The sequence below is a fragment of the Chlorocebus sabaeus genome, chromosome 11 (genome assembly GCF_047675955.1).
Source record: "Chlorocebus sabaeus isolate Y175 chromosome 11, mChlSab1.0.hap1, whole genome shotgun sequence".
NCBI lineage: Eukaryota > Metazoa > Chordata > Mammalia > Primates > Cercopithecidae > Chlorocebus > Chlorocebus sabaeus.
The window spans coordinates 58932920-60086352 of record NC_132914.1 but is presented as its reverse complement, the minus strand read 5'-3'; the positions used below and the strand labels follow the sequence as shown (position 1 = coordinate 60086352).

The window sequence follows — 1153433 nt, the reverse complement described above, 5'->3', positions numbered from 1 at the left end:
TGGGCAACAGAGAGAAACTCTGTCTCAAAAAAAAAAAAAAAAAAAAGCCCTGGCGCAGTGGCTCACGTCTGTAATCCCAACACTTTGGGAGGCCAAGGCAGGCAAATCACAAAGTCAGGTGTTTGAGACCAGCCCGACCAACATGATGAAACAAAAAAATACAAAAATTAGCCAGATGTGGTGGCATGTGCCTGTAATCCCAGCTACTCAGGAGGCTGAGGCAGGAGAATCGCTTGAACTCAGGAGGCGGAGGTTGCAGCGAGCCAAGATCACACCACTGCACTACAGCCCGGGAGACAGAGTGAGACTCCATCTCAAAAAAAAAAAAAAAAAAAAAAAAAGGCAAAAAATAACAGATGCTGGTGAGACTGTGGGAAAAAGGGGAGTGTAAATTAGTTCCGCCATTGTGGAAGACACTGTGGTGATTCCTCAAAGACCTAAAAACAGAACTACCATTTGACCCAGCAATCCCATTACTGGGTATATACCCCAAGGTATATAAATCATTCTATTATAAAAATACATGCACACATATGTTAACTGAGGCACTATTCACAATAGCAAAGACATGGAATCAACCTAAATACCCATCAGTGGTAGACTGGATAAAGAAAATGTGGTACAGACACACCATGGAATATTATGCAGCCATAAAAAAAAACCCCATGAGATTATGTCCTGTGCAGGATTGTGGATGGAGCTGGAGGCCATTATGCTTAGCAAACTAACACAGGAACAGAAAGCAAATACTACATGTTCTCATTTGTAAGTGGGAGCTAAATTAGGAAACACATGGATACATAGAGAAAAAGAACACACACTGGGACTTATTTGAGGGTGAAGTATGGGAGGAAGGAGAGGATCAGGAAAAATAATGAGTACGAGGCTTCATACCTGGATGATTAATCCGTACAACAAACTCCCATGACACAAGTTTACCTATATAACAAACCTGCACATGTACCTCTGAACTTAAAATAAAAGTTAAATTTGAAAAAGACAGAGACAACAGACCAGAAAGATAAATAGCAAAATGTTAATGCTGGTTTTCACTGGTTGGTGGGATAGCAGACAATTTTTGCTTTTAACCATGATCATTCAAATGTTTTATGTTGAACCTGTATTGTTTTCAACATTAAAGAAACATACTCAGGTTTACGAAGAAACTAAAAAATAAAAACAGAAAATTGAAGAATACTCTTCTCTCTACTCTTAAAGCAAACAGGCCCGTTTGCCTTAAGAAAAGTTTAAAAAGCACAAATAAGAACTGTAAAAAGCACTGCAAATGTTAGATGATAATGTATAGGTTGTGTAGAAAGTGAAAATGTATCTTTTGTAAAACCAATGTTAAACAAATAAATACAATGTAAGTTTCCTGGAAACATACCAGAAACAAAACTTTTAAACAAAATTCTGAGCTGGGTTTGACTTCTAGGACTGCATGGCCTCTATTGTAGCAGCTGTGAGTGTGGAAACCCAAAAGATCAGAGAGCAAGGTGATACCTGTGACTTAGCCCTTCAGTGTCAACCTGGACACATCCTCATAACAGCCCCAGTCCCTAAAGGATGCGGTTACCTGGACGGTTCAAAGTGGGACTTCAGTCTAGTCTTTACAGACTTTTTAAGCAAAAACTCAGGGAGGTTAAATAACAAGCCAAGGTTGCCCAGTTGGGGAGGTCTGATGTCTTGAGAATCTGTGGGTTCCCTACATCCCTGTCCTCAACTGAGATTATCTGAGGAATGTAAAGGCAGAAATTTTTGTTACCTGGAGATTTGAAGAGAGACCAAATGTTTGTGGGAAAACGAGAGTCAAATCGACCGTCAAACTCAGTAGAAATTTATTCCTATTTACCAATTTTAACACGTTAATACCAATGATCATTTTTCTGTGCACCAATTGTATAGCTTAAGAATTTGAAGCTCACATACATCAAGTTAGAAGCACTTTTTCTTCAGTGAGGTCTTGGAAAGATCAGAGTAACTGGGTTCACACAACTGGACACTCCTGCCCCCTGCTGGCTAGAATTAACTAAAACCAGATGATTTCAAGTTAACTGTAGAAACAACACTTTGAAACCTCTCAACTTTTCTAATAAAAGATAGCCAGCTCTTTCCATACTTTGACGGGTAAATTTCTTAGTTTATTTTCTTCAAAAGAGAGAGAGGGAACATCTTGCATTCTGCCTTTCTCCTCTTCCTCCATCTTGTTGCATTGTAATAAATAGCCTGCTCAAGTGCTGATAAGTTTCATGATATGGTAAGAAGATAGGGGCAGTGTGTTTATAATTCCAATGTAATAAACAGTTTAAAATCGTATCCAGTACACAGAAGGTGCTCAGTAAATGTTGAGCATATGAGAAGCAGAGACAAAGTTGGAGAGAAAGCTGGAGAGAAAGACTGAGAGAAGAGGATAAGAGAACCTATTATTTCAAGAACTATTTCTCCCCTCTATTTGGGAGAGATATTTATTTAAGAAATACTGATATCATCCTTAGTATGTGCCAGGCATAGGAAATAGGAACCCAGTTAAGTTGGCATAAACAGACATTGTCCTAAGCACTTTACAAATATTCTTAGTCCTCATAATAACCCTATAAAGTGAACATTATTATATTTATTTTACAAATATGGAGACTAAAGCAGGAAGGTTAAGTGAAATTCCCCAATGCTTAATTGCTAGTATAAGTGATGGGGCTGAGATTTAATCCTAGGGAGTTTGGCTCACAATTCACACTTTTAACCAGCCACATGCTGCCTCTCCAAAAAATGCAAAGAAGGGAGAGCAGAGATAGAGGAGAAAAATAGTTGCGGAAGAATTGTACCAATCTTTCCACATAAGTCACTTGCCTTCTGGAACATTGTTAGAGTGGGTTATTTCAAAAGACCTGTCTTCAAGTTCTGACACTCTCTCTGCTGCTTGGTTTAGTCTATTGTTGAAGCTTTCAACTATATTTTGTATTTTATTTGAGGACTTCTTCAGTATCAGAATTTCTGTTTGGTTCTTTTTGTATATTTACCTATTTGGTTAATTTCTCATTTATATCCTGAATTGTTTTTCTGATTTCTTTGTATTGTTTTTTTGAAATTCTCTTGTAACTTACTGAGCTTTTTTAGTATCACGATTTTGAATTTTTGGCCGGGTGCAGTGGCTAACACCTGAAATCTCACCACTTTGGGAGGCTGAGGCAGGCGCATCACTTGAGGTCAGGAGCTCGAGACCAACCTGGCCAACATGGTGAAACCTCATTTCTACAAAGATACAAAAATTAGCCGGGTGTGGTGGTGCACGCTTGTAATCCCAGCTACTCAGGAGGCTGAGGTAGAAGAATTCCTTGAATCCAGGAGGTGGAGGTTGCAGTGAGCCGAGATCATGCCACTGCCCCCTAGCCTGGGTGACAGAGCAAGATTCAGTCTCAAATAATAATAATACATAATAATAATAATAGTATTGAATTCTTTTTCCAGGATTTCATGAATTTCTTTTTGACTGGGGTCTGTTGATGAGGAATTATTGTGTTCCTTTGGAGGTATCATTTCCTTGCTTTTTCAAGTTTCCCTTATTTCTTACGTTGATACCTTCTCAACTAGTGTAATTGTCACTTCTTCCAGTTTTTTGAATTTACTTTTATAGGGAAGACATTTTCCTGAAGAGTATCAATGGTGTTGGTGGGGTGGGGCACTTTGGCTTTGCTTCTGGATACCTGTGAGAGTGTAGTCTCTATGATTTCTTCAGCTGTTCACAGTTTCAGCAGTGTTTTTGATTTCCTCAGTGGTTTGGGGTTGGGTTATTATTGGAGGCTATGTGAAGTTTTGTTGAGGATGGGGAAGCCAAGTGGGCCGGTCTTTGCGCCCCAGTGGTGGCTGAGTATGCCTGAGCTGGGCCCTAGGCGACTGCTGGCTGAGGTTAGCCGGACCAGACCCAGGCCGGCGGACTCTTGCACCTCCAGTAGCTTGCTTAGAGTCTGATAGTGGCAACGGTAAACTAGGCGTGTGAGCCCGCTGTTGGGTTTCTAGACAGTTGGCGTGGTGTGGGCAATGGCGGTAGCAGGAAGACCCTCTGGGTCCTGGTGTGCACTGGTGTTGGCTGTGGCTACGGTGCGGAGTCGCCATCCACAGTTCCAAACCTGCAGCTCTCAGACCCTCCTGCTGTCTGATACAGCAGTGCCACGGCACTGTGCAGAGTGTGGGAGGGACCCCACCCCTCCCTTCATGTGCAAGCCCGGGCACGGAGGCCACAACGCCAATGGGGCCATAGTCACCCCCCATAGTCCCAGATAGGCAACCCTCCAACCTGCCCGCCCTAACCTCTGGGGGTAGCGGCAGTGGCTGTGCCTGCAGCAGTGTGCAGAGGAGAAGAGGTCTCACTCTCTACAGCATTAGCCCAAGGCGCAGATGCTGCTGGGCCTCTGGATGGGGACTTCTCTCTTCTCTTACAAGGTGGAGCAGAGTTTGTGCTGACGCTGGAGGCAGAGTGACTTCTCACAGCCCCATGAAAGGAAGCTTCGGGCTCTGGAAAGCTTGCTCTGGTTTCTTTTGAAGCAGCTGCACCGTTCGTCCTTTCCTTAGTGAGTCATACTCCTTGCGGGCTACAGTACTGGAGCCCCTGCAGCACCTTTTGGGTCCAGCCAGCTCTGTACCATTGCAGTTCTCCAGTGGACACTGGGGAATGTCAGCACGAGGTCCTGGAATGTGAAGATATGGGGGCTGTGGTTCCCAGGGCAGGGTGCAGTCTCGTGGTGGCTGCACTCCCATAATGGCACCTGCCGCAGCTTAGGTGGGGTGTGATGAGAGACCCAGGGCGAGTTTCCTGTCTGGTGCATTTACCCTCTCAGAGTCTCCAAACAACCGCCCAAGCACCGCCTGGGTACCTCTGGGTGGGGGAGCTCCCCACGCGTAGGATCGCAGCAGTTCGCTTAGGTATGCAGATGTGGAGCCCTCTCACCTCTTGCCGCAATACCGAGGCCCTCGGGGTTCCTGGCCCATTTCAGCAGAGCTGGCTGCTCACTTTCTTTTCCTGAACCTTAGGTACTCCTCTGTTGGGCTGTCTCCTGGATGTTCTATTCCAGGTATGATGATCTATTCACAGGTTTGCTGCTTCTTTCTAGGAAGCGGGGGGTGTCCGATATCTGTAGTCAAGCATCTTGAACTGGACGATCCAGAGGACAGTTTTAATAAGGGAATGCTAATTCCTGGAAAACAGCACAGTAGGAACTGCTAGATTCCAAGCTTCACCATGTGTAAGCCCATTTTCTTGGGTAACCTTGCCCAGAGGGGCATCTGGTCTCCGTCCACTCCTGAGACATCAGGGGAGGATGGGGGAGGATGGAGGAAGCTGTGGAACTAAGCAAGTTCTCCAGGACACGGCGAACCTGCTTCCCCGCTCAGACACAGCTGCGAAGCTGCCCTTCCTGTGTTGTCACTCTGCAGCTAACCTCCTTGTTCTGGGATTCTGGGCAGGCGCTCTGGACACTCTATGGGTAATAGTAAACCCCTCCCCCCCCGCCAAAAAGAAAAAAGAGAAGGAAAACGGCCTTAGATAAAAACATTAATTGTATCAGAGATGACCTCACTAGAATGGAGAACTAACGTCATCAATCCAGTGCTACTCACACTTGAGCACTAAAGGGAAACTAATGGCAGAGGAGGGTAAAGCATACATGGGGTGGGTTGTAGGACCCAAAACGGTCTTGGGGAAGTAGTTTTCTATTATAGCTTAAAAATAATTCATTAAGTCTTGAATTGTATTTTCTATGAGATCTGTTTGTTTTGCTATAAAATGGTTTTAAAATAGTTACCATTGAGCAAAACTGATAGTCCAAGAAGATGTACTGTATTCATCCTACTCTGTGAATAGGGTGCGACTCTACTATGACATTCGTCTCAATTTGAATACACAGATCTATTCCTTTCTTTAGTTTTGCCTTAATATAAAAGTTCCCCACACCTCAAATTACTGGGAGATAATTGAGTTGTTAAAAAGAGACAGGAGGCCGGGCGCGGTGGCTTACGGTTGTAATTCGAGCACTTTGGGAGGCTGAGGCGGTGGATCACTTGAAGTCAGGAGCTTGAGACCAAACTGGCCAACATAGTGAAACCCCGTCTCTACTTAAAAAACACAAAAATCAGCTGGGCATGGTGGCGCACACCTGTGATCCCGGCTATTCGGAAGGCTGAGGCAGGATAATGCCTTGAACCCAGAGGGCGGAGTTTGCAGTGAGCCGAGATCACGCCACTGCAATCCAGCCTGGGTGACAGAGCAAGACTCTGTGTCACTGCAATCCAGCCTGGGTGACAGAGCAAGACTCCGTGTCAAAAAACAAAAAACAGAAAAACGATGAGAAAGAGAGAGAGAGAGAGAGAGAGAGAGAGAGAGAGAGAGAGAGACATGGCATAGAAAGTACAAATATTCTTTATGTTTAAACTTGAGAGTTACATGTCTTGAGATGAAGGATTATAATAACCACTAACTGAGCAAACAGAAGATGCTTCTGCACTAGTGTGATGCTTTCAAATACTATTTACAAGTGCTTTAAGAAGTTTTCTTTGTTTTGTTTGTTTTGTTTTGTTTTGTTTAGACAGGGTCTCACTCTGTCGCCCAGGCTGGAATGCAGTGGCATGATATTGGCTCACTGCAACCTCCATCTCCCGGGTTCAAGCAATTCTCATGCCTTAGCTTCCTGAGTAGCTGGGATTACAAGGACGCACCACCGCACCTGGATAATTTTTGTATTTTTTTTGGTAGAGACGGGGTTTCTCCGTGTTGGCCAGGCTGGTATTGAACTCCTGACCTCAGGTGATCCACCTGCCTCCGCTTCCCAAGGTGCTGGGATTACAGGTGTGAGCCACCGCATCCAGGTTTTTTTTTTTTTTTTGAAAGTAAAATGTAAATAAATCTATGGCCATGTCATCTTTAACAACGGGAAATGTTGGTCGAATATAGTGATGTTATTTATTCATATATAAAATACCTTCAGACCCATGTATTTAGCGATGCTTAGTGTATAATTTGGTAACTTTTTGAATATATATACTATTAGGATGCCTAAATCAGCTCTAGGAGGTATTTCTTCTCTCAGTTAACAGCATCACTAATTGAACTGATCACCCAGTATATACCCTCAGTGTCAAAATGTCCTCTTTACATGCCCTGGAGTCTGGCAGAAAAGAGATATAGAAATTACTTTCAGTGATGGAGATTTCGACACAAATGCACAGGAGTTGGCCTCGTGAGGAGCCTGAAGACTTCCTTCTTTAATTCCCTCATCCAAGTACTCAGTGTTAGGAGTTAGGATTAGGTTTGTCTGTATACTACAGAATACTCAAATAATACCGAATTAAATCAGGATTTTTTTTCTCTTACATAAAGAAGTCTAGATTTCTATTTTCATTCAAGATGGAGTAACAGAGACTGGATTTACACTTTTGCCAGAAACAACCAAAAGTAAGCCAGATAAAATAGATGAAATAGCAGTTCTCATAATATTGGGACAGTCATCACTGAGAGATGGGAAGTAAGCACAGGGCTCTAGGATTTCCTCAGCTTACTACCTTGAGAGTTTGCAGGCCATAGTGCAGAGAAAGAGAAACGGGATGGAGTGTAGTGAACATCCTGGGTTGAGAGATGTAGTTGAGAGTCCAAGGAAACCAAGGTACTTCAAGTTTTCAGGGTAGAGTGCTTAGAGTGGAGATTTTCTTCAGAAAGAGCAGATCTGCTGAGGATACACCCCTCAGGGTATTGGTCAGGGCATAAGTGTGAGAAAATAAGTTGAGTCTGGAAGAAAAAAATCACCCAGAAAGAGTAAAGGAAACCGTGACTGGCATTCACTTGGGGCTGGGAACTCAAAGCCTGTGACATTGGGTGGAGTGTCTTCTTTGGAGAAATGTCTTTTCAAGTGCTTTGCCCATTTTAAAATTGTGTTATTTTGTTTCGTTTCATTTTTTGCTATTGAGTCGTAGGAGTTGATTCTATTTTAGAAATTAACCCCTTATCAGATATATGGCTTGGTTCCTGTTTGCACCAGCCATAGTGAAAAACTCAAAGCATGTGACATTGGGTACAATAGTCAGCAGAGCCTTGCTTCAGTAGTGGGGAAAACTTAGCTCTAACTGAGCATTCCTTTGAACCTGTCAAACAAATAATAAAAACAAGATCTGAAACAGCTTCTAAGTAATTTAACTGCATACCAGAATAAAGCTCAATAGTATTTATGGGAATACAGGCAAATATCCAATACGCAGTAAGCTAAAATTCACAGTGTCTGGTATCCAATCAAAATTATCAGGCATGCAAAGTGGCAGGCAAACATGATCCATAATTGGGAGAATAATTAAACCATTAAAATCAATTCAGAACTGATACAGACATTACGATGAGCAGACAAGGATATTAAAATAATAAAATTATATCCCATATACCCAAGTCAGGAACATGGAAGACATAAAAGACACTCAAATGAACTTGGAGGTAAGAAAAATGCAAAGTATAAGATAAAAATACAATATATGGGGAAATCAGGTTAGACAGAATAAAAGATTAGTGAACAAAAACAAGTGAATTTGTCTTGCAGTATATTGCAATAAAAATTAACCAAAATGAAACATTAAAAATGAATTTCAAAAGATGAAAGCATCTTCAGTGAACTGTGGGACAACTTCTAGGGACTAATAAATGTATAATCAGATTCTTCAAAGAATCAGAGGGGAATACAACAAATATTTAAGGAAATAATAGCCGAAATTTTTCTGAATTTGATGAAACAACTAAACCCACAGATCAAGAATGACAAACTCCAAGCATACAAAACATGAAGAAAATGACACTAAGGTACATCATGCTCAAATTGCTCAAAGCCAGGATAAATGCAATTTTAGTTTCCTTTATAATCTTTAGACCTTTTCTTTTTCTTACCTATTTAATACCTCTAGTACAATGTTGAATACAAGTTGTGAGAGCATATATTTTTGCATTTTGCCTCATTTAGAGGGAAAGCATTCAGTATTTCACCAAGAAGTATGATGTTAGCTATAGGTTTTCCACAGATTCCTTTATCTGATTGGGGAAGGGCCTTCTTAATCTCAGTTCGCTGAGTTTTATTCATGAAAGATATTGATGTTGAGCATCTTTTCACATATCCCTTGGCCATGTGTATGTCTTCATTAAAGAAATGTATTTTCAAGTCCTTTGCCCATTTTAAAATTGTGTTATTTTGTTTTGTTTTGTTTTACTATTGAGTTGTAGGAGTTCATTATATTTTAGAAATTAACCCCTTATCAGATATATGGCTTACGTGTATTTTCTCCCATTCCATAGGTTGCTTTTTTCATTCTGTTGATTGTTTTCTTTACTGTTCAGAAGCTTTTTATTTGATGAGCCCTGCTTGTCTATTTTTGCTTTTGTTGCCTGTGCTTTTGGTGTCATATAGAAGAAACCATCACCAAGACCAATGTCATGAGGATTTCCCCCATTTTAATCTGGGAATTTGACAGTGTCAGGTCATATGTTAAATCTTTAACCCATTTTGAGTTGCTTTGTTGTGTGTAGTGTACGATAAAGGCATAATTTCATTCTTTTGCATGTAGATATCCACTTTTTCAACATTATTTGTTGAAGAGACTATCTTTCCACCCATTGAATGTTCTTGGCACCCTTGTCAAGGACATGTTGGTGATATATGTATGGATTTATTTCTGGGCTTTCTATCCTACTCCATTAATCTATATGTCTATTTTTAAACCAGCACCATAGTGTTTTAGTTACTGTAGCTTTGTAATATATTTTGAAATCATGAAGTGTGATGCTTCCAACTTTGTTCTTCTTTTTCAAGATTGCTTTGGCTATTCCAAGTTTTTTGTAGTTCTATATGAATTTTGGAATTGTTATTGCTATTTCTGCAAAACAAATGCTTTGATGAGCATAGCTTTGAATATGTAGATCACTTTGGATAGTATTGGCAATTAAACAATGTGAAGTCTTCCAATTCATGAATATAGTGTATCTTTCCATTTATTTGTGTCTCCTTTAATTTATTTCATCAGTGTTTCATAGTTTTCAGTGTAGAAGTCTTTCACCTCTGTGATGCTTAATTTTAGGTGTCAACTTGACTGGATTAAGAGATGTCCAGACACCTGGTAAAGCATTATTTATGGGTATGTCTATTAAGGGGTTTCTAGAAAAGACTGACATGTAAATGAGTGCATTGATTAAGGAAAATCCACCCTCACCCAATGTGGGTGGGCACCATTCAATCAGCTGAGGGCCTGGATAGAACAAAAAAGGCAGAGGAAAGGTAAACACTCTCTCTCTTTCTCTCTCTCTCTCTCTCTCGGAGCTGGGGCACCCTTCTTCTCCTGCCCTTGGACATCAGATCTCCAGATTATCTGACCTTGGGACTCTGGGGCTTATAGCAGCCACCCCACTCCCACTTCAGGTTTTCAGTCCTTCAGCCTTGAACTGAGAGTTACCTCATCAGCTTCCCTAGTTCTGAAGCATTTGCACTGGGACTGAGACATACTTATACTTCCCTGGTTCTCCAGCTTACAGACGACCTATCATGAGACTTCTTAGCCTTCATTATTGTCAGCCAATTCCCCTAATAAGTCTTCTATCTATCTATCTATCTATCTATCTATCTATCTATCTATCTATCTATCCATCCATCCATCCTATCTATTCATACATCCTATTGGTTCCGTCCCTCCTGGAAAACACTGACTGACTAATACAATCTTCTTGGTTAAGTTTATTCCTAAGTATTTTATTCTTTTTGATGCTATTGTAAGTGGGTTTGTTTGCTTTTCTTTTTGAATGGTTCACTGTTAGTGTATAGAAACACAATTGATTTTTGCATGTTGATTTTATATCAAGCAACTTTACTGAATTTATCTATTAGTTCTAACAGTTTTTTTGTGGAGTCTTTATCAAAACTACAATGAGATATCACCTCACACCTGCCAAGGTGTCTATTTAAAATATATATATAACAAATGCTGGTAAGGATGTGGAGAAATTAGAACCCTCGTATACTGTTGGTTGGAACGTAAAATGGTGTAGCCATCATGGAAAATAGTATAGAGGTATCTCAAAACATTGAAAATAGAAGTACCATAAAATCCACTAATTTCACTTCTGAGTATATGCCGAAAAAATTAAAATCAGGATTTTGAGGAGACATCTGCATTCCTATGTTCATTGCAGCATTATCCACAACAGCCAAGATATGTAAACAACCCAAGTTTCTATCAACAGATGAATGGATAATAAATTGTGGATAAAGAAAACATATATGCAATAAAATGTTATTCATCCTTATAGAAGCAGAAAATCCTACCATTTGTGACCACATGGGTAAGTCTCAAGTACATTAGATTAAGAGAATAAGCCAACATACAAGGACAAATACTGCATTATTCCACTTACATGAGGTGTTTATAATATTACAACAGATGGAAATTACAACTACAATAGTGGTTGCCAGGGGATGAAGGGTAGAGGAAATAGGCATTGTTCAATGGATATAAAGTTTTAGTTATGCTAGATGCATATGTGTACAGATCTGCTGTATAACATAGTACCTATAGTTAATAATATAGTATTGTACACTTCAAAATTTGTTAATAGTGTAGTTAAGTTAGTTAAGTGTTCTAATTGCCCACTGCAGCACCCCCTGCCCCAGAAGAAAACCCACAAAGAAAAGCAAGGGAACTTCAGGATGCAATAGATCTATCTATTGTTTTGCTTGTCATGGTGGTATCCCATATGTGTGCATATGTCCAAGCTCATCAAATTGTATGCATTAAATATGTGCGATTTTTGTATATCAATTGCACCTCAACACAGTTGTTGAACAAAAGGTGTTGAATCTGCTGAATGCTTTTTTTCTGCATCTGAAATGATCTTATGATTTTTTTAATATGAAGTAATTAATTTTTAAAAATCAATTTGTAAACTTTATTGTTACTCCTAATGATACAAAAACACATACTATGATTTGTCTCTACATTTGTATAAGTGAGTTAGGTTTTTATTTGTAGCAAAAAAAATAATAAAATTTACCATCTTAACCATTTTTAAGTACTGTTAACTATAGTCACATTGCTGTGTAACACATCTCTAGAACTTTTTCATCTTGCAAAACTAAAAGTCTATATCCATTGAACAACAACTTGTAGATTGATTGCACTGCAAACACAAAAATTTGCCTGGCATGGTGGCATGCACCTGTAGTCACAGCTACTTGGGAGGCTGAGGCATACCTGGGAGGTGGAGGTTGCAGTGAGCCTAGATGGTACCACCGGACTCCAGCCGAGATGGCACTCCAGCTGAGATGGCGACAGAGTGAGACCCTGTTTCAGAAAAAAGAATAAATACAGTGGTGTCCTTATAAAGTGGGAAAAATGGAGACAGACACAGAGAAAGGGAGAATGTCATGTGAACACAGACAGAAACTGGGATGGTGCAAACAAGCCAAGGAACATCAAAGATAACCAGCAAACCACCAGAAGGTAGGCAAGACAGAGAACAGGAACTCATTCACAAACCTCAGGTGGAACCAACCCTGCCAGCACCTGGTTTCAGACTTCTAATCTACAGAATTATGAAAAATAAATTTTTGTTGTTTAAGCCATGTTTCTCTCTTAAGTTTGTGGCACTTTGATTTGGCAGCATATTTGGCAGAATATGATATCATCCATTCTAACAATCTCTATCTTTTAATTGTGTGTTTAGATCATTTTTGTTTAATGTAATTAGTGATATTATTGGGTTTAAGTCTCCCAATTCATGATTTGTTTACTTGTCTTATCTGCTTTTTATTTCTTTCACCTTTTTTGCATCCTTTAGTATGATCTGAATACTTTATTATTCCTTTTTAGTTTATTAGCTTTTTGGTAATGTCTTTTAGATTTTTTTGTCTTAATGACTTCTCTGTAGTTTAAATTATACATACCTTACTTAACTTTTCCCATTTTATTCAGGTTAATATTTTACTACTTAAGTAAAAGGTAGAAGCCTTACAACCATACAGGTTGTTTTACCCTACTCTCTTTTACTTACAGTTGTCATATGTATTACACCTATAGACAATAATATTTTTATTACTGTAAAATGGTATAATTTTGAGAGATTTATTTTCCCTATTTTAAACTTACTAAGTTAGCATGCTATAATTTCATGAATGCTGAAGACACTAGAATCCTGCCTCGGAGATAAATGATGTTTTTATTCACACACAGCAGTGGCAGAAACCAGAGAATCAGCATTTCTGTGCCAGTTCCCTGAGCCCCACAACACATAATGTAATGTAAAAGGCCTAAAGAAGCCAACACACATAGTGGGTTTATGGGGCCACAGGAAAGGAACTTCAAAGTTAAGGAGTCCCGTTTGTACTAAAAATACAAAATTAGGTGGTCATGGTGGCACATGCCTGTAATCCCAGCTACTTGGGAGGCTGAGGCACGAGAATTGCTTGAACCCAGGAGGCGGAGGTTGCAGTGAACCGAGATTGTGCCATTGCACTCCAGCCTGGGCAACAAGAGTGAAATTCTGTCTCAAAAAAAAAAGGAGTATATCACTTTTATGGCAAGCAGTAAAGAGGCTAGCTTTAGGTCTGAGAGCACATATTACATCACCTCTGATAATTGCCAGCTGCATAAACAATTCTGAGAAATGACCTGGCTGAAAGAGTTGTTAGGGCCTTGCAATCTTTGCGTGCTCCGCAAGGTGTGTAGGAGTACAAGAGGTCCATAGCAGACTGCCTCCCAATCATATTTTGCTTTCCTCAGTAACACACATTTTTCAAAACTTAAGGGGAGAAAAACAGATTATTATGTTTACCCAGACTGTGATAATTTTCATTGCTCTTCTTTTTCAAGTTTTAAGTTTCTGGTGTCATTTTCCTTTAGCCTGAATAATTTCCTTTAAGTATTTTTTAAAGCTGATTTGCTGGTGATGAAGTCTCACAGTTTTCCTTCATCTGAGAATGTCTTTATTTCCCTTTTATTCTGAGGGATATTTTTGCTGGACAAAGAATTCTGAGTTGACGGTTTTTTCCTCTTTTAGCAGTTTCAAGGTGTTCCATTCTCTTTTGGACTCCATTGCTTCTGATGAGAAACTCAAAGTCATACAAATAATATGTTAGATCTTTTGATATTGTCCCATGGGTTCTTACTGCTCTTTTTTTTTTTTTTTTTTTTTTTAATCTTCTCCCCTTACTCTGTTCTTCAATTTGGTTAATTTCCGTTTATCCTCTTCAGGGTCACAGATTCTTTCCTCTGACATCTCTGTTTTGCTACTCAACCCATTCAGTGATTTTTATCTTTAATTTAAAATAACTAGGCTGGGCGCAGTGGCTCACTCCTGTAATCCCAGCACTTTGTAGGCCGAGGCGGGTAGATCACCTGAGGTTGGGAGTTCAAGACTAGCCTGAGCAATATGGAGAAATCTCATCTCTACTAAAAATACAAAATTAGTCGGGTGATTTGGTAGGCTGAGACAGGAGAATCGCTTGAACCCGGGAGACGGAGGTTGCAGTGAGCCGAGATCATGCCATTGAGCTCCAGCCTGGGCAACAAGAGCAAAACTCTGCCTAAAATAAAATAAAATAAAATAAAATAACTTTTTATTTAGAAATAATTATAGAATAACAGAAAGTTGCAAAGATAGTACAGAGAGGCCTTATGTATTCTTCATCCAGTTTACCCCAATGGTTTCATCTTATATAATTATAGTATGATATCAGAACAAGAAAATGATGTTGGTATAATGTGTATTTATAACTCTGTATCATTAAATCACTGGGTAGATTTGTGTAATCACCACTATAATCAAGAAACCAAACTATTCCATCACTATGAAGATCTTTTGTGTTATCCTTTTATAGTCATACTTCCATCCCACAACATCTGTAACCCGGGGCAACCACTAATCTGCTTTCTATTTCTAGAATTTTGTCATTTTGAGAATTTCATACACATAGAATCATACAGTACGTGAGCTTTTGAAATTGGCTTTTTTCCCCACTCAGCACACTGCTGTTAGTATCTATCAAAGTTACGTTTTCAATGAGTTTTTTCATTTTAATTGCGAAGTAGAATTCTGTGGTATAGATGCACCAGTTTGTTTAACCATTTACCTATAGAGAGACATTGTTTTTGTAGTTTTGGCCTATGAACAATCATTTACAGGTTTTTCGTGAGAAAACGACTTCTTTTCTTCAGAATAAATGCTAGTAGTGATTGCTGTGTTACCTAAGTCTTTGTTTAGTTTTTAAAGAAAGTACCTATTTACCAGGGTGCTATACTATTTTGTATTCCCACCAGCAATGTATAAAATCCTGTTTTTTTGCCTCTTTGTCAGTGTTTAGAATTTGTCCCAACACTTATTCTATGTAATCTTCTATAAGTTTTACAGTTGTATGCTTCGCATTTAAATTATTCATTTTGAGTTAATTTTTGTATAAGATAGAAATTTTACGTCTAGGTTCATTCTTTCACTTATGCATATCCAATTCTCTGGCATCATTTGTTCAAAATGTTATCCTTCTTCCATTGAGTTGGTTTTTCAATATTGTCAGATATCTGTAAACTGTACTTGTGTGTGCCATCTTGGGAGACCTCTCTTCTGTTCCGTTGATCTGTGTGTCTCTCTCTCTGCCAATATCACAGACTTGATTACCGTAGCTTTATGTCTGGAAATCTGCTATTTGTCTTTTCCTCTGTGAATTGGTCACACTTTCCTTATTCTTTACATGCCAAAAAACTTTTGATTCTGTCTTAGAAATTGTGAAGGCTACACTGTGTAGAGTGTGGGGTCTATTATAATTCTATGAAGGATGTTAAGTTTTTTTCCTCAACAAGTCAGTCAATTCAGTTTAGGATCAAACCAAAAGTTCTGTCTTGTCCACAGTAGCTCCTATCTCATTTCTGTTCACACCTTTGCTGTTTCCCTTTGAGTCTTTCCCACATAGCCATCACTTGCTTTTTTTTTTCTAGCTTTTTAAAGTGGATACTTAATTAATTTTAAACTCTCTTCTTTTGTACAATAAGCACTTCAAGTCATAATCTCACTTGAAGATCTGTTTTGACTTTAGCCCACAAATTTTGATAACTTTTTTATGATCAACCAGTTCTAAATGTACTGTTATGTCCCTTGTGATTTCTTCTTTGACCCATGTTGATTTTCTAGATAACTTATTTCTAACTTGAAGTAAGTTGGTGAGAGAGAATATTCTGTATGATGTCATTTCTTTGTAATTTACTGAAACTTAATTAATGGCCCAGCATTTTGTCCATCTTAGTGATTATTCTGTGTGCATTTGCCATATATAGTGTTCTACAGCATCAGTCATCTGATATTAATATAGCCACACTAAATTTTTTATCGTAGGTGTTTGCATGGCATACCATTTCCCACCATTTTACTTTTAATCTGTCTGGCATTCATATTTAAATTGTGTCTCTTGGGAACAGCATATAATTGGATTTTGTTGGTTGGGGGCTATCTTACAATTTCTTGTTTTCTTGGAGAGTTCAGTTCATTTACATTTAACTTAATTATTGATATGGTTGGGTCTAAATCTACTATTTCTTCTGTTTTCTATTTGTTCTTTCTGTTCTTTGTTCCTTTTCCTCTCCTTTTCTACCTTTATTCTTTTGAGGGGAGGCAGTGAAACAATGTTATTTATTATTCCATTCTATCCCCTTTGTTGGATTTTAGCTATTATTTTTTTTTGAGATGGAGTTTCACTCTTGTTGCTCAGGCAGGAGTACAATGGCACGATCTCAGCTCACTGCAACCTCTGCCTCCTGGGTTCAAGCGATTCTCCTGCCTCAGTCTCCCAAGTAGCTGGGATTACAGGCATCCGCCAGCAAGCCCAGCTAGTTTTTTTGCATTTTTAGTAGAGACGGGGTTTTACCATGTTGGCCAGGCTGGTCTTGAACGCCTGACCTCAGGTGATCCACCTGCCTCGACCTCCCAAAGTGCTGGGATTTCAGGCATGAGCCACCATTCCTGGCCTGCGCTACATTTTTTTTTTTTTTTCCCATAGGCTATTAGGGAACAGGTGGTTTTTGTTCACATGAGCAAGTTCTTTAGTCTTGATGTGTGAGATTTTGGTGCACCCATCACCCAAGCAGTATACACTGTACCCTATTTGTAGTCTTTTATTCCTCACCCTCTTCCCACCGTTTCTCCCTGAGTCCCCAGAGTCCATTGTGTCATTTTTATGCCTTTGCATCCTCATAGCTTAGCTCCCACTTATGAGTGAGAATGTACAATGCTTGGTTTTCCATTCCTGAGCTACTTCACTTAGAATAATAGTCTCCAACCTCATCCAGGTGGGTGCAAATGCCATTAATTCATTCCTTTTTATGGCTTAGTAGTATTCCATCATATATATCCCACAGTTTCTTTATCCACTCATTGATTGATAGACATTTGGGCTGGTTCCACATTTTTGCAATTGCAAATTGTGCTACTACAAACATGTGTGTGCAAGTATCTTTTTTGTATCATGACTTCTTTTCCTCTGGATAGATACCAAGTAGTGGGATTGCTGGATCAAATGGTAGTTCTACTTTTAATTCTTTAAGGAATCTCCACACAGTTTTCCATAGTGGTTGTACTAGTTTACATACCCACCAGCAAAGTAGAAGTGTTCCCTGTTCACTGCATCCACACCAACATCTATAATTTTTGATTTTTTGATTATGACCATTCTTGCATTGTGGTTTTGATTTACATTTCCCTGTTCATTAGTGATGTTGAGTGTTTTGTCACGTTTGTTGACCATTAGTATATCTTCTTTTGGGAATTGTCTATTCATGTTCTTAGACCACTTTTTGATGGGATTGTTTGCTTTTTTCTTGCTAATTTGTTTGAGCTCATTGTAGATTCTGGATATTAGTCCTTTGTCACATGTACAGATTGTGAAGATTTTCTCTCACTCTGTGGAGTGTCTTTTTACTCTGCTGACTGTTCTTTTTGCCATGCAAAAAGTTCTTTAGTTTAATTAAGTCCCATCTATCTTTGTTTTTACTGCATTTGCTTTTGGATTATTGATCAGGAAATCCTTGCCTAAGCCAATGTCTAGAGGGTTTTTTCCAATGTTATCTTCTAGAATGTTTATAGTTTCAGATCTTAAAGTCCTTGATCCATGTTGAGTTGATTTTTGTATAAGATGAGAGATGAGGATCCAGTTTCATTCTCCTACATGTGGCTAGCCAGTTATCCCAGCACAATTTGTTGAAGTGGGTGTGCTTTCCCTACTTTATGTTTTTGTTTGCTTTGTCAAAGATCAGTTGACTATAAGTATTTGGGTTTATTTCTGGTTCTCTATTCTGTTCCATTTGTCTATGTGCCTATTTTTATGCCAGTACCGTGCTGTTTTGGTGACTATGGCCTTATAGCATAGTTTGAAATCAGGTAATGTGATGCCTCCAGATTTGTTCTTTTTGCTTAGTCTTGCTTTGGCCATATGAGCTCTTTTTTGGTTCCATATGAATTTTAGGATTGTTTTTTCTGGTTCTGTGAATAATGATGGTGGTATTTTGATGGGAATTGCATTGAATTTGTAGATTGCATTTGGCAGTATGGTCATTTTCCCAATATTGATTCTACCCATTCATGAGCCTGGGATGTGTTTCCATTTGTTTATATCATCTATGATTTCTTTCAACAGTGTTTTGTAGTTTTCCTTGTAGAGGTCTTTCACTTCCTTGGCTAGGTATAGTCTTTAATATTTTATTTTATTTTTTGCAGCTATTGTAAATGGGGTTGAGTTCTTGATTTGATTCTCAGGTTGGTTGCTGTTTGTGTATAGAAGAGCTACTGGTTTGTGTACATTAATTTTGCCTCCAGAAATTTTGCCAAATTCTTTTATCAGTTCTAGGAGTTTTCTGGAGGAATCTTTAGGGTTTTCTAGGTAAACAATTATATTGTCAGTAAACAGTGACAGTTTGACTTCCTCTTTACTAATTTGGATGCCCTTTCTTTCTTTCTCTCTCTTGTCTGATTGCTCTGGCTAGGACTTCCAGTACTATGTTGAAGAGAAGTGGTGAGAGTGGGCATCTATCAGGGGAACCAGTCCCCAAAATTTCAATGTATGTTCTTTTCTATTATCCCTAAGTGTTGGCCAGTCTGAGAAATAAACAGTAGAAAAGAGAAATTTTAAAGCTGGGTGTCCGGAGGTGACATCACATGTCGGCAGGTTCTGTGATGCCCCCTGAGCCTCAAAACCTGCAAGTTTTTATTATGGATTTCAAAAGGGGAGGGGTGTATGAATAGGGTGTGGGTCACAGAGATCACATGCTTCAAGGGCAATAAAATATCACATGGCAAATGAGGGCAGAGTGAGATCATAGGACCAGGGTGAAATTAAAATTGCTGATGAGGTTTCAGGTCCCACTGGGCACACATTGTCATTGATAACGTCTTATCAGGAGACAGGGTTTGAGAGCAGACAACTGGTCTGACTAAAATTTACTAGGCAGGAATGTCCTAATCCTAATAAGCCTGGGGGTGCCATAGGAGACTGGGGCTTAGTTCCTCTCTTATCTATAACCATATCAGACAGACACTCCCAGAGCGGCCATTTTAGAGACCTCCCCCTGGGAATGCATTCTCTTTCTCAGGGCTGTTCCTTGCTGAGAAAAAGAATTCAGCGATATTTCTCCTATTCACTTTTGTAAGAAGAGAAATATGACTTTGTTCTGTCCGGCCCCACAGACAGTCAGGCCCAATGGCTATCTCCCTTGTTCCCTGAAAATCGCAGCCATCCTGTTTCTTTTGGATGCCCAGATTTCATATTGTTCAAACACACATGCTCTACAAACAATTTGTGCAGATAATGCAATCATCACAGGGTCCTGAGGTGACATACATCCTCAGCTTATGAAGATGATGGGATTAAGAGATTAAAGACGGGCATAGGAAATTATAAGAGTATTGATTGGGGAAGTGATAAAAGTCCATGAAATCTTCACAGTTTATGTTTAGAGATTGCAGAAAAGACAGGCGTAAGAAATTATAAAAGTATTAATTTGGGGAACTAATAAATGTACATGAAATCTTCACAATTTATGTTTTTCTGCCGTGGCTTCAGCTGGTCCCTCCATTTGGGGTCCCTGACTTCCCGCAACAGGCATCCTTGTCTTGTTCCAGTTGTCAGAGGGAATGCTTTCAATTTTTCCCTAATTAGTATATGTTGGCTGTGGGTTTGTCATAGATGGCTTTTATTACATTGAGTTATGTCCCTTATATGCTGATTTCATGGAGAGTTTTAATCATAAAGGGATGCTGAATTTTGTGTAATACTTTTTCTGTGTCTATTAAGATGGTCATGTGATTTTTGTTTTAAATTTTTTTATGTGGTGTATCACATTTATTGACTTGCCTATGTTAAACCATTCCTGCATCTTTGGTGTGAAACCCACTTGATCATGGCAGATTATCTTTTTGATATGTCATTAGATTCGGTTAGCTAATTTTTTTTAAGGATTTTTGAATCTATGTTCATCAGGGATATTTGTCTGTAGTTTTTTTTTTTTTTTTTTTTTTTTTTTTTTGGTTGTGTCCTTTCCCGGTTTTGGTATTAGGGTGATACTGGCATCATAGAATGATTTAGGGAGGATTCCCTCTTTCTCTGTCTTGTGGAATGGTGTCAATAGGATTGGTACCAATTCTTTGAATATCTGGTAGATTTCTGGGAATCTGTCTTGTCCTGGACTTTTTATTGGTAATTTTAAAATTACCATTTCAATATCGCAGCTTGTTATTGGCCTGTTCAGGGTATCTATTTCTTCCTGATTTAAGCTAGGAGGGTTGTGTCTTTCTAGGAATTTATCCATCTCCTCTAGGTTTTCTAGTTTATGCATGTAAAGGTGTTCTTAGTAGCCTTGAACGATCTTTTGTATTTCTGTGGTGTCTGTTGTAATATCTCCTGTTTTGTTTCTAATTGAGCTTATTTGGATTTTCTCTCTTCTTTTCTTAGCTAATCTTGCTAATGATCTATCAATGTTACTTATCTTTTCAAAGAACCAGCTTTTGGTTTCATTTATCTTTTGTATTTTTTTTTTGTTGTTGTTGTTTCAGTTTCATTTAGTTCTGCTCTGATCTTGGTTATTTCCTTTCTTCTGCTGGGTTTGGGTTTGGTTGCTTCTTGTTTCTCTAGTTCCTTGAGGTGTAACCTTAGATTGTTGCTTTATGCTCTTTCAGACTTTTTGATGTAGGTTTTAATTTTATTTTTGATCCAAGGATCATTCAGGGGCAGGTTAATTTCCATGTATTTGCATGGTTTTGAAGGTTCCTTTTGGAGTTGATTTCGTTTTATTCCACTGTGATCTGAGAGAGTACTTGATATAATTTCAATTTTCTTAAATTTATTAAGGCTCATTTTATGGCCTATCATATGGTCTATCTTGGAGAAAGTTCCATGCACTGATAAATAGAATTATGCATATACTCTGCAGTTGTTGGGTAGAATGTTCTGTAAATATCTGTTAAGTCCATTTCTTCCAGGATACAGTTTAAATCCACGATTTATTTGTTGACTTTCTGTCTTGATGACCTGTCTAGTGTTGTCAGTGGAGTATTGAAGTCCCCCACTATTATTATGTTGCTGTCTATCTCATTTCTTAGGTCTATTAGTAATTGTTTTTATAAATTTGGGAGTTCCAGTGTTAGGTGGATATATATTTAGGATTGTGATATTTTCCTGTTGGACAAGGCCTTTTATCATTTTGTCTTTTTTAACTCTTTGTCTTTTTTAACTGCTGTTGCTTTAAAGCTTTTTGATATAAGAATAGCTACTCCTGCTTGCTTTTGGTGTCCATTTGCATGGAATGTCTTTTTCCACCCCCTTACCTTAAGTTTGTGTCAGCCCTTATGTGTTAGGTGAGTCTTTTGAAGGTAGCAGATAGTTGGTTGGTGAATTGTTATCCATTCTGCAATTCTGTATCTTTAAAATGCAGCATTTAGGCCATTTACACTCAACGTTAGTATTGAGATGTGAGGTACTATTCCATTCATTGTGCCATTTGTTGCCTGTAAACCGTGGTTTTCTACCTTTACTTTTTTGGTGGGGAGGGAGTGAAACAATGCTATTTATTATTTCATTCTATCCCCCTTATTGGATTTTAGCTATATCTTTTTTCTGGTTTGTTTTCTTCTTTTTTGGTGATTGCTCTAAGGTTTATAATATATATTCTTAACATATATTCTTTTGCATTGATATTATACTATTTCATATATTAATGTAAGAACTTTATAACAATATAATTCCATTTACATCCCTCTCATCTTTTGTCTATGTTGTCATATATCTTTACTCCTACATATGTTACAAGCCCCACAGTATACTGTCATATATTTTGCTTTGAACAATCAGTTGTTATTAAGAAAAGCTGACTCTCTGTGAATTACTCTTTCTCTATTGCAATTCACCTGTCTTGACAAATTGGCTCTGCCTAGGCAGTGGGCAAGGTGAACCTGTTGGGCAGTTACATTTTTAGGTAGATTTTGTTGCAATCAACAATGGCTCCATCATTTTTAGGATTTCATTTTTCAATTATTAGTCACTCTGGCTTTGCAAAACTATGGCCTCTGAGACCCCTCAGGATAAACCGGCATCTTCCACATAAGCTCTGTCAACAGCATAGACTGTATGATTATGCCTCAGTGTCTTCCAACTGTTTTTATATTTAGAGTTTCTTAATGTTACTTGCATGACTGCTAGTCTGATGCAAGCCCCTCTTCCCTTACCAGAAGCTAGAAGTCTGATGTTGACATTTTGCCACAAGGATTTTGATACTAGAATTTTTCTCCTCCTCTTAATGTTAAACCTAGTTAATTAAAATAAACTGTTTTAAAAAATGACCAAGTAGTAAGCAAAACTGTCTTAACTCATTACTAGGCCATATCCCATGGTACACCACTTCCCTTGTAGTGTAACTCAGGAGGAAAACTGAGATAAAGTGTGGCTCAGAGATGATATAAGGTTTACAGAAGAGGTAAAAGATGCTGTAAGTTATGAGGTAGGGATTAGACAATGCCTGACAGACAAAACACATATATAATTGTAGAGTTATATGCTTACATTATTTATATTACAAAGAGCCATCATTTATTCTAAATAAGTAATTGCTCATGCAATATAAATTCACTTTATTGTAAATTGTATCATTAAAAAAATAGTCCCCAAAACCTTGGATTTGAAGAACAGTGTGATAGAGTAAAAAGGTTTTTTGTTGTTTTTAATGTTCAAATATTACAATGCAAAGCTTGTGGGCTTTAAGGATAAAAGGATAAAAGTAAGGAGAAAAAAGGCCATTTTCCACCCCAGATGAATAGTTTTGGCTATCAGGCATAAAGACTAACATGAAAGAATATGCTCAAGGTTAACACACCTTCACACTTCAACCCCAGTCCCAAGATGCCACTCTGTCATTCCGGGAATCACATGTAGACAGAACTCTGTCAAAGAAGGATTTTTTTTTTTTCTCCAGTTGTCATGAAAAACCAAAGAAAAATTTCCCACAAATACACCAGCAGACTTTCCTTCTTGACTCATTGGCCTTTAATGGGTTATGGGCCCAACACTAAATCAGACAAGGAGAATAGGACTACTTTCCACAAAATTGACTTTAAATAATAAATTCCTATCCCTAGTTACCTGGTTAGGGGGTGGAGAACTTGTTACGTCCACTAGTAAGGAAGGATGACTAGTGGGTGGATAACAATCATGTCTGTTGTAGCCAAATTTGACATGGAGGAGAGGAGACTTCTGACAATTTTCTTCCCTTGTCCAGAGCCTTGTTAGGTGTAATACAGAGCTTTGAGGTGACAAAGAACCCAAATCAAGAGTAAATTCCTTGTCTTTGGACAACTGTATTGAACAGATAAATGTTTGGGGTATTTCCAACTCAAAAAGGTATTCCTGGTCTTGTGTGGTCAAAGAGTATCTTTATGGAGATGCCAGAAGCTTCAAGTTGTGAAAAGCCTCTGAACAAATGGGAATTCAGGATGCCCTCCAACTGGAGCTAGAGATAGCAACTGTATCTTCCTTATTGGAAGAAAGAATTCCTTACAATTAAAACTTCTTTAAAAAAATATAAATGAAGTATAAATTCTCTACATTTAATCGCGAATATTCCAAATTCATAAATACTGAACTTAAAATGTTAGTATATCTAAAATGTACATTTTTAGTGCACATTCATAAGGTAAATTACTTTTAAAGCCTGTTAACATATGTACCCAGCAACATGTCAGGAATACAACAAAATCACAATAAGCACCATGAAGTTTCAGACATTGAGAAAATTTGTTTAATAACTTTTACATTTAGGAAGAAATACTATGCCACACATACACCATCTTAACATCTTAAGAACAAGATTCTTCCATCAGGTAATTGTCTAGTGGGGGAAGAGAGACATGTAACTTACAGCCCAAGGTGGCAGTTGATGTCAGATCAAGCAAGTGTATTTTGGAGCAGGTCTTGAAGGAGTTAGGAGTTTGCCAGGTAAGAGATAAGGTAGACTATGCAAATAGAATAGTATGTGGGAAAGCCCCGTTGTCAAGTAGTATGACATGTTTGAGGGAAAGTGAGGAATTGGATGAGGACCAATTCTTACTCTTTTTCCTTCAAGCACCAGGTTAACAGGCAACCTGGGTGGACTGAGTGTACCATACTCTTTGCTCTCTTGCTAAAGAAAGTTTGTCAGAACTTGAGTGTGAATGGTATTGAACAGTGATATTTGCTGTCATTCGTAAGGAAAGAACAATCATTCCCATAGTTGGGTACTTATTAGCAATAATACCTGCTACATTTTTCACAATGATCAAGACACAAAACCTTGCAATTATTCTGAAAGTTAGGTAATATTCAATAACAGTGGTAGGAGTAGATGGCTTAAGTGAATGGGGATTTGGTTTCCTTATAAATATTAATAGTCCCCCATCACAAGTAAACTGTATATTCTGAGAAAGTCACAGGTTTGCTAAGCAAATATGCAGTTCTGAGTCACATTGTTGCTTTCTAATCAGGTTACTCACCCCAAGCTTTCCTAGGTGGACATTAGGGAGCTGCTCTAGTTTACAGAGAGGTGAGGTGAGTTGCACAAAAGTGGTAGGCTCAGAGGTGGTTTAACTCCTGAGCCTATGGTCCAAATGACTCTTTTCTACATGAAGGGAAGTGATGGTTTATTTAATGTGTTGACTGGGCCACAGGGTGCCCAGATATGTGGTCAAACATTATTCTGGGCTTATCTATGAAGGTGTTTTTGGATGAGATTAACATTTAAATCAGTAGACTGAGTAAGGCAGATTGCCCTCTCTAATGTTGGTGGCTCTCATCAATTGAAGGCCTGAATAGAACAAAAAAGGCTCAAGTAAGGAAAATTTCTCTTGCCTGATTGAACTGGGACATCAGTCTTTTCCTGCCTTTGCACTAAAACTGAAACAGTCAGTCTTCCTGGGTCTTTAGCCAGGTAGCTTGTGGACTGGAACTTTTATCATTGGTTTTCCTGGTTTTCTACCCTTTGGACTTGAACTTGAACTACACCATTGGCATTCCTGGGTCTCCAGGTTGCAGACTGCAGATCATGAGACTTAGGCTAAGTGCATGAGCTAATTCCTTATATATACACACACATATATATCATATATACACACATATACATCATATACATACATACATATGAGGGAGAGATATATATATGTGTATACGTATATGTATATGTACATATATATGTGTATACGTATATGTATATGTACACATATATGTATCCTATTGGTCTTGTTTCTCTGGAGAATCCTGATTAATACAAGGGATTAGAAAAGAACTTTAAGACAGAGAAACAGGATCTGATTTTTTTTTTTTTTTTAAATGAAACCATGAAGATCATTCTGGTAGCAGGATAATGGACTGAAGTAGGAGGGGGCTGCTAGACAGATGTCATCTTGGTGAGTGCACCCTGAATACACATTTATATTTTTGAAAATGGGATGCTACATTATAGGCTGCCAAAGACATGCAGTTATTTAATACTGGTTAAATGAAAATACATGGCTGGGTGCTGTGGTTCATGCCTGTAATTCCAGCACTTTGGGAAGCCGAGACGGATGTATTGCCTGAGTTCAAGAGTTCAAAACCAGCCTGGACAACATGGTGAAACCTGGACTCCACAAAAATTAGCCAGGTGTAGTGGCACATGCTTGTAGACCTAGCTACTTGGGAGGCTGAGGTGGGAGGATCACTTGAGACCAGAAGCTGGAGGCTGCAGTGAGATGAGATTGTGCCACTGCACTCCAGCCTGGGTGACAGAGCAAGACCTTGTCTCAAAACCAAACAAAACAAAAACCAGGCATATATTGTTTTATTCTGCTTCACTTTATTATTATGCTTTGAAGATAACTGCTTTTGTTTTTTACAAACAAGGCTTGTGGCAAGCCTACATTGAGCAAGTCTATAGGTGTCATTTTCCCAACAGCATGTGCTTACTGTGTGTCTGTGTCACATCTTGGTACTTCTCACATTTCAAATGTCTTATTATTGTATCTGTTATGGTGATCTGTGATCAGTAATCTTTGACGTTACTGTTTTGTTTGAGGGCACAGATGTGTGTGTTCCAACTGCTCCACTGGCCATTCCCCATCTCTCTCCCTCTCCATGTGCCTCCCTATTCCCTGAGACATAACACTATTAAAATTAGGCCAGTTGATAACCATCCAATGGCTTCTAAGTGTTCAGGTGAAGAGTCATACATCTCTCTCTCTCAATCAAATGCTATAAATGATTGAGCTTAATGAGGAAAGCATGTTGAAAGCCAAGGCAGGCTGAAAGCTAGGCCTCTTGAGCCAAACAGCCAAGTTGTGGATCCAAAGGAAGAGTTCTTGAAATTAAAAGTGCTACTCAAGTGAACACATGAATCATAAGAAAATAAACAGCCTTATTGTTGATATGGAGAAAGCCTGAGTGTTTTTTTATTAGAAGATCAAATCAGTCACAACACTGTCTTAAGCTAAAGCCTAATGCAGAACAAGGCCCTCTCTCTTCAATTCTATGAAGGCTAAGGTAAGGAAGCTGCAGAAGAAAAGTCTGAAGCTAGCAGTGATTGATTCTAAGGAAACAAGCCCTCTCCACAACAGACAAGCGTAAGGTGAAGCAGCAACTGCTAATGTAGAAACTGCGGCAAGTTATCCAGAAGATCTAGCTAAGATCATTGATGAGGGTAGTTACACTAAACAAACTTTCAATGTAGATGAAAGTCTTATGTTGGAAGACGTCATCCACGACTTTCATAGCTAGAGAAAAGTTAATGCTTGGCTTCAAACAAGAGACTGATTTCTCTTGTTAGGGGCCAATGCAATGCTAATCAATGTTCACTTATCATTCCAAAAATCCTAAGGCCCTTAAAATTATACTAAATATAATGTTTCTGCTCTATAAAAGGAACAATAAAGCCTGAATGACAGCACATCTGTTTATAGGAAGGTACTAAATATTTTAAGCTCACTGTTGAGATCTACTGCTCAGAAAAAGATTCCTTTCAAAATATTACTGCTCATTGACAAGTGCACCTGGTCACCCAAGAGCTTTATGGAGATGTATGAGATTGGTGTTTTTCTACCTGCTAACACAACATCCATTCTGCAGCCATGGATCAAAGAATAATTTCAGCTTTCAAGTCTTACTATCTAAGAAATACATTTTATAAGGCAAAAGCTTTCATGGAGAGTGATTCCTCTGATGGATCTGGGCAAAATAAAAACCTTCTGAAAAGGATTTGCTATTCTGGATACCATTCATTCAGAATATTTGTGATTCATGGAAGTCAAAATGTCAACATTAAGAGGAGTTTGAAAGAAGTTAATTACAACTTTCATGACTTCGAGCAGCTCAAAACCTCAGTGGAGGCAGTAACTGCAGATGTGGTGAAAATAACAAGAGAACTACAAGGGGAGCCTGAAGATGTGTCTGGATTGCTGCAATCTTATGGTAAAACTTGAATGAATAAGTTGCTTCTTATGGATGAGCAAAGAAAGTAGTTTCTTGACAATCTCAACATCTGTGAAAAGAAGGGGGGACAGGGGGACAAGTTTTCTCCTGGTGAAGATGCTGTGAACATTGTTGAAAAGACAACAAAGGATTTAGAATATTCTATAAACTTAGTTGACAAAGCAGTGGCAGGGCTTTAGAAGATTAACTCCAATTGTGAAAGAAGTTCAGAAAGAAGTTCTATTGTAGGTAAAGTGCTCTCAAATAGCACCGCATGCTAGAGAAATCTTTTGTAAAAAGAAGAGTAAATTGGTGCAGCAAACTTCACTATTGTCTTACTGTAAAGATTCCCACAGCCACCCTAACCTTCAGCAACCACCATCCTGGTGAGTATCTATCAAAATGAGGCAAGACTGTCCATCAACAAAAACATTACTACTTGCTGAAGGCTCTGATGATTATTTAGCATTTTTTGGCAATAGTTTTAAAATTAAGGTATGTACATCTTTTTTAGGCACAATGCTATTGCAGTTAATAGACTACGCTATAGGGTAAATATGCCTTTTATATGCACTGGGAAACCAAAAAATTTGTGATTCACTTTATTTAAGTATTTATGGTGGCTGGGAACCGAACTTGCAATATCTGAGGCATGGCTGTACCCATAATTGTTACTCAATATATCTGTTATGGGCTCAACTGTGTCACCTCCAAATTCAAGTTGAAGCCTTAAATAGTATTTGGAGAGGAAGTCTTTAGGAGATAATTCGGTTTAGATGAGGTCATGAGGGTGGGGGCTTCATGATAGGATTAGTGCCCTTATAAAAAAGAGATGCCTGAGAGCTTGCTCTCCTCTCTGACCCTCCTCTGCTACCATGCAAGAACACAGTGAGAAGACAGCCATCTGTAAGCCAGGAAGAGCACCCTCACCAGAAACCAAGTATACTGGTACCCTGATTTCAGATTTCCAGCCTCCAGAAATGTGAAAATATAAATTTCTGTTACTTAAGTCACCCAGTCTGTGGTATTTTGTTATGGCGGTACAGTATCCAAACACATAAAAGCCATAACCTCTGGAGTCTGGATTATTGTCTTTAATTCAAATGACTTTAATGACTAATGAAACTGGGCCAAAAAACAAAAAGACAACATAATTGATGTCTGCTAAAGGCAAAGGTTCTAAATGTGTTAGGAAGTTATGCTCATAAATACCTTTAAAAATTATATTTGTAACTGGATTATTTTGTGTTTGTATATTACTGTATATCTTGAACTTAGAATAGTGCCTGGCACATAGTGGACACTCAGAAAATATTTGATGAATGAATGAATGAAGCTCTAGAGGCCTTAACAGATACAGAACAGATGGGTTGCTGCAGAGCCCAGTGCCATCCATCTACAAAGTGAGGAGCCAGTTAAAGAGTACAAATGAGAAGGAACAAGAGGATTTAGTGACTGAGTTGTCTCCAGACTTTGTGTACATGACTTTTCTCCTTCCAGCCCTCAGTTTCTACCTCTGTAAAGTGGGATTCCTCAAAGATCTCTGGGTTCCTTTTCCCTTCTTTCTGCATAAACAAATTACCTTAAAGCTTAGTAGCTAAAAACACAAACATCTGTTATCTCAGTTTTTGTTAGGAATTCAGGTGTGGCTTGCTGAGAACCTCTGGATCAACGTCTTTCATGGTGTTGCAACCAAGGTGCCTGTTGGGGATGCAGTCTCATATAATTGGATTCTAATATTCCTGATAAAATTTTAATTTTCAAGTTTACCATCATACTAAGACTTCTGTTCCAAATTTTTTATAGGAGGCCAAAAATAAAAAAAAAAAATGACTCATCCTATTAGTTATTAATTCTTTTGCTAAAAATATAAACATATACTTTTAACAACAGCTTCAAAAATGAAATTTAGGCCTTCCTCTCCACATCCATAAACTCAATACTTCTAAGAGACCAGCATAATTTTATGGTTGTGAAAACTGTGATTCAGAGGTTAATGATTTGTTTGGAGCTAGCTGTGGTGGAAGTTGTTGTAAATATAGAATGTTTCCTACCATATCTCACTGTAGGTAGTACTCAAATATCTAGGATTAATGATGTTTACTGTTTGAATTTGCAGTATTACTTCAACTTATACAATAGGTACATAGCTCAAAAGTGAATATAGCTCTGAGTTCTAGAGATTAAAAATCTTTACCAAAGTCACTCAGCATTTAAGGGAGACCAACAGGAATTCTTTCTCAAATAAAAAAAAAAAAATACTATTAAGTAATCTTCCCATCTTTACTTTTTAAAAAAATTTTTTTTAAAACAATAAGGGCAATTCTAAAATAATTCCTATTTGCTTTACATAATTCTTGGGACACTGATAATTCACCACAATGTGATTACAAATAGATAATCCTTGGTGTTTCTATTAGGGAGTTCAAGAACTGAATGACGGGCTGGAGGTCTCAGTCTTTTTGGGGAAATGAGTTAAACAGACATGATGGAATTAATTTGGATGAACTTATCAGACAATTTAAAAATTGTCCACTTGATATAATGGAAAGATGGTTCTTACTTGAAAGAAGATTAAATGCTGTATTTAATAGAAATGACTCAAGGTTAGAAAAGAGTAGGTACACATATGACTAGACATAAGTGAACACTTTAATACATTAGTCTAAATTACTTAAAAGCATACTTAATCATGAACAGAAGAGCATTAAAGAGTTACGTCTGTTAACATCAAACATTCCTTTATGGAGTTTAAAAGAAAAGCAAATACTATTAAAAATGAGAGACTTGTGTTTGATACGTTACAAAGTCTAAGAATTCTGAAAGATTTTAAATAAAAATTAGAAATGTGGTGATGTTTTAAGGTTTAAAACAACAGCTTGGGAAATGTTAAGTATGTGTCATTACTGAGAAGAATGTAATAATACACATTATGGGAAAGACTGTTGGGATGTTTCCATATTTATTGTTTTACTTTTATGTATGTAGATTTAACTCCAGCTAGCAACAAACTTAAATGTCACAGCAAATAAAAATTGTTTTTTTTTTTTTTGGTTTCACCAAACTATATAGAACAAGCTGCAAGTTCCTGACATGAGAAAAAAAAAAAACTTTAGCAACACGAGCACCAACATTAATCATGATATTCTACAGTAGAACATAGTAAATTACTGATACAATTTAAACATTTAAAATATATTTTGTGCATATTCAGAGTGTGTGGTCTTACTTTACACATTTTCAATTCCAGAGAGATAGTTGTATTTTTAGCTGCTTTGTAAAATCACATTTGCTACACATTTCTAGGGAAAAAAAAATATCAAAACCCATTTGACTGACTTTCTCTCTGTCCTTTGAGACTCTAGTTCCAATATATTATGTAAATTCCTGATTTTCCTTGAATGGCTTAGCCAGTTTCTGAATGTCCTTAATAGTCTAAGGTCTATTTCACAACCCTGACAAGTTCCAGGCTCCCAAAAGTAGAGCTGGGGAATAATTAAACCATGGCACGATGGGGTATGTTTCCCGATGCATATATTTTCCAAAAACAATTTTTGAACTGTCTGTTTTATATTATCCATTTAAAAATTCTTTACCTCATCATTAGTGAAGAAAAAAGTCTTGATAAATATTTGAATTTTTACCATCTATGTTTTATTTTCCTAATTCTGGTATTTTAAAGCCTATTCTATGCACCTTATAAAATTTTGATGTATTCTATGTAGCTTATAAAATAACTCAATTTTAAACCAAAGTTTTGTTATCTGAGCTATTTGGAAATTCTTTTAATATATAGTAAATATGAATTAAACACATAAAACACATACATATTGAATTGAAATGGTCTCCAAACCTAGAATGCTTAATTTAAAAACCATCACATATAACTAGAAAATCTGATAATAAAATGGTATATAATATAGATCTGCAACTGAATATATAATGAAAACTAGCAAGGATATAAATACACTCACCTTTTCCTCCTTTCCCTATCCTCTGGTCAAGTGGCACTTGAAAGAATTATTTGGGAATAAGTATCAATATATTTTCAAGAAATGTTGTTTCCAAATTCCTCATGTTAAGTTATTCAAAGAGCAAAAACATTTTTATTTTACTGTAAAGTAAGAAAAAAAAAATGAGCAAAAATTTCTTCTCTTATTCTTCGGCTCTAGAAAGGGGCTTTTCCTTTCCTTCTCACTCCTCTGATATTTTAGGGGACCTCTGGTTCCTTCTTCTAGTCTATGATTCAAGAATTTTCCACATTTCTATTTTAAAAATTAAGGTGGTGAGCTCATCTACACTGCACAAGCACAGGAGATCAGAAGCATACTACATAGGGAGAGTTGGAAGCAGGCAATAATGAAATGCATTATCTGTAGATAACTCAAAAATAATAAAACAAAAAATTGGCCTGCTTTTTCTTGTCACCATACATCAGACTCAAATGTTATCAGTCTAATATATTCCTCCTCTCCTCTAATACATTTTTAATTAGAATATGTATTATCTCTGAGGTAGAAAGCTCCTACTACACCCTACACTCCCTTTGGTGTATCACTGAAGGAGACTCCATTTCAGCCTCCTGGCTTATTTTATAAGATAAACTCACTTCAATCAAATTAGTTCATAAAAAACCCCACCACCTTTATGTTGTATCTATTTTGGTACTTACTGATTTTCTTCGTGCCCATATCAATGTTTTGTGTAGTTTTATATCCAGTTGTCAGAAAGCAAGGATAAATACAGGACTACTAAAAGAACACAGATTATGAGAAAGCAAGATATTTAAATAAAGCACCAGGTTACAACTTTTTCAAGGAGATTAATTAAAACTAAATTAGAAGGCTGAGGCAGGAGGATCACTTTAGCCCAGGAGTTCAAGGTTACAGTGAACTATGATTACGCCACTGCACTCCAGCCTGGGCGACAGAGTGAGACCCTGTCTCCAAACAAATGAACGAACGGAAAGCAAAACTAAAGTAGAGTTTACAAAGTCCTGAAATTCAGGGTTGCATTTGGGAAAATGGAAAGAAGGGGACACAAGTTAGATGAAAAGGACAAGAAAAAAGTATGTCACATTGTATTTACCATTTAATTAAAATTGTAATAAAAGTATATAAATTAAATGAAATTAGTTTTTAAAAGAGAATGGGTCAGTCAATACTCCAGTGGGTACTTTCTTATTCAATGCTCAAATACTGAGCTAAATATACCTTTAAAAGCAAAGTCATTGGACTTCAAGATGTCTATTCAGACCGAAGAAATCAGTGAGCGTGTAACAAAGTTTACAAAGCTCTTCCCATAAAATACATGATCTCATTTGAGCTCTCAACAATCCTATGAGGCAGACACTATAACACAGTGAGAGGTAGTATGTATATATCTGAGGATAGAATATTGGCTCTACCACATAGCAATTGTGTGAGCTTGGGAATATTACTTAAATGCTTTGTATCTTGGTTTCTTCATGTGAAAAATGGGGATGACAACTGTCCCTACCTCATAGCTGTTGTGGGATTAAATGAGAGAATGCATATAAACATTTTAATAGAGTGCCTGGTCTACAGTAAGTGTTCAATAAATGCTGGTTATTGTTATCATCATTATTCTACAGGTAAAGAAACAGACTAGGAAATATTAAGTTCAAAGTCATGATTACTAAGTGGCAAAGCTAGAAGTAGAAATTCTAGTCTAGATATATTCCCACTACCCTGTATTACCTATGAATATCTTTTTTTTTTCTTTTTTTGAGATGGAGTCTTGCTCTGTTGCACAGGCTGGAATGCAGTGGTGTGATTTTGGCTCACTGCAGCCTTGACTGCCTGGGCTCAAGCAATTCTCTCACCTCAGCCTCCTGAGTAGCTGGGAACACAAGTGTGTGCACACCCAGATAATTAAAAAATATTTGTACAGATGAGGTTCTTACTGTTACTCAGGCTGGTCTCAAACTCCCAGGCTCAAGTGTTCCTTCTGCCTCAGTCTCCCAAAGTGCTAGGATTACAGGCGTGAACCACTGTGCCCAGGCCGAACACCTACTTTTAATTAGAATATGTATTATCTTTTTGCACTACTTTTTTTTTTTTTGAGACGGAGTCTCGCTCTGTTGCCCAGGCTGGAGTGCAGTGGAACGATCGTGGCTCACTGCAAGCTCTGCCTCCCGCGTTCACATCATTCTCCTGCGTCAGCCTCCCAAGTAGAGGGAACTACAGGCGCCCACCACCAAGCCTGGCGAATTTTTTGTATTTTTAGTAGAGATGGGGTTTCACCATGTTAGCCAGGATGGTCTCGATCTCCTGACCTCATGATCCACCTAACTCGGCCTCTCAAAGTGCTGAGATTACAGGCGTGAGCCACCGTGCCGGGCCCCTTTTGCACTATTTTTAAAGTCTACTTTTTGCAGCTGAAAAATGACATTTGAGTTTGACGTTTCAATGGCATTATTAACATCACTTCTTTTAGTGGTAATAGAAGTTAATGACAGGCATTAAAAAGAAAGTGGTCTCTGAAGAATTAGGATGGAGACCACAATCTAGGTTTAAAAGATTTAGCTTTGACTTTTCTTTAAATCTTCAGAAAAATGGAAATATAGTCCATTAGTTGGTAGATGGCAGAAAGAATGTAAGCTCTGTGAAGGTAAGGATATGTGTTTACTGCTGTATCTCCAGACTCTAGAACAGTGATTGGTACACAAACATATGCTTAATGAATAAATATTAAAGTTGAAAAATATCAACTTTAAAACATGTCCTTAATAGTAGGATTCATTTTGCTCTGACATAATTTCCTTTCTAGTATTAACTATTTATAACTAAAAAGTCTAGCATATAGTAATCTAACCATAAAGTAGGGGATTTTTATTAAAAGATTAAGAGTAAGAAATAAAAGACTAAATAAGGCCTTGAATAGCTTTATTGAAATCTGTATAAATAAACATGCACATTTCAAATGTAAACTCAAGTGAACTCAAGTGCAGACAAAATTTTAACCTCTGTCATGCAGGAGGTTAGTTTACATTAAAAAAGAAAAAAAGAAAAAAAAACCAAAAAAACAAAAAAACCCAAAGCAGCTTTTAAAATACCAGGATGATAAACCAGCTTTAATATCAAGATATAAAGCAAAGCCATGATCAACATACCTCATTTATCCTGGTCAAATGCATTTTTTTAAAACTTTTAAATGCTAACATAAATAAATAATTTACCAAAATGTGCACTCACAGAGTGAACTTTTATTTACAATACACAATTTATAATCTATTGTATTTGATTAGTTCAAGTGAAGAACATTATACTTTTTGCTTTAATAACAGTGGGACACAAAGCAATTTCTCAGGTAGTCGATATGTGAAATGTGCCCCAGCATTTAGGTTTTCTATTAAAGGCAGTATTGTATGCCAATTTACAATACATTCTTTCAACTAGATCAAAGGGAAAAAGCAGCAAATAAAAATGTTTCAAATGTTCACACATATTTTTGGCATCCTGGATCCTTGAATGTGGTGAACTAAAATCAAATTCAAGGTGTTTATGCTGTATATACTGTACAGGTTCTGACTCTGGAACATGCAAATGCCATTTCTCTTATAACAAGTTACCTTCTGAGAAAAGCTGTAAGGCTATGGTGAATTCCATCAGGAACACACAAAGAAAGTTAACAGACCTACCTTTATAGCCAATTGTCCATTAATGATTTAAAGGCCAGTATATGAAAAAAATTTCTCATTTAAGCTTGATGCAATTATTACTATGGATACAGAATACTATTAAGTCTGTCCTTACATTACAATAATTGGGAGAGCTAAAGTTGCCAAATTACCACAAAATGGGGTAGAGAAAAACAGACAGCAAAAATTTTAATTTTGGACCAACACCCAATTAAAGATATGCATTTTAAAGCAAAAAATGTTTCTGAATGTCTGAAAGAATAGATCCCAATAGCAGTAAATAATACTTACATGTAACTGAAAAATGACTTTAGATGGAGTATGAAATCTAGAACCTGTTTCCACAGTGGCAGTAAAATGAATATAATATTCTGGATTTTTAATGGTACTACAAAAGGAAATAGCTTTTCCAAGGTTGTTTCTCGTATCATGATTTGGTTTTTTAATAGGCCCACATGGATTACCGGGATAAATTTGAAACTGTGGTTTTTGAAGAATACTGCCGCAGTATTTATGCCACATTGATACTGCAGCTAAATATCATAGTAGTATGTATGGCAGCCTAATGCACATGAACTAGATTATCCAAAAACTAAGTTCAGCCATAGTTTTCTTGCAGTATTATTAGAGCAAAATAAAGGACCAACATCCACAAATTTAACATTTGTCATCAACTCACATCCAAAAAATTAAAGGAAACATAATTGATCAAAACAGCAGCAAACTTAAAAGGGATTTATTTGTGATTTCCTATATATATTTAGCTTGTAAATACAAGACTGTAAATGTATTAAGAGACAATTTCTGTTAAAGTTTTCATTGTGTTTCACTTCAAGTACTGCACAAGTTAAAATCTGATAAAGGATTTACATTCGGTTATCTGAAACTCCCCATCTCAGACTTTTGTTTTAATGTGGTGGGTAACTTCTTCATTTCCATAGATACCACCAGCAGGAAAGTCTCTCTTTTATGGCTTCTAGGACTTTCATTAGTTAGTGTGCATACAGTTTTCATTTTCTATATCATTGTCATTATCATTGCTATCTTCATCACTTTCTAATGGGATGCCAGTGGCAGCTGAAGCACCTTTAGTTTCTCGGTCAAGAGGAAAAAAGCCAGTTCCACTGAAAGTGTCTTGTCTCTGGTAGAAGAGTACATATGCTGCTTTGGACTGTCAAAACAAAGGATGTTAAAATGGTTATGATTCTCAAATATCACATTAAACAAATTATGAATTTTTAGCTGGTCACCAATTTTGGTGAGAGGGCATAAATCAAATAGAAAAACCATGCATGGTCAAATGGAAGTTACCAAAATTCATTAAATAGAAGACAATTTCTAATAAAGGAAGAATGGTCGTTAGAATTACAAATTTTTATGTGCTTCTAAATTATTTGGACCAAGAAATAAATGCAACTGTATCACCAATTAACCTAGTTACTCTAATGTAAAATAGAATTCTACGCTTTCTTTCCTGTCATCTCTTAAGGAAAAGGTAAATTCCTTCCTTCTAATACTAGTCACTTCATCCCATGTTTGCTGTAGAGTCCACCTTTTCCTACCATCTTAAAGATACTGTTCCATCAATGATCACTGTGTATCTTTAATGAGTCCTTATCCACTGGACTTTTCTCTTTGGCCTTAACAAATACCTAAGGTTTTTCCTATCTATAAGTCCCTCTCCATTCTACCTCCCCTTCTAGCTGCCATATACCTCTCTCTTTCTCTTCCTCACAGTCAGGGTGATAAACAGAATAGTCAATACTCATCATTCACTCTCATGCACACTTCTCAACTCAAAGTAATCTAGCTTTTCCCCAAACCATCCTAGTAAAATGGCTTTCAGTAGGGTCAATAACCTAATAAACAACTGAAATGGGTGCCCTTTTCAGTTCTTTTGGTCAGTCTCTCACTATTTAATTTAATTTAATGCTTCACTATTTCTTTTCCTATCAACAAAACAATTTTTTGCTTCTGTGACAACACTACTCAGATCTCCTACTATCTCTTTGGCTTCTTCTCAGACTCTTCTGTGGACTCATTAAATCCTGACCTTTAAACATACTATGTTCTGTCCTCAGCCTACCATTGTCTCAACCTGTATCCTCTCACTAGGTGACTCATTTAAACCTATGGCTTCAACTGCTGCCTGAGGCTGACAACTCAAATGTATAACCTAAATCAGTTCTCACCCCTGAACTCCAGTCTTATTAGTCCAACAACCTAATGGAAATTTCCACACAGTTATCAAACAGGCATCTCAAACTTCAACAGCAACTATTCTTCCTATATTCCCAATCTGGTGACTGGTGAAATAAAAGTCATCTTAAACTTCTCCTCCTCTGGATCTCTACATCTATTATCTTTATTATATCTTTTATCAAGTTATATTAATTCTATCCAGTAAATATCTCATAAATCCATTCTTCCCTTGTTTATATTGTTCTAACTACTATTTTAATTGCTTAAATTATGTGACAGCCTCCTGTATGGCTTTTCTGTTTCTTTATTCAGTGTCTCCAATCTATCTTCTACGATGTTCTCAGAGAAATGTGAAGACACAAACTGAACAATGTTATTCTCTTGCTTCACAATCTAATGGCTTCTCATAGTCTGTAAGAAAATGTCTAAACAACTAGAATGCCACTTTTCTTGATCTAAGCGCTAAATTTATCTCCAGCCTAATTTCTTCCCCATGTCCCTTTAAGAGCTTTTCCTTTCAGTCACATCCAATTATGTGCTGTTCCCTTAAAATATCATGCTTTGTCATGCCTCCTTGTTTTTGTAGATACAGTTTTCTTTGCTTAGAACACCTTTTGTTTAATTTACTCTTATTTTTACTAGCAGACGAAGTCAGACATCATCTTTACCACAAGAACTTCCCTGTACTGGTATTGTCCCCTCAAACCCTAAATTTGAGTTGAGACAGAAGTTCCCTTTCTAAGTGGCCATAGTAAGGTATTTAATAGTACTTATTATGCTGTAATTGTTAATTTACTTCTCTGTCTTCTTTAGTTTATAAATCAGAGATAGCTACCTTTTAAGCTCTGGACTGAGTGACAACTGTCTTTTTAACTCTGTTTAGAATGGAGTCTTTTGTGCATCTCTCTCTCTCTATCGTATTCAATTTGTTGACTAAATGAAGAATCATCATTGTTAAAATGCATGGCAACATCAAATTTGTAAACTATATATAAACAAGATAACTGTTTATTTGAAGCCAAGATTAGGGCAGTGTTGTTAACAAGACTGATGAGGAGGTGGGCAATTTGAGAATGTCTGGACTGGGAGATTAAGGAGGAGAACAGAATTGAATTTCTTTTGCAGAAAAAAAGAAATTAGGAGTTTAAGTATAAACAAAAAATGTGGTTAATTAAAACACAATTTAAAAAATATTTATAGTCTGTCATAAATACAGGGAGATAAATGACAGCATATATACATATATATGTATGCATCTGTGTATACACAAACCCATACTGAGAGAGTCAGCGGTGGATGATAAACTGATGCAAGTGTGAACAGATGGAAATTCCTCATTTTTTTACTATTCAGAAAATATCAAAGTAGTAAGTACACAAGTATTAATCCTTTATAAATCTGTAATTTGTTTTATCTAATTATGTCATTTTGAGTTTAAATACTTAATTTTCATAAGGCAGGATAAGACTTTAAAGATCACAGATACAGTAAGGTACTTCAAGGATTTTTTTTTCTCTTGTTTAAACATTCTGGCTTTAAGTAGTCAATGTCTAGAAAGTTAAGAGCTGAATCTACTTTCCAAAGCAAAACTTAATTATTTTTATTAGAAACTCCATGTTGAAAACTACCAAAAATTTTTTCACCTTGCAATTTATGCTTTTGTTGGTGGGAAAATTTAGAAGACAAATTTCCATTTAGGGGACAATTTGACATTTCTTTAAATAAGAGTCAGTCTCTTTTAGCTACTCAAGCTACTAGAATATAAATTACAGTGTTCCATAAGCCCCTTTTATTAATTTATATTCACTCCTTAAGGCAGTGAATCCCATAGTTTTCAGGAAATATAAGACAAACTTACCACAATTTGGTCTTCAGATGCAGTGGAGACACTACTGTCATCAAAATAGTACCATTTTCCATCATCTTTATTTTTTGCAAAAGCAGTATCTAATGAAAAAAATATAATCACTGTGACAAAAATGATCTTGGTTTTCTGGGGAACTCCTCAAAACTCTATAATCATCTATATAAGGAGTATCTACTAAAACTGCCTGATAATCATCTATGAGGCTTATTTATTACACATTCAATTGATTCAAATGATTTCTAATTTCCGCAATTAGATACCTAAAATAATTTTCATGTAAGTTGAAACATTCTTTTTTCATCTCAGGAAAAAACATTATTTTTAAATTCACAGAGTAACACTAATGATAATAAATGGTAATTGACATTCATATAGTGCTTACTGTGTACCAGGCATAGTGTTATGCACTTTACATGTGTTGTCTCATAAAGAAGGTATTATCATTACAATTCTCCCTACCTTAGAGACAAGAAATTAAGACATCAAAAGAAGGATAATTTACTCAAGGTAGTATACTGTTAGCTAGCAGTTAGGATTTAAACCTAGATCTGTTTCTGACTTCATAGTTTGAAATTTCAACTATTATTAAATTTTGTATAACAATTTCTTTTCTGATACCTCTACTCATTATGCTATAGTGTTTTTTTTTTTTTTTTAAACATCAGAATCTCTTTTAGTCTTTAACAAAAGTATAGTCGGTCCTATGCATACATGGGTTCTGCATCCCTGAACCCAACCAACCACAGATCAAAAATATTTGAGAAAAAAAAAAATTCCACAAAGTCCTGAAGAGACAAACTTGAATTTACCATGTGCTGAGTACTATGCTGCATTCATGTGAATGAAGTGATGTGCAGGCATTGTATTAGGTATTACTAATAATCTACACATACAAGTATATGAGAGGATGTGGGTAGGTTATATGCAAATACTACAATATTTTATATAAGGAACTTTAACATCTGTGGTATCCACTGATACAAAGGATTGACTCTACACAGCAAGAAAAAGGCAAAAAGTGATTCATTAATCCACATAATTTTTAAAGATCTGCTTTATCTTTAAGTTAAAAAAATGCCCCTTTTCCCATCCCATGCCTTGTATAAACTACTCAATAACTGAAGAAATAAAGTTGCACAATGTTTCCAAAATAATTATATGTGGTCATTGCTTCTAAAAAGTGACACTTTGTAGGGTATGGCTTCTAAATAATTCTTCCCATCCTAAAGTAAATATTATTATTCTTCCCATTTGTATGTAAGAAAGAAATTGAGGTATTATCCTTAATATGGCTGAAATCAAAGGGCAATATTCGCTTTCTATTAAGTTACCTGTTTAGATGATGTTCAGAGGGAATGACAATACTTTGAAAGTAAGGTAAGCATTATCTTTGGTGAACCTCCACTGGTGGCCAGAAGATAATTCAAAAGACAAGCCGATCAACCAACCAGCCAACCAACCAATCAATCACAATAAAATAACAGTTTAAATTCTAAGTTGTTTGGTTAATGATTTTACTGAGTACCTAGCAGGTGGAAGAAATGTTTCATATTCTACCTGGTGTTGGTTCCCTCTCTTCAAAAATCAACCATGGAGAAAAACCGTAGAAGCAGAGGGAAGTTAGAGTCAAACGAACTAACAACAACAACAAAAAATTGAGAACCCTGTTCTCAATATATGAACTCAATAATATTTCTGTGTGCATTCAAGATGGCTGCAGAATGCGACAGAATGGATGGAGACAGAAATGAGAAAACAATCTAGAAGAAAGCTTTTAAATTTCATGCTTCAATTTTTGTCACAGAAATCAGCAATACTTAGGCTAACTGAATCAGAGTCTTATTGCTGTTTGAAAGTCCTGTTGGGCTAACAAAATATTTGACAACTAATATGACTGTACCCCATGAAGCTGGTTAAAAATCAGCCTTGGTGAGGAGTGGAATGAAACAGCAGTGGGCTGAATACTTTGAGCACACTTTTCCCTGTTTTCTCTCCTTCCAGCTACAAAGGACCTCTGCTAAGCTGTTGCTGTGCATGCTGTATTGTTTCTTGACCTGCATCCTTTCTTAAATCTAAGTAAACCTGGTGCTGGGTGAAGCCTTTCGCTGTGAGTTCGTTGATCTCAACCCAAGACCAGCGCAGAGCAGATGCTGCACTTAGGTCTGTGTGATCTGTAAGAGACACACTCAACACAAAGGCACAGAGTTTGTAAATTAAATGATATCAAGAAGAAAGCTAGAGTAACACTTGTAATACCTGAGAAAAAGAAAAAAGGGGCAAAGAATGTCAAATCCCGGTGTTAAAAGGAACAACATAGAAGAGCTACCCATTATGAACATAAGTATAACTATGCAAAATATTAACAACTAATAAAACTGTTGGGAGAAGCAGGTCAATCAACACTTTAGTAGGAGACCTGACAAATTCCTCTCAGGAATAAAATGAACATAAAAAATAACCAGGGATAGTAATGGTTTGAATACAGTTGATAAGCTTAAACTATCAGAGATACAAAGAACTCTATATTTAAATGGGGAATGTATATATTTTTTCAAGCATACAAACATTTAAGGAGCAGACCATGTACTAAGACATGTTGGAACTTTCAGACTCCTAAAGATTAATGTAGACGATGCTCTCAACTGCTACGTAATAAAAGAATGAAGTGACAAACTCTATATTTGAAAACTAAGCATATGATTAAATGACATTGTGCTAATTAGGAAATCATAAAGGAAATTAAAACATACATACAATTGAAAGATAATGAAAATCTGAAGCACAGCTAAAGCAGTACTTAGCAGAAATTTATAGCCTTTTAATTAGCCTTCAATATAGGAGAAACAATGAAAAGCAAAAAGCTAAGCATTCAATTCAAGAAGTTGCAAGAAGAGTAACATAGAAACCCAAAGTAACAAGAGGAACCATACAATGAAAGGAAGGGAAGAAATCAATTAGGTAGAATAAATACATACAAGCCAGGTGTGGTGGTGTGCACCTGTAGTCCCAGCCACTCAGAAGGCTGAGGTAGGAGGATCTCTTGAGCCCAGGAGTTCAAGACCAGCCTGGGCATCATGGTGAAAACCCACTGCTACTAAAAATACAAAAAAATTAGCTGGGTGTGGTGCCATGTGCCTGTAGTCCCAGCTACTTGGGAGGCAAAGGTGGTAGGATCACTCAAATCCAGGAGGTGGAGGTTGCAGTGAGCCAAGATCGTGCAACTGTACTCCAGCCTGGTGACAGAGAGAGACCTGGTCTAAAAAAAAATGTATAGATAAAATAAAATATAATAATTATAAAAAGTATAAATACATACAATAACAAAAATAAAAATTTAATAAGATGAAAAGCTAATTCTTTGGAAAGACTAATAAGATAGAAATCTCGGAAGACCGATACTTTTTTTTTCTTTTTTGAGACAGTCTTGCTCTGTTGCCAGGTCAGAGTGCAATGGTGTGATCTCGACTTACTGCAACCTCTGGCTCCCTGGTTCAAGCGATTCTCCTACCTCAGCCTCCCGAGTAGCTGGGATTACAGGCACGCACCACCACACCCAGCTAATTTTTGTATTTTCAGTAGAGACGGGGTTTCACCACGTTGGCCAGGATGGTCTTGATCTCCTGACCTCGTGATTCACCCACCTCCACTTCCCAAAGTGCTGGGATCACAGGCATGAGCCACTGTGCCTGGCCAAGAAGAATTGATTTAAAAAAAAAAGAGAAAAAGAATGAAAATAGGATAAAAACAGTGTGATATAAGCATTACAAACAGCAATTCTTAAATAAAATGAAAAACCTCAATGAAAGGGATACATTTTTAGAAACAGAGAGAACATCAAAATATACACAAAAGGAAAAAGAAAACTGAATAGACCAATAGGCATGACATAAATAAAAACAATATGGCTGTAAAGCCTAAATGGCTTTACAGGTTAATTCTACTAGACTTTGATGAACAGTTAATTCCTATATTGTACTAGATGTTCCAAAACCAGAAAAAGGATAAAGCATCTCAGCTTGTTTTATGACTCTAACTTTTATTCCAAACTAAGATAATGAAAACATAAAACACTTACAAAACTATTTCACTTATGAATGAAATTGTAACAACCCTAAATAAGTTTGACTAAATCCAACTGTGTATCAAAAAATATATAATGATAAGTAAGATATATCCAAGGAATGTAAATATCATTCAACAGAAATATCAACTGCTTGCAGAGTGTCCAGTGTTAGAGCCATCCTGGGGGGCAATCTGGTAACATTTACTCACTTAAACTCAGCAATTTCACTTTTGGGTATGCAGCCTAAATAAATTCTTACATAGGATACCATAAACAATGGTTTATCAGTCTTACAGTGGTAGAAAGTGAAAGGCAATTTAGATGTCCATCATGAGGTAAGTGGAGAGATAAAATATGGTAGATGTAAATCATAAGCAGTGAGAAACAACTGACTAAATGGACACAAAGTAACACAGATAAGTCTTAATAAGTGTTGAGATCTGGTGAGATCTATAGCACAGTATCAATTAAATGAATAAATATTAATGATTTATAAGAGTATCTGCATCAAACATGTTAGAAAGCAAAGGGGAAGGAGAATGTGGAGGGAAATGCACTCTAAATGGGACAACATTCCCTCCTGGGCCTTGAACTGAGGAGTATGATGAACTCAATTCTCTATACCCTATGTGAAAAAAAAATGTTCAAAAGCTGACTCATTCATTAATCAATACTGAACTACTATATGCAAGACATATCTGATATTTTATCCTTAAGAAGCAATAAATATCTTAAAGAAAAAAGTCTGGAGTTCTTCAAACACCACGATTGGGTAAAAAGGCAAACTGTCAACTTACAGTGTCCTCCTCCCATCCCTCCATAGTGGTTGGAAACAGCAATCAAATTATAGCGGCAAGGACCTGCATTTGGATTAATTAAGAATTCCGACATATCCAAGTCACTGTTTAAAAAAGAAACCAAGTTAATTTTTATGTTGTCCCTAAATGCAATGAATTCTATTCCCTTCTGCCATTGTTGTTTGACATATATGTATATGTATATATCTCTCTCTCTCACTAAAGAAATTATCATGAGTCAAATAACTTACAAAACAAATCATACATGTATCTCTGAGATATTAATGTTTTGGCAAATATTTGTTTATGGGTTGAAAATTTTAAAATGCTTCATTGAGGATATTGAAGAGATATCTGCACTCTCATGCTTGTTGCAGCAATGTTTACAACAGCTAAGATTTAGAAACAATCAAATCTTGTTGATTTGATGAAACTATGTGTTGCAATGTTGATGGAACTAAGTGTCTATCAACAGATAAATGGCTAAAGAAAATCTGGTACATATACACAATGAAGTACTATTCAGCTATAAAAAAGGATGAGATCCTGCCATTTCCAACAACATGGATGGAACTGGAGATTACGTTAAATGAAATAAGCCAGGCACAGAAAGACAACATCCCATGTTCTCATTTGTAGGATCTCAAAATCGAAAGAATTGAACTCATGGACAGTGAGAGTAGAAGGATGGTTACTAGAGGATGGCAAGGGTGGTGGGAAGGTAGGGGAGAGGTGGGGTGGGGATGGTTAAGGAATTAAAAAAAAACGAATGAATAAAACATACTATTTGATCACACAACAGGGTGACTATAGTATTAACTTAATTATACATTTTAAAATAACTAAGCGTGTGATTGGATTGTAACACAAAGGATAAATGCTTGACAGGATGGATACCCCATTCTCCATAATGTGACTATTTCACATTCCGTCAAAACATCTCATGTACTCCACAAATATATACACCTACTATGTACCCATAAAAATTAAAAAATAAAAAAAATAAAAATGTTGAATGTTGTCATTTAGATTAACGTTTTTATGCTAACACATTTAACTCTCAGTATACCAGGAAAAACAGTCATCACTATTGACCATCTGGGTCCAGTAGATCTTCATTTTAAAGTCAATTTTAGAAAGTACTTTATGGGCAGGGTCGGAGATTAAAAAAAAAGGGGGAAGTGACTTATATGAAGAAAAATATAGGAATAGTGAAAACAACTTTCTTAGAAGTTTTAAAAAATATTAATATATCAAACCCTAATTTTATTCTACATTTGCTGTCTTTGAGGACCTATATACCTGAAATGGGCAACATCCCTTGAATGTGACTGACTAATCATAATCTATCATTCAAGAACCTGGAAAATGACTATCTTGTAAATAGCTTATTATTATTTCTGGTTGTTCTTCTTGTATCTGCATCATTAAAAAACAATAATGATTCTAAATTTTAAACACGTCTCTAATAGATTCTAGTTTGTCATTACTTCTGATTCTTTTTTTTTTTTTTTTTTTGAGACGGAGTCTCGCTCTGTCACTAGGTAGGCTGGAGTGCAGTGGCGCGATCTCAGCTCACTGCAATCTCCACCTCCCGGGTTCAAGCGATTTTCCTCCGTCAGCCTCCTGACTAGCTGGGACTACAGGCACGTGCTACCACGCCTGGCTAATATTTTTGTATTTTGGTAGAGATGGGGTTTCACCATGTTGGCTAGGATGGTTTTGATCTCCTGACCTCGTGATCTGTCCACCTCGGCCTCCCATAGTGCTGGGATTACAGGCGTGAGCCACTGTGCCCAGCCCTGATTCTTTTTCTTATACTTACATTGCCAAATGCTATATTCTTGAAAACTTATACCTCACTATTTTGTTAAAGAGAAAATGATCTTTTTTTCACTCAATAATTACAAATAATTTTAAATTTTAAATTTATAACCACCAATTATATTGAGTAATCCATGAATATTTTATGTAATCTATTTCCTTCTAGTTACCTTTGTAGATACACCTGCCTTTAGCAATTGTCCACTTACTAACTGTATCAAGTACATTTTGGTGCACAAATATCACAGAATATGAAATAATGCCACTGAAAGTTTTTTTTGCAAAATGGGATAGTACTAAGTTCTTGTACAAAATATTGCGTGATGCAGTCATTCCTATTGAATGACTAAGTGATTGGGAATACAATGTTTCCTTTTTGTCATTCTGAATTCTCAACTGTTCAGTAAAAGGAGGTGGAAGAAAAAAGAGAATAAAGCATGAAGATGTATACAGACTTCTTTGTACTTCTTTACAGACAAGATCAGGGTGCGTTCAAGGTGGTATGGCCATAGATGTATCTTTTTACAAATATGATGTCATATAATGGCAATAGGAAAACTGAAGGATGATGTAATAGGGATGATTTATTTCACTACGGTGTTATCCTTCTAAGCAATTCCATTATTCTGTTTTATTTTAGTCTTTTTGAAAACAGCATATTTAGGGCTGGGCGTGGTGGCTCATGCCTGTAATCCCAGCACTTTGGGAGGTCAAGGCGGGCGGATCACTTGAGGTCAGGAGTTTGAGACCAGCCTGGTCAATATGGTGAAACCTTGTCTGTACTAAAAATACAAAAATTAGCTGGGCATGGTGGCAGGTGGCTGTAATCCCAGCTACTTGGGAGGCTGAGGCAGGAGAATCACTTGGATCCAGAAGGTGGAGGTTGCAGTGAGCCGAGATTGTGCCATTGCACTCCAGCCTGGGCAACAGAGTGAGACTCTGTCTCAAAAAACAAACAAACAACCAAAAAAAAAAAAAACCACCAAGAAAACCCAACATATTTAGGAGTAAGTGATGAGTAATGATGAAATAATTCCTAGATAAACAAAATTACTAAGTACCATAAAGTATCTTAGATTTATAAATGAGACCAATTAACCCATAGGTAATATAACACAGAAGGAGTTTTATTGTTTTTAGTTTTTAAAAGTATATTTCCTCTTTGGTCTTTGGAAAATCTCTAAGAAAAAACAAAAATTTTGAAACACTGATCCTTATAAATTGTTAGAACTACTCAAAAACAAACTTGAAAGCTCAAATTGGGTCCAATGGCACCTGATATTTACTAAAGGATAATAACAAAAAGCATCAAGTAAGTTTGAAAGAAGAGTTGCTCAATACTTATAAAATACAATTAAAGCTTACTTGATAGGAAAATCAACTAAGGTATCCAACTTGTCTCTCATGTATCGACTGTAAGAAAATCGCTTGAGATGTACTACAAGTACTGGAGGCAAGGACCATAAATCCAATTTCTTTGTGGCTTGCTGATGTTCTTTACAATTTGGACAATACCTAAGAATAAAGAGAAGTATTTAAAGCTTGAGAGAGGTACAAACAACCCCCATTATTGAAAATAACAAAAAATGTTTGGAAAGTTCTACATTTATTCAGTGGGCAATTATCGTATGCCTAATATGTACCAGGTTGAAAGCAACCCTTGTTATTTTTATTTTCAACACATTTTCCAAAAAGGTTAAACCATTATAAATTAATATACAAACAAATATTTAAAGACATAATGAGGGCTAGATTATTTCTCTTTTAGTATGCAAAAAAGACATCTGTGCTGGAAGAAAGGTATTAGAAAATCTCAAAACTGGGCTCTAATGGAATAACATCACAAAATATATCACTACACTTTTCCTAAAAAGCTTCTCTCAAAATGATTACATAGCTAAAATTTCTTGGAAAACAAGTAACTAAAATGAATTATTAATAGTATAATGGCTATTAGGAAAAACACAGTAATAAAATTAAGGCAACACTGTAACAGTATTTTTTAAGACATTCCTATCCCTCTTAAAAGGCTACCACTTATATAAAGAATCCTTTACTATTTAAAACATCAAAGAGAATTTAGTAATTACTTTTTCAAGTTAATGTGGCACGTATCTCAGAATAAACCCTTAAAGAAAACAAAAACAATTATTTAATTTTGTCTCTTACCAGGGATCTTCAGCACCTAGCTTTTCTTTTGTTGTAAAAAGTTCAATGCAATCTTTTAATTTCACAAAGGGTTTTTTAGGAGGTTTATACTCCACACTTTCATGTTTTTCAAAGTCCTAAAGAGAAGTATTTCTTGAGTTAAGAGAACAAATGAAACAAAACTCATTTTAGTGGTACCATCTTACTACGAATAATAATGAAAACTCCTAAACTTTCTCAAAAGAATCATAAAGCTTATTTCAGTTGAGATTTATATCATACTTCTAAATAATTCCTGTACACTCCTATATGGATGAGCAAAACATGTTCAAAATGAACTCTGAACCTTTGGAAAAACAAGGTATTTTTGCAAAGACTGTCTTTTCTAGTTCATGACCAATTTTTTACCGGCAAAATGAACATTTGGTGGAAGCAAAGAATGTAACACAACAGTTATGATTATCTCTGGTAATCACATAAAGTAAATCAAGGAAAGGTAAATAAGTGAGTGATGACTTACCTCAGCAGCATTTTCATCAAAATATCGTTTTTTCAAATCAGGATCCCAATCCAAAGCAAGAAAAGATCTTTCTAAGGTGGAAAACATATTTTTTCTTTAAAATTTAATATGTCTTAGTATTAAAGTATATTTTAATGTTAGGATATACACTAGAATAAATAAATAGCAATCTTTTCTACTTGTACAGGTGATTAGGGCAAATAGCAGTTTCCAAGCCATTGAAATAATTTAAGAGTTTAAAAAAATATAGAAAACTTAAGCATGAATTCAATCTCCATTTATGAAACACAGACACACATTTTAGTCTACTTAGATATTAAGTCCTTTCATATAAAATTTGAGATAGAAAAGTAAATGGTGTATTTCTTGACAGGGCTGAATTTCATGGTTTTCACCTAAAAAACAAAAAAACAAAAAAACATGCTCTGCTTGTTTAACGTTCAAGCCATTTTTCACAAATACTTACCATCTAGCCTAAGCTGCCTATCATCAAATCTTATATGCCTGGTATCATCTTTGATGTAGTTGATATCAGTATTGCCTAAGTTGTTGAACTGGAATGTAAACAATCGTTTTTTGTGTCCCGTGAGTTGACCTTTGCAAGTGTCCTCAGTACATAATCCATTTTCAGAATCATTATCTCCTCCAACTGAATCTTCAGACTGACTGTTTTCATTCTCTGAGGGAAGTTCTTGATCCTGGCTGGATTCATCATCTGGCTCATCTGTTTCCATTTCACCTAATTTTAGATATTAGAGAACTTTAAATAAACCCAATGTTATATTTTTAAATTATTAATATTATTAGTCATAGGTTTGCTGGTATATTTTAGCTCTTTAATTCCCATTTTCTTAACTTTCTCTCTGAAGCAATTACTTAAGTGAAACATTTTTATAATTTAACAGAAAAGTCTTACTTGGTGAGCCTTCTTCATGTATGCCATTTGGGCCATTCCCATTAATATTTTGGTCCTTACAGCAGTGTAGGGATCCTTCAGTTTCTTCAGTTTCAGTAGATATTTTGACATATCGGCTTGAGTAAAATCAGAAATCAAACAAGTTCAGTACTACAAAGATAAAAACTTTAAAAAAGTTTTCATTCTATCAGTAAAACAAAACTTTTTAATGCAGTAACAGTGGTCACTTAGTAGATTCAAGGTTAAAATCAAACTTACAGTACCACACATATAACTGACTAATAATTTGTTTTGCTCCTCTTTATAAAAATAATTAGTATGTTACCTTTTAGGTTAAATGTTAAATATTTGTTGCAAATAATTTCTCAACTTATCCTCATTTAGATGGTATATATTGTTGCTAAAAACACTTATTTTTGTATAATGTGATCTTTACATATGGGTTATGAAACTATAATAATTAGATATGCAAGAAAGAATACTAAATATATCAGCTTTCAAAGATAAAAGGGATCAAATGCAATTCTTGATAACTTTATAATTCAAATAAAGGGATTTAGGAAGGCAAAAAGGCTGCCTTACAATACTATTAATCATGAACTGGTAATGTATATAAAGAAATGAAGTATTTGACATTTGTTATTTCACAGTGCAAATATATAGCATTTGACATTTGTTATGATTTCACAGAACAAACATGTAACACATAATTATTATAACATAAATTCCTATTTCCTTCCAACTGTAAACTTTTGGCCTAAAATTGCTACAGACTTCATGCTTCCTGGGTTTGAAATTACCTCCATAATGTGTTTTACGTGAATAAGAAAGTGGATTAGGACTATAATCTGACTATAAACAAAATTGAGACAATACAGACTTGTATAATTATATTCTGATAGTACCTTGTGTGTTTATTTTTATTAGCTATTTTATATTTTATTCCCATATTTATTTTGTCAATGTAGAATTGTTTGGCACTTACCACATTCTCAAGAGCAGGAGGTTATAAAGTTTGTCTTCAGTATTGTTTCGTGGTACAGCCATAAGAAAAGGCTGACCAAAAAGTGAAGAACCAGTATGGTGGGTATAACTTGAGTGTCTGAATTTTTCTCTTAGGCAAACAGGAATAATCACGTGCTCTGTATCTTCTGTCCTATTGATGTTAATTTCAAACCTACAAGGACAAAACTGACCATAAACTCTCAAAATTTTATGTTACTTCTTTTGATTTTTTTTTTCAAGTAATATTTTGCACAATGAGTTTTATACTTACACATAAATATCATCCCGTTCCATAATACTACTAAGGTTTTCATCCATAGCGAATATTCTGTGAAATCTATGATTGTATATATCAGTAACTATCATCTAAAAGGAAACAAATTTCTATTAAGCTGGTTTTACAACACTAAGAAACTAAATACCAACTTATATACTTCAACCCCAGAAACATCTTACCTTATCTGCAGGTATTCCTGACAAAGCAGACAATGCTGTACAAAGATCTAATATGTTTCCAATTTTGGGGACAACCACTTTGTACTAAAAAACAAAAAAGAATTGTAATAAATGTGTTACTTTGGAAAAAAAATTCAGTAAATGAGAGTGACCTCATGGTTGCTACCTCACATTCATTTGGCATTTGGCTCAGTGTTTGTTTCTAATCTTGCCACCATCCTGGGTCCTGGGTGACAATGTCCACATGGATAATTTGTCCTAGTCTTATCATTCCTTGGCTCCTCAATTCAAAGACATTTGCATTAATCAACCTTAGTCAACTTATTAGATCCTGTCATCACTTGAAACTGCTCCCACTTTTGCTATGTTTTTTTGTTTGTTTTTTAGAGACAGGCTCTCACTCTGTTGCCCAGGCTGGAGTACGGGGGCATGATCTTGGCTCACTGCAGCCTCAACCTCCCAGCCTCAAGCCATCTTCCCAATTCAGTCTCCTGCATAGCTAGGACTACAGGTGTGTGTCACCATGAGTGGCTAATTTTTATTTTTTAGAGACGAGGTCTCATTATGTTGCCCAGAATGGTCTCAAAACCCTGGATTTAAGTGATCCTTCTGCTTCAGTCTCCCAAAATACTGGGATTACAGGAGTCAGCCACTGCACCCAGCCCCACTTTTACTATCTTAAACTAACAGGCTACTGTCTAACCGCTACTTCTTACTTCTGGAAATTCATTCTTCTCTCTTCTTGGCTTGCACAGAGATTTCTATTCCTTTTAACTCTGTTTTCTCCCAGTTTACCAGCTCCCTACTGTCTTCTTGCCCTTCCACCCAGGACCTACATGCTTTATCGCAAAGCTTTAATGTCTTTATTACTCAATTCTATTCATTCCACTCTTGCTAAACTTTCTCAGAGCTGTTCATAAGTGCTGGAGAAAATTTCTCAATTTTAGAGGTTGGTGTGCTACAAATTCACAGTGCCCAATCTCAACCGACCCTTTGACAGTACCCAGAAATAATTCTGCATATCACCCATCTGCTTATTCTCTCATTTATCTCAATAACTATTTAAAATCTTCATCGGACTGGGTGCAGTGGCTCACGCCTATAATCCCAACACTTTGGGAGGCCAAGGCGGGTGAATCGCTTAAGCCCAAGAAATTCGAGACTAGCCTGGACAACATGGCAAAACCCTGTTGCTACAAAAATACAAAAAATTAGCTGGGCATGGAGGCGCACACCTGTAGTCCCAGCTACTGAGTCTGAGGTGGGAGAATCCCTTGAGCCCAGGAGGCAGAGGTTGCAGTGAGGGAGAGCTGAGATCACACCGTACTGCACTCCAACTTGGGTGACAGAGCAAGACCCCACCTCAAAAACAAACAAACAAACAAAAAAACTTCACCATTCGTTAGGCTTCCTATTTCACTACTGCTCCCTTAATATCAGCAGAATACCTATTTTACCTCAAAAACAGAAGCTACTGGGTGGGAAAATCACCAACTTCCTGTTCTCCTACTAACTTCTTTGAATACATATAGGTACTTTTCTGTCTCTTGCAACACATGGGAAGACAGGTGTCTCTTTTCTTATTCAAGGCTAACCCTAGCATCTATGCTCTAAATCCCATGCTCTTCTGCTTTCTCTGGGACCTAAACCCAGCAATTATTCTTTCTTCCATTTTATCTTGACTCTTGCATAAGCACTGGAATATAAAGTCTCTCAAAAAACAAGCGTCCCTCATTGCTTTCCCTCTAATTATCTCCCCTTTCCCTCTATTTTATAAATAACTTTATTAATGGTATCTATATTATCATAATTTCCTTATCACATTTACTTCTCAACCCTCTTGCTGGCTTGTCTTCACCTCTTTATTTAACTTGTTTCCAAGGTTGCCAATACTGTTGTACAACTTATCAGTCTTTATTTTATTGACCTCTTTGTAATATGACTGCTGACCACTTTCTCCTTAAGAAATTCCCTTTCCTTATAACACGACTACTTCTTAATTCTTTTCTATTGCTGTGATCATATTCTCCTTTTGAAGTTCTCCTATAGTGTTCTTTAGAATTTTGTCTTTAGCCTTCTTCTCAATTTTATATGCTCTCCCTGGATGAGGTGACAGTATCTCCTGATTTGCTTTGGCCAGTCCTGGATTAGCCTGATATCCTAGTATAATTATTAATGACAGTCCCTTCTATTTTCAAAAGAGTTCTTGTTTAGATGATAAATCGCAGGGTCACCTTAGCCTTAAGTAATCTCATTCTTCTAAAACACTGACTATCATTTTCATAGAGCTCATTGCCCAATTTACATCTAAAGCAGTCTCTCTCCTTTGGTCTAGACACACAAATTCAATGCCTACTGGATATCTCTACCTAAGTGTTCTCATGCATCTATAAGTCAGCATGTCCAATGCTAAACACAGGATTGGGTCATGTTAGGCCACCATGCTCAATACGAAAATCGATTCCTTCTTCAACTTGTTCTTCCTATATATTCCACTAAAACAGCACTGCTGTCTCCTCTTTTCCCGTCAAGTAAACTTGGCATCATCTTTGAATATACTCATACATTTTCACTTCCCACACTCAACTGGTTCTTCAAACTGCCATCCTGACACTCATTTTCTGAGCTGAAGCGTTTGTCATTTGTCTGTCGTCTGATCACTAAAAGCTTCTTATCTGGTCTTAGTGCTAAGCCTTTTCTAACCAATCTCTGTGCTAGCCAGAATCATCTTTCTCAAACACAATTCTGGCCATATAATATCTATACTTAATAGTCTTTAATGGCTTCCCTAGTTTTTAGGATGAAGTTCAAACTTCTTATACTGGCATCAAAGTTCTTTGTGATCTAGCTCCTGCTTGCCATACTTGTAGACTACAGAAGTGGCCATGTCCTCTTTTGCCATAAGTTCTTTCTACATGCCATTATCTTGGCCTATAATGCTTTTATTTCTAGTTTTCACCTGCTTATAACCTAATTGTCCTTCAGAATTCATCACAGGCCTCATAACTAGTTTGGGTAGGTTACTCTTTCTGTGTTTTCTTGCAGTACCTTGTTTTCTTGCAGCACCCTGTCAGAGCAATTTTCACACTGTATGACAAGCTTCTTGAAGAACAAGGACCAGAAACACCATTATATTTCTAGCACCTTGCACAGCATGAGAGCCCAAGACATAATACATATTCAGTATTTTTCCTAGTAAGCTTCCATGACCTAAATCAACTTCAGTGATAGGAAAACTCAATAGGCAAACTCAGCTAATTTCACTTTCCTCACGAACTGGTTAAAGCAAGTGATCATTTTGTATTTGAGTTGGTACTGCCTCTAAATGGAAAAAAGAAAAAAAAAAAAAAAACACAAAACACAAAAACAACCGAATTTCTCTGTGCTAACCATGGCTCTAACTTCCACAAATTTATATCATTGGTCACCAAATGAGAAAAGTGGTAAGTCAATGAAATTCACATTGCTGGAAAAATAATTTCGAGCCCAATTTATGGAAGAGTACTTATCATATACCTTATGAACTAATGTGTAAATGAATGCAATTTGCCACTATTATGATATAGATTACGTATATTATTGGCATGGGAGAATATTATCTCTAACAAATGTGCTGTAGAGGAATAAAATATCTACATTTATTTTTTCTTGCAGTAAATTTATACTCATTATTCTATGCTCTCTTGCTCCATTACACTCATTGGTGTATATTTGCAAAGTTACAAACTAGAGAGGTAAGGATGTGGTTTGGCACTGTTATAGTTTCTCACCATTGAAAAGAATGTTAACAATCTTGTACTTAAAAAAGAGTGAATAAGTAAATACCTAAAGGACATAACTTTAAAAATGTGAACACATATTCCCCAGGCCAAAAGTAAAAGCAGGTCTTTATTGGCTCTGGTCACAGATAAGGGATAGTACTTAGCACTCCCCAGTGAAATACTGATGAGGGCATTGTGTTCAATGAGTTCATAAAGAAAACATAAAGCAGCAGAAAAACAGCTTAAATTTGCATAACTAAGTACATACCTAGTATCTACTAGACTTTAATTACTTTGAATAAAGGGACTGTGTTTTTATGAACACTACATACACTCTGCCTTTGTTGACAGTAAACCCAAATACATCCCTGAATGGTAAGATCATAATTTTGTTCAAAGTATAGCTTTCATATAGACATCATGACTATTACGAACTAACAAACTGAGCTATTTGGCTAAAAATTTACAGAAAACAATCTTCTAAAGCAGGAATCGTATCTGTTTTGTTTAGTGAAACAGCTTTATACTTAGTAGGTGCATAGTTAAGTATCTTGATGAATAAAATTTTTGAATACTTCTTGTGCATTAATATCTACAAGCCACAAAAGTTGGAAATACAAAGGTTTACAAGGTCCCTGTCTTCAAAGAACTTGTAGTCTAAGGAGAAAATGTAAAAGTAAGCCAAAAGTTATAATAAAATTAGTTAAGTGTTAGAATTTAGGGAAAGAGAGGTAGAAAAAGAAGAAGTTACTTTCACTGGGATGGGTCAAGTGTCAGAAGAGGATTATATAATAACTAAGGGAGAAAAGACAAAAAATATAAATTTACCCAAAAAATATAAATAATGCAATTATAAAACTAGGTAACGGAATCAGGCAGACAATCTGACAGTAAGACTTACCACAGGACTTTTGCACAGAATAAGTAATATGTGATACTTCAAAGTATTAAAAATTAGAGAACATTACTGAATGAAATATTTTCAGTCTAACTAAACTTCTACTTTAAGTTCCTAAAATGTCTAAAAATTACAAGTATTTAAATACACTATTATCACATTATGAATTAAAATGTAGAGTATTAGCTTTACTTCCAATAGCCACTAGTAAAAAAATTACAATTAACATGAAAGAAACTTGAAGTTTAAAAAATATAAAAATGTTAATCTTCATAAGCTAATATTCACCCAATATTATAAAAACAAACCTCTCATCTTTCTTTCATGAGAAAAAGCCGTTTGAGAATTTTTTATGTGACACATGTTGCTCTTTCAAGGTTGTAAAAAGTTACACTAATTTCCAAAGCATTCAGCTTATAAAATCTCTTATACAAATAAACATTATTGATTGGGCTTGATAATTCAACACTTAATTTTTATAATAAGGACTCAACACTAATTTTTTAATAAAAATAACAAATGCAAAAAAAACCAAAAAAACAAACAAAAAAACCCCCATGATTTACCTGCATAGGTTTGGTAAGCGGATCCATTCTAACTAAGTAAACTTCCAAAGTGCGTTCTTTTTTCATGGGCAATGGAAGTGTCAAGTAACAAAAAGGATCAAATGTTACTGAAATCTTAGCACACTCAGGACAAACTAAAGTTGATTTGAAAAGGCCATGAAATATATCTACTATGATAGAATCATTTCGTTTTAAATGGTTTTCCCAGGCTTCTTCGGCAACTACCTACAAGGATAACAGACACAAATTAGAAAGAGGTTATCACAAAATTATAACAATGGTGACAATAAGATCATGAAATTTACCTTATCTGGCCTTCCATCTGCATCTTTTAATTGTATATATGGTTTTTTCCTAATTCGATTCAAATCCTCATGTAATCCATCTAATAGGAAAGCTAATAGTTCTTGACAGTCTTGCTGCTGATATCCAGAGAACTGAGGTGCAAAACGTCCTACCTGTGTCTGTAAGAAATGCAGAACCATAAAATCAGTTCTAGGAACAGGATTGATTTTTAAAAATATGTACAATAGATTCTCATTATTCATGGATTCCACATTTGTGAATCTGCCTGCTTGCTAAAATTTATTTGTAACCCCAAAATCAATTCATGGTCATTTGGCAAAAAATTTGAGTCACCTGGTATGCGTCATACCAGCTGGGGTTGAACAAGGTGATGCTTTGGCTTGTTGTTTCAGTTCTGAATCTATAAACAAGTGTCCTTTGTAGTTTATTTAGTGTTATGTTTTTTCACATTTTTGTTCTTTTTGTTGTTAATTTCAGTATTTAAAATGGCCACTAAACGAAGTACTAACATGCCAGGCTAGTGTTCCTAAATGCAAGAAAGCTGTGATGTGCTTTTTGGAGAAAAAGTATGTGTTAGATATGCTTCATTAAGACATGAGTTACAGTGCTGTTTGCTGTGAGTTCAGTGTTAAGGACTCACTCCTGTGAATAATAAAAATTGTATACATGAACAACAGGAATATATATGAATTATATTTTGTTTTGAATTCCTAGTAAGCACTCAACAAAGCTTATCTGGGACAAAATAGATCAACACATGTAATCCTTATATATAAAAATGTATTGATCTTTGGTCATAGATTTCATTGTCATTAATTGTTGTTTCACTATTTGTCAAAGGATTTTCCAGATGTTCTTAATTCTTAGCTTTAGGTATTCCTATTGCCTCCTCCTATAAATGTCTGGTAGGTAGATAGTAAGAGGCAGGTTCTCATCCTTGCTGTATTACCACATAAAGATAATTACGTATCTGAAAGCATTTTTAAGATAACTACTCTAGGCTCTCACTTAGTTTTTATGTGCAAAAGGAGGATGAGTCTTATAGAGATAACAGAAACATTAATGTTCATATTCAATTTTCCAAATCTTTGCATCACTAAGTATTTTTTTTTGGATGAGACTGAAAATAAATCTAATAGTATGAATCATCATGTGACAGAAAAAACTCACATAAATCAAGAACCTATTTACACATAATTTCAAGACAGAAAATCTACCAAAACAAAACCAATTAGAAAGATGGGAAAGAGCTGAGAGATGGTTTGTCTGGACTAGTATGTCCAAAGTTTAGGATGTTAAGGAAGACAAATACAGAGGTATTTTGATTTGCTGGTTGTTTTTTATTTTCTAAGAACTAGTATATAGCTAATAAAAAATGTTGTCTAGTAGATGTCCTATATCAATGCCATTTAAATTACTTGTATAAATAACAACTTAAAATTGCTTATTCTCTTTAAAAGTTTAAAATTTCTCGAAGTTTCACCTATATAGTTAAGTAGGAATTTTTTTAACAACATAAAGCTTAATTTCAGCTCAGTTCTTATTTGAACAATAAATACCTTGATAAGTAACAATTCACACATGTGAATAACCTTAAAAGTTTAAGAACCATATTGAAAGTACACTTAATTTTTAGTGCTTGGTTTGCAGACAATTTTCATTTTGATAATTTTTCAAATTCATGACTCTCAAAGTAAAATGGGTTCTTAAGAGTTCAGTAACATGCCCAAATTTAGTCTTTTACATTTGTATAGAATATTCACGTAGGTTTTCCAGAGATGTACTATATTACAAAACAACTATACAAACTTGCTGTCTCTATAGTCATTCTTGTACCACACCAGTGTTTTTCAACTTTTTTTCATTATTCTCCCCATCCCAGATTTAGACGTAAAACAAAAACAAAAACAAAAACAAAAACAAAACGGATAAAACTCTTCCATATCCCTCCCACCTAAATTTTATACCACAGATATATTGTATATCTATTTATGTACTGTATTCCTTTGGAGGGCCACAAACCATTGTAATAGCTACTATTTTTCACTCCCCCTACCCCAAGAACCAACCTTTGTACCCTTGTAGGTGCCCTTGCTAAAATGCATTTATCACACTAACCTTAAAGGCTCTTGGGGTGACGTAGCTAAACTTTCCAGACCACATTTGCTTGATCAGTTCGGCATAAGATTTAGCTATTTCACCTCTCATTCCTAAGGGATTGTCAAAATTCAGTTCTTCTTGATACTTATCATTGAGGAAATACTCAGTAAGTGGAGGTGTGTTGCTCAAACACTGCAAAAAATAAAACATATTTTCAAGTAAAAGTAACCATACTTCATTTTTCTTAAAACACATTAAAATGAAGAGAGAAATTTATTTGCTATAATACATAGAGAACATTTAAATGATGGTTCCTTGCACTAATAACTGGTCAAATAAACACTCAAATGATGTACTCAACTATTCATTTCCCAAATTTCAAAATAATTACTTATAATAAATAAAAATGCCAGTATCTGCTGCTGTAAAGTCTGCATTAATTTTAACCACAGCAAACTACCTGGTAACTGGGAGAGAAGCTCAGTTTTCTTTCCTTCTTTTACTTGATTGGTAGAAATTATGGATTGTCTACTCATCCCAGGCACCTGCAAATTAGCCTGAGTAGGTAAAAACTGAGATAGAGTGCAAGCAAGAAATTAACTTAATAGAGGTATTTACTGCTTCCATTGTCAATTATTTCTCATGAAAGAGCAGTCTTTAAACCTTCCTTTTGGTCAACCATTTTTAGAAGAGACAGTACAGATTACTTGAGCCTGAGAAAATAAACTTCAGTATGTGAACTCTGGTAAGTGTGTTCTCACTTCCAGCTCTTCTTTAATGTCATAAAGGATGCAATTTTCCTTTATGGCAAAATAAAAACTATAAACAAGTCAATTGTCTCTTTCCAATTCTGAATTAAATAATTTCATATTTAATATAAAACAGATGGCAGAAGTACAATTTTTCCACATTTTATCTCAAGTTGGAATAATTTTAAGGTGATGATCCATATGATTTGACCTCAATTGTACAAAGCCAGTATTATCAACTAGATGTCTATAATATGCAATGACTAACACAGACATATGGTCACATAAGTGAATTTTTTTTTGCTGTAGGAAGATATTTGTGTTGGAATTAAGTGGCAAGGTGCTGCAAGGAAGCTAGCTGCTTGCATGGAAAATAGTAGAAACTCACTTTTATGAGAGCCTGGGTTCACATGAATGGAAATCAAAGTTTTTTGAAGCTTGCTTATAGTCATCTGTATTAAGTTAGATAGGTTTGGTAGGTATGAAAGGTTCAGTCTGTTGAATTCATACAGATAACTTATATGCCATAAACTACGACTATATACTATGCATTGTTTAGCTAAAATTTCAAAATACGCAGTCATGTTTACTTAGTTTTTAAAAATAATTATGGTACTCAATTTTTTGGTTTCAATTATAAATCAACATGTTTACTGAAGTAGCCAATAATATCTATCTAGAAACTTTCTATATAATAAAAATAATAATGTTTCTTATAAATTGCTAGCCTGGCCCCTACCTCAAGGCAAAAGGGAGAACTGGTTATAATATCATGGAATTTACGATATTATTCTTAGGCAATGAAAATAATAAAAACAGCTAAAACGTTTGGAGTGAGCTATATAGGCCTTTAGAGTCATATACATATTTTCAGCAGTAGAACTTTTTAATATATGTGAGCAAGAGAAACAGAGGTATGCTACAGTGTAGGAGGCAATTAAGAGAAAGGATGCTTCCCTAACTTTCTACCTCTTAGATCTCAACCTATCTCATAATCTTATACTCCTTTTGAGTTTCAGTTTCTTTTCTTCTTTTGTAATATATGTCCTTTTAATTATAAACCCAGCACTAGAGGGAGGTCCAGGCAATTTAGAATGGTAAATGCCATCACTTAGTATCATCTGATTTAGTACAAAATATGATCAACATTAAATAGTCAGACAAAAGAGAGGTCAGACAGGAATTTCCAACAATTATCAATAGTTTTCCACTTCTTATATTTGATCAGCTCAGGGTTATGCTAAGAATATAACATTCCATTATTGTCTGTTAATGCAATTATATAAAGAACCTAATTTACAAATATCTCAAAAGAACCAAGTTGCGCAAACCTGAGTAATTCTTAAACTTTGTTATTACTGAATTATTCACACATACTCTTATCCTGGAAAGAGCTTACAGGTATAACTGAACATTTTTTAGCTTTCCAATAGTATCCAGAGTGATCTCCCTAAAATGTACATCTCATCATGTTGCTTCCTTGCTATAAATCCTTTTATGGCTCTCCCTGCTTACAGACTGGAAGCCCAGATTCTTAGAAGGGTCTGTCTTTTGCTCATCTATGTAGCCTCATCCTTTGTCAATACCCTTTTCTTTTCAACTCTTCCAGCTTTATTTAATTAGTCATTCCTCCACATGTTCTCTCACTCTGAAAGTTTGAACATTACTCCATCTACTTGGAAATGTACTTTTTTTTTTGGCCTTACTAACTTCTATAAATCCATCAAGATTCTAGTATCCTATCTGGGAAGCCTCCCTTAGATTTCCTTATAGTGTTTTCTCCTGTATGTTTCCTTAATGTTTACTACTTACTTTTATTATAACACTTATCTGATAATATACTGTAACTTCAATTTTTAGTTTATTTGGCCAAATGAACTGAGACCTCCATGAAAGCAGGTACCAGGGTATTCTTATTTATATTGCCAGCACTGAGCACTATGTCACCTGTCACTGAGCATGTTCACAATAAATGTATGCTTACTAAAAATATCTTTGCCTGTACTTACTAATGCATTTATCCTCTTGATTTTTACTCTTTTCCTTCAATGTTTGGCATAGAGAGGTCAATAAATTTTTGTTGAATGAAATACTATTAAATGGAGGAAAAATATATTTGTAAAGAATAATCTCAAAAATATCTTCAAGCACTTCTACCTAAATGCTAAACCGTAAGAAGGGCAGTACCTATTACAAATCTTTCTGCCCCTTTGTCTGATTTTTCATTCAATCCACTATCTGCTTTGTAAGTGATCCTCTGCTTTGATTTTTAAAAACTCCTTGAAACAGAGACTAGCATTTATTTTCACAGTGATACATGCTGGTTTCAAACTGATTATAATTCAATGTTAACAAATAACAACAAAATACAAATCATTTTAATGATAATTTGCCTGTGTTATCTGTGAAGATATCATAACCAATATTTAAATGTAAGCTATTTAGTCCTAAATGGGCCCAAATAAACATTCTATTTGTTGAACATATATTCTAACAAGCGACACTTCCTAACAATTTGTATAAACATATATAAATACATAAATTCAATAGTCAATATAATTGTTCTACTAATACCCAAATCATATTAGTTTAAAAACTAAGATGATGTCTGATGTTTCTCCCTCATAAAAATACCATCCTTTTCACCCTCATCTTGAAAATATCATTAGGAATCAATAGGTTCATTTTATTTTTTGTTTTGAGACGGAGTCTCACTCTGTCACCCAGGCTGGAGAGCAGTGTCACAGTCTTGGCTCAATGTAACCTCTACCTCCCGAGCTCAAGCAATTCTCCAGCCTGAGCCTCCCCAGTAGCTGGGATTATAGGCGCCCACAACCGCGCCTGGCTAATTTTTGTATTTTTTGTAGAGACGGGGTTTCGCCATGTTGGCCAGGTTGGTCTCGAACTCCTGACAAAAGGTGATCTGCCCGTCTTGGCTTCCCAAAGTTCTGGGATTACAGTTGTGAGCCACTGCACCAGACCATGAGTCAATATGTTCTTAAAATAGTATACAGACCAGTTAAAATATTAAAAGTTCTCATAATTTTTGGTAAATTTCAAGGCATAAATGGAAAAAAAAAATCAAACAATTAAAAATATTGCCATGTGCCATGTGATGTTGTATCAGTATTCAATGTCATCATTCTAGTAGAAAAAAGAAGCGGTTTCTTTTTTTTTTTTTTTTTGAGATGAAGTCTCACTCTGTTGTCCAGGCTAGAGTGCAGAGTGCAATGGCGTGATCTCAGCTCACTGCAACCTCCCAGGTTCAAGCAATTCTCCTGCCTCAGCCTCCCAAGTAGCTGGGATTACAGGCCTGTGCCACCATGCCTGGCTAATTTTTGTATTTTTAGTGGAGATGGGGTTTCACCATGTTGGCCAGGTTGGTCTTGAACTCCTGACCTCAAGTGATCCACCCACCTTGGCCTCTCAAAGTGCTGAGATTACAGGCGTGAGCCATCGCACCTGGCTGAAGCCAGTTTCTTAATGTTGGTCATAATGTAGTTTGATTAGTAATTACTTTATGCAATTCATTATTTAACATTTTCACATGAGGCTATCTTAGAACACAAACATTTTGGACAACTATAAGAACACTAGTTACTTGGACTGGCTGCAATTAAATACTATGTTTTAATGAACAGAGATAATTTTCAGTCAACAATAATTTATTGTACATTTAAAAATAACTAAAAGAGCATAACTGGATTGTTTGAAACATGAAGGAAGGATAAATGCTTGAGGTGATGGATACCTCATTTACCCTGATGTAATTATTATACACTGAATTCCTGTATCAAAATATCTCATGTACCCTCTAAATGTATGCAGCTACTATGTACCCTTACAAATTTTTAAAAAAATACATAAAATTAAAAATATATAAGTTTATTAGGTCAGTAATGAAAATAATCAGTTCTGAAGTATCTATCGCGAAGATTCTTCTACTATAAAAAAACCATTTTCCTATCAGATGAGACTATCCCAAAACAATTCTTTTCTTAAAGATACATATGTTTTAAAAGTCTTCCATATGTAGGTAGCAAGAAAACTTCCCTTTTATCCTGTAAGACACTTTACTGAGTGATATATTATAATATGGACTAAAAATCAGATATGTGTTATGCCTATGTGAATATCTCTACTCTTAATGCTTCCTGGACTATTAAACAGGACAAAACTTCCTGCAACAGCCATGGTTGTTCTTAATAAAAACTGAGAATATATATGAATGTATCATGAAACACAAAATAGATTATATAAACAGTATTAGTTAGTATGTTATTTTTGTGGCTACTTGTAAGTTTTGTGACATGTCTACCAGTTTCATGCCATTTGGAGCTATGCCCCTGTTAATTTATTGGAGTTCAATTGCCTGACATTGACAAATGCCAACACTTTGGTGTTTCAGGAGAACTAGATCTCAAAATGTGTCACTAATATAATAAGGTCCAAATATGAGGCTATGTGACTGATCATAAGACATATTTTTTAAGCCACATTTTTGTTTATATCATAATGGTACCTGCAGTTGGTCTTAAAATTGGGTAGAACTGAAATATGTTAAAAATAAAGCAATACCCAGACTAAAGAAAAACACTTGGTACTAATAGTTCCAGTTTTTAATGAAAAAGAGAAAAAGAAAAAAATTTATATTAACAAGTCAATGTACTTAATAACTAGCGTTAAATATTTTTATATTTAAATATTTTCAAATGCTCCTATGTAAGTTATTAGTACACAAAACTGACAACAGCATTTGAAAATTTAAGGATTAAAAAACTAAATTTCATATTTCACAAATACGAAAGTTTAGAGCTCACTAACCATGATAATAATGACTGGTTGGAAAGTTTAGGACATGAGCTATTATGAAAAGTTGATCCATGAGTAATGATTAAAAAACTATATTTCATGTTTAATATAAGGTAGACTTTTGGAATTCATTAACTATGATATAATGACTGTTGGAAAGTTTAGGACATGAGCTATGATGAAAAGCTGATCCATGAGGAATGGTAAGAATGGCTATTGTATGTGCAAGACAATTATTTAGTGAGAAGTGACTGCTAAGTGGTTTTGTGGTTTCGAACTGGCTTTGTGGTTCTCTACTTGTGCCTTCATATACATTTTCTATGGGAAACTGCAAGTAATAAGAGTACTCGAATTTGAATTAGGCATCTTAAGACATATTCCTTAGTTTAATGTATTGAGACTGCATGCACTCTTGCCTTTCTTAGAATATGCATCCCCTATAAGAAATTCCTATTTATTCTTAAACACTTACTTCAACATCTCTTCTAAATGTCATATCTTCCTCTGTGTATCAAGAACGAATATTCCTTTCTCTGGGCTAACTTGATACCTCGACCTCAATTACACTGCACTTGAGAGCAGAGTCTATGTCATATCCACCCTTGTACCTCAGGGTCTATCACAATATCGGGCACACTCAATAAGGTATGTGGAATGAATGGAAACTTGTATGACAGAAAGATTAGAAGTAGTCTTTAGAGACACTTAGAGCAGTGAGAAAAAACTTGACTAAAATGAGATCTGAATTGCAACCTGCTATAATTCGCATGCAGCCCAAGGTTCTCCATGTTCAAAAATAAAAGTCCAAATAATGCCTAAAAAGGTTTTCCTAATGAAGGAAAATAACCCTTATGACTTCCCCAACAACTATCAAGATAAATCCATAAGTAAAAAGTATGCAAAAGAAATATGTTTGGAAATATATTTTTATGAAGATCATTTCCCCTGAATCTTCAACCTGGAAGCAGACATAAAAATTCTAAAAAAGAATTATTCTAAATAATCAAATGTCTCATCCAATGGACACTCTGTGATATGGTTCAATATATTCAGGCCATTAATTACACCCTGAAGAATTATTTATAAAAATATTTGAATGGTTTATGCATTCTTTATTAAAGTATTAATTCTCTATTAAAAACTCTGAGTTATAAATACCCTTCCTTAACCTAATATCCTAAAACTGAAATATTATGCAGAATGATTTTCTTTTGTTATGTAATTACTTGGAAAGATGCAATGCATTGCACGTAACTTTTCTTTATATACACATGCACAAATTCTATTGCTCTTCCATTACTTTCAGAAAGTACTTCTACTAAGTATGTTCTGACTAATAAGCCTAATGTTTCTAGAGTCCTCTGAAAAAATATAACAGCTGCATGTCAGAGTCTCAATTTTGTATTTTGCTAAATTTCTACATCAGTTTTTTATAAATTGATGAAGTCAAATAATGTTCTATTATATAACCAAATCTCAAGTCTTCAGTCAACATATTTTAGGAAATGAATAATTAATAGCCATCCCAATAACTTGTAATGCATTTGGAATTTCCCCAGTACCTGGAAAATAGCCAAAGTAATCCCCTTCAAAAAGAGAAAGTTGTCTTTTGTAATGCTGAATATGAACCACTCCCTTTCTGTTCAGGTGCTCCAGAAGCCCAATTCTCAAGTGATCATGTATGCTCACTATTTTAGTAAACCGGTAACTAGAACAGGAAAGAAAACAAACTTAATTTTTGATTACCTAAAGCTTTTGAGTTGTGTAACTCATTCTATAACTGATCAAAATGTAATACCACTCACAACCCTTAAAAAAATGGCTATACCTTCTAACTGACCAGTACTAAAAATAAAAGCCCAATCTAAATATAATAAGGGATTCATTCTTAGTTTGTTATGATTTAAAAAATAAAATAAAACCTGAAGTAATCCATGGTTAAAGTCATCTTGGAATACTCTCAAACAGTTTTTTTCTGGATTTTAAGGTTAGATGGAAAATAATTTTTAGATTTGCCATGTCAATTGTTTTCTAACTCATCATGACAATAGTATAAGCATTCTGAAAAGGTACTGTATGATTCCAAAGCAATCTACTAATATTGGGATATTGGCTCTAGTTCTGTAACGCTACACAAGTGGATAACATAGCAAAGTTTGAGGTAAACTTTTTCAATTAAAAACTACAAATATAGGCCTGTTTCTTCATCAAGTAGATTTTTAAAATGATATATTTTAAGTCACTTGATGTTCTTATTTTTGTTATATTTTTTCTAAGAAAGGTAAATCTCATTAAATTTGAGAGATCAATTCTGAAGATCACATATTTTGGGAAAGCAAATATAGCTACAGCTCTGTTTTACTTTATATCTCCATTTTTCTTCAACTTTAGAAAAAGAACAAACTTAGGCAAGTAAAATAGAAATGGATATAGTTTTCCTCTTATTTATTTTTTTAAGACTTTTAACTGTTTTTTCCCCCCTGTCAGTGAAAACAGAACTAGCATACTCTGCTTAAAATATTAAAATGTTAAATAAAATTAGTTTTACAAGCAAGGTTTTTGACCTGGACAAGGATGTTGTCCTAACACTTAAATATATATCATTAATCTGGTCCCTATGCTTAAGACATGAATAAAATTAAACTTCATTTAAAGTCCCCACTGTTGTCCCTTCCTTCAAATTCTATGGTATTTCTTCTTCACATACTATTTGAATTCAATGAAGAATTATCAAAATTCTAGGAAGTACAAATACTGATACTGATGGGAAACATTTTGTTGGCTAGCAAAGAAATGTCAATCCTTTTTTGCCCTCATCTACACAGCACCAAGGAAGGAGAATTCTAAGTTTGTCAAAAAGACTACCCTATTACTTGCAGTGAGTAAATTCTGTAACTAGAGATGTCAATGTTAAAAAAGCCATGATTATATGAAGACCATTAATTTTCATATTGAAAGCCAAAAAAATATGGATAGAGGATTCACTTATGACACAGATAAAAGTGGAAGTCTCTGTGATAATTATTTCACCAGCAAAAAGGCTAGAAGATTAGGATAAGTTGTTTTTAAATAAGGTTTTGAAACTATTAATACTAGATTATGTCAGCAGTTGTCTGATTTCATTATTTTATTTTAGTAACAGGCTATTCATGAATTAAAAAAAAAATCTCATATATTCACTTTATGGGAAGTATGCTAAAACCAGAAGGTTCTAATAACATTAAGAAATGTTGGTGTAAGTTACATTTATTTTAAAGAATGGAAGCTTAAATGGAAGAATTGAATGGAATTCAATTTTAATGTTAAGTTACATTATTTCCTACCCCATTAATAATTCAAAACTGGCTCACAATGAAATTTAAAAGAATTAATTTTTTAGGCAAGCAAGACAGTCAAAGGATTTATGAAAAAATGGTTCTTTATAATATTCAGTAAAGAAACAATTTTGAATAAATAAATATTAAGCATTGTATGATTTTACTAATTTAAGTCTTAGTTCTTCTGCAAAGGCATACAGGAAGGGACAACAGAATTTTTTTTTAAGTTTATTGATTTGTTATATTCTTTAAGAGAAATAATCAAGCCATTTTTGTAATAAAAAACTTTAAATAATTGTTCAACAAATATTTATTAAGAGATCATTACTTTAAGAATCTCTGTAAGTATACCAATAATGTTCTAAAAGAATTTTTTTCCTATAATTCACTGTGAAATATTTCAAGGAACTATTTCCATGGTGGTGCTGATATGATCTGCCCAGCTGTGACTAACATGCCAGCTCAATTCAAGTGCTAGCCAATCGACTGCATTTGCAGGACCGTATATGGTCCAAGAGTTATTATACATATATAGGTAGTTCTCTGACCCTTCAGCTGCAAGAAATAAATATATATTACGTGCTATAATTCTTATTAAAATCTGTGCTCTTTGGGAGTTTAGATAGCTCAGGTCAAGTTCCAAATAATTCTGGTAAATAATCTTTTCTAATGCAGTGGTTTGCAAACCATGTGTGTGAAAGGACTAATTTTTAAATACTGAACACATTATTTTTATTAAAATATATCTTGATGTACATTTCACTAATTCTTGCAACAGCTCTGAAAAGCAAATTTAGTAAGTGTTATCTCCTGTTTTAGAGCTGAAGAAACTAAGTCTTGGAATGGATAAGTAACCTGCTTACTCACATACACAGAAGAAAAGGTGCAGAACTCATATACAAACCCAAATATTTCAGCTCAAGCTATTTTTACCTCCTGGTGCTATTTCCAGTTTTCAAATGATTAGTTCCACAGCAAAATACACTTTCATCTAAATCTATATGGAAGATAATTTTCTATGTTTCTCAATGACCTAGAAGGCACTTCAGGTAGAAGCTTTATTGTAAGTGTCAAAGTGCAATAATTACATGGAAAGGACTAATTTTGAACCACTAGAAAAATTAAATTAAAAACACCATACAAAAAACAAGTCTTGCTTTTTATTATTAAACTTGATTTAAAATTACCCTATCAAATTGCTATAGAGATTTTTGATCACTTACAATTTCTGTGCTTATTTTATTGTTGACTAGAATTATCTTGTCCATAGACACATTGTAAGAAACACTGTTCTAATGTGCTTACGATTATCTGGCACTATACTAACACTGGGGATATAAAAGAGAACCAAAGATAACCTCTGCGTTCACAATTCTCACCACATAATACGTATTTGTCCATGAGAAATGGATAGAAGAAAGGGGGAAAGTGTGAAAAAGGGAAGTAGGGAGGCAGTAACAGTATATACAAAGAGTTTTGAAACAATCAATTCTAAGAATTGAAAGTAGTTTTGGCTAAAGAGGTAGACAGAATCCAGTTTGAATTTTATCCTTTAGGTGACTGGGCACAGGTTTTAAACACATAATAATCATATTTCCTTTATAAAACAATAAATTTGGAAGCAGTATATTTAACACATTTGAAGAGGACAAATGATGGAACAAAGATGACACAGATATATTTTGAGAGTTCACAAAAAAGATGCTTAAGAATTGAAATAATGTAACAGTAGGAGAGGAAAAGGCAAAATATGTGCTATATAAGAAGTAGAATGAACAGCACTTGGGGTAAGTCTTAGGTTTTTGACTTGGGTTACTGGGTTGTACCTATAAGAAAGTGTAGGAAATAAAACAATCAAGATTAGTGTAAGTAGGCATCTTGAGTTTAAGTTACATGTAGTTTAACTTGGCAGGAATGTCCATTTAACAGTTACACATTGGAGGGAAATTCAAAGACAGAATTATGCATGAGACAAATTTTGGATGTTAGTATATAAATGGATGTCAAATTCTCAAAGGTAAAGGGGGTACAAGGAACTTAGCAAACAGGAGGTCCAGAGTGACCTAATCAAAAGCAATTTCTATAGGGTGGTGTGATAACAGTATTTGATATTTTTATATGTTTACATGTGCCAAGCACTTCCCAAGCACTTTATCTTCATTTTACAGATGAAGAAACTACGAAGTTTCTTATCCAAGGTCACACAGCTTGTAAGTGACAGAATTAGGATTTGAATACAGGCAGTCTAGTTCCAAAATCCATGCTTTGACCTACCATGCTAAGCAGCTGACAGGCTGTGGTGAGATAAGGACTAGTGAATGTGAGATGGGAAAGTAGGGGGAAAGCACAGATCATCCTTTTCAAGGTCATGGGTCTCCCTTACTCTACTTCCCATCTGAAAAAAATGCTTGACTATGTATATATGCTGAAAGGAAGAAAGACAGTGAAGGTGAGGTTAAAAGTATGAAACAAGGCCAGGCGCAGTGGCTCATGTCTGTAATCGCAGCACTCTGGGAGGCCGGGGTGGGCGGATCACGAGGTCAAGAGCTCGAGACCATCTTGGCCAACATGGTGAAGCCCTGTCTCCACTAAAAATACAAAAATTAGCTGGTGTGGTGGTGCATGCCTGTGGTCCCAGCTACTCGGCAGGCTAAAGTAGGAGAATTGCTTGAACCCAGGAGGCAGAGATTGCAGTGAGCCGAGATCGCACTACTGCACTCCAGCCTGGCGATACAGCAAGACACTGTCTTAAAAAAACAAACAAAAAAATAAGTATAAAACAAAGGAAACAAGGGAACAGGTCTTAGAGATGGGAACAGGTCTCAGAGATGGTAACAGAGGCTCCAGGTATCATCATGATGACAGACATATTTTTGGTATGTTATTATACAATGAGACTACTGTAAGTATAAAAGGAAACTAAATGTATGTATTCTACTATTAATATTAATGATTTCCTTATTAAAAAAGTAACATTTTGGTCACAAATTTGTTTCATTTTAAAAACACTTATTAGAAGTCTTCTCCTGACAAAGTACAGAAAACAGCATTTAGAAAAGCCCTAGAAATTATTCATAATGCCTCAATTATGTATCAAATGTAGTATGTAACAGAAGCAGCATTATGTGATATACACCAAATCTGGTATATAATTGAGGCATTAAGAATAAGCATTATATATTTACTTGAGGTACTCCTCTTTTTAGAGCTGGCACATGTGTGAAAAAGCATCAGTAGTTGGCATATGAAAAAATAAAATAAAATAAATCAGGTAGCAGAAAAAAAGGAAAAAAAAACAGTTGGTATATAAAGGATTCCAATATTTTTTATTGAGTGTGTCAACAACGTGTTTTTGTTGTGGTAAAACAGATTTCTGATATGGGAATTTCTTAGGTGAAAAAATGTAGAAACTAGCATGAGCTATGTTTTAATTTGCATCTCTGGTAATTGTCTATTTTATGACCAAATGAACCAAAGTCATAATGGACAGTAATATGCTCTAATAAATGAAATAAAAATGTGACTCAAATTTCACCTTCCTGATAAAGCCTCACTTATGTCCCAATGACTCAAAGAAAGAACTTTGCTTCTATGACATTTTGCTGATCACGTTTTCTATTCTATAACATATTATATCTTATTTATATGTCTTCCTCATTCACTAAACCATGAACTTCTAGAGGACAAGTACTGTCTTTTAAAATTGTGTATACCAAGGTCTAGAATGATGCGTGGCACATAGTAGAAACTCAATGGATGCTCGTTGAGTCAGCTAAATAAATTAGCTACTAAAAACATGGAAAGGAACAACCGGTACCAGCCACTGCAAAAACATACCAAATTGTAAAGACCATCAACACTATGAAGAAACTGCATCAACTAATGGGAAAATAACCAGCTACCATCATGATGACAGAATCAAATTCACACATAACAAATATTCACCTTAAATGTAAATGGGCTAAATGCCTCAATTAAAAGACACAGGCAAATTGGATAAAAAGTCAAGACCCATCAATGTGCTGTATTCAGGAGACCCATCTCATGTGCAAAGACACACACAGGCTCAAAATAAAGGGATGGAGGAATATTTACCAACCAAATGGAAAAAAAAAAAAAAAAAAAGGCAAGAGTTGTGTAATATTTGGTAAAACATATTTTTAAACCAACAAGGATCAAAAGAGACACAGAACGGCATTACATACTGGTAAGGGGATCAATGCATCAAGAAGAGCTAATTATCCTAAATATATATGCATCCAATACAGGAGCACCCAGATTCATAAAGCAAGTTCTTAGAGACCTACAAAGAGACTTAGACTCCCACACAGTAATAGTGGAATATTTTAAACACCACACTGTCAATATCAGACAGATCAACAAGACAGAAAATTAATGAGGATATTCAGGACTTGAACTCAGCTCTGGATGAAGCAGACCTAATAGACATCTACAGAACTCTCCACCCCAAATTAACAAAACATACATTCTTCTCATCACGTCATTGCACTTATTCTAAAATTGACCAGATAATTAGAAGTAAAACACTCCTCAGCAAATGCAAAAGAACGGATATCATAACAAACAGTCTCTCAGACCACAGCGCAATCAAATTAGAACTCAGGATTAAGAAATTCACTCAAAACCGCACAACTACATGGAAACTGAACAGCCTGCTCCTGAATGACTACTGGGTAAATAACGAAATGAAGGCAAAAATAAAGATGTTCTTTGAAACCAATGAGAACAAAGACACAACGTACCAGAATCTCTGGGACACATTTAAAGTACTGTGCAGAGGGAAATTTATAGCACTAAATGCCCACAAGAGAAAGCAGGAAAGATCTAAAATTGACACCATAACATCAAAATTAAAAGAACTAGAGAAGCAACAGCAAACACATTCAAAAGTTAGCAGAAGACAAGAGATAACTAAGATCAGAGCAGAACTGAAGGAGACAGAGACACAAAAAACCCTTCAAAAAAATCAATGAATCCAGGAGCTAGTTTTTTGAAAAGATCAACAAAATAGATAGACCACTAGCCAGATTAATAAAAAAGAAAAGAGAGAAGAATCAAATAGACGCAATAAAAAAATGATAAAGGGGATATCACCACTCATCAGAGAATACTATAAACACTTCTACGCAAATAAACTAGAAAATCTAGAAGAAATGGATACATTCTTGGACACACACACCCTCCCAAGACTAAACCAGGAAAAAGTTGAATCCCTGAATAGGCCCATAAAAAAGTCTGAAATTGCTTTGGGAGGCCGAGGTGGGTGGATTATGAGGTCAGGAGATCGAGACCATCCTGGCTAACATGGTGAAACCCCATCTCTACTAAAAAATACAAAAAATTAGCTGGGTGTGGTGGCCGGCGCCTGTAGTCCCAGCTACTTGGGAGGCTGAGGCAGGAGAATGATGTGAACCCAGGAGGTGGAGCCTGCAGTGAGCTGAGCTCACACCACTGCACTCCAGCCTGGGCGACAGAGCAAGACTCTGTCTCAAAAACAACAACAACAACAACTAAAAAAACTCTGAAATTGAGGCAGTAATTAATTAGCCTACTGACCAAAAAAAGCCCAGGACCAGATGGATTCAAAGCCAAATTCTACCAGAGGCACAAAGAAGAGCTGGTACCATTCCTTCTGAAACTATTCCAAAAAATACAAAAGAGGGACTCCTCCCTAACTCATTTTATGAGGCCAGCATCATCCTGATAACAAAACCGGGCAGAGACACAACAAAAGAAGAAAATTTCAGGCCGATATCCCTGACGAACATCGATGCGAAAATCCTTAAGAAAATATCAGCAAACCAAATCCAGCACCACATCAAAAAGCTTATCCACCACGATCAAGTCGGCTTCATCCATGGGATGCAAGGCTGGTTCAACATACGCAAATCAATAAAAATAATCCATCACATAAACAGAACCAATGAAAAAACCACATGAATATCTCAATAGATGCAGACAAGGTCTTAGAGAAAATTTAACACCCCTTCATGCTAAAACCTCTCAATAAACTAGGTATTGATGGAATGTATCTCAAAATAAGAGTTATTTATGACAATCCCACAGCCAATATCATACTGAATGGGCAAAAACTGGAAGCATTCCTATGAAAACTGGCACAAGACAGGATGCCCTCTCTCACCATTTCTATTCAACATAGTATTGGAAGTTCCGGCCAGGGCAATCAGGAAAGAGAAAGAAATAAGGAGTATTCAAATAGGAAAAGAGGAAGTCAAATTGTCTGTTTACAGATGACATGATTGTATATTTAGAAAACCCCATCGTCTCAGCCCTAAATCTCCTTAAGCTGATAAGCAACTTCAGTAAAGTCTCAGGATACAAAATCAATGTGCAAAAATCGCAAGCATTCCTATATACCAATAACAGACAAACAGCCAAATGATGAGTGAACTTCCATTCACAATTGCTACTAAGGTAATAAAATACCTAGGAATACAACTTACAAGGGATGTGAAGGACATCTTCAAGGAGAACTACAAACCACTGCTCAGGGAAATAAAAGAGGACACAAACAAATGGAAAAATATTCCACGTTCATGGATAGGAAGAATCAGTATCATGAAAATGGCCATACTGCCCAAAGTGATTGATAGATTCAATGCTATCCCCATCAAGCTTCCACCGACTTTCTTCACAGAATTGGGAAAAACTACTTTAAACTTCATATGGAACCAGAAAAGAGTCCGCATAGCCAAGACAATCCTGAGCAAAAAGAACAAAGCTGGAGGCATCACGTTACCTGACTTGAAACTATACTACAAGACTACAGTAGCCAAAACAGCATGGTACTGGTACCAAAACAGATATATAGACCAATGGAACAGAACAGAGGCATCAGAAATAGCACCACACATTTACAACAATCTGATTTTTGACAAACCTGACACAAACAAGCAACGGGGAAAGGATTCCCTATTTAATAAATATTGTTGGGAAAACTGGCTAGCCATATGCAGAAAACAGAAACAGGACCCCTTCCTAATACCTTATAAAAAAAATTAACTCAAGATGGATTAAAGACTTAAAAGTAAGATCTAAAACCATAAAAATCCTAGAAGAAAACCTAGGCAATATCATTCAGGACACAGGCATGGGCAAAGACTTCATGTCTAAAACACCAAAAGCAATGGCAACAAAAGTCAAAACTGACAAATGGGATCTAATTAAACTAAAAGGCTTCTGCACAGGAAAAGAAACTATCAGCATGAACAGGCAACCTACAGAATGGGAGAAAATTTTTGCAATCTATCCATCTGACAAAGGGCTAGTATCCAGAATCTACAAAGAACTTAAATTTACAAGAAAAAAACAACCCCATCAAAAAGTGGGTGAAGGATAAGAACAGACACTTCTCAAAAGAAGACATTTATGCAGCCAACAAACATATGAAAAAAAGCTCTTCATTACTGGTCATTAGAGAAATGCAAATCAAAATCACAATGAGATACCATCTCATACCAGTTAGAATGGCGATCATTAAAACATCAGGAAACAGCAGATGCTGGAGAGGATGTGGAGGAATAGGAATGCTTTTACACTACTGGTGGAGGTGTAAATTAGTTCAACCATTGTGGAAGACAGTGTGGTGATTCCTCAAGGATACAGAACTAGAAACACCATTTGACCCAGCAATCCCATTACTGGGTATATACCCAAAGGATTAAAAAATCATTCTACTAAAAAGACACATGCACACATATGTTTATTGCGGCACTTTTCACAATAGCAAAGTCTTGGAACCAACCCAAATGTCCATCAATGACAGACTGCATTAAAAAAAGTGGCACACATACACCATGGAATACTATGCAGCCATAAAAAAGGATGAGTTCATGTCCTTTGCAGGGACATGGATGAAGCTGGAAACCATCATTCTCAGCAAACTATCACAAGAACAGAAAACAAAACACCGCGTGTTCTCACTCATGAGTGGGAGCTGAACAATGAGAACACATGGACACAGGGAGGGGAACATCACACACCGGGGCTTGTTGTGGAGTGGGGGGATAGGGGAGGGATAGCATTAGGAGAAACACCTCATGAAGGTGACGGGTTGATGAATACAGCAAACCACCTTGGCACATGTATACCTACGTAACGAAACTGCATGTTGTGCACATGTACCCCAGAACTTAAAGTACAATAATATAATAAAAAAGAAAAATTAAAAAAAATAACTAATTCCATTCACTAAAAAAAATAAATAAAAACAAGAAAACAAGTTTGGTTGCTTTTTATTAATAACTCCTTTGCCCCTTTCTCTTTCCAACTCTAGATGAATCTAGGCATCTGTTTTATGCACCATGTAACTGAACATTGTTGGAAAAAATTTCAAGTGAATGTACTTATACCATTCTAAATTGATGATCTCCAATATCAAATGAGACCTCAACACTGCTGAGCAATCTTCTTACCCTTTCATTCTTAGCTAATGATCTAGTCTTGTATTTTGGGGATAATGGAAGCCATCAAAAAATCTAGACATTGCTTGCATCCGTAATACCTTTCTTTCCTCCTATTACAAAAGAAGTCTCATTCCTCCATTCAAATGTATTGTAGGGCTTAGTTCTCGGATGTCTTTTTCATAGATGCCCTCATTTAGACACAACCATTTCCATGATTTTAAATACCATCTACAATAGGCAGATTTTTATTTCCAGCCTAGGCCTCTGATCTATATTCCATAGTAGAATATCCAACTGTCTATGATCTATCTGCTTTGATGTTTCATAAACTGAACATGCCTAAAATTAACTCATAATCTCCTCCCCACCCCAAATTTACTTCTACTATGTTCTTCTTCCTACTACTCTGGAATTTCATTAAATGGTTACATCTATCATTATGATATATAAGCCAAAAACTAGAGAGACACTTGTGATTCTCTTCACCTTTCATTAATCTGAGTGCCTTCTACATGCCAGACACTATTTCAGGCAATGGGCTACAACAGTGACTAAAACAAAATCCTCCTGGGAGGGAGAGAGGGAGAGAGCACGGGGTGGGGACGTGGGGAGAGGGTATCTATGTTGGGAGTAGGGGAAGATACACAGACAAGCAAAAAGCCCTGATAGATATAAAGCATGCCAGATGGTTATGAGTACTGTGTGGAATGTGGGACAGTCACCATTTTTTACAGGGTGACTGAGGAAGGACCTGATAGATAATAGAGACCTAATGGAAGTGAGAAAGCAAGAATATAAATATTTAAGAATATTACAGGTATAGGAAACTGCAAGTTCAGAGACCCTAAGGCAGGCACGCTCTTGGCATGTGTGAGGGTGAGGATGGAACAAAGTAAGCATGGAGGTAAGTGATAGGAAATAAGCTAGCATGGGTCTAGATCCTACAGGGTTTTGTACTTTGTTTTAAAGACTTTGGCTTTCATTGAGTGAAATGGGAAGGAATTTTGTGTTATTGCCTAAGTAACAGAAAATGCCTTAGGTTTGAAACAAATTGCTGGCTGTTCTTTTAAGAACAGATTGAGGAGGGTAAGGATAGAAGCAAAGAAACCAGCTAGCAGGCAAATGGAATAAACCAGATAAGAAGATGGTAGCCTGAAACCTGTAGTGCCTTTGTAACACATTAAAATCTAAAGTCTCCCTATATGATCTGGCTTTTGCCTACTCTTTCAAACTCATTTTGTCTCACTCCCCTTCATACATTATTCCACAAACTACTCTTCTGGTTCCTCAAACCTGCCCTTCTTAGCGGCTTTGCACATGTTTTTGGTCCTTCTAACTTCATCTGCCAAACTCATACATATTCTTTGGTCAAAGCTCATGTTACTTTTGGTAAATATGACACTCAGCTTAAATCAGGTGCTCTCCAAGCTCCCGTTAGCACTCTACTTTCTCTTTCATCATACTTATCACAATTCATGATTGATTTAATATTTATCTCCCTCATTAGACTGTAAACTCCAGGGAAAATAACTGTTTTGTTCATCATGGCATAATTAGTGATTATGAGAGTGAAAGTCACCTAACAGACCTTCAATAAACATTTGCTGAATAAATGACTTCATAAGTCATTCATTACTTATGAATTACTTGAAAAAAATTACCTAGCTTGATAATCTACAATATTCTTAAAATAATTCTCTGAATAACTTCTGGCTTTCGAAAATCAACTTTGTCATTGAAGGATGAAAAATATCCACCAGTGATACTTAGAAGAATAAAAGCAATTCCAAAAGGAGTACTTGAATAGTTTTAAACATTCTAAACATCAAATGAATTAAGTGTGTATACAACCTCCTAGGGAAACGGTTTTAAATGGCACAACATTAATGCCACTTAATGAGAGCATCTTGTATTATGGGGGACAATCATTTGAACTAAACATAAAAACATTTTTAACAATTGTACAACATGTGAATATACTTAATGTCACTATACACTTAAAATGGTTAAAATGGTAAATTCTGTTATATTTTACCACAAAAAACAAAAGCATTTCTTATAGGTTGGTTGGCATAATTTCAAAAAAATACATTATCTCAAAATGTACTGAATAACAACCCAGTTTTAACTCGTAATAACTTGTCTTAGTGACTGGAAATCAAAGTTTCCTTGCTTCAATTTCCTCATTAGTGAAATAGAGATACTTATGCCCTAACTCACAGACTTCTGTGAAGAGAAAATTAAGTGAAAAACAATAAAAAAACCCCTGCATTATGCAAAGAAGGGTACTGCTATTAACAGAGGCTGCAGGTTCAATACGGGGCTGTTAATGTTTTAATACGGGTTTATATGAGAACTATTAACTGATTTAGATATTACTATTAATCGAACAATGGTTTAAGTAACCAACTCACTGACCCTCTTCCTGCCCAGATAGTTTATAAATCATTGTAAAGAAGTAAATGGCAATCTTTTAGAAAACACGTTGACATCAAAAAAATGAGCTGCTTGATTTTAAGTAAGAAAAGTAAACCTAAAGTAAGTTTTTCTTTCCTTTTATTTTCTTGGAGGGAGCAAATCCGTAGTTCCCCTTATAGATTACAGATGGACATTTCTTATGTTTTGCTTTTAATTACAAACAGAGTCCTTGAAATAATTATAAAAATTGATATGATATTTCAGCCTAATTATATAATAACTTCTAAGATGTAGTCACTACAATACTATCTAATAAGTATATTATTAAATTGGTGTTGAACTTTCCTAGCCAGGATAGTGTAAAACCATTCCGTATTTTAGAATTAGATGTAATAATTTACAACTCTTTAAAAGAACCTCTCTATTTCTCTAAGATCTCTATTATGTCATTTTCCTGTTATAGAATTAGGGACATATAAAACACATAAAAACCTAGATTAATTCAGACAGAGGCATTAATCTTAGGGAACTTTGCTTATTAACTGAGAATAATGCGAACAGTGACAAATCAAATCTCATGTCAACATCTGAGATTAAGAAAGGCATGTTTTCATAACAAATCATTATTAGCCAAGTTACACAAGTGCAAGGCATTCTTTTAGAGATGCCATTTCTCCCCTAGTTGTGAACACTATATTTTTATAGAACTATCCCATATATACTCTTTCTTAAAATAATCTGAGAACATAGGTTCTTCTTTTCCCACCTCTGTTCTCTTTCAAAAAGGAAGGGGTATTCTAGTCCAAAGGGAAAAGTAAAAACGTTGTTATCTATGTTGAGAAAAACAAATGGTTCTAATGCAGGTAAGGTTGTTTCTTTTTTTTTTTGGCTTTTATCAAAATGGATAGATGACCTGACTGAGTTGTCATTTGATAGAGGATTGAACATATTTTTGATGACAATGTGCTATGTAATTTCTGGCACATAACATGAAAGGAACTCACATAATTGAGTTTAATATCCTGGATTAGGATGAAAACTTGACCTAGAAAGTAGTATTTTTTAATTTTTCATCGGCCACATTCTCAGTTTATCAGAACAAATACAAGATCCTAAACTATTTTTTAAAAAGTGTTTTGTGTCTCAGAAGTGAGGTTTTTCCTTTTACGATGAAAACTATATTTATTTAAATATAAGGTTGGTAATTTAAATAAAATTAGAAGGTTTTGCGTTAAACTGGACTTCTGAGAAACTGAGTTCCAAGAAATGCAAAAACAAAGTCTCAAGAGCAGGCAAGTTGAAGTAATGTAACACACAAATAACAGCTTCAGAAATAACTTTTTCTCTGTTTTACAATGCAATGAAGATCTATCTAGTTTCTTAAAAGTGTTATTTCTCTGTAGTATTACTTATTCTCTTAAATTAAATCTTTAAAAAAGTTTAAACCTTCAACATTCTTCTAAATTTTTGAAATTATGTTTTTTTCTAAACAACAGATCATAGGAAAAAAAAAGCTGACCTTAAAAATGCTTGAAATCCCAACTTATTTTATATTTTATGACAGGAATAATGAATGTCTTTGATTAGTGCCACTTTTTTCAAGGACTTCCTAGAATCTATTTAAGGAGCTCTATTATGTCCAAGAAAAGATTTTGAAAACAACCATCTTATGCCATGCTGCTTTCCAATGGAGAAGACCACATTACTCCCCTGCTTCAAATCCATCTGAAGAGGTGTTTCATTCAGGAAACTAACCATGAGCCTCCTAGGTAGGCCTTGACAACGAAAAAGACAAGGGTTGAAGTGCTCTTGAATCTACTGAACTAATGCTAATTAAAATTATCACCAATAATGCAAAATTTAAAAACTGGGCACTCTCTAGATGGAGTAACAGATTTAGGGCACTAGAAAATTATCTTATTATATTATTTGAACCAATGGGACACGGTGGTATATGCCTATAATCATAACTACTCAGGAGGCAGGGGCTAGGGGTAACCAAACTCAAGAATTCTGAATTTCCAAGTGCCCTACAAATAGAATATTCATAAACAATTCTATGTTATTATATCCCTTCCTTATCAGTTTGCCTAGGAAGAGTTAAATTAGCATAGTTCAGAAATCAAAGAGATGATAAATACCTACTGCAATAACACTACATGAAAAATAAAAGTACACTCAATTATTTCTTTTTAGTCCACTACGGTCCACCATGTGGAAAAAGACTCAAGAAAAAAGAACAGACACAACGGTTATGGAGGACAGAATCTTTCCAGAGTCATTCTGCTTAACTTCTTGAATTTTAAAAAAAGATGAGATAATTTCTACATAATACCTATTCAGTGTTTATGATGTGCCAGTCGGTATGCTACGAGTTAAAATCACCAACTCACATAACCCTTACAAAACTAGTAAGATAGGGTACTATTATTTTCTTGTCAGACAATGAGAAAAATGAATTGTGGAATTAACTTGCTTAGGGAAATACAGTTATTATAAGAAGCAGGAAAGCCATGTTTTTAATCCAAGTGGTGTAGCTCCACAAACTGTGATCTTAACCTGTATTATTAGTTTTTTATGTGTTTCTTTTTTTTTTTCCAAGCCAGACTTTGGCTTTCAAACTATTCCTCAGAGTCCTGGGATTCCATGAGAAAGCTTCTGGGGCCATTGTGGAAAGTAAAGGAAAGCAGATGGGGTTCTGGGAACTTCACCCAACCAAAGCAATTTTACAATATCTACTTAAATAATGGGGAAACAATTAAACTTTCCACAGTAACTTAAAAAAAAAGATTTTGATGCTAAAATACAAAACGTTTGAAAATCACAACATCTAGGCTGTAATCTTCATAAGGTCAGGATATACAGTTCTCCTTGGTATCCACAGGGGATTGGTCACAGGAGCTCCCCTCTCCACCTTGGGGATACCAAAATCCATAGACGCTCAAGTTCTTGATATAAAATGGTGTTGTATTTGTATATAATCTACATATATCTTCATATATACTTTAATCATCTCTAGATTTGTTCTAATACTTAATAAAATGTAAATGCTATGTTAATTGTTATATTGCATTGTTTTAAAATTCACATTATTTTAAATTGTTATTTATTTATTTATTTTTTTGAGATGGAGTTTCACTCTTGTCACCCAGGCTGGAGTGTAATGGTGCGATCCTGGCTCACTGAAAACTCTGCCTCCCAGGTTCAAGCGATTCTCCTGCCTTAGCCTCCAGAGTAGCTGGGATTACAGATGCCGGCCATCACGCCTGGCTAATTTTTGTGTTTTTTAGTAGAGATGAGCTTTCGTCATGTTGGCCAGGCTGGTCTCAAACTTCTGACCGCAGGTGATCCACCCGCCTCGGCCTCCCAAAGTGTTGGGATTACAGGCATGAGTCACCAAGCCCAGACAAATTGTTGTATTGTTATTTTTTACTGTGCTATATGGCAGTACCATATTCACCAGAAAAGGTTAATACTCATTCATACCATTGTATCAGACAATCTTTAGTATTAATATCACTAAATTAAATAATAACAGTAATAATGTTAAATCACACTCAGATTGGTGCTGCTTAGTTTTTAAACATTGGTGGTCAAAAGATTTCATTATCTCAAGGCTACTGATGGGCTAAGTATAACCCACTCTTACATTAAAAAAGTATACTTTTTACACTCTTTTTTTTTTTTTTTACATATGTCAATACTATACCACCTGATGTGGTGAAATGATCACTCAAATTTGGAGGATACTGAATTAATTTAAGAGGTTACATTAAAATTCAAATTGTCAGTAGAAATAATATTTGATAATATTTTCTAAAATTGATGAAAATTGTTTTCAGTTTCAAAGAAGTTACAAGGAAACTTGAAAAAAGCATAATTGAAGAAATAGTATCTGACAAAACCTATAGAATCTATTCTATTAGTTATGTATTACCCTTTTTATTTTTGGATCTATGAAGTTACACGAATTTTTGTGAAATAGAGGAGTAAAGGCTACTGCCACCATTTTGTACTCCCTCTTACAGTGAATTTTCAGCTTGAGAGCTGACATCTTAATCATTAAAAATCATGGAAGTTTTAAGAAAATAAAACTAAAGGCCTAGCTTTTCTAATTCCAGATGTGAACTAAAAGCTAAAAGCTGCACAAATAAAAACTCGTTTTTCTCTTCTCCAAATTGTTTGAAGAATTTTATTTTAGAGACAGTATAGTTTCCAACTAAATTAAGCAATAGTCATGAAATAATATCCACTGCTTAAAATATTCACTGCTAAAATTTTCATAAAAAAATTTTATGGCTATTACCATAAAATTATAAACCATCACACTCACAGCTACATCTCAGATGAAATGGAACACGTGATGGTAAATTATATTAGGAGGGTCTGCAATAGAGCTATCAATTTATTCTAATAAAATAGTTTTGAATAGAAGCAAAAATGAATAAAATGAAGACTATCATACCTTAAACATAACATGCAAGAAACTTAAACGATGCCAAATCTAGCTCAACCTGACTGGTTAAAGATTCAATTTTAATACCCATTTTTGAGAAATTGTAGTTAACCATATGTAGACAATACTAAACAGATGTATCAAAGGCACAAAAAACTAGGATGTAGTATTGCTTTAGAAGGAATTTAGTCTGAATGCTGGCCCAAGCCTCCCATGAATGATTAGCATCAACACAAACTCTTGTGCTCTCCTGACAGATTCAAATTTCGAATCTCTATGTTGTTAAAATATTTTATTAATATTTATGAAAAAGCACCAAGATTGGTTTTCCATACTAGGAAAAAAAACTCTAGCTGATATGAAGCCTCTGGAACCAAAGTAATTTTGGCAGTTCAAGGATAAAGAGGTATTTAAAAATTAATATAACTTGGTGATCTGGGAACAGGGTTTTCTGGTACTGGTATGACAACAATTTACATAAAACATGTTCCAGAGATGGTCCAACAGATAGATATTATAATTTGTCTGTCCCATTCCCATCTCTGAAAGCTAGGCACCCATGTACTTTACTTTGTTATTTAATAACTATTAGGATAATAATACATTTTGGTTTTCTTCCTCATCTAGAAAAATAAAGATAAAAATTTAAATTGTCTCTATGTCTAACTAGTGCTAGAATTCTTGAAAAACTATTTTGAATAAAGTAACACTACATTATAAGCAGGATTACTCACTCCAAGAAGATTTAAAATAAGAGTTTATTAATCTATATATTAACCTATCTGCTTAGGCAGATAGGCCACTTCCCAAGTGGTTCAACTCTAAAGCAAAATACCAGAAATCGATTATTCCTTCCCCACTCAATTTCTAAAAGGATGCGAACTCCTGGCCTATAGTGTATGACAGATTCTAATTTCCAAGAATATAAAAAGGCAATGGTTAATTTAGGAAACAGCTGTATGAATGACGACGTATAAAAAGATTCACTTAGAATACTGAATGGTTAAGAGTCATCCTTTTCTCAGATAGTGAGAAAGATGCCTAATAATGTCCTTATCAATCTACACCCTGCATTTAATCTCTATCTTTGGAGGCTGCATGCTGGGCATAGGAGAGTCAACAAAAAAATATGAAGAGAGAACAGAAAAGTTTAGATTTAAAACTAAAAATCCAGAATTCACAAAAGAGACTGACCAAAAAAAAGGTTAAAATTCAAGAATCAAAAATGGTTTGCCATTATTCTGAGCTTTTATAAACACAGAAATTTTATCTGTAAAAGGGGAATAAAATAACCAGCCCTAAGTTTATACACAGTAACAGTAATATTAAAAAATATATATATCTCATTACTTCAGAATCAATCAAAGACATAAATATTTAAAAAGTTAAGTTGAAAGAGGATATAGACTAGAGCAGAAAGAAAAGAAAAAGGGGGGAGGGGGAAGGGGAAAGGCAGTTATCTCTTATATCCCCAAATTAAAAGGCCTTTAAGGAAAAGTGATTTGTTAAAATATGTATATAAAAAGAAGTTCCCAAGATTTTCCTTTTTAAAATTTTAATTTCCCATTAAGACAAAAAAAGAAAAAAAAAAAAAAGGGCAATAGACATCTACTGAATAATGGAGGGAACTCACTAGCTTTTTTGCTTTTTTTCCCCCCTTCTTAGACAGCTTAAGTTTTCTGTTTGATATTATGTTTCTGCAAAGTGATATTTAATCTTGCACATTATGTTAATCAATCACATGTCACGTAATTGAGAAACATATGTTCTACTACCAGTAGTAGAATGAATGAGTCAAATATGTATGCTTAAATCTTCCATGAAAAATGAACTTTCAAAACATATACCCATGTTCTGGCATGAAAAACCAACTCTATCTTCTTGTATTACAGATTTCCATGAAACATGAGTTTCACTTTGTTTACAAAGACCTACCTGAATAGCTGAGTTCATGAAACACGTATTTCCCAAGTTACTTAGGCCACAGAGGCCTGGCTGTTCATTGTTTCTTCCAGGTTCTGAATAATCATAGTTCTTATAAGCCGTATATGATGGGAGACAGTAATTTGAGTTTTTCACACTGGAAGAAAAAAATATTTTCATAATGTAGCCAATTATATTACAACATATTTATAATAAAGAGTACTTTAGGCCTATTTATGAGATATATGGTTGATCATTAAATTTCTTTTATAAAGTACTCAACTGAGATACTTTTAAAGACTTGAACCTCAAACAAAATAACTCACCCTGAGTTAAGATACTCCTTATCCAATCAACAAAATAACTCAAATACCACATCAACCAATACAAATCACGATTATATCTTTCTACCTTTGATTAACTGGAGCAGCTTTACAGCTTGCTCCATTCCCCATTGCTCCATCAAATTTAAAACATTCAGATTTTAAACACCAACTGCAGCAACGAATCATCTCCTTTATGACCCTTTTGCATTCTGTTATTGTAATAGAGTAAAAACGGTAGAAACAGTAAGAGTTATGCTTTAAAAAGTTACAGGTAAGAGCAGAGAGTTCCAAGGCCACTGTGACCTCACTGTTATGATGCACTGATGATTCCATTTATAGTTTCTATGCTAGACCAGCAAAAACTAGTATTCAAATGCAGAAAAAAGCCTGGGTGAACAGGAATGCAAAAATGATTCTAAGCAAGTATATCCCAGTATTATTTGCCTTTTCTTTCTTCTGGTTTCTCAGATTAATGTAGTTTATTTAATTAGATAAATATAACCTCAAGATAATTTAAATGTTAATATTAAAAACTCTACAATATTCTAAAAGTCACAAAATCAGGATAATTTTTAGAAAGAAGAAAATGTTAAACGATCCCTCTTCCTTCCACATATAATAAAAAATAATTTTGTGAAAAAGAATGGATTCTTATTTTTTAATAGGTTATTCTATAAAATATGTATGATGAATATTTTGGATATAATCCAAAAGCAAGCTTTCAATCTTTTTTTATTCATTAGAAAGAACCTGAATGAGATCTTTGCAAAAAGCAAATGACGCTATAAATAAAACAGCTTCATAAATGAACATGATAAATCGGTATCTCTAGCAATTCACAACTGGCTATAATTTATTCCTGGTATTACTTTTTTAAAGTAGTTTTTTCTTACAATTTCAAATACTTCACTTTATTATTTCATATATTACACTCTCACTTTGTCATTATAAGAGTTTATGTGAACTATACTACTACCTGTTCTAACAAAGTCTTTAGTGAAAACACACATACACACACACCCCCCCCAGACAGGTAAAACACACAAAACCAAACCAACCTCAAATTACACATACAATGTTAGCCTACTAATGTTTTTGTATTTTTTTAAAAAACACTCCCTTCTCCTGGAAACAAAAAAGGTCAACTCCTCAACTCTGAAAAAACAATCCACCCTGAGATAAAAACAGCAGGCGTCAAAGAAATATAACATTGATCAATTCAAATTCAGAACTGCTAGACTTACAGATATTTACTTGTCTTAAACTGAAACAAAACACAAAAAATATAACTCATGCATCTTTTCTTGGCAAATCATTACCCTATGATTCACTTTTTATTATATATTCCTAGTAACTTAATAAAGTACAAAGTGCCTATCAGCAATTTTAAGTATTTTCGCTCATATTTGGATTATTGAATCTAACTTTGGGTACACACAACAAAAAGCTGAAGTACAAAAAAAAAATCCTGTTTTTCTTTTATCAGTGTCAAACAGTGCTAAAAATGAAGATCTTCTGTATATTATTTTAAAAAATGCAAGGCTTGCATTTTCTACACATTCTACACATTACAGAGAAGAAAAAACTTCTGACTGTAAAATTATAGTAAAATTTAAGCAGCTAGAGCACACAGGAAAGTATGCACAAATGCATGCTCACGCCTATACACACACACGTGAAAAGACTAAAAGCACATTTACATGCTCATTCCATAAGTATATATTCAGATCTCTTGTCTCTCCCCACGTGTAACACAAAGAGATGCTGGAAGTTCTATTCTTCTTTGCAGCAACATGATGGAATTTGATGGGACAGAAATTCCTATTTACTGAGAAATGAATAAAAAACTTATTTGCAAAGCAGTTTTTTGGTTTTGTTTTTTAAGAAAATCTAAATCCCTAAATAATATCTACAACTTCGCTCAAAGATTGAGATAGTCTAGATGCTCAAAATGATAATGAAAATCAATGAATTTAAGATATTTCAATATTATCTTGATTGGTTACTTATAATCCACATGTTATGTGTGCTTTAAATGAAATATTAAAGTTTGTCATGGAAAATATCAAAACTAGTTTATGTAATTCAAAAAATTTATGAAAATCTGGGCCCTAGTATCTTTCATGACTATGTCTAGTAATTACTTTCTAAAGATCTTAAGCTAGTCATCATCTTTTAAGGCTATGCTACTTTGCAAAAATAAATTTACAGTAATAGTAATGGGAATTTTAATACTATATTAGGTTAATTCTGTATTATATCCATCCTTCTTTAATAAAAACACTAAAAATACATTTTTTTTTTGTAAAATTGAAGCTTACCTTTCTATAAAAAATTTCAGATTGACTTTTAAGCTAGTACTGACACCTGACTTTATAAATACATAATTTAATCCTCATAACTATAATTATGCCCATTGTGCAGTTATTGAAATGATGCTTTTAGTTAACAAATTTATCAAGAGCCAGATGGTTAGCTCTGGTAGTTTCCAAAATTCACAGCTCCTGTTCATGGCTCAATCTCATACAGGGAATCATTTTCATTTCAAATAAAAAAGATATAAATAAATTAACAGAAAAATAGAAATGTGCTCTGCATTTGGAATGTCAAATTAAGACAATAAACACATTAACAATTTTTTTTTAAAGGCAGTGTTAGTAATATATCAAAGCAAATAAAGCAGGGCAGAAAAATACAGGTTATAGAACTATTACCAGAAAGACAATCTGACAGATATTTAAAAATGTACTTAAATTATAACTGAGGCAAAACCAAATACACATGGGACTAACAAGTAAAATTATGACACAAGGTAAACAAACTGTATTATAGTAATGGATTTTTTATAATACAGGTTTTAATAAAAACTTATTAAACTTAAATGGAATAATTCCAAGTATACTTTATTACTTGGAATTATTTTATAACAATATTCTTATTTCTGGAAATGAAAATTTTATATCTTAGAAATGTACCAGTGTAGGGTTAAATCTTGAATTTATAAATAAATTTCATATAAGTTTGTGGACAACTATTGATTTTAATATATTATTTATACTTGTAGACTATTTCCACATACATGAGGTTTCAAAAACATAATGCAAAAAGGTCATTACTATTTCACCTACTTTTAAAGAAACTATGCTATTTCTATCTGAAGTCTTTCCAGAAGCTGAATGGAAATTCAAGAGGTAAACTGTATGTAAAACAGTTGTTTAAATATGGAATTCAAGTTTTTTAAGGTTAAAAAACAAAACTTTCCATTTTACAAATGCTTAAGTTCTGTTCCTTACTAAGAAAGAAAATCTATACATAAAAATGTACTTTCAAGCTCAAAATGGTCACAGCTTCATGGTACCTCAGTGACCATTTGCTATTAAAATTCCATAATATGACAAGGCTATTTCAGTGTTTGAATTAAAAAAATATAAATAGCTAAAAATATGTCATATGATAGAATCATTGAAACTTAAGACTCTAATTTCTCTCAATAGTTTCTGCAGTCAGAGGTTTTTAGATTAGCTTACACTGTCAAGTATTTACTAAGGATGCAAACAGAACAAAACCAGAAACATACCAGACCACACATACCAATATGGTAATACTGGTCAAAATACAGTTTACATTCAATATAGTCTATGTCCAATGTTAAAAATATGTCCAAAGAATGACTGTAAATACCTGTAAATAAATTCTTTTATAGTAAATATGAGAGCCATCTGCAATGAGTAAATCATAAGTAATATTTTATCTAGCATGAAGTTTACTTAAAGCTCTCATTTACGTAATACAAACCAAATTACGAGGGGTTATTTTCACTCTTTTTCTTTGGCTTGTGCACATACATTTTTAAATAGAAGAGAAGACACTGCAGTGTAATTTTGAATATTCAGCGTCTTCAGTATTTTAGTATTAAACTATGATGTAACATTATTACATACAGTGCACGTATCTTTTTATGAATTACTGAAATAAGAATGTGAACGTTTTAAATGTTATTGATTCATACTGGTAAACTATTTTGCTAGAAAAAATTATTCTAATACTCCAAACACTCAGAATCATTATAAAAATATATGTTACTGTTTAATTTTTCCCAATGTGACTGAGGTAAGGGAAAGCAAATGGGGTTTTTCATAGTTTTAATCTCTAATCAGTAGTGAATGTGAAAATTTAAAATATTTATCCCAGCTGGGTGAGGTGGCTCATGCCTGCAATCTCAGCACTTGGGAGGCTGAGGGAGGAGGATTTCTTGAGCCCAGCAATTTGAAACAAGCATGAGCAACATAGTGGAACTGTCTCTATGAAAATAAAAATAAAAAAATTAGTGGGGAGTAGTGGCATGTGCCATAATCCAAGCTACTCAAGAGGCTAAGGTGGGAGGATCACTTGAGCCTGGGAGGTCAAGGGTGCAGGGAGCTGTGATTGTGACACTGCACTTTAACCTGGGTGACAGAGTGAGACCCTACCTCAAAAAAAAAAAGTTTATTCCTTATTTAATTCCTTTACTTTTACTGCCCAATGTTTCTAAGACTCTTAGAAAATTTCTAATTTTTATGAGCTTGATATATTTAGAATATAAATCCTTTATCATTTGTAACAAGTACTTTTTTCCATTTATTTGTCCTTTTTTAATATGCTTGGATTTAAAATTTCAGAGAGAAATTCTCAGACGTGAGCCAATTTTTCTCAACAATATTTCCTGGATAATCTGCCCATTCCTATTACTCTACAATGTCTCCTGATCACATTAAATTCTTTTTATAGAAAGATTTGTTTCTGAGCTAGATTCCACTGATATGGAGGTGTATTTTTGGGTCAGTACTATGTTGTCTGAATTTTTGTTATCTTTGTAATACATTGTGATATTTAGTTTAAGACTAATCCTTATTATTCTTTTCCAAAATTATTTTAGCTCTGTCATCTACTTATAATCCAGATGTATGTTAGAATCATTTTTGTCATCCTCCCCCAAAAGATAAATTTTAAGGGAAAATTAATTAAACATATAAATGTAATTATTGGTGTCTTAATTTTAAAGATTATTTCACAAATAGCTTTAGTCTTTTAGAATTTACTCACTGAGATTATCAGATGCCATTTAGAAACTGCAAAAATATCTAAATACTAATACTTTACAATTAGTATAAGTATATACTAACATATAATTAGTATAAGTATTAGATATCTAATACCAATATTTTAGTGCAAATATCTAAATACTTTCACTCTAATCCATAAATAGCACTATACATACCAAAATAAATAAATAAAAGGAGGATAATCATCTCTAGATCAGTATTATTCCCATAATTTGGGCTAATTACAAATAATAAAGGTTTTCTTTCAACCTTTTTCAATAAAAAAAAATCAATGTTCGAGGTAATACACTCAGAGTCAATACAAGATAATACACTCAGAGTGAAGCCCATGTAACCTTGACTTTCAATCGTTTTTCTTATAGCAATATAACACACACTTCAACAAAATTTTTATAAATTCCATGATTCTAAATTTTATTTGGCAAGGGGTAAGGTAATTGTTTTTCTGAACTTCTCAAGAAAAAGCGATTGTCTTTTTCATAAACAAAAATTTATATGTGCTTTCCACTTGAGAATCACTGATATATACTTTTTAAAAATACTTTACTATATGTGATTACATATCTCGTTCTAAAATGACATCTGAATTTAAATTCTTCCTAAAAAATTGTGTTCTAACAAACTTCTAAATATATTTTAATGATTAGTATTTAGTATATAAAATTCTTTAAGTGTTTTATTTCTTTCAATGTATGTATTAAATCAAGAAGTAATTTAATTGCTTTCTTTTTTGTTAAGTTACTCCTGGAAGAACTAACCAGTAATTTGAAAGAAAATCAATTTTAATGCATTAAGACTTTTATCCTAAAATTTAGATACAAGAGATTTTTGCAACCATAATAGGGTGATCAATTAAACAAAGAGTTTTTAAGATTCAGTGCTTACTTTCTGTTGTTCATGTTGTTATAATTATTTGATAGAGATGAAGGAGAGATCTTTGGTAAAGTTGAAAAATTGGATGCACCTGGGGACCTTTAAAAATATGAAAATGTTAAATTAGATAAAAAAAATGAAGAATTTTTAAATTATGAAATAAAAGAACTAACAGATGACAATGTTTGTAGTAAATGAATGCTGAAAAGTAGATTTATGAGCAAAATCACTATTATCCTTTGGTTTTCAATTTTGAATGTATTTTTCCTTATAAAAACATAAAAGTACAAAAGGGAACTATTTTCAAATAAAATTTATCAAATTAAATATGCAACTTGCTATTATTCCTATAAATCTACTAACTACATATACCCATTTCCGAGTTTAGGTAACCATTTTTAACATTTTACGATCAATTTCCATTAGTCAATGGAATTAAACTATTCTACTGTTTCTCACTGGTACACCATGGCATTCTAATTATGCACAACATTGACACAGAGATCAGAGAACATTACCAATTTTTACAAATTAAGGCAATGGGGACAAAATAGATAAAATAATTCCAAGCATAATCCCAATATGCTATATTTGGCCAAAGGGAAAAGGCATAAATCTGACTACAGTATACATACCTTATTAATTCAGAACCTTTTTGAAGAAACTGCAATTACTATTGGTTTTTAATCAACTTAAACCATTAAAGGTATGACTTATAATCAACAAATCTATAATACGCCAATAATCTAAGTACTTAAAGGTCACTAAAAGTTTTACTTTCCCTTGTAATTTTGTAAACATATTATTTTAATTTACTAGGCAACAGCTAGGCAAGAGGCTATAAAAAACTAGGTTTCAGTCCAGTGACTCAGTCATTGTAAATTCAAAATTAGTGAGGCCCCAAATGATTCACTTTTAAATGTTACGCTAATGAACAATGAAATGGTCAATAAGCAGAAAAGCATAATCTAGAAAATTTGCTTTTAAGTGATTTGGATTTATCTAAATAAATATATTTACAATGCATTATGCAGAACAAATGGTGGGCAATAAAATTTTTTAGATATAAAAAAAATTTACATTTTCAATTTCATGTTTATTATTTTTTTTAGAGACAGGGTTTCGCTCTGTTGCCCAGCCTGGGGTGCAGTGACACAATCACAGCTCACATAGCCTTGACCTCCCAGGCTCAAGAGCTTCTCCATCTCAGCCTACTGAGAAACTGGAATTACAGGCGTGTGCCACATACCCAGCTAATTTAAAAACAAATTTTTTTGCCGAGACAGAGATTTCACCATGTTGCCCAGGCTAGTCTCAAATTCCTGGCCTCAAGTGATCCTCCTGCCTCAGCCTCCCAAAGCACTGGGACTACAGATGTGATTATAGGCTGCACCAGGCCTACTTTAACTTTATAAGTTTTATACATTATAAAATCTTAGAAAAACATGTTTTCTTTTGAACGAGGTTCTTTTCGCTGATAAATGCTATATATTACTGGATCCTGTTACGTGGGATTTCTAGTTAGGTACCCTTCTGATGGAAGTCCCTTTAACAAGATTTTATTTTACTGTACTAAACTCAAAAACAAAATACAATCAACCAAGTTTTATTATAAAACAATGTATAGAACACATTTAAAAAATAATTTTAATGATCCTAATATTCCCAGATAGTAGTTTTAAAATATTAATAAAAAACTGAAATATCCTGGCATTTCTGCCTCCACATTAAGAATTCTAAATTAGGAAAAAAAGGTCTAAATTGATTAGAGACTGAGTTATAATAAATCAAGGAGGTTAATTTTTTAAAATATAATTCATTACAACTTTTCAAAAACATATGTAAATCGAACGTTACCCTGAATCTTATAGTAAAAATTATGGAAATAAAGATCCATTGCTTCATCCAATAAAGTGGCTGAGACATATATATGTTATATACAATATATATATACACTGTATACACTTCATGTATATATACACACACACATACACATATATATACTTTTTTCTTTTTCTTTTCATCTATGGCCTTTTTTATTATTCACTAGCAACTCTAAGAACTATATTAGAAGGAAAAGAAAATGAAATACCATGGAATTAATTTGTATTTTCAATTTTTATGGAGTTCATTCAAACACTCAAACATTTACTAAATGATTACTGTATGCCTCATCCTTGATAAGTACTGGGAATACAAAGAAAGACACAGTTCCTGATCTCAAACAGATCATGATCTAACAGGAAAAAATGACATATAAGCAAAATGACTGTAATACAATAATACAATATAAGTACGACAACAAATTCTAATGTAGAATTTTGTGGGTAGTGACATGAGGTGATTTAAAAATGACGTACAATTAGAGGGATAGGTGGGAAGTAAAAGAGTATTACAGGTAGGAAGAATAGCATGTAGAAATCATGTAGAAACTATGAATGTGTTCAGGGAATTACCAGTAAATTCAGCTTGGCTTAAAGACTAGGAAGTACTGACAGGAATAGAGGTTACTAAGGTAGGTATGACAACAAAAGGTCTTTTATGTTCTATGAAGAAATCTGGATTTTATCCAATTGTGCTGGAGCATGTGGAAAGACTTTAATAGGGTATCAACAAAATCAGATTTGTAATCTAGGAACTTTTAAGGAAGAGAAAAAGACTGAATATTGGGAGACCAGTTAAGGAACTATAAAAACAAAGGTAAGAATTAATAAGGGGTGGAGTTAAGAAAGTAGAGTGGGCAAGGGCAACGTATCTTGGATGTTTAGGAAGCAGTTCTTGAAGTATAGTCCATGGATCCTGGGGGTTGTCAAGACCCTTTTTAAGGTGTCCATTGGTGAGGTCAAAACTATTTTCATAATAAATATCAAAGTGTCATTTAAATGTTATTTGACCTCTTTCACTGAGTGGATATTGGCACTGCTAGTGCAAAAGCAATGGTGGATAGAAGTGCTGAAACCTTAGCATGAATCAAAGGAGTAGCACTAATCTATATTTCACCACATCACAGTAAAAAAGTTTCACTTAAGAATATCCACATTGAAAAAAAAATTACTGATTTTATTAAATCTTAACCCTTACTTACACTTCTTTTTGGTATTATCTGACAAACTGGGAAGTTTGCATAAAGCGTATCTGCTACAAATTGAAGTATCATGGCTGTCATTCTGAGGAAAAGCTTGTGTAGTTATTTGAACTGCGTGAACCACAAGTGGAACCAGTCATTGTTTTCAGGACACCACTCTTTTTTTATTCTACATTAGGAAACGACTGTGTGTGGTTATTTGGACTTGGCTATTGATATGGCTTGGTTCTGTGTCCTCACCCAAATCTCATCTTGTAGCTTTCATAATCCCCAAGTGTTGTGGGAAGGGCCTAGTAGGAAATGACTGAATCATGGGAGGGGGTGGGTCTTTTCCATGCTGTTGTTGTGATAGTGAATGAGTCTCACGAAATTTGATGGTCTTAAAAATGGGAGTTTCTCTGCACAAGCTCTCTTTGCCTGCCACCATCCATGTAAGACATGACTTGCTCCTCCTTGCCTTCTGCCATGATTGTGAGGCTCCCCCACCCCAGACATGTGGAACTGTAAGTCCAATGAACCTCTTTCTTTTGTAAATTGCCCAGTCTCAGGTATGTCTTTATCAACAGCGTGAAAACAGACTAAAAGAGTAAACTGGTACCGGTAGAGTGTGGCGTCGTTGAAAGTTTTATACATTATAAAACCTTAGAAAAAAATGTTTTCTAAGGCAAATCCCATCCACTTATGAGCCTGTAAAATCAAAGACAAGTTAGTTACTTCCTAGATACAAGGAGGATACAGGCATTGGGTCAACACAGCCACGTGTAAGAAACTTTGGAACTGGGTACCAAAGTTCCCAGAAAATGTGTAAGCAACTTTGGAACTGAGTAATAGGCAGACGTTGGAACAGTCTGGAGGACTCAGAAGAAGACAGGAAAATGTGGGAAAGTTTGGAACTTCCTGGAGACTTGGGAGGACTCAGGAGATAGGAAGATGTGGGAAAGTTTAAAACTTTCTAGAGACTTGTTGAATGGCTTTGACCAAAATGCTTAGTGTTATAGACAATAAAGTCCAGGCTGAGGTAGTCTTAGATGGAAATGAGGAACTTGTGAACTGGAGCAAGGGTGACTCTTGTTATGTTTTAGCAAAGAGACTGGTGGGAGTTTGCCCTGGCCCTAGAGATTTGTGGAATTTTGAACTTGGGAGAGATGATTTAGGGAATTTGGCAGAAGAAATCTACGCAGTAAATCATTCAGGAGGTGACTTGGGTGCTGTTAAAGGCATTCAGTTTTAAAATGGGAACAGGGCATAAAAGGTTGGAGAATTTGCAGCCTGACAATACAATAGAAATGAAAATCCCATTTTCTGAGGAGAAATTCAAGTTGGCAAAAGTACCGAGCAGCCAAATGTTAATCCCCAAGACAACGGGGGAAAATGTCTCCAGGGCATGTCAGAGGTCTTCACGGCAGCCCCTCCCATCACAGGCTTGGAGGCCTAAAAGGAAAGATGGTTTTATGGGCTAGGCCCAGGGCCACCCTGCTCTGTGCAGCCTAGGGACTTGGTACCCTGTGTTCTAGCTGCTCCGGCCATGGCTAAAAGGGGCCAAGGTACAGCTCAGGCTGTTGCTTCAGAGTGTGGAAGCCCCAAGCCTTGGCAGCTTCCATGTGGTGCTGGGCCTGTGGGTTCACAGAAGTCAATAATTGAGGTTTCGGAACCTCTGCCTTGATTTCGGAGGAGGTATGGAAATGCCTGGATGCCCAGGCAGAAGTTTGCTGTAGGGGCGGGGTCCTCATGGATAATCTCTGCTAGGGCAGTGAGGAAGGGAAATATGGGTTTGGAGCTCCCACACAGAGTCCCTACTATGGCACCACCTACTGGAGCTGTGAGAAGAGGGCCACTGTCCTCCAGACCCCAGAATGGTATAGATCTGCTGAGAGCTTGCACTGTGCACCTGGAAAAGCTGCAGACAATGCCAGCCCATGAAAACAGCCAGCAGTGGGGTTAGAACCTGCAAAGCCACAGGGAAGAGCTGCAGAAGGCTGTGGGAGTCCACCTCTTGCAACAGCGTGACTCAGATGCGAGACATGGAGTCAAAGGAGATCATTTTGGAGCTCTAAGATTTGACTGCCCTGCTGGATTTCGGACTTGCATTGGGCCTACAGCCCCTCTGTTTTGGCCAATTACTCCCATTTGGAATGGCTGTGTTGACCCAATGCCTGTATCCTCCTTGTATCTAGGAAGTAACTAACTTGTTTTCGATTTTACAGGCTCATAGGTGGAAGGGACTTGCCTTGTCTGAATGAGACACTTGACTGTGTACTTCTGAATTAATGCTGAAATGAGTTGAGACTTTGGGGGACTGTTGGGAAGGCATGACTGGTTTTGAAATGTGAGATGAGATTTGGGAGCGGCCAGGGGCAGAATGATATGGTTTGGCTCTGTGTCCCCACCCAAATCTCATCTTGTAGCTCCTGTAATTCCCATGTGTTGTAGGATAGGCCTGGTGGGAGATGACTGAATCATGGGGTCCCACTCACTGAGCCCAGAAAGCTAAGAACCACTGGCTTGAAATTCTCACTGCCAGCACAACAGTCTGGAATTGACTTGAGACGATCAAGCTTGTTTGGGGGAGGGGCATCTGCCATTACTGAGACTTTAGTAGGTGGTTTCCCCTCACAGTGCTAAGGAGACTGGGAGGTTTTGACTGGGCAGGATTCACCACAGTGTGGCAAAGTGGCTGTGGCCAGACTGCTTCTCTACATTCCTCCTCACTGGGTAGGGCACATCTGAAGGAAATGCAGCAGCCCCAGCCAGGGGTTTACAGATAAAACTCTCATCTCCCTGGGACAGAGAAACTGGGGGAGGGATGGCTGTGGGTGTAGCTTCAGTGGACTTAATCTTTCCTGGCTGCAGGCTCTGAAGAGAGCAGCTGATTCTGACAAGGGGGGTTCTCCCAGCACAGTGCACCACCTCTGTTAAGGGACAGGCTGCCTCCTCAAGTGGGTCCCTGACCCCGTGCCTCCTGCCTGAGAGAGACCTCCCAACAGGGGTCGACAGACACCTCATACAGGAGAGCTCCGGCTGGCATCAGGCCGGTGCCCCTCTGGGACGAAGCTTCCAGAGGAAGGAGTAGGCAGCAATCTTTGCTGTTCTGCAGCCTCCACTGGTGATACCCAGGCGAACAGGGTCTGGAGTGGACCTCCAGCAAACTGCAGCAGACCTGCAGAAAAGGGGCCTGACTATTAGAAGAAAAACAAACAAACAGAAAGCAACAACAACAACATTAACAGAAAGATCCCCCAACAAAGACCCCATCGAAAGGTCATCAGGTTCAAAGACCAAAGGTAGACAAATCCACGAAGATGAGGACAAACTAGTGCAAAAACGCTGAAAATCCCAAAAACCAGAAAGCTGCTTCTTCTCCAAATGATCGCAACTTCTCTCCAGCAAGGGCACAAAACTGGATGAAGACTGACACTGATGAATTAATAGAAGTAGGTTTCAGAAGGTGTGTAATAAACTCCTCTGAGCTAAAGCAGCATGTTCTAACCCAATGCAAGGAAGCTAAGAACCTTGATAAAAGGTTACAGGAACTGCTAACTACAATAACCAGTTTAGCGAGGAACATAAATGGCCGGATGGAACTGAAAAACACAGCATGAGAAATTAGTGAAGCATACACAAGTATCAATAGCTGAATCGATCAAGCAGAAGAAAGGATATCACAGATTGAAGATCACCTTGCTGAAATAAGGCACGAAGACAAGATTAGAGAAAAAAGAATGAAAAGGAATGAACAAAGCCTCCAAGAAATATGGGACTATGTGAAAAGACTAAACCTATAATTGATTAGTGTACCTGAAAGTGATGGGGAGAATGGAACCGAGTCAGAAAACACATTCAGAGAGAAGTGAACTCTCGGAAGAACTTCCCCAACCTAGTAAGGCAGGCCAATATTCCAAATCAGGAAATACAGAGACCATCACTAAGATACTTCATGAGAAGATCAGCCCCAAGACACAAAATCTTCAGATTCTCCAAGGTTGAAATGAAGGAAAAAATGTTAAGGGCAGCCAGAAAGAAAGGTCAGGTCACCTACAAAGGGAAGCCCATCAGACTAACAGCAGACTCTGCATAACCCCTATAAGCCAGAAGAGAGTAGGGGCCAATATTCAACATTCTTAAAGAAAGAAATTTTCAACCCAGAATTTCATATCCAGGCAAACAAAGCTTCATAAGCAAAGGAGAAATAAAATCCTTTCCAAACAAGCAAATGCGGATTTTGTCACCACCAGGCAGCCTTTACAAGAACTCCTGAAGGAAGCACTAAATATAGAAGGGAAAAACTGGTACCAGCTACTGCAAAAACACACCAAAATATAATGACCAATGACACCGTGAAGAAACTGCATCAACTAATGTGCAAAATAACCAGCTAGCATTATGATGACCAGATCAAATTCACACATAACAATATTTAGCCTTAAATATAAATGGGCTAAATGCCCCAATTAAAAGACACAGACTGGCAAATTGGATGAAGAGTCAAGACCCATTGGTGTGCTATATTCAGGAGACCCATCTCACATGCAAAGACACACACAGGCTCAAAATAAAGGGTTGGAGGAGTATTTACCAAGCAAATGGAAAGCGGAAAAAAAAACCCAAAAAAACAGGAGTTGAAATACTAGTCTCTGATAAAACACACATAAAACCAACAAAGATAAAAAAAGACAAAGAAGGGCATTACATAATGGTAAAGGGATCAATACCAGAAGAAGAGCTAACTATCCTAAATATATGTGGACCCAATATAGGAGCACCCAGATTCATAAAACAAGTTCTTAGAGACATAGAAAGAGACTCAGACTCCCATGCAGTAATAGTGGGAGTCTTTAACACCTTACTGTCAATACTAGACAGATCAATGAGATAAACAATTAACAAGGATATTCAGGACTTGAACTCAGCTCTGGATCAAGTGGACCTCACAGACATCCAAAAACTCTTCACCACAAATCAACAGAATATACATTCTTCTTAGTACCGCATGGCACTTATTCTAAAATCGACCACATAAATGGAAGTAAAACACTCCTCAGCAAATGCAAAAGAATAGAAATCCTAACAGTCTCTCAGACCACAGTGCAATCAAATAAGAACTCAGGATTAAGAAACTCACCCAAAACGGCACAACTACATGGAAATTGAAGACCTTGCTCCTGAAGGACTCCTGGGTAAATAACGAAATGAAGGCAGAAATAAAGAGTTCTTTGAAACCAATGAGAACAAAGAGACAACGTATCAGAATCTTTGGGACATGGTTAAAGCAGTGTATAGGCGGAAATTTATAGTACTAAATGCCCATATCTGAAAGCTGGAAAGAAGTGAAATTGAAACCCTAATATCACAATTAAAAGAACTAAAGAAGGAAGAGTAAACAAATTCAAAAGCTAGCAGAAGACAAGAAATAACTAAGATCAGAGCAGAACTGAAAGAGATAGAGACAGGAAGAACCCTTCAAAAAATAAAAATAAAAATAAATGAATCCAGGAGCTGGTTTTTTGGGAAAAAATAACAAAATAGACAGACTGCTAGCTAGACTAATGAATAAAAGAGAGAAGAATCAAATAGACGCAACAAAAATGATAAAGGGGATATCACCACTGATCCCACAGAAATAAAAAACTACCATCAGAGAGTACTATAAACACCTCTATGCAAATAAACTAGAAAATCAAGAAGAAACGGATAAATTCTTGGACACATACGCCCTCCCAAGACTAAACCAGGAAGACGTCAAATCCCTGAATAGACCAATAACAAGTTCTGAAATTGAGGCAGTAATTAATAGCCTACCAACCACAAAAGGCCCAGGACCAGACGGATTCACAGCCGAATTCTACCAGAGGTACAAAGAGGAGCTGGTACCATTCCTTCTGAAAATATTCCAAACAATTGAAAAAGAGGGACTCCTCTCTAACTCATTTTATGGGGCCAGCATCATCCTGATACCAAAACCTGGCAGAGATACAACAAAAAAAGAAAATTTCAGGCCAATATCCCTGATGAACATTGATATAAAAATCCTTAATAAAATATTGGTCAACCGAATCCAGCAGCACATCAAAAAGCTTATCCACCATGATCAAGTGGGCTTCATCCCAGGGAAGAAAAGTTGGTTCAACATATGCAAATCAATAAAAGTAATCAATCACATAAACAGAACCAATGACAAAAACCACACGAATATCTCAATAGATGCAGAAAAGGCCTTCAATAAAATTCAACATCCATTCATGTTAAAAACTCTCAATAAACTAGTCATTGATGAAACATCTCTCAAAATAATAACAGCTATTTATGACAGACCCACAGCCAATATCATATTGAATGGGCAAAAGCTGGAAGCATTCCCTTTGAAAACCGGCACAAGACAAAGATGCCCTCTCTCACCACTCCTATTCAATGAAGTATTGGAAGTTCTGGCCAGGGCAACTAGACAAGAGAAAGAAATAAAGAGTATTAAAATAGGAAGAGAGGAAGTCAAATGGTCTCTGTTTGCAGATGACATGACTGTATACTTAGAAAAGCCCATAGTCTAAGCCCCAAACCTCCTTAAGCTGATAAACAACTTCAGCAAAGTCTCAGGATAGAAAATCAATGTGCAAGGATTTCTATACACCAAAAATAGACAAGCAGAGGGTCAAATCATGAGTGAACTCTCATTCAAAACTGCTACAAAGAGAATAAAATACCTAGGAATACAATCTACAAGGGACGTGAATGACTTCTTCAAGGAGAACTACAAACCACTGCTCAAGGAAATAAGATAGGACACAAACAAATGGAAAAACATTCCATGCTCATGGATAGGAAGAATCAATACTGTGAAAATGGCCACACTGCCCAAAGTAATTTATAGATTCAATGCTATTCCCATCGAGCTACCATTGACATTCTTTACAGAATTAGAAAAAACTACTTTAAAATTCATATGGAACCAAAAAAGGGCCAGTATAGCCTAGAAAATCCTAAGCAAAAGAAGAAAGCTGGAGGCATCATGCTACCTGACTTCAAACTATACTACAAGGCTACAGTAACCAAAACAGCATGGTACTGGTACCAAAAAAGATATGTAGACCGATGCAACAGAACAGAGGCCCCAGAAATAACTCCACACATCCTGGGATGCAAAGCTGTTTCAACATATGCAAATCAATAAAAGATCATGTGATCTTTCACAAACCTGACAAACACAAGCAATGGGGAAATGATTCCCTGTTTAATAAACAGTGCTGGGAAAAACGGCTAGCCATATGAAGAAAACAGAAACTGGACCCCTTCCTTATACCTTACAAAAAATTAACTCAAGATAGATTACAGGCTTAAATGTAAAACCCAAAACCATAAAAACTCTAGAATAAAATCTAGGAAATACCATTCAGGACACAGTCATGGGAAATGACTTCATGACTAAAACACCAAAAGCAATTGCAACAAAAGCCAAAACTGACAAATGGGAGCTAATCAAACTAAAGAGCTTCTGCAAAGGAAAAGAAATTATCATCAGAGTGAACAGGCAACCTACAGAATGGGAGAAAATTTTTGCAATCTATCCATCTGACAAAGGGCTATTATCCAGAATCTACAAGGAACTTAAACAAATTTACAAGAAAAAAACCAAACAACCCCATCAAAAAGTGGGCGAAGGATATGAACAGACACTTCTCAAAAGAAGACATTTATGCAGCCAACAAACATGTGAAAAAAAGCTCTTTATCACTGGTCATTAGAGAAATGCAAATCCCACCACAACGAGATACCATCTCACGCCAGTCAGAATGGCGATTATTAAAAAGAAAACAACAGATGCTGGAGAAGATGTGGAGAAACAGGAATGCTTTTACACTACTGGTGGGAGCATAAATTACTTCGACCATTGCGGAAGACAGTGTGGCGATTCCTCAAGGATCTAGAACCAGAAATACCATTTGACCCCGTAATCCCATTACTAGGTAAAGGATTATAAACCATTCTACTACAAAGACACGTGCACATGTGTTTATTGCAGCACTATTTACAATAGCAAAGACTTGGAACCAACCCAAATGTCCATCAATGATAGACTGGATAAACAAAATGTGGCACTTATACACCATGGAATACTATGCAGCCATAAAAAAGAATAAATTCACATCCTTTGCAGGGACATGGATGAAGCTGGAAGCCATCATTCTCAGCAAACACAGGAACAGAAAATCAAACACCACATATTCTCACTCGTAAGTGGGAGCTGAACAATGAGAACACATAGACAAAGGGAGGGGAACAACACACGGGGGCCTGTCGGCGGGTGGGGGGAAAGGGGAGGGAGAGCATTAGGACAAACTCTTCATGCATGTGGGACTTAAAACCTAGATGACGGGTTGATAGGTGTGGCAAACTATCATGGCACATGCATAGCCATGTAACAAACCTGCACATTCTGCATATGTATCCCAGAACTTAAAATAAAATAAAAAAAAGACACACACACACACACAAACCAGGAGTTTCTCTGCACGAGTTCTCTCTGAGACATGACTTGCTCCTCCTTGTCTTCCACCATGATTGTGAGGCCTCGCTAGTCATGTGGAACTGTAAATCCAATAAACTTCTTCCTTTTGTAAATTGCCCAGTCTCCTATATGTCTTTATCAGCGGCATGAAAATGGACTAATACGGCTATCAAGCAGAGGTTTTCTCAAAAACGAAGGAAGGAAGGCTGTGTCTTTAAGGAAAACAACGTATTTGCTGCCAATGATAAAATATGGGCTTTCGAGCAAGAATGAGAATCTTGGAAAACTTGACTCTGACACCACGAAGTTGACAGCTTCCCAATACTTAGGTTTTTCTCATAAGACAGGTGATGTTTTAAAAAAATGTGGTTTGAAAAAAACTGTAGAATAAAATGTGTTAACATTTGGAAGATCTGCATAACTCAGTGAATCAATATTTTTCAAATGACCAAAATGTATGAAATTTACATTTGAAAATTTTAATATTATAAAAGGTTCACTGATACGGTTTCAGATTCTATCATTAAACTTTAAGACTTAAACCACCACTGGTCAAGTTTTGATGTGGTATTAATGATCTGAAAATACTCCTTTTCAACTATGTATCTGTGTGAGGCTGAATTTGCTTCATGTACTTCAACCCAAACACTGTATTACAATAAATTAAATGCAGAAAAATATACAAGAATTTAGCTGTCCTCTATTTAGTCAGATAGTAAAGAAATTTGCAAAAATAAACAATGCAACGCTTTTTGGTAATTTTATTATTTTGGAATATAGTTATTTTCATAAAAATGTTATTCATGTCAAAATACAACGGTTTTGTACTATTACTTTAAAATACCTTAAAATCTTATTTCTATTTTGAGTATGACAAACATTAATAGATATAACCCATATAACAGAAGTTCTTTGGGTCTTTAATAATTTTCAAGAATGTAAAAGGGGTACCAAGATCAAAATGTTTGAAAACTTCAGGTGGGGAGGTAGAATCTGCAAGACTTGCTGACTAACTAGACGAGAGAAGAAAGGCTGGAGGAGGAACTCAGGATGGCTCTTAGATGGTACTTGAAATAGGCAATACAGGAAATGGATCCAGTTTAGGTTGAGGGGATGGGAGAAAGAGGGGTAAAAAGATTTGGTTTAATCTGAGGTGGTGAGTCCTACATGAAATTTATGAAAAATCTGGAATTCAGAAAAGTGGTCTAGTCTAGAAATAGAGAATGGCATATTTTGTGTCAATTTGAGCTGGGGGAGAGGATTAGCACAGAATCATCTAATTTTGAACACCTACTACGGTATGATAAAAGAGGTCTTCCGACAGAAATTTAGTGAATGTCAATGCATTTAAGGTCTGAGCAGAGCTGCTGCAAACAGTTAGAGAAGCTGCACTGCACCGTGCCAGGGAGGGCCTGTCACATAGACTACACATGATATGAATGATGCCCCCTAGAGCTGTGCACAATTTGCAAAACCAAATGTGGTAACCCTAAAGAGGAACTGAGCTAGACAAAGGACTGGTCAGAGAGGCAAAGTCCTTGGAATAAAAGGTTGTACTATGTATTCAAATTCAGAGAAATTCTTTAGGAGATGGTTATCAAAAAGAAATACTAAAGACAGGTCAAATAAACTAGGTTAAAAGGAAAGACAAATAAGAACTTTGTTAAATCCTGAATGGGTGGCAAGCAACATTAAGTATATACTTTTAAATGTAGGTGGCTGTCAAAGAAAAAAAGCTAAAAGATGGTATATGGAGGAAGCATATGGTTTTTGGTTTTAAAGATGAAGATGTGTTTATGTTCATAGGCTGAGGGGGAAGATGACATTAGGAAAGAAATAAAAATAATGAACTGGTGTTTACCATATGTATGGCACTATGCTAGGCATTTAAATATGTAGGAGAAAGGAGACAATAAAAGAAAAAGTAAGGACCAGGAAGCATTGAGATAAATACTATAGGTAGAGTACAGGGACTGTCCTTAAACAGCAAGGTGATCGGAGAGATAAGGATGGATGTGGTCAACAGGTAAAGGTAAAGTATAACAATTTTACAATACTGTTACAGACATTCCTGATGAGTGATAACGCATCATTTATCTCTTCTGATTCCGACTTCTGACTCAGATCACACATGGTCCAATCTAGCTAACATTTGTGGAGCTAGTATCAGGTTATTTAGGGGTTGACTGGTCAGTCTGTGGATGATAACCAGAGCCCTTTAGCTCTCTTTCTGTGACGTATGTGGAAATTAAACTGTTCACTAGCAACTCTGCTCTAGTGGCTCTCTAGAAAAAGGAGAGAAAAAAATGCTAAGAATATCATAAATTAACTAGACATCAAACCACTTACCTAGAATTAAACTAATTTTGGCCAGTTTGGGCTAGGTATAACATATCGTGCCTTCAGACAGAAAAAGGAAAGACTTCCATTTAGCTGAAGTGGTTTCATGAAGAGAGAAAATTCAGCCTTACTCCTGACAAATGAATGTTTGTAGTATCTGAATTTCCCTATGCCCAATATGTTTCAACTAAAAACATGCAATTCAAGGCTAAGTTGAGCCTCTTACTTCAATAGGAAAACACAACTTGCTTTTAGTAAGTCAACTAAACATTTAACACTCATGGAAATCTAACACCATGTTAAGCAACCAAAATACAGAGAAGTCTGAATGCTGACACAGCAAAACAGTTATTTAAAGATTTTTATATTTTCAAACCCAACACTGTAAAACAACCTAACTTCATACAATCTAACATCATAAAACAAAAATTATCTTAGTAACAAAAATAAGACCAACATTACACTCTCCATTTCTAAAAATCATCTTAAGACAAGCTCTGAAAGAAAAAGAACATTCTAAATCTCCTAAAAAATTAAACATTTTTACTGTTGTAAGACACATATTAGTTCAGTTCAACAGCATTTGCTGTGTGCTTCCTATATGCCAGGTAGGGTGTTAGGTGCTTAAAGATACACAAAAGAGAGTTTAAGTAGATTTACATTACATATAAATTGTTTTTCATAGCTCCATTTTTCCTTATTTTGACTGCTTACTTTTACATATAATATTTGATAACATAAAACGTTCAATTTTAAATAAATGAAATTATAATAAGTTTTTCAGCCATTATGAATCTAAGCACCAAACTCGCAACCCATTTTTATTTAAACTTTATTACAGAAATTTTGAAACATACATTAACCCTCATGTACCTAGTATCAGAAACTCAGCTTCAAAAATAACATTCTAGTGCGTGCTTTACCAGCACATAAACCAAAAGTGGAACGATACAGAGAAGATTAGTATGGCCACTACAAAAGGATGATATTCAAAAATTAACCTTCTGCCATTCTTATTTTTTCTATAATCCTTCATCTTCCCTCCGACCCCCTCTTTTGCTGGAGTAGTTTAAAGCAAATTCTAGACACCCATAATTTCACCTGAAAACACAACAATATGTATCCCTAAAAAATAAGGGACCTTTTGTTTTGATCAGCACAAATTTTCCTGAGCCTTCATGATTATTCTATTTGATGCCAACTGTCCTTCATTATTTCAGGATGCTCTTTAAGGTTTTGGTATGTTGTTCTCTACATTTTTGGTTAATTTATATATGCGTATATTCCCATTTTTAGGAATATGACTCCATACCTGCAGTTCTCAGTACTCCATACTGCAGCTCCCCTTAATTGTAATCTAAGCATTTTTGTTTGGCTATTCCATTACCTCAAACTTTAAAGTCTCAGAAAACAGCACTCTACGTCTGTTTCTTAATGAGAATGATAACAACATAAAATAAGGCACAAAAGGAAATTTAAGGATTCAAAATGTCTTTTAAAAAGATAACAGCTGGGCACGGTGGCTCATGCCTGTAATCCCAGCACTTTGGGAGACTGAGGTAGGCAGACTGCTTGAGCCCAGGAGTTTGAGACCAGCCTGGGCTGAAACCCTATCTTTACAAAAACAAAACAAAACAAACAAGCAAACGAACAAAAAACCAAAAAAACCCCAAAATTAGCCAGGTGTGGTGGTGTGCCTGTAGTCCCAGCTACTTGGGAGGCTGAGGTGGGAAGATCATCTGAGCCTGGGAATTCGAGGCTACAATGAGCTGTGACTACTCCACTGCACTCCAGCCTGGATACTGAGAGTGAGGCCCTGTCTTAAAACAACAACGACAAATTATAGATTTTGGAATATTACTCTAGATTTATGGTTCACAGATTGCATTTCAGATTGAAGACTGGTGTTACTGAAATGTATGAACTGGCCGAATGACAAGGAAATAAAGAATGGCTAGAGTCAACATGTATTTTAATAAGTTTTAATCAAATGAGTCTGTGCATCATTTCCAAATCCATTTAACTGCTTTGCAGTTATAAATGCAAACAGGGATTAAATACTCTCTAAAAATTTCTAAAGACGTTTAAGATGGTGTAAAAAACCAAAAACAGAATATTGCAGAATCACCTAGGTGCTTACTTTCTGTCCCAACCAAAAAAGTAGTATGCAATGGTTTTATTTATAAAGTTCTTCCTCTCTCCAAGCAGAGCACTCAGGAAGACAGTGCTGTGAAAATACTATTGTGTCATGAGATTAAGTTTATAGTGTTTCAGTCATCAATTTGGAATTCCCTTAATCAGAACACCACAAATGGCAGAGGCACAGTGTATGAGTAAGAGCTATTAGCATGGTTTTCCATTCGATTTTTTTTCTGCCACTCATGTCCTATTCTGGATGATGGTAAATTTTTCTCTGGATGTTTTCTAGTCCAAGAAAAATCACCCTCTTCAAAATTATCAATGACTCTTAATTTTTTTTCACCAAATACTTAAGCACACGTCTTTTGACAATACTTTTTGACTAATTAATGAAAATGAATAAATTTAAATCAAAATCTCTCTAGGAATCCCCAGGCTTCTATAATGAGTCCACTGTAAAATCATTTTTTAGAAATACAAGATTTTACTAACTACACATCTGCAATAGAATAACTAGATTATCCACCCAATGCTAAACCCTTAAAAAAAAAAAAAGGTGAAATTTAACAGAATTTTTAAAACTAGGGGAGGAAACTTTTTCTAAGGTATCATTAGAAAAGATCATCTTTTTAAGAGGCTGTTTAAGAAATCAAACTTAAAAACTAGATTAGAAATGCAAGTCCTGATAAAATAAGCAGTGGTTTAAAAATGCAGCATGAATATAAAAATTAAAAATTCAAATTATATGTTGATATCTAGTAAAAAATTCAGTTAGAAAACTTTTTCTTTTCTTGATTTTTTTTTTTTTTGAGACAGAGTCTCGCTCTGCCACCCAGAGTGGAGTGCAGTGGCGCGATCTCAGTTCACTGCAACCTCCACCTTTTGGGTTCAAGTGATTCTCCTGCCTCAGCCTCCCGAGTAGCTGGGACTACAGATGCCGCACAGACGCCGCCACCACCCTTGGCTAATTTTTGTATTTTTAGTGGAGACAGGGTTTCACCATGTTGGCCAGGCTGGTCTCAAACTCCTGGCCTCAAGTGATCCGCCCACCTTGGCCTCCCAAAGTGCTGGGATTATAAGCGTGAGCCACTGTGACCAGAAAACTTTTGAGTGAGTATTCTTTGGGTAGGTTCTTAGATTTCTAATACAGACTTTGAGTTGTTTTAGGTGCTGATAAAAAGCATATACACATATCGTTTTTGTAACTAAATGACTACATGTTTTAAATTAAATTATATTTTACCCTCAACAGTTTTGAATATTTAGCATTTCTTCTCAAGTAGTCCAAAAAATTATGCTTCAGTTGAAGATACAGTTTCAAATCTAATCAAAATGGGGCTAACACAATTTTAGGACATCAGAGCACTAAGCAGGTTCCTCTATTTTCAGCAGTATAGAACAGACAAAATACTAACATGTGGTTTCACATGTGCCTACTTGTGGTAGTATTCTTATATTTTCTTGTTCACAAGAAGTACTTAAAATGCAAATTCCTTGGCTAAGTATAAAGATTTATATTTTGCTGGTCTGGGGTGGGAACCCTGGATGCCACTATGTTGTTCACATAGTAAACGTCAATAAACATTACCTACAAAATTTCTGAGTGTCATCCTTAGAACAACAGCATTGGTGTCACCTGCAAACTTATTAGAAATGAGTCATGCCCAGATATAACAAATAAGAAATTCTGAGGATGGGGCCCAGGAAACTGTTTTAATAAATTCTACCAGTGATTCTTCTTTCTATCACCATATTACAGCTTTAATTATTTTTCTTTGGTATTTGACACCCTAGCTAGGAACTGGTTATGTGCTATGCAACATGATGGACAAATTCCAGGTTAGTGATATATATTAGAACCAGCATTTTCATGCCATCTTGAAGGCCAGGGGTTGTCCTCTGGCAAATATGTGCCAATTTTGAGGAGTATAAACTGTTCTATATCTTAATATCTTGAAGTCCTTCCTAAGGACCTAAAATTACATGCCTTGAGCTGGAGTTAAATTTGCCTAAGCTAACATCATGTGGTTAAAACATGCTTTTCTGTTTTTGTTTTTTCCTTTTAGGAGACAGGGTGTTCCTCTGTCACACATGCTGGAGTGCAGTGAGTGGTGTGATCATAGCTCTTTGCAGCCACTCCTGGGCTCACGCAATCTTCCCACTCCAGCTTCTGGAGTAGCTGAGACTACAGGTGCATGCCACTATACCTGGCTAATTTTTGTATTTTTTTGTACAGACAGGGTCTTGTTACGTTGCACAGAGTCATCTTGGACTCCTGGGCTCAAGTGATCCTCCTCTGTCCTCCCAAAATGCTAGGATTACAGGTGTGAGCCACCTTGTTCAGCCTAAAACGTGCTTTTCAATGAACAGGCTGGAGTGTAGTGGTGCGATCTCGGCTCACTGCAACCTCTGCCTCCTGGGTTCAAGCAATTCTCCTGCCTCAGCCTCCTGAATAGTTGGGATTACAGGCGTCTGCCACCATGCCTAATTTTTGTATTTTTAGTAGAGACGGGGTTTCACCATGTTGGTCAGGCTGGTTTTGAACTCCTGACTTCAAATGATCCACCTGTCTCAGCCTCCCAAAGTGCTAGGATTATAGGCATGAGCCACCGTGCCTAGCCTCATTTGTTTTTTTTAAGCCAGCATTCATCCAGAAAATAGAGTCTGTACCCTTGCTTCAACTATAGAAATATAATATAAATAAATTTAGCAAATGATACTTCCTCAAACTTGTTTCCTTTTTTCCTCCTATTATCTCTACTCCGATTTCCTTCTACTGTGATTTTTCTATGTTCTTAAATATTTATGAATCTGTTTCTTTCTCTCAACTGTATGTTTTAAAGTTTCATCTAGTTTTAAAGATCTCACCATTGTTACTACCATCTCATTTTTCTTATTTGCTCTATTTACCAGTGATGGATATTTAGCTAGGCTATCTCCAAATCCCCACTACCACAAACTATGCAGCTACAAAGATTATCTCCTCAAAAATCTGTTTAAAAATTCCCCTGAGTGCTGGGTCAGAGGGATTAAACACTTCTGATTTAATTAACTATTGATGATTTACAGAATGACAATATCAGTTTACACTGGCATCGTAAGTACACAGATGTCTACACCATACCCAACACTTGGCATCAGCAAACTTTTAAATATTTGTCATTTTGATGGGTGAAAAATTGTATCTCATTTACATTCATTTTTTTTCTGATTACTAGTGAATTTGTCTATCTTCTCATCTACCTCTCAGCACTTGGCTAACCTTTATTTAAGTTGTTAGTATCTTTTATCTATTTTTTAGAAGCTATTTTTCTTTGTTTCTGTTAACTTATAGGGGTTCTTAATATATTACAGGTATTATTCCCTTTTGGTTTTAAAAGTTCCAAAGCTGACAACTGACTTTTAACTCTGTGTATAGTTCTTTTAACAGAAATCCTTAATTCCGATGTAATCAGATCCACTAAATTTGAACATTATGTTGTATGATCCCTCTAATGTAACTATTCTCCAAAATTGCTACTATTCACTTTTATTTATATATTTATTTTCAGATAGAGTCTCACTCTGTCACCCAGGCTGGAGTGCAGTGGCACGATCTTGGCTCACTGAAACCTCCGCCTCCCGGGTTCAAGCGATTCTCCTGCCTCAGTCTCCCGAGTAGCTGAGACTATAGGTGTCCACCACCATACCACCTAATTTTTGTAATTTTAGTAGAGGCAGGGTTTCACCATGTTGGCCAGGCTGGTCTTGAACTCCTGACCGCTCAAAGTGCTAGGATTACAGGCATGAACCACTATGCCCAGCCTACCATCCACTTTAAAGTGTTATATTTCTTATTTAGGTCTTTAATCCTTCTAGAGTTAGCCTTTGCATATAAAGTAGAAGGTAGGGCTCTAGGTTTCTTTTTTTCCAAATAGCCAGTACTCCTATTAAATGTAAGTAATCATCTGCTTTAAGCAACCTCACGACCTAATTGTGCCACATCATATACCAAGTTGTCAAATAGACATGAATCTGTCTGAGATTACTCGTTTATACCAATCTCTTTGCCTTTCTTTTGCTAGCATTATGTTGTTGTTATTAGTATAATTTTACAGTAACTCTCAATTAACTTGTAAGTCTAAGTGTTCTTTCTTTCTTCTTTTCTGTCAAAACTGATTCAGCTAATCCTGGACTTGTATTGGTCTATACTAACTTTAAAATGAGTTTGTCAAGTTTCTCAAAAAAAAAAAAAAAAAAAGATTTTTGAACAGGAGACACTGATGTGCTTTAGAGAAAACAGGCAATACTAGGTTAAGCCATATATTACATGATAATCTTTTATTTTCTAATAAACTTATATTCTTTTCCCATGAAGGTTTTATACATTTTTAATTAAGTTAATTTTTGTTAGACTATTTTCTAAGTGGGTTTCTCATGATAAATGGCAGGAGTTAGAAATCTATGGCTCACAGGCCAAATCCAAGCTTGCCATCTACTTACAAATAAAGTTTTATTGGAACACAGGCATTGGCATGTCTTGACATGATGTCTAAGGCTGCTTCCATACTACATCAGCAGTTACAGTTATGACAGAGACCATATGGCCCACAAAGCTGAAAACATTTAATAAAAGACTGCTGATCTCTCAGTATAGAAAAAACAACTGCTTTTTATAAATTAATCTTATATTAGACAACCTTGATGAATTTTCTCAGTTCTAGTAGTTTGCCGACTGTTTTGGAATTTATACAAATGACTATATCATATACAAATAGTGAACTTTATTTCTTCTTTCTTATCTCCTACTGTTATTTAAATTGTGCTAAAAATTTCTCAATGAAATTTAACTTTTGCTATAGACTTGAGGTATATAGGTTGTGTTAAGTTAGAATTTCCCTTTATTCTTAGTTTTCTGAGAATCTTTTCATATACAGCTGCAAATCTTTTTCTGTATTCTAGTACATTATTTGGCAATTTACGACATACTGCTACATAGTATTTCTTACATTTTAGAGGGAATGGATGTTTAACTTTTCTATGCTTTAATATACGGCATCCTTATTAAACTAGTAGATCCAGTGAAAAATGGGACTCTTAATTGTACTTTTGTACATCTCTAGTACAGCACCTGCATTCACCAATATTTATTGCATGAATATGGAAATAAACACATAGGAAACTGTGTTTTCTTTTACCCAAAGCCAAATACTACAGTTGTTGGAATAAATAAAAATGATATTGTGTTATTAGGGAATAAAAGAAAATATAAACTTAGTCTTATCTTTTGGGCAAAAATCGTCATTTTGAGTAGAAAAGATTTCTCAATCTTTAGAACTTATGGTTTTTTTTAAAAATATTAATCCACAAACAATTTTGTAATTTCAAAAATAATTTAAAGATAAAGCAAGTATATAGCAATCTAAACATTTAGGAAACAACAGTGGTTCTGCTTTGAAGACTAAAAGTAAATGTTCACAAAAAATATTCCTATCTAAACCTTCATCAGTTATTAAATCTACATAATTCAACCCACATGCTTTTAATATTAACATCTTCTTAATAAAAGTTCTACTTTTATACTAAGTTCTACCCTTGTACTACATCCAACTAAGTAGGGTAAGAATAAAAATCACCTCCATGTAATTAACATATTTAGGTGCCTTCTCATGATATCTTTAAATGAAAAAAAAAACCAAAAAACTTCACATAAGATAAAAAGGATAGAAAACCACTTATAAAAGGTACATTGTGGTTTTATTTTATTTAATTTATTTGTTTTTTGGAGAAAGTCTCACTCTGTTGCCCAAGCTGGAAGTATAGTGGCACGATCCCAGCTCACTGCAACCTCTGCCTCCCGGGTTCAAGCGATTCTTGTGTCTCAGCCTCCCAAGTAGCTGGGATTACAGGGATGCATCACCACTCCCGGCTAATTTTTGTATTTTTAGAAGAGATGGGGTTTCACCATGTTGGCCAGGCTGGTCTCAAACTCGTGACCTTGTGATCTGCCTGCGTTGGCCTCCCAAAGTGCTGAGATTACAGGCATGTGCCACTGCGCCCAGAGGGTGCATTGTAGTTTTAAATAAAATAAAGTAGCAGACTTTTTACTTGCTTGGTTAAAATGCACTGAATTGTTATTAATTTTATTTAAAAATATCATTAAGAATTTCAAAATACAGGTTTACAATCCCTTATCAGAACATCTGAAATTCCAAAGCTCTGAAAATTTAAAAATTTTTACACAGTTCATTTGGTGGCAACCTAACCTGAACCGATATAATGCTATTTATAGTCCTTATTTATCCCACTTAGTGTGAATATTTGCTGAAAAAATATTAATGTGTTTGATTATAAAGAGTCCTTTTGCAGAAACAGAAACATTACAGTAATAGGGGGGACATGTACCATATTACTTCTTAAAGCTGTGAGAAGTCTGAACACAACTGGCCTTGTGTTTTGATAATGGAGTACAGATCTATTAGTTCTAAAACAGCTAAAACGATTCCTAATTCTTCTTTCATTTACCCTCGAAAATACATCATATACTCCTCTATTTTTTTATTCTAAAACTTTCATTTGAATAAATATATTACTTTCACATCAGATTCATTTTGATAAAGAAATATTTTAAGATACTTTAAAAAAGCACAAAAAGCTTCAAAAAATTAAACAAATATTTAATGATTTGACTGTATTAGACAATGCAACTTTCTCATTTATACCATATATTTATACTATGCCTTAAGATATTTGAATTGGAAGCTTTTAAAATAGTAACATATTAATTAAGAGCAAATGTAGACAGCTTGTATACTAAGAATAAAATACTCAAAGATAAAGAAGGCATGAATTTCTGCAATACACAACTAGGTTCTTCTATCATTGTGGATTTGATTATCTAACATCAAAGGCTTCAAAATCATACAATAAGCCCATAAGAAGTGGCAGCACTTACTTAGGAGTAGAAGGACCCCTTGGCCATGTTCCATCTTCATTTTTCTGTTCTATCACTAATACCTGCAAATATGACACAATAAAAGGGTGTTTTTCCATAACTCTGAATTTAAAATAACTTTAGAAGATAGCTGGGTAAACTAAGAAACTAAAGTAACTCTGTGATTATATAAAGCAAAACAGTAGACAAGGTGAACAGGTAATCTGCATTTCGATTCCAAAGCTAGGCAGGGGAGACTAAAAGACCTCAAATAACAAAAAAAATCAGTAATGATAGGGAGAAGGAATTGTAGAAGATAAACTGTAAAGAAAACCACTGGTTCCATGACTTTAAGTATAAGAAAACGTAAACCAAGTAAACAGAATATAAATTCCTTGAATTCAGAGAATACATTTTCTATTTGTATTTGTAGGTTGTAACAGAGAACTCTGTAAATAAGAGATGCTCAATAAATGTTTGCAGCTGTTAAACACACTGACATAGGATCTTGGCTAACTTATTTTTATGTAAATGCAGATGAAGGGTGACAGATAATTCCAAATTACAGATTATGTAGAATTTATTTGGGGTTTTGAAATTAGTGTGTATTTACATTATCACCATGGAAATTATAGAATCTTTAAATATACAAATGATAGAGTCCCATTTATGAGAATCAGACTGAAGTTCTCCGTTACAGCATGGATGAGGCAGACAGAAAACACCTCTAATAAATAAAAAGTATAGGCTTTGCCGGAGCTATACTTTATTTTAAAACACCCTAAAATCTTTTCTTATATCTTCCAGTCTAATAAGTCTTTCTTCTAGTTTTTGCTATGGATTAGTCTGTGCAAAGAAGAAAAACTTAGCAAAAATAATTAAATTAGCAAAGGAAATATGTGATAATACCAATAAAAAGTTAAAATATACAATTTCCATGGAAAAACTGTAATACAGACAATATGACTTGAAGCAAATCCAAGGCATTACAAATTTGAATACATTTCATTTACTGTTTCATTGACTCTTTTTCTTAAAGTCGCAATTTCATAACCTACTCTACTCGCACTTAGCAATATATTCTTGTGAACTATATATTTCCAGGCCATTTATAAATTGGCATTTAGATCCTAGCTATGTAAAATGTAAGCATGTTTCAGAGTATATGTAACAAACAGTAAAATGTTGATTTTAAAAACATTCATGAAACCTTGTTGTTAAAAGAGATGCTAATTAAAATATTAAAGTTAGCTTTAAAAAAATCTATTTCACACATTAAAAAGTGTATTTGTACCACATAAAAAGTAAGTGTACCATGTACCTAATATACTGATCCCTTCCTTCACATTCCTCTCCCTACCTACTAGAGACAAGTAATCACTGTCTCAATTTTCTGATTTTCATTCTGATGTAGTTTTATAATTTTTTAAAAGATTTACAAAGTAGAATTTAGTGAGTGATTTTTAACTTCTCAAGAATGTTTTGCTTTACCGCAATTTATACAAGAGTAACAGTTACAGATAAACTATATGTATAAATATATATATAAACTTTACAATCATTTGCGGACTTAAGTCAGTTTTAAAACAAGAGATTTTAGCTACAGATTTCAGTTATGCATATAATATAATTATTTAACCATAATGCCTTAATTCCTAACAGTATTTATACTTAAAATTCCATGTTTTAAAAACCATAAATACTAATGCTGAAGGCCATCAGAAATATTAAAATTCAGTCCTTTATTCAAGTGTATCCTTTTCTGAATAAAATTTTATTATAGTTAAAACTTTAACTCAAAATAAAAATATTTTTGAAAAGATTTCAAAATTCAAATTAAACCCACATAAAAAGGAGAGAAGAAATGCCTCACATTTTGGGAGACAAACTCTTCAATAATATGTCTTTATTTTCTAATGAGGAAACTTTCAATTTAAGTATTAAAAAAAAAAAAAGGTCCAGGAGAGGGTTTAGTTCATTTATCTTCTCTGGCTGAAGAATTATCGTAGTCTGAAAAATTTAATGAATATTCTTTGAAACATTCCTGTTTTTAAAGATCAAGTCCTTAAGGATATTTAATCTTATTAAATTATTCTCTCATTTGCCATCTGATAAATGTTTACCTATCAAGAACATAAAATTATTTAACTTCTCTAAGTCTCAGTTTTCTAATGTACATGATGAAAAGAGTAACATTCATTTCAAAGGATTGCTGAGAAGGTTTAAAGAAAGAATTCTATAGATTTCAAATCGTACTTTTGGAGCTACCTCAAGGCCTAATGGATGAAAACCAAGGAGAGAGGTTATGTCTACTGGAATACAGAAAGAGACAGCTGGCTACATAAAAGGGCAGTGTTGGCTCATCAGTGGATTTCCAAGGTCCACACTTCAGGCTTCCACCAGCTACATTTCCCTTTTAACTGTAATACATACTGGATTTTGTAAGATTTCTCTTAAGAATATAATGACTAAAATAAATCTGAAAATCACTGTATTTTGACAGCCTAGTACAATTCTTGACACACAGTAGGCATTTACTAAAAATTAATTTCCCTCACTTTCTCGAAATTTTTCCACAACTCAGAATCATATTATTGATGTTAACAGTAATTTTTAAATAAAACAAAAAAAATCTTCCATTTACCAGAGTACCAGGCATGTTAGGTTCTGAAAATAAAAATAGGGTACAAAGTCTAACCAAAACAAGGACCTCATAGTCTGGGGAGATTAATATATACAAATAACTAAAGCATATAATGAACAATACAAAACATATACATAAATCTTTGTGGAAGTTAAGGAAGCAATTTTTTTCTCCAAAGTAGAAACATCCTATACCTCAACTGATACTGAGAGAAATAGGGAAGGCTGAATAGATGATGTGACATTTGAGCTAGAACCTGAAGGATGAACATTCTGATACGGCTAACCTACATGATGGTATGGGATGGTTAATTTGATTATATGGATGGTTAAAAGGACTTTTTGCTGGATGAATACAGGGACTCCAAAGACATGTACATCATCAGGCAGATGGAATAACACATTGGAAAGGACAAGAGTATGGAATAGCATAGTGTGTTCAGGGAACTATACGCAGCTCAGTTTGGTACTGCTTGAGTATAAACCACAAAACAAAGATAATCTAAAGATGATGGAAGAGTAGGTAGGAGGTTAAACCATAACTTGCATGCTGGCTTAAAGTGCCTAGACTTAATTATTAAGGAACCAGGAAAAGTTTATGAAAGGAAGACATTCACGTGAAGTTTACATTTTAGAATGAATATTCTGGCTAAAACAAGACTGTCCTATTGTTACCTGCTAATAACAGAAAAACAAAGGAAGAAAGATTGAGCAGACATACAAGAGCCTGGAGATAGAGGAAGGGCTGAGAATGGAACACAGAGATTACTTCAAGAGATAGAAGGTAGAATCAGTAGGACTTGCTGACTGTAACTAAACCTCTTCATTTCTCAATACTTTATTTGGATTACACCATTAGAAAAACACCGGCCAGGCACAGTGATGCACACCTGTAATCCCAGCACTTTGGGAGGCTGAGGTGGGCGGATCACGAGGTCAAGAGATCGAGACCATTCTGCCCCTTCCTGGCCAACATGATGAAACCTCGCCTCTACTGAAAATACAAAAATTAGCTGGGTGTGGTGGCGCACGCCTGTAGTCTCAGGTACTCAAGAGGCTGAGGCAGGAGAATCACTTGAACTTGGGAGGCAGAGGCTGCAGTGAGCCAAGATTGCATCACTGCACTCCAGCCTGGGAGACAGAGCGAGACTCTGTCTCAAATAAACAACAAAAAAGTCAAATTGGGAGCTGACACCTTTCAACAAGGGCTGGCAAACTAGAGTTCACTTAGCCTGCTGCACATTTATATGAACAGTTTTATTAGAATACAGTCATACTCATATATTGATGTATCATTTATGCTTGTTTTTGTGTACTACAATGGCAACATTTTAGATGCTACTTTGTGGCCTGCAGAGAACTGTAATTTGTAACAAATAAATGTGTAAATAAGAGATGCTCCCTATATGTTTACTATTTGGTCTTTCACAGAAAGTTTGCTGCCCCACCTTATAATATTAGCTGGGAATTTTTTTCTCATTAAAAATGATTTCTTTTTAACAAGTAGATTATTCCCAAGTTCAAGAAGGGAATCAGAAGTCAGAGTCAGTAACCAGCAGGGAGAGACAAGAGATGAGTTTAGAAAGAGGAAACCAGAAACAGCAGAGCCCATATATATTGCCAGGATATTGATTAAAGTTTGTGAATCCAAAAGCCTTCATGTATAGTACGCTTAAAATAAACAATACCTGTCCTTGGTATAAACCAGCATCCTGAATGGTGCTGTCTGGTTTATTCAGTGGTTCAAATGTATTACTCATGTATTTGTTCCACAATCTGGTCTCCTTTTCATCTGGAATATTGAAGATTTTTCTTATTTCCTTTTCAATTGTATCTAGATTTAAGGAGGAAAGATATATAAATATAGTATGTATTTCAAAATGTACCACATATAGCTAAATGTTACCAGCATAAAAATTCTAAATTTAAAATACTAATAGAAAATCAAGACTAAATATGTAATAAATCTATAAAACACAAACCAACAAAAGGGTTTTTGAGACTGAGTGTGCTTTTTACGGAAAAAATGGTATTCATACTCCAACAAATTACTTGGGGAATTTAAAATCTCAAAAGTTAAGAGTTCAATCACCTAACATTAAAATAGAATTTATGATACACAGGATAAACTTTAACTTTTAACATATTATAATTAAAATATTTTCTCAGGAGATGTAGGAATTAAAGTATGATTAAGAGATGTTACAGGTGGAAAATTTTTTAAGTACCACATAAGCAATTTAAAAATAGTTTATATTAAACTGAGCAGCTAACGAGAATATATGGACACAATAAAAAAGAAAGTGCCTTGTTTGAAGGGATGTCTGTATTCACCAAAATTTAGTATTTTCAAGGTAAAGCCATGTCTTTCTCTGATTTCTAAATCAATTTACTGAAATTTCATCCAGTTCTGGTTAATAACTTGCCTAATCAACTCAAGAAAATAATAATCAAAATATTTTATGATATATGAATACAGAATACTTTTAAATTGTAGAATAGTTGATTAGTTTTGAAAAAAATTATAAAATATTAAACTTAATAATATATGTTCTCTGAAGAAATATGAAAACCTACATCTATCTTACATAATTTAGTCCAATAATACTATCTACTTAGCAGCTAATGTTTTGTAATAGTCTTATAGTCAGTGAGGTTTTGATAAGGGCATTAAATCAGTAGAAAAAAAGGCACTAATTCAAAATATCAACAGCATTATCTCAAAACTTAAAGCAAATCACCCAGAATATTTAAATAATTACATAAAATAAATATACTCTTAGTACCTGTACTAGTCTGTTCTCACACTGCTGTAAAGAACTACCTAAGACTGGGTAATTTATGAAGAAAAGAGGTTTAATTGACTTACAATTCCATGGGTTGTACAGAAGCATGGCTAGGAGGCCTCAGGAAACTTAAAATCATGTTGGAAGACGAAGGGAAACAAGCACATCTTATCATGGCAGAGTAGGAGAGAGTGCGAAGGGGGAAGTGCTACACACTTTTAAACAACCCTATCTCATGATAACTCATTCACTATCACAAGAACAGCAAGGGGGAAATCTGCCTCTATGATTTAAACACCTCCCAGCAAGCACCTCCTCCAACATATGGGGGATTACAATTTGACATGAGATTTGGGTGGGAACACAGAGCCAAGCCTTATCAGTACTGCTTTCTATTTTGGCAGGGTTGTCTTTTTTTCTTTTTGCTCTTTTTATGAAAGTGAATGTATATACAGAAACATGCACTAATCATCAGTATCTTGTGATAAATTTCCAAAGTGGACATACCCATGTAAACTGCACCAAGATTAAGAAACAAAACACTACCTAGGAAGGAGGATAAAAGAAGAAGCCAAGGAAGAGAGCTGTTTTAATCTTTCTATAAAAATGAATAAATTTTTCCTGAGGGCAGAAATAATTTTTGCTCTTGGCAAAAATACTAAAAATACTGACAAATATAAATAAAATGTCTACCTAGATATAACCACTGTTGACATTCTGATATTTCTTCTGGATGTTTTTTCTATTAATACAGGCATCTGTGTACATAATATATTATAAACAAATGTGGAAATTTCCTCAAGTTTTGCGATCTAATTTACATATGGGGGAACATTACAGGCGTAGGAGTAGTAACGCAAATGCCTTGAGGTGCAAATGTGCTTGGCATGTTTTAGAATAGCCTGGTACATCAATGTGGCTGAAGTAGAATATGTGATGTAGAAATAAGACTATAAAGGTACTTCTGCAGGATTATATACACTTCTGTGAGCTATCAAAGTATTTATATTTTAATCTGAGCAAAAAAGGAAGCTATTGAAGAGTTGGGAAGAGAAGTGGCATATGACTGACATTTTAAGTGTTCACTTTTGCTGCTAGTGAAGAACAATGCAGAAGGTCTGATAGGGTTTGGCTCTGTGTCCCCACCCAAATCTCATGCGGAATTGTAATCCCCAGTGTTTGACGAGGCACCTGGTGGGAGATGACTGGATCATGGGGTCAGATTTCCCCCTTGTTGTTCCTGTGACAGTGAGTGAGTTCTCACGTGATCTGGTGGTTTGAAAGTGTGTAGCACTTCCCCCTTTGCTCTCTCTTTTGCTCTGCCATAGTAAGATGTGGTTGCTTCCCCCTTTGCCTTCTACCATGAGTGTTAAGCTTCCTGAGGCCTCCTAGCCACGCTTCCTGTACAGCCTATGGAACTGTAAGTCAATTAAACCTCTTTTCTTCATAAATTACCCAGTTTCCAGTAGTTCTTCACAGCAGTGCGAGAATGGACTAACTCAAGGTCAGAGGTGGGTAACTAGACTACTGCAGCAATCCTAACCAAAGTGGTAGCAATGGAAGCAGTGTTAAGTGGTCCAATTGAGAATAAATTCTGAAGGAATTGCTAAGAAGATATGCTGCTAGATTACATGAAGGTTAAGAAATAAAGGAATCAGAAATGATTTTTGGCCTAAGCAATTGGAAGAGCAAAAGTGGGAATTATGGAGATAAGGAAGAATGACAGAGCCTCAGGTTTTTTGGGAAAGGGAGCTTAGTTTTATACCTGATAGTCTTCTTGAGAAGCCTGTCAGATATACAAATGAAGATACGGGATAGTTCAAACTGGAATTATGGGAGACTTTAGGGCAGGATCTATCAACTTAAAAGATATCAACAAGTGGAAAATATTTAAAGCCAGGAGAACAAAAGAAATCACCAAGGAAAGGAGGGCTGGGAGAATATGGAGACACTGATATTTTGAGATAAAGAATATGAAGAGGGTTTTGCAAAGGACTCCAACAAGATGCAGCCAGTGAGAAACTGTACCCAGGAAGCCATGTGAAGAGAAAGTGCTTCTAGATGGAAAAGTAGTTTATCTGTGTTGTACTTTGCTGACAGGTCAGGAAAATGGAAGATTTCTATATATTACCATTGGATTTGTCAATGGTAAGATCATGAGAGACTATGACAGAAGTAGTACCAATGGAGTGGTAGGTTTCGATGTCTAATGTAGTGGGCTCAAGAGCAAATGGGAGCAGGAAAGTGGTGACCAGAACACGGGATGCTAAAATTGAGATTTGGCAAGTGCAGTTACAGATAACAACAGTCTAGGGTTTAACGATAATAATTGGTGGCTGAGCTTGGGTACAGGTTAAGATCACTGAAGTTGAGAATGGTCAAAGGACTGACAGTGTGTGCTTATTTTTCCACATATTAATTCAATTATACTAGCCAGTTAATGAAAAGTAAACAGAGGTAGAAAAATAATACAGGTTACTCACAAAACTTAGAAATTAAAAAAATATTAATATGTCATAGAAATTAAATCATATTTTTCAAGAAGTTTTATGTTTTTAGTAGTTAATCTTAAAGGAAAATAAAACTATTATTTTATCTCTCTTACTTGAACATGCTCAATGTTCAAATATATCAATTTTGGCAGAAAATATTTGAGGCCAGAAGATTTTGGCCCTGATAGGTAAATCATTTAGATATGGCCTATGGCCTGCTACCATTTTTACTATATATCAATGTAAGTAGTACTAGCTGAAAACAAAATATTTTATTAATTTGGTAACAAGAGAAAACAGACACTTATACTTCCCAATTCTGTTTATAAAATTTATATAGCTGTATTTCACATACATAGCTATTTTAATCATTTTCAATCAAGATTTCTTAAAAGACCATGGGGAAAAATATATATGCATCTTAAGTTTCTTAAGTAAATTCTGTGTTTCAAAACCCATTTCCTTTAGAAAAACAAAATCAGCCCAATTAATATCTCCAAAATGAATATTCCTTTGGCATACACAGATTGTGTAAGGCAGCAATTAGGAGATGAGAGTTTTAAGAGCTCTGCTTATGAAGTTAAAGTACTAGCTCTACCACTTGGTACCAGGGTGAATTGAGGTAGATTCTAAATCTCAGTTTCATTATCTGTAAGAGGAAGACGCTTGCTTGCTTAACTTTAAGAAAATTCCTGTAAAGTGCTTAAAACATAGTAAATATTCAATAACTGTTAACCTGTATGATAACCATAATCATGAAGTGTCTAAAATTCCTGACTTGACAAATTATAATTTTTGCAAACCTTTTTGCTTAAAAAGAAGACTCATTCTAATACAGACTTTCAAACTGTTTAAACTAAGAGCTATAGTAAGAAACTGTGACCCAGGACATACACATGTATGTTGATATTTTGTATTCTAATATCTCCCATTCAATTTTCTTTACTCCCAAAACTGTTTAATGAACCACCAAAATATCAACAATCCAGTTGGAAAAACAATGATTTAATACAGTAAGAAATTATAGCTATGCAAAAATTGGGTTCATACAGAATGTTAAAGTATATATCCAATTTATCCAGCATTTTAAAGTACTAGTATATTAATCTATGTTGACTAAAATCTATGCTAGATTGTAAACTTTTTGAAGCAGTGAACCTTTATAAAGTATATATCTTTGTGACAAATTCTTACACAGTTCTTATCATGAGAACCCATAATGCTTGTTTTGAATTCAGAAATTAAATCAGTTGCTGATTTTCCTGAATTTCAAAATACTTAGTATAATAATGTTCTAAAATAAGATTTCTGATGGTCTCATATTTGTGTATAATTTTCCTATCAAAATGAGGTAGGGAGAGAAGAAAATACCAAACTTTAAAAATAACTAGAAAACATTATTTTAAGAGGTAGCCTCTCATTTATATTCCAATTGGCTACAAATTTCAGAGACAACTCTGAATTAATTTTAACAGATTACCCTTGTTAAATTTACAGACTCTTCTCATGTACATATCCATATGATTAAAATAATTTTCATATGTTGAAAACTTTGTTTTTAATATGTAGAAATATCTTATTTTCCTAAATATATTCCATAAATCTGGAAATTCAAAAGTCAAGCAATTTATCTGTAATAATAATTATAATAACATTTACATATGAAATTCCTTATCTTTTAAGCATTCATTTTAGAAAGATGAGTCTATGAGCTTTTTTTTTTTTTTTTTTTGAGATGAGGTCTCACACTGTCACCAGGCTAGAGTACAGTGGCATGGTCTCCGTCTACTGCAGCCTCCGCCTCCCGGGTTCAAGCAATTTTTTTGCCTCAGCCTCCCAAGCAGCTGGGACTACAGGCGCACGCCCACTACACCTGGCTAATTTTTGTACTTTTAGTAGAGATGGGGTTTCACCATGTTGGCCAGGCTGGTCTCGAACTCCTCACTTCAGGTGATCCACCCGCCTAAGCCTCCCAAAGTGCTGGGATTACAGGTGTGAGCCACCGCGTCCAGCCAACTATGAGCTTATTGAAACTTAATCTCGAACTTATAAATGTTCTAGCTAAATGAAGAGGGGAGAATAAAGAGTCATAACATAATGCTGTATTTTATTTGATGCAAACATTAGGATTAACCAAGCACTGAGTACTTGAATAATGCTACTATTTCATAAAAAATATGGGTTAAAAGGATTTTCCTGCTGAGGTGGATAAGTGATGAAAGAAAGCCAAATGCACTTAATGACATTCAGAAATACTTTCATTTACTTTAATGACTGGTTCCAACAAGGAAATCTTAGGCCGTGCTATAATTCATAAATTTGCTAATCCTCTTCCATGCTGGGTTCTAAAAGTTATGTGTCCTTCTTCACTGTTCATTTGTATTTTCTAAGATCAATGTTATCACCATTAATCTTGTTTTACAACTTCATTTGAAATTAAATACTTTAAAATTTTTTGAGTTGTTTTATGAAACAAAATGTAATTTTTATTAAATTCATAATCATTTATTTAAAAAAATATTTTATTCAATATATTCTTTACCTAAAATTAAAACTGTCTTTTAAATAGAAAGAAAACAATTTATATAAATTTTAATATACAGAGAGAATTAAGTGTACTTATATTTGAGACTTACAACTGCTTATGCCACTCATTAATTTGAAAAATCAATGTGTCAAAATAACGCTAAGCCTGCTGCCTTAGCTACTTACCTGTATTTATAGAATAAAATAATAAACTAGGAGAAAAAAGGAAATAACCCATTTTAATTTTCCATGCTACCTTACCAAGATTTAATTAAGTTTTTTATTTAAAGGTCTATGTTACAAACGACACACCAGTTGCTAAATAAAAACAATAATTATTTGATGTTTTTTAAAAAAGCAAAATGGCATAAATGTTAAAATTCATTTAATAAATGCAAAAGCATACAAGAAACAATAAATAATTTAACTCTAAGACACTGTATCAAAGCTGGAAATTGTGGAAATTGAATGTCTATATTTAAATCCTTAAAATGGTTATCATGCAAGCAGCATATAACAAAGATAATTCTAACTAAATATCTAATAGCAATGATTTAAAAACGAGACAGGATCTTGCATTACCTATTGTGTCAGCTTTGCTAAATCTTCGAGTTACAACATTGTTCATGTTTCCATTTTCACATAGCTTCAATTCTGTGAGATATACTTCTACTTTGCAGTGCTTTACAAACATACCCTGTTCAACCACCTAAAATAATGAAACAAAACAAATCAGTGTCACCTATATCAATATATCTCACTCTAATAACAATATATTTAAAGAGACTTTAGAAAACTGCAGATCTCCAGTGAAAAACCAGTCACTATCAAAGCCTGTCAATATATATATATAAAAGATATTGGATAGTTGAAATTTCAAAAGCAAGAAAGCTTTTTGGAAATTTTGATATTTAAAAGAAAGAAAGAATCATGATTTTAAAATATTAAGTGTCAGTTTGGAAAGGCATTCTACTGACCTATGAAGATACACTGGTACACCATAAATAATTAATATTCAGCATTTATAATAAGAAAGCTTACCCAAAATGACTATGGGCAAATATATACATATGTTGTTTATACATTCAAATAAATACAGTTCTGAGTGAAGATACAAACATACTTCTCAGAGCTTCTAGTAGTGATCCCAAGCAGAAAACCTTTAAAAAGTTGTTTATACAATTTCAACTCAATGGCTATACTATCACTGTTATGTTAAAATATATCTATTAAAATGATAACTCCAAATTACTGTTGCCAAAATATTCAGCTATGGCTAGGTAACTGATATGTTAGTTTCACCCTACAATGACTTTATTTGACCTTTAACTACACACTTAGTAATTCTATGTAACAATTAAAAGAAAGCTGTTAAGCATGCAAGCCATAAAGCATAAAAAGGAAATATGTATATATTAAGGTCACCTTTTAAATAAGTATAATTCCTTTTGATCTTCTAAAGGTTAACTGTAGGATTTCAGTCATGAATACTGTTTCTGAAAATAGTAATAGGCCTGATATGTGATCCATTAGACAAATATGGCAAAAGGGAGGCTCCAAATGACTGCTGGATATACTCACAAGCTTACATCAATTCAAAAAAGGAGTTTACAAACTTGTCTTTCACTGCATGGAAAAAATTCAAATGCAGTTCATCTAGTATTTACTATCTAATCCAACACACATTTTTATGATACTTTGTCGTATATATTTTTTTAATCATGCTTGTTACAATTTTTTTAAACAGGCAGCAGTCTGCACCTCTCCTTCTGCTAATAAATGTAACTTGTTTTGTAAAACCAATATGTTAAACTACTGAGATTTGTTTTAAATCTCTTAAGCTGATTTACTTCATGGTTACAAATGTAATACCATTTAATTTTATAAGATTACTTGTAGTTATATTTAAGTAGAGAAACAAAGAATCAAATATTCTTATCAGTCAGTAATTTCTGTACTGGGGCTCAATATCTGAGTAAAATCCTAAAATAAACTACATTAAAGTAGTTACTAATCACTGGTAGTTACTAAAACTAAGGTAAACTGCAGGCCTCATTTTTATGGAAGAAAAAGAAAAATGGAATGACCAACACAAAGCAGGATTAGAGATAAGTACGGTTAAATAACAACCATAAAATAAATCCCCCATTATGATTTATATTGACGTATATACTTTCTAAATAGGCATAGTTTTCTAAAAATGAAAATAGATTTCCATAATACTATAGATATTTTCCTGGAAAGAACCTGGTGACTTAACTGTAAGAGTCATTGTGAAAACAAAATATCAAGAATATTTCAAAATCCACACTACCGGGATTCACAATTTTTCTTACCATTTTTTTCTTCTTTCCTACGTTTTACATTGCTAAAACCTTCATCATCACTACTCAGAATACTGCTACTATATTTATAAGATATTTATTTTACTAATTCCAAAAGTAGTGTATTAACAAGGTGTCATTTTTAAAAATATGAGTTTGTTGTCAAACTATGTGAAAAGTATATGTACTATTAAAGCCTGAAAATAACAGCACCATAAAAAGAAAAATAATAAGCACATTGAATCAATGTTATAATTGTCACATGTAGATTATTTGCTTTTATAATGTCTTTCATGTTTGTTTACATAAAATCTCCTTCCTACCTTAATTAAAAATGTATGCATTGAAAATGATGGTCATGAAGACTAATAGGAAGAAACAAGCTTATAAAAAAAGTAAAGTTTTATTTACCTAATTATTATAACTATTAAAAAATATATTTGAAATAATATTGGAAGGGGGATATTCAGAAATGATAGTTATGTTTCAATATTATAGATGATAGTTATAATGTTTACTCTCAATGAACTATAACACTGTTATATTACCATAAATAAAAAGTGAGTACATGATGAAATCTGGCTCCTTGTCCAAAATTTAAGACTTATGGACAGGCAAACATATTTTCATTAATTTATAACCATAATGAAGGCAAAGTCTCTTCACTAAGTATTTGAGCTAAATATAAGTTTATAGAGGATTAAAATAAATAATTTCTATTTGTTCATTTTTTTGCTGTGAATATTGAGGGCATTTTTTACAAGGCCATTAAACATACTAAATAAACCCAATACAGTCTACTCTTTATATCTGTCTGTGTATGAAAAGTTTCATAGAAACTTTACCTTCATTCCAAGTGCCTTCCTCCCTGAAATGGGAAGAGAAATAAAAGTAATTTCTAAAAAAATCTAGTACTATATAAACAATTTCATAACACCAGGCCTCTAACAGACGGACTTACTCTTTTGTAGGAGCTAGCTTCATTCATTTTAAAAGTATTTGCTGAGTACCTACATTTGGTGCAGATAAACTAGACCTAGATCCTGGAGTCTGAGTGAGAACAGATAACAGTGAAGACAGAGAAGTAGATAAACACAACAAAACTATGAAATCATAGTTCTTAATGTGTAACAAACAAATCCTATATATGTGATATTCCATCCACAAATATTTCAGAGTACTTTCTTCAGAAACAAAGACTCAAACATAACCATAATACCATCATCACACCTAAAAAATTAAAACTCATCAATTAACATCAAATATCCAGTCAAAAGTCAAATTTTTCCTTCTATCTCATTTTTAATATATTGTTTGAATCAGGATCCAAATACAGTCCATATATTGCAATAGACTAATTTGTTTCTTAAGTGTCTTTTAACCTAGAAGTTCTCCATCTTTCCTACTCTTGTAATTTTTAGTTTAGATCACTTCATAGATAGTGACATATACTCACTCTAAACAGGATGCAAATATCTAGTTGCTCCTTTTTTTGTGATGCTGGTGGACATTAAAGCCAATGCCTAGATCCAGTGATGGGCAAACTTATGAACTAAGTTTGGCTAAACTTAGGTTTAGATGGCTAAATCTACCCATCACCTATTTTTGTAAATACTGCTTTACTGGAACATAGCCACACCCATTCATTCATGTCTATGGCTACTTTCATACTCAATTATTAATTATCTACGGCTGCTTTTATGTCTCAATCAGCAAAGTTTAGTCATTTCAAAAGAGACTAAAGGGTGCATAAAGCTAAAAATATTTACTATCTGGCCCTTTACAAAAAAACGTTAGTGACCTATTCCTCCTACATCTTCAGTCTCTAGACCTTCAGCCTAGATCCATTAACTCATTAAGTCTTCTTTAATTTTACCCAGTAATGTTTCACAATTTTCAATATAGAAAAACACAGTTCTTACTAGGTTTATTCCTAAGTATTTTGACCTGTAAATGTTATTTTAAAATTCAACTTTATTGAGAGACAACCTGTTGAAGGGGAGAAAATATTTATAAGCTATTCATCCAACAGAGGACTAATATCCAGAATATACAAGGACTCAACAACTCAACAGGTAAAAACCAATCCCATTTAAAAGTGGGCAAATGACATGAACAGACATTTCTCAAAAGACAAACAAATGGCCAACGGTGTATAAAAACAGGTTCAACATCACTAATCATCAGAGAAATGCAAATCAAAACCACAATGAGGTATCACCTTACCCAAGCCATAATGGCTATTATTAAAAAGACAAAAGACAACAGATGCTGGTGAAGATGTGGAGAAAAGGGAACACTTACACACTGTTAATGGGAATGTAAACTAGTACAGCCACTACAGAAAACAGCGTGGAGATTTCTCAAAAATCTCAAAATTGAATTACCATTCAATCCAGCAATCCTAGTACTGCATATCTAACCAAAGGAAAAGAAGTTAATACATGAAAGGGATACCTGCACTCACATGTTTATTGTAGCACTATCTACAATAGCAAGATATGGAACCAACCTAGGTGCTCATCAATGAATGGATAAATACGGGGTGGGTGTGTGTGTGTGTGTACACACATATATATACATATATATAAACAATGGAGTACTATTCAGCCATTACAAAGAATGAAATCATGTCTTTTGCAGCAACATGGATGAAGCTGGAGGTCATTATATTAAATGAAATAAGCCAGGGACAAAATGACAAATATTATATGCTCTTATTTGTATGTGGAAGCTAAAAAATTTGACCACATGAAGTAAAGTGTGGAAACATAGGTAACAGACACTGGGAAGGATAAGGAAGGGAGCAGGGAAGGATGAAGGGAACTGGGTTAAAAGTACAAACATACAGTAAGATGGAATAAATTCAATGTTTGAAAGCAGAGCAGGGTGACTATACTTAACAAAAATGTACTGAACTTGGGTGAAGGACACCCTAAATACCCTGACTTGATCACTACTTACTATATATATGTAACAAATTTTCTCATGTACACCATAAATTTGTACAAATAAAAATAAACTTTATTTGTTGCCAATAAAAAACTGGTTTCCCTATACTGCCCTTATATCAGGCAACCTGTTAAATTTACCTATTAATTCTAATTGTTTACCAGTACATATTTTTGGAATTTTAAACCTATAGAATCATGCCTTCTAAAAACACTGACAGTCTTATGTTTTCTTTTTCAAGGTTCACCCTTTTAGTTCTTTTTACTGTATTACCATACTGGCTAAGATTTCTAACACAGTTATTTTTGATTTGGGAAGAACTTTTAATATTTTACCAATAAGTATAATATTTACCAGTGGTTTCTATTCCTAGTTTTCTGAGAGTTTTTTAAAAGATCATACACGGATGTTGAGCATCAAATGTTCTTTCTACATGTATTATTTTTCTTCTTTATTCTGCTAAAATTGTGAGTGCTTTTCAAAGTTAAAATTGTATTCTTTGAAAAATATCTACCTTGGTCATTTTTGTCCTTTTTACATAATGCTGGATTTGTCTTGCTAACACTTGTTAGGACTTAAGCATCTATGTTCATGAGTGAGACCAGCCTGTAATTTTTCTTTCTCGTCCTTCAGGTTTTATGTCATGTTTATGCTAGCCTTATAAAATAAGTTGGGGAGTACTGCTTCTATTCTCAGAAAGAATCTGTATGGTATTGGTTTATGGTTTCCCTAAATATTTGGTAGAATACACTGGTAAAGCTTTCTTGGCCTGAAGCTTTCTCTGTGGGAAAGTTTTCAATGACTCAATTTCTTTAATCAAATAGGTGAATTCGAGTTTCCTATTTATTACTGTATTAAAGTTTTGTTTGTCTAGAAATTACTTCATCTAAATTTTCAAATTACATAAAACTGTTCAAAACATAATATTTTTTTAAAAAGTCTTTAGACTCTGGCATGATGTTTCCTTTTTCATTCATAATATAGGTTATCTGTGCCTACCCTCTTTTTATTCTTAAACAGTCTTGCCAGGACTCATCTTTATTTTACTGGTCTAATTTCACTGTTCTCTGCAATGACTGAATTTTGCTCATTTAGTGTGGGTTTGTTTCTATTTTGTTAATGTCTACTTTATAATGTTTCTTCTTAACTTCAATTTCCTTTTCTTAACTTGTTGAGACAATAGATTTTCATTTTCTTTTCCAATATTTGCACTGAAGTTATCAAATTCCTTCTGAGAATGACTTCAGCCATTCTTTCAAGTTGTGTTTTCATTATCATTCAGTTTACAGTATGTCTAATTTTCATTCTTCTCTTTGTCTCAAGGATTACTTAAAGGTATATTTTTCCATTGCTAGGTAGTTGGGGGATGATCAAGTTATCTTTTTGTTACTGATTCTAGCTTATTCCCACTAATGCCAGAAAATACAGTGAACAATTTCTATCATTTGAAGTTTACTGGAATTTTGATAACCCAGAATATGGTCAACTTTGCTTAAAATTTCCACTTAATAGTAATATGTATTCTGCAACGGCTAAGTACAATGAATATGTCAATTAGGTTATGGTGGTTAATCATGTTGTCCAAATCTTAATTACAAGCTCACACATGTAGCTGTTGGCAGCCTCTATTCCTCATTATGTGAGTCTCTCTATACGGTAAGTTAAGGGTAAAGTTATGGCTTTGCCCAGAGTGAGTGATCCAAGGGGAGGGGATGAGGGGTATAGCACACGTATGTGCACTCCCAATAGAAGTATCGGTATCCATTAAGGACTAATCTCAAAAGTGACATACCACCACTTCTGCCATATGCTACTGACTGCACAGACCAATTGTAGTACAACGTGGGAAAGAATTACATAAGAGTATGGATTCTGGAGGTCACAATCACTGGGGAGCATCTTTGAGGCTGGGTACCACAGTCTACCCCCTGGCCCCTAATGATTCACACAGTTCCTTCCCCCAAAACACAAAATACACTTACCTCTTCCAAAGGCCCCAACTAGTCTCAATTCATTTTAGCAACTTGGAGTTCAGAAATTTGTCATCTATAATTGACAAATTATAATTTTCTATAAGCCTTTGAAGACATATATTTTGAGACCCCTAGTGGATGTCTGAAACCACAAATAGCACACTAATCCCTATATTCACTATGTTTCTTCCTTTACAAACATACATACCTATGACAAAGTTTAATTTATTAATTATGCACAGTAAAAGACTAACAATAGCTAATAATAAAATAGAACAATTAGAACAATATACTATAACAAAGGTGATGTGTATGTGGTCTCTCAAAGTAGCTTATCATACTGTATTCATCCTTTTTCTTGTAATGATATGAGATAATAAAATGTCTACGTGATGAGAAGAGGTGAAGTGAATGACGTACATTGTAACGCTGCATTATGCTACTAATGCCCTTCGACAAACCACTGTGACAGTAAATTGATAGCCAAGATGGCTACTAAGTGACAAATGGGAAGGTAGTGTATAGTGTCCATGTGGAGGACATGGAATGGGGCAGCATCATGTTACTCGGAATAGTGCACAATTTAAAACTCACAAATTATTTCCAGAACTTCCCACTTAATATTTTTGGACCATGGTTGCCTGCAGGTAACTGAAATCGCGGAAAGCAAAACCATAGATAAGGGGGGACTACTGCAGTGTCTCTTGATCTATAGGCCTGTGAACTAAGAGACAAGTTTTCTGTCCCCCATACACCCAAAATAAAACGATGAAGCACACAGAACACAGCCTTTTAAATGTTCTTGTTTTATAAGAGGAGAAATAGGAGGTACAAAGGAATCAATGGCCCATATCTAGTATGAAATCTACCTGGACAAATACTAGAAATTCCTTGACTGGAACTCAGTTCTACCCTTGCCTGAAAATTATTCTAACATTTGGTTCTGTTCTCTGAGTCATCCTTTTTTCATGCATTAGCACATGCTTGAAGTTAAGTAAATTTTCAGCCTGATTCCCACTTATTGGGTCTGGGAGGTCAAAGGCCTCTTTCATTTAATACTGTCTCTGCAGTCCAAAATGGCAGTGGTTCTGTGAGGTAATTCAAAAACAATATAGGTCTCCACCGGATCTTACTGGAGTTCCTTCATTAGACAAAAGCCATATCCACGAATATTCTCTAGGATAAGTCCTCTCTACTTTGGCTTTATGCTAAGAAAGCTAAGGTGTTGCCCATAAGCTTCTTGAAGCCCTCCTGTTCTTAGAAGCCACATATTGAGAAGACATCCTTAATATTATTAATTAATATTACTAATGACAGGACAACCTCTAAGTTAACCCTTAAATGCTTTATAGGGCCTTTTGTCTGAATGGTACTGTGAGGCATGACCTTTCATTTTTCTGAGGCAACTTACAGTCACACCCTTGGCTGCAAGATTAGATCATACTTTTTTCCGAGAACTCTGAGTCTCAGAAACACTTCTTAGAATTAGCATTGTTTGCCATCTGGAGGGGCTATGAATCTTGAAAACTAGTAAATATTGGCTCTGTTTTATTGAACAATCCTTTCTTTAGTGTATTTCTCTTCTCTCACATCTGACTATAAGCAACACAAAAAGAAACTAGGCAGTATTTTTAACACTTTGGCAGACCTCTAATTTCGTTAAATACTACCTTTAACCTTTCAGTTTACTGCAGGCAACATGCTGCTAAACTTACTCTGCCACTGTATAACAAAGACCACTTTCTATCTGTTTCCAATAAGACCTTCCTCACTTTAAATTCTCACTGGCAGCTATCTCAAAGTCTAGTAATCTACTAACAGTTTTTTTAAGGCCCTTTAAGCTTTCATTGATACTCTTAAAGTTCTGACAACTTCTATTCACTGTCAGCTCCAAAGCCACACCACATTTCAAGTTTTCATATCAGCACCTATTTACAGGTACCAAGATCAGTATCAGTTATCAATTGCTGCATAATAAATTACCCCAAAATTTACCAGCTTAACACAGCAAACATTATCTCACAATGTTTCTGAGGGTCAAGAATCTGGGAGCAGCTTAACTGGGTTGATTCGGTGTAGAGTTTCTCATGAGGTTGCTCTCAAGGTATGGCTGGGGTTTCAATCATCTGAAAGCTGAACTAGAACTAAAGGATCCACTTCCAAGGTCACTCACATGGTTGTTGCAGGCCTCCGTTCCTCTCTATTGGCCAGAGATCTCAGTTCCTCACCATGTGGGCCTCTCCATAGGCTGCCTGAGTGTCCTCGCCATATGCAGTTGAATTCCCCCGAGTGAGAAATGAGAAAGAGAGACAGCTAGAGTGCGTGTGCACCTAAGATGTAAGCCGCGGTGTTTTTTTATAACCTAATCTTGAAAGCGATGTATGAGTACTGCTATATGCTATTGGCCACACAGACCAACCTCAGTACAACATGGAAGAGGAGTGCCCAAGAATATGGATATGAGGAGTTGGGGATCACTGGGGAACATAGGGGAGAATATTATCTTAACTTACATGCTAACACTATTGCGTAGTTTAATTTTACATGCATTTTCAACTCCATAAAAATTACTATCCATGTTTTCAACAGTCCATCTTAAGATTTATTCACAACATTTACATTTTGTCAGTCTACACTGTTTTCCTGCATCTCTAAGCTTACAACTGGAATAATTTTCCTTCCTTTCTTAAGATTATTTTGTAGTGCCTTTAGTACAAGTCTGCAGGTAACAAATTATATTAGTTTTTATTTGAAAATAGCTTTTTTCACCGTCATCCCTGAAGGATTATTTTCTTAGTCACAGAATTCTATATTGGCAGTTATTTTCTTTTAACATATTAAAGTCTATTGTTTTCTGGCTTCCATGGTTTCTCTTGAGAAATCATTACTTTGTTTTATCCTTATTTTGAAGATAATATGTCTTTTTCTCTGGCTATTATTAGAAATATCTTTTTGCCTTTATTTTTGAACATTTGTACTGGGTACTGTTTTGTTTGTATTATTTCAGTTTGAGATTCACAGCATTTCTTTAATCTAAAGCATGACACCTTTCTCAGCTTGGGAAAATTCTCAGCTATTACCTCCGTATTAGTTCTACTCATTCTTTCTTTCTCTCCAAGATTCCAACTACATGTTAAACTTATTTACTGCATTCCATTTATGCCTTAGCTTTTTTCTGTATTTTCTATTCTTTTGTCTCTCTAAGCTTTAGACTCTATATTTTCTACTGACAAATCATTTAGTTTACAAATTTTCTCTTCAGTTCTGTTTGGTCTAATAATTTTTTTCCTAAACATTAAATCCACAAAATTTTCATATTATTAGTTTTAGAATTCTATTTAATAGTTTTGCCCTACTTTTTTTTTTTTTTTTTGAGCATAATAAGCCCAGTATTCTAAAATCTAATAATTCAATTACCTTGGTTTCTTATGGGTCTGTTTCTATTGTCTGCCGTTTCTCTTGGATTTTGATTCCATTGTATTTTCTGCTTATATCCCTGCTTTCTTTTCATCCATTCTTTGAGTGCTGACACTATAAATTACGCATTTTAGAGATCTTTGAGGTACAGGAAGATGTTTAACTTTGTTTCTGCATTATAGCTAAGGGAACCACCAATCTTAGATTCTTTAATGCAATCAGAGATGGGTAACATTCAAAGTTGGGCTTCAGACACTATAAGCTGGTCTATTTACTTCTTTGAGTTCCACCTGCATCAGTCATGTGGGGCACAGTGAAAATGCAAATGAAATTCCCAAATTTAAGTGTGATTAATTAAATTTTACTGCAGATTTAATGTTTTAGGAAATTGCATCTGTAATAACAACTCCAGGCAATGTAATGTAGCATATGAACATTTGCAAACTATTTTACAGGTTGAATATATTTCATTTATCTTATTAAAAATAAGTATGTGGTCTCCTAAGAGATTTGTCAAATGTTTTTTCTTTCTACTTGTGTGAAATTTTTTATTATATTTTACTTTGTTATTACACAGAGGTTTCAAGAACTCTCAGTGAGGAATACTTCAAAGAGTAACGGCAATGAAGTTGGCAGTTGATCTGTTTACCATACTGAAGACTGCTAGTGTATAACGTGCTACATTCATAAGAAAAAAAAAAAGTGTATTGTTAAGATTAAAGGAATACAGTTTAATACATTTAAAGATATTTTGGACACAATTTTTCCTTTATCCTAGAAATGAAATAATTCTAGACAGTTTTACAGCTAAATAGGCTATCCTTTGATCAAAACACTAAATTTTCCAGCAACTATAGATAAAGCAACTTGATCATTTTACAGCTCTATAAGGCTAGCATTCCTACAAGAGAGAAATTCTAATTTAGAAATGGCTGAGTGAAACTAAGGAATAAAACTAAACAAAAATAAATAAAAGGTACACTCAAGATCTGTTCAGAAAATAAGATCCAAGGTTAGCTTCTAATATACCTAAAACCATAGATACACAAATACAAACTGTTAATATGGCAACTTTGTAGCACCAATTCCAAATAAATTCAAATATAGTTTGGTTTACTAGAGGTTTTTTTACCTTTATGTTACCTAATCCAATTTTTTAATTATTTCTATGCGGTGGGGGACGGGGGAAGTGCAGGGGGCCCCAAACCAGATATAAAATTATGCCAAGAGATTTTGGTCCCTTCTCAGCCTCCCACCCCCCCATAATAAATGATCAAACACATGTGTAAGGTTCGCTCATTTACCTTGAATATTTGGTATTCTACTATAGCAACACCCTTACTTATTGTTTTTTAGTTCCCTAAAATAAAGAAAATTGGTTATTCTCAATGTTTCTAGACTATAATTTTAAAATATTAAAGGATATGAAAAAAATCTACATTTTCAAGTTTAAAAAATTTTTATGTTCCAAAAAACATTGCTTCAACTTTTAGTTTCTTCATTGTTTTCTAACTGTTTTATCAAAAACAGTGTTGCACAGAAAACAGCGTCAAGTTGCCAAAGTCTGTATCCTGATATGACTTTCTAAAATAACTAGATCCTAAGTTTTTATCCTCATTTCCTATTTGTAAAATGGGGATATCACTACTTACCTTATAGAGTTTCTCTCTCTATATAGAGGATTAATCAATAATACGTACTTACAATAGTGGCTAGCATAAGTATACCCTCTTAACGTGTTACTTGCCATTATTATAACACAGTGTATGGTAATTTTGCTGACTTTTTCTCTAAGATAAGTGATAAGACTTCACAATTCATTGAATTAATAATAAAACGTGAACTAATCAAGAAAAATAATATTTATAGTCAGTCATTATTAAAATGTACCTTTCGTGCTATTGGCTCTTGACCTTCCATCAATGTGTACCAGCTGACAAGTTTATTCCAACCTTCAGTTGGCAACAGTATGTAATCCAATTCATCAATAAGATGTTCCTTAAGTGACTGGGCATCACCATCTGCAAAAAAAAAAAAAAATAATAAACTCAATACATAAAAAGAAACAATAGTACCTAACTCTACATACTTTGGTTGGACACATTACAAATTAAACTCATGAAGGTTAATTTAAGTATTTAAAACAAGTTTTAAGCTCTAAAGCGATTCAGCTCCCTTACGTCAGGGGTGTCCAACTGTTGGGCTTCCCTGGGCCATATTGGAAGAATTGTAACACTAACAACAGCTGATGAGCTAAAAAACAATAATAAATAAATAAATAAATAAATAAATAAATCTCATAATGTTTTACAAAAATGTGTTTGGCTGCATTCAAAGCTATCCTGGGCCGCATGCAGCTCATGGGCTGCAGGCTGGACAAGCTTGCCATACATATTTCAAAATAAACTACTGTTTTAAAACTTTCAGTTTATACCATAAATCAAAAAGCAGTATTTAAGAACATAATTCTTTTATTAGGTTCTTTCAAAAATACTATGGAGTAACTGTTAAGTCAAGAAACTTGACAAAAGAGTGTTTCCCACATATTTTGAGTAGCAGAGATCCCTCACATGGTAACAATATTCATTCTAGCATCAGCCTTTGTAGGAAATTCAGAAGCAAATCAACAACCTTTTACAATGACGTCACGACACATGGGCTAGGAACCATGACAGAAATCACAAATGGACATCTTGTGAACCATTTCATTATTCCAGAAGGCCCACAATCTGGATTTCTCCCGAGATCTAAAATGGAGGTAATTCTTCAGATGTGGTTCTAATTCACAATCCACTTTCAAATTTCTAGTTAGACTAAAAAAAATTTAGTACAAGACAGGCCACAGATCTAGAAGAAATTTCTGGAACCATACCTACATCACAGTCCTAACCTGAGACTTGTTATCTGTTCATCTGAATTTTTAAAATGCAGAAAGAGGAACAGAAATATCTCATTGAGTTATAGATCCAACTTAACGGATATTTTTCTTGTCCTAAGTTAGTCTTAATTAACAGATATGGAAAGCAAAATTGTTCTTGGTAGCATTTCAATAATGAGAACACACTATATTCAGTAAGATACAATATAAATCAAGAAGCAGGAAAAAACCTGAGGGATTAAGAGAATGTTACTTATTTTGTGTTTTACAACTACAGTCTACTTTGCATTTTCTAGACTTGTACATGAAAACAGTACCTGCTTTCTGTTACTATAGACAAATTTGCAGTTTCTAGAGTCTTACATAAAAATAGTATGTCCACTTTTTTGTTTGGCTTCGTTCATGCCATGTAATTATTTTGAGATATATCCATGTTTTTATATATCTTAATTTCTTTTAACTGCTGAGTGGGAATTCATTGTATGGATATGCTACATTTTGTTTATCCATTCAGGTGTTGATGGGCATTTGAGTTGTTCACAACTTTTTCTATTACAAATAACACTGTGTGATCATCTGTATACAATTGGTCATATGGATAAAATGCTTTCATTTATTTTGGGCAAATACCTAGGAGTGGAATGACTGGGCTCTATAATAAATGTATGTCTAACTTGTTAAGAAACTGCCAGACTGTTCTCTGAAGTGGTTTTACGATATGACATTGACAGAAACAGTGTATGAGAGTTCTACTTCCTCTACAATCTTGCCAACACTTGGTATGCATCAGTTTTCTCATTGCGTTTTTAATCTTCGTTTCTCTAATATGAATTATGTTGAGCATTTTTGCACTTGCTTTTTGAAACCTATATCTTCTTTGGTGAATTATGTGTTCAAATCTTTTGCCTGCTTTTTCCTTTGGGCTTTATGTTTTCTTCAAAATGAGTGGTATAAACTATATATTCTACATAAAAGTCTTTTATCAGCTACATTATTGTAAATATTATCTCCCACACTGTGGCTTCTCTTTTCTTTTTCTTAACAGTGTCATTTAAAGAAGCTGTTATTACTGATGAGACATAATCTCATCTTTTTTCTTTTATCAACCTTCTTTTGAATCATATCCAAGAAAACTTTGGCTAATACAACATCAAAAAGATTTTTTCCTAAAAAGTTTAGTTTTTACATTTAGGTCTATAATCCATTTTGGATTAATACTGTATACAGTGCCATGTATGGATCAAAGTTTAGTTTTTTGCAACCAGATATCCAAATGCTCAAGCCGCATTTGTTTAAAAGACTATCATTTTGCCAGTGAATTCCTCTTTTACCTTTTTCTAAACTTAAATGACTATATATGTGAAGATCTATTTCCGGATTCTCTAATCTGGTCAATTGATGTACTTGTCTTTATGTCAATATCAACTATATTTATTATTATAGCTTTAAAATAAGGATTGAAATCAAATAGTGTTAACCTGTATGATTTTATTTGAGAATTCAAAGTTGTTTCAGCCATTCTGTCATTTGAATTTCCACATGAATTTTTGGATCAGCTTATCCATTTCTATTAAAAAGCCTACTGGACAACTCAATATCCACATGCAAAAGAATGAAGTTACACTACCGTACACCATATACAAAATTAACTTAAAGTAGACCAATGGTGTAAATGTAACAGCCAAAACTATAAAACTCTGAGAATAAAAGGTAAGTATAAATGTTACATAAATCTTTGCAACCTTGGTTTCAGCAATGCTTTCTGACACCAAAAGCACAAGCAACAAAGGGAAAAAAAGGCAAACTGGACTTAAAATTAAAAAGCTTATGTGCTTCAAAGGTCACCATCAAGAAAATAAAAAGGCCACAGAATAAGAAACAATTTTTGCAAATCATACATTTGATAAGGGTCTAGCATCCTAAATAAATAACAAACTCTGAAAATACAACAATAAAAAGACAAACAACTCTACTAAAAATGGGCACAGGATCTGAATAGATATTTCACTAAAAAAGATAAATAACAAGCACAAAACAAAGAACTTATTGTCATTAATCACCAGGGAAATGCAAGTCAAAAATCACAATGAGATACCACTTCACACCTACTTGGACGGCTATAACAAAAAGGACAGACAAGAACAAGTGTTGGCAATAATGTGGAGCAATAAATTCTCACACACTACCAGCAACAATGTAAAATGATGCAACGACTTTGGAAAAACAGTCTAACAGTTCCTAAAATAGTAAAACAATGAAGTTTAAAAAGACCCAACAATTTCATGTCTAGGTATCTACCTATTAGAAAGGAAAACACACCTACCCAAAAACTTCTATGAGAATGTTTGTAGCAACAATACTCACAAGAGCCAAAAAGTGAAAACAACTCAAATGTCCAAAGTGTGCTACCATTCAGTAGATATCATTCATCTACAAAAAGAAATTAACTACTGATTCATGCAACAACATGGATAAAACATGAAAACATTCTGCTGTCCTAAGTAAAAGAAGATAAACATAAAAGAACATATATTGGGCTGGGCACAGTGGCTAACACCTGTAATCCCAGTACTTTCGGGGACCAAGGCGGGTGGATCACCTAAGGTCAGGAGTTCGAGACCAGCCTGGCCAACATGGTGAGACCCTGTTTCTACTAAAAATACAAAGATCAGTCAGGTGTGGTGCCACACACCTGTAATCCTAGCTACTTGGGAGGCTGAGGTAGGAGAATCGCTAGAACCTGGGATGTAGAGGTTGCAGTGAGCTGAGATTGTACCACTGCATTCTAGTCTGGGCAACAGAGTGAGACTCTATCTCAAAAAATAAAAAAAATAAAAAAAAGCAAAAAAACCACACATATTGTATGATTCCATTTATATGAGATGTCCAGAATAAGCAAATCCACAGAGACAAAGGAGATTAGTAGTTGTCTAGAGCTGGGGGTGGCAGCAGAGAAGGGATAGGGTGTGATTCCTAATGGGTACAAGGAATGTTTTACAAAATTCAATTAGGTCAAGTTGATTAACAGTGTTGTTCAATTCTTTGGGCTTCGTGAATGTAGATGTCCAATTTCCCTTCCCAGTTTTAGGAAGTTTCAGTCATTATTTCATTCTTTTTTTTTTTTTCCTTCTTCAAGACAGGGTCATACTCTGTCACCCATGCTGGAGTGCAGTGGTGCGATCTCAGCTCACCACAACTTCCGTCTCCCGAGCTGAAGCAATCCTCTCACCTCAGCCTCCCGAGTACTAGGACTACAGGTGTATGCCACCACCCACAGATTATTTTATTTTATTTTTTGAGATGGAGTCTTGCTCTGTCGCCAGGCTGGAATGCAGTGGCACGATCTCAGCTCACTGAACCTCTGCCTCCCAGGTTCAAGTGATTCTCCTGCCTTAGTCTCCTGAGTAGCTGGGACTACAAGTGCATGCCACCACACCCAGCTAATTTTTTTGTATTTTTAGTAGAGATGGGGTTTCACCATGTTGGACAGGATGGTCTCGATCTCTTGACCTTGTGATCCTCTTGCCTTGGCCTCCCAAAGTGCTGAGATTGCAGGCGTGAGTCACCACAACTGGCTGGATTTTTTTGTATTTCTTCTAGAGACAGGGTTTCACCATGTTGCCCAAGCTGATCTGGAACTCCTGTGTTCATGTGATCCGTCCACCTTGGCCTCCCACAGTGCTGGGATTACAGGTGTGAGCCACTATGCCTGGCCTCAGTCAGTATGTCTTTAAATATGCTTTCTGCCCCTCTCACTTTCCTCCTTCTGGAACTTCCATACACACAAATTGGTTCATTTGATGGTGTCCCATAAGTCACGTGGACTTCCTTTACTGTTTTTTATTATTTTTATTCCTTTGATTGGATAATTTCAAATGATCTGTCTACAAGTTTGCCAATTCTACTCGATCAAGTCTGCTGTTGAAGACCTCTAGTGAATTTTTCAGTTATTGTATTCCAAAATTTGTTCGGTTCTTCATAATTTTTAGCTCCTTGTTGATATTTTGTGAATTTTTATTTTTCTGGTTTTGTTAAGTTGTCTATGTTTTCTTGTAACTCAGTGAGCTTTGTAAGACAATTATTTTGAATTCTCCGTCAGGCAATTCATCTCTATTTCTTTAGGGTCAGTTTCTGGAGATTTTGTTTCTTTGTGTGTTGTTTCTCTGAGTTCTCCTAGCTTTGCACAGGTGTTTGTGCAACTGAAGAAATGGCCACCTCTCCCAGTCTTTATGAAATGGCTTTGAAAGGCAAATAGCTTCACTTCCACCCATCAGCTGGCTACAGATTCTGAGAACATCTCAAACTTTTTTTTGTGGATATGTCTTTTCTGTACTTGTGCATGCAGATTCCTAATTAGAAGGATTTATTGACTTTTTTCTTTTTTTTTCAGGAGTCCATAACCTCTTCCTCCTTCTGGTATCTTACTACATCATACCACAGACCAGAACATTAGAGGTACATCCCGCTTGTCTCCCTTTTCCTTGTAAAGAAACCTTGAGTTCTCTGCCTTCTCAAATCTTGTAGAGCTGTGCTGAGTGTAGCAAGCCACTTGCCCCTTTTCTTTTGTTCCTATCTGCCCCCACCAAACTCTGCCAGTTCCATTAGCACGCTGGCTAAGGTAAGACAGCAATCAGGCCTTCAAGCAGTACCCTGAAAGACTGGAACACTGGAGGTACACTCCACTCCTTTTCTTCTTCCCTAGGAGACAAGTCTCAGGTTCTATGCCTCCTCCCAATATTACAGGGTTGTGGCAGCTGCAGCAAGCCACCTATCCCTTTTCTTTTGTTCTTAATTTCCCCCAGTTATTTGAACTATGTCAGCTCTCTGGTACAATGAGGCATGACAGAAACTGGCCCCTCAGGCAGCACACTGAAAGGCATGGGCAGTGTAGGATGCCTCCATTCCTCTCCTTCCTTCCTGGGAGAGAAGCCTCAGGTTCTTAGCCTTCTCTCAATTTCTGAGAGCCTTCCAGCTGCAGCAACCACCTACCGCTTTTCCTCTGTTAACTGCCCCCAGGCATCAGAACTATGCTGGTTCCATCAGCACTCTGTGTAAGGTGATAAAAATTTTTTTTAAAAACTGGCCTGTTGGGTAGTACACTGAAGGGCTGGAAAATTAAACACAACATCTCTCTCTTCCCCCCCAAGGGAGAGGTCCTGATGTGAGACAATCTCTCTTGAGACTAAGCTAAGTCTCCTTGGAGGAGGGGCTGATGGGGGCAAAATAAAATTGTTCTTACCCATTTCAATATTGTTGTTCTCAGTTTTGTGCTCATCTGGAATACTGCAAATTCTTAACTGGATCTTGGGTTTCTCATAAAGATAGTTTGGACCATTGTTACTTCAGTGTTTCTGTTGGGGGTTGGGGGCTGGGACTTTCTATCCTATCATCCTGCTGACATCACTCTTCTTCACATATTTTCAAGTTATGCCATTAGGTAGGTATATACTTAGGATTACTATATTCTCTTGATGATCTATCCCATCCCATTAGTCATTATAAAGTGACCTATCCCTAATAATTTTCTTTATTTTGAAACTTAATGTCTCCAACTTTTTAAAAAATAGTGTTAGCAAGTATATTAGTTTTCCACTGTTGCATAATCAATTACCATAGCAGCTTAAACATCACCGATTTATTAGTTCACAGTTCTGTGGGTCAGTAGTTCAGGAGGGCCCAAATGGATTTGTGCTTAGGGTTTTACAAGGCTGAAGTCAAGATATCACCCCTACTGGGCTCTTATCTGAAGGTCTGAGGGAGAATCTGCTTCCAAGCCCATTCAGGTTGTTGGCAGAATTCAGTTACTCATGGTTGTGAGTCTGAGGTTCCTGTTTCCTAGCTGGCTGTCAATCTGAGGCCTCTCTCTGTTCCTAGATGCTGCCTGCCTTGCATCTCACACGATTCCTTCCAACTTCAAACCAGCAATGACATGTTGGCTCTCTTTCATGCATCTCTGAATTATTTTGCCACCAGCCAGAGAAACTCTCTGCTTTTAAAGGGTATGTGTGATTAGATTACGTTCACCAGGAGAGTCTCCTTTTGCCACATAACATAATCATAGGAGTGATGTCTTCATCCTATTTACAAGTTTCACCTACACTCAAAGAAGAGAGTATTACATAAGAGTGAGGATCACTGGGGATTAGCCTTGCTTACCACAGCCTAGTGTTATCTTCTTCCATATCTTTCCTTTAATCTATCTGTGTCCTTACATTTAAAGTGAGTTTCTTGTAGGCAGTTGATAGCTGGTTCTTAACTTTTTAATCTAATCTCACCACCACTACCTTTAGTTGAGGTGTTTACATTTAATGTGATTATTCATAGAGCTGGGTGTCAATCTAGCAACTTTTAATTTTGTATTTGTCTTATTTGTTCTTTATTAATTTTTTCCATGTCTTGTGGGGGAGATTTGTTTTTAAGATCGACACTGCTTGTCATTATTGATCATATCTTCCTGCTTCTTCACACGCCAGGTAATATTTGGTCAGATCCAAGCCATTATAAATTTTACATTTTTGTATGCTGGATATTTTTGTATTCTTATAAATACTCAAGTTTTATTCTGAAATGCAGTTAATTGGAAATAGTTTGATGCTTTCAGGCTAGCAGAGCAGGAAAATTAATTTCACCCTATTATATAAGTAAAACTGTTCTCAGAAGTCTATTCCGTAAATTATGTGGTTTTCCACTCTGGCTGCTGAGAACACAAATGATTCCCAATCCTATATTAGCCTCGATGATTGTTCCTTCTTTTCAGTGGTACCTCATCTGGCCTTGGAAAGTTTTCTCACATACAAAGTGCTGATTAATAGTTGAAGACTTAAAAGTAACCCTATGGAGGGTCTAGGTCTCTCTCTCTGAGCTACTCACTACTTTCTGGTATTTTCCTGGATTCTTGTAGGCTTGGTTTTCCCGGACTGCAAACCCTGTTTCCTCAACTAAGGGAGATTGCAAGGGTCTGCATGGGTTTCATCTTCCCATGTTGTGTCTTGGAAACTCTTTGAATGCAGTAAACAGAAGGCAGTCGGAGGGCTTATCTATTTTGTTTCCCATCTCTCAAGGATCACTGTTTTCCGCTGCCTGATATCCAGTGTTTTGAGAACCACTGTTAGAAATGGAAGTTCTGGTACTTACGGTTTGTCCCCTTTACCCATAGTAAGACGTATATAGAAGTGGACTGGCAAGTAGTGAGCATTGTAGAAAGCTAATGCAAAAATTTAAGAATGTAAGCATATATGATTATTCTTCAAATTTTAAAAAATGTCACATGTCCTCTAGGAAAAACAATATGTGACACAGCATTTCTCAAAATAATCAGTCTTTAATTATTATTTAATAACGGTCTTATTACTTAATAATAAATAATCATTAAATAATGATTACTTAATAATGAAATCTTTAAATGAAGAAATCACATTCTTAAGAGTTTAAACAACAATAAAGCCTTATTACATCATAAATGAAAAACAAAACTTGTCATACAGAATAATAACTATAAAATTTTAAATAACGAATTAGAATAATAAGTTCATTAGATCGAATCTGTAATGCAAAGATATTTCTAATTTATCAACTTATTTACACTAACATTTTCCATACTCAACTGACATTTACATAATGAAATTTAACACATTTACAACTTGACTGAAGGAAGAAAATAATGACCTTTGAGAAGTCCAGAGTTATCAATGGGTCCAGGATACACATTTTGATCTCCCATCTGGTATTTGTCCCAGCTGTCAAAGCCAACATATTTTTTCCACTGTTTGAACCAGCGACTATCGACTAGGTACCTAGAAAATAAAAGATATTGGTTAAGGAAAACACCTGAAAATACAGGAACAGTAGACGAGCCATCAATTTTTGATATTTCCTTTTATATTAAAAGACATCTACTTCAAAGGATTATTGAAAATAACTGTAATGCCACTTAGTATTAGAAAGACAAAACTTCATTCGTATAAAGTATTATTCCTATTGTTCTATAAACATATACTACTTGATGACAAATATTGATATAAAAATACAAATATAAGTATTCAAGAAAATGCTTCTCAATTAAATAAATATGCAAATAATCATAAGAATCTGTCAAAATAAATTTAAAAATGCAAAATGGTAAATAGAAAAAATGGTTCTTTTACAAGAAACTTGCAAATAATTTTATGTACTTTATTATGTGATTTGGAGGTAAAGGAAACCAGTTATCAAGGGTTGCAAGGTTAATTATAATAATTATAATCAGAGAGAAGTTCAAGATGGCTGACTAGAGACATCAATTTCCAGTTCTCTTCAGAAAAAAGAACCAAAATTACGGCCAAGTGCGGTGGTTCACGCCTGCAATCCCAGCGTGTTGGAAGGCTGACGCGGGTGGATCAGTTGAGGTCAGGAGTTCAAGATCAGCCTGGCCAACATGGTGAAATCCCGTCTCTACCTAAAATACAAAAATTGGCCAGGCATGGTGGCAGGTGCCTGTAATCCCAGCTACTCAGGAGGCTGAGGCAGGAGAACTGCTTGCACCTGGGAGGCAGAGGTTGCAGTGAGCCGAGATCATACTACTGCATTCCAGGCTGGGTGAAAGAGTGAGACTCGGTCTCAAAAAAGAAAAAAGAACCAAAATTACAAACACATAATCACAGCTCTAACAGAATATCAAAGAGAGAATACTAGTAGTACACAAAAATCACAGGAAAAAATTTAGACATAGAAAAAAAAGGAAGTGAGTGGCCAAAAAACAGTTGCTGGGAGCCCTAAGGGACTTGGTGTTGCATGGAAAAGGGTAAGCAAGAGTGTTTGGGATCCTTCATTCCTGTGGTGGACTGCTAGTATGCCATCTATGGGAGAGCTCCTCTGCTCTCACAAACCCAGACAGTGGTAAGGGTAGAGATTTCTTGAGGGTGTTACACCAGACTGCAAGCTCACGCTGGGTTGCTCACCTTCCCACCCCCCTAGACTTGAGCGTCTGTGGCAAGGCATCATTGTCAGAGCACATCCATCAGGGGACTTCAACTTGCCCAGGGAACCTCAGCCCTTGTGCTTCCATATCCTGGGAGCTCTTGCTGACATTCCCCAGCACCCACTCAGCGGGCAGCAGTGGCACAGAGCTAGTTAGACCCAGGGCTGCTGCAAGGTTCCCAATAATCATTCCCTCAAGGAGTGCTACTTTTAAGGGAAGGAAAAGTGCAGTGCACCAAAGGGACAGCCCCTGGGACAAAGGAAACCAAAACATGCATTTTCCAGAGCCCCCCAAGCGCTCCCTGCTTGGGGTTGCAAGTGAATGCCTTCTCCTGGCAGAGACACAGAGACACAAACTCTGCTCAGCACTGCAAGTGATCAGTAAGGTCCCGTACCATTGGCCAAGTGGCCTCTGTGCTTGAGCCCAAACATAAAGAAGGGGACTTCTCCTCCCCCTCCACCCACTGTTGCAGACACAGTCACTGCTGCTCGCATAGGAAGCTGGCACAAGAAACCAGAGGGCAGGCTATGTGAAGCTGTGAGGGGCAACTGCAGCTCCACTGGCAGTGACCTCTGGGCCCAGGTTCATGAGAAAGGTGGGTCCTCTCCCACTCTCTGCATAGTTTCAGGGGTCCTGCCATGGGGAGCAGAGTCTGCATGGCACCCATTTCCAGACAGCACAGAAGTGTAGTGTCAAGCCATGGGGCAAGCATCTCCTTCAGTTCTAGGCTACATTGCAGCTTGGAAATAAATGGCAGTGTCTAAGAGAACTGAACAACCTGAGCACCAGAACAGGACTGTGAGAGGGAAACAGCACATTCCCGCCGGCTGAGGCCAGGGTGCTAAGACAGCTCATTACCCCGGCCTACACCCCCCACCTCCCTCCACAAAAGACCTCAGTGCATTTTACCAGTGGCCCGATGACTCCCCTCTCCCCTGCCACCCTCGTCAGGGCTGGCGCTTCCGCCAGTCATCAGAATATCTGAGCTTTCCCTGGCAAACAAAGGTCAAGCGTAAACCCCACTGTTACCACTGATGCTGACTCATACCTGCAAATGCTACTACTGGCCTGGAGGATGAACTGCACAACCCAATACAAATCTGCTACCATAAATGCACACAACTTGGGAACAAGATAAGCTTCTTGAGACCTCTGCTACTCTGGCTCTACAGGAGGCTGTGAGCCTGCTTCACATGCCAAGTATACCACTATCACACCTGATGTTTGAGAAAGTCACCAAACAAAGGCTATCTAAAACCAGGAAATTCATACAGAGTCTTTGCCACTAAAAGCACCCAGAAGCAAAGCCAAATGACCCTATTCAACATACATTATAGTCACATCCTCAAGGGAAAACAGTCTCGCCCATACAAAAATTAATTCAAACTGAGAAATGAGTTTTTCCAGATGAGAAAGAACCAGTACAGTAATTCTGGAAGTTTGAAAAAACAGGGTGTTACAACACTCTCAAAGGATCACACTAACTCTCTAGCAATAAATCCTATTCAACATTACTGAAATGCTAAATAATTCACAATATTGATTTTTAGGGAAGCTCAATGAGATTCACAGAAAATGTGAAAAACCAACACAAAGAAACAGAAAATCAATTAAGGATATAAATGAAATCTTTTGGAAATAAAAAATTCACTGAAGGATTTACAAAATCCTACAGATGAACGCTTCAACAATACACTAGATCAAGGAGAAGAAACAATCTCAGAACATAAAGACAGGTCTTTTGAAGAAAGAAAAAAGAATGCTAAAGATGAACAAAGGCTTCAAGAAGTAGGAGACTTAAAACGTCTGGACCTAGGAATTTTAGGTATTCTTGAGAAAGAAAAGAAAAGAAAGCAAAAAGTTTGGAAAACCAACTTCTCTTGTCCAGTAAGTGATCTAGACATCCAGAATAACAGGCTCAATGAAATCCAGAAAAATACATTACAAGAAGGGCCTCACCATGACAAAGAGTAATCAGACTGTGTCAGGTCTCAGTAAGAGAAAAAGCATTTGGTCACCTACAAAGGAAACTCCATCAGACTAACAACAGACTTCCTGGCAGATGACTTACAAGTCAGAAGAGACTGGGATTCTATTTTCAAAACAGGCTTAAAGAAAAAAAAAAAAAACCTGTCAACTTGAAAATTTGTATCCTGCTAGAAAAAGCTTTAGGAATAAAGAAGATACAAAGTCTTTCCTAGAAAAACAATCATTGAGGGAATCTGTCACCACTAGACTGACTCTACAAAAATGATCAATGGAGGTCAAACCTGGAAATGAAGGGTCAATACTTGCCATCATAAAAACGTAATAAAGTAAAAAATCCACAGATCTTGTAAAATAATTACACCAATGAAACTACAAAGCAATGTGATAACAATTAACATTACTACAGGAATAAAATCTCACATATCAATATTTACCTCAAACATAAATGGGTTAAATGCTCTACTTAAAAGATAAAAGATTGGCAGGATGAATTTAGAAAACAAGATCCAACTCTATGCTGCTAACAATAAAAACTCACTTTAGTGGTAAAGAAACTTACAGACTGAAGAAAGGGGTGCAAAAAGATACTCCATGTAAACGGAAACCAAAAACAAGTAGGAGTAGCTATACTTAGATCAGATAAAGCTGACTTTAAATCAGAAACAGTAAAAAAATACAAAGTCATTATAATGATAAAGGGATCAACTCAATAGAAAGATATAACAATCCTAAATATATATGTACCCAACACCAGAGGACCAAAACTCAGATTCATAAAAAAAGACCTAAGAAAAGATATAAATAGCAATACAATAATAGTGGGGGACTTCCATATTCCACTGACAGCACTAGACAGATCATCAGGACACAAAACCAACAAAGAAACACCAGAATTAAATTGGATTCTAAAGTAAATCTTTTTGGCAGACATTTGCAGAACATTCTACCCCCAAATAGCAGAATATACATTCTTTTCATCATGCATGAAACATTCTCCAAAATAGGCCATATGGTATGCCACAAAACAAGTCTTAAAAAATTTTTTTAAAATTGAAGTAATATCAAGTATCTTCTTAAACACAGTGAAATAAAGCTAGAAATCATTCCCAAGGGGGAATTCTTCAAGCTATACAAAGACATGGAAATTCAGTAACATGTTCCTGAATGATCTTTGGGTCAACAACAAAATTAAGCTGAAAATTTTAAAAAATGTTTAAATGAATGAAAAAGGAGATACAACATACCAAACCTCTGGGATACAGCAAAAGCAGTGCTAAGAGGAAAGTTTATATTGTCTAAAAAACAAAACAAAACAATAACAAAAAAACCACACAAATCAACAACCGAATGTCACACCCAATGAAACAGAAAAAAAGAACTAAACCCAAAGTTGACAGAAGAAAAGACATAAAGATCAGAGGAAAAGTAAGTGACACTGAGATAAAAAATACAGCACAAAAAGATCAATGAAATGAAAAGTTATTTGAAAAGAGAAAACAGATAGACTGCTAGGTAGACCAACCAAGAGGAGAGAAAATTCAAATAAACACAATCAGACATAAAAAAGAAAAGATTATAACTGATACTGCAGAAACACAAAAGGTCATCAGAGACTACTATGAGCACCTCTACATACACAAACTAGAAAACCTAGAGGAAGTGGGTAAACTCCTGGAAACATACAACCTCCCGATTGTATAGAACCAGAAAGAACTGGAAACCCTGAACAGACCAATAATGAGTACTAAGATTAAATCAGTAAGATGAAAGTCTCACAACAACAACAACAACAACAACAACAACAAAAAGCTCAGGACAGGATGGATTCAGAGCTGAATACTACCAGACATAAAAAGAACTTGTACCAATCCCACTGAAACTGTTCCAAAATAGTAGAGGGAATCTTCCCTTTCTAATTCTACAAGGCCAGTGTCAACCTGATACCAAAGTCAAACAAGGACTCAACAAATAAAGAAAACTACAGACCAATATCTCCTGATGAATATAGACGCAAAATTCCTCAACGAAATATTAGCAAATTGAATACAACAGTGTTCAAAAAGATAATACCCCATGATCATGTGGGTTTTACTCCAGGCATGCGAGGAAAGTTCAACATATGCAAATCAATAAATGCAACTCACCACAAACAAAATTAAAAACAAAAACCATACAATAATCTCAATAGATGCAAAAATAGCAGCTGGTAAAATTCAACATATCATGATGAATACCAGCAACAAAGTAGGCACAGAAGGAACGTATCTCAAAATAATAAAAGTCACATACAACGAAACTACAACCAATATCATACGAATGGAGAAAAGTTGAAAGCATTCCCACTAAAAATGAGAACAAGACAAAAATGCCCACTTACACACTCCAATTCAATATAGTACTAAAAGTCACAGCCAGAAAACAGGAAAGAGAAGTAAGTCATTCAAGTTGGAAAAGAGGAAGTCAAGTTATCTCTGTTTGCTGACAGTATCATCTTATACCTAGATAACCCTAAAGATTCCATGAAGACTTCTTTGAGAAACAAACTAGTAAAGTTTCAGCATACAAAATCAACTTACAAAAACCAGAAGCAATTTTATACACTACTAACAATCAAGCTGAGAACCAAATCAACGTCAGTTTCATTTACCAAAGCTACCAAAAAAAAAAAGTAAAATACCAAGGAATACATCTAATCAAGGAGGTGAAAGACCTCTATAAGGAAAACTACAAAACAATGATGAAAGATACTGCAGATGACACAAATAAGTGGAACAACATCCCATGCTGATGGATCAGAAGAATCAATAATGTTAAAATAACTCATACTCCCCTTGCCCAAAGCAATCTACAGATTCAATGTAATTTCTATCAAAATACCAACATCATGTTTCACTGAATTAGAAAAAACAATTCTAAAACTCATATGATATAAAAAAAAAAATCTCAAGAGACAAAACAATCCTAAGCAAAAAGAACAAAGCTGGAGGCATCAAATTACTCAACTTCAAATTACACTGCAAGGTTATAGTAACCAAAGCAGCATGGTACTGGTACAAAAACAGATGCACAGATCAATGGAACAGAACAGAGAGTCCAGAAATAAAGCCACATACCTATAGCCAACTGATCTTCAACGAAGCTGACAAAAACATTCACTGGAAAAGGAGACCCTATTCAATAAATGGTGCTGGGAAAACTGGATCGCCACATGCAGAAGAATGAAACTGGACCCCTACCTCTCACTATAAAAAATATTTAACTCAAGGTAGAAAAACAACAACAACAAAAATTAACGCAAGGTATATTCAAGATCTTGAAACTTTTATAAACGTCCTAAAAAAAAAAAAAAAAAAAAACCCTAGGAGAAACTCTCGTATACTGGCCTACACAAAAGAATTTATGACTAACATCTCAAAAACAAATCAAACAAAAAACAAAAATAGACAAAAGTGACTCAGTTTAACTGAAAAACTTTTGTACAGCAAAAGAAATAATTGTGAACAGACAACCTAACAATGGGAGAAAACATCTGTAATCTATGCCTCCAACAAAGGACTAATATTCAGAATTTACAAGGAACTCAAACTACTCAATGACAATGACGGCAACAAAAAAAACACACTCATTTAAAAGTGGACAAAGAACATAGATTTTTAAAAGTTATTTTTATATCAAAAATTCAGTTAAAAATATTTTAAATTTTATTTTTAATATTAGATTCGGGGGTACATACACAGGTTTGTTACTAGCAAATACGTAATGGATAGGTTGTTTTTCAACCTCTACTCCCCTCTGTCCCTCCTCTCTTTTGGAATCCCCAGTGTCTATTGTTCCCAGTTTGTGTTCGTGTATACCCAATGTTTAGCTCCTACTTATAAGTGAGAACACACAGTATTTGGTCTTCTGTATCTGTGTTAATTTGCTTAGAATAATGGCCTCCAGCTGCATCCATGTTGCTGTAAAGGATATAATTTCATTCTTTTTGATAGCTGCACAGTACTCCATGGTGTGTATGTATCACATTTTCTTTTTTTTTGAGACAGAGTTTCACTCTTGTTGCCCAGGCTGGAGTGCAATGGTGCGATCTCAGCTCACCACGACCTCCACCTCCCAGGTTCAAGCAATTCTCCTGCCTCAGCCTCCCGAGTAGCTGGGATTACAGGGATGCGCCACCATGCCTGGCTAATTTTGTATTTTTAGTAGAGACAGGTTTTACCGTGTTGGTCAGGCTGGTCTCGAACTCCCGACCTCAAGTGATCTGCTGCCTGGGCCTCCCAAAGTGCTGGGATTACAGGAATGAGCCACCACACCTGGCCATGTATCACATTTTCTTTACCCAACCCATCAATGATGGGCACCCGGGTTGATTCCACGTCTTTACTATTGTGAATAGTACTGTGATACTTTTGGCAGGTGTCTTTTTGACAGAATGATTTATTTTCTAGTAATAGGACTGCTGAGTGTATGGTATTTCTATTTTTAGTTCTTTGAGAAATCTCCAAACTGCTTTCCACAGGGGCTGAACTAATTTGCATTCTCACCAATAACATATTAAGCATTCCCTTTTCTCTGCAATCTTGCTAAAATCTGTTATTTAACTTTTTAATAATAGCCATTCTGACTGGTATGAGATGGTACCTCATTGTGGTTTTGATTTGTATTTCTCTGATTATTAGTGATTTTGTGCATTGTTTCATATGTTTGCTGGCTATATGTATTCTTTGGAGAATTCTGTTCATGTCCTTTGTCCACTTTTTAATAGGGTTGGTTTTTTTCTTATTAAGTTCCTTACAGAGTCCAGATATTGGTCTTTTGTTGTATGTATAGTTTGAAAATATTTTCTCCCATTCTGTAGATTGTCTGTTTACTCTAAACAGAAAAATTTCAAACACATATAAATAATCAACTAACATATGAAAAAGTTTTCACATCACTAATTATCAGATAAATGCAAGTAAAACTACAGTGAAAAAGCATCTCACACCAGTCAGAATGGCCATTATTAGAAGGTCAAAAGATAACAGATGTTGGCAAGGATGCAGAGGAAAAGGCATGGTGGGAATGGAAATTAGTACAACCTTTATGGAAAACAGTATGGAAAACGGTATGGAGATTTCTCAAAAAACTAAAAATAGAACTACCACTAGATGTAGTAATTACACTACTGGGCATATACTCAAAGGAAATGAAATAATTCTATCAAAAAGACACGTGCACTTTTATGTTTATCACAGGACTATTCACAATAGCAAAGATATGGAAACAACCTAAGTGTCCATCAGTGGATGATTGGATAAAGGCAATGTGACATATATGGATACACACACACACCGTGGAATACTACTCAGCCATAAAAAAAGAATAAAACCATGTTTTTTTTTTGCAGCACCATGGATGGAAGTGGAGGCCATTATCTTAGGAAACACTTTAAGTGTCCATGAATGGATGACTGGATAAAGACAATGTGGCACACACACACACACATCGTGGAATACTACTCAGCCATAAAAAAGAATGAAGGCATGTTTTTTGCAGCAACATGGATGGAACTGGAGGCCATTATCTTAGGGGAAATAATTCAGAAATACAAAGTCAAATACTGCATGTTATCACTTCTAAGTAGTAGCTAAACCATGTATACACACGGACACAGGGAGTGAAATAACAGACATTGGAGACTCAGAAGGGTGGGAGGCGGGTTAGGGATGATAAATTATTAAATGAGTACAATATACACTATTCAGCTGATGGCTACATTAAAAGATCATACTTCACCATTATGCAGTTCATCCATGTAACAAAACTGTATTTGTACTCCTTAAATCTATAAAAATATTAATAGAAAGTATAATCAGTCTTAAAACATTAATTAAGCTTCTTTACCAACGGAAGTTAACAACAACAATACTATCTCTGACTGTTCCTCCTATAGTAGGGGCAAGCAGGATTGGTTTTTGAATGATTTCAAAAGTGTGATAGAGCTAACACTGTAAACATTACTGAAACTATATTCATCTTATTTTCAGCTACCTAGAACTAGCTTCTTATCAGATGACCAATGACAGAAAAAGTAAAACAAGTGTTCACTAGGATAGAAAGCATTAAAAAAATATATACCTAAAACATTGCAAAAATTTATTCTGACTACAGTATACCTCCTATAAAATACCACTGTCATTGGTTCATAATGATTTTAAATTCTTTTCTAGAAACATTTTCCCCACATTTAACCAGGTTCAATCACAAGCAGAATCAACAGTAAAGATAAAGGTTAATGAGAGATTTAAAGCTCATGTGTGTAATACTACAGGTAAAGAAGTTTTTTAGAAGGTTATCCATTCTAGTGTTTCTTTCTATGATTACCATATATAACACTATAAGAATAAAAACCCACAGTTAAAGTCTGAAAATAGCTAAAGCAAAGGCACTAACCTAACAAAACCTCAGAATTCTTAAAGAATATTCATGAGTCTAACTCCCTAAAAGTAGATATGCAGAATTATCTGTGTACCAGTATTCTGAACCCACTGTCAAGATTATGCAATGGAAAGCCCCCACACATTGTGGAGATTAAGATTTTTGAGAAAAGAATTGAGGGACTAAGTCTTAAGAAAATCCTATTTTCTAAAATAAATACTGACTAGACTAGCAATGATTTTACTTATACTCAGACATTCGATTTGCTTTCTTTGCAAAGTTCCACAAAAAAGTCTAATAAGATTTTGATGGGAAGTATATTAAACTTACAAAATTGAGGGACACTGCCATCTTTACCAAAGTGAGTCTTTTTATCCACAGCCATGGCATATCTCTTCATTATTCAGGTTAATGTCTGTTAATGAATTTTATATGTTTTCCCAATAAAAATCATGTTTTGCTAAATTCATTCCTAGAAACCTCAGTTCTTCTCTGTGAATTTTACCTTTTTTTCTAATTAATTACATTCTATAACTGCTTGTAGTTGATGCATAGAAATAATATTTGTTGTTTGTTTTTTAGAGACAGGGTCTCACTCTATTGCCCAGGCTGGAGTGTGGTGGCATGATCTTGGCTTACTGAACCTCCACTTCCCGGGTTCAAGCAATTCTTGTGCCTCAGCCTCCAGAGTAGCTGGGATTATGGCTTGTGCCATGCCCAGCTAATTTTACTATTTTTAGTAAAGACTGGGTTTTGCCATCTTGGCCAGGCTGGTCTCAAACTCCTGGCCTCAAGTGACCCGCCCGCCTCGGCCTCACAAAGTGCTGGGATAACAAGCATGAACCACTGTGCTCAGCCTAATTTTTTAAAGTGATTAATCTGATATCCACCAGCATCCTGAACTCTTAGTAGTTCTACCTGGTTGTAGGTTCCCTTAGATTTTTCTATGTAAAAACTCATATTGTCGCGGCAAATAATGTGTTTAATCTTTCTAATTGTATTCCTATTGTTCTTGTCTATTGCCTATTTTTCTTGGCTAGGGCTTCTAAAATATAGGTGAAGAGACAGCAAACATTTTTGTTTTGATTTTTTAATGACAATATTTAAAGTTTCACCACTAGGTAGATTTTTGATAAATGCTGCTTATTAGCTTGCTGTAGGTTTTTGATACTGTTAATGAACTTAGAGAAGTTCCTTTCTATTCGACATTTGTTTAGACTATCATGACTAAGTGTTGAAGGTGATGAAAATTTTCTGCACTTGCCGAGCTTTTTCTCCTGTACTCTTCTAACAAACCTAGAATAGCTTTTACTCTTCTACTATCTATAAAAGTAGTTTGTAAGGGGTTATCTGCCCCTTAATGATTTACTTGTATGAAAACTACTGGGGAGTGTAGTATCATTCGGGAGGGTAGATTCCGAACTTCAGTTAATTTTTCTTAGTTACTGACGTTTCCCTTTAAAATGGAAATGCAAAATTTCCCGTCAGTTTTCTTAAAAAGATAATGCCACATGCATTAAAAATAGAATATGTACTTGAGATAACATTAATACTACGGTTACAAACATCATTTAGAAAACACATTAAAAACAATTTGTGGAATAATACAGAAATTCTATTTATAGTTACTTAAACATTTGTAAGATATGGAGTTCTATCTCCCAAAGTACTTAATAAATCCTTTACAGTTATACAGTAGCCTCCTTTTAGCTGCAGTTTCACTTTCTGCGGGTTAACTGTCAACTGTGGTACTCTCACCACTCTTGCATTTTGGGTCATTATTAAATAAAATAAGGGATACTTGAACATAAGGATTGTGATACTGCAACAGTCGACCTGATAACCAAGACAGCTTGAAGACAGTTTGGGTGGAATGGCACAGTATTTCATCACGCTACGCAGAACACAGGTAATTTAAAATCTATAAATTATTTCTGAAATCTTCCATTTACATCATAATGCCTATGTCATTTACCTCATGTCATCTCATCACATATGCATTTTATCATCTCACACTATTACAAAAAGGGTAAGCAGAGTACAGTAAGATATTTTGAGAAACCACATCCACATAACTTTTACAGGATATTGTCATAACTGTCCTATTTTATTATTAATTGTTGCTGTTAATCTTCCAGTGGCTAATTTATAACTTTATTATTATTATTATTATTTTTTGAGACAGGGTCTTGCTCTGTCACCCAGGCTGGAGTACAGTGGCACGATCACAGCTCACTGTAGCCTCGACCTCCCTGGCTCAAGTGATAGTCCCACCTCAGTCTCCTGAGTAGCTGGGACTACAGGCATGTGCCACAAAACCAGCTAATTTTGTTTATTTTTTGTAGAGATGATATATCACTATGTTGCCCAGGATAGTTTCAAGCTCCTGGGCTCAAGCAGCCCTCGCACTTTGGCCTCCCAAAGTGCTGGGATTATAAACACGAGCCACTGTGCCTGGCCTATAAACTTTATTACATCTAAGTACAGGAAAAAGCAGTGTATATCAGGTTTGGTACTATCTGTAGGCTCAGGCATCCACTGAGGGTCTTGGAACTTACCCTCTGCAGATAAAAAGGGACTACAGTACTAAAAGTATGTAAACCTTCTAATGCCATACATTTCTGTATCAACTATCCATGTATTGTCATACATTTCTGTATCAACTATCTTTCCTAGATCTTGTAGTAACTTCTTTCTGTACAACGATACTATTATGATAGGAGACTTTCCCATTTGATGATATTTAATTGCTTTCAATACTATCTTCAATTGAAAAAGGGCACTATATTTCTATCAGGGCTATCTATACAATTTTATGGTAATGAAACATCAGGAAAGCAGAAAAATAGGAGAATCTGGCCAGGTATGGTGGCTCACGCCTGTAATCCCAGCACTGTGGGAGGCCAAGATGGCTGGATCACTTGAGGCCAGGAGTTCAAGACCAGCCTGGCCAACATGTTAAAATCCTATATCTACTAAAAATACAAAATTTAGTCAAGTGTGGTGGCACACGCTTTTGTAACCCCAGCTACTCAGGAGGCTGAGGCACAAGAATTGCTTGAATCCAGGAGGTGGAGGTTGCAGTCAGCTGAGAGCATGCCACTGCACTCCAGACTGGGCAATAGAGCAAGATTCTGTCTCAAAAAGCAAACAAAAAAAGAAAAATTGGAGAATCTATTCCAGAAATAATGTATAGTGTTGTTAGGTATATATTAGAAAGACAAGATTGGATGACGTAGACAAGAAAGAAGACTAAGAAAGGTAAGATTAGATGACACAGAAAAATAAATGAAAAGATTTTATTTCAATACATTTATATAGATCTGTTGCACTGTAAAAACTATACTTCTACATCTATGAAATCTGCCAAAATTTCAATGTTCAATTAGAACTGATAAAAATACTAGAACAGAATCAATAGATTACAAAGACTACAAATAATGAACAAAGACCTGAATTTATATATTCTCAAAGGTATTTTTTTTTTTTTTGAGACGGAGTCTCGCTCTGTTGTCCAGGCTGGAGTGCAATGGTGCGATCTCTGCTCACTGCAGCTCCGCCTCCTGGGTTTACGCCATTCTCCTGCCTCAGCCTCCCAAATAGCTGGGACTACAGGCGCCCACCACCATGCCTGGTTAATTTTTTGTTTTTTTTAGTAGAGACAGGGTTTTTGGCCAGGATGGTCTTGATCTCCTGACCTCACGATCCGCCCACCTTGGCCTCCCAAAGTGCTGAGATTACAGGCGTGAGCCACCACACCTGGCTTCTCAATGGTATTCTTAATCCTCATTTACTATTAGGGTCCAGATAAGCCCAATTTTTGCTTTTGAGTTTCTTTTATTGACTTAAAGTCATCAGGATATCAACCAATACAAATAGTTGTAACTATGTAGGATGAAGTCTACAATGCTTAACATTGCCTAAAAGGTCTTGTATGATCTAACCCTAGCTACCCGTTTAGACTCAGCAGGTACCATTTTTCTTTGTGCCCACATCCAGCTGCAAGAGGCTTCTTTCAGTTCCTTGACACACCATTTTCTGCCTCATAACCCCTTCTACCTAGAAAATTCCCTTATTCTCTTCAACATGTAGAGCTATGGTCTGAATGCGTGTGTCTCCTCTCCCAGAATTAATGTTAAAATCCTAACCCCCAAGGATAGGGTATTAGGAGGTGATTAGATCATAAGGGCAGAGTCCTCACAAATGGAATTTATGCCTTTATAAAAGAGGCTCCCAGAGAGACACCTCATCCCTTCCACTACAGCTAGAAGGTTCCATTTATGAACCAGAAAGTATGCTGTGTCCTCACCAAACACAGAACCTGCCAGTACCTAGCCATCTTGGATTTCCCAGCCTCCAGAACAGTGACAAATAAATTTGCTGTTTTTAAGCCACTTACTGGTACTTTGTTATACTAGCCTGAAGGGACTAAGACACATAGTTAACACCTATAATCTTTCATATATCTGCCTAAATGTCACTGTTTCAGGGAATCCCTCCATAACCCTCTCTCCAGTTCACCAGAAAGTTTGGAAGAAAAACAAGATGGAAATCTCAGTTTCCTCATTACTAAGCCTCTTTATTAAGCTTAATTTATTATTAATTTAATTAAGTTATTAACTTACTAATTAAGTTAATTAAGCTTATTAACTTTATTAAGTTTGATTTAACAACAAAATCACTAATATTTGAGTTTTACTCTTGAGCCATGTGCATACTTCTAAGCACATTAATATATTTTCATTTACCCAATGAAGTAGGTACTATTATCTTAATTTCAGATGGAGTACATATGCACAGAGAAATTAACTTGCCCAAGGTTACAAAGTGTCAAAGCTGTGATTAAGAAAATGTGATATTGGCATAGAGAGAAGTAAAAACACCAATGAAAACAGTGCAAAGAAATAAGAGCCAGACTCACAAATATGTGAGGACATATATCAAAAGCATCATTACAAACTAATAGGCAAAGATGGACTATTCTATAAAAGGTACTGGCACAACAGATCACACATAAAGGAAAAAATCAATTACAGCTCTATCTTACATATGCAGTCAGTTCTTTTCTAATACTTGTTTTGAAAACTTGAAGGTGTTACAACACTTAATTAGGCAAATCAAAACCACAATGAGCTACCACCTCACACATGTTAGGATGTCTATTATTGAAAAAACAAAAGGTAACTGTGAGGATGTGGAGAAACTGGAACTCTTGTAGACTATATAACACGGTGCATTGGCCATGGAAAATTAGCCTTAAAAAATTAAAAATAGAACGACCATATGATCCAGCAATCCTACTTCTGGGTACATATCTAAAAGCATTAAAATCAGGGTCCTGAAGAGATATATGTACTATCATGTTTACTGCAGCATTATTCACAATAGCCAAGATGTGGAAATAACCTTAATGTCTTTTGATGGATGAAAGAATAAAGAAAAATGGAATACTATTCAGACTGAAAAAAAAAATCCTGCCATATGCAGCGACATGGATGAACCTGAAAGTCACTATGCTAAACGAAGTAAATGAGTCACAGAAAGACAAATACTGCATGATTCCACTTATCAGGTATCTAAAACAATCATAGTCATAGAAACAAAGAGTAAAATGGTGACTGCCAGGGGCTGGGAAAAGGAAGAAATAAGGAGTTCATGATATTCAGTGGGTACAAAGTTTCAGTTATGCAAAATGAGTACGTCTATTGTACAATATTGTGCCTATATTTAACAATACTGTATAGTACAGAAAAAAATTAAGATGGCAGAGCTCATGTTAAGTATTCTTACTACAATGAAAAAAGTTGATATAGACAGTCCAACTTATGGTGTGACTTAAGATTTCCAGACTTTATAATGGTATGAAAGTGATAAGTATTCAGCAGAAACCATATTTCTAGTATCCACACAATGATTCTGTTTTTCATTTTCAGTACAGTAATCAATGCTTTATTATAAAACAGATTTTGTGTTAGCTGGTTTTGCCCAACTGTAGATTAATGTAAGTGTTCTAAGCACATTTAAGGTAGGCCAGGCTAACCTATATTGTATAGTATGTTAGGTATATTAAATGGATTTTTTACTTACAATATTTTCAACTTCTAGTGAGTTTAACAGGCTGTAACTCCATCATAAGTTGAGGACCATCTGTATACAGTCATGCACTGCATAATGACTTTCTTGTCAGTGACAAACTACATATATGATGGTGGTCCCATATACCATAATGTAGCTAAAAAAGCCCTATTGCTTAATGATGTAGCCATTGTGACACTGTAGCATAACTCATTACTCACATGTTTATGGTGATGCTGGTGTAAACAAACCGACTGTGCTGCCGGTCTTAGAACAGTATAGCACATATTATAATACTTGATGATAATAATAAACAACTGTTGTCAGTTTATGTATTTACTTTTAATCGTTATTTTAGCATGTACTCCTTCTACATATATATATATATATATATATATATATATATATATATATATATAAGTTAGCTGGTCCTTCAGGAAGTATAGCGTGTACTCCTTCCACTTATATAAATAAAAAAGTCAGGCAGGTCCTTCAGGAAGTATTCCAGACAAAGGCATTGGTATCATAGATGACAGCTCCATGAATATTATTGCCCATGAAGACCTTCCAATGGGACAAGATGTGGAGGCAGAAGACAGTGATACTGATCACCCTGACTGTGCAGGCCTAGGTTAATGTGTTTGTCTCTTAGTTTTCAGCAAAAAATTTTTCAATTAGAAAAAATTTAAAAATAGAAAAAAGCTTATAGAATAAGGATATGAAGAAAATATTTTTGTACAGCTGTATAATGCGTTGTTGGTGTTTTAAACTAAGTGTTATAACAAACAAGTCAAAAACATTTAAAAAAATTTTTAAGGTTTATAATGTAAAAATGTTACAGTAAGCTAAGGTTAATTTTATTATTGAAGCAAATATTTTTAAATTAACTTAATGTAGCCTAAGTGTATGGTGTTTATAAAGATTACAGTAGTGTACATTAATGCACTGGGCCAAATTTGTCCAACCCGAGGCCCGCACGAGGCCCAGGACACCTCTGAATGCAGCTCAACACAAATTAGTAAACTTTCTTAAAACATTGAGTTTTTTTTGTGATTTTTTTTTTTTCACATCAGCTATTCTTAGCGTTACTGTATTTTATGTGTGGTCCAAGACAATAATTCTTCTTCTGATTTGGCCCAGGGAAGCCAAAAGATGGAACAACCCTGTCCTAGGCCTTCATATTCACTCTCCACTAACTCACTGACTCACCCAGAGCAACGTCCAGTCCTGCAAGCTCCATTCATGGTAAGTGTCCTAAATAGGTGTACCATTAAAAAAAATCTTTTATAGGGCATTTTTACTGTTCTTCTATATTTAGATACACAAATACTTAACATTATATTAATACTGCCTACAGTATTCAGCACGGTAACATGCTGTACAGGTTTGCATGCTTCCCTAATCCCATCCCCTTCCTTCTCTTGCTGAGGCACTTTGTCAGTGACATGTTTTAAAGAAGATAATAAAAATGGTAGCACAGCTTTACATGTGCTAAATAGTTAGAAATATATAAATACCATAATAAACATATTTTATCTTAAAAAAGATTGTCTGCTTGTGGAAGTGGGATTCAGAAGAGTTACAGTTTGTGAGTTATTGTGAAGGGGTGCAAGGAGGGTTATCCAAAATCTGCCAGAAAGTTTTAACAGCATGAGTAAATGTCTTTTGTTTAATACAGAAGTTATGTATAGATACATCTTCACATATATGCACACAGAATGGAGTACAGTCAAATAGACTAAGAATAATGTTGAGGCTAGCAAAAGCAATAGTGTTCACTGACAGTCAACAATGGAAATTTTATGCATAAAAATAAGAAAAACAATTATAAAAACATTTTTAAATTATACACAGCAAAATGCATAAAAGGCACTGTTTTTATTCACTACTTTTTATTTCTGAAAAATTCATAACTTATATGATCTTTTGTATTTATTTTTTATAGTTGTACTTTTTCTAAATAGGCGAACTTGCATTAGATTTTAATTAAAAATTTACATAAGTCTTGAAGAATTTTCTTTGGAAAAGCACAATTCATTTGCAATCATTTCTAAATTTATCAAAATGTGATTCTGATATAGGGTAGTGTATTCATTCTTGAGAAAATACTTCCTTTTTCTACTTCCCACTGGTAACTAGAGCAACCAGTGAATAAGCCAGAAAAATAAATATGAGTGATAGCTCATATAAAAAGAAAAGCACATAAAGTACAGATTATTACCCTTGATATCTTGGAAGATAATATAAGCAAAACGAAGAAGGAAAAAATTCCAAAACTGACATATTTACTGATTTGAAGCTGATCAAACTTTGGTACCAAATATTATATATTAACTACAGACCTGCAACCATCTAAAATTCATCTAAATACTAATGTACAAACCATCTTGAGTAGCCCAGAGTAGTAATTAAATTGTTCTGTGATGAACAGGCTAAATTTCTTGTACAAAGGAGTCAATGCTTTATAAATGAAATCAAGGTGAAATATTTCTGAATACTAAGACATCTGACTGTGTTCCTGTAAAGAAGTTATGAAGTAAATGTACCAACGTATAATCTAAAAGAGCTATGGCTTAATCACTATAATCTTCCTGTTTCAGAAGATGACAAGGAATTTTATGAGGGTGCCTCATACCTGGTCATCACATATGATGCTTACATATTAGTATATCAATCTGAAATTATTTTTATCGTAATGTTACTATCTGGGTTCAAAGTTACTAAAGAAAATCATATAGAGATTAAAGACCCATGATTTTCAATCTCTCAAGTCCTTCAAAGATGACCTGTAACCTTCCACCAAGTCCACAGCATGGCTTTCTATATCCTCAATAATTATTTCAAACCTTTGCCAGTCTTACCTAGTCTTACCCATTAGGTTGAATAACCTTGCTACCTACCTTACAAAGCAGTTAGAAGCCTGTCCAATTCTACTGCATTGCACCTGACTCTTACCCAATTTTCTTATATATCAGTGGAGGAAGTAATCTTCCTCAAATCCCAGGCCAATAATTTTTGCTCCTATGTTGTGGATCTAATTTCCTTCTGCTTCCTTGGAGACCTTCCCCACACACAACTCCTAACCCCATCTAATCTGGCTTTTTCTACTCAGCATTTCAACAGAGATTAAGTCTTTTTCTCCTCTCCCCCCATATCACTTTTCAACTCTTGTATTTTCTCATCTATTCTCATTTTCTGACTTGTCCTTACAGTCAAGCTTCTCAAGTTTCTATTTCCTCAACCTTCACTTACACTCCAACGTAATACAACAGGTCTTCCTACTCTAATGGGCCCTCACAAATCACCAGTGACCACCTTAACAAATCCAATGGATTCATAATTTTATATATGTATTAATCCTTCAAAAAATTAACCTCTGTCATTCTTTTTTATAGGGGGGAAGTGGGGGGACCCCTCCCAATGTTTTTACAACTTTCTCTTTTGCTTAAGTGTATTACATAGAGCTGCTCTTTGATTTCTTCTTTCACTGTTTATATTCTCCTATAATTCATATTAATAATTCCAAAATCTGCATCTCAGAGTCAGTCCTCAAGTTCTCGAATCATATTTCCAATTCCTATAAGTCCATGTCAACTTGGATTTTCCAGACATCTCAACCTTGAGTCAATCATCTCTCTCTACATTTACCCATTCTCTACTATTACTTTAATAAATGACTTCATCAGTAATTTAATTTCCCAAGCCACAAACCAGAATATTAACCTATATTCCCCGCTCCATAACATCCAGTAACCAAGCACTTCCAGAATATTTCTAACAGTCTGCCCCTCTCCTCTTCATCCTCAGAAAAGTACTTTAGTTCTGTAGCTCCCCTTCCACACTATTTTTAGTGGCATAGATCACTATGATAGCTGCTTGACTTGTACATCTTCTTTAAGTTTTGCTTGCTTCCAAGCTGTCCTCCACTCTGCTGCCAAACATTTTAAAACCACAAATATGATAATCTCACCTCTGTTTAAAATCTTAGTGTCTGCATAAGATAATACAAATGTTTAATGTTTATATAAGGTTTTTCTACAAAGTGTTTTTACATTAGTTGATGGTAGAGCAACCTTTTTCTTCCCTCTCTCCTTGCCTTCCTTCCTTTGAGACAGGGTAGAGCAACCTTTTATTTATCTTAATTTATTTATTTGTTTATTTGTTTGAGATGGTCTTACTCTTGTGCAGGCTGGAGTGCAGTGTTGTGATCACAGCTCACTGTAACCTCAAACAACTGAGCTCAAGTGATTCTCCTGCCTCAGCCTTCCAAGTAGCTGGGATGACAGACAGCACCACCATACCCAGTTAATTGTAAAAAATTTTTTGTAGAGACGGGTCTAATTTTAGGAAACCAGAGAGGCAGTAAATGGAGTTTTTTTGTTGTTGATTTGTACATGTTTATGCTGACAATATTCAGATAAATGTTCCTGCTTAATTGCCTAATATTAAAATACATATAACCTTGTTTATTTTTTTAAATCCTATGTTGCCCAGGCTGGTTTTGAACTGCTCGCCTCAAGTGATCCTGCTGCCAGGGCCTCTCAAAGTGTGGAGATTACAGGTGTGAACCACTGTGCCCAGCCTCCTTTTTAACAGAAGGAAAAGTAAAAATTCAGAGAAGTTATATAACTTATCAAGGTCATGTAACACTACTCGGTGGGTACGCAAAGTCCTGCAGTCTAGTTTTCAGACTCTAAAGTTCAGTGTTCTGTTCATTACACCAAACTTTAAATTCCATTTATTTAACAAAGACCTAGAAATGTAACAGATGCTTGGTCAAATCATATACCACACTCCCTCTTTATGAAACAATAAGTTCATTTTTAAAAGTGAGATAACAGAGGATATGGTAACATTATTACCAAGCTATAAATAGAGCTGGAAGGCTTATTTAGAAGATAAATTCTAACAATTTCTAATAATCCATTGTACTTATTGAGAAAATGAGTATTTTCAAAGTGGGTATCTTTAGGGTTAGAGCTTTGCCTATCAGAAACTTAGCAGAAAAAGAGTCTGAATGTTCACACATGTGCCTATACGAGATTCATGTTTTCACATCAATTAAGATCACACACACACACACACAAAAACACTACCGTTCTCTGAAGAAGTTTCCTAGAAATGTGGCAAACACTAAATTGTGGATGAATTTGTCATACCAATCTCAATTTGTTTTCATGATTATTTTTGTTTATATATATTCTTATCTCCTGAAATCAGACTTGAGTAGATATTCTAAATTTACTATAGAAAAACCACCACATCAAACTTCTATTTTTGATACTACTTGCTGTGAAGTCTTAGAAAAGTTACTCAGCAACAAAACCCTTCGACTGTCCATCTTAGAAATGGGAATTCATTCATTCAAAAAATACTTCAGATGAATAAAGTGGTTGGCAAAACAGTCAAGGTCCCTTTGTTCATGTAACTCAAGAGTCCAGTGGAGGAGCGAGAAAAACTAAGCAATCAAGATACTTAGTAAAATATTGTTAAGTGCTGTGAAGGAAAAGTACAGGGAGCTATGAAAGCATATAATGAGGGCCCTATTTAGAATAAATGAAAATCTCTCTGAAAAAATAATGTTTTAGCCTCTGAATAAGAGTTACTCCAGGAAAAGTGGTAAGAAAAAGTATCTAAACTGAATGAAGATGACATGCTAAGGCCAGAAGGACTTTGGGAATTTTGAGTGTTGAAGGAACTGACTAAATGAAGTTGGAGTTTATGACAAGGTAGGGGAGAAATGGTACATGAGACTAGACAGTTTGACTGAGACCAAACTAAATAGTGCCTTTAATGCAATGACAAGGATTTCATCTCAAGTACGTTGAAAACCACTGAAAGATTTTTAACTGTAAAGAGACATGATTCGATTTACCACTAGGACTACCTCACAAGATTACTGGAACGATCAAATACATGTGAAATACTAAGTCAAAAACTTACATAAAGTTACATTAACATGAGTACTTCAAAAAGATCTAAATTGTATGGTGCTAAATATTCTGAAGGCATTATGATAAATAATTTGTATTATGGTCTGGATAGAATAATTTTCAATGGCTCCGGAGAAGCTGGGGGCTTCAGAGTCAATTTTAAGACACTGTTCAAATATAGTAAAGCTACTAATATGAATGTAAAAGATTTTGGAGTTGGTGGGGAGAAAGAGGAGAATTTCAAAAGTTGTTTGGTGCTTTTACACTAGAAGCAAATTTAAGAAAGATATACAAGGACCAATAAATGATTAAGAAATAGTCCCAGATACAACAGAGTATAAAAGGAATATGCGGAAATTCCAATAGCAGGATGAAGGAAACCAGAGAGGTAGTAAATGCACAGTGTTTTTGTTGTTGTTGATTTATACATGTTTATGTTGACAACTTTCAGATAAATGTTCCTGCTTAATTGCCTAATATTAAAATAAATATAACCATGTTTATTTTTTGAAATCCTATCTGCCTCTGTACAGAGTAGGCATAGGCAGTCCTTTTATAAGTAAAAAAACACACAAAAATCTCAGCCTGATCCAATGTAGCACACTTAATCTCAGAAAAATATTTATAATCATCTTGTGCAGAATAGCATAAACAATTCTGGATACTAATTCATTCTTACGACCAATTCTCTTATTTAACAAAATGCTTAAATTATATTTGAGTAGTGATAGCATAAAACAACTTTCAACACTAAGGAGATATTGGCAGCATCTAGTACTTTAAATTATTATAAATCAGATTATTTCACTGACTTTTTTTTAAGTACCACAAATTAAGACTCAGAATTTCATGGTTTCAGTAAAACTTAAACAAATAAAACTATGAAATTCGCTCAAATTCAGTTTACCATCTCTTTATAGCTTAAATTTGAAATTCCATGCATTTCTAACCTATTTTCTGCTCCACACATTAAATCCATCACTTAGTAATAAATAATTTTTATGACCTCTTTTTAGATCCAAACTAAGACAAATAAGAAGCTCAAGAAGGAGGCCAAGTAAGATTGTTTTTAAACTATTCATCCAGAATACACATACATGATAATTAATATCTTAAATGTGCATGTCTCTCCATATTAAAGATATCTTGTAACCATGTGACATATAAGCGTGATAAGCATATATGAAGCAAGAAGGAAATGATAATAACGTTTGACTCTGATTACATAAATTCCCTCAGCTCTGTGTAACTTTTCTACACTGGAAGAATTGGGTTTGGTATTAACAATACAAAAGCAAAAAAACAGAAAAAACTAAGAAAAATTGGGACTTTCTCAAAACAAAAAGCTCTTACAATCAACTTTGCTTTTTAAAAGTATTTTGTATCATATGCAGGCATACATTAAACTTAGAATAATAATAAGCATCTATATACATACCGTCAAAACAAGCACCTAAAGAAAATAATTATAAATACTAATATATAGCCCCCCGTGGATCCCTCTCTTGGATACCCTTACTCTGATTTAGTATTTATCATTCCATGAATATTTTTATGCTTTTCTTAAATAACTGTATTTCCACAAACAATATAAATAATTTTGAGTGTTTTAAAGCATTATTTAAAGGGTATGATGTGACTATTTTTTCATTTGAAGGATTAATGTGAGTTTAGCCTCCTTTTAGGATGCCAGGTCGTTTTCATCTGCTGAAGTTGTTGACTTACATTTTCCAGGTACTGTAAATGTGTTTTCGGTAATTAGCACACTTATCTATGTTCTTAAGATAGTGCACTGTTTGTGCTTTTGGGGCATGAGATTAGGAATGGAAGAGAGATCCACGGGTTAAATGACACAAAGCATTCACTGTGCAAATACTATTATACCAGATACCTCTAAAAAATAAAGAGATGGGGTAAATTTCGAATGACAGAAGAAGGCGGGCTGCAAAAAAGAGGAGTGTGTCATTTATATGGAGTAATGAAATACAGACATATATTTAAGAATATTTACAAAACAACATTTCAACATAGTATAAACTAGTAAGAGAAGAGGGCCAAAACAAACTTGAGAAGTTGTTGGGGGACAGAGTTCCAGATTTTAAAACTTACTATACAGTTACTACACTTACTATACAGTTATAATGTGGTACTGGTAAAAGGATACACATGGATGTCAATCAAACAGAGAATCTAGAAACACAAATCCTCACTTTTACAGTTAATTGATTTTCAAGCAGGGTATCAAGACAGGGAAAGAATGATCTTTTTGACAAATAGTTTTGGGACAACTAGATAACCGCATGCAAAAGAATGAAACTGAACTCCTCCCCTGACCATATACACAACAAATTAACTAAGCTGAATTACAGACTTAAATGTAAGAGCTAAAACTATAAAACTTGGAAAAGAAAATATAAGAGTAAATCCTCATGACCTTGAGTTAAGCCAAGCCTTCTTAGACATGATACCAAAAGCAAAAGTGACTAAGGAAAAAATAGACAAATTGAATTTCATTAAAATAAAAACTTCTATGTTTCAATGGACATTACCAAGAAAGTAAAAAGAAAACCCACAGAATAGGAGAAAAAATTTGCAAATTAACTACTTGATAAGGAACCTGTATCTAGAGAACTTTTACAAAGCAATAATAAAAAGACAAAACAACCAAATTTTTAAAGTGGGCAAAGAATCTGGACAAACATCCAAAAGACATACAAATGGCCAATAGGCATCATTACCTATGAGGAAAATGCAAATTGAAACTACAATAAGATGCTACTACACACCCACTAAGATGGCTATATATAAAAAAAAAGAACATAACAAGTGCTGACAAGGAGGTGAAAAAACTGGAACCCTCATACACTGCTGGTGGCAATGTAAAATTACAGCCACTTAGAAAAACAGTCTAGCAGTTTCTTAAAAAGTTGAACAGAGACCTAGCAATTCCACTTACAGGTATATACACAAGAGAAATGAAAACTTGCAATGGATGTTCATAGCAGGATTATTCAAAATAAGCAAAAATTGGAAATTCAAATGTCTATCAATTGATAAATGGATATATCAAATGTGTTATGTCTATACAATGGGATATGGTCACATACCACATAATAACATTTCGCTCAATTAACAGACACATTATGTCTGGCTAGGCACAGTGGCTCATGCCTATAATCCCGACACTTTGAGAGACTAAGGTGGGAGGATTGCTTGAGGCCAGGAGTTCAAGATCAGCATGGGCAACACAGCAAGACCCTCATTTCTACAAAAAAATAAAGATAAAAAAAAAAAAAGACACAGCGGTGCTTGCCTGTAGTTCTAGCTAATTGGGAGGATGAGGCAGTGGAATTGCTTAAGCCCAGGAGGTCAAGGGTAATGTGAGCCAATATCGGGCTACTGCATTTCAGTCTGGGTGACAGAGTCAGACCCTGTCTCTAAAAACAAAAAAAGATTAATACTGTATTTTTATTCTACCTTTTCTATGTTTAGATATACATATACTTACCATTACATTAGAATTGACTACAGTATGCACTACAGTAACATGTCGTACAGTTTTGTTTTTTTGCCTAGGAGCAACAGGCAATACATCCTAGGTATGTAGTAGGTAATACCATCAAGATGTGTGTAAGTACCCTCTTAAGATGTTCACACGACGAAAAAATTGCCTAACGACACATTTCTCAGAAGTTATCCTTGTCATTAAGTGACTCATGACTGTATCACTCAGCAGTAAAAATCTATAACATATTGACATATGCTATAACATGCATGAACCTAGAAAACATTTATGTTAAGTAAAAGATGCAAAAATCACACATACTATATGATTCCATTTGTATAAAATATCCAGAATAGGCAAATATATAAAGACAGAAAATAGATTACTGGCTGCCTAGAGCAGAGGAGTTTGGGGGAGAAATGGGAGGTGACTACTAATGGGTATGAGGTTCCTTTTTGGGATGATGAAAATATTCGAAAATTGATTATGGTCATGGCTACACAACTCTGTGAGCATACTAAAACTCAGTGAATTGTCCACTTTAACTGGGCAAATTGTAAGGTATGTGAATAGCATCACAATAAAGCTGTTATATATACATATATATATTTTAAAAGCAAAGAATGGAAAGGCCACAAATTTGGATGAAATTAGAGACGGTTTCAAAGACTTAACTTTGAACTAGGTTTTGAAATAAAGTCAGTAATTAGTAAGAAGTATTGGAAACAACAGAAATGGTGTATAAAGGCCCCCAAAGCAGGAAAAAGCAAATAATTTGTAGGAAATGGGAGACACTATCTGTACCAAAACAGAGATATATTAGTTAGAAATGAGACTGCTGAGACTAGAAGGCTAAACCAAGAGGACTCAGAAAATTCTAGAGGCTCCTGATATTAGTAACAAATGAAAATGGTGTTTAACAAGTATGACAAAGCTGTCATTTCTTGATGGTAATACTTTCAAGTATTTGTCTTTCAAAAAGTTGCTTCCATAATCTGGGTATGGCTCTATCACATATAGGCAGGCAGTACAGTTAGAATTTAAAACGCAAGCTTTAAGTTAGACTTCCTGCTTTACCAAGCCAAGTGTTATGACCATATAAATTTAACTATCTCAGTTTCTGTACTGGTAAAATGAGAATACTACCACGTATTTCATATATGTAATATATATGGGATAAACGTATTACATTATATAAGGAACCTATCTAGAGAACTTTTAAAATGCTCTCAACATAGTAAAAAGCTCTTAACATAGCAAATGAGCAATAAGTTTCCGAAAACCATAGCCACAACCATGTGGTACATATAACTACTTAGCTACACCTCTCCAGAGAATTAAAAAGTTCTTCAGCTTGAAATCCATTCAAATGTATGAACATAAATTTCCTTCTCTTTTTATCAAAGGCAAATCTCTTGACTAAACTGTTAAAATTTTGTCAAGCTGTAAAAACATATAGGTAAATAACAGAAATCAATCCAGATTACCAGGTCTTTTCTACCTGGAGCAAGGAACTTGATGCTCTTTTCAGTTAAGTAAGTTTGTCTCTAATGTCCTCAGGTTTTGATTTAACTAGCTCTAAACTTAGAATACCCTGGCTTCAGAGCCACCCTTGAACTTGTTTGTGAGATCTTTGACTTCTTTCACAAAGGAAGTCCTTTCTACTGGTATTTCTGCTAAATGATTTTCTCTTACGGTGGGGAATTACCACATTAATATTCGGGTCTTCTCAAAACTAAAAGGAGAATGGAAGGGACAGTTAGCATTCTTAGTTCTCCTTTCCTTGGAGGGAAAAAAGGCGTCATTACTCTTTTTCTTTTTGGAAAGCTATAACGAAACCATGTAGAATCTTAGTGATGAAAGTAGTAAAGGAAGTCTAGGCATAACTAAATGCAGGTTAATCCTACAGGGGTTTTGTTTTATATTATAATTGGAACTTATTTCCTCCTTTGTAAGGAGCCATTTTTGACCCTTCCCTAAAACAATTTTAATCTGTATCCAAAACTGAGGCTACCTACCAGGTTTATGCTAGATTTCTTGAATAGTGACTTTTGTATAAACTGGGTGATGAAATTTAAAGGATCTACATTCCCTGTTTAAAGGATAAATGGGAGAAACAGTCTAGGTAAGTGGTTTCAGAGGAATGAATATGAGACACAGAATGTGAATTACAGTGGTAAGTGAGGAAATTAAAATAAAAAGAACAAGTTAGACTGACATTACTCAGGGAAGAAAAAAGGAGTAATTGTCGAAAAATTCTATACAAGGACTAAGAAAAAAGAGAAATTCCCATGGTTTAATGAAATATTGTTTGAATTACATTTGAGTAGTGACAGCATAAAACCATTTTTAATACTAAGGATCTATTCTTAGTATTAGACAGTATCTAGTACTTTAAGTCTTTATAAATCAGGTACTTAAACCAGGTCTGAAATCATCAAAGATAAAATGAAGTGTAATAAGAGCATGTACTTTAAAGACTGCATAAGTGTAAAACATTTAAAATAGTGGCTTCGACAGACTAAGCATTTAATAAATGTCCGCTGGCAGTAAACTACGAGCAAGTTCATTTCTCTCAGATTCCTCATCTATAAGCCATATAAATATACATTTTGGTCCTTATTTTGAGGTTCAAATCTCATAATGCACATAATCAACCTTTACCAATTGTTCTCTATCTTCCCTTTATTTCTCTACCAATATACCCAATAGTTTCAATTCACTTTTGTCAATAATCATGGCTTAATAATAAAGTGATTTTCAGTGAAAAAAAGAAGAATCACTCTAAACTCACATCATAAGATAGGTAAATTCAAAACTAAGATAGCAAAATTGACTGTTTTATTATCAGTATATCTTCCACTATCTTAATTTAAATGTTCTTTCACTTCAAAAATTCTTTAAGAGTTATCTCTAGGGAAAAATCAGTTAGTAAACATGGAACATAATAATGCATTCATATTTGCATTTTCTGTGCTGAGTGGTTCATATGGATTTAAGTCCAAGAAGAAAGCCTTATGTATTTGTGGCTTATAATAAACCAATACCATACTTTAAAAATATAGACTAAACTCTGAAACAAAATAGCCTACAAGATTTTACTTTATGCTTGATGGGTTATTTCTGTAAAACTATGTGAAGGGGTCATATCATCTCTAATAAGAGCTTATGATTATTGATAAACAATTAAAATTCAAAAGCTCAATAGTAAATGACCTCAGATTTTTTTGTCTGAATGTACTTGTGGATCAAAATGACATTTGCTCTATACATTCAGTTATTCACCTATCAATCTTTAAGCATGTTTTAATTTCCAGAAGCAAGGTGTTAAGATTTCCTACATGTTCTATCATATCTAAACTGAACAGTCACAAGAGACAAGTGTGGGATAAAATGGTAGAATTCTGCTACTAAATATAAAATAGACTTCCTTTAAAGAGAAAAATAGGTTCTTTTCTTTTTAAAGTGAATCTACTTTTTTAAAAAAATGAATCTTTAAAATAAGAGACAGAGGCTGGGCATAGGGGTTCACACCTGTAATCCCAGCTATTAATACTTGGGAGGCTGAAGTCAGAGGATTACTTGAGGTCAAGAGTTTCAAACCAGTCTAGGCAACATAGCAAGATCCCATCTTTACAAAAATTTTAAAAATTAGCCGGGTGTGGTGGCACACACCTGTAGTCCAGCTATTTCAGAGGCTGAGGCAGGGAGTCTGCTTGAGCCCAGGAGTTTGAAGCTACAATGGGCTATGACTATGCCACTACACTCCACCCTGGGTGACAAAGCGAGAGACTGTCTCTAAAAAAATTCTTTTTAAATAAAGTAAGAGGCAATGTGGTATGGTGCTTTAAGGGCACAAACTAAAGACCTAAACTACTTGGGTTCAAATCCCAGCTATAACACTATGTGAAAACCTTTTTGAGCCTATGATTCCTATTTTGTCAAATGTGAATAACACCAATTCCCAGAGTTGTGGTAATATGGTGATGAGTAAATAAGTCAATATGCATTTATAACAGTACCTGGCACATAGTGTTTTTAAATGTAATATTACAGGTCATGACCTGACAAACTAATTTTATCTTGTTACACTTATGTAGAAGCAAAATTGTTAACTGTCACAAAACCATTTTGCAAAAAGGTCATTTAATGCCTTATACGTGCTAATAGGAAAACGGTATAATTTAGAAAAAAATAAAGCCTGAACTTTACCAAGCAGATAAATGAAATCATTGACTAGCTCTGGACCTTCCTAGCCTATTAGGGTACATTAACCCTGAACTCACTAACAGAAGTCATTTAAAAACTCACGAAAAATGCTTAAATTAAGAAAAGTTGCTTTCCTAGATTTTTAAGCATCTAAGATGTGAAACATGTCTTAAGGTCACTATCTCTGTCCTTGTTTTCACCAATTTACCAAGACTAAAAAAGTTTTTCCTTTTGGTTTCATTTCCTATAAATGATGTAGTATATACCCTACTCTGGTTGTAAACACCCAGGCACTACTAAAATTAATTTTAAAAGTAATAGTAATATAAAAATTTCTTTAAGTATACAATAAATATTTTGAAATTCATGTTAATAGTGTTCCTTTTCATTATTAAGGGATTTGTGAATATAAGGTTATTTTCTTTTAGTTTCAAAGTTGCACAAACATAAGGGATCAAATAAAATAAAGCCTCAAAGATTTCTAAGTAAAAGTAGGAATGGACAGAAAGCTGTAAAAACTGAAATCAATGTCTCTGGCCTAAAACTTCATTGATCAGATTCTTTGGCAATTGTTGAAATGAAAATGTCATAGAGATTTTAAATGACTCTACACACAAATTACTCTGTAAAGTTACCTTGAATCTACTACAGTTATTAGGGTTTATACAAAAATGGCATGCAATGTTTTGCTAAACTGCAAAAGTTAACTACACATTGCCACTTAACATAATCACACATAAAAATTACTGAAAATGATTGGCAGATGAATAACATTTAATAAAAATGGGGGAAATGAAGCAGTGCTTTGGATGATTTGTGGTTATGTTTCATTTACTCATAATAGGCCTATTTCTTAAAAAATTTCCAGACTGGAAATTTTACAGGTAGTTCACACCTGTAATTCCAGCACTTTGGGAGGCCAACGTGGGCAGATCACTTGAGGCTAGGAGTTCGAGACCAGCCTGGGTAACATGGGGAAACCCTGTCTCTACTAAAAATACAAAACTTAGCCAGGCGTGGTGGCCTGTGCCTGTAGGCCCAGCTACTCAGGAGGCTGAGGTGGGAGGATCACTTGAGCCCTGGAGGTGGTTGCAGTGAGCTGAGACCACATACCGCACTCTAGCCTGGGCAACACAGTGAGAGTGTCTCAAAAGCATTTTTTTCCAAAGAGAGAATTTTATAACCCAAATGAGTTACAAATTTTCTTTGTAACTCATTAACTACCATACTTTAAATATGTTCCTAAAATAGTCATATGTACCTTAAGCAAATTATCTTTTTGTCTCATCAGAAGAAACCACCATGTATCTGAAAATTGTTTTTAATTCATCCTAAGCTATACAATTCTAGTTCATTTATCTCTTTCCTATAGTTCCTAAACTCTAAACCTTGTTCAGGGTTTTCTGATCTCTTGTTGGAACTGAAATACAGATCAACAAATATCATTTTCAGACTGCTTTACTCCTTATACAAATCAGTGCTACCTTCACGGTTTTTAAAAAGGTATTACTCTCTTGTTTTTGATTTACTTCTCAATATAAAGTCTAGAACCAAATACATCATAAAGTATGTTTCTCTTCATCTCACACTTGTGTAACTTATTTTCATCTCTAGAAAATCAGTTTTTAGATAAAAATCACTTACTGCTTACAAATAAAGAGAAACTGCAGTACTTACACAGAATCAAATAAATCTTTATACTTGCCTAAGTATGGAAGTTAGTTACCCAAGTCACCATGAGACAGTCATTATCCACAAAGTACTCAAGAGCTAATAAGTGAAATTTATTCACTGTGATGCATTTGACTATAACTTCAGACATGTGTATTAAACTTTCAAGAATAAACTTACGGTAAGCCCACCACTTTTTCTCAATAGCCCAGTCTTTCCTAGACAGTTACAAACTATATGCCACGACAATATTCCATATGGTAAATTTCAAAGAACCTGATTCAAAGATTAAAAAAAGGTATTAAAAGGAAAAACAACTTTCTAGTGAGTTCCAAAAACATAAACTAAATTAATACATATCCTGACCAGTTCTGTACTTGTAAGTTCATCATCAAATTCATACTTATCAAATTATTCTCTTTAAAACTCTGAATCAATTTTTTGCTCTATACTACTTTGTTTTTGAACAGGTTTCACTTGCTAATTTGCAAATAAACTGGCTTACAAATAAATCAAACTGGTTTCTGCAACTCCCAGTACCTTCTTTCTCTCGCACATTTTTTCCTTTAAGAGAAAGTTAACGTGAGGATAAACTTGCACAATCTGCTTTAATCTAAATATGTGGTCCTCAGTTTACTTTTATTTAAAATAAAAGCACTTAAATGACTCATTTATGAGCCTCTTGTATTCAGTCGTGCTTTATACTTGTAATACTAGCATTTTGGGAGGCTAAGGTGAATCACTTGAAGCTAGGAGTTCAAGATCAGCATGGGCAATATAGTGAAACACAGTTTGTACCTACGGAGCTCTACACACACACGCACATATATAAAACAATTTACATTAATTTTGTCAAAAAGCAAAAATATACTCATTTGAAAATACCAAACTTTATAAAGTTAAAAACCCACAATGCACATATTGCTCCTATCATCCTGTAGTGTCAACACCAATTACTCCATATACAAAAACGTGACATTGAGACAATAATACTTATATTTTAACTTATAGACTTAATAGATTTCTATTTTAAGGAAATTCACTTTTTAAAATAAGGTGGTAATAGGTTGGGTGAATTAAGAATTTTTAAATATTCTTTAACTTACAATAGTGAGCAGGGACTTATTTGTCATACCACAAGCCAAGGTAAACATGGGTGTCCTAGGAAATGTCCAATTTCCCCACAGTAATAAACATCTTACTAACATTATAATAAAAACAGTAACTTTCTTTTTTTTTTGAGATGGAGTCTCACGTTGCCCAGGTTGGAGTGCAGTGGCCGGATCTCAGCTCACTGCAACTTCTGCTTCCTAGGCTCAGGCAATCCTCCCACCTCAGCCTCCTGAGAAGCTGGGACCACAGGCGTGCCACCATGCCCAGCTAATTTTTTGTATTTTGGTAGAGACGGGGTTTTGCCGTGGTGCCCAGGCTGGTCTTGAACTTCTGAGTTCAAGTGATCCTCCCTCCTCGGCCTCCCAAAGTCCTGGGATTACAGGCGTGAGCCACCCTGCCAGGTCAAAAATAACTATTATTAAGTTACTTGAAGATTCTATTTTTTTGATACAATGAAACAAGTATATATTTACATCCTTAGGTATTTCTATCATATAAACATAGTATACAGCCTACCAAAAAAGAAAAAAGAGACTAAGACTTAGATCAAGATTAAATTATGGTCCTAAATCTGCCACCTATTAGCTTAACTGAAAATGATCCCAGTATCACAGCCTTTTGTCAAGAGTAAAGAGCAGAAGGTAACTAAAATTTAGTATCTCATAAACATGAAATTCTTAAGATATTAAAACGAATCAAGATAAAACCCGTATAATAAAATACTGTCCATTTTACAGAAGAGACTGAGGTGCAATGATTTAAATTAACTCTCCTCAAAGTCATACTGCAAGTTGAGTGGTGAAACTGTGACATAACTCAGGACTAAATCTTACTGCTCCTTCCACTATGCCATAGTGAAACACTCTATAAATTATATACTACTGTTATGGTAACAGTGGGAAGTGAAAATATTTTTTATTATAATGAAGAGGCACATTATCCTTCCCCCAAAATAAGGAATTTTAAATTATGTTACATATTCACATATTTAAGTTATTCTAGATGCCACTGGATATGGCCGACAAGTGTGAAAATGTCCACATATGTCCTTCAGTATTATAAATATATATCCTTTGGTATTTTACAAGTTCGAATATTAGCAGTTAGTTAAGCCTCAAGTGGACTTATCTACTTTTTGCAGGCCTACGTTATCCTTCAAACAGAAGGGAAGGGCTGCACATCTAACAGAAACGCTGCCGGCTTTTATCCAGCCACCACTAAAGCACAAGACCACGTGGTCTCTCATAAGCCTAAGGTTCCCTACTCCTCTCCCTCCTTTGACAAGGAACTGGAAACTAGGGTTTCTTTCTCTTATGTGGGGCACTGACATGCCACCTGTGTAGTACAGACCGCAAACATCCTGCAGCCTGCCTCCCGGAAGACTACAAGAATCAGAATAAAAGGGAACTTGGACGCCGACAATTCTAGGAAAGGAAATGAACAGAGAAGTAAAGCCGGTTGAGATCGTGATAAGCCGCGGCACCGGGACCTGTCAAAACAGCGTATATGAGACTCAAACCAAACCACTATAACCTATCATTCGAGAAGGCCTGAGGTGGGAGCGGCACTACGGAAGGAAGGAGGAAGAAGGGAACCGCACGAGTCAGTGCCGCCGCCGCCGCCGCTCTCCGGACACCTTTCAGCATGCCCTGGCAAGCCACGAACCCTGACCCTCATCTAGAGTCCAACCTTTGCCCCAACATTTCAGAAGCAGCCAAAATCCTGCTACCCCGGCGGCCGCCGCCAGACCTGCCCGCACCTGTCACCAGCGAAAGACACCAGCTCGCGGCTCCCGCCCTCTTCTCCACTATCCTCGGGCAACCGCGGGCATCTCAACCCCTTTCTCTTACCAGGTGTCCCCTTTCCGGAGCGAGGTTTTGAGCAGCGTCGCGATGTCAGACCGCTGGGTGTCCAGATCCGCCGCTCCGCCTTCCGCCATCTTCTTCCACTAGCGGTAGGGGAGGTGGCAGCGACGGCGGCGGCACGCCCCAGAGCATTATGGGAATGGCGTCCCCACGGCCCCTCCCAGTCGGCCGGTCGAAACCAAAAGACACCGGGAGCGGGGGTGGTCCTCGGGACAAGAGGAGGCCCCGGGGGCGGACTAGGTGCGCGGCCATGGTCTGCTGCCCCCCATCGGTCCCCGCCCGTCCAGCATCTTGCCTTGGCCTCTGGTTCGGGACAGCCAGGTTTTAGCTCTCCTCGCCGCCGAAGGCTCCGGCGCTCTCTCGCTAGAGGGATGCCACCGCCCTGTCCTCCCATCCTCGGCGTTGCCTTCCCCTCCCTCTTTCCCACTGACGCCTTGAAAACCCTTATTTGCGCATTCACTCACGCTTGGGGGTGAGGTAGGGTGGGGCGGGGGGGCGTGGGGACGGCTAAGATATGGCAGAAAATTTAGTAGCTTCGTGCCTGGGCTTTTCGTTAAGAGTAGCAGAATCCAAGCTCGGTGAATATGGGCACACACAAAAAACATTCCGAAACCAAACGCTTGATCTCTATGCCCTTCCGGGGTTCCTTCCAGCGCTCTTACTCCCATTATAGGTGGGGACCCTTTATAGGCTCTTTGTGACGCCCCCCCAGGCACACCCAGACGACTAAGCTGCGGTGAAAAACATGTCCCAGTTCATCGGTGAAGAGCGAGTAGAATATGGACAGTATTGAATAATGCCAGATACTAAAGGAAGAAAACGTGAGAGAAACCCTCTTCTTTATACAAGAGAGTAACATTTTCTTAGCCCCATCTTCCTGTGGTGCCGTACACCTGAAATGAAACTAGGTATGTCTTTCATTTGAAGTCAACGATTATGTTACAAAATAGAAAATCGAGTCGCTTAAAAATCAAATGCCAAGGTCACACAGCAGGTGGAGAGGTAAGTGGAGAGGCTGGTTCAAGAGCCCACGTGCTATACAGTACAGGACACTCATTGCCTCTCCTTACGAAAGCCTGAACTAAAATGTAAACTCCTTAAGAGCTGGAACTGGGTTCATCTTTTGTTTTAACCTCTGTATACCTGGTGGTTAGCACAGTACTACTGGACATGTAAAAATCACCTAAATATTTGTTTAATAAATGAATTGTGGCAAAATTACTTAAGTATTCCCGAGCATGATGTCCAGGGGTTTGATTTTAACATACCATATTGATGTGAAAAGTCTAAAAGATGGGCCAGAATCCCTGCATCATTTCTCTTGTTTCCCCATTTTAAACCCTAACTCATTTGGTGAGAATGCAATAAAGGAGGTGTAGTTACGCTAGTAGAAAGTGATGAATCCTTCCAAGTGAAAGTAGTGTACATTCGCATTATGATTTGTGTATATCAGTATTATGATTATGATTGCTTATTTCTGCATCATAATACTATTTTGCATTATCATGCCAAGCTTGAATTGAGAGTTTTAAAACAACTTTCAGTGACTGTTATTTCTGGCTTTTCTCCTGACAGGCTAAAAGACTGAGAGTTTCTCTAACCACGGCTACCCTCTAAAAGTCACATTTTCCCCCTTTTTCCAGTCACTCTCTGAAAGAGAACAAAGTAATTTTCTGAAGGGAAGCTGCAGAATATGGAAAACATATATTAGAGCCACATGGACATAAATTCAAACCTCACTTCAACCTTTAGCTGCAAAGTTCTTACCCTTTAATCATAAAATTGAGTATAATAATACCTACCTTAAGGGATTTTTATGAAGATTAAATGAAACAATTTGTGTTTATTGCTTGGAATGTAATAGCCATTCAATGAACACTAGTATTGTTTATTGATGACAGGGTGAATTTTACAGTATGTAAACTATACCTCAAAAAAGCTATTGAAAAAAAGTGTTAGGGGTTTTGAAGGCAAAACTGTGCTCTCCTTCATTTTATAACATAACCAAGTAGCAATAAATCATTCATACCCTAATGTCCAGTTTCCCTTAAGAGAAAATGCATTTTTGAAGTGTTGACACCTACAACCATACAGTGAAGTAAAATAATATTTTCTTCACTTGCACCATGCTCAAGGCAGTAAGTTAACTGGATATAGATGTGCACATCTAATGACCATTTGAATTATACATCAGATTTATGGAGCCATTTTGTAGACCTGACTGCCATCAGAGTCAGGAAAGAGATAAAATTATAGTATTTTATTTAGCAAGCACTTACAGAGTGCCTAGCATGGTTCTAAACACTTTAAAGTACTAACTTAATTCTCACAGCAGTCACATGATGTAGGTACTATTATTATTTCTAGTCTAGAGATAAGGAATTGAGGCAAGTAAGTGGCAGAACCTAAATTGAAACCAGGCAGTCTGGCTGCAGAATCTGGAAAGTTTGGGTAAACTTCTATTTTTCTATTGACCTTTATTATTTTGTTTATAGCAATCAACATTTTAGAGATCTTAGTTGATCAATTTATGGAAATTCTGCTTATTTTACTGGTGTTTCTCTCAATTATGAAGAGAAATAAGATATTGTTCATAAATTGGTTAAAGTCCACATCCCTACTGAATAATTAAATAGATAAATTGATGAGAAAAGCTACTTCACCTTAATCACAAATAATTGAATATAAATCAGGGATTATATCTGCTTATTTAGAATGAATGTCTTCACTGATGCATTCCTTAACTTTTGATGAATGTACAGTTTGCTCGGTGATTGTTATTGCCTTCTCAGACTCTGTGTACCTTTCTTGTCAATTTAAAACTTAACCTAGAGAGTTGAGTATGCTGAGTACTTTAGAAAGTAGACTAGAGATGAACAAGCTGGACCTCTTAAAGTCACAGTTGGTTGTGAAATTAGAGATTCTCTAGGAAGGATTCCTTTATCCTCTAATAATTCCAAACCTCTCTGCTTCCTGATATTTAAACAATTCCTTTAAGAGAGGTTCTTTTACTCAACAATTAAGAGATGGGACTTCAAATGTAAATACTCCAGGAGAGAGTCAGGCTTAAAACTGAAGTGTCAAAGAGAGCCAGTTTTCAGCTTGGGGTGAACCAGAGAAAAAAAGCACTGCATTTTGTAATACAGTTTAATGGAGGAAAGTACAAAGGAGATTTCGAAGATAAGTTTTGCCTATTTCATAATTTTGTATGGGACTGGCTACATGAGCCAAAGGGAAAAATCTGCCTAAAATTTGAGTGGACTTAGCAAATCTCACACACACACACACACACACACACACACGCACACACACACAATCAGCACATCCCATAAAAGAACAATGTTTGATGACCTGGCTGTCTTTATTTCTCAATTCTTCCTGTCTTTGACATTCAGGAACCACTATTTCAGTTTTTCCTTCTCCTTGTCCTTCCTCTACAGTTATTCCCGCCCACGACCCTACCACTCCCTCATTCTTACTCACCTCTCTAAACCTTTCATTCTTTTATCTTATGTAATTGTATAATTCTCATCTCTCTTTACCAGCTCTCAGAGCAGCTAAAAGGCAGTGGAAAGGCGGGGGAGTAGTGCAAACACCAAAATAGCATGTAGTAAAGTGCTTAATCTGTTAATGATATTTTGAAACTTGGGATATGAATAAAAATTGTAAGTACCATGAGGCACTTTTGAAAGCTAAAAAAAATTACAGAGGGTCCTTATTTCAGACAAATGTTACATTCTGATAAAGACAATGATAATATAGTAAGATGAATATACTGCCTTTTACAAAGAGCCACTAAACTTGGATTTTGACTCTGGCTTAGTGCCACTTGCTAGCTGGTAACCTTGGCTAAGTTATTTATTCTCCGTGACCGTTCGTTTTCTTATTATAAAATAAAGTGATTAGATTTAGGAGGCTGAAAATCAAACACTTGCAGGGGTTAGATGCAGCTACCGTAAATGGGTGAAGCAAATCTGTTGGGGATAATAAGGAGCTGTGGGGACTCTTGAACTGTTTATCCCAATTAAAGGTCTAAATTTAAAAAATTAGAGCAAACAAAATTATATTTTCTGTCCTATAGGATCTAGAAAGTTTAATTTTAGCACAGGCATAAAGTCTACAAATTAATTAATCTAAGTTCCTACTTTATATCCTTTCTTTTTTTCTTTGAGATGGAGTCTTAACTGTGTTGCTCCGGCTAGAGTGCAATGGCACGATCTGGGCTCACTGCAACCTCTGCCTCCTGGGTTCAAGCAATTCTCCTGCCTCAGCTTCCTGAGTAGCTGGGATTACAGGTACCTGCCAATACGCCTGACTAATTTTTGTATTTTTAGTAGAGACAGGGTTTCACCATGCTGGCCAGGCTGGTCTCAAACTCCCGACCTCAGGCGATCTGCCCGTCTCGACCTCCCAAAGTGCTGGGATTAAAGGCATGAGCCACTGCACCTGGTCTATCCCTTTTTTAGGAAGTACATAAAGTGTGCTAGAAAGCTGACTATACCATGAAATTTGTTATCAGTCTGCCCTATAGTGGACTCTCACTACATGCTGATAGAACAAAATTGATTTGTTTTTATTTATTTATTTATTTTTGGGACAGAGTCTCACTCTCCAGTTGCCCAGACTGGAATGCAGTGGTATGATTTCCGCTCACGGCAACCTCCGCCTCCCAAGTTCAAGAGATTCTTGTGCCTCAGCCTCCTGAGTAGTTGGGATTACATGCGTGCACCATCACGCCCAGCTAATTTTTGTGTTTTTAGTAGAGATGGGGTTTCACCATGTTGGTTAGGCTGGTCTCAATCTCCTAACCTCAAGTGATCCACCTGTCTCAGCCTCCCAAAGTGCTGCGATTATAGGCATGAGCCACTGCGCCCGGCCAGAACTAAATTGATTTGAATCAATAAGCAAATCAAGTATCTAACAAGTCTAGAATTATAATTAAAAAATCTTTAATAGGCATAGTATATTCTGTGGGTCCTGAATATTTAAAAATTAAATGTATGTGTATGGTAGGAAACTTTCAAGAAAGTGTTAATTTATCCCATTCAACTAAGAGTGACATAGGTTAAATCAAGGTTCATAGTAGGAAAAATCTGCCTACTTTATGTTTTCTTTACTTTCTATTTATCTACAGATTTCAAGGTTGATAACTTCTACATGAAAAATATCAAAATGTTTAAGCAGCCTCTGAAGTCTTTCTTAAGCCTCATAATAATGGATGGACTTCAGAAAGCTAAAAATCATTTCAAATTTCAAGTAAAGAAATTTTTGAATTTCTTTTTTTTTTTTTTTTTTTTTTTTGAGACGGAGTCTTGCTCTGTAGCCTGGGCTGGACTGCAGTGGCCGGATCTCAGCTCACTGCAAGCTCCGCCTCCCGGGTTCACGCCATTCTCCTGCCTCAGCCTCCGGAGTAGCTGGGACTACAGGCGCCCGCCACCTCGCCCGGCTAGTTTTTTGTATTTTTAGTAGAGACGGGGTTTCACCGTATTAGCCAGGATGGTCTCGATCTCCTGACCTCGTGATCCGCCCGTCTCGGCCTCCCAAAGTGCTGGGATTACAGGCTTGAGCCACCGCGCCCGGCCGAATTTCTTTACTCATTTAAAAAATATGCTGATCTTTTGTTTTAAATGGACAAGTTTAATTAAACAAAATATGTTAATGTTATGTACTTGGTCTGTTTTACTTTAAATCTGTTTCATTCAAAAGTTTAAAAATAATTATTTTACGCTCATGGATCTTGGAAATCTGTACTACCAAAGTGAAGTAGAGAGTTGTTCAATGATCCAGTGATTCTGCAGCTATATAGATTCCAGAGAGATTAACTTTGTTTTCTACCAAGAGAAGCTGAATTATTCAGACTTTCTATTTGGATAATCCTTCACTTCATTTTGGCTGAGATAGCAAAAGGATTTAAATTGCTCACAAAGACTCTTAGAACAATATGATAGCACATCTTCAAGAATATATCTATGTTTCAGGACTGATGGAAACATTAAATAGGTACTCTTTATAATGTGTTCCAGATTTCGCTAAGCAAAGGACACTATAGACCACACAGTAGATTTAGGTCAAATTAGAAGACAGCAACAATGAAGTAAGAAACGAGTCTAGTGATTTCATAAAAACATTTACCATTGATTTTTGTTTCTAGCCAGTATGCTTCTATCTAGGTCATCTTGAACTATGTCAGTTCAAGAATTATTAGTGGCCCAAGGCTTCTGTGTAATACATTGAACATGATTTCTACAACGTGAGAAATTCATGAAATGTGCTGGATATAATAGTACACCTCTACAGATAATTTAATTTACTTAATGGGAATTTATTAAGGATATAGCGAAAATAGTATGCATTTTAGACTCAAAAAGACCTATATTTGTATGCCCTACTCTGATACTTACTAGTTTGTGATACTGGAAACATTAGTTTTCTCATCTGTAAAATAGGGATACTAGACTTCTTTTATAGGATTCATTTAAAGGTAAACAAAATAATGAATGTGAAACTGATATTAGAGCTTAACATATAGTAGCAATGATTTGTAAAATATTTGCCTCCCTCAGACCAGAGCAGCTACTAAATTTGATTTTCTAAACAAATTAATAAGATCACAAAGTTGTTATGCAATAACATAAACAGCTGTGTTAAAATTAGCAGTGACCCATATCAAAGAAACACAATTACTAAGAGGTTAAGAAGGATAATATTAAAAGTCTAGCTTTACTCAATCTTTTGTGTGAAGGTATTCTTAGAGATAAAACAATGTACTTGGAAGCTGATTTGGAAGCTGATGGAAGAATATGGTACAAAAAATATTTTAAGTGCTTATGAATGTTCTGTAACCACAAACATAGATACATAACAGATCAAAGATGTATTTATAATTCAGTTGGGTCCAATCTAATCATATGAATCCTTAAAAGTAGGAGAAACTTTCCTGGCTATGGCCAGAGAGTGATGTGACTATGGAAGAATGGCTTTGAAGATGGAATAAAGGGGCCATGAGCCAAGGAATATGGAAGGCTTCTCGAATTTAGAAAGAACAAGGAAATGAATTCTCTGTTAAAACCTCCAGAAAGGATCAGAGCCTTGCTAAAAGCTTGATTTTTAGCACAGTAAGATTTCTGTCAGACTTCTACAGAAATGTAAGAGACAATACTACTGTTGTCTCAGTCACTAAGTTTATGGTAATTTGTTATAGCAGTGATAAATAGTAGAACAGCCTACTTTAAGGAAGAAGAAATATCAGAAAATTTAGGACTAGGAAGTCTGATGAGAAAGTACGTTGATGGACCTATGGGACTGGGCACAAAGTATAAAGATTTTGGCATTACAAGTGAACACCAACCATAAAGGATATACCACAAAAGAGGTACTGAATAAACAGAATGACTCCAATGGCTGGCATCACCAAGCTTCTCCCTCAAGGCTGGAACAATGGGTACAAGAAGGGTAGTCATCATACTGTGGATGGCCCCACAGCATGGGCTCCCACTCACCAACAGTGATTTGGCTATTGCTGCTGCCAAATGTCCAACCTGTCAGAAACAGAGACCAATGTTGAGCCCTTGATATGGAATCATCCATAGAGGAGAATCAAATGACAAGTTAATTACATGGATCCCTTCTATTATGTAAGGGGCAATGAATGATTCATCTTGATTAGAATTGATACATATTTCAGGTATGGATTTTCCTTTCCTGCCAATAGTGCTTCAGCCACTTCCACCATACTTATGGAGTGTTTGATCTCATGACACAGGATCTTCCATAATATCACATCAAACAAAGGGATTCATATTATTGCAAAAGAGATGTGGTAGTGAGCACATGACCATGTGATTCACTGGTTCTTTCACATATCACTTCATCCAGAACTGTAAACAATTGCTGGCCGGATAGAGCAATGGAATGGCCAGTCGAAGAATCAGCTTACGCACCACCTTAGAGACAATATCCTACGCTGTATACCCTCTGAATCAATGGCCAGCGTATGTTGCTGTCTTCCCAACAAGTAGAATTTATGGATCAAAAGGTAGAAGTAAAGGTGGTCCTGTTTACCATCATTGTCAGTGACCCAATTGGGGATTTTGTGCTACTCATCTCCATAGCGCTGGGATTTGTAGGTTTAGAGGTATTGGTTCCCAAAAGGTGAACATTTCCACCAGGAGACACAGCAAGAGGCCCATTCAATTTTAAACTACAGCTGTCACTGGGGCACTTCTGCCTTCTAGTGCCAAAGGATCAGGCAATGAGAGCAGTCACCATCCTGGCAAGTTTATCATTCTAAATACTAGGAGGAGGTCAGGCTGCTTTTATACAGCGATGACAAAAAGGAATGTATTTGGCATATTTTGGTATACCCTTGCACAACTTTGACAGTAAATTGACTAGTAAAGTATTGATGGCCTAAGAAAGATATGGTAACTCTCAAGGATGAGTGACTGGATCATCCCACCACGTAAGCCAGCAAGACCAGCAAAAAAGCTAGTCAAGGTGAGGAAACTCTAGGATGGTAGATCAGGAAGCCTATATTGAGTATCACTTTTGGTCTTTGCAATGGAATCTATGTATCTCGCTAACTTTATTCCCAAGTTCTGGAGATGCTTCAAAAACTTTTGCAAAATTATAGATCTGAGTGGAACACATGGGGTGAATTGAATTGGATGATGTGCTGTGCCATTAACATCATCCTTCATGACTAAAGAATTTATTCCTCTAGCTGCTGGGATTTCTACGGATCTCAGCTGTCAGTCTTCTTTGGGAATTGCTCTCAGTAGTAAAGAGGCACCCTGTGTAGTTCATGCTCTCTTCAGGGGGAGCCAGTATGCAATGACTAATTGATGTAGGGTTTTAAAGACTTGGCTTCATTTCCTCTATTGGGAGCAACTCTGAGGAGCAACCTAACTTCAGTGGGTTGGTTAAGTTCTTTTTATAAATTAATGACAGCTCACTTTCTTTCTCTGCTCATTCTTGCTTGCTTCCTTTCTTCCACAAGTGTTGATCCTGAGAGCACTTCTTTACAGGCTATTTTCCATCTCAGAGTCCGCTTTCAGGGCACTCAGTCCTGCACCACACCCTTGTTTTGGTCTTTACCCTGGCCGTGGCCAAAATTTACTTTTTCTTTGAGCTTGGAATTTGTTGAGAAACAGTTTCATTTTTAAGCCTATGACTTTCAATATTTCTAAACTCTCTGTTTCCTCTCAATTCTGTTTGTAACCCAGGCAGTTCTTTTTGAGCTCACCACTTTCTTATGCTTTTTCAAAGGCACCTAGCCACAGTCTGCTCTTCAGTATTCTTTGAAATCACCTCATCCAAATTCACAAGTTTACTAGATCTGCATGTTCTGTATTCCATATTATTGCAAGTGACAATTTTACCAAATGTTTTGCCATTACATAATACTGCTTGTCATTATTCCAGCCTCCTATAACAATTACATGACTACCTGCTGCCCATTCCCAGAGCCAGTGCCACATATTTTAGGTTTTAGTTATGGCAGCACTATACTTTATACATCAAATTCTGAATCAGCCCAATTTTTCTGCCTTTCAAAACACCCAAAGTCCTAATGCCATACAACAATATACACATATTTCTTACTCATGCATTTTTGGGTTAGCTAGAGATTGGCTGGTCTTGGCGAGACTCAGCTGGTCTCTGAGGATTAAATCAGGTCCTGGTCTGTTCCACATATCTTTCATCCTCTTTAAACCAGAGGCAAGCTGAGTCATGTTCTCATTGCAAAAAGAGATCAAGAGACAAGCCTAACTATGCAAGACCTCAATTAATATCAAGGAAGTACATTCCTCCTGTAGGAGAGGGGAAGAGAGTAATCATTTGCTGAAAATTTCTCTAATATACTACTTTGCCAGAAAGATAAAGTATGAAAATATGGAAGAACAGTTAAGACACAAAGAGAATGGCCAAAACCCAACATATGTTTAATAGGAATTCCAGAATAAAAAATAAACAGGCAATATTCAAAGACATAATACCTGTTTTTTTTTCCAGAATGGAAAAAAACCTCTAGTTTTTAGATTCAGAAATTACAATGAATTTAATAAGAATGAAACTCACACACATACACACCCACACACATCTATATGTACAAAAATTATAGTGAGTTTGAGAAGAACAATAAAAATAAAACAAGTCATACATATACATGCGTAACTATAAATACCTTGACCCATTCTCATGAACATAAAAATATGAACCTCAGAGAAAAATCTTAAATATAAAAAGAAAAGATAGTTCCTTATTTTAAAAATGCCATTTAGATAGAAGCATTGGATAGAAAACTTCTCATCAGTTATAGTATATGCCAGAAATATATGCCAGAATATTATCTTCGAAGTGCCAAGGGGAAAATTACTGTTAACTTAAAATTCTGTATTCAGTTAAAGCATTCAAGATGAAGGGAAATAAAGAGTTATTTTTAAAGAAACTGAATTTACAACATATTGATGCTTGCTAAAAGAAGTCCTTCTGCCTTCCACCATGAGTGCCTCTCACCAGATACAGATGCCCCATCTTGAACTTATACAGACATCAGAATCACAAGACAAATAAACCTTTTTTTGTTATGAATTACCCAGACTCAGGTATTCCTTTAGAGTAACACTAAATGGACTAAGATGTTACTTAATTTTAGGCCCCCCCAAAAAGTGAAACCACCTGTGCTAGACTGCCTATACTGTAATCCAAACCCCCTGTGAAGCACAGGTGGAGAAGGCTAAAATTCTCTTCAGGGCTCTTTGTCTGAATCTCCTGTTTAGAGACAGAGATGGAAACTCTTGCTCTTAAAAAAGAGAGTTTGAAAAAGAAGCTCACATAAAATGTAGACCTCACACTTTTGCACCCAGCAAAGTATCTGGAGTTGGAAGAATGCAATGGGTTTGTGCTGGTACTGAGCACTGAGTCTGAGAGGCAACGATGGGTATTTGAAAGTTTGCTCTGAATCTTGCTGACTACACCAGAAATTTTGACCTAAGGGAAGAATCTCAAGCAAAGAGGAAGAAACTAAGGCACATTTAGCATATGCAGAGATCACATGGCGAGAGAGGAAAGGTGGAAGAGTGTGGGGAGAGGTGCCAGGCTCTTTTTAATAATCAACTCTCATGGGAACTAATAGAGTAAGAACTCACTCATTACCACAAGGATGGCATCAAGCTATTCTTGAAGGACACAGATTAAGTAGAGTTAATTTAAGCCAAAGGTGAGGACTGCAGCCTGAAAATCATAGATTCAATATATTATCTGATTAACAGCAGTTACAAGTGGTCTTTTTTCCTTTTTTTTTTTTTTTTTTTTTTTTAAGGAATAAAAGACAAGGGAGCAGTTCCTAAGTTGTTTACTAAGAATTTAAAAAATAACATAATCTATCAATTGGCTGTACATTGTTCTTTCTATCACAAATTCCAGGAACATGAAGATACTGGGTGAGGGTCACATTGTGCAATGTGTGGTAACATTTTAGGTAATTTATCAGCTAGCCTGAAACTACAGGGAAGGAATGAAGAAAACAAAAATTTTTTAAACAATTACCCTGGGGCATGGGTGCGGGGGAAGCGACTGAAGTGTCATGCTCATGGCTCTCTGGGCCTGATAATTTTGCATCTCTCACATTCTTCAGACTGCTCTGAGCCATTTTCTCAAATGATGATTGCTAGATGCTGAGGGAAGGGAGCAATGGGTAGTTGTTGTTTAATGGGTACACAGTGTCAGTTTTGCAAGATGAGTTTGGGAGATTGGGTGCACAGCAATGTTAATGTACTTAATGCTATTAAATCACACACTTAAAAATGTTTAAGTTAGTAAATTTTATTATATATATTTTGCAACAATTAAAAATTAAAAAGAATTTGAAGGGAAATAATTTCAACAAATAAAATAAATGGAGTGGAAGGAGATATGGAGAGTTGGTAATCAATAGGCATTAAGTCCAGCAAGATGAATAAGCTCTAGAGATCTGCTGAACGACATGGTACCTATGGTCAACAATAATTTATTGTACACTTAAAATTTGTTAAGAGATCTCATGTTAACTGTTCTTGCCACAATACAGTAAAATAAAAATAAGTTTTACACATTTTTAAAAAGATTATACACCTCATAAAAGTGACAGAGAAGGAGACAGCCAAATGCTGCCCAGGCCATTGTGCACTGGGAGCTTACCTAAAAGTGCCCACCATGAAAAATTCTGTCCCTTAACACCTGCATAGTATGTTTAGACAAGCTCCTTGGGCTTTCCTGCTTTACTATGCATTACAACTCATGTGTCATGTTCAAAGACATGCTGTCCCTTAACACATGCGTAGTAAGGGAAATGAATCAATATGGAGTGGCTCAGACTAAGGGCCCACTTGTGCACTGGGACAATGGGGTGGACCCATCTGGAATCCACACCTTATAAAGTGGGGAGAAGCCTGGGCTCTTTAGCTCATGTATGGTGGCCTGGTATTCAATCTGTGAGGTGGAAGCCTGTTGAAAGGATCCCCTTTTTTCTCTGAGAGCTTTCTTTTAATAAATTCTGCTCTCCTCGTCTTTCAATGTGTCCACGTACCTAATTTTTCCTGGTTGTGATACAAGAACCGGATTTTAGCTGAACTGAAGAGCAAAAAATCCTGTGTCAAATGGAGAGCCAAGACTCAAAAAAGAGAAATAGTCTTTCTAATTTTTGATTGATTTAAATTCAGTGACTATTTCTCTGAACAATAAAGTTGCAACTTATTTGAATAAAAACACTCAAAATAAAGGGAACACTAAAACTTACAATTGAATGCATCATTTGCCTGATTATAGATCTTTGGGAATCTGCAAGATAACCTTTATTCCTGCAAGGTTTAGATTTTAGCTTTTCTTTTAAAAATCTAATTGTTTATGGATCTTCTAGTTGGCCTGATAAAAGGAAAAAATACATCACTGTGAAATCACATTTGACATAAGGGTTATGTTCCAAAGCTATCTAGAAAATTGTTGTGTGGTCAAAGGTGCTGTTGAAAATTCCTTACTTTGCCCTTAAAGTAAAAAAAATGTGGTTTTGTACTTTGAACATGACACATGAGTTGTAATGCACAGTAAAGCAGGAAAACTCAAGGAGCTTGTCTACAAGAAAGAACAAGGCAAATGCTGATGCCTGCACTCTCAGAATGTTTTGTGATTACAGTTTTTGGGTGAAGCTGAATGAGAGTAAGTGGAATTAGAGTGCTGTCACTGGCCTGTAGGGTTTACTCAATTCTGTGTTGATATTACACCTCTATAGCTTTAATACACAATAATGAATGATTCCATTGTGAAAAAAATGGTGGCGAGGAATTAATTCCAACTTACATAAAGATAGAAGTATCAGTTAACTTTAGAACTTAAGACAAGCATGTTAAAAATTTAAGGGTCACTGATTAAAAAGACAGTTAACAACTTTCCAAAGAGTAGAACGGGGAAATAATACAGTAAATTAAGCAATCTAATATAAGGCAGGCAAGGAAACAATAACAGCAGCATGCAGGAAGAAACAGCAATGGAAGGTATAGCATATAGAAAACATATCATATATAAGATTGTAGAAATAAAGCCAAATATATTCACATTAAATGTAAATAGATTAATTTGACTTGTTGAAAATCAGAGGTTCTTATACCTAATTTTTTTTTTTAAACAGCCTTAAGCTGTTTATAAGAGGCACCTTAAACTTAAAGAGAGAAATGTTGAATGTAAAAGGATAGAAAATAACATGCCAGGCAAATGGAATGCGATGAAAGAAAACTGGTTTTGTTGGCATATCAAAATTTAGAGTTGTCTTTACGTCTACTATTAATCAAATATCAATAATACAGACTTTGGGGGGAAAAACTTATTAGAAAAAAAGTCACTACTTAATGGTAAAAAGAACAGCTTATTAGGAAAATGTACCATTCTGAATCTTTTTGTACCTGAATAAATGACCTCAAAACACAGAAAGCAGAAAGACAAAGAATTACAAGTAGAAAGTGACAAACTGTTTCAAAAACTCATAGATAAAGCAAAAATTAGTAAATATATAGAAGACTAGGACAACACAATTAACAAGCTTGATCTAATGATAATATATAGATTATTCAGCTCCACAATTAAAGAATATAGGTTATTTCAAACAAAGATGAAATATTTACAAAAATTCAGTAGTACAATCATAAAGCAAATTTCAACAAATCTAAAACAGTCCATGTGGTAAGTATCACCTTGAAAACTAAATGAAATGGTTCATGGTAAAATAAATCATAGTTAGAGATTACATAGCATATAGAAAAGAATAACAATAAAAGTAATTTGGTGCTAAAATAATACCAGGAGTGATATTTAAGGTCATATATATACACACACACACACACACATATATATCTATATCTATCTTATATATATATATATATGAAAAGATGAAAACTAATGAGCTAAAATTTTGTCTTAAGGTGTTGAAAAAAGTACAACAGAATAAGCTACAGAGATTAATAAAATAGAAAACGGAAACTAAAATAAGAATCAAAAAACCCCAAAACCCCAAATCTGATCTTATGAAAAGGCATATATATATATTGCTTTATATATAAATATGTATATATGTAGCTATATGTATTATAAATAAAATATATAATAAATATATAAATATATAAAATATACATTTTATATAGTTATAAAAAGATTTTAATGTATATTTTATAAAATGTACATTTTAATATATTTATGTATAATATATATTTATATGTATTACATAGAAAAATGTGTATATATGTTTTAACAAAGCTGGTCAAGAAAACTAAGTCAGTCCTACTAAACAACATTAATAATATACAAATAGAGCATAATTGTGAGGTAAGAGGAAAATTGTCTCTACTTATTGACAATATGTCAATGTCCACGTGGAAATTCAAGATAATCTACAGACATGTAAAAGTACTTGGCAAGCTTGCTGAACATAAGATTGCACAAATATCAATTATCTATTAAGTAAAATATTGTGGTATTAGTAAGGGATGGACAAAGGGAAGAAACTGAGCGCTTGCAATCAGATAAATGCATATAGAGGAAATTGAAATATAACACAGGTTCTATTACAAAGCAATGGAGAAATGTTGCACTATTCATTATGTGGTGCTGAGACACTAGCTATCCACAGGAAAAAATAAAATGTAATTTTGATTTCATATCAAACACAAATTAAATTCCAGATGTAAAAACAATGTAAAAGTTTTAGAAAAAATATATTTATACACTCTGAGTAGGGAAAGTTTTCTTTTATGAGATATAAAATGTCAACCTTAAAGTAACAGAGTGACAAATTTGCCTATACTGAAATGAAAAACTTCCGTACAATGCAAGATAACATACAAATTTTAAAGATAAACCGCAGAGTGGCAGAAGATATTTGAAGTAAATATTACTGACAAAGAAATGGAATTATTACAAATTATAAGAAAATAAACAAAGAAAAATAGGCAAAAGATAGATAAATTTACCAAAAAGAAGATCTGAATGACAATAAACACATCAAAACTAGTAAATATGGAACGGCAAAATAAAAGTGCAATGAGATACCATTTCACATCCATCAGTTTGGCAAATTTTTAAAAAGTTTGACATTATCTAGTGTTAATGAGGATGTGAAACAGTAAGAATTTTAATGCTCTGCTGATAGGAGTATAAACGGAAAAAACTACTTTGGAGGACAATTTGGTATTTAGTAAAGTTGTAGATGTTCCGACCTCATGCCTCAGCAACTTTACATCTTGGAATCCACCCTAGTGAAACTTCTTCAGGTAACCATAAGGAAACATACCCAAGTGTATTGATTAGAGCATTATTTATTCTGGCAAAATGGAAGTAAAGCAAATAGTAAACCATTGTGGATGGTTTAATAAACTATTGCATATTTGGTCAATAAATTGTCACATCTTAAAAATTATTTCATGAAGAGTGCATGATAACATGGGAAAAGCCTTGATGCAGTGTTATTAAAAAAGAAAAGATTAAACATGCGTGTGTGTATATATAACTATAATATATATGTGGCATGATTTATATATCTTTGTTCTTCCCTAAACCCCAAATAAAACATTATGCATAGAAAAAATAAAGACAAAAGAAACATCTCCAAATAACAATGATTGAGTTCAAATGATAGACTATGGATGATCCTTTTTCTTTTTAGTTTTCTTTTTCTTAATTTTCTTAATGAGCATACAATACATTCTTGATAGAAAAAAAAGAGGCCAGGTGTGGTGGCTCATACTTGTAATCCCAACACTTTCGGAAGCCAAGGCAGGAGGATTGCTTGAACCCAGTAGTTAGAGACAAGCTGGGGCAACGTAGTGAGACCCTGTTTCTACAAAAGACAAAACAAATTAGCCCTGTGTGGTGGCACATGCCCCGGTAGCTAGAGTAGTCCCAGTTACTTGAAAGGCTAAGGTAGGATTGCTTGAGCTGGGGAGGTCAAGGCTGCAGTGAGCCATGATGGTACCACTGACCTTCAGTCTGGGTGATAGAACAAGACCCTGTCTCAAAAAAGAATGTTAAATAACTTGGAAAAGGAATAAAAAACAGATGTTGTAATGGTTCAATGACATTTTCATGTCTTAACTTTGTTTGATGTTAACTGGGTAAATTCACTGGGCAGGGTCATTTTATAAAATGATTAGAATGCTGCCAGTGTGCAGTGAATGCTAAATAATAGCTGCAGTGATTAGAGAATATTGCTACTGAGTCATCATCTCAGCTTTCTGGATTTACACCATATAGTGAGTTTTTGCTGGTTCAAGTGCCTGGCATTTAGCACACAATAAAACAGAAAATCAGTCCATAAGTGGTAGCCTTTACAAATAATAATGAGTATATATTGTTGCTTTGTGTAATCAACTGCATAATGTTTTTAAAAAATTACTTCATTTACTTGATAAACTGAAATGGCTATAGGGCTTCATTCCAGCCTAGCAGATACATAACATGCATTTATAAATATATAATTAGGCAGCTCTTAAAGCCAAATTTGTTAGGGCTGTATTGCAGGTTCAGCATCATAGTATTAAAGCATTTTCCTGCCATGCTTCCTTTATCAGTGAGCTTACTAAGTGGAGCAGCTTGACATTCAAACACGGTCTCTATATGAAAATATGTAATGAGAAACTGACTTCCAGCTGGTCTTTCTTATTACTAGCATGAAAATCTTTTATAACTACAGGTATTTTCATTTTCTTAATATGTTAAACAGCTTAATATTTTAAAAACTAAATAACTGGCTTAAAATCTTAATTAGGCTATAGTTTTCAAAACAATTTGGTAAAACACACATTGTTATCCAATTTTCAGGTCAATGGCTCATTTCAAAGGATGTTTAAATGAATCTGGGTTTGAAAAAAAGGTGCTTTTGTTAACAAAATGTTTTTGATGAGAGTTTTAAAAGTTGGTTAGTTCCTATTCCTAATAGATTATGTTCACAAGGGTTTGTATACTTGCATCTATGTTAATTTTACTCCAAAGGACTATATTTTCTCAACAAAGAAGCTTGGCTTTTTAATCCTTATAGACTATGCCCAGCCAAAGCTGCCACTTTTCAACTATTAAAAGCTTAATCAGATATTTATCTCCATTAAAAAATAATATGTGCATACTGCCATCTCCAGATTATCAGTCGTGGACATCTGTTGTTTTCCTATTCGGAGACATAAAAACTTTAGCTCATCTACATCTTCTCATTCCTTTCTGTCACTCTTCTATGTAATCGTACCTTAATTTCTGATTAGAGAGGATCACATGAGGCTGAGTTCAAGACCAGCCTGGGTAACACAGTGAGACCTCCTCATCTCAAAACAACCCAGTGTGGTGGTCCAGCATGGGGGACAGCCTCATCTCTAAAATTAATAAACAAATAAATCTCTATTCTATGTCTGCATCTTTTGGGTACGTAAATATCTATCACTGCTGAGCCAAGTATTAAACTATACTTTTATCTTCTATCTTGTTCCTTTTTCCTCTTTTCTTTTTTTAAGTTGATAATTGCTTGATTTTTAATTTTTATTTATTAGTTTTTTTGAATTTGGCTAGAATTTTCTCATACTTCCAAAATATTCATAAAATATGTCTCAATGTAATTTTCATTATTCCTAAACTTTAAGATAATTTATTAGTTCCATTTTCTTTTTTGGAAACATTAACACTGGACACATCTGACCTTCTGCTAGTCTGAATTAATTGCATTCTCTGCCTTGATGTTTGCTATTGTCTTGGTAATTTCCTTTGTCATCATTCTCAGAATTCTCATTATTTTCCTTTTTCTTCTCTCTGAAACTAGAGAGAGGAAAGAGAGGAAGGCTTTCACTGCTCGGTATGAACTCTCTTCCCCATCTTCATCTATGCCTGGTGAACTTCAAGTTGTTAAAAATATCCTTTCTTACCTCGCTTAAAGCATGTAGCACAGTGACTTGTGTAAGTGGGTATTCAACAAATATTTGTTGCGTGGAATAACACAAGCAGTTTTGATGAGGTGCTTGTTTTTAATGAAGAAAATTGAGATTAGAAGTCTATAGGATGTGATAATAAGGTCATATTCAGTGGCAGGTCAGGATTAATGATTCTTTCATGGTTGAATGTAGAGTTTAAAATATTAAAAGTCTGGCTAGCTATAATATTTCCAAATATAGGTAACATACAAATCTTCAAGGGTTTATTCGAGCCTACAATCTGTAAGTCCCTATGTCAGAAAACAACTTTGCATTGAAAGCCACCTTAGATCTCCATGCCTGATAATTAGGAAGCCAATTAAGTATTATTTGCTGACTAAAATATTACACAACAATGGAAACAAGAAATTATAGTGCAATGAATAAATACAATAGTATTTATAAATTCAAACTGCTTGAGTCAGCCATCCTTCGCCTGGTAAGTCCACTCAGGTTGAGGTCAAGCTAAAAACTTCTTGAATCTGAGAATTATGTTTGCCTCTCCTGGAGAAATGCTTGGCTGCTATTAACGATCATGCATTTCTTTGATTAACAGCCAAGAAAAATCAGTTTTATGGCATCAAAAGAAAAACAGGGATAGTTACAGTCCAAATAACAATTGCTAGTATTTCCTATGTTTGCTGCTTGCTTAACTACCCTTGATTCTGGGTCTCCAACTCTCCTCATGTGCTGCAAAGGGAGTGCTTGAGCCTAGAAACGATTTAGTTCTACTGTTCTGTGTTTGGTGCTGGTAGGTACCAAAACCAAAATCAGACATACTTCCTCAAGGAGTTTGTATAACATGTTGCAAAGGTAGGCAGAATAAACCTTTAAAACAGTGGTCCCCAACCTTTTTTGGCACCAGAGACTGGTTTCCTGGAGGACAATTTTTCCATAGACTTGGATGGGAGAATAGTTTTGGGATGAAACTATTTCACTTCAAATCATCAGGCATTAGATTCTCATAAGGAGCATGCAACTTAGATCCCTCCCATGCACAGTTCACAATATGATTCATGCTCCTATGAGGATCTAATGCTGCCGCTAATCTGACAAGAGGTGGAGCTCAGCTTCTCTCACTTGCCCACTGCTCACTTCCTGCTGTGCAGTCTGCTTCCTAACAGGCCATGGACTGCTATCCTTCCGTGGCCTGGGGGTTGAGAACCCCTGCTTTATAGGGTATATTCTATAATGGATGCTATTTTTCTGGTCAACCATTGTAGATGCCAAAATTTGAATAAAATAGTTGAATGAAATCTATTCATTCGACTACTTGTCATGATTCCCAAGAGCTTTATCTTGGGACTTAGTGATAATATTAATAAAAATAATACATTATAATAATTTAAAAGCATATGTGAGCATTGCTATTATAAACCACACAATAAACTACATTAAGTTTACTATACCGTAAATTAATTATTGTTAGTTTTTTTTTTCTCCGAGATGGGGTCTTGCTCTGTCGCCCAGGCTGGAGTGCGGTAGCGCAATCTCGGCTAACTACAATCTCTGCCTCCTGGGTTTAAGCGATTCTCCCGCCTCAGCCTCTGGAGTAGCTGGGATTACAGGTGCACACCATCATGCCCTGCTAATTTTTGTATTTTTAGTAGAGACAGGGTTTCACCATGTTGGCCAGGCTGATCTTGAACTCCTGGCCTCAGGTGATCCACCCGCCTCAGCCTCCCAGAGTGCTGGAATTACAGGTGTGAGCCATCGCACCCGGCCCAGTTTTGTTTTTATTATCATCATTATATAACATATTTAGTATATATTTATGTACGATAAATATATATAATTATGCAACATATGTATTTGTTATATAATATATATAACTAGAAACATTTTTTACACTCTTTCTCTGTCCTCCTTGGAGAGTAGATCTTTAGTAATGTTGAGAGAAGCATTGGCTAACTATTCTAGCTATCTTTTCTGCATAACAACCAACTTGAAATTTAGTGGCTTAAAACAACAACAATCGTTTATTTAACTCATGAATCTTCAATTTGGAAGGAGCTCAGTAGGGGCAGCTTATTTCTGCTTCATGCAGCATCAGATGGGGTGGTGTATAACTCAATGGTGGGAGATTGGAATCATTTGAAGACTCACTTGCTCACATATCTGATGGTTAATAATTGCTGTTGCATAGGACCTCAATTAGGGTTCCTGGTCAGATGGATCACTTACACATGGCCTCTACAAGCAGCTGTTTTTCTTCTTCACAACATGGTGGCTGGGTTAAAAGAGAGAGCATCCCAAGAAAGCAAGGTAGAAGTGTGTATCATTTCTATGATCTGGTCTTGGGAGTCATTTAGCATCACTCCTACCATACTCTTTTGATTGAACTAGCCACAATTGTCCACCAAAACTAAAAGGAGGAGCAATTAATTGATGAGAGGAGTGTCACTGTCATTCTGTAATGTGATTTGTATTATAATGTTTTGTGTAAAAGTCTAAAGATGAGGATCAGTGTATATGATTCAGGGGCCATTAGCATACTAATAGTAGTTAAAGCACAGAGATAAGGTGGAATTACTTAGGAAGAATATATCAAGAAAAAGATGTGAACCAAGAATGAAGAGCACTTAAGAGGTGGGCTTGTGGTATGAGATTTATTGTGGTGGTCACCTTTGGAAAATATAATCAGCCCATTGCAGATAGAAATGGAATAAACCTAAAGAGCTAAATTTATCTTCACCATAGATTGAACAGTCAGGGAGAAAACTCTGGAGGTAGAAATAACTGAAATTGGCACAGAGGGAAAAAAGGGAGTGACAGGCTGGCTTCTGTGGAAGGAGAAATTCTGTGAAAAGATCTAAAGTCTTCAAAGGGAATTTGGAAAAAGTTTTGCTCTTCTGTTTCACAAAAACTGCATATTTATAAATGCATCTTGGAATCAGACATTTGTTTTCTGGAATTGCAAAGATGGATTCTAATTGGCTTAGAGGAAGCTGAAGTGGTAGAGCAAGAGTGGTCCAAGGATAGTCAGTCACATTTAGGATATATATAAATATACAGAAAACATACCTGCTTATCCAAATACTGTATACTGTAGTTCTGCTGATAACTTGTAAATACAAGTCATTATAGATTAGGTTTAGTTCAACAAATATTTAGTAAGTATTTAGAATATTTCAGACAATGCTAGTTATCAGGGCTACAAAGATAAAGCATAATTTCTGCTCTCAATCTTGTGGGATGGTCAGATTTATAAATTGAAAGTTTCAATTAAAATTATTGAGTATTAAGGGTTTGGATTATGGAATCAAAATGTCTAACTTTGGGCAAGTTACTTATCTCTCCAAGCCTCAGATTTGTCATTTGTAAAACAGGAACATAATAGTTCCTAACTCAGAGAGCTGTTGGGAGGATTAAATGAGATAATGCAGGTAAAATATTTAGCGCAGTGCCTGGCACATGGAAAGTGCTCACAAAAACAAATGGTAATTGTTGAGTGATGTAACCAAAATGTGAAGTGGAAGCAATCTGGCTTCACTCTTCCCCACAGAAAACCAAAACCAAATATCTATTGCCAAGATTATAACCAGCAGTATCCTAGAATTTAAATTTGGGGCTGAGATGACCCCTAGGACCACAAAGCAGTGAGAAACTCTGAGAAGACAGTAAGATAAATGGACTTTTCTACCCATCATGCCCCTCCCTCAATCTGCCAGATGCCATGCATGGACATTTTTTTTTTCTTGACCCATGGTTTCCACACTATAAAAAGTAACATCAAGGGAGACAGCCAATGTTCCCACCATCCTGGGTTCCCTTGCAGGAAAACCATCCTGCTTTATTCCATGGGAAGTATTGAATATGCCTATAGGGAGAAATGCCTATAGGGAGAAAAACTCCTGAGACCAACTAGCAACAAAGAAGAGAGGCAGGACTAGAGACCCTAGCTCATGAAACTCTGCTCTTTATCTCAGCCAGAGACGTCAAAGCAGATTGGCTGTTCACCAACACCAAGATGTAGGATGCACCCTCCATTGGTCTTCTGTGCATGAACTCCTAGCCAACCTTCCTACACAATCAGGGTGTCCCCTTCGGGACCCTGTAACTCCTAATCTGGGTTGGGAAGTGCTCTCAATGATTTCAAGAGCTGAAGCAAACTGGGGCTTAATGCACCATCTAATGCCAAAAAGGAGGCGGCAATCTAGGATTAAGGGCACTTACAAGCAACTGCAAAGAATCTCTAGGTATATATATCCCAGAAAGTTGAAAACAAGCCAGATAGCAAAGACCAGAATAATTCTTCAAAGTGAAGCAACAGATATATGTTTATAAGAAACAACAACAAACAGGGAATCATGACCTCTCCAAATGGGCAAAGCAAGAAACCAGGAACCATTTCTAATGGCATGGTAATATGTAAGCTCCCAGATCAAGAAATAAAAATAGCAGTTCTAAGGAAACTCAGCAAACTCCAAGATAACACAGCAAAGCAATGTATAAATTTACTAGATAAATTTAACAAAGAGATTAAAATAATTTAAAAAGTCAAACAGAAATCTGGAACAGAGAAATACATTTGTTAAACTGAAAAATGCATTAGAAGCTCTCAACAGAATGGATCATGTGAAAAAAGAATTAGTGAGTGAAAATACAGACTATTAGAATATGCACATTCAGAAAAGAAAAAAGAATGAAAAGGAATACAGAATGTCTGCAAGATGTGGAAAATAACCTCAAAAGAGAAAATATAAGAGTCATTGGTGTTCAAGGAAGAGTTGAGAAAGAGCAAGGGGTAGAATGACTATTCAAGAAAATAATAACCAAAAACTTTTCAAGCCTAGAGAAAGATATTGATATTCAAGTACAGGAAGGTCAGATATCACCAAACAGATTCAACCCAGATAAGACTACCTCAAGGCATATAATAAACTCTCAAAAGTCAAGAACAAAGATGGGATTCTAAAAGCAGCGAGAAAAAAGAAGCAAATAACAAATAAAGGAGCTCATATTCCTCTAGGAGCAGATTTCTTAGTGGAAACCAACTTGCCAGAAGGAAGTTGGATGACATTCGATCAAGAGAAAAAATTGTCCAACAAGAAAACTGTACCTAACAAAGCTTTCCTTCAGACATAAAGCAGAGATAAAGTCTTCCCAGACAAACAAAAGCTGAGGAAATTCATCATTGCTAGACCTGTCTTACAAGAAATGCTGAAGGGAGTTCTTCAATCTGAAGGAAAAGGATACTAACATGCAAAAAGAAAACGTGGGTTAGGCGCGGTGGCTCACGCCTGTAATCCCAACACTTTGGGAGGCTGAGGCGGGCGGATCACGAGGTCAGGAGATCCAGATCATCCTGGCTCACACGGTGAAACCCCATCTCTACTAAAAACACACAAAAATTAGCCGGACGTGGTGGCAGGTACCTGTAGTACCAGCTACTAGGGAGGCTGAGGCAGGAGAATGGCGTGAACCCAGGAGACGGAGCTTGCAGTGAGCCGAGATCATGCCACTGCACTCCAGCCTGGGTGACAGAGCGAGACACTGGCTCAAAAAAAAAAAAAAAAAAAAGACAAAAAGACAAAAGAAAACATTTGAAGGCATAAACTCGCAGGTAAAGTAAATACACACATAAATTCAGAATATTCTAGTACTGTAATTATGGTATACAATCCTTCATATCTCTAGTATGGACTAAAAGACAAATGTATCAAAAATAATAATAACTGCAGAAATCTGTTAAAAGATAGGAAGTATAAAAAGACGTGAATTGAGACAACAAAAAGTCAAAATGTAGGAGTGGGGAAATTAAGTTAAAGTGTACAGACTTTTAGGTTTTCCTTCATTTGTTTGTTTCAATTTTCTTTGTGATAGAAGTTGTCATCTATTTAAAATAACTTGCCATGTCTATAAGACATTTTTTTGGAAAGGCTTATGGTAACAGCAAAGCAAAAATCTATAATAGGCTGGATGCAGTGCCAGGAACCCGTAGTCCCAGCTACTCAGGGGGCTAAGGTGGAAGGATCTCTGGAGCCCAGGAGTCCAGCCTGGGCAACACAATGAGACCCCATCTCTAAAAAACAAAAACAAACAAGGAAACCTTCCTCCAAAATCCTAAAATAGATCCACTAAAAATAAAAAGCAACAAATTTAAACACATTACCATTACATGAGAAACTCATTTAACCACCGAGGAAGACAGTAACAAAGGAATAAAGGAAGAAAGGAGTTATAAAACAACCAGGGGCAATGTCCCAGTGTCCGCCTGCCATGCCGTGTTGGGTTGCTCCCTGTCTGTTCAGCAAAGTCTAGACAACCACCTAGTCTTCATGTATAGCCGCCCCCAGGCTGAGATGGAGCAGGAAGCTGGGAAGCTGAGCCAGTGACAGGCGGCACACCAGGCCGCCCAGGATAAGAACTCAGCACCCATCTTGAACGTGACTTATCTTCTGAAAGCTCTGGAGTGTATGGCCTACCAAGCATTCAGCACTTTCCTCACAGGACAGAGATGCTGAGGCCCCCTTTGTTGTCTGTTGAGGCTTTGGGGCAGACTGTGGATGAAGGGGGGCCACAGTTCGGTATGCCACTGCCTAAGCATGGTGTGAGCTACTGCCCCCAAGCGACTCTCACTCCTTCCCGGATGATTTACTGTCAGGGAGTGTCTCCCCCTCAGCAAGAGATGATGATTTTCAGTGGGCCCCAGATAATGCCTGTAGGAGAGCCCAGTACTCCAAAGGCGGCCAGGGCCTTCAGGCTGCAAGTCTCAGCTTCCACTGGAATTCCAATGATGTCCCACATTGGGGACCCTACAATGCCTTATCCTGGCCTCTTGACAGTACCTTCTGATGAAACATTGTTGGCCTCGACCATGCCTTCCACTGAGGCCCAGGCTATGCTCCCCTCCGTGGCTCAGATGTTGCCCCCCCAAGATGCCCATGATCTTGGGATGCCCCCAGCTGAGTCCCAGTCACTGCTGGTTTTAGGATCTCAGGACTCTCTTGTAAGTCAGCCAGACTCCTAAGAAGGCCCATTCCTACCGGAGCAGCCCAGACGTGCTCCACAGACAGCACAGCAGAACTCCAGGCCTCAGGAAAGACTGGTAGAGGGGGCTCCTCAGAGGCAAGGCCTTACTGCTGCAACTACGAGAACTGAGGGAAAGCTTATACCAAACGCTACCACCTAGTTAGCCACCAGTGCAAGCACATGGGTGAGAGGCCCTATTCCTGCAATAGGAAAGGTGTTCATGGTCTTTCTTCCGTTCTAATGAGCTTAGACGACATACGTGGGTACACACCAGACATCGACCATATAAATGTGATCAATGCAGCCGAGAGTTCATGAAGTCTGACCATCTCAAGCAACACCAGAAGACTCGTCGGCCAGGACCCTCAGACCCACAGGCCAACACTGGAGAGTAGGACAGTCCTCCTGCTCCCGGTCCTTAGGTGAATGAAGAAGGAAGAGGACTCTAGGCAGAGAATACTGGACCTGGTAACTGCTCAGAGGAGAGGCAGTCTTCAAGTTCTATATTCATTCACCAAATGTTTTTTGAGCCTACAATACTGGGAGCACCAAGGTTGTGGGGACCCACGGCCTGAAGCATGGAGATAATTAAATAATGTGTCAGGGAAGAAAGACTTCTCAAGGAGGTGCCTCAGTCAGACCCAAAGGACTCATGATGGCTAGCTGTACCTCCCATTTCTTCGACATACACCATTGGACATGTCTCTATCTTCTGAAAACTATGGCATGGACAGTAAGGATTCAGAGGTGCATGAAGGCACCCTGCCTCTGTAGAGCAGAAAGATCATAGACAAAATTTCTGAATGTGCCTGGTACTGCCAAGGAAAGAAGCTGGTCCTCTACAGGCTCAAGCTTATCTGGGCCTCTAGAGAAGCCCTACAGCCTTGGCTGTGTCTGCCCCTGCTCTCCCACCCCCACCGTGACCCTGTCCTGCTTTGCTGCCTCGGTCTGTGTTACTAGTGGCCCCACTATTCCTGGGATGGACCATCCAAGCCCCCAAGTGAGGGGAGTGGACATGATTAAAAGAACAGGAGCAGAAGGGGCTCATTTACGACACATTCATCAGCCCCACGGATTGAGGTCTTGGGTACTCAAAGTCTCTTTCATTTCTACCAGGGCACCAGATCCCTTCCATGGAGCAGGCCGTCTTGGGTTCACTGGGCCAGGGCTGGTCTCTGTTCCCCAGCCCACGTGGCTCACACACAGCATCGTGGGTAGGGTCAGCAGACCAGATTGCTATTATGTAAGACAAGAGGTCTGGCTGATGATCTAACACTTTCACCAAGAAATGGACATGGAGAGGATCAGAATGATCAAGGGTGTATGAAGTGCATTCCAACGGAGGGCAAAACAGGCTCCTGCTCTTTTGGAGGTCACAATCTAGTGGAGGAGGGATGTTACTAGAAATGCATAAAGTGGGCTGAACACAGTGGCTCACACCTCTAATCCTAGTACTTCGGGAGGCTGAGTTGGGCAGATCACTTGAGGTTAGAAGTTAGAGACCAGCCTGGCCAACAGGATGAAACCCCATCTCTACAAAAAGTACAAAAATTAGCCGGGCATGGTGGCACACACCTGTAGTCCCAACTACTCAGGAGGCTGAGGCAGGATAATCACTTGAACGTGGAAGGCGGAGGTTACAGTGAGCCAAGATGGCATGACTGCACTCCAGCCTGAGTGACAGAATGAGGTTCTATCTTAAAAAAAAAAAAAAAAAAAAAAAAGGAAATGCACAAAGTGATGGGACGACAAGTGGTGGGGACTTGCAATTGGGTAAGGGAGTTAGAAAGGCATTTCTTGGAAGTTGTGGTTTGAAGTCAGATTTAAGGAAAACTAGGAGTTAATAGCAGATAAAAAAAAAGGTGGGGTGGTGATTGGAGAAGAAATAAGTCTATCCTTTATCCAGAGATGGGCCTGTGCTAGCCAGTGGCTAAGCCTTTCCTAGTATCACCCAAGGTTGGACAGTGGGTGGATAAGACATGTGGACTCAGCTGGGTGTGGTGGCTCATGCCTGTAATCTCAGCACTTTGGGAGGCTGAGGCAGGTGGATTACCTGAGGTCAGGAGTTCAAGACCAGCCTGGCCAACATGGTGAAACCACATCTCTACTAAAAATACAAAAATTAGCCAGACATGATGGTAGGTGCCTATAGTCCCAGCTACTCGGGAAGCTGAGATGGGAGAATTGCTTGAACCTGGGAGACAAAGGTTGCAGTGAGCTGAGATTGTGACATTGCACTCCAGCCTGGGTGACTGAACGAGACTCCATCTCAAAACAAACAAACAAAGACATGTGGACTCTTTAGTAGATTTTGAATCCTGCTTCTGCCATTTCCTGGCTATAAGTTGTCTTGGGAAATTTACTTGTCACTCTTGCTTCTGATAGTAAAGGGGATGGTGAAATAGATTCGAGATGGACAGGTAAGGCTGAAAGTGTTTTCCTTTGCTGAAATGTGGAGATTAGATTAGAGCGAGGGTATAAGGGAGAGAAAGGGACATATCAGTATTTCAGGTGAGAGTCAAGGTGGCTTTGGCCAGGGTGTAAGAGTAGAGGTAGGGAGAAGTAAGAAAGTAACAGTTAACTGGATTTTTGGTAGATGAGGGAGAGGTCAAGGGTGACTTCCAGGTTTCTGGTTTGTGTTATAAGTAACACAGAAGAAGAATGATGAACTTCATTAATTTTCCACTTATTGTGATGTCTATCACACCTGCAAAAAATATTTTGTATATATCCAATTTAATAATAAATGCACTCACATTGGGAAGGTCAAAAAAAAGGAAAAAAGAAAAATAATACAAATACTTATTTACCCCTAAGATCAGGCCTGTAATCTTTGGGATGCCAAGGTGGAGGATAACTTGAGGCCAGGAGTTTGAGACCAGCAAGACCTTGTCTCTATAAAAAAATGAAACTAAAAGAAAAAGAAGGAAAAATAATTTACTAATACATTTAAAGTTTTGAGTTCCCCATCCTTCTCTGCAGAGGTAACCACTATACTGAATTCTGATTAATCTTGCCTTAGCTATTTATTGTTTTTACCACATAATGTATCTGATCTTAAATATAGTGATTGGTTTTGTTTGGTTTTGAACTTACATTTATTCTGTTTGTGATTCATTGAACTTTATCAATCTAAATGTTTATAATCTTAATAAAATTTGGAAAATTTTGTTAAAAAAACAAAAAAATGTAACAAAATGGCAGTAGTAAGTCTTTACCTATCAATAACAACATTGAATGTAAATGGACTCAATTCTCCAATTAAAAGACAGTGACTGAATGGATAGAAATCAAAACCTAATTATATGCTGCCTACATGAAACTCACTTTACCAAAAAGACATAGAAAGTGAAGAAATGGAAAAAGATATTTCACACAAATGGAAAACCAAAGAGTACAAGTAGCTATATTTATATCACGTAAAATAAACTTCAAGTTAAAGACTGTAAAAAGAGACAATGTCATTATATAATGATAAAGAGGCCAAGAGTATATAATAATCGTGAATATATATGCACCCAACATTAGAGCAAACAATACAAAACAAACGTTATAGAATATATAAAGCAAACATATAAATATATAAAGCAAACATATAAAGTAAACATTAATAAATATAAATGGAGAGATGGACTACAATACAGTAATAGTAGGGGACTTCAACACCCAACTCTTAGCACTAGATCATCCAGACCAAAAATAAATAAACATCAGAGTTAAACTACACTCTAGATCAAATGGACATAAATGACATTTACAGAAAATTTTGTCCAACTGTTGCAGAATACATATTTTTATCATTGGCATAGTAAACATTCTTGGCGGTGTGGTAGCTCATGCCTATAATCCCAGCACTTTGGGAGGCCAAGAAAGGAGGATCATTTGAGTCCAGGAGTTCAAGACCAGCCTGTGTAACATAGTGTTACCTCATCTCTATGAAAGATAAAAAATTAGGCAGACATAGTGGTATACATTGTGGTCTCTGTTAGTTGAGAGGCTGAGACAAGAAGATCATGTGAGCCCTAGAGGTTGAAGTTGCATTAAGTCATGATTGTGTCATTGCACTCCCGCTTGGGTGACACAGTGAGACCCTGTATCAAAAATAAACAAACAAACAAAAACTAAAACCAAAACCAAAACCCAAAAACATTCTCTAGAATAGACCATATATTAGGCCACAAAACAAGTCTCAACAAATTCAAAAAAGTCTAAATCATATCAAATATCTTTTCTGACCACAACGGAATAAAACTGGAAATTAATAACAAGAGGAACTTTGAAAACTGTAGAAACCATGGAAATAAAACAACGTCCTCCTGAATGATCAATGGGTTGATGAAGAAATTAGAGAGAAAATTCAAAAATTTCTTGAAACAAATGAAAATGAAAACACAACACACCCAATTCTATGGGATCTAGCAAAAACAGTACTGAGGGAAGTTTCTAGCAATAAATACATCAAAAACATAGAAAGATTTCAGATAAACAACCTAATGATGCACCACAAGGACCAGAAGAAAAGCGAGAATACATCAAACTAAAATTAGTAGAATGAAAGAAATAACAAAGATCAGAGTAGAAATAAATACAATTGAGACCAAGAAAAAGATCAATGAAAAAATTAGTTTTTTAAAAAAGATAAACAAGATCAACATAACCTTAGCTAGACTAAGAAAAAAAAGAAGACCCAAATAAATAAAATCAGAAATGAAAAAGGGAACATAACCACATAACCACATAAATGCAAAGGATCACTAAAGACTATTATGAACACCTATATGCCAACAGATTGGAAAACCTGAAGGAATGGAAAAATTTCTGGACACATAAAACCTACTAACATTGAACCATGAAGAAATAGAAAACCAGAACTCACCAGTAATGAATAATGAAATCAAAGCAACAATTTAAGTCTCCCAACAACAACAGAAACCCAGGAGACGATGACTTCACTTCTAAATTCTACCAAACATTTAAAAAAGAACGAATACAATTTTACTTAAACTATTCCAAAAAATTGAAGAGGAAGGAATACTTCCAAATTAATTCTACAAAGCTTGAATTACCTTGATTTTAAAACTAGACAAAGACACAATATAAAAAAGAAAATACAGGCAAGTGTCCCTGATAGACATAGATACAGAAATCCTGAACAAAATACTAGCAACCAAATACAACAACACATTAAAAAGAAAATTGATAATAATTAGGTCGAATTAATCCCAGGAATACAAAAATGGTTCAACATATGCAAATCAATAAAAATATACATTACATTAACAGAATCAAGAACAAAAACCATATGATCATTTCATTAGATGATGAAAAAGTGTTTGACAATATTCAACATCGCTTTATGATAAAAACTCTCAACAAACTGGTTATAAAAGAAACATACCTCAAAACCATAAAGGTCACATATGACAAACCCACAGCTAGCATTATAGTAAATGGGGAAAAATTGAAAGACATTCTTTAAGATCTAGAATAAGACAAACAGGCCTACTTTCACCTCTTTTATTCAACATAGTACTAGTACTGGAAGTCCTAAGGAGCAATTAGGCAAGAGAAAGAATTAAAGGCATCCAAACGGGAAAGGAAGAAGTCAAATTATCCTTGTTTCCAGATGACATAATAGTATAATTAGAAAAACCTAGACACTACCAAGAATTATTAGAACTGATAAATGAATTCAGTAAAGTTGCAGGATGCAAAAGCAACATATAAAAACCAGTAGAATTTATATATGCCAACAGCAAACTGAAAAAGAAATAAAAAAGAATAATTCCATTTATAATAGCTATAAAAATATATAATACATAGGAGTAAATGTAACCAGATAAGTGAAAATTCTCTACAAGGAAAATTGTTAAGACATTGATGAAAGAAGTTGATGAGGGCAATAAATATAGAAGATACTTCATGCTCATGAATTAGAAGAGTTAATATCATTACAATGTCATTGCTACCCAAAGTTTTCTACAGATTCAATGCAATTCCTATCAAAATACCAATGACATTCTTCACAGAAAAAATTCTAAAATTTGTATGGTAGCACAAATGATCCTAAATAACCAAAAAAATCCTGAGCTTAAAAATAAAGCAGGAGATACCATACTACCTGAGTTCAAAATATACTATAATCAGAGAGATGCAAATCAAAACCACAGTGAGATACTATCTTATACTAGCCAGAATGGCTATTATCAAAAAGTCAAAAAATAACAGATGTTGGTGAGGTTGCAGAGAAAAGGGAATGCTTATACACTGTTGGTGGGAATGCAAATTAGTTCAGCCTCTGTGGAAAGCAGTTTGGAGATTTCTCAAAGAACTGGAAATTGAAATATCATTTGATCCAGCAATTCCATTACTAGGTATATACACAAAGGAAAATAAATCATTCTACCGAAAGACACCTGCACTCATATATTTATCACAGCACTATTTACAACAGCAAAGACATGAAATCAACCCAAGCCAAAGCCAAATACTGCATGTTCTCACTAATAAGTGGGAGCTAAATATTCAGTACACATGGACACAAAGATGGGAACAATAAACATGAAGGATTCCAAGCGTGGGGAGGGAGGAAAAGAGGCAAAGGGTTGAAAAACTACCTATCAGGTGCTAAGTTTACTACCTGGCCAATGATAACAAAATTAAAAATTAAAAAAATGATTTCAGAGGTAAGTGTGTATGTATGTACACATGTGTATATATACATGTGTATGTGTATATACAAAGTAAATACATATACTACAAAGCCAGAGTAACCAAAACAACATGGCACTCACATAAAAACATATACAAAGACCAATGAAACAGAAGAGAGAATCAAGAAATAAATCCACACATTTACAGCCAACTCATTTTTGGAAAAGGCACTAAGAACGTACATTGGGGAAATGGCAGTCTCCTCAATAAATGATGCTGAGAAAACTACAAACGATAAGCAGAATGAAGCTTGAGCCCTCTCACCATATACACAAATAACATCAAAATGAATTAAATACTTAAGTCTAGGATTGAGACTGTGAGAATAAAACTTTGGGGAAACACTTCAGGACATTGGTCTGGGCAAAGACATTTTGGGTAAGACCTCAAAAGCACAGGCAACAAAAGCACAAATAGACAAGTGTTATTATATCAAGCTGAAAAACTTCTACACAGGAAACGAAATAATACACAAAGAGAAAAGACAACCTACAGAATGGGAGGAAATATTGCTCGGTATGTGTCCAACAAGGGAGTAATAGCCAGAATGCATAAGAAACTCAACTCAATAGCAAGAAAACACATAATTTACTTTAAAAAGGGCAAAAGATCTGCAGAGCTGTTTCTCAAAAGAAGACAAATGCCCATCTGCCAGAGAGTTTGCTGCCCCTACTTGTCCCATCAGTCAGACACTTTAGTGTAGTGCATATGTAACTGTACACAGTGGGACTGCATACTTACCCTGACCAGGAAGTTCAGAGCAGGCTTTTTGGGGGATATGATTAACAATTTCTGTCTTCAAAGATGGATAAGGCTTAGCCAAGAAGAAATGTAAAGAGTTTCAGAGAGATTAGAGGGAAGAAATAATGTGATCTGAGAAAGAAACTACCAGAAATTCTACACTACCAGAACACAAAGTGCGAGGTATGGAATAATGAGAAATAAAGTGAGGATAAGGAAAGGGGAATGGATTATGAAGACCTTGTGTCATGATACATAGTCTAGGCTTCAGGCTGAAGGAAGTGGGGATTCACTGATGGATTTTAAGCAGGGTGTTCACATATTCATATCTGGATTTCAGATAGACTACAAAGGCTTTGGTGACCTTGATGAGAGCTAGGCTATACACAGGAGGAGAAGTGGTTTAGCTGTTGCAACATGCCAGGCCAAAAAAGATTAGGACCTGAACTAAAGCAGCAGTAGCAGGGTTACAGGGGACGAGCCATATTTGAGAAATGTTTAGGAGGGAAAACTGGCACCATTTGATTGTGAGTGAAAAGTAAAGAAGAATAAATTGCTAAAGATGACTTCCATATTTTTGCCTTGGGTACTTGGTGAATAGTAGAGTCTTTAAGTGATTTTGGAAACACGAGAGGAAGAATGGATGGAGGACGGAAAGTGGGGTAAACTTTCTCTTAGATATTCAAGGTTTGAAGGGCTTGAGTTACACACAGGTTTAAAAGCCTGAAGATAGGTATCAGTATTAAAGATCTGGAGGAGATTAACCTACTGATGGTAGTTAAGGCCCAGAGAATGGAACGAGATTGCTTAAGAAGAGTAATCAAGGCCCGGAGCGGTGGCTCACGTCTGTAATCCCAGCACTTTGGAAGGCCGAGGCGGGCGGATCACGAGGTCAGGAGATCCAGACCATCCTGACTAACACAGTGAAACCCTGTCTATACTAAAAATACAAAAACAAAATTAGCCGGGCGTGGTGGCGGGGTCCTGTAGTCCCAGCTACTCGGAAGTCTGAGGCGGAAGAATGACGTGAACCCGGGAGGCGGAGCTTGCAGTGAGCCGCAATCGCACCACTGCACTCCAGCCTGAGCAACACAGAACAGAGCGAGACTCCGTCTCAAAAAAAAAAAAAAAAAAAAAAAAAAGTAATCAAGAGAAAGATACAGACCAAGACTGGAGTCCTAAAACACAACAGCATTTGAGCAAAGGTATTTACTGGAGAAAGTAGAGAGAGCACACCACTATGAACATCTTAGAAAGAGCCAACAAACTAAACTTCTTGAAGGCCATGGGTATAGCCTGAGGGGCAAAACCTAAACACTTTGAAGATGGAGTGCCTGTTATGTGAGACCATCTGTAGTATAAGTTTCTAGATGTGGGAGTGCTGCATCAAAATGCACATACTTTAGAAATTTTTATAAATATGGCCAAATTGCCCTCCACAGATTTTAAACCCATTTATACACCAATCAGCAATGTATAAAAATGCCTGTTTCTCTATGCTTTTGCCAAGAATGTTATTAAACTTTCTGATCCTTGTCAAACTTACATGTAAAAGTTGATATTTCGGGGTATCTTTATACGTATTTATTTTCTTGTGAGAAAGTTTGTGTATCTATTCATATGACTAAGAACCACTTACCTGTCCTTTTCTATAAAATGTCTTCTTTGATCTTTCTCTATTTTCCATTTTTTCTCATTAATACTGATTTGGAGGAACCTTCACTATATAAGGAAAATAAAGCATTTATTTGTATGTTGCAATACCTTTCTTCAGTTTTTAACTTTGGTGGGTTTTTTTCATGTATTTAAAAAATTTAATTGTAGTAAAATTAATCAATACTTTCTTTAGTTTCTTTTTTTCCCTTTTATTATACTTTAAGTTCTAGGGTACATGTGCACAACGTGCAGATTTGTTACATAGGTATACATGTGCCATGTTGGTGTGCTGTACCCATCAACTTGTCATTTACATTAGGCGTATCTCCTAATGCTATCCCTCCCCCCTCCCCCATTCCACAACAGGCCGCAGTGTGTGATGTTCCCCTTCCTGTGTCCGGGTGTTCTCACTGTTTATTTCTCACTTATGAGTGAGAACATGCGATGTTTGGTTTTCTGTTCTTGCGATAGTTTGCTGAGAATGATGGTTTCCAGCTGCATCCATGTCCCTACAAAGGACATGAACTCATCCTTTTTATGGCTGCATAGTATTCCATGGTGTATATGTGCCATATTTTCTTAATCCAGTCTGTCATTGATGAACATTTGAGTTGGTTCCTATAAAGACACATGCACACGTATGTTTATTGTGGCACTATTCACAATAGTAAAGACTTGGAATCAATGCTTGCTTTTACGGCTTTTCAGTTTGGAAGCACACTTAGAAAGGCTTTTCTCACTTCAAGATTATAACAATTTTTCTCACATGATTTATTCTAGCTTCTTTATGATTCATTTACATTTGAGTCTGATCATTCTGGAATTTTTATTGTTATAAGGTGGAAAGTGTGTATCCAATTTCATTATTTCCTGGAGGGATAATTATTATCCCAACACCATTTACTAAAGTAGTCATTCTCTACTGACTTGAAGCAACTAAATTCTCATTATATTTGATCAATTTCTGATCATTTTTTTCCAGCTATTTGTCTAATATTGTGCTAGCACCACATCGTCTTAATTAAGTAACTGATTAAACTAAGCCCGCCACAACCTCCACCAACTTTTTTTTTAAATGATTTTTTTGAGACGGAGCCTCACTCTGTTGCCCAGGCTGGAGTGCAGTGGTGTGATCTCAGCTCGCTGTAACCTCCGCCTCCTGGGTTCAAGCGATTCTCCTGCCTCTGCTTTCCGAGTAGCTGGGATTACAGGTGTGTGAACTAAGCCCCTTTTTAATGCTCTTTTTTTCCAGAAATTTATTGACTGTTACTTATTTTTTTAATTTTAATTTTAAAAATCTGCTAAAATGCAAATAACATAAAATTTACTGTTTTATCAACGTTTAAGTATACAGTTCAGTGGCATTAACTACACTCATTATTGTGCAACGACTGTTACCATCAATTCCTGTTACCAGGACTTTGTTCATCTTCCCAAACGGAAAGTCTGTACCCATTAAACAATAACTGCCCATCCCTCCCTTTCCCCAGCCTCTGGCAACCATTTTATTTTTGTGTGTCTATGAATTTTACTACTCCAGTGCTATGGTCTAAATGTTTGTGTCACCCCAAAATTCATATGTTAAGTTTTAATGTTCAATGTGATGGTATTAGGAGGTGAGGCATTTGGGAGGTATAATTACCTCCCAAATGAGAGTGAAGCCCTCATGAATAAGATTAGTGTCCCCATAAAGAGACCTCAGAGAGCTCCCTGGCCCCTTCCATCATGTAAGGACACAGTGAGAAGACAGCCACCTATGAAGCAGAAAGTGGGCCCTCACCAGACTCAGAATTTACTGGCACCATGATCTTGGATTTCTCAGCCTCCAGAACTGTAAGAAATAAATTTCTATTATTGATAAGCCACCCAGATTATGGTATTTTGCTGTGGCAGCCTAAATACACCGAGACATCTAACATGGTACTTCATATAGGTGGAATCATACAAATGCTTACGCTTATGAAGCATTTGTATGGACTTCACATAACGACTGGAAGCCTCCTCCATGTTTTAGCATGTGTCAGAATTTCCTTCCTTTTTAAGGCTGAATAATATTCCATTGTGTGTGTGTGTGTGTGTGTGTGTGTGTATATGTGTGTGTATGCACATAGAAAATACATTTGGTTTATTCATTCATCCATTGATGGATACCTGAGTTGCTTCCACTATTTGGCTATTGTGAATAATATGATTATAGGTGTAAAAATATCTATTCAAGTCCCTCCTTTCAATGATTTTGGATGTATACTCAGAAGTAGAATTGCTGGATCATATGGTAATTATATGTTTCTTTTATTTTTTTGAGGACCAAGTATACTAATTTCCAAAGCAATTGTACTATCTGAATGTTTCCTTTGCACTATGTTGATAGTGTTTTTTGATGCACAAAATTTAAAAACTTGATAAAGGCCAACTTACCTATGTTTTATTGTGTCATGTGCTTTTGGTGACATATCCAAGAAATCATTGCCAAATCAGATATCATGAAATGTTTCCCTTTTTTTCCACTACAAATTTTGTAGTTTCAGCCCTTACATTTAGGTGTTAATCTATTTTGAGTTGATTTTTGTATGTGGTGTGTAGTAAAGGTCCAACTGATTTTTTTTTGCATATTTATATCCAATTTTTTCAGCACAATTTATTGAAAAGATTGTTCTATCTGAATTGAATGGTCTTGGCACTGTCGTCAAAAATCACTTGATTTGGGAGGCCGAGGTGAGGGAATTGCTTAAGCCCAGAAGTTTTAGGCCAACCTAGACAACGTAGGGAGACCTCATCTCCACACACACAAAATATTAGCCGGCCATGGTGGCTTATGCTTGTGGTCTCAGCTACTTGAGAGGCTGAGGCGGGAGGATCATTTGAGCCCAACAAGTAGAGGCTTCAGTGAGCCACCATCATGCCATTGCACCATTCCAGCCTGGGTGACAAAGTAAGACCTTGTCTCAGAATAAATCAGTTGATCATATATTACTTATTTTTTTATATATCAAACTTAGAATCAGCTTCCTAATTAAAAAGATTCCTCTCTCCTCCCCTTCCCTTCCTTCTTTCCGCTCTTCCTTTGTTCTTTTCTTTCTCTCTAAATAGACTATTTTTTTGAGCAGTTTTAGATTATTAGCAAGGTTGAGTGGAAAGTACAGAGAGATCCCATATGCCACTGCCTACACACATGCATAGTCTCCCCCACTATCAACACCTCCCACCAGAGTGGTACATTTGTTACAATCAATGAACTTACATTGATGCATCATCATCACTCAATGTCCATAGTTATTATTAGGATCCACCCTTGATGTTATATATTTTGTAGGTTTTGACAAATGTATAATGACATGCCTCCACTATTAATTTTGTAAGAAACTGCAACTGTCTTCCAAAATGGGTGCACTATTTAACAATACTACCAGCAGTGAGTGACAGTTCCTATTGCTCTATATCCTCACCAGGATTTGGTGTTGTAACATTTTGGGTTTGATCATTCTTACAGGTGTGTAGTGGTATCTCAGTATTGTTTTAGATATTTTTAAAAAATCTTTTATATTTGTTCTTATATTTTATTTCTCATTTTATTAATTTGTAGTTTTTTTCCTTTTTAGCAAGTGGGTTTAATTTTGTAATTTCTTCTCAAAGTAATGATTAGTTTTTAAAATGATTTTTCCTTTGAGTTTATTGTTTCCATTTCTCTTATTTGACTTATACTTTTGTTCTAGTTCTAACTTCATTAGGTTTTTTTGTCGGTAGCTTGTGTCTGCCTCTAGTAAGGTTTTGCCTTTATTAAATAAAACAATTGCATCTGAGCAGTTGTTTTATTTTTGGTAACATTTCAATAATTTAGTTGTTTAAAAATGCTCCATAACTTTCTTCTAGATTTTTCCACTTCCCAAAATGTATTAGGCGTTTTCAGTTTTCATGTTATATTCTCTTTCATCTGCTGGTCACTGGGTTTAAAAATAATTCAGATCTACAGCTTAGCTTGTTGAGTATTTTCTGCAAAAGAATGAGACTTTGTGTTGTGTTTTAAAGGTAATATGTTAGAATCATTACTTTAACAATCTATTCAAAGAGGAACACTTGCAGATACAGTTATAACTTAATAGAAGTAGGCACAGTTTTTATGTACTGGGTGAGTGATTTATATTAAAAGCATTTAGGTTATATAGTCAGTGATTTAATTGTAAATTTGGTGAGCAAATTCAACCCCTTATGGCAAATAGTGCTTACAACTTTAAGTGAACAAAGCTTTCTTTAGAAAATAAGTTTCTTTTATAACAAACACCCAATTTCAAAGTTTCAAGTCAACAAGGCTAGCAATTTTCTATTAAAATTAACTTTTGAATATTATTGAATAACTTCATCCTTGGTTTACAAAAATTCAGGTTTATGTGATTTGGACTAAGAGTGGATTTAATTTAAATTCTGGAGTTGCTGTGTGTAAATATTCTCTAACCTTCTCCTGTATCTGACAACACTTTGCATTCCCAAAAGCCCTTGTGTTGGCAACTTCTTTAAGTTTTCTATTAAAGACTAATAAAATTGTGACCTATGATTTCACTTACAGTTGTAACCGAAGCTAATTTTTTATCTCTACACTTTGAGTAATTTCACAGATGAATTTCTCTTAGTTTTGTCTTTGAATTTTTTTATGTTAACCTAAGTTTTTTTTTTCAGAGCTGGAGCCTATTTTTATTCATCAATTTGCAGAGAGATAATCTTAATATGAGAAACTTTTAGGTTGTTTTGTGTGTTTTCAAAAATGTTTTCCCACTAAATTTTCTTTTGCTATATTCTCCTTGATATATTATTCATTGTTAGTAATTAAAATGCTATTTTGTCCTCATCTTTTCTAATTTTGTGTAAATTACAGTTTTCTTATGTTGTCATTTTAATACTATCATCTCAAATCCAAAATGTCATAATGTCTAGCTACTTTGCAAGTATGATATTATTGAATCTCCTATGTAAATGTGTAACAGCCTGAAAAATGTCCTTCAGAATATCTTTGGTAAATAGAAGACTATTCCAATTTAAATGTCCTTTTGATATCTACTCTGATTATCATTGCTTTATTGACTTTGTGACTTGCAATGAGAAAGTAACAAAAAAAGAGAAAGAAAATAAATGGCTATGTATAATATTATATCCAAGAATATCTGAAACATCTATTTCATTCATAGATTTAAAGCTATAAAGATAGTAAAGATAGTAGTACTATATTATAAAATATAGAGCCATGCTTGACATACTGTAGGTGCTAAATAAATATTTATTAAATGAGTGAATGAAATTCAGAATTTTCACAGGAGGCAAACACAGTATGGGTTGGGTTAAGATATTTAGCTTTTTCTTTGCTGAATAGCAAATTGTGGTAGTTCTCCAGGCTAACATTATCCCTCGCTTTGGTAACTAGGGATTTGAGTCTACCCAACTGATCACATACTAGCATTTCAAGTAATAGGGGATGTGTTCATCAGACATGGGTAGGAGAGACTCTTTTCCTTTCCTTCCCCCATTTCCTTTCTTCCACTCTTTTTCTTTATAAATTAAAATTCAGGCCAGGTGCAGTTGCTCACTCCTGTAATCCCAGCACTTTGGGAGGCTGAGGAAGGAGGATTGCTTGAGTTTAGGAGTTCAAGACCAGCCTGGACAACATAGCGAGACCTCGTCTCTACTACAAATTTAAAAAGTTAGCCCGGTGTGATGGTGCATGCCTGTAGTCCCAGCTACTTGGGATACTGAAGTGGGAGGATCTATTGAGCCCAGGAGGCTGAGGCTGCAGTGAGCCATGATTGCATCACTGCAGTCCAGCCTGGGCAACAGAATGAGACCTGTCTCAAAAATAAAAATAATAAAAATAAATAAATAAATAAATAAATAAATAAATTCAACTCAGCGTTAGTTTTGAAAAGTAAAACTTTTTTCCCCTGGCTCATTTTCACTTACTCAACTCAATAGCATTTTGGTATGTGCCCATCTCAGGTATGTTTGCTTGGGAAAAAAAGATTCTAAGATGCAAATGTGTCTGAAAAAAGTTTACTGAAGAATGTCCTTGGGATCAATATCTGTGGGAGAGCAGAGGAAGTAAGAATATTCATGGGAGAGCGGAACTGTGATGCAGTTGTGATAATGGCTTCAGCCACTTCGAGAGAAGCTTTGGAACAGATGTGACCCTTCAGAGTTGGCCCACTTTGAAGGAAGGGTTGGGCCTTATAACTTTACATCTGGATCTGTCACTGAAAATGGGCTTCCTCAGCAAACGGGCTTGATCTTGGGCAAGAGGCTTTCTTCGGCTGACTTAGGCAGATCTGGGAGAACCTACCTCATAATGGATAGTTTTAGTCCACTAATCACTTGATCTTCTATAATTACACTCTTTATCTTTTCTCTCTGTCCACCAGGGCCCAATTGCACTCCGAGCTTTTGTTTTTAAAAATGGTGTGTAACTCCTTATTTCAGATGGAGTGGCTTGATCCAGAATCCTAGAGATTTACATTGTAATTTTACTTGAGGGTCTTGCCATAAACTCCACATATTATCTTTTCTGATTACTGATGCTTTTCATACTGAAAGGTCTGCCAGATCATATGGCCCAAGCACTCCCTGTACCCGCTGCAGGGCTCTCTCCCACTCAAAGCTTGTAGCCTTTCATGTTATCTAGTGAGTGGGTAAGAGCAGTATTTACTAACATATAATATGTTGAACATATTAGCCAAAGAGGAATACCAGAATACCAGGCATGGTGCTTCCCTTTTTGTGGAGGGAGGTATAAGATGCAAAAATTTGTTTAGTTTAGAGAGGATGTCATGGCTTGTACCAGATGACTGGACTCCCATATACTACCTACATGGCATTTCTCTGAACCCTTATAGGGTTTAACTCCCACACTCTGGAATGCATATGCTATGCCATAATGTATATGCTAACTTCTTGCTTGTCCAGGCCAATTAGCATGGTACCATCAATATAGTGAATCAATGCTATGTTTTGACAAATGATCATTTCAGGTATCTTTGAAATACATTACGTCAGAGGGCAAAATAATTAACCTAGCTCTGGGTAAGACTGTAAATATATACATCTATCTGTTTCAAGTGAATTCAAACCATTTCTGATCTTTCCAAGAAGTTTGGAAAATAAAGTGTTTTTCAGATCAACAATAGTATACTGTGTATTAGAGTTTGTGGTAATCTGCTCTAGCAAAGAAGCCACATCTGGCACAACATCTGTAATTGGGACTACTTTTCTGATCCGATTTGCCTTACTTTTCTGTCATTCTCCAAGATATGTCTGTTTTTTGTAGGGTCCTTGCTGGTCAATTGAAAGGGAATATGATGAAAATCAGCAACCAAATATTCTGTAGGTTGTCAAAAGTGTCATTAATCTCTGCCACCACTTCCCCAATACCCTCACTAACAAACAGGTGAAATACTGTTTGTTAAAATTTCCTGTCTTGGGGAGGAGCAGTTTCAGAGTTTAAAATTAGCTTTCTCTACTATATGAGTCTTATTCCACAGTCCAAGGTACCAACATGGGGATTCTGCTAATTACCAAGCATGTCCACTATTGTTATTCAATTAGCACCGGCAGTAGTGACTACTGGGTAGGTGTGTGGACCCACAATTGGATAGTACTTGGCCAGACTCCATTTATTACTTTACCCCCATATGCTGGTTCTCTAACAGAGGAACTAATAATGATGCTTTAGTGTCAACTCAGACTCTGCGTCCAAAAGTCCTTCAAACATTTGGGTATTTTCTTAGTTGAGAAAATGGCTTTTGGTAATGTCCCCTTGGGGAAGGATTGAGGAAATTGTTACTTTATTCACTTGTGTCATGGTGATACAGGGTCTCTAGAAAAACCCCATCTTTTGATGGTCTTTACAAATAGCAGTTCTTGTAAAATTTTATTTGATGCTCATCACAACCATTATCATTAGAGTAGCTGCTATTATATAGCAGCTCTCTGTCCACAAATAAGAAACCAAGATTCAGGGAGTTTAGGTCACACAAAAAGTAACTTGCAAGTGCCATATCTTTTTTTTTATTTTTTTGTGAAACAAGTTGCTTCTCTTAAGCAAGAGAAACAAGTTCTTCCTCTTAAGCGAGAGAAACAAGTTCTTCCTCTTGGTTTTTTTTTTTTTTTTTTTTTTGATAAACAAGTTGTTTCTCTTGCTTAAGAGAAACAAATTCTTCCTCTTGTTTTTTTTTTTTTTTCCTTTGATAAACAAGTTGTTTCTCTTAAGCAAGAGAAACAAGTTCTTTCTTTTTTCCAGGAGAGACTGTGGCTGCAGTAAATTTTCCCTGAGTAAAATTGTATTTATGTAATTTTTTGTGTCTGAAAAGCAGAATTGAATAGCAAGAGCTTGGTGAAAATGTCAGTACTTCCCTAGGCTATGAGATGTTCTGGAAAATTTGTTATTCTTGTATCCTATTACCTCGCCTTTTCCCATTTCAGGTTATTCCCACTGTTGGAGCCACTACTGAGAAGGGAAAACTCAAATGATTTAGAGATAAGACATACAGGGCTGCTTTTGGTGACTGCACATCTGCATTCAATTAATAAACAATTTGTGAAAAATTGACTTACCAATAACCCAAAATGTGAACAAGTAGACATTGATTTTTGTTCTTCAATTCCAAAACCTGGAAGTATGAGTGTCTTGCAAAGTTTTCGTCTCTTGTGAGGATATACAGAGATAGCTTGTGCAAAAGTAATGATTTCACTTCTTAGTACTCTCTCTTATGTGAAAGTTGCACAACTTCCTTTTCTCTCTAGTCTGGCCCCTTTGAGTCAGTAGAGTGGGTCTCAGCACTGGTGCAGAGATGTAAGCAGAACTGGTTATCAAAATAAATGGAGCCTTTAAACATACTCTGTCTAGAGTGGTATCCCTTCTTATCACTGCTTTGAGGCATATTATATTAGAAGGTGGGGATAATGGGTGTGTGTGTTAGTTTGTGAGGGCTGCCGTAACAAGGTACCACAGACTGATGTCTTAAACAACAGAAACTCACTTTCTCACAGTTCTGGAGACTAGATTTCTCAGAGCAAGGTGTCAGCAGGTTCATTTTTTCCAAGGCCTTTTTATTTGGCTATCTTTCCATGGTATTGCTGTGTGTATGTATGTCTGTCCAAGGGTACAAGGGTACCAGTCATATTAGATTAAGTCCCACCCTAAAGACCTCATTTTAACTTAGTTACTTTAACAAAGATCTTATCTCCAAATACAGTTACATTCTGAAATAGTAGGACTTAGGACATCAACATATAAATTTTGGGGGGTGTATTAATCTGTTTTCATGCTGCTGGTAAAGACATACCCGAGGCTGGGCGCAGTGGTTCAAGCCTGTAATCCCAGCACTTTGGGAGGCCGAGACGGGCGGATCACGAGGTCAGGAGATCGAGACTATCCTGGCTAACACGGTGAAACCCCGTCTCTACTGAAAAATACAAAAAACTAGCCGGGCGAGGTGGCGAGCACCTGTAGTCCCAGCTACTCGGGAGGCTGAAGCAGGAGAATGGCGTGAACCCGGGAGGCGGAGCTTGCAGTGAGCTGAGATCCGGCCACTGCACTCCAGGCTGGGCAACAGAGCGAGACTCCGTCTCAAAAAAAAAAAAAAAAAAAAAAAAAAAAAAAGACATACATGAGACTGGGAAGAATTAATGGACTTACAGTTCCACATGGCTGGGGAGGCCTCATAATCATGGCAGAAGGAAGGAGGAGCAATTCAGGTCTTACATGGATGGTGGCAGGCAAAGAGAGAGCAAGCTTGTGCAGGGGAACTCCCATTTTGAAAACCATCAGATCTTGTGAGACTCATTCCCTATCATGAAAACAGTGCAGGAAAAAACTGTCCCTGTAATTCAATTACCTCCCACAACACATGGGAATTCAAGATGAGATTTGGGTGGGCATACAGCCAAACCATGTTGGTGGTGGGGGCCATAAGTCAGCCTCTTATAAGGGGTATTATTTCTTACATTGGCAGTTAAATTCCTAAATAAACAATGGGCTAAATCAACCCTTCTTAACCTGGTACACCTTAATGGTTTGTGAAATTTTAGAAGTATATGCTTTCATTAGGTTCTTAGTTTCCCAAAAGGCTAAGAGTTCAAACAATGTTTACTTACTGGTAGTGATGCAAACTGGGAACTTGATTCAGTATCTCTGTGTTTAACAGTTTTTTGTTTGCTTGTACACAGGTATAGGAACCTAATTTCCATCTTAATCAGTTTCTATAGGATGGGGACATTCTGAGTTCAAAACAATATATAAAATCTTGAAAGGTATCCTATTCACAAGCTGAGGCTACCTACTCTTGGAGTAAAGAAGAATAATTGAGTTTAATGAATTTCAGTGGATGGTAAGTATTTATTATATAGCTTGAATTGTAAATTCTGAAAGACAAGACCATATATATTAACAAAGCACAGTACCAAACACAGGAGTACCTAATAGCAACTTATCTTTTTTTTTTTTTTTTTTTGAGACAGAGTCTCGCTCTGTCATGAAAAGGCTGGAGTGCAGTGGCACGATCTCGGCTCACTGCAACCTCCACCTCCCGGGTTCAAGCGATTCTCCTGTCTCAGCCTCCTGAGCAGCTGGGACTACAGGCATGTGCCACCACGCCCAGCTAATTTTTGTATTTTTAGTAGAGACGGGGTTTCACCATGTTGACCAGGATGGTCTCAATCTCTTGACCTCATGATCCACCCCCCTCAGCCTCCCAAAGTGCTGGGATTATAGGCGTGAGCCACTGTGCCTGGCCTAAACTTATACTTTTAATAATTATTTAGCAAATTGAATTTACCTAAATGGTTCAGGTAATTATCTTGAAAACTAGGCAGCTTATCCATAAACAGAGTACATCTAGGGATTTTGTTTTTACCTGCATTCTGAAGCATGGCTTTAACACTGTTCCATTCATCCTTCTTACTACGTCTCTGACTGTGCCCCTTACCCAAGTAAGAAGAGAAGAACGGTGGTGGGGTATATTAGCAGCTGCCTGGTGTAAATCCAGAAGAAAAGACAGGCTTTTATAGTGGCTCCCGGGTATGAATTGATTCAGAGATGAGCCAAAATTTGCGGCCTCTATTTTATATAATTTCATAATTGCACTTTTTTTAGAACTAGCGTATGAAGCAAAGACTTCAGATAGCAATCATATATTTAGGCTTATTTTCAGCCATCTTTAAGCACTCTAATATTAAGAGTTTTAATCTGTTAATAATTTTTACCTTAACATTTATATCTCTTGGATTCATGTGGTTAGGTGTATTTTTTGCTCTCTTTAATGCAATCATTAAGAAACCTGTTGTATCAGTACAGTTATAATTTATTTCTTTTGAGAAATGGCCTACACCTTTGATAATTTAGAATGCCAAATGAATTAAAAAGAGGATTCTTCAAGTGTTTCACTTTTATTAGTACTTTTTTTTTTTTTTTTTTCCAGAGCATATGAGAATCTCAACTATTGTAACAGGATTTCAAAGGAAAGCAATTCTATCTGCCAAGAAAAGAGGACACATATTTAGAGAATGGTTATTCAGCAGGCAGAGGAGGAGAGGGACTTTTCCTTCATGGATGTCAGAGGACTTCGGTAGGCTCAGCTATAACAGTTTACAAGCTCAAAAAGTGTGTAATGGTGGCAGAAAGGAGTTAGTCCTAGAGGGTATCCCTGGGGAATATGAAACATGATCATAAAGAGATGAAAATGTGCTTCTCCAAACCCCTTAAAGGGCAAAACCTGAAGAAGCAGGCTTATGTGTGAAATACGGGGCTCAATGAAACACCTCCTTATAGTTGGATTCTTGGAGAGGTTGTTGAATTTCCATAGCTGAATATGATTAAAATGACAGGAAGGTTTTGGGTCTGGGATATTTTGAATACAAACTTTTGGAAATAAAGGAAAGCTGAGTACTATGTGAAACTTCCTTTTCAATTCTGTTAGCTGATGGTGAATATACACCACATTTCTTTCTACCTGCTTTTCCCTGATTTGCTGTATACCTTGAATCACAAAGGATAATGAAATTATGACCTTTAACAATATTTATTGCTTGACTACAGGTTTCATACTGGTTGATAATTTGTTGTGAAGTGAGTCATTAACAATAAAGTTACTATTCACAGAGTATTGACTTCTGAGAAGTATTTACTTTGAAATGTAAAGTAGAATAGTTACTGTAATTGTTCTTTTTAATTGACTGACTTGCATTAATCATGCTTTTTTCAGGGAAGAGAAATAACTTTCAGGAAAGGAATCAGGAATTTTGAATAACTCAAGTACATATGTGAGAGTGCTTTCTATCCAATGTATGGAACCTGATAAAAATGTTGAGAGCCACTGGTCTAATCTATATCTACAGTCTTATACATTCATGCTCTGTGCTTGGTCAGATACCCTAAAAAGATAGGATTTCACCATAGTGGTTGACGCAGGGAGCCCAAGCCCAACCCCTGATTATGAAAGAAGACATATTAACAATAAAAATCCTTTTCTTATCATATGCAGAGTTCTATGGCCATTTTTCTACTTTTTTTTTTTTTTTTTTTTTGAGACGGAGTCTCACTCTGTCACCCAGGCTGGAGTGCAGTGGCACAATCTCAGCTCACTGCAACCTCCACCTCCTGGGTTCAAGCAATTCTCCTGCCTCAGCCTCTTGAGTAGCTGGGATTACAGGCATGCGCCACCACGCCCAGCTAATTTTTTGTATTTTTAGTAGAGATAGGGTTTCACCATGTTAGCCAAGATGGTCTCCATCTCCTGACCTTGTGATCTACCCGCCTCGGCCTCCCAAAGTGTTGGGATTACAGGCATGAGCCACCGTGCCTGGCCCATTTTTCTACTTTTTCAGTTTTAAATAAGCACATACTCTATACCCATCTCTGAAATTGACTCCTCTTTGTTATACATGTAATTGGATCAATGGGCTAATAACTTCTTTCTTTGGTGGTATTGTCATTTTTATTTTAATAGATTGTGCTCAACAAAGGGCAAGTGCTATCTCTGTACAATTAGATGTGTAGTAAATCCACTTGGATGACAGTGTTCTAACATTAGTCCTGAAGATCTCTTGCTGATACTGCTCACTTGAATTTGTCATTACAACTTGGTAGAACTTGACTTCTACAGGTTTCCTTTCAGTTTTCCAGCTAGATATTTCTCTGAATAACACAATATTAGCAATTTCACTGTTTTTTTTGGGGGGGGGGGCGTGTCTCATTACCCTAATTAACTTCTACATTAAAAAAAGTGTGAAAAGACAATATACCTTCTCTTAATTTTGGCTGCTTCCTCACATACGATTGTGTTCTATCTCATTTTCTCTATTCTTCTTATATTTTTACTCCTTTCGATTGTTTCTAGCATTTTGGAATTGGTACAACCTTTTCACTAATGCTACTAAAATCTTTCATTAAAAAATTTGGCTTCTCATATTCATACACTTCTTTCTGTAGTGGGAATATCTTCAATATATACATGCTTTTTACCATTCAAAGACTCCGGAACCTCTGGCATGATTTATTTTTGTTGCTATAAAACCGACAGCATGTACTATGATGCTTGTCTGTAAAAATGTTAGCATCTGCCTGCAGTTGCCCTGTTTTGACGCTGGGTGGCCAAAGCGCATAGGGAATTTGAAGCTCTGTCTTAACTTTTCAAGCAACATTTTGATCATGTTGAATGACGGAAATAATCCTATATCATATTAAAAATGGGCAAAAATTTGTAAAGGAATCTATAGAGAGTTTGGATGGAGGAATTTCAGAGGTTAAACTTAAGCTTCTGGCAATAATTAAATCACAACAATATGTCAAATGAAAATACACTGAACTGGGAACTAGAAAATAAAAATTCTTGTTGATGCTCTTGAGTGAGAATAATCTCTTTGTAATTCTGAATTTTTTTTTTTTTTTTTTTTTTTTGAGACGGAGTCTCACCCTGTGACCCAGGCTGGAGAGCAGTGGCGCGATCTCGGCTCACTGCAAGCTCCACCTCCCAGGTTCACACCATTCTCCTGCCTCAGCCTCCTGAGTAGCTGGGACTACAGGCGCCCGTCACCACGCCCGGCTGATTTTTTTGTGTTTTTAGTAAAGACGGGGTTTCAACTGTGTTAGCCAGGATGGTCTCAATCTCCTGACCTCCTAATCACATAAAACATTAACCTTGAATGTAAATGGGCTAAATGCCCCAATTAAAAAACACCGAATAGCAAGCTGGGTAAAGAGCCAAGACGCATTGGTGTGTTGTATTGAAGGGAATGATCTCACGGGCAGAGACACACATAGGCTCAAAATAAAGGGGTGGAGGAGAATTTACCAAGCAAATGGAAAGCCGAAAAAAGCAGGGGTTGCAGTCCTAGTTTCTAACAAAACAAACTTTAAACCAGCAGAGATTTAAAAAAAAAAAAAAAAAAAAAAAAAGACAAAGAAGGGCATTACATAATGGTAAAGAGTTAAATTCAACAAGAAGAACCAACTCTCCTAAATATATAGGCACCCAATACAGGAGCACCTAGATTCATAAAACCAGTTCTTGGAGACATACATAGAGACTTAGATGCCCACACAATAATAGTGGGAGACTTTAACACCCCACTGTCAATATTAGACGGATGATCGAGGCAGAAAATTAACAAGGATATACAGGACTTGAACTCAGCTCTGGATCAGGTGGACCTGATAAATATCTACAGAACTGCCCACCCAAAAACAACAGAACATACATTAGTTTTGGTGCCACATGTCAATTACCCTAAACTCAACCAATCACATAATTGGAAGTAAAACACTCCTCAGCAAATGCAAAAGAACCAAAATCCTAGCAGTCTCTCAGACCACAGCACAATCAGATTAGAGCTCAAGATTTAAGAAACTCACTCAGAGTCACATAACTACATGTAAGCCGGGTGTGGTGGGTCATGCTTGTAATCCTAGCACTTTGGGAGATTGAAGCGGGTGAATCACTTGAGGTCAGGAGTTCAAGACCAGCCTGGCCAACATGATGAAACCCTGTCTACTAAAAATACAAAAATTAACTAGGTATGTTGGCATGTGCCTGTATTCCCAGCTACTCAGGAGGCTGAGGTATGAGAATTGCTTGAGTGAGGGGATGGAGGTTGCAGTAAGCTGAGATCACACCACTGCATTTCAGCCTGGGTGACAGAGCAAGACTCTGTCTGGAAAAAAAAAAAAAAAAAAAAAACACCACACAGCTACATGTAAATTGAACAACTTATTCCTGAATGATTCCTGGGTAAATAATGAAATTAAGGCAGAAATCAAGAAGTTCTTAGAAACCAATCAGAACAAAAAGACAAAGTACCAGGATCTCTGGGATGCGGTTAAAGCAGTATTAAGAGGGAAATTTATAACACTAAATGCCCACATCAAAAAGGTAGAAAGGGCTGGGCACAGTGTCTCATGCCTGTAATCCCAGCACTTTGGGAGGCCAAAGCAGGTGGATCACCTGAGGTCAGGAGTTCGAGACCAGTCTGTCCAACATGCTGAAACCCCACCTCTACTAAAAATACAAAAATTAGCTGGGCATGGTGGTGGGTGCCCAGCTACTAGGGAGGCAGGAGAAACTCTTGAACTGGGAGGCAGAGGTTGCAGTGAGCCAAGATCATATCATTGCACTCCAGCCTGGGCCACAGAGTGAGACCCTGTCTCAAAAAGAAAAAGAAAAAAAACCTAGAAAGATCTCAAATCTAACACCACAATTAATAGAACTAGAAAACCAAGGGCAAGCAAACTCCAAAGCTAGCAGAAGACAAGAAATAACCAAGATTACAGTAGAATTAAAGTAGATAGAGATATGAAAAACCCTTAAAAATCAGCTATTAAGGAGCTTGTTTTTTGAAAAAAAATTAATAAAATAGATAGACTGTTAGCTAAACTCATAAAGGAGAAAAGAGAGAAGAATCAAATAAATAAAAAATCATAAAGGGAATATCATCATTGATCCCACAGAAATACAAACAGCCATCAGAGAATACTATAAACACATCTATGCAAATAAACCAGAAAATCTAGAAGAAGTAAATAAATTCCTGAACACATACAGCCTCTCAAGACTGAATCTGAAAGAAGTTGAATCCCTGAATAGACAAATAACAGGTTATAAAATTGAGGCAATAATAAATAGCCTGCCAACCAAAAAAAGCCTAAGACCAGACAGATTTGCAGCTGAATTCTACCAGAGGTATGAAGAGGCACTGGTACCATTTCTTCTGAAACTATTCCAAACAATTGAAAAGGAGGGACCCTTCCCAACTCATCTTTTGAGGCCAGCATCATCCTGATACCAAAACCTTGTAGAGATACAACAACAATAACAAAAAACTTCAGGCCAATATCCCTGATGAACATCGATGCAAAAATCCTCAATAAATACAGGCAAATAAAATGCAGCAGCACATAAAAAAGCATATCCAACATGATCAAGTCGGCTTCATCCCTGGGATGCAAGGCTGGTTCAACATATGCAAATCAACAAACATAATTCATCACATAAACAGAATTAAAAACAATAACCACATGATTATCTCAATAGACATAGGAAAAGGCCTTTGCTAAAATTCAACATCCCTTCATGTTAAAAACTCTCAATAAACTAGGTATTGATGGAACATACCTCAAAATAAAAAGAACCTTTTATGACAAACTGACAGCCAATGTCATACTGAATGGGCAAAAGCTGGAAGCATTCCTTTTAACCAGCACAAGACAAGGATGCCCTCTCTTACCACTCCTATTCAACATACTATTGGAAGTTCTGGCCAGGGAAGTCAGTCAAGAGAAAGAAATAAAACGTATTCAAATAGGAAGAGAGGAAGTCAAACTGTCTCTGTTTGCAGATGACATGATCCTATATTTAGAAAACCCCACCATCTCAGCCCAAAAGCTTCTTAAGCTGATATACAAATTCAGTGGTCTCAGGATACAAAATCAACATACAAAAATCACAAGCATTTCTATACACCAACAATAGACAAGCAGAGAGCCAAATCATGAATGAATTCCCATTACGATTGTTACAAAGAGAATAAAATACCTAGGAATACAGCTAACAAGGGATGTGGAGGACCTCTTCAAGGAGAACTACAAACCACTGCTCAGGGAAATAAGAGAAAACACAAACAAATGAACAAACATTCCATGCTCATGGATAGGAAGAATCAATATTGTGAAAATGGCCATACTGCCCAAAGTAATTTATATATTTAATGCTATTCCCATTAAACTACCATTGACATTCTTCACAGAATTAGAGAAAAGTGCTTTAAAATTCATATGGAACCAAAAAAGAGCCCATATAGCCAAGACAATCTTATTAAAGAACAAAACTGGAGTTATCACACTACCTGACTTCAAACTATACAACAAAACTACAGTAACCAAAACAGCATGGAACTGATACGAAAACAGACACATAGGCCAATGGAACAGAATAGAGATCTCAGAAATAAGATTGCATATCTACAACCATCTGACTTTCGACAAATCTGACAAAAATGAGCAATAGGGAAAGGATTCCGTGATGAATAAACTGTACTGAGAGAACTGGCTAGCCATATGCAGAAAATGAAACTGGATCCTTTCCTTACACCTTGTACAAAAATTAACTTATGATGGATTAAAGACTTAAATGTAAAGCCCAAAAATATAAAAACCCTAGAAGAAAATCTAGGCAATATCATTTAGTACATAGGCACTGGCAAAGATTTCATGATGAAAACATCAAAAGCAATTGCAACAAAAGGAAAAATTGACAAATGGGATCTAATTAAACCAAAGAGCTTCTACACAGCAAAAGAAACTATCATCAGAGTGAGCAAACAATCTACAGAATGAGATAACATTTTTGTAATCTATCAATCTGACAAAGTCTAATATCCAGAATCTACAAGGAACTTAAACAAATTTACAAGAAGAAAACAAATAACCCTATTAAAAAGTGGGCAAAGGACTTGAACAGAGACATTTCTTAAGAGAAGACATATATGCAACTAACAAGCATATGAAAAAAAGCTCAACATCACTGATCATTAGAGAAATGCAAATTAACACCACAATGAGATATCATCTCACACCAATCAGAATTGTGATTATTAAAAAGCAAGAAACGACAGATGCTATTGAGGCTGTGGAGAAACAGGAACACTTTTACACTGTTGGTGGAAATGTAAATTAGTTCAACCATTGTGGAAGACAACGTGGTGATTCCTCAGAGACCTAGAACCAGAAATACCATTTGACTCAGCAATGCCAGTACTGGATATATACCCAAAGGAACATCAATCATTCTATTATAAAGATACATGCATGCATATGTTCATTGCAATACTATTCACAATAGCAAAGATATAGAATCAACACAAATTCCCACCAATGATAGACTGGATAAAGAAAATTATATATGTATCTACCATGGAATACTATGCAGCCATAAAAAGGAAGGAGATCATGTCCTTTGCAGGGAAATGGATGGAGCCCAAAGCCGTTATCCTCAGAAAACTGATGCAGGAACAGAACACCAAACACCACATGTTTTCACTTATAACTGGGAGCTGAACAATGTGAACACATGAACACAGGGAGGGAAACAACACACACTGGGGCCTGATGTGGTTCGCGGGGTGTGGGGAGGGAGACTATCAGGATAAATAGCTTATGCATGCTAGGTTTAATACCCAGGTAATGGGTTGATAGGTGCAGCAAACCACAATAGTACATGTTTACCTATGTAACAAACCTAAATGTCTTGCACATATATCCAGGCACTTAAAATAGAATAAAGTAAAATAAAATAAAAAGGCATATGGCCAACTTATCCCCAGTACTCCAGCTTACAGTCAGTCAATTGTCAGATAATGACTGAGGCAGTACACTGCCGGTTGATTTCGGACACATGAGTAAGCCCAACCGAGTCAAGAAGAATGAGACAAAAACAAATTGCCAATCCACAGAAATGTGAACTAAATAAATGTTTCTTCTTTAAGTCATTAAGTTTTGGGGTGGTTTGTTGTATTTGCCTACTGCATGTAGGACAGTTTTCCTGCCTCAGCTGTTTCTCACATCGCTTTGTGAAATGGTCTTGTTGACTTATCTCCATGGCATGTGTCTATTCGGTTGGCCTGTTTGGTTTCCTGAGTTTTGATCACAAAGTATTTATAGAGTATTTATTGTGTGTTAGGTACCATGCTAGGGGATGGGGATAGTATAAGTTAATAACATGCATGTAACCTTGGGTTGTGTGGAATGAATTCTGTGCTTCCTTCTGTTCACCTAATTGCATGAAAATATTGTGTAAATGTTTTTAAAAAACACTTAAAAGATAAATGAGAGATACATTATTGCCTAAGTTAGAAATAACTTGGTTAGCATCAAATAAAATAAGAGGAGACAAGTAGGGATGAATGGCTTGTAGGTAGCACTCCCACAAGCTATGAACTATGAACTAGGACTCATAAGTTTTAATTTAATTGTTATAATACTGTATCTTGTAGAACACTGAGGGGAGCCAGAGCTAATTTTTCTCCTTACTCTGTCCCTCCTACTAATCTCTTTTCTTTATTGTTACTAATGAACCCGGGTTCTCTGGCTAAAGTCTTTCCCATATCCAGATCCAAATGAGTTTGATCTCCCTGTGATACAGGAGATCACATGTTTTACTAGTGGGGTTGGAGGCAGAAAGAGAGGAGACTGGGAAAACAAAAACAAAAGCAAAAACAAGCCAAACAAAAATCAGTGACTGACTCTGACTCTAGATAGATCTGGTTTGAATCTCAGCTCCAATGTGTAACAACAGGAAGATTGTCTCATTTTTTTAAGGTGTTAAATGGGTTTATATCATCCGCTTTATGAGATGTTGTGGGGACTTGAGGTAAGGAGTTAGGATATCATAAAAAGCCTCTGGCAGAAAGCTTGAAGTGCTCCAAAGGCTCTCCACCACGGCTGATGGGAATACAAAATGGCATAGACACTTTAGAAAATACTTCTTGTTTTTAAGTTAAACATACCCTACCCTATGATCCAGTCATTTCATTTCTAAGTAGTAACCCAAGAGCAATGAAAACATAGATTCACCCAAAGCCTTCTTCACAAATGTTCATAGCAGTTTTATTTTTAATATCCCAAAACTAGAAGTAACCCAAATGTTCAGTAAGAAGTGAATGGTTACAGAAATTGTGGTATATCTACAATGTGAAATACTACTTGGAAGTAAAAAAGAATGACCTATTGCTATGTACTATAACACAGATGATCTGAAAATAATTATGCCAATGGAAAGAAGCCTGACAAAAAAGAACACATAAAATATTATTCAATTTATATAAACTGTGGAAAATGCAAACTATAGCAATGGAAACTAGATCAGTGGATGCTAGAGACAGGACCGGAAGAAGATATGTATTATGGGCATGAGGTAACTTTTAGCGGAATGGAAACAATTGGCATTTTGATTGGTAGTGGTTTCACAGATATGCCCATATGTCAAAACTCATCAAAATGTACCCTTTAAATACATGCAGCTAATTGTATGTCAATTACACTTCACTAAAGTAATTTTCTATAAAAGGCAAAAAAGAAAAAGCCTGACGTGTACCAAAGTGATATTTTAGCGAACAGAACATGGAAAACTATGATAGAGTTACAATCCAGTTAAGTTCAGTATTTAAATAAATTATTTTTTACTGCTTAGACTTGAGGAGGATGGCAATTTAAACAAATATGACTATTCCTCAACTTGTGCCTCACTTTATTGCAGCAGTCCCCAACCTTTTTGGCACCAGGGACTGGTTTCATGGAGGACAATTGTTTTCAATGGACAGTTGGTGAGGGATGATTTTGGGATGAAACTATCCCACCTCAGATCATCAGGCATTAGATTTTCATAAGGAGTGCACAACCTGGATCCCTTGCATGTGCGGTTTGCAATAGGGTTCGGGCTCCTATGAGAATCTAATGCCGCAGCTGATCTGACAGGAGATGGAGCTCAAGTGGTAATGCTCATTTGCCCACAGTTTACCCCTGCTGTGAGGTTGGGTTACTAACACGGAGGGAACCAGTCCCTGGGGGTTAGAGACCCCTCTTTTACTGCACTTTGCAAATACTGTTTTTATTTATTATTATTGTTTTATTTTATTTTTACAAATTTAAGGTTTGTGGTAACCCTGTGTTGAACAAGTCCCTCAGTGCCATTTTTTCAGCAGCACGTGCTCATTTCATGTCTCTGTGTTAGATTTTGGTAATTCTCACAGTATTTCAGACTTTTTCATTATTCTTGTATCTGTTATGGCGGTCTGTGATCACTGGTCTTTGATGTTACTATTATAATTGTCTTAAGATGCAATGAACTGTGCCCGTGTAAGATGGCAAACTTAATAAATGTTGGGTGGTTCTGATTGTTTCGCCAACTAGCTGTTCCCCCAACTCCCTCTCTGTCCTGGGGTCTCCCTATTCCCTAACCTAATATTGAAATTAGGCCCATTAATAACCCTAAAGTGGTCTGTAAGTGTTCAGATGAAAGGAAGAGTCTCATGTCTCTCACTTTAAATCAAAAGCTAGAAATGATTAAGCTTAGTGAGGAAGGCATGTCAAAAGCTGAGAACTAGGCCTCTTGAGCCAAACTGATAGCCAACTTGTGAATGCAAAGGGAAAGTTCAAGAAGGAAATGAAAAGTGCTACTCCAGTGAACACACAAATGATAAGAAAGCAAAACAGTCTTATTGCTGACATAGAGAAAGCTTTGGTGGTCTAGATAGAAGATCAAACAAGTCGTAACATTCCTTTTAGCCAGGGTCTAATCCAGAGCAAAGCCTTAACTCTCTTCAGTTCTATAAAGGCTGAGAGAAAGGTAAAAAATCTTCAGAAGAAAAATTTGAAACTAGCAGAGTTTGGTTCATAAGATTTAAAGAAAGAAGCTGTCTCCATAATATACAAGTACAAGGTGAAGCAGCAAGTCCTAGGTAGAAACTGCAGCAAGTTATCCAGAAGATCTAGCTAAGATCATTGGTGAAGGTAGATACACTAAACAACAGATTTTCAATGTAAATAAACATCCTTATACTGGAAGAGGATGACATCTGGGACTTTCCCTGCTAGAAAGAAGTCAGTGCCTGGTTTCAAAGCTTCAAAGGACAGGGTGACTCTCTTGTTACAGGATAATGCAGCTGGTGACTTTAACTTGGAGCCAATGCTCATTTGCTATTCTGAAAATCATATGGCCCTTAAGAATTGTAATAAATCTACTCTGCTTGTGTGTTATAAATGGAAAAAGAAAGACTGATATCAGCACATTTGTTTACAGCATATTTTATTAAATATTTTAAGCCTACTGTTGAGAGCTACTGGTTCCACAAAAAGATTCCTTTCAAAATACTACTGCTTATTGACAATACACTTGGTCATCCAACAGCTCTGATGAAGATGTCCAAGGTTAATGTTGTTTTCATGCCTGCTAACACAACATCTGTTCTGCAGCCCACAGGTCAAGGAGTAATTTTGGCTCTCAAGTCTTCTTATTTAAGAAATGCATTTTGCTAGGCTACATCTGTCCTAGATAATGATTCCTCTGATGGATCTGGGCAAAGTAAATTGTAAAGCTTCTGGAAAGCATTCACCATTCTAGATGCCAGAAGAGTTGCTTCTGTGGATGAGCAAATAAAGTAGGTTTTTTGAGATGGAATCTACTCATGGTGAAGATGCTGTGAATATTATTGAAATGACAACAAAGGATTTAGAATATTTCATAAACCAGACTGATAAAGCAGTGGCAGAGTTGAGAGGACTAACTCCAATTCTGAAAGTTCTATTGTGGATAAAGTGCTATCAAGCAGCATTGTATGGTACAGATAAATCTTTTGTGAAAGGAAGAGTCAATGGACACAGCAAACCTCATTATTGTCTTATTTTAAGAAATCGCCACAGCAATTCCAACCTTCAACAATCACTACCCTGATCCATTAGCAGCCATCAGCACTGAAACAAGACTCTCCACCAGCAAAAAGATTAGGAATCGCTGAAGGCTCAGATGATTATTACACTTCTTTTTTTTTTTTTAAAAAAAAAAAAAAGCATTAAACCATTTTCAAGGTAAGATATGTACATTTTTAAGACAAAATGCTATTGCATACCTAATAGACTGCAGTATGGTGTAAAGATAACTTTCACATGCGTTGAGAAACCAAAAAAATTGTGTGACTCACTTTATTGCAATATTTATGGAGGTTTGGAACCAACCTGCCACATTTTTGAGGTATGCCTGTAGAAGGTAGGAAGTATCAACAAAAAATTTCTGTTAAATTAGGAGAATATTTGCTACTTTGTTTCCTTTGAAGAGAATCCAAAAGATTTTGTTTTGTCTAGGGGATGCTGGAAATAGGAATATCTTGATCTAAAAATTATTGGGAATTATTTACAAAAAGCACAGAGGTTATTATAGAATTTCAGCATCATATGACATTGGATAAGAAATTTTGGAATATTTTGTAATTAATTTATATATCTGTTCTCTTTACTTTTTCATATGTTTGTGAAAACATAGTGGGTTTAATTAGAAAAATAAGGCTGAAAATGTCCAACACTTAAACAATACAAGTAAAGTTTTAACCATATGACAAAACTATAGATCCCTCTACAACCACAAAAAGTTGATGAATTAGAAGCTAGAAAGATTATAATGTATGCTTTATGTTTTTTTTTGTGTGTGTGTGCATGTGTGTGTGTGAAAATAAAGTCAATGTTCTAAAGTGATTTTGTAAGTGACTTCTTTCTAGTACAGAGTCCAAGTTTCCAGTGTCATTCCTGCTTGAATTTCATCACTCTATTTAACACAGCAGACAGAAAATTACTGTAAGATTTGCAGTGAAATAGTGCCAGGTGTTTTAAAATGTAAACATTGCTTTCCTGGATATAGGTTACTATGTAAGTGGAATGAAATATTTAATCAATGGCATAAATCTTTTGAAAGAGACTATCTGAGAGTTCCTTGGAAACAAATGATTGCTGAATACTACCAGACCAAGTCAAATCTGCCATAGAACAATTAGTTACGGTAAAACTTGCTTTATTTAGTTTTGGCGCTTTGTTTTAAATGATTTCAACTAGTCTCAGTTATTTAAAAAAATACATTCTTTTCTTTCTTTATGACTATGCTAGTTTAGATTATCAAGTTAAAATAGAACTGCTCCAAAAATTCAGAGTGAATGGAAGGATGTTTAATAATAACTTTAACACATATTTCACAATTTTTGAACATACAGAAACATTTGAAAGCAAATCCCCAGCTCAAATAGTAAGTTCAAAAACATCTAAATGTTAAGGTTACAGATGGGACCGAGCTTGACTCGGACTGATTTAACAAAACTTTATAAAATTGGTGGAGCTATTTTTTATAAAAATGACCATCTCAACATAATTAAATTACTTGATGCATTTTAGATACAAAATATGGTTGATTTACTAAGCATGTTAAGATAAAATAGCTAAGTGAAGCATATATTCTATATTTCTTTGTATATATGGTAGGTAGTATTACTCCTATTTTATAGCTGATGAAGAGAGCTGGTGATACCTAATTTGTCAATGGTTTCAGTGAATCACAGCTATATAAAAGCACAGACCTTTAGAACTGGAACTGGAAGGAATTTAGCTATCTTGACCATTATCAGTCTAGTTGAAAAAGAGGTATGAAAACTGGCTCCAAAACCGGATTTTTGAGTTATCCTTCCTTGTAAAGGACTTGTAAGATTTCCTGGGTGGGCATTCCCTTTCTTTTTTCAGATTTTCTTTTTCTGAACTTATTCTTACTACTTATTCATTTTTGAATAGTCTTCTAATCACTAGATAAAGGTTTTGTTCATCTCCAAACATGATCAAAGTGAGACTGAGAAGACCCTTCATTTGAGCTCATATGCACAGCGCTTAAACCAACACCCAATTTGACCAAACATATAAGAACATGACCTTCCAGCGTCATGAATATCACGACGTTCCTTTAACAAGGGCTTTGCTTAATAGGGCTGCAGTGAAAATCCTCCCTCTAAATTCTTGAGAAGTTGTAATTTGTAAAAATACAAATTCTCTGAAACCACATGCTGTTTTCTTTTTCTTTACGGAGAGAAACTGGTCTGTTACATCTAGTAAAGCGTTCTAATCCGGATGACCCTCTAGAGGGAGACATAGTCCAGCTTTTATACCACTTGCCGCCTCATCTTTTACTGTCTCGTTCTTTTTCTGCAGGACCGTTGTTTGCTCTCAACGGCAGTTGCTGGGGCTAACAGAACTGGCTTTTGGGAGAGAGAGGCGAGGCAACGCCGCGTGGCCCTGCCATTCCATTTTACTGCTTAACTCAACCTGGAGTGTCAGAGCCTGTTCTCCTCCTGCATTCTCGCTGCACTATATGGGGGAGCCAAGTCACTCTGTACTCACTGGACAGCCAGGCTGGGAGGAAGAGGGTTCTAGAGTGGAGCAGGGGGCTCTGCCCTTTATGGCGACTTTCTAAAAAATTAGCATCAGTGTCTTTTGACAGTACAGCATCTGGGGTGGGACGCAGAGAGGAGGCTTTGCTTGCTAAACGGCTTCTTTCTCCGCTGGTGATCTGGATTTGTTTCCTCGGCCCCCTCCCCCCGCTCCTTTCTTTCTCCCCTCCCGCCTTTAGCGAAGTGACACAGGCGACACCTGCTCACTTGTGTTCGATGTTGGAACTCGCACCTTCTCGGTGGTGACGGTGCCAGGGCACTGCTGCCAGGGGGACATCGGCGGGTTTCCCTTCCTTCCAGCCCACGATGCCTAGAAGGGCAGCGGGTGGGCTGCATGGAGCTCTGCCCGCAGCACTTCGAGGCGGGATTGAGGGGCTGAAGCTGGCCAGGAGTTGCTGCTAAGTGGACTCGAGTGGAAGGCGCAGAGTCTCCGCGAGGGCACAGCGGGGACCTATCTGCGAGCAGTGGGAACAGGGGCACCTGGACCGAGGGACGCGGGCATCTGGCGGGGGGACATCGGCTGAGCTCAGAGCCTCTCCTCCTTCCTGTCCTGAGCCTCCCAGCAACTCCACCACGTTGGAGACCCGGTACCTGCGAGAGCCAGGGAACTCGAGAAGTGCGTGGCCGAGGCTGCTTTCCTGAAGGTGAATCATTCCATCCAATTGCCTTTCCCCAGAGAACAAGAGGGAGGGCGGGAGAGAGGGAACGGAGGATGTGTGAGTGTGTGTGTGTGTGAGAGGGAGAGACGACGTGAGGCGAGAGGAAAAGTCTTTACTCGGCCTTTAAAGCAAAACAAATCAGAGATGGAATAAGAGCGGTAATTGCTGCAAGACCGCCTTGATTCTTGCAGTCCAGAGAGCTGAGCGCACCGCGCGCATCCGGCGAGGACAGCAGGCGACCGCGGGCGCTGCCAAGGGCTGCGGGACTTTGGCTTTTCTTCAGTAAACAAATCTTTTGATTACTTTGACATTGTGGAATAAAGAAGCGGGGAGAAGGATCAGGCTCACCTTCACCCGCTTTAGGGGGATTCCAGTTTGGATGTCAAGAGATTCCTGAACCCTCTTTGCCATCGGAGGAGGAAACACATCCACACACGCGCGCGCACACTCGCACGCTCAGGGCCACACTCACACGCCGCCCTCCACGAGCACACAGCACCAGACTTCGGTTCCCTATGCCCCTGGATGGTGACGGCGGATTGGCATCTTGGAAGCGATGCGAGAGCGATAAGGCTGGCGCCGGCCCGCAAAAACTGCAGGAGCATCGCTAGGTGTTGCCGCCACCGGGAAGCGGGGCTGCAGGTAGGTGCGAGCCGCGCCTCGGGTCGCCGGCCAGTGCTGGGGACCGGAGCGGCAACTGTAGGACCGCGGACCCGGAAGCCCCCGTGTGCACACGTCTCACCTCCCCTTTCTCTGAGATCCGGGGCTGTAGGGGGATCGCCCGGGGAAGGCGAGAGGTGAGGGCAGATGCGGGTCCAGCGGCCGGCGTCTCTCCCTCGCGGGCGGTCAGGGTAGGGGCGGAGTAGAGGGGCGCAGAGAGGGGATCAGAGCATGAGAAAGAAGTCTCCATGAGCAGTGCCCTCCCTCTTTCCCCCATTTCTCCTAATACAAACGACCAGGTTGAAGATTGAAGTGGGTTTTAATTCGATTCCTTACCCAGACCCGTCCTGGCTGGTAACCATTTTGGACTCTTAATAAGGAGCTGGGGGTCGCGTTCCAGGGCAGATCAATGGGATGTGTCAGGTCATCTTTCTGAAATCCCTACTTTTTATCCGCTTCTGATTAGTTAATTCTCAGGCCTGCTTGCAGAAGGTGGGTGTTTCAGTGAGACTGTTGATTTCTCCACCTCTAACTATTTTCATAAAGAATCAAACTGATAAATTCCAGAGCCTCATCTATGTAAGGTTTATTTAGATTTGGGATGGGGCGCTTTCTTACTGAATGAAATAAAGCTTTTGTAAAGGCTACTACGAGAGAGCTTTAGTAAATGATCCTCTTAACGAACAGCTTTCAGAATGAGAATGGCTTCGGGAAACTAATGGTTTTTAATTTCTTTCCGGGTAGATGTCTCCCAGATTTTGCTACTAATACACGGGTTTTCTGCTGACTGCTTTGCCGTCCCTTCCCCCTTCGATTCTAAAAGGCCAGGTGCCTACCAAGAAGTGTTTTCTTTAGGCTACTGATCTTCATTTATCAATGGGGGAACGTGTTATTTTCAGAAACTGGCTTTGCAAAGGAAAGTTTGAGATCCGTCGCCCTCTTTCTCTAAGAACTGCAGGTCGAGTTATCCTGTCTGAAAAGGAAGAAACATAGGTGCTCGCAGAGCCTTCGGGTGGACGCGAGGCTTCTCTATTGAGTATTCCACGTCTTGACCGAGTGTTAAACAATTGCCTGAAGCGTTTGGAATCAAATGTGTAGTAATGTTACTACAGCGGCTAGTCTCTCTTCACCTTTGCTGCGTGAGTTTGGCTTATTATTACAATAATAGAGAGAGAGGGGAAAAAATCCTCCTTTCGTGAGTGTGAAATCCCCTCTTGGATTTTACAGAATGATTCGTGGAGGAAAAAAACCTTAAAAACCACACACAAAAAAGCAAACTCGTAAGCGACCTTTACTCTGAAGTGTTCCCAAAGTACTTGGTAGTGTAGGAGGATCCTTCACACAGGACAGGATGAATTTCAATTACTATTGACTGAATGATAATTGTCTGATTCTTGTCTTCTCAACTAGATTATTTTAAACATCAACATTCAGAGTTATCAATTAACACTCTCAAACTGCTTTATTAGGCATATAAGTTAAGACAAATGAGCAATTAATTTAAGATTTTTTGTGTAAAGTGCTAAACCAAAATAACTAGGAAAGGGGATTAAAAACACTTCTAAAGCTTTAAAAATCAGAGGATTAAGATTAATTGTACTTACCTCAGCCTTTCCATGTTTGCATTTGTACTCTCAGACTGACTAATCATTTGCAATATCACAATTGGCACCTAATATCCTATATTTCAAATAAAAGATCAGACATGTTTGTCTCTTTCCTTACTTTATTTTGTTCTGGATCTCATCCTGAGTCAATTGTTTGAGTTGACATTTCTTTTTGGAATCTTAGTTTTTAAAACCACCAGTAGCCACTTAAAGGCCATCAGTTACCACACTGAAGCTTATAAATATTTTCATTTTCCTAATTTTCAATAAAAAAGTTAGATTATATTATTTATAGATAGGAAAAGTCCGTGAGGTCAATGTCACTGCCAACTGAATACTTAGGCACAGGGAATATTTTAAGAGGGAAATAGCTTTAGTGTGTTGTTTTATTCAGATCAGGCATTTTTTTTATGTTAAAATCTTGATTCATTTCTTGCCTTTAAAAAATTTAGTACTTTAGGATGCCTGATTTCATATTTATGTAGAGTGCTATGATATGTGTCTCTTAAAGATGAACCCAGAATTTTTGACATTAAAGCAAATGCCTATATAATGCTACAGGTTCTGCTAGAGGGGAATTAAGGCTTCTAAGTATATGTGATATCTCATGAGAAAAATATTAGCTATTTTAACAATAACAAATTGGAGAATGAAGATTCATTGAGATGCCTATGGATTTATGTCAAAATAGATTACATATTGCTTAGAGATGGCAATATGGTATTTACTAACCACCAAGTTATAAAATGTGATGACATGGCTGTAAAAAGATCTGTTTTTAGATATGGCCAGTTTTCCTATAAAAAAATTGATAAAATGATAAAATTTAGGGGGCGGTAGAAAAAATTTAAAAATTATTTTATATTTTATCAGAAAATGTTAGTAGCCCTGGATCCAGTGTCTTCAATACAGTATTTTGATGATCATTTTAAAATGTATTTTTGTGTTAAAATACGCATTTAAGATTGATTTATCACTAATTGCAAGTTATGGATTACCTTATACAGGAAGGGTAAGATGTGTATCTTCAGGATTTCTCAGTCATTTCTTATCTTGGCCTCTAAGAAAAGGTACGGTCAGATTGCACCCAAGTTCAGTAATCACTGCAAACTGATGAACATTTGCTGACGAACTCTCTAATGCATGTCCCAAACAAGGAATGTTCCAAAGTGTCATCAGTTATTTCTAATATATTTGAAAAGATGAAACAACCCGAGTGCAAACAGTTCAGTGCCCCTGCTTTTACTTCTGCAGTATTTTATTAGGGATGCCTCATTAAGTCACATTTTTCTGCAGCTGTTTTGTTCATTGAAGATTCAAGTAAAAATAAGGAACTTTACTGTGCAATGCAGTTTTGTTTTCTTGGTGAAAAATCACAACTTGGGGTAAAATAATCATCCAAGCTGTCATCCCCTTTGATCTATGCCTGACATTTGCAAATGCAATTCATCAACCTGTTATTAGTAGGGCTTCATCAAAACAAGGAGAAGAATTGCATTAACACAGCCTGCTGCTAGATATGAAGGCCAAACCAGCTGCATCAACTTCATATCTGGCCACATGCTTGCACAAAATTTCACATGAAATAGCTTGCTTTTGGACCACTGATTTTATAATGCCATGTGATATGATGAATTTGCCATTTTGTTTGAAAATTCTTTGGTTAACTTTATTTCGAACTACTTTGAGCATATTGAACTACTTAATTATCCCATTGAAAGAGAATAAATAATCTCACATTGAGTTACCATTAGTCTTTAGAAAACAGTTTTACTTTAGGTTCGGAGCACAGTCTGAAACAGGAGATTGACAGGCGAGCCTAGCAAACAGAGACATAGAAGTTAGTTTCTGCTTTTTAATTGTCATTGGCCACTGACTTATTGGGTAATTTTTAGAAGGTCTGATTTTGTTCATTCACTGCAGTGATTCATTCAGTGCAGTGTCGTTGTCAATGAAATAAAACAAACAATTCTTGTCTTCTACTTAATCTTTCAGAAATTTTAAGAGGCTAAGTTAGACTTATTGGAATGTGAAAGTATTTAAATATATTTCTCTGTAGTATCTGACAATACAGTCTCTGTATCTATAAATATATGCACATGCATACGTACATATATACATATGCTTTAAATGACACCCATGTAAAATACTGGTTTTATGTAACAGGGTGATCAGAACAACTTTGTGGAATGTCTACCTTTTTGGGTGCATAGTTTTTCCACTATTTTCCATGATTTGACCTGCAGTACAACTATATCCATAGTATGACAAGGTCATTTATAACTTAGTTTTACTATTTGAGCCATTGTTAATACATTCTATTTTTCTCATGGATTTTTCTTTTGGAGGTACTTTTATTTACTAGGCTACAAATGCAAAAAAAATCATTTTTGCCCTCAATGTGGAGACACTTTGTGATGTTTTTATTGACACTACAACTGGGAATTTTGACACATTTTAAACTCTGAATGTATCTGTGTGCTGTCTTTATTGAATATAAACCTCCATAGTCAGTGCACAAACTATGTATTACATTGGAGTGTACTATTCTCATTTAAAATGGTATCTACAAAATTGCCAGAAATATATTGATATTACACTCCAAATTTAAGTTAGCTTTCCAAAATCCACCTGTTTCTAGTGTGTATACCACATGGATATGTTGGATTTTATCCTGTGCTGTAATATTAGGCAAGTTCGTCAGTGGAATACTTAGGCAATTGACTGGTATTGCCATTGAAAACATAAGGTTTCTAGTTTACTTGGAAATCAGATGAGAAGTAAATATTTAAGCTACAAGAAGAATACTCTATTTTGTTCAGTGGTTCATGTGGAGTGTGAGATGTATGTGGAGTGTGAGATGTATAACTAAGGAATCAGAGCTTGTGTGTTTATATTAGATAAAGTCCTTTTAATCACTTCCTTCAATCTCCTAAGTTACTTCATAGTTGCTGTAATTGTTTTATGATTTCCCCTGAATGGCTAGTTAGCAAAGTTACATCTCCCTTTCCCCAGCAATAGTACAAACATAGTCATTCAATTAAATTTATATTTATATTGCTTCTTTTATACGGTAGCTTTATGCAGTAGATTTTGGAAACTCTTTACAGAGAGATTCAATAATGTGATAATGTTGCATTCTAGCAATTACGGTGATAGGCTGAATTTAGTAATTTAACAAAATGAAGACAACCAGCTGAACAAGTCTCCTGTACTATGTAAAGCTAACTCTCTAGATGAAGCCTGGAAAGTTCAAAGTAGTTTTTGATGAATGCAAGGTTTGTTTTACTAAATATAAATAAATATATATATATATTTGCTGCTATGAACTAGTCACTGTATAATTGCATGCATGTGAATGGGCAACTATGTTGCCCTTTAAAGGTCATGCAAAGATTCTACACCTTTCCATTTTCAGTGTTAATTGCTTATGGCCTCCTGTAGCTGCACATGGAACTTTCTGTTGAGTTTAATAATACAGAAAAACACTTCGGCTTTCTTTGGGTGGATTATGCAGGTCCTTATAAACAAGTCTATGAAAATAAATTATAGTGGGTACTAGAACAGAAGATTTTTGTAAAGGTTCATTTGTGCTTTGGAATTAAAGTTTTCAAACCAGAATGTCCTGGGCTACGAGGAGACAGATTCTTTCCGGTGCAAAAAACTGATCATTCAAAATTATTGTCTATATCTGAAAACTCTGCCATGGTTTTAAAAGGGTTATGTGGTTATAAGAATTTTAATAGCAAACTTCTACCTAGTGATAGAACAAAGAGACTTTGTTAAAATATATTCTTTGAGAGGGCAGGCCTTCCAGGACCCTATAAACAGTAGGGCATTATGTATTGATGGACTGAATTTGTGACTTCTCAGATCAGTCAAGAATTTAGAAATGACCCTTCATATTACTTGAGAAAAACAACATTTACACTTACATTTTTATCTTTATTAGCTTACAGACAGTTCTAACTTCACAGAGGCACTTTCCAGTACTATTTTATTTAAAGTAGGAAACCTGGTTACTGTTATCATTTCTTTCTTAGTTTGGTTTTACCTTGTTATAGTTGTATGGTAAATGGCATACTCGAATTTGTTGGTGCTAGAGTGTTTAGAAAATTTCTCAGAAATGGCTATCAGACAAGTCAGTAGCTGTGACCTGGTCTTGCTTGCTATTTGGGTTCTCCAGCTTTGTTTGTATTTTCTTTGGAAAGCTGAGTAAAATTGAGTGAAATAGCTCTAACTTTAGTTCTTTTTTACAGTGTAGAAAGAGAAAGGAGGTAGACAATCCACATTTCAGTGAAGCAATTCAAAGGCCAAGGGGAGAATGAGAGGGCATTGAAATGTCATCCTCCACAAAACAGAGGCCCCATTTTGGAAAACTTTAAGGAAAAAATTTAACCTAATTTTTAAAAGTTAGTTCTTGGACTAAACCTAATGACTGTTATATGACAATTTTTTTCCCACTAAGATATGTATGTATTTAAACATTATTGCAAACCCCTATTAGACTGATAATTGGCATGCTTATAAATATACATTCAGAATTGGGTCAGAATTTATACTTTTCCAGTTGAAGATATATTTGCTCCTTCCATCATTTGTTGAGTGGTTAAAATTCATTAGCTTGCTATTCAGGTTAGCAGATAAATTTTGAAATTGACTATTATAAAACCAGTGTGGTACAGTGGCAAGAGTTCTGGAGATGCTTTTGTAGCTCTAACAATAAATAACCATGTGGCCACAAAAACCACTTTATTTCTCTGTGCCTCAGTTTCTCAGCAACATATTTCTTCAGTGGATTTTTTAAGACAATTAAAAAGGTGTTTTTTCAGCCAGGCATGGTGGCTTATTCCTGTAATCCCAGCACTTTGAGAAGCTGAGGTGAGAGGATCACTTGAGTCTAGGAGTTCAAGACCATCTGGGCAACATGATGAAACCCTGCCTTTACCAAAAAAAAAAAAAAAAAAAAAAAAAGAAAAAAAAAAATTGCCAGGCGTGGGGGGTGTGTGCCTGTAGTCCCAGTTACTTGACAGGCTGAGAGGTGGGAGGATCACTTGAACCTGGGATGTCACAGCTGCATTGAGCTGTGATCACACCATGCACTCCAGCCTGGGTGACAGAGTGAGACTGTGCCTCGAAAAAATAAAGTATTTTTTTTTTCTGTGTGTTCAGACCCACTAAGTATCATGGCCTGGAAGTGCAACAATATAGCGTGACATATTTAACCTTAAGGAGCTTCCCTTTTAGTTAGGAAGTCAAGGAATATCTAGTAGATAGTTCCTGGCATTTAAATGCCGCATATATGCTTTCCAATAGATAAGTAATCTGTTATGAGACAGTTGTTTCCTGCTAAGATGCGTATACATTTAAGCATTATTGCAAACCCCTTTTAGACTGATAATTGGTGTGCTTATAAATACACATTCAGAATTGGGTCAAAATTTATACTTTTCTAGTTGAAGATATATTTGCTCCTTCCATCATTTGTTGAGTGGTTAAAATTCATTAGCTTGCTATTTGGGTTCTTCAGCTTTGTAAGATCGAGATGGAGATGATGATGATGATGATGATGATTATGGTGATGACTAAAGGCTATAGACCTTGGGACATAACACTGAATCAGATTTAATTTTATAATTTAGTAATGTTGCTTTATCTGCATGATGCTGCTTTGTTGTAAAACAAGTTGTGATAGGTCATGGGTCTCAGGTTTTTTAGGGTTACATGTCTTTGCTCTACTGATAGCTTTCATAGTCATTGAAATAAAATTAGTTTGATAGACTAAGCTAGCAAATAAATAATCTTCATATATTATACGATAATTAAACACATTCATTCAAAATCTATGTATGAATTTTGAGAATTTGTAATCCTTGGAAAAGTCTGTTCATTCATTCATTAAGTATTTATTGGGAACTGTCTTAATCAGTTTGAGCTGCAATGATAAAAATGCCATAGATTGACTGGGTGCAGTGGCTCATGCCTGTAATCTCAACACTTTGGGAAGCTGAAGTAGGTGGATCACTTGAGCCCAAAAGTTTGCGACCAGCCTGGGTAATATGATGAAACCTCATCTCTGCAAGAAAATACAAAAATCAGCCGGGCATGGTGGCAAGTGCCTATAGTCCCAGCTACTGGGGAGACTGAGGTGGGAGGTTTGCTTGAGCCCAGGAGGTTGAGGCTGCAGTGAGCTGTGATGGTGCCACTGCACTCCAGCCTGACAGAGCAAAACCCTGTATCAAAACAACCACCACCACAACAAAAACAAAACCACAGACTGAGCAATAAACAATAAGCAGTAATTTCTCACAATTGTGGATGCTGGAAAGTTCAAGATCAAGGCACCAGCAGATTTGTCTGGTGAAGGCCATCTTCCTGGCTTGTAGACACCCACCTTGTTACTAGATCCTCACGTGGTGGTGGTAGGGTAAGGGGACAGGTATCATCTCTCTCATGTCTCTCCTTAGACAATAATCCTACTCATGAGGGCTCCATTGTCATGATCTAATTACTTCTCAAAGGTCCCACCTACAAATACCATCACATTGGAGATTTAGGCTTTAATATATGAATTTTGGGAAGACACAAACATTCAGTCCATGGAAAGCACTATGTAGGTGTTTGGGCTATCTTAGTATACAAAAATGGCAGACATCGACCCTTGTGATATTTACCATTTTAGTACATTACTTGAACTTTTGAAATTAATCTGAAGGAACGGTTCAACAATGTATTGTGCTGTATTTGTTTTTCTTAGTCATTCTTATTTATAACTGTGAAGTATAAGTCTGAAAAGAAATAATTAAAATAGTTAAATATTTGAGTTGAAATGGATTGTGAAGAAAAATATTGTAGTGTATATTTGAGGTGAGGTATGTAATGCAGTGGATTGATTCCAGCTTACAAGGTCTGTCGTCAAATGGAGGGTGACGCAAACGATAGCTCTTTTTCCTGAATTTCACATATGGGGTGACTTTAGATCAGTGACATGATGCGCCCTACAGTCTCTCAATCCCAGCACTTTGGAATCACCTGAGGTTAGGAGTTTGAGACTAGCCTGGACAACATGGTGAAACCCCATCTGTACTAAAGAAATACAAAAATTAGCCAGGTGTGATGGCAGGTGCCTGTAATCCCAGCTACTCGGGAGGCTGAGACAGGAGAATTGCTTGAACCTGGGAGGTGGAGGTTATAGTGAGCCAAGATAGCACCACTGCATTCCAGCCTGGCAACAGAGCAAGAATCTGTCAAATAAATAAATAAATAAAGGTTCACAAATTAAATGCCTATAGGGGTCAGGTTGGAAATGTGAATGAATAAAGCAGCCCAAGTGGAAGATGACAAATAGCAGTTGACACTCGGCCTTAGCCATAGTGTTGGGGATACCACAGGGAGTGGTGGAGATTATGACTGACATCAAAGTGAGACAGCTGAGCCTTGGCTCCAACATGCTATTACTGTGCTAGATCTAATATGGGTCTGGTGTGGCAGATTTTCTGATTTGCAGAAGAGAACTTGGATGTGCAGATTTTTAAATGTGAAAGTTCCAAAATTATATATGATGGCAATGAATTAAATCTGAAATACTATGTGGGGCAACAGACATATCTGTAGGCCATACACAGGCTAAGGACTATGAGTGTGTCACGGTTGACAGAGGAGTATGTGAGGAGAGCTAGTTATGGAGATGCGTATACTGGCCCCTCTGTCATCTCTAAGCACAATCCTCCAACTCCATTTGCATCTGGAATCAGGATAGTTGATAGTAGAGGGCTCATCTGGAGGTGATAATGATAATGATAATGATGAGTGGCTCAATTTGACCCCTGTAGTTTTATTTCTTCTTAATGACTCATTGTATAGCAGATGCTGAACTCATCTTGAAGTTGATGTTATCTTGGAGGCTTTAAGAGATGTACCGTAGATGCAGAAGTTTAAATTTATGCCAAATATTTGGAACAGGTGCTGTAGTCCTAGAATGAGAATGTCTTATTCCTTATATCAGTGTCTTTTAAATTTCTATGTGTGCACAAATTACCAGGGGAATTTTGCTAAAATGAAGGTTCTGGAAGAGGGCCTGAGATTCTGCATTTTTAACAAGCTTCCAGTTGAATACTGTTGGCCCATGGACTATAGTTTGACTTACATGGCTTTAGGAAGCATTTTTATCACTAAATTTTATTCCACACATTCAAAAGGGTGGGAAACCTTCAACTCTTAACCCTTTGACAGGTTTCTTCCTGTGGCGAGCAGCCCAAACCTGGCCACTGACTCCAAACATTTTTCTCATAGGCTCTTCCATCTGAGCACAGAATTTGTAAGTGTTTTGCTTAGTTTTTTAGCCTTCTATTTAGGTAACATATTTTTCCTTCAAAATGTAAATTATAAATTGTTTTTCACATATTAATGCAAGTTTGGTTTACATCCTACAGTTAGAAGAGATGTTTATTTCATAACAAAGACATTATATTATATATCAATATATTCTAGTATACAAAGTCAATTTTAGTTCTCCAAATTATTTTTGGAATTTCAATAGTGACTTATTCCTTTCAGGGCTTAGATGTCAAAATTTTGGCGATAATCTCTAGATTTTTGTCCTACTTGAGTAGCTACTATGTGTAGCAGGAAGGATGGACTTGAAAAAAGACGAAGCTTTCCTTGTATATTTACTGGGCTTACAGTTTTAAAATGAATCTCTCTTCTTTTTTGTAATTTTTGCCCTGCTAATCTTAAATAACTTTCCATAAATGATTCCTTTAGGATTGAAGACATAATACTTTATGATTTAGGAAGTTTGAACTTCTTATCTTCATATATTAGTAGCATTTTCTCCCCCTAAGCCAGTTTTGCTAATGTCAGAAGGTGTCATAGCTAAGGTATGTGACTCTGTTCTACTGCTGTCTAGGACCTCATGTCACAAGTTCAGTTCACTGGGTGCAATATCTTGTCATCAGTTTTATCAATGCTCTGGAAGTTCTTATGTTTCCTTATGCCAGTGTATTAATTATAAACTGAGATTAGATTTAGACATGTCAGTCTGAGGGAGTGAAGCAATTTGTTTTCTTTCAAGTTGTATGATTAATATAGTTTGTAATAGTCATGCTATTAAATCTCACTCAGTTTTTTCCTTCCAAGTGCTTTCAAGTTTCTACTATATAGAATAGCTTTGCTTATAGCTGACAAATGGTATCAGTTCATTCTACTGAATCTGTTAGACTGTAAGTTCTGTGAGGCAGACCCATGTATATCTCATTTCTATTGATTCCCAGTGTTTAGCATAGTGTCTGACATCTAATAGGTACTTAATAAACTTAATGGGAAGATGATCAATTATAAATTGATAGAGTGTATTTTTTATAAGTTTCTTCAATGCCCAAGGAAGCATTCTGTGAAGAAGTGTCATTTCTAATTTGTGTGTGTGTGTGTGTGTGTGTGTGTGCATGTATTTGAGAGAGAGACGGCAGGGGGTGGGGAGACACCAGTTATTCTGACCTACACCCGAATTAACAAATACATTATAGGCAAAAGGTCAAGGACAAAAATAAAGTAAGCATATTGACTGAAATTCCGATTCTTTTCACAATTTATTGTAACCTGGAGACTTAGAGACTACATACACTTGTGATTCTACTGTTGTATAAATTAAATAATATTTGTCAATGTCAAATTTAAGTGTTGTTAATCACATATGGAATATGTTTTGACTGTTCTTGTCAGTAACTTGACTCATTCATTAGGGAATTTAAAGCCATTTATTCTTATCTACATAATTACCATTTTTGTAATTTATCATGAACTGGGATTTGCTTTTTTTTTTTTTGTTAACTTCAGAAGCACTATTGACCGTGATACCATTATTTTTGGCTTCAATGATACTAAACGTTTTTTTGCTATTCTAATTCTAAATGCTATTTAGTGTAGATAATATGTTCAGGTATTTATTGATTTCATTTTCATCCTTCTGAGTTAAGTAAAGCTTCTAAATGCTTGCCACCATAGAAGATTCCTCAAAATTAAAACTCTTTGACTATATTTGATGATTAAAAAAACCCATATGTTTAATAAAACTTGAAAAAGATCAGTTTATTAAATCATAAAAAGTTGAATGTTTTTTCTTTGCATGTATTTTAAAAGATTATAACGTAACTATATATATTAGCATTGCTATACACTTACAAACTTTCTCAAAACCCTTGAATATGATGTCTTTAGTCTTTGAAGTATATTATTTTTGGGATTCTCTGATGATTCTCAAGAAAGGCTTTAAATGGAATGAACCTGATTTTTCCTTGTATTGTTCCCAAACACTCCGACTTTTATAATTAAGCTCTAAGCTCAATCTAATTATTGAGCTATGGCTATGGTGGTACTTACTGAAAAAGATGTATCTATTCTTCTTCCCCAGTGCAATCCCAAATATGAAATTAGTAAAAAATTCAGGTCCTGTAGAGTACTGAAAAAAATTCAAAATCAATACATGGAATTGAAATCAAGCTTACTGTACATTGGTGAATTTTACCTTGGGGCAGAGTCCATGTTAACACTACTAGGAAAACTGGGTGAGCTATGATTTTCCTTGCTTACTGCCTTTTCCTAGCAGCTGATTACATCTAGTCTTTAAGGTGAACTTCAGGGTTTGTAGCTAATATTTTACTTTGCATTTTATGAAATCTGCATCAAGTTCACTGGGCAGATGGTATGGCAGACCGGAGTGAACTGAGAGAAAAAAGCAGACTGAATAACTGGCAGTCAGGAATTGAGAAGCTGGCAGGGTTAGCATTTTGTGGGATATAACGAGAAAGAATTATCAGGTAAGGAGCCAGATGGAGTAAAAGTAAGGGAGAAAAGAAGGTCAAAAGGGAAGTTTGTTCTAGATTTCTCTCTAAAAAAAGAGGAAATCCTTGACCTTTGAGAAAAGTAAGAAGTTAGAAAAGAATAAATCCATTGAAATTCTTGGGGAACAAAGAGGTAAAATGGCAATGCACTGAAGTAAGACTGTAGAGGAGAGAAAAATGCATGGAGCCAAACAGAATATCTTGCCTCAGTCTTGTAAAACCTCTATTCAGGAACAAGAAATTTCTGTCAAGGTTGTTTATTAAACTAAAAGTCAAAAATAATGAGTTCCAGTTCTGACACTGCCACAAGTAGCTATCAGCCTTTGGAAAAAAATTACTGATCATTTTTGTCACCAGTTTTCTCTGTGGCAAATGAGAGCGTTGGATTTAATGATTACTTAGATTCTTCCAGGTTCTATAAAGATTCCTCCAAGTTCTACAGAAGCATATAGTGCTTCTATTCTGTCACTTGAACACAACTTGGTCATTGTCCTTTTACTTAGATTCTTCCAAGTTCTATAAAGATTCCTCCAAGTTCTATAGAAGCATATAGTGCTTCTATTCTGTCACTTGAACACAACTTAGTCACTGTCCTTTCTGTCAGCTTCCTCCCTAGAATGTGAAATTCTTGAGGTTGAGGAATGTGTCATAATTCTTCACCTTGTACCACCCAAATCTAACCTTTAATAAGGCATTTACTAAGTGTTTTATTAATTGTATAATTTAAAAATTCCAAATAATTTTTCTCTTTCATTTCCATAAGAAACAACAAAATACATTCCAGAATCATAAATAATAACTATACTTAAATAGTGCTTTTTGTTTACAAAGCACTTGTATGCAAGTGATTTCTTTTGATATTGTAAACCGGCTGTGAGTTAGAAATGAGTGCAATCCTCAATTTCAGGTAAGGAAACTCTGATAGAGAAAGGTAAAAATCATACAGGTAGTGAATGCCAGAGGCAGGTTTGAATTCAAAGACTATTTCTCCACAAGTCTCTCAGAACACTAACTACTCTTCTGTTCCAAAATATCTTTTCAAGGATGTTTAACAAGTGACTAGTCTTGGAAAAGTATCTCTGTCTCTGGATTACAGGGCAGATTTACTTACTGTCCCAACATAATAAAAATAATCTCTCCCTTCAGGGCAAAGGCAGATCTTCTTGTAGCCCATTATAAAAGATATGGGTTCCATAAGTGCTACAGATGCCACATGCAGCATCTGCCTGGGATCCTTTATGTCATACCTGTGGGTCTTGGGGAGAAAGAGAATCGATTTAAACAAGATGTTCATGCTGCTTGCTGTATGATGAATAATAAACTCATCTGTCTGTAATCTGGGAGTCTTGTGTCTTTTGCCAGGATCTATGAAATACGGTAGACTAACTTGTGAGTTTGCGAATAGGGTAAGCTCTCAGACCCTTCAGAGTTCTTGATAGTATCTCTGTCACATCAAAGTAAATTTTTGTTTCCTAGTTTATGTCTGCTATAGTAGCTACTCTAAGAAAAATTATAACATAAACAGTGACCTTTTATACTCCTGACAGAATTTTAGTACTGCCCCACTGAGGTCTCTGTCTTTATTCATATTTTATTTTATTTTTTAGAGGCTCTGTCACTCAGGCTGGAGTGCAGTGGTACAATCATAGCTGACTGCAGCCTCGACCTCTTGGGCTCAAGTGATCTTCCTGCCTCAGCCTTCTAAGAAGTTAGGACTACAGACTTGCACCACCATGCCTGGCTAAGTTTTCAATTTTTTGTAGAGATGGGGTCTTGTTATGTTGCCCAGGCTGGTTTTGAACTCCTGACCTCAAGTGATCCTCTTGTCTCAGCCTTCCAAAGTGCTGTGATTACAGGTGTGAGCTGCCATGCCTATCTGTGGTCTCTTTTGAGGCTTACCCTCCTCTGATATTTAGAAAGATGCTTTGGTGAGAATATAGGGGATAGACTCCATGGAAGGGAGAGTAGAAAGCCAGTAACACCAGCTACAGAGCTATTCAGTCATTCTGGTGAGAACTGGCAAAAGTCTGAAGAAAAGAGGTGGAAGAAAGGAGGAAAAGAAGGAACAGTTTAGAGGTAGGAGATGAAACCAACTGGTCTTAGAGACTGAATATGTGGTAGTGGGAGAGAAAAGAGTCAGTAATGGGTCCTGGCTTAGGTGACTGCTGGGAGTTATAGAATGAGATCCCCAGAGCAACTGTAGCCCACCTAGATGAAGATAATTGGTTTAATTTTAAGCAATTTGAGTTTGAGTACCTTTGTGATACCCAACAGGAAATATGAGTAATGGTAAATTTGGATTTGAAGTTCAGAACAGAATTACGGCTTAAAGATACGGGTTTGGAAGTCATTAGTGTACCGGTAGCAGCTGAAATCCTCTGAATGGTTGAGATCTCCCAGGAAGTGTCTTAACACCAAAGAGAGAGCTTTGGGGAACAATAATGTGTATAAAAGAACCTCAGCTTTTAAAAATGTCAGCAGAAAGTCACCTTTCTCTCTATTGTTATCTTCCTGAGTTTTTGCCCAGCTTGTAGCAACTTGGCCTCATAGACCATGAAGTCCACTTTTCCAGAGGCATTCTGCTGCCTAGACAGCTGGCAGTGGCAGGAAGAAAGAGTCATGGATGAAAGTGAGGAGCATGCCCAGAGTTCTCTATTTCCATTTTGCGTTCTGTTACCACTTGAGTGTCATTGTGCACTGAGGTTGTACTGCTGCATAGTTGTCATGGACAGGAACACTCTGAGGGGATGAAGGTTTCCCCCCTGTGGTCTTTGCTTTCTATGGAGATCTGTAAACATTAAAAAAATTTAACACCTGACCAACATGTCTGGCACTGTGCTAAGTACTTCACATGAGTGATTTTTTTAAACTCACACAGCAATTCCAGAGTAAGGGACTAGTGTCCTTCCTATTTTATAAGTAAGTGGCTTGATCAAGGCCACACAGCTTATAGGAAGCAAACATGAGTCTTGAAACAGATGTTCTGCCTTCAGAGCTGAGTTTTTAACCATACATTATTGCATCTCAATCGTACTCATTAGAACATCCAATTCATTCTGCTTAACAGAATGCTGGTTAGAGAATTGTTTTGGTTCAAATTATTTGTATCTGGAAATACTAAGTAGGACCCCCTTTTTCAATTTTAGAATTGTTCAATTAAAATTATACCATAACATCCATAGCATTCTTTGAATATGTCTCAGATTTCCCATAAATGCATTTCTATGATTCTCCAGTTTCATTTGATGAAAAGCCTTGTTATGTAGTAAGATAGAGAACTAACATCTAAGAAAATTTGAAAAATTCATGTTATATACTCAAATATTTATTCATTTGAATTGAAAATAAAAAGCTCTGACTCTTAAACAAATGTGAGCCAAAGTGTGTCTTTTTCTGGAATTTAAACTCAGGCCAAAATGTACTATTACATTTACCTTCTGAAAACCTCTCCTGGACTCTTTGCTGTGTAAGAAATGGGTTTCTTGGGGGTAGGGTGGGAATAGTCTATGCAGCAGCTCTGGTGCAGAACTCAGTTGCATTTATAGAACATCAATATAAGACTAATTAGATGCTAAATGCTGGGTGAGTATTGAACAATGCAATCTTTTAATTTTCTGATTAATGACAAAGCCTTATGAAAACATTAGTTACATGGGAAGAATTCAGACAATCCCTTTCCAAGTAAATCTATTTTAAATTAATTATATTTGTAACAAATGGCAGAATAAAACCAAAAATGTATCTGTAAATAGATGTTTTCTAATAATATGAAAATGCAGGCAGCAGATATTTTATGGTAATATGATGTAATATGATGTTATGGTAATAGATTTCTATTCTTGAAGGTTGTGGATGTCTTTAATATGACAACATCAAAGGAGGAGCAGTGTATTATACCTATGTTGTATTTTCTTTTGAATGTCTTAGAAATATTGCTGAAAAAGGTGGGAACAGATTGAATTCTTTTTTTTTTTTTTTTTTTTAGACGGAGTCTGGCTCTGTCGCCCAGGCTGGAATGCAGTGGCCGGATCTCAGCTCACTGCAAGCTCCGCCTCTCGGGTTTACGCCATTCTCCTGCCTCAGCCTCCTGAGTAGCCCGCCACCTCGCCCGGCTAGTTTTTTGTGTTTTTTAGTAGAGACGGGGTTTCACCATGTTCGCCAGGATGGTCTCGATCTCCTGACCTCGTGATCCGCCCGTCTCGGCCTCCCAAAGTGCTGGGATTACAGGCTTCAGCCACCGCGCCTGGCCGAAATCTTTTTTTTTTTTTTTTTTTTAAAATAGATGAGAGGTATCATGCAAATTTTCTTCTAATTTATGTGTGTATATATATATGTATAATATGTTCTTTGTATACTTAATTCACTTTCTTGGTCTGAATTAGAATTGTTGCTTATATAATGGAATAGTAATTGTTGATAATTTGCCTTAATTATCAATAAGTATTGCTATAGATTGGGCTTTAAAATTATAACTAGCATTAACACTTTCTAGCTGAGGCTAAGAGAAAGGCCCCTTGTGAAAGAATAGATTCAGTGTCATAGAAAACAACAATGTAATTCAATTTGAAGAACTATGTTAGAGATGATAGGGCAGTTGTATTTCAGATGATTGAAGATGTGGCAAAGTGAAAATATGGTATAAAAGGAGCTTATTATAGCTATACAATAGCTTCCAAAAAAAGAGAAATGCGAAGTTTGAAGAAATGATAATATAATCAGAACAATGACTAGGCATTTCAGGTATCTTCCTTTACAGAATATATTATAATATTTACATGTTTTTTATAGTCTTATATATTAAAATAGAAAAAGACCTTGGAGTGTGTAGATACAAAAGTTTCACTTTATAAATGTGGTCCCAAGGCCCAGAGAAGTAGCTAGGCTTATTGAAGAGAACGGAAATAGTGACAGACCTGTGTCTGGGACTCAGGTTTCCTAGTTTTCCAATGAGATGTTCCCACTGCATGTAATCTTTGTCAGCTTTTCATAGAATCAACGTTCTGGAAGGAAGTTTGAGAGGGCACCCAATCTATCTTGCTTTCTTACATTGACTTAGAAGTTACATAAACTTGATCCAATTAAGAAAAAAATCCACAGAGAAAGGAATGCTAAAATTTCATTCAATAATTAATTCTAGAATCTAAATCCCTGCCCGTCAATCCACTCATTAATTCAATCATTGTATGTGGAGCATCTTCTAGGTTTCAGGCACTGTGCTTGCTGTGTGCTGTGGATACTTAGTGAAACAGGGAGCATCGTTACTCTTTTGGAGTTTATAATGGAGAATATATCTGTACATATTGACATATACACAAATAGATCTGCAAATTATGATAAGTGCTATATTAGAAAAGTTATCTTCAAATATTTGAAAACAGTATTGTATCAGTGTATAGTTATATAAGGAGAAATACTTGTATTCAAAATGAGGAAGATTTTGAAAATATTTAAAGCTGTGTGAAGATTAAGGGTTTCATTAAGTGGTAAACTTTTAACACTGGGAGTGTTCATAAAAGTGTAACTGGACAGTTCTCAAGACAGGATTATTTTGAGGGCATTCAAATTTTAGATGGACGCTTTATTAAATTATTTTTCTTTGAACTGCCTTATAGGTAGATTAAATCCTTTAGTGGATTTTATTTATCCTTAATTTTATTTGATATCCCTCACATGTGATGTAGGTGACTACTCCCTTTCTTTCCAACACAATTTCCCTGCACTCCTAGGCTTATGAAACAGTATCTGTGATTCTCTCCTTATTTCTGTGATAATTTCTTTAAAGCTTCCTTGCTGGCTCCTCTTCCTCAGCCTTCCCTTGAAATATCGGTGTTCCCCAGCACTCTGTTCTCGGTATGTCTCTCCTATCAACATTTCCTCCTCCTCCTCCTTCTCCTCCTCTTCTTCTTCTCCTCCTCCTCCTCCTCCTTCTTCTTTCTTCTTTTTTTTTTTGGGATGGGGTCTCAGTCTGTCACCCAGCTGGAGTACAGTGGTACAATCCCACCTCACTACAACTTCCACTTCCCAGGTTCGAGTGATTCTCCTGCCTCAGCCTCCCGAGTAGCTGGGACTACAGGTGTGCGCCAGCACACCTGGCTAATTTTTGAATTTTTTGGTGGAGACGGAGTTTCACTGTGTTGACCAGTCTGGTCTTGAACTCCTGGCCTCAAGCAATCTGCCCACCTTGGCCTCCCAAAGTGCTGGGATTACAGGCGTGAGCCACCGCGCCCGGCCAACATTTTCTTATTGATCTCATCTATTCTCATCGCTTAACTACTGCATATGTGTTGACAATTTCCAAATCTAAGATTCCTGGTAAGACCTTTTTGGTCTGATTTTCTATCTATACACTATGTCTCTCCTCCTGGATATCTCAGATTAATCTCAAACTCAGCAATCTCAGATTGAACTCATTTTCTATTCTCTCTGAACTCTTCTTCATCTGTTTTCCTGCACCAGTAAATACTACTGAAATCTGTTCAAAGACTAAGAATTGTTAAGGAAAATGATGAATTTCCAACACTAGAGGTTGTTGGATACTTAGCACTCTTTGGTTCATATAGATCAGAAACTTGGGCACAGGTTTAAATGACACTTGTCTGGAAAATAATCCATGGCATGTGCGAGATACTTAATAAATGTTAAGTAAACGAATTGATGAGGTTTATGCTGGATACTGAGGCCACTTTCTTTTGTGCTGCTTCCTAGAAAGATGAAACCATTTGATGGGGAAAATTGTAGAATGACTTCTATGTACTTTCAGTTTAGAATGTCTTAAAGGGAAATTGACAAGGAAACCTTTTAAGGTTTTTTGCACTTTTTTTTTTTTTTTTTTTTTTTTTGAGATGGAGTCTTGCTCTGTCACCCAGGCTGGAGTGCAGTGGTGTGATCTTGGTTTACCACAACCTCTGCCTCCTGGGTTCAAGTGATTCTCCTGCCTCAGCCTCTGAGTAGCTGGGCTTACAGGTGCGTACCATGCTCAGTTAATTTTTGTTGGTATTTTTAGTAGAGACAGGGTTTTACCATGTTGGCCAGGCTGGTCTGGAACTCCTGACCTTAGGTGATCCTCTCCCTCGGCCTCCCAAAGTGCTGGGATTACAGGCGTGAGCCACCACATCCAGCCTTTTACACTTTTTGGAAATCTTTTTTCCATGTATATAATAAGGACATGAGGCTAACATTTATTGTGTACCCTCCATTGGGCCATGCCTTGAGTTAGGAACCTTCATATATTAGTTCATTTATTCCTCAGAATGACCCAAGCCTAAGGGATCAGTATCAATATCCTCATTTTATGGTTAGATAGTTGAGAGTCAAAGAAGCTAAACACCCAGCTGAAGGCCACTGAACTCATTAAGTGACTAAATTAGAATTGAACACAGGTTGTTTGAATTTAAAGGCAAAGTTTTGCTTCAGTCTTCATTTATTTTCTCTTGATATTTTCAATTTATCAAGGCTACTAGCATTTAAATTTTATCTTAGTGTGTGAAAATATTTTGCATGTTCCTCTAGCTTTCAATGTGCAATTAGTATGTATTAGACACCTACTTTGTGTTTATATTGAGCATTTTACCTGTTAAAAAGAGGCAGAAGTCAGCCCCTACCTTGAAATACCTTTTGACATAGTTGGCTGCAGGGTTACTGAGCATTTTATTCAGTCCATCATGAATGTCACGGAGAAACTGCTCTGAATAAAAAAGATTAGTGCCTGTGGTACTTCATTTCTTCTAATCAACTGTTGCAGTTACATGCTCTTAGAAACTTTTTTTGGCATATTGCTGACTAAATCATTCTAGTAACATCAAGAGAGACTTCCTTCTATGTGGAGCTTTTGGGGCCCTCTTTTGGACACGCACACAACTTCAATGTACATCAAAGACATCTTATTGTAATGAAATTGCTTATTTGTTTGCTTTAGTCATTAGGTTATATTATCCTTGGGGCAGGGACTGTTCTTTGCACATTTTCTGGCACATTTTTGTCTCTTAATAAAGAGGAGGACAAAGGAAGGGAGGAAGGGAGAGAGAAAGGCATCTTTGTTTTCTATATCCTAAACCTATAATTTTGTCAAAGAAGAATATTAAATTTGTCTGAAATGTTTTCTTTTTAAAAAGAATCATTTTGTGCTCATGATCTATACTGTTTTTCTTTTTGACACAGATTTTGTGATAATTTGCTTCAGTAGGTTTCCAGTTATACTAAAAATACATTTATAAGAGTCAGTACAGAAACACTCTGACCATTCTCCTAATCCTCCATGAATTTTTAAAAGTGATATATGTGGGCTTGTGGCCAGTTTCTTAGTATTATAATAGATAAATATATTTATTCTTGCTTGATCGCAGAATTATCAGCATGCAATGCATCAAAAAGGAAGGAAATAAATTCTTTAAAGTACTCTGAAATTTTTGACTGTTGGTAGGGGGTATACATTTTCTAGATGATTTATTATTGTCTTAGTTTATTTAGACTGTTATAATAAAATAACATAAACTGGTAGCTTATAAACAATAGCAGTTTATTTCTTGAAGCTGTGGAGGCTGGGAAGTTCAAGATCAAGGCACTGGCAGATCTGGTGTCTGGTGAGGGATGGTTCCTTGTAGAAGGCACCCCTTGCTGTGTCCTCATATGGTGAAAAGGGCAAGCAAGCTCCCTTAGGCCTCTTTTATAAGGACACTAATCCCATATGCCCTCATGATCTAATCATATCCCAAAGGCTCCATCTCCTAACATGATTTTGAGGGCAAGGACCCCAACACATACATTTTGGAAGACACATTTAGACCATAGCAATTACCATAGGAAATGCCATATAGCAGAAGTTTCTTGTTATTGTTGCAACTTTGCTCTAGTCACAGCTGGCGTTTTCTTTAAATACTGTTAACATACAGGACCTAAGTTACAGGATCTGGAATTGTTCTGCAATTAAAATTTTAGTAGAGTGGAACACAAAAATGGTGCATGGAGGATTTGCTTATGTTCTTTCTTTTACCCTTTCACTTCAAATACTACAGGTTGTCCATATGAGTTACTTATTAGTTGAGAGGTGATAATGAAGAATAAAATATTAATAATAATAATAACAACAGGGATTATACTAAATAATAATAACAACAAGGGTATAATTGTGTCACATTTAAGGTGTCACATTAGGGTGTCACAATTATATTAAATGTCATGAGTCATAATAAAGTGAATAATATATTGATGCTAGATTGTAAACTACATATTTGTCCTAAACAATGGATCAATTAAGAAATGCTACAGGAGTGTAAGCATAAAATTAAGAGTAAACCTAGTTTTAAAAATTGTGACTACAAAATGTTCTTGGTTAGAAACATAATAATAAGCCAACGGACAAGGTAGTCTGCTACCTGATGAATCCCATATTGTAATGTGGACACGTGAACACAGAGTGTAGAATAATAGACACTGGAGACTAGAAAGGATGGAGGGTGGGAAGGAGGTGAGGGATTTGAGAGATGAGAAGTTACTTAATGGGTGCAAAGTACATTATTCAGGTGATGGTTACAATAGAGGCACAGACTTTGCCACTCTGCATTATATCCATGTAACAAAACTGCATGTGTACCCCTTAAATTGATACAAATAGAAAAACCCCATATAGTATTTGAGGTTTATAGATCTAGATGGTCCCTCTTTAGTGAGTGAATCCTACAGAGAAGTAATAAACACACACATAACTCTGGCACAGTAAACAAGCAAACATGAAAGTGGAAAAACATCAAAACAGAGTGATCTATCTCAAGATCCTGACTGACTTGATGTACAAGTTGGACAAGTTTCAAAACTGGTATTTCTTTCATGTCTTGGCAACATTTCAGAAGAAGGTGCACCTTGATGCTAGTCATATCAGCAGAAGATTTCTTTCCTCAAAGAGACTGCCTCAAGTCCTCACCCAATGTGATGCTAATGACCTAACATCAGGTTCACCTGACTTAAGCATATTTTTACTTATTATTGTTATTATTATAACACTGGACCTCAACATATAGTTTCCTTTGTTCCACATTTTAAAGAGGGATATCAATTATTTTACTCATCAAGGGTACTATTAAGTCTTGCCCTAGGGTCCTTGAGACTGCAGTTTTCACTTCTGGCTTCCATAAATCACTGGCACAACAAGATAAACAAGAGAACACGTATGTTGTTTGTAAATAACTTGGAAAGCAATATAATATATGAACTACCTTAGGATCTTAACTTGGGGCCGGGCGCTGTGGCTCACGCCTGTAATCCCAGCACTTTGGGAGGCCGAGGTGGGTGGATCACAAGGTCAGGAGATCGAGACCATCCTGGCGAACACAGTGAAACCCCGTCTCTACTAAAAATACAAAAAAATTAGCCGGGCATGGTGGCAGGTGCCTGTAGTCCCAGCTTCCAGGGAGGTTGAGGCAGGAGAATGGCGTGAACCCGGGAGGCGGCCGAGCTTGCAGTGAGCGGAGATCGCGCCACTGCACTCCAGCCTGGGCGACAGAGCGAGACGCCATCTCAAAAAAAAAAAAAAAAAAAAAAAAAAAAAAAAAGATTCTTAACTTGGTTTTTTGATATGTGCTTGTATTGTAAGCTCATTTCTGTTATATACCTTAGGCTCATTTTTATTACACAGCTACTATCCGTTTTGAGTAGAACAAATTAACACAAGCATTTATTAAAGAAGACCTGCTATTTATTTTAAAACATCTATTTCTTGTGATGCTTTTCTAAGTCTAATGTATCACCTTTTCTAGGTGGCTTTACTAATTATAGTAACTAATGAACTAACTTATAGTAACTAATGAACTAGGTGACTAACTAATAAACACTCACAAAATTTTTATTAAATACATATTTAAGGCACAGAAAACCCTGCAGAGCCAGGTAATACAGCGATTCATCAGTTTACAAGTGGCTGTGTGCCAGGTGTCTGTGGGGGGTGCGTTTGAGAGGCATCTCAGGTGTATTGAAGATAACATAGAATTTGGAATCAGACAACTAGTATTGGAGTTCTAACTCCATTGCTTACTAGATGTGTGATATTGGCCAAATCACCTAACTTTTACAAGGCCAACATATGGCTAGATTGTTTCATTTAAAACTAGGCACATTCCTCTACCCATCCATTATTTCATAGAAGGTTCAAGGTATCTATCATTTATTTTGTAAATATTTCAGTATCTCTCTAAAAGATAATGACTCTTCCAGAAAATATTTCACCACAATGATGTCATCACACCTAAAAAGTTAACATTAATTCCCAAACATTATCAAATAGCTAGTCAGTGTTGAAATTTCCCCAAATTTTTCATATATACATATATGGGGTTTTAAAAATGTGTGTGTGTGTGTGTGTGTGTGTGTGTGTGTGTGTATTAGAGACAGTGAGTGAGAGTGAGACAGAGAGAGACCACGAGTGCTTGTTTCAATTAGGGTCCAAAAGAGGTCCATACAGTCATTGGTTGATATGCCTGTTTTTTTTTTTTTTTTTTTTTTTTTTTTTGAGATAGAGTCTCCCTCTGTTGCCCAGGCTGGAGTGCAGTGGCTGGATCTCAGCTCACTGCAAACTCCACCTCCCGGGTTCAGGCCATTCTCCTGCCTCAGCCTCCTGAGTAGCTGGGACAACAGGTGCCCGCCACCACGCCTGGCTAATTTTTTTGCATTTTTAGTAGAGACGGAGTTTCACTATGTTAGCCAGGATGGTTTCGACCTCCTGACCTCGTGATCCACCCGCCTTGGCCTCCCAAAGTGCTGGGATTACAGGCATGAGCCACCACACCCGGCTCCCCTTTTTTTTGACAAGGTCTTGCTCTGTTGTCCAGGCTGGAGTGCAGTGGTGTGATCATAACTCACTGCAGCCTCAACCTCCTGTGCTCAAGTGATCCTCCCACCTCAGCCTCCAGAGTACTTGGGACCACAGGTGCACACCTCCATGCTCAGCTAATTTTAAAATGTTCTATTTAGAGACTGGGTCTCACCATATTGCCCAGGCTGGTCTCAAACACCTGGGCTTAAGAGCTCCTTCTGCCTCAGCCTCCCAAAGTTCTGGGATTGTAAGCATGAGTCACGACACCTGGCCTTACATAACTGTTGGCCTATATTTCCCCTTCATATCTTTTTTCTTTTTCTTTGCAGTTTATCAGAATAATTTAGGTCATTTGTTCAGTAGAATTCCTCAGTCTGGATTTTGCTGATTGAATCCTTGCCATGTTTTTAACCTGTTTATTTGTTCTCTGTTTTAGTTAATTAGTAGTTCAAATAAGAAGCTTGATCATATTCAATTTAGATTTTTGGGGGCAAGAATATTTCATAGGTGGTGGTGTATAGTTGTTTAGCTTTATTGATGCTAGTAGCCACTAATGCGCAGTGCCTAAATCTATTAATTAATGATGGGTTAAAAAGTTGTGATATAAGAATTCTATGATTCCTTTTTTATTTATTGGTGAGATTATTTCTATAGAGATAAATTTCTGCTTGTCTATCACTTACCCAGAGGTACAGTACAGGAAAGGCAGGATGGACACACACTCAGGCACACACAGACACACACACGCGTTTATGTGTTTTTAAATATTAGTGGAATCTTTGCATCTTTCAAAGATTGCTAATGGGTTTTTTAAAGAAAGTATGATTATGGATTTATAGAATTTAGCCATATTTCCTGTATTTCAGTCCATTGCAGGTATTGTTTTCATTGATGCCCAAATTGCCCTATCTTTGGTCAGTAAGCATGTTTTCAAGTTGGGTTGTGAGTCTTTTTGAACAACCTGATTTTTAATGTGACAAGATGGTTCAAGTATATCTTATACTTTTCCTTCTCCAAATCTGTAATAAATGATTTTCCCAAGAAGCCATGGCTCCTTTTAGTAGAAATGACTAGAAATTTAGAACTACAATCTGGGAGCTAGGGATGCCTGTTGTTTTTAGGTTGAATGTTATTTCAAAGCCTTTCCAGTGTACAGTATTAGGATATGTGAACTTTTAAAGACAAAATGTATTATAAAGTCATAATATTACCTCCAGTTCAAGTTTAGGGCCAAAAGGTTTTAACTTAATTTCTTTGATTTATGTCTGTATCTTCTTCCATGCTTGAAATCCTGGGTATCAATGACACCAATACAATTGTTCATTTGTTTTATCCCACAATGTACATACAACAGTCTCAGGATGGCAATACTAACACTACTACCAAAAATGATTATTAAAAGCATGTAACATTAGTTAACAGTTTCTCTCTGGTTATACTGCTGGGCTGTTACAGAGATTCATTGGTTCATGTTTTTAGAGCTTGCTTTTTAAAATTTATTTTTTTATTATGTAAGGTATTTATGGTGAAAACAAGACATATTCAGAGAAGTTTAGCTCCCATCCCTGTCCTCTTCATCTTTCTTTCTTTCTTTCTCTATAAGTAACTTTAGAAATTTTGGTTTATAATTTAAGAAAAATATATACATAAATAGATATGTATATTCATGTCCAATACCTTAGATAAATGATAACATTCTCCACACAACTTTTTCTCCATTGATTTTTTTTTCACTTAGTGTTTTCAGAGATCATTCCATTGTGGTGCATGTAAATATTACTAAGTCATTTTTTTACAGCTGCATGGCACTTCATTTGTGGATGTAACAGTTTATTTAGTCAGTCCTTATTGACATACATTTGGGTTTGTCAAAGAAAATAATAGTTGAAATTATTTGTATAGAGATTAAAGGTTTTATTTCACTGGCGTATATCAGGGATCACATGAAGACCAGATAATTCTTCAAGCTGTGTCATGACTGGGATTTTATGGTCAAGAAGAAGATGGGGGTATGTGTTCTTGTGGTATTGGTCATATTGCTCAACTTCTAACTATGTGGAACTTGTGACTGGAACAGGTGGAGATGGTTTTCATTCTTTATGCTCCTTGTTTGGGATCACCGGAACAATCCCCTTCTGGCAATTGCCAGAGTAGTTCTTTAAAGAGCTATTTTGCAATCCTTGCAGTTTGTCAAGCTTCGGGGGGGGAGGTGGAGGTAGCAAACAAAGGGGAAAGGGAAAAAGAGATGAGAACAGAAGGGAAAGGAAGCAAAAGTTGAAGCAAGGGAAACTGGGGTTTGCTTTAATCCATTTGTAAATATTACCATTCCTTTACTGTTATTAAATAGTGCAACAAAAATGAGCTCTTGTATTTTTGCCAGTATTATTTTGTGATGGATTCCCGGAAGTGATGCTGTTGGATCAAAGGCTAAAACTACATGTAATTTTGCCAAATGTCTCTCCATAGGGGTTACTATTTTGTGTTAACATCAGCAGTGTATAAACTGCTGATTGTTCTACCAAATTGCCAAAAGAATATGTTGTCAAATTTTCAATTTATGCCAGTCTTATAGGTAAGAACTCGTGTTTCAGTATAGTTTAAATTTGCATTAGAGAGTTTTTTTTTAAAGAATAAGAAATACATAAAAGAAAAATAGATAAAATATAAGAAAAGATGAGAAAATTGAAGAACCACTCTTGTGGATGTGTTTCTTCACAGAGGGATTTAGCCAATAGCTTTCCTGGGGGAACATTCATGATACCAGTCTCTAGACAGCCTGAGGAGTCAGAATTCAGATCATTTGCAAATTCTGTAATGTTTGCCTCTGTGTATGTGTGTGTGTGTATGAGAGAGAGAGAGAGGGAGAGAGAGAGAGAGAGAGAGACACTGTATTAAGACTGTATTAAGTTTAAACAACCATCAATTAAAAATAAAACTTATCCCAACTGGCAACATGTTACATTCTATGTCACTAAGCTGGGTCCCCTAACTTGGGGAGTTTGTAAGATTGTGAGGACTAAAGACAGAGCCATCGGTTAAGAAGCTCTTGGAGTAGTTCTGGCCTTGGTGGTGAGAAACTGAACTAATGTGATGTCAGTGGAAATGAGAAGGAAGAAAAAAGAAAGGATATGATGGAATTTGTGGCAGATTACTTATGAGGGGTGAAGAAACACATATCTCTATGGTTTCAAGACTGGAGGAATTATGGGACTGTTACACCATGAAAGTAACGATTTTGAGCTACTTTTGAGGGAAATAATGACTGATTCTGAACATGGTAATTTTGAGATAACGTCACAACATCTAGGTAGTAACATTCAATAGGAAACTGGAAATTTGTGGCTAGATTTCACAAAAGACCAGGGCTCAAGATAAATGTTTTGAAGTTATCTTCATACAGAGATTGTTTGGGAATATATGTGATCTCTCAAGGACGAGTACAGAGATTCAAGAGTGGAGCTTTGGAAATTCCATGCCTTGAGTACATGAGGAAGGAGGAAGAAAGTAAATACAGAGGGAAGTAAGTAGACAGAGAGGTAGAAATGGGTTTAGCGTGGTGTTGCTCAGGTTAAAGGGCAGTGTAGACAATGGTTGCTAAATGCAGCAGAGAGGTTAAAAGAAGAGAGGTCTGGGAGAAAGGCCATCAGATTCTGAAATTACAAATTAATTAGAATAGCCACTGAGAAGGTTTGCTATCTGAAGATATGTGAAGTCTTGCCCTCTGTATATTTTATATGACACACCAATTCAGTATAATTGAAAAAATGATTTTCCCCAAGGTATTGGGGACAGTATTAGAGTAGTTAAGGAACTTCCATTTCAGTTTCAGCTCTGCCACTAACAAGTCTTGTAGCCTTGGGAAAATCATTTAATTTCTCTGGGTTTCATCTGTAAATTGGACTGTTGAAGAGGATGTAGGCTACTGTCGCCACTATTGCACTACTAAATTAGGAACTATTATTTGTTTAGCTCTCTGTGCCAGGCCTTGTACTAATTATTTTACACCTATTCTTTCATTTATGTGATCCTCAGTGTCCTTTCTATTTAAAGTTTCATGGTCATTCTGGAAGCTAACAGAAGCATTAACAATTAGAAACTACTCTGAATTAACCAAGATTATGTCTGAAAATGTTTCCACTTTGGTTAATTGCTGGGTGGACTTTTAAAAATACAATAATTATCTTGTTTTGAAACTTCTGTTTTTAGGTTCACAGGTCCACGTACAGGTTTGTTACATGGGTAAACTCATGTCACGAGGGTTTGTTGTACAGATTATTTCGTCTATGTTAAATCTTGAGTGAATCATGTGTGTGTTAAGGCCTGAGCCCTAGCTAGATTTAAAACATGGAAATGCCCATGGGAAGTAGTACTTGTAATTGTAGGCATATTTCTTCTAAAAACTGATAATTTATTAAGAACCTAAATGAAATAATTCTTTAAAAACAACTCAGTGTCTCAGTAAGGCTGCCTGGCTTTTGTCTGCCAGTTCCAGTACTATGATGTCCAGAGTATAAAAATGGATCTTAAGTTCTTGAGGAACAAGATAGATGTTCTCATGTTCAAGAGAGAGAGTTGTTGAGAGGCTAAGTGAAACTTTGGCTGCCCTTCAAAAACCTCAAGTTTACCAAATCACAGATCAATGGACTCAGCTATTACTAAAACTTCTAAGGAAGAGCCCTGTGCAGAAGGATTCATAGCATAAACGCAGATGTTCTTTGAATCGTACTTGTGAAAACAAATCAAATACAAGATTTCTTGTTCCAGTCTCTTTGATTGCCTGAAACAAGACTATTCATAACATTTTCATTTTCTCTGTTTTCCAAAAATAAATTATATCTCAGCTATGATTATAGAAGTATCTGTTGAAGTGAAAATCCTTTTAATAAAGTCCTAAGAAAAAGTTAAAATGCAACTTTTTTTCTTACCTCTTCCATCTCCCAATCTCTATGTGTTTAATGTACCCTTCAAAAGAAATACTACATGTTAATACAAATGGTTATTGCTGATGGCTATTTTTTTACTTTGTTCAGCTTTTTGAAGATTCTTTGCAGTTGGGATAAACCAATGAGGGATTTACATTAGTTTGAAGACAAACTGATATATTTGCCATATTTAAATAACAGCCTCTCTAAAAGCATCTCTCTTAGAATACAGATTTTACAAACGAAAGAGGACATTCTGTGGGCACTTACATTTCCGTGACTGCTCATTTGGTTTCAACAAATCATCTTTAAATAGGTAAGACACCTCCCTGAATGTGAGAAGGAAGGTCAGAGAAAAACTAAAGCCACTTGCTTTAGCCACTGTGGGAGACAGCATAAGAAAAGTGAGAGCAATGGTTGTTTCTGACCCAAAAGTTAAGGACTTGAGAACAAAAAAATGGATCTTTTAAACAGCCACGCCATCTTAGTACAATACCCCAAACAGCTATTAGCTGTTATGGAGATAAAGCAGATAATTGCCGTCAGCTAAAAACAAAAACAAAAACAAAAACCCAGCTCCTAAGAGCAATGGAAACTTGTGATTCGTATTTTCTTTCAGTGTTTGGAGATTTTGTCTGGAACTGAGGCTCATTTTTGCAGAATTGTAAAGGGAGCCTAGTACTGAACATACTTCATCATATTTCTGGGGCAAGATTCTTGTAAAGTCATATGTTACTCCTTTCAGAGACAAGCAGAGTTCTATTTTAGTAGTCAAGCAGAAAGTCTTTATCCTGGCATTCGGTTCTCTGTCTATTGTCCTGACTTCCATTACTGGTTTTGTCTTCCAGCTCCTATGCACACTCAACATTTTAATATGATTAGACTACTCAGCATTTACAAAAATCATTTATTTTTCATCCTTTGTGCTTTGTTCATGCTGTGTCTTCTATTTGCAGTGCTGCCTTTTTTGATTTATGCCTTTGGATGAATTTCCTCCATTCTTCAGACCTTAAGTAGCATTTCTTCCATGAGCTCTGGAAGTTCTCAAGCAAAAGCTGACCACTTTTTTCTTCTTTTGGGGGAAAATTCCACATAGAGGTATTCATATAGTAATACAGAGTTCTTTTAGTTGATCTAAATTTCTCTTTGTTGATCTAAATTCCTTTCAAATCATAAGATTTTATTATTCCATGACATCAGAAATCAATGAGGAATCCCAGTCAAATGGACAAGCAGACTAGCTGGGGCCAGAGAAAGCCTGCAGTGGACCAGACATTTCAGCGTCCAGAATTCACCTACGATATTGGAGGAGAAATGTAATTAAAGACAAGAACTCCTTCATCCCAGAAAACCTCTTTACAAAGGTAGAAGAGAAGGAAAACCGTTTTATTATTGAATAAACATTAAACCAGTAGGTGATGTGCATCACGGGTAATCTGCTAAGGGATTGCAAAGACAGAGGAAATCTCAGCCTTTTATATGGCTAAGCAGGTAAACCCCACTATATACACAGTTTCAAGATAAACAGGAACTAATTCTCCAGTAAGAGGACTTGACAGCAGCATTTGTTGCACATAGCTCATCCTAAGTGTACCTGGTAATTAGAGCGACCATCAATGTTAGCTAAGAAGTTTTATGTAAAGGAAAAATAAATTTCTCACATCTTTATGATGAGAGATAGTTCTACAACGTAGAGCAAGATGCTTGCTGAAGCTGGACTCCTATCTTCCCACAGAAACTGAGAGATAGAGCTCTATCGTCCCTAAAGTTTACATTTCCAAGAGATGGCTCCCAGGTCCTTGAGAAAGACATTCCTAAATCTTAAAACCAGCAAAAGTCTTATTTAGCATTTAAAAAGATTTACATATATTTCAAAGAGAAAGAGAAAGAACTTAACACCTTTCAGCAAGTCTTCACTTAATAGCATTTATAGGTTCTTAGAAACTGTGACTTAAGTGAAATGATGTATAACGAAATCAATTTCACCATAGGCTAATTGATTTTGACAAGAGTTAACTCCTCTGACATATTTCTGGTCAAAAAAACATCATCAAACTTCTAAATAAAGACCCTAAATACTTCTAATGTTAAACATTGAAATACATGTGTGCTATACAGACATTTAAGAAAGATTAATAAAAACACACAAGATAATTATTTACCCAATTTTAAAATAAAGAATAAAAGAGTGTTTACATTTGTCTTTTTTTTTTTTTACCCTTTTAGAAATTTGTATAAATGTATGGGGTTCAAGTGCAATTTTGTTACAAGTGTAGATTGTGTAGTGGTCAAGTCAGGGCTTTCAGGGCATCCATCACCTGAACAACATACACTGCACCCATTAAGTCGTCTCTCAGCATCACCCCCTCCTGCCCTCTCACCATTCTGAGTCTCCGTCCTCTATCATTCCCTCTGTATGTCCATGTGTACACATTGCTTAGCTCCCACTTATGAGTGAGAACATGTGATATTTGACTTTCTGTGTCTGGCTTGTTTCACTCAAGATAATGATCTCCAGTTCCATCCATGTTGCTGAAAAGACATGACCTTGTTCTTTTTATGGCTGAATAGTATTCCATTATGTATAGACACCACATTTTCTTTATGCAGTCATCCACTGATGGACACTTAGGTTGATTCCATATTTTTGCGATTGTGAATATTGATGTGATAAACATGAGTGCAAGTATCTTTTTGACATATTGATTTCTTTTTCTTTGGTATTTACCTGAGTTTTGATGAATCAGTGAGTGATGGTGTTTGTAGTGGTGGTGAATTTAATCAAGAAATAGACATTTGTAAAGTGAAAGTTGTAAGGAGTACCTCCTACCACCAGGTAGTTCAAAACCAAATAATAACAAATAGAGTAGGCTCACTGAGTACTTTTGTACTGTATCTTTAATTGTCATACATTCATATGATTCTTGTAGACTTGACAGATTTTTATTTTACAATAATTTGCATTCAATCATTCATTTATTTTCCAGTTCACTTATTCCACTTTGGAGTCTTGGGTGGCTAGAGTCTCTCCCAGCAGCTCAGGGTGCAAGGGGGGCACCAGCACTGGACTGGACACCAGACCATCGCAGGGCACACTCACACACACGCCCACCTATACTCACTCAGATTGGGACCATTTAGACATGATGGGTATACTAATGGGTATAGAATGTGGGAGGAAATCAGAGTACCTGGAGAAAACTCATGCAGACATGGGGAGAACGTGTAAACTCTACACAGATAATGGCTCCCAATTGCAGGTGACCATATTGAGGAAGTCAGAAGCGTCTGTCATACGCTGAAGTTATGACATGACTTTGCATGACTTGGAGCCCTGGATGGCAGGCAAAACACAATTTCTAACTCCTTCACATTTAGCAACATTTATTTAATACTCACTGTGATGCAGGTACCCTGCTAAGGGTTAGGGGTACAAAGACGAATGTGGAGGTCACAGTTTACTAGGAGAAACCAAGTAAGCAACTGGCCAAGGCCTTTAATAGAAATATGAACGAAATGATCTGAGAGCTCAAAGAAGCAAGTGAGTGATTACCTGAAGGATTCTGGAAAGCCTTCCTTAGGAGGTGACATTGGACCTTTGTAAAAATCTCGCCTATGAGCTGCCTTAATGCATACTCATAGACACATTGGCTTTTTATTGTACCTAATCATTTTTTGGGATTATGGATCTGTTATGGAGAGAAGAAAGCCCAACAGGGATATCTCTAGTGGGAGGAAAGGGCAGCTGCATGGCTGGGTTCCCAGGAGATTTGACAAAAAGAGCTTAAGATATTTTCTCAACACCCACTAGTTTGCCTCTTTGAGCTCTCTAAAACTATGGGACTGTATGCGAACTGGCACACAGATGATGTTCATTACGTATTTCTTGAACTGAATGACTTGAGTATGGATAAAGAGCTAGAGGAAAAGCTAAAATACATAGAGTAGCAGGGGCAGGATGCCCAAGAAGTGCAGAAACAGGCATACCATGGGGAGTCTAAGAACATCCAATACAGTCTTCTCCTACTGTTTTATCTTATAATAATAATTATTATTTTATTTTTTCCATAAGTTATTGGGGTACAGGTGGTGTTTGGTTACATGAGTAAGTTCTTTAGTGGTGATTTGTGAGATTTTGGTGCACCCGTCACCCGAACAGTATACACTGTGGTCTTTAATCCCTCATCCCCCTCTCACTCTTAGCCCCAAGTCCCCAAAGTCAATTGTGTCATTCTTTTTTTTGAGACGGAGTCTCTCATTCTGTCGCCCAGGCTGGAGTGCAGTGGCGCGATCTCGGCTCACTGCAAGCTTCGGTTCACTGCAAGCTCCGCCTCCCGGGTTCACGCCATTCTCCTACCTCAGCCTCCTGAGTAGCTGCCAGTACAGGTGCCCGCCACCACGCCCGGCTAAGTTTTTTTTTGTATTTTTTAGTACAGACGTGGTTTCACCGTGTTACCAGGATGGTCTTGATCTCCTGACCTCGTGATACGCCCGCCTTGGTCTCACAGAGTGCTGGGATTACAGGCGTGAGCCACCGCGCCTGGCCTATTGTGTCATTCTTATGCCTTTGCACTCCTCATAGTTTAGCTCCTCAACTCAGTCTAATCAAGACAAAAATAGAAAAAAAAATTCCCTACTATTTTATCTTGATTGGACTAAGTTTAGTTTAAAAGCTGAGACTTGTTGGAAAATGCAAGCATTTATTTAGATTCTGCTGTAAAAATATTTATTGTGGCTTTCCATGAAAACAACTTGGATTTCTGACACTCAAAGGAACAGTCTGTTCCTTTTAGAATATTTCTTCCTGAGTTGTAATTCCTAAATGGGGGAAATGCGTCTTACAAGATACTTAAGAATTTTATGATACTCAGTAATACACCATAGTCTACTCAGTTTATGGTGGCAGTTCTGCTGGTAATGATAGCACAAATATTTTTATTAATGGCCATTACATTGAATGTTAGTTTCTTCAGAATTATTAGAATCCTTTGGCTACTTACTTGTGTTTGTTTTATTCTCTCCTGCAGCCACCTTTTGGCAAGTGACTGACTATAGCTCTGCATGAGGCAATGCTTTAAGGAAACAACTTGAACATTAAAAACATGTCTTTTAGCCACATCTAACACATTTACTGAAACAGAAGAGTTCTTCAGTGCCATGCTAAATTATACCATGGGACAGGAAGAAATTATGTTTCCTCTGTAATGAGCCTTTCAACAGCCTGAACTCTAATGATTTTTTTAGAACTCTATATTTAATTAAAGATTTTGTTATCATATCCGCATAATCTATAAAGTTACAACTTTTTCCTTCTAAACTGGAGAATTTCAAGTAAAGATGAACATTCCCTTTATCCTTGCTTCAAATGAGTTGAAGGTATTGAGTGCCTCTTCTGATGCCTTTTCCTTATCATTTGTGCTGGGTCTTTAGACTTTGTAAGCACATGAACCTTGTTTAAGTGATGGAGACAATTCAGGAGATTAACATTCTGTTTTGCTTTTAAGTAGATATCTTACCTTTCCCATCCTGTCTTGGAAACTAAAGAAGGGAGAATGCACATTTAGTTTTAAAAAAGAAACTTGTTCAAATTAAGATTGGTTACATTTTTACACCTGTTTCCCAATCACTGGGCTGGGTAGGAAGGAGCTTAGAACAGAACAGAGACCTAAGTTTACAATGCAGATTTAAGGTGATACAGCAATTTAAGGGTCGTTAGTCTAAGAAAGTGAGCTCATGGGCTTGAGAGGACTCACTTTACACTGTTTCTATTGAGAATTGACAGCATCTGGAAAAATAGCTTCTTACATGCTAATAAATTGTGAAGAACTCACCAGGAGAAGGCCTGGGTCAGCTGTTTAGCTGTTTTCTTGAGGTGTTTAGACTCTCTCCCTCTTAGACTAGTACCAAAAGATTCTGTTTTAACAAAATATTATTTGAGGAAGAATTACATTTATGATCTGAGATACTGCCTACTATACACCTATATACAGCAGCTTATTCCTTTCCAAATATTCTCTTTTTACTTTGTCATATTTGAATATTAAATGGAAACAAACTTTGAATTAATGCAATTCAGCAAATAATTATTGAGATCTACTATGTGCCAGGCTCTATCTCTTTAGATTATACAAAGTATAGACTGTTGATTGTGGTTTAAAGAATTTATTTAGGATAAACCATGAATGTATTGACTTTTTTTTTCCAGAAAAGTTTATAGGGAATGTGATTTAACCTATGAGCATCAGAGTCACATAAGAATGAGACATGTCATATATGTGTTATTTATATATAAGACATATAGATATGTAAATTGTCACTTGACAAGTATTTTTGGTGCACTTTGTGATGAACCCAGTTCTATGTATTGGAGACAGAGCTCTAAACAAGACAGACAGCACCCCTGCTTTTGTGGAGGTTATATTCTAATCAGCAGGAAGACACATAAGAGACACAAATAAACCCAGTAAGGTATGACAGATAATGGTAATTGTATGAAGAGATAAAAGCAGGGGGATGGAAGGTGACTTGTTTAGGGAAGGAAAGGCTGGAGGATGTTAGCTACTTTAGTCAGGATGGTCACAGAGGTGAGGAGGTGACATTTGAGCCAGCCCTGGAATACCACGGAGACAGCCATGTGGAAAACTGAGGAGTGGACAGCAAGTGCAAAAGCCCTGAGCTGGGAATGACCTGGTGTGACTCAGTGAGGGAGAGGTGGAGCCAGGGAGAGCAGGCTGGACCGCAGAGGGATTCGTCAGCCATGGTGAGCTGTAGGTGAAGGTAAGGTGTTTTCAGATGCTTTCCAAACAATCTACTCCTTAAGATTCCTGACTACTCTGACACATGTTCAAACTGCATTTTAATGTTCATATATGCTCTGGTATTCAATAAAAATCAGATTACCGTGCCAACTTCTTTCTTCTTAGGGCACTGTAATTATATTGTCAAGGAGACAGAATATTTTCCTAGTTTCTTCTTTCCTACATTGACTTTTTTACATTAAAAAAAAAAAATCCTCTTCCTAAATCATTTTTTGATATATGAAAAAATTCTAGACTTCTTTAAAGAAAAAAATACAATAAGTCTATTATATATTGTTGGATATTGAAGATAATTAAAAAATTTGTACTTAACGTTTTTTATTATTGTCCTTCATTTTTTGAAGAGCATTGTGTTTCAGGCATTTTAATTCACAAACTGCATAATTACAGTTTAATTTTATTACTTGCAAGTGAGGTCTAAGGGCATATATAGCCAATTTTAGACAAAATTTAGTCATCCAAGGCAAATAATGTACTTAAAGAAATAAAGCAAATAGTAAAAAAATCCCTATTATACTCTACCTTAAATTATAGACCATACTGAATCACATTAAAAAAAAATTTTTTTCCCTTAAGTTATTGGGGTACAGGCGGTATTTGGTTACATAAGTTCTTTATTGATAATTTGTGAGATTTTTGTGCACCCAACACCCAAGCAGTGTACACTGTACCATATTTGTAGTCTTTTAACCCTCGTCCCCCTCCTATCTTCCCCCCAAGTCTCCAAAGTTCATCGTATCATTCTTATGCCTTTGCATCTTCATAACTTAGCTCCCACATATCAGTGAGAACATATGATGTTTGGTTTTCCATTCCTGAGTTATTTCACTCAGAACAATAGTCTCTAATCTCATCCAGGTCGCTGCAGATGCTGTTAATTCATTCCTTTTTATGAATAAGTAGTATTTCATCATATATATGTGTATATATATATCACATCATATATTTTTTATATATATATATCCTTTATAGTTTCTTTATCCTCTTGTTGATCAGAGGATCAGAGGATGGGCATTTGGGTTGGTTCCACGATTTTGAAATTGTGAATTGTGCTGCTATAAATCTGCGTGTGCAAGTATCTTTTCTGTATAATAATCTTTTTTTCCCTCTGGGTAGATACCCAATAGTGGGATTGCTGGATCAAATGGTAGTTCTACTTTTAGTTCTTTAAGGAATCTCCACACTGTTTTCCATAGTGGCTGTACTAGTTTACATTCCTACCAGCAGTGTGGAAGTGTTCACTGATCTCCGCATCCATGCCAACATCTACTGTTTTTTGATTTTTTGATTATGGCCATTCTTGCAGGAGTAAGGTGGTATTGCATTGTGATTTTGATTTTGATTTCCCTGATCATTAGTGATGTTGGCATTTTTTCACATGTTTGTTGGCCATTTGTATATCTTCTTTTGAGAATTGTCTATTCATGTCCTTAGCCCACTTTTTGATGGGATTTTTTGTTTCTTTCTTACTGATTTGTTTGAGTTTGTTGTAGATTCTGGATATTAGTCCTGTGTTGGATGTATAGACTGTGAAGATTTTCTCCCACTCTGTGGGTTGTCTGTTTACTCTACCGACTGTTCTTTTTGCCATGTAAAAGCTCTTCATTTTAATTAAGTCCCAATTACTTATCTTTGTTTTTATTGCATTTGCTTTTGGGTTCTTGATCATGAAATCCTTGCCTAGGCCAATGTCTAGAAGGGTTTTTCCAATGTTACCTTCTAGGAGTTTTATAGTTTCAAGTCTTAGTTTTAAATCCTTAATCCATCCTGAGTTGATTTTTGTATAAGGTGAGAGATGAGGATCCAGTTTCATTCTCCTACATGTGGCTAGCCAGTTATCCCAGCACCATTTGTTGAAGAGGGTGTCCTTTCCCCACTTTATGTTTTTGTTTGCTTTGTCGAAGATCAGTTGGCTGTAAGTATTTGAGTTTATTTCTGGGTTCTCTATTCTGTTCCATTGGTCTCTGTGCCTATTTTTATACCAGTACCATGCTGTTTTGGTGATATGGCCTTATAGTATAGTTTGAAGTCAGGTAGTGTGATGCCTCCAGGTTTGTTCATTTTGCTTAATCTTGCTTTGGCTATGCGGGCTATCTTTTGGTTCTGCATGAATTTTAGGATTGTTTTTTTCTAATTCTGTGAAGAATGATGGTATTTTGATGGGAATTGCATTGAATTTGTAGATTGCTTTTGTCAGTTTGGCCATTTTCACAATATTGATTCTACCCATCCATGAGCATGGGATGTGCTTCTGTTTGTGTCATCTATGATTTCTTTCAGTAGTCTTTTGTAGTTTTACCCATAGAGGTCTTTCAACTCCTTGGTTAGGTATATTCCTAAGTGTTATATATATATTTTTGCAGCTATTGTAAAAGAGGTTGAGTTCTTGATTTGATTCTCCACTTGGTTGCTGTTGGTGTATAGAAGAGCCACTGATTTGTGTACATTAATCTTGTATCTGGAAACTCTGCTGAATTCTTTGATCAGTTCTAGGAGCTTTCTGGGGGAGTCTTTAGAGTTTTCAAGGTAAGTAATCATATCATCAGCAGACAGGGACAGTTTGATGTCCTCTGTACCGACTGGATGCCCTTTATTTCTTTCTCTTGTCTGATTGCTCCGGCTAGGACTTCCAGTACTATGTTGAAGAGGAGTGGTGAGAGTGGGCATCTTTGTCTTGTTTCACCTGTCATGGAGAATGATGTGAATCACATATGTTTTTAATTTTCATTGTCTAAAATATACAGGGAAAAGAAAGTCCTCCTGTTTGAGTCAGGGATGTGTAGGTTTTTGTGTGTGTATGTGTGTGACCTAACATATATTCGGTAATGTTTATACATTAGAAAAATTATAATATATGTTTTATTTAAAGGTCTTTTTCCATGATAGTGGCTGCACGTGAAAATAGTAGAACATTTAGTGCATTCAAAAAAAATTGACTTCCTTAACTTTATGGTTAACAAAACACTTTCAAATATATTATCTCTTGTAATTCTTAACACCAACTCTGTAAATATTGACACAGACACTATTAGTGGCCTATTCATTCCCATCCTTTTCTGTATTAACATAACCCTAATTTTAACTGGGCTAGAAATGTGTCTAGCTTTAAGAGCTACATTTTCTAACTTCCCCTGTTATCAGGGGTAGCATGTGACACAAATCTAGCCAATGAGCTCTTAGTGGAAGCCTGATTCCCATCTGGAAAGCTTTGTCTCTTGCGAAAAAGCTTCTCCCCTATTCTCCTGCTTCCCGCATCCTTCCTTCTTGTATCACAGACACAATAGTTAGAGCTGTTATAGATTTCTTGGGATCAGAGGGAAAGATCAAGAGAACTGTAGTGACTATGACCTTGGCAGCCGTAAATCATTAAACCAACTCCAGCAACTCTTTACTCCTGTACTTCTTGTAAGAAAACAAATAACCATCACATTTGTTTAACCGCATGCATTCCTTTAATAATAAAATATATTATTTAGCCAGGTGTGGTCGCAGGTGCCTGTAGGTTCAGCTACTCAGGAGGTTGAGGCAAAGGATAATTTGAGTCCAGGAGTTTGAGGCTCTAGTACATAACATAACAAACATAACATAACATAACATAACATAACATAACATAGCATAACATAACATAATTTTGTTATGTTCATGCCTGTGTATAGACACTGTGCTCACTCGAACCTGGGCAATACAATGAGACTTCCATCTCTAAATATATATGTGTAAAATTTATATCTCGTGTTAGAGTTTCAGTGATTTGACTAAGAGCACACAGCACGTAAGTGTCAGTCTTTGGGACTTAAAGATGTCTTTTTATTCTGCATCCTATACTCTTTTCCACTATACTACATTGCTTTATTTATAGCACACAATTGATGTTGCCTTTTTTTTTTTTTTTTTTTTGAGACAAAGTCTTACTGTGTCACCTGGCTGGAGTGCATGGGTTCAATCATAGCTCACTGCGGACTCAAACTACTGGGGTTAAGCGGTTCTCTTGCCTCAGCCTCCAAAGTAGCTAGGAAGACAGTTATGCGTTATCACACCTGGCTAATTTTTATTTATTTATTTATTTTTTGTAGAGATGGGGTCTTACTCTATTGTCCAGACTGGTTCCAAACTCCTAGCCTCAAGTGATCCTCCCACCATTGTCTCCCAAAGTGCTGGGATTACAGGTGTGAGCCATCACAGCTGACCATTGATATTGGCACTTTGATTGTATATTCCTGTCATTGTTCTTCTCAGAAATCTTGTCTAATTAGATTGGAACATTTTCCAGAGCAAGGAATAATGTTCTACTTCTTGTATGTCTTATCACTTAATATAATAATGGGATGTGATAGTTCAAGTGTGACAAACACATGCATGGGTAGCAGATCAATCCATTTTTGTTGTAGTCACCACCGTACTTTCGACAGCCACCACCAGCCACTCTCAAGCATCATAGCTGGACCTTCTGCTTTCAACTCGCAAATTTCTAATTTCAATTGTGGGAATTAGAGGTTGTATTCATTCATTAAAAAACTATCGAATGCCTTTTTTTATGCCAAAAGCTGGGTGAGGCGATGGTGCTGGCATTATTAATAGATCTTTCCATCATGGCAACTTAAAATCTGGTAGTATATGCAGTTACAACACCCTTTCTCTGTTTGTCATGCTAGACATCAACATATCACAATACTTTGGCAGCTTTTTGTCCTATAGCAAGGGCTCAACACATTCTTGGAGGTTGGTTAAAATTAAAACATGAATATTTTCTAGAGAACTGGCTCTATTGTTGTAATATAATTTGGCACTTCAATGGCTTTTAAATATATGTCTTTTAGAGCCACAATTATGCTGGTGATTTGGGCAAAAGCAATTACCCATGCAAGTAGCTGCAGCTGTGTACAACTAGCCTAAAATTATTCACTGCCCCCACCAGAGCTCTATGCCTCACTTCTGTGGGAGAGTGACCCTGAATTTTGGAATAGCACAACACAGATCTTGAAGCAGGAGATAAATTTTCATGCGAAAGAGAACATTGTTAAAATATTCTTGTGTATCCTTCACATCTAGACTAAACAATTTTGGATTACAAGTCTCCAGAGAACTTGGGACCCCTTTATGTCACAGGCAATCAATCTATGGATAAGTAAAATCTCTAAGGAGTGAATGATTCATCACATTTTCATGGTGTCATTTGGGTCTAGTGAATTTCTGAATTTTGGGAATGTCAGGATGTCTTATCTTCCTGGGGGTTTTCTTATGCTTGTGCTGTTTTATCTGTGTAAGAAACTGACATCGGTTCACATTTCTTCCAGTAGTTTGCAGGAAATCATATTCATTTTAAATTTTTTCTCTACATTGTTCACTGTGCATACAAAACAGTGTCTGAGAATGTGAATGTAATTAAAAAATGCTCTCTAATGAGTGTGGCAGGAAAAATCTTCTAGAGATCATCTTTTTTTTCCCCTCTAGATACAGTTGACTGTAGTGTAAGCATGCTCACACTTCGCAAAGCAATAGCATTCTGTTGTGTATTTTACATATAGGCCTGCTGTTCCAGAGGAATACACTAAATCAAAAATGTCCACTTTATTGAAAATATTTTGCGCTATAGCTTTCCATTCTTTTCCCTATTCCTCCCTAGAACCATAAACATCTAAAGGCTAACATTATTTTGTTTCAGTAGTTCACTAGGTAGCCGTATCTGATAGCTAAATGAAACATAACTGAAGAATTTATTTCTTGAGTCTTCTTAGTATTCTTAACCCCATAAATAGACTTCTTTAAATAATAGAGTCTATTCTAATGTATGGCTTAGAAGCCCTGTTGGACTAAAGTGTGATTAGAAATAGAGATTTCTATTTTATGCACAAGATACACAAGTCTGGGGAAGAAAGAAATTAGTTTACTAACACTTTTCTGGCAAGAACAGTGGAAAAATTACAGTTGAAATCAGAATAAATAGCAAAAGGATTTTTGTCTCTATGCCACTATATTTTGCATGACTAAATTGGCACTAAAGTCTCATCATGAAGTATCAAGTCTTTTCTCTATGACACTAAATAACTACACAAACATCAGCTACTGCAAATGAACCATATATATTGTCATTCTGGGCAATCTTCTGCATTGAAAGTAGAGAAGACCTTCCTTTTTATAGAGAACACATTTTAAGTTTCTCTGCAAGTGACAACGTCTAGGAACACTAGATTCCTCTGTGGAGAAACACTTTCAACTAAGGACTAACCTGCAAGAGAAATGCTTTGATGGACAGTGGGCAGTCACTGTGGGTGACTTTCAGCATGGGCTGCATTCTGTTTCTTAGAGGCACATCAGGAGGAGGCAAGCAAGACAGGTACTGATCAGCCAGGTTTGCTCCAGTTGTTGCGTTTTTAAAGGACAAAAAGAATACCCTTCCTGCCTAAAAGAAGATGATGGTGGTGATGTGAATTTGAACAAACCTGAGAAATAATGTGAATAACTTATGTGGTTGATATGTAAGATCCCAAATAGCTAAAGAAATTCATGTCTTAGAAGAAAGTACGTGTGGATTTGCTGTGACTCTCTTTTTTTGACAAGGCCTTTGGCACTTGGATGTGCCTATTTCAGTCTAGGAATGGGTAACCCAGCCCCATTCATTGATAAGTGCTTATGAGGGATGAAGCTTTTTTTGTTTTTTGAGACAGGGTCTCACTCTGTTGCCCAGGCTGAAGTGTAGTGGTGCAATCTTGGCTCACTGCAACCTCCGTCTCCTGGGTTCAAGTGAGTCTCGTGCCTCAGTCTCCCAAGTGTCTGGGACTATAGGAACACACCACCATGCCTGGCGAAGTTTTTGTATTTTTTTGGTAGAGACGGGGCTTCATAATGTTAGCTAGGCTGATCTCGAACTCCTGACCTCAAGTGATCCAGTCACCTCGGCCTCCCAAAGTGCTGGGATTACAGGTGTGAACCACCATGCCCAGCCAGGTTTGCTACTGTTTTGTGCCTTTATTTTGAGTACAACGTGTGTGATACTGACGGTAGTATTTTTGAGTAGAAGATGAATGACATGATTAGAATAGGCTTGTTGGAATGTTAATCTGATGGTTGTGTGTAGGATGGGTTGGAAGAGAGGCTCTGTATTTGAGCTGATTTAGGAGGCTAAGAGAGAAGAATATAGTATTAGTTATCTACCCCTCTAGATGAACTTAAGTCAATGCCTTCTCTTTCTGGAATATGCTAATTTATTTTATTTACTTATATATAATACCATATCTGTTTTCAAAAATAGATATGAGACAGACTACAAAGAAAGGTCCATATGCAGAAAGATCATGAAAATAAAATGAAAGAACAAGAGCTGTTCAACCAAGATTTCTTTTAGGGAAAGCACATTGTTTTAATAATCTTTGTGCCCTTGGTGCCTATCACAGTGCTTAGCACCTAAATACTCAATTCATGTTGACTGAATTAGAGAAGAACTGGGTGGTAATCGGGTCAAAAAACACAGCATCTGAATATACCCCTACCCATCCCCTGCTGCTTAAACACTAAATTTAACTTTCAGTTTACTGGAGGCTAAAGGCAAACCTAAGGGATTACAGGTTTCTTGGAATCTCAAAAGTATGAAAGAGAAGAGTTTTCTATCCCGTTGCTTTAAGGAGAGTAATTGTGTGGATCTTTATAAAAGGGAGATGGATGATATCTTCAACAGCAATTTCACAAATAAGGCAGAAATATTTGTCATATTGCAGTTCCTTGTATCAACCTCTGATAAAGGCCAAGGCATAATATTAAATTATAGTCTGTGAAAGCATTTTTGTGGCCGAGTGAGAGTTGGAGAAAAGTATTTAGTACAGCTGAATATTGAAGAATGAACCTTAAAAATGATGCTTGCATTTTGTCATAGTTATTAATATGCTGTTTTTTATGATAGTAATTTGTAAAATTAAGTTCAGCTTCTCCTTAAGGCAGATTTTATTCTCATTTGATAAGTCAAGAGTGTGTATATATATATTTTTCTATTTAAGGAAATTCATATAGCAAATGTTTATTTTTTGGAAGCAAAACTGTATTTTCATACAAAATCTTAGTTAGAAACCTGATATATAAAGCATGTAAAATCACACCCTTTCAGTTGAGAATGTGAGAGAGAGAACAAGGAGAGCCTCGCTTCTGAATTTTCCCCCTCTGTGAAGGCTCCTATGATACCTCTGAGGAACCCTAGGCTCTGCAGGGCACAGGTTTTAAAACTCTTTTTAAGGGTTTTAGCATTGCCTGGATCTATGTCTTATCCTTTGTTCTACACCATTGAACAGGACCTGGATTTTAATTCTCGAGCCAATTCCTATCCATATTGATTCTTAGGTAATTATAAGAAAGAACCTTAAGGAATATTACTAGAGTTCGTATCAAGAATACATAGTGGGTCCATGAATCTTTTTGTCTTGGAACCAAAAGCAAATGATACATTAATAAATGCTGTAAGTCTGTGCTAAGGCCTAGCTCTGGATCAGGCTGAGAGTGTGGTCCATTCCAGCTGAGGTGTACTGGTTAGGCAAGGCCTAGGAAAGAATTCCAGGTGAATTTAAGATTATAATGGTAGGTAATGGGATCAAAGAAAAACTTGAAAGACAATTAGATTGGAATGTCTCAAAAATCCATGAATACCTCCGCAAGGGGAGACCTGCATATACATTAAGGCATAAGTATTATTTTTTAATTGGAGACAGGGTCATATTGGCATTAGAAGGACTGAATTCTAATTGAGTATATCAGTTATTCAGAAAAATCTCCTTAAGGTTACTCAAGATTGGTGAGACAAAACCCTTTGTCTCTACATTTCTTAGTGGTCCTATTTTATTTATTTAATTAATTAATTTTAGATCTAGAGGGTACATGTGCAGGTATACGTGTATATTGAGTGATACTAGGGTTTGAACATCTAATGATCCTGTTGCCCAGGTAATGAACATAGTACCCAATAGGTAGTTTTTCAACTCTTGCCCTCTTTCCTTCCTCCCCTCTTTTGGAATTTATTCCAAAAGCATTTATTGTTCCCAACTTTATGTCTGTGTGTACTGAATGTTTAGCTCCCACTTATAGTGATAGCATGTGGTATTTGGTTTTCTGTTTCTGTATTAATTCGCTTGAGATTGTGGTCTCCAGCTCTATTCATGTTGCTACAAAAAACTTGATTTTACCTTTTTATGGCTGCATAGTATTCCATGTTGTATATATGCCACATTTTCTTTATCCAACCCACCATTGATGGGCACCTGGTTTAATTGTATGTCTTTGCCATTGTGAAGTGCTGTTATAAATTTATGAGTGCAAGTGTATTTTCGGTAGACTGATTTATTTTCCTTTGGGATTGCTGGATTGAATGGTAATTTTATTTTTAGTTTTTTGAGAAATCTCTAACTGGTTTCCACAGAGGCTTTAATAATTTGCATTCCCACCAACAGTGTATAAGCGTACACTTTTCTCTGCAGGCTCACCAACATCTGTTTTTTTTTTTTATTTTTTATTTTATTTTATTTTTTTTTCTGAGACGGAGTCTCGCTCTGGAGTCGCCCGGGCTGGAGTGCAGTGGCCGGATCTCAGCTCACTGCAAGCTCCGCCTCCCGGGTTCCCGCCATTCTCCTGCCTCAGCCTCCCGAGTAGCGGGGACTACAGGTGCCCGCCACCTCGCCCGGCTAGTGTTTTATATTTTTTAGTAGAGACAGGGTTTCACCGTGTTAGCCAGGATGGTCTCGATCTCCTGACCTCGTGATCCGCCCGTCTCGGCCTCCCAAAGTGCTGGGATTACAGGCTTGAGCCACCGTGCCCGGCCTTGACTTTTTAATAATAGCCATTCTGACTGGTGTTAGATGGTATCTTATTGCGGTCTTGATTTGCGTTTCTCAACGATTAGTGATGTTGAACATTTTTTTTGAATACGTTTGTTCATCACTTATATGCCTTCTTTTGAGAAGTTTCTGCTCATGTCCTTTGCCCACTTCTTATCGAGGCTATTTTTTTCTTGTTGATGTTTTTAAGTTCATTATTGATTCTGGATATTAGTCCCTTGTCAGATGCATAATTTGCAAATATTTTTTCACATTCTGTAGGTTGCCTGTTTATTCCGTTGATAGCTTCTTTTGCTGTGCAGAAGCTCCTTGGTTAAATTAGGTCCCAAGTGTCAATTTTTGTTTTTGTTGCATTTGCTTTTGAGGACTTAGTCATATATATATTTATATATATATATGTGTGTGTATATATATATAAAGATACTTTATATATATACACATATACACACATACATATATACACATACATATATACATATATATGTATTTGGTTTTCTTCTGGAACTTTTATAGCTTGAGGACTTACATTTAACCTTTAATCCATCTTGAGTTAATATTTGTATATAGTGAGAGGTATGGATCTAGTTTCAATCTTCTGTGCCTGGTTAACCAGTTTTCCTGACACTTTATTGAATAGGGTATCCTTTCCTCATGGTTCATTTTTGCTGACTTTGTCAAACATCAGTTGGTTGTATGCATGCAGCTTTATTTCAGAGGTCTCCATTCTGTTCCACTGGTCTGTGTGTCTATTTTTATACCAGTATTAGTGGCCATATTTTAATAAAGGACCCAAACTTTACCAAGAGGGAATAACTCTCTTGGATCTCAGTCTCTATATAAACAAAGAGTTTTAAAACTCCCGTAAGAAGATTATCGGGTTAGAATGTATATTTTACATATCTTGAGATTTTTAATTTTTGTCAGATATATGCCAGAGAACTCTCAGAGTCATGGAAAAGGCAGCTCTTTGCCTCTAAAAGCCCTGGATTGTGTTTCTATTTGTAACAGGATGTTGCACGGCACTTTTCATATTGCCTGGGATACAGGGACTAGATATCAAAGTTAGGGACAGAGAGGTTAAGTACCTCCGATTCTTAAGAGAGCTGTCATAATAGGGAGCCATACACTCCATTCAGGGTTAAGAACCAGAAGCCTTCCTACCTCCAGTTATTTCCCAAGACCACTCCCTATTTCTAGCCGATTAAAAGAGAAGTGGCAGCCTACGCAACATGATGAAACACTGTCTGTACAAAACAAAAACAAAAACAAAAACAAAAACAAAACCAAAACATTAGCTGGTTGTGGTGGCATGCCTGTAGTCCCAGCTACTTGAAAGGCTGAGGTAGGAGGAATACTTGAGCCTCAGAGGTTGAGGCTGCAGGGAGCCAAGATTGTGCCACTGAACTCCAGCCTGGGCAACAGAGCCAGATCCTATCAAAAAAAACCCCAAAAAAACAGCAGAGGAGAGGAAGCTTTGAAGGCACAGCAACCTTAGGAGGGCAGTGGTACGGCATATGGATGGGAGAATTATGGTGCTTCCTCTTCTCAAGGTGAGATGAGGAGGCCTCCAAGAAACCTCTTCTCAGAAACTTGAGGGCTCTTTCATGAAGAGGAAACTGTTACTCCAGGATAGATGTTAGATTTGGCAAAGGACTGTGGTTATGCCAGCAGGGAAATGGAGAACTGGAGTGAAAGAGTAGGGCGAAGAGGAGGCAGAGTAATCAACATTCCCATCATTTGGCATGGCAAGGAAGGAAGCATGAATTTTTCATTGGTTATGTAGATACCAAAGAGTAATTGTGCTTAAGCTGCCTTCCCGGTATTCTACCCAAGGGGGTATCACCAACAGCAAAATGTTGTGGGGTGTACACTTGGAATAGGAGTTGAGAGCACACTAGCAAAGGTTAAGTCACAACTAAATTCCATTATGTCAAGCGAGGATGCCTTGCTGAATGAGCTAGAGAATTCGTGTGCATGCCTCACCAAGAGAGTAAGGAGTTGGATATTTCCTCCTGATTGGGCACCCGCAGCCAGCCAGTGGTAGATAGTAGTGCCATTCAGTATTAATAAAAGACCCTTCTCTCTTTCTCCTGAATAGGCAGAGTCTCAGAACAGGGAGGAGAATGTCCCAGAGGGAGGCTACTGCTTTTCGTTGCAAGGTGAAGGAGGAGGATGAGTTCATGAATATATTTTCTTCCACTTCTTTAGGTCCCTTGTATCAGCAGTCCCCAACATTTTTGGCAACAGGCTCTGGTTTCGTGGAAGACAATTTTTCCATGGACGGGGGTGTGGAGGATGGTTTTGGGATAAAACTGTTCTACCTCAGATCATCAGGCATAGTTAGATTTTCATAAGGAGCATGCACAGTTCCCAGTAGGGTTCTGGCTCCTAGGAGAATGTGAGGCCACCACCGACTGGCAGGAGGCGGAGCTCAGGTGGTACTGCTCTCTGGACTACCCCTCACCTCCTGTTGTGCGGCCTCTTTCCTAACAGTCTAGAGACAAGTACCAGTCTGTTGGCCTGGGGGATGGGGACCCTTGCCGTGTATCACAAACTAAGCAGTGATGGGGGAAGGACAAGCTTTGAATTTGATAGGAAACTGGAACATTAGATTGGACAAGCTATTATTAACAAAAGCTGAATAAGAAGTTATGGTGTCTACCTAAGGTGTTAAATGATCATCATCTTTGATCATTGTTGAAGGGAACATCCACTTAGGAGGCTTTGGAGAAAAGGAGAATCCATTTTATACATATACCTCACCAAGTACAAGCTTTGACAGTAACTGGTTACAAGTAGTTGATGATTGATCAATATTGCTAGACTGGACATCAAGGCAAGTTCATTTGGTTGAGGCATAACTACCAGACCGATTTCTTATGAAATGGGAATATAAGGCTTTCTCAACCAGTCCATCCTGGGAGGGCAGTGGTTTAATAAAAAACTGCCAGCGTTGGGATGGTGGCATCCTACGGCATAAGGCATAGGTCAGGTTCTACTTAAGGGCCTGGGATATTGCTTTAAATGTATGCCAAATATTAAGGGTGGCTTCTTTTAGATAATCTGAATGTTTGCATTTTAATGTTTTTATTAAGAAGGAAAAGAAATATAACAATTCCCCAAGAGGTAGATCAGTAGAGTTGCTCTGCGGCTGCTTCTGTATCCACAATTTGTATACTACCACAATGGTGTCAGCTCTGTGCTGGTTCTTTAAAAAAGGTTTTTCCACAAATACACAACTAGATTTGGATCTTTCTGTTTTTGGTAGGGGGAGGGATAGAATCATTCCTTCATGGGGCTTAGGTGACCGTACCTCTTTTTTGAGCTCTCCTGAGACAGAAGTAACTGGCAGGAACGATATCCAGTCATGACTGCATGCCTCTATAGCGTTGGTTCCAGAGGCAGGCCACTTTCTGCTTTTCAATAGCGATATTCAACACTAAGCTAGCATCATTTTGGACAGAGATGTTTCTTACAGGAAGTTGCCTGACATCTCATTCTCTATACTGTATTGAAATGTATCTTCTAGAGAAGGACACACAGATCTTACTTAAGAACAAGAGACAATAGTCACCATTTGCCAGTTTCATTCGTTTCCTGCAGCGAAGGAAAACGATCAACTCTGTGGTCATCATATGAGAATTTTTTTTTTTTTTTTTTTTTTTTTTAAAGACAGGGTCTCGCTCTGTCACCCAGGCTGGAGGGCAGTGGCATGATCTCAGCTCACTGCAGCCTCAACCTCCTTGGCTCAAGCAATCCTCCCACCTCAGCTTCCTGAGTAGCTTAGACCACAGGCGTGTGCCACCATGCTTCGCTAAATTTTTTCTTTTGGTATTTTTTTGTAGAGATAGGTTTTTGCCATTTTGCCCAGGCTGGTTTTGAACTCTTGAGCTCAAGCCATCTGCCTACCTTGGCATCCCAAAGTGCTGGAATTACAGACAGGAGTCACCTCCCCCTGCCGAGTTTTAAGACTCTAAAGGATAATTTGACTGAGGTTTTATAGGAAAGATGCCATCAAGAGGAGATTTGGTTAATAAGGTTGTGGGGGGTGGGCAGAGGCTGCCATTAGAAGTATCAGGGCTACTGCTGAAAGCTGCTCAGGTTGTGGGCTATAGTGGTCTAGACAGCTACCTTCACATAGGTCACATGACTGGCACATGCTGGAGTCAAGCTGTGTAGTGTCCCTAGGGATGTTACTCTGGACAGGTTTTACAGATGAAACAAAGTTCTTAGTTAGATAGTCCTTGGGCTGGTCAGATTCTTTGAAGATTTCAGCAAGGGAAAAAATTCCCTTTTAGGATTAGTTTTAAGACCTAAGCTCTGTATACTGATTACTTCTCTTTGTAGATCAGGCATGGCCTTAATGATACCTGGTTCTTTCCCAAGTCAATTTGCAAATGCAATTAGGAGACTTTCTCCAATTGACTACTCATCTATGGGGGATTCTTCTGCTGAAGGAGGTTAGCATTTTTAGGGAGATAAAGAGGGCGGTTAGTCTTGGAAGGATTCTTGTCTGGCCATGGCTGGTACAAGAGGAGGCTGGGAGGTAACCCTGCATGTTGCAGCCATCTCTGTGTTGAAAAACCTTGTTAGGCACAATTTTAAACTTAGCCAGTGCTTAGGTTTCTTTAAAAACAAAGAAGTTTGGAAAGGCAGGTAAGGAGGGGTTGTGTAGCATAGTGATATCCATAGAACCCTGGATTTGAACTTTGCATAAGCCCTTATTCACAGTATAGCTTTGCGTGCATTCCTTGACCTCTCTGTGCTTCACTTTTTTTCCTCTGGAAAATGAAAACAATGTAGTATTTATATAATAGGGTTCTCGGAAGGATTAAAGATGTTAATCTGCACCAGGTGGTTAAAACGTTGCCTGGCAAATAGTTACAATCAGTAAATATTAAACATTAAAAAAATTATCTGTGATGCACTGCTTTGACAAAAGGTCGATCTTTTTAATTGGAGTTTTTCAAGAAGCCACCAAGATTTAAAGAGGATTCTCATAATTTAATTAAAGACTGTTATATCCTCCTCCAGCAAATTCCATGGGAAACTTTACTTGAGATAAAGCTGAGGTGTTTAATAGAAAGATCTGACTCGGGTAGAACTTTTCTCCTACTTTCTCCTCTAACTGTGGTGTGGCTGCTCTGCGATATAGGCCAATATTGGGTAGTCATGCATGGAAGACACTATGAATTGTCGCTGTGGTATGTCTGTAGTTAGGCTCCAATTTTTTTCTGAAAACATTACAGTGCCATGATCTGAAACATGTTGTCATGGAGTGAAAGGAACATAGGCATTTGTAACTACTTACCACTATGTAATGACGATAACACAGCCACTATTTGCCACACACCATCCCAGTCAATTTTCTTACAGTATTTATAATTCTCATCCTATTCAATTCTTCTGATTTTCATTTATTCAGCAAATGTTCATTGAAGGCCTACTGTGGGCCAGGCAGGGCATTAGGGCTGTGGGCACGACACCAGGCTCAGGTAGTTATTATTTTTCTCATTTTATATATGAGAGAACTGGCTCAGACAGGTTAAATAGCTTCCCTAAGATCACAGGCTTATAAGGTGGCAAGTTACTTAACCTTTCTGAGCCCCAGTTTCTTCACTTATAAGAAGCGGAACATAATCCTACTGGTAGCTAGCACATATGAACATAGATGTGCCTCTCTGTTGGGTGGTGAGGAGACCATGTGAAGCCTGGCATTAGTGGGCACTCAATGCGTGGTTGTTAATACTTACAGAAACAATGATAGCGTAGTGTGAGGGGCAGCTTCAACGCATTTCCGTAGGAAGATTTGGCTTCTGGTTTTCCCAAATGGCCGAGATCAGTGATGAGCATGGCTCTGTCAATTTTTCTTAGTTGACTGAATTTAGTGTTTACTGGGGCTTGCCTAGGAGTCTTCCTTAGGGATAAAGAAACGCCCTGTGCGGAACTAACTATATAAAATAGTCATTCAGCTCCCCCTGTTTGGGGCATGGCTCTTGTCATAATTGTTTAGCTTGCATATCTCTTATTGTTTACAGTTTAGGAAAGTTTTAGAAAGCAGAAGTAATGATATAATAATATAAAGCTAAATCAAAAGATTACTCACTAAAAAAGACAAAACCATTGAACTGCAATGTATAGTAACATTTAAACACTGAAATAGCAGTCAAAATGTCAGGCAAAATTCTTTGAATGGCACAAATAACAACTCTGAGGTTTATCCTCAAAGAAGGGAACAGAGACATAGAAGACGGCAGGTGAAGCTTCTGCAGGTTGAAGCTACATGCACCTCTTTGGAGAGCCTGACCATCGGTGGTAGGAACTGGAACCTTCGAGGCAGGCCGAAACAACTGGAACCACTTCAGAGAAAAGCATACCTGTTCACTGCAGTAAGCCCCATTCTTGCAGTGCTATAGGTCAATTACACGATCAGCCTACACAGACAGAACACACAGGCTCCAGAAACCCAGTCATTGTTCTCTCTGAACTTTCCTCCTCAGAGATGTTTAGGGGCTTTAAGCCCACCTTCTCTGTGTAAAATGAATCACTTTGTTCATTGTTCAAGGTATTTCAGGCATCTATGATCCAACTGGTGACCTTGGACAATTTACTTTACTTCTCTGAGACTATTTTTAAAACTATAAAATGAGGGTAAAGAAATCTACCTTAGAACAGAAGGTGGTTGTGAGGATTTAAAGGGACAACATATGTAAAGCACTCAGTACAGCGCCTGACCCTGAGAAGCTGATCACGATAAAACATGAACAGTGGGTCCTTCCCTGGTGTCTACCAGGGGCTCATCTGGTCTCTCTACCGTCAAAGCTGTTTTCATTTGACCCCATGTGCTAACTTTTTGATCTGAAGCAAGCAAGGCCTATAGTCTTTGATCAGCTAGTCTCTTACATTTCCCTGTTCCTATAGGACATAAAACCTACTTCTGACGGTCCCGGCAGCCCTGGGGAAGCTGGTTATAGTATGAACTGGGCACCACCCTAGGCTGGCTGAAAACTTGTGGTTAGAGTGTCTGCCTGAGAAACCAAGCAGACATTTGTTGCAGGTTGGATTGAGTGGAAGCAGACAGTGAGGCAGAGTTCTGCCTGTGAGACATTTATTAGGGATTAACCTTTGTGAAGGTTAAGAGGAGGAAGCAGATTGGGTGGAGGGAGAATTTGAATTGTGATGTGGGTCTGAAAAAGCCTTGATCCCTGACAGGGAGCTCTGAAGTGAGTACTGTTCATCAGAGCTGCTCTGCATTGGTCAAACTGTCTAAGCCTTTCTACTCCTCCTGTCTTGCTTGGTCACCAGATATGGATAGCGCTAGAAGGCCTTGACCTGCAGCAGAGCAGTTATCTGAAGCTGAAGAAGCTGAGAGCTGATTTCTTGCAGACAGGAGAAGTTCTTCTTTGAATGTCTACCAAAACATTCTTTAAAGAAGAAAGCCATAATTCTTATTGCCAGCACTCCCTCACAAAACCACTTATAACTTGCAGACATCAGTCTGGGGCAGCTGGGATAAAAATTTAATCCCACAACTAAATAATAGGAAACTGTTAAAATATTTACAGTAAAATCTGCCAAGTTCCCAGGACAAATCTCTTCATAAAACACATTTACCCAAGAGCACATCATGCTCTGGGGAAATAAAATACACATTGCCGCTTTGGTATTGTCTTTCTAAAGTCCTTATATTAAAAAATACAAATAAACAATAATAAATGACAATGTCCTTTCTCTCTGTCTTTCCTCCTGTGCTTAAAAGAAACAGAAACCAATGTTTATTGAGTACCTACATGGTAGTTAAAAGATAATTGAATTGGGAGTTAGGAGATGTGATTTTTGTCTTGGCTAAGTCACTGTGTGACTTTGGGCAAGTCACTTCTTAAATCCAAACCACCGTTTTCTTGTCTGTATAGTGAGGAAATTGGTCTAGATCCCTTGCAGCTCTAATGTGTTATGCCTTTTGAATAATAAGAAAGCCTTTCCCCAAAGTGTTGGCCTTAGTCTTTTTTTCTTTTTATCACATGCTATAGTTCAAGTAATGCTTGTTACTAAGATGCATGCTACTGCTTACACAGCCTCCTAAATGGAGAAAGTGTTTCTCTGGGGACAGATATTGGCTAAAGTATCCTTTCTTCCATCCCAAACCAGGAGAAGAGGTATCAATTAATTCTTTGAATTGCTATGTTTGATTTTATATTAGATTAATGTATAAACTATAACGTGGTAGGCATAATTCTCACATTCTATTATAAAATTTTGTATTTTGATTTTCCATTAAGAACAACCTGAGTTGACACTCTGGGGTGTAATGTTTCTTTTTATTTCACTTTGTCGATGACAATCTGTAAATGGGGAAAATGAATTCTACAAAATACTTAAGTATTTTATAACAGTCTGTAATTCAGTAAGGCGTAGTCATTTTGCACTGCTGGTGCCTTGTTTGTGACAGCACAAGTAATTATAATACTGACTATCTTGCTATTAGTTTTTTTTAGGAGTATTAAAACACATTTGCTTATTTGTCTTTATATTATTTCCCCCAAACACACCTTTTAACAGAGATTGACAAGACCTTTTCCTAGGTTGGTAAAAGTAACAGCTTTGGGAGGATTCTTCTCATCCTCTCCCCCATCCCCAAGCATTTAACCACATCTAACAATTTCATAAAACCATAGATGTCCTCACTTATATATCTAATTGCTCCACGGAAAAGGAAGGAAACTGTTTTTTTCACCCTATTTCTGATCTCTGGGTGGCATGAAATCTATTAATTCTCGTGGCACTCATTATTTGACTAAGGATAAAGTTGGCAAACTTGCTTAAAATGTAAAGCTCACACCTCTTCTGCAAAGGCTGTTTTAAATTAAAATGAACGTTTCTGTTTCCATTGATTTAGATGTCTTAAGTGGTGCACTGGACTGAAAAGATGACATGCAGGAGCCCTTTGGTTGTACCGGGGGAGGTCAAACTTTACTGGGGACTGCACACACACTCACAGGCTGCATTTAATTGGCGTGCAGTGGAGGGTTGAGAGGCAGCCCTCCTATTACAGCAGCTCTACAAGTAGGCTGTAGAAGACTGCACGGTTCAATGTGTTCTGTTGGTCTGTCAATTAAGACTTGGAGTGCCAGTGACCATTTATTTACTTATTCATTCATCAAACATTAATTGTGCACATACTGTGTGCCTGGCATTGTTTCAGGAACTAAAACTACAACAGTAAACTATCAGGCAACAGTTCCTGCTCTTATGAAACTTACATTCCACAGGAGGCAGGAAGGAAAACATAAACATGTGAGTGCGATTAAAGGTATATCAAATGACAATACGTGCCATGGAAAAAATAAAGAAGGGTAGGAGAATAAGGAATATTGGGGTATTAGTTGGTGAGCAATTTTATTTTATTTTATTTTTTAGAGACAGGGTCCCACTGTGTTGCCTAGGCTGCAGTGCAGTGGTATGATCATAGCTCACTGTAACTTTGAACTCCTGGGCTCAAACCATCCTCCTGCCTCATCCTTTCAAGTAGCTTTGGATTACAGGCAGGTGCCACCACACCTGGACGATGTGCGATTTTAAATAGCATGATTGGGGAAGCCCTTTTAAAGGAGGCGGCATTTGAGGCAAAGACATAAGATTTAAGGGAGTTTGTGACAGAGATATGGGGGAAGAGCATTCCAGACAGAGGGGATAAGCAATACAAAATTGAAGAGTGCATCAAGCAGGCTAGTGAGGCTAGACAGGAGGGATTTTGAAGATCCAAGGTGCGGTCAGAGAGGCAGGTCTGAAACCTGATGAAATTGGACTTTGTAGGCCTTCATAAGGCATACAGTTTTTATTCTGAGCATGTTGGAGAGCCATTGCAGGGTTTGAACAGACAAGTGATGCTGTGATTTAACTTTTGTTCTTAAAGAATCACTTTGGCTGCTATGTTGAGAATGGGCTGCATGAGGGCCAGGGAGGAAGCTGAAGGACTAGTGAGGAGGCCATCACAATAATCCAGGGGAGATGATGATGCTTTGAATCAGGTTAGTTGGAGTGGAGGTGGTGGGGAGGGGTTGGGATTCTTTTGAGTGGATTAGGTATGTGCTCCATGAGAAAGGCCCTAAGCTCTAATGTGTTTTCCAAGAACAGTGGATGACCATGCCATAAACTTAGCCGTGAAGAAATAGAAGGTAAAGGAAAGAAGATGAGCTTTGGAATGAGATAATTCTGAGTTAGAACCTAAATTGCATCTTCAACCAGCAGTGTGACCTTGCACAGGTTAGTTAACTTCTTGGAACCATTATTTCTATTTATTCTTGAGTAAGAATAATAATAACTAGCTCCCAGGGTTCTTGTGAAGATTTAATGTGGTAATATGTATTAAAGCAGCTCATAGAGGGTTTAGCATACTTAAGTACTTCATAAATATTACTTTCCTTCAATTCTTCATTAACTTGTGTACGATCATTTACAATGTAAGTTTATTTGCCCATGAACTGTGAATATGTTCCCTTGACTCTTTAGAAAGAATCTGTGCAGAACATTTCCCTACATATCTGTCCTTGAGGTAGCAGGGGTAAGAAACAGGAGCTTTTCTGCTAAATAGCTGCGATTGTATTGAAGACAAATTCCTACCAGTATAGTACTTTTTTCTCCCTGTAAGCTTCAGTGCCATGTTTAAGGTGAGGGTTCTCTCCAAAGTAGAGACTTCTGCTGGGGATGGGGGTGGAGGATGGAGGAAAGTTCTAAGGACGGACTTGAGAGCCTCAGGGAATCTCCTCAAATTTTACGAAAAATTTCGTGCGTATGCATATATTTTCCAGGAATAAGAAATGGTAGATTATGACATTTTTTAAAGGGGTGCATGTCCCCCAAAACGTTACCAATCACTGTTCTATAAAGCTTTGCTTAACCAGTGACTGTACTCTAAATACCGCTCTCTGCATGCAACAGAAATTGTTGCCTACTCTTGCTAAGTCTCTTAACAAATATTTCACCACACAACACTTTGTGGTTAGAAGATGTTATCCTGGTTTCTCATATTTCTCAGTTGTTAATATCTTCCGTCTTTGGTTCCCTCAACCATTGCTAATTATAAACTTCTCTGCATAAATAGTGTTTACAGAAAAAGTTTAGGATGTCTTTACACCTTATACTTAACTGCCATTGTGAATTACAAGGATAGCTTACTTTTTTTTTGTGCAGTGATTCCCCAAAACCTTGGGGGAAATTACATTCTGAAAAGTTTTGTCCTCTGTTATTTGTAGTTTTTGAATATTGGAATGAGATAGTTTTATAGAGGGAAAAAGCGGATCTCTTTTCCTCTGAAATTATTAGGGTTGACAGAAGAATCACAAAGAAGACAAAAATTGCCATGTGTGATTCTAGATTTGTATCTATTTAGCTCATCTGTATCTACATAGACATGAAATGATTCATAACAATTGTGGGTCACTGTATTAAAGAAAATAACTTTGAAGATTATTGCATCTTTTAATTGATTCTTGGATCAACTTAATCTAAATTGATGAAAGTAAATATACTTTTTTCCTAAGAAAATCTCTATAATTTAAAAACAAAAACATGTTCACCTGCTAACTAGGACTTGCACCCCAAATACTGCTGTGTGTGCAAGCCACTGAATTGATGAAGAAGTTGAAAGGTTGCATGCAAAATAACTATCTAGGCAGTGATGAGTCAAATATTGTCTCATCAGCATTCATCATGATGCGTCTGGCATAAAAAAGAGCGTTCTTCTCCCGAGACACATGGAGAGCAGGGAAAAGTCAATCAGGGTGAAGAAGCCATGCATTTCTTCTATACATGTATGATTTCTCCTGAGATTTATGTTGTTTATCAGTTCACATCACCGAATAAGAAAATCCTCACTCTTTAACTGTCTACTGACCAGCCAAAAGATAAGCTTTCCTAATAACATTTTGCATAATATGATTTTTTTTACTTTATTGCGCAATGCAAGCTTTGTTACTAACTTAATTGAGCTGATGATATTCATAAATTGAATAATTCAGTGATGGTAAATCAGTCTCCAAGTTTGCTTTCTAAAAAGAAAACCTATTTCCTTGTTTAATTTTGTTGTTTTACCATGATATGTAAAATCTATTTTTTATCACCTGTTTTTTTCTAATGTTTAATTTTATTTTCAAATAACCCTTTATTTTATTTCCATAGTGAATTTTCTAAATCTTTTCAACCTTGTAATAGTAACACTCTGCTGGCTCTATAACCTTGTGATGAAGAGATTTTTACTTGAGTAGTTGAGTTTTCAAATCATAAATCTGATGGCAATCTTGCGATGCCTGTCACTGGAGTTCTGAGCAATTTATTGAACTATCTAGTCTTTTAGAACTGGCATTTTGCTTGATATCAAGTTAGAGGAGTCAGATTTTGTTAAGAATGTGGCTTTGCTTGAATAGACTTTGGACTTTGGGAATAGTCCAAAAGTCTCTCTTTTGCAATAGGCTGTTGTTGACAACTTCAGATTTAGGTACCAGCCTTATCAAAAGAGGGAAGGGAATAGGTTTTATTGAGCACCTACCATGTGTTTCACCTGTGACTAAGACACAGTCCTTGTCTCCATAGAGCTTACAGTTTACTATGGAATAGAGGTAATTTAGTAATTATTACAGTACTTGTGATTAGTATTATGACATGAAATTATTGCAGTGAATAGTAAGGGGTTTTAACTTAGTATTTGGGGCAGAGAAGGCCTTCTGGAAAAGAACAATGCTAAACTAAGATCTGATAGAAGAATAGAAATTAGACAGGTAAAGGAGATGAGATCAGGAAGAAAGTAGGTAATGTTACAGTGCTGGGATGAAGGAAGGCTTCAGGCAGGAGGAATGGAATGTGCAATAGCAGCTTGAGGAATTAAAATAAGGCCTATATAGCTAGAGAATATAGAGGTTGAGGAGTATGAAGTTAACTGGAGAAGTAGGAACCATTCATGCGATATTAGGTATTGACAATATACTAGGTGTTGGTGATGGATTAACTAGATGGACATGCTGCCTGCCTTCATGGATTTTCCTTTCTAGTGAAAGACACACTAGATGAACAGGGAAACAAATCATAGCCACAAAGTGTAGATTGTGACAAGTGCTATTGATACCTCTCAGCCGTCTTACTCAGCTTGGGCTAGCAAACTACTGTAGACTGAGTGGCTTAAACAACCTTTCTTTCTTGCAGCTCTGGAGCTGGAAGGTCCAAGTTCAAAGTGCTGGTGGATTCGGTATCTGCTGATGGCCATCTTCTTGGTTTTCAGATGGCTGTCTTCATGCTGTGTTCTCACATGGTGTGGAGAGAGAGAGGGAAAGAGAGAGGAAGAGAGCATGTGCAAATACTCTGGTCTCTTTTTATAAGGGCATTAATGTCATTATGTGCTCCATGCTTAGGACCTCATTTAACCCTAATTCCCTCCCAAAGGCCCCACCTCTACTGCCATCATATTGAGTATTAGGGCTCCACAAATAATCAGTTTGTGTCAACAGTATTGTGATAGCAATCTGGAAAAGGCTGTAGGATTGTCAGGGATGACTTGGTGGCGGAAGCAACACTTTAAATTGAATCTTGAATGACCAGAAAAATCCAAGCATAAGAAGGGGAAGAGAAAGAGTGTCCTAAGCAGATGAAATATTCTTTGCAGAGTCCATGCCTCAGAAAAGAGAGTGAGGTGTTTGAGGCTCTTGCAAAGAGGTTAGTGTTGCTGGAGTGTAATAATCTAGGAGTAAAGTATCATGAGATGAAGTTGGAGAGGTGAGCAGGTAGAACTCTGCCTCCAGTTTGATAGGTAAGAAAACTGAGAAGCTATTTGCCTAGGGTTATCCCAGGTAGTAAATGGTGAAGCCATGAAGCTAGCCCAAGCCTATATGCTCCATGATTATTTGTCCAAGCCTATGTTTGTTTGTTCATTCATTCAACTACCTAATATTTACTGGCACCCACATACCATGCTACAGTCCAAGGACACACAGTTAAACCGGGTATTCAAGGTCCTTGCCTTCATGGGGCTCTATCTTGCTTGCTCTTTTCCCTGAGTCATGTATCCTTGGAGGGCAAGGGGAAGATAAGAGAACTTTCATTTGTAAGCAGTGGAAAAACAAAGCTCAACATGGCTTACGTATTAAACACAATTGTTTGCTCACATAATGGAAATAAGGTTTCTGGGATGATTGAGGAAATCTCCCTTTCTATTTTTTTTCTAGCCTTCTTTTAGTTCTTTCCTCTTGTTTGACTTAGTTTTGCCCAGTTTCAGACTTTGTATCTACATTATCCAAAAGGAAAGAGGGTTCCAGAATTTTCATTATAAGTCCTGAGCTTTGTGCTCACTGAGTTGGCCTTCATGGAGCCGGGAAAATACTCACACTGACATGCTTAGTCCTGGGTTCCATATTTATTACTGAAACAACCATCGTGGCAAGGATATTCCCAGTTATTTAGAATATCCAATGTGGAAAGTTATACCAGTTTTTGGGAGTGTGTCAACGGGGAGTTATACCAAGGTTTGGGAATGTGTATGCATGGAAAATTGTGGAAGATGCACATGGAACTTTGTGGGAAATGTCAGGTTGTGACAATGCTGGGGGTGCATGTGTGTCAAAATTGACGTGTAGTGGATGGGGGTCAAGGATGCTATAGAGGTCTTACAATGTACAGGATGGGCCTGTACCACAAATAATTATTCCACATTCTGCATTCCCTTGGAATGAGCCTCTGGACAATATTGTACTGACAATACAATATTGATGAAAAATTGTGTATAATTTTATATAATCTGAATCTAGACTTCTGCAAAATATATTTTGGGGGCACTATTGTAATATACACTGAATTTTCCGGAAATGTAGCTGTGGGATGTATTGTAATAATATTATACTTTGTTCAGAACTTTTCTGAGATTTGTTTGCTCATTTGAAAAATCATATCACAGATGGGATGGTGCTCTGGTATCTGAATTATCTGTGTAACATGCCTTATCACCTGTTTTTTAGGTGTCTCACTTCATGGTAATTCCATATGAAGGTGCACGCCTCTGACTACAATATCGTGCCTGATGATTTACATATTAAAATACATTTTAAAGTAAATTACATTTGTTTATTTCTACTTTATGTTTTATTTTGAGCAATGTATTGATTTAAAAAATCATATGTGGAGATAATCGTATTTTTTTTTTTTTGAGATGGAGTCTCGCTCTGTCGCCCAGGCTGGAGTGCAGTGGCCGGATCTCAGCTCACTGCAAGCTCCGCCTCCCGGGTTCACGCCATTCTCCTGCCTCAGCCTCCCGAGTAGCTGGGACTACAGGCGCCCGCCACCTCGCCCGGCTAGTTTTTTTGTATTTTTTTTAGTAGAGACAGGGTTTCACCGTGTTAGCCAGGATGGTCTCGATTTCCTGACCTCGTGATCCACCCGTCTCGGCCTCCCAAAGTGCTGGGATTACAGGCTTGAGCCACCGCGCCCGGCCGATAATCGTATTTTAAAAAAAATTTTACTTTTGTATAAGAGAGACCATTACAAAATATTTATTGTATCAATGGACTGTTGCATTTAGTAGGGTTGAAAACACTGGTTTAGACACATCAGAGTCCATTCTTGGAGCTGGGGATAGGGCCAATACCTGTACTGCCTGGTTCCTGTAAGCCACAGGAGAGAGGAAACAGATACTGGGGAGATGCCCTCAGTCTCTCCCGGAAACTCACTTTTTTTTTTCTGCTAAATGTGGGTCTTTCTCAATATAGGAGTGATTAGAGTTTAATATTTTCATGTTAAATGCTTTCTGAGGGAAAATCCAGATTAAGGTAACTTTTGTGAATGCAGGCTCAAATTGTTTATTTTAAAAAGGAAGTCAATTTGGGGAGAAATGTGATATAAATTTTATTTCATGTTGAAAATTTTATCAATGTAGATTTTAAATTCTTTTTCTTTTTTTGGACTTAATTCAGTTTTGCGTAGGCATCTCTCATTTGTTCATTGCTTTAACATATCATTTCCTGTTTTCGTGTTGTGAACTAAATGCATGCTTTGAACATAAGGATTTTCAAACACAAAAGCTGACCTGGCCATGAAGCTGTGAATAGGAATGACAGAAATACTAAATTTCTAGTGAAACAGTCATCCTAGAAACGATGAAAGGATAGAAATGGAAGGCAGCAAATAAAACATGGGGAATGGTGGTTTGGCTTATTTAATAGGTTGAACAGTAATATAATAACTCAGACTGAAGTTATACAAACATATCTGACTGCTTTAAAATAGAGGTTAAAAAAGAACGTTTCAAGTGAACACTTTATCTGTTTCTTTGAATTAATTTTTTTAAATGGTGCTTCTATTGCTTTGTTATAATATATTTGGTGAAGTACACACAGGGCCACTCTTCGAAAGTGGCCCTGGAAATGGCTTAGGAAACCCATCTGGAGTGTTCCAGGAGCACAGTTGAGAACATTTAAATTTTTCAAAGATAATTAGTGGAACGCTACTCAGGTAACATGCCCGAAGCTCTTTAATTCCAGGATCTTCTAAATGCTTTAACAAAATAATTGATCATACATAGCAACCCACCACCCCCGCACCCAGCCCTTAATAGGGAGGAGCTAACTATTTGCTGTTGGGTAAGCTTAAGTGCACAGAGAAATTGCAAATGTTACTTCTTTTTTCTTTCTCTGTGTGTGGATGCCACCCAGAGTCCCTACAATTTAAGGGGTTGTAGGTGATCTATTTATTTTATAATTACTTAGCAGAGGATGGGCTCTGACATTTTGCTTTTGTGCCCTCAATTTCTAGCTACTCCAGTGAACTGCCGTGTATGTTTTTACATTGCTTCATATGTGCCATTCCCCATCCCCAACAAAAGCCAATGAGCTATAGAGCATTGTCCCTTTTCATTAGTGCAGTTTTCAGTTTTAACATGTTATTTTATGTCAGCTGGCTTTTTCCGTTCTGCATCAACATTGTAATCAGTAGCTAACATTTTGTTAAGCAATTTGTTGATGCTTATCACTTGTCAAGTTTTCAGTTTGCTAGCCACTGACATGATTTTCACTTTCTTGTTCAGAAAGGGATTTTCACAGTTTAATAAAATGTTACTCAAAGTGCCATTTTCTCTCCTGTCTCTTCTCCCTTTCTTGACCCTTGTCCAAAAATAGGCATGTCCCTCTCAAACATATTGTGTTTGAAAATCAGAACACTTAAAACAGATCAAATATGGGTCAGTGAATTTCAAGTATCACTTAGAGAAGACCATTATGTGGAATATGTAATACAGATCTACGTGTGGAAATACTGTCAACTGCTGTGAATGTCCCCAGCATGGTGCCTGCCACGTAGTAGGTACTCAGGAAATGTCCAGTGAAACAAAAAGAGGAACATATGTGAATAATCACTAAGTTTAAATAATAGGGAACTCTAATTTTCATCCATTTCCCTACTCCCCATACACCCTGGGGAGCAGGTTAGCCAGCAAAAATGTCACAACTGCTCTTTCTTTATTTGCAATATTAATTTATACTAATACAATATATCCACTTATTCCTTACCCCCTTGAATTATGTATTTCATTTTCATTAATTTTGAGCTAAAATATAAAGTTTTTCCTTCTCTGCAAAATTTGTTCCTTCATGTGAGTTTCTGCAACAGCAGGAGAAACTCTAAAGGCTTCCTGATAGCAGCTGAAAAGACGTGAATTACTTTGTTTATGGAGAGTAAAGGAAAATGCTAAGGGGGACATTATGTGCTAGGTTGCAACTATGGTTGTACAGTCCCTCAGGCCTCCAGTCACTTGGGAAGATGAAAGCAATTTACCAGAGGAACTCTCCCTTGTCTTATAATTTACTGTTAAAAATAGCTGCTAAAAGGTAAGAAAGTTAAGTTCCTGAATAGAGCAAGTACTTTGGATTTATGTTTATCATTGTTTTAACTGGGAAATGGGATTTATGGGTTAATCTAAAATGCTGGGTAATGGAGTGCTACTAAAACATAACATGAACACTTATTCTTTATCCGGAATGGTTGAGAAATGGTATATTTTAGAATTCTGGATCTTCAAGAGTTGCCACACGTTATAACCTGTACAGCAGTGATTCTCAACACAGATAGTTATTTTGCCCTATAGGGGACATTTAGTAATGCCTGGAGACATTTTTGACTGTCAGGGGGATGAAAGGAAGACGTGCTAGAAGCATTTCGTGGATAATGTCCAGGGATGCTGCTAAGTATCCTACTATGCACTAATGGTCCTCACAGCAAATAATTATCTGGTCCAAAATATCAGTAGTTCTGAGTGTGAGACCCTACCCTGCACTTAGCATTTTTTAAAAATTAAATTAGGATTTAGTAAAATTACAAGATGACAGTGAGCATTTTTGGTGATTTAGATAACAATTTAGCATCTTACAGGGCTTCAGTGTCTTTGTCAACACTCATTACCACCCTATCGGTGGACCGCAGAAATGTTGCTTTGTGGAGATTCCTGGTTGCCAGATGGATAGAGACGTTATGCTGTGGTATAGTTATCTGAAAAGGCTCAATTGATTCTTATGTCATAACAGTTATTTGAGTTAGAATTGTTACTTCTTATAGACAAAATTATTTACTTTTCACGTTACAACAGAATGGAAATACAACTGGATCTTTCTTAAGGAGTTTTTAATCTCCTTTAAAATTAATAGACGGTGTGGTATTGAAAGAGTGCTTCTCTCAGCACTGCTGTTATTACAGTGTACTATGCTTTTACTTTTAGGTTATTTTTATTTTTAGGAGAACCTAAAAAAGAAGAAAAACATATTTTCTACCATTTAAAGTTTGCGTATACAATCCAAGAAAATGAAAAAGAAAAATACCCACTTCTGGGTAGAAAACCAAAGGAATCTGTTTATATATTGGTCAGTGTCTTAAATATTTACCGAGGACTGTCCTATTCACATTCAGGCTAGAGCAGTAAATAAGATGGAACTTTTTATGATGTTGTTTACTGATTTATTTGAAAAATAATAAAAGTTTAAAGCATGAGACTGAAATTAATTTTATATGTCTGCAGTAACCTCTTTCACACATAGATTCAGATTTAATGCATGGTATTTACAACTATAGAGACTTACATAATAGAAACGGCCTGATATGTGGCCCTGATCTTATCCACTGAAGTACTTTTTCAATTATGAGGTGATTAAGGAGCTTATCATCAGGAAGTGGGTTTATGCAATCAATGATTCCTTTTTTACTAAGCACATATTAAACACCTAATATGTGCCATGCTATTCTGGGAGCAAGGGGCATAAACGTAAATTATGAATAGTCCTTGCCATCCTGCACAGCTGTGGGAAGAGATGTCAGGGACGGGGAAGGGAGAGCGGGGAGAGGGCAGTACTGAGAATGGTGAGTGGAACAGGAGTGGTGGGGAGATATACGTGGTAAAAAGCTAAATAAGCATGAGAACAATTTACACTTGTGCTGGCCTCTTGTTCTTTACCTGGGTTTGTTTTCAGCCCTTTCTGTTAGAAACTCTTAAGTCTCAGCTATGTTGAATAATTAGCCTTGGGAAAGGCAGGGTAAACACAAGCTTAATTTATGTTTGTTTCACAACCTCTGAGTTTCCAAGGAAATGAATTATCTGAGTACAAAACCAGTGCATTGATTTTGTCACAGTTAACAATAACAAGCGTGTGGCTTCTAGGGCCATTTCCCTGAATAGATTAACATTGAATAGACAATGAAAATTCTTGAACCTATATTATTTCTCAGTTTCTATTTCAAACCATAATCCTAATTGGACTTAATCTTTTTTGTCCTAGAAGGCAGTGATAAAATTGACCTGAACAAACTGCTGAGATAGAAGAAAAAGACTTTTACTCAGGCACCTTAATCGCAACATGTCCAAAATAAAACACATTATTTTCCACCATATGCTTGCTTCTTATTCCCTATTCATTTTTTTCTTGCCTTGATTGTGCCTCCCATGAATTTCTTTCCTGATGGTCTTGATACCCTCAATTGTGTTCCCCACTGTGCTGTCAGAGTGAATTACAGACATACAAATGTGAAGAAAATAATAATATTAGCAGATAACATTTAATAGAGTACTTACTATTTATTTGGTATTTTTCTAAATCTTTCCATTTTTTACAGCAGTATGATATCAGAATTATCATTATCTTTATTTCACAGACAAGAAATCCAGACAAGAAAGACAAGGCACAAGAAGAAACTTGCTCTAGGTAACATACCTAATATGTGGCAGAGACACGTTTTAACCCCAGGCATTTTGATTTGGGATCACTGGCTTATAACTTGCTCAAGCCCTTCTGTTTAAGACCTTCATAGTCTCCTCAAAGCCTGCCATGAAGTTCAAAGTACATCCATTCCCCATTAATGACTTTAATTCATTTCTGAAAAACTTATTGCTAAATGAAAAACTAAAGGTAAAAAATTTTATTAATTTTAATAAGAAACATTATAATGGATTTTGTCACAACTTAAGATGAACCAGTTTTCACAGAAAAAAGATAGCAATTCAATACTGAAAATGAGTTTATATAAATCAACAACAACAGTGTGAAAATAAATAGATCCAATTTCTACATAAAATAAAGGTTTATTATACCCCATTCTTGCCAATGGAGAAAGGAAGGACTTAGGAGCGGGTAGGAAATGATGGAGGGGGGGGTGCAATTGAATCATTCTTTGGAAGGTGCAATCTTCCTTCTGTCCCATTTCCTAAATCAATCCTTCAGCAGCCTTTTGGGCTTCTGATAACCTTGAGCTCACACTTTACTTTATAACTGATAGCATACCTTTAGGGCAAAATAAAGGCCTGACTTGAGACCACATGTAATAATACATAAACCCATGATGAAATTAGCACATGCATATATGTATAATAGACTGATACTTTCTTTTCAACTCACTTAAAAAATGTTTGGGTTCATCCAAATGTGATGTTTAATTCAAATGCGTCCTATAGGATATTCTGTGACTAGAATCTGGCTAGTCAAGTACATGGGTGACTGTGTTTCCCTGAAACTTTAATATTACTATATCATGTCTTATGTGTATTTCTTTAGCGGCTCTTGGGGGAAAAGATGTCTCTACTGAAAAAGAAAGAGGTGTTCAAAAACTGGCATCACTTTTCAAAAGCTATAATGGTAAAATTGTTAGCTAAATGATTATTGTGAAGTAAGTTTATACTTGGGCTATAAAGTCCTCCAAGGTTCTGTCCCTCTATGGCTCTCTAGCTTCATCTCTTCCCTCTTCTCATCTCATCTCTAACTTGTCAGCATTACTGCATCATTTATACTTATGCATTCGGACTATGCTGTTTCATACCTTGATCCTCGCAGCATGGAATATCTACTTTCCCCTTCTATGCACATAGAGGGGATTTGTGGCACAACGGAAGAATCTCAAACTTTGGAAACTCCATTTTTTTCAAAAGGGATGCCAGCAAACCTGCTCAGATTTTACCCTGGAAAGACAAATATCTTTATTATCCTAGTGAGAAAACAAACCTTTCCTCTGCCCTAGAAAGAGACACTATTTCTTCCTTCCAAGGCAGTTTGACATACAAACATTCCTGAACAGCTAATCTGGAACAAAATATATGTTAATGTCTTTGCTCAGAAAGTGCAGAAATGGGAGCCACCCATGGAGAATTGTCTCCCAACAGCTGATGCACTTGGCACATTGTATTAAAATTATCCACTTAAGTGTCTGGTTGGTGAGCTCAGGGCAGAAAGGGAATTTTTTTTCATCTTTTCATCCCTACTATTCAGCATAATGCTTGTCAGTAAGTAGAGAATCAATGTATGTTTATAAAATAAATGAATAAATGAAGACCTTTAAAAAATGAAGAATATGGGGATCTGTATTTCAAGTTATTTTATATAGAATAATCCATTAAACCACACTAAGCACAACGGGTTTTCAAATGCCAAGTGGCCCATAGACAACCAGTTGGTTTTCTGTGATCTGGATTCTAATACATGTGAAAAAAAATTATTATATGATGATAATATCAAATTCACTTATTATATGCCAAACACTGAGTTAAACTCTTTATAAATAATGCCTCAATATATCCCAATAAGCAACCATATGAGTAGTACTATTATTATCTGCTAGTGGTAACAGAGACTCAGAAAGTTTAAAGGGAGACTCAAACAAAATGTTTAAGTAACTTGTTCAGAGTCATACGGATGATCAGTGGTGGAGATGGAATTTGAACCCAGGCAGTTTGAGGTTGAAGATTGTGTTTTAACCACTTAAGTTGTACAACTCCTTGCAGGAAACAAAAGAAAAAAAAACATCTGTGGGAGTTATATTAGGTTCTGTAAACACGTGCTCTGCCTCTCAAACCAAACTTGGATAGACAGAACACAAAGATGCCCTATTAACAGGTTCAATGAGCATTTGGGAAATGAAACTGAACCAACCGTGCTTTAGTAAAGATGTCTCTCTGAAAGGAAATTCTTCAGGATGGTAAGATGAATCAGTATCTTCGTCTGTGAATGTCGGAGTTGGGGACGCATGAAGATATGTTATTGCTAACCTTCAACTAAACTAGGGCAGAGTAGGGCCAGCTTCATGGGCATGTGGTCTGTGTAGTCACACGGAACCTCATACTTAGAAGAGCTGTGCTTAGAAGAGTTTGCTTGGTTGGGCTCCTGCTTCATTTTCAATCAATCAGTCCCTGGATGTTTCTAAGGGTGAGCACTCCAGAGGGGAAGGGTGAATTCCCATCAATCATATTCCTGTAATTATGATTTAAAAAAAAAAAAGGTATGCAATTCTGCAGTGGGAATGAACGTCTGTTTTACAACTCAGGTGCTCATAGAAAGAATCCTTTTTGGCTTTTTCCTTGCCCTCTTTCTATGTACCTGACAGTTCACTGTCACCCATCTTAAAAGAGCTTGGAAGAGTTTACTTGGTTGGGTTCCTGCTCTGTTTTCACTGTTTTGAAATTCTTGGTACTTTTTTTGGACAAGGGGCCCTGCATTTTCATTTTGCACTGGCTATCTCAAATTCTGTAGCTAGTCATGGGCTGGCATCTTGACTGACCCTTTACCACAGTGCATTATTTGACAACAGAGAAAAGACATGAACTGGCTACCAGTAACTAGAGGTTCTGCTATTATCTGTACTGGAATTTCTATGCTGTGGAATATCCAATTCCCTGCGTATTTGATGATTCTACGAGATGATTCTGGGATTGATTTAAGATGTATTTATTGTAGAATACTAGTGTATCTTAAGGAGAATGGTATTACAGACAGTTATATATAATTTCCTGAGTTTTAAAGGTCTTAGATCTATTTTCATTCTTTATTTCTGGTCTGATGTCTTGTTTTAGGCCAATTTAACCATTCTCGTCTTATAATAAGCACCAAATCAATTCAATGAGAGATAACATTTCCTTTTAACAGCAATCAATATTTACTATTTCCCTTTTGATGTATAAGTTACATTTCTGTTATCCTTAGTAAATGTGGAATGCACTTTGTGATTCCATTTTCTTTTGTTACTTGGTGTGTGTGACTGTGTAGGCTCAATATACTCTCTACTGCTGGGTTGGCTAATATATTTCAGTGATGTTATCAACAGTTTTGATTTGTATTCTTTTAGTAATACTTCTTAGCTACTTTTTTTTTTTTTTTAAACTTCCTCAGAAATCTTACTTAAGAGACATTATATGACCTTTGGTCATACTCATCTGCATTTATTTCTGACAAATACATATGTAATCCAGATCTTACCTCTTGAAGCTGTTTTTTTTCTGTACAGTTTTATATCATCTTTGCAGTCTTTGCGAATCTCTGATGAATTCTGCCATTCTACTACAAATGGAAATAAGCAGGGGCAAAAATACTGATTTGCAGTGTCTTAAAAACCACTTGTCTTGAGTTATTGTTACTAATTTATCCAACTCCTAAATCTTTTCTGTTTCCAAATTGTTGCATCTTGTAGGCTATTCAGCTTAAATTTGAGTTTAAACAGGAGAATATTTTGTGACTAAGTTCTGTAACCTCCAACTCTACAGACTTGTCTGTTGTACTGCTGCAGACCCAGCAGAGGGAGCCCAAGTTCATGAACCAATCTCAGGAGCGATTTTGATGATTTAGGACTAGTTCTCCCTCAAAAGGTGGTGTGTGTGTGTGTGTGTGTGTGTGTGTGTGTGTGTGTGTGTTTGTGTGGTGGGGGAGATTTGAGATATGTGGGGTAGGCGGGGGTGTGTGTTGTGGGAGGGTTCAGAATGTGTGTGTGTGGGGGTGGGGGAGAAAGAGTAGAATGAAGAAGTATAATGTGTTAACCATTTGAATTTTAATATATACTTCAAATGTGGGGGATATATTACATCTTCTGAAGAAAAATGACAGAAATGATGGGGAGAAGCATTTGATTTTCAGATCCTGAGAAGACGCTTTAATGCTGAATGCATAAAACCACTTTTTTTTCTTACTTTTCCAGTTAGCCTGTTCTCCCTTTAGAAGTTTTCAGATTGAATTCGTATACATTTCCATTTCTTGTGATTTTTATATTTAGGACAATTTCCCAGTGAAAACTTTTTTTTTATTCCCTTCTTCAGTCCATTACCTTACAGGCCCGCACATTGTGTGTGCACTTACATCTGAGATAGAAACTCTTGGAGATTATTTAAGTTTAGGTGACTGTTTATTCAATAGATTAATCAATTAGTCCACCAACTATCCAAACAACCTTATTGAACTTTTAGTGCTATATGAGGTGTGGAGTGTGGGCATAGGGAGAGAGTATGCAGTTGAGAGAGGGAATAAAAGCTGTTTTCTGTCCTCAATAAACTTAAATGTGGCGGAGTAAATAAATGTGTTTGGGAAAATACAAAATGTTATGTATCTAAATGCTAAGCAATAGTTCAAAATGTCCATAAAGTGAATATGAACTAGGTGTTCAGAGAAGAAATATGTAGATGCCTGTAGCTGGAAGAGCCTAGAAAAGCTTCAAGGGTGATAGGAGCTAGATGATGACTGTTTTTATGCATGTTGAGATGAGAGAAGAGGGTTTTCCATGGTAGAAAAGCAAGCAACATAAGAAAGGCCATGGAAAAGAATGTATGGTTTATGATGGGGCTACAGGTCACAGTGTGGGATTATGCTGTTTATGTGCTGCATATCCCTAGGCAGTGCAGTTCACACCAAGCCTGTGTGAGTGATGTTTCTCAATGTACCCAGTGCCCTAGAATGAATTCTGGACTGATTGGGGTTATATGGAACAGTGAGTGGTTCCTAGCCCTTTGTATGTTATCAGTCACTCATTGAGAGGAATCTATACAGAGGCAGTTCAGTACGGTGGGTATATGTGGACTGTGTAATACATTGGAATCTTGGGTTCATCAGAAAATAGCTGTGTGTCCTAGCTAAGTTACTAACCTCTTTATGCCTTATTTCCCCCTCATTTATAAAATGGCATGATAATGATAGTAGCTACTATAAGGAGTTGTAATGGCTAAATGAGATAAAAAGTCAATGCTTAAAGGAGTACTTAGAGACTGAGTGTTAGCTGTTATTCTCAAAGAGCTGAAGTGTTGCTCTAATAGAAGGAAATATCCTACTTTTTCAAGTGTAGAAATATTCCATTAGGCTTTTCGTTATGAACATCCTGGGTTTCATCTAGATTACTTTATCTTTTGCTCTTTGAAAATGATGGAGCAGATCGTATGCTGATCTCACAGGTGGTTTCATTGAGGTAAATCAGATAGCATGGGCTTTAAAAAAAACTGGTAAGTTCAGGAATACAAGCGCAGGGTTGTTACATAGGTCAACTTGTGTCACGGGGATTTGTTGTACAGGTTATTTCATCACCCAGGTATTAAACCTAGTACCGATTAGTTATTTCCTGATCCTCTCCCTCCTTCCACCCTTCACCCTCCAAAGGCCCCAGTGTGTGTTGTTCCCTTCTGTGTGTCCATGTATTCTCATCATTTAGCTTCCACTTCTAATTGAGAACGTGTGGTAGTTGGTTTTCTGTTTCTGTGTTAATTTGCTAAGCTCCATCTATGTCCTTTCTTGTCTCAGTAAAATACAAAGGTGACACTGATTTCAGGAAGAGTGATGTTCATCTGGGAACTCAGTGGTCATGCTGGTGCTCACAGCTTTCCCACATTTTCTGGTTGTTTTGAACCATGGACAGAATATAAACTCCATGAGGACAGGGGTTATGTAAACCTTGGTCACTGTCCTATCTCCTGAGCCTTACATTTGCTTTTACCCTCAAAAGAATGGGTCAGTGATTGAATGGAGGCATGATTTAGATAATTATCCCTGTCTTTTCCCACAAATTTGTTGACTGTCCTATCCCTAGCATAGTTGAAACAGGTTATTACTACAGAATATCTTGAGAGATACCAAATTTAATATCTTTCCTAGTGGTTGAATGATTGCCATAAGATGAAAATCACTTATATTTTAGATCACGTTGTAGTTTAAAAATGCTCTGTCATACATCATGTAATTTCTGACAGCATTTGTGTGAATTCGTTATTTCTCCTAACTAAGATTTAGTCACTGAGTCTCAGTAAAGTTAAATCACTGGCTCAATGTTACACACAAATCATTGTGGACTTTGGACTTAATCTGAGGTCTCTGACTATGAGCGCAAATTTTTGTGGCACTATACTTTTAAAATATCTGACTTGAAAGCCTTATGATGATACTCAATCCCCCGGCAGCAATGAAGTCTTTCTAACTTCCTCATATTGGTGTATATATGTTTATGAGATTAGGTAGGGGTTATCATGCACGACCCCAAGAGGCTCATAGTGAATGTGATACTGAGCAGAACATTGAGGTGAGGAGAGATTGAACTTACCTAGGGTAGTTCATAGAAATCATGATGCAGCCAGATCTCCAGAGGTCGGGAGTTTGAGACCAGCCTGATCAACATGGAGAAGCCCCGTCACTACTAAAAATACAAAATTAGCCGGTCTGGTGGCACGCGTCTGTAATCCCAGCTATCTGGGAGGCTGAGGCAGGAGAACCGCTTGAACCTGGGAGGCAGAGGTTGCAGTGAGCCGAGATCGTACCATTGCACTTCAGCCTGGGCAACAAGAGCAAAACTCTGTCTCAAAAAATAATAATAATAGTAATAAATAAAATAAAAAATAATAATGAAAAAAGAAACCATGATGCAGTCATTGGAAATGGAAGGCCTAGATGGGATACCCCACTAGAGACTCTGGAGTAAAGGCAGGAGGAGTGCATAAAGAGATAGGACAGGAAAGACTGGAAAATGGAGAGCCTAGAGTGGGCATTATAGATTTTCATACCTTCATGTGGAACTGGTCGCGCTCTTGGGACAGCTGGAAACCTAAAGCCAAGTAACTGAGTAGGCTGGAGTTGTGTTTGACTGTACATACCACACGAAGGAAGAGTTTGGAAAGACTATGCCTTAGTGTCTCTTCTTCTCTAGTTTTGGAGAAAAGTCTTCATCAAATGTGTTAGTAATATTCATCATTTTCTATGCCAGTGTTTACAGTATAGTCTGAAGCATGTCTGAAAATGGATGTTGTTTAAAAATGTTACCGCTATTGACTGCTTCTATTTTAAATTTCCTACATAATGAAATTACTAAATGGAATCTTTAAAAAGAAATACAAATGCCTATTTAATGAGACCATTGAAATGTACAATGCCATATCCTCTTAGGTGCTTAGTAATTACAGACATAGTTGAAGTCAATCAGCATTTGTGGGTATATCAGTTATGGAACAACATAGATGGGCTTACTTTAGATTTATTTATGGCTCCCTGATTATATTATGGAGCAAATTTTTGTTCTTTACAGTATCTAGCACAGCACTTTCTCATAGTAGATATTTAATAGCTGTTTGTTAAACGGTTTGGAAATTAAACACTTTTACTTTTTTTTTTTGAGACGGAGTTTCACTCTCGTTTCCCAGGCTGGAGTGCAGTGGCACAATCGCAGCTCACCACAACCTCCATCTCCTGGGTACAAGCGATTTTCCTGCCTCAGCCTCCTGAGTAGCTGGGATTACAGGCATGGACCACCACACTCGGCTGATTTTTTTTTTGTATTTTTAGTAGAGATGGGGTTTCTCCATGTTGGTCAAGCTAGCCTTGAACTCCCAACCTCAGGTGATCCGCCCACCCCGGCCTCCCAAAGTGCTGGGATTATAGGCGTGAGCCACTACACCTGGCCTACTTTTTTCTATGTATATTTTTTTGAGATGGAGTTTTGCTCTTGTTGCCCAGGCTGGAGTGCAATGGTGCACCGCAACCTCCGCCTCCTGGATTCAAGTGATTCTCCTGCCTCAGTCTCCCGAGTAGCTGAGATTACAGGCACCAGCCACCATGCCCGGCTAATTTTGTATTTCTAGTAGAGATGGAGTTTCTCCATGTTGGTCAGGCTGGTCTCAAACTCCTAACCTCAGGTGATCCACCCGTCTCGGCCTCCCAAAGTGCTGGGATTACAGGTGTGAGCCACTGCGTCTGGCCAAACCCTTTTACTTTTACAGAGATGCAAAGTCGTACCATGATGGAGTGGAAACAGCTCCTCTGAAATAGTGGATATGTGGCAATTAATTTACTTTTTAGTGTGCCATTTCTTCATTTATGACCTACTTATCTATAAGGTAGAGGTTAATTCAGTTTCATTTAAAGCAGCATTCAAAAGAGCTAACACAAAAATGATGGCAAAACAAATTATGTCATAGTAGGAATGCAAAAATGAAAATAGAAGTGGATATGTGGAACATTGATTATGCTTGCCTTTCCCATATTGCTGTTACTTTTGTGTATGGTGTGTGTGTATATGTGTGTGTGTGAATTTGTGTGTATTCCAGTTAGTCAAAACAGATTTTTAAATATGCCTTGTTGAGACGATTGGGAATGCTTAGGGGAAATCATCTTCTTGTTTCTCTTCTTTTTATAATCATCCTGATTGTATTTGATAGTATTAGTAACCTCAACTCCTACTGTGTAATTTTTTTTCCATTTAGGAAAACATTATATAACTAATAGAATTTTATGTGAGTAGTAAAATTTGGGAGTGTTTTTATTAAGAATAATGTAATAATAATTTCCAGTAACTACAGATCAATGCCTGAAGAGTAAATAATTAATTAAATGTCTACGAAAATATGACACTAGATCCTTCCCTCACACTATATGAAAAAACAACTCCATATAGATTAAGGATTTCAGTATCAAAAGCAAATCTTTAAACACTTAATAGGCAATCCAAATGAATGGTTTTAGGCCTAGGATGTAGAAAGATATTTCTTAAATAAGGCATAAAACATGTTGACTATAAAAGAAAAGATATACATTTTGCTATATTAAAATTAAGAGCTTTAGTTCATTAAAGAGATCTCTTAAAGAAAGTGAGAAGTACTGTCACAAACTAGTTGACAATCTGCATAACTGACAAAGGATTTGTGTTAAGAGCACAAAAAATTATCTACAAATCAGTAAGAAAACTAGCAAAAGTTATAAATAGACACAGAAGAGAAAACCCATGTGACTAACAAACACATGAAGAGATGTTTATTACACCTATCACATCCGTTAATGATCATGAAAACACAAAGAAACATAATAATACAATGTCATTTTACACTCGTCTTTTGGAAGAAAATTTAAAAGCCTGATAGTGTCAATTATTGGAGAGGAAATAGGTCCACTGAATGTTCTTCTCTGATTGGAGGGCAAATTGGTACAATCATTTTAAAAAACATTAAACAACTTGGAAAAATTGAACATTCATATATCGTATGACTTCAAAATTATACTCCTAGATATCCAATAAAACTCATTTACATATACCACAAAAATATGTGTAAGGATGTTAACATCGTTGCCACTTGGAACGGAATAGCCTGGAAACAATCTAAAAAGACATCAGTAGGAGAGTGGATGAATAAACTGTGGTTTATTCACATTAAAATATGACACAGTAGTAAAATGAATGAAGTACAGCATTTACAAATATGAATAAATTTTAGCAATATAATACTGCACAAAAATAGCAGGTTCTAAAAATTTAATGATACCATTTTATAGAGTTAAAAACTAAAACATCCCTTTAAATACACATACGTGTAATTATTCTTTCTGTACAACAGCAAGGGAATAAAGGGAATGATGAGTATGGGATGAAATTTGGTTATTGTCTCAAAACTGAAGATTGAGAGGGATGTCATATAAGGTGACTGCATAGTTGAATGTGGGTTGTAATCAGAGCCCCAGTATTTGCTTTGGGAAAATTAGTGTGTACTTACCACGTTATTAAAAATGACCAAATAGATAAAAGTAGGTCATACAATCACCAATGCTGAGAGTATGTTATAAGCCACGGATTATTATTAATCCAATTCTGTGCACCTGAAGTACAAAGAGGAAAAAAAGATGAACTAGTTCCTAAAATAGATGAATATTAAGGAAATTCAGTTTTTAACTATATTTTAAGAGTTGGCATGGCATGTTCTATTTTGCTGCTATTTTTATATTATTTATCAATGCATGTTTAGATAATATGTTATAAGAAAAACAGCTTTAAGAACTCATTCACAGGTTATCTGTGTCTATCACATAATAAAGGAAACATAGGACTCATTCTGTTACATTTTCTTGGTGCTCACTTAAATTACATTTTATCTATTTTCTAAAGAAAAAATTAAGACAATACTGAAACCAATTTTAATACAGATAAGATACTTGGAACATTTGAAGTGTTGAGCATTTAAATAATCAGCCTAAACACATCTGTCGGAAATATGTGGAGTCCCAGGCTGAATACTCTGAGTCAATCTGTGGAATTTCAGATCTAAATATCTAATTTCCTAAAACATAGTTCCTAAAATGCACCACTTATTGTTTTTTCATATTTAGAAAACAAAATTGGAAGCATTCTAGAATAGCAAAATTAAAACTATTATGAATTATTGCAAATATAATACAATGCCAATACAATGAGGGCATATGCAAGATCCAAACAAACACAAGAACTAACCAATAAAATGAGTAGGAATTTCAGCTGACAAAAGCAACTGGCAGTCTTTAGAATTTCTAAATACTATTTTGTAATGAATCCCAGATATTTATTCACATGTGTTTGTTAGGGTTGCCATAACAAAATACTATAAACTGAGTGATATTAAAGAACAGAAATTTATTTTCTCAAAGTTCCTGGAAGATGGAAGTCCAAGATCAAGGAGTTGGCAGGTCTGGTTTCTCTTGAGGCCTCTGTCTTTAGCTTGCAGTTGGCCATTTTCTCCCTGGATCCTCACCCAGTCTTTCCTCTGTGTATGCATCCCTGGTGTCTCCTCTTCTTTTAAGGATATTGGTCATGTTGGATTAGTGTCCTACCCCAACAGCCTCATTTTAACTTATTTAAATAATGGCCAAGTAGATGAAAGTGGCCAAATAGATAACCTCATTTATCTCCAAATCAGGTTACATTTTGAGGAACCAGATGCTGAGACTTCAGCATCTGAGTTTAGGAGGAACACAGATCAGCCCAGAACAACCTCCATTTCTGTGACTGTGATTCCCATGACTTAACTCCATAATTAGTGCCTGCTGTTTTCCAGGTTCCGTTCTAGGTTCTGCTGGGACACAACAGTAAAGCCTGCAGTCTGTACATCACAAATGTACATGAGAAAGCAGCAAGGACCCAAAATTAGAGGAAAAACTTTACATTTGCAAATGTTATTATCCCTAAATCCCTGTCATTTTTTATTGAGGACCAAAGGCTTCCTTCTTAATTGTTTGAAAAAATTAACCACTGTGAAATAAATAAATCCCTGCTGCTACATACTCCAGAGCCTAGAAGATACTTTATGGAGGTGTGCACATGAGAGCAGCTTAAAGGCAATGGAACACCTGTAATTAGAAGCATCTGTCATTGTGATAATGATTGTGGGCTCATATTTAGAACCACTATGTTTTCTCTGTCCACAGGGTCTTACTCTGTTTTCTCCCTGGCTCTCACACAGGCTCTCCTCTGTGCATGCACGCCTCAGGTATGTCTCCTCCAATTCTAGCCACATGGGCTTTGTGCATCTCAGTGTAGGCTGTTGTGGAAGATAGCTAACTGTCTCGTTTGAGATACTTCTCAGGTCCCTTCAAAGTGGAATTTAGGTAAGCCGCACTCTATGAAGTTGAAGTCAAAGAGTTCCAAGCACACCCTCCAAATTTTGTGAAAATCTGGTTGCCAGTTATTTTCATTTTTTTTTTTCAGTAACAGACTAAATAACTAATATTCAATTTTATTTAAAATGTTACTTTCCTAGATTAGTTAATGATTCCTTCTTCTCTCCGTATGACTTTTTGTCATTCCCTTGACTGTCCTTTATCTGGGAGGCTAGACCACACGGAAGGATGCAGAGAACAACAGGGTCAAAAGATTTTACTGAAGTTGAGCCAGCTAGACGTAATGGGGCTAATGTGGCTGGTCCTGAGGAACACCGTGTAATCACCTGCTTGGACCAGTGACCAAGGACAAGAAAGGAAGCTGGATGTCAGAGTGGATACCATTGCAGATAAATGGAGTTTGTGAATCAGATTCATTTTCTCCTTCCTGTGCAGTTAAATAAGCTCCCTCCATCTGGTACAAACCAGACACAACCGTGGGAAACAGGGCTGTGGGAGGTGAGAGTGGGTGTGAGGGTTGGGAGGGGATACATCTTTAAATGTACTGAGATGACATTTTCATCACACAGTTATAAAAACATAAATATACAAAAAGTGGTATTTCTTGCCCACCTGAGCTTACAGACTACGATTTGGGCATGACACTCTGTATTCCATGTATTTTAGTTTGGACGTGATGTGCACTGCTAACAAAGACTGAAAAAGATTGAGCTGCGGCCTGGCTTGATCCAAGGCTAGAGGCTCATGAACTTTAAAAATCTTCCCATAGCTCTTGTCATAAATAGAAAAAAGTCAGTGCAGTGTGAATTACTGGCCTCTTGCTGCAACATGGAGTTGATCTGATATATGCACTTGGAAAGTGGGGGCTTGGGGAAGGAAACATACACAATTTTGGTGCAAAGGGGTGGTAACTCTTCATTGTTTTCAGTTTGATAACTGACCTGTTCTGGTCAGGATGATCTTAGTAGTTTCTTTTCTAGGCTTAGAATTAAAATTAAAACAGAAAATAGACAAATTACGGGAAGAAATTCCTAAAGGAGCTCAATGTTTTGAGAAAATATGTAAAAATGAAGATATTGCATTGGTTTTAGAATTTAACGTTGGCATACATGACCAAAGTCACACTGCATGAGATCAGTCAATTTTTAATTAAATGAGCCCCTTGAATTAGAATATGGCCCGTGTAAGAGCTATGACAAAAATTACTAATAAAAATTGAGTTATTGGAAGAATCTTTGGGGACCCTTAGTGCTATGAATTATACCATGAAAAGCAACCTGTACAAATATAATAGTGAGACTTTGTATAAATGTGCCTGGTAATATTAAGGAATGGTTAAAAGTATGGACTTTGGATTCAGGAGCACTCTGATTCAAAGGCTGGCCCTATAGTTTACTAGCTTTGTGAACCTGGGCCATGTACTTTGCCTTTCTGTAAAATGGGAATATGGACACGCTCCACAGTATTGGGATATTAAATCTGTTTACATAATTAATATGCCTGGCAATGGTAATTGGAGGTCTTTTAGCAACCTGACCAATGATATAAACATTGTTCTTAGTTACTTTAATAAAATATCATCAATTATTGAGACATTATAATTGTTGCATTTTTAAACAATTTAATTTTGTTACACATTAGAAATCACTGATATATGACAAAAGTTTTATGAGGGGACCTGGGCAAGATAGCCAAATAGGAACAGCTCCAATCTGCAGCTCCCAGCAAGATCAATGCAGAAGGCAGATGATTTCTGCATTTCTAACTGAGGTACCCAGCTCATCTCATTGGGACTGGTTAGACAGTGGATGCAGCCCACAGAGGGTGAGCCAAAGCAGGGTTGGGCATCACCTTACCTGGGAAGCACAAGGGGGTCGGGGAACTCTCTCCTCTAGCCAAAAGAAGCCATGAGGGCCTGTGTCTTGAGAAATGGTGTATTCTGACCCAGATACTACACTTTTCCCGTGGTCTTCACAACCTGCAGACCAGGAGATTCCCTTTGGTACCTACACTACCACGGCGCTGGGTTTCAAGCAAAAAATTGGGTGACTGTTTGGTCAGACACTGAGCTGCTGCAGTTTTTTTTTTTTTTTCATACCCTAGTGGCACCTGGAGTGCCAGCAAGACAAAATTGTTCACTCCCCTGGAAAGGGGCATAAGCCAGGGAGCCAAATGTTCTAGCTCAGTGGATTCCACCCCATGGAGCCCCGCAAGCTAAGATCCACTGGTTTGAAATTCTTACCGCCAGTAAAGCAGTCTGAAGTCGACCTGGGATGCTCGAGCTTGGTGAGGGGAGGGGCAGCCAGCATTACTGAGGCCTGAGGAGGTGGTTTTTCCCTCACATTGTGAACAAAGTTGCCAGGAAGTTTAAACTGGGGAGTGCCTATTGCAGCTCCACAAAGCCGCTATAGCCAGACTGCCTCTTCATTTTCCTCCTCTCTGGGCAGGGCATCTTTGAAAGAAAGGCAGCAGTCCCAGTCAGGGGCTTATAGATAAGACTCCCATCTCCTTGGGACAGAGCACCTGGGGGAAGGGGCAGCTTCAGCAGACTTAAATGTATTTGCCTGCTGGCTCTGAAGAGAGCGTGAGATCTCCCAGCACAAAGATGAAGCTCTGCTAAGGGACAGACTGCCTCCTCAAGTGGATCCCTGACCCCCGTGCCTCCTGACTGGGGGACACCTCCCAGCAGGGGTTGACAGGCAATTTACACAGGAGAGCTCTGGCTGGCATCTGGCGGGTGCCTCTCTGGGATGAAGCTTCCAGAGGAAGGAACAGGCAGCAATCTTTGCTGTTTTGCAGCCTCTGCTGGTGATACTCAGGCAAATAGGGTCTGGAGTGGAACTCCAGCAAAATCCAGTAGACCTGCAGCTGAGCGGCCTGACCATTAGAAAGAAAACTAACAAACAGAAAGGAATAACGTCAACATCAACAAAACAGACATCCACACAAAAACCCCATACGAAGGTCACTGACATCAAAGAACGAAGGTAGATAAATTCATGAGGATGAGGAAAAACCAGTGCAAAAAGCCTGAAAATTCCAAAACCAGAATACCTCTTCTCTTTCAAAGGATCACAACTCCTTGCCAGCAAGGGAACAAAACTGGACCGAGAGTGAGTTTGACAAACTGACAGAAATAGGCTTCAGAAGATGGGTAATAACAAACTCCTCTGAGCTAAAGGAGCATGTTCTAACCCAATGCAAGGAAGCTAAGAACCTTGATAAAAGGTTAGAGAAACTGCTAACTAGAATAACTAGTTTAGAGAAGAACATAAATGACCTAGTGGAGCTGAAAAACACAGTACGAGAACTTTGTGAAGCATACACAAATATTAATAGCCAAATTGATCAAGTGGAAGAAAAGATATGAGATTGAAGATCAACTTAATGACATAAAGCATGAAGACGAGATTAGAGAAAAAAGAAAGAAAAAGAATGAAGAAAGCCTCCAAGAAATATGGGACTATGTGAAAAGACCAAACCTACATTTGGTTGGTGTACCTGGAAGTGACTGGGAGAAGGGAACCAAGTTGGAAATTCTTCAGGATGTTATCCAGGAGAACTTTCTCAGCCTAGCAAGAAATGCCAACGTTCAAATTCAGAAATACAGAGAACACCACAAAGATACTCCTTGAGAAGAGCAACCCCAAGACATATAATCGTCAGATTCACCAAGGTCGAAATGAAGGAAAAAATGTTAAGGGCAGGCGAGAGAAAGGTCAGGTTACCCACAAAAGGAAGACCATCAGTCTAACAGCAGATCTATCTGCAGAAACTCTACAAGCCAGAAGAGAGTGGGGCCAACATTCAACATTCTTAAAGAAAATAGTTTTCAACCCAGAATTTCATATCTAGCCAAACTAAGCTTCATAAGTGAAGGAGAAATAAAATCCTTTACAGACAAGCAAATGCTGAGAGATTTTGTCACCACCAGACCTGCCTTACAAGAGCTCCTGAAGGAAGCACTAAATATGGAAAGGAGAGACTTGTACCAGCCACTGCAAAAATGTACCAAATTGTAAAGACCATCGACACTATGAAGAAACTGCATCAACCAATGGGCAAAATAACCAGCTACCATCATAATGACAGGATCAAATTCACACATAACAATATTAGTCTTAAATGTAAATGAGCTAAATGCTCCAATTAAGAAACACATACTGGCAAACTGGATAAAGAGTCAAGACCCATCGGTGCTATATTCAAGAGACCCTTCTCACGTGCGAAGACACACATATGCTCAAAATAAACGGATGGAGGAATATTTACGAAGCGAATGGAAAGCAAAAAAAAAGCAGGGGTTGTAATCCTAGTCCCTGATAAAACAGACTTTAAATCAACAAAGATAAAAAAAGACAAAGAAGGGAATTACACAATGGTAAAGGGATCAATTCAACAAGAATAGCTAACTATCCTAAATATAAATGCACCCAATACAGTAGCACCCAGATTCATAAAGCAAGTTCTTAGAGACCCACAAAGAGTCTTACACTACCACAAAATAATAATGGGAGATTTTAATACCACACTGTCAATATTAGACAGATCAACAAGACAGAAAATTAACAAGGATATTCAGGATTTGAATTCAGCTCTGGACCTAGCAAACCTAATAGACATCTACAGAAATCTCCGCCCTAAATCAACAGAAAAAATTCTTCTTAGCACCACAACGTATTTATTCTAAAATTGACTACATATTTGGAAGTAAAACACTCATCAGCAAATGCAAAGGAATGGAAATCATAGCAAACAATCTCTCAGACCACAGTGCAGTCAAATTAGAATTTAGGATTAAGAAACTCACACAAAACAGCACAACTACATGGAAACTGAACAACCTGGTCCTGAATGACTACTGGGTAAATAATGAATTTAAGACAGAAATAAGGAAGTTCTTTGAAACCAATGAGAACAAAGGCACAATATACCAGAATCTCTGGGACACAACTAAAGCAGTGTTTAGATGGAAATTTATTGCACTAAATGCCCACAGGAGAAAGTGGGAAAGATCTAAAATCAACAGCCTAACATCACAATTGAAAGAACTAGAGAAGCAGGAGCAAACAAATACAAAAGCTAGCAGAAGACAATAAATAACTAGATCAGAGCAGAACTGAAGGAGAATACAGACACAAAAAACCCTTCAAAAAATCAATGAATCCAGGAGCTGATTTTTTGAAAAGATTAACAAAATAGTAGACCACTAGCCAGACTAACAAAGAATAAAAGAGAGAAGAATCAAATAGATACAATAAAAGATGATAAAGGGGATATCACCACTGATCCTACAGCAATATAAACTACCACCAGTGAATACTATAAACACCTCTACGCAAATAAACTAGAAAATCTAGAAGAAATGGATAAATACCTGGACACATACACCCTCCCAAGACTAAACCAGGAAGAAGTTGAATCCCTGAATAGACCAATAACAAGTTCTGAAATTGAGGCAGTAATTAATAGCCTACCAACCAAAAAAAAAAAAAAAAAAGCCCAGGACCAGATGGATTCACAGCTGAATTCTACCAGAGGTGCAAAGAGAAGCTGTTACCATTCCTTATGAAACTATTCCAAACAACAGAAAAAGAGGGACTCCTCCCTAACTCATTTTATGAGGCCAGCATCATCCTGTTACCAAAACCTTGCAGAGACACAAGAAAAAAACAAAATTCCAGGCCAATATCCCTGATGAACATGAATGTGAAAATCCTCAATAAAATACTTGCAAACTGAATCCAGCACCACATCAAAAAGCTTATCCAGCACTATCAAGTTAGCTTCACCTCTGGGATGCTAGGCTGGTTCAACATACACAAATCAATAAAGGGAATCCATCATATAAACAGAACCAATGACAAAAACCACATGATTATCTCAATAGATGCAGAAAAGGCCGTCGATAAAATTCAACACCTCTTCATGCTAAAAATTCTCGATAAACTAGGTATAGATGGAACATATCTCAAAATAATAAGAGCTATTATGACTAATCCACAGCCAATATCATACCGAATGGGTAAAAGCTGGAAGCATTCCCTTTGAAAACCAAAACATGACAAGGAAGCCCTCTCTCACCACTCCTATTCAACATAGTATTGGAAATTCTGGCCAGGGCAATCAGGCAAGAGAAAGAAAGAAAGGGTATTCACATAGGAAGAGAGGAAGTCACATTGACTCTGTTTGCAGATGACATGATTGTATATTTAGAAAACCCCATCATCTCAGCCCCAAATCTCCTTAAGCTGATAAGCAACTTCAGCAGTCTCAGGATACAAAATCAATATGCAAAAATCACAAGCATTCCTATACATCATTAACAGGCAAACAGAGAACCAAATCATGAGTGGACTCCCATTCACAATTACTACGAAGAGAATAAAATACCTAGGAGTCCAACTTACAAGAGATGTGAAGGAGCTCTTCAAGGAGAACTACAAACCACCGCTCAAGGAAATAAGAGAGGACACAAACAAATGGAAAAACATTCCATGCTCATGGATAGGAAGAATCAATATTGTGAAAATGGCCATACTGCCCAAAGTAATTTACAGATTCAATGTTATCCCCATCAAACTACCATTGACTTTCTTCACAGAATTAGAAAAAACTACTTTAAATTTCATGTGGAACCAAAAAAGAGCTTATATCTCCAAGACAATCCTAAGCAAAAAGAACAAAGCTGGAGGCATCACACTACCTGACTTCAAACTATACTACAAGGTTACAGTAACCAAAACAGCATGGTACTGGTACCAAAACAGATATATAGACCAATGGAACAGAACAGAGGCCTCAGAAATAATGCCACACATCTACAACAATCTGATCTTTGACAAAAACAAGAAATGGGGAAAGGATTCCCTATTTAATAAATGGTGTTTGAAGAACTGGCTAGCCAAATGCAGAAAACTGAAACTGGACCCCTTTCTTACACCTTATACGAAAATTAACTCAAGATGAATTAAAGACTTAAACATAAAACCTAAAACCATAAAAATCCTAGAAGAAACCCTAGGCAATACCATTCAGGACATAGGCATGAACAAAGACTTCCTGACTAAAACTCCAAAAGCAATGGCAACAAAAGCCAAAATTGACAAATGGGATCTAATTAAACTAAAGAGCTTCTGCACAGCAAAAGAAGCTATTATCAAAATGAACCAGCAAGTACAGAATGGGAGAAAAATTTTGCAATCTCTCCATCTGACAAAGGGTTAATATCCAGAATCTACAAGGAACTTAAACAAATTTTGAAGAAAAAAACAACTCCTTTAAAAAGTGGGTGAAGGATATGAACAGACACTTCTCAAAAGAAGACATTTGTGTGGCCCACAAACATATGTAAAAAAAACCTCACCATCACTGGTCATTAGAGAAATGCAAATTAAAACAGCAATGAGACACCATCTCATGCCAGTTAGAATTGTGATCATTAAAAAGTCAGGAAACAACAGATGCTGGAGAGGATGTGGAGAAATAGGAATGCTTTTACACTGTTGGTGGGAGTGTAAATTAGTTAAACCATTGTGGAAGACAGTGTGGCGATTCCTCAAGGATCTAGAACCAGAAATACCATTTGACCCAGCAATCCCCTTGTTGGGTATGTACCCAAAGGATTATAAATCATTCTACTATAAAGACACATGCACACGTATGTTTAACGCAGCACTGTTCACAATGGCAAAGACTTGGGACCAACCCAAATGCTCATCAATGATAAACTGGATAAAGAAAATGTGGCACATACACACCATGAAATTCTATGCAGCCAAAAAAGGGATGAGTTCATGTCCTTTACAGGGACATGGATGAAGCTAGAAACCATCATTCTCAGCAAACTAACACAGGAACAGAAAACCAAACATCGCATGTTCTCACTCATAAGTGGGAGTTGAACCGTGAGAACACATGGATATAGGGAGGGGAACGTCACACACTGGGGCCTATTGGAGGGTGGGGGACTAGAGGAGGGATAGCATTAGGAGAAATGTAGATGACAGGTTGATGGGTGCAGCAAACCACCATGGCACATGTGTTTCTATGTAAGAAACCTGCACGTTCTGCACATGTATCCCAGAAGTATATATATATAAAAGTTTTTATATGGAAGTGAATTAAAAGTGTGGTAAAAAAGCCATGAAAAGGTAAGAAATGAAATAAGAAATTCTTTAGACAATACTCTTTACAGCATATTAAGCAAAATAGGAAAAAGAGAAGATAATTTTTATGGCCTCTTGCAGATACTAATAATGATATTAAAGTAACAAATACTACAGTAATTTGTACTTTATTTAGCAGTATTCTTATTTCAGCCATCCAGGAGATTTTAAACTAAAAGTAAATGATAAGGTTTTATATGCTAAGTAAGGAAAGAAGAGGTTGTTATGAATTTGCCCGAAAAATATATGAACACGGAAGAGTTAAAAAGTCCAGCAATAGCATCCTAATTAAATAATTATTCTTCCGGATCTTCTATTTCAGTTTCCTTTCTGAATGCAAACCTTACTTAAGAAAATAATCTTAGCTCATTTTGGTAAGTCAGAATTCTGAAAAATACCTAAGGAAAAGTAAAACTTTTGAGGTCCCTAGGCTAAAATTGACAAGACCAAAATTAAGAACATATGGCTTTAAAAATGTTTTTGAGTTCACTACTTTATTTTTATTTTGGGGATAGAATTTTGTTTATTTGGAAAAATAAAGTACAAGCCAAACTTAGGACTCTGGTAGAATTTATTTGCTCTTCCCTTTGGTAGTTTTTCCTTTTGTCTCTTCTGGCATTTTGAGGAAATGATGTATATAGTTCTTCCAGTAGCTTTATTAACTCTGATTGGCCCTCCATTCTCATCCCTTTTTTAAAAAAGTGTATGTGTGTGTGTGTGGGGGGGGGGGGGGAGGGTGGGTGGGTGGGGGGGGGGGAGGGTGGGTGGGTGGGTGGGTGGGTGGAGAAATACCAGAGATATTTTACACTTTTGTCTGAAGTAGAGAATGACCTACATTTTTGTTGTACTTTTAATTTTTATTAATTACTTTCACTACTGGGAGGTAGATAGAGGTGAATCCTCACAATGTAAGAAAATGAAATCAAAACTCAAGGCGTGAGGAATATCAAGAAAGCAGAACCTTTCTCGTTCTGCTTTTGGAATTTTGTCTTGACCTATGTCAACAGGGGGAGCAGCAGAGAGGGTGATAGTAGAGGAAGGGTGTCATTTCTTGGAAGACTCTGCTGAAATTAAAGAAAAAAAAGGTAGCAGTGATCCTTTGGAAAATGGAACGCTCTGTTGCAGTAAAATGAGCTCTTTTACAAGTCTCTCAATTGCTGCTGCTACTCCTGACAGTGAAGCTATTTTAACTTTTAATTTGCTGAAAGGCAAATAAGGCAGCTGTCTTCACAGTGGGATGTTAGGGGTGAGTGTTGGAGAAACAGCTTCTCTTTTCATGTAAATTAAAGGGGAATATACTAAAGAAAAGTTTACTGTTACTCTACAGATTCTTATCAAGCAGGCCACAGTGTCATCTATAGCGATTTCCCTACGCTTTCTTTGAATTTGCCAAACACATCAGATTGGAGGACAGATTTTAGAACTGACAGAATTAAAATTCAAGTCAGGAATTTGTAGCATCCCTTCCCTTATACCTCTCCCTTCATTTTCCCAGAAACCCCAAACTAGTGAACTTTTTGGATAATGTCTGAATTTGGGATTCTCCTTAGTGTTCACATTAAACCTTTATAGTTTTTTTTTTTTTTTGAGATGGAATCTCACTCTGTCACGCAGGCTGGAGTGCAGTGGCATGATCGCAGCTCACTGCAACCTCCGCCTCCCAGGTTCAAGCGATTCTCCTGCCTCAGCTTCCCGAGTAGCTGGGATTACAGGTGCCCGCCACCACACCTGGCTAATTTTAATTTTTTTTTTTTATTTTTTAGCGGATATGGGGTTTCACCGTGTTGGCCGGGCTGGTCTTGAACTCATGACCTCAGGTGATCCTCCAGCCTTGGCCTCCCAAAGTACTGGGATTACAGGCATGAGCCACCGCACCCGGCCTATACTTTTCTTTATGACATTTCTTTTTACCGTAGCACTTTCCAAGATGAATTGAAATACAGTTAGCAAGAACTAAAAATGCACCTATTTTTCATTAAATAAGAACTCTGTTAGCAACTTGGTAGCGGTTGCATGTGATCTGCTAATGGCAGCAGACCCTGGATGATTCCTTTTGATGTTGCCCTCTAAAGAAAGGTCTCATCAGAAAGCATTACTCTGCATTATCCCCTTCTGACTTCTGGTGGTTTTGTTTTATTTGGCTATTGATTGGTATTACACATCCCTCTTAATGCTAACATTAGATGGTGCTTTATCAGAGCACTTAGTGGAGAATTACTGGATATAGGTAGAAAGTTCATTAAATAGTTTGAACTACATATCTGGGATGCATCATCAGCCAAATATATCAGCTAAATAAGTTCTAACATGAGCGCTGATTTGAAATTTTGGTAAATTGACTCATTTAACTCATCTCTGCTATACATTTTGTATTTTGTAGAGCAACATGCATTATTTAGATGAATGCAAAACTCCCCTTTGTACTCAATCTAATACATTTTTAATGGCTAATGATAGTATAGATAATCTCATACAGGGGAGCGAATCATTTCCCTTTGGTTATCATTATAAATTTACTTCTGAACAAATTAAAAATGAAATCATCGTCCCTGTCAGAAATAGGCAGGAAAACAAAGGCTTATTAAGAATTTGCTTTTTCCCCCTGGTGAAATACATGATCAATAATCATTGCAGTCTATAATGCATGTGTTTTGGCATGACATATTAATTTGTGCTGATTTAATGGTTTAGAAACCATTGTCATTTTGTTCTTTTCGTTTTTGATTTTCTCTTCTGGGGACTCGGAGCAGTCACATATCTTCTGTCAATGAGTTTGCATTATGGTAATCACACTAAACCTGTATGATGTAAAGACAAATAAAAGTTGAAAATAAGAGGCTTAATTCTCCCTGTTGGAAAAAAAAAAAAAAAAAAAAAAAGTGAGACCTTTCCCCCTTCCTTTTCTTAGAGCATTTACTTTAGGAAACTTGTAATTATAAATACTGTCTCCTTTCTTTGAAATGTATATAAATCCTTTTGAAAACTCAATAGAATTTTTTGTCAGTTTACCCCCTCAAGGACTTGGCAGCCGATGTTTTGAAATGTAAACATCCAGGGAGATAGCCACTCAGTCTCAGTTTCTGTGAGATGGTAGGAGCCAAACTTGAGCCTCAACATCACCTTGTCATAAAGAGATGAGAAGTTTGCTGTCCCCTAGAGAAAGCCAGTTAGCTTACACCTATGGTCACCCCAATTACCAGATAAATTTAGGATGAAGCGTGCATGACAAATTGTACCATCAAGTCCTCTTAGTGGAGGACTAGTTACTGCTTATCTTGAAAATATGTATGTAATGATTTGTATCTGTGTGGCTGTATACAAGAGTGAGATTTCTTTCATTCTCTGGAATCTCTGAGCAGATTACCTGTGATGCACATTCCATTCTGGTTTAATGCTTATTCAATGGTAAAAAATGTTTTCTTTCTTACTACTTTTATGGATAAGATTTCTGGGTTGGGAACAGATTTTGTTTTCAATTCTCCTTAACAAAAGGCATGGGCTAATATAAAAAGTAACACTTTGACCAGCTTGTAACTTTACTTGTACTATGCTTTTCCTTCTTTAATCAGACGTGCAATTCAGAGCAAACCCTCGTGGCTAAAATCACTGAGGATTAATCAATATTATGTATAAAGAAAAAGACCATTACATTAGCTTTTTTTTTTTGCTTCAGAAGAACAGCATTCCAAATTCAACTGTGAAAGCTATTGTGAAGATAGGATTAGCTAAATGGCACGTTTGTCACTTTTCCTTTTAATTATTACTCAATAAATTATCTCAAACATGCTATATTTAGGCTAATTTTATTCTATTAAAATTATCTATTCATTTTAAATATCACTTGCTTTCAATTATAATGTTGTAGGATTCTGCAAAATGTTAAACTTGGCATTGCCAACTCAAAGGTGACTTGTGGTACAGGAATGATTTATGCCTGTGAAATTGCAGAGGTCTAAAAACAGGGCTTGATGTTACATTAATATGTACTGTGGTACACAGGCACAATAGGGTTAGAGGAGGATAGAGTTTCATCTCTAACTCTCAGTTGTCCTGCTTTTGTCTCTGAGTCTGAGGAATGCCTGAATAATTAGACATTGCTAATTTGTCATTTGTATCATTTCCTATCAGTAACATACCATCCTGCCCCTCCAGTTCCCAGGTTTTTATGAGGAAGCACGTAGTCTTTTTTTTTTTTCTTTTTGAGCCAGAGTTTCTCGTGCTTGTTGCCCAGGCTGGAGTTCAATGGCGCAATCTCAGCTCACCGCAACCTCTGCCTCCCGGGTTCAAGCAGTTCTCCTGCTTCAGGCTCCCGAGTATCTGGGATTACAGGCATGTACCACCGCACCTGGCTAATTTTATATTTTTAATAGAGATGGCGTTTCTCCATGTTGCTCAGGCTGGTCTCAAACTTCCGACCTCAGGTGATCCGCCCGCCTCAGCCTCCCGAAGTGCTGGGATTACAGAGGTGAGCCGCAACGCCCGGCCAGAAGCATGTAGTCTTTAATAAGCCATTCTGCACAGCTCTAGTTGCTGTTTGAAGATACCCTTCATATATTGGACTGGATAATAACAGACCATTGCTGCTAGGTTCTGATGGGGTAAGTGTGTGATCTTGACCTTAGGATGAGATTGGAAATGAAAACATCCAGCTAGACTTACAGCAAATATTACAGATTCGAAGGGGTCAGTGTTAGCAAAGTGAATGCCAGAAGTTCTGGGGGAGCAACATTTCTGAATGAACAGCAAACAGGATTTTGGTTAATGTTTCCTCTAGTGTGATGCTTCTGATTTCAGCTGTAATGAGTGTAAGATGACAGTGTTGAAAGATGCTTGTCTTCAACCTTTCTGAGTGTGAACTCTGATCAGATGAATGGAAGTCATGAAATTGAGTTCACACATCTATTGTCAGTGGGGCTAGAGGTTGCATGAGTACAAGGATATACTGTAGAAAGAGAAATCGAGGCTAGTACCACCCAGAATATATGTGGGAAACAAGTTTCTCTCCTCTGTGAAGAGACTGTAGTAGACTGCTGATAAGACAGATAAAAAGGCGATGAACCAACTGTGCTCAGGACAGCCCTAGAGTTTTCTTAAGTGAAGTCTATGAGTATTAAACGTGTTAGATATATGATTTGCCTAAATATGTGCTAGCTTATTTTTCCTATACCATAATGCATCTTAGTATTTTTCTCTTTCTATAAGCTGATGAGGAAATTGGGTCCAGAGTACATTATTGTATTATAATAAAGGAAGTGTTCAGATTTAGGAGGTAGCTCTGGAGTTGTCTATAAAGCCATGTAGTTTAGAACACTTCTGATACTGCTGTTGAGTAAGTAGTTCAGCTCATGGGGTTTACTGGAAAAGATCTCAGGAATCACCATCTCAGCAATCATTTTACATTCTGTAAAGATTTCTATGTTGCTATGGTGGAACACGTTACCCTAGTCACCAGCTGTCAATTTAAATACACACTGGGGGGGAGGAGTACTCTAATTTTGAGAGAGTATTAACTTGATCTTAATAAATGTTGCTGTTTAATTTAATTGTGACCTTCAAGTTACACTTTTCTGAAGAAAAATATCTCATGTTTTCACAACATGAACTGTTGAAAAGTCATGAGATTGCAGCTGATTTTTTAATGGACCCAGAAAAATATTTTAAAAATAGCAATAGTTTCTACCTGAACCCAGCCCATTCCACTTGAATCCAAATAACAGTCTAGTGAATCTCTCCTGATTGCTTACTTTAAACTCAAAGAAAATATAATCAAGGGAGGACAAAGCACAAGTATAATGAAAGCAGGAAGAACTGCTTTCCCCTTACGCTCTTGCAGTTAATTGTATAGCAAGAAACAGCTTTCTCCCACCTGCTCTCCACCTCAGCTTCTTAACTAGGCAAACTCCTACTTGTCCTCCAAGACCCATTAGTACTGCCGCGTTTTTTTTTCTATGACTCTTTCTCCAACCTCCTGTCTCACCCACAGGCAGAGCTAATTGCTCTTTCACCGTTTTGTCAGCACTACTATGTGTTTTAGGATTTATCTATTTTTATATCTTCCTCCTTCCTTTTCTCGTGGGTTCTTTGAGGACAGGGACTATTCCTTTTCATTTCAATGTGCCATTGGCTAATGCTACACTTAGTATTAGACTTAGAGTAGGTACTCAGTAAACATTTAGTAAAACTTGAGATAAATGAAAGGGCTCTCAGACAGACTCCAGAAATGGTCCATTCTTACTGTGCTGAAGTAGAAATTACTGTGTAGGGTGGTAATGGTACATGCCATCTGATGGATTGCTCTTATAGAAGCTGCACCAGAGGTTCTGTGGCTCATCAGCTGCAGAGCTGCCTTGGAATCTGCTTGAACTCTACAGTGTTTACCTTTCTGAATAAGAGTTATGTTTGGGCTTATGGAAGAACTAACAATCTGGGGAAATTTGGTTACCAAGTATTGCATGATGAGTCTGCATCTCCAGGTAAAAGCAAAATATATAGAGTGTGTATTTCCAGCTAAGTCCGAATTCATACTAGGCATGGTTATGGATCAGAGATGTATCAGTTCTTAGCACCTATAGACTCATTTAGGAATTAGTTTGATAATTTGATGTCAGCCATGGCACTGTATTGGCCAAATCCATTAGTCAGGTATGTATTGGCTCTTAGGGCTCTCAGGTGGGCATGGGTTATTGGTTCCAGAACCTAGTCTGTGGAGCTGTTCTTATATTTGAGGGGTCTCTTAGGATCCTTAGGACTCTTCTGGGTTCTGGTTTATTCTGGGGCACTCTTGAGAAACAGATAGTTGTTGTTGGGTAATCTCCTAGTAACCTAGGCCATTTCTGCAGTCTGAGTGCTTGTGTAGAGATATATCTGAAGTGTCTGCAAGTATGGGTATGTTTTAAAGTATCACAACTCAACATTATTCTGTAGGAAAATATAGGGTGCAGTATAACACAGTGATTAAGACCTCTTTTCCTGACATACTTCTACCACTTAAACTTTTAAGCCTCAGTTTCCTCAGTTTCTGTGCCATGGGAAGCCAATAGTACCTACCTTTATGCCACTGTGTAGGTTGGGCATTGTACATGGAGTACCAAGGAGTACCACTCACCTTGTAGTCTATATAACTGGCACTCATAAGTTTTGAAGAGCACAATGTGCACACCACAATGGCAAAACTGTTTGCTTATGAGATTAGTGAGTCACTGCACACAGAGTGCCTAGTGCAGTGCTTGACATTCAAGAGGTACACAAGTGATGATTTTTATTGTTATAGAAAGGTCTACACTGTTCTTTTAGGATGACTGGATGGAATGAGAGGTATGATATGGGCTGTAACAAGTAAGATTTTCCAGTGATCTAACAGGTAGGTAAGAGATTGCAAATATAATGTAGTCCATAAATCATTGCTGGAGTCTATATTTAGAAGTTAGCTAGTATAACAGAAATCCCAGACCAAACTGTTCAAGGGTATAAATACAGCCACTTTTCATGTATTTGGAAGCAATTTTCTATCTCCAATCTTCATTTCTGAAATTTCAGTCCTTTGGGATATACATGTTCCTAGGAGTAAGGAAATAAACCAAGGAGGCCTCTGACATAGTGGTTTCAAAAGACTTGGGTAACATGGAATTGGCTTTTTCGATTCTTCCAGAATTTTAATGGCTCTCAATGAACATATAACACTTAAACAACATGGTGTCCTTGTTTCCCACCCAGAGAAGATTGAAATAACAAACTTGAAAGGGCGTGTGTGTGTGTGTGTGTGTGTGTGTGTGTGTGTGTAGAGGGAGTTGCTATTATGAAGAGGCAATGTTTGTGGAAGACATAATGACAGCAGGTGGAATAATCAAAAACTTGACCTTGAGGGATAACAAGAAAAATAAAAAAATTCATATTGATAGTTATCCTTGAGACTTTGAGAAAATACATTCAGTATTTTCTACTTTAAAAGAATATTTACATCTATAATTTGTTCTCATTTTATAAGCATTTATTGAATAAAACATGATCTAAATGAAAAAATTTTTCTGACTCAGAATTAGACTGTATTTGCATCCAGATCCGTCTCTTAGGCTGAAGTGATGTGGGCAAGTTGCTTATGCTCTGAGCTTTGGTTTGCTGATCTGTAAAGTGAAGGGGATACTTCCCACCACGCATGGGTGCCACGGGGCTGGGATGACATCATATATGTGAAGTGCAGCCAGCAAGGGCCTGGCATATTGCTGGCTCTCAGTGTATTATTTGCCTCCTCATATACTTGGCAAAATTTATTTATCTAAAACGCCCCATTCTCAATGAGATTTTACTGCATTGCTATTTCTGTGACTGGAAGTTAAATTTATAATGCACATCCTATGCATAAATGGTCATTTGAACTCAGTAATTATAAACTTTGAATGTTCTAGATATTGCCAAAAGCCTGCAGGTGTGAGTCTGTAGTTAAGTGCTAGGGTGGTCTGAGATTCTCAAAACTATTTGTTTTCTAGTTTTGTGAGGTTTCTGGAACGTTATAACTCTCTATTATGAAGAAGGAAAGATAAATTTTATTTATTGTCAGTGCTACTGAATTAAGAAGACTGATCACATTTTTGTGTTAAATGCACTTTTAATATAGTACAGATAATGGTGCCAGGCTGGGAGACAATTCACTTTTTTTTTCATTTAGTCTTACGTGCTTCTTGTCATTATTATATATCATATTGATTTGGAGGATGTTCTAGAGACTTACACTATTGATTAGGCAGAGTGTTTCTATATTTTGTGATTTAACAGTTTTTACTCCTTATATCATCATTACCACTAGAATGAAATTACAAGTCTCTTTCTGTCATGGCATTTTAAGTCTTTTATGACATGTACTGGATTAAATAATTTTATGTGAGCTACCTAATTCCCTTAAATTTATCTAAAATATGCCATCTACTTTGTAACCTCAGGTGGTCTTATGGTTTATTAGATTATTAAGCAAACATTTAATGTGTAAATATAATTTAATAAGCTTCCCACAGATGTCTAATTAGGCTTTAATTTCTGCTGCTAGAAGTAAATCTGGTAAAATATCTGTAGGTAGTCATAGTAATATCTCTGAAAGTTAAGTGGTCAAATATGAATTCATATTTTTATTCAATTTCAATTTTAATATCTTTAAGCCTCTGATGGATTTTGATATCAGATCATTACACTGAAGAGATCATTCTTAAGTATTTGAGTGTTATTTTATAAGCCATCTCTTGTAAGAGGCATAGACTTCCAACTCCAGCTAGCTTAACAAAAAGAGAATTAATCAGCTCAGGTAGCTTGGAAGGATACTGGGGTAGATTGTAGAACTGGAGGAACAGAGGCAAGAATTAGAGCCTTAATTTAATGACGGCAGAGATCCGTCTGTCTCTGCCTGTTTTGTTGGTTTGTTTTTAACCTAAATGTCTATTTTTTAAATACTTTTGTCCTATTTTGGAAGGATTTTTCCACATGGCAGGAAACATAGCCACTGCAGCCCAAGCTTAGGAATTCCAGCGAAAATCTAGCTTTTTTCTCTTCATATCCATTTATCAGTGTCAGGGAAGATTCTGATTGGCCAGCCTTGGTCGTGTGCCCATGGAGATGATGAGAAAGCTTGCTAGCCATGGATAGGTAAACCTCAGCCACTCACTCTTGAATCCTGCCGAAACTCTGAGGAGTGTTACAGACCTTTGCAGAAAAGTCTTCAAGCACGAATGCATCTAAGTGTTTGCATACTCTTTCAGGGAGTTAATGGTCTTTCCTTAGTGTTTATAGATGTCAATTTAAGGACCCGGCTGATAAAATGTTAAGGCAACACCATTTATCACTGAAGTCAAATTTTGGCAGATGTGTTTTCACTTCCAAAATGGGAAATTCTTGCTGATAAGTATATATTAAAGTTACATATATAGTCACATAGAATCCATGGGACTATCTCTTTTTAATATAGTGGAATGTAAAGACTTTAGTTTTCCAGGGTTGAACTTCACAAGCTTAAGACATCTTTAAACTTTCGTGACAAAGCAGCTTCTGAGAATCATGAACACAGCTGAGAAAAGCTGGAACTTTTCTCATGCTGATTGTTTGATTTACCACATGAAAGAAAAGAGAAAACGATTGAGGGATACCAGTGTCTCTAAGTCAAACTTTTCCATGAAAAATCAGAGTGGGTCCTAAGTGACTGGAGGAGACAGAAGAAACTCACTGAGAAGAGATGGAGTCCACGTGCATTACTGCAATGTCCCTGTAATTGACTTTCTAACTTCCACTCTTGCCTTCTTCTTAGCTCTTTCCTGTAGGACAGACAAGACAGCCATTTAAAATAGAATCAAGCAGATCATGTCAATACTGTTTACTGGCCAACCCTTGTGTTAAAAATAGTTAACATGACCTGCAAGCCATGATCTGGCTCCTACTTCTTTTGCTACTTCATTGCATGCCAGTTTCACTCTTCCTGTTGACCAACCTATTTTCCATTCCCCACATGTGCCAAGCTCTCATTGGTTTCAGGCCTTTGCCTGCGTTGCACCTTATGCCTTCAGTGTCTTCTCTTCACTTTTTCTCTGGCTTTCTCTTATTTATCTGTTAGGCCTTAGTTTAATTATTACCTCCTCAGAAATGCCTTCTGGAACCAGAGTCCAAATAAGCTCCTTTCTGTCCTTCCCCCTCATAGTATTATATTACTGCAAGTTCTAATGCTATATTTGTTTGTTTAACATCTGTCTACTCTGCATTTTAAGCTCCTTGCAATTAGAGGTCATGTCTTTTTGGTTCAGTTGGTGCCTAACACAGTGCTTGGGACATAATTCTTCATAAATTCTTTTTGAATAATCAGTGAAGAAACAGAAGCAGAATTGTGGAATTAGACACAGCTGCAACAGCTGACTACAGAGATTAGAAGTAGCAAGGGGGTGATAAACAGGAGACATCCTGATGGGGAATCAGAGAGAGAGATACATATGCAAAATGTCCATAGAACAGTATTGCAACTTGGGGTGTGGAGCTGTGTGATTTCAGGCATGTCCCCCATGAGGACATGCACAGGCATGTGTACCTGCTGCTCAACAGCCCCTGAGAGAAATTGTGTGACATTCCAGAGGCCTGGCAATCAGTACAGTTTGGCAGCTTGGGGAAGGGTTTGCAAACTGCATGAGAGTGACAAGCTAAGCCATTTGTGCCTATGTTTCAGCACGGGCTCCCCCACCAGATTTGGCTTCATTTGTGACACTGAATTATCATTATTTTTTAAAATTTTGGAAATTGCATTATATGCTTTAGAAGTTTTTTCATTAACATAGCTTTACGGCAAAATGTGGTCATTTATCTTATTCTGGGAATACTTAGAAAAGGGGAGACTCAAATAGTAATTGGGATTTATAATCCTGGATACCCAATTTAGTAAAGCCGTTTTTAAGAAACCAGGCCTTGGTCTGGTTCATTTATTCCTCTGCTTTTAAAAAAACAAATGTTCTGCATTTTCTTGTCTATGAATAGGATCCTGTTGTGACATCTTATGTGTCTTTGTAACTCAGATTTTTTTTTTTACAGTTTCCTTTTGACTCAGATATAGTTAAAGCAGAGGTCCTTCACCTTTCCTGCTTTCTCTTCAGTACTTATGTGACTTTAGTGTTTTTATTATCAGTGATGTGTGGATGCTTGGCTTTTGAAAGAGTACCTCACAATCTAAGCAACATCTCTGGCACCAAGACAGGAATCCTAGATCCATCAGGGGAGTTGGACTGTGCTTAAAGATTAAAGAGTCCAAACGCAGACAAGACCTCCAAATAAGAGAACCAGCAGTTACCCCTTTGCTTCCCTTGATAATGGCTTCCACGTCTTATTATGGGATGCTGGCTCTATGACAATGGGAAATGGTAATGTTAAAAGGGACTAGTAAAGATGTGCCAGTGTAGAGAGATGTTTTGCTAATACCAGTCTTTGTAAAAGTTTACTTTTTGAACCAGACCTGTAGTGTTCTTTTTCCTGAAGTTCTGCAAAACTGGCTCCTTCTCATCCTTTAGATTTCAGTTTCAATATTAAATGTCACAGAGGCTTTCTGAGGAAAGACAGTTCACAAAGACTGGTTCAAACCTGAGGATGGGCAAAGAGGATTCTTTACCTCTGAGCAATATTAGTTTTCCTTTGTAAGATTGAAGCCAGAAAATAAGCAATGCAAGCCTACACATAAGACTAACCATATAGGGTTGAATGCAGATTCCTGGAACCACCTGTTTTTCAGAGGCTCACCCAAAGTTTAGTAAAATCAGGTGAGTGACCCTTTAGGTAACCAGGGCCTTTTGCTTTTTAACCATTTATAGGGTAGTATGGGAATTGGACATATCAACTCATGGAGTCTGCCTTAGTGAAGGAAATTTATTTGAGCTATGTCACTCAGATATGGATACTAATTTCTTGTTATGCAATTTCTAAATATTATTCATTGCTATGCCATCTGGCCCTACAGGGTTTCAGTGTATTGGGCCTGACCATGTTCTTTTAGACCTTCCCTAACCACCCACTTTATTCTCTACCACAATGTCATGTTTATTTTCCTCATGATAAGAATAATGCTCATAATTATATATTTTATTTGTTTAACTATTAATCAACTGTCTATCCCTTCAGACATTAACTTCAGCAGGGTGGCAATTATATCACTTCTCTCATTTGCAGCCTGAGTGCCTAGCACGGTGCCTGACACTCAAAGACCTTGCATTTCCTACTCTTATCATAGCATTCTTATGATGCTCTTATAGTTGTATGTATCGTGTGGTAGGACAGTTTTCTAAGATTGTATAATAATAAGTAAGTGTCCTCCCAAGGACACTTTTACTACGTCACTCAGATTCCCTAGCAAGGACTTATCTAAGTGGCTTGGTGACTGGGGTTAGATAAACAGGAATAATGATACAATTACAAATATTCTTAGCGTTTAAAAAACTGAACAATTTAGAAGAATTTGTTAATGGCTAATGCTTTACTGTTGTTTTTATTCTCATTTCTGCATATCTTATTACCTTTGAAATATGTATTTTTCTAATATGTCTCCATAATTTGGCGAATATTCTCAGAATGTAGTGCTGTAGTTCAAAGAACAGCTCTAGATTGAATTGCCTGTGTTTCTGTTCTGGCTCTAGCCCTTTTTTGCCCTATGTGATTTTTGGTAGTCTCTTAATTCTCTGACTTTAGATTTTTTTACATGTAAAATGAAGTTAATAATAGAATGTATCTTACAAGTTTCTTATAAAGATGGAATGAATGAATATGCTTAATGTGTTTAGAAGTATCTGAAATAGAGTAAGTATTCAATGTTAGCCAAAATAAATAAACCAATATGTAAATTAAGGAATTTTGGGATAATATTAAGGTTTACATTTTTTCTGTTATAGATCCATTTTAAATTTTAAAAGATAAACTGATTTCTTTCTAAAATTATTTCTTTTTATAAAAATTCTATTTTTATTTCAAATGCTTTGGGGTACAGGTGGCTTTTGGTTACATGCATAAGTTCTTCAGTGGTGATTTCTGAGAATTTATTGCACATGTCATCTGAGCAGTGTACAGTGTACCCAATGTGTAGTCTTTTATCCTTCAACCCCTCTTCCCAAGCTCCCCACCTGAGTCCCCAAAGTCCATTACATCATTCTTATGCCTTTTCATCCTCATAGCTTAGCTCCCACTTATAAGTGAGAACACACGATATTTGGTTTTCCATTCCGCAGTGAGGCTAAAATTATTTCTTTTTTTTTTTTTTTTTTTTTTTGAGACGGAGTCTCGCTCTGTCGCCCAGGCTGGAGTGCAGTGGCCGGATCTCAGCTCACTGCAAGCTCCGCCTCCCGGGTTCGCGCCATTCTCCCGCCTCAGCCTCCCGAGTAGCTGGGACTACAGGCGTCCGCCACATCGCCCGGCTAGTTTTTTGTATTTTTTTAGTAGAGACGGGGTTTCATCGTGTTAGCCAGGATGGTCTCGATCTCCTGACCTCGTGATCCACCCGTCTCGGCCTCCCAAAGTGCTGGGATTACAGGCTTGAGCCACCGCGCCCGGCCAAATTATTTCTTAATAAAAAGCTAAGAGCTACCTTAGTCAATGGTACAGATATTTTTAAAGTTGAGAAGCAGAACCCTGAGAAGAATGGGGAACATTAGCTTTCAGTGTCTTAGATACCTAAGTTACAAAATATCCACCAAAAAGAAGTTTTAAAACAAAATTTTCTGAATTTAAAACCAAAGTGATTGATAGCCTTCACAGTAGCCACCCTGGAGGCTGCATTCATTTTAACCTTGCTTCAATTGCTCAATACATACTTAAATCTCCTCCTCTTTGGGACTTGCCTTCAGAGCAGATTTACAATCTTTTACAAGGACATCTGCCTTTTTATTTTGTAGTTAAATCTCGTTTTGGATTCATGATGGTATTACTCAATTTTATCATTATCTGATTTGTTGGTCTTGACACTGAATAATTTTGTTTCGTCTTGTTTTTTAAAAGAATCAACCCTCGAAGTATGAACACATGGCCCTCTGAGGGCAATAAAGAGTGCGACGTAGGCTTTGGTGATGTTTTTGAAGATGGAGTTCCAAAAATGCTCTGAGCATATGACACGGACACTGGAATGTGGGCGGCTTTGCAAGGTTATCACTGTGAGGGGAACAATACCTGTTTGGATGTATAAATTCTAGTGGTTATTATTTTTATAGCTAAAATTTACAGACTTCCCCAGGGGGTCTTGCTGATTCTTTGTTTTTAAGATATGTAACCGGTTTGAAGTGAAAATTCATTTGAATGTGTGAATTCCATTTGTTAAAAAGTCACTTCTAGCAATGCCAATATACAATAGATTTTGTCAGTGCTGTACCTTGCTATTAAGCATTTATCATTTTAATTACATATATTTGAAATCTTCATTTCCGTCATTAATATTACCTTGATAAACCCACAGAATGTACCCAGAGTCACTTATAATAAAAGCTTGTAAATGGCTTTCCATCACAATGCATTCCTGAAAATGATTCTATATGTCAAATTAATATTTTCCTAAAAGAATAATATTGTTGCAACTTTGTGCTCCTAACCAATGACTCAAAAGCAAACAAATCAGAGATTCAGCAATAAAGCATTATAAAAGAAAATTTATAACAGCCAGGTTCTCTGTAATAGTCTAAAATAATAAAGTTGTATACCAAATCCTATAAAAATCCATAAATAGACTGATGTATTGATTATAAAGAAGATATGAATGGACTATAAAGCAAATTTCATATAGCAAATAAAACCTTCACTGATATGTAAATTTGATTCTGACCATGATAAGTGCCAAGTATTCACTTAATTATATGGTTTAAAAATTATATGGGATTTGGGAGAAGGTAATTTGCAGGGCCCATATCTCTGAAACCATCTAGAGAAGTTTAAACATTATGCCCTTCTTTCATTGATAGAGCATTTCCTTTGCAGATGGATATGTTAAAAAAATCATACCATTAACCTCAGGGCCAGCTTCTAATCTACTATAGTAGGTGTTTTTTAATGAGGTTGATTTATTCGTTCACTTATTCACAAAATACATATTGGACATATACCATGTTTCAAATCCTTTTCTAGACATTGGGGTTATTAGAAATTGGAGAGAAGAGCAGGAACCAGTAAAGGAGGCTGAGAAGGAGTAGAAAGGAAACCAGATGAGTTTGGTATTCTGGAAGTCAAATGAGGAAGATATTTCAAAGAATTTGGATTCTTTGTGCCAAGGAATATGAAGGCTAAGAACGGACTGTGGGATTTATCAAACTGGAGGGTCATTTGTGACCCTGACAGGAATGTTTTGGCAGGAGCAAAGCCCTGATTGGAGAGAATGAAAGGCTAGAAATCAGAAATAGGAATTTAAATAACTCCTTTAAGGAGGTTTGGTGGAAATAGTTGAAGATAAATGGGATAATAGAAGATGAAGTTACAGGGGCAGTGGGGTGAATAAACTCGTTTTTACTTAAGAGAAATTACAGCATATTTATGTGCTTATATAGTGGTTTAATAGGACCATCTGTTCCTGTAAGAGCAAGTGGAGAAGAGCTGGATCCCATGCTCCTGAGTAGGTGCATGGGGATGGAATCAAGTGCACAAATGGTGGGTTAATCTTAACTAGGAGCACAGACTGGCTATCTGTATTATCAAGAACAAAGAGAGAATTTTGGACACCGATGCCAACAGGTTGGTAGATTTAACAGTGGGTACTAGTTATTCTTTTAAAAATAATTTTAATTGTTCAAATGGTTCAGTATTATTGCTCAGTGTCACACCAAAGAAGGACTAGCTGAAAAGAATATGTCACTCAACTTGATACTCTGTCGACAGCAATTAGAATGCTTTACACTTCTTTGGAAGCTTATTAAAAACACTTAATAGCAAATCTTCAAAAAGTGTTTCAAAATATCTTTCTTAGAGCAGATATGAGACAGTTATGAAACAGTATTGTGTTTGAGCTTGCACTTCACCTTGAGTTTGACAAATCACTGAATGACTATCTTGGGTCTGGGATCACCGAGGGGGTGTGGCAGTTAATTAGGACCTTCAAATGATTGCATTGGAGGCATGGGTAATGACAAAAATGGCAAATTGCTGTGTGAGACTGGAATCACTGGCTCAGAGTACCAACTGACCTATCAGTTATGATGTTCTGGCTGCTACCACCTCAGCTTCATGGGTAGTTTGGCAACCTTCCTCTTCTCCACACCCCTAGTGATAAGGAGATTGTAAAGGCATGGTATAAAAATGTAAGAGCTGTACCTAGAGATATGTTACATAATGAGTTCCGTGTATTTAAGTATAGACATTATCTTAAAGAGGGAAGCAAATGTTCATTTTTAATACTTAATATTAACAGTATTTAATACAGTAGATACATATCTACTATATACAAAGCGTGTGCCAAGCTTTGCAATGATGTTATTTAACATCATTAATTCCATCAAGTGGAATTCACTGCCTTGAATTAAAATAAGAAATACAGGAATAAATGCTATAGTTGCTTAGAGAAAGAAAAAATTCACTGTGGACTGGAATGCCTGCAGACAACTTCTTAGATGAAAAGTTGGAAGTTGGACTGGGACTTCAAACACTTTTTTTGTCTTGGCACCTGAGATAAGAAAAGGAGGTACCTGTTTCTAGCAAAATGCTTGCTACATATGAAGCAGTCAACAAATACCTGTTGATTAATTTTGATATATAATGTGTCTGGATATTCAAATCTTTTGTTCAAATTCTCTGAAAGTAGCAAAACAGTAGAAAATAGGCATAAGTATCTGCATAGATGAGGTAAAAACTCAGCTTTGCCAGCATCATTCTATCTTAATTATTGAAAATATAATTTTGGCCCAAACTGGTTATCCTTGGATTTATGAAATGTTTTGACAGAAGTGGAAGATTTCTGGAAAGGACTGAACAACCAAGAAGAGATACTTTGATTCATTCTTTTTGCTCTAACATAATATTTTCCATGGAAAATGAATGCTGTAATAGGGTTTATATATTCTTTAGAAAAAATATTTGTCATGTTCAGCAAGAACAAAAAGGGAATAATCACATGATTGTGGGAAAGAGCTAGAGAACAGATTAGTTCTTCAGTTGACCTTGAGGCTCTAGTGCTAAGATTGGTAGTGACTCTATTTCTGTCCCCAACGATTTCTTGATTGCCAAAGGAAAATGGCTTATTCACAGTCTTGGGGCACTCTTTCTCTTTCCAAATCAGCAGACTACTCAAAGTGATGCCAACTGTTCTGTTTAGAAACATCACTATTCTTCATACAGTCAAAAATGCTCCTATTTTTCCAAAGTAGAAACATATTTTCTTTAATTTTACAGTATAATTTAGATATGTGGTACAGTTTGAAAGTTATCTATTAGATTATGGATGTGTAAATGACTGCCAAGAGATTTTGTTCAGAGTCACATTTCCTATATAGCTCATCACTTACTTGTAGGAAAAGCTTTTCAATTCAGTCCATTAATTGAAATTCTTGAAGAAAGCCCCCAAGAGTTTAACTCTACTGGACTAGAGGCTGGACACTATTTTAAAATCATGTTGAAATTTTATCCACTGGAAAAGCCAAGATCTGAACGTGAATTAAAACCAAGGGAGACTAATGTTGGGTAAAATGAGCAATCACTGCATTGGCCTGGAGGTAGCTATGTGTGGCTCACGATATTCAGGCAGTCTTATGAGAATTGATAATATTTGGGTAGCACATAACACATAAAAGATAACATCTCAGTGTTATTCAGCTTAATTTAGAGTCCAGGATACAATAATGAATGAGATTTGATGGATCTGTGGAAATAGTTATGATTAAAGAACTCTGTTAAGGTAATAAAGCAAATGATGGTGGCAAGATGAATGATATTTGCATAAGCAAAAGCAGAATCAAGTATGTTGGGGGCAGCTGTTGATCATGAAAACTTGAAGAAATAGTGGGCTTCACCTAGCCTTCTAATCCAATGACTCCTTAACAATTACTTGTTTCAGCTCTGTAGTTTTAAAAAGATCATTCAGATGCTTCCGTGAATCATATGCATTTAAAAGACTGGAGCAGGTTACCATAAATATAGATTTGGCTGGCCTAAAAGGATTATCTCTGTATCTCTCTCTGTCTCCCCCATCCTTTCTCTCTCTCACTTGCTCCCTTTCTCTCACTCTTTCTCTATGTTAGAGCTGAATTTGGACTTTAGTTAAGTCCTGGTGCTCTTCATATCCGAGGGCTATCAGCTGACAAAAACAATTACTGAAATTAAAAAAAAAATCAGCTTTGAGTCCCTGGGCACTACTAGAGTTCTTCTATTTAGGGTAATATTAGAAATCATAGTATGTAGACGGTCACAAAACCAAGGCTTAAAATAGCCTGAAAATTATGGGTAGCAGGTGAAATACCGTAATTCTCTTTGAAACACAACTAATCTTTCTGTTTTCTTTTTTACCCAGATCACATTCACTGATAGTCCCCAGTCAATTATCCATCACTTTAAAAATGTATATCAGTTCATTGTGTAATAAAAGGTATAAATTTTGACAAATTTGCCTTCCAATATTAATAAACATGGATAGTTCTAGTACTAACCTTTGGTGTTAATTTCGTTTAACAGTTATTTCAGGGGTGGCCTGAAGTTCTATTTTGGCCTTATGGATATCTGTTGAACTTCAGAATCATGAAAGCAAACTTCAGAGGATTTTTTTTCATTGCTGCTACTTCTTTGGATAAAGGAAGAAAGCAATAATGTATTATAAGAACTGTGTGTTCTTGTTTCAGCACACACTCATACACACAGAGAGAGAAAGAAAAAAATATGTAGCAGGTAGTTTTTCAGGCCACATCAGCCTGTGTTTTTTTCAGAATGCAAAATAATAATAAATTTGACACTCCTTGAGAGTTATCTCAGGAAATAACAGCTTCCAGATAGTCAAATATATTTCTTGGTTTTAGATGCTAGATATTCCTGTGCCACAATCCTCCTTCTAGGGAAAAATTCTCATATAGCCTTCTTCATTTCTGATGCTTTTTTCTAACAAATTTCCAGTGTCATTTTTTTTTATGTGGTCCAGGCCCTCTACAGGGCTATGTTTCCCTGAGAGTCTTCTTTTCTATCTCTTCGTGGCATAAAACCCTCCCAGGTCCAGGATCCAGGATAAAGCTCCTTCTACCACAGTCTTAGCAGACCAAAGACCTGGTTCCATGTTCTTTGTCTCTGAGCAGAAGGACCAGTGGCAGCCTAACAGCTAGTCCTGTACGTGCTGCTCTTTCCTGGGAACTGCTGCTTTTCTCTTGTATTATTTGACCAGTTCCTTGAACTACCTTTTAGTTGGCTAATTCAATTTGCCTTATTTTTTTTTCTTCTGAAGTTTTAGTACATATACATAGCTACCGAATTGGGATGGAAAGAGGAACATGAGATTGTTAAATGACTATGGTCAAAAAGGACTCATGAATAAAACAAATGTGGAGTTCTGTTGTTTATCCTTCATTGACAATACTGTTAATAGTGCATCTTTGAAACATCAATACTACAAATTTGGCTCAAGCTGAGGAGTTACCCTTGATTCTTCTTTTTCCTTTGTTCATCATAGCTAGGGCAACCATATGATTTATTGTTCAAACTGGGATACTGTTGAGAATAAAAGAGATACTAACAACACAGGGCACTGGGACGACAGGCAGAAATCAGTTCTGCCCCAGGGAAACAGGGAATGTATGATTACCCTATTTATAATGAAAACAGCAAGATTTGTTCACTTTACCTTCAAGAAGTATGTTGAATGCATCAATTTGTCTCTGTCATGACTGCTATCATCTATTCCAAGCCACCACCATCCCTACTGTTAGAACAACTCCTAATGGATCTGTTTCAACTCTTGCCCTCCTATGATTCATTTCCTACACAGTGGCCAAAATAATCTTTTACAAACAAATTAGATCACTTAATCTCTTGCTCAAAAATCCTCCAAGGTTTTACATTGTCCTTAGAAGAAAATCTAGTCTCCTTCCCTGGTCCGCGACACCTTACCTGTCCCTTGTAGGTCATCCCTTATCTACATTCCCAGGATCCACTCTAGTGGGCCTTTTTTCTATTTCTTCAACTTGCAAAACCCATCCCTGCTTCAGGGACTTTGCATTTGCTCTACTCTCTGCTTCAAATGCTTGTCCCCCAGGTCTCACCTTTCTGATTCTTTCTTGTCAATCAGACCTCAGTCAAATGTCATTTCCACTGAGTATTGCCGGGCGCGGTGGCTCAAGCCTGTAATCCCAGCACTTTGGGAGGCGGAGACGGGTGGATCACGAGGTCAGGAGATCGAGACCATCCTGGCTAACACGGTGAAACCCCGTCTCTACTAAAAATTACAAAAAACTAGCCGGGCGAGGTGGCGGGCGCCTGTAGTCCCAGCTACTCTGGAGGCTGAGGCAGGAGAATGGCGTGAACCCGGGAGGCGGAGCTTGCAGTGAGCCGAGATCTGGCCACTGCACTCCAGCCTGGGCGACAGAGCAAGACTCCGTCTCAAAAAAAAAAAAAAAAAAAAAAAAGTTTTCTCATTCTACTGTAGTTTTCAGGCTTCTTCCAGTCACTTCCAGTGATACAATGTTTCTTTGTAGCACTTCTTACTGCCTGAAATTATCTTTGTATACTTTGTTTTTACTGTAGTAATGTGTACATAATCTGAAATTTGCCATTGTAACCATATTAAGTGTACAGTTCAGTGGTATTAAGTACATTCCATTGTTGTATAACCATCATGACCATCTATCTCCACGACTTTTTCATCTTCCCAGTCCCATAACTCTATACTCACTCAGCACTAACTTCTCATGCCTCTCTTTCTCCCAGCCTCTGCTTTCTGTCTCTGTGAACAGATTTGACTACTCCAAGTACCTCTTATAAATGGAATCATACAGTATTTGTCATTTTGTAACTGGCTTATTTCACTTAGCCTAAAATCCTCAAGGTTAATCCATACTGTAGCATGTGTCAGAATTGTTTCCTTTTGTATGTCTCAATATTATTCCATCTTATGCATATACCACATTTTATTTATCCATTTATCTGTCAGTGGACACTTAGGTAGATTTTACATTTTGGGTATTGTGAATAGTGTTGCTATGAATATAGGTATACAGATATCTCTTTGAGTCCTTGCTCTCAAGTCTCTTGGGTATATAACCAGAAGTGAAATTGCTGTATCACATGGTAATTCTACATTTAATACTGTTTTCCATAGTAGCAATACCATTTTGCATTCCCACCAGCAATGAGCAAGATTTCAATTTCTTTACATCCTCACTAACACTCATTCCCCACCCCCTACCCTTTTTTGGGCAATAGCCATCCTTTATATGTATGAAGTGGTATCTTATTGTGGTTCTGATTTGCATTTCTCTAATGATTAGTGATGTTGAGCATTTTTTTATATTCTTATTGCCCATTTGTATACATTCTTTGAAGAAATCTCTATTCAAGTCTTTTGTCCATTTTTAAATTGGATGGTTGGTTTGTTGTTATTCAGTTGTAGGAGTTCTTTATATATGCTGGATATTATTCCCTTATCAGGTATATGATTGGCAAATATTTTGTCTCATTTTATGGGTTGTCTTTTCACCCTGTTGATACTGTCGTTTGGCATACAAAGTTTTTAACTTTGAGGAAATCCAAATTACCTATCTTTTTCTTCTGTTGCCTCTGCTTTGGATGTCATATCCAAAGAATCTTGCCAAATCCAATGTCATAAAGTTTTTTCCTTGTTTTTTTTTTTTTTTTTTTTTTTTTTTCTGGCTGTTTTTTTGTTTTGTTTTGTTTTTGTTTTTTTTGAGACTGTGTTAGTCTCCATTCTCTTACTGCTATGAAGAACCACCTGAGACTCGGTAATTTGTAAAGAAAAGAGTTTTAACTGGTGCATGGTTCTGCAGGCTGTATAGGCTTCTGCCTCTGGGGAGACCTTAGGAAACTTACAATCATTGCAGAAGGAGAAGGGAAAGCAAGCACCTACTTCACATAGTGGTAGGAGATAAAGAGAAAGAAAGAGTGAGCAGGGAAGTGCCACACTCTTTTAAACCATTGGATCTCATGAGAACTCACCCACTATCATGAGAACAGCATGAGAAAAATCTTCCCCCATGATCCAGTCAACTCCACCAGTTCCCTCCCCGTTACTGGAAATTACAATTCAAGATGAGTTTAGGATGGGGACACAGAAACAAACAATATCAGAGTCTTATAGTTTTAGCTCTTACATTTAGGCCTTTGATCCATTTTGATTTAATTTTTGTATTAGGTATATGGTACCTATTCTACTTTTTGATTTCTATAATTCCAATGAAATATTTGCTCAGTGAGATCATGGATCATACCTGTCTTACACTACATTCCATCTCTAATCCTTAAATCAGGGATTGGCACGTAGCAAAATGTGGAATGAATGACTAAAAGAAGGCATTTAAATGGGATATTTAAGGCAAATACATGTTTACTTCTCAGAATCATGGAATCTTGTGCCAGCATGAGAATTAATTAATCAAATTTATATTGGTTATCTCTAGGGCAATTTTCTTCTGCTACTTTTGCTTCTTTTGTAAACATGTGGTCTACAAGTTATACTCCTAGAAGCGTTGTTAATTAGATTTATCTCAATCTGCTAAGCTTTGGATAAAACATAACAAAACATAAATATAACATTTGAAACAGTTCTTTCATCTGAAGAAGAAATAAGGACAATGAGCTTCAGAATAGATGCACTTTTCATTTTCTTTAAGTTTTATGTTAGATGTCTTTTCCCTGCGACTTTGGCTAGTTTCTATATTTAACCTGAAGAAATCCAGTCCTTTTTATGATTCTTAACATATGAAGCAACAAAGTAAAATTAATTGCTGGATGACGGGGATGTTACTGCGGCAGGATAATCAATTTCTCACTTTTCTAGGGAGGCTCGAGAATAGATGATGGAAGGCACTGGGTTGTCAACACTTGTTGATGGTTTAGCAGGGATAATGTTCTTCAGGAAGATATCAAGTTTGGCTGCACAGTGTATTTTTTCTTTTCATTATGATCCAAAAATGCTGTTGTTTACCTCTGCATGGCTGACTGAGTGCTGCAGCTTGTTGGTGCTGTCCAACATTGGGAGAAAGAGTATCCTACCGCATACCGTTAGCCTGAAAAAAGATCAAAATTCAAAATCTGAAGTATAGTTCTACTGAATGCATATCACTCTCAAAACATTTTAGGGTCTAAAAATTGGAAGTCTCACTATTGTAAGTTCGGGACCTGTATTTGTCTGATAACTCTAGTACTTCTTTGTCCAGTCTTTACCTCTAAGCCTGAGTGTTTTTGATTGTCCAAGTATAAGGCCTGCTAATTAGAAAGGAAAAAATCAGCAGACGTGAATGAGCCCCTGGAGGAAATTTGCTTTTGACTATTATTCTCTTTTTCTCTGCTTTTGGGGAGTAAAATTCCCTTTCTCATAGAAATGATTGTGGACTCACCTCCAAACACTGCTTTGGCAAACATTTTTGACTCTGCATTAGTAAATACGCCAAGAGACCCGTCCCTCCTTCTTGTGAATAAATGATTTTGCATTGCTGTGCTCTGCGTCGTTTGTGATACCTCTCTACCTTTGTACTGTAAAATTATAATTAGAGAAGAGCAAATGGAGAAATGCTAATGATTGTCATAATTGGGCTCCTCATTTAAACATGTATTAGATAAGTTGTTCGGTATTTAAATATTAAGCATATAATTGGGAAGTGGTTTTGTGCTCTCAAAAAGCTTTCCTGTAAACTTGGATTTGAAAATTGTGGGAGGAAAAAGAATGTAAAATAGTGAGGGGAAATGTTAGAAAAAGGCAGTGCTGTTGCCAGATGATTTTGTCTCTCTTTGCATACCCATTACAGATTTTGGTGAAAGGTTGACTTTTTTGAAAATGTACTGTGTACTCATACTTAAACCATAAACCTCTTGAATTTGGAGTTCAGTTTAAAAACACCCTGAGAATACTGATGTATCTTTTCTTGTATGTGTCTTTTGAAACACACACACTCCAGCACACACACAATGAGAATAAAGCATTCTCCAAATAACAGTCAGCAGTGTGAGAAGAATTCAAATTAGATGATAAAAAATAAAAAAGTTACATAAATGCTAAGGCTACTAACACAATGTAATGTTGTAGATATGTTAATGATGAAGATAATCTATTAAAATTCCAATACACTAAAGATACTCCTACATTGGTTTCTCTGCTATTTAGCTTGCCATTGCTACACACACACACACACACACACACACACACACACACACACAAAGAATATTTAAAAAGTACAAGACGCATTTCTCTGTCTTATGTTAAAACTTTGGAAGATGAACCAAAGTTCTTAATGGCAGAATAAAATTTTATTTGTAAATGATGTTCATGTCTTTGTAGTCAAATGTGGTTTGGGTTTGCAACTATAAAAGTATTGTTCGGCTCAAATAGATAAGAACCCACCCTTATTTTGTTTTACTTTGATGGTGGAGAGGAGAGAGGTTTCACTGAAGGATAGAGGCATTTCCAAAGATAAAACCTGGTATATATGGCATATGCCCCAGAAAAATATTTACCTGAATTTTGACTAGGGAGTGTCGAGTAAGTATTTTTCTTCTTTTTGGAAACTCCTTTACTCTCTTCTGAGAAGACACTCTTCTAATAGCAGATAGGTATAGAAAGAAGAAGTTGTCATTACCATTCAGAAACTTACAGAGACTCTAATAGTGCATTTTCCACCCAAATAAATGATTCGGATAAGATCATATTCAAATCAGGTCATACCAGCTTCATATCAGATCAGATTGCTGCTTCAGTTCATAATCCTATTAATAAAACGAAAACAGCTCTTCAATCCACAGTGCCTGGAATTTAGAAGATGCTCAGCAAATGTTTATTGGGTAACAGAGCCTACTGGTTAAAAGCCTGGATTCCAGAATGAGATACTAGGGATTTAGATCTTGGCTCTTACTGGCTGTGTGGGCTTGGGTAAATTTTTATTTTTGCCTTAGTTTCCTCATCTGTAAAAGGAGGTTAATAATAGCACCTACTCTCAAAGGGATGCTGCAAGGATTAAATGGAAAAAAAATCACTGTAAAAAAAAATCACTATAGAGCATTACAGATTCATAGTGTATGTCATGTTACATGTTAAGTTTTCTTTTCTGTGAATGACTAAATGAGATAAATTATTCTTAGAGGCTACATTTTAAATTTATATTGAATATTCTTCAGAATTCAATTGAAGTGTTCCACTGTGATGAGTTGGTGACTGGTTGCTATTTCAATACATGATGTAATTACTGTCTCTTTTGCTTGAGTTCATATCCTACATCAAAAGATTCTGTGTGTTCAGATGTTCAGGTGCTCCCTGGAGACTTAGTCAGAAATCATGCTCCTTAGAAGAAATGTCTGAACTTGAGAAGCTTCATGAAAGCAGGGCTGTGGTCATGTGTGTCAGATAGCCCCAGTGCCTCACTGCCTGGAACCATATCTGGCACTTAGCTCAATGTTGGTTGCATCAACAAACATTGACTGTGCTATGCCCCTTGGAAAGCAAGATAAACAAGATGTGATATTTGTACACCTTAAAAAATGACTGCTTACTACTAAAGATGAAAAGAGCATTAGTGGAATAGGAAGTGCCTCAGGCCACATTGGAAAAAACCTAGAGACAGAAATACCATTTGACCCAGCAATCCCATTACTGGTATATACCCAAAGGAATATAATTTATTCTATTATAAAGATACATGCACACATATGTTCACTGTAGCACTACTCACAATAGCAAAGGCACAGAATCAACCTAAATGTCCATCAGTGATAGTCTGGATAAAGAAAATTATCCAGAATTTTCAAATACAAATACATCATGGAATACCAAGCAGCCATAAAAAGGAATGAGATCATGTCCTTTGCAGGGATATAGATGGAGTTGGAAGCCATTATTCTCAGCAAACTAATGCTGGAACAGATAACCAAGCACTGTATGTTCTCACTTTTAAGTCGGAGCTGAATGATGAGAACACATGGACACAAGGGGGTAACAACAGTACACTGGGGCCTGTCAGGGGTGGGGAGGACCGGAGGGAGAGCATCAGGAAGACTAGCTAATGGATGCTGGGCCTAATACCTAGGTGATGGGATGATCTGCGTAGCAAACCACCATGGCACATGTTTACCTATGTAATCAGCCTACACATCCTGCACATGTACTCCTGAACTTAAAATACAAGTTGAAGAGGTCGGGCGCGGTGGTTCACGCCTGTAATCACAGCACTTTGGGAGGCTGAGGCAGGCAGATCATTTGAGGTCAGCAGTTCAAGACAAGCCTGGCCAAAAAAGTGAAACCCCGTCTCTACTAAAAACACAAAAATTAGCTGGGTGTGGTGGCAGGCAAAAACAAAAACAAAAAAACAAGTTGAAGAAAAAAAATTGGAATCTGCTCTTGGTTCTTTACCTAACTTGCTGTGGAAAAATTATTTATTCTTTCTTAGACTCAAGGTTTTTTCCACTTGTGAGATGAAAACAGTAATTCATGCTTTACCTATTTTATACAGTTTTTTAAAATAACAAAATTAGTGTGACAATAATTATGAAAGTAACTTGAAAAATTAAAGTGATTAAATAATAGCAAATATTTTCTTAAAATTCTGTAAATAGAAATAATATTTAGGGGAATTTTTTTTTTTTTTTTTTGGTGAGACAGAGTCTCGCTCTGTTGCCCAGGCTGGAGTGCGGTGGCTGGATCTCGGCTCACTGCAAGCTCTGCCTCGCGGGTTCACGCCATTCTCCTGCCTCAGCCTCCTGAGTAGCTGGGACCACAGGCACCCACCACTACTCCCAGCTAATTTTTTGTGTTTTTTCGTAGAGATGGGGCTTCACCGTGTCAGCCAGAATGGTCTCGATCTCCTGACCTCGTGATCCGCCCACCTTGGCCTCCCAGAGTGGTGGGATTACAGGCGTGAGCCACCGCGCCTAGCCAGGGGAATGTTTTAATGGAAGATCAAATAGACCATTTATCAAAGGCTTAGGTGGCTACTTTTTAATGAACTGGTTGTAGAGATTACTTTTCATGAACATTAACAGAAAGATAAGTTGAGACCATTTTTTTTCATTTCCATCACCTTGTAAATTTTAGAATATAGATATGCTATTTATGACTGTATAGTCATACAAAGTGGTAATCATGGTTTTACAAATTATGAAACTGAAGACCAAAGAAACTCAGGGATGTAATAGATGCAAACTACATTATGTATAGGTTCTAGAATTTTGTAAAGTTCACATATGTGTCAAATCAGAGAAGCCATACCAGTAGCACACATTCATTCCCACGTCTATGATTCACTTTTACTTTTTTTTCTTTTCTTTCTATCCAGGGGATAATTCAATTTAGTGCAGGGTGGTAGAAAGAAACTATGACCAGCAGGAAGGGTAATGTGGTAGGCAGAATTTTAAAATGACTCCCAAGATTTTCACCCCCTATACATACTTGTATAATCCTCTGCCTTCAAGAGTGTGCCAGAACTGTGAATAAAAGGGACTTTAAGACAAGAAAAACATCCTTGGGAAGCCTGACCGAATCAGGTAAGCTTTTAAAAGAGACTGGGCTTTTCCTGGAGAAAGAGATTCTAAGTGAGTAGGATATGCATATCCCTTTGACATACAGGAGAATCTTTGTTGCTTGCTTTGAGCATGAGGGGGGCCCTATGACAAGAATTATAGCTGGCCCCTCAGAGCTGAGCTGCCTCTGCTGACAGACAGTGATGAATTGGGGACCACAGTTCTACAACTGCAAGGAACTGAATTCTGCCACCATTACATGGTCTTGGAAGAGCACCTGAGCTCCAGATGAGAGTGCAGCCTGGCTGACCCCTTGATTTTAGCCTATAAGACCCAAGCAGAGAAACCAGTCTCTTTGTGCCTGAAATTCTGACCTGTAGGACTGTGAACTAATAAGTTGGTATTGTTTTAAGCTGCCAAGTTTGTGGTAATTTGTGATGTGGCAGTAGAAAATTAATAAACAGGGAAGATATTGACTTTGCCATTAGTGTGCTGCTTAATGCACTTTTTTTTGGTGAGAAGCTTTGTCTGATAAAAATGGATAGATTGGGTCAGATTAACCTGAATATCCAAGAATTACTTTGAGACGGGAATGTTGACTTTCGATCACAGATTTAGTAACAACACGCTGTTAAACTTTTTTATTTTTTTTTTCTTTTTTGAGATTGAGTCTCGTTCTGTTGCCCAGGCTGAAGTGTAGTGGTACGATCTCAGCTCACTGCAACCTCCACCTCCCTGGTTCAAGCAGTTCCCCTGCCTCAGCCTCCCGAGTAACTGAGATTACAGGCACATGCCACCATGTCTGGCTAACTATTATTATTATTTTTTGTATTTTTAATAGAGATGGGGTTTCGCCATGTTGGTCAGACTGGTCTCGAACCCCTGACCTCAGGCAATCCGCCCTCCTCAGCCTCCCAAAGTGCTGGGATTACAGGCATGAGCCACTGCGCCGGCCGCTGTTAAACTTTTATCAACCCACAGTGTTGTCTACAGTCCCACAGTCCTATCAGGAATATCAACTAATTTGTAATTAATCGATAAAATATATATTGGATAGGGAAGCATGTATGTGTGATCCAGTTGTAGCTGGGTGTGTGTGACCAACAATTTCCCTAGGCTTCTGTGTTCATGGGTAGACTTGTTTAGAGGAAAGTGTCTTGCAAGGGAGATGTTAGTGTGTGGTTCCTGAAGAGCTGAGGTTGGAGAGAGAGGCAGTTGGAGATGATGACATGGCATCATAAATTCAGTGTGACTTCACTGGCAACCCTTGAGTCCTTTAGAAAGAAAGCCTATAGTTGGAAGCTAAATAATTGTTTTTAAGAAAAATTTGTGAAGCATGTCCACAGGCTGAGCTACATGGATCTCCAGGTGACAAAGTGAACCAGGGTGGAGCATTTTAGTGTTCTTTCTCTTCCTCCTGTGGCACATGGCATTGCCCTGGTGATATGAAGGCCATAGCTCATGATGGAGGTACCCAGAGTGTCACTGTAGTTCAGATAACTATTGGCTCTTGCATAAATAGAAATTAACATCACGCCAAAAATAAACTTTTCTCAGGCAAGGTTTAATAGGCTTGCAGCTCGAGCAAGGCAAGGGAGAAGCATAAGGGAAAGAGATCCCAGTGCCAGCTCCCCCAAAGGCTAAGCTCTTGTCATTTTAAGGAAGCTGAGGCAAGACAAGGAGTCACAAGTATACAACGTAGAGGTGGGGAATTTTAAGCATCTGCACAGTCTGATAACATGCTTCTTTATGTGTCGTATGTCTCATTGGCCAGTTAAAGCTATACCCCTGGGTGTGATTTTAGTATTATAATGAGATTATGAAGAGGAAAAAAGTCAGTGAAAGGTCAGTGCTGGAGTCCATCTTGACTTTAGCTGGCTGGATCTGATCCGATTCTTATGGGGAATGCCAGACTCTTCCTTTTGTAACCTTGGAAGATGGTCAGTTTCTTATCAGGAATGCTACAGTCCCACTTTAGCAACCTTGGGAGACATTGTTCAAGGAGGTAGACGTTAGGCTCTGCCTTTTATGGTTAGGAATTCAACTTGGCTGGGTAAGTTAGGAGGGGGCAGCTTTCTGCTACGTGACTTGGGTCAGCTTGTTAGGGGAGGAAAGAGGGTAGGGGAGGAAATATGTCCGGACATGTGAGGCCCATGGAGATCCTGAGCTCTGTGTCTCTTGTCTGCCAGGACCTATGCTGTCTCAAGAGGAACATTGACAAAGCCCTGAAGGAGAAGACTGAAACCACTCATTTAGAGGAGAATATAGGAGGGCTAACAGATTATTTGAAAGTGTGATAGGGAGTAGATATAGTAAATTAGGGACATGTTGATTTTGAGATTCCTATAATAATTTAGAAGTAGAGATGTTCAGTGTTTTTAGGTCCTTGTGGTATAGAAGTAGTACAAAAATATGACTTGAGAGCTTAGAATGGGGTTTGTGTTGAAGATGTGGATTTTGGTAATCAACATATTGGTGCCAGTGCAATTCATGGATGTCGATGAGGTACTCCTGTGAGAGGACATGGGGTAATAAGAAAGGAGCTCTGGGGGCAGACAGGCAATACTGGAAAATACTGATCAGTCTTTAGAGAGTCCAGAAGAGAATTGGGACAAAGTGGTATACTGGCAGCCAAGGGTGAAAAGAGGTTTGATATCTTTATAAAATTTATTGCATGCTTTATAATACCTGCTGCACAGCCTTAGAGGGATTTAACAATCCAGTCATTAAAGGAAATTTCTTCTCAGAAATCGGCCACACTTGATGCTGATCCTCGTTCTGTCACCAACAATACTACTTTCCTTTTAGCAATTTAAAAAGGAGTAGCCAAGCATTTCCTCTTTTCTAATTAAACAATCATTGCTTGCTAATTTAAGAAATAATTTTAATTTTTAATTTACTCTTATGTGAAAGATAGCTTATGCAATACTTTAAGCCAAAATATCAGTGAATATTTCTTTGTTAATTAATGGGAACAGAACACAGAATAAAAACATCCTCATTAAACCATGTTCATATGTTTTTCAGCTTCTGAAATCACTAGTGTCAAATTAATTGAAAGAAGTGTCTCTACACTGTTGGTTTTAAGGAGAGACCTAATCAAGTCAGCCAACAATAATTCTCCATGTTGGTAATTAATGGCTTTAATAATTTATCTAGTGTTGAATAATTCCTTTTATGCTTAATGGATCCATAAATAATTATCTAGGATTAGAAGAATTTGCAATATTTTCATTTGTATTAAACATATCAGAAAGTTAATCACCTAAACGTAGACTAATATAATGAGGAATCTAAAACTTATCAAGGCTTCATTTCTTTTAGACTTCCACTCATGAGCTCTTTTCTCCTTCTCTGAGGTTCCAGTTTTAGATTATTTTTTTCCCCAAAGTCTTTGATGCTGCTCTAAGCAGCTCTGCACATCTCCAGGGCCTTCAAAGAAGCTGCCTCATCTGAATATGAACCCATGAAGATATTTGTGTGATAAGAAATAAATTATATCTTTCTTCCTTTTGCTTTGTGTGCATAACAATAGAACTGTTGGGTAATTCTGTGGAAGAAAGTATTTAGTGGAAGCTATTGTTTTATTCCCTTCTGTTTGGGGGTAGGAGAAGTATTGTTTAAATACAACATGATAAAGGGTAAAGAATGCTCCTGGAAGGTTCTTGGCCACCATACACAGACTTATGTGTGGTGTCGAACCTTAGCAGAAGAGGAATTTGGAAGAGTAGTGAGGAGAACATTAGATTTTATTGGAGCAGATGAATTGAAAACCCTAAAGAAAACCTTAGGAAGCAGAAAAAGTATAATTATCTCACAGTGACACTTTGCTGAAGTGTAGGGCAGAAAAGTGATTTTCAAAAAAGCTTTTGCACTGGAAATATTTATTTATTTATTTATTTTAAATCAACTTCTATTTCTAATGCCTTAAATCTCACTGAGTTACTCTGTTAACAAAACTGAAGATAATCTGGAGGATTTTTCTCAAAGAAACTTCAAATAATTTTTTTTTCATATTTCCCCACATATGTCTGTTTGATCTTTCAGCATACTATAGATTATACCAGACATGCTCAAATATAAAGAAGTAGGAAAGACTGATCCTAGCTAACTTTTAATACAACACCACCAGGCAAAATTCACCTCCCTTTTGAAATGTACAATTTAAATCAGTTTCATTTGCCAAGTCAAAGGTTAAAGATGTTATCACAAAGAGGAAGTATGAATTTAAAGAGTGTGGATTTTGGCTCAGTTCAGTCTATACCAACTGATAACTGAGTAATATTTGCCAAGTTACTTAACCACTCTGAATTTTAGTTTAGGGTCTGCAAAATAAAGAGTGTAAGGAAGACAAAGTAAGAATATTTTTGGAAAAGCTTTGTAAACAATAAAATTCAAATTCAAAACCATATAATTGAAGTTAGCTATCACTAGCAATATAATCAGAAAACAATAGCTCATGTAGAGATTCTTCGTGTTTTGGTCAGCAAGTATTCTTAAATAACTTAGTGGATTAATAAGTCTGCAAAAGTAAAAACAAAAACACTTACTGGTAATTGACCATAAAACAATATATATGTGTGTGTATGTATATGTATATGCATGTGTATGTGCCTGTGTGATCTATTAGTTTGGGTAGGGTAAGCTGCTGAAATGAATGGACATGAAATGATTAAGTAATCGTCTCAAGTTTAATCTTTTTATCTGAGTGGCAGCTTTGCTCCTTATAGTTGTCTAGGAACGGGTCTGATATGGCCAGTCTAGCTGTGAGAAGAGGGAGAGAGCCTAATCTGGGTCCAGTAATTTCCATTCAAGCAGGAGAGGTGGAATTTGCACATATTGCCTCCTTCCATATTCCATTGTCAAGAGCTTGGACACGTGGCCATGCCTAGCTGCAAAAGAGCCTGGGGATGCCTGGGGATGCCGTCTAGCTTAGCGTCTGTATCCTACCTACACATTAATTACTATCAGAAGAACAGCTGATTTTAGTGGATAGTATGTCCGCCATGATAGACACTGCTTTTTCCTTATTTCCCTTTTAATGAAATACACAGTATATTAAATTATTTACATATTAAATAATATATAAATAGTGCCTGGCATATAGTAAGTACTCAAGTGATAGCTGTTATTATTATACAAATACTTCACTTCATAACAATGAAGAAGAATGTTGTGTTAGTGGTTCAATGGTTGGCATCTGAAAATGTAATAACATTTATGTCCATATTTCATTTGTGATGAGTTTCTTGTAGTCATTAAATCTTTAAAATTCAAGATCTTCAAGTGTGGCGGCTCATGCCTGTAATCCCAGCACTTTGGGAGGCTGAGACAGGCAGACCACGTGAGGTCAGGAGTTTGAAACCAGCCTAGGCAACGTGGCAAAACCCCATCTCTACTAAAAATACAAAAATTAGCTGGACGTGGTGGTGTGCACCTGTAGTCCCAGCTACTCAGGAGGCTGAGGCAGGAGAATTGCTTGAACCCAGGAAACGGAAGTTGCAGTGACCTGAGATCACACCACTACACTCCAGCCTGTGCAACAGAGTGAGACTCTGTCTCAAAAAAAAAAAAAAAAAAAAAAAAAATTCGTGTAGCTAGAAGGGTTTGGATGTGCTAGATGTGCTAGATGTGAGTATTATATTTATAAGTTGGCTTTTTGCTGCCTGTATGAAAACAAATTGATGATTGAAGAACATGGCTTCGAAAGCAAGAGAAAAAAGGTTTTCTTAATTTTATGGCATTTTATAGCTATGAAAAAACGAAAATATATAATGTTTTCCTGCAAAAGTTCCAAAATTAATAAATTTATCACCACTTAATAATTTTAATAAATTATTAATTAGCTCATAAGACATGTCACTCTCCAAACAATTAAATTACATTAGAGATTAAAATTTGAGGGGTTTTTATAAATGTTCCTTTTAAATGAATCCTTTAATTTCAAGATTAAGCAAAATTAAGTATTGAAATTTTTGCGATGCAAAAATAAAGTGCTTAATGATATTTGCTGGAAAAACTCTGTTCCTGTGCAATCATGCTGCTGGAATGCCGTGGTACCTGGTGATTTATATATTGTCTGAGCACAGAAATCTAAAATTAATCTTGACTTTGCCATACATTATCTTTCTTGTGTGTGTGTATGTGTTTTAACTTTGGGAAGAGGAAGGATAATAACACACTTTAAACTTAAATGCCTGTGCTGCATAAGTTAATTATTGTACATTCAATGAGAAATAGTTAAGTTCCTATTTAATGCTATGCTAAGCAAGTCAATAAACTGGAAGCAAGTTTGTACTCACCACCCTCGAATTCAGCACCCGTAGACTCAAGACATTTGTGTTGTATACTATGGCATAGTCAAGATAGAAAGACACCTAATTTGCTTTAGCAGCATGCCATGTGTGAGGGCTATTTAATCTCATTGGAGACAATCCCTATTCTTGCCATTCTACAAAATGATTCATTTTCATCTGTATAGTCATGGCATAGGAAGACCTCAGTACCATCTGGGTCCGCTTGGTTCATGGCCTGTCATTTTATGATTGCAGATAACTAAAACTATTCTAAATATCTACCATATAATCAAAAATGTATCCAGCCTATAATAAAAATAAGGGGATACTAACATGAATTTTGAAGTTAAACAAACCTAAAGTCAAATTGTGGCTCTACCACTTACCAACTGTGTAATGCTATTCAAGTATTTCTGAACATGAAATTTCTGAACATGAGTTTTCTTATCTATAACATATAGATAAGATAATAACACCTACCTGTAGTGTTAACACCTACCTCACAGGTGTTTTCTTTTCTATAATATATAGATAAGATAATAGCACCTATCTATAGTATAATAACACCTACCTCAAAGGCTTAATGCGAAGATGAAATGGAGGAATACAAGATATGTAAAATGTGTAGTACACAGAAGGGAATAGTGAATAGTAATAGTGAAATCTTCAAGTGAGCATTTAGGATATCCGTAGGATGTTTTTCAGATTCCAGTCTCTATTCTTTGTCTTACTCTGTCCCCTGATCTGTGTTGCCTGCTTTTGTTTTCCATGATACTACACACTGGATATGGCACTTCCTGCCATCAGAAGCAGTATCTTGGATTAGTTTTTTTTTTAGCTCTTGCTGTGTCCGCTGTGCTGCTGAGTAGGAAGATATTTTAAAGGTTTCACTGACTTTAGACGGGAACAAGAACATTTTTTAGGTTGATGGGCTTCCTTTATCATTTAAGAGCTAACTAAACAGTTCTCATTGCAAAAGAATAAGTCACCCTAGGATGAAAGTAAACTTTGTCCGTTGATCAGGGTATCAGTTTTCTTTCTTTACTTTGCTCCATCTTATTTGGATCTTTCGGTATTTTGATCTTTGGAATGGATTATTATTTACTTATTTTGAGACAAGGTCTTACTCCATCACCCAGGCTGAAGTGCAGTGGTATGATCACGGCTTACTGCAGTTTCAACTTCCCAGGTTCAGACGATTCTCCTACCTCAGCCTCCCAAGTAGTTGGCTGGGACTACAGGTGCACATCACCACACCCTGCTAATTTTTTTGTATTTTTTGCAGAGATGGGATTTTGCCATGTTGCCCAGGTTGATCTTGAACTCCTGGGCTCAAGTGATCTGCTCCCTTCAGCCTCCCAAAGTACTGGGATTACAGGCATGAGACATCATGCCTGGCCTGGAATGGATTAGTTTAACACAGAAGGTGCAAGATTGCTGCTCAAGGATGTTGGTCCTCATGCCCATTTTACATTTTACTTTACCTGTCTTTCTCTGGATATGCAACTTCGTCTAAGCCAGGATGCTTGGAGAAAAATGAGTGTGAAAAAATAGTACTTGAAATGTAATGTAAGAAGTTTCATTGCCCTGTTTATGAATATGCTATTAATTTTTTAATAAATATTAGTACAGTGAAGTGTATTGCATAATAAAACATCAAGAACTAATGTTCTAGGCATTTCAAAAAAAACACAGCTAAAACACAACTGTATTACCCCTATCCTCACAAGTTTGTCTTTTCTAGTCTTCTTCATCTCAAGATGACACTATCATCCACCCAGTTGTTCAAGTCAAGTATCTAGAAGTTAGCCTTATTCTCCACATTTATTCTATCAGCCAGGTATGATTAAACTAATATCCAAAAGCTATCGCTCAGGTCTATAACTCTCTTTAGAATCCTCCCATGGATTGCTATGTCCCAACAGTACATCCTCTATGGAGAAGTTGAAGTAATTTAAAAAAAAATTTTTATTTTGTAAAGACAGAGTCACACTATGTTGCCCAGACTAATGTCCAGCTCCTGGCCTCAAATGATCCTCCTGTCTCGGCCCCCCAAAGTGCTTGGAGTAATGTTTTAAAAGTGTGAATGAGAAAATGTTGCTCTCCTGCTTGAACTCCCTCAAAGCTTCTCATCTCACCTAGAAGAAAAACCACTCCCCTTACTCAGGCTTACAACGTCCTACGTGATCATTCACCTGTCTCCTCTTTGAGCTTATTTTGTGATCCTTTTCTCACCCTCACTCCCTGTGCTCTAGTCACATGCTGACCTTCCCCGCTCCTGGAGAGTTGTTCCTTCTTAGCATTCCGATTTCAGCCTAAATGCCACCTTTCTAGAGAGGCCTTTTCTATTGCTTTCCATCACATGATTGCGTTTAGTCTTTTTGTAGCACTTATACCCTCTGATCACTAGGCTCTCAGCTTCATAAGAGGAACTCCACAGGTTCTCTTCATCACTGTATCCACAGTACTCAGAACTGTGTCTGTCTGCAAGAGGTTTAATACATATTTGTTGAAAGACTTCTTTTGCTTTTTATTTAAGTAGCATTCTTTGCAGTTTGCATCTTCAACAGGACTTAACTTCACATTAATAATGTAAGGGCATTAAATGATGGTGGGTTGTGCCAATTTATTTCATGCATTCAGATTTGATAATTCTATCTACAATTTGGTGTAGCTGAAACATTCATGTTTTATAACCAAAAGCTGAACAATAAGAATATAATAAACCAGACACTGTCCCCTGCAACGATGAACATGAAAAACAGAAAAGAGAAAAAATAAATAAGAGAGAGTGTAGTGACAGCTTATAATATACTAAAATGATATTCATGATTATTTAACCTTTACATAAGACATTCAGAGTCCAAGGCAGTTAGGAGGCTTTTCCGTGGAAAGCTGGGATGGTATTTTTTTTTGAAGTGCAAATGATTTCTGAATTTGTCATCAGATCACTCTTAACTCATTGGATAATTACAATTAATTTTTCTTTTACTCTAGGTGTAGCTGTAACTACAAGCAGAGGCAAAAGAATAGAGCTCTGCCACTTCCTCCATCAGTAAGGGAGCAGTCAATGTAAACTCCCCAGGCAAAGAACTGCTAACAAAAGTCTTTGTGTTTCAATTAAACCAAGGAAAGTGAAGTATCAGGTTGTTGACTACAATTGCTTTTATGGTTATTGCTCTTAGTTGGTAAATTTTAATGCCATTTTTCACTATGTGTTTGGTGAGCTTTGTAGCATATTCTCGCTCACATATATACACACACAGACTTTTCTTGTCTCTATAGAATAAACAGTATTACTTGAGGTTTGCTTAAAAATGTTGCCAATTGTGTCAGTATTAGAAAGAGATTAAGATATCTCTGCAGTCCATTGCTATTATTACACCTCATTCAAGACATTTTTAAACCTCAAATTCCCCAATAATGTTCTAAAAATAAAGCAGCACAAGAAACAAATCTCTTAAAGAGGAAACTGCCTTCTGTGTCTTTGGAATTTCCTCTAGTTCCTTGCTGAGAGCTGGTCTCAGACAGCTCTGGGAAGAATGAATGAATGAATGAATTAATATTACTCCCAAAACTAGCATGCAAGTATATAAATGTCTTCAGGAAATAAGGCCACCTTGCAACATTATAAATTTTAGGAAGAACTTGACATATATACGTTGGCTATAACAAGCATTGTATTTAATCTAAATAAAAGTGTTCTTATTTTAAAATGGGTTAGCAAATCTTTGCAGTGTTAATGATACATGCCATGATCATGCACATTGAAGTGAAGCAGTGTGCTTGGTTACTATTGTGTTGTTCTTGTCATGTGAAAGAACAAAAATTCAAACAACCAAAGGAGACAGTTGAGTCCTGAGTAACAATATATTATGTGTTTTCTTTTTTCAAGTATTAAAAACGAGCACTTGGACTCTATGTATGTAAGGAACTATGTGTTTTCTTGTTCTTATGAACTGCTCAACCCTTGTTAGCTAGTGTCATTATAAGGTTTAAGGCATTTCTTGTCTATTGTTCACTTACCATTGGGAGTTGTTCATGATATTAAAATAGAGTTTGACTGTACTCTTGGTGTACATGGCATCTGAAAGTGGCTATCTATCCAGGAAGTAGCTTAATCCCTGGAAAGCTGTAGTTCAGCATGCTCTTAATTTTGGTAATGCATTATGTGGTGTGTATAGGGCAGAGGATTAGATGCCATCCCTGTCCTCTTGGACTCATACTAAGAGCATCAGATTAGTGATTTCCAGAAAATAAACAAAACACACCTTTAAAGAAATCTCTGTTTTGATTCTTTCCTGCCCCTATGCCATTAGGGATTTGCTGTTAGGGTCACAGATAAACCAAAAAGGTTAATAGGTTGTCGTGGAGCAGTAAGAAAGGAGTCAGCCTGGAGAACAACAGACTAGTGCGGAGCCCAGAAGCCATTTAACGATGGCTTCCATAGATCACATACATAAATCCTCTCTGTGGAAATTGCAACACAAAAATTGCTTTGCTTTTGTGATTCAGGTTTTCAAGCTGGCTTTCTTTGCTTCTAGAGAGGATATGCTTTATGATGTCCCCACACAGGAAACTTAAAAACATGGAGAAAATTTGTGACATTCAGATCTCATAGTTTAGGAGTCACATCTTTGTATTTGTGTTGGCATTGATGTTGGTAACACTAATGCATTCAGTTAGTATGAATTCATAGTTTCTACTTCCAAATTATTGTCTATGATTATAAATATTTCTGATGAATGTAGTCATGTAGACTGTTCTTATTTCCTAGGGGTTCTTGACAACGGCCAGGTAGTACAAGACATCTGAATCCTTTATGTGAAGTCAGAAATAGTTTTAGGCTTGGTAAAGAAGAAATCCTCTGAATTGGTTTTTTGAATTATGTTTTGTAAATTTTGAATAATATTCTGTAAATTTTCCATTTTCATGTTCTAACAGAAAGTGAGCCCCTCTGATGATTCGATGGGCATGATAGATGGGCCCCTTGCTTAACTATTGTAAGACCTATTTCAAAGAGGCAGGTAGAAGATTAGATAATTGTTCTTTGGGTACCAGCAGAAAAAATAGCTTAACTTTTCCAATTTTTAGCATTTCAAAAGAGAGCAAAGGTGAGTTATAAAGAGAGAATGAATCTTATCTCATCTTGTTCTCTCAACACTCTATCCTCAAGACACCAATGTGGCCGATTTGCCTAGGTAGCTGAGGGTGCGCCATAGGAACTGAACAGAGGTTCACAGAGAGTGAAAGTCACCTTATTTTGGTGTATTTGTAGTTTAAAATTTCTTGAAGATTAACTTTGTATAGCTAATTCTTGCCTTTCATATCTCTGAGAACATTCATCACAATGTTTCCTGTGTTTAAAAAAATAGAGATCTGTTCTGATTTGGGTTAGAGTGTATTTTCAAAGTGAGGAAGGTAAATAAGCCTTATTTTTTTCCTTTTTTTTTTTTTTTGTAAAAGGAATTGTAGACCAGTGACTATAGAATTGCATTATTGTGGAATTGTGGAATGCAGTTTGTGGATGTGAAGATCTGACCCTAAGAATTTTCCTTTTTTTAGAGGAATCTGGAAAAAAAAAAACCCAAAAAGTAAAAACAAAAATTATTAAAAGGAAAGAAAAGGAAAGTAATAGACACATACTCAAATTAAAATAAATGCAGTAAACAAATAATACACAAATGCAAATCTAATTGTGAAGCCTGATGTTTTATTAGTTTTTTCAGTGATATCTGGATATTTAAAAGTCACCTGAATATTTCTTGAAAGTTCATTTTGATATTTGAAATTCTATCTGATACTTTACCTTTAAAAATGCAAGCTACTATGCTACAGAACTATAGTAACTAAAATGGCATGGTACTGGCATAAAAACAGACATAGATCAGTGAAACAGAAAAGATAACCCGGAGATAAATCCATACGTCTACAGTGAACTCATTTTTTGACAGAGGTGCCAAGAATATACATTGGAGAAAGAACCTTCTCTTCGATAAGTGGTGCTGGGGAAACTGGATATTCATATGCAGAAGAATGAAACTTACCTCTATCTCTCTTCATACACAAAAACCAAATAAAAGTGGATTAAAGACTTAAATCTAAGACCTCAAACATTGAAACTACTAAAAGAAAACATAGGGCAAACTCTCCAGGACATGGGACTGGACAGACATTTCTTGAGTAATACCCCACAGGCACAGGCAACCAAAGCGAAAATGGACAAATGGGATCACATCAAGTTAAAAAGCTTCTGCACAAGAAAGGAAACAATCAACAAAGTGAAGATACAACCCAAAGAATGGGAGAAAATATTTGCAAACTACACCTCTGACAAGGGATTAATAACCAGAATACATAAAGAGCTCAAACAACTCTATAGGAAAAATAACCCAATTAAAAAGTGGGCTTGGGAGGCCGAGACGGGTGGATCACGAGGTCAGGAGATCGAGACCATCCTGGCTAACAAGGTGAAACCCCGTCTCTACTAAAAAATACAAAAAACTAGCCGGGCGTGGTGGTGGACGCCTGTAGTCCCAGCTACTCGGGAGGCTGAGGCAGGAGAATGGCGTAAACCTGGGAGGCGGAGTTTGCAGTGAGCTGAGATCCGGCCACTGCACTCCAGCCTGGGAGACAGAGCGAGACTCCGTCTCAAAAAAAAAAAAAAGTGGGCAAAGGATTTGAATAGACATTTTTCAAAGGAAGACATACAAATGGCAAACAGGCATATGAAAAGGTGCTCAACATCATTGATCTTCAGATAAATGCATGTCGAAACTACAATGTAATATTATCTTATCCCAGTTAAAATGGCTTTTATCCAAAAGACAGGCAATAACAAATGCTGGTGAGGATGTGGAGAAAAGGGAACCCTCTACACTGTTGGAAGGAATGTAAATTAGTACAACCACTATAGAGAGTAGTTTGGAGGTTCCTTAAGAAACTGAAAATAGAGCTAACATATAAGCCAGCAATCCCACTGTTGAATATATGTTCAAAGGAAAGGAAATCAATACTTTGAAAATATATCTGCATTCCCGTGTTTATTACAGCACTATTCAACATAGCCATGATTTGAAAGCAATAGATGAATGGATAAAGAAAATGTGATACACATACACAATGAAGTAGTATTCAGCCACAAAAAGAATGAGATCCATTATTTGCAACAACATGGATGGAACTGGAGGTCATTATGTTAAGTGAAATAAGCCAGATACAGAAAAAAACAAACATTGCGTTTTCTCTCACTTATTTGTGGAAAGTAAAAATGAAAATAATTGAGCTCATTGAGTAGAAGGATGGCTACCAGAAGCTGGGAAGAGTAATGAGGGTGGTGGGAGGAAGTTGGGGAAGTGAGGATGGTTAATGGGTACAAAAAATTGCTAGAAAGAATGAATAAGACCTAGTGTTTGTTAACACAACAAAGGGGATGGTAAAAAAATAATTTAATTGGACACTTAAAAGGACACTTAAAAATAACTAAAAGAGTATAACTGGATTGTTTGTAATACAAAGGATAAATGCTTGAGGTGACGGATACTCTATTTATCTGAATGTGATTATCATGCATTGCATGCTGGTATCAAAATATCTCATATACCCCATAAATATATATACCCTACAATGTACACACACACACACACACACACACACACAGCTGTTTCAGCAACAGAAGTGTTATCCAGCCTTTTATTTGAATGGGGAATTCTGTTTTTAACTTTTCAGTTACTAATTCTCAGTTACTAATTCTTTCACTTTGAAAAAATTACTGTTCCTAATCACACAGAAATGCCAGGGTTTATCTACAGCTTTTCCTACATGCACTGGTGCTTTCCAGATTACACTGACATTAATACTTGTAACCAGCCTTTTTTAAAGTGGTATGGCTCTGGAGGCTGTTGGTGTGTTCTGCAACTGATATGTAAGAAAAAAACACTTTTCTTTTATTATTTTGTGGATGATAAGGCTAAGTGCAGGTGTAAATATTACTTTTGAGTGAAATATCATATGTACAGAACTCACAGTTTTAGTTCTACCCCTACTAATCACACACACACACACACACAGAATTTTTATCAGCATACACAGTGCTTCTTGGCCAAACCGTATGATTTTAAAAATTGACCACACTTGATGCTTTTTATGATACGAACACATGCTAAGAATAGATATAAAGAAGCTTATAATATAATGGGCTCTGGGCCTGTGCCCAGATACTATCACACATATTTTAGTTTCAATACTGATTTTGCAAGGCTAGGTATAATTTGGAGTTTCCAAGTGCACATTTTTTCAACATTGTTTCGGTATTTTCATTGGTAAGACAAGGCAGGAAAACGAGAGCCAAGAGGTTCTCTGTCATGATCAGTCATTGTTTATTCACGGAATCCTAGTCTGCAATAGGTTGCTGAATATTTGATTTTTGTAATTTGGAAATTCCTTTTCCTGTTTACTCCTCATATTAATATTGTTGATGTTTGGACTGCTGTTTTGTGCTCAGTTGTTTCCCTGGAAGGGAGGTGTATCACCTTAATGAGGTCTTTCTTAGTAAAACACGTAAGTTGTGTAATACATTCTGATTTCATGCAAAGCTTGTACTCATTATGAAAATAGCTTGCAGAAAATGCTTGTACTATGACTGGTTTTTGGAACTAAATTCCTTGGAGGAAAAACAAGGCTGCATGATTTTAATCTTGAGGGAGCATAGTGTTAAAATATAGCAACAACAGCTATCGAAAGTAATATTATATGAAGCATTCAATAATATATGCACAATACTTCATATTGTCAGTCAAAATAGTAAAATTAATATTGATGACTTAGAGAAATATAGACAACAGAAACTGAACCTTTAGTTTATAAAATGGTACAAATTCAATAGAAGACTTACTGTGAGGATTGTTAGTGGTATTCCTACAGTAACAGGCATCAGTAGTTCTGAGGATTATATGAAAACCATGCTCATTTGGAAGCTATTACTGACCACAATTTGTGACAGGTTTGCAGATGGATTAATACATAGAGAACTAAAGTGTACCTTAATGGCACTTATGAGGGAATGCAATTCAGTCATATAAATTACTTAAAAATTACATATGAAGAAAATGAAACATTTAATGATATTGAACAGAAACTTTTTTTTGTTTTGTTTTGTCCTCTTTATTTTTATTTTTATTATTAAAGTTCTAGGGTACATGTGCATAACATGCAGGTTTGTTACATATGTATACTTGTGCCATGTTGGTATGCTGCACCCATCAACTCGTCAGCACCCATCAACTCGTCATTTACATCAGGTATAACTCCCAATGCAATCCCTCCCCCCTTCCCCCTCCTCATAATAGGTCCCGGTGTGTGATGTTCCCCTTCCCGAGTCCAAGTGATCTCATTGTTCAGTTCCCACCTATGAGTGAGAACATGCAGTGTTTGGTTTTCTGTTCTTACGATAGTTTGCTGAGAATGATGGTTTCCAGCTGCATCCATGTCCCTACAAAGGACACGAGCTCATCCTTTTTTATGGCTGTATAGTATTCCATGGTGTATATGTGCCACATTTTCTTAATCCAGTCTGTCACTGATGGACATTTGGGTTGATTCCAAGTCTTTGCTATTGTGAATAGTGCCACAATGAACATACGTGTGCATGTGTCTTTATAGCAGCATGATTTATAATCCTTTGGGTATATACCCAGTAATGGAATGGCTGGGTCACATGGTACTTCTAGTTCTAGATCCTTGAGGAATCGCCATACTGTTTTCCATATGGTTGAACTAGTTTACAATCCCACCAACAGTGTAAAAGTGTTCCTATTTCTCCACATCCTCTCCAGCACCTGTTGTTTCCTGACTTTTTAATGATTGCCATTCTAACTGGTGTGAGATGGTATCTCATTGTGGTTTTGATTTGCATTTCTCTGATGGCCAGTGATGATGAGCATTTTTTCATGTGTCTATTGGCTGTATGAATGTCTTCTTTTGAGAAATGTCTGTTCATATCCTTTGCCCACTTTTTGATGGGGTTGTTTTTTTCTTGTAAATTTGTTTGAGTTCTTTGTAGGTTCTGGATATCAGCCCTTTGTCAGATGAGTAGATTGCAAAAATTTTCTCCCATTCTGTAGGTTGCCTGATCACTCTGATGGTAGTTTTTTTTGCTGAGTATTCCCTTTGAAAACTGGCACAAGACAGAGATGCCCTCTCTCACCACTCCTATTCAACATAGTGTTGGAAGTTCTGGCTAGGGCAATCAGGCAAGAGAAAGAAATAAAGGGTATTCAAGCCAGGAAAAGAAGAAGTCAAATTGTCTCTGTTTGCAGATGACATGATTGTATATTTAGAAAACCCCATCATCTCAGCCCCAAATCACCTTAAGCTGATAAGCAACTTCAGCAAAGTCTCAGGATACAAAATTAATGTGCAAAAATCACAAGCACTCTTATACACCAGTAACAGGCAAACAGAGAGCCAAATCATGAATGAACTTCCATTCACAGTTGCTTCAAAGAGAATAAAATACCTAGGAATCCAACTTACAAGGGATGTAAAGGACCTCTTCAAGGAGAACTACAAACCACTGCTCAGTGAAATAAAAGAGGACACAAACAAATGGAAGAACATACCATGCTCATGGATAGGAAGAATCAATATCATGAAAATGGCCATACTGCCCAAGGTAATTTATAGATTCAGTGCCATCCCCATTAAGCTACCAATGAGTTTCTTCACAGAATTGGAAAGAACTGCTTTAAAGTTCATATGGAACCAAAAAAGAGCCCGCATCTCCAAGACAATCCTAAGTCAAAAGAACAAAGCTGGAGGGATCATGCTACCTGACTTCAAACTATACTACAAGGCTACAGTAACCAAAATAGTATGGTACTGGTACCAGAACAGAGATATAGACCAATGGAACAGAACAGAGTCCTCAGAAATAATACCACACATCTACAGCCATCTGATCTTTGACAAACCTGAGAAAAACAAGAAATGGGGAAAAGATTCCTTATTTAATAAATGGTGCTGGGAAAATTGGCTAGCCATAAGTAGAAAGCTGAAACTGGATCCTTTCCTTACTCCTTATACAAAAAGTAATTCAAGATGGATTAGAGACTTAAATGTTAGACCTAATACCATAAAAACCCTAGAAGAAAACCTATGTAATACCATTCAGGACATAGGCATGGGCAAGGACTTCATGTCTAAAACACCAAAAGCAATGGCAACAAAAGCCAAAATTGACAAATGGGATCTAATTAAACAGAAACATTTTTATTTGGATAACTGTCTTAAGATTTTGCATTCTGTCTTTTGAATCCACCAAGTGGTATGGTTCTGGAGCAAATCTGAAAACCAAAGTCCAACAGATTTTGGTGGCATATATTTTTTCTTTTATTCTCTTTTCATTGTTCTTGGCTCACAAGTTGCCTCTGGGTTTCCTTTTAATATTACAGTGGCAATACAGTAATATGAAAACATAGGTCAGTTGTTTATTGGCACAAGTGTGTTTTTGTTTTTTTAGTTATTCAAAACCAAGTGGGTTTGTGGAATGGCAACTACAGGTTTTAAATAGACACAAACTTTTTTGTGTATATGTACAGTGATACAATACGGCAAAATAGCTCTGTCTGTGTGTTCTAAAATTCCACAAAATATAAATATATTTGTCTTCATCATGTAAAAAATAATAGTGTTTACAATTGTTAGGTAAAGTTTTTAGTACGTTTAAAAAATGAACTAAGATTCAGATTTAAAATTCCAGCCCTGTCATTTGTTAGCTACTTGACCTTAAATCAGCTTAGAAAATACCCCCTAAGCCTCAGTTTTCTCATCTCTAAAATGATCATGACACATAAATTACACAGCTCTTGTAAACAATCGATTAATATATATTAAGCACCTACCATTGTCTAAGGAACAACATAAGCGAACAACAAATAATAGCTCTCAATGTTTTTCTACGAGTTGCTTTCCTTTCCTTAATCTTAAATATTAGGATTATCCAATCTGTGTGTGTGTGTGTATGTGCACGCACATGCATCCACGTGTGTGTCAAGCCATCCTTACATATCAAAAATCATTGGCTTTCTTTATATTTTGAATCATTTTTAGAAATATCTATATCATGAACAATGATGAAGCTTTGCTCTTAAAGGTTTTTGATTATAGGAAATTTGTGTGTTGTATGTCTCTATTTACCATAACTATTGATACATCAAACCACCTCGTGTTCATTTGGATAACAAAGAATTTTCTATGTGAAAGCATTCATTGTGCAAATAGAAAGACAGCAAAATGTAATTTGGTTAACCATTAAGATGAACACTTCAGTGTCTCTGTATCTGCCTTTCTATCAAAGGTGCCTTTTCTAAGGCTGCATACTAAATGGATTCCAGTGTTATAGAAAGTTCCCAGGGGTGTTGAATAAAGGTTAACCCCAACTATATATAGAATACGTATTTCTGTTTCTTCAGATAAACTTTAACAGACAAATGAATAAGAATTTGATGGTAGGAAATGACTCCTGGATTTATTCATAACTCTGAGTAGATACATATATAGCCTAATTATTATGGTTATTAGTTTAGATTAGCATCAGGAATTAGAGTACTATTTCATGTTAAGATTTTAAGGAAATATTTAATGTAGGAGATTATAACCAATTTTACCTTCTACAGATAATCAGGACAGCTTTCATGCTGAAGGACCACTGCAGAGCCAAATCACTAGGGCTGTGTGGCAGGCAGAATAATGGTCCCCCCAAATATGTCCATGTCCTAATATTCAGAACTTGTGAATATATTACCTTATATGACACAGGTTGTGATCAAGAGTAGGGGTATTGAGATGGGAGATCTTCCTAGATTATCTAGGTAGACCTTCTAATCATGAGTCCATCAAAGCAGTAAACCTTTCCCTGGTTGGGTCAGAGAGACAAGACAGAAAGAGAAGGAAGAAAAATGTGAAGCATGACAGGGACTCCATCCACTGTTGTTGGCTTTGAAGGCAGAAGAAACGGGCCATGAGCCAAGGAATGTGGTGGCCTTTAAAAGCTGGGAAAGGCCTTTACCTTAGGGCTAGGAGGAAAATGAGGACCTCCACTGTTCAACCATAAGGATCTTAATTTCGTCAGCAACATAAATGAGCAAGAAATGGGTTCACCTCTAGAGCCTCCAGAAAGGAACGCAGCCTGCGGACAGCTTGATTTTAGTTTGTTGAGACCTTTATTGTACTTGAGAGATGGAAGATAATAAGTTTGTGTTGTTTTAAGTGACTAAGTTTGTGTTAATTTGTTATGGCAACAACAGGAAATGGATACAGGTGTGTTAACGTCTCCATGCCATTCCAAGCAAGTCAAGACAGGGAGGTAGTGGGATTGGACCTTATTAGATATAACCTCAGAGTGGAAAGAGGCCAAGTTGGCTTGGCACCTGTACTGCTGACTCAGTGAGCAGTCCCCTACCACCACTGCAGCATCAGGAAGGAAGCCTTTCACTTCTTGTCAAGTCACAACGAAACCACATCTCCTATTCCAGTACTATTCTTAGTCTTACGCTCCATTAGTGTTCCCCTCCCAGATGCAAGAAGTGTGAGTTTCCCCAAGAGGATCCAGTGTATTGTTAACAGATTTAGCAAATATATTAAGACAGTAGGCTTGATCTTGAAAATGAGGGGAAACATTCAACTCTAAGTAAAGTGGCCAGGTAAGGGAGTGTTATGTTTTGCATCTCTTTTTTTTGTTGTTGTTGAGAGAGTCTTGCTCTGTCATACAGGCTAGAGTGCAGTGGTACCATCTCAGCTCACTGCAACCTCTGTCTCTCAGGCTCAAGTAATTCTCATGCCTCAGCCTCTGGAGTAGCTGGTTCTACAGGCGTGCACCATTGCACCTGGATAATTTTTGTATTTTTAGTAGACATGGAGTTTTGCCATGTTGGCCTGGTTGGCATCTCTTTTCTCTTTCCTGAGCCTCCCCTGGGCCTCTTGGTGCCGTGTCTTCCCCATTCTTACAATAAATAGCTCAGTACTCTTATACTTACTTTTATGTAGGTTCCCAGTAGGCAAGGATTTTTGTCACCTTTATCCACTAATATGTCTTCAAAAGTTAAAAAATGGTCTGATCTGATACCTTGTAGATGTTCAATAAATACTGAATGAATGAATAAATGATGTTTTCTTAGTTTTCCTTAGGCATCGTATAGTTTAACTTACTCATGTGGTGCCTCTACTTTCCAAAATTAATTCTTGCACCTCATAAAATGAGTAACCTATTAGTGACAATCTCATTAAATTATGTTAGGAGATTATACTAAAAATGTAGCATATTTTTCTCCCTCACATCTTGTGACTCCTCTTTCATTACCCAATGGTAGCATATACGGTCTTACGTCTCTTAACGATGGAGATATGTTCTGAAAAAATGTGCTGTTAGGCGATTTTGTCATGAGACATCACAGAATGTAATTTCACAAATTGAGATAGTAAAGCCGATCACACACCGAGGCTACGTGGTACAGTCTGTTGCTCCAAGGATACACACATGTACATCATGTTACTGTACTGAACGCTGTAGGCAATTGTAACATAATGGTAAGTACATGTGTATTTAAAATATTAAAACATGGAAAAGGTAGAGTTAAAATACCATATAAAAGACAAAACATGACACACCTGTACAGAGCACTTCACCATGAATGGAGATTGCAGGATTGGAAGTTGCTCTGGGTGAGTCAGTTAGTGAGTAATGAGTGAAGGTGAAGATTTAGGACATTATTATATGCCACTGTAGATTTTATAAACCCTGTACACTTAGGTTACACTAAATTTATTAAAAATATTTTTACTCCAATAATAAATTAACTCTAGCTTACTAAAATTTTTACTTTATAAACTTTTTTTTTTTTTAAACTTTTGACTCTTTGGTAATAACACTTAGCTTAAAATACAAATGCATTTTACAGCTATACAAAAATATTTTCTTTCCCTTTAAACATTTTTAATTTTAAATTTTTATGCATACATAGCAGGTATTTATGGGGTACGTGTGATGTTCTTTATATTATTATTCTATAAGCTTTTTTTTATTTTTAAAGTTTTAAATAAATTTTTTACTTTTGAAGTTTTTGTTAAAATCTATGACACAAACATACACATTAGCCTAGGCCTACATGGAGTCAGGCTCATCAGTATCACTGTCTGCAACCTCCATATCTTGTCCCACTGGAAGGTCTTCAGGGGCAGTAACACGCATGGAGCTGCCCTCTCCTATAATGTCAATGTCTGCTTCTGGAATACCTCCTGAAGGACCTGCCTGAGGCTGTTCTACAGTTAAATTTTTTTTAAGCAGAAGGAGTACACACTAAAACAGTGATAAATATGGTATAGTAGATACATAAACCAATAACATTGTCATTTATTATCATTATTAAGTATTATGCATTGTACATTATTGTATGTACTATGCTTTTATAAGACTGGCAACACAGTTTGTTTACACCAGCATCACTACAAACAAATGAGTAATGCATTGATCTAGGACATTATAACAGTTATCACAAGGTGAAAAAATTTTCAGCTCCATTATAATCTTATGGGACCTCCATTGTATATGTGGCCCATTGTTGACCAAAATGTCAGCAAGAGGGCGAGACTCCGTCTCAAAAAAAAAAAAAAAAAAAAAAAAAAAAGTCTAATATCTATCTAATCAGAATTGTGGGAGGAGAGAGAGAATGAGGGAGAAGCAAATTTAGAAGAGTGGGAATTTCCAAAATTGATGAAATATTCTACTCCTTAGGTTAGGAAAACCCAAGAAATCCCAAGTGAACAAAAGGAAATCTCACTAAAGGCCCATCATCGTGGGAGTGAGATGATCTTATAATCAGCTCCACAGTAAAGACAGATTTCTTACAAAGGAATGACAGGCATAGTTGACTTCTCAATAGCAAGAATGGAAGCCAGGAGACAGTGGAATAATATCTTAAATTTTTAAAAGAAAACAATTGTCTAGCTTCAATGTTATATTCAGCAAATCAGTTTATTTATTTATTTGAATGAGAGCAAAATGAAGATATTTTCAGACAATTAAAGAGAGAGCTTGCCATTGGCTGATCCTTCATTCAAGGAAATTATAAATAATGATCTCAAAAGTGATTCCTTAAGTGAGATCTGAATGCAAGAGGGAATGGTGAGCGAAGAAAATCAGAAACCTGTGGTTATAGCTGAACTGATACCCACCACATGAACCAATAACAACAATGTCTAATTGGTGTGGTTAAAGTGACAGAACTTAAATATATGACAATCACATATAATTGAGTGTGAAGTATTAAGGAGTTAAAGTGGCCTAAATTCCTATGTTTTTTGAAAGGAAGGTAATGATACTGATTAATTTTAGACTTTACCTTCTTAAGTATGCATAGTAAAATTTCACAGAAAAGGAACTCAAGGAAAAGAGACAGAGTATATAATTTCCAAACTGAGTAAATTGAATGACAAAGTAATTTAATAATTTGAAATAAAGCAAAAACTAAGAAAAACAAGCAGTATAGAAAATAAGAGAAAAATAGCACAACAGAATATAGTAGGCATAAACCCTCATATGATCATAATTAAAAAGAAAACACAGGAGATGGATCATCAAAATCAAAATTTGGTTTCTTTAGAAGACTAACATAACATCTTGCAAGATGGATCAGAAGAAGAAGAGAAAAAAAATAAGCAAGAAAAAATAGTAAGAATTAAAAGAAGGGATAAAACTGAGATATTAACAAGATCAGAAACATACTGTGAATAATTTAATGGTAATAAATTTGAGAACTTAAACAAAAGGGGAAATTTTTTGAAAATCACCTCCTACCAAAATTCAAGAAGAATTAGAAAACTTGAAACATTTTATGAGCATTGAAGAAATTAAATCAGTTAATAAAAATCTTCCCACAAATTAAACACTAGCCTCAGATGGTGTTATGGGTAAGTTCATCCCAACCTTCAAGGAACAAATAATTTCAGTATTCCACCAAAAACATTTCCAAGGAATAGCAATGAGAGGTACGTACACTCTTGACACCAAACTTAGAAAAGGACAGCATAAGAGACCTAAATCTACAGGCCTTTCTCTCTCAAGAGCATAGATAGAAAAACTTTAAACAAAATACCAGCTAACTTTATCCAAACGACAGATTAGAAGCACCCGTGGGCCCCCATCTTTTTGTTTTTTGTTGTTGTTGTTATGCTTGATGTAGGCAGCAACCATTTCTCCTCTTAGTGAATGCAGTGGTTGGTGTGTCTGAAGCGGTTTTTGATTTTCATTTTTGTGGTCAAAACGTAGGTTATCTCCCTGTTTTTGGGATATCTTTGAGGAAGGACTTGCTCATTCCTAGGTGTTAAGATTGAGTCAGAGCAGACCCAAGTGTCCAGGGGTTGCCTTAACTCTGCAAAATGCAGAGATGGGACACCAGAAGAGTGGGCATGTTGTGTGGGAAATGGGATTGGTGGGGGCGCCCATGGATCTCAGGCCTCCAGGTGCCTGCAAGTTCTAGAACAGTTTCTTCCACCAATACACTATCACTGACTGGTTAGACCATGTGCAAACACTACTACTAATTTAAATTTAATTATTATTATATGCCACACTGGTGGTTGTCAAGATGAGTTGAAATTTTCTATGCTAAATATTGTGGTTAGTTGTTTTTATGTAACAATATTCTATTCATACTTTCAAAAATTAGAGGAAATATTGGTTACTATAATAGCATTTTGCTGAATTGAAGAAGGTAGTGTTTTAAATGTCTGATGATGTAGCAAGCGATTGTGTGGGTTGCCTTGTCCTACTGAATTTCAAATATTCACCACCTCCTTCATAATAAAAGCATTATAGGAGATAGAGCAATAAAAAAAGAAAAGTATAATTTCCATTTTCCAAAAACATGAGTCATAATATCAGGAATGAATTTGGCCTTTAATGCAGAAAACAATTTTTCTATGTTTGTTAGAACTTTAGATATTATGGGAATATATTGAAATCCTGATTTTGAGTGGGAAGTGAACTACACAGAAGTGAGAGTTAAGAATTTCACATTTTAGTTTTGTACTTACATTTATGTATGATAGCTCTCTATTGACTTTCAAAGGTTTTTGACAGTAACCTATAATAAGAAATGGATTTTAATTGTAATCCAACATACACACACACTCATGTAACTAAAAATATGCTTTATGAAAAGATACTTTTTTTATAGATATGATGTGTTCTAGTATCTCTATTCTTTTGTATTTTTTTCTAGTCTGTCATTTTGGTACAAAATTGCAAGTTGTGAACCACTATGTTGATTCTGGGGATTTATTAATAGGTTATAACCTGAACTTTGAAAAATGCCATCTAAAATATAACCAGATATCTAATATATCTTTAGATGACTGTTGATTTTTATTATTAAAAATTATTTAGGTACAGTCATCTAAAATCATTTCTGTTTTTTTCAATCTTTCTAGTTTGTCATCGAAATGGTGGCACAATAGTAATTGTGACCTGCATAACACATAATCATGTTTGATAAGTTTAATTCTGCTGCTGAAGGTCAAAATTAATACCAATGGAGACAATGTAGAAATATTTATACTTATCATTGTAATAAGTTGACTAAACTGTATGTGAAAATATCACATGGAGAGGTTCTTTTCTACTTCAGGGATTTATTTTTTATTATTCTGAAATATATGGGCTAAATATTGACTGCTATAGTTATCTTTGTTTGGGCTTTTATAACAAAATACAAATAACCGTGTGGTTTATAAAGGACAGAAATTTATTTCTCACAGTTCTGAAGGCTGAGAAGTCCAAGATCAAGGTGCTGGCAGGTTCAGTATATTGTGGGGGACTGCTTCCTGGAGTCTCACATGGTGGAAGTGGGGAGGGAGTTCTCTGAGGCCTCTTTTATAAGGGCATTGATCCCATCCGTGAGGACTCCACTCTCATGACTTAATCACCCCTAAAGGCCCCACCTCCTAATACTATCACATTGACCATTAGAATTTAACACATGAATTTTTGGAGAGATACAAACATTGTCTATAGCAATAGTGATCTAACAAAACCTACTAAAGGTATGAGACTAATTTCTGTTCTTTAATCTTATTTAGAAGATAAATAAAATACTGTTTTAAAAATAAGATTCTGTGATGAAATCATAATGTTTGCATACTTTAAATTGTGACACTGTTTTATAATTCTCTATCCCTGAAATCACCAATACATGCAAGTCCAGAAAACAATGCATTTTAAAATGCCATGAAATGTACCCAAGTGTTATATATTTAGAACACAGCTTTATAGAAGAGCATATTGTTTTTTGTAAAGTAGCAGCTGTAACATTTCAAGTATCTGGAAGAGCTTTATGGAACAAAGCATTAAGTATGAACTGATCCATTTTTATTCAAAGTTTATGAGGTTCTAGAAGTACCATTATATTGCTTTTGCTTTAAAATGTAATTCACATTAAAATATACCTTCCCCTTGTTTTTAAAAATAAGTTACAGTTCACTAAAGCTTAAAGTATCTTGTACTTTTTATCCATTTTCTTCAGGCTGAAGATATTGAGGTGAACTCTGAGATTGTGTATGATGTCAGACTTAGACTTAAGTGTCCTGGAACCTTAATTTTGAAATGTTGCTTTGCAGAAATACAATGGGCAAGTCTTTACGTTGCATCTAAGGCATTAATGGTGAAAAGGGCTGAAAAGACTAAGTAAAAACTTTTCAGCATCATGTCCATGTTTGAATTTGTGCACACATAGACAGGCTTTCTGTATTTAAGTTACAGTTGCTAACCATAGAATCTGTTACTGTATATAATTTTTCTGATTTCTGATCTGCTTAATGCTGCTGACACAAAACATTGCTTTGGTATCTTGCCTGCAGCAGCATCCACTGTGAGTCACTGGAAGTACATAGCTGTATCATGTGTGCTGAGTTGAGCTCTAGGGTGTTTCTCCTGTCTGAACTACTTGACCCCAATTCTCCTTTCTATGTAGCTATAGCCTCTAGTCTTTGTTTGTCATTTATGAGGACAAATTGTAGTAAATAAAATCACATTTAATGAAGAAAAATGAATATATTACTAATGGCTGACATTTATTCAACATTTTCTATGTATTAAGCTCTGTTTATAGTGGATTACAAATATTATCTCATGTAAGTGGCACTTCAAGCCTGTGAGATAGGTTCTAATACTATTTCCATTTCATGAAACTCAGAGCCAGGTTAAATAACTTGCCCAGACATTCAGCTGCTAAGCAATAGAACCAGGTTTGAAATTAGGGAATTTCATTCCACTATGTCGTGCAGCTCCTCAACTTGCAAAGGCGTGAAAAGGGGTAGAGAGTCCTCCTCAACATTTTTCTGATGAATTGGGTTATGAAAACACATTTTGTTGGCATTCTAGAAGCTTTGTGTTATTTTTGGCTAAAATAAGTTTTTAGTAAACAATACATATTTCAAATAGAATTACATTATATAGCCTAAGTTATAAAATTTTCAATTTATTAATGGTTGATTTTATTTCAAAGTTAATAAAACAGCATTTATTATATTCATATAACAATTTTACATACTCTCTTTGTTAGTTTCTGTATTTAGGGTCTTTTCATTTTTCATATGTATATACATACTGTTTCAAAGTCACAATGAAAGGAAATAAGACTGTTTTAAAAAACATACCAGAATATTAAATATATGTATTTAGAGCAGCATCTTATGCTAACCAAACAAGTAAAAATATACTACTGAGAAAATATTACTCTGGGTTGTAGTAATATACATGAAACTTGGAGAAAGGAAAATTATTACTTGGAGAAAATGTACTGATTGCTTTTTTATATACTTTTACAATTTTGGTTTGGATGACAATGAATTAAATTAACTCTCATTTTGGAAGTCTTTATGGTACCATTAAAAATTGGCTTGCTGGTCCCAGGAAATTAAATTTTGGATCTTTGCAATATTTTGGCTGAATGCTCAATTCAGAAATTTCTGTGCAATAAAAATGACAACAACCCACTAACCTTTTCACCTTTTCTTCCCATCACCTTTTAGCCAGTGCTAGTTTAATTTAATTTATGAAAAGGTCAGAATTAACTGACTTCTCAGTAAAGGTTCAAATAAATAACTAACTTTTAAAGAAATGACCTACTGATTTTTAAACTTGTACTCTTTATTTAGCAAACAATAAATATCAGTGCTTGGATACAGTCTTCATTTGTGGCTAATATCTCCACAAATCTAAGAACCTCTCAGATTCTACTTTTGCATTTATGCTCTGGCTCAGACCCCAAAGTTCTAGAATAATTAGAATTTAGGTAGAGCAGCTTTCATCATTTTAATGGAATCAGTGGTGTAAATTGCCAATGCTGAGGACCTACTTGCTTCTTCTTGACGGCCAGGTGCTAGGAAAACAGAGTGAAGGTGAGCAAGCAGAGGATTGTTTCAAAATAAAATACTAATATATAGAAGCGTCTAATTACCAATTGCTTAGAGCACAAAGGATAAGATAGTCTTCTCAGAAAGAGAAGAGGGTTGGCTGAGTGCAGTGCAGTGGCTCATGCTTCTAATTCCAGCACTTTCGGAGGCCAAGGCAGGCAGATCACCTGAGGTCCCAGGAGTTCGAGACCAGCCTGGGGAACATAGTGAGACTCCATCTGTACAACAAAAAAATTAGCTGGGCATGGTGGTATGCACCTGTAGTCCTAGCTACTTGGGAGGCTGAGGCTGGAGCATCACTTGAGCCTGAGGGATTGAGACTGCAGTGAGCTGTGATCATGCCACTGCATTCCAGCCCCTGGGAAACAGAGTAAGACTCTCTCTCTCTCTTTCTATCTCTCTCTCTCTCTCTCTCTCTCTCTCTCTCTCTCACACACACACACACACACACACACACACACACACACAAGGAGGAGAAGGTAAAATGAGAAGAGACATTGGTAGATGTCAGAGGTATCCATGAAAATGTTTGAGTCATCTCAATTTTTATAATTAAAGTTGGAGTGGAAAACTATGGCTATGGGTCACTTATAGCCTACTGCCTGCTTTTGCAATTAAAGTTTTGTGGAAATATAACATGTTTACTAGTTTATGTATTGTCTATGAGTGCTTTCATACTACAAAGGCAGAGTTAGTAGTTGCAACAGAGACCATCTGGACTACAAAGCATAAAATATTTACTATCTGGCCCTTTTTAGAAAACATTTGCTGACTCCTGGTGTAAATTATCTATAAAACTTATTTGCAAGTTTCTTTAAGTTCAATGTACATTTTTCCTTACATGGATACTTCAATTCAATGTAATCCATTTACTTAGTGCCCCCAGTGAATCAGGCACTATGCATACCTGTCGCCTCCCTCCTCATGGACAGGTGACAGTTATGCATAGTGCCTGTCGCCTCTCTCCTCATGGACAGGTGACAGGTATGCATAGTGCCCGTCGCCTCTCTCCTCATGGACAGGTGACAGTTATGCATAGTGCCCGTCGCCTCTCTCCTCATGGACAGGTGACAGGTGTGTGTAGTTACTGTCGCCTCTCTCCTCATGGACTGGTGACAGGTGTGTGTAGTTACTGTCGCGTCTCTCCTCATGGACTGGTGACAGGTGTGCGTAGTTCCTGTCACTCTCTCCTCATGGACAGGTGACAGTTGTGCATAATGCCCATCGCCTCTCTCCTCATGGACAGTTGACCATTATGCATAGTGCCTGTCACCTTTACTCCTCATGGACAGGTGATAGGTGTGCATAGTGCCCGTCGCCTCTCTCCTCATGGACAGTTGACCATTATGCATAGTGCCTGTCACCTTTACTCCTCATGGACAGGTGACAGGTGTGCATAGTGCCCGTCACCTCTCTCCTCATGGGCAGATGACAGGTGTGCCTAGTGCCTAACTCACTGTTGGCACTAAGTAAATGAATTATATTGAATTGAAGTATTTGTGTAATGAAAAATTGTACATTTTTGAATTTCTCCTGGAATCCCAATTCTTGCTGCTCCTATTCTTACTGGAAGCTTACCTAAAATGGTGTAGAAAAGCAGTTGCTTAAATGTCTGTTTCCCACACCTGACCTTGTATCCCTTCATAAGCAGAAAGTGTGTTTGATTCGTCTTTCTATTGTCAGTACCTACCATAGAGCATGGACTGTAGACTTGTGAAGCAAGGTTATTAGCTATAAGATTGGCATTCTCTATGAAAAACGTGGGAATTTGTTTCTTGATCTGAATGAAGTCCTTTGTATGAAGCAGGCAGGAGGAGGAGGAATTAGGACCAATCTGTATGCCTCACTGGGTTGAAGATAGTCAAAGATTGCTGAATGGATGAATGGGAGAGTGGTAATTAGACTCCTAGCTGTCAGGAAGCACAGAGCTAAAATATTACTGCAACACCAAAAGCTGATTTAGCAAAAACGAATTTTTTTCCTCTGGTATAATTTAGCAACTCTAAGGATGCTGTTAAGGTCTGTTACCTTGGAGAGAGTAAACTTTCAGAGTGGGAAATGTTGGCATTTTGGAAATCCTGGAGAACTCTTCAAGACTGAGTGACTGGAAGGGATTCAATTCTGCTTCTTTTTTTCTTTTTCTTTTTCTTTTTTTTGAGACGGTGTCTCGCTCTGTTACCCAGACTGGAGTGCAGTGGCGCGATCTCAGCTCACTGCAAGCTCTGCCTCCCGGATTCACGCCATTCTCCTGCCTCAGCCTCCCGAGTAGCTGGGACTACAGGCACCCGCCACCACTCCTGGCTAATTTTTTTTTTTTTTTTTTTGTATTTTTGTATTTTTTAGTAGAGACGGAGTTTCACCGTGTTAGCCAGGATGGTCTTGATCTCCTGACCTCGTGATCCACCTGCCTCAGCCTCCCAAAGTGCTGGGATTTTATGTTTGACATCTTGGTGAGAGAGACAATTACAATTTTCAGAATCTGTGACACTTGGAAGGTCGGAGGACATGGTCTCAGGCGTTTACTTTGCCCTTTAGTAGTGGTAACAATAAAAGCATCTCAAAATTCTCTTTTCAAAAGAATGGGCTATCTTGCAGGTACAGGGGGATAGATAACTTCGGGAATTTTACTCTACACCCAAATGAGCCAGCACAGGGCAATTGCTCTAGTCAACATTAGTCTGGATTTACGCTTGTAAATCTATACATTTTCATGTTTAGCTGAGTTATCATTTTGGATATTCAAGTGGCAGTTTGCAAATTTTTCGAAGCCACTTTCTTTTATAGACAATTGGTAGCAACACTTCCCTGCGGTACCATGTCAATTCTGCTGATGTGCTCAGGTCAGAGAGTTGGCCTTTGTTCTGCAATTTCTTGGTAAGATTCTTACATATTCTCTTGTTTCTAATATGTCTCTTAATGGACTTAATAATATATGTACATAATATAATACATTATATGTAAGTTGACTTCATATTGAAAACTCGGTTTTTGTAGCCTTGTTTTTCCTGTATATGTTGACTTTGTGGCAAGATAGTTTATGACATTTAAGATAACTTAAAACATCCCTTTATTGTCAATCTTTATGAAAAAAGGGCTTTTAATATTCTCCTGCTTCATCCTGAACTCAGTGTAGTTTGGATTCTTTGCTCATTATTCAACTGAAAATGTTTTAATTGCTCTCCCCACTATGTGCTTGTTTCTTTTACAACCTCATCCAAACTCATGGATTCAGCTGCTTTCTTTCTGTTCCCACTGACGTTAGTTGAGTTCAGGTGCTAGGTACTTCTTGCCTGAGTAATTCCAATTGTCTGTTAATGTTTCTCCGTGAGTTTAGGTGTCTCCCTTCCAAGCCACAGTGCTGCCAGAATGCATCATCTCATATGAAAATAGGATCATGTTAGGTGATGTCTGGCTGTCCTGGTAGGATCATGGTGCCTCTTTGAGAAAATTCTCATTATTTCTTTATTCAATGTCCATTTAGAGGAGTGCCATGGAGGGTGGAGAGAGTGGAGGAGAGGTTCTGGGGCAGCTTGCCAGGACATATAGCTCATCTGGTAAATCCATACCCACCTCCCTAGAAGACATATTACCTTTGTGACTTGGACATATCCACGGGAGGTTGTACTTCACCTAATGAGACTTATCAAAGTATTCTGTCATATGTCTCCTCCTTAAGAGGACATTGATTAATACAATTTTCTCCATCTTATTATTTCTACTGATAGCTTCTTAGCAATATGAGCGGCTTCATGGATTGTCTGCCTCTTAGTGTGGCTCTGTCTACAGACATTTTGTCTAACCTGTTTAATCTTTGGATGACATATTCCTCTCCTTTGGTTTCTCTGTGTCCAATATATATGCAGTACTAAGCTGAAATACACACTGCTGGTCATGCTGTCGTTTGCTATGCAAAACTCAATTGTAATAGCAAAGTGTAGGCCTTGGGTTATGCAGAATCATTTGTTTCTCCATTTTACTAATCTATTAACAATTTTCACATTAAGCTTACTTATAATAAGGCTTATGTGTAATAATACAATGACACTAGCAGGGCAAAGTAATAATGAATTTGACATAATAACATTATGATAAAAGGTTGAACAGTAAATAGGGTAAGTGCTGACAAATGAAGATTTGAAAATTGGGGAAATATAATCAGGAAAAAAATGAGCTGCTAAGTGAGGATTTTAATTTCCAGTATTCCATGAGTATTGATATGGTTAGGCTTTGTGTCCCCACCCAAATCTCATCTTGAATTAAAAATCCCCAGAATCCCAATAATCCCCACATGTCAAAGGAGAGACCAGGTGGAGGTAATTGAATCATGGGGCAGTTTTCTCCATGCTGTTCTAGTGGTAGTGAGTTCTCACGACATCTGATAGTTTTGTAAGAGGCTCTTCCCACTTTGCTTGGTACATCTCCTCCCTGATGCCTTGTGAGGAAGGTGCCTTGCTTCCCCTTCCCCTTCCGCCATGATTGTAAGTTTCCCGAGACCTTCCCAGCCATGCTGAACTGTAAGTCAATTAAACCACTTTCCTTCATAAATCACTCAGTCTCGGGCATTTCTTTATAGCAGTGTGAAAACAGACTAATACAAATATTATTGTCTTGTGTCTGCTCTTACCAAAACTATTCAACTCAGATATCTGAAAGATTAATTCCGGATTAGAAGCAATCTCTAATCATTTTAGGATGATCACAAAAAATTATTTGAAAAGATTTGCTTCAGAGATCACTTTATCATAACACTTTTTTTCCTTTAAAGCTGGAATTTATGTGGTTATGTTTTTTGTTTCTCTTGTGATATTTTGGAGACCTACGCATCTAGAACTTGTGAAGAGGTTCTATTTAGGAACTTTCAGCATGCATATTCTCCTTTTTAACCTCCATTTAGCTGCATTCTGGCATTTCAGGGAATCTGGAACTATATTATTCTTGAAGGCAGGTAGACTGAGGTAGGCACAAAATGTTATGTTTAATATTTAAAAAATCTCTCTTAGGTAGTAAAATGACAGTTCTTTTATATCTTTGGCTATGTATACCTCAAGGAAAGAAAATGATTTATTAATTACATGGTTAGGTTTTTGGTTTAATAGGTATTTTAAAAAATGCAAACTAACACTTTGGATAAATAAGTTTGAAAAGCTACATTGGAAATTAAATTAGTAAACCTTAACAGTACTCTGTGATCAAATAAACCTGGCATCTAACCAAATTTATTCTTCATTATTTCTGAGGTTGTTTCCTCTGTTCAGCTAAATATTAGCAGAAGTAATAAATTTATATTATATAGAGCTTTATCATTTATAAAACAATATTACCTACACCATCTAATTGAATCATTATGATGATCCTGGGACATAAGTTAAGCTCATATATTAAGAGAAAACTGAGGTTTATAGAGGTTGTCACTTGCCAAATATCATACAGTTTATCAATGAGGGCCTAAACTCCAGGCTTTCTGTGACCTAACCTTCCTTTGTTTGCTCTTCCTTCCTCCCTTTCCACCTTATTTCTGTCTCACAGATCTTGCTACCAGTTAGGTGCTGAATAGACATCAAAATCTCTTGATGAGAGAATGTTCATTACTTATTAATAGATGAGTACACTTGTTGATGCTTCAGTTCTTGACCTAATTATTATTATTACTATTTTACTTTCCTTGTTTTAAAATGATACTCGTTTTCCTATGCACATTTTCTATGGGTGTTAACCTAATGAATAAAAAATAAAGGTATACTTTAATCTGTACAACAAACCCCATGACACAAGTTTACCTATGTAACAACCTGCACATGTACCCTCCAACCTAAAATAAAAGATAAAAAATAATAATAAAAAATAAAGGTAGACTTTAAACTTTTGCAAATAATGTTTTAAAAGGTTTTACAAATAGTATGTTGAAATAGTAACACCCCCTAATGAACAGAGAAGTAATCTGTCAAATAACCATTAGACTAAGACAAATCCTTCCATCACATAGTGTTAGTTATTCATCTACGGACCCTGAACAATGTGTTTGCTGATTCAGTAAGGCATAGGGAGTTAGAAAGAAGTATGCCAAATAACTATTATAGTAACCATATTTACTGAAATCTGTAGAGTATTTTATATTCATATAAATATTTATTACTTAAGTGTGGTTTTATATTAGATATATTCTGTGTAGACAGCCAAAATCAGGGCATTTAAAGCTTCATTTAAAAATGTTTTTATCGGTGACATAATAATACACCCAAATCCAGAAGAAACATGTTTAAATGTTAACATCTGGTTTTTTTTTTTCTTTAGCACTTGCAGTGATTTATAACTCATACTAAATTAGGTACTGCATATCTTTTTGTGTAGTCAGTTGAGATAGAAGATTGCAGAAGTTTTAGCTTTTATAGTATCTTTTTTCCCTTTAATCTTTGTTTCTGATCAGTGAACCAAGAGCTTCCTAATTGGATGGCAATAAATCAGTGCAAGAACTGACTTATCTTGACTCATTTTTCTAGCTCTTATATACAGCAAACACGGGAGCAGGTTGAATTTTGGGGTCAAATAGTATCAGAAACATACTTTAATCTTTTGGATCCAGTCCTAGTTTTTAAAGAGCAAATTATAGCATTATTGCTTTCTGAATCCATCGTTATGGCCATGGGCTACTTCGACCTTTGTATCGCTGTCTGTCTGGGGCCTCTTATTTCTCTAGGTAATTTTCCTCCTTTCCGATTTCACCATTCATCTTATTTTCTCTCAGAATTTCTTTTGGATCACAGTTCTCATTCTTAAGTTCTCTGTTAGCTCTCAGATCTCTTGCTCTGTTCTTTCTTACAGCAGGCAGTTTGTATTCTTTCCTGTCTTTTGTTGACACTCTGCATGCAATATTGGTTAGGGGAGCCTCCTTGCTGTTTGTTATATATGTGTTGTGAATGATAAGGCTTCTCTCATACTGTTCTGGGTAGCCATTGTAATTTGATTGATTTTGGTAAGGAGAGAGGAAAAAGAAAAAAAACATTAGATTCTCTACATATAGCATTTCTCAATTTTTTAAAACAGGAATGTTTAAAATAGCTTCAGGTTAGTATCTGACACTTTAGCATTAGGCTACTGTTTTTTAATAGAAGACATAGCAAAAGTTCGTAGAGCATAATTTTGTATGCATAACATCTTTAATCATAAATATTTTTGTTGTTCGTGAATATTTTATTTTTGGCTTCAAATTTCAGAATCCACAGCACTTTGCTGTGACAGAAAGCAGCTTCATTTTACTGGTAACATCTCCCCCCACGGAGGTCACTATGTGCATTGTGTGATGAAATCTGAATTTTCATCTTATAAGTTATTCCTAGGAGAGCATGAAACTTAAAAAAAAAAATTCTTGGTCAGGTTCCAACCAAAAGCATATAGTATTTGATGAATAACTAATACAGATAATTAACAGATTAAGAGAATGTGTGAGCCCAAGCATGAACAGAGAACTTGGGAGGGAAGTTATCAGCATAAAAAAACGTTGGAAATGAACAGGGCAACTGGAGCATGAATGAAATCAATTTAATTTGTAGGGATTTATATTTCTTTGGAAGTACATTCTTATTTATTTCTCTGTATGACCTAGACTGTGTCTACATTAAATAAAGAGTATCTGTGCCTCAGATGTCTGTCAGATAAGCTAGTTAGATTTCTCCCTAAAGAAAGCTATTGCTATATCTAATGGATGATTCAGTCTGTTCTTCCCTGCAAAGGGAATGTTGTCTCTGATATCCAGGGCCTTAAAATGTCAGGCACAGTGATTTTCTAAGGGCCCAAGGAACACAGATGGAGATGCTTCTCTGCCAAATTTTATGGGAAGCAGAAATCAGCCTGATCATCCTGAGTCTTATTCTGTTCTCACATGGTTTAGAAGCTTGCAGGAGATTGATTGATTGCCTTCTCTTTCCATTGTATCTGGGAGAAATTTTAAGTTCAGCCGTTCAGCCAGCATTTGGATAGCAGTAGCTAAAAAGGCGGAAAGATAAAGATGGAGTCTAGTTCTCATGAACTTTTCCAAAACCGGTTGGCCTCCAAGTTGTTTGGCACGTGACTAAGTCTGCCTAGGACTGTTGATTTAACAGCAAGTAGGAAGCAAACCGTGGAGCCAGATAAAAAGAGAAGGAGCCTGAGTTGAAAATCACTTGCCATCTTCATGTTTATTAGTTCTGGTTCTCTTGGTCTGTGCTACGCTGACGCCTGTCTGGTGTAAGCCAGAACTCAGGTTACGCAGGTTTTCCTTACTTGTGGGAAATGTCCACACTTGGTCTTGTTTTATCCCCAGAATCTTGCCCTTTGCTCCCTTTTGATAGCCCCTTTTCCCAGACTCAGATTCTTAGCATCCTTGTGATCCATTTCTTCTCACCACTTTATTTGTAATTATAGACTTTTTGTTACTCTGAGTAGTATAACTATGATAGAAGTTTCAAATGTTAAAACACTTAGATTATTGCCAATTTTACTGGTTTTAAGAACTTGAACTAAAAAGCTTTGGGCAATTCAAACAACAGGAAATACATGAGGAGTAGAGGAGATTTTGGAATTGGAGTTTTCCTGGTATCTTAAAAAATACTTTTTTTTTAAACATCCACTGCCCAATAATACCTTAGGATCATACAGTTAGTGGGTTCTCAAATACCTCTGTGTCTGAAAGTATGCACTGCAAAGATGGAAAAAGGTTTGCAAACTGTGTAGAACACTTGCAAGCCTTGAGAGTAATTAATAGTTTTGTGAATTGAAGGGGATTATATTTGCTTTAGAGTGTTAGAACGAGTGCCACTTGTAACTTTTCTGTGCTTTCCCTTGTTTGTTTTATTTTTCCAAAGTAGTTATCATAATTGTTAATACAGCCTTCAATCTAATGCCAGCAAAGCTTTTACAAATCTCCATAAAATGCCCAAGCATGTAGTTTTAATCAATGTGTAGGGATTTATGGATTTGATATAGGATGAAACTATCATGTATTATATGCAAGATATAATTCTTTCCTTTGAAGATCTTAGATTCCTTGCAAGATGCTTAATATATGATATATTTCAAAATTACTTGAAGCAAACAGAACACCAAGTAAAATTTAAAGATATATGTAATTAATACTTGAGATTCAGTTACCATAATAATTCTAATTAAATGAAAATATTATTCTTAAATACAGCAGGGTTTAATACATGCATTAAAATATTGTTAATTAAAATGACATATTTTACATTTCTGTTTTAGGAATGAAAAATAACTACCTATAAATGTTACTTTTGTCCTTGTTATCTGTGGCTGACATCTCTATCCCCCTTTTTTTGAAGATACAATTTTTATTTTGTAAAACAATTCTGATGATGAGAACCCCACAGAAGGGGAGGAAAGACAAGGTGCTGACAGTCCTGCATTAGGGCAGATCTAAGAAGTGTTCACCATATAGGTTGTGTTCAAGATTGGCCTGGATGTAGCACAATTAACCTTGGCTGGATAGATTATGCTTAAAGGCTACTCCACTGGAATGAGACAGGCATTGAGATGATATGTGTGGGTCAATACAGTTAATGATATGGAGGGCACATTATAAAGATGTATAGTAACAGACAAAATATAGGCTCATCATGGAGTTATAAGTGTTTTGATAGGCAAGGTAAAGTAATATCATGCAAGTACTTAGGATTCCAGGTAGATATGTAGACTGGTAAGAGCAGAGAAACCATTCAACTAATAGTAAGATTTCAGCTACTAGAACAGAATTCAGGGTAAGGCTCTATTCCAGCAGGGACACTGGCCAGATGAAGGCAAGGTCTCAGTTTTTGAGACATACTTGCATTACGCATGTTACACACACACAAAAAGACTTGAATGCAGAACCTAGGACTAAATCTAGGTGGTCAGAATTGGGATGCAAGCACTTGAACTGGATTAGCAGCCAAGAAGACTTATGCTGATTCTGTCTGACCCTAATTTTGGCCTAGAACTGTTTACAATGTTCCTCCACGAGATCAGGATTGAGCTAGACACTGAGCAGAGTTGCATATTTAGGTGCTTTTGGTTGTAGGGATAAGAGAGCTTGGGAATGGGTAGACTCCCCTTGAAGGGATGTCTTCTGCCTTGAGGATTCCCTTCAGATATGAAGGAGATGCCACAATGGATGCAGCCCTCTTAGAGACGTTCCATCCTGATTATTATTTAAAATACATTAATATACAGTATTAAGACCACATGGATAAATTAAATGCCTCTCGGAGATCCTTTATAGCTCTGGGATTCTGAAAATAAACATTTAATAATAAAAAGAATGTTACATCATTTGCTATTCTGTATTTTTGTATTTTAAGTAATATTGAAATCTTCTTTCATAATTTACATCTGAATGAAAATTTGCCTTAAAATGAAGTAGGATAATGTTTGAAAAAAATCTTCTAGGGTTGTGAGAAATCTTTATTAAAGCATAAAGCTTTATTTAATCTTGAGCATAGCATAAAAGCATGATGTTAATAAAAGCACTTAGATTCTTTATTGTAATGTACTTGCGATTTATGTCTTTATAATTTTTTACTCTTTATTGAGGAGAGGAATAACTAGGTATACATGCAATTCAGATAGTTACTTCAAATTCTGCCTTTAACTAGATGACCAGTTAAAGTTGTTCACCTGACCAGAAAAGCCATATTACTAGCACATTTGTGGGAAAATATTTTATTTCATCAGCAATAAACTCTGATTACCTTTATATGAATGGTTTCTTCAGCCACCTTATGCACAATGCCCTAGATAAGAGAAATATCTTTTGACTATTTCTATAAAGTTACAAAGCTATAGTTTCATAAATCCACTTTCAGTACCTTCCTCATTTTAATAACTTCTTTTTTTCCACGGAGTTCACCAGTCCATAAGGGGGCCAGTTATAGTGCCATGCAAAGAATATGAGTTTTGGAGGCAACAGATGTGACTTTGAAACTTTTTCTTTTTTTCAAAGCTCTCTAATCTTGAGCAATTTACTTAACATTTCTGTTTTCTGACCTATGAAAGGTGGGTAAGATACCTTCCTCATAGGGTTGTAGATATTACATAAGAAAGCAGTTAAATCAATAACATAATGCCTGCAGGCTTAATAATTTCACACAAAGATTAGTTTTTCTCAACTTTAGTTTCTGATATGAACAATGTAGATACTGCCTACCTTATCAGATTGTTTTGAGAATAAATGATAAAAACGTTCTAAATAATAGGGTCTTGTTAGACATATAAGTGTTTATTATTAGTCCTTCTTGCTCACAGCTCAAGTGCTCAAAAATATTTTGAGATTTCCTTATCACATGGCCTGTTGAAGTTGTTCATTTGATCGGAAAGGTCATTTTAGAAAGACAATAATTGTGTAGGAAGTTTCTGTGAAATTTTTACATGTCTCTCTTTAAATTTAGTTTGACCTCTTCTCTCTTTGGTCCTATGGTATAGCACTCCTCTTCCTTTAAAGATGACCTCTTAGTGTCCTTCGTAGGTACCTTGTTTTGTTCCTGTAAATATTATTTATTTATTTATTTATTTATTTTATTATACTTTAAGTTCTAGGGTACATGTGCATAATGTGCAGTTTTGTTACATATGTATCCTTGTGCCATGTTGGTGTGCTGCACCCATCAACTCGTCAGCACCCATCAACCAGTCATTTACATCAGGTATAACTCCCAATGCAATCCCTTCCCTCTCCCCCCTCCCCATAATAGGCCCCGGTGTGTGATGTGTTCCTGTAAATATTAATGTTAGCTTTCTAGGGCTGCTGTCATGAAGTACCAGATGTGGGGTGGCTGAAATAACAGAAATGTATTGTCACACAGTTCTGGAGGCCAGAAGTTCAAAATCAAGGTGTTGCACAGCTATGCTCTCCCTAAAGGCTCTGAAGGAGAATGCTTCCTTGGCTCTTCTAGGTCTAGCAATACTTGAGGTTTCTTGGATTCTAGTTGCATGTCTTCTTCCCGTGTGTCTTCTGGTTTGCATGTGTCTGTCTTTATGTCCAAATTTCCTCTTTCTATGAGGAAATAAGTCATGTTGGATTAGAGCTCATACTAATAATCTCATTTTACCTTGATCACCTCTGTCCATATTCTGTTTCCAAATAAGGTCAGATTCTGAGGTATTGGGATTTAGAACTTCAATATATTCTTTTCTGGGAGATGGGACAAAATTCCACCCATAACAATTGGTATTCCCAAAGGTTCTGAGCTCAGCCCCTTTTGGGTCCTCTCTTTCTCCCCAAGTAATCTTATCTAGTTGTTGACTTTAATAACAACTGTAGTGTAATGAAAAGAACATGGTGTTTGGAGTCAGACTGTCTTACATTGGACCCTGGCTATTTCACTTTTTGGAGAGTTTAGCAATCTAAACATCATAGATGTTTATTTATGCAGGGCTCAGAGTGGTATAGTATATGTCAAATCCCCCAATGTGTTCTCCCACAGCATTCTTAATTAAAATGAACATCTAGAAGCAAACCTGAGTTGTAAAAGGAATCAGAAAAATCAACCGGAGGAATGCCACTCAAAATGTGGTCCACAGATTTGCAGCATCTGCATCACCTAGGAAATTTTTGGATATGCAAAGGCTCGGGCCTCACCTCAAGCTACTGAATCAGAATCTCTGGGGGTAGTGCTCATGTGTCTGTTCTCCAGGTGAATCGTATGCATGCTGCAGGTTGAGAAGTACTGAATTTGATCGGGTATCTGCTTTGGTGACAATGGTGGAGCTTGTAAGTTGATTGTGCAAGTGTATATGCATCTCAGGATTGTTCATGCAACAGTTAGAAGAGCCATCTCTCTTCTTTACCTTGAGTTCTTAGCAGTATTCTCAGGCATACTTATGACAAAGGCAGTATTGATATTGAGGTGATGTAACATTAATTTCATACAAGTTACCTTTAAAAGTCCTATTCAAAGCTCCATTTGGCAACTGATCTCTCTCAACATTGCTTAATGCTCTGCTCTCAACCATCAAGTCTCTGTTTTACAATTCTTGTCCAGAGTAAGTAAGAACCCAGTGAAAATTTTTTTTGAGGAAATATGTTATGCACATCAGCCTCTTATTATCCTCTCCAATGGGACAAGTGCAACATAAATTATAATGATTTATTAGGAATGAAGAACCTATTTTACTGCCCTTACTCAGCGGTTTTCATGGAGTGCTCCATGAATAGGAAAACATTTGTTATTGTTGGACAGATTCAGAATAAATAAAATAGTGTAAGGTGCGTAGAATTTACCACACCAAATGTTATATTTATGGAACTTGGATATTATTACAAACCAATGGATGAATGCTTTTGTACTTGCACCTTGGTAATTCTGGGTCTGCATTTCTTATTTTGCATTTTCCCTGCAGTGACATCTAAAATCCAGTGAGGGGGTCTAGAATTTTTTAGTGGGTCACTTGTTGCAAGGACAGAAACTGTTACCCTGTTTTGGAAGATATGCAGACATCATCTGGGGCAGATGTTGCAAAGGAGCAAGGCAGTGATGAGCTGTCAGGTCAGCAAATGGGGAGTATGAGGGAGAAGGCTATGTGAGGAGTTTGGGGGTCATCTAATTTTTTTTTCCTGAGAATTTTATGACTATCATGTATAACATGGCCTATTTTCATTTCTTTTAAAAACTGAGACTTAAAATGTACTCTTGGCTGAAAAAGTGGGTGAGAGGAACATGCATTTCTTTCCTGGGAACGTTGTATTGTTGTACCTTTTTGCATAGCATTTTTAAGTAATTAAATGAAGTGAAAGTCTTGGTATTTTGTTTTTTCCCATTCTTTTTGTATGTCTAGGGACTTTTCTTTAAAACATTTTATTGTATACAGTCGTCTCTCGGTATCTGTGGGGCACTGACTCCAGGACTCCCCTTGCTTACCAAAGTATGTGGATGCTTAAGTTCCTTATGTAAAATTGTGTATAATTTGCATGTAAGCTATGCACATCCTCCTGTAAAATCTAAATGATCACTAGATTACTTATAATATCTAATACAACGTAAATGCTATGTACATAGTTGTTATATTTCATTGTTTTATGGTTTGTATTTTTTATTGTAATGCTTTTTTTTCTGAATATTTTCAGTCTGCAGTTGGTTGAGTTTGTGGATGCAGAGCCTGTAGACAAAGAGGGAAGATAATATATCTAAGGTTTACATGGTATCTTAATATACATATAGATAGTGAAATAGTTATTATAGTCAAGAAAATTAACATATCATTCCACATAGTTACCTTTTTTGTGTTAAGAGGATCTAAAATAGATTCTTTTAGCAAAAATCTTGAATACAATACAATATTATTAACTATAATTCTCTGTTGTACATTAAATCTCAAGACTTGTTTACCCTATACATCTGCTACTTCGTGTGTTTTGACCTACATCTCCCCATTTCCTCTCCACCCTGCCGCTGGTACCCACGGTTTTACTTTCTCTCTGTGTATTTGATTTTTATTTTTAGATTTCACATGCAAGTGAGATCATATAGTACAGAAGTCTTGTTACACACAAATGAAATGATAAAACTGATTAAAGTAGATATTCATGTGGATATGGATGTTTTTACTTATTTTTCTAAAATTTATTGAGTACCTGCTATACAACTGGTTTGGGCATAAAGGTGACTAAGATTTGTTGTTTCCACCAAAGAGATTTTGATTTATTAGAGGAGACTGTTAAATCATCTGTTTGGGGGTAAAATAATTTGTTGTGACTTATATTTATCTATCCCTGACCAATTAATAATTGTTGTATGCCATTACTCATTATTGCTATAGTCTATAAAGTAGTTATTCTTAAGTTTTGGTGTGCATTGGAATTTGGTATGCAAGTTTTATTGGAGATTTCATTAAAAGTACAGATGGTCTGCCCCTATCTCCGATGAGTTTTATTCTGTAAGTCCGTAGTGGATCGTGGGCATATGTATTTGTAAAGGGTAATGCAGGTAACTCTGATGCCTACCAAAGTTCAGGGACCTCTGCTGCATGTGATTAGAAGCAGGCATTCTATTTACTTGTGGCATGAGTGGATTAAGAATTGTGTGATTTTTTTTTTTAAATCAGGAATTTGCCTGAAGTTTTGAGCCAGAACTTAAGTGAGAGCAATTGAATGACAGTGTTGGCTGTTAAAGACAACCCTGTTCATGGGTCAGAAGGATTCCTTTGGTATTATTCTTTCATTCTAGCATGCTTAAGGATATTGGATCTTGCTTCTTGGTTATTGGTTTGAATGAAACCCATCCTGCACAGATGGGCAATAGTTTTCAAGCACAGATGGAGAAGGAACAGTAAGTTCATGGGCAGAGCCCACACATGGGAACAAGTAAGAGAAAAAGATGAAGGCTGGAGGTAGAGGCACTAAACAAAATAAACCTTTACCTGGTCATTATAGAAAATGTTCTTTTTTTCGTTATTTTAAATAAGCAGGTACATAGCAAATCTTTTGGGAGGTCATCCAGATTTACTTTATTTATTGCTATTAAATTACATAATAAATACCTTCCAAACACTCATTAAAATAAAAATAACAATGCAGCAGAATCGGGATAAAAAGAGACCTCAGTGAGAAATTACATGTTTTTCCTAAAAAGCAGAAGGAACTGAGTTAACAAGGATGGAAACAGTTGACTGATTTTTCATTTTAGCCAATAAAGATCTCAAGTTAGTAGAGCCAGGAGACTTCTACTAAAAACAGAATTACTGCTTCTTGGTGGCACACAACTTCTCTTTCAGTATTTGATATCTGCTTTAGTTTTGCTATGTGATTTCCTAGTTTTGTGTTATGTCCTCAAAGGAGCATAATATATAATCATTGCTACATATTTTACATTTTAACAATTTTCATCTACAATTTATTCTCACCCTCTCCCTAATAAGCATATTAGAATTCTGACAATTAATCAGCAAAGGTTTTATTTAGTAATTGCTATGTAGAGTACTACTGCCAGACCGAATGGTGATCACAGATGCACAAGAAGCCCTGAAGTCTAACTTCAGATAAATGAATGGACAATGGGGGAAGGACATAACTAGTGGCCCTGTTCCCACTTCCCTTGAGGTAATTCAGAACATTTTGGGAATGGCTGACCTACCAGCCTGCTTTCTCTTCTGTAGGCTTAGAGAGCATTTATTTATCTGGCAACTGCAGCATTTTGCTCTTTTAATTAACCTCCTCTTGTCCTACCCAGATAGTTTTAAAAATCAATCACTTTCTTAAAATAGTCAATGTTTTCTTATTGCTGGCAGAATAAAGGTCAAATTTATTAATACCATCTGTAAGGCTCTATAGTAGTGGTTCTTAATCAGGTATGATTTTGTCCTTAAGGGGACTTTTGGCAAAGCCTGGAGGCATGTTTGGTTCTCACAACTAGGTATGGGAAAGGGGTGCTATTGGCACCTAGTGGGTAGAGGTCAAGGATGCTGCTTAGCATGCTACAGTATTCAGGATAGGTCACCAAAACGAATCACTGACCCCTAGCGTCAATAGCACTGAAGTTCAGAAACCTTGGCCTAGAGGATCTGGCCCCTGCCTGCTTCATCAGCCTTATCTTTGACTGTTTTCCCATTGCACTCTCCACTCCAGGCACACCAGCTTCCTTTCAGTTCTTTGAATAGCCTGTGTGTGTGTGTGTGTTTTTTTTTTTTTTTTTTCAATTTTTTTATTTTAGTGCTTTTGTATTTGTGGCTCTCCCTATATCAACCCTCTTCCCACTTCTTTCATTTGCTGAGTGGGAACTTCAGAACTCAGCGGATGGCACTCCTCAAAGCAGCCTTCCATACTTCTTCCACTGGGTTAGATTGCTTTCCCCTTAGAGCACTGTGTATTCCTGCCCTTGGACATTATTAACAATTCTAATTAATTAATTCACTGTGTAACTGGTTGTTCATATCTTATCTTTCCCATTGGAATACAGTTTTCAGGAGGGCAGGGCCTATTCACTGTGGTTCCCTCATTGGCCAGCATAGTGCTTTGTGCTTGGTCGTCACCCAATAAATATCTCTTCAATGAATGAGTCATCAAGTAAGATAATGTATATTACAGTGATTTACAAAGAATTAGACCCATCAACTATTTTTGACATGTACAGGGGTGACCTACATTGATAAGGCATTTCTTTGTAAACCAATATTTGGTATTAGTCATATAGAGTTTTATGCAGTAGTTGTAGGCCCAACAGTATATGTCATGGCTTTTTGGATGTGGTTATTTTGATACAACAATGTAATGTCAGTCTGTTTTCAAATCACCATCTCTTGCTCTCTCTTTCACCCTTTTCACCTCAATTACATGTAACTTTCAATTTCTACTGTAGTTTTGCATTGATTTTAAAAATTTAATGAGCATTGCTTCTATGTTAAGAAAGATGACTAAAATTAGAAAATTATATTGATGCTGAACTGGGTTCTAAGGTTGTATCATTGAATTTCCCAAACTATAATTTTACAGGAGTTTAATAGTATTAATATAATATATACATATTATTGACTATGGAGAAATCTGTGAGAAATTAAATTGAAGATTAATGGTGTAATTTGGACTTGAGAAGAAGGGTTCATTTTGTGATCCAAACATCCTGCTTGACTCTCTGTCTAATATATACTCAGTCAAATATAGTTAGCATAATTAGGCAGCCAACACAAAGCAGAGGTGTTTGTCCTCTGGATTTTTCAAATAGAAAATAGACTGAATATCCTTATTAAATTGATGAATCTATTTATTACCCAAAACAAATTAGAATGAACATTACAACTAAAGAGAGTAATAGGAAAATTTAAATTACAGGACATTATGTATGAGTCCTTTTATAGAGAATGGCTGACTCATTGGCCCTTTCCAAGGTAGGTAAAGTCTAATAAACATTTGACTCCTATTCATATGGTTTAGCTGCCAGGTGGTACCTGACCTTCATCCTGTCCCTTAGAGTATGGGTTTGGCAAAGGGGGCTGGGCTCAAGGTGACAATATCTGCTGACATTGCTTGGTAATATAAAACACACATGGTCTGTGTTTAGTTGTCCTGGAGTCAAAATGCATCAAATTGCTGCTCATCATGTCATGTACCCATTATATCAATTTATGTGTTAACTGGATGTGATGATATCTAAATACATGCATTATGTCTTCCACTCTTTTTCCCCCAACCTCTTTCACTCTTGTGCATATTATTCAATTAATGCTTTTTGAATAAATGGATTAGGTTGAACCACATGAAATTGCTGATATTCAGCCATTTTTGATGTATAAAAATTGTATTTTCATATGGTTCAGATTAAAATAAATACAAATGTATTCACTTTTTTTCATAAAAGAAATATTCTAATTAATAGTGAAACAAAGTTGAAATAGTTCTATGTGTACTTGGAGTAGGTACATAATGGTTCAAATAGATTTTTATAGGCTAACCAGAGAACATAGCTGTAATTTAAGCCAGTGATTCTGTAGGGAAAGGCATCTCAGGCTAAAAACACTCATATATGAGTGTTTGGTATATAACATATTTACGGGTTGGTGACATACATCATGACACCTTGAAGAATTTTCTTCATATTGTGATAAAATAAATAACATAAATTGATTTTCTAGTCATTTGATCTTGGACTAGTAATTAGGGATGGATAGAGAATTAGGTGACAATGTCAGCGTTGTTGGACACTCTGCTCTCTTCTTGAGGCATTAACTCTCACTGATGAACGAAAACCTTTGTCCAGGGAGCAGAGTCTTTGGGATCTGATCAAATGTGGGAAAAATGTGCAGAATTACAAAAAGCAAACCTCCTTCCTAAGGGCTGATGTGTCTGTATCCGTGGTCTGCATTGAATGAACGTCATTTTTAGTCATTATCTATTTCCTAATCTTAAGATTTTGGGAATTCCTTAGTTCATGGACATTTGACCCTCAGGAATATATGTATGTTCATGAAAAAGCCCCATAATGTGAGTGGGCATATGGTGATGTTTCATAAGGTGACACAGGAAGGGTAGTATTTCTGCCAAAGGGTGATGTAACCCACAATAATTCCAGCCTTTGAAAAGCAAGAGTAACAGCTTGAGTGTCGTTCTGCTCCCTGGACAGGGTGGAATAACTTTCCAGGTGCCAGTCTGACATGGCTGTGTGAGTAGGCTGGCAGTTCATGTACGTGTTTCCATGCAGGGCAGATCCTTAGCTGGGGGAGAGGAAGAGATTGCGGTTTGGATCATAAATTTTTATTTACTCTCGTAATTCTCTGAGGATAGAATAATAGTAAGAAATCCATGAAAAAATGTGAATCATTGCTGAGGGGGGAGGATATTCTTAGGTGAGAATGCTGCTTCCTTTTCTGATTTTAGTTTTTTTAGATAAGTTGAAAAATGTGGGAAGCTTCACATACTCTTCCGTTTCTGTTTGTCTGATACATATAGAGTAAGAGAAGGTAACAACACTCTTGATGCTCATAAATATAAGTAGCTCTAAGCAGGTCTGCTGTTTTTGCCTTATTTAAAAAGGAGCCACAGATTTTTTTTAAATTAATGCATCAAGAAGTCTTATATGAGGGTTGCTTCTGGAAAAAATACATTCCTATGGAACTTAAAGAAATCAGACAGATAATGACATAATTACCAACACTTTTCGTGCCAGGGGTCTTGAAGCTGTAAACACTTCATATTCATCTGGGTAGGAATAATACCAACATTATTATTATAGATACAATTATTAGTACAAACATGATGTTTTTTCCTCCTTATAACATTTCACATATATTTGATTTGCAAAACAGTCCTCAGAACTCTTGTCAGAGATATTGGCAAAGTTTGATTGCGTCCTAATGTGCGTGCCAATCAATGACAAGATGTATTACTGGATTCCAGCAGAGAAATTTTGGTTTGAATGAAATTGAGAAAGGCGGTATTACTTAAATGAAGTCCTTTCCTGTACCTTCTCTCAGGTGTGTTCTTCCTCCTCATAGCTATATCCTCCTGCTTCATATTTTAAACATTATGTTATTGTTAAAATTGCCAACAGAGATGTTTGCAATTCATCATTCACTACTGATCTCTTGGACTTACATGTGCCATACTTTTCCAGGTTGGTATTGTGCCATCAATAACGGCTTTTAAAGTGCACTTTTCAGCCAAATTTTTAATGTTATTTAAGTTATAAACCATGTTTCCCCAGTCTGATAATAGAAGGCAAACAGGGCCTTGTTAAAATCTTTGCTAATGTTAAGAAGAATTAACTTTTTATAATATTTCTCATAATATACTAGCTAAATTCTCTTATCAGATAAGAAACTAAATTGGTCTGGAAAAGTCATCCTGAAACTATTAGACTACTCTAAAACATAATTAAGACTAAAAATAAAGTAGGCCACCATAAATATTCAAATTATGCTTCAAATGTTACAACATAGATATCAACAGAGGTGGCACCATTCTGGAACATGGAGATCTAGGGTTTTTGTTGAAAGGGAGAAATTCACAGTGCAGTTGACTAACATACTTGTGATCCCCAAGTTCTCAAAGTGTATATGTATAGGTAAATGTGCATTCTTCATACTTTTCTGTGACTTTGTCTGCCTTCAAGAGCCTCCTTGGCCCTACACTCTAAAACAGACAACTCAGCTCTTACTGTATTAGGGTTCTCTAGAGGGATAGAACTAATAGGATATGTGTGTGTGTGTATATATATATATGTGTATATATATGTATGTGTGTATATATATAAAGATGAGTTTATTAAGTGTTAACTCACACAATTACAGGGTCCCACAATAGGCTGTCTGCAGGCTGAGGAGCAAAGAGAGCCAGTCTGAGTCCCAAAACTGAAGAACTTGGAGTCTGATGTTCCAGGGTGGGAAGCGTCCAGCACGGGGGAGACGTAGGCTGGGAGGCTAGGACAGTTTCTCTCTTTACATTTTTCTACCTGCTTTATATTCTGTCTGCACTAGCAGTTGGTTAGATGGTGACCACCCAGATTAAGGGTGGGTCCGCCTTTCCCAGTCCACTGACTCAAATGTTAATCTCCTTTGGGAACACCCTCACAGACATACCCAGGATCAATACTTTGCATCCTTCAATCCAATAAAATTAACACTCAGTATTAAACATCACACAGTCCATGACTCATTTACCATGGAGCTTTAAGTACAGTCTGGAGTCATCGTGGTCATTCTCTCTTTAATAAGTAAAAATGGAAATAATAATAGTACCTACCACATAAGGGTTGTAGTGAGGAGCTGATGTGCCCTGAGATTAAGGGCACACCTCCTCTATAATTTCTGCCTGCATCATTAAGGGTTAAGAGGAAGCTCCACAAACCCATTACTCCTACTTCTGAAACCTAAAGCCTTACCTTTGCCATTTGCTTTGAATTTATTGGGACAAATTTCATTGTGTCCTTAACCTCAAGTCAGTAACAACAACAACAACAACAACAGCAACAACCCTCTGTTTCCCAAATCCCACCCCATCATGTTCCATTCTCTAATTATTTCAACCTCTGTACATTCTCTCTATACTTTTTAGAGTCCATGGACCATTTTCAGCAAAATATTCTATAGTTTCAGATTTTTCTCAAAATATTCCTTTCACCTTCTTTCTGTGACAGCTGGCTCTCCCTAAGGTTGCTGCTTTCACTGCAAGCCTGACAAGAGGTGGCTGTTTTTTCCTCTTATAACCATACTTCATACCACTAGGCTTGGGAGTAGAATAGATGTCTTCCTTGTTTGTCATTGTGGCTTTCAGATCACGTTCTTGCCTTTCTCTTAAACTCCCTTACACTACTTTTGTTTCTCTTGTCTACCCAACCCTTGGGTCCTCTCTCCTCTTTACCCAGCAATCTTCTCTTGTGGCTTATTCTGTTTCTCCCATATTAACATGATCTCAATTCGGGGCCACTTAAATATTACATAGACGATCCTTCCTACACACTCCCAGTTCCTAGGATTCCACTTCTCCATGACCTTATCTTCCAACCTCAGTTAATTGCTTCCTCACTCATACCCAGACGTTATCATTGCCAGTAATGGCAACCTCACCTTCATCTCAGTTTCAGGCATTCTACTCTGACCACTATCTTCGGGTCCCCAAGGATGCCAGTGTGTCTTTGATCCTTTCTGAGCTTTTCCTCCTCAGCAGTGGTTGATAGTAGGTTAGATTCTGTGCCTTTACGTTTCTAAAATACACTTGGGTGACTTTGTGGAAGAGGTAGTTGTGATTATTCCTTATTTACATGAGGAGCCAGATGAGACCTCAATGGGAGATAAATGTAGCTCTGAAAGCAGTGCTCTGTGTTAATTCTAAGATCATTTTTCTTTTAGACATTGCTGTGGTAATGTTGCTATTCTTATCTTGACTCTCTAGAAACTTCTCTAGAGTCCTGCATGGTGTGTGTGTGTGTGTGTGTGTGTGTCTGCGTGTGAAAGGAGGGGAGGAGAGGGGGAGAGAGAGAGACAGACAGACAGAGACAGACATTTAATGTGGTTCTTCCACGTGGGCATGATCATGAGGGCTGGAGTCAACTCTCCTCACCTGGGTTCATTGTTATTCTAGGGAGACCCTGACCTGTGCTTAACTAATGAGGTGATGGTGATATAGAAGTACAGGGTGATTGCACTTTCCTTTGCCTTTATAATCCAAGTAATCCATGTTTTGGCTTTTTTAAAAAATTAATTGTATATAATGTCATTATGGGATGTTCTGCCATATTTTCTGATACTTGGCCATCTTATCACATGAGTTTAAGTTCCTCAGGCATGGGACATGGAAACTATATACTGTGCTGTTTACTGGGGTTGGCAGTTCTGCAAGCAGACAGCCTGCTAATTATTAGCTATGGGACCTTAGATGAGTTTGTTAACTTTTAAGAAACATAATTTTCTTATCAATAAAATGGTTCTGATAATACCTCCCTAACAAACATAATATTAGTGTTAAAAAGATAAGATGTAGGTAAACCTGTGCACATCAGACACATGCTAGGTCTTTCACAATTAATGGTTTTCTTCTCTCCATCAAGAAAAACCCTGCTTCCAATAGGAGCTTCCCTTACAGATTATAAATCCTAACTGAATGCTTTGAGATGGCTTGCATTATTTCATTTAGAATCAAAACAAAAGGATTATTTAAAACCAGTTAGTGAAAGTTAAAATGTCACCTAATTAATTTTTAATTAAAAAATTAAATATGGTGAGAACATTTTCCATTTTCAGTATTTAGCATATTATTCAGTTAAAAATCTCTTCAAAAACTTTCTAATGCATATCTATTAGTTACATATTAAATCCATGTGTTTTAGCCTATACTTTAAAAAGTGAAAATAATGATGCTGTGGTAGCATACAGATAATAAATGGCAGAGATTCCTATATTAGATGTGAAGGAGGGTTGAAGAGAAGCAAACAGGAACTGGGAAGTAGTTTGGACTATAGTTTGTCCTTTGGGGTAGTTGTACTGGCTGTTATGGCAGATGTCTCTTTTTCTGACTAATAAAGTTGATTTTACTCACATTTATTCTTGGCTTCTACCTCACAACAGGTGGCCAGTCAGACTGCATTCGACTCTGCAACTGCTGGCTGTCAGAAGCTTTGAGAGCCTTCTGCTATGATTAAAGCAATAGTTTAGAGGAAACTTAGGAAAGTTATTCGAGTTTGTACAATTTATGTGAACTTACTTATAAGTTAAGACGGCTTCTGGTGACTCTCACAATGCTTTTCTTTTATGCTGTGTTGATATGTTTGACCATGCACAACTCTAGAATCAGCCATGTAGTAAGCATTCAATAGGTGAGAGCTGAGAATTATTTCATACATTTCTCTGCTTTGAGCCTTAGAGAAAAGAGTTCTTTCTCCAAGGCTTACTGGCTTCCCTCTCCTGCAGACAGAGAGAAGTGCAAAGGATAAAGATGAGAGGAGGAAGTGGGGACTCACTGTGAAGGAGCCAAGAACTGTCTTTCTGTCACAGGTGTAGCTAGTTCTTGAGTCTAGGTACTAGTCTAGATAGACCAGGTCATTGATCCTAGCTCAGCTTACCACAAGAGAGGGCCAGACTAAATCCATAGAAAACAAGTTTTCACACTTGCCTTTGGATAGATTCTTTGAGAACTTGATATAGAACTAGGTTATTAGAGAGCTATTTTGAGAATTTTCTCTTATAACAAAAACACAAGAGACATTGTCTTCCTCTAACCATAATATGACCCCGTGAAAATTGAACTCAACCAGTCTGACACTGGAGCCTACGTCTATAGCAGATGAGTTAGGAAGCCAAGACCTAGACTGGAGATTCAAAGTCCTTCAACATAGAAAACGAAGGCTGAATTGGATAACATGGAACCAGGGGATTAGCTGACTGCATCTTAGAAATCTGGAGCTAATCTTGTGGTTCCCTGAAGGATTTGGTAGAGCAGAAGCAGCAAAACATGGCAATTAAACTAGTGAATTTTACAGGCGGATACCAGGATAAAGTCTCTGCTTTACTATTTTCCACCCATGAAAAACTGGGCAAATCAATGAATCCCTGTGTACTTTAGTTTCTCATTTCTAAAAGGGAAATATAATCTACTGGCACTGAAGATTTAGAATAAAAAAATACACTTTGAACAGAGGCTGGCATATGGCAAAATGCCACATACGGGGTTCTGCTGAAGGAAGGGGTACAACTTACTCTGTGTATAGTAGGACAACACTGATGTTCTGTGCAAGAAAAAGATCATTAGACTTTTGGGATTCTAATGTGAAGGGTGTTACACAAATATAAATATTATCAATCACAACAGTAGCACACAAAAAACTAGGAATGGTTTTTGCTTTGTTTGTTGCAACAAATTTCACTGCCTTAGAAATTTTTCAATCAACCCAAATGTCCATCAGTGACAGATTGGATTAAGAAAATGTGGCACATATACACCATGGAATACTATGCAGCCATAAAAAAGGATGAGTTTGTGTCCTTTGTAGGGACATGGATGATTTCTTTTAAGAATGATTTAATCTTCTTTAGTAGCTTTTCTTACCACAACTCCACTTTCCCATGATCAACACTCCAGTTTATTAATTTGTTTGATTGTGAATATTATGTTCTTAGTTCCTTTCCTTTTTCCAGGGCTATGCCAAAGGGCTCTATGCTGTATGTTAATTCTTTATCTTGCAATCACACAAGTGCAGTTCAAAATAGTAACTTCTATGCAAATCCTTGGTCCAGCCTAGAACATTTTCATTTATATATTTTGAATTAGTTTGCTTTCAGTTCAATGACTTTGTCTGATTTTATACTTATAAATATGTGGCCAATATTATTTAGCTAAATTTAAAAATTAGGAATAATTATTGTAGAAACAGTGCTTTTATATATGCCATTCTGTGAACCATGGGAGAGTCATTATTCAAAAAGAGAAGAGAATTCCCTGGGAAAAAAATACATCTTCGAACTATTGATTTTTAAAGGAAAGACCCTAAAATTATTATGGAATCAAATAAGTTAGGCCTGTAATTTCAAGCTGTGTTCTGATTTATCTCATGCTGTTTGATATTGCCACATAAGTGATACCAGCATGGTCCAATGTTTAAATGCAAATTTATAATTCTAAATGCTTTCCTTTGTCGAAGTCATTTTGTTTAAGCTCCAAATCCCCAAAATATTTATCATAATTTCGAATATTTTTAGAAATGGAAACCTTTGCTAAAAATAGAAGATTACAGAGAATAAACCAAATAATAGCATTATTCAGCAAATTCAAAACATAGACTGTCTCCCAGGCTCTGCAAACCAAAACAAAGCTGGACAGAATGAGCACTGTCTGCCAGCAGATAGAAGAATCAGAGCTATTTATGAGACAAACAAGGAAGTGTACATCATGAAAGGTCAAGTTGAGCTGGAGCTGGAAAGAGAATCAGACCAAGAAGCAGATCTTGTTCTAGTGACAAGAGATGTTTCCAGGCTTTGCCAAGAACCTGAAAGTTTAGAAGTTTGTATCAGCAAGAAGGAAGCAAATCCGTCCTAGGTTTGCCCTGTTGCATCTTGTGGGGAAGCCAGGCAGGGCGCTTTAAGGGCAAACCTCAAAGGAACTTATGTTTTTCTCTCTGTCTTCTTTATGTGACTTATTTGACTGGATATCTATTCAGGTAAACCTCTGAAACAAGTGAGGAGTGGAAACCACACCAGTGGAACACCTTAGCAACCGTTCCAGTTCAACATTAGTGTATTAGAGGGTTAGAGAAAGACAATAAACTCATTTTAATTAATCCTTTTCATGGTTAATGTTTATGTTCATCTAAACAGGATGATGTGAAAGCTCTTCCAATTATATTTTTAGTAGGCTTCTTTTAACCCTTGGAATTTAAATTATTAATGATCCTCATTGATTGGGTTCCTGCATGTACTGAAATATATATGGTATAAAAAATGAACACGGTTGATTGTCTGCCATGTTAATGTGTATTACCAGTTAATTTAGTCTTGACTACTTCTTTATTTTGGATTCCTCTGTAGTACATAGTAGTACATATGGTAGATGCTCAATATTTTTATTAAATATATTTTTTCCTTAGGTAAAAACTCTAGTATGCATTGTAATTAAGATGGAGCAAGCAATTTGCAAAAATCAGTGCTAGAATACAAAAAAATTGTTCTATTTTTTCTTATAAAACATCTTTTTCATTATTAGGTGCCTTTAAAATGCAAGGCTTATTCTCTACTAAGTGTTATACAAAGCAAGTTAAAACAGATTTTATTATTTTTACAATAGCAGTTGTAAAACAATAGCCATCCAATGTTCTGGCTAAATTTTACCCACTCTGCTTAAATGTGAATGATAGATTTCATGCAGAAACTGTTTCATTTAAGTACAAACAGTCCATAATATTTTAAAAATCTATTTAATACTGAGAGAAGGCTGTCAAAGATTAGCTTTTTATTAGAAATCAGATTTTTTTCTCTTTTAAAAAGTGTTTCATTTATTTGCTTATTTTTTATTTTTATTTCTTTTTGAGACAGAGTCTTGCTCTGTCGCCCAGGCTGGGGTGCAGTGGCCGGATCTCAGCTCACTGCAAGCTCCGACTCCCGGGTTTACGCCATTCTCCTGCCTCAGCCTCCCGAGTAGCTGGGACTACAGGCGCCCGCCACGTCGCCCGGCTAGTTTTTTGTATTTTTCAGTAGAGACAGGGTTTCACTTATTTTTTGATTTTTAAAATTTCAACATTTATTTTTGATTTGGGGTTACATGTACAGTTTTGTTACCTGGGTAGATTGCATAATGCTGTTTGGGGTATGATTGATCCCATTACCCAGATCTTCTTGTTCTAGTGACAAGAGATGAATACAAGATCAAACTACAAGATCAGTAGTTTGATTTCTCAAAGAACTTAAAACAGAACTACCATTCAACCCAGCAATCCTATTTCTCTGTATATATCCAAAAGAAAATAAATCATTCCACCAAAAAGACATATATACTCATATGTTCATCACAGCACTATTCACAATAGCAAAGACATGTTGCCTATCAATGGTGGATTGACTAAGGAAACTGTAGTACATATACACCGTGGAATACTATGCAGCCATTAAAAAATGAAATCATGTCCTTTGCAGCAACATGGGTGCAACTGTAGGCCAATATCCTAAGCAAATTAACACAGGAACAGAAAACCAAATAATGCATGTTTTCACTTATAAGTGGGAGCTAAAACCCAGAATAAAGAAGTAGTCAAGACTCTAAATTAACTGGTAATACACATTAACATGGCAAACAACCAACCCTGTTCATTTTTTATACCATATATATTTCAGCACATGCCGGAACCCAATCAATGAGGATCGTTAATAATTTAAGTTCCAAGGGCAAAATGAAGCCTACTAAAAATATAACTATTGGGTACTGAGTGTAGTACCCAATAGTTAGTTTTTCAACCCTTGTTTCCCTCTCTCCCTCCCTCCTCTAGTAGTACATAGTTTCTATTGTTGCCGTCTTTATGTCCATGAATACCCAATGTTTAGCTTCCACTTATAAGTGAAAACATGCATTATTTAGTTTTCTGTTCCTGTGTTAATTTGCTTAGAATATTGGCCTACAGCTGCACCCATGTTGCTGCAAAGGACATGATTTCATTTTTTAATGGCTGCATAGTATTCCACGGTGTATATGTACTACAGTTTCCTTAGTCAATCCACTACTGATAGGCAACATGTCTTTGCTATTGTGAATAGTGCTGTGGTGAACATATGAGTATATGTGTCTTTTTGGTGGAATGATTTATTTTCTTTTAGCTGTATACAGAGAAATAGGATTGCTGGGTTGAATGGTAGTTCTGTTTTAAGTTCTTTGAGAAATCAAACTACTTTCCACAATGGCTGAATTAATTTACATACCCACCAGTAGTGTATGGGTGTTCCCTTTTCTCTGCAGCCTTGCCAGCATTCTTTTTCTTGGCTTTCTAATAGTCATTCTGACTGGTGTGAGATGGTGTCTCACTGTGGCTTTGATTTACATTTCTCTGATGATTGGTGATGTTGAGCATTTTTCATATGTTTGTTGTTGCTTGAATGTCTTCTTTTGAGAAGTGTCTGTCCATGTATTTTGCTCATTTTTTTTAAATGGAGTTATTTGGTTTTTGCTAGTTCAATTGTTTGAGTTTGTTATAGATTCTGGATATTAGATCTTTGTTGGATGTATAGTTTGCACATATTTTCTCCCATTATGAAGGTTTTTTACTCTGTTAATGGTTTCTTATGCTGTGCAGAAGCTCTTTAGTTTAATTAGCACCAACTTGTCAATTTTTTTTGTTTGTTTCAATTGTTTTTGAAGACTTAGTCATAAATTCTTTCCCAAGGCCAATGTCCAAATCGGTGTTTTCGAAGTTTCATTCTAGGATTCTCAGTAGTTTGAGATCCAAAATGGTTTCTCATATGGGACATTAACTTTGTCTAGCTGCAATGCAAAACCAATCTGCAGAGATTGTGCTCTAACCAACCAATAGGCATTTTGGACATTATCACTAAATCATTTTAGAAGAAGGTATGCACAATGGGACCTATATCTCTATCCAGGCAACTATTCATCTAACTTTGCATAAGAGTTCATTTTTTATTAATATGCTACAGTCAGGTTACTTATGCTATGGATTTTGGGGAACTCTATTTCCAATAGCATATATCAAGAATACACAGAAAATGGAAGAGAATGAATGCTGAGATCATGGAGCTGTTTACTGACTTTCCTGGTAGCGACAAAGATGATTATACCACACTTTGTTGGGATGAGAAGGGAAAGGGATCTGCATGAAGTAGAAAATGTCTCCAAATGGGAAGCATGCAAGAGAAATAGGAACAAAGAGTGTTTTCAAGCAGTAGCACTGATTCCAATATTGAAAAACTTGCAATTAAATCAGACACAAAAAGAATCTTTCAAAGTTATCTAAACTTTTGACTTTTCACAGTCTTAACAAATGCCTGTTTAACTCTCCTATAAGTCTTCTAATAACATAACTGAGGATAATGTGCAGAAGAAAAACATTTAATGAGAGAAAATTATATGTGGAAAGTTTTTTGGGAGATTTGTGTTTTTTTCTGTACCTAATTTTTCTCCTTCCATTTGGCAGCAGGTCCAGTTCAGACTGTAAAGAGTAGATATAGTAATGAAGCTATACATCTCAGGTGAATTGAAAGAGTACAGAACTACAAAATGCCATCATTCTCTCTCTGTGTTGATTTCTGGTGAAGCTCAGAGGTATGTAGCTGCTGTTGGAATTTTAGAGGAAATTCCAGATACACTTCAGCATCTTTTTAGTTACAAAATCTTGATTTTAAGCTCATGGTTCATAAGTCTTGGTTTGACTTATGGCAAATTCTTTGTTTCATCTGATTTTATCTAATTTTCCAACAAAGTTATTCAGCCTGTAAAGCATAGTATATCCTCTATCCTAGAGATATATATATGATTATTAAATTCAGATCTGAACTCAAAAGAAAGATTATCTAACACAAAAAATATTTAGATGTATAAAAAATTTCCTGCATCTTTTATAGCATAAATCAAGGCAAATGCCACATATCACAGAGGGAGGTCCCCCTCTTGTCCAAACATTTGCTGTTCACCCTCCCCTCACTAAGCCCCTTTCCCTCCACTTCCAACCTAGTTACTCCAGGTAACAATCCATTGTTATTTCATTCATTTTGCTATTGGAAAACAGGCCGAAATACCAATCCTTGGCTCTCTAGGAACTAGTGATTTCTGTCTTTCTTGACTTCATTTTCATCACTGATGCTCATTGATTCTCTTTGTCTCTCATTGTCTTTTTCTCTCTCTTACCAGAACATCAACTCACAAGTCTGCTTCAAAGGTAGATATTTTAATAAGAATTTCAAATATTAGATGTATCCAACAGTATAATCCTGGGCAGAGGGGGATAAACAATGACTGTGGTTCAGGTCTGAGATTGGTGGTATGGTTCCTCCCCTTATTCAGCTATAGGAACCCCTCAGAATGAGAACTACTTGCTGGTATACACTCATATCTTCCCAGCACAGTTACTGGCACATGACAGTCAGTAATTGGAGTGGATAAATGAGTGATTACATAACTACCTATCTTGCTTGATGAAGGGAGCTAAAGTTTATGCTTCAACTGCTCAGTACATTTGCCTAAGAGCAGACAAGAATATGTGATTTGAGCACTATAAATGTTTTCATCCAGAAAAGGGTTAAATCTAATTACATTATTTTATGTACCCAGTTCGACAAGAATTACTTGCTCAGATTATATGACTGAGGATTGAACGAATTAATACACTGAAGCACTTAGCAAGTGCCTGGCACATGGTAACACTTAAAAAGTACTAGCTATTATTGTTGTTGTTGTTATTTTGTTAAGAGAGAAAAAGTGAATAAGAATGATTGCCTGATCGGAATGTTCATTAATTCTTCTTAGAGGAAATAATCCTGACATCCCAGTGTTGTGTTTGCTATGGAAGAAAATGGCATTAAGTATAATTATATAAATTTCTTCTAGGATCACCATTTTAAAATATAAAACTGATCATGTCATAAACCTTAAAACCTATCAAAGGCTGGCCATTGCCTTCAGTATGAAATTGGAAGTCTTTAGCAGGACATGTAAGGCTCTTCATCACTTGGTGTCTAAATTTTATCTAATCCAGTTTTAGAAGCCTTTCCTTTACACTAACCAGGACAGAAATGATTATCTTAGTCACTAGAACACAGAATGTTCTTGGTGAGAAGAGCCGGTGGATTCGGGAAGTCACTGCTGTAGTTCAGAAGACGTTTGGCTTTCCAGAGGGCAGTGTAGAGCTTTATGCTGACAAGGTGGCCACTAGGGGTCGTGACATTGCCCAGGCAGAGTCTCTGTGTTACAAGTTCCTAGGAGGGCTCGCTGTGAGGAGGGCCTGGCTATGGTGTGTTGCGGTTCATCATGGAGAGTGGGGCTAAAGGCTGCGAGGTGGTGGTGTCTGGGAAACTCCGAGGACAGAGGACTAAATCCATGAAGTTTGTGGGTGGCCTGATGATCCACAGCGGAGACCCTGTTAACTACTACATTTATACTGCCGTGCGCCATGTGTTGCTCAGACAGGGTGTGCTGGGCATCAAGGTGAAGATCATGCTGTTCTGGGACCCAATTGGTAAGATTGGCCCTAAGAAGCCCCTGCCTGACCACATGAGCATCATGGAACCCAAAGATGAGATACTGCCCACCACCCCATCTCAGAACAGAAGGGTGGGAAGCCAGAGCCACCTGCCATGCCGCAGCCAGTCCCCACAGCATAACAGGGTCTCCTTGGCAGCTGTATTCTGGAGTCTCAATGTTGCTCTGTAAAGACCTTAATAAAATATTGCAGAAAGACGGAAAAAAAAGAAAAAAAAGAATGATACAGTGGACTTTGGGGACTTGAGGGAAAGGGGTGGGAGGGGGTGAGGGATAAAAGACTACAAATTGGGTACAGTGTATACTGCTCGGATGATGGGTGCACCAAAATCTCACAAGTCACCACTAAACAACTTACTAACCAAACACCATCTGTTCCCCCAAAACCTATGGAAATAAATAATAATAATAATAATAAAAATAAAACAAAAGAAGCCTTTCCTTATTCAGAGTCCTTTCCCACCATTTGGGCTATGTGTCCCAAGCATCTGTTAATCTAATATTATGAGATTATTTGTACCACAGTACTTATCATATTGAATTGTGTTGATCTGCTTCTCTGTTCATCTCCATAATTAGACCTTTTGTTTTCCCAGTATCTAGCACAGAAATCAGCAACCTTTTTCTGTTTTAGTAAGTGTTTTAGGATTTACAGGCCATACTGTCTCTATTGCAACTACTTACCTCTGCTACCATATCACAAAAGCAGCCATGGACAATATGCAAAGGAGTGAATATAACTGTGTTCAAATAAAACTTTATTTAGAGGCACTAAAATTTAAATTTTGTATAAACACATGTCATGAAATATTATTCTTACTTTGATTGTCTTCATTCATTTAAAAATGTAAAAACTATTTTCAGTTTGTGGACCATATAAAAGCAGGCTGCAGAAAAATGTTGGTGATTGTGATATTTGCCAATCCTGGCAGAGAAATGGTGCTCAGTCAGTACATTTCAGTGAATGAGAAGTGAGTTAAGGGTTGTTTTCACGGAAATCATTTTCAAATACAAAGAAAATTTAAATAAGCAGCTCTTGCCTGTAGTATAAACTCCTTAACATGAAATAGAATAGTCTTTACAGTTTGGTTTGTAGGTAGTTAATTTTCACCTTCACCCTTTTCATCTGACTCCCTGTCCATATCCCAGTGTTATCTGTGCTGCAACTCATTGACACAACTAATTGACATTCTCCGAAAACACCATGCCCATTTCTACGTTGGGCTTTGTGTCTTACATTTTTCTTTACTTGGAATGTTCTTTCATTCTTTTTAAGTTTTCTTAGTGAGCTATTATTTGTCCCCTAATATTAAGCTTAAAACTACCTCCTTTGGAAACGTAGGGTCTCCTTTCTTCCAGGTAGAAACGAAAGGAAGGGGGCTGTAATGAGGGTATATTCCCTCTGTGTTTCTGTGGGGCTTTGGTATAATAATACTAGTATGGCACTTTTCATGTTGTATTTTAATTCTTGTCTTTCTTGTGTTTCTCCTTCTTACTATGTTCTGAAGTCATTTTTATATGTCTAGTGCCGGTACAGAACTTGGCATTTGTAGTCATTTAGTATCAATAAAATGAAACATTTTCGGTTAAAGTTCTCAATATCCTGTTGAGATGATTTGGAATCAGTTTAATCTACAATGATGAGATTGTCTTTCTTTTTTTTTTTTTTTTTTTTTTTTTTTTAGTATTTAAAATCTTTAATTTTGTTGGTGTGCTACACCCATCAACCCATCATTTACATAAGGTATAACTCCCAATGCAATCCCTCCCCCCTCCCCCCTCCCCATGATAGGCCCCGGTGTGTGATGTTCCCCTTCCCGAGTCCAAGTGATCTCATTGTTCAGTTCCCACCTATGAGTGAGAACATGCGGTGTTTGGTTTTCTGTTCTTGTGATAGTTTGCTAAGAATGATGGTTTCCAGCTGCATCCATGTCCCTACAAAGGACACAAACTCACCCTTTTTTATGGCTGCATAGTATTCCATGGTATATATGTGCCACATTTTCTTAATCCAATCTGTCACTGATGGACATTTGGGTTGATTCCAAGTCTTTGCTATTGTGAATAGTGCTGCAATAAACATACGTGTGCATGTGTCCTTATAGCAGCATAATTTATAATCCTTTGGGTATATACCCAGTAATGGGATGGCTGGGTCATATGGTACATCTAGTTCTAGATCCTTGAGGAATCGCCATACTGTTTTCCATAATGGTTGAACTAGTTTACAATCCCACCAACAGTGTAAAAGTGTTCCTATTTCTCCACATCCTCTCCAGCACCTGTTGTTTCCTGACTTTTGAATGATCGCCATTCTAACTGGTGTGAGATGGTATCTCATTGTGGTTTTGATTTGCATTTCTCTGATGGCCAGTGATGATGAGCATTTTTTCATGTGTCTGTTGGCTGTATGAATGTCTTCTTTTGAGAAATGTCTGTTCATATCCTTTGCCCACTTTTGGATGGGGTTGTTTGTTTTTTTCTTGTAAATTTGTTTGAGTTCTTTGTAGGTTCTGGATATTAGCCCTTTGTCAGATGAGTAGATTGCAAAAATTTTCTCCCATTCTGTAGGTTGCCTGTTCACTCTGATGGTGGTTTCTTTTGCTGTACAGAAGCTCTTTAGTTTAATGAGATCCCATTTGTCAATTTTGGCTTTTGCTGCCGTTGCTTTTGGTGTTTTAGACATGAAGTCTTTGCCCATGCCTATGTCCTGAATGGTACTACCTAGGTTTTCCTCTAGGATTTTTATGGTGTTAGGTCTAACATTTAAGTCTCTAATCCATCTTGAATTAATTTTCGTATAAGGAGTAAGGAAAGGATCCAGTTTCAGCTTTCTACTTATGGCTAGCCAATTTTCCCAGCACCATTTATTAAATAGGGAATCCTTTCCCCATTTCTTGTTTCTCTCAGGTTTGTCAAAGATCAGATGGCTGTAGATGTGTGGTATTATTTCTGAGGACTCTGTTCTGTTCCATTGGTCTATATCTCTGTTTTGGTACCAGTACCATGCTGTTTTGGTTACTGTAGCCTTGTAGTATATTTTGAAGTCAGGTAGCGTGATGCCTCCAGCTTTGTTCTTTTGACTTAGGATTGTCTTGGAGATGCGGGCTCTTTTTTGGTTCCATATGAACTTTAAAGCAGTTTTTTTCCAATTCTGTGAAGAAGCTCATTGGTAGCTTGATGGGGATGGCATTGAATCTATAAATTACCTTGGGCAGTATGGCCATTTTCACGATATTGATTCTTCCTATCCATGAGCATGGTATGTTCTTCCATTTGTTTGTGTCCTCTTTGATTTCACTGAGCAGTGGTTTGTAGTTCTACTTGAAGAGGTCCTTTACATCCCTTGTAAGTTGGATTCCTAGGTATTTTATTCTCTTTGAAGCAATTGTGAATGGAAGTTCATTCCTGATTTGGCTCTCTGTTTGACTGTCACTGGTGTATAAGAATGCTTGTGATTTTTGCACATTAATTTTGTATCCTGAGACTTTGCTGAAGTTGCTGATCAGCTTAAGGAGAGTTTGGGCTGAGACAATGGGGTTTTCTAAATATACAATCATGTCGTCTGCAAACAGGGACAATTTGACTTCTTCTTTTCCTAACTGAATCCCCTTGATTTCTTTCTCTTGCCTGATTGCCCTAGCCAGAACTTCCAACACTATGTTGAATAGGAGTGGTGAGAGAGGGCATCCCTGTCTTGTGCCAGTTTTCAAAGGGAATTTTTCCAGTTTTTGCCCATTCAGTATGATATTGGCTGTGGGTTTGTCATAAATAGCTCTTATGATTTTGAGGTACGTTCCATCAATACCGAATTTATTGAGCGTTTTTAGCATGAAGGGCTGTTGAATTTTGTCAAAAGCCTTTTCTGCATCTATTGAGATAATGATGTGGTTCTTGTCTTTGGTTCTGTTTATATGCTGGATTATGTTTATTGATTTGCGAATGTTGAACCAGCCTTGCATCCCAGGGATGAAGCCCACTTGATCATGGTGGATAAGCTTTTTGATGTGCTGCTGAATCCGGTTTGCCAGTATTTTATTGAGGATTTTTGCATCGATGTTCATCAGGGATATTGGTCTAAAATTCTCTTTTTTTGTTGTGTCTCTGCCAGGCTTTGGTATCAGGATGATGTTGGCCTCATAAAATGAGTTAGGGAGGATTCCCTCTTTTTCTATTGATTGGAATAGTTTCAGAAGGAATGGTACCAGCTCCTCCTTGTACCTCTGGTAGAATTCAGCTGTGAATCCATCTGGTCCTGGACTTTTTTTGGTTGGTAGGCTATTAATTATTGCCTCAATTTCAGAGCCTACTATTGGTCTATTCAGGGATTCAACTTCTTCCTGGTTTAGTCTTGGAAGAGTGTAAGTGTCCAGGAAATTATCCATTTCTTCTAGATTTTCCAGTTTATTTGCGTAGAGGTGTTTATAGTATTCTCTGATGGTAGTTTGTATTTCTGTGGGGTCAGTGGTGATATCCCCTTTATCATTTTTAATTGCGTCGATTTGATTCTTCTCTCTTTTCTTCTTTATTAGTCTTGCTAGTGGTCTGTCAATTTTGTTGATCTTTTCAAAAAACCAACTCCTGGATTCATTGATTTTTTGGAGGGTTTTTTGTGTCTCTATCTCCTTCAGTTCTGCTCTGATCTTAGTTATTTCTTGCCTTCTGCTAGCTTTCGAATGTGTTTGCTCTTGCTTCTCTAGTTCTTTTAATTGCGATGTTAGAGTGTCAATTTTAGATCTTTCCTGCTTTCTCTTGTGGGCATTTAGTGCTATAAATTTCCCTCTACACACTGCTTTAAATGTGTCCCAGAGATTCTGGTATGTTGTATCTTTGTTCTCATTGGTTTCAAAGAACATCTTTATTTCTGCCTTCATTTCGTTATGTACCCAGTAGTCATTCAGGAGCAGGTTGTTCAGTTTCCATGTAGTTGAGCGGTTTTGATTGAGTTTCTTAGTCCTGAGTTCTAATTTGATTGCACTGTGGTCTGAGAGACAGTTTGTTATGATTTCTGTTCTTGTACATTTGCTGAGGAGTGCTTTACTTCCAATTACGTGGTCAATTTTGGAGTAAGTACAATGTGGTGCTGAGAAGAATGTATATTCTGTTGATTTGGGGTGGAGAGTTCTATAGATGTCTATTAGGTCTGCTTGCTGCAGAGATGAGTTCAATTCCTGGATATCCTTGTTAACTTTCTGTCTCGTTGATCTGTCTAATGTTGACAGTGGAGTGTTGAAGTCTCCCATTATTATTGTATGGGAGTCTAAGTCTCTTTGTAAGTCTCTAAGGACTTGCTTTATGAATCTGGGTGCTCCTGTATTGGGTGCATATATATTTAGGATAGTTAGCTCTTCCTGTTGAATTGATCCCTTTACCATTATGTAATGGCCTTCTTTGTCTCTTTTGATCTTTGATGGTTTAAAGTCTGTTTTATCAGAGACTAGTATTGCAACCCCTGCTTTTTTTTGTTCTCCATTTGCTTGGTAAATCTTCCTCCATCCCTTTATTTTGAGCCTATGTATGTCTCTGCGCATGAGATGGGTCTCCTGAATACAGCAGACTGATGGGTCTTGACTCTTTATCCAGTTTGCCAGTCTGTGTCTTTTAATTGGAGCATTTAGTCCATTTACATTTAAGGTTAAGATTGTTATGTGTGAACTTGATCCTGCCATTATGATATTAACTGGTTATTTTGCTCGTTAGTTGATGCAGTTTCTTCCTAGCCTTGATGGTCTTTACATTTTGTCATGTTTTTGCAATGGCTGGTACCGGTTGTTCCTTTCCATGTTTAGTGCTTCCTTCAGGGTCTCTTGTAAGGCAGGCCTAGTGGTGACAAAATCCCTAAGCATTTGCTTATCTGTAAAGGATTTTATTTCTCCTTCACTTATGAAACTTAGTTTGGCTGGATATAAAATCCTGGGTTTAAAATTCTTTTCTTTAAGAATGTTGAATATTGGCCCCCACTCTCTTCTGGCTTGAAGAGTTTCTGCCGAGAGATCTGCTGTTAGTCTGATGGGCTTCCCTTTGTGGGTAACCCGACCTTTCTCTCTGGCTGCCCTTAAGATTTTTTCCTTCATTTCAACTTTGGTGAATCTGGCAATTATGTGTCTTGGAGTTGCTCTTCTCGAGGAGTATCTTTGTGGCGTTCTCTGTATTTCCTGGATTTGAATGTTGGCCTGCCCTACTAGGTTGGGGAAGTTCTCCTGGATGATATCCTGAAGAGTGTTTTCCAACTTGGTTCCATTTTCTCCCTCACTTTCAGGCACCCCAATCAGACGTAGATTTGGTCTTTTGACATAATCCCATACTTCTTGCAGGCTTTGTTCATTTCTTTTTCTTCTTTTTTCTTTTGGTTTCTCTTCTCGCTTCATTTCATTCATTTGATCCTCCATCGCTGACATTCTTTCTTCCAGTTGATCGAGTCGGTTACTGAAGCTTGTGCATTTGTCACGTATTTCTCGTGCCATGGTTTTCGTCTCTTTCATTTCGTTTGTGAGCTTCTCTGCATTAATTACTCTAGCCATCAATTCTTCCACTTTTTTTTCAAGATTTTTAGTTTCTTTGCGCTGGGTACGTAATTCCTCCTTTAGCTCTGAGAAATTTGATGGACTGAAGCCTTCTTCTCTCATCTCGTCGAAGTCATTCTCCGTCCAGCTTTGATCCGTTGCTGGCGATGAGCTGCGCTCCTTTGCCGGGGGAGATGCGCTCTTATTTTTTGAATTCCCAGCTTTTCTGCCCTGCTTTTTCCCCATCTTTGTGGTTTTATCTGCCTCTGGTCTTTGATGATGGTGATGTACTGATGGGGTTTTGGTGTAGGTGTCCTTCCTGTTTGATAGCTTTCCTTCTAACAGTCAGGATCCTCAGCTGTAGGTTATAGCTGTAGGAGATTGCTTGAGGTCCACTCCAGACCCTGTTTGCCTGGGTATCAGCAGCAGAGGCTGCAGAAGATAGAATATTTCGGAACAGCGAGTGTACCTGTCTGATTCTTGCTTTGGAAGCTTCCTCTCAGGGGTGTACTCCACCCTGTGAGGTGTGGGGTGTCAGACTGCCCCTAGTGGGGGATGTCTCCCAGTTAGGCTACTCAGGGGTCAGGGACCCACTTGAGCAGGGAGTCTGTCCCTTCTCAGATCTCAACCTCCGTGTTGGGAGATCCACTGCTCTCTTCAAAGCTGTCAGACAGAGTCGTTTGCGTTTGCTGAGCTGCTGCGTTTGTTATTATTTACTGTGCCCTGTCCCCAGAGGTGGAGTCTACAGAGACAGGCAGGTTTCCTTGAGCTGCTGTGAGCTCCACCCAGTTCGAGCTTCCCAGCAGCTTTGTTTACCTACTTAAGCCTCAGCAATGGCGGGCGCCCCTCCCCCAGCCTCGCTGCTGCCTTGCTGGTAGATCACAGACTGCTGTGCTAGCAATGAGGGAGGCTCCGTGGGTGTGGGACCCTCCCGGCCAGGTGTGGGATATGATCACCTGGTGTGCTGGTTTGCTTAAAGCGCAGTTTTGGGGTGGGAGTTACCCGATTTTCCAGGTGTTGTGTGTCTCAGTTCCCCTGGCTAGGAAAAGGGATTCCCTTCCCCCTTGCGCTTTCCAGGTGAGGCAATGCCTCGCCCTGCTTCAGCTCTCGCTGGTCGGGCTGCAGCAGCTGACCAGCACCGATCGTCTGGCACTCCCCAGTGAGATGAACCCAGTACCTCAGTTGAAAATGCAGAAATCACCGGTCTTCTGTGTCGCTCGCGCTGGGAGTTGGAGACTGGAGCTGTTCCTATTCGGCCATCTTGCTCTGCCCCCCCGAGATTGTCTTTCAATATTTATAGTGAGGTAGTCTGAAGGTTGAGCATTAAAATGAATAAAACTAAAATTGAATACAAATATATTAAGAAATTGAAAATAATTAAATTGGAAACTTAAGAACCAGAAGCATCATTTGTGGTGTAAAACATGAATTTTTTAAAAACCGTAACTTTAAGCTTAGTTGAATGGACATTTCTAATGTATGAAATACTGTCTTTAAGCCTTTGCTTGATTTTGTGCGAATAAATGGTGATATCCTTTAATCATATATATGGATTGCTATTTTTTCGTGGGAGGATGAAAGAGAATGATAATACTGGCGATTTCACAATGAAATGTAATGGGTTTTGACTAATGATTGTTACTCCAGTATGTTAACTGCTTTTAAAACTATAGTTTGATGGAGTTTACCTGGAGGGATGGGAAACATTTTATAATGCACGCTAATTACAGTATCTATGTTATCAATTCTGTCAAACATTTTATAAATGCTCAGTACTTGTTTACTGCAGGAATGCGCAGTACCTTATATCGTATCTTTCCCCATTTCCATGGGGAAATTCCCTGCATTCTCCCAAACTATAAGATCTTCAATTGAGATCAATGTTCTGGGAAGATTTCTCCATAAATATCTTGGGAAATCTCACTAGGAATTGAAAGCACATTGCCATGGGAGATGAATAAGAAGATTTCCCATTATTGATCATTTATTTCCATTCATTCTGATAATTATAACAGACAGCAGTGCGCCTGAATGGCAGTTTAGGTTGTCGTTATAAACAGAATGCCTGAATATTGGCTGCTTGTTTTCTTTTATTGAATGAATTTCATGCTGATGATTGAAAATCAGCAAGTGCTCAGTTGGTACAGGTGTTTATAAAAATATATGCTATATTAATGTGAAAAACAAGAGGAACCATACTTTAGTGAAATAACCTGGTATTTAACTTGTAGAAAGTTATGTTTTTCAGGGAAAAAGTCATCTTGCAGTTATGATTCAAAACAGTGATGGAGAATATAACAAAATACACTCCAGAATAAAAATATTTCACCATGTGCCCAACTCTTAGGCCTTGGTTAGTTGAGTTAATTTTAAGATAGAATATATTCTGTTATTAATTCCCTGGATTACTAACTCCTTAATGACCGAAATTGTGTCATATATTGGCGTGCGTATTGCAGTAACTGGCACAGTATCTTGTATATAGCAAGAATACATATACTTGCTGAATTAAATTGTATTTACAAATAGTTCAGACTATTTATAACAAAATAATGATATCTAAAATGCTTTCTTAGAGTAATTTTTCTAAATATATGCATTTTATAGACATTTAATGAAATACTGGTATCAGTATTCATATACTGAGAGTCTACAGTATCTTAAGCTATTTTTTTATGCATTAGCTCATGTAACTTTCAAAACAATGATAAAATGTTGGTATTAATCCTCTGTCCCCTCAAGGAAACTGAGGCTCAGGGAAATTAAATAGCTTGAGTTTATGTATGGAACAATAATAGTATTTACTTTATAGGGTTTGTGAAGATTAGCTGGGATGGATTATGGACCAAACTTCGTGGTGCATGGTAAGCCCTCAGTAATTTAGCTATGTATTATCATTAAGGTCATACAGCTAAAAAGTTATGGAGTTGGTATGAGATCACTGATCTGTCTCACTCCAGAGCTCATGCTCTTTTCTTCATTGCATTCCAACTCCCCTGCCCTACATGTATGGCAGAAATAATTATTCTTCCTATTATGAGCTCCTGAAGGGCAAAGGATGAGACTTTTTCTTTTGTATCACTTACTGGTACCCTGTACACACAATAATAAATGTTGTTGACAGTTTGACTGGCTTGGCGGTGACACTGTTCTGGTTTTGCTATCCATATGAATGATTGGTAGGATGGTCGATTATGAGAAGGGCCCAGAGGAGTGTTGTTGCAGTATGCCTTACATTTTATATTAGGAATGGAGGTTTTCTCCTCAGTCATATGCCACCTGCATCTTGATTTTAAATAAGATTTCCCTGGCGCCTGTGGGAAGAAGGGTCTGAGGGCAGTTGGAGTGTTAAGACAGAGTTAACATTTTCCAGTTAGCTTTCCCAGTATTTCCCGACTTCATCCTTGAGTCATTTCTGGTAGTTTTGTCCCTAGGATTTTTGCAAAGTTAAGCTTTTTCACTTGAGGGGTAAAGATTTCTTTGTGTTTTGGAGGTGAGAGAATTAAAAAATAATCACCGAGTCTCACTGTCCTAGAGAGCTTTCCTGAAAGGGAATTTAAGTAAAAAATGAACTGTCGGCATCCTTGAGGTTTCTCACTGGTCACATAATGATACATCATTTGTCAAATGTGGTCGTGTTCCTTCACTTAAGTTCCTGCTGTTGGTCGTGTTTCTCCTTATTTGTGCACGTGGAACTCAAAAACAAACTCAGGACCCCGAGTTCTGTGCATATGCATGGTAAATGACTACTACATTGTTTGAAATATAACTGCCATGTGTGACACAGTTCTTTTTGTAGTTTTCTTTGTGGTGTTAAAATATGCACAATATAAAATTTACCATTGTAACTGTTTTAAAGTGTACAATTTGGTGGCATGACATCTATTAATGTCGTGCAACCATTACCACCATCCATCTCCAAAACTTTTTTCATCTTCCCAAAATAGAATTCTATACCCATTAAATACAAATCCCCATTCTCCTATCCCTTCAACCCCTGGCAACCACCATTCTACTTTCTGCATTTATGAATTGGACCACTCAGGTGTCAGCTTTATGATTCCATGATTTACTTGTTTAAATTGAGGCCTGCCATCTTCTCTTTTTCCTTGCTGTGGTTATTATCTGATTACAAGATAGTTAATTGATGTCTCACTGCCGGATCTATGTGAGGATGTGAACTTAATGCAATTCTCTTGCAATAAATAGTGTACTTTGCTTCTCTATATAGTAACCTCTTAAATTTCATTATCACATCATGAGGGCAAGAACTATATTTACTCTGCTCACCACTATATCATCAGTGTCTGGTACATTGGTGCACTTTGTAGAAAGTCAATATATGTATTTATAGAATAAATAAATGCTGCTGATCTTTATTGTTAAAAAATCTACTTTAAAACCATTTACTGAGATTTCCTACTATGTAGGAGATCAGCTAATTGAGGAACTCTTACTCTTCTCCTGTGACTCTATCTCTAAAAATGAGTATGGTGATATAAACCAAAGATTATGAGCTTATGCATCAAAATCATTTATTCTTTAATTTATTCATCAAATATTTATTGAGTACCTGTTATGTTTTAGATACTACTGGCTGTGCAATGGTTCACAAAATAGACATGATCCTCGGACTCAGAGAGCCCTTGTTTAGCAGAGAACGCAAGCTATAAAAAGTGAACAAACAAATGATATATCAGTTGTAAATTATAAGAAAGAAAAAGACGGAATGCTACCAGAAAGATCAAGGATGGGGCAGACAAGTTTAAATTGCAGCAAGTTGGAGACATGGTAACTTTTCATGTATATGAATAGCTGTCTTCTTGTATAGGAGAGAAGAGGGCTCATTTGTAATACTAGAAGAGGTGCTAGGATAGACCTTTTTAGAAAATAGATTTTGGTTAATTATAGCAGAATTTGCTAATAGAGCTCTTCACGATGAAATGAATGGACTTTTTATTTTTAGGAGGTTGTCTGTCCTATCATTGAAGCTATTGGGCGTAGCATTGTGGAGATGTGGCCCACCATTGGCAGGGTGGTTTCCAAATCTGGTTGATCATGAGAATTATCAATTTATGTGGAAAAGTCTAGCACAATACTTGATATTTAGTAGTTCTGTTTAATAAATGCTAGTGAAATCTGACTTTAAGTTACTTTATGGCCTATTTATGGCAGCCAAGATGAAAAGTACTAACAACTGAACATGATTTTATTTTATTTTTATTTTTTATTTTGTTGAGACAGAGTCTGGCCCTGTCACCCAGGCTGGAGTGCAGTGGCGCCATCTCTGCTCACCGCAGCCTCTGCCTTCCAAGTTTAAACAATTCTCCTGCCTCAGTCTCCTGACATGCACCAATATGCCCAGCTAATTTTGTATTTTTTTGTAGAGATGGGGTTTAGCCATGTTGCCCAGGCTGATCTTGAATTTCTGGGCTCAAGTGATCCGCCCACCTCGGCCTCTCAAAGCGTGGGATTACAGGCATGAGCCACTGCGCCCAGCCTGAACATCATTTTGAATTGTTTTCAGCTCACAAACACAAAATAAATTACGCAGCAACACTGGTTAATATACTATCTTGGTGCTGACGAATTGATGGTTGCAGCACACCGACATGGCACAAGTATACATATGTAACAAACCTGCACATTATACACATGTACCCTAGAACTTAAAGTATAATAATAATAATAATAACAATAATAATAATAATAAATACTATCTTATTGGGTTGTAAATGTTGGTATCTTGCTGTCGAAGTTGGTCCACTAATGTGTTAAATTTACCCTGTATTCTTGAGAATGTAGCTTTATAATCTTTGTATTTTATTGCCTGAATTATAAAATTAAGGTTTTAGCTGTCAGTAGGATGTTTTGATGTGTGTTTATAAAGCCCAGTGGAATAATATATATTTTAAAGATTTTTGTTAAATGCATTGCACAGTAGTTCACTAAAATATCAGTCAACAGTCAGATATGAAGTATTTAAAAAGCATCTAGCATGGCCCTGGCACTATTCCTGCAAAGTGGGTCCAAGATAGTTAATTTCCCTTCTGCATATATTGATGAGGCCTATTACATAGACTTTGTAAGATAGAACCTGGTGCCATTATACCAATTGTTGTAAAAGTGAAATAGTATTTTGGCTTTTGATTGTGCTATATTTGAAGGTGAACTTAAATTATCGACTAACTTGCAACTAATTTGTTATATTTACACAGTGAATCTCCCGTTGTCTAATATTAGATGGTCAATATTTGAAGCCTGAGTAGTTGAGTGAATAAGATAAGTTATTAAACAAACCAAAAGGAAATTTCATATTATTGCAGTTCATTAAATGATTCTATACAACTTACAGTGCAGTTCATTACTCACACTGTGGTATTAGACTAGTAATAAGGGTGATTTTTCTAATAGAGTAACTCCAACAGAGCCACCATGCTGTGTGATGATGATGTGTGTAGTATTTAATATCTGGGTGCAGTATTTGCCTGAAGGATTAGCTATTGGAATTTTAGACTCACTATTAACTTAAGTCTCAAATGGCACCCATTAGCAGTAGGAAGTCTTCTTTCCTTTTTCTTGTTGTATGTTTATGAACACACCTACTTTTATAATATGTTAACCAGAAAAATTGTGTTCGACTTGATCCCGCATTAGTTCAAACCTGTTACATGCTATGATTAGAGATTTATGAGTGGGTAGTGGCAGGCATTGATTTCTATTGTGCTGCCCTTGCAGTAAATACCACAAATTTGTAAGCTACAAAGCTTAAATTTATCTCACTGATTTCCATGTAGTAAAATTCTATTTCATTTATAGTCTGATAGTCTAATCCTTCTTAAGCAGCCTATCCTGCTGAACTTACTGATTTACTTTTTTTTGTCCATAAACTGCAAATGTTCAATAATAATAGGCTAAATTCACGTGTTGGCATCTGTAGATAATCTAAATGTTCCCCTTGTAATCTTTGTGCTTTAAACATGGGACTATGAATTCCTCTTGGTCAAGAAATTAATTTCTAGCATTTTAATAAGGAGAATATGTAAGTATGCATTGAGGCTCTGAACTGGGCAAATTTCAGGGCAATTTTGTCTGCAGCGTGACTGTGCTTTCATAATTTTCTGCAAGCTACATTTCCCTCCAGTATTTAGATTTAAGTGATTTTTTTAAGCCCTGCAATAATCAGGAATATAGAATTTTATTTTTTCTCTTTTGAGTGTGTTATTTGTGGAATATTTAGTACTATCATAGTACCAAAATACCGATTTTATTGATAAGGTTAAATTTTGGGTACTGTGTTTTAGATTGGATTATTTCCCATTATGTTTTCAAATATTTGCTTCTGTAGAGTGCTTTTAGGAATAAGACAAAGTCTGAGATGGAATAGTTTGGATACAGTTTTATTCCTGTAGAGACTTTTTAACTTTTGTGCTTTGAGAAAATTCAATACGAATGTAAGCAGTGGAAGTTTGAAGGTGCTTATAAAAATAGGAAATGTCTCATCCTGACCATACGTGCCTTTGTTCCTTCACAAAGCATCTGTGGAGGTTAAAACAAATCAACAGTCTGTTTTTTTTTTTTTTGAAAAATGCTGAAATATGAGAAAGATGATGTACGTGTCTCCCATTGCCTTCAATAGGGCACATCACCTAAAGGAAAATAGAAGTGATAAAAATAAGAGTTTTGTTACAGACAAAATGTTTTATTTTTTTATATTTGCTTTATGAGAAGAACAGACTTATCAAAGTTTTAATAATGTGACAGTCAGATAATTAACATTTATTGATGTTTCTCAATGCACCAGTGTATATGAGGTGAGTTGGAGTTCTTCTTATCACCACTAAATCACTTTTATTTAATCTCCACTGAAAGTGACCAAAAATATTAAGCCTTAGAAATTACAGATTTCTACAGATTCTAGCGGTAATGTTCAGCATGTACTATGAAATGATTTAAGAACACTTGAAAATCAAGTACAAACAATTGTCAGTGGAGTGTAAGCACTATTAGGGAGCCATTCTCATAGAATCCCTGTTAGTGCTTATGATTTACTTAGCATTTGTGTGCTGAGCGGTCAAGCAAGTATTTTACAAATGTGAAGTCAGCTTTAGCTCTGTATTACAGATGAGGCAAACTGAGGTTTACAGAAGAGCTCAGTGCAGTTGCAGGGAATTTAACTCTGGTCTATTTTATACAAGCCACTGGCTACCTTATACTACAGTTTCAAATTAATGTTTTTATATAGGTATTTTGAATGTTGCAAAAGTAAACAAAAAACAAAAATGTAAAAGCTAATGGAGAATGGTGTGTTTCTTAGGCACATTTAAGTATGTTATGAGACTACCTCAGCTGGCCAGTCTCCTTTATTCTTTTTTGGCACTGGAGTAGCTATTTGGGGGCAGTTTTCAAAGAATGTTGAATTATTTAAACACACAGTACTTTGTCACTAAGGCATTCCTATCAGTGTCTGAAGACAGAAAGGGAAGGAAGATGAGTTTATTCTATATGGTTGGATAATTATTCTCATGGGAAAAAACATGGACTAGGAGCTAGTGGACCCTCAGTTCATATCTAAGAACTGCTCATTTTTTGACTTTGTATGTGTCACAAATTTTCAGAATATTGGTTTCCTCATCTGCAAAACAAAGAATAGAATTATCTGATTACCTTCTGTGAGTAATAAATGGATGGAATGACATAATGTGTCACTTTGGATGGCTTAGTCACTTGAAATAATATTAGACTCTCACATAATTATCTATGTTTTATATCTGATAAAGCCAAATGAGTGTTTCTGAATTGCTCATATCTAAATGCCTAGTGTCCTTTTGACTTTTCTTTGAGAGCGTTTCACAGTGGTAATGTCAAACACAAATCAGAATCATCCATGTTATATCTTCTATCAGCTCTAAAGAGATTGGGATTATGTATAATATTCAAACTCCCAACAGCTATTGGTTCCTGGTACATAGTAGACACTTAAGAAATGCTTTTTAAATGAATAAATGAATACATCTAAGAAAGTGGAGCTTTCTCTGCTGTTACTTGATACCAATGTAAGAAGGATGAGTAAAAGAGAACATGATGATTTTATAAATAACGGGACCTGCATCATCTTTTGGCGTTATGATGCCCCCCAAATTCACTTAATTGACTTTCAAATAATTTAAGCAATGTGTTTTGCAAAATGCTATGAAGACCTGAAATTATGTGTTTAATATGATTGTTCTATGTGTGACCAGATACTGAAGTTCTCATTGCTCTGCTTTTCTTCTGAAAAATGACTACATGGGCTAAAAGATTCTCCCTTGTGTAATGTGTGCACATTTGTAATAGGAGATTTTCACTGATAAACATGATTAAGTGACAAAAATTTACTAGTTAGAAAAGTTGGTCATCTGAGACGAAGTATGATTGCAACAACAGTCCTCTTTCTATCAATTTCTGTCGTTTGATTTTTCTCTATTCGACCCAACAATTTTCTTTCAAAGGTCAGTTCTCTCATCATGTGCAATAAGGGGCCTAAAATGTTGGCAATAAAATGGATAGTGTCAGGCATTTGTCAAAACGCCAGATAACTGCAATCATCTTTCTTGTGTGTAATCCTGATGCATCTAGACAGACAGCAATGCCAGAAAGCCAGGTAGGAATATTTGGACATGTTACCAATTTCATTATTTTGCTTATTCCTTAGGGATTACAAGCATGCCTAAAATGTGTTCATCTCAAAGATGGGTGTTATAGTAGTAATATTTTAAATAGAATATCAAATTTCTTTATGATAAATTTTAGGTATGTCATTTTTGAATTAGACTTAGAAGATGTTATGTTGTGTGATGATACTTTCAATAGAGTTTGGCAGTATCATAATAAAAAAATAGTAAGTACTAGCATATACTCACACATTTAAATTTTGTTTTCTTCCTGTTACTGCTTTACCTTTTCAGTTCTTGAAAACATTATTCTATTATAATGTTAATTTTAGAAAGCATAGGAACTATGTGAAATATTTGATATTTAACCACTTAATCAACTCCAGTAATGTGATATTTTTATAGATTATTTATAGTTGCTGTATTTTATTTGTCTTAAAATACATGATCAAAAGGAAATGACAGTAACAAAGAAGAAAAAATATCTTACATGGTAGTGCAATGAATTATTTAAACATCCAATCAAACTTTTTTCATGGTGTTCCCAAATTCATTTAGTTGATTTGCGTATACTTTATTTCTTTGTAAAGAGTTATGAGGACCTTATGTTAGGTGAAATAAGCTAGACACAGAAAGAGACATACCACGTGATCTCACTCATATGTGGAATTTTAAAAGGCTGATGTCATAGAAGTAGAGAGTAGGAGAGTGGTTATGAGAGACTGGGAAGGGTAGAGGAATGGGGAAATGTTGGCAAATGGGTACAAAATTCCAATTAGGAGGAATAAGTTCTGGCGTTCTTTTGGACAGTAGGGTTGACTATATTTAACGATAAAGTATTGTATATTTTAAAATAACTAGAAGAGAGAATTTTGAATGTTCTCACCACAAAGAAACAATAAATGTTTGAGGTGATGGATTTGCTAATTACCTTGATTTGATTATTATACAGTGTATACATGTATGTAAATATCACATTGTACCCCGTATTGTTATGTATCAATTTGAAAAAAAGTAAAACTTTAAAAAAAGTTACAAGGACTTCTGAAAGTGTACGACTAGCAATCAAAAGAAAGAAGATGGGGTCTGTTTTTTCAAGATGATCTATCCTTATAAAATTACAGGATGGTGCCCTGGAAGTCGTTAGATCACTCTCCCATTCAAAGCAGAAATTATCTCCGTAGTGTTCCTGATAAGTTCATTTACTTATCCATTCATCAAATATTTATGACCTACTATGAACTAGGTTCTCTTCCAGTTACTGTGAACAGAACAGTGAATCACATAAGTTAAATATCCTCTTCACAAAGCTTGCTTCCTCCTGGGAAGATATGGATTATAAATTAAACAAAATCACTGTGATAATAACAAGTAATAAATATTGTGAAGATTGGGGTAAAGGGATGTGGTGATTTCATATAGGGTAATAAAGGAAGGTCTTTTTGATGTTGGGACATTTATGCCGAGCCCTCAATGAGCTGTAAGAAGAGGCTGTGAGTCTGTGTGTGTAAAGAACATTACAATCATAGGGGTCGGGTCAGCAACTGCAAAAGCCCCTGGGAGAGGATGTGCTCAGCATGCTCCAGGAATAGGAAGCGGTCAGTGGGGCTGGAGCAGAAGGAGCACGGGGGCCAGGAAGAATGGTAGAGAGGTGGCCAGGTGACAAATCACACAGGACGCATCTTCATCACCCTTCCCAGAGTTTCCTTCAAACATGCTTCACAGGCAAGATTCATTTCTTAACACCTCATAAAAAGAAATATATAGTCCATTTAGTCTTATGAGATAAGAAATATTATAATAAGTTTATAGTTGTTAGTTTAAGTAACTTGCAGATGTCTGAAGCACACACTTGTAATGAACATTTGTGATGAGTTAGGGATCTGTCTCCTTTTTGCCTTGCAAGGAGATATTAAAAGGGTTGATGGGGACTTATTGATGAATTGTGATAGAAAATGTGTTGGGTAGAAGATATACTGGTCACTGAATTTGGTGACTTCCATTTGAATGACAATGTCAGTGCTTGCAATTGATATTTTGAAGTTGATAAACTATTGACAGTTTCCTCGGTAAAATATGGAAAAACACTAGGTGGCTTCATCCATCTGGGGATGATTTCCCTTTCTCTTCCCAATTGTAGCCTCTCTTAGATGTTAGTTAGTAGTAGAGCAAACATAAAATGCTGGAACAAGTATAAATATTACTATTCAATGTCTTGTAAATCTATTTTCTCTCCAATTTTAAGTGAATATTATATATAATTATGTTATAGCATGATAGTTTTTTTTCTTTTTATTTATTTATTTATTATTATTATACTTTAAGTTCTAGGGTACATGTGCATAACGTGCAGGTTTGTTACATATGTATACTTGTGCCATGTTGCTGTGCTGCACCCGTCAACTCGTCAGCACCCATCAACTCGTCATTTACATCACGTATAACTCCCAGTGCAATCCCTCCCCCCTCCCCCCTCCCCGTGATAGGCCCCGGTGTGTGATGTTCCCCTTCCCGAGTCCAAGTGATCTCATTGTTCAGTTCCCACCTATGAGTGAGAACATGCGGCGTTTGGTTTTCTGTTCTTCTGATAGTTTGCTAAGAATGATGGTTTCCAGCTGCATCCATGTCCCTACAAAGGACACGAACTCATCCTTTTTTATGGCTGCATAGTATTCCATGGTGTATATGTGCCACATTTTCTTAATTTAGTCTGTCACTGATGGACATTTGGGTTGATTCTAAGTCTTGGCTATTGTGAATAGTGCTGCAATGAACATACGTGTGCATGTGTCTTTATAGCAGCATAATTTATAATCCTTTGGGTATATACCCAGTAATGGGATGGCTGGGTCACATGGTACATCTAGTTCTAGATCCTTGAGGAATCGCCATACTGTTTTCCATAATGGTTGAACTAGTTTACAATCCCACCAACAGTGTAAAAGTGTTCCTATTTCTCCACATCCTCTCTAGCACCTGTTGTTTCCTGACTTTTTAATGATTGCCATTCTAACTGGTGTGAGATGGTATCTCATTGTGGTTTTGATTTGCATTTCTCTCATGGCCAGTGATGATGAACATTTTTTCATGTGTCTGTTGGCTGTATGAATGTCTTCTTTTGAGAAATGTCTGTTCATATCCTTTGCCCACTTTTTGATGGGGCTGTTTGTTTTTTTCTTGTAAATTTGTTTGAGTTCTTTGTAGGTTCTGGATATTAGCCCTTTGTCAGATGAGTAGATTGCAAAAAGTTTCTCCCATTCTGTAGGTTGCCTGTTGACTCTGATGGTAGTTTCTTTTGCTGTGCAGAAGCTCTTTAGTTTAATGAGATCCCATTTGTCAATTTTTGCTTTTGTTGCTGTTGCTTTTGGTGTTTTAGACATGAAGTCTTTGCCCATGCCTATGTCCTGAATGGTACTACCTAGGTTTTCCTCTAGGATTTTTATGGTATTAGGTCTAACATTTAAGTCTCTAATCCATCTTGAATTAATTTTCGTATAAGGAGTAAGGAAAGGATCCAGTTTCAGCTTTCTACTTATGGCTAGCCAATTATCCCAGCACCATTTATTAAATAGGGAATCCTTTCCCCATTTCTTGTTTCTCTCAGGTTTGTCAAAGATCAGATGGCTGTAGATGTGTGGTATTATTTCTGAGGACTCTGTTCTGTTCCATTGGTCTCTATCTCTGTTTTGGTACCAGTACCATGCTGTTTTGGTTACTGTAACCTTGTAGTATAGTTTGAAGTCAGGTAGCGTGATGCCTCCAGCTTTGTTCTTTTGACTTAGGATTGTCTTGGAGATGCGGGCTCTTTTTTGGTTCCATATGAACTTTAAAGCAGTTTTTTCCAATTCTGTGAAGAAAGTCATTGGTAGCTTGATGGGGATGGCATTGAATCTATAAATAACCTTGGGCAGTATGGCCATTTTCACGATATTGATTCTTCCTATCCATGAGCATGGTATGTTCTTCCATTTGTTTGTGTCCTCTTTTATTTCACTGAGCAGTGGTTTGTAGTTCTCCTTGAAGAGGTCCTTTACATCCCTTGAAAGTTGGATTCCTAGGTATTTTATTCTCTTTGAAGCAATTGTGAATGGAAGTTCATTCATGATTTGGCTCTCTGTTTGTCTGTTACTGGTGTATAAGAATGCTTGTGATTTTTGCACATTAATTTTGTATCCTGAGACTTTGCTGAAGTTGCTTATCAGCTTAAGGACAGTTTGGGCTGAGACAATGGGATTTTCTAAATATACAATCATGTCATCTGCAAAGAGGGACAATTTGACTTCTTCTTTTCCTAACTGAATACCTTTGATTTCTTTCTCTTGCCTGATTGCCCTAGCCAGAACTTCCAACACTATGTTGAATAGGAGTGGTGAGAGAGAGGATCCCTGTCTTGTGCCAGTTTTCAAAGGGAATTTTTCCAGTTTTTGCCCATTCAGTATGATATTGGCTGTGGGTTTGTCATAAATAGCTCATATTATTTTGAGGTACGTTCCATCAATAACGAATGTATTGAGCGTTTTTAGCATGAAGGGCTGTTGAATTTTGTCAAAAGCCTTTTCTCCATCTATTGAGATAATCATGTGGTTCTTGTCTTTGGTTCTGTTTATATGCTGGATTATGTTTATTGATTTGCGAATGTTGAACCAGCCTTGCATCCCAGGGATGAAGCCCACTTGATCATGGTGGATAAGCTTTTTGATGTGCTGCTGAATCTGGTTTGCCAGTATTTTATTGAGGATTTTTGCATCGATGTTCATCAGGGATATTGGTCTAAAATTCTCTTTTTTTGTTGTGTCTCTGCCAGGCTTTGGTATCAGGATGATGTTGGCCTCATAAAATGAGTTAGGGAGGATTCCCTCTTTTTCTATTGATTGGAATAGTTTCAGAAGGAATGGTACCAGCTCCTCCTTGTGCCTCTGGTAGAATTCAGCTATGAATCCATCTGGTCCTGGACTTTTTTTGGTTGGTAGACTATTAATTATTGCCTCAATTTCAGAGCCTGCTATTGGTCTATTCAGGGATTCAACTTCTTCCTGGTTTAGTCTTGGAAGAGTGTAAGTGTCCAGGAAATTATCCATTTCTTGTAGATTTTCTAGTTTATTTGCGTAGAGGTGTTTATAGTATTCTCTGATGGTAGTTTGTATTTCTGTGGGGTCGGTGGTGATATCCCCTTTATCATTTTTAATTGCGTCGATTTGATTCTTCTCTCTTTTCTTCTTTATTAGTCTTGCTAGTGGTCTGTCAATTTTGTTGATCTTTTCAAAAAACCAACTCCTGGATTCATTGATTTTTGGAGGGTTTTTTGTGTCTCTATCTCCTTCAGTTCTGCTCTGATCTTAGTTATTTCTTGCCTTCTGCTAGCTTTTGAATGCGTTTGCTCTTGCTTCTCTAGTTCTTTTAATTGTGATGTTAGAGTGTCAATTTTAGATCTTTCCAGCTTTCTCTTGTGGGCATTTAATGCTATAAATTTCCCTCTACACACTGCTTTAAATGTGTCCCAGAGATTCTGGTATGTTGTATCTTTGTTCTCATTGGTTTCAAAGAACATCTTTATTTCTGCCTTCATTTCGTTATGTACCCAGTAGTCATTCAGGAGCAGGTTGTTCAGTTTCCATGTAGTTGAGCGGTTTTGATTGAGTTTCTTAGTCCTGAGTTCTAGTTTGATTGCACTGTGGTCTGAGAGACAGTTTGTTACAATTTCTGTTCTTGTACATTTGCTGAGGAGTGCTTCACTTCCAATTATGTGGTCAATTTTGGAATAAGTGCGATGTGGTGCTGAGAAGAATGTATAGTCTGTTGATTTGGGGTGGAGAGTTCTATAGATGTCTATTAGGTCTGCTTGCTGCAGAGATGAGTTCAATTCCTGGATATCCTTGTTAACTTTCTGTCTCGTTGATCTGTCTAATGTTGACAGTGGAGTGTTGAAGTCTCCCATTATTATTGTATGGGAGTCTAAGTCTCTTTGTAAGTCTCTAAGGACTTGCTTTATGAATCTGGGTGCTCCTGTATTGGGTGCATATATATTTAGGATAGTTACCTCTTCTTGTTGAATTGATCCTTTTACCATTATGTAATGGCCTTCTTTGTCTCTTTTGATCTTTGTTGGTTTAAAGTCTGTTTTATCAGAGACTAGTATTGCAACCCCCGCTTTTTTTTGTTCTCCATTTGCTTGGTAAATCTTCCTCCATCCCTTTATTTTGAGCCTATGTATGTCTCTGCATGTGAGATGGGTCTCCTGAATACAGCAGACTGATGGGTCTTGACTCTTTATCCAGTTTGCCAGTCTGTGTCTTTTAATTGGAGCATTTAGTCCATTTACATTTAAGGTTAATATTGTTATGTGTGAACTTGATCCTGCCATTATGATATTAACTGGTCATTTTGCTCGTTAGTTGATGCAGATTCTTCCTAGCCTAAATGGTCTTTACATTTTGTCATGTTTTTGCAATGGCTGGTACCGGTTGTTCCTTTCCATGTTTAGTGCTTCCTTCAGGGTCTCTTGAAAGGCAGGCCTGGTGGTGACAAAATCTCTAAGCATTTGCTTATCTGTAAAGGATTTTATTTCTCCCTCACTTATGAAACTTAGTTTGGCTGGATATGAAATTCTGGATTTAAAATTCTTTTCTTTAAGAATGTTGAATATTGGCCCCCACTCTCTTCTGGCTTGTAGAGTTTCTGCCGAGAGATCTGCTGTTAGTCTGATGGGCTTCCCTTTGTGGGTAACCCGACCTTTCTCTCTGGCTGCCTGTAAGATTTTTTCCTTCATTTCAACTTTGGTGAATCTGGCAATTATGTGTCTTGGAGTTGCTCTTCTCGAGGAGTATCTTTGTGGCGTTCTCTGTATTTCCTGGATTTGAATGTTGGCCTGCCCTACTAGGTTGGGGATGTTCTCCTGGATGATATCCTGAAGAGTGTTTTCCAACTTGGTTCCATTTTCCCCCTCACTTTCAGGCACCCCAATCAGACGTAGATTTGGTCTTTTTACATAATCCCATACTTCTTGCAGGCTTTGTTCATTTCTTTTTCTTCTTTTTTCTTTTGGTTTCTCTTCTCGCTTCATTTCATTCATTTGATCCTCAATCGCTGATACTCTTTCTTCCAGTTGATCGAGTCGGTTACTGAAGCTTGTGTATTTGTCACGTATTTCTCGTGTCATGGTTTTCGTCTCTTTCATTTCGTTTATGACCTTCTCTGCATTAATTACTCTAGCCATCAATTCTTCCACTTTTTTTTCAAGATTTTTAGTTTCTTTGCACTGGGTACGTAATTCCTCCTTTAGCTCTGAGAAGTTTGACGGACTGAAGCCGCCTTCTCTCATCTTGTCAAAGTCATTCTCCGTCCAGCTTTGATCCGTTGCTGGCGATGAGCTGCGCTCCTTTGCCGGGGGAGATGCGCTCTTATTTTTTGAATTTCCAGCTTTTCTGCCCTGCTTTTTCCCCATCTTTGTGGTTTTATCTGCCGCTGGTCTTTGATGATGATGGTGACGTACTGATGGGGTTTTGGTGTAGGTGTCCTTCCTGTTTGATAGTTTTCCTTCTAACAGTCAGGACCCTCAGCTGTAGGTCTGTTGGAGATTTCTTGAGGTCCACTCCAGACCCTGTTTGCCTGGGTGTCAGCAGCAGAGGCTGCAGAAGATAGAATATTGCTGAACAGCGAGTGTACCTGTCTGATTCTTGCCTTGGAGGCTTCCTCTCAGGGGTGTACTCCACCCTGTGAGGTGTAGGGTGTCAGACTGCCCCTAGTGGGGGATGTCTCCCTGTTAGGCTACTCAGGGGTCAGGACCCACTTGAGCAGGCAGTCTGTCCCTTCTCAGATCTCAACCTCTGTGTTGGGAGATCCACTGCTCTCTTCAAAGCTGTCAGACAGAGTCGTTTGCATCTGCAGAGGTTTCTGCTGCTTTTGTTGTTTACTGTGTTCTGTCCTCAGAGGTGGAGTCTACAGAGACAGGCAGGTTTCCTTGAGCTGCTGTGAGCTCCACCCAGTTCGAGCTTCCCAGCAGCTTTGTTTACCTACTTAAGCCTCAGCAATGGTGGGCGCCCCTCCCCCAGCCTCGCTGATGCCTTGCCGCGATATCGCAGACTGCTATGCTAGCAATGAGGGAGGCTCCGTGGGCGTGGGACCCTCCGGGCCAGGTGTGGGATATAATCTCCTGTTTGCTTAAAGTGCAGTATTGGGGTGGGAGTTACCCGATTTTCCAGGTGTTGTGTGTCTCAGTTCCCCTGGCTAGGAAAAGGGATTCCCTTTCCCCTTGCGCTTCCCAGGTGAGGCAATGCTTCGCCCTGCTTCAGCTCTGGCTGGTCGGGCTGCAGCAGCTGACCAGCACCGATTGTCCGCACTCCCTAGTGAGATGAACCCAGTACCTCAGTTGAAAATGCAGAAATCACCGGTCTTCTGTGTCGCTCTCGCTGGGAGTTGGAGACTGGAGCTGTTCCTATTCGGCCATCTTGCTCCCCATTTCCATGATAGTTATTTTTAAATCAATCATTTGTAGGCTACTATATTTCGGATCTTCAGATACATCTGCTATCCACACGAAATTCATAGGATCGCTTTGAAGTATGAAGTATCGTTTTCCTCTTTTTACCAGCAGAGGGCACGCTTCACAACCCTGTTTGCCTTTGCCAACAAAAAGCAGTGATGAAATAGGAAGGTTTAAAGAGAAAAACAAACAAACAAACAAACAAAATAAATAAATAAATAAATAAATAAACCAAAAACAAAACAAAAAAAAACACCGAAAACCTTTCAAATCTCATGTGCTTGGTTTACAAAACAAAAGTATCATCAAAATGGAGAGCAATTTAGGATCTAGTCAGCACTACCATCACCAGGCTAGATTTTATACTCTTCAAATCATCTAAGAGAGATTGAAATAGTTTTAATAAATCGAGAGAAGAAAAAATACAATAAAGCTGTGCTATGAGTCTTCATAGTATAAAAATGAAAATGCTCAAGTTTATTTTGCTTAATAGAACTTGATAGGAAGATGATGAATTGTAAATTTTAATAAATAGATGATTTGAGGGTAGATTATCTAAGGCTTATTTTTGGATTTTGCAGTTCTTTCTTTCTTAGACATGTTTTTTTCATTGGCAGGTATATGAATCAGAAAGGACATCGAACTTGAGTTGCATCACTTACTATTTGTGCAACTTAGGGCAAATGAACTGTCTACACCTCACTTTGCTTATCTGTAAAATACATACAGTATTTTTGTGGATTAATGGAAAGAAAGCAGGATGACAGAGAGGGAACCTGCTTTCTGGTTTATCCCTATAACCTTAGAGAAGACATTGATCCTCTCTGGTCCTAATTTTCCTGCTCTCAGAATGAGTAGTTTGAACTAGATTATCTATAATATATATAGTGTATAGTCCCTGAAAGCACTTTCATGCTAATATTTCATATTAAGGTTGCTAGTAAGCTAGAAAATGCTATATGCATATAACTGAATTAAACATGCATTTCTTATATTTTTAAATTAAATTACCTTCTATATGAATTTCCAGAAACATATCTGTATTCTGAAGTCACAAATAATCTATATTTAAGATCTCATTGGAAATGGAAGGAAGGAAGAAGCAAGGGTAAAGTGGAGACGACAGCAATAAAATTAGAACCTTTCTTCCATTCATTCATTCATTCATTTATATTGTATATGTGTGGTATATTGCATGATGTTTAGATATACACATACATAGTAAAGAAATGATTACTACAGTCAAGCAAATAAACATTGCCATCACCTCACATAGTTAGCTTTTTTTGGTGGTAACACCTAAATTCTACTCTTTTAGCAAATTTCTAGTATACAATACAATATTATTAACTATAGCCTTTATCTTACACATTAGCTTTCTATATTTAATCATCCTACATAACTGCAACTTTGAACTCTTTGACCTACATCTCTCCATGTAGTTTACCCCCCTCACCCCATCCCTGGTAACCACTGTTCTATTTGTTTTTATGTATTTGACTTTAAAAAAAAATCCACAAATAAGTGAGATCATACATTATGTTGCTTTGTGTTTCTGGCTTATTTAATGTAGCATAATGTTCTCTGGGTTCATCCATGTTGTTGCAAATGATATAATTTCCTTCATTTTTAAGGCTTTCTAATATCTACTGTGTGTCTGTACCACATTTTCTTTATCCATTCACCCATCGATAGACACTTAGGTTGTTTTCATATCTCGACTATTACGAATAATGCTGCAATGGATATGGGAGCACTGATATCTCTATGTGGTACTCATTTCATTTCCTTTAGGTACATATCCAACAGAGGAAATTCTGGGTCATACGTAGTTGCCCATCCCGCTTATCTTAAAGACAATTTATACCCTATCACATTCCCCACCAAGCTTGGAGACATTCATATTTTTCCCTCTCTTTACTCATATCTGAGCAGAGACTAGAAGCTCATTCCTATTTTACAATACAGCTATTTTCAGTTCAAGTAACTTTTCTTCTTTTTAACACCTTTTTGCTTCATCTCTCTTCTAGCCGTTGCCTAGTAATATCAGAAACACCTTTCCAGCTCTCTCTTTATTTCATTTAAATGAGTTGAAAAGAATCTAACCATATCAGAGCAGTGCTGGTGATCCACTTGTAACAGGGATAAAGAAAGCCATGCTTTGAAGTGAAAATAGACTTAACAAAGACCTCATTTCTTAAAACTTTAGAAGAGGCTTGAAGTTTCCTGCAGAATTAGCATAAAAGTTTTCATCTTTTCACTTTCTTTAATTATGTATGGCTGCTCTTAAGTGTTGGTATTTAAGATAAAATAATACCTTTATAACTTATTTATTTTATATTTTTGCTTAATTGATATCATAATGATTTTGGTAACTGCTATTCATTTATAATATATAATATTTCAGATAACTATAAACCAAAAGTGATTTTATAGTTATACTGTGGATCTACAATTAAGAATGTTTTTTTAATGTATGGGAAGCAAATGTAGAGATTAACTTTTAGACTGCAACATATGGGTCAATTAGAAACGTTCTTCTTTTTTTTGCACGCTCTTCTTGTAGAAAAATTGGAAATGAGAAATGTGAAAGTCTTTACTCAAGTCTGGTTCTACTTTTATTGAAATCCAGCAAGTCACACATAGAAATGTATTTATGTTTAAATTATGTATATTTATTGTACATCTACTATATACTAGCCCTTGCTCTCATGGTACTTGGAATATATAAGAGAACAAGACAGATTAAGATCTTTGTGCCTCATGGAGTCTAAATCCTACTGGTGGTAGACAAGGGAGAAGCAATGAACACAATAAATAAACAAATTGTGTAGTAGAGTAGACATTTAAAAGCACAGTGGTAAAAAGAAAAATAGAGCAGGATATGAAGGATAGGAAGTCCCAGGGTGAGGTGGATGGGTTGCAGTTTTAAATTGTATTTAAGAGTAAGCCACATTCAGAAGCTGAGATTTAAGCAAAATTCGAAGGCAAAGGAGGAAGTCATGAGAGTATATCTAGGGTAAGAACATTCGAGGCAGAGGAAACAGTCAGTGCAAAGGCTCTGACGTAGGAGCATGTCTGGTGGGATAGAGGAACAGTGAGGGGCCCAGTGTAGCTTCCTGGACTGAGTTAGCAGATGAGAATAGGAGGGGAAATCAGACATAATGGGTGCGGTTCATGGCTGGCTTTGTAAGCCATTGCTTGGACTTTGGTTTTTCTCTGAGATGGAAGCCACATTATTGAATAGGTGGATGACAGGTCCATATTTACATTTAAAAGGATCCTTTTGACTACTGTGATGACAACAGGCTGTAGATGGAGAAAGACAGAAGCCGGGGAACCTGTTAGGAGACTAATGCAGTAATCCATGTGAGAGATGATGATGGTGAGAGATGATGGTGGTGAGAGATGATGGTGATGAGAGGGGAAAGGAGTCAAGGATGTATGCAAGAGAGTAATTCCAATGATTGGCAATAGAATTTAATCTGAGTAAGAAGGGTAGAGAGGATGTCAGATGGGTGAAGGACGTAAAAAATTAGTAGAATTAATGCTTTGCAAGAACTTGTGAGGTTTAAGCATTTTTAGAGTGAATTGATGTACTGGAAGGAATAAGGTAGAAAGATAGAAAGATGCATGCCAGGAGATTGATGCATAAAATTTAGATTTTAAGAGGTTATAGGTAACAACAAAGTGAAGAATATGACTTGGGAATGAGAACCTAGAATAGGGAGTATGGTATGATTATTGGAGGAGAGAAATTCAGGAAAGAGTCAGGGTGTTGGTAGGACTATCTATATGAATTGAAATAGCCAAAAATTAAGATAGGGGTTGTGTTTTAGAAAGTCATAGTAAACCAGGAGCTAAAATTGTCTGGCAATAATTGGAAATGACTCAGGTATCAGTAGACTACATCAACAATGAGGGTTTGCGAGTGATATAATCTGATGAGATGAGATTCTAAGCTAGAAAATTTTTTGGAAGAGACGGGGAGAATAATCAGGAAACTATCATGAGAAGCAAAGAGTGCACCTCACTTGTAGCTAGGCCCTTTGTGCAAAAGTGAGAGAAAGCCAATACTTGAGATGCAAGGGAGGCAGGGTGCTCAGGGAGGAGCCAAGATTTCAGTTAGAGAAAGAACACTGAGGTTACATGAGGTCTATTTGCAAGGAGAGGAGAAACTAAAAAAGGTCTTTTATGATTCAAGTGTGTGTCTCACAGAAATTTTCCCTTTTTATTATCCCAAATAAATAAATCTAGAAATATCTATGGAATAACTGTAATATACAGATTACTATGTCCTAGGCTATATGAAAACGCAGTGAAACAGAAGCCACTACAAGACCTAATTGCAGTGACCTTCCCCGCCATATTATCACCAGTCTCTGAAGGGTTTTCTCATTGGTTGGACAAAGGGGACAAGTGATGTGGTTCCACAGAAGAGAGAGGCATCGGAGGGTTAGGGTCCTCCAGGTTGGGGATCAAACCATCTGGCTTTTGTTTTTTGGTAACACGGTTTTGTTCTTGTTATCATGGGATCTTTTGATTCCAAGTTTTATTTGTATTAAAACCTTTCTACAACATCATCACTTAACAGCAGCTAATTATAGCTTTCCATAATATCTTATTTTCATCTGTATGTTTACATAGTTTTTAATTAGCTGTCATTACAATTTTTTGATTTACTTTTGATATACAATGTGAATCATTATATATTAGGAGTCCCCAACCCCTGGGTCACAGATGAGTATCTGTCTGTGGCCTGTTAGGAGCTGGGCAACACAGCAGGGGGTGAGCAGCGGGAGGGCAAGCGAAGCTTCATCTGTATTTTCAGCCACTCCCCATTGCCTGCATTACCGCCTGAGCTCCACCGCCTGTCAGATCAGTGGCAGCATTAGATTCTCATAGGAGCACAAACCCTACTGTGATCTGTGCATGTGAGGGATCTAGGTTGTGCACTCCTTATGAGAATCTAATACCTGATGATCTGTCACTGTCTCCCATCACACCAAGATGGGACCATCTAATTGCAAGAAAACAAGCTCAGGGCTCCCACTGATTCTACATTATGATGAGTTGTGTAATTATTTCATTATATATTAATTACAATGTAATAATAATAGAAATAAAGTACACAATAAATGTAATGTGCTTGAGTCATCTGAAACAACTCCCCACTGCCTCAGTGCATGGAAAAATTGTGTTCCATGAAACCAGTCCCTGATGCCAAAAAGGTTGGGGACTTCTGCTATATATTGTGTTGTTGAATGGATAAAAGAGATCAGTTCAATACATTTATTTTAGAGATGAGAAGGAACAAAATATTTTAGCAACTTAAGTAACCTTGTAGCTAGTTGGAAGCAGCAATAGAACCTCAAAGAAGTTCCAGGGTTTTTTGCTACAATGTTCTTTCCCCTCCTTTTGTTATTTCTATAGAATATTTATAAATTACATTGATTCAATAGGCAGGGGGAAGAGAGCAGTGGAACGCAATGATATTGGTCCTGTGGCTTTTGACGTCTATAAATATTTTAATCCCAGCACTTTGGGAGGCCGAGACGGGCGGATCATGAGGTCAGGAGATCGAGACCATCCTGGCTAACACAGTGAAACCCCGTCTCTACTAAAAAAAAAAAAAAAAAAAACAAAAAACTAGCCAGGCGAGGTGGCGGGCGCCTGTAGTCCCAGCTACTTGAGAGGCTGAGGCAGGAGAACGCTGTAAACCCGGGAGGCGGAGCTTGCAGTAAGCTGAGATCCGGCCACTGCACTCCAACCTGGGCGACAGAGCGAGACTTCGACTTAGGAAAAAAAAAAAAAAAAAAAAAAATTTTATTACTAGTACTCCCGAAGTTACTCTTATGTCCCTCTCCCACAGGCAATTACTCTTCTGCATCGTATCACTATAGATCCATCCTACCTGCTTTTGACCTTTGCATGAATGGAATCTTAGAGTATAAACTTATTTGAACCTTATTTCTTTTGCTTAACATGTTGGTGAGAGTGATATGAAAGGCAATATCTTATTTTCATTGCTGCATAGTATTCTATCATATGAATATACCACAATTCATTTATTATACCTTGGAAGAATATTTCTATTGTTCCAGTTTGAGGATATTCCACATAATACTGCTTTAAACAACTTTGTACATTTTCTGTGTGTGTGCACATATTTATGCATGTTTAAATACACAGATGCATCACTGTAGTATTGCTGTAGAATTGCCACATAAACACATACCAGTAGTGAAATTGTTAGGTCATAGGGTATGTATATGTACAGTTTTTGAAAATACTGTCAGACACTCTTCCAGTATTGGTGTAAAAATCTTGACTTCCTCCTGCAATGCATGAGAGGTCCATGTACTCCACATCCTTGCCAACATTTGGTATGGAATCTAGTTCACAGCCATGGTGGCTGTGAACTACCATGGCTGTATCAAGGTATTTGCTACCTACTATATGCTGGAAAGTATGGCAGGGAATTAAGAAAAACATATGATGTAGTTGCTTTCTTTGAGCTCCTCTTAATGTAGCTGGGATAATGTAAACCTCTGAATAAACTAAAGGACTACACAGGCAATATGCATTAGAATGCTAATGTACAGGGTTAAACTAATAACAGTCACATTTATTAACTTTTTCCTGTGATTTAGTTTTAGTTTCTGTATTTGGTTTTCTTTTAAAAAACTATAAGCAATGGAAAATGACATTGATCTTAATGGAAAAATAAATGAGTAGTTAATCCAAGCATCTGATTTATTTTGGTGTGTCTCTGAAAATCATATTAATTTTTCATTTGTTTGTATTATCTTTGGAAATGTATGAAAATTTCTGAGAAAGCTCCCCTATATCAACAAGTAGAGAGGAAAAGAATCTATATGAGCCAAGATGCTACCTCTTTCCCACAGTCTCATAGGTTTGGAACAGGCTTTATCCATTATTTCTGATAAATGTTCTACAGCCTATCTCTCTGCCTTTCTGGTGAGAGGAGTTCAATCATTATTAGACAGCTCTAATTGCAGGATTTAAAAAATATCATAATTTGTGCCAGACACTGTGCTAAATGCTGATATGCAATGCCTCCTTTAATTTTCTCAGCAATTCTGGGATATAGTACTAGTATTTGCTTCAGCACATGGATAGAGAAACAGGCACAGGTGGATTAAGTACTTGCTTGGGAGTTTCAAATTGTTCTCTATGGAAGTCTATTGATTAGCGTGGAGCTGGGCACATGACAGGCTTTCAGTCACCAGTTGATTTGCCAATTCACCAACAATGAATGAACGAATGGCCTAATCTTCAATTTTAGGAGGCCATATCCACATATTTTCTCCATACTTCCCCTAGTTATATAATCTTATGCAAGACTTTAAAGCTCCCTGTCCTTTTGCTTTCTTATTTAGCAAATGTAGATATTAATACCTGACAAACCTTCTTAGTTGGATTTGTATGAGGTTAAGCTTGGATACTAGTGAATGAAAGCCATTGTTTATAACAAAGTCAGCTCATTGTATTCTTGTGCAGAGGCTATTGCGTGAAGTGTATGGGTCATGAGGTCATTTCTGAAGAAGGGGCATGCTTTAGTTGAATGATATTTTGAATTTGTCATTCAGTTAGGTTGGGAACTACCCCCTAGAATTAAATAGAACGATTTCCTCTCATAGTAAGATCATTTTATGGTCAGTATATTTTTCAGTCTCAAATGAAATCTCTAGAATAAGTAGTAAGGAAGTCTTGTATTTGAAACTAGATCTTATTCATGCAGCTGAATAAAAACCCAGCTTCCTTGGCAGGATGCCCTATATTGTTACAGAGCAGGTTAGTACTCGACTGCTACTACTAGAAGAAAATCCTCAGGATATGAGCTGCTGCTGCAATATGGGAGGTAAATCACACTTCTAGGTGAGATGTTTGGCAGGATCAGAAGATGTTGCTTGTACCTTCCCTGCAGTTGGTAGAATTAGCTGATGAGGAGAGATGTGTATTCCCAGCCCCTCCCTTGTTCTTCTTCAATTACATCCTCCAGGTGTTGCTTCTATTTTTGCTTTTTCTTCTGAACCAAGCAACCATCTGTAGAGTACATTACAAGGTGATATTTACAGTGGTTGAGAGTATGGAGCCAGACTTCATGGGTTTACCTTCTGGCTTCCAGCTGTGAGACCCTGGTCAAGACATTTAACTCCTTGGAGCTTCAGTTTCCCCATCTGTAAAATGGGAAAAATAATAGTATACACTTAATTAAATGCTTTTATATATACATATCAGTTAGAAGTGTTGGCCTTTAATATCTGAAATTTTGGTTAAAGAGGGGAAAGATACTTACCTGTGGTATAAAAAAATATTGTTTGCATTTTTACGTCTAGGTTCAATCTTCATGAGAGCACTATCTTTTTAAGATGAGGGTAAGGGGAAGAGTTAGCATAAATGAGCATGCAAAAGGTGTTTTTAAAAATAAAGTTTTCTGGAAATATTTAAAAAATATAATGCTATATTGCACTTATTTAAGAAAACTGTGAAGATGTAATCTTGTAGCTTCACTTGAAACCTGTTATTTCCCCTCATATTGATGTCCTGAATGACAGGAATGGGCAACTGCATTTTTAAAGGAAAATTTCCATTCTCCTTTTACTTGCTCTGACTTATTCCTTAAATTCTTTCCTTATATTTGTTCTCATCAAATTCCTTTTGATTTTTTAATCTTTAGAACAGTGTGTCTAGGATTTTCTTTTCCCTCCTGACTGCATAATTTACACCTGACCCATGATTTCTTGCAGATTGGAACTGAGGGGGATCGATCTAAGTTATTTTCTTAAAATAGGTGCTTAGAAATTAGTCTCCACTTTTCGTTGTAAGTTGTAGGAATACTATGTCATATCTCAGAACAGTTGTATACTGTGTTGTTTTAAAAAACATTTAAAATTAACTTTGTTCAAATGTGAACAGCTTTTTGTCAAAATGTTTATCTGCAAAAAAAAAAAAAAAAAAAATATCTAAAAAACAATGCTTAAGTGGAACTAACATGTCCCTCCACTTTTTTTTAAACGTGAAGTCATTGGAATGATTTCTTCCTCCCTTCATCTTTCTCTACTGTCATATCTCTTCTGGATTGCTGTTTAGTGTTACTCACTGATCTCCTTGGTTCCTCTCTTGTCCTCCCACCGTGAATGTGTCATATAACAGCTAGAATCATCTTACAGAAATGTAAACCCAATTTTGTCACCCCCGCTTTTCTTAATTCCCCAGATACTTCCTTTTACTTTTGGAATGAAATCTAACTTTTTTGTACCTCGGGCTGTAAGACCCACTGGGCCTCTCTTTCCACTGTTGCTCCTGCTCATTTGACACTAGCTGTACTGCCTTCTTGCTCTTCCTTGACCATACCAAGCTCATTACTAACTGCAGCTTTTATCCTGCAGTTCTCTTTGCCTGGATTATTTCCCCCAGATATTCTCATGAATCACTTTATTCAGATCCTTGCTCAAATATCACTTTTCTATAGACTCCTTCTCTGATCATAATCTGTAGCCGTCACTCATTATTTTACTTTTTTTTTTTTGAGACGGAGTCTTGCTCTGTTGCCCAGGCTGGAGTGCAGTGGCATGATCTCGGCTCACTGCAAGCTCCGCCTCCTGGGTTCACGCCATTCTCTTGCCTCAGCCTCCCGAGTAGCTGGGACTACAGGTGCCCGCCACCACGCCCAGCTAATTTCTTTTTGTATTTTAGTAGAGACGGGGTTTCACCGTGTTAGCCGGGATGGTCTTGATCTCCTGACCTCGTGATCCTCCTGTCTCGGCCTCCCAAAGTGCTGGGATTACAGACGTGAGCCACCATGCCCGGCCTATTTTACTTTTTAAAATTGCAATTACCACCACTTATACTTTAATATGTATCCACACACACACACACACACACACACACACACACACACCCCTATATACACTTTAGTATATTTGTTTATTATTGTTTGTTTCTTCCTGCTGGAATACAACCTCCAGAGAGGGTGGATTTTATGTCCACTGCTATATTTCCAGAATCCAGAAGAGAGCCTGGCTAATAGTAGATGATCAATATTTAATAAAAGAATGAATGAATTGTTGAATGAAATAGCTTGGCAAATGTGCAGACTAAGTAGGATTTACGGTCATCTTATCTGACTGGCAGTATGCTATGCTTTGGATTCAGAAATTTTGATTTTTCTTGGTAAGGTTATAAAAATAGAAAAACAGACTTTGGAAACTGCTTGAGACTTAGATCCCTCCCACTCCAAAGTGGAACTTGAGACAACCGCTTTCATACAAGTAGCTTATTTGGGGAAGTGATGCCAGGGTACATAAGTGGAGTGCTTGGAAGAGAGAAAGAGAAGAGTGAAAGCCTATTTGAGGTGCATTTTTGATCTGCTTACAACTGTGGGCAGCTGTGACTCAGTCCCACTGATCAAACTTTGAGAATTGGTGTACAGTACATCAGAAAATTGTGCACCTGAGACACAGAAGACTGGGGTATTTAATGCATCAGCTCCCATGTAGGCAGGAGTTGCAACATTTGTTAACTCCCACCTCCTTCAACTTTGCACACACATTGAAATGGCTGAGCGGTTCTGCAGTGTCCCACCTGGCTGAGTGGAAGCCCCTGGTAGAAAGCTGAGGTGAAGGACTGTACCTGCTCACAGCTTGTTACTGAAGCATTGGTTGGAGTAAAAAGGGTTGTGGGAGGATGGGAGATGGGTCACAGGAGGTTTCCGATACAGTGGTCTTCACTGTTTCCTCTTAATCATCTTAATCTGAATTAAATTGGTTCTTTAAACTCTTTAATGGCAGTGTGGAGGCATTTTTCTTTTCGATTAGCTCCAATACTTTGCATTGTATGTAGCAAGTGCTGAAAAAATACTTCTTTATTATTTGACTGCCTTATTAGCATTATCCTATAGTCATTTATTTTTTATAGTACCCTTAAGGACTATAAAAACAAATAAAATAAGTGCTACTAAATATTATCAATACAATGTCAAAAGAAATAAAAATCTACTAGATTAGTCAAATGTCTTTATGTTGGGGAGGAGGGGGACAGCGGGGACAGCATTATTGGGACATGATTTACATACCATACAATCCACCCCAAATGTACAATTGAATGATTTTTGTATATTTACAGAGTTGCTTATTTATTGATCACCACAATCAGTTTTAGAACATGTTTTATCAACCCCCAAAGAAACTTTATACTCTTTAGCAGTCACTCTCCATTTCTCTCATCCACCCTAAGCCCTAGCAACTGCTCATCTACTTTTTGTCTCTCTTGATGTGCCTATTCTGAATATTTCACATAAATGGAATCACATACTATGTAATCAAATGTACCCTTAAATCTTGCACATAATTATCAATTCATTCAACATGTGTTTCCTGAGTACCCTATGAACCAGGCAGAATGTTAGCCATGGAATGACACAACATTGAAAAAGGCTGACCTGGTTCTAGGCTGTATTCTAATAGAGAAGACAGATGAAACAAATAAAAAATAAAAACCCAAAACAAACAAAAATAATTACTGAGAGAAGTACTGTGATAAAACATAGTATACAATTAGAGAAAATGGAGTGAAGAAGACATTTGAAATGAATTGTGAGATCAGGGGACTGCCTTGAGAATAGGAGGTTCCTGATCCAATCAGTTAGTGACCTATGAGCAAAAACTGAGATTTCCCAGAGAGGAAATTCTGCCTCAAGACTGCAGCATCAGTTCCTGCCTGAGCTTCTATCCTACTGACCATATCAGTTTCAGACTTGCCAGGCCCCACAATCAAATGAGCCAATTCCTTAAAATAAATCTCTTTGATTATTAAAAATAATCTCTAAGGAGGTGACGTTGATGACTTTGAAGGAACTAGCCATGTGGAGATGGGAGAAGTGCATTCTTTGAAGAGGGTGTAGGAAGCATAAAGGCTCTGATATGGGAAAGAACTTAGGTTATTTGGGAAACTAAAGATAGATTTTTGTGTCTGAAGAATAATGAGGTAGGAGTGATAGTGGCACAAGATGACTGAAGTCTCATAGGAGAAAGGGGGAGATTGTGTGAAACCTTGGAGATCATTATAAGGAAGTTGGGTTTTATTCTGTGGATATGAGAAGCCTCTGAGAGTATGACACAGTAGACAGAAGTGGACTAATTTATGTTAATAGGATCGCTCTTGTTGAGTGGCTAATTGGAGAAATATGAGACAGGGAGACAAATTAGGGGGCAGTTGCAGTGAACTAGGCTAGTAAAAAGGATGGTTTAGAATGGAATGATGTCAGTGGAGATGCAGACCAGTGAACATGTCCAGGATGTATTTTAGAGCTTCGAGAGAAGAGCTGGCCTGGGCTCAAACTCAAAATAAAAATTCAGAGTTCAGATAGCAGAGAAAGAACCAGAAAGAGGCTAAGAAAAAGTATCCGGGCAAGTAAGAAGAAAGCTGTGAATACACAGATATGGAAACGAAGGGAGATTGAGTGGACAACTGTGTCAAAAGCTACTAGAATATAACAAAAATGAGGAAGGGAGAGTCCACTAAACTTGGAAAGATGGACGTCGTTGGTGACTTTGACCAGAACAATTTTGAGGGAAAAATGGTTAGAAATATGATTAGAATGGACTGAATAATGGCATGAAAAAAATGGAGGCACTTTGTGTAGAAACTCTTGAGAATTTAGCTGTGAGGAAGAACAGAGTAGGAACCGGAGGGGTGAATTAAATGACGTCTTCCTCCCCACCTTCAGGTGGGATATTTTGGAGCATATTTGAATGTTGATGAGAATTACTTAGGAGAAGGTGAGAGACTAAAGTTTCAGGAGAGAGGTCTTGAGAGAAGTCTTGAAAAGGCAACAGAGGGAAGGAGGTATCCAGAGCACGGCTGGAAACATTGATAGTTAATAAGATAGTGATATTTTCTCAGTGTGTCAAGAGAGAAGAAGGAAAAGCAGGCTTGAACAGATGGGTTTGTCTGAATGAAGCTGTGACGGTGACAGAGCTCCACTTTGGTGGCTTCCCTTTTCTCAGTGGAGATATGGACTCTGAAGGATGGTGACAATGTTGATGTTAAAGTGAAGAGTGGAAAAGGTTGAATGGGTCACGTGAACCTATCTGTGCAAGGGGACAAAGGATAGAGTAAATGTATCATGTGCATAAAATATCTAATTGTATTCCTTAAAAGCAGGCAAGAATGTTAGTTACAAAGTTGTGGACCATGAGTACGTAGAGAGCAGAATCTGGTTGTGAGAGGGTTTTAGTGTCAGACTGAGAAGTCTAGATTTCAGCTATAGGTAGTAGTAGAGAGCTGTGCAGGGTGTTATGGGAGAGGGAGCACTATGAGGGAAGTAGTGCTTAAGGAACATGAATCTTTCATCTGCCTTTTGGAGGGGAACCGAGAGGCAGCACTCGAGGCAAATATACATCCCACGAACTTGCACACTTTAGTCTCTGTGTTAGAAAATTAAAGATTATTTTCATGTCTGTACTTAACAGTGACCATTTGTGAAGAGTCCCCAATTTACACCATGAGGAAAATTAGGGATTAGCATGAACAGAAAGGAAAATCTTGATCTATGAGAATTTCATTAGTCTGAGCAAATGGGCAACTACTCTTTGTGCTCTTATGGTCAATGACAGAAATTTCTGAATGGCAACACTAAAATTTGTAGCTTTTGACATCTAGGTCAAAAGAACCTTGTGTTCTTTTACATATTTGTGTGTCTTCAAGGTAATACGTCATTTAACCCTTGCTATGAACATTCTCAATCGCCACTAGATGAGACAGACATTTTAATGAAACAGGTTCTATAGTAAAGCCCCCAATTGTGTTTGGGCAGACCAACATACACATATACATTAGAAAATTATGGAAAAGCATGTACACTTGAGATTATTTTCATTATAAACTTTAAGAGCATTAGTTCTGACAATGGAGACATTGATAAAAATTGGAATGACTTATATGAATGAGTGGGATGTCAATAAAGGAAATTAACGAGAAGCATTGATTTGTAGTTGACATCTGAGATTTAGAGTTAGAAGGAGGGCATTCTAGGCATTGTAAGAACATCAGCCCAGTTTAGGGAACAGTAGTGAGTGCAGAATGTTTACTGAGCAGAGAGGCTTAGTGTAAAGAGGACAGTCTCTGGTTAAAAACTCAGTGTGGACACTTTCTAGCTGTGTGATTTTAAACATGAAATGTAATCTTCCTGGGCTTCATTTTACTCATCTACATAGTAATAATAATGCTTGTATTCAGAGTTTTCATGAAGGTTTGACATGATGCAGGCATTGGGCATGACAGTCGATGTGTAGGAGCTATTATTTATGCACAGTACAAAGAGAGATTAATCATTCAGTCTATTTTTTCAATAAATATAGGAAATCTCAAGGCATTTTTCTTGGTTTACAGGATATAGCAGTTTATTAAATACCAAAAATCTACTCTCATGGAGCTTGTCTTCTTGCATAGGAATGTTTTACAAGAAAAGGAAGAGTGGTATAGTTGGAGCAGAAAAAGGGGGTTGGAGGAGATGGTGAGTAGTGATGAATGAGGTTATAGAGGAAGTAGCAGCCAGTTCAGTAGTGCCTTAGGTATATGGTGAAGATGTTGGGTTTGACTCTGAGTGAAGTGGGAAACCATTTAGACATTTTGAGGGGAGCAGTGACACAGTTTGACTTATATTAAAGGCTCACTCTGGCTGCTATGAAGGAACAAACTGTAGGGAAAGCAGGGCAGAAACAGGGATATTCCTGCAATAAGTCCAAGTGAGAGGCAGAGGGTTAGGGAGTGGTGGAAGCTGTGAAAATTGGTTAGATGTATTTTCAACAAGGATCTTATAGGCTTTACTCTAAGCCTATGGATTGAAGCCTATGGAGTGTGAAAGAAAGAGGGAAATCAGTAAAGATTCTTCTGAATGGAGTTTCCATTTGCTGAAATTAGGGAGATGGTGGTAGTAGCAGGTTTGGGAGCAATTATCAAAGATTCTATAGGACATATTAGCTTTGAGGTCTTTATGGACTTCTAAATGGAACCAAACACTAGTAGCAGGTTATGTTTCTGGATTTCAGAAGGTAGGAATGACCTGAAAATACAAATTTGAGAGAAGGCTGCCCTTAGATAATTTTTAAGACTGTATGACTGGAGGAGATGAGCTAGGGGGTTTAGTAGAAAGAGACTAGAGGTGTGAGGATCAAGTCTTGAGTTATACCAGTATTTAGAGGGCAGGAAGATGAGAAAGAGCCAGGAAAGAAGACTAAAAGTGATATGGGAGAAGAATTGAAAACTGTTCTACAGGCCAACATGAAGGAACTGTTTCAAAAGCAGGAAGTCATCAGTAATGTCAAATTCTGCTGAATAGATGAGTACGAGGAGCCCTGAGAAATGACAGTTGGACTTGGCAATGTTAAAATCATTGGTGACCTTGACAGGAGCTGTTTTAGCGAGACTAGCAGGGAGTGAAACCCAATTAGAGTAAGTTCAAGAGAGAATAAAACAGGAAGTTCAGACAGCAAGCACAGAAACTCTTTTAAGGAGTTTTGCTGTGAAAGTGAACTAAAAATAAGGAAGATCAAAAAGTTTTTTTAAAAAGACGGGAGATTTAGTGTGTATTTACGCTAATGGAAAAGAACCAACAGAGGGATAAATTGACTTAACTGAAATGTAGCATTCATATTAGAAGTTGTGAGATATGTTTGGATAGTGTATGAAAATATAGTGATATAAATGACTTTAGACAGTTTATGGTAGATAAAATGAAGCCTTTGTGGATTTCTGAATAAGGAATGACATAAACACCTACATATGTGCTTATAGTAACATTCACTGAATTGATTTATGATTTAATAATTTTAAGCATCATTATTTCTAATAACCCCCTTAAGTGTAAAAGAAAAGTATCTGCATGTTAAATAGCTCATCTTTAGGTAGACTTACAATATAGACTTACTATATAACACTTACTTTATATGTGTTAGCTTATTTAATCTTCCCAACAATTCCAGAGAGTGAATACTGTAATTGAGCACATTCTGATGGTGAGGAAACTGAGGCACAGATATTAAGCAACTTTTCCTACGCAACAGCTATAAGTGGTAGAGCAAGTAATTAAACTCAGACAACCTGGTTCCAGAATAGAACATAAAGTACCTTTTTCTATTGCTTCTCTCAGTTTATTGCCTTCTAAATTGTAACTTACTTTTAGCTCTATGCACAGTTAATTTATGGGGATCTACAAAGGTCACTATTTTCCTCACCTAAATATTCTGCTTCTCCATTTCTTTTCATTCTCCAAATTATATTTCATTTGTTATAGCTGACATGTCTTATAATACTTTTCTCACTGTGCATAATTTACATATCCTGTACCCACAAATTCCATTTATACACATATACACTCCTCCACGTGGTGATCAGATGCAGATTCAAGCAGTTGGAATGTTTTTGATAATAGTTGCTTCATAATTGCACAGTGCTTTGTTGCTTGCTAAGCACTACCACATAAGTAATTTTGTTTAATTCTTATGACAACCCTGTGTGTTGGTCAGAATAGACATAAATATTGCCTTTTAACAAAAATTGGCACAGTGTTTAGCTCAGAGTAGACACTTAATAAATAGTCTAATAAAAGAATAAATTAACGAAAGGTTCATAGTTATAGTCACAGAGTTTGGAAGAACAGAACAGTAATAGAAAGCTGAGACTCCTGACTGCTAATCCAGGGCTTTTTTCATTATACTGCAGCTGTCTTGAGTTTTTTTCCTTATTTTTTAAATAAAATTCATTGGCTTCCAAGTACTAGCAGTTAAAATATAATCAAAGTGGTGAGATGGAATTCTTTCCTTGTTGTATCTCAAATTTAGAGCTGGTTTTCGATTGGGGAGTAGTGATGCCACAGGTAGCAGACATTTCTTTGGGTCAATATTCAATTAATGTCTCAGCAGATTGTTAATAGAGACTGAGTTGTAGGGAGTGCTATTCTGGAGGTGAAATGGATGAAGAAAAGATGATTCTCCATTACTGAACTCATTAAAATACTGAGGGTGATTATTTACACATTTAAGGTGTGTTAGTTCTGACTTGGGCAGGCTCCAGCATGGGTAATTGGTATCATTTCCTCCACATATACCTCTCTCTATTTATTTTAGCAGGCTATAAGGGCAATATGCTTTCTGACATCCTATTTTGGAGCACTTCTACACATTTGCTTCAAATGGTTGGACGCTTGCCAGATACACCTTTGAACCACATCTATTCTGGGAGTCGGGGAAGAAGTGGCAGCTTCTCATGTGCACCTTCTAAAACAAGCTGTGAGCTGGCCCTGGCTTCTCCCCTCTGAAGAGGGCAGTAACCATTCTTTCTGAATGGGGAAGGCAGTGGCAAGGATGGTGCTGAGAGGTTTGATAAGGAATTAGAGAATGGGGAGCACATATATTATATTCCTTGTCAGCCAGGAGTGACTTCACATAGCCAAAACACTTAGAATGTGATGGGCATTTGTCAACGTTTTGCTGTTTTAGGATTGGGGGAGTAAATGGGGGGACCAGCTTTTCAATATGTCTTAGGCATAAACCTTTTTTGGGGAACGAGGGATAACAGTTCGTTTTTGTATAGGGTAGATGTTATTATTGTCCTTCTCTTCTATGGATCACTAGGCATTTTTCTACATCTTGGTGAGAGGACACATGCAACTCTATTTTAGAATTCCATGCTGCTGCACAAAATTGGGATCACCACCTTCAGGACCCATTTACAGCTAACTCATCTTGGTCAGGAGCATCAAGATGCAGTGCTCCTTTAAATTTATCATGTAAAAGAGGTGTGATCAATACAGTACACTATTAACGCATATCTGCCTTAAAATATTTTTCTGATCAAAGGCACTTACATCATGTATAATGTAAGAACAGCTGAAAATATATTTTCATTTTTGGGAAAACAAAATTGGTCTTGCTCACAAGAACCCCCGTAGTCTGTCTATATATGGAGATTGGATTGTTTCCATGAAACAAGGATGAAAGTTGTATCCCTAAGTGTCAAAAGATAATCTTTATTCTGCTTGTTTGACATCAGATAAAAACTTAGGCTCCCACATCCTGTAGCACTCATCACAGAGCCCAAGCTTGCACAGACAGCCTCCTGCTGAAGTATGTTTGCAATGATAGTTGAGAGTACAAGAGACACGTCTCTATTGTTGGGCCAAGTTGCATCACTAAACCTTAGTTTTCTGGTAGAATGTGTTCGTGGAATGATAATTTAATTATATGTTCCTTTGATCAGAAGTCAAGCTAAAAAATAAAATATTTCTTAAGCAAAATTGTAGTGTACATAGTAGGTACTTTCAATAAACAGTTGTTGAATAAATGAGTGATTGAAGACATTATGTGCTCTGTTTCTTAATGTCTTCCAAAGGAAGTATCACTTGAAAATCTCCTCTAACATTTTATTACCAGCAGAGTGTGTCTTTCTATATGAATTCACATACTGGTTTTGATTTCATTGCTTCCTAAATAGCTTCTGATCCATTTTAGTTATTAACTATTTTATGTATTTTAATATTATATAATATTTTCTAGATTCCAAATCTTGGGGTATTTTATAATACATTTAATCTGTTTCACTGTCTACTGCTTGAAATGCTTTAAGTTCCGTTGGGAAGTGAAAAGGGCATATATTACATATGAAAAGGAAACCAACAATATAATAATTTCCCCTAAACACCTCCCTCATGAGAAAGGCATCCTCCCATTGACACCCATGAAGTAGGGTGCTAAGTTCTGTCTGGAGCTCAGATTGGGCCATGATAGCATTCCTGTGATAACTCTCAAAGTGTGGGTATTGTCAGGAAAACCTTCCTCCTGGCTGTTATCCACTGTATCCACCAGCAGCACATAGTTGTCTTCTGTGGAAGAATATTAATTGAAGAATAATTCATTGTGGTGATAATTTATAATCTTCAATTTATTTTATGTGATTTAAGCCTCCAAGAAATTTATTGATTTTAATTTGCTTCAACAAACATTTGCTGAGAGCTTGAATTTAAGTTGGGCAATTTACAAGAACAGTAGATTTTCCCCTGGAGCTTTTTGAGGACACTCTGTTATGGGGCAACATCCCGTAACATCCGTTCACTTCTTTCCACAAAAGAGGCCTTTTGTTAAGATGTTACCATATTTAATTTACCAATTCTGCCAATTTGCTTTAGGTGAAAGAGCAGCCTGAATAATTTAAGTGCTTTTAGACTAGCTTATTTTTGGCTTAGATATTATTTGTGTTCTCGGAAGTACAATTTTTAACCTGTCAACCATTGTTTAGGAAGGGTGCAGACTTTTCTGGACTCATGGTAGTTTGGCATCTTGCAGGGAATAATATTTCCTCGGTAGTTTCTAACAAAGGCAATCATTAGTTTAAATAAGGCAAAACACAAATTGTGCATGTTACTCTGGCTGTGAAATAATGGTACCCAGACCCAGAGAGAAGTACATTAGCACCTTCGTTCAGTGATGAGTTGACCAGAACCATTTATTTCTTTGTCTTCAGACTTGATGGATTACTGGTTTGAAAAGCAGGCAGAGATGTATAGACATAGCACTCATTCTAACAGAAACCAGAGATACTTTTGTTCACCCCTTATTGCTTTTTAAATTCAGCTACATGTAAAGAGGATGCTGCAAGGAAGCACATTATGATTTATGAGTTGTGGAGCGTGCTGCACTAACAAGAATCTTAAGATTGTACTGCAAATTTGTTTTCTATAAATTTAGAAAAGAAAAAAAGAGGTATTTTCTCTCCTTAACAACACTGGATGCTTAAAACTAGAGAACATTTTTTATTTTAGTGACCTTTTTATATTTGGAGGAGTGAATCAACTACATAAGATGAAAAGAAATAATTTATATGGTCTATTTAAAACAATTACCCAAGATGTGAGCCAGCTGAAGTCCATTTACTTGACCAAGAGAATAACTAGCAGATGGCAGCATCAGCACTGAAGAATGTGAGCCTCGGACATAGACGGTCTGCTTATCTTCTCCCCAGTTTGCTTCTGTCAAAGCCTATTTATATAATGCTGTGTTCTTATGTAATTATTGCAAATTTGAATTATTTTAGTTTTCAAGCATATAAAACAAAATATGTACACACACACACACACTCTTTTAAAATTCCATGTAATACCTTTTGTTGCAACTTGATGCAATTAATCCTGTTAGAAGGGCAGGGTGAGTTTGATTATTGAACAGTTTCAGTGATTTTTTTTTTTAACCAAGTCTCATGGCCAGTAAATGATAGACTTTTTCTTAGAACTTAGATCGTTTGGGCTGGATTTGGTGGCTTATGCCTGTAATCCCAGCACTTTGGGAGGCCAAGATGAGTGGATTACTTGAGGCCAGGAGTTTGAGACCAGCCTGGTCAACATAGCGAAATCCCATCTCTACTAAAAATATAAAAATTATTTGGGTGTGGTGGTGCATGCTTATAATACTGGCACTTTGGGAGGCTGAGGCGGGCAGACCACTTGAGGTCAGGAGTTTGAGACCAGCCTGGCCAGCATGGCAAAACCCTGTCTCTACTAAAAATACAAAAATTAGCTGGGTGTGGTGGTGCATGCCTGTAATCCCAGTGACTCAGGAGTCTGAGGCAGGAGAATCGCTTGAACCTGGGAGGCAGAGGCTGCAGTGAGCCGATATCATGCCATTGAACTCCAGCCTGGGAGAGTGAGTGAGACAAAAAAAAAAAAAAAAGAACTTAGATCGTTTGTCTAGATTCTGTCGTTCTTTCTACTTAGCAAATACACTGAACATAATACAAACAATAGTGGGGCACAGAGCTACTTAGCATGTGCTGTTTATTTCAAGGTCACCAAAGGAAGCTATTGTATACTATGAGCACCATGGTATCCAAGGGCGATGGTTGTGGGCTGAGGCAGCTGTGGAGCCTGGTGAATATCTGAGTAGTCCAGAGCTATGATTACCAACATGCCCCATTGAAAAATGAAGCATAACCAGGTGACATGTAGATCTGTATTTCACATCTAAATATAGTAATCAGAAAATCATTTTACATATCATAACACGACTTCTTAATCTTCAAAAGAAAAAGCAATCTCATTTGGTTGTGCTGAAAATCATAATTCAGTGGAAAAAATGTAATTTGATCCTTTGCCCTCATTCCAAAACAGGAGCAACAAAGAGAAAGAGAAAGATGTTATCAGCAAGTTAGAGAAATTGGGAGAACTTCTGAAGTACAGGGAGCTGCTGACTTATTTCTTTTATTTTTAAATGAATTTTTGTGCTTTCAATCTAATATGTTAATATTGAACAAGGGAGACTTGTGACTCACAAGTAAATATCAGAAACTTGAGAATTTGACTTCTCACTAGAGATAATTTCCACTGAGACTTGAAAAATTACTCCCTAATAACTATATAGCATTCCTGTAATGATTCAATATTATTACATAATAATAGACTGTATGTTATAAACCAATCTTTATTGCCTTCCTCTCCTCAAATGGTTAAGATGAGAAGACTCTGCTGTTTAATCGTTTGTCCTTTATGGCTCCCATGAGCGAAAGTATAAACAGGACAAAATATACTTCCAGTGAAAATTATTCACAACGTATTTTTGTGTTCCTTTTTTCAAAAATCTTTAGGCCATATTAAGTAACTCAGAATAAGTCCAACGTTTCCTTTAATCTTGGTGTATGAGTCCCTAAGCTCTCAGTGCAGGAATTAGTTCTTTGGACTTCTCTTATGTCAGATATCATAGTCTGTCAACAGAAATGGAATGTGGCTTCTACAAAGTAAATTGTATTATCAGCTCAACTTCACATTCAAAGCAACTTTTACCCTCTCCCTCTCTCTCAATTAAATTCTAGGACAGTATTTAAAACTGTAGTTCCTTTCACTTTCTTCAAGTTTAGTCAAAGAGAGTCTGGTATACAATAAAAATAGCATGTTTATTTCTATTCCAAAGCATAGGAACAGAAGCTTTATTTTCTAACTTGTTTGCAAATAGAACACTATCACAATTCTAACAAGACTTGGTAGATATTACTTGCATTGTTAGGAAATAAGCATCATGACTTGTTAAGGACAAGTTACATAACCACTGAAACATTTCCGGCTGTCCATTCTTGTACCCACTGTTAAACTGTACATGAGGGTATGTTCATGTGGAAATTTATGCACATTGATTACATTACTACTGTGATGATTTTTTAAAAAATCTAAATAATATCCCATGTACAAAAAACATAATGGAAAATGTTCTTTAGAATAATACAAGTCTTCAAAGAGTCCTCATGGCTACCTCTTCTTTTGCAGTTTCTAATCTGAATGGGTCTCTGGAAAAAAACTACAAAGGATTTCAAGATATGTGATGGAAAAAGGCAACTAACTCAGCCTTTGCAGTCCTCTGTTCACTAATGTTTTCCCTTAGCTGTTAATAAATAAGCCCTACCTTTTGCACAGTGTTCAGCATGGCAGGGTGGAAAGAGCTACATGAATGAGAAGACCAGAGTTCTCCTGCACATTCTACAGCTTAATCATCTGTATCCCCACATGAATGTAAGCCCCATGAGGGCCGGGACTGAGCTCTCTTGTTATTGGATCTTCAGCATCTATTACAATCTAAATTTTTTTGTTCTACAAATATTTGAATGCCTTCTTTGTGCTAGGCACTGTTCTACATACTGCTCAATGAATACAATAACAAAATCCTTGCTTTTAGTGTGTTTACACTTTAGTGGGAAGATATACGTGGTGTTATGAAGGATAATATAGCAGTGTTAGAGGATACAGATTGTTGGTAAAATGAGTGCATGTTTATATCAATGTGTCAGGCACAGCATTACAGAGGGTGGTAGGAGAGGGCTGTCTGTTACATTGATACTTGAGCAAGGCCAGGGATGAGGTGAGAGAATGAGCAATGGGATCTATGGTGATAGTTCAGGGAAGACCGACTAGCAGGAGACTCTGGGATGCTTGGTGTAGTCACAGAGCAGTAATTATAATAAGTCCAAAGACAATGAGTAAACCTGAAGTCATAGAGGTGTTAGTATTAGGACTTGAGACCATTAGCTTTATCTGTCTAATAGTGGCTATTAAGCTCATTTTCAGCTCTGAGAAGGAAATTGTACCAACTTCTCTGATTCTTAAAGTGCTGGGGTTCCAGAATGATTTATAGAGCACTGATTAATAATCCCAGGGACTTTGGGAGGGCAAGGGGGGCGGATCACGAGTTCAAGAGATTGAGACCATCCTGGCCAACATAGTGAAACCCCATCTCTACTAAAAATACAAAAACCTAACTGGGCGTGGTAGCACGTGCCTTTAGTCCCAGCTACTTGGGAGGCTGAGGCAGGAGAATTGCTAGAACCAGGGAGGCAGAGGTTGCAGTGAGCTGAGATTGCACCACTGCACTCCAGCCTGGTGACAGATTGAGACTGTGTCCCAAAACAAAACAAAACAAACAAACAAAATCCCAGGGACCTGGGACCTAGAATTCTACCCCTTCCTGGTTTATATTGTTTGGTGATAATAGCAGAAAATGTTTCATTCTGAGAGTCACTGGTACTCTAAATGGTACTGCTGTTTTTGCCCAAGGATATGATTTTGAATCCTATGGGTATAAAATGGGAGAGTGGATTTATGGAGATGTAGGGTATTGTAAAGGAAAATAGGATGTTCCATAGAAAATATGTCATATTCCAGCACTGTATAGCTTTTTAGCTTCCAAATAGTCTATTTCATTGCTGAATCTTTTTAAACCATAGCATGTTTTATTTCCTACTATGCCCAAATTACATAGCAGCTGTTGACCTTGTGCTTTCTGAAATAAGCCCTTTAAAAAATAAAACAAAAAACTACATTTGAATACAGTGTGGGTCCATGGGATGAAGAAGGAAATTAAAGAACCCTTAAATATATGAAAAGCATTTGGGTCAGAAGTTTTTAAAAAAATAACTTTTTTTTTTTTTTTTTTTTGCCTTCCACTTGCTGGTAGGAATATAGTCATTCTGGAAGGCAATCTGGTAGCGCTTAGCGAAATGAAGTTAACATATGTTTCATGACTACTCATCTCAAGCATAGGTATACCCTACAGAACATTCTCACAAAGGTAAATGAATATGTTTGAGGATGATCTTTCTCTCTTATCTATATATTTTGTTGTTGCTGGGAGTGGTACTTGAGAACTAAAGGATGTATATATCTCAATACTGAGGGGACTGAGGAATTAAAATGTGAAAGATCCGTGTTTAACATGGGGCACTTAAAAGCAACAAGCTGGATATGAACAGAGCAACATGGATACACATTAAGAACCTGGATAGGTATTAGGAACATGGTATGAGTTAAAAAAAATTAAAAAGAAACAGGATGCATAATCTAATACTACTTCTATAAATTACATTTATACATTTGTATGAACTTACTATTTTTATAAATATATGGGCGTTTTATAATGCACATAACAAGCAAGTTAGAAAAGGGGGCCTGAGGGATGAGAGGACATTAGGAATAAATTGGAAATTAAACTAAAACAAAGGAGGGACTTTACAACGATTACAATTCACTATGAACAAAGGAAAGTGATTAACTCACCTCCTTGTACCTGGAGTTTCAAAAGACAAAAGAAAGTCATGCACAGGTCTATTATTTAGAAATCAAATAACCTTTTTTGATTTCCTTATATTGTAATTCCAGGATACAATTTTTTTTCCTTCCTTCCTTCCTTCCTTCCTTCCTTCCTTCCTTCCTTCCTTCCTTCCTTCCTTCCTTCCTTCCTTCCCTCTCTCCCTCCCTCCCTCCCTTCACTCTCTTCCCTCTCTCCCTCCCTCCCTTCACTCTCTTCCCTCTCTTCCCTCTCTTTCCTCTCTTTCCTCTCTTCCGTCCCTCCCTCCCTCACTTCCTTCGTTTCTCGCTCTCTCACTCTGTCACCCAGGCTGGAGTGCAATGTTGTGATCTCGGCTTACTGCAGCCTCCACCTCTAGGGTTCCAGCAATTCTCCTGCCTCAGCCCCCCAGGTAGCTGGGATTATAAGCATGCACCACCATGCCCAGCTAATTTTTGTATTTTTAGTAGAGATGGGGTTTCACCATGTTGGCCAGGCTCATCTCGAACTCCTGACCTCAGGTGATCCAGCCACTTTGGCCTCCCAAAGTGTTAGGATTACAGACGTGAGCCACTGCAGCTGGCCAGGGATACATTTCTTTTCTTATTCTTCTTTTTTAAAATTATACTTTAAGTTCTAGGGTACATGTGCACAACGTGCAGGTTTGATATATAGGTATACATGTGCCATGTTGGTTTGCTGCACCCATCAACTCATCGTTTACATTAGGTATTTCTCCTAATGCTATCCCTCCCCCAGCCCCCCACCCCATGACAGGCTCTGGTGTGTGATGTTCCCCACCCTGTGTCCAAGTGATCTCATTGTTCAATTCCCACCTATGAGTGAGAACATGCGGTCTTTGGTTTTCTGTCCTGTGATAGTTTGCTGAGAATGATGGTTTCCAGCTTCGTCCATGACACTGCAAAGGACATTAACTCATCCTTTTTTATGGCTGCATAGTGTTCCATGGTGTATATGTGCCACATTTTCTTAATCTGGTCTATCTTTGATGGACATTTGTGTTGGTTCCAAGTCTTTGCAATTGTGAATAGTGCCACAATAAACATATGTGTGCATGTGTCTTTGTACTAGCTTGATTTATAATCCTTTGGGTATATACCAGTAATGGGATTGCTGGGTCAAATGGTAATTCTAGTTCTAGATCCTTGAGGAATTGCCACATCTCTTCCACAATGGTTGAACTAATTTACACCCCCACCAACAGTGTAAAAGTGTTCCTATTTCTCCACATCCTCTCCAGCATCTGTTGTTTCCTGACTTTTAATGATTGCCATTCTAACTGGTGTGAGATGGTATCTCATTGTGGTTTTGATTTGCATTTCTCTGATGACCAGTGATCATGAGCATTTTTTTCATGCGTCTCTTGGCTGCATAAATGTCTTCTTTTGAGAAGTGTCTGTTTATATCTTTTGCCCACTTTTTGATGGGATTGTTTTTTCTTGTAAATTTGTTTGAGATCTTTGTAGATTCTAGATATTAGCCCTTTCTCAGATGGGTAGATGGCAAAAATTTTCTCCCATTCTGTAGGTTGCCTGTTCACTCTGATGGTAGTTTTTTTTTTTTTTTTTTTGCCATGCAGAAGCTCTTTAGTTTAATTAGATCCCATTTGTCTATTTTGGCTTTTGTTGCCATTGCTTTTGGTTTTAGTCATGAAGTCCTTGCCCATGCCTATGTCCTGAATGGTATTGCCTAGGCTTTCTTCTAGGGTTCTTATGGTTTTAGGTCTATCATTTAAGTCTTTAATCCATCTTGAATTAATTTTTGTATAAGGTACAAGGAAGGGATGCAGTTTCAGCTTTATACATATGGCTAGCCAGCTTTCCCAGCACCATTTATTAAATAGGGAATCCTTTCCCCATGTCTTGTTTTTGTCAAGTTTGTCAAAGACCAAATGATTGTAGATGTGTGGTGTTATTTCTGAGGCCTCTGTTCTGTTCCATTGGTCTATATCTCTGTTTTGGTACCAGTAACATGCTGTTTTGGTTACTGTAGCCTTGTAGTATAGTTTGAAGTCAGATAGTGTGATGCCTCCAGCTTTGTTCTTTTTGGTTAGGATTGTCTTGGCAATGCAGGCTCCTTTTTGTTTCCATATGAACTTTAAAGCAGTTTTTTCCAATTCTGTGAAGAAAATCATTGATGGGGATGGCATTGAATCCATAAATTACCTTGGGCAGTATGGCCATTTTCACGGTATTGATTCTTGCTATCCATGAGCATGGGATATTATTCCATTTGTTTGTGTCCTCTTTTGTTTCATTGAGCAGTGGTTTGTAGTTCTCCTTGAAGAGGTCCTTCACATCCCTTGTAAGTTGGATTCCTAGGTATTTTATTCTCTTTGAAGCAATTGTGAATGGGAGTTCACTCATGATTTGGCTCTCTGTTTGTTAATGGTGTATAGGAATGCTTGTGATTTTTGCACATTGATTTCATACCCTGAGACTTTGTTGAAGTTGCTTGTCAGCTTAAGATTTTGGGCTGAGACGATGGGTTTTTCTAAATATACAATCATGTCATCTGCAAACAGGGACAATTTGACTTCTTCATTTCCTAATTGAATACCCTTTATTTCTTTGTCTTACCTAATTGTCCTGGCCAGAACTTCCAATACTATGTTGTATAGGAGTGGTGAGAGAGAGCATCCTTGTCTTGTGCTAGTTTTCAAGGGGTATACTTCCAGTTTTTGCATATTCAGTGTGATATTGGCTGTGGGTTAGTCATAAATAGCTCTTATTATTTTGAGATACGTTCCATCAATACCTAGTTTATTGAGAGTTTTTAGGATGAAGGGCTGTTGCATCTATTGAGATAATCATGTGGTTTTTGTCATTGGTTCTGTTTATGTGATGGGTTTTGTTTATTGATTTGTGTATGTGGAACCAGGCTTGCATGGCAAGGGATACGTTTCTATGGGGGCAAAGTATCTGGAGTTATTCTAAACAGTTCATAAACATAAAATATATTTTAAAGGTAATTTATGTAAAAGAAGATAATTTTCTGAATAAGCATTAGCAATAATGTTTCTAGTCAGTGTGACATTTAAAGTATATTTTAAAGTATACTTTTATGAGACACAGCGTTGGTAAAGCTTGCCTATGAGATATGGGGTGGGGGATGGACAAAGAGGGTGGTTAATTTTTCTTATTTATTTCCACGAAACTTCTTTTGTAGAGGCTTCCTTTCCAGTCTCGTTTGCCATATCTGCATCTTTCATTAACTGGTCTCTTTCTAGGCATCTTTACTGTGGTGATTGAGCTGCCATGGGGGAGGGGGTGGTGCCATGCTCCTACTTTGTGGCAGCAGTGTTGTTTCTCTTTAAGATTGGTTTTTCTTTTCTTATTTATTTCCTCTTATTTTCTCTGTTCCTTTCTTTTCTTAATTTCCTACTTACTCACCTTCCTTTTTCAAGTCTGATGATTCTTTGTCCAATTTAGGACATTTTCTGGGCAGTACTTCAGTGGATTGCTAGAATATACTTTACCTCACTCCTTTCTCACTCTTCCTATACCCTGGAAAAGGATGAACTTATGCTGCCAGCTTTAATTTCTGAAGTGATGTTGCAGTAGATGAACTGCCACTTCACTAACCTTTTTCTATTTGTTCCATTTTTATTCATGTAATATAATATAAAACCCATAGCCTTTGAGATGTGCTTCAGTGGCCTGATTTTAAAACCTTCATTGAAGATGTTTTTCCATACTTACCCAGTAAGGCAGTGATTCACTTTACCATTCCCCAATTCCACTGAGTTATTGGCTCCTCAAAGGATAATTACTATTTATCTAATTATGTGGAAAGTGCTATGCAGTGGCAGGGTAATTAGACAATGTAGTGCACAATCACAAAGTGACTCTAGTATTTGGGGGAGTTTGTTTGACCAGAATTTATTTTAATGGCTATTATTGGATAGCAAAAGAGAATAACATGACATTATCTGCAGAAAAATGGCAAATGTCATTTAGTTTCCCATTATAACCTATTATAGTTTAGTGCTGAAGAAGCCATGCATATTATTCCGTGAAAATGAATTTCACACAGTTTCCTGGTTACTGGAGAACTAGGCTCTTGGGTTTTCTGATTGGGAGACAGTCACAAGTGTTAATTAAAGACAGATTGATCACTCCATGTATGCCTACTTTGAAAAACAATGCAAACGTAGGCAACATTGGCAAGAACTGGCCTTCATAGCTACTGCTCAATTGGGACTTCAATTCTTGCAGTTTCTTGAAGTATGGTACATGAGCTACTGGCATCACTGGTGGGACTTTGAGCCTGGGAGGGGCTTCTTGTCAAATGTCAATTTCTTGCCTCCTGCTTCTCCAGGGGTTCTAATTCAGTAGGTCTTGGTTGAGGCCCTGAAATCTGCATTTTATCCAGACGGACTCAAATGCTTTCAGGTGAATCCAAGTTATCTTCAATGCTGAGCACCACTGAGAACCAAGAGGAGATCCAGTTCTAATGTGTGTGGGCATGCGTGGAGACTTTGGGGCTGCTTCTTCTTCATCCCCCATGGTACTTCTGTCTGATGTAGGTGTGTGTCAATCTTCCTTTCTTTCTCATGTAGGAACTGTTCTTCTCTTTAAACTTTAAAATACATTTTCATTTTGAAAACTATTGTTAGAGTATTTGTTATAAAATATTATAACATTAATTTGTCATATTCTGAAATATAGGGTCTGAGATATATGGTGAAGTCTTATAAGAATATCAAATTTACCAAATTTATTTTAGAAGATATTTATATAGGATGTTAGGCCTTTTGGAAATTTCATTAAATTCTGCTTTTAAAGTAAGAATTGATTTTATTGAGCAATTACTCAGGTAGATTTAGTGTTTTGTATACATTATCTCTTTTTAATCCACACAGTCTCCTATTGAGAGGGGCAATATTATTTTACATGGAAAAATGTGGCACAGAGAAGTTAAGTAACTTGCACAGAGTCATGTAGCTCATTAAATATTCATTGCTAACGAAACCTGGGCAATGCTACTTCTGAGCATCTTCATCATGGTCACTATTGTAGGAATGTTTTCATTATTTTTATAAAAGGAATTCTTAATCTAAAAGAAGGCAAAACCCTCATCTACTGAAATCAGTGGAATGATTTTCTTTCTTTCCTCTTTATTTCCTATTCTCTCCCCTTCACAATCAAACGATATCTGAAAACTGATTAGAAGATGAGGGCACCACTGTGCTTGCATTGTGAGAGCCTGGCTGAAAGAAAGACTGATGTTCACAAAAGTGGCTATTTTGCATTGATTTATCTTATGGTTGAGAAAGACAAAGTGAGAGAATGGTTTCATACTGTAGGAAGCTACAAAGACTTGTAGAATTAAATGAAAGCAAACAAGAGAAAGCTAGGCTTTTAAAAAGAGTAGCAATTTTACTTTGCTTGTCTACCAACTATAAGACATACAAATACAATTTTATTCTTTATAGAGACCAGGTATAGGGTTACAGAATGAATTTCACAAAAGAAGAGGTTTCAGTCAAATGGGCTTTCTGACAGTAGCACATTCATTGTCTAGATTTAGCAATGGAAGCCATGACATTCAGTGTACACTTGGCAAACAAGGTCAAATAGGAAAGTCAAACAATAAGATATCTTTGTTTCATATTTTGCTGGAGCACTTTATAATATTTCTAGTGTGGATGTGAAAAGCACAGACTATCAGGAAAGGAGATAATTAATTTTAAAAGTGCTTATTTAATACTAGCAAATTGGAATCATTTTAAAATTTGGAGACAATATATTTTATCCAAAGATCTTGCTAAGAGGAAAATTGAAAGGCTGATCACATCTACCATTTAATGAGGCTTAGGTCGAAAAGCATACTTGAGTCTTTCATTTGGGATTAAAGTATATGTAGTTTGTAATGCAAATTCATATGAAATGCTTCAAAATGTTTTGTGCATTGAAAGGTTTTTAAATGACCCCATCTTCTCTTCAAGGATCTAGAACTAGAAATATCATTTGACCCAGCCAGCCCATTACTGGGTATATACCCAAAGGATTATAAATCATGCTGCTATAAAGACACATGCACATGTATGTTTATTGCGGCACTATTCACAATAGCAAAGACTTGGAACCAACACAAATGTCCATCAATGATAGATTGGATTAAGAAAATGTGGCACATATACACCATGGAATACTATGCAGCCATAAAAATGATGAGTTCATGTCCTTTGTACGGACACGGATGAAGCTGGAAACCATCATTCTCAGCAAACTATCACAAGGACAGAAAACCAGACACTGCGTGTTCTCACTCACAGGTGGGAATTGAACAATGAGAACACATGGATACAGGGTAGGGAACATCACACACCGGGGCCTTTTGTGGGGTGCGGGGAGGGATAGCATTAGGAGATATACCTAATGTAAATGAGTTAACGGGTGCAGCACACCAACATGGCACATATATACATATGAAACAAACCTGCACATTGTGCACATGTATCCCAGAACTTAAAGTATAATAAATGAAAAAGAAAATTTGGATTATAATAAACATTTGCTGATCGGATTCAAAGTAAATGCCTATTTAGATGATTTGTGTGTGTTTGTTTTTATTTGTTAGGAGAGTTCATTATAAAATTGTTTTTTATGATTTTTATTTTTCCAGTCATGTATGAATTGTGAAATCCAGAAATATCAAAATACATTGTTTAACAACTAATAATAGATACATTTGATGAAAGGAGAACAAAACCTTAGACTGCATTGGTGGCAGGTTCTATCATGTTGTAGGAGTGTCTTATGACAGCTAAGTATATTGCCTTTTGATTGGGTAATTAATGAGTCCAATAGAGGCTCAGTGAAGAAAATGAAAAGGCAAAACATATCATCTTTGATTTTTCATTTATTAGTGATTCTTTCCAGCTGATGAAGAAAGAAAAGTGATTTTTTTAAAGGTTTGCCTAAGATTTAGGTTAGTTACGCAATTATACCATTTGGTAAAGTGGATTCCCTTTGTTTTTTCATTCCAGCTTTATTGAGGTATGATGGACAAATAAAAATTGTATGTATTTAAGGTGTACCATGTGATGTTTTGATATATGTATACGTTGTGAAATGATTACCACAATCAAGCTAATTGATGTATCAATCACCTCACCTAGGGTCCCTCCTCCTCTCTGCTTTTTTGTGGTTATAAGAACACTTGAGATCTACTCTGTTGGTAAATTTCAAGTGTATAATACATTATTATTAACTGTAGTCACCATGCTGTACATTAGGTTTCCAGAACTTATTTGTCTTTTAACTACAAGTTTGTACCCTTAACCAACAACCTCAAAGGGAATAATCGTCAATTGGGTCCCCGTTGATATTTTGGGTAAGATTACAATAGCTAGAATTGCACCTACCTCTGCATTAAAAGCTGTGGGGATAATTTAGAAATGTTAATTGCAGCATTATTCACAATAGCCAAGCTATGGAAACAACCTAAGTGTCTTGTCAACAGATGAGTAAAGAAAGAAATTGGGATACACACACACACACACACACACTCACACACACGTATTATTGAGCCTTAAAAAGGATATCCTGTTATTTGTGACAAAATGGGTGACCCTGAAAGACAGGTTACTGAAATAAGCCAGACACAGAACACAGAAAATAAAATACTGCATGATTTCATGTATATGTGGAATCTAAAAAAAGTAGAATACATACAGAGAGTAGAATGGTAGTTACCAGAGGTTGGGTGGAGGTGAGGGAAGAAGGGGAATGGAGAAGGTAGGTCAAAGGGTACAAAGTTGCAGTTATATCTTATATCAGATGAGTATGTCTAGATATCAAATGTACAGCATGAAGACTACATATTAGTTAATAATATTGTATTGTATACTTGAAATTTACTAAGAGTAGACTTAATGTGCTATTAACACAAAAAGTAACTATGTAAGATGATTATATGTTAATTAGCTGGACTGTAGCAATCATTTCACTATGTATATGTGTATGAAAACATCACTTTGTGCACCTTAGATATACACAGTTTAAAAAAATCTGTTGGTTCATCTGGCTTCTACCCAGAGATTTTCAGTTGTAACAACTACTAAATCCTCCCAAAGTAATTGGCTAAATGGATGTTTCCCACTAGCTTTGTCATATACTGTCAATTGGCAGGGCATGCCTAGCTGATACTTCGACGAACTCACCCTAGGAGATTGAGATGTAAGAGGCTTTTTACCAGGCAGTCAATTAACAAAAGTTGAAAAAGACCTTATTCTTCCCCCTCCTTTGTGTAGCACACAGGTTTTTCTACCAAAGGAAACTGCATTGATTAATAATTTAAATAGTAGTATCCCTACGAGTCTATAATCACGTGTGCTGCGGAGACTGGATTACATTATGCCTTGAGCATTGTACAAAAGCTCAGCTGCTCCTGGTGGCACTGCTGCTGCAACAGTGTGAATTGCACTTTTAATTTGTCTTCCCATCTGACAGACATCTAATTATACTTTATAAAATCTGTTTTAAATGATACTTAAACCTTCCACTGAAATATATTTACATGAAAGTGAACATTTAATAAACACTTAAAAGTTATAGCATCAAATCATCTTAACTCAACCACCCCTTCTGTTGCATTTGAAACATAATATATACTTTATTCATGCTGAGCTAATTTTCAACAGGACCGAAGAGTGGCCAGAAACTACTGATTAGAATTGGAATTAGGGATAAGAGATGACCTTTTCTCGCTTCAAAATTATTCCATCATTTAATCTACATATTTTGAGTATTTGGAAAGCCTTTTCTATCAGTAAAATTCTTTCTCTTTAAATTTTCTTAAACTTATACATTCGGCAAAAGTGATGAATAGAACAGGAATATATTATATAGAGATTGAAAGATTCAATTATACCTCTCTAAATGACAACAGGTTATATTTCTTCTTTTTGTCTTGCTTAGGCTTGTTCTCTGTCCTAATTTTCAATATTGTAGTTAACACAATAGCTGGTCTGCTTAACATAATACACATACACAATACACACTTTACATAACATAACACACACTCTTGTTCCTTCTTTTTTTGGAGAGTTTTAATAAGAATTTTTATTGCATCATTGAAGTTATTTTTCCAGATATCTAATGGTTTTAATAAGTATTACAAACCATTTTCTGGCTTAAAGCACTGGTTCTCAAACTTGGCTGCATTTTGGAACTTTAAAGAACAATGGTTGGCTCCCTGCTCACTTCCCCAAGGATTGCAATTTGGGTGTAGCCAGGGTCTGGGGATTTTTAGAACTTCCCAGGTGGTTCTGATATGTAGCTAAGTCAGACCTGCTGCTCTCAAAGGCTAATCAGGTTTCCTTTAAGGAATCCTATCTTAACACAGTGGTTTCCAGCTTATATGGATGCTGGACTCACCTGGGGAGCTTCAAAAAAATAACAAGGTCTTTGCCTCACCCTAGGAGATTGAGATGTAATTGTTCTGGGCGATATCTTGGGATTTGAAATTTTTAAAAGATCCCACTTGATTCTACTAATAATGTGAAGACAAATTTGGGAACTACTGTGCTAATCTATAATTAAAAAATAATCTAAATAATATTTTCCAAGGAAATCAGAACTTACATATGTTTGCAACATGTAGTCATCCTTGGGGGATACGTACTTGATTAAAATATGATATGAAATGCTTTTTTCAGCAGGACTGTTCACATTGTATAAATGAGAGGATTAAGGGCACTTGGAGCTCTTATCTTACAACATTTGTACAGTGCACTTTTAATTTGCATTCACAGGTATAATCCTGGGTAGAAGAAATAGACCCAAATGACCTTTACTGAGAGTGCCTATAATCTATTTTTGACAGGTATATAAAAACATGCATTTACTTTAATGGGAGTTACGTGTTTGAAAAGGAAAAACATACTGTTCTTTTGTATAATTCACAGGAATATCTTTTTCTCGGGTGCTAATATAGTAAGTGTTCTATTTTTCTGGTACTAGCATTTGGATAGGGTATGTGGGTAGGTGGGAAAATTGTTTCTGAAGTATGAGTTACTCAATTTAGATCACCAGTTTTTGTGGTGCAAAATGAGTGTTCTGCTTTCTAGTCATGGGTTTGAACTATCTGTAATCTGCTTGACCACAGTTTGATGTTACCTCTCACTTTTCCTGAGATATCTTTTGTATGCTTCCTTTCCCTTAGTGGATCATCCCATTGCCCTGTCTCTTTCCCCCAGATGGCTTACTGTTGCCAGTAATCATTATTTCCAATGACCAGTTTGTCCATAGGTACAAGTTATTTGATCTTTTAAAAAAGTCGTGCTACTTGTTGTTCTCTTTCCAGTACAGATTCTTCATTCTGCCCAGTTGTTTACTCAGTCCTTTCCCCATTTCTAGCCTTCTTAAGTTACCCAGTCCTAATTCCTCTATACCATGCATATCATCAGTCAGGGTTTGGGCAAGAAAACAGAACTCACTTTGTGAATTCCAGATGTGAAGATTTTAATGCAAGGACTTAGGGCTCATACAACTTTGGCAAGGTCGAGAGAGTGAAGTTATCACCACTTGGTTGTATCTCCTAAAGAAACTAATTTGGTATCTTCCCTTCTCAACTTTTCCTTTTCTATAGGTAGTACTGATGCCTAGCCCGGCTACCTGGATCATTATTGAATATAACTTCTGTTTCTCTATTAAGTTCTCTTACCATAAGAGCAATAACAAGACTTTGTGTGGATTCAAGAGTATTGTATAATTTACCACTTTCTCTCTGCCTGTCTTATTTCTATTATTCAAGACCCAGATAACATTTCCATTTTCTTTCCAGGAAGTCTTCCTTCATCACCCTTTCTTGTGTGATTTTCAAATGAGCATTCTATATCCATTGTCTTTGTGTCTTTGATTTCCACTCACTCCTTATTCTTCCCTGCTTTCCATACCCTCCCAGCTTCCTTCCATTTCTTCTAAGTTCCATAATGATCTTTTGCTCTATCTCATAACTTTTTTCTCGAACTTCATTGTTTAGAACTAATGAGTCATAAGACATTATGGATTACCTTCTCCTGTTTTAAATTCATGAAATACAGATAGTCCAGAAGAAGTATTCTTTAGCCTTCTAGGTTCTTTTTCTATATAGAATTAATCTTTGAGGATCAGGTTTTTTTTCATTTCTTAAAATGTTTTTCAAATTTTTCTTTACCACTGTCTATGTGATCATTCTAGTCTAGGTGTCCATGATGTTTCTTGCACTAGCTTTTAAACTGGTGACTCTTGTTTCTATAATTACTTCTCGGTGATTATTTCTTGGTCTTTAATGCACGTTTGTTAACTAGTCAATTATCTAAAAATGGTTCTTCTGTTATGTCATTTTCTGGCAAAAGAACATAGTTTTTGTTATTACCAAACTCCTTTGACTGTTGTAAAAACCTTCCAAATTGGGGTTTGATGTGCCATTTAATTCTTAACATTATAACTTCTGAAGAAAAAAATTCTTCTGGCCAAAATGATTCATTTCTTATCTCCCAGATGTGTTATCTCTGCTTTGTTTATTTAAATATTGTTTATCCTTTACAGCCAGTTTTATTCTTAACATATTTAACAATTATAGCTTCCAACATGGTATTTTTTCTTTTGTGGCCATTATTTCTAACAAGTCCAATATTTGGGGAACCAAAAAAATCAGATATGAATTTTACTAAGAAAATTAGATCCTTGTTAACAAATTTTACCCTGTGCAATTTTAGCCGTTATCTGTTCTATTCTGATTTGATGATATCTACCAGTAATCTCCATTATCAATTAGCTAATTAATTTTTTGATTTCTTAGTTATTCTTTTTTATGTTTAGTGTCAGGAATAAATAACCAGAATATTTTATTCAATTTATATATTTTAAAGAATGAAGACATGAATTTGGTATACAACTGGGTCAAAGTGGCAGGGTAAAAATATTCTCAGAGTTGAAATGGCAGGGTCCAAACTTCTGCTTTGAGTCTAGCCTCTTATTATGACTGTCAAGATCCTTCATAGTCCAACCATATTTCCTTTCTCATCCTTTCTCTGACTATGTAGCTTAATTTGCCTTTTGCTTTAGCCATATTGGATCTCTTGACATTCTCCAAAAATGTTGCAACTTTCTTTTTTGCGTATCTCTGCCTTTATTCTTACGTTTCCTCTGTGTGGAATATTCTTTTGTCATCATGTTTGCCTTGTGAATTTGTACTCTTCTACAAGGCCGAGTTCAAATGTGCATTGAGTTCTATGATCCTTCAATCTTAGTGATTATCTCTTTCCTTTGTATTATTATATCATTATTTTCGTACTTTAAAAAATGTGTTTATCACATATGTCACACATGTTTTCTCTATTAGACTATGAGTTCACTGGAGACCAGATATATGTTGTCATTTATTTTTTACTCAGTACTATTAGGTCTTTCATTAGAGATATTTAATGGATACGTACCTCTTATGCATTGCCCTCTTACACAATGAGGAAAATAAGATTTAGGTACTCAGACAAAGTCCTGTATTTTTATTTTTTCAGGCCCTATATTTTAGAAATAGTCTAATATTTTAAAATAGTTTAATTGTCAGAAGCTGCGTCAGGATTCTTTTTAGTTATTTAATAAGTCTCCAGACTTAGCCTGTGTTCAAGTGTTGCTTTTTTGTATTCTTTACAGAGTCTCACTAATGAATTATAGTCTTCAAAGATAGGAGGAAAAAAGTTTAAAGTAGATTATTAAAACAATTTTTTAACCTTAAAATTAGCTAGAATATGGATACATTTGTTTCTTAATCATAATAAATGTTTATTGTTCAGTCATAAAGCATTTATTGATTACTTATGGTGGCGTTATTGTGCTAGTAACACTAGAGTGCTCCAATGTCATAACAATATTTCTGACTTGAAGAACTTACAATGTATTTGAAAGGGAAAAACGGAACACTTACTCAGTGTTTCCTGTGTGATAATCATTTATTTTGTATTTCATATACATTATTCCATTTAATAATCACAATCACATTATTTTATTGGTGAAGAAGTATGACTCAAAGTGATCAGCAAATGCCTTCAGCGTAACCCAGCTTATGAGGGGCCGAGAAAGAATGTGAAATCAGTCCGTTTTACATGTTTGTAAAGCCAACACTATGATTCCACCTTTATTAGAGACGATATCATCTGTGGCAAAGTAAGAGTTCATAGAGTCATGAACTCTGGGACAACTTTCTACTTATCTTCTCTATTAGTTTCCTAATGTGATTGATTGGAATAATAATCCTCATATCAACTCAACTGAATAGCATTGTTTCAATGATTGACTAAGATGATGTGTGAAAAATGATTAGCACAGTGACTAGAACAGAGTAAGCTGTCAAGAAATGGAAGCTATTGTGATTGTTATTACTTAATCATAATACCCCTGAAAATATAGACAAGCAAAGCAGACCTGAATGTGTTCAAACAAACACAACAAGCCCAAAATGCTGAATGTGGGGCTTGAAACAATGTTGCTGAGATTGAGGCTTATGTGTATGTCTCATGTTTTTGTATAATACTTTGAAATGATTAAGCATATTTAATGTGCATTCTTAAGTACAATGTAGGGACCTGAAGCCTGAGCTTATTATACTAAAATTCATACGTAGAGTACTAGTGGAACTCCAAGAAAATTCTGTTCAGCTTTTCTCAGCTTGGAGAATGATTGAGAATACTGACAGGGTTTCAATGGAAGTGCTTATAGAGTGGTATGGAAGATACGCTATGTAGGTAAAATAGCATGACAAAAGGCCCAGAAATAGGAATAACCAGGTTGTATACAGAAAAAGAAAATAAGGTCAGACCAGCAGAAATGAAGTTTTTAAAATTTCATTTTCTAACTATCTCACCATTTCTACTGCCATCTAGAAGAGCATCTAATATCAGAAGGGATCAGGGAGCATATTTTCAACCAGTTTTTAAATGATAGTAAAATGTGGTGATGTGTGTTAAATAATGAATACCCATTGAACCAACAAGAAGAACTCATTAGGAAAGGCTGACCACCATAACATTACCAGGCCTGGGCCAAGATTACAGAAATGTGGGACTGCAGACCTGCTTATGTGCTTCCTCGCTTGTGTGTCTGTCCTATCTGGACTAACTCTAATCTTCTTTATTGGAGTATGGATGACAATGATGAATAGATCAACTTTATAATTTTTCCCCATTCATTTTATGCAAAAGCAGGAATTTCACAAATTTCGACTTATCGTCTGTTTTCTTCTGATTTCCTGTATTAGTCCTCCTGCTACTATACTTGGTTGATTTTCAAATTCAGAACAGAAATATTTGGTATTCTAAAAATGGATGCTTCTTTGAACGTTATTTTGTATGGTTCAAGGAGTCAGTTCAACTTTCACTTCAATTTCCAGCACCTTGCATTATTATAGATTGAATGAACAGTGCCAGCCTGCCAGTACATTTTGATATAATACACGTGTTATGTGGATGTGTTTTATTCAAATGGACAAATGGATAGGACAAACAATGGGAGTGTAACATGTTCTTTAGAATCAAATCATTTCACTAGATGCATGATGAATGGCTATGAGATTCTCTTTAACTTACCCATTACATTTGTATTCTTGCATGTAAGGACTTTGACCTTGCTCTGCTATAGAATCTCTATGGAACCAGGATGATTCCCAGCCTCTGACATTTTTTGGGAGCAAGCCAAGTCTTTAGGTTCCTCTCTGCAACCCCACTGAGCCTAGCATAGTGCTTACGTTTAGCAGGTGATTAATCAGTATCTCTTGGTTGAATTAATTTTTGCCTGGTTACAGAAAAGTAAAAGGCAAAGAATATGCACATGGAAAAAGATGCACTCAAATGTTACCTCTTCGCTGAAGCCTGACCCACAAGCAAAGATCAGAACCCCCTGTGATACAGTCTCTCAGCATTTCTTACCTTTAATTTAGAGCAATTTGTTTGTAATATACATGTATTTTGCCCCGGGTCAACATGGATATTATTCTACACATCTACTGCTCTTATATAAACTTACTTAACACAATAGCGTATACACATAGAAAAAGATACACATAGAAAAGTGACCGTTTCATTGACTGGCAAAACACAAGGAATTTCACAATTATTCATGAAATCTCCCACAGTCTTGTAAATGTGTCCATAGTTTGAAATATCTCAAAGTAAGAAAGAAAGAAGAGAGAATTTGTATTAGCATAGCTGCAAGCGAGAGCAAAACACTCAATCTCCTTGAGATGGAATTACATCATGTAATGCACATCTGCTTTTTTCAGATGCTGCTGAGCTTAGCTCTTTTTCAATTTAATTGCATAAGTATTTATTGAACATTACTATTTGCCCAGCCACAGACTCGATGACATGGATGATTTAAAAGATGATTAATAACACTTCATACCCATAAGAATAAAAACAACAATAACAGAATATAATGAGTGTTGGTGAATGGTGTGGTTTGAATATGTCCTCTTCAAAATACAGATGTTTAAACTTAATGTTCAATGTGGTGATATTAAGAGATGGGGTCTTTAAGAGATGATTAGACCATAAAGACCCTCCCTGATGAATGGAATTAGAGCCCTTATAAAAGAGGTCCCCCGAAGCCTCAGCCCTCTTGCTTTTCCACCAGTGTTCCTTTCTCTGGGACATGCAGCAGCAGGGTGCCATCTTCGAAGTGGAGAGCAGCCCTTACCAAACAACCAAACCTGCCAATGCCTTGATCTTAGATTTTTTAGCCTCCAGAACTGTGAGAAATAAATGTCTGTTCTTTATAAACTATCCAGTCTCAGCTATATTTTTTTTATAGCAGCACAAAACGCTGAGGACAGTGAGGATAAGGAGAAATTGGAACACTTGTACCCTGTAGATGGGAAAGTAAACGGTACAGCCATTGTGGAAAATAGTATGGCAGTTCCTCAAAAAATTGGAAGAAGGGTCTTGAAGAGATATTTATACCCCCACATTCACAGCAATGTTGTTTAAAATACCCTAAAGGTGGAAACAACTCAAATGTTCATCAATGGAATGCAGGGTTCAATTTTTTTTTTCCAGAAATTTCTAGGTACATTATAGAGTTTATTTAGCCTTTAACCCAAAGACAAATGTTTACTAAATGCAATTGATTGTATTTCTGATTAGGAGATTCAGGGGCTGCACAATGCCATGCCATTCTCAGCTTCCCAGAGTTGGGACACTGATTTGTTTGCAACCTCAGTCTTGTTCCTGGTTTACAAGTGTCATTTATGACTAGTCCAGTAGCAGTAATTATGTGATATTGTCAAAGTACTGTTGGAACTAGTCCATTCCTGCTAATTAGACTTCTTACTTGTTGCTGCTGAAATTCAGTCCCCTCCCAGAGTCTAGTGTTTAAAATGAACTTGCTGGCTTGCTTTTTGATTGAGTCCTTGCTTGGTTCTTCACCTACCACATCACTTTTCTTTCAGGACAGGGACTCAATCTGGCCAGTTCCCATCTCCCAAGTGACTGCATATTTGCACAGATTCTTAAGTATGATATTTCCCCAAATATTTCGTGCTCTGCTAATCTCTTAGCCTATGAAGTTACTATAACAAAATATCATGGCTGGGTAGCTTATAAACAATAGAAGTTTAATTTTCACAGGCATGGAGGCTGAGAAGTCCAAGATTGAGACACTGGCAGGTTTGGTTGTCTGGTGAGCACTCACATTCTGGTTCATAGATGAGGCTTTTAGCTGTGTCCTCACATAGTGAAAAGGGCAAACAAGTTCCTCTGGGCCTTTTTTATAAGGGCACTAATCCCCTCCATGAGAACTCTACCCTTGTGATCTAATCACCTCTCAAAGGCCCCCGCTTTCCAATATCATTACCTTGGGGGTTAGGATATAAATTTCTAAGGAGTCACAAGCATACATTTCATAGAAGCTAACCCTTTGGAATTGGGGGATACATTGATAATTGACCTTTGAACATCTATTCTAATTTCTTGATAGGATCCTAAAAAATATGTAAATCATGTGGTAACTGGTAAAGGAGGCATAGATTACTTTCCAATACAAACCAAATTGCAATGAATATCATGATAGTAATGTGTAAATAAATAATTATTTAGTTACATTAAAAAAAGTTATTGGGGGATAGTGGGAAGAAATTAGAAAAGGTTTCACATAGGAAGTTCACATGTCTTTTGGACTGGGTCCTGAAGGATGAATAGAATTTTAACATGTGGAGAAAAGAGGTGGTAGAGGAAGAAAAATATGGCAGAAAGAACAAAATTAATAATACCTCACATTGTGCCCTATAGTCAGAGCTCTTTAAATATTTATTTAATGAATGGATGGGTGCATGAAGAAAAGTATGGGGTGAGGAAAAGGGAGGAATCAAAGATGATTTAATGTTGCCTGCTTGGCTGAGTATGTCATAATGTCAAATCGAGGGAGCCTGGGGCAGGGGCAACTTGAGCAGGGTAGGGGAAGGGAGGGTCATTTGGCATATGGTGAATTTGAAGTGCTTGGAACATTAAGTATAGGTCAGAACATTCTGACAGCCTTACTCAGATAGCAGGTCATGGAGGGGAGATTTCTCACAGAGTAAAGACAGAAGAAGGGAGATAATTCAGGAGACTTTTATAAAAATCTAGGTTAAAACAATAGTCTAAATTAGGATATTGGGAATATATCGTGAAGAAGGAGTGATATAATTTTCTAATAAAGAATTTCCTGTTCACTCTGATGATAGTTTCTTTTGCTGTGTAGAAACTCTTTAGTTTAATTGGATCCCATTTGTCAATTTTGGCTTTTGCTGACATTTCTTTTTGTGTTTTAGTCATGAAGTCTTTGCCCATGCCTATGTCCTGAATGGTATTGCCTAGGTTTTCTTCTAGGGGTTTTATGGTTGTAGGTCTTACGTTTAAGTCTTTAATCCATCTTGAGTTAATTTTTGTATAAGGTGTAAGGAAGGGGTCCAGTTTTAGTTTTCTGCATATGGCTAGCCGGTTTTCCCAACACCATTTATTAAATAGGGAATCCTTTTCCCATTGCTTTTTTTTTTGTCAGGTTTGTCAAAGGTCAGATGGTTGTAGATGTGTGGCATTATTTCTGAAGCCTCTGTTCTGTTCCATTAGTCTGTATCTCTGTTTTGGTACCAGTACCATGTTGTTTCGGTTACTGTAGCCTTGTAGTATAGTTTGGAGTCAGGTAGCATGATGCCTCCAGCTTTGCTTTTGGTTAGGATTGTCTTGGCTATATGGGCTCTTTTTTGGTTCCATATGAAATTTAAAGTAGTTTTTTCTAATTATGTGAAGAAAGTCAATGGTAGCTTGATGGGGATAGCATTGAATCTATAAATTACTTTGGACAGTATGGCAACCTACAGAATGGGAGAAAACTTTTGCAATCCATCTGACAAAGGGCTAATATCCAGAATGTACAAAGAACATAAACAAATTTACCAAAAAAACCCAAACAAACCCATTAAAAAGTGGGTGAAGGATATGAGCAGAAACGTCTCAAAAGAAGACATTTATGCAGCCAGCAAACATATGAAAAAAGTTCATCATCACTGGCCATTAGAGAAATGCAAATCAAAACCACAATGAGATACCATCTAATGCTAGTTAGAATGGTGATCATTAAAACGTCAGGAAACAACAGCTGCTGGAGAGGATGTGGTGAGATAGGAATGCTTTTCAACCATTGTGGAAGGCAGTGTGGCAATTCCTCCAGGATCTAGAACCAGAAATACCAGTTGACCCAGCAATCCTATTACTGGGTATATACCCAAAGAATTATAAATCATTCTACTATAAAAACACGTACACATATGTTTACTGCAATATTGTTCACAATAGCAAAGTCTTGGAACCAATTCAAATGCCCATCAATGATAGACTAGATAAAGAAAATGTGGCACATATATACCAAGGAATACTATGCAGCCATAAAAAAGGATGAGTTCATGTCCTTTGCAGAGACGTGGATGAAGCTGGAAACCATCATTCTCAGCAAACTAAGACAGGAACAGAAAAGCAAACACTGCATGTTCTCACTCATAAGTGAGCGTTGGCCAATGAGAACACATCGACACAGGTAGGGGAATATCATACACTGGGGCCTGTTGGGCGGTGGGGGGCTAGGGGAGGGATAGCATTAGGAGAAATACCTAATGTAGATGATGGGTTGATAGGTGCATCAAACCACCATGGCATGCATATGTCTATGTAACAAGTCTGTGTGTTCTGCACATGTACCCCAGAACTTAAAGTATAATAATAAAAAAAATTTAATACAGATGAGATCAGGAACATATGTATATAATTACATAAGTCATGCATGTTTTACATGAGCATAGAAAGAAATGTAAAAAGATCTGCACAAAATTGACGTTTCATATACTCTGTTTCTTGGCTTTGAAAAAATGATGTTCTCATTTTCAAATTTGAAAAGAAAACTTCAATAAAATGTGTATGTTTTAAAAAAAGAATTTCCATGAGGATGTAATCTAAAAACAATGAAACCTGAATATAGACTGCAGGTATTAATGACAAAAACTTAAGTGAAAACCAAATAAGCAACAAGAAACATCCATGATTCTGGTCCTCATCCACTATGATTCTATTTTTCAGAATTATAAGGTTGGTTATTTAGTTACATGCTTTTGAGCACCATGGAGAGTAGACAGAGTATAACTGGAAGGAAAAGATGATGAGAACCAGCCTTTAATGTATAAAATAAGAAGTATTTAAAGAAGACAACTTGTTTTACTTGAGTTCTGCTTTGAACTGAAGCTGAGAAGCTGACAAATAAATTACTTTCCAGGGATTTAGGTTAAAATATGAGAATAAACAGGAATTCCTAGAAGTACTATATTAAATACAAGGCACATAATCTTTAACAATGAGCAATGAATGAATAAATAAATATGGTTTTTGGTTGGCCTTAATGTAAACCAATACACATAGTGAAAGTATTGTTGTAAATCAAGTATTTACTCTAAGCGAAGTTCAAATGATTCAATTCTAGTGAAGGGAAAAACCAAGTTTTCTGATGATTAGAGGAAATAAGTACATGTTCTGAAATAAAAATGAAGTTAAATGCTATATCCTGTTTGTGGAGAAAGTATTAGATCTGCCTATCTCAAGTAGACAACAAGAAAGAATCAGATGAATTTTGGGAATCTTGCTAAACAAACCATTTGATGATACAGGAGATTGAAACAAATGTGGAAAGGATATTATCCTCCAGAAAAACAAACAAACAAAATTTAATACCGATGAGATCGGGAACATATGTATATAATTACATAAGTCATGCATGTTTTACAAACAAACACAACAACCAATTACATGGAGAACTTGAAATATTATTGCCCTACTACCTAGAGAAGGAGTGAAAGGAACAGCTTCAGGACTGGAGTTATAGGATCTGTTGTGAATTCCTGTTTGGCTATTTGGTTTTTCTGTGACCTTGGATGAGGTACTTATCCTCTTTAAGGTATACCTTCTTAACCTTAGAATAAGGGGAGAAAGGTGCTGCCTTATAGACATTAAATTTATATAAAAATACTATAAAATGTGAGGCATTATTTCAAGAAAGAAACTCCCAGATAACAAAAGTAAAGGTTTAACTCTAGAATACATTTTTGATTAGAAACCACATAATTTAAACTTCAAAAATGACCACAGTTATGGAATTTTAAGACTTGGGTATATAGTACCTATCCACGTAAAAATTAGACTTAAGTTGATAGTTGATATAGTTTAGGTTTGTGTCCCCTCCCAAATCTCATGTCCAAATTGTAATCCCCATTGTTGGAGGAGGGGTTGGGTAGGGGGTGATTGGATCATGGGGGTGGATTTCCCCCTTGGTATTCTTCTGATAATGAATGAGTTCTCAGAGATCTGATGATTTAGAAGTGTGTAGCACCTCCCCTCTTCTCCCTCTTTCCTCCTTCTCTGGCCACGTAAGATGTGCCTACTTTCCCTTCACCTTCTGCCATGATTGTACATTTCCTGAGGCCTCACCAGCAAACTTACAATCCTGGCGGAAGGCGATGGGGAAGTAGGCACGTATTCATGTACAGCTTGCAGAACTGAGTCAATTAAGCCTCTTTTCTTTATAAATTACCCAGGCTCGGGTATTTCTTTATAGCAATGCAAGAGCAGACTCATACAATAGCAAATACAGCAAGAAAAAAAAGCTCTATTTTTTTCTATTTTTCATCAGGTTATATATGCTTAGGAGATATTGTAAGTGTTTAGTTTATGGCTCAAGCAAAGCAAGTTTGAGAATAGAAGTTTTGTTTTGTTTTGTTTTGTTTTGTTTTTGGTGAAATAGGACAAAGTGGCCAAACTTTTAAAAAACAGACACAAGGATGATAAAAATGGTAACATGATTTATTGAATCATACAATTGATTAAATAGCCAAACATGGACTTATAATTGGAGGATGCAATGTATGGTGATGTGGGTAACAGCAATGATTATATGGGATGGGAAACCAAAGGACTAAATTTTAGTTGAATAATCACTCTCTGAGTTACTCATAGTCTGTTTCTTCATTGACAAATTAGGACAATGGCAAAGCATTTCTCACAGGATAATTTTGAAGACAAAATGAGTCAATATAAACTTAGTAAATAGTTAAACTCTGTGTAGCAAACATATTTAGCACGAAAAATACGCCCAGCAGTGTTAGATATTGGGCACAAAATGATAATTAGACATAGTTTGTGTTTTTAAATAACATACAATGTAATGGGTTATTGTGATATCTTGGTGCCATTTAATATAGATGTGTGCAGAGTGAACTTGGAGCACAGAAGGACCACTGAACCCAGTGATATTTTCTAGAGAAAGACTTTAAGATAAAAATCATAATATAAAACAGCATATAGATTTTAGTTATTAAGATTTATACCCATAAAATGGTGAATGACAAGGAAATTATCAAGATATTTAAATATAATGTTTAAAATGTGAAATCAAAAATAAAAAATCTTAAAAATCAAACTTCAGCACACACACCAGCCATGTTATTCTTTAATAAAAATGTGCTGCAAGCCAAGTCCGGTGGTATACACCTATAGTCCAAGCTACTCAGGACACTGAGGTGGAAGGACTGCTTTGAGCCCAGGTGTTCAAGACTGTAGTATGCTACGATCATGTCTGTGAATAGCCACTGTGCTCCAGCCTGGGCAACACAGTGACACCCATCTCTAAAAAAAATTTAAAAACAAAGTGATGCAGTAGGACTTTTGATAAACTGCTAATATATGCAATCACTGCAAATGTTTAAAAGATAAAGAGATGTTTATTTCAGTCTGAAAAAAATGTGGAAACAGAAATAATACGTAAAGTCAGCTAAATTAATCCACATATTTGATATGTGGTGTAGATGTTCTCACCCCCCCCCTCCAAACAAAAGCATAATGGTTAATGTTAATATGCTGGACATACTTTATGGTCAATTCCAGTGACCATGTTGTTGCTCTGCTTCTTTGCTCCTACTCAATAAAGCATATATCTAAGACATTTATAATTGAATAAAAAGAGCTAATAGAATTAATGAGAAAATTTGGTGAGTTGGCCAGATGTGAACTACATAAACAAAGGAATCAATAGATTTTCTTTACTCTAGCAAGAAATGTCTACAAACACCACCTTTATAATAGTGACAAAACTGTAAAATACTTATAACTAAATTTAAAAAGAAGAGTAGCAGACCTGTACAAAGACCATATGACATCTAATTAAAATACTCAAACAAAATTTGAATAAAGGATTAGGCATAGCATGCTCTTGGGTGAGGGAGGCAATATTATGCAAATATCAACTTTCCCCAAATTAACATATATATTTAATGCCATTTTATTTAGAAAGCCAACAAATTTTTTAATTGGATGAAGTTATCTGATCTTTTACATGGAAAAAATGTATGAGAACAGTCAATAAAAATGCAAGAAGGATGAATTACAAGGAGGCTTTTAAAAAATATCAGGGCATATAATAAAGCCCCTCTAATCAAGTCATTACAAGAAAAGATGATTGGTAGAAGAGAATATGAAATAAAGACTATGATAAATATAATGAATTCTTATTGCTAAATATAGTGGCTGCAATTTATTCTGGAAAATAATAAAAATGGACCCCATCTTATACCATGTTCAGAAATAAATTCCAGGCAGAGTGAAATGTACAAAGAAAAATAAAAATGTGTAAATGACTCAAAAATATAGTGGTTAGAAAATCTCGTTATACTAATAATCCGTTATCTATACAGAAAAAATAATGGGTTTTACTTAATCACTTACCAATTGAAAACCTATGTATGAAAATCCATACCCAAAACAGAGTTAGTAAACACACAGAATATCTAGAAAACACATGTAATAGTGATGGTTAATGTCTATATAAACAAGGAAGTTGGCAAGCACAAGCAAAGAGAAAAATAGATGTTATGAATATGTGACTCACAGAAGAGGAAATACAAATGACCAACAAACAAAGAGATACTTAAATATACATGTAGGAAATGCAAATAAAAGTAAAAATGAGATATAACTTTATAAATACTAGAATAGCAGAAATTAAAGACTGGTAGCACAAATTATTGGTAGGAATACAGTGAAAAAGTTACTTATCTATTGTTGATATAAATGGATGCTTTCAAAAAGTCTCTAGAAAAATTTAGAAATGCTGTGTTGTAAATTTATACCATAGAATAAAAAAGCATATACATATAAGAAAACATTTATTATGGCATTTTTGTTCTGTCAAAAATCAGAAAAGAAAGTATTCATCATTAGGGTATATCCATACTTTGGAATACTAGGTAGCTGTTAAAAAGCAAATGTTAGAGCGATACTGGATATCTTGAAGGGATTGTTATGAGGTATTATTGTGTGAGAAAAATGGAAGATTAATAATTTGGCTCAATTTTAATAAAACAATGAAAATAAATTCTGTATACATATCTGTACACAGTATTTCTGTTCACATTTAGGTCTTTGTATGAGTATAAGAGAAAATATGAGAGGAAACACACCAGGTTGCTAATGTAGGTTAACTGAGGAGTTGGGGTGAGATGCTATTGTAGATGGAGGTTGGAGGAGACAAGCAAAGAATAAGGGTTGTGTCAATGGCTCCACATTTTCATCAGTGTCCTAAGCTCTTTCTATTTGTTCATCATCTTTAGCATGTGGTTTTAATCCCAATGATCACCATAGGGATGCATTGTGTCCAGAAAAGGAATAAGGGAAAGAGGTAGTGCCTGCATCAGAAATGTGAAAACTTTCTCCAACCTTTCCAGCAGACGTTCTCTTACATGTTTTTGTTCAAAACCATGCAATGTGCTGTACTCACCTGCAAGGGAGATATGGACTTTTAGCTGAGTACAGAGCGGCAGACTCTCTCCTTAACCAACTTTCATCAGGCTCCTCTGAACCTCTTCTCTAATGGGCCTTGACCTTGTCCCCAATCCTGTCTTTGGCCAGCTTAGTCCAATCTTAGCAAAAATTCCTGCTAAGTCAGTTCAGCGAGAATTCTCCCACTTTTGATACTTGATTAACCTTGATATCTGATCAAGTTCCTCATCCCCCACCTTTAATTTATGTCCTTGGCCTGACTTCAGAAAGAATCCCTTTACCATTGATGACTCCTCTTGGTAACTTTTCATAGACCGAACCCTTACTCTGAAACTGGTCTACAATCCCCAGCTGTCTTCGCTGTATTCAGAGTTGAGCCCAATCTCTGTCCTATATTGCAATAGTTATGAATAAAGTCTTCCCTACTGTTTTAACAAGTATCAGAAATAATACATCTCATTTACTTCCATGTTCAGGCATAGCATAGTGTTTCTTTGTCTATGGCTATTCTGGACAGAATTAGGGTTCTATTAGCTGAGAAGGAAAAAACGGATGGTTAATGGAGAAGTAACTGTGTCTGTGACACCAAAGATCTCCTTATTCTAAAAGCTAGTCATTGCCATTTGAGAAGCAAATGCTGACACAGGGCATAAATCCTTGTGAGCTCAGAACTTACATTTAACTGCTATCTCTGACAGCAATATACCTGGGAACTCAGTGAAACAAAGCTTGTAAAACTTTCTACCTACATATTTTGTAGGAGTATTGTGAAGTTTTAATTAGCCAATGGTTACAAAGTCATTCGAAGAAATTCACTGCAAGCAGATAGTACTTTGGTAGATAATGTGTGAGTAATTTTACAAAACTTGGATAACTGTCAAGTAATTAAAGGCAAATGCACTGTAGATGCAGTGATGTGAGTTCTCTTAGTGTTCATCAGACGTTGACACACCCATTGAAGAAAGAGCAGATCTCATGCTGTTCTGAAATGGTTCTTGAAAAATTCTTATTTCTCTTTTAAAATCACTTTCACCATCTGCTGGTAAAAGAATTGAGAAGGCTGTCTGTGAACTTAGCAATTAAATGTGCTAATACAGTAGCAGGAGAAAATGATTGTCACACCTGTTTTTTTTTTTTTTTGAACAAAACAAAATTCTGCTACCACCCTCAAACCAAAAAACACCATCTGTTTTTCTGTGAAAACAAAACTTCAGATTTTTAAAAGAAAAACAAACTCAACTACATTTTCAGATATTATTATGTGTAATGAAAATGTAGTCATTTTATAACTCACTTAATTGTCAGGAAAATTAGGGTCTCTAGGCAAAGAATTATCGAATCAATATTATTGTTCATTTTCTCTCCTATTTTTTGATTTCAAGAAGATGGAGGAGGGGGAGGAACATGGAAGTAAATGAGATCTTTCATTTTACTTCATCAGTGAAATTCTTTATCCACCAACAAAATATAAGGATTACGTATTTTTCTCAAGATGTATTAGTATATGAAAATCAGCATGTATAAAGCCAATAAAGGAATACATTGCTAAAGAATTCTTTACAAAGAATCCACTAAAATAGAATGCAATAAAATGGAGCTTTTTGACTCTGCTATAGGATACTTGAAAATGTTTAGTAAATATAGAACAAAAATGTTTTTAAAAAATGTAGCTAGTATGCATAAATTGGTGGGAAACTGGCATCTAGCTTTCTGATCACTGTTATTCATGTGTTATTGTCTCTCACTTAAATCTTATGCTTTTATCTTACAGCAGAATTATAATTGAGCCTAAATTTTAAAATTTGTGCATATGATTGAGATATTTAAGTTTTAAAATCACCAAGATTATATTATAACACTTGAGACATTATGAGAGCTTCCTGGCCTCCCAAAAATTGTTACAAATCACCCTATGTACTTAACTTGTGGTTGAGTCATATCTTTCACTGTTACGTTCATTGTGAAAAGCATGTACATTAAATTAAGAAATTTGTGAGATTCATGGAGTTCTAGTTTTGCAGTTTTTTTTTTTTTTAAAAAAGAAACATACCCCTCCTTGTGACTGTGGGGTTCTTACCCAGACTTAATTTTTAAAATTAATATACTTTTTTTTTTTTTTTTTTTGAGACAGAGTCTTGCTCTGTCACCAGGCTGGAGTGTAGTGGTGCAATCTTGGCTCACTATAACCTCCACCTCTGGGGTTCAAGTGATTTTCCTGTCTCAGCCTCCCTAGTAGCTGGGTCTACAGGTGCACGCCATCATGCCCAGCTAATTTTTGTAGTTTTAATAGAGACGGGGTTTCACTATGTTAGCCAGGATGGTCTCAATCTCTTGACCTCGTGATCCGCCCTCCTCAGCCTCCCAAAGTGCTGGGATTACAGGCATGAGCCACCATGCCCGGCCTACAATGTTTTAATTAAATATTTTTTCTAGCACCTGTTCTATGAAGGTAAACAGGATAACGTGGTGCTTTAGGTTTTCTTCTATATTATATAGTTAACATTATATGTCGCCCAAAGTTATGTTAACACTTGCTCTAAATTAAGCAATAAAAGCAGCTAGTAAGTTTATAATCCAGATACTATTTTATTACTCTAACAATATGTAAAATTTAAGACTCAACATTTTTAGTAAAACTAATATTATTTCCAGATAATGTAGTCTACCATATCAAGACTTTCAATATATTCTTTCTTGAGATGGTGATATATAAGAGTATTCAGGAAGGGTTATATTATCTTAGTACCTGGTAAGCTTCTGACAGTTATAAAATAAATGAAACTTCAGGTTAATAAATCTTTTCTGTGGTTTAATGATTTTGTGTAGGTCAATGAACCCTGAAATAGGGCTCCCTATGAGAAAAAGTTCCTGAAGTTGAAGTATCTGTGTTAATATAATAGCTAGAGATTTTTTTGTCTGTTCTAGTTTCGAATACTAAGGTTGCTTAGTATCATTCACGTACATGAGTTTCTCTTTTTGCACCAAATTGAGATTGAATTTAACATTGTAATAAGCATAAGCAGCTCACAAAAATAAAATTAAGCATCACTTGGACAAAGTTACATGAAGGATTCTGATTACCTGTTGTGCCCACGTTACCCACGGAAGTATATTGTCTTGTTAGCTCAAGTCCACTTCATCAATATGTCTCTGAGCAATAATACCAAATTGCATGTGTGTGTGTTTTGTGTTTTAATTAGTAACTACACAGATAAGAAAAATATTAAGAATAACCAAATCTATACTATGAATGAGATGACTCTTGTTTTTCGAGCAATTAACTTTAACTTATATTTTTATATTACAAATTCCAAATGCTACATAATAGTGTTCTACCCTCCCCTGAAAATAAATTAGTGTTTTCCCTAAAAATCTTGAGTGGATTAAAAAACACTGTGCTTTTATTAGTTCCTATTACTAGCTCTGTAGTTGCCTTAAGGTCATACTTTAACTTCAGCATCTATTTCTAGAATTTTATTTCTATATAAATCCAAGTCAAATACTACATGTTCTTACTTGTAAGTGGGAGCTAAATAATCTGCACACACAGTTGTAGAGTGTGAAATGATAGACATTGGAGACTTGGAAGGGTGAGAGGTGGGGAGGAAGGTGGGGGATGAGAAATTACTTAATGGTTTCAATGCATGCTATTTGGGTGATGGGTATACTAAAAGTCCAGACTTCACTGCTATGCAATATATCCATGTAACAAAACTGCACTTGTACCTCTTTAATTTATACAAATAAGAAAAATAAAAAACAAATGTAAACATGAAAAAAATTCTAGGTAATGATAGAATTTCAAAGTATGTCCTTTCTTAGTATGCTTTTCAAAAATGCCTGTGTAGTACGGTGAATACGCCACACTATTAGTGAAATGTCCTATGTCTGTGCCTGATCTTGTCACACTTAGCTCAGTTCTCTGTGTTAGTGTGACACGTGACATGTGGTGCTGGGTTTCTCCAACCATGCCCTGGTGTTTTGGTGGATGAGGTACTTTCAGGTTGGGGAAGATGCTGAGGCAGACTCCTCCAATTGTACAGAAATCATAAAACTCTTTGTCATGTCCTGTGTGTTACTATAACGTGTCTTCTTTGCTGAGGCCACTGGTTAATAAGGATAAACATTTTTTTTTGTATAGGTTAAAATCCCACAAAAATGTAGCAAATAAATGGTATTGCAAACTTTAAGAAATATGAACTTCCCAGTGAGTGATTGACAGTAATTATCAATCTCAAAGAAAAGCTGAGTTATAGTGTGTTTTATTTTCATTTTTCCTACAATGTAACTTCACTGCAATTACCCCATTTTTTGAGTTACTCAATTATCTTCTTGACTTGGAAGCTGGTGTTTACTTCACCTATTTTGCAGTGGATTAGTATCTTTTGTATTTAACATTTTTGTTACAGAGACCTATAATCCAAACAAAATAACCACCTTAAAAACACAGACTAGGTGGATGACAGTACTACAAAATCATGTTTCTGGGTTTTTTTTAGGGCAGTGTCAGTTTTTTCTTTGGAAAGTGTATAGTGCTCTCCCATGGCAATAGGTTCTTAGAACACTGAACTGGCTCAATCACTATTTATTTCTCTCTTCACTTCGAGAAGAACCTATTGCTTCATGGAGGAAATGATAAACATAAGGAGGAGATGCAATGAAGAGATACTTTTATAGTCTTGCCTTGGATATTGTTTTCTGCCTTCTTATTGACTACTAAATTAAGTAGAAATCTAGCCAGACTTTGGTCTTGGTTCTCTGGGCTATTTTAACATAACATGCATTTTTATTTTTATAAAATATAAAAGAGGAGAAATGATCTAAAAAACTTCATCTTGGGTGCAAAAACAGGTGCTTGGTTCTTTATATGACCATATATATAATCATACATATAATCATGTATTTAATCTGGGAGAATGCCTGATTCTGAGACATGTAAATGATACCTCTTAAATTCTTATTTATATAATACAATTTTCTGTAGCTTTAGTTATGCAATTTTGAAGGCAATAGAAAGAATCCTAAACATTAACCAATTGGAAAACTATGGTATAGATACCTGAAGTTTATATATAAAGAGATAAAGATGTCAGTTGCTTTTTTCTTTTCTGTTAACAGTAGAGTGCAAGTACTGTGTTTCTGAAAGTCTTTTTGTTTCTGATGGGCTTATCTGTGTTAGTTCTTGAAGTTTATCATGTTGATCTGAGCAAGAAAAAATATTTAATTACTGGAAATTGAGGAAAGAATAAGTTAACGAGTTAATATCAAAAGTTGACCACAAGTACAGGGAATAAAAATATAAAAACTCTGAAAGTGGCATGCAAAGTGAATTGAAGATGAAAAAGTTTGATATAAACCTTAGGTATTTAACATTTTACATTTTATTAATCCTTTTATCATTGAAAGTCTCATAGCTTCTTTATCATTACCTAACAGAGAAAAAATAATTAATGAACACACTGAAATATTATTAGGTTGGACATTTTTACATCAGAGAGTCTGGGATGTAAAATAGGCTGTGTAGATATCTGTCTTGGCTCCATCTGTCTACCTTCCTGTCAGTCATCACCTAAATAGATGATAGCATTTGCAGAGACCTGGGACTACATATGTGTGCACACACATGAAAAAAGAAGGGTGGGGAAATGTAGCAGGATAGATAAGAATTATTTTCTTTGGCGATTAGTTTTCCTCACCACTTAGCCATCAGTAACACTAGGAAGAAGTCAAGTTGCTACTCTGGGCTTGGCCATCTTTGGTAATTACATTGTTTAAAATGCTTCATGTGTTTTCTCAAGTGTATATTAGTTAATATTTATTTAGCTTTTTAAAAAAAATTTGGTGAATATTGCTCCTTACAGACAGCTCAGACTAAAGCCATAAACATTAAGATCAATCAGTTTACAAAATAGGTGTGCCCAGTGATTCGTTTGGTAGGGGTACCAATGAAATTATGGCACATTGTTAGCTTAATGTACTGGTTTCCTGGTTTATTTTGAAATTTGTAGTATATGCCTTAGTGTCATCCAGAGAAAGAAAAAATGATAAACTATGTTTCCTTCAAACACCATCTTTACTTTTCCTTTTTCTTCTATGCCCTTCGTGTCCTTTCCTTCTATAGCTTTTGTTTTCTAGACAGAGTTGCCAAGGCTTTCCTGTGTGATTCTGACTTTTCCCTGTCTTTACCACGACATTAATTTTCATCTTACATCCAATTACTGTTGCCTAATTTGAGCCATGACATTTACGCATATAGGTGCATGTTTATTGCAGGCATGTATGTTACTCTTTGTTATTTTCAGGACTTGATTTTTGGGTAAGAAAACAGGTCATGTTGGTGAAATTTCTTCTTTTTAAAACATCGGGTTTCTTTTATTGTACCCATTTTGTTTTACAAAATCTTTCTGAAACATATTTGCCTGTAAAAAGCACAAATTTAATCTCTTCTTAGGAAGATCATTTGTGTAAGCATCACTGTTCCCGTGTTCCATGAAGCCATTGGGGAAAAATCTACGTGTGTGACTGCTTTTTCCTGCATCACATATCCTCAGTTGGTATTGAAGTTGGTTATTCTTCTGACTTTCTTTTTATTAGGTCTCACTTCTCAGTGAGTCTTTTTCTGAGATCATTTTTTTCATCCCTAGAACTATCAGCATCTAATTTGCAGCATTGGTCATTTAGGGCAAAAGAAGACTCTACCTTTCCTATAAAGCATATGTGTGTCGTAAAGAAGGTTGATGGTAGAGAGCTGGCTCAAAGCCTGCATCCATTTAATAGCTGCATGGCATTTATTTATTTTTTGCTTTTCGATCCCCATTGACTGGCCATCTACTATCTACTGGTTATTATAATAGGTGCTGCATGTAGAGCAGAGAAGAAACAGACTTGGACTTCATAGAGCTACCAAACTAGCATGAGAAAAACATCCAGAAACAATAAAGTTATTATTTTAAAAACCAGAACAAATTGTATAACTGATAAGGGTTTAATATCCAAAATACACAGAGAATTCTTATAACTCAACAACAAAAAAATCAAATAACTCAATTAAAAAATGGGCAAAGAACCTGAATAGGCATTTATCTAAAGATGATATACAAATGGCCAATGAGCATATGAAAAAAATGCTTAACATCACTAATCATCATAGAAATGAAAATCAAAACATGAGATATTACCTCATACGCATTAGGATGGCCACCATCAAAACAAACAAACAAAATGAATGTTGGCAAGAATGTGGAGAATTCCAAACCCTTGTGCACTGTTGGTAGGGCTATAAAATGGTGCAGCAGCTGTGGAAAATAGTATGGAGGTTCCTTGAAAAATTAAAAATAGAATTACCATATTATCCAGCAATTTTGTTTCTGGGTATGGACCTAAAATGATTGAAAGCAGAGACTTGATGAGATATTCGCACGCCCTTTTTCATAGCAATATTACATAAAACAGCCAAGAAGTGAAAACAACCCAAATGTCCATTCGTGGATGAATGGATAAATAAAATGTGGTATGTATATGCAATGAAATATTATTAAGCCTTAAAAAGGAAGTAATTCCTGTCACATGCGACAACATGGATGAAAGTTGAGGACATTATGCTAAGTGAAATAAGCCAGTCACAATAAGACAAATGCTGTATGATTCCACTTATATGAAGTATCCAAAGTTGTTAAATTAATGGGACAGAAAGTAGGGGGTGATTACCAGGGACTAGAGAAAGAGGGGAAAAGGTGTTGTTGATTACTAGGTATGGAGTTTCAATTTTGCAAGATGAAAAAGTTTTGAAGATCTATGTTACAACAATGTGAATGTACTTAACACAACTGAATTGTACACTTAAAAATGGCTAAGATAGTAAATTTTATGTGTTTTCCTAGAATAAAAGTACATAAAACAAAACCAAAAACATATTATAAAAATAATTACCAGGAGTCTTAAGGTCTTTAGTGTTGTATTAGTCAGGGTTCTTTAGAAAAACAGAACCAGTGGGATACATATATATATATATATGATTTATTATAAGAAATGATTATGGAGGCTGAGACATCCCAAGGTATAGAAAGAATGTGTGACTTGTAAGGAGGCTTGATGGTAGAGAGCTAGCTGGATCAAAGCCTGTGTCTGCTACTTGACCAGCTCTATGGCATTTATTTATTTCTTGCTTTTTAATCCCCATTGACTGGCTGTCTGTTATCTACAGGTCATTATAATAGGTGCTGGGTCTAGAGCAGCTCTCCTTCTGCAGTTGGCAGGCTGGAGACCTGGGAGAGTTGATGATGTGACTCCTGTCTGAGTCCAAAGGCCTGGGAACCAGGAGAGACAATGGTATTAAGTTCATTCTGAAAGCCAGCAAACTTGAAACCCAAGAAGAGCTGATGTTTCCGTTGGAGTCTGAAAGCAGGAAAAGATTGATGTTCCAGCTCAGACAGTCAGGCAGAACGTGTTCCCTCTTACTCATGGGAGGGTCAGCCTTTTCGTTCTATTCAGGCCTACAACTGATTGAATGAGACCCATCCACAGTAGGGAGGGCAATCTGCTTTACCGAGTCTGCAGATTCAGATGTTAATTTCATTCAAAAACATTCTCACAACCTATACCCAGAATAATGCCTTACCAAATATCTGGCCACCCCATGACCCTGTCAAGTTGACACGTAAAATTAACCGTCACAAGTGCTAAGCAGTAAATGATGGTAAACAGATTGGGAGGACCTACTGAAATGGGAGATTTAGAGATATTTAAGGTAGATCAGGAGTGATGAGTAGTACTCAGCCATGGGGACAGGCAATCACCTGACTTCTGCTTAGCTCACCCTGTGGGTATAATGGAGCATGGGCTCTAGAGCTAAGATGCTGAGGTGTCACTGTTGTTGTTATCACATAAAACATGTATATCGTTTAAGGATTACAATGCGAATAACCAAATATCAACCACTCAAGTCAATAAATAGATCATTTACAATACCCTGGAAGCTCCCATGACTACAATACATTCTCTCTTCTTTAAGGAAAATCAGTATCCGGACATTTGTGTCATTTGCTTGTTTTTTTATATTTTTATAATCTATGTACATATTGCTAAATATACTTTGTTCTGCCAGTTTTGTATGCTATATGCATGGAATCATTCTGAATATATTAGTCAATCTTTAAAGTGGCCTTCTATATCTCTAATTGTCTTATTTGCCTTATTTCCAAGGTCTCCTGGAGTGTCTCATTATTGCTCTCTTATACTTCTATGAACAACATTTACCTCTAGTTGATTTCTCTTGGTTTACAGATTTGTAAATGTTTGTATTAGAATCCCTTTGCATTAAGGTCATGCTTACTTCAGATCTCAAATATTAGGGACTGCCTGAATTTTCATGTTGGCTTTGACACTTGTTACCTGTGTAATCTTGTGAAAGTTACTTAACCTCTTTGCTCTGAGGAATGGCAGTAATAGTAGAACCCATGCTTGGAGTTTGTGAAGATGAAAGAAATTTAAAAAATCTTTAAAGTGCTCACCACAGTGCCTGGTAAATAACAGTGCTCAATAATTATTAAGTTATTATAACAGCAAAGGGTTATTGTATAGATTAAATGAAAGAAACTTTTCAGAGTGCCTGTAAGGCGCATAGTAGGTATTCAGGCATTCTTAGTATTGTTTATTTATTTTCCCCTTACTGTCAGATTATGTGGCTGCTTTCCAGATGTTTGTGGTTTCTATAAGGCTGATAGCTGGATAAATGGGAGTTTCCATAAAGTATGCTTGTATATATCCTTAGGTATCTGTACTCCTATCTCACCTCTTTACTCTACAAGTCGTTTTGAGGCTTACTGTTTCAGGATTTGTGCTTAGCTCTTAAGATTCAAAAGCAAATTGCACGCCCTTGTTTCAATGTAGGAAAGTCTTGTAGGGTACACAGACATATGAAGCATGATGTATTACAGTTATCATTTATATTTCGAGGAGATGAGAGCAACTTAATTTTCAGGGGCCAGAGAATTGACCTTCTTAGAGCATGTATTGTTGGAACAGAACTTTGAAAGGATGGGTAGAAAATGGCCCAGTGAATCAGAGTGGGCTTTTCAACAAACTGACCAAATGAAAAGTGTATATGCTAATTTCCAAAGCGGAAACATCAGAACACATCCTTATTTTTCAGGGTTTGTGAGAAGCTTGAGATGAAACGAATGACAAATTTCTTAATTTTGGCAAGATCTTGTTTTGCCTACCCTATTAATTCATTAGACCAGTACTTTCCAATAAAACTATAATGTGAGCCAATGTATAATTTTAAGTTTTCTAGTAGCTACATTAGACAACTAAAGAGTGCAGATTAATTTTAATGATAGACTTTATGTATCCAACATATTGAAAATACTATTTTACCATGTAGTCTATATAAAAATTATTAATAAGTTTTTGTTTTGGTAGTGTTTTCAAAATTTGGTGTGCTGTTTATGGTAACAACATACCTAGTTCAGAGTCTAGATTTTCATCACAAATATGTGATCTGTATTTAAATTTTATAAAATTACAGTTAGAAAATAGATTTACATACCTGCATTGTTTAAAACATATATAAAATTTTGAAATAACAGAATCAGATATGTTTTAAAATTAAAATTAATAATTAACTTTCTCATTCACACATGCTCTATTTCTAGTATTCAGTAGCCACATATAGCTAGTGGCTTCTATCTTGGATAATCTAATATTAAATTATTTTCCCCTTAAATAAATTACTACCATTTTCCTCAATGCATCCAAATGAAAAGCTCATAACCATAATATTCTAGTGGCATTCACTGTTCCCTTTGCCTAACTGCTTCTTCCTCCATTCTGGACAACTTACGTTCTCACCTCTTCAGAACTTTACTTGAGTGTCATCCCACAGAGAGGCTTTTTCTGACCAGCATGCCCATTGCTAGCATCACTTGCACCTCTGTGTAGATGAGAAAAGGATACCCCCTCTGGGGGTGTCGCTCTGCAGTTCACAGCTGGACAAGCAGGCAGGCCTTGGGTTGACTGCCTCTAAAGATACCTGACACATATTGTAATCTATGTGATTGTTACCTCTAAAGCCAGGTGCTTGGAGAATTACCTGGAGTCAGATTTGTGCAGAGTAAGGCCTCTCCCTCTAGGCAGTTTTCAGCCCGCACTGTCTCCCCAACCTGGGCATCTTTGTGAAGTGCCAAAATGTGTAATGTCACGTTGAAGCCCTGATAGCCACTCCTCCTACCTTCCCACACACATTTCCTAATCCCTTTGCACTTTATTTTCTCCATACCACCATCTACCACCATCCAGGAGCTGAAAATGTGGGTTCCCTTGTTCACAAAGTATTAAGAATTTTAAGATGGCAACAGCAGGGCATCAAACCAAGCACAGGGTGTCTGGGCTTGGGACCTTATGCAATTACACAGGTTACATGTCTATGAAGCTGGCACTGCCACTATCTGTTTTACTTATTCTGTTTATTGTCTATCTTCCCATACTATAAGGTAACCTCAGTGGGGCCTGGGGCTTTTCTGTTCTGTTCTCTGTTATATTTTCCAGCAGCCAGAACAGATTATTTGTTGAATGAATGAATATACTAAGCACCAGGCTATTGACTTTAAATACATTATCCACGAAGCCAATTTTACATATGAGGAAGCTGAGTAAGACAACACTGTTAAATTTACTGTCATGTTTCTGTGTAGGTGGGAGCAGGTAAGCTGTTCTATTATAAAGAAGGCAAAACTAAGGCTCAGTGAAATTGAGTAACTGCTCCAAGAGTAGCGATTTCATTGCCAGGGTATTTCTCTTTTTATCCAGATCTTACTTTAGGCAAGAACTTATTTTTGGCACTTGTGCTTTGAGTGGGTGAAGAGAAAAGTCATGTGAAGAGAGGCAGCCATCAAATGTATTGTGCTGTTTTCTTTCATTTGAAAATGCTGTTATGATAACATTACATATTTAATGTCTACCATAAATTATCTCATTTGCTCCACAAAATAAGCATATGAAGTAGACAGAGAGTGTACTTTTTCCTACTTTATAGATGCGGAATTTGAAACCCGAATCAGGTAAGATCATGCAACTAGTTAAGGGTAGAACTGCCAGAACTCAGGGTTCTTTTATTTTTTTATTTTTAATGTTGAATAACTGTATTAGAAAGTTTGACTAATTCCACACAGAGAAAAATGGATAGTATTTTTTGCCAGTTAAACCAAAGATACACATTGTATTCAAATACCAGAGGAAAAAATTGAATAGCAAGATTTTGGGCTTAGTAATGTCATCGATTTCATAAGAGTAGAAATCCAACTAGTCATATTTTCTAGGCAGCTAAAATGACAATATAGATTAAGAGTAATATTGTAATCAACAAGTAATATCTAGCCACACACAAATCTCATTAATGTCTTTTTAAATTTATTTATGGATTAAATGGTAAATTCAAATTACTTTCCAGATACCATTGAAAAACTTAAATGCGTCTGCTAGTCTTTGGCAGTTTAACTTCTAGTAGGGTGTGCCTGGAAGCACAATGCTCAGTAACATTAGGTATCCTTTTTTAAAAAAGAATTCAGTTGCTTTTGGGGGACAAGTTGTTTTTGATTACATGGATGAATTGTATAGTGGTGAAGTCTAAGATTTTGGAGCACCCACCACCCAAATAGTGTACATTGTACCCTATATGTAGTTGTTTTAATCCCTCACCCACCTCCCACCCTCCTCCTTCTGAGTCTCCAAAGTCCACTATACCACTCTGCATGCCTTTGCATACCAAAAGCCGAGCTCCCACTTGTAAGTGTAAGCATAAAGTATTTGGTTTTGCCTTCCTGAGTTACTTCACCTAGAATAATGGCCTTTAGCTCTATCCAAGTTGCTGCAAAAGACATTATTTCATTCTTTTTCATGGCTGAGTAGTATTTCATGATGTGTGTGTGTGTACATATATATGTAAACACATTTTCTTTATTCACTCATTGGTTAGTGGGCACTTAGGTTGGTTCTATATCTTTGCAATTGTGAATTGTGATGCAATAAACATATGCATGCAGGTGTCTTATTGATATAATGACTTCTTTTTCTTTGGGTAGATACCCAGGAGTGGGATTGCTGGATCAAATATAGATTTACTTATAGTTCTTTAGAAATCTCTGATCTTCTCCCTCCTCTTATCCTCCACTCTCAAGTAGGCCCTAGTGTCTCTTGTTTCCCTCTCTGTGTACCTGGGTGACAAAATAATCTGTAAACCAAACCCCCGTGACATGCAGTTTACCTGCATAACAAATCTGCATATGTACCCCAGAATCTAAAATAAAGGTTTTCAAAAAAGAAATCTCCATACTGTTTTCTAAGGCGATTTTACTAATTTACGTTCCCACCATCAATGTATAAGCTTTCTCTCTCTCTCTTTTTATTTATTTATTTATTTATTTATTTTTTTACCACATCTATTGTGGTACAAGTTGTTTTTGATTACATGGATGAATTGTATAGTGGTGAAGTCTTTTTGCCAACATCTATTGTTTTTTGTCTTTGTAATAATGGCCAGTTCATACAGGGTAAGGTGGTATCTCACTGTGGTTTTTATTTGAATTTCCCTAATGATTAGTGATGCTGAGCATTTTTTTCATGTATTTGTTGGCCACTTGTATATTTTCCTTTGAGAGATTCTATTCATGCCATTTGCCCACTTTTTCATGGGATTATTTGTTTTTTTTTTCTTGCTGATTTGTTTGAGTTCCTTGTAGATTCTAGATATCAATCTTTGTCAGAGGCATAGTTTGCTAATATTTTCTCCCATTTTGTGGGTTGTTTACTTTGATGATTATTTCTTTTGCTGTACAAAAGCTTTTTAGCTTAATTAAGTCCCATTTATTTAGTTTTGTTTTTGTTACATTTGCTTTTGTGGTCTTAGTCATAAACTATTTGCTTAGACCAACGTCCAGAAGAATGTTTTCTAAGTTTTCTTTTAGAATATTTATGGTTTTGGGTCTTAGATTTAAGTCTTTGATCCATCTTCAGTTGATTTTTGTATAAGGTGAAAGATAGGGATTCGGGTTCGTTCTTCTACACGTGGCTATCCATTTTCCCAGCATCATTTATTAAATAGGATGTGTCCTTTTGCCGATTTATGTTTTTGTACGCTTTGTCGAAGATCAGTTGTCTGTAGGTATTTGGCTTTATTTCTGGGTTCTTTATTCTGTTCCACTAGTCTATGTGTCCACTTTTACACCAGTGTTATACTGTTTTGGTAACTATAGCCTTGTAGTATAATTTCAAGTCAGGTAATGTGATGCCTCCAGATTTGTTCTTTAGCTTAGGATTGCTTTGGCTATTTGGGCTCTTTTTTAGTTCCATATGAATTTTAATATGCTTTCTCTAATTTTGTGAAAAATGATGTTGATATTTTGATAGGAGTTGCATTGGAATCTGTGGGTTGCTTTGAAGAGTATGGTCATTTTCATGATATTTATTCTTCCAGTTCATGAAGCTGGGATGCATTTCCATTTGTTCGTGTCATATGATTTCTTTCAGCAGTGTTTTTTAGTTCTCCCTGTAGAGATCTTTCACCTTCTTGTTTAAGTATATTACAAGGTATTTTATTTTTTATTTTTTGCAGCTATGGTAAAAAGGATTGAGTTCTTGACTTGCTTCTCAGCTTGGTTATTGTTGGTGATAGCAGTGCTACTGATTTGTGTACTTTGATTTGTAACCTGAGACATTGTCGAATTTGTTTATTAAATCTAGAGGTCATTTGGAGGAGTCTTTAGGGTGTCCTTGGTATATGATTATATCATTGGTGAACAGTGATCATTTGATTTCCTGTTTTCCAATTTGGATGCCCTTCATTTCTCTCTTGCATGGTTGCTCTGGCTAGGACTTCTAGTACTATGTTGAATAGAAGTGGAGAAAGCATCCTTGTCTTGTACCAGTTCTTAGGGGAAATACTTTCAACTTTTCTCTATTCAGTGTATTGGCTGTGGGTTTTCGTGTATGGCTTTTATAATTTTCAGGTGTTTTCCATCTCTGTCTAGTTTGTTGAGGGTTTTTATTATAAAGGGATGCTGGATTTATTTATTTATTTTTATATATTTTTATGTGTTTTTGAGATGAAGTCTCATTCTGTCACCCAGGTTGGAGTGCAGTGGCATGATCTCAACTTTCACCCCTCGGGTTTAAGTGATTCTCCCGCTTCAGCCTCCCGAGTAGCTGGGACTACAAGTGTCCGCTACCACACCTGGCTAAGTTTTGTATTTTTAGTTACAGACAGTTTACCATGTTGGTAAGGCTGGTCTCAAACTCCTGACCTCAGGTGATCCACCCACCTCAGTCTCCCAAAGTGCTGGGATTACAGGCATTAGCCACCATGCCCGACCAATGGGTGCTGGATTTTATTGAATGCTTTTTCTGCATCTATTGAGATGATCATATGATTTTTGTTTTTAATTCTGTTTATGTGATGTATTGCATTTATTGACTTGCATATGTTAAGCCATCCCTGTATTCCTGAAATGAAACCCATTATATCATGGTGCATTATCTTTTTTATGTGCTATTGGTTTAGGTTGGCTAGTATTTTGTTGGGGATTTTTACATCTATGTTTCTCATAGATATTGGACTGTGGTTTTCTTTTTTCATTATGTCCTTTCCTGGTTTTGATATCAGGGTGATGCTGGCTTCATAGAATGACTTAGGGAGGATTCCCTCTTTATTAATCTTTTGGAATAGTTTCAGTAGGATTGATATCAGTTCTTTTTTGTATAGTTTCAGTAGGATTGATATCAGTTCTTTTTTGTATGTCTGGAAGAATTCAGCTGTTAATTGATCTGGTCCAGAGATTTTTTTGTTTTCTAAGTGGTTTTTTTTTTTTTTTTTTTTTTTTTTTTTACTGATTCAGTTTCAGAACTTACTATTGGCCTGTTCAGGTTTTCACTTTCTTCCTGGTTCAATCTTGGGGGCTTGTGTGTTTCCAGAAATTTTTCTATTTCCTTTAGATTTTCTAATTTGTGTGTGTAGAGGTCAGAATTCAGATGTTTAAAATCTCTGTTTCTCTTTGTGTTTTGCTCAAAAGTTGATCTTTCAAAAAATGAGAAATGTTTACCATTTTTTCTATTCTATATAATAAACATACTGAAGAATTTCATATTTTTTTCTTAAAACTGTGACTCTTGTTAAGCTTGTATAAATCCCATAATGAAAGTAAGTATGTACTATGCCAAGAATTAGAGTTGATGATATGTTGTATGGACTTTGAAATTGCTGTGGTGTAGCACATCAAGTACTTGGTAAGATGTTAATAAGCGTATAGCTATATGAATTGTTTCCTTGGTTCAAGGATTAAATGGCAGTTTGGTCTAGTGGCTTTTGATGAATTACTGCACAGTAAAATTTTCTAAAGAACTATGATATAGACAGTGGCTTATGATGAATTCATCATCATCTTTGATGATGAATTAAAGATGAATTTCTATCAATTGAGAAACAGATTGTATTTCTGGGAAAGGTAGCTTGAAATATTTATTATCATTTTGGTGCTTGGATTTCTTGCCATTTACTATTGAATATTTATTTTTGGAAAATGTAGTCAGAACCAGACATTCTAAAAATAAAATATGCCATCACAGAATTAACATTCTTAGTGTAAGGATATATTAGTAAAGCCTAGCACTTTGCATATAGCACTTCACAGTTCTTTTTCTCATCCTGATTCAGTTGTTGGTGCTGTACAGTCAATAATTAGCAATTTCATGTACTCACGCCAGGCTTGGTAAATGCTTATAAACTCAGTCAAGTGACCTACTTTTTAATAAATCATATCTGATCTGAGATATATATGTGTTCTTCACTTTATACATTAAAAATGTTTCTCAAAAAGTACTAACCGTGGAGTCATATATACTTTCAAGTGAAACCCCGTCTCTACTAAAAAATACAAAAAAACTAGCCGGGCGAGGTGGTGGGCGCCTGTAGTCCCAGCTACTCGGGAGGCTGAGGCAGGAGAATGACATGAACCCGGGAGGCGGAGCTTGCAGTGAACTGAGATCCGGCCACTGCACTCCAGCCTGGGCGACAGAGCGAGACTCCGTCTCAAAAAAAAAAAAAAAAAAAAAAAAAAAAGAAGTAGAGAATATTGCAAAATCAATCAATTTTATATATTTACACTTTGGTCTATTTACTTATTCTTTTCCTGAATTAGCCATTGGATTCACTATGTGATAAATGTAGAGAGAGACAGTGTGAAAGATCCTCTCTAGAGAAACTCACTCTGCTCAGTGTTTGAAACTTAGCTTCTGAGATGCAAAAGGGCATCTCTTTCAAGTGTCATAGACAGCATGGAGAAACATCTGCAGAAGCTGAAGTCATTTTATCTTCTGCGTTTAAGCAGGGTTTTCCCAGGCAAACAATAATCTTGGTATGGGTTTGATGGTCCCAGAGTTTTTAAATATCAGAGTTCGGTTTAGCATAATAAAAAATTACAGAAAGGATCTTATCTTGATTTCAGTTGATATCTAGACTCAACATTAATTCGTGATGAGTTAGTTGTTGGCTTTCCCCCAGTACTTTAATTAGTGTCATTACTGGTGGTGAGGATTAGGCTTTATTTCCCAGTTTTGAATTTCTGAGTTCTTCTGGAGTTTTGTGATCCTGGGTCACTGTTAGCCCAGCTCCTGGGGACTTTGTGGGCAGACTAGGGGTGCTAGTATTCTCTTCTTTCTGATAAGTATTACCTAAGGCCACAACCGTGGTTTCTGGTTAGGGAAGTTTTGGAAAACACTGTTTATCTGACTGTCTTGTGCTGTGCAGCAACAGGATTCAGGATAGTGAGTTTGTATGGATTTACTTGGGTATCAAATATCTGTTTTACTTTTAGGTTTTGAGATATGTTGCATAAACTAGGAAAACAATTACACTTAAGATATACAATGAAAATGAGGCATCAGGCTGTGTGACTTTGGGGAAGTCACTTAACCTTTCTGAAATAAAATTCAATGCTAATTTATTTGTCAGAACGGCAACTTAAAGCAAGTGATGGAATTTCATCTACCTGTCCAGTTTTCTCCTTGCTGCTTTTACCACTTAACAGGGATACTTTTCTGTTAAATAACATCTATGTTGTGGAGTTTTAAAATGAGATTTAGAAATACTATGTCTATGTGCTTAGCACAATGCCTAGCTTATAAAGCATTCAACAAAAGGTCATTATTGTTCTTACTATATCGATTACTATTACAACAGCTGCTCCTTAGATAGATATATAAAGAGACAGGATCTATCTCTGTCGCCCAGGCTGGAGTGCAGTGGTGTGATAATGGTTCACTGCAGCCTCAAACTCCAGGGTTCAAAAGATCCTTAGTCTTCTGTCAGCCTCAGCCTCCCATTAACTGGGACTACAGGTATGCACTATCACTCCTGGTTAATTTTTGAATTTTTTTTGTAGAGATGGGGTCTTGCTGTAATTGCCCAGGCTGGTTTCAAACTCATGGTCTCAAGCAGTCTTCCTGCCTTTGCCTCCCAAAGTGCTGGGATTATAGGTGTAAGAGACCGTACCCATCCAGGAAACATATCTGTTAGACCCTGGGTTAGAGTTCTGCACAAGTAACTTTATTATGTTATCTTATATAATTCTCATGACAAGCAAATGAAGTAGGTGTTTCCTATCCATTACACAAAGGTGGAAACTATAGCTTATAGCTGTTAAATATGTTTTTAAAGAATCTTTAACAGATCGAACTAGGATTTGAGCTCAATCTGTTTGATCCCAAATTCTGTGTTCCTTCCTTGATACTATGAAGGTTCAGAAATAAATCTAGAAATGAGACAAATTCAGGTTTTCAGACAAAGTTTCCCTCCTGATTTAGTACAAGAACCTCCCTTACCCTGAACTCCATTGCTCTTTTTTCACTATGTAGATGTAGCTTGGGGGAAAACTGAATAATAGCCTCAGCTGGGTAAATTCAACTTTCTGTTAGCTTTCATGTTGCCTTTAACCCTGCTTGGATTTCTTAGTTCCTTAGTTCTAGGAGACAGCAGTCTGTGGCTGGATAAGCCTGCTAGGATCTAACACTTGACTTGCTGGCTCTATAATACAGCAGAGTCTACCACACAGGATAATTTCCAATGGACCTTCCTAACATATTAAGAAAAAATCTCTCTGCCAGGAAGAAGGCAGCTCTGGAAAGATTAAGGGAGCTGTTTAGGTGCAGAAAGCTGGAGACTTGTTGAATAGCAAAGAAGTACTTTGAGGGCCTGTTCTGGGCCATTAAAAGAGTTATGGGGCCAGGCGCGGTGGCTCATGCCTGTAATCTCAGCACTTCGGGAGGCCAAGGAGGGTGGATCACGAGGTCAAGAGTTCAAGACCAGCCTGGAAACATGGTGGAACCTTGTCTTATCTAAAAATACAAAAATTAGCTGGGCATGGTGGCAGGCACCTGTAATCCTACCTACTCAGGAGGCTGAGGCAGGAGAATCACTTGAAAGAGGAAGGTGGAGGTTGCAGTGAGCCAAGATCGTGCCACTGCACTCCAGCCTGGATGAAAGAGCAAAACTCTGCCCAGAGTAATGGGTGTGGATGATATCATGCCTCTCCTTGCTGTTTCATCTTCCACTTTTCACCTCTCGAGTGATTTCTTTTCTCAGTCTTGGGAGGCATCTATTTATCACTGTCACTGAACGGTTACTACTTTAAAGTTTCTTTGCAAAATCTGAACACAAGCAGAAAAGGAATGTGCCTCAGATCACCTTATCTTTTTGCCATAAATGGTGCTAGTCAACTGGAATCAATGGGCCGCATTTGTGGTGACATTTTGGAGACTATTCTCCGAACAGGAAAATCTAAAATCCAGTTTTCTCCCTTTAAAATACCATTTGGCTGCTTTTCATTTATGAATACTAGTAATATACATTATTTTAGTAATTGGAGGAGGAAATTAATTTTCTGGTACAAAATTTAATTTGAAATTATTCAACGATTTGTAATGTTATTTGATGTGGTTCAGGTGAAAAAGGTATGAGGCAAAGGGGGAAATTTATACTTAGGTATAAAATTTGTAAGGGATAAAAACATTGGTGAAGCAGAATTATCTTCAAATACATTTTTGTAGGCAGGCAAGAGCCCTGTATATAGAATTTTGATTATCTTTAGAAATGTCCTGGCACATAGCTGATGCAAAAATTGGTCTGCTGTATATTACTTTTTGTGGTCCAGAAGATTTCCCAAAGAAGATAATTCATCTGATAAAGTTGCTATATAAGCCCACAGCACATTTTAAAACAGAAGCCTTTGTAACATTACAAAATGGCAATGACCACCAGGGATGCATGGAGCTAGAGTTAAACTGTACCTTCCAAACTAGAGATTAAAGTAGCTTATTGCCCTTCAGTTTTTGAAACTACTGGGAGAAGCAGAACAGATACAAGATTTTTTGCATTATATAGAGTTTCACAAAAGACCACAGGCAAGCTGCAATAAAAATTCCATGATAGGTGTGTGGTTTTCTCATTCACTGTTTCTGTAGAATGTGCTTATTACAGAAAGACATTAAAAGGTATCCAATTTCACAGCAGCTGGCCAGTGCTAAGTGCTCACACAGCATAAGATCAGACACTGTGCCTTTTTTATTTTATCTATTTGAATTGGAATATTACAATATTTTCATCTGAAATTAAAGTATTTTCATGTATCATATGAACCAAGGTACCTGAGATTTCCAATCTAATATAAGCATACAGCATGAGGTTTCATTTTGGGGTGCTCATAGCAGAGATTAATTATGAGTGCTGAAAGATAACACATGAAATAGATTAGAGTTTCCAATAATCCTAAAATTGAAAAAAGCAGGTAATACACTTTAATCACAGAATACCTTATGAAAAACTATAATTATTTATGATTACAGTTCAACTGATGGTGGCATGAGAAGCAAGAACTTGAACAGCGCAATTTCTTTAGCTATTTTGACATGTCATGTAAGGAAATAAATGGTCTCTCATCTGTCTGTCTAGTCATTTATTTTATGAAACCAACTATCACCAGGCTTCAATGGGAGACAACTTCTGACTGTATTTACAGAGATGTTGGCACCAAATTACTTCTGCCATGGATCCTCTTAGGATTTAACATCAAGGCTATCAAAGGAAGTGCTGATCCCGTGTGTACCATTGTGCCTCATGGCACCTGACAAATTGGATTACAGACATTGCTATTCATGGGAATTATTTATTCTCTTCCTCATGCAGAGTGATGTAAGAGGAAGCCAAAACATTCTGAAAATATGTTCCAAGGCCTTGAGGAACATGAATCTGGTGTGGAAGTAAGTCTGTTGGGATATTCACCAAGTCTAATGTCCTAAAGTAATATCCTAAAATATTTAATATATAAATGGTTCCTCTATTAAATGGAACAGTGTAGAGCATGATGATTAGAGTGATTAGGGTCAGCAGCTTTGAATCCAGCAGCTTGAATCTTGGCTTTTGCCCTTGTGTAGGTGTGAGGTTTTAGCTTTCTTGTTTGCAAAGCAAAGTGAAAAATAGTGTTTACTTATAGGGCTATCGTAAAGAGGAATGTGACAATCCATGTAAAGTGTTTAAGCATAGAGCCAACTATGAAGTGTCCAATGTATGTCTTCTATTACTGAAGTGGTTTATTAGCATTCAGGAGTACAAAGATATAAACTTCTTTATAATTCTGTATCTCAACTTAGTTTAGCTCTTAAAACTTCATTTGTACTCTGGAAAACAAGGCTTAATCTTGCTAATTTATGGTTACGCAGTCCCTTCTGGCTTGAAACTTAAGTCTATTTTGTGTAAACAGATTCAAGTTTTCTCAACTGCCCTTCTCCTCCCCTTTTCAACAAGGCTAGCATTGTGCTAACTAGGCATTGTGCTAAGCACACAGACATAGTATGTGTTAGCCCTTTGTTTTGCTTTTCATTGTTCTTTTCATCGTTGCCATCACTTTCATTTTCCCAACAGATATCCTTTTTAAAAGGAAATTATACTTTATAATTTAAAGGGAGAGCCTGCACTCCACCAAGTAAAACTATACTTCCACTAGATCTTCTACCTGGATCATCAGATTCAAGAGGGATCTGAGCACGGGAGTTAGGACTCCATTATCCTAAAGAGGTCAAGAGAGAACTCTAGGTTCTTTTTCCATTTTTTTTCCCCGAACTTGCAGCCTCACTATCACATTCTGCTTTGAGTCCACTGGGGTTAACTTCAGTTGACCTTTATTTCTTTTAAGTTATTCTCCAAAAGAAACTCCAGATATTCCACTTACTATTAGGTTTGTCTATCTTCTATCTCCTCTCATCTTTACCCATCTCCCATAATGTTTCCACTGGGTCTTTCATGGTTTATCAGAAGCAAAATCCTCCCATATCCTCAACCTCTTGGAGTTTACCTTCTTGGACTAATGACAAACTGGCTCCTCAGAAGCTGTTGCTTCATCCACAGGTACGTCAAGTGGTGTTTTCTTCCCTCCAATATCCTACTATTAATGCTGAAAGTGGGGAAGGTTTCCTGGTTACTACTGCCACTTGTAGATCATTTTCCCTTTGTCCTTCTTAAAATAGTGTAATACTGAGTCTTATGGTAAGAGACCATATGATCTTCTACCTCTCAGTGTTCTTATCAACTGATCCTTGAATTATCCTTTCTCATTTCTTGATGGCTTTACCTCCTTCCACTGTCTATTACTATTCCCATTTTAATTGGTGGCAATTATAATAGAGATGTACATAATCCTTCTAACATCTCTTAGCTCAGTTTCTTAAGCTCCCTTTCTCCAATAGTCTTGTCCTGGTTCCTACCTCAGCCACTTAGTCCCGTGGTTATGCTCTAGCCTTTGCATTACCAATAACTGCAACCCACATATAATTTCAGTGTCAGCTGTGCTGATCTCTGGCTACCATCTGTGATCTTTTAATTTATTTCCTTTTAATATTCTAACTGGCTTCTAATATCTGTCATTAATCCAACAACCCCTCTAGGATCTTCAATTCATTAGTCCTATCATCTTTTTTTTTTTTTTTCCACTGTTCTTCAGTCTCTTTATTCTCTCAACCCTCCTTACCTAATTTTAATCCTATAGTCAATCCTTATATTCACTGCCTTGCACATACTCTTAACTCACTTGCCCTTCTTTTGCTTCTTCACACTTCTTGGAGAAAGAGGCTTTTCTCAATCCATCCCCTCAGTTTCTGCACTTGTGCAACTGATTGAGGCTCAAGAAAAAACAGGGTTACTGGCCTTGCTTAAAACTTGCAGGCTTTGAATTTGTTTTTGGCAACAATACTGGCCTTCACCAATTTGTTTGCTCTTCCACACTCTGCGTGCCTATTTGATCATTCTGCTTTTCTTCTCAAATCCCAGCTTCCTCATCTTCACTCCTCCCTGATGGCTTTGCTTCCTTCCATCTTGAGAAAATTGAAGGGTCAGGAGAGGACTTCCAACAGTCTCACCACCAAATCTACCCACCCCAGACTTCCATTCTCTCTTACACCAAAATGAGCAGTGGCTCTCCAACCTGTAGGCACAACCATAGTTACCCTGGAAGCTTTGTAAAACTATTGATGGCTCAACTCCTGCACCAGACCAATTAAAACCTGTCATTTGAGGCCTAAGTATTGTGTTTTTAAAAAGACTCCCCAGGGATGAAGCCCACTTGATCATGGTGGATAAGCTTTTTGATGTGCTGCTGGATTCAGTTTGCCAGTATTTTATTGAGGATTTTTGCATCGATGTTCATCAAGGATATTGGTCTAAAATTTTCTTTTTTTGTGGTGTCTCTGCCAGGCTTTGGTATCAAGATGATGTTGGCCTCATAGAATGAGTTAGGGAGGATTCCCTCTTTTACTATTGATTGGAATAGTTTCAGAAGGAATGGTACCAGCTCCTCCTTGTACCTCTGGTAGAATTCGGCTGTGAATCCGTCTGGTCCTGGACTTTTTTTGGTTGCTAGGCTATTAATTATTGCCTCAATTTCAGAGCCTGCTATTAGTCTATTCAGGGATTCAACTTCTTCTTGGTTTAGTCTTGGAAGAGTGTAATTGTTCAGGAAATTACCCATTTCTTCTAGGTTTTCTAGTTTATTTGTGTAGAGGTGTTTGTAGTATTCTCTGACAGTAGTTTGTATTTCTGTGGGGTTGGTGGTGATATCCCCTTTATCATTTTTTATTGCATCTATTTGATTCTTCTCTTTTTTCTTCATTAGTCTTGCTAGCAGTCTATCAATTTTGTTGATATTTTCAAAAAACCAGCTCCTGGATTCATTGATTTCTTGGAGGGTTTTTTGTGTCTCTATCTCCTTCAGTCTGCTCTGATCTTAGTTATTTCTTGCCTTCTGCTAGCTTTTGAATGTGTTTGCTCTTGCTTCTCTAGTTCTTTTAATTGTGATGTTAGAGTGTCAATTTTACATCTTTCCTGCTTTCTCTTGTGGGCATTTAGTGCTAGAAATTTCCCTGTACACACTGCATTAAATGTGTCCCAGAGACTCTGGTATGTTGTATCTTTGTTTTCATTGGTTTCAAGGAACATATTTATTTCTGCCTTCATTTCATTATATACCCAGTAGTCATTCAGGATCAGGTTGTTCAGTTTCTATGTAGTTGAGCAGTTTCGATTGAGTTTCTTAGTCCTGAGTTCTAGTTTGATTGCACTGTGGTCTGAGAGACAGTTTGTTATAATTTCTGTTCTTGTACATTTGCTGAGGAGTGCTTTACTTCCAATTATGTGGTCAATTTTGGAATAAGTGTGATGTGGTGCTGAGAAGAATGTATATTCTGTTGATTTGGGGTGGAGAGTTCTGTAGATGTCTGTTAGGTCTGGTTGGTTCAGAGCTGAGTTCAAGTCCTGAATATCCTTTTTAATTTTCTGTCTCATTGATCTGTCTAATATTGACAGTGGGGTGTTAAAATCTCCCACTATTATTGTGTGAATCTAAGTCTGTTTGTAGATCTCTAAGAACTTGCTTTACGAATCTGGATGCTCCTGTATTGGGTGCATATATATTTAGCATAGTTAGTTCTTCTTGTTGCATTGATCCCTTTACCATTATGTATGGCCTTCTTTGTCTCTTTTGATCTTTGTTGGTTTAAAATCTGTTTTATCAGAGACTAGGATTGCAACCCCTGCTTTTTTTTGTTCTCCATTTGCTTGGTAGATCTTCCTCCATCCCTTTATTTTGAGCCTATGTGTGTCTCTGCATGTGAGATGGGTCTCCTGAATACAGCAAACTGATGGGTCTTGACTCTTTATCCAGTTTGCCAGTCTGTGTCTTTTAATTGGAGCATTTAGTCCATTTACATTTAAGGTTAATATTGTTATGTGTGAACTTGAACCTACCATTATGATATTAACTGGTTATTTTGCTCATTAGTTGATGCAGTTTCTTCCTAGCCTCAATGGTCTTTACATTTTGGCATGTTTTTGCAATGGCTGGTACCGGTTGTTCCTTTCCATGTTTAGTGCCTCCTTCAGGGTCTCTTGTAAGGCAGGCCTAGTGGTGACAAAATCTCTAAGCATTTGCTTGTCTGTAAAGGATTTTATTTCTCCTTCACTTATGAAACTTAGTTTGGCTGGATATGAAATTCTGGGTTGAAAATTCTTTCCTTTAAGAATGTTGAATATTGGCCCCCTGTCTCTTCTGGCTTGTAGAGTTTCTGCTGAGAGATCTGCTGTTAGTCTGATGAACTTCCCTTTGTGAGTAACCTGACTTTTCTCTCTGGCTGCCCTTAAGATTTTTTCCTTCATTTCAACTTTGGTGAATCTGACAATTATGTGTCTTGGAGTTGCTCTTCTTGAGGAATATCTTTGTGGTGTTCTCTGTATTTCCTGAATTTGAATGTTAGCCTGCCTTACTAGGTTGGGGAAGTTCTCCTGGATGGTATCCTACAGTGTGTTTTCCAAGTTGGTTCTATTTTCCCTGTCACTTTCAGGCACACCAATCAGATGTAGATTTGGTATTTTCACATAATCCCATGTTACTTGGAGGCTTTGTTCATTTCTTTTTACTCTTTTTTCTCTCCACTTCTCTTCTCACTTCATTTCATTTGTTTGATCTTCAGTCTCTGGTACTCTTTTTTCCAGTTGATCGAGTTGGTTACTGAAGCTTGTGCATTTGACACATAGTTCTCGTGTCATAGTTTTCATCTCTATCAGTTCTTCTAAGGACTTCTCTACATTGGTTATTCTAGTTAGCCATTCATCAAAACTTTTTTTTGGATGCAAGACTGGTTCAACATATGCAAATTGATAAACGTAATCCAGCATGTAAATAGAACCAAAGACAAAAACCACATGATTATCTCAATAGATGCAGAAAAGGCCTTTGACAAAATTCAACACCCTTTCATGCAAAAACTCTCAATAAATTCGATATTGATGGAATGTATCTCAAAATAATAAGAGCTATTTATGACAAACCCACAGCCAATATCATACTGAATGGGCAAAACCTGGAAGCATTCCCTTTGAAAACTGGCACAAGACAGGGATGCCCTCTCTCACCACTCCTATTCAACATAGTGTTGGAAGTTCTGGCTAGGGAAATCAGCAAGAGAAAGAAATAAAAGGTATTCAGTTAGGAAAAGAAGAAGTCAAATTGTCCCTGTTTGCAGATGACATGATTGTATGTTTAGAAAACTCCATCGTCTCAGCCCCAAATCTCCTTAAGCTGATAAGCAACTTCAGCAAAGTCTCAGAATACAAAATTAATGTGCAAAAGTCACAAGCATTCTTATACACCAGTAACAGACAAACATAGAGCGAAATCATGAATAAACTCCCATTCCCAATAGCTTCAAAGAGAATAAAATACTTAGGAATCCAACTTACAAGGGATGTAAAGGATCTCTTCAAGGAGAACTACAAACCACTGCTCAGTGAAATAAAAGAAGACACAAACAAATGGAACGACATACCATGTTCATGGATAGGAAGAATCAATATTGTGAAAATGGCCATACTGCCCAAGGTAATTTATAGATTCAATGCCATCCCCATCAAGCTACCAATGATTTTCTTCATAAAATTGGAAAAAACTGCTTTAAAGTTCATATGGAACCAAAAAAGACCCCAATTGCCAAGACAATCCTCAGGTGAAAGAACAAAGCTGGAGGCATCACACTACCTGACTTCAAACAATACTACAAGGCTACAGTAACCAAAACAGCATGGTACTGGTACCAAAACAGAGATATAGACCAATGGAACAGAACAGAGCCCTCAGAAATAATACCACACATCTACAGCCATCTGATCTTTGACAAACCTGAGAAAAACAAGAAATGGGGAAAGGATTCCCTATTTAATAAATGGTGCTGGGAAAATTGGCTAGCCATAAGTAGAAAGCTGAAACTGGATCCTTTCCTTACTCTTTATATGAAAGTTAATTCAAGATGGATTAGAGACTTAAATGTTAGACCTAATACCATAAAAACCCTAGAAGAAAACCTAGGTAATACCATTCAGGACATAGGCATGGGCAAGGACTTCATGTCTAAAACACCAAAAGCAATGGCAACAAAAGCCAAAATTGACAAATGGGATCTAATTAAACTAAAGAGCTTCTGCACAGCAAAAGAAACTACCATCAGAGTGAAGAAGCAATCTACAGAATGGGAGAAAATTTTTGCAATCTACTCATCTGACAAAGGGCTAATATCCAGAACCTACAAAGAACTCAAACAAATTTACAAGAAAAAAGCAAACAACCCCATCAAAAAGTGGGCAAAGGATATGAACAGTCACTTCTCAAAAGAACACGTTCATGTAGGCAACAGACACATGAAAAAATGCTTATCATCACTGGCCATCAGAGAAATGCAAATGAAAACCACAATGAGATACCATCTCACACCCGTTAGAATGGCAATCATTAAAAAATCAGGAAACAACAGGTGCTGGATAGGATGTGGAGAAATAGGAAGACTTTTACACTGTTGGTGGGACTGTAATCTAGTTCCACCATTGTGGAAAACAGTGTGGCGATTCCTCAAGGATCTAGAACTAGAAATACCTTTTGACCCACTTATCCCATTACTGGGTATATGCCCAAAGAATTATAAATCTTGCTGCTATAAGACACATGCACACGTATGTTTATTGTGGCACTATTCACAATAGCAAAGACTTGGAATCAACCCAAATATCCATCAGTGACAGACTGAATTAAGAAAATGTGGCAAATGTACACCATGGAATACTATGCAGCCATAAAAAATGATGAGTTTGTGTCCTTTGTAGGGACATGGGTGCAGCTGGAAACTATCATTCTCAGCAAACTATTGCAAGAATAGAAAACCAAACACCACATATTCTCACTCATAGGTGGGAATTGAATAATGAGATCACTTGGACAGGTGAAGGGGAACATCACCCACTAGGGCCTATTGTGGGGAGGGGACAGGGGGTTGGGATAGCATTAGGAGATATACCTAATGTAAATGACCAGTTAATGGGTGCAGCACACCAACATGGCACGTGTGTACATATGTAACAAACCTGCACATTGTGCACATGTACCCTAGAACTTAAAGTATAATAAAAAAAAAAAATTTTAATCTTCTAAAAAAAAAAAAAGTCCCCAGGGGACATTTAAGCTAGCCTAAAATGACAATCATTGCTATAGAGTACGTATCCCTTCCTATCTAACACCTATCCCTCTACTTGTGCTTCAGATCCTATTTCTTTTCTTTTCTTTTCTTTCTTTTTTTTTAAATTATAGTTTAAGTTCGGGTATACATGAGCAGAATGTGCAGGTTTGTTACATAGGTATACATGTGCCATAGAGGTTTGTTGCACCCATCAACTCGTTGTTTACATTAGATATTTCACCTAATGCTATTCCTCCCCTTGTTCCTCACCTCCCGACAGGCCTCGGTGTGTGATGTTTCCCTCCCTGTGCCCATATGTTCTTACTGTTCAACTCCCAATTTTGAATGAGAACATGTGATGTTTTGTTTCCCATTCCTGTGTTAGTTTACTGAGAATGATTGTTTCCAGCTTTGTCCATGTCCCTGCAACAGACTCATCTTCTTTTTGGCTGCATAGTATTCTATGGTGTATATGTGTCACGTTTTCATTATCCAATCTATCATGATGGGCATTTGATTGGTTCCAAGTCTTTACTATTGTAAATAGTGCTGTAATAAACATACATGTGCATGTGTCTTTATAGTAGAATGATTTATAAACCTTTGTGTATATATCCAGTAATGGAATAGCTGGGTCAAGTGGTACTTCTGGTTCTAGATACTTGAGAAATTGCCACACTGTCTTCCACAATGGTTGAACTAATTTACATTTCCACCAACAGTGTAAAAGCATTCCTATTTCTCCACATCCTCTCCAGCATCTGTTGTTTCCTGACTTTTTAATGATTGCCATTCTAACTGGTGTGAGATAGTATCTCATTGTGTGTGTGTGTGTTTTTTTTAAATTATACTTTAAGTTCTAGGGTACATGTGCACAACATGCAGGTTTGTTACATATGTATACATGTGCCATGTTGGTGTGCTGCACCCATCAACTCGTCAGCACCCATCAACTCGTCATTTACATAAGTTATAACTCTCAATGCCATCCCTCCTCCCTTCCCCCTCCCCATAATAGGCCCCAGTGTGTGATCTTCCCCTTCCCATGTCCAAGTGATCTCATTGTTCAATTCCCACCTATGAGTGAGAACATGCGGTGTTTGGTTTTCTGTTCTTGTGAAAGTTTGCTGAGAATGATGGTTTCCAGCTGCACCCATGTCCCTACAAAGGACATGAACTCATCCCTTTTTATGGCTGCATAGTATTCCATGGTGTATATGTGCCACATTTCCTTAATCCAGTCTGTCACTGATGGACATTTGGGTTGATTCCAAGTCTTTGCTATTGTGAATAGTGCCGCAATAAATACATGTGTCCATGTGTCTTTATAGCAGCATGATTTATAATCCTTTGGGTATATACCCAGTAATGCGATGGCTGGGTCAAATGGTATTTCTAGTTCTAGATCCTTGAGGAATCACCATACTGTTTTCCACAATGGTTGAACTAGTTTACAGTCCCACCAACAGTGTAAATGTATTCCTATTTCTCCACATCCTCTCCAGCACCTGTTGTTTCCTGACATTTTAATGATTGCCATTCTAAAGTATAATAATAAAAAAAATTTTAATCTTCCAAAGAAAAAAAAAGAGTCCGCAGGGGACATTTCTGCTAGCCGACACTGATAATCATTGCTATAGAGTATGTGTCCCTTCCTATCTAACACCAATCCCTCCACTTGTGCTTTGGATTCTATTTCCTTTCTTTCTTTTTTTTTTTTTTTTTATTATTATAGTTTAAGTTCGGGTATACATGAGCAGAATGTGCAGGTTTGTTACATAGGTATACATGTGCCATAGAGGTTTGTTGCACCCATCAACCCATTGTTTACATTAGATATTTCACCTAATGCTATTCCTCCCCTTGTTCCTCACCTCCCGACAGGCCTGGTGTGAGATGGAATCTCATTGTGGTTTTCATTTGCATTTCTCCAATGGCCAGTGATGATGAGCATTTTTTCTTGTGTCTGTTGGCTGTATGAATGTCTTCTTTTGAGAAATGTCTGTTCATACCCTTTGCCCACTTTTTGATGGGATTGTTTGCTTTTTCTTGTAAATTTGTTTGAGTTCTTTGTAGGTTCTGGATATTAGCCCTTTGTCAGATGAGTAGATTGCAAAAATTTTCTCCCATTCTGTAGGTTGCCTGTTCACTCTGATGGTAGTTTCTTTTGCTGTGCAGAAGCTCTTTAGTTTAATTAGATCCCATTTGTCAATTTTGGCTTTTGTTGCCATTGCTTTTGGTGTTTTAGACATGAAGTCCTTGTCCATGCCTATGTCCTGAATGGTATTACCTAGGTTTTCTTCTAGGGTTTTTATGGTATTAGGTCTAACATTTAAGTCTCTAATCCATCTTGAATTAACTTTCATATAAAGAGTAAGGAAAGGATCCAGTTTCAGCTTTCTACTTATGGCTAGCCAATTTTCCCAGCACCATTTATTAAATAGGGAATCCTTTCCCCATTTCTTGTTTTTCTCAGGTTTGTCAAAGATCAGATGGCTGTAGATGTGTGGTATTATTTTTGAGGACTCTGTTCTGTTCCATTGGTCTATATCTCTGTTTTGGTACCAGTACCATGCTGTTTTGGTTATTGTAGCCTTGTAGTATTGTTTGAAGTCAGGTAGCATGATGTCTTCACCTTTGTTCTTTTGACTTATGATTGTCTTGGCATCATTGTGGTTTTCATTTGCATTTCTCTAAGGACCAGTGATGATGAGCTTTTTATCATATGTTTTTTGGCCACCTAAATGTCTTATTTTGAGAAGTGTCTGCTCATATACTTTGCCCAGTTTTGATTTTTGTTTTCTTGTAAATTTTTTAAATTCCTTGTAGATTCTGGATATCAGCCCCTTGTCAGATGGATAGATTGCAAAAATTTTCTCCCATTCTGTAGGTTGTCTGTTCACTCTGATGATATTTTCTTTTGCTGTGCAGAAGCTCTTCAGTTTAATTAGATCCCATTTGTCAATTTTGGCTTTTGTTGCCATTGATTTTGATATTTTAGTCATAAAGTCTTTGGCCATGCCTATGTCCTGAAAGGTATTGCCTAGGTTTTCATCTAGGGTTTTTTTATGGATTTAGGTTTTATGTTTAAGTCTTTAATTCATCTTGAGTTAATTTTTGTGTAAGGTGTAAGGAAGGGGTCCAGTTTTAGTTTTCTGTGTATGGCTAGCCAGTTTTTCCAACACCATTTATTAAATAGGGAATCCTTTCCCCATTTCTTGTTTTTGTCAGGTTTGTCAAAGGTCAGATGGTTGTAGTTGTGTGGTGTTACTTACGAGGACTCTGTTCTGTTCCACTGGTCTATATATCTGTTTTGGTACCAGTGCTCTGCTGTTTTGGGTCACTGTAGCCTTGTAGAATAGTTTGGAGTCAAGTGGCATGATGCCTCCAGCTTTGTTCTTTTTGGTTAGGATTGTCTTGGCTATATGGACTCTTTTTAGATTGCATATGAAATTTAAAGCAGTTCTTCTAATTATGTGAAGGAAGTCAATGGTAGCTTGATGGGGATAACATTGAATCTGTAAATTACTTTGGGTAGTAGGGCCATTTCATGATATTGATTCTTCCTATCCACAAGCATGGAATGTTTTTCCATTTGTTTGCGTCCTCTCTTATTTCCTTGACCAGTAGTTCCTAGTTCTCCTTGAAGAGGTCCTTCACATCCCTTGTAAGTTATATTCCTAGGTATTTTATTCCATTAGTAACAATTGTGAATAGAAGTTCACTCATGATTTGGCTCCCTGTTTGTCTGTTTTTGGTATATAGAAATGCTTGTGATTTTTGCACTTTGATTTTGTGTCCTGAGACTTTGCTGAATTTTCTTATCAGCTTAAGGAGATTTTGGGCTGAGATGATGGTGTTTTCTAAATATTCAATCATGTCGTCTGCAGACAGACTATTTGACTTACTCTCTTCCTATTTGAATACACTTTATTTATTTCTCTTGCCTGATTGCCCTGCTCAGAATTTCCAATACTATGTTGAACAGGAGTGGTGAAAGAGGGCATCCTTATCTTGTGCCCGGGTTTTTTTTTTTTTTTTTTTTTTTTTAGACTGAGTCTTACTCTGTCGCCAGAGTGGAGTACAGTGGTGCAATCTTGGCTCACTGCAACCTCTGCCTCCCAGCTTCAAACAATTCTCCTGTCTCAGCCTCCCAAGTAGCTGAGACTACAGCTGTGTGCCAGCATGCCCAGCTATTTTTTATACTTTTTCAGTAGAGACAGGGTTTCACCATGTTGGCCAGGATGGTCTTGATCTCTTGACCTCATAATCCATCTGCCTCAGCCTCCCAAAGTGCTGGGAGTGGTGTGAACCACTGCACCCGGCCTCTTGTGCCCATTTTTAAAGGGAATTCTTCCAGCTTTTGCTCATTCAGTATGATATTGGCTGTGGTTTTGTCATAAATAGCTCTTATTATTTTCAGATACGTTCCATCAATACCTAATTTATTGAGAGTTTTTAGCAGGAAGGGGTGTTGGATTTTATCAAAGGTCTTTTCTGCATCTATTGATATAATCATGTGGTTTTTGTAATTGGTTCTGTTTATGTGATGGATTCCATTTATTGATTTGCATATGTTGGACCAGCCTTGCATTCCAGGGATGAAGCTGAGTTGATCATAGTGGATAAGCTTTTTGATGTGCTACTGGATTTGGTCTGCCAGTATTTTACTGAGGAATTTTTGTATTGATGTTCATCAGGGATACTGGCCTGAAATTTTCTTTTTTGTTGTTGTGTCTCTGCCAGGTTTTGGTATCCGGATGATCCTGGTCTCATAAAATGAGTTAGGGAGGAGTCCTTCTTTTTCTATTGTTTGGAATAGTTTCAGAAGGAATGGTATAAGCTCCTCTTTGTACCGCTGGTAAATTTCGGCTGTGAATCCATCTGGTCCTGGGCTTTTTCTGGTTGGTAGGTTATTAATTACTGCCTCAATTTCAGAACTTGTTATTGGTCTATTCAGGGTTTTGACTTCCTCCTGGTTTAGTTTTGGAAGGGTGTTTGTGACCAGGAATGTATCCATTTCTTCTAGATATTCTAGTTTATTTGCGTAGTGGTGTTTATAGTATTCTCTGATGGTAGTTTTATTTCTGTGGGATCAGTGGTGGTATCCACTGTATCATTTTTTATTGTGTCTATTCGATTCTTCTCTCTTTTCTTCTTTACTTGTCTAGCTAGTGGTCTATCTATTTTGTTGATCTTTTCAAAAAACCAGCTCCTGGATTCATTGATTTTTTGAAGGGTTTTTCGTGTCTCTATCTCCTTCAGTTCTGCTCTGATCTTAGTTATCTCTTGTCTTCTGCTACTTTTTGAATTTGTTTGCTCTTCTTCTCTAGTTCTTTTAATTGTGATGTTAGGGTGTCAGTTTTTAGATCTTTCCTGCTTTCTTTTGTGGGCATTTGGTGTTATAAATTTCCCTCTAAACACTGCTTCACCTGTGCCCCAGAGATTCTGGTGTTCATTTCAGATCCTTCCTGCTTTCTCCAGTGGGAACTTAGTGCTATACATTTCCTTCTAAACACTGCTTATGTGTGTTTCAGAGATTTTTGTACGTTGTGTCTTTGTTCTCATTGGTTTCAAAGAACTTATTTATTTCTGCCTTAATTTCATTATTTACCCAGTAGTCATTCAGGAGCAGGTTGTTCAGTTTTCATGTAGTTGTGCAGTTTTGAATGAGTTTTTAAATCCTGAGTTGTAATTTGATTGCACTGTGATCTGAGAGACTGTTTGTTATGATTTCCATTATTTTACATTTGCTGAGGAGTGTTTTACTGCCAATCATGTGGTCAATTTTATAATAAGTGCTATATGGTGCTGAGAAGAATGTATATTCTGTTGATTTGGGGTGGAGAGTTCTGTAGATGTCTATTAGATCTGCTTGGTCCAGAGCTGAGTTCAAGTCCTGAATATTCTTGTTAATTTCACATCTCATTGATCTGTCTAATATTGACAGTGGGGTGTTAAAGTCTCCCACTATTATTGTGTGGGAGTCTAAGTGTCTTTGTATTTCTGTAAAAAGTTGCTTTTTGAATCTGGGTGCTCCTGTATTGGGTGCATATATATTTAGGATAGTTACCTCTTCTTGTTGCATTGATCCCTTTACCATTAGATAATGCCCTTTGTCTTTTTTGACCTTTCTTGGTTTAAAATCTGTTTCATCAGAGACTAGGACTGCACCACCTGGGGTTTTTACTTTCCATTTGTTTGGTAAATACTCCTCCATCCCGTTATTTTGAGCCTATATGTATCTTTGCATGTGAGATGGGTCTCCTGAATACAGCACACTGATGGATCTTGACTCTTTATTGAATTTGACAGTCTGTGTCTTTTAATTGGGACATTTAGCCTGTTTACTTTTGAGATTAATATTGTTATGTGTGAATTTGATCCTGTCATTATGATGCTAGCTGGTTATTTTGCCTGTTAGTTGATGCAGTTTCTTAATAGTGTAGATGGTCTCTACATTTTGATATGCTTTTGCAGTGGCTGGTACTGGTTTTTCCTTTCCATATTTAGTGCTTCCTTCAGGAGCTCTGGTAAGGCAGGCCTGGTGGTGACAAAATCTCTCAGCATTTGCTTGCCTGTAAAGCATTTTATTTCTCCTTTGCTTATGAAGCTTAGTTTTGCTGGACATGAAATTGTGTGTTGAAAATTCTTTTCTTTAAGAATGTTGAATATTGGCCTTCACCCTCTTCTGGCTTGTAGGGTTTCTGCAGAGAGATCTGCTGTAGTCTGATGGGCTTCCCTTTGTGGGTAACCTGACCTTTCTCTCTGGCTCCCCTCAAATTTTTTCCTTCATTTCAACTTTGGAGAATCTGACAATTATGTTTCTTGGGGTTACTCTCCTTAAGGAGTATCTTTGTGGTATTCTCTGTATTTCCTGAATTTGAGTGTTGGCCTGTCTTGCTAGGTTGTGGGAGTTCTCCTGGACAATATCTTGAAGTGTGCTTTTCAATTTGGTTACATTCTCCCTGTCACTTTCAGGTACATCAATGAAACGTAGGTTTGGTCTTTTCGCATAGTCCCATATTTCTTGGAGGCTTTGTTCCTTTTTTTCCCCTCTAATCTTGTCTTCATGTTTTATTTCATTATGTTAATCTTTAATTTCTGATATCCTTTATTCTGCTAGATCGATTTGGCTATTGATACTTGTGTATGCTTCACGAAGTTCTTGTGCTGTGTTTTTGAGCTCCATCAGGTCATCTATGTTCTCTAAACTGCATATTCTAGTTAGCAGTTTCTGTAACCTTTTATCAAGGTTCTTAGCTTCCTTGCGTTGGGTTAGAACTTGCTCCTTTAGCTTGGAGGAGTTCGTTATTACCCATCTTCTGAAGCCTACTTCTGTCAATTCATCAAACTTATTCTCCATCCAGTTTTGTTCCCTTCTGGTGAAGAGTTGTGATCCTTTGGAGGAGAATAGGCATTCTGGGTTTTGGAATTCTCAGTCTTTTTATGCTGACTTTTCCTCATCTTTGTAGATTTATCTACCTTTGTTCTTTGATGTTGGTGACCTTTAGATGGGGTTTTTGTGTGGGCATCCTTTTTGTTGATGCTGATACTATTGCTTTTTCTGTGTTAGTTTTCCTTCTAACAGTCAGGCCCCTCGGCTGCAGGTCTGCTGGAGTTTGCTGAAGGGCCACTCCGGAGCCCGTTTGCCTGAGTATCACCAGCAGAGGCTGCAGAACAACAAAGATTTCTGCCTGTTCTTTCCTCTGAAAGCTTCATCCCAGAGGGGGACCTGCCATATGCCAGCCAGGGCTCTCCTGTATGAGGTATTGGTTGACCCCTGCTGGGAGGTATCTCCTCGTCAGGAAGCACAGGGGTCAGGGAACCACTTGAGGAGGCAGTCTGTTGCTTAGCAGAGCTTCATCTTTGTGCTGAGAGATCTACTGCTCTCTTTAGAGCTGGCAGGCAGGAATAGCTGCTGAAGCTGCACCTACAGCTGCCCCTTCCCCCAGGTGCTCTATCCCACGGAGATGAGAGTTTTATCTATATGCCCCTGACTGGGGCTGCTGCCTTTCTTTCAGAGATGCCCTGCACAGAGAGGAAGAATCTAAAGAAGCAGTGTGGCTACAGTGGCTTTGCTGCACGGTGGGTTTTGCACCCTGTTTGAACTTCCTGGTGACTTTGTTTACACTGTCAGGGGAAGATCCCCTACTCAAGCCTCAGGAATGGTAGATGCCCCTGTCCCCACCAAGCTCGAGCATCCAAGGTCGACTTCAGATTACTATGGGGGCAGCGAGAATTTCAAGCCAGTGAATCTTAGCTTGTTGGGCTCCGTTGGGGTGGGATCTGCTGAGCTAGACCACTCAGCTCCCTGGCTTCATCTCCCTTTCCAGGGGAGTGAATGGTTCTGTCTCTCTAGTGTTCCAGGTGCCACTGGGGTACGAAAAGAAACTCCTGCAGCTAGCTTGGTGTCTGCCCAAATGGCCGCCCAGTTTTGTGCTTGAAACCCAGGGCCCTGGTGATGTTGGCACCCTAGGGAATCTACTAATCTGTGGGTTGCAAAGACCATGGGAAAAGTGTAGTTTCTGGTCCGGATAGTACCATCCCTCACAGCACAGTCCCTCACAGCTTCCCCTGGCTAGGGAAGGGGGTTCCCTGACCCTTTGCGCTTTTCGGGTGAGGTGACACACCACCCTGCTCCTGCTCACCCTCCATGGGCTGCACCCACTTTCTAACCAGTCCTAATGAGAAGAACTCGGTACCTTCCTTGGAAATGCAGAAATCACCCACCTTCTGCATCGGTCTCTGGGAGCTGCAGACCAGAACTGTTCCTATTCAGCCATCTTGCCCAGCATCAGATCCTATTTCCTTTCACCCCAAGGAGATAACTTCTGTGACTCTTCCTTTTCCTTTCATCTTCAGTTATTGACTTTTTAGTGGATCATTTTCAGCAGTATACAAACATGCATTGTTTCTTCAATTTTTTTTAAAGTTATTTTGACTGCACCTTCCAACCAGCTGCATTATTTTGCAGCACTTGCTCTCCTTCTGTTCTCCTACACAAAATCTAATCTGGTCTTTGTGGTACTTCTCTAAACTTGCTATTGTCAAGACAACTGAAACTTCTGCATTGCTAAATTGAACATTCAGTTCTTAGTCCTCATTTTACTTGATCTATTAACAGCATTTGAAATAGTTAATCACATATTTCTTTTTGATAAACTTTCTTTATTTGACTTGAAGGACACCACATTCTCAATTTTCCTACCACCTCATTTTTTTCTCATTGTCATTTACTGGTTCCTCCTCTTTTCCCTCACCTCTAAATGTTAGTGAGACCCTGGGTTCATTATTTATTCCTGTTATCTTTTCTGTATACATTGATGCATAGTCATACCGTGTAGCTATATGCTTTTAAATAACATCAATATGCAAATTAGTGTTTGTATTCAGATTATTTTCAATTCCTCACTTATGTATCCAGTTACTTTATTGAACAATTCTACTTGCAGAATTAATAGACAGCTCAAACTTGATGTGTACAAAATGGAAATCTTGATTCCACTGCACAAAAAGACCCATGCCAAATCACATCCCACCACACCACACCCCACCACATCACACCAAACAAAAAGTCTCCTGTTTCAGCCATAGCCTTTTCCATTTCACATAGGGGCAATTCTATTCTTCCACTGCACAAACCCCCAACTTTTAAGGTCCTCCTTGAGTCTTCTATTTCTTAAAAACAGAATTCAATCTATCAGGGAATCTTCTTGCTCTACGTTCACCTTACATCTTGTAGCTGGCCACTTCTCACCACTTCCACTGCTACCACTCTGGCCTAAGCCAGCAATATCTCTTAGTCTCCTAAGTGGCTAACTTGCTCTCTTCCCTACCCCACAGAATATCTCAATATACCTGGCAGGGTGATTAATTAAAACCTAAGTCTTACCTTGTCATGCTTCTGCTTTAACACATCTGTGGTTCTCTTTGCCACTCAGAGTCAAAGCCAATTCTTCATAATGGCCGATCATTCCCATTATGTCTTGGCCTACCATGTTACTTCTGATGTTGGTTCCTACTGCTTTCCTCTTCTGTTCTGCTCCAGTTACACTGACCTCTGAACCCACTAATCACACTCTAACCTTTTGGCATTTTCACTGGTTCATCCAGGGAGAATTTTTTTCCCAAATATTAACTTGGGTACTCACTCATCTTCTTTAAGTCTGAATCTCTTCCATACAGGTTTCTCTGACAACTCTCTACTTGTTCCTTTTTTTTTTTTTCCCAGAGCATCTTAGCATTACCACATGATATTCTATATCATTTATTTATTATTATATATATATTTTTTATTATACTTTAAGGTCTAGAGTACATGTGCACAACGTGCATGTTTGTTACATATGTATACATGTGCCATTTGGTGTGCTGTATCCATTAAGTCATCATTTACATTAGGTATATCTCCTAGTGTTATCCCTCTCCCCTCCCCCCACCCCACAACAGGCCCCAGTGTGTGATGTTCCCCTTCTTGTGTCCAAGTGATCTCATTGTTCAATTCCCACCTATGAGTGAGAACATGCGGTGTTTGGTTTTCTGTTCTTGCAATAGTTTGCTGAGCATGATGGGTTCCAGCTGCATCCATGTCCCTACAAAGGACATGAACTCATCCTTTTTTATGACTGCATAGTATTCCATGGTGTATATGTGCCACATTTTCTTAATTCAGTCTGTCATTGATAGACATTTGGGTTGATTCTAAGTCTTTGCTATTGTAAGTAGTGCCACAATAAACATATATGTGCATGTGTCTTTATAGTAGCATAATTTATAATCCTTTGGGTATATACCCAGTAATGGGATAGCTGGGTCAAATGGTATTTCTAGTTCTAAATCTTTGAGGAATTGCCACACTCTTTTCCACAATGGTTGAACTAGTTTACAGTCCCACCAACAGTGTAAAAGTCTTCCTATTTCTCCACATCCTCTCCAGCACCTGTTGTTTCCTGATTTTTAATGATTGCCATTCTAACTGGTGTGAGATGGTATCTCATTGTGGTTTTGATTTGCGTTTCTCTGATGGCCAGTGATGATGAGCATTTTTTCATGTGTCTGTTGGCTGTATGAATGTCTTCTTTTGAGAAGTGTCTGTTCATATCCTTTGCCCACTTTTTGATGGGGTTGTTTGCTTTTTTCTTGTAAATTTGTTTGAGTTCTTTGTAGGTTCTGGATATTAGCCCTTTGTCAGATGAGTAGATTGCAAAAATTTTCTCCCATTCTGTAGGTTGCGTGTTCACTCTGATGGTAGTTTCTTTTGCTGTGCAGAAGCTCTTTAATTTAATTAGATCCCATTTGTCAATTTTGGCTTTTGCTGCCATTGCTTTTGGTGTTTTAGACATGAAGTCCTTGCCCATGCCTATGTCCTGAATGGTATTACCTAGGTTTTCTTCTAGGGCTTTTATGGTTTTAGGTCTAAAATTTAAGTCTCTAATCCATCTTGAATTACTTTTTGTGTAAGGAGTAAGGAAAGGATCCAGTTTCAGCTTTCTACTTATGGCTAGCCAATTTTCTCAGCACCATTTATTAAATAGAGAAAACTTTCCCCATTTCTTGTTTTTGTCAGGTTTGTCAAAGATCAGATGGCTGTAGATGTTTGGTATTATTTCTGAGGACTCTGTTCTGTTCCATTGGTCTCTATCCTGTTTTGGTACCAGTACCATGCTGTTTTGGTTACTGTAGCCTTGCAGTATAGTTTGAAGTCAGGTAGCATGATGCCTTCACCTTTGTTCTTTTGACTTAGGATTGTCTTTGCAATGCATCATCTTTTTTGGTTTCATATGAACTTTAAAGCAGTTTTTTCCAGTTCTGTGAAGAATGTCATTGGTAGCTTGAAGGCGATGGCATTGAATCTATAAATTACCTTGGGCAGTATGACCATTTTCATGATATTGATTCTTGCTACCCATGAGTGTGGAATGTTCTTCCATTTGTTTGTGTCCTCTTTTATTTCATTGAGCAGTGGTTTGTAGTTCTCCTTGAAGAGGTCCTTCACATCCCTTGTAAGTTGGATTCCTAGGTATTTTATTCTCTTTGAAGCTATTGTGAATGGGAGTTTACTCATGATTTGGTTCTCTCTTTGTCTGTTATTGGTGTATAAGAATGCTTGTGATTTTTGCACATTGATTTTGTATCCTGACACTTTGCTGAAGTTGCTCATCAGCTTAAGGGGATTTGGGGCTGAGATGATGGGGTTTTCTAAATATACAATCATGTCATATGCAAACAGGGATAATTTGATTTCTTCTTTTCCTAACTGAATACCCTTTATTTCTTTCTCTTGCCTGATTGCCCTGGCCAGAAATTCCAACCCTCTGTTGAATAGGAGTGGTGAGAGAGGACATCCTTGTCTTGTGCCAGTTTTTAAGGGGAATGCTTCCAGTTTTTGCCCTTCAATATGACATTAGCTGTGGGTTTGTCATAAATAGCTCTTATTATTTTGAGATACGTTCCATCAATACCTAATTTATTGAGAGTCTTTAGCATGAAGGGCTGTTGAATTTTGTTAAAAGCCTTTTCTGCATCTATTGAGATAATCATGTGGTTTTTGTCTTTGGTTCTGTTTATATGCTGGATTACATTTATTGATTTGCATATGTTGAACCAGCTTTGCATCCCAGGTATGAAGCCCACTTGATAATGGGGGATAAGTTTTTTGATGTGCTGCTGGATTTGGTATGCCAGTATTTTATTGAGGATTTTTGCATCAATGTTCATCACAGATATAGGTCTAAAATTCTCTTTTTTTGTTGTGTTCTGCCAGATTTTGGTATCAGGATGATGTTGGCCTCATAAAATGAGTTAGGGAGGATTCCCTCTTTTTCTATTGATGGGAATAGTTTCAGAAGGAATGGTACCAGCTCCTGCTTGTACCTCTGGTAGAATTTTGCTGCCAATCCATCTGGTCCTGACTTTTTTTGATTGGTAGGTTATTAATTATTGCCTCAATTTTACAGCCCGTTATTTATTGATCTATTCAGGGATTCAACTTCTTCCTGATTTAGTCTTGGGAGAGTGTATGTGTCCATGAATTTATCCATTTCTTCTAGGTTTTCTAGTTTATTTGCGTAGAGGTGTTTATAGTATTCCCTGATGGTCATTTTTATTTCTGTGAGGTCGGTGGTGATATAGCCTTTATCATTTTCTTTTATTGCTTTTTCATTATTCTTCTTTTATTTCTTTTATCATTTTCATTTATTTCTTTTATTTGATTCTTCTCTCTTCCTCTTTATTAGTCTTGCTAGTGGTCTATCAATTTTGTTGATCTTTTCAAAAAGCCAGCTCCTGGATTCATTGATGTTTTGAAGGGTTTTCGGTGTCTCTATCTCCTTCAGTTCTGCTCTGATCTTAGCTATTTCTTGCCTTCTGCTAGCTTTTGAATGTGCCCTTGCTTCTCTAGTTCTTTTAATTGTGATGTTAGGGTGTCAATTTTAGATCTTTCCTAATTTCCCTTACGGGCATTTGGTTTTATAAATTTTCCTCTCCACACTGCTTTAAATGTGTCCCAGAGATTCCGGTATGTTGTATCTTTGTTCTCATTGATTTCAAAGAACATCTTTATTTCTACCTTCATTTCGTTATGTACCCAGTAGTCATTCAGGAGAAGATTGTTCAGTTTCCATGTAGTTGAGCAGTTTTGATTGAGTTTCTTAATCCTGAGTTCTAGCTTGATTGCACTGTGGTCTGAGAGACAGTTTGTTATAATTTCTGTTCTTTTACCTTTGCTGAGGAGTGCTTTACTTCCAACTATGTGGTCAATTTTGGAATAAGTGTGATGTAGTGCTGAGAAGAACATATATTCTGTTGATTTGGGGTGGAGTGTTCTGTAAATGTCTATTAAGTCCACTTGGTGCAGAGTTGAGTTCAATTCCTGGATGTCCTTGTTAACTTTCTGTCTCGTTGATCTGTGTAATGTTGACAGTGGGGTATTAAAGTCTCTCATTATTTTTGTGTGAGAGTCTAAGTCTCTTTGTAAGTCTCTAAGGACTTGCTTTATGAATCTGGGTCCTCCTGTATTGGGTGCATATATATTTAGGATAGTTAGCTCTTCTTGTTGAATTGATCCCTTTGCCATTAAGTAATGGCCTTCTTTGTCTCTTTTGATCTTTGGTGGTTTAAAGTCTGTTTTATTAGAGACTAGGATTTCAACCCCTGTTTTTTTTTGTTCTTCAATCACCGATGCTCTTTCTTCCAGTTGTTCAAGTCTGTTACTGAAGCTTGTGCATTTGTTACTTAGTTCTCATGTCATGATTTTCATCTCTATCAGGTCGTTTATGGACTTCTCTGCATTAGTTATTCTTGTTATCCATTTGTCAAATCTTTTTTCAGGGTTTTTAGTTTCTTTGCACTGGGGTCGTAGTTCCTCCTTTAGCTCTAAGAAATTTGATTGACTGAAGCCTTATTCTCTCAACTTGTCAAAGTCATTCTCCATCCAGCTTTGTTCTGTTGCTGGCGAGGAGCTGTGTTCCTTTGGAGGGGGAGAGGTGCTCTGATTTTTTGAATTTTCAGCCTTTCTACACTGCTTTTCCCCCGTCTTTGTGGTTTTATCTACCTTTGGTCTTTGATGATGGTGATGTACAGATGAGGTTTTGGTGTAGATGTCTTTTCTGTTTGTTAGTTTTCCTTCTAACAGTCAGCGCCCTCAGATGCAGGTCTGTTGGAGTTTGTTAGAGGTTCCCTCCAGACCCTGTTTTCCTGGGTATCAGCAGCGGTGGCTGCAGAAGAGAGAATATTGCTGAACAGCAAGTGTTGCTGTCTGATTGTTCCTCTGGAAGCTTCGTCTCAGAGTTGTACCCGGCCGTGTGAGGTGTGAGGTGTCAGTCTGCCCCAGTGGGGGATGTCTCTCGGTTAGGCTACTTGAAGGTCAGGGACTCACTTGAGCAGGCAGTCTGTCCATTCTCAGATCTCAACTTCTGTCCTGGGAGAATCACCACTCTCTTCAAAGCCATCAGACAGGGACGTTTACATCCACAGAGGTTTCTGCTGCTTTTTGTTAGCTATGCCCTGTCCCCAGAGGTGGAGTCTACAGAGGCAGGCAGGCCTCCTTGAGCTTCGGTGAACTCCACCCAGTTCTAGCTTCTGGGCCTCTTTGTTTACCTACTTAAGCCTCAGCATTGTGGGCACCCCTCCCCCAGCCTCGCTGCTGCTTTGCAGTTAGATCTCAGACTGCTGTGCTAGCAATGAGGGAGGCCTCTGAGCCAGGCACAGGGTATAATCTCCTGGTGTGCCATTTGCTAAGACCCTTGGTAAAGCGCAGTATTAGGGTGGGAGTGACCCGATTTTCCAGGTGTTGTGTGTCATGGTTTCCCTTGGCTAGGAAAAGGAATTCTCTTCCCCCTTGAGCTTCCCGGTTGAGGCGATGCCTTGCCCTGCTTTGGCTCTCGCTCATTGGGCTGCACCCACTGTCCTGCACTGACTGTCTGACATGCCCCAGTGAGATGAACCCGATACCTCAGTTGGAAATGCAGAAATCACCCGTCTTCTGTGTTGCTCACACTGGGAGCTGGAGGCTAGAGCTGTTCCTATTCAGCCATCTTGGCGCTGGGATCAGGTTCCTTCTTATTATTATACTATTTGAAAATTGCTCATCGTATATGGCATAGGGGAGGAATTTTTTTTTCCCATTACCCTTGTAGGTTCTTTGGCTAGGGCTCTTGAAATTAAACTGACAAAAAGAAGATTAACAAGCAAAAAACAGAGTTTATGAACATGCACTGCACACATACATGTGTGAGAAACAGTGAAGAGTTACTCAAAGAACTGTCTAGAACTTGGGTTTACATATCATTGTAACAAGGAACAATACATTTGTAGAAAAGTGACAAGACAAAGGAAAAGAGTTTTAGGCTTTTAGAAGCAGCAAACTGTGGGAAGGTAAATACATGGGGCAAACTAATGGAAGATAAGGTTTATTTTAGTAAGGTTTGTTTGCTGATCCATTTGGTACCAACTTTCCATCTTTTTCATGGCCTTAAAACTTCCCTGGGAGAGATTTGTGGCAGTCCTCATTTCTCAGAAGTTTCAAGTTTCTGCTTTTAGTGAGATAAAGGATGCTCCAAGAAGGCTTCTTTCTGCATCTGTTAATTCTCATTTGCTTCTTTATGCCAAAGTAGAATATTTTGGGGTGGCATAAGCTGATCTCTTACAATAGTACACTTATTTATGATTTATTTAATTGTCAATTGAAGAAATGAATATTCTTTCACAGTCGCTGTCTCATTTACCATCTAAGTTAGTGCTGATTTGTTACATCAGTTATATTTATATTGACACTATAAATATTTTATTTGCAGTGTTTGATGTTTCAAGTTCTTCAAAAATTGCCATTATAGTCATTACTTTATTTTTAAAATTTGCATATAATAATTGCGTATTGGTAATGAGACTGAGAAATTTTAGCTTCACATCAAGAAAGTGAAGTGAAAAATTTAAGATATTATACTGACGAGGCAAAAATGCATTTGCCTGAATTAGGCAATTGAATCAGAACTTACTGTTTTTGGTTGAGTGATTAACTATGATTCATTGCACCACTTTCTGCTTCCTTTTTACTCTTATTAGAAATTTAACTTCAGTGATAAATGAGATAAATGTAGAAATTGACAATTATACAATTAAACTAAAAATACAATGATACAATATAATAACAGATGATGAAATAAAATATGTGTAAAATAAAAATATATAATACATAATAAAATATAAAAACAATAAAATACAATGATCAGGAAGATTGTATTGATTGTTGATATGAGTGTTTCACCCTAAGTTACCTTGGATCAGCTAGATAGGTAGTGGCTTACAGGGCTCTGGATACAGACGTGGAACTTAGGAGTCATGAACTTGAGTGTATGTATTTGACCATTAAATTGACTCATTTCCCAATCCTCATACCTTAAACTTCCACAAAATCACTGCAGCTTCCATCTGTGAAACAGATATTCAGAAAGACAATTTGAGGGGTTTTCTAGGCAAAAAGAGTAACATATGAGAGGGACTGAGCAAGAGAAATGGCAGTGAGAATGCAGGGGGTAGTGGCCAGGGGATGGGAAGTTAGAACTGGAAAGGGTTGGATGTGAAAGACATAATGAACACTAAATTAGCAAGTCTTTTGGTTGATTCCTCTATGCTCTATTTACAAAAGACATATGATGAGTTTTAAACAAAATCAGAAATAGAGGAAGGCCAAGAAGGAAAAGTTGTCATTAATGTAAATAATTCCTTGGGGGAAAGTCGAAATCAGTACATTGTAATAATGAAAAACAGAAATAATTGCTACAGTTACTTAACAGGCCACTGTTGGCAGGATGCTATATGCTTTACTTACACACATTTCTTATTAATCCTTGCAACAACCCAAAGAGATTGGAACTATGGTTCTCATCGCCATTTTACTAAAGAGGAAATATGGCTAGCACAGGCAAAGGCCAGGTATTACCTCAGGTCTTTCTGACTCCAGAGCTTTTAATTATAGTACCAGTATTTCCCAAAGAATCTTAGAATCACCTGTTGCCCTTGCTAAATATAAAGACTCCTGGGCTCTGCACCAGAAGCACTGAATTAGAATCTCCAAGGATGGAAGCCAATAGCATGCATTTTAAATAAGCATGGTTCTTAATTTTGGAGGTTCCTCAAAAAAACTAAAAATAGAACTACCATATGATCCAGCCATCCCTTTCCTAGGTATATACTCAAAATAAAGGCAGTCAACATATCAAAGAGACATCTGTACTGCCATGTTTATGGCAGCACTATTCACAATAGCCACAATTTGGAAACAACCTAAGTGTCCATCAACAGATGAATGGATAAAGAAAATGTACACATGCACAATGGAGTACCATTCATTCATAAGAAATAATGAGATCCTGTCATTTGCAACAATGTAGATGGAACTGGAGGTCATTATGTTAAAATAAATAAGCTAGGTGCAGAAAGACAAACTTCACGTTTTCTCACTTATTTGTGGTATCTAAAAATTAAAACAATTGAACTCATGGAAATAGAAGAATTGTTACCTGAGGCTGGGAAGGGTAGTTGGGGTGTGGGGGTGGGGAAAAGGGGGATGGTTAGTGTGTACAAAAAGTAGTTAAAAACAATAAATAAGACCTGGTATTTGTTAGGGGGGACTATAGTAAATGATAATTTAATTGCTCATTTTAAGGTAACTAAAAGAGTACGATTTGATTGTTTGAAACACAAAGAATAAATGCCTCAGGTGATGGATGTCCTGTTTACCCGGATGTGATTATTACATGTTACATGCCTGTATCAAAATATCTCATGTAACCCATGGACATATACATCCACTATGTACCCAGACAAATTAAAAATAAATAAGAAGCATGGTTCTTACGCCCAACATATGAACATGTAACTTGAGAATCCCTAGCTATCCACTACTGCCTCTCGGAAATTTATACATTCATAAGATTCACAGTGCTCCTGAATAAAGTCTCATTCTTTGTTTCCAGAACTTAATCACTGATTCTCTTTCATGGGGTTAAGCTCTGCCAGCCTGTTGGCCAAAGTACTTTTTTCACTATGTGGCTTCTTGGGCCATAAGATCCATGACTGATGCGGGAGTTGTGTGACTTTGGTAGACCTTTACCCAGGTAACATACATTCTCATACTTTCTATTTTCCTCCTAGTAGGAATAAGTGACCACCCTTCTTTAATAGGCAACATGAAAAAATGCACTGCCCTCAAATAGGCAGCAACTCCTTCCCTTCAATATCCGCTTACCAAGCTTCCTGATACGTCACTTGCGAGAGCACAGGCTCATTATTGGGTGGGCGCAGGAGGGGAAGTTATGAAGGGTGCAGAGTTCAATCAAATAAATGAAAGAAATGTGTAACCAAAAGAGATCTAATCAATGGAATGTGTTGCCTTGTGAGGTGGTAAGTCTCTCATCAGTGATCACAATCAAGCAGAGCCTGGATGCATAGTTATTAGGAATACTACACAAAGAACCAGATATAACTGTGACCTTATTATTAAAGGAAACTAAATATTTAATTTCTGACAGGTAAAAATTATGGAAAATGATTTTGTGTATGTCTTTCAAAATGCTATCTAGACTTGGATTCATAGGGACCATTTTGTACGTTTTCTTACTATTTTATTATTTCGCAAATGCTTTCCTTCAAAAAACAAAAATAATTTCCCTGCTCAACAACTTCAGATCTGTGCTGTCAAGGCAGTCCTGGCAGGCTCTCCTGACAGTTGCCCATCTTGATCTTGAACACTCATTTTCATTTCCCTCTCCTATCCTTGTATATTCAAATGGCAGGATTGGGGGCTGGGAGTTCTCACATGACTCACTCTCCTTGCCGTGTGTAAGTTCTTACTACTCCCAGTTGGGCATTTAGGTTAATTAGACATGAATGACAATGATGTGAGTGAACTTATCATAGTTAATGTAGCTATTAAGAATATATTTCCATGCAGCATCTGTACATAATTTGGATAAGGAAGCATAAAACCTGAAATATATCCTTCCTTAATTATTTTTCAAGAAAAAAATGGAGAACATGTTAGATTAATTTGATATTTTCACTGTGATTCTATCAGATGGGAATAATATATTTATCTTGAATCCACACTCCACATTAACTGTGACTCATGGCTCAGGTATTTCTACTCAGAATTTTTTCTCTAAATAAAAGTGGGATGAAAGCAAAAGCCAAAGGTAGGTGAATTACTAAACCAAGAAATCAAACGGGAATAAGCAGAAGCATGGAATTGCAACGAAAAGGTGAAAAATGGTAATAGGCAATAGAGGGTCTGCAAATAGATTTTAAACAACTTCAAAGATTACTTAACAGTGATGTGTTAGTTTGGGGTAGTCAGATTAAGGATGGAGAGTAAAAACATTAACAATAGAACAATAATGACCATTTATTAACCCTTTTCTATGTGTTGGTTCCTGTACCAAGTACTATACATGCTCTGTCACATTTAATCCTCACAGTCAACCTTCGAGGAGTGTTATGAAACCTTCTGATCTCTACTCTGTGGAAGTTTAGTTGAGGAAACATAGACTCAGAGGTTAAACTTGCAGAAAGTCAGCTGCAGTTTTAGAGCTGAGGTAGTCACACAGATCTATGAGACCCCAAGAATTATTTCTTAGCTCTTATTACATATATTATCTTCTTAATTATGTTTAGTCTTGGATCTCAAATTTCAAGAGGTATACAGACAACTGGAACCTGTTGAAGAAAAGAATGACCTCAATGACAAAGGGCTCCATGACATTTCTTGTGAAGAAAGGCTGAAGATCCTAGGCTTGGCTTAGATCAGTCAGGGACAAAGTGACCTAGGTCCTCTAGTATTTGAAAATATCTTTTATAGATGGAAACTCTGGCTTGATTTACATGGTGTGATGGTTGATTTTATGTGTCACACTGAGCTAGTTGGTAAAACATTGTTTCTGGGTATGCCTGCAAGTCTGTTTCTGGAAGAGATTAGCATTGGGATCAGTAGACTGAGTAAAGCGGACCCATGCTCACCAATGTGGATGGGCATCATCCAATCCATTGAGGACCCGGATAGAACAAAAAGGTGGAGGAAGGGCAGATGTGCTTTCTCTTCTTTAGCTGGGACATCCATCTCCTCAGACATCAGGGCCACAGGCTCTCAGGCTTTCGGAGTCTGGGACTTAAACTTCCCCTCTCACAGTTCTCAGGCTTCGGCCTTGGACTGAGAGTTACATCATTGGCTCTCCTGCTTTTCAGGCCTTTGGACTCAGAGACTGAATTATGACACTGGTTCCTAGTTCTCCAGCTTTCAGATGACATATTGTGAGACCTCTTGGCCTCTATGACTGAGTAAGCCCAATACTCATAATGAATCCGCCTTTTTAAATATCTCTCTATTTTGCTTATTGGTTCAGTTTCTCTTGAGAACTTTGGCTAATATACATGACTCAGAACCAGGATCTACTGGAAAAAACAGTTTGTACCAATAAATTGGAGAAAGCATGTTCCTTGTCTTCAAAGGATTTCTGGGATATATGGGATGGCCACTTGGTGGGGACCTTGTAGAGAGGATTGGATGAATATATGGACTACATATCTTTATGGATCCTTCCAAACCTTAAACTCTATTAATCTAGGAAGGAGAATTGTAAAGAAAGTCGTAACTCATGTCTAGACTATGCCACATCACTTTCTTTCTTTTTTTAAATGTTTATTTCGAGATGGAGTCTTGCTCTGTTGCCCAGGCTGGAGTGCAGTGGCGCGATCTTGACTCAACGCAGCCTCCACCTCCTGGGTTCAAGAAATTCTCCTATCTCAGCCTCCTGGGTAGCTAGGATTACCAAGCCCAGCTAATTTTTGTATTTTTGGTAGACGGAATTGCACCATGTTGGCCAGGCTGGTCTCGAACTTCTGACCTCAGGTGATCTGCCTGCCTCAGCTTCCCAAAGTGCTGAGATTACAGGCAGGAGCCACTGTGCCCAGCCAACACATCATTCTCTTATACTATATATATAAAATAACTCTTTGGGTTTTTCTTAAGCCTATCTTTCCAATTAGAAAGCAAACTAGAGAATAAAAATCCTATCTGTCTAATTTTTTGTCAACGCCAGATCCCTTGCTTGGCACACAACACAGCTGAAATGAGTGTGAAATGAATGAATAAATAATATGTAATAATTTTAGGATACAATTTTGAGGACATAATGTCAGGTACTACCATCTAGCAATGAGAGTGATTTGTGGAAATCTCTTCTGAAGGAAGGTCTCCATGTCTAACATTTGTTGTTAGGTAGTTTTTGTTCAAAGATGGGCCAATAGAGACTTTAACTGGAATAACAGCAGTCATTTTCATTAGGTTTACAGTAATTCTTAGTTTAAAAATTCCAGGCTTTCTACAGAATGCATTTCCAACCTTATAGGCATTCAGGGTGATTGCCTGAACTTCCATACCATTTGATTTCTAAGCATGCCACAGTGGGTGCAGTGTGATGGGTGCAACCCATATTTTGGGTCTCCTTTTCCTGGTGTGAGGCTAGCTTTAGACCTAAGCAGAAATTCGTGATTAGATCCTGAGAGAGGGATGTTGCATGACAAAATTATGACGTAAGTGAAGTCTGACTATGATGCTTTCCCAGTTGAAATTTTAGCACTGTCCTCTCCTTATACTGACTGAAATTCTACCCACGAATCTTCATCCTTAGGGCATCACCTATGAGTGTGGGGAGATAATGTAGTGATTAGGGTGGATTTCCTGGTGTCCACAAATCTAGTTTAACTCCAGCAAAGTTAAGCACCCTGGGTTAGGTCAATTGGGGTGGTGTTGGTATGGCGCTATAGCTGGGGTTTTCCTCTTTCAGCCCTGTGTTTATGTTACTTTATCACAAAACCATTTCCAAAAATTCATATTCAAATGATTGTTTCTTTTGTCACCTTTATTCTGAATATAGCTAAACTGTAACCCTTGAAACTCAAACATTGTGATCTGTTGAAGGATTATGAATATATCACACCCAGTGTCTCCTGTCTTCTGTCTGTCCTGGACTCTTCTTCAGGCTGGGAATATTGCCTTTGAAGCACATGTTCTTCTTGGACCAGGTTGTGGGTTTCCTGCATGAAGGACATTAGCTCTCATTATTGCTGACCCTGTTCATTTTCTCAGGAATTAAATTACCGAGAAAGCAAAGTTGCATAACAAATATTAATTAGGAATGTTAGAGATACTCGGAAGTCAGGAATCATGATCCATATCCACTTGTTTCCTGTGATTCACACCCTCGTGGCTTCTAGCCTATAAAATAGAAAGGAACATGACCCATAGACCGAGGCCAGAATCATAGTCAGGCTGTCAAAGTGCCATTGTAAATAACACAACTTTGAGTAAATTTCTTCTCCAATATCAATTACAGTTTCCTTCTGTGTTATTAAAAGCTGTTGAATTTAAGTTACCTTCAGGAATTATTGTGTATGATAATCAACACATATCCATAAAATATTTTGACAAATGTTAGAGGCTTTATGTTATACATGTCAAGTGAAGGTACAGATTCCTTGAGTCCTATAGGAAGGGCACTATGTATAGTAATCAGGGCCATTTTATGCTCAATTCTCTTTCTTTCTTTTTTTTTTTTAAATTTATTTTTTATTATTATTATACTTTAAGTTCTAGGGTACATGTGCATAACGTGCTGGTTTGTTACATATGTATACTTGTGCCATGTTGCTGTGCTGCACCCGTCAACTCATCAGCACCCATCAACTCGTCATTTACATCACGTATAACTCCCAGTGCAATCCCTCCCCCCTCCCCCCTCCCCATGATAGGCCCCGGTGTGTGATGTTCCCCTTCCCGAGTCCAAGTGATCTCATTGTTCAGTTCCCACCTATGAGTGAGAACATGCGGTGTTTGGTTTTCTGTTCTTGCGATAGTTTGCTAAGAATGATGGTTTCCAGCTGCATCCATGTCCCTACAAAGGACACAAACTCATCCTTTTTTATGGCTGCATAGTATTCCATGGTGTATATGTGCCACATTTTCTTAATCCAGTCTGTCACTGATGGACATTTGGGTTGATTCCAAGTCTTTGCTATTGTGAATAGTGCCACAATAAACCTACGTGTGCATGTGTCTTTATAGCAGCATGATTTAGAATCCTTTGGGTATATACCCAGTAATGGGATGGCTGGGTCATATGGTACATCTAGTTCTAGATCCTTGAGGAATCGCCATACTGTTTTCCATAATGGTTGAACTAGTTTACAGTCCCAGCAGCACACCAACATGGCACAAGTATACATATGTAGCAAACCTGCACGTTGTGCACATGTACCCTACAACTTGAAGTTTAATAATAATAAATAAATTAAAAAAAAAAAAAAAGTGTTCCTATTTCTCCACATCCTCTCCAGCACTTGTTGTTTCCTGACTTTTTAATGATCGCCATTCTAACTGGTGTGAGATGGTATCTCATTGTGGTTTTGATTAGCATTTCTCTGATGGCCAGTAATGATGAGCATTTTTTCATGTATCTGTTGGCTGTATGAATATCTTCTTTTGAGAAATATCTGTTCATATCCTTTGCCCACTTTTTGATGGGGTTGTTTGTTTTTTTCTTGTAAATTTGTTTGAGTTCTTTGTAGGTTCTGGATATTAGCCCTTTGTCAGATGAGTAGATTGCAAAAATTTTCTCCCATTCTGTAGGTTGCGTGTTCACTCTGATGGTAGTTTCTTTTGCTGTGCAGAAGCTCTTTAGTTTAATGAGATCCCATTTGTCAATTTTGGCTTTTGTTGCCATTGCTTTTGGTGTTTTAGACATGAAGTCTTTGCCCATGCCTATGTCCTGAATGGTACTACCTAGGTTTTCCTCTAGGGTTTTTATGGTATTAGGCCTAACATTTATGTCTCTAATCCATCTTGAATTAATTTTCATATAAGGAGTAAGGAAAGGATTCAGTTTCAGCTTTCTACTTATGGCTAGCCAATTTTCCCAGCACCATTTATTAAATAGGGAATCCTTTCCCCATTTCTTGTTTCTCTCAGGTTTGTCAAATATCAGATGGCTGTAGATGTGTGGTATTATTTCCGAGGACTCTGTTCTGTTCCATTGGTCTATATCTCTGTTTTGGTACCAGTACCATGCTGTTTTGGTTACTGCATCTCCAAGACAATCCTAAGTCAAAAGAACAAAGCTGGAGGCATCACGCTACCTGACTTCAAACTATACTACAAGGCTACAATTTTCTTTCTAACACCTTCTGTCCCTGTGTATTCTTTTTTCTTAACACCTTCTTTCCGTATGTATTTATTTTCTGTTCTTTCTTAAGTTGCCTTTCATTTTAGTGAATTGAAAACCTATAGCCTCAAAACTAAGGGGGAAGATTTTTCTTGGTTACCCCTTGGCAATTATTGCAGAGTATTTTTAAAAATTTCAAGTGTGATGTCTTTAGATAGATAAATAGGTAAATCATCTATTTACCACACTCATTACTATTCCTTATGGTTTTCACCAGACCTTCTTCTGTCATTTATATACCCGGTATGGATTCCATACATTTTTAACTCTATGACCCAGACCTAGAGGGCTGCTGTTTTTCTGAGATAAGATGAAACTTACAAGCTCCTATACAAGCTAACAAAGATCAGAATTGAAACCCCTGACTTGTAATGAGGTCTATTTTAATGTTTTGTGAATTTTCTTCAATTCACCTGTGTTTTATCATAGTGGTTCACAAAATCTTTTTGAAGAGGTAAACAATTTTTTAGCTTTACCAGGGGGAAGTGAAGAGGAGCGGGTTTCCACTCTTGGATGCTGACACGGTGGTGGCAGTGGTAAGCAAAGGGATTCCACTGAGAAAAGAGAAACAGGGAGCAATGTCTGGGCATTTGGTTGGCTTTCTTTTCTCCCATGAATATTGTTTTTCTACTACTAAAACTTTGGAGGTTCTCTCTCTCTCTCTCTCTATATATATATATATAAAATTAATTTTTTAAAATTTTTTATTTTTTTGAGACGGAGTCTCATTCTGTCTCCCAGGCTGGAGCACAGTGGTGTGATCTTGGCTCACTGCAAGCTCCGCCTCCCGGGTTCAACTCCATTCTCCTGCCTCAGCCTCCTGAGTAGCTGGGACTACAGGTGCCTGCCACCATGCCCGGCTAATTTTTTGTATTTTTAGTAGAGACGGGGTTTCACTGTGTTATCCAGGATGGTCTAGATCTCCTGACCTCGTGATCCACCCACCTCGGCCTCCCAAAGTGCTGGGATTACAGGCGTGAGCCACCACGCCCAGTGTGGAGGTTCTATATTTTTTAAAAAATGATTCATTATGACTTAACTTCTATTCTAGAATAGTTCTGACTGATGAAAAATATAAGATGAGCCACATATATTTGTATTTTCTAATAGCCATGTTTTAAAAAATAAGATAAAATAGATGAAACTAATTTTCACAATATATTTTATTTCACTTGATATATCTCCAATATTGTAATTTCAACATGTTTCTCTAGTCACAACTCAAGTGTCAATATCCACATATAGCTAAAGGTAACCATATTGAACAGCACAGATACAGAATGAGAACTGTATGTATTTTTCTATGTGTAAACTTCAGCATAAATAGCATGTTATAGATAAATGAGCACTTTGAATCTCCACCCTGGTTCTTATTATAAGCTGGGTCACATCAAGAATGTTACTTAACCTTGCTGAACCTTAGTATTCTCATGCATAAAATAGGGAATTAATAAATACACTACGGAATTGTTCTGAAGTTTGAGTGACATAAAATATGTAAAGTGCTTAGCACACAGGCACTTGATAAATTGTTAACTATCAGTATCATTAGGTTCCACTGGGAGTTTGGCTAAAAATTTTACGTTCTTCCTCAATAAGGGATGGGTGAGAACTGTTAGCTTAGGAGGATGAGGCATCAGCTTCAGTTTGGTGTTTGTTTGGTTCTTGTTCTTCTTCATCTTCTTCATTGTTGTTCTTGTTCTCTACATCTTTTTGTTTGTTTGTTTCTGTTTTGCTTGTGTTTTGATTGCTCACTTCCTTCATCTGACCCTTGATTCTTGTTTCCTGGCTGTTATTGTGATGTTTCACCTTCTCAAGCTTCTGGTGTCTCTCATTCAGATTCTCTGTAATCAATCCCGATTTCACCCTCAATTCTATTTGTGACTCTCTGTCCAGACCTGATGCTTCCTTTCTGCTTCTGTGGTACCAAACCTGGTTTTGTTCTTGCCCTGCCCCAGACAGCAAACTAGGACAGAAAACTCTGTTCATTAAATGCGTGAGAAGTATGAATTTTTCTAAACATTTCAGGTGATCTTCAGTACCTGTACCTCATTCTGACAATGAATTCCTTACGGAATTTAGTTTTGTAGCCTGGAAAAATTAATTTAAAGTTTTGTGTGAGTTCAAAATGTCATAGTTTAACTTAGACGTGGAAAGAGTTAAACACAATTTAGCTTCATGTTCCATGGAAGTTGCTTGACATGGGAATAGTGAGTGTAAGATAAATGACAGGTTTGTTGACTGGAATTTTCAAAGGATTGGGCCAATCACAATTCTTATTTGTTTGAAATGTTGCCCAGACTCTGAAACTAGAGGGGCGAAGGGAAGGTAGGATTACAGAGTAAAGAATCAGGGAACGGATCCTCTTGCTGCTGAGTGAGTGCTAATTATGGTAAATTGCTATTTTTTGGAGTAAAATGTAAAATCTAAATCCCAAAATACTTTTCAATCTGATCTTAAATAATTGGCCTAGAAAGTGTAAGCTAAAGTGCATATGGCTATTTTCTTCTGAAAATTGTGAGGACAAAATACCAATTAACACAACCTTCGTGAACATCTGTACATGATGTAACTCTTCAGCCATGCAGGGAACGAGCAGGCAAATTACTTCTTATTTTTGCCAGTCCTAAAGACAAAGAAACAGTCAAACATCTGATCTTTGAAATGAATGCCTCCTAAAATAGAGTTGTCCAAATCATTGGCAGTGTTAGAGCTTTGAAGAAACACAGATGGTTCGGAGTTGCACAGGGTGAGTTTATCAGCAGTGATGGCAAAAGGGATACTAATTAGAATAGGACTGGCTATTTATTGCTCTGCTGCAAGGAGTTTTGACCTTTAAGTAGTTTCAAGACCCAGCACAATTCTTGCCACTTTCATAGTTATGCATGACCTGGGGCTAGCTCCTCCTTAGTTATTTTGACCAGCCTACAAAATCTTATTCACTTAAGGCTTCTCATGGTTATGTTCTACTTACCAATTAAAATGGGAGCTCCTTGAAGGCAGGGGCTATTTTTATACCACTTTAACTCCAGCCCTGACCAGCAGGTGCTTGTTGATTATGTTTATCTTGGAGTCATCCTCTGGGGAGAGTGTTGCCCACTGAATTGAGAGGCTGGTAGAGAGTCACAGCTGTGCAGTCACCCAGCTTCTTCTATTATTGGTTATGCTCAGCTAGCTGAACTCTGTGGAAGTCAGGAGGGAGTCTCATTTCAGCAGTTTTTAGTTATTTCTTATAATTGTGTTATACTTTATAATTCACATTAACAACATACGAATTATGTTCTTAACATTGAAATTGTACAATCAATGCATAACATGGGAGAGCATCTCCTTCTACACTGTGGATTGTACCCCTAAAATCCATGAATTGTCTAGTTAGTTCATGCCTGTGTCCTGAGTGGCTGAAAGAGGGAGGTTAGATGGATTAGCATAACCTGCAGCCCCCAAATCTCTCTCTCTCACACACACACACACACACACACACACACACACACACACACACACAGAGATGCATGCATGCACCATCTTACTACTCTCTTTTGGGGCCTTGTGTTTTGCATTGCATTGAAAGTTACATGTACAGTTGAATTTTTGTGGTCAGGAATTTGTCTTAATATATTTTTGTCCTTTCACATACCCGCCTTTAATAATTATTAGTTAAATGAATGCCCCATCTGTGTACATTTAAAAGGTAGTATGCTATTTGTTCCTTTTAGTAGCCTAGAAAATTTTTCCTTAAGCAGATTCTTCTCAGGGAATATTTCAAACTTAGATCACTCTCTTTAAAACCCTACTCAAACCTTCCACTTTAATTTTTCACAGATTTATGGTGCCTCTTAATTTGTGGAAAAACCAGAAGCCTTTAGATGTGACCACTCTCAGTTCCCAGTTTGCCCATTCTAGAAACATTTAGTGAGTAGTTTCCTATCCCTTTAGGGCTCTTTACTACATCTGCCACTGCCAGTTAGTTCCTTCCCACATGACTATCCCTGCTGGCTGCCTTATCCATACACTGTCCTAGCACATCTCACGACTCAGTCTTTGGTAGGCATCTTTTCTTTTGCTTCTCCTTAAATACTGGCATCTCTACAGACATAGATTTTCTTTCACAGTTCTGCTAACACCACACTCTTTCCTGACTGATAGCATCAGGATTCAGTCTTGACTTTTTCCCATAAGATGATAAGTTCCAAATGTGTATTTCCTAACCTAGATGTCTTCCCCTAGGTCTAGAACCTTATATGCAATGTCCGGCTCACCATCTTTGCCCCGAGAAGAGTCTGTACCTTATTTATCTTTGCACCCCTATGTACTATTAGGATACTCTAAAATTTAATGGCTTTCCTCATACTTTTGTTACTCACCTCCATTTTCACACAAAATAATGGAACCTTGAAAATGCTGTGACTTCAAGGTCAAAGTGCTTGTTATAGTTTATGAATTTGTGACTGACTGCTCATCCTGCGCAGGGCCCTGGATGCCTTTCTCTCTAGATTTTCTGATATGTAAACATCCTTCACTGTGTCCATGGGATTACAAACTGTCATCTCTTGTAACAGTCCGACAGTGAAGTGCAGGCTCCTTCACGCAAAACTTTCTTCCTGAAATTGCACTATTGGATCACTCTAGGATTAAAAATTACACTTTAGGCCAGAGAATAAACTGACTTTGGGGAAAAGCTGATATCATTTTCGTTTAGGTTTGCTGAGAATACAACATTCTGATCACACAGTTAAATATTGGAATGGGAAAGACCATGGGATATTATATAGTTCATCCCCTCATTCTTAGATACACGCAAACCATGTTTAATGTTGCTCCATAAAGAGGTTTGCCTCAATTTACTCTGAATAGGTTCATGTTATTTATTATTATCTTTAGTGGACCATAATTTGGTATTATATTTTGGGTGTCTGGTTCTTGGCAGACTCAAAGTTCTGAGACATCTTACCACTGCATGTCACTAGGTTAGAAACTTTAAAAATCTATATTCTTTGTGTTTTTTGGAGCCTACCTGGAATCCGTATCTTAGTGTATTAGTCTGTTCTCATGCTGCTAATAAAGACATACCTGAGAGATGGGGTAACTTATAAAGGAAAGCAGATTAATAGACTCACAGTTACACATGGCTGGGGAGGCCTCATAATCATGGCGGAAGGTGAAGGAGGAGAGAAGCCATATCTTACATGGCAACAGGCAAGACAGTGTGTACAGGGGAGCTCCCTTTTATAAAACTATCAGATTTTATGGCACTTATTCACTGTCATGAGAAAAGCACTGGGAAGTTCTGCCCCCATCATTCAATTACCTCCCACTAGGTCCCTCCCATGACACATGAGAATTATGAAAGCTATAATTCAAGATGAGATTTGGGTGGGGACACAAACCATATCATTTCACCCTGGCCCCTTCCAAATCGAATGTCCTCACATTTCAAAACCAATTATGCCTTCCCAACAGTCCCCCAAGGTCTCAATTCATTCCAGCATTAGCTGAAAAGTCCACAGTCCAAAGTCTCATCTGAGACAAAGCAAGTCCTTTCTGCCTATGAGCCCATAAAATCAAAAGCCAAGTCAGTTACTTCCTAGATACAATGGGGTACAGGCTTTGGGTAAATACACTCATTCCAAATAGCAGAAATGGCCAAAACAAAGGGCCTACAGGCCCCATGCAAGTCCAAAATTCAATAGGGCAGTCATTAAACCTTAAAGTTCCAAAATGATCTCCTTTGAGTCCTTGTCTCACATCCAGGGCACACTGATGCAAAAGGTGGGCTCCCATAGCCTTGGGCAGCTCCACCCTTGTGGCTTTTCAGGGTACAGCCCCCGCTCCTGCCTGCTTTCATGGGTGTTGAGTGTCTGCAGCTTTTCCAGGTGAATGCTACAACTGTCAGTGGATCTACCATTATGGGATCTGGAAGATGGTGGCTCTCTTCTCACAGATCCACAAGGCAGTGTCTCAGTGAGCACTCTGTGTGAGGGTTCTGATGCCACATTTCTCTTCTACACTGCTCTAGCTGAGGTTCTTTGTGAGGGCCTCGCCCCTGCAGCAAACTTCTGCCTGGAGCTCCAGGCATTTCCGTACATCTTCTGAAATCTAGGTAGAGGTTCCCAAACCTCATTCTTGACTTCTGTGCACCCACAGACCCAACACCACGTGTAAGCTGCCAAGGCTTGGGACTTGCACCCTCTGAAGCAATGATCTGAGCTGTACATTGACCCCATTTAGCCATGGCTGAAGCTGAAGCAGCTGGGATGCAGGACACCATGTCCTGAGGCTGCACAGAGCAATGGTGCCCTGGGCCCAGCCCACAAAATTATCTTTTTCTTCCAGGCCTCCAGTCCTGTGATGGGAGAGCCTGTGCAGAATGTCTCTGACATGTCCCAGAGACATTTTCCCCATTATCTTGGTGATTAACACTTGGCTCTTCAAAGGTTATCCAAATTTGTGCAGCCAGCTAGAATTTCTCCACAGAAAATGGGGTTTTCTTTCCTATCACATCATCAGGCTATAAATTTTCCAAACTTTTATGCTCTGCTTCCTGTTTAAATATAAGTGCCAATTCCAAACCAAATCTTTGTGAATACGTAAAACAGAACGCTTTTAACGCACCCAAGTCACCTCTTGAATGCTTTGATGATTAGAAATTTCCTCTACTAGATACCCTAATCATCTCTCTGAAGTTCAAAGTTTCATAGATCTCTAGGGCAGGGGCAAAATTCTGCCAGTCTCTTTGCTAAAGCATAGCAAGCATGACCTTTACTCCAGTTCCCAACAATTTCCTCATCTCCATCTGATGTCACCTCAGCCTAGACTGCATTGTCTATATTGCTGTCAGCATTTTGGTCAAAACCATTCAACCAGTTTCCATGAAGTTCTAAACTTTCCCATATCTTCCTGGCTTCTGGGCCCTTCAAACTGTTCCATCCTCTGCCTGTTGCCCAGTTCCAAAGTCACTTCCACATTTTCGGGTATCTTTACAGCAGCACCCCACTACCCAATACCAATTAGTGTATTAGTGTGTTCTCATGCTGTTTAGAAAGACATACCCAAGACTGAGTAATTTATAAAGGAAAGGAGGTTTAAAGGACTCACAGTTCCACCTGGCTAGAGAGGCCTCACAATCATGTCAGAAGGCAAAGGAGGAGCAAAGTCACATTTTACATGGCAGCAGGCAAGAGAGCATATGCAGAGGAACTGCCCTTTATAAAACCATCAGATCTCGTGAGACCTATTCACTATCATGAGAATTGCACAGGAAAAATCCACCCCCATGATTCAGTTACCTCCCACTGGGTCCCTCCCATGACATATGGGGATTATGGGAGCTACAATTCAACATGAGATTTGGGTGGGGACACCGCCAAACCATATCACTTTGTGATAGTTTATGACATCATCCTCATAACTTACCAAGTGTGATATTCTGCAATGCGGTGGACTACATGTGGCTCTTTTGTATTTGCAAATGAAGATTCAATATTTGGAATAGGCATATTTTTCTTGACAACCCATTAAAGACCAATTTCATGTCTCTGAAGTTACTCTGAATTAGTATACTCTCTTTGTTAAAAGAGAGATTAAAGTAGTGAAGATGTATGTTAACAACATGATTACTGAGTTCAGGCTTTCTCCATGTATACTCAGATGAACGGTTAAAGTATTGAAAAGCAGAGAGCTCTGGGGCCTGTGTGTGAGTGTGTCTGTGTGCCTGGTGGCAATCAAGAGTTGTCAAAGGCATTTTGTTAAGAGACTTAATAAAATGAGTATTTGCCTTTTCAATAATTTTCAAAGGTATTTTCCCCTGTGTATGAAAAAGAAATTCTGCATTATGCTTTGCTTTCATATGTGAGGAGGAGAAGAGCTTTCCCTTGATTGAAATCTCATTTCAAACTAATTGGATATGAGGATATTTTTTCTGGTGACCCCCACTGTCTTTGATATATGTAACAATAATCTCTCTGGTGATATTGAGATTATCTGGTTGTGCTAATTGTGTACATTTATTTAGCACTTTGCAGTTTACATAAAATATTAAACCTAATCCTCAATGCTAATGAAATAATATCAAGACCATTTTAACTTCTGAGGGGGTAAGCTAATGATTTATTTTATTTAATTTGGATCCTCATTGTTATTTATAACTCTCTAAATTAGAATCTTGATGTTAGGGTAATAGTAACATTGGGTTATTAAACTATAGTTTCAAAAGAACTGACAATTTTTTTTTCTTTCTTTTGTGGTATTTATGTTATTTCAAATAATTAGCACAATTAGAGGGCTGGGTAATGGCCTAGACTTTTGAACAGTAATCTCTTATGCTGTGAGAAGATAAGAAACTATCTTCTTAAGATAGTCATAAACTAGCTTTTTTACGCCATAGGAGTATAATGTACTGCTGAATTTGGCATAGTAATTCTCTACAAAATAGAATAATACTGTTTGGTCATATTCCTAGACATAACCAATTAATTATTATAAAGTAGAGATCCAGAAATTAAAAGGAACAAAACCTTTTGAATGTCCAGCAGGTACTGAAGAAACACTTTCCTCCGTTTGCTTTTTAGTATCTATTTTTTAATGGCAACCTGTTGAAGATACTATGTTTAAAAACATCTTCATTGGTAAAATTAACACAGTAGGTTTTTTTAACTTTTTTTTGAATCAAAGAGTTGACGACAATGAAACATTTATTAACTAAACCTCAAGGCACACTGAAAATTTGCAAATAAACTGTTTTTTAGTGTCATTCATTTTATGCCCAAATTGATAATAAGAGTATGATTTTTTTTTTTCCCAGTGGGATTGAATGAGGGAAAGGGAATGAGTCTAAATTTTTGTTTCTTATGTATACTGTAACTTGCTAGGGGGAATCCTGTATAGACCATTAGTTGAGTATTATAAAAACAGGTTATTTACTGAGTCTTCTTTTTGCTGAGTATGTTGCCTTCTCTTTAACTTGGTTGATCATCAATGGGATTAGTAGTAGTTTTCCCATTTTATCTACAAGAAAACTAAAGCTATAAACTATTTGAAATCAAAGACCAAATCTTACTTTATTTTTAGAGCCCTAGCACCTACCACATCACCTGGGAGAATGGTTGCTCCGAGAATATTTCATGAAGGAAACATGTAATATACTCGAGTACAAACTAGTAAAAGGCAGAGCCGCATTTTTGAATTTACATCTAAAATCTTTACCTTCTCACTTTTCTACTCTGCCTCTTAAATACATGAATTTTTGGGGAGTTTGTACCACTAGGGAAAAACTATAGTGTTTTTTGATCCAAATATCCAGGTTCCATACTGGAGATTGCTTATATTCAACTTGGTATGGTGGCTGCACAGTCTGAGGACCCATTGCATGTGTTATATTTTTTAGAACACCACCACTAGCTGCTGGTGTGTATTGACTCTAATACACATATTTTATGTTTATCGAATTAGTAATGTAGTTGATACAGAAGGATCCTTTGAAGTTTCTACTTTTAACTTCTATAATATTTTGTCAGTTTCTTAGTGTCTGAAAAGAATAACTTTGAAGATACAGAAATCCTCAGTAATTTCAGATGATAGATCTTGAGAAGAATAGCAGGACTTGCCAAAACCCAGGCATTTTTCTCTAACTACTTAGACTATTATTATTCCATTGTCAGGAAAGGCAGATAACTTAATGAGTGTAAATTACTATTGACTTTGTAAAGAAGAGGCTTTTGCTCTTGAGTTTCTCTCAGAAGGAAAAATAAAAGTGAACTTTTTGACTTTGTGAGTACAATTGCATTTTTGACTCATATATAGTAGTTGACATACAAAAAAACTGTAGAATTTTTAAATGACTACTTCTTAAAATTAAAGAATAGCACAGAAATCAAGCAATTTATCCAAGATTTTAAAATTTGACATGAAAATAAAAAAAAATGGCTTGACCTTGTTTTTTGGTAGTTATTTGGTATTAAGCAGAGGGGCTTTAAAAATTTATTTATCTAATAAATATTTATTGAGCCAGTCAGTGTTCTAGATTCAGTACATTGGGAACACAGTGGTGAAGAAGACAGAAAAGATTTCTCTTATGGAACTTAGATACTGGAGTCAGAAAATATACCAAATTATTTATAAATAAATTATTGATAGCAATGTTCATTGTGGTAAAAATGAATTGAGTGCTGAGAAGGATAGGTAGTCAAATGGGAGAGGGAGAATGAGGCCAGATGCCTAATAGTCTATTAGGTTATGGTAAGGAGGTTGGGATTTTATTGTAAATCATAGTACATTGGTACTACACTGTAATTTTTCAAGTGGGGCAATGGTGAGATCTACACATGAAGAAGAAAATGGTGGCTTTGTATGTTATTAGTGGCTATGTAGTTATTAGAATTGTGAAGAATAGAAGCAGAGAGATCAGATAGGAGTTCATTGTTAAAGTGAAGGTCAGCATTGCGCAAGAATAGAGGTGTAAAAAAGTGGATGGATTTAATGAATATTTAAAATGTTGGGATTACAGGGTGAAAATAGGAATGAGGGAAAGGGAGAAATCACAGGTGACATACATTTTTGGCTAGGTTGGACAGTGGTGCAATGAAGAATGGGGGACGGATCATGGATAGGGTAGACGGATGAAAATACATCACTCTACTCAGGATATGTTAGGTTTGAGATGCCTATCAGCTACCTAACTGGTGTTGCCAAATTCTCAATTGAATGTGCAGGGTTGGCACAGATAGGATATCAAGGCTGAAGAAAAAATTTGTGAGTGAGCAGTGAAGAGGTTGTATTAAAGCCATAAGATCATCTGATGTGAAATTGTAAACAGAGGAGAAGGCTCAATAACAGGGCCTGAGGTGCTGCAATAACCATCAGAGGTCAGCTGGAAGAGCAAATGCCAGCAAAACACCCTGACAGTGAGAGGCCAGTAAGGCAATAGGAGAGCCAAGATTGTGAGAGTGTTCAATGCTTCACTCCCAGAAGAGAGGAAAGTGTTAAAAAATAAGGGTATGCTCAACTGTGTTTATGTTACAGAGAGACCAAGAAGAGGAGGACAGCAAAGTTAACTCTAGCACAGGAGATAGTTTCTATGATATTTTAAAATCTGAGCATTGATTGTATGCCATCTATAGCCTTGAACTGAATGGAAATATAGAAAGAAGTCATGTATGGACATCTTATTTTAAAGGTAGTGACAGTTGGTCATCTTTTAGATGTAGAGCTGTTACAGAGATAATATATATTTCCTGGGTTTTCTAGTTTGGCTAGAATTCTTCAACTACATCATTTTGTAGACAGCCTCTGTTTAACAGGTTACCAAGAGGCTGGATTCCTATAGTACCATACCAGAAAGATACAGGTTTTGTTTGTTTGTTTGTTTGTTTTTTGTTTTTTGTTTTTTTTAACATTCCTGCACCATGATTACATCAATAGATTTTAATAAAATATCAATAGATTTTAATAAAAACTGGCAGAGGTTCAGAGCTGGAAGCTCTGAGGTTGGAGTCCCTACACAGAGTCCCCACTGGGGCACTGCCTAATGGAGCTGTGAGAAGAGGGCCACTGTCCTCCAGACCCCAGAATTGTAGATCCACTGACAACCCATACAATGCGTCTAGAAAAGATGCAGACACTTAACACCAGCTGTGAAAGCAGTTGGGTGGTTGTGGTGGTGGTGGTGGGGCTGTACCCTGCAAAGTCACAGGGTCAGAACTGCCTAAGGCTGTGGGAGCCTACCTCTTTCATCAGTGTGACTTGGATGTGAGACATGGAGTCAAAGGAGATTGTTTTGGAGCTTTAAGATGTAATGATTGTCCTGCTGGATTTTGGACTTGCACGGGGCCTGTAGCCCCTTGCTTTTGGGCAATTTCTCCCATTTGGAATGAGAGTATTTATCCAATGCCTGTACCCACATTGTATCTTGGAAGTAACTAACTTGCTTTTGATTTTACAGGCTCCTAGGAGGAAGGGACTTGCCTTACCTCAGATGAGACTTTTGACTTAGAGTTTTGGGTTAATGCTAAAATGAGTTAAGACTCTGGGAAACTGTTGGGAAGGCATGATTGGTTTTGAAATTAAAAATTATGTGAGACTTGGGAGGGGCCGGGGCAGTATGATAAGGTTTGGCTCTGTGTCCCTACCCACATTTCATCTCAAATTGTAATCCCCATATTCCCAATGTGTCAAGGGAGGGACTAGGTGGGAGGTGATTGGATCATGGGGACAGTTTACCCTATGCTGTTGTTGTGATAGTGAGTGAGTTCTAATGAGATCTGATGATTTTAGAAGTGTTGGACAGTTCCTCCTTCACACTCATTCCTCTCTCTCTCTCATCTGCTGCCGTGTAAGACATGCCTGCTTCCCCTTCTGCTATGATAGTAAGTTTCCTGAGGCTTCCTGAACCATGTTGCACTGTGAGTCAATTAAACCTTTTTTCTTTATAGATTACTCAGTCTTGGGCAGTTCTTCATAGCAGTGTGAAAATGGATGAATGTATCATGTTTGAGGAACCTACAGTTATGTCCTGTATAATGTTGGGTGAAAAAAGCAAGTTTCAGGAAATTGCACATAGTATAATGTCATATTTATGAAGCTCAAACCAAACAAATTGAAATAATACATTAGTTAAGGATGTACAGTCAGCATCATTTTGTCTCAAGGACTTGCATGTCCACTCTACATGGGCCCTAAAATGAATCCCCTGCAGATAGCAAGGGGTTTGTCTTTCAAGACCAATGGTAATGTTGTTATTAAATTGGCGATGGGTTTGGTAGGTAGTGGTTCATATTTATCTTATTATTTTGCTTTCTAAATATACCTATGTTACCTATTTTATATGTATAAAATAATATGGAAAAGTAATACTGCATGAAATCAGTAATTTTTGAGATCATCTGGACCCTCAGTAGAGATAAGATACTATCTAGGTTATCATATTATCAGATAACATTTATATCCCCCATTTGCTATTTGTATCACGGATAGCTTGATGGCAGGCAAAAGAAAGAAAACATCATACATGATACAAACAATTAAATCTTTCTTTAAAACTTTAGGTTCCAGGGTCTCTTAGAAATCAGAATATGTATTTAGCATTTTGGTTGACAATGTGACATGTTGTTCAGTGCCTGCTGAGCCCTCTTCTTTTTTCCTTTATTCAATTTTAGAAGTGTTGGCAAGATAAGAATAAAGTAAATCAAATAAATCATCTGCCAAAAGGCTCACATGTAAGGTATAGGCAAATAGTGCAGAACTACTGATTAAAACAAGCAGATTGAAATCCTTATAACCTAAACCTCTCTAAGCACAGAGAATGGCAAGGGAAGAGCTTCAAGCACTTGAAGTGGCCTAGTAATATCAGGAACAATGATGTGAACATGAATCCAAGTGCTTGCCAAGTGCTGTGTATTTAACTGAAGAGATAATTGTGTGCAAGTCTATGGAATCCCTGGATAGATGAAAAGTTTGGAGTTTGGTAGATTATTAAATATTTCATAATGTTTTTTACATTCATGAAAGTGTAATATAATTAGATCTTGGCTTAGTTTGTGCTTTTGACTGCCATTGTTAATTTTTTTCATTCCAGAATTTTATCAACTCTCAACCCCAGAGTCATTACTTTTCTTGTGAACCTCATACTTATCTTTAGCTAAGTTTAAGGCTTTAAATAAAATAAAGAAATGAAACAAAAATAAAGAACTGTCTTTCCATTGCCTCATCGATGAGCATATATTTTAGGTACCATCCTGCTGACCCCCACACCCTTTATTAGTTGTATTCCTTTTCTTCCCTCCCTTTATGTCCTTTCCTCCTCCCTTCTCTCTCATTTCTCTCTCTCATTCTCCTCTGTCTTCTCTCTCACTAATTGCTGTGTGGATTTGTAGTTTCATGAAATCCTTATTTACAGGGCAATCTGTTTTTGGGGAGTGCTAACTTCTGTATATAACCAAATATTTGAAGAGTTTATATAATCTGTTCTCTGACACATATGGTTAGGATACTAGATTACTGGTTGTGTTTTACTTCTTACTAGGGTACCTAGGCATGGATGCCTTCATTTTTTCATTAACTCATTCATGCAATAAACACATATATTGGGTACCTACTATCTAGCTGTGCAGCATGGACTCCTGTGATACAAAGATGAGAATGACATATTTCCAGCCTCTAAAACGTTCAGTCTCTGAAGAGATTGCCCCACTTTATGATTTATAGGTGTGAATTGCCAAACATCTGAACTGTTAAGGTCATCTAAAGTAAGCATGGACGTTATTCTTGGGAACACGGGCGTTTGTGAACTGTTCTCTCCAACTGTTTACCACACTGTATTTGTGTTTGCTTTGGAAACTTTGAGTAAATCTCAGGTATCAGTCTTTAAATCTAGCCATAAGAGCCTGGAGTATCATTGAGTTAATACTTGTGAGGACTGTCTCACTTTTTTGGTGTGTGAGCGGGTAGATTACTGTATGCTTTAACGGATGGTGAAAGGATGTAGAATAAATAGGTTTTTCTTTAAGAAAAACTATGGAATTGAGACATTTGTCACCTACTTGTAGTTTTCGGAAGGATAGCAGATTGTTTAAAATCTTGACTAGGTCTCATTTTTCTCAACTGATATAAAACATATATTTATGATTATATTTTTATTGTCTGACTAAATTTCCTAGCTTACTCTCCTCATAGTCCTTCTGGACATCCATGCATCTATCTGTGCTTCTATCCATGCATGTTTATTGGCTGACTGCTAGGTACCAGACCCTGAAAGTACATAATGCCCTTGGCTTATGTAAAAATGGAATGGAACTTCAATTTTGCTCTGTGTTCTTTGGGTTCATATAGGGAAACTAAGATAAATACTATTCAAAAACAGTGAAGGTAGAAAATATAAATGGTAGTAAACATGTTGAGAAAGAGGCCTGTTTAGCCTGGATAGTGTAAATCGATACATAACCACATGATAGTTTAACAATCAGGAGTTTTTCTGCATCCATATTTTATCAGTTCTAAAAGCAGTATCAGTTTGACTTCAAATGCAGGATATGGCTAAGAGACAAATTCCTTTAAATATTCAAAAGAATTTAAGATTGCTTTAGCTGTGAGCCTTGAGTTGAAAATTACAAGAACCATGTGGGCAATAATTATCCTTTAATAAACCAGGGAATTCTGTTTACCAGACTATCACTCTTCTGTTAACAAGAACATTAAGTATTATGGGATAATTGCGTTCATGTACAAATATCACCAGGACTTCAGGTAAGTGACAGATGACTGCATGATACTGAGAGAAATGTTTTAAGGATATTATATCTATTTTTTAAAAATTGTCTTTACTGTTTGTCTTTGTGCTCCCCAAAAGGCAGCACTGTCTCTTTGCTGCTGAACTGCATTTATAACTGTATTAGTGAATACCTGATTTATATTTTGGAGTAGATCCAATGCAAATATCCACATTAATGCAACACATGCAAAAGTCAAGAGGTCCAAAGGTTGGTTCCCACAGCAACTGACCTTTGTTTCTCTGGAGTTTGGCAGTATTTACTTTCACTTTGTATTAGCAAAACTTTTATATTTAATGATGTACGTTTTGGCACAGTTATGAGAAATGTTATTTAGGAATATCTAATTTGTATTTAGAAAAACCTCAACTTTGGTGTTGTAACTATTTTATACTTCCCATATTCATGAAAAATAAAGGGAACTAGGAACGTAAAAGAGAACGTGAATAATTTGTTCCTAAATGATTATCTAACAATCATTCATTTAGCTATCAAAATGTCTTGAAACAACTAATTTTGAATATGTCTATATTTGTTTATGTACGTATGTAATAGCGGGGTAATTTTGCACAAACTAAAACATAGAAAAAATATTTGATTATAAGTGGAATATTTTTATGTACGTGTATTTTTGGAGTTGTTTATTAAATTTGAAACCAACAGACACTACACTCATATTCACTATGTTCTTTCTGTTAAAATGGAAGTGTTGTCTCTACTGCTATTCAAAGCCAACCCATCCATCATGGTCTGGATCTTATTCCTTCTCATGAGCTTTCGTCTTGCCATTCTTGCCTCTCACTCCTGAATCTTCCACTTCTCCCTCTCTACCAGGTCATTCCCATTACACACACACATTGTCCTGTATCTCCCCAGCCCTAGGTGTTCCCATAGCTGCTTCCCAGTTTTTGTTCTCCCTTTCATAACAAAGCTTATTGGAAGAGGTTTGTATATTCATTGTATTCACTTCTTTATCTCTTTATCTCACTCTAGAGGGTCTTCTGGGCCTCCCACTTTCCTCCCACTTCACTGTAGCTGCTGTTTTCAAGGTCACCAAAGCTTGCTTGCAAGCTGCCAAGTGTAATGGTTACTTGTTTAAGCTCATCCTATTCAACCCCTAAGCCGTAGTCAAAACTTTGAACTCAGTTGAGCATTTTCTTCTTGGGATACCTTCTTTCTGTTAGTCTCTGTGAAACCATATTCTTCTGACTGGCACCTCCTTCTCAGTCTCGTCTGCTACCTATTTTTTCCTCTGTTCCACCTTTAAAGTTAGGGTGTTTTAGACCTTGGGTCTTCTCTATTTATAATCTCACTCAGAGTTATGATTGCCTAGATTGTTGGGAAATAAACATATAGCATTCTAAGTCAAATTTGAATTTCAGGTTTTGTAACTGCAAACATGTTCATATTTTATATATATACACATTTATTTACTTATTCATTCTATAAGCTATCAGGACATACTTTATTATTTATCAAGATAGAGTCTCATTCTGTCACCTAGGCTGGAGTGCAGTGGCACGATCTCGTCTCACTGCAACCTCTGCTGCCTGGGTTCAAGCGATTCTCATGCCTCAACCTCCCAAGTAGCTGGGACTACAGGTGTGTGCCACCATGCCCGGCTAATACTTTTGTATTTTTAGTAGAGATGGAGTTTTGCCATGTGGGCCAGGCTGGTCTCGAACTCCTGACCTGAAGTGATGTGTCAGCCTCAGCCTCCCAAAGTGCTGGGATTACAGGCATGAGCCACCATGCCAGGCCAGGATATACTTTAGTATAGGTATGTCCTATGCAATGTTTTGGACATACTTATATTAAATAATTGTTCATTGCTTTGGAAATTCAAATTTGACTGAATGTCTTATATTTTAGCTGGCACCCCTGCCCTGAGTGAACTCATTCACATACATGGTGTTAAATACTATCTGTGTGCTCTAGAAGTTACTTCTCCCTTTTGTGTTCCCAACTTCTTATGTAACATCTTGGACATCTGTCTTCTCAAACTTAATATGTCGCAAAGACAATTAACTCATTTCCACTTTTTCTCCCTCGTAGTAATGACACCAATATTCATCTAGTTTTTTAAACCAAATATCTTGACTATGTCCTAGGTTCCTGTCCTCTTTGCTACCCTCTCATCAAATCTCTGACCAAGTTCTAAGGTCTGTATATCCAAAGTATATCACACATATGTCTACTTTTCTTCATCTCTACTGATAGCTTTGTAGGTCAGGCCATCATCATAACTTGCTTGGACTGTGGCCCGAGCATCCTAGATGTTCCCCCTACTTCTACTACATTTACCCCCTACAACTCTATGCAGCAGCACTTTTTAATGTGTTCTTTAAAAAACATAGATCATTTCAATTGCCTGGTTGTTTCAAAGCCCTCTCCACTTTCACTTTCCAGTGGCTTCCTACTGCACTTTCTTTCCTAGTTCTTTCTCATGGACAACAGGCTTCTGTGGACTGACTCCTGCCAGGATCACTCTACTGACTCATATATACTGCCCCTCCCACACAGCCTTCTCTCTATTTCATTATTTCTATTCCTTTCATTTTGCCCATAATATGCTTATATGCTCCCCTACCTTCCTCCTCCTTCTTCTCCTCCTATTCCACCTTCTTTTTCTTTCCTTTTTTTCTTTTTCTTTTTTTTTTTGGACAGAGTTTTTCTCTTGTTGCCCAGGCTGGAGTGCAATGGCATGATCTCAGCTCATTGCAACCTCCACCTCCTGGGTTCAAGTGATTCTCCTGCCTCAGCCTCCTGAGTAGCTGGGATTACAGGCATGTGCCTCCACGCCCAGCTAATTTTTTGTATTTTTAATAGAGGCGGGGTTTCTCCATGTTGGTCAGGCTGGTCTTGAACTCCTGACTTCAAAGGATGCGCCCACCTCAGCCTCCCAAATTGTTGGGATTACAGGCATGAGCCACTGAGCTCAGCCCTTCTTTTTCTTCTGATTTTGATTCTTCTTTTGATTCTGCTGCTTCTGCTTCTGTTTCTTCTGCTCCTGCTGCTGCTGCTTCTGCTGCTTCTGCTTCTCCTGCTTCTGCTGCTTCTTTTCTTCTTCCTCACAGCTGGTTTATTTGGCTAAATCTTTCTCACCCTCCAATCCAATGTTTTAGACCCCCCAAGCATTGATCAATACTTAAAATTGTCACATTGGTTTATTTAGGTATTCATTTATTTTCTCCTTTCTGGAACATAAATTCCATGACGGAGGGACTATGTTACTTCTGTTAATTACTTTATTTACAGCTCTAGAAATAGAACACAGTAGGTACTCAATACATATTTCTTGACATTCGAATTAGTGATTTTCTAAAACAGATCTGTGCTACTATATAGCAAGAAAATTCCAGGATATAACCCCTTTTTGGATCAGAAAATAGATACAAAATGAAAATATTTCCACTGCTTTTTTCCTCCCACTGGCACTTACGCTATAATGTTGAGGAGGATACATTGGTGAAAAAACAGCAATCAGCACCAAGGAAAACACTGAAAATGGTTTCATCTGCTGGAGGGAGTTGACTCTGTCCCTGGGGAGAAGTCTGGCATATTATAGCCAGTCAGGATCCTGCAATGGATTGTCTTTCAAAGTCAAAATTTAACCTGTCAAGAGGTAGAGAAGATGATTTGTAGCCTAAAGAGATGGCAGATTAATATTTCTGAAAAACTGTGCACTAAACCCCCTATGGCTACTTATTTGTTCTACTATTAAGACCTGCCTCCCTCTGGTATAGGAAATGCTTTACACAAAACAGCGCATTTGCTTTTTATATAGACATTTCCCTTGCCCCAAGATGGGGTTTCCCAGTGAGGTGTAACATTCATTAGCCCCTTTGGACAATCCAGACTGCTGAAACAAACCTGTGTCTTTATCTCACAGCTGCATTCAGAGTCAGAATGCACTGGGTGACTGGGGGAAGCTGTGATGTATGAAGCAGAAAGAAGATTGATTTTTCACAAGGTACCTTGTACCTGGAGTAATGAGAGTGGCAAATTACTTGTTCACTGAGCAGACATGACAGGAATGTCGTAGAGTAAATTTATATTTATGCAAACACAGTGGGGTCACACGGGTGGGAATCCACAAAGTGACCTTATCTCTGAAAGATATCTCTTTAAATCGCCAGTTTGCACTGGGAAGCCCACACTCAGCAAAGGCAGCAAAGGCTGCCTAAAACCCAAATCTTCTAATGAATAATGTAATGCTCATGGTACAGTAAGAAATAGGATAAATTGTGGTGCCATTTTAAAATGAGAGTCTTCAACTCACAGGCTATTTTTGGTGTTCATCTTGGATTTTGTGGCAGTGGAACATAAAATATCTACTTTAATAGAGTAAAAGAAATGGAGTGATTTATCCTAGTCATTGTGGGCCTTTAGAACCTCTCATTTGGTAATAGAAAAAGTCAGTGGTTGATGGGGAAGTGGATAATTTTTCTATGTGTAGGCAGTCCAATGCATAGAGAACACACAAGTGTCTCAGAACATTTGGGGCAGACAAAACAATTTAAAAAGCCTCTAAATGACAGAAGGATATGGCAGTAGTATTCGGCAAAAAACATTTCAACATTCCCAACGTAACGGCTGACACAATTCACTTTCAAAAGCACTGCTGATGCTTTTAGCTGTAAACTATTAAAAGAATATTAAAATAATAATTTTGTTCTATTAATGAATGTAAAAGTTTGCTGATTTTAGCAAGTAGTCTTGGATTTAGAACAATTCTTTCCTGCTTGACATCCATTTGTTGATTATTCATCACTCATTTTTTGAGAACCCAGTTTGTGTCTGGAACTATGTTAAATGCAAGGTAGAGAACAAAGAAACCAGCCAGCTTCTGAGGGAGGTCATTCCTAGTAAGCCAGATTGTAAGATAAAATACATCTGGAGAAAATGAACCCTGTCAAATCTAGTGGTGCAGACCGAGTCATGGGGAACAAGGAAGAACACATTTTAAGAGAGGTGTTATTTGCCCGTGTTTGCCCTTTTGATCTTCTCCTTTAGAATCTTGACCACAGTACTCAATAGGGTCAGCTTAGTCTAGATAGCCATAAAAAACAATAGTGACATTCTTTAACTTTGTACCTTATGAGACAACAGAAAGTATATAATGCTTTTTGTGTGTCATGGACCTTCCTAAGTGCATCATGTGTGTTAGCTAAATCAATAATCGTGTTACTTCTATTGGGTAGAGTCCAGCATTATGTCCACTCTGTAGATGGGAAATGAATGAAGAGGGAGTTGTGGTAACTTTCCTAAGGTTACTCAGATAGTTAGCAATCAAGGCTAGTGCATTGCTGCTGGAAACACAGTCTCCAACCACCCCAGGGGAGTTTAGCCTCCAATGGAGAGGGGTAGGGTTAGAAAAGCTTTTGTTGAAAATAACTGAGTCAAGCTTTTGGAATAAGAAATGGGCTCTGAAATTCACCATGAAATAAACTAATATATGTTTATAATAGAGTGGAACTCAGGTGTTCATTTCTGGGACCTATTCACTAAGAATCTGGCAATGACCACATGCGGTCTACTCTGAAATTCTCTTCCTTTAGATTGTTTTGATCCTCCTTTGTGTTCACAACTTTTGGCCTCCTACCTGTATGTCTTGGATTGTTGCATCCTTGCTTGGGGACCCTAATTTTTATTCAAAAGGTATTTTTATCTACTTGATCTTTTAAGTGCACCCTCTCACTGAATTTTTCAGAGTACATGCTTTAAAAGCTTTGCAAAATGTGAGTTGTTATTCTTGGAAACTTGTTATCTCTGTTTTGCCCACTTTCTCTGTAGAAGAATGTGGCTATGATTGCCTCCTTCTGGTTTGAGTGTTTTGTGGGTTTTTTGTTTGTTTGTTTGTTTGTTTATTTACCATGTGGTATGTTCTTTAAGGTACAGTTAAGATTTGAATTCACTTTCAGTGGGAAGGGTCTTCAGTATTACTGGAGCTAATGAGCTTCCTCCTTTGCCAGAAACATGGATCCTCCAGGCTCTAATCACTTAGGGACATTCTGGTTTCATCATAGCATCTTCATGACCATTGTGTAGGCTACACTCATAATAGAAATTAGCTCACACTTGTGTTTTCTGTATGTCAGGCATTGTTCTAAGTGCTTTATCTGTCTTAATTAATTTTGTAATAAGGCTAACCCTACTAGGTAGGAAGCATTATTTTCTACATTTAACAGATAAAAAACATCCATGTGGGTAATAAGCTGTCAAGGTAGACCTAGTACTCCAGACTTCCCTGCCAAACAGTTACTGATGTATTGGAGTCAAATTCAGCTTGTCCTGGGGAAGGACAGAGAAGTCTTCTTGAAAGAATTAATAGTGAATTTCAATATGGGACTGATTTCCCTACTTAGTCTTCTCTGTGACTTTTATTATTTTTTAGATATGGCAGCCCACCGAGTTAATATACATCTGCTAGTTGAGCATTTATTATGAGCAGGTCCTGCTGTAAGCACTTTATATATTTTAACACATTTCATCCTCAAAGCCCTTTGAAAAAGCATTATGATTTTCCTCATTTCATAGTTGAATAAATTGAGGCACTTGTTAATTTTACCCAATGGCCCAAAGTTGGTAAATGTCAAAGCTGGGTTTGAGTCCAGGAAGTTGGGTTCCCAAGTTTCTCATTATTCAGTACTATCATTACATCATCAATTATAAGTTGGTTATAATTATAGCTGAATTATGCCAATAGCCCACCAATTCATGAACCATACTATCCTTAAGATGTATTGTTAGCTCTTACAGGAGCTAACAATATAAGACAACAAAAGTCAAAAACCAATCCTTTTGTTAATGTACATCTCTTTCAATTAGACTTTAAGTCCTTAGAGATCAACTCCAGAAAGTGGACACAGATGTGGACCACTGGGACCCACACGAGGACTTGTCACTGTGAGGGCCCAGTGTTGGAATCAGGCCTAACTTGTGTTCTGAGGATCCATTCTGGTAGGCAAAGCATGGCGTTTAGGGATAAGGCAAAAGCAATATAGCCCACAGCATTCTTATGGAGGGCAGGAGGGATACAAGTGGGAAATCAGTGTGAAGAAACATTGTCCGGAGGTAGCAAAGAGCAGGACTAAGTTTCAGGAACAGCATTCTATGGGGGAGTGGCGGTGGGGGTGGCAGGGGGGCAGTGTAGCAAGAACAAAGTGAGATCTTTTGTGGGTACCCAAGAAAAGGAGTCAGGTCTGGGAAAATGGTAGAAGTTCAATTTTTAGAACTGGTGCAACACATTAGAGCCAGACTGACAAATGTGATATAACTCCCTTGGTAATGAGTCAGGTGTCCTTAAAGTTTTTATTCTGAATTCTAGGTTTGAATCTAATGACAAGAGGGAGGTCTGAGCCTAAAAGAGGAGAAGATAACCTCTGGCTTTGGTAAAAATGCTTTCTTCTGTACAAAGGGAGGCCTTACCCAAAGCATAGCCTGTTAACCAATTATTTGACATAACTATGGGGGTTATTTCTAGAGTAGAGTGCGTGCCATTGACTGTACACTCTATTTTCCTTTCTGATTAGTTCTTGTGATGGAGTGAAGATAGTACCCTAAACATGCTATCTAATGTGCACAGGAATAAAAAATCTGAAAGGAGAAGAGAATCATTTTTCTCCTATTCCATCTTTCTTGGAGGATCTATCATAGTATTCTCTTTAATCAGAAAGTGGAATGAAGTCTGTTCAGACATGATGGAATACCCACACTCACGTCACTGGCGTGAATGGAGGAAAAGAGCTATGCTATGCTTATAAGTTCTAATAGCAGAGAACTTCAAATTATTTCTGTTTATCATTGGGGACCATTATGCAGTTTTCCAGCATACCGTTGCCTTCTGAATTATATTTTAATGCAGTCATCAGTTTTCATTCTTCACACCTTCACACAGAAAGAGTTAGTCCAGAATCAGGCAAACAGCAAAGGTGAACTGAGGTGGAGGACACATGCTCCCCAGATGGCCCACAAATTGGATAGTATCCCAAAGTAGATTAAAACTTAATTGTATTATCATCTACATTTGATGTTTGTACAGTGTGGTGTCAGCAGATGGTGTCAAGGGTTCTGTGAACTTGATTATTTTTATACAATTTTCAGTATGGAAGGTGTAGGACTATGTTAGATAAATGAAAAAGGAACGAAGCTGCTGTGCACCCTGGCACTATGTCATTCTTCTCCCTTTGTGCAAAAGAGCAACTATTGTGAATGCCAAGATCTCTTTCTCTATTCTTTATCTGACACATAGCATGCCCACTAGTATTGAGGTAGGATGATATGCTAGAAGGAACAAGAGATTTGTAATCAGAGGACCTGGATGTAGATCTTAAAGTTGTCCCTTTTGGGTGTGTTCTGACTGGGCAAGTCACTTCACCCCTCTAAGCCTCAGTTTTCTTATTTTTATAATATGGATAAAAACATCTTATTCACCATATTGAATTATGACTGTGAAAATATTTCTTCCATTTGAAAGAGGTTTGTAAAAATAAGAAACTATAAATTTAGATGCTTCCTACAGTAGAAACAAAGAAGTTTATTTAGCAAGTATTGTCTTACTTCAGTTAAGAAATTTGGCTGAATTTTAGTAATGGAATGGAGTGAAAAACTCATAAAAGAAGGCAGGGTTCCACATTTGAAATGCTTTTGTTTTTCCTTTTTTATTTAGCTTAGATATTAATTATCTTTTAGCATCTTTTTTCTTTTTCTGTCCTTCAAATTATTCTTCATTCTCTTATTATAACCCTCTTCATCATAGTACAAACATATTGTATAGTAGTTTTAAGACATTGCATATTAGTAGCAGAGAGAACATATTTTTGTCATGCTTTCTTTTGTATTTATATGGAGTACCATAGTCATTCATAAATGGTATAGTGAAGTCTTTCTGAAACAAGTTATAAACTCTGTACTTTATTGATACAAATCTTTCCATTTAACATCTCAAGTTTTTAAGATAGCTTGATTAAAGATAAATTCTGGGAATTGCAATGCATCTAATTTTGAGAGAGGCATTCACCAGTGTCCTACTAAAAGAAAGCGACTACAAATGTTTGAAACTGAAATCTTCAGAGTTTTTTTTTCCATTTATGTTAACTGGAAATGGTAGTGGTGTCATATGAGCTACTATCAAACATATTACCCAAAGAGCTTGTTGACTGGCTTTCTTTGGAGGCGTTTGATCATCAAATGATGAAAAGGGTTTGTATAGATTTTACATGTTTAGGCTGATGTCTTTTGCAGTCCCCCAGTACCTCGCTGATACCTACTACATTAAGGGAAAACACTTCTATGTGGCCGTCAGCATCCTAAATATTCTGGGTCAGCTCCATCGTTTCAAGTTTATCTCTTATTCCTCCACTTAATTTGCTTTAGCGTGGAGCCAAATGAGATTACTTGCCATTCATACTCTTTGTATGTTCCACATTCCATGTCTTTCCCCAGCCTGCTCTTTTGGCTTGACATTGCTTTCTTCATATCTCTGTATATTAAAATCTTACCAATATGTTAAGGTTTAGTTCAACTATTTCCTACTTCAGATCAAGGTTCAGCATTTATTGAGGACATACTTAGTGTAAGAAATAGAGTACTTCACATATGTTATCTAATGTAACCACCAAAACTGTGGAGTAACTGGTGTCCAGAAAAATCTGTTCATTCAATCATGAGTTTTCCAACTCAAGGACTTGAGAAGGTCAGAATATTGGTAGTTTTCTGTTTTGTTTTGTTTTTTTTTTTTTTTTTTTTTTTTTTTTTCCATAGATAGAAAGACTGAGTTAAAATAATTTGCTTCATTTCATAGAACCAGATTTGGGTGAATACATCATTAGACTCAAACTTGGAGTTTTGACTGCTGGCCTAGTGCTTTGCTTTATTGGTCAAAATTTCATGAGGGCACCTTTTTATTCCTTAAATTTGGTATCTCTTTCTAAGCAACTCTAATCCCTTCTTCAATATTCATATATCATTCTCTTACTTACATGAGCTCACAAATCTTTTATTCTTCTATTACAAGTCCTTTGAAGGAAGCAAGAAACTGGGGCTTGCTGACCTATCCCTTACAGTGTCCACTGTGGGGCCTTGCATAAAATAAGAACTTAGTAATAGCTATTTTGGATGAATATATCGTATTTCCACAAATCAAACTTTGAGTGAGCAGCTGCATTTTCCTTATGTTTGCGTGATAGCAAGTGTGTCTGTGGGGACTAATAATTACTATATTTCAATGACACGTGTATAGTAAATAATGCCTTTACTCTGTGGTTTCAGGCTAAGTGCCTTTTTGAATTTAATTAAGATAATGCCATTATATTCTTTTCTTTATGAAAATTAATGAAAAACAATACATTATCACAAACTTGTAATCTACTTATTAGCTGAAAGATGAATTTTTTTTTTGTTTACTATGTTATCATGAAGCCCCAAATTAAAAATTTACAGCTGTAATCAGATTATGGGCTCCATGTGTGCAGGAAGCGACCTTGTCATTTTCACAGCTATATTGCCAGTGTTTAAAGTAACAGTAGATGTTTAATAATGTTTGTTAAATGATCAGTTAGGTTGCAGTTTCATTGGAGGATGAACCTTTGACTTTGTAGATATTTTTAAGATTAAAACTTGAGAGATACTTTTATATAGGTTATTTCTTTTAATCATTGTAACAACCTTGTGAGGTAGTTAAGGCAAGCCATATTACCTTTATTGTAGAAAATGATCAACTGAGGCTCAGAGGAATTAAATGATTCTAGAAATCATCTACCTAAACAGGTGACCAAGTCTTGAATCCAAGTATTCTTACTCCAAATCCTGCATTCTTTCTGTGTTACCATGTAGTAAGTAGAAGATACAAATATAGCATAGAGTATTCGCAAGGAAATAAAGTGAGGCAGTTTTTAAGGTGCTTTCTAGAAAGTTATATGTAATAAATTGGAGTGAATTTGACATTTGAAAGACGATACCAAAAAAGAAGCAATGGTACTGATCTTGGTGAAAGACTCTGAATTTGAGCCAGTTCTGAATTGTCTTTTAAGCCTTACACTAAGAGAAAAACTAAGCCCAGCCATTTTATTCTCCTTTTACTCCCTTTGCCTCCATTTCTCAGCTTATCTGAACCATAAGCTATTTAAGGCTTCAGAATTTTACCAAAGTCTTCTAAATATCCTTTTGTCTTCTTCCCACCCGCGCCCCCCCCCGCTCCCCCCCCCCCCCCCCCCCCCCCGCCAATCAGCTGAAAAAAACCAGCTGACTTATTTGGTATTTTTATACCTTGTGCTTTATTGTTTTCTTCCAGTGTTTTTCTCCTGACGCCAAAGTGCAGATGCTGTGATTGCTACTTCTAGCTCAAGACATCTGTTTTTCAGTAGGTCCTTTTCTTTCTTTCTTTCCCAATTATAATCTTTTATGTGCCACTGCTAAAGTATAGAGTAGAAACATCAGATCTTGTCCTTACAAGAATAAATACTCTGTTTTTAGCCTCTGTTTTAGCCTCTGGATTCTCCCATGGAAGGCAAACTTAGTTTTTAAGTTAGATTGGTACATTAAACATCTTCAAATCTAAGAACTTGAAAGCACTCTTATAAGCACAGTTATTTCATATAATGGCACTCATTTGAAGTCCATAAGTCTAGGCAAAATTTTCAATGTGGGTAAATAAGAAGTACAGGGAAGATAACCGAGATTTTTTTTTTTTTTGGTCTTCATATGCTTTCTTCTTGCTTTTTTTTTTTTTTTTTTTTTTTTTTCTGATTCAAGTCAGAGTTTACACAGTCCATGAGTAGAAAGTGGTACCTACTCAGAAATAAGATAGCTTAGAACTAAAGCCACGCCCTGGTTACCCATAGGCTGTATTTGACATGCAGAATGTTCTTTAAAATGAGATTAATTGATAACATTTAAAAATGATGAATTTCAGATATGATTCTGGAGTTCTGGCTCCTGAAGGAAAATGGGAGGGTGGGGGTGGTATGAGGCTCTCCTTCCCATGTGTCCTCAATGGGCTGAAGCTGAAAGTGTCCTGGAGGTGAATTGGACAGTGAGATGATTGAGCCCTTACTTCACTGACTGGCCTGTATGGCTCCTACTGGACCCATCATATATTTGTAGTCAATTTTTTCTGTACAGTCATAAGCTACATACAATATTTTGGCCAATGATGAACTGTACATACAGTGGTGGTCCCATAAGATTTAATATGCTATTTTTACTGTGCCTTTTCTATGTAATTAGATATGCTCAGATACACAAATACCATTGTGTTACAGTTGCCTACAAGTTTGTGGCCTAGGAGCAATAGATTATCCCATACAGCCTAGGTGTGTAGCAGGCCGTACCATATGGGTTTGTGTCAGAGCACTCTATGAGGTTCACATGTTAAAATTGCCCAATGATGCATTTCTCAGAATGTATCCTGATTATTGAGAAATGGATAACTGTATATATAATATTATATTGTCAAATAATCTGCTAAATTTATTTCTAGCCATGTAGAATTCCTCTCTTGTTTAGCATTTAAAACAAACCCATGGCCAAGTCATCTTTTTTCATAGGCCGAGAAAAAAAAATTTAGTAGGAATTATTTTAATATATTCTATTTTGTATTATGGAAATAAGACATTAGAATTGTTTTCATTATCAAACTTTTTTTTTCTTTTTGACAGTTGACAGAGCTAGCTGAGGGTTTATTTTGGGAAAAAAGTGAATTGTTTTGTAGCTGGAGGTATGGGGAAGGGGGGTCCCCCTGGCAGTAAACTCTCCCCGCGGGTGGGCTGAGGGCTAGCGCTGAGTCTCAGGTGGGTCTCCTGTTCCCTGTGCTCCCCTGCACAGCAGCCTCTCTCACCGGCTCTGGGGCAGCTGCAGTGGGGGTAGGGTGGGAGGGGCTACCGTGGCCGTTCACTCCGGCAGGACTTCAGAGGACTCAGACACCAGCTTCTCATCGCGGGTCTCGATCTTCACAACTACAGCCCTGGTGGAGCTGGTGCCGCTGAAGTAGCTGGAGGCTCCTACAGAGCCAAAGCTGGAGCTCAGGCATAGCTAAGGAGAGGGCTTGTGAGGCCCCCATAGGCCGAGCTGAGCCCTCCTGCATAGTCACTGGTGGTCTTCGAGTAGATACTCATGTTCTGCATCCTAGACTCTAGCCAGCTCTCTTCGCCCTCCAGCAGCTTCTTGTAGGTGGCACTCTTGATATCCCGGGTCAGCTTGATATTCATCACCTCCTGGTATACACGCAGCTGCCACCCATGTCCTGCTTCGCCCGCTGCAGGGTGGCCTCCAGCTCGGACAGCTTGGTGTTGGCATCCTTATGGCCAGCTCCCCGAGCTGCTCAACCTCTGTGATGGCGGCTTCCAGGGAAGCCCTCTGGCCTTTGAGGCCCTCGGAGCCAGCTGACGTTCTGGTTCATCTGGGAGATCTCAGTCTTTGTACACGGCAGGTTATCCCTGTGCGTCCCGGCCAGCGTCTGCAGCTCCTTACGTGATCTGGTACATGCTCTCAGCCTCAGTCCATCTGCAGTTGGCGATCTCCTCCTACTGGGCCTTGACCTCAGCGATGACGTTGTCCATGTCCAGGGAGCGGCTGCTGTCCACAGACAGCACCATAAACATGTCGGAGATCAGGGATGGCAGCTCCCTGATCTCCTCTTCATACAGCTGCCTGAGGAAGTTGATCTCACCAGTCAGCCCTTCCAGGCAAGACTCCAGCTCTACCTTGTTCATGTAAACTTCATCGCATCCTTCTCTATGAGGACAAATTCATTCTCCATCTCTGTATGTTTATTGATCTCATCATGGTACTTGTTCCTTAAGTCCTCCACCAGCTCCTGCATGTTGCCAAGCTCCACCTCCAGCCACAGCTTCTCCTGGCCCAGTCTCCAGCTGCCACCTAATCTTGTTGAAGTAGCTCTGGAACATTGTCCATGTTGCTCTGAGCCAACTTCTGCTGCTGCAGGAGGCTCCACTTGACCTCCAGTATCTTGTTCTGCTGCTCTAGGAACCGTACCTTGTTGATGAAGGAGGCAAACTTGTTTTGAAGGTCTTGATCTGCTCCTCCTCCTGGATGTGCAGGGCCTGGCCTGGGTGTTGTGGTCCACCTCCAGGTTAAGGGGGCTCAGCAGGCTCTGGTTGACCATGACAGCAGTGATCCCTCTCATACTGCTGGCCCCGCCAAAGCCTCTGCCCATGCCACCCTGGAAGCTGCTGCTGCCCACTTGGGAAAAGCTTGAGGAGGTGATAGGGGCACCAGGCCACTCATGTAGGAGTGGCTGCTGAAGGCCCAGGGGTCAGAGGTGGACACCTTATGGGACTTCTAGGTCACCTTGATGGACATAGTGGAGGCAGGAGTGGAAGTGGGTGGGCCCCAAACAGGCGGAGATTTGAGAAGGAGTGGAGAAGCTGCTGCTTCTCATTATCAGACTTTTAAGGAAAAGAACTTTGGACCTGAAGCTGGAAGAACTTTTTAAACATTTTTTTTTGAGACAGGGTCTTGCTATGTTGCCCAGGCTGGAGTGCAGTGGTGCCGTCACATTTCCCTGCAGACTCCAACTTCTGTCCTCAAGTGATCCTCATGCTTCAGCCTCCCAAAGCATTGAGCCACAGCATGAACCACTGTGCCTGGTGGATAACTGGTTTTGAGTTCTGGCTGTACTACTTACTAACTTTGACTTTGAACAAGTCACTTACCTTCTCTAAGCCTGTTCCCTCATCTCTGCAAGAGGGATGATTCCATCTGCCAGCCTCATGATCATGTGAACCAAAGATGATCACAGATGTAAAAGTTCTTAGTATACCATATGGCACTATGCAAAAGTAAGATACTTTGTGGGGAAATAGAGCTATAGTGTATGGTTTGTCAAGGAGCTTAGCTTCTATTTACAGATACAAGACTTACATGTAATATAAACAACAATTGAAAGTATTCTACTGCCTACAAGAGGTAGAGACATTAAATGTTATTGGACATAAGAAAATGTGTGTGATCATGCGGAGTAACCAAACTCAAAATTAAAAGGACATATGTAGTGTTTCTTCCATCTATTTATTTATTCAACACATATTTATTCTGCACACACTCTGTGATAAGAAACATCATAAATGCTGGAAGTAAAGTAGTGAAATAGAAGGCATAGGTTTGTGCTCTTATAGTCAATTGTATTCTAGTAGGGGGAGAGAGAGACAATAAACAAGTAAGCAAATAGGTTAATACTATTTCAAATACTGTTCAGTGCCACGAAGAAAATAAATGTAGGTTATATGGTAGAGCCAATGAGCAGAACTGTTCCCATTATGACTCTTGCCATTTTATGTGTTTTTATTCATTTTTATTGTTGTAAAATAGACATAACATAAAGTTTACCATTGTAGCCATTTTTTGTACAATTCAGCCGCATTAAGTACGTTCACAATGTTGTACATTACTGCTATGTATTCCAGAACTCTTTTAAAAATCATCCTGTACAAAAACTCTATATTCATTAAATAGTAACTCTCCATTTCCCCCTCCCTTCAGCTCCTGGTAATCTCTATTCTACTTTCTGTCGCAATGAATTTGACTATTCTAGGTACCTCTCATGTATGTAGAATCACACAGTATTTGTACTTTTGTGTCTGGCTTATTTCACTTAACATGTTTCCAAGTTCATCTATGTTGTAATTTCTTTTTAAGGCTGAATAATATTCCACTGTGTGTGTATATATGTGTATATGTGTATGTGTGTGTGTGTGCGCGTATGTATCTATATCACAATTTGTTTATCCATTCACCCTATTACCTAATTTAGTATGATTTTGTAATAAGTCTAATTTGTAGACTACTATACAGTTTACAAAGTACTCTCATGTCCATTGTACATTATAAGAAGAGTGTTAACTCAGGGATTACTGGTTAAATTGTTGCTAAACTGTAGCAATATCTGGCACTTGTTTTGTGTAGTATTCTACCTGATGTGTCCTGAATCCTTGTTCCTAGCAATTGAAGTAATGGGATATAAATTGAGAAGAAATTAGGTCGGTAGGTTTTCAGCCAATATGAAATGACGATGGCTGTAGTTTGGACTAGTTCTTCATATCCCCGTAATATAGGGCTTTCCTCAGGGTGTTCTTTGGAGAATTTTTTGAAAATAGACCCAGGTAATAGGCTTCCACCACCACCTTGGGGCATAATTTCACAATAGAATACATCTCACCATTGGGAAAATTTCTCAAGATTGCACATTTAACCACTTGACTGCTGCTTTGCCATATGATTGCATACTGTAGGAAAATACCTGCATCATGACTGAGGAAGCCAAATTCATCCATAAGGAAAATGTTAGGAGTGGAACAAAGCAGCTGATGGCAAATAGAAGTTAGAGTAGTGTATATTATGTGATTGATTTTATTCATGAAAGGAAAGAGTAAAAAAGTGAGATTCTAAAAGGCACTGAAATCTTATTGCAAAAAGAACAAGTCAGAAAGCAATATGTTATAGAGGCTTACTGTCGACTGAGGTTTGTAGCACAGAGTGGTTGCTTCTTTGATTCCTAATCAGTTGAGTTCTCCGTTGCTTAAGCTGTTAGCTGAAAGCTGAGGATGGTACTTTGTTATATTAAAATCTGATGATGTTCTACCTTTCCCTCAAAGACAGCTCATTGAAATATATGAAGTAATGTACAACTATCAAACACATATAAGGAGTGTGAATAGAATGTAGTGATAAAAGTGTGTGAGTCCCAGCATCACTGTCTCTTTCATTGTACTTTGTAACGTTGCTGTGCTCAGGGATTTAATGCAAGTGCACATAATTGTCCAAAAATGTTGCTTAAACTATTATTCTCAGACAGCAGTGTGAATTTAAGTGAACTTGATTAAACATTCTATTCTTGGACTCTTTCCTTTTGGTTTCTTTTGAGAACACAGAATAGCATTCTTTTTGACACATAACTAGTATCTTTTTTTAAAACACTTTGTTTGTTTTTATAATTTTTGATGGTATGGTTGAAATATGTTGATGTTGGTACTTTAGAAGGGATGGTTATATGAGCAGAGACCTTCAGATATGAAACTTTAGGTCTTCAGTTCACTTACCTTTGAGAACAATCTGTGTTGAGGGGGAGTTTCCATGTTGCAATGGTTTGCTGGTAAAGCTGTTTTTCTCTCTGAATGTGTGCTGTTAACTAGCTAGTGCTTGCTGGCATATTGACCATACTGGATGGTTAAATGCATAAAATGGAGAGTCCTTCATATATGTAGGTGTTACCACGGTGAGAATAAATGTTCTTGGGCCACAAACTTCATGCTAACAAAGAACTCGTAAAGATGGTTGTCGTTGTTCTCACTCATTCTTTCACTCATTTGCCAGCATGCAGGAGAAAGAGCTGAGGTGAAGTGGATTTCTTCCGTGCCTCATTTCCCAAGAGAACAGGTACACCAGAACAAAAGGAGTAAAAGTCTTAACTAGTCCCAATGATAATAGAGTGAAGAAATATTTAGAACTGGTTCCATTACTATAGCTTATTTGCATTGATGAAAGTCTTATTATTTGCATTATAAAAGTCTTATTAAAAAAGAAAGGAAATATTTTATTATGAATATTATATACAGAACTTAGATGCTATGTGCAGAGTTATCTCTCTTTTTACCATATATAATCACAAAATTAAATATAAGGCTTGTGATTTAGCCATCTATAAAAGGCTACATATAATTGGAAGTTTTCTTTCTTATTCCATATAATGGTGCTCCACCTAACGTTTGTGAAATGTAGTCATCTCCAGATCATGCAGGAGTGGAAGCTTTGTGGGTTGTTTACAGATCTACAAATCATCTGCTTGTCTCTTACCACTTGTTTCAATTCATATTGTGACATAGTGTCATTGTGTTAAGAGGGTAGGACAAGGTAATCCAAATTTTTCTAATTGTTATTACTTTTGTCTGAAGTTTTTGTAGGAGAAGAGGGCAAATATAAAACAAGGTTTTGTGTTGTCTAGATTCAGTTATCCAGCTCTCTCCTTTACAAACATCATCATGATTTTGTGGACACATGCATTTCATATTAAATTGCAAAAATTAGATTTATTTTCAATTTAGTAGCTTTAATATGTTTTACATTTTAGCTTGATTAGACTCAAATTTTTGATGGCTTATTTTTTGATGTATGTATATCTTGTTACAGTGGTTCAGTATGAAATCTCACTTTTGGTCATACTATATAACCGCACCATATTTTCCTTAATTTTTTTCTTCGGGAAAAACAGATTTGGACCCTGGAGGAGATAGATAATAATATAAAACAATAAGCAATTGATAAGGAGAGGAGTACTGAATACAAAACAGAAATGCGGAGAAAGAATGTAGTTTAGGATTACGACTGAAATGGAAAGAGATACGAAATTTAAATATGATGGATGCACCCTCCTCAAACTATCTACAGCCACTGAGAGAAGGCTAAAATGCCTCAACAGGGCGTGTGAGAATGAAAGACATACATTTAGCTTTATCTCTCTTGTGCTCATTCTTTACAACATATGTAGTAATATTTATACATTCATTACATACATACATTACAATATTATATGTAATATTATTTATACATTCTCTGTGTGTGCATTGAGACTCAATGTTAAGTAAAGCTGACAAATTCATTTGACTATTATTTGTTGGAATCCAGGATCATGTTTGGTTTTTCTGACTTATAAGCCCATGCTCTGGGAGAAGGACCTTTGAAGAAACAGTAACACCTCTGATTTTTCACGTCTTTAAGTTCAAACTCTCCCATGATTTCTTGTTTATTCTAATGACATTTCTGTTTGAAAAAAATAGATGACATTACCATTTTATAGATAGAAAGGAAGGCAAGTGATTCACTTGTAATAATAGATGCAAGGTGATGTAGCTTAGCCTTGATCATTTCGGGTGTCTTTCTAGGGCTCTGAAGAATCTTAAATGATTGCTTTATCTTTGCCTTACAGCATTGTTTTCCGTTTTGGATGTTAGAGCTTGGCGCCTTGGAATATTGTGTTTCTGGAGAAATCATTTAAATGATAATACATTTCTCTTCTATATCATTTCAATCTGTGGGTGGTAAAGGTATTTGCACAAATCCAACAATTTGGCTATACACGGCTAGGCATAAAGCAATAGTGCTCCTGAGTTTTTGTAGCCACCAAAATTGCAGTATTGTGGGGAAATGAATAAAAATATAAAATCTGGGTGAAGGAAGCAGATAATTGTGGTTCTTAAATGAGGCTTGTGTTTGCTGCCAGGAAATCCTTAGAAACCAATGCAGCTTTCTTGGCTAAATCTCCAGGGTTGAATTCTTTAGTGAATAGAATTAAGAGCTGGATTCATTACAAAACACTGATATATCAAACGTAATGAGCATTTTAAAACAAGTGTTTCAATTCAGACGAAGTTTAGAAACTGATTTAGGTTCCAAAGTATGTGTTTTGAAGTTGTTTAAGAAAATATGACCTAATTCGGCAAATCATATGACTAGCTTGTGAAAATATAACTCCATAAACTTTTGATAATAATTTACAATATATGAAATGTAAATACTAGTTCTTCAATAGGAATGTTCTGACTCACATAATGTGCCTAGTGAATGTGGCTTAAAATACCATCATGTGGTGATACTTGATATATGATGTGAAGTGAAAAGAAAAACTGCAGTAATTAAAATGATTAAAATCAACCACCTTGGTTTCTGGATGATTTAACACACAACATACATGATTACATGTATGAGTTAATCTCCTAATTTGTTACTATATACCCTTTATATATACGACTTACCTATGAGTCTCTTGTGCTTTAATATTTAATCTCTGTCAATATCGATGGCACCATCCACCTCAAAGACAATTGCTATTTCAGTAACAACTTGAATATTCTATATACAGGCAGAGTATTATACAATTCTACTCAGGTTAGACATGATTTTGGATAAAAGCAGCAATGTAGTCAAACTTGTAGCTCTCAATGTCCTATTTAGTAGGATATTAGTATTAATCTGTTTGTAAGAACAAAGAAGGGTTTAGTTTTGAAGGATACTTTTCATTTCTATAAAAATAAGGAAACTAAAGGAATAATAGCAATAATAAATTATACTTGTAGAATGCTTTACATTGACAAAACTGTCACGTATTTTTTGACTTCATTTGAAAATTAACTTTCATAATCTATGCTCACTTTGGTATCTTTAACTACTCCCTTTCTTTTGGCTCTGTTATCTTGTTTAAATCTCTCTAGCCACCACTCCATCTTTACTTCCCTTCTCTGCGTGTTTCTTGAAAGAGTAATCTAGTCTTTGTTTCCATTTCCTCATCTCCCACTCAATCTTCTCACTTCTTCTATCACTCCACCAATATGTATCGTTCTTCACATCTCCATTTCTAGTCATTGAATATAAGGAAAGTATTTTTTTTTAAATTAAAAGAAGTAATAAAACTTCTCCATTAAAAAAGTCATCTCTTTTGTTCTGATTATGAAATATACCTATTTCTTCATTCTACATCTCTTGATGTTCCATGATCCAGGTGATGTTCTATGTGCTAGAGCAGTGACTTGTAGGCAGGATCTTTGCTCTCATGCAAATTACATTTTAATGGGAAAAGGGAGAAAATAGACACTTATAGAATTGTATAAAGTAGTGAATAGAATAATTTTAGATTAGAATAAATAGAGAAAATGCTGTAGGCTATTTGGAGAGAGAGAGAGAGAGAGAGAGAGAGAGAGAGAGAGAGAAATTGCAGGGTGGGTCTCTCTGAACTCTGGAGAGCACGGTGGTCATAATAACCTCTGTGGAGGTGATTATGAAAAGCAGACCACTACAGAGACAGGTAAGAGAACCTTCATGGCAGAATTAACGTTTAGTGTAAGGTCTAGAGTCAGCTTAGCAGGGGGGATAGTGGGAGGGCCAGTGTGCCTGAAGCATAGGGAACCTGGGGTAGAGGGATGTGAAATGAAGTCAGAGTGGTTGAGAGGGAAGATGATGTTGTTTCTTTTTTCTCCAGTAAGAGATATATGTTTTATTCTCATTTCAATGAGTAGGTAAATTCCGGGATTTTAAGCAAGGCATAGGGCCAGTGGGGTAATGTGATCTGATTTATATTTCATAATGATCATTCTGGTTCCTATGAGAAGAAAGGGTGCGTGACTAATCTACTGAGCATTCTGCCCTAAGGGTGAATTTTGTTTCGAGAGTTGTCTGTTAAAGTCCATGCCATTGTAACTAGTTAACACTAGGTTTGTCCGATATTTAGATTAATGCAAAGAATTTTCCTAAAAAGACAAAAAATATATTCCCTTATGTGATCTCTATTTCCACAGAAGTGTCTTAGGCTCAAGGGGAGGCCAGGTGGTTGGATTCTAAGCCTCCACTTCTATCTTTTTAATACATCTCCTTTATACTATCTCCTTTATTCTTCCCTTTTTTTCCTTCCAGGTTTTTGTTTATATACCAGTTAAACTTACTTTCTGTTTTCATGGGGAAATGATTTTTCTCATAGCATAACAGTTTTTATTTCTTGCTTTTTAACAATTAAATGATTTTTTTTTTGAGACGGGGTCTTGCTCTGTTGCCCAGGCTGGAGTGCAGTGGCAAGATCTGGGCTCACTGCAAGCTCTGCCTCCTAGATTCAGACCATTCTCTTGCCTCAGTCTCCCGAGTAGCTGGCACTGCAGGCACCTGCCACCATGCCTGGCTAATTTTTTGTATTTTTATTGGAGATGGGGTTTCACCGTGATAGCCAGGATGGTCTCGATCTCCTGACCTCGTGATCTGCCTGCCTCAGTGTCCTGAAGTGCTGGGATTACAGGCGTGAGCCACTGCACCCGGCCAGTTAAATGTACTTTTAACATTAGTGGGATGAGAAGCATTTCAAATAATCCAAAAGTCTAAACTTCAGTGTACATAAGTGAAATATGTAACAGAAGAGAAGAGTGGGAGAAAGTCCAGGAGATTTAATTGTCAGTCCTCCACTTTGACAACTTCTCACTTCAACATCCTTCACTGCCAAGGTTACCATTTCTCAATTTCCTCGTTTCCCTTGTGCTCCTTGCAAGCTGCTGCTGCTGCCAGGGAGGGATTTCAAGGTTTCCTCTTCTATGTGTATTTTTCTTCAGTTTCCAGTTTCTTTTCACTGTTTTTGCTGTTGCAAAATTCACTTAAAATTTGCCATTTTCACAAATGAATGTGACAGTTCTAAACGGTGTTGGAGCCCAGGACCACATTCAGTATTTCTGTAGTGGTAAATTTTATACTGAGACCTGGTTGTTAGCAAATAGAGAAAGAAGGCAATGTCCCTTCTTTTGTGCTGTCATGCAAGGTAAAGAAGAAATGTACATTCAGCTTTTTTCCTTTAGGTGTTTTTCTCTGGTATTGTACCTTTGTCAGAAATCCTTGATCACTCTATTGTGCTTCACTTTGTTCAAACTTGATTGTTATTTAAAAGTCAGAATAAAACACATTCAAGATTGGGTTTCATTTTTCTCTTTCCTCCTCAGTTTGCTCTGTCTTGCTGCACACCGCCCCCTCATTCTTTTTCACTTCCTGTTTGTCATCTAAAGAGCTGGCACGTACTTCATTCCTCCTCATGTTAACCACCATGCAATATATTTGGCTGTAAGGCACCACCAACATTCAATAAGTACTTATTTACCAGCTATTAACCTGGACTTTGGATGAGCCCTACAGATTCACAAATGTATGGGACACAGTTGCTGTCTTTAGGAATCTTATATGAGAATAATGGTTGAATATAAGTAGGTGGATTATAATATGCTATGGCAAGTGACTGTTGTGCAGAACGAAGGGAACTCAACATGGTCTTGGATAAATCCTATAGGAGGAATTCTAACCTGCCCCATGACTAGTGAGTAAAAGTTACCCATTTTGAAGAGTGGGTGGAAATGGAGGGAATAGCTAACATATTTCAGGTGGCATGGGGGTTAAGATTTAGCTGGAAGTCATTGGAGAAATTTTCTAGGGTTAAAAATAGACTATGAGTGTGTGTGGAGAGAAAGATGGGACAAAATGGCATAAAATGAGATTAGAGACATAAAGGAAGAATCAAAGCTTAAAAAAAATTCTGCTGCAGGATTTTTATACTCTACCAAGAATGATGGTCTTCTGTTCTGAGCAGAGAAGGGAATCATGCTAAGATTTTAAGCAAGTATGTTTCACGCTCATAGAGACGTATTTGGTTATAGCATAGAGAATGCATTACATTCAGTCAGCAATATTTATCAGGCACTTACTAACTACTGCAAATGTAATTGTGAAAAAGACAGACACAGGAGGGCAATTTGGTGGCAAACGTCCAGTTAGGATGCTGTGGCTAGTGAGAAAGTTTGGTGGTCTGAATTGCAGTGTTGCAGTAGTAATACGTATACGAATACACATTTAAGAGATATTCTGGAGATAGTATTGACAGAACATGGTAATTAACTGGACAGGAGTGAGGGTGTTATGAAAAGGAGAAAATACCAGTCAATACCAGTTGACATGCATTCTCCTTTCTTTCCTTACTTTGACAGGCTGTGACTTTGTGGGTGTTTCTGTTTCTATATGTCTAGTTATCAGTTTGACCAGCTGTCAGTTCTGTCATACCATTGGGTGAGTGCACAATGGTATGGAAAAATGATGGGTCATTGCCCTTGTAGCAGAGGCCATGTGCTAAGGAGAAGCTATTATCAAGAATTATGCTAAGCAGCTCTTCCTGTCAGATGAGTTTTGCTGTTCATTCTGTTATGTGATATACAGTACAATAAGGTTGCAGGGATTAGATGCAGAGGGGAGTCAGGACAGTTGAAAAAAAATGTAGAAAAAAAGAGAAGATTCTTAAAACAAATAGTAAGGGTGCTGAGGGAGGAAACAAAGGCAATAGAATAGAAGATTTAAAAAGACATTTGGTTTCCTGAGAATAAGTTCCAAACCAGGTTATTGTTATAGCTCAATATTTCTCTGAGAGGCTTCCTGGGCACACTAGTGTGCTCTGTTACACTGTGGAGGAGGTTCCTGGAAAATGTTTCTAAAAAGGCCTATTTGGCAATATGCCTCTTGTTAAAAAAAATCTAGTTAAATTGGTTGAACTCAGAATGTTACAAATGTATTTCCCCCCTTTATTTTTCACCAATACTTTAATAACAATCTGTGGAACTGGTGCCTCACAGAATGAATTTAGGAAAATGCTAGTCTGACTGAGTAATGATTATAGTAATGGTTAGCGTTTATTGAGCATTTATTATTTGCTATGCATAGTGTTAAACCTTTTACACAGACTATCTCATTTAATCTTCATACCAACAACACTGTTAGGTAGATATTATTATCTTCATCTTACTGACAATGAGAATAATCTGAATTATTAAGTAATTTGTTCAAAGTCACATAGTCAGCAGGAAGCCTGGTTTTAAACCCAAACAGTCTGATTTAAAAGCTCAAATACCTATCTTCTTGTGCATTATCTTTGCCATGTCATGAGGCTAAGGTCCACGGAGAGTTTACAGCTGTTAGTGCTACTGAAACTCCCTTCAATCATCTCATGAATGGACTAGCCTCCCAAACACTCAAGGATCAAACATACACATATGACTCACTGTTCTCTAATATCATAGCCATTGAATCCATGGTACATGCTTGTCAGTGGGCCAAGAATTTCACATACATTATCCCATGCTACAGTAGAAGAAACTGAAGCAGGAGATCCAGAAATTTGCAGGAGAAATTGAAGCAGGAGATCCAAAAAAGTAAAGTCGGGTAAAGGCCACATCATTAGAAGCCATTCAAGTTTGGACTCAAACCCCGGCATTCTGACTTAGAAGTTCATGTTTTTGTTCTTACAATATTGCCATCTAAACATTTGAACTAATCCCTACAACCTCCCCAAGCTAAGAAATGTTAGCATATATCTATATTAAAATACATAATATACAATTTATTTTTTCATGCATTTAGTCATCCATGAAAAAATGTCAAGGACTCCTCTTTGAAACTGTATAGCCACCCGTTCTAACTTTGAGTCACATTTTTGGAGATAGAATGTTTTGGAGGTAAAAATGTACAAAAAAGGGTAACCTAGAATATACAAGAGGAAAAGGAATCAGGCTACATCAGGAAGTGACCCCAGGAAATTGCTTTAAAAGCAGGGCATGCAAGTATCTACAGGTCAAGCACAGTAGAGTTCAGTATAGGTTCTGAATCGGAAAGGCACAGGGTGACAGGCATATATTTAATCTCCCTCATAAATAAATGGAGATGGACTTGATTTCATATCAGTTTTGCTTATCCGTTGGTGATTTTTTTAAATTATTATTTTACTTTAAGTTCTGTGGTACATGTGCACAATGTGCAGGTTTGTTACATATGTATACCTGTGCCATGTTGGTGTGCTGCACCCATTAATTAGTCATTTACATTAGGTATATCTCCTAATGCTATCCCTCTCCCATTGCCCCTCCCCACAATAGGCCCTGGTGTGTGATGTTCCCCTTCCTGTGTCCAAGTGATCTCATTGTTCAATTCCCACCTATGAGTGAGGACATGCGGTGTTTGGTTTTCTGTTCTTGCGATAGTTTGCTGAGAATGATGGTTTCCAGCTGCATCCATGTCCCTACAAAGGACACGAACTCATCCTTTTTTATGGCGGCATAGTATTCCATGGTGTATATGTGCCACATTTTCTTAATCCAGTCTGTCACTGATGGACATTTGGGTTGATTCCAAGTCTTTCCTTTGTGAATAGTGCTGCAACAAACATTTGTGTGCATGTGTCTTTATAGCAGCATGATTTATAACCCTTTGGATATGTCCCCAGTAATGGGATGGCTGGGTCAAATGGTATTTCTAGTTCTAGATCCCTGAGGAATCACCACAATGTTTTCCACAATGGTGGAACTAGTTTACAGTCCCACCAACAGTGTAAAAGTCTTCCTATTTCTCCACATCCTCTCCAGCACCTGTTGTTTCCTGATTTTTTTAATGATTGCCATTCTAACTGGTGTGAAATGGTATCTCATTGTGGTTTTGATTTGCATTTCTCTGATGGCCAGTGATGATGAGTAATTTTTCATGTGTCTGTTGGCTGCATAAATGTCTTCTTGGGAGAAGTGTCTGTCCATATCCTTTGCCCACTTTTTGATGGGTTTGTTTGGTTTTTTCTTGTAAATTTGTTTGAGTTCTTTGTAGGTTCTGGATATTAGCCCTTTGTCAGATGAGTAGATTGCAAAAATTTTCTCCCATTCTGTAGGTTGCCTGTTCACTCTGATGGTAGTTTCTTTTGCTGTGCAGAAGCTCTTTAGTTTAATTGGATCTCATTTGTCAATTTTGGCTTTTGTTGCTGTTGCTTCTGGTGTTTTAGACATGAAGTCCTTGCCGGTGCCTATGTCCTGAATGGTATTACCTAGGTTTTCTTCTAGGGTTTTTGTAGTTTTAGGTCTAACATTTAAATCTCTAATCCATCTTGAATTAATTTTCATATAAGGAGTAAGGAAAGGATTCAGTTTCAGCTTTCTACTTATGGCTAGCCAATTTTCCCAGCACCATTTATTAAATAGGGAATCCTTTCCCCATTTCTTGTTTTTCTCAGGTTTGTCAAAGATCAGATGGCTGTAGATGTGTGGCATTATTTCTGAAGCCTCTGTTCTGTTCCATTGGTCTATATCTCTGTTTTGGTACCAGTACCATGCTGTTTTGGTTACTGTAGCCTTGTAGTGTAGTTCAAAGTCAGGTAGTGTGATGCCTCCAGCTTTGTTCTTTTGGCTTAGGATTGTCTTGGCAATGTGGGGTCTTTTTTGGTTCCATATGAACTTTAAAGCAGTTTTTTCCAATTCTGGGAAAAAAATCATTGGTAGCTTAATAGGGATGACATTGAATCTATAAACTACCTTGGGCAGTATGGCCATTTTCACAATATTGATTCTTCCTATCCATGGGCATGGTATGTTCTTCCATTTGTTTGTGTCCTGTTTTATTTCACTGAGGAGTGGTTTGTAGTTCTCCTTGAAGAGATCCTTTACATCCCTTGTAAGTTGGATTCCTAGGTATTTTATTCTCTTTGAAACTATTGTGAATGAGAGTTCATTCATAATTTGACTCTCTGTTTGTCTGTTACTGGTGTATAAGAATGCTTGTGACTCTTGCACATTAATTTTGTATCCTGAGACTTTGCTGAAGTTCATATCAGCTTAAGGAGATTTTGGGCTGAGACAATGGGGTTTTCTAAATATACAATCATGTCATCTGCAAACAGGGACAATTTGACTTCTTCTTTTCCTAACTGAATACCTTTATTTCTTTCTCTTGCCTGATTCCCCTAACCAGAACTTGCAACACTATGTTGAATAGGAGTGGTGAGAGAGAGCATCCCTGTCTTGTGCCAGTTTTCAAAGGGAATGCTTCCAGTTTTTGCCCATTCAGTATGATAATGGCTGTGGGTTTGTCGTAAATAACTCTTATTATTTTGAGATACGTTCCGTCAATATCGAATTTATTGAGAGTTTTTAGCATGAAAGACTGTTGAATTTTTTCAAATACACTTTCTACATCTATTGAGATAATCATGTGGTTTTTGTCTTTGGTTCTGTTTATATGCTGGATTACATTTATTGATTTGCGTATGTTGAACCAGCCTTGCCTCCCAGGGATGAAGCCCACTTGATCATGGTGGATAAGTTTTTGATGTGCCGCTGCATTCAGTTTGCCAGTATTTTATTGAGGATTTTTGCATCGATGTTCATCAGGGATATTGGTCTAAAATTCTCTTTTATTGTTGTGTTTCTGTGAGGCTATGGTATCACTCATTTTGTTGGCCTCACAAAATGAGTTAGGGAGGATTCCCTCTTTTTCTATTGATTGGAATAGTTTCAGAAGAAATGGTACCAGCTCCTCCTTGTACCTCTGGTAGAATTCAGCTGTGAATCCATCTTGTCCTGGACATTTTTGCTTGGTAGGCTATTAATTCTTACCTCAATTTCAGAGCCTGCTATTGGTCTATTCAGGGATTCAACTTCTTCCTGGTTTAGTCTTGGGAGAATGTAAGTGTCCAGGAAATTATCCATTTCTTCTAGGTTTTCTAGTTTATTTGCATAGAGTTGTTTATAGTATTCTCTGATGGTAGTTTGTATTTGTGTGGGGTCGGTGTTGATATACCCTTTATCATTTTTATTGTGTCTATTTGATTCTTCCCTCTTTTCTTCTTTCTTAGTCTTGCTAGCGGTCTATCAATTTTGTTGATCTTTTCAAAAAACCAGCTCCTGGATCCATTGATTTTTTGGAGGGATTTTTGTGTCTCTATCTCCTTCAGTTCTGCTCTGATCTTAGTTATTCCTTGCCTTCTGCTAGCTTTTGAATGTGTTTGCTCTTGCTTCTCTAGTTCTTTTAATTGTGAAATTAGGGTGTCAGTTTTAGATCTTTCCTGCTTTCCCTTGCAGGCATTTAGTGTTATAAATTTCCCTCTACACACTGCTTTAAATGTGTCCCAGAGATTCTGGTATGTTGTATCTTTGTTTCCATTGGTTTCAAAGAACATCCTTATTTCTGCCTTCATTTCGTTATGTTCCCAGTAGTCATTCAGGAGCAGGTTGTTCAGCCTCCATGTAGTTGAGTGGTTTTGATTGAGTCTCTTAGTCCTGACTTCTAGTTTGATTGCACTGTGGTCTGAGAGACAGTTTGTTATAATTTCTGTTCTTTTACATTTGCTGAGGAGTGCTTTACTTCCAACTATGTGGTCAATTTTGGGATAAGTGAGATGTGGTGCTGAGAAGAATGTATATTCTGTTTATTTAGGGTGGAGAACTCTTTAGATGTCTATTAGGTTCACTTGGTGCAGAGTTGAGTTCAATTCCTGGATATCCTTGTTAACTTTCTGTCTCATTGATCTGTGTAATTTTGACAGTGGGATGTTAAAGTCTCCCATTATTATTGTATGGGAGTCTAAGTCTCTTTGTAAGTCTCTAAGGACTGGCTTTATGAATCTGGGTCCTCCTGTATTGGGTGCACATATATTTAGCATAGTTAGCTCTTCCTGATGAATGATCCCTTTACCATTATATAATGGTCTTCTTTGTCACTTTTGATCTTTGATGATTTAAAGTCTGTTTTATCAGAGACTAGGATTGCAACTCCTGCTTTTTTTGTTCTCCATTTGCTTGGTAGATCTTCCTCCATCCCTTTATTTTGAGCCTATGTGTGTCTAGGCATGTGAGATGGGTCTTCTGAATACAGCAAACTGATGGGTCTTGACTCGTTATCCAATATGCCAGTCTATTTCTTTTAAATGGACCATTTAGTCCATTTACATCTAAGGTTAAAATTGTTATGTGTGAACTTGATCCTGTCATTATGATATTAGCTGGTTATTTTGCTCATTAGTTGATGCAGTTTCTTCCTAGCATCGATGGTCTTTACATTTTGGCATGGTTTTGCAATGGCTGGTACTGGTTGTTCTTTTCCATGTTTAGTCCTTCCTTCAGCGTCTCTTGTAGGGCATGCCTGGTGGTGACAAAATCTCTAAGCATTTGCTTGTCTGTAAAGGATTTTATTTCTCCTTCACTGATGAAACTTAGTTTGGCTGGATATGAAATTCTGGGTTTAAAATTGCTTTCTTTAAGAATGTTGAATATTGGCCCCCACTCTCTTCTGGCTTGTAGAGTTTCTGCCGAGAGATCTGCTGTTAGTCTGATGGGCTTCCCTTTGCGCTGGGTACGTAGTTTCTCCTTTAGCTCTGAGTAGTTTGATCGACTGAAGCCTTCTTCTCTCAACTTGTCAAAGTCATTGTCCGTCCAGCTTTGTTCCGTTGCTTCAACTCTCGCTTGTCGGGCTGCACCCGCTCACCAGCACCGACTGTCCGAGATGCCCCAGTGAGATGAACCCGGTACCTCAGTTGAAAATGCAGAAATCACCCGTCTTCTGTGTTGCTCAGGCTGGGAGCTGGAGGTTGGAGCTGTTCCTATTTGGCCATCTTGGGCGCCCCACCCCCATCCCTTAGTGATTAATGCAAGAATTTTAGAATTAGACAATTCTGGGTTTATATTTTTATTGTCATTAAATGTGGCCCAGGCAAATTTCCAAATTTCCTCATCTACAAAATGGGGATGGATATACCTACAGGCCAAATTTATTCTTCAGAACAAATGAAAGAATGTTGTAGAAAGTAAGTTCTGAACTTTTATTATAGGCAGCTTTTATTTTGTTATAACATTTTTTGCTTTCTTTGGTTTTATGAGTTCAACATGAAAATGTTGATTTGGTGTTTTTCATTCTGCTTCTTCATTTTTCTCCTACCTCTGGGAACGCACATCAAGGTGGAATCCAACAATATTGTGTTGCCTGTAGCAGAGTTGTATACATTAGGAAGATCAGGTTACTTTGCCGTAAGAAATGTATATAACCAGGTGATTTTTAAAAAGCACATTAGGAATAATAGATTTGAAGTGAGCATATTCTGTGCAGGAATTCATCTAAGCAGTTATATCTAAACTGTTACACTGTCCATTTGACTTGGCAATTGTTAGGAAAAAAGTAAAATAATAAGGCATTTATTTAAAGATTTTCCAAATGACTGTGCCTTGGATTTTGTTAATAAATTAAATCTATGTTTATATGGAGAGAAATGTGATAATATTTCCAAACTGATTTAGGCTATGGTTAAGTGGATGAAGACTGACTGAGGTAGGACTTTGCTCATCTCTTGCATCATATCAAGGTACTTTGGAAAACCTTTATTTTCTCTAATCATTGTTTGTATACAGTGAACAGCATTTTAAATACAAGAAATACAGTTTTCAGGAGTTGAAGGGGTTAAAGTATAGTGGAAGTCTTTAAATGTAGCACAATTATTATGGAAAAGCTATGGATTTACATCCTTATGATTTTTATTATTATTTTTTATTTGCAGGATGAGTAAGAGATACTTACAGAAAGCAACAAAAGGAAAACTGCTAATAATAATATTTATTGTAACCTTGTGGGGAAAAGTCGTATCCAGTGCAAACCATCATAAAGGTAAGCTTTTCATTTTTTTTTCTCAACTATTTGTGGATGATGACTACCCTTAACACAGACTGTTATGTTTTGTCTCCACTGGTCTGTTAAATTTTACTAGGTATAGATTCTCCCCCTGGCAGTTTTCTTTAAGTAATAATGCAGAGTTATCTCTAAGATGGCTTTGATTGGGAAAGATGATATTTTCAGGATTAATGCCATTTCTGCAAATAGTGTTCAAAGAATATGGAAATATAACTATACCTTTCCTTCCCTTTTTAGATAGTGATATTAAAAAATTGAGTTGGCATATAATAAAGATAAGTTTCAGATTGCACTCATCCTGGTAAAGAAAGTATCTGTAATGATATGTATCTTAATAATATGTCTATATGTAAATTTTCTTTCAATGCTTTTTGTGGGTCATGTTTCTTTATGTCAGAGGACCACTTTGACCACCCTTTGGACACTGCCCCTGGTATGATATTCAGCAGACTCAATTCTGCCACTGAACAGAGTGAGAATATTTGCTCTATACATATGTGTTAAGCTTGACAGCTCACAATTACATTCTTTCTGCCCTCTTTCTTGGCTATAAGACTCAATATAATGAATAACTACTTTTTCCATGAGGCTATTTCTGAACTGTCCCTATCATAATCAATTATTCATAACCTGAGAAATCAATTTAGATTTTTCTGTAAAGTATGATTTTATAATTTAATTCTCTGCCCACTATAAAGTCTAGAGACTAACAACTTAGTTTCTCATTCTACTTTTGGGTGAAGGGGGAATTAAGACTGCTTGAATTCTGTAACACTTAAATTAGTTACACATGTCCATTTAATTAGCATTACATGGAACATTAACACCAGGGAGAGAAAAGATGTGGTGTGTGGGACTGACGCTTATAAGACTAATCTCTTCCCCCACTATTTAAAATCAAAAAGGGACATCTTGCAAAATAAAATTTTATGAAGAGTTTTTTCATATTTCATTATCCTGTTTTCTACCCACAATATGTTTTCATGTGTGTGAATATATATTCATATATTTTTTATTCTCCTTTTCTTTAATACAGCACACTGATCCACAGATAAGACTTTAAATTCTCTTTAATAATTTTTATCAGTGTAAAATTACAAAGATGTTGAAGATGACATTCCCTGTGGTCTCAAATTGGCAACAACAAACCAGACCAAAGAACGAAGCAGTATTAAACACTCATCTTTTAAAAGAGCTGCAATCCAATAGGGCCAAGTCCTGCCTTGGACTTAACAAGAAAACACACCCCATTCTCATTATTCTGATGGTCACCTTAGTGCCCCTTCCCAGTTTTTGAAAGAAGAACTGGGAGGAGTGGGGGATCATAGGAATTGTGGGCATCAGGCTAGCACAGCAAGTGTTCATGATAAAGATACTTTCTCATGTCCAAAGCCAAATGATGGGGTATCTTAAAGAATCACTCATAAAGACTGCTCACAGTGTATATTGCATGCTATTGTCAAAGCTACTTTAAGACATTTAAATTGTGTTATGTTCTATGTTAACTCTGAAACTAAGATCTTTTCTTCTTGCCAAGAAAATAGTCCTTGAACATAAGAAATTACACATCGTGTCAGAAAACTTAAATTGTCAAACCTGGTACATTACAGAAGATAGCATTTTCTGTTTTGCTTTTCCCTTTCCACACTGCCACTGATACTTTGGATGAAGATTTTATGAAAGTTTTCTCCCATCCTCCATCTTTCTTCCTTTTGTTCTTTTTTCTTTCTTTTCTTTATATTTTCTGTACAAAATATCCTTTTTGTTTTGAGCTATTTTACACATAAAATAATAAGTGTTGTGTATATGTAAGTTGTAGAGCATGCTCATAAAATGATTACTCGTGTGTTCACCATCCAAGAAAGGCTGGGCTGCTATCTCCCTACCTGCAAAGCCCAGACTTTGGAGACCCCTTTGGTGTATCTGACCTGTGGAAGGATACAGTTACATTCTAAATGGTTAAGTAAGAACCTAGGATCCTTTCCACCTCATTTCAAAGGAGCAGAAGATTTTTCTCTCCTTTCAGGAGTGGGAGGGGAATGGCTGTCTCTCTCCTGTACATAAATGAAAATAATCCATTGTTTGCTGTCAATCGTCTATGGAATGTTTGGATATCAATGTAGGACATTTGGCTTGGCTTTCATCAGGGTTAAGGCTTAGGGCGAGGCAGGCCAGTTCACTTTCTATTTATTGTGAGTTAATTAGTAAGAAATCAGTTTCTGATCCAGAACACCTTGGTGAGCATTCAAGATAAAAGTAATAAAGATGAATATTAGAAACTCAACAGACTAAAGAGCATTACAGATGTCAACTCATTTAATCTCATAACCATCTATGTGGTAGATACTATTTAAAACTATTTTTAGAGATCAGAAACTATGGCAAAGATAAGTTAAGTAATTTGTCCCAAGTTGCCCAGTTAGGAGTTATTGGAGGCAGGGTTCAAATCTAGGCAGTCTTGCTCCATATAACCATGAAATATATGTACTAGTGAATTTCTTTTTACTTACACAATTTGGGATTTATTCATTTTCCAGAGTCACTGAATTAGTGTCTCTCATGAACTCTGAAAAATTATAGACACCATCTCCTGAAATGTAGTTTCTCCACCCACCACTGTCTCTACTAAACTAGAATGCTGTCTAGGTATTAGGTATATGTCAGATTTTTCACTCTTTTCTTTATGTATTTCAACCTTTATTTGATATGTATATTTTTACCTTCAAGTCTCTGTGCTTTATTCTGGGCTATTTATTCACATTTTTATTCTACCACACTAATTCTATGTTCCCTTGGGTCTAATATACTCTTTAATTCACATATTAAATTTTAATTTTATTTATTATATTGTACCAAAATTTCGTCTTTTTTCTTGCTCATCTGCAAGCTTTTGATAGCTTTTTGTTTTCACTCATGTTTTCAGGTTTCTCTTTTTATATATCACTACATATATAGTAATAGAAATATATGGTGTATATATATAAATAGAAATATATACCATATATGTCTATATATTTCTATCTGATGATCCTATTTTATGCAATTTTGTGTTTTCCTCCTAGTGACTTTCACTCATGGTAATTTATTTATTTTAGGACTTCTGAGTTTTAAGAAAAATTTTGTGAGCTGATGTTCATCAGAATTGTATTTGTAAGAATCTTAAAGGCCTGTCATTATAATGTATTATTTCAGAGGCAATTTGCATATGACATGAGTCTTAAGCAGGGATTTTTGGAAGCAGAGCCAAGTCAGGAATTCTTGTTTACGTGATTTATTGAAAGAGTGCTCTCAGGAGAATGAGAGCAAGTGAAGCAGGCTAGAGCGGGAGGTAAAAACTAAGCACAAATAGAGTCTCAGCTGGAGAATCGCCCAGTCTGCTCCTATGGGGAATCTCTGAGACATGAATTGTTCCACAGAGATGGTCCCTCCTTGAGGCGGGATAGATGGCCTCATCTACCCTTGTGTCCATGGGCCATTAGCTACTGGCCTGTTCCCCATGGTAAGGAGTAGCCTCTCTGGGGAAGTGGCTCATCTTTAGGAGAAGGTAAGTCTCTAAAGAAGGGGACACCTGTGAACTGTGATCAGAGAACATTCACAGCAAGTGGAGGAAAGGTGCACAGCCCTAAAAGATTTTGGTAGTGTATCAGCAGCTACATTCCAGTGCAGTCTACTCACAGCCCTCAGATCCACCTGCTTCTCACTGAAAGTCACTCCATCCAGGCAAAGCTTATTCAAGATTTTGGTTGGTCACAATTTTCAAGAAGACTTACTTGAAGAGGAATAGTAAGAGTCCCGCTAATGCAGTTGGTGCTCATAGCCTGTCCACCCTACACCCAGCCATTCTAGATTTTCCTCTCTGTTTGCTAGCACTTCTACTCATGTAGGAGGCTTTCCTAGTGTTCTAAGAGTTCTGAGCCCTGGGTTACCATTCTCTTGCTGCTGTACTTATACATTGGTAGTTGTAATTGGGCACGGGTATGCCACAAGATGCCCCAGTGGATCATCTGAGTACCTAATATATTCCTCTCTGCCTCTAGTGCACAGCAGCTGTCATCTTCCTCATGGTCATCAGGGACCTTTACATTTACCCCATCAATATTAAACTCCTTCTCTCTCTCTCTCTCTGGTCTATCAGTATAAGGAGCACAGACTGATTGATGATCAGGCAACAGCTGTAGCTCTGTGTTTAGTGGCACTATTACTGTTTCCACTGGTAAAGTTATCTGCTTTCTGGAAACAAGTTCTCCTAGACCCATAGCATAGTATATTGGTCATTTCAGTCGGATATTTCTCATGGAAAAGTTGTTTTTACTTAATGATTTTTGAGTACCTACATTAAGGCCTGAGAATGTAACAGGTACAGAAAAGAGACAAAAATCTTTGTCTTCATGGGATGTTTATTCTAGAAGTGGAAAAATAGGCAATAAGAAAAATAAATGGGATGTTTTACGATATATATGCTCTGGAAAATACATGAAGGAAGAAAGCATATAGGATGTATTCAGGAGGGAATATAATTTTAAATAGGCCTTTGGGTAAGATCTAAAGTTTCCAGTGGAGTCAGCTAGGGGAGTATTCAGGGAAAGGATGCTCCAGGCAAAGCAGCAATAGGTATGAATGCTTTCAAGCATGCCCATAGACAATTAGAAATAGCAAGGAGGATGGCGTGCATAGAATACTTAAAGGAGAGAGTGGTAGATAGGTCATTATGGAAAAAGTAAATGTAGAATATGAAAGAACCAAATAAATAAATACCTCTACCAAAATACAAATACAATAATATCCTGCTCTCAAGAGCCACCAATGGACAATTGTATTACTCCGTTTTCTGAACATGACATAGGAACACTATAGACATCCAGAACATTTGGATTTGAAAAAATGGGTATCTAAAAATCAGAAATTGTTGTCATCTTCTTAATAAAACCTTCTGTGCTTTGAGAACTAACAGTTCCTCACATACAAACAGATAAGTTTACTGCTCAAACTGCCACAGAAAGATTCTGCCCCGAAATCTTACAATTATATTGAGCTGGGCATTTCGGAAGGGATTAAGTCAGAGTATTGTGACAGCCAGTCAGAAAGAATGAGCAGTGTTTTCCCCTTGGAAGCAATTACATTAGGTGCAGCTTCTGATATTGGGGATCAGAGAGCAAACATTTTAGTTTAGGACTCCAAGTTCCCAACAGAAAAATATAGTCATTAATCTTAGAAGGCTAATATGTTTTCTTGTCTTTTCTTTCCTTACCCATCACATCTAAACTAAATCTCCGGAGAATGAGTCATCATTGGGTTTGAGGGTTGGAAAAGAATTTTTATTTTGTTTGAAAGAGATACACACAGGTGAGTTATATCCAGGAACAAAAAGGAGCCTAAAAAAGTTAGTTTGATTAGCCAAGGTTGCATATATATTATCCTCATTGTAATACAAGCTAATTACTGGTATGAGTGAGAACTTTTGGTTGAATGGATCTTTTTCAAAGAAAAACAAACATTTTAAAATTTTATTTTACTTGTAATTGATATGTGATAATTGTACTTATTTACAGAGTACAGTGTGATGTTTCATTACATGTATACAGTATGGTGATAACCAAATTTTAAAATAAAGATGGTTTTCAGTTCAAAGCCTGAGAGACATAGCCATAAATTTTTTTTGGTGGATCTTCATTTGTTTGTTGATTCATTTGATAGTTTATTCATTTATCCAACCAACTATCCATGAAATATATGGTGAGTGTCTGTTAAGTGTTGGGCTTTAAGTCAAACTCTGGAGATACAAAAGTGAGCAGGCTGGGCACAATGGCTTATTCCTATAATCCCAGCACTTTGGGAAGCAAAGATGAAAGGATCGCTTGAAGCCAGGAGTTTGAGACCAGCCTGGGCAACAAAGTGAGAACCCATTTCTAAGAAAAATGATTAAAAAAATTATCCAGGTGTGGTGGCCTGTGCCTGTAGTCCCAGCTACCTGGGATGCTGAGGTGGGAGGATTGCTTTCAAGATTGCATTGAGCTAGGATCACACCATTGCACTCCAGCCTGAGTGACAGAACCAGACCCTGTCTCTTAAAAAAAAAATAAGAAAAAAAAAAAAAAAAAAGGCGAGACCAGGCACGGTGACCCATGCCTGTAATCCCAGCACTTAGGGAGGCGGAAGCCGGTGGATCACTTGAGGTCAGGATTTCGAGACCAGCCTGGCCAACATGGTGAAACCGCATTTCTACTAAAAAAGTACAAAAATTAGCCAGGTGTGGTGGCATGTGCCGCTAATCCCAGCTACTCCAGAGGCTGAGGTGGGAGAATCGCTTGAACCCAGGAGGCGGAGGTTGCAGTGAGACAAGATTGCACCACTGCACTCCAGCCTGAGCGATGGAGGGAGGCTCTGTCAAAGAAAACAAAACAGAAGTGAGCAAAACAGACATGACTCATGTCCTAGTGACGCAGTATATTGAAGGAGAAAAACATTAATCAGATAATAACACAAATAGTTAATTACAAATGGTATTATAGTGCTGTGAAGATAAAATTTCAGGGTAAGAGTATATAAACGGTAAAATGGATAGGGTACAGTTTCAGGGAAGACTTTTCTAGGGAGGAGACATTGGAGCTGAGATCTGAATGAAGACAGAGGAAGGGTTAGACATCCAGGCAAGAGCAGCAGCCTATGCCAAGCTACTGAGACATGAAGGAAAGAATTCACTGGAGCTGAAATAAGACTGCTGTGACTGGAGAGCAGAGAGCACAGAGGATAGTGATGCACAGTTAGCCTGGGGAGGTGGCTGGGACAGATCCTTTGGGGGAAATATTCAGAATGCTGATTTTCTTACAGTTTAAATTGTTTGATCCAATTTAGCCTAGGATATTAGTAGGATCTCTTAGGCTGGCTTGCAGCTATTAGGATGTACACCAAAGTTTAAGAGCACTGATTTATAATTCATGGTGTTTTTCTTGTTGATAAAAAACAATTGGATTAATGTCCTAAGAGAAAGAAAAATAGCTAGAACATAAACCGACTGTATTTTGGACTTTTAATGACACATTTTTATTATGTATTTTATTGAATTTTCAAAGTAATATATATTTATTTGAGAAACTTTGGAAAGAAAGAAAAATACCAAGAAGATAAATCAAGTTACTCATAATTTTTCCATGCAGAAATTATTAAACAGCATTCGGACTTCTTTTCTTTTTTTTTTTTTTTTTTTTTTTTAATTGCAGAATTATTTTTTCTTTTTTTTTTTTAATTTATTTATTATTATTAAACTTCAAGTTGTAGGGTACATGTGCACAACGTGCAGGTTTGCTACATATGTATACTTGTGCCATGTTGGTGTGCTGCACCCATCAACTCGTCATTTACATCACGTATAACTCCCAATGCAATCCCTCCCCCCACCCCCTCCCCATGATAGGCCCCGGTGTGTGATGTTCCCCTTCCCGAGTCCAAGTGATCTCATTGTTCAGTTCCCACCTACGAGTGAGAACATGCGGTGTTTGGTTTTCTGTTCTTGTGATAGTTTGCTAAGAATGATGGTTTCCAGCTGCATCCATGTCCCTACAAAGGACACAAACTCATCCTTTTTTATGGCTGCATAGTATTCCATGGTGTATATGTGCCACATTTTCTTAATCCAATCTGTCACTGATGGACATTTGGGTTGATTCCAAGTCTTTGCTATTGTGAATAGTGCTGCAATGAACATACGTGTGCATGTGTCGGACTTCTTTTCATCTGGTTTAATTCACAAACATGTTATACATACTGGAGAGCATGGTGTTCATTAATTATTTTATGTATTCATACATTTATTGACAAAGACTATTTGTAAGAGATTATGTTGCCCTGAGTTAGTGATTCTGTTTTAAACCATGCAGGCAGAGTTGCTAGTTTCTCAAAGTTATGCTTTCATAACCTGATTCTTTTCTCCTCTTTTTTATGTTAAAATATTCCATGTTTATATAATAGTAAATAAAACACCTACATATTATGAAAAATAAATATAAAGCAAATTACTGTGCAATTATCAACCAGGATGATAAATAGAATGTTGTCAGCCCCTTGGAGTCGCTGAATACAACCCCTCCTCCCACAGAGGTATCCCTTTCCCAACTTTTAGTTTTTGAACAACAGAATATTGCTTTGTCAGAGCGGGCATGGTGGCTCACGCCTGTAATCCCAGCACTTTGGGAGGCCGAGGCAGGCGGATCACGAGTTCGGGAGTCTGAGACCAGCCTGGCCAATATGGCAAAACCCTGTCTCTACTAAAAATACAAAAAATTAGCTGGGCATGGTGGCGCATGCCTGGGGTCCCAGCTACTCTGGTGGTTGAGGCAGAAGAATCGCTTGAACCCAGGAGGCGGAAGTTGCAGTGAGCTGAGATCACGCCACTGCACTCCAGCCTGGGCGACAGAGCGAGACTCCGTCTCAAAAACAAAAACAGAATATGGCTTTGTCTGGTGATATGGTTTGGCTCTGTGTCCTCACTCAAACATTACCTTGAATTGGGTGGGGATAATCCCCACGTGTCAATGGTGGGAGCAGACGGAAGTAATTGAATCATTGGGTGGTTTCCCGCATGCTTTTCTGGTGGTAATGAGTGAATCTCACGAGATCTGACGGTGTTATAAGCGTCTGGAATTTCCCCTACTGTCACTCACTCCGTCCTGACGCCCTGTGATGAAGGTGCATTGCTTCTCCTTTGCCTTGGGCCATGACTGTAAGTTTCCTGAGGCCTTCCTAGCCATGCTTAACTGTGAGTCAATTAAATCTCTTTCCTTTATAAATTACCCAGTCTCGGGCAGTTCTTACAGCGGTATGAAAATGGACTAATATATCTGGTTTTCAATGTTGTAAAAATGTAATTCTACTACAGGCATTTACAAAATGTGATTTGCTTCTTACTGTCAATGTTTTTCTCTTGAGATTCATCCATGTTGTGATATAGGATTTCATTGTATGAATATACTGAAATGTATTTATCTCTTTTACTGTTGATGTATGTTTGGGTCGCTCTGGTTGTTGGTTGTTATTGACAGTGCTGCTGTGGATGTTACTATACGTTTGTTTTGGTTCACACTTACAACATTTCTCCAGGATATAATTTTAGAAGTAGAATTTCATGGATCATATGATAAACACGATTTCAATTTTACAGCTTTTTCTCCCCCCACTTAGCAGTAAATAATGAGTATTTACATGTATCTAAAAATATCCATAAACATATATTGTATTGGAGCATGGAAGAACTATAAATACACCCTAAATTTCTTAACAAAATTCCCATTTTTAGATTTCTTGGAGACTTTTTATTTGTTAATAGTAATATAAAAACCTTTGTGTAATAATTTTTGTTCACATGTAATAATTTTTTCAAAATTTAGTACAAATGAGAATTTTGGGTGTCAAAAAGAATGAAATGGTTAGGTGTGTATCATTCAACATCCAGTCAGGAACATTGCCGTCATGGTAGGGCAGTTTAAAACAGGAAATTGGTGACAAACGTGTTGAATGGGCTGGAAAGGAAATAAGGAAGCGTGATAGTATCACCAGACACTTGTAGCTTCAGAAAGCTGTTTCTGCCCCTAGAGGTAGAAGAGCAAGGAGCAACACAGTGTTACATAGGACTCGTGACTGTGCACACTGAAGGGTCTGCCAAAGCCCTGCTGTGATTTAGGAATCACTTCCATGGCCACTGAGCAGGAAGCCAGGAACCAGTTCTCTCATGATACTACAAGAGCTGCCTGAGAGGCTGACTGCTCCCAATACTGCTAGACTCTCTGCTAATGCTGTTAAAGCCCATGGGCATCCATAGTACCCTACCTCACCACTTCTGAAGCCAGAAGTAGGTAAAAAATAGATGGCTTCTTCCTTCCCTGGGTCTTTCTTATGAAAGTGCTGTCTTCCAAGAAGCAGACTCCAAGAAAGAATTCAACACACCAGAAATTTATGGGTAGAAACACCTTTGAAGTATAAAGAGAGGAGGTGCAGGAGAAGGAGAGGGTGAACCTTCAGACTATGAGGGTCTGACACCCATGAAAGAAGAGAAGGAAGGAAGGAGGATTGAGTAGGAAGAGCCTAGAACTTCAGCATAGTTTTGAAAAAGTCTTGGTCAGGCCAATTGGGAATCCCTGAGAAAAGGTTGCCATTAGAATCTAACCAGAAGCCAGCTGGCAAAGCAGCCTGGGAAATCTTATCTAAGCTTCCAGCTTCCTTCAATACAGAGAGGGATATAGAAAGGTAAATGTTTTAGAAGAAAATGACAAATATTTGCCACAAGAATATTTCTACATATTGTCTAATTACTTTTTATTTCCTTGCAGAAGTATATAAAGCTTCCCCTCTTACCACTCTGAAAATACTGGCTGGCTACTAATTTAAAAAAATTAAATTGAATATCTTTATTAAATGAAAAGGTCTAGACATAGTCTCTTATTTATATTTTAATTTATATTTTTGAATACTAATAAATGGATAAAGTTAATTTTGAACTATTTTCATTTCTATTATTTGGATAATTTATCAATTTCTTTGCCAACTCAATGTTTCTATTATTTATTTGTTTGAGACTCTTATATAACTCTTAAAGCTTGATTGCATTTCTATGTTTTCAGTTATATAATTTTCAAACATAATGTTTAATGTTTTTATATTTTAGAATATAAAATATAAACTATTGTTGGAGAAAATTGAAAAATATATAAAAATATAAAGTGAAAACTTTCAAATGCCTGTAATTCCACTACACATACACCATTATTAACTCTCAAATACTATTCATATTAAGATTATACCGTATTTATAGATTTGTATCTTAGTTTCTCACTTTTTGTGAGCATTTCTTTACATTTCCTCTGAAAATTATTTAATCATACCATATTATTAAGTGTTTGAGCTGTTTCCTTTCATTTTTAGTAAAAATAATGCTGCAATAAACTTCATATGTATAACTGTTTTTCCTCATTTCTGTTTATTTACTTAGGCTAGATTTGTAGTACAGGAATTACTAGGTCAAATGACTCAAATACTAAATTGTTACCGTTTTGACAATGACACTTTTAATTATAAAAATGATTTGTACTCATATTAGGATATTTAGAAAGTATAAAATAGCACTAACAAAAATGATCTAGAGTCATACAATGTTCATTTATTAACATGTATACATGTTAAAATGTATGCATTTTGATATATGTTATCAAATTGTAAACTTCTCAATTTATGTTCTCATCAGCAGAGAATGAGTGCCTGTATTTATAAGCCCTTATTAACACTGAGATTTATTATTCTATTTAATCTTTGCCAATTTCATCCTCTTTTAAGTTGTGATTTTTAATTATTAAAGATGATAAATAAAACTTTTATTGGTTTATTGACCATTAATATTTTTTAAATCACCTTTTCATATATTTTATTCATTGTATTAGTAGATGCTGTTTTTATTATGGCTTTATAAGAGCTCTTTATAAATAATTAAGTCAGTAGTTTAAATTTTGCATTCAGTCTATTAACATATAGTATATTAGCACAGTTTCAGAGACCCAGATAATTTGAATTTTAATGCAGGTTTATCTCTTTACTAGCTGTAGGTAATTTGTTTTTTGAGGGGAGAGGAATGGTAATATTGATACTTTTAAGATAGTGTATTTACCTTTGAATTTAAAAAACAGGCATATCTATCTATCAATAGATAGATCAATATTAAACTACATATAACCCATCTCTAGATAGATATCTAGATAGGTACGGGTTTTGTGTCTTTGTGTCTTTTAATATTGAGTGAAACCTTTCAAACTTAGGTTTCCACTTTCTAATAAAATTTTAATTTTATTTTGTCTCTGATGCTTTTATCTTTTTGGTATTATTTCTTCCCAGGAACATTTAGTATCTAAGTTGGATCATTATTTTCTGTTCTCTGTATCTAGCAACCTCTTTCTCATTTTTGACAGTGCTTTTTCATGTTTCCTTTCTCATATATTGACTCTCTCCTCAATGATTAGCCATTTCTGTATTTCGATTCTAACCTTTATTTCTACTAATGTGATTTTTAAAATAATTCTGAGGCATCCAGTAGAGTACACAATACAGAAATTTAAATTTAAAAATATATATTTAGTTTTACTTCAAGACTCTTTTGCCTATAGTCATAATAAAGAAAAAATAGATAAATGATAATATACTATTAGATGAAATATAAATATACATGTTAAATAAAGAATATATTTTGAATGCATTTCATAGAAAGCTAACTATCTCCTTTCTCTCACTCCTGTTATTCTGGATCAAAATTTGAATTCACCTTCCTTAATAGTTTAAGATTCTTCTGGAGAGGTTAATAGATAATCCCATGTATGAAACAGGGTGGCTACAGTCATGACATGTAAAAGTAGTAGCCTAGTTCAGGTTGTAGATGTCCCACAGGAACATGGCTATGGAGAATAAAATACTTGGCATTTTATATTTCTAAACTCATTAAGACATACTTCCAGCTCTTAAGAGTAGGTGAGTGCAACATACTTTTCTATGACTGAAGTGAGTGTTCTCAGCTGAGCCAGGCAGAATACCTTACGGGAAAATAGAAAGAGAGAAAGCAAAAATGTCATCAGCTTATTGCCAAGACAAACTGAGACAAGAATCTGAGCCAGATTCACCTAAGCATCTCTTTTAGGCTAAAAGACAGTACAATGACAGGAGGCATTTTTTAAAGAACAGCCCTCAATGTGTCTGCTCTGTGAGTCACTGCTGTGGTCAGGACTGGTTTTCCTCTGTGCCTGGTGTGCATACTTCATCCTGGGATCTCTCTTCACTGTCATCCTGACAATTACCTTTTCCCATCTCTTACATATGATGATACATTCCCAAGGTCTCATATATCTTCATTGTTTTTTAGTTTGCTGTTTCATTTTGGTGAAACATATCATTTAGTTGTTTCTTGAGGAAAAACATAAATAAAAAATTTATTTTTTAAAACCTTGCTTGTCTAAATATATCTTTATTATACCCTCATATTTAAATGATAGTTTGGCTGGGTATAGAATTCTATGGAGGGAATAATTACCTGTAGTATATTGAAGATATTTCTCCATTATTTTCTCACTGTAATGTTGCTGCTATAAAAGTGTAAGATACTTCTTATAATCTTTATCCTTTGAATGTGACCTTTTTCCCTCTTCCCTCTCTCTTCTGCTTGACTCTGTTCTGTAATTTTAAAATGATGTATATCTTGGTGAAGATCCATTATGAATTGCTGAGCTGTGCATTTTTGAACTCTTATCTGGCAATTCATATCCTCCAGTTGTGAAAATATATATTGGATGGTTTGAAGATTTTCCCCCCTCTCTGTTTCTGGATGTCCTATTGTTAGGCTGTTTGATCTCCTAAACTTTTCTTCTAGTAGTGCTGTTTCCTCTCCTGCCTTCATCTACATCTTTTTGCTATAATTTTTTGGTGGGAGATTTCTTTATTGACCAAACCTGTGTGAAATTTTGTATCTTCTTGTTGTACTTTTAATTTCTAAGTGCTCTTCATTTTTGTTTTTTGAATATTCTCATGTCATCCATTTTAAATTATTTTTTATTGCATAATCTCTCCTAAGATTTTGTGCTGACTTTGCTATTTTGGCTTCCGTCTTCTATACTAGAAGCTTTCCTCAAATAATTGATAATTCCAAACTGTCTACTCTGAAATCTTTTGTAAAAATTGAGACTCAATGTAGAATGATGCAGTAGGACTCTTATTGGAGAACCACTAGTGTTAATACGTTTAGGTTTTCTCTTTTGGACTCTTCAGATTCTTTATGTAAGAAGCTTACTTCTTGGCTTAAATTGTTGGAGAGCTGAGAGGTGAAAGCAGTTAGGATGGGAGTATGTTAGAAATTCAGCATTCTGTAGCTTATTCAGTTCTCTTGTTTTCTGTATGGTACCTACATACCCTCTACTCTGTCTTGTGTGTTTCCCAGTTCAGAGGATAACTGTGTCTCTTAAAAAACAAAACAGAAAAACCCTCCAATCAAACAAAAAACTTCCAACCTGCTACCAGGTTGGTGGAAGGGCAGTCACACACTGATGTGGAATGATGGAGAGTAACTAGAGATGTAACTGCCTCTCAGACAGCTTTCAGAAATGCTCCCACTTATAGCCCTCACTCCTTCCAGGATGGACGTGATGCTTCCAGTTTCCCCATCCTTTTGACAATTCTGTTACCAGTCTAGAGATTCTGCTTTCTTTAGTCCAGTAAGTTAGTTCCAAGGTTTTGTTGCCATTTCCTCCTACTTAAATCCATTTTTTAATCCACCATCATAAATTAAAACACTAATAGTGTTCTTAATTTAGCTGTTTTAAAATTTTTTTATACTTTTCCTTATCACTCTCTGTCTTATTTCCACATATCTCTTTTCCAACTTCATATTTTTACTTCACACTCTGTTGTAGCTCATTCCTAAACATTGAATTGACCAGCTCCATGTTTCCCGAACTCTATGAAAATACAAAGCATATACGCTTTGTAAACTTTATTTTTGATTCTTGTTGTATTTTTAATTATTTCCAGATTTCTTAATATATGATTGACAAATAAAAATTGCATATATTTAGGGCATACAATGTAATGTTTTGATATATGTATACACTATGAAATGATTACCACAATCAAGCTGATTAACATATTTATCACCTCACATGGTTACCATTTTTGTGTATGGAAAGCACACTTGAGAGCTACTCTCTTAACAAATTTCAAGCATACAATACATTATTAACTATAGTTGCTATCCTGTATGTTAGATCTGCAGTACTTATTCTTCCTACAGCTAAAGGTTTGTACCCTTTGACCAGTATTTCTTTTTTCTCACACTCTTGTAGTATACTTTTAAGCAATGTTATGCTATTGCTTTTAGAATACTGTATCTTCCTCTCATTTAACAATATCTCTCTACAAGCCTTCATTTTGATTTTTCTTCCTATTTTTCTCATCCTTTTCTATTATTGGTCCCAAACTGGATGGATGGGACTTGAATTTTCCCTCCCCATGTACATCCTGTTGGAATCCTGCTCTCAGCATATAAATTGTACATTCTAAAGCTGTAGCTAGTTTCACTAGGGAACTACTACTCTGATTGATTTCTTCTTAGTATTTATGGGAGTTGCTTTGACAGGCACCAAACATGTGCATTTAATTTTGGACTTGGTAGAGCTTTCTTTCCAGGTACTCAGGACATTCCTACTCCTGGATCTTGCTGCTATGAAGTCAAAGAATAATGGCATTATCCTTCTGGCTTTCTGTTTGGCCTCTCAGAGCAGCTGCTGTCTAATTCCGAAGATTCAGAAAGCATTCTCAGCCGCATGTTTTCCTATCCACGGCTCATTCGCTCTGTTCCCTGTTGTGCAAGCCAGTCTTTGGAATCATCTCTGACACCTTTCTTGCCACCCAGTCAATTGTGAAATCCAGTTCCTTTTAATTCCTAGTTATCTCTCACATTTGACCATCATCCTTCATCTCTGTGCCTCTTATTTTCTCTGACTGTTGCAACTTTTTTTTTTTTTGAGACGAAGTTTCGCTCTTCTTGTCCCGGCTGCAGTGCAATGGGGGGCGATCTCGGCTCACTGCAACCTCCGCTCCCAGGTTCAAGCGATTCTCCTGCCTCAGCCTCCTGAGTAACTGGGATTACAGACACCTGCCACCACAGCCGGCTAATTTCGTATTTTTAGTGGAGACGGGGGTTTCTCCATGTTGGTCTGGCTGATCTCGAACTCCCGACCTCAGGTGATCTGCCCGCCTCCCCTACCAAAGTGCTGGGACTACAGGTGTGAGCCACTGCGCCTGGCACAACTCTTTTCCTATCCAAAATGTCCTGACTCTTATCCATTGTCCACACAGGTGCTAAAGTGAACTGTTAAAAATAAACGTTTGATAATTTTATTTCTCTACTTAGAATTCTCCCTTTTGTTTTTGTTTTTGTTTTTGAGATGGAGTCTTGCTCTGTCACCCAGGCTGGAGTACAGTGGTGCAATCTTGGCTCACTGCAAGCTCCGCCTCCCGGGTTCACGCCATTCTCCTGCCTCAGCCTCTGGAGTAGCTACAGGCACGCGGCACTATGCCTGGCTAATTTTTTTGTATTTTTAGAAGAGACGGGTTTCACTGTGTTAGCCAGGATAGTCTCGATCTCCAGACCTCGTGATCCGCCTGCCTCGGCTTCCCAAAGTGCTGGGATTGCAGGTGTGAGTCACTGAGCCCGGCCAGAAGTCTTAAATTTAAAACTTGTAACATGGGTGACAAAGCCTGGCATGATTTGAGCCTGTTCCCTCCTTTGGACACCTTCTTCCTTACTCAGAATGATCAAGAGCTGCTTTTTCTTTTGCAATTTCTTGAAGGCACTATGCCCCTTTATGCCACATTTCCCTCTGTGTGCTTTTCGCATTTTTTTGCTTTATTTGTCTAACTTCAGGCCATTATTCATGATTATTATTTCCCCTAGAAATCCCTTATTGTCCTTCTAGGTTAGTTTCTCTGTTACATGGTACCATGGCACCTTGCACTCTTTACATCTCTTATCACAATTGTAACTAATTAAATATTTGTATAATTATTTGTTAATGCTTATTTTTCTCACTTAACTGTAAGTTCTCTGAGGTTAGATTCATGTCTTTCATGTTCAACATCTCCTGTTCCTAGCAGTATCTGGAATAAATATAATTATGATATGGTCTTTTCCTTTAAATATGCTGAAGATTTCATAGTTTAAAATGTTGAATAGAAGTTACAGAAGAATTTAAGAAATCAATCATGATAGCAGATATCCTTGTTTTTTCTGTTTTAAGTTGATAGTGTTGGTGTTCCAGCTTAAGAGTAATGTTGACTTTTATTTTTGGGGTGGGGACGGAGTCTCACTCTGTCACCCAGACTGAAGTGCAGTGGCGCCATCTCGGCTCCTTGCAAGCTCTGCCTGCTGGGTTCACACCATTCCCCTGCCTCAGCCTCCCGAGTAGCTGGGACTACAGGCACCTGCCACCACGCCCGGCTAATTTTTTGTATTTTTTTAGTAGAGACAGGGTTTCAACGTGTTAGCCAGGACGGTTTCGATCTCCTGACCTCGTGATCAGCCGGCCTTGGCCTCCCAAAGTGCTGGGATTACAGGCATGAGCCACCGCGCCCGGCTTAATGTTGACTTTTTAAAAGTCTCTACCATTATATTTAAGAAGTCTCTTCTCTGTATATTTTTATTTAAAGGTTTAGATTTTCTTTTTAGTTTATATTTGGGGGTAAAATATTGCATACTTTAAAATTTGGTCTATGAAATGAATAATCTTTCACTGTAATTCCTCTTTCACGTTTGTGTATACTAGATGATTCAAAAAAGTTTTAAAATAAAGTCTCAAAGCACAATCAGTCTACCATGAGGAGAATACATCTTACTATTTCAGAACATAAAATATAGATTTCCTGGTGTTGGTGGGTTTATAGTTACTGAATGAAGTTATACCATTATTACATGTTGTATGCCTTAAAAAAGAGCCGAAAACAATAAAACATTTATTCTATTTTGATCATGCACAATTCATATATGAAAAGTATTTATTTCCAGGTATTTAGTGGATACTGTACAGATAACTAGCATTCCATAATATAATATATAATGGATAATAATAGATAATATATTTAGATAAGATAATATATTTAACATATTGCAATGACTGATCATCCCCTTAAAGGAAGTAAAAAAATTATTGAATTATTTTAGTTAGAGTAGTTTGCTAATACTTACTTAGAGAAGTGCTTGTCAATCTTTTGTTTTTTTTTCATTTTTTGCCCTCTAAGGAGCTTCTTTAGACTTTGTTTTCCTAACTGATCCCTCTCCCTTAAAATTTTAATGCCACAGGTATACTATATATTGGTTTATGTGCTGTATGTATATCTGTGATTTATACAGAGTAAGATTTTTTTCACCTTTTATGAACCAATTCTCACCCTTTTGGGGGATGATATCACCCCTGTTGAAAATGCATGACGTAGAGTTAGTCAGTTCTTGTTATTATGGCAGTGACTTCATAGTACATTTTTTTTTGTCATTAATGATAATTTATAAAAGTCCTAATAGCATATAGATTTAACAGATCTTAAGGACTTGGAGGAACTAATATAATTACTAGATCAACAATCTGTGTTTTGAAGAATTCACATAGCAAAATATTTGAGGGAAAAGTTATTTTGTATATCTTATAATTTCCTTTATCTATATGTTTTTCACAAGCATCATGTAAAAAAGAAAGATGATGACCATCTAAAGTACCTAAATGTTTGTTCAGTCACACTAGGCTTCTAGTCTTGGCTCTGTGAATGCCTTCCTTATCAAGTCACTAAAACATACTGTTTAGCAATTCTCATAATAATATGACCACTGGAAAATAATTTAAATATCTCCTATAGTTTCTAGTTTTTCACATTTAGTTTCTTTTCTATATCACTGATATCTCGAGTACCTGTGTAATAGAAAGTTATGTACTTAGTAATTTAAGTCTAGCCATGATATTTGGATATTATGAAAATAAATAAGCAGGACACTAGGCTGGGAATTAAATTTACCAAGCAAAATGAGTGCTTAGATGATCAGTCATAATAAACATGTCTACTTTCCTAAATAAATAGTTTGTAAGTTCATTGTGAGTACAGAAGACTGAATTTGTAGAATAAACAGATTCAAAGACTGGAAGAAAATTTGAAGTCGGAAGTGTTTAGGGTTTGAGCTGAATGCACTTGGGTGAAACATATTACCTCTGAACATTTTAGTTTATCTGTAAAATAGGAATAATAGGTGCTCTTTTTTTCTGCACTGGATTGGTATAAAGACCTAAAATGATAATGCATGTGAAAATTCTTTGAAAGCACCTATCATGGCCGTGCACAGTGACTTGTGTCTGTAATCCCAGCACTCTGAGAGGCGGAGGCGGGTGGATCACCTGAGGTCAGGAGTTTGTGACCAGCCTGGCCAACATGGTGAAACTCCTTCTCTACTAAAAAATACAAAAAATTAGCCAGGTGTCTTGGCGGGCACCTGTAATCCCAGCTACTCAGGAGCCTGAGGCAGGGGAATCACTTGAACCCACTAGGTGGACGTTGCAGTGAGCCGAGATCGTGCCACTGCACTCCAGCCTGGGCGACAGAGCAAGACTCCATTAAAAAAACAAAACGAAACAAAAAAGCAAAAAAGTACCTGCCATAAATCATAAGATATTATCGTTTTTGCTATATAAAAATTTTTAATTTTACTGATAATACTATTATAAATGTTGAAACTTTTTTTTTTTTTTTTTTTTGCTGGCCATGTTTTATTTGTCCTTTTTCTTCAAATAGGATAACCGAAGAGACAGACAGTATTCAATAAAATAGATGAAACAAATTCTAAGAGATTGTGATGCCACACACTACGTTTAACCTAATTTTATTCATGATTGCCTTGGGATGGGGAATAGATCATTCAGTAAAAACATATAGTAAAAGCAAAATGTCTTATGTACAACTTTAAACTATGATAATGATGCGCCTTAATTACTAACATTCGTTTTTTTATTTTTAAATAAGCACAATTAAGACTTTTAGGAGCATTTTATAATAAGGTAATTCCTAATTAATTTTTCTTTGTAGATAGATCAAGTACCTCCAAAATACAAATTCCTATACACAGTGAACATATTATTTAAAATGAACACTTAATGAAACTTCTAAAGATATTTCTTGGGAAATAAAATTAAAGTGTGAGTCATATTGGGAACTTGTTTTGCTCTTTTGAAATGTGATATCATACATATAATAACCAGCTCCTAATTCTTTGCCCATACATGCAATTCATCTGTGTTTCCAAATGTGTATCTGTAGGAGTATTTTGAGGAATCTCAGTGTCACCTGTTAATAGAAAAAAATTTAGTTATCTTATAGTGTGTTTTCAAGTTATAACTAGCTCACTGGAAGGTTAATATTGAGAAAATCAATCAATTGAATTAATTGTTCCTGATTTGAAACAAATTGGATTGGAGTTATATAGAGAAATGAAAATCAACTGTAGATAAAACTGACAAACCCACTAATAGAGAATTCAGGAAGAAAACATGTTGGCATGCCATTTTAATAAGTTATTGGGTTATTTGTATAGTACTTATAGCCTCTGTATTATTTTCTAACTCTACAAATGTCATATCTCAAAACAGATGTTACTTAAATAAAAACACCCTTACTGTTGGCCTTTTTTCCTGACAAAGACATGCAGCGCTAACACTGTTATGAAACACCGTGGCAAATACTGCTCGTGCTCTGTAGACTTTTGGGTCAGACAGGTGATGTACTTTGCTTTAAATTTTTTTTTCCTTTCCTAAAATTTTTGTTAGACACACTTTTGTAAGAAAGTTCATTTTAATTGAGGAAAATTCACTCCTTTTAGGTCAATCATGTTGACATACAAATAATTATATCAATGTAATTCTCTTATGCATTTTTCATGTAATGGGTTTCTCAAAGTAATGTATACATGTCCAACATTGAGGACAGTTAAATTTCAGATGTAATATCAAATTCATATGGGTTTCTTTTCTTCCAAACATTTTGTTTCTCAGTAATGTATTTATCATTCATTCATTCAACAAATACGTATTGAGCATTTATTTATTTATTTATTTATTTATTTTTATTTTTTTAATTTATTTATTATTATTAAACTTCAAGTTGTAGGGTACATGTGCACAACGTGCAGGTTTGCTACATATGTATACTTGTGCCATGTTGGTGTGCTGCACCCATCAACTCGTCATTTACATCACGTATAACTCCCAATGCAATCCCTCCCCCCACCCCCTCCCCATGATAGGCCCCGGTGTGTGATGTTCCCCTTCCCGAGTCCAAGTGATCTCATTGTTCAGTTCCCACCTATGAGTGAGAACATGCGGTGTTTGGTTTTCTGTTCTTGTGATAGTTTGCTGAGAATGATGGTTTTGTACCAGATACTACTTAAGTACAAAGAGACTATCAAAACGAATAGATTATTATGCTCTAAAGGAACTCCTCAACTAAGAAAAACTACTTTAGTTTAATAAAATTGTGAACACAATGAGTATTTAATAAATTCTTACCCATGCACAGAGAGGGACAAAACGTGCACACGTATATAATCACAACAGCAGAAATGATAATACAGAAAAGTCCTTCTTAATGTTGAACAAAAGTAAAATTGCTAGCAAGTGCATAAATATGTGTCAGCCTGAGTGGGTCGATGAAAGTAAGAGATGGTTGCTGTGTAGCAGATAAGTAAAAGACTTGTGTGGGAAGGAAAGTAGTTGGAAGGCAGCTAAGAGAAGAATGAAAAATCTGTGTAGGAAGTAAGGAGGAAAGGAAGACTGCAAGTTATGATCACAAAGTCGCTTGTTTGATGAAATACTCCTGGGAGATGAACTCAAGTTTTCACTTTCTTTGGAGGAATAGCATGGGTTTTGAAACTGCAGACCTTTTACCACACTAATGTCACAGTAATTGAAATCGCTTTGTATTTTTTGGTAGAGGAAATTAAATACCTCTACCAGAATGTAACTATTATTTTCACAGCTATCATTGGGTAGGCAGTTGTTTGTGGATGCAATTAGAGTTTTAATTTAATCATGAATCAAGTTTTTATTTTAACTGAAATAATGTTTAAGTTATGTAAGCAAAGACAATAGTTCTAATCAAGTTAACTTTTGTATTATGGAAGCATTTAAAAATGGTAAAGGTTTTCGTACTTGAATCTATCTCAGGATTGTGGTCTTATTTTATCAAAGTAGAAGTTTCCTAAATAAATCATAAAGTTTTCCCTTTTCCTAAATAAGTCATAAACAAGATATTGTCTTGTTAGTGAGAATGCTATATCACTTTGGTAGAAGTACTAGAGTGATTATCACTCATCTTACGCAGATATTTTTGCATTCTAAATCTAATCATTTAGAAAATCCTGTTGACTATTTGCTCAGAAAAAAAATAGCCCAACATCTTAATACCTTGAAGAAAGCATGCTGAGGAATATGGGCTGTTCAGTCACAACAACAATATTTTTGATGCATTAATAAGTATAGAAAAAAGTCTATCCATCTGGTATACCAGACATACAATGACAGCACCTATGAAGATGCTCTAGGATATTGCTATTGATCAGTTCTAGAATCCCCATTTTTCAAGATCAACTTTTATTGCTCTTTAGCTAAAGTTTCATATTTCAAAGTGGGTCTGGATTCCCAATTTTGGCTCAAAATATAGTATTTTTATTTCAAAACATAGACCATTAGGACTTTCAATACCATTGTGCAAAGCTGAATAAAAGCTTATTTTATAAAATGAATTCTGTGGCTAAACAGAACTATTCCCTTGTATTGTTAGTGAAGGAATTATGGTCTTATAAAATGGGATTAGGAAACTATTTTTATATTCTATCAGTAGGAATATTTTGAACTCTTTCCATATGGTATTTTTGGACACTTTATATTCTTGTAGAACCTTATTTTGTGGATCATTTATATGAGTCCTAGTAACAAAACGCTTTAGACTTTGGAGTTATCAAATAATTGCTTATGCCTCAGACACATTGGGGAACATTAAAATATGTGGCTATAAATTCAAATGCTGAGATAGTCTGTTTGGAAAACGAATAATAACCCCAGAAGAATACTAAACTACCATGCATACCTCTAGGGGGTTAAAAAAAAAAGTCTCAAATCTGAACTTCTCTCAAAGACCTAATGTCAACTCTTCATAGGGAAAGTTTCTGTGTTAAAGATCTTGTTCTTGTTAAGAAACCAAAGTTTGATTCTGAAGCCATGCTAGTCCATGATGCAATGTTTAAGGTAACTGTGTCACTTGTCCTGGTGCTATAAGACTTGGCTTGGTGTGTTGGAGACCAGAACTTGGGGGTGACCAACAACTTGAGTATATTTGGAGTGTCTGTATGCTTTTCCCTTTTTTTAGAGACTGTGTCTCCGATTGAGTAAATTAAAACAAGGGAAACTCATTAAAGCTATTAAGAATAATTTAAAGTTCAATATTCTCATTGGATGGCCTGTGTCATAATAAAGAAAAGCCTATATTTTTGCCAGTACTGCAACTGCTATGGGCATGATTAATCTAGAGCCTTCTCAAGCACCAGAGATTTATAACACCAACTCAACTAATTGCCTGGGAAACTTCTCAGAGTTTTTCATTTGACTTTATTATCTTTATGAAATACCTTTGTTGTTCGTTCTCTGCTACTTTTTTTGCCAGGAACCCACAGTTACCAGTTCAAGCAGACCCTTTCATCATGTTAAATCTCTTGTGACCTAGGCATCACTCTGTAGCTGGTCCTGAACTCCACATGATGGTAAATTTCTTTGAATTTTGGATAGTTAATTTGCATTATATTCATATATATGTATATACACACAGTGTCTGTATACTTTAAGTTCTGTGATACTGCCAGATGAGTGTTTTCAAGAGAGACAACGATATACCATTTATGGATGAGAAAATAGCTAGTGATCCCTCACAAACAAAGATTATTTTCTACAAACTAATAATGAATCCTCACATGGCTGATAATTGTTCATGAGCCATGCATCTTAGCGTATTTATTCCTTCTCCTATAACTGTGCTGTAATATTTTATTGAAGCACAGTGACTTCCTATTTTAGCAGAACACAATTGTTATTTCTGTTTACTTTCATTTCAAATTAGATCATAATGGAAATCTTTGAGTGTAATGAGCTTTGAAACTTAATTCCTATAACAATGATCCATTTTAGCCTAAATAACGAAGACTTTAATCTTGGCAATATTAATTTCTGTATCTCAAATAAATAATAATCATTTGAAAATATGTAGAAAAGGTTTTCTTGTGTACTGTTGCAATAATAATAAAACAAACTTTTTCTTCTATTTTGACAAATGACTCCATATACATGATTCAGTTCTGAGTATGGAAATATTGAATTTATACTTGAACAGATTTCAGTCTTGCTGAAAGTACCTGGAAATGGTTTTCAGAAAGCCTCTTAGAAATATATCAATGTTATTCAAAGTGGAGATATTTGCCACTTAATGTCGAAGTCTTAAGCTCAAGGCTGAAATATGTCTTTATTGGCTAAAATGTTGAACTAGTTTAACGTGGAATTCTCATTGGGTCTCATTTGTCTGTTCCAGGGCAGAAATTATTAAATGAATAATGAAAAAGTGCAAGTTTATAAAACCGTCATCTTTTAAAATACCACCTGCCTTAATAATCTACATTTGTACATAAATTATTAAACATTTTTATAATTACCTCTTATAAGCCAGGTGTGCATAATTTTCATAATACTGTACATTTTCTCTTTCCAAGTAATCATATTGACTCAGTTTCAGGACTGAACAAACACTTGGAAGCTATGTACTCTAACGCCTAATAAATGCATGACTCCCCTTTACAATGCTCCTGACCAGTTTTCAGCTGAATGTGTTAACACAGCTTGCTACTTCACAAGTTCACCTACATTTTTTGAGAGATCAAATTGTTTGAACTTGTTGGAAAGTTCTGTTTCATATCTTTATATATTTGTAAATTGTTTACATACTTATGTGTGTATATATGAATCTACTTCCAAACTTGAAGGTAACATCTGGCACATAATTTCAATCAATTGAAAATGGAGAGCAAGGCTTATATGGCTATTTCTTCTATGTAATGGACCTTTAAATATTTGCAGACTCTCATCTTCTCTTCTTTTAGATCTCTTTTTTCCAGGATTCACATCCCCAAGTCTTTCAATTAATCATCAAAAACAGACTTTTCCCTTTATGACCCTTTGAAAACTTACTCTGTGCATTACAGATTACTATCCTAAGTATAGACTATCCAAAGCAGAGTAAAACGGTAAATAGCGTTCTGAATTTTTCCTGTTGTTTTTTCTGTGGTTGTTTGATCAGCCTCATTTTCTATTTCCCTTAAATGCAGTTTTTTCCAATATCTGGAGTCCCACTGCTTCCCTAGCAGTACACCAACTTTGTTTCAAGAACAGAGTGTGGCAGAGCCATTCAGCAAACTGGGAAATAATTTCTTTATCTGGCTCAGGGGTCTCAGATTTCTAGTTTTATACAGAAAGGACCATCTGAAATAACCTTTCATGATTGCCCTCTTTTTCCCCATATGCTTTTAGGGAGGTAAGTTTGTTCTACAGTTTGTCTCAATCCTCCTGCCTAAAGGCCTACTGAATATTTTCTGAGACCCAAGGTAGCTATTCCCTTATTCTCTCTCTCCACATGGTGATTCATCTCAGCTTCCCCCGCTGCATGTCGGGTTTCTTCTTCCCTATGTGAGCCAGCTTTGTGTCTCCACGAAAATGCCCACCCATCTTCTCTTAAGTATATACAGTGATCTGTTGCAGTCATACACCAAATCTGAGATGCGAATTTCAATATTATGTGAAGATTTCTCAGAGGATTTGATTGCCCTACTAAATAACTGTGGTTTAATTTTACATGTGACATGTACAGAGCATTTCAAAGAGAAAGATGTCTACTTAATGTTAAATAGCTCTTGGTTTTGTCCCAGTGTTTCAGTCTGTGGTTACTCTTTTGTATTTTTCATTTTTTATGAAATTAAAATGTCATCAGATATTTAGGGCTTTTCATGACTTTGAGATTTTTAAAAGAGTAAGTATCATTGGATTTGTTCTGATCTAGAATGTATGCTTTTGTTTTATTTCTAGGAAGTATTTTAATGAGTTTGTTGGACTTTGACATGAGAATCTTTTAAATGGGATCATTATAAAAACTCACAAACTTGAATAAACTCAGGTTGTTAATTTTGCTTCTTATTCTCCATACAGATTTAGGCAATCCATTGTTTGGAATTTGAAAATGTCAGACATTTCAGAGGATTTGTACCTGACATTTTCAAGGACAACAGAGTTCAACTTAAAAAAAAAAAATCGAAAACATGCTGATCTGAACTAGCATCTGCCTTTAGAATAAGGGCACTTAGTTGCACTTGATATTAGCCATTTGACCTTCCTAATCTAAAGGACAAGTTCTGTCATGTGGGGGAAGCTGTTTAATTGAGCAAACTCTACCATATTTTTGTTTTCTTCTTTCCTCTCCTATTTTTTCCCCGTGTGCATAATAAACCTATTTATGTGGCTGAGAAGACTCATGATCTAGTGTTAAATGTGGCTATTCTCTATACCTCCTTGAATCTTGAGCAAAAAAAAAAAAAAAAAAAAAGTCCTTATGGAGACAGTGCCATTAGAATCCCCTTTTATTTTTCTTGCAGAGTAATATTTATCTGACACTGACTAGTCTTTAAGTGGAGTGGAAAGGAATTCAAATCATGATGGTTTGTCTGGGCTCTATTTGACCTTCCATCTTTCTCCATCTTCTTGACCAATTTGAATACACCATTTATCAGACAGTTGACTTTTTAACTTGTTTTATGGACACATTATAAGTGTACATATTTATGTGATACAATGTGATGTTTTGATACACTATGTAAAAATCAAATCAGGGTTTCCAGGATATTCATCACCTCATACATTTGTCTTTGTTGTGATGAGAACGTTAAAAATTCCCTCTCCTAGCTATTTTGAAATATATAATATGATGCAATTCCTATCAAAATACCAATGATATTCTTCACAGAAATTTTAAAAAATCCTGAAATTTGTATGAAAACGCAAAAGTCTCAAAATATTCCCAGAAATTCCAAGCAAAAAGAACAAACCTGGAGGCATTGCACTATCTGATTTCAAAATATACTGTAAAGCTATAGTAACCAAAACAGTATGGTATTGGCATAAAAACAGATATGTAGACCAATAGAACAGAATGGAGATCCCAGGAGTTAATGCACACATTTACAGCCTATTGATTTTTAACAGAAGTGTCAAGAACACAATAGAGAAAGGCCAGTCTCTTCAATAAATGGTACTTGGTTAACTTTGTATACTTCAATTTTTTTTGAATTGGCCTTATGTGAAATGTACTGGTTTGAGACAGGTTATTCCCAAATACCTTTTTTTTTGTGGTAGGGGTGAGGAGAAATCCCATTTTCATTGTTATTCAAGTTTTGAACAAAGGGAGAAAGATGTTGACATAATATAATACAGCTGTCTTGCCAGGGTCTGTGCTCATTGTGATTGCACATTGTCAATGGTGGATATAGTGCTCATGGATCTCATTTATACTGAGATTCACCTACTGGTACAAACAGACTATTGCCCGGCCTCTTGCTAGCATTGCTTCCTGCTCCAGCAGGAAACATGAATGAACATAGTGTCCTGTGTGAAGTAAAGACTCCATGTCTTTGATGAATTCATTTGAATAGGCTTTGTGCCAGTAGTAGGTTTCTTTTATAACTGGGATCTTGACTCTTTTATGTTGATGGTTGACCTTGCTTTACCTTGATTTCGGGTACTGCTATAATTTTTGGCATCTAACTGTTGGTCTTGACTTTACTTAAATTCTAAATTTCCCTTGTGACCCTGTTATTGGTCTCCCAAATATCTACCTGTCTACTACCATCCTCATTTTCCCACTGTGTTGAAGAGAAATTGAATTCAACCCCTCTAGAAAAGCAGCAGACCATTGTTTTCCTTTGCTCCTTTAATAGGCTGGTCATGAAAACAGTAAACTCTTGATTTAACTGGAGGTGTTTAATATCCAGAGAGTGAAAGGGCTATATCTGAGATTTTGGGGATGGCTCATTTATTCTATCATCTCTCAAGCAGTTCCCTGGTCGAGATTATATTCCTAGAATCTGTGTGGCATATTGTCTACTCTCTGGTTAAAGAGTATGTCATTGAAAATTAACACATATATGAAATTAAAAGAAGGTTTGTCAAGAAACAATGGGCCAGGCGCAGTGGCTCACGCCTGTAATCCCAGCACTTTGGGAGGCCGAGGCGGGCGGATCACGAGGTCAGGAGGTCGAGACCACCCTGGCTAACACGGTGAAACCCCGTCTCTACTAAAAATACAAAAAATTAGCTGGGCGTGGTGGCGGGCGCCTGTAGTCCCAGCTACTCGGGAGGCTGAGGCAGGAGAATGGCGTGAACCCGGGAGGCGGAGCTTGCAGTGAGCCGAGATTGCGCCACTGCACTCCAGTCTGGGTGACAGAGCAAGACTCCGTCCCCCGCTCCAAACAAAAACAAAAACAAAAAAGAAACAATGGAGGTGGATGTTTAATATATAAGCAACCTTATAACAAAAGTGAGTTTAAGAAGTTTTAAAATACACTAGTTTGCTTCCTTGTGTCAGTCAAACTGACTGGTTGTGAAACATGCCAAATAACATTATCACTGATTTATCACACTCTCGATATAAATATCTGGGCACAGTGAAATACAGAACTGAGGCACGTCAGGCACATAATATAAAAATAGACTTGAAGCATATTAAGTCAGAATTAACCTAAAAATGCCACTGCTTCCCACTTCATAATACACCAAGTCACAACTCTGTCCTCTATTAACTTGACTCCTGAAGCACTGGAATAAGTTTTGAGTAACTGCCCCTCTAAAGACAGCAAGGACTTACTGCTCCAACAGTATCTCTAGCCTTGCCCTTTTCTGGGTTCTCTGCTCCAGACATCCTGAGAGCCTGAGCTCCATGGACATTCCATACACTCTCGTGACTCCAGATCTTTGCATATGAGGCTCCTTCTGTCTGAAATCTTTTCCTTATGTCTATGTCTATGTTAACTTTGCCTGGCTAATTTTTTCTCAGTATTCTTATATTGACTCTGATCCTTCTCTTACACCTTATTTTTTAATTTAAACTTTTATGTTAGATTCGGGGGGTACATGTAGAGATTTTTTACATGGGTATATTGCATGATGCTGAGGTTTGGGCTTCTAATGATCCCTTTGCTCAAGTAGTGAACACAGTACCTGATAGGTAGTTTTCAACTCTTTCCTTCTTCCCTCCAGTGTTACTGTTCTTTGTGTCTGTGTGTACCAAACGTTTAGCTTCCATTTGTAAGTGAGAACATGCCATGTTTGGTTTTCTGTTTCTGCATTAACATACCTAGAGCAATGACTTCTAGTTGCATTCATGTTCCTGCAAAGGACCTGATTTCATTCTTTTTAGGGTGCATAGTATTCCATGGTGTATATGTACCACATTTTCTTTATCCAATCCACTGTTGATGGGCACCTAGATTGATTCCATGTCTTTGCTATCATGAGTAGTTTTATGATAAACATGCAAGGGCATGTGTGTTTTTTCAGTAGAACCATATATTATCCTTTGAGTATATGCCCCGTAATGGAATTGCTGGATCAAATGGTAGTTCTATTTTTAGTTCTTTGAGAAGTCTCAAATTGCTTTCTTCCTTCTTACATAGCAACTAAGACATTTCTCCACTAGAGAGTGTTCCTAATAGCCTGAGACTGGGTTAGATATTCCTTCTTTGTCTGCCCACTGAAAAACAGGCTCATCCACATCTTTGCATCTCAGCACTTAGAGCATTACTCTGTTTACATCTTTCTTGCCCATCTTCCTCACCAGACTGTAAGTTCCTGGAGAACAAAACATTGTCCTGCTTTAGTGTCCCAGAGGCATAGTCAAGTTTTAACACCTGGGAGAGCACGTCTGAGGAAACACTCCACCCTTTGCTCACTTTCTATTCGTGTCTAGTAGTCCTGCATTATTTTTTTCCCTCTAAGGCAGAGTTTCTCAGCCTTGACACTATTGATATTTGGGGCCAGATAACTTTGTTGAAGGGGAATTTTGGCAGCATCCCTGGTTTCAACCAATTAGATGCCAGCAGCCCCCTACCCTAGTTGTGAAAAACAAAAAATATTTGAAAATTATTGAAAAATATGCCTTTTGATAATCTTTTCTGGAAAGTCAAATGCTTATTCTTTCTTCTGCTGCCCCTCCCTCCACTCCACTTCTGCAGGACCTGGCATACAATAAGTGCTCAAAAATATTTGCCAAACTATTAACAAATGCCGGGAAAGAGCACATTTTTCAATCATTGAGTTGCCTTTGTTTGTTTGTTTGCTTCTCTTTGTGCTTCAGTAGGATGAATGTGAAAATTGCTCCTAGGCTAAATCCCAAATCCCATACTTGCGCGAAAGGCCCCACATGATCCGAGCTCTCCCTGCCTGACTACTCTCATCTTGGATGATTTTTCTTTCCATCCCGAAGGATTCTTTTAGTGTCTTCTGTCTGCTTTGAGTTTTGACATATGTTGTCTTCTCTGTCTGGAATGTGATTCTTCCCTTTTGCCTGCTTATGTGAATTAGGATGCTTTGGGTTGAGAGTTACAGAAACTCATATTCAATTAGCTTTGGAAAAAGGGAGATTTATTGGAAGCAAACTCCAGTATCTCACATAACTGTATTAAGGGCAGGACTGATCCAGGCCTTGGGGGCAACTGGAACAAGAACTGAAATGCTGCCTAGATTCCCTCTCTGTCTATGCCTTTATCTCCATGCCTCTCTGATATCAATTTTATTTTCTCCTCCTGCAACTTCCTTTCTCACATTCAGAGAACAGAGCCATAAGAATGTGCAGAGTCTACTTCGTACATTGACTGTTCTACCACCAGAGAGGCATTGATTCTCTTCTCTTAGATTTAGTTCCCTAAAATGTCTCATCTTGGATCAAATGCCCATGCCCACGTTAATCAGCTCTGTCTGGGAGCTGAGCTCACATAAAACAGATGTGGCAGCATAGGATTTTCAATGAGTTCTGTGAGCCACACAGCCAACTCAAATGTCTTTTCTATTGGCTAATTATTTCCCATCCTTCAGTGCTCAGCTCTAATATAATTTTCTTAAAGAACCCTAATTACAAGCTTTTGTAGCACTTTGCACTTATTCATAATGTTTATTAAAATTATAATCATTTTTCATTGGTATAATTTGTTTGCCATCTCTTCCCCTGTACTCCCACCCCACCCTCCGCTAGAATGTAAGTTTTGGAATGCAGCAGCTATATTTCTCTTGTTCTGTGTGATTTTCAGCATTGAATACCAAGTCTCAGTAAGAGTGGATATCTGATTAGTATTTGTTGAAGAAGGCCTGAATGTATGGACCCAGTCACAGAATTTCAAACAACAGTTCAGATATTTAAGTGATATGTTTGAGATGAAGTTCAAAGATTCAAATTTATTTAAGGGACTATTAATAGATTTTATATAATACACATTCTGTCTATACCAAGGGCATGTCTGTCATATTTAAATACTGCCAATAAGACAGTTATATATTAGAAATGCTTTTTACCTGTAGATTTAGAGCTTATGATGTCACTAAAGAACAACATTCATTTTTATTCTTGTAAGGAGAGATATTAAAGAGTAGAGAAGGAATCGCATATGGAAATAACAAGTGTGCACCACGTAATTTTTGCTTTTTACAAACTTGGAGAAAGAGCATAAAAGAAAATAAAAACAAATAAATGTGGCTTTCTTATAGAATCTTTGATTCTATTGCCATCAATAAATTGCAATCCCCATCAAATTTGTTGGTTGTTATATCATTCACAAGACTTAGACAAGTTTAGGAAAGAAAGGTATGGAGTAGTGGATCTGATTATATAAAAATAAAAATCAAAAAGTTTCTGAAGTTTTAATGTGAAAATTAAAAATAACTTTCTAAATTTTAATGTAAACATTAAAAATTTTGGTCCGTTAAAAAACATTATAAATAAAATTAAAATGGTAGAAATAGACTTCAAAAATATTTATGACAGATAATAAAATTATAGCCTTCATATGTTAAAAATCTTTTTCAAATCAATAAGGAAAAAAGGTAAGCAGGGAATTCACAAAGAAATACAAATTCTCAATAAACATGTAAATATTGGTTCAATTTCACTGTTAATTTCCTAAAAGTATATTATAACAATGATATGTATATATATGTGTGTATATATATCTCTCAAATTGGCAACAATTCTAAATACTAAGTGCTAGCTATTTTATGGCAAAAAGAGATATATAATGCTTTCAAATAAGCTGTTTAGAACTGCTTTCAAAGAAGTAGTTTGGAACTATTTTGTAAGAGCTTTGATTTTGTTAAGGAATAATTCATTCAGCATCATTGAGACCAGCAGTGATTAGTTAGTCCAACAGGTGGCCTTAAGGAGGAAATTATAAAATTTAAAACCCACACAAAATATATGAATTCACCTAACTCTTATGGAAGGCTAAGGCCTTTTGTCTGAGATGGGCCCTTTGAATAGAGTTTATAATGTATCCTTTAAATTTCCAAGTTGGGATTCAAGAATCTAACACGCTTGGGGAATAATATGAATGCAGATTCTTTACACTCACTGTTTTAAAAATCTTTTATATTTTTTCACTCACATCTAACTCTTCAGAAATCTGTTTTTAGGTATTTGTCTTTGTTGACTTTTACTCAAGCATTTCACATTCAAATAGCATCAGTTTTTATATAGTTAATTATGGGATCACAGTAACATGTACAACTAATATAAATAGGTTTGTGGGCACATGAAACTTTTTCTTGGTAGCTACACAATTTAATCAGTAGGAGCAAGTAGTTAAGCAACCAAGAGTATGTGGTGTTGGGGGAATCCGTTAGTCTAAGGCTAGGACTGGAGGACATTAGATATTCCAGAATTGTATAAATGTAAGTTGATTAAGGGAACTTTTACTGTATTTACCATTATTTCCATACTTAAGATGGTAAGTGCAATTGCATAATTACTATATTCCCTGCTGAACTGAAGGCTGCTTAAGTGTGAGTGCTGTCTCTTATCCATGGCTGTCTTTCCAGAGTTTAAAATAGGGCCTAACACAAAATAGGTATGAAACAAATATGTATTGAATGAAGGAAGGAGCAAAATGTTTGAGCCATTTTATTCAGTAATATTTTACTTCTAGAAATCTACATGGGGAAAAATTCAACCTATGTATATCCAAGATCTATGTTTAAGGATATTTATTCAAAGTTCTTTATTACAGCTTAAAAAGAGCAATACGATTGTTCATTGAAGCAAAAATAGCAATTGATTTGTAATAGTAAAACTCATTTCAACAATACAAAAAATTAATCATGGTCGTGTGTGGAAAAGTATTATAAAGTCATTAAAAACCCTAGTTTTCCCAAATGTTAAAATTATCTTTTTCAAACTACCTATTTGGTACTACTATGTTCACTATCTGAGTGATGGGATCAGTGGAAACCCAAACCTCAGCATCAGTTAATATACTCATATAGCAAACCTGCATATGTACCCCTTGAATCTAAAATTAAAAAATAAGCCAGGCCTCCCAAAATATCTTTTTCAAAGAACATGGAAAGTGCTCAAAATTTGGTATTGATTTTTGTAAGTACAGTAAAAATTATCTATAGTATTACCCCAAATTTTAAAGCGAGTATAATTATTTGTATCTACATATATCAAAGGCTGGAAAAAATAGCATTACTCTTAGCAGTAATCCTCTGGGTTGTGTATGATTTTTATTTTCTTGTCTCCAAATTTTATGTATTATTTTATAGTCAGAAGAAGAAAAGAAAGTTTAAAATTGAACTTTTTTTTTCCCTCAGGCAATGAGTGGAAATGGATTAGCATTTAGTTAGAAGAGCAGAAAGCAGTCAAGACAGAGCAGCTGAGACAACAAAAGCAATTCTGGAGTATCATAGTCACAGAGGAAGAAAAATTAAGAAAATGACAGAAAAAAGATCATGTTCCAAGAATTAAGTTTGAAGTGACAAGAACCATGAAGGATATAAATTATATGATGTAAGGGAAAGAATTATTGGTGTGGCTTCAATAAGTTATGCAATATTATCAATTTTATTGAATAAGAAATGATATTAAAGAGAAATGGTTGTCATTTAATCTAGAAAAATAAGAATCCAGTCAAATAATAAAATCAACTGTAGATAGGATTCTAGCTAGATATGTCTTACAGTTTTTTTCCTACTTATTTTTATCTGCTAGGTTGTAACTGTTTGAAGTTATCTAATTAGGATAGTCCCCCATGAGTTGACATATTTCCCAGGAAGGGACCTGGGAAAGCATGTGTTGACCTCTTAGCAAAACATTGTACAAAGCTTCATACACTAGGTCAGCACTCTGCTGTATGGAGACTTATAACCTGCAGGTGTTCTCCATTGGAAATGGAGCTGCAGACTGGCCTGAAGGAACTGTCAGGATGCCAGATTTCCCTCGGTAGAAGCCAAAGTCACTGGGTCAGGCTAAGGTCAACATTGTGAATCAGTGGAGTTATTCATAGCTGAAATAAGAGCTGATATGCAGGTAAGGAATCCAACAGCAAGGGGCAACAGCAGACAGCCCGATGCTATTGATCTTTCTGACTTCCTGCTCATGCTGCCAGATTTTTATTTCTCCTGAGTGGGAAGAAGTAGGAGATCCCTTTAAGCTGAATGCATGTCCACAGCTGGGCCCAAGAGCAAAACAGTAGAGACTGGGGCAGAAGCTATGTCTGAACTTTGTTGATTCATGATGCTTGTGAGGATTAAGTGACCTAGTATATATAAAAGCATTTAGATAAGTCCCTGGTATATGGAATAAACACAATGTAAGCAATAGTTGTTACTACTGTGGTCATGGATCTTGAAGGAAAAGTAGAATTTTGATGGGATCAGGAGGTATAGTGATTTATATCCTTTGTTTAGAGACAAACCCTGACTTGAACCATGCAGGAAATTTACTAATAATAGATCATCTCCAGGCTCTATACCAGCTGTTGGAGTTGGGCTTGATTGTGTGTGTTTTAAAACTCCCTAAATTATTCTGATGCAGTCAGGTTTGAGATCATTGAAGCTGGGGCTGTAGATGGAGTACAACAGCATAATGAAATGAAGGGAATGAGGACGTTTATGGCATCTTTGAATAGGGAATCACCCTTGTTTATCTGGGTGGATAAGAGAGTTCTTATAGACAACAAAAGCAATTACTGAGGATTATAGTCACAGTGGAAGAAAAATTAAGAAAATGACAGAAAAGCGATCATGTTCCAAGAATTAAACTTGAACCAACTAGAACCGTGATAGAAGTTACACGATTTAAGTTAAAGAATAATTAGTGTGGCTTCCATAAGTTATGTGGTATTATCAATTTTATTGAATAGGGAATGATAACAAAGAGAGATAGCTGTCATTTAATTAAGAAAAAATAAGAATCCAGTCAAATGATAAAATCAACTGAGAGAGCAAGAACTGAGAGTTCTTACACCATAGATGGAGATAAGTTCATAAAGGTAGTTTGGGGGTTATTCTATAAAGGATCTTGGGGCTTTGTTAGTTGACTCTACTGACTAGGCCATAGAAATTCACTGAAGATTGAGCAGGGAAAAAGAGTGATATGTTTGGACTCGAGAATCAGGAATATAAATTTGAATGTTTCTAGGGGAAGGAGGTGGGGAAAATAATGATGCTTTGACTCACTTTAAATTCATGGTTCTGGTTCATGACCTGTTATTTCCATTCATATTTCTTTGGCCATATCTAGTGAGATGGTTTTTACCAAACTGAGAAGTTTATTTGTTATGGCCTAAAAGGAGAGGAGAACTGGAGAATAATATGTATACATATACTAATGTATACATATATATGTATACATATATATTTATATGTATATATATATTTATAAATTATATATTTATATAGTCCTATATTTATATTTATATAGTTATATATTATATTTATATATGTATATATTGTATAATGTCTCCCACATCATTTTCCTCAGAAAAAAATTAAAAGCCTTAATGATAGCCAAAGGACGATATGAACTCTACACCTAGCTGCATCTCCTGTTATCCTGTTTCCTCACTCTACTCCAGCCATCTCTGCTTCCTTGCTGTTTTAGGGTACTCTGTCACATACCTTTTCCTGCAATGATCTCTCTACATATGTAGAACTAGATCCTTTAGGTCTCTGATCAAATATACCTTATCAAAGATGTCTTCTACCTTATATAAAATAATACCTAATAGTACCTTTCTATCATCAGTTTATATCCCTTTCACCCTGCTTTGTATTCTTCATGGCACCTGTTTCTACTTGGCCTATTAAATTACCATATGCTTATTTGTTTATATTTTTGTCTGTTCTTACTAGACCGTATCTACCATTAGAGGAAGAATGCTATATATTTGGTGAGCAGCTATATATCTATCCAGTCCCTAGAACAATGACACATTGTAGATGCTCAACAATGTATTGAGTGAATTGATGAATAAGTCAAGTGATAATTTAAATCCAAGTAGTGGATGAGCTGGTCAAGAGAGAATGGCAGGGAAGAGTACCTGAGGAAATGATCTCTACAAACACCTTCTTTTAAGAGTTTACTAGAGGAAATGAGGAATCCAATAAGGATTTTTACTTTAAAAAGATTGAGATACAAAGAGAATCATCAGTGCTATGTCATGAATGTAATGGTTAGGCAGAGTTTTAAAGAGTGCTTGCAAGGTTGAAGAGGATGAAACATGAGTCAGGGACACTGGATATGGTCAGCAATAGGGCTATTAATATTCTGGTGTAACATTCCTGTATTACAAGCCACCTTAAGCTTAGTGGCAAAAGCATAACCATTTTATTATATTAATGAATTATTTCTATCAGGAATTTGGACAAAGCCTAGTGGGGGTGGCTTTTTTGGGGTCTCAGCTGGGAACACTTTATTGGCTTGGAGTGACCTGAATGACTGGCTGGAATCATCTGTAGATTGTTCACATGTCTAGTGCCTGGTCTGACAAAACTTGAAGTCTGGGTTCAGTTGGGACTATTGACCAGGGTACCTACAAGTGACTTCCTTCTGGCCTGGGTTTACCACAACGTGGTGGCAGTGTTGTTTCTTAGAGAAAGTGTCCAGAATGAACATCTGGCGGGTGAGCTTTCCAAGGCAAGCAGGGAAAAGTTGCATGGCCTTTCTTTCCCGATTTAGTCTAGGAAATCATACAGTGCCATTCTGCGGCTTTATGGTGTTGGGTACAAGTGAGTTACTAAGGGCAGCACTGATCTAAAAAAGGGTAACTGGGCTTAAGGGGAGGAAAATTGGTGTCTGTCTCTTATTGAGTGGCAAGATCACATTGCGGAAGAGCAAGCGGGAAGGAAGATTTCATTGCTGCCATCTTTGAAATTACAAGTTGCCACAATTCGTAAATTTTGATTAAAATATTTATATATTTTTCTTCAAGAAGTTTGATGATAAAAGAAAGAAAATAGATGGAATGAATTAGGTTTAGAATGGAATATTTCAGACTCCTCATTTCCAAATAGAAAACTGAAGAGGTTAACAAAAGAGGCACAAAATTTGGGGAAAAGCCAGTCTTCCAGAAAAAGAGTATTTTTAATGCTTCACACTTTCTGTTGTTTCATTACAAAAAGCTGAAATTCCATAGGAGTGAGGTGATCTAGAACCCACTGTGCTTAGGGTAAAGAAGAAAATCGGTGGATTCAGGGCCCTTTGTCTCTGCTTCAACCAAAGCAGCTTTGATTTGATCAGTTTTACATATTGGGGTTGGATATAGGATTTTATTTTAAGAAAGAATTTGACTACTCAAAAAGTTAAAAATCATAGAGTAAGTGTTTTCAGAATTTCCATCTCTTTCCAACTTTCTGTGTTTCTATTATTTTAATTTCCTGTATGATCCATAAACTGTTAATGAGAGCAATTTCAAAGATTGAAGGTGTAGGCACCAGGGAAGAAGAAACTGAAAATTACTAATTTTTGCAAATCTTTACATACCAAGCACTGAGCTAAGGTCCTTATATATGTGATCCAGTTAAATCCTTACACTACTGCAAAGTACGTGTTACTATCCATGACTTATAGAAACTGAAGGCTCAAATAATTTAAATCACTTATCTAGGGTGACTCACTAATTCAAAACTAAATTGTTAGTCTGCAAAGACAATGTTCTGACAAAATGGAGTTCAAAAACTTTTAAAAGTAAAATGTAGAAAAATATGTATTTATTGGAATTGGTATGAATAAAATGCTTGTTTAGTTGTAAAAACTCTGATATATTTGGTAAAGGTTCACTAAATACATATTTGATCCGCTGCTAAAAAAGACATTCAGCTGAAACCAAGGCCAAAGTGAAATATCTTCATCATAGAATTAAATTCTGAGGTATGAGAATGAATCTAAAATTTGATAAAATTTTTAGTTAATATTAAATTATATTATTATAATGTCAAATACTCAGTTTATTTTATTTTATTGGTATAAATTTAAGGGGCAAGAAGCCCGCAAGTCTGGGCTTTTAGTGCAACCATCCCTTGAATAGTATAAGTTGTAGTCGTATTAAGTAATTTCTCATCTCCCATTCCCCCATCTCATTCCCATTTTTCTGAGTCTCCCATGACTATTTCCCTCTTTATGCCCATGTGTACACATTATTTAGCTCCCACTTATAAGTCAGAACATGTGGTATTGGTGTTTCTGTGTGAGTTGTTTCACTTAAGATAATGGCCTCCAATTCTATCCTTATTGCTGCAAAAGACATGATTTTATTTTTTTTATGGCAGACTAGTATTCCATTGTGTATGTATTATACATATATGTATATATGTATGTATATGTGTTTATATATGGATATAAAAGATATGGAATTAATCTGTGTTGATCAATGGATGACTAGATACATAAAATGTTATATATACATATATAATATATACATATACATACCATATACACATATATAACATTTATCCAATCATTCATTGGATCCATTGGATCATAACATTTATCCAATCATTGAATCATCCATTGATAGATACAGGTGGATTCCATATCTTTGCTATTGTGAATAGTGCTGTGATAAATATACCAGTACAAGTATTTTTTTATACCAAGTTTAAATTGTTGACATTATAGCATAGGAATGATAACTTCTCTGCATTCTTATTGTCTACACTATTCCTGAAGACATGTTATTGCATTATTTGTGATACAAAATAATTGCTTACTGTCCACTAAATTGATGCAGGAGCGAGATATTTTGAGGTAGGACATTTTTCTCTTAAGGCTTCTTTTTGTACTTTGTGTTCTTTATATTTAGGCTAAAGATGATTTGAAATAAAGGTTTTTACATCTTATCAATGCTTATAAAGTAAATAATCCTACATATTATTATCACATTACTTCTATTATTCTATCTTAATTATTATTTACATTTTATAAATATTTTTGGCTCAAAAGATAGATATTTTTAAAATTTATCTAGCTAATATGTTTTTCTTGATATTTATTAGATTTGTGTGCTTTCATATTTAACTTTTTGGCTGTTTTAAATCATTTTCTGGTGTGAAATTAACACCTTTCACTATTAAATATAAATTACTGTGGCATTTTACTCTTAGAAAAGTAAATTTGCACTAGTGAAAAATAATTGTTCAATATATAAAGTATATAAGATTTTCTCCAAGTTACATATTCACATATTAACAATCAATGCAAGTGATTTGCTGTTTTTATTTTACTTTTGTTCATATTTTGATAAGAAATGATAATCTGTCCGTTACATGATCATTAATCATATACAAGTTCAATAATGCCTGATATGGCACAGAAATAGGATTTTAACTGTTTGAACTTCTCAAGGCCATGACTAAAACTCAAATGTAAAAGCATGTTTAGGCTTAATAACAAGGTTGGAGCCAAACTTCAGTGCAGCACTATAAAATATCTACCTTCTTATATTCTTATAACTGTCCAACAGACAGCTCAGGAACCAAATGTGTCCTGAGACTTTTGTAGTTTTAAATATAATTACTTAATGCCCACAAATATCTTACTAATGTGACATTTAAATAAATTTGGTTTGAAATTATAATTGGGAAAATAAACTAGAACATTTTTAATTTATTCAAGAATATATTGGTATTCAGATCATACTGTCTGTGTGGAGTCATCAGATGGCTATTCAAAAGTTTACATATTGCTCAGAGCTCAGTGGAATTACTACTAATTCTCTAATTAAAGTTTTAAAATTTAATGCTGAAAGCTACTGTTGGCGAGGTCCAAGAGATTTGATTAAAATCAATTTGATTAGTTAAATTTATTGAATGCAGCTTAAAAAAATTCTTGAACTATATATTTGGTGACTTCATGAAAAGATAGTAAATAATCTGATTAAAAGCAACTTGGTAACAAACGTATTGGTCAAGATAAAAATTTGATTAAAAAATTGGCCAAAAATAATGTAAATACCTGTTTTTCAAATACTGGTAATCTTGGTAAAGCCATTTTTCATTTTATAGTCCATCAGTTACTAATGCCAAGTGTATTACTATGTACACTTAGAAAGTTGACCCTACTATACATTCTACCATTTTCATAGGTTCACCTTATTTTAAAAATTCAAATAGACCACACTTTATTACCATGACTAATGAGTGTTTAATGTGGCCTACACACATGTGTATTTATGACCATGTATTGAGGCAACAATTATTGGTCAGGAAATTGAATCTGAAGAAAGACTAAATGGGCATTTTAATTATAGAATTGTTTTGTTTTATGATTCTTGAATTTGTAACAAAACAGCAAGTAACAAAATGGTCATTTTGGTCATCAGAAAATAATTGACTTTATTTCAGTGATATTTGCTGTGTTACCAGATTATTGAGTTAAACAAAAATTTACTCAATTTCCTCCTTCCTCTCTCACATGTAGAATACATGATACACTAAAAAGAATTGATCAAATGCTGTTGAAGGGAAATTGAAATGTTAGGTAGGCTGAGTACACGGGTTGTTTAAAATGAGATCATTGAACTTTCAGTTGCCATTACTAACCTGGTAAATAAAACTTAATGTATTGTGGCAAATGTTACTGAGGTCTAAAACCTTCTCACATTTAATAGAAATAATTAATATTCATCTTAATTAATGTCTTTAATTTTAAAAGTGAGAAGTAGATGAAATGGATCATCTTTTGAAGTAGTGACTTTTCTGTTACTGGAAGGCATTCAAGCAAGGATTAAAGAGCCAGTTTTTGAACACATGGAGGATTTATGCACTATCTAGAAATTCAAACTTCCCCAAAGAATGTTCTACATAACAGTAGTTCCAAAGTATGTTAATCTATATTGTTTTAAAAATGTTTCTATGGTCTATTGATAGGAAAATAATATGTTAAATATTTCCCTCTATTTTAGGACTATTTGTATTTTTATATGCTAATATGCATTGTGACTCTTCAAGAAGAGAACAAATTTTAGCTGTTTTCTAAACATATTTTACTTTATTGCTATTTATTTATATCTCCTTTATTCATGAATACTGATGACTACTGCTTATTCAGTTAAATACATATCAGGGAACACCAGACTAAACGTTACAAAAAAACCCTTTTCTGGCTCTGAGATTATTTGAGTATAATCATCTTTTCAAAGTAGAACTTAAAATTTGTAAGGAAGATAAAATTAAAATGATATCTAGGAACAAGTAATGGTAGAGAACCTCCTATTTCCTCAGTAATATACACTAGCTTTCTGGAATCACATGGCTATAAGTTCAGCAACATGTCTTAAGATCCAAAGTAATACTTCTTTAAACAAGACAGAAGGTTATTGCTTTCTCATAAAATTGTAGAATGATACTAGTGTTCTGCTGCAAGAATTCAAGTATAAAGAATTCTCTCATGTTGCTCAAGCCGCCTAGTGTGATCTCCTCATCTCCATCATCCCAGATGGCAAAAAAGCAGGGCAAGGAGAGGGTAAACTGCTTCCTTTTAAGGGCACAACCCACATGAGACTTCTATTGGCATCTCTTTGACCAAAACTGAATCGTGTATCTACCTGCAATTGCAAAGGAATGGGCTTGGTGTATTGTAAGTGGTTATATGCCCAGCTAAAGATTGGTAAGTTCTATTATTATAGAAGGAGGGCATACATATTAGAAAACAACCTGCAGTCTTTGCTGTATAGATCATTTTGTCAGTGCAGTTTTTTTTCTGATATTTGTAATGAAATATTGCCTCTAGAAATTAAAGCAGTATTTCTTTACTGATCTTCTGTCATTTTCTTACGTATCTATCATAAAACCCAAGAATATCTAGCAAAGTACAAAATGTTAATAATAGCTCTAAATGAGAGAAAGTGAGAGAGAGAGAGACAGAGTTCAGAGAGTATGAATAAATGAGAGGAACACAGGCTGGGTCATGCATAATGCATCTTGCTGTGAGTCAAATCTGAGGGTTACGCTTTGCATTTAAGGTGAGATACTCTGGTCACTGGGAAATTAGTATCTATTGAGCCAAAAAGCCCATATGACACATTGACATTCAAATATTCATAAATTATTTGCTCTTTGGTGGTGTTAACACTTTATATTTTTAAATGACATAGATTCTAAGCTGATAACTGTTTCCCAATTTTCTTTTATTTCAACGCTTTGTGTCATTCTGTATTTCTCAGATTTCATGTTTCTTTTAAGCATTTATTAAGCAATCACTTTGCCAGCTATTTTACATCAATTTTCTCACATACAGAATTTGAAATTTACAAATACACACACACACACACTCACTCACACACACACACAGATTAACTAATTAGAAGTTTTGAACATCCTCTCTGCGTAGAACTTTGTTAAATGCTCTAGAGATTTTTTTTTTTTTAAGGGTAATACTGCCAGGTTGTGTGCTACACGTATTCTGAAAATGGAAACTTCAGAAAACAAGAAAATTTTCTAAAACAAAATGCAAATTATAGGACTAGTGGGCATGGTGTTATGTGCTTGTCTGCAGCTCACACTCATCGTCAGAAATAACTCACTCTTCATAACTGAAAACATAGGTGTTATAATCCTGCGTCTAGTTGGCATTGCTTCAACTCAGGGTACCGTGTTAAGAAATGGAAAGTATATCAGAAAATAGCTCAAATAATATATATAAAATAACTTTAGAGTTTTTTGAACTTTCCTCGGTTGTTTCATTCATCACAGTTTTGGATATGTTCCATTTTTACAGATCCAATGATTTAAATAGGGATAGGAGGTCTTTTTTATTCCACTAATTTTCCCTAAGAGAAAAAAGATGTGCTATATTCAAAGGGGCATGTGTGCCAAAAATAGTGAAATTATATTTAAAATTTGTGCTTTATCTTTTTCTATGGTGTCTTTCAAAAACATTTCTTTTCATATTTGAAAATACTTAGACTAGAGCTCCTCTTTTGACTTGTAGTAAGACAGTGCTGCACCCTGAAAAGCATTAGGAACATCCATCTCCCTTTAATTTTTCTTATGTTGGCATTCAAGATCCTTGCTGCTTTGTCATTTGACTCCATTTTTTCTACTAACCCACTTTTTTACCCATTGTAAAATTGAAAGTGCAGTTTTAGTGATTTCCTCATTGCCAATTATTCTTGATCTTATTCTCCTTACCTTTCTCCCCCTCGAATATCCTGTCTCACTAGCCCTTTAAATCCAATGTGTATCAAACCCAGCTATTTTCTCCCGACAAACAGGTACTGCCTCTTAACCCTCCTAATGTTGTTAATGATGATTCTATTCCCTTTTATCCAGGTTTTAAACTTCAAAGTCATTTCTGTTTCTCTCTGTCAACTGTCTCACACAATCAGTTGCTGTGCTTATTCTAGGGTCCACATCCACAGTGCCTTTGTTTTCTGTTTGGATCCTCCTTTCCATTCCAGCCTAGTTCAGACCTTCATTATTTTTTAATTGACTCTATGTCCTGTGCTTTTGTTTTTTCCAATAAACCATGATGGTTTTCAAGCCCAAATCACTTGTTCTTTGAATATGCCCATCATTCTTACCTTTAAGTTTCTCCAATAAAATATTATCCTCCATATATCTGGTTATTGAGATATTACCCATCTATAAGAGTCCATTTTATTCCCATGATAATTTATCTGAAATCACTTAATAAAAACGTTACAGGTGGGCTCATATAGGCAATTTCACTTTGATACATTGCATTTATTTTCCTCGTTCTGAAACTGTGATCCTTTAAAACACAGAGTATTACAAACAATTTAAACTCTTGCGTTGACAACACATTCACAAAACTTAGTGTGACAAAGTTATAATTTTTCCTGTGGCAGTAACCATGTCTTATTTATCTCCGAATCCCCCAGAGCATTTTTTGCAGTTTGTATAAAACAGGAGTACATCAAATATATAGTGAATAAATAAATGAATTTAAGACTTTTTACTATAAATATTGGTAAACCCCAGATGCAAGGAATGGTCCAAAAACCAACCAGTTTCTTTTAGCATAAATTCTTCATTCATTATCTAAGGTGTGCTTTATAAAACATTATGACTTTTTTTGGAAATAAAATAGATATATCTGCAGTTGTTTTGCTAGAGGAGATAAAATGAGTCAGTATGCTTTTTACTACCTAAGTGTATGGAACTAATGAACACTGTATACAAACTGTGGGAATGAAGAGACCAACGTTGCCTTCACAGATATACTAGTTATCTATTGCCATGTAACAACTTACCACAATTTTGGCAGCTTAAACAACACACATTTATTATCTCATGGTTTCCGTGGGTCAGGAATACAGGCACAGCATTGCTGGATTCAATGCTCCGGGGTCTTGCCAGTCTGCAGCTCACGTGTTGGCTGGGTCTACAGTCTCATCAGAGGCTCAACTGGGTAATAATTTGTTTCTAAGTTCATTCATGTTATTGGCAGAATTTATTTCCTTGAAGTGGTAGGACTGATATTTCTCTCAGCTCCTGGAGGTTACTATCAGTTCCTGTAGTGTCCATTTCTACTTGCTTCATCACAGCTTGCTTTGTCACAGCTGACAAGAGAGAATCTAAAGCTAGTTTGTTAGCAAGACAGTATTATATAACATAGCATGAATTGTGAAGTGACATCCTGTCACTTTTGCTGTTTTCTACTGACTATTATCAAATCACAGGTCTCACACTCACACTCAAAAAGAGGGCATTCTATAAGAATGTAAACACCAAGTGTTAGGTATCTTAGGGGCTAACCTAAAGTCTCCCCACAATGACTTTTGGTATGTGGTTCCTGTTTGTTCATGCATGAGTCTTATCTCAGATCCTGTTGTAAGTATTATTCTATGGGAACTCTCCTCCCATTTTCCTTAAACATTCATGTCTGAATTCTCACTGATAGGATACAGACATCAAAGAACATAATGGGTTTGGAGGGGGAAGGGAGGCTACATTTATTTGCTGGTTGTATCAAGGTCTGAAACTACAGTAGAGTTCATAACAAAGATTCCTAATGAGGAATTACACCAATGCAGAATGCTATGAGCAGGACAGAACCTGGCCTGCTAGGTGGTACAACTACTTATTTTTTACTGATTTGCAAACAGAAATGCCAAGACGGAGTAACTTGCCCAGGATTGAAGGTGTATTTGTGGCCTACCTGGAGACCCTGAGCTCTTAGCAAAGTTAGTGGGTGCCTGTACTTTATTCAGCTAAATATAGTATACTGACATTGGCCTTGATCCAAAGGAGCAGGTTTTGGAATGTTTTTATACAACATTTAAAATTGGTATCACAGAGTAAACATTAGGGCTGGGTGCAGTGGCTCATGGTTGTAATTCCAGCTTTTTTGGGAAGCCAAGGTGGGAGGATTGCCTGAGGTCGGGAGTTTCAGGCTGCAGTGAGCTATGATCATGCCACTGCACTCCAGCCTGGACAACAGAGTGAGACCCTATTTCAAACAAAAGAAAACAGAAACAGAGTATATTATAAAGATATTATATTTATTTTGGTATAGGAAGAATAAAATTAAAATATTCTTTCAAAAAGTTTCTAAATGAGGTTTTTTAATGCATATGCTTGCCATTATTTATACAGAATAAAAAATAACCAAAAGAGTATTTGCTATGTTTGATAAAACTCTATAGAGAACACATAGAACGAAAGAGCAGTCAAAATGATCAATCATGAAGATATGAAACACTTTTGAAAATAAACCTTGGCTAAAGGCTTGACTCTTTTTTCTTTCCTGTTGAGGTCTACTTCTTAAAGAATAAATTAGTATTTCTTTCAACATGAATCATTCATTCATTTACTTATTTACATATTGATACATGTGATATTATGTATATACTATATATTAGACAGTATGCTGGCACTAAAAATACAAAAGTCAAGGCTTAATTTTAAGTATTTCCTAGTCTCTGGGAAGCAGGAAGCATAAACAAAACCATCATATTATGTTCTAGGAGTATGGTTATATGAACTAACTCTGGAACAAATCCATGGGAAAAATAGTTCCTGTGTCTGAAGAGATGGGGACACCTTCAGAGGAAGCGACATTTAACACAAGGAAGATGCACAGTGAATGAATATTTTTCTCTACTTACTGGTTTCTTAGTTTTGTAGCAATTTTACTTTCTATGCATTTTGATACTTCACAGTTGCATTTCTATTCTGATAGAATAGGTGATTTTGAACTTTTAGTAGATTGGAATAGGAGCAGGAATGAAAGCAACATCATTTGTTTCCTTTACTACTTGATACTGCTCCAAATTTTATGCTATTTAAAATGTCATAGAAAATGGACATATGCATTGATGAGTGTCAAAATAGATAATTTATTTTGAACCTGCGGTGCTCAAGTTACAAGATTTAGGGGATGAGAGAACTACTTCTCAATATTTTGAATGCATGTTCTTTCATCTTCAGTGAAGAGAAAAATGAGTATTTTTTTAACCTATAGTAACCACAGATCGAATTATTACATAAATTAATTTTATCTTTTAATGTAAATGAACCCGTCAGAATCAAGGAGAAAAATAGCATTTGCAAAATATATTCAAAAAGAGACTTTTCATGATGCCTATCATAACATTTCTTGCATTTCTGGCTTTATATTATAATTGGTTTTCTGTCTTAGCTCATATTTAAATTACTTTGTTCAATACTTAAACTGTAATTATCTAAAAAGTGGGGCTAATAATTTCAGTTTACTCTAGAAGTAGATTGGAAAACTCAAAGGTGATAATGCCTAGGAAAATGACTTATAAACTAAAAACTCTACAGGAATAAAAGGCATTTAAAATTTGGCAAAGTGACTTAAGCACTCTCATTTCTTAAGTTTTTGAGACAAGTTTTGAGGCACAGCAGAAATTAAAAAAAAAAATTTCTCTAAACTTAAATTCCATAAAGTCAATTATACATTGTTGCAATTAATGTTCTCTTGAAGAGGTGCTGTATAGAGGATAAATATGTTTTTATTAGAGTTCTTACTTGCAAATTCATGTTAATATGAGTCATAGTCCAAATGATGCAGAGGCAGTTTCCTAGGACAGCTCTGAAATAGCTCTTGTTTCTAAGGGTCTCTCTGTCTCTTTACCACTTCCTCCCTCTCTTCCTTCCTTGCTTATTTTCTTTTTCTCTTTTTTCCTTGCAATCCTGTTTATTAAAAGATAAAACTCAGTAGGCTATCTAAAGATGAAAACTCCTACTTAGGTTCTGGAAGATAATTTTTATTTAATTGTAGATGTGTCTTGGTTTTCTAACCTCTTCCTAGATTAGCTGTGCAAAGGAACCAATAAAAATAGATGCCATGTGATAAAAATGTGAGAATTTTCAAATTATTAACCTATATTGCGAATACTTAATCATCATTATGAAGTATTTTACCTTTTAACTAGAACAAGTAAGTTATGTACAGCAATTAGTGTAGATGGTAATAAGATGTTTCAGCACCCTCCAAATAATTGTGTGTGTGTGTGTGTGTGTGTGTGTGTGTGTGAACCCCTGTCAAATGAAGTGTCAACACTATAGGTAGGTAGTTTTCAGAAAAGAGAAAAAAGGAGCTAATTATTGAATGAATACCTAATGTGTGGAAACAAGAAAGAAAGCTTTCACTCCCACCAACAATTAGGGAAGGTACAGACATCCTCTCAAAGTTTGGTGAATAAATACATCTGTCCATTGATTGTGGATACACCTGTCCAATGTAATCAAATATTTTCAAAACAAAGAACAAGAATCTCCATACACTTATTTCTTTGTTAAAACAATTGTATGGAACATTAGTGTTAGAATTGCAGTTTATCTACTCACACTTCTTCATTTAACATATGAAATCCTGAGAGGTCAGGTGAGTTTTACAGTATTCCAGCTGGGAAAAAACACTTGTACTGAAATTCGTTTCCTTTTTCCAGTAGAGTTCTTTTCACTTTGTTTTTTCATTTATTTTTCCAGTCGTCAAATACTCAATGAGTGCCTTGTTTAGTAAGGCTGAAACAAAAGGTAGTATAATTAAGATTGAATTATCTTTCTTTTCTTTGATTTCTTTTTTTCCTCTTTCTTCCTTTTTTCCTTCCTTTCTTTCTCCTCCTCTTCTTCTTTTTATATGCCTTACTCTGACAGATATTATTCTGAATATTGGGATTTCCTAAAAAGAGAGTGAGGTAGGTAGATAGTTACATACGTACCACACTATTACTGCTTATTAGAGTTAAGTAAAAATCAGAGAGGAAATGAATGTAGACATTATAGTTAACATCAGCTTATATTTACCACATTATTTTGGATATGTTGAGACAGATTTAAGATTGGAACACAATATAATATTAATTATTGTTTTTCCATTATTTCAACTACCTCTCCCTTCCATCCCCACACCTCATTTTATAAACTTTTCTTGTTAATGTAAAGGAAATAGATTCACCATTACTACATCACCATTGATCTACAATGTGATGAAATCTTTGATGTACTGAAGAGCATTGGTAACCGTTGGGTTGGGAGAAACTTATGTAAATACAGTTTTCTTTAAGAATTCACAATGACTATAAAGACTTGTGGAAACATTTTAAAAACTGTTTCTGGATAGGGTAGAGTGACTCCTTTCAAGATCAGCTAAACTTTTAACAACATTTAGAGACTAAAATTCTATTATTATTCTACAAACTTATCCATGGAGTTTGAAAAGAAAAATCACAATGGCTTTGGATCTTAAAACTTTTGAGGGGAGAGTTTTTCTCCCCAGATGTTGGTAAATTTGTGAAATGTAATAAAATTACATGGGAACGGACACTGAAAAATGCCTTCCAGGACATTTGTCAGATTCTCAGTATCAATTCATGAGATGGAAACCAGAAGTCGTTTCTGTAGTCATTATGTAATAGATAGTAAACATGTGTTTTTGGCAAAGGAAGTGTTAGCAAATTAGGCATCTGGATGAAGTGGAATTTTTTATCCTTAAGTGCATAATTCACCCTTGAACATCTGCCAGATGAAAAAAGAGCAAAGATAACATAGAATCTGAGGAAAAATATAAGCTGATAAACAGGGAATGGTAATGCAGTATCTAACAAGTTTTGAATTCACATCCTAGCCTGTTTTCCACAATTAATACTATCTCTGTAATTATCCAGAGATATTTAGATTTGCATAAGAGGTATTCTAAGGATATGGGATTCAGCTGATTATAAGAGATTACATTTGCTTATCTTCACATTTTATCATTGGAAAGATTTTTTTAAAGTGAGAAATTCAATGCATGCTATGAACTGTTTTGGATATGATTGCAGGAATTAAAAATATATTCCTCGAAGTAATGCTCTTTCTGGGTAATCACGATTTTTATAGTACATTTAGAAGTAAGTATCAGGTTTTGAAAACGTTTAACTTCATCAATTCATTAATGCTATCTTCTCTGTTTCTCTCTAAGTCAAATTATTATTTCTTAGTGCTCTACACAAACCTACTCCATCCTATTGTTCCAATTTTACTAGGGAAGTAAATATAAACATCAACAATAGGTCATATATGCTATTGGCCGGATGGGGACTAGGTTAGGAAGTCATGATCAGGTCTATAGGTAATATGCAACAATGGGAGAAGCAGGTATTTGAATCGCCTTACAGCCTCTTACAAAATATGTACATTCAAGTTTTACTCTCTGAGTCTCAGTCTTTTCATTGGTAGCCATAAGCATAATAGCATTACTGTAGGGAATTAAATGAGATACTGGTTATGGGCATTTCAATAACATAAAAGTTGACATACAACAGTATTATAGCTTCCTTGCCACTCAGGCTCTCCCACTATACAAGCATTTTGAATAGAGTCTTTGGATATTAAAGTTAGAATGGAGCTTATTAAGACTATCATGTGTTCCTTTGGGTTTTGTGAGCTGGAAATATCTCAGGGACCCCAATAAGGAAGAGTGATGCTGTATCACGTGGGAGAGCTCCAGAGTTCCATTCCCACCTGCCTTAGAGTGGTGCTCCATTGGAGGGCTTTGCTCTATACATGGGTATACAATAGCACTTGAAGAAAGGATCCTAGTGTGTGTGTGTGTGTGTGTGTGTGTGTGTATATTCTTTTTTTTTTTTTTTTGAGACAGGGTCTCGGTCTGTCACTTAGGCTGCAGGGAATCTCAGTATTTAACAAAAGTTTAAAATCCACTAATTGCGGTCCATTTCATCCCAGTTTTACTGATAAGAAGATTGAGGACCTGAGAAGTTATGTTACTTATCTCAAGCAAATAATTATTGTGGCACATTTACCTATTCAGTGTAGGTTAAAAAATATATAAGCACTGAAGTGAACAATTTTTATAGAATGGAGTTTGACAGATTCTATTTGATAAAGAAAAAAACAGATGTGACAGTATAGAACAGACAGAATGAGTTGAAGATTTAATGAAGAGTAAGAAGAATAAAGAGAAAGTTGAGCCTTTAGAAAAATGATACAGGTTGATCGACTGAAAATCCCAATGGAGGGAGATGTGGAGTCTATTCTCCTAGTGAGGATGGCAGACATCCTGCTGCCGAATTATGAGGAGGAATGATACAGCTGATGCTGGACACCGGGGAGAGTCTGCTTTGGCTAGTTGGCAGCCTTGAGTGTTGCTGGAGGATGATGGAAGCAAGGAGTCAAGGTAACTGAATAGCAGAGGCTCCCTAGAGCCATCCCTGTGATTTAAAATTTCTGAGAATGAGGTTTGGAGAACTTGGGGAAAAAAAATGCCTGAAGGAAGGCAGAGGTTGGTTGAGGAGACCACTGAATTGTGTCAATATGTCATTTTGAAGTAACTGATTTATGTTTATTTTGGCCATTTTTATATATCACTGTTATTGCTTTTTGCTAAAATTCACTCATTGTGGCCTTTTTATGGCTGCTCTGTGCAGCACTAATCTGCATCAGAACTGGAAAGAGTTATGGCATCTGTCTTTAAGACCCAGGGCATACCTAGTTGCCACTTAACACAAAAAGAACCTCTTTAAAGCACTAACTTTAAGAAAACCTTTGGAGTAGAAAAAATAAAAAGCTCTCTCTTGGGAGAAAAAATTCTTGTCTAGGAACTGATCATTGCATGTTTAAGATTTCCAGTAAGTCAAAGCCATATAATATAAATTTCTTATCATATAGTCTGTATCTCAATGACATATTTTGACACTTAAATATTATCCTAATAATAATTAGGATGTATTATTTTAATATGTATTAGTTTCACTAGAATAATAATATCTACAATTATTATTCTTTTTGCTTTGTGACAGACTAGGCCTTGTCACATGAAGGTAAGTTAGGAAAATATGTTTATTTTTATTTACAGATAAGGAAATAAATACATAGATGTTAAGTTACTTATGAAGATTCCCCATCTGATTATACACAAGGGTAGGTTTAACAATCTTGTCTTCTTAATATAAGCCTACTTTCCATTCACTATATCAGGATGTCCTCATGTAGCATATAAGACAGCAGTACATGTCATGCTGCTTCATGTATTGACATCTCAATTACTGTGCTTATGTATAGTCTCTTCAAATAGACTGTGGGCTATGGAAGTAGCAACAAAATTCTTTTATTTCTTTTGGTCTTCCAACCTGGTAGACAGTAAATACTGATTTACTCACAACTTTTCAAAGGCATACTATTACAGTATATATAATAATCTGGCTGTCTTAGTGCCAGACCCTGTGCATACAAAAAAAATTAGGCAATATCTTTGTCCTCCAAGTTTTCAGTCAGATATGAGAAGGACAATAAATTCAACAATAAGTATGGTTGCCTCCTTGTCATTCAAGTCTCAGCTTAAGTACCTCCTCAATAAAGATTTCCCTGACTCCCAATCTAAGGATGCTTCTTTACCCTAAACTCTAATACATCTTGTCAATTTCTGAGAAAGAACTTTTCCCAATTCTCTACTTAAACTAGCCCTAGGAATGCTTAAATACTGTTGGTAGGAGTGTAAAGTAGTTCAACCATTGTTGAAAGCAGTATGGTGATGCCTCAAAGAGCTGAAAGCAGAACTACCATTTGACCCAGCAATTCCATTACAGGGTATATACTGAGGGGAATATAAATCATTCTGCAATAAAAACACATGCATGCAAATGTTCATTGCAGCAGTATTCAAAACAACAAAGACATGGAATCAACCTAAATGCCCATCAATGACAGCGGGATAAAGAAAATGTGGAACATATACACCAGGGAGTACTATGCAGCCATAAAAAGAAAAAGATCATGTCTTTGGCAGGAACATGGGTGAAGCTGGAGGTTATTACCCTTAGCAAACTAGCACAGGAACAGAAAACCAAATAGTGCATGTTTCCACTTACAAGTGGGAGCTAATGATGAGAACTCATGAATACAAAGAAGAGAGCAACAGACACTGGAGTCTACTTGATGGTGGAGGGTGAGAGGAGGGAGAGAAACAGGATAAAACGACCATTGGGAACTAGGTTTTATACTTGAGTATGAAATAATCTGTACAACAAACCCCCATGACGTGAGTTTACCTATTTATCAGACGTTCACATGCACCCTCAAACCTAAAAGTTTAAAAATAAAATTAATATAATAGCTCTGAGGCCCACACCATCTTTTTTTATTTTCCCAATAATGCTTCTCCTTTCCTATATTTTTATTTATCCCCTTGGTTTATTATCTATCTACTTCCACTAGAATAGAAGCTCCATGAGAACAGGGACAATTTTGTCTTGTTCACCGTTGTATGCCCAGCTTTTAGAAAAGCAGATGCACAATAAACATTTAGTGCATAGAGAAAAAATTTTATCTAACCTCTAACAGTAAATGCCATCTAACTACTGACGACTCTCAAATTCTGTCTCTCAAATTCATAGCTCCAGCTCTTACCTTTGTATTGAGCCCCCAATAAATAGATTCAATTGCCTACTTTTATTTCCTTTTGAATGTCTAATAGGCATCTGAAACTTAACACTTTCAAAACATAATTCTTGATTTTCTTTTTTCCTCCCATGCCAAACTTGTTTGCTCTACAATCTACCCAGTTTAATAAATGTTTTCATTATCTAACTACATGTTCAAGTTAAAATTTATAGATCCAATTCAATGCCTATCCTATCATATCTTCCTAGAAAATATATAGCAGATATATGTCCACCTCTCTACTATTTCTGCCATGACTACACTATCCATGAAATACTAACATATTTCACCTGAATTACTTAATGCAAAACTCTTATGTATTTTCTGTTGCTGCTATAACAAATTACCACACACTAGGTGACTTAGAACAACACAAATTAATTACCTTACAATTCTGAAGGTCAGAGATTCAAAATGAATTGGGCTACAATCAAGATGTTAGCAGGGCTTTGTTCCTTCCAGAGGTTCTAGGGAAAGATCTATTTATTTGTCCTTTTTAGCTTTTAGAAGCCACTGACATTACTTGGCTTGTGGCTTCACCCTTCATCTTCAAAGCTAACAGCATAGCATCTTTCAATCTCTTTTTCTGCTTCCACTGTCATATTGCCTTTTTGGACTCTGACCCTCCTATTTTGCCCTTATAAGGGTCCTTGTGATTACATTGGACCCACTGAGATAATCCAGAATAATCTTCCATCTCAAGATCCTTTGTTGAAAAATATCTGCAAAGTCCCTTTTGTCATGTGAGGTAACGTATTCACAGGTCCTTGGAATCACATTGAGGAAATCTTTGCAGGTGAGGGGTACTACTCTGTGTACTCCACCTTCTAAATGTGTTTCTTTCTCCTACTCTTGCCCTTTTCTAAACTGTTCTTCCTCAAGCAGCCTATATAACCTTTTAAAAACCTGAATCAGATCTTGACCAGGTTGAGAGAGAGTTTAACCACACTGTTTTCTGGTTAAGATCCTTCATTGTCTTCCCATTTAACTTAGAATAAATCTGAACTCCTTAAGTGGTTCACAAGGCCCTGGATCATGGGACTCCTGCTACCTCCACAACTTTGTCTTGCCCCATTCTCTAGCTTGCTCGCTATAGCACTCCAGTTAGTTTTCTTTACATTGATTAATATGCCAATACCTTCCCTCACCTTGAGGCCTAGCACTTTTTACTCCCTCTGGCACAAATACTCTTCTTCACATTTCTCAACTGGCTGCCTCTTTCCCTATTTCTCTTGGTGAAGCTCTTTTGCTTTCTACTGCAAAAGAGATATTATTACTGCATTTATTTCCCTTATTGAAATAGTCATAATCTGCAATTATTCTGCTTATTGTTTGCATATAGTATGTGCCTTTTCTCGAATGTAAACTTCTGTAGGGCAGATTGCTTAACTGTTAGTATATTGATGTGCTCCAATATTTAGCATAAGGCCTGGATTTGTTGGTGTATTGTAAATGAATGTCTCAATAATAATAAAAGTAACCCCTATTGAGAGCGTATCATATGCTTTATGTGATTTAATTTGTCTAAACTTCACAACAGTAGGAGATAGGTACACTTCTTACCCCTACCTTGTAGATGAAAAGACTGAGACACTAAAAAGTAAAATAATTTTCTCAGAGTCACAGCTAGTAAGTAAAACCAGAATTTAACTCAGGAAGTATGACCGTAGAGTCCATATTTTTAATTTCTATATTACATTAGTAGTTTCAGCCAGTAAAATTGGTGTTGGTGGAAAATAAACACAAAGAATATATAGTTTTAGCTTGGAGGAGGAATGTTAAAAATGCAAATCAATAATTAAAATACTGGTACAACTTGCAGGCTAATATTTACCATACTCTTGTTATTGGGAAAATCTTTTAGAGTGGAAAAATCCTGAAAGAGAGAATTGGTAGATTTGGTTATCTGAATATTGAGAGATTTTGTATGACAGAAACGCCAAAAATTAATTTAGAGGCAAATGGGAAACTAAGATATGTTTTGCAGTATATATGACAGAAAAAAGTTAATATTGTTACTATATAGATTAGTCTTCAAAAAATAAGTAAGAAAAAGATACATAATTTTATAAGCAGCAAATACATGAGTAGGCAATTCACTAGGAAGACATACTATGAAAAGTATGGAAACAGCTCAACTTACTACTGATAATCAAAGGAGTGCAAATTAAAGCAATGAGATTATTTTTGAACATGAAATTGTCAAAGTTTAAAAATGGGCTATTTATCATATAATGATAGTAAATGTAAGTGCAATCTAATTTTCTAGTAATTGAGCATTTTTAGATATACGATCTAGCCAATTGATGGAATGCTACAGAACCATTATGATGATACAGTTTAAACAGTGGGTTACACAACATTAAGTATTGTTTGAAACTATTTTTGCAAAGCATTTTTTTTGTTTATGTTTTCAAGGGAAAATTAGGGAAGGAGATAATAGCAAACAAGAGGATTTTTTTTTTTTTATATTCACCTATATTTTCTGAACTGTCTTCAGTAAACATTTATTGAAAGGAAAGGTTGGCTGGGCGTGGTGTCTCATGCCTGTAATCCCAGCACTTTGAGAGGCCGAGGTGGATGGATCACCTGAGGTCAGGAGTTTGAGACCAGCCTGACCAACATGGTGAAACCCTGTCCCTACTAAAAATATAAAAATTATATGGGTGTGGTGGCGGGCAACTGTAATCCCAGCTACTCATAAGGCTGAGGTAGGAGAATCATTGAACCTGGGAGTCAGAGGTGGTAGTGAGCTGAGATTGTGCCACTGCACTCCAGCCTGGGTTACGAAGTGAGACTCTGTGTCCAAAAAAACAAAAAAGAATGGGAAAAAACATAATTTTATTGTTTGTGTTTGGGGGATGTCATGTTTGGTGGTCTTGAGTTGTCCTCGGTCACTAGCTTCCTCAGGAGTGAGTTCTCCTGTTTAGTCCAATTCATGTCAAAGATGAATCTCAGACACCATCTGACCCTGAAGCAGTTTATTCTGGGAGAACTTTTACAAGGCAGATGTTGGGAGCAGGCCAATGGCATGTGCCAGATACAATCAGGACATCAGATGGCCATCTGACTGGGAGGGTCTTGACTTGGAGACACCATTCCTAGAGTTTAAGGGATCCTTCACGCTTTCTTATTCTATCTTTAGTCCAGGTCAGTTACGAGGAGTTTCCTTCAGAGTGAGTTTGTTATTCTTGTAAGAGTAAACTTTGTTTTAAGGTTTCTAGGAATTGCATCTGTGCTGAGGTTGTCTTGTCTCATGGAAATTCCCAGGCCAGGTTACATCATGTTGCTAAGTGTCACATAGTTTCGGCCCCATGAGATTTTTGAGTAGGCCTTCTCACTCTCATTAATCACATAGCCACGATACATCTCTTACAGTATACCACATAGGGGAAAGAGGATGGGGCTTTTCAGTCTCATTATAAACCAGTTCAATCTATACTTGATAATTAGATTTATCTACCTAGTGTATAACTCTGCTAATGGCTTCTGTTATCTGCTTCATAAAGTCAAAACTTTAGCTTGGTATTCAAGATCCACACTCAACTGATCCCAAATTGTCTTTCTACCTCTTTGTTAATCAATTTTCTGTTCTTGATTATAGATACTTGTGTGTCCACTTGAAAGGGCTTTTGATTGCTTCTCCCCATTGAGTTGCCTGCCATTCAGGCAGGGCCAATATTAATTGTAATTTTCTACAAAAAGTATGCTCTGATTCCCTGCTAAAAGTGACCCTTTTCACCTAAAGTCTCACAATATTCTGCAATATTATAGGACATTTACCATATATAGATGTATATTATAGTTATTTTTGTATATGGCTCATGTTCCCCACTAGATTTTAATATGCTTGTGTCATTCATAGTCCATGTCCTTTACATATTTCTATTTCCCACAGTCCTTGAATGTCATCATGCCCTGCAAATAAAAACTTCCTAATTTAATGAACAATGAACTTATAAGTTTGCCATTTTCTTGCTGGTTTCTTAATAGTCTCTTTAATTCACTAATCACACAATAATCTTCCAATATATGGAGTATTTTAAATCCCTTCTCTGCCAACTAATACTATATAATCTTGGGCAAGTAACTTAATATCTCTGTGCTTTATATTCTTCAACTGTAGGGCTTTTCTGAATTAAATGTGATAATACAGGAAGAATTGAACATTGTAAGCACTCAATAAATGTTAGCCAAATTATAAAAATAATGTTCATATGCATTATTACTACTAATAACTAATATTTGTGTGCTATTCTGTTAACATTGCCATTTTAAAACTTCCCTTTTAAAGGAATGCTTGTTTTTATTTAGATGTAAGTTATATAACATTAATATAGTTTTTATTTACTGTGTAGTGATTTGTCTACATGTATTAACTAAGATTACTCTAGCTTCTGTAAAAAATAAATAATCAATTCTCAATAGGGTAACCCAATATAAACAGTTTATTCCCACCCACTTAGCAGTGGCAGGAATGGTTGTAGGTTGGTCTCAGTTCCACCTGATCTTCAAAAACACAGATTGACTGAACTCTTTTTTCTTCCACACATGATTTACAAGGTCACCGTGGGCAAGTACTTCCAACTGCCAAAATGGGAGGAAGAAAGAGATCACTGTAGATCGTACAGCAGATTCTTATGACCCAAGCCTGGAAGTGCAACACTTCACTTTACCTTTATTCCACTGGCCAGAAATTAATCACATGACCCCACCAAGACACAAGGGAAGCTGGGAAATGTAGTCTCTATCTGGGCAGGTGCTTTCTAGCAACAATTCTGAAACATGGAAAAGACTGTAAATCTTTGTGAGATAGCTAGCTATTTCTGCCACATTATTTAAACTTTATTAATGCTTAGATGTTATTACAGCAGTCACTTTTAAGTAATAGAAATCATTGTGTAAGACAGTAAGTCTGATCTGCCCTCAATTGCCAGCACTGCTTTTCCTCATTATGTCTTATTTATTTAAGGCTACATTTAATCTCTTTAAGTGTACTTAATAAATGGAAATATCTGTATTTAAAAACACAAGAGTCATGATTTAAAGTTACAGATATTCCTAAAAAAGAAAAGAAAACCCAAAGTAATGGCTAAGCCTCCTTCAAAACAATTTTCCCCCATTAGAGAAAGAGTAGAACTCATTTTAGAAAGTTTGGTTTAAGTTTGACATATCAAAAATCACAGAGGCAGAATTTCTTAAAATGTTGGGCATGGTTTATTTTGAAGAAAAATGTTATGGTATGCATTTATCAATATTTTGGGAAACTGTAAATTATACCAGAATAGTAACAGGAAATTTGTATTTGTTTTTACACAAGGGAAGTCTTCATTCAGATGGCAAAGATCATGAGAGAAGGACATGTGGTTCCCAAAAGGACTTTTACAACTCCTATGATTCCCTGGCAGATGTGGAGGGGTGGTCAGCTATGTCTTCAGAAAACATTGTGGGATTAGGAAGTCGCCTAATTAGAATTTAGAATTCACCACCTGGAAATGTTGGCACATTGATGGTCTCAAACATATCACTGTGCGTGGAGGTATTGAGGTTCCCCTTTCTATGGCAGAGGTGGCTGTAAAGGTGAGAAGGGCTTGATTCTTCATATTGAAGACAAGAGGGTGAAGTAGGTTCACAAGGAAACTACACAATAAGTTTTTTTCTATACTTAACCATAAGTAAAAATTGGTTTTCCCTTATAATAAAAAAAAAAACCAAGACATAAAGTTAGGAAGAAAACCCAGTAGTATTGTTAGTCAAAATGTAGGGGTAATGCTTTTTTAAAAATCAAAAGTGCTCTAAATCATGATTCTTTAGAATCATGGATTAGTTAATAATCAGTGCCTGTTCCATTCTTTCAGTAAAGAGCTATATATGGCATATTTTTATTATGACAAATGCCCTAAGACTTGGTGAACTACTTCTGAACCACATCTGGTGGAAAGAACACTCTCAGCAGGAAGGCAACTTAGTGAAAAAGAAATTTTAAAAACTCAATAATAACTAACATTTTTTGATACTCACTATTTGTAAAACAGTTTAAGTACTTATTTTCCCAATTAAACTTATAAGTACTGTTTTAATGTCATTCTAAATATAAGGAAGATGCTTTATTACTATTTTAAATATGAGAAAACTGAGCCTCATAATGGCTCAGTAATTTTGCCTGAGGTTAGCTAATCAGTAAGTATTAAGGCTTTGATATGATCCAGGAAGCCTGACTTTAGAGATTGCACGTTGAAACCTATGCTTTCTGCTCATTCATAGGTATAGTTTTATGCACACACGTGCACATACATACACACACACTTTCAAGCTATGTGCTTTCACATACTTCAAACTTGGGTGTTATATGTGACTCATCTATTGTCCATAACCACCATTTCTAATTTCTAGACTTAGAAATGGTGGTTATGGACAATAGATGAGTCACATTAGCTTAGATGTTATTACAGCAGTCACCTTTAAGTAATAGTTGTCATAGATAGTACATTTAGTAATACAATATAGATAATACAATTAGTAATAGATTTTGATATAATTGTTAATTCATTTTTGCCTGCATTTAATAAACATTTACTGATTCCATATGTGCTGTAGGCACTGTGCAAAGATATAAGGCTACTGTGACAACATTGATCTCATTAATTCCAGTCTTTCCCTTCTGTAACCCGTCTTATATTACTACTCTCAGATCAAGTCCTTCAATGTTATTTTCATCCTGAAAAGCTAAGCTTTTCTGTCTAAACTTAAAGGCTTATTTATTTATTTATTTATTTATTTATTATTATTATACTTTAAGTTGTAGGGTACATGTGCATAACGTGCAGGTTTGTTACATATGTATACTTGTGCCATGTTGCTGTGCTGCACCCATCAACTCGTCATTTACATCAGGTATAACTCCCAATGCAATCCCTCCCCCCTTCCCCCTCCCCATGATAGGCCCCGGTGTGTGATGTTCCCCTTCCCGAGTCCAAGTGATCTCATTGTTCAGTTCCCACCTATGAGTGAGAACATGCGGTGTTTGGTTTTCTGTTCTTGTGATAGTTTGCTAAGAATGGAACATAGACCCAGCCTCAACTTCCTGTTAAACTACATGAGTTTTTTCTCATTTCTACCTCCATTTTCCTCACACCTTGTTTTGCTCATCAGTTTATCTAAATCCTAATCATCTTTTAAGGCTGGTTTTCCCATGGAGTTACTACAGGTATTTTCCATGAGGTGGGGGATGTACCACATACACACATGTACAATTATGTACTATATTAGTCCGTTTTCATGCTGCTGATAAAGACATACCCGAGACTGGGAAAATTACAAAGAAAAGAGGTTTATTGGACTTACAGTTCCACGTGGCTGCAGAGGCCTCATAATAATGGCAGAAAGTGAAAGGCATGTCTCACAGGGTGGCAGACAAGAGAAGGGAGCTTGTGCAGGGAAACTCACCCTTATAATATCATCAGTTCTCATGAGACTCATTCACTGTCACAAGAACAGCATGGGAAAGACCTGCCCCCATGATTCAATTACCTTTCACTGGTCCCTCCCACATGTGGGAATTCCAGATGAGATTTCAGTGGGGACACAGACAAACCATATCATTCTGCCCTGGCCCCTTCCAAGTCTCACATCCTTTTTACAATTTCAAAACCAATCTTGCCTTCCCAATAGTCCTCTAAAGTCTTAACTAATTTCAGCATTAACTCACATATCCATAGTCCAAGGTCTCATCTGACACAAGGCAAGTCCCTTCTGCCTATGAGCCTGTAAAATCAAAAGCAAGTTAGTTACTCCCTAGATACAATGGGGATGCAGGCATTGGGTAAATACAGCCATTCCAAATGTGAGAAATTGGCCAAAACAAAGGGGCTACAGGCCCCATGCAAGTTCAAAATCCAGTGGGGTGGTCAAATATTAAAGCTCCAAAATGATCTCATTTGACTCCATGTCTCACATCCAGGTCACGCCCATGCAAGAGGTGGGTTCCCATGGTCTTGGGCATTTCCACTCCTGTGGCTTTGCAGGGTACAGCCTCCCTCCTGGCTTCTTTCATGGGCTAGTATTGAGTGTCTGTAACTTTTCCAGGCACATGGTGCAAGTTGTCAGTGGATCTACCATTCTGGGGTCTGGAGGATGGTGGCCCTTGTCTCACAGCTCCACTAGGTGGTGCCCCAGTAGGGACTCTGTGTGGGGGTTCTGACCTCATGTTTCCCTCCCACACTGCCCTAGCAGAGGTTCTCCTAAGAGCCCCGGCCCTGCAGCAAACTTTTGCCTGGACATCCAGGCATTTCCATACATCTGAAATCTAGGCAGAGGTTCCCAAACTTCAATTCTTGACTTCTGTGCATTCTCAGGCTCAACACCACATGGAAGTTGCCAAGGATTGAAGCTTGTACCCTCTGAAACCATGTCCTGAGCTCTATATTGGCCCCTCTCAGCCATGACTGGAGCAGCCAGGACATAGTACACCAAGTCCCTAGGCTGCACACAGCATGTGGGCCTGGCCCACAAAACCACTTTTTCCTCCTAGACCTCCTGTTCTGTGTTGGGAGGTCCTGCCGTGAAGACGTCTGACATACCCTGGAGATATTTTCCCCATTGTTTTGGGGATTAACATTTGGCTCCTTGTTACTTATGGAAATTTCTGCAGTTGGCTTGAATTTCTCCTCAGAAAATGGGATTTTCTTTTCTATCACGTTATCAGGCTAAAAATTTTGAAAACTTTTATGCTCTGCTTCCCTTATAAAACTGAATGCCTTTAACAGCACCCAAGTCACCTCTTGAATGCTTTGCTGCTCAGCATTTTCTTCCACCAGTTACCCTAAATCATCTCTGTCAAGTTCAATGTTCCACAGATCTCTAGGGCAGGGGCAAAATGCCACCAGTCCCTTTGCTCCAGTTCCCAACAAGTTTCTCATCTCCATCTGAGACCACCTCAGCGTGGACTTAATTATCCATATCACTCTCAGCATTTTGGCCAAAGCCATTCAACAAGTCTCTAAGAAGTTCCAAACTTTCCCACATTTTCCTGTCTTCTTCTGAGCCCTCCAAACTGTTGCAGCCCCTGCTGTTACACAGTTCCAAAGTCACTTCCACATTTTTGGGTATCTGTTCAGCAGTGCCCCACTCTACTGGTATCAATTTATGGTATTAGTCTATTTTCACACTACTGATAAAGACATACCCAAGACGGGGAAATTTACAAAAGAAAGAGGTTTATTGGACTTACAGTTCCATGTGGTTGGAGAGCCCTCACAATCATGGAAGAAGGTGAAAGGCACATATTACATGGAGGCAGACAAGAGAAGAGAGCTTGTGCAGGGAAACTCCCCCTTGAAATACCATCAGATCTCATAAGACTCTTTCATTATCATGAGAACAGTATGGGAAAGACCTGCCCCCATGATTCAGTTACCTTTCACTGGGTCTCTCCCACAACACGTGGGAATTCAAGATGAGATTTCAGTGGGGACACAGCCAAACCATATCATATACCATTTTTCTAACTGGTATACATTTATATAAGAGTATAAAATACAAAAATAAAAATCATACATGTCCCCTGCAAAGATACAACACAATGTGGGGAAGACTAGTTATGTTCTTTATCCTCTCCATCCCTCACATTCAAGTAACAAATCTTAACAGTTTGTTATTACCTTCCATCATTTTCTCTCTGTGTTTTGATTGCAGGGACTAAGCTGAGATATGTTTGTAGTTAGTGCTATATGTTTCTGAGTCACATAATAAACAATTTAATATATTAGTTTAATTTATTAATTTCGTCAAGATGAAACCATCAGAAATTTAGGGTGAAATCTTACCATCTCAGCTCAGAACTCTAGTAATAGAATATCATCATCTTAACATGTATTAGGGAGTTCCATTTATTGATATCTCTATATTTTTAGAAGTTACAATTAAATAAGTTACCATTTCCACATTAACCTACTAAATATAGGTCCTATTTCTGCAAGTATATATTCATTCTAGCAAGTCAAAAGAGGATAGTTTAGGGCATCTTGAGGAACATACCCTGCACAAAGGAATTACTTAACACAGTCATGGTGTTACTATGATCATATCTGCCACTATATTAAATATTAATTAGTGTTACCAGAGTTTAACATTTGGGCAATGGACAATGAATCTTTTGAAAACATTTACTTGGCAAAAAATCAAAATGTACTTTAAGTGCATTTTTGTTTACAACAAGAAATAATAAATATGTTATTGTAAGTATAGTATGGCATGATGTTAATATTTATTGAAATTTGGGGTTTTGAATTAAAAAAATTGGATCATGAATGAGGTAATGTACAGAATCTCACTGGTATGTGGCACAGGTCTTAGTTGCTGTAAGGTACCAGTTTGTAGAAGTGCCAACTGCTAATATATTTTGAAAAATAACAGGGAGTAAATATTGTGGCCATGTATTAGAAAGCATTTCTTCAGATGTCATTTATTTTAAACATAATTATTAAATCATCCTAAAAAATCTGATCAGAATATATGCTATATTTATTACTTGTAAATACAAGACATATACCCTTTTCTAGACAGGTTAAATAGAATTGTTAACTTTGGGCTAGGAATACTGTTAACATTCATGCTATATACTAATTATGTTTTTAGGTTTATTGCTTATTATAAATATGTATAGTAAAGCTTGCTTTGATGTTTTAGAATATGTTTGATCATTTTTATGTAGAAATATAAATACTATAGAAATGGTACAGTTGACTTTCTAAATACCATTGGAATTCTGAAATTTTCTGATTTTGGGTCATGATTCTCTTGAGTATGAGCTGTGTTTAGTAATTACCTAACTTCTATGTGCCTTACTTTCCTCATTTGAAAAGTAGTAATAATAAGAGACATAACTGTAAAGGGTTAATGTCAGGCTTAAATGAGATAATGGATATAAAGTGCTTAAAATAATGGGAGCTAGAAAGTGCTTCAAAGGTGTTAGAATTTATTCCAGGTAATAATTCCACAGAGTACTATAGAAACTTGTTTCATAGAAACTTAACTGGACTCAACAATCTTGATAAACTGTATGCACATCACCCAGAATCATTGTAATACAAAATGAAGTTCCCGACTCAATTGTCTGCTTTGAATTTTACCTAATCCATTTCCTGGGTGCATTATTAGCACATACTTGTCTGTCAGTAGGAGCTAGTTGAAGTATTCTTATTTTGTCTTTCTCTTGAAGATGATCAAGGAGAGAGTGCTTGCTGAGCTAATTCAAATCTCCTTGAATTTGAATTGCTGAGAAAGCAGCATAAACTAGAATGTCTTCGTTTATGGCAAGTTCTTGACATATATGTTTATAATGAGTGACATATATTTAAAGATAGATGTAATAATGTTAACAGTAATAGTGAAATGGACACTAATGTCAATTGCTTGTTAAATTTTGAAGACTTATAAAAGAGAAATGTGAGTCATAAAGTTCTTAATTTAAAGTATAGGAAGCTATTATATTATTGTCTTGACTTGAATGAGAACCGTGAACTGATACTCCAGGTCTCACAAGAATCTAAATTGTCTGTTGAAGATAAGAATTTTGACTAGGAATCTTTGAACAAATGCCCTGAATTAAGTACTATTTCTCTCCTCAGTTTGGTGAGTAATAATAATGGGATTAATAATACTTTTCTTGTAGGCTTATTATGAATGTTAAAGGCATTAATATATATATAAGATGAGTAAACACACTCGGCACATATGAAGTGATATATAAATTAGAGCTATTGTTATTTTTTAATTCTGAAATATGTAATATATTTTTGTTATTTCAGTGGTGTATAATAGCAAAGTTCTCAAGAACTCATTTAACTAGCCACAGAAGTTATTATGCTTCTGATTTTAGAAAATAATAAAAATATTAATTTAAATAAATAAATGAACTATAGTTATCTAATAGCACATTGAATACAATTTTAGAGAAAAAATTATATTTATGTTCAAGTATTATGTCAGCATAAATCCCCCCTATATGCTTAAGGGGGATTTAGACTATTTTTTAATCCATAAGATGTACAATTATTGTTGTAGTATATTGCTCTTAATCATAGAAACTTCCTGTTTAGTGTATATAGAAGGAATAGAACATCAGTGCTTAAAGCTGAGAACAAAGGTGATTGCAGAGTCTGGATAAAATCTGTCTACCCTGAATGAAACCAGATGTTGTTTTGTGTAACTAGAGTTAATTTTATAACATTGCCATCAATGATTTCTCTTTTACATTTTCTATTCTGTTGCATGGTACACTTAGAATTCCAAGGCAGCTTTTCCCTAGTCAGAGAGTTTGAACTAATAGTACTTTGGCTTTCGAGCAGAAACAGGAGGCATGCTCACTAGTAAGTATTGAATATATCTTTTATTTTTATAAATTTGTCTTATTTATCTTTTGTATTCCTTAGATGAAGTATTGGTCAGATCTATGCTCCATAGGAACAAAATATTAAACACTTATTTTGTTTAGGCTATTCATTCTTTAAAAACAAAACAGTTTTTTTTCCATTGTCCAGAAATTGTTATTAAGAGACAGCTAGGAATTTTAAGTTATATTGCTTGCAGTATTGAACAATACACCCATGGAGCTCTCTGATACTAAAAATAACCAACCCAGTGAATTCCTCTGAGGATTCCTTTTTTTTCCTAAGTATTTTTTTATTTTTGTTACCATATAATAATTGCACATATTTATGAAATACAGAGTGATATTTCAGTACATATATACAATGTGTAATGATCAAATAAAAGTAATTATTATATTCATTGCCTCAAACATTTATCCTATCTTTCTGTGGGGAACATTCAAAAATCCTCTCTTCTAGCTATTTGAAAATGTACAATAGCTTATTGTTAACTAAAGTCACCCTACCATTTTGTTGATCTAGCTGTAGTAATTTTGTATCTGTTAACTAACCTCTTCCTATCATCACTTCCCCTCTACCCTTCCCAGTCTTTGATAACCACAGATAACTCTCCACTTCTATGCCCTCAACAGTTTTTGCTCCCGCATATGAGTGAGAACATGCAGTATTTATCCTTCTGTGCCTGACTGACTTCACTTAACATGTCTTCCAGGCTCATCCATGTGCCTGTGAATGACAGAATTTCATTCTTTGTGTGGCTGTATAATATTCCATTGCATATATGGACCACATTTTCTTTATCCATTCACCCATTGATGGACATTTATGTTGATTCCATATCTTGACTTTTGTGCATAGTGCTGCAATAAACATGGAGGTGCATATATCTCTTTGATATATTGATTTTCTTTCCTTTGGATGAATACCCAAGAGAGGGATTGCTGGATCATATGGTAGCTCTATTTTCAGTTTCTTGGGGAACCTTCATACTGTCTTTAATAGTGGCTATACTTTTTACATTCCCACCAGTGATGTGTAAGAGTTCCCTTTCTCTACACTGTCCCCAGCGATTAGTTTTTGTTTTCTTGATAATACCCATTATAACCAGGGTGACACGAAATCTCACTGTGGTTTTGACTTGCATTTCCCTGATGATTAGTGATGTTGAGCTTTTAAAAATATACTTGTTGGCTATTTGTATGTCTTCTTTTGAGAAAGATCCATTTTTAAGTTGGTTTATTTGTTTTTTGTTGTTGTAGAGTTGTTTGAGGTCCTTGCATATTCTGGATATTAGAAACTTGTTGGATGAAAAGTTTGCAAATATTTTCTCCCATTCTATAGGTTATCTCATCGTTCTATTGATTGTTTCTTTTGCTGTGTAGAAGCATTTTAGTTTGATATAGTACCATTTGTCTATTTTTGCTTATATTGCCTGTGGTTTTGAAGTCTTACCCATAAAATCTTTGGCTCAACCAATGTCCTTAAGCATTACCCTGATGCTTTCTTCTAGTAGTTTTAAAGCTTCATGGCTTACATTTAAGTCTTTAATCCATACTGAGTAGTTTTTTGTATGTGGTGAGAGATAAGGATTTGGTTTCATTTTTCTGCATATAAGACACTTAATTTTCCCAGATCCATTTATTGAAGAGAGTGTTCTTTCTCCATTTATGTTCTTGGTGCTTTTGTAAAAAATAAACTAGCTGTAAATATGTGAATTATTTCTGGGTTCTCTGTTCAATTGGTCTTTGTGTCTGTTTTTATACCAGTACTATGTTGTTTTGGTTACTATATAGCTTTACAGTATATTTTGAAGTCAGGTAATGTGATGCCTTCAGCTTGGTTCTTTTTGCTCAGGACTGTTTTGGGTACTTGGTCTCGTTTGTGGCTCCATACAAATTTTAGAATAATTTTCTTTTATTTCTACAAATAATGACATTAATATTTTGATAAGGATTTCATTGAATCTGTAGATTGCTATGGGTAGTATTGACATTTTAACAATATTAATTCTTCCAATCCACGAACATGAGATATCTTTCTATTTATTTGTGTCATCTTTCATTTCTTTTATAGTTTTTTGTAGTGTTCATTGCAGAGATCTTCCACCTCCTCGGTTAAATTTATTCCTAGGTAGTTTTTTGTAGCTATTGTAAAATGAGATTGCTCTTAGACATTCTTTACAATTGACATGTAATACAGTGATCTTTGAAGTGTTTGCAGTATCTTACTCCAGAAGAACGATAAATGGCATCTCATTATCTTTTATCTCTTTGCCCCATGTGGAGACTTTCTATCAAAAATGTCATAAATAAATATTCTCTTGAAGGTCAGCAAAGAACTTTTCTCCATATAGGTCCTCCTTAGCTTTCTGAAGCATTTGACATAGTTGTCTACCTTCTATCTTCTCCTTAGCTTTCTGAAGCATTTGACATAGTTGTCTACCTTTTATCTTCTCCTTAGCTTTCTGAAGCATTTGACATAGTTGCCTACCTATCTCCTTCTACAAGCTATCTCCCATTTATTTCTGTACCTGGTATTATCCTGCTTCTCTTCTATCTAAACATTACTTCTTTTTGTTGCTCTTGCTCCTTTTTTTGCTAAAATTCTGAGCTCTATTGTTGCTAATGACCTCCATACTTTTGAAACATCATAGATTTCACTGTGTGGCAAATCACTTCCTGATTCTCTTCATAGGCCAATTTCCTGAGAATTTGCCCCATATTTTCAGGTGTTGCTCCCTCAATATTGGGCTCTTAACACTAATTCAGTTGTTCAAATAAAGTTCTTTCTTATTTTTCTGATTTCCATTATTGAATCAAGTTTTCTTACCTGCAGTTTCCCCTTAATAAATATAAATTGCATCAAGCTGTCACATTTATTTTCTGAAAGCAAGGTCCTAAATATAAATTCTTTCTTTGGGAACTTTTAAACTTGAAAACAGAGTTCTCAGCCAAGAATATTACCAACTTCATAAGGTTGTGGTGAAGATTAAAAGTGGTATTGTACATAAAAGTGATTAACATTGTATCTGGCACATAGATAGTGGATATATTATTCATTATTATGACTAATTATATTATCTCTTGATCACTAAGTTTATTACTTCAAATATTTTTGTCTTTTAAGTGTTATTTCAATTAATTATATAATATCTTGTTAGTTATTAGTCATATAAAACGTCCATTATTCATTTACCATTCCAAATGACAGTGTTTGTGGACAATGCGATTTACTTGATTTTATGCAAAGGAATGGGAAGATTAATACTCTCCCAGAAGGAGAAAGAACTTGACCAGAACACCAATGACTTCTATGTTTGCCCAAATTCCAACACTTGGATAATGAATTTACCTTCTGGATCCTTAGTTTGTCACTATTATATTATATTACATTATATTGTATTATATTTTGAGATGGAGTCTAGCTCTGTCGCCCAGGCTGGAGTACAGTGGCATGATCTTGGCTCACTGCAATCTCCGCCGACAGGTTCATGCCATTCTCCTGCCTCAGCCTCCTGAGTAGCGGGGACTGCAGGCACCTGCCACCACGCCTGGCTAATTTTTTGTATTTTTAGTAGAGACGGGGTTTCACCGTGTTAGCCAGCATGGTCTCAATTTCCTGACTTCGTGATCCGCCTGCCTCAGCCTGCTAAAGTGCCGGGGTTACAGGCATGAGCCACCATGCCCGGCCAGTTTGTCACCTTTAAATGGATATATGAATGTATTTTATGATTGCTTATAGGGTTATGGTGAGACTTGGATAGTAGTCTTATCTTAAGAGGGGATTTGTTCTTTACCCTTTTGGAAGGGCTCTAACCTTCATCTTAGCACTCTCCCCCTCATCATATTTGTCAAACATGATCTCAAGATAGAATCAAGATGCTTAAGAACAAAGTCTAAATGGTTAATAACACTTATAGTGTGACTTCTTCTCAAAAGTGGAAAAAATACACTGCTAAGAAGTGACCTATAAACAGCACATGATTATTTTTATGAGAAGAAAAAGAGAACCAAACATATGCTATGAGTAATATAAACAGACTCCATGATACTGTTCTTCATCCACATGGTATTATTATCTGTCCTATGAGTTTAAAAGTAAAAACTACATTTTAATCACAAAAGTTGATAATAAAGCATATATGCATATTTGATACTAGTCATGAGAAGCCCAGTAGAGCTGAGGATAAAGGAAGCTATATTTTCTATCTGCTTCTGTTTCTTTGCTAAATGCTATTCTAAGATGTACTGCTTCTTGCTGAGTTCAAACTACTGGCACTTGGCCCAGTGAAGGAAAAATGGAGAATTAAAATTGTTGGCATTCAGTGTTTCCTCTGAAAGATTATATAATCAATTATCTCAGATAACATTCTATAGAATATTTTAAATATCTCATGTAGCTTAGTAGATTTCTTTATCACTGGTCTTTAATATATTTCTACAAGATGTTTGACAATGTAATATGTAAGTATGAGCGAACTTTGCATTTTGATAGTGTCCTGTCGTACTCTCATTACTTGTCCAGCCTCACCTCTCCTTCGCTTCACACATGTTTTTGTTGTCCTATTTCTTAGAAACATTATGCATTAAAAATGAACCACAGAAACCAACAGTTGCCAAGTTCATAGAGACAAAAAGTACAATGGGGGTTGCCAGGGACTGGAGGAAGAGGGAAATGGGGAGTTACTGTTTAGCAGGTATGGAGTTTTAGTTAGGGAAAACGAAGCAGTACTGGAGATGGATGGTGATGATGGCTGTGCAACAGTGTGAATGCATGTAATGCCACTGAAGTGTAACACTAAAAATGGTAAATTTTATGTATAACTTACGCATATACCTATGTAACAGACCTGCATGTTCTGCACATGTATTCCAGCACTTAAAGTATAATAAATGAAAAATAAATAAAAAAAAGTCCAGGTGGCCCTGGAATCAGCAGAGCCTCACAAAAAAAGACCAAATTGTTAAGAGAAATGATTTTGTAATTATAGGTCATGATGCATTAGCTGATCATAATAGGTCATGATCAGCATGTAAACAAAAAAAAAGGAAGAATGAGACATAATAAAACATATGGATGCATTGTTCATAATATGAATGGTACTAAAACTTCGGTTTCATTATAATTTAGCCAATCAGCATCTATATGGTGGTTATATAGTTGTATGTGGCTGATGCCTTGTTCTTTTTGGTTAATGCCCTATTCTAATAGATTCATGCCCATTACACAGTGGTTATTAAATATTTTGAAAATCATTTCTGTATGTGTAGACACTGTATGCGATATAAAATGTATTTCTTACTGTGTTTGAAATTTTAAAAATTTAAAGACAAAAATTTCATACAGGAGAAAGTCTAACATAGACTGACAGCAAACTCTTGCATGACAAATCCAAGGAATCAGTGTCTAGCTTGTGCCTACAGTTTTAACTGCAGCATTAGCAACAAAGTTCTGTCTGTCCCCATGGAACAAGAACAAGTTCTGTCTGTTCCCCCATGGAACATGGAACAAGACCCCATGGAAAGGGTCTTGCCTTTGTGGGAGATAAGATCGACAATTCAGAGAAACGTGTTCTCACTAGTACCGAAGCACTGATTGAATAAAATGAGTCTGTAAACCCAGGAGGCTGAAGTCAGATGGCTGAAAATTGGCCAGGTCTTAGAGTTTCTACATGGAGGACTCCATCTGTGGTTTTATATATATGTTTTTTCAGACTTTTGTGCCCAGCTGATCTAGGCCAATTTGCTGTATAATTCTTCTAAACCTTTTCCTCACTCAGCAGCTATAAATCCATCCAACTGTCCATTGCAGCTCCTGGTCAGTATCCCGGGACTGTTTGGGGCTTAGTTTCACTGGGTCGTTAGTGCAAAGCTCCCCAGAGAATGCTTACATTTTACTTTTTCTGGATTTTTTTTTTTTTTTTTCTCCAAAGGAGCAAAAGTCTTCCTTCACAGATGGCTGTTGCTGGTAGCTGGCAGTGAGCTGATTGATGATTTTATTTTATTTTTTTTCTTTTGGCACTGTGAGGTAGAGCATGCTCGGCATTGTTACTGTGGTAAACTATTCATTAGCCTCACTTTTGAAGGCTGCTAGGGATGCTATTGGTGTGTGATGCTATATAAATTCCGTTAACCATTCTACAACCAGTTGGACTAAATAGCTTAATTGCTTGGTGAAATCAGCTCTTCCAATGTAGGTAGTCTGACATCTGTGTAGTAAACACTTACCAAGATTTACTCTTGTGAATTTGCAACTGTTCTCTCTGTAACTAATAGTCTAATTGAGAGAGTTTTGTAACAGCTGTTTGAGAGAAGCATAATGAGGTATGACCTCTTCACCTGTACTTCTTGCTAGTTGTTAGATGTTTTTCAGCATTTATATTTATGTTAAACTATACAGTCAGTAAATTTCAGGTTAACCATGACTCCATGCCATTTCTTATAATCTAGGAACGAAACGATACTTCTCAAAGTTGATCAGCACTAAATTTAAGATAAATTGAAGGAAGGTGCTATTTTCTCATCTATTAATCACAAAGACAAATAACTGGACTTAAAACTGCTAAACACTCATGACTTTTCAAATCAAAGCACAATTTCAATAGTAATTTTCAAATTTCATTTCTGCTTTATTTTTCTCCATATAAGAAATTTTTTTCTTAGATCATGAGAATTAATGTTATAACTTTTTCTCTTTGTTTTCTTCTTTTTCAAAAATTTCTCCTCCCTGCTCTTCCCAATCACTCTAGTTCCCAGTTCACAGGCAACCATTGATGTGTTATTATACATCAATCAGTTATTATAGATTAGGTTGCATTTTTCAAAAGAATTTTATGCAAATGGAAAAATACAATGTATACTCTTTAAATCTGTCTTGCTTCACTTAGAATAATTATTTGAGAAGCATCCATGTTGTTGCTAATATAAATAGTTCATTTTCATTTCTCAGTAGTATTATATCATATAGTTATGCCAAAATTTGTTTATTTACCTGTGGTTGACCATTTGGGTTATTTCCAGTTTTGAGTTAATATGTGTATGTGCTTGTATATCAATCTGTCTATCATCTATCTAGCAATCATCTATCTAATCTGGCATAAACATGAGTCTTTGTCTAGAAATATGTTTTCATTTCTTTTGGGAAAATTGCTATGAGGAGAATGACTGTGTCATATGGTAGGTTTATGCTTAGTGCTTTAAGACACTGCCAAACAGCTTTTCAAAGTGGTTGTTCTATTTCATATTCTCACTAGCAGAGTATGATACTTCTAGCTCTTCTTTTTCCTTCATAGTATCACTGTCACTAACACTTGGTGTAGTGTTTTTAATTTGGACATTTCTAATAGGTATGTTGAAAGTCAATTGTCCATATATGTGTGGATCTATTTATGAATTCCTTATTTGTTCCACTTATATATTTATCTGTCTTAATGTCAGTACTGTAAGTCTTAATTATTCTAGCTCTATAATAAATCTTGTTATTTTATTTTATTTTTCAAAGTTTTTTTGGGCATTTTATGTAGGAATAAAATTCCTTTGCATTTCTGTAGGAATTTTGATGGTTGCTTATAAAATTCTACAACATTGTTGCTGGGCTTTTGGTGTCAGTTAGGATTACAGTGGACCTAAAGATAAGTACATAGTGAATTGAAATCTTAATATTAAGTGTTCTAACCCTTGAACAAAATATATCTGTTCATTGATTTAGATCTCCTTAATTTCTTTTATCGATGTTTTATAATTTTCAGTGTGAAGATCTTACACATCTTTTCTCAGGTTTAATCCTAAAGTATTTCATATTTCTTGATGCTACTATAAATTATACATTTTTAACATTTCAATTTGTAAACATTGCTTTCTCATATATAGATATACAAATGACTTTTATATTAATAGTAAACTCACTTAATTCTAACATCTTTTTGTAGATTGCTTATGATTTTCTACATAGGTGATCATGCTGTCTGCAAATATTTCTTCCTTTCCAATCTGAATACTTTTAATTTCTTTATCTTGCCTGATTCAACTAGTTAGAACTACCAGTAAAATGTTGAATACAGGTGGTGAGAGTCGACATCTTTGTCTTGTTCCTGATTTTAGAAAAAAAAAGTTCAGTCTCTCAGGATTATGCATGATAGTTGTAGATTTTCCATAGATATGCTTCATCAAGTTTAGGAAGTTGTCTTCTATACCTAGTTTGCTGAGAGTTTATTTTTTAAAGTCATGGATAGACATTATATTTTGTCAAAAGTTTGTGCTGAATTTATTCAGCTCATTACATATGCTTTTCAGTTATTACTTTGATTATTTTTCAAATATTAAACTAGTAAACCCCAACCTGGTCCCTCTGTGTTATCATTTTTATGTATTGTTGGATTTGTTTTGCTAATAAAACTTCTCACGTCTATGTTTATGTGGGATATTTTCCCATAGTTTCTTTTCTTACAATGTGTTTTGTTTTTATTATGAGGATAATGCTAGCTTCACAGAGTGAGTTGAGAAATAGTCAGCGCTCTTCAGTTTTTTTAAAGGGTTTTGATAGAACTGGTATAATTTCTTCCTTAAATGCTTGGTAGAATTAACAAATAAAGCCACGTGGGCCTAGAGTTCTCATACTGGGAAAGTTGTTAACTAAAAATGCAAATTGTTTGATAGATATGAGCTATTTGAGTTATCCAGTTCTTCTTGAGTGAGGTTTAGTAGTTTATGTTTTTAAAAGAATTTACCAATTTTACCTAAATTGCTCAAATTATTGGCACAACATTTTTTATTTTTATTTTTTTCCTTTTATTATCTATAAAATCTGTAGTGCTGTCACTTTTAAAATTTTTCTTATGGAGATTTTTTTTCTTCTAACATTTGTTCTTGATCACTTTGAGTAGAGGTTTATGAATTTTATTGAATTTTTCAAAGAATCATGTTTTGGTTTTATTGATTTTCTCTATTGTTTTTCTATTTTGTAGTTCACTGACTTTAATTCTAAACTTTATTATTGCCTCTTTTTCCTTATTTTAGGTATAATTTTCCCTTTTTTATAGTTTCCTAAGATGAAAGCTGAGGTCATTGTTTTGAGATCTTTATTCTTTTATAATATAGATGCTTTGTGCTATAAGGTGCCTATCATCCCTCAAATTTTGATTAGTTTTATTTTTCTTTTCATTTAAAAATTTAGTTAAAAACAAGTTTTAATTTCCCTTTTTTATAATGTATTTCACTCATGAGTCTTTTAGAACTGGCTCAGAATATAGTATACTTTGGTAAATGTTCTATGCACTAAACAAATGTGTATTTGACTGGTAATTTTCTCTGAATTTCAATTCTGTCAAGCTTGTTGATAATGTGCAAATTTTCTATATTCCTACTATTTTTTTCTACTTTTAAAGCCAATTATGGAAAGATAGAGGTGTTTAATCTCTGAATATAATAGTGATTTTATCTTTCTTTGTAGTTCTGTCTTTTTTTCCTCTTAAAGTTCTGTTATTATGCATAATGCTTACGACTTATTCTCGCGTCATGAGCTGACCACTTTGTCCCCGCTAGTATTTTAAATTTTCATCTCTGTTAATATTATTTGCACTGAAATAAACATTGTATGAAAATAATATACTCACATCAGTTTTCTTTTTTTTTTATTATTATTATACTTTGAGTTCTAGGGTACATGTGCATAACGTGCAGGTTTGTTACATATGTATACTTGTGCCATGTTGGTGTGCTGCACCCATCAACTCGTCAGCACCCATCAACTCGTCATTTACATCAGGTATAACTCCCAATGCAATCCCTCCCCCCTCCCCCCTCCCCATGATAGGCCCCGGTGTGTGATGTTCCCCTTCCCGAGTCCAAGTGATCTCATTGTTCAGTTCCCACCTATGAGTGAGAACATGCGGTGTTTGGTTTTCTGTTCTTGCGATAGTTTGCTAAAATGATGGTTTCCAGCTGCATCCATGTCCCTACAAAGGACACAAACTCATCCTTTTTATGGCTGCATAGTATTCCATGGTGTATATGTGCCACATTTTCTTAATCCAGTCTGTCACTGATGGACATTTGGGTTGATTCCAAGTCTTGGCTATTGTGAATAGTGCCGCAGTAAACATACGTGTGCATGTGTCTTTATAGCAGCATGATTTATAATCCTTTGGATATATACCCAGTAATGGGATGGCTGGGTCATATGGTACATCTAGTTCTAGATCATTGAGGAATCACCATACTGTTTTCCATAATGGTTGAACTAGTTTACAATCCCACCTACAGTGTAAAAGTGTTCCTATTTCTCCACATCCTCTCCAGCACCTGTTGTTTCCTGACTTTTTAATGATCGCCATTCTAACTGGTGTGAGATGGTATCTCATTGTGGTTTTGATTTGCATTTCTCTGATGGCCAGTGATGATGCGCATTTTTTCATGTGTCTGTTGGCTGTATGAATGTCTTCTTTTGAGAAATGTCTGTTCATATCCTTTGCCCACTTTTTGATGGGGTTGTTTGTTTTTTTCTTGTAAATTTTCACATCAGTTTTCTATGTTTAGTGTTTGTATGGTATGTTTTTTTCTATCATTTTAACCTATTTGTGTCTTCATATTTATAGTTCATTTCTGTTAAAAAATTTTAATGACACAAAATAATTGTACTTATGGGGGACAATGATATGTTTCAATGTATATATACATTGTGTAATGATCAAATCATGGTAATTAGCATATCTGTCACCTCAAACATTTATCATCTCTTTGGTGGCCACATTCAAAATTATCTTTTCTAGCTATTTTGAGATATACAGTACCTTACTGTTAACTATAGTCAATCTACTGTGCAATAAAACACTAGGGCTTATTCTTCCTTTCTAATTGTAACTTTGTGTCCTTTGACTTACCTCTCTCCATCTCATCCTTTTCCCTGTCCTTTCCAGTCTGGAGTAATCATGGTTCACTATTCACTACTTCTGTAAGGTCAACTTCTTAAGGTTCCATATATGAGTGAGATTATGTAGTATTTTTCCTTCTGTGTCTAACTTGTTTCACTTAATACAGTTGTCTTCAGTATTATCCATGTTGTTGCAAATGAAAAAAAAATTTTTTATCTGGCCAAGTAGTATTTCATTGTTTTTATGTATACCATATTTTCTTTATTCATCCATTACTGGATACTTAGGTTGATTCCATATCTTGGATATTGTGAATAGTGCTGCAATAAACATTGTGGTGCAGAAATCTCTTCAACATACTAATTTCATTTTCTATGGATATGTACCCAGTAGTTGGATTACTGGATCATATAGTAGTTTTATTCTAATTTTTTGAGGAACCTCCAAAATATTTTCCACAATGACTAGGCTAATTTACATACCCACAAACAGTATACGTTTTCCCTTTTCTCCACATTCTTACCAACACTTATCTTTTGTCTTTTTCAACAGCCATTTAACTGAAGTGAGTTGATATCTCACCATGATTTTAATTTTCATTTTCCTGTTTATTAGTGATGCTGAGCATTTTTCATGTACCTTTTGGTCATTTGTATGTTTTAATTTTTTAAAGAAATGTCTATTCATGTCTTTTGCCCATTTTTATTGGATTATTTTTGTTGTTATTGGGTTGAGTGTCTTATATATTCTAGATATTTACCCTTTATCAGATGTATAGTTGCAAGTGTTTTCTCCCTTTCTATATGGTTTCTCTTCACTCTTTTGATTATTTCTATTGCTGTGCTGAAACTTTTTAGTTTGATGTAATCCCATGTCTTTATTTTTGCTTTTGTTGTCTGTGCTTTATAGGTCTTATAAAAAAATTCTTACCCAGTCCAATGTCAAAAAGCATTTTCTCTATGTTTTCTTCTAGCAATTTTATAGTTTCAGGTCTCATATTTAAGTCTTTAATCCATTTTCAGTTGAGTTTTGTATATGCCAAAAGATACACATCCAGTTTCATTCTCGTACAACTGGGTATACAAATTACCCAGCACCATCTATTGAGGAGACAGTCTTTTCCCTAATAGTTGTTCTTGGGACCGTTGTTGAAAATCAGTGCTGATGTGTGTATTCATTTCTGGGCTTGCTCTTCTGTTCTATTGGTCTATGTGTCTGTTTTTATGTCAGTACCATCCTATTTTGGCTACTGTAGTGTTGTTGTATATTTTGAAGTCAGGTAATATGATGTCTCTAGGTTCCCCCCCACCTTAGTATTGGTGTGGCTATTCAGGGTCTTTTGTGGTTTCGTTCAAATTTTAGTATTTTTTTCTTATTTCTATAAATAACACCGTTAGTATTTTATATAGAAATTGCACTAAATCTATAGATTGCTTTGGGTAGTATGAGCATTTTAGAAATATTACTTCTTCCAATTCATGAACAAGAAATGTCTATCAGAGTATTCGTGTACTCCTCAGTTGCTTTCATCAACATTTTATAGTTTTCAATGTAGAGATCTTTCACCTCCTTGGTTAAATTTACTCCTATGTATCTTGCCTTTGGTAGTTATTGTAAATGTGATTGTTTTCTTCATTTTTTTTTTTCGGATAATTCACTGCTAATGCATGAAAATACTACTGATTTTTAGCTGTTAAGTTTGTATGCTGCTGTTTTACTAAATTTGTTTATTAGTTCTAAGAGTTTTACTGATGTAGTCTTTAGGATTTTCTATACATAAGACTATCCTCTGCAAACAGAAACACTTTGACTTTCTCCTTTCTGATTTGGGTAACTTTTATTGATTTCTCTTGTCTCATTACTCTGGTTAGGACTTCTAGTATGGTTGAATAGAGTTGTTTAAATGGGCATACTTGTCTTGTTCCAGATGTTAAAGGAAAAGTGTTCAGTTTTTCCCCATTTAGTATGATGTTAGCTGTGGGTTTGCCATATATGACCTTTATTGTGTTGCAGTAGTAACTTTGTTGTCCCCAGTTTTTGGGGACTTTTTTTTTTTTTATCATGAAAGGGTGCTGAATTTTGTCAAATACTTTTCCTGTACCTATGGAAATTGCAATATTGTGTCGTCCTCTTTTCTGTTAATTTGAGATACCACATTTACTGGATTTTTATATGTTAGACAATTCTTGATTCACTTGAATGAATCATATTTGGTCATGGTCAATGATCTTTATCATGTGCTATTGAATTCAGTTTGCTAGTATCTTGTTAAGAATTTTTTGCATCTATGTTCACTCAGGGATATTGCCCTGTAGTTTTCCTTTTTGTTGCATCCTTTTATAGTTTTGATATCAGGGCAATGCTGGCCTTGCAGAATGGGTTTGGAAATATTCCTCTTCTTTCATTTTTGGAATAGTTTAAGACGAGTTGGTATTGCTTCCTTAAATGCTTGGTAGAATTTAGCAATGAAATCACCAAGTCTTTGGCTTTCTTTTTTAATGCTATTATATCCCTGTAATTGATGTTATAATTATTTTTATTTTTTTATTATACTTTAAGTTCTGGGATACATGTGCAGATCGTGCAGGTTTGTTACATATGTATACATGTGCCAGGGTGGTTTGCTGCCCCCATCAACCCATCAAGTACGTTAGGTATTTCTCCTAATGCTATCCCTCCCCTAGCCCCCAACCTCCTGACAGGCTCCAGTGTGTGACGTTCCCTTCCCTGTGTTCATGTGTTCTCATTGTTCAACTCTCACTTATGAGTGAGAACATGTGGTGTTTGGTTTTCTGTTTATGTGTTAATTTCACAAAAACAAGCAATGGGGAAAGGATTCCCTATTTAATGAGTGGTGTTGGGAAAAATGGCTAGCCATGTGCAGAAAACTGAAACTGGATCCCTTTGTTATGCCTTAAACAAAAATAACTCAAGATGAATTAAAGACTTAAATGTAAGACCTAAAAACATAAAAACCCTAGAAGAAAACCTCGGCAATACCATTCAGGACATACGCATGGGCAAAGACTTCATAACTAAAACACCAAAAGCAATGGCAACAAAAGTCAAAATTGACAAATGGGATCTAACTAAAGGGCTTCTGCACAGGAAAAGAAACGATCATCAGATTGAATAGGCAGCCTACAGAATGGGAGAAAGTTTTTGCAATCTCTCCATCTGACAAAGGGCTAATATCCAGAATCTACAAAGAACTTAAATAAGTTTACAAGAAAAAAACAACCCGATCAAAATGTGGGCGAAGATAGACACTTCTCAAAAGAAGACATTTATGTGGCCAATAAACATATGGCTTTTTTTTAATAGAAAAAAAACTTTTAGTACTAATAGATTCAGTTATTTTACTTGTTATTGGTTTGTTCAGATTTTATATTTTTTCTTGTTTCAATCCTGATAGTTTTGTGTGTCCAGGAATGTATTCATTTCTTCTAGGTTATTAGTTTGTTGGCATATAATTGTTCATAATAGTGTCTTATGATCCTTTGTATTTCTGTTGTGTCAGTTTTATCATTTTCCATCTCTGAATTAATTTTACTCTTCTGTTTTTCTTAGTCTAGATAAAGATTTATCAAAATTTTGTTTATCTTTTTAAAAACCCAATTCTTTATTCCACTTATGTTTTGTATGTTTTTTCTAGGCTCTATATCATTTGTTTTTGCTCTAATCTTTATTATTTCCTTTTCTAGTTTTATACTATTGTGGTCAGAAAAGATACTTGATATCATCTCTGTCTTCTTAAATTTGTTAAGATTTATTTTGTGGCCTAACATATGATATATTCTAGAGAATGTACCATTTACAATTGAGAAAAATGTGTGTTCTGCAGCTGTTGAATGAAATGTTCTGTAAGTGTCTATTAGGTTCATTTAATCTTGAATTCAGCTTAAATTCAGTGTTTCTTTGTTGATTTTTTTGGTCTGCATAATCCATTCATTGCTGAAAATGGAGTGTTGACATAACCTATTATTATTGTATTGCTGTCTATCTGTCCATTTAGATTTAATGATATATCCTCTCTATATTTGGGTGGTCCAGCATTGGATGCATATGTATTTACAATTGTTATAATCTCTTGCTGAATAGATATTTCTATCATTATATAATGACTCTTTTTGTCTCTTTTTATAGTTTTTGACTTGAAGTTTATTTTATTTGCTGCAACTACAGTTACTCCTGCTTGCTTTTGAGTTCATTTGCATTATCTTTTTCCATACCTTCACTCTCAGTCTTTTTGCGTTCTTATATGTGAAGTGAGTCTTTTATAAGCAGCACACAGTTGAGTCTTGTTATTTCATCCATTTGGCCACTCTATATCTTTTAATTGGATAATTTAACTGTTTAGATTCAAATTATTTTTGCTAGGTAAGAACTTACTCCAGCAATTTTGTTAATTATTTTCTGGTGGTTTGTAGCTCCTATATTCTTTTATTCCTCTCTTGTCATTTGCCTTTGTGGTTTGGTGATTTTCTGTTATGCTAAGCTTTGATTCTTTCCTTTTTTCTTGTGCATCTGTTGATATGTTTATTTTTGTGGTTACCATGAAACTAAGATTTAAAAATTGTGGTTATAACAGACTATTTTAAGCTTATAACAGTGTAACTTTGGTCACATAAAAGTACTCTAGACTTTTGTTCTCCTCTTCACAATTTATATTTTTGTTGCTTTAATTTACATCCATATATATTTTGTGTTCCTTAACAATGAATTGTAGCTGCAATTATTTTTAACCACTTTGATAGTTAACCATTATGCTAGTGGTGTGAAAGATTTACATAGCACTTTTAGAGTGTGGAGTATTCTGTATTTGAATATAAATTTGCCTCTACTAGTGAGTTTTATACTTTCACATGTGTTTATGATAGTAATTATTGTTCTTGGCTTTGAGTTGCAGCATTCCCTTAAGCATTTCTTGTAAGATATGCCTGGTGGTGAAAAAGACCAATTTTTCTGGTCACGTAAGGGAGTTATTCTCTTTCATTTCTGAAGTATAGCTTTGCTGAGTATAATATTCTTGGCTAATAGGGTTTTTTTTTTCTTTCTTTCTGTACTTTAAATGTGTAATCCCATTCTTTCCCGACCTGCAAGGTTTATAGTTGATTTCTTAAAGAGTAAACAGTTGGGTTGTGATGTTTCATCTAGTCTTTTCATCTCTTTTAAAGGGAGTATTTAGACTTTCATTTAATGTGATTACTTATGTGGTTAAGTTTAAATCACTAATCTTGCAATTTGTTGTCTATTAGTCCCATTTGTTCTTTATTCCTTTCCCCTCTTTTTTCTGATTTCTTTTGGATTAATTGAGTAAGTTTTGTAATTTCACTGTATTGTCTTACTTGGCTTGTTGGCTATAACTTTTCCTATTATAGTGGATGATTGAGTATACAGTGTACATCTGTAACTTTCAAGTAAATAATTACCTTCTGGTGATATTATACTCTTTCATGTATAGTATTAAAACCTTATAATAGTGTACTTCCTTTTCTCCAATACATTGGAGAATACAATACATTGATATTATCTAGTGTATTGTTTCATTACATACATTGTAGTGTTCATCCCTAGGTGTTCAACTTGGGTTGTTTTTATATTTTTTATTTTTCTGTTTAACATGTTCAATTTTTCTTTCCTAACACCTTTTACATTCTTGGGATATGGGCACAATAGCTGATTTAATTTCTTTGTTTACTAAATCTAATATGTGTGAATTCTGGATCAATTTCAATTTATTTATTTATTTTTTCTTTATTTTAGGACTTTTTTGTGCCTCTGTGCATGGCTGGTAATTTTTGAGTGGATGACAGACTTTGTGGATTTTATTTTTTTTGACTGCTTGGTATTTTTGAATTTTAAATGTTGTCAAACTTTGTTCTGGGACACAGTTAGGTTAGTTGGAAACAGTTTTAGTTTTTCTAAGTCTTGGTTTTCAGGTAGGTAAGGCAGGACCATAGCAGAATTCAATCAAGAACTAATTATCCCCTACTACTGAGGTAAGACCTTTCTGTGTACAGTACAATTTCTTATGCATGGTAAGGTTTCCTAGTCTGGCTTTTGAAACCAGACACTTTTCCAAGTCCCATGTGATCTGTGGCTTCTGTTTCTTTTAATCCTTGTGGATGTTTCTTTCCCTTTGATTGGATAGTTTCCTCATAAGCAAATGCTGATTAGTACTCTGCTGAATACTCATGATCTCTCTCTATGCAGCTTCTCCTCTCGAGTAATCTTTGTGAACTCTAGCTGATTTTGTCTCCCAAGACTCACAGTTGTATCTCCTCAACTCAGAGTCAGCTAGGCTCCATATGGTTTCCCTCCCAATTTTTTTTTTTTAAGTTTCATACTTTGTTTGTGAATCTCAAATGGGCTTAAACTCTACCTAGATTGGGAATTACAGTCATAACTCACCTAATAATGAGGATACATTTTGAGAAATGTATCATTAGCTGATTTTGTCATACGAAAATCATAGAACATGCTTATGGTCATATATATAAGACATTAATTTTTTTGCCTGTCTCAGATTCAACATGTAGGAGTCAATAAGTAATATGTTTGTTCACATATCGAAGTGCAGAGAGATACTCCAAATTCTTCCAGAAAGTTCAAGGCAGGATAGGTATTTGCAGAGTTCATAAAGGCATAAGAAGTACACTTTCAATATTTACAGTTATTATTTCATTGCCAACAAGTAGAAATACTCTGGCCATTGCTTCCATGGAAAAACTACCCTCCAGTACAATGTGATATCATGTTCAATTGCTGTGATTCCTTATGAGTCAGAAAACAAAGTGACTCTTAGATTAAGATATGGAATCAACTTAAATGTCTAACAATGGATGAATGAATAAAGAAAATGTGACACACACACACACAGAGACACACACACACACTAGAATACTATTCAGTCATAAAAAAATAAACTTCTGTCATTTGTGGCAACATGTGTGGAACTGGAGGACATTAAGTTATGTGATATCAGCCAGGGTCAGAAAGTTAAACACTGAATGTTGTTACTCATGTGGAAGGTAAAAAAAAGTTGATCTCATAGAAGTAAAATGTAGAACAGAGAATACTAGAGTCTGGGAAGGGCACAAGGGGAGGAAGGAATAGGGAGAGATTTGTTAAAGGATACACAATTGTAGATAGATAGGAGGAATAAATTCTAATGTTCTGTAGCACTGAAGGATGACTACAGTTAACAATAATATACTATATAGTTTCAAATAGCTAGAAGGAGGATATTGAATGTTCCCCACACTCAAAAGAGATAAATGTCCAGGATGATGGATACACTAATAACTCTGATCTGACCACAGTACATTGTATGTATGGAAACATCACTATGTGTTCCATAAATATATACAATTATTATATGTCAATTAAAAAAGAAAAGAAAATGAAGAGGAAAAGAGAGAGAAAAGGAAATAATTAAAAATTAGAGAATTTAAAAAGACTGAATATGTAAAACTTCCCTTTTATGTAATATAAATTTGAAATAAACTTTTTTTTTTTTGAAAAATGGGAGGGAGATATCATAAGATACATCAAAACTCCTACTTAGTTTAATGAGAATGAGTGACAAATTTCTACCTTTGTTGTTTTTTAATAAAAAGTCTTGAACACTCCAAATTTCTCTCTAAAATATTTTATTACCTTTTACTGGACTGTGAGAAATTTTCTTCCCAAATTCTCTTTCTCAAACTGTGGATCAGTACCATTAAAAGAGAATGAAGAAACCCAACCCTTTAAACTTGAAGCAGAAGAGGACTGTGCTCACTTCTGATCTGAGCCACTCTGAGGACCAGAGATGGATTATGCCTCACACTTTCTTGAGGGGTCATCTTTTACATCACCTCTCTTGATGTGGTTGTCAGTACTGTACTCCCAGATACTGAACCATGCTTCTGACAATAAAACTACTTCTCAGACTCTACTCAGTCACCCTAACTTCAAATAATTTAAAGTGGGAGGCAGTCTCCTGGGTCTCTCACTCAACCGTCTCTCCTTATTTAGCTCCCTATCTTTTTGTAAAGAGGGGTCTTATTTCTAACTACCAGAATAATTAGATTATGTCCTCTCTTCCTCCACTATTTCCCCTCCATTTTCCGGAGATGGCTTCAGTCTCACAGGAGAAAACATAGCTCCCCAAACCTGGGGGACCAAATATAGGTTATGCTATTTTCATAAAGTAACCATGCTGTTTTTATGCCTCCGATTTCTATTTAATCTTCCACTTATACATCATCTGATGTTGACTGTGTTGAGTTTATTGAGTAAAAATATCAATGTATTTATCTTTTCTGACTAAATAAACTATTAGTAAAAGCCTTGAAATGGAAGGTTAAGTTACATAAATATTTGAAGGACATGCTGCTTTTCCTTCTTAGTAGAATTAAATTTTCTCAACGAATATCAACATAGGGCACCGACTTGTATAGTTTGCAGTAGAGTTGTTGATTTTTTCTTAGGATGTAAGAATCTCAATGAGTTAAATTTAAAATAATTTTAAATACTAACTGCCCGTTGCCTCAACTGTTTAAAGTGTAGGTTTTCTTGCTCACTTTTCTTTTCTGAAGTACTTTTCTATTAATAAAGTAAGTAACATTGTGTCTGGGATAAGAAATAAGAATACTTTGTTAGCTTCCTATCTGCCATATCTGTAGTGTTCATTAATTTCAATTCGATAAACACGTGTTGAACACCTACTCTGTGCCAAATTCAAGAAATTCCTGTCCTAGTAGAGGAAGCCAATTCTTACAATACAGTTTGATAACTGCCTAAGTACATGAGTGGCAAGGAAGAGAAATTGTCGTAAGCTCTTAATTTTATTACCAGAAATAAAGTTGATTCTGTCATGTATAATTAGACATGTGAAGTCAAAGTCTATTCATATGAAGTTTTCTTAACCAAAACAAGGAAGCATTATTCAACAATTCTATGTAAAATGAATACTAATTTTTATAGTCCTTGCAATATTCCTTTATAGCTTTGTTTTTTTCTATTTCTGATTGATCTTCTGTGGGCTCCAAGCACTTAAAACTTCCTTGCCTGGGGCTGTCCATCAGGTAGTTAATTATCTGTTAGCAGTATTTTATGTAGCTAGTTTTCAAACAACATATTGACCCTTTGATGCAAAAGTATGTTGAAAACTAAATATGTAAACTATGTTAGCATAATTTTCCAAGAATAAATGTTTTCCTCAAGCTTTAAGATTAAATTTTGGAACCTTCTGGAAAAAAATGATAAATGTCAGTTGTGCTCTTTATGATTAGGAAATTAATGTGCTTTTTGGAATTTTCCTAGGGGAAACAGCTTTAAAGTCTTTACTAAATATTTTAACAAAACAGAAAATAATTATATCTGCTTTCCCTTAGCTTATAAATACTGCATTACCTATAATGTCAACTTTAGTTAAAACTTCTCCTAAATAGTGCCTGAATTAGAAAGGAACTTGAAACCTGATAAACTAACAAAAGGATTGAAAAAATCCTTGTAAATTTATTTTTTGAGGCCTACAATTTAACCTTTGTCAATGAAAAGAGTCAAACTCTGTAAAATATTTGAAGAGATTTATTCTGAAACAATTATGAGTGAACAATGGCTCATGACATGGCCCTTAAGATCCTGAGAACGTAAGTCCACAGTGGACAGGGTGCAGGTTGGTTTTGTATAACATGTGTAAAAAACGTTTTGGGGAGACAAAAGACATCAATCAATACATGTAAGATGAACTTTGGTTCAGTCCAGAAAGGAGGCACAGCTGGAAGTCATAGGCAGATTCAAAGATTTTCTGATTGGAATTGGTCGAAAGAATTAAAGAAAGGGATGCCTGGGTTACAATAAGGGGTTGTGGGACCAAGATTTTATCACGTAGGAAGCCTCCAAGTAGCAGGCTTCAGAGAGAATAGATTGTAAATATTTCTTATCAAACATAGTCTCTATCAGTAATTCCAAAGAGAGGCGGGTATAATGAGTCATGTTTGGCTCCCCCCTTCTTATCATGGCCTGAACTCAGTTTTGAGGTTAATTTTGGAATGCTCAGCTGTGAGGAGGGGCCCATTTAGATGGTTGGGGGACATGAGAATTTCGTTTATACCTTTGGGATCAAATAGTTTCATGGTAATATATACATCTTTAGTAGCCATATATTCCACCATTCCTCCTAATCCCACATCCCACTGTTTTCTAATGGAGACTCTGAGATCAGAAGTCACAAGAAAAAAATTCAAACATGTAAAAGAGTTTTGTGAATTTTACTCATTGGTGAATGACATGAAATCTCATACATTTCAATTTTTACTTTTCCCCCCTTGCAACCATCCCTAAAGTAAAAATTACTGCTTTTTTGATTCATAATTGTAATTGTTGTTATTTTGACTTATTTTGTTGGTTATATGTTATTTAGTAAAATCTCTTGATTTTTTAGTACCAGTTTATAATTGCATTATAATCTTTTCCTTATAAGATTCATTAAAAACTTTAAGACATATTTTTATTGTGTATTTCTAACATCCTCATCACTGTGGGCTTTGTTTTTCATGAGGGATTGTTAGTCTTTTGCTTTGCCTGAGGCCATGGTACACACACACACACACACAAACACACGTGCACACAATAATTTTATGCGTATTATAGAAAGGAAAATGGAATGCATATTATAGAAAGCAAAATGGAAAAGCAATGTCAGATTTCAAGTATGGTGATATGCTAAAGTCTAAGCTGCTTTACAAGAAGTAAAATGTGTTAAATAAAACAAACCTTGAACATCTTCATTAATCAAGCCAAGTATGCTTCCTGTGTTTGCAGCTGCATGTCAAACATACCTCCGATTGAACTTCTTTTTATCTTAGCCCAGTTGGAGGTAGATGAGGCAGAATTTAGGCAAAGTGGTAAATCCTGTGAAATTCATCTATACCCTCATTCGCCTGCCTTTTATCCTCCTCCACCTTCCCCCTCCTGGCCCTTCTATCCTTCTCAGGCTTCCTGCTCCCCAATCCAAACAGGAAGGGATCTTATAATGACTCATTTATACCTACTGATTGACTGATTATGCTGTCACTGAGATGCCTTCACACTGAAGCTTTACCTCAACCAGCCTTTCATCTCTGATTGTGGGAGAGGCTTTTTCCTTTTTAGAAAAACTTTATTTCCTCTGCAAGCTGGTGAGAGATTGTTTTTGGATAGTTAGATGGGAGGAAGCTCTCAGGAGCTTCTGAAATTACAGTTGTGTGACTCAAGCAAATTTGATTTAGACTTTATGATGTTTTGAGCTGTCCAAGCAGTTGATCTACAACCAGTCCCTATAAAGAAAAATTGCACTGGACACTTGTTAAAAATGGCAAGGAAGACTTTATTTAAGACTGTTGCAATATAAGTGAAGACTATTGCTACAGGGGAGAGAGACTGAACTCAACTCTAGTGACATAAAGAAGAGGAGAATTTTTAAACACCGGAAGGAGCAAGTGAGAAGCACTGAAGGACTTCAGCAGGGAGATGGTGAATGTGACTGGGCCATCTGTATTTGTTAATCAGTGTTTATAAAAGTTAGGCTCCTACCCTCCTACAGAGACAGAAACAGGGCCCTGTCTTTCTTGATGATTAAATTTCAGAAGGATGGCTTCAGGGCCCTTGAGAAAGATATGCATGACTTGTAAAACTGGCAAGAGACTGGGAGAAGATTTATATTAATATGAAGGGGCAAATAAGAATTTACAAGTTTTCTAAAGTGAATGCTCTAAGAAAGGAGATGTCAGTGGCTTAGAGTCAGAAAAACTCCGTACAAAGTTAAGCCAGGCAGAGGGGAATGTTAAGGTCTTCTTGGTCACCTGCCTTCCACACTTCTCTTCTTTCTATTTGTACCTCCATGCCCTCTACTCTGCTAAAGAACCTTAACGTTTCTGGTTCTTACTGATTTGATTGAAGTTGACTTGGTGTCCTTGCACCATTAGTTTCTTCCACATATGATATGTGTCCTGTCATAGCACATGTACGCCTGTTGGCATTTATCCTGCTTCACTACATGTGTGCTCTTGCTCCTGATTTTATTCTGCTTCCTGCGCTCTCTTCCATATGTCATGTGGCTTGGAATCACATAGATTATCTTCTGGGATATTTGACATTGTTTTCATTTGCATTTAATGATTTTCATATTTACTATTATAGCTCTTGTTATCTGATGTCCTCAAACACACCTCTAAGCCCAATATGACTTACACTTCTGGTTAGAAAATTTTGCCTAAAATCACTATGGCATCTGGCTGCAGTCTTTTCATTAATAGAGATATTATTTTGGGGATTAATATTTATAGTCATAAAAAGGGAAAAGAGCAGATCCAGTTAAAAGACGCTATAGATTCAGCAATTTTGCTTCCTGAGAGTGAGGGCAAGTGGCCACCTGCAGCACACCTGGGCAACTCTCAAGCCCTGCCCAGCATATACTATCGCAGCTTTTCAGAGAAAGAGAATGTCACTGATTATTCATAGTAGAAAATCTTTATTCCCACATAGGAAAATCTGCTCCCTACCAATTGATTTTAGTCTTTTCTATGATTTATTCCCACTAGGAGAGTTCATAGAACATAATAATTTATAGCAGCGCATTTTCAAAAACCTGGGTATTTGGCTTAGAATAAGATCATAGTTAGCAAAGGTAGGCTTTAGCAGAACACTTCAGGGTGAGCATAGGCTGTGGTGATTGTATAATATGTTACAATTTGGACTCAGGTAGCTCCAGTTAACACCTGTTTTTCCAGAATAATTATTAATAGCTTTCCCTTTTTCTCTCAAATGGGTTTTGATTTGGATGATAAATTATAGGGTCACTTTAGCTTTGCCACTTTAAGTTCTGATTCTTTCTGAGGGGTTTCTACCAGTGCATAGTGCAGGTATACCTCCTCATTCTACTTAGCTTTCAGAGGTGCAATTATTGGATTAAACTCTCTTTGGATTTTCTGTCTCTCTCACACACACGTATCACTTCCTCTAAAGAAAAAATGTAGTTCTCAGACTATCTTTTAAGCATAATTTAAGAAGAAAAACATTTCTTTAAATGCAACATAATATGCAAAAATACCTGCTCACAGTGAACACAGAGCTTTACATTATGATGATAAATGTGGCTTGTTTTCCAGCAGTGCTCATTGCCTTATGTTTTCAGAAACAGAGATTTAGTGGTGACTTTTTATTTACAGAAAGATTGACCAAAGCTTTGAAAACATAACTTGTTTTTACTTTGCCTTTTCAACAGGGCACGTTTTAAGCAAGGCATCCTTTCCCACTAGTCTCTGTAAGCAAAGGGTAACTGGTAAAGTAATTCATTTTTCTTTCTTGTTCTAGAGCACATTCCCAGAAGCAGATGGGGGCTAGATGGTGATGGAGGGCAGGTATTTTCAAGTTAAAAGTGAACATCGGTATTCACATTTACCAAAAGAGGAAATCAAAGTTTACAGGAATTACATAATTTGTTCAAGAGCACAGCTAACAAGTGAGAGAGCTGGAGCTCAAACCCAGGTCAACATATCTCCATAGCCTGTTTCCTGAATCAGTCTCCTATACAGCTCTGTCATAATTTGTTCAGTGTTTGTCTTTTCCCTGAGGGCAGGACATTTGTCTTTCCTTTGTCTAGCCTACCATGGGCATCTAATCAATGGTAAATGAGTGATGAATAAAGTCGTGCATGAGAGGGAGAGGGAATGAGAATGAGAGCTAGGGTGAGAGGGAGGTGTGGTATGGCATCTGAAAGGCAGCATCATGACTGGCGGCAAGCCTTTGTCAGTAGTAGATGTTCACAGGGAGTCACTAGAACTCTCACTGAGTCCCAGGTGAGAAGTCAGATGGATATAATGAAGTAATAAGCTCAAGAGTTAGGGGGATGGGTGGTAGCAGAACAGTCTGAAAGTTTTTCTTAGCAGATTCCTCGCCCCTGAAGCTCGAGAGATAGTGCAGGACAGTAGTCAAGGAATGAGCTTTGAATCCAGTTAATCCTTAGGGTGAGCCCTTGCAACAATCTCCAAAAGTAAAGAGGGAACCACTTTACATTCAGGATCTCATCTTATCCTTAGAACACTTTTGTGAAGTAGATACTGCTATTCCCTTTTTATGACTGAGTCACCTGAGACTTTGTAGTGAAATAACTTGAGCAAGGTCATGCACAATAGGAAAGATTTCCTGTTCCGGTCTATCTGACTCTAAAGAATGAGCTCCCAGTTATCCCTTTTCCTCAGGAAGTATTTATGAGAATGCTGCTACTACCAAGGTTAGAAGTTACCACCAACCTCACCCTTTCTCTGTCATGGGGTCATTGATGACACTACCTCCTCCCTCTCCACAGGGGTTAAAAGTTATTTCTATCAAGAGCAAACATTTACAGAGTACTTACTGAACCCAGATACAGTGGCAGGTGCTTTATATGTATTAATTAAATTCTTACAACAAGGTTATGAGATATTGTTCTCTGATTTTTCTCATTTTACAAGTGAGAAAATTAAGGCATCGAGAGGTTAAGTAACCTTGGCAAAGGTTACCCAGCAAGTAAGTGGTAGAGCTAAAATTTGAGTGCAAGTAGTCTGACTCCAGCATCTATGTTCTCAATTACTATGCCCCTATTTATATGTTCTATTGACTCTTAGATTAAAGAAGGTAACTTGCTGAGGACTAGATCCATAAGTTAATTTTACTTAAAACCATTGACATCTATTGTACCTATTATCCTGAAGATTGCTCTCACAAGGATAATGGAAGTCTCCCTGAATTTGTAATAATGATAAAATAACAATAGCCAGTAATCACTGAGTACTGTCAACATGCCAGAAACTGTGTTAAGAGCTTTCCCTACCTTATCTTGTTTAATCCTCCCAATAATACTGCAAAGCAGGATTATTATTCTTGATTTGCAGATGAGGAAACTGAAGCTTACATGTAAGTACCTTGCTCAAAGCCACACAGCTGGTATCTGTCTGATTTCCTGTTGTAACCACTAGTTGCTCTGCTGCTTCCCCGCAGAAGACTGCCTTAGTCTTTGATTCATTAATTGGTTTTGCTGGATGTTGGCCATTTTACCTGGCCCAGGAGGGCATGTTACTCTGTATGTTCACTTTCAGGAGAAAAAGGCAAATTACCAAAAGAACAAACGAACACTAGGGATCTTTTCAAGAAAATTAATTCCTGGAATGCCACTTGCACAGTATCCACTTACCAACTACATTTCACACTATGTCTTATGTTTTTTCCCCTGCATAAAGCTACACTTCCAACACACTCCAGGACCGAATGCTTATAATTATGGCCAAGATTAACACTGAGAAGTTAAAGAATATTTAAGAGATATTACTTATTCTTTGGAAAAATTTATATTAGAGATATTTCAATGTCGGGTTTTAGATAGTATACATACTATGTTTAAACATATCCACATGTAAACAAAACAGAAATATATAAATGTCTTTCTGTATGTTTATTAAAAATGAATATAGAAATATAGAAATATAGAACCAGAAGGGAGCTTAGATATCATCTAGTTTAGATCAGAAAACTAAATGAGGCCATTTTTGCTGATATGACTTGACTCGCTTTCAGGCATCTCACAAAAATTAGATTAAGCATCATTATGAATTCTTTCCTAATTCCCATTCTCATGCCTGTGACTGAGGAGACCTGACCCCTCCTTCTTTCTTTATCTTAGTATAGTCTGTGGCTATGACTATTTTCATCATGGCTTCTTAATCACTTTATGTTAGTTGATTTTTATGCAGCCCAGAGGTCTTTTTTTTTTTTTTTTTAAACACCTATTATGCATGAATTCATAGGAAGGGTTTCAGCAGCTCAGGCTCCTTTCCGTTGGTTCTCACAAAGTGTGTTTCTGCAGATGGAGCAGGATAATGCTTCAATTGGACCTAGGTACCTTTCTTTCTCTTTGGTTTCCTTCTTTGTCTAGTCATTTTCCTTCACATGTTTCAGGAAGCTATTTCAGCTCTTAAACTGCTTAATATTCTCAATACACACATTAATTCTTTTGGCAAGAATCTTGCCCTTAAATTGTCTGTTTACAATAATGCCAACAGCATGCTAGGTAACATTGTAGACTCTTCCAGTTTTGCCATAGTAGTATTAGCGGGGCATTTCTTTTTGAACAGTACCCATTCCCTTATGTCTACAATGTCACCTTTCTTCTAGATTCGCATGCACATGGTCAAAGGAACAACTCCATGTTTTCTAAAAGGCCTAGGAAACATATATCAGGTGTCTCTCCTCTTTCCATTGATGTTTGTCGTTTTGGCATATTACTGGAATATGGAAGTTCCTGCCAAAGGGAGACTTCATTTTTTAAAGAGTAGTTTTAGGCTCACAACAAAACTGAAAGGAAGGTACAAAGACTTTCTGCTTACTTCTACATTCACACATCATCATACCAATTTAATAGCTTACATTAGGATTAGCTGTTGGTTTTATACATTCTATGGATTTAGGCAAATGTACAATGATATGTATCCACTATTATAGTGTCACATAGACTGTTTTCACTGCCCTAAAAATCCTGTGTTCTGCTTATTCATCCCTCCCTTTCCCCTACCCCCTGACAATCACTGATCTTCATAGTTTCTCCTTTTCCAGAAAAGCATATGGTTGGAATCACACAATATGTAACCTTTTCAGATTGGGCTTCTTTCACTTAGTAACATACATTTAAGTTTTCTCCATGTCCTTTCATGGCTTGATAGCTCATTTATTTAGTTTGAATAATATTCCATTGTCTGTATGTACCATAGTTTATCTATTCATCTATTGAAGGATATCTTGTTTGCTTCCAAGCCTTGACAATTAAGCTGCTATAAACATCCATGTGCAGGTTTTTGGGTGAAGATAAGTTTTCAACCCCTTTGGGTAAGTACCAAAGAGCACTATTGCTGGATTATATGTTAAGAGTATCTTTACTTTTGTATGAAACTACCATATTGTCTTACAGAGGGGCTGTACCATTCTACATTCCCCACTAGCAATCGATGAGAGTCCTTGTTGCTCCACATCCTTGCCAAAATTTGATATGCTGAATTTTGGCCATTGTAAGAGGTGTATAGAGATATCTTATTTCAGTTTGCATTTATCTGATGATATATGATTTGAAGCATCTTTTCACAGGCTTATTTGCCACCTACGTACATTTTCTCGTGATGTGTTTGCTAAATAGTTTGGCTCCTTTTTTTGTTTTTAATTATACTTTAAGTTCTAGGGTAAATGTGCACAACGTGCAGGTTTTTTACATATGTATACGTGTGCCATGTTGGTGTGCTGCACCCATTAACTCGTTATTTACATTAGGTATATCTCCTAATGCTATCCCTCCCCCCTCCCCTGACCCCACAACAGGCCCTGGTGTGTGATGTTCCCCTTCCTGTGTCCAAGTGTTCTCATTGTTCAATTCACACCTAAAATTGAGAACATGAGGTGTTTAGTTTACTGTTCTTGCGATAGTTTGCTCAGAATGATGGTTTCCAGCTGCATCCATGTCCCTACAAAGGACATGATCTCATCCTTTTTTATGGCTGCATAGTATTCCATGGTGTATATGTGCCACATTTTCTTAATCTAGTCTGTCATTGATGGACATTTGGGTTGGTTCCAAGTCTTTGCTATTGTGAATAGTGCTGCAATAAACATACGTGTGCATGTGTCTTTATAGCAGCATGATTTATAATCCTTTGGGTATATATCCAGTAATGGGATGGCTGGGTCAAATGATATTTCTAGTTCTAGATCCTTGAGGAATCACCATGCTGTCTTCCACAATGGTTGAACTAGTTTACAGTCCCACCAACAGTGTAAAAGTGTTCCTATTTCTCCACATCCTCTCTAGCACCTGTTGTTTCCTGACTTTATAATGATCGCCATTCTAACTGGTGTGAGATGGTATCTCATTGTGGTTTTGATTTGCATTTCTCTGATTTGAGTTGCGTTCTTATTGTTGAATTTTAAGAGTTCTTTGTATATTTTTGATAACAATCCTTTTTCAGATATATCTTTTACAAAATTTTCACCCAGTCTGTGGTTAACATTTGATTCTCTTAACAATGTCTTTATTTTCAAAGAACAATTTTAATTTAATTTAATTTATTTAATTTTTATTTTTAATTTCAATAGGTTTATGCAGAACAGAAGGTGTTTGGTTACATGGATAAGATCTTTAGTGGTGATTTCGGTGCATCCATCACCTGAGGAGTGTACACTGTACCCAATATATAATCATTTATCCCCCCCACCCTCCCACTCGTCCCCCAAATCCCCATTTTATCATTCTTATGCCCTTGTGTTCTCATAACTTAGCTTCCACTTATGAGTGAGAACATACAATGTTGGGTTTTCCATTCCTGAGTTACTTCACTTTAAATAATAGTCTCCAATTCCATCCAGGTTGCTGTGAATGTCATCATTTCATTCATTTTTATGGCTGAGTAGTATTCCATGCTATATATATTTTCTTTATCCACTTATTGATTGATGGGCATTTGTGCTGTTTCCATATTTTTGCAACTAAAGATTGTGTTGCTATAAACATGCATGTGCACATATCCTTTTTGTATAATGACTTATTTTCATCTGGATAGATACCAGGAGTGGGATTGGTAGATCAAATGGTAGATCTCATTTTAATTCTTTAAGGAATCTCCACACTGTTTTCTATAGTGGTTATACTAGTTTACATTTCCACTAGCAGTATAAAAGTGGTCACTTTTCACCACATTCAGGCCAACATATATTTTTTTTGATTTTTGAATTATGTTCATTCCACTATGGTTTTGATTTGCATTTTCCTGATAATTAGTGATATTGAGCATTTTTTCATATTTTTATTGGTCATTTCTATATCTTGTTTTGTTAATTGTCTATTCATGCCCCTAGCCCACTTTTTGATGGGATTGTTTGTTTCTTGCTGATTTGTTCGAGTTCCTTGTAGACTCTGGATATTAGTTCTTTGTGGGGCGCATAGTTTGTGAGTATTTTCTCCCACTCTGTGGGTTGTCTGTCAGCTCTGCAGATTATTACTTTTGCTGTACAGAAGCTTTTCAGTTTAATTAAGTCCCATCCATTTATCTTTCTTTTGTTGAATTTGATTTTGGGTTCTTGGTCATGAACACTTTGCCTAAGCCAATGTCTAGAAGGGGTTTTCCAATGTTTTCTTCTTGAATGTTTATGGTTTCAGGTCTTAGATTTAAGTATTTGACCCATCTTGAGTTAATTTTTGTATAAGGTGAGAGATGAGGATCCAGTTTCATTCTACATGTGGCTTGCCAATTATCCCAGCACCATTTGTTGAAAAGGGTGTCCTCTTTTCACTTTATGTTTTCATTTGCTTTGTCAAAGATCACTTGGCTCTAAGTATTTGGGTTTATTTCTGGGTTGTCTACTATGTTCCATTGGTCTATGTGCCTATTTTTAGACCAGTACCATTATGTTTTTGTGACAATAGCCTTATAGTATAGTTTGAAGTTGGGTAATGTGATGGCTCCAGGTTTGTTCTTTTTGCTTAGTCTTGCTTTGGCTGTGTGGGCCCTTTTTTGGTTCTACATGAATTTTAGGATTGTTTTTTCTAGTTCTGTGAAGAATGCTGGTGGTATTTTTGATGGAATTGCATTGAATTTGTGAATTGCTTTTGGCAATATGATTAGTTTTACAATATTGATTCTACCCATTCATAAGCATGGGATGTGTTCTCATTTGTTTATATCATCTTTGATTTCTTTCAGCAGTGTTTCATAGTTTTCCTCATAGAGGTCTTTCACATTCTTGGTTAGGTATATTCCTAAGTAGTTTATTTTTTCTGCAGCTATCATAAAAGTAGTTGAGTTCTTGATTTGATGCTCAGCTTGGTCACTGTTGGTGTATAGCAGTGCTACTGATTTGTGTACATTAATTCTGTACCCTGAAACTTTACTGAATTTATTTATTAGTTCTAGGAGCTTTCTGGGTGAGTCTTTAGGATTTTCTAGGTGTACTATTATATCAGCAGTAAACAGAGACAGTTTGACTTCTTTTTTACCCATTTGAATCCCCTTTATTCTTTTCTCTCGTCTGATTGATTTGGCTATGACTTCCAGTACTATGTTGAATAGAAGTGGTCAAAGTGCGCATCCTTGTCTTGTTCCAGTCTCAGGGGGAGTGCTTTCAGCTTTTCCCCATTCAGTATAATATTGACTATGGGTTTGTCATAGATGGCTTTTATTACCTTAATGTATGTCCCTCCTATGCTGATTTTGCTGAGTGTTTTAATCATAAAGGTATGCTAGATTTTGTCAAATGCTTTTTCTGAGTCTATTGAGATGATTATGTTATTTTTGTTTTTAATTATCTTTATGTGGTGTAACACATTTATTGACTTGCATATGTTAAACCATCCCTGCATCCCTGGTATAAAACCCACTTGATCATGGTGGATTATGTTTTTGATATGCTATTGGATTCAATTAGATTTTTGCATCTGTGTTCATCAAGGACACTGGTCTGTAGTTTTCTTTTTTAGTTATGTCCTTTCCTGGTTTTGGCTTTAGGGTGATACTGGCTTCATGGGATGATTTAGGGAGAATTCCCTCTTTTTCTATGTTTTGGAATAGTGTTAATAGGATTGGTACTAGTTCTTTCAATGTTCAATAGAATTCAACTGTGAATTTATCTGATCCCGGACTTGTTTTCTCTTGGCAATTTTTAAAATTACCATTTCAATATCACTGCTTGTTATAGCTCTGTTTAGACTTTCTATTTCTTTCTGGTTTAATCTAGAGGGTTGTATATTTTCAGAAATTTATCCATCTCCTCTAGATTTTCTAGTATGTGAACGTGAAGGTGTTCATAGGATCCTTAAATGATCTTTTCTGCCCTGCTTTTTCCCCATCTTTGTGGTTTTATCTGCCTCTGGACTTTGATGATGATGGTGATGTACTAATTAAAAGAACTAGAGAAGCAAGAGCAAACGCATCCAAAAGCTAGCAGAAGGCAAGAAATAACTAAGATCAGAGCAGAACTGAAGGAGATAGAGACACAAAAAACCCTCCAAAAAATCAATGAATCCAGGAGTTGGTTTTTTGAAAAAATCAACAAAATTGACAGACCACTAGCAAGACTAATAAAGAAGAAAAGAGAGAAGAATCAAATAGACGCAATAAAAAATGATAAAGGGGATATCACCACCGACCCCACAGAAATACAAACTACCATCAGAGAATACTATAAACACCTCTACGCAAATAAACTAGAAAATCTACAAGAAATGGATAATTTCCTGGACACTTACACTCTTCCAAGACTAAACCAGGAAGCAGTTGAATCCCTGAATAGACCAATAGCAGGCTCTGAAATTGAGGCAATAATTAATAGCCTACCAACGAAAAAAAGTCCAGAACCAGATGGATTCACAGCTGAATTCTACAAGAGGTACAAGGAGGAGCTGGTACCATTCCTTCTGAAACTATTCCAATCAGTAGAAAAAGAGGGAATCCTCCCTAACTCATTTTATGAGGCCAACATCATCCTGATACCAAAGCCTGGCAGAGACACAACAAAAAAAGAGAATTTTAGACCAATATCCCTGATGAACATCGATGCAAAAATCCTCAATAAAATACTGGCAAACCGGATTTAACAGCACATCAAAAAGCTTATCCACCATGATCAAGTGGGCTTCATCCCTGGGATGCAAGGCTGGTTCAACATTCGCAAATCAATAAACATAATCCAGTATATAAACAGAACCAAAGACAAGAACCACATGATTATCTCAATAGATGCAGAAAAGGCTTTTGACAAAATTCAACAGCCGTTCATGCTAAAAACACTCAATAAATTCGGTATTGATGGAATGTACCTCAAAATAATAAGAGCTATTTATGACAAACCCACAGCCAATATCATACTGAATGGGCAAAAACTGGAAAAATTCCCTTTGAAAACTGGCACAAGACAGGGATGCCCTCTCTCACCACTCCTATTCAACATAGTGTTGAAAGTTCTGGCTAGGGCAATCAGGCAAGAGAAAGAAATCAAGGGTATTCAGTTAGGAAAAGAAGAAGTCAAATTGTCCCTCTTTGAAGATGACATGATTGTATATTTAGAAAACCCCATTGTCTCAGCCCAAAATCTCCTTAAGCTGATAAGCAACTTCAGCAAAGTCTCAGGATACAAAATTAATGTGCAAAAATCACAAGCATTCTTATACACCAGTAACAGACAAACAGAGAGCCAAATCATGAATGAACTTCCATTCACAATTGCTTCAAAGAGAATAAAATATCTAGGAATCCAACTTACAAGGGATGTAAAGGACCTCTTCAAGGAGAACTACAAACCACTGCTCAGTGAAATAAAAGAGGACACAAACAAATGGAAGAACATACCATGCTCATGGATAGGAAGAATCAATATTGTGAAAACGGCCATACTGCCCAAGGTTATTTATAGATTCAATGCCATCCCCATCAAGCTACCAATGAGTTTCTTCACAGAATTGGAAAAAACTGCTTTAAAGTTCATATGGAAGCAAAAAAGAGCCCGCATCTCCAAGATAATCCTAAGTCAAAAGAAAAAAGCTGGAGGCATCACGCTACCTGACTTCAAACTATACTACAAGGCTACAGTAACCAAAACAGCATGGTACTGGTACCAAAACAGAGATAGAGACCAATGGAACAGAACAGAGTCCTCAGAAATAATACCATACATCTACAGCCACCTGATCTTTGACAAACCTGAGAGAAACAAGAAATGGGGAAAGGATTTCCTATTTAATAAATGGTGCTGGGAAAATTGGCTAGCCGTAAGCAGAAAGCTGAAACTGGATCCTTTCCTTACTCCTCATACGAAAATTAATTCAAGATGGATTAGGGACTTAAATGTTAGACCTAATACCATAAAAACCCTAGAGGAAAACCTAGGTAGTACCATTCAGGACATAGGCATGGGCAAAGACTTCATGTCTAAAACACCAAAAGCAATGGCAACAAAAGTCAAAATTGACAAATGGGATCTCATTAAACTAAAGAGCTTCTGCACAGCAAAAGAAACTACCATCAGAGTGAACAGGCAACCTACAGAATGGGAGAAACTTTTTGCAATCTACTCATCTGACAAAGGGCTAATATCCAGAACCTACAAAGAACTCAAACAAATTTACAAGAAAAAAACAAACAACCCCATCAAAAAGTGGGCAAAGGATATGAACAGACATTTCTCAAAAGAAGACATTTATACAGCCAACAGACACATGAAAAAATGCTTATCATCACTGGCCATCAGAGAAATGCAAATCAAAACCACAATGAGATACCATCTCACACCAGTTAGAATGGCGATCATTCAAAAGTCAGGAAACAACAGGTGCTGGAGAGGATGTGGAGAAATAGGAACACTTTTATACTGTTGGTGGGATTGTAAACTAGTTCAACCATTATGGAAAACAGTATGGCGATTCCTCAAGGATCTAGAACTAGATGTACCATATGACCCAGCCATACCATTACTGGGTATATACCCAAAGGATTCTAAATCATGCTGCTATAAAGACACATGCACACGTATGTTTATTGTGGCACTGTTCACAATAGCAAAGACTTGGAATCAACCCAAATGTCCATCAGTGACAGATTGGATTAAGAAAATGTGGCACATATACACCATGGAACACTATGCAGCCATAAAAAAGGATGAGTTTGTGTCCTTTTTAGGGACATGGATGCAGCTGGAAACCATCATTCTTAGCAAACTATCACAAGAACAGAAAACCAAACACCACATGTTCTCACTCATAGGTGGGAACTGAACAATGAGATCACTTGGACTCGGGAAGGGGAACATAACACACCGGGGCCTATCATGGGGAGGGAGGAGGGGGGAGGGATTGCATTGGGAGTTATACCTGATGTAAATGACGAGTTGATGGGTGTTGATGAGTTGATGGGTGCAGCACAGCAACATGGCACAAGTATACATATGTAACAAACCTGCACGTTATGCACATGTACCCTAGAACTAAAAGTATAATAATAAAAAATAAAAATTAAAAAAAAAAGAAAAAAAAAACAAAAAAACAAATGATCTTTTGTATTTCTGTGGTATCAGTTGTAATTTCTCCCTTTTTGTTTCTAATTGAGCTTATTTGGATCTTTTCCCTTCTTTTCTTGTTTATTCTTGTTAATGATCTATCAATTTTGTTTATCTTTTCAAAGAAACATATTTTTGTTTCATTTATCTGTTGTATTTTTTTTTGTTTCAATTTCATGTAGTTCTGGTCTAACCTTTGTTAATGTTTTTTCTTCTGTTGGGTTTGGTTTTGGTTTGTTCTTTTTTCTCTGGTTCCTTGAGGTGTGACCTTAGATTGTTTCTTTGTGCTCTTTCAGACTTTTTGATGTAGGCATTCAATGCTACAAACTTTTTTATAGAACTGCTTGTGCTGTATCCCAGAGGTTTTGCTAGGTTGTGTCACTATTATTGTTCAGTTGAAATAATTTTTAAAATTTCCATTTTGGTTTTATTGTTGACTCAACAATCATTTGGGGCAAATTATTTAATTTCCATGTATTTGCATAATTTGGAGGGTTTTGTTGGAGGTGATTTCCAGTTTTATTTCACTGTGGTCAGAGAGAGTACATGATATCATTTCGATTTTCTTAAGTTTATTGAGACTTGTTTTGTGGACTATCATATTGTCTATGTTGGATAATGTTTCATGTGCTGATTAATAGAATGTATATTCTGCAGTTTTTGGGTAGACTATTCTGTAAATATCTGTTAAGTCCGTTTGTTCTAGGGTATAGTTTAAGTCCATTGTTTCTTTGTTGACTTTCTGTCTTTATGAACTGTCTGGTGCTGTCAGTGGAGTATTGAAGTCCCCCACTATTATCATGCTTATGCCTAGTAGTAATTGTTTTATAATTTTGGGATCTCCAGTGTTAGGTGCATATATATTTAGGATTATGATAGTTTCCTATTGGACTAGTCTTTTTTATCATTATATGATGTGCTTCTTTGTCTTTTTAAACAGTTGTTGATTTATAGTCGGTTTTGTCTGACATAAGAATAATGACTCCTGTTCACTTTTGGTGTCCATTTGCATGGAATATATTTTTCCACTGTGTGTCCTTATGTGTTAAGTGAGTCTCTTGATGACAACAGATACTTGATTGGTGAATTTTTATCCATTCTGCCATTCTGTATCCTTTAAGTGGAACATTTAGGTCATTAATATTCAACATTAGTATTGAAAAGTGAGGTACTCTTCTATTCACTGTACTAGTTATTGCCTTGATACCTTGGGTTTCTTTTTTCCATTTTGTTATTATTTTGTAGGTCCTATGAAATTTATGCTTTAAGGAGGTTCTATTTTGGTGTATTTTGAGGATACATTTGAAGATTTCTAATTTCTTTTAGCAGTTCTTGTAATGTTGACTTGGTAGTGGCAAATTCTCTTAGCATTTGTTTGTCTGAAAAAGACGATACTTTTTTTCATTTATGAAGCTTAGTTTCACTGGATACAAAATTCTTGGCTGATTAGTTCTGTTGTTTAAGGAGGCTAAAGATAGGACCCCAATCCCTTCTAGCTTATATAGCTTCTGTTGAGAAATCTGCTGTTAATCTGATAAGTTTTCCTTTATAGGTTACCTGATGCTTTTCCCTCACAACTCTTAGGATTCTTTCCTTTGTCTTGGCTTTGGATAACCTGATGACTATGTGACTAGGTGGTGATCTTTTTGCAGTGAATTTCCCAGGTGTACTTTGAGCTTCTTTTATTTGGATGTCTAGATCTCTAGCAAGGCCAGGGAAGTTTTCTTCTATTATTTTCTCAAATATGTTTTCCAAACTTTGAAATTTATTTTCTTCCTTGGGTACACCAATTATTCTTAAGTTTGATTAACATAATTCCAAACTTCTTGGAGGTTTTATTAATTTTTTTATTCTTTTTTTCTTTGTTTTTGTCTGATTAGGTTGATTTGAAAGCCTTGTCTTTGAGCTCTGAAATTCTTTCTTCTACTACCTCAATTCTATTGCTGAGACTTTCCAGGGTATTTTGCATTTCTCTAATTGTGTCCTTCCTTTCCAGAAGTTGTGATTGTTTTTTGTTTATGCTATCTATTTCTCTGGAGATTTTCTTGTTCATATTCTGTATAATTCTTTTGACTTTTTTAAAGTTGATATTCACCTTTCTGTGGTGCCTCTTTGAGTAGCTTAATAATTGACCTTTTGAATTCTTTTTCTGGCAATCCAGATGTTTCATCTTGGTTTGAATTCATTGTTGGTGAGCTACTGTGATCTTTTGGGGGTGCTAATGAACCTTGTTTTGTCATATTTTCAGAATTGTTTTCCTGATTTCTTCTCATTTGGATGGACTATCAGATGGCAGATCTGGGGCTCAAGGGCTGCTGATCAGATTTTGTGGTCCCATGTGGTGCTCCCTTGATATGGTGCTCTCCCCCTTCTGCTAGGAATGGGGCTTCCTGAGAGCCGAACTGCAGTGGTTGTTATTTCTCTTCCTGGTCTAGCCACCTAGTGGAGCTACTGGGCTCCAGGCAGGTACTGGGGGGTTTCTTCAAAGAGTCCTGTGATGTGATCTGTCTTCAGGTCTCTCATCTGTGAACATCAGCACCTGCTGTGGTGGAAGTAGCAGGGGAGTAAAGTGGACTCTGTGAGCGTCCTTGGTTGTAGTTTTTTTTAGTGCAATGGTTTTGTGTTGGTTGGCCTCCAGCCAAGAGGAGGTGCTTTCAAGAGAGCATCAGCTGTGGTAGTGTAGGGAGGATACAGGCTTGCACTAGTGTTGCCTGGATTAATATTCAGATTTCTCAGGTGGTCAGAAGAGCTTTGGAGCTCCCCGGTAATTATGTCCACTGTCTTTGGCTACCGGGGTAGGTAGAGAAAGACCATCAGGTGGAGGTAGGGTGAGGTATGTTTGAACTCAGACCCTCCTGTGGTGGGTCTTACTACAACTGCTGTGGGGTATAGGGGAATAGTTCTCAGGCTGATGGAGTTATGTTCCCAGGGGAATTATGGCTGCCTCTGCTGCTTCATACCAGGTAAGGAGGGAAGTGGAGGAAAGCTGGCAGTGACCAGCCTCAGCCAGCTGCCATGCAGCCTGAAGAACAATTTCACTCCCACCATGCCCCACCAACAGCACAGAGTTCATTTCAAGGCAGCCAGTGAGCAGGGGTAAGAAGGTGCCCCAGGATACAAGCCTCCCTGCTGAGAAAGCAAGCAGGGCTTTCAGGTTTCACATCTCCCCATCTGCTACAGTGTCTCTGCTTATATGTGCACTCCCTATTTGCCCCATCCCCCAGATTCTGTCTAGGAAACTTCATGTTCAGTCAAAATTGTTACAAAGTTCAGCTGGAAGTTTCCTTCTCCTTGTGGTCTTTCCCCAATTCAACTGGCAGACCTCCCCAAGGACCTCTGTGAGACAAAATCAGGAATGCCTTCCCTGGGGACGGAGAGTGCCCACAGCCCTCTTCTAGCGCTTCCTCTACTCTTATATTTCACTTTGCTCTCTAAATTCATCTCAGCTCCAGGTAAGGTCAAATCCTTCTCCCGTGATCTGGACCTTCAGATTCACCAGTGAGGATGTTTGTTTGGAGGTGGACCCTCCCCGTCACACTTTGGTTACTCACAGTTTTTGGCTGTCTCATGAAACCTGCAGCGGCAAGCCACTTTCTTCAAAGGGTCTGTGGATTCTCTCAGCTTTCCTGGAATGTCCCTGCGGTAGTTCTTGGAGCAGAAGTTCACAGTGTGAGTCCACAAGCTGCTCTGTCCATCCGAGTGGGAGCTGCCTAGTCCTACCTACTCTTCACCATTTTTTAAATTGACAGTGTCTTTTGCAGAGCAGAAATTTTCAATTTTACTATTAATGAAGTTCAGCTTATCTATTCTTTCTTTCATGGACAATTTATTTTAGTTTTTGTGTGCCTGGTTCTCTCCCTCTACTGCTTTCTAGTTTTTTTAAAAGTAGAGATGGTTTGGATTTCCAGGAGATAGCACAATGCCTGTTGAGGGAATCTTCAATGTGTGAATGACTAGGCAGTGATCTCATGGTTAGTAGTGAAATACAAATAAAAGCACAGGTTTCTTGACTTGCTGACAAGTGATTCTCCTAATACATTTTACTGCTTCTCTATTTTAATTTGAATTTCACATCATACGTGAATTTTAAAGTCATTTTTAAGAGGACATTTTCAGAAGATGTCAACAAAAACAGAAAGCTTAGTTGAGATGACAGCGTAAAATTGCTAGTGAATGGGTAGGTAGTTCAGAATATAAGTTTTCAAGGAGTTATTAGCATTTTTTTCTAAAAACTAAAAAAGGCTTCATCCTAGTGCTCTTTAATAATTTGACTAAGGATTTATATCCTTTTAATCTAGAGTGACACTCAGAACCTGGATGTTCCTTACTGAAATTGCTGAAGTGTAGAGAAAAGATAACCTAAATTTGCTTTTCATGTCAATCACTGGGAACAAAGCAAACCTTCCATGTGTGAGAAAAGATTTTGTTGGATTGTAGTTGGAAGGCAAAGATTTTGTTCATTCTTAAATAATACTGATTTCCTCTGTTTGTAGGGCTCTTGCTGGCTTCAAAGAATATCACATATGTGAAAAAAACCTCTTAGCATACAGAAGGGTATGGAATTATACATCTGCAAAATTAGATACAGGAAACAGTAAAATTTCATCCTCACAGGGAATAGTCACTTCTTAACATTAACTGACTTAATTCCTCTCTTCATCTAAATTTTTTTAGATATCACACTGGACAACATATTTTTGGAGTTGGAAAAAAATCTGGAGAATCTTCTAATTTTATAGTTGAGGAAACTAAAGTCCAAATAAGTGAAGTGCTTTCTGAAATAGTATTCCTGACCAGTTAGGACCAAAATCAAGATATCCTGGGTCAGAGTCCAATGCCACATTGCTTCTCTGATGAGCAGGCTTTCCTTGATTATGCTGGAAGTTTCTTCTATAGTATAACAATATAAACATGCTTTTAGCTGATGTCACTTTTTTCTTTACTATGATATTAAATGCCATACCATCATATATGACCAACTTTATCCCACAGATGATAAATTGTGACTTAGTGGGATTAACTGATTTGTCAAAGATGAAACCATCAGTTTGTGTCAGTGCAAGTTCTAGAAGCCAGAGCATCTGGCCTCCCCATCCAGGGTTTAGCTCTCCTAAAACCGTACTTGGCTCTCCATTAGGAAAAATGTTAAGCGCACATACACACATATTCACAAAGAGACAATGTCAAATGTTTTTACAATTTCCAATAAGTTTATCTAAGCCTGGACTGGAAAAAAATGTTAAATTTACAGTTTTTATTTCTTTCTTTTGAGAACCCTTGTAGTAAACCTTTTATTTATTCATTTATTCTTCAATTATTTTAATTTTCTATTATGACTCTCAAACTGTGCCTCAAGCTGGGTATTCATAGATTAAAAGTCATGGATTTGGTCCTCAAAATGTAGTAGGGAAAACAGATATAAAAAGTAAATATTAAAAACTATTACAGGTGTTACAGAGATAAGTAAGAAATTATTAATCAGGGCAGGGAATGGTTCAGTCTGCCTAACGGGTTAATTAACAGCTTCATAGAGTACGGGATGCTCTAAATCTTAAAAGGTTAAAAGAGGGCAAGGATTCATGAAACAAGGAGATGGACTGGGCAAAGACAAAGAGATGTGAAGGTATACTTTGTATAAGACTCTGATAGTAGTTTATGTGTCTTCAGTGTAGGATGCAACACGTGCACAGGAAAGTGAGGCTGGAGAAGACAGATGTAGGCTGATGGAAGGATGCTTTTGCAATGCCTGGAGTTTGAATTATTGTACAAAAATTAAGAGCCACAAACGATTCTATATTGCAGAATTACTTTTAGAAGGATCTTCCATGGTAGTATGTGTGTGTTTTTGTGTGTATAGGGAAGTAAGCTAGAAGTAGGGAAAGAAGTCACGGGCTCTTGTGGTTTTGCAAGAAAGAAATGTTAAGGATGCCTAAGCTCCATCAGTAAAAGTGAAGTTGTATGGAAGAGAGGAAAATCAAAAGGGTATACAAAAGGCAGACTTACAGGGATTTGGTGATCAAAGAAATGAGGGGTGGAGGAGGTAATGGAAGTGACATTGAACTAACTAGAAATTAAGAGAAGTGAGTTCTAGTTAGCTATCTTCTCTCTAGCTCTGTGATGTAGAATTAGGATCATGTTTTCTCATCACCAGTTCCCTTTTTACAAAATGGTAAATTTGGACTTTATTTTTCAGTCTCAAAAATAAAAACTATGATTTTCTCGTAGATATCTGCATTACATAAATATATTCAAGGGTCTGATTTAGATGTTATTACTCTCCATAATAATTATAGCGAACACTAAGTTTAACCGTCTTTATGAAGGTTAGCTCAATTAACCCTCATTACAGCACTTAATGGTAGGTAATATCATAATTCCTATTTTACCTGTGAGTAGCTGATGCTTAGAGAGATAAAATAATTTTCTCAAATTACATATTTCTGTTCTCTGCTCTTTCTACTTCCTATGTCATTTCCCTTATGAAGCACTTGAGCTGCACCCAACTCCTTCCTAGGTCCATTACTGGGAATATCATTACATATTAGTTAAGTTAAGGCTTACTACTATAACAGGTATACATCAAAATCATTGGCTTAACCTAGCCTATGATTACATTAGGCTTAACAAAGCCTAAACTTATTTCTTGCTTATGTGAAATCCAGTTGGTAGTAGGAGGTGGGTCCTTCCTCTACATAGTCATTCAGAGACTCAGGTTTATGGTAGCTCTGTCATCTTCTGCACATGCTTTCCAAAGTCACTCCTGGCACTAACCTCTACCTGAAAGGAGAAGAGAGAGAGTGGATGGTGGAGTGGGAGGTTTTTATAAGCCTGGACTTGAAAAAGCATAACTTACTTCTGCCCACATTCTTTGTGTCACTGCCTATACCTCACTGCAAGGAAGACTGGAAAACAGCCTAGCTGTGAAGTCAGGAGGAAAGGAAAAGGTTTGATGCATAGGAAAGCACTTTCTTCTAAAGCTGGGACTGGAACCTAGACCATCTGACTTCAGAATCCTCAGCTAATCTACTGTCCTATATTACTGTTTGAACTTGATCTGTCTCGTGGAATTGACCATTATCAAGCTGTTTTGTATGTAAAGAAATGTGGGTGCCAATTGACTTTATAGTGAATATTATACTGTGCAGTTAAGACTTGTAACCTCATACAGATAAGAAGTATATCTAAACTACAAATGTCATAAACTCCTTAGTTTCTCACTAAGTTTAGGGACTAAATGAAGTTAATTTGTTTCAGGCTGAAGGAATTAAAAAATCTGTAATATTTAGATTTTCATTTTCTGAAAGTTTTAAAAGATTGTCTTCATTTTAATGAAATATGATCATTTTAAAAATTCATTAAACTTTTGAATTGGGAAAACCTCTAAGTCAAAGTAACTCCAAAACTAATCTGATTTCTTCATTTTGCAGATAAGGAAAGAGATCCAGAGACCTAAATGCCTTACTCCAAGTCACACTGTTCAGGGACGAGTAACTACACACGAGAGCCCCAATCTTCAATCTGTCTTTTCAACACTCTTTCTCCCCATTGTGTCATTCCCTCAGAAAGCACCTGGTCTGCACCACACTCCTTCCTAGGAATGCTTATAGGAATATTCTTAATCATAAAAGAACAATGTGATTCCTATAATGCTTGGGAATTGGGGATATTCTATTTCTTTATAGTTTTGTATAATTTAAGATTAATCAGAAAATTTTCTTTTCAAATGTTGCCATTAAAAAAATCTATTATCTATCTATCTATCTATCTATCTATCTATCTATCTATCAATCAATCAATCATCTAATCTAAAATGGACCATTTCTCCTTTATTGTAATTGTAAATGGACTTAGGGTCATCATTTGAAGTATCAGTTTTTAGTATGAGGTAAATGTAGGAAGTGTGACTGTTAGATTATGTTTCCTGGATCCTACTTAGAAGGTAGGAATTTGTCTTTTTCCTCTTAAAAATGAAAGTGGAGAATACTTCTGGCTGATAATGAGCTTTTGTTAATTATACTTTAAACGAAGAAATCATTTAGTCAGCACAGTTTGGACCAAGGAACAGAGTCATCATCAAGTTACCTCAGGTAAAAAAAGGGGACCAATTGAAACCTACTCTGGAAAATGTTTTCGGGAACTCACAAAAAAAAATTCAGAAAAATCTGCAGAAGGGCATACACCAAGGCAGCTTATGGACCACCTACTCTCTTCTCTCTGACCTCTCTTTGCTGCTGTGCTTGGTTCCCGTTCCTGATTGCTTCCTCCGAGTGCCACCCCTCTCCACCATGAGGCATGCACGAAGCTTTCCATGGGTTACTTGACTCCTGATACCAGATATACTTTTGACTCATGTGTCAATTTCCATGTGTCTATTCTGCAGCTTTTACCTTAAATTTCTGAAGAGATGGATTTGAGTGGTCCAGTACCTGTTTTCCAGAACAGGCCGTACACACAGAAGTTGCTGGACAGTTTATAAAGGGACCACCTATTCCTTTAGATTCACCTTTCTTAACATCAACTGTCATTTAAAATGTGGGTGGGAAGATACTCATGATTGAGGTGAGGGGCAAAGAATCTAAGCATTATCCCATGAGTTAATCTTCCTTTGTTTTGTTGCTTTCTCTTAAAAGAGACTGGGGGACATTCTTTGGTTGAGAATTTGCTTCTGTTAATGGAGACCGTACTGTTAAATTGAAATTTTATGGTTATTATCCTTTCCTTAGTGGCAATCTTTTCCCACCCCAAAATTTCATTTTCTTTTTTACATATAAAAGTGGAACAGTTTTAAAAAACAGAATTTGTAAACATGTCATAGGCACTTGGTTGTTTCCTCCCTGATCGTCCTGACTTCATAAATTATGAGAACTTTTGAAGTTTCATTGAGCTATTTAAATTACTATTTCTTATAATTAGATTGCTTCAGCATGAAAGTCTAAAAAATATGAGCTATTTTCCCATCCTAATGAATTAAAGTGAGAAATTAGCTGTCTCAGAAAGTTTTTGTTTCAGCACATTTTTTTCAATTCATAGTGATTTACAGCAACCTAAATCCACTAACTAGCTTGCATTTCAGTTGCCTATTGGTGCATGTAGGTGATGCTTTATTTCTGCTTAGAAGGTATAATATAGATTCTCCAGGGAGCTAGTCAGGCTGGGTAAACTATTAAATAGGAGTATATAGAGACAAGCAAAATTTCAGAATCAATGAGACAAATCAGAATGCAAATAAGAACTGAAATCTAGTGGAGAGGAAACCAAGTAGGAACAAATTCACAACTTGATGCTAAATTTGCTATCTTTTGTAGATTTGATATAAGATTGATTTTTTTTTACAGGCATCTTATATCAACACAACTATATATGTGTGTGTGTGTGTGTGTGTGTATATAATTAGAATGTCTATAGAATGTAGATAACAACCTAGTTGTTAGTGGTTCCCCTAACAACCACTTCTTTGCAGCTTATATGCATATTCCATTACTTTGATATTCATTAATTACACTAATAGTAAAAATAAAGATAATTAACATTTAAGTAATATATAATTTCAAAGCAGCTTCGCACACATTATCTCATTTGGTCTTCATAAAGACTCTAGAGGGCCATTTTAGAGGTGAACAAACCAATTCTTTGCAAAATGAATAAATTTGCTTTAGAGTTTACTCAAGTGTAGTGTAGGTCAAACTAGGTTATCAAGCACTATGTGTAAGGACAGTGATACACTTACTGCATTCCTCCACATAATCTGGAATTGGAGTCTGGTGCATGTGTTTAGAACTTCAGGAAGGCATGGAAAGGTCTTTCTTGCATAGACGGGTCTGTTCTCACACTGCTAGAAAGAAATACCTCAGACTGGATAATTTATAAGGAAAAGAGGTTTAATTGGCTCACGGTTCTACAGGATGTACAGCAAGCGTGATGCTGGCCACGTGCTAGGCTTCTGGGGAGGCTATAGGAAACTTACAATCAATCATGGTAGAAGGCAAAGGGGGAGTGAGACATCTCACATGCTCAGAGCAGGAGGAAGAGAGAGCAAGAAGGGAGGCGCTACACACTTCTAAATAGCCAGATCTCTTTCACAAGAACAGGACTGGGGGATGGTGCTAAACCATTAGGAACTGCTCCATGATCCAATCACCTCCCACCAGGCCCCATCTTCAGCATTGGGGATTACATTTCAGCATGAGATTTGAGTTTGGTCACAGATCTAAACCATATCAGGCATTATAAGATAATGGTCAAGATCATGATTTCTGGAAGTAAATTATCTGGATTCTTATCCCTAATTTTGTTTCTTACCTTGGGCAACTAATGTTTGTGTGTCTCTTAACATTTCTGTGTCCCTTGTAAATTGGTGGTAACTATAGTTTTCTTGTTAGTGGTTATTGCATTGATAAAATGAAACAATGCTCATCACATAATAAATATTCAGTCAATGTCAGCAATTACCATTATTTCATAAATGGTTTATGGAGTATATAAATTATTTCCACATATAGAATGTAATATACATAAGTTTGTGCTCATATTAAGCTATGGCCAGCAACTATTATTTAAGGTGAATAATTTGTATAAATATTATTCTACTGTGAACCCATATTTCATACCCATGTATTTATGGTTGGCTCACAAGTGATCAATCAAATGTGACCATATTATGTATATATAATGCAATGAATGTTATTATATATAATTTAGAAAAATCTATGCCTATATAAATCAAATGTCATTTAATTTGATTTTCTTTTCTATGAATAAGTTTGTTTCACTACATAAAAATAGCAGCTTGAAGCAAAGGTTTTGGTAAAATGCCTATGGCACTTTGTTCCAAAATATACCAGTCATAATAGCTTCAGAAAATATTTAGAAATCTAAGATATGATTTAAGAAGCAGTATCTTAAGGCCGTGTTTCTGGGACACCATAGAGCCAAAGGTCCTATTGTTGAAATGAGACATAAGGGCCATAACCTTGGAAGACAGCACTTAGAGCTGGAGGAGACTTTGTATCCCTATTTCACGAGAATTTAATGAAATCTATATGTCTTTGCTGTCATTTCACAAAGAAGTAGGAGGGAATACTTTGTGTTTATGCATCACATCCACGGAGGAAAAATGTCAGATTTTTTTTGTGTGTGTGTGTGACTTGGGAATTGTGACATGAAGAAAATTGTTTGTTTGTTCTTTTTCATTTAAATCTTCTCCAGGGGGTCTTACATCATTTTAATATGATGCTAACTGATCTTCTGTGAAGCCTATTTTGTTAATTTGGAAAGCACTAATATTCGATTAGGTTAGTTTATCACAAGCTCTGTCTGAATCTGTGTAGAGAATTCTAGTAACTGCTTGAATTTCCTACCGTCTCATTAACCTTTTGAAGAAAAACCACAGGAATTAGTTTTATCTTCTTAAGTTGCTTGTTTACCATTTGTTAAACACATACCACATACTGAGCAGTTTACATGAAAAATTAGTCTTTGTCTACAAGAAGTTGGTTATCATAGCAAGACTTTAAGATATACAGCAGACACATAAGAAAACTAAACTTATGCATGCATATTTCATGTTCAAATCCTGCTAGGCTAATTTCCCTCTTTGAAGTATCTCACTTCACTTGACATATTTACTGGCATATATGTGTGTGTGTGTGTGTGTGTATATATATATATATTTATATTTATTTATTTGATATTTTTCCTGCCAATGCCTTCAAAGTTTTTTAGCACAAGATTATCTATCATCTGTTTTATTTATATATTTAGCTATCTGTATCTATCATCTATTCTATTTTTAAAAGGTTACCTCTCTTCTCTTCCCCACAAAAAGTTTTACACATTCAGTTTTAATAAAAAGGACAAAGGCTGAGAGAGGTTTTTACAAAGTTCGTTTCTCACCAGGAAAGTCAACCGGCATGCTTGTACATTTTATTCATAGGCAGTGAAAATAAAAAAGCACAGGGCAGGAAAGCCCTGCATCTATCAGGCTACCATTTGCCCCTTCCTGGTCAACTTTACTATTGATCTCCTAACATCTAGCATCATGCTCTCTGAAGCAGGGCATACCTCTCTTTCCCTTCTCTCCATTGTGCACTGTGATCATCATTTCACCTCCTTTCTCTTCCAAGAAGAAAGAGGCACATTTTCTTCACCAGAGCTCTGGCATGCCAAACTTAACCATGTCATTATCCCATTGTGGAATAATTTCTCAGAACCCCTCACATTATATAAATATTTAAATATTTTCTTTTTCATTTTGACTCTGCATTGGCTCAAATAAGCTAGGATGATTCGGGCTTTGAGATATCATGCTTCATGGACTTACTCTCCAACTAATGCATTTGGCAAGTGTATCCTCCTGAACAATCGGAGAAGCAGTGAAAGTACTACCTTGTAGTTATAGTAGGCTGAGTTGGTCGCAGTAACAAACAACATCCTAATTTTAGAGGCTTATAACAACATGGCTTTGTTTCTCACTCGTATGCCCATCATGATCTGTGGTGAGTCTGTTCCATGTCTCTTCAGTTGGGGATTCAGATTGCCGTGGCCTCCACTATCAAGAACATAATTGATTGCTCTGGCTGGTGGGGAGAAACATGCTGAATTACACAGTAGCTCTTAAAGCTTCCATATAGAATTGATATTATTAGTTTCTCCTCATAAGTGGCCCATGTTACTTTACCTTTCATTTCATTGGACAAAGCAAGTCATACCCTTACATCTAAATTAAGTGGAGTGAACAAGTACAGTACAACCTTTGTCCAGAAGGGAGAGAACCAGACATACTTGGTCAACAGGACTAATGACTGCCACAGTTACTTTGTCCTCTTATTTATTTAGTCAGGCAAAGTAGAAACAAATTTTGATTATGCATGGAAATGGAAAACAGATGAGTTTTCACTTATTTCTTTTTCAACATACAATAAAATCTCCTTGAAATAAAGAAGGAAACTAGCCTTGGTGCCAGAAAGGTGCCTCTTTTCTCAGAGGAGAGGTCAGGGGAAACTTACCATGTGCTCCTGGCTGTTATAGGACTGTGGAAGCCCCAGCCACTATAACGTTCTCCCAGAAGCTATCTCAGTTTAGTGATCTGCCTACTAATGTCACTATCTGAAGAAGCCCTTATCATCTTTCCCTGGCTTCCATTCAGAGATTTAGAGGAGTAATCTCATCATGACTCACATCCCTGTTTCCCTAAATCACTCTCAAAGTCCAAGCATCCCCAGAAATCTATCATCACAGAGATGTTTATCTCGACTCTGCTCTGCAATCTCATTCCATCTTCCATTCTGTTGTGTTCTCTGCAATTTACAGTGTGCATCAGCTAACTCCCTGTCGGGTATTCCTACCACTCTTTCCTGGTAAATTCACTTTTCCTCTTTCTTAGGTATCTATTTCAGACCCTCTTTTTTTCTTCTCCAAGGGCTGTCATATTTCATAGGAAAAGTAGATGAAATCAGATAAGAAACTACCTCATCCTCTCACCACCGAATCCACTCACATCTACCTGACTCTGTACCTACATATCCCACTTTCCTCTTGTTAAAATGGATTGTGTCCTCACACAAATCTAATGCCAACTCCCCAGGTGCCCTGGATCACAATTTACTTTTCTTTCTTAAGAAAATTCTTTGTTAATGATCTATTTTTTCCCTTAGGTTGTCATTTTCCCTCTCTACTAGATCACTCCATCAAAAAAGCATGCTTTTAAAGCATCCATTTAAAAAAATTCCCTTGACCCCATGCTTCATTCCAGTTCTTGCTTCATTTCCTTTCTCCCTTCCCAGAAAAACTCCTTGAAAGACTTTTTATAACTATAACAACCTTACCTTTCCTTCTCTACTAAACTTACTTCAATAATGTTTTTATTTTTTTTATGCCACTAACATGATTTTTAACAACATCAAATGTTAACAGCAGTATAAACAACTAACACTTACAGAAGTGCCTGCTACAGGGAGGCAGTGTCCTAAACACTTGATACATGATTCATTTAATCCTCAGTTAATTCTATGAAGATTGTGCTATTAATATCCCTCTTTTAGACATGAAAAAACTCAGCTGCCCATGCATAATAGATAACATACCAAGATCAAATAGTTATTAGGAGGAACTTAGATTTTAACTTGGTAATCGGATTTTGGAATCTATATTCTTGGCTACTACACTGTATTACTTTTTAAATGGACAATTATTTCTCTTCCTTCAATTGGACCTTTCAACAGCATTTTACAGAGCTGATCAATGTCTCCTTTTTGAAGCCTTTTATTCTTTTGTCTTCTATTTCTTCATTCCTTCACAGACACATTTCTTTATCCTTTTACCTTTTGTGCAGCTCCTTATAAGTTTTCTTGCTGTCTCCCCATTTCAGATCTAGATTTTAGACTGTTTCTTTTTCTCTTTTTCTGGTTGGTAGAAACCTTTTCCGGTAATCTTGTTCAGTCCATGGCTTTACGTACCATCTGTAGGCTTAGATCACTTAAGACTATCTCTGTAGCCCAAATATCTCCCCTAAGCTTTATTTTATAAATGTTGTTGCTTGATTTACATCTCTGCATTGGTATCTTTTAAGGTTAACATGGCGCCAACAGAAGTACAGATATACTAACCTCATCCATCTTCCGACAAATTTCTCTTTCCTAGGCCTTCTCTATCTATCAGAACCATCAACTTATCATTGCTCAGTCCAAGCTTAGGAGAAATTCTTGATTCTTCTTTCCCTCATGCCCCACATTCTACCCACTAGTAAATCAAATCAACTCTACATTGAAATATATCCAAGCTGCTACTTCTTCCCATCTCTGCTGTTGTTATCTAGTCTAAGTCTCATCCTTGATCACAGAGACTCCTACACCTCTTCATAACTGGTCTCCACTCTTGCTTTCTTCATCCCAATCTCTAAAGAGTAGCATGAGTAAACTTCCAATAGATAGATGAGGTAATACTATTTCTACGCAAAGATTTCCCATGAAGGAAGAATAAAATCCAATCTCCTTACTATCGCATACCAGCCCTTCCATGATTTGCTTATGTTTCTGATACATTTCCCTCAAACTTTCAATTGTTTAGCCACACTCCAGCCACCCTGGCCATCTTTGCTGCCCTGGGGACATACCACGCTTCTCTGTACTTCATGGACTTGTTATTTGCTGCTCTTATATTTGTTCTTCCTTTCTTATATCTTCATATTAGAGACTTCCTTCTCATTATTCAGCTCATGATTTGGATTATCTCCTCAAAGAGAGATGTTTCCTGTGACACTTGAAAAAATATGCATTCCCATCCTACAAAATTACTGTGAATCACATTACTCTACTCTACTCTACTCTACTCTACTCTACTCTACTCTACTCTACTGTATTTTCTTCAAGGAGCTTCAAAATCTAACATTGCCTTAATTATTGCCATGGGTGCTTTCTATTTGTTTTCTCCTCAGAAACATAAGCTCGTTGAGGGCAGGAACAGATTGTGTCCCTTATTCATTGCTGTGTTTCCAGTACTCAAGACCATGGCTGATGTATGGTATTCACTTACTTAAAATGTGACCTAATAAAAAAATGTAGAGAAAGCAGAATATTAACTTGTATAATATAATATAAAACATTCAGCAAATTAAAACAAACTGGCTCATTCTTAGCTAAGAAAATATTCCCCCAGAGTATGAGAGGATAGGCACAGAAGTCTGCCTCTTATTTTTTAGCTTTCATAGAGCTAGATTTGTGTTTGAATCAAACACAGAAAACATCCCAATTTGTTTCTATAGTGGCAGAAATGGTATCTGCCTCTTGAAGGTCCTATTGAGGATTATATGTCTAAACTGTATGTTACACTTGAGTTTCTTGGTCTCACATAGAAGGATAAGAGGTAGGCAATATGTGTGATTTGCTCTCTCTCAGAAAAATCTGAGCAAGCTCCATATGAACTTTAAAGTAGCTTTTTCCAATTTTGTGAAGAAAGTCATTGGTAGCTTGATGGGGATGGCATTGAATCTATAAACTACCTTGGGCAGTATGGCCATTTTCACGATATTGATTCTTCCTATCCATGAGCATGGAACGTTCTTCCATTTGTTTGTGTCCTCTTTTATTTCATCGAGCAGTGGTTTGTAGTTCTCCTTGAAGAGGTCCTTCACATCCCTTGTAAGTTGGATTCCTAGGTATTTTATTCTCTTTGAAGCAATTGTGAATGGGAGTTCACTCGAGATTTGACTCTCTGTTTGTCTGTTATTGGTGTATAAGAATGTTCATGATTTTTGCACATTGATTTTCTATCCTGAGACTTTGCTGAAGTTGGTTATCAGCTTAAGGAGACTTTGGGCTCAGACGATGGGGTTTTCTAAATATACAATCATGTCATTGGCAAAGAGGGACAATTTGACTTCTTCTTTTCCTAACTGAATACCCTTTATTTCTTTCTCCTGCCTGATTGCCCTGGCCAGAACTTCCAACACTATGTTGAATAGGAGTGGTGAAAGAAGGCACCCCTGTCTTGTGCCAGTTTTCAAAGGGAATGCTTCCAGTTTTTGCCCATTCAGTATGATATTGGCTGTGGGTTTGTCATAAATAGCTCTTATTTTCAGATACGTTCCATCAATACCGAATTTATTGAGAGTTTTTAGCATGAAGGGCTGTTGAATTTTGTCAAAGGCCTTTTCTGCATCTATTGAGATAATCATGTGGTTTTTGTCTTTGGTTCTGTTTATATGCTGGATAACGTTTATTGATTTGCATATATTGAACTAGCCTTGCATCCCAGGGATGAAGCCCACTTGATCACGGTGGATAAGCTTTTTGATGTGCTGCTGGATTTGGTTTGCCAGTATTTTGTTGAGGATTTTTGCATCGATGTTCATCAGGGATATTGGTCTAAAATTCTCTTTTTTGGTTGTGTCTCTGCCAGGCTTTGGTATCAGGATGATGTTGGCCTCATAAAATGAGTTAGGGAGGATTCCCTCTTTTTCTATTGATTGGAATAGTTTCAGAAGCAATGGTACCAGCTCCTCCTTGTACCTGTGGTAGAATTCAGTTGTGAATCCGTCTGGTCCTGGACTTTTTTTTGGTTTGTAGGCTATTAATTATTGCCTCAGTTTTACAACCTGTTACTCATTGGTTTATTCAGGGATTCAACTTCTTCCTGGTTTAGTCTTGGGAGGGTATATTTGTCCAGGAATTTATCCATTTCTTCTAGATATCATTTTTTATTGCATCTATTTGATTCTTCTCTCTTTTCTATTAGTCTTGCTAATGGTCTATCAATTTTGTTGATCTTTTCAAAAAACCAGCTCCTGGATTCTTTGATTGTTTTGAAGAGTTTTTTGTGTCTCTATCTCCTTCTGTTCTGCTCTGATCTTAGTTATTTCTTGCCTTCTGCTAGCTTTTGAATGTGTTTGCTCTTGTTTCTCTAGTTCTTTTAATTGTGATGTTAGGGTGTCAGTTTTAGATCTGTCGTGCTTTCTCTTGTGGGCATTTAGTGCTATAAATTTCCCTCTACACACTGCTTTAAATGTGTCCCAGAGATTCTGGTATGTTGTATCTTTGTTCTCATTGGTTTCAAAGAACATCTTTATTTCTGCCTTCATTTCATTATGTACCCAGTAGTCATTCAGGAGCAGGTTGTTCAGTTTCCATGTAGTTGAGCAATTTTGAGTGAGTTTCTTAATCCTGAGTTCTAGTTTGATTGCACTGTGGTCTGAGAGACAGTTTGTTATAATTTCTGTTCTTTTACATTTGCTGAGGAGTGCTTTACTTCCAATTATGTGGTCAATTTTGGGATAAGTGAGATGTGGTGCTGAGAAGAATGTATATTCTGTTGATTTGCAGTGGGGAGTTCTGTAGATGTCTATTAGGTCTGCTTGGTGCAGAGCTGAGTTCAATTCCTGGATATCCTTGCTAGCTTTCTGTTTCGTTGTTCTGTCTAACGTTGACAGTGGGGTGTTAAAGTCTCCTATTATTATTGTGTGGGAGTCTAAGTCTCTTTGTAGGTCTCTAAAGACTTGCTTTATGAATCTGGGTGCTCCAGTATTGGGTGCATATATATTTAGGATAGTTACCTCTTCTTGTTGAATTGATCCCTTTACCATTATGTAATGGCCTTGTTTGTCTCTTTTGATCTTTGTTGGTTTAAAGTCTGTTTTATCAGAGACTAGGATTGCAACCCCTGCCTTTTTTTGTTTTCCATTTGCTTGGTAGATCTTCCTCCATCCCTTTATTTTGAGCCTATGTGTGTCTCTATATGTGAGATGGGTCTCTGCATGTAAGAATACAGCACACTGATGGGTCTTGACTCTTTATCCAACTTGCCAGTCTGTGTCTTTTAATTGGACCATTTAGCCCTTTTCCATTTAAGGTTAATATTGTTATGTGTGAATTTGATCCTGTCATTATGATGTTAGCTGGTTATTTTGCTCATTAGTTGATGCAGTTTCTTCCTAGCATCGATGGTCTTTACAATTTGGCATGTTTTTGCCATGGCTGGTACCGGTTGTTCCTTTCCATGTTTAGTGTTTCCTTCAGGATCTCTTGTAAGGCAGGCCTGGTGGCGACAAAATCTCTCATTTGCTTGTCTGTAAAAGATTTTATTTCTCCTTCACTTATGAAACTTAGTTTGACTGGATATGAAATTCACGGTTGAAAATTCTTTTCTTTAATAATGTTGAAGGCCGGGCGCGGTGGCTCAAGCCTGTAATCCCAGCACTTTGGGAGGCCAAGACAGGCGGATCACAAGGCCAGGAGATTGAGACCATCCTGGCTAACCCGGTGAAACCCCATCTCTACTAAAAAATACAAAAAAAAAAAAAACTAGCCGGGCGAGGTGGCGGGCGCCTGTAGTCCCAGCTACTCGGGAGGCTGAGGCAGGAGAATGGCGTAAGCCCGGGAGGCGGAGCTTGCAGTGAGCTGAGATTGGGCCACTGCACTCCAGCCTGGGTGACAGAGCGAGACTCCGTCTCAAAAAAAAAAAAAAAAAAAATATTGAGTATTGGCCCCCACTGTCTTCTGGCTTGTAGAGTTTCTCCCGAGAGATCTGCTGTTGGTCTGATGGGTTTCCTTTTGTGGATAACCTGATCTTTCTCTCTGGCTGCCCTTAACATTTTTTCCTTCATTTCAACTTTGGTGAATCTGACAATTATGTGTCTTGGAGTTGCTCTTCTCAAGGAGTATCTTTGTGGCATTCTGTCATTGCCAAGATAATCCTAAGTCAAAAGAACAAAGCTGGAGGCATAACACTACCTGACTTCAAACTATACTACAAGGCTACAGTAACCAAAACAGAGATATAGACCAATGGAACAGAACAGAGCCCTCAGAAATAATATCACACATCTACAGCCATCTGATCTTTGACAAACCTGACAAAAATAAGAAACAGGGAAAGGATTCCCTATTTAATAAATGGTGCTGGGAAAACTGGCTAGCCATATTTAGAAAGCTGAAACTGGATCACTTCCTTACACCTTATACAAAAACTAATTCAAGATGGATTAAAGATTTAAATGTTAGATCTAAAACCACAAAAACCCTAGAAGAAAACCTAGGCAATACCATTCAGGACATAGGCATGGTCAAGGACTTCATGCCTAAACACCAAAAGCAATGGCAACAAAAGCCAAAATTGACAAATGGGATCTAATTAAACTAAAGAGCTTCTGCACAGCAAAAGAAACTACCATCAGAGTGAACAGGCAACCTACAGAATGGGAGAAAACTTTTGCAATCTACTCATCTGACAAAGGGCTAATATCCAGAGTCTACAAAGAACTCAAACAAATTTACAGGAAAAAAACAAGCAACCCCATCAAAAAGTGGGCAAAGGATATGAACAGACACTTCTCACAAGAAGACATTTATGCAGCCAACAGACACATGAAAAAATGCTCATCATCACTGGCCATCAGAAAAATGTAAATGATACCATCTCATACCGGTTAGAATGGCAATCATTAAAAAGGCAGGAAACAACAGGTGCTGGAGAAGATGTGGAGAAATTAGGAATACTTTTACACTGTTGGGACTGTAAACTAGTTCAACCATTGTGCAAGACAATGTGGCGATTCCTCAAGGATCTAGAACTAGAAATACCATTTGACCCAGCCATCCCATTACTGGGTATATACCCAAAGGATTTTAAATCATGCTGCTGTAAAGACACACGCACACGTATGTTTATTGTGGCACTATTTACAATAGCAAAGACTTGGAACCAACCCAAATGTCCATCAATGATAGGCTGAATTAAGAAAATGTGGCACATATACACCTTGGAATACTATGCAGCCATAAAAAAGGATGAGTTCATGTCCTTTGTAGGGACATGGATGAAGCGGGAAACCATCATTCTGAGCAAACTGTTGCAAGGACAAAAAACCAAATACCGCATGTTCTGACTCATAGGTGGGAATTGAACAATGAGAACACTTGGACACAGGAAGTGGAACATCACACACCAGGGCCTGTTGTGGGGTGGGGGAAGGGATAGCATTGGGAGATATACCTAATGTAAATGAGTTAATGGGTGCAGCACACCAACACGGCACACGTCCATATGTAATAAACCTGCACATTGTGCACATGTACCCTAGAATTTAAAGTATAATAAAAAAAATCATACACATAAAAAAGAACAATTTGGAGAGTATAGTTAGTATTATCACCAAAAAAAAAAAAAAAAAAAAATCTGAGCAAGCTACTTAGCCTGAGTTACTGCACATTGATTTCACTCATCTTCAATAGGAAGATTAATATAAATGCATGGTGTTCTGATCTCATTTGCAATGGGTCTCCATATGTTTATGCCATTAAACTGCTTAAGATCTCCTGCTTTTCCATGGTAATTTCTGTTTTTATAAGAGTTACACTTTTAAAATTACTGAAAGCATAATCTTTTAACAAATGTTTGATTTTAAGCTGTTTTTAATTTTAGCAGGCAAAAGTTTTGTTTTATCCTTTCACAGTTGGATTACTATTTGAAGAAGAAATGCTGAAAAAAAAATAATGAAGAGAAACTAGAATCTTATAATATAATGAGTGAGGTCCAAAATTTTCATTAACCCAACACACTCAGTGGCCTTGTTCAAGGTTGACAAAATGAGTACGGAAGCCTGACAGCTTATTGGGCTGGGTTTGCAGGGCAATTGGTTGCCAGATATGAATTATCCAAGTTCATGGTACCATTTGGTGGCAGTTGCCCACTCAGGTGAAATTGAAAGGAATGACTCTGGGTTCTGGGACTGGCTGGATCTTCCAGAAAGATGGTGGCAATTTCAAGAACACTGCAGTTGTTCATTTTTAGGGAAATTGAGCAGAAGAATACTGAGGATGTGGATGTCCATCGTCTGCCTCTACTTCCTGCCTAGTCCTCATACTGTCCCCTAGAATAACACAAGCTTTATCAGCAATCACCCGCTTTGAGAATGGGGCTGGCATCAGTCCCATTGCAGGGTACCTCGGCCAGAGGTTTATTTTACTTTAACACATTCAACAAAAAGGCCTTAAAAAGTCATATGCAAATAAATACGTTCTTGATGACGGCACATATTGCCTCTATATCAGACTTTTAACAGCTTATTCTAATCTAGTCACTCATTGTTCCTGCTTTACCAAGCATTCACTGACAGAAATGTTCCTACCACATTTAGAAAAGAAATCAGATCTGCATTATGGAGTTAGCATCACTGTATTTGTCGTTTCATGCATGGTGGACCCCTTATAGAGCTATATTTAATGCACTGCTAATTAAAAAGAAGGGTGGGGGGAAGTGTCCAAAGCTTTCTCAATGTTGTCTTATCTTTTGTTTTTGTTTGTGCAGCTCACCATGTTAAAACGGGAACTTGTGAGGTGGTGGCACTCCACAGATGCTGTAATAAGAACAAGATAGAAGAACGGTCACAAACAGTCAAGTGCTCCTGCTTCCCCGGGCAGGTGGCAGGCACCACGCGAGCTGCTCCATCATGTGTGGATGGTGCGACTTCTTCCATTCCTTATTGTGACAGCACAGCCAAGGATGGCTTAGAACTGGAACCCCACTATAACGCTATCAATGGGGGATCAGTCCTGGGTGAACATACTACAAATAGAATAATAAGTTGAAAATGGAATATTTGGGTGGCATTTTGAAATCTAAAATCCTGTGGAAGAAGGTCTAAAATATTATGCAGTTCTGTTACAAAAGGCATTATAATGAGGTTCCATTAAATTTATGTGCATCTGGTATTGATACCATGAAATGTTGATTTCTTGGTGGATGGTGGGAGGTTGAGTACGTGTAAATTAATTGGAAAAGGAATGATGAAAATGGATGATTTAATATTATGAGTTCTTAAACCCATGGATGTTCTTAAGAATTAAAAAAAAAATAGCAGCATGTATATGAGCGAATATTTAGTTGTGGATAGAATTCACACAAAATATCAACTTTTATGATGATGCAATAACATATTAGTTTTTTTTCCTTGAGAGTTCACCGAATTATAGTAGAACATAAATCTTTATATACTTTTATTTAATTGATGTTACCATAAATAGTAATTTGTTAAGTGCTCATATTGCTATAATATATTGTTTGTGATGAGGTTATAGCACACAGTTAAAAAAATCATGATAACTGTGATAAACACCCTCCTAATAATCATCTTATTCATGGGAATATTATATTGATTATAAAGTGTTGACTCTAAACTGGTCACAGGTCCCTTTTCTTATATGTTTATATAAATTGATGCATATACACATTTGCATAGTTTATTTTCACTATGTTAGCTTTCATGAAGTCTATTTTCACATGAAAAATGCTGTCATATTGTATCTATAGTTAACTATACTGCAGTCTACACTTAAAATTTTATTAAGTGGATAGATCTCATGTTAAGTGTTCTCATTACAATAACATAAAAAATTTTAAAATTATTTTAGTTAGAAAATCTTGAAAGGTTTTGTGTTTTTGAACAAAAAGAGAGGCATACTTCAAATACCAATATTCCCACTGGTAGGAAAAATCAGTGGCTTTTGTTTCTCTTTAAAGATGCACAAGAGAAATAACAGCCCTAAGAAGAAAACATTGACTCAATGTTTTTTTCTCTCTTGTAGCTTCAATAGTGGAACAGAAATGGTGGTGCCATATGCAGCCATGTCTAGAGGGAGAAGAATGTAAAGTTCTTCCGGATCGGAAAGGATGGAGCTGTTCCTCTGGGAATAAAGTCAAAACAACTAGGGTAAGTGGACAGCCAGCTTGGGAAAACAGAAGGTCTCTGAATTAATAGAGAACAGAGCATGTGCAGTAACCAATTTAAGTGACAATTGTAGAATGGAAGAGTATAGCTTTGCAAAGTATGTTTTCCCGATTTTTTTCTTGGTTCATTTTTTTCATAAAACATTTTTATTTCACTCAGAACAACATCTTCCATAGATTACCATCAACCGTCATATTATCTGATCAATAAACACTGTCTGTTCCTTCATAAAATACTGAGGGTAATGTGAACCTCCTTTCCCTGCTGAAGATGCATGTTAAATTCTGGGAAGGTGACCCCAATCCTTTATTTTTCTAGTGTATAGTAATCTAAATAAATTCTGAAAACATTATTTTATATATTACTTTTAATACAGTTTTTAACTGAGATTCTTTTAGTTTTATGAAAGTAATTATTTTGATCTCCCTGATTTCTGAATCGTTAAATAGTTTTCTAATGGTTAAGGTTTACAATTGTTGTAATGGGCTACTAGGAAGAATTTCAGATTCTCAAGATCGATACAGAAAGAATATTCTTAAGACACTGATATATTTCAGCTTTGTAATTACTGACCTCTGGGTGATGGAAAAATAGCTTTGTTCTTTGATTTCCTAATTCGCCACATGGGTATTTCAGACTGGCAAAATATAAATTTGTTTCTTTATAGAATTAGTAAAGGAAGGTTTTGTTTTGTTTTGCTTTTAGGAAAAGCATACTAAAAATTCAAGTTGAATATTTGAAGAATAGAACAGAAAAATGGTATAAATTGATGTTTTATAAAAAGTAACATAAAAGTAGAGACTGGCTAATTTATAATACTATTTGATATAGCAGACTTTTAAACCTTGTCTGGACATCTGGGCTTATTTTATAATCTCATCTAGATATGTAATTTAGTCTGCCAAACAATGTATTTAATACATTGACTGATCAGACATACACAGAAGTGACTAAGTTTCAAATGGCATGAATAAAAACATATTTCATGAAATTATTCTTGACTCTAACATGTTAGCTAAGGGTCACACCTTTCCAAAACCCATCGGATGCATGATCAATTAGTTAGGATAATTATATTATTCAGTGAGCTAGCACGTGATATAATCCGTATTAATTTGTTAAAAACATTCTGGCAATGTAAATTTTCCTTATAACCTATTTATACCATGAAAATATTTTCCCGAGCACTATTAATTCTCAGTCCAAAAACAGGACTTAAGGAAATTCATTAACATTTTGAGATTCTGAAACAAATTTTTATAATTGTGAGCTCTTGACAACCAAATTCTTTGTTTTTATTACTTCAGTGAACAAGGGGAAGCTATTATTTATTGTATGCTTAAAATATATGCCATACACTGAACAAAATGCTTTACATGAATTAGCTCACTTAGTCTTTCTAATAGCCCAGTGAAGAAGATAATATTATTATCTCATTTTACAGATGAGTAAGGAAAACTTCCAAAGGTCGGGTAACTTCCCAAAACATATAGCTAATTAATTAGGAAGCCAGGTTTCAAAATACATAGTTCCATCCCAAAACCCAATCTTTTAACCTGTACTTTGTACTAATAATTTAACTTATTCTTAAGCAATAGTGGTAAAAGTATCCTATAGTTCTTTTCTTATGAGGTCGACCTTTAAAAATATCTCTAACTTTCTGGATCATTGAAATGAAAAGGTCAAGACCATGCAGTCTAAATTCTTATAGAAAAAAAAATTTGGGGCTGGGCGCGGTGGCTCACGCCTGTAATCCCAGCACTTTGGGAGGCCGAGGCGGGTGGATCACGAGGTCAAGAGATCAAGACCATCCTGGCTAACACAGTGAAACCCTGTCTCTACTAAAAATGCAAAAAGAAAGAAAAAAAAAAAAATGAGCCGGGTGTGGCAGCAGGCACCTATAGTCCCAGCTACTTGGGAGGCTGAGGCAGGAGAATGGCGTGAATCCGGGAGGCAGAGCTTGCAGTGAGCTGAGATCGTGCCACTGCACTCTAGCCTGAACCTGGGCAACTGAGCGAGACTCCGTCTCAAAAAAAAAAAAAAAAAAGAAAAAAAGAAAAAGAAAAAAAAATTGGAAGTGCTGTTTCACTCCCTTTTGGCCTGTTGACCATATTCTCAATGACTCAAATTTAAAATGGAGTGTCTGCTTCACAAATTCTTCCAAATGCAATGAAACAAGGTGGATGAGAGACTGAGAACTCATGAGTAGGGAAAATCACATCTACATCTTATAATTTGTTTTAGTTGTAAGACATTATCCTCTATATAGAGGATAGCACTTTCTATTTTTCTTTCATCTCTTTTGCCCCAAAGAATAGCTGGTAATGGAGGACCTTATTTAAGACATTATAGAGGGTATTCATGTAATAGTAGGTGTTTAGATTTAGTTTCTTTTAAGATCCCCTCCATTTCTAAGAGTCTGTGACTCCAATTTTGAAAAGAAAAATCATCACATATAAGAGGAGAGAGAAAGACTTGAAAGAAGAAGCTTCTTGAGTACAACCAAAGTAAACTCTTATCCTTTTTTTCCTTCACAAGAAAAATGTTACTTGTGAAAATGGAGCTACTTAGACATTTTCAACCAAAGGAACACTATGGCATTCCAAATAGAAAGGCAAAAATGGGCAATTAAGTTTGGCCCACAAAACAATTTGGGCAAATTTCCCTGATGCTACAAATGAAGCAAAAAATTTTCAAGGTCATCAGGCTATTACTGCTTGGCCATCTCCACTGAAATAGTGCAAAAAGTGGAGGAGATAAGAAAAATTCTTAAAATAGCTCTAGGCATGTGTTACTTTGCCCACAGTGGAAGTCTTGGATAGAGGCAGATAGCAGAAGTGTTTCCACCATGCATAAATAGCACTATTTTTGAAAACAAATTTGAGTCATTATTTTAATCATTGATATTACTGTCCATATGCCTGTTTTCAATAATGTGGTTGTGATCACCATGAGCCAAAAAGCCATTGAACTCCTGATTTGGCAGGTCCCAGCCACAATTGGAAAGGCCAGAAGTTATGTAGGAATAGGTTACAAAGTAACTGAAGAGCTGTCTTAGCCAAAAGCTATTTGCTTTGCTTACGCAAGCTATGTTGGTCTTATGGGATTATCACTGCAAGCAAAATGGCTTGAGAAATAATTAAAATTTGCAATAATGTACATTCTCCCTTATAATGGCCCATAGCCAATCTGGAGTGCTTGGGTAAGCCTGTTAAATAAATAGCAGTCAGCCAGAAACAGTAATAAGGCTTGCATGGCCACAGCAAAGATGAGTGGCACCTTCCCGAATTGACTACAAATCAGGGTCTGAGTGATTTTTCCACTTAAGACTAATTTTGAGCCTATATTTTACTTACTACAAATGTGAATTACAGTCTCCTTTTGTTTTTGTATTGGACTCTGGAAGCTTTTTGGTTCTGACCCATGTCCTATTGGTGCTAACAGGGGGAAAAGGTAAAAAATAGGGAGTCGTTTTTGGAACTTGAGTGTTTTGTTGCATACCTGTTCTTCACATACGCAAGAATTTAATTTGGAAAGAGTGGAAGATGCAACAGTTGTTTCCCAAACCCCATCTCTCATTCTAAAGGTGGGAAACTTATGACTTTCTGTGACATCTATAACCATCTCTTTTATTACTTTTAAGATCTCCTAAGTCAAACAGACGGAAAGGAAAAGTCATACAAGCCTTTTGATTTCAAACTCACTTTCAAATATAAATAATAAAGAACTTTTCAAAGGGTCATTAATAAAATAATCATCTTTCCAGTGTGAAAGAGTGCATAATTGTATGCTAATTATACAACACAAAAGTAACAGGGGGGAAAGGTGCTGCAGAGCTTGTAAAATATAAGAAAAGATAATCTTTAATATGGTTGAAATCAGAAAAAAACAGACTGTGATTCTTTTGTGTGTGTGTGTGGGTGTTTTGATATTCTTTCTTTGTGGAAAGTCTAAAGGAAATAATATTCTGTTTTTAGGATTTACAGTCCTTGCCTAATGGTATGGGCACCAAGCTACAAAATACAGTAGTCACTGTAGTTTTCAATGTTGATTCTTACCTAAGGATCAGGTTAGAGAAACTTGGTCTCTTACCTAACTTCATATTACATAAAACTTTACATTGTTTTTAGAAAGATTGCCTTTATGAATCAGATATCCCAGGTCTATTGACTTTTCTTATACTTAAGAAGAAATTTTCTGGCTAATTTTTAACTAATTGAAATCTTTCACTTTATGCACTTATTTAAAGTGGCTTAAGCAGATAAGATCTCTGTAATTTTTAAATGTTTCTTCAAATATAAATTGATTTTAAATGTATGCATTATGATATTTTATTGTATAATGCAATGAAAATCAAAATATATTAAGAATTTTCTATGCCACGCATTCTATACTAATAGTACTCATATTACAATCAAAACAACAAAAGCAAATATAGAAGCATTTGCTTAGCTCTTACTGTGTTCTGGGCACTCTGCTGAGTACGTTGCAGGTATTATCTTACTCAATTTAGCCAACCATAGTAGATATTAAAGAGAATGTAGAGATGCATGGCTTGATTCCAGCCCACGAGGAGTATGCCATTGAATGGAGGAATGAGTAGTGTACAGTTGCATTATTCTTTTCTTTTTTCTCCTTTTTTTTTGAGACAGAGTCTTACTCTGTTGCTCAGGCTGGAGTGCAGTGGCACAGTCTTAGCTCACTGCAACCTCCGCCTCTTGGGTTCAAGCGATTCTCATGCCTTAGCCTCCCAAATAGCTAGGATTACTGGCATCCCCACCACACCCAGTTTTTTTTTTTTTTTCGTTTTTTTTTTTTTTTGTTTTTTTGTTTTGTTTTGTTTTGTTTTGTTTTGTTTTTGTATTTTAAGTAGCGATGTTGTTTTGCTATGCTGGTCAGGCTGGTCTCTAACTCCTGGCCTCAAGTGATCCGCCCACCTCAGACTCCCAAAGTGCTGAGATTACAGGTGTGAGCCACCACACCCAGCCACGTTATTCTTTCCTTTACCCGTATGCAGTCTATTGACAACAAACACTGGAATCAATGGTAAATATAAGTTAAGAGTAATATTGTAACAATAATAGAATAGCATAAGAATGAGGATGTTGTGCTAGATTCAGTTTCAAATTTCTCTAACCAAGGTTTATTCTTGGGTTCCATGTGACAAGAAAATTTCTAACTTCCTTTCCAGGTACATTTAAATGATAGTAATAACTGAAAATCTCAGAAGATAGATAAGTATTAGGCTTTTAATCCTTTCACTGTAAGGGAGGAAAAGAAGTAGCATCTTGTGATGTTTTTCTGATTAAAGCATCAGGTTTTACTCTTCCACATGCTACTGGATTTCATACCAAAGCTCAGTGACTCTGCTCTGCTGGTGGATCTAAACAGTGTCCAGGGGTGCTAGTTCAGACCCATGGAAAATGATGTATACAGCAAGAGGAAAAAAGTTCATTTCCTTACCTTAAGGTGGTGCAATTTGTGTAAATTCTTCAATCGTAATGCTCTCTCTTGCCTTGCAAGTTTAAGTACAGGTTTAGAATAGGGTGGTTCTTTCTTGATCAGCTCTTTCATAACAGACACATCCCCATTTGTTTGTCTTCATCTCACTTCCAGTCAGGCCCTAAATTACCTTCTGGTCCACAGCACAGACTGTAATGACCTTTAGGGTTTTTCTAATTACTTTAATGGACCTCACAGTAAGAAATACATCTTACATAGTGATCTACCACACACAAAACATGCATACACACACTTATACATGCTACATTAAAATTAAAGTTGCATTATAATGTTTTGATTTTATTTTCTTCCCTCCCTCCCTCCCTTCCTCTTTTCCTTCCTTCCCATGATCTCAACCTCATAAATTGCTTTTATCACCTGCTTATGTATTGCCACCTGTAGATTGGAAAACACTGCTTTAGGAAGTGGTATTTGACTATTTCATGTGTCTAATTCACAGAACTGATAGCCACTGCTAACTTGAAGAGAAACAAACTACTGAATGAAGAGCTTTCAAAACAACTTACCTTTCACATTTTAATTTAAAATATTTTTATGCAACATTTTTGGGCTAAAAATTTCAAAAGACTTTGTGAGATACAGATTTTGTGGGAAAGAATATGTATGCTATATTCAAATGTCTTTATTGCCTCCTATTGTCAGAGTCTATTCTAAATTCTGGTCAGAGCACTGAAAACAAAACAAAACAAACTGGATGAGAATCCCTGCCTTCATCAGGCCTGTATTCTAATAGGGTATATTCATTTGTTTATTGCTGCCATAGCAAATTACCACAAATTTAGTGACTTAATACACTATCCAGTAATTATCTTTAGGTCAGATGTCCGGGCACAGTGTAGCTCAGGTGGATCTCTGCTCTGAGTTTCACAAGACTGAAATTAAGGGATGTGTTTCACCTTTTCACAGCAAGGCTTTGTTTCTTTCCAGAGGCTTTGGGGAGAATCCACTTCCAAGCTCATTCAGGTTATTGTTAGAATTCATTTCTTTGCAAATGTAGGACTGAGGTGACTGTTTCCTTGTGTATTAGTTCATTCTCACACTGCTATGAAGAAATACCAGAGACTGGGTAATTTATAAAGGAGGAGATTTAATTGAGTCACAGTTCCACATTGCTGGGGAGGCCTCAGGAAACTTACAATCATGGCACAAGGCAAAGGAAAAGCAGGTACTTTCTTCACAGGGCAGCAAGATGGAGTGAGTGCAAGCAAGGAAAATGCCAGATGCTTGTTAAACCATCAGATCTCATGAGACTCACTCACTATCATAAGAACAGCATGGGGGAAACTACCCTCATGATCCAATTACCTCGACCTGGCCCCACCCTTGACAAGTGGGGATTATGGGGATTACAATTCAAGGTGAGATTTTGGGTGGGGACACAAACCACATTTTCAAGGTAGCCATCATCAGGAGGCTCTCTGGCCTTCTTCAGGATGCCTGTCATTCTAATCATATTTCCTCCTTCACCTCAAACTAGCAATGGCATGTTGAGTCTGTCTCATGCTCTGAAGCTCTTTGACTTCCCCTTCCCCCATCTGTCGCCTTTCTTCCTCTTCCACTGCATTTCTCTGGTGGGCTCTTTTGGCTTTCTCTGTCTTTTGGGGGCTCAGATGATTACATTGGGTCCACCTAGATAGTCCAGGGTAATCTCCCTCCTTTAACATCAGCTGATTAGCAACCATAATTACATCTGCAGAATCTCTTTATAGCAGTGCTTAGATTAGTGTTTTTTTTGAATAATCAAGGGATGAAAATCTCGAGAGTATATATTCGGAATTCTGCATACCGCATGGGAGGATACCAAAAAAACCCCAAAATAAGTAAATATATAGTATGTTGGATGTTGATAGATGCCATGGGAAGAAAATTAAGCAGGGAAGGGAAGTTGGGATTGTTGCTGAGCAAGGGAGTTTGCATAGTTGATTGAAGGCTTTGGAGGTGAGGGGATGAGCTACATGGCTAAATGGAGGACAAGCTATCCAGGCAGAGGGAAGAAGTAAAAGTATCTGAGATGAGAGCTTTGCTGGGCAAATTATATTAAAGGGGTAGAAATGATGCTTGTGGCTGAAGTGGAGTGAACTAGGGCAACTGGTAGAATTATGGTTAGAAAGGCAACATGAGTAATATCACAACTGACTTAAACTTTTGTCCTAAACAAATAGAATGAGGGATTTGCTATTATATGAGATGGAGAGAACTGTGGGAAGAGCATGTTTTATGTTTTACATTAATATCCACTAAATTTCGGTCATTTAACTTAATGAAAAACTACATATGGTATAACACCTTAAATTTGATATTTCTTAAGAAGAGTAGGTAGACTTTTTTTTCTATAGTAATGAGAAATTCAGAAATTGAATAAGTGATATTTATATTAAATAATCTTTAAACTCTCAAATGATATGGAGATGTGAAAACACTTAAGGATGCATGTAGTCACTATAATAATGTTAAGTTTTAAAGAGATTTTGACAGAAATGGATTAATATATTAAGGTAATCTTTTTCTTTAATTAGATATTCAGTTCAAGGTAGATAGGACACTAAACTAGGTGTTCATGAAGTAGCATTAGTAAAAGTAACATTTTTAGGCTAGGTGCAGTGACTCATGCCTGTCTTTACAGCACTTTGGGAAGATTGCTTGAGGCCAGGAGTTAAAGACCAACATGGGCGACATAGTGAGACCCAGTCTATATAAAAAAAATAATTAGGCAGATGTGGTGGCATTCACCTGTACCCCCAGCTACTTGGAGGGCTGAGGCAGGAGAATTGCTTAAGCCCAGGAGGTTGAGGCTGCAGTAAGCCATGATCGTGCCACTGAACTCTAGCCGAGACAATAGAATGAGACTGTCTCAAAAAAAAGTAATATTTTAAACCTGATATTTTAAATTTAAGAACTGATTACTTAATTAAATATAATTTAATAGGGCCAAGAGTGTCTACCTTGGTATTTGCTTAAAGAGTTATTGAAAAATAATGTAAAAAATATATCATCAGGCTCTATTTCCAAAACTTGGCCTGTATTTTTGTAATTAAAATGAGAAATGGGGGATATATGAGTGCTTTTAAGTTCCTCTAAGATGTAGATGCTTCTGCAATATTTGAACCAGGTGTTTATCTGTAGATGTTACTCTGAATATTGTGCTTATAATCTTACAGTTAATTGTGAATGTTCACACATTGTAATAGGACCAGTTTGAATACCATAGAATTTCATTTGCGACTGCAAGGTACATCGTTAGGTGACTGCTTCTGTTTTGTGAACTAAGTGGTGAATGCAATATTTCTGTCTCTTACTTGAGGGCTGATAAATAAAATTCTGTCAGGACTTTATATCTAATGTTTAAGACCTTGATATTTGTTTAAAGGTAAGCATTCCTGGGAGAGGCAACACTTTTACCTGGTTTTGGTTGCTGAAATGCCTTAATAAAAGAAAAATGGCACCTCATAGGACTTGGGGAATAGAAAGGTATCCTCAAGGAGCCATACTTAGTGGTGCTTTTTCATCTATTGTGAGTGGCAAACCTCCTATTAAAAAATTCGGATAATCTTTCCTATGTACATTCTCCCATGGTTCTTTCCCTCCTCTGTCCATCACACATTTTCTGTGAAATTTAAGTCTCTTAATCAAAGACTTCAGATCCAATTTTATTTTCTTACTCTGGAGAGTGGGGTGAAGATGCAGCTGAGAAATAACACATAATTTTCCCACAAGCGCAGGATTTCTAGCTCCCTGCCGGCTGTTCAGGACTTGTCAATTCACCTGTGAGTAGTGGAGAGTTGTTTGTGAAGTGCACCTAATATAAAGGCTGGCATTGAGCTTTACTTTAGAGTGATCAAACCTCATCTGGATGTGCTCAAGAAAGTCCTGGATACCAGCTTTTAATGGGGTAGAAGAAAAGAGGCAAATGTAAAGGATTTTGTGGAGATTTACCTCAGGGAATTAAAGCACTAGGAGCAATATGCTTTAAACTATTTGACGAGATAGCATGTGAAAGAAAAAAATGTAGATTTGTTCGGTGTGACTACAAGGAATACAACTAAGGTTATAGTAATAACTTTCTAAGTGTCAACTCTAGATGACATTGAATGGGCTGCCTTAAGAAACACTAAATTCCTTATTTTCGGATGGCATGTATTTGTGACTTTTAAGGGATGAAGAGAAATTTGCAGAGTTGTCTAGATCAATCTACCAAAACAAAAAACAGCCTATATGAAGGCATGACGGAGTAGAAGATCACGTCTTACTCATGGAATTGAAACCATTTCATGGGGTAACAATGTGTGTGAGGGGAAATATGTAATGAGGAATCCCTGTGAGGGGAATCATGGCAGACTGAGTTTGTATCATGATGGGCTTTTAAATACCATGTTAAAAGATTTGGATTTTATTGTCTGTGCAGTGGTGAATCATTGAAGAACCTTAAGTAGGAGAGGAGAAGCGTCTGATTTATACTTCAAAATGTCTATCTGGCTGCAATGGGTCAATAGAATTGAGGGAGGTATGAGGTAATGGGCCTGAAGTAAGATAGGGAGGTGATGGTAGTGTGGGTGCAGAGGGCAGGGAATTGATAAGGCTTGGTAATTAATTGAATATGAAAAGTGAATGAAAGGAAAAATTACAGACTCACATGTTTCTTACATATTTCTGGCTTGACTTATTTTTGCAATAATAATTGCTAAGGAGACTATGAGGTAGAGATATCTGGAGGATAATTTGATATATAGGCCTTGAGGTCAAGATAGAAATCTGGAAATTATTATTCCCTAGGTGGTATTGAAATAAATAATCAAGAAAGCTCTCTCAAAAGAAATGCATAGGAAAAGAAGAGCATCAAAGACATTTTAACAACTAATGTGGAAGAAAGTGCCTGTAAGGAACAAGAAGTTTGGAAAGAGATATAGACAGAAAACCAAGACCAGAGTCTGGGAGAATGCAGAAGTAGAGTTCCGGGGATCCAGGGCTTTCAATTGATACAAGGATATGGAACTTATAGACAGGTTATGTGGCTTTAAGTCTCTTTCTGAATATGGGATTTGCAAGAAATACTGAGTTCTTGTCCTTTAGATGAACGTTACTTGTTTTATTATAATCCTAAAACTTGCCTGCTAGTTGGATGATGTCATTGGTAACACATTGTAAACACTGCAGAATATACATCCATTTAAAACAGAACACACTGTTTAAAGTACTTTAAAAATAAGAACAAATATGGGCCGGACACAGTGGCTCATGCCTGTAATCTCAGCACTTTGGGAGGCAGAAGCAGATGGATCTCTTGAGGCCAGATGTTCGAGACCAGCCTGGCCTACACGGTGAAACCCAATCTCTACTAAAAATAAAAAATTAGCCAGGTGTGGTGGCACACACATGCAGTCCCAGCCTCGGGAGGCTGAGACATGAGAATTGCTTGAACCCGGAAGGTGGAGACTGCAGTGAGCTGAGATTGCACCACAGCACTCCAACCTGGCTGATAGAGTGAGACTCTGTCTAAAAGAATAAATATGAATCTCCTTGGCAGAATTAACAAACTCTGTTGAAAGGAAGCTTGTCCATTCATTCATTAATTCTGTGAAGATAAGTTGAATGTATATTCTGTGGGTATGTGCCAGACATTGTGCTAGATTTTGGGGATTCAGTTTTTTTTTTAAAATTATGACTCTTTGCTGTCCAAGAGTTCACAAGTTCACAGTCAATTGGATAGAAAGTCAGTAAATCATTGTCATGTACAGAAGTGGTAGGACAGAAGTTTGTGTAAGTGCCACGAAAGCACATTGGCAGTTTAATATTGCATAACCCATAACTCTTCTAACACTCAAGAATACCAGATTGTGATGCCATTCAAGGGCAATTTACCTATAATTTGTCTCCTTAGTATATAGCAACTAAACACAATCTGGCAGAATCTAAATATTGTTTTCCATGATGTCAAGATTGAACTGAGTTAGTTTTCCTGCCTTTATATCTGTATGGTACTATCATAATATAACAAAAATCCAATAAAATGCTTTCTCAACTAGACTGTCTTCATATACATATATATGTGTGTGTGTGTCTCTATGTGTAAATGTATATATACACACACACATGCAAGAGAGAGATGGAGGCACATACACACACACACACACAAAGCAGAGAGAGAGGAGAGACGGGGAAGGGAGATAATTTGCATATAAAAAGCTGGGGCTACAGTAATAACTCTAATTAAATTGAAAATAATTTAAGCTTCCCACGAGCAAATAAGAATATTGGAACCTTATACCATTGTACATATTTTTAATGTTTTAAGCTTATACAACACTTTAAAAATTTTGAAGTAATGTATATTAGTTATAGCAAAATCAGCCAGTTGAAATGTGATCTAAGATATGAAACTCAAATTGCCAAATTAAAACCAAAAAAATACATATAGCTTATACTAAGCCATAGAATTCCATTTATTATAATGTTTAATATTGAACTTGTTTAACATGAGTTATTTAGCTGTTAAATATATGCTTTGCTCTCATGTTTCAGTATTATGACATTTTTTTTTCCTGTTTAGCAATGTTGGCTTCCCGTGATTTATGGTAGGATTAGCCTAAAGTCAATAAAGGATTCTTTTGTTGAGATTCTGCTTACCATTGGCTATTTCACCTTTATCTTTTATTGCTTATTCTCTTCTAGTTACAAACATTTTTTTTTTACATCTAAAAAATTTGCTTATTTGTATAAATTTAAGGGCTACAAGTGAGTTTTATTACATGGGTATTTTGAATAATGAAGTCTGGGCTTTTAATGTAACCATTTTCTGAATAATGTACATTGTACCTATTCAGCTACTTTTCATCCTTCACTCCCCTCCCACCTTCCCATCCTTCTGAGTCTCCAGTGTCTATTTTTAAATTTGTTTTAGACTTGTTTTTTAGACTTTAAGTTCTGGGGATACATGTGCAGAACGTGCGGGTTTGTACACAAGTATACACGTGCCATGGTGGTTTGCTGTACACATTAACCCATCATCTACATTAGGTATTTCTCCTAATTCTCTCCCACCCCTTGCCCCCCAGCCCTGACAGGCCCTGGTGTGTGATATTCCCCTCCAACCCCTGTGTCCATGTATTCTCATTTTTCAACTCCCACTTGTGAGTGAGAACATGCGGTGTTTTTGTTTTCTGTTCCTGTGTTTGCTGAGAATGATGGGACAAACGTATTTTACACTCACATTTCATTTTCTGTTCTCTTCTTGATCCTGTTAAAAGAAAACTGGTGAGGCAGGGAGAAGGATGAGAGAGAGAGAGAGAGAGAGAGAGAGAGAGAGAGAAAGAGAAAGAGAAAGAGAAACTGGGTAATATCAGGTAGTATAAATTTATTTTCAAAGAATGCTTACAAATTGAATGCAATCTGTGCTTTGTAACTTTAAAATATTCTATATTTGAAAAGGCTGAGTAATTGTGAGGAGGATTGATTTGGTCAGCCTGTTTCTAGGATTCATATACTGAGATACATTTATTTTATCTTGAAAGAAATCAAATTGAATATTCTCAGACACATTGGCTGACAGTCAGGATAATCTAAACAAGTATCATAATTAGAAATCTCAACCCCTAACTTCAATTACAACATATGATCGATTTATGAGATTACTGAAGGCAAATGTCTGGCCAGACAGTCCAACTATTGTTTGAGATTAAATTTCACAAATGAAATCAACTTGTTGAGAGCACTCCTGCATATATAATATAGTTGTGAACCGTCTGCCTCCAGATTATAGCTTTGAGGATTTCTTAGATGGGTTTTAAGTGAATTCTCTTATGAGTAAAGTTCATGATAAAAGCTGTTAATGGTAAATTAAAAATAATTCACGTTGTACCTACATAATGGTCTAAAGAGATCCTATTCAGTAAAACTGTTTCACATCACTATGAGATACTGAAGGCAAAGATAAATATTCATAACATGAAACAGAATTGTTTATATAAGTTGACTAAAAATGTCTATAGATCATAATAGAATTATTTTCAGTAGTACTGGTGATGTCTCACTAAGGTTTAGCCTTTCTGAGGTTACTGAAATTAGTGACAGATGGAGACGTTGTCAAGGTGTATCAGGTAATTTTTGATTCTCCATTTCACCCACCTTGACCATTTGAGGTAACTGTGCTATGTTAAGTCTACCCAACTTGTCAAGGCCTTATAAACCGAATATCATCCTCCCATTTCTTATGCACTATGGTTTTCTCAGTCTAGTCCCTACAGATGTGCAACAAATCTATCTCATAATTGGTGCTTAGGTAATATGCTTGGCTCTTCCAGAGCACTGCTGGTAAAATTTGCTAAGAGGCAGCTGGGATATTATTGTTGCTGTGCCAGCTACCTCTTCATAGGTTTCACAGGAGAAATGGTCACAGCAAGACAGTGTCTTTTTCAACCTCCACTAGAAAGAAGTTCAAGAATTATTGTAGTTGTTGCTCAGTCATCAAATGATTTTGTTTATTCACCTGGAATGAAGTATTCAGGAAATCAGAAAGCCAAGTATGATGGTTAATTTTATGTGTCAACTTGGCCGGGCCACAGTGTCCAGATATTTGATCAAACATTATTCTGTATGTTTCTGTGAGGCCATTTCTGGATGAGATATATGTTTAAGTTGGCATACTTTGAGTGAAGCAGAATACTCTCAATAATGTGGATGGGCCTCAATTATTCAAGGCCTGGGAACAAGAAAGGGATGGCCTCCCTTGAACAAGAGGGAATTCTCCAGCAGACCTCTTTTGGATGATAACTATAACTCCTTCCTGAATCTTCAGGCTGCTGGCCTTCTCCCAGCACATTTTGCACTCACTAAGCCTCCACTATTGCATGAGCAAATTTCTTACCGTGGATCAATCTCCTCTCTTTCTCCTCTCTCTCTCTCTCTCTCTCTCACACACACACACACAAAAAAAAATACATTATGTATGTGTACTATATATATTATATAATATATATGTGTGTGTATATATGTAGTGCACACCTATAGTCTCTCTATATGTGTGTGTGTGTGTGTGCATATGACTATATATATTTATCCAGTCACAGGCTTTATGCTGAATGAAAATGCCCAGATTACATATTTTCTTGACTTCTGTATAATGGAATTTTTTAAAAGACAGCTTTTAGTGTAGTATCTTAGTCTGTTTGTGCTGCTGTAACAAAACACCACAAAGTGGATAATTTATAAAGAACAGAAATGTATTTCTCTCAGTTCTAGAGTATGGGAAGTCAAAGGTCATGGTGATGGCAGGTTATTGTCTGGTGAGGGCTGCTGTGTACTTCCACCATGGTCCCTTTGGAGGGGAGGAACACTGTGCCATCACATGGCAGAAGGTGGAAGGGCAAGGGAGCAAAATGTGCTGTGAAGACTCTTTATAAGGTACTTAATCCTGTTTATGTGGGAGGAGTCCTCATGACCTGATCGCTCCTTAAAGGCCCCACCTCTTAATGCTATCACATTGGCAACACCTGAATTTTAGAGGGGACACATCTAAACCATAGCAAGCAGTTTTAGGTTAAAAGCAAAACAGATAGTACGTCATAATTTCCCGTATGACCCCTACCTCCACACATGCACAATCTCTCTGTTATCAACACTCCCACTAGAGTAGTTCATTTGTTACAAAATTGACCATTATTATCATCCAAAGTCAATAGTTTACATTAGGGTTCACTCTTGGTTTTGTACATTCCATGGGTTTAAACAAATGTATATGTCTAACAAATGTATATATGTAAATATAACATGTACGTTCTATGGGTTTAGACAAATGTATATGTCTACAAATGTATATATGTTAATATATATAACATGTACATTCTATGGGTTTAGACAAGTATATATGTCTACAAATGTATATATGTTAATATACATAACATGTATCCACTATTATAGTATCATACAGACTATTTTCACTGCCCTAAAAATCGTCTATGCTCTACTTCTTTCTCTCTCCCTTCTAACCCCTGGCAACCACTGATCTTTTTACTTCTCTAGAGTTTTGCCTTTTTTGATATTACATAGTTGCAATCATGCTGTATGTAGCCTTTTCAGATCAAGCTTTTTCCCCTTGTATTTACATTTCCTCTGTGTCTTTTCATGGCTTGATAGCTCACATATTTTTAGCTTGAATAATATTCTATCACCTGGATCTACCACAGTTTATCCATTCATTTACTGAAATTACATGTTGGTGGCTTCCACATTTTGACAATTATGAATAAAAATCCATATACAGATTATTGTGAAGACATACATTTTCAATTCCTTTGCATAAATGCCAAGGAGCATGATTGCTGAATGTATGGCAAGAGTATGTTTAATTTTTCAGAAACTGCCAAACTGCCTTCCAGAGGGGCTGTACCATTTTGCATTCCCACCAGCAATAAATGAGAGTTCCTGTTGCTCCACGTCCTTGTCAGCATTAGTATTAGTATTCTGGGCTTTGGCTATTCTAATAGATGTGTACAGTGGAAGTTTTGATATATTTTTGGACCTACCTCTTCAGGCTACATATCTCTTATTGTATCTATGAGACACCAAATTAGTTTGGGAAGGGCAGTCTTTGAGAAGATATATAAGACAAGCAGGCCATTTTAAAAATTGCCATCCTAAATTATCTAAGCCTAAAGGAATGCACATTTATGAGGAAAAAAATGTTACTACACCAAAGGAAAAATCTCATTTTTCTCATACCATGTAACAGAGCTAAGAATTATAGCTATAAAGGCATTCTGAAGCTCCATGCCTAGCTATTTGCCTAATGTGTAAGCAAAGAAGTCTTATTCCTTGAGAGTGGAGTAATATTCTATGTCGATTTACGAGGACTCTTACATGAAAAAAACAGTCCTTCTAAATTACTCCAGAATGGCTCTAAGAATTCTATTGGCTTTGCTTTACTCATTCACAATGGATACAGTGCCAGGAGCTACTATCATCTATCGATATATCTATCTGTGTATCTATGTATGTGTGTGTGTGTGTGTGTGTGTGTATCTATCCATCCATCCATCTACCTCAGTGAGAAATGGCTAGTATGATCTGCTGAGAATGCCTTCAAAGATGGCATAATGATTAAGAACCCAGTCTCTGGAATCGTATTACTTGAGTTCATATCCCAACTGCAATGTATTAGCTGGTGGTCTTGGGAAAGTTACTTTACATCAGTACTCCTCAGTTTCCACATCTGGGAGATGATGACAATAATATGTCTGCCACATAGATTTCTCACATGGATTAAATTAGTTAATATATGTAACACACTTAAAACAGTTCTGGCCAAGTGTAAGTGCTATATGTGCTTGTTAAGTAAAACACATAAATCAAGCAAGTTGTTAATAGACTAATAAAATGGGCCAGTTTTCTCATAACTCAAATATTAACATTATTATTCCACAGCAGTCAGTCTTGTTAAAGAAACACTAATGTGGAAATAACTCAAAACTTCCTTTACTATCTCTATTCATACTTAAACTAGGGTTTTGAAGAGAAAGTGCAAATTCACTGGAGGTTGGTCTGTCTCTTTTAGAATAGCCACAACATTTCATCCTAGAAAGAAACCATAGAACTGTACTAAATGGATTTCAGTGCTTGAGAACAGTGTCCACCTGGCCTCAGACATGGGGCTATTCCAGTTATTTACTATAGGTGGGACAGGTGGGGACTGTTGGACTACACAATTGTAAAGGTGCTCTTCCCAGGATATGCTGCAAGAGCAGAAATGTTTTTCCTCATTTATAGCCATCAGACATTGGGTTTTCAGCAACATCTCTTGTGGACTTATCAGGGCTACCAAGTGAAGGAGGCAATTCTTTTTCTGACAATCATAGTTATTGACATGTATTCAACTAGTATTTCTATGTCCACTGGTATAATTCAAAGATAGCCTCATACGCATGCACAAATCTTTTATGGTTAAAAATGCTTTGCTAACTGGAGAGGGGAGGAGTGTTAGTCTGGATCTGTGAGCTAGGTTTTTGTGGGTGTGCTTTTTTTAAATTCATTTTCATTTTAAGTTTTTGTAGTTGTTTGCCTGTAGCAATTTTGGATGAGATTAGCCTGGAGTGGTTGTTGCATCAGGAAAGGCTTGTTTATTGAATGCTGAGTCACCCTTGCCATTTTGCTATTACTGATGTAACATTAATGTTCTTAAGTAAATCACAAAACACCAAGTAGAAACTGATACAGAAAGTGTTTATAGATATTCAGCAATTAGTAGAGACCAGTAACTCCTATTAATGGAATAACCAATAAAACCTAAGTGATTTTTGAAACTCAGTACATTTTAACCACAATATGTTGAAATATGGAAGTTTTTGCTCTTAGGAGATGTTATGTACATAGTATACATTCTTTATAATTTATCCTGACTCCAGTATAATCTCAAAAATAGAGCAAGCTTTGTTCTGTTCTTTGTAGAGAAAATGCATAGCTTTGTGAAGGATAATCATAGTATCAAAGAGCTAGAAATACATTCATGTTTACTGCCTTATTTATTAAATAATCAGATTTCATATGTTGTAGCAGGAATAGAATAATGATAATTTTAAACAAATAAATTTATTTTTAAAATACTGATTTCAAAATACATTTTGAAAATGTTTAAAAGTTGCTGTTTATTATATTCTTGCTGGAGGCATAATTGCACTTAACCTTCATAGCAGTGTAATAAGATATGGATTGTCTTCATTTATAGGTAAGGAAACTAAGTTTTTAGTGAAATAACAGGGCGACACAATTAATAAATATCTAAGTGAGTATAATCCCAAGACTAGATGATGTTCTTAACCCCATGTTTTTAACCACTATGTTGTATGTATTACCCATCTGATTCTCTGAAAATCTATATTCATCATTGTTTTCATCATCATTATTACTACTAGATAAACATTCAGTATGTGTAGGACACATTCCATTTAAGCCAACTTTTAATTATTCATGGTAAAGAAATGAAAAAAAAGTTAGGAGAAATTGAAAAATATATGCAATTTTCATGTTTCAATTTTAGGCAAAATTAGAAAATTATATATATATAATATACAATAATTATATATATAATAATTATATATAAAAATATATAATAATTATTATAAATAGAATGTTTCTTTAAAATATAATAGAAAAAAACTTTAAGAATCTAGTTGGTAAACTGAAGAGAATACTAGGTAATATAAAATCCCAATATTATAGTGTTTTAAAATAGACCTAGATTTTTGTAAGAAGCCTATTTGACCTCCTTGTTATAACAACTCTTTTATCTCAAAGGTAGTGTGTGCCATCACTTTAATGTGATTCTCAGAGTTCAGGACCCTAGACTACAAAACTAACTGATGATATTATAGTCAGTCTTTTTCACATTACTGTCTATATGTCTCATCTTTATGATGGGAAAGTTGAAGAAATTAGTGCAATGCTATATCTAGAAACCCCTCTTCAATGCCAGACTTTAACATTTATTAGCAACTTGATGTGATTTAGTGGATTTCAGAAATGTTTTATGCTTCAAGGAATGCTCTTTTTTGCCTATCACAATGGCTGAAATTCTTGCATTAGAGAGTCGTTCATTCACAGCCTGAAGACTTTACATCTAGAAGTTATTTATTAAAATTTAGATTTCCATTATAAGAATAATTACTCTATGTGGGCGATGATATAATTTATTGTCCATAGTAGGACATATTTCCAGGATAAACCCAACAGGAAGTCAGGACAACAGGGGTAAATCAGAGCTATCCAAAGCAAAATGGAAAATGTAATCATTCCAGTTGTAGGTAACTATTAGCTAATGTCCATTTTAAGTATTGGATGAAAACAAGTTTAGAAAGAAGACTCAATCTGAGCATGATTGTAATGCAGAAGTACTATGCAGGTGAAAGAATACTAGTAATAAATTTCAATTATTAATTTTATGGGTGACTCATCAGTACCAAATTCATCAGTAAAATTGAACCCAAGTCAAAATAACTTGACTTTCAGTTTTGCTAACAGATCAGGTGATATCGTTAAGTTTCTCCTCCCCTCATTCCATAAAAGAAAACTGAAGAACTTAACAAAATATAAGATGATATGTTTGGAGGCATTGGAAAGCCAACAAGAAAGCAAAGAGTTACTTGTTGAGAATTTAGGAAAGGATGAAGATCAACAGAGGTTAGTCTGCTCTTGTAAATCACTTAACCCATGGAGGCAATTATCAACATTAGAGAAGTGACTCAGTGGGTAAAAGTACATTGACGACCTTGCAGAACCCAGGAGACTGCCATAGTAGGCCCGGGATTGCTGAGAAGGGGAGCCCTGGTGAATCTCTCTTATTTCTTATTGTGAACCCAAAGTGCTACACCCCAGGAGGAAGAGGGAATTAAAAGTAGAACAGCCCTCACAGGACTCAGTCTGAATCACTTTAATACCTGAAATTAGATTGAGGTGAGCAGATATTTTTAAGCTATGCTTGGCAAAAGCAAATGTAATTCTTCTCTGGAAAGATTATAGCCCCAGTCTCACAATCACTCCACAAATAATTTTGCAAATACATTCAGCATACAATGAAAAATAACCAGGCAAACATGAAGGCAAGGCAATGTAAACAAAAACAAACAAAATAATATACAATAGTGAATTATTAAACTGTAGAACTGCTGCGCTAAGATAAACATTAAAAAATTTGTAAAAGAATGTTTAACTTCCAAGTCAACTAAAAAAGTGGACTAATAAAAAATACAAAAGAAGGCAAAAGAGGAGAGAAAATAAATCTAGAACAGGTGGAATAAATAGAAATTACTCAATAATGGTAGCTGTAACTCAGATATATGAGTGATTATATCAACTGCTAATGTGATAAATAATTAAAAAGCAAATAAATAAATGTTTAGAATGATGAATATGCTAATCACCCTGAGTTGATCTTTATGTAATGTATATATGCATTGAAACATCACACTGTATCACATAAATATGTACAATTATTATGTGTCCATTATGAATAAAATAAACTTTTTAAGAAAGCCAAATACAAAGATTGTCAATCTGTATCAAAAGATCAAAACACAAGTATATGCTGTTTAACAGATGTACATCCAAACTATAAGAATTAAGAAAAATGGAATATAAGACAATAATGGGAAAGATACACTATGCAAATATCAATACCAAAGAATTTGCAGCAAATACTATTGCTAAAGAAGGATATTTTCTAATTATAAAAGGCCTAATTCCTCAGGAGGAAACCACATAAATGACTTTCTGCTTGTATTAGTGCCTGCCTACCACTTCTATTTTCGTAAGAATTAGTTAACTCGAATTAAGTTCTCACTAACGCTTATTAAGTTCTCACTACAGCCAAGCACAACTCCAAGAACTTTATATACACTAGCTCATTTAATTCTTACAACCACCCCATAAGAAAGACTTGATTATTATCATCCTTTTACAGTTGAGGAGATTGAGGCATAACGAGGTTGTCAACTCCTAAAAATAGTGAGTATATTGGTAGTTGGCAGAGGGAAAGAGGGGGTGATGAAGGGGAAAATAATATAAAGGTAGTCATTACCACTGACACTTACAAATGGTAAAGATGGTAAATTCTTTATGTATATTTTTACCTCAATATAAAAAAAAAATAAAAAGAGGTTGCCCAAGTTACACTGTGAGTAAGCAGTGGAGCTGAGATCAAATCCAGGCTATATAGCCTATAAGTCATGAAAATAAATATTTGAGTAGGAAGAGCCTAACTGATCCAAATAATTTTTGGCTTTGTCTCTGCTGCACATTTCAAACCAGTTTGCCATAAATGCAATAGGGCCTAATATATTCCTTTCTCCGTGCTTCAAATATTAGTTTAGATTTTTATCTATATCTTTCAGAACTCCCAAAAGTCAAGATATGGCATATTTTCTCCTGACTGAACTCGATTTCTCTTGGATTTCATTAACCCAAGAACTGCTGAATAGGTTGAGTATATAAGAGATGGGTTATACCATCAAAGACTTCCTCATGGATAGATTTCTTGTTCTAGATTGGTTTTCTATACTAAGGAATATCTCAATATAGCTGAAATTTAAATGAATATAAACCATGCATTCAGGAATTTTCTCCCATCAGTCAGCTGAAAACATTTGGCAGGAAAATCTTCTGTTGCTTAACGCATACACACACACACACACACACACACTCACACACACACGATCACTAGCTCACTCCACCTTGTCCCTCCCCAAAACATTGCAAACCATCGCCATGTGAACCCCCAAAGCATTGCAAACCATCACCATCTGAATGGAAGGAACAGAACACTGGCCTCCAGGACTTATAAATGGGAGTCTACATGGTCTCTCATGCCCATCCAACCTCTATCCAGTTTCAATTTCCAAGCATGAGGCTTTCTAAGGGAGGAAGTTACAAAGTCATGTGTGTTACTGGAAACTTCATTGCATTTCTTTTTAGTGTGACTCTATGAGAGCAAGGACCATGTCTGCTTTTGCCTATAGTTTAGCCTTAGTAAGTAACGTGGTAGCACAGTAAGATTCATTGAATAATGCATTGAGTTATTCATCGAATAAACAAGGAAGTAAACAGACAAATGAACAAACCTGTGATCTCATCTCCTACTACTTTCTTCCTTGCTTATTTCACTGACACCACACCACCCTTTTGTACTTTTCTCATCTCAGGTATTTTGCAGATGCTGTTACCTCCGCCTAAAATGCTCTTTTCCCAGCTACCAACTTGATTGGCTCTCTTATCTCCACATGCTCTTACTGAAACCTCACTTTCTCAGCAAGTCTTCCTCATCTACATCAACTAAAATTGTACATCCCTGTCTCAAAAATCCCTCTCTTTCTCTTGACTTAATTCTTCTCTTGGCAGGGCCTAAAAGTCATTAAAATTTTATGTATTATGTCTGTTGTTTGCCTGCCTCTGTAGATAGTCAGTTCCACAGAGGAGTGATTTTTGTCTTTTTCTTCACGCCTAGAACAGTGCCTCCCACTTAGTACATGCTCAATAAATATTAGCTAAATGAAGGAATAGAAGAACCTGGAACACATAACCTGTTTCACTGGTTTTGAAGCCCAGAAGTAAGAATCCCTTCCCCAGACTATCTCTTCCTGCTTCCCTGCATCTTTGGGAAGTTTCACTTAATTTTTCTGAGGTTCAGTGTCCTCAACTATAAACTGGAGATATTGGTAATTAGTAACAAAGACTAATAATAGTAATAGCAGTAAATCATAAATGGGGACTGTCTCACAGAATAATTCTGGGGGTTTTACAAAAGAATATGGAAGTTTACTAAGTTGTCTATTGATGCCAACAATTATGATCTGAAAGGTCGAAGTAAAAGAATAATGAGCAGGGTTTCAGGATTCCTCGAGTAACAGAATGAGCAGCAGTTTTAACTGAAACCCAATTTTTTGGTCCTAGTCTAAGCCAAAAATTTGTAGCACTTCTGCTAAGCAAAAATTAACTGCTGGAAAATGAAAGATAGGAGGTAGGACTAACTTGCAGCTCCCACTTAGACAGACAGAACAGCGTGTGGAGACTAACACTGTAAACTTTTGCTTTGAAAACCACCACAGGGACATACCAGAAAAACTAAAAGAATTCACAACACGTCGCTTGTTGCCGTAAACTTCACAAGACAGACAAAAAACTCAGTACCCAAGTTTGGAGGGGTAAAGTCCATCTTCTTTACTGGGGAAACTGAAAAACCAGATGTTGGGAGAAGGATTTAACCTCACCTCGATCTCAAACAAATTTAGAGAACAGAGCAAGGTATGAAAGTAGAAGAAGTAGTGGGAAGAACACTGTAGGTACTGCCTTTCCCCAGGGAAGCCATTTCTGACTTTATCTCACAGGGGTCCTTGGGGAAGGCAGTCAGTGGAATTGGGGAAGGGCCACAAGGAGAAGGAGACTTCCAGTTGAACTTTATAATAATTTCGACTGAGTGCAAATTTTCCTGGGCAGAATCCTGTGGTAGGGGTGCAAGTGGGAAGTATAGATATGAGCACAGAAGCCGCAACAGACAGGGAGGGGCAAAGCCTGAAATCCCTGCCTGCTTTCTCAGAGGGAAGACTTGTAGCCTGGGGCAAGATCTCAGCCCTGCACACTGAAGGCCTGGATATAAATTTGGCTCTGTTGACTGTTGGGGGAGCATGGTGGGAATAAGACTGGCCTGTTGACTGTGTAGGTGTTGGGTGATGCTTATCACTGCCAGCTTTCCCCCACTTAACCTGGTGATCTGTATGGAGCAGCAGAGGCAGCCATAATCCCCCTGTAACATAAATCCATTGGCCTGAGGACCACACCCCCATACCATACAGTGGCTACAGCCAGCCCTGCCCATGGAGAGTCTGAGATCAGACACACCTAACCCTGCACCCACCTGATGGTCTTTCTCTACCTACCCTGGTAGGCAAAGACAAAAGACGTAAACTTGTAGGAGCTCTACGGCCTCACCGATTGCCTGAGAAACCCAATACTTATTCAGGTGGCCTGAGGGCAAGCTTCTGTCTCCCCTGTACTACTGCAGCTGATATTCTCTTGAAACCACCACCTCCTTGCTGGAGGCCAACTAACTCAAGATATTATACCAACTTAGAACAACCCTGCTCTGAGGAAGGAAAATACACCAGCTAATTCCACTGCCTATAATATCCTGACTAACCAGAGGTCATAAGTCTGTCCATGTGACAGCTTTACTGCTAGCATAATCAGTGTTCAGAAAAATCAGTGCACTAAAGAAAACTGCAGTAAAGGACCCCATAGAATTTAATTCACTTCCTTGCTACATCCACCACAGCAGGTGTTGGTATCCATGACTGGGAGACCTGAAGACAGATCACATCACAGGACTCTTTGCAGACACTATCCAGTACCAGTCCAGAGCCCAGTAGCTCTGCTGGATGGCTAGATCCAGAAGAGCAATAACGGTCACTGCAGTCTTTCTCTCAGGAAGTCCCATCCCTAGGAGAAGGGGGACAGTACCATATCAAGGGATCACCCCATGGGATAAAAAATTGGAACAGCAGCCCTTGAGTCCCAGATCTTTCCTCTGACATAGTCTACCCAAATGAGAAGAAACAAGAAAAAATAATTCTGGTAATATGACAAAATAAGGTTCCATAACACCCTCAAATATCACACCGTATCAACAGCAATGGATCCAAATCAAGAAGAAATCTCTGAATTGCCAGAAAAAGAATTTAGAAGGTCAATTTTTAAGCTAATCTAGGAGACACCAGAGAAAGGTGAAAACAAACTTAAAGAAATTTTAAAAATAATACAGAATATGAATGAAAAATCACCAGAGAAATAGATATCATAAATAAAAAACAATCACAACTTCTGGAAATGAAATACACACTTAGAGAAAGGCAAAATACACTGGAAAGTGTCAACAATAGAACAAATAGAAGAAAGAAATTCAGGGCTCGAAGACAAGGCTTTCAAATTAACTCAATCTGACAAAGAAAGAAAAAAAATTTAAAAAATTAATAGAGCCTCCAAGAAGTTTGAGATTATGTTAAATGACCAAACCTAAGAATAATTGGTATTCCCAAAGAAGAAATCTAAAACTTTGGAAAACTTATTTGAAAAAATAATTGAGGAAAATTTTCATGTTCTTGCTAGAACTCTAGATATCCAAATACAAGAACCTCAAAAAACAAGTGGGAAATTCATTGCAAAAAGATTATTGCCTAGTCACATAGTCATCAGGTTATCTAAAATCAAGATGAAAGAAAGAATCCTAAGAACTGTGAAGCAAAAGCATCAGGTAACTTATCAGATTAACAGCAGATTTCTCAGCAGAAACTATACACACTAGAAGGGATTAGGGTGCTGTTTTTAGCCTCCTTAAATGACAAAAAATCAGCCAAGAATTTTGTATCTTTCATTTTCCAGTAGTTATACCTAACCAAGGAAGTGAAAGTCCTCTACAAGGAAAACTACAAAACACTGCTGAAAGAAATCATAGACGACGCTAACAAATAGAAACTCATCTCATGCTCATGGATGGGTAGAATCAATATTGTGAAAATAAGCATACTGCCGAAAGCAATCTACAAATTCAATGCACTTCCCATCTAAATACCACCATCATTCTTCATGTAACTAGAAGAAAAAAATCCTAAAATTCATATGGAACCAAGAATGAGCCCACCGATTAGAGATAAAACATATAGAAAAAAGTTATTTTACTCTTAAAATATTCAATGCGTATATATCAAATTTAAAAAAAAAGAGTCCCTGAAAACATTTCTGTTTTTGAACAATGTAAAGAAAATGGAGGATTAGAAATGTGTAAATGATGTATTTCTCCATGTGCAACTTGCTTTTTCTAAAAAAAAAAAAAAAAAAAAAAAAAAACTCTTCTGAGATTTTTGTGCACCCATCACCCAAAGAGTGTACACTATGCCCAATGTGTAGTCTTTTATACCTTACCCCTCTCCAACCCTTCTCACCGAGTCCCCAAAGTTTATTGTATCATTCTTATGCCTTTGTGTCTGCGTAGCTTAGTTTTCACTGAAAAGTGAGAACATATGATGTTTGGTTTTCCATTCCTGAGTTACTTCACTTAGAATAATGGCCTCCAACTTCATCCAGGTTACTTGCTTTGCCAAAACAGGACTAAGCAAAAGGAACAAATTTGGAGGCATCACATTTTCTGACTTCAAACTATACTTCAAGGCTATAGTCACCAAAACAGCATGGTACTGGTATAAAAATAGGCACGAAGACCAATGGAACAGAATACAGAACCCAGAAATAAAGCAAAATATTTACAGTGAAATGATCTTTGACAAAACAAACAAAAGCATAAAATGGGGAAAGGACAACCTATTCAACAAATGGTGCTGGGATAATTGTCAAGTCACACATAGAAGAATGAAACTGGATCCTCATATCTCACCTTATACAAAAATCAACCCAAGATGGATCAAAGGCTTAAATATAAGACCTGAAACCATAAAAATTCTACAAGACAACCTCAGAAAAACTCTTATAGACACTGGCTTATGCAAAGAGTTTACAACAAAGAACCCAAAAGCAAATGTGGCAAAAATGAAGATAAATAGATGGGACTTAATTAAACTAAAAAGCTTCTACGCAGCAAAAGTAATAACTCTTCTACACAGCAAGAATAAACAGACAACTCAGAGTGGAAGACAATACTTGCAAACTATGCATCCAACAAAAAAGTAATATCCAGAATCTATAAAGGAACTCAAATCAGCAAGAAACAATCCCATCAAAAAGTGGGCTATGGACATGAACAAATATATATATATATATATACACACACACACACACACACACAAATATATACACACACAAATGGCCAACAAACATTAAAAAATGCTCAACCTCACTAATTATCAGGAAAATGCAAATCAAAACCACAATGGAATGGTCATAATTTAAAAGATCAAAAAATAATAGACATTGGTATGGATGTGTTGAAAATGGAACACTTACACTGCTGGGGGGGATGTAAACTAGTACAACTACTGTGCAAAACAGTGTGGAGATTTCCTAAAGAACTAAAAGTAAATGTACCATTTGATCTAGCAATCTCACTACTATGTATCTACCCAGAGGATAAGAAGTCATTGCATGAAAAAGACACTTGCCCATGCATGTTTATAGCAGCACAATTTGCAATTGTAAAAATATGGAACTAGCCCAAATGCCCATCAATCAATGAATGGATAAAGAAAATGGAATGGAATGCTACTCAGCCATAAAAAGAAATGAAATAATGCATTTCACAGCGACCTGGATGGAGGCCATTATTCTATGTGAAGTAACTCAGGAATGGGAAACCAAACATCGTATGTTCTCATTTATAAGTGAAAGCTAAGCTGTGCAGACACAAAGGCATAAAAATGATACAATAAGGTTTGGGGACTCAGGGAGAAGGACTGGAGAGGGGTGAGGTATAAAAGACTACACATTGGGTATAGTGTACACTCTTTGGGTGATGAGTGTACAAAAATCTCAGAAATCACCACTAAAGCACTTATCCACATAACCAAAAACCATGTGTTCCCCCAAAAGTATTGAAATTAGAGAGAAAGAGAGAAAAGAAAGAGAAAGAAAGAGAAAATAAAATAAAAAATATGTAAAATGTGTCTTCCCTTTGTTCATGCAGTTCCACATTCAGAAACTATTATGAGGGGGAAACCCCAAAGCAAAGTATCAACAATAAAAAATAAAAATCATATCCACTTACACCAAAAAATTAGCTTCTATTTGGCTTTAAAAATACCAGTCTCCAGATTTGATAGGGGGAAAAAAAATCAGGAGAGAGGTCAGGCATCCTGAACTGTAATATATAGAGTACATAATTCTGTTTGTGTGCGTGCACATAAGTGATTGCATGCACAATATTATTTGGGGGCAATGGTGAACCAATCATTGTGCTATTTGTTTACTGTGTTCTATTATAGGAAATTTGATGCTATTTCATTTGCACCACCATATTGATGTCAAGTGAGCATGTAATTCCTTGGTGTAGGGTAATTGTCTCATGAAATATTTCAGGAGAAAAATTTCCTGACAGTGTTAAGCAGCTGTATGGAAATTACTCAGGAGATAGGTATTTTTTTTTTTAGTGGGATAGCTTCTAACTGAAATATTAACTGTAATGAATATGCCAGCATCAACCTTGATGCATTCATTTGGACATTTTCCACATCCCAAGTGATTAGTCTATTACCAATTAGAGCATCACAGATTGCTATTATCTTCTTGCATTATTATTTTCATGAATTAATTTTGTTTTTAAAATCAGACCTTTTCCAAATGAGAATAAATTTAAATATCTGAGGTGAAAATGTGAAGCTGAATGTCAGGACCCATGCATATCTATAATTTCAAATTCTGAAACTGCAGAATTATAGGGATAATCCTAGAAAAATTAAAAATTGAGGAACTGACCCTTTGGGTCACCTAGTCACCCCCCCTTACTGTTTACAGAGAATCCAAATATTGATTCTAGCTTTTCTTCTTCTGAAATTACTTATCACCTTTTTCCTTATATTAATTCATTCATGTGTTCATTTATTTATTCATCTCTCCATGCATCCATTGTTTCAATGTTTCATTTAATAAATATTAGGCATCATGTATGTGCCTGACATGCTGCTTAGCACTGAGGAAACAAAATGTATGCTAATATTATTTTTCTCCAATACCTCATATTTTAGTGAGAGAAACATTAATAATCATAATGTGATGAGATATGTCTTATAATAGAACTATGACAAAGTGCTGATTGGATAAATCATGAAGTGGCTACATTTCTTCTGGGGTTTGAAACAAGTATATTTTAGGCAAAGCTAAAACAAACACAAAGATAAGGGGACATGAATGGGCACATCAAGTCCTAGGATTAAATAGATGTGACTAGAGTAGAGCAGGCATGTTTTGTGGAGGCATTGGGAAGAAGGGGAGATGAAGCTGTGCATTTGGGGTCTAATCATGAAGGATCTTATATATCATAAATAAGTTTATGTTTCTTCCTGTAATAGGAGAGTATTGTAGATTTTTCTTTTCAGAATGATGGTGGCAAAGAGGAGGAGGAACATCAAGGAACAAGACAACTCAGGGCATTATTGCAATTATACACACCAGGTGGAATAAAGAGTGTAGTAGTGGGACCAAGGGTAGGAAATAGATTAGAAAGATGATTAGAAACTGATTAGAGATAAGACATATAGGAAAAAGTTATTCTACTCTTAAAGTATTAAATGGGTATATATGAAATTTTAAAAAGTCCCTGAAAACATTTCTATGTTTTTGAACAACATAAAGAAAATGGAGGATTGGAAGTGTGTAGATGATGTATTTCTCCAAGTGCGACTTGCTTTTTATTAAAAAAAAAAAAAAAAAAAAAACACTGAAACTCTTCTAAGTTTTCTCAGTCTTTATGATTTATCTTCAGCTGCATGTGTCCACTGCAAGTCATAACACTGACCCACTTCACAACTGCGTTGGCTTTGATATATCTAAATAAAGGCCTCTAGATTCAACTCTGTGGCCAGAATACAAAAGTTCCACTCTTCCTCAAATCATCATTTAAATCTTACTTTTTCTGGTTTAGGAGGGAGAGGCCAGGATTAGCAGGGATAAGAAAACAGGGGTCTGTTCTAGTTGCTCAATAACACAAATATTTTCAAAATTGGAAAATATATTTTTCTACTAATTACATGATTAGTCTTTTTTGTTGCTATTAGTTTTAACTATTCCAGCCTCTCAAATTTATGTAGAAAGTGCTTTACTTTTAACTTATACAACCAAAACCCCTCTATTGTCAGAGTCTAAATTACTATTAATAGTCAATTTGCATATGATTTATTATTTATTGTTACTCATACTTTTCTGTCAACTACTGAATTATTATTCAAATATTTGAAATTCAAATAGTATGTTTTGATATCGCTGGAGTACTTTGGAAAAGAGAGTATAAATAAAACTATTTTTTTTTTTTTGAGACAGAGTCTCACTCTTGTCACCCAGGCTGGAGTGCAACGGCGTGATCTCAGCTCACCGCAACCTCCGCCTCCCAGGTTCAAGCGATTCTTCTGCCCCAGCCTCCAGAGTAGCTGGGATTACAGGCAACCGCCACCACACCCAGCTAATTTTTTTTAAAATTTTTAGTAGAAATGGAGTTTCACCACGTTGGTCAGACTGGTCTCGAACTCCTGACCTCAGGTGATCCACCCGCCTTGGCCTCCCAAAGTGTTGGGATTACAGGCATGAGCCACCACACCTGGCCAATAACACTTTTAAACTCTATCTATATCTATAAAATGTCATAAGTTACAACTGAAAAATGTCATGAATCTCATTCTGTCTGTTAATGAGGAATACATAATTAATAATGATTAGAGAGCAACAAAGTTGACTTGAAAATGAATGCCACCCAGGGGTGACTAGACCTATATGTTGGTTAAATGGCTTGGTTCCATTTATCACCCTTAAAGTGTGTATGGTTCAAATTCCTGCCTCAGCAAATTACAAATTACTCTAGACATGGATGATCAGGCAAGGCTGTGAATGATTAAGATCACAAATATTTTATCTTTGAATTATAATTGATTATTACTACCTAATATTGTTTCTACAATTATTTTATACTTTTATACTTAAATGACTATCTCTTGATTTCTGTGTACTTTCTTCCTTGCTTTTAATGAACTTTTTTCTTAGGTTTATGCAGAATGCTCCCCAGATATTCACAAGAAATGCTTACTGTCCTTTTTAAAAATTTCTTGTAAAAACTGTTTATTTTAGTCCCATTTAAAGGTGTGTCTCTTTGAAATTAAAAAATGATGTACTAAGATTATATAATCTTCTAAGAGAGATACAAACCTATCCCCATTGTGAGCTTTTTTGAAGGTAAAGGACATTATTGTCTTGTTGTCCCTTTATGCTTGTTGTAATGTCCCCTTTCTCCCAGGTTTGCTTTCTGTAATAATCTGTTAAACAGTGGAGTGCCTGACATGTGTTTGTTCCTTAGGCAAACGTGTAAAACTCTTCAAGTTCGAATGGAGAAGTAGAAAGAGAAGGTTTCTGCTGTGCCTGATGACAATTTTTGATTTCTCCACACTCAAAACAGTTTTGGCTCCATGTTGGAGCACTAGTTGTGGCGAATCCTAGTGTTGGTCGGATTCTAAGGAAGGGACAGAAGTTTCATTGAGAAGTAAAGATTCAAAACAACTCCAGAAATGAGCTCCCGTCTTGGTTTACTGCTCACAAAGCAGCAGGTGTGTACATGGTGCTAACAGGATTAACTATGACCTACTCTTTCTTGTGGTTACCATTAGCATTTAAGTGCCCCTGATTTCAGAGGGAGATAATGAACTTGGTACAGCTTTAGGGAGTCAGAGGGCAAAGACTGCCTCAGTGGTCAGTAAAGAAAGGCATTGGATTATTGTTATTAAAAAGTAGAGAGAAGCATCATTCTTTAAACTGATGTGAAGCTCATACACTGAACAAATAATTGGCCACAAAGAGCCTTTATGTATGTCACCTACAATGGCTCTGCAGTATTGTTTTCCCCAAAATAGGAAATGGATACTACAAAAATCTGGGTGTATTCTTGGACTTCTGTTAGTGTTCAAAGCACTATTATTTGGAAATAAGCATGAAAAGTACTGAGCCATCAGACTCTCACTTAATCTCCGTAAACCAATTAAGGCTGCATTCTTACTTAATGGTCCATTCTTTATATATTTAAATTGCCCCATAATTGAATATTATTTCATACCTGCATCTAAGCATTACAAATAATTAGATTGAAGCATTCATATTTTGGTAAACTTTGGAAATTCAAGATTACTGAACTATGATGGTTGTTATCAGAAAAGTCCAAAAAGAATTATACCTAGGAAACCGAAAAAAAGAAAAAAAAAAAGCAAAAGCACCCAACATGTTAAACATCACCATCTATGTTGCCCTATCCTTCAGAAAATTGATTTTAGTTTGAAATTTATGGAAGGGGATTTTTTAATACAAGATCTACCACATATAGAATGATTGTCTCTTAATTTTATGGAAGATGATAGGGATGGAGAGGAGAGAATGCTCCATCTCCATGTGCTGCTTCTGGCATATTCTCAAAAACTGCTGATACTACTTTTGTCTTTCCACAAGTTACATCAAGTCCTTTTAAGTGACAGCAACATATCCTTCATTCAGACAGGTGTGTAACAGTCCGAAGGGTTCTTCCTGCCTGCTGCACAAACAAAATCAATTCATAGAGACCATGGCATTGCAATAAAACGTTTAATTGATGAGAGGCCAGCCACGTCACACAGGAGATGAAGTTATTACTCAAATCAAACTCCGTGATAATCTAGGGGCTAGGGATTTTCAAAGATAGTTTGGGGGAAGGGGTGGGAGTGGCTAGGGAATGGTTGCTTGCTGCTGTTGGTTGGGGATGCAGTCATACAGGTGTGGGAAATGGTACTCCTCCAGGCTGAATCGCTTCTGGGTGGGGCCACGGGAGCAGTTGGTGGGTCCATTGGTGTCAGGCATGCAAAAACCCTGAAAAGATATCTCAAAAGACCCCTATTAGGTTCTACAACAGTGATGTTGTCTGTTGGAGTAATTGGAGAATTTGTATCCATTGTGACCTCCAGAACAATGGCTGGCAATTGTTTATGTCTATGCCTTAGCAGAATTCAGGCTCCTCTATCCTCCTAGCCTCGTGATCTTTCCTTAGCTTTACAAAGGTGATTGAGTTTTGGTGAAACCCTATTATTATTTAAACTATAAACTAAATGTCTTCCAAAGTTAACTTGGCTTAAACCCAGAAATAATTAAGATCAGGTTGGATACCAAAGGCAAGATAGGGTTTAGCTAGATTAGATCCCCCCAACTGCCATAATTTTCTCCCTGATACAGCTTTTGCAAAGGTGGTTTCAGTATCTCAAGGAAAGGTTGTCCCTAAGAGCCATTTGTATTTGTAACACAAACCAACAAAGAAGTTAAGAGAAAATGCTCTCTAGGCTACTAAAAGGAATTTCTTCCAAGTTTCAGCTCTTCTTCACCCCTAACTCCAACTATCTTAAACTCATTTTTTAAAGTACAATTTTTAAAGCTTCTGTAGTGAGACTGGAATTCTTGAGGAGAATAATTCTTGACCAGATTGAAACTTATCAAGTAAAGCTTTCTGGCAGAAAGTGGATAAAAACTATCAATTCAAATTACTCTTTTACAAATGAGAGGCTAGTCTAAAAAAATGAACTTAATATCAAATTTAGCAGGTAAAGTACCTTTGAATTGAGTTCAGAATCTCAACTGTATGAACTATGCTGGCATATAGAATTAATATCTTAAAAAGTCTGCTCAGATTTCCTTGAAGCATTTAAAATAATTGTTTTTCTGACTTAAGGATTTTTTGGGTGTCTTCAAGAGATTTCTCCTTATTCCGTATGTTGTTGACTTTCACCATTATCTTAATTTTGTGTGTGTGATTCTGCACCTGAAACAAACACAGTGTGTGTGTGGGGGGGGTGCCAAGGGAAGGGGAAGCAAAGTCTTATCTTAACAAATGTTTTTTAAAGTTTCAAAGGAATTTATTATCTACTTAAAAATCAGGAAATGCTTTGTTTTGCTAGCATTGAATGTCATCCAGAGAGAAACGGCTGATCTGCTTCTGAGTGAATGAATGCACATAAATGGCAACACAGACAGTCATCTACTTCTGTGAGTCACGTAGAAGAGTTCATGGCAGGCACACTGTACAGCTTTCAAAGTTCCAAGAAACAGCGCAGGTCCATCTGTTCAAAAGATTCATTTCCAGTCGAGATCTTCATTTACACAGCATAGGAAGCTGAAAGCCATTGACAGATGTTGTGTATGTGGTAGGAGCTCACTAGTTCTGCATTCTAATATAATGATTAGGCCTTTTAGAAAATGAAGTCTTCAAAGTGGTTATACCACTGAAGAATTTAGGTGATCAGAACAATGTTTTATCCCATTTAGAAGTAGTGTTTCTTAAGAAAGGTCATAGTAGTTGGAAGCAAGAAGTGAGTTAGAACCTCACTGACTCCAACCAATATGCTTGGTAGATAAAAGCTCGAGTTTCAGAGATTTTTAAAAGTGACTTATCCAAAGTTCTACAACTAGCATGTGGTAACGCTGGTATAAAACCTTGGTCTCCTGACTAGCAGAATAAGGCTGTCCCCTTCAGGCATATCTGGTATTCTATTTCTTTCCAGAAGTCTAGAATGATTATATGTCAAGTCTGAAAAATCTTTTCTTTTTTTGCTTCCTACACTGATACTCACACTGATTTATACCAAAATATAATCAGCTAGCTACAGAAATGCTGTTGTTTCAAATTACTTTTCCACTCACCCAAGGCTGTTAAATTTTTCAAGAATTTATAAAATAGATAACTGAGAATAGTTCAAGGTCCTTTAGTGGAAATGTTGATCTTAGCTGAAGTATTAAACATATCTCAAAGTGTTAAAATAAATGTTCAGGCCAATCTAGTGAAAGCAGTTCTTTGGAGGTAAAACTAACTTGTGGTATGAAAATACAACGGTTTTCAGGTTTCTAGGGGTCACTTCCATCATGAAAGTAAAATATAGGCTTAATTTTCACATAAATGAGTAGATTTATAAAAGTGATTCATATGTCACTATCTTATAGTGCCTTACCTTACTTGAAAGCTGTCTGGTCAGCTTGCTCATGCGTGAATATCCCAGACCAATAGGTGTCTTTCATTTTGTAATACCTCATTGCATGAAGTACTTTAAGATATGACAAGTACATTCACATATAGTTACAACCAATGTAATGACAGCTTTTCTCAAGCTTAAATGAGAAAGCCTGCTACTGCAGAGTAATGATGTTTTAATTGCACATTTAGTACACAAAAAGTGAAGCAAGAGCTTATTTCATGTACTTGTGAGAGCTACATTAAAAAAATACATTTGCAGTGAAGCAGCGATTATATTCCAAGAAAGGAAGAGTTCATTCAAATCAGCACTTAGGATGATGAAGGTATTCTATTCTCCTTTTTACCTTTATCTAATAAGTTAAATTTATTGTAAAGTTAGTTTGAAATCGTGAAATTGTGCCTATTTGTGATGTTATTAAGCAGCCATCTTAAAAGGATTGACCATGCACTGCATTTAATCCTGCCTCCTCTTAGAAGTATTACCACATTTCCTTGTCTTTCAGTTGTTGAACTAAAGAGTGCTCATCAGTCCAAAAATAAATGTTTATGTAATAACATGGATATTTTAGTGAAATTTTAACTCTTTTTAAAATGAAATTGACTGCAACGTTCATAATGCATTTTCACTTCTACTGTTCATAATGCATTTTCAGTTCTATTATATAAATATTGTTAATAGTTCCTCATAACAAGATTTTAATGAACATATTGGAGAAGATGATTTTTTAAATTAAGCTAATATCATATATGATTTATATTGATGCTGTGGAGGTTTGGCAGTGATTTCACAAATACATTGTAGACTGGCAAATGGAACAACTGAGATTTTTAAAAATCTGGGATATGGGGTAGAACTCAAAGAAAAATAATATCAGAAGAACCATCAATAAAGAATAGGGAAATTTGCAAATCTGCATTTTCTTTTGGCATAGTAATATCCCATTTATTTTTTAAGCATAGATAAAATGCAGTGCCAACTTCCTAAATATGTATCCTTTATGCAAAGTCTGATGGCACCTGGTTTATTAGAAAGACAAAGAGTTAGAAAAAAATGGAATTATGTTATCAGAGAAGACTAGTAACATATGTGCAGAAACAATCAGAGGCAAAACCTGGGAATTTAATACATTTGGATGCCTAAAAATTTACACATATCTGAATAATAATAGTTCATACTTCTTTAGCACTCTTTAGGTTCCTCGAACTGTTCTAAGCACGTAACCTATTAACTCATTTACTTCTCAGCTCATACAGTCCTATGATGCAGATGCTAATAGTATTTCTGTTTTACCTGGTAAATCATTAGCAGAACTGAGCATTGAAAACAGGCAGCCTACCTTCAGGGAACATCAAAGTGGTGCTTCATTTTTTTCTTAATTTTTATTTTTACAGTTTTTTTTTTTTTTTTCCCCCCCCCAAACAGTCTCACTGTGTCATCCAGGCTGAAGTGAATCAGCGAGATCATAGCTCACTATAGGCATGACCTCCTGGGCTCGGGCAATCCTCCCTGTAGCCTCCTGAGTAGCTGGGACTAGAGGTGTGCACTATCATGACTAGCTAATTTTTATTTTTTTATTTTATTTTATTTTATTTTATTTTTTTGTAGAGTCTGGGGGGTCTTGCCATATTACCCAGCCTGGTCTCAAAATCCTGGCCTCATGCAATCCAACTGCCTCAGCCTTTTAAAGCAGTGGGATTGGCCGGGTGCGGTGGCTCATGTCTGTAATCCCAGCACTTTGGGAGGTCGACAGGGGCGGATCACGAGGTCAGGAGATTGAGACCACCCTGGTTAAGACAGTGAAACCCTGTCTCTACTAAAAAAAAATACAAAAAAATTAGCCGGGCGTGGTGGTGGGTGCTTATAGTCCCCAGCTACTTGGGAGGCTGAGGCAGGAGAATGGCATGAACCCAGGAGGCGGAGCTTGCAGTGAGCCGAGATTGCGCCCCTGCACTCCAGCCTGGTCGACAGAGCGAGACTCCGTCTCAAATAAATACATACATACATATATACATACATACATATATACATACATACATACATACAGCAAGCACTGGGATTACAGGCCTGATCCACCACGCCTGGCCAGTGCTTCATTTTTAATATCTAACTTTTTTTATTAACAAAACAAGATCAAGAAAAGAAATAATTGCAAGATGATTCACTGTAAGCAACAGAAAATTAAGTCAATATATTTTAGAGAAACAAGAAGTAATACCTCCCTCCAATAGGTATCTTATGTATCACCTTTTGTATCTTGTTTGAAAATTTCTACTTCTACCATCTACTAATATTGAAAAGGCATTTACTGGGACAAGCACTTTGTCTGGATTATCTGATTTAATCACAATAGCATATTACACACAGGGAGGCCAAGGGTCAGCGAGTTTAAATAATTTATTCAACCCCATAGTGTTAGTGATAAGGCAAGGATTTGAACCTGGGCAGTCTGCCGAACAAAGCCTGAGCTATTTGTATTTATGCCTCTCACCATAATGTATTATCTCCTGCGGATAACCTAGTCAGCAGGACTTGAACAGGGGGAAGAAGGAATTTTAGATTTCAATATAATGATTGTAAGAATTTTAAGAATTTTGTAAAAGGACAGAATAGATTCTTGAATTTCCTTCCAACTTTGTAATTTACTTTAACTTGAAGATTGGCAGAGGAAATTTCACAATACTCAAACAGTAAAATGGAAACAGTATAAATAATTGAGTTCACCTAATTTCAAATTTCACTTAAATCATATACGTTATTAACCAGGTTTTATTTTCTCAATTTAAATTGTTGAACAGACTTAAAGACATGATTTTAGCATGAGTTGTTTAGAAATCTAATCAGGGCCCTATAATTGTTTTGTTGGCCTGTGATAAGTGGGTGCCCTGAATCTTAAATAATTACAACTTTTTGCTTAATGTTACCAGATTAGCATCTTCATCCTGGTTGACCACTACTAGGGTAGCTTCCTGCTTGTGACAGAAAAGCTATTATTATAATTTCTGCATTTTATATGTGTTCAGCAGCCCAGTAGTTTCACTTACCAAACTGGCTGGTATGCGGCACACACAAATAAGATTTGCGTAAAAAAGAACAGCTGTGTAAAATATTGCCTTTGGAAAGGCAAATTTACTGAGATAGTGATTATAGCTCATGAAGCTCAAGGCATAACCATAACAATCGTAGGGCCATTTCTCTCCCTCATGCAGTATTTTATATCTATTGCCCTCAGAACAAGAAGATAGTGTGCAATCATGGTAGCAAATGCTATTTCCCGTCCTGTAAAACTGATTTTATTGCAACCTCCTGCTTTTAGTTACTGAAAACTTGCCAAAAATCTTCCTTAGAAGGTAAAACTTAGTGCTTGGCCTCTTCCAAAAAATACGATTTGAATGAAAGAATGTCATTTAAGTTCTAAAAATATGGCAATGCTTAATTTGGTATATTAGCGATTACTTTTACTTTATAAAATGTTGGATTGTATAAATATTGCTTAAGCAAATCTTGCATATCAAGATGTTCCAGTTTAGAGTCTATAAAAGGTAAAATGACGTTTAAAATATGTTTCCCCCACTAGCATGCCAGAATTTAAACTCGGGTCACTCAGATTTATTTAAAATAAGCATATAAATTATAAAAGGTTGATACTTTTGTTTAATTTTAGGTAATAATTTTATTTGCAAATAGTATTTGGACCTTGCATAGTAAGCTTTTTTACTTGGTGATAATGTACCTATATTTAGAATCATTTTCCTATATATTTTTAAACCCTTGGTTTTCCCATCTTGTTTAGTGCAAACCTTGAGATCGTCAGGGAGGGTGCTGGTAGATATGCATGTTCATCTTTATTTTGTGTTGAAAAGGATGAGTCATTAGTTAGGCTTTAATTCCTTCAATGTAGTTCTCTAAACTTGCATGAATGTCTGTTAGTGTTGTTTAAAGAAAAACCTTAGCCGAATTAAATTGAGCAAAGAACAATTTGTGAATCAGGCAGTCTCCCAAGAGTAGGCTCGGAGACTCCGGCACAGACACGTGGTAGAAGATTCATAGACAGAAAAAGGAAAGTAACATACAGAAAACAGAAGTGAGGTATAGAAACAGCCAGATTGGTTACAGCTCAGCATCTGCCTTATTTGAACACAGTTTGAACAGTTTCGCTACCTTTGATTGGCCAAAACTCGGTGATTGGCATAAGAGTAGGCTACAGTGTGTTTAGACCTCTATTTAGGTTACAGTTTATGATGTACAGAGATAGCTTTAGGTCAAACTTAAAATATGTAAGGAGGAAGCTTTAGGCTAAACTTTATTTAACAGTGTGATTCTTTCGTTCTACTTTCAGTGACTCTTTTGTTAAAGATTTATACGTTCAAAAGCAAAAAAAAAAAAAAAAAAAAAAAAAAATCCCTCCTAAAATCCAGACCTTTTATTTTTATAGTTGTTCAGTGTTGACAAAACTAGGTGTTAAATAACATTATAATACTTGATCTTCATGGCAGTACTGCCATTCTGGCCTAAATACAGAGCTCTTGATGCCGAACCACCATGTGTCCTCCTATCAAAATCAAATAATTAAAAAAAAATCAAGTATTAGATTATACACTTTCATCTAATATTAGAAATGATTTATATCATATTATTCATCTCATAATATATGCTAGGATATTTTTAAAATTAGTAATCCAGGAATATTGTGTAAAAGTTAGGTGTGAGAATAGGTTGCTTTAATTATGCTGTAATCCATGTGTATTTAGACAATTACTTCTTTTAGTCATGTTTAAATTTTGTTTCTCTAGCAATTATGTTAGCTGATAGAAAGATATCATCATAAAAATGTATGTTTATGATGTTTTTGAGGATATGGGTAACCTCCTTATTTATATGTGTTTATATGTTTATGTGTGTGTATATATATATATATTTTTCTCTACAAAAATGGAGAAAGATTTGTTTTAGTTTCATAAGCCTTTTGTACTATACTTTTAATTTAGATATTTATTTTCAAAATTATATGAGTAAAGTTTTAATATATAAATAGTTGAGAGGATCATTTCTCTACTTTATATAAACCAGTAGAGTCAAATATTTATTTAGCTTGAAATGAAGATATAGGAATGCATCTATTACACTCACTAATAGATTACTTAGAACCTGAGCTTGAAGTGGATCAAGAGGACATGTGTCTTGCTATCATAGAGTCATGGCACCATGTTCATCCAGTTCATTTCCGCCATGTTTCTCCATTTGGCTACACGGAGCCGCAGCAGAGACTAAACCATTTATTCTCTCTCAATTTCCTCTCTCCATCTTTTACACAAACACATACATCTTCCTCTCTCTTTTCTTGTCTTTTCAGCATTAGTTTTGAAAATATGGTCCACGTTCATACTCAATTTGGAAGTCCTTCACAGAAATTGTATATGATGACTCCTGAATGGCAGGCAGATTGATAATTGATAATTGATAATGAGATCACTGCTACGCCTGAGATATCTCCTGCTCCCAGAGTCTCAGAGATTCAGTAGGCTCTTCATGTGTTTCCAACCCTCCATCCTCGGTTCAACTTCTTCCATGGTTGGGGAGTAAGATACTTCAGATACATAGGCAAAGAACTCCTTCCTCGGCAGTGCTAGCAGACCACTGAGACAGAAATAAGATGACTGCCTCCATACATGAAAACACATTTTTGCCTTCTGTGGCATCTCCCTTTGGTAGTATAATTTGAGACTAGCCATAGCAAAGTCTAGAACTAGCTTATTATTTTGTTTAATGTATTCATTTTTTAAATAATTGATCAGAAAACAATGAAACCAAAGACTTTTGTAATGTTTTTCAAAGGACAAGTAACAATGTCACTTAATAGAATAAAATCAAAGTTTCAACAATAATTTTTTAAAATCACTTTTCGTTTTAGCCATTCCTAGAAAAGACCTGTTAGGTAACTCTCTAAATATCCTGCCTGATATGAGAGTAGAATTAGGAATTTATTGACACAGCAGAAATCTTGATCAAGAGATTTCTGCTGTGTCAATCATCTCTTTTCCTCTCCCCTCTTTCTCCCTCTATCCTCTCCCTCTCTCTCGAAATCTTTTTTCCTCTCCCCTCCTTCTCCCTCCCTCCTCTCCCTCTCTCCTTCTCCCTCTCTCCGTGTGTTTTCCTCTGTATCTATGCATATATAGAGATGTATGTATATATGTATCAGTTATTCTATCTGTTTATTATTCTTTTTTCCTGTATACAAATGGTCTTTGGACTTTGGTAGGTGTGAAGTTAGTATGAATGTTTCTGAGTGATACTTAAAATAGCATTAATAGTATGTTCTTATCAATTTTATGAAAAATTTGGGGCACCTTTAACATTTGGTACAGCATTTTTTATTCCTTATTGTTTCTCTCCCCACATATTTTTGTCCCCCATAAACAGATTTTTTTTTTCAAAATATAATTGACTCAAATAAGCCCTCAATTTTTAAACTATTTCAAAAATGAACTTTATGGAGTCAATCCCCAAGGGCTTTTTGAGAATACGATGTGGCTATTTTGCTGGGAACAAATGTCTTTCTTCACTGAGGCCTAGTATGATGTGTTTATGATATTTAGGCTATGGCCACCAAGCCTATGCAACAAAACAAGGATTCCAGAATCACTCTCTGGGTCTAAGAGGGATATTGTTATCACCAGTTGGGATAATTCTAGCCACAGTTGTATTCATTTGGATAATTGTGCAAGTGACTCTAAAAATATTGTGAGATGATAATGAGAAAAAAAGTATATTTTTATATGGTGGAAATACCTGCATCTGGTAGTCCTTTAAAATTAAACAATGTATTTGAATAGCAAACACCAGCATTTTGAGTTACCAATTAATTTTTAATTGTGTTTAGTTTTAAGATTACTGGTATGTTATGAAATGTTGATTGTATTTTCTTCTTCCTTTGTAGGTAACCCATTAACCCAGGAGAAATCAAGTGATCCTCAAGGCTGATGACATTGAACATACGCATAGAAACTTAACTCCTGAGGTGATCTTGAAGGTTTTTATACCACTTGAAAGAGGCGCTCAAGAGTCTATTTCCAAAGGATTTCATGGCCTCTTCTTGAAATCAAGACTTTTTAAAAGTCAGACATGAACTTCTATGTCATGAAGATTTCAGCAGATTTGAACTGTGTTCCACTTGTAAATTGTTAAAAGAATTTGAAGTCGCTGTCTGCGGAGCTGGTGAAGAGTTGTTTTTTTCAGGGTGATGTCAGAGACAGTCACCTTTTGAGTTATTGGCTCCAGATGTGGCTACTTTTCTTGTTTCTGCAAGCTGTATCCCAAGTGCACTGTCCTTCTGTCCTGGATGTGTTCATTTGCTAGTGGGACTACACATGGTTTTAATGACATTTCCTTTGAGAACTTTTCCTCTGGCATGGTGTAGACTGAGACAATTTTATTTATACCCTAACCTTGGAGCTCGGAAAGCCTACGTGTTTTAACATCTTAAAGTTGCTTTTGTTAAAGGAATGGAAATATAAATCCATTGGTAATAACATTGGCAAGTAATAGTTATCTGAATAAATCAATCATATAAGAATGTATAGACAAGCTGACATATTTCCCTAAGGCTAACAACACCCTCCTGAAGCTCTTTGTCTAATATGTAGTACTTAGAACTGGATTACCATTTTCATTATATAATACTTTGTACCTCTAGAGCACTCTCCCTTTCTGTTTTTTTTTTTAAGTGAACTTTTCTTTAATTTTTTATGTTTACTTATTCCCTTCACAGAAATCAGCAGTGAGCAGTCAAGTTACTGGGTAGCCTTCAGTTCCAACAAAATTGACAGGGACGCATGTGAGTTTCTGATTTCTTAGCTTGAACATTATTCACTTAGATTTCTTCTAGTATTTTTTAAAAAAACCGTCCTATCTCATTTTAAAAGACTTTCTTTTGCTTGATCCCAATGACTGTTTGAATGCTTATATATTTGTTCAATCTGTTGATAGAAGAAATTGTTCCTTTTCCTCAGTCTCAAATTTATAAATATTTGCTTACAGTTTTCCTATTCAAACAATTTGTTAGGCCAATATTTTGTGACATTTTTGTAGCCATTTTAACATTTGTGGTTTTGGTTCTACAGGAAAGTCATAAATATTTAAAGGCCTTAAACATGTATGTACTTTTTTTTCCCTAAGTTATAGAATGTATAATTTTATACTACATTTGTTTTATTTCATTTGTGATATGAAGGGAGGGAAGAAAGAAAATTGTGTAGCCATTCGATAACAATATTGTGTAAACCTATAGTTTGAAGGAATGCAAAGAGAGGGATTTCTGTGTTTTACTCATTTTAGACTACTCAGAAGATGCTTCATAAATTGTCGTTTTAGAATTTCCATCATGGAAGGTGGTATGGAAGAAGGTATGGAAATATCTTGTATTCTAAAAACTCACTGGTATGGTCAGTTAGACATATGTTGGTTTCCAAGATGGAGGCCCATATATCCTGGGGAACTTTGGTCTATTAGTTTGTGACAATATTCAAAGACCAATACACTACTCAGACACTTTCCTAGGAAGAGCAACTAAAAATATAAAATTGGTTAAAAATAAAATCTGAAAAGTATACATCTCCCATTGAACTAAAATCCACTGTCTCATAAGTTCATGGAATGAAATGACTTTCTGCCTCCATTTTAATCATGCATAAAATGAATTAGATGGCTTTGAGTGGATTTTCACAATGGCTTAAGACTATATAAAATTATATATATAAAAAAACGGTTGTCCTGGAATTTTTGTATCAATTAGAATATCATTAATTTCTTTGTAACCAAGTGAAAAGCTATACTTTTTGGAAATTATGAATTTGTCCTAGGTTTGTTTGAGATTTGAGATTATAGATCATGCTTCTCATTTTTAAACTATGTTCTTTAAATCAACACTGGAAACTCTGTATTATATACAAGTGTAATACATGCATATAATAGAAAAAAATACGTGGAATTTCAAATATGCTAACTAGATTATCCCCAGTAGATTAATGTTGTGACTATTCAGAAAAGGTGAATAAAATTGGGATATAAAATGGACTGTCTTTCATAAATTACATTTATAGATCTGTTTTCTGTGTTTTATTTTAAAAGCATTTCAGTTATTATCCAGGGAAAACTCTGAATTCCTGGGGAAGATGACATAAGTTTTTCAATCTTTTTTTAAATAAAGATCCATGGCAAATCTTGCCATTTACACAAGGTTCCAATATACGAATGCTTCTTTGCTAGTATACAATTGAAATAGATATGCTTAACACTTGTGCTACTTGCCCATTTTGACTGTGAGTACAACTGGCATAATTTTCTAGCAATATGTAAAATGTATTTTATGAAAATTGTTAAAGATAATGACCTAGTTATCTTTCAAAATATGTATTAAGATATTAAAATCACAAATATGACTATAACCTTTAAAAAATTTTTTAAACTTTTTATTTTTAAGTAGATTAAGACTCACAGGAAGCTACAAGAAAGAGCACAGAGGGTTTCTTTGAAAACTTTCCCCATCTTACCCAGTGACAACATTTGACAAAATCATATAACATTGTCAAAACCAGGAAATTGACATTGATGTAATACTATTAACTCAATACAGACCGAATTCAGATCTCACCAGTTGTCACATGAGTGTGTGTGTGTGTGTGTGTGTGTGTGTGTGTGTGTGTGTGTGTGTAATCCTTATCTTGGTATCCATCCGTTGTAATATCCTGGAACATGGATGAGATTACAGTGTGAGAGTATGGTCCAATGAGTGACTGATTTGTGATAATTCTTTTGAAGTCCTCTACTTTTGGAATAATATCCTATAGCTTTATTTTACTTTATTTTTTATATACTCTTGTTGCCTTAACACAATAGAAACTTCCAGTTTTAACATCAGCATGTACTATAAGTGATTCCAAATATACTATTGTTATTAATGGGTAGAAGGATATCTGAGAATTTGCATCTATGATTAAAATAAAAAGAAATTTTTATTTTGTTCTTATTTCCCTCAACAATACTTGCACTATTTACAACCAATGCTATACTATTCAACTGTGACTTTCGATAATAATTGTTAATAGCATAGTAATTAATTGAGTGATTGAGACTTGATCTTTTCAAAGTTTTTATCATTTTCTCAATTCATAGATAATGCATCCATATGAAAGGGCAATATATGCAAAGAAACAAAGAAATCAAATTGATTTGTTCATTATCCAACCCTTTCTCACTTTGACTCACTAATTTGATGGGCATAATTAGGATAATACCAGACACAATGCTTAGAGAAAGTGAAAAGTTGAGAGAGGCATATACTGAGTATCTTCTGTCCCTGCTACCCAAATAGAGCACTCATGGTAGAACGTTACTATTTCTATCAAAGTAAGGGTCTTTCTTTTTTCCTTCCTACCTTTCCTTCCCTCCTTCCCTCACTCCCTCCCTTCCTTTCTGTCCTTGTTTTGTATATATAATGCTTTGGGAAGAAAACATTGAAATAAATATATTTAGATTTCTTGCAGATTTCTTTCTCTTTGATTTGCACTGCGTGAGTTTGGGAAAAGTAGTACAATTATATGACAATTAACTGACAATTATTGAATTCCTACTAGGCACAAGCATGTTTATCTAGATTGAATTTTGGGGTTAACTGAAGCTTAGTCTTAAAAATGGTCTTTCAAATTATTTCAAGAGATATTTTCTCCATGCCCTCTGTTTTTATGGCACTATGCTAACCAATGGGAAAGTGGGTACATAGAAGATTTATGAGAATTTTGTATTTATTTTGATTTTTTGTATTTGTTTTTCTCCAATATATTGCAAGTTGCTAAATGATCTGTGCTATACCTTAAGCATTTTCCTGGATTAGCTTATTTGTTATGCAAAGCAATTAAATTTTATTCTAGAAGTTATGTGAACATGGCAGGGCAATGCATGTTCCGTAAAGCTGTGTTTTACAGATTTTAGCAAAAATGTGTTTGAAAATCTCAAAGAAGAGAGGTTGTGGGCATGCAAAGAAATTAGAAAGGATTAAAATAATCTAGGAGAGAGCTGTTGAGAATCTGAGTTTGGACTATATGACTGATGAAAATGTGAAACATGACTCTCAATCCTGGTTGCAATTTCAATTACTTGAGAAGCCTTAAAAAATGTCTATGCCCAACTAACTCTCTGAGATTCTCTAAATTGGTCTGGGATTAGGGTCTGTGCATAGGTATTTCTAAAATAGTTCCCCAGGTGATTCTAGCATGCATCCAGAATTAAGAGCCTCTAATGAAGGTTTTTGCCAAGGTTGAAATGAGATAGGTGAAATGATTGGTGAATGAAATGAAGATGAAGAAGAAAACTACAGGAGGTCCTGAGCCTACTAAAATGGAATAATAGAAATTAAGCTAAACATGAGAGAAAAACTTGGAGCTAAAGCAGGGTGAGAGGCAGGTGGCGAAAACAATGAGTTCATTTTTTAAGTCTATTGAGTTTAAAGTGCCAATGAAACATTTAGACAGATCATGTTAGATAAGAACTGAACAGGTTTTATTGGATTTGTAATTAGAGATTATTGTTGGCCTTGGAAAGAGCAGTTTCAATAGAATGCTTGTAGAATTGAGATTCAGTGGGTTGGGGAGTGAATGGGAAATTTGCAAGTGGAACTAGCACATATAGACTTCTTTTTCAATGGGAAGTGAAAAAGAAAAGTAAGGTAGTGGCTATACCAATGAAGCAGAATTTAAAAAGAATGTAACTTTCTTAATATGAGAGAAATAACAGTATGTGTGTCTATTCTGCAAAAGAGGAGGCAGGGAAAAACAGATAAAAAGTGTAGGAGTAAAATACAGTAATCCATGAAGGAAGGGGTATCTATATTTAGATGGAAAGCAATACGTAATATATGCAGAATAAGGAAGAAGTTCCGTAGGAAATCTTATGGGGTTAGAACAGGGAAGAAGCACGTTAAGTTAGGCCTTTAGTGACTTTCAACAGAGCAGTGTTCATAGTATGATAGCTCATGAGTCAAAGAGCAATCATCAGAGTAATGATTAGCACATAGGTGATTAAGTTTGTGCCTGAGCTACTGACGTTTAGTTAAGTTGTAGCTCCAAGATCATAAACAGATAAATGAGAAAAAATTAAGTTCAGCATCCTTATTGATTTTAAAATGGAAATGCTTTCATTTTCTACCTTATAGGATTGTTGTGAAGATTCAATGAGTTAATACATTCAAGGAGCTTAGCACAGAATCTAATGGTAACTGTTTATTAAATGGTGGGTCTTTCATTGCAAAAGATATGACAGTTTTGTTTGCTTTTCCATTGCATAAAAATCATATTAATGGAAAATAATATATTCGTATCATATATGACATAAAAGGGTTTGGGGCCAGGTGGTACATGTGCTAAATAAGAGAGAAAGGTGTGCAGGTGTTATATTTAAATCACCTATTTGTAAGAATTGTGGAGCTGAAAGGAAAGCAAACGAGTACTCTTAGTGGCAGACTAAGTGAAAATATTTTTCTGGCAGGAGAGGCCAGAAGAGTTTATTGGCCAAGGGCAAACAGTCAGTGGAGAAAGATAAATTGATTTAAAAAGGGAATAGATCAACATCCTGGAGGAAGAAGAAATAGGTGACGATGGGAATATTAAATGGAAGTGTTGGTGTGAGAAGGAATATATACTTCTGTTCAATGAGATAAATGAACAAGGATGAGAGAAACTAGAGAGAAATTCAAAAGTGGGGCCAAGGGAAATAGTGCTTAAGGGCCTGTGGGCTGAGAGAATGACATACACAGGTCTTCAGAAGACAAGATTTATCTGTTGAGCTTAGAAGGGATAGACCTGGGTTTTCTGCTCTTCCCAATGAGAGCAGAAAATATCAGAAACAAACTTTGGTGATTCTGGATATTGAGAGCTCAGAAGATAGTAAAGGCACAATATAGAGCATTTAATGGGTAGAGATGTGTCACTGTCCATCAGTGTTGCAATCTGGACAGAGTAAGGGTGAAAATGAATAGCTGGCATCATCTTTGTAAGAAGATAGGCAAGATTTAAAAAATGGCTAGCCTCTTTTGAGTACTTAACTCTGTCACAAGTTCTTTCTATGTATTTTACATATATTATTTAATTTACTCTTACTCGAGACAGGCAATATTTTTATTACCATTTTGTAATAAGAAAATTGGGGCATAGAAAGGATAGGTAATTTCCCTAGTGTCACATATAGTCAGTAGCAGACCCAGGATTTTCACATCCGTAGTGGTAAAAGGTAGAGAGTTAGTATACATGCTATAGCATGCTCTAGTATACTATATAGGGTTTAGCATGACTCAGAGGGCAAGTAAAATAGATTAATGTTTATGAATCTAGGGAGGGGTAAAGAGACTAGAAATAGTTTTGAAAGTGGAGAGCAGTTTTAACAGGGAAGAGTAATAAGGGAGAAAGATACATTAATTCATTAGCAAATATTTTTGTGTTTCTACTCTGCACCAAAAACTGTTTTAGATACTGTGAATAAAATATAAGTGGTAAGGTTTACCTTTCTTTCGAATGATAACACTTCTGGGAGGGGTAATAAACTGAATTTTTAGCAACTTAGCTTAAGAATCTTCAGAAAAATTCCATGAAGCACTGGAACTGCATGGCAGCACTGGAGAGAGAATTGGCTGAAAGTGAAATGGGGAGATTGTGAAGAATAGGGAGGAATATGCTCCAAAAAGAAGCTTACTGTTTTGATAAGGGTAGATCATATTAATAATTAGGAACCTCAGTATTGCCTGAGTATTTTTTCAGAAGAAAGACGCCAATTGGTTTATATTCTAAGGGTTTATATTTGATTTTCATTTGGAAGTACAATTTTCTATCTTTGTGTTTACCCATAATGGATCAGGGAAGATTTGTTAAGGTGGTATAGCAGTTACCTACTGCTAAGAAACATGCCACCCCAAAACATGATGGCATAAAACAATAAGCATCTATGATTGCTCCCCAGTTTGTGGGTCAGCTAGGAGGGTCTGCTAGTCTTGGCTGGACTCACTCCTGTATGTATTCGAATCTGTGGTTGTGCAGGCACTTCTGCTGAGTTTGTCTAGATTTTCTCAAATGTATTGAGAGTATCTGGCTGAAAACTGGTCTAGGATGGTCTTAGCTGGAACAACTTGGCTTGAGAACCAAGTGGCGTCTGATCCTCCAGCAAGCTAGTATGGCATGTTCTCATAGCAAAAGCAGGGTTCTGACAAAATGAATACCAGGAGGTTCAGGTTCAGAACTGGCACACCATTACTTTGGCCACATTCTATCTTTTAAAGCAGGGCCAGCTCATATTCCTGAAGTGGAGAGACTCCACTTCTTAATGGAAGTTGCTGCAAAGTCACACTGCAAGCTTAGATATTGAAAAAGATGAAGAATTGGATTTTTTTTCCAATTACTTACCAGTAGTGATTTTATGTTAGTTTCATTCCCTTTAAATACATAATTTGCTTTTTTATCTGAAAAATGTTCTCAGGCCTAATGTGATTTTTATATACATCAATTTAAAATTCTTTCATGGCTCCCCATTGTCCTTATATGAAACCTATACTCTGTATCAAACATAAATGGCATTCCATTATCTTGCCTCTGTCCACTTCTTCATATACATTGTGCCTGTGCTACTAACCCATCACACCTAAGTCCTTTTATATAGTTCTTTAAATGCACTGTTCTCCTATAAACCTCTCATTTGTCTCTGAGGTTGGACTTTACCCCTTCTTCCCCTTGCCTTTCTCTATTCATATAATTAAAGTTAAATTATCAAAATCTCTTGAGTAATTAATATTTCCACCATAACATTAAGTGAATGAACATTGAGATGTTATTACAAGATTACTGTTGGTGAGATTGTTTTGAAGGAAAGTTTTCCCAAAGCCGAACTCCCCAAAGGGACTTAAATCAGGGTTCAACAAAGAGTAAGTGGTATTAAATATTTAATCTCAATATATATTCATATATATGTGTGTGTGTGTGTGTGTGTGTGTGTATGAGAGACTGACATTTAATAGTTTGAATTGAAAATATTTTACATAGATTTAAAGTTGCCAATGAGGTGATTATCTGGAATCCATTTCCAAATCCTCTTTTTTTGGTGAAATGATTTGAGACAGAGAAAAATATGCCATGGCTTTCTTTCACAGTGCCTGCCTCTGCCAAGTCTCTCCTGACGCCCATAGACAGACTTAGCTGCCACACTCCTGTTGCTTTCCTTTGTAATTGCTTATTTGTTAGATGTCTTTCTAACTTCTGCAAGCCTAATCTCTTCCTCTCAGTTATCTTGTTGTGTAATAGTGCCTGGGATGCAGCAAGCAACCAAGACATTGCTTATTAGAGGAATCATTGCAGGATTTAATATACACTACATAGACACACTTGGTAGTACCTGAGTTTGATTTTTGCCGATTGACTAATTTATCCTTACTCAGAGATGCTGAATATCAGCTGTTGGAGAATAGTCTGGCAAATGGAGCATGATGGTGATTGTGATTTGCTGTGCAAATGTCGCGTTAATCTTTTTGTTTTCTGGCTGATAGTTAAATCTCTTGTACTGTACATCAAAAGTGTCATAGCTAAATAATCTGAGGAATTAAATGACTCCTCATAATTTCTGCATTGTTAAATGGCAGAAGGATATTATCTAATCACTGTTGTCAGTGTATGTTAGTAAACTCTTATGGAAAACATTTTCTTTTCTACTTTGAAAGCATTAGGAAACACTCAAATTACATTTTAAAATGTTTTCTTCTGGAGTACACAAATAATCGATTTCAGTGCTATTTCACTGTCAGTCATTTCAAGTATTTTACTATAAATGCCCCCAGCTGTGGTCACCTTTTATATTCAATGCTTTTGTGTGTGTGTGAATTGCTTCTGTGATAACTCTTACAAAATTAATTTTTTAAATTATTTTCTGTTTTGTTGTGACAGCTACATATGTATGTTGTCATTATGTCTAAACACTAATAGATGCTTAAGATTTTGTTGGCTTAATTATTTCTGATAGCATTTCTAATGATACTATGTGAAACTCATTTAACCCTCTACATTTTACCTCTGGCTAAACATTAGGCCCCCTTTTCTTGTCTCGTGATTCCCATTAAGTTTTCAAAAGCTAAAAAGGCCCATTTTCTATTTTAAATGACTCATTATTGGAACTAGTTTCAAAGAGAACTGTGTGGCAGTTAAGAAAGGAAAGGTATGAGATATCTCTTTCCATCTCTTACAGGTTTACTCAGAAAGAATACTTGAAAATAGATTACACATAATTACCTCACAAGGAGCTTTTTAAAAATCCAATTACAAGATTTCTAATTTAAGTAAAAAAAAATGGGAAAAAGTAAGCTCCAGTCTCACTTAAATCCATTGTGCTATTTTGCAGAATATCAAGTCCATCTTGGGAGTTTAACTGTGGGAGGACTTTGTAATAGCACTGTCTCCCTATAACAGGATTCCACAGATAGCATTATGATGAGTCTCCTGTATGTGTTCATTTAATTTCAGGGGTTGCTGCACTAAACAATAAACCAAATTTGAGAGCCTGAATCCGGATGTATCTTGTCAGTTTCTTTCCCAGTCAGTTCAATCAAATGTCATTCTATTCAATTGAATATACACAGGGTGAATTTCAAGTAAGAGAAAATTTAACCTGAGTGACAGATTTTCTCTAAAAGTTACTTTTGTTTGATTTCCTCTTTTTTTCCTTTCTTTACTGTGAAACCACACGATGAAATGGAAATCAGGATGTCAATTCTGTTGCTGCTGCTGCTTCCTGCTTCTGACTTAGGCATTTGGATGAGTAAAAGTAGTTGCTTCATATATTGCTCATGTGGATGTGCAGGATGTGCCCTGTACAAAAACCCAGGAAGCACTGTTTACAGAGGCCATTATGTGCATGACACTAACTAGAGTTGTATGGTGCCCATCTTGCATGACTGTAAACAGAAGACTTCTGAGCTTCCTCATTTTGAAAGAGGTATTTGCTTCCTGCTTTCTTTCAAAGGAATGCAGAGAATGAGAATGACAGAAGTTTTGACTCGTGATTTAGGCACTATTTGAAGGCACTTTAGGAGACGTGAGCCCTGAACTGATACATGGTGACCCTAGGCACACAAATTACTTAAATTCTTTGGGCCTTAGTTTTCTCATCTGTGAATTATAAATAATAGTATCTCTTCTATCGATGTAGGATTTTTGTTCCTTAGTTCAGCTAAATCTGGATTCTTGTCTCACAATGAGGAAAAAATAGGCACATGGACACACTGAAAGGTAAGGAGGGCAGAATTTATAAGCAAAAGGAAAGCTCCCAACAAAGAGAGGGGTCCTGCATGTAAGTTTTCACCTCACAAATTAATACCAGGCTACTACACACAAATTGAAGAGGCCAGGCTCCTCCCCTGCATAAGGAATGATGGTGGCTCCACCTCATTCTTCCAGTGGGCATGCGGGCCGTTAGTCTGAATCACTGCACATTGACTGATTTCCCTTACTGCACATGTGTTAAGGGATGGAATTTTTCACTGTGGACATGTTTAGGCAAGCCCCTGTTCACAATGACATCAGTGGATTGGAGGTTTTCCGGGGACCATTCCCTATTTGTTTAGGCATTTGGCTATCTCCTACCTCTATCATTCCCTCCTCTAAAGAAGTACATTTAACTACCATTAGAATAAAGATAAGGAAAAGGAGGAAGACTGATCCTGACCACTTGCTACTGACAAGGGACACTGTTTTGAGAAAATGGCAGTCAGATATCTATCAGAGGCCTATCTAAGGATCCCTGGTAAAAAAGGGGGCCATCATTTGAAGCTGTGGTTACATGACCATTTGGAGTTCGATGGCCAGAAGGCAAGAAGAGACAAACTAAATTATTAGAAGACAAGGATCAAAACTAAACAAGGAGGGGGTAAGGACAGCTAAAAAATCTAGAGGATGCCTACAAGACCAGATAACTGGTGGCTATAGTTATGCCTACTGAGATTTGGGTGCATGGAGTTTGACTTTGGCTAGTTCCCTTTGTCCTATTTTCCCAAACAAATAAACCTCTGGATTATGGGCACCCTATTTATTCCTATCACCTGGGAGGATTTGCAAGATAATTGCCCAGAACTAGAATATTGATTCAGATTTTTATATTACCCATCCCTTTTTGTTTCTTCTGAGCTGCAGATGGAGATAGCTAGTTGGTTCATGGGAATAAGCAGGGTTAGTATAAAATGTAGGCGAAAAACTTAAAAACAACTAATGAGTCTAGAATTTAATGACAAATGTATGACAAGTTTTGAAACATAATTTCTCCCTCTAGTCCTCATTTTTGTTAAAAACAAATCATAATAGGACTGCGTTGTTTGCAAAATATACTTTAGTCTTATACTTGGCCTGATTATTTGCATGAAGTGCATCAAGAATAATTATTTTTATATAGGCTTTTAAAATTCACTTTGATAAAACTGTTCCACAAGGAATCTCATGTAGGACTTTTTAAAGCCAAGCCCAACCATGGGTTTGTACCCTCAAATACTATGAGTTGGGTGAATTCCTCTCTTCTTGAAGTTCCAAGAACATGGGGTTCCTGGTCCTGTTAGAAAGTGGCATTCTTTATTCATCATAGGTTAGGAACTCTGCACAGGGACAGTGTAGACAAGGTATGAGGCCCGTTTTCCCAGAGGGCTTTTATCAGCTCTGCAAGTCAAAATTGATTCCTTAAAATGAAGCATACCCTTCCAGTCAAAGCCTTGGTAAAGCAACCAGTTTCTCCAATTGCATCCTGTTGAAAAAGAAAATAGACTCTTATTGCACTTGTACAAATAATCATATTGCTATAAGTGAAGAATACTCAAAGACAGTCTACAGATTCTAGAAGAATCAGGCAGAGAGACAAACATGCTCCAAATTTTGTTCACAGAGTTTACCTTACTCAATTATTAAAGACTGTAAGTAGCTCAACATAAAAATGTCCTTCACTCCAAAAAACAAAACGAGGATCAGCAATGTTTTAAGCAAAAGTTAAAAAAAGATTACTTCAGTTGTTTATTAATTCCATCAATTTCATTATTATTCTGCTTGATATTCAGGAACATTTCAGCTCTTTATGAGTCCTCTACGTTTTTTTCTTTATTCCAAAGCCACAATCTCCAAAGTTATCAGAAAGCTGCACTTGAGAGCACCTGTCAAAGTTCTATAGATGATTATAAACCATCTTTTGAAGAGAATTAAAACAAGAAAACAATTATCTGCGAATAACAAAATGTCCAGGGTAGTTACAGTTAGAAACACAATTGACAAAGAAATTTGGTTATGTGGTTTACAACAACTTAACAACCTTAATTACGATTAATAGCATATACTCAGACATGAGAGTTTTAGAAATCCCATATAATTTTGAAACATAACATTATTCACTAAAATATAATCTGAAGAAGATTAAAAATGATTTTGGCAATCCCATGTACCCAAACATCTCAGATAATCCTGTTTACTTCTCTTCTGGATGCTCTAGGGGCCCTCTATAGCATTCAAAAGCTAGGGCTCAGGAAAGACAAACTTGAAACTGAAGTTTGATTTTTGGAAGCCCGTTAAATATGTCTGAGGTATAAAACACTTGATATTATGAAATATAATTCCAGATTACCATGTTATTTATTTTGCCAAAATGATGACTCAGAAATTTTAAAACAAGGCCAAAAACCTTTACTCATTACGAGGGAAGACAGCTTTTCAAACAATTTGTCTCCTGTCTTCTTTTTGTTTTCCTTGGCAGTCTATCTGCCAGGCAAGTGAAATATTTTCATTATCCTTTACTATTACATGAAAATCTTGTACAATGGAGAGAAAGTCAAATTTCACCCTTGCGTTAGTTTATTATTAATGTCAACTCCAACTTTTTTATGAAACCTTATAGAAAATTCTATTTAATCTTAACCAATTTGACCATGAGATGATATTCTTATAAACCTTTTCTAACCCTTTATAAATTTTTGTGAAAGAGCAGATCAGTTCTCTAAGAAAAACCTGCTGTGCTTTTATTCCAATGTTCAGTTCACAGAAAAATAATATCCTTTTTAACTTTAGCCAATGTCCACACAGAATTTCTTTTTACAAGATTAAATTTTTAGAAACCTTCCACAACTTGTTTAAACTTTTAGTTTTATCTTATGTAATTCAAAACAAACTTTTAATCCTAGGCAAAAATTTACATTTCCATGCCTTTATATAATCTTTTACTAAAAATCACATTTTAATTTTCTTACATACCTGGCTTGTAAATCTATTTTCAGTGGTCTGAATTACATGTTATAATAGTACCTCATGAAAATTTTTAATTTTAATGTAAAATCTAGTAAGTTGTTTTAATTATACACTATGCATTAGTAAAGTTTGACTCCTACAACCATAGTTAAGGGTGTGGTTAATTCCATATGTCCTCAAGCCTTACCAAGTTGTGAGGTAGGCGAGTCAAACAGTTTTCAAAGACCAAAGAAGCAGTTTACAATCTTAAAACATTTAGCAAACCTTGTATCTAACTTGCATAATTTAGACTACCTATTTACATTTTAATGACATCTGTGTTTTACCAACAATCTTTAAGACTTTTTATTTCTCAAAGATTAAAGTCACATGAACTGAAAGGCATTACAGCTTTTACTTTTCCTTCAGAAAAATATTTTTCTTTAAGCCAGTTAATTAGAGCTCATTTTTTATAGACATCACACACAACACATATATAACTACACAAATAGAAGAAGATCCAGTAGTTATAATATTTTTAGTTTGGTAGTCTTCTAATTAGCTTATTGGCCTCTGGGTGTTGCCCTTTAAGAGCAGGGCTAGGAAAACATGTAGTTTCTAGGGCCTAATAAACAGGTATAGCTGGAAGATAAAAACAGATTTTGAGAGGGACTTATTCACCTCTAACTCCTGGAGTTCAATAAGGAAAATAGATGTTTCTCCCAAAATGGAATCTGTGGTACCTTTTCTGTTTTTCCCAAGGAGTGTCAGGCCATCAGAAATTACCTTAGGGCCTCTCATGGGTGCATTAAGAGTGGCAAGACAAGGTGGAGAAAAGTAATTCAGTTGACTGAGGAAAAAACAAAACAAAACAACTTTTTCCAGCAAAACAAAGTCCAAGAAGAGAAAAAACATAAAGATCTTTAAAATATACCTATAATTTGGATATCCACTTTTAATTAAGCTGAGCACTCTTTTAAAAAATCCCTTTAAATCCCTTATTACTTGACTTTAGCCATCCCAAGTGGCCAATACTTTTGGCTTTTGAACTTGATCAAAAGCAACCTCAACAAATGACACCAACAAGCCTCAATTAAGACATGCAATGCACACCATGTTGGCTACAGCTTAAGACCAACCAGTTTAATGTTTGGGAAGTTAACTTTTCTCAGTGTGAAGAATGCATCCAAGGGGAGTGTCCTGTAGTACGGGGACACAATTACCCATCTGTAAAGAGAGGACAGAGGAGGAAAAAGGAAAAAAGAAGATGTTTGTTTTCAAAGGAGTCCCAGATTTCAGGATGCATTTGAAAGGGGTAAAGACTGAAGATTAATGGCCCCTCATCTAGAAAGAGGGGAGCAAGGTGTCCCTGGTTCCTTTCTCTTCCTAGAAAATACCACAGTTCATGAAGGAAAGAAGGAAAAAACCCTCTTTTCTTCTCCTGTCCTTATATCCCCAGGTCCCAGAGATCTTGACAGGGTGCCACCCGTGGGTACCAATGCAGCTGTCACCCATGCTAACGGGGCCTAGTGGGTGGGATTATCCATTTTGACTCATGCACTGACTTTGTCCCTGCTGTCAGTAGCCTTTGAGTTCCCTGCACTTCATTTAAGCCATGGTTACTAACATGACCTCTATCCATGAAACAGGAGGCTTGGCTTAATTGGCAAGAATTCGTCATGCTCACCTGCACTGTACCTTTTATCCTTCATTGTCATCTGCCTCTGGATCCCTCAGGTCCAGTTTTCTTTCCTAGGGCTTTGACCCAAATCTTGGAATTGAGTTTGGGAATAACGAACTGCCCTGGGGGGTGCATGGACTGAAGTCCCAGGTGTCCCTCACCAGACTGGCTGTTGACTCCTTATCAATAAGCCAAGTGCTAAGGTGAAGCTGTGGGATTGGGTCCTTTTCAAATAAGGAAGAGAAAAATGGTGTCCTGTGAATTGGGATACTGGTCTAAGACGACACCTTTCAAGAGAAATTCTCTAGCATAAAAGTTAACTCCTGACAGGGTGGAGAAATAAAAACAATGTAAGTGCTGGTGGAGAAGATGCCTGGGGGGAGAAACCTCTTATTCCTATGCAAATGGATTTTTACAACAGGGAGAGAAACTTTTAATTGCTATCCAACCGAATTGGATGCCTCAGCTGGGGGATAGTGAATGGGAAGACTCCGTGAATGCATGGTGGGGAACATGGGCCAGCTGGCTGCATGGAGCCTGGCCCAAGGCCATCCTGGGGCCTGGACAGTGGCTGTGGCTCAGTCCTGCCCTGTGTGGCCATTGGGTACCACATGCACGTTTGGCAGACATGGCTATGCTCCCCTGCTGGGAAGGAGGGTGGGGCAGGGAGCTGCCATTAACCCATCTGTCATGTGAGCATGCCTGTGGCCATTGTCTCACAACCAAGGAAAACTAGGTACATGGACACAAGGAAAAGTGAAGAAGGCAGGATTTATTAAGTGAAAGGAAAGCTCTCAACAAAGAGAGGGGTCCTGCATGCAAGTTTCCACCTCACAAATTGAATACCAGGCCACCATACACAAGTTGAAGAGGCCAGGCTCCTCCCCTGCATAGGGAGTTAATTCCCAGTGGCTCCACCCCATTCTTCCAGTGCATATGTGGGTCCTTAGTCTGAGCCACTCCACACTGATTTATTTCCCTTACTGCAGATATGTTAAGGAATGGAATTTTGCACCATGGGCATGTTTAGGCAATTCCCCTGTGCATAATGACCTGAGTGGGTCAGAGGTTCTCTGGGGACCGTTCCCTATTTGCCTAAGCATTTGGTTGTCTCCCGCTTCATCACTATCTACCACCAAGGACCATTATAAAGATTAAGTGAAAGATCAGTTGGTTTCTGCAAAGTTATAATGCTAGACAAATGTGTTCTAACATTGTTACCATTATTTCAATGTGACAGAGAAGACACATGGCTCTTGATGCTCTTTGTGAAATCTACATCACATTTTCTATCAGTGAGAGACAGTTATTAAGCTCTAACATTACATTGTTAATTAAAACAAGGTCACACTATACTATACTGTGGCTCTTACAAATTTTTTATATTATAATTATGGACACATTTTCTTTTAAACATTCATAGATATGAGTAAATAGTATATGTCTCTGACACTTTTATGCTATTCTAACCATTGAATAGATTATATTTGATCTTTCATTCCCAATTATAAATGAAACTGGCTTTCTTCAAAAGTCCAGCTCTAAGTCAGTTAACAGTCTTATTTTAATTAAATATTTATTTCACAAGCATTTATTTGGAGGTGTAATGTATGGTTTTAAATTGTCTACAAATTTTTACTCATGAACTTCATGAAGTAGGTACTCTTATTGTCTGCATTTTACTGATGGGGAAATTGAGGCAATCAGCAGTTAAGCAGTTTGCATAGGTCACACAGCTAGTAAGTGATGAAGGAAGATTCAAATCCCTAACATCTGGCTAGAGTCTTGCTCATGAGTAGTAACGTGATATCAATCATGGAGTTTCCTACAGCCCTGTATAGGAAAATGCTGTAAATCCTGTGAGCAATATGCAATGATGCCTGTAATTTCCTAGGTCAATTGATTTGAGTGCTGCACTAATAAGGTCAAGGTTAAAGGCCAGATTCTTAGGAAGAACTTTATATGTAGATCAATGCAGTTTATTTATCTAGATCATGTCTCCTATGGACTAGAAAAAAAATAAAAGAAGAAATGAGCAACGTCCAACACAACAAGTGGATAATCATGTGCTCCCTAATGCTGACTGGAAGTCATCTTTGCATATTTGCACAACGATGATAACACACAGGATGCTTTCACAAGCCCAGGTTCTTTCACATCCAGTTCATTATTCCTAAATAAATGTTCCCACCTACTATTATTAGTAGATGAAATCTTCATAGACTTTGAACAGACTACCATATGGAGGTTTACATGTCTTTTGTTTAAAGTATGTGGCTTAGCCCTGCACTGTAGATGTGTTAACACCATGGTCAAAGAAATTCTATTTCTCAGAATTATTGTGTAACCCAGACATAGATACAACAACTCTTTGTATCATGATCCAACCCTAATTATTCTTTCAATCTTTGGAAATGGGAACTACCTTTATTATCCCCGATCTACATTAACCATGATTCCTCAATGATTATCATTCAAATGCTAATTATCATTTGGTGCTGTCATCTATGAGTTCTTTCATTAATTCTGAGAGATAATTTATGTGAAATGGAGATATAAATTCATTAAATAGTCTCCTTTCTTATACTTATGCATCTGATAACTAATTTTTTCTCTGAATTACACTTCTTTTGTAAAGAAGTAATACTTTTTGAGAGAGCAGATAGAAGTAAAAGAGAAATTTTAAAAGTGTATTGTATTTTAAGACACACCTACTATAATACCAGACACTTAATTTATTTAATTTCATTTTATACTTTCTAAATTCATATGGGAATATGCATAATCATTGTGAATTTACAGGGAAAATTGATTCAGGCATGTAAGTAACTATCTCAGAGCTACAAAATGTATACAAAAAAAGCTGAATGTCAAATCTAAGGCTTCTCAAACTCCAAAGTACGTGTACAGTACTTTCTATTATGTTTTGTAATTTTCCTTCAACCACCTAACAGCATAATTTTACAGCATCTAGCCCAAACAGAGGGATTTTGGTTTGCTTTTAAAAGAAAGTAAAGAGATTAGTTTTACTAGCATTTTCCATGTCTCAGTTTATGACTCTCAGTTAATATTTATACAAGCCTATACTCTACAAATCTACATTTAAAATGCTATGGTCTTTTGTACATTTTTTGCAATAGTTGGTGCTCATTATAGAGCTCTCTGTGTAGTCACATCAATATGTTTAGGTAAACTCTTCTTCAGTTTCAATTGCTTAGTCATTCTTGAACCAACTTTCTGTTAGTCTATAGGAATCCACCGGTATCTTCGACTAAGGATTCCCAGAAATAAGCCTTGATCCACTACAAAACAGAATTGAATCTTTTGCTATATCCAGAACTAATCCACTCAGGATTTTTTTGGAATGGAGAAAATGTGAGAGTTTACTAGAATTTTGAGGGTTGCTTTCACTTAGAATCCTAGTTATTGAGGTAAAAGAAACTTAGAGTGTTTGGCCAGTGGTAATTTGTTTCAATATATTTTGCTTATTTCATGGAGGCTATCCTTGAAAGACAAACTATTATTGATGACAAGCTGAGGCCTTTTATTTCCCTGGATTCTTTTATTATAGGTGCAATGAGGCACAAGGTTCTAACTTGAGTTCTGTTATCATTTCAGTTAGATCCTTAATATTTTAAATAGTAAATGTATGCAGTAAAATATATTAACATGTTCTAATCACAGATTCATATCAAGTATAAACATTTAAAGTTAGATTTTCAGTTAACTTGTTCACTTTTAGGAAATCTATACATATATAAATATTTCTTGATCCAAAATAATAATTGCAGATTTTCTCTTCTCTATTTAGACTTTCTCTCTAAGTAATGTCATCCATGCTGATGACTCCCCAAATGTGTATCTTCAACCTGATCTTACCCTTGAATGCCAATCACATTACTCCAGCAACCTACTTGACATCTCCACTCAGATGTCTAACAGAATATGGACAAAACAGAACTTTTGATTCTGTCTCAACCTCCAAGCCTTCTTTCAGTTTCCACTAATTTTGTAAATATAATCACCATATGCTCAGGTTTTCATGTTAAAAACTTAGAATCATCTTTGATTCTGTTCTTCTTTTCTTACCTGCACATCGAATTCATCAGCAAGTATTATTAACTCTATAGCTCCAAATACTCTGCATTTAGTTTTCCCTCTTTCCTCTCCTATCACCTCAGTCCTATTCACCATAATCTCTTACCTATAAAAATGAAAAAGTTTCTTAACTAATCAGCCTATTCCTATTCCTACACTCTATTCTCCACACAATAGTCAGAATGGATTTTTCAAAATATAAATCAACCTTTCAACAAATGGTCTTGGGGCATTTGGATATTCATACGCAAAACAGACAAACAGAAAATCTTAACCTAAATTTTCCACTTATACAAAAGCTAACTCAAAACAGATTATGGACCTAAATGTAAGATGTAAACCTGTAAAACTTTTAGAAAACTATAGAAGAAAATATTTGGGATATAAATGCAGGCACATACTTTTTTGGCTTGAGACTAAAACATGATTCATAAAAGGAAAAAATGCTAACTTGGACCTCATCAAAATTAAAAATTTTTGCTTTGTGAAAAACTATATGAAAAGGTTGAAAAGACAAGCTACAGACTTGGAGAAAATATTTTTGAACCACATGTCCAATAAAGAACTAATGTCTAGAATATATAAAGAACTCTCAAAAATCAACAGTTAAAAACCAAGCAATTCAAGTAGAAAATGGACAGAAGACACGTGAACAAATATTTCACTGAGTAGAATATAAATATGGTAAATAAGTGGATGAAAACATGTTCAAAATCATTAGCCACTAGGGAAATGCAAATCAAAAAACAGTGAGATATTACTACACAACAATTAATATAGCTAAAATGAAAAGTAGTTGCCTAATTTACATTCCCACCAACAGTGTAACCATGTTTCTATTTCTCCACAAGCTTGCCAGCATTTGTTATTTCTTGACTTCTTAATAATCACCATTCTGCATGAGGTGAAATGGTATCTCATTGTAATTTTGATTTGCATTTCTCTAATGATCAGTGATGTTGAGCTTTTTTTTATATTTGTTGGCTGCATGAATGTCTTCTTTTAAGAAGTGTCTGTTCATGTCCTTTGCCCACTTTTTAGTGTTTTTTTTTTTTTTCTTATAAATTTGCTTAAGTTCGTCGTAGAGTCTGAATATTAGACAGTGGTCAGATGGATAGATTGCAAAAGTTTTCTCCCATTCTGTGGGTTGTCTGTTCATTCTGATGATAGCTTCTTTTGCTGTGTAGAAGCTCTTTAGTTTAATTAGATCCCATTTGTCAATTTTCACTTTTGTTGCAATTGCTTTTGGAGATTTCATCATAAAATCTTTGCCCTTACCTATGTCCTGAATACTTGAATGGTATTGCCTAGATTTTTTCTAGGGTTTTTATAGTTTTGGATTTTACATTAAAGTCTTTAATTCATCTTGAGTTAATTTTTGTGTGAAGTATAAGGAAAAGGTCCAGTTTCACTTTTCTGCATAGGACTAGCCAGTTCTCCCAGCACCATTTATTAAACAGGGAATCCTTTCTCCATTTTTTTGGTCAGGTTTGTTAAAGATCAGATGATTGTAGGTGTGCTGTATCATTTCTGAGTTCTGTATTCTGTTCCATTGGTCCATGTGTCTATTTTTGTAAAAATACCATGCTGTTTTGGTTACTGTAGCCTAGTAGTATAGTTTAAAGTCAGGTAGTATGATGCCTCCAGCTTGTTCTTTTTGCTTAAGATTGTCTTGGCTCTACAGGCTGTTTTTTGGTTCCACATGAATTTTAAAATAGTTTCTTCTAATTCTGTAAAGAATGTCAATGGTACTTTACTGGGAATAGCACTGAATCTATAAATTACTTTGGGCAGTATGGTCATTTTCATGGTATTGATACTTCCTCTCCATGAGTATGGACTGTTTTTCCATTTGTTTGTGTCCTCTCTTATTTCCTTGAGCAGTGGTTTGTAGTTCTCCTTGAAGAGGTCCTTTACTTCCTTTGTTAGCTGTATTCTTAGGTATTTTATTCTTTTCGTAGCAATTGTGAATGGGAGTTCATTCATTGTGGAAGATAATGTAATGGTTCCTCAAAGGTTTAGAACTGAATATACCATTTGACCTAGCAATCCCATTACTAGGTACATACCCAAAGGAATATAAATCATTCTATTATAAAGATATGTGCATGTTCATTGCAGCAATATTCATAGTAGCACAGACATGGAGTCAACTCAAATTCAGTCATTAATGGTAGACTGGATTAAAAAAATCTACATAGACACCATGGAATACTATGCAGCCATAAAAAGGAACAATATCATATCCTTTGCAGGGACATGGATGAAATGGGAAGCCATTATCCTCAGCAAACTAATGCAGGAACAGAAAAACAAACACCTCATGTTCTCACTTGTAAGAGGAAGATGAATAATGAGAACACATGGACACATGGAGGGGAACAACACACACTGGGGCCTATTGCAGGAGGGTGTGGGTGTGGGAGAGCATCAGGAAAAATAGCTAATGCATTCTGGGTTTAATGCCTAGGTGATAGGTTGATAGGTGCAGCAAACCACCATGGCACACGTTTACCTATGTAACAAACCTGCACATCCTACACATGTACCGCAGAACTTAAAATTTAAAAAAAAATACAGAAAAGTAGTGGCAATACCAAATGAAGACTGTATCAATTCTATTACTGTCATAAATGCCTAAGTCCAAACTGGGGAGTGGAATGTCGTCAAATAAGTAAACGTATATACTAGTAGACAGCACTAAACAAATGTATGGTGGAAGGAATTATTGAGTTGTTCTGTCTAGGAGTGTCCTCAATATATTTGTGAATGGGTACATTGATGAGTGGATACATGTCTATAGGTGGAATACAGAATAAATTGCAGTTGCACAATCATTACCTTTAAGGATCAGGAAGGATAAAGGGGATGGAGAGTCACATCTCACTATATTACATCTCTCTACTACCTTGTCTCAAAAGCGTTAGTGTGTCCTTCATTGAATGGAGAAGAAGCAGAACTCTGGATTGGGAATTGTCTTATTGAAAAAAGCTTATCTGGCAAAACCTCACAAGAATTCAGAGGAGCACACAACACTCAGAAACATAAGACAGCTTCATAAATGATGGAAAGCTAAATGCACTGGACGCAAAAGTCCTAACGACTCCTTTTATAGACTTGTGGAATTAAGCTTAGGGACAGAGGAATATTCGCTATAGAATGAACAATAGAATGTATGTATCAAATTCTGACAGAAAAATTTCCTCGTTTATCATTATCACTGTCAACTCAAAGCCTGACATTTGTGCGAGATAACTCAGTCGAAGTTACAGTCAGGGATGATGATTTTTCTAGCCTCTGCTGCCAGGTATTCCTGCTGTTTTGCCTGGAAATCACGGCAAAGGGACTGGAAAACAATGTTTCCATATGCTGCAGTTGCTTGAATTATTCCTCAGATTCTCTTGTCATTTTTCATATGTAGGAACTCATTAGATACCTAGCGGAAGAACATATGGAGGGGAACAATGATGCTATTGGTAGAAAATGCTATATAATAGACACAGTATTTATATTCTAAAAGTTCTTGCTGTAAACAACTTACTAGAAACACCAAAGTCTCCTTTTCCATGCATTAGGGAGTGACATAATTATCACTATTTTAGACACAAACACAACATATTCTCTATTGAAACAATATATTTACTTGACTCCTGGACAGAAGGGTTGTCTTCCCTGATGATTTTTTTCCAGTAATGAGAGTTTAGTTAGTGAGTTTCATAATTCAGAAATCATAATTCTGCAGAAGAGAGGCTGCTGCTGAATTTCCTGTAGCTATGACCTCCCTCAGTGGAAGAATACTTGCTCTAAAAAGACAAGTGTCTGGCTTAGCAGTTTAGAGCTTGGAATCTGCAATCAGAAAGACCTGGGTTCCAGTTCAGATCCACTGCTTAGTACAAGTTATTAATGGTCTGTAAGTACTAATTTCTTCATCTTTAAAATAAGGCCAATAGTATCAAATTCAGCAGTTGTGAGAATTTAGCAAAATAATTAAAGTCAGGTGGGTTCTGGCAGGTAAGTTGTTATCATCCTCATTTTTGGGCAGTTTCATAACCAATACGTTTTCTTTAAAAGTACTTTTATTCTACTAGGCTAAGGCTAAAAGGTGAAAAAAGGGGACATTCAGATAATGGAAACTTTTATTTCTTCACCACTAGTTTTGAGTTCTATTATTTCAAGTCCTTGGCTTTTTCTCTGTCACCAATGTTAATGGAAAGTTTTCTGTAAGAACAATAAATTCATTTGAGATATGATGACAGGGAAAGAATCCAGATTCAAAAACCAAGCATTCGTGTAATTTTTTTTTATTATTTTATTATTTTATTTTTTATTTTATTTTAGATAGAGTGTTACTCTGTTGCCAGACTGGAGTGCAGTGACATGATCCCAACTCACTGCAACCTCCACCTCCTGGGTTCAAACGACTCTCCTGCCTCAGCCTCCTGAGTAGCTGAGACTACAGGCATGTGCCACCACTCCCGGCTAATTTTTGTATTTTTAGTAGAGACGGGTTTAACCATGTTGGCCAGGCTGGTCTCGAACTCTTGATCTCATGATTCGCCTGCCTCAGCCTCCTAAAGCGGTAGGATTACAGGTGCCTAGCCAACATTTTATGATATTTAATAGATCTTCAAATACTAAAATTGCAAGGGCAAAGTGTATCTTGAACTCACACTGGGCTTCTTCTAGATTACCAGTGGACTGGATAATAAGTTTTCTTTTCTTTTTTTAGAATCTGTCTTCAAGAAGCTGAGAAAAGCAGAAACCTGGGAATTAATGGATTCAGTGTTGTAAATGTAAGTCTGGATAAGAAAGGATGTGAAAAATAATTTTTGTGATTGTATGCTTCGATCAGTTTATCTGGGCGTTTACCACCTTTCCATTTTTGTAAAGCTTTGTAGGGATAAGCCATAAGCAATTATGCCAGAAGACAAAGCTCACTTTGTTTCCTTTCCTGTGGAACAGGTTGAAAGGATAATTGCTTCTAGTGTCTTACCATGTAGATGAGTCTTGATAATATGAGGAAATCAGTTTTTTCTATTTTTCAATCTAGTCTATGGGAAAAATGTGAACACTACAGTAGACTTAAACATTAACCTGGAGTTTTAAATCAATCCAATAGTAAACTGATGATCATGATATTTATTATGTAGAGACAAGGTAATCGAAAGTGACACAGGGGCTACTTCATCAGGCACCATAAGTCTAGAGGAAGAACGTCATCTAAAGAAAGATGGTTAAACAGTCATCAATGGCTTTATTTACACATGTCAAGTAAAACAGAGAATTTAATTAATTATTCAAATAGTTGAAGCTAAGAGGAAGCTTATTGTATCTTTTGCTTTTCTGGTATAAATTGGCTTGATAGAGACAATGAAATAATTGTGTAGAATATGAGAAACTGCACATTGCTTGGCTGAGAATAAAGGAATTTATAATTTGGTAATATTGAGGTCAAAAAATGCTGAAGGCTGATTTTTATGTTAAATAACTTTTTTCTATAAAAGAGTGGTTGTACTTAAAATTTATAGCATTGCTTATGGAACCAAAAAGATAATACAGAGGGGAAAATGTCAGGATATCCATTGGCTCTATTATAGTATAGCAGCTTATAGCCGTTTTATGGATTTATTGTAATAGTTTTAAAAGGTCATTGAAATATGAAGACAATTGTCAGGCTTGGCTCTTTAAGAATTTGCTTTCAGCAAGTGTATCCATGCTTATGTTGATGGAACTTCCAGGATCAACCTTAGGCTGATGGTTAGATCCATATTAATTCAATATTTTTACCCTTTTACTCTGATCTGGTTTGGGATAAAACCCCAGTTCAGTCTGGGACTGGCCCTGCCAGTATCCTGCCCAGCCATATAGCCCCTCCACAAGGCACCATAAGGCCCAGGAAACAATATACCTCGTTTTCCAAAAGAAATTCTGGTTTCATTTTTGTTATGTCATTTCCTGGCTTTGTTATCAGGGTGATACTGGCTTCATAGTCAGTTAGAGAGGATTCTCTCTTATCTCTTGGAGTAGTTTTAGTTTAATTGATAGCAATTCTTCTTTGAATATCTGGTGGGATTTAGCTGTGAATACATCTGGCCATGGGCTTTTGTTTTTCTTGGCCACTTTTTTTTACTACTTATTTTATCTCACTGTTTATTATTGATGTTTTCAGGATTTCTGTGTCTTCCTGATTCAAGCAAAGGGGCATTGTGTGTTTCCAGAAATTTATCCATTTCTTCTATATTTCCTAGTTTGTGTGTATAGAGGTATTCACAGTAGTCTCGAATGATCTTTTGTATTTCTGTGGTGTCAGTTGTAATGTCACCATTTTCATTTCTATTTGAGTTTATTTGAATCTTCCCTTTTCTTTAGTTTAATCTATTAATAGGTAGCATTCTATTAGTTTCATTTATATTTTCAAAGAACTAACTTTTGTTGCATTGATCTTTTGTATTTTTTTTTTACTTCTGTTTCATTTCATTCTACTCTGATCTTTGTTATTTCTTTTTTTCTGCTAGCTTTGGGTTTTGTTTGTTCTTGTTTCTCTAGTTCTTTGAGGTGTGACATTCCTTGATTTGTGATCTTTAAGACTTTTTGATGTAGGCATTTAGTGCTATAATCTTTCTTTTTAGTGCTGCTTTTGCTGTATCTCAGAGGTTTTCATTATTTGTGTCACAATTATCATTCATTTTGAATAACTTTTAAATTTCTATCTTTATTTTAATGTTAAGTCAAAAGTCATTCAGGAGCAGACTGTTTAACTTCCATATATTTGTAAAGTTTTGGGGGTTCGTTTCAGAGCTTATTTCTAGTTTCATTCCACAGTGCTCTAAGAAGATATTTGATGTGATTTTGATTTTTAAAAATTCACTGGGACTTGTCTTGTGGCATATCATATAATCTATCTTTGAGAACGTTCCATGTGTTAATGAGAAGAATGCATATTCTGCAGTTCTTAGGTAGAATGTTCTGTAATTATCTGTTAGGTCCATGTATTCTACAGTGAAGCTTAAGTCCAGTGTTTTTTAGTTTATTGACTTTCTGCCTTGATGATCTGTCTAGTGCTTTCTGAGCAATGTTGAAGTCCCACATTATTATTGTGTTGCTACATATCACTTTTCTTAGGTTAAGTAGCAACTGTTTTATGAATCCGGGAGATCCAGAGATAGCTGCAAATATATTTAGAATTATAATATCTTCTTGTTGGATAGATCCTTTTATCATTACATAATGACCTTCTTTGTCATTGTTTCTGCTGTCACTTTAAAGTCTTTATTATCTGATATAGAATAGCTATTCCTGCTCACTTTTTGGTTCCATTTGCATAAAATATATTTTTCCACCCTTTTGCCTTGAGTCTAAAAGAATCCATATGTGTTAGGTGAGTCTCTTGAAGACAGAAGATATTTAGTTTGTGATTTTTAAAATTCATTTTACTAAAGACTTAAATATATGACCTGAAAACATAACAATTCTAAAAGAAAAGCTTTTCTGGACATTGACTTAGGCAAATAATTTATGACTAAGATTCCAAATGCAAATGCAACAAAAACAAAACTAAATAAATGGGACTTGATTAAACTAAAAATCTTCTGTAAAGTAAAAGAAATAATTACCAGAGTAAACAGACAACCCACAGAATGGGGAAAAATATTTGCAAAGTATTTATGCAATAAAGGACTTATATTCAGAATCCAGAAGGGACTCAAACCAATCAGCAAGAAAAAAGCAAATAATTCCATTAAAAAGTGGGCAGATGACATGATTAGTCATTTCTCAAAAGATCTACAAATGACCAAAAATCATGAAAAAGTGCTCAATATCACTAATCATCAGGGAAATGCAAATTAAAACCTCAACGAGATACCATCTTATCCCAGCCAGATTGGTCAGTATCAGAAATTCAAAAGTAATAGGTGTTGGTGTGGATGTGGTGAAAAGAGAACACTTATACATCGCTGGTGGGAATGTAAATTCATACAACTTCTATGGAAAACAGTATGGAGATTTCTCAAAGCACGAAAAGTAGATCTACCAATTTAATCCAGCAATCCTACTATTGGATATCTACCCAAAAGAAAAAAAGTCATTCTATCAAAAAGACACTTGCACATACATGCTTATCACAGCACAATTCACAATTGCAAAGATAGGGAACTAACCTAAGTGTCCATTAACTGACAAGTGGTTAAGAAATTGTGGTATATATGCACTATCCTATGCAGCCATAAAAATAATGAAATTCTGTCTTTTGCAGGAACTTGGATGGAGCTGAAGGCCATTATTCTAAGTGAAATAACTCAGAAATAGAAACCCAAATACCATATGTTCTCATTTTTAAGTGGGAGTTAAGCTATGGGTATGTAAAGGCATATAGAGTGGTATAATGGACACTGGAGAGTCAAAAGGGGCAGACTTGGAAGGGGTAAGGAATAATATTGGGTACGATGTACACTGTTCAGGTGAAGGATGCACCAAATTCTGTGGCTTAATCACTATATAATTCATCCATGTAGCCAAAAACCACTTATAACCTAACAGCTAATGAAATTACAAAAAAAGAAATCCTCATTTCAAAAATGTTCTCTTATATTTTCTTCATAGGTATGCTTGTATGTGTCACACTATGCTGCATTATTTTTAATTTGGTAAATAAAATCACCACTGATATATACCGGTAAATAAATATTTAAACTTCAGAAACCACAAATACATACAAATAGAACACATGCAAATTTAAAAATTTCATCTCTTGATGTTCCATCAGGTGGTTCTGGATTCTTCAGTGCTATGACAAGAGGCTTATGACATTAATTTTGTTTTTATTGTGTTTTATTTGAAGGAAAAGAGTAGTAAGTCTAAATGGTAAGATGTTAAAAAAAATTCCTATTAACCCAACATGTGAGGATCTGTGAATGTGTGTGTTTCTAAAATTAGAGAGAAACTATAAGCATCCTATGCATAGGCAATAAACGATTGGGAAGAACTGTTTTGGACAGGGATTCCTAGCTGAAAGATCAGGTGTTACTGGAAATTCCAATGAGAGGTGAGCAGTGCTGTGTAAGTCAGTTCTCATGCTGCTAATAAAGATGTACCTGAGACTGGGTAATTTATAAAGGAAAGAGGTTTAATGGACTCACATTTCCACATGGCTTGGGAGGCCTCATGATCATGGTGGAAGGCAAAAGAGAAGCAAAGACATGTCTTATATGCCGGCAGACAAGCGGGCTTGTGCAGGGGAACTGCCGTTTATGAAACCATTGGCTCTCCTGAGACTTATTCACTATCCTGAGAACAGCACAGGAATGAACCACCCCCATGATTCAATTACTTCCCATTGGGTCCCTCCCACTACATGTGGGAATTATGGGAGCTACAATTCAAGAAGAGATTTGAGTGGGGACACAGCCAAATCATATCAATTCCCTTCTGTGTCACCTGTCACAAAGATGCCTTAGCGTGTATCTAGAGTCCATGTGTGGGATTTCATATATTTCCTACTTACTTGGCACCTGAATTTACTAAAAGGGTCTCTATTGCATCCATCAAAACAAGTTACTCTGTTACTATTCCATGAAGCAACTCTGTGTGCCTATTGTGGTGTCACAAGGCATATTCCTAAGCACTTCACCTCAGCACTTTTTTCATATTTCTTTCACTTCCAGAAAAATTTTATACAACTAAATAGCTCTTGAACTTCAACTTTGAGGAACGCCGAAGTTAAATTTAATTTTAAAGCAATAATCACCACATCATTGAAAGTATGATGGGAAATGTTAATGCATCAAAGCAGGAACACATTACATTTCATTAAATTTAGGAAAAATCTGTTTGATAGGCAATAAACATTAAGACTGAGAGTTCTAATTTTTTACAAAAAGCGCTCTAATTTTCTTTATTGGGTCATGCAGTATTTCTCACATGGGATTTAAATGTCAATAACATTGAGATGGCAGTTTAATTTCTGTTCAAATCATTAAAATGAAGTCTTTGTCCCAGGTAAAAATTATAAAATATTCTGTATTTTCATGACTCAAAGTGATCTAAAAATTAGCTTCATTTTATATAAAGTGAAGTGCTGTCATTTCCTGGAGTGGGCAAAAAATAATAAGGACAATGTTTAAAAATGTAATAGTTATGCCAAATTGCATTTTAATAAAATTATGTGTTTAATTCAGGAAAAAAAATCCTGCCCCAGTAATCTGTATATTATAGTGGCATCATTATTTTCTAAGTTTCTTGGCCTTTATTTTTATCTAATGTCCATTTTGGATAGCACAACTTCAAATATACCACATTGCCTAATTAAATGGTTTTCTAATACCTATTATGAGATATTAAACAGTAACAACAACAAAGCAAAACCTAAACCCTTAAGAATTCCTAGAATTTATACTAAGGGTCAATAGCAAACACCTCACCTATTTTTTTTTTTTTATATTTTAGCCACATTCTTTTGTAAAAGTGACATCAATAATCCGCATAATGTGGAGAAACTATGATTTCTTTTTTCATTATTTTCAGAAGTATGTATGTTTTATTGCAATAGACAGAGTATTAAAATCTCCAAGAAGAGTTTCTTTGATTTGTCTCAAAGCTGGAATATTATTTTAATATATTTTGTTTGGTGAATAGATATAACCTCATTCAACTCATTCACAGTCAAAGATCTGGTGCCTTAAGCTGCTTTTCCCAGTTACAGGACTGTCAAGGTGACTTCTCTTTCTGTTTCAATTGCTCAGCTTTGCCATCGTTTAACTATTACAGTGATGGAAGGCTTGCACTACACTTATTTATGTAGGGTGACATTTCAGGAGAGAGAAACCTCCCCCACTGAGTATGAAAGGAAATGTTAAGTTAATGGATACAAAAAAGATACCATAAAATAATGAAATGAACAGATTACATTTTGAAAGAAGATTTGGAAATCACGAAATGTCAATTATTCCTAATAAGTGGTGAATCATTACCAGTGACTGTTCTGTGCTCAGCTTGCTTTCCGCCATTTTGTCTAAGGCACTAGATAGGGACTCTAGTTTTTACTTTGTAAACTGGTGACATTTTGCCTCATGCCCTTGAAAACAAGCAAGTAATGGAGCCTTTTAGATCTGTTTTTGCATGGCGTTTAACTTGAAATACAATAGAGCTAGAGATGACATTTGGAGTGGGCTAATATATTTTGTTAAATGGCACTTTCAATAAGCTCTATAAGCTACATTACCAGTTTCCCAGGCATAGGGAGTCTCGGATGTTTTGACCATCAGTCACCGCTGAAACATATAGGAAAACATAATCTTGAAATGCTTTAGAAGTGTACATATTTACTATCAATTTAAATACTAATGAAAGACATTCAGATTGTAGACCTGTGAAGAGACTGCAGCAATATTTTACAGTGATTTATAATAATGGTCAAGATTGTTCTTAAACTCAGGGTCAATCAGAGTGTAAACAACAGTAAATAACTGTCAAATGCTTTTTGGCTGCTTACCATGTGCCAGGTACTGTGCTAAGTGCTTTCTGCATATCCTCTCATTTAATCCTCAAATCATACCATAAAATATGCACAATATCCCTTTTACGGCTGAGAAAACTGAGCCCTAAACCATTTAAATAACTTGGCTGGATTCAAAACCAGCAAGTAGTGGGTACACACTGGCCTGTCTGCAAAGCCTTTATGTTTAACCAGAATATAAGGGGTTTGCTATGCTCTTTTCCTTACTGTGTTCTACTTAACATAAGAAATACTGATATACAAATAAAACTGTGCTAGAAGACATTTATTTTTATAGGTGTAAAGGAGCAGTTTCTTGCCAGTGAAATGAACTTAAAACCCTAAGAAATACTGATAGAAGTGTCTTTTAAAATGGTGCAGTCCTGTTTCTATGCAGCATTCCAAAGATGCTGCCACTGCTTGCAGGTCAGAAGAGGCAGAGAGTCATTCTATTTTTTTTTTTTTTTTTTTTTTTTTTTTAGAATAACCTATTCTCCTTATTTGTATGTTGCTGAGATCAATGTGATGGGAAACTAAAAGAGCAGTGCTTGGATTCTTAATGGCTTTCAAATGATCTAGTTCAAAAGATTCATGTTAAATATGCTTTTTGAACTCTGCTTTTGGATATATTGCCATAAGATTAATAGTATATTCCGTCTTTTCCCAAATCAGGAAATCCTGACAGTTGTCGTGACACCTTCTGCCACATTTCCAATATTTTATTAGTAGGGAAATGATGAAAATGAATGGATCAGATGGACAAAAGCAGTTGAGAGTATGGCCTGTAAGTATATGTTCATGAAAAAACATCGGTTACCAGTCTTTGCACAAACTAGATCAAATGAATTACATAGTATTTATAAAACTATTAATAAATGGCAATCATCCCTCCAAACATTCTCCAACCATCTATTTCTCTCAAACCAAAAATAAAATGTAGTTTTATTTGTGTGTAGCCCTCCTATTAAATTCAATTATGCTATCTATATACCAAATTCTGTTCTCTACTTCTTCCAGTGGAATGTTAGCATAAATGAAAAGTCCTTAGGACTGGGCTTTAACACAGTTTTTTTCATGCCCTCTTTCTCTTTTTCACTGGTATTCCTGCCTGGAAACTCACCTGTGCAATGCACAAGTCAGTAGAGCTGTTATTCTAACCTGAACCCTAGATAGCGTGAAGGAATGGAGCCTGCACACCAGTCTTTTAAGAAGTAAACTTCTACCTTATTTGAATCATTGCTGTCTGGATATCTTTGCAATAGCAATTTGGTACGCCTTCCTAATTTGAAAATTAGATCCATATTTAATTTAGATTACATATGTTAAATGCCTCTATCCTCATTTTTGCATGTACAATATGGAGTTTGGTTGTTTTTTAAATTCTGCTTTCTGTTGCAAACAAGCCTGGTTACCACATTGATGTGATCATTTGCTTGTGTCAGCCTTGTTATTCAAGGTACTGATAATTTTATGCTGTCTGTCTATAATTGTCTATACAATTCAGATATTAAAGATGTGGAGTTTTTGTCAGCTATATTTATATAGCACTAGCCTATATTTTCCTGTTTGCTACTGCACAGATTCATGTGATCCTTGAATCAAGGTAGCTTCATTTTCTTCAAATGTTCATTTAGTCTCCTGCAGTGAAATGCCACTTGTCATTTCTCTCTAGGTTTTGGTGGGATTGACATGTGAAGATAACAGGAACTTGTGTTATTGGCTACTCTGGCATGGAGGTGTAGTGAGCCAATAACTTCGACTGAGTCTTATAAAAAATGCTATCCTCTCATTACTTATACTTCATACTATTTTTACTTTTTGCTGCACTATTATATTGTCTAATTATTAGGTTTATGGTACATATTTGATTATAGATATTTTGGTTCTCTTTTTCCTTTAAATCTTTTCCAAAAGATGTAATTTATCCATACCCAACAAAAAATGAACCTATATGACACAAATTAATAAGGTTTTGCATATTTTCATTTAGTGTGTAATTATTTTGCCAAAATAGTGATGAAATCAGAATGGTTTTTGTAAAGTTTCTGATCATAAATGTAGAAAAATTAAAATAAAGTTTATAATATCCAAGTTAGTACAGTCTTTTGTTTATTTTAAGATGTAGCAATTTTCTTTACACCTTTCCAATTTCATATCCTTTAAAATTAGAAAGAAAAAAATCCACTGAACATCATGCAGTTAGAATTGCCATTAGGCAAAGGCTCAATGGATTGGCTGGAGACATCTGGAAGCCTGAAATGACTCTCTACCAGTTGATCAAGAACGTAGCACCTGAATGAACGGAGGAGCAGGAGAAAAGGTGGTGACAGTAAGCAAGGAGGTGAGTCAATGCTTTAAGAATGTCAGGCTATTCAATATGAGAATCATGACTTTGAGGCATCAGCTGAAAGAGGGCAAGGGGAGCAGGATGGTCTCAGAAGAGAGGAAAATAAACTCATGGAGATCAGTATTCAGTTTGAGGGATGTTCACTTCCTCTGCAGGAAAGTTGGTTGGGACAATTCTGGTATACTAAGCGCTATTCAACTAGCTCATAGACACTATGCAGGAAAAGTAGGGCAACTGAAAAAATGACACTTCTTTATACATGTACCACTGAGTGGACTTTTTAATTTAGTATAATTCTAAGTAAAACTCTACAGTGCCATTAGTTTTATTTGTTAGTTTGTTTTTATTCCAGATAATCTCCAGAGTTCCTGCAGGCTGGATTATGGAGACAAAAAGTTTAGGTATACCAGTCAGTCAACTCAGTATCAGACAAGGCCATGTTTACATTTTCCTCCAGGTCGCATTGCTCTAAGCCCCCACCTATTACATAGTAAAAAAAATCACCCCTTTCCTTGGTTTATTCCTCCGATTTTTTATGCAAACCTGAAAGATACTCATCAACCTAGGAATGTGCTTTTCACCTGGAGGTCTGTGACCCATTTGGGATAAAACTCTCCAACATCTTAGTTGGCCAGAGGCAGTGCTGCCGCAATCAAGGGGATTCACTTGCCTGAGGAGTCACTGTGTCTGTGGGGAAGACAGGGCTCTGATGCTAGAAGAAAAACCAGAAGTCTGTGGCTTCTGCCGCAAGTTACATGCCCAGGTTTAGTGAGGTAAAAAAGAAGATGATCCTGATTTCATTCAGCCAAGGGATGTACTGCCAAACCCCTTGGGGCCAACAGTGGTGTTATGTCCCTTAGGGGTTTTGCCCTTGGTGTTTCCACAAAATTTGCAGATGGTGTCCGGGAGACTAGACCAGCATGGATTCCACTGTCAGTGCAAGTCCTGTTGGAGTCTAATTGTATCCTCCAAACACACTTTGGTCTTGGAATTGCAGCTACATCATTAGTCCAGGCTATTTTACGGTGTTCCCTCTCAGTAGCACTGGTGCTTATTTTGAAGTTAAGTTTCAATGGGATTGTTGTAGTGCATCAGAAACATTTTTATGTTACTACACCTCAGAGAATGTCCTTTTATATCACGAACCTGTTCAACTTCCCAGGAAGTATATACGAGTACTTGCAAATGGGAACTTTCAAAGATGAGGATTACCAAACTCCATGTATGATCATCTAAGATCCTAATTAACATTTTCCAGAGATGGATGTTGAGAATGTTTAAAAAAATATCATTTTGGCCCAGAAGATAAATGGGAAATTATAATGTTCTGTTATGCTAAATAACTTAGGAATTTGAGAGAGAATACACAAAAATGGGCTTAATAAAACCTGGCAATTTGGGCTTCCTTTTCTGGTAATAGCCATCCTATCTGTGTCATCAATAGGCATATATGAAATGCCCTTTGAGTTGGACATTGTGCTGAGTGCAATATGGAGTGAGATAAGGATCCACCTAAAGCATTCAAAACTTTGCTAAAAAAATATTTCCAGGGATAACGTTTGCTAAACTCTATATATCTTATCTTCCCTCTTCTTATCTTTATATTTCATTCCATAGTCTTGTTATTACTTCAAGTGTTAATTCTTAATCTCCTTAGAGACCTTTCTGTGACTTTGCTGGGACTAGGTATAGAACAACTAAAAAGGAACACATTAAATTCAGCCATTAATTAAGAGTGCTATAGGACACAATTTAGAATTATGGGCAATTTACAATCTTGTGTGTGAATTAGCACTACCATACTGTATTTCAAAAAGTTACAGATAAAGTTAAGTTGTTATTCCCAGGGAAATCTAGATATGTGTACTTAAGATGAAAAAAAGGAGAGGATAGAGTTTATGCTTTCAAAGAATAAAAAGGTAAGTGAAGGCAAATATCAATGACATTTGAAACGAGATTGAGAAGACTGCGGCTATAATTTCTATGGCTCATGCAATGGCAGTTTTGAAATAATGCATTCAAAACTTTGCTGAATTAGATTTCTCATTTCCATATTGAATAGACAAAAGATAATATCTGGTATAAAATGAGATGTAGCCCATTTTACCAAGACCCCTTGGAAAGTAGCCTGTCTCACTGTTCACTACTCCTTCAGGATGGCAGTGTCATTATAGAGAGATTTCTAGTAGCCAAAATGTTGTTCTTTCCTTTTTAGAGTGTTAGGGATTATAAAACGTTAGAATTGCATACTGTTCATCGTGGAATCTTTGAGGAAGAAATACCAAATATTTAGAATAGTGGAGGCTTTTTTCCTCTCAATAGTTTTAAAAAATGAGAATGTATGTATAGTGTCTATAGTTAACTTGAATAAATTAGTGAGCTGGGAAGTAACATATGTGAAAACATGAGCTCCTTTGAAAAAAAATGACTTTCACATCAAACAAACTAAGCAAAATATTTTGGCCAATAATATATTATTCATAAGTTTTTTAAAAAATAAAATGACGAAAACCCTTTGTGTTCAAACTAGAGCTAACTTAACTGAATTGTGTTATTTGTGAGTAAAATTTATCACTGGTGTTTGATTCTACCTGTGTCTTCTTTCTCTGAGGTCTAATGCTCTCGCTCATGCCATCAATTACCCACATCTGCCCTTCCAAAATAGTATTTTATGCTCTATTTATCCTTTTAATTTTGCCTTCCTCCTTCAACCTTCCATTCAAGCCTACTCTTAGTTATCAGAGTGGAAGAGAGTGGAGATAAATTTGTTACATATCTATGCTTACACTATGGTATTACTGACATGTAGCTTTAAATGTTCTTCAGAAGTATTTGTATAACCTAGAAAAATAATCTCTAGTATGGAAAAAGACATCATCTTAGAGCATTTGAACTGCTATAACCTTTGCCTTCAACTGGGTAATTCACAAACAACATAAATTTATTGGTCATAGTTCTGAAGGCTGGAAAGTCCAAGATCACAGTGCCAGCAGATTTGGTGTCTAGTGAGGGCTCTCTGCTTCCTAGACAGCATCTTGTTGTTGTGTCCTCCAAGGGTGAAATGGGGTGATATGGTTTGGCTGTATCCCCACTGAAATCTCTTCTTGAATTGCAGTTCCTATAATCCCTATGTGTTTGGGAGAGAGCTGGTTGGAGATAATTGAATCATGGGGGTAATTTCCCCAATGCTATTCGTGTGATGATGAGTAAGTTCTCATGAGATCTTATGCTTATATAAGGGGTGAGATCTCATGCTTATATAAAGGCCTTCGCCCTTTGCTTTGTTCTCACACTTCTCCTTCGTGCCGTCATGTGAAAAAGGACATGTTTGCTCCCCCTTCCACCATGATTGTAAGTTTCCTGAGGCCTTCTCAGCCATGCATAACTGTCAGTCAATTAAATCACTTTCCTTTATAAATTATCCATTGGTCAGTTCTTTAAAGCAGCGTGATATGGTTTGGCTGTGTCCCCACCTAAATCTCATCTTGAATTGTTGTTCCTATAAACCACCCCATATCATGGGAGAGAACCAGTGGGAGGTAATTGAGTCATGGGAGTGGTGACTCTCATGCTGTTCTCATGATAATGAGTGAGTTCTCACAGGATCTGATGGTTTTATAAGGGACTTCACTCCTCCTTTGCTTGGCACTTCTCCTTTCTGCCATCATGGGTAGAAGGATGTGTTTGCATCCCCCTTCTGCTATGATTATGAGTTTCCTGAGGCCTCCCCAGCCATGCTGAAGTGTAAGTCCATTAAACCTCTTTCCTTTATACATTACCCAGTCTCAGGTATGTCTTTATTAGTAGCATTAGAACAGACTAATGCAGTAAATTGGTAATGCAGATAGTGGTGTGCTGCTATAAAGATATTAAAAAATGTGGAAGTGACTTTGGAATGGGGTAACAGGCAGAGGTTAAAACAGTTTGGTGGGGTCAGAAGAAGACAGGAAAATGTAGGAAAGTTTGAACTTCTTAGAAACTTAGGGCACTCAGAAGACAGAAATAGGTGGAAAAATTTGGAATTTCCTAGAGACTTGTTGAATGGCTTTTACCAAAATGATGATAGAGATATGGACAATGAATTTGAGGCTGAGGTGTTCTCAGATGGGGATACAGAACTTGTTTGGAACTGGAGTAAAGGTCACTCTTGCTATGCAGAGACTGGCAACATTTTGCCCTTGCCCCAGAGATCTGTGGGAGTTTGAACTTGAGAGAGATGATTTAGGGTATCTGGCAGAAGAAATTCCAAATGGCAAAGCATTCAAGAGGAAGCAGACCATAAAAATTTGGAAAATTTGCAGCCTGACTATGTAAAAAATAAATAAATAAAAACTTATTTTCTGGGGAGCAATTCAAGTTGGCTGCAGAAATTTGCATAGGTAATGAGGAACTGAATGTGAATTACCAAAACAATGGGGAAAATGTCTTGAGGGCATGTCAGAGACCTTCACAACATCCCCTCTCATCAGAGGCTCAGAGGCCTAGGAGGGAAAAATGGTTTTGTGGGCTGGGCCCAGTACTCCCCTGCTCTGTGCAGCCTCAAAACATGGAGCTCTGACTTCCAGCTGCTCCAGCTCTAGCTGTGGCTAAAGGGGTCAAGGCACAGCTCAGGCCATTGCATCAGAGGGTGCAAGCCTTAAACCTTGGAGGCTTACATCTGGTGTTGGGCCTGTGGGTGTACAAATGTCATTAACTGATGTTGAGGAACCTCTGCCTAGATTTCAGAGGATGTATGGAAACACCTGGATGTCCAGGCAGAAGTCTGCTGCATGGATGGAGCCCTCATGGCGAACCTCTGCTAGGGCAGTGTGGAAGGGAAAGGTGGGGTTGGAGCCCCCACAGAGTCCCCCACTGGGGCACTGCCTAGTGGAGCTGTGAGAAGAGGCCCACTGTCCTCCAGGTCCCAGAATGGTATATCCACCAACAGTTTGCACCATGTGCCTGAAAAAGCCACAGACACTCAACAACAGCCATGAAAGCAGCCAAGGGGGAGGGGGCGCTGTACCCTGCAAAGCCACAGAAGCAGAGCTGCCCAAGGCCATAAGAGTCCACCACTTTCATCAGCGTGACCTGAATGTAAGAAATGGAGTCAAAGGAGATCATTTTGGAACTTTATGGTTTAATGACTGTCCTATTGGATTTCGGATTTGCATGGGGGCTGTAGCCCCTTGGTTTTGGTCAATTTCTCCCATTTGTAATGGGTGTATTTACCCAATTTACCCTTTGTATCTAGGAAGTAACTAACTTGCTTTTGATTTTACAGGCTCATAGGTTGAAGGCACTTGCCTTGTCTCAGATAAGACTTTGAACTTGTACTTTTGAGTTCATTTGGGGGACTGTTGGAAAGACATGATTGTGTTTTAAAATGGGAGTACATGAGGTTTAGGAGTTGCCAAGGGTTGAATGATATGGTTTGGCTGTGTCCCCACCCAAATCTCATCTTGAATTTTAGTTCTTATAATCCCCACATGTCATAGGAGGGACCAGGTGGGGATAATTGAATCATGGGGGAAGTTACCCTCATGCTATTCTCATGATAGTGAGTGAGTTCTCATGAAATCTGGTGGTTTTATAAAGGGCTCTCTCACCCTTAACTTGGCACTCCTCCTTCCTGCCACCACGTAAAGAAGGACGTGTTTGTTTCCGCTTCTGCCATGATTATAAGTTTCCTGAGGCTTCCCCAGCCATGCTGAACTGTGAGTCAATTAAACCTCTTTCCTTATTAATTACCCAGTCTCAGGTATGTCTTTATTAGCGCATGAGACCAGACTAATACATAGCATGAGAATGGACTAATACAGCAGGTCAGCAAAGGAGCAAACAAGCCTCTCCAGGACTTCTTTATAATGGCACTAATTTTACTCACAGGTCTCTGCCCTTGTGATCTTGAAGGAAATAATAATATTTTATTCCAAAATACACTACTTTGACATATTTCAAGATGGCTGTTCAGAGGGCATGCAAACAGAAGTAACCTTGCTAAACTGCCTTTTGAGGGGGAGATTTGCATCTGTAGAGAATCTGCATTGATGCAACCAGTCTTTCTCTGAAAGCCTCCCTCATCTGGATCAAGGGAAGTTTAACTGAGAGTCTGACACCTTTAAAAGTCTGAAGGAAACATTTAACATCTATTTTCTCTCAGGGCTGCTACCTGTGAGACTTCACTCACCTATCAAAACAACTTTTACCAGCCAGGCACACAAGACCACCTTTGCTAGTCAGGCCTCCTCTTCTTCTCTTTTTATAACCTTCTTTGTCACTATAACCTGTTTTGCAGGATCCAAGTCCCTATTCTTTCTGTAATCTCAAGATGGTATATGAGCTTCTGAACCTCAAGTGGCGAGGGTGTGGGGTGAGGAAAGTGAGTTAATCATTCTATGATTCTTTCTCATGTGCATGTTAATAAATGTGTATGCCATGTTACCCATTCATTTCCTTTTGTGAATTGACTTTTCAGCGAACCTTCAGAGGGCTAAGTGGAAGCTTCCCTTCACCCCTACAGTTTTGGCACTGTGAACAGGATCTCATCAGAGCTGCTCTACTTTTCAGGGAGCCACAGTGAAAGAAACCCAGGACCTCTCAAGCCAACAGAAGGGTAAGAATTTTTACCAGCCAGGCTCCTGGTCTCTCTTTCTGTGGAATTTGGCTGAGCTGACAGTAAAAACCCACTATTTGTCTCTTTTTTTTTTCTCTGCAAAGTTTTGATTAATAGGAGAAAAAAATTTGTGTGAGTAGTCTTGGGTATAGCAATGCTGGTGTACTTTGTGATATAAATATTCATGTTGTTTGATTCCTATCCTACCCAAAACAGACTGTGATGGTTAATATTGAGTGTCAATTTGATTGGATTGAAGGATGAAAAGGATTGTTCCTGAGCGTATCTGTGAGGGTATTGCCAAAAGAGATTAACATTTGAGTCACTGAACTGGGAAATGAGGAACCACCCTCAATCTGGATGGGCACAATCTAATCAGCTGCCAGTGCAGCTAGAATAAGAGCAGGCAAAGATATTTAGAGAGACTAGACTGGCTTAGTCTTTTGGCCTACATCTTTCTCCCATGCTGGATGCTTCCTGCCCTCAAAAATTGAACTCCAAATTCTTCAGCGTTTTGGCTCCTGAACCTTCAACCACAGACTGAAGACTGCACTGTCAGCTTCCCTACTTTTGAGATTTTGGGACTCAGACTGTATTCCTTGCTACTGATCTTGCCGAGGACCTATTGTGGGTCCTCAGCTTGTGATTGTGTGAGTCAATGCTCCTTAATAAACTCCCCTTTATATATACATCTATCCTATTAGTTCTGTCACTCTAGAGAACCTTGACTAATACACAATATTTTCCTTTGTTTTTCTGTGTTGTTCTGTCATAAAAAGGGGTATTATAGGGTAGAACACTGGCCTAAAACCACTCTAATACTATTGTTCAAGACGGCCTTGCAGACCAGTCAGTTTTGCCATTCTAATCAGAATGGTGTATAAAATTTGCTGTGGATCCCCAAAATAAAAACTGGATGAGTTTCCCCTCTCGTCTTGTTTTAGGTCCATGAGGGCTTGACTTGTGACACAGTGGGAGCACTCTGGGGAGAGGGGAATGATTTTTGGGTCACATCTGGTGGCCAATCTGAAAAGATTAGGAATCCAAGACACATAAGATTCTATGCGACACACTCTTTGTTCTGAATGTTTAAAACTCTCAGGGGAGCTTGTCTTAAGACATTCCATTCCCATGAACTTGTGTCATCTCAACCCTTGTAACCTTGTTAGTCCAGGAAATGTTTAATCCCAGGAGGAACTAGTTGGTGACATGGATTGACAGATGTATGATTAGCAGCTCCCACAAACTCGTGGGTAACCAGAGGTCTTATACACATAAACACCATCCTTAACCATCAGTGGCAACAAGAGAGCTCTGCTATCTTAACCTATTCTTTGAAGCAAAAGTTCTGGAGAGAGATCTTTGGGATTGCTTCTCCTATGCCTTCTCCAAAAAACATCACTTTAATCTTATTCTAAAATATGAAATTACACCCTGGGCTTTCCATGAAGTTGCTACTGGGTTGAGTCACCATTGGAATAAGTACACTATTGGAAATTCTAATCATTAGTGGATCATTTACATTAGACAGACTACTAAATTTAAAAAAAGTTTTTAGAGATCTCTCATTCTAAAAAATTGTTTCATTTATTGGTATTTATGGAGACATCAAATTAATGGAAAAACATATAGTGTCATGATATAAAATCTTTTGTCTAAATTAAAATGCTAAAATCTACCTGACCTAAAACAAAGTTAAAATTCTTTATATGCTCAAACTGCCTACTTTAGACCCCATACAGAACTGACAATGAAGGCTGCTCTACCTTGTAATCTAGTAGATAAAATTCTGTTCCATCATTATGGCCTGGATTCAAATCCCAGGTAAAGAACCAGACCCCTTTCATTTAATATTTTGTGACTTTTGCCTTTTGGGGGCACCCATTTGTTGTTGGGAAGAGGAACATTGGTAAAAATAATAAAGTTAAAAAGCCAGTAATATCAAGGATATCAGCTATTTATCCTGGCTAAAATCTGATACTTAGAGATTTTTAAAAAGGTTTTTTTAAAAAGTGCTCCATTGTCAGAAGTCATATTAATTAGAAGCTGATATTCAAGGTCTTTCTGTTTTTCCCTTTTGAATCTGTTTTGGAATTTTTTTTTTTCAGTTGTCTGAACCCCTTTTTAAGATTATGTAATTTGTCCCTCTGTTTTTTGTTTTTTAATTTTTCTCCCATTTATTTCTACTTCTTGCCTCTCCTTCCTCTTTGCCATCTTTGATACCACATGAGGAAATCTAGAAGAGACTTCTAGAAACCCTGAAATACCTAGAAGAAAATAGAGAAACGCACCACACACACTGATTCTGGAGTCATCTCTCTTCTTCCTAGTTCATCCTGAAGATCCACTTTCCTCTGGTTTACAGCTTTACTCTCTTTTGCATTGAATCACCTGATCTCTTAGGCTTTGGGGAGTACCAGGAGTTACTTTGTAGTACAAAAGAAAACCTTGTATGTGCAATGGCTGTTGGGTTATTGGCTATAGCTTTAGAGGTGGCTAACGGTGGTTACAATAAATAGTTATTACTGAAAGGGAATATGCGTTTCTTGGCACCTTAGATAAGAAATGAATGCGTTGAACACTTGAAATATATGAGAGTGTTCACCACTGAGGAATAAAACTCCCATGGGCAATGAGCTAATCATAGTGGGCTGACTGGCATTGGGTCGTGTACCAACTTTGTAGAGGATCTCTTTGTAGTGAGGTATACTGTGGGAACATTGCACAGCCTAATCTCATGTACGGTGTTTTCCTCTTTGTGGGGACCTAGAATCCAATGTAAAAATAAAATCTTTAATTTATGTGAATTTAGGTATTCTACCTTCCAGTTGTGCCTGATTTTCCTATGTTAAATATTAGACCCTAGAAACTACAAATGCTTGGTTGACCGTATTCAGTAATGGACTCTGCTTTGAGCTCATGTATGCAGTTAGAAAACAGACTAAATTAAAAACCATCTATCTAACTAGATTGCTCTCCAAAATATGACTTTCTGGTATTCAGCTGGTTATTTTGAAAAGGTTTTAAAATTTTCTGTAGACTCATTTGTCTGTTTTTGTGTAAAATTCTGCGATTAATTTCTATGAGTTTATGTTACCTTGGTATCCATTTTTAATCTACCTCTAACAAATCCAAACACTTTCTTAAAAAAATTTTATTTTTTTCTGTGCCTTGAGATGGAAATTTGCTGCTATTTTTTTCTCTAAAACGTGGTGAGTGCTTGAACCATATGGGACAGATAAACTTTAACCTTTTCTATTTACAAACACAAAATCTAAATCCAACTGTCATTTTAAATGAGTAAGTTTTGCCTGCCTCCTGGATAAAATTTTAAAATAAAATTTATAAGTTTTTTTGTGTTTCTCTGCATTTTTATGTATACATATGCGTACATATCATACACATCTGTTTGTATATTATCTACATATCAAATAAACTTGTAAGTATATGAGTACTCATAAATTAAGTAAATAATCTCAAATTCTTTTAAAGTTCATGTGACTTTAGTAATCTTTGGTATATAAAGCCAGTTTTTAAATTACTGGTAAAATATAATACAAATGTTTTCAAAATTTAATTTAGAGACTTTTGCCTGGATATATTTGTTTGATAGGTTTAGAATGTTTCTGATGAATATTTTAAGGTTCTAAAACCATTGCTTCAGTGATACTTTTGCCTGGATATATTTGTTTGATAGGTTTAGAATGTTTCTGATAAATATTTTAAGGTCTAAAACCATCGCTTCAGTGATACTTTTGATACTGACTTACTTTGTAAGCTTATGTCTTGGTTTTGAGCTTTTAGATTCTGAGATCTAGACAAGCGGCCATAGTGAGTGTTGGGAATAGCCACCCAAAGTTCTTCCTGGCCCAGCTGTGCCTCTTGGCAATGCTAGTAAGGGTTAATTCCTCCAGATATTGTCTTCACAACTCTGTTTTTTGTCCTGAGCTCTGCATCTGTTACATAATTAAAACTGCTTATTTCCTAACTTTTCCACCAAAATAAAGGGTTACTAAGAGTTAACATTGTAATTAATATATGCAATTAAAACTACTAGATTTGAGAAACAATTCAATATCAAAAATTTATAAGAAAGGTGGAATATGTTTTAATAAGGAAGATTATTTTTAAAAGGCATCAAATGTGGCTTTTGTTAAAGGAAAAATAATTTTGTCATATTTAGAAGTTATTTAAAGATGTTTTAAATTAAAAAAATTATAAAAAATTGTTAAAACTAAACGGATATTAAAAAGTTTATATTTTCCCATTTTTGTATTTCTATAAAGAAATACCACGGGCAGGCCAAGATTGTCGATTAGAGGCAGCTGAGGTTCACAGTTCTAACAGAGAAGAACAAAAGCAGTGAGTTAATTCTACACCTTCAACTGAGGTACCCAGGTTCTCACAATGGGACTGACTAGGTGATCGGCATGACCCTTGAACAGTGAGAAAAGGCAGGGTGGGGTGATGGCCCACCCAGGAGTAGCATGGAGCCAGAGGAGCCACTGCTCCCTGCCAAAGGAGGCAGTGAGCGATTGTGTGACCCCACCCAGGAAACCACACTTTTCCTACAGATCATTGAAACCTGCAGATCAGGATTCCCTTGTGAGCCCACACTACCAGAGCCTTGGGTCTGAAGCGGAGAGCTATGCAGACTCTCAGCAGCCACTCGGGCAAGCATGGAGACTCAGGAGTTTTTGCATACTCCAGCTCTGGTAACTTCAGTGAAGGAGGAAATCTGTCCATTCCCCTAGGAAGGGGGCTGAAGCCACAGAGGCAAGTAGTGTCATTCAGTAAGCCCCATTCCTGTAGCAGCTCACAAGTTAATACCTCCTGACTCTGAATTCCAGCAATCCAAGGCCAGCAGGCTGGAGACTGTGTGGGACAACCAAGTTCCTAGGGAGGGTTTGGGGAGGGGTATCCACAATCTCTGTGACTCAAGGCAGCTGTTTTGGCCTGCCAGCTCCAGGGAGTCTGTGCAGTCCAGACAGAGAGAAATTCCCCACAGTGCAGCACAGCTATTGTTACAGAGTGTGGTCAGACTGATTCTTTAAGTGAGACCACAATCCATCCTTCCTCACTGGGCCAGGCCAACCTGCATGAGTTTTGGCATCTTGAGCCAGGGTTTTATGAAACTCTGATCTCCCTGGAATGGAGGTTTGGGGGGAAGGGCGGCTATGGTCTCTGCAGTTCAGCTGACTTAGTTTTTTCTGCCTGTTGTCTCTGAAAAGTCTGGGCAATCTAGAACAGGGTGTTCTTCCCAGAACAGTGCACCTGCTCTGGCAAGGGGCAGCAAGACTTCTTTTTTAAGTGGTCCCTGATCCTATACCTCCTGACTGGTAAGACCTCACAGCAGGGGTCTCCAGACACTTCCTGTAGGAGTATTCAGGCTGGCATCAGGTCAGTGCTCCTCTGAGACAGACCTCCCAGGGAAGGAGCAGGAAGGTCATCTTTGCTGTTTTGCAGCCTTCATTGATGACACCTCCAGATGTGAGAGGGATTCAGGTAATAGTCTGGAATGGGCCCCCAGAAAAATGCAGCAGCCTTAGGGAACAGGGGACTAATTGTTAAAGGAAGAATAAACAAACAGAAAGCAACAACAACAACATTGACATAAAACACCCCACAAAAACCCCATTCAAAAGTCAGTAACCTCCAAGATTCAAAGGTAGATAAGTCCACACAGATGAGAAAGAAAAAACACAAAAGCACTGAAAACTCAAAAAGCCAGAATACCTCTTCTCCAAATGGTCACACCTCTCCAGCAAGGGCACAGAACTGGGCTGAGGCTGAGATGGCTGAATTGACAGAAGTAGGCTTCAGAAGGTGGTTAATAATGAACTTTGCTGAGCTAAAGGAGCATGTTCTAATTGAATGCAAAGAAGCTATGAATAATGATAAAACATTATGGGAGCTGATAACCAGAATAGCCAGTTTAGAGAGGAACATAAATGACCTGATGGAACTGAAAAACACAACATGGGAACTTCACAATGCAATTATAAGTATCAATAGTGAAATAGACCAAGCGGAGGATAGAATCTCAGAGCATAAAGATTATCTTTCTGAAATAAGACAGGCAGAAAAGCTTAGAGAAAAAAGAATTGAAAGGAATGAAAAAAAGCTTCAAGAAATATGAGATTATGTAAAAAGACTGAACCTACGACTGATTGGGGCATCTGAAAGAGATGGGGAGAATGGAACCAAGTTGGAAAACATACTTTTGGATATCATCCAGGGGAATTCCCCCAATATAGCAAGGCAAGCCAACATTCAAATTCAGGAAATCCAGAGAACCCCAGTAAGATATTCCATGAGAAGATCAGCCCCAAGATATATAACCATCAGAGTATCCAAGGTCAAAATGAAAGACAAAATCTTAAGGGAAGCAAAAGAGAAAGTCCAGGTAACCTACAAAAGGAAGCAGACCTTTCAGTAGAAACCTTACAAGCCAAAGGAGATTAGAGGCCAATATTCAACATTCTTAAAGAAAGAATTTCCAACCTAGAATTTCATATCCAGCCAAACTAAGTTTCACAAGTAAAGGAGAAATAATATTGTTTTCAGATAAACAATTACTGAAGAAACTCATCACCATCAGGCCTGCCTTGCAAGAGTTTTTGAAGGAAGCACTATGGAAAGGACAGACCGTTACCAGCACTACAAACACACACTGGAGTACACAGACCAGTGACACTATGAAGCAAATACATAAGCAAGTGTGAAAAATAACCAGTTAGCATCATGATGACAGGATCAAATTCATGCATAACAATATTAACCTTAAATGTAAATGGGCTAAATGCCCCAATTAAAAGACACAGCATGTCTTGCTGGATTAAAAGTTAAGGCCCATTGGTGTGCTGTATTCAAGAGACCCAGCTCACATGCAATAATACGTATAGACTCAAAATAAAGGGATGGAGGAAAATTTACCAAGCAAATGGAAAACAGAAAACAGCAGATGTTGCAATCCTCATGTCTGACAAAACATATTTTAAACCAGAAGAGATAAAAAAAGACAAAGAAGGGCATTACACAATGGTAAAGGGTTCAATTCAACAAGAAGAACTAACTATCCTGAATATGTATGCACCCAATGCAGGAGCATGTAGATTCATAAAGCAAGTTCCTAGAGACTTACAAAGAGACTTAGACTCCCAAACAGTAATAGTAGGAGACTTTAACACCCCACTGTTAATATTAGACAGGTCATTGAGATAAGAAAATTAACAAAGATATTCAGGACCTGAACTCAGCTCTGGATCAAGTGGACCTGACAGATATCTACAGAGCTCTTCACCCCGAAACAATGGAATATACATTCTCATCACATCACACTTACTCTAAAATTGATCACATAATTAGAAGAAAAACACACCTCAGCAAAGATAGAAGAACTTAAATTACAACAAACAGTCTCTCAGACCATAGCACAAGCAAATTAGAGCTCAAGATTAAGAAACTCACTCAAAACCACACAACTACATGGAAATTGAACAACGTGCTACTGAATAACTACTGGGTAAATAGTAAAATTAAGGCAGAAATCAAGAAGTTCTTTGAAACTAATGAGAACAAAGAAGCAATGTATCAGAATCTCTGGGATGCAGCTACAGCAGTCTTAAGAGGGAAATTTATAGCACGAAATGCCTCACATCAAAAAGCTAGAAAGGCGTCAAATTAACAACCTAACACCACAACTAAAAGAACTAGAGAACCAAGAGCATACAAATCCCAAAGCTAGCAGAAGACAAGAAATAACCAAGATCAGAGCAGAACTTAAGGAGATAGAGACACAAAAAAACCTGCAAAAAATCAATGAATCCAGGAGCTAGTGTTTAAAAAAAATAATAATATAATGGATATACTGCTAGCTACACTAATAAAGAAGAAATGAGAGAAGAATCAAATAAACACACCAGAAATAATAAGGAGGGTATTGCCACTGACCCAACAGAAATACAAACAACCATCAGAGAATACTATAAACACCTCTATGCACATGAACTAGAAAATCTAGAAAAAAAATGAACAAATTCCTGGACACATATACCCTCCCAAGACTGGACCAGGAATAACCTGAATCCCTGAATAAACCAATAGTGAGTTTTGAAATTAAAGTAGCAATAAATAGCCTTCCAACCAAAAAAGCCCAGGACCAGATGAATTTACAGCTGAATTCTATCAGAGATACAAAGAGGAGCTGGTACAATTACTTCTGAAACACTGCCAAAAAATTTAAAGGAAAGACTCCTCCCCAACTCATTTTATGAGGCCGACATCATCCTGATACCAAAACCTGATAGAGATACAACAAAAGGAACACTTCAGGCCAATATCCCTGATGAACATTATTGCAAAAATCCTCATTAAATGCTGGCAAACCAAATCCAGCAGCACATCAAAAAGCTTATTCACCATGATCAAGTTGGCTTCATCCCCAGAATGCAAGACTGGTTCAACATATGCAAATCAATAAATGAAATTCATCGCAAAAACAGAACTAAAGACAAAAGCCACATTATTATCTCAATAGACACAAAAAAGGCCATCAATAAACTCAACATCTTTTCATGTTAAAAAGTCTCCATAAACTAGGTTTTTTTTTTTTTTTTTTTTTTTTTTTTTTTTTTGAGATAGAGTCTTGCTCTGTCACCCAGGCTGGAGTGCAGTGGTGTGATCTTGGTTCACTGTCACCTCTGCCTCCCAGGTTCAAGTGATTATCCTGCCTCAGCCTCCCAAGTAGCTGTGATTAAAGGCACCCACTGCCACACCCAGCTGATTTTTGTATTTTTAGTAGAGACAGAGTTTCACCATGTTGGCCAGGCTGGTCTTGAACTTTTGGCCTCAAGTGATCCACCTGCCTTGGCATCCCAAAGTGCTGAGATTACAGGCATGAGTCACTGCACCCAGCCAATAAACTAGGTATTGATGGAATGTACCTCAAAATAATAAGAGCCATTTAGGATGAACACAGAGCCAATATCATGCTGAATGGGCAAAAGCTGGAATATTCTCCTTGGAAACTGGCATAAGACAAGGATGCCCTCTCTCACCACTCCTATTCAAGGTAGTATTGGAAATTCTCACCAGGGACATCAGGCAAGAGAAAAAAAATAATAAAGCAAATTCAAATAGGAAGAGAGAAAGTCAAATTATCTTTGTTTGCAGATGACATGAACCTATATCTAGAAAACCCCATCATCTCAGTGCAAAAACTTCTTAAGCTGATAAGCAATTTTGACAATGTATCAGGATACAAATCAATGTGCAAAAAATCGCTAGCATTTCTATATGCCAGCAACAAATAAGCAGAGAGTGAAATCATGAATGAACTCCCATTAACAATTGCTACAAAGAGACTAGGAATACAGCTAACGAGGCAAGTGAAGGACCTCTTCAAGGAGAACTACAAACCACTGATCAAGGAAATCAGAGAGGACAAAAGCAAATGTAAAAGCATTCCATGTTAATAGATAGGAAGAATAAGTATCATTAAAATGGCCATACTACCCAAAGCAATTTATAGATTTAATGCAATCATCATTAAACTACCACTGACATTCTTCACAAAATTAGAATAAACTGCTTTAAAATTCATACGGAACCAAAAAACAGAGCCCATTTAGCCAAGACAATCCTAAGCAAAAGGAACAAAGCAGGAGAGATCATGCTACCTGACTTCAAACTATACTACAAGGCTACAATAACCAAAACAGCATGGTGTTAGTACAAAAACAGACACACAGACCTATGAAACAGAATAGAGAACTCAGTAATAATACAGCATGCATATATATGACGTTCAACAAACTTGACAAAAACAAGCAATGATAAAAGTATTCCCTATTTAATAAATGGTACTGAGAGGACTGGCTAGCCATATGCAGAAAATTGAAATTGGACCCCTTCTTTAAACCTTGTGCAAAAATTAACTCAAGATGGATTAAAGACTTTAATGTAAAACCACAAACTTTAAAAACTCTAGAAGAAAATCTAGGCAATACCATTCAGGACAAAGATTTAATGACAAAAATGCCAAAAGCAACGTCAACAATCGCAAAAATTGACAAATGGGATCTAATTAAACTAAAGAGCTTCTGCCCAACAAAAGAAGCTATTATGAGAATGAACAGACTACCCACAGAATAGAAGAAAATTCTTGCAATCTATCCATCTGACAAAGGTCTAATTTCTAGTCTATGATAATCCTAAACAAATTTATGAGAAAAAATAAACAACTCTATTAAAAAGTGGACAAAGGACATGAGCAGACACTTCTCAAAAGAGGACATACATTCGGCCAACAAACATGAAAGAAAAAAAAAGCTGAAAAAAAAAGCTGAATATCATTAAGAAATGCAAATCAAAGCCACAATGAGATACCATCTTATGCCAGTCAGAATGGCAATTATTAGAAAATCAAGAAACAACAGAAATTGGTGAAGTTTTGGAGAAAAAAGAATGCTTCTATGCTGTTGGTGGAAGTGTAAATTAATTGAACCATTGTGGAAGACAGTGTGGGGATTGCTCAAAGATCTGGAAGAAGAAATATCATTTGACCCAGCATTTCCATTACTGGAAATGCTTTATATAAATGCTTTATATATGTATATAAATTCCTTTATATACATACAGGAATATAAATCATTCTATTTAAAGATATAATAAATGAATGCATATGTTCATTGCTGCACTATTCACAATAGCAAAGACATGGAATCAACGAAAATGTCCATCAACAATAGACTAGATAAAGAAAATGTGATACATATACATCATGGAATACTATGCAGCCATAGAAAGCAACAAAATCATGTCCTTTGCAGGGACATGGGTGGAGCTGGAAACCATTATCCTCAGCAAACTAATGCGTAAACAGAAAATCAAACAGTACATTTTGATGAGGACACTTGGCAGGGAAAAACACACACTGGGGCCTTTTGGGGTAGGGTCCGGGCAGGGAGAGCATAAGGAAGAATAGTTAATGGTTGCTGGCCTTAATATCTAGGTGATGAGTTGATCTGTGCAGCAAACCACCATTTACCTATGTCATAAACCTGTACATCCTACACATGTACACCAGAACTTAAAGAAACATGTTGAAGTAAAAAATAACTCAGACTGGGTAATTTATAAAATAAAGAAACTTAACTGGCTCACTGTTTTGCAGGTCGTACAGGAAGTGTGGCAGCATTTGCTTCTGGGGAGGCCTTGGGGAATTTTTGCTTATGGCAGAAGTCAATGCAGGAACAAGCGTCTTACATGGCAGGGGCAGGATCAAGAGCGAATGGGGAAGTGTTACACACTTTAAACAACTAGATCTTGTGAGAACTCACTCACTATATAATACCAAGGGGGATAATGCTAAATCATTCATGAAAACTCTGCCCCATGATCCAGTCATCTCCCACCAGGCCCCATCTCCAACACGGGATTACAATTGAACATGAGATGTGGGTGGTGACACAGATCCAAACTATATCAAAGTTGGTGAAAAAAGAGAATGGAAAAAATGCAAGAGGTTATAAAAGGTCTATAGAAATATTATCTTGTGTGGTCAAAGCTGATTAGATTAGATAGACTTGTTTATAATGTTTCCTTATAATTAGATTTAACAATAAAAATGCACTGATATAAAAGGTAAAATTTGATAATTTTTTTGAACAAGATTTCCATGTAGTATTAATGAGAGATAGTAAAATATTTTTCTTTATATTTTTAGTAAATTGCAAAATAAATATAATAAATAAATAAAGGGGAGAAAGGAGATACAGAATCAGTATACTTTATGCTGTCTTTTTTAGGACTTTCGATTGTTTGGGAAACTAAGTCTCCTCTCTATCAGATTTCACTTCTTGACATCTTTGAATTATCACTTTGAATAAAGAGATGACTATTACTTTAGAATAGCTATGATTCTAATTTGATCAAGTGTTTAAAATTTTTCATATTTTAATATCAAGTATTGTAAAAGTTGCTGTCTCATAACTTCCCAAATTTAAATTTCACATTCCAAAAATAATCCTTAGAAGTTCAAAGGAGACATATTAGGCTTATTTGGTATGTTAAAATCATGTCGGAAGCATTGTGAAATAAGAAATTATGTTTAACTTTCTTTGAGTTATATTTGTATAAATGTGTTATTAATGTGTGTTTCAAAATTATATGAAATTCCTAAAATTCTGATATGTTTTGGTACATGTTGTCAGTAATGATTATAATTATTATGGTGTATGGTTTATGCTACAAAAATAACCCAATTTTTTTGTCAATTGTGTCTTTAACCATAGCTATTCTAAATATTTTGTCATCCATGGGCAATTATTGTTTTACTTTAATTCTTCCTAAAAGGCAATTTATATGAACTACTGTCAAAAATGTGCTTTCTCTTCAAGGAAATTCATAAAGGGACCCTGACAAGTACACTTAAATACAGATTTCTGATAACTTTAGAGATCATACCGTTGGACTTGGTAAAAAAAACTTTGAGGACTAATTAAAATGCTGATGCATTCATGAGGTTAATTAACCCAACATAAAACAGAATAAAGTTAATTATGTAGTAGTGAACTGATAGACAACTAAAATAATTTTTATTACTTTTTTGTTTGAAACATTGCTGACTCGTTTTGTTTTCAGAGTCAAGAAAAAATTTTTGAGCTATTTGTAGCTTACAATAATTGATTAAAATATACTTTTTGTGAGCAAAATTGAAAGATTTCCCTTTCTCTCTACTTGATTTCTTTAGAATTTGGAAACTATTTGTGAATGCTCTTGATTTATGATGATATAGTTATTTGCATAAATTCAATAAGAATCTGTTTTCTTTTGTGACAGGATAAAATTTGAGACACTAGTTATTTCACCAAGACTTTGGCTGGACTAGCATATTCTCAGGTATGACTAGGCTGCTTTGAGGACTTGAACTTGACTTTATAGAGCCTATTGAAAGCCCCCAAGAAAGACTGGCATGGTACTTTGTCTATACGGTTCTCTTACAAGGCTCCTGACCTTGAAGTAAGTAAAGGAAGTCACTTTTTGACAGGTTTAGGAACCTCAGGATATTTTGGGGACCTTGAGAAGAGAGGAGTGCATCCAATTTGTACAGATACTGCAGGCACAATCCAATGGTAAATCCTTGGCTTGACTTCTTAGCCTTCAGAGTCCCTATAAAGTCTAATCTGAAATTCGTTATAAAAATTACCAGTGAAGCCAACTTAAAAAGAGCCTGTGTGGCCAATCATTACTCTTGCTGTACTTTATGCCAATAATAAGCCTAAATATAATAAGACCAAAACTTATTTTAAAAATAAATTGGTCCTATTATGATTAATCTTTGTTAAAAATTGGAGACTAGAGAGAAAAATTTACATTTCATTAGGAAACTGTGGCACACCTGTTATTAGATTCTACCCCTGCTCATTGTTTTTGGCTTTTTATTATTTGCCTACAATTTGGACTGTATCCTGAATTCTTTCCCAGCTAAAAGTCTCCAAACTAATATTTTCAAAATTTTCTCCCATTTTTCATAGTTGGAATCACTAGACATTAAAACTGTGCCTTTCTTGAAGTCCTGCTAACTGAAACTAGACAACTTGATATAAACGTTGGGGGAAATCACCACAGCAACTTATATGTAAACAGCTTTTGTGCCAGCTGATGTGAAGACTACTCAGAAAGATTGCTTGAATATCTGATTCAAACTCTAATCTAGGAAAATTTATCAGATTGCTACTGCAATCTAAAGATGCTCCAGAGATTCAAAAAAACTACTCTATAGAGGACTCCAGACATTAACCTCTGTTTTTCTTCTATTTCCATAGAAATGTCTCTTACGGCACTTCTTATAGTTTTCTGTGAGACTGTGAGACCTCAATTACATAACAAGTCCCCTTTTGCCAGCCAGGCCTCCTTTTCCTGTTCCCATAACCTGTTTTGGGACAATCCAAGTCCTTATTTTTTCTGTAAAGTGCCTCTATGGCTAAGAACATAAACTCTTGATATGGTTTGGGTATTTGTGGTCTCCAAATCTCGTACTGAAATGTGATTCCTAATGTTGGAGGTGGGGCTTGGTGGGAGCTGTTTGTGTTATGGGACGGATTCCTCATGATTGGCTTGGTGCCTTCACAGTTCTATTTGTCTGTTTCATATATAGAGGCCTAACTCATCTGCAGTGTCACCTTCTGGAATGGAACACAGCTGTTTAACTGACCTTCTCCATATTCAGGACCGAGACTGATTCAGGAAGATACGAGATGATATATTTAAATTTGTTCTTTTCTGCTTATCCAAATTTGTCTTTTCCTTCCTTTGCCTATCTCTTATCTAACAATCTCTAGCCCAAATCTCTTCAAATAAATTAACTTGGCTTTTAATTTGTAAAGATTTTAAAGTTCAAAACGGAGAGTGAAGGAAATATTTTTCCCCAAAATATACTACTTTAGCATGTTTTGAGATGGCTGTTCAGAGGGCATGTAACAGAAGTAGCTGAGCTGTCTTTCATTGTGGAGACTTGCATCTGTAGAGAAAATTTGCATTGGTGCAGCCAGGTTTTCTCTGAGACCTTCCCTTTCTGGATCTAAGGAAGAAAAACTAAGAGTTTGACACCTTTAAAGGTCTGAAAGAAACATTTATTATACTATCTGTTCTTTCTGAGGGCTGCTACCTGTGAGACTTAATTTACAGAATAAGACCCTGTTTGCCAGCCAGGTCTCCTCTTCTCCCGTTACCACAATCTTTTTCGCACAATCCAAGTCCCCATTCTGTAACTTCTAGATGGTGTATAAGCTTTTGAACCCTACTTGGGGATGCGAGTAATCACTCTAAGGTTCTCCTTTACATGCATGTATATAAATTTGTATTACTTTTCACCAGCTAATCTCCTTTTGTGTGTTGATTTTTGAGCAAACATTCAGAGAGTGAAGGGGAAGATTTTCCTTGGCCCCTACAACCTAATTACCTCCCAAAGCCCTTAATACCAAAACATTGAGGATTAGCTTTTAATACATGAGTTTTGGAGAATAGAAACATTCAGATCATAGCAGACATCTACAGTAGACCTGTGAGAGATATTTTAGGAATATTTATGTACGTTAGCTCACAGATTGACTCTGCAAAGGATATGAAGGAATGGTGTGACCCATGTTTTTAATATGTATTTTTTAGTTTACAAAGATTTTTTTTTTTTTTTTTTTTTTTTTTTTTTTTTTTTTGCTATGCAGGGCCTTGGTCTTCAAATGAGCTTTCAATTAAATTTCAATTAAATACTTCAAATGAGCTTTCAATTAAATAATGCCTGGCATGTCCTCCCATCCTCCCCTCTCTCTCGCTCCCTCTGTCATCATGGGACATGCCTGTTCCCCTTCCACCTTTCACCATGAGTTAAAGCTTCCTGAGGCCTCATCAGAAGCTGAGCAGATGCTGGTGCCATGCTTGTACAGAATGAAGAACCATGAGCCAAATAAATCTCTTTTTTTATAGATTACCCAGTCTCAGGTATTCCTTTATAGCAATGCAGATACAGCTGTCTTAATACCACTCCTGCTGCTATTGCCACTATTTGTATTAAAACAATAAGAAAAATGTTGACAACTCTATTTTTATTACCAGTGCCTGGCATGTTTCTGACACTTTCCTAAATGTTTGGCATAGATTCGTTCATCTGACACTCACAAAAACTCCAATTGTTTAGTGAGAGCACTGACGGCAGAGGGCAATCTATTTGCACATGATCATGCAGCTAGTAAGTGGGAGAACCAGAACTTTAACATGACAATAAGGCCTGGTGCAGTGGCTCATGCCTGTAATCCCAGCACTTTGGGAGGCCGAGGTGCGTGGGTCATCTGAGGTCAGGAGTTTGAGACCAGCCTAGCCAACATGGTGAAACCCCGTCTCTACTAAAAACACAAAAATTAAGCCAGGCATGGTGGCACATGCCTGTAATCCCAGTTACTCAGGAGGTTGAGGCAGGAGGATTGCTTGAACCCAGAAAGCAGAGGTTGCAGTAAGCCGAGATCACGCCACTGCACTACAGCTTGAGTGACAGTGAGACTCCAACTACAAAAAAAAATTACACATACACACACACACACACACACACACACACACATATATATATATATAGAGAGAGAGAGAGAGAGAGAGAGAGAGAGACAATAAGATGTCTTCCCACACCTATGTACAGCCTTCCTAACCATTATCTCTGGCCCTGCTCTGTCAACCCTAAATTTCTTATCCCTTAACCCCCAATTTAAAGCACTCTGTTACATATTTTCAATGGATCAAAGACTCAGTTGTGTCTGGCAAAATCAAACAAAATAATATAAAAATAATATAATACTATAACACCAAATAAAATCATAGAAAATAATAATATCAAAAAACAAAATAATATCAAATATGCTAATGCCTTGGACCAGCCTCCTTGAGATTGTCTTATTCTTTCCCTAACATATTTTTGAGCTACATTATATTTGGATTACAGTTGTTAAAGGTATCTGTTGATTTATGCTAACTTGACTTTTCCAGGCAATACAAGACAAATAGGATAGAGCTTAGTCTTTATTTTACCATCAAAGTTCAATCACTATCTGAACATTTCCATTGTTAAGCTAACTCTTGAATAAGCTCCAAACACTGGGACTCTACAGGACTTTGCACTGAATTGTATAAGAACGTATAATTAGTAACCGTAAATGCAACTGGGGTTTGCAAGAGACACATCCAGATATATTTTTGTAAAATTGTTCAGTTAGCACTTTCCAGCTGGTCTGTTTCTCTGCTATAATTATGCTCAAAATGTAGGCATTCATATATGCTCAGGAGTGCTTGCACATGAGCTGAGTGTAATTACAGGTAATACAAAGAAAGCAATGGTGGAGTATTGTGGCTATTTTGGCATTTTGTTATTGTTATTAGAAGTTGTATTTGAGTTCCAGATTAGCAAGTTATTGACCATATAAACTATAAACTTTGAAAAATGACTTAAATCTCAAATCCCCTTCTATATATCTCTAAAGCAGGAGACATTGTTTCTGTGGAATAAAATGTTTTAAATTACATAAAGCATTTTTGAAAAATAATGATAAAATAGAATTTAAATATATTAGATAATTTTTTTCTCATCAGGTCTCAAGATGCCAAATAGTGTCTCCCATGCCAATACTATTCTCATAACAAATGCTGCTAATTAATTATAGCAGCATTTTCAAAGTGTATGTGTGTATTTATACACTCATTTATTTATTTAGATTTTTCTATTTATAATTATATTTATATCAGAGTTCTTCTCAACACATCTTCCCAGCTGGCCACTATCAGTTGTCCAGAGATACATGCTAGATAAAACTTATTTCCTCATCCTGGGCCTAATTTAGTAAATAGTATTTGTATTCAGAGAAATTATGATTTATTCATTGGGTCAGCAAACATTATTAAGTCAAGAAAGGTACTTAATGCTAATGACAGAAATATAAATGGAGTACGCTTCTGATCCTCTGAGATCTCCCAGTCTGGTATGAGAGCTGGTAAAAGAGTCAGTCATGATTATAACAGGGTAATTAGAATTACAGTGGAGGATGCAGAGGAGGAAATGATTACTTAACCCCTTGAGATTAAAAATTTGATTAAAACTGCTCTCTGAGCTGGGTATGGCATTTTCTAGGGCCATATAAGCATCTTTCCTGATAGGTGGATGGTAATGGTGAGAGTGTCCAATACCATGAGATTATGTATACTAAGAATGAGAAAGCCATATCTTTAAATTCTGTTTTCTTGAGACCTACTTTTACTAGGAATTGGATTATGTAAAGGAAAAATTGCTGAAGAAATTCAAAGCAATCACAATTGAGACAGAAAGTTATCTTACTCCTTTGTAAGTGTTTGTTCCAGTCATTTCTCTTTCTCTCTCTCTCTCTTTTTTTGAGACGGGGTCGCCCTCTGTCGCCCAGGCTGGAGTGCAGTGGTGCCATCTCTGCTCACTGCAGTCTTAACCTCCAGGGTTCAAGTGATCCTTCTGCCTCAGTTCCCCAAGTAGCTGGAACTACAGGCACACGCCACCATACCTGGCTAAGTTTTGTATTTTTTGTAGAGACTGGTTTTCACCATGTTGCCCAGACTGGTCTTGAACTCCTGGGCTCAAGCGATCTGTTCACCTCAGCCTCCCAAAGTGCTAGGATTACAGGCATGAGGGTCACCAAACCTGGCCTCCAGTTATTTCTTTAATTTTTGTATTCTGTAAACAACATTCACAATCCCTTGTGAGGAGACTATTTTTAAAAACCAAAAACTCATTCACATAATCTGCTAAGTACAAGTATAGTAGGGGAGACAACGGAGCAAAAGGTTTTAATTGAGACAGTTTTGTAATATCTGGAGTTTATATTGTGCTAAATAGTGAATTTTGAGTTTTCATTCAGGCTCTTCAGGGGATGGGGCTCTTTTATAAAGAGGGAAGATAAAGTAGAGAAGTATAAGAAACAGTCCAAGCAATCTATTGGTTGGTGTCATGGAATGGAAACATCATCCTTGACACAAGGGCAAGTCTTGCACAGCAGTAGCTATTCTACTAATTTGCTAGTTTTGTTTATCAACTTCTCTGCCTCTATCATGATCTATTCTCTTGTTGCCACTGTATCAATTCAGTCTTTCCCTCGCCTTTTCTAGTCATCGCGTCTCCTTTCCTAAGTTTTTAAAGCAAAATTCAGCAATGTTCTTTCATTTTCAAAATTCCACTTCTCTAGTTGTAAATTATATTTGAGCCATTCATTTTCCAATCTCTATATATGTGATTTAGACTATATATACTTCCTGCTTTTCTGTAATTGTGAGATTCCATAGCTAATTATTTGTGTTTGTCTTCGAGAAAACATTCACTCTACATTCATCTCCCATATGCTTGACTTTTTTTTAAGCAAAGGGAGTTAGTTATATATTCACCAACTTCATGTTTCAGAGCTGTAAATCCCAGAACGTAACCTTGAAAAGGAATTTTCAAAGTTACAGAGCCACATCTAGCAAGAATAAAAGAAGAGAAATTTTTATGGGATTCCTCGCAGTATTGCATTTATGCTATGGCAAACACATAGAAAACAGTATTTTCTTCCAAGCGGATCTACAATATAAGTAAGATTCAGGCACTGATTATGCTAATAGCAAATTAACTAAGATAAATTGAGTTGAGATTATTATTTAGTTAACCATGTCCTTTGATTTCTTTAACTCTCTGTGTTCTTTCTTTTACCATCTTGGTCCTTTAGGGAGAACCCTACATAATAATCTATTATTGGAAAAACTATGGAACATGTGAACAATGAAGAAATGTTTGATAATGAAAAGGTGTTAGGATGGTGAGCAGAGAGAATATTGAAATAGAGATTAAAAATCAAACCAAACCAAAGTACCAACTAACTAAACAAAACTACCGCAGGGAAAGAGCTAAATTGCTAAAGCAAATTGAAATTGATGATTTCAGGTGATTATAGATTCTTGTGAGCCCAGTTACTCTTTTTAACAAAGGATCCGAGAAATAAGTTCATGAAATACATAAAAGTTCGCTTGTTTGTTTGTTTATTTATTTATTTAGAAACAAGGTCTTACTGCGTCACCCAGGTTGGAATGCAGTGGTGCGATCTCAGCTCACTGCAACCTCAGCCTCCTGTGCTAAAGTGATCTTCCCACCTCAGTCTCCTGAATAACTGGGACTAAAGGTTCAAGCCACCGCGCCCGACTAATTTTTGCATTTTTTGTAGAGATAGGGTTTCTGCCATGTTGTCCAGACTGGTCTCCAACTCCTGAGCTCAAGCGATCTGCCTGCCTTGGTCTTGACCTCCCAAAGTGTTGATATTACAGGCGTGACCCACTGCGCCTGTCCTAAAAGTTCATTTTCATCTGTAAGACCTCAGCTTTTATCATTTATTTATTTATTTATTTATTTATTTTTCAAGACTGGGATTTGCTCTGTTACTCAGGCTGGAGAGCAGTGGTGTGATGTAGCCTCAATCTTCCTGAGCTCAGGTGATCCTCCCACCTCAGCCTCCTGAGTAGCTAGACCTACAGAAATGTGCCACTACGGTCAGCTATGATTTTTTAGATTTTTGTAGAGACAGGATCTCACTATGTTGCCCAGGCTGTGACCTCAGATTTTTACCAGCGTACTGTAAAATATCTAGCTCTGTTTTAAAACTAATTTGTGGTTGAGGCCTAAGACTGGGCAAAGTTTGTCAGTTATTAATTTCAGTATCTATTAGATGGTAGAAAATTCTAGATACTGAGGATTCAACTATGAATTATACAATCCCTTTGATGTCAGTGTGTTTGTGAGAGAGGGAGAATTCAAATCAATAAATAATTATGTTGGCTAATTTCTGGAACCCAGCATAAGGCATTGAAGAAATGAGAATTCCCCACTGTGGTCCTCACGTGTCTTTGCATCCCTCCTCCCTCCCGCAGCTGTTTTTCTCCGCCATCTTTTGCAGAAGATCTTAGTTCCTAACTGTGTAACAATCCTTCCTTCCTTCTCGCTCAATAAAATCCAAATTTTCCAGTGGCAGCAAATTGCCTAATGCCTGCTGATACACAAGAAAAATTCCTTCTTTTTGAGAGAACCATTTTTTGACCAACTATTGTTTGAAAAATATAAGTAAAAACAAAAAGAAATTATTCTCCCAACCCAGAAAACTTCTCCACAAATGTAGCAGAAGATGAAAACAGTTTTATTATTGAATAAATATTAAACAGAGATGTGATACTGCAGGCAATCCGCTAAGAGGTTGCAAAGACAGAAAGAAATCTCACCGTTTTGTGTAGCTAGGCAGTAACAAATCATTACATTCACGTTCTCAAGATAAACAATAACTAGTCCTCAATCAAGAATGCTGATGGCACCATTTATTATACATAGTTCATCCTAAATTCATTGTGTAATTAGGATGACCATCTATATTAGAAACTTGATTTTATATAAAAGAAAAACATACATCTTTACAACAGGAGGTAGGTTTGCAACTTGGAGCCAGGCCCTGGCTAAAGTTAGGCTCCTAACCTCCCACAGAGACTGAGAGGCAAGGGTGCTATCTTCCTTGGTGTTTACACTTTAAAGATATGGAGCCTAGGTCTTGAGAAAGACATCCCCGGATCACAAAGCTGGCAAGATGCTTTTATAGCTTCTGGAAAAATTTACATACATTTCAAAAAAAAAAAAAAAAAAACCCCAGAAAAAGAACTTTTATAAGCTTTCTAAAGTAAATGCTCCAAGAAAAAGAGTGAGAGAGTGCTCTTCCTTTATTTTCAACAGAAGAATTAAACCTCTTATTTCAAATTTGTTTTTGTCTTTACACTGTTCTTAAAATTATCTGATAACGATGCAACCTCCCTTGCTAAAATTCAATAAAAATTATCCCCCTTATTTCCCTCTTCCTTTATTTTCAACAGAAGAATTAAACCTCTTATTTCAAATTTGTTTTGTCCTTACACTGTTCTTAAAATTATCTGAAAATGATGCAACCTTTCTTGCTAAAATCCAATAAAATTATCCCCCTTATTTCCCAAATTAGAACAATCATTGAAAGCCTTCTCCTGCTAAGCATTTTCAAACAGTCTTATGTTAATGGTGCTATAATTGATTTTCTTCTATAGTAGCTATCAGATGGAGTCACACTGTCCTCAAAGTACAGCTTAAATTGACTTAACTTATTTTCCATAGATTGTGGCCAGTGCCTAGCACCATATTCTTGGAAAGTTAAGGAGTTTCTACCTTCTCATGGTTTCACCTTACTCTAAGCTCCCACTTCCACAATTAGCTTAGTTTAGAGATCCTCTTACATCATCCTCAGTGTCCTTAATATAAATCTAGACATCACGGAGGTTGAATTCTGTTCTTTGATGCAGGATATTTACTCAGTGTCTGGAAGATGAGAAGGTTTGTATTATATTAATAAAACCAGCTTAATATTAATCTTAAAATCATTCCATTCCTAAATTCCTCTGTGTTAGTCAAAACTCAAACTAAAACGCTCTACTATACTGCCTTCTGCCTTCCTCTCTGCTTTCTCCCTCTTTCTTACCAGGAATTCCTCTTCTTTGTTGTTGCAGAGGAATCTGATGATCTCTTTTGTTGTCTTGAAGCCTGCCAACGCATTCCCTCTGGGCTTACCTTTTCTCCCTGGCTTAAATACATGCTTCCTAATAAAGACAATTTTCTCTAAAAGAATTCTAATGCCAGCTTTTAAATTAATACAGTTATATTTATTTATTTAAAAAGGTAGTGATATAATCCAACAAGATGAAAAACCAATTAACTGAAGAAATAGGGTTATTAGGAAAAAAAAGTTTAGGTTGAAATGTGTAAGTTTACTGTACAAAATGCACATTCTAAGGTCCTTTATGTTTCTTGGAGCAGGATCAAACATTCCTGTTCTTTCGAAATTTTTTGTGCTCTGAGAAAGAGGTCTGAACAAGGTAGCATAAGACTGAGCAGTAGACTAGGGCCATAGGAGCAAATAAGGCAGGGATGCAGATGACTCTCATTGTGGGGGAAAAATGAGCTTTGCAGATGTAGAAACCTGGGAAAGGCATTTCTAGGCAAAGATATGAATTAAGAGTAGTCATGGTTTGCAGATTCAAGAAGCATCAGACAGATTTGAATGAATCTAAAGGCATAATGAGGAGTGAGAGACAAGAAATAAGCTTAGGTCTAATTATAAAGGGCCTTGGATGCCTAACAAAGGGTTTAGTATTTATCTGGAAGTTGGAGGGGTAAGGAAGGGAGGTGGAATTGTTGAAGACTTTTAAACAGAGGAGAGACCTAAACAGATTTACATTTGAAAAAACTTTCTGTTAATAGTTCACAAATTATGAGTCATAATTTAAAAGCTATTTTCAAATTTTTTTTCTCAATTCATAAACACAATTCTCTACTTAGAAGAAACAGTGAGAAGGAATTTGTGTGTTCGTGTGTGTGTGTGTGCGTGTGTGTATGTAGCTGTAAGCAGGAGTTGCAGTTAGAAACATGGTTTATAGTTTAAAATTTACTTTTGGGTTAGAGCTAAATTTTTTTAGCTACCAAAAAAAGGTCGATCACAAAGATTTTTTTCAGTTTAATTTCTATGTAAAAAAGAAGTGTGGGGTACAAATATCAGATTTTTTTTTGAAAGAGTGGGTACCTGAGCTTATAATATTTGAATTATTGGGGCTAGGTTTTGGACAATTCATTCACAGGTGACAGGCTGCTGATTTTCTGGAATTCCATAAGCATGTGACTTCTCTTACCAGGAGACTTAATTATTAAATTACTAAATATTGTTAACACAGCAACTTAAAGCTTCTAGTTATTAAAAAACTACTAAACATATTCTAATATGAGATATCATATTTGAAAATTGTACCATCTCTCACAATCACAATTCAACGAAAATTCATCAAATAGGCTAGAATATTTAATATATTCTGGTTAATCTTTTCAGCATCTTTGATGAAGTGAATTGATAGGATCTTATTCATGGTAATAGAAAATACTACAAGAAGATGTTAACAATTATCACATTCAAGTAAGAAATAGAATGCATGTGATTATTTGATCTGTTCACATTTCATATAAATTCTAGATGAGCTAGAGAAAAAGATTAGCCAAGAAGAAACTGTGAAATTATTTAATTCAAAAAGGTTTAAAACTTATTTATAATGGTGTGATGGGGACTGGGAAGTGTTATTTGAAGAAAGCAAAAGCCAATGGGGGAGAAATAAGCTGAAAAGTGACTGAAGCACAGAAAGAAATTTACTCATATTGACATGTTATTATGTCTGAGATTCATATTTCTGTTTCCTGACACATTACACTAAATTTGAGCTAATATGTCATCACAAATATTGTTTTTGTTTGCTAAAGTGAATTATAATAGCAGGCAAAGAGGGATTAATGGTGCACTAGAAAAGAACATGATTATATCATAATTCATTTTTTCTTACTGATTTCTGTTGATGAAGAGAGCAAACATATTGAATGAAACATCCTTGCCATTTGTGCTGTCTTAGGAGGCAACTTTTTTTTAAAATCCATCCCCAGTAGTATTTTGAATAGTGTTTGAATTAATAGTCCTATAATGTTTAAAAGATTAGTAAACATCAAAATATGTTTGTATAACTAGGGCATCTGACGTGGGTGATATTCATTTTCAGGTTGGTTATAAAATTTTACATATAACATGCTCTTATTGATATAATATTAATAGTTTTGTCTACCACATTTTAGTGAACAATGGAGAAAACTGAGAAGTCTCAGAAAGCCTACATGTGAGACTAACTAGATCATCTCAATCAGTGTCTACAATGCACCAGTGTGGGATACAGGTGTTCCAAATTATTGATCCTTGCAGCTCTTGTGACCAGTGAAGGTTTGGAATAGGTGAATCTCCAGGATGATGAGCAAGTTTGGAATAGGTGAATCTCCAGGATGATGAGCAAGTTTGGAATAGGTGAATCTCCAGGATGATGAGCAAATAACACCTTTCTTTGCCCAAAGTGACTGAGGAAATATTATCACTGTCTATGTGTGTCACCTTGTTCCAATGTTTGAGAGACACTGGAGAAACACTTATGGTGCACATGAGGAAAGCTCAGGTAAGAATGGCTTTTTTAGTAAAGTTAATGAAAAGAATTGGAAAGATCTGGGTTTGAGCCTCTGCTTACTTAATTTATGGAACCTCAGTTTTCTCATAGGCATACTGGTGTATACAATTTTATTTACTTCAAAGTTTGTTTGGAGGATAAGATAATGTATCAAAGATATTTTGTGAAACTGTATCAAGCTGCGCACATGTGAATACATCCAGCCTGATCCTCTCTGTGTTGAGTCACACCTGAGAGCAATAGAGCAGTTGTACGAGTTGTCACCAATGGCTTGGATGAATGAAATGCTGTCATATGCATATCTGTTATTAGAGTTAAAATGATACCATGGAAAGTAAAATGAAATACCTTTTGCAGTGAAACAGACTTGGATTTAATTGTGGCTCTGTGAGCTATCAGGCAAGGTATCGGAAGTTCGATCTGTTATAGTATTTTCTGAACACTGGAAAATTTAGTTAATTAAAATATGCTGGCCGAGTGCAATGGCTCACGACTGTAATCCTAGCACTTTGGGAGGCCGAGGCGGGTGGATCACCTGAAGTCAGGAGTTTGAGACTAGCCTGGCAAACATGGTGAAACCTCGTCTCTACTAAAAATACAAAAATCAGCCAGGTATGGTGGCAGGCGCCTGTCATCCCAGCTACTTGGGAGGCTGAGGCAGGAGAATCGTTTGAACCCGTGGGGCGGAGGTTGCAGTGAGCTGAGATTGTGCCTCTTCACTCCAGCCTGGGCAAAAGAGCGAGACTCTATCAAAAAAAAAAAAAAAAAAAAAAAGCTAATATACTTTTAGGGTTATTTGTAATATTTTAAATTTATCTATCTATCCACCCGTCCCATACAATGCCTTTATGTGTAACATGGAGGTAATAATACTTACATGACAGAGTTGTTTTGATAATAAAAATTAGAAATAATATATGTTAAGTACTTAGTATTTTGACTTGCATAATATAAGTACCCGTGTCACCTATGTTTTTCTTCTTTTTTAATCTGGTCATTGTAGGCCATGGTTTTTCAACCCCAACACATTGATATTTGGGGATGAATAATTATTTGTTGTAGGGGGCTGTCCTGCTCATTGTAGCATGTAAAATGTTTTCTGTGATACAAAATTGCCTTCTGTTGAAACTACAGTTCTAGGCTTCCCCAGGACAAGAAACCATTACAAAATAGTTAACAGCCACTTTGTACCAGCCTTAAGGGGTTACAAGCGATCAAGGTCTCAAAAGAGAATCCAAAGTATTTGTTCCAAAAAGATGCTATGCCTTCTATTCCAGAAAAAGGGAAAGAGCCCATGGTGCAAAGAAGCAGGACTTTTAATTGTTTTCCCTAGTACCCCAAAAGCTAACCCTGAGATGATTGCAAGATGGAATCCTTATACTTGATCCTTATACTTTACCTACCTCTATCAGTGCTTCTCTTTAAGGGAGGGAGTAATCAGGAATACTTGAACTCTCTGTGCTAGCTGCTATGCAACTAATATTGACCTGTATTATTATTGTTGCAATCTTATAATTATCATCTTAGTTACATTGTATAAATTGAATTAATGTTTTCATTGATTAATTTATCTGAAATTAACTGCATTTAGGAATACCATTTGAATGAAACTGGGGATAAATTACAATCACCATAGATCCGATTGAGCAGAAGTCAGAGATAACATTGTGACATATTTCGCCATTTTGAAATAGAGTAGGCCTATCTCTTATGAAGTGGGTTCAGTTCTTCTTACTATATGCTTCTAGTTTTGTGATTATGTAGCATCAAGAAAATTGGCAATCAATCCCTTGTGATTCAGTTTTGGTATCTAAAGCAGAATCAGAAACATCCTTTCTCTAGGACCCATTTGTACATTCTACATGCTTTGGGGCCCTCATCTACTAGGAAGAGTTGAAGATGGTGCACATTAGGATATGGCATTCTGTTAGATATAATTTTTTGTTAATCATATTAGCAAATTATATATATTTATGTACATAAATATATATAATTCCAGCAGTATAGATGGAAGTGGAGGATGAAACATGTGTGTGTGTGTACATGCCTGAAAGCATGGTCTTTCATATAATTAGCCTACATAAGAAAGAAATGCATGCTGTGCTGTACTGAAACAGTTTATTTCTGTTTCTGATAGAGAATCACGGAGTGAGGGCAGAGATATGCCTTTGTTCCACAAAGGTGAACCAGATTAATTCCTATGGATCCATGTAAATGGATTATTCATTGCTTTCTGTATCTGTTTACACTAAGCAGACAAGTAGTCTTTTTATAAAAGCCTAATACACAGTGAGTGAATGAAAGGTAATATTTATTCTCTTTTTACTGATATTCCTAAGCCAAGTTACTGTTTCTTTATTGAAAATAAACAACAAAAACAATTAAATCAACATGAAGTTGTGGGAAGAAAATTGTCACACAAAATGGAACATTATGATGAAGACTCCAAGGAACTACTTAGATCTGAAAATTATGATAGAAATCATAATTAAGAAACCAACTGTTTGATAAGTATTTTATAAATAGGTGTTGGATGAATGAATGGTTGGTTAGGATGTACAGATATTTGGCTTCTAAAAACATGACCAGAAAATCTTAAGAAAAATTATCTGAAATTAAAATATAACAGAATAATTTCTGCTTTTGATAGAATATAATAGGTAATGGGAGGTCAGTAGTTTCACTGCAAAAACTGGAAAAGACTGGACAAGTAATATGGAATAAAACCTTATGTTTTTAAAGATATTAGTAATCTATAGAAGTAATAAGAACTAGGTGGGTTAAAATTCCTAAGAAGAGTTCTTATTTTCAACAATTATTTATTTTCCCTTGTGGGCATTGTCCTATGTTAGATTTAGGATAAGGAGCAGGCTGGGTATAGACAGAAGATCTCTTCTGGGTGAAGAGAAAACAACAAAGATTTCAGTGGTTGCCCAGGACCTGTGGGACACTGGAAACACAAGGAGCCTAAAATGCACGGTTAGATTTTTTCATGAGAAATTTGCTAAATGTTGACCTGAATAAGAGGTTCAAGAAGTAGGTTAACTGGGAGGTGGAGGTTGCGATGAGCCGAGATCTTGCCATTACATTCCAGCCTGGGCAACAGGAGCGAAACTCCATCTCAAAAAATAAATAAATAAAAATAGATAAATAATTTTAAAAATAAAAAAAGTGGGTTAAAGGATACTAAAGAGAAGAATAAAATCTCTTTCAATTTTTTTGGTGTTTCAGAAATACGAAACAAAGACCTGATAGGAGAAAAAGACCTACTGAATCTTCCTCTGTTCTTTAAGGTTGAAAAGATGAAGACTCACTAGACTGTAAATCAGGAAGTATAGAAAGGCCATACAGAAAATATACCCTTATACTATCTACCTAACAGAGGAAAGGAAAGAATAATATACCCTTACGCTATCTACCTAACACAGGAATCACCTCTCATGAAGCATATTATTTCCTGGGACTTCTATAGTTCATTTATAAACAAGTATAACATGATACAAAAATTTATTAGACATGAAAAGAGGCAAGACAATTTCAAAAACAAAATAGTTTGTTAAACAAAAGATGGGTTGATAGAAAATATCAAAAATACAGCACAAACTAGAAGAATAAAACACAAACCAAATAGAAATATTAGAGATAAGCTTGAAAAATCTAAAATATATATAATTGTAGTTGCAGAAAAAGAGAAATAAGTAGAAACAATATTTGAAAGGTAATAGATGAAAAGTTTCTAAAACCAGTAGAAAATACCAACCAACAAATTCAAAATACTTAACAAATCCCAAGTAGGATAAATAAATTTTAAAAACTCATGTAGCATATCATAGTAAAACTTGTTAAAACTAAAGATAAAGAAGAAATGGTATAGTTAGCCACAGGGAAAAAAGATACATTACCTCAAGGGGGTATCAATAAGATTGATAATTTGTTTCCCTGGAGAGAATAAAAACCATGAAACAATACAATGACAAACTTAAAATGTTGGAAACAAACAAACTACAAGAATCACAAGCTGGAATTTTGTGCTTATTGAAAATATCTTTCAAAATAAAATTGTAACAGAATTATTTTAAGCAAAAAGTAGAAACATTCTTTTAGGCCACCCTGCAATTAAAGAAATACTAAAGAGAATTTTGGTAGAAGAATATTGGATGCAAAAATTCAAGAAGGAATATAAAACTCAAGAAAAAAATCTGGATACATATAAGAGAATACTGAATTTAAAAAAGTGTAGTGACGTTTACAGTTTAAATTATGTGTAGAACTAAGTGCATGACAAAAATCTCACAAAAGATGAGTGGAGTTAAGTGGAGTTAAAGATTATAAGATTCTACTATTATTTGATCCAACAATTCCATTACTGGTTTTATACTCAAATGGAAAAAAAAAAAAGCACATCAGAAAGATACCTGCACTCATATGTTTATCACAGCACTATTCACAATAGCAAAAATATGGAATCAACTTAAGTGTCCATCAATGGAGAACTTAGTAATAAAAATTTGATATAGATAGATAGATACCATGAAACACTACTCAGCCATTAAAAATAATGAAATCATGTCTTTTGCAGCAACATGGGTGGTACTGGAGGCCGTTTCCTAAGTTATCTCCTAAGAGAAATAACTTCAGAAACAGAAAGTCAAATACTGCAGGTTCTCATTTATAAGTGGAAACTAAACAGTGGGTATGCATGGACACACAGGAATAATGGACAATGGAGACTACAAAGGGTGGGTGGGTGGGGGGTAGTATGGGTTGAAAAATTACGTATGGGTACAATGTTCTCTATTCAGGCGATCAGTACATTAAAACTCCAGACTTCACCTCTTCCCACAACATATGCAAATAAGAAACCTATACTTGTACCCTGCAAATGTGTAAAAATAAAAAAAAGAAACAAAAAGGATTATAGGATTTGAATAATATAGAGAAAATAATAAATAAATTTGTATTTTACTGTAATACATGAACATATATTTGTTTGAACACATATGAACTTTTTTGTGTGATAGCACATGTTAGTAAAAATATTTAAAACAAGTAAAAAGAACTATATGTTATATGTCTGCAGAGAGAAGTGGAAAACATCTATGAAATATTTTTACTAAAAAAATGAAATTTGAAACTGATGAAACCTCAGGAGCTAACTACAAATTTACAGGAACTACAGGGCATAGATGAACTTGTTCAACTGTGCATGGATATACAATCAGCAAAATCTAGACTATAAAAGCTTTTTGGAATAAAGAGCATGATGATATCAATAAACAAACAAGATTAAAAGAGATGAAGAGAGAACCTATAGATGAAAATAAACAATGACATATCAATGAGTTGCAAGGAATAGATTTCATTTGGATGCATATATCAAACAAATGAAGTATAAAAGAAAAAGATAACAATGACAGGATATTTATGGTGTTAGGTATGATTATGAAGTTTCAGGTATAAAATAATATTTTGGTTATGTTTCAAAAAGCTTATAATTCATAATTATATCTTAAATATTTATAAAGGAATGATAAAATGTCTGGGTTACTTCAAAATACTCTGGATTGTAACTCAGTACATATGGGTATTGTAAATAATATTGGCCATGACTTAATTTTTTAAAAACCTATGTTAAGGGCACAGCATGGTTCATTACACTATGTTACCATCATCTGTATATTATGAATTTTTTTACATTTTTACTTGTTTTCTATGACTTCTATAACAAATATCACAATCTTTGTGGTTTAGAAGAACACACATATATTATAGTTCTGTAGGTGAAAAGTCTGACGAATTTTCCTGGCCTAAAATTCAAGGTATCAGTAGGGTTGCTTTCATTGCTGGAGGTTGTGGGGGGAATTTTCTAGCTATCTTTTCCAGCTTTTAAAGGCTGCCTGCATTTTTTGGCTCATGGCTCCCTTCCTCCATCTTCAAATACAACAACAACAAGTTAAGTAAGTTTCAGATTGCATTACTCTGACCTTTTCTTCTACCTTTCTCTTCTACTTTTAAGGACTCCTGTGAGTCCTTAACTGGGCTCACCAAGAGGATCTAGGACACTCTTCCTATTTTAAAGTCAGCAGATTAGTGACCTTAATTCCACATATAGGCTTAATTCCCCTTTGCTATGTAGCATACTATATTCAGATATTCTAGGCATTAGGACATTGACATCTTTGAGGGGCTACTATTCTGCCTACCACAATATTCAATTGTTTAAAATTACGTAGTAAAATAAAAACTGGAAAGAGATATGTATAATGATTAAAATTGATATATTAAGAACTTTTACAAATCAATAAGGACAAATTATATGATCTAATTGGAACTGGTCAAATGAGAAGCAAGATATAGAAGAGACACCGAATAGCTAAAACGAACAAACAAACAAAAAAACCCCAAAACAAACAAACAACAAAGACCCTAAGAAAACAAGGTTAATTTCATTTGTGACTAAATATAATTAAAGCCTCAGTTGGATATATTTCTCACCTGTAAAAAATGACAACATTTAAATATTATTCCAAAATGATGTGCCATTAGGGTGTAGAGAAACAGTACTTCTTGCTCATTGTCAGTGGTAGTCTACATAGAAATTTTACTATATAGAGCACATTTGACAATGCTTAGTAAAGTTTAAAATACTCAGACATTGTTGTCACCAGTAGAGGGTCGTGACTGCAAGTTGTCTAGGTTCTTGGCATCTTGAACAAAGAATTGGACAAAACGCTCAGCAAGACAAAGAAAGAATAAAGCAACAAAAGAATGAAAGCAGGGATTTACTGAACACAAAAGTACACTCCACAGTATGGGAACAGACCAAGCAGTGGCTCAATGGCCTGGATACAGAATCTTCTTGGGTCCAAATACCCCCTAGAAGTTTCCCATTGGCTACATCATGCTCACCTCATGTAAATAAAGTGGTAGCCTGCAATCAGTCTGATTGGTTGCAGAAAGCAGTCAACCAGAACCTGAAGTGAAGTTACAAAGGTCACATTCTTCTGCAAACATATGATTGGTTGCTAAAAGCAACCAATCAGAGGCTAGGGTGAAGTTACAAAGTTATGCTTCTATGCAAACAAAGACTCAGCCTGCAATCAGTCTGATTTGTTGCAGACAGCCAATTTCCCATCTGCTACACAGAAAAGGTGGAGGGTTTGCAAAGGGTGTATCCTCTGCTTCTTTTGTTACTTAGGTGTGGAAAGTTAGGGTTTTCCTTTCAATTTAGTTCTAGGAAGTCGACATGAAACAGTCTTAGGTTCCCTGTCTCCAGATCCTCATTGTGATTATCCATGCATAAGGGTCTAAGTTAAAAAACATTACTTTATAATGAATCCAGGCATTGACCATCTATAGCTGCTGACATCCTAAAAAGAGAGACAATGAGGCATTTTGTGATGCTTAACAGAACACAAAACCATGGAAGAAATATAATAGTGTAGTCAAAAAGAATTTTAAACAAAATTATATCAAGTTTCTAGATCCAAATGTCAATTTATAGGAGATGCCAAGGACAGAGAAGTATGCTAAACTAGTCCACTAGGATGCAATCAACAAAGTACAAAAGGAGAAAATTTGACAGGTCAGGAGACTAAGTTACTTTAACAAAATGTTATAAAGATAAATTTGACTTATGGTAATAATATCCGACAACTCTTCTCACATGAACTCTTCTGCAGATAACAATTATAAAGTCTGACAAAATAGAAAAAAATATATATGAAGTCATTATAATGTGAACCAAAAGAGGCAGATATTGGAGGGAGCTTGACTTGAAAGAAGGAAATATTATTCGGTAAATTTTCTACTATTTAAAAAGTTTTATCCCCAGGATAGACTCCAGTCAGCATCATGCAGGGCTGATGAAACTCAAATAAACAACTTCAGTATTACTGGATGGAAGAACCAGAAGACAAAGTTCAAGGCACCTACAGAAGTTAGAAAGTGAAAGGGGAAAGTTCAGAAAAGAGAGAGTCAGACAAGGATACCTGGAGATCTTATCTGTAAATTCTTCCCTTACCTGTAGCTGATTCTAGAACTATATGCATGGGGGCAGACTCTATCGCAATAACTCAACTGAGACTAAAATATCTAACGTGGTACTTCAGAGTTTGGGATTTGAATTCATCCAAGATAATGTCTCCTAAAATCTTTATTAATATTTTTCAGAAGAAATGAATCTATTGTTTCAGTAATGTATCATTCACAATGCTAATAATAAATCCAAAATTCATATATATACTAATAAATATTAGTATATTTCTATTATGAACAGAACATATATTCTATTATGAACAGAAAGTGCAGTCAATAGAGACTATAAGGTGAATTAGATGGTGAAATTAGCAGACATACATTTTTAAAGCAGCTGTTATAACTGCTCGATAGCAAAGTAAAATATGCTTGTAATATGAGAGAATATAGAAAAGCAATCACTGAAAAAGAAGAAAAAAATAACTTAGTGAAATAGATAAGTGAAAATGATCAAACCTGAAGAACAGAAATAAAAAATCTTGAAATAAAAATTGACTGGGGCTGAGAGACCTGTGTGGAACAATATCTACATGTGTAATTGCACATGTATATAACTGAGTCTCAGAGAGACAGAAAACATGTAAATGGATAGAAAAAAATGTTTGATGAAATAATGGCACAAATAATGGCAAATCTTCTGACTCTCACCACTGCTATTGTACACTGCTATTGTACCAGAGGTCCTGACCAACACAATAAAGCAAGAAAAGTAAACAAAAGAATGAAGAAACATTAGAATGAAGAAATAAAGTGTTCTCTTTAAAGATGTCATGATTTTTTATCTAGAAACTACTAATCTTTCACAAAGCTACTAGAATAAGTCAATTTAGCAAGTTCAGTATAAAGATCAATTGTATTTTTAGATACTAGCCACAAAAGTTTGGAAAATGAAATAGAAAAATAATTATCTCACAATAGCAGTAACAAAGTACTTAGAAATAAATTTCAGTGCAAATAAATTTTTATGCAGGGCATCCACACTGAGAACTACAAAATATTTGTGGGATACATTTTAAAAGTCATAAATACATGGAGAATAAATGTTGTTCATGAATTGGAAGACAATATTGTTAAGGTGTCACTTCTCCCAAATCAATCTTTTGATTCATCAAAATGTATAGTAATTAACACTGTGTGATGTTGGCCTAGGGATCAACAAGCAGATCAAAAGAAGGAAAGTTAAAAAAAAAAAAAAAAAAGAAAAGAAAAAGAAAAATAGGAAGGGCCCTAAATAGATTCACACATTTGTGATGTTTTGATTTCAGCAAAGGTGTCAAAGCATGTAATGTTGAAAGGAAAGTCTTTTCAACATATACTGAAAAAGATGGGATATCTACTGGAAAAATATGGACCTTGACTCTTGCCTTACAAAATACACAAATATTGACTCAAACTGGACTGTACACCTAAACTGAAAAGCTAAAAATATATAGCTGGTAGAAGAAAACAGGGGAGAATATCTTTGTATTTGGGCAGTAGGTTTCTGAAGATAGTAAAGCCATAATTATAAATAAAAGTAATAAATCAGCCTTTTTCAAAGTTAGAAAATCCCACTCATCCACAGACATTTAAAAACTGAATAGGAAAATCAAAGAATGGGAGAAAATATTCTCAAAAGATATAGCTGACAAGGGGCTAATGTTATTCATTTATATATACAGCCTAATAATAAAAAAAATCCAATAAAAGTGAGCTAAAGACTTGAGTAGGCAGTGCATAAAATAAGATATATGGATGAGATGAAAGTGCTCAATATCATTGTCCTCAGAAAAAAATGTAAAGTACGTATCTGCTAGAATGACTTAAAAAGACTTACAATCATTTACCTTGGCAAGGATGTGGAGTAAACTGACTCCCATATGTTGTTGGTTGGGCTGTAAAATAGTAAAACCACTTCGCAAAAGATCTTTCAGTTTCTTAGGAAACTACACATAGACCCATCCTATTATCCAATAATCTCACTCCAAAATGTTTACCTAAGAGAATGATAACATATGTCCACAAAAGACTTCTACAGTAATGTTCTTAGCATTAATAATAATAAAAAAATAGCCCTAAACTGGAAATAGCCTAGATGTCCCTCAATAGGAGCCTGGATAAGCAAACTATGTTATAGTCATACAATGAAATACTACTCAACAATAAAAAGAGAAAGTTCTATTTTATGCAACAATAAGCAGAGCCCCCACAATTTTATTGAATGAAAAGAGTCAGACTTAAGAGTGCACACTCTCTGGTACTTATATGAATTGGGGACAGAAGCAGGGACTGACTTGAAAGGGGGAACCAGTGAACTTTGTGGGCTTATGGTAACATCCCATTTCTTGGTAAGGACTTTGGTTTCACAGGTTCATGCATTTGTTGAAACTCAGCAAATAATAAATATGCATTTATGATTTCTGCATGTCGTTACATATAAACAATACACCAGAAAAAAACTATAAAGAAATGTTAAGCTCTAGTGAAAGCTTGGCTTCTGGTGAGGCATTCTGGTGTTTACTTGGAAACTTATCAAAAAAAGGTGAGATGGATGGTGGGTTAATAGAGAAATGAATAATTAGAGAGAGATGTGATAAAATATAAAATGTTAATTGTAGATATAGGTCCTGGGGTTTGAGTGTGTTTACTGTATACTTCTTAGATGTTCATAATCAAATGTTGAGGGAAAATAAACAAACAAACAAAAAGTAGTAAGTGGGAAGAAATGAATAGTGGGTAATCAGGTAGGTTTATAACACTTAGGTGAGCAATTGAGATGCAGGCTTAGTACAACTGCGGATCTGATAGAGACGCAGAAAGACCAGTAAGAAGTAAAAACACATTATTAATGAAAAATAGAAAACAACTCTCTGAATATAATTTCAGAGCCCCCTTCACACAATTTAGACAAAGGTACTTTATCTGGGCTGATGAATTAGGAAAAATGTTCTCCTATAAATGACAGAATAAGACCAAGTTTCAGCTCTCAGTGGCTTCCGCTTCTCTCAGGGGACCCTGTTCGGCACATGGAGTGTAGGCTAAAATTTAGTCCCAATAGCACAGCTGTGTGCAATTCTGTGCAGAGGAGACTTGAGATATCCTTAAAGTACAGAAGAGAAAGTGAAATAAATTACAAAGCTGTGAAAAAATATGATACTGATATATGGCTTAGAAAGTCAATATAAACTAAGTTGAGAAAATAAGAAAATAAAACAAATTAAATACACAGAAATCAGAGATAAAAAACAGAAGAAATATTTCCAGAACTAACAAAAAGATTTGAGCCTTTGCAAAGATTAAAATAATTTACCATGTTCCAGAGGAAATTAAGTAAAATAGACATTCTGAAAAAAATTTGACGTGTTAGAAAGGAATAATCTAAGTACTAGTCAGGAAAAACAATGCTAATAAAAAGCAATCATTCTGGGATCAGCTGTTTCCTCTATAACAGTTTATGTTTGAAGATAATGGAGCAATATATACACATTTTTCAAGAGATGAAATAGCAATATAAACTTGTGGATGTAGTTAAGTTGGCATCAACAGAAATATATTGACAATTATTATAGGACACATGGAATGCATCACTCAAGTACCTTTTTTACACATGTTTTACAAGAAGAGTGAGAAAAAAATGAAGGCCTTAGGAAATGAAAATAATAGTTAAGAGAGCCTGTAATCCCAGCTACGAGGGAGACTGAGGCAGGAGAATCACTTGAACCTGGGAGGCGGAGGTTGCAGTGAGCCAAGATCGCTCCACTGAACTCCAGTCTGGGCAACAGAGCAAGACTCCATCTCAAATAAAAAAAACAACAAAAACAAAAACAAAAACAAAAAAGGTATGAGAGTAGAAATTTGTTCGAGTTTTTGTATTTTATTTCTACAACCCAGTATGATGTGACAAATAATGTAACCTTGAGAATTACTGTGGCATAAAAGGAGAAACAAATGAATGACTGGCTTTGAACAACAAAACCAATGATCTAAATTATTGCTATTAATTTCTTAATAAAATTTTTGCAATGTACAAATTATTTCTAAAAGTGAAGAGAGACTACTAAAAATAACTGAGTGGCAAATTCCATAACTGAGTATAAAATTTCATATTGAAACTGAGTAGCAAATTCCATATTATATTAACAAAGGCTGGCAGTGAATATGGGAATCCTGGCATGAGACTCCTCAAAATTTACAAAGAGAGAAAAGCTTGAGGGACTATGCTTTATAAAAGTTCTAACTTTGAAATTCATTATTTAAATCAGGTATCAAACACACAAATTTTTCTTATGTATCAAGCACATTTATGTTTGAGATAGAAGATTGAGGAGAACATGATTCCTGCTTTCAAGGAGTTTATAGTCTAGAGTAACATTGTAAAGAATAGTCATAAGTGACTGTGGAACATTTGTGATATGCTCTAAGGATAAGATCTACACTGGATTTCAAAGACATAATACAAAAGTAACTACAAAATTTTTATTAATAATGTTTCTATTGTTTACATGTTGAAATTGAGGACTAAGCTCTGATTTTTAAATTCTTGCCCAGATTCCTATCTAAGGGGTCTAGGGAGTCTAGCCCTACAAACTGTAAATTCTCATCAGATGGGTTTTATTTAACCCTATATATCGTGACTTACTTTCCAACCTGACTCTGATATAATTTTATAAGACAAGGAAGAAAGTAAAAATATTTTACCCCAAAACATGTTTCTTTGCCATATCTTGAAATGACCCTGCAAAGCTGTCCTTTGTGGGGAAAAATTTGTATCTGTGAAGAATCTCTATTAACATAGCTAGATCATTTTCTTCCAGGCTCTCTCAATACTAAAGAGATTAACTAAAAGTCTAGCATCTTTTTTGTTTGTTTGTTTGTTTTTGAGATGGAGTCTCGCTCTGTCACCCAGGATGGAGTGCAGTAGTGCGGTTTCCTCTCACTGCAACCTCTGCCTCCCCGGTTTGAGGGATTATCCTGCTTCAGCTTCCTGAGTAGCTGGGATTACACCACGCCTGGCTAATTTTTGTATTTTTAGTAGAGACACAGTTTCTCCATGTTGGTCAGACTGGTCTCAAACTCCTGACCTTGTGATCCACTTGCCTCGGCCTCCCAAAGCGCTGGGATTACAGGTGTGAGCCACCGCGCCTGCCAAGTCTAGCACCTTTTAAAGATCTGGATAAGAAACATTTGTCATCTATTGCCTCTAAGGTGAGCCACTATAAGACTTCAAAAGGACCTTGGTCTCCACAATCTTTTAATCTTTCATTTTAACCTGAGCATTTCCTTTCTGTGGATCTTAGGTCTTTAGACAAGCTCAACCAATTGTCAAGAAGAAAATGTTTAAATTTACCTATAGCCTGGAAGCCCTCACTTTGAGTTGTCCTGCCTTTCTGGACCAACCCAATGTATTTCTTATATGTATTTGAGTGATGTCTCATGCCTCCCTAAAACGTATAAAACCAAGCTGCACCCCGACCGCCTTGGGCAAACGTTCTCAGAACCTCCTGAGGGCTGTGTCATGGGCCATGGTCACTCATATATGGCTCAGAATAAATCTCTTAAAATATTTTGTGGAGCTTGACACTTTTCATTGACAAAATGATAATGTTTTAGATATATTGGGTTATACTACTAAGTTAATTTTAGCTGTTTCTTTTTATTTTTTAAGGTAACTAGAAAATTTAAAATTACTTGTGTCTTGTATTATATTTCTATGAGAAAATGCTGGTCTATAACACTTCTGAAACTACTGTTGTGGGTGTACTGCTATAAGGACGATAGTTTATGTGTGAGTAAAAGACTTTTTCAGATTAAATAATTTGGTTAGCCATTATACAAGTTATTTCTTTAATATGTTCAACAACATTGTAATTTTTTCAAGAAGTATCTAAAAGATAGACTCCACCAATTCCTTTCTTTCCTGCATGAGAATGCTGTTCTTCCCAACAAGAGTTGATGATTATTTTCCCTCCACTTGAATATGGGCTAGCCTTCATAACTTTTCTGACCAACTGAACACATGAGAAGCCATTTTATGGGACTTCTGAGGCTAGATAAAAAGTCTTACAGATTCTGCTTATGGTTCTCAAAACACTTTGGCATAGTCTCTTTTAAAATCCAGCCCACCATGTTGTCAGAAGCAAACTTCACATGTTAATCCCAACTCAGTCTTAGCCATCAGCTAGCATCAGCTACCAGAGGGGAGAGAGAGTCATCTCACACACAAATTGAGTTTGAATGACTGGAACACTTGTCACCTGACTGAAACCAAGAGACCCTGAGTTGAGCCCAGCCAACATGGAGAACAGTGAGAGAAAATGCTAATTTCTTGTAAGCCATTAACATTTGGAGAGGTTTGTTATATTTCTAGCTTTTCTGATCCTTAGGACTGTGTATTACGATCCCCTAAGCTAATGTTTACTAGAATGTAGTTTATGATACAGTACTATAGAGAACTATAACATTTTGCATTTTTCTTTGAAGTAATCACTCATAGAATCAAACATAGAATATATACTTAAAAAATACAGATCAAAGAAGCGAAAATAAAGATCATACAATAAAACACAGAAACCTAAAACAAACAGCAGTCAAATTAAAAATGAAATTACTGAAATGTCTTTGTAACATTTTGGTTACAATAAAATTGAGTAAAGTAAAATTTATAAAATAGACTTTCTATAAACATAACTATTTTTTAATTAGAATGATAAAATATAAAATCATGGGCAAATATACATTAAGTAAAAGCCACTAAAACCAAAGCAGGGTATTCATACTAAGAGAAGACAAAAAAGTGTTTAAGGAAAAAAAAAATTACTAAAACATAACAAAGGAAATCTTTTCATATTCCTAGAAGTTAAATTCTACATGAAATTATAATAGCCAGAAAATTTATGTGAATCAAAATATGGAGTAAATTTTAGGAATTCAAGGAGAAATGGGCAGAAAATTATAGTTGGGACAGTTAATGTCACTATCATTCTTTATTATAAGAAGTTGTCAAAAATTAAATGAGGACATGTCAGTTTTGAGTAATAAAATTAATGAAGTTAGATCGGTAGAAATATATTAAGCTCTGTACCCAGAAGCAGAAAATATATGTTCTTTTAAAATGTCCTTGCGTGGTTTACAAAATATGTTTGCTATACTAGGCAAAAATAAAATCATTTTTGTTCCACAAAGAAGAAATTGAAGAGGTTATATTTTCAGTTTAGAGTAGAGTTAGTAGATAAAAATAATAACTGTGACAATATTTACCACATTGTAAATTAACAACAGTAAAATAAAGGGCACTCTGTGAAAAGCACAATACTTGTATAGAGAATTAATGTGTCAGCATCAAACAGTAGAAAATAGCAAATGAAAAGTACTACATATAAACAAAATTGTGAAATATTATCAAAGCTGGTCTTATAGGTAAATTTATAGCCCTAAATATCTTCATTATTAAAAGAAAGTTATGAAAAAAGGTAGAATAGATATAATAATTATAAGTGAAAGGATTAAATATGCTGTAAAAATAGAAATGCTAATTAAAGTTTTCTTTAACAAGTATCTACTTTCTGATAAAATATCTCAACAAAAACACATAGAATATTTGAAATGAGAACTGTTGCATATAGAAAGATTTGTTATATGTTTTCATTTTGAAACATTTTAAAATTGATACACAATAAAAGTACACATTTTGAGGGTACATGTGAAAAAATTTTAAAAACCAGTCATATAATTTGTAAAGATCAAATCACTATGATTGGGCTATCAATCACCTTAAGTATTTTTGTTTTCTTATTTTTCGATGATAAAATAATACTATCTACAGCTCTATGTTAAAATATTAAAATATTGTAGCAAATTAGTTAATTTTATATAAACATACACATAACCAAATCAACATAATTGTGTTTCAGTTAATGTTTTAAATAAAACATGAGGAAATGGGATATAAATTTATATAGGAAAATTTTCGGCCGGGCACGGTGGCTCAAGCCTGTAATCCCAGCACTTTGGGAGGCCGAGACGGGCGGATCACGAGGTCAGGAGATGGAGACCATCCTGGCTAACACGGTGAAACCCCGTCTTTACTAAAAAATACAAAAAACTAGCCGGGCGACGTGGCGGGCGCCTGTAGTCCCAGCTACTTGGGAGGCTGAGGCAGGAGAATGGCGTAAACCCGGGAGGCGGAGCTTGCAGTGAGCTGAGATCCAGCCACTGCACTCCAGCCTGGGCGGCAGAGCGAGAGTCCGTCTCAAAAAAAAAAAAAAAAAAGAAAAAAGAAAAAAAGAAAATTTTCATTCGTCACTTTTTATATAGTAAAATCCTGAAAATAATCTAAACATTTGAACAGTTTGGAAAGCTTTCGACTATAAAAACAGAAAACCTGTCTACCAGTTTATTAAATGGTAAGTACATTTATTGTTTATTTGATAATGATATCAGGCTTAGTCTTGCATGCAACAATATGATGGAGTTTCCAGGCTCATTTTGTGTTTCTGCTCTTACATCCTTAGTATATTGGCACTTTTGAATTATTGCAAATTTATAGAGTACGTGAGGTTTTGTTTTACATTTAAATGATGTGTAGTGATCAAGTTCAGGTATTTAGTACAATACATTTCTCAAAAATATGGTCATCTTACTCTGCTGTCAAACTTTGAATTTAATCTTTTTTTTTTTTTTTTGAAGAGGGTATCTTGCTCTGTCACCCAGACTGAAGTGCTGTGATCTCAGCTCACTGCAACCTCCAACTCCTGGGTTCCAGCGATCCTCTTGCCTCAGCCTCCCAAGTAGCTGGGATTACAAGCATGTGCCACCATGCCCAGCTAATTTTTGTATTTTTAGTAGACAGGGTTTCACCATGTTGGGCAAGCTGACCTTGAACTCCTGACCTCAAGTGATCTGCCCAACTCAGCCTCCCAAAGTGCTAGGATTACAGGCGTGAGGCCCCACAGCTGGCCACAGATACTCTATGTTTGTATCCATTAACCCTCTTCTCTTCATCCTCCCATGCCTCTTAATTACCCTTCCCAGACTGTTATCTGTTTTTCCATTCTCTACCTCCCTGTGTTCAAATTTTGTAGCTGTTTCACTTATGTGATAACATGCAATAGTTGTCTTTTTGTGCCTATCTTATTTCATTTAGGATAATGACTTCCAGTTCCATCCATGTTGCTGCAAATGAGATGATTTCTTTTTTTATAGAAGAATAATATTTCTATTGTGTGTGTGTGTGTGTGTATATATATATCACATTTTCTTTATCCATTTATCTGTTGATGGATATTTAGGTTGATTCTGTATCTTTGATATTGTGAAGTGCTATAATAGTGAAGTGCTGTGAAGTGCTATAAGTGCATGTAAAGGTAGTTATCTTTTGGATGTGTTAATTTCTTTTCCTTTGGGTAGATACTCAGTAGTGGGATTGCTGGATTGAATGGTAATTTTATTTATAGTTTTTTGAGAAATCTCCATACTGTTTTCCATAGTGCCTATACCAGTTTGCATTCCCAACAGTGTATGAGTTTTCGTTTTTCACAATTTTGCCACCATCTATTATAATTTGTCTTTATGATAATAGCCATTTCGACTGGTTAAGATAATATATCTCATTGCGATTTTGATTTGCATTTCTCTGATGATGAGTGATGTTGAACATACTTTCATATAGCTGTTAGTCATTTGTATGTCTTCTTTTAAGAAATCCTACTTATATCTTTGGCTCACTGTTAATTAGGATTATTTGTTTTCTTCCTCTTGAGTTGAGTTGATTGAGTTCCTTGTTTATTCTGGATATTAGTTCCCTGTTGGAGGAATAGCTTGCAAATATTTTCCCCCATTCAACAGGTTGTCTCTTTACTCTGTTATGTGTGTGTGTGTGGGTGTGCAAAAGCTTTTTAGTTTAATGAAGTCCCATTTGTTCATATTTGATATTGTTCCCTGTGCTTTTGGTGTCTTAGTCATAAATTCTTTGCCTAGATCAATGTCTAGGAGAGTTTTCCTTAGGTGTTCTTCTAGTATTTTTGCAGTTTTGGATAGTATATTTAAGTCTTTAATCCATTTTGAGTTGATTTTTGTATATGACAAGAGATAGGGATCCAGTTTTATTCTTCTGCACGTGGCTATCCAATTTTTCCAATACCATTTATTAAAGAGGATGTCCTTTCTCCAATGTAAGTTCTTACTGGATTTTTTGAAGACTAGCTGTCTGAAAATATGTGGCTTTATTGCTGAGCTCTCCATTCTGTTTCATTGGTCTATGTTTCTATTTTTATACCAATACTATGTTGTTTTGGTTACTATTGCCTTGTAATATATTTTGAAGTCAGGTAATTTATGCCTCCAGCTTTATTCTTTTTGTTTAAGATTGTGTTTTTTCATTTGAACTCCTGCTGGGTCTGTCCCACAGACCCTGGCTGACCCATTAAATGAGCACTCAGACACAGGTATGCAGTGTAAGAGCAGCTAGGTGACTGCCTGGCTCTAATGGCCAGAGAGCAGCCCTGAGAAGCTGGAGCTGCTTGCTTTTATTCAGTTCAGGCACAATGCGGAAAACCTGGAGCCAACACAACCTGCAGGTAATGAACATTTATTGTTCCCCTTTTAGGGAATGTCACACGTGTGGATGATCAAAGATCAGTTCCTGGTCAACATAATTAAACAGGCCTGTTTAAGATAAATTCCCCTACACTCCCTTGTACCTTCTCCTTGCTCTCTGCCTCGGTTTATACAGCAGCTGTCTTCAGCTGTTCTCCCCCGGGTTTCTGCAGAACCTTCCGACCTTTCAGAAGGTTTGTGTCTTTTCCCTAATGGTTTTCCCTACCACTCTGACCAACAGGTTCCTTTTTGGTTCCATATGAAATTTAGGATTGTGTTTTCTATTACTGTAAAGAATGATGTTGGTATTCTTACATTGCTTTGGCCAATATGACCATTTTAGTGATATTAATTCTTTCTAATCTGTGAGCCTGAGATCCTTTTCCATTTGTTTGTTATCTTCAATTTCTTTCACCAGAATTTTGTAGGTTTTTTTGTAGAGATCTTTCATCTCCTTGGTTACATTGATTATTTGGTATTTCACTTTTTTTGTAGCTATTGTAAGTAGGATTACCTTCTTGACTTCCTTCTCAGCTAGATCATTATTTGTTTACAGAAATGCTACTGGGTTCTGTACATTGATTTTATATCCTGCAACTGTACCGAATTCATCAAATCTGAGAGATTTTTGATGGAGTCTTTAGGTTTTTCTAGATACAAAATAATCAGCAAAAAAGACAACTAGACTTCCTCACTTGCAATTTGAATGCCTTTTATTTCTCTCTTTGCTTAATTGCTCTGGCTAGGACTTCCAATACTATGTTGAATAGAAGTGGTGAGAGTGAACATCTTCTTTTTTCCAGTTCTTAGAGGAAGCACTGTAAAGATTTCCCCAATCAGTATGATGTTAGTTATGGGTTTGTCATATATGGCCTTTGTTATTTTGAGGTATGTTCCTTCTATGCCTAATATATTGCATGTTCTTTTCTATCATAATTGAATGTTAAATTTTATCAAATGCTTTTTTTGCATCTATTGAGATGATCGTATAGTTTTTGTTTTTCATTATGTTGATACAATATGTCACTTTTTTTGATTTGTGTATGTTGAACCATCCTTGCATCCCTGCTATAAATCCCACTTGATCATGGTATGTTATCTTTTTGATGTGCTGTTGAATTCAGTGTTTGAGTGTTTTGTTTAGGGTTTTTTTGCATCTATGTTCATCAGGGATATTGGCCTATAGTTGTCTTTTTTGTTGTGTCCTTGTCTGGTTTTGGCATCAGGGTGATGTTAGTCTCATAGAAAGAGTTAGGGGGAATTCTCTTCTCTTTCATTTTTTTGAAATAGTTTCACACGGATTGGCATTATTTCTTCTTCATGTCTGGTAGAATTCAGCTATGAATCCATCAAGTCTTGGGCTTTTTCTTGAGAACTTTCTTTATTACTAATTCGATTTTACTCACACTATTGTTCTATTCTGATTTTCTGTTTCTTCCTGAGTGAGTCATGGTCGCTCTTATGTTCCCAGAAATTTATCCATTTCTTCTAGGTTTTCTAGTTTGTCAGCATATAGTTGTTTATAATAGTCTCGAATGATTGCTTTGTTTCTGTGGTGTCAGTTGTAATGTCTCCTTTTTCATTTTTAATTTTATTTAGGTCTTCTACCTTCTTGGTTAATCTAGCTAGCAGTTAATCACTTTCATTTACCATTTGTGTTGTTTTTAAAAATTCTCTGTTTCATTTAGTTCTGCCCTGATTTTATTATTTCTTCTGTTAATTTTGGATATGGCTTTTGCTTGCTTTTCTAGTTCTTTGAAGTACATTCTTAGATGATTAATTTGTAATCTTTCTACTTTTTTTATGTAGGCATTTATCACTATATACTTGTCTTTTGTGTACTGCTTTTGCTGTATCTAAGAGTTCTAGTATGTTGTATATCCATTTCATTTGTTAAAAAGACATTTTTAATTTCCATCTTAATTACTTCATTGATCCAATGACCATTCAGGAGCATGTTGCTTAATTTCAACTATGTGTATAGTTTCCAGAGTCCCTCTTGGTGTTAATTTCTAGTTTTATTCCACTGTGGTCTGAGGAAATACTTGATGTGATTTTGACTTTTGGAAATTTATTGAGACTTGTTTAATGGCCTAACATAAAGTATATCTTGGAGAATGTTCCATGAGCTGATGAAAAGAGAATGTATATTCTACAGTTGTTGAATATAATTTTCTGTAAATGTATGTTAGGTCCATTTGCTGTAAAGTCCAGTTTAAGTTCATTTTCTTTTGTTGATTTTCTGTCTAAAAGATCTTTCTGATGTTGACAGTGGACTGCTGAAGTCACTCACTATTACTGTATTGCAGTCTAGCTTTCTTTTTAGATCTAGTAATATTTACTTTTTGAATCTAGGTGCACCAGTGGTGGGTGAATATATATTTAGAAATATTATATCCTCTTGCTGAAATGATTCTTTTATCATTATATAATGACCATATTGTCTTTTTAAAATACTGTTTTTGACTTTAAGTCTGTTTTATCTGATATGAGTGTAGATATTCCTGCTTACTTTTGGTTTCCATTTGCATGGACTGTCTTCCTATCCCTTTAACTTTACCTTTCAGTCTATATATGTCTTTTCTGTCATGGTGAGTTTCTTTTAAGTGGCTTGTAACTTATTATTTTTAAAATCTATTCAACCATTCTTTATATTTTAAATGGAGACTTTAGTTCATTTGCATTCAAGGTTATTATTGATATGTGAGACTTGTCCCTGTCATATTGTTAATTGTTTTCTGGTTGTTTTATATATTCATATATATATGCATATATGTATTTATTTTCTCTTATTGTTTTTCATAGTTTAGTGGAATTCTGTAATGGGACCATTGAAGTCTTTTCTTCCTTTGTGTGATTGTTTTACCAGTGAGTTTTACCAGTGAGCTTTACCAGATTGTTTTACCAGTGAGCTTTTTTGTGTGTTTTATAATGGTGAATGTCATCCTTTTGCTTCAGGTTTAGGCTTCCCTTGAGCATTATTGTAGCATCAGTCTAGTGGTAACAGATTCCCTCAGCATTTGCTTGTCTAAGAAAGGCTTAATTTATTCTTCATTTATGAAGGTTGATTTTGCTGGTTGTAATATGCTTGGATAATAGGTTTTATTCTTTCAGCACTTTGAATATATAATTCCGTTCACCTTGGCCTGTAAGGTTTCTGCTGAGAATTCCACAGTTAGTTTGATGGGTTTTCCTGTATAGGTGACTGGGTAGATTTCTCTTGCAAAAGGATTTACTTTTTGTCTTTGACTTTAGACAGTCTGATTATAATGTGTTTTTTTGTATTTTATATACCTGGGGTTCATTGAGCCCCCTCTGTCTAAGTATGTAAATCTTTCACTAGCTGTGGAAAGCTTTCATTTATTATTTTGTTAAATAGATTTTCTAATCATTTTATTTTATCTTCACACTTGGGGATACCAGTAATTCATATATTTGGTTCCTTAGTGTTGTCTTAAATTTATGAATGCTTTGCTCATTCTTTTTTATTTTTTATTGACTTTCATATTAATGGTTTATTTCAAAAGGCCTGTTTTTAAGGTCTGAGATTTTTTATTCTGCTTGATCTAGTCTATTATGGAAGCTTTCAAATGTATCCTTGAACTATCTCCTTCAATGAATACTTCAGTTCCAAAATTTCTATTTGGTTCTTTTAAAAAATGTCTACCTCTTTGGTAAATTTCTTATTCCTATCCCGAATTGTTTGTCTGATTTATTTGTATTGCTTTTCAGAATTTTCTTGCATTTCGCTGAGCTTCTTTAAAATCAGTATTTTAAATTATTTATCTGGGATTATAAAAATTTCTTTTTGATTAAGATCTATTGCTGGAACATTATTGTGTTCCTTTGAAAGTGTCATATTTCCTTGTTGTTTCATGTTTCCTATGCCTTTACATTGATATCTGTGCATCTGGTGTAACAATTGCTTCTTTCTGTTTTTGCATTTACTTTCATAGGGGAGGACTTTGTCCTAAAGCTGAATCTATGGTGTTGTATGGGGAGGACACTTTGGTTTTGATTCTGGGTGTACACAGTAGTGTAGCCTCTGTATGATTTATTTGGCTGTAAACACCATTCATGGTACCTGATTTCCATGGTGGTTTAGGGTATGGTTATTAGTAGAGGCTATGGTGAAGTCGTGCTGGGGACTAGGATGCCAGGTGGGTTAGTTTTCAGGCCCCAGTGTTGGCAGTGTTGTGTTCAACATGCTTATTTTTGTGTCCCAGGGTAGTGTATGGTGGCACCTCTGCCTCCAGATGACTTGCTTGGATGCTGGTAGTTAGTAGTGGCCTGAGTGGACAGGCAGAGTTTCAGCCTCCTGGTCAGTCAGTGTGCCATGGGCAAAGAGCGTAGAAATGACAGGAGGTTTCTCGGGGCCCCGAGTGGTGTGTTGATGTTGGAAGTGGCTGCAATGGGCTGAATGGGCCAGTCTTCAAGCCCACAGGTGTCACTCAGCAGGTATTACCAGCTGAGGTGGTAGTTGTCAGGAGCTTTTGCCCAACATCAGGTCCCTGGGAGAAGTGCTTAGGTGCCCAAGGTGGCGGATTGTGTTGGGCAATCCCCAGGACCCTGGGGCTATGTGCTATTTTGTAGAAGTGGGCAGCCACGCTGGGCTGGGCAGGCTTATGCTCAGGCCCCCTAATGGTGAGAGTAGGTACAAAGCATGCAGCACAGAGGCAGGTTAACCCTCAGGCTCTAAGCAGAGTACTTGAATGAGGAGCTTTAGCAGCTGTGCTGAAACCCCACCACTGGAGAGGTCAGGGTCTCCCTCAGTGGTCACTGCCTTGGCTAGAGGGGAAGGAACACATGCCTCTTCATGCCCTAGTCCTGGTGGAGCTTATTCCCCACCCTGACTGCAGGATCTCACACCCAGGTTGCAACCAAGTCCCAGTGGCAAATCATGGTCTGCTTGCCTCACTACCTCAAATCTTGGCAGTGTAATGCTCACTTCCTACCCCTGGGTGCAAGAGTGCTCCTGACTCTCTCCCTGTCCTAGGAGTGACATCCTACATTTTTTTTTCTTTTACTTTTTTCTTTCTTATTTTAAATTTTTTTTCTTTTTCTTTTTTCTTTCTTTTTTTAAATTTTTTTTTTTTTTTTTTTTTTTTTGAGATGGAGTCTCGCACTGTCCCTGGGGCTGGAGTAAAATGGCACGATCTCAGCTCACTGCAACCTCCACCTCCTGGATTCAGGCGATTATCCTGCCTCAGCCTCCCAAGTAGCTGAGATTACAGGCCCTGCAACCACACCCAGCTAATTTTTGGTGTTTTTAGTAGAGACGAGATTTCACTATGTTGACCAGGCTGATGTTGAACTCCTGACCTCATGATCCGCCCACCTTGGCCTCCCAAAGTGCTGGGATTACAGGCATGAGCCACCGCACCCCGCCTGACAGCCTGAATTTCTACGATGCCTCATTCCTGGTGCTGCTGGGTTGCCAGAGGCTGGGTTTGAAAATGGCACCTTGCTCTAGCTGCTTAGGTCTCAGATAAGGTATGGGACCCAGTGTGACTTCTTTTCCTGGGCCAGCTCTGTCCCACGGTCTCCTAGTAGCTTTCTGTGTTACTTTCAGTGATTAGAAGGGATGACCTATTCTCCCATGGCTATTAGAAGTCTCTTACCCATTCCCATGTTGGAAAGTCATTCCTGGCTCCCAGCTGATTCCATCCAGGTAAGCTGTCTCTCCTCCTTCTTTCCTATTTTTGGTGTCCCCTGTCACTTCTCTGTTGAATTTCACTGTTCTGTTGTGGATAATATACTCAAAGTATGACTGACTATAAATTACTTTGGTTCTTTTAAGTGGAGGAGGCAGGCTTAAAATGCTTCTAGTCAGCCATCATGAACGCCTCTCATATGCTGATATTTTATCTTCACTCTTGTTGCTACATAGCTGCAAAATGGCTGCCCTACTGGAGACGTCACTTTTATGTTCAAGGAGATAGGAGAAATCGGAGGCAGATGCATCTCTCCATCTTTATTTGCCTAGCTATGCTTTTTGTGGAAGTATTTATTTTTACAGTTTCATTGTGGTATGATTGAAAAGTAAGAAATTATATATATTTGAGATGTACAATGTTATTTTGATATACATATAGATTGTAAAATGATTACCACAATCTAGCTAACATATACCTCACCTCACCTAGTTATCTCTTTTTCTGTGGTAAGAATACTGCAAGATCTACTTTCTGGGAAAATGTAAAGTATATAATACACCATTATTAACTATATTCAACATGCTATACATTAGGTCTTCAGAACTTATTTATCTTATAAGTATAAGTTTTTACCCTTTGACCAACATCTCCTATTTTCTTCCACTCCTTGGGCCTGGCAACCACCATTATACTCTCTGTTACTATGAGTTAATATATATATTTTTTGAGATGCCACACGTAAGACAGCTCATACAGTATTTGTCTTTCTGTGTCTGGCTTATTTCACTTACCATAATGCTCCCCAATTTCATCCAACTTGGCACAAGTGTCAAGATTTCCTTTTTGTTTAAGGCTGAATAATATTCCATATATATATATGAATGAAATGTTTATATATATAATACACGCATACATTGCTGAATTATATGGTAGCTCTATTTTTCAGTTTTTGAGAAACCTTGTTTTTTGATGAAAACATAAGAACTATTTTTAATGAGAAGATAAGGTGTCAGACGACAATTACTAGGGAATGGGGTGCATAAGGTATTTAATGTATAATTGTCTTTTGAAGGGAACAGCATAGAGAAACTAAATAATTTACACATTGGTTAAGTATGTTAATAATTTAATGGAGTACTCTGCTAGATGCTTTCTAATTTCAATTTTTAATTTTTTTTCTATTCTGCTATGTGTTTGAATCAGAAGAAGGGCAATGTCATCTTGACAACTTAGATATTATAAGTTACAGATCCTCCAGTATCTTTCTTTTTTTTTATTATTATACTTTAAGTTCTACGGTACATGTACACAACATGCAGGTTTGTTACATAAGTATACATGTGCCATGTTGGTGTGCTGCACCCATTAACTCGTCATTTACATTAGGTATATCTCCTAATGCTATCCCTCCCCCTCCCCCACAATAGGACCCAGTGTGTGATGTTCCCCTTCCTGTGTCCAAGTGATCTCATTGTTCAATTCCCACATATGAGTGAGAACATGCAGTATTTGGTTTTCTGTTCTTGCGATAGTTTGCTGAGAATGATGGTTTCCAGCTGCATCCATGTCCTTACAAAGGACACAAACTCATCCTTTTTTATGGCTGCATAGTATTCCATGGTGTATATGTGCCACATTTTCTTAATCCAGTCTGTCACTGATGGACATTTGGGTTGATTCCAAGTCTTTGCTATTGTGAATAGTGCTGCAATAAGCATATGTGTGCATATATCTTTATAGCAGCATGATTTATAATCCTTTGGGTATATCCCCAGTAATGGGATGGCTGGGTCAAATGGTATTTCTAGTTCTAGATCCTTGAGGAATTGCCACACTGTTTTCCACAATGGTTGAACTAGTTTACCTTCATACAGCTGTCTGTAATGGTTGTACCAATTTACATTCCAACCAACTGCACAAGAGTTTCCTTTTCTCTATGTCCTTGACAATACTTCTCATCTTTTGACTTTGATGATAGCCATTTATGCATGTGTGGGGTGCATTTCCCTAATGATTAGTGGTGTTGAATAGCTCTTCATATACTTTTTGGTCATTTGTGTATGCTTTTTGGGAAAATGTCTATTCAGGTCCTTTGCCCACTTAGTAATTGGGTTATTTGTTTTTTTACTATTGAATTGTCTGTGTTCCATGTATGTTTTGGATACTAACTTCTTATAGGATTCAGTATTTTCTCTTAGTTCGAAGACTGTCTTTTCATTCTGTTGATTGTTTTCTTTGCTGTGCAGAGGTTTTTAGCTTGATACAGTCTCACTTGTTTATTTTTTGCTTTTTTGGCCTGTGCTTTTGCAAATCCAAAAAATTATTCCTCAGATCAATGTCTTGGAGTTGTTTTCCTGGGTTTTCTTCTATTAGTTTTATAATTTATTTTTTTACATTTAAAATGTCTATCCATTTCATGTTGATTTTTGTATGTGGTATAAAATAAAGATTCCATTTTATTTTTGTAAATGTGAATATATAGTTTTGTGGCACTATTTATTGAATACATCTCCTTTCCTTTCATTTTATATTCTTGGCAACATTTTTGCAAATCAGTTGGCCATATATGCTTGGGTTTATCTCTGGCTCTGTGTTCTGTTCCATTGTTCTATATGTCTGTTTTTATGCTAGCACCATACTGTTTTGATTACTACAGCTTTGTAATATAATTTGAAATCAGGACATGTATACTTCTAGCTTTGTTCTTGCTCAAGACTGCTTTAGCTCTTTGAGGTCTTTTATGGGTCCATAAGAATATAGGATTGTTTCTAGTTCTGCAAAAAATGTCATTTGAATTTTGATTAGAATTATATTGAATCTGTAGATCACTTTGGATAGTTTGGACATTTTCACAATCCTAATTCTTTCTTGAACACAAGATAGCTTTTCATTTATTCATGTCATCTTTAAATACTCTCATCAATAACACATTACAATGTTCATACATCATTATCAAGTGGGATTTATCTCTGAGATGCAAAGATTCAATGTACACAAATCAATAAATGTGATATACCTTATTAAAATATTTAATAATAAAAATTATATAATCAATACATGCAGAAAAAGCATTTAACAATATTTAAAATCCTTTCATGATAAATACTCTCAACAAAGTGGGTATAGAAGTAATGTGCCACAATATAATAAAGGTCATATAATACAAACCCACACTAACATCATATTCTATATTAAAAAGCTGAAAGCTTTTCCTCTAAGATTGGGGACCAGTCAAGAGTGCTCACTCTCACCATTTCTATTTAACATAGTCCTGGAAATCCTAGCTGAAACAATTACACAAGAAAAAGAAAAAAAAAAAAAGCAGCAAAATTGAAAATGAAGAAATAAAATTATTTCTGTTTTGCAGATGGCATGATTTTATACATAGAAAACCCTAAAGATGCCACCCAATAACTATTAAAATTAATATATAGGCTGAGTGCACTGGCTCAAGCCTGTAATCCTAGCACTTTGGGAGGCCGAGACGGGTGGATCGTGAGGTCAGGAGATCGAGACCATCCTGGCTAACACGGTGAAACCCCGTCTCTACTAAAAAATACAAAAAAACTAGCCGGGCGAAGTGGCGGGCACCTGTAGTCCCAGCTACTCGGGAGGCTGAGGCAGGAGAATGGCGTAAACCCGGGAGGCGGAGCTTGCAGTGAGCCGAGATCTGGCCACTGCACTCCAGCCTGGGTGACAGAGCGAGACTCCGTCTCAAAAAAAAAAAAAAAAAAAATTAATATACAAATTCAGTAAAATTTAAGAATTCAAAATGAACATATAAAAGTCAGTGGCACTTCTATACACTAATAAGAAACTATCTGAAAAATTTTTTTAAAAACAGTCTCATTTAGAATAGCATCAACAAGAATAAAATACTTCAAAATAAATTTAACCAAGATGATGAAAGATCTGTTCACTGAAAAGTATAACTCCCATGTAGTTTTTTTTAAATTACATATTTTATTGGTAAAAATTTAAATATAATTGTTGAGTACAATTTTCTGTAATAGGGTTTTCTTTTTTGTAAGTTTTATTTTAAGTTTAGGGGTACATGTGCAGTTTGGACACATAAAGGGGAACAGCACACACTGGGGCCTATCAGAGTGTGGAGGATGGAAGAAGGGAGAGGATCAGGAAAAATAACTAGTGAGTACTGGGATTCATACCTGGATGATGAAATAATCTGTACAACAAACCCCTATGACTCAAGTTTACCATGTAACATACCATCTATTCTTTTTATAAGGAGAGCAAATGCTTTTGAATTAATTCTAGTGAAAGATCATTTTCTCTTATAATGAGAGATTCGTTCTTTGCTGATCCTAGCTATAAGGACCGTGGAAAATGAAGTGAAGAGTTTTGTCCAGCTTTTAGTATGAGGTGTAGGCAAAAGAGAAGGAGATTGGGAATGACCATTTGGGTAGCCATCAAAAGTGTGAGCTACAGTGCTCCACATTACAAGTATATATATTGTAAGGTAATCATTAGAATTATTGCTCTGAAGAGATTTTAGTTACACAATAAGTAATGATATATTAATCAAAAATACAGACTCTAAAAAGTAAAATATTTTATTAGCCATAATATAATATATAATACACAGACAAACACATTTATGAAATCATAGAACACAGGAGAAACATGTTCTAAAATATTAGCTATGGTTCTATCCAAGTGGTGACATGATGGCCAGGTGCATTGTTTCTTTTTTCCTTTTTTTTTTTTTTTGAGATGGAGTTTCACTCTTGTTGCCCAGGATGAGGTGCAATGGTGCGATTTCAGCTCACTGCAACCTTTGTCTGCCTCCCGGGTTGAAGCGATTCTCCTGCCTCAGCCTCCAGAGTAGCTCAGATTACAGGTACCGCCCACCATGCCTGGCTAATTTTTTGTATTTTTAGTACAGACGAAGTTTCACCATGTTGGCCAGGTTGGTCTTGAACTCCTAACCTCAGGTGATCTGCCTACCTCAGCCTCCCAAAGTGCTGAGATTACAGGCATGAGCCACCCCGCCCGACCACATTTTTTCTTTTATGTCCTATGAGTTTCTCATATTTGAAAAAATAATCATGTGTGATATTTAAAATTACGATTTCTTTTTTTAGAAAATGCATATTAATGAATTATAATTCGAATGACATTTGCTTTTTGCTTTGCGTATGATTCATGATACTCAGGAAATCATGGCGACATTTGGACTTCTTTGGTCTAAAATAATTTTAGAGAAGCATCAAAGGTGAAGGTCCACCCACAGCAGCTGGGTGAATGTTCTTGCCCGGTGTAATGACATTTGCTTTGAATGTGTTTGTGTTGTGCTGCCTATTTAAGAAATTGAAATGCTGAGTTGCCACTTTGGTGATCTTGGCTTTAAAAAGAGGACTGTAGACATAGAGAAATTGTATGGGGAGAAGGAAAACTAAACAAACAAAAGCACCCTCATCACCCTGTGGAGTGATCTGAATCCAGAATATGGAAAGGAGGTGCTGGTGAGGACCTCTTCTCTATTATTGCCGCTCCCCTGTCCCTAAACGCTAAATATGATAGTTCTTTGTAGTAAGAGTTAACCCAAAACTGAAATTCACTACTACTTTTATACGGATTTACTTAGGTTTTTTTTTTCTTTTTTTTTTTTTCTATAGAGTTGCTTATGATGAGTTTATGTACCCATATATTCACCACATTGTGACTCAGCTTTGGGCTTCATATTAACTCCATAAATTTATGTAGTCAGATTCGCACAGCAGTTCAATAGTCTGAGGTCTGGCTTTTCTGCATTTTTGAACTTTTGTTCATTTGAATGCAAAGAGTTATTTCAGCTCGAGGGATAGATAACGTGTGGGTGGCAAGATGCTGCCTCAGGAGAAATCAAATTGAATTCCTTCTTAGGATCAACTGAAGGTTCTATTTATCACCTCCCAAAAGATAACCTTGAAGTTTGAGGGTAAAAGGAGGAAATTTTTTTGCAGGGGTATATACACAGACTTACATTTTAAAGCATATGAACTATGGGGATAGGCGTTAGGATTATGAATAGCTTGAAGACTTATTCTCACTTTATCATTCACCTAGTCAGTGCAGCTGATCTTGTAACAGTGCTGCCTTCCAGAGTCAAGGTAAACTCCTAAGAGGATTTCATCTCCACCCTTACAGTTTATACATATATAGACACACACACACACACACACACACACACACATGCATCTGGGGAATACTGTCTGTCTTCTTTTACTCCTTGTTTACTTAGGAAATTTAATTTTGTTTCTTTATTATGTTTTTCTTGCCATAAATACTTGAAATGTCTGATATATTAATGTGTTATGATTATTGTTACTCTTCTTCTCTCCTCTGGTATTTCTCAATGTGTTTCAGTTTTGACTATTATTCCACCTCCCCTTTCAATGAAATGGATCATTCTACTCATTGAACAACACGGAATACTATAATAATGTTAAATGGTTAATATAAGCATTGTTTTGGATTTTAGTATTTATGGGAAGTCATGTAGATTAGTTAAATTTTGATTTGAAAGTCAGAGTATCTGACTTTTAGTATTAATGTATCTTTATGAAATAAATGAACTAAGTTGATACTATTATTTATTCCTATTTCAAAATGTTTATAAAAGTTAAAAAAATACTAAATAATTAATCATATTAGTTTTTGAACCTTACTGAAGATGACTGTTTTTTAGTTGCCAATTAAATTTGAGGAATGTACAGGTCTTATTTTATTTTGTTTGCATTTTATAAGCTGATAATAGTAAAAGCCGTAAAGGGCATAAGAAATGAAAGCATTTTCTTATATGATAAAGCTATCACCTAAACAACTTATAATCGTACAGGCTAACAAAAACATCATAAATACTTTCAATTACACCGGGAGATTGTGTGTGTGTGTGTGTGCGCGTGCACGCGCGTGTCTGTGTGCATAATGTTAAAATGAATATGCAAGCATACACACGTGTGTGTGTGTTTTTAAAACATTCAACAGTAATATACACATAGCGCCTCATCACAGAGCCCTAAAATAAAGATCTAAGTCAAAAGTTTTCTTTATAAAAATGTATATTTTCTGGGAAATTTGTGAATAAACAGTTTATGATCTCTGAGACCAAGTTTTAATTATACATTTGGAATGATTTGATGTCAATGTAGAAATAAATAGGCCAGTACCAACTATTTCTTGAAAACTATACTCAGTAGTCTTAAAATTTGTTATTTTAAAAATTTCTTGTAATATTTTGATGTTTCATATAGTATGTAGAGTAAGGAAGTCCTGTCATTGAAATAACTGTGATTTTCAAGATTCTACCATCTGTCTCCTGTACACCCACTCACCTTATTATTGATTTCCCAAAGATTTTATTTCTCTCATTGCTTTCTAGAGAGTGATTGATGAATATACTCTCACAGTCACTTCTCTTGAAATAAGGGCAAGCATATAAACTTGCCCTGGTGTTTTTTTCCATTGTGAGTAGGTGGGTATACCCAGAAATAATTTCCATGAGTTAGAAATGTGATTGAGATGTTGGCAACAGTATAAGAAGAAAGGAGATTTGAGTCAGAACTGAAAACAACAGGTTTAATGAAGATATTTCTGCTAGGATTGATCGAAGCCTTTTCACAATCAGTCTGACACATTTCCATGATTCTTATATGAATAGTAAAAGTAAGATATTAGGGCAGTCATTTTTCTTGCCAGTAGAAATAGTACCCTGGCATCCTGATCACAGAACTATTTGTAGAAATAACTTAACAAATGTTCATTGAGGGACTGCTATGTGCCAGGCATGGTGCTTGACAATGAAAATCGTGGTAATTAGAATATAGTTCCTGTGCTAAAAAATGTACACACTTGCCAGGAAAAAGACAGGTAAATACATGATAACATACACAGTATTTGTTATGACCCATGTGACATAGAATGTGAGTATTTTAAATATTATACCACTTCGCTACTTCAAACCAGTACTGATGTTAAGCAGAAATGTGCTTTCTTCTCAGATAACCATCAGAGTGCAATTCTTGGAAAAAAAGAAACAGAATATGCCTTCCATATTAATCCCTCTCAACAGGTTTGATTAGACATGAAGCTCCTCTGGGGCAGGGGATGAACCTTCTTTATTCACAACTAGAGCCAAGCCCAGTGCCTTGCACAAATAGATGCTTAACAAATGTTTTTTGAATAGTAATTTATAAGAATAAAAGTTTGGGGACTCATTCCCAATGTAAGAAACTTCTCTTTTACCTCTCACAATATTTTATAGTGACTCTATTTCTAGGTCAGCAATCCTGTGACAGTGGTGAATGTAAGAATAGATACTTTTGTGAGAAGATGGAATAAGAGAGTTACTTATCCTTGACAGAATACATGTTAACTTGTATAGACTTCCTACCGTAATAGAGATGGGTGTTAATAAAGCTGTAAAGCATGTCTTCAATTCTAAGCATTGAGATAGGGCCCAGAAGAAAAATATCTGCCATACAAAGTAATAGCCACCTAAGAGGCCAGGTGCCCCAGAGAACAGAGGAGGTGGGCGCATCTCTCCATGGGTAGATGGAGGGGATAGAAACGTATGGTAGTCCCCCTTATTCCTGGGTTTGCTTTCTGCAGTTTCGCTTACCCACAGTCAACCATGATTCAAAATATTACATGGAAAGTTCCAAAAATAAAGCATTTATAATTTTAAAGTACACGTCATCTTCAATAGCCTGATGAAATCTCACATCATCTTACTCTGTCCTGTCCAGGATGTGATTCATCCTTTTTCTAGCACATCCACACTGTCTATGCTACCTGCCTTGTAGTCACGTAGTATCTTCCTCATTATCAGTATGACTGTTGCACTATCACAGTGCTTATGTTCGAGTAACTTTATTTTACTTAAGAGTGGGCCTAAAGTGCAAGAGTAGTGGGCATGCCAAAAGAGAAAACATAAAGTTCTTCCTTTAAGTAAGAAAATGAAAGTTACCAATTTAATAAGGAAAAAAATTAAATGCTGTGGTTAGTAAGACCTGTGGTAAGAACAAATATTCTGTCCATGAAATTGTGAAGGAAAAGAAATTTATGCTAGTTTTGTGTCTCACATAAGACTGCAAAAGGTATGATCATAGTGCATGATAAGTGCTTAGTTAGGATGGAAAGGCACTAAATTTGTAGGTGGAAGATGTGAAAGAAACGTTTGATTGATGGCAATTGGATTTGGTACTATCTGTGGCTTCAGGCATTCACTGAGAGTCTTGGAATGTATCCCCATGGATAAGGGGTGGGGAGTTGCTACTGTGCATGGTGGGGTATCTGAGAGCTGAGATATGTTTCCAGCCACCACCTTCTATGTTATGACCATGCCTATCTAAGTGGACAACTTTCATGTGAGCTACTGTGTGACAGAGCAGTTTCCCAGACCACTTTCCAAGCTGGAATTTGATTTTGAAGATCTATTTTGTTCCCTACCTGTTGACACATTCAGAGATGCTCTAGTCCAGTCTTATCACGACTAATAAGGATTGTTTTCCTTCATTGATGCAAAGTGAGCCTCTTTGAGAAGTTGTATGCTTTTTTATTTCCTGTTTTCTATCTCTTCTATGTCATAGCAATAACGATAGGAAGATAAGAAACACATAAATCATCTTTGTTCTTGGATTATAATTAGAGTTAGGGTAAAATGGTTTGCTATTAAGGAAAAAAGTAATGGAAAATTAATTAAGTCTTTGAAATTCAGCCCATGACATAAATGAATAAAATTCCTAGCAGATAAGTGACAAAGCACAGAACACAACTCAAAAAGGCACTGAACAGAAATACAACACTTTGTCCATTTCCAGGTCTAAATAATACAATGTGCTATTAAGATAATACTAGCTGTGGGGTGACATCAGCAACATGGTGATAGGAGACTCCTGATTATTCATTTTCCTACAGACAACACTGAATGTATATCTACACACATATCAATCTTTCCAAGAGAAAACCAGAATCCTACCACTGGATGACTACCAAAGATTCCTACCACTGGATGACTGAGAAAATATCCACATAAAAATGAGTAGGAGACACAGAGATACATTGTGTACTAAGCTTACCCTGAGCACAGAACCTTACACTGGGAAGGAAATCCCAACTCCCAAATTCTTCATGAGAGGTGAGTAGTATTTTTCACACATAAAGCACCCAACTTTTACAGTACCTGCTGTACAGCATGGCTTTTAAATCACCTTGTTTGAGGGACAGCAGGAAGAGGGCATTGGAGGATTTCTTTGAAGCACTAATAACAAACTGGAGTTTTAACCTTGCGAGCACTTCTAGCAGCTGTAATCCCTAGAATCAGCCTAGCTTCCAACTTCCCCTTTGGCAAGGGTCTGCTGAATACTTTTCTGGAAGCTTCCTCTGGTTCTAGCCTCTATCAAGTCATTATCTGGGAGGCTATGTAGAAAATAAAGAATAAACTTCTGGAGCCTAAGTGGGAGAAGTGACACTTCCTGTGCCTTCTTCTCCAGCTTGCTCCAGTGATAATTTTAGCCTGCAATTTATTTGCAGAAAGAGGTTACAGGTCTCTGCCAGCAAGTACTGGAGGGATGACACTCCCTGAGCCATCTTTCTCTGTTGCTGTAGAGATAAAATCCTGAAATTTCTTATTGGAAGGAGACTGGGGAACTGTTACATGCTTGAAAGAGAAAGTGGGTACTCTGTACCTTCTTCCCTGCCTTACTTCAGTTATAACTCCAGATCAGAAATCTCTCACTGCAAGGAGGTTATGAAACTTTCATTGCCCGTACAGGGGAGTGAGCACTCCCTGTTACTTCTTCCAAGGATTCTCCAGCAGTAAATCCAAATCTGCAAGCTCTCCTTGCAGGTAGTTTCTGCATGCCTTGGGTGCATCAAGTTTTATAGCAATTGACCCAAGGGACTGGCTCTTAAATTACCTAGCTCTAGGAGTTGACAGTGCTCTGCACTCCTAAGTCTCTTAGATCACAGAGAACAAAAAGGTGATTTTTAAACCTGTAAACATGCAGCATCTATCTCTCCAAGTTCAAAGTAATCAGTCTAAAAAAAGGCATGAGCATCTGTTGCAGATTTTCTTCTTGGCATAGGACGGAACAAGTGAGAGATAAACTCTGGCTCTCAGCTTCTCCACGAGGAAAGAAGGAACTGGGACACATAACTAACACACCAACTTCTTCAGCTGCATCTCAAGGGTCTGGCTTCTGTCCTACTTTGCTCTCAAGATAATAGTACAACTTGACGCTTTCTAATCTCTTAGGGGTCACAAAAAAACAAAGACAGTAAGTTGGATGAGCACAAATAATTTAGTCACCTGGAATCTCTGGCTGGGCTGATTAGGGAGGAAAATCTTACTTACAACACCAGTCTAACAAAGTGAAGTGTCTTATCTAATGAACAGAAACCAACAAAGAGAGCCACAGAAAATAAAGACAGGAATAAATATATTTCAAATAAAGGAACAAGATAAATTTCCAGAAGCCAACATGAATGAAATAGACACATGTAATTCAAAAGAACAGCCATAAAGGGGTTCACTGAGGTAAGAAGAGCAATACATGAGCAAACTGAGAATTTCAACAAAAAGATAGAGAATATTAAAAAGGACCAAAAAGAAATGATGAAGCTGAAGAACATAATAACAGAACTCAAAAATTTAATAAAGATGTTCAACAGCAGACTAAATCACGCAGAATACAAAACTGCCAACAGTATACTATCCCTAACAATCCTGTCTTTCAAAAATGAAGGAACGATAAAAACTTCTTCAGACACACAACAGCTGAGGAAATTTATCACCACTAGATCTAACTTAAAAGAAATGCTAAAGCGAGTCTTTAAAGCTGAAGGAAAGTGTAACTAAGTAGCAATATAAAAATACACGAAAATATAAAGTTTACTGGTAAAAGTAAATATATAATAAAAGTCAGAAAATTAATACTGTGACCAGGTGCAGTGGCTTAATGCCTGTAATCTCATCACTTTGGGAGGCTGAGGCGAGTGGATCACCTGAAGTCAGGAGTTCGAGACCAGCCTGCCTAACATGGTGAAACCCCATCTCTACTAAAAATAAAAAAAAATTAACTGGACATACGGTGGCTGCCTGTAATTCCAGCTACTCAGGAGGCTGAGGGGGGAGAATCACTTGAACCCAGGAGGCGGAGGTTGCAGTGAGCCGAGATCACGCCATTGCACTCCAGCCTGGGTGACAGAATGAGACTCTGTCTCAAAAAACAAAAAAAACAAAAAACAAACAAACAAAAAACTAATATTGTAATGAAGGTGAGAAAATCAATTATATCTCTGGTATAGAGACAAAACTACCAAAAACAACCGTAGCTACAACAATTTGTCAAGGGATTAAAACTATAAAAGATGTAAAATGTCACATCAGAAACATCATTTGGGGAGGGGAATAAATGTGTAGAGTTTGTGCAAGTGATAAAAATTATCCATTTAAAATAGCCTGTTATAACTATAAGATGTTTTATGTAAGCCTCATGGCAACCATAAAGACCATTCATAGATACACAAAAGATAAAAAGAAAGGATTCAAAGCATACTACGATAGAAAATTATCAAACCACAAAGGAAGAGAGCTGGAGAGAAAGAGAATGAGGGATCTACCAAGTAGTCGGAAAACAATGTAAAAAATGGCAGTAATATTCCTTACCTAACTTCCCTTCTTTGTTAATTGAAGAATTCACTTACATTCAGTTGAATGAATTTGATTTCTTTCAATTGAATTAAATTCTTTAATTAAAAACATTGAGTGGCCGAATGGATTGAAAAACAAGACCTAACTCTATGTTGCCTATAAGAGATTCACTTCATCTTTAGAAATACAAAGAAACTGGAAGTGAAGGAATGGACAAAGTTATTCTACACAAATGAAAACCAAAAGAGAGTGGGGGTAGCTATACTTATAGCAGACAAATAGACTCTAACTAAAAAACTGTGAAAAGAAACAAAGAAAGTCATTATATAATGATAAAGGGGTCAATTCATCAAGAAAATATAGCAATTTTAAATACATATGCACCTCACATTGGAATAATTAAATATACAAAGGAAATATTAGTAGATCTAAAGTGAGAGAGAGACTACAGTACTATAATATCAGGAGGCTTCAGTACCTCACATTCAACACTGAACAGCTCATCTAGACAGAAAATCAATTAGAAAACATAGCTCTTGAACTATGCTTTAGATCAAATAGACCTACAAAATATTTACAGACCTTTCCATCTAACAGCAACAGGATACACATTCTTCTCAAGAGCACACAAAACATTCTCCACAAAACTAGTCTTAACTAATTTAAGGAGCTTGAAATCATGTTGATTATCTTTTCTGACTGCAATAACATGGAACTAGAAATAAATAGCAGAAGAAATTCTGATAAACACACAAATTTGTGGGAATTAAACAATGTGCTTCTGAACAACCAATTGGTCAAAGAAGAAGTTAAAGTAAAAATGTAAAAACATCTTGACACAAACAAAAATAAAAACATAACATGCCAAAACTTATGGGATGCAGCAAAAAGAGTTCTGAGAGGGAAGTTATAGCAATAAATGCTTACATTAAAAAGAAGAAAAATCTCAAACATGCACCTAATGTTATTCCTTAAGTAACCAGAAAAAAAAAAAAGTAAGCCCAAACTTAGCAGAAAAAGGAAAATGACAGAGATAAGAGTAGAAATAGGTAAAACAGAGACTAGAAAAACGGTACAAAAGATCTAAACAAAAAATTGCTTTTTAAAAAGATAAATGTGATAAACCATTTGCTAGACTAACACAGAAAAGAACAGAGGAGACTCAAACAAAATCATAAATGAAAGAGGAGACATTATAATGGCAAACACAGAAATACAAAAGATCATAGAAAACTACTATGAGCAATTATAAACCAAAAAATTGGACACCGTAGAAAAAAATCAAATTCCTGGAAACATAAAATCTTCCATGACTGAATCAGGATGAAATAGAAAATCTGAACAGATCAGTAATGACTAAGGGGATTGGACCAGTAATAAGAATTAAGTATCCCATGACAGAAAACCCAAGACCTAATGCCTTCATTGCTGAATTCTACAAAATATTTAAATAACTAATACCAATCCTTCTCAAACTCTTCCAAAAAACTGAAGAGGAAAGAATACTTTCAAACTCATTGTATGAGGCCCACATTACACTGAAACCAAAGCCAGAAGAGACAAAGACACTATAAGAAAAGAAAACTTCAGACCAATATCTAATGAACATAGATGCAATAATTCTCAACAAAATACTAGAAAACCAAATTAATCAAAATATTAAAAAGGTCATTTACCATAATCAAATGGAATTTAACTCAGAGACATTAGGATGGTTCAACATACATAAATTAATAAATGTAATACACCATATAAAAATGCACAAAAATCACATGATCATCTCACTAGATACAGAAAGGGCATTTGACAATATTCAACATTAATTTATAATAAAAACTCAAGAAAATAAGAATAGAAGGAATGTAGTTTGTGTTAATCCATTTTTCATTGCTATAAAGTAATACCTGAGATCAGGTAATTTATACAGAAAAGAGATTTATTGTTGCTTATGATTCTGCAAACTGTACAGAAGCATGGTGCTGGCACCTGCTTCTGGTGAGGCCTCAGGAAACTTACAATCATGGTGAAAGAAGAAGGATAAGTGTGTCACATGGCAAGAGGGACTGAGCAAGAAGAGAGAGAGGAAAGATACCAGGCTCTTTTAAACAACTAGCTCTCACATGAACTAAGAGGGAGAACTCACTAATCACCAAGGGGGTGTCATCAAGTTATTCATGAGGAATCCATCCCCATGACCAAAACAACTTCCACTAGGCCCCACCTCCATCATTTGTGATCACATTTCAACATGAAAATTGGAGGGAACAATCCTCTGAAACATATTATACCTCAACACAATAAAGTCCATGCATGACAAGCCCAGAGGTAACATCATGCTCAATGGCAAAGATCCTCTAATATCAGCAACAAGGCAAGGATGCCTACTTTTGCCACTTCTATTTAATATAGTACTGGAATTCCTAACCTGAGCAATTAGGCAAAAAAAAAGAAACAAAAACATCTAATTAGGAACGAGAGAATTTTTTTCTAATTGTTTCCTCTGTTGACAACACAATTATATATATAGAAAACCCCAAAGCCTCTTCAAAAAACCAACCAAACTGTTACAAATGACAAATCCAATAAAGTTGTAGGTTACAGCATCAACATACAAAAATCAGTAGTATTTCTTCTTCCTATTTTTTTGTTTAGAGTCTCACTCTGTTGCCCAGGCTGGGGTACAGTGGCACAATCTCAGCTCACTGAAAACTCTGGTTGCTGAGTTCGAGTGATTCTTGTGCCTCAGCCTCTAGAGTAGCTGGGACTACAGGCGTGCATCACCATGCCCAGCTAATTTTTTTTTTTGTATTTTTAGTAGAGATGGAGTTTTGTCATATTGGCCAAGCTTTTCTTGAACTGTTGCCCTTAACTGATCTGCCCACCCTGGCCTCCCAAAGTGCTGAGATTACAGGCATTAGCCACCACAGCAGCTGAAAATCAGTAGTATTTCTATACACTAATGATGAACTATTCAAAAGAGAAAATAAAGAAACAATTCCATATATGATAGCATCAAGAAAGGAATAAATATAACCAAGGGGGTGATGATTTGCACACTGAAAAATACAAAGCGTTGATGAAAGATTTGAAGAAGACACAAATAAATGGAAAGATATCCTGTTTTCATGGATTGGAATAATTAATATTCTTAAAAGGTTTGTACTACCCAATGTGATTTACAGATTCAATAAAATCCCTACTAAAATTCTAATTGGATAGAACAAGAAAAGACATTGAATAGCCAAAGCAATCTTGAGGAAAAGAAGGAAGCTGGAGGTATCACATTTCCTGATTTCTAAATATATTATAAAGCTATTATAACCAAAACAGCATAGTATTGGCATAAAGACAAACATATCAACTAATGAAACAGGCTAGAAAGCTCTGATATAAACCCAAGTACTTACAATCAAATGATTTTCCACCAAGATGCCAATAAAACACAATGGGGGAAGGACTGTGTCTTCAATAAATGGTGTTAGGGAAATTGGGTATCCACACGCAGAGGAATGAACTTGGGCTCTTACCTCACATCACATACAAAAATCAACTCAAAATTGACTGCAGACTTAAACATAAGACCCAAAACTATGAATATCATAAAAGAATACTTAGTGGAAAAACTTCATTTTGTTGGTCTAGACAATGATTTATTGGATTAGACTCTAAAAGCATGCACAACAAAAGTAAAAATAGACAAATGGGATAACATCAAACTAAAATACTTCTGTATAGTAAAGAAAGCAATGAACATAGTGGAGAGACAACCTACAGATTGGGAAAAATATTTACAAACCATACATCCAATAAGGGGGAAACAAAAATATAAAATATTCAAACAACTCAACTGAAAAAAACAACCTATTTAAAGAATTGGGCAAATGACTTGTGCAGATATTTCTCAAAAGAATACCTAAAAATGGTCATTAGATATATGAAAAAATGCTAAACATCACTAATCATCAGGGAAATGCAAGGTAAAATCACAGTGAGGTATCTCTTCACACTTGGTAGAATGGTTATTATGAAAAAGATGAATGATAACAAGTATTGGTGAGGAGGTGGAGAAAAGGGAACTCTGGTGCACTGTTGGTGAGACTGTAAGTTAGTACAGCTATTTTGGAAAATAGTATGAAACCTCTTCAAAAACAAAAATAAAATGACTATAAGACCCAGCATTCCTACTTCTGAGTATATATTCAAAGGATCTGAAATCAAAATATGGAAGAGATGTCTGCACTCCCATGTTCATTTCAGCTTTCTCACAATGACCATGATATAGACACAAGCTAAGTTTCTATCAATGGATTAATGAATAAAGAAAATGTGGTATATATACACAATTGAATGCCATACAGCCTTAAAATAGAAGGGAATTCATCTTTTGTGGCAATATAGATGGACCCTCAGGATATTATGCTAAGTGAAATAAGCCAGGCACAGAAAGACAAATGGTGTATGATCTCATTTACGTATGGGATCAAAAAGACAATCTCATTGAAACAGAGTAGAAAGGTGGTTAACAGAGGCTGGAGAAAAGTGGGAGAAGTAGGACGGATGAGGTAAGGGGAAATGGTGATCAAAGGGTATAGAGTTTCAGTTAGGTTGGAGGTATAAGTCTTAGTAATTTATTGCACTGCATGGTGACCAGGGCTAATAATAATGTATTGCCTATTTCAAAATTACTTAAAGGATATATTATTTTTTAAAGAGATGGGATATTGCTACGATGCCCAGGCTGAAGTGCAGGGACTATTCACAGGCATAATCTTAATGCTCTGCAGCCTCAAACCCCTGGCCTCAAGTGATCCTCTCATGCTAGCCTCCCAAGTAGCTGGGATTACAGGTGTGCCACCTTGCCTGGCAAGAATAGATGTTTTAATGTTCCCCCCACACACAGAAATGATAAGTTGGTAAGTGATGGATATGTTAATTATCTAAATTTAACCTTTCTGCAAGGTATATATAGATAAACATATCACATTATACCCCATGAATATACATTATTACTTGTCAATTACAAATAAATAATGTATCCCAAAAGTCTGATATTGGCCAAATGTAATGTATATACCAAATATATTTGTATGTATATCTACATCCTAATCTATCTCTATACATATATAGAGTGTATATCTCTCTGTATATATCCATTCCAACAAGTTGTCTCCTCTTGTTATGTTATTTGTCTTCTATTATGACCCTCTATTCTTATCTTTGTATTTACAAATGTGACTACAGCTCCTATTGAGAGAGGGCAAGCATTTTTTTCGTTGATGGAAATGGTGGGATATGCCTTCTGAATAAGAGTTCTGGAGATGGTGGCCTCAAGCAAAAGAAGTCTTTAGCCAAGGACAAGGGAAGTCAGGTTGAAGAGATGGCTGTTTGTTGCTCAGGGAAGAAAATACTCTAGTAGCATAGAGACCTTAAGATTTTTTTGAAATGGAACTTCCAAAGGCCATACATGGTGCAGAGAGCTGGGTTTCAGGTGGATTTGGACCTCCTGTGTGCTCCCAGGAGGCCCTGGCTACTGATTAAATAGTGCCCGCTCCTCTCAAAAACAAGTTAAGAGGCAAAATATCCACAATGGAGCTTGGAGGGTCTGATTGCCCACATGCTGCCCCACGGGATTTGGAGCATAGGCTAGAGTCCAGGTTGAGGTTCAGAGGTTTTTCCCCACTCAAAGGGAAGGACCTTGGGGAGCTAGCAAGAGGTTAACATTGCTCTCCAACCCCCAGTCCCTGAGAACTGGGGATCAAAAGTCTTTGAGATCAAGTCACAAAAGTAGTAGGCTGCTTCTGGTTTGGGAGGCGTCCATGCCCAGGTGCCATCTAGCTACCTCCTTCAGAGTGGGGAAGAAATCATGGGTACAAGAAGTGGCCATTTTCCTTCTGGATTCAAAATCAGGACTTAGCTCCTGGCCAACTATTGTGTATTTATTCTTTAATGGAATTTTCCACAGTTAGTGCCTGGCCTCCAACAAAGTCCTTGTAACCTCCATGGAGTCCCTCCACCGACATACGTGCTGTGTTGGCTGACTACCCTCAGAGAAGTCCCAATTAAAATCCAAGGTGGGAGAGCAACTTGCTAACTGAGTAGGATCCTAGCATTCCACAGAACATTGTTTTCATTTTAACTCATAATGCTTCCTTTAGTTTAAGCCAGCAGCTATTCTGATACTTAATTGCAAATATGCAGCACCCCCCCCCGCCCGCCTCCCGCCACCCCCCACTCAGCCCCACGCACACAATGTTTTAATCTGTTTGAGCACATTTAGTCCCAGGATTCTATGGCTTGAATTTTAGTTTATTTCCCCTTTGAATCTCATGTTGAAATTTGATTGCCAGTGGAGCCGTGCTGGGATGTGGGGCCTAGTGGGAGATGTTTATGCCATGGGGGCATATCCCTGATGAACAGACTAATGCTGTCTTGCAGGAGCGAGTTCTCACTCTTGCAGCACTGGAATATTTACTGTGAGGACAACTTGTTTTAAAGTGAAGTTGCCCACTTGCCTTTCTGCTTCTGTGCCATGTTGTGACATACCACATGACCCTCACCAGGAGCAAAGCAGAAGCTGGTGTCATGCTCTTAGACTTTTCATCACCAGAATCATGAACCAAGTTAATATATTGTCTTCATAAATTACCCAACCTTGGCTATTCTGTTACAGCAACCCTAAATGGACTAAGACTCAGTGGTAATCAATCGCACCCCCATTCAGTTTGACTAGTTTTTATTGTCCTCACTGTAGTTCATGGAACTTGGGTTTCTCAGATGTCTGTGGCAAAGTACACATCACATTTTAAAATGTTTTCTGGAGCCCTATAGCTAATTGGAATGATTTTCAGGTGGTGGTTTTTATTTAATCATTGCTAAAAGCACAGATGTCACATCTATAACCCAAGTAGGAGTATGCTATGTCTTTTTTCTATTTTAAAACACAGTGAGTCTTCAGGTTTCTTTCTTTCTTTCATTTTCTTAACTTTTGGAGAAAGAAATTTCTGGCTGGGGCACAGTGGCTTGTGCCTGTAATCCCAGCACTTTGGGAGGCCAAGGTAGAAGGATTGCCTGAGCCTAGGAGTTTGAGGCCAGCCTGGGCAACATGGTGAGACCCTGTCTGTACAAAAATGAAATGAAATGAAATGAAATGAAATGAAATGAAATAGCCTAGAGTGGTGGTGCATGCCTGTGATGCCAGCTAGTTGGGAGGCTAAGGTGGGGAATTTCTTGAGCCCAGAAGTAAGAATCTGCTGTGAGCTATGATCATGACACTGTACTCCAGTTTGGGTGACAGAACAAGATCCTGTCTCAAAATAAAGAAAAAAGAGAAATTTCAGTCTTTCAATGAAGTAGAACTTCCATTTTTTCTTTACATATTCTATTCATCCTCTTCTCCTCTCTACCCCATCTTTTTAAGCAGCACAGTCCTTTTCTGAGTTCACGCATTTATTGACTTAACTTTGTCATGGCATTCAAGAACGGGTGAGCCTAACCAATTATAGTCTAGTATTTTTTTTTCCTTCGCAGCATAAAAAAGTGAATATCCCATTCTCTGCATTTTGTCACCTGATATAGCCTTGCTATATTTTGTAGTTGCATTAGATTGGTTGCCTTATGTATAAGATGCAGTGCTATTTGGAATCATCTATGATTTGACCCTGATAACAATTTACCAATATAATTTGCTCTATCATGTCATTCCACCGACATAAGACAATTGATCTGATGACGAAATAAAAAGTGTTCCAGGAAAAGTAGAGAGAAGTATGCAAACTACACATATGGGGAGAGGCATTCTGTCTTTTTAATAATGTGGTCATCCATAATAATGAAGAAACAAGAGGGCTGGAATATAACAGAGACAAAAATATTTGGATATGTCAAAACTAGGGAATCTGGAATAAAAGCTATATTTGGAAAAATATTATGTGAGATGTAATATTATCTGGTAGCACCTGTAGTTGCCTTAAAATTTAACTTTTGATGGCTTCCTTTAATTCCATCAAGGTCTTAAATATTTAAGAAGGAATAAGCTGGAAAGGTATTTAAGAGATAAGTGGGAAATGCTGGTCTTGGTAAGTCCTGGGCTTCTGGGAGCTGCTCAAGTGGTCAGCAGTCTCTGTGGAATCCAGGTGACTCTTCCAACTGGATTTGATCAGCACTTCATATGGCTGTCTCTCAAAAGAATCGCTGTGAAAGAGGATTGTTTTGAACCTGAGAAAAACCACTACCCTAGGATAACTACCAGAGAACAACTGGCCAAAGATATTGGCATTCCAGAGTCTAAAATACAGATTAAGTTTCAAAAGCAAAGAACATATCACCTCAGAAAGAGTTGACTGGGGTCTGGATGCTCTTCAGGAGAAGAACAACTCTGGTGATAGCAGCTGCCTCAGCCTTGGACTTGAGAACGTTTCCAAGAAGCCAAAAAAAAAAAAAAAAAAAAAAAAAAAAAGCAAATACCCATCAGTAAGTCACAACCAGTATCTTTCAAACCTTTAAGAATAATTGATTTCCTCGAATTGCTACTACAGAAGAATTGGACTACAGAGGAATTTCAGAATCCAGAATTCAGATATGGTTTCAGAATCAAAAAGCTAGGCATGCAGGGAAGAGCAAGAGTAGGCCCATGAATTCCTTGGTAAAACACCCAAGTTGAAGGCCTCACTTGACTTGACTGTCCGGGTGGACCAAGCAACTTGTACATTACCCCAAGCAGCCCTCATCACTTTCTTCCCTCCAATTCTTTTGGCAGCAACCAACCAGTCATTTGTACCGGCTCTGGCTCCACTCCACAGGTCCTTTGGTTGTTGGCATTCCTCTGTGGGCTGTGTAAGCCAGGTATCAAGCCTGGTAATGATGATCCAGCCAACCCAGGCTGTGCGAGGAGGAGAGATTACTCACCTTCTTCTGACACTTCTGAGTTGTATGTTAACAATATCAATTCTAAGAGGAAGGCTTTCACATATTTAAACTCCTTTCTAAGCCCCATACCAAGGAAAATTCCAGGTGAAAAGAACAGTGAGCACTCTAGCCTGGCAGTACTGCCCTTTAAGGACTCTACTCAGCCGCAACATGATAATTCTTAGCAATAATTTCACGGTCTTAGGTTAGCAAGAAATATTAAACATTATGGAGTGGTGGAGTGAGTGGCCATAGGGTTTCATGATCAAATGGGAACATCAGGAAGAGCCACTTTCAGCAGCCAGCACATGTTGACCCACATGTGGCAGCAGCAGGCACTACCGACTGAGGAACAATCTTATTTGCTTGAGTAACCACACCAGCATTCTACAGAAACATGAAGTCTTTTCGATCAATACTTGTTAACCAGAGTTTCAGGAAAATGTATAATCTTTTCTGAATTGGGATACATAGGAGGAAGATCTTCTAACACCTTGAATCGGCCCTCAGCAAAGAATTTCAGGCTCTGTTTGTCATGCTGCAAAGCTCACTCAGGCATCAGATTTAGGGGGAAGAAAGCATGATTCTCACCTCCTAAATCCAGGCCTCTTTCCTTAGATGCAGAATCAGATCAGTGTGATACAAAGGAGAATGAGCAATAAACACATTGTGTTTGGGAGCAAGACTAATGCAAGATTATGCACCAACCATTGGGAAACCCAAAGGCAACATTTTGACTTGGTCCTGTGGACAGCACTTATCTTCTAACCTTACTTCATGACCTAAATGATTGCTTCAAAGCTTCATACTGCCCTGGAGGCACCATGAGCACTGGGCCAAGGAAGCCTTCTTCAAATTCTGATGAACCAAAGCGTTTTCATGACGAGCATGACATCCTCCCTGCAATTATCACTTCCTGAGCAGTCTGGACAATACACAAGCTGGAACTGAACCAAGGTGAGAATAATAAGTCTAATAGAGATACATTCACAGTTCTTTCCTTTCTGGAAAGTTTGGAAGTCCAAGCTAATGGCAGATCAATGTGTAGAAAATTAAGGGATGCTGTATTGCCTTGTTGTGTGAGTTCATGACATGATGTTTTTAATCCTAACTCTGAGAATTGGAAATGGTAACTGGAAGTTATTTCACATCAGTCTATCAATGATTGATGACACAAGCTTATATTCATTATACTGAGTAGCCTTAATGTATGATTTTCATTTTGATGATGTAAACCTAGAGAATATGACAGAGAAAGTTAGCAAAGAAACTCTGAAATCAATGAGTGTGTATGAATGTTAATCTTCCCACATCGGAGCATTTTGTATATATTTACATGCATATCTATATATAAAGCTGCCCTTGGTATTGTAAATAAAGCATATTTCAAGTTTAAGAACATACTTACTGTTAAAATAGATATAACTCCAAATTTCAGTGGATTATTCTACAAGTTTACTTTTCTATCTCATGATGCCCAAGCAAATGTTCCAGATGGGCAGGTAGCTCTCCTGCAACAATGATGTAGAAACCTAGGCTCTTTTTCCTTGTGACTCCATCATATTTAGCCCATAGATCATAAGGTGGTCCTTAGGATTACATTTCTTCCAGGAAGTTAAGGGGAGCATGGATAAGAAGGTTTTTATAGGTGTGGCTACTACTTGCATTCCACTGGAAATATAAGCAAGTAGAAAGACAACATGAGTTTGGTGAATAGGCAACTTGTTTCTGCCCCAGATTAGGTATTTATGATTAAAATTCAGTAATTTTCAAAGAGAACTTTGAGGATAAGGACCCTGTGATTAAAAAAAAGAACATCTGTGAACCGAGTGGGATCCACAGAAGAAGACCAGTGTTTACTTTGATGGCAACAACAAAAAAGCAGGTATTCCAGCTGGATTGGAGCCATATTACACTAAAGGCTTTCACCACTCCTTAATGAGGATTAGCAGGATTACTCTCATAGCCTGGCTGCATGTAGAGCTTTTAAAAAATAATGATTTTACATAATTATACTATGTTTTATGTATATAATATATACAATTACATACATGTATACATATATATTATAAATATTATATATAAAAGAATTATCATTCCATAGAATGGATTGTCACCGTTAACTAAGTATTTTGCTGTCCTCGAAAGGTTTACCACTAAACCCTCTTTTTAGTTGCTCAGGTATTCTCTTAGGTTGATATTTAGATAGGTAGGACCATCTAGACAATTTTATTTAACATTGCAGTACCCAGAATGGGAAGATTTGGGTAAGAAGCCCTTCTATAATCATGTGTTTTTCAAGCTTCCACAGAGGCAGGAATAATTTACTCTGCCAAAAAACAAAAGGGAAAATGGCAGGCAACAAATTGGGCCAGAGCTTGAGCACATAAAAGAAGTTTGCATTTATCGTGTGAATGAAGATGGAATAGGTAGGTGAGTAGGAATCAATATCGGGGCTGGAAACCAAGTGGGAGGTGGAAGAACATACGAAACACTATGGAGCTGTGAGACTGCATCCCAGCAAGTTCATGGAGGAAGCTGCAAAGAGTGTATGTTATAGGGTACTACACATTTGTTTAATTTCCTTAGACAGTTTTCCATTTGGGTCTTATATCTGTATCTATTGATTAGGTAAATATCCCTGTCATAAATGACTTGGGCAGACCCAGCCACAGTGAATACTAGAACCTTGGCAACAAGAGTCAATGAGAAGCTGAGGCATTGCATTAGAAGCAAGAAGTAGTCCAGATTTGAAAGGTGAATAATAGACTTGGCTATAGGTTTTATTCCTATCACAATGTTGCAAGAAATTCATTGTAGAGTTGTTAGAAGGACTAGGCTAGAATCAGGCAGATAAAAGTAATTGAGGGCCAACATGGAATGTGTTAGATGCTCAGTAAGTATTTGCTGAAGGACATAATGACTAACTCTGATGAATAAATAATAGTAAGAGGAATCCAGCTGACATAATACACTTGAAGTAAATTTACAGCCAGCCGAGGCCAGGATACGTACAAACTTATGTCCAAGGGAAAGGATCTAACATAACCTATATTTACAGTCAAAATGCTAAAGTTCAGAGCATGAAGGCTAAGCAAAGAAACTGAAGCAGAAACCCAGCTACTGCACAAGGAAGAGAGGTAAGGTTAGATTCTAATTTATTAGGTTTTCACGTTACCGAGGCTTACATTAGACACTGGATCTTCAAAGAAAAGTGAATCTCTTCCTTGTTAAAATTCCAACTGTTTTGGTCAGAATTAATTCAGGAAACAGATATAACCGATTTTGGAGTTAACACATCTCATGAATAGCATCTGGAAAGAATTATGAACCTGTATTTTAATTTGTAGACTGTAAACACTTTGTGAACACATGCAGAATCCTTGATTGTCTATTTTGCATTTCATTACTTTTACAGTAATGCTAGGTATCCAATAAATAATTCACTTAGATTTTCCAAATAAAAAGTTGATCCCATCTATGTAATTGAGACTTTTTAACAGACTGTAATATCAGAAAGACAGAATTCCAAGATTAAAAAATGGCAGGCCTAATATGGTCTGTGACAGGTGTACTTCCTGAGAATATGATCACTTAAGACAACGATTTTTTTTTTTTTCCATCCAGAAAGTTGAGGTCTGGATCAAATTTTCTGGACAATAAGGTACCTAGTTCATCCAAAATCTGTGTGATTCTAGTACTGGAATTTGGTTAGATCTCAAATTTCAGGTTTTGGCCATTGTTTCCAACTTTATATCCAACATAAGGGATTACATTGCTTTTCCTTTTCCATCTATTACTTGTGCCACCATCCATTTTCCTTGTCTCTCGGTTTTATTCATCTATAGGCTTTGTCCATTGTATACCTAACTGTTCATCAAGTTTTAGACAATATTACACTAGAATGTCTCTGGGTCTTTTCCTTGTCCTGCATTCTGTGTACCATTGTCCTAGTCAGGCTTCAATCATTTCCTGACTAAATTCCTATAGCTATCTCCTAGCTCAGTCTCCATGGATCTGGTCTCTCAATCACCATCGCCTGCTGATTACTTCTTGGTTATGCATATTAATGCCACTTTTATAAAGTCGTTTCCTGTATTAAAGATACATACATGCACTCCACTTTCTACTTCATCAAATCCAAACTACTGTGACTTTGAGAACTTTCAGTATGACCCTACCCTTGCCATCCTTTGTCATTCCCTCCTATTCTTGAACCTGCATCTTCCATATATTGAAAAACATCTTGTGTGTGTGTATCATCTTAGAGTCTGAGGAAGCTTCAGAAATCTTATTCTTCTCACAACAATTAAATAAAGTAAGCATAATTATGTCTATTTTTCTGCACATGTATCCCAGAAGTTAAAGTAAAATTTAAAAAAAAATTATGTCTATTTTACAGAGACCTCAAAAGGCAATGCAATTTTATCAAGGTCACACAAACTAGCAAATAGCAGAGCTCATTAATCTATACCACAGCATAGCATCTAAGATTTGCCTTTCATAGATTATGCTTCTTATTTATTCTTTAAAATTTTACCTCTTTTTCTGTGTAGATATATACAGCTATTTTAGCCCACATTCATACTTTTGGTGAATTAGTATCTATTTTATGTATTTTAATTTTAAGGTCAGAATGTTTTATAAGCAGGAAGTCTCTCTTACTTGTTTTTTGAAAATTATTGATCTGTCTTTTATAGTATTGAACCATATGCTCTTGCCAGTAATTTTTGTTAGGTTGCACTGAGTTAAACACCACCTACATTGTGCATGGCTGCATGGTGAACTCAACAACTGATGAAAATGTGGTTCCTACCCTGGAAGAAACTGTAGCCTATTGTGGGTAAGGCAAATAAAATAATTATATAAATAATTGTAAATTATAGAGAGCAAGAAAGGCTCTAAAACAGAAATACAATTCAAGTGTTATAGGTATTCTAAAGGGGAAGAGATTATAACCGAGGCATTAACAAAGGCTTCATGGTTAGAGTTGCATTAGAAATGGTCTTTGAAAAACAATTAGCAAGATAAAGTTAGCTGATAGCTTTGAAATTTAAGATATATGCAAACATAAAATAGTATTAATATTAAACACGTAATAAAATTTAGAAATGAAGAATTCAAGTCATTTGAAAAGAAAATGGAAATGTTTAGTGTTCAATTACAGGTAAGCACTGACAGCATAATAAAGTGTCAGTGAGGGACGATCTGTTCACATCTATAATCCTAGCACTTTGGGAGGCTGAGGCAGGAAGATTGCCTGAGCTCAGGAGTTCGAGACCAGCCTGGGCAAACATGGTGAAACCCCATCTCTATTAAAATACAAAAAATTAACTGGCTTTGGTGGCATGCACCTGTAGTCCCAGCTACTTGGGAGGCTGAGGCAGGAGAATCACTTGAACCTATGAGGCGGAGGTTGCAGTAAGGTGATATTGCATCACTGCACTCCAGCCTGGGCACACACACATACATACGTACGCGTGCACGCGCGCGCGCGCACACACACACACACACACACACACACAGTGATGGTCCCCCCAGACCATAATGGAGCTGAAAAATTTTTATCCACCTAATGATGTCTTGATTGTAACCCTATGTAAGCCTAGGCTAATAGGTGTGTTTTTGTCTTAGTTTATATATATATACACATACACACACACACACACACACACACACACACACATATATATATATACTTTAAGTTCTGGGGTACACGTGCAGGTTTGTTACATAGGTATATATGTGCCATGGTGGTTTGCTGCACCCAGCAACCCGTTATCTCCATTAGGTATTTCTCCTAATGCTATCCCTCCCCTAGCCCCCCACTCCCCTATATGCCTTGGTGTTCTCCTCTCTGTGTTCCCCTCCCTGTGTGCCCTCCCTGTGTCCATATGTTCTCATTGTTCAACTCCCACTTATGAGTGAGAACATGCGGTGTTTGGTTTTCTGTCCTTGCGATGGTTTGCTGAGAATGATGGTTTCCAGCTTCATCCATGTCCCTGCAAAGGACATGAACTCATCATTTTTTTATGGCTGCATAGTATTCTATGGTGTATATATGCCACATTTTCTTTATCCAGTCTGTCTTTGATGGGCATTTGGGTTCGTTCCAAGCCTTTGCTATTGTGAAGAGTGCCACAATAAATATACATGTGCATGAATCTTCGTAGTAGAATGATATATAACCCTTTGGGTATATACCCAGTAATTGGATTGCTGGGTGAAATGGTATTTCTAGTTCTAGATCCTTGAGGAATTGCCACACTGTCTTCCACAATGGTTGAACTAATTTACACTCCCACCAACAGTGTAAAAGTGTTCCTATTTCTCCACATTCTCTCCAGCATCTGTTGTTTCCTGACTTTTTAATGATCGTCATTCTAACCAGCTTGAGACGGTATTTCAATGTGGCTTTGATTTGCATTTTTCTAATGACCAGTGATAATGAACTTTTTTTCATATGCTTGTTTGGCTGCATAAATGTCTTATTTGGAGAAGTGTCTATTCATATCTTTGTCCACTTTTTGATGGAATTGTTTGTTTTTTCATAAAACAGTTTTAAAAGTAAAAAAAACAAGAAAATAGAAAATTTTATAAATAGAAACAAGCTTATAGAATAAGAATATAAAGAAAAAATATTTATATACATATGTACAATGTTTCTATTTTAAGTTAAGTGTTATGAAAGAGTCAAAAAGCTTAAAAATTTAAAGTTTACAAAGTATAAAAGTTACAGTAAGCTAAGGTTAATTAATTATTGAAGAAAAAACTTCTTAAAATAAATTTGGTGTAGCTGAACTGTACAGTGTTTATAAAGTCGACAGTAGTGTAGAATAATGGCCTAGGCCTTCACATTGTCACACCACTCACTCATCGACTCACCAGAGCAATTTCCAGTCCTGAAAGCTCCATTCATGGTAAGTGCCCTATATAGGTGTACCATTTTTTAAATCTTTTGTTGACAACACCTTTTCCACATTTAGATATCTTTGAATACACAAATACTTATCATTGTGTTACAGTTGCCTACAGTCTACAGTATTTTATACACTTGCTATTGAACCCTCACATTTAGTTTTGTGTACCTGAGGTGCAGTAAGCCAAACACTGACAAATCAGTGCTTAAAAGAAGAGAATTGTTTATTTGATTTGGTCAAAGTGAGAGGGCAGGAGAGATAGTTCTTCAATTCTGACCTGCCATTGAACATAACTGAGGGCTTTTACAAGTAAGGTAGGTTTCATGTGCATCCATGTGAAGAGACCACCAAACAGGCTTTGTGTGAGCAATAAAGCTTTCTAATCGCCTGGGTGTGGGTGGTCTGAGTCCGAAAAGAGAGTCAGCAAAGGAAGATAGGGGTGGGGCTGTTTTTATAGGATTTGGGTAGGTAGTGGAAAATTACAGTCAAAGGGGGTTGTTCTCTGGCTGGCAGGGGTGGGGGTCACAAGGTGCTCAGTGGGGGAGCTTTTGAGCCAGGATGAGCCAGGAGGAGGAGTTTCACAAGGTAATATCATCAGTTAAGGCAGAAACCAGCCATTTTCACTTTTTTTGTCATTCTTCAGTTACTTCCGGCCATCTGGATGTATACGCGCGGGCTTGGGCCCAGAGGCCTGACATTCCTGTCTTCTTATATTAATAAGAAAAATAAAACAAAATAGTGGTAAAGTGTTGGGGTGGTTAAAATTTTTGGGGTGGTATGGAGAGACAGTGGGTGATGTTTCTCAGGACTGCATTCAGCAGGATTAGGGGTGGCGTGGGAACCTAGAGTGGGAGAGATGAAGCTGAAGGAAGATTTCGTGGTAAGAGGCGATAGTGTGGGGTTGTTAAAAGGAGCATTTGTCATATAGAATGATTGGCGATGGCCTGGATGCAGTTTTGTATGAATTGAGAAACTAAACAGAAGACACAGGGTCTGAATAAGAGAAGGAGAAAAACAGGTATTAAAGGACTAAGAATTGGGAGGACCCAGGACATCCAAATAGAGAGTGCCCAAGGGAGTTCAGCATAATAACTAGCTTGGTTGATGAGTTTTTAGGCTCTATCTAAGTTTTTGGGGTGCAGTTCAAGTTGGGCTGGTGTCTGGAAGGAGACTGGGGCCTAATTAAAAGGAGTGTCCATACAGGAGCTCAAATGGGCTGTAACCTGTAGCATCCTGAGGACAGGTCCAAAGTCTGAGAAGGGCAAGTGGTAAAAATGTTGTCCAGTTCTTTTTAAGTTGGAGACCAAGCTTGGTGAGATGTGTTTTCAAAAGACCATTAGTCTGTTTTACCTTTCCTGAAGATTGAGGATGGTAAGGGGTATGAAGGTTCCACTGAATACCAAGAGCCTGAGAAACTGCTTGGTTGATTTGACTAGTAAAGGCCAGTCCGTTTGCGGACTGTATAGAGGTGGGAAGGTCAAACTGAGGAATTATATCTGACAGAAAGGAAGAAATGACCATGGTGGCCTTCTCAGACCCTGTGGGAAAGGCCTCTACCCATCCAGTGAAATTCTACCCAGACCAAGAGGTATTTTAGTTTCCTGAATCAGGGCATGTGAGTAAAGTCAATTTGCCAGTCCTGGGCAGGGGCAAATCCCCAAGCTTAATGTGTAGGGAAGGGAGGGGGCCTGAACAATCCCTGAGCAATAGTAGAATAGCAGATGGAACACTGAGAAGTGATTTCCTTGAGGATAGATTTCCACAATGGAAAGGAAATCAGAGGTTCTAAGAGACGGGCTAGCAGCTTGTAACCTACATGGAAGAGGTTATGAAATGATGACAGAATAGAATGGGCCTTTGAGTCTGGAAGAAGATATTTTCCTCGGTCTAAGAACCATTTGCCTTGTGGCAAGAGATTGATAGGTGAAGTTTCAGGGGGGAGTAGGTGGGAGTGACTGAGGAGAAGGAGAAAAACTGGCCCTGAGGGACAGAAGTTGGAATGCTAGCTGCTTCTTTAGCTACCTTATCAGCATAAGTGTTGTCTAGAGCAATGGGATCTGACGCCTTTTGGTGGACCTTGCAGTGAATGACTCCAGCTTCCTTTGGAAGTAAAGTGGCCTTGAGAAGCGTTTTTATTAAAGAGACATTAATGATGGAGGACCCTTGCATAGTGAGGAAACTCTTTCTGCCCATATAACAGCATGGTGGTGCAGGATATGGAAGGCGTATTTAAAGTCAATATAAATATTGACGCGTAGTCCTTTTGCAAGAGTGAAACCCTGAGTTAAGGCAATGAGTTTGGCTTGCTGAGAGGTAGTGGAGGGTGGCAGAGTGGTAGCCTAAATGATAGATGTGGAAGACACTATAGAATAGCCTGCCTTTGCTGGTGAGTAGTGATTAGGCCTGGTGGAGCTGCCATCAATAAACGAAATGTGATCAGTGTGAGGAACAGGAAAGAAGGAAATATGGGGAAATGGGGTGAATGTCAGGTGGATCAGAGACATACAGTCTTGGGGGTCAGGTGTGGTATCCAGAATAATGTGGGAGGCCAGATTGAAGTCCAGGCCAGGAAAAATGGTAATTGTGGGAGACTCAACAAAGAGTGAGTATAGCCGAAGGAGCCAGGGAACAGAAAGTATATGTGTCAGGTGTGAGGAAGAAAATAGATTTTGGAAGTTATGAGAGCTGTAGAGAGTGAGTTGAGCATAGTTTGTGATTTTGAGGGCTTCTAAAAGTGTTAGGACAGCGGCAGCCACTGCACGGAGACATGATGGCCAGCCTAAAACAGTAAGGTCAAGTCGTTTAGACAAAAAGGCTACAGGGCACAGTCCTGGTCGTTGTGTAAGAATTCCAACTGCACAGCCCTGCACTTTAGTTGTGTGTAATGAAAAGGGTTGGAATGAGTCAGGGAGAGCTAGTGTGGGAGCAGTCTCTAAAACTGTCTTCTAGGAATGGAAAGAGGAGTGGGGAAATGATTTAGGATCTATGGGGTCAACTGGGTTTCCTTTTGTGAGTTTACATAATGATTTTTGTTAGTATGGCAAAACCAGGTATCCAAAGGTGAAAGTATACAACCATGCCTAGGAAGGAAACGAGTTGTTTCATAGAAGGTGTTGGGGTTTGAGAGATCAGTTGGATATGATTGGCAGGGAGAGCACGTGTGTTTTTATGAAGAATTATGCTGAGGTCGGTAACGGATGCAGAAGAAATTTGAGCTTTGGAGAGGGATACCTGATATCCTTTGGAGAATACATGTTGAAGGAGAAGGAGGGTGTCTTGTTGGGAAGATTCAAAGGAGGGGCTACAAAGTAGATCATCAATATATTGAATAAGGTGAGAAGTGGAGGGGTGGAAAGAAAGTAAATAATGAGAAAGAGCTTGGTTGAAGTAATGAGGGCTGTCCTTGAAGCCTTGTGGCAGCATGAGCCAGGTAAATGGCTGGGACTGATGGGTGTCAGGGTCAGTCCAGGTAAAAGCAAAGAGAGGCTGGGATGAGGGGTGCAGGAGAATAGTGAAAAATGCATCTTTGAGATCAAGAATGGAATAGTGAGTTGTGGAGGAAGGTATTGAGGACAAGAGTATACGGGTTGGGCACTACAGGGTGGTTAGGCAGAACAATTTGGTTGATAAGGTGCAGATCCTGAAGTAACCTGTAAGACTTGTCCAGTTTTTGGACAGGTAAAAAGGGGGAATTGTAAGGAGAGTTTATAGGTTTTAGAAGTCCATACTGTAGCAGGAGAGTGATAACAGGCTTTAATCCTTTTAAAGCATGCTGTGGGATGGGGTATTGGCATTGAGTGGGGTAAGGGTGATTAGGTTTTAATGGGATAGTAATGGGTAGGTAATTGGTTGCCAGGGAGGGAGTAGAGGTGTCCCACACTTGTGGGTTAAGGTGGGGGGATACGAGAGGAAGACCCAAAGGAGGCTTTGGTTTGGGAAGAAGGGTGGCAATGAGATGCGGCTGTAGTCCAGGAATAGTCAGGGAAGCAGATAATTTGGTTAAAATGTCTCAGCCTAATAAGGGAACAGGGCAGGTGGGGATAAATAAAAAAGAGTGCATAAAAGAGTGTTGTCCAAGTTGGCACCAGAGTGGGGGAGTTTTAAGGGGTTTTGAAGCTTGGCCATCAATGCCCGTAACAGTTATGGGGGCAAGGGAAACAGGCCCTTGAAAAGAAGGTAATATGGAGTGGGTAGCCCCCGTATCGATTAAGCAGGGGATGGACTTACCCTCCACTGTGAGAGTTACCTAAAGCTCAGAGTCCGTGATGGCCCAGGGGTCTTCTGAGGCAATCAGGCAGCATCAGTCTTCAGTCGTTCAGCCAAGCAGATCTGGGGAGTCAGTGAGAGAGCTTTGGGCTAGAGTTTTAGGGGTTCTAGGAGTGGCTGCTGGGTGAGCTGGGCAGTCTGATTTCCTGGGTCCCTGCACAGATGGGACACGGCTTGGGAGGAATCCTGGGCCGTGGGCATTCCTCGGCACAGTGGCCAGATTTCTGACACTTGAAACAAGATCCTGATGAAGGAAGTCTTGTAGGAATGCTTGACTGCTGCGGCTTAGGCATGTGCAGCTTAGGCATTTTGAAGTTCTTGTGTGCTGGAGGTGTGGCTGAGTTTCATCTCACAGCAGGGGCAAGTAATAGTAACTCAGAAATGTGTTGCTGTCTGGCTGCCTCCTCTCTATTATTGTACACCTTGAAGGCGAGGTTGATTAATTCCTTTTGTGGGATTTGAGGGCCGGATTCTAATTTTTGAAGTTTTTTTCTAATGTCAGGAGCTGACTGGGTGATCAAATGCTTATTTAGAATGAGACAGCCTTCTGACCCTTCAGGGTCTAGGGTTGTAAAGTGTCTCAGGGTTGCTGCCAAATGAGCTATGAACTGGGCTGGGTTTTCGTCTTTACCTTGGGTAGTTTCTTTAAGCTTGTCATAATTAACAGCTTTGTAAGCTGCCTTTTTAAGCCCTTCAATTAGGCAGGAAATCATGTAATCTCACCTAGCTATACCTGGGGAATTTTCCTGATAGTTCCATTGGGGATCCTCTCGGGGAGCTGCTCTAATGCCTTCCTGGACTGGCTCATGGAGCCGCAGTTGTCAGCGTGAGATTGGGCCAGAGAAAAAACTTGCCCGTTCATCTGGGGAGAGGGTAGAAGTTAAGATGACATTTAAGTCACTCCAGGTTAAATTGTAGGACAGAGTTAGATATTGGAATTCCTATATATATTTAGTGGGGTCTGACGAGAAACAGCCTAAACACTGACTGATCTGAGAGAGATCTGATAGAGAAAGAGGCACAGGTACCCTGACTATGCCTTCAGCTCCAGCCACCTTTCTAAGAGGAAATTGTTGGGCAGGTGGAGGAGAGCTAGCCACGGAACTAAACTGTAAGCCGGACCGGGTGCGAGGAAGGGAGGTGATAGAAGGAATATAGGGTGGAGGAGTGGAGGCTGAGGAAGAGTTGGGACCTGGCTCAGCCTGGTGAGGAGCAGCCTGGGGAGGAGGGGAGAGGTCAGATGGGTCTGTAGAAAAGGAAGATTGGAAAGACTCAGCGATGCTTGGGGTTGGGACACAAGGGACAAGCGGGAGAGAAAGAAGGAGGATTTGTGAGGAATCACATTGGGAACAGAGACTAGGGAGGGAATGAAGTGTGAAAAATGCCTAGATGTAAGGCACCTCAGACCATTTGCCCATTTTTCGACAAAAATTATCTAGGTCTTGTAGGAGGGAGAAATCGAAAGTGCCATTTTCTGGCCATTTAGAGTCATTATCAAGTTTGTATTGGGGCCAAGTGGAGTTGCAGAAGAAAATAAGACTTTTAGGTTTTAGGTCAGGTGTGAGTTGAAGAGGTTTTAAGTTTTTGAGAACACAGGATAAGGGAGAAGAGGGAGCAATGGAGGGTGGAAGGCTGCCCATAGTGAAGGAGGCAAGCCCAGAGAAAAGAGAGGGCAGAGACCCAGAGACAAGGGGGGGGTGCTTGCCCACCAGGAAAGTGGAGAAGCGGTGGGAGGTGCTTGCCCTCCAGGAAAGTGGAAAAGAGGTAGAGACACGGAGAGAAGGGGTGGGGGTACTTGGCCCCCAGAAAAGTGGTGCTTGCTGCTAAGGGTGAAGGATCAAGGCAGTTGTCCCCGTGGTGATCAGACACCTCTGAAAAGTGGGTGAATAATCAAGCAGGTGTCCCTGTGGTGATTAAACACCAAGGCAAGACTGTCCTCCCAAGTCTGTGACCAGCGCTAGAGTTTTGGGTTCACGGATATAATGCGTCTCTTCTGTCTCTACCAGAAAAGGAAAGGAATTTAAATTGAGAGAAGGGAGAGATTGAAGGATGGCACCACGATTGAAAGGAGAAAGAGGTTGAGGGATAGTGAAAGAGGTTGGAGAAGAGAGTAAAAAGAGGTCACTTACCCAATTTAAAATTGGTGAGATGTTCCTTGGGCTGCTTGGTCTGAGGACCTGAGGTCGTAGGTGGATCTTTCTCATGGAGCAAAAAGCAGGAGGACAGGGGATTGATCTCCCAAGGGAGGTACCCCAATCCGAGTCACCGCACCAAATGTCACACGCGTCTGTGGGAAGAGACCACCAAACAGGCTTTGTGTGAACAATAAAGCTTTTTAATCACCTGGGTGCAGGCAGGCTGAGTCCGAAAAGAGAGTCAGTGAGGGGAGATAGGGGTGGGGCCATTTTATAGGATTTGGGTTTTATGGGATTTATAGATAGTGGAAAATTACGGTCAAAGGGAGTTATTCTCTGGCTGGCAGGGGTGGGTGTCACAAGGTGTTTGGTGGGGGAGCTTTTGAGCCAGGATGAGCCAAGAGAAGGAATTTTACAAAGTAATGTCATCAGTTAAGGCAGGAACCAGCCATTTTCACTTCTTTTGTCATTCTTCAGTTATTTCAGGCCATCTGGATGTATACCTGCAGGCTTGGGCCCAGAGGTCTGAAAGTAGGTGTGTGGGAGGTCGGTTCACCCAATGATCAAAGCTATTTGAGTCCCTCAGCCTAATCAAATTTTAGGGGCCATCAAGAAGTTCTGTATGACCTAAGAATCATTGTTCTTTAAAAGAAAAACAAGTTGATTAATCTTGTGGCCAGTCCCTGGGGATGAGGATAACAAATTCATCAATTACTAGGGATTATTCTCTACCAAAATGACAAGTAAACATGTATGGAGGCAGGAAAAGACAAGAGAAAAAGAAAATAAGTAAAACCAACATCGTATGATCTTTATAATAAAGGCTCAGTTGCACAATATCGTTCTGTACAGGTTTGCAGCCTAAGAGAAATAGGCTCTACCATATAGCCTAGATGTATAGTACATCATGTCATCTACGTTTGTGTAAATGAATTGTGTAATATTTGCACAATGATGAAATCACCTAATGGTGCATTTCTCAAAATGTCTTCCTGGCATGAAGCCACACATGACTCTAATTAATTCACCTATCCTTTCACTTATTTATTAAAATAGCATTTATTAAAACAATAAATATGATCCTTACCTACAAGGAACTCAGAATCAGTAGATGAAAAAATTCATCCAAAGAAATAACAACAGGCCGGGTGCAGTGGCTCAAGCCTGTAAACCCAGCACTTTGAGAGGCCGAGATGGGCGGATCACGAGGTCAGGAGATTGAGACCATCCTGGCTAACACGGTGAAACCCCATCTCTACTAAAAAATACAAAAAACTAGCCAGGTGAGGTGGCAGGCGCCTGTAGTCCCAGCTACTCGGGAGGCTGAGGCAGGAGAATGGCGTGAACCTGGGAGGCGGAGCTTGCAGTGAGCTGAGATCCGGCCACTGCACTCCAGCCTGGGTGACAGAGCGAGATTCCGTCTCAAAAATAAATAAATAAATAAATAAATAAATAAATAAATAAATAAATAAAAAGAAATAACTACAATACATTGAAGAAAAGACTGGCAAAGCAGTGTGGACAAAGCATTATAGGAGCACTGTGGTGAAAGCCACTATCTCTGTGTTCCAATCACTTAAAACTAACTCTATGGTGAAAACTAGATGGAATTGGTCATGTAGCCATATTGGTTCATTTGCATTTCCACTCTCTTTATTGGCAGCTTAAGTTAATTTATTCTGAACAAGTTGAGTTCTCTAGGCAGACAGTTTGATGTATTGCATTTCATTATTTGCTAACATCGCATGTTCTCTCTCAAAGTGGGGCAGGAATTGAGTTCCATAGCTTGGCTAAGCTGTTATCTTAGGCTTGTTAACTTCTCAAATGTAGCCCATGAACATTTATGTTCATGTGAGAGAGGTTATGAAAATATCTGTAAGTGAATTAAATCAGTGGGGGTTTACTCTGAAACAGGAATTTACTAAAAAGTCTTCCATGAAAACCACTGTTTGTAAAATCTGACTGATTTTATTTGAGAGCATAAGCAGTGGGTATAATAAAATAATTTAATTACTGAACAATTTTGTCATCTTGTGTTAATTTGCCTGGAATAATGGCATTCAAATTAAGCTCTGTGTTCTGGCAGGTATGCAATATCTGTTTTACATAAATATATGGTAAATTCAGTAAGAGTCTACTAAATTCTTTTTGGTTCTACTGTTAACTATTTTCTTATTGAGTATATAAACAATTTCAGGCATATTTCTTTCCTATCTGTAAACAGTTTATTAAACAGTTGAGACTAATGCAAACACCTTTCATCCCAACTTACCCCCCACCCCAAATAATCATATGCACTCACAAGGACCACTAGGAGTAGAAAAATCCTGTTTTATAGTTAGTAACTGTGTTAGCAATCATTGTTCTATGAGGATTTCTGCAGTCACACCATCCTTGATGCTATTTTGCCAAGTGACAGCAACTTGTTCTTTTATGTGTTGTTAGGAGTAGATATGGGCTAGAACAAGTTATGTTAATGTGGAACTGTGCCTTGACACAAGTTTCATGGTTCAACAGTTGGCCTTGTAATGCTTCTCATTTAGCCAGCCAACAGTACCGACAAGGCTTTGAAATGACCCAAGAGAGGAATGGGAAGATTAAAGCAATATCTAAAAGGAAACTTTAGCAATACCACCAAACTATTAATTATCCTTTGTGGAAGCAACTCTCTGAGATGTTTTCTCCCTATATCCTACCTCGTGGTATTGTGGAGGGAGTGCATCAAGATCATTACAGAACAAGGGCTTAGACTTTGGTTTCACACTGCTGGCTTGTTAAAAGAAAGGGCTTTAGCCTGTGTTCTTTCACAGTGTTTAATGAGCTGATATGTCCACAACTGGTGGAGAGAAAGGTACAAAGTGTACTTGTAAAGTTATATTAGCAAGTTATTAGCCATTTGAGATAAGTGTAAGGAGCACATTGAGGTAAGATCAATGGGATGACATAGATAGTGCACGGCTTTTATATAAAAAGCAATTCTAAAACATAATAGCTAATAAAATATCTATTACTATTGTAAAATACACTAATAGGTTCATTCTAAGAAGTAGTAAGTAGGTGATAATTAGGAAATTGGTGATTCAAATTGTATTGAGAACCCCAGCAATCTTCCCAGCCTACTCTGTAGGATGCCTGTGTTACATGTGCTTGGTGATAGATTTCAAAATAAAAATATATTTCAGAGGAAATTTAAATCAGTTTTGTTTTTTTTTCATATGTATTCCATACAGTATAATTTCAGAACCTCTAGTCCAGTGGCCAGCAAAGCAATCTATTAGTAACAGACAGATAAGGAGGGTATATAAGACAGGGCACACATGTGTGCACGCACGTGTGTGTGTGTGTGTCCATGTGGAGGGCTGACTGTGGGCCCTCATATAGGGTACGTGTGTTGGGGTTAAAGGGAAGGAGCATCTTTGCAGCAGCATGTTGTCTCTCACATCTCATACTGCTTGTTTTTAGATTGTTTTTGTATCTGGTTCCTTTGAAAACACTGCAGGAGACTTCTCAGTTTGCCTCACGGCTTGGCAAGCCTAGTATAGTGTCAGAATTCTAGGAACATAATTTTAACCTCACAACTTCTCAACAGGTTCTACCTTTTTATTTCTCTCATCTTCTACCCTGTGGAGTAAAGCTCTGGCTGAAAAAGAAGAAAGAAAAGAAAGGAAGCAAAAAACAAAATAAAAGGAAAGCCTAAAGTGAAAATCATGATAAAACAATACATTGTACTAACCTAAAGCACTTGAGGGTTTGATAAATACAAATATTAAATTAAAAACATTTGCTAACTGACAATTAAAAATGCTCCTTTAAGCACTTTCTCCCCTGACTTCTTTCCTTTCCTTTCTGATGTCTCCGATCTGTCAATTTTTTCTCTAGTCTCTGTCCCTGGAATATATCATGTATTACCACAGCCAAAGATCTGAAGATTAAGGAAACTCTCCTTAGTACTGTTTCATAAACCTCCTGTTGGAGTTACTGTCACTCACATCTCATGACTCTTATCTACCATAGTGATGATTAAATATATTTCTGAATAGGATGACTATTTTTTTCAGAGACAATTGGAAACATTGTAAATATAAATAATATTTGTGCATATGCTTCTTTGTATAATTTAATCAATATGGCAACTATGGGATGTATCTATGACACCATTTTTCATAGGAGAAAGCAGGCTAAGAAAGCGTAGGTAACTTGCTATGGTCAGCTAGCAGTAAGCAGCAGAGTTAGGGTTTCAACTTGTTTTATTTAACTTCCTGATTCAATGAATTAGCTTTGTGATTTTAGAGACGTTACTTTACTGCTCATTGCCTTGTTTCCTCACACACACACACACACACAGAGTTGGTGATAACAAATTTCTTAGCTATAGTGAACATATCAGAGGTGTGTGAACAAGAGCAACTCCACCTTAAATAGGAGCTGGGTAAAATGAGGCTGAAACCGACTGGGCTGCATTCACAGATGGTTAAGGCACTCTAAGTCACAGGATAAGATAGGAGGTCACCACACAATACAGGTCATGAAGACCATGCTGATAAAACAGTTTGCACTAAAGGAGCCGGCCAAAATCCACCAAAACCAAAATGGTGAAGAGACTGACCTCTGGTCATCCTCACTGCTACACTCCCACCAACTCCATAACAGTTTACAGATGCCATGGCAATGTCAGGAAGTTACCCTATCAGGTCTAAAAAGAGGAGGCATGCACCATCCACCTCTTGTTTAGCATATTATCAAGAAATAACCATAAAAATGGGCAACCAGCAGCCCTCAGGTTTGCTATGGAGTAGCCATTCTTTTATTCCTTTACTTTCTTAATAAACTTGCTTTCAGAACTTTGTACTGCGGATTTGCCCTGGATTCTTTCTTGTGCAAGATCCAAGAGCCCTCTCTTGGGGTCTGGATCGGGACCCCTCTCCTGTAACAAACACAGTGCTGAATTGCCATTATTACTAGTCTGGCTCCAGAGCTTGCTCTAAGCCAAGGCTTCTCAAACTTTAGTGGGCATTGGAATCACCTGGGATCCTTATACCGCACATCAGCTCTGGTAGGTCTAGATGGCACTTGACATTCTGCATCCTGAAAGCTCCCAGGTGATGCCAGTGCTGCTGGTCTACAGGCTGCCTACCACTTTGTCTCATGTTCCAGGAGAGTTGCATTTGAATTATTCGTAGGAAAATAATGGAGGCCAAAATCTCATTTCTCTCTGGGGTGAATAATTTGACCATGCTATTTTAGCAGTATATTTGGTTGAGATATCAGGTTTTTGAAGTTGTATTTTCTGTGTCTGCTATTGTGTTTCCACCTTTCTCTCTTTGAAGAATGTAGCCTGATCATTTACTTTCCATGTCTCATGGGCTCTTTTGGGAAAGGAGGAAGAACAATGTTGTTCATATTAGAATGAAAGAGACCTTATTCTATCACCTCTGAAAGCCTCAGCTCATTCAAAATATTTAGTTCCTAAGTGTCTTTTAGGGAGCAAAGAGAAAAATTGTCACTTAAGAAAGGGAGCTGGTAAGAGAGAGATAGGGGAAGAAAAAGAAGGAGGAGGAAAAGGAAGAAAGGAGGAGGAAAAGGAAGAAGAAAAGAAAGAGCAAGATGGTATCTCAGTCTGGGAGAGGGTAGAGTTTGATGACTGCCCAAATAAAGGGGTCTTGTGTCCCATTGCCTGGCAGAGCTGAAGCAAGTGGCAGAACCTACAAAGGCACCTGTCAAGGAAGGATCAGACACAGCAGGATTCTAAGTGTAAATCCCGTTTTCTTTTCTTTGTGTAGGAGCAGCAATGTGTTAAAGAAATAAATCACATTAGACAGAAAGGGCGAAAAGAAGTTGACTTTATTCTGACAACGATTGCCAGCAACAGGGGAGTGAGCACACCAAGACTGAGTATGCAGCTATGCTGAAATGAAGGGCCAGAGAGATTTTAAGAACCATGGTGGTGGTGGTGGTGGATCTTAGGCCACCTGTATTTTCTAGTTGGCCTTACCCACAGGAGGTAGTTTTGCATCTTGGAGCAAGACAGCTACAAAAGTTAGCAACCTACTCTCCTAGACCAACTAGGAGATGGGAGCGCTGTCTTCTTTGATGATTACATTTCAAAAAGATGGTGCGCTGGTTTTTGAGAGAAACCTTCTTGGGTTGTAAAATTTGTTTGGAAGCTTTTAAACAAATTTACAACTCAAAGGGTTAGAGAAAGAATTGGTAAGATTTCTGAGGTAAATACTTTAAGAAAAGGGAGGTCAGGGGCCTAGAATCAAAAACAAGCCTGTCTTCAGTTTCATCAAACTGAGAGAATGTTAAAGACCTCTCACTCAAAGGTTGTTGTATTTGATGAGATCCCTTTATTTCCTGTCTGAAAAGTTCTAACGAAGGCTTCATCACCTCTTTTCTCCCTCAAAGTCCTGATATCTTTAAATATTTCATCATATATGACCTAATTCACCAGATCCAATGCACTCACCAAATATTTTCTTGGCATTGTTCTAGACTGTTTGAAGGATTCTAAGAAGTATGCGTTGAAGTTTCCATGAAGACAAATATGCTTGCCAAGGGACTTTTCCTTTAAGAAAGCAAGGCTGTATATGTTTGAGTGTCAAGCACTGTGGGACAGCAGGCCAGAGAAGAAGGTGTTAGTGAGCTTCCTGAAGGAGGCAGCAGTAGAGTTTGATCTTCTCCTAGGACCGTCTCAGTGCCCACGCCTCTTCTGTAGTCTTTCTTATTTTTTTTAAACCACTTTATTACATAACTGAAAATTACCTCACCCTAACTGGGCCACACCACTGACTTCCAGAATTCCTTTTCTTTTCATTGCTTAACCTCTTTGTTCTGATTTCTCATCATCTTATTTTAAAAAGAGAAAATAATAACTCCTAAAAGAGAAAATAATAACTCCTTTGGCTGCCTTTTTTAAAATGAGTCTCTTTGCTTTCCTCTAGGTTGTTTAAGATAAATTTTCTCCAAATAGACAGAACAATATTGTGAATACAAAGCAAAGGTCTGCTTTAGGATAAGGAAGGAGAAAACTCAATATATTATGCTTAAATTGCTTTATTTAAAATAATGTCTTTTACCTGAAGATTTCAAATTATTTATAAAGTTCCATGAACACCGCAAAGGAAAGTACATAGTCCATACACATAAAATGATCCAGTAGCAATAATAATAATAATAGCTGCTTTGCATTTTTGGCTATATTTGGAGCTAATAAAGCAGGTTTTCTCAAATATTAGATAATATGTAGATTCAGATATTAAAGCTTTAATCAACGGCTCTTTCTATTGCAAGGATTTGTAGGGATTTCCAGGAGGCAGGAGTTCATGGCCAGCAGGGCCTATGCCCCCTTTTCTTAAATTCTGCTCAGATATTTAACCATCATCTCCTTAGCAATCCTTCCAATACCTTGCTAATTAAAGCGAAACTTTTCAAAGGCAGAAATAATGTCTTGCTAGATATGGTATCATTAGAATTAATTTGTTAATGTAAGTAACATTTATTTAACTCCTACTTAGTTCTAGGCAATTTTGGGTGTCACACTCAATGTGAAGAGGACTAAGACAATAAAATAGCATCAGTACTAAAAGAAGCACAAACCAGTCACTTATAAAAAGAGCCCAGTATGGCAGAGGGGCCAGCTAGAAATGGCCAGGGGACTAGTCTGAGGAAAGGGGATAATACAATGATTTGAAGATGTATTGTCTGCACTGCAGGGTGGAATTACTTAGTGGTATCTGAGATAACTTGCATTTCAAAATGTTTTATTGTGTGGCAAATGCAAAATATCCCAGTAAGGTCAGCTAGGTTTAAATGTACTTGAGGATGAAGCTCAGCTTGCTGATAAGGGGAATGATTTAGAATAAATATTAATAGGAAAAGCTCAGACTACAACTTTGTAGAATGGGTATAACTCACAAAGCATAGGATTTGCCTAAGCTTGCAATGCTTCAGAATTTGATTTTGTGTTCTTCAGTGGCATAGTAGTTTGCCCACTAGTTCTGTAGAGTTTGTCCAATTGCACTGCTATGCATCTTATGATATTCTGAGCTAATCCTAGACATGAATGGAAGGCAAGTAGGTTTGGTTTTAGCCCTACTCCTCCCCAGAATTTTGGACACTCCTTTTTTGTTTTTTTTTCAGGTGTAAGGGTAAGATCTCTTATTCCTACAGCTGTTGTTTTTTCCTATAGTATATTGATAAAAGATCAAACCCTATACTTAATGAAGTTATTTCTATTAAAATGGTGGGAGAGATGCTAGAAAGCAAACTCTGATAAGCTATAATATTGGGAATTGGATCAGGGGCTGATGTGCACAGAATGATTTTACCATGTTTTCTTTTAGGATCAACTCTGGTGCTATTTTATAGCTATAAAAACTGCCATTTGATGTTAATGTAATCAATACCTGTGACTTACAAACTTATGCAACCAAACCCCAGCCATCAAAGCCATATATTATATGAGAAGGGATACCCTTTCTTCCCATTTTCCCATTAGATTGAAAATAGAAAATGAGAAATACTAAAAGCCATGGAGAGATAATGGCTCTGAGCTGGAGAATTTTAAATAGGCTTCCAATTTGTCAAAGCTGACTTTAACCATCCCTAATAGATAGGCAGCTTTGTGACCCAGAATGAAGAGGAAATGCTCTGTCATAAGTATTCACTAAAGAAAATTGTGCCCTGAAAGGCTTTTTTTTTTCTTTAAAAATTTAAAACTTCTGAGTAATAAGTTGCTCTGGAAAGACACATTAGTAGCATCTAACAGCATGCTGGCCCTTTGTCCACCCCATGGAAGATCATTATCTTCTAGGACTGCCATCACTTTCCATGTGATCAAGACATTAGATTGTGGCACCTTCTTTTTCAGGTCGACAGTAAGACAGGAACATGCAGACCTACTGTGCTTTACTTGTCTGCGGGCTTCAAGTGACTGACATATTAGTACACCATTAAAGCAATTATCCAGGGAAGCGTAATATCATGATAATATAATGACTATTCAATGTAAAGTCTGCCAGTGATGTGAGGATATTTCCTAGTCTGTGCCAACAGAACTATTCAATTATAAAGTCAGGTAATTGCACTTTAAACAAACTTTAATTTCAATCAAACACAATTGCTACATTTAAAGTATCATTTGAGACTTTTGTCTTTACATTTCACTTAACCTCTTGCTTTCTTGCTTTTACTTTCTATTTTTGTACTGAATAAGAGCATCGCTAACATTTTCTTAGATTCTCTCTCATTTTCTCCATTCCCCACCAAATCTCTCTCTCTCTCTCTCTCTCTATCTCTCTCTCTTTTTGGCTTTTTATTCGTTTTTGTTTGAGACAGAGTTTTGCTATGTTGTCCCAACTGGACTGGAACTACTGGGCTCAAGCTATCCTCCTGCTTCAGACTCCTAAGTAGCTGAAACTACAGGTGCATACAGAAGAAAGCCACCTACCACTGTAGGCACCTGACTATTCCTCTCTGAATTGTCCCCAGTTTAGTAAATGGCATGACCACTTACCCAGGTGCCTAGATGCCACACTTTGGCATCATCATAAACTCTGTTCATTTTCTGACTTTATGCTCTATTTCCATTAGCAGATTCTGTCAGTGCTTTTCCAAAATACATTCCAAATTTAGTCACTTTTGACGACCTTCTTTACCCTCATTTATCCAAGGCAAATCTCTTACTCAGATTATTCCTAATGGCCCTTTAACAACTTCTCCAGTTTCTATCATCATGCCCTTCAGTTTTTCCCAACACAAAAGTGAGATCCTTTTAAAACATATGTCAGATCTTGTTATTCTTCTGCTCAAAACCTCCAGCTGGTTTTCACTGTATTTAGAATAAAATTCAAAGGCTTTACTAATTTGTCCTACATGATTACTACTCTGTCTTCTCATTCCACTTCTGTTTGCTCACAGGCCCAATGTTCTCTTCAATACTTCTCAAACATATCAGGTTCCCACCTTGGGGCATTTACATTCACTGTTCCCTCTGCCTGGAAGCTCTCTCTTTCCCTCCCACAACAAGATTCTCATACAGCTCATTCCCAATTTCCTTCAGGTCCTTCTTCAAATGTCACCTCCTCAGACATCCCTACCCCACTATCTAAAATATCCATGCCACCTCCCACCCCCTTCACCCCTTCCTATACCTGTTCCACCTTTTCTCATGGCACACATATCCACCTGTCATTGTATTATATAATAATTTGTTCTCCTCTTATCTGTCTCTCTCACTTTAATGCAAAGTAGAGAAATTTTCTTTTTGGTTCCCATCTTACTACTGAGACCTAGAAGTAGTGCCTGGCACATAGATACTCAAAGAAAAAGTATTAAACAAATGAATAAGTATTACTTTTCTACAATTCTTTTATGTTTTTAGAATTGATCTTTCTTGATTAAATGATAAATTACATCTTTCAGAATCCTCCTTCAAAATCAAATTTACCAAAAGAAAAAGCATGATACCTGCTTGAAATGTACATGAAATGAAATGCTACATTCAAAACGTCCAAAAACAAAACTAAAAAAAATGATTTTAAAGTCTAACACAACCCAATTAGGTTAAATGAAATTTCATACATGCATGTATAGTTTGAATAAGCTCATTGAGCAGCTATATATGTTTATAGTTTCACTCAGATAACACGCTAGATTGTATCTAAAATTCAATTTTTCATTTAATTTAAAAATATTAATTTCAGGCCATGTGCGGTGGCTCACGCCTGTGATCCCAGCACTTTCGGAGGCTGAGGTGGGTGGATCACAAGGTCAGGAGATCGAGACCATCCTGGCCAACATGGTAAAACCCCATCTCTACTAAAAATACAAAAATTAGCTGGGCATGGTGGCGTGTGACTGTAGTCCCAGCTGCTCGGGAGGCTGAGCCAGGAGAATCACTTGAATCTGGGGGCGGAGTTTGCAGTGAGCCAAGATCACGCTATTGCACTCTGCCTCGGTGACAGAGTGAGACTCTGTCTCAAAAAAGAAACAACAACAACAACAAAAACACATTCATTTCAGTATCTTAGCCACTCCTTTTCACTTCCTCTTCACCACTCCAGAATCTTACTTCACAGCCTCCAAATATTTTCCACTTCGATCAAGTTCATTTGTTTGCCATTTCTCTTGGGGGCTTGCTAATTTGAGTTTTTGATTGTACTCCGTTTTGAATTCAGAATTCAATGTTCTCTCCTTTATATCCAACCAGTTTGAAGTTTGATAATGGCCAATACAGTATCAGTCTTGGTTACCACTATATTCCCAGTGACTACAGTTGTCTCGACACAGAGGAGGTGCTCACTGAAGGAGTTAGCACAATGGCTTTTACTAATGTATTTCTCTGTTGTGGATTGTTTCTTTCCTCTGTCTGTTACCTCTCTACGGGAAATATTTAAGTTATCATTCTTTCTGAAGCTACATAGAAGAAGCTATAAGAAACTGCATAAGAAAACGATCCATATATCTCTTGTACAAGAAAGTGGCCTTAAAAACAAATGCAATGTTAATCTCCTGTGCCATTCCAATAATGATGAGATAGCTTAGTTACAACTGACACAAATCTTGTAAGTATTAATGCTAATAGACAATTTCAAAATAAATTGAACATGTTGAGAAGGGACCAATTCGATTTTTTTTTTTTCTCTTATCAAGAGGACACAGCTTTTATTCATTTACTGACATTTCCTAATAGGGTAAAAATAAGTACCAAAAAATGTAGGAACCTATCAAACTCATTCTGTTGAAAACAAAATTGGTAAACTTTTTTTTTCAATCATTTAAAAACAAAAAAATACATTTTCAAGATAACTAAATTTAATTCTATTTTCATAAATATCATATTATTACCAGAGAGAATAAAAGTGTGAGTTGTAGTGTTTATCTAATATTTCATGAGTATACAGCAATCTTAATTAGTGAGAACTTTTTCAAATAGATACAAATTGATCTGTTTTAGCACGTTTCTGTCAGATGTAATCAGGTGTTAACAAATGCCCATGAGATCTGTGGAGGAAGGAAAAAGGAGAAAACTATTTTCTGAGTGACAATTTGTAGATTGGGGAAATGAAGCTTCTGAGGAAATCGAAAACACATGCTTTGTAGAAAGGAAAAATACATGGGCATTTAAGCCTTCAATGGTCTGTCTCCATACATAGCTATGCGTATGCATCAGATTTGGGAACATCTGTGAATATCTATAAAAAAAAGTTAAGCGCATTTGCAGTGAGTTAACATCTATCTAACATACATCCCATGTTCACTTTCTGACAGGGTTTTAACGTTAAAATTAGGTGGACTTCGGCTTTTTATGTCAAAAGGTGTGCTGTAGGGCACAAATACATTTTGTGTGCAGTCTCTGTAAGCTGGCTGTAACTGGCTCAGGGTCTGTAGCTGCAATGTTTGTAAGGTTGGTCACCTATCCAGTGGGCATGGCTGGCAGGACCCCAAGATGGGAATCTACCAATTAGGTGGCATAAGGCCGTCCACTGGAGCCCGCTGGGCAATGTTTCCCTGGAACAGGTTTCTGCCTCACTGCAGGAAGAAAACCTTATGGCAATGAACACATCTTCTAGTAATTAACAATGTAGGAGGATATGGTCAAACACTTTTCCCTATTATGACCACTTAATTTTCTTTCCAGGGTCTCATCTTAGCCACAGAGTTCACCTCATCTGTCAGCCAGGGGTACAATGTGAATATAGAATGAAGAGATTCAGTATTGTAAAAATCCCACTTTTGTTTTGCTGCCTATTTTTATTCATTTTTTGAGAACTCCTTAGAAAAGAAAAATTTTAAACTATTTTAGAGAAAAAGTTGTAATTGTCTTTGTCTGTTTGTGCTCCTATGGCAAAATACTTGAGACTGGGTAAGTTATGATTAATAGAAACTTATTTCTCACAGTTTTGAAGGCTAGGAAGTCCAAGGTCAAGACACCAGCGAGTTCAGTGTCTGGGGAGGGCTTCTCTCTCTGCTTCAAGATGGTGTCATGCTGTCGTATACTCACATGGAGGATGTGGAAGGGCAAAAGGCACAGAAAGCTCTTTCACACTTCTTTTATAAGGTCATTAATCCCATTCATGAGGGAAGATTCCTCATGACCTAACCATCTCCCCAAAACATCCACATCTTAATACTGTTGCATTGGGGATTAAGTTTCAACATGAATTTTGGAGGGGGAGCAAACATTCAAACGATGGCCATAGCTATCTTTAAAATTTGTTGTACCTTTTCTAGGGGGAATGAGGAATAAATTTGAGCTGATTAAGTTTGAGCTTTAGCTTTCTTTTCCTAAGACATAACAGGTTTTGGGTAAAATCATTTTATTTCAGTAGTCTTGATAAAGAATACATAAGGAGAAATGGAGCCAGAAACTACCCACAATACTTCAGGTGCAGGACACCATGGGACGCATTTGTATCAAGATTTCAGGCCCAGCAATTTAGAACAGGTAGCAAGAATGTTGCCAGATGTCATTTCCTCACCAAGGCAGTTAGTAATAACTGTATACAGACATGACTACAAACTGCATTCATAAATGCCACTAAATCCAAGCAAAATCTAAGTGTATCACCATCTCATTTTGCTTTGTGCCAGATTCAAATATACCCATGACTACTTCAATGATACTTGACGGGGGAAGCATTGTAAAAGAGAAAAAGTCCTCAAAAAAGTGCTCAAAATTTAATTGCAGTTAATTTTTTTTTTTTTTTTTTTTTTTTTTTTTTTTTTTTTGCAAATTATACCAAAGCAGAAGACCAGAAGAACACTGCCAGAGTCTCTCTTAGGGGCTTGAAACCAGCCTCTTCAGATGAGGAGCCCTGAAGCTTAAGTTTTGCTGGCTTCCAAAAATACCCAGCTCCAGAGGAAATGTATAACGACAACAACAACAACAAAAAGTGGTTTTAACTATAACACATAAGAGACCAGGCTAGGGGGCACTTCAAAAAAATAATGTGTGAGGTCCTATTCTGAGCAGCTTCAGCTTCCAACCTCAGTGAATAAAGTAGAGGAGGTTTTTCTCTGTGTATTTTGTAAATGTGATGAAGATAGAGATGTTCTGATACTGCCCAAAGTCTAAGGTCCCCACCTCCTCTGTCCCCATTTATATTTGAAATTATTTGCAAAGGGATTATTTGCAAATACAAATAGATCTCAACACTCCTATGTTAGTCTAATTCATGTTAAACACATTATTTACTATCTTTCCAAACAGGCCAGTTAATACACACAGAGAATGAGAAAGAGCACATTATTGCTGTTAAAGACCCCACAGTAGAAAAAATTATAATGGCACTAAAGAAAGTATTTAAGAATTCATTAAGATGTAATCAAGTTCTTGCAAACTCATCTGTTATTTGCAATTATAATATAGTTACTGTAACTTGCCTGTTACTGTGAAACAAATCACTTTTATGTTAGCTTTTTTTTTTTTTTTTGCTGAATTTTGCTTGTTGATAATGTGTTGAATTCACCCAGCTGTTTCTACTCCTTTTAGCAGAAACTTAAATCCTCTTATTTTGTTATATGTATGAATAACTGTCCTTAAATGTAAGCAGTGCTCATAACTGTGTCCTGTGCCAGTCCCATATTACAATATTTACCACTGGAACTAGACCATGGCTTATGAGTACCTCTCAAAACAAATTATAGAAGTAAACATAAAAGAACACAGTTGGGGGATGATCTTTGGGAAACCCATTATGGTCACTATCTTCTCAAAGCTTCAAGGTACAGATACTTTCAGTTCCAACCTGAGAACACTTGCATAGGTCTCAGTGTGACAGCTATTATGCCTTCTTGTTATATTTAAAGTCAGGGCTAATTAATTTAACATTTGTCTTTATAATTCTTGCATTTTTGCTTGTGTTGCATGATTTACCATTTTCTTGCCTCTACGCTGACACTGTTTTCTCAGAAAAGGACACGTTAAAAAAAATAGTTTCTGGTACACTTTTTAGAATCCAGCACAGTATTGAAAACAGTAGGTGATAATGATAATAATAATTAGCTAAATGAATAAATGAGTGGGAAGTGCAAGACAAAGTGTGTCATATTTAGTAGCCCATGAGAAAGATAATTGTTTTAGGACTTTGATTAGTATCCTTTTTCTATCAATCTTGTTTTTTTCCTCTGGCGAATAAGGTAAATATACTAATACAACTTTCAGACTTGTTTTATTTGTATAGGGTATCATTCAAGGCCCGGCCTCACACTTGTAGCTCATGAGGCTTAAGATTAAGAACTACCTGTTGGGTATTATGTCACTATTTGGCTGATGGGTTCAACTGAAGCCCAAACCTCAGCATCACACAAAATGTAACAAACCTGCACATGTAACAAACCTGCACATGTACCCACTGAATCTGTAAATATATATATACATTTATATGGTAATGAATAAAAAAATTCTGTCACCAGATAAATGTTTTTTTCTTTTTTTTTTTTTTTTCTTCCCAAGATGGAGTCTTGCTCTTTTTGACCAGGCTGGAGTGCAGTGGTGCAATCTGCAACCTCTGCTTCCCCGATTCAAGCAATTCTCCTGCTTCAGCCTCTGGAGTAGCTGGGATTACAGGTGCCCGCCACCACACCTGACTAATTTTTGTACATTTAGTAGAGATGAGGTTTTACCATGTTGGTCAGGCTGGTCTTGAACTCCTGACCTCGTGATCTGCCCTCCTTGGCCTCCCAAAGTGCTGGGATTATAGGCGTGAGTCACCACACCCGGCCCAGATATAAATTTTCTAGGGTTAGCTCCATAGGGCAAATATTCTAGGCCTCTGTTCTTGTTTTCTGGGTTTGCCAATGAAAGCTTAAAAAAGAGAGTCGGTGGAATAATGTCTCATTCCAGTTGCAGGGAAAGAATGAGCTAAACTTTGATTGATTTGAAAGTGTACATTTTATGTCCAAGAACAGATTTGCTTATTCTTCTTTTCATTCACTTTTTCATTTATTCATTCAACAGAAAGGTAGTGAGGCCCTATTACATGTATACACTAGGGTAGGCTCTTGTCACCAAAGTGAACATGATACATCTCTGCTTAAAATGGTTGCTGTCTTTTAAGAAAAAAAAAAAAAAAAAAACATAATAAGCAGATGATTATAGCTTACATTTTATAATATACATTCTTTGGATTGAGCTTGTAAGGGAAAGAGTTCTGGATTTGGAGAGAGAAAAAACTAAATTTGGAAACTGGTTGCAGTTTGTAGGATTAAGTGCTATGTAAACTTTCTGAACTCCTGTGTCCTGACTGATTAACTTTCTAGAATGGTGTGAAAATTAAAAGAGGTTAAGTTTATAAATCACTAGGCATATAGAAGATGAGTAACAATTTGAGCCTTGCTGAGCCCCTCTTTTTCACCCCTTCCTGGGTCTAGCTGGGAGAGAGAGTGGAGGAAGAGGTTTAGAAAAGATAAGGAAAGGAAAGGAAAAGAAATGTGGCTCTCCTTGGAAACACACACTACACTTATCAATATTATCTGCATTTTTTATGCAGTTAATGGCTATTTAAAGTTAAAATTTCCATGGATCTGCAGACAAATTTTTGAGCATTCAAGAGTTCTATTGAGTATTGTCATATAGTTACACTGCCTATATTTACATTTGTATTTAAGATGGTATTTGCCCCAGATAAAAGCCAAATACATTGTAAAAGAAGTTATTAATGTAGCCCAGAGAATATCAATGAGAGAATCGTGTGATTATGAGACATAAAATAGTATAGGCTTACTAACCACAAAGTACCTGTGCTGAAACTATACCACATATAAATGTTATAATCAATGGTATCATACTAAATCTCTCTGTGTATGTCAATTTATAATATTTCATTAGCAAGAACTGTGGTAGTAAATATGAAATGAATAATTCTTATTTTCCCAATTCCAGTAATTATTGAATTAAACTCAGTTTAATGTTAATTTGAGTAAGAGAGTTTTCAGACTTATCAAGTGACTATTAAAATTGGTATTTTAGAGTACGTCTGATGAACTTGATTCATAAAGGGTACTTGTCTGAGTTTTCTGTATTAGTGGACAAAAAGTTTGAGTTATTAATGTGTTCTTAGCAATCATATTTGTATAAATATCTATTTTATGAATTAATACTATTATTAAGTTAAAACAGACCTGAGGCTTTATCTTTTAACCATAAATCTCTAATGTTGGCAATTTAATTCTAGCAACACAACTTCCTCCTTTGTAGTACATAAAATTATAGCTTTATTGGTTTTATAGGAATTTTTAGTGATATTTCAGTTTATTTCTGTTTTAGAGTAGTTGAGATCTATAAACAAAAGGATTTACAGCTGAATTTATGTTTGTATCAATTTTAAGTAACTTTACAAAAAATTAATTTAACACCAATAATTAAGACATTTTGTTCTTTGAAAGCAGTTTGTATATTACTTTACATTTTAGAAACATTGGCAAAAATCAATAAAAATCAATAGCTAAGAGAATATAATAACCTCCTTACTTTATAAAAATAGGAGGGAGGCATTTGCAGTGACACGAATTTGCTAAGGCTACCTACATTACTTTACTTGAAGATCTCCAAAACAAACAGCAAGTGTCACTTAGACTATCATGGAAGAAGCAGCAGAATTAAAAACTCTGGTTGAACCTGCAAATGTATGGAATAAGAAACACAGGATTAACTTCTTAGCATAGGAATCCAGTACTTTTAAAGATAAACCCTAGAAGCTTGGCTTAATCAAATGTCACTTTGACAACAGCAGTGATAATCTGGTTGCCCAGATGTCTTACCAAGCTTCATCTGTAAGAGGAAAAGATAGAGAGGATCAATGAAATGAAGTGTGAAAAGGGGAAATTACCTCTTTTCTTTTTAATTCCCGAGCACCTTCACTTTTATTAATACATTCTTTTTGGAGAATAGGGGCTGTGGGAATTTGAACTCTGTCAGTCAAGATGATCATATCTGTGTCTCAGATATATGATGCTTTAGGTTTTTTTTAAGCTCAGACTTATCATAAAACCACTAGCAAGTGACCAAGAGATATTGACAGTAAATTAAAAACTGTCTTTATATAGTACAAGGAAGACAATTGTTTTAAAATCATGTGCTTTAACTCACCTGTGGTATTACAGAGATTAATGTCATGTTACGGCTGCTTTTGTATCCAAAATGAATGTTTCTATTTAGACAACTGGGGGCAGCAGTATTTTTTGTGTGTGTGTGTGAGATTAAAATTGATTAACAGAATATGAAAGTTAGATATTACTCATATAGGGGAGCAAACTCAATTACATTTTTCAGGCTTTTACTTATAGGTAAAATGTCCATTTACATTATTAAGTTATTAAGCAATTAACCAGATGTGAGCATTTGTGATATAATCAAGTGCTAATTTCTCTACTGATGTATTTCTTTTAGTTAGCCAATAGAAAACATTGTATATTCTGCATAGATATAGTTATTTTAATTATTTCTTAAGGTGCCTTGTAAAAGTCATTATTTGAAAGTTTAACTACTTAAATTCCTTTTTTCCTTTATTCAGTTACAGAAATATTGAATAATTATTTTAAGTTTAAATTTTTCAAAATCTCTCTCTTTGAAGAGGGTGAATGTTTTTTGCTATGACATTTTGGACCCTTAGCTATCTTTCAGTACCAAGTCTTCCTTTACTTCTCCATATTCAGCTATTTGATATTTATTTTTCGTCTACCTGTGCCAGGTGTGGTTATAGGCTTTGGAGATATAGGAGTGCATAAGAAGATAAAGATTCCCCTAGCTATGGATTTACATTTCAGTATGGTTTGACAGGAAAAATAAAAAGACAACAGAAATGATCAATAAAACATCAGGCACTGAGTGGAGTCTTAAAGAAAGTAACAGTGGTTCCTATAAAAGTAATGGGGGAAGGGCTTACTTTAGACAGGATGATCAGGTGACATTTGAGAGGAGTCTCTTTGTAAGAAGGAGCCAAGCATACAGAAATCTCCACTGAAGACAGGACCTTTTCTCTTACTGGCAAAGAGCAGAGCTGCAGGCCAAGTTCTCTGTGTGTCCATCGATCACAAAGTGAGGGATGAGCGCAAGGGGCTAATCCATATGTGTGGCCAGTTCCTCTCCCAACTCACTGATTCAACAATTAAATACCTCCCTGGGGAGGATTTAAAAATGGAACAAAACCCTAAGAGTATTTAGCAAAGAATCCTTTGTGAAACCAGAGAAGTCAGGCAGAAATGTTCCCCTCCCCTCAAACAATTAGTGTGAATTTTACTCTGAGGGCAATGGAAAGTCATCACAAGAATTTAGCCAAGAGAGTAACATAATTTGCATTGTGAAGGATCATTTGGGCTGCCATCGAAGAAGGATGAAAAGTGGTAGCAGGAAGACTGGGTAGGAAGCTATTGGAATGAGCCAGATGAAAGATGTGGTGGTCAGGCCAGGGTGGTTGTGGTGGGGGTAGTGAAAGTGGCTGAATGCTATTGTGATCCCAAAAGTGTCTGGGTCAGGACTCAGCCAATTCAGAAACTTTATTTTGTCAAGGTTAAGGATGAGCCTGTGGCACAGCCTTAGGAAGTTGTAATGACATGTACCCAAGGAGGTTGGGGTACAACTTGCTTTTATATATTTTCAGGGACACATAGTACATCAATCAATACATGTAAGATTTACAGTGGTTCGATCTGGAAGGGCAGGACAACTCAAAGGTGCGAGGCTTCCAGGTCATATATAAATTTAAAATTTTTCTGATTGGCAATTGGTTGAAAGAGTTATGATTGACAGAAAGGAATGTACGGGTTACAATAAATTATTATGGAGACAAAGGGTGTATCATGCAGATGAAGCCTCCAAGTAACAGGCCTCTGAGAGAATAGATTATAAATGCTTCTTATCATACTTAAGGTCTGTGTTGATGTTAATGCTGATTGGATTTTCCTGAATTTCAAAAGAGAGGAGGTTTTAATGAGGAATGTTGGACCCCTCCTTCCATCATGACCTGAACTAGGTTTTTCAGTTTAACTTTGGAGTGCCCTTGGCTGAGAGGGGAGGTCTATTCGGATAGTTAGGGGGCCCTAGAATTTAATTTGGGTTTACACTATGGTAAGCCAAAATAAATAAATAAATAAAAAGACGAAAGAAATGTTAACCATTTTACTAGTGTTATGAACTTTCTCAAATAGAAATGACTCAGTTCTGAGCCCCTGAAATGTAAACCTTAAAATATATTCTGTTTTTTTCGAAGTTGTCTGCAGTAGGGTAGAGATGGAGAGAAGTGGACAGACTTAAGGTTTTGTTTTAGAACATGAACTGAAAGCATTTACTAACCGATGTGCTGCGTGGTGAGGGATGAAGAGTGTCAATGGCTCCACACACACTTTATGAACCAGTCACACCCTGAACTATTGATCATCTCGTTTTATGCTGTGCCTTTTCATGTTTCTAGGCTTGTGCTTGTGGCTCCCGTTCCTTCCCAAGATTCACTACTCTCTAACTCTGCCTGGTTGATACCTACTGATCCTTCAAGTTGTAATTCAAATGTCACTCACTAAAACCTCCCCAATCTAAATTACATACTCCTCTTTGATCTAAAGACTCTGTGCTTGTACTCCTCTGAACTCAATTACCATACTGAATTACAATTGTTGATTTACATGGCAGATTCCCCTGAGAGTCTAGTGTGCCACAGTGAGCAGAGTGTGCCTTTCAGCTCTGTACCACCATTTTCTTCCATTTTACCTGGAATATGGTATAAAATTAAGACATGTTTGTTGTGAGACTTAATAAACTAATTTCTTGTTGCCTTCATCCAACCCAGAAGGCTCATGTTTTTGTTGTGGTTGTGGTTGCAGTGGTAGCACTAGTTAGAAAATTGCCCCCCTCACTATTCTTTTTAGCTGTGTACGTGTTAGTGAACATGGCTACATTTGTAGCCATGTAATAATAAATTACATAATTGAATGTTTGCCTATGTCAAAGCAAAAATTGCAGTAGATAAAGTTAAATAGACAAGGAAGGCTTTACTCAAGATTATTACAAAAGGGCAGAGAGGCCGGAATTCACACTGAATTCAACTCCACTGAAACAAATGGTAGGAGAGTTCTTAATTGCTGGGTAGAAAGATTCTTAGGCCACTGTTTTTGCTAGTTGGCCTTACTCAAAAGAAAAGTAATCTTTCTCCTGCCTTCATGGCAGGAGATACTTTTACAACTTGAAGCAAGGCACCCACAGAAATTAGGTACTTATCCTCCTACAGAGATTGGAAAATGAGAGTACTATCTTCTTTGATGATTACATTTCAAAGAAATGGCACCAAGATCCATGAGAAAGATATCCCTAAGGTTTAAAACTGGTAAGAGGCTTAAAAAATATATATTCAAAGTGGGAGAGAAAGAATCTATAATTGAAAGTTTTCTAAGGTAGATGCTTTAAGAAAAGGTAGGTCAGGGGCTAGAGTCAAGAAATCTGCCTGAAGTTTTAGTCAAACAAGTTTAGTCAGGAGAAATATTCAGGCCATACCAGTCATCTATCCAGTTGAAGATTGCATTTACTTTGTTATGCTATCAGAACACAAACATTGCCAGATTACCACTTTATTAAGATGTAATTGCTAGTTACACAGGCTTTATATCTATGTATCAGATATCAGGAGATACAATGGTCTTTCACTCTTTCAGTAGATGTTACAGATTTCTAGGTGCCAGCAAAAGCGGTTTGATGATGGCTTCACTATGAAATGAGCAGCTAGTCTACAATTCTTAAAACTGTGTGTTCTTGGTAGGTTTGTTTACAGTGTTTTTAAAACCAAGGTGGTAATAAATTAATTGAGACAAGATAGTCTTTGTGACTGCTGGGAACAGTGACAAATTCTATTTGAATTTTATTCATTTCAAGATGACCAGGAAAAAGATAACCACTGGGTTCAAAAATTTTATTTCTTCTGTTGATAAGGCCTTTGGTGAAGATTTTGTTTAAACAAGGTTTCAGGCTCGTCTCACTAAATTTTCAACAAGGGAGAGCTCCAGAAATTCAGAGCACAACTTCTGTGATGTTAAGAAATATATTTATTATCTATTATGGTGCGGTACCCCTCCTTTTTATTTTTATCGAGTTTGCAAAACAGAGTGTATGTTTGTTGCAAGTGTAAAAAATGTGGCATATGAAAGAATATCTGATGATGAATTCCCTTATGTCTCATTCTCATATTTATCTGTTGGAGACTCAGCACTCATTCTAAAAACATTTTCGTCTCATTAACAAAACACTTCTGTCTCATCATTTTGATATTGGAGGGCCAGATTGTGTGACCATTGGGTGGTCAAGGACTGCAGCACCCAGGCTGTCAGTCACCATCTCTCATCTCATTTCACAAGAAAGAGTGTGTTTGAATGACAGATTCAGATTAGATCCTGGGTCTTCTGGTGAAAAACCCTTTCTGATTTGACTACACAGATGGTCTAGAAGAGAAACCAGAGAGCCTCCAAAGACCAAAGATTCAAAGATTGGGGCAAGGAGAAAAATTAAAAAAAAAAAAACAAAACCTTGCACTTCTTTGGCTAGACCTGTGTGCTTTTCAGCATTTATCTTCCCCTAATAAAGAGAGGAAATTGGTATTTTTAAAAATGTTAACAAAGTTGTTGTTGAAGGGAGAAATGCCTAAACGCTGGCTGGAAGGTATCCACTATAGCTGTGTTATATAAAGTGTGGTCTTTGTATCTGTAACACTGTTGTTACCTGAGAGTTCATTTATTAGAAATGTTGAGTCTTGGGCCTCACCCCAGGCCCAAGTTCTGATTTCGTAAAAACAGAACTCCAGGACACTTACATTGCATTAAAGTTTGAGAAGCACTGCACTATGGAATAAATTTCTTTGCTTGTTAGCAATATAAAACATGTAGTACTTAAAATAACAGCAAAATAATAGTGCATTAGGATTTCCCTTAGCTTTGAGCAACACAAAAGCTGGCAAACAGATGTTTAAACAAACATGAGGTTGTGAAAATCAGTGAAGACCACTCAAATGAGAATAAAAAGAAGCTATTTATTGTGAGCTTTCTAAGTAAGGGAGTCAGGCACCATCATTTGCTTTTGGCAGAGATTCATAGACAATTAGAAAAGTTGGAAAGCAAGGTAGTGGAAAAATATAAGGTTTTTTCCTTATTGCTCTGATTGTAGGTTGTTGGCATGGGAAAGATGGAGGTGGCAGAATTAGATTTAGGGTATTTTATGTGATTGGTTTGGGGAGAAGAATTGGCTTTCTCTGTTTGGTTCTAAATTAGAAATAGAAGAGGGAGCCAAAAAAGGGAAGTTGTCCATCACCCTTGACAAAGCCCTGATAATTCTAGGCCAATTGCTGCAGCTTGTGGTTTGGCTATTAGGACTTTGAATGTAGATCAGAGTTCTGTTTCCATATATGATTTGACTATTGTCTGTATATTCAGTCTTTCAAGGTCAATGTTGCTCATATAAGAAGAAACCCAGTGTGGACATTCAAGGATGCATAGCCATACAAGGAGAGCCTTTCCATTCCCTTGGCCTACCATTCTTAAGCATGTGGCTTTGGATCTCATGGGGGCAGAAAATGGCTGCTGCACTCCTAGGCATCATAACTGAATTCTGAATAATGAAATTCAGCCAAGGGTGAAGAAGTAAACATACCAATTAAGCCCTCTCCTCCCAAGGATTTGTCTTTTGATATGGGGAGGAAAACCCTTCCAGGGATTTCTGCACCCTTCTCATTAGCCAGAACTTGGTTACCTGTTACCATTTCTGGCTACTAGAAAGCTTGGAATTTTAGTATTCTGCACCTAGGGCGTACTTTGGTCAAGGTAAGAAAGAAAAATATGATTTGTGTATTTGTGCCATCTATGGTATTTTCCACACAGGTATATAGATCCTTTTAAAAGAAACATACACATTAACTAAATATGCAAGAGTGCAGCAAATAGTCTGCAATTATAAAATGAAATAAGTCTGTTATGACCCAGCCTTCATAATACCTAAAATTATAGCCATGTTACTCATAGAACTGACAAGTGTCTTTCTGTTCACATATAATTGTTTCAAGTCTGAATTATGTGCCATGACACATAGCAAGCAATACACATGTTCTACATTTAGACATTTGTATATTTAGTCCATATTCCCAAAATGACTCTATCAGATATTAACTATAATTATTCCATTTTACAGAGGAGGGACCTGGGGATAGTTAGGCATTTTGTCTCAAGATACAATGGGAAGTAGCTGAGTCTGAATTTAAACCCAGCTGGTCTGGTTCCAGAGCTTGTGCTCTTAATCACCTGCTATGAGGCCTTTCATTAAATATACAATTGCATAAATGAGAAATTCAATTTGATTGGGCATAGTGGCTCACACCTGTAATCCCAGCACTTTGGGAGGCAGAGGTGGGCAGATCACTTGAGCCCAGGAGTTTGAGACCAGCCTGGACAACATGTGAAATGCCATCTCTACCATAAATAAAAAAGTTAGCTGGGCATGGTGATGCTGCTGTGCTTCTAGCTACTCAGGAGGCTGAGGTGAGAGGATTACTTGAGCTGGGAAGTTTGAGGCTGCAGTGAGTCATGATATTGTACCACTGCACTCTCTAGCCTGGACAACAGAGTAACAGCTTGTCTCAAAATGAATGAAAGAAGGAAGGAAGGAAGGAAGGAAGGAAGGAAGGAAGGAAGGAAGGAAGGAAGGAAGGAAGGAAGGAGAGAGAAAGAAAGAGAAAGAAAGAGAAAGAAAGAAGAAAGAGAAAGAGAAAGAAAAGAAAAGGAAAGAAAGAAAGGGAAGGAAGGAAGGAAGGAAGGAAAGAAATTTAATGGAAATAAATAAGTGCTATGACAGAAATGTATAGAAAGCCATAAAAGTATATGATAGAGCTATAATTTGTGGTAAATTCAGGAAAGCTTCTCTCAGAAGCTATGTTTAGCTAACAATTGAAGAATGATTTGGAACAAGGTAGGTAAATAATTGGAAAAGGATTTTTTTTAAAGATAGAGAGAAAAATGTCATTAAAAGCCATGAGAATGAAAGTACTGAGCATGAAAAGACGTGTGTATGACCAGTTCAAGGGCTGCCCAATAGGCTGCATAGAATGTGAAATGTATAGCTTCAGTACACCATTTCCTTACTGCAGGATAGGACACACTCTGTGACCTTGGCTTGAGCACAAGGCTTGATAAGGGTATGATGTGGGTTAGTGTTTTATGGATTTTACATTTAAATCTCATCACACAGGGAAATCACAGAAGTTTGAAACACTGTAGTGATGTATTTATGTTTTAAAAATTATACTAGCTGATGTGTGGAGAATTGTTTAGAGATGGGCAAGGACTGGTAAAACGGATGAATTAGCAGCCTACTGCAGTGGTCCAGGTGAGCTATAATTATAAGTTGGCTTAGGAAGAGAGAAATGAAGCACATAAAGTAGGTAACATTGAGAAATACTCAGGAGGTAATTTTGAAACAAAAAAAAGGATTCCTTTGGCTTTCTTCCAGCTACTGTTTCATTTCTTTCTCCTGAAACAGTGTATAGTAAAACTCCCCCAAAGCACTCTCTATATTTACTGTCTCTACCTTCTTACCTTTCATTCTCACTTGGGCTTACTCAAATAGGCTCTTGTTCATACTCTTCTGGTTCAAACAGCACTTTTGAGTCATTACTAATTTTATCTGTCCAGTTGGATACAGGCTTTAGTCTTCCCCTGATTGCACGCCTCAGGAGCATTGGGTTCAGCTGATCACTCCTTCTTTCTTAAAACTCTTTTCTTGTATTGTTCTGGATGTTGGTTTATCTGCTGTGACAGAGCCCCAGCATAACTATGACTTCAAGACAATATAATCAAATTTTTTTGGTTACATACCAATTAAAACTGGCATGATCACTGCAAAATCACCTAGAATAGACACCTTCAATTTTCTTGCTTCCTAGGTTGTTACCCTTAACTTATCTGCACATCCAATGTGCTCACCTTAAGCCCACATTCTAGTCAAAGAGAAACTCTTTCATTTCAAAGGTATAACCCAGAATATCCACATAGTCTACAGTATCTGATAGGTCAAAATACAAATACATAGCTATCTTCTGTATAAGTTTTCTAGGGCTGCCATAGTCACCACAAACTGGGTGGCTTAAAACAACAGAATTTTATTCTGTCACAGTTATGGGGGTTAGAAGTCAGAAATCAAGGTGTCAGCAGGGCCATGCTCCCACTGTAGGCTCTAGGGAAAAATTCTTCTTCTTCCAACTTATGTGACCCCAGGCCTTCCATTGCTCATGGTGGAATAACCCCAATCTCTGCCTCTATCTTTACATGGCCTTCTTTTCTATGCATATTTTTGTGTTTCTCTGAGCTCTCTGCTCTTATAAGGAGAGCAGTCATTGGACTTAGGCCTTATCCCCTCAATTCAGAATGACTTCATCTTGAGATGCTTAATTATATCTGCCAAGATGCTTTTTCAACTAAGGTCACATTCAAGTGGACATAAATTTGAGGGCACGCTATTCAACTCACTGCACACCCTTGTTAGGGAAGATAAAAAATATAGCATTTATTCTGAGCAGCCAGGGACTTAGGGAAAATTGAGAGTTTTATTTTTCTGGGAAACAAAACTAAACTTGTCTGGAGAGAATAAGCTTTTTCCCTCACTATATTAGCTTGATTTTATTTTCACCTCACCGGCTTTTCATTTTTAGTCTTCTCTATTGGTTTTTGTTTCCTTTCTCAAACTCTAAATGTTGAAGAGCCTTAGACCTCAGTTCCTGAATTTCTCCTCTCTAACTATACTCATTCATTAGGTGATCTAGGCATGCTTTTTGCATGTTACTTTTTCACTCAAAATATATCTGAAATTATTTCACATTTTTATGCCCTAATCTTTTCTGTTGTTTCCTAGTGTTCTATTTCATAAACTTTTCAAATTTGCATTTTCTTAATCAACTCTAACTAATGGACACTTCGATTGTTTTCAACTTTTCTTATTAAAAGTGTAGTTAGAGTTTGTGTAGGAATAACCATAGACTAAATTCTTAGCAGGAGAATTGCTGGGTCAAAGTGTCTGTGGATTTTTCATGTTGGCAATTAACAAATGGGCTCTCCATATGTGTTGTGACAATTTAGACTTCTAGTAACAACACATGGGAACACCTGTATCTTTACATCATTTTAATATACTTTATCATTATTATATGTATTATTATACATTGATAACATTTGTACATTGATATGTCTTTGATCTGTGCCCATTGGATAGGTGAAATAAGTGATGTTGAATATACTACATTTGAGTGATTTTCATTTCTCTGTAATGAGAGCTGTTTGTTTTTCTCATTTTCTAGTGGAGTTTTAGTTTTTTCCTTACTGATTTACAGGAGTTATTTTTTTCTTTAGGGCAATTAGCCATTATCTATAATATGTGTAATAAGTATTTCTTTCTAATTTTTAAGCTTCATAATTTTGCAATGCATACTTTTAAAACATTTTATCTATTCTTATTTTGAAAATTGGTAATTAAAACAGAAGAATTAAACATTTTTCTTGACTTGTCAGTAGAAATCTTGGCAGAATAACAAATAGACCCAGTTGATAGAAGGCAGGAGGGAAGGAAGGAAGGAAGAGGAAGGAAGAAATGAAGAAGAAAGAAAAGAAAGAAGAAAGGAATAAAGAAAGAAAAAAGTTCATATTTACCACCTATCAAGTGTTCTTCCCAAAATATCTAACCTGATTCTAATAAAGACTTTACACATAACTGACAATTTACAGAAAATATAATGGAGAGAGGAACAAGTGTTATTAGACCATGAGCATATAATTGGATAAGCCTGGAAAACAATCTAAGAAATTCTAGAGGACAACTTGACCTTATTCCCCCTTCGAAAAAAATAGCATCATTAAAAAACAAGTATGAAGTGTTTTAGATTAAAAGATGATTTAAGAGACATAATGATCAAAACTATAATCTTTCATTAGATGTAGTTCCAATTTTTTAAAAAAGTCTCCAAATATTTAGAGCTCACTGACAAAAGCATATATAAGCAAATTCAAAATTCTGTTATGCTCAAATTGTTCCCTAACATATTAATTGTATTGAAATAAATTCACATTTTCAGAGCAAGCATTATAACAGAGCTAATTACATCCATGAATTATCCATAATGCTTTGACTTAATGATCATTTAGATGGCTCGAGTATTGGATGAGTGGTCTGGAGGAGAAGTAAAGTGCTACAGGTGTACTGAGATATTAACAAAGAGAGAGAGAGAGGGTTTGTGATAGACCAAGATCCCTGTGGATTATTGTGTCAGCAGAAATTAGTTACTTCTATATAACAATGCGTATCTTAGTAAGCATAGACCATTTCTGGTAATGACAGCCTTCAACTCAAACAAATGTGGTGGGAGAAAAACGGCTTTCCTAAGAGAGAGCACACCAAGTCGGTGGCATATTTAGCTAGATCAAGTCTGAGATTCAGTTAGGTCAAAAAATGACCAAGACCACTTTCTCTTACCAAGCTGGAGGGTTATATCATTTACATATTAACTACTATATGTTCAAACTGCCACTTCCTCTGAACCTAATCATAAGCTTTGAAATATAATGGATACCTAAACCTCATTTATAGCCCCCAAATTATCCTACCCCAATGCTTACAAACAATTTAGGAACTTTCCGTATAGCCTTGGGTTTTCCAACCCGCAGGACTGACTGTGGTCTTTTTCAGGATAAAATACTTTACCCAAAGACATGCTTCACTTTGTTTTACTTGTGGTTGGCCCTAGAAAAGGGGTTTAGAAAATGTGTTTGGGTTATTGGGTTTAAAAATGTGTTGATTCGGAATCCAGGATTTGGGCAACATATAGTGTTTAGGAAGCTCAGAGATTCCTAAACTGAAGTAAGAAAAATTAAAATGTTTGGGGAGGAGAGATGCAAACAGTTTTGATTGAATATGGAATAGTGAGAGTGAGACAAATTTAGAACAGAAGAAAAATTACTGATGCACATGTGCTTCATAGGACATAATAGCACATTCAGAAAAAAATAACACTACATTGTAGAACAGCTGTGGCATTTAGGCCACTTCATGATATGCTTTTCTTAGCTTGTCAGGCCTTTGTATTTGTTTGTAATATGAAAGGATTAAAATATGTTATCAGGCTGCTTACCCCAATAAAGTTCACAAAGTTCTCCCGGGTTCCCCCTTTTGTTTTTTTCTTATCATTTCCCTCCTTCCTTCTGTAATGTTTCTTTTATTCCTCATCCTCATATCACTTTATTCTTTTTTTCTTTAGTTTTTGATGAAATTGAAAAACATAAAAATTTCATATATGCTTTAGAACCACATCGTAAGGAGAAACAATACCTCCGTCAGTGAATTTAAACAATTGTCATATAGTAAAGAAACCATTTCCCTTTTGAGAAACAGACTGCACTTATTCTATTAAAATGTCATTGGATTTTGTATTTTAGTGTATTCGAATGCTTAACAGGAATTCAAAATGTGGGTCTTCGACCACTTGTGTATTAGATTTCTGCTGTGGCTGTAACAAATTACCACAAATCTTAGTGGCATAAAACAACACAAACTTATTACCTAAATAATTCTGTGGGTTAGAAGTCCAACATAGGTCTCACTGGGCTAAAATCAATGTGTCAGCAAGGTTGTATTCCTTTCTTGGGGCTCTAGGGAAAAATCTGTTTCCTTGCTTTTTCCAGCTTCTACAGGCCACTGAAATTCCTTGTTTTATAGGCTCCTTCATCCATCTCCAAAGCCAGCAAGGTTGTATATCTCTGACCATTCTTCTGTAGTAATGCCTCCCTCTGAGCTGCCCTGGACAAAGTTTCCTACTTTTAAAGATTCATGTGGTTCCATTGGACTCATTTGTATAATCCAGGATACTCTTCTGTATCTCAAGATCCTTTACCATAATTACATCTGGAAAAGTACTTTTTCTATGTAAGTTCCCATGTTCACAGGTTCCAGAAATTAGGACATGGACTTTTTAGGGAAGCAGAGGAGTCATTTTTCTGCCTGCCACAACCTCTATAAGAGTCATATAGGTTTCTTGTAATTGAAAAAAAAAGATTTCTACATTATTTTTGCTACATTTACAAGATGAAACTCTAGGAATTTGTGTGAATTTGTACTTTTAAGAGTTTCTCTAACAATAGCAAAGACATGGAATTGACCTAAATTCCCAACAATGACAGATTGGATAAAGAAAATGTGGTATATATATACCATGGAATACTATGTAGTCATAAAAAAGAACAAGATCATATCTTTTGTGGAAACATGAATGGAGCTGGAGTGTATTATCCTTAGCAAACTAATGTAGGAACAGAAAATCAAATACCACATGTTTTCACTTATAAGTAGGAGCTAAATGATGAGAACTCATGAACACAAGGAAGGGAACAGCAGACACTGGGGCCTAATTGAGGGTGGAGGGTGGGAGGAAGATAAGCAGAAAACAACTTTTGGGTACTGGGTTTAATGCCTGGGTGATGAATAATTTGTACAATAACCCTTCGTGACATGAATTTACCTATGTAAAAGCTGTCACACATACCCCTGAACATTAAATAAAGTTTTAAAAAGAGCTTCCCAGATATTTTTTATGCAGACTAAAATTTGAACCACCCTAATAAGCATCACACCTACACATATTCTTCCCTTTACTCTCTTTCCTTCACTTCTTTATAAGAAATAAATTTGAAAAACTCAATATACCCCTTTCTGATCCTTTTCCTCCTTTTATGTACTATTCTTTCTTTCTGACCAAGTCTAAATTGGGAACCTTGAACAAATGGTTCCCGAGGAACCTGCTTACTGGTGGGCTAGGTGGTCATGAAACCGTGTCTCAGTTATTTCCAGTTCCTGAGCATAACTGTGATATCTTTAAATGAATTCTACAATTTTTCCAGCTTTTTAGTTTAGGATAAAAATGTACCATGTTTAAATGAAATAACATCTACCAGATGCTTTAGCACAATTTTCAAGCAGTCTACATTGTTTTAAATGCAGAATTTTACAGACATTGAGCACTTTCATACTCTTTGGCTATTTAATTTAAAGTCTGGAATTCACCCAGTAGACCATAGTGGCTATAAAGTGAATTGACTAAATGGTAAGTAACTCACAATATGGAATGAAAAGTAATCCCTGTGCTTTAATGGCTGGACAGAGTGTGGCATATTAAGGACTGAATTTCTTTAGTAAATTGGAATGTCTTACAGTAATAGGTGCCATTTAAGTCTTTATTGTCACTTTTAATTAATGTAGTTATTATTAATTAAAAGCTTAATATTATTGACATGTGAACACATTAGTGTTCCTAAATTAGTGTCTACTAAAAGTTTGAAAGATAGTTGTATTTTTGGTGAACTTGTAACCTGAAGTTTTCAATGATGTTAAATTTACAATCTCCTTTTAGACTTAGAAGATCAAATTTAATTGTAGTATTAAAATAAAAATAGAATCCTGCTACACACTATATAGTTTTGTAATATTTAATAAGATAAAAAGAAGAAAACCATGGCACAGTGGAATAATAGAGCAAATAACTATTGGAGCAAATACAAGAATCGCTCACCAAGGCTGCTCCTATTTTTGGATGAAATAGGTGATGCTTAGTAGCATCATTTGAGCTGCTCAGGAGGAGTGTCTCCTAAAACTCTTCTTTTCATTGAGGTATGTACTTAATGATACTTTATTTAATGAAACGTTTATTTCATTTCTAGGCTTAAATTTTGAACTCTCAATGAGATTTCCTCTGAAAATGCAGACATTCTTTAGTGAGGTATCATATTGAGATTAACACTGAATAGTTTATTTAGCTAATTTCCTCCAGGTTAGGAAAGCCTGGGAGGAAACAAATAATTATTACAAAAATGAGAGGGATACAGAAAAGTGTAGATAAGAGTATTCCTAAAACCTACTTCATAGCCCAGAACAAGATTATGTACACAGGCTAGAAGTCCAATGGGAGGTACCATCTCTCAGTTCTACCCTTTGTCAAAGTAATGGCCATTTCCTAAATATTTGCTGGTAATAACAGTTTCTCTTAGAAAGAATAAACTTTTCAGCCTCCTTTCTATCTTTATCTGGCCTTGTGACTATGCTCTTTGATGCAAGAGAACATGATATGTGCAAATTCTGGATTGTGTCCTCAAAAACAGACAAGTCTTTGCGTGCAGAAATGTTAGAGCTGGATCAGTCATTTTGGCTCCAGGATAGACTCCTCCTTTTAAGAATGAGAAAGCAAAAGACAGAGGGAGCCTGTGTTTCTGATGGTCATAGATGTACACCACTAGCTCTGAACTGCCTCATTTCCATGGAATGAGAGCTAATCTTTTTTCTCAATTAAGCCACTATTGTTTTGAATTTTCTGATGCCATTAGCTAAGCTGAATGCTAACTAGAACAGAAATCTTAATGGCTAATAATTCCTTTCACTGCTGATTTAGGACCAAACAGTATTTGAAAGAGGAATCAGTAGTAGGTGAATGAGTCAGCAGTGGGTAAGCATACCAAATGGAAACAAATAATATTTCATTTGTCCTACTTGTTTTTCATTTCCTAGACACTCATTATACTGGCATCTCCCTTCTATTTTCTTCTGATTCATTGACTCTTACAAACGTCATATACCTGTTACATTTAGGCATTCATTTGCTTATTCAACATTTCTTGAAGATCTACTGGGTTTCACAGCACTGGGTAATATGAAAGGTATACAGGTTTCACAATGAGACATAAATACTCTTCAGGTAGCCTTTTGATTTCTTCAAAATATAGGGCTGAAATTGATCTTAGAAATCAAGAGGCCCCACACCTTAATTACACATGTGAGGAAACTGAGACTCAAAGACACTCTATGTTGCATAGCTAGTTGGTGGCAGAACGGTGAACTGAAGTCGGAGGCTCTCACATTTGTGATCAGTGCTTTTTGTATTGTTTTATTTCAGAGTTTCCATGGAAAGGGGGCTTCATCAAATTTTGAGGTGACATTTAATTTTGTAATTTAATTAAGGATAAAAGATTGTGTTCTAAAATTTTGCCTTTAGCCAAATACATTTGAGAACTTCACACAACTGCTCCAGAAATTATATATTGCTTCCTAATAATAGCAAATGTGCATGCAGTGGTGGCAACTTTGGAACTCTGGATTTCAATTTGATTTTGAGAAATATTGAAATACTTTCCTGTCCAACTAGTAGTAATTTTAGTTGTAGTTGTGCAGTGGTACAGAAGACATAATTGTATCAGTGTAGATTGGTTAGGAATTGAGTAGTTGCTAAACTGAAACTTAGTTCCAAATTTTCCTGCCCATAGAGACTATAGAGCCAAGGAGAATTTTTCAAAGTGGTAGAAATACCCTCGATTAATTGGGAGGTTTGAGTATAGAAAACAGAGCAGAAGCAACTATTTTTCATATCCTATGGTTGTGATATCCCTGTTCACCTTCCTTCAGCAGTGAAGTTTTAATGATTGCTATAAAGGGTGAGGTGGTTTGAATCTCAGGAAAGATAAAATCATTGGGCTCCAAAAAACCAAAACAGATGGCATGCCTTAACAAAGTTTTTGCTTCATATTTCAGTTGTTCAAAAATATCTTCTGCAAAGCTGATGTCTATTTTGTAAAGGGCATTTACACAGTGAGGAAGGAGCTAAATGAGTTGGGAAAAGCAGGTTAGACTGCTTGAGGCATTTTATTTTTATTACAACAGAAAAAAATTTTAATTAGTTATTTACAGTGTTTCAGGCTTGGAACTGTTTGTGTGCCAGAAGACGCCCCTCCTTCCTTAGTAAATATGGGCTGATTTCTATCCTGTTTTGCTATTTTGAATGCTATTTTAAACATTTAATTAAATTTTAGATTTCTATCATATTTTTAGAGTGGTGAGCTTTATTCACAACGTTTAGTATAGTTTATATTCTACTAAATGTCTATAGCTGGTCCAAAAGCAATTATAAGCATCTCTTCATTTTGTACAGTGTTCTGTGCTATGTCTGAGAATAAAGGTGAAGAGACAGGTTTCATGACCTCAGGAAGATCCCTTATGGGAGCCCCATAAGGAAGATGTGGATTACTGGAGGAGAAAGGGTAAGGAGCTAACTCTTTCTGATGTAACAGAAAAGCCTTTATACAAGAGCCCCTACCTGAGGCAAGAGCTGAAGGATGAGTAAAAGTTTACAGGGTAAATAAGGTGGGATGGGGGATAGCACCCTAGGCAGAGGAAAAAGCAAGAATAAAGTCATGGAACGTGAGCAGGCACATGGCATATTAAGTTAGGTTGAATATTTTAGGATGATTTGAGGACTGAATATTGTATTAGAAAATAAGCCAGATATGTTGCCAAGTGAAAGACTTCCATTCTTCCTAGAAATGATTTCACGCCTTTACCATGCTCCTCAGTCTCCTGGGCTTTCACACCATACTGCACCACCTCTCAACTTGCAGCTCATAATCTTGCTTCACGTTGCAATGAGGGAATAGACATCATCAAAAGGACACTTCTTCATCTTCCATCACCAAATTAATAAATATGCCTCAACCCATATCCATTATTTCCTTTTAGGACAGCGATTCAGCAGAGAAAATACCTGTAGTCATTCCTCCTCTGTTTTGGATCCCATTCCCTTTATCTTCTCATGAAATTTATCTTCTGAGATTTCTTTCTTTGATGCTTCTACAACTCTGTATCTGATGTTTCTATCAGATAACAAATGTGCTCTAGTATTTCCCATCTTAAAAACAGACAAATAAAATACAACACCCAACAAATAAAAACATCTTTTGACCCCACATCCTGCTTGAGTTTTTCTGATAAAAGCAGTACATATGCATCACATATTCCAAGTGTGCTCCTAAGATTCCTAACTTCCCTGGACCATGAGTCTGGTTCTGGTTCATGGATTGTGGATGAAAGCAATGTTAACACTAACAGTGTGCGTCACTCTTCCATAAATCCTTTTGCAGTCCTGGTGAACATACAGGGCACCTGTTCCAGATGGCAGAACCACAGGATGGGGTTGGGGAGGGTCATCATTAAACACTGCATGAACAAAACAAACATTAACTGTGTAAAGCCCTTGGGTTTGTCTGTAGAGGCAGCTTGCTTAAATCATCCTGATTAATAGAGTTACCACTTTCCTCCTCTGCCCTTTTCCACAACCAAGATTTGTAGAGTTTTTGTACAGACGTTTTCATCTTCTTTGCATGCTCCCTCCGTTTCACTGGTCTCTTGCTAAGGTTTAACAATGGCTGCCATAGTACTAAAAGAAATTGAAAGTTTTAAAATGTATGTTACAAGACTTTGTAGAATATAACATTGTTGACCACACCTCTTCAGAATAGTCTCTTTTCTTGCCTTCAAATGTTCTTCCTATTCCTCTGGCTCTTTCTCTTTGTCTCCCTTGGTGACTTCTGCTCCTCTTCCCAATTTCTCAGTAACAGAGTTGTGAAGAGTTGGTCTAAGATCCTTTGAAATTCCTATTCTGTAATCTTTTGCTTGGTTAGTTCACTACAGCTTATAATGCAATTTCTGCGGTGAGAACTCCCAGATTTCTTCAACTCAGACAAATGTTCTGACTTCTCACTCCTATAGCCAGATATTTGCCATTTTTGCCAGCATTTCCTACAGGCATCTCCAACTTGATATGAACCAAAAAACTAATGACATACCTTAGTTTCCATCTCCAAGATTGTTATTTTTATCTTTCTGTTTAACATAATTCTATCACTATTGACCCAATTTTTGACTTTTGGAATGTCAGACTTACTCTTGACAAGTTTCTGTCAACCTACACCTCCAGATGATTAAGCGTTCATGATCTGTTCAATTCAAATAAATTTAAAATCTTCTCCACTTCTTCTATTTCTGCCTAAACCCTGAAATGTTATGGTCTTTGGACTGCTTTTTCTGCTCTCAGCCTCATCTCCTGATTCATTTTTTATTCAGCAGCCAAACCAATCTTTTAAAGTATCTAAGAGATTTAGACCTATTTGAGGAAATGTTGCAAATACAAATACTGTTAATAAGAAGGATCATTTTAAATAAACCAATACAATGTGAAGGAAATATATAGAGAGCAACTATACAACTAAGATGATCAGAAAAATCACTTTAAGTCTTTAGGCATAAACATTTATTTAAAGCCTCATCACTATGCTATATTCTCAATAAAGAGGCAAGAAATTATTGTTTTTGCATAGACTATTGCTTTTTTATGCAAGTGGCATAAATTACATAGTATGTCATTCATCCAACAATTTTCCATCTATAATACACAAATTTCAAGAATAAAAAGATCAATTGATTTGATGATGGTACACCTATTTTTGCATGCTCCAGATATTGTATTGTTCAATGCAATTGGTGAATGACACGTTATTCAACATGCTATCTTACAGCATTGAGTACAAATTTCCACATAAATAACTTAATAGTCACTATTAGTATTGAACCCAACAAAAACAAGAGTTTATACATATCCTAGATCATAATTCAACTGGTTTCGGTAGAGTTTAACTTTTTAGCAATATATCTAAACAGCAGTTTTCAACATATGAAGGTCACTGTTCTCCAAACCTATTGCCCAGAAAAGTGAGCATACTTACAAACACATGTTCTTAAGATTTTTGTTGCAATTAAAAAAAAAATTACCATAGTTGTAATAGTTAATTTTATACAGTGGGTAGTTTTTTTTTTGTTGTTGTTGTTGTTGTTGGGTTTTTTTTTTTTTTTTTTTTGAGACGGAGTCTCACTCTGTTGCCCAGGCTGGAGTGCAGTGGTGCGATCTCAGCTCACCACAACCTCTGCCTCCCGGGGGCAAGCAATTCTCTTGCCTCAGTCTCCCAAGTAGCTGGGATTACAGGTGCCTGCCACCACGCCTGGCTAATATTTTTTGTATTTTTAGTAGTGACAGGGTTTCACTATGTTAGTGAGGTTGGTCTCAAACTCCTGACCTCAGGTAATCCAACCACCTCAGCCTCCCAAAGCACTGGGATTACAGGCATGAACCATCATGCCCTGCCTGCAGTGAGTAGTTTTTAAAAGGGGAGGTTTGTGTGTGAGTGTGTGTGTGTGTGTGTATGTGTGGTATCTTTGACTATTTAATGAACATGTACCACGCTGTTTACTAGAATGACATCTGTGAATCTCATTTTTACTTATCTCTTCAGAAATGTTATTTTCAGTGGTTTAAAGAACTGAAATCTCTTGCACAAGAGCAAAAAAAGAGAACTCCAAAATGTAGAAATCCAGATGCTTCTTCAAAGAAAGAAGACATTAATACAGGTTTCTTATGTGAATATTTGTTTTTCTAGTCTTGAAACCCAGGCACAAATACTGTGGTGTCTTTTTAGTAGTGCAAGAACGGATCTTTAAAATGTAATAAAGGGTAAAATATAAAAGCTGCACTGAGAAAGTCTATCAGATTTTAGGGTCACAAAGCTGTCATCACATCTCCCTTCCCCTGGCCAGATTATATTTGTTGTTTTAGTTTTAGGAATACAAATGCTGTAACAGACTTTCTCACTGTGAATGTCTTGGGCTGATTAAAGTTGTGAGTAACTTACAATTACTGTCAAATATTTTAGTTTACTGGAACATTTTTTTTAAAAAAAGCTTGATTTTGAATTTTTCTACATTGTTTTCCCTAAAATCCCTACCTCTACAATGGTTCTGAGATAGAATTGTGAGGTAATGGAGCAGATATAAATTAAATTCATCCACCATGACTAAGAGACAGCTGGGTGGTAGTGATAGAAGCACTGAACTTGTTGCCAGAATACCTAGATATATTATGGCTTTGTCATTTATAATCAACGAGAGCATATTTTTTTCTATACTCTCTGAGATTCTGGATTTTTAAAACATGTAAAATAGAAAGAATACTATCTACTGCATTGGATTGTTGGAAGGATAAAATGTCTAATTTTTGGTAAAATATTTAGCACAGTATCTTTTGTACTCAGTGGGTTTTCAAAATACATTTATGAAATCTGGAATGAAACTCACATAATTGATAGTAATAACCATTAAAATTTGCACTTAGGGATTAGAAAGCACCTTAAATAATTTTTACCAATCCACTTAATTCTCAGGAAATAAAAACCAAGTGAATCGACCTGCCTAGAATTACACAGCTAATGGCAGTTCTGTGGCTAAAACCCTGGTTCCCCAAAGCAACTCTGTGGACTATTCACCTGTTGACTCTACTGCAAGAAAAGTGACATGGGTCACTGTGTATGACCAAATATCACATGTCACAGAACCAGCTTCTGTTAAGAGAAGTAGAACATTTAGCAATTATATAGCTGTGGCGTATGGAGAATTGGGTTCAAATAGGGCTCCTCTGTTTGCTAACAATGATTTCTGGCAAGTCACATTTTTCCTCTGAGCAATGGTCTCCATAATACCCCTTTTGGATAATTGTTAACTTCAATTAGATTAGAAAAAAATTAATGAATAAACTTAGCACAGTATTTTAAACATAGAGTATTCAGTAAATATTTGAAGTTTGGATCCATTTTGTGAATTAACGTGTCCTGCCAACCTAGCTAATTTCGATTACAAAACAAAGTATGCCTCAGATGATCTTTTCCCTAAATTGTCTAAACATCCTTTTAACTCTCTGGTTCTTGAGACTTCTGGAAGCTTAGCCATGATGAATTAGAATAGTTAACTTTCTTCACATTTCTGTTACAAAAATTGAATGGCAGTGCCAAGTAATTGACACAACTTTCCCTACATAATCTCTTACTTGTGATTATGGAACTTTACAGAATTCATTTCATCCTAGTTACTCATTCCACTGCCAGCCACAGAAGGCTAAGAGTTGTTTTTTTGTGGTGTTGTTACTATTATTTTTCCCCCCGACCTTAGCCATAAGATAGGCAGATCTGCCTGTCTGTCTTATTTTAAGGCCAAAGTGACCTACAAAAGGGGATTGCTTTTAATTGGATCTATTTATATTCTCCTTCATTTCTGCTAGGGCACTGACCCATGCCAGGAGCTCTTCTGCTCAGTGGCCTGCCCCAAACTGATACAGTACTTGACCTGTTACACTTCATTTCTTGAGCCTTAGTCCTGAGAGAGTCTATTTTCATAACCCTCAGAACCCTGGCATGACTGGGATGACAGTCTTTTTCTTTAACAATTGTCTTCCCCCAAACTAGCTTTCAATATGACTACTTCGCTATTAGCAATATATTTTTTGCCAGCTATAAAATGCAGATAGGGGATGGTGGAGTTTTTCCTTACGGAGTTCCTTTAAATTCAGGCTGTCGTTTCACCCTTAAACTTGTGCAGTGGTGAGTGACACCAGCTGGAGATTTTCTTTTCTTCCTCAATTGTTAGGTATTATACTTGTATCCTCCCCTGCTCCATAGTCCATGATAACTTTGCCATTAACAGAAAGATTAATAGAAATGTAGTGAAATCATAAGACTCAGTTTACAGCATAGTCATATGAATTTAAGAATGCCTGCTACTTTAAAAGTAGATTTTGATGCTTTGAATCAGAACATGATGGATCTGTATGCCTTGGAAAGATGTCCAGCACATCTTGATATATTGTTAAATAAAAAAGAAACTGTAGAAGAACATTCTTGGCGTAAATGCATATTTGAAATTTATATGGATGTGTATAAATATAGGTTAAAATATTTTCATGACATACAATTAAGAACAATATTCCATTTCTATTTTACATATTTCAGAATAGTTTGAATATTTGCTATAACTTAGTATTTTAATAACTTTTAAAAATTAGAATAAAATGAGTTTTAAACATCAGGAATAATGAGAAACGAGAAAGTTTGAGCAGATGTGTACTGTCCAAAGAGAATGCTTTGCTTTTTTGAGTGATGCTGTGGAGAAGAATAAAGGTCATGTTGACATTTCTTATTAGAGCTTCTTAATACTTACATTTAATTTTTAAATTAAGTTTACCTATTATAAGCCCCCTCATCTTTCTATTATATAAAATAATCATTTTGAAGATATTTATGCAATTAAAAATATTTAAGTTTGTTTAATTGGGTATATTAAAATGTGGATTTTTAATTCTCTTCCAACATTAAAAAGTTATCTACATATACAAGAGGAATAGTGACAGTGAAATATACAAGTTAATATAATGGCTAAATATACAACATAGAAAGTTACATAAAATAGTCTTCTCTTCTCTGATGGTTCATGATATATTTGATTTAGTTCCACAGTGTAGTATTGTTGCTTTGTTTTCTGCCCAAAATATGTTAAACATGATCACTTTATCTTTTCTTTAGGATAGATGTGAGTGAAAACTTTCTGCAAGTTAGGGCCTGTAAAAGAAAATGTTTGCACTGGATACTTGCTAAAAATGACAAGACAGATATTATTTGAATACTGCAGTAAGGGAGAGAGACTTCAGTTTAGAAATGAACTCAACTCCAAACACAGTAAGGACAGCTTATTATTTATAACCAGTAAGCAGAATAAGGGGATCAGTAGATGAAATTTCAAACACGAACTTGATTAGATGTTAAGGTTAGGGAGATTTTTGCTAAATGGACTTAGCAGGATTCATGCTAATGCTGGGCTAGGTAGCCGAAAATTGAGGCCATGTCCAGAAGAGGGCTCAAAGGAGCCTGACTAAAGTTTGGTCAAGGAGGAAGTCTTGTCAGGTCTCATAATGATACGTATCAGGGCATGATCTATTATGACTGATCTACAAACAGGTTTCCTTAGTAAGAGGTGCACCGAGGTAAGCGGAAGAGATCCAATGTTTCCTAAAGAAGATTTCTAGAGTTCCTTGCATAGTATCTTTCTATATCACTGTACATGCTTATGGGAGTAAAATGACATATGAGGTTGCTTGACACACAAGCAAAGGGCAAAACATTGATGTATTGAAGTGCCCTAAGCAAGGTCATCATTACTTATGTGCATTAGAACATGCTTTGGGGTTTTGACTCTGCAGTCTAATTGCCTGGACCTCTAAATATCTCAGTTCTAACTCCTTCTTGCTTTGTGACCTTGGGCAAGGTTCTTACTCTTTCTAGGTTTCTATGGCTGAAACTGCCTTCGCAAAAATTATAGCTGAAGAAATTGTGACAGTGAAAGAGAGCTGATCTAATCAACTCCTTCTTGCTTCTAACCTCCAAACTGTCCTTGCTCATTACTGGACATAGGGCAAACTAACTTTGGGAGGCACTTAGTTTATAGTTTAACCTTCAAACAAAGATGATAACAACCCCTTTCCAAAACAGACCCCCATCTTGCCTAGGTACTAGACTGTTTTTCCATACTAATACATTAGCCACAAAATTAGAAATTATGGCTTAGGACTTACTCTCGTAAAATCTGAGATTAGTGCTTGAGATATTTTGCACATCTTGTGTTCCAGTGCACCAGCTGACACCACCCAGATCCATAAACTGGCTCATCTGGTCTTGTAGTCCTCACTCGGGAACTGACAGTGCAAGAGGAGAGCTTCAACTCCCTATGATTTCATCTCTTCCCCAACCAGTCAGCAGCAAATACCCATTGCATGGCCATCCCTTCTCCCAAACTGCCTTTGAAAAACTCCTAACCTACCAGTCTGAGGGAAGATTGATTTGAGTAATAACTCTGATATGGTTTCGGTCTGTGTCCTCACCCAAATCTCAGGTTGAATTGTTACCCCAGTGTTGAAGGAGGGGCGTGGTGGGAGGTGATTGGACCATGACGGCGGATTTCCTCCTGGCTGTTCTCATGATGTGAGTGAGTTCTCACTAGATCTGGTTGTTTAAAAGTATGTAGAACCTCACCCTTCTCTCTCGGCCTCCTGCTCCAGCCACGTAGGACATGCCTCCTTCCTCATCACCTTCTGCCATGATTGTAAGTTTCCTGAGGTCTCCCCAAACATGCTTCCTGTATAGCTTGTGGAACTGTGAGTCAATTTAATCTCTTTTCTTTATAAATTACTCAGTCTCAGGTAGTTCTTTATAGCAGTGTGAGAATGGACTAATACAAACTCTGTGTGGTGTAGCCAGCCTTGCATCAACTAAACTCTTTCTTCACTGCAATGCCATGGTAAGTATCACATTATTATGAAGGTTAAGTGAGTTTAACTATGTAAAGCATCTATGGCCATAGTAAATTATCGTGAGAATAAGATATGTTTACATATACAGGTGCTTTTAATATAATCTTGCCAATAATAATTGTTCAAAAAGTGTTTTGTTTTTGAGTTTGTAACGTTATTTTTTTTCCCTAGGCATCTTTTAAGAATCTATTTGGCCTTCTCTAAACCCCTTTTTAGAAACATCTCTATATTTTCTTTAACAAGTCTGAGATTATTCCATTTACTATTGCAGAAATAGCTCTTATTTCTCCTGTACTTGGGAGCATCTAACACATTTTTACAGTGGTTAAAGTATTTTTTCTTTAGCAAAGGATTTGGGAGAACTAAGATAGCTTTTTAATAGTGGGTATATTGGGTTCTCATAATACATTGATTTGATAATTTCATTTTACTATTTATATATGTAAATTAGATCATATCATTCTAATGCTTTAAACACTCTGATGTATCTTATTGTATTTAAAATTAAACTCTTTTCCATAGTCTATAATGTTCTGTAGTATATGAGTTTTGTCAATTTGGCACATTAAATCCTTTGCATTAAACACCTGTCACGCTAGGACTTTTTTTTTTTTTTTTGTAAGTCATTAAATTTGCAAATGTCTCTTGGCCTTAGAGCCTTTGCATGAACTGTTCCCTCTTCCTAGAATACTTTTTCTCCCATTCTTTGTATGGAAGTCTCCTTCTTATCATTTTTATTTACATTAAAATATTACCTCCTCCAAGAGAATGACCCTAACCACCCTCCATCATCTCTTCATCAGTCCCTCCTTTGGTTCTTACATAAGACCTATAATTTAAAATTCTTTTTATTAGTATAATTGTTTTTCTTGGTATCCATCAATAGAATGTAATTTTCATGGTTCAAATTACACATTTGCAAATGATCATTGATGAACTTACTCATTTTATGTCTTACTATTTTTGTAAGTACAATGTTTTAGTTTCCTCTTGCAAATGAACTGTATAAACCTTAATATTGATGGGAAAGTTATCATTAAATTAATTTTTAAAACCCATGGAAATTGTTTTTATTGGATCAACAAATTCCCTGGCTTATGAACCCATTAAAAATCTATGCTGTGATCAAGAAGCGAAACGAACTGCTTATAAAATTACAATGAATCTGCCCATTTTCATCTTCCAGTTTGAGATAAAAGAGGGGAAGGTGTTAAATCAAAGTAAACAGAATGGTTACTTTGCTTTCAGTTTCAATAAGTAAATGTATTATCACAGTTAGGGAGTTTTACTGATATATACCTTTCTCTCATGTTTTTTCATTATTTCAAAAACTGTCCTTTTTTCTTTTCCCAAACTTCCTTACATCTCTCTCATCTGTTTTAAATAAATAAACAAAGTAATTTGTTTTTGCACAATGAACTGCATTTTTCAATATCTTATACTTCATTCATGTATATTTGGATTCCTTTAGAAATTTTATTTGGCCCTGATTATAATGGTCACAATTGAAAACAAATTATCTATTTTCATAGTGTCATATATATTATGCTTGCTTAAAATTTCAGAAATAATTTTGCAAATATTTTCTGAGCATCTATTATGCGCAGAACACCATGCTGGGTACAGGATACATGTTGCTGTATTAAAGAGATTCAAATTACCAACAAATTCAAACTAGTATTCTTTTAACTTAAAGTCACACATCAGTACTTCCATACTACGTATAACTTCTATGGAATTTTTCAGGTGTTCCAGGTATAACTTGTTTTGCTTCTGCCTACTCACTGAACATGATAAGGAGATACAAGAGCTATTGCTATGACTTTTCTGTAATGTAGCGGTTATCAGTATTTTCACCCACTCAGCCTTCCTTTTACTGATACAATATAACTCAGTGTTATTATTACTTTTAGTTCATGTAGTTTGGTTGAGACAGATGCTGCCTCCTAGAATGGGCACATGATTCAGGCCTGGCCAAAAGGAGGTGGATAATGCAAAGACTCAGTTTTAAGGTTTAAAGCAGACATGTGAGCAAGCCAGGGAGTCAATGTCAATCTGTGAAGTTTGCTAGAACTGAACTGGAAAATGAGTGCTCTCTTGCTATGCTGGTAGAATGTAAGGAGGAGTTGCTGTCAAGAAGGAAGCCAGAACAGAGGCAAGTATACCTTACAGTTCTCCCAACTTTATTGCTAGCAGCTATGTTTGGAATCAAGCTTGAAGAAAGATTTTCCCTGAGCTTCACTTATTTGAGCCAATTTAAACTGTTTTAAACTTAATCCAGTTAAAAAATAATCTTAAATCATAACTGCCTAGAAAAATACACATAGCGACCATTGAATTTATTGTGAGACTATCATCATCTCTGGAGGAAAACAAACAAATTGGGAAAATGCTCAGTGAAGATACAACTAGTTCTTATTTTGACAGCTTGTAAGAACCGAGTGGGTCAAGAAGATGGAGAGGGAGCTGACGAGGAAATAGCTGGAGTATATAGCCTTGGAAGTCCTGGAGAACATTATAATTGCAGTTCCTCATTTCTGCAGAGGTATAGAGTCAGAAAGAGAGCGTCACATTGACAATTAGAAGGCAAAACTTGAATGAAACATAACTGTTATTCCGCTTTTAATTGTTAATAAAGAGACATCTTAACAGATGCATAATAATGTCCAGTGGGCTAGTTCTACTGAAGAGGAACCAGACTTGTTCTATATGTCTCAGATAGGACCACTGGGATCAATGAGTTTTAACCACAGAAAAGAGACTTCAGCTCCAGATGATGAAGAATTTTTAAACAAGTTTTCTGAAGAGTAAATGGACTGTTTTGAGAAGTGGGTATCTCATCACCAGAGCTTTTCACTTATATGCCAGATAACCAACAAGTGTGAATGTCGACAGGCAACTTAAGTCCATAAAGGTAGGCTGGACATGAATGTCTTTCCTATCCTGTGCAATCCTGAAATGTGAAGGTTCAGTAAACATGGTAACCCAGCCTGCTTTGGCAATTATTCTACCTAGGTCATTTAAAGACTTCATTCTTCCAGGAAGGAGACATCTAACTAAATATATTTTGTATCTCTATTAATTATTATTAAAATACACTAACATAGACCTCTAAGAAATATTATCATACTATAATTTTTAAAAAATATTGAAATGACTAGTGTTTTTACTGAATTTATTTTTCAGTCAAACAAAGTGAAAAGCAACCCTTAAAATCTCTTGCTGGGTTTCAAAAGGGAGCGAGAATTTGGCAACTTTCCAACTATTTTGGTCAATAGAAACTGCCAAACTGTAAGATCTAAGTAGTTAAGTGATTTGGATTTTTAGATCAATACAATTACTTATGTAATTAGCAAATCCTCATACTTTATCATGTGGATCGTTGTTTTTCAATTGCTATGAAGTTTTTTTTTTAATGCGTGAAAGTATTTTATAATTAAAATTCTATTCTTAGTTATTAAAAGTAATAAGGATATGCTCTTTTAGGTGTATAATATTTGACTTAAACACATGCTTATTCTTTGTGGAGAGAACACCAGGAGGCAGTATGACATTGCAGTTCAGAGAATAGGCTTGGGAGGGAGCACGCCTTGGGTTCTAGTCTTTGAAGAATTGCTTTATAGATAAGTGACCCTGGACAGGTTATTAATTTTTTTCAGCCACAGTTTCTTCATCTGTGAAATAGAGATAATATGCTTACCACATCTATCTAAAATCCAGTTTTTAATCTCAATTCATATTAACTCTTTAGATATCTTAGTTTAATGCCTTTTATTTTTTCTCTTACCTGTTGTTTCCTTTAAAAGTCCTGCTCATTTTTTGGGGGAGATTAACATAAAGATTTCCTGACCCTGAATAACACCTCTTGATCCCTCTCATATTTATCATACCATCTCTTCAATTGCTCCTTTCCAGTAATTATTTTAATTGTAATTTTGTTTCTTCTTATGTTTTTATGATTTTAATTTCTCTTTTCCTTGTCTACCTTAAACCTTTTCAAAATGTTATTTTCTCACATCATGCCTGGAACAAGTGCTCAATAAATATTTGCAAAAGAATAAATAAAGGGCTTTTGATAAAAATTCAGTGAGCTAATGAATTAGCTCAATGAATTAGAAACACTTAGAAAACAGTTTCAGAATTGTAAGAAACTGCTATTAACAGAAGCGTTATTCCTTTCTCTCCTTCACTCACCAGAATCTTATCATAGCAACCTTCAAAATATAAATAGTAACAGTTAGAAATTCATTTCAATAGATATCTAGGAAAATTCCTTCATAGAACTTACCCAAACTACAACATAGATCTACTTAATTTTCCTGCCTCTCTTTGCCACTGGACTGTAAACTCTTTGAAGACAGGGGCTATGTCTATTTTATTTCTTGCCGTACTCCCAGTTCATCTTACAGTGCCATATTATGACATTTGTGATTTATCCTAAGGACAATGAAATTCCCAAAGTTTTTCAAGCAGGGCAGTGACAGTATCAGATTTGATAACTTAGAAAATCAATTCTAGCTGCTGGATGGAGGCTAGATTAATGTGGGAACAGAGTGTATGTGGACAGAGCAGCTGCAAAGCTATGATAGTTTTCCATGAAGGAAATCAAGATGGCTCAGACTAGGGTAGATAGAAAAAGACATCCACACACATAGATGAATTCAGGGTATATTATAAAGGTAGAATCAACAGAGGTTGGTGACTGATTAGGTGATGGTGGGTAAACAGGGAGATAAATCTGTATTATTATTTAAAAAGTATTAGTATTTATATTTATTTAGATTATTGATAGCATATATAGGTTGGGAAGAAAGGGGTTATCAAGGTAAAATGATAAAATACTTCTCCCTAGAGATATCAGAAATGTGAATAGAATCAGCAGATGGCTTGTAAGTTAGAACGTTGGCGATTTTTGAAACAACCTTATCGAAGTATAATTGATATACATAAAAAAACCTGCACATGCTTAATGTATTCAATTTAATGACTTTGGACATATGCATACACCCATGATATGATCACCACAATCCAGGTATTAAGCATTCCATTCCCTCTGAAAGTTTTCTTGTGTCTTTTTTACTTTTTGCTTTTATGTAGTAAATCACTCAACATGCAATCTACCTCTTAATAGGTTTTGAAGTGTGCAATACCATATTATTAGCAACATAAGTACTATCTTGCACAGCAGATCTCTAGAACTTTTCTTGCATAACTGAAACTTTATACTCGTTGAGCAACAATGCTCCATTTCCCTCTTTCCGTAGATTGTGGCAATTATCTAGATTTTTGGCAATTGTTATCTAATATTGGTGAGTAGAAAAAAACTTAAAACTGAGAGAACAGGACATACCTTAAGAGCAAAGTTAACACTTTGTTGTCTGTGGAACAGGGAAAGGATTGTGGAATTTGTCAGTAAATAGTTGTTTCTAATCCAAATTACTGGCAGGTCTCTCTTTCGTTCATTTTGTATGGATAATTGAGACTGAGGACAGATCAGGGCCTCATATGGGCAAAATGACTGACATGCCCAGAGTGAGAAAATATGAGGCCACTGACATTCCAGAGACAAACAGCACATGTACAAAGAAAATATAACTGGGAACAAAGGAAAGGGTAAAGAAAAGAAGTAGCCAAGTCTTGTATGATTGTGAGCCCAATTCACTGGGCAAGTGGTCTTAGTAAAATGATATGAACAAGATATGAAGAAATGCAAGAGCAATGCAATTTGAGTTCAGTGTAGGAGAAGTTGGGAGAGGGCGGGTATGAAGCTCCTGTTCTATGACAGGTGGTGGGCTAGGTGTTTACTTATGCTGTCATGTTTGGTTCTTGTTATAACCCTATTAGCTGAGTTTCATTTCTATTTCCATCTCCCAGAGAAAGAAACACTCTTGGGCTAGTTTCGTCACTTGCTTATGTTCACACATTAGTCAGTGCCAGTGGCTGGACTAGTTCCCAGGTTTGTCTAATTCCAAGGTTTTTAAAAATTTTAAACATTATGCCACAGTTCTCAATTCAAAATCCTTCTGGGGCCAGGAAGGTTATATAAATGAGCAAAACTGGCTGGGGTGTGAGGCCTTGGGGGCGGAAGGCACTTTGTAGCCAGAGAGCGTATACTTCATTTAAAGGGGGCAGTGGCTTTCGCTCCGGGAAGATACTGCCGCTTGGGGATGTGGGCTCAGTGTTGTCAGATCTTCCAGCTTCATAAGACAAACTGAGAATTTGTGTTTTTATGTGAAATCTCTTAATTTGTAGATGCTGCTAATTAATTCAGTATTTCAGAAAGCTTTTGACTGATTAAAAAAAAAAAAAAAATCCAAACTGCTTTGCAGGCTGAATCCAGCCTGGTGACTACTGTGTGATGATCTCTTGATCTCTGTGTTACACCTACTGCTCGGGGCTCACTTGGCAGTTGGCACATTAAAACCCTGTGACACAGTGGCTGGAGAGTTTGTAAATACATCAGCAGTCGGAAGACTCTAGTCACACAAAACAGGTAAAAAATGGAAAAGCAAGAACAAGACAAACAATACTGTGCTCCCATCACTTGAGGGATTTTAGTTAGGACTGGATGAATGCAGGAAGTCCATCTACACTGCTGGTGTGTGGAGTTAGCTCACGATAGCTCGCAAGAGCCAAATGTTAAATACTGAAGAATTTTGTCAGCCATTGTTAAACCATTGGTAGCTTGAAATCAGTGATGGTGGAAGAATCTATACCACAGAAATCTGCAAACACTAAAAATTAGAGCTTTTCTTACCCAGAATGTCAGCACATCACTCCCTGTAACTGTAACTTATATGAATGTTTGATTGTTTATTAAGTAAATCCATTTCAAATTTGTTTGTAATGTCATTTGGTTAACCCCTAGTAATCCATCTGTCTCTAAAGTACCAGTGTAATAAATCTGTTCAGGACTTGATGTTTAGCTGAGTTCAGCTTATCATTTCATTTCCGTTGGTGGGCCTATGCTGATGACTCCATGACTGCAATTCTAGAAGCAACTATAACAAAAACTGTAAGAAGAGGGAATTATTCATTCCATTATTAGTTCTGAATAATATTAGCTAATACTTAGCACTTCTACTTGCCAAGGTATTATTCTGAGATTTACAAAGCTCAAACTTGTAATTTTCACAACAGACCTATGAAGTAGATGTTTTAATGTTATCATCATTTTAATGATAAGGAAATTCAAGTACAGAGAAGGTCATGCAAATAGTAAGTAGTACTGGTGGTAATTGAAACAGTTACTCTCACTTTGCAGTGTGTCAACGTGTATACTACATGGCTAAAAAAAGAATGGCCTTGAAGTTACTATTTTTAATTGAATCAGCCTGTACACTGGTTTGTCAACAAGATAGTAGAAGAAATAATAAGGGTTATGTAACACACATAATTCCTGGATCATAGTGGGTTATTACTGTAAAATAATCTTTCCTGTCTCCTACTGAAGTCTAAACATATTGCACACAATTGTCACATTACACCTTCACAGACTTGATATATCTTAATAAGAAATGAAAATGAGGCAAATTATTCAACTTTACATATTAGCAAACATTCAGGTATTGGAAAGCAATAAGAAAATTGAATTTAATTCTTATTTAAATGAAATATTTTCCTATAAATGTATAAATGGTTTGAAAGACCCAACTCCACACTCTTAAATAATTTTTTTCCTGAGCTCTCCACTTTCTTTTCAAAACATGCTACCATGTCCCCAAAAGTAAATTATGTAAGTTATTTTGCTACATAAATTAGTATAGTATGCCATATGGTATCAGGTATCATAAGCCTTAATATATTTTTATGCTGTTATTAAGGCAGTTATGTGTTAGACATTAAGATTAGAAAACATATTCAATTGTTTCAGAAATTCTCAGAAGTAGTTTCATTTACGTGTGCATGAGTATTACAAACATTTACTCATAAGCTTTTCTGTCACATTTCAATAGATTTTTAATTGTCCAATGTCCTTGAATATAAACTTCTTTTATCTTGGCCGTATAAAAATTGCTATAAATTTATAGTGTTGGCATTGTTTTAGAACTCATCAAAATTATTTTGGGCCTTAGGAAAGAAAAAATTCCCTAATTTATCCAGAAGCCAAAGGCCTAATTTTCTTTCTTTTTAATTCTTTAATTTTATACAAATAAGATATGAGGAATTTTATTTTAATATATTTATAATCAAGGTTCCCAGATTTACCCATTTTTAGGGAATTAATCAGTTCCTTCAGGAGATGTTATGGATACAATGTAAATATCCATATTTATTGAATGCTATGAAAGGAAAACATCAGGATGTTCAACAGTTTTCAGGAGGCTTGGAAGATAAGATGGGCAAAATAATTGAAAAGCAATGTAGGAAACGATTTACAAATCCTGAATGTGGTAGAGAATGTAAATCAAAGAGTTGTAGAGATAAGACAGGGCTGACTTCAGGTCAGGCAGTAGGCATTGCCATGGCTCCAGTCCTTGAGTGAAAAGATGTGTCAGGACCAGATTTATTGGGAAGACTGTAAGAAGGAAGTGAGATTTCAACTGGATCTTGAAGATGGATAGGGAGGGGCTGGATGTGCAGAGAAGAGGAGGAAGGGCTCTCTAGATTGCAAAAACCAAGGTATCATGTTAAGGATTGGCCTTTAATGTATGTAGGTCAATGGTAAATCTGTCTGGCTGGAAAGAACTCTTACTGGGTGAAGGATACATAAGGCTCTACCACTTGGACAGACCAGGCAAGCTATGTTTTCTTTTCCCAGATATGAATTTTACCGGAATTATAATCACATACTGTCTTAGCAGAATTATTTATTGGTTCTTAAAGTTGTATTCTTGGCCGGGCATGGTGGCTCACACCTGTAATCCCAGCACTTTGGGAGGCTGAGTCAGACAGATCACTTGAGGCCAGTAGTTCAAGACCAGCCTGGCCAACACAGTGAAATCCTGTCTCTACTAAAAATACAAAAAATTAGCTGGGCATGATGGCACATACCTGTAATCCCAGCTACTCGGGAGGCTGAGACATGAGAATCTCTTGAACCCATGTAGTGGAGGGTTCAGTGAGTTGAGATCATGCCAATGCATTCCAGCCTGGGCAACATAGTGAGACTGTGTCAAAAAAAAAAAAAAAAAGCTTAATTTTTAAATTTCAGTATTTTTTTATTGCTTATGAAGAAAAATTAATGTTGTATTATTAAATAAAAGCAAAAACCAGAGCTACAATCTAATGATCGATTCATTCAGACACATATTAAGCATCTTTTATGTCCCAAGAATCCTTCTATGCACTTGAGACACAAAGCAAAGCAAATAGTATTGCTTGTCTTCAAAGAGTTTACAATCAGTAAAAAATGAGATAGGTAAATAATAGGAATAACTTTGACACATGTATTATGGGTTTTGTACAAATGATCTTGGGAGTACGGAGGGAGAAGAGACTTATTTTGAACAAGATAGACAGGAATGTCTTCAAAAAGTAGTTGATATTTGATCTTGACAAAAATTGTTGCCCAGAGAGAGAAGAAAGTGCCAAAGAATATGTGTAAGGCAGAAAGACTGTTTGTTGTTAGGAGCACACTGTTGAGCCTGGATGGGGCAGGGGTGCAAAACTCTGCATAGCTCTTGTCTCTTTATGTGTGTGTGTGCGTAAGTGTGTTACAAACATTTGTATTGGACTAACTGCAGAGGAGTGGTTGTAGAGAGAAAGGCCTGTGCTGTCATATGATAACACACTTGACCCTGAAGGATAGGGTTAGGAGAGAGCTGAGCTCATTGTTGGAAGTGAATTGGAGATTGGATACTTCTGTTACATGTCTCCAATCATAAAAGCAATTTATTTGTCTCATATTGAAAAGTGATACTGTCAGTCGTGTTATTTCCTTCATTGAACTTAAGATCGACTTTATGCTTTTCAGTTACAAGCACCATAAACTCTCCTGTGACCTTGTGCTCTAGTCGCATGCAAACCTACTTGGCTGCAGTCTGGATATTATTGACAATACATAATGCATTGCTAAGTCATTGAAAATCTGCCACAAGGCTTCATTCCAAAGAAGTGTATTACATTGCTCTATAGATGGCTTTTCATTGCTCAGACTCCGTTAGAAGACTTGAGCTGCCCTATTCTTCCCCTGTACCCAGAGGGGAAGTGGTTCTCAGAACATATGGAGCACTTTTATGGGCCTTTGGAGAAAGCAAATAAATACGCAAAATTTCTGCTATAGACCATCAATGCTATGTAGAAACTCAAGGCTATGCCACATGTGACACTGACCTGTTCATTCACTTGTTTATTTTTTTAAAATAAGCATTTATGAAAAGTCCACTGTGCCAGGTTCTTTGCTCAGTATTAGGAAACCAAAGTCAAATAGACCACAATGCCTGCCCTCAGGGCCTTGGTGTCAAATGGGAAAATACATAATATAGTGAGATATTTGCCATAATGGAGCTGCACAAAAGGCTCATGGTCCCAGGAATCCTTCTCTGTACTATGATAGAAGTGGGAGCTCTTAACTAAGTTGACCTTGGAGAATCGGGGAAGACTTACACAAGGAAGTGATATTTGAATTGATGTAACAGTCAGCTGGGTTTGGGGAACTGAAGCTGGGATTGGGACTGGGAGGCATTGCAGATATCAGATCATGAAGGGCCTTATATGGTCCAGAGATTAAATTTTATTTTTAAGACAACCATAACCTAGAAGGATTTAAATAGCGAATAGAGTCTCCTTGGAATATTAGAAAAAGCATTCTAGAAACAGCATAGAGTCTAGGATAGATAGATTGGAGCATTCAGACTGCAGTAATCTAGGCAGGACTGACAGAGTCCTAAAAATGCCAGTACAAGTGGTCAGGAAAAGGGAGAGGGGTAAGCCAATAGAAGTGAAAAATAATTAAGTGTTAAAATTAACATGATTTGACTAATTAGTAATGAAGAACAGCAAAGGGGGAAAAAGTTTTTAGATACTTATGTAACACTGAACTGATTCCCATTGGCCATAAATGTTGAGGCTTTTTTTCCCAACTCTTATTTTAGATTGAGAGGGTACATCTGCAGGTTTGTTACCTAGGAATATTTTGTGATAGTGAGGTTCGGGGCACAAGTCCCATTACTCAGACAGTGAATATCGCACCCAATAGGTAGCTTTTGGCACTTGCCCCCCACCTCCTTTCCTTCCCCCTCAGGGAGCCCTCCGTGTCTACTGTTCTCATATTTATATCCATGTGTATCCAATATGAGCTCCCACTTATGTGAAAACATGAGGTACTTGGTTTTCTGTTCCTGAATTAATTCACTTAGGACAATGGCTTCCAGCTGCATCCACATTGCTGCAAAGAATGTGATTTAATTCTTATTTTTAAGTCTTTCTGTCTTTTGGTCAGTTATTTGAAAGCTCTGAAGATAAACAGTTGTGTAAACCAGTAAGAAGGTGAAAGATGAAACCATAGGATGTAACAGAGATAGGTGGTGTTTTACAATGAGGAAGATGAGACAATCAAAAATAAAAACCTGGGGAATGCTAACTTTTAAAAGGTAGTATTCCCTAGTGTATATGTGCCGCGTTTTCTTTATACAATCCACTGTTAATGGGTGCCTAGGTTTAGTCCATGTCTTTGCTTGAATGGTCAGACAATTCATGTACCCATTCTTAATTGGTACATTAGGATGAAATGTTTTTGCTTGGCTCCTCTGTCTCCCCTCACCTGTTTAGGGATGTAACTTTGGCAGTAGTGAAAAGTCATGTTTAGTTGTTGAGTGGAGAGAGAGGGAAAGAAAAGGGAGAGCAAAGGGATTTTTCTAGTGCTGAGGCTTCTATGGTTGGTAAAGTCATTTATTGAGAAATAACAAGTTAAATGTTAGTATAGGGAAGATGGGAATGATGAATAATTAGATTTGGAGTGAGGTTAATTTAAGTTACGAGACGCAGCCCACTGGCTGTCTTTTGGCCAGTTATTTGGAAGCTCAGAAGATGAACAGATGTGTCTCCAGTAAGAATGTGAAAAATGAAGCCATAGGATGTTGGAGAGAGAAATGTAGTAGTGTTTTACTATGATGAAGATGAGTGATATGATTTAGCTGTGTCCCCACCCAAAGCTCTCACACCTTGAATTGTAATAACCCCCACATGTCAAGGGTAGGGCCAGGTGGAGATAATTTAATCATGGGGGCAGTTTCCCCCATACTGTTCTCATGGTAGTGAATAAGTCTCATGAGAGCTGAGGGTTTTATAAATGGGAGTTCCCCTGCACAAGCTCTCTTTCCTGCTGCCATATAAGATGTGACTTTGCTCCTCATTTGCCTTCTGCCATGATTGTGAGGCCTCCCCTGCCATGTGGAACTGTGAGTCAATTAAACCTCTTTTATAAATATATACATTACCCAGTTTGGTGTATGCCTGTTTGTTTGTTTCTTTTCTATTATTATTATACTTTAAGTTCTAGGGTACATGTGCACAATGTGCAGGTTTGTTACATATGTATACTTGTGCCATGTTGGTGTGCTGTACCTATCAACTCGTCAGCACCCATCAATCTATTTCTCCCTTTTAGAATGGGTGTCTTTACCCAATGCCTGTACCCTCATTGTATCTAAGAAGTAACTAACTTTTGATTTTACAGGATCATAGGCAGAAGGGATTTACCTTGCCTCAGATGAGACTTTGGTCTGTGGATTCTGAGTTAATGCTGAAATAAGTTAATACTGTGGGGGACTGTTGAGAAGGCATGATTGGTTTTGAAATGTGAGGACGTGAGATTTTGGAGGGGCCAGGGGTGGACTGATATAGTTTGTCTGTATCCCCACCCAAATCTCACCTTGAATTGTAATAATCCCTACAGTTCAAGGGAGGGTTCAGGTGGAGATAATAGAATCACAGGGGTAGTTTTCCCCATACTGTTCTCATGGTAGTGAATAAGTCTCATGAGATCTGATGGTTTTATAAAGGGGAGTTCCCCTGCACAGGCTCTTTTGCCTGTTGCCGTGTAGGATGTGACTTTGCTCCTCATTTGCCTTCCACCACGATTGTGTGGCCTCCCCACCCACGTGGAACTGTAAGTCAATTAAACCTTTTTCCCTTATAAATTACCCAGTTTTGGTATGTCTTTTTTTAGCAGCATGAGAACAGACTAATGCAATGAGACAATCAAATATAAAAGCCTGGAGAATGTTACTTTTAAAAGGTAGAGTAGAAAAATAGGAAGTTGTAGTTAAAGAATGGGACAGAAAAAGAGATATGGACCTGTTTAGAGAGTGAGGAAGATTACAAATAAAGTAACTCATGATTTCTGACTTTGAGAAAGGTATATTTTAGAAAGCCTATCATAATTGGCAATGGTTAAGAAAAGTAATAGTCTCCAGAATTGTGCAAATAGAGCATATTCTTTAAAAATAAGCATATACCTACTATGTTTATTATAGTCTCTGTAAAAGCCTCTTTAGATATAAGTGGGAGAAAACCTGGCTCAAATTGGTTTATGGAAATAAAAAGATTTACTAGCTCACATTAGCAAAAATGTTCAGAATTAGTCCAAACTAAAGGTATTATTTTAGGTTAATTTTTCCTAGAGTAAGATCTAGAAGCATACCTAGAAATAGACAAAGATTTGAGTACAATTTATTTCTTTCCCGTCCTCTGAAGCACCATTATTGGAAACGGAAATAAGGTAGGCAAGAGGAAAAGGCCAGTATAGGATGCATATATGAGCATGTTATCATTGTGAGCAACCTAGACTCTGGGTCCTCTGGAACACAGTTTCAACTATGCCTAAGAGTTTTCCTAAGAGGTAAAGAAGTTAGGTTATTGATGTCCAATCTATTCTATCATTGGTTAAAGGGCTGCTCATAGGCATACTGACTCTCTGACACTTCTGCTTGCCACAAGTATAGGCTTAACATACTTTTATGGACAGAGAAAACCTGCATACAAAATCAGTTGTTTGCAGTTGGCAGCTGTAAGCATCCACGGAGATATTGATTGCAAAAGACATATGGGCATAGGGGAGCATTGACACCCTCACATACGGTCCACTCTTGTACTACTTACTTTTCCCCACGTTATCATATATAAATATATTTTTTATATATGTATATATATGATATCACAAGGTAAGTAAAACTAGTAGCAGTCATCCAGACAAAGCAATATTCCCAAGTGTGAATAGACTGTCTCCAAATTCAAAAGGCCTACCAAACATGAAGATATGAAGCCTCTTTATTTTATATTTTATTTTTTTAACTTTATTTTTTGAGATGGAATCTCATTCTGTCACCCAGGCTGGAGTGCATTGGCATGATCTCGGCTCACTGCAACCTCCACGTCCCGGGTTCAAGGAATTCTCCTACATCAGCCTCAGAAGCAGCTAGGACTACAGGTACGGGCCACCATGCCCAACAATTTTTGATATGGGGTTTCATCATATTGGTCAGGGTGGTCTTGAACTCCTGACCCTGTGATCCACCTGCCTTGGACTCCCAAAGTGCTGGGATTACAGGTGTGAGCCACCGCACTTGGCTATTTTTTATTTTTTTAATTAGATACCGTGTCTCTCTGTTGTCCATGCTAGAGTGCAGTGGTGTGATCATAGCTCACTGCAGCCTTAAACTCTTGGGCTTAAGCCATCCTCCTGCCTAGTCTCCTGAATAGCTAGAACTACAGGGCTGCTCCATCACACTGGACTGAGCCTCTTTCTTAATGGTAGAAAGTAGGAGGCACAGGGTTCAACAACTTGTTTTTTAACTTGAGTAAGGGTGGTGCCAGTGTGGTCTAGAACTCTGTACTCTAAAAACTTCACTGATGCATCAGGTCTCTTAATCTTTGCAGGGTTTTTTACCTACTCTGTGTTTTTTCTGTGTCTTACAAGAGCATCCAGACTATTTGCTATTTTCTATCCAGGAGTCTTACTAACTTGATGTGATTACTAAACAACCAGTGTGTTGACTTTTGGAATATCATATCATCTATGTCTAAGATGATCAACCTCTCTTTGAACTATATCGTGACAGAGTGGGAAGTTAACATAGCCCCAAAGTAAGACTATGAATGTATATGTTCCAAGTGAATGAGATCTTTTGGGGTTTGAAAAGACTTCAACTGCCAGATGTAGTTTTTCAGGGTTGTAGTGAATTATGGGATATGATGGGGACCACCAACTACACTTTCATCGTTTAAGTTTTTGAGATTGAACTGAGATTTATTGCTTCTGAATCACATTTAAGTTTTGGGAATTGAACTGGGATTTGGTATTGCTTCTGAATCATACCTTCTTGGGGCTTCCATTTGGACTTTACTGCCATAATTGCTCTGAATCCATAGGTCCAGAACCTGGTGATGGTTCTACCGGGTGCAAAGTATCTGCCTTTTCTCAAGATCACATAGTAAGTGGATGGACAGTGAGCTCCACCTACTGTGAGAGAGACTTGGTCCAGGACTTCATCAATCATCTGGACTTCATACATTCCCACTTTAAATAAAGTCCATGATGGTATTCTGGCATTTATAACAGCTACTACCAATTATATAACAACTTTCAAAAGATTTAGGTATTCATCTGTCCTCTGTGGCAGGTACTCTAAGTGGTTTTTGGTCACTTTGGAAAAAAAAAATAGGAGGAATCACTATTATATATACTTTCTGTGAAATTGCAGGGCCCTTCAAGAAAACTGGCCTGCTCTTCAATTGAATGTTTTTGTGTTTAAGAACTAGCTCAAATCCCTTTCCTTCTCTGTTAAGTTTCTGACTGTAGCATAGGAGGCTTGCCAAGGCTATGAATTCAGCTTTTTCTGTAGTGCCACCTTTACAATCAAATTTTGAGTCTGATTTCCAGCACAGTCTTCCATCCAACTGCAGGAAAGAAGATCTTTTTTGAGAGTTGGCTTGCTTGCTTTCTTTATTCAGGGAACTTTTGGCTAATAAGACCAGCCTACCAACTCCAAAGTTATTGTAATTACTAATACTCTCATGTCTTTCAAAGGCTAGAATATTGCATAATCGCACCCATTGCCATCCATTTTATTTCATCCCAATCTGTCACAGGTAACGTTCTTAATAATCTTCATCTTATGAGAAGAATTTTACTACACAAATCAGCAGTGGAGGCCTTGTTGTCAGTTGACTAGTAAGTGGTCTGTTTCTAAAATTTTACCTTGAGGGTCTGCTTCCTAGGGCTACTTAGGCACCAACTGTCTTAGATGGGATTCTCCCAGAAGCAAACTCCAAAACAAAGTTTAGCATACTCATGTACTTTATCTTGGAGAAGATCTCAAGAAGCACTGGTAAAGGAATAGAAAAGTAAAGGAAGAAAAGAAAATAGCCAAGTAAAGGTATGTTGACAGTTTGCTACTGTGGGTAACTGAGGCTCAGTCGACCTTCGAAAGCTGGAAGATCATCTCAGAGTTATCTTACCTGAGGAGCAATAAAGCAGGGGTATTTATCCTTCGATTCCAATAATTCATTTATCCCTGTGCATAGCTTCCAGGTATTCTGACCTCCTCTGTGCTCAGCCTGAGCATACTCCTGCACTCAGAGACAGACTTCAGGTAGAGACTTGTAGGTACTGATAGTAGGAAGTTGTGGGTGTGCATGGAAACCATAGGTGTTGAGAAGCTATGGGCAAGGTAACAACATCTGCCACATGTGCTTTTATTTCAAGACATAAACAATAGCACAGGAAAACATATTTCATTCTACTTTCTCTGGAATGATCTCTTGTTGTTGTATTTTATTTTATTTTATTTATTTATTTATTTTTGAGATGGAGTCTCGCTCTGTCGCCCAGGTTGGAGTGCAGTGGCCGGATCTCAGCTCACTGCAAGCTCCGCCTCCCGGGTTCACACCTTTCTCCTGCCTCAACCTCCTGAGTAGCTGGGACTACAGGCGCCTGCCACCACCACCTCCTGGCTATTTTTTTTTTATTTTTAGTAGAGATGGAGTTTCACCGTGTTAGCCAGGATGGTCTCCATCTCCTGACCTTGTGATCCGCCTGCCTCTGCCTCCCAAAGTGCTGGGATTACAGGTGTGAGCCGCCATGCCTGGCCTGGAATGATTTCTTTTCAAGGCTCTTACATGGAGGCCACTCGTAGCTTTAGGCTTAGAGTTTTAGCATTTTCATTAAGCAGGAGAGTAACCTGTTGCCTGAGAGCTTAAAACTGGTTCTCTAAGTCCCATTTCCTGTCTCTGAAACGTCACATGTGAACACATGGGTTGAAAGTGACCTAGGCTGTCTGATTTAGTTTAGGCTAAATATATGCTCTATCCTTATAGCCCAGGGAAGGTATTCACTACACTTTGGGTGCACAAGTGAGAATGGGGCAAGGTTGGTTGTGACAAAGCAAAGTTTCCACAGAAGAGTAGATAGGAATCAGGTACCAAAAACAATTGTCTACTATACCTTGTTTAATAATCTTGTTTAATCTCTTAACAAAACTTTCAGAGTCTATTTGCTTTTTTCTGGGCTCACTGAGGTAAAGTTGTTAGTTAGCTACTTATGTCTCAGCTGCTTCAAAATTTCTCTTCTATGCTGCATTTGAGATGCCCTATTACTACTAATTATGTCACTTATCTTGGTATAGACCATTTTTCAGTAAAAATGTTTTCTATTATCAGTGAAGAGTAACATATTTAACATGGATTAGGTGAACAGATGAACTAGTCAGAGCAAGAGGCCGTGGTTTGAAACATCTGGGTAATTGAAAGGAAATTAACATTTATCAAGCACCTGCTATTTTTCAGGCTCTCTGCCAAAAACTTTACATATACCATCTCTTTAATCTTCAAAACAACCATGTGAGGGAAATGCACTGATAGCCATTGCATGAGATGAGAAAATGAAGATTCACGGTGGCTGAGTAACTTTGCAAAATTCCTTTAGGAGTACAAGACGGAGCTTGAAGTCTGATTCTAACGCTGTGGGCTCCCTACACTGGGTATGTTGTGATATGGACAAGAGGTTGGCAGTTGTCTGACACATCCCATGAAGCATAAATATGGTAGACGTGTGACTAATAACATTTCATTTTGCATGGAGTGGTTTGTCTTTAGAGGAAATCCTAATATGACCATGTTCATGGGAATGAACTGAAAAACTTCAAAATTAAGAAGCAGCAAATTTCGGGTTATTTTTTGGCTGCTTGAAAAATGTATGTTTAGTGTTCTCCAGTCCCATGTTAGGAAGGAAGCTCGATATTTCCTTTTAAGAAAAGAAGTTATAAACTTTTCCTCCCAAATAGCTTCTGATGATTTAACAAATGCCTTCCCCAAATACTCTTAGCAAATATGCATTCATGCACCTTGAAGCATGTAATGCATGTTCTCTGATAACAACACCTGAATCATTATTTGCATCACTGGCCTCCATGCTATTTTGGAAGATAATGTAGGAGGATATGGAACATATTTTTACAGTTCTGCTGCATCTTTCATAGTTTCAGTGCACATTTGATGAAAAAATTATTAGCTCTTATGTTGCCTTTGGGGTTATTTATTTATTTATTGTTCATTTTTACTGTTATAATTTTTATTCCCTCTTTATCTTTTCACCTACAATATTTTTGGGTGAGATCACTGAGAGAGGACATCAGAAGAACTGGGTTCTCACTCTGTTTAATGCAAATAGCAATAACATTAAAACAATAGTGACAAAAAAATGACAAAAATAAAAATGCCATGTATTTTTAAGCTCTACTATGTACAACGTGTTTTCACTTTTAATTGAACAAATATTTATTAAGTACTCATTATGTAACAAGTATCCAAGCAGGCTTCTCTCCACTGGGGAGATGGCAGGGGAAAAAAAGCAAGATAAAAATCAAAATGGTGTGTGTGTGTGATGTGTGTGATATGTGTGATGTGCGTGTGTGTTGGGAAAGGGATGAGAAGACACACAATAAACAAAATAGGTAAAACATGGAGTATATCAGATAGTGAAAGAATTATGGAGGAAAATAAAACAGGCAGGAGCTTCGGGAGCCATGGAGGGTTACAATTTAAAACTGGGCAGCTAAGGAAGCCACAGAAGTGATGCTGGAGCAGAGATCTGAAAGAAGCAAATACCTGGGGGAGGGGCTGTCCCTGTACAGAGAACAGTGCAAGGGCCTGGAAGTAGCTGCATACTTGGTGTACTCTGTGATCAGCAAGGAGGCCACTGCGGTAGGGGGAGATAAGTGAGGGGAAAACAGTTTCAGACATCGTAAGAGATGTAATAAAGACCAGATTAAATAGAGCTTTAGAGGACACTGTCAGGACTTTGGTTTTTACTCTGAATGCAATGGGAAGTCATTGAAGAGTTTGATCTGCAGAATGACATCTATATTTTAAAAGTGTCACTTGAACTATGTGTGAAAATGAAGAAGAAGCTGTGGGGGAACCAAGTAGGAGCCTATTGGAAGAATCTAGATGAGAGATATTCATGGCTTGGCCAGGTGTGATGTGGAGAAAGTGAAAAGCATAATTTTCTGCTAAACATTTTATAGAGAGTACCTGACTTAAGTAGCTTTTTGAATTTTCTGAAATAACTTCACTAGGCTGAGTGTCAGTTTTATCATCTCTAAGATGGGAACGTAAAGTGGTTCTGTTTCTGAATATCTGCTGAAGGATGTACACTGACAGCTCCAAAGAGAAGCTCTGTAATCAAGTTGTACCCGCTGACCAAACGGGGATGTGGTGAGTTAGAAGTCTTGGGAAAAAGACGAGTTTTTTTTTTTGGAAAAAGGCAGAGCTAATAGGTGGAGATCTGTAACAGTCTGTGGTCCATTGTGAAACTGAACTCCCATGCCAAATAAAAGAGAAACAGTTTCAAAAATCGATTCCAAAATGAAGCATAGGAAATGAAAACTATCGGGCTGGGCCTGATGGCTCATACCTATAGTCTCAGCATTTTGGGGACTGAAGTGAAAGAATTGCTTGAGGTCAGGAGTCTAACACCAACCTGGGCAACATAGTGGGACCTCATCTCTACAAAATAAGATAAAAATTAAAAAATTAGGCCAGGCATGGTGGCTCACACCTGTAATCCCAGGAGTTTGAGAGGCCAAGGTGGGCAGATCACCTGAGGTCAGGAGTTCAAGACCAGCCTGGCCAACATGGAGAAACCCCCGTCTCTACTAAAAATATTAAAACGAGCTAGTTGTGGTGGTACATGCCTGTATCCCAGCTACTCAGGAGGCTGAGGCAGGAGAATCGCTTGAACCCAGGAGATGGAGATTACAGTGAGCTGAGATAGCACCACAGCACTCCAGCCAGGGTGACACAGCAAGACTCTGTCTCAAAAAGAAAAAAAAAAATTAGCCAGGTATGGTGATGTGCACCTGTAGTTCTAGCTGGGAGGCTGATGTGGGAGGATCACTTGAGACCAGGAGTTGAAGGCAGTGGCTGTACCCCTGCACTCCAGCCTGGGCAACACGGTAAAATGTTGTCTCAAAAGAAAAAAAAAAAAAAGAAAAGAAAGAATTATCAGAATGACATAATTGCTAAAATTTATAATCTGATTGGTGGTCCTGAAGAAGCGTTTTTCACTCCTTTGGGATCACAGCTATGGGAAAAGAAAACAAAAGGCTCAATACATATATCCCTAGAATGAGACTGCTTGCAGAAGAAGTGGAAGTCAGTTGTTGGAACAAATCAGTATAGTTTATTCTGCAATAACACTAGTAGAGTAATGTTGGCACCAGGTACCCATGTTTTTTTCTACTAAATTTTGTACTACTTCACTGGTGAGGAAAATTAAGAATCCCTACAAGGACAGAAACAGTTTCTGGGATATCATGGAGTTCTCAATCTCTACTGACCTTCCACTCCATCTTCATCCTTCATACAGGAATAGGGGCTTTCAATCATGAGTTGGGGGAATCTAGCTGGTGGGCTCTCCTATGGAAGAAAGGGTATATACCAAATTAGGCCCTGTCTGTACTCCTAGATATCTGTAACTTGAGAAGATTGATGATACTGAATGAGTGGTTTAAAAATACAAACATTTTATGTGGATAGCATGATAATTAAATATATCATCAGGACCAACATCAGGAAAAATTGTGAAGACACAGGAAGACCAGTGTCCTGCTCTTCATCCTGCCTCCTTGTGATGTGCCATCATTTGACCTCCCTGCTGCCCAGAACCCTCACTAAATGCCTCTACATTAGCATAATCACAGCTGTGCTGAATCTCTTAGTCTTTCAACATGTATCTTGTCTAGTATCTATTTTGAAGTATTGGTCCTTACCAGATCTTAACACAAGCAAGTCCTGTGCTATTTCCTTTACACACTCCTGCTTTTCTGTTTTTTTTGTTTTTTTGTTTTTTTTTTTTTAATGATATGGTTGTGGTATATTACCTTTTATTTTGTTACTTACATGTTCAGCTTGAAATGAATTCAAGAAAGCTACAAGGAGATGTTAAAGAGTTAGTTGAATACATGGGTCAGTAGTTCCCGGGCTTAGTCTGAACTGGAGAAGTACATCTAAGAGTCATGAGAGAATGGATGGTGAATAGAACCACAGGAGTGAAATGAATCACAAAGAAAGTAGCCTTGAAAGAGAAATGTGCCTCAGAGAGATCCTGGGGAAGCCCATCATTTAAAGTTCAGGTAGAGGAAACTCAGTTGGCAGAGGAGACTGAACGGCATAGCTTTGGATGTAGTAGACAAGTTAGGATAAAGAAATGTGACAGGAGGCAAAGACTGAGAATATAATAAGAAGTCGCAGTATGCCCATCTAGCCAATACTGATAAGAGGTCAACTGAAGAGTGTGAATAGGGTTTAATGGCATTGAAGTCTTAGAAGACATTATTTGTGCACTTTTCATGGAACTGGTATAGGGGTAGAAGCTAGCTGAGAGAGATGTGAGGATTGAGGGGCTGGTAATGAAATGGAGACGTACAGTATAAATTCTTGAAGTTTATTCGTGAAGAGGAGGATGCTGACAGAACAATAGCTAAGGGGAAATGTGTCATTAGAAGAGGTGCAAATTTAGGAGCATATGTAAATACTGACAAAGTTTTTTCAGGGAAGGTAAATTGTTCATCCATGCTTAACTCAACTTCTAACAGAAAACCAGATAAGAATAAAGGATTAAGAAAGGTATACTTTCGCAATGGTAATCACGAGAATACAATTTTGGAAGCAGACAGAGAAATGGTAAGCAATTTATGGAGCATATACATTTAGAAACTAGGTTATTGCAGAGGGAAATACCAATATGCTTGAAATTGTAGTACCCCAAAATGACTCAACATCATTGGTAGAGCTTCATATTTTAGAGACACCACATACCATGAAAAAGAAACCACAGGCATAAGAAGAAAAGGAGAGGGATTTTGAAGATCTGTGTGTGGAGCACCTGGAGTTGCTGACCCACTGCTCCGGTCAGCACAGGCAAGTGAACTACCCTCCCACACAGCAATCCAGTAGACTTTGCAATCTGAAGAATTAGGCCATCTGACACAATAGGAGGTGTGTGTGTGTGTGTGTGTGTGTGTGTGTGTGTGTGGGTTGTGAAGTGCAGGACTAAAAACAGGAACTGAGGGTTTCCATACTGAACAGTGGGCATCCCAGCAGGTATTCTCCACCCTGCTTCTAAAAGAGAGAAGCCAGGAACAGTGTCTTGGAGGGCATTCAGAAGTGGAACATTAATTTGCTAGGGCAGCCATAACAAAGTAACACAAATTGAGTGGCTTAAACAAAAGAAATTCATTGTCTCACAGTTGTGGAGGCTAGAAAATTGAGATAAAGAAATCAAAGTGGCTGGGCTCACACCTGTGATCCCAGCACTTTGGGAGGCCAAGGTGGGAGGACTACTTGAGCTCAGGAGTTTGAGACCAACCTGAGCAACATGGCAAAACCCCGTCTCTACAAAAAAAAAAAAAAAAAAAAAAAAAAAAAAAGGCCAGGCCTGGTTGCGTGAGTGCCTGTGGTCACGGTTACTCAGGAGGCTGAGGTGGGAGGATTGCTTGAGCCCAGAAGGTTGAGCCTGCAGTGATCCATGTTCCCACCACTGGACTTCAACCTGGGCAACAGAGAGAGACTCTGTCTAAAAATAAAAATATATATGTCATATATATAATATGTCATATATATGTCATTAGGGTTGGTTCCTCCTGAGGGCAGTGAGGGGGGGGCCTGATCTATGCCTTCTCCCAGCTTCTGGTGGCCTGCCTGCAACCTTTGGTATTTTTGGCTTGTAGAAGCATCATCCTGGTCTCTGCAATATTTTTCATAAGGTGTTCTTGTGTCTAGTCATATTGGACTAGAGACCCACCCTACTCTGTTAGGAACTTGTAACAGCTGCAATAACTCTATTTCCAAATCAGTTCACATCCTGTGGTACTGGGGGTTAGGACTTCCACATATGAATGTTGGCAGGAAATACAATTCAATCCATAATTAGGAGTTAAATAAACTCTGATGTCCAATGGAGTCCTTAAACAGAAAGTTCAGATCACCCTTTACTGGAAAAGCTCTGCAAACACAGATCGTTCCACTGGCTTTTCAGTGCTTTCAGGATGAACTCACTGCCAAAGAGAAAATAAAACACTTTAGGAATCTTAGTCATGAAAGACAGATCAAAACAAATGAAGAGATGAAAGGATCATGGATGATACAGAAGTAATAAAGAAAACAAATCTTCAAAATATTATAATTAATGCCTTTTGAGAGAAAAGAGATGTTTTGATGAACCTTAAACAACAACAAAAAAGTGACACCAATAAAGAGATATCAGTATGAGGAAATATCTGTTACTTGTTAAAAATATAATAGCAACCCCCAAATTAGAATGTTAGGGTTTAGACACAGAAGGCAGAGGGTATAATACCTAGAGTAAGATTTTGGAGATGGAGGAAGAAATGGAAATTTGGAGATAGGTAAGAAGATTGTTCTAATTGGGGGATGGAGGAGAGGAGGAAATGATGGGGCACACACCTTGCATATGGATAGATTTGTTGATGGGATATTGAGAGAATTCATATAAAATAGTGTAAAATGGTGTCTATATGTTTTTATGTGAGGCAGGATGAAATTAGAGCAGATTCTTTCGAGTCGGACTGCCTGAATTTGAATCCTGGCTCTGCCTTTTACTAGTTGGTACTTCTTCTTCTTCTTCTTCTTTTTTTGAGACGAAGTTTCACTCTTGTCGCCCAGGCTGGAGTGCAATGGTGACATCTTGGCTCACTGCAACCTCCACCTCATGAGTTCAAGCTATTCTGCCTTAGCCTCCTGAGTAGCTGAGATTACAGGCACCTGCCACCATGCCCAGCTAATTTTTTTGTGTCTTTAGTAGAGATAGGGTTTTGCCACGTTAGCCAGGCTGATCTTGAACTCCTGACCTCAGGTGATCTGCCCGTCTTGGCCTCCCAAAGTGCTAGGATTACAGGCGTGAGCCACCACGTCTAGCCAGATGCTGCTACTTCTTTTGTGCCTCGGTTTATTTATCTCTAAGATGTAATTAATAATGGTACTTAGCTCATATAGTAAATGGGTCATTGTAGGCAAAACAGTTGGAAAAGTGCCTAACATGGAAGCTCTATAAAATGTAAACTATTGTTAATATTAATGTTATTATTATATAAAAATAATGCCAAGACTGAGGGAGTTGATGGAATATGATACAATGTTTGGTAAAAGAGGTTCGTGATAGTTATCGTGAAGTGAGAGACTTCAAATTGATAGGGGAAATACATCAGGAAAAGGTCAGTGACCATGAATTTCTAGGAGATATTTCTCTCCCAGTGCTTCCCTTTCCAAGTGTAGGTGTGGAAGAGGCATGGTAACTGGATTAATCCAAATTGTTGCTATGGTTGTTTCTGATGATGATTGGTTTTCAGATGCTTCTAGAGCAGGTCAAAGTGGCAACGATGTTAAGTGTATTGACAAGTGGAGGGTGTAAAGGATAATATTATAAATTAAGGAGGAGGTAAATGAACACACATGGCATGCTTTTGGATAGGGAGAAGGTTGAGGTGCCAATAAACTGGAGAATTAGTTGAGCCTGAACAATAGATAGTGATATTAGTTGAAAAGCTAAGTTGGAAAAATTTAAGTGTGTGGTCAGAAAAGGGATGTTGGCTTTAGTGATGTTGGAGGTAGAGCTATTTGGGATGCTTCCAAGGATTATGCCACTAAAGAAGAGTGTCAGAGAGGTACCTGGAGATGAAGAATTATCTTAGTTAAAACTCTCCAAGTAGCTCAAGCAAAACAACAAAGAAAATGTATCAGAGATATACATACATACATATATATATACACATATATATATATGCTTTTTTTTTTTTTTTGGAACCAACCCAAGGACAGTCTGGCACTAAGCCATCATACTATAAAAGTAAATGTAGAACCATCATAATTCAAGTGATATTCTGTATTTTTCTTGCTTCTGCTTCTGTGTCTATATATCTGCTTCATATTCTTTCTCAGCACTGGATTTCACTACTTGGCATGCACAGAAACAAAAGAGGCCACTTCACAGCTCTGGAGTTTAAAGATTTCTCAGTTCAATTGACCAGCTCAGTTCTAAACCTTGGGAGACAGAATGTGACTGGTATGTCTTGGGTCTAATCAACTGTCCAAGGAATGTTACATACTTTTAACATGATTTCCAGGGGTGATATTCCTGCACACCAAAGTCAGTTCTCAGAGAAAGAGGATGAAGATACATATAGGGAACATCTGTAGAGATGTCTATTGGAGGACATCGGGGAACTGAGACACCAGTATACTGGATGGGGTATTCAATTTAATGCAGAATCATAGCAGCTTTTAAGGAGAGAGAGACTGTGAGCCAGATACAGTGTCATGAACAGAGTGGCACTGTCAAGGACAGTACTACGGAGGTTAATATAACATGGCCCCATGCAGTCACTCAGTCACTAATTTTTTTGTTATTTTCTTTTTTAGAGATGGGGGTCTTGCTATGTTGCCCAGGCTTGAGGGCAGTGTTTAGTCACTGGTGCAGTCACAGCACACTACATCTTGATACTCAATGAATCCTGTCACTTCAGACTCTGACTAGCTGGGATTACAGGCATGTGCCACTGTGCCCTGTGAGCATTCATCATTTTTAAATCGGTAAATATTTATTCAGTCTCTAATAAGGCACAAATATGATGAAAAGGATAGAAGAAGAAAACTAATATTGCAACTGGTGAAGACTAAGAGTTATGGGAGCAGTAATCTCCGTTCTGCAATTTACTAGATATGTGGCATTGAGCAAATTTTTTTGAGATTGCTTTCCCTTTTGACAAATAGAAAAAAATCATTCCTATCTCTGATTTTTAAGAATGAAATGCTACATTAGAGGTAATTACCTTCGATCAGATATAGAAAGAGCTCCTAAAATGGCAAGATGCTAATAAATCAATGAGCCAAACTGCTGAAGGGTGACAAACTAGGGAAGGAACAGTGAAAAGTTACTCCAGGGCTGTGCACAGCAGATCTTTGGGGCATGGAGGTAAGACAGACTTGGGGTAGGAGGGATCTGGGAAAACTTCCAGCAGATGCTATGCCTGAGTTAAGTTGTGAAGGATGTCCTGGAGTTAGCCTCATAAACAGAAATAAAGCACATTCTAAAGTCCAGAGGTATGAAACCATATGCCTCCCTAACAGAACTGTAGACACAGAACTCTAAGTGGTAGAGTGTGATGATGGAACAGACATATTTGTTTATGATGAAGGGGCAGGAGAGGAGGCTGGGCGTTACAAATTGTTGGTAGCTTTTGGTTTAAACTGGTGTTTAATGTTATGAAAAGTTAAGACAATGTGGGGGCCTTTGACTTAGAAACAGCTGTAGCCCAGTTATTAGACATGGGACGAAAAGGATGAGAAGGAACTAGGAAAGACAGGCATAAAACGACTTGGCTTTGTTGCCGTATCTGGCACACATAGTCAGGGTGGGCTAGATAGCAAAATGCTTGCTGCTGAACCTCGAGGGTTGGGCTTGTGAAAGCTCAAACTTTTAGACATAGGACAAACATTTTCTTAGGGCTGGTGGCGAAATACACTCACAGTGTGCATCAGTGGGCTCTAAAATCCTAGTGGTGGTTGGAGATTAGACGCTTAGACCTGTGATATGCAGAAATGAAATGTAACATGTACCTTCCACCTGCAGCTATTCCTTTCAAAAACGGAGGGTGTGTCCAGAGCTTCTGGGTGGAAGCACCTTGCAGACAAGACTTCCTCAGCATTAGGGAGCTATATATGTCTATGGTGTCAGTTGTCTCCATAAGGAATCAGCCCTGAACTATAAAAGCAGAGAGCCTGGAGCAGAGTTTCTACTACTCCATGAATTCTTGTTGGATGAATATTGTATTTCATTAAAAAAATTCAGGAATATTTCAAGGGGAAATAAGTGAAAAACTTTCCAGAGGCATCTTCTCTCCTGTATAAGAAGGGTTTCTCCATGAGTAAAATTTGAAAACAATAAAGACTTTGTTATGGATGCAGGAAGACAGGTGAACCTTATTGTAAGTAATAAACATGACTGGGGAAAGATGCACAGAAATATACTTTAGCACAGAGTACACTACATAAGAACTAATTGTTTGCAGGAAACCTTAGTGGATTCCTTCATTGATACTTTTCTTAAGCCATTCCACATATAAGTGAGATAATACAGTATATTACATTATACTCCATAAATATATTAATATATATTATTTGTCAGTTAATAAAATTTGAAAAGTAAAAAATAATAGAAATAAACCATTCCTTAACTTATTTGTCTTTTTAGCTTGAGGCAACATTTTGCAGCCACAAAAACTAGATATGATAAAATGGATTGTGTATTAAAAGCTTTGAGATGTATAGATTGGTGGTTTTCTGTCTCCTCTTCTCTATGGTCCTGCTTTCCCCCTGTACCTCTGAAATTTGGTCGTGACTCAGAATCAGGTCTATCTTTTGTGTTCTTTACTGATTGCACTCAGGTCACAGCATAAAGCTTCACAGAAAAGAAAGTTTCGTTTTCTGATTGTCTGGGGGCACTTGGAACTTAATCTTTAAAGTACTGATTACTAGTCCCTTGATTTCTATCTGAGGCCCTAAAAAGACCTAAATATAGAGAAATGTTTGGAGTTGTTGCTGGTTTTTCTTTAGCCTTTGAAAATTTACTCAAATTTGAAAGTGATGATTAGTAATTTTGAAACTTTAAAGTGATGATTAGTAGTTTTCAAACTACTTATCTTCGAAGTCCTAAATTCTTATTTACAAAGCCCAGTTTAGTTTTGCTCCCAAAGGACTGTGACTTGGAGGAAATATTTTCTCATTCTTTTATATGCCAAAGCTATTTTAAAGGAAGGGGCTTAAAGTTATTCTTTCCTTTTTTTTTTTTTTTGGTTCATTTTTGCTTCATGCTGCATAGTCACATCTTCCTCCTCCCCTTTTCTCCCATTTATGGCCTGTAGTTCCCCCCAAATCATATCTGGAACAAGATTATTACATCAAGTGATCTCCTCTTACGAGGTTTTCTCGTCAGTGGCTTCAGTGGAAGTCGGGCGTGCAGAGTTGTGATTTACCACCACTCAACACTGAGCGATTTAATGTATTCACACATTTTTAAGAGCAAAATGAATGAAAAAATGCCTGGGAATGAGAATGGTCGGTTCACTCACTAACCACTGCTGGAGTGGGAAGTTGGCTGCTGAGATAAATGAATGGAGCTTGTTTAGTGAGATGAACAGTTTTTAGAATTCAGGTAGAATGTCATTGTACTTGTTGCTGGGTTTGAATACTGTATAAAATGCCTTATCTTGTACAGAAAGGATTGACTCATCATTCTTAATATGAGCTCTGTGTATAGAATTGAACAAAGAAAATGTTAAGTGAGGAGGGAATGAGAAAAACTGTATGAGACAGCAAATCAGGGTAAAAAAAAAACTAGGACGTGGGTAATTTGGATAGAAAAAATACATCCTCATTCTCAAATATTTGATTTATTTATTTTTTCTGGAAGTTTACTTATTGCATTTAAAGAAGAGATAATCTTTTCTTAATCAAAAATTTTTGGTCATAGGACAATCACCTATGGTTTTGTCTTAAACCTGAAGTGACTTCGTAGAACATAGTTTCCAATGTCAGTGACATTTAGCTCTCTAAGGAAAATTCGATACCTGGCCCTAGATAATGAACTTTCCTGTTGAACTTTCCTTTCCTGTTGAGGTTCTGGATCACTCTGGAAACATTTAGTCCTTTTTTTTTTTTAAATAGTGTATTTTGAACCCAACTTGAATGCCTTTTTTTTTTTTTTTTTTTTTTTTTGGAGTGGTTCCAGGAGTGCCCCCTTTGTGTTCTAAAATAATTGCCTCAGTTTTCTTATAAGACACTCAACACGTAGTTAGTTCATGTATCAACTGCATCAGTCACTGGGGGTGCTTTGGGATGTATATTTCTGAGTAGTGCTCTAGACCTATAACTTATTACTGAGAAGTGGAGCCTAGGAACCTGCATTATTACAAGCAGCTTAGGTTATTTTGTTTTGGTTTGTTTTGCTTTGTTTTGTGGCAGGGTCTCGTTCTGTCATCAGGCTGGATCATGGCTCACTGTAGACTTGAGCTTCCGGGCTCTAGCGATCTTCCTGCCTTAGCCTCCCGAGTAGCTGGAACTACAGGTGCATGCACTACACCCAGCTAATTTTTAAGATTTTTGTAGAGACGAGGTTTTGCTATTTTGTCCAGGCTGGTCTCAAAGTCATGGGCTCAAGCAATTCTCCAGTCTTGGCTTCCCAAAGTGCTGAGATTACAGGTGTGAATTACCATGGCCAGTCCCAGGGGATTTTTGTGTACACTAAAGTCTCAAACCATTTATAAAAAGATGAAGGAAAAAAGCACACACTTATGAGCACCATACTAATTCTTATCACTTTTCCATGTGCTTTTTGAATATTGCTTATTTCATCCTCATATCTTGTTATACATCAATGATTATTATTATTTTGCAAGTGACAATGTGGTTCAGCACTTTCAAGATCATGAAACCAGGAAATGCATTAGATGAAAAATCAGGTTTATATAGTTTAACTTCAAAGTCTGTGTTCTTTGTCTTATGGCACATTGATCTCTTCAACCTTGAGGGTGAGCTGTGCTCCTGGATGTTTCCCAAGCTGCACTGCCATCTAGGTCTCTGTGATGAAGATAAAGAGACATTCATCTTAGCCTTATCTATTCGGAAATCACAGCATCTTCTTTAGCGGCATTGCCTGGTGTCTCTTCTAGCTCATTCTTAAGGAGTTCAAACTAAAAACACACTCAGGATGATTCTACAATAGTGATTCATACGTATGTTGCTCTGCCAATCCATCCGTGTGATTGCTTAGTGCCATTACAGCAAATAGTGCAACACTACATTGACCTGTTGACTCCCAATGTGTTTCAATTCATAAGATTTGATTCTTAAGCTTAAGGTCTCAGATGGTTAAGCCCTATGATGACCAGTGTTACACTCTCAATTCAATCTGGTTTACAGACTCAGGCAACGTGTCTTGACAAGATGGTTTTTATTCACATAGTGCACTCATACGTAGTTATAGTTGACTGAATTCTGGCTTTTAAACATTGAACCTCTTGATCAGAACACAATCCTTTATGAAAATATTTGGGAAATTAGACTTGAATTGTATTATTTTAGCTTATAGTGTTGTGCTGAGAACAGTATCACTCTGAACTTTAGTAAGAAGGTGGAAGGATTGAGAGAAGACAAACATTAGGCTGCTGCATTGTAAAGTTCATTAAGTGTATCAACTAAGTTATGTTGCCAGTTATGTACCTCATACCCATTCTTTGAATCCCTTTCTGCTTCTCTATGTCTTTCCCTTATTGATGTTGCTGAATCCTAGGAGTCACCAAAAACTAGGTTTAAAAAAAAGATTCTAACTTCCAAACACTGATTAAACCTACCCTCTCCTCTCTAGCCCCTCAGTCTTAGTGCAGACCATCATAAATTTTTTGGATACTCTTGTCATAGCCTTTGAACTGGTTTTACTTTGAGATTGCCAATTTCAATTTATCATACATCTTTGTCCAATGAAAACTTTGCCTTCTTCTGCTTAAAACTTTAATAATTTCCACTGCCTATACACCACCTTCCTTTCCTTTTACCACCATTGTCTTTAACTACTGTTACAGTCTCCTAACTGGTGAATATCAACTCTGCCTCATCCCAGAGCTTTTGTCATACTGAATCTAGTGTGATATTTTGAAATCGGATCATGTCAATGTCTGCTTAACACTTAGAAGTGCTCATACAATCAACCCAACCCTTCTTAGTTTAGCCTCGGGTCCAACATGGTCCGGCAGCTGCCCCAGTATCCACATTTATCTCATGTGATGTAGCTTTTTGCTTTTCAACAGCACTAGCCTTCTTTCAATGTCTTCCCCACCATGCTCTGTCACATCACATGGCCTTTGCACATACTATCTCCGTTGTCTGAAAAGATTTTCTGTTCCTACTAGTAAAATTAACTCTTAGTCCTCCTGAAAATCTCTTATTATCACTAGCTGATCAGGAATTCCTGTCTGTGAGATTGTCCTTGGCTTATAGCCTCTGACTGGCAGTTGAATCTTTGCAACGCTCTCACAGTAGCAGTCAGTCATGTGTTAGTAGTCTCATGAACACAGAACTTCCCTGAAACTTCTGGCTTTTGAGTTAGCCCTAAGATTCTGGGCCTGGCCAAGAAGCTTGCATTGAGCGTCCCATTTATAACTGCCTCTTTAGGTCCTGGGGATACTCATTTTGATCTCATTTACTCTCATTAATTTTTGAGAAAAGCCATGGATACATATAATATGTAAACTTGTGAATTGATTCTATAACTATACAATTATATATATAATTACATATGTGTGAAACAGTGATTATATCTGCATATATATTGAATAATTGTGAAATAGTGAATACACACACACACAGTATTCTATTCCAGCGAGGCTAAGGAGTCTTCTCTCTGTGCCGGTAAAACAGATATCTTAAAAGAAAATACAGTAATTCTTTACCGATACCCATTCTTCTCCTGCTGCTGCTGCTGCTTCTAATTACCCATATGTGCCAAGGACCATGTTAAATAATTCACATACATTGTCTTGATAACAACACTCTGATTACCCCTGCTTTACAGATGACACTGGGCATAGAAACGGTTAAATAACTCACCTAAGGTCACTTGTCTGTTAACTTGCAGGCCCAGATAGAAGTCCAGGTTATTTAACTCAAGAGGCATTTATTTTATTTTATTTATTTATTTGTTTGTTTTATTTATTTATTTATTTTTGGCAATCACTTTTGGGAACTTAGAGGGACCTAATTAAAGTGAAGACTTTCTGCAAAGCAAAAGAAATTATCAGCAGAGTAAACAGACAACATATAGAATGGAAAAAAATATTTGCAAACTATGAATCCAACGAAGGTCTAATATCTAGAGTCTATATGGTACTTTAAAAATTCAAAGCAAACACAAATAACCCCATTAAGAAGTGGCCAAAAGACATGAATGAACACTTCTCAATAGAAGATATACAAGTGGCCAACAAAAATATGAAGAAATGCTCAACATCACTAATCATCAGAGAAATGCAAATCAAAACCACAATGAGATACCATTATTAAAAAGTTGGAAAACAACAGATGCTGGCAAGGTCACAGAGACAAGGGAATGCTCATACACTGTTGATGGGAATGTAAATTAGTTCAGCCACTGTGGAAAGCAGTTTGAAGATATCTTGAAGACCTTAAAACAGAACATCATTTGACTCAGCAATGCCATTACTGGGTATATATTCCAAGAAAATAAATAATTCTACCAAAAATATATCATGTTTACTGAAGCGCTATTCACAATAGCAAAGACATGGAATCAACAGAGGTACCTATCAATGGTGGGCTGAATGAAGACAATGTGGTGCACATACACCACGGAATACTATGCAACCATCAAACATAATGAAATCATGTCCTTTGAAGCAACGTGGATGGAACTGGAGGCCATTATCCTAAGCCAGTTAATTCAGGAACAGAAAACCAAATATGTTGTCACCTATAAGTGGCAGCTAAACATTGGGTACTAATGGACATAAAGAATAGGTAGAACAGGCACTGAGGATTACTAGAAGGGGAGGATCAGAGATGGAGAAGGATTGAAAACCTAACTATTGGGTACTATGCTCACTACCTGGGGGATGGAATCAATCATACCCCAAACCTCGGCATCATATAATATACTCACGTAATAAACCTATACGTATAACTGCTGAATCTAAAATAATAGTTGAGATTTATCTATATATCGAAAATCCCACTTCTTTAACCACCAGGCTCTTCAAAGTGTGGTGTCTGGACTAGCAACAACAGTAGCAACTGGGAGTTTGTTAGCAGTGTGGTCTCAGTTTTACTCCCAGTGTCTTGAAATGGAATCTCAAAATTCACAAGATCCCAATGTAATTCAAATGAACTTAAAATTCTGAGAAGTACTGCAATACACTATGTACATTTTTAATTGTATAGGAAGGTCAACTTTCTATTTTCACTTTCATCTCCAAAATATATTGTCTCGCATTGATAGTACCTATTTGTTTCTTTTCATTCGTATTTATAAAATGTAGGGAAAATAGACCTATTATGTACTCTTTGGGCAATTTGAAGTTTATATTTTTAGTTATTGCTTCTATCAATTTAAATGTCTGAGAGATCATTATTCAATGTACCTGAAATCACTTAATCTGTGAACACATAACATCCTAGGTTATAAATATTTGGGGTGTGCTTTGGCAGTGAGAATATGAGGAAATCAATGACTAAATTGTTTTTCAACTAAAGTGTTTTATATAAAAACAAGACAAAGCTACAAGAATCTTCATATTTGCCTGAAGTTATTTTTTAACTGAAACAAAAAGTTATTTTTGTTCAGTGTTATATTTGGGTCTGAAAGGCATTTTAATAAAGAAAAATTAAATAGGAGGCTAAAGGCATAGAATTGCTGAGTACAAGGGGTACAGGAAGCACTGGGATGCGCCAGGAAACTGATAATATCTTCAAGCAAAGAAATATTTGCTTGGCAGCTTGGCATGAACATGGCATTAAAAGGAAAGGGCATTCTTTATAGTTTGAAGTGTTTTCTGGATAGTCAAACTTGACTTTATCCCTTTGGAGTTTAGGTTGTATCATCAAGGGCCTCTATTTGCTTTTACTTGTGTTTACACTTGTCCTAAACTAGGTGCCTCTACAATGGCAACAATTCACTCAGAGCCTAAATGTGGATAATGTGTGCTGTGGTTTTAGGCTATGACCAATCTTAAGGCATAGGAAGATTGAGAAGGGATTGAATTTTTCCATGTACTTCTGTGTCACCTTAAGCTATCAGTTAAATTCTCTGAACCTCTTTTTCCACATAGAAAAATAGGAATAACAATGACTATCTTACAACATTGTCATGAGGATGGAATGAGGAGATACATGAAGAGCTTAGCACAATGTCTGTCATATATGGGAAAGACATCTCTAATCCAAAAATCCAGAATCCAAATGCTGCAAAACCTGAAACTCTTTGAGAGCTGACATGATGCCACAAGTGGAAAATTCCAAACTTGACCTCATGTCACAGTCACAGCACAAACTTTTTTTCTTGCACAAAATTATTAAGAACATTATATACAAATATCTTCAGGCTACATGTAAGTGTATATGAAACACAAATGAATTTTGTGTTTAGAACGGGATCCTATCTCCAAAATGTCTCATTATGTATATGCAAGTATTCCAAATTAGAAAAAAATTAAAAATCTGAAGCACATTGGTACCAGGTATTTGGAATATGGTACACTCAACCTGTACTCCAACATCAAATTACTTCACCACAAGAAGTTTGTCTCCTATTTTACTAGCCACGACTGGAAAAAGTTGTAATATATTTCACTACACACTTACATACATATATATCCATACCATACAGTATATGTACATATATGTGTGTGTGTGTGTATTTCTATATACATACTGAAAATCTACAGGTGTGGTTTATTGCACTAGAGACCTCTCACTGTGGTACAACTCTTTTTGTAAGAGAACTGTGTTCTCTACAGACTCTGTCTTCTGGAGAGGAGGCAGAATGAGTCCATACAAAAGGATGGATTTTCAGGTGGATGGAGCAGCTCCTTAATTTGGAAACTCATAAAGTTATGGACGGTGTAATTCTTGGCAAGTGAAAGGAAAGTATTAATTCTTCCACTGTTTTATCAAGGAGACAGAGTTGTTCTTTGAAAATGTTGCTAGGTGGCATAAATGTCTGAATTAGAAACATATTAGAAAATTCACCCCCTTCTGATAGTAGCAGCATCAGTATCAGAAAATAAGGGTGAGAAAAGTAGGCGGAGAGTACAAGAAAGTAATTTCTAGAAATGGGGGTCTAAGTGAATGTGAACTCAGTATTTGCTGAGCCATAAACCCACACAGGCAGGGCTGTAGTTTACATTACAGTAGCTAGCGACTTGGAGGGCAATTTCCTTGTACACAAATGACAGGATTAAGGATTCCTCTGGGAAAAGAAATCCTGCACTGAATGATTACACATTTCCCTAAACCATACGATTCAGGACTTTGTGAATTTAAGGTTTAACAAGACAAATTTTATTTATTTTTATTAATTTATTTTTCTTGAGATGGAGTTTCACTCTTGTTGCCCAGCTGGAGTGCAATGGCGTGATCTCGGCTCACCACAACCTTCGACTCCCAGGCTCAAGCAATTCTCCTGCCTCAGACTCCCAACAAATGTTTTCGCATACAATTTCTGTTCACTCCCACTGTATCTTCATCTTGAAGGCCATATGACAAAACTGAGTTAAGTTAGGGAAGGCTTTGACTTGTATCTTGTGTTGATTGCTGTACCCACCAACCACATCTCTGCCTACCCTCTCCTCAGACATGACTTAGCCACACACTTCCGCTTTTGAGTAATTCAAGTTGTCCTACTCTCTACCTGCTTCGAGAAAAGAAAATGGGAAGAATCTAAAAACTTCCAAACATCTCACTGATAGACCAGTGATACTTTAATGTAAATTAGTTTACCAGTGTTAACTTACACATCTTTTGTAAAGTTTAAGCCTTTAGTCTTTGATTGTGGGCTAAAATGTCTTCAAAAGCAAGGTTTACCAAGCAGACATTTTTTTTTTTTTTTCCCAGAATTTAGATAGGGTGTCCTAAATGATATGGAATATTCTATGTTGGAATAACATGGCCAATGAACTTCTTAATCCACCCAGGTGACTCCTTCCTCTCAGGAAGCCAGGATGAGTTTACCTGGCCTTGGGGCTCTGTACAGGATGACGCTGTACCGTGCAGGGGCACTGCAAGGCTGGGTTCTTATCCCTGCTTTGCTTCCCCATGTTTTGCCTCTTCTCTTGGCTGCCTCTCTCCTTCATTCTTTCTCTTAGCGTTTCTTTTATTTGCCATTGTTTGAAATCAAGTTTATATTTCATTTTAAATATTTGATACCTTTTTAGCTAACTTTAACATAATGCTCCCTTATTTGTGAAATATCACAAAGTGTGCTGTATATTGAAAAGCTGGATTTCTTGCCATTACTATGTGTGGGAAACTATGTACTTTACATGTCTGTTTAATTCAAAGTTTCATTTATCCAATTTTAGTTGAGGAAACTGAAGTACGCTTAGGTTAACAAACTCACTACACAAATGGGATCCAACAATAAAAAGGCAAGTTTACTTTGCTTCTAGCCTTGATTAACAATTTAATGGGAGAAACAGGGAACTTAACAAGAATCTTCAATGTAGCACAATCAGGTCTTTACTAGAGAATCACCTACAAAAAAGTAGCATCTATCTAAGACTTGGGAGAGACTGAGCAGATGCTTTTCTGAGTATGTATTGTCTAAGCTGGAATCTGGAATCAATAGTAGTTAGCCAGCAAGGGCAAAGAGTAGGTCAGGATGGAGGTCACAGGGAGTATTGCTTTGTAGGAAGTGCAAGAAGTTCAATATGGCTGGTGTATAAGCTTCAAGGGCAAAACAATTACGAAGGATCCTATGGGCCATTGAAAAGCTGCATTATATACCAAGGATAATAAAGAAGCATTGCAAAGCTTTAACCATAGAAAATGCTGTGATTAAATTTGTTTTCTTGAAGGATCAATCTGATGGTAGAGGAAGAAGATTAGAGATAGGTCTAGTTAGGAGGTTGTTTTAGGAATCCAGGTGAGAGAGGATGGTGGCGGAACTTCATTAATATTAATGGTGGAGAGAAATGGAGAGATTGAAGATACTTTTTTTGTTGTTGTTTGTTTGTTTAGGTAGAAATACAGGACTAGAGTTCTAATGTAAGGGACAGTGTGGTCTGGTTGTTAAGTGTGTGTTCTGGGGACTGATTATTCAGGGTCAAAATCTACCTCCACCGTTTGTCTTCCATGTGGCTTTGACGGAGTCATTTATTATATGCATACATTTCCTTACCTATAAAACACTGTGTAGCAAAGGTTACCTAAACTAACCCATATAAAGCACTTAGAAGAGTGCCTAAAAACAGCAAGCCCTTAAAACACATCAGCTATAACTTTTTCTACCATTATCTAGTTCCTGACATAGAAAACTCATTCATTCAGCAAGCTTGTATTCAGTGCCTGCTATGCCCCATTGGTTCATTCACTCTTTGGGCTTCAATTTTCTCATCTGCAAAATGATTGCCTTGGAGAAGTTCTCTGGGTTGCTTCCAACTGAAATTTGGTTGGACTAATATTCATTAGCATTGGGACTACCATGCTGATTAAGTTGCAGTTAAGGGAAAAGTGACTCATTTCACTAACCAGGCCTCTGTGTGTCGTTTGTCGATCCTTTTCTGTAGTGGGAAGCAGGGAGCAGGAACATAATTGATTGCACTGCTCTGAGTGACTTCCTGTTAAACTGCAGAGCAGGAGGATTTACTCCAGAGCATTTAATGACTTAGCAAGAATGTGCCACAAGGATAACAGAGTTTACCTGGGCTAATGTTAAGTTTACTTTCCAATATGTTGTTAAGGTACTTTAAGCAAAGTCATGTAGGAGAAGGATGGAAAGTGAGAAACATAAACAGTCACTGCACTGGGGTTCAGAGCCTCACAGGAGAAATCAAAGGCGGGTCTCCCACTGCTGGGGATCATTAGTGCAGGCAGACAGGTAGGGCTGGAAAATTTTAAGAGTTAAAGGTGTTTAAATGGAGTCCCTGCTGAGTGGATTAATGCCAGCCACAGCTGCCTCTTGCTCTCTAGAGGTTGAGAAAAGGATGATTAAAGAGTAAAACATTTACGACAAGGAATATAATTTTAGCTCTCATTTGTTGAGCACCTACTCTGTCCCATATTTTAGTGTTTCACATTTTGGTTTATTTACAGCCTTTTTATCAATCCTTGCAAGGTAAAAGTATGATACCTCATTTTCAGGTGAGTAATCCATGGTTCACGGAATTTATGTAATTTACCAACCCCACAAAGCTAGTTTGTGGTGGAACCTAGGATTAATGCTCAAGGTGATCCACATTCAATGAACTCAGTGATTCCACTACTGTGTACTCTGTTTGAATCAATTATTTTAATTAACTATGTTATTTTTACTGAAAATGAGGCATGATTATTTTAGGAAAAAACAAAAAAATTGAAAAACATATCACTGATATTCCAACACTTTGATTTAACTACTAATATTTTCAGGTACTTCTTTTGTAAACCAAAAAGTATCTGATACAGGTCTTAATCAATGTAGAGGTTTATTTTGCCAAGGTTGAAGACCATAGCTAATGACACAGCCTCAGGAAGTCCTGAGAATATGTGCCTAAGGTGGTTGGGTTACAGTTTAGTTTTATACATTTTAGGGAGACAGAAGTTACAGGCAAAGACATAAAATCAATACATGTAAGATATACATTGGTTCAGCTTGGAAGGGTTGAACATTTCAAAATGGGGGCTTCTAGTTCAAAGGTGGATTCAAAGATTTCCTTACTGGCAATTGGTTGAAAGAGTTAAGCTCTGCTTGAAAATTTGAAGTCAGCTTGAGTTAAGGTAAAGGTGGCAGAGGATTGTGGAAGTCAAGATTCTTGTCATGTAGATGAAGCCTTCCAGGCAGCCGGCCTCAGAAATAATAGATGTGAATGTCTCTTGTAGCAGCAGTCCCCAACCTTTTTGTCATCAGGGACCAGTTTCATAGAAGACAATTTTTCCATGTACAATGTGGGGATGGTTTTGGGATGAAACTGTTCCACCTCAGATCATCAGAAATTAGATTCTCATAAGGAGTGTGTGTAGAGGACTACGTGCTCGCAAACGAAATGTTCCCGGTAAGTCCTGCTCTTGCAAACAAAGCAGGTCGTTTCTTCTCTGCAAACAGGAAGAACAAAGGAGTCGGCTGTAAACAGCAGACTCTGGGAACTGGTTAATGTTTAAGCATCTTAAGAAATTGGAAAGTTAGGGAAAGGTCAGAAAAACAACTCATGACATAAAAACAACTTGTGTCAGAAAAACAACTCGTGTATTGTGACGTGGTAAAATTCCACAAGCGTGTATAAAATAGAGCATGCTGCTCGGGGCGGCCACCATGTTTTTCTTGTCCTGCGTTGTCTTGTGTGTTCATTCCTTTGTTTAGGAAACACGCGGACCCCAACAAGTGTGCAACCTAGATCCCTTGCATGTGCAGTTCACAATAGGGTTCGTGCTCCCATGAGAATCTAATGCCGTCGCTGATCAGACAGGAGGTGGAACTCAGGTGGTAATGCTTACTTGCCTGCTGCTCACCCTGCTGTGTGGCCCAGTTCCTAACTGGCCACAGACCAGTCCTTGGGGGTTGGGGACCCCTATCTTATAGGACCTTAAAAGGTATCATACTCTCTGGAAAAGACCAAGTAAGGGAAGGAGATTTTCTAAAGAATGTAAATGTCCCCCACAAGAGACAGTTTGGAAGGCAATTTCAAAATATGTAAAATATATTTTGGAAGGTAAACTACTTGACGTCCCCCGGGGGCCCGATATCTGTAATGTAATGTTTTGCCAGTCATGTTGGAACTTAGTGCCTTATTGCTACAAAGAGTCCGCTTTGTCAGTCTTAAGATCTCTGTTTTCATGTTAATGCTGGTCAGCTATGCCTGAACTCCAAAGGAAGGAGGGTATAATGAGGCGTGTCTGACCCCCCCTTCCTTCCTGTCATGGCCTGAACCAGTCATCTTTCATGATTTTTTTTGAGATTCCCTTGGCTGAGAGGGGAGTCCATTCTGTTGGTTGGGGGGCTTAGAATTGTATTTTTGGTTTATACTTTCTAGGTCATATTCTATCTTTCCAACATACACTTCCCACATATGTACTTTTTAAAGAGAATTATATATGGTAGAGAAAATAAGTAATGAGGTGAGAATGAAGTAGAAAATGAATACAAATGCATGCTCTTTCACTTTTTTATAATCACAATGACCAAAATATACAAACTAGTTCAAAGGGCTCTCACTACATACAACTCTGGAGCAATCTATTAAGAAAAAAGAAAAGATTATAGTTAAAATTTGGAATTTGAATTTCAACTTCTGTGTATGTGAGGGAGGTGAGCGAGACAAGAGATGAGACAGAAAGGAGGTGAGATAGTAATGGATTCCTGGGGGAGAATTAGAGCAGCTCAGCTAGAAGTGAGCTGTTACCTCTACTCAAGATAATTTTTTTCCTAACTGATTTCTATTTATATTTTTTACAAAGCTGTAAATCCTATTATATTTATTACATAGGTATTAAATATTTGTTAATATTTGATATGATTATTTGTTAAAACTTAATATTAAATATTTATAATATTTAATCTAAATATTAACTCATATTACATTTACAAGTTTGTGTTTTTCAATGGACCCTATAACATACTCATTACCCATGTTCACATAAATTTTCATAAATCCAATTTTTAATAGATGCATAATAGTCCGTGTAGAGCTATAACAAATAATTTTGGAACCCAGTTTGGGTCTAGAAAAGTAAAATAATCATATGAATAAACTATATTTTTCAAAGTCATGTTTCTGTTGGTAGTGTAAACCAAAAAGTATCTGAAACAGGTCCATGACACAGCCTCAGGAGGTCCTGACATGTGCCCAAGGTGGTCGAGCTACAACTTTATTTTATACATTTTAGGGAGTCATAAGACCTCAATCAATATATGTAAGATGTACATTGGTTTTGTCAGAAAGACAGGAGAACTGGATGCAGGGGTTTTCTGATTGGCAATTGGTTATTATCTGAAGACCTGGAATCAACAGAAAGGAATGTGTAGGTTCTGGAGACAAAGGTTTTATCATGCAGATAAAGCTGTCAGGTAGCAGGCTGCAGAGAGAATAGACTGTAAGTGTTATTTATCAGACTTAAAGAGTCTGTTCTATCAGTCTTAAGATCTGTGTTGATGTTAATCATAATGAAGCATGTTCAGCTCCCACTTCTCATCACGGGCAGGACTAGTTTTTCAGGTTAACTTTGGAATACCCTTGGCAAAGAGGAGGTACATTCAGATGGTTGGGGGACTTAGAATTTTATTTTTGGTTTACAGTAGATATTTAAGTTATCTTCAGTTTTTCCTCATTGTAAATAATGTGAATATTTTCATGTATTAAAAAAATGCCATTGGTATGATGGTTCAGTTAGACAAGCAACTCAGACATTGAATCTGAGCTCCAAAACCCACCAGTTACGGTATCCTGGATAACCTTCCAACTTCTCTCTGAAAAATTCTTTAAAAATGAGAATGACAATATCTGTTGTTTTCCTTCTAACACTTCCTTTGTAAACATGTGATAAATAGAGGACCTAACCAAATGGATGGCTAATAAATAGCAGTTTTTATTGCAGTATTTTTTGTTTTTAGTATTTTAGACTGATTTTAAGAATAGATTTTATAAAATAAAATTACTGGGCATAATTTCAATTAAGACTCTTGATATATGTTACCAGGCCCCTTTCCAAAAATCTTTGTCAATTTACTTCCATTAATAAACTATAATAAAATATTTTAATTAATATTTATTAATTAATAAATTAAAAATTATTAATTAAAATATTAAATATTTTATTAATAATTACAAAATATTTAGTAAAAATGGTATCTCATTTTAATTAGCATTTTTTCATATTGATGTTAAACATTTCAAACATTCATTAGCTATTTCAGCTTTCATTTTATAAACTTTGTTTTTGTGAAGAGCCTTACTAATTTTAAAATCGTAATTATCACATTTGTTGCAGACATTTTTGTCTGCATTACATATTATTTTTGTTTGCTTTATATACTATATATACGCAATTCTTTATGTAAAGCTGCTTTTAAATGTTATGTTTTTGACTTCACCCATTATGATTAAAGTCAGAAATTCTCTCTTATAAAGAGGATAAGTATATCTATTTTCTGCCATATTTTTCTCTAGTTATACCCTGAATTACTTTTTATTATTTAATATTTATTATGATTATTTGAGACGGAATCTTGCTTTGTCACCCAGGGTGGAATGCAGTGGTGCAATCTCAGCTCGCTGCAATCTCTACCTCCTGGGCTCAAGCAATTCTTGTGCCTCAGCCTCCCAAGTAGCTGGGACTACAGGTGCACACCACCAGCCTGGGCAAATCATTTGCATTTTTAGTAGAGACATGCTTTTGCCATGTTGCCCAGGCTAATCTCAAACTCCTGAGCCCTGGTGATCCACATGCCTTGGCCTCCCAAGTGTTGGAATTACAGGCGTGAGTCACAGCACGTAGCCCGAATTACTCTTTTTTAAATGAGGGATTAGAAAAGATCAGAATGATTTGTATGGGAGATACTTTTCTTAACAGAGGTATGCTTCAAAGCTATCTTTTTTTTTGCTTCAAACATTGGAGAATATGATAGTCTGAAATACAATAGTCTGAAATACAATAGGGTACGTGGCAGGAATCTGAGTCAGGAGCTACTGGTAAGGTGTGGATAATAATGACAGGGAAGTGCTGATGATGGGGAAAATTGTAGCTATCTGAAGAACCCAGGAGAAGACAGAACAAGCAGGCTTGCTGTAACCAGGGCAGAATACCATCTCCCCACTTTCAGCGATGTCCCTGGAATGTGACCAGGGCATCACTGTCACCCCTTGGGGAACTGGTAAATCTAAGATTGTACTTAAAGAAAATGTAGTCCTGGGACACAGCACAAGAAGTACATAAGGACTGATAGAGAAGAGAGAAAGGGAATATTTTGCAAAGGAAGGCAGGCTGATAAAAAAAGGCAACTTGTTTTCTTGATTAGACACTAAAACATGTCTTTGTCTCTTCAATGCTAATGTAGAGGCCAAAAATAGGCAGAAGTTAGGATTAATGGCAATAGAATGTTAACAGGGCTTTAAGCAAAAATCTCCATTTATTAAAATCAAGGATTTATAAGGACCACCATGGTCAGCATTGCTTTGGGGATTATTTTTATCAGCAACAAACATAATCAGTTCATATTAGGCAGTTGGGCTTCAGGATCAGGTAAACAAGAAATATGGATTAAAAATGTAACTTAGTTGCTGGTGAAAATGTAAAATGATGTAGCCACTTTGGAAAACTGTATGGTGATTCCTCAAATAATTGAACAGAATTGCCATATGATTAAGCATTTCACTTCTAGATATATGCCCCAAAAAAGTGAAAAGAGGTAATCAACCAGATATTTGAATGCCAATGTGCATAGCAGCATTTTTCACAATAGACAAAAGGTGGAAGCAACCAGTTGTTCATCGATGATAAATTAATCGACAAAATGTAATATGTACCTACCATATAATATTATTCAGTCTTAAAAAGAAAGGAAATTCTGGCACACCATACACCATGGATGAACCATGAGGACATTTTGCTGTATAAAATAATCCAGTCACCAAAGGACAAAATTGTATCATTCCAATAATATAAGGTAAGTAGTCAAATTCATAGAGTCAGGGAGCAGAGTGGTGGTTGCCAGGGGCTGCATGGAGTAAAAAATGGAGGAGTTGGTGTTTACACAGAGCTTGAATTTGGGAAGAGGAAAAAGTTTTCAAAATGGATGGTGGTGACGGTTGCATAACAATGTGAACGTATTTAATGCCACAGAACTGTATATTTTAAAAATGGCTAGCCGTTTGCAGTGGCTTATGCCTGTAATCCCAGAACTTTGGGAGGCTGAGGTGGGTGGACCACCTGAAGTCAGGAGTTCGAGACCAGCCTGGCCAACATGGTGAAACCCCATCTCTACTTAAAATATGAAAATTAGCTGGGCGTGGTGGCAGATGCCTGTAATCCCAGCTACTTGAGAGGCTGAGGCAGGAGAATTGCTTGAATCCGGGAGGTGGAGGTTGCAGTGAGCCGAGATCTCGTCATTGCACTCCAGCCGGGGGACAAGAGAGAGACTTCGTCTGGGAAAAAAAAAATGGCTGAAATGGTAAATTTATGTTATATTTATTATCCTGCACTAAAAAAAATAGTTTATATATATTATAAATTTAGAATCTTCACTGTAACGTGTGTCCTACATACGTTGAAAATAATTGCTTAGTAAAGTAACACCAACAGCTAAATTAATTATGTAAAATTATTATTGCTTTTATAGTTTGGTTAGTATGTAATTTATAATTTTATTTAGGTTTTATACATTTAGAATTTATATATGAAGTTTATAACTAGCTATGGGTTCGTATTTTAACATTAAAAATATAGGATGGCATTGTAAAATAAAGATTGGAAACTCAGGATTGGTTAAACTGGAATCACTATTATTTCTATACGTATACTAGTTGATAATATATGTATCTTTGCTAACAACTTACTGTTTTGTTAAGTTATATGTAGCTCATCAGTTTTGATGTTTGGGGATATTTAATTATGTCATTTGTCTCCAAATTATACCCAGGAGTTTAGTTGAAATGCCTGATATTTGGGATATAATAGTTCTCTGATTATGGTATGTTTGCCAGGGAAGGTACTACCCTTAACTGTATCAGCCAGCTCCCCCTTGATGCTGACCAGACACTAGTTACCCTAATGGTTCCTCATCAAAAATGGCCCCACTTGCTGTGAACCCATCTTGTGAAATGTTCCCTGCATAGTGCTTATGACTGATTTGGCTACAGCAAATTGGTTGTTACAAAAGTCTCCTGGAGGTTGCACCTAGAATTCTGATTGAGGTAAAGTATATTTGCCCCCCTAATTCTTTTCATTCTAGCAATCTAACCACAAAGTATAAAAAGGTAAACTTATCCAAGTGTGTGGGTCACTGTGAGAACCAAAATCTATTGGGAAAACCCTGCTGCTAGCCAATCAGAAGTGATTGAGGCAGTTATTTAGAAGTAGTTTTTAGATACGTTTGTTGAAAATGAAAATGTTGAAAATGTTGCACTTTTCTTTAATGGCTTTAGTTTTGCTGATGACATTGAGTAACCCCTGCAGTACAGGAATTACTCCAAGATATAGTAAAAGAATGTAAGTCTGCACACTTATTTGCCACTGATTTCGAATCAAGATTTTGTAGGTGACAACTTTATATGCGATAGGAAAACTAAGTGTTGGCTATCACATAGCAGATAACATTAATTCAAATGTGTGCTGTTCTTCACCTTAATAATTACTAATTTTATCTAGGTTCAAGTCAACTCGTGTTTTGGAAGAGTTTAGCTTTTATGCTATAATCAATAGCTATAACCATTTAGTTTCGAAACCAAATAGATATTGACCCTCTACTTTTCAAGGATTAGATTATAAAATCAGGTTTCTCACAAATCCATTTAGGTGATGAGTAAGTTTAACATTGCTGATTCAAGATAAAAAGAAATTTAAATCCTTAATATGTCTCTGTGTATCTAAAGTCAAATGTACATTTGATTCTAATTACTTCTTTATCTGTATATAACTAGTTTTCTGTATTTTGTTTCTTCAGCACAGTGTGTGTTTTAAAATATTGTGCAGAAGGTCATAGATTATACAATATATATATATTATATATATAGATTATACAATATATATATTCCAATTTTTTTTAATTTAATAATATGAAGTATCTTAAGAGTATTATTCTATTCCTGTCCACTTTAGTAGTATGGCCCTGTTAGTGGTATCTCATAGCTGAAGGCATAGAAAACCCTCATCAGATACATATTACTCCATCGTGCAGTAGGAAAACAGCAATTTGTTTCCTCGGAGCTGAATTCTCCCAGCTATGGGCTGAGTATTGTTTATTTTAAATACTTGACTTTACCAATGTTTATGAAAATGACTACTGTTAAGAAGTCTTGAGTGTGTTATCTACTGGCAGAAGAGGGATAAGGAAATAGGAAAGTTTTCAGTTAGATGAATCACACTTCAGAAATAGAAGTGGATTCACACTTTGTTACCTACCTTAACTTTATTCAACTGAAAAAATCCAGAATGATAAGTGATACATTTGTAATTTAACGTATTCCTTCCCTCTCTCTCTCTGTTCATCTTTCCTTCCTTTTCTCCTTTCTTTACTTGTTCTCTTTTATTCTTTCTAATAGAGAAGATTTATTAAAAAAAAAAAACTATATTGTTGCATTGACAAAGACACTAGTATCTGTATTAACACTACACGTTGCACAAATTGGAACCCTTGACAGTTCATAGAAGGTAACCTGAAACAGCAGAATGGAATTGAATGAAAAGCATCTGCTTGGTTCTTAAAGAATATGAACTTCTGCCACTATATATCAGCAAGACCTTCATAATGTCACCTACTCTTTCTGAGACTCAATTTTATAATCTATAAAATACTAATATTTGTCAGTGTTAATAGAAGCACTTATAAGAATTTCAAAAGTTATAGTAAATGCAGCTATTTAATAAATATTTATGTTCAGGGTAGTTTGAATACATTAGCTCATTTAAATTTTACAACATTCCATTTAAGTTTCTGGAAAGGAGTAAAACAGAGGTTTTCTAAAATCTCATCTCTAATATGATCTATTCTTAGGGTTGCTAGATAGAATACAGAAAGCCTAATTTAATTTTAACTTTAAATAAACAAATGTGGCTCATATACACCATCGAATACTATGCAGCCATGAAAGAGGATAAGTTCATGTCCTTTGTAGGAACATGAATGAAGCTGGAAACCATCATTATCAGCAAACTAACATAGGAACGGAAAACCAAACACTGCATGTTCTCACTCATAAATGGGACTTAAACAATGAGAACACGTGGACACGGGCAGGGGAACATCACACACCAGGGCCTGTTGGGGGTGGGGGACTAGGGGAGGGAATTAGGTATTTCTCCTAGTGTTAAGAGAAATACCTAATGTAGATGATGGGTTGATGGGTGCAGTGAACCACCATGGCACATGTATACCTACGTAACAAACCTGCACGTTCTGCACATGTATCCCAGAACTTAAAGTATAATAATAAAAAAAAGTAGGAAAAAAGAGAAATAACATCAAACAGAAAATTAAAAAATTAATAAACAATTAATATTGCATATGATATACTAAAAAATGTGCTAAAATATATATTCATTGTTTATCTGAAACTAAAATGTAACTGGGTGTCCTGTATTTTTATGTGCTGAATCTGGCAACCCCATATATGGTGATTAAACATTTTATAGACAATCTGGATTGGAAGAAGGACATTTAGTCTCAAACACTAACTTCAACTTATTAAGATGGGATTGAGGTTAGAAATCTCATGATGAGAGACAAGTTGCTAGAGAATATGAGGACATTGCCAAGAGGGAATGGGATAGGGAAAAGGGCAGAGGCACCATTCTAAAGCTCTTAAATTCTAAATCATAACTTCAGTATTTTGAGGTGATTATTTTTCCTTTTTTTTGTTTTTAAAATTTTTGTTGTTACATAGCAGGTGTATATATTTATAGGGTACACAAGATGGTTTTGATACAGACATGCAATGTGAAATAAGCACAGCATGGAGAATGGGGTATCCATCCCCTCAAGCATTTATCTTCCCCCCCCCCCCTGTTTTGCAGTTGAGGAAAACAAGAAAAATAATTTGTTCATGTGGCTAATGAGTAGAAAATCAAAAAACAAAACTTTGGAATTGAATTCAGGTCTCTCTGTGACTCTCAAACTTGAGGTTTTTTTTTTTTTTTTTTTTTTTTTTGAGACAGAATCTCGCCCTGTCGCCCAGGTTGGAGTGCAATGGCGCAATCTTGGCTCATTGTAACCGCCGCCTCCGGGGTTCAACCGATTCTCGTGCTTCAGCATCCTGAGTATCTGGGATTACAGGCACCCACGACTATGCCCAGCTAATTTTTGTAGTTTTAGTAGAAAGGGGGTTTCACCATTTGACAAAGCCAGCCTCGAACTCCTGACCTCAGGTGATCCACCCACCTCGGCCTCCCAAAGTACTGGGATTACAGGCATGAGCCATCACGATTGGCCTATTTTTTTAAATTGCCATAAAATTTTTCATCTTTTAAAGATAGATGGAGAAGAAGGGTGATTCCTCCTTCTCTGATAGAAGAAGGATAAAGATGATTGAAGATGTTGGGGAAACTTGAGATGAAGTTGCAGCAAGATGAGGTAGCTCATATTAGAAGAACTCTAATTAAATTATAAAGTAGTATCATTACAGAAAGTGAAAATGGTAGGGCTGGGATTCAGAACTTAGGGAAAATAGAATGTTTAGAAATAGCACTGTGGATGCTATGTAGAAGTCAATTGAGATATTTCATGATCAATTGGTTTCGAGAAACAACTAGTTGGAAGGCAATTATTAACTTTCCAGTCAGGGTGAATAACGATTTATGATTCTGTTAGGGTGCTATAAAGCTCTGAAGAGGAGTAGTTTGGGACTAAGAGGGGGAGAAGTAAGATGGATTTTAGACAGCAATGAGGATATCTAGGTGGAGATGTCAAGCAGGCAGTTTGGAATTATATAGGAAAGAGCAGAATTAGAGAAAGATAGCTATAAAGGGATTAAAAAAATAGAAAGTGGAATAATAAAGTGACTACATATTGAAAGTATACTATATGTAGATATTTTCTCTACCTTGTCTGTGATTCTTCAACAACCCTATAATGTGGGTGTTACGGTTATTTGGGGAATGCCATCATGCTAAAATATCTGACCAATGTCATACAATTACTGATTGTTAGAGACAAGATTGAAATGTGGGTGCCTATGTATATGGAGGAGGAACAGATGATACAATAGAGGAAAAGAAGTTTGTATTTAAAGGATCAATAGAAGAAGAAACCCAGAAAATAAATAAAAAGTAGGAGAATTAAGAGAGACCGGTAACTCAAAGATGTAGAGGAGAGATTTTCAAGAAAAAATTGATCGGTGAAGTCTACTGATGTGTCTGTGTATGCATATATAAAAAATGAGAAGTAGCTACATGACTTCTCCACTAAGAAGTCCTTTGATGGCCTCTTCCAGATCAGTTTCAGAGGGCTGGGGTTAGAAGTCATGTTACACAAATTGTAAATTAAAAGTGGGGAGGGTGATGTGCTAAGTTTAGATTTTTCTTTCAAGATAACAGACAAGTGTGTGTTGGTTGGGGTGCTGGAACAGGCATAAGTCTGTTACTTTAAGAAGCAGCAGGATTACACTGGCCAGTCTGTGTATTAGTTTGCTATTCTGTTTTAAGCTTAGTGGCTTAAAACCAGACAAATCTATTATACTAGAGTTCTGGAGAACAGGAGCCCAAAATGGGTTTCTCTAGGCTAAAATTAAGGTGCCAGCAGGCACTGTTTCTCCTAGAGGTTCAGAGAGAATTGGTTTTCTTGCCTTTTCTAGTTTCTGCAGACTGTCTATCTTTCTTAGCTCATGGTCCCTTGTTCCATCTTCAAAGCCAGCAGCATAGCTTCTTTGAATATCTGAGTCTGATCCTCCTCCCTCCTTTATTTTATAAGGATGCTGTGATTATATGGGATGTACCCAGGAAATCCAATATAACTTCCCATTTCAAGATCCTTAACATAATTACACCTGCAAAGCCCTTTCCCTTTTACCATAAAAGGTAGCATGTTCACTAGTTTCAGGAAGTAGGATGTGCACACCTTTGAGGGTTATTATTCAGTCTGTGATGCCTGACTTGCATGTTTGATAATGACTCTTCTGGGAAAAGCTTTTTTTTTTTTTTTTTTTTTTTCCTGGAAATAACTCTTCAGTCCATTTATGTGAGCACTAAGGGAACTGCTATATTCTTATACGAACTTACTCTCCTGATTACAGTTAATTGATATATGTTGGGCATCCAATCCAGGTCCAGGCTGCTGTCAATCTCTTGGAACCTCAAGAGAAAGTTCACTGAATATAAATCTTGAGGGTTACTGGAAGCCATATATCTCTATATCATGGCATGATCTTGGCTCACTGCAGCCTCTACCTTGCTCAAGCGATCTTTCCACCTCAGTCTCCTGAGTAGCTGGGACCAAAGGTGCATACCACCATGCCCAGCTAATATTTTGTATTTTTGGTAGAGACAGGGTTTCGCCATGTTGCCCAGGATGGTCTCAAACTCCTGAGCTCAAGAGCTCTCAAACGCCAGCCTCGGCCTCCCAAATTGCTAGGATTACAGGTGTAAGCTACTGTGTCTGGCCTCCAGAAGCCATATATATATATGCCATGTGCACAGTTTTCAAGTTCATAATGAGAGAAGAATGAAACTGATGCATAAAAGAAGCAGGAATGAGACATGAGTCCTACAGATGTTTGAGTTCTTGCTCCTCTGGTTTCTGAGGCCAGCCTGCATTTTTGCCCTCCTAGTGATTCAGTTGTTCAACTATTTCATCGTATATCAAGGTTTACATTCAATCACTTTTTTTAAAATGAAGAGACAAGGTGTCACTATGCTGCCTAAGCTAAACCCAGACTCCTGCTCAAGCGACCATCCTGCCTCAGGCCCCTGAGTAGTTGGGACCTGTGTGAACAACTCATATCTCCTTTTCTGTTTGATCTATTTTGAGCTGGGTTTCTTCGTAACCAAAATCATCCTCATCAATTCAAGACTGGAATATGAAAGATCTATTAGAATGGGAGGGCATGCTTGTAAGATGATGATTAGGAGCTACTGTGGGCAAAAAGAATCTTTTCTAGTCATATTGATCAGGTGTCTGTGTTGATTATCCCAAACCACATTTCTGGTTTCCTTTTACTAACAGTGAAAATAAGAGACTTTGTCGTTGGATCCCATCTTTATGTTTCTTAGAACTTCCCTTCTGTTTTTCTAAATACAAACCGGGCAAAATTTCCTTCAATGCTTCACAGAAGGTCAGTTTTTCATTTTGTCAGTAAAATTTGATGGTATATGTCATATAATGCATCAATTAGCTTTATGTCTTTTATAATCTAAATATGAATTTACATCATCTCTTCTTTCCCCAGGATATCTTTATTATAGGTGTCCTTTCCCAAAGATTTCTTCTGAAAGATTTCTGAAGCTCAGAGATTTTATAGTTTCTATTATAAGAAATAACAGAGTTTCTCTATCCTGACTGAAAAGGAATTACATTGTTTAAGAAGTATTTACAAAGTTATATATTTAATTATTTACCTTTATGTAATGACATCCCAGATGGTCAAGGCTCCCACAGTGTTTGTTAAACACAGTGAAATATACTAGGAATGATTAGATAGGCCTACATTTTCAGTAAATGCTTTTGTGGATATATCAGTTAATGGCAGAATTTTATTAAACATTTGTCCCCCTTCCCCACATCATTTATTTGTAGAAAGAGAAAGATACTGGACTTTCCAGGATTCCTGGCTCTGGTCAGTTCTACGCATGTTAAAATTCTCATCACATTTGCTCATTTAGTCATTTAAAAAAATGTTTGCTAAGAATATACTATGGGCTGAGGATGTTGTGATGAGTAATCTATGGTTCCTCTTGCTGTGGAATCTGTGGTTGAGTTGGACAGCCAATTAAGAAAATGAGTGTTAGAGAGAGGTAGATACAGGTCCCCTCCAAGATGTGAAAACCTTAGAACATTTTAGAAACAAGGAAATCATGGGTTTGTTATTACCATACCGAGGGTCAGTGATTGAAAAGAGTCCTGGAAAAGCAGATACAATGCAAAATTTCATCTGATCTTTGTGGAGAGTCAACATTCCAATGGTTATATGTGTGAGGACCAGGAAAGATCACTTCCATGGACTTAGAACCCTAGGGTCCTTCTCGTTCTTGGATACATGCTCCATGTTTTTTACTTCATCTTATTTTGTTATCAGGAGTGATTAGTGTGGGGACTTAATACAGACAAGCTGGAGCAAGTTGTATGACCAATTTTCGACTGACAACAGGGTAAGCTGTATAGGGAAATATTACATGCAAGATTTTAGGAAATTTACTAAATCTTTCTGTTCCAATTCTCCTCTCTTATGAGATAATTAGGTGCATCTGTTTTTATCCAGGGACATTACAGCTTCAAGAGGACCTATATTTAGATTTTGGCAGTGTTTCCTACAGTGTCATCTGCACAAAACCCATCTCAAAAGTCGGGCCTTAAAAAAAGAGGGTTGTGAAACTGCACATGAAATAAGTATTTGTCTCCTTCTCCCATTGCATTTCATGTTGGAGAATTGCAAGACGTAGTGTTAAAAAAAAAAAATCTGTTTGGAATCACCTAGTGTTTCCCAAATTTATTTCAACATTTTGAATAACACTTATCAAAATTATGAGGAAATGGCTTTCCACAGATCTCAATTTGGAGTCTTTCCAGCAAAGAAAGAGCAAACATAAATTGAATACCTATTATGTAGCAGTTCTCTGTATGAAGTTAGAAACACTAAAATGAAAGTAGTGACTCCTGCCCTCTTTAGATTTACTATTTACAGGAGAAAATCGGCATGATAAATTACAAAAACACATTTTAAATAATAATTGTGCTTAAACTCCAGTGCGATGAGCTTTCTCTTACTATACATGTGTGGAAACATAGATGTGTAGGAATCATTGTATGTGTGTATTTATATACAATGTGATTTAATCCTCATGGTATCATTAGGAGGTATATAATACCTCTCTACTGCTCATCAGGAGATCTTCTTAGACTCAACTAAACATTCAGACTTCTAAGACTATCATAGGTCACATTTGATACTAGAATCCTTTGAAGACTATGTATAATAGGGGCACAAAATGCTAGCAGGGAAGCATCATACATTTTTCTTCTCTGGGAGTCCATGCAGCAATCCAGCAGACAGTGCAGGGATTAGGAAATGAGACATCAAGAAGATGCAAAATAGGCCTGATTTTGAAGCCTTACATTCTACAGACGTCAACAGCTCTTGTAGCAACTCCACAACCATAGTTTTTGGAAGGCTGATGCTAGTTATAAGAGCCTTTGCATTTATGAAAGTCTTTACCTGTGGTATCATAAAATATTTATTGTACATTTCTAATTCCTCCCCGTCCAGATGCAATTTACCATGCAAAAGTCATTTGGCTAGAGTTAACCAATGGCTAAATTTTCATTCTGTAGGGAAAACAGTTTTGTAGACCCTTTCCTACTTGTAGTGGTTGAGTAACTTGGCTAAGGTCACAGTTCTAGGAATTAGGGAGCAATGAGCTATCAAGGTTGGAACCAGGTCTGTCTAATCCTGAAAGTCAATCTCTTTCCACTCATATAACATCTTTCACTAGAGAAGTACTTCTCTGAGAGGCAGCAAGAGATAAAATAACAGAGAAACAGTAGACGTGGAAAATACTAGGGATAATTTCGTCTCTGAAACAGGAGGGAAGGAGGAGAAGAAAGATTAATTTTTAGATAATTAAGAATTGACAATGTTATTTTCAAGATTTATGAGTTTTACAGTGGCAGGCATCAAAACATCCTAGGATCAGTTTTATTGACGAGCCGAATAATCTTTCAATATAATACATTAATGTCTAATTAACTTTAGTGAAAGTTAGTTTCCCAAACAGAGGAATAAGTGACATTAATTTAAAATTAGAAAGTATCAACCGCTTATATAAACAATAGTTGAACAGTTTCAATTGTCTAGTTTGTTTCCTATGTGAACGAATGCCACAATTCCTTCACTTTACCAGTTGTAAATATTTAGTAATAACCTGCCGCACAATACGCATTCTTTAGAAAGTCCAATACGATTCACAAGGTCACTGGACAAAATAAAATATTTAAACTCAATAAATTCATTTGGTTTAGCGCCAAGGGGAAAATAAGTATATGACAATAAAATTTTGTTTTTAAAAATGGTTATATTAGCAGTCATCTTGAGGTAGTATTGTAGAGTCTGCTCGTTTAGGAAAGTAAGAATCATTTTGACAAATTTAGTACTTTTCTGGGCACTGAGATGGAACATGCTCCACGCGTACTTATTACATTTGTCAGTGATTGCCCAAAGTGCTCATACTTTTTTCTGTATATTGTTATCTCAGTGGAGTGTCAATTGAGGAATTAAATGTACGTAGTGGTTTAATGGGAAACAGAGGTGTTTAAAAATGCTGAAATGTGTGTATTCGAAAGTGGCTTGGTTTAAAATGAAACTGCAGTAGTTTTCAAAACGGGATTCTTACTGTATTAAAATGCAAATAAACAATGTTTTTTTTCCTCCTTTATTTCTGCCTTTTCCCCATACATTCTAGCCTAGTTATAAAATAACTTTCAAATTATGTTAGGTCTTGTCGTTGTTGAGACTTTGTGTGTGTGTGTGTGTGTGTGTGTATCCTGAAATTAATAAATTTTGAAAATATTATCTTTTATTTGTAGGAGACTGGTCAAATAAAGTTCAAAACTGAATTTTTAAAATTACAAATAAATAGAGAAAATCCCTGGAAGAAATATAAACTACTGATGAAGGGGACATAAGCAAAGCCTCCAAAATCTAAAACAGTGACTTTCTCTGAGAACTGACAGCACTCACTCTACTGGATTGGATGTTTAGGTGATTTCTTTGTATATTTTACTGTTTCTCAACTCACCAAAATTAAGTAAAGAAGTTGAAACCACTCTTTACTGATTGTATAACAGCATATATGTAAGCAACTAAATTTAATTTCCATTCCTACACTATTTTTTTTTTAACTCAAGATATCCTGTTTGTATCTATATAGCCCAGTTTAGTTAATTGCAGGCATTTTATTCTTGTTTCCAGATGGCTTGAAGCACTGAACTAGGTGTTAGAAAACTGCACTTGAGGATGTGTAATTTCTGAGTCTAGGTTTCACTCTACTTTTCTCTATCACGCCCGCTGCTCTGTGTTGAATGCTAAGTTGCTGAAGGAATACTACCCCCTGCTGTCAGTTGTGACTCCTCTGATTGATTCCTTGTGAGCCTCCAACTCATGTCAACATCTTCACATTGCTCTTCCATCATACTTCAATATCTTTGCTAACAGTTCTTAAAACCGTGATTTATTGAAATTGTTTCCAAAAATGTGTTAGGTGAAACTTCCAAAATATAACCTCCCAAATGGTGCCATAACTATTGCCAGAAGGAATCAGAAGTAGATGAGTCCAGAACAGGGTGCAAAAACTTCCTGGACTCACGTATTGGTGCAAATGGCATCCACCTCAGAGGGGTGTCTTGGAGTCTCTTGTCTCCTTATTCCTCTCTCTCTTTCTCTCTGTTTCTCTTTCAATTTTTCTACCACCATGCTCTGCTTCCAAGGATTCAGACAGCATTCTTTAAGATATAGGCAAGGTTCTTCTGTTTCTCTGTGATATTACAGCAGAAGAGGCAATAGATTATTCCTCTTCTTTTGAAAAAGTGTTTCTTTTTAATTGTGTAGGTACATAATAGGTGTATATATTAATGGGGTACATAACATTTTGATACAGGCATACAGTGTATAATAATGACATCACAGCAAATGTGGTATCTCACTTTGGTTTTTACCATATCTGAGTGTGATGGAAAAATTTAGATCCTTCATACTTTCCAGAGGGAAATAACCATAAAACAACAACAACAACAAATCCTTATTATGCTGCTTTTGACTGCCTCTTTTAGTTACCCTTTTATTCATTGTAAAGCAAGCCAGAGCTCCTTCTTTCCTATTTGTCTCACCAAAGCGTCATTCCTAAAAAGGAGTAGGGGATTGAAAACCCTGGCCTGACATATGTAAAAACCTTAAACAAATTTTCTAGTGCTTTTTATTGTTACTTATTTATTTCATAACTTTCATTTTAAGTTCAGGGGAACGAATACAGGTTTATTACATAAGTAAACTTGTGTCATGGGGGTTTGTTGTACAGATTATTTCATCACCCAGGTATTAAGCCTAATATCCATTAGTTATCTTTGCTGCTCCTCTCCCTCCTCCCACCCTCCACCCTCTGAAAGGCCCCAGTGTGTATTGTTCCTCTGTATGTGTTCATGTATTATCATCATTTAGCTCCCACTTATAAGTGAGAACAGTATTTGGTTTCCTGTTCCTGTGTTAGTTTGCTAAGAATAATGATCTCCAGCTCCATCCATGTCCCTGCAGAGGATGTGACCTTGCTCTTTTTTTATGGCTGCGTAGTATTCCATGGTGTGTATGTACCACATATTCTTTATGCAGTCTGTCATTGATAAGCATTTAGGTTGATTCCATGTCTTTGCTATTGTGAATAGTGTTGCAATGAATAAATGCATGCATGTATCTTTATAATAGTATGATTTACATTTGTTTGGGTGTGTACCCAGTAATGGGATTGCTGGGTCAAAGTATATTTTTGTCTTTAGGTCTCTGAGGAATTACCACAGTGTCTTCCACAGTGATTGACCTAATTCGCACTCCCATCAACAGTGTATAAGTGTTCCCTTTTTTTCTACAACATTGCCAGCATCTGTTATTTCTTGACTTTTTAATAGTAGCCATTCTGACTGGTATTAGGTGATATCTCATTATGGTTTTGATTTGCCTTTCTCTAATGATCAGTGATGTTGAGCTTTTCTTTCATAAGATTGTTGGCTGGATGTATGTCTTCTTTTGAAAAGTGTCTGTTCATGTCTTTTGCCCACTTTTTAATGGGGTTTGTGTTTTTCTTGTAAATTTGTTTAAGTTCCTTATAGATGCCAAATATTAGATTTTTGTCAGATGCACAGTTTGCAAAAGCTTTGTCCCATACTGCAGGTTGTTTATTTACTCTATTAGTTTCTTTTGCTGTGCAGAAGCTCTTTAATTAAATTCTATTTGTCAATTTTTGGTTTTGTTGCCCTTGCTTTTGATGTCTTTCTTATAAAATCTTTGACTATGCCTATGTCCTAAATGCTATTGCCTAGGCTGTATTCCAGGGTTTTTTATGTTTACGTTGTTAATCAATATTGAGTTAATTTTTCTATATTGTGTAAGGAAGGGGTGCAGGTTCAATCTTCTGCCTATGGCTAGCCAGTTATCCCAACACCATTTATTGATTAGGGAATCCTTTTCCCATTGCTTGTTTTTGTCTGGTTTGTTGAAGATCAGATAGTTGTAGATGTGTAGCCATATTTCTACGTTCTCAATTCTGTTCCATTGGTCTATGTGTCTGTTTTTGTACCAGTACCATACTGTTTTGGTTACTCTACTCTCGCAGTATAGTTAGAAATCAGGTAGCATGTTGCCTCCAGCTTTGTTCTCTTTGATTAGGGTTGCCTTGGCTATTCAAGCTCTTTTTTGGTTTTGTATGAATTTTAAAATAGTTTTTTTCTAGTTCTGTGAAAAATGTCAATGGTAGTTTAATGGAAATAGAATTGAATCTACAAATTGCTCTGGGTAGTATGACCATTTTAATGATACTCATTTTTCCTATCCACGAACATGGAATGTTTTTCCATTTGTTTGTGTCATGTCTGATTTCTTTGAGCAGTGGTTCATAGATCTTTTTGTAGGGATCTTTCTCTTTGCTTTTAGCTGTATTACTAGGTATTTTATACTTTTTTTGGCAATTGTGAATGGGGATTTGTTTGGGATTTGGCTTTTGGCTTGACTGTTGTTGGTATACAGGAATGCTAGCAATTTTTGCACATTGACTTGGTTGAGACTGCTGTAGATGCTTATCAGTTTATGAAGCCTGTGAGCTAGAAGATGGGGTTTTCTAGATATAAGATTGTGTCATCTGCAAACAAAGGTAGTTTGACTTCCTCTCTCACTATTTGAATTCCTTTTATTTCTTTCTCTTGCCTGATTGCCCTGGCCAGAACTTCCAGTACTGTGTTTAATAGTAGTTGTGAGAGAGCACATTTTTGTCTTGTGCAAGTTTTCAAGGGAAATGCTTCCAGCTTTTGCCCATTCAGTATGATGCTGGCTGTGGTTTTGTCATATATGGCTCTTATTATTTCGAGGTATGTTCCTTCAATACCTAGTTTATTGAGAGTTCTTAACATGAAGGGATGTTGAATTTGATTGAAAGTCTCTTTGTATCTATTAAGTTAATCATGTGGTTGTTGCCTTTAGTTCTGATTATGTGATGAATCACATTTATTGATTTGCATGTGTTGAACAAAACTTTCATTCCAGAGATAAAGCCTACTTGATCTTTGTGGATAAGCTTTTTGATGTGCTGCTAGAATCAGTTTGCCAGTATTTTGTTGAAGATTTTTGCACTGATGTTCCTTAAGGATATTGGCCTGAAATTTTCTTTTTTGTGGTATCTCTGCCAGGCTTTTGTATCACCATGATGCTTGCCTCATAGAATGAGTTAGAAAATAGTTTCTTCTTTTCAATTTTTTGGAATAGTTTCAGTAGAAATAGTACCAGCTCTTCTTTCTACATCTTGTAGAATTCAACTGTGAACCCATCTGGTCCTGGGCTTTTTGTTTGTTTGTTTTGGGTTGTAGGCTATTTACTACTGCCTCAATTTCAGAACTCATTATTGGTCTGTTTGGGGATTCAATTTCTTCCTGGTTCAGTCTTGGGAGGGTGTGAGTGTCCAGGAATTTATCTATTTATTCTAGGTTTTGTAGGTTATGTGCATAGATGTGTTTATAATATTCTCTGATGATTGTTTGCATTTATGTGGGGTCAGTGGTGATATCCTCCTTAGTTTCTGATTGTGTTTATTTGAATCTTCTCTCTTGTCTTCTGTTAGCTTTGGGATTTGCTTGCCCTTGGTTCTCTAGTTCTTTTTTTCATTCCTTTTCATTCATTTTTCCTCTATTCTTATCTATCTGGCTTGTTTCAGAAAGACCGTCTTCATGCCCTGAGAGTCTTTCTTTCACTTGGTCTATTTTGCTATTCATACTTGTGATTACATTATGAAATTCTTGTATTGTGTTTTTCAACTCTATCAGGTTGGTTACATTCTTCTGTATACTGGCACTCTTCAGTAGGGCTGCTGCAGTTTGTTGGGGGTCCACTCCAGTCCCTAGTCATCTCAGATTTTCCAGTACCTGGAGGTATCATGTGTGAAGGCTGTGAAACAGCAAATATGACAGCTTGCCCCTTCATTTGGGAGTGCCATCCCAGGGAGGTAGGGACCTGTTGTTGACCTGAATGCACCTGTGGGAAGTGGTTGAAGACCCTGGTTTGGAGGTCTCACTCAGTCAGGAAGAATGGAATTAGGGACCGTCTTAAAGAAGCTGTCTGGACATCCTTTTGTCAAGCAACCATGTTTGCTGGGGTACCACTTCTGTTCCCGGTTGCCTTGGGCTCTCGAAAGGCTGGAGGCAGGAATGACTAAGTTTTTCAAAGAGCAAAGATGGCAGCCTACCTCTCTCTTTGGGAGCTCCATCCCAGGAAATTTCCAAATCTCTGTTGGCTAGAGAACACTGGTGGGGATGGCTGGAGGCCCTGGTTGGGAGGTCCTGCTCAGTGATGAGAAATGGATCAAGGACCTGCTTAAAGAAGCAGTCTGGCCACGTTTTGGGAGAGGAGCTGTGCTGTGGTGGCGAATCCCTTCAGTCCTTGGTTGGTTAGGACTCTCCAAAGCCCACAGGCTGGAACGGCTGAGTCATCCAAACAGCAAAGATGGCAGCCTATTCCTTCCCCCAGGAACTTTGTCCCAGGTAAGAACAACACTGTTTCTAGTGGCTGGCTGGAATTTTAAGCCAGTAAGTCTTATCCTGTGATATGTCATGGAAGTAGGGCCTGCAGACCATCGCTGTTTGGCCCCCCAGATTTAACCTCTTTCCTAGGGATGTGTAGAAAGGTCTAACCTCCTGCTATGCTGGAGTTGCAGTTACTTTTGCTGGGAAGCCTGGAGCCGGAGTTTGTAATGCTTCTGGGTCTCCACACGTGCCTGAGTGGCTGCTCTGCTTGAAACTCCACATTGAGCTGTGTGTCAGATTGAAGGCCCTGGTGGAGTGGGTTCATGAGGGGATCTCCTGACTGAAGGGTTGCAAAGGTCTCTGGAAGAACCGTGGTTTCCCCAGGTCACACATTCACTCACGGCTTCCCTGGGTGAGGAGGTTTCCTTGGCTCCGTGTCAGTCCTGGATGGGCCATTGTTTTGCTTTGCTTTTCTCTGTTCTCCATGGGTTGAGTTGTTTATATGATTAGTCCCAATGCATGTATCTGGATGTTTCAACTGAAGGTCTTGTGTTTACTCACCGCCTTTCATTTCTCTCCATAAAAGCCACATCGTAGCTGTTTCTGGTCAGCCATCCCAACATGTTAAAATCATCCATTTTATCTGTCATCTCTTACTGATGTAACAAATCACCCAAGAGCTTATAGCACAAAACAACTACTGTTTTCTTATGCTCATGGGTTCTGTGAGTCAGAAATTCAGAAAGGGGATAGTAAGGATAGTTTGTATCTACCCTACAATGTTTGGGCAACAACTGGGAAGACCCAGATTCTGCAGTGACTTGAATGACTGAAGGCTGGATTTATCTGGAGGCTTCTTCACTAACATGTCTGAATGATTCTCCTGGTGGTTTGGGCTTCTTTATAGCATGGAGGATTCAAGATATGCAGACGTGGAGCTCAAGACTCCAAGTGCTTCAATAAAACAATACAAAATCTGCATGATTTTATGCAAACTTTCCTCAGAAGTCAAATAGTATTACATCTACTGTACTCTTTTGGTTGAAGTTGTCACAACCCCACCCAGATTCAAGGAGAAGTGACATAGACCTCATCTCTTGATAGACAGAGTGTTAAAAAAAATTCATAGCCATATTTTAAAGCCACTACTCTCTCCTTTCAAAGAGCGTATTTATTTTTGTTGGTTTGCTCTTTTTCTCTTCCTAGCAACCAGGCAAAGTATAGATATGTGGAGAAATACCTCCACTAAATTCTGTTTGGAATTGTCTATTTCTTCTTCATTTCATTTTCTTTAGTCTAACTTTGAGTATCTTTAATGTATTGCACTCTAAATTTCCAGTAATAGCAAAGAGGAATACATCATTAAGCAGCTTGGGGAAATTATTTTCTGAAAAGTTGGTTGTTTGATTGTCTTTTCCAATATTTCAGTCACAATCTCTCTTCTACGGACCAGACAGACGTGGCTGAATTAACAAGACCTCATCATTTAGGTCTTGCTTTAGCACCTTTGACTCTTTTAAATGGGAACCTTATAGAGTTTATCTTAATAAAATGTAAAAAGTAAATGCAAAATTACTTTGTAAACTGTAACAGATATTGCAAACTTAAATTATTGTGAATATTTACATGTTTTTGCATACTCCATTCCTGATATTTACTTTGTGAAGACATGGCTTATCTTAGTTGTGGGAAAAACTCTTTGTCCACTGAACAATAATTGATTTTGTACTTATTGTGAGTAATATTGATTTATTTCACAGTAATTTGGTGACTACAAAGAGGAGGAAGGTTTGACAAATATTATTTTATTTTCTTTTATTGTTTATGCTAAGTTTTGGACTAATTAGAAAAAAGGACAAAATATATACTTATAAATTTTGGAAATGTATTTATATATGTATATCATTATGTTGATAAAGTATAAATTGTATTTAGTAAAGCAGCAAGAGGAAATTTTTATTAGAACACAACACATAATTATTATGAATCAAAGAATATTACTAACATATGACTAATTTTTCAAACTTGGTTCTGACAATAAAATATAATATTTAACACTGGAATTGAGCTGGAAAATGTGAGTTGTGTCATCCACATAACTATGCAGAAGCATCACATAATTGTTTAAATATATCTTCAAGAAAATTCAGGCTAAGCTAAATTTAATGTGCAACTATATTGATTTGGAGCACAGCTATGATTAATAGTAATACCCAGTTATATTCAGTAGCTTCCTTATGAGAGTTCAAAATTATTTCAGCACAATCCTATTCATTTTCATTATCTTGGGAGGTAAGTGTCAAGAATGACTGCACTTGACTATGAAAAGTCTACATGTAGAGATGTGTTATAATATATTTTGTAAACATAGGTGAAAAAATTGGAGCAAAAACATATGCCAAGTTGTTTTGTTTTTTTCAATTCAAATCTAGAATCTTGCACTTTCCTTTAAAATACTAGTCTAGCAAATATTTTTAGTTCCCTGTTATATCATTCCAAAGAGAAGACTATAGCTTTACTCTAGGATGTTCTCTAGGACTATGCAGGATCTTATTTGTGAGCAGAAATAATGCAACTATTAATTTTGTTTTTTCTGCCATCAATAAACAGAATGCATTACTGTGTTTTTATGTTCCCATCTATTAAACATATCGATAAAAATTAAGTAGGATATAATAGAATTATTGAATATATTATCTCTTGAATTTAATGGTTTTAACTCGATTTATCTTTGACAACTGACCTGATTGCCAACTGGATTGATTGTTAAGTTGACCATTCACCCTGTGCTGGGTCAGAGTCCATTTATTTTGTCATATAGGGATATGGAGTAAGAAAGATTGGCATTTATTTCATAAGGTTGTTGATTTCTTGCATAGGCCCAAATTGGCATTAGGAAAGGTTTTCTGTGGGTCGAGAAAAAGAAGAAAATGACTAAAGCACTCTACTGTAAATAGGATAATTTTCCTTGTATTCCTTTCATTTCCAAAATTTGTGCATTGCAGAACCAGATACACTTAATGTGGTATTCTCATGAGGGCAGAATTGTGATCATTGGAGACTTAGTCACCACTTTATGTGTTGTGTCCCAGAGGAAAACAGAGAGGGAAGTTCTTGCATATAAAGTAAGCCATTTCTTGAATTGGGATTTGTAATTATTTTTGCATACACCTGAGGAGAGACTATGTGTGGATTTTTTTTCACTTCCATGTACTAGGAATTGAATTGAATTGAAAGTGTGTGTGTGTTTGCACGTGTGTGTGTGTGTGTATGTGTGTGTGTAAGTTGCCTTTATGTGAAGAATACAACATCTAGTAAATAGGAATAGAGAATAAATTCAATATGAAAACCAGCATTTTTCTAAGATTTAAAAAATCATTTTAAAATTTTATATGTCATAAAGATTGTCTGACATACAAGAGTTTGATAGAAACAGGTTATACAAAGCAGTTTACATATCCACTAAGATAAACTATATTTTAAAATTATTATCAAAATTGGTATTATATTGATTAAAAGCATAATTATGCATACATTTGTCTATTTTTCTATCATAATTTTTTGCCTAAATTAATTGATTAATTCTGGTTGATGTGTTTTAATTATATTTATCCCCAACCCTTTAGTACCTGCTTCTATTGTAAGATTAATCCCATTTAAGATGCTAAAATAAACTGAGAGTTTTACAAATTAATTTTTTTGTATAAGTACGTATTACTGTAATAGTAATAGTGGTATGTGATTCTGATATGTCCATGGAAAAAAGAAACAAGATGTGAAAAGAGTAATATGAAAATATGAATCAGTTGTAAGAAAAGGTGTTTATTAAGCAGCCACCTTGAGGACCTAGAACAAGGATATTTGATAAATTGTCACCATCTTTTTTTATATCTTTAATCAATACTCTATTAACTAGTGCTACTTTTTATATATTAAATTTAAGTCAATCAACTTTATTTTACATTTCATTTTCACCCTCGCTAGCCAGAAAATAATGCTGTTTACTTTGTATAGATGAAGTTTTTTATGTACAGTCCACATAAAATCCTCATTAATCACAAAATTCAATTTATATTATAAAAACTTATTAAATAATAAATAGAATAATTGAGTCTTTTCAATTTTCTCTTTCAATTCAGCATAATGGGCCAAAGACCCCAGAGCACTGTGCTCTGCATTTTTCATTTGTGTCGAGTAATAGCCTCTACAGAAGAACTTTAGAGCCTGCTTTCCATTAACATTCTCCACCATTTCAATCTTAATCAGAGAGTGCATATTTGAATACGCACAGCATGTGATGTATGCTCTTATCATTCACCTAGACAACAAGGGCATGTTCCTGTCTTACAGCTTGTATGTAATTTAAGAAAGAAAATAATGGGAAATCAATGATTTAAGTTTCTGATCTTTTATAATAAACATTGTTGGCTATCTAAGATGATTTAAATTCATTTTTCCATAATGATGACATAATCTTAAGATTCCAAACTTCTCTTCAAATCAAGGCCTAATGTACAGGTCAGAAGTGTAAGTTGTCTTGAATAGTGGAGACATGTGCTTTTTGTAGAATTGGTAAATTTATACAGGCCATCTCACCAGATCAACTATTTTACTCAAAAAAAAATTATACATAGCATATATATTTGCCTTAATAGTTTAATTAAAATAAATTAAAATTATAATGAGCAATCAGTATCCAATTTTAATGTGTGCCAATCAATATGAATTTTAGGAATAAACGTAGATTGTTTCACACATCAAATTTTTTTCAGCAGAGCTACCTCAAATTGGAATGCCTAGTGGAACATCATGGGGCCATTTACATTTAAGAACTGAATATGAGTTTTTTTATTTAGTAAGAGAAATTTTAATTGTTCCATTAAGTCCAGAGAAATTTGCAGAGCAAGTATGTTGTAACAAATATTGATGGCTGGGCACAGTGGCTCAGGCCTGTAATCCCAGCACTTTGGGAGGTCGAGACAGGAGAATCTCTTGAAGTCAGGAGTTCAACACCAGCCTAGGCAACAATGTGATATCCCATGTCCACAAAAACTAAATTATAATAAAATAATTAGCTGTGTATAGTGGCATGCAGCTGTAGTCTTAGCTATTTGGGAGACTGAGGTGGGAGTATCCCTTGAGCCCAGAAGTTTGAGGTTGCAGTGAGCTGTGACCAGGCCATTGTATGCCAGCCTGGATGACAGGGCAAGACCCTGTCTCAAAAATCCAACCAACAAACAAAAAATGATCTATTGATAATTCTAGAATCTAACCTTACAGAAAAGAATAACTCGGGAGGCTGAGGCAGGAGAATGGCGTAAACCTGGGAGGCGGAGCTTGCAGTGAGCTGAGATCCGGCCACTGCACTCCAGTCTGGGTGACAGAGCGAGACTCCATCTCAAAAAAAAAAAAAAAAAAAAAAAAGAAAGAAAAAAAAAAATAGGTAGGAGGGGAAATATTTCACTCATTAGCATCCCTGATAGGCTTAAATCCTTCATTGCGTTCCTTTGATATTAACACTGTTTGAGACATTGGGATCTGCCATCCCATGTCATAGACAGAGTTTCAACAGAGGTTAAGCTCAGTTGACTCAGTGTTGAGATGTTCTGTTCCAGAAGCTGTCATCACCTTATATGTTTAGTAAGTCTGATGGTCTGATACCCTGGTGTTTACAGATTTCCACTAGATCTTTGCTGTAGTAGAGATTATGCTGCCATTATGTTACCAAATGAAGTGAGGTTTTAATAACGTTTTACATGGTTTAAAACCCCGTAGTGTGATAATCAAGAAGAGAGGAAATAAAATGTCTGTCTTCTCAAATATATATATTTTTAAATTAACAGTAGAATAAATGAACAGTTAAACTCGCTGAATTAATTAACATTGCTGAAACCATATTTTACAAAAGAAATACATCTACTCTTTAGTTAATGCCTTTATATTCCCCAAAATGGGATGTGAGGCAAAAAATAAAAATAAAAAAAGAGATATTTCTTGAAGTGACCGTTATCATAATGAACATTTTGTATAAAAGCAGAGTGTTGCTTGTAGCAAATACAAGCCTGACGGCAAGCCTTCTCTCTCCATATGATATGTGACAAAAACGGATGCTCTGGCTGCTGCTCTTTCGAACTTTCTCATGCTCTTCTGCTGAGCTTCTCCGAATCATTTCCAAAGATGATGTTTCTCTGTGTTCTATTAGATCACCCTTCTTAAAAATCATTTTGGGGTCTCAGTTACATGAATGATGGCAAAATAATTTTGATAAAAAGCGCCTCATAAATGTCAACCTCATTAAGTTTACACACTTGAATACAAGTGAAGAAGGCAATGCTTGGTGGTGGATGCTATAACTTGCCCTACTGAGAATTTTTCTGCATTGGGAAAACTGCAGGATAAGCAGAGGGATAAACATTGTGCTATAGATTCAGAGCTTAAGGTTTTGTTTCTACTTTCTTATTGAGAAATTTTAAGTGGGTACAGTTATTCAAAAGTGCTATTCCCAAAATATCAATGCTTGTTAAGAAAAGGAAATTTATAGAGCTCAATGTCTATTTATAAGTAGACTTTGTTCTCCCTAATAATTGTTTTTTATTGTCTTAAATAGTCATTTCAGCTCTGGTTAAAGACAGTAAATTTAACACTCACATTTACCGTTAGTTTCTGTAAAATCTCATTTTAAAAATAGCAAAGGCATTTATAACAAGATGTAAAAGCACATCTGTTAAAAACATTGGAAAGTGGAAAGTTGTGGTCAAGTGGTTACTAACTTAACAGATCAGAGAATATGGTTCTCAAGCCAGTGATAGGGAAAGCTGATACATTATCGAAATTAGAAAATTTATTTAAGAGGGAAAGTTAGACAGCAAAATTCCATCTAATTTAACTAATTCCCACCAGACTGAACAGTATGGAGTTTATTCACCAAAAAGCTTAAAGCAGAGTGGTAGATGGAAATACCACATAGAAAACGTTAAGTATAATTTTACACCAAAGATTGAAATCCTTAGTTATCTTACGTGAAGATAGATGTGCAGTCTTCAGGCAGGTAATCTGACAAACTCAAGATATGAAGATATTGACAGCCAGGCTTCCCCAACGCAAAGGCCTATAGTGAAGCCTTCAAATAGTAAGACCCTTGCCATGCAGTTTCTGGTCATCTTTTCAGCGTTCTAGATTGGAGCATATAGTTGCAGATCACAAGACATTTAAATAAATGATCTTTGAATGGCATATTCTAAAACTGACAAGTACAATAACAAATGATAAACTTCTCTTTTAGCACAATACGTATAGGGTTTACCTTATCCCACACATTGTTTTAAGTACTTTACATGTGTTAGTCATTTAATATTCAGAACAACCCTATCATTTGTAGTATTTATACATAATGGAATTGAGACACTGAAAGGTTAATTTTCCCAACGTCATGTAACTAATGAGTAGTAGAGTCAGGACTTGAATGCAAATGCTTAGTTACTGGACTCTATGCCAATAACTGTATTACATTGCCTTTCAGTTTAGAGTAAATCAGGAATTTTAAGTGTGAAGAACATATTTAAAATATTACTATTTTCAGAGGGATAATAAAAGATACCATATTCATAAAATAAGAAAAAATATTCTATAAAAGGATTCACATTAAAAAGAAATAATTAAATTAAAATTAAATAATTTCAATTTAGAAATTAAAAATATTATGGAAATCAAAAACTCAAAAAGGGGTAGAAGAGGAAGAATGAGGAAATCTTCAGAGAATGAGGCAAAGATAAAAAATATGAGCATCAAGAAAGAAAAGATTAAAAAATCAAAGAACCAGTCCAGAATGTCCAACATCAGAATAGTAGGAGTACCAGAAGAGAGAAAATAGTAAACAGAGAATAGAAAATCAAAGAAATAATTTTAAAAAATAAGTAGAAACGAACATCAGTTCCAAGATTGAAATTTCCCCGACCAAATAAACAGCACATTTTATGAAAGTGGAAACACTGGGATGCTCATCGTTGTAAAATTTGTGAACAGAACAAACAAAATTTCAATACTCAGAATGGCATTAGCTAGCTCAGTAGCCACATTGGAAATTAGAAATGGAGCAATGGTTTGATAATTCTGATAAAAAACTAATTCTTATCTAGAATTTCTATTTATAACCAGGGGACTATATGACATGCAAAATACAGAACTCCAATGCAGAAGAGGACAAAAAAAGTGCCCAAAATATCAGTGAGAGAAGTTCCTAAGAAAATTCAATCAGGCTTAGAGGACAACCATTTAAATGTGAGTCAAGTTGCTCGGGAAGATATTTCTTTTAAAAATGAAAGTAAAGCAATAACTGATTGTTTCAGAGTATCGAGGAGAAGTTGACACATTTTGGCAAGACTAAAGGAGTTAAATCAGTGGTAAGTACTTAGAAAACTAAGCAAATGAGACAAAAAATAGGAAAAACAAAATATTGTACAGGAAAGCAAAAGTAATCATGGTAGAGAACACAGTTCAGCTGTGACTATCATGAATCTAGTAAAGTAAAACTCATAGCAAATTTATCTTAACTAAATTCAGAGGTTGGGGGTTGGCAAATGTGTGTGTGAGGGGTGACTGGAGGACATTATTTACTCACGTTGTGCCTAAAACTGGAAGTAAAATTTTAAAATCTCACTATGAGCAATTATTTAGAGATAAGGAGGTTAAATATAAAAAGATCTAGCTAAAAATAAGTCCTCTGGTAAGAGAAAATGAGGACAAAAAGAGTACTGTTTTTAAAGATCATCCTTGTAGAATTTTTTGACTTTTTAATTTACAGGTATACTTGTACAAAAAAAAAAAAACTAAATTAATTTTTAAAATTTTACTCATGTTGTTATGCCTAAAAGGTGAGACACGTTTGAACATTTTTATCATTGGTGCATAAGAATGAGAAACCCCTAGGCATATCTACAGTTCAGTGACTTGTTTATTTTTCTCAGAATTAGTGTAGTTATTCCTTGCAATTTATTGTCAAAATCCTTCTCAGTCTATAGAGGTGTCTCTGGAGCTTTAGTTCAGTGCAATATCAGAAGTTTTTGCAGTTCCTTGTAGCTGGGCTCATAAGTGCTTTAGCTCAGAGAACAACCTGTGACTCTTTTCATTGACTTTCGGATGCTCTAATAATTTCACACATGTTTCAGCTCCCTTGTCTTCATGATTTTATTTCACTTTCTAGGTAGTTAAGTGAGGAGAGAGAAAAGCTTTATCTTAGGGTACTCATAACAGGTTGGGTTTCCCTTCAACTGGGAATCTCACAAAGGTGAAGTGACATTTTCTAGTTTTCTCCAAGATTTTCCCCTCTGTTATAGGAACATTTAACAGGGTTTAGCATGCACTAAAATTTGAATTATTTCCTTAGCAAAAAAAACACAAAATTTTCTTATGACAGTGCTGAGAATGACAAGAGATTTACCTTTCCAGAAATCTGTGAAAAAAAGTAGATTCTTTTCTCCGTAAATCTTAAGAGCAATTAATATTGTTAAAATGTTAGAAAAAGACTGTTCATAATTCCAGTATCCTAACATATTTACTTTTATAACTTAACTGCTAATCTTTTTGAACATTGTATGCTATATAATTGCGTAGTAAAATTTTCTTCATTTATTTTTATTTTTTCTATTAACCTTATGCCATCAACTTTATATTTTTCTACATAGTATTCAAAATTATAATGTTAATGTCTACACATTTCTTTTACAGTCTATTCTATATATTACTCAAAAAAAGTAGTATGTATGTGTGTTTTAAATTTATTTATTTTTATTTCAATAGCTTTTGAGGTACAAGTGGATTTTGGTTACATGAATGAATTTCATAGTGGTGAATTCTGAGATTTTAGTGCACTCCTCACCCAAGTAGTGTATGTTGTGTCCAATATGTAGTGTTTAAATCCAACACTGTCTCCCATACCACTGTTCTGAGTCTCCAAACTCCATTATATCAGTCCTGTATGTGTACTAATAACTTAGAACACATGGTGTTTGTTTTTCCATTCTTGAGTTACTTCACTTAGAATAATGGCCTCCGGCTCCATCTAAGTTTCTGCAAAAGACATTATTTCATTCCTTTTTATGGCTAAGTAGCATTCCATGGTGTATATATACCACATTTTCTTCATCTGCTCAATGGTCGATGGGCACTTAGGTTGGTTTCATATCTTTGCCATTGTGAATTGGGATGCAATAAACATGTGTGTACATGTTCTTTTCATATATTGACTTCTTTTAATTTGGGTGGATACGCAGTAGTGGGATTGCTAGATCGAATGGAAGATCTGCTTGTAGTTCTTTAAGGAATCTCCATACTGTTTTCATAGAGGTTGTGATAATTTATATTCCCACCAGCAGTGTATAAGTGTTCCCTTCTCACCACATCCATGCCAATATCTATTGTTTCTTGACTTTTTAATAATTACTTTCCTTGCAGGAGTAAGGTGGTATCTCATTGTGGTTTTAATTTTCTTTTCCTTGAAGATTAGTGAGGCTGAGCATTTATTTTGTATGTTTGGTGGCTATTTGTACATCTTTTGAGAAATGTCTATTCACGTCGTTTGCCCACCTTTTGAAGTGATTTTTGCTTTTTCTTGCTGATTTGTTTGAGTTTCTTGTAGATTCTGGATATTAGTTCTTTTTGGGTGCATAGTTTGCAAGTATTTTCTCTCATTCTGTGGGTTGTATGTTTACTTTGATGTTCTTTTGCTGTGCAGAAGCTTTTTTAAATTAAGAAGGTCCCATTTTTTTATTTTTTGCTTTGTTGCATTGTGGGGTTTTAGTCATGGATTTGTTGTCTAGGCCAAAGACCAGAAGAATTTTTCCAAGGTTATCTTCTAGAATTCTCATGGTTTCAGGGTCTTAGATTTAAGTGTTTGATCCATCTTGAGTCGATTTTTGTATAAGATGAGATAGGGACCTGTTTCATTCTTCTACATGTGGCTGGCCAGTTTTCCCAGCGCCACTTATTAAATAGGGTGTTCTTTCCCCAGTTTATGTTTTTGTATGCTTTATTGAAGATCAATTGGTTGTAAGTATTTGGCTTTATTTCTGGGTTCTGTATGCTATTCCATTGGTCTATGTACCTACTCTTATACCAGTACCATACTGTTTTGGTAACTATATTCTTTAGCATAACTTGAGGTCCAGTAATATAAGGTCTTCAGATTTCTTCTTTCTGTTTAGGATTTCTTGGGTGATTTTAGCTCTTTTTTGATTCCATATGAATATTAGGATTGTATTTTCTAATTTTGTGAAAATTAGAAAATGTTGGTATTTGATGGGAATTGCTTTGAATCTGTAGATATTTTGGGTAGTATGGTCATCTTCACACTATTATTTCTTCCAATCTGTGAACATGGGCTATGTTTCCATTTGCCTGTGTCATCTACGGTTTCCTTCAGCAGTATTTCGTACTACCCTTGTAGAGATTATTTACTTCCTTGGTTAAGTTTACTCCTAAGTACTTTATTTTTATTTATATCTTTTGCAGCTGTTGTAAAATGGATTGAATTCTTGATGTGATGTTCACCTTCATTGTTTTTGGTGTATAGGAGTGTTATTGATTTGTGTACATTGATTTTTGTAACCTGAGACTTTACTGAATATATTTACAAATCCAGGAGTCTTTTGGAGGAGTCTTTAGGGTTTTCTAGGTATACAATCATATCATTGGCAGACAGTGATAGTTTAACTTACTCTCTTCCAATTTGGATGCCCATTATTTTTCTTTCTCTTGCCTGACTGTTGTGGTTAAAACTTCCAGTACTATGTAGAATAGAAGTGGTGAAAGTGGGCATTCTTGCTTTGTTCTAGTTATCAGGGGGAATGCTTTCAACTTTTCCCCATTCAGTATGATGTTGTCTGTGGGTTTGTCATCGATGGCTTTTATTAATTTGAGATAAGTGCCTTCTATGCCTAGTTTCTGAAGAGGTTTCATTGTAAAGGGATACTGGATTTTACTGAATGCTTTTTCTGCATCTGTTGAGATAATCATATGATTTTTGTTTTTCATTCTGTTTGTATGATGTATCACATTTATTGATTTGTGTATGTTGAACCATCCTCACATCCCTGGGATAAAACTCACTTAATCATGGTGTATTATCTTTTTGATGTGTTGTTGGATTCAATTAGCTAGCATTTCATTAACAATTTTTGTATCTATGTTAATCAGGTATATTGGGCTGTAGTTTTCTATTTTTTGTTAATGTCCTTTCCTGGTTTTGGTATTAGGTGATACTGGCTTCATAGAATGATTCATGGAGAATTCTCTTTTTCTCAATCTTTAGGAATAGTTTCAGTAGGATTCATACCAGTTCATCTTTGAATGTTGTGACGGTTAATATCGAGTGTCCACTTGATTGGATTGAAGGATGCAAAGTATTGTTCCTGGGTATGTTCCTGGGTATGTTGCCAAAGGAGACTTACATTTGAGTTATTGGACTGGGAAAGGCAGACCCACCCTCAATCCAGATGGGCATAATCTAATCAGCTGCCACCATGGCCAGAATAAAAGCAGGCAGAAGAACATGGAAAGACTAGACTGGCTAAGTCTTCTGGCCTCCATCTTTCTGCCATGCTGGATACTTCCTGCCCTCGAACTTCAGACTCCAAGTTCTTTAGATTTTGGACTCAGACCTACAGCAGTGATTAGTCAGTGGCTTTTAGGCCTTTGCCCATAGACTGAAGGCTGCATTCTCAGCTTCCCTACCTTTGAGGTTTTGGGACTCAGAATGGGTTCCTGGCTCCTCAGCTTGCAGACAGCCTATTGTGGCACTTTACCTTGTGATCGTGTGAGTCAATTCTCCTAATAAACTCACTAATACATCTATCTTATTAATTCTGTCCCTCTAGAGAACCCTGACTAATACAAATGTCCAGTAGAATTCAGCTGGGAATCCATCTGGCCCTAAGCTTTTTTGTTGTTTTTGGCAACTTTTTTATTACTGATTTAATCTTGTTGCTTGTTAGTGGTATGTTCAGCATTTCTATTTCTTCCTGATTGAATCTTGGAGAATTATATGTTTCCAGAAATGTATCCATTTCCTCTAGGTTTTCTGGTTTGTGTGCATAGGTGTTAATGGTAGTCTAGAACGATCATTTGTATTTATGGTGTCAGTTGTAATGTCTCCAGTTTTATTTCTAATTGAGCTTATTTGAAACTTTTCTCTCTTTTCTTGGTTAATCTAGCTAATGGTCTATTAATTTTTTTTATCTTTTCAAAGAATCAGATTTTTGTTTCATTGATCTTTTGTATTTCCTTTGTTTCTATTTCATTTGGTTCTATTCTGGTCTTTGTTATTTCTTTCCTTCTTCTACCTTTGGGTTCAGTTTGTTCTTGTTTCTCTAGTTCCTAGAGGTGTGACTTAGGTTGTTAATTTGTGTTCTTTCAGACTTTTTGATGTAGGCATTTAGCACTATAAACTTTCATCTTAGCACTGTTTTTGCTGTATCCCAGAGGTTTTAATAATTGTGCCACTATTATCCATTTCAAAGAATTTTAAAATTTCCATTGTTGATTCAAAAATCATTCAGGAGCAGACTGTTTAATTTTCATGTATCCTTATAGTTTTGGAGAGGGTTCTTTCATAGTTGATTTCTACTTTTATTCCATTGGGTTTGAGAAGAGACATGATATGATTTTGATTTTAAAAAAAATTATTGGGTGTTATTTGGTGGCATATCATATGGTCCATGTGGAGAATATTCCATACGCTGATGAGAAGAATGTATATGCTACAGTTCTTAGGTAGAATGTTCTGTAAATATCTGTTAGGTCCATTTTTTCAATAGTGCAGTTTAAATCCATTGTTTCTATGTTGACTTTCTGTCTCAATGACCTGTCTAGTGCTGTCAGTGGAATATCAAAGTCCCCTATGTGTTGCTATCTCATTTCTTAAGTCAAGTAGCAATTGTTTTATGAATCTGGGATCTCTAGTGTTAGGTGCATATAAATTTAGGATTGTAATATATTCTTTTTGGATTGATCCTTTTATCATTATATAATGACATTATTTGTCATTATTTGTCTTTTTTTTTTTTTTTTTACAGTTATTAGAGACTGTTTTATCTGATATAAGAATAGCTACTCCTGTCCACTTTTGGTTTCCATTTGTGTGGAATATCGTTTTTTACCTCTTTACTTTCAGTTTATATGAATCTTCATGTGTGAGTTGGGTCTCTTGAAGACAGCAGATATTTGTTTTATGATTTTTAGATTCATTTTGCCAATCCGTATCTTTTCAGTGGGGGCATTTAGGCCATTTACATTCAATGTTAACATTGAGATGTGAGGTACTGTTCCATGAATCATGTTAATTGTCACCTAGATACTTTGCTTTTCTGTTGCTTTTATGTTATAAAACAAATAGTTTGTGTTGTTTTGTGTGTTTTTGTGTTATAAAACAAATAGTTTTATAGGCCCTGTGAGTTTTATACTTTTAAGAGGTTCAATTTTGGTGCATATCAAGCTTTTGTTTCAAGGTTTAGAACTCCTTTAACATTCAGAACTCCCAAATGCATTTATTGTAGGGATGGTCTAGTAGTAACAAATTCCCTAAGTATTTATTTGTCTGAAAATAACTGTTTTATCTTCATTTATGAATGTTAGTTTTGCTGGATACAAAATTCTTGACTGAGTTCTTCTGTTTAAGGAGGCTAAATATAGGACCCCAATCTGGCTTGTAAGGTTTCTGTTGAGAAGTCTGCTGTTAGTGTGATAGGTTTTCCTTTATATGGTACCTGATGCGTTTGTCTCATTTCTCTTAGAGATTTTTTCCTTCATGTTGACTTTAGATAGCCTGATGACTCGATGCTTTGGTGATGACCTTTTTGCAGTCTATCTTCCAGAAATATAAGAAGTTTTTGCTTTCTCTTTTTCCTTAGGAACATCATTTATTCTTATGTTTGGCCATTTTACATATCTCATATTTCTTGGAGACTTTGCTCATTTCTTTTGATTCTTTTTTCTTAATTTTTGTCTGATTGAGTTAATTCAAAAGCATTTTCTTTGGACTCTGAAATTATTTCTTCTATTTGTTCTACTGTATTGTTGAAACTTTCCACTACATTTTGTAATTCCCTAATTGTGCCTTTCCAGAAGTTCTGACTGGTTTTTATTTAAGCCATCTATCTCTTGACAAAATTTTTCACTGATACCCTGAATTGTTTTGCAATTTCTTTATTTTGGTTTTCACCTTTCTCTGGTATCTCTTTGAGTAGCTTAATAATCAACCTTTGAATTCTTTATCTGATATTTTAAAGATTTCATCTTAGCTTGGATCCATTGCTGGAGGGTTAGATCTTTGAGGGTGTTACAGAACCCTGTTTTATCATATTACCAGAATTACTTTTCTGATTCCTTGTATTTCAGGTAGATTACTTATTCTACTTATTCTTGAATTTAGTTTTTATTTGATTTTTTAAAGTTTCTTTTTCCACCTTAAGCATGTGGTTTTAATGTTTCTTTGGCACAATGTTTGTCCTGTCAGTAGAGTACTGGAGAAACAGTGTAGGAGGAAGGGTCTTCTTTTCCTCTTCTGGTTTCCCTCTTGGTAATAATGGCATGGCTACCTGATTCACAGCTGCCAGGTTTCTCTAATTATGATGTGTGGGGCACATACTCCAGACTTTCATTGGCACCCAGGCTAGCTGTTTTCTGCCCTCCAGTTCCAGTGGCAGTACCTCAGCAGTCTTCTCTGCCGTCCAGTGAATCACAGCACCATCCCCATCAGAGTTGAGATCTCAGCCTGGTGCAGTGAGGCTTCTACAGATGTCTTTCTTCCTTGTGATGTCTCCCTGAAGCTAGAGTTAGTGGTTCTAACTCTAGTGGTCCCTTCCTCTTTTGCTATTCCTGTGTTCTTTTTTTTTTTTTTTTTTTTGAGACGGAGTCTCGCTCTGTCGCCCAGGCTGGAGTGCAGTGGCCGGATCTCAGCTCACTGCAAGCTCCGCCTCCCGGGTTCACGCCATTCTCCTGCCTCAGCCTCCCAAGTAGCTGGGACTACAGGTGCCGCCACCTCGCCCGGCTAGTTTTTTGTATTGTTAGTAGAGACGGGGTTTCACCGTGTTAGCCAGGATGGTCTCGATCTCCTGACCTCGTGATCCGCCCGTCTCGGCCTCCCAAAGTGCTGGGATTACAGGCTTGAGCCACCGCGCCCGGCTATTCCTGTGTTCTTTAGAGTTCTCTGAACCTCTAATTAGTTAAGGTCCTGCTCCGACTTAACAATATTTTATGTTACAGTTTCTTCTTTAAATGTTTCTGTCTCCTTACGGGACCCTGACTGATAAATATGTTACTTCATTTTTCTTTCATTCTTTTCTGAAATATGTATGAACTGTGCTTGAGGACAAGTAGGACTATATAGTTCACATTTTCTGTCAGAGAAGTAAGAAATTAAAATACACACACACACACACACACAGCTTAGCTCACAAACACAATGTAGCTAAAGTATAAGTACCAATTATAAGCTCAGCTAAAGGTTATTTCAACTTTGTATGTCTCCATTTGTCTACCTGTAGGTAAAAAAATGACAATTTTATAGCACTATTTTGAAAATTAAATGGAAAAATGCATGTAAAACCCTTGGTGCAGTTTCTTATTACATGCTCAGTAAACTTTAGTTCTTGTTGTTCTTATGATTAGTATTAATAGTCATAAGTACCTCAAGAATGCTTTCAATTAAGAACTTTAGAGTAGTCAATTCATTCTTGTCCCATTTTCTTTCTTCCTTCATTCCTAGAAAATGAAGTGTGTTAGGAATATTTTTGACAAATTATAAGCGGTTTTCACATTCTTCTTCTCTCTCCTTTGCCCTCTTAATCTATTTGCCATGAAATCATATTGTCATTTGCTAAGGAAGTTTTTATGATTGCTTTCAGTGACCATAAAGCTCATCTACTTCTCTGGCAATAGATTCCTTGACTAGTATACAAGACCACTGGAAGAATTTGCTCCTAAATTTAACGTCTTAGTTTTGCATGAGCTTCTTTATGTGCCAGGTCTTGGACATTTAAAGGCACTATCCCTTTTGCTGTTAGAGTGAAGGGGAGCATTGTATTTTGCTGGTGCCCACCGTAATTTCCTTGTTTGCATCATACTTCCTCTATTAGCTAGTGAATGGCTTCCACAGATCTTCAGGGATCACAGCTGAGATAAGAAATTTACACACGGTGATTTCAAATTATTTTCACTTTTCTATGAAGTGTTTTTTCCCTTTTTCCCTGTTGTGATAGGACTGTGAATTTAAATGCCATTAATTCTTTGATACATAAACCATGCCCTGAAAATTTATGATTAAAAAATATATATGTGTGTATGTATGTTTATATATATATATATATATATTTGTGTGTATACACACACATGTATATGTATCTTTATAGTAATACATGGAAACAGTTTTCCTCTTCACCATCTTGATGGGATATCAACCCCAGATTATTTTATCAAAGAAATATATATATATATATATACACATATATATATATATATATAAAGTTGAATTGATTGAATCTTTTTGAGCTTTGAGGTGCCACAAATATATCAGAGAAAATGCCTTTGAAATATGATAGCTTACTGGGGTGGTTAATTAATTAGCTGTGGTACTTCAAGGAGAGGAATGGTCGACAAAGATTTGTAGAAACCTGCCTATTCAATGGAAACAATCGGGGGTAACCAGATGTGATGTCTGGAAGAACTTTGAAGTAGTACTGCCAAATCTACCCACATTTTGTTTTATTGACATCTTTTCCTATTGCACAGTTCATGCTTCCTTGTTTATTTCCTTTCTATTTTCATAATTTCTTTTAGGTTTGTTCATTTTATGCCTTCCTTATTTTTCATTGAGAATTGTGTATCTTGTCATAGTGGTTTTATTCCTTTTATGCTGCATTTTACATTTAAGCGCTATCCTGTGTGCAATATAAAAGAGTGTGTCTCAAGTGGAGATAAATTCATTATTAATAATACACAGAGAAAATACATATTTAGGGTGGTTTTATAAACGTGAGAGGATCAATTTTCCTTTAGATATCAGCATCATAGTCCCAGACCTATGAATGTTAAACAGAAAAGGCATAAGTATTTCAAAATACTTGAACTATTTAAAATTTAAAATTGAAATAACTTATGAAAATTAAATGACCTGGCTCATTTGTGAAGGGACTTTTATTCTTTCTTTCTCATTTTCTTTACCTCTGTTCTCCTGTCTTTCTCTGTTCTTCCAATTCCTATACCCTTGTCTTACTTTGTTTCCATATGCATGAATAATATATGAAAAAATGACTGTAAAAGTCATTAATTGATGTCTAGGTGGATATTGCCATAAAGCTGATATTTCCTTTGTATGAATAGGAAATAACTGGTATTATTACCAGTTATTAGTAAAAAAAAATATTGTAACTACAGTGTCTTCCATTCTTTCTTTTAGCTGAGTCCTAGCTTTAATATTAGCTTTGTAGAATGACATTAGAGAGGGATAGAGTAAAAATAACCAAGGTCTATTCACATATTAGGGCTAATGCACAGATAATCTGTACATGGGGGTACATGTCTGTCCTCATTCTAAACTTCAATAATATTTTGGTTATATGCCTTTGGAGATTTGATTGCTTATTGCATAATTCACCCTGATTTTAAATATTGCTTTTTCATTAGTTTTTACCTTGTTTATTATTTTCTTATGTGGTTCCTTTGCTTCATTGTTCCATGTTTTGGGCTCTTGTCACCTTTTCCCTTTTTCACATAAGCATATACACACTTTCTTGCATTTCTCTCCTCTTGTTTTTATTCTCTTTCCCCTTGGGGTTTTTCAGTGGACAGGTATGCATCATGGTCCTGTAATATTTAACTGCAAATTTAAGCATGTCTATCCCTGAGGTATGAGCCAAAAAACAGAAATCTTGACAGACTTTTTCATAAGGGATTGCTCTCAATGTAGTATTTCCATATCAGATCTTTTTTAATTAAAAGAATCAATAGCTTCTGATTTCGCTGTGGCAAGTGAAGATGTAGTGATGGGAATTCTGCTTTTAATCAGATCTCCCTCATCTCTGCTTTAAATGATAGACATTCTTTGTTTGAGTTCAAGGTTATCTTCCCTTTGACTGAAATAATTGTGAGACTACTTTGCCTTTCCTAATGTTTCTGGGATAGATTTAAAGAAAAAAGAGAAGAGTAAGAAAAGAATAGAAAAGGCTACACTTGGTTTCCTTTTGGGAGAAAATGTGATACATAGGGTGAGAAAACTATAGGGTTAATGTTCATAATACATAGGAAATTATACATCTTCTGAAAACAAGAGGAATAAAGCTATTTTGTCCCCCCTTCTGTATACTTACTTTTGATTTACTTCTTCTTGATTTAGATCAGAAAAACATGACGGTCGTTCATTCCACCCCTCCTTTTTTGAAGACAAGTATTGTCAGCTATCATATTTTCAGTTCCTGAACGTCTTTAAGAGTTCAACATAGGATGTAGGTTCAAGGACTTTTATAAGGCATCCTGACCAAAGAATGTAGTCTGGACAAATGCAATTAGACCAATGTTAACAAAAATACTCCTAATTTCTGTGCTTGCTTTTTTACTAACACTTGCAAACTTTGTTCTCTTTTTGTTCCTATTTAGGTATCATGTTAGTCCTTTATCAGACATGCTGCTATATTTAAATCTGATCTCAATGGGGATAGGCAAATCCTAGACGTCAGCATACCAGCTCTATTAACTATGCTATCTGAGATATATCAGACCCTGTTTTTTTCTCTTCCATTCCAGTGTGGGCTCAGAAAATAGTGAGATATCCTAATCAAAGACCTGGTATAAAACGGGATGGAATATGTTGCCCAATACGGATAAAAAATTCCCTTTTTTATGAACCTATGAGAAATGTGGTTTATATAGGACTGCTTGGCTGTCCAAAGATTATACATATTTAATAATGTGGTTCTTAGTAAAAAATCACCCTGTTTTTTATTACGGCATTTGATTTTATTTATTAAATATTTAATAAGTTTCTAGTAAATGCCATGCACTGTGCAAAATGATACATACACAGTGGTGAACCAAACAGGTAACATTTTGCTTTTCCTTTTTGTGAGTTCTCTTCCTTCTAAACTAATCAATGTTAGTTGGAGAATTACTGGATGGATAGAGCTTTGTTCTTCTTTATAGCATTGGCCACAATTGTAGTTAAATAATTCATTGTTTAATTAGTAGTTTTACATCTCTCTTTCCTAGTAATGTGTTAAGTTTATGTAGATAAGTCAACATCAGTCTTTATTTCTACCGAATTCTCACTTTTTAGCTCACTGCTTTGCAGCCAGTAGAATTCAAAAATCCACGTTGAATAAATGGATAGATGAATTACTTAGCCCGCAATTAATAAGGCTTAAACTTGCTGTCAGCATAAAATTTGCTAAAACAATGCTTCTATCTATCTATCTACTAGACAGAAATGATACTTGAATTTTCTGAATAACCATATCTGGTCAGGATCAGCTTTAATCTGATGACCAACCAGTAAAATCTTAACCAATGCTCCATCATTAAAATCGCTTAATTAAGTTACAAAGATAGCACTGAAAGTAGGTTATTTTGCTTTCAACCCAGCAGGCCTTATCACACACAACACAGATTCAACAGATGTACCTCCTGGGAAGGGCACAATTCCCAGCCCAGGGGAAAGGAAAGGTTTACAGTCCTTACCATATCATTCAGGGTGCCGCATTTTCTGAAGGCAGAGAGGGTGTTAAATCTTGTTTTCAGTCTCTGCAGATTCCCAAAAGCTGACTTTTTCTTGTCTGATCAGAGAGGTCAGATATTTTATTAGCACCATGGTAGAATAATGGTAGATAATAGTCTTCCATTATTAGTACTGTGGTGGAATAATAGTCCCCCAAAGATATCCATGATCTAATCTCTAGAACCTGTCAACGTATTAGGTCAGGGTTCCCCAACCCCCAGGCTATGGACCAGTACCAGGCTGTGACCTGTTAGGAACCAGGCTGCACTGCAGGAGGAGAGTGATGGGTGAGCAAACATTACTGTGTGAGCACCACCCCTGTCAGATCAGCAGTAGCATTAGATTCTCATAGCAGCGTCAACCCTGCTGTGAACTGCACGTGGCAGAGATCTAGGTTGCTCACTTCTTATGAGAATCGAATACATGATGGTCTGAGGTGGTACCATTTCATCCTAAAACCATACTCCCCTGCCCCCACATCAGTCTGTGGAAAAATTGTCTTCCATGAAACCAGTCCCTGGTGCCAGAAAGGCTGGGGACTGCCATGGAAGGTTACATGGCTAAGGAGAATTAAGGGAAAAGATGTTATTAAGGTTGACCTTGAAATAGGGAGACTATCTTGGATTATCCAAGTGGGATCAGTGTAATCACCTGGATTCTTATTAGTGGAAGAGGGAGACATAAGACAGAGAACACAGAGATGTATTAGTCCATTTTCATACTGCTGATACAGACATACCTGATACCGGGTAATTTATAAAGAAAAAGAGGTTTGATGGACTCCCAGTTCCAAGTGGCTGCGGAGGACTCACAATCATGGCAGAAGGTGAAAGGCACTTTCTTACATGGTGGCAAACGAGAGAAAATGAGAACCAAGAGAAACGGGAACCGCCTTATAAAAACATCAGCTCTCCTGAGACTTATTTATTACCACAAGAACAGTATGGGAGAAACCACTGCCATGATTCAATTATCTTCCATTGGGTCCCTTGCATAACTCATGGGATTTATGGGAGCTACAATTTAAGATGAGATTTTGGTGGGGACATAGCTAACCATAGCATTCTGCCTCTGGCCCCTCAAAAATCTCATGTCCTCACATTTCAAAACCAATCATGCCTTCCTACTATCCCCCAGAGCCTTAACTCATTTCAGCATTAACTCAGAAGTCCACAGTCCAGTCTCATTTGAGACAAGGAAAGTCCCTTCCACCTATGAGCCTGTAAAATCAAAAGCAAGTTAGTTACTTCCTAGATACAATGAGGGTACAGGTATTCAGTAAATATAGCCATACCGAATGGGAGAAACTGACCAAAACAAAGGGTCTGTCGGCCCCATGCAAGTTTGAAATCCAGCAGGGCAGTCAAATCTTAAAGTTCCAAGATGATCTCCTTTGACTCCATGTGTCACACTCAGGTCACACTGATGCAAGAGGTGGGTTCCCATGGTCTTGGGCAGCTCTGCCCCTGTGGCTTTGCAGGATACAGCCCCGCTCCTGGCTGCTTTCACAGGCTGGAATTGAGTGTCTGTAGCTTTTCCAGGCACACAGTACAAGCTGTCGGTGGATCAACCATTCTGGGGTGTCTGGAGCATGGTGGCCCTCTTCTCACAGCTCCACTAGGCTGTGCACCACTGGGGACTCTGTGTGCACTTTCAGTCGTAATTGTTTCCATATCTAACTCCATGAGAAGACTGTGAGCTACTTGCGAGAAGGCAGTATGCCTTCTTTATTATTATTTCCCCAACACCTAGCATAGTGCCTGGCACAAGATAGGTACTATTCAATCACAGTTTGACGAATGATGGCAAAATGCATAGTATTGACAATATAGTACTGGTACTTCAGAGAGTGGGAAGATTGATATCGGTTAGAATGCTCACAGAAAGCCTCATGGAGAAGAACCTGAGGAGACTCTTGAAATAAGTGGGACAGCACAGCAATTACAGAATCTATGTAAACACAGGAAAGGAGGCAGGATGAGCTTGGCTCGTTGCAGGGAAAACAAAAAGGATAAATTATAATGAGAATAGAGAGTTCATGTTGAGAATATAAGGTTTGCTACAGAGAGAGAAAATGTATTGAGTATCATTGATACCACATGAATTACTTAGCATTTCTTCTGCCAAAAAGGCAATTTTGCTTGCCTTTTCTGACCCTTTTGAAGTCTGGGCTTTTTACTTTTCTGCAAGGTCTGCATATTAAATATTTTAGTACGTTCCCAAATTATAAGTGTATTCATTCTTTTTCAACTTGTTTTATCTGGAAGAAAATATTCCCTATTGAAATTTAGCTTTGTTATTAACTTGGGCCATATCCATTGAGTCATTTTTAGGTTAATTCTTGAAAAATTAGGTAAAAATATACTGTTTTGACATCTTTAAATACTTTAACGGTTTAAAGATGATCAAATGGAGGAAATTATAAACTAAAGATGTTTTTGAGATTCATATAATAGCAGTTATGACTTTTGGTATGCTAAGAATCTGTAGATAGAGCTGTATTCATTCTGTGGATAGGTGTTTTGTTAACAAATACTGAGCTCTGACTTTTTTAACATTTGCCATTATTATGTATCCAGTAGGAATACTTTTTAAAAACCACTTCCAGGCTTAAATGTCTGAACCCCCAACACTCGCTCACACTGAAGTATCTGCCTGGAATCTTTATTATTGGCCCCTCTTCCACATGCTAATTTTTATCCCTCCTTTTTTCCTCCTATTAGACATCACTTCCTCTCAGAAGCCTGCCCTGAAACACCACACTCCCCATCTTACCAGAAACTGGAACAAACAACAAACCCATTATGCACCCTGGGCTTGTGACTAAAGCAGCAATGATCACACCCTGTGTTTTACTTGCTTGCTTACTTGTAGGTATAGTTTACTAGTATTTATTATTATATCCTCAAAATGTAATACATTGTCTAGAACATTCAAAGCATTCAAAACTATTATTGAATGAATGTTTAAATGAATATTGAGTAAATTTTGCTATACTGCAACAAAAAAAAAGAAAATTCAACATAATTTATTGGTTTGTGATCTAGTATAAGTCATACCATACTTGTTTCTTTAATGTTAAATATTTATATGTTATAGATATTTATCTCAGAAGTTATCTCAAATATAAACAAATACAGTAAAATATTTTTATATGTAACACTATAACTCAAGATATATATGGAGAAATATACTATATTTTATCTAGAAATTTCCTGAGAGTTAAGATATATTGTGATCGACTTCAGTTGCATGTTCTTTTGTCTCTTATGTTGAAATATTATTATGAGGTACATTAGATAAAGAATAAGAACAAAGAACAAAGAAGTTAGACTAAAGTACCATTCATTTATACATTTTAGGGTATGAAATGCCCTTTAGATCAAGAACCATCTAACTATTTATAGCCACTGAAATGTTTTTAGTAATTTTCTGAATTATTGGGGCTCAGACTTAAATAGTGTACTTTTGTTCAACTAAGGCTGAATCAGATAGCTTGTTATATAGCTTCATAACTCATCCTCAAAAAGTGTGCAGGAATTATAAGAAAATAAAAACTTTTCTAAAGTTCTGAAAGAATGCTTGAATAAATAAAATGCATATCTGGAGGAGAAATAACTATTAAATGTATAAAATATCGATTTTATCTAAATAAAATTATAATGTAAATGTAATTTGAATCATATATCTGCCAGAAATTTTTTGGAATTTTGCAAAATAATACTTGAGTTTCTATGAAAATTCACATGTCATAATATCTAAGAAAATTATGATGTTTAATAAGGATAGAGTTTTTCAGTTACATGATAGATTATTGTATAAAGCTACAGAAGTTAATGCAGTGTGGTAGCAATACAGAATGTGGTCAATCAATATAAAATAACAGAAACCCAGAAATAGATGCCAGTATATATGAGGATTTCATAGATGATAAAGATAACATTTCAAACTGCGGGTGAAAAGATGGGGCATTCAATAAATGGTTTTCAGACAACTAACTCATCTTTGGAAAAATAAATTAAGATTTGATTACAACCTCACTTCTTACACAAAAATAAATACCAGATAGAAAAGAGCTGTGTTTATTTTTATTAAATGTCTATATTTAAGTTTTTACTTTATTAAATACTTTTCCCAAATTGCAAATGAAATTTAGATTCAAACTCTCACCTTTATCTGTAATTATCAGTTTTAATAACCCGATATATGCACTATTTTACTCATGCTTATGTAAATATACACAAACATATAAACCCATCTAAATGATGTTATTGCTGTAATTGTTTTATTAAAATTAGATCATTCAGAGCACATTATTTTGTAAACTCCTTTTCCTATGAGCAATATATCCTGCGTATTCTTTCATCTGAATGCCTATTTATTAAATACATACTTTAAAATAACTTTAATATTCCATGGAGTGAAAGCACCACCATTTATTCAATCATTTACCTACTATTGTCTCTTTAGATTGTTTTCTTTATTAATTTTTTCTATGAGTAATACTGCAATATATATCCATGTCTACGTGTGTGTGTGTGTGTGTGTGTATGTGTGTGTGTATTCTTACAATCTTTTATTTCTATGGGGAAACCAATTTACAATTTGAATGTTAATAAATTAGGATGTACATTTATCCATATTCTTGCTAACACTGGATGTTGCATCTTAAAATTTTTGCCAATCTGATTAATTAAAAGTTGTACCTTATTATTCATTTTATTTGCATTTCCCAGGCTATTAATGAGTTGGGAAATCTATTCACAGATTAATTGGCTATTTGAATTCTAACAAAGAAGTTAGAATAAAGCATCACTTATTTTTAAATTATAGAATGCATTTTGGATTAAGAGCCAGATGACTATTTCTGGCCACTGAAGTGTGTTTAGTAAGTTTCCTGAATTAATAGCGTTCAAATTTAACTAGTGTATTTCCTAAAGTTTGTTATACTTCTGTGAAATTCTCATTCATATCATTTGATGACTACATTTTTTCTTTTATTTCCCTCAATTTATAGACATTGGTTGATGTTAAAATTATTGACTCTGTATCTGTCCCATATTTTGCTAGTAGTTTTCCTAACCAATCATATCTTTGAACTGTGTTTGTAATATATTTTACCATACCCTGTTGTATGTAGTCAATATGTCTTTTTTTTCCCTACATATTTTGAATGTATTAACTTAGTAGGAGGCTTTTCTTCATTTCAAATTTATACTAATCATCTCCTAAATTTCCTTATAGTGTAGAAACACTCACTGAAATGAATAATTGCCTGAACATCTGAGTTCCTCACTCATCAATTAATAAGAACCCTACAAACCAACTAGTTAATTAAATTCTGCCACACAGGCTGCTGGAGTGCAGTGGCACGATCATAGCTCACTGTGGCTTTGAACTCCTGGGCTCAATTGATCCTCCTCCCTTAGCTCCCAAGTAAACGGGGTTACAGGCATGAGCCACTATACCCAGCATCAAGGTTTTTATCTTAATTTGATTTTAATATATTAGTATATTGTAACATGCTTTTATTGATGATATTATGTATTTGAACAACATAATTTATGGTGGAATTTCATAACAATTCCTAAAATTAAACAGAATATTATTCTTTAAGCTTATTAGATATATTTTCAGTTATTTCAAACATTCTACTGTTTTATTAATTGCTAAATTCCCCAAATTCCAAATTCTAATGCACAAATATCTATAATTAATTTATAAGGTGATAAAGAGGTACAAAAAAATTACAAAAAAAGCTTGTGAGACATTTAAGACACCAAGCTTTTAATTCCTGACACCAACTGCTCTCTGTGTGCATATATGGATATATAAATTCTTTAATTTTATACATGGATATTTATTTAAAAATAGTTTCTCTGAAGATCTGCCATTCAGGACTTTCACAAGATTCACTTAAAATTGAGAGCAGCACTGTTATAGCTTTTCTGATCTAGGCCACAGCTGTTCATTCAGCTCCAGTTTGGCACTCTTTCTATACTTTTCATGTTGTGCTTCTCTCGGTTCTTGAAACATTATCTGCTTTAAACTGACATATTTCATTTTCGGCATAAAGTACTTAATAAATAGCTTCTACTCCACTTCTTAAGACTATGGAGAATATTATTTTCTGCATCATTAAAAAATTAGCATGGCTGAAGATGTTCAGTGCTTACTGATAGGTGGTTAACATAGCAGGGAATTAGTGGCAGTAGGGTCTGTTTATATGGATAAGATATTCACTTTGGGTTTGCTGAGGCAGAGACTGGCATTTCAGGAAATGACAATGGACTGAGAACTAGAAGTTTAGAACTGAGTAGGCAATGCTGAGTATATTCAGTGAGGTTCAGAGTCATAAGAGAGGGGTCAACCAGCATCAGAACATCCACATAAATGTTATGAAACCATCAGATTTTTAAATCCCCCAAACACTGGAAAACCTTGTAAGATAATAATATGTACATAAAGTCAGAGTAGCAATCCAGTCTAATTAGCAGAATGCTAAACACAAACTCAAACAAATAATATAATAGCAACAATCCTGTGATCCAGAGAAACACTATTTATGATAGCAAAGGTTATAAATATGTCCATCAAGCAGGATAAAAGGCAAAGATTTAGAATAAAATTTGCCCAAAGGTAGATAAATTCTCTTCTATGTTTACAGGGGTTGGAGGGTGGGAAGTAGGGGAGCAAGCGTGAAATGACCTTGTTTAATGGTAATCAACCTATTTGCTTCAACTTAGGAGGTAGTAATGAGTATTTTACATTATTCCCGGTGGAGCAGAATCTAGTTTATAAATGTGGCCTCCCCAGAACCAGAGGTAAGGAGGCAGTAGTATTTCAATGGTGGGGAAAATAAATAGTTGCAGAACAGCTAGCTGTTAATCAATAAATTATGACAATAATTTCTTATAAAGTTTTTCTACCCACAGTAAAAATTCATCCAATGGGTTCTGTGTTAATGAAAACATATTTTCAGAGAATATATGATTTAAAGATAATGGGGTAAAACTGACATTCATTATTTGCCTTCCTGAACATTACTCAAAAGCAACAAGAAATACCCAACACAGAAGAAATCTATTTTCAGGAAACTAGGAGACAGCTGCAAGCACAAAATACAAAATGGAAGGGTTAATAAACCCGGGAGGACTGAGCGGGGAGGCAAGTGGAAGGATGGAAGGAAGGATACCACCTCTGCAGGGCTCCAGAAGACCTGGTGTGTGGTCCTGGAAGCTAGGGGTACTCCCTGAGGGAGGGGCAAAACCTAAATCCTGTGGTTACAACGGCACAAGCAGGATGCTACCTTAACCCAGTTAAACTTCTAAAAGTAATGAGAAGGGACTTCCTGAAAACCCACACAACCATATCTGTGGGATTCCATCTCTCTCTCTGGGAACAGGAGGGAAGTCTTGGCTCTGTAATCGAGGCTACATGAACACACACACAAATTGTGGGTCTTGAGGAAAATACTAGCCAGCCAGAAACATAACCTTAGCCCATCTTCAAATATTTATTTGGAGCCTATTATGTGCTTTGTATTTACAGAGAACCCCAAATGGATTTTGCAGTAACCTTATAGACTCAGTCATAATTGTGAGCAAGTCAAATGCCAAAACATCTAAAATTATTAATTATTTTTTAATATAGTGTTTTTCAAAATATAGATACAGATAAGGGTAATGATTTCATTATGTTTAGGGGAAAGTAAATATGTGTGCAATATTATTGATGATGGCCTTTATCATAATAAAGAAAATTTTTTGTTTGCATGTGTGTGTATGTGTACACAGAGACACATTTTTTATAACACCTATAATTTTAAAATTCAGACAAATGATTCCTTACAAAGTATCTGTTATTTATGGAAGAGAAATATAAATTGAATGAAAAAAAGAAAAAGTCTTCCTTTTGTAGCTCAAGTCTCAATGATCATGTCTCCATTCATCCATAAATATACCCTAAGTGCCTATTCTCCACATCTTTGAAGACATAGAAGAAAAAAAAAATACTGTCCTTGGCTTCAAGGAGCTCACTACTTGAAAAATTAAAGTGCTTGCATACATGCACATTCTTTTTTTTTATTTTTTTATTATTTTACTTTCTGATGTGTTTTTTCTTTTTTTTTTAATTTATTTATTATTATTAAACTTCAAGTTGTAGGGTACATGTGCACAACGTGCAGGTTTGCTACATATGTATACTTGTGCCATGTTGCTGTGCTGCACCCATCAACTCGTCATTTACATCAGGTATAACTCCCAATGCAATCCCTCCCCCCTCCCCCCTCCCCATGATAGGCCCCGGGGTGTGATGTTCCCCTTCCCGAGTCCAAGTGATCTCATTGTTCAGTTCCCACCTATGAGTGAGAACATGCGGTGTTTGGCTTTCTGTTCTTGTGATAGTTTGCTAAGAATGATGGTTTCCAGCTGCATCCATGTCCCTAATAAGCACAATGCTTAAATATCAATATAAGATCTCTTACACAGTGATATAAGAACATTTGTCGAAGAATCAAGATCTCGTATCTCTAACACAGTGCTCTTCATTCCAGGCAGCTTCGTCTCCTAATTCTCCCAAATAATGCTATTTAAGTAAAGGGATTTAGAACTCGCATATTTCACTGAAGCTAAGATGTCTATTTGTTATAAGAGGCACCACAATGTGAGAAATGGTAAAATGTAAAAAATGCATTTTTAAAATACAGCAGGGAGGCTCTTGGGTACCTGAGGAATTCCCCAATGTTGGCATAGTGCCCAGCTCTAGTGGGTTTTCTGAGCATTTTTTGACTGAATCTGATCATGTGCTTTCTAATTTGATCCTATCCACACTTAACCACCCTCCCTTCAAATGTACCAAGTCTTATTATAAACATTTTACATGAGTCACTCAGCTTGTGGTCAGACTAGAAAACTGAATAAAACCTATGATTTTCTTGATACAGTGCTTAAATAGAGGACAGATTTTAAAAAAATGATCGTACATAGTTTCTCCCTTAATTAAACATGTACATTTGCTGAATATCTTTAAGAAACTGAACAAGAAAACACCCAAACTATTGTTTCCTAACTAAAATTTTGATAGTCTATGCAGTTTCTGTGACTTCTTATTGTCTTGAAGTATCATATAATTTAAACGCCTTTTGTCAAGTGAGAGTTTCAGGGAGATACAAATTTTATTTATCACTAGGAACTAATGCAAAAGGAAAAAAACTATATGACTTATTTTTAAAATGTCAAAAGAGAAAAAACTAGTTGTAAAACATTTTGTACACTTATTTAAAACTCCTAATAGAAAAATTTCCATTTATTTTTCTTGAAGCTCAAATTGTTCAATAGTACTACTTATTTACTTTGACATTCTAGTAATACGTCCCTGAAATGGCTTAAAACTCTAGATAATTAATAATACATTGTAGTCAAGTTGCTTTCCATAACTATATGGAGCTCATTACTATGAAAATAGTTAACTATTTTTAAAAATGTTATGGCTTGAACTTTGATACTAAAAAGAGTTTCTCCATGTGATTATTCATAGAGTTGTATTTCTCTTCCGAATCTAAAGTGGCTAGTCTCTAACAAAGAGAGGGGTCAACCAGCATCAGAACATGGTTTCTAATGGTTTGCGAGTACACCATACAGAACCACAGAATTGTGATTGAATTCAATTATCACTTGTTTCCTTTCACTTCATGGTGAGTGTGTGAGCGTTTCAACAATAATGCCAATTGTTAGTACTAATATGCCTTTAGTGTATGATGTTTGAGTATTTATATTTTAACTAAAATTCTGTAGCATGACTAAACAGGACAAGTAAGAAAAACAAATATATTCTTAAGATAAAAAAAATAAAAAAATTATATTAGTGGTGTTTTTATTTAAATATTTGTAACAAATAAGTAAGGTCAATTGCTATAACAGTACCTTGAGAAGAATCAACTTCTTGTAGCTTCTACTGATTGCTCTGTCACATAAAGTATTAAAGATAAATAAAAATAAGCAACCTGATCATCACTCTTGGTAACTGAAAAAGTTACAAAGGCAAAGTTCTTTAGATGCTGATGTATGAGAAGTGATATACATAATAAATCATATTTCGCAGCATATACCATCAGTTTTGACCCAAATAGTCCTGAGAATTAATTTGGAAGGGCAGAACTTAATATCCTATTGCTAGAAAAACAGATCAAGAGGAGTTCTCATTGTAATAAGGCCAAGTATACGGCATTATTTTTTAGACTAAACCTAGAACACTTGCCTTAATTATTTAAATACATATTCTCTTTTAAAGAATATGTATTCTTTAAAAGGCACCTCCTCTTTTAAACCATATAAGGTAACTTCTAGGCATTGCCATAGCATTTGTAAACCATCATGGTGCTGAAGGGAGTGTCTTTCAGCATGCTAATACACTATAATTAGCATATAATGAGCCGTGATGGCAACTAGAAGTTGCTCTTATCACTATCATGGTTTTAGCTGGTTTTGGCCAAGTTTCTTAACTGCATCCTGTTTTGATCAAATCTTGTTTCGTTTTTTGTTTTTCTATTTCTGAGACAGTCTCGCTCTGTCACCCAGGCTGGAGTGCAGTGGTATAATCTCAGCTCACTGCAGCCTCTGCCTCCTGAGTTCAAGCAGTTCTTTGCCTCAGCCTCCTGAGTAGCTGAGATTACAGGTGCCTACCACCATGCCTGGCTAATTTTTTATATTTTTAACAGAGACGGGGGTTCCACAATTTTGGCCAGGCTGGTCTTGAACTCCTGACCTTGTGATCTACCCGCCTTGGCCTCCCAAAATACTGGGATTACAGGCAAGAGCCACTACGCCCAGCCCCAAATCCTGTTTTATCAGCAGGGTTGTGACTGGTGCTTGGGAAAAAATGTCCTGCTGATCTCTTACCTCAAGTTGAGGGAATTCAGGAGGTGAAATATGGTTCATATTTGTTTTCTGCTTCCACATTTAGAAGCAAATGAGAGGCTGGGCATGGTGGTTCACACCTGTAATCCCAGCATTTTGGGAGGCCGAGGCGGGAGGATCACCTGAGGTCAGGAGTTCAAGACCAGCCTGGTCAGCATAGTTAAACCTTGTCTAAAAATACAAAAATTAGCCGGTTGTGGCGGCACATGCCTGTAGTCTCAGCTACTCATTTGAACCCAGGAGGCAGAGGAGGAGCCGAGGTTGCCCCACTACACTCACTCCAGCCTGGTGGACAGAACAAGACTCCATCTCAAAAAAAAAAAAAAAAAAAAGCAAATGAAAGCCATGTGCAGCAGGCAGAGAGATGGACATCAAAATGTCACTTTTATAACTGATACGTTAAACTTGGCTCCATCTTCAAAATGCATCCAAAATCCATCTGCTTCTCACTACCTCTTCTGTGACCACTGCAGTCCAACCCAGCAGTATTCCTTGCCTGTCTTATTGCTAATAGACTCCTAACTGGTTTCTCTGCTTTTCTTTCCCGACCTTGCTGAACATAACAGTCAGAGTAAGGCTTTTACAGTGTCAGTGGCTTCCTTTCTTGTTTAAAATAAAAGTACAACATCATTATAATGCCCTATCACCTTTCTACTCCTTACTTATTCACTCCGTTCCAGCTGTCCTGGACTCAGAGTTTCTGGTCCATGCCTGAAGCATGTTTCTGCTTTGGATATTTGCTACTATCTCTGCCTGGAATGGAATACCCTTGCCTGGTTATGCATATGACTGATCTCTCTCTCACCTCTTGGATTCTTACACAACTGTCACCTTCTCAGTAAGACCTTCCTCATTATTCTATATAACATTGCAACCCTGCTTGCTACTATTTCCTTGCCTGATTTTCTCTATAGCATTTACCACTATTTAACCTTGCTCTCTATTTTGCTAATTTATTTTGCTCATTGTATGTTTCATACTTGACTGAAATTTTTTGAAGGCAGAGAGAGTTTTGTCTGTTCTGTTTAATGTTGTATCTCCAGAGTCTAGAACAGTGCCTGCCACATAGGAGCTGTTCAATAAGGATAGATTTTTAATGGGAATCTATAAAAGTTCTATGAAATCAAAGGTGGCATGCGAGAAGAATGAGATGGAAGTTGCAGAATAACTGGATGTTTTAACTTGATATGTTAGGATAATGACTACCTGCTCCCCAAGTTCATTCAGCAAAATTCTTGAACTTAAAAGATCCTCCAATCTCAGCTTCCCAAAGTGCTGGAATTACAGGCTAAGGCATGGTGTGTGGCCCAACAAAATGTTCAGTGCCATATGATGCATTTTGTAGTCAGCCAAATTTTCCAAATCCTCATCTCACTAGCTAATGCTCCACTGTGCAACTCACTTTTTAAATGTCATTTGGCTACTGCTTCCATTTATTTTCTAAGGGAAATAATGGCTTCTAATATGAATTGAGCATTTACCATGTAATGTTTTAAGCATTTGAGTATATTATTTCATTTAACATTATATCACACACTTTTACAGTTAAGGGAAGAGACTGGAAGAGCATAAGTAACTATCCCAAACAATGTGACTAGGATTTGAACCCACATCATCTTTCCTTAGAGCCATGGCTCATAACAATGCTTTTATTCTGCCTCCTAGTAGAAGCCATTTGGCATGAACTCCAAAGTGTCCCTCTGCAATCTTTCCTGTCTTTCTTTTCTACCTTCTTAACTGAAAAGTTGTTACTTCTTCTATTTCAGGCTAATAATCTCATTCATATTTTAGAAGCCCACTCCTCTAATTATATCTTGTATTATCTTGAATCATTAACCTCTTCCTGTACACTGAATCCTTTTAAGCAAAATACAGATCTTAGTGCCTCCCCTCTAAAAATAAAATAAGACAAAAGAAAACAAAAGTACACAGCTTTTGATTCATCCCGCAGCTGTGAATTCTGCTTCTCCCTGTGGTTACAGATCCTATTCTCTACTTCCTTTGGTATCAAATCTGAACTCCAGGTATAGTTCGTAGCTGAACTATATATCTTCACTTGTCACTGGCATTTCCACATTAATTCACTCTCATGCAGTCCAGCTTATTTTGTGCCAAATATTCTGCTGAAATTATTCACACTTCTTAAGTATAAATGAATGTTCTTTGAGATATATTTTCTGCATCATTTGGTGCTGGAATCTCCCCTTTTCAAACTCTTATCATCCCTTATATCCTGTGATCTCAATGTCTTCTAATATACTTTCTTCCTTTTTGACAGTTTATTCTCCAGACGACTATTCCACTACTTACTCTATTCACATAAGGGTGACCAGGGTTCAGTGCTCAGCTTACAACTGCTCTCATTCCATCTTTACTCTCTTTGGCATTCTCTTTGCTAACCCCGTAGTTCAAATTTTATGACTCCTATTTATGACTTCCAATTTTATGACTCATATTTATGTCTCCAATATCCTTCACTCAGACCTCTCCCCTCAGGTCCATATCTATATTTCTCATTGCCTATTGGACATCATAAACTAGATGGTGACAGCCATCTCAAGATCAACATGTCCAAAAATAAACACATGCTCAATCCTGTTATCCTTTCCCCAGTTAAAAATATCCGCTCTTCTTCTGTTTGTCCTGTCTCCAACAATGTCTACTTTTCCCAGTCACTTGAATAACTCAGAAATATGATTCCCTAGGCCTCTTCCTTTAATTCACACCCATGGTAAATTGATCCCAAAACGCAATCCTACCTCTCAAATATTTCTTTATTCTATTACCTACTCTTCAGGCTTATTGGCAATGTGTAATTAAAGCACAGGTTATTTCTTGATTGGATTATTATAACACCAAGCTCTCCTTACTGATTGGCTTAATGTTATTCGAGTCTCTTCCCAATCCATTTATCCTTCATTCAGATGTCGGAGTAAATTTTCCAGAAATATCCTCTGCTCTTTTATACTGGCTCTTGATTGTTATCCATCATGTATAGGATAAAGTTCAAATTATCTTGTTGACAACTGTTGTGAGACCTTGATTCTTTCTTGTCTTCCTAGTTTAAAAGAATTTTAACAAGAGACACACAGCAAAGGAGATGCAGCATAGAGTAATTTATTGTAAAGGAGAAAGAATACTTGAAAATTAAGTGCAGAATAGACAGTACACCCTGAGAGAGAGAGAAGGAGTTCGGGGTGAGCTACCCATAAGGATGAAACAGCAAAAGACTGGCACTAGGGAGACTCACATTATGGGAGTCTTACATGATAGAGATGTTACTAGCAAGCATGTTCTGGGTGATCCTCTGAGTGCACATGCGCAGTAGCTGTACATGCTTGTTCGTACATCACATGTCTCATTAGCTCATCAATCTCCACCCAAAGGTGTGTCTTTTATTGTTATAATGAGCAAAGCACAACTTTGAGGATGGGGGATATCAACATGCTCAATGCTCTCTACAGGGGAATTCCCTACTGATGATAACTTTGCTTGAATGAGCTCAATTACAATATGAAGGCTGAGGCTTACTGTGTTGATTGTGTGGTCATGACCATTGCTGCATCCTGAAAACATGGTTACTTCCTTGACTACCTATCCTGCCTTACTCAAATTGCCCATATAAACTCTAATTGCCCAGTTTAGTAGATCGCTTCCCTACCACTTTCCTGGCTTCATGTTTTACCCCCTCCCTAGTTTCACCCAATGCACACAGCAGACTCCACATAAGAGCATGTGTGCACACACAAAAACACATTTCATATGCCAGCCATACTGAAATAAAATATAATTATCAGATGCATCAGATTCTGTTTCTATGCTGCATATATTGTACCTTATGGTCACCACAATATTTCTATTAGGACTGTTCCAAATTCTAAACATATAAATAAGTGTGCACAATTCAAAGATAGAAATATGCTATTATAAGTTTCTAGGCTGCTATACCACTCTGCTGTTTGTCCTAGAAAGAAGAAGCATTCCTATTTTTGATAGCCTGATTTTCAATCCAACTTGATGTTGAGATGTGGCTCACAAATGATAATGGCGTAGTATTGTCTCTATAACCCTCTTGCTTTCTGATAGTCTTAACAGGTAGTTTTTCTTCCACTGCTTTAGACTGTCAACTAATTTTGCAATAGAACTGCAATTCTAGACTTTTCTGCTATCATAAACTCTGTCAGTAACTACATTTACCACCCCATTCTTACTTAGCAGTAGTAGCTGAATTTACCACTCCATTCTTACTTATCAGCAATAGGAGGAGAAAAAAATGACTTATTATTGAGAAAGTGAAGCAAGAACATTTTGAGTGACTGTTCTCCACTTCTGTAGAAACCATGTTGCTAATTCAAATAGAAGATACCAGGATCAAAAATAGTAGACAACTTGAGTATTACTTCTCAGCAAATTCACCAACTTTTGAGTTATCTTTCTTGTCTAAGGTCCAGAAGGATCAGAGATGAGACCTTAAATAGTTTGTAGCACTGTCAAGGAGAAAGCAAAGACCCAACTGTCTGCTATGCTCCCCAAACTGGAGAGAGCATTTTTCTTCTTCTTTTTTTAAAATTTGTGATCTTCTTTTTCAACAAGTGTCTTATTAAATGAAACAAAGCTTTTACAGACAGTAAGAGTTTTGTTTGCTTCTACCAAATTCAAAAAATGGACAGTTTCACTCCCATGATGGTTAGAGTTTGTGCTAAGTCAAATACAGATTCCCTGCCGTGGGTCATAGAAAGACGCACCCTTGCTCTCCAGATCTACTTGGGTAGGCTCCTTTCCTTAAAAGCTCAGGTTCCGTATGGTCACTGTTTCTAGAGATCCTCCTCTGACTCTTATCTGAATTAGAAGACATCTTTCTGTGATCCCATTGTACCTATCATAACATTTAATATATGGTACCATAACTTAACTTTCTACTCTACTAGGACGTGAAGAAAGGATTGGGTTGTGTTCAACTCTGGGCTCCCAGAGTCAAGCATTGTACCTGGAACACAATATATAATTGTTAATAGATTGAAATATAGAGAATAAAGCAAGGGAGTGGAGAATAAAAAGAGGGAAGAGTGGGGATAGAAACAAAAGGGGGGGAAAAGGGAAGTTAGGAAAATGGGTTTAATTACTTGTCGGTACTGGACATCTCACACGTAAGCTTCCAACCCATGCTGACAGGTAAATACATTCCGAACGTGGCCTCTTGGTGTTACAATGTTGAACATTACTCCACAGAGCAAGTGGGAGCTGTTATCTTTGCCCTCCAGTGGAGTATTATTTGAACAATTGGTACTAGTGATGACTTACGTTTCTAAGACAGTACAATGAATTAATAATCTTAGTTTTAAAAAAGTCTTTAAATATTACATGACATATCATAACTCTACCAAAGCAACTGTTATGGTCAATTAGGTGAATAATTATTACTTTAAAAAGTCATTAAATGGTTTTAATGATGGACACTAATAGCTCCTTTGGAGCAGTAAGTTGGATCAATAATTCATATTTTAAAAACAGTCTAAATACATATTTTTACATTAGATCTTTAGAGATTTCTCAGTCAATATCTTCTGAAGAAATAGATTTAGATAGTTAGCAGTAGCAATTTTGTGAGTAATTCAATATATTTCTATGCCAATCAAATACACCATTATAATTAAAATTAAACAACTGTCTCCCGCTAAGCCTCTCTGATTGATTATGAAATAACTGTGTAGAAATGGAAAAAGTAGAAATTTCTATTATGTTTAAATTTTTTTTAATTTAAATATATTTAAACAATTATAATAATTTATCATATTACTCATTTTTAGTCAATTATTTCTTGAAAGAACCTTTAGAACATCTAAGGTGAAAAACTAATCACTAAATAAAGGCAATGTTATACTTATTTAATAGAAGCTTCCAAATATGCTTTAAGTTATATATTATTTCATGTAGAAATTTAAGATATGCTTTTTGTAAATAAGAGATTGAGTCAAACTAGAGGCAAGTAATTTGGACAATTTCCATTTTATACAGCTGCATAATCCCTTTGCCTTCTTACCTAATTTCCATTGTTTATATATTTTATTAGTGGTGGTTGTTATTCCCACATTTCTATGAATAATGGTCTTTTTAGATTCAGCAGGCACTTATTGATTGTTTACTATGTGAATAGCAGTGTACAAATCTTTTTTCTTTTCTTCAAACATTATTTACTTAGCCATCCCAGTAACTCAAAATGTTTAATAGTATTAGTTTTTAAAATTTCTCAGTAAAGAAATTTTGGCTCAGAGAACTTTTAAATGACTTACTACACTCAGAAAGTGATAACAGAATTTGAATTTAGTCTTCTGAGCCTATGTTGAGTGTTTTCTCACTGGTCCAGAGCTACTCATATTTACCATTTCAATATGACAGAAACTTTGACAAAACACTGGGAATTACTGCCAAACAGATAAAAGACTCCAGATTTGGTTTTACCCCAAATTCCCTCCTCTTCATTTGAACAATGGAAATAGTATGTAGGAGACCAGAATGCCTCTTTAGCTTAAGAATTATTTTAAGCTAAAGGCGATTGAGAAGGAGCAGATATAAGAAGTGCTCTCTGCCCTCCTTCTATTTGCTTAAAAGCAGGACATAAACTCACAGAGGCAAAGTGTCCCTTCTCCCCTCTCTATCAGGAAAGGCAAAAGTTGATCATAGGAGATAACTATAGGCCATTGTCAGCCTGAAGACCACGCCAGAAAAATCTACATAAAAACTGAACTAAGTTTATGTTATCTACCATTTATTTACCTTCTCACAATTGGGTGCCCCACAGACTCAAAGTTCTTTTTCTTTGCCCTGTCAGTTCTCTAAAAATTTACTGTTCTTTTTGTTGAATATGCCACATAAGCCTGAATTCAAAGCCACCTCTTTGAAAATTATTCATTCCCTGGGAATGTCTCATGTTATATGAAATGAACATGTTAATAAGCTGCTGTTTGTTTTTCTCCTGTTAATCTGTCCTTGTTACAGGAGTCCTTCCCAGCTAAGAACTCAGAGGGTAGAGAGAAAATTATCTTTCCTCCCCTACTAGTTGAAAAGGTAGACATTACTGAAGACTTTTCAGACGTCTGCACTTCACATCTTAACACAGACCATTGTAAAGCTCCTGTTTATTTGCTTTTTCAAATGTCCAACCCTAGTTTTGCTTTTTAATACCTTTCTCTTTCCTTATATTTGCCATTCTTGCCTTAATCTGAGCATGCTCCCTTTGTCTCTCTCACTCTCCTTTCCTTCTCCTCTCCCCTTCTCTCTTTCTCCTTTTTACCCTTTTTGTTTTTGCTAAGGTATGTATTCTTTCTTTTTCTTCTTTGCTTTTTGCCCCTTCTTCCTACTTTTCTCTTCTACTGTTCAGCTCTCATTCTCTTTTGGAGGAGTTTATAATTTCGCATTTCTTCTTACGTAATGAACACAGTTTTTTTCTGTTATTTTCAAATGTCACCAGTCACATTAATCAAGGTCATTAAAGACATTGAAAGGGACCCTCCATTTGAAAGAATACTTAAGAAAGCAGTTTAGTGGCCCTCTTCTATTACCAAAAATAATCCTGAGTGGCTTAGTACTAAATAAATGGAAAGAGAGAGAGACAGACAAAGAGTGAGCAAGAGAGAGATAGATGGGGAGAAGAGAGGGAGAGGGAGAGAGAGAGAGATTTTCCCTAAGAGGGATATTGCTGAAAGAAATTCTTTCATTTTTGTTATGTAATGTTGATGAAGGTATGAAGAAATGTTAATGGCAATGCAAAATGGTATAATATTTCCTGATGTAAATGTTTCTACATGTATTTAAGACTTTAAAAATTATATTTCCTTTACCCTGAAATTTCATTTCATTACTATACTCTAAGAAGATGATTAGACAGATCACACAAGTGCATTATCTAGGAAATCCATTAGAGCAGTATTTACAGGTGAAATTGGAAATAGCTTAATTATCAGTAGACAACTAATTAAATTATAGTATAGCCTAATCAAATATGCTGCATTATTAAAGCAAAAAGTAGATTTATAGTTTCTTAATATATGTTTCATGACTTTTTTGTTTTTTTTAAAGAAATTATGTTTCAAAAGAGTACCTATAGCACAGTTCATTTTCTTTTTGATAAAATGTGTTTATGTTTGTATATGTGTATGTATTATACTTAGAATACATAGAAAAAGCCTAAAAGAAAGGTTAACTGGAGTTATCTTGGTAATGATATTATACATACACTCTATTTTCTTTTTTATGTGTCTCTCAATTTTATAAATATATGTAAAAGGATTTTATGTGATTCTTTATAATCAGCTAAAAGGCATAAGCGCTAAAATACCATTAAAATTAATTAGTAGCAAAGTATAAATCTAAGAGACCTTTTTAAAAGCAAACAAGTGAAAGAAGGTTTACTCTACACAGAGATAACACATCTATGTGTTAGATTGAATTCCCTAATGCCAACATCTGAGATAATAACTTACTTGCCTGTAGTTTATTAGCAAAGTGATACCAGGGAATGTGTGTGAGGGACAGGGGGACTGAATAGAAAAGGAGAGACAACACAAGGATGCTTTACTGAGTTGTGTACTATGATACATAACTGGTGCTCAATCTCATTGCACCTTCTGAAGAGCCATAGAAAGTGTGGCTTAGAACTGTCTGCTGTGAGAATAAAAAGAAGAGGAATCATTCATCTGTCCCAAATTCTATAGTCAAGAGAGGTTCTGCAGGCACTGACCCTTTTTACGCTTATGGACTGTATGAGTGCTGGTGAGATGACCCTGAGTATTCCACGTTAGGACATCAGAGAAGACCTGGAATATGTCTGGAGTACAACCCTGAGGCCAAGCATAGAAACCTACACAAAACTGGTCACAGTTTTTCAGTAAGAGGTGAACCTGATAGGACCTGAAGTGTGCTTGTGTTCTTTACTAAATTCTGAATATCATGGAGCCCCCTTTATCTTGGTGGCCAACCATACACTCTGTGAGGACTTACAAGAAGCTTACTGGAAGAATAGATTCCATTGCTGCAGTTGATTCATAAGTGGTGAATAATATAATTCATCTTTCTTCTCCTTTAGTCATTTTAGATTTTCCTCTCCAATGACTGACACATTGTCTGGTTTAAGTATTTGCTTAGTGGGATAACCCCAAGGAAATGTTTTGTGGAATACTGCACCAATATATCAGGCATTCTCTGAGGTCTGTTGCTGCTGGCAGAAGAACCATGGGTAGAGAAAGTAAATACATATCCATAGTAGGTGTCTGTTTTGATAAATATATATCAGTGTCTCCTCCAGGGTTGAAGGCGTTCATGTAGTAGACTTGGCTCTCAAGAGGTTGACTAGTCTCCTTGAGAAATAATAGCATGTTGGTGGTTTGTTGTTAACCTTTGTAGCAGGAAATGTGGGCTTTAATTAGTGACATCGGTTAGATCAGCTTGATGAGAAGGAACCAATGCTGCTGATCTCATGCAAGCCTCCTTCTCTGCCACCAATGCCATTCATGGGCCCATTGCACCAGCATTAGAGTGACTGAAGAAAGAGGATGGCTGAATCATTCCGCCTACAGGGTTTTGCAGTGCCTCCTCTGTGTTGCTTGCTCTGGGGGTATTGACTTGACATACAAAGATCCTTACACTTTGGGCCTTGCTCTTATATCTTACTACATGCCTTTTCCCCAGATTTCTTTATTTTAGATCTTCCAATTTTTTTCTTTTAGGTCTTTTAGCTACCAGTCAATGCTTTTGCTACTATCCAGGCCACTTCTTTGCAACAAATTCAGTAATCAACTGAGGTTCTCACAGCTCTGCCCACTACAGGGACTTCTCTTCACCATTGTCTTTTAGGTCCACTTTGGATGGGGTTCTAGTATGGCAGAACTACATTTATAGCAATGACTACATATTGTGCTGATCCATCTGAGAATGAGGCTAACATTGGTCTTTGAAAAATTAATTAACTAATTTTTTTTTTATCCTCTATTAGATGGATGTAGGAAATCCCCCATAAGACCAAATGACTGAGTTTAAAAAAAGTGTCACAGTGTCAGGGATGGGTAATATGGATTCCAGGAGTGGAAATATGGATTACTTGTTCATGTGATTGATTTGTAATTTCTATAGTTCTTGGGCTCAATTCTAAGGGTATTTTATCTACTGTACAATGAATTGTTGCCTGGCCTACCTGTTGTGGTGACTTGGTGTGATATGGTATGATAGTATCCAGCTCCTGTTGTTTTTTGCTGATCACATAATCGCTTGTTGTCTAGTTACCAGTTTTTATTTTTTTTGGTTTTTTTTTGTTGTTTTTTTTAAGAGATTAATACCATAACAGAAACTGTTTAAACTTTTTTTTTTTTTAAACAGTGAGTGATTCTCTGGGAGAAAAGGAATGACCTTTCTCCAAAATCCTAGGAGTATGTCATGAAATTTTTCTATTCATTCTTGTCAGAAACTCCACAACGTCCTCATCTACTGTGACTCCCATTCGACTATCAAATCTGTGGGCCATATTGCCCAAATAGCAGGGCAGCAGGCAGCACAGACTGAACCTGCTGAAAAGCCTTCTTATTCTCTAGGCCCCATTCAAAATTGGCAGGCCTCTAGGTCACCAAAGTGTGGTGTGTGGTGACTCCAAAATTCAAGGAGACTACCAAGTGCTTTTATCTTAAAGGCAGTTTGTATAAACTGCCATATTTTGTCTTTTTCCTTGGAGAAAATATCTTTATATGTTTCACATTATTGAAGCTCTGAATATATCACCAATATGGTAATACCTATATATAGATATATGGTGTATAGGTATTATATAGATATAAATAATATATGTGTGTGCATATACACACACATACCCTTGCATATATTTGAGATTTATCTCTTACTTATTGACATACATATATTTTATTAACATGCCTAGAGTGATTCCATATCCACTCACCATATCCCTGTTAACATAATGTCATCCATTTGCAAACAGCATGATATTCAGTGTAATATCAAGACAATTAAGGAATATATTGTGACAGAGCAAGAGAATGAATATGATCGTGGGACAAAACAGTAAATATACTTTCCTATGCAGTTACGAACTGTATTTGATCCTTGTATTCATAAAGATTTAGAAGAGTATATTTACCAGATCGATTGTTGCATACCTGTTACAAAATGCCTCATTGTTCTGTTCCAGTGAAGTTTTCTCATTTGGCAAGGTAGCTGTGACTGGGGCTACTACTGAGAAAAACTCACGGAGCTCAATATCATCTGCCATTATGTATTTCATTTTTTTGGGACCCTGAGAGTCTATGATTGAAGCTATGATGGGCATCACCACCCCTGAATCTTTTACAGCTTTGATAGTGACATTAATCCCCAGAGTTCCTTTGGGAGATATTATTGCTTCTGAATTACTATCTTAATGAGTGAAGGGAGTTTCAGAGACTTCCTAACAGGGGCTTCATACTGTTTTCAGGTCAGAGTTGCTGCATTAACATTTACAATGGAACAAGAAAATATTGAGAAGCACCCAAGTGGATCACTTGTATTCTCATATTTCTTCCTGCCTCCACTGTATAAAAACAGTACTATGCACTCTTAGTAATTAGGGTAGACTGCCCCTCCTAAAGAAGCTAATTCCTCTTCTTTCATGTTTATTTCTGTATGCAAGGAGTACAAAGTGTCTTTGTAGCCACTATGACTTAATGAGACCCTTTCTGTGTCCTTTGGTAAGATCGTACCCACTATGGAAATCAGGCTTTCCAATCTTACATAGCCCAGAGCTGTAGGAATGGTAAGCCTGGAGTCCTTTAATGGATCATTCAGGATAAGAACCAATCCTAATTCTATACCTTTGTTCCTGGATCCATGGTTTCTTCTTATTGAGAGAATAATGTTGAAAATAGGTGTAGTAGTCTCCTCTCCCTTTGCTGTAAAGAAATTCCTGAGACTGATTAGTTTATTTAAAAAAAAAAAAGAGAGGTTTAATTAGCTCACAGTTCTTCAGGCTGTACAGGGGGCATAATGCTGGCATCTGCTCAGTTTCTAGGGAGGTCTCAGGCAACTTAACATCATGGGAGAAGGCGAAGGCAATGCAGGCCCATCTTACATGGCTGGAGCAAGAAGTGGGGGAAGGTGCTACACACTTTTAAACAACCCTATCTTATGAGAACACTACGATGATAACATCACCAAAGGGGGAAATCCACCCCCATGATCCAATCGTCTCCTACGAGGTCCCACTTCCAACACTGGTGATCACAACTCAACAGGAGATTTGTGCAGGACACAAATCCAAACTATATCAATGGGTCTCTGATTTAATGTATATTCCATATACTGAAGAAGAGCATTCATGATTTCAGAATGTACCTCTGAACTGGCTGTGGATTTGGAAAGGCATTCCAGTGCTCTTATGAGGGCAGCTTTTTCTGGATGATATGGTATGTGACAAAATCACTTGTTACTATTAATGAAATCTAGGAAAGGAGCACGGGGAGAGGAGAGCAGCATGTGGATGAGAAGAGGACATGCTGGGGAGGAAAAAATAGAAATGAACTTCATTAACATTAGGATCATTTTGTTAGATTTATCTGTCTTTAATTGTAGCCACCTTTTTAGTGCATTATGTGTTGTTTGTATAACTGAGGCTGATATGGAGATATAATGATAAAATTGATATGCAAATTTTTGAAAAAGTTCAAATCTCAATCAAATTTTTTATCCAGGAAGAATTTTTAAAATGTAATGTAACAACTGAAGAGAGATGAATGAGGCTTCCAGGCAGGACCTAATTAATTCATAAACTAAGCCCTGAGTAGCCAAGAGTGGCTTGCATTTCCACTATATTCAGGTGGTCATATAATCAGTGTGAGAATGTCAGAGTTTTCAGAAAGTTTGAGGTGATTGGTCTTGACAATGACTTCCAGAGTTTCCACATTGTAAATATGATCAGGTAAGTGAAATGACAGTTTTCACTGAGTTTGGAGAGGTCTTTCCATCATTTAGCTCTGCCTTGGGATGTCATAATTCCCATGTCATTTAGGTCATACTGCTTCACAGAAATTCAGTTAATTAATTGTGATTGGTTGGGATTTGAGCATTCACTAGAATTTGCATTTTTTTTTGGCATCTAGAAGACAGTATCTGTAATAGCAAAGGAGTATCTTGGGCTTTGTAAATGGGGAAGAAATATCTCAGGAGGGCCAGAATTCCAACCCCATGTTCACCTATACTTGTTCTACATTTATATCCTTTACCAAAGAAACTTCCTACTAGAAGTACTATTAGAGATTTTTATATAGTGTGTTTGATAGAAAATAGTTCTCAGTGAATATGTTAGCAAATATTTCTCTGAGACAAGCACACATGCATCAGTGGTCCCCTAAGACAGCTGGACAGATTCAGAAGTTGTTATGCCATTCCCTCATTGTATGTGCAGCTTACAGAAGTTTGGCACACCCACTGAAAAAAATATATAAATGGCCTGACCTCAAGTTTAATGGGTATAGCTTCACATTGTGCACAGTACAGGAATTGCATTGAGCCAGATCACGGACAACTGGGGCAGTTTCTTTCTGATGGCTGGTGTCATATAGAAGCATGTTGCTTCACGGGGTCTCTAAGCATGGGGGATCTGTCCTTTCTCCTTTCCCCTGCTTGTTTGGTCTCTTAGAGTTTGTAACATTAGTGGGAACCTGAATTCCATGGTTACCCAAATTATAGTACATATAAGAAAGCTTCTTTGAATGTACTTTGCATTTTGTGAAGGAATATTCTGTAAATATCCAAGATTCTATTTGCAGTATATTCAAGCACTCATTATTTTTCCAGTTTGTTCACATACCACATAGAGCCAAGCAACATGAAAGAATAGTGAGCATAAACAATCTATATGTTTTACAATACTTTATGTACATGTTTATGTTAGACCTTCTCTATAAATAAGATAGAGTACAGTACTTTGGGCCATTATAGATTCCATTATCCCCTCAAATACTGAGCAAGGAAATAATTCTCTTTTATCAAATGGGCCAATTGTAAAACAAATGGTGTCAGGAGTTTCATTTGTTCCAACGTGCTTGATGAGTAATAAGGAGGTGTTAAATTGAGTTTAATGGAAAGATTACTAGGAAGGTTGTCTCTTTATTGTGACCTGCAGGTTGTTTGCTTTCAGTCCTCTGGTTCTGGCAGAGTTGTGGTAAAGCTCTATATTTCTGCATAGCTAGCTATTTAGACTTAAGTAGTGTCAGAGGCTTCTAGAAAGCATTTCTCTCTTCAAGCATTCAATACTTCAAATAAACAGCATTTGCATCAAAAATTTATAACAAAAATATTAGGGAAAAAAGCAGATGTTTTTTCTTTAAACATTATTTGATTCAGTTTTTCTGTTTGTTTTTTTTTTAAGAGCATGAAACTCTTCTACTACTTTAAGGACACTTCTCCAAATATTATGGATGGGTGAAAAGATGGTTTTTAAAAAAAAAGAGTTTTATGTTTAACTGCACATACGTTTTATTACAATGAAAGTGAATTAGTTTGTTACAAACCAGTTTTATAGAAGTAACTTTGGTGGTTGAGAAATAACTTATTAGTGTTATTAAATTTACTCCTTAATAATGTATTGATATTTCTAATGGAAGTACTCAATATATACTAAGTTTTAGCTTTAAAGTATCCAAGAAATATTAAGCATGAACAGATCATAGCCATTGTTGTTTTTGGAAGGCTACTGATGTTCTTGCATTTTAATTTACTAGAAACTGATCTTGAAAGAGAAATAAGTTATTAGATATTGTTCATTTTGTAACAAACATCAAAATTAGTCATGATCTTGACCAATTCACAATAACAGAATAATCAGTTCTTCAAAAAGAGAACACCAAACTATTAATAGTTTGATGTGAACAGTATTTAAAATTGAGAATGTGCCAGTTATCAACTTTTTTGCCTTTCAGCTCTAAATTTACTTTTTGTTGCCCTGCTTGTGATATTTCTCCCTTGCCTGTTACTTCAGTGTTAGGTTTTGCAGTAGAAGATGCAGGAAGGATGCTGCAGGAGGGAGGGAATCCTCTTCCCTTTGTGCTGTGCTCCTTGTCCTGCTGGCTCCTGTGGTGCAGATGGGTATGCAAAGGACCCAGTGGAAACAGCATCTCTGAGGCAGTTTCATTGCAAGTACCTTGGGGCGGTATCTGGTTTTCTCACTAGCATCCCACTTAGGCATCTTTTCTGTGAGTTTCTTAGCACCCCACCCCCCAACCCAAGGTGACTTCCAGGCAAGCATTTCATAGGTGCCCCACACAGCATTCTGATGGGTTCAGCAGCATCTTCTCATTCCAATCCCCTCTCACCCCACCCCCAACAGCTTCCAGTGAATTCTCTTGGAGTCCAACCAACTTTCTAATGAGTTCAACAATAGTACTCTGCCATGGGCAGCTTTTCAGGGAATTTCACTGACACGATCATATAGTTCCCCACCCACCAGCCTCAGCTCACTGACAGTGGACTAGCTCTGGCACAGCACAGTGCAGTGAGTACCCCTTACCTCCAGTGTGCTTCACCCTCACCTTCTCCAACAAAGTCTACACCGCAACCTTGGGAAGGGGCCCCTTTCCAAGTTTGTGATGTTTTTTTTCCTTAGTACTTTCTTCAGCTCTAGCATATTCTTTAGAATTTTCTTTCATCTCCTGGAGTAGCTAATGTCCTATCAATAGTTTACATTTATTCATATTAATGCCTCTGTGTTTATGTTACTCTATGGCTTCTGTCTCCTGTGTGGACCCTGACTAATATGGGGATTGAATAGAATGTGGTGGTAATTACAGTAGTTTACCAAAAGCTTCATTTAATCATTTACTAGAAGAAATCTGTAATTTCTTCATGTAAAGGCACTATTTAAAAACATGACTACTTTTTAAAATGCTTTTGAAAACTAAGGGGAGCTAGATACATTGAAAGTAATAAATTTGTTTATTTTATTTTGGTTGAAATCTTATTTTCACATCTAGTTTTCTTATTTTCATACTGTTCATTATTATATATTCCTGTTTTTACTTTTCTAATATTTAATGTAAATCTTGTTTATATTCTATGATTACTTTGTATATTTGTGTTTTGCTTGCCTTAAAACATAATACATATTCTCAAATTAATGTTTTTGTTTTCCCTTCTAGGAGGACATTGTTCCATTTCCAAAAGTACATTCTTAGTATTTTGATAAACTACTCCCAAATATATATATGTATATTTTGAAAATGCAAGCTTTTCTATGTAAATATATGAAAAATAATTCCTAATTTGCAGTCAATTGTCTACTTAATTTTAAAATTATTCTGACATAATATAAGCAACTCATTTCTTTAACTCATTAGAGTGAGACTTTGTTTGCAATGTTCAAAGATCTACACTGATTCTAAATAATAAAGAATAAAGGGGCTAAAATAGTCTGCCTGGTGAAAAAAAAATTAGTTACAAACATACATGGCAGTATGTAGACAAAATAATTAGATTTATTTTTTCCATTTTGTTTAGTTTTTATCCTTTCAATGCTGTGTTTTGGTTTGAAATCTATCTAAATTTGCTGAGTAAAATGTGGTGATAATAGTAGGCTACCTCTGCACACAAATAAAGCTGCAGATATGAAGCTTGTCCACAAGGGAATCTCTGTATCTTCGGTGTCTCATCTTCCTTTTCAAACCTACGTGCTGATATTGTGGGTAACCTCTTTACTATCTTATTTTAGCATCTTAAGCCTGATTTCGTCTTCTCAGCCCAGCCTCAACTTGAAATTTGTTTTCAACTATTTGATTGCTTTTTGATGACAAGGTCACCTCAGAAACTTTCTTGCGCACTCTACAACCTGCAGTCTAGACCTGATGCTACCCCTGTATCTGGCACTTGATGTTAGAGTTACACTTGTAAAAGAAGAGGCTATTGGTCAAGGGTTTATTTCCTGCAATACTTAAAATTAAGGACCTTGGCTGGGCACGGTGGCTCATGCTTGTAATCCAGCACTTTGGGAGGCTGAGGCAGGTGACTCACCTAAGGTCAGGAATTTGAAATCAGCCTGGCCAACACGGCAAAAACCTATCTCTACTAAAAATACAAAATTTAGCTGGGTGTGATGGCACGTGCCTGTAATCCCAGCTACTCTGGAAGCTGAGGCAGGAGAATAACTTGAACCCAGGCGGCAGAGATCGAAGTGAGCCAAGATCACACCATTGTACTCCAGCCTGGGCAACAAGAGTAAAACTCCATCTCAGCGGGGGTTAAAAAAAAAAAAAAAAAAAAAGAAATAAAGATCCTAAACCATAGTAATCCAATAAATCTCTTGACACTTGGATAAACTTAAATTATCCAACCGTGAGTCTTTCTGAACAAGCCCCAAAGCATGTTTTAAATGCTTCGGTCATGTACACATTATGTCTTCCTCACCCCAAACACATACTCGCAGACAGACACTCATATACACACATCCACACACACACTCACAGACATGAGCTGCTAATGTAAATGACTAGAATCATAAGTCTACCCTGCTCTTTGCTTAGGAGAACAGATTTTTGAAGCCAGGAAAGTGGAAATAGTTTTTGACCCATGAGGATATTGAAGAGATGCCTCACCAAAAGGCAAAGAGTAGGGGTGAATTGTTCTCCTTTAGTGGTTCTCATTCATTGCCAGGCTTTAAGATCATCTTCGGAACTTTAAAAATTAATATCTTGGCCCAACTCCAGACCAATTATTTTAGATTTTCTGGTGGTGGACCTGGATATTAGCAGTGTTTTACTTAAAAACTTTCCAGGTAGTCCAGATTTGCAACCAGAGGTGAGGGCAACTCTCAATTCTTCTGTAATTTTAACTCCATGGCCTCCAATTTTAACCTGAGCTAGACTTGCAGTGGCAGCAACCATACTAGACTTTCCTTGCTGACCACTGTTTAGCTAATTTTGCCACTGTATTCTTGCTTGCTAACAATTGGTCAACTAATATTTATTGAGATCTGCTCTCTCAATAAATATTTCTTGAGACTATTTTGGGTTCTGAAAATAAAGAGGTGATGGAAACACAGTCCCTGCCTTGTTGGATAGCAGGAGAAAGAAGATGATTAAAAACAATAACAAGTATCTACATCATATGGCAAGTGTTAATAAAACATGCTATAATGGAAAATCAAGCAAGGTAAAGCACTAGAGAGTGCTGGAGAGCAGAGATGGTTAAACTATGTTAGATATAATGTCCTGGAAGGTGCCTTTTTAAGATGATATTCCACAGGAATATCAAAAAAGTGAATGAATCATGTTGAGATTTTGGGAAATATGCTTTTAGGCAAAGATAAATAACAAATTTAAACTCTCTGAGGACAGAAGCTATTTTTAAGCAGTGCTCAGTGAAAAAAAATGTTTAAGTGATATGTCTAATAAATATGCAGGTGGTCTTTGTAGAAAATCTTGCAAATTGCATTTTCCTTTTTAAAAATCAACTTTGTGGAGATATAGTTAGCATTAATAAAATGAATGCATATTATGTGCATAGTTTGAAGTTTGTTAAATGTATATATCCATTTAATTATTTCCAAAATCAAGATACAGAAAGTTCCCTTGAGCTCCTTTGCCCTCACACTCTCCACTTATAGACTACCAATGATCTAAATTCTATACTATAGATTCATTTTGTCTACTTTAGAGCTTCATTGAAAGGGGATCATACTGTTTTTTTTTGTTGTTGTTTTTTTTTTTTTTTTTTGAGACGGAGTCTCACTTTGTCGCCCAGGTTGGAGTGCCCTGGCCTGATCTCGGCTCACTGCAAGCTCCGCCTCCCAAGTTCACGCCATTCTCCTGCCTCAGCCTCCCAGTAGCTGGGACTACAGGCGCCCGCCACCACGCCCGGCTAATTTTTTTTTTGTATTTTTAGTAGAGATGGGGTTTCACCGTGTTAGCCAGGATGGTCTCGATCTCCTGACCTCGTGATCTGCCCGCTTCGGCCTCCCAAAGTGCTGGGATTACAGGCCTGAGCCACTGCGCCCGGCCAAAAGGGGATAATACTGTTATGGAAAGAATTGTATCCCCCCTTATACCCAGTGTGAAGCCCTTATACCCAGTGTGACTGCATGCAGTGAAAGGGTCTTTAAAGAGATAATTAAGGTTACATGAAATCCTAAATTGGGGCCCTAATCCAATATGACTGGTATCCTTATAAGAAGAAAGACAGACACCAGGAATATATGTACACAGAAAAGGACCTGTGAGGACACAGCAATAAGGTGGCCACCTGCAAGCCAGAGAGAGGCTTCAAGAGAAACCAAACTTACTGACATCTTGATCTTGGACTTGTAGCCTCCACAACTGTGAGAAAATAAATTTCTACTGTTTAAGCCACTCAGTTGGCGATTTTGTTATGGCAGCCAAAGCAGGCTATTACATGTATCATATGCATGCGTTTGGGGGTCTTGTTTCTTTAAGCATATTCAATTTGAAATTTATCCTTGTTAATGCATGTATAAGTATTTTTTTCTTTATTGCTGAATAGGATTACATTGCACAAGTATATCACAAATTGTTCACATGTGGATAGACGTTTGAGATCTTTTTAGGGATATTATAAACAAAACTGCTGTGAACATTTTCATACAATTGGTTTTTATACATAAATTTTTCTTTATTTCAGATTAATACCTAGGGGTGGAATTGCTGGTTTACATGGTAAATGTAAATGTACCTTGATAAATAATTGACAAGTTTCTTTGCAAAATAGTTGTATTAAATTACATTTCCACTAGCAGGGCATGAGTGTTCCAGTTGCTTCCTATCTTCATCAATAATTGGTATTTCAGTTTTTAGCCATTGTAACAAGTTGGAAGTAGTATATCATTGCGAACATTTCTAGACTTCCAGAATGCTTGTGGGCCTTAAATTTAGATTGGTGGCAGAAAAAGTTACTCATAAGTGCCATAGTGCTATAGTGGCCTCATTTACACTATCTTTTTATTGCTTTAAGAATAAAATTATTTCTGATTGTAATTGTTAGAACAGTAGAGTGTCTTCATAATGAGAATTAGTAACAGTCAAAGCATTTTTGAGTGTTCAAGAACAGGTGAAGTCACATTTAGGCTCTGTTACTTACTGGTTGTTAAGTTGTAAGCAAGTCACTTAATGTTTCTGGGATTCATTTTTCCTGATCTGCAAAGTAAATTTAATGAATAGCTACCTCAAAGATTTGTTGTTAGAATTACTTATAATATATATGGGTCATACTTACTGAACTGTTTTTCTGTGTCAGGCATTTAAAATACATTATTGTGCAAAACATTTAAAATACATTATTCTATTCTCTAAACAACCCTTTGGAGTATGGTGCATGATTATTTTTGTCTTCAGATGGTGTACTAGGGTTCTCCAGAGAAACAGAACCAACAGAGCATGTGTATGTATGTATCGTGTATGTGTGTGTGTGTATATAGCATGTGTGTGTCTATATATATATATATCATATATATACATATATATCGTATATATCTCATATATATGAGAGAGAGGGATTTTAAGGAATTGGCTCATGTCACTTGCGAGACTGGCAAGTCTGAAATGTTCAGGGCAGGCTAGTAGGCTGGAAACCCAGGAAAGAGTTGCAATCTCAGATGCAATGGTAGCCTTCTTTCTCAGGAGACCTCATTCTTTTTCTCTTAGGCTGATAAATTGTTGGCTGATAAATGATTGGATGAGGCCCACCCACATTATTGAAGGTAATCTGTTTTACTGGAAGTCTACTGGTTTAAATGTTAATCACAAAAAAAAAAAAAAAAAAAAAAAAAATCTCCACAGAAACATGCAGACTGGTATTTGATCAAACATCTGGTTACCATAACCAAGTTGACACATAAAATTAACTACCATAGATGGTAAAACTGATTCACTAGAAAGTAGCCTGATAAAAGTCGTTTAAGGTGTAAGTGGTAGAAGAGGTTAGAGTTGAAAACAGACAATCTGATTCTTTACTTTGGGTACTTAACCATTACATTTATTGTTTTAACATCTGGTACAATCATTTTACTTTGGTAGGAAACTGCCTTTGTTGAGAAAAGTGAGGTCTAGAGAGCCTGAGTGGAAAGTTGAGAAACAAAATCTACCCAAAAAAAAAAAAAAATCTAAATCATCATGCAAAATAATTAGGGGATAACTATTTTTATTCTTTCACAGAGATAGAGGGGAAAGAATCAGATAAGAGAAGGAAAGACTGGGAGCATGGAGTGATTAAATGAGGACATTTTTTTGGACTACACGGGAAAAGGTCAACACAATTCCACTGAACAAGATGGCTGAAAGGCATGTTGTAAGCCATGATGCCTACTGTCCCAGCTGAATGTGATTGCATTGCCCACACCCACATGCACATATCCACACTTACTTTGTGCCATGTAGCACACTGAGGGCTCACTAAGATTCAGAGAAAAGTGTCTTTATTAATAATACATTACATGACTTTTGTTGCTGGCCAAGATGCAGGACAGTGACCAGATTTACCCTTCCACCTGAAACAAAATTGGGAAAAATAGATGAAACAGCCTTTGTATATTGGCAGTCTCCCTGGGTCGAGACTGAGCTGAGAGCCCAGGAAGGCCAAAGCAGTTAGAATTCACACGGATGAGTACAGTGTTTTAGGTAGAGAGGGAGGGAAAGATACAAAACATCTTCACTTCACAGATCTTCTAAGGTCTTCCTAGACTCCTAATTGCAGCTCTGATTAGCCTTGTATGTGAGGATATACACAAGACCAGAGACAGAACCACCTGAAAGGAGAGAGGGAACAATAGCTGTATCTCCCATAAGGCCAGGAATGGTTTGTGTTAACACTAGCCAGAGTATAAAATGTTGAAATTCAAGGTGAATCATATAGAGTACTCACAATGGTATTGCCTGTATAGTGGAGTAAAAGTAACACTAGATCAAAGGCTTTTCTAGTTTAAGAAAAGTTAAAAAAAGGACAAGCCTGGAAAGGATGAAACTGTTTCTACGTAACATAGCTGTGTCCTAGGAAATACCTTAAGAATATTTATAGTAATACAAAAATTCCAGATTCAAGATATGCAAATTCAATCAAACATTACCATGCATGAAAAGAAGCAGGAAAACACAACCCATCATGAGGAGAAAAAATCAATCGTTGAAAAAGACTCAGAAGTGACACTGATTATAATATTGATAAATACAGAAATTAACACAATTTAATATTCCATATAGTCAAGAAGTTGGAGGAAAGATTTACTATATTAAGGAAGATATAACAGAAACCAATATCAAACTTCTAGATGTGAAAACTGTATCTGAAATTTAAAAATGCACGAGCAGTGATTAGCAGCAATTAGACTTTGAAGAATAAAAGATTAGTAAGTTTAGAGATATAGCAACAGAAACTATCCAAAATGAAATAAAGATTGAAAAACAGAGAAAAACTCTATGTTGCAGATACGATTTTGTGTACTTTACATATATTACTTTATTTAATATTCACAAATTCTAAGATACTATTATTATCGTAATTTTACACATGAACAAACTGAAGCACAAAGAAATTCATAAATTCATTAACAAAGTCACGCATTAAATGCCTGAGCCTGTGTCATATTGCAGTCAGTTGGTCCAGAGTTCTGTAATCTTATATCCTACTAAAAATGGAATCAAAGCAAAGGAAGCATTAATCTTAAAACAGAAATTGTAGCTCTGAACACTGCATTTAAATTCTAAAGCTACTGAGTGATTTATAAACTCAGTGTAAGATGACATTGTGGTTTTGGTATGAGTTTTATCTGAACCGTGCTATCGGTAGGTTCCTAAGTATTATATTCCCATTTACAGATTCTCTTTGTACAACTGTGGAGTACTAATTTTTTGTACACTCATAGCATTTTTTTTTAAAAAAATATGATTTTCATTGATTCTTATCCATATCAGACTTGTTTATCCTTTTCTTTTTAAAACTAAATTATTAAAAAGAATAATTATGTAAGAAATAAAATAACAATAACAAAAGCAATAGATAACACTTAAATACTCATGTCTAACCACCATTCCATTGAATATCCTTCACTTTGGAAAGCCAAGGCATGTATTCGGCAATATGGATTATTGACACTATAACTGTGTACGTGCATGAGTTTTTTCAGGGTATATGCCTAAAGCAGAATTGCTGGGCATATGTATGTGAATTTTCAACTTTCTGCACAGGCAGTACAAATTGTTTTTCAAAGTTGTTTTCTCTATTTAGACTTCCCCAGGGCTATCTGTATTGATGCACAACTCCACAAAACTTCATATTTTTTTTTTACCTTTCAGATTTTCCCCCTTTTGGGTGTGAAATGGTGTCTTATTATTGTTTTTTTGTTTGTTTATTTGTTTGTTTGTTTTTGTTTGTTTGTTTGTTTGTTTGTTTTCAATTGCCTCCTCTCACCTTTGTATCTCCAGATCCTGGAAGAGTTACTTCAAGATTCTGTTGGCAACACTGGGTAATTTATTCATTGAATGGGTAAATAAAGTTCAGGATTTGGTACTGGTTGATTGAAAGAATGATGCTATTAATAGAAATAAAGAAAAAGAGAAATTTGGGAGAAATCTGATGGGATTGTTTCTGTGTAGGGCAGGGAACACTTAAAAAAGCTGAAATAGACTGAATACCTATTTTGTCCATTAAAACACATAATGGCCGAGTCAATATTAAAAATTCATATATCACCATGATCTCTTTGTATTATTGGCTCCCAAAATTCAGTCCAGTATGTAAGGATAATTCTATTTGCAGCATCTTATTTTCTTAAAACTAATTATTCTCTTCATAGCAGACAAAGAAAGAAAATCATCTTGTCTTGATTTAATATTTTAAAAGTTGGCAAGAAGTATATGCAAGTTGTGTGTGTGTGTGTGTGTGTGTCTTTTATCCATCACTAATATTAAGTTCATTGAATTTTTTTTATGATTAAGACTGCATGCTGAGCTAAATGAGTCAATTGTAAAAAACCTGTCCTGATGATGAATCACCCATTGTTTTTAAAAGAAGATGTAAGCAGTGCTAATGCATACTTGAATGTAAGAACTGTTTCACTATTAAAAATGTAAGTGCCCTTAGAAGTAGAGAAAAACATTAAGACAAAAAACGATGAAGCCATAGTAAACTGACCTAGTCTTATGGTTTACAAAGCAAAACACAGTTTCAGGATTGCCAGTGGGTTAATAAATGCCTGTGTCATGGAAAGTTTTAATTCAAGGAATATATTTAACCTGGCTATGCAATGAGCTCTATGTTTAATGAATAATTGTGCAGAACTTCACTTTAATTTGGTTATGCCTGCCTGGGCACTCCAGCATTTCAGCATATCATTAGATTGTCATTTTCACACACTTACAACTATTTTCTTTTGAAGAAAATAATGGTATAAGAGTACTTTGATGCTGTCCTTTTTAATGCTGGAAAAAAAATTTCAAACATATTGTGTTTGTTTTGGGATAATCTTTATGCAAAATCACAATCCTTTCAATATCTAGGTAAGAACTATCATTCTACATAGAGTGAAGTTCATGACTGGTACAAAAAGTGATTGGTATTTATTCCACTTAAAGATGTAGTAAATTTGAGAAATAAAAATCAGTGTTACAAGATCCTGAAATACCTATATGTGTCCATTTGTGTATTAGCAGAGTTATCTTATTAGATTCATTAGTATTGGCAAAGTGAATCTGCTCGTCAGAGGATAAGCCGTAACATTGGCAAACTTCAATAGAAAGAGTAAGTGGGTAAAGGGAAAGCTAGTAGCATTCGTATTTTAATTCATTTATTCACCTGTTTTCTCATCAGTTTTTAATCTCTAATGAATTTACTGAGTTTGTGTTATATGTAAATTTCCATGGTAGTTGTTGTTATGGATTGAATTGTATCCCTGCAAGTTTATTTGTTGAAATTCTAACCCCCAGCACCTCAGAATGTGACCGGATTCAGAAACAGGGTCCTTGTAGATATAAGAAGTGAAATTAAGGTCAGATCTTACTGAGGTAGTGGGTTCTCTGAATCCGATATAATTGATGTCTTGAATTAGGGACCCACTTTATATGATTGGTGTCTCTATGAAAAGGGAAAATTTGGACATGTGGACATAAACCCACACACAGGGAGAATGCCCATGTGCATATTGCTGCCAGAAATTTAGGAAGTACTGGAGACTAAGAGACAGGTCTGGAAATTATCCTTCCTTGGCACCTTCAGAAGTAACATGGCATGGGCCTCCTGATACCTTGGTTTTAAATTTCTTTTCTTTTCTTTTCTTTTCTTTTCTTTTCTTTTCTTTTTTCTTTCTTTCTTTTTTTTTTTTTCTGAGACGGAGTCTTGCCCTGTTGCCCAGACTGGAGAGCAGTGGTATAACCTCAGCTCAATGTAATCTCTGTCTCCCAGGTTCAAGAGATTCTCCTGCTTCAGCTCTCCTAGTAGTTGGGATTACAGATGTCCACCACCAGGCCCAGTTAAGTTTTGTATATTTAATAGAGATGGGATTTCACCATGTTGGCCAGGCTGGTCTCGAACTCCTGACCTCAAGTGACCTGCCTGCCTCAGCCTTCCAAAGTGCTGGGATTACAGGAGTGAGCCACCACACCCTGCCGATTTTAAATTTTTGATCTCCAGAACTATGAGACAATAAATTTATATTGTTTCAAGTGACTCAATTTATGGTGCTTTGTTATGTAGCCCTAGCAAACTAACACAGGTGGGGGTTGCATTGCAATGGGCTCTTCATGTCTTTTAGGGAGCTACAAATGCACAGTATAATTAACATAAATAATTAGCATGAAGCAAGAGCTTAAGAGAATGGTGCAGAAGAGGTCCTATGGAATTTCAGAGGAAGAAATGCACACAAAGTTACTTTTACCTCCAGAGACACAAGATAGATAGGCAGGGTGATACTGGCAGTATAATTGTTTTGGTATAGGGAATAGTTTTGCTTCTTTTTAAAAAGTAACTTGCTTTTATTTTCTAGATTTTTGTTTCATCTTTATTTTTTAGAGCCAAATTTGTGGTCTATCTACACCGTGTTCATTGGCCTTTATGATGTTTATTTTTGTACTTCCCAACTTTTTAAATGTTCCCACCCTGTCATTTGGTCCCTTTTTTCTCAACAGCTTCAAATTTGTGTTACCTTGATGATTTTTATGTGTCCTTAAATGCCACCCTTAAGTTAACCCCAAAATAGGTGGTCAGATTTGGAAACATACATGAAAACCAGGAATGAAATGAAAGTGGAGTGGGATAAAGGTGGATACAAAAAGTTGCAGAACAGGATGGGCAAGACGTGTGTGCTGCTACCACAGGGGAACTTGACACCTGGCTTGCAGGGGAACCATGAAGTGTTCAGGTAAAGGACAGCAAAAGTGTAGCACTGAGATCACATTTCTCTTTTCATGTTCATGACAGGTGACTAATCATATTTTCTCTCTTAGCTCACTGGAAGCTTTAGAATTCTTTTTGAACGTAGAAATACAGTCAACCAGTGCCAACACACACAAGATGAAACTTCATTTTCATCTATGCTGAAATGAAAGAAGGAAGGGCAGAATATAGAGTATTTATAGGGTTAGGTAAGGAAAAACCAGTTCATCTGATGAATTCTGGCAGTTAATTTACAGGGAAAAAAGGTAAACTGGAGAATTAATATTATACAAGTACATTTTTCAATCTTTTGATGTAAAACTAAGACATTTTTCTTTTTCACTGATTGAAATTCAGCATTGTCCTTTTGACATAAGCCCCACCCTTAAAGCAACACCTAAGATCCCCACTTTGAAGATATTTAAAATAGAACAAGGCCTTAAATATACGTAGAAAACATACTGACTGAATAATTCTGCATATTTATGACTCTTCAGTCTTTGAAAGTTGACATCCAATAGCAATGTCTTTAAATGAAAATCCCATTTATCAAATTTTTCTATAGTATTTAAATTTGTTTTCATAGGAACACCATTTTTTTCTTTCACACTTGTATTATATTGATTTCCATAATAATAAATTACTTTATGTAATGAGATTGAAAAGTCCAACTGGTAGAAACAGGTTGGGAACTGATGTTATTGATTTACTTGTAAAAAGCCAAAGTAAATAAGAACAGTAGCAAATAGTCTACCCGCTGTGAGATTTCAGTATTTTCTGGACAACAGGCTTTACAGATAAAATGAAAGATGTTGGTTAATCTGGAAAGTTTAATTGGTAATAATTTATTTAAATATTTTCCACCAGCATTTTAAAAGGTCAGAGTTGTAAGGGAAAAGGAAATTGATGAGCAGAAGTGTAGAACAAAATCTATAGTCAATTCAAAAGTATAAATTAAGTGCATACTGTGTTCTACACATTGAAGTTACATAAGGGCATAAGGGAAGGAAGTACACAAAATCCCTATTCTTAAGGAGCTTATATTTGTAATAAATATATAATTAATCAAAAGAAACTAGAACAAGAATAGAGAAAATAAGTGTTATTTTAGGTAAGGTTGTTTATGAGGACCTCTCTGATCAGAGGAGATTTACTCTGAGTAGAGACATGCATAAAGTGATGGGGAATCCATGCGACTATCTGGAGCACCCTCTTTCCAGGAAGAGATAAGAATTACTTGGCATAATCAAGGACAAATAAAGAGACCATTGAGTGGAGGAAAAGTAATCAAAGTTGAGGAGGGACAGAAGATAGAAGTAATGATTGCAGAGATTAGAAATGAGGGTAGAGGATGAAAATCATGTGAGGTCTTATAGGAAGATGGGGATTCATTGGAGGAATTTTTAGCAGAGCAACAAAATAATCCATTTCTACTTAAAAGACCTGGGAATAAAAGCTAACAACAATATAATTTGTGTTTAGAAACTAGGCTCTATTAAGCCCAGATAATACCAGTTTTGTCTTTATTTAGCTGATAGTCATCTTTAAACCTCTTTACCTCTTTTCTAGAATTCTTCAAACCTGCTTTAATTCTGGTGAATCCTGTGTCACTATGTGGCTTGTGGCTTTCTCAAACCCCTAGTTGTTGAGAACATCAATCTAAAATTAAGGATTCCTGTCTTATCCCTATCTCACGTTGGCCTAATTCATTCAGTCACTAAGTCCTGTGGTTTTTTGTTTTTTTTTTTTATGTTCATTTCCACTGTTTCCATCAAAGCACATAGGTTGACTCTTCTGGACTGCAAGCTCCGTAAAGGCAGCTGTGTTTCTCTTGTGTTCCTAGAATTTGTTAATGTCTGGCATGGAACAGTGTTTAGTAAAACAGGAATAAATGAAATAGTTGTCCCTTACATACTAAATCACCAGGATTATTAATAATCTTTTATCTGTTCTATGACTGAGGACATCCATGATACTGCTAGGTAGCAGCAATTTATTTCCTTCGTGAGAAGATCAGAATTCATGTAGCTCTATTCAATATAAAATTGGATCCTGAATGCAAGATTAGAATAGATTGAATGAAGTAATAAAAGTATGATAATAATTATGCAATGAATTTTCCTCCTCCTCATGAGGATGCCGGAAAAGAAAGGAAAGATAGTCTATTTATTTAGTACTTTCTAAAATGGCACCTTCCAGTGGTCTTTCTCTACCATGGTATTTAAAATCGCTACTTGGTAAATCCCCCTTCCTACCACTTTCAATATCTTTTCTCTGATTTGCTTTGGTTAATTGTATTTACCACCATATGACATAAATATAGTTATATGTGGTGCATATATGTGCCTATGTGTACATGTGTATGTGTGCATGTATCTCCATGCCATCACTAGGAACTCCACTGATGGTGTAAATCTGTATTTGTTTTGATTTCTGAAGTATCTCTAAAGTCAGAATGATTCCTGGAATACAGGGGTTGTTCAATTAATATTTGTTGAATAAATTAGTGCCTCTCAGTGATCTGCGATTCTGTTTGGTTATTATATTCTAAACAATTCTAAATGTTTTTCTAATAGTCATTTTATTCATTTACATGGAATTTCTAATATGCCCTGGGCTCTAGCTGACACCATTTCTGTTTCTCTTAAGTACTTCTTTTTAAAAAAAAAAGAAAAAGAAAAAAAAGGAAAAGAAAAAGATTGAGTTTTGTTCTTGTCGCCCAGGCTGGAGTGCAGTGGTGCGATCTTGGCTCACTGCAGCCTCCGCCTCCCAGGTTCAAGCTATTCTCCTGCCTCTGCCTCCTGAGTAAGTGGGATTACAGGCCACCACACCTGACTAATTTTTGTATTTTTAGTAGAGATGGAGTTTTACCATTTTGGCCAGGCTGGTCTTGACCTCCTGACCTCAGGTGATCCACCCGCCTCAGCCTCTCAAAGTGCTGGGATTACAGGCGTGAGCCATGGCGCCCAACCTCCCTTACATACTTCTGAACCCTGTTATTCTTCTTTTTTCCTTGATCAGCCCTCTCTACAGATCCCAGAATAGAAGTGGATCTTAGTGCTTTATGTTGCATTTTGTTTTATGATTGATCTCTAACTGTTGATGATAGGTCAGGGAGAGCAAGATATTACTGCCTCCACATCCTTGTGTGTTTTCTGGTTTCTGACTAGCTCCCTTCTCCTAGGCTTAATCCTCCCATTCATGATGAGCACACTGATGCTGGATGCTTTGTGCACCAGATGACTGGTGAGGGCTAAATCCTGATAGATACAGATTCTATGGTGCCCTTTTTAAGGCATTCTAGTTGCACTTGTATGTTCAGGCTCAAATCCAATGATGTGTATAACTCACTGGATTTGTTGTGTGGTCTACACTGTAAGGTTAAAAAGGGTTAGTTGGGGTCCATTATATGATATTCACTGGGATATGTTATGACATAAATTGTGGACATGCCTGTCTGTGGAAGGTGAAAATCTGGTACTTAGGCAGAAGCAAATGAGGAAAGAGTTACTAAGGAGATACTGCTAGAATGAATGGACTCTTTAGGCTCGAATACTTTTGTTGGACCAGATCTGTATTATTTTATCATATCTTAAAGGCATTATTAATTAGTCATTCCATCTTAAAGTGATCTCTTCTTTGTCTAAGCAGTATATTACTGATTGAGCTCTTCTAATATTAGTTATTAAAGCTTTCATGGAATTATATCTTGCCTCTTCAATTGTAAATTTTTTAGGAGGTGGGTGCACCTCCAGCAACACAGTACATTGCCTTTTATAGTGATCAATAAATAAATTGGCTCAGTACTCTTCTGGGACAATAGTGACTAGAGTGAACATGTGGGGGAGTGGTTGGGGAGCATCTAAAAAGGATCTCAAAGATTGAAGACTGAAACTGAACACTACTACAGCTGTTTATTGTCATAGTTATATATATTCTACTTGCCTGCTCAGAAAGGCTATTCAGGACATGTCACAAGATCACTTAGAAACCAGTTCAGGACTGGTTGGGAGATAAAATGACTTAATCATTTTAAAGAGGCAGAGTTTTATGAGTTCAGTGGTTTCTTTAAGCACAGTTTATTTTATGATTTTTTTTAACTCTGCAAGCAGAAAATGATAAAAGCAGCAAAGTTCCATTTTATTGCCATGCCTCTCATCATTTCAGCAAAAATCTAGGCCAAATCTAAATTTAGGATAATATGTAAGTGATTCTAACGTCCCACAGTAAATCTGTGACCTCTATGTCAGCCAGGCTAAGAAATATGGAACACAGGATGTTCCATTTGAAATTAAAGAAGACTTGTCTCATTGAAAGGTTGCAAAGAGGCATTCTGTTGAGTGTACAGGTTTTTAAATGAGAGTTTACCACACATCCTTCTTGCTTTTTTATCCTCTCATTGATTTCCTTTTTAATACCAGAAATGCTTTCAAACTTCTGCCAGAAAATGAGTTTCTCTAAAGAACCACAAAGCTCCTTTGAGTTGTACATATAAGGCATTCAACCAAGATGGTATCAGTGGCCACAGAAGCATCTTTTTAATTGGATATAGGTGCATTTGCTCTTTAACATTCTCACCCAGATGTAATGTTTCCATGCTTCTAAGTAACCTTTTTAAGATTTAAAATAACACTAGATGAGACTTCATTGCAAAGCGTGCTATTGCCTTACAGAATACTTGAATTTTTAACCTAAAAAATAAGTGCAAATTGGCATACAAACGTGATAGGTCCCACTTTAACAAAAACCTTGATTTGTCCTCTCTCCTGGGGCAACATTACCCCACATCCTTGGGTAATAGCTTCTATCACTGTCCTGATGCTGTTTTCTCTGTACTCTTTTCTTTAGGGACCTCTTTTACTTCCAAAGCTTTGATTCTGCATCTGTACATATGGCTTCAAAACCGTCATCAACGTCAGCTTCCTTCAGTGTTCCAGACACATAGCTCTATTTACCTAGTGGACATTTCTTATAATAAACCTACTCATTACTTCCATTTCAAATGTCAAGGACCAACATAAATATTGTATTTACAAGTCTTTTACTCTCTTCTTAATTTCCTAAGTATTATTGATAATAATATTGAGGTGTGTTGTGGATAATGATGGTGACAATGAGAGAGAAGGTGTACTGGAGTTAGTACAATGGGAATCAATCTGGAGTGCAGTGCACAATGGAAGTTCTAAGAGATGTTCAACTTGGATATTGATCTGTGTAAGGAACACATCCATTCTCTTCATTTGACCAGGCAGTTAATAATATGCTTCCCTAATGGCATCACTTCTATTCCCCTCTCCTTTTATCTGCTCCCACATGTTATTTGTGGTTTCAATCATCACTTCTTTTATCTTCTAAAAGATGACATTTTCAGTAAGAAAGGTCAGCAACTTATCAGATAACGTTTTTAGCTGAATAAAACTTCTGATAAGTGTCTAAAGAATTGAAATTCTCCATTACTCCTATGAAATGCTTCAGAACCAGAATTCACTATCCTCTGGATATGTTTTTTACTCTACATAAAACTATATCCAGCATTTCTTCATGGAACTAGACTTTTCAATAGAGAATATTCTTCTAAAGATGTATTCCAATTCTATCCCTTCAAGATCAATAAAGGAAAAGGAAGTATGTTCACCATATTTTATTATGGTTTCAAATTCAAATCATAATAACCAGTTTTCTGAATTTGAAGGTACCTGTTGGTATCCACAAGATGTAGTGGCAAAACAATAGTTGTTGTACTCAGCAGGCCTAGCTTAAAATGCTACCTCCACCAGAAATCCTGGGTTTACCACTTACTTGCAGAATTAACTCAGACAAGTAATTTAAACCTCTGAATCAAATACTGTTAAATTTTTTTGTAATGAAGGTAATAATGCCTGTCTTGTATGTTCATTTTAAAGATTAGAGGTAATTTCTGTAAAGTTGCAAAAAAATAAGTAAGTGTAGCTAAGATTTTTTGGGGGCCATTTATATTATTTCCAACTGAGCATAGATATGTGCCAGGAACTATGCTAGACAATGGATAGAATAGACCAAAATTCCCCTCTTAAAAGAGCTCCAAGTCTAAATAGAGAGATAAGTAAAACGAACATTTACCAAAAAAATGATGAGTACTTTAACTGAGATATCTACAGGGTTACTCTGCCCATTTACAATGAAAGACTTCCCAGGGCTATTTGAGTCTTTTCTTCCTTCTGATTATTCAGACCTTCTATCAAAGTCCTTATTTCCAGGCTTAATGAGATACTTTCCATCCTTTACCATTATCCTTCTCTTCCGAGTTCTTAAGTAATAGCTGAGAAATATAAATTTTGTTTTGTTTTTTAAAATTAGTTTTACAACTCATACAGAGACAAGGCCTAAGGATGAAGATCACCCATCATCCAACAAACCGTTGGAAGCTATGTTCAAACTGAAAGAATCACCTGAGGTATTATTTTTCAAAGCATTTCTATTGAGATATAATTCACATGTAATAAGCTGTACAGTTAATGTATACAATCTGATAATTAAAAATGTTTGTAACTACAAATCCCTTATAACAATCATTATAATAAACATATTCATCATCTTATATGTTTACTTCTGCCATTTCATAATCCATCCCACCTGCTCCTCCCCACCTGCTTTTATCCCCGGGCAATCACTTATCTGCTATCATTTATAGATTAATTTGTATTTTGTAGAATTCTTTAATGGGATTAATAGTGTGTGCTTTTTTGATCTGGCTTTTTTACTCAGCATGATTACTCTAAGATTCATCCTTGATCATACATCAACACATGTACTTTCATGTGTTATAATTTACTTCCTTTAATTAATAATATCACATTGTATGATTATAACACAGTTTGATTATTCCTTTTCCAGTTTTTGGTGATTATAAATAAAATTCCTATATATGTTTGTGTATATAGGTTTGTATGAACATAAGCTTTTATTCCTCCTGAATAGATACCTAGGTAGGACTGCAATAAGTCAATAATTAACAATTCCATGTTTATTTTTTTAGATGCTGATAAACTATTTTCAAAAGTGCTTGAATCATTTTACATTTCCACCAGTAGTGTAGAAGTGCTCCAGTCATTCCATATCCTCAAGGTCACTTGATATAGTCAGTCTTTAATTTTAGCTATTCTAATGGGTACGCAGTGCTATCTCATGTGGTTTTAAATTTATTGAGCATCTTTTCAAATGATCATATGTCATATGTTTCTTTAAAGTGTCTTTTAAAATCTTTTTTACTTTTCTTTTTTGGTTGTACGCTTTTTAAAATTATTGTGTTTCAAATACTCTTTCTGTGTTCTGGGTACAAGTTCTTTATCAGACGTGTGACTTACAACTTTTTTATCTGAACCTGTAGCTTGGATGTGTGCTTTTAGAAAAGGAAACATTCTTAATTTTGAATAAGTTCAATTTACCATTCTTTTTCTTTAAAGATCATGCCTTTGATGTTGTATGTGAGAGACTGTTGCCTAACCTAAGGTCACAAATATTTTCTCTTGTATTTTTTAGAAGTTTTTTACCTTTAAAATTTACCTTTAGGTCTGTAGTCCATTTTGATTTAATTTTTGTGTGTGATGTGCAATATAATAGGCGGAATTCCTAATGCTGTGTTCTAGCCACTATGTGCTATAATAGGATGAACAAAACTGACAAAAATGAGAAATTGGAGAGGTAAGAAAAATATATAGTAATCATGACAGAAAAAACTGCAGTTTGCTTGACTGATTACTTAAGTGTTGAATTCAATGAATTAAGTTCTTAAATTCAGGTTGAGTAAAGCATACCAGAGACAAGTATGAAGAAACAAATTAGTGATTTTAGTGATCTTTAAAAAATAGTAATAAACCATTTTATCTAATAGAAGTGTTTTCAACATTATTCTATTTAGAGTTAATCTTCATGAACTTTAAAATTTAATTCATCGCTCATCAATTTAACAGTGTTTACTCTAGCATGTCATATTTTTTCTTCAAACGCTGTACATTGAAATATATGGACTGATATTATGCTCTTTTAAGTCAGAAATTCCTAATCATCTAGGTTGACATCTTACTCCATTGTGGAGACTTCTGTTATCACAGAAGTCACTCTTCTCTAGGCAGAGTGTTTTGGTACTTCTCTCTAGAACCTTGGATACTTGCATTGCATCCCTGGATGTACCTAAGTGGTTAACTTCCCTTCACAACAGTTAATTATGACCACTCTCCAAGAAAAGAGGTCATATCTTGAGTTCCACTCTTTCAAAGAGGATGACAAACCAAAGCTCACTAAAGGAAGAAGAACAAGGATAGTGAAATTAAAAAATCTCAGTTTACAAATAATTTAACGGGCCGAGGGCCTTTGTAGAAGGTGGGTAGTGGTTAGGTTACATCGATGACTTTATATATGGAAATGGGGTCAGATTGCATAGATTCAGAGACTAATATCAAGAGTATTAGATAAGTATGAAATTTTCAGGTCACTATGGTGAGGAGCTTGCTTTTTAATACTTAAATTTGCCTGGAAGTAGAAAGATCTATTTTAAGAGCCTATTCCTGTTAGCAGTTTGTTCAAAATATATTCTGTAACTACTTGGCAAGAATGTTACAAATGAAATCAAAACATTTGGCGAGTCTAGATGAAAGTCCATCTATAAAAATCCGTGATTATTTAAATTTGGAAACCTGAACTCTTTATTCACACATTGTCCAAGACGTATTTTTTTTAAATTTTTTTTTTTTTTTACAAATGTCTCTGCTTTCCTTTCCTTTCCCTCCCCTTCCCTTCCCTCCACTCTCCTCCTTTTCTTTTTCCTTCCCCCCACTTCCCTTCCTTTCCTATTATTTTCTCTCTCATTGCCATTACCAGGCCCTAAAGGAAACAGAATTCTAACAATGCAGTTTAGTTCTTAATTGATATTGTTACATCCAATTCATATATTTTATAATTTATTATTTACACTAGAGAGATATCTTGAAGACTGCTATCTAAACCTAATATCTGCTCAAAACCTTTCGGTGACATGGTTGAAAACTGAAAGTTACTGAGCATGTACTAATGAGCTTCCACCATGTACCATCTCATTCTTCTCATTTAATCTTCTTAATGATCTTATGAGGTTAACTAGTAAGTGGTAAAAATGGGAATCAACCCTGATCTGATTCAAAAATCAAATTGTTAAACAAGACACTTTACATTCTCTCCAAACACTTTATTCTGGCTCTCAGAAATTTAATTTTGTTTAAACTGTTTGTCCACCCTTGTATTCACCATTGCTCACTGTTCTATATAAATTTATTTTGGATGAATCAATCTATTCACTGCTCCCCAAATATTTCTCATATATTCTTTGTATACTAGGGCAACTTTCTTAGCTTTTTTGAAATTTAGGGTTTTTTTTTTTTTTTTTCCAGTAAAATGAGTAAAATAATACTGTGTACTGCATAGGGCTATTGTGAGGATTAAATGAAAAAACTTGTATAAAGTCCTTATAAAGTCTAAGAAAGAATATATTAAGGTTTCAGTAAACATTAGTTATCATTCTTATGATCGTTGATCTTATACACGCCCACAGGTTCAAATTGGGATTGTGTAAATATATTTTAGAACTATGCAACTGAAAACACGCCATGCAAATTCACATTGGAATTTAGGGGAGGTATTCAAGAATATACTGTAACCGCCCCCCTGCCCCACTGTCAGGGGGATGCCTAAATGCAGATTCACTGAGTTATCACTAGACTTTTTTGCATAGGTGCCTTCTAAGAAAAATTTTTAGTGGCATTTATTAAAATTAGTTTACATTTAAATATCACCCTATTGTGTTTATTGATTAATGTAATATTACCTAAACTTGCAGTAGATTTACCATGTTATGCATTGGATTTTAACTAAAAACTTAGTTTCAGGATAATTTAGCATGTTTTCCCATTTAGTTTTAAGGCATATAAAATAAAATTGGTGAGTCATAATATTACAAAAATAAATGATAAAAGTATCTGGAAAAAGGAGGAAAAGGTTTAATAAACACATTCTTAAATATGTGTTTAAATAAAAGATATAAAAAAGTTACCTTCTTTATTTTAAAAACTATTTTATTTTTTTAAAAAAACTAGCCTTTGGGGTAATAGAGGAAAATAGTAACTTTTAGTAGAAGCTTTATGTTCTTGGACATTTAAATTTCTGTATTTTCTCTATTATGAAGCTTAAAACATGAAACATTAACTTACAAATAGCAGGAAACATAAAGATATATCAAGTAGTTACAAAATGCAATGGAGCAAGATGTTGAGATAAAATTGGCTGGAGATTGAAGTCAGAAAGATCAAAAGCAGAAAGATTCAGGCCTTAGAAAGTGCAATCAGAAGACTGTCAAATTTCACTGATATCTCAATGCAGCTTGTAGATTGATGGATGCTGCTAATAATATATCAATGGAAATGTCTATGGCAATGCTGTATATGTTTTCATCACTGTGAGAGAGGATGTCTGTAAAGATTGATAGGAATATTTTACAGTCTCCCCTCATTGTTCATAAGAGCTTTTTATCATCAATTACAGATCCTATGCTTTATTTCTTTTGTGACTTTTACTTGAAAATGGTATATGTATATGATTCACCTGTTCTTTTTCACTCTATTTTTGATGCCTTATTGTTTCAGGTTGTGTAATAGGTAGTGTGTAAGTGTGTGTACACATGAACATGTGTTCACATACATGTTTGACACACATATATGCATGTATATGTGTTTTTTTCCTGTTCTTACTGGAGTCATCTCCTGCAAGTTTTTGTCTTCATCCAGTGACTGAAGAGCCTTTGGTCAGATATCTGCAAATATACATTATTAGCAAATACAGATTATTAGGTCACTTATATGCTGCATGGTAGAAAAGTATATCTATAATACTATGTATTATACAATATTGATAGAGTTTAGATATTTGTCCCTGCCCAAGTCTCATGTTAAATTGTAATCCCCAGTGCTGGAGATAGAGCTTGGTGGGAAGTATTTGGGTCATGAAGGGGGATCCCTCATGAATGGTGCTGTCTTCATGATAGTGAGTTCTTGTAAGACCTGGTCATTTAAAAGTTTGTGACACTGCCTGTCCCATTCTTGCTCTCTTTCTTGCTCTTGCTTTCACTATATGACATACCTGTTCCCTTTTCCCCTCCGCCATGATTGTAAGCTCCCTGAGGCTTCACTAGAAGCTGAACAGATGCCAACACCATGCTTCCTATAAAGCCTGTAAACTGTGAGCCAGTTGAACCTCTTTTCTTTATAAATTACCCAGTCTCAGGTATTTCTTCATAGCAATGCAAGAGAAGCCTGACACAAATAACAAAAATACAATATGCTTACCTGAACACTTAACTGGAAAGGAAAATAATAAAACATTGTTTTTCTTTCAAATTCCTTTTTTTATAAAGTCAGACTCATAACGTTTTGTGAATTGGAGAAAATCTTTATTTAAAGAAATAGTTGATATTGTTAAAATGTTTCAGCAATCTGAGTATATAAGCATGGGATTTCATGAATTTATAAATCTACCTTTGGTGGACAGACTCCACTCTAAGAAACATTTATCATGTTAAGCTATTTCCATTTGGGTTGACAGTAAAATCTTCCTATGAGAACTGTTTGGATGAATTCAATGAGCTATTTTTTCATTCTTTATAGCTAAGTGATGTGCACATGACACAACATATTTTAGATAAAAAATGTGCTTGAGTTTGATGAATGAAAACATAGTAAATAGATTTCTATTCAACCTGATTTCCTAATAAAACAGTATATTTTCCTCCTTCTTAGAATGAGCTGTGTAGTTCTGTTGCAACTGTAATTTTCATGTATATAAATATATATACATATAAATACACACACACACACACACACACACACACACACATATATATATATAAGATTTTACTGTCAGCCCAAATGGAAATAGCTTAACATGATAAATGTGTCTTAGAGTGGAGTCTGTCCAACAAAGGTAGATTTATAAATTCATGAAATCCCATGCTTATATACTCAGGTTGCTGAAACATTTTAACATATACATATATATGTGTGTGTATGTGTGTATATATATATATATAAAATTCAGGAAAATATAGTTTGTTTAAAACAAATCCTGGTTAAAAGAATAGATAAATATTGTGGCATAGTCAATAAATTAGCTTATACATTATAGAAAAAGTTTAAAATATGAAGGATTAATTACATTTAAAAATAATTCAAATTTGTTCAATTAATCTGCAAAATTGTAATTAATTCTCTAGTGGATTGAGTAAGGCATGATAGAAAATTCTGAAGACGTACTTCAAATGAAATTAAAATTAGTTTAATCAAACATTAGTTTATACCACCAAATAACTGGTTTAATTTCAGTTTTACCAAACTAAATAAAAAGCATTAAATATAAAAAAAGAAGAATATAGTAAAACTGTTCTACATGATGAAATAACGCATGAATTACAGGAATTGAACCAAATTTCAAAGTCAAGCTCCTCAATAAAAAATGCTGAATAGTCTGAAACAAAATAATTTGAAAAATTTGGGGATATTAATTCATTTTTAACCACAAACGTCTGGTCTAGACTGTTTATACTATGGTTACTAAGCTGCAACCTGCTCATTGACTGAGACATAAAAGAAATAGGAAGTTTCAAAATAAAATATTAGTCATCATATTTATAAGGCAGTAATGCCATGTCAAATCTTTACCTACTCAAAGTAAGCACAGGAAGTAAAATTTAACAAACCATTAATTCTTGTGTGGATATATCATTTTCCTTTTAATAAAATCACAATTTTTGTAGTTCAGTTTTTCTGGTGACATATTTACTTAGCTTTTGCTTTTTCAGAAAAAAGAAATATTATTTTGTCTTAATTTGTGAAAGATATTTTTGCCAGGTAAAAATTCTAGGTTGACAATTATTTTTTTTCTTTTAGCACATAGATAATATTTTTCCAAAGTTTTTGGCTGGCCTGGTTCCTCATAGGATGTTTGTGATCATTATTATAGTTGTTCCATGGAACACAATGTAACTTCTTCCCTGACTCCTTTGCAAATTTTCTCTTTACCACTGGTTTTCAGTAATTTGAGTATGACATGCTTTACTGTGTGGTTGGTTGTGTTTTGTGGATCCATAGATTTATAGTTTTCATCAAATAAAGAAATTTTTAGCATATCTCTCTCTATATTTTTTTCTGAATCCCTTCCTATTTCCCAATTATGAGACCATGTAGGTTAGAATATTTTATATTTTCATGTAGGTCACTAATACTTTTTAATTTTTTCAGCCATTTTACTCTCTAGGATTCATTTTGGATAGTTTCTATTGCTACATCTTCAAGTTCACTGATCTTTTTCTTCAGTAGCAAATCTGCTGGTAACACTTTGTAGCAAAACATTAATTTCAGATAATGAAATTCCTCATCTCTAAAATTTCTGTTTTGTTAAATTTTTATTTTTGTTTTTCTTTTTATTGTATCCGTATTTTTCTTATAAATTCATGTATTTGCAACAAAGAGTTTAAAGTTCTTGTCTGTTAATTCCATCATCTCTTCCATTTCATTTCTGGTTCAATTTCTGTATACTATACATCCTATGATAGGTCATATTTTTTCAGCTTCTTCACGTATCTTGTCAGTTTTTTTACTGGATTCTGAGTACTATCAATTTTATATTAAGCACCAGATGTTGTCATTCCTAAAGATTGTTGGACTTTATTTTGTTATTTTCTTTTTTGTTCTCAGACGTTAAGTTACTTGAAGATAAAATTAATTATTTTAAGGCTCATTGTAAAGCTTTGTTAGGACAGGTTTAGAGTAACCATTTTCTCAGAGTAGCCTCTAGGGCACATGCACCCCCAGAAAATATTTTTATGTGATCCCTGTTTATATGAGAAAATTGATTCAAATATGTGTTACAAAATTCATGGACTCAGGTTAAATGTAGTATTTATGAATGAATATTTGAATAGAGGTGATAGAAGAAGGCCCTCACATATTTCATTTGTATAATCAGGGCAGGTAAAGATCCTTCATGAGTACAGGGAGCATCACTTTCATTTCAGGTCCAAGAACCATTTCTTCACTTTCGTTATTTTCGACTGTGCCACTCCTGACCATATCCTCCCTCCCATCATGAGTAAAAGGTAATGCTGGTGTTATGCATAATACCACAGCTCTTTGGAATCTGCTTATACTGAAGTAATAGAAATCTATTTGCCTCTCCAGTTTTCTTACAACATTTATTTAATACAAAATTATTTAATATATGCCAAATTATAAATCATGAGTCGTTTCGTCATTTGATGTGTCACCTATGAATCTAATTTTCCAGCACTTTCTTAAGAGTTTTTACTCTTCTTTATCAATGATGACTAAAAATTTAAGTCTTATCCAGAGTATGCAGAAAAATGCAAAAAACAATTTATTTTCTGGTTATGTTAACTTTAACATTCAGAATTTTATAGTATAAAGGTAGAACAGCACTACTTTTAATTATTTCTTCTTCTGAACTCTTTAGATTGAAATCACTGGATTCCTGAAATGTAATCTTTTTCAGTGTTGAGAGCACTCTTGACTTTTATTTATTGCCACTAGTGGTTGAAGGATGGTTGGAAGGGCTGTGGATAGAGTGATAATAGGAAAGCAATGTGCTCAATGATTGACTGTTCTTTGTCTGGCACAACATAAGGCCAACCCAGCAAAACGCATCACCGTATAGATTGAAGGCAAGAGAGGACATTGATCACAGAGTCCATTGGTGTTTCAGAGCAGTGGTGTGAGAACTCCTGGAAGACATGAGCATGGCCACTCCTCAAGTGGCTGCCTGACACATGATCCTATGGAAGTGTTGAAGTGACGACCTTGGGTGTCTGAGGTGATGGTAGAATGAATAAGAAGGGTAAAGGGTTTCCACACTCACTACCCTCAGATATGGAAGACTACAGGAGGTGGCACATTGTCAAAAGAACTAAAGCAACAGCCTATATGAGTTTCTCAAACTCTAGTTTAGAGGTGGAGTTTCATCACCCTAGAGACTATTGAATTCATCCTTTATCCAACATGTATGAGAGACACAATAAATCAGTTTGTATGTAACATATTGGACACATAATCTCACATAAAATTGTGAAAGATATACTATGCCAGTCATCAAAAATAATAAGCTTGCCAAGTGTCCTACATAGGAACATGCAGCCTTTAGACAATTCTACAAAAATGAATCCCAGAAATCTTTGAGACATATAGCGGACACCCTGCATGGGAAAGTTCTGAGAGCCCTGAAGGAAAAAATGGGGACTGGGGCCCACGTAAATTGTGATCAGGGCCCAAGGACACTTCATTCATATGTCACTGTCAGGCTCAGATGTTTCCAGGCAATGGAAGGAGACTTCCCTTGAGTAGGCAAAATGTGGAGGTCTCCTGAGGCATCGGTCAGGGTCAGGGCTGCACTGCCCATGCATATCTAAAGATAGCATTGTATTTCCTCTAGTACAGAGTTTCTAACCTCGGCACTATTGATATTTTTAGCAGAATAATTTTTTGCTGAGGAGACTGACTTGTGTTTTGCAGAATAGTTAATAGCATCCCTGGACTCTATACTCAGTAGATGCTAATAATACCCCTCCTCCCACCCTCCAAATGTGGAGATGAAAAATGTCTCCAGACATCACCAGAAGTCTTTGGGGAAAGTAAAACCATCCCTGGCTGGACTGAGAATCACCGTTTCACTGTTTGTTTAGTCCTTCTAGTAATGTATGACCCTTCCACTGTTTCTACTTAATCCTCTGGATATTAAAAGAGTTCTCTCCTTTTTACTATCCAGATTTTACTGTCTTCCAGCTTTATATGAGCTCTGGAAATTGCTTTTCTTAATGTTCCCTGGAACATTTTTTCAGTTAACCTTGCAAAGTTTCTGCCTACACATTTGTGACTTAATATTTAGCAGCAGATTTAAGGAAGGCCCTGTATAGATTTCTTGAGCTCTTTCCTCCTGTAGTTTTCTTTTCTCTGTTCATTGATCTTGCAGATTTTACCACCATCCCTCTCCAAATGCTCATCTCTGTCTCTTCCTTTTTGCCACAATTCTAAGAATGTCTTATGATATATCTTCCTGTGATGGTCCAGAAGGGATCTCTTGGCAGAAAATCAGGACAAATGAAGGACATGTATCACTCTCTCCTAGGTCACAGTAAGACCCTGCCTGCTGATTGACACTTGAAAATAGTTGTTCTATATGTTTTGTTAAGTACTCTAGTTGTTATGTCAGAAAGGTAAGTCTAGTTCCAGTTACTTTACAATAGCTGAAAGAGGAAGGACCACTTCCCACTACCTTCTTAGCAAGATAAACTTCTGGACCAAGTTATAAATCTTTTCATTCTGTACTTTCTCACTTCCCATTCTCACTTCAAGTCACTCTAATCCTCTAATCTGTTTTTCACTTTTTTTTTTTTGAGACGGAGTCTCGCTCTGTCACCCAGGCTGGGGTGCAGTGGCACAACCTCGGCTCACTGCAACCTCTGCCTCTTGGGTTCAAGCAATTCTCTGCCTCAGCCTCCCGAGTAACTGGGATTACAGGCACGCACCACCATGCCCAGCTAATTTTTTTTTGTATATTTTTAGTAGAGACAGGGTTTCACCATCTTAGCCAGGCTGGTTGTTTTTCGCTTTCATCACTCTACTGAATGGTTTTGTCTAACTATATGGAATAGTGGCTGTATCTCTAACATCACATGACATTTGTTTTCACTTTTTAAGTTACCTGACCTCTGAGCACGGTCAGGCTTTCTTTTTTTTTCTTTTTTTTTTCTTTTTTTTAAATTACCATCTCCCGCCTTGGGGGAAAAAAAAAAAAAAAACAGAAACATAAACACAATTGAAAAACAATCAAATTTTGCTTTCCTTTATTTTTATGACACCTAGCATCCTGGATTTCCTACTTCTTTACTGACCACATCTTTGCACTTTTACTCTTTCCTTCCAGCTATTAGAAACCCCACAGCTTGGACCTAGGCCCTTCGCCCTTCTACTGCTTCCACTGAGCTCTGTACTTCTACAATCATTTGGTAACTTGATAATTCCACTAAGAAATCTCAAAGGAACACCAAATATGATCTCAAAGACAAACTACTTGAGCCTACTGACTGTGAAACATAATTTCTTCCTGAGTTCTTTATCCATCTATCTGTGCCAAAAAAGATACCATTGACAACTTCCTTACCTTTGCTCCTATGCCATTCATCACTAAGTCCTGTCAGTCAACTGAACCTCCTAAATATCTTATAAAGCTACCAACTCCTCCCCTTTCTTACCCTTGATTAAATCAACTTTATATTTTCAAGTCTATTGTAACACCTTACTAAGTGATCTTTCTTTATTTGTGCTGGTTACTATATAATCTCTTCTCTACCTTGCAGCCAGAGTAATCTCAAAATGCATTCTAGTGGGTTGGGTGTTACCCAATGGCATTTAGAATAAAATTGAAAATCTTTAACATGGTTTACAGAAAACTGCCAGTTTTCCCTGCCTATTTCTGTAACCTAATCATACTGATCTTTTTTCAGTACCTTGAGTCAGGTACTTAAATATATCCCTTTTTTTCTTACATTCCCATGTACTTGTATAAAAGGCTCCTCTTTTTAGAACATATCACAGCTTGTCACAGTCCTCCTCCACCAACAAGCATACACAAATGCATTTATTGCTTTCTCATTTGCAGATCTTAGGTCAGGTGCTATTTCATAAAATAATGTTTTCCCTGACCAGGTCAATTTCTTTTATTTTAGGCTCTTATTGAAACTTTATATATCCTATCTCTCCATTTTTGATCATTTACTTTGTATTTGTCACTGCAACTATACAATGAACTCTGTGACACCAGCATCTCTATCCTATTTTAGATAGATTTCTGGTATAGTGCTTTGAACATGGTACGTACTTAATTTGTTGGATAGATGGATGGATGGACTTATGGATGGATCGATGGGAGGATGAATGATGGAATTATCTTAACTGGCAAACATGAAATTCAGAACTATGCAAATGTGCAGAATTACCTATACATTTATTTAAAAGAAGTAATTCTTGTACTTAAGACATATATTTAAAATTAACTTCAGTGTATTCTATAGAAGAAATTGGTTCCAATTTCCTCTGGACATTATTTGTGTGCTTCTGATCCATAATTTGATCTGACATGACCCAAGGCCCTCAATTCCTCAGCCTCATCTAACTTACTTTTTTTTTTTTTTTTTTTTTTGAGATGGAGTCTCACTCTGTCGCCCAGGCTGGAGTGCAGTGGCGTGATCTCTGTCTCACTGCAAGCTCCGCCTCCCGGGTTCACACCATTCTCCTGCCTCAGCCTCCTGAGTAGCTGGGACTACAGGCGCCCGCCACCACGTCCAGCTAGTTCTTTTTGTTTCTTTTTTTTTTTTTTTTTTTTGGATTTTTAGTAGAGATGGGGTTTCACTGTGGTCTCGATCTCCTGACTTCGTGATCCGCCCGCCTCAGCCTCCCAAAGTGCTGGGATTACAGGCGTGAGCCACCGCACCCGGCTCTAACTTACTTTTAAAGAGCCAACTCTTATTTTTCCTTTGGCTTCTTCTACTTCTTTACTGCTGCTGACCCAGTTTTCTGCCTGATTTTGTTGTCCCTGTTCTATTCTGCCTCTCTTAGTCTACCACTTTGTCCTTCCTTCTTTTGTTTCTATAACTAGCAATGGTTAAGCACTTTCATGATTAATTTTTAATAAATGTATAATAAATTATAAATCTTTAAGTCACATTGTGACAGAATTTCCAGCATTTCTGCTGTATGAAGACCTAGTCTTAGTGCTCATGCTATTGTTCCTTTCTCTATCCTCCATTCCCTGGCAAGTAAATCCAGCTAGAATTCATAAAATCATTACAATATGTTTATTTTAATATGTCCTTAATAGTATTCAAATAACACTATTATTTATGTCATGTCACTCTTGTTTGTATTCTTTGTGACAACTCTTGCAAGCTTATTCTAATATGATTAAACTGCATACTTTAATCTCAATTTTTTCAATCTTTTATTGTAGGAGATAGAATCACCTCTATTCCACTATTAACCCCCTTTACCCTCAGAAAAGATTAAATTGATCTTATTTTTATCCCTGTTTTCAAATAATTTCTCTGGTTTTCTAGTTTCTCAATCTTAATTTATTTTCTCTCTCTGCCTGCCTGCCTTCTCTCCTTCCTTCCTTCCTTCCTTCCTTCCTTCTTTCCTTCCTTCCTTCCCTCCCTCCCTCCCTCCCTCCCTCCCTCCCTCCCTCCCTCCCTCCCTCCCTCCCTTCCTTCCTTCCTTCCTTCCTTCCTTCCTTCCTTCCTTCCTTCCTTCCTTCCTTCCTTCCTTCCTTCCTGTCTTTCTTTCTCTTGCTCTGTCACCCAGACTGGAATCTGGAGTGCAGTGGCATGGTCTCTGCTCAATGCAAACTCCGCTTCCCAGGTTCAAGTGATTTTCCTGCCTCAACCACCTGAGTAGCTGGGATTACAGGTGCCTGCCACCATACACACACGTGGCTAATTGCTGTGTTTTTAGTAGAGATCAGGTTTCACCATGTTGGCCAGGCTGGTCTCTAACTACTGACTTTAAGTGATCCACCTACCTCGGCCTCCCAAAGTGATGAGATTACAGGCATGAGCCACCGTGCTAGGCCTCAATCTTAATTTTCATCAGAGAATAGGCTTCATCCCCCCCAAGGCTTACCACTCTCCAGTTAAAATTTGGAACCTAACCTTTTCCTTGTCTGTTATGAATCTTTGTTGTTCATGGCATTCCATCTTACTTACCTCATATGTATGTGGCATAGGTGTGTTTGTATGTGGCGAATGAACTTAACTTAAATTGAAGCCAATTTAATCCCACAGAATGAGGTCCAGCTGCTTGTTCTTGTGGTCAAATAAGAAGATGGAGACTGGGAAGGAAGGACAGTTTATTTCTGCAACTGATTATAAGGAGAAGGTCAGAGTAACTCACCAGACAAACTCAAAGTTACAAGTTGTGTTTTTCAGTGCTTACATACATTCTAAGCTCTATGCCTACATGTGGGAGTGCACCTACTAGCGGAGTGCTTCACTCAATATATATCTAATCTTTAGGGCCTAAGGTCTAGAAAACTTTCTCTATAGTCTTGGAAAGTTTGTTAATCTTAAGTTGGCCCTAGAATGAGGTGTATGTGTCAGATGCTATTATATTATTTGATCAGACTTTAGTATCTGGAAAAACCCAGGCAGGGTCTTAATGAGTTTGTTTTCACATTCCAGCCTTGGTACTCAAGCACCGGTTTCTCTAGTTTTTTAATGTTTAACTTATGCATTCATTACAATTATAGTAAAGGGTTAGTGGAAACTGACTGTTCTGGTTGCTAATGGAAACCTGGTCTGCCACAATAGTAGAAATCAAAGTCATGCAAAGCACAGGATTATCCAGATATTTGTGTGTATATGTATGTATTTTTTTTTTAGACATGGGGTCTTGCTATGTTGACCAGAATGGTCTCAAACTTACGAGCTCAAGTGATCCTCTTGCCTTGGCCTCCCATAATCCTGGGATTACAAGTATGAACCATTGTGCCCTGCCTATTTATATATATTTAATGTTGTTATTTCATTGCCACTTACTGCAATATTAAGCTATTGTTATCTGACTTTTACTTTCACATCCTACTAAAACTGCCCTTAAGAGTTCCCTAGAACTTCCAGGTTGTCGTATTCTTTTCTCAGATTTCACTCTTCTGAAATTCCCTCTGGCATTTGATAGTGATAGTCAGCCTGTCCTTTACGAAAAATATCTATCCTTTGTTTTTGTGAATCTGTAATCACTTAATAATATGGTTTGACTGTATCCCCACCCAACTCTCATCTTGAATTGTAGCTCCCATAATCCCCATGCGTGATGGGAGAAACACAGTGGGAGGTAATTGAATCATGGGGCAGTTGCCCTCATGCTATTCTTGTGATAGTAAGCTTTCATGAGATCTTAACGTTTTATAATGGGCTTCCTCTTTCACTAGACTCTCATTCTTCTCCCTGCCACCATGTGAAGAAGGACATACTTGCTTCCCCTTCTACCATGATTGTAAGTTTCCTGAGGCCTCTCCAGCCCTACAGAACTGTGAGTCAATTAAACCTCTTTTATTTTTTATCCACATTTGGTGGTTCTTTATAGCAGTGTGAGAATGGACTAATAAGTAAATTGGTACTGGTAGAGTGGGGTGCTGCTATAAAAATACTCAAAAATATGGAAGCAACTTTGGAACTGTGTAACAGGCAAAGGTTGGAACAGTTTGGAGGGCTCAGAAGAAGACTGAAAAATGTGGGGAAGTTTGGAACTTTCTAGAGACCTGAAGGGCTAGGAAGATAGGAAGATGTGGGAAAGTTTGGAACTTCCTAGAGACTTGTTGAACGGCTTTGACTAAAATGCTGATAATGATATGGACAATGAAGTCCAGGCTGAGGTGGTCTTAGATGGAGATGAGGAACTTGTTAGGAACTGGAGTAACAGTCACTTTTGCTCTATAAAGAGGCTGGAGGCATTTTGCCCTTGCCCTAGAGATCTGTAGAACTTTGAACTTGGGAGAGATGATTTAGAGTTTCTGGTGGAAGAAATTTCTAAGCAACAAAATGTTCAAGAGGAATCAGAACATAAAAATTTAAAAATTGCACAGCATGATGATGCAATAGAAAAGAAAACTCTATTTTTCTGGGGAGAAATTCAAGCTGACTGCAAAAATTTTCGTAAGTAATGAGGATCCAAACGTTAATCACCAAGGCAATGGAGAAAATGTCTCCAGGGCATGTCAGAGTCCTTCATGGCAGCCCCTTCCATCACAGGCCTGGAGGCCTAGGAGAGAAAAATGGTTTCTTGGGCTAGGTCCCAGGGCCCATGACCTGAATGTGAGACATGGAGTCTATGGAGATTATTTGGAGCTTTAAGATTTAATTACTGCCTCATTGGATTTCAGTAGGCATGGGGCCTGTAGCCCCTTTGTTTTGGCCAATTTCTTTCATTTGAAATGTGTGTATTTACCCAATGCCTGTACCCCCATTCCCCATTGTTTCTAGGAAGTAACTAACTTGCCTTTGATTTTACAGACTCATAGGTAGAAGGGACTTGCCTTGTCCCAGATGAAATTTTGGACTGTGGACTTTTGGGTTAATGCTGGAATAAACTAAGACTTTGGAGGACTTTTGGAAAGGCACAATTATGCTTTGAAATGTGAAGACACAAGATTTTGGAGGGTCTGATGGCAGAATTATATGGTTTGGCTATGTCCTCACCCTAGTCTCATCTTGAATTGTAGTTCCCGTAATCCCCATGTGTGGTGGGAGGAACCTGGTGGAAAGTAATTGAATCATGGGGGCAGTTTCCCCCATGCCATTCTCATGATAGTAAGTTCTCATGAGATCTGATAGTTTTATAAGGTGCTTTCCCCTATAGTAGGTTCTCATTGTTCTCCTTCCTGCTGCCAAGTGAAAAGGATGTATTTTCTTCCCTCTTTCGTCATGATTGTAAGTTTCCTGAGGCCTTTAATTGTGAGTCAATTAAGACTCATTCCTTTATAATTTACCCAGTCTCAGGCACTTCTTTATAGCAGTGTGAGAACAAACTAATACACCTGACGTTGCCCTTCTTTCTTCACACCAAATATCATTCCTCTCTATTGGCTCTCATTCCCATTTTCTCCCTACCAAACTGAGCATTCTTCATAAGTAAGTAATATTAAAAGTAAATTAAAGTAAGTAATATTAAAAACCAAAAAATCTCATGTTGAACTGTAATGCCCCAAACTTGAGGTGGGGCCTGGCAGGAAATATTCAGGTTTTGGGGACAGATCTCTCATGGCTTAGTGCTGTCCTTGCAACAGTGTGTGAGTGCTTGTGAGATCTGGTTGTTTAAAAGTGTGTGGCACCTCCCCATTACCTTTCTCTTCTGCTCCTGATATGGCCCTGTGATTGACAGTTCTCCCTCTGACTCTACCATGACTGTAAGATTCCTGAGGCCTCATTAGAAGCCAAGCAGCTGCCTGGCACTGTGCTTCCTCTACAGCCCATGGAACCGTGAGTTAATTAAACCTCTTTTCTTTTTAAATTACCCAGTCTCAGATATTTCTTTATAGCAAGCAAGAGCTGTCTAACACAGTGAGGATTTCTTCCGTTTATTTTTTCTCTTAATGTTGGCATCTTTAACTCATCCATTTGGATCAATCTTTGAGAGCTTTTAAGAATCTTATATTACTCCCATATCTTCCTTTTCTAACTGTAACATATATTTGAATGTGTTGTTCAAGCCTCAAACACATTGTGTCTAAAATGTAAATATCTTACAATTCTAAGTCCTGCCACTTCTGAACTATTTTATTTCTGAAAAGACTGAATTACTTTTTAAGGCATTAGAATTGAATATTTGGGGATGTCTTCAACTTCTCCTTTCTCCCTTACAGGCAACCAATGAGTCCTGGTAATTATAGGTTTGCAAGTTCCTCTATATATGCCACTCACATTCCCATTTACACTGTTTAAAACAGTTTTCATTATTTCTTATATACATGGATACTCTGTAAACAAGCAGCTATGCAATTGATTCTCTTTATTTCATTCTTTCCTCATTTTAATCCACCCTAGATTGCAAATCAGATAAATCTTTCTAAAATGTACCTTTAATATGCCAGCTCCACTGCTTAGGAAAAAAAAAAAAAGATTTGTTAATGATTTTTCCTTGCCAATGAAGAAAATACAGACAGTCTTCAGCCTGGTTAATAAAGAACCAAGCTAATGTTCCTTTGTTATTTACCATCATCCCATTATACCTGCCTTTTGCTTCCAATTACACTTCTCCCAGGTCTATGGACACACTGTGCCTCATATGCCATCCTCATCAATCTTAGACTTTAAAGTCTATCTTAAGAAGTGTCAGTAAATCCATTTTATCACAGAACTGTAAAACCTGCATAACAAAATTAATAACTTCCCCCTTTGCTATTCTAGGCCCTTTCTCTGTAGAAGGACTTGTAATACTGTATTGAGTTATTGTATAATTATCTGTATTCCTAATTACACTGTAAAGCTTTGAAGGCTGAAACTAATATTTACTCAGCTTTGTATTTCAGTTACTATCCAGTTCAATGGCTATTACAAAGAAGGCATTTAAATAAATATTTTAAAAATGAATTTAGTTAGTTAGAATTGGGTTAGTTAGTATTTCAGTTTACTGAAGTCTAGTCTTTTGTGCCTAGTATAAATCTTACAAATGGATTACCTAAAAACTGAAAGATATTTTTTGTTGGTATACACCTAAAGAAGATATTGCTAAAAGATTTCATGAGTCTTATACCTATCAATTCTTCTTAAAATGAAAATATTAATTATTATAGCTAATATGTGTAAAGCCCTTACTGTTCTTAGTGCTTTAAGCATATTAATTCATTTAATTCTAACAATAACCTGATGAGTAAAGCATTATTGTCATCATCCATTAGAAACCTGAGATATGAAGACATTTTGAGACTTATCCATTGCTATGATTTGAGTGTATGCGTTCCTACAAAATTCATGTGTTAGAACTAATGCTCAAGATAATGATATTAAGAGGTGGGGCCCTTGGGAGGTGCTTAAGCCATGGGGAATCTGTCCTCATGGATTCAAGCCTTATAACAGGGTTTGAGGGAGAGAAGTGGTTCTTTTTACTATTCATTGCCCTTCTGCCATGTGAGGACCCAGCATTTGACCCTTTGTCATGTGAAGACATAGCAACTAGGTGCCATCTTGGAAGCAGAATGAATCCCCTTACCAGATTGTGATTCTACTGGTGCCTTGATCTTGGATTATCTTTCCTTTAGAACTGTGATAAATAAACTTGTATTATTTATAAGTTATCCAGTTTGTGATATTTTGTTATAGTAGCAAGAACAGACTGAGCCATCCATAGTCACAGGGTTAATTAAGTAATGAATTTAGAATTCAAACTAGGATTTAAATTTATATGACTTCTCTCAAAATATCAATTGCCTAGAATGAATATTTTTCATTTGTAAGATAGGTCCACGGACAAAATTATTTTCTTACCATTGAAGTCTTGCCATTAGATTGAGTAATGCCTAAAAATAGTTGGCCAGAGCATTTGTGTCAATGGCTTCAGTGGACTAATGGCCTCTCTTCCTTGTATTCTTGTGTGCTAATTAATTTATAAAATTAATGCCATATGAACTAACATATTTTAAGAGTACCAGTTATATAACAAACACAGTATTCTTTTCTTATACTTTGGTAACTTGATACTGGTTATTCAATGTCTTTAGTATAATATGTACTTTTTCTTTTAATATTTTAGCTTATTCACATAAAGATTAATTTACAAACATTCATGTTGTTTGCTTTAAATCCTCTTGACTATTTGAGATACACACTTATTTATTGTACATTCTATTGTTGATTACCTATTCTCCATTATGATATTCTTTTCCTTGACTCACTTGCAAACTAATAAGACAGTAAAATCAAGATTAATATAAAACCAGTAGCAGCATCCATTTAACTTTAATAATATATTTAAGTAAAAAGCAAAAATGAATATCTACATACTATATGAACTTAACTCATTAAAAACACTCATAATGAAATGTTGCACATTTCTGATCTTATGTGACTTCATGAAGACTAATAATTTCTGATTAATGACTATAAGAACAATTTTTTTAATGGGAGGTTGGTATCATCTTGAAGCACCTGGCTCTACTTTTATGGATAATCGTAGAATCTCTGCTGTACATGGTTTATGACCTTATTCTCACATTTCAAGAGATAGAATGCTGGCACTTAAAATACTATATTTTGATTCTTCACATTTGTGATATTCTCTTTTGTAATCCTAAACTAAGCATGACGTGCTGATATGTGTTTCCAAGTTCTAGCTCTTCATGTTGAACATCCAGGTAATAGGCATATATTATAGACAGGTCTTGTACATTTCCGTGGTAACTGAGATCAATGTGAAATCATACGTCTTATATGCCCTCCCAAAAAAAGACATGTCCATGTCTTAATCCCTGAAACTTGTGAATAGTAGCTTTTTTTTTTTTTTTCTTTTTTTTGGTAGAAGTGTCTCTGCAAAATGAAGTTAAGCATCTCCAGATCAGAAGATCATCCTGGATTATCGAACAGTGCCCTAAATACAATGGTAAATATCCTTATGAGAGAGGCAGAAGGAAATCTGAAACAAAAAGAATAAAGAAAGACACAGAGAAGAGGAGGCGGCAATGGATCATGGAGGCAAAACCTGGAGAGATATGGCTGCAAGATAAGGAATGCAGAGAGCCAGCAGGAGTTGGAGGAGGTCAAAGAACAAATGGAGACTCCAGAGAGAGTGCAGCCCTGTGAACAGCTTGACTGTGAATATCTGGCCTCAAGAATTATGAAAGGATGAATTTCTATGGTTTAAGCTACCAAGATTGTGATAATTTGTGATGGAAGCCACAGGAAACTAATATAAAAAAGATTGTCTGTATCTTTAATTATGTAATGCCATCTTTTACTCTTTCAATCTAGGCCTCTATGTGATGTCCACATACTGTTTCATATAATATTGAATGTGTAATACTTATTTAAATATTCTCAGTCTATGTGGAAGAAATTTCATAATTCACTAAAATAGGTATTTTGGTATTGAGAAGATCCTTTAAAATTTCTTTTCAGGCAGGTATTATACATTTTGTTTGCTAGTTTCCCTGTTTAGGTGGAAGACAGAGGGAAAACTAGCCTAATATGTGATTTCTAAATCATATCTCATTGCCAGCTTCTTGCCTCTAGGCTGAATGTTCTCAATTACCTTAAGCTTTTCTAATTGGCAATATTTTAAAATATTTATTTATTTTTTTTGCTGTTTTTGATCAATTGATTGGCTCTTTTCAGAAATCGTTCTGAAATTCATATTCATAGAATGTCAAGCATTTCAGAATCCACTCTAAGTACTATCTTTGGTATGCCCTCCGCTAATCTTAGTTTTTGGTAGTATACAAATATACTATACCTCATCTAAAATATATTGATCACTGGTCATGTGGATTGACCACATTTGCTTCTCTTCTACTTTTTCCAATGCTTGCTACAATATAACTACGAAAAAGATGGCAACCAAAGACAAAAGTGGGAGAGATATCTGTTGGCAAAAGGCTTTATACACTTTTGTACAAATAAATGTAGCTAGCGGGAGGAGAAAGATATAGAATAAAGTGTACTCACATTGATGTGAATAGGAAGAAAGTTAATTAGACTCACCAAATCCCAGAGATGTTCCTGTCACAAAAGATGTTGCTTAAAACAGAGAACAGGGGCAAGTTAAATGATTGAACATGGGGGTTGTTGAAAGTCAATATTTGGAGGAGCTTATGTTTTTCTCTTCTATTGCTCTGCTCACAGAACAATAGCACCTAAATGTCTACAGCCCTTCTTTAATTAAAAATAAAGGAGGGTCTCAAATAGAGACGCCAAGTAAGGACTGAAGGAAGAATTTGCGGTGCAGAGATAAAAATAGAGAATAAAGTGGTAGTTTAATACCCGAGAGTTAACTTCTAAGACCCACACTGTCAATTCCCAAACAAAATGCTAGCAGCCTGCTCTCTACCCTTTACAGAGTTTCTGAGCAAACAGAAAGCTGAAGAATTCCCCCAGGTAAACAGCACACGATTTTGCCAGTCATTTTTGATATAAACCTTCCTTCCTTCTCCAGAATTTCCAATCAGTTTTTACTGTTTCATTATTACATACAATTGTTGAGCCAATGATTATGAGACATTTGAAAAAATCCTTGAACATGAGCAATGGAGATAACAAAGCAAACAAACAGAAAAATGTAAAACTAAAAGAAATGCTACTTTACAGGACAAAAGAAAATTTCCATCCTTGCTAACTCAAAACATTTAAGAAAATCCAATTCTCATATATCTGAGTGTATGAGAAATTTATATACATTGAAAATAATACAATGCTATTTAAAATAACAAGAGTGAGTTATTGAAAGTTCAAAAATATAATGGTTAATTTTTTAAAATCCATCAAAAATTTGATAAAAAATAGAAGAAATCTGTCAGAAAATAGAACAGAAAGGCAGTAACAGCAAATAGGAGAGTAAAATTTTTTTTTAAAAAAAGAAAGGTGCAATTAAATGTGAGTCAACATTAAAAGAATGGAACAGAGAAAAATAAATGAAGGCAACTAGCACAATACTATAGAAATTTCCTCAGAATTGAAGTATATCAGTCACATGAATGAATGGATCCACTGAGAGGTCAGTGAAATCAAGGAAATACACTCATCTTAAACACATTATGTGAAGTTTCTAATGTCTAGTAAAAAATGAAGATAGCTAAAACTTTCTGGGGCGAGGATGGGGTCCCAGGCAGGAGTAGAGAGAAGCAGCATTGGACTATCCTTTCAAAAGCAACCTTGGGTGCTGGAAACAGAGGAATAATCATTTTACATTCTTACTGAAAGATATTTGCAATAAAGAATTCCATGCACAGGCCAGGCATCGTGGCTCATTCTTGTAATCCCAGTAATTTGGGAGGTTGAAGTGGGTGGACTACTTGAGGCCAGGAGTTGGAGACCAGCCTTGGTCAACATGGTAAAACAGTTTCTACAAAAAATATGAATGGCTGGGCCTGGTGGCATATACCTGTAATCTCAACTACTCAGGAGGCTGAGGTGTGAGGATTGTTTGAGCCTGGTAGGTCAAGGCTGTAGTGAGCTGTGATCGCATAATTGAACTCCAGCCTAGAGGGTGACAGAATGAGACCTAGTCTCAAAAAGAAAAGAAAAGACATTTTAAGATATTAAGATCTTATGAAATTTACTTCCAGTATACATTTTCTTAGCTACAGAAAGAAGTTTTCCCATCAAATGAATGAGTACTCTACAGGTACAACTAAAACAATAGGTAACATTCATTGTGTACTAGGTGTTGTTCCAAAAGTCTTACGTTTACTAAATCATGTAATCCTTAGAAAAGTCTTGTAAAGTAGGTATTATTAGTCTTATTTACAAATGAAAAAAAAAAAAACAAAACAAAAACCTGAGACACAAAGGAGTTAAGTGCCTTTTAAAGGTTATACTCAGATATTAAGTGGCCGGGCTAGAAATGGAGTCTGAGCAGCCTGGTTCTAGACTAGTTCATGCTCCTCGCTACTGTCAGTTCCTCTTGGGAGTCACAGTGACTGCTCTCGATTCCTCCAGAGAGTTACATAGAGGGAGGGTGAAAAAAAAAACAGAAACCCCAGGATAACAACTCTTCATTAGGCCTAGGGATAATAGATTATGACTCCACAAGGAAGAGAACAGAGATTTGTCTTCAAATACACCCAGTGTTTTGCTTTTCAGCGAAAATGATAGATGATTAAATGCAGAAGATACAATCACTGGAAGCATAGAAATCTTTGAAGCTATGATAAAGCAAAATATGGAAAAAATAGGAAATGGAAATTCTGGGATAAAAATCTGCATAAAAGATCCAGGCATAGAGCATTATTTTGCTCTTAATTATGTAAAGGCTAAAATATCACATCTTCAATTCACAGAGAAAAACTGAGAATCAAATGTATCAAATACTGCATTCAAAGTTACAACAAATACAGAGTGATATAGTGACAAGGGAAACAAGGCAGTCTTCCTCCAACGTCTGAACTTTTACAACCACAATAGCAAATGACTCATATTCCAAGAATAGTAGAGAAGATTTTCCTTATGAGTGTATAGACTTCCATTTTTCATTCTAGAAAGCAAAAATGTGTTTGCTGACTGGGTGGTGAGTCCTACATGGCAAATCCAGAGTTTCCTGTTCTTCTAGAAGGTCTTGTGTCCTACCCAAAAGGGGATAGGAAATATCATAAGAAACACCAAATCTTCCAGCCCCTAACCATTCTTTTGATACATGATGGTTCAACACTAACAACCAAAAACTGAAGAATTTGAGGATGAAAGTAGTGTTTTCATCTTCTTCCAGCTGAAGTTCAGAACTTTCAACAGAAGTCTGCTCACAAGGTAATGAACTGGCTGTAAATAGTTAAACAATTAGAAAACTAATGTTTAAGGTACAGTTACTATGATTAAAAGACTTTTTACTTATTCTTATCTACTAACTTTTGTAGTAACATTATCATCTTCATTTTACATGATAATCTGCAAATTCTCAAAGTGTAAATGATTTGCTAAAAATAAATGGTAAAATTTGACCTTAGGCCTTTAAGTTTGAAGCTGATGTTCTGAACCACTGCTCTTTTTATGCCAAGAGCTTTCACTTTATTAGACTGCAGTGAAAACTAATTTTGGTAATTTATTGCTAGAACATAAAAGAATGTCCAATAATAGTATCGTTGAAAATGAAGACTAGAAAGCCAAATTATCAGCTTCTGCATGCTTTTATTCTCTGAAATAGTGCGCTATTTATTTTTATCTCAGAAGAATGGTATCTATAACCCTCAGAAAATTAGACAATCAAATGTAACCATCTCTGTTCCACTTATGCAACAGAAATACAATGTGGCAAGTATGGCTAAACCAAGGAATCTTCCTCCCATAGCAGGAAAACTATTAGGAGTGTTCATATAGGTTAGTGGAACATAGTAAGTCTCATGGGTAGAAAACAAGAGCTGCATTTGGATTTCATGGTTTGTGAAAAATGATGGGAAAATGTCTATGTAACTATCAGTAGGACTACAGCTCATTTAAATTTTCCCACCTAGGGAATGGGAAGAAGCAGACTAGCTCAATGTTCAAGATCTGGGCCAAACCATGACTAGCTCCATGAGTGAAGGAGCAAGATAGAGAAAACCACAGAACTGCTAGATAACAATGGGAGAGTGCTGGGGAGAAAAACAAACCAATAAGTTTTCATCCCAAATCAGTCTATAACATTAGATTCTGATATTTATCAAGAAAACTAACGCCAAGAAAAATCACCAACATCAAACTTCAGGAGATGGATTTATTCCAGATAAATGAAAAATAAAATAGAGTAATCTAGAATTGACTTAAAAAATAAGTCTGTCAACAAGGGTTCGAGAAATAAAGAAAAAATGACATCCACAAAATTTGTATTATGAAATGAGAAAATTTCAGAAATAGAATGAGAAGAGATAATGAAGAAACAATTACAATTTCTAGAGTTGAAAATTTCTTCAAAGAAAGGGACAAAATTTGAGTGCATAGAAGACACAATTTACGTCTGTCTTCATTGCAGTGAAAAAAGGAATTCCCATATTTTTGTATGTTTTGGTTCATTAGCATTATAAATAGCATGAGGGAAGGCATTATGTTAATAAACTAAAATAAGAAAGAACAATAAGTACCTTAATTAATGCAGAATAAAGATAACTGAAATTTCAAATCATGACTTTTTACATCTTTTCAGGTTTTTATTAAATGAAAAGTAGATTAAAGACAGAATAGTGGTACATGTGACTTTTTAGTTATCTGACTGAGTGCCTAAACCCTAGCAAGAGTGTAAGCATATTTCCTGGAACACTTGAAATTGTTGATTTAATCTATCCCTGAATCAAGTGTTTTTTTCTATTTGCAATGTAAACATTTTAATTATAATACAAATTATATGATACAACCATGTAGCAGTAAACAAAGAACTAATTTAAGTTCTTTCTACACTTATCATTTGTTGATTAATTAGTTTCTTTATGAGACACCAAGTAACTCTTATAAATACAAACCTCCTGAGGATATGAAGGTTGATTTTAAAGTGATTACAAATATTGGAGTAACATTATAATTAATAGTTACATTTGTAATGCAGAAGCCTCCTCAAATACCAATAAATAATCTCTCTAAATTAGTACTGATAGCAGGCATCCTTTAGGATGCCTTTGCATGATTCCTTTCAGTCATTCAATTGAGTTTTAGCATGAAACAGAATCAAATATTAAAACCGTAATTATTCTGAAACCATGTCTTTTGTGGATGTGTGTGTGTGTGTGTGCATGCACACATATGAGACAGAAAGCAACATACACACACACACATTGTGTCTGTGCATGCTGCTAACTCAGACTCTCAGCCTGAGTCTAAACTATGCAAACTGGTGAGACTGGAAATATTTTAGAATAATTCATTAAGTCATGGTGAAGAAGTCTACTTGTATGAGGGACACAGGAGCCTGAACCTCAGAAGAGAGAATTTTACCTACAGGCTGAGAGGTTACCTTTTCACAAAACATGAATGAATGAATGAATCTGAGAAAACCTAGGTATTTATCATTCAACTATGTTTCTGTGTTCACCTTAAATGGATTTATAGGTACGTATTTGGAAGAAAAGGGTCTGTTCTGTTAAAACTGGAGTTTTTTTTTTCTTCCACTAAAATTTCTGAAATGCCTTGCCATTCTAAAGTAACATTGACTGTAATTCACTTTATTGTTTCAGTTCTTAATTTGTAGTAATTGTTAAACCTATTACATGGTATCTTTTATTCTAATAACAGGTAAATTACTGGAGTTTGGTACTGATTTAGATCTTGCGTAGAAATTAACTGTTTTAAGATATTTTAACAATCATCTAACTTTACATATCAATATACTTTATTGAGTGATAACAAGAAATAATTCAACAATTATAAACAGAAACTTGGCATAATCCACTGCCTATTTTATCAGTACCATAGCCCATATTGTTTATAATTAATAGAGGCAATGTTTATATTGATTGCTGGACTTTCAAGTTGTTATTCTAGGGCTACTTATCTTTTAAGTTTTATTAATGTGTAAATTGTTAATCAGAAAGGAAACAAAAATTGTTTATAGGCATATGATTTAATTAAATATCTACTGAGATGTCCGACTGGTATGTCAAAGCTAGTAAGTCCAAGCTACATTTATGATTATCTCCATTAAAATTCCTTCTGCAATGTTTCCTCATTTTAGTTGTTAGTAACTCCATCTTTCTACATTTCCAAGTTAAAAACCTGAGATAGAGTTCTTTCTTTATTTCAATTTATAAATCTATCTTCATATATTATTACATTGTAAGCATTTTTGAGTCTAACATCTAATGTGTCATCTAATTCTTTCAGCTCTAACTTAAAAATATATTCCAGAATCCAAGCACTTCTCACCACTTCCATGACTATACCCCTTGATCAAGCTGTCATTACTTTCACTTAGATTATAGCAAAAACCTAATAATACTCCCTTTGCCCTTCTCCTATCTGCACTCAATCTAGCATCTACAGTGACATTTTCAAATGTATGTCTATTTCTTCTTTGTTCAAAATTCTCACATCTTCAGGTGTATTTATGAGTGAAAGTCCATCACTTTGACCGAAAAGGCCCTACAAGATCTTGCTCTTCATTGCTTCTTTGAACTCATCTCCACTTCTCTCTCCCTTTCCCTCAGCTGCTCCAAACACACCAGTCTTCTTATCATTTTATGTAAAAACCTGCACGTTGTGCACATGTACCCTAGAACTTAAAGTATAATTTAAAAAAGAATTATTACATTCTAACCAAAAAAAAAAAAAAATTAAAACCACCCAAGCAAGGTCCTGTCTAAAAAGTTAATGTTTTCAAATGATCATTTTATTTAAAATTGCATCCTGTCCCCCTTTCAAACCAATTATTCATATTTACTTTCTGAGCTTTATCATTTCCTCCTTGGAAATATATTAGATATATTATACATTTTATTGTCTGGGTTCCCTCTGTCTCTTTCCTAAAAACATACAATCAAGGAAGGCAGGACATTTTGTTTCTTTTATTTCTAGTAAAGATTGCCTAGCACTCAGTAAATGTTCAAAAATGTTTTTGAATAAAAAACAGTGTCTTACATATTTTCTTGAAATTATTTTCTTAAGTAAATAAATGATGTTTACATTGGCTAAATGAAAACTATCAAATGAATGGTACAAGTGAACACAGCAATGGTACTATTTATTAGATTTAAAAATCAATAAACTATATTGTTATATTTATCATAGTATACATTTTAATTTTTTTCAATTCTGTATACCTAGTCACCTTATTGATGTTATCCGTAGAATCTAGAAAATATTAAGCTTTAATAAAATAAATTTTAATGTATGATATTAGCTACACTTATTTTTATTTACAGAATATAAATTTTTGATCTCTCTGAATTTTTCATTTAATTATTTCCCTCTTAGTAAAACTACTTTTATAAGTAAAAACAAAGTAGCTAGCTTTTTTATTATTTCTCCACAAAAGAGTATTTTTTTTTGTTTAATCAATATGTGAATATGTCTATGACAGCATGTCATGTATTTGAATATGGTAAGGTATTTCATGATACATTCTCCTCCTACCACCACCACCATAATTTGGAAGAAGAAAATTATGCCATTACCATCTCAAGTATTGAGGATGAATAGGCAGTATTCTGCTCTGCAAATCCCAGTCATCTTGACCTCTGAACTCCAAACTTTGTCTCCTCAACTCAGGGATATCATGGGGTTCTGTTTGGGCTCTCCCTCCTGATTTCCAGAAAATTAGCTGATGTAATTATAGCCTTTACTTTGATTGTTTCCCTTTTCTCAGGGACCATGATGATGCACTGCTGTTGTTCAATACCAGAAAACTGTTGTTCCTTACAGGTCTTCTTATTATTCATGATGAGAGGCTAAATTGGGTCCCTGTTACATTTTCTTGGTTGGGGATGGAAGTTGTTGATCATTAAGTTAATAAAGTGCAGGTGGCTGTCATTTAAATATAAGCACACTAGATCTGTGACAAAATGAAAGCTGGATTTTTAAGAAATCCAAGGACTAATAAGATACATTTAGCACCAGAAAAATACAATTTTTTTTTTTCAAAGTGACAGGTTCAGAAATTGTGTATAGGTTTTCTGAGCATTCATGTTTGTGCCCTTCTTATTGTCTTACATATCTCTTGGTTTCCCTGTCTTTTCTCTTTTTTATAGTAGGAATAAATGTTAGGCTATGCCATACATGAAGTTAAGATTGAACACCACTTTGATACTGTCTATGTAATGTGAAAGTAACTTGCCTTTTCTTGGTTTCACCTTTCTTATAGGTACAATATAGTACTACTTTTCTCTTTCTCTTTTATTCTTAGATTGGGCAAAGTTGTAGTGAAGCTAAAGTGATATATTTACAGCACTTTGAAAAATATAAAGTCATACAGGAATGCAATTGACCATTTCTGGAAATATTGGAACTTTAGTGTTTCTTCCAAACAAAGTGACCAGAGAAAGCAATTCTTGCATTAGGAAAAAATATGCTTATATATTTTAGGCAATCCAAACTTGTATTTCAAAGTATCCTCTTAACTCTTTTTGCTACCCTATAAAGCAATTTCAGCTTGTCAGAATCCTATGTGGTTCTGCTGGTCTTTGTAAGGGAAAGGATTATCTAGTGATTGCCTGGCTTTAGAATCCCATCACAAGAAAGCAGACAGTCAGCAGGCATGTCCATAGCTTCAGAATGCTGATAACTTCAATATTTAATTCTGTTCATAAAAATACTGTGTTTCCTGTGTTTGATGTCATAATTTTGCTAATGCCACAACTCTCATCTTAGACATTTTGTGAGTTTGTTTTCAGAAGAGAGAATGATTAAAGGAAGAACGAAAATGTTTTGTTTTATGAGAATAGAGGTATACTTTCTCTTGCTACTTACAGGACAGTTGAAAGTAGTGATTATCTTCATTATGTGACATAATGGCTCAGAAGTTAAACTAATCTTAAGTGCAAATGGGCATGAGACAGTTTAACACAAAATCTGATGAGGCTGAAAGTGAAAATATCAAAGCTACTGTCTGAGGGATATTAAATCAATAATTCTCTGTAAGAAAAGGGTACTTTCATTGTAGTTCTCAGCCTCTCAGTTGTTTTCTTTTATTTACAATACAGGGAATTCTTAAAAAAACTCCACTGACTACAATATCTCAGAGAAGTAGGTTTGAGCATAGCATGTCCACTCTAGAGGAGATCAAAACTTTAATATTTCAATATTTTCCGGTCTTAGTTGTTTGTTTGCTAAAGTGTGTATCTTTGCTTTGGAGGCTACTTAGAGCACATATCACTAAACCATATAAATAATATTAACGTACTCTATAATTTAATGCCTAAAAACTGAACCATTATGAGTAGCTAGCTTATATGTAAAAAGGAGGCCAAATCCATATTAAAAGCTACAATGTGTTATAACTTCTAAAACTTGGGTTTTGGAATTACTCATGTGACTTCTCCCTCAACCCCCAAGCAAATGCTGAGAGATTTTGTCACCAACAGGCCTGCCCTACAAAAGCTCCTAAAGGAAGCACTAAACATGTAAATGAACAACTGGTACCAGCTGCTGCAAAAACATGCCAAATTGTAAAGACCATCAATGCTAGGAAGAAAGTGCATCAGCTAACGAGCAAAATAACCAGCTAACATCATAATGACAGGATCAAATTCATACATAGCAATATTAACCTTAAATGTAAATGGGCTAAATGCTCCAATTAAAAGATACAGACTGGCAAATTGGATAAAGAGTCAAGACCTATCAGTGTGCTGTATTTAGGAGACCCATCTCACGTGCAGAGATACACATAGGCTCAAAATAAAGGGATGGAGGAAGATCTACCAAGCAAATGGAAAACAAAAAAATCTAGTTGGTATTTTTTTGTTTTGTTTTGTTTTTTGAGACAGAGTCTCACTCTGTCGCCCAGGCTGGAGTGCAGTAGTATGATCTCGCTCACTGCAACTTCTGCCTCATGGGTTCAAGCAATTCTCCTGCCTCAGCCTCCCAAGTAGCAGCTGGGACTACAGGTGCATGCTGCCATGCCCAGCTAATTTTTTGTATTTTAGTAGAGATGGAGTTTCACTGTGTTGCCCAGGCTGGTCGCAAACTCCTGAGATCAGGTGATCTGCCCAGCTTGGCCTCCCAAAGTACTGGGATTACAGGTGTGAGCCACCGCACCCGGCCAAGTTGGTAGTTTCTATCATGATCTGGAAAGTGGACATGCATTACATGACTATGCAATATCTCTGAAAGCAATCAGGCCGTTTGAAACCAGATAGGATCTTAAATTCAGTGCTGTAAGTGGTTGCATCAGATGCCAAACTCTGACGGGATGTGTCTATGAGACGTCTCTGTTCTCTCATACATAAAATAAATGGAAGCTACTGAAATATTAAATACCATTTGATTTTGAATTGAGAACGTGGATCAACAAGAGGCTAGGTGACTATTCTTATTTCAAACATCACTGTCAGAGATAGACAGCATATCTCTGTTCTGAGCTCTATACAAGAGAGAAAATTAAATAAGGTGTCTTATTTGATAAATTGAAATTCGGCAACTTCTGGAAAAAAAAAGCTTTGAATCTCCTAAGTAACATAATCAAAGCTCATGTGGTAAATAAGAAGTACAAGCGAGAGAGATGAAGGAGTGGAGCCAAGAGAAAGCCTTGACATGAGGCCCAGAGAGATGTGATGCAAGTTGATGGAAAGAGCAGGGACACAGATCCATGGAGACTGTAGCTTAGGGTGTCCATCCTCAGCACAGGTGACATTTGGGGATCCATAATTCTTAGTTGTAGGGTGCTATGCTGTGCATTGAGTATGCTGGCCTCTACCCACCAGATACCAATGGAATCTTCTATGCCATGTTATGGCAACTATAAATATCTCCAGACATTGCCAAATGTTTCTGGTGGGGAGGGGGTGCAAAATCACCGTGACTGTGAGTCGTATAATGTAATAAACTATGTAGAAATCAATGTTGTGGAAAAATGACTTCTGAATAATTTACTTCATGATTAGTTACTTTTGGACATGTTAATTTATTCCTTCATCAAACAAATATTTGTTGAATGCCTTTATGTGCTAGGAACTGTTTTAGGTGGTTAGGACTCATCAGTCAATGAAATAGACCACTGTTTCTGTTCTCACTGTACTTGACTTCTAGTGTGAGGAGGCAAGAAATAAATAATGAACATGATAATTAAATATATCTTATACTATGTTATAAATTGAGGCCAGGCACGGAGGCTTATGCCTGTAATCCCAGCACTTTGGGAGGCTGAGGCGGGAGGATCGCTTGAGCCCACGAGTTTGAGACCAGTTTGGGAAACATTGTGTGACCCCATCTCTGAAAAACAAAAAAAAAAAGACAAATTGGTCTGGCATGGCATCTTGAGCCTGTAGTCCCAGATACTCAGGAGGCTGACGTGGGGGGATCACTTGAGTCCAGGAAGTCAAGGTTGCAGTGAGCTGTCACTGTGTCACTGCACTCCGTTCTGGGTGACAGAATGAAATCCTCTATATCTTTCAAAAATAAAAATAAATAAATTGAGGTTCTAAGGAAAAATAGGGTAAGGAGTAAGAAGGATTAGGAGTATTGAACTGACAGGAGAGGAAGTTTGTAGTTTTAAATATGGAGACAATTGGACTATAAGACTATAGCACTAAAATTTAAAACCTGGTGGAAAGAGCATACTCTGTGTCCTTCAAAGAGCTAATAGAGTGGATGACACAGAGTAGGGACTTAATATACTTACATTTTCATGAAGCAAATATTTATTGAATAACAGATAATTATCCAGCCACTAAGCTAAATGCTAAGGACACAGTGATGAACAAAATAGACATATTCTCTGTCCTCACGGTATTTACAGTTATGACAAAGTTGTATAGTTAAATAGTTACAAAATCAGATCTTGCATGACTTCATAAGGGAAGCTTATGGAGTTATGAGACATAAATTGACTGGACCTGACCTAGTCTGTGAGTGTATGTATAAGTAAAGGCTTCCACAACAAAGTGCCATTTAAGTTGAATTAGTTTTGCAAAGTAGAAAGTGATGCATATGAAAACTGTACCAGAGAGAACAGCATATACAAATAATAAGTTGTAGCTATAGCTTATAGAATATAAAGGATATCATAGACTACTATAAAGAATGATTAAACACCAGCTATAGTGTGAAGAACATGTTATAAATTTACTACTTTATATTAAGAGCAATAAAATCAGAATGAAATGTTTTAAGAGGGGATGGGGAGAAAATGATGTGATTAGATTTACCTATTGAGAAGATAACTTAGCTGCAGGGAAAGAACTAGCTTGTGGGAGAAAAGGTGAGATGAAATATGAGCCAAAGAGGCTATTGAGGCAGCATAAAGAACAAAGACTATTTGGATTAGTGAGTTAGCAGTCATGCTGGAGAGAAATAGATGCATTCTTGAGATGTGTGGAAGGCAAAATTGATATAACTTGATGATAAGCTGAATGTGAGACTAAGTGGAAAAACTGCTCATTAAACACAAACAACTCGTACTTTAGGGATTTCACGTGAAAGAACCGAATTTGGAAAAGTGTGTAAATTGAGTTTTAGACCTATTGATTTTAAAGTGTTTTTGAGACATCTAAAATAAATGTTTAGAAACCCTTATTGTCAATTGTCAATATCTTAGCCCATTTTGTGCTGCTATAGCAGTATACCTGAAACTGAGTATTTCTGGAGACTGGGAAGTCTAAGGTCAGGGCACCACTAGGATCAATGTCTGGTGAGATCATTCTCTTTTTCCAAGATGATTTGCATGCTGTGTCCTCCAGAATCAAGGAACCCTTGATCCTCATGTGGCAGAAGATGGATGGACAAAGAAACAACTAGGGTTGAAGTTACCCTTTCATAATGGCATTAATCTCACCCACAAGGGCAGGGTCATTATGGCTCCAGCACTCTGCAAAGGTCCCATCTTCCAGTACTGCCATGTTGTTAATCACATTTCAACACAGATTTTGGAGGGGACAAACCTTAAAACCATAACAGTTACCTTTTTAAATACAGAACTCAAAGACATGATACGGCTTGAAGATACTTATTTCTGAAATCCACTTCAAAAATTGACTCATAAAATATGTGACAAAAAAGTAATTAATATTCCTTCCTATATTCTCATTTAAGGGAAGGAAAATAGTCCTTGTAAGAGAATGGTCAAAGGACATATCTCACGTCACTGGGGAAAATGTTTGTCTAAGTCACAAACTAGTCCCCCCAGGTCTGTGGCAGTGTCATTGCTAACAGCTTTAGACTCACACATGTGGTCCATAGTAAGAGCCAAACAGCTGCAGTCTGAGCTCAAAGTCAGTTTTCGTTGTTGGCACACCTGATTGTGAGGGTGGAACAAGTCTTTTTCTCTTCCAGTCACAAGTAAGTGAATAAATATCCTTGATCATATTTTTAATACTAATTGAAAACCAAATGTTTTCGTTTTTACCGTTTTACCATTAGAACTTTGAATAATACATATTCCATGAGGGCCAAGATTGCACTGTAGGTAGATTAGACATACCACACTGTTTCAGTGTTTTTATTTTTTATGCCGTTGTTAAATATCTATTTAGTCTTATTTTTTGATTGTTAGAATTTGATCAGCTTCTCAAAACTAAGGGAAATCATGCCAGAACTAACAGGAAAATGTTTCACATGTGAAGAAGCTAAGGCAGAAAACCATTCTAAAGAGTCCCCTGGAGTGACTGGGAGGAGAATGTTACGAAGATACACTTGTAATTACCTGTCTCTAAAGAAAGAATAGCCATAACAACAGAAACTCACTTTTATGACTTATAAAATTATACCTTTAAAGACGTAATGACAACCCCATAATGATGTGAATGGGCAAGATCCAAGTTTGAAATAACATGTCAAAGCCTAAAATGCCAGGAGACACCAGGACATCCATCATTTCAAGTGAAGTGTGTGAGTCAAAGAAACAAATTGTTACATCACTGACACTTTGACCTACTCCACACTTGTCTACATATGCAATAACTTCATTGTTTATGTTTTGAAAAAAATGCACTCATTCTTTTGGAGTTTACTCAACATGCCTTTACTAAATGTACAATTGCAATCTAACTTAGCCACTTTGTAATTACAAAAGGTATTCAACAGTGTACCAAAAAGAATATTGTTTCATGTCAGGGATACTTTATATTTTATGCTTAATATTTTCCTACAAAATTTGAAATTTTATTTAATAATATATTAGTAGTTTACAATTAAGAAAACTTCTGTGTATATGGTCTATTTTTTCTTGAAGACTTTATTTTTTTTGCTATAAAGTACCTTTTTCCTAATTATTTTATGAATTTAAACCAATTCCCAATGAATATTATGTGAACCTTACAGATTTGATTCTGACATTCCTCTAGATGCAAGGATGGTGAAAAATAAAAACAACAAGGAGAATCTCATCCTGTCACAAACCAGCTATTATATAAACAGTTAATTTTTCTGTTAAATCTCTACTTAATTCTACCTCACCCTGTCTTTCCACAAATAATTTTGGAAATATTTGACAAATGATATGAGCATAGGAAAATGGAGTAGGTCAGTGTTATGAAAGAGATGTTAAGAATGATTTAGGTATAATTAGGGAATTATATGAGATACTGACATTCAAAAATTGCTGGAAAAATAATGGACTATTCTAAAATAAATAATGTTGAATAATTGACTATTTGAACAAAAGTGGAATTCTACCTCAAAGCAGAATACATTAAAATTTGATTAAATATCTACCTTTAAACAATATCAAAAAGGAGAAAATTGTCTCTGGAAGTACAGAACACAAAACTGATCATGTGTTTACCTTTGCAGGGTGTGGGTCGAGTGCGTGAGGAAACTTCATTGTCACTTTGTAGCTTTTTTCATACTTTAAATTATTTATCATTGTTTGTATTGCCTAAACCAATAAAATCAAACCCAGACTCAACAATGACACTTTGGGGAATGAATTGTATTAAATAAGAAATTTAGAAATCAGAAATGAGACAAATATTAACACGAATCTATGAAAGTACTGGAAAACATTTCGACTGGAAGAAAGGACGGGACTTTCTAAGCATGCCATTCATCTCAGTGGTGATAAAATCATAGGCTGATTTAACTTAATAAAAAAATAAAACTCTTCAGTTGAAAATCATTCACTAGCAAAACGAAAAGAAAAGCAACCAATTGGGAGAAGATTTTTGGAACAAGTAGAGCCAGGTGCTGTGGCTCATGTCTGTAATCCCAACACTTTGGGAGGCGAGGCTGGCAGATTGCTTGAGACCTGGAGTTTGAGACCAGCCTGGGCAACATAGCAAGACCCCATCTCTACAATAAATGGAAACAACACACAAATAGCCAGCAGTGGTGGCATGCACTTGTAGTCCTAGTTACTCGGGAAGCTGAAGCAGGAGGATTTTTTGAACCCGGGAAACAGAGGTTGCAGTGACCTATCATCCCACCACTGCATGCACTCCAGGCTGGGGGACAGAACAAGACTCTGTCTCAAAAAAAAAAAAAAAAGTGTTCCATTTTACTATCTATGAGGGTACACTGAAAAGTCTAAGGAATTGCTCAATACCCAGGCTGTGGGAAGTTCAGTTAGCCAGGACCTCTCCTCACACCCAGCATCAGGAGTTTGTGGCATTCTTTCTGGAATGTTGATAACAATGGAACTTTTTCTTAACTGCTTCTGGGCTTGTTTCTTCACTCACATTTCTCCTATGAGAGAGAATGTGATTGGTTCACCTTCAAATTGCATGTCTCCCTCTATTGTTGCTGACCATGAGAACTTTTTATGATGATCCATTATGGTAGCTACTAGCCACACATGGATATTTGGCACTTGAAATAGGACAAGTATAACTGAAAAGCTGAATTTTAAATGTTATGAAACTTTATGAATTTCAATTTAAATAGCCACACGTGAATAGTTGCACTATTCACTATTCTAGTGATAGTGATATTCAGCACTAATAGTGCAACTCTCGGCTATGGGCAAAAAAGTAGTGCTGCAGAGTTTTGCAGCATAGATAAGGTTGCTCAGGAAATTCTAAAAAAGGGAAATTTCTGTGAGTTGGGTTTACAATATACACTTACTTGTACTCACGTGGGGAGATAAAAATAATAATAATTACCGCTTATCACTGGCTGATATTCTCTTCCAAACATTGGAATAAATGTTTTATATGGATTAATTTAATAAATCCACAAAACACCTTAGAGGTAGAAACTCTTATAAGAATTCTTATTATAAAACTGAGCCTTTGAGAACTTGAGTAATTTATTGAGCTACTAAGGTAACATAGCTACTAAGATTTGAAGTTATTTCAACCCAAGCAGTCTAAATGTAGAACATGGCTCTCAAACTGAAGTTGCTGTTCAGTTTGCTTGCTGCAGTCTTTACTTCAAGGTTCCCCCACACTCTACGCTTCTGAGCATTTCTCAGGTAACCTTAGCTGTCTATTCATATTTGAAAGCAAGATTACAGAATAGCTGATTGGAACATCAATTCCTTCTTCCTTTGGATTATCTGTTCCCGTGTCTTGGGTCTTTCTTTTTTCTTTCTTTAGTCTTTCATTTTAGGAGCATATCTTTAAGAAACATGCTGAAAAATGTTGAAAATATCATAGTAATAAAAATTGACATCTCAAGAGTGAGTATGAAATGTAAATTTATACTACCCACTTGTAAATGTATCTTTAAGGGGAAACTGATATTATAATGCTCTGGAACATTCTCAGTGCTAAGAAAAGTACATAAAAAAAGAATGAATGTGAGACTAAATCCTTTATAATAAAATGCAAAAATATTACATCTGGTTAAACACAGAAATAAGAGTGCTTTATTATCCTTGTTGCAAACTTAGTCTGTAAAATATTTAATCACAAGAAAGATTTATAATATATATTTTTAAAAGCAAGAAACCAAGAAAAATTTAAAGTTAACATATTTAGCATGTAACTCCAGCAATTTAAAGGAAAAAAAGGTAATCTTAAAAAAGTAAAAATGTATTAATCATTTTAAAAACTGTAAGAAATAAACAATACAGAAAAAAAACAATAGATGGCATCAGTAATTTAAAAAAATTGTTTAGAGGCCAGGCGCGATGGCTCACGCCTGTAATCCCAGCACTTTGGGAGGCCAAGGCGGGCGGATCACGAGGTTAGGAGATCGAGACCATCCTGGCTAACACGGTGAAACCCCGTCTCTACTAAAAATGCAAAAAATTAGCCGGGCGCGGCGGCGGACGCCTGTAGTCCCAGCTACTGGGGAGGCTGACGCAGGAGAATGGTGTGAACCCAGAAGGCGGAGCTTGCAGTGAGCTGAGATCCGGGCGACTGAGCGAGACTCCGTCTCAAAAAAACAAACAAACAAAAACAAAAAATTGTTTAGAGACTACAATACAGAAAAATTCTGGGAACGTCTATAAGGAGAAAAATAGGTAAGGCATAATTAAGCAATACTTATATTGAAGAAGACAAAATTTTGACATGATAAAGTTGTAAAAACATAATGAGATGCTTTAAATGATTTTGAACCAATAGGTTTTAAATCTTAGAATGGATATTTTTAAAAACCTGTATGTATTTAAGAACAAGAAATGATCAGCTTTAATAGGTCTAAATTCTTTGAAGAAAAGAAATGAGAAATCTGCCCACAAAAAAAGCACAAGACTAGATGCTGTTATAGGCAAGTTTACCAAACCTTTGAGAAACAGACACTTAAGTTCTAATTACTTGAATAATTAATATATGAAGTTCCTTTGGTTCATATTTGCATACTGTATCTTTTCCTAGTCTAGTCATTTCAAACATTCTATGTCCTTATAATTAGGCATATCTCTTAAAAGTAGCATAAAATATATGCTATTATATATCTGTTATAAACAAATGGTTCCCAATAATGGACAGAAAACTTTACTTCATCCACAACTAAAGTTAAAATTTCATACTAAATCCACAAAAGAAATTCACAAGGCTAGTGGCCCAGTGGAGCAGGAGTGGAATGCGCCATGTTAAAGTAGTAAGAGAAACGTTTATATAATTAACGGGGTGACAATGGAGATCAGATTATGTAAGGCCTCTAGGCTATTATAGGAAAAATAGATTTTTGTTAAATTTCTCAGCTTTTCTCTTATCCTCCTCTTCATTCATTCCTTGTTTGTTATGTTTTTATTCCTTGTTTTGTGGATTCACTTTGTGGCTCTTTTATCAAATATATTGGGAGAATTATCCAATTTGTTCATTTTTAAACAGTCTCATTCTCTGTTATATAATATGAGGCAGTGGTGTCTCTAAGATATTTTGAAAGAGACTGAATATTTTAATGGACCACGACTAGACTATATGCAAAAACAGAACCCAGACCCACAATCTGCAGCAACCAGCTCAGGCAGCCCAGTCATAACCTCTGTAACAAATTGTCCGGGAAGTGAAACCACAACCTTCATAGCAATTGACCAAACATAGCAGGAGTTGATTAAATAACTTTCATATTCCTTGTGTTTTTCCTAATTTTGTTTTACCTTCAACTTAAGATCAACCAAGGGAAGCCAAATATGGATCCCACCTCCAACTTCTTCATGTCACAGCTTCTAATCAGGACATACCTGAAGTCTTCTTTTTTTCCACTATAACTTTTTTTCACTATTTATCTGCCTTTGAGTCTCTACCAAATTCGAGTGATAGTGACTGATTCCTTTGCAAGTCCAGATAAGTCACCTTTTCTTGGTCTTATTTGGGTGGTCTTCATTTATTTTCACAGATGTATTACTAATTTTCAATTAGTTATTTATTCCTTTCTTAAGCCCAAAAGTTATTTTATATTATTTGGTTTTCATACATAGTGATTTTTAAAATTATTCCTTAAAAATGAATATGCAACTTAATATTATAATATTGAAATGTTGAATCTTCTTTCCTTCATTTATTTTTGAAGCTTCCTTCTTGGGGCTTAGAATGTGTTATTTCATAAATATTCTATGTGTGCTTGAAAAGAAGGTGCATTCTCTATGGGATATAGAGTTCTATGAATATTTAAGAACTGGAATTTAGCATTTGTATTGTTTATATTAGGAATTGGCAACTTTTTCTTTAAAAAGCCAGATAGTAACTTTTTAAAAACAGTTTTATTGAGATATAAATCACATACAGTACAATTCACCTAAATTTTACAACTCAATGGTTTTTAGCATATTCACAGACTTTTACATCCATCACCACAATCAATTTTAGAATGCTTTTACTACTCTCAAAAGAAAGCTTGTGACAATTTTTGGCTACATGGGTCAAATGGCCTCTGTGGAACCTACTCTACTCTATCATTGTAGTGCTAAAGCACTACATATAGACAATGTGTCCCAGTAAAGATTTATTTATACAAATACGTGATAGGCAGGATTTGGTCCACAGTCCATAGTTTGCCAAACTCTGATTTAAAGGTATTAACATCTCTCTATCATACCAGCTTTTACTTGATATATTTTGAAGCTGAATTTTTAGATACCTATGCTACTATGGTAGTGGTATCTTTCTACTCTACTTTTCGTTTTATAAGCATATAATTTCTTTCTTTGATTTATGACTTTTTTGGCCTTTTTTTCCAGATAATAAGATTGTTAGGCTGATGTCATTTTAATTCATTTTTGCCTATTCTTTTTTAAATCCCTTTATCTTCAGTCCCACTATTGCTTTTTATATGTGTGCCACTTGACAGCAATATATACCTCAATATTATTTTATTTTTCATTCTGTCTGAGAGCATCTGGATTTTAATAAGTGAGTCTTGAAAAGTTTTCAATTACTATACTTCTCTGTGTTATTGTTTCTATTTCTGTTTTCCATTGAATAGATGAAATTTTATTCTGTCAGCTTATGTATTCTTTATTTTTATGATAATTGACCTTAATTTTAAAAATTCTTATTGAATACTGTTACGTGTCTTTTCCCACAATCTCTGGATTTGTTTCCCTTATTATCTGAGGACTTCATCCAACATGTCTTCCTGGTAGAGCTTCATGAGATCAATCATCTCAGGAATGCATGGAAATATTTTTATTATGCCATGTTTTCAAATAATAATTTAGCTAGACATGAAGTTATAAGCTCAAAGTTATTTTTCTTCTATTCTTTAAAAATTTTATTATCATTTTGTTTCCAATATGCTCTCGAGAAACATGATGTCAAACATTGTAATTACTTGTCTTTTCCAGTGTATCTTTTAAAAATTTATTAGAATTAATAACAGCTTCACTTTTAATATGCTGCTTTTTATCTAGTAATAATTTCCCCACATTTTTGCCAGAGATGTAATCCTTTCAATATAAAAAAAAATCAGATGATCCAACACATCAATTTTTTCTCTTTAACAGATTCTTACTGGAATCCTACATCCTTCTTTTCTTATCAGAACTGATTGATCACTAAGCCTTGTGCACAATTCTTATCTTTGTGCTTCTCCTTACCTTTATGCTGGCAATTTCCTTAGCCTTACAGCTGTGTTGGATTTCTATATCCTAGATGTTATGTCTTTTTCCTTTTATTCATTTATTTTGGTTAATACATTATCCTCATAATAGAGGGTTTTTTTCCCCTGAGAAAGGAGAGTGCAATATAAAATTAGTGTATACATCTTCATCTATATATAGTATATTTATGTATGTGTGTATGTGTAAGTAAATATAAAACTGTGACTTCATACTGATAGTTCCAATACATGTCTATACCACAGGGTACATTCTAGCCCTTTGTATTTATGACTGCTTTCTACAAAGGAAAGAAGAAAGGAAAAGAGAGATAATGTATTTTTTCTGACAACTGTAGGTATGACTACAATTTACAGGTTGGTTCTTGTTTGTTATACTTTATGCCAAGCATTTTTTTCTTTTTTTTCTTCTCTTCGTGCATTCTAACTTTCTTCAAGTATTTTAAGCATGCATGTGTCCATGTTCTGCAGCATCATATCTTCTCTTTACTCATACCAACACATGTTTTAATAATCTTCTGCATTCATCTCATGGTATGTTTGCTTTCTTTTCTTATTTTAGTGGCTACCATCCTTTCTCTTTGTCTTTATTTTACCATTTTTAACTTGTTCCTTTTGATCTAATTTTTATTGAAACTATCTTCTATATTCTGTTTATGACTTTGTTATTCCTTTTGACCCAAACACATGATTCCTAGAATGTTCTTTATTTCCTGCTGTTAATAGTTTGGGTATTCCCTTATTCTTCTGAGTTTTCAGAGTAATGATTCTTTCCCTTGTGCTTCAATTTATGTTAGTAGTCTTGTCACTTTTTTCCTAGTTATATATTCTGAAATAAGGGATATTATCTACATGTGGTAAATGTATAGGTGAGTAGAGCCTGTGAAACACTTTTGCCATTCCTAACTGTCCGTTTGAGCAAATGCAGATTCATTTGTTCAAATCAAAATTTGGAGAACAGTATCTCACTCCATTTCTAATGTCTTTCAATTATTTGTCACATGTGGATTAAAATTAAATCTTCTATGACTTTTAGAATTTTTTACTATGTCAGAATTAAATATAGTCTGTAGTTCTTTGAAATACTATGATGTAATCTATGCACCCATAATAATGTCTGAGTGATATTCCTGAGTCTTTACTGAGTTGTAGAAATGTATTAGCCTGCTCTAAATTCCAGGAAGAATTGCACTGCCAAATGATCTTCTCTTCCCAAAACAACATTACATTTCTGGAGTTGTAATGTTCAAATGGATATAGAAATAACAGAGGTGAGAGGCTGTAGGACCCAATGATAAATCAGAAAATTGTTTACAGTTCAGCCAAGCAGGGTCTCAAGGTTTCATTTATTCCACATTTTTAATATTCTAAATATATGAAAAATTATTTATTTTGTTAATGACATGATTATAGAGAACTATCTAAAGATTATGAAAATCATTTTTACAAAATATTGCTCTACTTATTAAATTTGTATATGTTTTGCTGTACATTACCTTGCAAAGCTTATATTAATTTTTGCACCTATTTAGTTAAAAGGTGACCTTTTTAGAATTCAGAGAATATTTGTCAAATTTGGGAAAGGTGGATCCCAACATCTATTTATATAATATTTTGAATTCTTCATCTGCTTTACTTAACAAATAAAACTGTAATTTGTAATTGTTATTACTATGTTTTTTTGATAGAATAAATATTTTTATTATATAATTCATACCAGATTTAATTCCATGCTAACAAGGAAGATAGAGTTATTTAACTGCCCTCTTTGGATTGGCAGCAAATGGATCTGGAGCAGACAGAAAGAGAACTGGTTATCTGGTGATGCGTGTTGATGAACTAAAGGGATGTACATATTAATTAGTGAGATAGCATGGAATGTCACTGACTGACTATAGAAATTACACCCAAAGTGGCCATAGCAACAGTGTCCATTTGGTTCCTGGGAAATATGATCAGGGCAGAGTAGGATGCAAGAAAGATGTAGATTAGGGAAGAAGGTGAATAGAGCTTTTTGTGTGTTGCCAGTGCTGTGCTGCATATGACTGGGCTGGATCCATTTAAATCTTGGCATAGAGAAGACACTATGGAATTGCTAAGGACATACCTTTAATAAACATAAACATAAAGTAATTACCTGACCGTCTTACAATACGCAACAGCCAGAAAACTGCTTTAATTGTCAGAAGTTAGGCATGACTTCTCATCAGTAGGTTTCAAGAGTGCTTTAAGAAATGCAGCTCAATCTGTTTAGGACTCTAAACTGAGAAAGAACGGTCTTATCTAAAGTTCGTACAGTTGAAAAGGTTTAGTTGAGGGTAAATTTTGTTTCAGAAGGCAAATTTGGCCATAGGGGAAACTCTCATATGGTCAGGGAGTAAGTCAAGTCCCATGACTTATTTGGCTCAGGTACTTATTACACTTTAAATCTTAAATAGCCAAATCTCTGAACACCTGCTGTATATTTAATGGGACCCTAATGATACAGAACATCTTTAAAGTCAGACTTTTAAAAATTAATATACTGAAATGAAGATCGGTTTTTCTTCAGATGTCAGATTTTTTTTTCTTTTAAGACTTTTAATTATCCTTTGGAAAATCAATACTTTGAATTTTTGAAAATGTTTTAAATGTAACTGTATTAATTTTGATTTTTATATATTTTAACTAAATAGCCCTATTATAGTAAACACTATATTAGTAGAGCTTGTAAAAATATAATTAACAAGTAGAGATTTTGATGGATTGCAATGACCTCGCACATATATTTTACACACATTCATCTGTATAAAAGTTAAAACATTTTTTTATATTAAAATATCCCACAGAAATGTTGTGATGTAGATGATTTTTGATAGATGCTTAGGAAATTATTTTAATAATGGTGGATAGCATAGTGTGGAAAGAGATATAAAATATGTTTGCAAAGCAATAAAATAAATAAATAAAGTTTATTGTTTTGTTTGTATGGCTTTCGTTGCAACCAAATTCTTTGCATAAGGGTTAGTGCGTAACTTTCCTCTAGATCATTAGTTGTGAACAGCCATTTTGCTGGATGACTATTTAATTTCAGTTAATAAAATATGTAGGAATTGTTTACATATTAGGACTTTCTAACAAATTAACGTATTTGTATGGCAATTAGGTTTATATGAAAAATTAAATAAGCCACAAGTTTAATTCTGTCCGAAAACTTTCACCTTTTGATTCTCACCATAGTTATTAATTAGCTAAATTGGCTAATTATTAATGTAATTTTTCATTTTGTTTTATTTTCCTGGCTCACACTCTGGGAGAGATCTGAGTAACTAGATAAATGTGTACAATATAGAAATAAAAAAGATGTGGTATTGAACACATGATTAAAACTGATAACAGTAATCTAAGCTTCATATGATATGCAGACATGGATCAACAAGTGGGTTAAATGAAATCAGAATTTTAATATATGGAGTTATATTTAGGGAATGCAATTTGGATAATGACATATCTGATGCTATTAATAAAGATGACTATCATATTGTAAAAAACCTTGCAACCACTAAATATGGCATGTTGTTTAAAAATAAAATCTCATTTTAAATTTAATTTCACTGAACATAACCAAAACTATGATATAGTGGAGAGATGCTAAAAAACATTCCAAATTGCTGTTATGGGATCTTTGGGGTACTGCTTTACTGGCTGAAAACCCCTGTGGCCGGTAGCACTTTTGCCTGAGTTTTGCTCAGGTTCACTGGGTTCATTCCACCCATTTGGCATGGCAGGCTGTACTCAGCTCATGCTACCAGCCTGTGTCCCGTGTCTGCCAAAGGAGAGTAAGGCATGGAATGGCAAGGGGTGTGTGAGTGAGCACAGAGTCCAGTCACTGTGCAGCCAGACACGAGCAGGTGCACCACAAACAGCTTCCAGAGCTGACACCAGGAAACACAGTGGTGCCTAGAAGCTTGAAGATGCCAGGAACTGTAGGGCCCCAAAGAGGGAGTCACAGCCCTGGCTTGGGGAGCTTCCAGGTCTGGCATCCCTGAAGGGACACAGCTCTTCTCTCCTTCTCTTTGCCCACAAGGAACATGTCTCAGTCCTGTGTGTGTTACAGCTCTTTTAGCCTCGCCATTTGATGGGTCCCAAGTTCTAGCCCTGTGATCCAGGAAGAATGAAGTACACAGACAAGTAGAGGTTGAGCAAGATGAAGAAGAGCTTTACTGAGCAATAGAACAGCTCAGAGGTTAACACCACTGTGCCGGCTGCAGCGGGGAGTCGTGACTGTGGGGGTAGGAGCGGCTACAGGAGGAGCAGTGAGGAGGACAGGGGGACCCCCGTGCCCCACATCCCCTGCTCTTCACATCCCTGAGGGAGCCAACTGCACTGCCTGCCCTCACCCTCATGTAGCCAGATGGGACCTGCCCCAGGCCTGGAGTGTCCATAGCTCTGGACCACCGGCCCATGCCACTACTCTCACCCGCTGCTACTGCGAGGAGGGTGTAGAAAGGAAGCAGATAATCCCTGGAGCCTGCTGCCCTGGGGGCCACCACAATGGGGCTAGGGCGAGTTGCCTGCCTGTGGGGGAGCAGTGTGGTTGGGCAGAGAAGGTCCCTTAGACAGAGCTGAGCCAGGGCAGTGCCACACTTGCACACAGAAAGCGGGTGCTGGGCCCGGGGTGCTGAGCTGGGGCTGTGCTTTGGGGACCTGGCACAGGAAGTGGGAGAGTACTCACTTTGGGGACTTGGCCAGCAATGTGGTCACCATGCCCACCCCACTGAGGGCACCGGGTTCCTGCACCTCAGGAGGAAGCCCCGCATAGGGTCACCTGGGGCCATGTCCTCAGGGTGTGACTCACATCAGGGTGACTGCTGGGTCTAACATTCCATATGGCTGGGCCAGGGCCTGTGATCTATTCCTGAAGGCACCCCATAGTCAGAGTCACAAGCTGGGTGGGCGGGACCCCCATCTTCCCAGGTGCAGTATTCGGGCATCTCTGCATTCTGCACCCTTGTGGACCTGGGAAGCCCCCTCCTGCCCCTGCAGGCTTGGGAGTGTTTGTTCCTGCTTCCTGGCCTCTTCCCATTCCCAGTGCCCTCTCTCATCTTGGAACAGGGTTGGGGCCAAGCCCAGACACTGTCACAACCAAGCTGAGTGTGCACATACTCGGGGCAGCACTAACACTTGAGCCCCCTGCCACTCAGCCCCCTCCAGATTTTGGGCACTGACAAGCATGGGGGGGAAGCTGAGAGAGTGCTGAGGGCAGCTCAGCACTGGCCTGCAGATGCCCCTTGGCGTGAGCAGCCTGGGCACCATGGATGGCAGCAGGAGGCTGACAAGCTCCTGGGCAGAAGGGGGTAGGTCTCTGGTGTGGCCCCACCTTCAGTAGGGACTTGTGGTGCCTTTTCCAGGCCCACCCATGGCCGCCTATGAACCAATCAGCATGCACTTCCTCCCTTCTGAGGCCCATAAAAGCCCTAGTCTCAGTCAGAGCAGAGCAGGAGACAGAGAGATGATGGGATGACCAGCAGTGGAGAGGAGCTACCCTATCTGTTGAGAGCTGTAGAGATGACAGGACGACCTGCCTGCAGAGAGAAGTCACTCATTCTGTGCACTCCTCTCTGCTGAATGCTACAGACTATGGGACAGCTAGCTGCAGAGATTGGCTACCCTCTCTGATAGATTCTCAACACTCATCAGGACACCTGGCTATGGAGAGGAGCTGCTCACTAAAGGTCTTCTCTGAGCTGTTCTATTACTCAGTAAAGCTCCTCTTTGTCTTGCTGACCCTCCAGTGTCTGCGTACCTCATTCTTCCTGGTTTCAGGACAAGAACTCAGGACTCACTGAATGGCAAGGCTAAAAATGCTGTAATACAATCATGGATGAAACATGCCCCCTGCTTGCCACATTGTGGGTGAAGAGGAGGAGAGAAGACATGTAGCACTTTAGGGAGCCCACATCTGGTAGCTCCTTGAGCCAGATGGATGCAGTGGCCATGCCACTGCCAAGGTTTCAGAAGCAAGCTTTTCTGTTCCCACTTCCCTACCTGGGTCCTCAAAGCGTGGTCACAGCTCTGCACCCCAGGTTGGCCCCCAAGCTCCATATACAAGTGCAGCACCACCCGGGGCCCGCCGCTCTCTGTCCGCTTCTCCGTGCCCATCCGCACTGTCTGTCCCCACAGTGGCGGATGGCCCGGACGGGCACCATCGTGGTGGGCCCTAGGGTGGAGGGCTCTGGGGGGCTCCCAGGGGCAGGCTCTGGGGACTGTCCACCTTCTCCTCCAGCCCTCCTGCAGTGGCAGTGGGGGAGAGCAGTGACACAGGGCCAGGATCTGGAGACACAGAGGTGCCAGACCTGGTTGCAGGTCCCGCCTGCTGCACGAGGGTGGGGGTGGTGCAGTCGGCTGCCTAAGGAACATGGGGGCACAGGTGATGGGGTCGCAGAGGTCCCAGTGCTGCCACTGCTGCTCCCACAGGTGGTCCTGCTACCACCAGGCAGAGCTTTCCCCTACATCTGGTGTGATGGCAGTGGCCACTCCCGACCTCCTGCCACTGGCATATTATTTAAACAAAATTATGCAAACAAAAACTTTGTAAAACCCCGGTGATCAAATTCTCTGAAACATTTACATACTTGTTTTTGTTGTTGTTGTTGATTATTTGTTGAGACAGGGTCTCACTCTGTTGCCCAGACCTAAGTGCAGTGGCACAATCATGGCTCAGTGACCTTGAACACCTGGGCTAAAGGGATCCTCCCGCCTTAGCCTCCTGAGTAGCCAGGACCACAGGCACACAGCATCACACCTGGCTAATTTTTATTTATTGTATTTTTTGTAGAGATGACGTCTCTACGTTGCCCAGGCTAGTCTTAAACTTCTATCCTCAAGCAATCCCTCTGCCTTGGGCTCCCAAAGCACTGGGATTACAGACATGAGCCTGTATGTGCTACAGCTGATATGTGCTACTGCTCCTGGACACATTTGTGTTTTTCTCTTCTAAAAATATGCCCCTATGGAGGTAATCCTTTCTTGTTGGGACCTCCCATTTTCCCTCTCAAATAACTGTCAACATTTTTGGTCCCAAATCTTTTATACCTGCGTCCTCTCTTTTCGTTTTCTTTGATTCAGTTTCTCTTGGCCACTCCTGAGGGTGGAACTGCGTCTTTTCTTTTCACTTTTCTTTGGTTCAGTTTCTCTTGGCCACTCCTGAGGGTGGAATGCTTTTCTTTATCTATTGTGGATGTCATTACTTTCCCACAATCCACCCTTTATATACAATTCTTAGGTGGTTCTTGCTTCTCTTTTTAAGGGTTAAAATTCATAGCAGTATAGAGAAAATTCCTGTTTGCAAGCATTGTTTTATTATGAATGCACTTTGGTTGAATAAAACTAAAAGTATAATGAAATATATTTAAGATATAATTGAAGTATATTGCCATTTTTATCCATAGATTCTGATTCAAAAGGTCAAGGGTAGAAATCTGTATTTTTAGTAAATATCTCAGTTACTTTGATTGCAGAGAAGCAAGCAAATGGCAAATTCAAAGTTATAGGGACAAAAATACTAAAGACAGACAAGAATTTACAGAAACAAACAGATTTATAAATCTTCTATACCTTCTAAAGTAATCACATATCTATAGTAGAGATACTATTTACATTCAAAAAGTTAAATTACACTTGATATATTCAATTTACTAAAAAAAATATGTGTTATAGCTAAGATTTTAATGTTAAAAATAGTATTTGGAAAAAATAACCTTCAGCAGCTAAAAATTTCTTCACCCCAAACCATGCATTTGGTTATGCTGGACAAAGTAGTAATTTTGATTAGATTCTTCCGGGCATTTTGCTATGAACTACAGAGCTCATGTGATACAAAGAATATCATTAATTAGGAACTTTAGCCAATCAAAGATGGACTTATGTAATATTACAGATTCTATTGTGATTGAAATATAATGGTCTTTTTAGTACTTCCTATTGATTTTAACTATAATGCACTCACTGGTAGTCAAGAATAAAAATGTATTTCACCAAGCATATTTAGTAGTTAGCTAGAAAATATGTTCGCGGTGTAACCATTCTAAACTTAAATATCAGATTTTAAAGAAAGAAAATAAGATTCATGACTAAAGTTTTTGGGAAATATAGATAAATATCAAGACATTTACAACATTTATTTCTCTTCTGTTTCTTATCCTGTTTTAGGAGTAGCAATACAATATAATTTAAGAGTGGTGGAGAGTTAAAATAGACTTTCACTTACAAGCTTGGAGTTTGCTGCAGTATCAGCAGGTGTGTGGCTAGCCTCTGTGGTGAGGACACATGAGGGTTGTTTTTAGCTTTGGATTGTGCCCTCCTAAAATAAATTGCATCTACTGGAGTTCTTGGTGTTGTTATTGTTGATGATGGTTATAGAAAAATGACAATGTAACAAGTCGTTTAAAGCTAGAGTAGACTATTTTGGATCATAGGCTTATTATAATTGAAATAAAAGGGTAATAAATATTAAAATATTTACCCTTATAGTCCATAACTGTTGTTTTATTAGTGATGATAGATAAACTAGCTCAATTCTGTATAATTGCATATCATCTGTTGGTTTAGACCAGGGCACCAAATTAATTGCCTGGGTTTTATCACATCTTTACTGGTGACCACTTCTTTGAAAATATGATTATAACAGTGCAAAACTGTTAAATGCATTAAGAAAACTAAAAATCTAGGCTCTTACAATGATGTAGCATTATCATTAGTATAAACAGAAAGAGCCTGCTTATTTATGGTCAGAAATGCAGACATTTTTATCTACTCTGTGTTCTAGCAGACTTTTTATTGGAAATTGTAACAAGCATGAAAGAATTGGATTTGGATGGCAATTAATTTTCATTTTCTAAACTACCCTCTGAAGGAAGTTCTAAATAAACAAAAGAAAAGACAATAAATAAGAACAAGAACAGTGACAAAAAAAGAGAATCAAGGGGCCTAGATCATTTACAAAATATACATTGTGGTAGACCTGCGGTAATAGAGTATTGAAGATTTTACATTTCAAACAAGGTGAAGAAGGAAACATTTTTCAGGTTAGAACAAACATATACAGGAAAAAGAATCTAAAAACTGAAGAAATATAAGAGCTTGGTCATTGTGGGAGGAGGTTTATTTAACAAGGGTCTATAGTAGAGAATATAAATCTATAAATGAAAATTTATATTAGTATTATATATGGTAATATTTAACATAATTTATATAATATGTAACATCTTTAGATATTTTAAGAATAAGAAAATTTGAAAGTACAGAAAAAGCAAAATTAGACTTGTCTTTAGCTTCATGGAACTGCAAATACTGGAGATAACTTTGGGAAATGCTAGATATTACATGGTTGATACAGAAATAATCAGTGACAAGAGAATGGTTGTTTTTATTTTAAAAAATAAATACAATCATGTAAGTCTCCTCCGTGATATACCTCTGACATAGATCTGAATGCCTCAATGTGGCACAAAATACCCTTTTTGGTTTGGTATATGCTATAAGCTTCACAAGTTCAAAGATCTCATGTTTTTTTAACCCATTGTAGCAGGAGAGAAAAAATATATTTACATGTTAAAAATCACCTGTGGAGATTTAACAAACCTTCCAATGCTCTATCTCTGTTCCACCAATAAAGTAAGACTCTCTGGGAGTGGGATCAAAGCATAGACAGATATTTTCTTCCTTTTCATTATAAGATGAAGCATAGATCCGAAAAACTCACCACAAATGTGTAAGTTACATGCCTTTGTACCCACCACACAGGCCAAAATATAGAATATTGTCAGTCTCATCTTAAAAACTCTTCCATATGCCCCATCCCAATCATATCCCTTTTGATCCTTCAAAAGTAACTACTATTTGACTCACACACTAATCAGCTTTGCATTTCTTACAGTTTTGTCAATCAAGAGAATATCTGGGACACTGTAATTTAGTGTTGCCCATTTAAAAAGCATTGTTATTTATTTTTCTCTTTTAACAATGTATCTATTGAACAACCTGAGATACTGGAAGTTGAAAAATGGGGATATGCTAATTCAATAATATCTTTGTATCCATTATTTGGTTATCCTATAGTAAAGTTACTATAGGAATGGCAAGATAAAGCCTTGATTTTTTTTTTAATATACCAGTTTTCAAGATAGTGAATTGTTTCCCTAAAATCTTCCACCCTCCTTAAATTATGATGCCTCCTCTACATCTCTTGCCATGTCTACAAATTGTATTGTATTGCGATCCTTTTAGTATTTGCTATATATGTTGTTACCAACACTTCTTATGAATGTGTATCTTCCAGAAACTAAAGATGAAGAAAAACAAATTATTATTCTGTATATTTTAGTTGTGTAAACCTTTCTTTTTATGTGGTCCATGTTCTAGCCTGCTGACTTTCTTTTATTGGAGAAAACTTCTTGTAGTATATAAATGATAAGGTTTGGCTTGGTAAAAGGTAGAGGAAAAAAAGCCTTTTTGCTTGGATATTAAATGCTTCATCATTTGTATCCTCTTTGTGGGCACTAAATACTACTGATGATAATGGCAAACATGGTATGGGTTGAGAGTCTGATGACATGTGGTCAATCCATTTAAGTTCCCAAGAAAGAGATGGTAGGCCTTTAACAGTCCCCCAGGGAAACATAATATTACATTAAACGTAGAACCAGGAGACAAGGAAAGAAAATGCCACCTGAGCTCCCACTCTCTGGAAGCTAACAGCAATTTCAGAAACTTAGCTGTGCTGTGGTTTTGTGGAATTGCCACACTAAGTAACATGAAGAAAAGCCCTGAGGATCTCTTTGTAAGACTGATATCATCAGTTTGTTTGCCAGGAGACATTCTCTAATGAATCTAAGTGGGGCCAAAACAGACAAAACAGATACGAGACTCCAAATTTCTGAATGGAAGAGCCCTACTGGGGATGGGTAGCTTGGATCTGGGTCTCCCTTGCACATGGGGATGTCATTGTGTTTATTTTGGGCAGTGTATTACTTTAATGTTTACAAAAAAATGGTAAGAGGTTTACATCACATCATTATCTAATTATTTATAATATTAAAGTGATGTATACTCATTAAAATAAATTTAGCATAGAAAGGTACATTTTAAAAACTAAAAGTTCCCCAAATCTATCTTCTTTCAGCACCCCAATTCAATTTTATTGATATAATCACTGCTAATATTTTAATGCATATCCTTGCAGAGATTTAAATATACATAAAGGATACATATTAATATATAACATTAACATAAACTTTAAAAATATATTGTTGTCAGTAAGTTGATGGTTTTTTTTTTAGTTGAAATCATACCAAAGATAACTTTTCATATCAGTATGTATCTGCATACCCGCTTTGGTATTTCTTAACAGCTGTCATTATTTCATTGTGTGGATATAGTAGCATACGTGTAACCAGAAACCTTTCCTTTGGATTTAGGTAATTTTCAGATTTTTTACTTATCCAATTCTGTCTTAAACTTCCTTATGTATGTCTCTTTGCACACGTATGATAGTACATCTGACAGATGTTGCCAAATTGCCCTTCAATTTACACTTCTGGCCACAGTATACGGACCACCTATTGACTGGTCTTTACAACTCTGTTAGATTGAGTTGAAGTGTGTCACCAATTCTTCTTCGATTTCCTTTTTTTTTTTTTTTTTTTTTAGCAAGATAGACCATTTTTTCTTGTTTATATTGTTTTTAGAGCAATGCGGAATAGTGGTTAAATGTTCAGGGTTTGGAGCCAGACTGTCTAAATCTCAACTCCAGCATTTAATAGCAGTGTGACCACATCCAAGTAACTTCTCTGCGCCTCACTTTCTTCCTGCATAAAATGGGATGATAGTGATATTATCTACAACTTGCTTTTGTGAGGGTTAAACATGTTAATATTTGTAAATAATTTTTATAGTTCCCAAGACACAATAAAGACATTATACATATTTACCATTATAAAATTTTTTTATAAAGGAACTATATAATTATGTTCTTTGTCCATTTTTTTCTGTTCATTTATTTGTCTTTTTATTGATTGCAATTGCAAGAGCTTGTTTGAGATTAAGAACACTAACCTTCTCTCTTCCCTGCATCTTCAAAATTTTAATTTTCTTAAGCAAGAACTATATCTCTTTGGATACTCAATAACAAACATATTTAAGCACTTTATCAAAATTTCCATTTATCTAATCATTTAAAATTTATTGAAACAAAAGCTTATTTATTTTATATATATTGGGATAACACTGAGAATACAGAAGTGAAAAAGAAAACAGATGATCTTTGCTCTTCTGAAGTTATACTCCAGCAATAGATGGAAGTTACCATTTTGATACAGTGCAGCAAATGAACAAGATTTATGGTGGATGGGGGTAAAAAGAGCCTTTTATGATGCCAGTGAAAATCAAGGTATGAATGGCATTCCAGCGAGAAGGCTGAGTGTTTTTAGAGGCATGAAAATATTCTCTGATGAATGACAATAGAAGACTATCATATTGGCCTTCTGGAATAAAGGCTCCATTCAGAGTTATTATTTTATTCAATTTCCTATGGGCACAGATTATCTGAAGCCCAAAAACACTGGCACTATTATTTGAGAAGATATGGTTAGAGGAACTAAAATTCCTCTAGGAAAAAGGGGGAGTATATAGTAACTTCCATGAGAAGTTGAGAAGTTGAAATCACAAAGAATCTGTGGAACGTCTACCTGTCCTTTTTTTTTTTTTTTTTTTTTTTTTGGTGTGGCATTGACAGGATGTCTGTATAAACATTTACGTTTCTTAACTTTGGGGAGCAATAATTTACTTACTATTTTTCATAGCCTATAATCTCATATCATATCTTGTCATAATTTCCAAGAGTTTAGCTTTTGAAATAGAAAAATAACATGTCAAAATTGATGCATCCGATTTATTTAATTCAATAAAACACTTAAAATTTTGTACTATGTTAGCTATGTCAGAATTTAAATAAACTCTTTGTTTCTCAATCTTGAAAAGTTTTCCTTAGGCTTATTTGACACACACATAAATATTGTCTCCATAAACAGGAAATCCTAAACATGAGGTCAAAAATATATCAATTTTTACCTATTACTGTTTGAAAACTGTCTAATGTAAATATTTGGCTGTGGGAACTAAATATTTTTCATCTTATACAGCAAGGCCCTATTTTAATTCTGAATGATCCAGGATTAAAATATTTTCATATTAGATCTGAGTACACTTGGAAAGATAATAAATCATTGTTAGTCAGTGTGTACACCATGCGTTTTCATTCACAAAACAAAGTACCAAATACCACACAAACACAGAGCTTTAAAAAATAAATGTATACATACACGTGTGTATACAAACACATATGAATTTCTATACTGTTTCATTTGGATTATTCTTTTGTTGTTGAGAATGTTGTCTTAGTCTTGAAATAGTAAATTCACTTGCAGATTTGCTAAATCTCAAAAAATAAACTTCTGTAAAATTATTACCCTTCCCTTCCCTCCCCTCCCTTCCCCTCCTCTCCTCTTCCTTCCCCTCGCCTCCCCTCCTTTCGCCTCCCCTCCCTTCCCCTCCCCTCCCTTCCCCTTCTTTCCCCTTCCTTCCCTTCCCCTCCCCACCCTTCCCTTCCTTGTCTCACTCTGTTGCCTAGGATGGAGTGCAGTGGAGTGATCTCAGTTCACTTCAATTTCCACTTCTCAAGTCGGGTTGAAGTGATTTGTGTGCCTCATCCTCCCAAGTAGCTGGGAGTACAGGTGTGCATCACCCTCCTGACTAATTTTTTATATTTTTAGTGGAGACAGGCTTCTGCCATGTTGGCCAGGCTAGTCTTGAACCCCTGGACTCAAGTGATCTGCCTTCATCAGCCTCTCAAACTGTTGGGATAACAGGCATAAGCCACTGCACCAGGCCAAATAATTTCATTTTAGAACAATTCAGGAAGTAACATGTATTTATATGTCTTCAAAAATATATTATTATTAAAGTTTCCAATTAGTTGGAAAGAGTATGCTTTCTTACTGTCATACTCTCCAAAATTAACTTTTAAAGAATGCCCTTTACTTCTTATCTACTAAGGAATAGGGAAAAAAAACTCTCCATAAATTTGTCACAGAAACCTGTAAGTATATGGTTATGCTCCAATAGACAGCTTCAGCACTCTTGATTTTGTTAGCCCTGTCATGAATTTGCTTTTTTTAATTTTAATTTTAATTTTACACAGAATGGTTATTCGATACCTCAGTAATTGTGAAATTCTTTTTGTAGACCTCTATACCTATATCCCCTATATCAGCATTCCCAATTATTAGGGATACAATGAGTTTTGTTATGTTTAGTTTTATTCTGTCTTTCAGTACCATTGTGTATCAATTACTTTGACAATGTGTGTTTTCTTTCTGTACACTTAACCTGGAAAATCCAGATGAAACAAAACTTCCCAGCCATTGCCAATTCTATCCTCTGGTAGTTATAAAAGTAATAATAAAAGTCACTACAAGTTACCAAACAACAAGATTGTGGACATATTGACACTTCATATGGTGTGGCTTATCAAATTATTTATTTCCTCCTTATGAAATAATTTTAGAAAGAAACCATATACTACATGGTAGAATTTTGCTTATATAATTAATTTTCAGGCTTCTTTTTTGCAAGACCATTTGTCTCAGATTATTACCAGGTTCTATACATTGTTTTTCCTCTTTAAAAATGTATTTATTTGGCCGGATGTGGTGGCTCAGGCCTGTAATTCCAGCACTTTGGGAGGGCGAGGTGGGCAGATCACTTGACCTCAGGAATTCGAGACCAGCCTGGGAAACATGGTGACACCCCCATCTCTACTAAAAATATAAAAAATAGCCAAGTGTGACGGCCAGTGCCTGTTGTCCCAGCTACTCGGGAGGCTGAGGTGGGAGGATCACTGGAGCCCCAGGGGCAGAAGTTGCAGTGAGCCAAGATCAGGCCAGTGCACTCCAGCCTGGGTGACAGCAAGACTCTGTCTCAAAAACAAAACAAAACAAAACAAAAACTTATTTTTTTTAAAGTAAAGAAGGGTAGCAATTAATCTATTAATATTAAAAATTAGAAAAAGGGGAAAATAACACGTTTTAAAGAAATAAAATAACTTTGTTGATATTGTACAGTAATAGTACATAATTTAATATTGGTTCTTCTTTTGAGATTGATTTCAAATCTCAAACTAAATCTAGTTCACATTATGTACCCAGTGACCAGCACAGTGCCTGACATTGAATTGTGTTCTAATAGTATATACTAAGGGAATAAAATGAATTCTGTTGGATGATTATAAGGGTATTTCTTTTTCCGACCCCATTTTGGTGCTGCAGAGAATATTTCGTGTAAGAAGGCTCTACAGGAAGACTTTTAAAAATCTTTATTATGTTATCCTGCTCATTCATTCATTCAACAAAAATTTATTGGGCAGAAACTGTGCCAGGCAAAGTCAATTAAAATATCAAAAAATGTAATTTAAGGGGGCAGTTGCCTAGATTATTTTAAAATTTATATGGAAATGAAATTAGCAACAATAATTTAGACAGTTTTAAAGTAGCAAAGTCTACCTGGGGAAGCAACATTCCTAGAAAGACTTATTATAAAGGTTTAATGATTAATAGATCACATTTTCTTTCTTTTCTTTCTAGAGATGGGATTTCTGTATTTTGTCCAGGTGGGTCCCAAACTCCTGGCCGCAAACAATTTTCCCACCTCGGCCTCCCAGAATGTTAGGATTACAGGCATGAGCCAGTGCACTCAGCTGAGATCCTGTTTTTTACCACAGAGACACAAACAGATTAATAAAGCAGAATAGAGACACAAAAACATACTCATACTTACGTGAGTACTTGATTTACGACAAAGGTAGCAGTCCTGAGCAGTGGAGAAGTGGGGATCCTTTCAGTAAATAACACTGAATCACTTGGCTATTCGTCCAAGAACAAGAGATAATCTTGGCCCTCCATCATATGAAAATATCAATTCCGTATGAATTATAAAATATAAAATAACACACCTTTGAGAAGAAATTCTAAGGATATTATTATGTCCTTGTGGATGGTAAAGGTAGATAAAATTATTGTGGTATATTCATACAAAGAGATATTCAACAGTAATGCAAAAGAATAGACTACCACTATATGCAATAATATGGTTAAGTCTCAAAGGCTTTTTGTTGAGAAACAGAAGCCAGGCACAAAGATAATACATGTTATAATTCTATTTATATGAAGACCAAGCAAAGACAAAACTTATGTATGATGAAATGAGTCAGATTAGTAGTTACCTTTAGGTGCTAGTGACTTGGGGGGGGCTTGTGGGGGAATTTTTGTTGGTAATAGACTATTTCTTAATCTGGAGGATGTCCCAAGGCAATTCTCTTTGTTAAAATTTCCCAAGCAGTGCCAAGGAGTGTAGACTTATGCTTTATGTACATTTCTTGATGTCGGTTACTAAAACCACAAAATCACTTGAAGGTCCTTTCTTAATTTTCATCCTTCTTTCCTTGAGTATGAAATTATATTTGTTTGCATCAGGAAATCTGTTAAAGAAAAGCTCTTCAGTCTTCAGGCATGTATGTCAGAGTATGCCTGCTGTGTGACCTTGAGCTCACAGGAGCTCTAGGCAATGTATTCCAACCAGGGTGAGAAATATGCATTTTTATTCATTAAGTAGTACAGTGACTGGTCCTAAAGAAAAATTTACAATCCTTTCCGTATACTTTTTCTTTTCAAGCCATGTTAAGTGTTTCCACTTATAATCCTGAGAGCCTTTTTAAACTTTCTTTTGGGTCATGCAGCACTACCTTGCCAGGCAAGTAATAAATTAGTATTTTTTTTTTTTTCACCTTTTTCCCAGCTCTAGTGGTCTTAGTATTTTGACTAGGTGGTTCACGCATTTAGGTCCCAAAGACTTGTTGCTGTTGTTAATCAGAAATTCTCCTCAAAACACTTTTAGTTACTTTTGCAATGTACCCAGAACTTTTGTAGTAGGAAATGACTTCATACACTTAAGATTGATATGTTTATTTGATGAGGTTGTTTTGTTAAGGCACAGTTTCAGGGAAATAAACTTCTTATCAAAGGGTTTTATAATTAGGGAGTATCCACTGGAACCTATTTACAAACTTAGAATAGTTTTAATATTGTTATTCATGCTACCAATATTTGATATAAGATGCTTAGTGTGTACTAACTAAAAGTGCAAGCCTTACCACTCATGCCACTATACAATTGCTACACAGAATTTAACATTTTCCTAAATATGAACAACTTTTGCTGTTACATCAGGGCCACTAAAATACACCACACACATACACACACACACATACATACCATACAATGATTGTGATTACCTTGCTACTCAAAAAAGATACTAGATATTAATTAACTTAAGAATCTTGTTAATATAATATTCATAAATAATAAAAATATACCTAATTTTAAAGATGTTTTCTCCAATTTAGATTTAAATGGCATGCCAACTTGCTGCTAATGAAATGTGTGAAAGAAGTCTGTACTAACATATTATTTGATGTTAAGCAAAAGTAACAAAAGGTAAAAAGGAAAAAATAGATTATTTGTTTTATTATCAAAAACAAAAAACTATTAGATAATTTGCATTGTTACAAAACCTATTGATTATTCTTAAAAATCCATTGAATTGATTACCGACATTGGCAGTACCTGATAGCCAACAGCTATTGGCTTTAGTTCACGGCAATTGCAAAGAGATGAAACTTTAATCACAATGATTTCTTTTCCCTGGATCCAGTTAAAGAGATATAAATCATTTTTAAGTATGCTATTTTCATTGTAACATCATGTAACTAAAACAGCTCTTACTACTGTATAAGAAAAGTCGCCTAATTTTACCATTATAAAATAATGGCACTAATCAGTGAGAATATTTTTTGGGTTAAACAATAGCATATAAATTAATTTAACATTATAACATTTCAATAAAAATCCAAAGCCAAATGAATATAGAAATAGGATGTTGTTGCAAGTTGTAGAGGCATTTAATTTAGAGAATAAGTGTTTTTCACTTTTAAAAATAGAGATTTTTCAAAAGACTAGCAGGCAGCTAGTGTGATCCTAGGATTATACTAATGCTTAGTAAATTGTTTTTATTATCAATTTTTTAGTGCATTCATACAGAATTTAGTCTTCAACATTATCTTTAGTAGCAAAGATTGCACACTGCAAATGCTTCTTTTATGTAAACAAATGCTTTAGGCAAAATATTTCTACAAAGTTAAGGGCTCCTTCAGTAACTTCATATAAATATTACTCATTGACCTTTATGGTAGTGCCTATATCACAGTTGTAAGATACCCGACCTCTCCTAAATCAAATAGCGATAATTAGCTGTGAACCACTAAGATTCCTAAGGCGTTTATTGGAAAAGCCTTTCTTGTGCTTTGTTCTGTAGTTAACATTCCAAATAATTCAGCTATCCTATAAAAAATGTTCTTCATACTTTATAAAGGCTATTTATGTAAATTCTCAGCACATTTCACAATAAAAAAATGATAAGTATATTTACTGTGGTCCATGCCTATTAAATAGATTAGCCCTATTTTCTTTTATTTTTATATTTTGGCAAAAAGAGTATGATCTAAATTTTTTTTAAGACAAGGTATTGCTCTGTCATTCAGGCTACAGTGCAGTGACATGATCATAGCTCACTCTAAACTCAAACCCTTGGGCTCAAGTGATCCTCCCACCTCGGCCTTCCAAAGCACTGGGATTACAGGCATAAGTCACCACACCCATCCCTATTTTCTTTATAATAGAAGCAAAAACTCCTTAATGAAGTTCTATGAATCTTCCAAGGTTGAGCAACAATTGGCTGACTGGCCAAGACCGAACATTCAAGCTGAAAAACTTATAAGTAATTACACATTGTAAGTCTTTGTAAGTCATTTTACCAATGCCAAAATGAGAGTTGTTCTTGTCCTGAAAACTGGAAAGAAATCTTAATGATATTCTGTGTGGTCAAAAGCAAGGAAGGGGGAAAAATTAAAAACTGGAAGAGCCAAGGACAATTGACCTCAAAATTCTACACATAGGAACAATTGTATATTTTTGGTTTTAATTATTAACCCAAATATACGTTTGTCTCTCATATTGCCTTAAATATTGTCATATCACTACACACCTACTAGAATGGTCAAAATGTGTAACACTGACAACACCAAATGCTGGTGACAATTGTGGAACAACAGGGACTCTTGCTCATTGGTGGTAATGCAAAACTGAGTGGCCACTTCGGAAGACACTTCGGCAGTTTCTCATAAAACTAATAATTATTACCATAAAATTCAGCAGCTCTGTTTCTTGATATTTACCCAAAGGAGTTGAAAACTTATGTTCACACAAATCCCTGCACATAGCTTTTTATAGTAGCCTTATTCCTAATTGCCAAAATCTGGAAGCAACCAAGATATCCTGGAGTATGTGACTGGACACATAAACTGTAGGATATCCAGACAATGTCATATTATTTAGGGGTTAAAAAGGTGTGAGCCACCAAACTAGGAAAAGTCAAGGGAGAAGTTTAAATGCATATTACCAAGTGAGAGAAGTCAAACTGAAAATGTGAGATACCATATGATTCCAATTAGATGACATTTTGAAAAAGGCCAAACTGTGAAGACAATAAAAGATCAGTGGTTGCTAGGGCTTAGTGGGAGGGAAGGATAAATAGTGGGGCATAGGAGATTTTTAGGGCAATGAAATGACTCTGTATGATAAACATAATGGTGGATACATATCATTATACATTTGTCCAAACTTATGAAATATATGACACTAAGAATGAATCCTAATGTAAATATGGCCTTTGGGTGATAATGATGTGTCAATGTAGGCTCATCAGTTTTAACCATGTACCACTCTGATGAGAGATGTTGATAGACGGTATATGTTTGTGTGGGACAGAGGGTATATGAGAAATCTCTTCCTCCTACTTTTGCTGAGAACCCAAAACTTCTCTCAAAATATAAAGTCATTAAAAATTAAAATTAAATGTCACCTTGCTATTCATTTGAAAGAATTCAATAATTAAGAAATTACTTATGTTAAGAGATCTTCCTATAAGAATATAAATATATCTTATAGGCCATGATAATATTAATCATGTACACTTTAGTATGAATAGTCAGATGACTTTCCTCCTAAAACTGGTATCAGGTCCGCTATATTTTGTTAATGTGGCCATTTGGGAAAGAGAGATTTTACGCTCTTCCAGAAATGGGGAAATAAATAGAGAAAAAATAAAATAAGACCCACATGTGCAAGCATATACACAGAAAAATTTATATTTCTTTTCATCATTATTGCTCTTTTAGTATCACATCATTCTCTACTTCTAGCACTAAGAACTGTGTTTACAACACTTATTTCTATAATTAATTTATATTTTGAGTTAAATAGGTATGGACAGTCAGAATTCCTGCAAAATATTTCAGTAGCTATGACTTTGTTTTTATGAAAGAATATTTTATAAGATTACTTAGATTATCCATTTTAAAGAGTGGGGTACCAATAGTGTCAAAAATGTAAGTATTTTGTTCAAAACTGATTTTAGAGGAACATGTACATATAATAACCAAAAAAATAAAGACATGAAAATTATTTTTGTTGAGTGATACTGAATATGTTTACCTAATGATTTTACCTCTGTCTACTTTCAATGAAAATTTCATGTGCTTTAAAAATTTTTTGGTGATTATATTTAAAGTATAAATTTGTTTAAAATTCCTAATGGGTTTGTGGTATAAATTAATAATGTTTACTGCTGCTTAATTCTTCTCTATTTGTTAAGAGGGATTACAATTTCCCACACCATAAAGTTATTTATATTCAGTATGTGGAAAGTTGCATTGCAACATATGTGGAAGTGTTGCATTAAAAAAGAGCAAAGGAAGTATCCAAAATTTCCAGAATTTATTAGTCCACCTTCTTAAATAACAAAATATTGTATTTATAAAAATAGGTAGGCCGGGCACGGTGGCTCGCGCCTGTAATCCCAGCACTTTGGGAGTCCGAGGCGGGCGGATTACCTGAGGTCAGGAGTTCGAGACCTGTCTGGCCAACATGGTGAAACCCCGTCTCTATTAAAAATACAAAAATCAGCTGGGCGTGGTGGCAGGCCCCTGTAATCCCAGCTACTTGGGAGGCTGAGACAGGAGAATCGCTTGAACCTGGAAGGCGGAGGTTGCAGTGTGCTGGATCACGCCATTGCACTCCGGCCTGGGGGACAAGAGCAAGACTTCGTCTCAAAAAAAAAAAAAAAAAAAAAAAAAAAGGAACAGCTCTGTGCTGTAAGTCTAATATTTCAACAAATAAAATTTATTTGAAATCCAATGTTATAAGTTACATATATTCATTTTCTTAAAATTCTGAGAATTTTATATTTAATCAGCTTCCGCATCATTTATTTGCATTGAAGTATCAAAAAATATAGTCACAGTGAAACAATAGTATTAAGGGACTTTTTCATATAGACGAGAAAGAAACCCTGGCTTATACATAAACGAACTAGATGACCATCAATTTACATATAATCTAAAATGGAAATAACACCTCACATACTTGTTGGGAGGATAAAATAAGATAATGTATGAGTAATGTCTTGTAAATTGTGAAGCATTATACAAATCTAAAGTCTTCTTTTCCCTGTTAATTTACAATTATAAGTAGGAATCAGAATTATGTTAAGAAAAATGAAAATGAAACAACATGGTTAATAACAACATGATTAGTTTAGCTATGATCAAACTATTGTATTTTAGATGTAACACTTTTAATTCTACCTGTTTAAATTATGTAAAAATTTAGAAAATTACTCAATGTGATAAACATGCAAAGACATCTATCATCACTTTAGATATTGTCAGCCTTTATCAGCAGACTTTTCCTTATATATAGTTGCTCTGGATATAATAGCAGACTTCTGCTTGGTTGTGTAGTTACTGAAGACAGCACTGGTTTTCTTATTTCCATCCAAAAAGATCAGCACTTCTCGAACTGAGGCTTTGTTTCTTTTGCTGTTGTGTTGCTGATCAAACTGTTCATGTTAGGTTGAATATAGATAAATCACGGCTTTGGTAATAAGCATATATTTTAACATTTTCACACTATGAATAAAATAACGTAGGGCACATCACAATACACAATTTTATTCCAGTATCTAAAACATGCTTTTTTTGTTCTGAATGTATTTTTGGTATATCTCATATTCCCTTTTTCTCACTCCTCCTCCTATTTCTTTCTACTCTGTAGGTCAAATGAGCAGAGCAAACTTTTTCTGCATAAAAAGTTACTTCAATACCGGGTCATGCACAGCAGCGTGGACAACATATTAATTATCATAAGAGCATGAGATTCTGCTGCTAAAAAATTCCCTGATTCCAGCTATCATTCGGGAGATAAAAATGTCTCACCAGCTATTTAATTTGTTTGAGAATCTTAAAATCCTTAGAAACCTTATGCAGTGAAAATTATTTAGGTTACCAGGAACTTCTCCATAAATAAATGGCTTCATGACCAGCATACTACATGAAAAAAAATGAAAAAGAATTTTATGATGTTTAGCTGTATGAATTGTATATTTTGTATCATTTTGTCTCAAGATTTTTTTTTTTACATTGTCAAATATTTTTGTAGCATATTTAAAATAATAACTGGAATTTTTATGTTATTTCTATAAATATATGAATGTGATTTTTAATATATCTGGATGTAATTTAGGCTAAATGTATGTATTTATACATACATACAATTTAGGCTAAATGTATGTATTTATACATACATACAATTTAGGCTAAATGTATGTATTTATTTACTCAATAAATAAAATTTATTTTGATGCTTCCAATGGATTACATTGAATAGTAAACTCAAACCAACACTGCTAATGTGTTCTGGTGTCACTATGCCTTGTAAGACAATATAGTATTTAGGGCAATCATTGCCTTTAATATTAAGTCATCCAGTTGATTGGATGATATCGACAGGAGTGTAAAAATCAGTATCAGAAAGTTGGAATAAGCTCTTTTATCAAACAATTATCTTCTTAAATATAACAAAGTATATAATTGATTTGATTAAGAAAATATTTTTAAACATTTCCTGAATGCTCCATTCAAGTTCCATTTAAGTAGGAATGAATTTTCCATTCCTACTTTGCCAATTTTCTATACTTCTTATTCATTATTACTATCATTATTGATATTATAAATTGATTCTAATTCATTTGGTCTAACGTATGTCACAGAAACTTTTTTTTTAACAAGTCCTTCAAATGAGTGATTATCAGCAAGGTTTGGAGCCTGCAAGGTTAGAAATTAAGTTGAGATTAACATGTCATTTCACGTTGTATTTCTGTTTGCTAGAATATTTTATTTTGGACAGAATCCATACTTGTGTTTATATAATAACAATACCTGAAAGTTATTTATATTCTGATCTTCTAAGAATGTGATATATATATATATATATATATATATACACACACACACACACACACTAGAAACTACTTAGTCTTGAAGATAGAACTAGAATTTAAGGAAAAAAAATCAAAGTACCCATGTTTTCTATTATCATGGAAGTCCCAGTTCTTTCCATACTACTTTCTATTCAGGAGTTCTGTGATATGCATGATTGCCTGGCAAGCACAAGATTTCTACATTTCTGACAAGTTTTCTGTAAACTCTTTTCTTCCTTATATTCCCCTTACCCCATCATCAGAGCTTCATAAGAACACTAAAAGTACCTTAAAATAGAAGTAATGATATTTTATTTGAAAGATGATTTGGTTAATCATAAATGCCTGTAGTTACTCAAAGATTTGCACTTTGGCCAATGCAAGTTTGAGGGCTTATGCTTAGAGATGCTGAGATGAACAGATAAAAGCACAAAAGAAATAAAGTTACAACAAGTCTCAAAGCATAATATAAAATGTTGAGTTAAAAAATTGGGCTTCCACAATGTCTCAATATGTCAGTAGTTTCTGTATTTTAATATGATAATTTACTAAAATGTATTAAAATACAAATTCAATTTCTCAGTCATGCTAACCAAATTTCCGTGCTCAATAGCTTCGTGTGACTACTAGCTACCACTCTGGACAACACAGACACAGAACATTTCCATCAATACAAAATTCTATTTGACAGTGCTGGTTGAACCAAACCAATCCTGCAGGATTGAAAACTGCTAAGATGATAATCTGTACTAGACAAACTGCCTTTGGTAATGATATTCAGTTGAATTAGAAAGTTTAATGAAATTTCGATGAATATTAATAACAGTTTGAAATCTAAATTGAATAGGTTTAAAAAATGATGATTCTAATATGAATACTACTACTAATAATATTATCATCCTTTAAAGACATTTCTGAATTTTTTTTTCAGATTTTTACTACAGGTCTGATTTGTTTAATTCCTCTAAAAATAGTTGTATGTAATGATATTTTTCAATGTTCTATAATATAATCTAGTACTGATAGACTGTTGACTTGTTTCCAGGTTGAGGCTATCACAAATAATGCATGTTTAGACTTCTTTTGGTTACCATATGTACACATTTCTGGTGGATGTATACCAAGGTATTTCTAGTGCACATCAAGCTTATCTCTCCCTTTTCATTTGTGTTTGCCATTTTCTCTGTTTTGAACATTCTTCCTCTAGATATTTTAATGACTGGGTCTTTTTATAATTATTATTATTATTAAGGTCTTAGATCAAAAACAATTCCAATGATGTGGTTTGGCTCTGTGTATCCACATACATCTCATGTAGAATTATAATCCCCACGTGTTGAAGGTGGGGCCTGGTGAAAGATGATCAGATCATTGAGGTGGTTTCTAATGGTTTAGCACTTATTATTATTATTAAGGTCTTAGATCAAAAACAATTCCAGTGATGTGGTTTGGCTCTGTGTATCCACATACATCTCATGTAGAATTGTAATCCCCACGTGTTGAAGGTGGGGCCTGGTGAAAGATGATCAGATCGTTGAGGTGGTTTCTAATGGTTTAGCACCATCCTCTTAGTGCTATCTTGTGATAGATTTCTCAGGAAATCTCATTGTTTAAGAGTACGTAGCACTACCCCTTTCGCTCTACTTCTCTCTTCTGCTGCCATATGATGAAGGTGCTTGCTTTCCTTTTGCCTTCCAGCATTATTGTAAGTTTCCTGAGGCCTCCCAGTCATGCTTCCTGTTAAGCCTGCAGAACTGTCAGTCAAACTTATTTTCTTCATGAATTATCTAGTCTCAGGTAGTTCTTTATAGCAGTGTGAGAACAAACTAATACAGAAAATTGGTACTGGGAGTAGGATACTGCTATAAAGATAACTGAAAATGTGGAAGTGACTTTGGAACTGCGTAATGGGCAGAGGTTAGAAAAGTTTGGAGGGCTCAGAAGAAGACAGGGAGATGTAGGAAAGTTTGGAACTTTCTGGAGGACTTTTGAATGATTTTGACCAAAATGCTGACAGTGATATAGACAATGAAGTCCAGGGTGAGGAGGTCTCAGATGGAGATAAGGAAGTTATAGGGAACTGGAGTGAAGGTCACTCTTGCTATGCATTAACAAAGAGACTGGTGACATTGTGCCCCTGCTCTAGAGATCTGTAGAACTTTGAACTTGATAGAGACAATTTAGGGTATCTGGTGGAAAAAATTTCTAAGCAGCAAAGCATTCAAGATATGGCCTAGGTGCTTCTAGAAGCCTATGCTTATTTGCATAAACAAAGAGAACACATATTTAAAAGAGAAGCAGAGCAAAATTTTGAAAAATTTACAGCCTGACCATGTGATAGAAAAGAAAAACTCATTTTCTGGGGGGAACTCAAGGCTGCAGGAATTTGCATAAATAAATAGGAGCCAAATATTAATTGCCAAGTGGATGCGGAAAATGACGGAAAGAATTTCAGAGACATTTGTGGCAGCCCCTCCCATCACAGGCCTTGAGGCCTAGGAAGGAAAAGTAGCTTCATGGGCCAGGCCTAGGGCCCCGCTGCTCTGTGCAACCTCAAGACACGGCACTCTGTCCCAGCTGTTTCAGCTCTATCTGTGGCTAAAAGGGGTTAAGGTACAGTTTGGGCCATTGCTTTAGAAGAAGCAAGCCCCATGCCTTGGAGGCTTCTACATGATGTTGGGTCTGTGAGTGCACAGAAGGCAAGAGTTTGAGAGCCTCCACCTAGATTTTAGAGGCTGTATGGAAACCTAAATGTCCGGGCAGAAGTCTGCTGCAGGAGCAGAGACCTAATGGAAAACCTCTACTAGGGCAGTGCAGAGGGAAAATGTGGGATTGGAGACCCCACACAGAGCCCCTACTGGGGCATTGCCTAGTGGAGCCGTGAGAAGAGGGCCACCATCCTCCAGACCCCAGAAGATTCACCAACAGCTCAAACCATGCCCTTGGAAAAGCCATAGGCACTCAATTCTAGTCCAGGAAAGCAGCTACAGGGGCTACACCCTGCAGAGCCACAGGGGTCGAGCTGCCCAAGGTCTTGAGAGCTCACCCTTTGTATCAGTGTGGTCTGGATGTGACACATAGAGTCAAAAGATATTATTTTAAAAGTTTTAATGACTGCTCTGCTGGGTTTCAGACTTTTAAAGGTCTTGTCATCCCTTTGTTTTGGCCAATTTCTCCCTTTTGGAATGGGAACATTTACCCAATGCCTGTCCCCCGTTGTACCTTGGAAGTAACTAACTTGCTTTTGATTTTATAGGCTCATAGGCAGAAAGGACTTTCCTTATCTTAGAAGAGACTTTGCACTTGGACTTTTGGGTTAATGCTGGAATGACTTTAGACTTTGGAGGACTGTTAGGAAGGCATGATTATGTTTTGAAATGTGAAAACGACATGAGGTTTAGGAGGCGCAAGGGGTGAAACAGTATGGTTTGGCTCTGTGTCTCCACCCCAATCTCATGTGGAATTGTAATCCCCATGTGTTGAAGGTGGGACCTGGTGGGGGGTGATTTCTAATAGTTTAGCACCACCCCCTAGTACTGTCTTGCAATAGAGTTCTCATGAAATCTGGTTGTTTAAAAGTGTGTAGCACCTTTCCCTTTGCTCTCTTTCTCTCTCTCCTGCTGCCATGTGAAGAAGGTGATTGCTTCCCCTTTGCCTTCCACTGTGATTGTAAGTTTCCTGAGGCCTCCCATTTATGCTTCCTGTTAAGCCTGCAGAACTGTGATTCAAATAAACCTCTTTTGTTTATAAATTACCCCCAGTCTCAAGTAGTCCTTTACAGCAGTGTGAGAACAGACTAATGCATCCAGTAAGATTTTTTCTCAACCAGCAATTAAATTAATTTCACATACACATTCCTCCATTCTGGTTATAACAACCATTTTCTTTATAGCACTTATCATTATGTAAAAGTACATTGTTTGATTATTTACAATGTCTCTCTCACCACATTGGAATGTAAGCTCTGTGAGAACTTTTGTGTGTGTTTTATTCATGACTGCTAGATTTTCTAATGAAATGTAAATGTCTGTTAGTTGAATAAATGAAAGAAGTCATTCTTTACACAAAAAGAAGCGTTCTCATTTTAAATCTAACTTAAATCATGCCAATATTGTGCTCCCAACTCTCCAGTTATACATAGAGCATGGTACACATTCCTTAGCAAAAGCTGGAAGGAACAATGACCATAACCCTTAACACTTTTTTTGTCATATGTGATACTATCCTGTTCCTTGCTCCTTCAGGCTTCTCTGATATTCATTTCTGAAACACATCAAACCTTTTCTGTTGCAGAGTCTTTGCAAAATCTGCTGCTTATACTGGCAAAGATTTTCCCCTCACTCCTGACTTCTCTTCTTTTGGGCCACAGATTAAATGCTATACTTTCAAACAGATGTTTTCTGACTATTACATATATTCTTTATATTTTTATTCTCTATATGTTTACTTTGTGGCAATTATCATAGCTTGTCATTATTTTGTCCACATATATTTTTCTGTCTCCCCTTTTCAATAATAATCTCTGTGAGGACAGAATATGAAATCTTCAGCAAACATGGAAACTTGAGCAAAGCCAGTGAATGAAAGAAAGTGTTGGGTCATAGAAAAGCATATTAGTTGACTCTAGGCTCCGATATGACTCAATGATGTGTGCATAAAACAAGATAGAAATTTTATTTATTTTGTTTGATTGGTGTAGTTTAAATCCTACTCACATTGGATGTCAAGCACGTATGGGCCATTAAACGTGGTGGTGGGGGCAACAGAAAGAAAATTCAAAAGGGCGCCTCTAGAGATAGATGAGAGACTAAAACTATAGAGTTTAGGCTTGGGTAACTCTGCCAGCAAGTGACCACCAAAACCAATTTGTGCACAAAAGTGAGTACTTTAGCAACTCTCCAGAAACTGGTAAGTACACTTTAAAAGCCTCTATTATTGTAGTCAAGTGAGAAAGGATTGAGAGATTGGCGACTAACCATAAAAAAATATTAAACTATATGGGAAATAAAAAACATTCAAATTGATAAAATGTACGTACCTATTTTGTGCAAGAATACTTGATTGTGCGTATCTAGAGGATTCCTGATAGAATTCAGTGTATGTGCTGAGGTTTTTTTGTTGTTGTTGTTGTTTTTTGTTTTTTGGTTTTTTTTTTTTTGAGACGAAGTCTCGCTCTGTCGTCCAGGCTGGAGTGCAGTGGCCGGATCTCAGCTCACTGCAAGCTCCACCTCCCAGGTTCACGCCATTCTCCTGCCTCAGCCTCCCGAGTAGCTGGGACTACAGGCGCCCGCCACCTCGCCCAGCTGGTTTTTTGTATTTTTTTTTGTTGTTGTTAGAGACGGAGTTTCACCGTGTTAGCCAGGATGGTCTCAATTTCCTGACCTCGTGATCCACCCGTCTCGGCCTCCCAAAGTGGTGGGATTACAGGCTTGAGCCACCACGCCCGGCCTATGTGCTGAGTTCTAAAGGATTTGTAACTGCTCTTTATTTGGTGTTAGAACACTTCCCTAAACCTGTGGTATTGCTTAGCATATACAAAGAGTTTAAGCTTTTCTTTTTGATGTCACATAAATGAAAGCCCCCGAATACCTCTCTCACCACTTCTGCTGGTAATGTAAAAATAATTATTCAGGAGAACTTGCTGAATCCAACGCATAGGTTAATTTTTTTCTAACACTACAAATTTTCAGACAGAAATTTCAGGACAGAATAATTTAAAGGTAGTACCTAAAATTTGCTGCTCTCAGGACTCTACGTTCTGAGATAGGCTTATAAGCCACCTGGTTAAAAAGGTAAGTGTCATAAAAGATGAAAATATAACTTACAAAGCAATAATATCTTAAATTCTCCTGAATTTTTATGAGAAATAATGGGTGCCAGCGACAGTGGAATGGTGTCTTAAAAGTGATTCATGAAATTACAAACAAAAACGACAGTTGTCAATCCAGAATTCAATTCAATACATTGAAAATGTCCTGGAAGAATGGAAACGAAATAAAGGTGTTCCAGGAAAGGGAACTAATAGAATATGTTGCTAATAGACCTGCATTAGAAAAAATAGTAAAGGAAGTTATTTAGACTGAAAGGAAATGAGATCAGATGAAAGTTGGACCTCAAGGGAGAAATAAGCATCATTAGAAATGATAAATAAGTTAAAATAGTTAAATTAATGTTTAATGAAATAGTTAAATATGAGTTTAAAAAGTTAAAATGGATAAAAAATAAATATCCCACTGAATTTCTTGAAAATTCATATTAATGTTCAAAGTAACATATTGAGGAGTTTATAGTATGTGTAGATATAACACTTATAAGTATAGCATAATTGAATATATATGATTATCTTGAATATATATGATTGCAAGATTTCTATAAATTGTGTGAAGTGTTGCAGTATTAACTCTAAATAAATTGCAAAAATTTAAGGATGTATTGTAATGTATACATTAATAGAATAACCGCTTAAAATAAAGAAAAGAAGTATAGCTGAAGAGCTAATAGATAAATTAAATTGAATTTACAATATATATTTATTTAATCAAAAAGGCAGGAAAGGAGAATTGGACAAAAAAATCTAGGAGCAACAAATAGAAAACAAATAGGATAATGGTATAACTACATCCAACCACTCAAAAGGTAGAAATCATTGAATGAAAAAAAAAAAGAAGACTCAACCATACACTATAAGAAAACAAAGAGAAATACTCTAAATACGATGACAGAACTAGGCCAAAAGTAAATGTATGTAAAAGGAATTTAAATAGAGGGTATATGGATATTCACTATAAAATTCTCTCAATTTTTCTTTATATTTGAAGTTTTTCATAATAAAATATTGAAAAAAATGAGGAGTTCTATTTAAGTGATTTTTAAACTTTTAAATTGTGAGATCTTTCATTAATAAAATCTTTCTCAGAATTTTGACATAAAAACATTTAAAGTGTACCTGTTTTGGTAAAAGATGAGAGGTAGTTAAGACTTCCTGCTCCTTTATTACTTCTTCCCATGTGCTGACCCTGAAGACATCTATGGCACATCCTAAGGCTTCACAAAATGTCATTTGCAAACAATTTTAGTGAGTATTGTTCTTTTAGTTGTTCATAATTTTCAAAATACTCTTTTATATTTTTACTTATCTAGGGAAGACCTTTGAAAACTGTGACTTTATATTTCTTCTTTAAGTATCTCTGGGAATGTAAATTTATTCATTGTCAGTGCAAATAAAACTGCTTAGTGTATATGTACATTGTGCATTTTTCATGGAATTGGAGGAAAAATTGAAATCTGAAATAGTAACATATTGCCCTCAAAGGGTTTTCTTAGACACATATAACATGACCCTATCTGTGTACCTCTCTTTGGGGATGGTAGTCCTGTGAAGTAAAGAACAAAATCAGAGAGTCTTTGCAGTACATGTATTTTTTTTTTAATAAAGAAATATTTCAGTGTCATAAGTATTGTGTGATTTAGGCTTTTTTAGTAAATCTTTGTCAGGGAATATTGTACACAACTGAATGCATACAAGAAGGCTAACAAATTCCATACCTTAGTCTCTTATATACACTGTTTCCCAATAAGAAAATAGTTTCATATTTCTGTTATTGTGATTGTCCTGTTTATGCCCTTGACAGAAAGAATTCAAGATGCCATAAAAACTTTGAGTTAACTTTGGCTTGCATATAATCATAAAAATTAGGTGACATCTTTCTTGTTGGAAGTTTGTTTATCTTTGAGTTGTTCATAGCTTGTAATAACAATTGTAAAAATTAATCTTATGATTCTAAGAATTACCTTCAATTTTAAAATGTAGAACCATATTGTATGTGGTATTTTGCACAGCCATTCATTTCCATACTTATAGAATCCCTTATCATTAAAGTTCTCACTGTGTAAAAATTTTGTCATCCAGGTCCTTCCTTATTCATGGTATATAATTTTTTGCAAATTGTTGTCTCCCACATTTTCTTAAAATACTGATTACAGTCTGTATCAATTTGCTTGTTTTTCTTAAGCCTCCTGATTTCTGCCTATGTTTTTGTCCCATGATCACCATTGCTAATATTTCCTTCATTTCTCCTGTTTGGTTTCTCTCTGACTGTTTAACTCCCACAGTTTCCTTCTACTTACAAATTTAATCTGTATGTAAGTATACATATGCATTGACAGTTGTATTTCTTTTATCTCTGGTTAAAAGTTATTCTTTCATTTCTGTTCCTCTCCCTCAAAAGCCAATTTGTAAATGCTGTTAGATGAAAACATGGAATAAAATATACTCCCACTTTTATCACATTTACTAATGCTCTTTTTTGGCTAAAGTAGATAGAATCATAGAATGTTGAGTTTGAAGCCCATTTAGATATTATCTTGTTCTCCTCGCTTATATTCTAAAACTGCAATTGAAAGACGGGACAGTGAGTCAACTTGCTTAAGACGATAGAATTCACGTTTCCACTGTCCTAGATTCCAGAAGCAGCAGGACCAAATGCATTTCATCTAAACTATAATAACTGGAATGTGAACGAATAACATTCATTATTCATGAATCTGGTATGGCTGGGAGACTGTGGTTCTATAATTGATTCAGTAGGTGAGCATAGGGTACATAGTTCACTTCTGATATCATAGTCTACTTCTGATATTAACAATGGTAAGAAAATAAAATATCTGTAAAGTTCATATCTACCTCACCAAAGATAATAAATATTAAATAAGGCAGTGAATGTGAAAATTCCTCACATTTGAGTTTTCTATAATTTAGACATTAATGACATTCATGGAAAACAAATACTTTCTGAATAATTATAATTTTGTTCTTTTTACGTTATTATAATAGTTAAACCTAAAATAATATTTAAATTAATTTGACTGCAGGTACATGGAAATAGCTGGATTATTAGTTTTCTGTTATGAAGCAGAAAGAACATGTATTCGAGAGCTAGAGATTACATTGAATTTTGGGAATAAGAAATTTAGGTGTGCGTGTCCTGTTATTTATTACATAGTTGGATCATGAGGACTATCGTGTCTATGATATATATATATATACACACCCAATATATACATCATGTGTCCATGGCTGAATTGCCATGCAGTATGTATCTGCACCAAGGTCATGCTGGACCACAGTTACAAAGTCAAGTTATCTTGAGCCAGTTGTGCAGAGATACGACAGTCTTAGAAACCATTGTTGATTTTGAAAATATGCCTAGAAAATTACAGGAGTGAATCTGAAAGGGCAGATACAGGGTGATAAGCAGAAGGTAGGGATGTAGACCAGAGGCTATTGCAGCTGAGAAGATTCATCTCAAAAACGGGTTATCTCAAATAGTGGAACCTCTTCTGTGAGAATTAAGAACAAATCAAGCATGGATTACCTAAGACTTGAGGAGACAGACTAATAACTGTATCGGCAGAGTCGTGATCCCAGAACTAAGCTAGAAAGAATACTGCTTACCCTGGAAAACATTGACTACTGGGAGATGTGGAAGCATCATTTTTCTGCTTTGTTTGTAGTAAACACAAAAATTTATTAGTAAGGAACATCCTGCAAGTAATGTAAAAACTCAGGCTAACTTGAGGAAACACAGGAAGCAGAAAGGGGTCAATGGGGCTTTTCTAGTCCTAGAAGAGCCTAGATACGAGGGTCCATTTTCAAACATAGATAGAGGTATGGGCAGAAGTAGCATATAGAGATTTCCACCAGGTTCCAGCCAATGAAGACTTTAGTTTAGGTAAAGATATTGGCTCACGTATCATTACTGAAACTCCACAAAGCTCTTTTAACAGAGGGTTATATGGTTATATGGTTCTTATATAGAAAGAAAATCTCTCTTTACCAAACCCTAGCCAGGCTCCTTTGAACCTGATTCTCAACTAGACCTCAACCTTGGCCAATTAAGACTGAAATAAAAGACTACTATAGATTTTCTTTAAAGCTTTACTGAGGTATAATTGATACACAAAATTGCACATATTTAGCTGGGCATGGTGGTACATGCCTGTAATCCCAACTACTCAGGAGGCTGAGGTAGGAGCATCGCTTGAACCCAGGAGGCGGAGGTTGCAGTGAGCCAAGATCGTGCCACCGCACTCCACCCTGGGTGACAGAGTGAGACTCTGTCTCAAAATAAAACAAACAAACAAAAATGCACATGTTTAATGTACACATTTTGGTGAATTTGAACATATGTATACACTTACGATACCATCACCCCAATCAAGTTACTAAACATATCCATTACTTTCAAAAATTTTCTTTTATTTTTTGTTTAAATTTTGTTTGGTAGTAAGAACACTTAACGTGAGATCTTTTTTCTTAATGCATTTTAAAATGTACAATATTGTATTTTTAACTCTAGATACCGTGTTGTAATGCAGATTTCTAGAACTTTTTTCATCTTGCATAATTAAAACTTTATAACCATTGAGCAAACAATTCTCCTTTTCCTTCGCCCCCCAGTGCTTGGCAACCATCATTCTATTCTCTGCTTCTATGAGTTTTAACTACTTTAGATACTTTATATGAGTGGAATCATGCAGTATTTGTTTATCTGTGACTGGCTTATTTCACTTAACCTAATGTTCTGTAGGCTCATATACATTGGGGTAAATGGTAGGAGTTGCATATGTCACATTTTCTTTATCAATTCGTCTTTCGATAGGCATTTGTCTCTGTATCTTGTCTATTGTGAATAATGCTGCAGTGACCATGGGAGTGCAGACAGTTCTTCAACATATTGATTTAAATTTTTTTTTTATATGTACAGGGGGTAGGATTGTTGAATCATATGATATCTCTATTTATAAATTTTTTAGGAACTTCCATACTGCAGAGGTTTTATTGTGGCTGTACCATTCTGCATCCTCACCAATAGTGTGTAAGGATTCTAATATCTCTGCATGTTCACCAATATTTACCCTGTTTTTTTATGACGATGACTGATATGGTTAGGCTGTGCCCCCACCCAAATCTTAACTTGAATTGTATCTGCCAGAATTCCCACGTGTTATGGGAGGGACCTAGTGGGAGGCAATTGAATCATGGGGCCAGTCTTTCCTGTGCTATTCTCATGATAGTGAATAAGTCTCATGAGATCTGATGGGCTTATCAGGAGTTTCCACTTTTGCTTCCTCTTCATCTTATCTTGCTGCCACCATGTAAGAAGTGCCTTTCACCTCACACCATGATTCTGAAGCCTCCCCAGCTGTGTGGGAATGTAAGTCCAATGAAACCTCTTTTACTTCCCAGTCTCAGGTATGTCTTTATCAGCAGCATGAAAACAAACTAATACAGTAAACTGGTATCAGTAGAATGGGGTTGGGTGTTGCTGAAAAGATACCTGAAAATGTGGAAGCAACTTTGGAACTGGGTAACAGGCAGAGGTTGGAACAGTTTGGAGGGCTCAGAAGAAGAGACGAAAATGTGGAAATATTTGGAACTTCCTAGGGAGTTGTTGAATGACTTTGCCCAAAATGCTGATAGCGATATGGACAATAAAATCCAGGCTGAGGTGGTCTCAAATGGAAATGAGGAACTTGTTGGGAACTGGAGCAAAAGTGACTCTTGTTATGTTTTAGCAAACAGACTGGCAGTATTTTGCCCTTGCCCTAGAGATTTGTGGAACTTTGAACTTGAGAAAAATTATTTGGGGTATCTGGCAGAAGAAATTTCTGAGCAGCAAAGCATTCAAGATCTGATTTGGGTGCTATTAAAGGCATCCAGTTTTATAAGGGAAGCAGAACATAAAAGTTTGGAAAGTTTGCAGCCTGACTATGCAATAGGAAAAACAATCCATTTTCTGGGAGAGAAATTCAAGCCAGCTGCAGAAATTTGGATAAGTAGCAAGGGGGCTAATGTTAATACCCAAGAACATAGGAAAAATGTCTTTAGGCCACATCAGATACCTTCATGTCAGCCCCTCCTATCAAAGGCCCAGAGGCCCAGGAGGAAAAAATAGTTTTGTGGGCCAGGTCCAGGGTCCCTGTGCTGTGTGCAGCCTAGTGTCTTGGTAACCTGCGTCCCAGCTGTTCCAGCCTTGGCTGAAAGGGGCCAATGTACAGCTCAGGCTCTGCCTTCAGAGGGTGTAAGCCCCAAGCCTTGGCAGCTTCCAAGTGGTATTGAACCTGTGGGTGCACAAAAATCAAAAATTGAGGTTTGGGAACCTCCACCTAGATTTCAGAAGATGTGTGGAAATGCCTGGATGCCCAGGCAAAAGTTTGCTGTAGGGTGTGGGGCCCTCACGGAGAACCTCTGCTAGGGCGATGCAGAAGGAAAATGTCGGGTTGGAGCCACCACACGGAGTCCCTACTGGGGCATCACCTAGTGGAGCTGTGAGAAGAGGGCTACCATCCTCCAGACCCCAGAATGATAGATCCACCAACAGCTTACACCATGCACCTGAAAAAGCCCCAGACACTCAATGCCAGACTGTGAAAGCAGCCGGGAGGGAGGCTTTACCCTGCAAAGCCACAGGGGCAGAGCTGCCCAAGACCATGGAAACCCACCTCTTGCATCAGTGTGACCGGATGTGAGACATGGAGTCAAAGGAGATCATTTTCAACCTTTAAGATTTTACTGCCCTGCTGGATTTCAGATTTGCATAGGGCCTGTAGCCCCTTTGTTTTGGCTAATTTCTCCATTTGGAATGGCTATATTTACCCAATGTCTGTACCCCCATTGTATCTAGGAAATAACTAACGTGCTTTTGATTTTACAGGCTCATAGGTGGAAGGGACTTGTTTTGTCTCAGATAAGACTTTGGTCTATGGACTTTTGAGTTAATGCTAAAATGAGTTAAGACTCTGGGGAACTGTTGGAAAGGCATGATTGGTTTTGAACTGTGAGGACATGAGATTTGGAGGTGGGGAGCAGGGGCAGAAAGATGTAGTGAGACTGTGCCCCCACCCAAATTTCAACTTGGATTGTGTCTCCCAGAATTCCCACATGTTGTGGGAAGTTCCCAGTGGGAGATAATTGAATCATGAGGGCTGCTCTTTCTCATGCTATTCTCATGATAGTGAATAAGTCTAACAAGATCTGATGGGTTTATCTGGAGTTTCTGCTTTAGCTTACTCCTCATTTTCTCCTGCCAGCACCATATGGAAGTACCTTGTGCCTCCCGCCATGATCCTGAGGCCTCCCCAGCCATGTGGAACTCTAAGTGCAATTAAATCTCTTTTACTTCCCAGTCTCAGATATGTCTTTATCAGTAGTGTGAAAACTAATGAATACACTGATGATAGTTATTCTAAAAGATATAAGGTAATATCTCACTTTGGTTATGGTTTGAATTTCCCTAATGATTAGCAATGTTGAGCATGCTTTCATAAACCTTGTGGCCATTTGTATGTCTTCTTTGGAGAAATGTTTATTTATGTCTTTTCTCATGTTTAAGTCAGGATATTTGTTTTCTGCTATTGAGTTGTAGAAAATTCTTACATATGTTGAATATTAACCCTGTATCAGATAAATGTTTTGCAAATATTTTCTCTCATTTTATAGGTAGTCTTTTCACTCTGTTGGTTATTATTTTTTTTTTCCTGTACAGAGCTTTTTATTGTGATGTAGTCTCACTTGTCTATTTTTTTATTTTGTTGCCAATGATTTTGGGACAAATCCAATACATTATTGCTAAGACCAATGTCAAAAACGTTTCCCCCTATGTTTTCTTCAAGGAGTTTTAGTTTCAGGTCTTAAGTTGTCTTGAGTTTAAGTCTTTAATCCATTTGGAATTGATTTTTGTGTGTGGTGTAAGATAAGAGTCCAATTTCACTCTTTTGCATGTGGCTATCCAGTTTTCCCAACACCATTTGTTGAAGAGATCTTCCTGTCCTTATTATGTGTTCTTGACACACTTCTTGAAGATCAGTTGACTGTATGTGCTTTTGTTTATTTCTGGCCTCTCCTTTTTCTGTTTCCTATGTGTCTATTTTTATGTCAGTACCATGTATGACAAGCACACAGCTAACATCATATTTAATCATGAAAAACTGAAAGCTTTTCCACTAAGATCTGGGACAGGATATGGGTGACTACTTCACTTCATCTGTTTAACATAGTACTTAAAGTCTTAGCCAGAGAAATTAAGCAAAACAAAGAAATAAAAAGCATCCATATATGAGAGAAGAAAATGTAAAATTGCATATGCTGAATTTACTTATTAGTTCTAACAGTTTTTCTGTGTAGTTTTTAGAGGTTTGTTTATATATACATGTGATCACATTATCTGCAAAGTTGCGGGATTAAAAACTAACATACAAAAATTAGTTGTGTTTCTTTGTGCTATCAAGAAACTATCTGAAAAGAAAACTTGAACTCTGAGAACGATAAAATAATGATGAAGGAAATTAAAGCAAACACAAATAAATGAAATGACACCCTGTATTTTTGACAAAATAAATTACTGTTTGCTTCAGCCAGCAGCTGAAGATAGCGCCCCTTTCTCCCAGTTTCTGTGGGAGGAGAAGAACCTAACTTCTGATGGGTTTTGTGTGACTCTTCACTCCCCTCCTGCTTTTTGTAATTTTTCACTTCCCTGATTCTAGTGAACCTTGATTCAGCCTCCCTAGCCTGTGCTGCTAATCTCTCATTTCACCTTTTAAAAATTGGCCACCTCTGTACAAATAGAAATTCAGTTTATTTCATGCTGAACTTTTTGTTTTCCCTTTTGCAGTAGTATATTACTGATTAAATCTGACCTTACAACTTTAACTAGAGTCTGGCTTGGTTTGTCTTTGACAATAGTAACCTGTTCCCCATTTAGAATGGTTATACAAGTAAGGGGTCCCTACTAGCAATTAGTAACACAGTATTGTAATGTTCATATGAATGATTTTCCATTCTGAAAAAACTAATTTACAGCAGGTATCTAGGTCTAGCAGATAACTGGGACATACTCATTTGTGGGAGGGTATAAAGTCCCACCTATGAGTATGTCCCTTGGCATAATCCCAAATAGTCACCACTGTTAGAACTGCGGTGGGCTACTATTTTAACATTTTAATAATGGATTTATATTTTCAGTCTTTCATTTAATGTGTAACACTTGGAACTGAGTCAATGGTCTTTTTTTTTTTTTTTTTAAAAGAGAAAATATTTACCATAAGGTAGATAAGGAACAGAGAAATTTTGAAAAATACTTAAATTAGAGCAAAGTTATCTTAAAACCTTAGCATAAATTGTATACAATGAATAACACATCCAATGAAATGGTACTATGATGAAAAAGAGAGTTTTCTTGTTCTGAGATAACATCAACCAGAGGAAAGGTGGGAAATGAATAGAAAAAGAAGAGCAGCAGAGCACCCTCATATTCTTTACCCTTTGTGCTAGACTCATCCCAAATAGTTGGTGATAAGAATGCTTGCATTTTGGGTGACTGCAGTATAGTAGAGGAAATCTATGTCTGACTTCCTGGAGTGTAGCTCAAGAGATTGTAATATGATAGAGAAACTTTGTATCCAACAGGCAGCAAATGGCAAAGTAGCAGTAATTGAGTGAAAAGTTCAAGGAAATGGCTCTGCAGGATGCATCATTTTTCAGGTATCAGAACATTCATATACCTATAAAACCCCAATTTCAGTATGAAAGTGGTTGAGAGAAGACTGCTGTACCTCTGTCTCATCATGAAAGTGGTTAAGAGAGAACTGTTCTACTTTATGGAGGAGGCTGTGGTCAGTATAAGCAAAAGTCAGAATGCAAATCCTTGAACGTGTCAAGGCTTGGATCATTTCTTTGTATGCAAGAAGGGTTCAGTGCCAATGCTTATATCATAGTGGCCAAACACAAACCAAAAGGAGGAAAATTATACATCATCATATCGCAAAATAAGAGATGCCCCTCACCCCAGTTTGCACTCCACACTCAGCTCATGCCTGGATGTATGTAAGACTCCTTGGAACCTTTTTTTTTTTTTTTTTTTTTTGAGACGGAGTCTAGCTCTGTCACCCAGGCTGGAGTGCAGTGGCCAGATCTCAGCTCACTGCAAGCTCTGCCTCCCGGGTTCACGCCATTCTCCTGCCTCAGCCTCCCGAGTAGCTGGGACTACAGGCGCCTGCCACCTCGCCTGGCTAGTTTTTTGTATTTTTTTTTAGTAGAGACGGAATTTCACCGGGTTAGCCAGGATGGTCTCGATCTCCTGACCTCGTGATCCGCACGTCTTGGCCTCCCAAAGTGCTGGGATTACAGGCTTGAGCCACCGCGCCTGGCAGCTCCTTGGAACTTAAGTGCATTCCAAGAGAAAAGGCAGTTTTCTGAATATGCTGAGATTAAATCCATAATTGACTTACTTTGAGCATAATTAAAATATTGAATGACTACTAATTTCACTGAGTTTACCTAAAAATAAATATATTAACTTTTCCCTATCATAATGGGTCATTGATATCTAGAAATTCAGCCGAGTTATAGAAAAACAACTTTATTGCATACCTAATTTTTTTTCAACCAAAGTGCCTGGAAAACTTACAAGGAACAACTAGAACAAAAATTTGGTTGACATATCAAATGATACAAACATTTAGAAAACAGTTTGGCAGTTTTTTGAAAATGTGAAGTATGCATTTATCATGTAACACAGCCATTTCACACCTAGCCATTTATCCAAAATGAATAAAAACATGTATCTACACAAAGATTTTAAATTTATTTTTTAATTGATAATTATAATTGTATATATGTATGTTGTACAATATAATATTTTGATATATGTATGCATTGTAAAATGGCTAAAGTAAGCTAATTAACATATCACCTCACATACTTATTTGTTTTTGTGGTGAGAACTTTTAACATTCATTTGCTTAGTAATTTTCAAGTATATAATACATTGCTATTAATTATAGTCACCGTATTGTATAATGGATCCCTTGAATTTACTCCTTCTATCTAACTGAAATTTTGTATGTTTTGGCCAACATTTTACCAAGCCCCTCTTTCCCTGCAGCCCCTGGTATGTATCATCCTACTCTCTACATCTATGAGTTCATCTTTTTTTAGATTTTACATATGGCAGTATTTGTCTCTCTATGCCTGGCTTATTTTACTGAATATGATGCCTTCCAAGTTCATCCATGTTTTTGCAAATGACAAAATTTCCTTCTATTTTTAAGGCTGAATAGTATTCCACTGTGTTTATGCCACATTTTCTTTATCCATTCATTCCTTCATGGACAGTTAGGTTGAGAAATGTCTATTCGAGTCATTTGCTCACTTTTAATTTTCGTTATTTGTTTTCTTTTTACTTGATTTGAGTTCTTTATATCCACAAACAGACTTTTAAGCAAATATTGATAAAAGCTTTATTCATAGCCCAAACTGGAAACAATCTAAATATCCATAAGCAACTGAATGGATAAACATATTGTGGCATATTCATACAATACAATAATATGCATCAATAAAATAAATTATTGAATTAGATGCAACTACAGAGTCGAGTCTTAACATAATTACAGTGAGTTAAAAAGGTTGGACCAAAAAAAAACAGTATATAGGGCCAGGCGTGGTGGCTCACACCTGTAATCTCAGTACTTTGGGAGGCCAAGGCGGGTGGATCACCTGAGGTCAGGAGTTCGAGACCAGCCTGACCAACATGGTGAAACTGTGTCTCTATTAAAAAATACAAAAATTAGATGATCCTGGTGGCACGCACCTGTAGTTCCAGCTAGGAACTTCCAGGAGGTTGAGGCAGGAGAATCGCTTGACCTCAGGAGGCGGAGGATGCAGTGAGCCGAGATCACACCACTGCACTCCAATCTCGGCAACAGAATGAGACTCCATCTCAAAAAAAATGACAAATAAAAAAATACATACTATATAATTATATTTTTAAAGTTCTAAAAACTGCAAACTAAGTTATAGTGACAGAAAACATGTATAAGGACATGGAGTGTGGTACAAGGAGGGATGAGAGGGAGAGGGAAAGAGATGCTTTGGGGAATGACAAATTTGATAATTGTATTAACTATAGTTATGATTTCAAGTTGGTGTACATATGTAAAACCTAATGACTTTAAATGTACATAGTTTACTATATATCAACTTTATGTCAATAAATCTATCAAAATACTGAGACAAAAGAAAAAGCAAAAGTGAAATAAACACTTATACACAATTTTACGAAAGCCATTACAAATGATTTTAAGTAGCTCAAAATTAATCTTTGAAGTAGTGGTGGGGCCATTGATTTGAGAAAGCTGTTTTGGATGTTTACGTACGAAATGACGTCGACTTCTACTAGGGTAATGACAGTAAAAGTGGACTAAAAGGAACAGGTTTGAGATGTTGTCTATGCAATATTTTCTTATCTTTATTTTTCATAATATATCTCCTAAAATGACATGGCCTTCATTTCCTGAGACACAGATATTTGTAAGATTACATCATATATTTTAATCGTTATGAAACGGCAGTTAAGTGTCATATTTCTGGTAGGTAACTGATATAAAAATTGTCTTGGCATCCTCTGAATTATTTATTTTGCTATCTTTGACATGCATCTTTGACATAATATTCATTATTAATATCTCTTTATGTCAACATCAATATTGATTTAGGTTTACTCTAGAGGACTACTATGTGTATGAATGACTTTTCTCAGTTATGATATTTTTATAATAATGTTCAGTAACATCCATTACAATAAATTCTACCTCATGAGGTATGAATCAGGAAATTTTACTATTCAGAACTTATCGCTATATTTTACTATATGGTTATTTATATGTGTGTATATATATATGTATACATGTATGAATATATAATTTCTATGACACAAAAATTATCTGTAGTGTTAGTCCTAAATACTTATGTGCACCAGTATTTGCAGGAAGCTATACATTTTTAAATATTAGAACTATCTCATTCTATAACATTATGCAACATTAAACTCTGATAAGAATGCTCAGTAGATGCATTATTCTCTAACTGTTCTTGCACTAACATATTGGGGAGATGTCAAGATGTTATAGACACAAGTCTTATCAGAAAAAAATATGTCAAACATGTCTGTATATGAGAAAGCACTGTAAGGTGACAAACTATCACATAATACAAGTCACAAAACTTGTAACTTTTGAAAGTATGAGTAAATGTAAACTTTCCATTGTCATTGTCTGGAGACATTGGGATTAGTATTTCCTTGAACTTCCATTTTCAAATGAACTTACCAGGATTATTAGATTCATCTTGGTCTTCATCTCTAACATTGATTACTGCACAACCTGGCCTATTTTTTTAGTGTCTTCAAGTTTCTATTCTCCTTATTGAAATCACATAATTTTTCTAAAGTACAAACTAAACTGTATCCTTCCTATGTAAATATTCTCATTTTTTCCCTATTTTCTCAGAAGAAATGTAAAATTCCACCTGGACTCTTCTGTCTACACAGTCTCCTTACCTAATTTTTTGACATTACACCCTCCTCTCCAAATTTTCACAATTCATGGTAGATGCCATAGTTGTGTTTTCATATGTCTAAGTGCTTCATGCAATCTCTTCCATCCCTACTCCTTCATCAAGGATGCATGTGAAGTGTCCTGCTTACTAGCTATCAGTTCCTTGAAAAGGGAACCGTGTTTCAATAATCTGTTTCTCAAACAACTTACAACAGAGCTACAATTTAACCCAGCAATCTCATTACTAGCTATATACCCAAAGGAATATAAGTCATTCTACCAAAAAGACATATGCACTCATATGTTCATCACAGCACTATTCACAATAGCAAAGATAGGGAATCAACATACGTGCCTATCAATCGTAGGCTGTATAAAGAAAATATGGTACATATACACCATGAATTACCACGTAGCCTTAATAAAAGAACAAAATCATCTCCTTTGAAGCAACACAGAAGCAACTGAAGGCCATTATCCTAAGAATTAATGATGAAACAGAAAACCAAGTATCACATCTTCTCACTTATAAGTGGCAGCTAAACATTGAGCACACATAGATGAAAACATGGGAATAATAGACATTTCAGGCTACTAGATTCGGGGCTGGTAAGTGAATGAATTACTTATTGGGTACAATATTTATTACATGGGTGGTGGAATCTGTACCTCAAACCACAGCATTGCACAATATACCCATGTAACATATCTGCACAGGTACCTTCTGTATCAAATAAAATTTGAAATTAAATAAATACATGACATATTATCTGTTCTAAATTCTCTCTTTTCACAGTTGTTTGTTTATGGCTTCTCATTATTTTTATAACTGATGCTTTTCTTGGGTTCTATTTAATCTGATACTATTTTTGCTATACCAGTTTTTTTTTTTACTCATATTTTTTGCCTTGTGTAGATTTTTATCATCTCATTATTTTCCATTTTTCAATGTAGTTTTATGTGTTCCTTTGTTTTTTATATATATATATATTTATATATATATATATTTGTTTCTGTTTTCTTCTTTGGCTTATTATATTGGTTTTCAAATTTAATTTGAAGTTTTTATAAATGAGTTTAATGCATTTATATTTTTTACTAATAAATTTTAATTTATTCCTTTAATCATAGTTTGTGTTTGCTGCTTACCATTTATTTTGCTTCCTTCTTCTTTTCCTATATTTTGATAATTTTTTAAAAGTTTCATATATTCTTTGTTTTATACTGTGATAGAGTAGAATACTGTGAAACAATGTACTCTAGTTAAATGTTTTTTTACATTTAAAATTTACGATAATCTGAAGTCTGAATTTATTCAGTGTCTTTATTCTTTTCCTGACAAATGTAGACCTTGACCAAACTATTCAGTTAAAATTTTACTTGTTATCATCAGTTACTGAGTTAAGTTTATGTTCTACAAATCATGCATTTTATTTTTCAATAGCAAAAGTTAACTAAATTTCCCAGAATAGCTTATACATTATTTATTCCTCTGGGTTTAATATTTGTCTTCGTAAAATTTATTCTTTTAAAATTTTTTTGTTTAATTTTTTTGTTTTATTTTTGAGGGTCCATCGTAGGTATATTTATTTATGGGGGGTACATGAGATATTTTGATACAGATGTACAATGTGAAATAAGTACATCATAGAGAATAGGGTATCCATCCCCTCAAGCATTTATTGTTTGTATTATAAACAATTCAATTGCACTCTTTTAATTATTTTAAAATGTACAATTAAATTATTGACTATAGTTACCCTGTTGTGCTATCAAATAGCAGATCTTACTCATTCTTTCTATTTTTTTAATCCATTAACCATCCCCACACCCCACAATGGCACCCCCACTACCTTCCCAACCTCTTGTAACCACTATTCTAATCTTTATGTCCATGAGTCTAAATACTTTGATTTTTAGATCCCACAAATAAATGAGAACATGTGATGTTTGTCTTTCTGTGCCTGGCTTATTTCACTTAACATCATGATCTCAAGTTTCACATTTTTATGAATTTTTGGATTCCATTGAGGGTGTGATGATAGTAAAGCCTCTAGTTTTATTTTCTTTTTTTACTGCCAACTTTCTTATGCCCTTATTTTTAAATGATCATTATTAATAGTTCATGATTTTTATTTTAAGAATAGAGTGGATATCAACAGGTGAACATACAAATATCTTTTTAAATTTTATTTTTTTAATTCACTAATAATAATTGTACATATTCATGGAGTACATAGCACATAGAAATGCTTCAATACTTATAATGTATAGTGATCAGATCAAGGTAGTTAGCTTATCTATCATCTCAAACACTTATCATTTCTTTGTTTTGGGGACATTCAATATCCGTCCTCTAGCTATTTGAAAATACATATTATTATTAACTATCGTTACCCTACAGTGCTATAGAAAACTAGAATTTATTCCCATCTAGCTGTAGCTTTGTATTCTTCAACAAGTCCCTCTAGTCATTAATTTTATATTTGTTGATCTTTGCCTCATCTGTTCCGTGACATCCTTATGAATGTGCAGGGGAGAAAAAATGTGTTATGAATAGAAATAATCTAAAAATAATATTTCAAATACTTTTTTTGTCGAAGATATCAGGTAATGAAAATTTTTCATTGAAATAATTTTTAATCAAAATAAAAAGAAGGAAACCATGCTTTTTGTGTTCTCCTTTTGAAATACATCTTCCTTTTCCTATTTCCTTTTGTTTCTCAAAAATATTTATCTCAGGTTCAAAATATTTTGGAGACTCTTTTTAAAAAGGAACTTTTAAAAAACATAGTTTTAGGTAATATACTGATAGACAAGGAAGAGTAAATATTTTTAAAATTTAAAACTTCAGTCATGTGTTAAAAGTGGGGAAAAAAGAAATGCTACACTTATGGGAATCATAAATTAAATTTGATTGATAATATTGATTGTTCCAGTGAAGATCTTGTGTTAATGTGATATTAAACAGTTTTAAGCAGAAAACGATTGAAATGCTAGGAATTGCTCTTAAGAAATAAAATAGAGTTGAGTCACATTAAAATGGTTTCAATTGGGGCATTCCTTTGGTAATTTTAAATTGCCTTTGTTGCTGACAAGATCAGATGGGCTAGTCTGACCAGTTCTTTTTGTTCTGTCACTTTTTAATAGAATCAAGCATCAGGGTTAGAGTAACATTAAATGGTTCTTATCTCAGCTTTCTACTTAATGATGCTTTTTAAAAGCCTGATACAGAAAATATAATTAGATTTTGTGTAGGTGCTATAAGAAACAAAATTATATTTCTATTGCTTAGACAGAGAACAAAAGGGAAGCTAAAACACATTTAGATTGATAGATGTGTACTATATTTGATTTGATCAAACTATTTAAATTTTATACCAATAGCAGTTAAAGTTTATTTGCTGTTTACTAGATAATTTTATTTATCAAAGAAGAACCAGGAAACCTATGCCTAAAATCCTTTCCTCTGGATTTTACTTTCTTTTCTCTCAAATGCTCTAACCTCAGGTAGAATCTTGTAAGCAACTTATCATCTGACAAATAATATAGTGTAGTTATAAACTGACTAATCTATTATATGAATATGTCAGTTTCTTAATTTTGAATAAGAAATCAGTAAAAGTTTGGGAGCATTGTGTGGTATGTTAAAAAGATTCTGGAAGCTCAGAGATATGAAATATATTGGCCAAAGTTAAAAAGGCAGTCTTCACCAGAGCCAGGACATAAATCCGTATCTTTCTGATTCTGCATGTTTAACGTCTACACTTCATGGTTTTATAAGCATTTTATGTGTATATGGTGGTCTCTTCCTCCATACTGAAACATTTATTTGACGTGAGGACTGGGTTTTATTAACCTGTACTCCTCTTTTTATGGACATAAGGTGCATGTAGCACAATGCTTACACATACAAGGTACTTGTGTCGTTTTCACCTACATTTGTGTCTTTACTGACAACAACCATAAACAACAGCAGAACGTATTGCTGAGAAAACTAGAGGGACAGAGCAACATGACAGAATAGAAGTAGAAACACCAAATTTTAACAACTATCTACACACAGAGAAGCACTGTCACGAGAACTAAAAACCAGGTGAGCAATCAGTACCTGGTTTTAACTTCACATCATTAAAAGAGGGATTGAAGAGGGCGGGAGAGACAATATTGCATCACTGGTTCCACCTCTTCTCCAGCCCCTGGCAGTGGCCATAAGATGCAGAGAAAGAGTCCGTGTCCTTGCGGTGGGAGAGTGCAGTGACTGAGGAATTTTACATTGAACTCAGTGCTGCTGTGTCACAGTGGAGAACAAAGCTATGCTGGGCTCGGCCAGCACACACACAGAGGGAGCATTTGGACCAGACCTAGCCAGAGAGAAATTGCCTGTCCCAGTGGTCAGAACTTGAGTTTCTCAGCAAAACTCATCATCTTGGGCCAAAGTGCTCTGAGGTCCTAGATAAATCTGAAAGACAGTCTAGGACATAAGGACTGAAACACCTAATGCTGAGCTGGTCTTACATTCAGTGTACTAGTGTGGCACATGACCTAGGGAGACACAAACTGGGGCAGCTAAGTGAGTGCTTGCACCGCCCCGTCTCCAGCCTCAGGCAGTGCAGCTCCCAGCAATGAATGTGACTTATTCCTTCTACTTAAGGAAAGGACAGTGAAGATGAAAAATGATTTTGTCTTGCACCTTGGACACCAGCTCAGCCACACTAAGATAGGGCACTGGGCAGGGTCATGAGGCCCCCATTCCAGGCCCCAGCTCCTAGATGACAGTTTTTAAATATACCCTGGGCCAGAAGGGAACCTGCTGCCTTGAAGGGAAGGACCCAATTCTGCAAGGATTCATCTGCTGACAGAAGAGTCCCTAGGCCTGGAATAACCAGTGGGGATATACAAGTAGTATGCCATGGGCCTTGAACTCTGACATGTACTGGCTTCAGGGGTGAACCAGCACATTCCCAGCTGTAGTGACTACAATGAAAGACACCTTCTGCTTGAGGAAAGCAGAGGGAAAAGTAAAAGGGACTTTGTCTTGCGCCTTAGGTACCAGCTCGGCCATCGTGAGGTAGAGCACAAACCAGGCTCCAGAGGTCCCTGAGTCCAGGCCTAGGCTTTTTGATAGTATTTGTGGACCCAGAGGTGAGCCTACTACCATAAAGGGTGAGTCCCAGGCCTGGTAGCATTCAGCACAAGCTAATTGAAGAGCCCTTGAGCTCTAAGTGAACAGTGGGGACCTGACAGAACCCCCAGGGGTCAGAGGTGGTTGTGGCTCTTCTGCTATGGAAAAGGGAGACAAGAACAGGAGGACTTTGAATTGTGGTTTGATTCCAGGTTAGCCATGGTGGAATAGAACATCAGGTAAATTTACAAGGTTTTTGACTCCAATCCCTGGCTCCCAGGCAATATCTGTGGACCTGCCTGAGGCCTGGGAGAACTCACTGCCCTGTACGGAAGGACAAACACTTGGACGGCTTCACCATCTGCTAATTGTAGAGCCCTAGAAACTTGAGTGAACCTAGATGGTGGCCAAGTAGTGGTTACAGAAGTTCTGATATCACTGAAATTCAAAGGATTATTAGTAGTTACTATGAGCAACTATATGCCAATAAACTGGAAAATCTAAAGGAAATGTACAAATTCATAGATACACACAACCTACCAAGTTTAAACTATGAAGAAATCAACAACCTGAATAGACCAATAACAAGTACTGAGATCAAAACCGCAATAAAAAATGTCCCAGTAAAGAAAAGCCTGGGACCCGATGGCTTCAGTGCTGAATTCTTCCAACCATTTAAAAAAGAACTTATATCAATCCTACTCAAAGTATTCTGAAAAATAGAGTAGGAGGGAATACTTCCAAACTCATTCTATGAGACTAATATTACCCTGATACCAAAACCAAAGATGCATCAAAAAAAAAAAAAAGAAAAAGAAAAAAGAAAAATACAGGCCAATATCTCTGATAAATATTGATACAAAAATTCTCAACAAAAAATAGCTAACAAAATTCAACAATGCATTAAAAAGATCATTCATCATGACCAAATGGGATTTATCCCAGTGATTCAGGGATGGTAAAATATATGCAGCTCAGTCAAGGTGATACATCATATTGACAGAATAAAGGACAAAAAAACCTATGATCATTTCAATTGATATTGCAAAAGCATTTGATAAAATTTAACATCATTTCATGAAGAAAAAACTTTAAAAACTAGATACAGAAGGAACATACTTCAACATAATAAAAGCCATGTATGACAGACCCGCAGTTAGTATCCTGAAAGAGGAACACCTGAAAGCCTTTTCTGTACGATCTGGAACATGACAAGTGTGCCCACTTTTACACTGTTACTTGACAAACCCTGGCTAGAGAAATCAGACAAGAGAAATAAACAAAGGGCATCCAAATTGGGAAGGAAGATGTTAAATCATCTTTCTCTGCAGGTGACATGATCTTGTATTTGGAAAAACCTGAAGACACCGCCAAAAAACTATTAGAACAGATCAACGAATTCAGTTAAGTTGCAGGATACAAAATCAACCTACAAAAATCAATTAATATTTTTATATGCCAACAGTGAGCAGTCTGAAAAAGAAATAAAAATGTGATTCCATTTACAATACCCACAAACAAAATTAAATACCTAGGAATTAACCAAAGAAGTGAAAGATCTCTCCAGTTAAAATTACAAAACACTGATGAAAGAAATTGAAGAAGACACAAAAAATGGAAAGATGTTCATAGATTAGAAGAATCAAATTGTTAAAATGCACACATCACCCAATTAATCTACAGAGTCAATGCAATCCCTATCAAAATACTAATGACATTCTTCACAAAAATTATAAAAACCATATTAAAATGTATATAGAGCAACAGAAGACCCAGAATAGCTAAATCTACCCTGAGCAAAAAGATCAAAACTGAAGGAATCACATTATCTGACTTCAAATCACACAGCATAATTATGGGATGTTTGTCTTTCTGTTTCTGGCTTATTTCAGTTAACATAATGACCTCCAGTTCTATCCATGTTATTGCAAATGACAGGAGCTTATTCTTTTTAATGGTACTTATTCTTTTTAAATAGTACTCCACTGTGTGTATGTACCACATTTTCTTCATTAATCTTTTGGTAGATGCTTAGGTTGCCACCAAATCATGACTATGATGAACAGTGTTGCAACAAACATGAAAGTGCAGATATCTCTTCTGTATACTGATTTTCTTCATTTTGATATATATCCAGCAGTGGGATTGTTGCCTTATATGGTAACTCTATTCCGAGTTTTGGGGAAAACCTCAAAACTCTTCTCCATAGTGGTTGTACCCATTTATATTCCCATAAACAGTGTATGAGCGTTCCTTTTTCTTCACATCCTTGCCAGCATTTGTCATTGCCTGTCTTTTGGCTATAAGCCACGTTCTCAGTTATTTGTTGGATCTAAAAATCAAAACAATTGAACTCATGTAGATAGAGAATAGAAGGATGTTTCCTAGAACTTGAAAGGGTAGTGAGGGGTGAAGAGGAGATGGAGATTGTTAATGGGTACAAAAAAAAAAATGAATAAACCAAGTATTTGATAGCAAAATAGGGTGACTATAGTCAATTATAATTTAATTGTACATTTTAAAATAACTAAAAGAGTAAATTGAATTGTTTGTAACACAAAGGATAAATGCTTGAAGGGGTGGATACTCATTTTTCACAATGTGATTATAACATCTTGCATGCCTATATCAAAATATCTTATGTACCCTATCAGTATATCTACCTACTATATACCCACATAAATTAAAAATATTTTTAAAAACTTATGCTAACTATGCTTGTAAGACGAAACATCCTAGAGTTGAAATCATTGCAATTACAGTGGTGTAAAGAAGAAAATTTTTATTGTTTTCTGAATACATCTCATTGAATAGTCTACTCTTCATTACTTTTCTATTGCCAACTTGTTTCTCCATTGGAACAAAACTGATATGTAGATATGAGTTAAGTTTAAATAGTAACTATTTTATTTTTATTTTTTAATTCTGTGACAAGATATCAAGCAATAAATAATGAGTATAATTCAAATTTATACACTACATTATAATTTATAAAGTACATTGAAATACATATCTGTTTGCATCTCAAATTCTACAGTGCTTACAGGGCTATTAATTTTATTCTCATTTTTCAAATATATAAATCAAGTTTTTATATATATATATAACTTATCGAAGATTACATGACTGGAGAACGGCAGGTCTTAGATGACATCTTTTGGTTTCCATGTCAGAATTCTTTTAATATCTTTAACTCTTCAGAGGAAAGAAATGGTAATGATTTTTTGACATGATATTAATATTGAATATTATATTGGAAATATTATGAGTTGCCTGAGGTGAAGGCATATACTTTTTTATTTAAATATTTTATGGTTGCTTCTTAATAGAAACTCAGCTCGGGTGAGTTAACTTTGTATCCTGGTAAAGGCTAAATTCCAATCTTGAAGTAGCCTTTTAAATTAAATTTAATTTAAAATTAAACTTTGGATAATAATTATGAGAAAATATGGTGGGTTGGAGATCTTTTGGGAATAGTTCACTTTCATCTGAAATGAGATATACAAGATGGGACACTATCTTTAGAATGATGTTATATACAGATATTGTGCTTGGAGCTCCTGCATCTTATGATGATAAAGAGCATCTTGAGTATTCAAAATGAAACTTAGGTCTTTGAGAGTGTTTTAAAGGTTTCAAATCAATCAATCGTATACCAACCTTAACTCAGATATTGTATTATGTGAGATAAGAAATAGCCTTTACTGTTTAAAAAAGTTTGTGTCATAGTTTCTTTCTAAAGATACCCGAACTGATAATATCAGTTGTTTATTGAAACAAACAAAAATGAAAAACCATGAGTCCCAATTCACAGTTTCTAAAAATAACTTTTGATCTATTTTATAAAGATGTACATATGTTCTCTAATATAAATTAAGATTTCTTGGCTGAAAAGCTAATGTCTTTACGATGATATAAGAGTTTCGTCAATATTCATATCTTCCCAGATTGGCCATACAATTCCATATTTAGTTTGAGTTTGTTCACTTAAAGCACTAGACTTAGGGAGATACAGAGATAAAATACCAAGGAAGCACTTAAAAGATATTTATGATTTATATGAGCAAAATATCCATATGAAATTCATGTTAGACTAAAAATTATTTCCTTTAAAATGTAGTTACTTATGAAAACCTGAGAAATTTATGAAGTTAAAAAGGAGACATTTTTAAATTAACGTTTGTTGAAACTCAAAGGCAATTTAATTTTAATTTACAGTTATGTTGGCTCAGATTTTGAAACTGTCATTCATAATGCAGATTTTCAATGACAAGCTGTTTTATTTTTCCTGACGCATTTGGATTAAATTGAGTTGATTAGATTCTAGTTAAAATATGTTGTCCTTTATTTTTAATGTGTAGGAATATATGTGAAAACTAAACCACCATTAAGGAAATTGATGGGTAATGGGGATTGGGTGGATAATTAAAAATGGTTTTCACTGGTATTTTGAAACTTGCATCACTGTGGTTAGATGGTATGGCTTTTGGTCTCATATGCACTCTAGTATTCATTAATATAGATGAAGATATGTATCCCATTTCCCTATGAAGCTTTATGTGTTTTAACCGTAAGCTTCTATTTTTTTTACACCTATTCGATAATTGATAGTTTTCTTGTATGCTTTATCTAATAACAAACCTAAAACATTATTTTCAAAGTGTGTGGATATTTGGTGTTATCCTCTGCTTTGGCCATCTACCTATCTCTTGATTTTTATCTCTATTTATTTATGTCTTTCCTTTATTCATTATGATTATTTTATTTTTATTAAATTCTTTGTGTAGCTTCTATCATTTCTTGAAATATTTTTATTAAGTTGACCAATTTGTTATTTTTTATACAAAGGTATATGTTTTGTATATTATAATGTAAGATATTTTCATTGAACACTCACTTTTTTTTTTTTTTTTCATTTTTAGACTGAGTTTTACTGTTGTTGCTCAGGCTAGAGTGCAGTGGAGTGATCTTAGCTCACTGCAACCTCTGTCTCCTGGATTCAAGTGATTCTTCTGCCTCAGCCTCCCAGTAGCTGGGATTGCAGGCAACCACCACCAAGCCTGGCTATTTTTTTGGTATGTTTTTAGTAGAGATAGGGTTTCACCATGTTGGCCAGGCTCACTTTATATATATATATTTCAGATGAATCTCCTAGATAATTTTGCCATATGCCAATAATGATGGATTTGCTTTACCTATACTATTAAAACTGCCATTGTAATTGCTTGTCTAATGTTACTGGACAGCAGTTCCTATCTTCTGGTCAATGAAGAATTTTACTGGACAGCAGTTCCTATCTTCTGGTCAATGAAGAATTGTACTCTCTTTGTTAATCATGCCTTTCTATCCACTGCATCACCGTCACTTCCTCCTTCATTGTCATTCACCCCTTGTCTAGTGTAACTGACTGTGTCATACAGAACTCTGTTGATTGTAAATAAAATTAACCAGACTGACTTCAGCATATAGGAGTTGTTGCTCTTGGTAGTCATTGGGCTACTGCCAAAAGAGCTCGTGCAAAGTATCTCCTATTTTAAAGTTTAGGAGGATGATTCTGGGGTGGGGACAGAGCAGAGACCCAAATCATGTTTATGTTTTTACTTAAGTTACCACTTTTCCCTATAAATCTTCCTGTGCTCTTTGAAAAATAAAAACACTTCTTAGCTTTAAGATGTTGATTTTTAAAAATATTTAAAGCTTTTAAAAATATTTTTCCCATTTTGCTGTTAAGCCATTTCCTTGATCCTTTCTCTTCTCCTGCCTATTGTCAGAAAACAGAATTTTCTAAGGTTTATTGTATGTTCTTGCTAGTGGTATAAGCTTAAATTCCATGTTCTAAAACAATTATTTGTAAAGCACTGACTTTTAGAAATTATTTACAGAAATTACCTCACTCAACATTTTGAAATGCTCTCTCAATTCAGAGGCCCCTAAACTGTGAAAATGCTTTGGGGCATCATTATGCTTGTACTTTACTAGTTTAGGGTAATATTTAATTGACTTTTCTTGTTTACATTTTAGAAAGAAGAGTATATTTTATAGCAAAAGAAAAACCAGTTCAGCAAAACAAGACATCGTATCCCCTCCTAACCATTTCCAATGTGAAGTCAACCAAACCATAGTTTTTCACTTGTCATTTGATTTGATATATTAAAAAATGATCATCATCATTTATTATGATTTCAGTAGAATTTTTTGGGCTTCTGTAATAGATATAGCATGGATCATAATAAATATTAAGCATGATGCTAATTATCTTAAAATAAACTTAGCAATTGTTTATTGTAAATGTTTGAGGCACAACAGGAGAAATTTTAAAGATAACTCAGAACTGTGGTAAGAGATAAGAGATGGTGTGCATGTCTAAATATGCGATATGAAGTAAAAACAATTATAGCAATTATGATGCTAGAAAAATATAGAGTGGCTCTCATCTGAGGCATTTCTTACATACAATGCCTGTGGCCATCACTATGGTATTTCTTTCAGATCTCCCAGTCTTGTTTTTCTGAAGAAGGTAAACAAATCACAGATTCTGCCTATGGGGATTACACTATCACAGGAATACAAAGCACATGCACATACAAATACATACAGGTAGGTAAATACATTTTGTAGTGAAAGTATAAATAAAGATAGATATTATTTAATATTTGGAGATGGAAGAAGCACATTCATTTGAAAAGAGAGGGTGTGCTAATGTACAAAAGTAGAAGCATGAGGTGTATATAAAAGCCACCAAATAATCTGCTTAATTGGAACATGAAGATGTTGAAGCAGAAGTGTTTGAATGAGGGTTTAAGAATAGTTCACAGCTGCAATGTGAAAGGCTTTTGGAAAACTTCCATCTTACATTTATGTTCTTTTCCTTGTTTTCACATTTACTTTAGTATCATAAATATTTGCCATTCCATTGGTAACACTTAAGCATAAATACCAGGCAATCCGCTTGCTACAGGACTGCAAGGACAAAAGCAAACCTCACCTTTTTATATAGACAAGCAGGTACAACCTGTTATGTGCGTTTTCAAGATAAACAATAACTAGTTCTCAGGAAAGAGGACATGATAGTACCATTAGTCACACACAATTTATTTTTAATTTATCTGGCAATTGGGGTGACCATCTGTGTTAGTTAATTGGCTTGATCCAGAGGAGAAACACACTTCTCATGTCTTTATGATAGGAGGTAGTTTTACAACTTGGAGCAAGGTGCCCACTGAAGTTAGGCTCTGCTCTTTCATGGAAACTGGAAGAGATGCTCTCTTCCATGTATACATTTCAAAGACATGCCTCCCACGTTCTGGAGACATACACTCTTGGGTCATCAAGCTGACAAAAGGCATATTGAGTCTTCAAAAGGATTTATATACAACAAAAAGATATAAGAAAGTACTCAGAATTACAAGTTTTCCAAGGTAATGCTCTGCCAAGAAAAAGTGAGAAAAATCTCTTCCCCCTTTTTCACCAAGGAGAATTAAACCTCTTGTTTTCAATTTATATTTAACCTTAGAGTGTTTATTTATTAATTCATTTATTTCTGTGTTGTAATGAATAAAAATAATTTTAAATAAAATATTAAAAAGTTAAATAAAAATATTAAAAATTAAAATATATATATTTGCATGTCTCAACTATAAGGCATTCTTCCCAATACAGAAAATAAATTGTGAATTTGTTTTACATAAAGTTAGGAGAGTGGCAATGATTAAAATAAAAACAAAGGCCTTAACCTAATATTGGCACTTTTGACAATGCTTATTATGATCTTCAGTTTGCATTTGAATTGCTCGATCATGTTCAACTAAAAGAATATATGAAGCTGACATGACATGAGTTCTTTGTTCCTTTTAATGTAGAAATTTTAAAAAAGAAAAATAAAGAATACAAAGACACCAGATAACAGTGATTTGTGATATTGGAACTGTGCACCGTTAGAACGAAATTAAAAGCTAAATGAACAAAGAATAATTTATCAAGCTCAAAAGTAGCAATTTCTGTAGCTCTATGAAGCGAAGCTAGCAGTGACATGCAGAACATGACTATCTAATTAACATTACATCAGCAGGTGCATTTCTTTAACTATGCAATTACATTTTGCTGAACATACTAAACCGTACTACTGAGATGCCTCGATATATATTAAATTATCTTGAAATCTATTACCATATTGTATTTACTGTGCCATTGTTGAATGCATTTCAAAACTACAAAATTAAACTTCATAAAATAAAACATTTTCTCAGCATAAAATTCAACATAATATCTATAAAGCAGTGGAGTCCAAGATATATTGCAAGCATTTATAATATTTATCTATATCATATGTGCCTTAAGTACTGAACAATTACTATCTGTTGCTAGCTTGTTAAAAATATATTTACCACTAACATCAAAATATGTAGCAATAGGAAAGTCTTTCAAAATATTTCTTTAAAAACTTATGCATTGGTACAGGGCCAAAAACATACCAAAAAGAGTTTGGAAATGCAAAAGCCATTTTATGCCAGAAATTATTCAAAACTTAATTCTCTGACAGACAGAACAATGTATATTTAGTTCATTGTACCATCCCCATCACCAAGCACAGTGCCGTGAACTAAGACTTTCAATACACATTATTAAATAAATTAAAAATAAAACAAAAAGTGTGAAATTGATTATTGTATCAATAAGATATTTAGTCTTTTATTAAAGAAAAGCTAAAAATAATTATAAAAAATACTTATTATAAGATTAAGCTTATTTCCTACAATAAAATAGACTAAAATAAAATGTGAAAATAAGAAAAAATTACATGAAAGCAATGTTAATTCTTAATCTAAGATTTCAAATCATGTTTTGTGTATATAAATAATTATATTGTTTTTCAATATAAATTCTTCAATGATAGTCTAATATTTTAATTTTTTATTACCAATAGAATTATTTCTCGATGGAAAATGATGACATTGGATTTTTGAGTTAAAGAGATAGATGATAATATCAGAAATTACAGAAATTATTAGATCAAGAGTTGTGCCTCAAATGTTTGAACTCTTAAAAGTTCAATGGAGGTGTTTCAGTGAATTTGTGAAATCTGGGAAATTGTATGCAATATTTTGAATGTATACATATAAATTATATATATACAATACATTATATATATACACATTATATATATAATTTATATGTCTGTGCATGTGTGTGTATATATACACACATACATGTATATATACACATACATGTAGATATCTACACACACATCTACTTTTAGGGGTTTAAATGTTAATAGCATCTATTATTATAATTTTAAAATATTCTATGATTTCTAAAAGTTTAAGAACTATTATCAGTCCTTCACAGTCTAATCCCTGGACTAGCAGCATTAGCATACCTAAAAATATCTTAGAAAATGTGGCTTTTTAGGGCCCACTCAAGACCTAGTGAATTAAAAACTCTTCAGGTGAGGCCCAGCAATATGTGTCTTAATACGCCTTCCAGGTTACTCTGAGGAATGCTAATGTCTGAGAACCACTATTCTCTAGCCCAGCAATTCATAACTCTAAATTCAAATTTCAATTTGAATTAAAACAGAAATACCAAATCCCAGAACAGATGTTAAATCAATGAAATCATAATCCAGACAGGAAAGGAAGGTGAGGCCCAAACATTTCTATCTTTTTAAAGCTCCCCACTGGCTTTAATTTGCAGTGACTGTTGGGAACTACTGGTCTTGTTTAATATCATTTTTATTGTAACAGCTAACATTTCTTACCCTACTATGAAATATCATAATGATTTAAACAACACTCCTACCCATCCACCCAGCATTATCAGTCTTAGATTAACACAATAAATATTTGAATATCCAAATATCTACAAGTTAAAATTTACTTTGCAAAATGTTGAAAATTACTTTTCTTTCTTGACAAACATCTTCATATCAATACCAAAATATATGCTAACCTATTGTTTTCAAGTTTTACTAATATTAAATTGAGCACCTACTTTCTGCCAAGAGCCTGCAAACACTATCACAATTTCTGTTTATAACAATACCAAAGAGGTGGCATTTAGTTTTTTTGAAAAAAATTAGTCATTACTTTTTACACTTGTATTTTAGGTTCAGGGGTACACAGTCAGGTTTGTAACATAGGTGTCAACTCCTGTCAAAGGGGTTTGTTGTACAGATAATTCCATCACCCAGGTACTAAGGCTATTCTTGATAGCTATTTTTTCTACTTCTACCACTTCTTACCCTCCACCATCAAGTAGGCCCCAGTGTCTGTATGTGTCCATGTGTTCTCATCATTTGGCTCCCACTTATAGGTGAGAACATGCAGTATTTGATTTTCTGTTCCTGTGTTAGTTTACTAAAGATATTGGCATCCAGCTCCATTTATGTTCTTGTAAAAGAAATGATCTCACTCTTTTTTATGGTTGCATAGTATTCCATAGTGTATATGTACCACGTTTTCTTTATCCAGTCTACCATTAATGGGCATTTAGGTTGATTCCTTGTCTTTGCTTTTGTGAATGGGGCTGCAAGAAGCATACATGTGCATGTGTCTTTATGTTACAATGATTTATATTTCTTTGGTTATAAACCCAGTAATAGGATTGCTGGGTCAAATGGTAGTTTTGTTTTTAGCTCTTTGAGGAACTGTCTGTCTTTCACAATGGTTGAACTAACATCACCAACAGTGTCTAAGTGTTCCCTTTTCTTTGCAACCTCAACAATATCTGTTATTTTTTGACTTTTTAGTAATGGCTAGTCTGAGTGGTGTGAGATGGTATTTCTTCGTGCTTTTGGTTTGCATTTTTCTAATGATTAGTGATCTTGAGCATATTTTCATATGCTTATTGGCTGCATGTATATTTTGTGTTTAAAAGTGTCTGTTCATGTCTTTTGTCCACTTTTTAATGGGGTTGTTTGCTTTTTCTTGCAAATTTGTTAAAATTTCTTACAGATGTGAGATATTAGATCTTTATCAGATGCATAGTTTGCGAAATTTTTTTCCAGTCTGTAGTGTGTCTGCTTACTCTGTTGATAATTTCTTTTGCTAAGCAGAAGCTCTTTATATAAAATAGATCCCACTTGTCAATTTTTGCTTTTGTTGCAATTGTTTTTGGCATCTTCTTCATGAAATCTTTGCCTGTTCCTATGTGCAGAATGGTATTGCCTAAGTTATTTTTCAGGGTTTTTATAGTTTTGGGTTGTACATCTAAGTCTTTATGTTATCTCAAGTTGACTTTTGTATATGATGTAAAGAAGGGGTTCGGTTGCAAGCTTCTGCATGTGGATAGTCGGCTATCCCAGCACCATTTATTGAATGGCAGAGGGGCCTCTTCCACATGACTTGTTTTTGTCAGCTTTGTCAAAGATGAGATGGTTATAACTGTGCAGCAGTATTTCTAAACTCTCTATTGACTTCTATTGGTCTATGTCTGTTTTTCTACCAGTACATGCTGTTTTGGTTACTATAGCCCTGTGTTTGATATTGGGTAACATGATGCCTCCAGTTTTGTTCTTTTTGCATGGAATTGTTTTTGCTATACAAGACCTTTTTAGGCTCTATATGCATTTAAAAATAGCTTTTGTTTATTTCTGTAAAAAATTAAGAATATCGTTCATAGTTTATTAGGAATATTATTGAATCTGTACATGGCTTTGGGCAGTATGGCCATTTTAATAATATTGATTCTTCCTATCGATGAACATGGAATATTTTTCCGTTTGATTGTGTCATCTCTGATTTCTTTGAAATTCTCATTATAGAGATTTTTTACTTCTCTGATCAGTTGCATTCTTAGGTAATTTATTCTTTTTCTGGCGAATGTGAATGGGATTGCATTGCTAAATTGCATGTTGGCTTGACTGTTGTTCATGTATAGAAATGCTACTGATTTTTGTACATTGACTTTGTATCCTAAAAATTTGCTGAAGTTGGTTATCACATCAAGTAACTTTTGAGCAGGGAATATAGAATCGTATCATCTGCAAACAGAGATAATTTGACTTCCGCTCTTCCTATTTGGATGCCTTTATTTCTTTCTCTTGCCTGATTGCTCTGGCCAGAACTTTCAATACTATGTTGAATACAATTGGTGAGAGGGCATCCTTGTCTTGTGAATGTTTTCAAGTGGAAGCTTCCAGCTTTTGCCAATTCACTATGATGTTGGCCATGGTTTTGTCATATATGGCTCTTATTCTTTTGAGGTATGTTCCTTTAGTCCCTAATTTATTGAAAGTTTTTAACATGAAGAGATGTTCAATGTTATGAAAAGCCTTTTCTGCATTTATTGAGATAATCATGTGCTTTTTGTCTTTAGTTCTGTTTATGTGGTGAATCAGATTTCTTGATTTGCATAGGTTGAACCAACCTGGCATCCCAGTGATAATGCCTTGTTAATCATAGCAGACTAGCTTTTTGATGTACTTTCACATTTCAAAACACAATCATGCCTTCCCAGCAGTCATTCCAGCTTTAACCCAAAAGTACAAGTCCAAAGTCTTATCTGAGACAAGGCAAGTCCTTTCCACCCATGAACTTGTAAAATCGGAAGCAAGTTATTTACTTCCAAGATGCAATGGAGTTACAGGCACTGGGTAAATGTTCCCATTCCAAATGAGATAAAACAATCTGGCCAAAGACCCCATGCAAGTCTGAGATCTGGTGGGGAAGTCATTAAATTTTAAAGCTCCGAAATTTCCTTTAACACATGTCTCACATCCATGGCATTCTGACAAAAGTGGTGGGTTCCCCCAGCCTTGGGGAGCTCCACTTCTGTGGCTCTGCAGGGTACAGCCCTGTGGCTGCTTTCACAGACTGCCACTGTGAGTGGCTAGGGATTTTCTAGGTGCACAGTCCAAGGTGTCAGTGGATCTACCATTCTGGGGTCTGAAGGATAATGGCCCTCTTCTCACAGGTTCGCTAGCCAGTGCCTCTGTGGGGACTCTCTATGGGGGCTCCAACCCTCACATTTCCCCTCTGCATTGCCCTATTGGAGATTCTCCATGAGGGCCCTGCCCCTGCAGCAGACGACATCCTTCTGCCTAGATATCCAGGCATTTCCATACATCCTCTGAAATCTAGGCAGAGGCTTCCAAAGCTAAACTCTTGTCTTCTGCACACTTGCAGGTCCAACACCATCTTGAAGCTTACCTTGGCCCCTTTTAGCAATGGCTGAAGCTGGAGCAGCTGAGATGCGGGACATCAAGTCCTGAAGCTTCACAGAGCAGTGGGACCCTGGGTCTGGCCCATAAAGCCATTTTGTTTTCTCCTAGGACTCTGGTTGTGATGAGATGAGCTGTTGTGAATGTCTCTCACATTCCCTGGAAACATTACCTCATTGTCTTGGCTATTAACATTCAGATCCTTGTTACTTGTGGAAATTTCTGCAATAGGCTTGAATTCCTTCCCAGAAAATGGGGTCTCCTTTTCTACCACATAGACAGGCTGCAGATTTTATAAACCTTTATGCTCTGCTTCCCTTTTAAAAATAAGTTCAATTTCAAACCATCTCTTTGTGAGCATATGTAACTGGTTTCAGAATAAGTTGGATTATCTCTTGAATGCTTTGCTGCTTAGAAATTTCTTCCACCAGATACTCAAAATAATCCCTGATAATCTCAATGTTTTGCAGAACTCTAGTGCAGGGGCAAAATGCCACCAGTCTCTTTACTAAAGCATAGAATGAGTGACCTTTACTTCAGTGCTCAATAAGTTCCTCATCTCGATCTGAGACCACCTCAGCCTGGACTTCATTGTTCATATCACTATCAGCATTTTGGACACAACCATTCAACTAGTGTCTAAAAAGTTCCAAACTTTCCCACATCTTCCTGTCTTCTTCTGAGCCCTCTGAACTGTTCCAACTCTTGCCTGTTACTCAGTTCCAAAGTCTCTTTCACATTTTCAGGTTATCTTTATAGCAGTACCCCTCTATCTCAGTACCAATTTTCTGTATTAGTCCAATCTCATATTGCTATAAGATTACTAACTGAGACTGGGTAATTTATGAGAAAAGAGATGGTTTAATTGACTCACAGTTCTGTGAGGCTGGGAGGCCTCAGTAAACTTACAATCATGGCAGAAGGCAAAGGGAAAGCAAGGCACGTTTTACATGGTGGAAGGAGAGAGAAAATGAGCAGGGGAAATGCCAGACATTTATCAAACAACCAGATATTGTGAGAACTCCCTAAAATCACAAGAACAGCATGAGGGAAACTGCCCCTATAATTGAATCACCACCCAGCAGATTCCTCCCTTGACACATGGCTATTACAATTCGAGATGGGATTTGGATGGTGACACATAGTCAAACCATATCAATAATAACAACAACAATAATAATAGCTAACATTTATTGAAGACTTATTATTTTGTGAGTGCCTGATTAAGTTTTGATTTAATATTCATTATATTATTATGTGATAATCATTATAATTATATAATTATATAATGAATTATATAATTATATAATTATATAATTCATTATATAATTATATAATTCATTATATAATTATGTGATAATAATTATATAATCTCCATTTTACATATCTCCATTTTACATATGAGGACACAGGCATAGAAAGTCAAGTGATTTGCTCAAGGTCACATAACTAGTTTTCTTGGAACCAAAATTTGAATCCAGGCAATCTAAACTTTGAACCTGGGAAGAAATTATCTGAAGATTTGTTACTATAGGAGATAAGAGTACTTTTTTAAAAAAAACAAAACAACACCAAGTACCCCAGAGCTGCCAGTGTATTTATGTCACCTCCCTTTACCTATAGCCTTCTCCAGGTGATAGAAATGTCACAAAACATTTGGACCCCACAGGTATGTTTGGTTCTTTATTACGATGGTTTTTGACCTCTGATGTTGTCTTCTCTTTTGCAATTCAGGACTGTTCTTAGAGTAACAAGTTATATACATGGCTGCTCACAAGACAGTTGCAGTCAAATGTACTTCTGCCATTTTGGCCTAGTTCTCTCTTGATGTTAGAATAGGCCATTATAGCCCATCATTAGTGTTGAATGAAGCATTTGTTGAAATTGTATACTATTTTAATGTCAGCAAAGTCAAATATTGGATGTTTCAGATACTTGGATGAATGGGATATTTTAATTATCTTTTGTGCCATATCAAAGGCAGTAATTATGAGCTTTCAATTTCTGTATGGTGTTTTTAAGTGTTATTATTTTCTAGTAACACCTTTTAAAAGAAGTTTCTCTTTTTTGAGTAAAAATGCAATTAGGCTTTAAATATATCTACTATAAAGTATTGATCTGAAATAATTTTATTTGTCATCTGATATGTGTTGATGCCTGTGGGGTGTGAGATAGAGACAAATGGTGTGGAATCTCTGTTCTCAGGGCTCATGGCCTGAATGGCTGGAGATTGACACATGGGGTGGTAAAAAAAAAAAAAAACAATGCCAGAAGTCAGGATATATTGTTATGAAAATGTATAGTTCAGCCCCCTTTCACAGATGTGTATTTAGTTTTGGCATCCATTTATTTCCCTTCTCATTCATAATTATTTGGATGAGACTTTCATAGATTTATCTTTTATTTTTAAATTTTCTCTTGTAAAAATTTGACTTTCTAATAGATTTTCCTTGATTAAAAATAGTTTTTTCCCTCATTCCCCAATTCTACCAGGTACACATTGGCTTCTGGTAAAATGTTTATGTGGGCAGGTAATAAGGTGAGTAAAAAAAGAAAAGACACAGGAACAAGCCATTTTTTTCAGCATCATCAGCTGCAAGTTTCTATATCTCAGTTTCCGCATCTGTAAGAGACTTTACTCGCTTTCCAGAGTTGTTTTCTCTATCTCTTGCAACTTGTTTTTGTTTTAATATCTATTTTGTCTGATTTTAGTATGGCCATTCCTTTTTTTCTTTTAGCTACTAATTACAGGGAATATCATCTTTTTTCATCTTTTCATATTCAAGTTATGAGTTTAGATTTAATGTGTCTTGTAGACAGCATATAGTTGGATTATGTCCTCTTTTGAGAATCTATTCTGCCAATCTCTGCTTTTAGTTAAAGAATGTAATTCATTCATATTTAGTGTAATTACTGATAAGAGGAACTTCTGTCATCTATTTGTTTTCTATATGTTTTGTAGCTTCATCCTGTCCTCCAAATCCTGCATTACTGTCTTCTTCTGTACTTGTTAGATTTTTGGAGACAGGCAGTTTAGTTCCCTTCTTATTTCCTTTTGTGTATATTTTGTGCTTCTCTTTGTGGTTACTATAGGGATCACATTTAAAATAATAAAGTTATAACACCATAATTTGAATTTATAATGGCTTAACACATAAAAACCTCTGCTCCCATACAACCCTATGCCCCACTTCTTTTGGTTATTAATGTCACAAAATTACATCTTGATACATTGTGTGTACAAATGTATAGACTCGTAATTATTTTAATGCATTAGTCTTTAAATTATGTAGAAGACAAAAAGTGTAGTTACATACTAAAGTTACAATTGAACTTTTTTTTTTTTTTTTTTTTTTTTTTTTTTTTGAGATGGAGTCTCACTCTGTCGCCCAGGTTGGAGTGCAATGGCATGGTCTCGGCTCACTGCAACCTCTGCCTCCTGGGTTCAAGAGATTCTCCCACCTCAGCCTACTGAGTAGCTGAGACTACAGGTGAGTGCCACCACACCCAGCTTTGTGTTTTTGGTAGAGACGGGGTTTCACAATGTTGGCCAGGCTAGTCTTGAACTCCTGACTTCGTGATCCACCCACCTTGTCCTCCCAAAATGCTGGGATTACAGGTGTGACCTACCGCACCCAGCAAATTGAACTAGTTTTTATAATTTTCCAAGTGTTTATCTTCACCAGGGATCTTTATTTCTTCACACAGTTTCAAATCACCATCCAGTGTCCTTTCATTTTTCCCTTATAAACTTCCTTTAGCATTTCTCACAAAGTAGGTCTAGTGGTAATGAATTCCCTCACCTTTTCTTTTCTCTTTCTTTTCTTTTCTTTTCTTTTCTTTTCCTTTCCTTTCTTTTTTCTTTTTTGAGACAGAGTCTCGTTCTGTCACCCAGGCTGAGATGCAGTGGAGAGATCTCGGCTCACTGCAACCTCCTGGGTTCAAGCAATTCTCGTGCCTCAGCCTCCCGAGTAGCTGAGATTATGAATGTGCACCACCACATGGACTTTGTCTACTAAGTTTTTTCGTGCACCCTGTGTATGTATGCATTTTGCTGAAAACTAGATACTTTAATTTTGTAACACACTAACTGTAGTAATCTATTCTCAGTCTTCCTCAGGTTTTTTAAATAATGGTTTTGTTTGTCATTTTTTAATTTAGAAAATTGTTGCAGGATGTTTCTGTGCCGTGGATCAGTCTATAATGTAACTTAATGTCTTCTTACGTCTTTGTGAGTCTGTGCCATTCCCTAGACACACATGGTGACTTTTCAAATTCTTTAGTATATATAGTTGCTTTTGATTGTTTTTATTATTAAATTTCTGGCTTTCAAAAGAGGAAGAAGAGAAAAATGAAAGAAGACAAATGGTTCTGTTCCTTTAAATTCCTAGAAAGACACCACCCACAGGAGGAGAAGCTTACAATAATGATTGCCCACATTCATGTGGATATTTTGGCAATCAAAATCAGTAATCAGAATGCTGGTTGTTGATATTTTGAAGATGGGGTCTCTGTTGCCCACTCTGACTCCCACAAACTGAATGCAAAATGCTCCAAGAATGACAGAATGCATGCTATGTGACCAAGTGGTGAACGATAGACAGCTGTTTCCATGCTAAGGATGAATTAATTATAACTTCTCCTAAAAGTTGCAAGCTTTCTATATAGGCTCAAAAGAGTTCAAAAGTGGTTACATCAGAGAGATTACACAAGTGCAATTTTTGGTTAGATGAGGAGACAGATTTCTCAGGCTTTTTACTCCACCAAAGATGGTGCTTCCTTCTAGCTCTGCCTAACCTATGACTTTAATATAACTTAAAGCTCAAAAAATGTCAGAGTGCAGGTGTTCTGAAAATAAGATGCTTAAATAAATATTAATGATATATACAATTCACAAGTTCTCAAGCATTTTGTATATTTTTATTACATATTATATATTTTTAATTTATATTGATATATTTTTATATATATATATATATATTAGCATTTTTGTACTCTTGTGTTTGTGATAAAGGGCCTTCTGAAGTCCAAACCCTATGTCTAACTATATTACTTCTCTTAAACTCATTCTCTCATTTGTTTTCTGTATAACCTTTCTTTGTGGCATTCACTTTTTAAAAATATTTATATTTATATATAAAATGTTTATATATATATTTTATATATCTTTATTTATATATATTTTATATATTTTGTGTTTATTTTAAAGATTACTATGTTGTCATCAGAATTTTCACGTCATGTTATACTCAATCATAATAAAAAGTAAAATGTAATATTCAAAGTAATGCTCATAGTATATTTTTAATAAAAATGTAAAATAAAGTGAATATAAATGATGTAAAATATCCTTAGCTGCCTTGTGCAACTTTTGCAAATGTACTTACTCATAAATATTTCTGCATCCAGGCAAAGCAACATGAAGAGAACCAAGAAAAGGTCGATGGGTGCAGCAAACCGCCAGGGCACATGTATACCTACATAACAAAACTGTACATTCTGCACATGGAACCCAGAACTTAAACTAAAATAAATAATAATCATAACAATAATAAATAAATAAAAATAAATGTCCTCAAGAAAAGAAAATAAGTGCCTAATTCAATTAGGAAATATTTAGTTTTATTGTAAGTATCTATTGCATTCAAGCAATCTGAAAGCCAATTATTGCATTTTTTATTTTACTTAAGCTCTTTTACTGCTTTAATTCTCCCTGTACTCTTATACCAGAGTGCTTTCTCCATCTCAGCAATGATACAGCCTACAAACCTTCACAGACCAGAGAAGCAGGTGCCTTTTCTTTCCTAGGCACAGGGCTAAAGGGGAATGATTCCATGATGGCTAAAGACTGTCAGGAAAGTGGATATTTTGGTTTCTGGGTTGCTTCATGCCAGGATTGATGCCAGAGTCCAAAGAGCAGAGGCATTAGCATTTTGTACTCTTGTGTTTGTGATAAAGGGCCTCTGAAGTCCAAACGCTATGTCTAACTATATTAGTTCTCTTCAACTCATTCTCTCATTTGTTTTCTGTACAACCATTCTTTGTGGCATTCACTTTAAAAAATATTTTAATTGTATAAATGAAAAAGAGAACCATATATCACGTTTTGTGTGGGTAGCAGAGACGTTGTGCGTGGTATATCACACAAAAAGTGATAAATGGCTATTCTCGTTATCTTGGCACAATTATTATTAGTGATGTTGGTTCACTTACAAAAATGTCTTGGTTGGTTCGTTGGTACAATACACTATGCTGACTGCACAGATGAGTAAACCAAGGTACACAGGAATTGAGTCATTCAATCACATCAGCTGTATGTCTGTATTTGAACCCAGACATTCAATTAGCTCTATTGTATATTCTGCTTCTCTCATTTAAAACCTGAGCAACAAGTATCTATACATGGAATCTATAAATAGAGAGTATCTAGCTTAATATCTTGCCACTTTATACATGGTAAATAAAACAAGTTTTACAGTTTGATAACCTATCAAATATATTTTATAAGAGTTGAATAAATTATCTGAGCTATTGCAATAACTGCATTGAACATTTATATTTCTCAAGGGGTTACAGATACTTTGCTATAAATTATAATGTTTGGTATTATCATTATATACAATAAATCTTCCCATTCAATTATATTAAAATTTCATAGCCTTAATGAGAATAGATTTTTAACCGACAGTTGTTAGAGATACATTAGATGTGGTGGCACATGACTTCTGAGGGTGGTCATGGGTTCTTGACTCCTGATAAATCCATTTAGAACCCAATGATGATATTTCTTGAATGTACTACTCTACTGCTGCAAGCTCTTTTTATTTCTTTGTCACCAGTCTCTTCTATGCATCGAAATAAAGTCTAAATAGGTAACGAGTTAACTTGTAATTATGATTTTTAAGTGACAGAGAAAAGAGTCCTTGTTAAGTTTTATTGTCACTCTTTTTGCAAAAAAGTGATTTTGTGGGTGCATTAGTAAAAATAGGCAGATTATGTAGTAATAACAATTAAACCTCCAAATCTCAGTGGTTAAATAAACACAATTTTATTTCTCCCTCATGCCTTCATGATGTCCACTGTAGGAAAATCCATGTCCCCTTCAACCTGTGATTTTGAGGTTCAACATCCCAAACTCTTCCAAAGCTGCCACCTAAACATATAAATTGAAGGTCCTCAAGAAGGGAATGAGAGTCTTGCTGGAAACACACTTGCTCTGATAGCCTCAGTCTAGGAGTGACATACCATGGTCGTTTATATTCCATTAGGCAGAAGTAATCTCATGACCTCTATCCAATTTTAAAGGAGACTGGGAAATACACAGAAATCATATGGACAAAAAAACATGAACAGTTGATGAGTAAGTACTACTTTTAGATCATGTGAGGCTAAGACTTTTCACTTCTAAGGGTAAACATATGTTGGAGCAATCCAAAGAAAATCTTAACACTAAATAAAGTAATGATTGTATGTGAAGTTAAAAATTATTGTAGCTATTTTGATACAATAAGGGGAGGTGCTTTGGGCAGCCAAAGGACTTAGTTATAGTGGGCAAGACAACCACTATATTGACCCAAGGACCAAGCTGACATTAAAAAAACAGGTAAGACAGGCAATGCAAAAACAATCTCTGAGACTTTTATGGCAGGTGCTGAATCAGGCTTCTCTTGAAGGTTGAAAGTACCATATTTCTGTTCTTAGTTATCTGGATAAATAAATTCACTTAAAATTGTTTGTTTTCTATCAATTGCCACCAAAATAAATTCTACTTACATATCATTTTAAATAAAATATAACAAAATTCACATAAACATCAAGGAATTTGTGAAAAAATGAGAAAAATCTGGATACCATAAAACATACTATTCAAATCCTCCATATAAGTGCACCATGGATCCTGTCTCTTTCAAAGCTCTCAGTCTTTTAAATCATTACTCTGTCTTTCTTATTCTATGTCAC

The 1153433-nt window shown here is 36.4% G+C and overlaps 2 protein-coding genes, 2 long non-coding RNA genes, 1 other non-coding gene and 3 pseudogenes across 10 annotated transcripts; 6 read left to right on the top strand and 2 right to left on the bottom strand.

Annotated features, from left to right (window-relative positions):
- Positions 1-36376: 36376 nt before the first annotated feature.
- USP15 (ubiquitin specific peptidase 15) lies at positions 36377-180339 on the bottom strand. 5 transcript variants are annotated; one of them, XM_008003870.3, is made up of 22 exons: positions 180191-180333; positions 146138-146265; positions 137485-137615; positions 125511-125637; positions 118813-118958; positions 114503-114564; positions 91520-91606; positions 85219-85363; positions 59103-59276; positions 56984-57142; positions 56679-56903; positions 51454-51537; positions 51269-51363; positions 50978-51169; positions 49993-50108; positions 49543-49815; positions 49077-49147; positions 48578-48693; positions 47774-47923; positions 44585-44688; positions 39716-39804; positions 36377-36826 (listed from the first exon to the last, which is right to left on the bottom strand). In XM_008003870.3, the coding sequence occupies exons 1-22, from the start codon at positions 180277-180279 to the stop codon at positions 36644-36646; spliced, it is 2946 nt and encodes a 981-aa protein (XP_008002061.1). In that variant the 5' UTR covers positions 180280-180333; the 3' UTR covers positions 36377-36643. The 5 variants fall into 5 exon arrangements, with proteins under 5 accessions (XP_008002061.1, XP_008002062.1, XP_008002063.1 ...); XM_008003871.3 differs by lacking the exon at positions 91520-91606; XM_008003872.3 differs by lacking the exons at positions 137485-137615; positions 146138-146265; positions 180191-180333 and adding an exon at positions 134351-136253.
- LOC119623964 (U6 spliceosomal RNA) lies at positions 106344-106446 on the top strand. The gene has a single exon (XR_005240065.2). It is a non-coding gene; the product is annotated as a U6 spliceosomal RNA (small nuclear RNA).
- A 375-nt stretch (positions 180340-180714) lies between the features above and the next one.
- Positions 180715-185433, top strand: LOC140712861 (uncharacterized). Its single transcript, XR_012094664.1, has 3 exons — positions 180715-181113; positions 184378-184500; positions 185340-185433. It is a non-coding gene; the product is annotated as an uncharacterized lncRNA (long non-coding RNA).
- A 19523-nt stretch (positions 185434-204956) lies between these two features.
- LOC103238621 (Krueppel-like factor 17 pseudogene) lies at positions 204957-206072 on the top strand (annotated as a pseudogene).
- An 18914-nt stretch (positions 206073-224986) lies between these two features.
- LOC103238620 (uncharacterized) lies at positions 224987-226893 on the top strand. The gene is made up of 2 exons (XR_499239.3): positions 224987-225122; positions 226212-226893. It is a non-coding gene; the product is annotated as an uncharacterized lncRNA (long non-coding RNA).
- A 12142-nt stretch (positions 226894-239035) lies between these two features.
- Positions 239036-755856, top strand: TAFA2 (TAFA chemokine like family member 2). 2 transcript variants are annotated; one of them, XR_499238.3, is made up of 6 exons: positions 239036-241550; positions 588250-588356; positions 710612-710764; positions 711889-712013; positions 743083-743329; positions 753693-755856. XR_499238.3 is itself a non-coding variant. In XM_008003869.3 (5 exons), the coding sequence occupies exons 2-5, from the start codon at positions 588251-588253 to the stop codon at positions 753702-753704; spliced, it is 396 nt and encodes a 131-aa protein (XP_008002060.1). In that variant the 5' UTR covers positions 239510-241550; position 588250; the 3' UTR covers positions 753705-755856. The 2 variants fall into 2 exon arrangements, 1 of the variants encoding a protein (XP_008002060.1); XM_008003869.3 differs by lacking the exon at positions 743083-743329 and having other exon boundaries at positions 239510-241550.
- Positions 410792-416597, top strand: LOC103238617 (small ribosomal subunit protein uS3 pseudogene; annotated as a pseudogene).
- On the bottom strand, positions 570273-571326 carry LOC140712860 (keratin, type II cytoskeletal 8 pseudogene; annotated as a pseudogene).
- Positions 755857-1153433: the final 397577 nt, after the last annotated feature.

Coding starts and splice junctions, on each gene's coding strand:
- USP15 (XM_008003870.3), bottom strand. CDS start 180,279: ATGGCGGAAGGCGGAGCGGCGGATCTGGACACCCAGCGGTCTGACATC. Junction 118,959..125,510: donor TAGCAAAGCTGACACAATAG/GTAATGCAAGAT, acceptor CCTTAAATCTAG/ATACAATTGAAAAGGAAATA. Junction 114,565..118,812: donor CTGGTTTATACCAAGGACAG/GTATTGTTTATT, acceptor TCATATTTGCAG/GTATTAGTGATAGAACAGAA.
- TAFA2 (XM_008003869.3), top strand. CDS start 588,251: ATGAGTAAGAGATACTTACAGAAAGCAACAAAAGGAAAACTGCTAATA. Junction 588,357..710,611: donor CAGTGCAAACCATCATAAAG/GTAAGCTTTTCA, acceptor TTGTTTGTGCAG/CTCACCATGTTAAAACGGGA. Junction 710,765..711,888: donor TGCTCCATCATGTGTGGATG/GTGCGACTTCTT, acceptor TCTCTCTTGTAG/CTTCAATAGTGGAACAGAAA.